Source organism: Rhinopithecus roxellana, chromosome 5 (genome assembly GCF_007565055.1).
Source record: "Rhinopithecus roxellana isolate Shanxi Qingling chromosome 5, ASM756505v1, whole genome shotgun sequence".
Lineage (NCBI taxonomy): Eukaryota > Metazoa > Chordata > Mammalia > Primates > Cercopithecidae > Rhinopithecus > Rhinopithecus roxellana.
The window spans coordinates 141,465,995-142,619,427 of record NC_044553.1 but is presented as its reverse complement, the minus strand read 5'-3'; the positions used below and the strand labels follow the sequence as shown (position 1 = coordinate 142,619,427).

General features: G+C 35.9%; 4 pseudogenes across 1 annotated transcript; 3 read left to right on the top strand and 1 right to left on the bottom strand.

Moving 5' to 3' along the window:
• Positions 1-468,923: 468,923 nt before the first annotated feature.
• On the top strand, positions 468,924-469,010 carry LOC115898081 (annotated as a pseudogene).
• Positions 469,011-547,308: 78,298 nt separating this feature from the next.
• Positions 547,309-547,410, bottom strand: LOC115898040 (annotated as a pseudogene).
• A 360,014-nt stretch (positions 547,411-907,424) lies between these two features.
• Positions 907,425-907,709, top strand: LOC115897631 (annotated as a pseudogene). The gene has a single exon (XR_004057392.1). The product of XR_004057392.1 is annotated as a 40S ribosomal protein S29 pseudogene (transcript).
• Positions 907,710-1,110,081: 202,372 nt separating this feature from the next.
• Positions 1,110,082-1,110,588, top strand: LOC115897668 (annotated as a pseudogene).
• Positions 1,110,589-1,153,433: the final 42,845 nt, after the last annotated feature.

Sequence of the window (1,153,433 nt, the reverse complement as noted above, 5' to 3'; positions counted from 1 at the left end):
TTTTTCCTGTGTGTTTCTGGCTTTATGTGGCTCCATTTTCCTATGCACCCCAATTATATTGGATTAGCTGCCCCTCTTACTCCAGTATGACCTAATCTTGACTAGTTGCATCTACAACAACTCTATTTCAAAATAAGGTTGCATTCTGAGGTAATGGAGGTTACCACTTCATCATGTCATTTTGGGGGAGACACAGTTCAACCCAAAACACTAGAAATCTCATTTCTCCACATGTGGTTGCCTCTCAGGTTTTATCTGTGTTAGCAGATATGAGTCTATTCTCAGAAGATTTAGAGAAAGAACTATTGATGAAATTAGTGATACCAGATGAAAGGGAAAAACAATGTTGATTGCAAGTAGGGAAACTTCAGAAGGAAAACAATTTAATTGCAATTCCACTGAAGGCTGTGTCCCATTGTATCACCCAGAATCCTCTCAAGCACCACTCTTGACAGGCAAGATCTCATTTCCTTTCAACTCACAACTTCGACACAGACTCTGGGACTTTTCTGTCTCCTCTTCTTTGGCCTGGAAATAATCCTAAATTCCTAAAGTCATCAATTCCAGTGTAACAACTCTAGCTGGATTCACTGTTCTTTCGTTGTATTTGCAAGAATGCTGAGCTTTGGATTAAAAACGAAAAAAAGAAAAAAATCCATCGGCAGCTGCCTGGCTTTCCCCTACAGAACCAGAGGCCGGAAAATAAATGTTTGCACCTTTAATGACCTCCATTGTCCTGACTTCACAGAATCCCCAGGGCAGCTAATCCTCTGGAACAATACAGTACAGATGTTTCACACGATAAGAGGGCTAATTCCAGACCAATCAGAGTCACTCCAAATGTCAGCATTCCAAAATAAAGTTAAAATATGGGGCAAACAGATGCAACCTCTACAGTGTGAGCTCTTTGTCAGTGATCTCTGCTTTGTTTAAGGCCATGGCCACTTTCTCCTTAGTGAGAGCTGAGCTGGGCAGGGCGTTCTGCTGTATTTGCTGTGTTCACCACTTTTATAAGTTCCCTTCCAGATAAATATTGCTTAACATTTTCTGTCTCTTCTGTCTCTGTGAAAATTACCAGTAGGCAAAGCAGTTAGGAATCATGGTTTTTAAATCTGAATAATAAAAATTTCAGTCGTGTTCAATGATTCAGAGTTTTCATGGAGGCAGAGAAAAAGTTCCCCAAATCTCCACTCTGGGGTGAATAATTCCTTTGCTTAAATGAAAAAATGTTAAGAAATTTGCTGGAGTTACCCAGGTACATGCTGTAAACTTTTTGTGTGTGTGTGTTTGATATAAAAGTAATTCTAGTATTATTACTAACTTCCTATTTATGAGTTAATAGTATAAGTGAATAGTATAAGTGAATAGTATAAGTGAAATAGTATAAGTGAATATTAATAATAACTATAATACACTTAATTCTTACCTATATTTTATTTCATTTTATAATTTACTATTTCACCTATAGATTATATTTTGTCATTTTTTTATTTTAAGAATCACACAGAATTAACTGTTTTTCCATAAAAGTCAGATTATATTCAATGTACAAATCAATGAAAACATTTTCTCAACATACAAAACATTAAAATGAGAAGAATCAAATACTAAGGTTGAGAAAATGTGGAAATGCTAAGAATGCTAAGTTCTATATAAAACTATACACATTGTGGAAATCCAGAGATGGTTTTGATTAAAAAAAAAAAAAAAAAGACTTTGTGCTTTTGGTATTCTTTTAGAATTTGATTTAATTTTTAACCATTTTAGAGCCATGCTTAAAAATTATTACTTGAGAGGTATAAGACAGTAAAAGGATTCCTAAGATTCATAAGAGAGCCTATCTTTTTTTTTTCCTTGTAAATCTAGCTTAGCTTTAAACATTGTGACTCATCCCTCTGCCATCTATAAGTGATAAGAGTCATTCCTAGATTTTCAAATATTGGAGCCAATGGATTGCTAAAATAAAATAATTGAAAGGATCAATTTATGACAATAGGTTATCTAGTGTATTTCATTGGAAAAAATTTGTGCCCTATGACAAGCTTCCAGGTTTACAATAAGGTAAACAATATAATCTTGTTTCTATTTGGAGGAGGGGATCCAAAATAATTCTACACCAGAGTTACATTTTCATATTATTTTGTTGAAACAAACTGCAAGCCTGTTGTCATAGTTGAGATTCCACTTCACAAGGTTAGCTTTTCCTTTTTAGTTCTTTCTTGGCCTTATCAGCATAATCGCTTGTCTCCTCAAAGAATATCAGCTCAAATGCAGTTTTATGCTTATTTGCTTTACTTTTTAAATATCCTTATTTTCCTTTTGGTTATTGAATTTTAAAATCAAGAAACTATTTGGTTACAAAAAAAAAAAAAAGGTGTGTATCTGTTTAGATTGATCACCCATAATTCTTCTGGACAATAATCTGTATCTTCCTAAGAGTTTGGTCATTTCTAGGGCACATGATCAGCTGTTGATCAACACTATTGTTTGGTCAAACGGGAAATCTTATCTGAGTCACTGAAAGAACAAGAGAAAAACATAAAAAGAGAGGATATTAATTCCCCCATCCCCTGTTTGTCTCTTTCCCGTTCCTATCTCTCCCAGTCATTTTTTATGTCCCCATTGTCTGTCTTGTTTCCTTTTCTCATTATTTTTGTTAATCCATCATCCTTTCTTTCTTTTGATTTATTGAGTACCTCTGCTGTAAAAGTTATTTCATAGTAAAGTTGATTTGAGAGCAGACCCATAGAAAGTTAGATTTTTCTGGTAAATTTGCTCAATTATTTAATGTACTCATCATTGTCATATATCATCTTTTCCCTAAATTCTCTTTTTTTCTCTCTCTCATATTATTATTTTTTAAACATTGTCTCATTCTGTCTGTCACTCAGGCTGGAGTGCAGTGGTGTGATTATAGCTCTCTGCAACTTCAAACACGACTCAAGTGACCCTCCTGGCTGAGTCTCTCAAGTAGCGAGGACTAAAGGTGCACACCACCATGTTCAGCAAATTTTTGTAGACATGGGGTCTCTCTATGTTGTACAGGCTGGTCTCAAATTCCTGGTCTCAAGTGATCCTCCTGCTTCATTGGGATTACAGGTGTGAACCACTATGTCTGGCCAAATTCTCAGTTTTAAAGTAGTTTTATTGTGGTGTTTCTCTGCTTATCTGTTTTCATTTCACTTCTTGAAAAATAAAATCAGGATATAATTGGAAATTTGTGAATCTGAACTACTGTTCAGCCTTGCCAGCAGAACTATAACTAACCCATTGGCATGCTTCGTTTTTGTTTGTTTGTTTGTTTGTTTTTGCTATTTTCTCAAAGCTGCCTGTACCCAGGAGTTGAGCAGTTAGTAACCCTAAACATTTACAAGATGGTTATTCAGTTAACGTGTTTGGTTGAGAGGATAATCCATGCAGCATGTTTCTTCAAGGAGAGGCCAAAGTCTTTCCAACTCAGTTCATGATCAATTTATGTCTTGACAGCTGAGAATGGAGTTTTATTATTTAAGCCAACAGAGTTGATTTTTTTTTTTTTTTCAGGAATTTTTTATTAGTAACTCAAAAACACTACCTTTTAAAAGTCACAAAAACGAAAAGCTACCTTTGTCTGCAACACATAAACACACATGTAAAAAAAATGCACAATATGAAATTTGATTACTCAACAGCAAGTCATCACAAATGCAAGCAAAGATTGGGTTGCTGTTTCCATAGACATGACTTTAAGTGGTTCAGTTCTTCTGGGAATTTAACCAAAAATCCCCAGCAGCAGCAGAAAATCATCAGCAAAAATTCTGTAACATATGGCAACTGCCAACAAATCAATGAGAAACGAAAAAAAAAAGCTTTCATTTTCTTTTCCTTTTTCATAAGAGGAATACCGTCACATTGAGCTGTTTGAAGAAGTATACAGATTTTGCTGCACACTCTGCATGTAACTCAAAACTAAATAATACCAGGTTGCTTCATTCTTACATTAAAAGGGCTGTTGGTATCCAGCCAGGCTCTACAGCACATGCAATCCTGGAATGACATTTAGCCAGGAACAAGGACTGTTGCATCTTCCCATGACTCTCTGGCTATGGTCCTAAAAGAAAACTCTCAAGCTCCAGGGTTATCTCTTGGGAAAGAATGCAAACGGGATTTTATTCTCTAGTATGTTTTTGAAGCTATGCTCATCTTGGGGTGTGTGTGTGTGTGTGTGTGTGTGTGTGTGTGTGTGTGTGTGAAATTTTTTTTACTTCTACTTATGACCCAATGATTAAAGTAAGTGTTTGTAGGAGAAAAATAATAGATGCAGTACTTTTTATTATTTTCTTTAGTTCCACCAGTCCTATATCTGGAAGTCTCTTCTAAGTATCAAGGTAGAGGTCATCTAGTTCAAGATACTTAAAATTATCTCTTCAGTATATCTTTTCAAGAACAAGAAGGCAATCAATAGTCAATGAAAATGTTTGTCTCAGAATGAGTAAACAACTCCAGTGATAAGAAATGCATTACTTTCCAAGGAACCCATTCTATTTTGAACAGCTCACATCAAAAAAAAGTTTTTATGCTGAGCTTCAATCTATCTCCTTTTGCCTTGCACCATTGAACTCAATTTTGTGTTTCCAAGGAGATACAATGAAGCTCAATACTTTGTCCAAATGACAGCACCTCACAAACCTGAGGGTGGGTTCAGACTACTCTTCCTCACAGTCTAATCTTTTTTTTTTTTTTTTTTTTTACATTTTTTTTTTTTTTTTTTTAATTATACTTTAAGTTCTAGGGTACATGTGCATAACGTGCAGGTCTGTTACATATGTATACTTATGCCATGTTGGTGTGCTGCACCCATCAACTCGTCAGCACCCATCAATTCATCATTTATATCATGTATAACTCCCCAATGCAATCCCTCCCTCCTCCCCCCTCCCCCCTCCCCATGATAGGCCCCAGTGCGTGATGTTCCCCTTCCCGAGTCCAAGTGATCTCATTGTTCAGTTCCCACCTATGAGTGAGAACATGCGGTGTTTGGTTTTCTGTTCTTGTGATAGTTTGCTAAGAATGATGGTTTCCAGCTGCATCCATGTCCCTACAAAGGACGCAAACTCATCCTTTTTTATGGCTGCATAGTATTCCATGGTGTATATGTGCCACATTTTCTTAATCCAGTCTGTCACAGATGGACATTTGGGTTGATTCCAAGTCTTTGCTATTGTGAATAGTGCCGCAATAAACATACGTGTACATGTGTCTTTGTAGTAGAATAATTTATAATCCTTTGGGTATATACCCAGTAGTGGGATGGCTGGGTCATATGGTACATCTAGTTCTAGATCCTTGAGGAATTGCCATACTGTTTTCCATAATGGTTGAACTAGTTTACAATCCCACCAACAGTGTAAAAGTGTTCCTATTTCTCCACATCCTCTCCAACACCTGTTGTTTCCTGACTTCTTAATGATTGCCATTCTAACTGGTGTGAGATGGTATCTCATTGTGGTTTTGATTTGCATTTCTCTGATGGCGAGTGATGATGAGCATTTTTTCATGTGTCTGTTGGCTGTATGAATATCTTCTTTTGAGAAATGTCTGTTCATATCCTTTCCCCACTTTTTGATGGGGTTGTTTGTTTTTTTCTTGTGTATTTGTTTGAGTTCTTTGTAGATTCTGGATATTAGCCCTTTGTCAGATGAGTAGGTTGCAAAAATTTTCTCCCATTCTGTAGGTTGCCTGTTCACTCTGATGGTAGTTTCTTTTGCTGTGCAAAAGCTCTTTAGTTTAATTAGATCCCATTTGTCAATTTTGGCTTTTGCTGCCGTTGCTTTTGGTGTTTTAGACATGAAGTCCTTGCCCATGCCTATGTCCTGAATGGTACTACCTAGATTTTCTTCTAGGGTTTTTATGGTATTAGGTCTAACATTTAAGTCTCTAATCCATCTTGAATTAATCTTCGTATAAGGGGTAAGGAAAGGATCCAGTTTCAGCTTTCTACTTATGGCTAGCCAATTTTCCCAGCACCATTTATTAAATAGGGAATCCTTTCCCCATTTCTTGTTTCTCTCAGGTTTGTCAAAGATCAGATGGCTGTAGATGTGCGGTATTATTTCTGAGGACTCTGTTCTGTTCCATTGGTCTATATCTCTGTTTTGGTACCAGTACCATGCTGTTTTGGTTACTGTAGCCTTGTAGTATAGTTTGAAGTCAGGTAGCGTGATGCCTCCAGCTTTGTCCTTTTGACTTAGGATTGTCTTGGCAATGCGGGCTCTTTTTTGGTTCCATATGAACTTTAAAGCAGTTTTTTCCAATTCTGTGAAGAAACTCATTGGTAGCTTGATGGGGATGGCATTGAATCTATAAATAACCTTGGGGAGTATGGCCATTTTCACAATATTGATTCTTCCTATCCATGAGCATGGTATGTTCTTCCATTTGTTTGTGTCCTCTTTGATTTCACTGAGCAGTGGTTTGTAGTTCTCCTTGAAGAGGTCCTTTACATCCCTTGTAAGCTGGATTCCTAGGTATTTTATTCTCTTTGAAGCAATTGTGAATGGAAGTTCATTCCTGATTTGGCTCTCTGCTTGTCTGTTACTGGTGTATAAGAATGCTTGTGATTTTTGCACATTAATTTTGTATCCTGAGACTTTCCTGAAGTTGCTTATCAGCTTAAGGAGATTTTGGGCTGAGACGATGGGGTTTTCTAAATATACAATCATGTCATCTGCAAACAGGGACAATTTGATTTCTTCTTTTCCTAACTGGATACCCTTGATTTCTTTCTCTTGCCTGATTGCCCTAGCCAGAACTTCCAACACTATGTTGAATAGGAGTGGTGAGAGAGGGCATCCCTGTCTTGTGCCAGTTTTCAAAGGGAATTTTTCCAGTTTTTGCCCATTCAGTATGATATTAGCTGTGGGTTTGTCATAAATAGCTCTTATTATTTTGAGGTACGTTCCATCAATACTGAATTTATTGAGCGTTCTTAGCATGAAGGGCTGCTGAATTTTGTCAAAAGCCTTTTCTGCATCTATTGAGACAATCATGTGGTTCTTGTCTTTGGTTCTGTTTATATGCTGGATTACGTTTATTGATTTGTGAATGTTGAACCAGCCTTGCATCCCAGGGATGAAGCCCACTTGATCATGGTGGATAAGCTTTTTGATGTGCTGCTGAATCCGGTTTGCCAGTATTTTATTGAGAATTTTTGCATCAATGTTCATCAGGGATATTGGTCTAAAATTCTCTTTTTTTGTTGTGTCTCTGCCAGGCTTTGGTATCAGGATGATGTTGGCCTCATAAAATGAGTTAGGGAGGATTCCCTCTTTTTCTATTGATTGGAATAGTTTCAGAAGGAATGGTACCAGCTCCTCCTTGTACCTCTGGTAGAATTCAGCTGTGAATCCATCTGGTCCTGGACTTTTTTTGGTGGGTAGGCTATTAATTGTTGCCTCAATTTCAGAGCCTGCTATTGGTCTATTCAGGGATTCAACTTCTTCCTGGTTTAGCCTTGGGAGAGTGTAAGTGTCCAGGAAATTATCCATTTCTTCTAGATTTTCTAGTTGATTTGCGTAGAGGCGTTTATAGTATTCTCTGATGGTAGTTTGTATTTCTGTGGGGTCAGTGGTGATATCCCCTTTATCATTTTTTATTGCATCTATTTGATTCCGCTCTCTTTTCTTCTTTATTAGCCTTGCTAGCGGTCTGTCAATTTTGTTGATTTTTTCAAAAAACCAACTCCTGGATTCATTGATTTTTTGGAGGGTTTTTTGTGTCTCTATCTCCTTCAGTTCTGCTCTGATCTTAGTTATTTCTTGCCTTCTGCTAGCTTTTGAATGTGTTTGCTCTTGCCTCTCTAGTTCTTTTAATTATGATGTTAGAGTGTCAATTTTAGATCTTTCCTGCTTTCTCTTGTGGGCATTTAGTGCTATAAATTTCCCTCTACACACTGCTTTAAATGTGTCCCAGAGATTCTGGTATGTTGTATCTTTGTTCTCATTGGTTTCAAAGAACATCTTTATTTCCGCTTTCATTTCGTTATGTACCCAGTAGTCATTCAGGAGCAGGTTGTTCAGTTTCCATGTAGTTGAGCGGTTTTGATTGAGTTTCTTAGTCCTGAGTTCTAGTTTGATTGCACTGTGGTCTGAGAGACAGTTTGTTACAATTTCTGTTCTTTTACATTTGCTGAGGAGTGCTTTACTTCCAATTATGTGGTCAATTTTGGAATAAGTGCGATGTGGTGCTGAGAAGAATGTATATTCTGTTGATTTGGGGTGGAGAGTTCTATAGATGTCTATTAGGTCCGCTTGGTGCAGAGCTGAGTTCAATTCCTGGATATCCTTGTTAACTTTCTGTCTTGTTGATCTGTCTAATGTTGACAGCGGAGTGTTGAAGTCTCCCATTATTATTGTATGGGAGTCTAAGTCTCTTTGTAAGTCTCTAAGGACTTGCTTTATGAATCTGGGTGCTCCTGTATTGGGTGCATATATATTTAGGAGAGTTAGCTCTTCCTGTTGAATTGATCCCTTTACCATTATGTAATGGCCTTCTTTGTCTCTTTTGATCTTTGATGGTTTAAAGTCTGTTTTATCAGAGACAAGGATTGCAACCCCTGCTTTTTTTTGTTCTCCATTTGCTTGGTAGATCTTCCTCCATCCCTTTATTTTGAGCCTATGTATGTCTCTGCATGTGAGATGGGTCTCCTGAATACAGCAGACTGATGGGTCTTGACTCTTTATCCAGTTTGCCAGTCTGTGTCTTTTAATTGGAGCATTTAGTCCATTAACATTTAAGGTTAATATTGTTATGTGTGAACTTGATCCTGCCATTATGATATTAACTGGTTATTTTGCTCGTTAGTTGATGCAGTTTCTTCCTAGCCTCGATGGTCTTTACATTTTGGCATGTTTTTGCGATGGCTGGTACCGGTTGTTCCTTTCCATGTTTAGGGCTTCCTTCAGGGTCTCTTGTAAGGCAGGCCTGGTGGTGACAAAATCTCTAAGCATTTGCTTATCTGTAAAGGATTTTATTTCTCCTTCACTGATGAAACTTAGTTTGGCTGGATATGAAATTCTGGGTTTAAAATTCTTTTCTTTAAGAACGTTGAATATTGGCCCCCACTCTCTTCTGGCTTGGAGAGTTTCTGCCGAGAGATCTGCTGTTAGTCTGATGGGCTTCCCTTTGTGGGTAACCCGACCTTTCTCTCTGGCTGCCCTTAAGATTTTTTCCTTCATTTCAACTTTGGTGAATCTGGCAATGATGTGTCTTGGAGTTGCTCTTCTGGAGGAGTATCTTTGTGGCGTTCTCTGTATTTCCTGAATTTGAATGTTGGCCTGCCCTACTAGGTTGGGGAAGTTCTCCTGGATGATTTCCTGAAGAGTGTTTTCCAACTTGGTTCCATTTTCCCCCTCACTTTCAGGCACCCCAATCAGACGTAGATTTGGTCTTTTTACGTAATCCCATACTTCTTGCAGGCTTTGCTCATTTCTTTTTCTTCTTTTTTCTTTTGGTTTCTCTTCTCGCTTCATTTCATTCATTTGATCTTCAATCGCTGATACTCTTTCTTCCAGTTGATCGAGTCGGTTACTGAAGCCTGTGCATTTGTCACGTATTTCTCGTGTCATGGTTTTCATCTCTGTCATTTCGTTTATAATCTTCTCTGCATTAGTCTAGCTGTCAATTCTTCCACTCTTTTTTCAAGATTTTTAGTTTCTTTGCGCTGGGTACGTAATTCGTCCTTTAGCTCTGAGAAGTTTGATGGACTGAAGCCTTCTTCTCTCCTCTCGTCCAAGTCATTCTCTGACCAGCTTTGATCCGTTGCTGGCGATGGGCTGCGCTCCTTTGCAGGGGGAGATGTGCTCTTATTTTTTGAATTTCCAGCTTTTCTGCCCTGCTTCTTCCCCATCTTTGTGGTTTTATCTGACTCTGGTCTTTGATGGTGGTGACGTACTGATGGGGTTTTGGTATAGGTGTCCTTCCTGTTTGATAGTTTTCCTTCTGACAGTCAGAAGGACTGTCTGTTGGTCTGTTGGAGATTGCTTGAGGTCCACTCCAGACCCTGTTTGCCTGGGTATCAGCAGCAGAGGTTGCCGAAGATAGAATATTGCTGAACAGCGAGTGTACCTGTCTGATTCTTCCTTTGGAAGTTTCCTCTCAGGGGTGTACTCCACCCTGTGAGGTGTGGGGTGTCAGACTGCCCCTAGTGGGGGATTTCTCCCAGCTAGGCTACTCAGGGGTCAGGGACACACCTGAGCAGGCAGTCTGTCCGTTCTCAGATCTCAACCTCCGCGTTGGGAGATCCACGGCTCTCCCCAAAGCTGTCAGACAGAGTCGTTCGCGTCTGCACCGGCTCCCGCTACTTCCCCTGTTGGTCTTCAGCTGTGCGCTGTCCCCAGAGGTGGAGACTACAGAGACAGGCAGGCTTCCTGGAGCTGCTGTGAGCTCCACCCAGTTCGAGCTTCCCAGCGGCTTTGTTTACCTACTTAAGCCTCAGCAATGGCGGGCGCCCCTCCCCCAGCCTCGCTGCTGCCTTGCGGATAGATCGCGGCAGACTGCTGTGTTAGCAGTGAGGGAGGCTTCGTGGGTGTGGGACCCTCCCGGCCAGGTGTGGGATAGATTCTCCTGGTGTGCCTGTATGCTTACAGCGCAGTATTGGGGTGGGAGTTACCCGATTTTCCAAGTGTTGTGTGTCTCAGTTCCCCTGGCTAGGAAAACGGATCCCCTTCCCCCTTGCACTTCCAGGTGAGGCGATGCCTCGCCCTGCTTCAGCTCTCGCTGGTCAGGCTGCAGCAGCTGACCAGCACCGATTGTCCGGCACTCCCTAGTGAGATGACCCCAGTACCTCAGTTGAAAATGCAGAAATCACCGGTCTTCTGTGTCGCTCGCGCTGGGAGTTGGAGACTGGAGCTGTTCCTATTCGGCCATCTTGCTCCGCCCCCAGAGTTGATTTTTAAAATGTTCATTTAAACAGCTCACATATAAATAATGATGTGGTCTTTGTACTTGAAAAGACTCTTATGGAACATGAATAATAATTTTAAAGACTGCATTTGGCTGCTGACTTGGTTGATTAGCGTTCCCATAAAAACCTTAATTCCAATCTTTGAAAAAAATGTGTGTGAATATGTAAGCCAAATTGATACTAACTATAAGACAACAGCCAAAAAGCCATGGAAGTTCAGGACCTTTGTAGAGGAAGAAAATACTTTTTATAAATTACTAACTCTGTGGGGATAGAAATGGAAAGAAAATGTGTTGTTTGGCATCAACTGGTCATATGAAAAGGATGGCTAATTTAGCATTTTACAAAATATTTCTTAGAAGCAAAAGCCTGGAGATCTTTTAGATCCACTGCAAATGCATGGTTTGTCATCATTAATATGACATTAATAAGTGAATTGAATACATATTACTTTTATCAAATCAAATTCATGGTAATTATATTGGGCTTTTTTGCTTTTCTATTTGATCAAATCTCTTCTTCTAAAATAAGCTTTATTTAATCTGTTCTGAAAAGTGTTATCATGGGCTTCATGAACTATTTTATTATTTGGTTCTTCAAAGTGTTAGGATAATCAGAAAACTATGCATGAAGATCATTATCTGAACATTTGTAGGATCATTTATCAAAGAGAAGAAATATTTAAATATTCTGGGACATTTTTGCTTGGAGCCATAAGTAAGAGGGAAAATTTGTTTAAAACAATAAGATTTTTTCTGGTCACGTGCCATATTTCCTGATCCATTGTGTTTGGCACCAGGAAACAACTTGGCATGAGCCACTAAGAAATCCATCAGCAACTGTGTCAACTTTATCACTTCCTGAGCTCATGCATGCAGGAAGTGGATACAAAAACAATGATTTCAAAAAAGAAAAATGACTCTTTGCTATTTGAAAAATTTTTAAAAATACACATTTAACACTTATTTGCTATCTACCTACAGTAAAGAAACTGGATATTTCCCCTAACAATAGACAACGAATATATTATAATGCATCAAATGAGCCTTCATTTCTGAAATAAAATTAAAAATGAATTTCCTTTTCCTAATTTGTTTGTTGTGCTTTTTAAAAACTGAAACAGACCAGATAAATTTAAGTATGTGTTTAAGAGATAGGAAAAAAAGGATGATGAATGTAATGTCAAATTCAGAAACACTACAAGATGCTACTGCCAGAGAAAAAAAGCTATTTTACTCCAAATGACTAAGAAGATTCACAGAGCAGAATGTCTGAAACACTTCACTGGGGCTTTTAAACAAAATGAAAATACACAAAATGTTTCCCTATGTTATGTTTGGATGAGAAAACATAATAACTAAAAAATCACAAAATCTGTTCACTTGGTACCTTGATCTTTCATGCCATGGACTATGAAGCAAACCCATTCTCAGCCCCATTCCCTCCGGATCCAGGTTGGCTACTGGCACTCACCTGATATGTACCTGATGTTTGCAGCTGAGGTATAAATAAGTGATCATTGCTAAATATGTATTCCCTAGAAAATAGACTTGGATTTTTAATAGAGTTTTATTGCCTTACTTACTATCAAAATTCCTTCCCAAGAGCTCTGCCTCCAAACCTGATTAACTCTCCTACATGATCAATTAAATCCAAATAGTCCTTGGATGAGATTATCCATCAGAATGGCCTAATACTCAGGCAAGCAGGCAGACAGAATCCAAAAAGTGAAAAAAAAAATAAGACATTTTTCTATTAATGTTTCTGTCTCCTAAAATAGATAATTAGGTCATATTTATATTAGATTCACAAATTGGGTAACAAAGATTCTAGGGCAAGCTTATACTCATATGCCTAGATTATTAATGTCTCAAGAATACCTTCTATTTTATAGTTTCTAAAAATTATTTAATAGATAAGTGTATTTTTGTATATTGGAAGTCTTTTTTCCTAATTAAGAATACTGAATCTAGTGACATAATTAGCTCATCCATGTCACACAAACAGTAAATACAAAACCTAGGCTAGAAATCATGTCTCTTGATTCTAGCATGCTTTTCTGTATAGCATTTCCATGTATTATTGCCTATAGAATACAGAGGAGATTGAGGTTAAAACTCAGGGGATGTCATACAAACTAGAGTACTACCACTGAAATGTCCCCCAAGCACCCCTGCCACTATGCAACCTAAGCAACTCTATTTGGACCCATTTTTTTTTTTATATTGAGCTTTCTCATAAGTTTTTGTTTATATAGAGATTTGAAAAAACTATAACATTCTGTCATTCCTTCCCACATAATACTGACATAATCATGCACTAAAGCTAAATTTAAGTTTTAGACTGACGAATAAAAGATTAAAGGCATAAATTATGGGTCCTCCTAACATGCCTCCAACCTGATTTCATAGAATAAGGCAATTAAAAAGGACTTTAAGGAACAAACCAATTCACTTGTTTATTTATTAAACAATCTATATTAGTAACAAGACAGCACCACCCACACCCCCACCTGGCAAAAAAAAAAAAAAAGTCAAATGTAGATACAAAATGGTAAATTTATCCTGTAAAAAAAAAATTAAAATGCAATCATAACTTTTTTTTTTTTACTTCAAAACTATATAATAGAAAACAGAATGTCTCAGACAATAATAGTGGCTTGGTATTTATTTTGGGTCCAATAAAAAGAAAATATTGAAAAAAGTGATTCTGCAAAACTCTCAATTGAAAATAAAACTGTTATAAAATATTCCAATTTGTACTAAAATAAAGAATACAAATAAAGTTTTACTAAAATAAAAAAAGTAAATGAAGCTCAGAGTTAAAAGAAGAAATAGTGAGAGATTTCAGTAAAAATTAATAATATTTTAATAGAAAATCTACAGTTAAACTATGCTGCCTCAGGTGACAGTATATGATATGTCAATAGAGTACAAATATTTGATACATACGTTATCCATTCATTTTACTTATATATAGATGATTCTTATTATTCAAGGTAGTTATGCTCTATAAAGTTGCCATGAACAGTGAATTAGCAAATAATTGAACCATTGTTCCTAGAAGAAATAACATGTTAGGTTCCTGCAAGCTTCTGGTCACATTTTTTGTCAATGAATTAATTCATTGCCTTGTTAAGTATATATTTTTATTTAAAGATAGCATATTTAGTATTGTTGATTCAGACTATTGAACTGACAGCCAACAACCCTATAAATTGTGCCTGAATGAAGCTTATTTAACACATATATTTTCTTGATAAGGCATATCACAGCTTTTTGTGCTCAGGGAAACCAGACAACACTTTAGCATTATGATTGGGTGCCATTTCAAACTGTGAAATTACCACACACAGTCATGAAATGAAAGCAAAATTACTAAATAGACTGTGAAAAAGACATTTACTTATGGTATATGAGATGAACCAAGAAGGCAGAGCATTGCCTTGTTCAATCTTAGTGGGAAATATCTATGTCAGATTTTTTTTTCTCCTCTATGCATGTCCATAAATGACTATGAAAGCACCATTAATAATATTTTGTGATTACAAATAAATTTTAGCAAGAAGGTGAATTTGCAATAATGGACTCCATGAATAATGAGGACTGACTATACTTCTTGAGAGGTCTCCATATCTCTAAATGAAATGCATTTTTTTTCAATATTTATTTTCCTGGAACTCTCAGCAGTTATAACTGTTCAACCACTCTTGCCTTTTGGACAGTTTATCTTATTTTCTTCCCCAGGATATCAAGTTCTTTTTTCAGATTATCATCTTCTTCCTCAGCTTTCCTTTCTCTGTGACCTTTGTGGGTTTAATATTCTCTACCAGATCTCTAAATATTGAACCTCTTTCAGGAATCCTATACCCTTTTTTCCCACTCATTCTGTACTCTCTCTATACTGTTCTTCTATACTCAGAAGACTCACATTTTGCATTTTATCTCAAGTTCAAATCTGTCCTCTTGGCTTCAGATACATAGACAGTGGACTACTAGACAATTCCAAGTCAGTGTCTCAAAGACACCTAGAAATCATTGTGCATAAAATTAAATTTATGATTTATCTCTATAAAACTTGAACATAAAATCTGAAGACTTTATGAGAAAAAGAAACTCTTAGGACATGAGTCCTGAGAATATGTAGAAAGTAAATTTAGGTAGAATGCAGTGGTAGGGACAGTCTTCTTCTCATCATTAAAAATTTGGGTTAGTCACCAAAGTAGAATAAAGATAGGAAACTTTACAGTCCAGCCATATAGAAGACCTTCCATTCCGAGGAGCAAGACCATCATCTCTTTAAGTTATATCATCACCATCTCTAGTAGTACAGTATGCTGAGACCAGGACTCTGCGCAAGATGATAAAAGTATCAGATAAACTCACTAGTTTTCTTCCAAATTAGCCAGAATGAAAGTTCTATTCCCAGTTATGATATTGCACTTACAATTTATAAATCTTACATTTCCCTACCTTCAGTTTTTTTGGTGGATATTTTTACAATGAACCAGTAAATTAAAGTTTATAAAATAATATTTTTGATTATATGTTTATATCTTCCAAATCTATGCAAAGATTATGTATTACTTTTAACTGATAATTAAACATCATCATCCATAATAATACTGAACATAGGTAATAATTTTAAGCAGGCTTCTATAAATCCTGTCTATTTTATCAAAAATTTAGTCTCTGGTTGCACAGATCAAGGCAAGTATTCATTAAGAATACGTGAATGGCTCTAGTGAGGTTTTAAAATTCAGTACTTACTCATTAAAGGAATGGTTGTTCAATGTTCTAGTTAATATAAATTCTGAAATTCCAAAGTGTAGATTTTGAAATCTTGTAGATACTCAATAATTACTTTTTGAATGAATTGATTAGATACATAATGAGAGAAGAAAAAGCCTTTAATTCCATTTTCAGGTGGGTTGTTTTTTCTTTGCAGACAAAGAAGAAACTTTCTTTAATGGCCAAACATTACTTGTTCTTCTCATTTTTTAAAAAGACTAGTTCAGTTAACTTTGTAGCTTATGAAATTTTCTTCTAGTTTCTGACAACAAATTGATTGATAGTTCTAGTTTACAATGTTGCTTTAGCTTATCTTTTTCTGTGTCACCAAAGATTGTCTCAAAGGAAGATAGCCAGGTTAAAATTTACGGGAAGGATGCTTCATTAATACATTGAATGTTACTACATAGGTCTTGAAAAGTGACTATCTGTATTGACAATTTGGAAAAATCTATCCATGTAAAATAAAATATAAAGCCAATGACAGCAATTTTTTCAACACGTCATATTTTCTTAAGGTAACATTAGCTGTTGAAACAAACATCTCCAAGTTCAGTAGCTTAAGTGTACTTTTTCCTCAAGTCACAGGCCCACAGGTGATTCTCCTTGGTGAGTGGTCATTTCGTATAATTCAAGACTCAACCTCCTCTCACATGGCTCTGATTTATTCTAAAGCTTTGAAGACTTATGCTTGGGGAAAGAGGACAGGAAAAGAATAACTGCTCCTCAAGCAACCAAGAAGATAACATTTATTCTTAGAACCAATGTGAATACCATTTGATGCTTTTATCTAGTAACCAAATAGCTAATGGCTTTTATGTGAACAAAATATACAAAATATATGTAAATATACTAATCCATAATGGCAGATCCTTGAGGTCAAGAGCTTTGTGTTTTGCTCACCTCTGTTATCCACCTTACTGTTCCAATTTTCTTCTCTCTATATATCATTTTATCCATTCAAGACCCTTTAGCCATCTTCCCTCACATAAGGGAGAAGACAGCGAGAGAAAAAAAAACAAAACTTGTAAAGATCAGAGCCTACAAACATAGGCCTACTAAAACAATGAAATTAATAATAAATTCATCTCCTCTATAACTTACCACCACCACACCAAAAAGGACTTAATATAATGATAATGAATTATAGCTGAAATACCTGCAAGATTAAAAGAAGGAGTGCTAAAGGAAGTTCAAAGTTGATAGAGAAGAAAACACAAAAACACAAAATGAATTTAAAACTTCTGGCACCTGAAGCTACAGCAAACATTAAAGATAGCGCAACTGCTAGCCATATTAGAGTAAACCTTATCAATAAAGGATTATTCATATAAATATAAGTTCCCATTACCTGAAAAAATATCCTAGTTCTTAAATGAATAAATAAATAAATAAAAATAAGGAATTTGACTGAGGCAAGCCAAAATAACTTCTACATAACCAAAGAAGGAACCAAGTTTGATTCAAATATGATATGGATGTTGGAATTATCGGGAAAATAATGTAAAATAACTATGATTAATATGTTAAATAAACTTTAAACAGAAATGAAGAATCCCCTTGATAGGCTCATTGATAGACTCAATATGGCCAAGAAAAGAATCAGTAAGCTTGAAGAAATATCAATAGTAACTTACAAAACTTATATGCAATGAGATTAAAACAAAAAACACTAAATTAAAAAACAAAATATCCAAGCACTGTGAGACTGTGGGACAATTTCAGAAGGTGTAATAAATACCTTACTAAAACACCAGAAAAACAGGTAAAAGAGCCAAAGAAATGTTAGAAATAACATTATTCAAGCACTTTTCCAGAATTAGTAACAGACACTAAACAACAGATCGAGGAAGCTCGGAGAGCTACCAAAAAACTGCACCTAGGCACATCATATTCTAACTGCAGAAAACCAAGGACAAACAGAACCCCTTAAAGGAAAACAGAGGAGGTGAAAAATGTACACTTCACCTTTAGAGGAGCAAAGGTGAGAATTAAATTAGATGTCTCAGAAAGTATAGAAATGAGGAGAAAATAAAGTGAAATATTTAAAGTATTGAAGGAAAATATTCAACAACCTCAAATATGATATCCAGTGAAATTATATTTCAAAAGTACAGGAGAAATAAATACAATCTCAGACAAACAAGAAGTAATAGGAATGCTTAGCTAGCAGATTTGCACTTCAAAGTGGTTAAAAGAAGTGATTCAGGGAGAAAGAAAGTGATTCAGGGTAGACACTCAGATCTACATAAAAAGAAAAGAAGGTTGGAGAAGAAATACATGATTACAAAACATAAGTAGAAGAACAGTGCTTATAACACCAATAACTTGTTTCATAGGTACGGTATGATAAAGATTATTCCTTCATACATTTTTGATAAAGTTGTGTTTTTCTTTTAAGTAACCATGATCCTAAGTTTCCAGTTCTTCATAAGTCCATTTGCCTCAAAAATTATTTTTCTGAAACTTCGCTAAGAAATGATCCAATATACGAAGTTATGATGGGGTGAAGAGTTAATGTGTGGATGTTTCTAACAGCATTATTTATAATAAAAAAATGAAAAAAAATAAAACACAGGCTAAACAACTACAGATCCATTGGAATGTTCTGAATCTACAAAAATAAAAGTGTATCAGATTTCCCAGCATAATGTAAAAGTGATTGTATGAAGAAGAACGAAAGGATGATGGGTGATTATATTTTTTTGTCTTTCATTTTTTAACTTACCCAGTACTTTTCTAAGTTGAAATGTAAACTTATAATAAAATATGAGTTGCTTTTCAGAGTTTTTGTGAATATCCTGATGTAGTTTGTAGAGTCTACAAACTTGAATATGGAAGGGGATCTCTATTAACTCTAGAATTTCACGGACAGTAGCTTATATTTCCATATATAGGTGTGACACACTAAACAGGTTTGCCTCTTAGATTTTAGAAGAATTTTCTAGAAGTAAAGAGGCAAAAAATTGTGAGAAGGGAATGATTTGGTGAATATTATGATTCACCGGGAGTTCATTTTAGACAGGAAAATATTCATTTCCTCATTTTCCCCCCTAACATTGAATATCATGGTACATTGACTTTTGGGCACTTTAATATTTCCATCTGTTGTGTTTTACAACCACAAAATGAGATACAGTAGAAGCAAGAATATGGACTTTAAAATAATGAAGTTCTGCTTTAAAGTATAGGCTCCATCTATGACCAGTGTGCAACTTTAGACAAGGCATTCATGTTTTCTATGTTTGAGTTTCCTCATCTCAAAAACAGAAAGGATGTACATTGGGCAAGATTTACTGTGAAAAAGAAATAAAATATGAGTATATGGGTAAGTGTTTGACATATAGTAGACACTCAAAACCTAAATTACTCCTTCTGCACTGTCACCTACTCTCTAACCATGGATAAACTATATTATATTGTCCTTAGGTTAGTGACCACATCATATATAGTAACACACAGTGTAATTATTTGTATTCCTTGCATCATCTATCATGTTGCCTTGAACATTATACATAGCGTCTCTACAAACATTTGTAGATGGATTTACTGACTGAAAAATGCCTTTATGATTGAAAAGGGTTCTGTAAATCCAAAACATTTTTATTTCTCTTTTTCTTCTTTAAAGTGTTATTTATACTAATTAAAATTCTATTAATCAACACATTCCATCTAACAGACTGGTTGGCAGTTTTTTTGTTTAATCAGACTAATTAAAGAGGATTAAATTAATGTTGCTGTTCTATTCAATGCAGATATCTTTACCAGATATACAAGTAAATGATGAGTTTAAAAGAATAAAAACAGGAAAAAATGTTGATTTTAAGGAAAGCCACCATGATCTCACTGTCTTTCAAGGTTGTACAAATATACAGTAGGAATGTTTAAGGGGGAACTACTGTTGATTTTAAGACTTATGTCTTTAAATGTGTTTTTAGACACATTTCTAATTCACATTTAGATTCATTTCTTGGTAAAATCACCAAGGGATTTTACCTCCACAATAACTAGGCAAAGAATCACAATTACATTTATCTGAGAATGAATATATATGTGTCATTATTTGGGTAGAAATTTACCTCTGCATTGAAGTGATTAATAGTCATCATCTTTAGCCCACTGTGAATGGATAGCTTTTGGTAAAGAAATGACTTCTGCAGTAAGACTTCCTTGTCTATGAAGTTATTCACTGACTGCTCCCAAGGACTGGTTCAGCAACACAATGTCTACACAGACTTTGGCTGTGGTTGGAATTTTGCCTCATTGGCTGCCATTATTTTGACAGTCATTTATCATAGAAAGAAGCCATATGTGAGGTTATCTTCTTCCAAAGGTATATGAATATTATAAATATCAAGCAGAACAGCAGGTCCCACTTTTCCATGCCCCCACACAGCATCTACCACATCTCAGGTTAACTACTGAATTGCTTTGAAAGAAATTGATAGAGAATAAAAAACGGTTACTCTAACCACAACTTATATGAATTTTATATTTATTTGGGATTTCATGTGAATGATGTTGTTGAAAATAAATTCAATTACATTTTGGTTGTATTACTAATGACTCCTTATAAATAATTATTTAACAACAGTTGACAAATTAAGTTTATCCAGATCATCATGATTATACACTCTTTATTAAAATATTTTCTTCTTCAAGAATTCTTCTGAATTTATGTATGTAAAATCACACACTAATGGATTAAATGTTATTGTCTAATCAAATTTGAATGTCAGAATCTGAGAACAACTCAAAAAATATTTCTTGAACATAAAGCTATTTGGAAGACATTGTGTTTAATAACAACAGTTGACAAATTAAGTTTATCCAGATCATCATGATTATACACTCTTTATTAAAATATTTTCTTCTTCAAGAATTCTTCTGAATTTATGTATGTAAAATCACACACTAATGGATTAAATGTTATTGTCTAATCAAATTTGAATGTCAGAATCTGAGAACAACTCAAAAAATATTTCTTGAACATAAAGCTATTTGGAAGACATTGTGTTTAATTTTCTGGGAGATGTAATTATGAATAAGTTAAGATACCTGCTTTCAAAGAATTCATAATTTTGTTAGTATGCAGACATTTAAAAATTTTTGTGACTATAATATTGATATTATATAATGGGAATAAAAATGTACATTTATTAAGCATTTTATATGTGACAAGTCCCAAATTTTAAAGACAGGATGATGTGATGTATAGTAACTTGTGGGCATTGAAGCCAGGTATTCCAGTTTAAAGCCTTATTTTGGCATTAAGTACTGATGGGAGACCGGAAAAAGTTGGTTAGATTTCCTGAGCTGCATTTGCAAAAATCTGTAATATAAAAAATGACTTTTATTGTTGTTGTTAGGCCTGGAGATAATGTAAAGCAACTGTAACATAATGATGTATAATATAAATGGTTATTTTTATATTATTATATGAATGCTCAGTGTCATTCAATTCTCAACAAAATTAGAACATATGGGCATTATTTCCATTAAACAGAGAAACTAAGGCAGAATAAATTTAAATAATCTTTCCAGTTAATATGGTTTGGCTCTATGTCCCCACCCAAATCTCACCTTGAATTACAATCCCCATAATTCTCATGGGTCAAGGAGAGGACCAGGTGGAGGTAATTGAATCATGGGGGCAGTTGCCACCATGATCTTCTCATAATAATGAGTGAGTCCCGTGAAATCTGATGGTTGTATAAGCATCTGGCATTTCCCCTGCTTGCACTAATTCTTTCTGCTGCCACCCTGTGAAGAGGTGTCTTCTGCTATGATTGGAAGTTTCCTGATGCCTCCCCAGCCATGCGGAATTGTGAGTCAATTAAAACTCTTTTCTTTATAAATTACCCAGTCTTGAGTATTTCTTCATAGTACCATGAGAACTGACTAATACAGTAAATTTGTTCCACAGACAGTAGGGTTCTGCTTTTTTACCCCAAAATGTAGAAGCTACTTTGGAGCTTGGTAATAGGCAGAGGTTGGAACAGTTGGGAGGGACAAGAAGAAGACAGGAAGATATGGGAAAGTTTGGAACTTCCTAGAGACTTGTTGAATGGCTTTGATCTAATGTTGATGGTGATATGAGCAATGAAGTCCAGGTTGAGGTGGTCTCAGATGGAGATGAGGAATTGTTGGAAACTGGAATAAAAGTAACCCTTGCTATGCTTTAGCATAGAGACTGGTGGTGTTTTGCCCTTGCCCTAGAGATCTGTGGGACTTGGAACTTGAGAGAGATGATGTGAATTTAGATCTTATGTTTAAAAGGAAGCCAAACATAAAAATTCAGAAAATTTGTAGCCAACTATAAAAAAGAAAAGCCCATTTTCTTAGGAGAAATTCAGGCTGGCTGCAGAAATTTGCATAGGTAATGAGGAGCTAAATGTTAATCACCAAGACAATGGGGAAAATGTCTCCAGGGCATGTCAGAGGACTTCATGGCAGACTGTCTCATCACAGGCCTGGAGGCCTTTGAGGAAAAAATGTTTTTGTGGGCTAAGCCTAGTGCCTTGCAACTTTGTGCAGTTTTGAGGCTTGGTGCCTTGTGTTCCAGCCCTGACCAAAAGGGGCCAATGTACAATCCAGGCCATTGCTTCAGAGGGTGCAAGCCCCAAGACTTGGCAGCTTACATGTGCTGTTGAGCCTGTAGGTTCACAGAAGTCAAGAATTGAGGTTTGGGAACCTCTATCTAGCTTTCAGAGGATGTGTGGAAATGCCTGCATTTCCAGGCAGAAGTTAGCTGCAGGGGTGGAACCTTCATGGATAACCTCTGCTAGGGCAATGTAGAAGGGAAATATGGGATCAGAGCTCCCACACAGAGTTCCCACTGGTACATTGCCTAGTGGGGCTGTGAGAAGAGGACCACCATCTTCCACACCCCAGAATTTTAGATCCACTGACAGTTTGCACTGTGCACCTAGAAAAGTTGCAGACACTCAATACTAGTCATGAAAGAAGCTGGGAGGGAGGCTGTAACTTCCAGAGTCAAGGATCAGAGCTGCCTAAGACCATGGGAGCCCACCTCTTGCATCAGAATGACCTGGATGTGAGACATGGAGTCAAAGGAGATCATTGTGGAACTTTAATGTTTAACGGCTGCCCTGTTGGATTTCAGACTTACATGGGGCTTCTAGCTCCTTTGTTCGGTCCAATTTCTCCCATTTTGAATGGGTGTATTTACCCGATGCCTATACCTGCATTGTATCTAGATGTGACTAACATTCTTTTGATTTTACATGTTTATAGATGGAAGGGATTTGCCTTGTCTCAGATGAGACTTTGAACTTAGACTTTCAGATTAGTGCTGGACTGAGTTAAGATTTCTGGGGACTGTTGGAAAGGTACGATTGTGTTTTGAAATGTGAAAACATAAAATTTGGGAGGGGTCAGGGGTAGAATGATATGGTTTGGCTGTGTCCCTACCCAAATCTCACTTCGAATTGTAGTTCCCATAATCCCCTTGTGTTATGGGAGGGACACAACAGGAGGTAATTTGTTAGCCCTATGCTGCTATTCTCATGATAGTGAGTGAGTTTTCACGAGATCTGATGGTTTTATAAGGGGCTTTGCCCACTTTGCTCAGCACTTCTTCTTTCTGTTGCCACATGAAGAAGGACATGTTTGTTTCCCATTTCACCATGATTGTAAGTTTTCTGAGGCCTCCCAAGCCATGCTGAACTCTGAGTCAATTAAAACTGCTTTCTTTATAAATTATCCAGCCTCAGGTATTTCTTCATAGCAGTGTGAGAACAGACTAATACAGCAATTTATGAAAATAATAAGAGAAACTTTTTGAATTTTCATTTTTCTCACTTTAAACCCAATTATCTGTTCATTACACATTGGCCGAAAAGCAACGCACTCTGGAGGTGGCTTGTCTGAGTGTCACAACTAAACCAAAATGATTAAGGTTTAGCAATTACAACAGAAGAGATTATAGTTCCCATCAAAACAGTACCAGTGACCAACAATGTGCATAGTGGTGTTCAAATCTCAAAGACCTAGAAAGCTGCTGAAGATGAGACTGGGGGGACTGGTCCACATAATGGAGTGGGCCACAGTGATAAGGCTTTTAGGAAGATCTGGGTGTCAGTTGTGCCTGAAGTCGTAGTTCTGCATTAAAGCAAGGATTGCTGGAATAGAATACAGCTTCAAAAAAAAAAAAAAAAAAAAAAGTACACTGTATGTATGTTTGTAAGTAGATTTGGTGGATGAAGATAGGCATCCTAGTTGACCACACACTTAAAGGGAAATAGATTAAAACTGCAGAATATGGACAGGAGGAAACAGGCTTCAGGAGAAGTTTAAAAAGATGCAGATGATATTAAGGTCAGAGTAATTAAATAAATATGTGAAGAAGACTGACATAAGACGAGGAACGGACAGACTCTGCCCTACCTAAAGACAATCAAAGTTTAAAATTAAGGGGATCATAAACCTAATAAAGTAGAGGGCCATTGAAATTAAGTAGATCAGCCTGCCAGTCCATCCTCTGGCTCACAGGACATAAATCCTGGTTAAAGTGTAGACAGAGAGGAGTGAGAAGAAACACACACAACATTGTATCTCTGAAGGCATAGAGGGGCGACAGCAGACTTCTTCCCTTAAAGTTAGTATTACCAGTGTATAATAGGTTTTATTTTAAATAGTTCAGTGCCTGGTGCAGAGGGTAAGGGGAGTGTGTGTGTGTCTGTGTGTGTGTGGGTGATCAGGGAAGTAAACCTAAAATCACTGACTCCTACCACCTACAAATGAGTCAAACAAGGGAAGGCAGAACAAACCTAGAGATAAGAGTTGGAATGGTGACTCATATCTACCCTTGTGCAGCACTAGTATAGTGAAAAACACTAGGTTATATACATTTTATGTATCACATATGTATTTTTACATGTAAATATGTATACACAAATATATATACATATATGCTTTATATACATAGCATATGTGTATTATATGAATTATATGTAAAATATATAGCATATATAGTTATATGTGATTATATATGCATATATTATGTTATGTGGTATGTGTGATATGTGTTATGTGATTATATGTGATTACATATATTATATACACATATATTATCATGTATAACTAAGTCTGATGAGTGTTGTTTGGTAGGTGCTATCTCCTACAGCTGATAGGTGGTGTTTGGTAGGTGCTATCTCCTATGGCTGTATTTTTTTTTAACCAAATAAAATTAAAGGTAGAAGAATGTTGAAGGGAATAATGATATTATTAAATCAACAAATAAGAAATGGGAAATGTGATGAATTCCAGAAGCTATGTACACAAAAATCATAAAAACCATCTCACAAAATTCATTGTGCACATTCAATGCAGTTTAAATATATAAATTATAGAAATTTAAAAATATGTTAAATTATTCCTAAAAAATACACTACAGGAGTTGTTTAGTACATATGCATACAAAATAATGTAGACAGATTATGTATATTTCCCTAATTGTGAAATTTGGGGATATAATTGGATGGGACCAAACAAACTGGATTCAGCATTTATTTTAATAAATTTCAACGTATTAGGATATTCTGGAAGCATTAATTTTCATATTTCTGTTTTGTGACTTACATAAGTACCTTTTTAATTTAAATGATTTAGAATATTACTTATATTATTTTTTGTATAATTCTAGCATCCGTCAAAGTTTTAATTGATGATTAATTTATACACTTGTATTGGCTAAATGTTTCATGACAGTAACAGTAGGACTTAGAGCAACTGCTTGCTTCAGTAAGTTTTGTTTTGTTTTGTTTTTTCTCAGATGGAGTCTTGCTCTGTCATCCAGGCTGGAGTGCAGTGGCATCATGTTGGCTCACTGCAGTGTCTGCCTCCCAGATTCAAGTGATTCTCCTGCCTCAACCTCCTAAGTAGCTAAGCAGCAAGGATTACAGGCATGTGCCACCACACCCAGTTAATTTTTGTAATTTTAGAAAAGATGAGGTTTCACCATGTAGGCCAAGCTGGCCTTGAACTCCTGACATCAAGTGACCTGCTGGACTTGGCATCCCAAAGTGCTGGGATTACAAGAATGAGTCATCACCTCTGATTCACTAAGTGATTTTACTGGATCATGAACAGACCAATGGTACACAACAGACAGTCCAGATATGGATCCAAGTGTATACGGCAATATAAGACACTAAAATTAGAATCTCAAACCAAAGGGTAGTATTGGGCTAGTTTTTCAGTATATAAATGGTGTATTAGCCCATTCTCATGCTGCTCTAAAGAACTGCCTAAGACTGGGTAATTTATAAAAGAAAGATGTTTAATTGACTCACAGTTCAGCATGCCTGGGGAGGCCTCAGGAAACAGAATCGTGGTGGAAGGGGAAGCAAACACATCCTTCTTCACATGATAGCAGGAAGGAGAAGTGCTGAGCAAAGGGGAAGAGTCCCTTATAAGACCATCAGATCTCGTAAGAACTCACTCACTATCACAAGAACAGCAGCATGGGGATAACCACACCCATGACTCAATTACCTCCCACTGGTCCCTCCCATGACATGTGGGGATTACGGGAACTACATTTTCAAATTAGATTTGGGTGGGGACACAGCCAAACCATATTAAATGGTGTCCCAATATTTACTGAAAAATGATAAAACTAGGTTCAAATTTCAAATAATGTGTCAGGATAAATTCCAATGTATCAGATATCTGACAATAAAAACAAACAAACAAAAACCTCAAATAAATAGTCAAAGAAAGCATGGTATATTCTTTTGTAACATAGGAGTGAGGTATTTCCTAATTGTGACTCAAAGAAACAACTACAAAATTTGATACAGTTTACTATGCAAAGATAAAACATTATTTTTCATACAGTAGTTTACTATAGGCAAAGTAAACAAATGAACTACCCTAAAAAATGTTCAACAAATGAAGTATGATCTGGTAGAAAAAATGAAAATATTTGGATTCAGAGTGATATTGCCTCTTTTGTCTTTAAAATGTGACTAGTCCTCTTTGGTTATTTCAAGGTTAAGAAAAGCTCAGTGAAAGAGTTAACAGAAAACATTTTTTGTTTAATTTTCTGCTCTGCCAAATCAACAATTAGTTTTCCAGAAGCAGAATTGCCCTCTAATTTGGTCAATGTTTATCATTTTAATCAAATAAAAATAACTAATCATAATTATAATAGGCCAGGCATGGTGGCTCATGCCCGTAATCCCAGCACTTTGGGAGGCCGAGGCAGGAGGATCACAAGGTCAGGAGATCAAGACCATCCTGGCCAACATGGTGAAATCCTTCTCTACAAAAAAAAAAAAAAATTAGCTGAGCATGGTGGCACACACCTATAGTCTCAGCTACTCGGGAGGCTGAGTCACGAGAATTGCTTGAATCCGGGAGGCAGAGGTTGCAGTGAGCCAAGATCATGCCACTGCACTCTAGCCTGGCAACAAAGCAAGATTCTGTCTCAAAAGAATAAAATGAAATGAAATGAAATGAAATGAAATGAAATGAAATGAAATGAAATGAAATGAAATGAAATATAAAATAAAATAAATTTAGTTACTTAAATGTACTAAACTACAAACAGCAGCAAAGATGCGAGTAGAAACCTCATGAGGAAAGACCGTGGTTTCCATAATACCAATGTTAGATTTTACCACCTCTTTAAAAAGCAAGAATTTTAATGCCTTTCTAACATTTGGATCTAAAATGTAATCCTTGAGATAGGATAATATTGTTACGAAGCAAGTCAGAAATCCCAAAGAAGGAATAAGTAATGCAATATATACAATATGTCTTGGAAAATTACCAGAACAATAACTACAAAGATATTAAGAAAAGTATTTAAGGCCCAGGAAAATTATTGGGCAGAGTAAAGACAGAAAGGCATAGATTCCCTAGATACACAGATGTCTTCTCCCAACACAACAAATTGCAACACTTATATAAGCAATGCACACAAAATAGTAAGCAATTTTAGTTTGGCACTGAAGGGCCCTGCAGATGAACTAGGCACATAGATGAGGAAAGGGTACATTTGGCCTTCAATAAAATAGATTCGAAGTTCCAGTTCTCTCGAAACTGTGCTGGAGGGATCAGCTATGTCAACCTTATGTTCTAAATGGTCTGCACATTTATCGATACTGTTTTTTTTTTTTTTTTTCCTACTCCTCAGCAGCCGAACTAGGAGCTGAAGCCATATGGTCAATGATTCACTTGATAGGCAAAGAAACGGAGACATAGGATACAAGACTAGCATTGATCAAACTAGACAAAAACACAACTGTGTAAAACTACATAAAAACAAACACTTCTCCCACCATATCTTCAGTACAACTTCACTAATGAACATCCTCAAATCATACCAGACACTCTGTATTTATTTTTCTGATGTACTTCCCTATAATCTGTTTCAGACTATTTTTATTTACAGAAATGATTTTTTTCCAAGATTGGGACCGCCAAGAAACTACACATGCAAACAGATGTCATATCACTCCTCTAGTCCTGAATTCATATTATTATTAAACTCAATTTTTCTTTTTACCTGAGAACAAATAAACAAAAATAACAAACACCGTCTCTCACCAAAATAATAAAAACAGCAATGAAAAACTTTTCTAAGTAGCTGTGAGTCAAAAAGGTGAAATTTCACTGAGCTGCAAAACTAATTCGACAGTTTTAGGACATGTTCACGTTTTGGTGATCTAGATGATTATTTCTACATTTCTCTATGATCCAGGATGCCAAGGGACCTGCTGCCTGTGGCGTTCAGATTTAGAGGGCTTTGTCTCTGTTGCAGTGACTCAGAGCAAATGGAAAGAGTGTCCATTTTTCATGGATGACTGATGCTTGTAAATTTTCACTCATATCTTTTTTTTTTTTTTTTTTTTTTGCAGTTTGATTTCTTTTTTTTTTTTTTTTTTTTTATACTTTAAGTTCTAGGGTACATGTGCATAACGTGCAGGTTTGTTACATATGTATACTTATGCCATGTTGGTGTGCTGCACCCATCAACTCGTCAGCACCCATCAATTCATCATTCATATCAGGTATAACTCCCCAATGCAATCCCTCCCTCCTCCCCCCTCCCCATGATAGGCCCCAGTGTGTGATGTTCCCCTTCCCGAGTCCAAGTGATCTCATTGTTCAGTTCCCACCTATGAGTGAGAACATGCAGTGTTTGGTTTTCTCTTCTTGTGATAGTTTGCTAAGAATGATGGTTTCCAGCTGCATCCATGTCCCTACAAAGGACGCAAACTCATCCTTTTTTATGGCTGCATAGTATTCCATGGTGTATATGTGCCACATTTTCTTAATCCAGACTGTCACTGATGGACATTTGGGTTGATTCCAAGTCTTTGCTATTGTGAATAGTGCCACAATAAACATACGTGTGCATGTGTCTTTGTAGTAGACTAATTTATAATCCTTTGGGTATATACCCAGTAGTGGGATGGCTGGGTCATATGGTACATCTAGTTCTAGATCCTTGAGGAATCGCCATACTGTTTTCCATAATGGTTGAACTAGTTTACAATCCCACCAACAGTGTAAAAGTGTTCCTATTTCTCCACATCCTCTCCAACACCTGTTGTTTCCTGACTTCTTAATGATTGCCATTCTAACTGGTGTGAGATGGTATCTCATTGTGGTTTTGATTTGCATTTCTCTGATGGCGAGTGATGATGAGCATTTTTTCATGTGTCTGTTGGCTGTATGAATGTCTTCTTTTGAGAAATGTCTGTTCATATCCTTTGCCCACTTTTTGATGGGGTTGTTTGTTTTTTTCTTGTATATTTGGTTGAGTTCTTTGTAGATTCTGGATATTAGCCCTTTGTCAGATGTTCACTCATATCTTTGACAACTGATGTACTTAGCAAATTTCAGATAACATTGTTTAGGGTGAGCTCTGCTTATTTTGGTCCTAATTTAGAAGGAAGACAGACAAAATACACATTCTAAGTACCTACTTTTTGTTGGGAACTATGCTAGGTACTTTATACACCTTGTGTTCGTCAGGGTTTTCCAGAGAAACAGAACCAATAGGACACACACACACACACACACACACACACACACATATACACATGGATTTCATATCCATGGATTCAACCAACAGATTATAAAACATATTCAGAAAAAAAAATTCACAAATTTCCAAAAGACAAAATTTGAATGTGTCATGTGCTAAGTATCACACAAAACAAATAACATAACATGTAGGCATTGTAATCAGTTGAATAATTAATCTGGATGGGTGTGGTGGGTCACGTTTATAATCCCAGTACTTAGGGAGTCCAGGCAGAAGGACTGCCTGAGCCCAGGAGTTTGAGATGAGAGTGAGCAGCTCCAGAATGTATTCCCAGCTCTCTGTTTATAGTATTCACTTTATCAGTCTGGGTCAAGTTTACCTGGATAGAGAATAGGGTCAAGTTTACCTGCATAGAGAAAAGAAGAAAGAAATGGAGTTTAACAGTGAGGTCAGTACTATCTTCTACTTACTTCAAAGCACATGGGTTTATGATGAAACAGATTTTTGTAAATCTTGTCAAATTAGAAAACAAATCACTGACAATGTGCACAATCAGAAAAAAATACCAATAAAAATATTACTGACACTCTTGAGCCAGCTATGTTTTTTGTGAGTTTCACTCAGTTTTCACATAGATTTGCTTTAATAGTAATGATGATGAAGGCATTTCCTCCTAAAAGATACTTGAAGGACACTGCCCTTAGGAAGCATTTTATTCACTATTGAATTTTGCGGTGGGAAGCAGCAGCTGGAAAAGTGTTGTCCAGCTGCACCATGAAACCTGGTACCATAAAAGGATATGATTTGTCAAGAGGTGCCAGATTTTCTTATGAACAATTTGGCTGACGATGTTAAGCAAAGCAATTAGACATAACCAGGAGTTATACCAGGAGTGGCAATTTCTTCTCCAGACTGCCTTGCAATGAGAGAAGGCCATGAGACTGATTTTAGGCAATGAGATTTTAGGGCAAGTCAACAGAGACTTTTTGAAGTATTTTCTTATGCTGATAAAAGGAGAAGGTAACTTAGAGTAGAAGTTCTACATCTTTGCCTTGACTCTACGTTTTTTATTATTTACATGTTGTTGGCATGCTTGGAACTGGGGCCGTTAACCTGCTATGAAGATGTGACAAATGTAAGATCAAATAGCTCATTGTGCTTAGGTCTCAAACTCTTGCCCTCCATCAATCCTCCCACCTTGGTCTCCCAAAGTGGGAATACAGGTGTGAGCCACCATGTCCAGCTGGAAGGTCATTTTTTAAATGTAGTTCCCTGTACCTCTAGCTCACAAATTCCAATTCAGCATTTTTTTTGGGTAAATTTTGAAGTAACTTTTTAGCTTTTTGAGCTTCTAATACAAAGTAAGATCAGGACAATTTAAAGCTGTAGTTTACCATTATACAATTAGTATTTGACAGACATTTGGCTATATATTTTATATAGATCATATTTCAGAATAATTTCAAACGTAGATATTATTACTCTCCACATTTTACAGGTGAGGAAACTGATGTTAGGGAGGAAATCAATATGCATAATTTTAAAATACTAACAAAAGACAGAACAAAGATTTGAAAGTACACTATTAACCTTTTTGCTACATTACTTTGTCAGGCCATCATGATTTTTCCCAAATTTATATGCCCTTTTGGAGCAGATACATGTGAATTACCTTTTTTTCCTTGGTGATGAGTAAATGCATAATCATAATCCTAGTAGAAAACTGTTGACATATACTAGAATTGAGTAATTTGAGGATACTTTAATGAGTCAATTAGAAGGAAACAGACTAACACCATATGCACGGCTATTTCTATTCACAGGGCTAAAGTTGTTAAGTGGGCCATGGGACTATTGGAAATTATAAAAGATGTGTGCAAGGGATGGTCTGTCCACCTCTGGCAGAGAAAAGCACCAGAACCAGGGGCCTGCAGAGAAGGCGTGGGAAAACAGGTCAAGTTCTTATTTTTATCTCTTCTTCTAATGAACTGAACCCAGCAGGGAACCAGAGGATGAAACACCCCATAGGTGTAATCCACAGAGTCAGGACAGAGAGAAGGTTAGAAAAGGGTAGAGACAGAATCAAGAGAAGAAATGGGAGACATGAGAGGAAGGCAACTTTTCAGTTTCTTTTTTTCCTTGGAGACAAAGTCCCTACCTGTCACCCAGGCTGTAGAAAAATGGTGCAGTCTCAGCAAACTGCAATCTCCATCCCCTGGGTTCAAGTGATTCTCCTGCCTCAGCCCCCTGAGAAGCTGGGATTACAGGTGCACACCACTACATCTGATTAATTTTTTTTTTTAATCTTTAGTAGCGATGAGGTTTCACCATGTTGGCCAAGCTGGTCTTGAACTCCTGATCTCATTATGTACCTGCCTCGGCCTCCTAAAGTGTTGGGATTACAGGCATGAGCCACCACACCCAGTCAGAAGGCAACTTTTCCATAAAAAGCTAGCCAGTAGTTAAGGAGATGGAGAAGAAATCAGTTGGAATCAAAGCATCCCAAAAAAGATAACCATAAACACCAGCCAGTCAGGACATTTCATTTTTACCCAGTGGAAGGAAGGCTTAGGCTGCGTATCCCAAAAGCAGGCTCACACAAGTGTCAAAAAGCACATAGATTCGGTTAACTGTGTTCTCATGCCTAGCCAAGCTGATATTGTGTCCAGAATTGGCGGGTTCTTGGTCTCACTGACTTCAAGAACGAAGCCGCGGACCCTCACGGTGAGTGTTACACTTCTTAAAGATGATGTGTCCGCAGTTTGTTCCTTCAGACGTTCAGATGTGTATGGAACTTCTTTCTTCTGATCAGTTCGTGGTCTCGCTGTCAGGAGTGAAGCTGCAGACCTTCCTGGTGAGTGTTACAGCTCTTAAAGGCAGCGCCTCTGGAGTTGCTTGTTCTTCCGCGTAGATTCGTGGTCTCGGGGGCTTCAGTAGGGAAGCTGCAAACCTTCACATTGAGTGTTACAACTCATAAAAGCAATGTGGACCCAGTGACCTGCAAGATTTATTGCAATGAGCAAAACAACTACACTTCCACGGGGCAGAAGGCTAGGGTAGCCTGCTTTTATTCCTTATCTGACCCCACCCACATCCTGCTGATTGGTCTATTTTACAGAGCTGCTGACTGGTACATTTTACAGAGAACTGATTGGTCCATTTTGACAGAGTGCTGATTGGTGCGTTTACAATCCTTGAGCTAGACAGACTCACAGAATGCCAGTTAGCTAGATACAGAGTACAAATTGGTGTATTTACAAAGCCTGAGCTAGACACAGAGTGCTGATTGGTGCATTTACAATCCTTGAGCTAGACACAGAGTCACAGAGTGCTAGTCCTCCAAGTGTCCACTAGGTTAGCTAGATACAGAGTATCAACTGGTGTATTCACAAACCCTGAGCTAGACACAGAGTGCTGATTGGTGTATTTACAAACACTGAGCTAGACACAGAGTGTTGATTGGTGCACATACAATCCTCTGGTTAGATATAAAAGTTCTCCAAGTCCCTATCCCCCTCAGGAGCCCAGCTGGCCTCACCGAGTGGATCCTGCACGGGTGCTGCAAGCTGAGCTGCCCCGCCAGTCCTGAGCTGCACCTGCACTCCTCAGCCCTTGGTCAGTAGATGGGACCAGGTGCCATGGAGCAGGGGGCAGCACCCGTTGGGGAGTCTCAGGCCATGCTGGAGCCCACCCCAGCAGGGGAGCTCGGACATGGCGGGCGCAGGTCCGGAGCCCTGCCCTGCGGGGAGGCAGCTAAACCAGGTGAGAATTTGAGTGCAGCGCTGGTGGGCAGGCACTGCTGGGGGACCGGGGGCAACCTCTGCAGCTGCTGGCCTGGGTGCTAAGCCACTCACTGCCCTGGGCTGGGGGAGCCAGTGGGCCGCTCTGAGCGGGGCCCTCTGAGCCTGCATAGGCGCCCTCTGAGCCTGCACAGGCGCCCATGGGATCTCACACTGGCCCACCAGCGAGTGCAGCCCCGGTTCCCGCCAGCGCCTCTCCCTTGACACCTCCCAGCAAGCAGAAGGAGGAGGCTCCAGCTTCAGCCAGCCCAGAGAGGGGCTCCCACCGTGCGGTGGCAAGCTGAAGGGCTCCTAAAGCCCGCCAGAGAGGACTCCGAGGCTGAGGAGGCGCTGAGGGTGAGGACTGCTAGCACATTGTCATTTCTCAATATCAACCTTAACTAAGATTTTTGTGCATGGCTTCCACAAAATAGAAACAAAATGTCCAGTTTCCTAATCCTGATTTATTCTTCTGGAAGCACAGCTGAAAAGATTTGGCCATGAGTAATGATCTGAACTGTCATTAATTATGATGCAGCCTCCCGTTCTCAGCAGATTCTTTGAAGTAAATATAGATTGATAAGTAAATTCCAATCCAACTTGAGTTATTATTATCTAATTTTCTAAGGATAAAATGCAATATGTAAAGGAATGGATTCATTCTGTCTTCTCCCATTCATGTTCTACTTAAAGAATAATAGAAGGCAAATGAAACACTTTCTTCAAATATATATTTATTTCACCTGGAGGTTAACAAAGTAACTGTGTATGCTACAGTAGACAAAGTGAATGGCTCCTAAATGAAATTTTCTAATTAAAGCATTATAATGATAGTTACATATTTGGATAGCACCTTTGGTTGCAATATTTTTTGTTCATAATACTGCTATTTCACCATTCGTTTAAGACATGGTAGCTGAATATTTGTCAGGTGCTAGGGAAATATAATTTATATTCTATGAAGGAAGATTGAGATAGGAAGATAAGATTGAGATAGGAAGAAACTTCACATAGTCAAGAAGTAGCAGGGCAGCATGTGTGAACATTAAAGTTAAGAAGGGTAAAACTGGTAGTGGAAATGGTTGAGACCATTACCAAACCAGAGCAGGATCAAAGGACAGTAGTAATGATTTTAGTCATAGAGTGATGGGGAGACATTGGAGGCCACTGAGCAGGTGAATGGCATGGTCTGATTTCCATTTTTCAAGGATCACTCAAGCTGCCGTATGGAGAATAGTTTATACAGGAACAAAGGAGGAATCACAAAAACTAAATAAATGTTTCCCCAATTAATTAGAACCAAAGGTAGGATTAGAACCTGACTATACTTTCTCAGAAAAGATGCTTCCCATCGTTACTGTAAATCCCTTCCCATACTCAGGGCTCGAGCCATCTTTCTATTTCCTGAATAAACCAAATATTTGCCTGCCATCAGGCCAAGTGTAAACATAAACCTCTTTATTAGAAGCACCTGTGCTGTAAACACTTTTGAAAAAAAAATGATGATTTTCTTTACTTCTTAACAGGACAAATATAGCTGTCCACACCTTCACAAAGTTAGAGACAGAGACAGCTATTTAAAATCCCTGAGAGTTCTTGGAGAGGCTAGGATTATTACAAAGGTAGTTTTGTCTATAAATTGCCAAGTGGCTGTACATATGACATAAAATCGTTTTTGTCTTCCTGTCCTGTAGGAAGGTGAACTGATTGCGCATGTGTACCTAAGTATACATGATGAGCACAGAACATTGCATGGGGATACAATAGACAAAGTGAATGGCTCCTAAATAAAGGACATCTGTGTTTTATCGTTGATTGTTGTGGCAGACTGAATGTTTGTTTCCCTGCAAATTTATATGTTCAGATTCTAACTCCTAGTGTGACTGTATTTGGAGATGGCACCTCTAATGATGTAATTAATGTTAAATGGGGTCATAAGAGCAGGACCTTGATCTGATAGAATTAGTGTCCTTGTAAGGACAGATACCAGAGAGCTCACTTGCTTGCTCTCTTTTACAGCACAAAGAAGAGGTCACGTAAGCGTACAGCAAGAAGGCAGCCATCTGCAATCCAGTGGAGGAGCCCTCCCCAGCCACTAACCATGCTGGCACCTTGATCTTGAACTTCTAGTCTCTGGTACTGTGAGAAAATGCATTTCGGTTGTCTCAGCCACTCAGTCTGAAGAATTTTGTTATGTCAGCTCGAGCAGATTGATGCAGCTATTGAGATACAGAAGTTTCTATTCTATTTGTGTTTCCTTGTTTTGTTTCTGTTGTTGTTGTTTTGTCCCGGGCATGTAGACCAAAGCCAACAGGCAAGATCACTTCATTACTAGGAACCAAGTCTAATCATTGCACCAGAAAATACAAAATTTTATGTATGTAGCTTTTTAGAAAATTGTATTTCAACTCATTACAGGATTTTCATAGTTTATCACAATATTTATGTTGAGAGAAAAGAGCCCTAAAGTTTGAAGATAATTGAATTCTGGAAAATGAGAAAAGTAGTCACTTTTTATAAATTAGTAGGTAGCATCTATTTTTCTTTTTTTGGTACTAAAATGATTACATTTTTATTTTTACCTTATTTTGTACCAAAATGGGTCTAAATGTCTTGGTGACTCATTTCAAACCTTGCATCTTCATTTGTGATTAATCCCACCTACAATGAAACTTTTTTGCTTGATTTTTCTACTGAGATGTGGGTTCCAAGCCTCAGTATCCTATGGATGTACAGTTGTACAATGTAAGTTGTCAACTGTTATATTTGGGAGTGAAAGTAGAAACTACAGGGATGAAAAATGTGTTGGCAAGTTTTCTTTTCCTGAAGGATGTATCACTGGAGAAGTGCCAGTGAATTGAAAAAAAAAAAAAAAGTCTCACAGAGGAAATAATAACCAACAAGCCATGTTCTACTGTCTTAAAACAAAGAAATGCAGTTTATCTCAGGGCACATATTGATGTTGAAAATGATTCAACTTCACTATATCATAAGGGGAACCATCAGAAGCATATGCCTGGAAACCAAAGCCTCTTGGGAGAAAGTTCAAGGTCCGAGTTTTTCGATTTTAGACATCGACCATATGTTTTAATGGAAGACTTGGTCAAATATCACCCAACTCTCTCTCACTTTCTTTACATATAGTAAATAACTAAAATAATACAAAAAAAGGGATTTCTAAAACTTCCGTATTGAAAATATAACACACTTTTGCATCTTTAAAATGGACTATGATCAGACTGGTAGCATCAGTTTGAAAGTGAAAAATGTAACAATATGGCAGATCATTTCTCCCAAGAGAGTTTTAAACATTGCGGAGAGTTCTTGTTGTTTATAACAGGTTAGATATAAATAATGAGGAAAGATCACTGGAAGAGTGATTCAGACTGTGCAAAAGTCAATATGCCTCAGATCCTTCATTTGGAAAATGTACAGAATAAAATATATGTCATAGAGGAGCACTGAGGTTTGAATGAAGCAATGGATACAGGGTAATTGCCATGCTATAGTTGCTCAATAAATGGTAGCTATTCAGGTGCATTTTCCTAACTATTATCAAAATCTTTATCTTCCATAAGATGAATTATTATTAAAACAATGTTTTCTAGAGAAGAGGGAAGAGGCCACAATGGTCATGGACTATGTCGTGGACTCTGAGAAAGTATAGTTAAGTTCTAATCCTACCTTTGGTTCTAATTAATTGGGGAAACATTTCTTTAGTTTTTGTGATTCCTCCTTTGTTCCTGTATAAACTATAGTTGCTAAATAAATGGTAGCTATTCAGGTGCATTTTCCTAATTATTATCAAAATCTTTATCTTCCACAAGATGAATTATTATTAAAACAATGTTTTCTAGAGAAGAGGGAAGAGGCCACAATGGTCGTGGACTATGTAGAATAGGAGATAAGCATTGTAGAGTTTATTAAAAATAAATTTCAGACTTAAGAAAGTTCTAGAGACTGAATTATGCCCCCTGAAATTTTTATGTTGAATCCCTAACCCCAGGTGTGATTGTGTTTGGAGAAAGGGAGGAAGCGATAAGGGTTAAATGAGGCCATAAAGGTCAGATCCTAACTTGATGAAGCTGGTGCCCTTGTAAGAATCGCAAGAGACACCAGACCTCTCCCTCTCTGACATGTGAGGACACAAGAAGGTAGCCATCTGCAAGCCAGTAGGAGAACCCTGGCCAGAAACAAAATCAGCTGGTACTTTAATCGTAGACTTTCCAGCTCTCAGAAGTGTGAGAAAGTAAATTTCTGTTGTTCAAGCCACCAACCCTAATGGGGTTTTGTTATGCCAGCCCAACACAGTAAGACAAGAGGCATTAAAGGGTAATTATTTTTGTTTTTTGTTTGTTTTGTTTTGTTTCAATTTAGGCAAAGATAGAAGTGAATACACAAATAAACTGCATTACCTGAAAATAAGTTAAATCATTGTAGCCTTTAAATTATTGAAACAGAGATGGGCACCATTGACATATATATTAAAAGCTACATTTCAATGCCCTCAATATTCTTACCTCAGAAATCATAAAGTGTTTTGCAACTTAATGAGTTTAATACTTCTATAATTAAGACACATGTCTTAGAAGTTTATTCCGATCAAGACTATTTTACATGCATGAAAAATGCCACCAAAGAAGCACAAGAGTGATAGCAGTAACACCCTATTATTTGTAGAAAGTAACATAGTGAGAACAAATGGCTATATTTGAAAGCAGTTGGCTGTCAGAGCCATATAAAGAAAACACAAACAGAAGCAATTTATTCAATAATATTATGCTTCATTAGGCTTTGGATTTAGTCTTTAATGTTGCCAGGAGGCAGAATGTTTTACTGAGGATTTTTTTTGGAAATTATTGCAAAATATTATTAGATCCCAAAAAGCACTTTTATTCTTAATTCTCATTACTGCTTGGAAATTCTTTCCTGCATCCATACATATTTATACATATAGCTATACATATGTATTTGTATTATTTTGTGTGTGTGAATTTATTTGTATTTTGGCAAAGTCAAATATAACTATGGTAGAAAATATCTCTTTAATTTGGTAGAGAAGCAATATTATTAACTCATTTTACTGAATGTGGTTTTAATACTAGAAATCTAGAATGACACTTGTCTGGTTAAAAATGTCAGAAAACAATGAATACAGTAAAAATTCAGAGTCTTTTTTTTTCAAGCTAATCTAATTTTATGTGGAAAATATGGATAAAATATGACTTTAAAAGTTTACAATGGCATTTCTCTTAATCTAATTTAACTTGTATTGAGCTGTGATGGTTTGAATGCGTCTCTCAAAATTCATGCATAGAAAAGTTAATCCCCAATGCAGCAGTGTCAATGGGTGGGACCTAAAAAGAGGTGATTAGGTCATGAGAATTCTGCCCTCATGATTAAATTAATGTAATGATTGTGGAAATCAGTTAGTTATCTTCAGGATGGGCTTGTTACAAAAGTGAGTTTAGCCTCTTCTTTAACTTTTGCTCTCCCTCCTGCCCTTTTACCTGCTGTGATGGGATGACACAGCAAGAAGGCCCTCACAAGATGCCAGTACCTTGATAACTGAACTTACCAGCCTTCCAAACTATAAAAAATATTTTTTTTCTTCTGTAAATTGCCAAGTTGTTGCCATTCTGTTATAGAAACACCAAGTGGACTAAATCATGAGCTAAGAAGAGGTTTCCTTGCCCTAACAATATGTAGCATGCATGGACTTATTATGCTAATTAGGTCAAGGGAATACTTTCTCCCTCTCACTACTTCAGGGGCCACAGATAAAAATTTCAGCCTTGATTAACCATGCAAATTTGTATTATTTTCCCAAGGGTAGCATATCTGGGTTGTTGTAATACATTTGAAATTAACCCACGTATCTTTAAAGCCAATTATATATCTGAAATAGACTCTTCGTATGTAGGAAACAAATATCATGGTCTCATAAAAACTTTGAACATGTGTCAACTGTAGAATCCTATTAGTTCAAATTATAATTTTTGATGTAGGTGCTTGTCTTTCAAACAAAACTGTGGGACCCTCTATTGTTTGTTACCTGATCATGTTTTTTAATTCTCAGAGTATAGCACAACTCACAAAAGATAATTTGACAAAATACAAGAAATTGAGTTAAAAGAATTAGCTACTTAGAAAAAAATTTTGTAGTTTTTGAGAGTTAGCACTGAAAAATGTCTACAAAGTAACTGTAGTACAGATAATCCTACAATGACAGTTAAAATGATAGAGTGATCATCTGAAACACCCATGAATAAGCTATACCAACAATGTTTCTCAACAGGGTATCCATGTGTGCTGTCTGAAAAATAATTTTTTTAATGTCTCCTGACTGATTTAATTATATGAACATATAATATTACAGGTTATTTAATGTTTCAATGACTGAGTGAATGGGAAGCTCTGTTGTATATGGCTTTAAATCTTCTTGGGCTTATATCTTATTTCAGCCATTGCTGTTATGAATAATTCCATGGAGGCTTTGTGCAGCTTGGCACAAGTGTGATCTGACAGTGTCTTGACAATGCACAGCAGGTCCTCTGACTTGCTGCCCAGAGCTCCTCTAACACAGGGTGTTCCTCATGAAGATTTTGGCAATCAAGCATGCGCAGCACTTATGTGTTGGAGACTGAAACAACAGATAAATGATTTTCCTTTTTACTTCTGTGGTGGGTGGTTCTGAGACATACCAGAAGGCTTCTTAGAAACTTTCTTGGGCTAACCAAATTATCTTCTCTTGAGGTGGCCAATCAGTAACACATTTTTGAATGAACTTCCTGTCTTGTCCTGTTCACTCCGACACCCTTTAATCTGGTTCCCTGAAATCATATTTCTGAATAAGTCATTAGCATGTTGGCCTTTATCAGTCTGCTTTGGGAAAACTGAAACTAACACATTGACTCTCCTTATTATTAAAGATATTGTTGGTGCCAAATGATTGCATCAAATTATAGAAGGAAATAAATTAATCAATTTAAAAGCAAATTTATATTCATGATATATCCTGAGAAGTGATAGAATATATGACTTCATACCATATTTGAATTGAAGTTTCCCAGAAATTTAAAATTTTTTAAAGTAATGAAAACTCTGTGTTATGCTCACACAGTGCTGACTAGTAAACACAAAACAAATTCAAAATTCCCTCTGACTACAATATTATCATAGTCACACATGGGTAGCAATTTAAATTATCTAAAACTATAAGATCCCTTGAATTACATTAATGTTATTAATTTGAAAAGTCTTGGTTTTGTAGGTTGGCTTGGAGTTAATATTTATATTTTTCTTTGTTTTTTGGTATAAGAATGATAAGCATAAGACGTTTAAAACTAGATCCATGTCTACATTTGTTTATATAACAGTACATTAAAATGATTTAAGTCAACATTAGGGGTATATGAGTAAATCTCCTCAAACCGTATCCATATCTTATTTCAAAAATGGTATTCAAAGGTGAGGACCTGGACAAAGTTTCATTGGAGTCATTTGCAACTGTTAATAGAAATTCAGGAACCAGGTTTATCAGTGAATGCAATCAAGGCTGTCATTAAATATTGCATTGTGATTTTTTTTGTATTAAAAATGAAATAAATTATTTCCTACAGCTTTCTTCATGCTCTTTCAAAGGGTGAAATGACAATGAATGTGCAATCTAATGTCCATCCACCTGAGAGAGCTGCCTGTAGTCACTCAAGATAATGTAACCCAGCAGCTGTTTCTACTTTAAAGGTCATTGAGAATTTATAAACAGTGTTTTTCTTTACTGTTTTTCTTAGGCTTAAATAGTTCTATAATGAAAATTAGGCATATTTTAATATGTCTTATGAGCAAATCCAAAGATAATAAATATCTCCAGAATACCACACTTTACAGAAGTCTCTTTTGTAAGAACTGGATAGACCTGTGACTGGTTTTGTAGTCCTATAGAACTGTGTTCAAATTCTCACTCTGCTATTTGGTCTCTATATGACATAGATGGCCTTAGACAAGCACAGTCTGTATCTGAGTAACAGTTTATTGATCTGGAGAGTAAGGTACACTAATATTAAGTAATGCAGACAATATCTTTAGTTTTCGCCATGTTTGAATGTATAGAACACAGAAAGTATTGAAATAAATAAATATAAATACATATATATGTTGATTATACCTTATGTATTTTCTGTACTTTTAACTATTTCTCTAGTTTATGCTTTGTACTTAGCCTTTTATTAAGAGAATGATAAGAATAAAATAAGAAATAAAAATAAAATAAGAAAACATGTTAAAACAATGTTATACATCAATTTAGGTTTGGAGCAGACCAAAGGAAATTATATATGTATTTCAAATATATATATGTATATAAAACACACATATATTATATACTTTTATATTAAATACATTTCATATTAAAATATACAAATATATATTAAAATATTTCATACTAAATATATATTTTATATTAAAATTTAATATATAAGTATATAAACAATATAAATAGCATATATAAATAAATGACTAACTGTAACTCTTGGCAAAGAGCAACTATTCTTGTACTTTTCATCATTTTTTTTTAAATGAGGAAAAGTTAGAAGATTTTTACCTGTAACACAAAAACAAGAATAAAGTAAAAAATGTTTTTAAAACCAAATTACTGGCCAAATAAAAGGAAATATCAGGTTGCAACACCTTAATGAAAGATAGTACTTACTGCTTTCAAGAGACATAAATAGACTCTGATGACCTGATCAATGTGTGGGAAGAATAATGGTTAACTTGCAAAATTAAGTGAAACAGGCATGGGAATTACAGAAGCCAGGGCTAGCAGGGGCTAGGACATTAGCTAGTGAAGACTGGTGAGGACACTATTTCAGCGGAATCCATTGGTGATCTTGTTTGGGTTACACAGTTGGCTAGGGAAGGGAAGGGAGAGAAAGAGAGGATGAATTTTTTAAAATATGCACTTTTAAGCATGTTTTTAATTTTTATTTTTAATTGACACATAACGATACATATTTATGAGGTAGAATGTGATGTTCAACATGTATACACTGTGTAATGCTCAAATCAGGTCAACATGCATATCCATCACCTCAAACATTTATCTTTTTTTGTGTGGGATGGGAACTTTGAAAATTCTCTCTTCTAGCTATTTTGAGAGATACCATACCTTATTGTTAACTACAGTCACCCTACTGTGCAATAAACACCAGAACTTATTCTTCCTTTCTAACTGTAACTTTGTACCCATTGATTGACTTGTCATGGCTCTCCCCTCATTTCCTCAGCCTGTGGTAATCACCTTTCTATTTGCTACTTCTATGGGGTTGATTTTTTAAGATTACACATATGCAGTGAGATCATGTGATGTTTGCCTTTCTATGCATGGCTTATTTCACTTCACATAATGTCCTGTAGGTCCATCCATGTTGTTGGAGGTGACAGGATTTCATTCTTTTTATGATTAAATAGTGTTCTACTGTGTATATATAGCACATTTTCTGTATCTGTAGTTGGGCTTTTAGGTTGATTCTGTATCTTGACTACTGCGAATATGGAATCAACATACGTGTCCAACCACAGATGAATGAATGCTTTTAAACTGCAAATTCCATCAGGTCAGCACACAGTAAGGATGTAAGAAAATAAGAAAAATCTCTGAAATGAAAGCTGGTTTCCTCTTATCAGAGAAAAAGGGAATGCCTAGCAAGGCCAAAATTAGTAATGTTTATTAAGACTTTAAAGCCTGATAATGTGTCACTGTCATGTATTTAAAGCCAGAAAGTAAGTCAAAGACATATCTGAAGAAATATATTGGGTCAATGAGTGATATCCTTCAGGCCTGATGACTAATTCCTGTATATAAAGAATAAGATGACTGCATGACTTGTGTGTCTATCCACTTCAGCATTTTTCTGACAGAACACAGCATCAGGGGCCCTCTCACCCTCGAATAAAGGATAGGACTGTTCTTCATTCATGAACAAGCCTCAGTAACCTGTGATACAGGAATAAAAGTCATTTCTAGGTTCATATTAACCACTGATGAAATTCAGTGCTTCTAAGCTTTTATTTCCTACTGCTGAAAGCTTTCTAAGGTAATAGTAATATAATTATTAAGTATATTTTTCAAGTGTTTTTATATCTTTCTTCCTTCCTCCCTTCCTTCCTCCCTTCCTCCCTTCCTTCCTCCCTTCCTCCCTTCCTCACTTCCTTCCTTCCTTCCCTCTTTCCTCTCCTATATGACAGAAGCTGAAAAGAGCCATTCAGTTCAATTATTCTGATTCTTCAGGTTCCATCTATGTGAAACAGGCCATGCATCAGAGACATAGACACATCAGAATTCCCATATGCACTGCATTAAACACTACTTAGGAGAATCAGTCTCAGCAGAACCAAACCTCTCAGTCCCACTTGCTGTCATATGTGCCGAGCCAAGGTGCATAGAGAAGAAGAAAATCTCACTGATAGGGTACAGGCTGCGTGTGAAATTTCTAACACTGCTATCTGTAATCACTAAGATAAGATGCATGGGTGTCAGAGTTAACTCTCCCACTGAACTATGCCTAAAGCCATGTGCTCAAGTGGCTAAATGGAGGCAGACATTACAAAGGTTTTAAATTTTTGTTTGTTTTGCTGATGACAGATGTTTGAACACCCACACAAAACGATGGTTTTAGAACTCAGTTTCATTGGATCAAAATGTGAGTATTTGTGTGATATTTGGTTTTGTAGACAATAAAGTCTTAGGCAATTAGAAAAGCTTTTTCAATAAAGTGTATTATTATATTTAAAATCTTTTAAAACTTTTATAAATATGGTTTGTATGTCTTTATTCTCTTTCTGAGAGTGGGGAACTTTATAGTTTGAATTTTCTCAAAGCAGAGGGATTCTGAATTTATTTGGGAGGTAATCCAAGAAAATCACCAGTAGGAGTTTGGAGAAATGAGGCAGAGAATGAGATGAAGACAATCAAGAAGGCTTTCTCAAGGACATTACCACTGCAGATAGTTGGAGTTTCAACTCCATGGGTAATTTAGGCATTCTGAACCAACCATGCTGCAGTTATCCCATTTGAGGGATCAGGGAGCTAAGCTATTATCCATCAGCTTCTGATGTTACTGGTTATTGATTTATCCTGGGAGTTTCAGTTCCCAGCACTTCCCCATCAGTACTGTCCTAAGCCAAGTGGTGGCCAAAGGAAACCCTCAGACATAAAACCTGTCTTTTTTTTTTTTTTTTTTTTTAAGTGCTGAGATATATGTGCAGAACGTGCAGTTTTGTTACACAGGTATCCATGTGCCATGGTGGTTTGCTGCACCTATCAACCTGTCACCTAGGTTTTAAGCCCTGTATGCATTAGGTATTTGTCCTAATGCTCTCCCTCCCCTTGCCCTCTATCCCCCAACAGGCCCCAATGTGTGATGTTCCCCTCTCTGTGTCCATGTGTTCTCATTGTTCATTTTGGTGGCTGAAAGTCAGGTTATATGCCAAGGGGGATAGGCAGGACACTGGAATTATCTGCTAAAGAGGTCTATTAACTTTTCCATTTTTTACATGGAGAAATCAGGACAAAGCTTTTTTTGCATTTTTTATATCAAAATGTAAAAAGGCCCACTGCACTAATGGGCATATAAAACATGCTAACATCTATTAAAATAGAAACAACAAATTAGCCTGTTTATTTTGGTTTGTGTCTTTAATTCTCAAGTCCATATCAAGATAATAAAAGATACTGAACTTGGTTTCTTCTCTCTAGTTCTCAGAGTGACTAGCTATACAGTGACTAGTGATTAGTACTGACAATGCCGTGAGAATCTTCCAGAAAGTAATAAAGGAGTAGCATTTCATAGTTTCAACCTAGTATTTGGAAGTCAGAAGAAATCATACTTACATCATGCTTCTGATGATACCTTTACTATCCATAATCATAGGTTAATTCACCTGAATTCAGATCAGATATGCAATTTAATCCCATTTTGAGTGTATATTCTATTGCATTATATTCTATTTAGCATGTATTGAGTGTTAACAATCTGAAATATGCATGTGACTTCAGCTACTCAGAAAAATTAATTTGAAGTTCGGGTGTGGTGGCTCATGCCTGTAATCCCGGCACTTTGAGACACCAAAGTGGTGGATCACTTGAGATCAAGAAAGTGAAACCAGCCTGGTCAACATGGTGAAACCCCATCTCTACTAAAAATACAAAAAAAAATTAGCCAGGTATGGTGGTGGGCACCTGTAATTCCAGCTACTTGGGAGGCTAAGGCAGGAGAATTGCTTGAACCTTGGAGGTGGAGGTTGCAGTGAGCCAAGATAGAGCCACTGCACTCCAGCCTGGGCAACAGAGCAAGACTCCATCTCAAAAGAAAGAAGAAGAAAAATTAATTTGAGAGCGAGATGCTGTTCTGTGTAACACAAATGAGTTACCTATACAGAAATTTATTCATTAAACAATTGTTATCAAGTATTGTTAATTAACCCAGTTTTAACACATTTTTCTACAAGGCACTATTTTTAAATATATTTTGATATAATCCCATATTTATTTTCTAGATGTTTTATTATACAATTTTTAAACATACAGCTAAATTAGAATTATGCAGTGATTACCCATCTGTCCATAGCATTTATTCTGTAATTAACATTTGACTATATTTATCAGTTAAACCTACATTTGTTTTCTATCACCACTATAACAAATCACCACAGCTTAACACAGCACAAATTTATTACAGGTCAAAAGTTCAGAATGGATTTCAGTGGGCTAAAATCAAGATATTGGCAGGTAGGCCTTTCTTTGGCAGGTCTTTTTGTAGGCCCTGAGAAAGAATTCATTTCCTTGTCTTTTCCAGCCTCTAGAGGTCACTCACTTTCTTTGGCTTGTGGTGTCTTCCTCTATCTTGAAATCTAGCAGTGGAGCATCTTCAAATCTTTCCTGACTCTGAACCTTGCTTCTCTTGCCAGATCTCCTCTCACTCTTCTGCCTTATTCTTCCATCTTTTAAGGCCCCTCATGATAATATTGAACCCAGAATAACCCAGGATAGTCTCCTTAGTTTAAAATCCTTAAATTATTGACATCTGCAAAGTCTCCTTTGCCACGTAATGTAATGTATTCAAAGCTTCCAGGAATAAGGATGTGGACATCATTGAGGTCCATTATTATGCCTCCCATTGATCTCCTTTCATCCATCAATCCATCTAATTTTAGAGGTGAATTTTTAAGTAAATTGAAAGCTGCTTATTCTCAAAGGTACTCCCAATTGAGTTATCAATAAAGAAAAGTTACTCTATATCTTTAAATCTCCTTTAAAGAAGAATATATTTTATAAGTTTCTCATACTTTTCAGGAATTTGTCTATGTGAATGCTTCCACAGTTTTGCTACTCTATGCATGTGTCCTCACTAATTTGGTTAGTATGTTAACACAAGATGCTGATTTACAGATAATTTTAATGTGTGTTCTGACATTTGTAGTCTTTCTACTGTTTGCTATAAATATTTTGCACTCAAGAATTCCATATTAAACCCTCCTTACAAAATCAGTTGATGATTAGAGAAATGAAATCCATTTTCCAGTAGATATTTTATCCTTATGGGTCAAATTTAGCCCCAGTGCGACTCATTAGCTATCTCTATCCAACTAAACAAAAATAATACTTTAGAAAATCAAGGGGATCCCCCTTCTGCAAGGTGGTCATATTGCAAGAGAAATATAAAATAATGAAGAATTCAGTTATTATGTAGATTTGTCTGTATAATATTATATCAACTTTGAATTTACAAATTTATAATATCATATCGAATGAACTAGAAATCACCATGTTTCAATTCAAAAAATTGATGAAGTCACAATTGCAATAACATTAACTAGCATATATTGAGTATTGATTATCTTCTAGATAGTGTAAATTATTTAAATATTATCAACCCTATTCAATAGATAAGAAAAAGTAGGCGTGTACAGACTAAGTAAAACACCAATGTTCATACTGCTAATGTGTGCAGAAACCAAGATCTAAACAATCCTTCTGAGCATTGTGCCTGGTGCACAGATAGAGAGAGGAACCAAGAAAGTCATCCCTTTTAGTCTATATGGAATAAAGAGAAGATTTCTGTCAAAGTCAGTTTGGGGTGCTAAAAGAAAATACCATAGATTGGTGGCTTAAACAGTATACATTTCTTTCTCAAAGTTCAAGAGACTAGGAAATCTAAGATCAAGGCACCAGTAGATCCAGTGTCTGGTGAGGATCTGGTTTCTGGTTCGCAGATGGTCATATTCTAGTTGTATCCTCACACAACAGGAAGCAGAGAAAGAGAAGTAGCAAGCTTCCTTCTGTCTTTTCTTCTAAAGGCACTGATCCCATTCATGAAGGCCCCACCCTCATGATCTAATTACCTTCCAAATGCCCTACCTCCTAAAATCATCACAGTAAGGGTGAGGATTTCAACATAGGAATTTGGGAACATAGACATTCAGTCCATAACATCCCATCCCAGCCTCCCAAAGTCATGTTTTTCTCAGATGAAGGGAAAACATTTCTTTCATCCAAAAGCCCTCAAAGTCTTAACTTATTTCAGCATCAACTCTAAAGAACACACACTGATCTTCAAGACAAGGAAAGAAGGGCCCTGTAGGGGATGCAGATATTATTAGGGCTGCCAAATTCTCATGTAAATATTGTCTAAGTTAGATATGGGTGAGACTCCAAGTATGACTCATTCTGGGGTAAAATTTATCTTCAGCTGTGAACTTGTGAAACCAAACAAGTTGCATGCTTCCAAAACGCAATGATGGAACAGGCATAGAATAGATTCCCCTATTCCAAAAGGGAGAAATGAAAAAGAAGGAAGGGGTGAGAGATCACAAGTCCCAAGAATGCCAAAAACCTAGAAAGGCTAAGAGATTATAAATCTTGAGAATAATTTCTTTTGACTCAATGCTTTTCCTTCCAGACTCACTGGGACATCAGTCCAGCCTCCTCCAAGACCCACTATGTCAGCAGTTCTTCATCTGTGGCTCTGCAGGCAAGGATCACACATTGTGATTCTGCCAGGTAGAAGTTGTGCTTCTCTGGATCTGTCAGGTGGCCTTGCCCCCAAGGCTTTGCTGGGTGTTGGTCCTACTCTTTGAAACTGAGGTGGAGACAGTTCTGCACCCCCTACTCTCAGGCACTCTAGATGTGCAGTGGAAGTGGCAGTCCTAAGATATCAGCATTATGTGCAGGGTCCTTCTTCCCTTATCTTGAAGAAAGTTATATATTTGCAGGTGAAGAGCCCTTATGATCCATTCCCATCGGGTCTTCCAACAGTCTTTCTCCATTTTGTCCTGTTTTCTTTGTTCCTAAGTCCCAGCTAGAAATGTTTCCTCTACTGTAATGCCATCTCTATGCCTGGCTTCTGTTGAGATGGCTGATTAGGTTATGGTTCACATCCACACTAATCTTATTAAATGGTCACTCTACCAAAGCCTTAGTATTCTTTTTCAAATGCACCTTCTCATTTTTATTTTTTGTAATGTGGATAGGCTGATAAATTTCCACATCCTAAAGTTCTGGTTTCATTTTGCCTAACAGCTCTGTCTTCTGTTCAGTTCTCTCCTGTATATTTCACTATAAGAAGTTAAGAGAAAGTAAAACACCCTACGAGTACTTGGTTTACAAATCTCAGATAAATATACAATGTCATTACTCACAAATTCTACCATCCATACAACACTAGGAACACAAACACAATTCAACCAGGCTTTTTTTTGGAGCGCTCACCAGAATCAGAATCAGAATGTATAAACCTCTTCAGGCAAAATCAGCATTTGCTAACATGTGCATCAAATCTCTTCCAGCTTCTACCCCATTATCCAGTTCCAATGCCTCTTCCATATATTCTTAGCCATGTTTTTACATCATTAACACACCTCTCAGTACCCATTTATGTCTTAGTCTGTTTGGAGTGCTAAACAGAATACCATGGACTGGATTGCTTAAACAACAGAAATTTATTTTTCACAGCTCTGGAGGCTGGAAAATACACTATCAAAGTGCCAGCAGATCCAGTGTCTACTGAAAGCCTGTTTCCTGGTTTGCAGATGGCTGTCTTCTAGTTGTATTTTCATATGGTGGAGAGCAGAGAGGCACAAAGGAAGCAAGCTCTATGTCTCTTCTTCTAAGGGTTCCAATCCCATTCGTGAGGGTTCCACCCTCTTAGCCTAATTGATATGGACAGAAGACCATTGATATGGTGGTTCCCCAGCAAAGGCCCCACTCTCAAGTGTGGATACCCATGGCCCTAAATGAGAACAAGCATTCTTGTTTTTGTGCCCAAAATGTTACCTTTTGGCCTGCCATGTATCCTGTCCTGCCACCGTATAAATCCCAAGCCCCAAGCTGCAGACCAGCAGTTCAGCAGACCAGCAATGGTGGAGTGACACAGCAGAGAAACAGAGGAGTGATGTCTGGATGCCGAGGGGAGTTCTGCTGGGGGTGGTCGGAGAAGAGTCTGGCCCCAGGTGAAGACCACCTTCCCATTCCATCCCCTCTTTTCATTCCCCATCCATCTCACTGAGAGCCACTTCCATCACTCAACAAAACCTTGCACTCATCCGTTGAGCCTGCATGTGATTTAATTATTTTGTGACACTGGGCAAAAGCTTGGGATACAGAAGTCTGTCACACTGGCCCTCTGTCCTTGCAATAAGACCCAGGGTCCATTTAGCTGATTAGCACACAAGTCATCTGCAGAAATCAAAGCTGAAAGACCTTGGTAATACTAGGGTTGCAGGCACCCACCCCTAGACACCTACCACAGGGCCAAGAGCCCAAAGCACTTGTTCCAGCCTCTGCACCTGCCCATCTACATGCTTCTCGTAAAGGTTTGAGCTGTGGTGGGGGATGACCAAATAGGCGAACCACATTCCTGTCTCATGTCCTGCAAGGGGAATCAGGGAATGCTACTGTTTCATAATTACCTTTCAAAGGCACTACCTCCTAATACCATCACATTGGGGTTAGGATTTCAACATATGAATTTGAGGAGGGGTGCACAAATATTCAGTCCATGACACTTTGCAACAGTGGTAACTTCCAAAGAATATGTCAGAGTCAGTCAACAGTAAAAACTAGAGTAGGGTTTTTCAGACGAAGAAAACAGAATTTTCAAAAATACGTAGAGCATCTTTTCTCAAGGGAGGGTGACACCCACCCCCTGGAGGCATTTGGTGATGTCTGGAGGCATTTTTACCTGTCATAACTATGTGAGGTTGCTACTAGCATCTAGGGGGTAGTGGTCAGGGATGCTGCTATATGTCCTCCAATACACAGGACAGACTTTGCAACAAGAAATTACCACAAAAAATGTCAGTAGTGCTCATATTGAGAAATTCTAATCTAGAACACATACAAATGCCTGAACCAGCATGTACAGGGGACAGGTAGTTTCAGGTTGCTAAATGTGGGATTGAGTTGGAGGAAGGAGAATGGTGGGGCTGTTGTATGTCACTCATAAATAGCTTTATAGTTAGGCTAAGGAGTCTAGATTTTATTCTCCAAGTAATGGGGAGCCAAGGAAAATTTTAATAGTGGGGTTACATGAAAAATCTGTATATCTTGAAAAAGGGGTAGTTTATGAAAATCAAATAAGATCCTGCATATGAAAGCAGTTTATAAAATGTTGTATAAATTTTAGGCATTGTTATTTCACATACATCAGACCTCTTCATTAAAATAGGTTGACATCAAGTGAGATTTATTAGAGCAATTAAAAAAATCACATCATAATTTGACAGGATCATTTACCAGTACTCTCATGATCTGATATATTGTTACTGTACTCCTAAATAGCTCACTCGTAGTCTGTTTGATTGCTATTAAAGTGCCACTTCTTGTTCTTTTAATAGCTATTTATATTTCTCTCAATGTAAACATTCACATTATAAATCTTCCAGTTTTCTAAGCCAGCTCTGCCCTGGCATCCCCTCTCAGGAGTTTATACTGCTTTGACATCCACATAGTAACTACTATGTTGCTCATTCAAATAGACACAATCAGGTTATGAAAACTGAAGTACATAGAAATTAATTTTTTTGAGACAAAGTCTCATTCTGTCACCTAGACTGGAGTGCAATGGCATGGTCTTGGCTCACTGCAACCTCCGCCTCCCAGGTTCAAGTGATTCTCCCACCTCAGACTCCCAAGCAGCTGGGACTACAGGCATGTGTCACTACACTTAGCTAATTTTTGTATTTTTAGTAAAGGCAGGGTTTCACTACGTTGGCCAGGCTGGTCTCAAACTCCTGACCTGGTGATCCGCATGCCTTGGCCTCCCAAAGTGCTGGGATTAGAGGTGTGAGCCACTGTGCCCGGCCAGAAATTGATATTTTCTCATTAACTTATTTCCTTCATATTTCCTTTTTTCTTTCTATTCTTTCTCCCTGTCTTCTATTTCTTCCCTGTTTTTTCTCTTTTTTCCCATAAACTGGCTAATTGCAGTAGGGGAAAATAAAAACAGGAAGAAAGAAACTCTTACCAATGTCTCACCAAGACATCAGATTATGTTACTTGTGAGGAATAATCATGAATGAATTTAAAGATGACCTCTGGCAGTCCTGTAAGATTGTGTTCAATGACCTTGCCTCCTGGTATGAACAGCCTTGTATAATTCCCTGTCCTCAAATAATCTGTTACTAATCAAGAGAGTGTGGCAAAATTGAGGGACTGTCACTTCTGTAGTTAGGTCACAAGAGGTAGTGACTTCTGTCTTTCCAGTAGACATTCTCTTGCTGACTTTGATAAAGCAAGTAGCCATATGGGAGAGGCCTATGTGCCAAGGGCCTGAGGAAGAGGCTCCAGCCAATAGCTAGCAAGGAATGGAGGGCCGTTAGTCTCACAAAACTTGAGGAGCTTGAGGAGCTTCCAGTGGTCACTTGAGTTAGCTTGGAAGTGGATCCTTCTGTAGGTGAACCTTTGGAACTGACCCCAGACATAGCAGACACCTTGATTGCTAATTTCTGAGAGATAGTGAAGTAGAGGGACCAGCTAAGCCTTGTCTAGAAATTGTGAGACAATGAACCTATTTTTTGTTTTTTCTTTTAGGAGGTAAATGTTGGGATAATCTGTTATGCAATGCACTGATGGAAAAGTAATACATGACCCTTAGTCTAGGTTTCTTCTAAAATTAAGTATCTTTGTCATCAATGGTAGGCACTAAAGACACAAAGATATAAAGCTCATCGACATAAATACTGGAACAATGGACACTCAGCCTACTTGAAGGTGGAGGGTGGGAATGATGATGGGGATCAAGCAACTACCTATAGAGTACTATTCACACTACCTGGGTGACAAAATAATTTGTACACCAAACCCCAGTGACACACAATTTATCCATCTAACAAATATGCGTATGTACCCCCTGATTCTAAAACAAAGGTTTGAAGGAAACATAAAAATAAAAATAATAAGTTGTGTGGAATTTAAGTTGTAAAATCCAAAGACAGTTTTGTTTCATTGTGAAATGAGTGACTTTAATGAAGCCAAAGCGCTTTGCCCAAATGTTTACTGTTGACATTCTGAAATACAAATGAGAAGCGAATTAATTTTGTCTTCCAAACTATGGACTTTCAGTCTTTATGGCATAGAATAACAAAATAATAGCATTTATATACCTAAGAGTTGATACAATCTGCATTAGTTAACAGTAGCTGCTGTAAGAGATTAAAATAACAACATAGCACAATAGCCACTTATCTCATTTATGTAAAATTCAAAATGAGTGTTTATGATCTGCATGAATCTCTCTTAACATCTTTAAATTAGAAATCCTGAATTGTCCAATCTTGATGTTTCACCATTTTCAATTCCTCGCCAAGACGGCCACAGAAAGGAAACAATTATTGAGTATTGTTCATGAGAAGAGTTTATGAGCAGAGTTTGAAATTGGCTTATGTAACTTCTGCCGAAGTTTCTTGGGTCATAAACTAGTTCTGTAGTCATACCTAACTGCAAGGAAGGCAGTGGAATATCATCTAGCTGTGCCCAGTAGATGGATTTAGCAATCAGCAAACCAGCCAGGCTCTGTCACATACTCTGACTTTTCTACTTTGCAAATACGAAAATGGAGGTTTACGGAGAGTTCAATGCACTTGATGATGCTCATACCTCCAAAAATAATAAGAGACTAAAAGCTAGAATCCAGTTTTTCTAACTTCTTGTTTGCTACTTCTCTGCCATTAATTCTATATAGAAAATATAGAGAATAAATGATTATTTGTATAGAGTTTTCTAAAGTTATTAAACAGTTTGGCAGCCTATCATTAAAGGCCATTTGCAAAGATTCAAATATGTGATTAATCAGCATGTAATTACTTAGCATGCCAATTTAAAAGAAGTAGACCATGGGTCTCCATTTGTGCTGAAAGGGCAAATAAAATATAGCCTTTCTCTAATCTTACATTAATGAAAATTAATTAATGAAAGTGCAGTTCAATTGCAAGAAAACATTTGGGGGCATATGTGGGTTTCTTAGGTGCATCACTTTAATTAAAAATTAAAAATTTATTATCTTTTATTTTAACTAAATTTAAATTTCCTGTTATTAGTTCCAAAAAGTGCTTGAAAGAAAAAAATATGGCATTGTGTCTCAAAGGAGTTGTGCTCATTCTGACATTCATTAACCTTTACTAAGATGAACCATTTCAGAGAGGTCTAAGTGACCACGGAGCTGGGAAATTTAGTTGGCCTGAATTTGCCAGATGGAATCATGCTTCCTCTTATCCCAGACACTCAATTTTGCTTTCACATTAGTCTGGTCAGTACTCAATATCTTAGTTAACCTAGTTCACAAAACTAAGTATTTGTTTCTGTTTTATTTGTTTCTGTTGTTGTTTTTTTTTTTTCTTGTGGGTGTAGGGTTGTTTGGTTTTGCTTTATACTCATATTAAAAAAATTGATGTTTTTTAATCAGGTATCTTTTTCTTTTAACTATGCCATTAAAAAGTAATTATCTTGTTAATAATTATCTTGTTTACTGGCTTCCCATTCCTGTTAACTGGAATGAGATTTCTATCGTTTTTAAGTAGAAAGGTTCACTATGATTAATTTTGGAATTAGAATGCACCCAGAAATCTTTTATATATGATTTTTGAACAAATGTTCTTTACCATAGAAATGAAAATACACCATACTTACTACTGGTTATTTTTTAGAACACAAATGTGGCAGCACCATTTAATAAGTTGAGGATGCTACATTCAGATGGCAGATATCATGTCCCATTCTACTAATACTTTCTAGCTCTATGACCTTAAGAAAGATTTGGTGGCTTAGGTGGGTCTGGTTATGCATTATAGTTTTGTAAAATTGGTAATGTATAGACTCACATTTTAAAGGTTGTTGTGTAGAAAGACAAAATACTGCAGGCATTTGTAAGTAAGGCAGTTACATTGAAGTATATTGGTAGAATGTTTTAGTTTTGAAGAACAAGGAGGGTGCTGAGATTCTGAGACAGTGAGAATTATGAAAGCATAATGGAGCTTATAATGGGTTAAGAAATGGATAGGATAAATGAGAGATAGGGTATAAATTATTGTTCTTTTAAACTGATGGTCTATAGGCATAATAATGCATTTATTTATTTTAAAGTGGATCCTCTAAAGATCAGAACTGTTACCTGGAAGCCAAAAATTTGAGTACTAAATGTGCAATTTTTTTTTAACTTGTCTAAGGTGCTTCATTTTCAGTGGTTATATGTAAAGCCCTGGGATGAACTAACTCATATGTATAAAAACTTTGACCTCTTTGAGTGAGAGGCACTATTTCAGACCAAATTATTATTATTAATGGGAGTGAGCCCTGAGCTAATGAAAGACATTTTTTTCTTATTTATTTATTTTTATTTTATTTATTTATTTATTTTTGAGACAAAGTCTCACTCTGTCTCCAGGCTCCAGTGCAGTGGTCTGATGTCCACTCGCTGCAACCTCTGCATCCCAGGTTCAAGCGATTATCCTGTCTCAGCCTCCCAAATAGTGGGGACTACAGGTGCCTGCCACCAGGTTCAGTTAATTTTTTTCTATTTTTAGTAGAGACAGGGTTTCACCGTGTTGGCCAGGATAGTCTGGATCTCCTGACCTCATTATCCACCTGCCTCAGCCTCCTAAAGTGGTGGGATTACAGGCGTGACCCACCGCGCCCGGCCTGGAAGACAGTTTTTAAATTACTTGATGAGGGAAGCACTTCAGAACTCTTGCTGCAGAGTGAAATGCATTTATTTTTTGTTTGCTTATTTTTCCAATGGCAACAGCAAAGATAGTTCAACAAATGTAGAAATCTAGATAAAATAATCCCTTTTGTGTAAACTTCATGTAGAAACTTCACTTTCACCCCATAGCTACTCCTTTTTAGAGGACCTTGGACCTATTTTCAGGCATGGAAAAAATAATTTGGTTACTGTAAGTCAAGACAACAAAACCGTTTCTCTCTCTCCACATCTCCCACAACTTCAATGGCACTGGGAGGTCAATGTTTCTTAACCACATTCTCATCTAAGTCTTTGATCTTTTGACTCAAATATCTGTATCTTCTATCTTGATATACTTGCCATGGTCACCTTAGGTTTTCTTACTTTATGCTTCAGAAGTTTCCTTCTGGCAACTCTCCATCTCCTGTGGCCCTCTGGCTTTTTGTAACATTTTGAAATCCTTGTATCACATGATTAACACCATCAAAGACATTGTGAGTGACTCACAATTCGAGTCAGTTTAGGGAGAAGAGGAAATTCCAGAAATTTCATGATATTGAACCAATTTATGGATGTTTAAAGCTCTTTATGTGTCCTTGGATTTTTTTTTCTCTCTCTCTCGTTTTTTTTTTTTTTTTTTTTTTGACTATCATAAGGTTTAGTACGGCATCAGAGTTTACTTTCTCTTATAAGGTTACAATTGTCTACAATAATTACCCTCTCAGGTGATCTGGTAAAATTAGGTTATCCTTTGAATTTCTGTATAATCATAAACAGGATGAAAGAGCAGGCAGAGTGCATGTGACAGTGAGGTTTAAGGAAATTTTAATAAGTGAAGAGCTTATTGAAAGCAAAAACTGAGGAATGCAAAAGGACAAAATAGAAAAGCAGGACACAATAAAATGGTAGCTGTTAAAGGAAATAATGGCAATGGTGGGGAGACGATCCTAAAGCCTCGTATAGTGTTACAAATAGTCAAGCCTAAGGGAAGACATGTGAGATCAAGTGGCAATAATAATGAAGCTCTCTGAAGCCAATGGAGGTTTCTAAACTTCCACTGTATATATGGCTTAGTAGTTTGAATGAGTCCTTGTCAGGATTCAAGAGCAGAAGAAAATATACTTAAAATAGAGACTAGTAAAGCAAAAAAAGGTTTTGGAAAGCTATAAAACCTCTGCAGAGTGAGTAACCCAGCACTCGGAGCTTGGAATGTGAGAGGTATGTCGTGTTTACCTCAGGTTCACCACCAAATCCAGGGAGCCTCCACTAGACACGGTGTATTGGTGAGGTCCCAGCTAACTCACTGTGTTCCAACTGTGTTAATGTTAAAATGCTATGCAGGAGAAAATAAAATGAAAGACTAGCCTGAGGCTCAATAATATAGACTAAACTGTGTTGCTCTCAATACATTTATATATTGAAACCTTAACCTGCCATGTAACTGTGTTAAAAATGGGGCCTTTACAGTGGTAATGAAGGTTTATAGTGGTAAGAGGTCATCAGGGTGGGACCCCAGGACTGCTGTCCTTATAAGAAAGGGAAAAGACAGCAGAGGCCTCTCTTCATGCGCACAAAACAAAGCCTATAGTGAGTATACAGCAAGAATGTGGTCGTCTACGAGCCAAGAGGAGGGAACTCACTAAAAGCCAACCTTGGCAACACCTTAATCTTGGACTTCTAGCCTCTAGAACTGTGAGAAATAAATTTCTATTGTTTAAGCCACCCAGTCTGGCAGCTACATAAGACTAATACACCCAGTTAGGATAAGAAATCTGACTTCTGCCTCTGTTCACTTTATTCTTAATTACATAAAGACAGGCTTCTGAGATATGCAGCCCCTGCTTTTGAGGAGACAACTGCAATTGGAGTGGCAGATGGAGATAAGAAATACCTCTGACATCTCCAGACAATTTAGATGGTCTACCTCAAACCTAATAATAGCAATGTTAGAGCCATTTACCTGACTGGCTGACTTAAAGAGTAGTTATATTCTTGAAGATTGCTAATAAAATATTGATAAAAGAGTAAGAGAGTGATCATGCTAAAATAACTTGCACCGTTTCCCCAGGTGGTGCCATTAGGGTACAGAGTGTGTCAGCTATTAACGCTGTGCTGGCACAATGAAAATGTTCAAAAGTATTTTAGAAAGGAGGTAGAAAGGAAGAAATGAAGGAAGAGAGAAAAGGGGGAAGGGAGGAAGGGAGGATAAGAGAAAGGGAGAAAGGGAGGAAGGGAGAGAGAGGGAAAGAAAGAAGAAAGAAGAGAAGAGAAGGAAGGGAGGAACGAAGGAAGGAAGGAAGGAAGGAAGGAAGGAAGGAAGGAAGGAAGGAAGGAAGGAAGGAAGGAAGGAAGGAAGGAAGGAAGGAAGGAAGTTTGGGAAAGTAGTTAGTATCACACCTTCAGATAAAATCAGTTCTTCCGGCTTTCCTCTTGCCTGTGTACAATGGAATATGACATGTACGTTTAATAAAAATAAATAAATTTAGGGACTAAACACTATTTTAGTCACGTTAACTTCAGTGTTTGACTAGGTCTAGATGATCTAGATGACTAGAAAAAATCAATTAGGAATTCACACTCAATCAACACAACCTCAATGATGAGAATGGCACTCTAAAGGGGAGAATTTAAATGAACTTGAAGGGACCAACACCTTTGAACAAAAAGCCACATTATGAACTAAAAGAAAACCCAAAAGTAAAACTTTTGGTAATAGAATGTGATGCTGGGACATGAGGCAGACAGTAGGAATTTACATTGTCATTTATTGGTTGCCATTTACATGTTGGTTGAGTTTCTAGTATTTTAATCAAATGTTGTTTGAAGTCATCAGCACATTAGTCAATCAGATTTTAGAGTCCTTCATTCCCAGACTCTGCAACACTCTGATCAGTCTCTCCCTATTCCCGAGTCAGGCAAACACTTTGTTGATTTCACTGGAGTGGAACCTAAAATCCAATCAGGCCATAAATGATTTGGACTGCTGCTACTTCTCTCACCTTGCTTCTTATTTCATTCCTCTTTATGTTCTCTGTCTCACCCTCATTTTGTTGTTCCTCAAACTTGTCAAAACTATTTCCCCTTTAGAATCTTTACATTGACTAATTCCACTTCCTAGAATACTCTGTCCCCCAGATAAAAACATGGTTTATTATTTTACTTCATTCGAACCTTCCTCAAATGTTACCTTCTCCATAAAACCCACAATGCTAGTTATTTTCTGTCACTTCCAGCTCTCAGATATGTCCTTTGCCCTTTACTGCTTGTTTTATGGCTTGGGGATCAGGAGAGAGATATTGGGGCATTTCTTCCTGTCTCTCCCTTGCTTTTCTAGCTGTAGTGTTGATAGCGTATTCCTCTAACTACAAATCCTGCAGCTTGACTCTTTTTACATGGCTCCAGCCCTTCCAAGGCTCTAGTTAACAATAGTTTGACCTTTTACCTTCAGACCTTAGGATGGTGCCAGTTTTCCGCTGTTGCTAGACACCGAGTGCTCTAAAATTCCTTAACCTAGTTTACATTTCTGCAAATAGCTCCTTCATCTTACTCCCTCTAGAAGCCTTCATGAGTGTATCTGTTCTGACCAGATTCTGAATGAAAACCTATACAAGTTACCTTTTAAAAGATTGCAAATCAATGCCTTCTCTCCTAACATCCTCAATCCCTTTTATCCTGCCCCACATTTTCTCCCAAAGCACCTATTATTTTTAATATTACTGTTTACTCATCAATTCATTCTTGGAAATCTGCCTCCCTTAGGTAGAGGCAGGCCCATGAAAGCAAGGATCTTTTGTTCACTGAGGTATTCCAAGTATTTTGAATAGAGTCTGGCAAATGATAGACATTGGAAAACTCTTTATTGAATGAATGAATAAAGAACGAATAAATACATCGAACTACTAGTCACATATAGTAAGTTTACCAGAAACATTGTTGAGTATTGATGTTGGTAAACATTTCTAGATATTAACCCTCAAAATTGTATTTATGCCCTTTATTTTAACCTTAATAGCTTTTACAAAATAATAGTAGATTGAAAGTGAACATTACATTAGATTCCACGTAATATCTGTGGAATCTAACAAAATTAAGTTCATATATTTGCAAACCTGGTTAGTTAGGTATTTTTTGCATGTACTAATAATTGGCCTATTGGTCAGGATGGTTTATGGAGTGCTGCAGTAACAAAGCCAACATTTCAGAGGCTTAAAGTGAAAAGGGTATAATAATTATCAATTTTGTTACAAATTGATCTCAGATTGGCAGGGGATCTGATCAATGCCTTCTTTACCCAAGGACGAGCTAACAAAGCCTCTGCCATCTTAAATGTCATTGATTGTTATGGTCGGGGAAAGAGCACATGGAGAATCACATACTTGTTCAATCTTTTCTGTCCATAAATACCACGTGCTATTTTTGCTCTCATATGATTGCCCAAAGCAAGGGCCAAGTTTAACTTGAAGCGAATGAAAAAATCTCATTCTATCCTGTACCTAGAAGAAAAAAAAAAACAAATATTAGTGATGAATCTGAATAATTAACGATTGGATCTGATGGCTTGAGTTGCTTAGCATGTGACAAATGATGGTGAGAGATGTATTACGAATATTCTTAAACATTTTCATGAGATTTATGTGAAATATATAATACATATAATTATATAGAGTTATATACTACATAATATCATAATTATATATGTGTAATATAATTACTAAGCAGATAAGGCAGAGGGATATAGCACACTGTAAAAAGAAAATTTACTCTTCTTTGTCCTCAAGGTCCTTGAAGTTTACTGAAAGAGGGTATTTCAAAAAACATGAAAATAATTTGTTTCTGATAGATAAAACACTTTAATATTTCTTACCCCGATCCTCAATATCAGAATATTTCTTGAAAAACATTTAAAATAAATTTGTTTTTAAATTAAATTGAACAAAACTTGAAAATAAAACCCAAATGTATCAATATTAATTTTGTAAATGCTTTTATTTAGCTACTATAGGGAATTCTCAGGCCCTCTTTGAGGTGTGTAAAATAATGCTAAATTGTCACATTGTTTTTCTTTGGAAAGAACATATGGATCCAGGGATAAAAGCACAGAGCTATCTTACGTGATTTATGAGGTTCTCTGCTTACCCAAGGCTCATTCTTGTTCTCTCATTCCCCTTTATTAATATACCTGGGTCATTTCCTAAGTGTTTTAAGATGGTGTTCACTCTATGCCTGTCCTAATATATTTACAAATACTGCTCATGTTTTCTTCCAAAGATTCTGTTCCAATCACAGATTTATTGCTCCCTACATGCCTAAATTTCAAACAGAACTATGTCAGTAATGATAATTGTAGTAGGCAAGGAATGGGATAAAGAAAATGAAGCAGGAAATAAAATAATTCCTCTTCTCTGCCTCTGAGGTTTTCCTAAAACATTTTTATGGCCACAATTAAGGTAAACGAATTCACTATTCAGTAGTAAAATGCTATAGGTAAACTTGTAACAGTTGAAACATGACTAGTTTTCCCAATTTTGATAGTTTTGGCTTCTCCAATCAAATAAGTAAATAAAATGTCTCAATTCACCAAGCAATCACCAGCCAATATGAGGGCTGTGTCCTGTCTGGCCACCTACATCAAAGAGTGATATACTTTTTTCAGAAATTTAAAAGTTCAGGTTAGTGAAAATACAATGTGAGTTGGTTAAACCAAAACTAACGCTTTTAAAGGATAGTTTCTATAAAATTTTAGTTAAGTGTATGCATGTGTGTATGCATTTTTTTAATTTTCTCATGATGAATAAGCCAATTAATCCTTGATAAAATGTATAACTTACTCTAATTTGTTGAGACAATTGTTTCAATATCATCAACTCTATTTCTGCTGAATCACACTGTGAAAAATAACCATTTATAGTGATGGAAACTACCATTTAAAATGTTACTTTCTATTCAATATATATATCATTATATTAAATAATAGAAGTTTTTTACAAAATTGTGAAAATCAGGTCTTTCATTTTTTCTGATAAATAATCCAAAACCTAGGCAGAGTGCAGTAGCTCATGCCTATTATCCCAGCACTTTGGTAGGCTGAGGCAGGCAGATCACCCGAGGTCAGGAGTTTGAGACTAGCCTGGTCAACATGATGAAACCCAGTCTCTACTCAAAACACAAAAATTACCTGGGCGTGGTGGCAGATGCCTATAATCCCAGCTACTAGGCAGGCTGAGCCAGGAGAATCACTTGAACTCAGGAGGTTGAGGTTGCAGGGAGCCGAGATCTTACCACTGCACTCCAGCCTGGGTGACAGAGCAAGACTCTGTCTCAAAAAATAAATAAATAACTTTAAAAAAAGAAAAACCTTAAACAAATAGCCCCAATGCCTTTATAACTATTATATTGTCTGGAGACCAAATCCCAAGGTGGCTACTAGCAGTTGTTCAACTATTAGTCTTAAGACTAATCCCACAGGACATGATAATTAGCATAAAATGTCAGAAATAATTTGATATAGTTGAAATAAATGATGTTAAAGTTATGTTAACTGGCCAAAAATATTATACATGCTTCCCTGACCTCCTTGCTTGAAGTATTTAAGAACTTGATGAATGGAGCAGCATAGTGGAATTCTAGCTGTAAGATTCCATTCATTCCACATTCCTAGTTCTATAAAGTTTTCCATTTCTTGCTCCACTGAAAAGTTTCATCTCAACCTAACACTGAGCTTTTCATACAAAGTACCTCGAGTGCTCAGGATAGAGAGTTATTTCCCAGTCCAGAAGAACAGACTTGTAAGTGCAAAGTTAATAAGGAGTAAGTGTAAACTTACTGTTGGTTCATTTTGTTTGTATTCCTCTGAATGAACAGCTGGACCATTCTTCATGTCCTCACCTTCTGAGACCTTTCCTGATTCCCTCATTAGGATTTAGACATCTTGCCATTTTGATCCCATTGTTCACATTAAGGACGCTAGAAGCGATAGGAATTACCTCATGGCTCTTAAATCAGATGTTATGTTTAATATGCTTGTTTCTTTACTACACTCCCCATCCCACCATTAAACTCATTTGTTGTATAAATTAATACATAGATAATCATACTTTACGTGGCCTGCAATTTTGCCTAGAGATATTCAGAAGTAACTACCCATATGCATCTTAATCTGTAGGAAGACAAAAAATGCTCGACAACATCATGACATTTTGAAACTCCTTCTTTTTCCTCTTTACTCTTTCTCGTGCCTTAGGCTGTCTTGCTGGTTCAGTCCAGATTAACTGGAACTTGTTAATCAAATCCACCATTCATATCAAAGTATAAAAGAATAAGAGCAGCTGAAGATCATACTACTCTCTGGAGGTGTGTTAGAGTGAGTCAAAGCCTTTCAACATGAATTTTATTATAGTTAGATCGTCAGAATCTAATTAAGAGACATCGTTTGAAGAATACCTGGCTCTTCTCACCATTCCTGGAATCCTTCCTTCTAGGTGCATATCTATACTTCCTAATATGTAAGGGTAGCCTTAGGAAAGGTTTAGTTCTGGTATAGACTAATCACAATATGCAATCATAATTGGCATTTTTAATGATTTTTTTAAGAAGAGCTGGGCTTTCTCATCATTCCTGGATTTCTTCCTTCTAGGTGTATATCTATACTTGCTAATATATAAGGGTAGCCTTAGGGAAGGTTTAGTTCTGGTATAGACTAACCACAGTATGCAATCATAATTTGCAGTTTTAACAATGTTTTTTACATATTATAGAAATTATGTGAGGTCTCCAATTGGTTACATGAGCCATGCTACTAGGATCTTGTTTCTCATTCTGTCTAAATTTTTCTCCCTGTGAAGGTCAGGACTTTAAGGTGGCCATATTATCCCAGCTCCTGGTATGTCTGCACCCACTTTCTACTTCCTCTTGAGTGTGGGTGGGCCTGGCGACCTGTTTCCCACCAATTGAACATGTCACAAGCTATAGGATGGCACTCCAGGGATTTCATTCCATTTCACATGCCTATCTTGACAGCAGACTTGCCCCAGTCTCTCTCTTTCTTTCTCTTCTAAAAAAAAAAAAAAAAAAAAAAAAAAAACAAAAACAAACAAAAAAAAAAAAAGAAAAGAAACAACTGCCATGAATTCCACATACAGAAAGAAATGGATTCTGCAAAGAATCCAAGGGTAATCTATAACCTTACTGACTTGAGATCCTGATGAGGACCCAGTGCTGGCTGCCACCTGGATTGCCCTATACTATCCTAAACAGAGGACCCATCCAACCTGTATCTGGACTCCTGACCCGCAGAAGTTGTGAGAAAATAAATTCGTGGTTTTTTTGTTGTTGTTTTGTTTTTAAGCTTCCAAGTCGGTGGTAATTAGTTATGCAATACAGACAGCTAATACACTACTTTATTCTCTGATTCTAGACCACTGTCAAGATATAAAACATCCTACAAATCGCTTGGAACTACTAAACCACGAATCCTTACTGTGACTTTTATACTCAGAGCAGCTGGTTTTAGGAAATACCGGTAACTACCAGGGGAACACATTTTACCTCTATATACACAAAAAACATATGTGAGATGTTACAATAATGTTTCTTTTCTTACTGATGTTTAATATCCGTATCTGCTTAATAGCCAGCAGCGGTAAATGGACCCATCTTGTAAAAAGGCTTCAAGGGGAAATAAATTAAAAGTGCAATATAAGCATTAGGCACAAATTTCCTTTATATGGTGTTGCACTATTGCCATATCTGTCCATGTGTCTGTCATGGGTTATATGAATGTCAAAACATTCATATAAACATTTTCTGCAAAATCCTGAATAACTAAGAAGCAAGGGAACAGTTACATAAAATGCTAAAGGGGTTCATAGTGGCAGGCATGACTTTACTCCTTTACGAATTTTATCTAAGCTTTATTTATGTATTCATTTATTTACTTATTTTGTGCTATTTTCAAGTCTGTTTTCTCCCTTCCCCTGTCACCCTTTTACAGATAAGTAGCTGAACAGCCCCTAAAGGCAGTTGTGATATGGTGACCTCACCATGAAATTGTTGTTTTCCAAGTTTTCCTACAATGCTTTGCACTCAGCAACTTAAATCTAGCTGCTTCTTTTTAGAATCATTCTCCTTCACGCCATGTACCCTCCCCAAGTGGAATACTTATATTCCCCTAAAGAGTTTTCCAGGCTACTATATTTAGAGTCACTGATATTTTATTTTCTCACTCAGAAATACAGTTCCGTTTCATTGAGGACACACTTTACATCTGTAGAAACATCTTGACCACATGTAATCTAACAATGTTGTTAGCTCCTTTTATCTTGCATTGTTTAAAGACGAGTTTTGAAAAGAAAAGCTTTCTAATATGGTTACGTGGTAAGCAGAATAATGCCCCTTCCCAAAGATATCTACCTCTTAATTCCTAGAACCTGTAAATATGCACTTCACACACAGTAAAAGGGACATTGCAGATGTGATCGAGTATCTTGAGATGGGGAGATTATCCTAGATTATCTTATTATGCGTAATGTATTCACAAGGGCTCTTATAATAAAGAAACTCCTAGATAGAAGATGGAAGCAGATTGAGCCTGAGAGATCAGGGCTACAGTGAGCCGTGATCGCACCACTGCACTCGAGCCTGGCCAACAGCACAAAAAACTGTCTCAAAACAAAAACAGAACCAAGAGTAAAAGAAAATTGAAGCAGATACTAGAAGAAGGGAAAAATTCTATGCCGCTGACTGGGAACATAGAGAAGAGGGAGGTAGGAGCTAAGACATGGAGGCATCCTCTAGAAGCCCAAATAGAAAAGAGAAGGGTTCCCTCCCAGAGCCTCAAAAAGTAGCACAACCCTTTGGACCCATTTTAGATCTTTCACCTCCAGAACTGTAAAAGAATAAATGCATGTTGTTTTGAGCTAAATTTGTGATAATCACTGCAATAGGAAACTAATACAATGTATAACAAAATGCTAAAATTCGTTCAGAGGGTTCGGAAATTGAAGGATCTTATGGACTTCTACAATCTGAAAGATTCAAGGTGACTAAGTATCTCTCTTTGACATGTGGAAAGATTTATAACTTTTGTCTTTGTATAGTTGATAACATGCTTTGTTCTTAGAGTAAAAGCATCTCATTTATGGGTTGGCATAGCCCATTCTAGGGATGTGTGCTATTGCCTCACAAAATTTAAGGCCTACAGCCCTCCACTAAGGACAGATTTTTGAAAATAGTTTAAGCAATAATGAAATCAAGAGATTATCTGGATCTGGATAAGATGAACATTGGAGATTTTGCCAGAAGCCTGTACCAAACTTGTGGGGACTGTCATTTTGCATTTGTGTGGAGACTTCTCTGCTCTACGAATTTCCTTCCACGGGGAAGAATGTCTAGACCCAGGGCACACCTAGTCAAAACTCTGTTACCAGATTGAGCACACGGAGGAACATAAATCCTTCTTGACTTATGGCAACAGCAGATGTAACAACAAAATGAAATTAGAGCTCTAACCAAAGAAGGCCATTTAATAGAAAGTTTACAGATATTGCATAAGTAGATACACATCTTATTTAGGTAAGAATTTGATAATGTTGTGCTTTGCTTAATAGACCTTTGGAGACAAGTGTCTAAATCCCATCCGGTTCTCATGATAAAGAAAATTAAACTGTAGGTGGGAGTCAAGGAAGAGGGCCTTGGAATTTTTCTTTAACAACTTGATTTTCCTCTACAACAATTTGAGAAAATATGTGAATTAACTCTTCCTTGGATAGACATCTTGAAAGTTCCCTATCAGAGCTGAAACCTTCCTTCCTGTGACTCAAAACCTAAGTTTACCATATTAAGGACACATGCCTTTGGCAGAATTACCATAATAATTCACAAATACAAGAATCCTTGTGTTTACGGTATAAGCACATAGGTACCCTTAATGCCTATCTCACTCCAGTTTTGAATTGATAATTTTCTTCTGTGTACCATAATAAAATTGGAGCTCAAATAAAGCCCAGTTATATGTTGGCTTTTCCATTGTTTGTGGGGGGAATCTCAGAAGAAAATAAACGGATTAAGTGATAGACTCCTATTTCAATTATAAATAAATTTTATGAAGACATGACTTCATGTCCAGGATAATTAAAAAATTGCTTATGTTTCTCCAAATCACTATGAAAAATTGCTTCACTGGAAGTAATTATTTTCCACTAAACTGTGTTTTGAAAAATTCATATGTAAAGTTGGATTAAGACCATGTTTTGCCTTTCAAGAGAAAGAAAAATCATGATCTACAAATATTAAGAAAAGTAGGTTTGTTGTACATATGCTGATAAAGAAACTAGCAAGTTTGGTGTCTCAAGGCAACAACCTCTGAGATATTTTAGTTGTTGACTCAGATGTGGAAGGAGTAGGTAGCATTCTTCTCTGATCCTAGTTCTGTTACTGCAGTCATTGAGTGAACTTAGTCAAATACAACAATGTAGGCAGCCCACTCATTCCACCTCCTTAATGAAATAGAATTGGAAGAGGCTGCCTCTGAATGTTTTTCACCATCAGAGACTTCTTATTCTGTTCTAAGAGGAAGGCCATCTCTGTCTCAATCCTGACATTGTTTTTATCTTTGTGTTTTTTTCTGCATCTGGAACACACACGAATTTAGCTGGCATTTCTCATCTGTGTAGTTTTAGTATTTTGTAACTATTCCTGACTTTTGCCATACCCTACAACTCACTTCCTCTGCAAGACAAACAAACAAACAAAAAATAAAACCTGGAATTTAGTAAAGTCAGGGAAAACAACTTCTAGTCTCATTTTGAGAACTTTATCACTTTTAGTTATAGGAAAAGATTAAATGTATACTAATATTTTGGGTGTCATTAAGTAAATAAAATTGAATGTTGAATCTTACCAAGATTGTTATCAATGGCCAACAGGCCTCTCTTCTGAGCTGTATTCAAACAATCTATTTTATGCATCCTAACTTTTGTGCTCCTAGGTCTGTTCACCCCAAGGAGGGTATGTTTATTTTCTGAATTGCATGACTGCCCTTTAGGCAGAGATCTTTCATTATCAATTCTGGTGAGCACACTTATCTGATACAGTATCAGTTTAGCTTGGTGGAACACCAAAATGTCGTTTTGATTTTAATATCTTCCTCTTAAAAAAAAAACTTACATATATATACACTATATATGTGTGTATATATACATATATGTGTATATACATATATATATATTTTTTGAGATGGAGTCTCGCTCTAGCCCAGACTAGAGTGCAGTGGCACGATCTCTGCTCACTGCAACCTCCGCCTCCCAGGTCCTAGTTCAAGCAATTCTCCTGCCTTAGCCTCCAGAGTAGCTGGAATTACAGGCACATGCCACCATGCCCAGCTGATTTTTGTATTTTTAGTAGAGATGGGGTTTCACCATGTTGGCCAGGCTGGTTTTGAACTCCTGACCTCGTGATCCTCCCGCCTCTGCCTCCCAAAGTGCTGGGATTACAGGCGTGAGCCACCGTGCCCAGCCATTAAAAATATGTATTTTTATATACTGTTTTAAACTATAGATTACATATAATTTATATATAAATCATACTATTTAAAAAATATATTATTAAAGGAAGACATGCTAGACAAATCTCTATATATGGCTAGTCTGCTTACTAGCTAGTATGTTTGCTTCCAAAAATAACTTATATACAATAAACTACTGTGGACAATTATCAGAAAAGCTAATTGATACAGCATTTGAGGCTGAAAGAATCTAAAATCTCACTAATGTTTATTTTGTTTCTGAAATAGCAAAGTATTCTTGATGTTAAGGTTTTTGTGTTTTGATGGCAAGCAAAGATGGTGAATAAATACATACGTTTATTGTTAAAATGGCAGTTTATTAGTGAAATACCAAAATTAAATTTATACTTAGTCATAATATTCAGTTCATAACACACTTTCATAACTGGTCCATAAATGGTTCTTTTTTTGTCCTTCTGTCTCTCCTTTTTTTTCTCTCTCTCTCTCTGCCTCTCACACACACACACACACACACATCCGTACCCACACCCGTACCCACACACACCTGTGAGCCTACTGTCGAAAATGAGAGCTAGAATAGTAACAATAGATTATATCAACCTGTCTCTCTTCTCATATCTCTGCTTTTGCCAAGTGATGTATCTTTTTATTGTTTTCATAATTCCTGTGATGTTACTTAATATAGCTTTGGCATAAACATTTTGCCAATATGTACTTATATATTATTTAGTTTTAGGTGTTTTTAACATTATCATTAAAGGTAAGATGCTGTAAATAATCTTTGGGACCATATTTCTGTCACTTTATATTAAACTGTTACAATTCAACCATATTATAAGATATAGTTGTATCCATTAATTTCTTTTCTAGATATTTCATTGTTTTAACACAGAGTTTCTCAACCTTGATAGAACAATTGAGGTTTGGGGCCGAGAATTCTTTGCTGAGTGTCCTTGTTCATTATAGGGTGTTTAGCAGCTCTTCTGTCCTCCACCCACAAGATGCCAGCAGCATCCCTCCAGTTGTGACAACCAAAAAATGTCCCTAAACATTTCCAAATGTCCTCTTGGGAGCAAAAGTCACCAGAGGTTGGGTACTACTGATTTGAAATATCACAGTTTGGTTATTCATTGCATTGCCAATGTGTTCCTGCGGGGTGCTTTTTTTTCCAAATTTTGTATCATTCTGGTGAACTTTCTGAAATATTCTCCTGATATGCATCTTGCAAAAGTTTTTCTGAGGAGTGGGATTGCTTGCTTGCAAGGCATATAATCATAGATCTTTGCTTAAAAAACGTCAAATATTTTTCCAAAATGCCTGTACTGAATTGCCCTTCTACCTGCTTTGTGAAGAGGGCCTTTGATTCACAATTTCTTCAACTCTCATCTTGTCAAATTTATTATTTGCCAGGGCTAATTGAACAATTATAAAACAGTATCATACTGTGGTCCTAATTTACATTTCCATAATTACTAAAATTAAACATTTCCTCGTAAAGACTGAACACCTTACAGTCTTATAGTCCTATTTTCCACTTGTGTTTTGTATTCTGTTAAATAGTGCCTTTGCCTGTTTTTTTTTTTTTTTTTTTTTTTTTTTTTTTTTTCTCTTTCTCTATCTCATCTGATTTTTTCTTTTAACACTTGGTTAGTTATATATGTTACAAATATTTTCTCTCAGTTTAGAACTATATTAGTCCATTTTCATACTGCTATAAAGAACCTCCTGAGACTAGGTAATTTATAAAGGAAAGGGGTTTAATTGACTCACAGTTCCACCTGGCTGGGGAAGCTTCAGGAAACTTACAATCATGGCAGAAAGGGAAGCAAACATGTCCTTCTTCACATGGCAGCAGAAGAGAGAAGAAGGAGAGCAGATGAAAAGGGGAAGCCCCTTATATAACCATCAGATTTCCTGAGAACTTACTCTCTATCAGGAAAATAGCCTGGGGAATACTACACCCATGGTTCAATTATCTGCACCTGGTCCTGCCCTTGACACATGGAGATTATTACAATTCAAGGTGAGATTTGGGTGGGGACACAGAGCCATGTAATTTCAACTCTGGCCCCTCCAAAATCTCATGTTCCTACATTTCAAAATACAATTATGCCCTTCCAAGAGTCCCCCAAAGTTTTAACTTATTCCAGCATTAACCCAAAGTCCAAGTCCAAAGTCTCATCTGAGGCAACACAAATCCCTTCCACCTATGAGCCTGTAAAAATCAAAAGCAAGTTAGTTACTTCCTAGATACAAGGAGAGTACAGGCATTGGGTAAATACACCCATTCCAAATGGGAGAACCTGGCCAAAATGAAGGGGCTACAGGGCCCATACAAGTCCAGAATCCAGCAGGGCAGTCAAATCCTAAAGCTTCAAAATACTCTCCTTTGACTCCATGTCTCACATCCAGGTCACACTGATGCAAGAGGTGGGCTCCCACAGCTTTGGGCTGCTCTGCCCCTATGGCTTGGCAGGGTATAATTCCCCCATCTCTAGGCTGCTTTCATGACTGATGTTTAGTGTCTGTGGTTTTTTCCAGGCACGTGGTGCAAGCTGTTGATGGATCTACCATTCTGGAGTCTGGGGCACAATGGCCCTCTTCTCTTAGCTCCATGAGGCAGTGCCCCAGTGGGGACTCTGGGTGGGTGCTCCAACTTCACATTTCCCTTTGTCACTGCTCTAGCAGAGGTTCTCTATGAGGGCTTCACCTCTACACCACACCTCTGCTTGGACATCCAGGCATTTTCATACATCTTCTGAAATTTAGGCAGAGGTTCTTAAACCTCAATTCTTGACCTCTGTGTGCCAGCAGGCCAAACCCACATTAAGCCACCAAGGTCTGGGGCTTGCACCCTCTGAAGCAATAGCCTGAGCTATACTTCAGCCTCTTTCTAGCCACAGCTGGAGCTGAAGCCACTGTAATACAGGGCACCATATCTTGAGGCTGCATGGACCAGGGGGTCCTGGGCCTGGCCTAGAAAACCATTTTTCCCTCCTGTGCTTCAGGGCCTGTGATGAGAGGGGATTCCTTGAAGATCGCTGACATCTCCTGGAGACATTTTTTCCATGGCTTTGGTGATTAACATTTGGCTCAAGTTCAAAATTCCACAGATCTCTAGGGCAGGGGGAAAATGCCACCATTCTCTTTGTCAGAGCATAGCAAGAGTGACCTTTGCTCTAGTTCCCAAGAAGTTACCCATCTCCATCTGAGATCACCTCAGCCTGAACTTCATTGTCCATATCACTATCAGCATTTTGGTCAAAGCCATTCAACAATTCTCTGGGAAGTTCCAAACTTTTCCACATCTTCCTGTCTTCTCAGCCCTCCAAACTGTTCCAAACCTGCCTGTTACCCAGTTCTAAAGTAGTTTCCACATTTTCAGGTATCCTTATGGCAGCACCCCACTCTACTGGTACCAATTTGCTGCATTAGTCCATTTTCGTACTGTTATAAAGAATTTCCGAGACTGGGTAATTTATAAAGGAAAGAGGTTTAATTGACTTACAGTTCCACATGGCTGGGGAGGCCTCAGGAACTTACAATCGTTGTAGAAGGGGCAGAAAACACAACCTTCTTCAAATGGCAGCAGGAGACAAAAGAAGGAGAGCTAAGCTAAGGGGGAAGTCCCTTGTGAAACAATCAGATCTTGTGAGAACTTACTCACTATCACGAGAATAGCATGGAGGAAACCATCCCCATGATTCAATTATCTCTACCTTGTAGAGATAATTGTCCCACCCTTGATACATGGGATTTTTACAATTCAAGGTGAGATTTGGATGAGGACATAGCCAAACCATATCTATGACCTATATTTTTAGTTATTTGAGGTGCCTTTTTATGAACACAAGTGTCATGCTTTAATATAGATAAATTTATCTTTTCTTTAGCATTTATTAATTTTTTGTTAACATAGCTTTTCCTAACCAAAAGTTAAATAGGTATTTGTATTTACCCATATTTTCCTAAGTACTTAAAAATTTTGCTTTTTACAGTTATATTGTAGTATAATTGGAATTGATGTATTTTGTAAGACAAAAATCTTATTGTTTTGTTTGCATTCTCATGTGAGTAGCTGTTTTGTTCTGCTTCAATTTTAATATAGATGTTCCATTCTCCACTGATACAACATGGTTCTTCCTTGATAAAACCATATTCTATATACATATGTTTGTTTCTGGGTTTGTAATTCTATGCCATTCACCAATTCATATATCTATGTGCCAGTCATCACTTAATAATCAATATTGCCATATACAGGACAAATATCCTACCTTAATCTTTTTAAAGAAAATTTCCTCCAGATGTATCTGGGTTATACTTGGTCATTGGGTGATTCAAATAAATTGTAAATTCACCTCAGAATAGTTCTATAATTTTAAGATTTTTATCAAAATTACACTAAAATTTAAAGAAATTTGATATGTTTATTAAATGTAATCTTTACTAAATTAATTCTATTAACTCTTCCCATATATAAACATTGTACATCTCTTCCTTTGTCTTCTTTAATTTCTCTCAAAAAAGATTTATAATTTATCCCTTGTAAATCTTGGATATTCTGGTAATCTTTACAACTAAGTATTTTACCTTATGATAATTTTGGTTGATAACATGTATTATATTTTTTAAATGATTTTCTCTGATATTTGTTGCCATTTTATATAATTGAAATAAGGTGTCAAATATCAATCTCAGATCCAGTCACTTATTATTTATAATAATTTGTGATTTTTTTGTTAGTGAGTAGACAGTAATATGATTTACAAAAAGTTAAAGTTTTATATTTATTCTTCTTTTTCCTAGGCTCTACAATGGTCGCACAAAAAAAAAATCCACATTCTAATCTCTGCAGTCTGTGAATAATATCTCATATGGCAAAATAAGACTTTGTAAATGTGGTTAAGGATCTTGAAATATTATCCTGGATTATCAAAGTCGGTCTTAAATGCAATCACAATTGTGCTTATAAGATAGAGAGGCAGAAGGGGATTTTACACAGATACAAGAGGAAAAGGTGATGTGATCATGGAGGCAAAGATTAAAGCAAGGTGTTAAGATCAATAATTCAAGTAATTTAAGTAACAAGCCAAGGAATGCTGACAGCTACCAGAGGAGGCAAATAACGAATCTTCCCTGCAATTGTTAGAGGGAATGTGGCTTACTGACATCCTGATTTTGACCAACTGCAAAAGATTTCATAATTCTGGCCTCCAGAACTGAAAGAGAACAAATGTGTGTTGTTTTAAGCCACCACATTTGTGGTAATTTTTACAGCAGCCATAGTAAAATTGTTCTCTAATGTTATGCCATTTATTTCTCATTATTTTCTTTGGCTTGCTAAGAAATCCCAAGTGGTGATTAATAAAAGTAGAGATACCAAGTGTCTTGATTTTGGAAGAATATTCTAACATACATATATTTTTCCACTTAAGTTGTTGTTTGTTGTATATTTGTAGGTATGTTCTATAAAGAAGTTTTATCTATTTCTAATTTACTAGAATTTATTAAATCAAGATTTTTTTCTATTTAAGGTAGGACACGGTATCTGCAGACTTATCATACTAAATTATATTTGTATTTTCAGAAGAAAGCCACTGATTATTGAGTATGATCTTTAAATATACTGTTGGATGTTTGCTAACACTTCTTTGGGATTTTTGCATCTATTTTTATAAGTGTAGGGGACCTATGATTTTTCTTTTTCTGAAACTTTCTGATTTGGGTGTCAATGTTATATTTGTTTCACAGAATAAAATAAATAGTGAATCTTCCTTTTGTATAATCTAGATGAGTTTTTATAAGATATGAATTAGTTTTTGAACATTGCCAAAACTCAACTGTAAAACCTCTGGACTGTGAGTTCTCTTTGAGGAAAGATGTTAAATTGCAGCTTTAATTTCTTAAGTATAGTACTACCGATAGATCCTGTCCCTTTTTCTGTCACTTTTGGTAAGTTACATTTTTCTAAGATTTTAGTTTTATTTTATCATATGTCAATTTTAAAAGTTGGGGGATAAAATTACAAATAGAATACCTATTATATTTTAACCTTTGCTATCTGTAATTATGGCTCAGTTACATTTTTGGCCTCATCTGTAATTATATTCTTGAGAATGTTTTTTATTATATCCTTATATTGGATATCAATTTAACTGAATACAAACGTCTAGGGTCAATCTGTAATCATGTCTCAATTTTTGTTTGCAATAATTTTTATTTGCATTTTCGTTAGTTTTATTTCTATGACTCTTTTTGGAGGTTGCCTATTTTGTTACTCTTTTCAAATAGCCGTACTTCAAATTTATTTTTTGCTACTAAGTTCTAATTTAATTCTTTTGAAATCAGAATTATAAAGTAATTGATGGGAATTATAAATAGTTCTTTGAGAACAATTGTAAATTTTAACACATAATACGCAATTTAAATATTTAGTGCATACTTGAAAACATGTAATTTCTAATTATTGAATGCACTGCTTTTTACATAACACATACTCTTTCTCTCTTTTACCTCACCATCTCTCAAGTTAAGTTGAATAAATCTATTGTTCACAACTTTCATATTCAACCTATAATTTAGGAAGCATAGTAAAATCTCCTACTCTGACACTGGGTTTGTGTATGTCTCTGTCATTATGTCAAGTTTTGCTTCATATAGTTGAAGACTGTTTTATGAGGCGCATGCATGCTATTAATTTTTTGTATTCTTATAAAATTAAGCCTAATGACATAGCATTATAAAACATTAATATTTGCTGGTGATTTTTGTTTTTAAAATAATTTTGCTTGCTGTCATACAATATCATGAACTATCTTGCTTCATATTATACTGAATTTTTTTTTTTTGTCTTTCATTTTGCTTTGTATAACTTTATCCTCTATGTTTAGGCATATCTTCTTAACATCTTATAATCGGATTTTCTCATTTTCTACTTTAAAAAATCTAATCCAAATCTAGTTTTTAGCATGTCATTTTGTCCTTTTATGTTTATTGTAATGTTAATACAATTGAGCATCATTTTTTTCTTCCATTTTACTTTTTAATTTCGGTTTGCCAAATTTTCCTTCCCTTATAATCCAATCTCACTTTTAAAAATTTAGTTTTATAGTTTCACTTCTGTCCAGTCAACATGTTTTGTTCTTCTCACAATGATTTCCATCATATGTACAGGGTCCAGTTAGAATTTCAATTCTTGGTATCTATAAGTAGAATTTATATATTTCCTTTATTTGGTCTTAGCAATTGTTTAGAATATAATTACCTTGAGGATGCTATGAGATTATCCTAAGTTCTTATTTGTCTTGCAGCATCTTTTCTTGCATTGTCTTGCAGAATTTTTTAACTTTGACTACAAACTTATTTTTATACCATACATTTAGAAGAAGACATTCTAAAGACTTATGTGCCTGAGACAGGTTTTCAGAAATTATACCCATAGATTTGAATAAATGTTTACTAAATAAGTTCTAAGCTCCGAGTCATATTTTCTTTTTTACTTAAAAAATATTATTCTAGCACCTTCTTTAATCCATGGTTGCTATTGAAAAGCAAGCTAGTTATTTTTTTCCCTTTTAGACTGCCTGTTATTATTCTTTAAAAGCTTTTGGTAGTTGTTTTGAATTTGTCTAGGTTTCATTTATTATGTTTATTGCTATTATCTGTTTGGTTTAGCATTTTTTACTCCATTTCAACTCAATGTTTTTGTCTTTAATTCTGAGAAATGTATCTTCATTATATCTCCAAATATTTTATTGCCTCTATTTTTATTTGTCTGTCCTTTAGGGTTCTCTGTTATCTGGATGTTGACCTTTCCTATTCTATCTTTTACAATTTAGCTTTCGTTTTATAAGTTTCTATATTCTCTTCTACTTCATTCTGGGAGAGTTCCTAAATGTGATTTTCCAATCAATTATGTATTCTCCAGCTTTTTTCTCTATATCATTTATCTCATCTTTTGTGTTCTTTATTTCAGTTTTTTTGTTTTCATACTTAATTATTTAATTATTTGCTATACATTTTTATTTTATGTTACCAATATATTTCTGTATTTTTACTGTGTTTTTAATCTATATCTCAAAATTTTTAATACTTTTGCTCCTGATGATATCCAGCTTTTTAAATCTGTAGTTAAAGTCCTCCTGAGCTCATATTTTCCTGGGAACTCTCAGTGCTTTTGTCTGAGAATGCATCTAATAAAAGCTGTATCGAGTCTTTGTCAACGCAGGCAGTCTCAAAGAATGAGAAGGGGTGTCCCCATGTTGTAGATCCTCAGGCAGATAAACGCTTCGTATTCATCTCTTTTTGTTCTTTTCTAACCTCTTGCCTGCAGGGAAAGTGTTATAAGGCTTTGCAGTACATCAGCATCAAGAGATTCATAATGGAAGAATGAGTGATTTCAATCTAGAGGCTAGTCATAGACAGGTGTTTCTTCATCTCTTCATAAGTTCAGGCCTTTGTCTTGGGCACAAATTATCCCTGCAGAAAGTTAAACTATTGGTTGAGACAGTGGCCTTGATTTTTTGCAGTGAGGAGACAGGTATTTATTTTCCTAAACTAAGTAGAGAAGGTAAAGGAAATGGAGAAACTCAGACAACTCCAAAATGGCCCCCATGCCACTCTTCCAATTACAGCAACCACAGAAAACATTTCTAAACAGTCTTTCTTTCTCCCAGTTATTTGTTTATTTTTTCCCAAATCTTATTTTCCCTCCCTAGTTTCCCAGATGTTGATTTTTTAGGAGGGAAACATTAGTCTGGGCTACATTAAAACACATGGTTTAATAGGTCTGCAAAATATGTATTAATTGATACCTATTTTATTGCATTACTTTTTTTTTTTTTTTTTTTGAGACGGAGTCTTGCTCTGTCGCCCAGGCTGGAGTGCAGTGGCCGGATCTCAGCTCACTGCAAGCTCCGCCTCCCGGGTTCACGCCATTCTCCTGCCTCAGCCTCCCGAGTAGCTGGGACCACAGGCGCCCGCCACCTCGCCCGGCTAATTTTTTGTATTTTTAGTAGAGACGGGGTTTCACCGTGTTAGCCAGGATGGTCTCGATCTCCTGACCTCGTGATCCGCCCGCCTCGGCCTCCCAAAGTGCTGGGATTACAGGCTTGAGCCACCGCGCCCGGCCTGCATTACTTTATTAATAAGGACATTAAGATTCAGAGAAGTTAAATAATTTACTTTACATCACAGAACTGCTAATGGAAGCTCTACTCTTAAAACCAGCAAGTTTCCTGAGTTGTAAGAGTCTGTTTTTCTTTCTTAGTAGTACACAATGGAAGGAATCTTGGATACAATAAAATATAGTTATTATAAGTGTACTTTTTAATGAATACCTAACCTATATAAATTTTATTATAATTAAACATAAAAGAATAGACATATAAAAAGAGGAAATTTGGTGGACTTTTTGCTTCCAAACATTCTACCTTGTTTATCAGAAAGTCACATTGCATGATCTATAATTTATAAACCTATTCAAATATTAAAAAATTGGAAAAGTGATAATAATTCCAGTAATTTTTTCCAATATGCTATTTCCTCCTTTTTCTTCACACATGTCAATTAATTATCTTTATATTATTTTGAAGCATTTTAGAATTGTCACAATAAGGCAGAATATTGATTATGTAGTTCTTACAGGTTTTTATTCATATACTGAAAACGAATACAATTTTTATATGCACAAATATGCATGTTCTTAAAAGTACCCAGAAGTATCATTTTGATAGGCAAATTTGTTAAGTACAGCACACGCTATATTTTAAATGAGATAAAATGTGTCTTTTAAATATCCTTTTCCCTTATTGTGCTAATTGACTTAACTTTTATCTCCTCTGCTGGAGTATTAACTCTTGCATCTGAATAGCCACATTTTAATTTTCTTTTTAACCCTCAACCTTAGCATAGTTACTGCCACTTGGTTGGTGTTCTGTAATTGTCTTATGATTGAACTAATCAATATAAAAATATAATTTTTAAAATTATATTTTGTATGAATGCTCTATTTAAAATTTAAAATCTTTCAGAGAAGCAAACATACAGTATTCAATTCTAAGAGCCCAGTACAGTGTCTTTTACATATCAAAAAATATGGAATATAGCAATGATACATTTAAAAAGAAATATTTGATTATGATGTGAATACTGTAGACAATTCAATGACTTTTATTCCTCATGAACTTATAATTTTAAGTGTATATTATATATATGTAATTTTAAGTATGTTATATTTAATTTTTGTATGTACATAATTTCATTTATATTAGTACATACATATAATATGTACATGCATAATTTTAAGTATATAGTACACATATTTTAGTAGACGTACAATTTTATATATTTTAGTATATACATTGTATATACATAATAGTATGTACATAATAGTATATACATATTATACATAATTTAGTTTATACATAGTTTTATGTATATATGATATATTTTATATATACACATAATTTCATCCATATCTCTATATACCTATATATAATTTAAAATGCATCCATATATATATATGTAGATGAAAAATTATATGTAGTAGTGGAAAATGTTACATTTATCAAGTAGCATGACTCACACTGAGGTGACAGATTCCAATTTGGATGGCCTCATATCTTCATCTATAGGTCAGTGTACCTATGTTGTACTCTACTTATACGTAAAACCCCATGCTTAAACTTCAGGCATAACTCAGTATGCTGTGGTTCTGCTTCTGGAATCTTTTAAATATCAAGCTGGACTGAAACCAAATCTTAAGCTCAAGTCCTTCCCTTGGACACAGTAATAATGCTTCAAGACTTTCTTTCCATCCTGTATTTACCAACACTCAAATAAACAAATGTAAATATGCCCCAGGTCCTCTTAACTTACTGTTAGCTTGTGAAGTAACATGAGCTTATCTATTCATAGTGAAGTATCAATTCCTATCAAAAATTTAGTGTGCCAGTACGTCACTGCAATTTGGATTGTAATTTTGATCTAGAGGCCAGGGAGAAAGAGGGAGCATTTCTATGCTGTGGCTGTTTAATAGAAATTTTGGCACTCTGAAATGTTACTGGAAGACGTTTTGAGATGAAGTGGGCACTCTTATGTCTTTCAAATTATGACATCAGTGTCAATGTCTTTCAAAAATATTTGTTCACTTATTCTTCACATTAATTTTGATCAATTATATACCTCTTTACAGGTTAAAAATTTTTAAAGTGTTTTATTAAACTATAAAGTAATAACAAATATTATCATTAATAATGCTACTAAAAAGCAGTTAGATAATCTATTTTTTTAAAAATAACCTCAATAATATTAATATTTTTAAATGCATATATATGTATCTTATAAATTACTCCAGGAAAAAGGTGTTATGCTAAATAGAACTAGTGTTCTCATACAGAAAATAAGATGTAGAACCCTCGAATAGAAATAGAAAAGGTTACTAAATGAAAAATATACTTTTAGCTAGTAAAAATTGATCTATTTCTCCAAATTCTAGATTAATGTAATTAGCTTCTTTGGTAAAAGAATATGAGAACTGTCAAATTAAAATAGATTGTTCTCATATTTTAAGTCACTTTAGTTTGTAAGTTGATGTGATGGTTAGTTGTTTGTGTCAACTTGACTGGACCATGGAATGCCTAGATATTTGGCTAAACATTTCTGTGTGTGTCTGTGCCAGTGTTTCTTAATGAGATTAATATTTGAATCAGTAGACTGAGTAAAGCAGACTGTCCTCACCAGTGCGGGCGAGCATCATCCAGTCAGTCAAGACCCTGAATGGAATACAAAGGCAGAGGGAGAATTTGCTCTACCTGCCTGACTTGTTGAGCTGGGACATCGGTCTTCGTCTGCCTTTGGACAGGGACATATACCATAGGACCCCCAGTTCTCAAGCCTTTAGACTTGGATGGAAATCACGCCAAGAATTCTCCTAGTTCTCAGAGCTTTGGACTTAGACTGGAACTACACCATGGCATTTCCTGTGTCTTTAGCAAGCAGATGGCAGATCATGGGACTTTATAGCCTTGATGACAATGTCAGCCAATTACCCTTAATCTCTCTCTCTCTCTCTCTCTCTCTATATATATATATATATAGCAGCTTTATTCATAATTGCCAAATTGCTACGTATATATGTGTGTGAATGTATGTGTGTATTCCCTATTATTATATATAATATATTATATATTAATAATATATATTAATATAATATGTAATATATATTAACATAATATATAGTATATTATATATAATTAAATATATTATATATAATATACAATATATTATTATATATATTCCCTATGTGATATACCTATATCTATATATCTATATATATATCACATTGATATATATGTGGTATGGTTTGTTTGTGTCCCCATCCAAATCTCGTCTTGAATTTCCACGTGTTCAAAGGACCCAGTGGGAAGTAATTGAATCACAGAGGCAGGTCTTTCTTATGCTGTTCTTGTGAAAATGAATAAGGCTCATGAAATCTGATGGTTTTATAAGGGGGAGTTACCCTGCACAAGCTCTCCTTTTGCCTGCTAGCATCCATGTAAGACGTGACTTGCTCCTCCTTGCCCTCCACTGTGATTGTGAGACTCCTGCAGTTATGTGGAACTGTAAGTTCAGTTAAACCTCTTTCTTTTTTGAATTACCTAGTCTCAGGTATTTATCAGCAGCATGAAAACGAACTAATACAAAATGATACATACATACCTACATATATATATACACACACATATATGTATATATGTATATTCCCTATTGTTTCTCTTTTTCTAGAGAACCCTGACTAATAAAGGGGATGTCTGCAAGTTCCCATTTAAAGTTAATTAAATTACTGAATTAAAATAGTAAAAAGGGCTGGGGCAGTGGCTCACACCTGTAATCCCAGTACTTTGGGAGGCTGAGACGGTTGGATCACGAGGTCAGGAGATCAAGACCATCCTGGCTAACACGGAGAAACCCCGTCTCTACTAAAAATACAAAAAATTAGCCGGGCCTGGTGGTGGGTGCCTGTAGTCCCAGCTACTCCAGAGACTGAGGCAGGAGAACGGTGTGAACCTGAGAGGCAGAGCTTGCAGTGAGCCGAGATTGTGCCACTGCACTCCAGTCTGGGCGACAGAGCTAGACTCTGCCTCAAAGAAAAAAAAAAAAAAGTAAAATGGATATAATTTGAATTTCTGGTCTATTAAAAATAGTGACATTTTTGTTACAACAGTTTTTAAAATATAACCAAATGAATTTGAGTGATCTCACAATTTCAAAACTAATGTCACTCTTTTTTTTTCAGAATTGTAAAATTGTATTTTCCACATATCAACATTCTTATTAACACAGCTTGATTGAAACATAAGCACGTTGATTATTTCTCTTTGGAACTGATGAAATCAGAAAAATAAAATACTTATTTTGCATACATAGGATCAACAATATTCACTTACTGTGGCCTTATCTGTTTATATTAAAAGGTTTTCTTCTGGCGGTCACTCATTTTTATTAAGTAAACATTTAATAAATAACTTGCCTTAAAATATACAAAGAATCCATCAAACTCGATTAAAAAAAACTACTCAAGCATGGGCAAAATATTTGACAAATACCTCACACAAAAAGATATACAGATGGCAAAAACGTGTTCAAAAATATGTTCAACATCATTTTTTTCACTAGAGAAATGCAAATTAAAACAACAATGAACACCACTATAGGGGAAAATAAATTCCACCTCCATCCTCTTGGAGCCCTGGCTGGGCCTGAAAATTAAATTCTTTTTAGACAAATAACAGGAGAAAGTCATACAAATTTATTTAATAAAAGCTTGTCTTTTTGTTTTTTGACACGGGCACTTTCATAAAAGTATAAAAGTCCAAAGAAGCAGTTAGAGTCCATCACTTCACTTAGGTATTAAATTACACAAAGTATAAAAAACTATGAAAAAGCAACTAAATTATGTGAGGAGGCTTAAAATACGTTATTTTAACAAGATCTGTACAAAATTCTGTGGGTCACAATTTTGCACCCTTATGCTAAGAATGGTGCACATTTCACGTGGGAATTTTATATCTAGGTTTAAAGAAAGAGCAAGAAGGAAGATCGCAGTGAACTTAGTGCACCTGCTATCCATACCAATTCAAATGGCTACAATTAGAAAACAAACAAATACACAACCTGACAGTAGCAATGCTAGTGAATATTCAGAGCAACAGGAACTCCCATTTATTGCTGTTGGGAATGCAAAAAGGGAGAGTAGCATTGGAAGTCAGTTGGGCAATTTCCTACAAAGCTAAACATAGTCCTGCCACGCAATGCAGCAAATTGCACTCTGATTGATTTGAAAGCTTATGTCTACACAAAAACTTACACATAAATGTTTATAGCAGCTTTATTCATAATTGTCAAAAACTGGAAATAACCAGGGTGTCCTTAACTAGATAAGCTGTGGTACATCCATGCAATGTAATATAATTCAGCAATTTTTAAAATACACAAATTCATATCTTAAAAAGACATGAATAAATATTCAAGAGCTATCTCTAAGTGAAAAAAAGTAATCTGAAATGACTACAGGGTGTATAATTCAAATAATATATTCTAGAAAGAGCAAACAAAGAGATCTTAAAAAGACCAGTGGTTGCTAGGGATCCTAGGAAAAGGGGGAAGGGTTAAATAGATGAGACATATGGAAATTTTCAGAATGAAGGAGTACTATGTGTGATACGGTAATGGCAAATACAGGAGTTTATGCATTTGTCAAAACCTGCAGAATTTTACAGCACAAAAAAACATAATGTGGGAAAAACCTATTCAGGTGGGAAAAACCTATTCAGGATCTCAGGATTGAATGCACACTGTGACAAAATGTTCTAACTGCATTACAAATAATTGAAACAACTTCACTGAAGGGGTCCAGGGAAAAGATGCTGACCTAAATAACTTTGGAAATTAGTGGAGTCGATATGAATAAAGGCAAAAGGAACTGTATATAATCACTCTATTCAAGTTGCTATATTTGCTTCCATTTGGGATGGGTTTACAATTCTAATACTGCTATACAGGGGTACTAAAAGTGAGCAATTAAGCACATGCGTGGTACATGGAGCCATGTTTCTTGCTGTTGGAGAAAGTTTACAGATACAGTTGGGAAAGGTAGGGAGAAGTCTAGAATGATCGGTGTGGTAATGAATTACAGATGAAGACATCAGTATGAACTAATATTTGGTTCAATGTAGCTACAGAGGGTAACACCCCCAAAATACTGGAAAATATATATGTACACAGGGTTATTATGCACACATATATTTTCATGCTCTATCAGCTACGTTTATATAAAAGCAATGAAATCAGTATCAAGGAACACACCTAACACCCAGATCTTGATTATTAATACCATTCTGCAATAAAAGGAAGAAAACTGGCTGACAAGCAGGATAAAGGTAGAAAATATACAACAGAAGCTTGGTAAAGTAGTACTCAAAATACACACACACTCTTACATTGGTGGGGATACGTCAAACGGAGAAGCCTACTGAAAGAGCTCCCATTGGTCAAAGTTAGAAAAATTTGAGCTATAACATAAATAAAGAGAGATTTGATTATAACCCAACACAGAAAATGAATACCCACTGAAGTCTACTTTGACTTAAACGTGGTTGAATACATAAATAGATGGAAGAGAAGTGACAAATCTCAGATGTAGGAATCCAAATAATTTATGTAAAAAACTCTGCTCTTAAGGAGGTGAAACAAAACTCTTCACTCTTTAAGTGTGAGATGGATACAGTGACTGCCTCTAAAGACACAACACGGAAATGGGAATAACACAATAACTACATAATAGAGAAACCTGACAAAACACTTCAGCCAAAGAAGATCACATCAACAGCCATAAATCATGTTTGTAACATGTACCTGCTATGGTTTGAATGTGTCTTCTCCAAAATCCAGGTGTTGTCAATGTGATAATATTAAGAGGTGGGGACTTTAAGAGGTGATTGGATCATGAGGGATCTCCCCCATTCATGAGATTAAGGACTTTAACAAAGGAGGCTTCATTCAGCGTTGGGCTAGCTTGCCCTTCTGCCATGTGTGGACACAGCAAGAAGACCCTCACCAGACAAAATGCTGACACCCGGGTTTTGGACGTTCCAGCCTCCAGTACCGTGAGAGGCAAATTTCTGTTCTTTATAAATTCCCAGCCTGTGATAGTCTCTTAATGCAGCACTATGAAAGTGCTCTTGGCGTGATGTGATGAAAAATGGCACTTCTTTAATATTTTTTTTTTTGCGAGAAACCCCTAACCCCATTCTAACCATAGAAAGCACAAAGTAAACAACAAAAAAATGAAAAGCGTCAGAATAATTCCAAGAGAGACATTCTACAATATACTCTACCAGTACCCCTCAAAGCTGTTGAGTTTATCAGATGCAATGAAGAAACTGTCACAGCCAAGAAGAGCATAAGGAGACATGACAAATAAATGTATTACAGTAACCTGGATAGAATCCTAGAAGAAAAAAAGAGCATTAAGTGAAATTTTAAAAACCGGTTTAAACTGTAAGCTTTAGTTAATGGTAATATATCCATACTTTTTTTAAATTGTAGTAAATGAGCCATACTAACATAACATGTTAAGAATAGTGCAAACTCAGTGTGGGACACATTGGACTCTGTATACAATCCTCCTAATTTTTCTCTATATCTAAAAAATGTTCTAAAAAGTAAAGCTCAGTTTTTAAAAAGCAAGCAAAATTGTCCTGCCTACATACAAGATAAATTTTGAACTTAGTATCCTCATTATACCTGTGAGCAAGAAAAAAATACAAATTCTTAAAAGCAGTGAGAACATTTAAAACGTCTTTTATTGGCTTAAATTATATATTTACATATAATTTTATCTTGTTATTACACAAATTAATGATCAAAAGCCCCTCGTAGTCAACATATCATATTTTACTACAAAAAATTACAAATTAATTTTTAAAATATTTTGTGAAATAATGGAGCTACATTTAAAAGGACTTTAAGTAAAATATTACTAGTCCACAATTGATTTAAAAACATATAATACAAATATGAACTAATTATGATTAAATCTAAAAAAGAGACTTTTCAAATGCATTTCAATGAGGTTGGGCTGTTCTTTGTAAATGTGTGTGTGTTCTTGACTTCATTTATCAATGTGTTCACTGGTTGTGAAACATATTTTTGATAAGATTATTTTTCATTTTACTAGATGTAAGAAAACACTGATGTAATTTTAATAAATTTTATTATAACAATGACAATCATGTTTTTTAATTTTTCTGTTAAAAGCTAAAATAATGATTTAACATTAAAAATTCTTTGTAATGATCTATCAACAAGTAATGAGTTTCTCCTTAAAGAGTGTTGAAAGAAAAAAAATGTTAACCATATTATTTTCAAAATTATTTGTTATCAAGTCCTTAGTAGCATTTATTTCCTCAGAGTCTGGAAATTTTACCAAAAACAAGATCTTATCAAATGGCTGATTATGTATGTGACACTTTTATTTTGAAGCACCTCATTTAATCTAATATACTCAGCATTTGAAATCTAAATATTAATTTTAATAAATTTGTATTATCATGCTATATTTTAACAAAATACTTTTATCACAGATGTTAAATTCATTTTGCCAATACTTCAAAGCTTGAGGTTTAGGTCATTCCAAATATGGGAATAATTATTACATTACCTACATGTTTAAGCAAATCTTTATGGTCAAGCTGATCAGACAAATCAGGCTTATTTTTTCTTTTAAAGAACAATTGATTCCATATTTCAGTTGAAATGCACACATGAATAAGCATTTTTTGTAAACATACACAACACATTTTATAATACAGATTACTAAAAATACCAACTTAAGTTAGAGAGAGAATTAGCTTCAGATTTCATAATAAATTACTGACCATATATTTATTTTTATTTGATTTATAATAAGTCAATGAAAGTGTAGCTATAATTGTGAGATATTAAAGAGGTGAAAAGCATGATGCAAAGCATTTTTTTTGGTGAATGTGTATTATGGATGTGCTGGGCATTTGGGGATTAATTACTACACATGTGTACCTTTACACATATTTATGCACATACAAATGCGTATGTATGCATATGTGTGTAGTGTGTATGCATATGACTTTATGCAGACACATGAATGTATTTTTACCTATCTACATATGCATGCATGTGCATATGTGTACCTGTATGTATATGGGTGTATAGACATATATGTGCCATTTTTATTATGAAGTCTCATAATCAAATTTTCATTCTACTTGATGAAAAAGAAAATCATATACTGCTAAAAATTATTGGCCTGGAAGAGAGTAGATGTAGCCTATAACAGTATTTTTTTTTTTCGTAAAGAGATGGACAAAGGTGTAAAACATTTTATAAATTGAAAGAGATGATGGCCATAACTGGAATAAATATTTAATAACCTCTTTAGAAAAAAATAGGATTTAACAACCTTATTTATTCTCACAAATATATGTATAAGAGATAAAATAATTTTTTGCTCGTGGGTCTTAAATAATAAATCTTAAAGTACTTTGGGGTCCAAAAAGTAAAGTATGTTTTGATGTAACTTCCTGATCACATTCTATGTCTTCTGGAAGCACTGTTCTACTCATGATAGACTACTATGGTCTGTTTGTATCCCTCCAATGTTCATATGTTGGAATTCTAAACCTCAGTTTGACAGTATGATATACTTATCAGACTCTTAGGAGCTACTTAGGTCTTGAGAGTGACATCATCTTACACGGAAGTAGTGCCCTCATGAAAACACACAAGAGAGCTTGCTCCCTCTCTCCCTGCTGTCTGCCACGTGGGGACAAAACAAGAAGACAGTCATCTGCAAACCACGAAGAATGAACTCACTGGACACTAAAACCACTAGCACACTGATTTTGAATTTCTAACCCCCTTAAACATATGAAATACATTCGTATAGCTTAAACCACTCAGCCCAGAGTATTCTGTTGATAGCAGCCTGTACTAAGAAATCAATCTGGTGATAAGTACCTAGGAAAGCATTTTAAATATATTTGGGAAAAAAAAATCTGTATTTGTTCTTGGTAGGTTAATTTGATATTTCTGTATTTAAGCTGGGTAAATGATTAGTTTATGTCTCCATAAGGTTCCAATATCTGTACCTTATAGAACTATTTCTGTCAAACTAGAAAAGTTCTCATTATGAAGTAGGCTAAAATTTTAACAATCTACTATGTATAACATATTGTATTTAAGATTAACATATATTGGATGGGTCAAGGTTTTTGGATTCAATCTGGGTGCTTGCGCTCTTCTAATGTCCATGTAGGTTAATTGTTTCAATACAGACAAAACTAGGCTGCCGAGAATAAGACTAAGCAAAGTGAGTGGTTTATATACAAGGGTTTCGTTTTTCCTGAATATCCTCATATAAATGAATTAACTTTGCATCATTCTGGGGCAGTGAGTAAAATCCATATGCGTACTGTATGTCTCTTTCATTTTCAGTTCATATTGGCAATAATAACTTTCACGCAGCACTTTTCAAGGAAATTAATGACTGATTGGAGTTAATGGACTAAGGAGCAACCCCTCCCAGGCAGTCATTAATCTCTAGAAATCCCTTGTACTGCAATTGCAATTGCTTAAATAAAAGCTAGCAGGAAAATTTGAAGAGAAATGCTAGACCTGTACATGTCACTACAAAACAAATGGCAGTTTCGATCCCAAATAAATCTCTAAATGAACAAATAATTTGTGTTTCAATTGTTCTGTTTCCTAAAATGCTGTGCAGCATTTATCACTTTTCAAAGTGCCAACGCAGATTGTATTTCTTCAGGATTCAATGCAGGATAGAATTATCCTAAAGTGAATTTTCACCTTAAGTATTAGAATGTAAATAGCACTTTAAAGAACTATTTTGCAATATTAGTTTTTTATATTTATAAATAACTTTAGAAGGCCCTTGGGGCCAAAGAGTTGTAACTTAAGAAAAACTGGCAGTAATAGAGTATGTGTAAAATGTCTTTATATATATATTCTCTTTCCCAAAACACTATTGTCCACTGGTATCACTGTGTGTAGATATCCTCTTCTCTCCGAATGCCCCTTCTTATTCTTTGTTATCGTATGAATATTTGTATCCTTGGAAAATTCATAGGTTGAATATTAACCCCTAATGTGATGGTATTAGGAGATGAAGCTTTTGAGAGGTAACTAGGTTATGAGTGTAGAACCCTCAGGAATGGGGTTAGTGCAGTATAAAGGGACCCTAGAATGAGAGGGGAAAATTCTGCACTTGGAAAAGAGTCCTCACCAGAACTCGACCACGCTGGTGCCCTGATGGCACATTTCCAGCCTCCAGAACTTGTTTTATGCCACCAAATCTTTGGTAATTTGTTATGCATCAATAAAACGGATATACTATACCACTTTCTTAAGAGTTCAAAATAAAATCCTGTGAGTACATATGTATCTGTTAATGAGAAATAAAATTCTACTGTTTATAAACCACCTAAGTTATTTGTTGCAGCATCCTTAACTGACAGTACCTTTTCTGACTTGGTTTCTTTATCTTACCTAAAGCTAGTGTTACTCTGGGAACATGCTCAACCATTTCTTCTTATTTTCGGGTTATAAGCCTTCATTTACTTTCTATAGGTTAAAGTCTTACCCCAACCTGAACTAACCTACTTTTCACACAGTCTGCTTCTCTTTCAGTGATTTCAATCTCAGCAAACAAGCATCATCAACATCCATACCAGAGAAGTCATTTTCAAAATTCTCTTTTCTTCACTAAGCCCCGTCAATTATATTTTCAGAACAGCATCTCAAATGTATCCATTGCTTGTCAGTTATATAACCACTTCCTAATCTGATGTGACATTGCCTTTCACATGGATTTATGGGCAGCATAATTGATTTTTTTATTGCCATTCTTGTTCCCCTTAAATTGCCATTTCCAGAGAGTAATCAATGGTCTTCCTAAAATGCATGACTATGTTACCTTACCAGTAAGATCTTCAATGATGTGACATTGTCTTTTTAATATTGGTCAAGCTATTTCATATGATTTGTAAGATTAACAATAATCTGGCCTTCATGAATCAATAAAAAAGAAAAATATTGTGAATATTTTATCATTGTTCAGAAGTCCTCCCTTTGCTCAGTGTGATGGTCAGACCCTAGCCTCCTAGCATTCTTGTGAAATCTTTTCCCCTTGAGTGCAGGTAGAATCTGTGATTTGCTTCTTATCAATAGATATGGCAAAGGTGAATGGATGTATATGATTAGATAAAAGTGATTATGTTACACAAAGATTGCAACACCTGTCATCATACTTGGAGGCTCTCTTTTTTGCCGATTTTAAAGAAGAAAGTTGCCATGTGGGGGGTTGCCCTACTAATAAGGCCACATGGCAAGCAGCTGAGGGTGGCTTCTGGCCTGTAACTAGTAAAATACTGAGGCTCTCAGTCCACACATCTGCAAGGAACAGAATTTTGCCAACAACCACATGAATGAACTTGGAAACAGATTATCCCCACATGACCTAGAAAAGCCTCAGATGAGAATCCAGTCTTGGCAGATACCTTAATTGCAGCATTGCAGGGGATCTAGCTAAGCTATGCCTAGATTTCTGACCCACTAAGACTGAGAAAATAAGTATGTGTTGTTTTATGCTACCAAATCTTTGTTAATTTGTTATGTATCAAAGAAAATGAATTTACTCTACCACTGCCTTAGGAGTGCAAAGATCTTTTGAGTACATATGTATAGCTAGGTGTCAACAATATAAAGCAGAAGGTTATTTTTTATACTCAAACACAGACATAAAACAGTACACTTACAGAGAGCAAGAATATAAATTTTCTTTTCTTTTTTTTTTTTTTTTTTTTTTTTTTTTGAGATGGCGTCTCGCTCTGTCACCCAGGCTGGAGTGCAATGGCACAATGTTGTCTCACTGCAACCTCCGCCTCCCAGGTTCAAGAGATTCTCCTGCCTCAGCCTCCTGAGTAGTTGGAATTACAGGAACGTGCCACCACATCCAGCTAATTTTTGTAGTTTTAGTAGAGATGGGGTTTCCCCATGTTGGTCAGGCTGGTCTCGTACTCCTGACCTCGTGATCCTCCCGCCTTGGCCTCCCAAAGTGGTGGAATTACTGGTGTGAGCCACCGTGCCAAGTCTATAACTTTTCTCTTTAAACCTGCTTTAGATAATAACAGGAAAGTGTTACCTCCAATAGTTAAGCATAGATGAGCTAAGATAGTACTCTGAGGGGAAAAATGGTAATTAGAATAAAAAGAAAAAGAAAACAAAAATGTGACAAGCATACAATGTGGAGAGAAGATAAATGGGGAGCCCCAAGAGACATTTGAAGAAAAAGGAGTACTCACCCCTAGAAAGGGTGAAATAACTGAGACTGATATTTCAAACCCCGGCTATTTATTTATACGTCAAACTAGTCACAGTTGAGGGCATAGAAAACCTTCCCTCTTTGCAGCCTGGGAATTTAGAGCTGAAAATCAAATATTGAACTGTGTTTCTTAAATTTTACAGATTAAAAAAACAAAAAACAAAAAACTAAGTCCCAAAGAGCCTAAGTTACCTTTCTCAAAATCTTACAGCTTACAGTTGGCAGGACCCGAAATGAAAATGAAGATTTCACTTCCTTCAAATGATACGTGTCTTTCACCCTAATTTGTTTTGAATCATAGCGTAACCGATTATATGGTTTGATTGATAAATCAAAACAAGTACTCATTACAGGCAAGATGCTTCTCTATTAGTAAAACAGTTTCTGCTTTGAAAAGAGACTGCAAATATATGTACTTTAATGACTTTGTTCAGTGTTTTGAATCTTTCTGCCCTTTCAAAGTAAATATCTAAATGTTCACAAACTATTAAACCTCAAAGTGATAGAACATTAATTTTCAGGTCCTCTATGTGTTTATTAAGGCTCTGTCTAGAAGTTATGAGCTTTTTACCTTAGACATCAAGTTAACATATAACTTGGGGTAGAAGATAATTTTGTTGGCATCTGATGAGACCCCTGAAGGGTTGTTAGATCCTGTTTCATGTAAGAATAAAGGGTCGCCGGGCGCGGTGGCTCAAGCCTGTAATCCCAGCACTTTGGGAGACCGAGACGGGCGGATCACGAGGTCAGGAGATCGAGACCATCCTGGCTAACACGGTGAAACCCCGTCTCTACTAAAAAAAAAATACAACAATCTAGCCGGGCGAGGTGGTGGGCGCCTGTAGTCCCAGCTACTGCGGAGGGTGAGGCAGGAGAATGGCGTAAACCCGGGAGGCAGAGCTTGCAGTGAGCTGAGATCTGGCCACTGCACTCCAGCCCGGGCGACAGAGCGAGACTCCGTCTCAAAAAAAAAAAAAAAAAAAAAAAAAAAAAAAAAAGAGAGAGAATAAAGGGTGAACAGTTGCTAGAGCTGTAATGATGAAGAATAAGATGAAGTGGAAGGCGAAAAATCCTGGAAGGGTGGCTTTGTTAACTGAGAATCCACCTCAGATTCACTTGACAAGGTCAGTTCCAATATATGGGATGGCTGATAGTAGATTTGTAATCACTGTAGCACCTCAGAATGATATCTGGCCTCATGGGAGCATGTAGCCTATGAATGCTGTTGCTATAGTTGTGAATAGGCAGATAATGCCAATATTTCAGGTTTCTGGAAATGTAAATGATTCATAGTATAAACCTCGGCCAACATGTAAGAAAAGGCAGATGAAAAATATTGATGTGCCTTTTGCATGAAAAAAGCGAATCATTCAGCTGTAGTTTACATCTCGGCTGATATGAGTGACTGAAGAGATGGCAGTTGAGGTGTCTGATGTGTAGTGTGTGGCCAAAAACAATCTTGTAATGATCTGGAGGATTAGGCAGGCACCAAGAAGAGAGCCGCAGTTTCATCATATAGAAATGTTTGATGGTGTGGGAAGATCAATGAAGGAGTAATGAATAATTTTTATTAGCAGAGGTGGTTTGCAGGTATTGGCCATTAGTGTTCTCTTATGGTTGAAATACAAGGATGATTTTTCATGTCATTAGTTATGGTTATAGTCCAGGTGAGAATAATGGCATATGCACTATTTTGTGTTCTTTTGGTTATAGGGTTTGTAGGTTTCTCTTTGAAACCTTCTGGGTCCAGGGTTAGTTATTAGTGATGCTGTTGGTTGTGGTATTGTGTTGAATTTCAGTAGGGCTTTCATGGGGTTAAAAGTCTTTTTTATTTATTTGGGAGGAATAGTGTTTGTTTTTGGTTATACTGTGGCGATGGCTATTGAGAAATATCCTTAAACATGAAGGTCAAGTGTTGACATCTGAGGCGCTTTATTATTAGGATTATTAATAGAGTTGGTGCTGGTTTGGTGAATAGTTAAGAATGACGGGTTAGTGGTCACGATTGATTTTAATAGGGTAGAGAGTTGGATGATTTTTGAAGGTGAGAGGGCTGGATTATTGTGCGAGGATTCTGTGGGTGTGGCTGCCTTGTAGAGTTATGGGTGTTGATTAATGGTAGTTGCTGGTTGACCATTATTTGTTAGTATTTATACTGTGATTGAAATTACTCAGGGTAATAGATTAGATAATTAAGAGTAGGGTTAGAAGAGATGGGATAAAAATAGAAAGAAATTAGAGTTTAATTAGACCTTTCTGAGTAGATACAGTGATAGAGGCTGAAATTTGGGTTTGTGAAATGGTCTTTGGTATAGACTTTTCTAGTCAAATTAGCTCTGGTAGAAGTGAGGCCGGGTTTTGGCTTGTGAATAGGCTGGAGTGGAAGGTTCTATGGTGAATTGTGGTTGAATAAAATCCTAGTATACTGGAGAAGTTGAATGTCTGTAATGGATATTTCAGTTTAAGGTTATTAATTATGAGATCAATTTATATTGCTGGCAAGAAGCCTAAGGTGGTCACACTTAGGGCTGTGAGCTTCAGGTGGAGTGGTACTGTTATTTGGGGGGATAAAACAGGAATAATACTGTAGGTGATAAAGAATCCAGGGAAGATGCTCCCGGATTATTAGGCCCTTAATTGAGTTAATTAGGAAGGGGTTATTTTTGTTAATAATAATCAGAATCACGAAGCGAGGTTATCTTATCAAAGTGAAGAAGATAATATGGTACTGTAGACAGCTGTCAAGGAGGTGGCGATAAGAGTAATAATAGAAAGGGCTCAGGTGTTGGTGTATGTCTGTGGTTTTGATAAGATGTTTAGAGTACAAGCCTGTGAGGAAAGACATACCTGTTAGTGCAAGGCTGCCAATAATGAGGGAGCAGGAAGTGAGGGGTAAAGTCTTGAATAGCCCTCCTATTTTTCAGATGTGTTTTTCATCATTGAGACTATGGATAATGGACTCTGAACATGTAAATAATATAGCTTTAAAAAAGGCATGAGTACAGACATGAAGGAATGCTAGGTGTGGCTGATTAATGCCAATTGTGACTATTATAGGGTCCAGCTGGCTTGAGGTGGAGAATGTTACAATTTTTTTGAGATCATTTTGTGTTAGAGCACAGATTGCTGTGAATAAAGTAGTATAGCTCCCAGACATAATGTAAAGGTTTGCATTGATAGGTTATTTTCTATTAAAGGGTGGAAACAGATGAGCAGGAATACTCCTGCCACAACTATAGTTCTGGAGTGGAGTAGGACTGAGACTGGGGTTGGACCTTCTATGGCGGATGGAAGTCAGGGATGGAGACCGAATTGAGCTGACATTCCCACTGCTGCTAAGAGAAGCCTAATTAATGGAAGGGAGTTGGGAGTAGGGTCTAGAATAAATATTTGTTGAAATCCTCATGTATTAGAGGACAGGAGGAATCATGCAATAGCTAAAATAAAGCCAGTATCACTGATGGAGTTGTACAGAACTGTTGGCGGGCTGCTGTATTAGCTCCTGCTCGGTGGTACCCTCAGCTAATTCGTAAGCAAGACATGATTCCTATGCCTTCTCATCAGATAAAGTGTTAAAGAGGTTGTTGGCAGTAACCAGAATTAATATTGTGATGAGGAAAATAAGCAAGTATTTGAAAAATTGGTTAATGTTGGGGTCTGAATTTATATCCCATACTGAGAATTCTACAATAGATCAGGTAACAAATAGTGCTACTGGGATAAATACTGTGGAGAAGTAGTCTAGTTTAAAGCTTAGTGAGAGTTTGAGAGTTTGGGTTGTTACTCAGAGTCAGTTTGAGATGATGACTTCTTGGTCTGTGTATAAACATGGTTGTAGGAATGAGGCTAATGATGAAGGTGCATGCGATAGATGTTTTTACGTAATTTGGGTATGAACATTTTTGCAGGAGTTGGCTAAGAAAATAGTAATCAGTAAGGTTAAGGGGATTAGGGCTGTTATAGCAGTGGAAGAATACATGTTTGTTACTTTTATTTAAAGCACCAGTGTTTTTTGTTTCTAAGACCAATGGATAACTGTAATCCTTTAAAAGTTGAGAAAGCCATGTTGTTAGGCATGGGGGCATGAGTTAGCAGTTCTTGCATACTTTCTTGGTAGATAAGAAGTTGCAGGCTTCTATTATTAGATAAAAAATCTAATGTTTTGGTTAAACTATAGCTACAGCATGAAAACCTGATAATAATTTCGTGGTTTGTGGGTAACAGGAAGATAAGCACAAGATGTATAAATATTAATGTATTTTCTCACGTAAAGGAAGATGTAATACCGTCAATGTAATATGCAAGTGTCCCTTGTTGTGTCGTGATTAGCATATACAGGGAGTAAAGGGCTATAATCAGTGTACTAAGTCCTGTAAGCATAATAGTAATATTTGACCAGAAGAATGAGGCCATAATCACAAAGAGTTCTTCTACTAGATTAATGGTAGGGGGTAAGGAAAGGCTAGTGAGATTTGCTAGAAGTCATCAAGAAGTTGTTAGCAGAAGCAGTGTTTGAAGGCCTCAGGTAAGTAATATGGTTCAGCTATGGACTTGTTCATAGTTTGAATTTTCTAGGCAGAATAGTAAGGATGAAGTGAGTCTATGAGCAATTATAAGGGTTACTGCGTCTGTAAAGCTTCAACGGGGTCCGAATAATGTTAGCCATAGTCACAAGCGCTATGTGGCTTACAGAGGAGTAAGCAATAAGTGATTTTAGATGGGTTGGTGGTAGATAAATAGAGCTTGTCATAACTATTCCTGATAGAGATAATAGGAGGAAAGGGTAGGCTATATGTTGTGTTAGGGGGTTGAGGGTAAGAGTAACCCATATTATACCATTGCCACCTAGCTTTAGGAGTACTGCTGCAAGTACTATTGAACTGGCAATAGGGGCTTCTACATAGACTTTGGGGAGTCATAGGTGAAATCCATATAGAAGTATTTTTACAAGGGAGGGGAGTTCATAAGAGGAGAGTGATAGAAAGGGCTAGGATTGGAGCAATAATTTAAAGGGTAATAGTAAACATTGAGGGCCATAAAGGTTCTTTGGTGAAAAGTTTTATTGCATCAGCGAATGGTTGAAGCAGCCCGTAGGGACCTGCAATGTTAGATCCTCTGTGTAGTTGCATATAGCCTAAGATTTTTCATTTGATGATTGTAAAGAATGCTATATCAATGAGTGGAGATAATGAGTAGGAGAAGGTTAATTATGGGCATATTGTTAAGAACAGAAGTTGAACTTCTGATTATAAAGTTTTACGTTTTATGCAATTGCCGGGCTCTGTCATCTTAACAAACCCTGCTATTGGGTAGGGTATGCGATGATTTTTTAGATTGAGATAGCATTGTCTATGCAGGGAGGGTGCTTTATGAAGCAGAGGCCCTGTTTCTCTTGTCCTTTCATACTAGGAGAAACGTTAACTAGATAGAAACCAACCTGGATTACTCCTGTCTGAACTCAGATCCCGTAGGACTTTGATCATTGAACAAACGAACCCTTATTACTGGCTACACCATTAGGATGTCCTGATCCAACATCGAGGTTGTAGACCTTACTGTCAATATGGACTCTAGAATAGAATTGTGTTGTTATCCCTAGGGTAACTTATTCCATTGATCAAATTATTGGGTCAATGTGTATTAACTTGCTTAGACTAGTGTGGTCTTAGTTTAGATTGTTCGGAGGTTGAATTATGCTCCAAGGTCACCCTAACCAAAATTTTTAAGGCAGAGATAATAGGCTAGGACCTGTTGGCTTATTTGAGTTTTTATTTGCATTAATGAATTAAAGCTCCATAGGGTCTTCTCATCTTATTTGTTTATATCCGCCCCTTCATGGTTAGGTAAATTTCACTGATTAAAAGTAAGAGACAACTCAGCCCTTGTGTGGCTATTCATACAAGTCCCTATTTAGGGAACAAGTGATTATGCCACCTTGCACGGTCAGGCTACCACCACCGTTGAACATATGTCACTGGGCAGGCAGTGCCTCTAATACTGATAATGCTAGAGGTGATGTTTTGGTAAGTAAGCAGGGTAAGATTGGCCGATTTCCTTTTAGTTTTTGTCATCTTTCCTTAGAGCATACCTGTGTTGGGTTAACATTGTAAATAACAGGGTGCTTATTATATCATTTATTAATATTAGGCTGTTAACTGTCAGTGAGTTATTCAGGTCTGATGTAAGCTTATGCAATGGAGAACATGTTCATGTTACTTATATTAACATTATTGCTTCTATTAAGTAATAGATTAGTCCAAAGTGATGTTAGGAGTTCAGTAGAGTGATTAGAATCTAAGATAGTTAGATGTTGAGCTTAAAAGCTTTCTTAATTGGTGGCTGTTTGGGGGCCAAACATGGTGGTAATATTTTTTACTCTCTGTTGGAAGGTTGTTTCCTAGGGTCTAAAGAGCTGTCCCTCTTTAGACTAACATTAAACTTACAGGAAAATTAAGTAATTCTGTGGGTAAGTTTAAAGTTGAATTAGGATTCCATCTTGGACAACCAACTATCACCAGGCTCTCGGTATGCTTGTCACGGCTACTCATGAAACTTCTATTTTGCCACACAGGTGAGTGTGCTCTTTTAGTTGTTCTCAGGTAGCTTGTCTGGTTTTGGGGGACTTGGCTATAGTTCTCTGTGTAAAGTTATTTCTATTTAATACATTATGCAGAAGGTATAAGGGTTTGTCTTTGTTTTTGAATGCTTGATACAACTCTTTAATCTCCTCATTTGAAGAATGAGAAGGTTATCATGAGAATTGATGGAAAGAGTCAACTAAAATAATACATCCTGTGAAAGGCAACAGTTGGAGAAAATATCGCACACTTTCCAGGGATTGAGACAATCCAAAGACCAATTTACATCGCCATCTAAACTATTTAAGATTTGAGTGTCAGCAGAGAGTTAAGTAGCTCATTTCAGTGGCATTGGAAGACCCAAGATATAAACAGCAGCAGAAAAAAAAGTGAAATTGGGAAAATGAAAATGATATATTAGTTTTCTATAGTATCTATTGATTATTAATAAACTTCAATGATTAATGTTTTATCTCTAAAGTAATAATACTCCAACTAAGTGTACTTAGACTATTCAGATAGGAGTATCATAAGTTAACTGATTTGTTTATGATTGAATATATAGTTTATAATTAGAATCCACCTTTGTTTTCATCTACATTACCTTGTGGTTACAGGAAAAAAGGAAGAAGCCTATTGAAAAAAATGAGAGGAGAAGAGAAAAATAAAAAGATGTTTACCAGGAAGGCTGATTGTGTTCTAGACACATTCTACTATGGCCTGAGATATCCTCTGAATTATTTAAGTGTAGCGCAAACATAACTGGGAGGTAACTATGATATGAGCAACCTATTATCAGAAATCAGAGGTAATGATTACTACTACTAATGTGGTTTGGCTGTGTTCCTACCCAAATCTCACCTTGAATTGTAATAATCCTCACATGTCAAGGATGGGGCAAGGTGGAGATAATTGGATCATGGATGCAGTTTCCCTTACACTGTTCTTGTGGTAGTGAATAAGTCTCATGAGATCTGATGGTTTTATAAATGGTTGCTCCCCTCACGAGCTCTCTTGCCTGCTGTCATGTAAGATGTGCCGTTCTCCTCCTTTGCCTTCCTCCATGATTGTGAGGTGTCCCTGGCCATGTGGAACCATTAATCCATTAAACTTCTTTTCTTTATGAACTACCCAGTCTTTGGTATATCTTTATTAGTAGCATGAGAACAGATTAATACAACTTCTTACATTGAAACTCAAACTGCCATTTAATGATCATTTTAACTTCTGCATCCATTTTCACTTCTTAAAATTTTTAGTTCAAGGAAAATAAGCACAATTAAGTAAGATAATGAATATGGCAATGCCCAATATGTCAACATTTGTCAGCAAATGATTTTAGAATGTTATTTAACCTGATCCTCACTCATATTTGTGGAGAAGATTTGATTATGCCATTTTTAATATGAATTCCTAGAGGTCATAAAAGAATACTTAGAATTGTTTTTTCATGGCTCTCATTTTCTTCAGAATTCATTAATAAGAACTTATACCCCTTAAATGAAGAACTTTTGTACTGAAGAAGAAACATAGATATATTATGTATTATGTTCTGGACCTTCTAGGAACTTATGATCAAACTGAGAAGAGCACAACTGAAATTTCAGAGTATGGTTCTAAGTGTTATAAATCTTCAGACAAAGGAGATTAATGTCCACAAGAATACCCAGAGTAAACTCCATGGAACTAGCAGGATTTGGTTGAAATTTAGTAGATAAGGAAAAGAGAGAAGAAAAGGCATTTGAGCGTCTCTGAAATAATTACAGCGATAGTATCAAGGCAGAAATTGGGTATGTCACGGAGGATATTAGCATTCATTGTGGGCCGGATATGCACGAAACCAAATGTCTACATAAAATACACAAATTAATTTCCAAGTAAAATCTTCAAAACTGTAAAGGACATACATATTTTACTACTTAAAATAACTTTTGTGATAGATATTGACTTCAATATCTTATATATAATCCCAAAGTGAGCAGACACCTCTCTGATCCTTTGGAGAGCAACAGGATTGCCTCACTGCTTGGATTCCACAATGGCCTTAATAAGCACTAAGCTTCCTCCCAACTTTCATGAGAACCCTCCAAGTCCCTTTGCTCTTCTATTCCTGAGCTCTCACATGCTCTCCCTGTTCAATACTAACACCCAACACACCCGTGAACTGTTCTTTCTATCAGATTTCTCTATATATCCAATCACACTAAGGTTTTGCATTTTAGTTGCTTTATTGAAGCTGAGACTTCAGATGAGTTGGTGAATGGTTCATACTGAGCCTGACAAACTTCCCCACTTACGTTCCTCTTCTTCCTACCTCACGCACTCTAGGTCAGAAACCATAGAAAATCCTACCTTTGATTCATTCAAATTAGCCTCACTTTCTTCTCTGAACCTTAACACAGTCTGACATCCCATATCCCACAGAAACTCAACTACTAACAAACTGCTAATCAAGTTTCAACTTTTTCCAAAATCTGTTGTTCAAGTATAAGGCCATGTTGTAAAAGATTTTATTTTATTTTATTTATTTATTGTTTGAATTGGAGTCTCACTCTGTCGCCCAGGCCTGAGTGTAGTGGAGCGATCTCGGCTCATTGCAACCTCCACCTCCCGGGTTCACGCCAGTCTCCTGCCTCAGCTTCCCGAGTAGCTGAGACTACAGGTGCCCGCCACCACAGCTTGCTAATTTTTTGTATTTTTTAGTAGAGACGGGGTTTCACCGTGTTAGCCAGGATGGTCTTGATCTCCTGACCTCGTGATCCACCCGCCTCAGCCTCCCAAAGTCCTGGGATTACAGGCGTGAGCCACTGCGCCCGGCCATAAAAGATTTTAAAATGAGCAAAAACCAGCTGAATGCCCTATGCTGTCAAGCTTACTTTTATGGCAGATCTTCATCTCTCATTGTCCTTGAGTTATTTATAACTCTGAGTTGTAGAGATCGCATAATAATGCAAATAATTCCAGTCCATAGAAATGCAAATAAGTTCTGTCTGATGGATTGCAGTTGATTATTGCCTTATAATGTTGACTAATTGTGCATGTAGTCATACATTCATGTCATCATTCCTGATTGTCTGTGTGTTCTTTACATTCCCCTCCAAAACAGCTGTACCATCTTACTGTTTCTCTCATTAATTAATGAGTTAATAAAATCTTTTGTTTATTTTATTTTTTTACCAAAGTAATGATCATCTGTATTTCCTACAAAATATGTTATACTCATCTACAAAGAGTCTTCAATGATTGTTGTTAACTTCTGGGAAAATATCTGAGAAGGCCCAAATTCAAGTTTAGAAATTTTAAAATAATTTCTTTTCTATCAGGAACATTCAGAAAAACCCTTACTGCCTTCAATAGTCCATATAATATCAACGTAGTAGATTTCTTAAATGCACGGTACAGGTTGCCACCTAGAAATAACACTAGGTAAGGGAGGAACATGTTACTTAAATTTTGGTATCATAAACTAACATATATGCTCCTGGATTAAATTGTTTTATGTTCATCATGAACTAATGGAATGTAAGCCTTCAGATATTGTGCCCCACATTTTTTATGTTTGAAATAATATTTATTCATTGGAATCCTAATAATAGACATTTTGAAGGGATCATAGTCCTTTTTTCAAGAAGCTGGACATGCCATGACTTTAAGTTTCTAAAGATTTGTCTGCGTAGGGTTGCAAAGCAGGCAAACATAAAATGCCACTCTATTATAAATAATCAAGATGCATATTAGCAGATTCATCCTACTTTTTACCTGCCAAAATTTCAGGTAAGTTTGTACGGGCTTTACAAAAGTTAATTATATGTGATTTGATGTATCTTACTTATATGCTTTGCAGAAGAATAAGGTGCAGTGTTGGATAGCTTCTCTCCTCAGACTGTTGTATTTCACAGGATGTATTCTTCTAGTTGAATTTTTCTATCATTTATTATGATAGCCTTCACATTCTTCACAATAAAGAGATAATTGTCTGTTAACCTAGTATCTAACGTAAAAAGCCTCTAGGCAGAAATTTTGTTACAGGATCTATAGGAGAACTGGATAATGAAAGATATCAATTTGAGTTTTCATACTTTGTGACTCTCCTCAAATTTGCTGTGAAAAGACTTAGGCTTTAAAAAAGAAACTTATCTACTCAATCTTTCAGCCACTCATTCATTCAGTCACTTGAGTTATTAAATAATTACTGTGTTCCACGGGGTACATTTAGAGCTGGGTATAAACGAATAAATAAAATATAGTACTGACAGAACTCTAAGTGGGTGGAGAAATACAGATTGCTAGTAGGGGGTTTAAATTTTGTTTTTGCATATTACAAATTGCAAGGTTTTCCTCCTTTAAGTAATTTAGCACTCAGCCTTTAATCTCTAAAATCAGGAACTTTATAGCAATTATTTAGGACTTTTGTGAAGACTAAATGTGACCATGTTAAGCAAGTGCCTGACACATAGTAGGCGCCTAACATATGGTAGCTATTCCTAATAAGATAAGACCGTTTGGAGAACAAAATGTTGTTCTGGAAACTGAGTAGAGAGTGATTTAGTAGCAGGTAGAATCACGGATTGAAGTCATGACACTTGATGTAGTTTTTAAAGCCAGACTCAGAAATAAGCCAGACACAGAAAAAAATCTATTAGATAATTTTACTTATATGTAGAATCTTTAAAAAAGTCAAACGTACAGAGCTAGAGAATAAAGCAGTGGTTTCCAGAAACAGAGTGATGTATATTTAAATGGGTAAATATAGGAAAAAGGATAGAAAGAAACAGATCTGTAGCATCAAGTCTACAGATCTAATGTACAACCTGAGGACTGCACATAATAAAATGATATGCATTAAGATCTTTGTTAAAGAAATAGATTTTAGCTGCTTTTATCACCCAAAAGGTAACTATGCATGATGATGGATATGTTCATTGCTTCACTATAGTAACCACTTTAGTACCTCTGTATATCCCAGAATGTCATATTGTAAACCTCACGCATATACAGTAAAATCTGTTAGACAAACAAAATTTTTGAGATACACATATAGAAGAAGGTGGTAGCATTTCCAGGCAATAGGATCGCATGTGTGAAAGCAGGTATGATATTCTAACAGTTATGTAAAATAATCTATTCTGTTTTTAGAAACAAAAGTGGGAAAAAAAAAACCCTGAACTCTCAATTTGGGGTAATTAAAACATTAAGATTCAGGAAAGTTTAAAATCTAGTATTGGGTTTATTACCTTTAGAATAAATTATGACTATAATTTACAGACCTTTTTGCATTTCTTAGTATAGAATTTTTTCCCAGAAAAGAGTATAGTAAAATATACTTTGTTTTTTTTTTAAAATCATTTTTTGGTTATATCTACTCACATCTTTAAAACAACAACTATATGATTTCTAAATATTAGAAAAGAACTTTTCACTTTCTTTTACAGGAGAAATATGGGTGGAAAATTTACTCAAGAAAATCTTTAAAAATGTTAAAAATATATGCAAATATATTCCCAAAGAATAGATGGGACTAATTCTCCAGAATTTCTAAATTAACCTCACATTTGCTATTCCCACAAAGTTTAGGGTTGCAAATTCTACCAGAAGTGGAGGGGGTGGAGAGACAGTTGGAATAATAGCATGAAGCATTGTGTTTAGTCAAACATCAAGGTAGACATTGCTGTGAAGCCTTTGTGGATGTGATTAACATTTACAGTCAATTGACTTTATTATTTTATTTATTATTAGTTTTTGAGACAGAATCTCCCTGTGTCACCCAGGCAGGAGTGCAGTGGCAGGATTATGCCTCACTGCAACCTCCACCTCTCAAGTTGAAGCGATTCTAGTGCCCCAGCCACCTGAGTAGCTGGTACTACAGGCATACACCACCATGGTGGGCTAATCTTTGTGTTTTTAGTAGAGACCTGGTTTCACCACATTGGCCAGTCTGGTATCAAACTAGTGGCCTCAAGTGATCTGTGTGCTGCAACCTACCAAAGTACTGAGATTACAGGTGTGAGCCACCGTGCCCAGTCAACAATCAATTAACTTTAAATAAAACAGAGTCCCCTCCACAATGTGGGTATACCTCATACAATCAGTAGAAGGCCTTGAGCATAAAAACAAGGGTTTCCAGAGGAAGAAGAAATTCTGTCTTAAGTCTGAAACACAGAAACCCTGCCAGTATTTTCAGGCTGCTGGTTTATGCTGAAGAATTTAGACTCAAGATTGCAACATCAATTTTCACCTCGATTTATCAGCATGAATTTCCAGGCTACTTGTCTGCCTTATGGGTTTCAGTCCTGTTAGCTACCAAAATCACATTAACCAATTCTATAAAAAGGTCTCTCTATATCGAAAGATGATAGATAGGATGGATGGATGGATGGATGGATGGATGGATGGATGGATGGATGGACGGACGGATGGATGCATGGGCCAGATACCTATATACATTGGTTCTGTTTTTTTTTTTTTTTTTTTTTTTTTTTTGAGAATCAGAACTCTAATACCCACTGTAATCTACACAAAAAAAAAAATCAATTTTTCAGTATCTACAGCTTTAAATAAGGCTAGACTTGACAAGCATATTTCAGAACAACTGAAGTCCTTAAGAAGTATATTGAGTAAGAGAAAATGCACCATGCAGGGAATCACAATTCAGCCCTTCTTTATTATCTGTATCACTCACCAGCTCTGGACTGTCACCCTTCACTACCTAAATACATTTAGCTGTAAAATAACAAAATTAAATTTGCTCATCGCCACAGGTTTTTCCTGCTCTAACATTTCATAATATCTATGATCTATCATTGGTAATTGTCATCTCTAGAAAGATCATAATATACAAAAACTCCCAGTAACACAGGGCTGGAATAGGTAAGAATATGATTGAGGAGAGACATTTTCTAAACATAAGGTAAGAAATAAACTTGTAAGGAATTTGAAGTCCCTATGTATGAGGCATGCATAGGAATCTGAAATAAATTTAATCGGTTCATTAAAGTGAAACATACTATAGAACCCTGGTGCCCATCTGGCCCAGATGAAGGCTTTTGTTGTTTTTTTTTCATTTGTTTGCTTGTTTGATGTGTCAGCTTTAGCTTGTTCAATGACTGTTGCTGTCTGAGATGTAAGGATTTCTGGCTCTGCGTTTCTGTTATGTATTCATATCCAGTCCTGGTCTTTTTGACCATTTGTATGTCTAGTTACACAATAACATTGGCCAAGAATCTGGGTTTCTCCAGAAATGTGGTTTTAAGAACTATTAGGAAAGTTTGCTGTGCCTGATACTGAGGTTATTTATATCATCTTCAGGGTTAGGGAATGCCTCTAACTTGACCCAGTAATGCTAGGATTTAGGAATTTAGTAAAAAAAAAAAAAAAAAAAAAAAAAAAAAAATCCATAGTACTGAGTTTACCTGCCTAGAACCTAGTAGCAATAATTTTACCTCAGTTGTACCATATAATGATGGAGACATAGTAATAGTAGTGGTAATAATAATAGCATATATTCATTCCACCAATGCCAATAAGACAGAAGTTAGAAATTGACTACCATCACAGAATACATTCTCATGTGTTGGATGGGTTCAAGGGAAAGTTACAAAATCTGATGTCCCTGATGAAATCACATTCCTAGAGAAAATCAAATGAGATTTTAGGTCCTGAATTCTCTGGTCATGCATTTCTAGACTGTATGCCTCAATGTTACTCTTGCATTAATGTTAATAGATCTGTAGTACAAAGTGTGATCCCTGGCCCAGCAGCAGCGGCATCACATGGGCACTTCTTAGAAAGATAAATTGTTGGTTCCCATCTCAGACCTACTGAATCAGAAAATGGGGGTAAGGTCCAGGAATCTGTTTTCATAAAAACCCTTCAGATGACCCTGACTAAAATTTGAGAACCAGCACACCAATTTACACCTACCAATAAATATTCAAAAACTTTACCAATAAATATTCTTCTGTTTAACATCTCCAGAGAAACATACCTTCCTATTCTGGTATGCATCTAAAGACGGAACCTTACAGAGAAAAGCCAAACAAGCAGATAAACAAACAAGGCAAACAAAAATAAGCCAGTAAAAGAATTCCAAAATGTACATGTGGAAACAATGTTTCTTTTACTTCTATGACTGGAAATTGTGTTTACAGTAAGAGACCTGTGGCTAAATGAGGTTCCTTCCCCTGTGATCTCAGAATCTGAAATATGTTGTTTAGTACTTATTCATCTTAGACTTCCTCAGGCAGCTAGTGTGAAATCAAAAGCACTGTAGAGATCTTTAGACACTGCAGACCTAATATAGGTAATTCTAATGTCCTTTTCCCTTTTTATCTTTATACATCTTCATTACTAATCCACTAGTTCAAATGCTAGCTGTAGAGGTTGAGAAGAAGGCATTTATTTAAAACCAAATTCAAACAAATCTTAGGTAGTTAGAATCAGTGCTGAAAAAAATAAAGATAAAAGGCCATTTGGCATCTTGATTAAAATTAACCAGAAATAATAGAATGTCTAGAGGAAGGAATAATATAAACACATAGCCTTAATTTCCTATATCCAAATTATTCAGCAACTTGACTCCACTTCTCATTGATTTTCTGTTATAGGGACAGGAGACAATTTTGGAAGGATCAGAACTATTACCACATTCCAAAGATAATGCTTCAAGCCCTTGATTCAAAATCTTTCATGTTTCCAAACAATCTATAATTAAAAGTCCACCTACCTTCAATTCTAGAAATAATTTCATAATGCAAATTTAATTGACTGTTATTAGCAGGACCAGATTAAGTAGCTTGTTGTGGTCATGATGAATTTATCTGTTATGCTTATAATTAGGACTCCCACAGCCAATAAGCCCAGAGGGCCTCAAAGCCCACAGTCAACCCCTGTTGCCAAGAGCCACTTACACATTCTTAAATCATCAAGTGTCTATTCCTGCCGCCACCGAGAGTCACCACCCCCTGCTTTCCTCTTTATATTTTTAATCTAGCATGTGGATTAATTTGCTTTCTGGGAACCTCAAGGGGCTAAAGGCTTCATGCATGGACCTATTTGCTCTTCTCATAAGAATGCCAATTGCTCTGAGATGTTGGAGCTAGAAACTGGGGGCTGGGACTGAGATTACTGCACTAATACCCCCAGACGTTGAGAAGTCAGGCAGCCTGCTGAAATGTTAGCTCTTGAGGAGAAAGCATGTCTTCTCATTTTAATTTTATTGTTATCATTGCTGTGATTTTAAGCAACTTTATTCATACCTTCATATATTTTGCAGCTTTCTCCTTTCTTCTTTTGACCCTCCTCTGAGAATAGATAAAGCCTATTTTTCTCCTTCTGTATTCCAAAGAGAAGCTGAGTTATATGTCTGTTAAAAGTAGTGCCTTTTTAGGAATAGCTCACACATACTCTAGAAAAGCTGCAGGGTCAATTTGAATGTTATTCAGACACCTTCAAAGACTGCTGTAAACAACTGCATTAAGACTTATCACTGGTTTAGTATACACAATAAACTATCTTCATATAGAGACAATGTTAATGTTTTTTGTTTTTGTTTGTTTATTTGTTTTGTTTTTTTGTTTTCCAGCAATTAGGAAGCTTTAAAAATCCTGATGCCTGGTTCACATTCTAGATCAACGGAATAACAAAATCCAGTGGAGGACTCAAGCATCAGAATTTTTTTAAAGCTTCCCAGAAGTTTCTAAAGGTAACCAAGGTAGAAAAGCACTGGAAAGTGATTCCACGTTAATCCCTTAATAATAAACAACACAATATCAGGTTGGATGTGGTTAGAGTCTATAATCTATTACCTCTCCAAAAACATTCTTGGATTGTGATTAAAAAACTAAATATTAATAATCAGGATTAGAACTTGCCAATAGAAAGACTAGAAAGAAGATTGTCCGCTTAGTTCAGGAGGCTTCTGTAGAATGTACCACCCCCTCCATTTTTTAAGGAACAATTTATGTTACCCATTAACTACTTTACAGAGGGTTTTTCTCACCTAGAAAAATATCTCATAGAAGTTCTGTTACTTATTATTTATGTGATTTTAGGCAAGTCTTCTAATCATTTTTTTTATTATTATACTTTAAGTTCTAGGGTACATGTGCATAACGTGCAGGTTTGTTACATATGTATACTTGTGCCATGTTGGTGTGCTGCACCCATCAACTCGTCAGCACCCATCAATTTGTCTTTTATATCAGGTATAACTCCCAATGCAATCCCTCCCCCCTCCCAAGTCTTCTAATCATTAAAAGGAGCTAATATTACTACCGGCTTCATAATGTTGGTGGGTTTAAGAAGATAACTCTCGTAAAGCAATTAGCACCAAAGAAAGCTGGCATAAAATAAGAACCCTATAAACATTAACTATTATTATCAGCATGAGCCCAAGCCAGGTGTTTTGGGTATGGAGACAAATATAAAATGTGTTTTTATGTTTTGATTTTAGTCACTGAGTAATTATGATTCTTAATTTAACCTGTCAGAGAAATGCACTAAGATATTTTATGATTCATTTATGGAGTATAAAGAAACATAGTCATTTGCTTTGTCTTACAGATAGTAATCTTTCAATAGGGTCTTTTTCTGGTTGATTTTCCCCCCATACTCTTTCCCCCATACTCTAAGGTAAAATAACCTTGCAAAGAATGGTTTTGAGGCTGTCTAAACAGAAAAACCTGTAGGGTACAAGATGCAGACTTTTGACTTATCTTTTGTTCATCTTATCTTAATAGCATTTGAGTAAGGAAAGCTGATGTCTGTATCTACACCCTTTGAACGGTAGACAGGATAGTACAACAGTGCCTCATCCTAGGGCAATTCTAAAAATTCCACATCCTAGATTTAATTATTTATCAGGCTACTTCCTTTCTTAAACATGAAATAAAATGTCCCAGTTTCACCACATTAAATATGATAATCCAGGAAAAAAAGAGCAAAGTGATTTTTAAAAAGAAAGAAACATTAAAAAGGAGCTCATCAGGAAGCATTTCAGCAGCTAATTAAACGGGAATATGAAAGTGTCTAGTCTAGAGTAAAAAGGTCTATCCTTCAGATTTTTAATTTCATCAAATGCCTTTTTTATTACTTGAGAAGATACATATTTGACATATCTTCAGAAACTTTATGAATTATCTGATTAATTTTGGTACTTATGCTATGGCTGGCAAATAAAATACAAGACGTTCAGTCTGTCTCCACAAATACTGTGTCTACCACCACAAATACTGCATGGCACAAACTTATACTAAAAAACATTTTTCGAAATTTAAATTTAACTGTGTGCTTCTTTAAATATTTTATTCCAATTTAACCCATAAGATAAGATTTTGTGCTTTTAGTAGAAACTTTGCAATAATTTTTATCAGTTGAAGGGTATTGCTTTTCATTTAACTTGAATAAATAAAAAAGGGTGAACTCTTCAGAGACCATAAAATACAATCATTTGATCAGATCCATTCTGTTGGCTAAAATCATGTTCTTAATGAAGAATCAAGAAAAAAGAAGTTTACATTGACATAGTCTGAATTATGTTTTATTTTCTTTGATTTCTTTTGCCAGAATTACCTGCGTTGATGAATGTACATGCTGATGCTTTGTTTTGTGTTTTAATTTACAAGAGTATAATCTTTTTTTATTTTAAATTTTCTGTGAGTAATCCAATTACATATTTAAGAAAAAAATCTGCAATTGATTCCTAATATATGCTTTAGAATTACTGTATAATACTCAATAAGTGTCCATTTCATAAAAGCTACCATGTAAAATAAAAAATGAAATAATTAAAAGAAGCAACTTTTACACTGAACTACAATTTGATATCATAAGAATATCAATGTATGACAAGTATGCAGTTTTGAGACCCAGCCTTTCCTTCTGCAGCATTGTGACCTCAGGCAATTTATTTAATCAATTCTTGCCTCTATTTCTTCATCAACAATAAAGATATCCTAATAATACCTAGATCATAGACTGTTTGTTAGAATTAAATAATAATAATTCATGCAAAGCGAGGGCCTTGGCATAAAGTATACTTCAGAAAATATTAGGTGCTGTTTCATTTATTAGTGTTAATTATCAAAGAATACTCTGAGAGAGTATTTCCAATACATTTCCCTTCATCAGTGAGCCCAATTCTTGATATTCTGGCTATTTCTACATGGGATATTGCAGGTCTTCAGAGAAAACAACAATCTAATTATAGTCCACAGTTGAAACCTCCAGGAGTTACATACTATGTAGCAGAAAAAAGTAAAAAATGAGCCTGATAAGGTGGTATTACCTGAAAATTGTTTCTAGTAGATTCTATCCACTGATCTTCTCAGTGGACTCTTTCCTGTAATGGTCAGACATGATTGACTCTAACAAAGTAAACATCTATAAAGTTATTTAGAATTTTCTTTAATACAGAATGACCCACATAGCTGAAAATTAATAAAGACTAGCTGAATACACATCAAGAAATGATAGCCATAGAGTTATTATGTAATTTTTATACATTATCATAACCATGATTTTATATTAAATTGACATGTCATACTGTACTAATTACAAATTTATTTCTTATGAAATTAGTACTTTTTAAAAACTACTGGTATTAGTTCAATTTTTCTCCTCTGTTCAATTTTGGATATTGTTTTTACCTCATTTTATCTCATACCTTTTTATTAAACAATTTCACTTCTCTGTATCAGGGTCCTGATTACTTTTCTCAGAAAAAATTTGTATTTGTTTAACTGCTTAATTAAAAGTTTGTCAGAGCAAAATTTCATTTTTAAATTTAAAAAGTTTCCTTTAAGCACGAATTTTTATCAATAACGTCGTTGAAAAGGCTTTGCTTTTCTCTTACGTACTTTGAAAACACCATTTACATTCTAGACAAGCAATTTGTATTTCATTTTATCTCCCACTCCCTCCCAACTTCTGACCCCTGCCATACTTCCCCTCTCCCTTACTCCCTCCCCATTACTTTCCTCCATTTTTTTTTTTAACTGATTGCCCAATTCATAAACTCTAGCTTTCATGTGACCTTGGGTGCCTCTTAGCTGCTGCAGCTTTGTGATATGCATTTTCTCTTCGTTCTGAACACTCTAAGTGCTCTGATTGTGACTTCTTTGTTCTGACTCCTTCTTTTAGTAAAAATATCATAATCTTTTTCTCTTTTTGAGTAGATGTGGAAAATTTGATTACTGGGGGAAAATAAATAAATAAATAAATAAATAAATAAATACCTTGATGACTGTTTAAAGTCACAGGTTTAGCATTGTCAGAGTTTTAACTCCTTAAATATTGAGTCTTTACTGACATGTGAGCAACAAGGTCTGGCCTGTTGTCTCCTTCCCTTAAGTTTTTTCCCTCTTATCTCTGATCAGCAATTGAAACACTAGGTAAAAGAGAAACGGGTAGTATTTTTCATCTCTCTTAGACAAATGCATTATTCAAAGGTTATATGGTAACATAAAGCCTTTTTTAAAATTATTGTTATTATACTTTAAGTTCTAGGGTACATGTGCACAACGTGCAGGTTTGTTACATATGTATACTTGTGCCATATTGGTGTGCTGCACCCATCAACTTGTCAGCACCCATGAACTTGTCATTTACATCAGGTATAACTCCCAATGCAATCCCTCCCCCTACCCCCTCCCCATAATAGGCCCTGGTGTGTGATGTTCCCCTTCCCAAGTCCAAGTGATCTCACTGTTCAGTTCCCACCTATGAGTGAGGGCATGCGGTGTTTGGTTTTCTGTTCTTGCGATAGTTTGCTGAGAATGATGGTTTCCAGCTGCATCCATGTTCTTACAAAGGACACAAACTCATCCTTTTTTATGGCTGCATAGTATTCCATGGTGTATATGTGTCACATTTTCTTAACCCAGTCTGTCACTGATGGACATTTGGGTTGATTCCAAGTCTTTGATATTGTGAATAGTGCCGCAATGAACATACGCGTGCATGTGTCTTTATAGCAGCATGATTTATAATCCTTTGGGTATATACCCAGTAATGGGATGGCTGGGTCATATGGGACTTCTAGTTCTAGATCCTTGAGGAATCGCCATACTATTTTCCATAATGGTTGAACTAGTTTACAATCCCACCAACAGTGTAAAAGTGTTCCTATTTCTCCACATCCTCTCCAGCACCTGTTGTCTACTGACTTTTTAATGATTGCCATTCTAACTGGTGTGAGATGGTATCTCATTGTGGTTTTGATTTGCATTTCTCTGATGGCCAGTAATGACGAGTATTTTCTCATGTGTCTGTTGGCTGTATGCATGTCTTCTTTTGAGAAATGTCTGTTCATATCCTTTGCCCACTTTTTGATGGGGTTGTTTTTTTCTTGTAAATTTGTTTGAGTTCTTTGTAGGTTCTGGATATTAGCCCTTTGTCAGATGAGTAGATTGAAAAAATTTTCTCCCATTCTGTAGGTTACCTGTTCACTCTGATGGTAGTTTCTTTTGCTGTGCAGAAGCTCTTTAGTTTTATTAGATCCCATTTGTCAATGTTCCTTTTGTTGCCATTGCTTTTGGTGTTTTAGACATGAAGTCCTTACCCGTGCCTATGACCTGAATGGTATTACCTAGGTTTTCTTCTAGGGTTTTTATGGTATTAGGTCTGACATTTAAGTTTCTAATCCATCTTGAATTAATTTTCGTATAAGGAGTAAGGAAAGGATCCAGTTTCAGCTTTCTACTTATGGCTAGCCAGTTTTTCCCAGCACCATTTATTAAATAGGGAATCCTTTCCCCTTTTCTTGTTTTTCTCAGGTTTGTCAAAGATCAGATGGCTGTAGATGTGAGGTATTATTTCTGAGGACTCTGTTCTGTTCCATTGGTCTATATCTCTGTTTTGGTACCAGTACCATGCTGTTTTGGTTACTGTAGCCTTGAAGTATAGTTTGAAGTCAGGTAGCGTGATGCCTGCAGCTTTGTTCTTTTGACTTAGGATTGTTTTGGCAATGCGGGCTCTTTTTTGGTTCCATATGAACTTTAAAGCAGTTTTTTCCAATTCTGTGAAGAAACTCATTGGTAGCTTGATGGGGATGGCATTGAATCTATAAATTACCTTGGACAGTATGGCCATTTTCACGATATTGATTATTTGTATCCATGAGTATGGTATGTTCTTCCATTTGTTTGTGTCCTCTTTTATTTCACTGAGCAGTGGTTTGTAGTTCTCCTTGAAGAGGTCCTTGACATCCCTTGTAAGTTGGATTCCTAGGTATTTTATTCTCTTTGAAGCAATTGTGAATGGAAGTTCAATCATGATTTGGCTCTCTGTTTGTCTGTTACTGGTGTATAAGAATGCTTGTGATTTTTGCACATTAATTTTGTATCCTGAGACTTTGCTGAAGTTGCTTCTGAGCTTAAGGAGATTTTGGGCTGAGACAATGGGGTTTTCTAAATATACAATCATGTCATCTGCAAACAGGGACAATTTGACTTCTTCTTTTCCTAACTGAATACCCTTGATTTCTTTCTCTTGCCTGATTGCCCTAGCCAGAACTTCCAACACTATGTTGAATAGGAGTGCTGAGAGAGGGCATCCCTGTCTTGTGCCAGTTTTCAAAGGGAATGCTTCCAGTTTTTGCCCATTCATTATGATATTGGCTGTGGGTTTGTCATAAATAGCTCTTATTATTTTAAGATACATTTCATCAATACCTAGTTTATTGAGAGATTTTAGCATGAAGGGCTGTTGAATTTTTTCAAAGCCTTTTCTGCATCTATTGAGATAATCATGTGGTTTTTGTCTTTGGTTCTGTTTATATGCTGGATTACGTTTATCGATTTGCATATGTTGAACCAGCCTTGCATCCCAGGGATGAAGCCCACTTGATCAGTGGTGGATAAGCTTTTTGATGTGCTGCTGGATTCAGTTTGCCAGTATTTTATTGAGGATTTTTGCATCAATGTTCATCAGGGATATTGGTCTAAAATTCTCTTTTTTTGTTGTGTCTCTGCCAGGCTTTGGTATCAGGCTGATGCTGGCCTCATAAAATGAGTTAGGGAGGATTCCCTCTTTTTCTATTGATTGGAATAGTTTCAGAAGGAATGGTACCAGCTCCTCCTTGTACCTCTGGTAGAATTCAGCTGTGAATCCATCTGGTCCTGGACTTTTTTTGGTGGGTAGTCTATTAATTATTGCCTCAATTTCAGAGCCTGCTATTGGTCTATTCAGGGATTCAACTTCTTCCTGGTTTAGACTTGGGAGAGTGTAAGTGTCCAAACAATTATCCATTTCTTCTAGATTTTCTAGTTTATTTGCATAAAGGTGTTTATAGTATTCTCTGATGATAGTTTGTATTTCTGTGGGGTTGGTGGTGATATCCCCTTTATCATTTTTTATTGCATCTATTTGATTCTTCTCTCTTTTCTTCTTTATTAATCTTCTAGCAGTCTATCAATTTTGTTGATCTTTTCAAAAAACCAACTCCTGGATTCATTGATTTTTTGGAGTGTTTTTTGTGTCTCTATCTCCTTCAGTTCTGCTCTGATGTTAGTTATTTCTTGCCTTCTGCTAGCTTTTGAATGTGTTTGCTCTTGCTTCTCTAGTTCTTTTAATTGTGATGTTAGAGTGTCAATTTTAGATCTTTCCACCTTTCTCTTGTGGGCATTTAGTGCTATAAATTTCCCTCTCATAAAGTCTTTAATAGTGACAAAATAACAATGGATTAATAATTTAGTGAGCTGGTACCCAATGTATCAATGTATGTACATTCATTAGCATATTAATCTACAAAACAAGTTGATGGAATGGAAACTTTCTTAATTTTTAGTCTCTGTTTCATATGACAGGTTATAGCCTCCATCTTGTAAGTAGTACAGTCAAGATTTGAACGCAAGTAGTATCACACCAGTGCCTGAGTTTTTTGCAGTGACAATGTGATATCTTCCCACTGAGAACATTTAAACTATCTTCACACCTGTATTACTCCTCAAAGTCTCCTTTGTCTTAAACAATCCACTGGGAAAATAAAACTGTTATCCTTGAAAAATTGAGATAAAGTCTTTTTCTTCTGTGTTGCCTTTGTATTTGATAAAGCCTAATTGTACACATTGTTTCCACTCATTCATTCATTCATGTATTCAGTAAAGACCTATTTTGGGCTTATTATGAGAATAATGCTTTGTTACTTCTGCCACTTTGAGGATTTCAGATTTTATTATTTATATTTTTTACTAAAATGAAACTCCACAACTGCTGATTAAGTGAACAGTTTCTGTTAAAATGATTGATAAAAAGTGCTCAGAAGTGTGACTGTGGGCCTTCTACTTGGTACCAGGTGTGCCGACTGTATTGGCTCATCAGATCTTCTTTCCTGGATAGTCCAATTCCTTTGCCTTATGGAAGACATTTTCTTTCTTTTGCTTCTGGCTTGTTTTTCTGGTTGACTCCCTTCCCTCTCTATTGCTTTTTTATACTGCCTCAGGTGTAGTAAAGTTTATATTATAAGTGCCAAAGGAAGTTGTTGTTGAATCATGAGTTTTCCTTGTGCAAAAAGGGAGAGTGAGTACTGTTATAACAGTAGGATCTATTCCTCACAAGGCCTCGTGTAGGAGCTAGAGAATTGGCAGCATTATACAGTCCATAGTGTGATATTCAATGTCATGAAGAAAAAAAATGGCCTTTCATGCATTTGGGGACCAGAAAACTGCATCAGGTTCATGGTAGAAGCACTAGCCTCCAGAGTGCCACTTAAGGATAAGCTCACTGTGAGAATGTCAGCACTACTTGTTTGACAAGGTTTTTGTAGGAGAGTTTTCCATTCTTGCTGTTTTTTTCTGGAGTCAGAATGTACCCTGCACTGTAGGAACACAACTACTTTCACAAAAGAAAGAGAAAGAGTATTGCAAAGTGGACAACTGTGATCCATTTTGTTTAGATTTGTTCAAAATGTATTGCACCACAGCAAGAAATGTATTATAAACTTTGTCTAACTTGTGCTTCTACACATAGAGAAAAACCTTTCCCCCAGTATAGCTTTTGTTGTTCCTTGTGGCCTGTGTATTTGTGTCTTCTGCTTATTTCCAATTGACAACAAATGTCTTAGAGTAGTGCTTCTCAACTATAATATTTGTAAGAATTTCCTGGAGAACTTGTAAAAACAGATTACTTGACCCTCCCCACAGAGATTCTAATTTCATAGTTCTGAAGTGAAGTCTAAGAATTTGCATTTTGGCTGGGCACGGTGGCTCGCTCCTAGAATCGCAGCACTTTGGGAGTCTGAGGTGGGTGTATCATGAGGTCAGAAGTTCAAGACCAGCCTGGTCAATATTGTGAAACCTTGCTTCTACTAAAAATACAAAAATTAGATTGGTGTGGTGGTGTGCTCCTGTAGTCCCAGCTACTTGGGAGGCTGAGGCAGGAGAATCGCTGGAACCTGGGAGGCGGACGTTGCAGTGAGCTGAGATTGCGCCATTGCACTCCAGCCTGGTGACAGAGCGAGACTCTGTCTCAAAAAATAAATAAATAAATAAGTAAATAAATAAATAATAAAATAATAAAATAAAAATTGCATTTCTTACCAGCTCCCAGATGATGTTGATGTTTCTGGTCTTGGAATCACATAACATTGCCTTGGAGTCACTGAAAATTTAGAATTGGAATGAATCCTATAGATCATAGACCAGAGATATGAAGTGATTTGTCGAAGGCCACACATCTATGCTATTTAAATATTATAATGTTTTCCATTATGCAATTCAGATGTTTTTATAAATTGACCATCATCACTCCAGAATTAACAGAAGAGTTGCTCTCAGCATGGTTTCTTTGGCACATGTAAGTCATTTACAAGATAAAATCAAGATAAAGTAGACTTTCATCTAATTCACACTTGTAAATGTGATTTTGCCTTCTTACTGATTGTACAGACAAGTTTAAAACAGTCTGTACAATCAGTAAAAAGATATAGATTGAGTAATTCATGGTTTTTTTTTTTTTTCTCTTAACACTGTCTTCAATGTACATGGTGGTTATAACATCATCCAGAGATTTAAGTAAAAGTCTATTACACGTGACTATCTTGTTTCTTTTCTTCATCTTGCATAAAATGTTTAAAGCTACTTCCAGTTACCTAATTATACTCCACTTTGGTGGAACAGGGAAGGCTTCCAACAGGAAAGTTTTCTGTATACCTTAGACAAGTTGAAAAACTGGCAACATGTTCAATTTGCACAAAGCAATCGTGGCTGAATAAAAATCACGTGTAGTTCCTATCTAGTAAATAATTCTGCTCTAGAGTAGGAAGAATGATCTGTCCTTGGCACTCGGTCCTGGTGATGTATTTTATCATGTCTTACCTGGAAAGGTCTCTAAGCTGTGGCAGACACATATTTTTTGCCTCTTTCTTTTGACAACGAGTCTTCTTCTTTTTTTCTTTACCTTTTCTTTAAGTTTTCAAAACAATTTATATATTTTTTTCTTCCTGAGATGATAAAAGCAAATTTTTGACTACTGAACATTTTTTAAGGAAGACTACAGGGGAAAAGAAGCCTCACATAATAGTGAGAGATGCCAGAGGAAGGCCATGCCTTCTACAGATCCATGTATACTGCACTAATGGTGAATAAAGAAACCAACCCAAGAAAGCTAATAAGAAAGGATGGAAAAAGAAGGAAGGGCTAATTTGTAAGCCTCCATGAGAAATAATCTAAAATATTGTTCAAACTTAAGAAAAATCTAATTAAAGGAAGAATAGGGGTATGATGACAGATGAAAGGAATTTTAAAGCAGGGAATACTGACATTTCAAGAGACAATTTACTGTCAAGAAGAATAATTTTGCCTGGCAGGTAATACTAAAACAGAGCAAAACACAGTGATATACTATCATTTTAGAGAAAGCATGTCAACACAAATATGGTAAGTCACAAAACTCTTGAGAGAGAGATAACCTGCTTGCCACTGGGAATGCAAGTTTGCCTGTCCATTAATATCACTAGATAGGAATGTTATAGTCACACTTTCCGGATAAGCATACATTAGTGTATCCATAGTTAGTACAATCTGCATTTATACTTCTTAAGAAACTGTACTGAAAAGAAGGAATTTAATTTAATTAATTTAAACTGTAACTCATGCACGTGCCACAAATAAAAATTCTGTGTGTAGTGAAACAAAACCCATGATTTGATGCATGGTTTAAGTACTCTAAATGGAATATAAAAGGGAGGTAAAATTGAACTTATAGAATGTAAGCTTAATGAAGACATTTAAGAGAAGAGACAAGAGTTTGATTGCAAATTTAAATGTCTTGTTTTTGGACATACTGGGTGTATCAAGGCAGTATGACTTGCAATATGACTTGGGTGTATCAAGCAATATGATTTTTCTTGACTCAAGAAAAGTCAAATGCATTAAAGTTTTAGAAGAATCTGTGAAAACAACACTGAGAAAGCATTACTATCCATCCCTCCAGATAGCTGCATAGATTAATATTTTTAAATCCTTCAGGAATGAGTATAATGGGTATTTTCAATTCTATTTTTCTATTTCAGCACACAGTGAAATAATTGTTTTCCAATTATTTTAATGAGTTCATGGTAATAGTAATAAGGTCCTTTAAAATATAACACACAAAAAATTAAAATAAAATTTTAAGATAAAATACACATCTATGAGTCCATAGTGATATAAATAATTGAATGATTAAATAAATGGAAGAGAATAAATCATTCTTACAGAAGAATTCCAAATAGTATACATAAATAATCTCCCCTCAAAGAGGTGAGCTTAATCCCACTATATTAGTTCTCATGCTGCTAATAAAGACATACCTGAGACTGGGTAATTTATAAAGGATAAGAGGTTTAATGGACTCACAGTTCCACATGGCTGGGGAGGTCTCACAATCATGGTGGAAGGCGAAAGAGGAGAATGGCACATCTTATATGTCAACAGGAAAGGCAGCATGTGCAGGGGACCTCCTCTTTATAAAACCATCAGATTTCATGAGATTTATTCACTATCACGAGAACATCATGGGAAAGCCCCGCCTCAATGATTCAACCACCTCCCACCAGGTCCTTCCCAGGCACGTGGGAATCAGGGGAGCCACAATGCAAGATGAAATCTCTGGGTGGGGACAGGGACAAACCACATCACCCACTTTTCTTGAGTATGGGCTGGGCACACTGACTTGCTTTCAAAGGAAAATAATAACTTTACATTGGAGAGGAGCTTGGCAAAAAACCTGTTGCCCAACTGATCAAGGTTAGTGTCACCATGATGTCATGTAAATACTATGTTACCCTGATACGATGCTGTGAAAAGGCACTTTACTTTCTGTGATAGTCTTACCAAAAGCTCTAACCCCAATCTAATCATGAAAAAGAATTGTATAAATCTAAAGTGAGGAATAGTCTACAAAATATCAGACCAGTAATTTTCAAACTGTTGAAGTCATGCAAAATAATACAAGACAGAGAAAGCTGGAAGGAGAGAACACGAAGGAGACATAATGATTAAATGTTATGCCAATGAAAGGTTTTAGTTGATGGGAAAAACAAGTTCTCTTTCTCTCTGAACTCTCCTTTTAGATACAAGCACATATTTCCTGTGCTCCAACACAAACGCAATCAGTAGTACACTTACGATTTAATAGCCTATTAGAATAATGCAAATAATTTATATAAGAAAAAATTAAATATAACAAAAATTTGTAGTATCTATTACATATATTGAAAGGTATAAAAGGCACAGAATGAATATTTTTCTTGTGCATAAAAGTATGTTATTCCTATCCAAATAAATGAGAAATGCAATGCAATAGTAGTGGAAATATTATAGTTTTTAAAATTTTGGCAATCTAATTTTTAAAAATGTATATAGCAAAATAAAGAAGTAGATAAAGGGAGAAAAATAAGATTATTAAAGAAATTTCAAAGATAAAACATTTCCTTCCAGATATCCAGAATTAAGAAATCTACATTGTTTAAAAGGAAAAGGCAAGTTTACAAATGCTAGTTGAATAAGATTGAGAAATGGAGCCATGCTTAGAGAGAGTTGAAATACTTAGCAATTGTTATCATGAAATAAATGAGAATAGTAGAATCTATTTTTAAATAAATAATTTTGAGGCAATTGATGTTCATATGGAAAAAATAAAATCTGATTATCTCACACGACATAAAAATAAATTTTAGCTGTGCTAATGACATAAATGAACATAGTGAATCTTTAAAGTTTTAGAAGAAAACAATATCGTTATAAGTAAAGGAATACAACACTTAAGAAATATACACGCAAAAATAATACGACTAAAATGTTTAAGTAAAGAATAATACATTTTCTGCATTATATTCTTCAAACATGCATCTCCATGTTTATATCCAGAACATATGCAGAGCTACTAAATAAGTGACATAGGAAACAGGTATCAGGTGCCAAAGGTCCGGGCTGCAGCGTCTGGACTTGACTTCAACAGTGTTCTGAAATCAGAGGGTTCCAGGAGCTCCGAGAAGCCAGGGAGCGGGAGCAGGCACTTCCGAGCCTGTGGGGGAAGTGGGGTTTCCTGAACCCTGAGAACGCAAGGATGCCTGGTCCAGAGCCCCGACTGGTGACAGCACCTGCGCTGAGCAGCACTGGACTCCCGCTCCCTCCAACTTGGTAGGGGACGGGGCTTCCGCCTGCTCCTGACCCCTGGTAGCTCCCCACAGCCTCAACCAGGCCTGCCCTGGTGCAGCTGGCTTCCTCACAGTGGCCGCTCCAGATGGGCCCCTGCCGCCATCATAAACGTATATTTGCACATACGCTTTTTCAAAACCACCTTGTTGCTCATGAATGTAAAAGTGTCTTCACTGCCATGAATTCTAGATTGATTGCTTAGTCTTGTTTTCAACATTATTTACAACAAGAAGCCTACAGTTCTAGTTCACCCTTCATTCCTGTGAACTAGTTGTTTCTTCATGTACCCGGCTCTAGGTACCTCTCTGTCACGGCTCTTAGATCCTCATGAAACAATGCTTGCTTCCACATTCTTTTGTACCAATCACATCCTGTTTGTCATTTAAATGATCTCTTGAGTGTCCATTGATGTTTTAAGATGCTTTCTCCATATCTGAGTCTTTAAAAACTCTTCCTTCTCTCATGGTTTGCTGCCCTTTGTAGTCTGTACTGTACAAAGTTGTGTTTATTATTTTTCTGTTATTTGTTACTTTATTTTATTTGTTACCTCTTCAGAGTTTGTAAAGTCTTGGTGACAGGAAGCAGGCTTATGCTTCTTTATAGACTTCATTGTACCTGACACAGTAGTTCTTCAGAGATGTGTTTTTAAAATGTGTGCCGGTTCTCCAGTAAAACAGAGACATCTGTAATTGTGGAGGTTCTATTAGGCTCCTGAGTTATGATAATACTAGTTTCTATACAATTAACAATTCCCCAAATAATAAAGAACATACTCAAGAAGCTTGTATTTTAATGCAAGTCTCCATTTACTGATAGGACAATAAACCATGTTTGGCTCTCAGTAAGATATGATATGTTAGAAATCTCTTAGGCAAGTAAGTATTCAATTCCAAGAACAAAAATCTCCAGTACAAACAAATCATCCTTCCATTGATTCAAATATAAGTTAATGCAACTGCTCAAGGGCGGCCTGTTGAGGGAAGAAGAGCTGCCAGAATTCAGCTAATCCATCACGATACTGGCTAAAGCCCCTAAATATATTCTACCGAAGGGGAAAAAAAATGGCATTTCAGGAAGATTGCAGGCAAAGATTTCTTTATATTTTATTTGAAATAATTTGTTTCACTTTTCACAGAGAAAACATAGTTCTCTTGCATGTATTTCATATTATAGATGATTTTCTTCAAAAAATCAAAGTAGAAGTTTGGACCTTTCTAGCTGTTGGTTGCAAAGATCTGTTTTTTAGGATCTGATGTTCACGTGTTCGCAAATACAGTGTCAGACCCTGGGAATTGTCCTACGTGGAATTATCTGCATAATTCAAAGTTCTCTTTTTATTTTCTGTGGTCCACTGAGTCTACTTTGAAACTAATGGAGGTTTGGAACTTGCATCAAGTGAGGCAGTTAGAACTAGTCCAGACATAAATCCCAGAGAAAATAGTCATCATTGCGTTTTTTTGAATATTGATAACTCAATAACTTTGAGCTATCAGATGCTTCAGAAGAAAGAATCAAGGGGGTCTTTGTTTTGGATTTGTTTCCAGTTAGGTAAGTGAATTTAGTTTAATGATAAAATGAATAAATCCCAAACTGAAACTGCAATATCTGTTATTCTCTGGGAAACAAAATATCTTTATTGCCATTTGGTGTTTGGCAGGGTGAACACCATCTTTGGTGAAGACTTTCAACAAAGAGCCTCAGCAGATAGAGGAACAGATAACACACAAACAGAATAAAACTAAATATGTGTGAAATAACCAACATAAGAAGTTTTAAGGTTACATTAGATATAATAATATTACTTTTGATCTTATGTAAATGGTAACTATTTCAAAATATTTTTCTTCAGTGGTAAAAGCATCATAATGTATATTTAGAGCTCAGTGACATTAATGAAGATATAATAACATATGTAAATGAAAACAAGAAAAATTTAATGTTCACAAAATTGAGTCAGAGAAATATGTTATAAAACAAACATTTTTAAAGACTACTAAGTTTGTATTTCATGCTTTTATTTATATAATTAATTTTCCCTTATATGTATTACAAAAAATTTACACAAATGTTTTTGAAATGTATGTCAAGGACACAAATACAAATAAGAAATGGATTAAAATAGATTTCTGGATGTAGCTGAAAGAAACATACATTCGAAAGAATACCATTAAAATGCATTTGAAAGAATACCATTAAAATGTATCTTGAAAAGATTTTAACAAATATTAATGATGTAGCAGTATTGTTAATGTCCATGTTATATAATCTCCCCTAAAATTTATGAGTTCCACTTACACACACACACACACACACACACACACACACACACTTCTTGCTACAACTCTTTTCCAATTCTGCATGTCTTTCTTCACATTTGCCTCTTTATGTGGAATACCCTCCTCTCCCTTTTTTAAAAAATTCTTCAGTGAACTAAAAGTGCTACTTACACTTTATAGAGTATTTTATATATCTTCTTCTCAAGGAAGCTTTGCACATTCTGCTCACCTCTAAGTCAAATTTAGATTCCTTCCTAGATCTTCACAGAGGACCCGTCCATAACTTCAGCAGGAGCTGATTGTTTAATTAGTTTACTATCTCTTCCACTAAACTAAATGTCTTGAGTAGATCTTATATCTTTGTTCTCTTGCTGTTCAGCTCAGTCCTGGGGAAGAGGGTTTCATTCAATCAATAAATCTTTGTTAATTTCAGATCTAATTGAAGACTTCCTGTATTTATTCACTCTTCTTGTAAGGAAAATGACTTTTAAATGTTTTTTAATTAAACTGTGTAATTTAGGTATAAAATGAACTGATCTGAACAAACTCACATATATCCATTATTTTTTGCATTAATCTCCGTGAATATAATTACTTTATTTGCTATCACCAGCTACCCTTTGAGAAAAAAGTGAGAACAAAAATGATACATTGTTGAAAACTAGGTGCTGTGAATATTTTATCCCAAAGCACACCTGCAACAATTCTCTGAATTAAGTTTCATTGCAATCTGCCAGACAATTTGTATATCAACTAAACTTCTATGCCCGCACACTATCTCCTCTAAAAGTCTTCCTTGAATGACTTGAACCAATTAATGGGTAATCTCTGAATTGTACAGCCTATACAATTTTTACCTTAACATATCATCTCATGTTATCTATTGACTATAAATATATGAATATTATATCCTTATATGACTGTAATCTCCCTGAGGGCAGAGATAATGTACCAGTAAATCTCTAATACTTCTTATCATTACAAATTGGTATGCATGTGCTAATTTCAGTACTTTCAAAAGCTTTATTGAAAGAATGACAGTCTTTGCCTCACACCTACTCTTTGCTAAGATGTCTGCTAAGTATAAAAACAAACATGTAATCAAACTTTAAAATGTATTAAGTGATAGATGCAGATTATTTTAATAGACGAATAATATTCAAAACATGAAATCTTTCTTCATGGCATTTTGGAATCATTGTTCTATCCACACACAAACACACACTTGTTTTGATTATCTGTCATTCCTAGAATATATTGAACTAATAAACTAGTTACATGGTTTAACAATCCATATTAGTTTGCAAATGATCTCCACAGTCATTTTAAGCCATGCTTTGTTAATGGACTAAAATGTTGAATTCGTTTAGAAGGGGGAACGTTTAATGATTCCTAATTAATAATCAAATCTTGATCCTCTGACCTTTTATTCTTGTTTCTGAATTTTTTCCCTAGATACTTTGACAGCTTGGAATGTGTCTCAGCACTCTACTGTGAATGATTATGCATGTCTCCAATCTCAGGCATTCCTAGTTTTTCTGTTAAACTATATACACTCATTAAGCTCTAGAACTCACATTTTCCTACCAATATCAGCTATTTGGATGTCAATTGTGCCTGGTCTTTCACTGGTTGTGGAAAAGGTAAGTTTCAGGTAGTTTGTAAATCTCATCTTGAAATTTGTTTTTGAGCTCTTTGAATCCTGATGCAGATTTGTCCCCTATGTTAATGACCATTAATTTTTCATCAACCTGTCCAATTTTGCCTTAAGGTTTCTTCAAGAAATAATATACTTCAGACTTATGTATTATTTTATATTACTTTATAATATTTCTTTTTTTTTTTTTTTGGAGTACATTTTGCAAATCTAAGTTTTATTGAGTTCAGTTTCAGCTGTAATTTTATTTTGGGTCAATTATTTCTACCAGTAATATGAAATAGGATTTCGATAACAGTTTATTTCTTAGCTAATTTCCGAGAAAATAATGTTTCATTTTTGGCTAATTTCTTTTTTATTTTTTTAATTTTTTTATTTTTTATTTTTTATTTTTATTATACTTTAAGTTCTAGGGTACATGTGCATAACGTGCAGGTTTGTTACATATGTATATTTGTGCCATGTTGGTGTGCTGCACCCATCAACTCGTCAGCACCCATCAATTCATCATTTATATCATGTATAACTCCCCATGCAATCCCTCCCCCCTCCCCTCTCCCCATGATAGGCCCCAGTGTGTGATGTTCCCCTTCCCGAGTCCAAGTGATCTCATTGTTCAGTTCCCACCTATGAGTGAGAACATGCGGTGTTTGGTTTTCTCTTCTTGTGATAGTTTGCTAAGAATGATGGTTTCCAGCTGCATCCATGTCCCTACAAAGGACGCAAACTCATCCTTTTTTATGGCTGCATAGTATTCCATGGTGTATATGTGCCACATTTTCTTAATCCAGTCTGTCACAGATGGACATTTGGGTTGATTCCAAGTCTTTGCTATTGTGAATAGTGCTGCAATAAACATACGCATGCATGTGTCTTTGTAGTAGAATAATTTATAATCCTTTGGGTATATACCCAGTAGCGGGATGGCTGGGTCATATGGTACATCTAGTTCTAGATCCTTGAGGAATTGCCATACTGTTTTCCATAATGGTTGAACTAGTTTACAATCCCACCAACAGTGTAAAAGTGTTCCTATTTCTCCACATCCTCTCCAACAACTGTTGTTTCCTGATTTTTTAATGATTGCCATTTTAACTGGTGTGAGATGGTATCTCATTGTGGTTTTGATTTGCATTTCTCTGATGGCGAGTGATGATGAGCATTTTTTCATGTGTCTGTTGGCTGTATGCATGTCTTCTTTTGAGAAATGTCTGTTCATATCCTTTGCCCACTTTTTGATGGGGTTGTTTGTTTTTTTCTTGTATATTTGTATGAGTTCTTTGTAGATTCTGGATATTAGCCCTTTGTCAGATGAGTAGATTGCAAAAATTTTCTCCCATTCTGTAGGTTACCTGTTCACTCTGATGGTAGTTTCTTTTGCTGTGCAGAAGCTCTTTAGTTTAATTAGATCCCATTTGTCAATTTTGGCTTTTGCTGCCGTTGCTTTTGGTGTTTTAGACATGAAGTCCTTGCCCATGCCTATGTCCTGAATAGTACTACCTAGATTTTCTTCTAGGGTTTTTATGGTATTAGGTCTAACATTTAAGTCTCTAATCCATCTTGAATTAATTTTCGTATAAGGAGTAAGGAAAGGATCCAGTTTCAGCTTTCTACTTATGGCTAGCCAATTTTCCCAGCACCATTTATTAAATAGGGAATCCTTCCCCCATTTCTTGTTTCTCTCAGGTTTGTCAAAGATCAGATGGCTGTAGATGTGTGGTATTATTTCTGAGGACTCTGTTCTGTTCCATTGGTCTATAGCTCTGTTTTGGTACCAGTACCATGCTGTTTTGGTTACCGTAGACTTGAAGTATAGTTTGAAGTCAGGTAGCGTGACACCTCCAGCTTTGTCCTTTTGACTTAGGATTGTCTTGGCAATGCGGGCTCTTTTTTGGTTCCATATGAACTTTAAAGCAGTTTTTTCCAATTCTGTGAAGAAACTCATTGGTAGCTTGATGGGGATGGCATTGAATCTATAAATAACCTTGGGCAGTATGGCCATTTTCACGATATTGATTCTTCCTATCCATGAGCATGGTATGTTCTTCCATTTGTTTGTGTCCTCTTTGATTTCGCTGAGCAGTGGTTTGTAGTTCTCCTTGAAGAGGTCCTTGACATCCCTTGTAAGTTGGATTCCTAGGTATTTTATTCTCTTTGAAGCAATTGTGAATGGAAGTTCATTCCTGATTTGGCTCTCTGTTTGTCTGTTACTGGTGTATAAGAATGCTTGTGATTTTTGCACATTAATTTTGTATCCTGAGACTTTGCTGAAGTTGCTTCTGAGCTTAAGGAGATTTTGGGCTGAGACAATGGGGTTTTCTAAATATACAATCATGTCATCTGCAAACAGGGACAATTTGACTTCTTCTTTTCCTAACTGAATACCCTTGATTTCTTTCTCTTGCCTGATTGCCCTAGCCAGAACTTCCAACACTATGTTGAATAGGAGTGCTGAGAGAGGGCATCCCTGTCTTGTGCCAGTTTTCAAAGGGAATTTTTCCAGTTTTTGCCCATTCAGTATGATATTAGCTGTGGGTTTGTCATAAATAGCTCTTATTATTTTGAGGTACGTTCCATCAATACCGAATTTATTGAGCGTTTTTAGCATGAAGGGCTGTTGAATTTTGTCAAAAGCCTTTTCTGCATCTATTGAGATAATCATGTGGTTTTTGTCTTTGGTTCTGTTTATATGCTGGATTATGTTTATTGATTTGCGAATGTTGAAGCAGCCTTGCATCCCAGGGATGAAGCCCACTTGATCATGGTGGATAAGCTTTTTGATGTGCTGCTGAATCCGGTTTGCCAGTATTTTATTGAGGATTTTTGCATTGATGGTCATCAGGGATATTGGTCTAAAATTCTCTTTTTTTGTTGTGTCTCTGCCAGGCTTTGGTATCAGGATGATGTTGGCCTCATAAAATGAGTTAGGGAGGATTCCCTCTTTTTCTATTGATTGGAATAGTTTCAGAAGGAGTGGTACCAGCTCCTCCTTGTACCTCTGGTAGAATTCAGCTGTGAATCCATCTGGTCCTGGACTTTTTTTGGTGGGTAGTCTATTAATTATTGCCTCAATTTCAGAGCCTGCTATTGGTCTATTCAGGGATTCAACTTCTTCCTGGTTTAGTCTTGGGAGAGTGTAAGTGTCCAGGAAATTATCCATTTCTTCTAGATTTTCTAGTTGATTTGCATAGAGGTGTTTATAATATTCTCTGATGGTAGTTTGTATTTCTGTGGGGTTGGTGGTGATATCCCCTTTATCATTTTTTATTGCATCTATTTGATTCCTCTCTCTTTTCTTCTTTATTAGTCTTGCTAGCGGTCTGTCAATTTTGTTGATCTTTTCAAAAAACCAACTCCTGGATTCATTGATTTTTTGGAGGATTTTTTGTGTCTCTATCTCCTTCAGTTCTGCTCTGATCTTAGTTATTTCTTGCCTTCTGCTAGCTTTTGAATGTGTTTGCTCCTGCCTCTCTAGTTCTTTTAATTGTGATGCTAGAGTGTCAATTTGAGATCTTTCCTGCTTTCTCTTGTGGGCATTTAGTGCTATAAATTTCCCTCTACACACTGCTTTAAATGTGTCCCAGAGATTCTGGTATGTTGTACCTTTGTTCTCATTGGTTTCAAAGAACATCTTTATTTCTGCCTTCATTTCATTATGTACCCAGTAGTCATTCAGGAGCAGGTTGTTCAGTTTCCATGTAGTTGAGCCGTTTTGATTGAGTTTCTTAGTCCTGAGTTCTAGTTTGATTGCACTGTGGTCTGAGAGACAGTTTGTTATAATTTCTGTTCTTTTACATTTGCTAAGGAGTGCTTTACTTCCAATTATGTGTTCAATTTTGGAATAAGTGTGATGTGGTGCTGAGAAGAATGTATATTCTGTTGATTTGGGGTGGAGAGTTCTATAGATGTCTATTAGGTCTGCTTGGTGCAGAGATGAGTTCAATTCCTGGATATCCTTGTTAACTTTCTGTCTCGTTGATCTGTCTAATGTTGACAGTGGAGTGTGGAAGTCTCCCATTATTATTGTATGGGAGTCTAAGTCTCTTTGTAAGTCTCTAAGGACTTGCTTTATGAATCTGGGTGCTCCTGTATTGGGTGCATATATATTTAGGATAGTTAGCTCTTCCTGTTGAATTGATCCCTTTACCATTATGTAATGGCCTTCTTTGTCTCTTTTGATCTTTGATGGTTTAAAGTCTGTTTTATCAGAGACTAGGATTGCAACCCCTGCTTTTTTTGTTCTCCATTTGCTTGGTAGATCTTCCTCCATCCCTTTATTTTGAGCCTATGTATGTCTCTGCATGTGAGATGGGTCTCCTGAATACAGCAGACTGATGGGTCTTGACTCTTTATCCAGTTTGCCAGTCTGTGTCTTTTAATTGGAGCATTTAGTCCATTTACATTGAAGGTTAATATTGTTATGTGTGAACTTGATCCTGCCATTATGATATTAACTGGTTATTTTGCTCGTTAGTTGATGCAGTTTCTTCCTAGCCTCGATGGTCTTTACATTTTGGCATGTTTTTGCAATGACTGGTACCTGTTGTTCCTTTCCATATTTAGGGCTTCCTTCAGGGTCTCTTGTAAGGCAGGCCTGGTGGTGACAAAATCTCTAAGCATTTGCTTATCTGTAAAGGATTTTATTTCTCCCTCACTTATGAAACTTAGTTTGGCTGGATATGAAATTCTGGGTTGAAAATTCTTTTCTTTAAGAACGTTTAATATTGGCCCCCATTCTCTTCTGGCTTGTAGAGTTTCTGCCGAGAGATCTGCTGTTAGTCTGATGGGCTTCCCTTTGTGGGTAACCCGACCTTTCTCTCTGGCTGCCCTTAAGATTTTTTCCTTCATTTCAACCTTGGTGAATCTGGCAATTATGTGTCTTGGAGTTGCTCTTCTTGAGGAGTATCTTTGTGGCATTCTCTGTATTTCCTGAATTTGAATGTTGGCCTGCCCTACTAGGTTGGGGAAGTTCTCCTGGATGATATCCTGAAGAGTGTTTTCCAACTTGGTTCCATTTTCCCCCTCACTTTCAGGCACCCCAGTCAGACATAGATTTGGTCTTTTTACATAATCCCATACTTCTTGCAGGCTTTGTTAATTTCTTTTTCTTCTTTTTTCTTTTGGTTTCTCTTCTCACTTCATTTCATTCATTTGATCCTCAATCGCTGATACTCTTTCTTCCAGTTGATTGAGTCGGTTTTGAAGCTTGTGCATTTGTCACATATTTCTCATGTCATGGTTTTCATCTCTGTCATTTCGTTTATGACCTTCTCTGCATTAATTAGTCTAGCTGTCAATTCTTCCACTCTTTTTTCAAGATTTTTAGTTTCTTTGCGCTGGGTACATAATTCCTCCTTTAGCTCTGAGAAGTTTGATGGACTGAAGCCTTCTTCTCTCATCTCGTCAAAGTCATTCTCTGACCAGCTTCGATTCGTTGCTGGCGATGGGCTGCGCTCCTTTCCAGGGGGAGATGCACTCTTATTTTTTGTATTTCCAGCTTTTCTGCCCTGCTTTTTCCCCATCTTTGTGGTTTTATCTGTCTCTGGTCTTTGATGATGGTGATGTACTGATGGGGTTTTGGTATAGGTGTCCTTCCTGTTTGATAGTTTTCCTTCTGACAGTCAGGACCCTCAGCTATAGGTCTGTTGGAGATTGCTTGAGGTCCACTCCAGACCCTGTTTGCCTGGGTATCAGCAGCAGAGGTTGCAGAAGATAGAATATTGCTGAACAGCAAGTGTACCTGTCTGATTCTTACTTTGGAAGCTTCCTCTCAGGGGTGTACTCCACCCTGTGAGGTGTGGGGTGTCAGACTGCCCCTAGTGGGGGATGTCTCCCAGTTAGGCTACTCAGTGGTCAGTGACCCACTTGAGCAGGCAGTCTGTCCGTTCTCAGATCTCAACCTCCGTCTTGGGAGATCCACTGCTCTCTTCAAAGCTGTCAGACAGAGTCCTTCGCGTCTGCTCAGGCCTCTGCTGTTTCCCCTGTTGTTTTTTTAGCTGAGCCCTGCCCCCAGAGGTGGAGTCTATAGAGACAGGAAGGTTTCCTTGAGCTGCTGTGAGCTCCACCCAGTTCGAGCTTCCCAGAGGCTTTGTTTACCTACTTAAGCCTCAGCAATGGTGGGCGCCCCTCCCCCAGCCTCGCTGCTGCCTTGCAGTTAGATCGCCGCAGACTGCTGTGTTAACAATGAGGGAGGCTCCGTGGGCATGGGACCCTCCCGGCCAGGTGAGGGATATATTCTTCTGGTGTGCCCGTTGCTTAAAGCGCAGTATTGGGGTGGGAGTTACCCGATTTTCCAGGTGTTGTGTGTCTCAGTTCCCCTGGCTAGGAAAAGGGATTCCCTTCCGCCTTGCACTTCCCAGGTGAGGCGATGCCTCGCCCTGCTTCAGGTCTCGCTGGTCAGGCTGCAGCAGCTGACCAGCACCGATTGTCCTGCACTCCCTAGTGAGATGACCCCAGTACCTCAGTTGAAAATGCAGAAATCACCGGTCTTCTGTGTCGCTCGCGCTGTGAGTTGGAGACTGGAGCTGTTCCTATTTGACCATCTTGCTCCGCCCCTCTCCATAATATTTCTTAAGAAATAAAATAGTCACATTTTGATATTGAGGAATTCAACATTATGTAGGTTAGTAATTTAATTATTTTTGACAATCATGTCACTTTGTTTTATCTTAGAGGCTAGTACAAATGAAAACATTAAATCTAATAAATGTAACCGTGTAAATGTGCTATATGAATATAGATTTGAGATGTATGGTTATGAAAATTTCTCGTAAAGCACTTTGTAAATATATGGACAAATTCTAACTAATAATTATGTGTGGACTCACAATTAGTAATATTTTGCAAAGAGAGAACAAGTGTACAGTATTGAAAATTCAAATTTTACTTATGTTTACTGAAAATAATTGTATCTGATTAATATTTATGTATCTCTGAAATATAAAAGAGAATCTAGATTGTGATACCTTACAAAACAACTAAATACATGTTCTGCAAAGTTCTGATATTTGATATGTTAAATTTCTAATTACATGTATAGAATATATATTTAATTTATTACTACATATACATGATACTTTAGGAAATGACATATATGAATAAAATGAATAAATTTCAAATGCATTGGCTCTAAGGGCTAGACTTTGGACCAATTAAAATACGAGTGAAACATGAATAAAGATATTCTCTGCATTTGTTTTCTATGTCCCAGTTTAATGTAAGTCATGGTAAAGAAATGAGTCAGGTGAGAAAGTATCGATAGCATTTAGAAATACAGATTCTAAGAATGCCCCCTTCTTTTCCTCCACCAAAACTTCTGTATGCAGAAATAAAAGTAAAATACGAAGGAAATAGAAAGAAGCTATACTCAAAGGACTATGGCAACACAATTTCTACTGGAGCTTCCTTATTTTCCTGTTACTTCCTCTGGTCCATGTCAATTTCACTAACAATCTTTCCAAGAAAGACCAGGTTTCTATTCCAATAAAGAGCACCTAATTTTTTTTCAAGAGCTGAGTCTTCTGTACTATCTTTGCAATGTAGCCATTTATTACTTGTATGACTCTAAGTCACTTGCATATTGAACTTCATTTTTGTCACCTATAAAATAGGATAATAATACTGTTTTGACAGATCTCACCATGTGCCTCGATCTCACTGCATCCTGTGCCGATCTCTATCAGTATGTTTAGCATATTATAGTAGATCAAAATAATCTGCTTCTGTATCTATCTCTCACACTATATGGTCTTTAAGGGCAGACACCATAATTTACTCTAAAAAAAAAAAAACTGTAATATGTAGCTTAGCACAATATATGTGACATCATGATCATTCAATAGATATTGGTTTAACTGAGTGAATCTATTGTTAAAAATAGGCAATGCATGTAAAAATAATTTTGCACAGCAAGTTTAGTTTATCTCTCTTCTTACCTCTTACTCATTTTTTTAAAATTAGAACTACTTGAACAAAAATATTTTATTTTAAAGACATGAAGATTTATCATGAGATAAACTACCTACGTGAGGAATTGTAGCAATGAAAAAAATGTTTAACCTAATTATGCAGCATTTAAAACATATCTCAGAGATTCCTCAGCTACAGGATCTGTTTGACAAAGAATCTTCACATGGCATTTGTTCAATTAATGTCTTGAACGAATAAGTTAATGAAGAAATTAAGGAATACTCCTGCTTAATCCATCTCACTATCTCTTTACCGCAATTACAAAAGGTCTATTTTTCTTTTACATTGTCTCTTGCTTTAGCCCATAATTCAGCCTTGTTTTTTTCTCATATACTTTATGAGTCAGAAGCCTCTTTTTGTCTATTTTACCTATTGCTATCCACAGTTTGAGTAGAATAATTTCCACCCATGTTACAATTTAAACATCTAACTATATGTTTCCTTTTTATAAAGAGGATGTCAGATTGTCTTCCCATATCTAATTTGAAACCGAGTTTTTCTCATCAGTTTTTTAACTTGGGCCATAAACACACTCTACTTCCAAGGTTAAGAATCTCCTACCCATTCTTCAAATACCCCCAGGATCCCATTTGCTGATCAGCATCTTCCACCCCACTTACTCCTGTGTGGCATATGCACCTGACAGCAATAACTTAAGCTTACTCTGCGAGATCTTGGGGTCTAAGAAGAATGTGTATTTGAAGTCCCAAGTTATAGAATCCAGCAGTGGCCAACCCAGAGATTCACTCCTTATCTATGAAGAACATCTGAACCCCTGACCCATTGCTTGAAACATGGGCCATGCAGGAGATAGAGGCTCATTGTTTGGGTTAGATGGAGGTTGCTAGGTGAAAGGAGCTAAGTGAAAATTCTATATAAACTCCATACTTTTCACAAACAGTAGTGGTTCTGCTGTCCAGTCTGCTGCCACTGGACTGTCCCCATATGTATGTACCCCCAAAACACCATACGTCTCGTTGACTGTCTCCAAGTCTCTTCTTTGGCCTCTCAGACATGGTGCCATCCCTATTAGAGTCAAAAGGAGTCTGGCGTGACAAGTCCTAATTAAGCACACCTTAGAAATTATAAGTCATCAAGAAATGTAGATTCCCAACAGCCTCTCAAAAACTCAAACACCTAGTGATGATTTATAGTTAACAGAAAATATATGCATCTGAATTACATTAATTTTGTAGGTTGCTTGTAAAGAATTGGAATACTATTGATTGTCGCAATAGTCCAGTCTTAAGAAGTTTCCATAACCAAGAAATTTCTCCATTTCTCAGACAGGAGGACTCTCTAGTCAAGGAAGTCTCTATTATTCTCCAGTTCTACTTCCTAGGTATCTTCACCATAAACCTCTTCACTGTCTTAAATTGTCCTTGAATGCTTCAGATGAACTAGGCAAAAGTTGCTCCCTTTCTTTCCAGCATTGTCTCCATCATCGCTTTCCTCTTTCTGTGTCTGCTGCCAGCTTATCTGTTTCCTTTTTTTCTTTAACCATTTTAGTACAATATGTTCAAAACACAAAAACCTGTGGCTATTTAACAAATGCAATGTGATGCTTTTCTATTTCTTATTTTTCATTTTACTCAGCTTTCACAGAAGATTGGAACATTTTCTTTAGTAGAAGTTGTGGCACAGAGCTTAGTTAATTCACTCTCTAGTTTCCTATGTAAAGTATATTCTACATTTATCATGAGATATGCTGTCTATTGAATATGTCCACTCAGTTTTCAAGTATATGTTCAAAGCTATTTACAGAACATTCTCCTATGACACTAAAGAGACACTGTCAAGCATGGAGCAGAATCACAGATGCTGTATCCAAACACCAGAATTTCTTATCCTAGGTTTTAACCACACATTGTGAACTTTTCAAAATTTAACTATATTAGCATCTATTATGAAAATATACTGATGATTCTTATTAATTTAGATTAGTTGAAGAAAAACACAAGACAACCTGTTGAATTTCTCAACTTGTTCACAAATACAAGTTCATTTCAACAAAGAAATCTTTTATTTTTTTCCCTTTGGAAAGTGGATACATATTAGTCAAATTAAAACAGCTGATAAGAGAACAAAAATCAAAGAAAGACTGGAATTTTTCATTATTTTTATGTCTCTTAGGCTTTTATGGAAACCACACTTCTTTGTCTTGTAGTTAAAATGTAGATGACTGGAAGCATACAGACAACTGGACGTGGAATCAGAAAGCAGAGATGTGTGCCTAAGTTTTACCAAAGCCAATGGTGTTAAGACTGTGATTCCACTCAGTCCTCCTCTAAACACACCCGCATCTGGGGTGGGGAGTTTGTAGAAATCCAAGAACTCCTTATTTGTAACTGCTTGTGCCTTTCTGTCGCTGCCTCAGCACTCTGGTGCCTCTAGAGCTTGCTAAACACATGAGAAAGGTAGCCCAATGGAAGCTGGGATTTAACACTCCCAGAGCAACTGCTATCTAATAAGGAATGGAAAATGGTGTTAAGGTTAATATATCACCTTTCCTGTCCTTGTTACTCAGTTGGACAATGCTGAGGTGTATGCCTCCAATTCTGCAGGCTGTCTCCAGGGAGTCTGAGCCCTACTGCAGTAAATCATACGTTCATGAACACTTAGTTGTATATTTTTGCTTTGTTGATTCATGCATCATGCTCCTCACTTGTGCTTCTTGAAACAACTCCCAAATATACTACCAGCACCCAAATTCTTATTTTAGGGCATATTTTGAAAAGATACTGAACAAAATATTACCCTTGAATGAAATGTTTTAGCATATTCTAAACTACAGTTTGAACACTTAAAATATTTATTTAATGGGATATTAAATGGAACTGTTCCTGCCTTACTGTCTCAAGATAGGAACCAATGGTAATGACAAGCATAGCTAATACGCATAATTTAAAGGAAGCTGGCAACATTCAGAAGTATGTTTTTATTCCTATGACTTAATATCAACAAACACCAAACCTCCCACCACCAACCTACACATGCCTACCTGGGTCTATATGAGAAATTCCCCAGCTTAGGGAGGAGAAGTAAATAATTATCTTATACTTGGCTCTATGGGGAGTACAAGATTGTGATTAGAGATGTTTCCCCTTATTCCACATAGGGGAGGGGAGGGGAAAGTTTGCACTTGCCTACCAAGACAAATGTGCCTAAAAAAATTATTTGCTGAAATGATCTTAACTAAAAGAATGAGAATATAATAGTCCATTCCTCAATTGGATATGTTTTTAAAAGAGTGAACTTCTTAGTCTTACCTTGTGCTTACCAAAGAGCCAAAAAGAGAAGTGAATAGAGAATGGAAGCAGGGCAACATGCAAACTCATCATAAGAACAGCCATAAAAAAGAATGAGTTCATGTCCTCTGCAGGGACATGGATGGGACATGCAGGGACACTGGGGCCTGTCAGGGGTTGGGGGCAAGGGGAGGGAGAGCATTATGACAAATACCTAATGCATGCAGTACTTAAAACCTAGATGACGGGTTGATAGGTGCAGCAAACCATCATGGCACATGTATACCTATGTAACAAACCTGCACATTCTGCATATGTATCCCAGAACTTAAAGTAAAATGAAAAAGAAAGAAAAAAAAGAATGTGCTTATGTGTGAATGCCTCCTATGTGTGATTTTTCCTGTGGATACTGTGCCACATAGTTGTGTTTGAAACATGTCTGCAAGAACTGAACTAGGTATTTGCCTTACAGGTAGCTGGGAGAAAAGAGATAAAAATAATGAAAAACAACCCAGACCTTAGTCAAAAAGTTAGGAAAATATAAAATTCAACAGAGAAGTATTATTTTTATATGACTGTTGAGGAGGAAAACATTGCACAGGGAATCCAAGTTAACTGTTGAGAATTGCAGCCTATAGCCATAGAGTGCCTGGAAGACCCACACTAGCGTTCACAAGCATTCCCCTAAATACAAGTGACTCAATGAAAATGGACAGAGGCATTTAAGATATTTCCTACAGAAAACATGGGAATCAACATTGGTAAAGATGTCCAGACTCAGTAATAATCAGGTAAATATAAATTAATTCAACATTCTGTTGCTATTTTTTGCCTATCAGGTAAGAAAATATTTAGAAGTGTGATACTACTTCTTGCTCTTTCAGTAAGTGGAGACATCTGTCATACATTTTTGTTTTTGTTTAGTTATTAGTTTGTATCTTTGCATATTTATTTGCATTTATAGCATAAGACAGTGTAAAGATGTTTGCTTATAAAAGTTTTTGCTCTGGGTATTTTATTACTGTTTAAAAAATCAATTAATATTTAAAATTTTCTAATAAAATAGTAAACCTTGTTTTGTTTCATCATCAACACCAATTTGCATTGCCAGAGGTTTCCACTTTTATCTGTTTATGTTTCTTATTTACCTTTGAATTGCTATTTTAAAAATTATATTATTTTATATTGATTTGTTAGTTTTATATATTACCTACTGTCTTTCTGTCAATAGACAAAAGATGGGGATTAGCTTTCTTATTCCATCTGCATTAAAATTCTAGCTGGGCATGATGGCTCAATCCTGTCATCCCAGCGCTTTGGGAGGCCAAGGCGGGCACATCACTTGAGTTCAGGAGTTCAAGACCAGTCCGGCCAATGTGGTAAAGCCCTGTCTGTACTAAAAATACATTAACTGGGCATGGTGGCAGGCCCCTGTAATCCCAGCTACTTGGGAGACTGAGGCAGGAGAATAGCTTGAACCCAAGAAGCAGAGGTTGCAGTGAGCCAAGATCACTCCATTGCACCCCAGCCTGGGCAATAAGAGTGAAACTCCATCTTGAAAAAAAAAATTCTTTTCTCTCCCATAATTATTTATATCATAATTTGTTATTGAATCAATAGTCCATATTCACAACCTAATAGTATATAAATCTTGCTTTCTATGTTCTTATCACCTACCATTAGTTATATCCAAACATCCTAATAAATCAGTCATCAATCCATCAATACTCTTTACAAAACCTCAAATGTTTCAGGTTACCTACTAGAGCGTTCTTTCTTTTCTTATAGCTCTTACTTTTCAAACCCTCCATTTCCTGGTTTAATTTGAACTGGTGATTCTCTGATGTCAAGTTTTAGTGTTAAGATGATTCTTCGGTTTTATTTTGATTGGGTTTCCATTTTCCTGCATCTCATATATACTTTTTAAGTATCGGTCATATTTGGGAAGTAAATATTTTCAGGCTTTATGCCTAAAGCAGTTTTTTTTATTTGTTTGATAGTTTATTTTAACCCACACATTTGTTGATAGTTTAAGTTATATGAAATTCTAGGATACAAATGTTTTGCCTTAAAATTTTGAAGCCGTTTCTTCATTGCCTTTTAGGTTCTGGAGTTGCCTTTAATAAATGTGCTGCTATTCTGAGTCCTAACCAGTCTCAACACTTTTCTAAACGTCTTGTGCTAGTTTGCTTGTTTTAACTCAGTGCCTTATAACACGTATAACCTTATAATATAACACTTATAACCTTATAATAGCAACAATTTGTTGCTATTCTTCATGATTGTATGGATTGGCTGAACTTACCTGTGATCCTTCATGATAATGCAACAGTGGTTGCATATAGGTCATCTAAAAGTGTGACTGGTCGGGATGTCCAGGATGGCCCATTCTCATGGGTTGCAGTTGATGCTGGTTATTATCAGTTGAGATACCAAATACGGCCATCCCTGAGTGCCTACATGTGTTATGGCCTTTCCTTGTGCCATGACATTTCATTGTATGGAAACTATTTGTGGAAGAAGTGTCCTAAGGCAGAAACTAGAGAGCTTCTTATGACCCAACCATGTAAATTTCTCTGCATCATTTTTGTCGCATTCTATTTCTTATAGGACTAGTCCAAATTAAAGGAGGGATAGTGATTAGACAAGGAAGCAAGTACTTGGAAGTATGGTTTATTGCAGGGCCATCTTTAGAAATTGACCACTGCTTCTGTTATTCTGAAATTTGTCAGCGATCTATATTACTGGGTGTTTGTGTGTGTGCATGTGCTGCTTTTTATAATATAGAAAATCATGCCTTTATTTCTAGGAAACATTTACATTAAAAACATTTTTCTTTCATTTCATTTTTTATGAATTTTTTAAAAAGTTTGTATTAGTGGAATAATAGGACTGTTAGATTATTCCTTATTTATCTTTTCTATTTCCTCCTACCCTTTTGTTGCTCTCCTCTGCTTGCCTGGAGAGTCTCTAAATTATCTTTTGATATTTCCAGTAAATTTTTATTTCTTTTTGCTATCACACACAGACACACACACACACTTCACATCCTGATTCTTTTTCTTTGCTCTTATTACATAGTACTCTCTAATTTAAAAAAAAAAAAATTCTTGCAAGTCTTGAAATATTAACAATTGAAAAATCAAACAATTGATTTGATTTTTATATTATTTTCTGTGTTTTGTTTCTTCTAAATTCCCTCTCTCTATTAATTTTATCTTTCTTTTCATCATGAAGACTTTCCTTAAATGGTGTGATACTGTATTTAGTATTCATTCACACTTAAGAAAAAAGTAGTGGCATGCTCCTGTAGTCCCAGCTACTTGGGAGGCTGAGACAGGAGGATCACTTGAGCCGAGAGGTGGAGGTTGTAGTGAGCAGAGATCACGCCATTGCAGTCCAGCCTGGGAGATGGGAGTAAAACCATGTCAAAAGAAAAGAAAAGAAAAGGAAACAAGGGAAGGGAAGGGGAGGGAAGGGAAGGAAAAGAAGAGAAAAGGGGTACTAAAAATGGTTTGGAAATTCAGTGGACATAGGCAAAGTTGCCTCCTGTATTTCGGTGGTGTGCTGGCTGTGAATATTATATTCCACTGGTAGCAACACAAAATTGTAGTATCTATAGATGGGTTCTTTCTCTGGGATATTTTTGGGTTCTCAGATAAGTAATCTGTATTGTTCTGGGATGCCTCTTCCAAATGCAGAATGAGACAGGGGCTGCTGTTTCCACCTTTCAGGTTGGTGATTTTCACTAAATCCAACATTTTTGGCTCCATCTTTTCTCCCTGCATTAGCTGCGCCAGCATTCTGAGCACTAAGTGTTGTCAGTCTCTAACTGTATCTCTATTCATCTATTTTTGTTTATGAATAAAAAGAAGTCTTTGATTCCTCAGGCCAAACTCAATAATTATTCCCACTAGAAAAGGATGAAGAAATCATTTTCATTTTTACATTTATACCTGAAAAACTTTCCACATAAAATGCATTATTTTAACAATTTTTTGAATATTTGGCAGAAATCATAGCTGTGCTGGATGTGTAAATAATTTGGAATTTGAAAAACAACTTGGTCCTCCAGGAGGTACAAAGAGAAGTCCCTGGGAATGAAAATAAAACTTTATCTACACTGCACACCCGTAATTTTCTAGCTGCATGGTGTGTGCATTGGAAATCCTCGGACTCTGGTTGATGAGCTGCTGGCTACATAGAACTTTACAGATGGCTTATTTCAAGGAAAGTGAATGCATAGAACTGTATTCTCATAGGCTTGTCAGTAAGAGGGCATATTAGACCCTAAAGCTTTTGGATAAAGAGAAATAAAGATTTGCTTAATGATAAATCAAGAACGTCTCCTCTTAGAGGTAAGAACCTAATTTTTTTTCTCAATAAAGCTGACAATATAAACGAGTTGTTTCTCATTGTCAAGGCTAAAAACATCACTGGTAAGAATTTTGTTAAGAGCCCAGGAAAAAGTGTTTTAAATTTTAAGCCACATCCTCAAATGCCATGAAAGGTGAGTGTTCAGCAAAGCAATGCAGAGGTGAGGGATAGGAAACATTATTTTATGTTTTTAAAATTTCAGTAATTACAAATTTTGTTCTTTGAATGAAATACAATTTAAAACAAAGTGATGTGTGTCTGTGTGTGATGGAAAAGGGTATAATCTGAAGAATGTCTTTATCCAATGTAAGAAAGTATTTGTTTTTAATAACATGTTTAAAGAAAGAAATGCTCAGAGAGTGAGTTTTCTTCCTACAAAGTGGAAGAAAACACTAAGAAAATAATGTAAAATTATTCATGAAAATATCCCCTAAGAAAAAAAAAAATACCTAGTTTAGCACTAAGCAAGAGTAAGTTAGAAGAAACAAATTTTTGAAACATTATCAAAAAGATGTGAATGAGAGAAATGATTTTAAAGGATACTTTCAATTATGCAGGTATTTATTAACTGTTGTATATTCAAAAAACTTTTCAGTATGGTAATTTAAAATAAATTCTCAAAAAACATGCTGTCTATATTATTTTAATTTCTAAGCTAATAAAATAGTTACTTAGCACATAATACAACTTTAAAGTCATCTAACATCAACATGCCTTTCATATTCTGAGAGAGGATGTGTGCATTTACGTTGTGTATATACACAAATGGTCTGTTTACATTGTATATACTAATGTGCAAATAGTTTTTTTCATCCTGTGGTAATAAAAACACCAGGGTTGTAAAACAATTCAAATAATTCAAATAGACTTGTAGTCTAATAGTTAACCTTTATCCCTTGCCCTTTAATCCTTCCCCAAATAAACAGATTTCACCAGTGTTAAACAATATCCATCACTTGTTATTTACATTTAACAATTTTACTCTTTCTGTATCTTAATGCAAGGATGTGTGTATACCTACATATATGATTTTTTCAAATAAGAATTAAATATGGAATGTTCTAAAAATCTGCTTTTAAAATATAATCTTATAGATAATGCTTTATATTAATCTAAAGATCCCTTGTATTATATATAGCAGCTGTACTATGTACCATATTGTGAATTATGGTACAGATAAAATAAACAGATAAAATAATTTATCTGTTAATAAAGTTTAGGTTGTTCTCACTTGTTGTAACAGTCACCGTAGTAAACTTTATATCACACATCTCTTTGTGCACTTGTGTAATTATTTCTGTAGACCACATTGCTGAAAAGAAAATCGCTGGGACAAAGACTAGACATGTTTTAAATTTTCATAGAATCTGCCAAATTGCTTTGTACAACTTTATACTTATTTATGATCCTATCAAAATTCATACAAGTGCCTTTTTATTTATTTATTTTTATTTCTTGCCAAATGTGGAAGTTGCTTTAATTTGCATTTCCCTCATTAATAATGAAGATAAAGCAAATGTTGCATATCTAGTCGCATTTATATTCACTCTTCTGGCTTGACTATTCATTTCCAATGTCAATCCGCTTTTTGAGTTTAATGTTTTTCTTATGGGTGTGTATTTTCCCGCTTTCTTTATCATTGAGCATTGATCTCTTTTACTTTATTATCTGACTATTTGTAGATTATTTCTTCTTCTTTCTTCTCTTGTCATTCCTCTGTTAAACTGGAACTTTAAACAGGTGAACATACTTACTATATATTCTCTACGTAAAGCCAGACATACATTTCTCAGTTGACAAAAAAATGGTCTTCCTACATCCCACTATACTATCTTCCAGCTATAGTCGAAAATCATCTGACATTTTTCCAGATTGTTAATAATACTTCTATATTAGGTTTCTTCTGGTTTTATAATTTTATTTAACCTTTGGATTATATTTTGCCAATATTATCAATAATAATTTAGAATTAACTATTTTTTTGCCAATTCCTTTATTACCATTATCTTTTACCTTTATACATCTTCTTGTTCTTGTATCAATTTTTGATTTGCTGGAATATCTCCTTATGATTTATTTTATGAGTGTGTGACCTATATGACATTTCTCAAAGTTCTTTCATGATTGAAGATGTCTTTATTTGACTCTTATATTTTAATATATCATTATAACTGAATCTAAATCTAGAGTCAGAATCCTTTACCATCAATATTTTGTCAACAATCAGTTTTTTGAAATCTGATTTATGTTCTGTGAAAGAACTCACTGAATCAGCCTATTTAAACATGATAGGAAGACTTTATTCAAAACTATTGCAATATGGGAGAGAGCGAACTCAACTTGAGATTGAAGTTTGCAGAAAAAAAAGCCCCAGGAATTTCAAGCTCTGAAGTGAGCTAGTGGAGAAGTACTGGAAGACATGAGCGGAACTGAAGTTAGTCTCCTACCCTTTCACAGAGACTGAAATATAAAGCCACTGTCTTTTTTGATGATTACATTTTAAATAAATGACCCCCAGGTCTTTTAGAAAGACATTCATTTATAGGTTATATAAGTTTATATCTCAAATAAGCAGAGAAAGAATTTGCAGTTGCAAGTTTTCCAAGAAAAATGCTTTAATAAAAGGGAAGTCAGTGGTCTATATTTGGGAATAACCCTGTCTAAAGTTTAGTTAAGCTGAGGGAACATTAAAACAGTCTTGATTAATTTCTTTAAGGTTGTTTTTTGTTTGTTTGTAAGCATATAAAATAATACCTATATTCCAGGAAATTATGAGTTTCACCCATATGTGTAAAATTAGGGGTCATTTGGTATCGTAAGTCCCTTATTGTACTGAGTATTATAATGTTCAGTATCATGGATCTCTATTACTTGTTTTGTTATTTCTACAGTTCATTCTTACTAAAATTCTTTCAGACACTGTTACCAACAGATCTGAGATCTCCTTTGTCTATTATTTTTAAATAATAATGCTCATGTCTTTGTCATTCTGGACCATGTCCTGTAACAATTTAAGTGACATTTCTGATCAGTAACTTTGTTTGTGGCCATGTTTTTTCAGTTATTCAGCCTTTCTATTGACTTTTTAAGACAAAATTATTCTTTAGGAACAGTTTTAGATATAAAGAAAAGTTTTGAAAGTAGTAAAGAGAATTTCCATATCCCTGAGCTTAGTTTCCCCTATGTTCACATCTGGTATAGTATTGTACATTTGTTATAATCAAATCAACCAATATTGATCAATATTTTATCATTAACTAACATCCATACTTGCATTTGGACTTCTTTGCTTTTACCCAATATATAGATTTTTCTATTTCTGGATACCACATTACATTTAGTTGTCATGTCCCTTATAATCCACTTGACTATTACAGTTTCTTAGGCTTACGTTGTTTTTGATGGCCTTAAAAGTGCTAAGGAGTACTGGTCTGATATTTTATATGATGTCCTTCTATTGCAATTGGTTTGATTTTCTTCTCATTCTAGTCCTGGGTTATAAGATATTTAGAGGAAGACAAGACAGGTCATGTGCCCTTTGTCACATTCTAGCAAGAGTACATGCTATTAACATGATGTATGACTTTGTTGTTGTTGTTGTTGTTGTTGTTGTTTACCTTGATCCTCTGGATGAGGTAGTACTTTTCAGATTTCTCTACAGTAAACAGAGTATCTCTTGTCTTTCTATACTCTACTCTGTGGAAGGAATTCATTAAGTATAGCCTATACCTAAAGCACAAGGATTCAAGGACTCCACTTTTACTATTAACACTTAATTTACTAATTAATTTGGACCCTAAGGGCAAAAATCTTGTCTCTGAATTACAATGAATAGAAGCGCATCTCTGTAGATTTAAATTAAATTTCTCCTCCTACTGTTTCATGGTGCACTTTTATTACAGCTTCTGATAATGCCTTTAGTTCTGTTTTGCTGGAAAAACTAACTTTTTATTTTAGTCATCCTGTGTATCATGGTAATTTTGATGAGTTCTCCATTTTTCCAAAGTGCCAGAAGCCTGATCCTTTCATGTTAGACCTGGAGGAAAATCAAGAGCAACCAATTCTTCTTCACTGACATTTTCCAATAAAGCTGGTATCTAAAGAGTGTGCTCTTTATTCTAATTTTCTAGACTGCATTTGCCATCTTCCAGTATCGATTACAGTCTCTCATTCTTATGCTGATGTGTTGGTGACTATCAACAACTCTTCCTCTGGTATCCAAGAGTCCCTTTGGTCTGGGAACAGTACCAGAATTAGGGATTGATAATTGGGCTTCTTAAAACTTGGAAAGTTTGTGAAAGGCTTTAAGCTAAAAGTGCCCCAAGGACAATACTAAATCACACAACTCAGAATAATCTCTTGAGTTTACTCTCCGCTTACTTACCATCTGGAGCACTTCTCTCCCAACCACTACTTCTCTCATTGCATAAGCTTGCTCTCTCTCTGCCCCCCCCCCCACACAAACACACACACGAACATACACACATACTTTCTGATCTTATGTCTCCCTTCACAGAGTTTCCTATTAAGTAACTCTCTCAAAATGTCACATGCTATGTTACGTTTCTCTGCAATCTGAGTAGAGATAGCCCTCAGTGCATACTGCACTATTCCACTCCTTATTAGGGAAAATGGGGACACCAGTTACTGGATCCATCAGTAGCCCTGATCTCAATTTTCTATTATCCTCCATAATCATCATTCATAATTTGGTATTCGGGTCTTATACTTTTAAGGAGAATGTTGTGTTTAATAGTTTGCTGTGTCATCTAGATTTTACCATTTATGACAATTATTATATCTTACCAGGAACAGTTATTTTTTTCATGCCTCTGTCAGTATACTCAATGTGAAAAATAATATTGCCACTTTTCTGGTTTATAAGAACAATATAAATACTAAAACCAGAGAAAGATATTTTAAAGTGAAACTCTTTTATTCAACTGTTATGCCTTCTTTTGTATATAATGGATCTGAACATAATACTTATTCCAAACTCTATTCTACTTTGAGATAAAAATTATATGTATATGAAAACATGATTATATGCATAAAATTGAAATGATTTGCATAAATATCACACATAATTTTGTTATAAGTTCTTAATCATCTTTAATGAGAATATAAAACTGAAGTCATTTTTTATGGAGATATTTAGGAAATTAGGTAATATTTAGGTAAAATATTTTCAGACATACATAGCAGAAGAATTGCTAAGTAACACCTTGACATCAGTTTTGTCTCCACAACTTTAAAAAAATTTTAGTTAAATAAGTGCATGTTTATATCAGAGAAGTAGTTCATGCTTGTTTCTTATGAATGGCTAAAAACAACCTGTTGAGAATGAAAATAAACACTTTGAAGTTTTTAATTAAGTTTGTAAATAAGGGTTATTGCATTTATGAGAAGAATTAATGAAGAAAGTGTGAAAGGAAAATAAGTGTTAGGGACCCCAAATCACTAAGCTAAAGGGAAAAGTCAAACTAGGAACTGCTCAGGGCAAACCTGCCTCCCATTCTATTCAAAGTCACTCCTCTGCTCACTGAGATAAATGCGTATCTGATTGCCTCATTTGGAGAGGCTAATCAGAAATTGAAAAAAAAATGCAATCACTTGTCTCTTATCTACCTATGACCTGGAAGCTCCCTGCTCACTTTGAGTTGTTCCACCTCTTCCCCTCGAGTTGTCCCACCATTCTGGACTGAACCAAAGTTGATTTTACATATGAGGATTGATGCCTCACATCTCCCTAAAATGTATAAAACCAAACTGTGCTCTGACCACCTTGGGCACATGTTGTCAGGACCTCTTGAGGTTGTGTCACAGGCATGCCTCCTCAACCTTGTCAAAATAAAGTTTCTAAATTAACTGAGACCTGTCTCCGATTTTTGGAGTTCACAGAAGTTATGTGGAAAGATTATTTTACCAAATGAATTGGTAGAATTAAAGGTGTATTCTAATTCTATATATAACCAACCAAAAGATTTATTGATGGGAATATAATTCTCCTAAGTCCAAAAACAAAAGGGGGGAAGGGGTAAATTGTATATATATCATAAAGCTATAATGGTTGTCATCACTTCTTATGTTTTTTTTTTTTTTTTTATGTGATACATCACGAAGAGTCCAAAAGTTGTAAACTAGTAATGACATAAAAGACACCCTCTTCATTCACTAAACGGAGAGCCTAAGAGTCAACGTGACTATTTCACTTCAGTCTCTGAACTCCTGAATGGAACTAACCTAGAACCCAATGTACTTTTAGCTGACTGTAATCAAAAGACTTGTTATATTAAAATGTCTGCCCAGTAGGAACTAAATTGGAACAATTATTTTTCTTTCTAATCGTATTATCAATTATGTATGGAATAACTGTTAATTATTCTTATAATTCTAAGAAAAGTATTACCAGATCATTAATGCTAACTGTATTAGTTTGTTTTCACACTGCTGATAAAGACATGCCCAAGACTGGGCAATTTATAAAAGAAAGAGGTTTAATGGACTTACTGTTCCACATGGCTGGGGAGACCTCACAATCACGGTGGAAGGCAAAGCGGAGCAAGTCACATCTTACTTGGATGGCAGCAGAAAAAGAGAGAGAGCTTGTGAAGGGGATCTCCTCTTTTAAAAACCGTCAGATCTTGTAAGACTTATTCACTATCGTGAGAGCAGCACAGGAAAGACCCACCCTCATAATTCAGTCACCTCCCTTGAGGTTCCTCCTATGACATATGGGAACTGTGGGAGTTACAATTCAAGATGAGATTTGGGTGGGGACATAGTCAAATCACATTACTAACCAATCAATCTTGATAAACTAAAAACAAAAAATCTCAAGTACAGGAACATTCTAAAAGACATATTTTCAAGCCAAGTTTATTTGTTCATTTACTTTATTCAATTAAAAGAAAACTTCAACTTTGGGAGGCTGAGGTAGGCAGATCACTTGAGGTCAGGAGTTCGAGACCAGCCTACGCAACATGGTGAAATCCCGTCTTTACAAAAAATACGAAAATTAGCCAGGTGTGGTGGCACATGCCTATAACCCCAACTACTCAGGAGGCTGAGGCAGGAGAATTGCTTGAACCCAGGAGGCAGAGGTTACAGTAAGCCAAGATTGTGCCACTGCACTTTAGCCTGAGCAACAGAGCAAGGTTCCATTAAAAAAAAGAAAAGAAAAGAAAAGAAGAGAAAAATAAAGAAAGAAAGAAAGAAAGAAAGAAAGAGAAGAAGAAAGAAAGAAAGAAGAAAGAAAAAGAAAGAAAGAAAAGAAGAAAGAAGAAAGAAAAAGAAAGAAAGAAAGAAGAAAGAATAAGAAGAAATAAGAACGAAAGAAAGAAACTTCTCTCTCTGCGCCCTCCTTCTCCTTCTCCTTCTCTTCTCTTCTCTTCTTCGTCCTTGCTTTCTTCTCTTCTCTCGCTCCTTCCCTTCCCTTCCCTTCCTTCCCTTCCCTGCCCCTTCCCCTCCCTTCCTTCCCCCTACCGCCCTAACCATTCCTAGTAAGTGTGATGAAAATACACATCCTTTAATAGTCTCTGTTTTGACGTTAAAATAGGGCCAATAGGCTGGGTGTGATGGCTCATGGCTGTAATCCCAGGACTTTGGTAGGTTAAGGCCAGTAGATCACTTGTGCCCAGGAGTTAGAGATCAGCCTGGGCAACATGGCAAAACCTTGTCTCTACCAAAAATACAAAAATTAGCCAGTCTCATAACCTGGTCTCAAAATAAATAAATAAATAGATAAAAATTTAAAAATAAAATTAAAAATATGGTTTATAAACGGTAATGGTACAAATAATTATACATTAACTTCGAAATAGCATTATAGCATTTAATTTCTTTCCTTCTCTATATTCATATTAACTGTTAGAATAATCATTGAAAGTAAAACCTTGTTCAAACTTTTTCCCCCATAAAAGCATCAGAAACGTTAAATGATCTTTGTGTTATTATTGATTGTTATACAATTAATCTGTGATTTGATTTTTCAGTAATATTAGGAAAACTGTGAGCTTGATCTTTCCCCTTGGCTAGTTGTTTTTTCCCATTTATAAATATAAAAGTCTATCCTCAAAACTTTCTAGCAACATAGAAAAAAATTACTTTTCTGCAACATTCAAAGAATTAAAGCTCTAGAACAATTACCTACACTCTTGATGAATCTCCTTTGCACAGATAATACTCTGTTTCACCTTCAACTATTTCAGTACTTCAAGCTTCAACTCTAGTAACACTTTCAGAAGAAGAAAGAGAAGACAAATTAAAAGGCAAAAAAAGGGAAGAAGATGTGCTAATATTTGTTAAACACTTAGCATGACAAGCAATGTGCCAAATACTTAAATTAAACCATTTCATATTGCAAAAGTTGTTATGATTATCCTCAATTTCGAAATGAGTTTGCTGAGAATTAGATATGCTAAGTAGCTTGCCATTAGCTATTCAGATCTTAAGTGCAGCTTGAAAGTGACTAATTTTTGAGTGTGTGCTTATGACATTTTTGCTCTGCATCGCCAATTTATTTGCTCTTCATGTAATCACTATGTTCTTTCACAAACCTTTCCCTTCATCCTCTTTCTCTAGTGTTACCTTCATGTCCTGCCCAATTGTCAGAGCTATTTCGGCCTGTCGGGTTCAGGTCACATGCCATTTTGACTCTAATAACTGATTTCTTCAAGCAGAATAAAGCGTATTCTTCTCTCATTCCATCTCCTTCACACTGCATAAAATGCTGTACATTGCACCTTCTTGGTATGTATTGCTAACTCTTGTCAGCTTGCTTTACAAACCCCAAAGCAGGGCAATGTAGTGTTCATCTTGGTGTCCAGAGAACCTGTAGCAAACATGAGGTACTTATGCATGTTGTTAATTGTTAAATGGAAAATGAACAAAAGCGAATGAGCAAAGATCCATCAAAATGAAAGACTGAGACAAAGTATACGATTCAATCATCCCCCATCCAAAAATCATTTGTTAACATCTGCCTGGGCTTTTCAACATTTTGATCACAGTGGTGCCCCAGGAGGAAACACTGGAGCTTGATCACTAATGAGTAAGTTGTATTTTATACTTTTTTTCTATACTGTCTTAACATTCAACAAAATTTCTACATCACTGTCACTATTTATTAAAGGCCCACAAAGCAAAGGAAGCTACCTTGTTTGTTGTTTGTTTGTTTAACATTTTTTAACAGAGTTTGCTTTTTTTTTTTTTTTTTTTTTTTTTGAGATGGAGTCTCGCTCTGTTGCCCAGGCTGGAGTGCAGTGGCATGATCTTGGCTCACTGCAAGCTTCGCTTCCCAGGTTCACGCCATTCTCCTGCCTCAGCCTCCTGAGTAGCTGGGACTACAGGCGCCCGCCACCACACCCAGCTAATTTTTTGTAGTTTTAGTAGAGACAGGGTTTCACCGTGTTAGCCAAGATAGTCTCGATCTCCTGACCTCGTGATCCACCCATCTCGGCCTCCGAAAGCACTGGGATTACAGGCGTGAGCCACTGCACCCTGCCTATTTTAATTTTGTATTTAATTTAAATACATTTAATTAATGTATAAATGTCACTATTATAGCATTGTTACTGTAAACATTAAACTATATAAGAGGTGTTGAATAACTAGACCCATAGAAGCAAGCTTGGGCGATCAAGTTTCTTTCTAAAATGGGATGGAAGGCAAATGCCAATCACCAGGGTAGTATGTTACTGTACAGGATTTAAAAACAGAAAGCACTGGCTACCTTACAAGACATAATAGATGGGATTTGAAAGGACACATAAGGGAAGGGGAAAAATAGATGAAATTTTTAATACTTAGAGACAGATTTAGAGGAAAGCAGATATGGTAATAACGAATTATTAAATTGTGCTTTTTGTTCTATAATGTAAATCTTATTTCTCTCCCCTTCAGAAAATTTTCGGTAAAATATATATTGCTAACACTTGCTTTTAGAGGCAAATTTTCTTTCTGGGATACATGATTACGTGTTCATTTTGCATCAAGTTGGGTGTGGAGTGAGACTAGGACAGCCCACGGGAATATAGTGGCCTCTAGACACAGTTATAATTGTTAATATTCATCCTTCTTTATGTAAGGATGATGGTGTCAGGAACAGTATTAAAAAATCTGCCATGTCCAACTTTAAGGACCTTGCCTACTACCTGTATCATTTTCCACTGTCATCTAAATGGTCTCCAGGAGGTCTAGGTGTTCCACATTTTAGGCCTCTAAAAGAACTATTTTCTGCTTAGATGTCCTTCCTTTTAATAAGCTAACACAGTTCATGAATTCTGCTTTGCTCTATTGCTGAGAATTTTTATTTAATTCAGTTTTTTTCTAAATTCCATTTAGCCAGATTTAACAGGTGGAATAGAGTGTCTTCTGCCTTATGCAGGATACAGTGAAGGGCATTTTGAGTTACGAGTCCTCAGAAATTTCTTCCAACTTTAGCTGTCTATGCATCAGATCAAATGGAAACAAACAGTCTATGCTACTGGCAGACACAGATCTCAGAATGTATATTAGTCTTCATCAGTTCAAAGCATTCCAAAACATCAATTTATTTGTGATATCAAAAAGTACAAGACAATAATAATTTATTTTTTTTTAATTTTTAGGCATTTTGATTAAACTGTTACTTTAAGGATTACATAGTATATATTCAACAAATAGGCAGCTTCTGTAATAAAAGTGTAGATCACAATTCTGATTACTATTTATTTAAATAGGAAAATAAATTTTATAATTTTGTCTTAAACGTGAATTTTGTGTAATCCTGATTTTCTAAGTATTTAAATAGAGATGCTTACTTTCTTTTATTTCGTAGTCACACATTTAGCTTTGAAATTTTTCAATGGGAATCAGCAAAATATTGTTTTTTTCCATATTATATTATAGCTTTGTATTTAAAAAATCAATAGGTTATTTTAATTAACAACATGTAAAGAAAAGTTTAAAACACACAAAAAATAACCTTGGGAACAAAAGTGTCAACACATTTATGACATTCCATTTTCTAGTACAAACCAGTACAAACTGTTTATAGAAATGAGGAAAGTCTTCTATAAAGACTGAAAACAAACAAATCCTTCAGTTGAGCTATGTGAACGCAGATAAATCTAAACGTTAGCTGACTGGATGTATAAGCTCATAGCAAGTTGGTGAGTGTGCATTGTGATGTACGTGGTCTTTTCCTATATACAAAAGCCCATATTCTTGCAGGTGTGCATAGTGGCAATAAAGGTTGAAAATTACTACAAGCTTTAAAAAGATTTGGTCTCAAAGTGGAAGTGGCATTATTGTTCTCATCTTACAGCACAGTACCTTTTCTTTTGATTCTATAGTTCCTTTAGTTCCTTCTCCCTGCAGCCCTCCCTCTCACTCACCTCCTCTTTTCTTTACCACTGCACACTATAATGATGCACGGCTAGAGATTCCTTTCAGAGAGGAAGAAAGGAAGTCTCTAAGTGATGGAAATGGACTGAAAATGTGTTCCTTCTACTCAGGAACGGCTCTTGCAGTGCATACTGAGCAAAATCTCATCTTCTCTCTCAATTTGGGACACACACAAATGCGCACACACACAGCATTTTTCTTCTGGTTTGTAGGCATCAAAGCCATAGATGGTGAATGTTATGGCTCTTTGAGGGTGTTTTAGACTAGAATAGAGAAAGTTTCCACTTTTATTGCTAACAAATGGAATTTCTGCCTTCATATGGCACACTCAGTTTTTTAGTTAAAAAAAAAAGTAACATAAAGAAGTGTACAAAAAATGAGAAGAAAGTATGAGATTTTCCTTCCAAATACAAATTTCATTTGAGAACATATTCATTTCCTGTATTAATTTTCACTCCTGAAAGCTCTCAGTATGTAAAAAATAAAATAATAGGCATCATTTTTCCTTAAATATGTTATCTTTTCACAGATTATAGAAAAAAAAGCCTTTCCTAAAATGAAGGACTAAAAGTTAAGAGATTAGAGAAACCAAATAAATTCATGTAGAAATAAATATAGACTTCTATTTTTTTAAGGACTTCATTATTCTGTCTCAGAAATGAGTGTGCACATTTACAGTAACTTCTGCAAACACAGAAAGCCATGATACTTCTAGTGTTAACATCAAATTAAGTAGTGTGGTTTGTTTGTTTTCTCTGATAGTGGAAAGTCGAGTCAGGTTTATAAATTTTGTCCCATCTTCTAAATTTCTGGAAGTGAGTATGTTGATAGTATTGAGTGAATATTGGCTGGGCTTCAAAACAAAAAGGCAAAATTCCTGACATAGCAGCTTATGTTTGACAAATATTAATACATCCACACACACCCCCATTATTTTTCTTCCCATTTCTGATAACAGAAGATAACACAGTCCTGGTGTGTTTCTTTTCATACTTAGGAAACAGTAGACAAAGCATAACCTCATAGACTCCAAGGTGAGTAATTCTTGAGTCATGCTTTAGCTATGGTCCCTTAGCACAGTTTGATAACTGAAAATCACAGGTAATTCATCAGATATTATCAGTTCCAAATTTGACATCAGAAAAAAAATGATAATATTAGTGAAAGTCATAAAATCAAAGTGGCATATTAGAGCTGCCTCTGTTGAAGAAGCATCTATAAAATCTTAAGAAGTAGGCATGAAAATATCTGGACGAGGCAACATAAAATTTTAATGCACACCCAACGCTGCACACTGTCAATCCTGGCAAAACATATCTGTAAATTCTGTTTGAGTTTACTGATAAAGGGGTGGAGGATTTGACAACATATTTGATTCTGCTAAATTTGCTTAGAATGAATCATGAGTAGCATGAACCAGGCAACAAAAACTTATCTCAGGAAATAAATTCAATTTCTCTAAAAGATAAAAGTCATAATAGATAAATGAGTATTTTGAGTGACAATGACTATGACATGAGAATATGGTGATAAAGAAATGAGCAAGCCATCATTGTGAAATAATCTCTAGACAAGGTTCTTCCTAGCAGATCACAGTTACGTGTATGTAGCTAACATGAGCAATTAGAAGACTCAGCAGGAGGTTGGAAAATTTAACTTAGACGGTGAGTTCCTAGAGCATCTTTCCATCTACTTGCATTTTTATTCCTGATGCCTAGAACAGAATCTGACACTTAACAAATGCTCAGCAAGCATTTTATATTTAAAGAAAAATCCTAATTCCAAAAATATGCCTTAAAGTATCTATTTGATAAAAATTAAGACAGGCCATTAATTTTAAGGATGCTAGATAATTAAAATTAGCTTATGCATATCTAAATGAGTGCGATATGTTAGGCAAGTTCACACTGAATCACTGTTCAACTGTTCCAAGTTGCTGCTGAACACAACATAAATGATAAGTGACAAGTATATAATAATTAGAATTGTCCAAAAATTGAAGACAGTAGGGACAGGCCTCTTTAGGTACTGAGTTCTTCATCATTCAAGGTTTTCAAGCTGAAATGATGTAATCATCCTGGAGGCTGGAGTCAAGTAAACAAGCTATGAATAGTAGTAATTAGTCAGTTGGCTGCTAAACACTTTTCAACATATGTATTTGATCATTTTTTTGCTTTTTTCGTTTCTTACCATATCCAAAAACTAAGAGATAGTACAGGTAGGATGTTAATTACAGACCTTTTCTTCCTTTGCAATTTTGAAAGCATTTAAAAATAACTAGTGGTAGCCTAGAGTAGGATTAGCCCACTGCCTGTACCTATTTTTGTAAATAAAGTTTTATTAGCACTCAGGTGCTCATTGTTTGTGTATTGTCAATGTTTCTTCACTACAGTGACAGAGATGAATAGTTGCAACAGCCTCTATGGCCTTCAAAGCCAAAAGTATTTATTGTCTGACCCTTTATGGAAAAAGGTTGCCAACTTCTGGTCTAGAAACCTACTTAAACTATCAACATGATTTTCAATAAACTACGCAAACATTATTCCCAAAGCATAATAATTATTTTATGTACTAAAAGTATGAGATTGGACATTGTAGGACAAATATAACTGATTTGTATAATTTGTCTATAGATAGCCAAGTTTCGTTCCAGTATGCCCAGGCTGAAATGGTTTTAAAGGTATACAAGCATATAGTCAACCAACCTGCTTATCTAAATACAGATATTTTCATTAACATTTAACAAATTATATTCCCTAGGGGTCAACTTTGTACTCTCATAATAAAACATTGTCTTTGATCTGTGTGGCAACACCCTCATCTGTGTTTCAGTCAGGATGGTTCTAAGAATGCATAATCTGAAACTCTTTTCGTTAAAAGCATTTTTAATTTAGAATGTTCTAATAAAAGAATAAATCGGAAGAAATTACTCTGACAGTCTATTTTCCAAAAAAAAAAAAAAAAATGGTACGCTATAACTTTTTCATTTTGAATGTTTTTATTTTGATCTTTTTATAACAGAGATAGTAAACTTTATATTTCAATCTGTGTTTCAATAAAATAAAAAATCTACATGAAGTCATTCAGCTGAATGAAAGTTTTCTAAATTGTATGTGCCCTCTTTTCTATTCTTATGCAGGGTTCGGATATTCATAAATATTTAAAAAGTCAGGTTTTCAAATCCAATATGACTGCAATCCATTTTAACAGTGAGAACTGAATTGTTTTTGCCCCCGTAGGTGAATAAGATAGACAAGCTAATTGCCTTTTAAACTTACAGATTTTCAGCGCAAGATCTCATTATCATTTGCTTTCAGGAATAAATTTCTCTCAAATTTTGATGGAGAGTATAACTTCTTTTATAATAAAATCATGAACCCTTTACCTTCTCTGTCTTTCTCTAAATTCCTATGCAGAGTACTTGATAGAAGCATGATTTTGCTCATCACTATTTCAAGTGACTCTTAGAATAACTTGAGAGAACGAGGAGCATACCACATTAGCATAACAGAATACTTGAAAAATCAATGACTATGTCTAGGTAGAAATGATTGTACCTCATAACCAATATTCTAGACATTTAGAAAGGTTATATAGAACTCATTTAAAACTCTATTCATAAGAATAGTTATAAATGAAAAGCTTCTATTCGTCATATATAGATCCTTTCTATCATTTATGTATTTTCCAACTGGTATAATAAAAATAATCCCTCTGGGAAGGTAGCCTGGCTGAAAAAAACATAGCTGTTTGACTCTGCAGGTAATTAACACAAATTCACACACACTCAGATACATTCAGACACACATACCAGCTTGAGAGCCCACATACCCATTTTATATGTTTTGGGGTAGGTGGTCTGGATTTCAGGCTAGCGTAGATTGAGATAAACAGATTTTAGGAGGAGAAACACTCAAGGCACAAAGGGAATAGAGAAAAGCGTTGTAAATATGTGTACAAGGGATGAGTATTTACAAAAACATGATACGGATGAAGAAAGAGAGTTAAGGGCTGTGTAATTATGATTTGGATTCAGCCTGAGTATATTTTAGTTTTGAGTTGGGGGGTGTGCGTTAATTGTTTTTACACTACTGTCTGAATTTTGAAACTATTTCTGAAGAAGTCTTGAATCATTTTCTAGATACGTATAAGTGTGTTTTATTTCAACTACAATTACTATACTTATGACATACAGTTTGTTAGAATCCTTTTTGAGTTTTCTAAGTACCTCATGTATGTAAGAGAAAGAAGTTATGTGTGCTCAAGCAGGTAATTGACAAACTTAAGCTTATTCATTTACTTTCAATGTAAAAAAAAGAAAACTAAAATATGTAGGGACACTGAGGTTATTCATTTGAATTAAATAAAGTTATGTGTGTACACATGCACAGTAAATGCTGTTATTTTTGTTTTTATTAGATGACTACTGAATGTGTTCATTACAACAACATTTTTTTTTTTTTCAGAAACAGAGTTTGTAGTCTCATGAGCATGTATTTTGGAGGAAACAGATAAGAACACTGGGGGGTCAGATTATTGTTACAGGTCTGGCTATCTCTAGAAATATATATATATTTGAACAATGCGATTTCAGACACTAAAAGTGAAACTAGGAAGGTCAGTCTAGCCTTGGTATGCTCGTGCTATCGTAGAGTGGTTGCAGTGATAAATGGAGTTGGAGAGATTTCAGATTTATTTTGAAGATAGAAAAAGAGCTTGAAAAAAACAGCATCTTATGTAACTTCACTTTATTTTAATGTGTTTGTATTTGATAACCTTGTAAATGTCATTTAATGTGACATAGGAGAATCTGAGAGGGCCAAATAATTATTTTAATGATTGTTTCAAGTGTTTGGTGTGTGTATGTGTACAATGTCAATTTTGACATGTTAATTTTAAGATATCTACAAGACAGACAAGTGTAGATGTCAAATAGCTTGAAACAAATGACTGTGAATCTCAGACGTAGCATCAGGGCTGCAGACACTCTGGAACATGTCTCATGGTAAGGAGAGTCATGAGAATTAGTAAGATTACCTAGATTAGTGTAGAGAAAGAGGATGAGAGAGGGCTGAGAATTAAGTCCAGAAACTCTCCCAAATTCAGTAGTGGGGTACAAACATAAAGGAGTAACAAAAGAAGAGAAGCTAATGAAGTCAACAAAAACCCAGGGACAATTGGTGTCATGTGACCTCAAAACAAAGACTGTGTCAAGAGCTGGGAGTGGGGCTTTAGCAGTGGGAGAAGGATGGTCATTATTGCTAAATGCTTCAAAGAGGTAGAGCCACATGAAGTCACAAAATATTTCATTGAATTTGGAAGAGTAAAATTCTTGTGACCTGATCTACAGCAGTTTCAGTTGAATCAGTGTTAAGAGATGCTAAGAAGATAGAGTAGAAATTGAGATGGTGGATATAGATATTGCTCTGAAGAAGTGCTACTACCAAATGATGTGGAGCATAGGGAGGTTGTAGGAGAAACATACACACATACATATGCATATAAGGATTATAATATATAAATTTATTTAACAATTTTTATGCATGAGTGTGAATAAATATATGCACATATATGTGTCTGTATATGTACACACAATGCACATAGTAATTTACATATATGTGTGGCATACTTACACACACACACACACACACAAAATATGTATACAGATGCTTCCTGGCTTACAATGGGATTTCATCCTGATAAATTCATCATAAGTCAAAAGTTTTGTAAGTTGAAAATGTATTTCATACCCCAATAAATCCATCATTAGGTCAAAAGTATTGTAAGTCAGAATATATTTAACACTTGGATAAGTCCATTATAAAGTCAAAACATTTTAAGTCTAATCATTGTAATTTGGGTACCATCTACGTAGATACATAAATCATACATTAAGGGTGACTGGGTGCCAGGCTGAATGTTATGAAAATGAATTTCAAGTCTCACAGCCACATTCACTCATTACAAATATGTACCACATTCACCTATTACAAATATGTACACGTGTACGTGTTCATGTTCCTACTACAACGGCAGAGTTGCATAATAGTGACAGAAAACAAATGTCTTACAATAACTAAGGCATTGCTACATAGCCTTTTAAAGTGAAAAGTTTATTCATTGCTGGTCTACATAGCGTGGAGGAATTTGTAGCAGAGAGGGTACTACAGTCAGTTAATTGAAAGGAATGGAGAGGTGGAGGGAGACTAGTAGCTTTTTGAAGGTATTATTTTGGAGATTGGTGAAGTTTTGGAGAACAAGGGATGAGGAAAAAGTATTGAAGAATTTGGGAGAGCAGGATATCGATTAGTTTCTGACTTTATTGGGAATGCAGATCAGAGAAAGGCTGGGGTAGAAAACTGAAATAATTACAGTCTTCAGTGAATACCAGTTGGATTGATGAGACTAGTGGGGAGGGTAGACTAGGTGATAGAGCCTATGGTGGCAGTTTCAGTAGGATACCATCGGCATATACATATATGTTATTTGTGATTTTGTTTATCTTTTTTTAATAAGCAAAAGGAAAAGTATCCTGATATGGTTTGGCTCTGTGTCCCCACCCAAATCTCACCTTGAATTGTAACAGGTTTTACCGTGTCAGACAGGCTGGCCTCGAGCTCCTGACCTCAAGTGATCCAACCACCTTGGCCTCCCAAAGTGCTGGGATTATAGGCGTGAGCTACCACACCCGGCCTTTTTTATAGAAATTTCACAAATATCTTCTGAAATTATAAATCACTCTAAAATATGTAATGCTTATTCACAGATCTTTTGTTACCTAATATACTTAAAATCGTTATTATGGAGGAAATTTATTCCTGAATTTTTTTTATAAAGTGACTGAAGTCCAGAGAGTCCTAAAAGAAAAGAGCTAGTCCGTAGTTAAGATTAATGTAGATACATTCTTGTAAATGTAAGTCTACTGGTGCTTCTGCACATGAATGCATTTGCAGACATACAGTAGAAAAATTACCTAAATTTGCTAACATATAGGAGAGAAAAGGAATAAACCAAATAACTTCAAATTACCCACTAATATTTAAAGGCAAATATAAGAAAAGCCTCACTCTTCTCATTTTTAAAATGGGAATAATAGCCAGCTGGTGTGGCTCATGCCTGTAATCTTAGCACTTTGGGAGGCTGAGGTGGGTGGATTGCCTGAGCTTAGGAGTTCAAGACCATCCTGGGCAAAGTGGTGAAACCCCATCTCTACTAAAATACAAAAAATTAGCCATGCATGATGGTGCATCTGTAGTCTAAGCTACTCTGGAGGCTGAGACACAAGAATTGCTTTAACCTGGGAGGCAGATGTTTCAGTGAGCTGACATCGTGCCACTGCACTCCAGCCTGGGCAACAGAGAGACTCCGTCTCAAATAAATAAATAAATAAATATTAAAATTACCCAACACTTATATGTCATCAATGAAATAATGTGTTTAATAGTGTGTTTGAAATGGCCTTGCAATTATAATGTATCATTAAGCTATTAAGTGATTGTATCCGTGGCTCTTATACATTACTCTATTGGGAAATATTCTGTAACTGGCAAGCTTTGCTTCATTTCTACTACAAAACTCACAAGTGGAAATTCTCTATGGTTAAGTTACTATTGTTTCTAGACCAAATATTTTCAAAGTTTCTACAATTTGGTCCTTACTTTTTTCTTGACTTCTAATGCATGCTGTGGTTCACTGATTACAAACAGTAGCAAAGTATGCATGTATTTACTGAACAAGAATCAATCTAGCTTAAAATGCATATATTCATGACAGATGTTTAACTTCTTAAGGAATCACTGTCCATGTTTGTAAATTTATTCAGTAAGAACTTAACTTAAATAGCCCTATTTAGGCTTTCAATAAGCCAACACTGCATTATTTCTGTCATCATCTTCAACCTTAGTCATCACCCTTGCCATCATGATTATCCTTGCCATTTATTTAGCTGCTGGTTCCCAGCCAGTCTCTATGCACGGTGCTGTATAGGGACAGATTTCTTGAGCTATAGCAAAAGGGATTAATGAGAGTTCTTAGATTATTTCAATCTTATCATATATGAAATCTCCAGATCATTAAGGAAAAACGAGAATAATTTTTCCTTTGTGATTTTTAAGATAACGTATCCAATATTAATTGTTTGTATCCACATGCAAATGCCATGCTTAGACACAGATTCATTGATTTACTCTTACTAAACCAGCCCCCTCCACCTTGTGGGTTTCAGGGGAAAAAAAGAAAAAAAAAATCCTAAAAATAAAATTTTATACTCCAAAATCATAGCACTGTGAAACTAAAACACCATAAGGACTTAGCATTTCTCTCTTTTATTCTATTCTCAATAGGCACATTTTCCTAGAAATGATGTTTTTTCTAGTAGACAGATTCTCTCAGTCTATTGTAAAGTAGGGGAACAAGGTAGCAGAGTGAATTTATATACAGAATAATGAATCTATCAAGTCAATCTGGAGCATCAAAAATCACTTTTGATTTTGAAATTTCCTTCTTTGATACCTGCTTTTGCCCCATACCTCTCTACACTGAAAGTATGACTCTCTAATCTTAAAAACATTTACCATGGGCTGGACGCAGTGGCTCACACCTGTAATCCCAGCACTTTGGGAGGCCAAGGCGGGCAGATCACGAGGTCAGGAGATCGAGACCATCCTGGCTAACACAGTGAAACCCCATCTCTACTAAAAATACAAAAAAAGTAGCCGGGTGTGGTGGCGGGTGCCTGTAGTCCCAGCTACTCTGGAGGCTGAGGCAGGAGAATGGCGTGAACCCAGGAGGCAGAGCTTGCAGTGAGCTGAGATTGTGCCACTGCACCACTCCAGCCTGGGTGACAGAGTCAGATTCTGTCTCAAAAAAAAAAAAAAAAAAAAAAAAAAAAAAAACATTTACTATGAACATGTCAAATAACAGAGACATGGTGAGTTAATAAACTTTCATTTGATTTTAATAAACCAACTTTGGTGTTAATTAGAATCCTATAACTTACCTGTAACACCATTTGTTGGGCAGATGTCAGTGTCTCCCTTTCTTAAATGAACTTAATTATCATTACAGAAAACATTAAATTTGACTGCTTTATTGAGAGATCAATATGGGTGACAGTGAAATATTGTTCATCACTTTAAACTGTTGTACAACACACAGGCTGCCAAATTAGTGAGAAACGACCCTGATTATGAGACATTAATGGAGCACTGGGTGTTGCTTTTTAGGCCTCTGCATCTGTGTCTTTGTAAGATGTGTGTTCTTAGGATTGAAAGACAATGAAGCACATAGGTGCTCAGGACTGACTACAGAAATCCATCAGGGCCGTTGATTGTGAACAAAAATGAGATTTTTTTTTTTTTTTTTTCCATGGCAGCAGGGACTCTTTAGGAACATGTAAAAGCATTATTTGGCTTACAAGGGTGAATTTGGGCTGCTTTAACTAGCTGTGGTATTATCTGGGCCAATTTAATTTCACTTGAAATTCATGAGTTCAGAGACTCAAACTAAATCTCAAAAACTTGAGTGGTTTCTCTTCATATTCTTATTGTTCAAAAGTACTTAAATGAGACATAAAAAGTTTCATAAGGCTTTCTGGACATGGTGTGGTTCTTTCAAAGACACTATTTTCATGATTTAGATAGACTGTTGGAAAATAATGCAGAAGATGGTGGTAACAATGTATCTGCTACATCTAGAATACGGTATGTAAAATAAAAAAGTGCTTTGTGAAAAGCATAGTTCTGCTTTCATTACTTAAGAAGAATCTAAGCAACTTGCAAGTTATTGAAATATAGTTACTGTATGTTAATCTTGACATTACACTTCCCACTGAATCAGGTTCACTCGAATTTACAACTATTGAATTTACCAAATTTTATATCAGCAAAGGAGAAATTTAATTGTTACTCTGTAATAAAGATCCAAAAAATTTTATTACTGAGATATTAGCATCCTTCCAAACATGTAATTATTCCCATATTTAAAGAAAATGTTGGTAAACCTATAGCAACACATACAATGGCTGCAGAGTACAATAAGAATTTCTAGACAGCAACTAAGCTATTTCTGATATACTGAATATAAAGAAAGGAAGAATCAATATACTCAGGATGTATGTGAACTTGGATTCCCAACAGCACTCTTTATATGTCAGAAGCAGAATTCCAAATTAGTCACATATCTTTAAAATAGATCTTCACATATACAGTAAATTTGAGGATCCACCACCTACATATAGATGTATTATAAAGGATCTGCTCTGTTCCTCATTTTATTTAGATGCACTTCCCTAATTTTGTAACTTACTTCCCATAAACTCTTTGCTACATGACAATTACATGAATTTCAGGGTGCATTTCAAAGGTTGTGAATTAACAACATAATAAAAAGGAATGATACAGCATAGCAAAATAACCAATAAATCACATTCATTTATTCAGACATTTAATAAATGTGGTTATGTACCAGGGACAGACTTTGTAACAGAGAATGGGGATAAAACAGCCTGTAAAACTGATCTCATCCGTCCCTGCTTTTAGAGAGAGGCAATGTATAAATGGATGGTAATTCTATTGCTATGAGTAGATACCATCACATATTTCTATTCTGGAAGAGATGTTCCCTCAGGAAGTCTATATGCTACCATGTGAGCATTTCTCTTTCACTATTTTGTTTGTATATCTGTTCTTTGCCTATTAAAGCTCCCCATAGGAACGTAAGCTGTTCGCAAGTAGGAATGTTGTAAAATTGCCTTGATCACCTTTGCACCCTAAGGGCAGAGTAGATACATATTCTAACAAACATTTGCTAAATGAATTAATAAATGAAAATAACCATCAACTATTTTTGTCTGAAAAGGCTGGGTTGAAAATTATAGGTTTTCATTCTTTAATTTTTTGTAGTGGCATTTTTAATATTTGATTTTTTATTAAAAAGGAAGCATCGCTTTCGAGCAATCGTATTATTTGGATGTTTCCATTTTTATTCTTGTGGGTAAATTATTTTTAATTCATCCAGACATATTGTTTTAAGAGGCGTGAAATGTCAAAGAAGAAAAAAAATATATGAAATAATAAAAATAGTAACATTCTTTTCTTCTGTGTCTGAGGCACTGTACTATATTATCTACACATATTGTCTTATTTAATACTCAAAAATCTTGTTGATGGTATTCCCATTTTAAAGATAAGGAAATTGAGGCTTAGATGATTAAATATCATGATTATGATTACTCAATTAGTAGTTATTGAAGTAGGAGCTCAAGCTTAGTTCTGTCTGATGGGAATGTCTTAACATAAATGTATGCATAAGTGCAAAATACCAGAGTTTTCAGTGAAAAAAGAATATAACTTTTTATGATGAAGTAAGTATGTCAACATATGTTATTAATAAAATAAACATGTATTTCCCAATCATTTCTAAAGAGTAAGCTGTCAAAGCAGCTACACTTAAATACATGTTTAATGGAAAGCCTGCAGTCAAAGACCTAAATACTTTTATTGCACTTTAAAAGTTTGTAGTCCTTTGGGAAAATTATAGAGACATAAAAAGTGATCCTTTTCATCTATAGTAAAACTTTCTTGTCTTAAAAACTATTTTTTCAGGTAACAATACAGTCATGCACTGCATAATGTTTCTCAGTCTATGATGCATCATACATACAGTAATGATGTCATAAGATTATAATAGAGCTGAAAAATTCCTATGAACTGGTGAGGTCCCTACTGACTTAATATAATAGTGCAATTGCTTTATTTTTCTATGTGCAGTGCAGCTTAAGTATACAGTTTTTATAAAGTCTACAGTGGTGTACAGTAATGTTCTAGGCCTTCACATTCACTCACCACATACTTACAGACTTATGCAGAGCAACTTCTAATTCTACAAGCTTCTTTCATGGTAAATATCTTATACAGGTGTACTATTTTAAAAAATCATATCTATCTATCTATCTATCTATCTATCTATCTATCTATCTATCTATATCTCTATCTATCTATCTATCTATATCTATATCTATCTATCTATCTATCTAGCTATCTATCTATCTATCTATATTTGGTCATTTGTATATCTTCATTAGAGAAATTTCTATTCAGGTCATTTTAAAAATTAAATTGTTTTCTTGCCATTGAGGTGTTTGAATTTCTTATATATTTTGAGTGCTAAACCCTTACCTGATATGTGATTTGAAAATATATGCTCCAATTTCGTAGGTTTTCTCTCCACTCTATTGATTGTTTCCCTGGCTGTGCAGAAGCCTGTTGCTTTTATAATCCCATTTGTCTTTTTTTCTTTTGTTGCCTCTGTTTTGAAAGTCTAATCCCAAAAATAGTTGCCTAGACTAATATCATGAATTTTTTCCCATATTCTCTTCTACTAGTTTCATAGCTCCAGGCCTTATGTCTAAACCTTCAGTCAATTTCAAGTTGATTTTTGTACATGGTGTGAGATAGGGATCCAATTTCATTCTTCTGCATAAGGATATCCAGTTTTCCCAACACTCCTTATTGAAAAGGTGGTCCATTTCTCATTATGTGTTTTTGGCACCTTTGTCAAAAATCTGTTGACTGTAGACATATCAGTGAATGAAGCAGCTACATTGGGGTAAATACCCAGGGTTAATCTTCTTGCACTAAGAAAATTTAAGACACAGACACACATGAGTTTAGAAGCAGAGCTGCGTTTAATAGGCAGAAGAAATAGAAAGAAAGAGAAAGAAGGAAAACAGCTCTCTCTAGTGAGAGAGAGAGGGGACCTCCCAGAAGAAAAGGCTGTCTGGCAGCAGAGAGCACTGGATTTATAGGCAGGCTTGAAGAGGCAGTGTCTGATTTGCACAGGACTCACAGATTGGTTCAATCAGGTGTTATGTTTACATAGCGCACAGCGAAGGCTGGCTGCCTCACCCTAATCTTACTTTGCAAGTGAACTTTTCCCTTGGCTGGCACCATCTTGTCTGCTTCTTATTGTACATGTGGCTGGCAGAGAAGGGAAGATGGAGCCACCATTTTGAACATTTCTAGTCCCAGGTAGTTCTTTCCTGCTGGCATTCACCCCTTCAAGCTCCCAGCATGCTTGTCTATATCTGTAGCTGGACTTTACAGGCTGCTTTTTGTTAAAAAATGATTTGGGATTGCTTTTAATTAAAAGGAAAATCTTATCAAAGACTTCCATACCCTCACTATCTGCCTAATTCCTTCTTAACTCCTTTATCATTAATTTCTAGGCTTTCTATTATGTTCTGTTGGTTGATGTGTCTGTTTTAATGCCAATACCATGCTGTTTTGATTACTATAGCTTTGTAATATAATTTGAAATCAGGTAATGTGATTCTTCCAGCTTTATTCTTTTTGCTCAACATTGCCTTGGCTATTCAAGGACTTTGTGGTTCCATTTGAATTTTTGGATTTTTTTATTTCTGTGAAAAATGACATGGAAATTTTGATAGCAATTGCATTAGATCTGTAGATTGCTTTGGTACTAGGGATATTTTAGCAATACTGATTATTGCAATCCATGAACAGAGGGTGTCTTTTCATTTACGTGCACCTTTTTCAATTTCTTTCATCAATGCTTTATAGTTTTCAGTTCAGAGATCTTTCATCTCCTTGGTTAAATTTATTTCTAAGTATTTTAGTTTTTTATAGTTGGTCTAAACTGAATTGTTTTCTTGATTTGTTTTTCATATGGTTCATTGTTACCATATAAAAATATTATTTTTGAATGACAATTTTGTATTATGCAACTTTAGTTCTAACAGAATTTTTTTTTTTGTTTTGTTTTTTGGCAGAGTCTTTAGGGTTTTCTATATATAAGATTATGTCTCAGTAAATAGAGACAATTTTACATCTTGCTTTCCTATTCATATACATTTTATTATATTTTTTCTTTTGCCTAATTGCTTTGACAAAATGTACAGTACTATGTTGTTTCTTTTTTCTTTTTTTGAGATGGAATCTCACGTCTTCACCGAGGCTAGAGTGCAACAGTGTAATCTCGGCTCACTGCAACCTTCACCTCTCAGGTTCAAATGATTCTCCTGCCTCAGTCTCCCCAGTAGCTGGGATTACAGGCATGTACCACCAAACCCAGATAAGTTTTGTATTTTTAGTTGAGATGGGGTTCCACCATGTTGACCAGGCTGGTCTTGAACTCTCTACCTCAACTTATCTGCCCGTCTTGGCCTCCCAAAGTGCTGGGATTACAGGAGTGAGCCACCATGCCTGGCCTACAGTACTATGTTGAATAGAAGTGGAAAGGTTGAGCATCCTTTTCTTTTCCTGATCTTAAAGTAAAGGCTTTCAACTTTTCTTTGTTGAATATGTTAGCTGTGGGCTTGTCATATGTGGCTTTGATTGTGTTAAGATACATTTTTTCTATATCTACTTTGTAGAGAGGTTTTTTCAATCATGAAATGATGTTGAATTTTGTCAAATGCCTTTTCTGCATCTAATGAGATGACCATATTGCTTTTGTCCTTCATTCTGTTAATGTGATGTATCACATTTATTGCTTTGTGTATGTTGAACCATCCTTGAATCTCAGGGATAAATCCCACTTGATCATGGTGAATGACTCTTTAAATATGCTGTTGAATTTTGTTTCCTAGTATGTTGTTGAGAATTTTCACATCTTTGTTCATTAGGAATATGGGCCTATGATTTTCTTGCAATGTCCTTGTCTGGCTTTGGTGTCAGGGTAATGCTGGACTCATAAAATGATTTTGTATATATTCTTTTCTTTTTAATTTTTTAGAAAAGCTTCAAAACAAATTTATCAAAAATCTAACAAAAATTAACTAATAGCCCAGAGTGTGCGTCTTGTTGGCAGTTACATCTGCAAATGTATATCCAGAAACTGAAGCTCATTCAATTTTCTTGGCTTCTATGTCCTTTACAATCTTGATAATCTATGCAAGAAACTAGTGGAAAGGAAAAGATATCATGGAGAAGGTTTACTTTTTAAACAGTTTTGTACAAAAGTGGTTACCTCCATTTGTCCAGCATCCACCGACTAGAACTACTTGGACTGTGTTACCTGATTACAAGAAAAATAAGAAAATATAATCTAGTTGTGTTTTGGAGGCAAAGAAGGAAGAAACTAGTTTGGAGGAATAGATATTTTCCAAATTAAAAATAATTATTTTCTTCTTCACATTTTAAAACCATTAATCTATTACGTCCTCTGTCATTTATTTCTGCTTTTAGAAAACATGTCCTTCTTTCACAGATAAACAAAGCTTATTTCCTGAATATAAGAATATGTAACATTTATAGTTCTGAAAAATCATCAGCCATCATCTTTTAAAATAGTGCTTTTTTCTCATTCTTAATTTCTCCTTTTGGAGTTCTATTTAGGTTAGATATTCACTTTTGCTTATTTTTTAACTTGTTTTTACAAACAAACTCACACATTTATTTAACTATGAGTCTAAGGTTTGTATGTGTTACTATGTATCAGTTTATTGTTGCTGCTATAACAAATTACCACAAACAGTGGTTTAAAAACTAATTTACTAAATTCATTATCTTATACAGTTCTGAATTTTAAAAAAGTTTCATTTGACACTAAAATCAAAAGTTGTATTTCTTCTGGAGGCTCTGAGAATTTTCCCTTTAACTTTCTCAGCTTCCAGAGGCTATGTTCTCCGGCTCATGGCTGCATCAAGTTGATCTTGGGTTTTGTTGTGGTCATTGTTTCATTTCTGTTTCAGCCTTTCCTGCCTCTTATAAGAGCCTTTGTGAACATGTTATACCTCCTCATCTCAGTATCCCTCATGTAATCACATTTACAAATTCCATTTTGTCTTGTTTAAATAATATATTCACAGGTTTCATAGATTAGAATTTGGAAATTTTTTGGGGGGAAAGGAATAATTTTTTTCTGTATACTGTACTGTGTAAAATATACCTCAATTTAAAAGAAATAAGTAAACACTTACAAAAAGGGAGAACCATGTTGTCTGAGTCTGTTTTTTGCTGCTATAACAAAACACCCGAGACTGTGTTATTGATAAAGAACAAAAATTGATGTCTCACAGTTTTGCAGCATAGGAAGTACAAGTCAAGTTGCCAGCAGGTTTGATGACTGATGAGGGTCTGCTCTCTGGTTTCAAAGTGGCACCTTAATGCTACATCCTCCACAGTGGAGGAAATCTGTGTTGTCACATGACAGAAGGGATGGAAGGGTGAAAAGTGGACAAATGCTGTGTCCTCACATGACAGAAAAGCAGAAGACAGAAAAAGCTCTTCAGCAAGCCTTTTTGATAATGACATTAATTCCTGCATGAAGGCTCTGCCCACCTCCCAAGAAGCCTCATCTCCAAACGCCACCCCACGGGGGATTAAGTTTCCAATACACAAATTTTCAGGGATACATCAGAGCATAGTACACCCAGACACATAGCTGAAGATATTTTTTAAGACTCAAATTATATTCCTCAGTAGGAAATAACTGAACGTAAGAATCCTCAGTGTATATAGCACAAATAAAAGAAAGCTAGGAGAAATATTTTTACGACCCTTTACCAATGCTAATAAGTTTTATTTAAAGAAAAGAAAATTCTACCTCCTACCACAGAATCCAGCAGTCCTTGAAATTATATAAACACAATGCCCACACATTACTTCTATTCTTCCTGATAACAAAGGTGGTTCTAAAAATTATGACTCATTTGATAGGAAAGAAATGATAGATCTTAAGAAGTTGCAAGTTGCAAAGTTCCAAGTTTTATTTGACATTAACTCATCAAGTACATTGTATTCTTATGTTCCAAAAGTTTAAAAAGTGGTAAAGTATATTTCCCAAGTCTATTTATAGTTGTTCTTGGGTGAACTTCTTCAAGGCAATTTTGTTAAAGATTTTCAAATTGGATTTGAAAGAGTAAACACATTTAGAACCATTGAAATGTTAAGTAATATACAGTAAGTTATCTACGGCAATAAACTTCTTAGTCCTTGGGGCAGGAGGGACATAGAAGTTTCTTTTGCCAATCACAGTGTTGCTGTGACATCTTGTCCTCCAGTGAAACTTTTAACATGTTTTATGAGGAAAAGCTATTTTCCTCCATGTTATCAGTTAAAATATGTTTTCGTTTGCTCCAAAGGACAACTGCCAAGACTAGTGCTATAAACTTTAGGACTGAAGTTTTGTTTTGTCTGCTCTGGGAATGTCAGTACCTTATTTTATTCTTAGTGTGAGGAAAATTACATGATGCATCCATTTTATTTATCTTCCATTAGGCCAATGTGCATATACCCTAACTCTCAACACAACAGCCCTTGCAAGTGTAACAAGTTTAGTTCTGTGTGTCTGTGTCTCAGTGATACAGAGTCCTGGGAAGTTTTATATTATGTTTTCAAATTTTTACAGCTTTATGGCTAGAACTCTATGAATTTTCCATAAATATCAGAGAGAGAAAGCAATAACCTTGATATTTGAGAGAACTAGTACATAAAACAAAAGTAGACAGGAACAATTGTTCAGGAGATGTTTTTTTTTCTTTCTTTCTTTCTTTTATATATATACATACACACACATATATACATATATACGCAAAACTAAAAAAGAAAAAAGATCTGAATAAATGTATATATGTTATATATATTACATATATACGTATATATGTTATATATAATATATATGTATATATTATATATAATACATGTATATGTTATATATAATATATGTATATGTTATATATAATATATGTATATGTTATATATAATATATGTATATGTTATATATAATATATGTATATGTTATATATATGTATATATGTTATATATAATATATATTACATATAATATATATTACATATATATATATAAATATATATATACATATTTATATATAACTATATATATATTACTTTGGACTGTATTGGGCAACAATTCTAATATTTTTGACAATCTAATCTCTTTCTTTGATAACAGCATTACTCATGCCCTTTCACTTTGCTTAGGAGAACCATTACCAAGAGAATAATTCTTTTAGTCCTTCTGTTTTCATTGCTCTTCCTGTGTGTGTGTGTGTGTGTGTGTGTGTGTGTATGTTTGTGTGTTTGTGTGCTTTGATGTATACTAGCCAAGTTGGAAAGGTATATTTATTAAATCAAAGAAAGATAAGCTTAGGAGACATATTTGTTTATATTTATTTCTCGATGGATCTTCTTTCTCCTCTATTTTTAGACTCTGTTGTAATACAAAAAATAATCAACTTATGTTCAGAAAACACAAGATTATACTGTAGTAACTGACAACCCTAAAATATCGGTGGCCTAAAATGACCAAGGTGTATTTTCTTGTCTCCCACTTGTCAATTTCTGATTGCTGCTCCTCTTCCCATTATCATTATTCTGGTACACAGGCTGATGGAGAAACCACATCCAAAATGTTGATGGTTACTATGAAAGAAAAAAAAAGAAGAGAGAGAGAGAAGTATGGCAAATCAAACCATTTCTTAAAGGCCATATTAAAAGTTCTTAAATAAACATGGCATACAACTTCTGCTTAATTTCATTGGCCAAATTAAATTACAGCTGTGCCTACCTCTGAAGATATTGAACGGCCAATGTTACCATATGCTTAGGAAAGAACTCTAAATTAAGACTGGATAATTTCATGCCTGCTAGTAACTTTAAGAATCTCATGTTACTTACTAATTGACACAACTCAAATTGTTTCACTTTTTATATATGTTTGTGTTTCTATGTTAACTAGTCTTTCTCATCTTTTCCAAGCTGCTAGTGGCAGGTTATGTATAAAATACCCATATTTTCCACTTTATATCTTGATCATCGGTATTAGTCACAAATAGTGCTGCTTCCTACAATTGGTTTATTTGGTTAGTTTTATCTGAGAATGAATAGATTTTAATTCATAAGGCACTGCATTATTTATTTATTTATTTATTTTACCATGTAATGCTACTGGTATTTTTTGTTTTGGAAATTTTATAGATGATTCCTTTAGGGAGTTTTTCTATTGGCAATGTCTCCAGTAACAGGGGCTCATCTGTGTCAGAAAAGAGATAAATGTAGGAGTGATGGCCAACATTCAGATATATTGAAGTTCTACAGATCCCACTTCTTTCATTTTCCTCCCTGTCAAATCGATGCCTTCTGCTTTTGATTCTACCAAGATATTGAGTGATCTCAGGAAACACATTCATTTCCTGTCACCTCTACACTGACAGTGATCTGAAAAATGTGAGACTGAATTTATGTGTTTTTCTTCTCAATTCTACCATCAGTATCTCGTAAAGAAGTCAGTAGAAATAGCACAAGGGTTAATGTTTCATGTCAGGTGCAGTTAAAATACACTTGGCTTTCAAACTTTTGAGGTCCTCAATCGTTCTCTTCTCTCTAGTGCATGTTTGGGGAATTCACTATATCTGACATGACCTATGGCATTTCTTAACATACCTAAAGGCCTTCCCTTACTTTGAAGAACTGAAACCACCCTGGAATGACCTGACAACCTTGAAATGATGACTTGGCCACCTAATTCAGACGTTCTTTGGTCCCGACTTGCACATTGCAGTTGATTCTTGATAACATTTCTGAGCTGAACTGCATTCTTGATCTCTGTTCTTGTTTATCATGCCCAGCCCCTTTGCTTTCTTTCCTAGAGTCTGATTTCCATTTATATAACCATAATGCAGCAATCTTACTTTTACCTCTAGTGTCTCCACTGCTTAATAATTTTACTTACAGAGTGGACTTGATTGGAATGTTGAGTTTTGCTGTGCTGTCTGGCCTGCTATTACCTCTCTAACCTTATGCCTCACTATTCTTCTTTTTTCTTGCTGTGCTCTGACAACACTGGTCTTCTCCTTACTCTGTGAGTAGTCAAGGCACCATGCCACCTGAAAGCCACTGCATTTGCTGCTCCCTCTGTCTGAAATAGTCTTTCCCAGATAGTCTCATGGGAAACCCTTGTTTTCTTTATTTGTTTTTCCAAAAATCACCTTTATGGTGAAGTCTGGCATGGCCACCCTATCTGAAATTGTACAATGCTACTATTATGCAGAATACATAAGGAGAATAGGAATTAAATGAACACATAAAGAGGAAAGTTAATCATATTATCACAGGGCAAACTCTCATATTAAGTTTCAGCCTGGGAGGTCGTGTGAATTCTTGGCTTCACAAGAAGGAATCCAAGAGCGAGCACATAGACTAAAGTGAAAGCAAATTTATTAAAAAGAAAAGGAATAAAATGGTGGCTACTCCACAGTAGCCTATGCAAACAATGCATAGCACTACCTGTGCATAGTATACTACGTATAGTAGCCACCCTAAACAAGGGGTGGGTTATTCATGAGCTTTTGGGGAAATGGGTGGAGAATTCACAAAACAGGGTTTCTCTCCCTTTCAGACTATGTAGGGGTCAATTCTGGACTTTTCCATGGCATTTGTAAATATTGTGGCACTGGTGAGAGTTTCCTTACCACATCTTTTTCATCAGCAAGGTCTTTGTGACCTGTATCTTGTGAAACCAGTTCTACCAAGCTCCTGTCTCAAAATGCCACCTTTAAACAACTAAGCTCCATAATTCATTATTTTGTGAGCTTGATTAAAATATTACAATTATTGGTCACAATTGTAGGATGCCAAAAGAATGAGGGTTGTGATCAACTCAGTATACCACTGGAAGCTATATGAGTAAGCAGCAAACTATTTCTCATAAATGCAGAATGTTGGCAAACTGACAAAAGGTGTCCACAGCCCAGAAAGACTGATGAGGGCAGTCACGACCCAAGCACAAGTGTTTCTTGTGTTTAGGCATAATTGAATCCTGTTAGCGATAATGTGAACCTGTGATCAATCCAGTAGCTGACCAATCATTAGCTCCTGCTTCCTGCTCTTGTTGCTCAATAAATACAAAGGGCTGTAGTAGCTCAGGGGGGTTTGCCTTTGCTCACTAGAAATAGGGAGCTCTTTTCTTCTTCCCCAGTTCCCCTTTCCTTAAAATAGTTACTTTTGGTTTTTGTTACATTTTCTTCATTCAGTCTTCATTCAGTCTTGTAATGACTGAATTTTCTTCATTCAGTCTTGTAATGATGGCCTCAAGTACTAACAGTAATAACTGCTGTAATGACGGTCTCAAGCAGTAGTTGTGGCAGTCAGCTATGCACAATAGCATTGGTTGTTTGTAACAAGAAACTTTAATTAAAAAACACTAAATATTGTCTGGTGCGAATGAACATTACAGATGTATCTGTAGCTTGAGGTGAACCTTAATACAGTGTATAACTGACTTTCTTCACTGTTTTTTGATGCTGCTTCCTGAATCTTCCCTTCCCTACCCAGGACTGCATCCTTCTTCATTCATATTCACCAGAAAGAAGAAAGGTGTCTCCTTCGGTAACTCAAAGAAAAGTCCTAGAGTTAAGTTTAATTTATCCTCATTACTCTTCTATGACTGGAAAATTCAGAGTACTGTTTGAAAAGGGAGGGAAAAAGAAAAAGGGAGAGAATTAAAGTTTCTTGTGCACTTCCTTCTCCCTTGGGATGATAATAGTTATTGAGTAACTTGAAATTAACATATTAATTTATTTAAAGTGTCATATTAATCTCTTGCAAGCTACATTCCAGCACGTTCATTTATCACATGCTGTGTGAATGCTTTTTTTTTATTTGCAAATTTTTGCTGATAAGGGATATTTGATAACACAGTCACATGCACTAATTTATTTTCAAGTTAATGCATTTGAGGTATAGTTTTAATGTGCTCTTTAAGCAAGCAGTCTTGTCCCCCTCATGTTTTTCAGTATTTGTGTCTGCTTAATTTAGAGCTTTTATAAAAATCATAGTGTCACATCTTGTGTTTTTCAACTGCAGCAATGTTTTTAGTTACTATAAACAAACATGTACACTAATTCTTTGAGGAAAAAACGTGCTCAAAATGCATCTAGGTTCTGAACAATTGGAAAATGGAAAATGGCATTTCAAGTGGTTCAAATTTCCACTTCCTTCAGCAATTTTTATATATTTTTTAAAGCAAGAATGGAATTTATAGTTATTTATAGTAAGTTGTTATAAACCTATCTCATGAATATTGCCAGCTTGACACTTAAACTTACCTTTTCATTTATTAATAGAAATATTCAGAAATAGTCACTAAATATAATTACTGGAATGGTCATCTATGTAACTTTTTGCCTTCAAGCAAAAGCATCTGAGCCCATTACATTTATATAAGGTAGGAAGAATACAAATTAATTCTGGCTTGTTGAGTTTGGAAGGCCTAATTGATTATTTTGACTGAATTTATCAGTCAAAATTCAGTCAGTCAGGTGAATCTGCCTCCTAGAGTTGTTCTTATATCATAATTAGCTTTTGTTAATTGGTAGAATCTGCTCTCTAAATATTTCACAAACAATTTCAGAGAGAAAAATTATGTACCTCAGTCTGTTTGATGGAAGATGGTTTAGTTTTCTGCTTTTCATAAGTCACTTAGGTTTGTGCTTGTTAACTTGTTACAAAAAGCCAAGAGTTGTGTTAATAGATATTATTTTCTAATTAGTTTCCAGGAAAAATAGACACTGCTCTTCTTTTGTGTTTTTTGTTTGTTTGTTTGTTTTTTTATATGGAGTTTTGCTATGTTGCCTGCTTGGAGTGTGGTGACACAGCCTTGGCTCACTGTAATCTCCCTATCCTGGGTTCAAGTGATTTTCCTGCCTCAGCCTCCTGAGTAGCCGGGACTACAGGTGCCCACCACCACACCTGGATAATTTTTGTATTTTTAGTAGAGATGGGATTTCACCATGCTGGCAAGGATGGTCTCGATCTCCTGACCTCGTGATCCATCTGCCTTGCCTCTCAAAACACTGGGATTATAGGTCTGAGCCACTATGACCAGTCTCCATTTATTTTTACCTAAGTTTTCAATTTAAAAATTTTCATGAAAGTTGGGTGTAACAGTGCACACCTGTAATCCCAGCACTTTGGGGGGCCCAGGTGGAAGGATTACTTGAAGTCAGGAGTTCAAGACCAGCCTGACCAACATGTTGAAACCCCCATCTATACTAAAAATACAAAAATTAGCCAAACATGGTGGCACACATCTGTAATCCCAGCTACCTGGGAGGCTAGGGCATGAGAATCACTTGAACCTGGGAGACAGAGGTTGCAGTGGAGCAAAGATTCTACCACTGCACTCCAGCCTGGGCAACAGAGCAATACCCTGTCTCAAAAAAAATAAAAATTAATAAAAACTTAAAAATAAAATTCTCCATGAGGCCCAAATGTCTTCACCTTGTCTATTAAATGTCAATGATTCACATTTATTTCTCACATTATCTTGACATATCACTTCTTAACTTATTATTTTTCTTTTTATGTGGGTCCTGATCACTTTTGAACCATGCTCCTCCAAATATGTTTAAGATTGGATAAGTGACCTAAAAAAACCTTTCTTCAGATCACATGAGAAAATGGTATAAGGAATAACTATATTTCTGTTTCATGTGTTTAAAGTAATTTACTTTATAGCTTCCCTGAATTATGGGATTAAAGCCTGAATGTAACCAAAGTGTAATGAAGTCTGTAATGTACTGTCCTTTTACAAAATTCAGCTACCTTAAAATTCTTATATGCAGAAAAATAGAATCACCACACTTTGAGGGAAGGACTTTTTAGTATCAAGTCTTTTGGTTTCAATGAATGTTTTATATTACTTTGGATAGGTTTTGTAAACCAAAATGTATCTGAAACAGGTATTATTTTAGTTTATTTTGTTAAAGTTATAAGGACATGCCTGTGACAGCCTCAGGAGGTCCTGAGAATGTTTGTCCAAGGTAGTCAGACTGAAGATCAGCTTTATATGTTTTAAGGTGACATAAAGCATTAGTCAATACATGTAAGACGTGCATTGATTTGTTCCACAAAGTTGGGACAACTCTAATGTGATTTGGCCCTTTGTCTCCAACTAAATCTCATCTTGAATTGTAATCTGCAGTGTTGAAGGGAGGACCTGATGGGAGGTGACTGAATCGTGGGGGCAGACTTCCTCCTTGCTGTTCTCATGATAAAGTTTTCATGAGATCTGGTTGCTTGCAAGTGTGTTACATCCTCCCCCTTCTGTCTCTCTCTTTCCTGCCAGTTATGTGACAATGTGCCCACTTTCTCTTAGTCTGCTGCCATGACTGTAAGTTTCCTGAGACCTCCTTCGAAGCAGAAGCCTGTACAGCCCACAGAAATATGAGTCGATTAAACCTCTTTTATATATTAATTACTCAGTCTCAGGTATGTTTTCATATCAGAAAGAGAATGAATTAATGCAAACTTGAAGGTGGTTGGGGGATCTTCCAGGTCATAGGTGGATTCAAAGATTTTCTGACTGGCAATTCGTTGAAAGGATTTATTAAAAGACCTGGATCCAATAGAAGGGAGTGTCTGGGTTAAGATAAGGAACTGTGGAAACCAAGGTTTTTATTATGTTGATGAAGCTTCCAGGTAGCAGGGTTTAGAGAGAATAGATTGTAAATATTTCCTATCAAACTTAAAAAAATGACAGACTTAATTCTTTTTAGAACAAGAAATGGATCAGGCAAGGGAAAGGAATTCTCTATAAAATGTAGATTTTCCCCACAAGACACTTGCTTCCTCATGCAAGCTCAGTAGAGCCATTTCAAAATATGTCAAATCAATATATTTTGGGATAAAATATGCTGATTTTTTGAGGGCCTACTATCTGTCATTTTGGTATCTCTATTGCTACAGAGTTTACTTTGCCAGTTTTAAGGTCTCTGTTTTAATGTTAAATGCTGGACAGCTGTGCCTAAATTCTAAAGGGAGGTGTATTAGTCCATTCTCACACGGCTATAAAGAAATATCTGGAAAAAAAAGAAAAAGAAATATCTGAAACTGAGTAATTTATTTTAAAAAAGAGTTTTAATTTGCTTATGGTTCTGCAGGCTGTACCTGCAGGTTTTGGGGAGGTGTCAGGAAACTTAAAATCATGGCTGAAGGCAAAGGGGAAGTAAGCAATGTCTTGCATGACCAGAGCAGAAAAAAGGGAGTGAGGTGCTGGTGTTGGAGTGGGAAGGTACCACACACTTTTAAACAGCTAGATCTCATGAAAACTCTATAATGAGACGGCAGTAGGGGATGATGTTAAACTATTAGAAACAGCCCCCATGATCCAGTCACCTCCCATTAGGCCCATCTCCACGGTGGGGTTACAATCCAATATATGATTTGGGTGGGGACACAGAGCCTAACCATATCATTCTGGCCCTCATCCCTCCAAAATCTCATATTCTCATATTTCAAAATACAATCATCCCTTCTCAACAGTCCCCCAAAGTCTTAACTCATTCCAGTATGAATTCAAAAGTCCAAATTTCAAAGTTTTATCTGAAACAAGACTATTTCTTTCTGTCTATGAACCTGTAAAATCAAAAACGAGTTAGTTACTTCCCATATACATTGGGGGTGTAGGAATCGGCTAAGCACTCTCTTATCAAAAGGGAGATACCAGCCTAAGAAAAGAGGCTACAGGCTCCATGCAAGCCTGAAATATGGCAGGACAATCATTAATCCTTAAAGATGTCAAAATAATCTCTTTTCACTCCATATTTCACATCCAGAGCACACTTTTGCAAAGGGTGGGCTCCCAAAGTCTTGGGCAGCTCCACACCTGAGGCTTTTCAGGGTACCACCCCTTTGACTGCTTTCACTGGTTGGCATTGAATGCCTGCTTTTCCAGGAACACAATGTAAGCTGTCAGTGGGTCTACCATTCTGGGGTCTAGAGGATGGTGGCTCTCTTCTCACAGTTCCACTAGGCAGTGCCCCAGTAAGGACTCTGTGTGGGGGCTCCAACCCTACATTTTTCCTCTGTACTGTCTGAGCAGAGATTCTCCACAAGAGCTCCACTCCTGTAGCAGACTTCTGCCTTGACATCCAGCCATTTTCATACATCCTCTGAAATTTAGATGGAGGCTCCTGATATGGTTTGGCTGTATTCCCACTCAAATATCATCTTAGATTGTAGTTCCCATAATCCCCACATGTCATGGGAGGGACCTGGCAGGAGGTAATTTAATCATGGGGCAGTTACCCTTATGCTATTCAGGCTGTTGTCATGATACTAAGTGAATTCTCATGAGCTCTGACGATTTTATAAGGGGCTTCCCCATTTGCTCAGCTCTCATATTTCTCCTTCTTTCTTCCCTGTGAAGCAGGATGTGTTTGCTTCCCCTTCCACCATGATTGTAAGATTCCTGAGGACTCCCCAGCCACGCTGAACTGTGAGTTAATTAAACATTTTTTCTTTATAAATTACCCAGTCTTAGATATGTATTAGCAGCACGAGAACAGACTAATACTGTTCCCAAGCTTCAATTCTTACACTTTGTTCACCTGAAGGCTTAAGACCACATGGAAGCCACCAAGGCTTATGGTTTATGCCTTCTGAAGCAATGGTCCAAGTTGTGCCTTGGCCTCTTCTAGCTACAACTGGAGCTAGAGTGGCCACGTTGAAGGGTGCTATGTCCCGAGGCTGCACAGAGCAGCAGGGTCCTGGCCCTGGTTCACAAAATCATTCTTTCCTTCTAGGTCTTCTGGACTATTAAAGGAGGGGCTTCTGTAGAGGTTTTTGAACTGCCTTTGGGGCCCATTCCCCATTGTCTTGGCTATCAACATTTGGCTCCTCTTTACTTACACCAATTTCTGCAACTGGCTTGAATTCCTCCTCAGCAAATGGATTTTTCTTTTCTAACACATGACCAGGCTGCAATTTTCCCAAACTTTTATGCTCTTGTTCCCTTGTAAATATAAGTTCCAGTTTTACATCATTTCTTTGCTCTGGCTGCTAGGAGCAGATTCCTAGGGCAGGGGCATAATCCAACCAGGTTTTTTATTAAGCATAGCAAAATTGACCTTTGCTCCAATTCCCAAGAAATTTCTCATCTCCATCTGAAACCTCCTCAGCTTAGACTGCATTGTTCATGTCACTATCAGCATTTTGGTCACAACAATGTAACAAGTCTCTAGGAATTTCCAAACTTTCCCTCATCTTCCTGTTTTCTGAGCCTTCCACACTCTTCCAGTCTCTTCTCATTACCCAGTGTCAAAGTTGCTTCCACATTTTCAGGTCTCTTTTTAGCAATGCCCACTTCCCGATACCAATTTTCCATACAAATTCATTATTGCACTGTTATGAAAAAATGCTTGAGACTGGGCTGGGTAATTTATAAAGAAAAGGTGTTTAATTGGCTCATGGTTCAGTAGGCTACACAGGAAACATGCCTGGGGAGGCCTCAGGAAACAGAATTATGGTGGAAGGTGAAGGGGAAGTGGCAACATCTTACATGCCCAGAGCAGGAGGAAGAGAGACAGGAGAGGTGATACACCCTTTTAAACAACCAGATCTCTCAGTAACTCACTTACTATCAAGAGAACACTACCAAAGGGGCAACATGCCCTGATGATTCAATGACTTCCCACCAGGACACACCTCCAACATTGGGAATTAGAATTTGACATGAGACTTGGGGAGCAACAAAGACCTAAACCGTATCAGGGGGAGTGTATAATGAGGCATGCTTGACCCCATGGAAACATCGTGGCCTGAACTAGTTTCTCAGGTTAACTTAGGAATGCCCTTGGCCAAAAGCAAGGGTCCATTCAATTGGTCAAGGGGTTTAGATATTTTTTTTTAGTTTAAATCCTGATAGTTAATTGCCAATCTATATCTTTTATAAAGTATGCACCATATGTTTCATAAGTAATGGTGATTATCAGACACAGCTCCCCTCCCCAACCCCAACCATCACATGGCGAGTTAAGAATAAATGAAGTGGCAGGGCGTAGTGGCTCATGCCTGTAATTCCAGTACTTTGGGAGGCCGAGGTGGGCAGATCACCAAAGGTCAGGAATACGAGACCAGCCTGCCTAACATGGCGAAACCCGATTTCTATAAAAATACAAAAAAATTAGCCAGGTGTTGTGGCGAGTGCCTGTAATCCCAGCTACTCGAGAGGCTGAGGCAGGAGAATTGCTTGAACCTTGGATGCGGAGGTTGTAGTGAGCCGAGATGGCACCACTGTACTCAAGTCTGGGTGACAAAAGTAAAACTTCATCAAAAAATAAATAAATAAGTAAATAAATAAATAAATAAATAAGAAGTAGGCAGGTTCTGGGGTCTTTCACTTAAAACAAGTATTCCTGAAGCAAAAATGTTCATTAAGCATGCTATAGTGCTAAGTAATTGAACATGGATTTTAAGTTTCTTATTGCTAACAATGTCTTATTATCCCTTCTTGACCCATTAGCAATTTATCAATTGTCTTTAATGTGTAGATTTCTAAGAATAACTGAAAGGTAAAACTCAAAACCTATTGGTAAAGGAATTGTGGGGGTATTTGCATCAGAGGAATCACAATTTAGCTTGCCATTTATTTAAGCTAATTTAAGTTTTTTCCTTGCTGTTGTTATATCAATACAATGAGAACTTGAATATTCCTTTCTCAGGGCCATGTCTTATTATCTATTGGATATGGCATTATTTTTAGTATATTAGTGGGCATATGGTGTGGGGCCAGGCATTTTTTGTTATTTTGGTTCTGGAACATTCTGGCTTGTGATCTTGGGCACAGAGTTTAACTTTTCTGAAATCAGATTTTTGCATTTTAAAACAAGTATTTGAATAATACTTATTTTTTGCAAAGCTTAAATGATGTACTAGGAACAGAACTAACTGTCAAAGACATAAAGTCAGAAATCAACAAATATTCGTTGTTAGTATCAGGTCATTTTTTGTTGTTGCTTATAGATTCTTTTTGCTTTTCTGGGCAGTCTAGCTTTAATCTTAAGAAAACAATGACAAAAACCAAAAGAACATAAGAAAATGGTGGAGGTGCTTGATATACTATTACTTTCATTGTAATGAAACTGTAAGTGTTTGAATATGCCCAAACCCATGAAATTGTATACATTAAATATGTGGAGTTCCTTGTATATCAATTATACCTTAAAGAAGCTGTTTTAATAAAATATTGAAATTATGCAATATGTAGTTATTATGAAATAATTTGTTTGAGAACCAAGACTACTTACAGTTTCATTACTTAACTATCCGACCAAAAACAGTCTGCTTTATAGCAACATAACTTTATGATTCATTCCCATTTTTTTCCAGAAAGATAAAACTGGGATCCACTTCTCAACTTCATTGGTTGCTTAAGAAATTAATGAAAGTGAATATAGTGTTCAACTAGCTTTCTTCTCAGGACAACGTACTGTTCATTCGAGTAAATAGTCCCCTTCCAAACATAAAAGATGACTCAACTGGACAAACACGTATCTATAAATTCTTTCTTCGAGGCTCTCATCTTGCATCTTGCTGTGTCAGTTCTAAACTCATACATCAAAGACACTAGCCAACCCTTATCATATCTCTGCATTGAAAAGGCTGCCTAAAACCACTAGAGCATGAACCCCACAAGACTATAGATATCCATTCCTGACCTCCTGCCTTTTGACAGTACTAAGACTCTCGAGATGGTGTTTTCCTTCAGTAAGTAATTAATTCATCTTTGCTTCATCAGTAAGTTACCCTGGTGGTCTTTGTGGAGCATTGGCAGTGGACATAGGGCAATTAGTTGTGACTTTGCTATACAAATTAGAGAAACTCTGCTTGAGACCTGAATTTCTCTACTGAGGTAGACTGGACCGTGTGGTTTTTTCTTTTTTTTCTTTTTTCTTTTTTTTTTTTGAGACAGAGTTTTGCTCTGTTGCCCATGCTGGAGTGCAGTGGCATGATCTTGGCTCAGTGCACGCACCCCCTCCTGGGTTCACGACATTCTTCTGCCTCAGCATCCCAAGTAGCTGGGACTACAGGTGCCCACCAGCACGCCCGGCTAATTTTGTTTGTATTTTTAGTAGAGATGGGGTTTCACCGTGTTAGGCAGGATGGTCTCGATCTCCTGACCTCGTGATCTGCCCGCCTTGGCCTCCCAAAGTGCTGGGATTACAAGTGCGAGCCACAGTGCCTGGCTAGTAGATTGGGCTTTATCTGTTCTTTTTGCCTATCTTCTAATGGATAATATTGTTTTGTATACTGAGTTGATGAATGGAGATAATTTTAGTCTTTACAGTTGCTAAGTGCTTACGGTATCAGATATTTTCTAATGGATCTTAAAATTTTCACAGAAAGGAATGGAGGAGTTTAAAGCAGAGATGCAAATTGTAAACGGAAAAAGGTTAAGAACACTTCTGCCATTTGTTGGACATGTTGTTCTATGTATGAAAGTAATGTGGACCCTTCCCCACCCCAAGAAAAACTGTGGTTTGGAAATTTCCCCTTTAACCCTTTATGTTTCTAAGCAAAGTACTGTTGGTTTCATTAAGTGGTCCTTTTGAAGACAGCTTTTTAAAAATGGGTTACTTTCCATGCTATCTTGAAACTTTTTTTGTAGTTTGATATAGGAGAAGGAGGTAGTTTCTCACTCTGGTTCACCATGAATTTGGCAGATGACTGTAAGAGATATTGATATGGCTTGGCTCTGCCTTTCTACCCAAATCTCATCTCTAATTGTAATCCCCAAGTGTCAAGGGAGGGGCCAGGTGGGAGGTAATTTGATCATGGCAGCTGTTTCCTGCATGCTGTTCTCATCATAAGGAGTGAGTTCTCACAAGAGCTGATGGTTTTAAAGTGTGGCACTTCCTTGTTTATGCACATACTCCCTCGTGCCACTTTATAAAGAAGGTGACTGCCACCCCTTCGCCTTCCACCATGATTGTAAGTTTCGTGAGGCCTCCTAGCCATGCTTCCTGCTTCCTGTTATGCCTGCAGAGCTGTGAATCAATTGAACCTTTCCTTTATAATCATCCAGTCTCAGGTAGTATTCTTTATAGCGATGTAAGAAGAAACTAATACAGATATATTTAAAATAATTTGAAATATTATGTATACTGGTATCGTTTCATCATATAATGTGATAACATTACAATTTTTAAATATAGAGCCATTGAGCAGTAATGCAATTCAATAAAACTTCCCAAGTTAAAGTGCACTTATTTTCTTTCAACAGCTACTTCATCCTTTTAAATGTGTTGTGTCAATGAAGCCAACATTTTTCAAAAGTGTTTAGTTATTTTTCTTACTTTCATCCCTTGGTTTGACTAATGTAGAATTTATGTGATGTCAGATATTGAAAAGCACATTCACTATTCAGTTTTTGAGAAGGATGTGATGTAATATGTAAAATCAAAGTTTCTAAAACCAAACCGATTTACATTTGAATTATAATTCTACCATTCTCTTGCTGAGAAACTGTGGGATAGTTTCCTAAACTCTCTAAATGTAAATTTTCCCCTCTAAAAAATGGGAAGAATAGTATCAAACTCATAGGACTGTTTGGTGGATTCAAATTAAAGATAACATTGCTATACTACATTTACCTGGTGGCTGGCACAGAGCAAGTGATCAATAAATGTCAATCATCATTATTATTATCTCTTCTCTACCCATATAAAAGGTTTTCTATATCAAAAAACGCTGTTGGCTTTTTCAAGACAAATATTAAACTACAAATGAGGATAAACTATCATAGACTTTTCTACATTTCTAGATAAAACAGATGAGTATAGAAAGCCAGAATTGAGATATATATCCCTTTCATGACCCTGACATGTATGAGAAAATGTGATAAAGATAGCAAAGCATTCCTGGGAAGAGTGTGACTGGGGTCACATTTTATAGTGAGGGGAGTTGGAAGTCCCAGAGCTTGGAATAGAGCCTTCACTTAGGAACAGAGATAGTGTTTATCCACCTAAAGTGAGGAAGCCTGATCTCAACAGAAGGAAAAGTGCCAAATATAGGAATTGGCCTAAATATTTTTCCAAGTGGTTTATGGTTGCAAAGTCCCTAATTAGAAACTGTTCTTCTCTGGAGAATAAAAATCTGATATGCTGCTACTTTGTCTTCAATGAGAGATATAAATCTGAAAGTTTTGGAATTTCACCAGGGTGGAAGGAATGCAAGCCAAATCTTAGTGAAGTCTGAGTTTTCAGGAAATCGAGTAAGAGATGTCTGGCTTTGCTGCTTAGAGTATTCTTTTAGGCCCAGACAATATTCAGATCTCGATGATTTATATCAACAGTGAAGATGTCCCGCAGATTGAAACACCTTCCACCATGTATTAATGAAAGTTGAAAATTTGGGATGCTCCCTGAAAGAAAAGTCTGTGAGATTAAAAGATGATTCCTGATTTTGTGTTGTTAGGCTGTGAGAATAAAATCCAAGCTATACTCTTTTTATGAAGTTGGCTAAATTTGACTTATTTTCCTTAAATCCGTAATCTCTTTCTAGAGAGACAGAGGATAAGTGGGTACTTTGGAATTTGCCTGACAGGTTTTTAAAATGAAAGTTATTTTGGAGAAAAGAAATCTCCAATTATAGTTCAGGAGAGAGTATATCTAAGTTTTTGGCTCTTTGAAAAGTGTTTAATCCCTTTATGTATAAGATATTTGAAACCCAGGTCAGTGCATTCCTATCTACTCTATTTCAAAAGTAGTGTGAAAGATCAGCACTTGAGTTCTGAAAACTCAGTAATAATACAAGTGGAATAATTAAAGAATTATATAAAGTACATAACGTACTTTAATTAAAAAGTTAGGGGACTAGACCTCAGTTTGTTACCTTATGCTTGTTATCTATGTTAATGTAATCAGAGAATGTTTGTGTTTATGTCATATTTACCAAATGACCAAAATGCACACAGGTGCTCACACACACAGACCAACACACATGCAAAAGAAATAAAGATGTTTAAGAAAGGAAGAAGAAAGGAGAGAAAAAAGAAAAAGAGACATAATGAGAGAGAATAAGAAATAAAGAAGGAAGTGGATCACGCCTGTAATTCCAGCAATTTGGAAGGCCGAGGCGGGTGGATCACGAGGTCAGGAGATTGAGACAATCATGGGAGGCTGAGGGAGGAGAATCGCTTGTACTCGGAAAGTGGAGGTTGCAGTGAGCTGCGATCATGCCACTGCACTCCAGCCTGGGTGACAGAATGAGACTCCATCTCAAAAAAAAAAAAAAAAAAAAAAAGGAAGGAAGAAAGAAAGAAAGGAAAGAAAGAAGTGTGAAAGAAAGAATGAGAGGGAGAAAAAGAAAGAGATTAAAAAAAAGAAGGAAGAAAATAAAAAAGAATTTGAACTGCAGTTATATAATAGCAAATATTCTGATATTATGTAATTAAAAATGTAATCCAATTTGTTGACATATTAGAGACAAAGAGATGCAAATGTCTATGATCATGATCACGTCTCAATCACAAGTTATAAAAAATCCTAATTATCATTTGATCATTCATTTGAAGGATAAAAGTAGTCAGTTCATTCCAGGAAAATAGACATTACTAAAAATTTTGCTCTTCATTTTTTGGTGGTTACCTATAGAGGTGGGCATATGGTATGGAAACCAATGACTGAGTGAGAATGGGGCTAGGAAGAACTTTCCTTTTCGTATTAGAGTTGCAGTAAAGGTGTTAACTCAGTGAAGAAAGCAACTTCATTGGCTTTAACTCTTTGTATTCTACTAGAAAAAGATGAAAAAGTGAGTTTCTATTTCTGTTAAAAAATGCACATAGGCTGGGCATGGGGGCTCATGCCTGTAATCCCAGAACTTTGGGAGGCTGAGGCAGGCGGAACACAAGGTCAACAGTTCGAGACCAGCCTGGCCAACATGGTGAAACCCTGTCTCTACTAAAAATACAAAAAATAACCGGGCATGGTGGTGCACACCTGTAGTCCCAGCTACTTGGGAGGCTGAGGCAGGAGAAGCACTTGAAACTGGAAGACAGAAGTTGCATGAGCCGAGATCATACCACTGCACTCCAGTCTGGGTGAAAGAGTGAAGCTCCATCTCAAAAAAAAAAAAAAAAAAAAAGAAAAAGAAAAAAATACACATAATGGACTAGATTACATTATCTTTGGGAGTGTGTAACAAGGTTCTCATTTCAAATGCAAATAAAATCCAGAACTGGAAGTTTTACCAGTAGCAAGCCTTGATAGATCAAATCAATTGTCAAGTATTTTGTCCCAAAATTAGAGATAAATGTCAAGATGGAGGTAAGTCAGACTTACTTAATTGACTCATAAAATGTCTATTAAAATTCTTCCTATTTATGGAGATAATTTGATTTTTTTTTTCCTATGCATACAGAATCTTGGAAAGCAAATTTTCTGAAGATTTTGAAGACAAGAATAATAAAAAACAGGAAATTGAATGGAGGAAGAATATGATAGAGATAATAGAGATACTTAGATGAGCTCTAACTCATGTGGATTAATGATCTAGAACAAGAGCTAGAAAGAGGACTAAAACATGTAAAAATATTAAATAACTAAAAAGTTAAGGAATCTTTACAAGTCTCAAAATTAGGTGAAAAAGACAGAAGCCATGATGAAGTTAAGAAGCAAGCATATAAATAATTACAATAGTAAGAATAATTAAAAGTAAATTAAAATACATGGATACAAAATCACAAAGAAATCATCTTAATTTCCTCACTGATATTTTTTCGTTCTAAAGAAGAAAGGAAAAACAAATTTTATGGTGCAGCAGTAGTTTTCAAATTGTTTTATTTAATTTTATTTCTACACTAGGAAAGAAGTCACTATTTTCATTTACTTTAGTGGAAATGAAAGCATAAAATTATGAACTGGCCTGTCTGTGGTCACTCGGTCACTCGGTCACACAGCACCCTGAATTAAACAAGCATGGCCTGGAAATTGTGCTAACATCAGATATACATTCTGAAAAACATTTGGTTATTTCCCCACTTGTTTATAAAATAAATCAAATTGGAAATGATTAAATGGGAAGAATTAGATGATCTGATAATGTTAATGCAGGGAATAATGATGAGTGTCTTAGTCTTTTCAACCTGCTATAGCAAAATGCCACAGGCTGGAAAATTTTTAGTAAACAGAAATGTATTGCTTACAGTTCTGGAGTCTAGGAGGTCTAAGATCAAGGCATTGGCAGGTGCAGTTTCCGGCTGTTTCTCATGGATGGCACCTTCTAGCTGCAAGCTTACCTTGCACAAAGGGCAGATAAGCCCCCTCAGGCCTCTTTCATAAAGCACTACTCCCATTATCGAGGGCTCTACTTTCATGATAGAATCATGTCCCAAAGGCATTGTCTCTTAATACCAACTCATTGAGGATTAGATTTCAGCATATAAATTTTGAAGTAACAGAAACATTCATACCATAGTAATGAGAAATATAATAGTATTTTTATTCTACTGTTACAGAATGCTTGGGGTGGTCCTTCACCAGCCAGAAACCTCTGGGTCTGGTGGCACCTTTGTCCAAGTTTTGCTCAGGCCCGCTGGGTACGTTTTGCCCACTAGGGTGGCAGGCTGCACTCAGCTCCTGCTACCCGCCTGGATCTCATGCCTGCCAAGAGTGAGCCAGGGGTGTAGCAGCTAGGAGTGTGTGCATGAATGTGGGCTCTAGCCACCGCACATACGCAGGCAAACTGACTGTCACAGGGTGGGTAGCTCCAGGTGCCAGCACGGACACTGGCTCACTGTGACGCTGTGGCTGGACCAGGTGTACCATAAACAAGTTACATGGCTGACACTAAGGAATGTGATATGGTGCCCAGAAGCTTGGTGATGCCAGGAACCTCAGAGCCCTAAGGAGGATGTCACAGCCCTGGCTCAGGGAGCTCCAAGGTCTGGGCTCCCCAAAAAGCTGCAGCTCTTCTCCCCTTTTCTCTTCTCTCCTTGTTGCCTGCAATGTGGGGTGCAAATGTGTTTAAGGCCTGTCTGTGTTACAGCTCTTTCAGCGCTGCCATTTGGTGGGTTCTGAGTGTTTGTCCTGCATCCAGAAGAATGAGGCAAACAGACACGTGGAGGGTGACAAAATGAAGAGGAGCTTTACTGAGCAATAGAACGGCTCAGAGGAGACCCACAGTCGGAAACTCCTCTCTGTAGCCAGGGTGTCTCAATGAGTGTTCAGCTCTCAGCAGAGAGGGTAGTTACCCTTGGCTAGGAAGGTCATTCTGATGAGTGCTCAACTCTCAGCAGAGAGGGTAGTTCCTCTCTGCTGGGTAGGTCTTCTAGATGAGCAGCTGTTGGCAGAGAGGATACTCCTCTCTGCAGCTTGTCATCCCATTGTCTCCTCAACGCTCTGCGGAGAGGAGACCTTGGGGCGGGCAGCTCCTCTCTGCAGCTGGTCATCCCAGTGTCTCTTCGAGTCTGCCTGACTCTTGGGCTTTAATGGGGCTCAGAGGGGAAGAAGTGTGTGCCAATTACTCCATGGGCAGCCATGCATGAGCCTGGCAAAAAACACCACAAATTCCCACTCCTGTCTGTGGGACTGGCAACTGGGCCCCCAGGCTTCAGGCCTTCCATGGCTTGAAGGTGAGGCCTCACCAGGGGCTCGCCCCCTTTCACCCAGGAGCCTGTCTGCCTCCTGCCACCATTCATGGCACCCAGGCTGTTTGTGCCAAGGGGGGCCTGTAATCCAGCACTGAGCTGCCCTCAGCACCCCCTCAGCCTCCCTCCCATGCCTGTTGGGACCCAAAGTCTGGAGGGGTTCGAGGCTACAGGGGCATGGTGTGTGAATGCTTCTCTGAGCATGTGCAAAACTGGCAGGGCTGCAACAATGCTCAGGCTTGGCCCTGACTTTGCTTTGAGATCAGAGCAGGCAGAGAGAGCAGTGAGAAGCCAGGCCGAAGGAGCAGACAACCCCAAGCCTGCAGGGGCAAGAAGTGGCCTTCCCAGGCCCCCTGAGAGTTCAGAGATGTCTGGGTCCACAGAGGCAATTTAGGCAGCTGCAGCCATGTCCAGGAGGGCGAGGCTCCTGCCTGCTCCCAGCTCTTCCTGACTCTATGGAGCAAAGCACTACCCCAGGCCCAGCTCCATCTTGGGGCCCCTTCTTACCCACTCCTCCATGCCCAAACACACTGCAGTCCTGCAGGCAGGCAACACAGCCTGGCCCCATCACAGCGGTTCCCAGGGTGTCAGGCAAGGTGGAGGTGACACAGTGACCCCAGTCATCCCTGCAAAAACAAATCCGACACTCCTGGGGCCAGCCTTGTGAGTCCCGGCTGCACCTTTGCCTAGGTGCTTGTGGGTCCCCAGGATCTGACAAGGAGTGAGGTTGAGGCTGTGGTGAAGGCTCTGGGTCTGGGAGTGCGTCCTGACCAGCTATGCAAGGGTGGGTGTGTCACAGTCCACTGCCTCAGAAAAGTGGGGCACAGGGGATCTACCACTGCCACTGCTGCTCCCACAGCCACTCCTGTCACCACAGCTAGCGACTCCCTGCTGCAGCCGACTGATGGAAGTGGCTGCTCCGGATGGCCTACCCCTACCATCGCTACCGACGACAAAACTGAACCCTGGAAAATGTATATGATCCACTCAAGACTTCATTAGATACCAGCACTGCAGTCACAAAAATAAATCATTTTTTCCTAAATTTATTTGTTTTAAAACAGTAAGAGAAATTTTGTAAAATTATCAAAAGCAGTTATATTGCTTAAGTTACAAAAATATTATCTATTGTATTTATTGTATGTCAATCATAGTCCCACTATGGGAGCTAGGGTGCAGTGAGACATGTAGACAGAATTTACTAAACGGTCCTTCACTTAAAGACAATCATGACTTAAATGAAATTACAAAAGCACTACACAACAACCTTTGGCATCAAAGAAATGTTTAGATTATTTATCATAAACTACATGTGCTCTTAGAAACTGGAAAATTTAATGGTTAATCTGGACTTTGGATTTGAATTAATACCTGCAGAGGTAGACAGAGGATCAAGGTGTGATATAGTTATGTTTTGGTTATGCAACCGTGAGAATCCCACCCTATTACCAGATACACTTTTGAAATAACACTAAAATGACAGTTCTTCATTTAATGTTTTCTCAAGCAGGAAGAGCCTATTCTGAGCCCTGTGTCTGCCTAATACTCTAGTATCACAGGAGTTGCCTCCTGTCTGGGGAAGGGCAAGGCCCCAGTGTCAGATAAGCTGAATTCAGGTTATTTTCTTCTCGTGAACTTTGCAGTCAGCACGCTAATTCAGTTTTGTTATATTCCCATTTGTAAAATTGTCATGAGGAGCCTAGTGCTCAAAGAAATTAAAGTAGGATCATAAGTATAAATCTAAGCTTTTGCTGGAAACACAACAAAAGAATGTACCCTCTTTAGAAATGTAGAGATATATGAGTCTGGCTCGTTCTGGACATTTTTATCTTATAGAAGGTAGTGATGGTGGGCAAAGTCTCAGTTTACACCAAATAGGCCTAAGAAGACAGGCAAATATTTTACATGTTAAGAAGATTCCCACACTTGACTGTTCATGTAGTCCGGATGGTGACTACACGGACCAAGAGGCCAGTTCAAAAGTAAGGGGATTACTGACTATAACTCTGTATTCATAATTTTGTATCTATGTATACCAAACTATTTAAAAAACTCTAATATCAACATTAAAATCAATAAAATAATTGCTTTAAAATTTTTTAACTATGTGTAGTTACTAATTCGTTCAAATATTTCAAAAGATTGTTGCTTTTTGCACCCTCCTCATGTAGAGGTAATGTGGGGTCCATGGTATTCTGAAATACATACATAGATGTATCCTTGCAATCGGTACTGATGTAATGCTCTCTCTCTCCCTCTCTCTCTCTCTCTCTCTCGTCATCAGCAAGTTATCATTATCAGGCCATTTAGGCCAATATCTGAAATGGAAATAATATTACATCATTTCCTGATTCTGAATCTTTTCAGAGGTACTATTAGGCCTTCCAGTAAATGTGCATGCCAGACCAAAATAGAGACATGCAAAGCCAGTTCATGACTTATTTCCAGTAAGCAGTAATCTTACCTTTTAATTTCTCCAAATCACTGAGGGCAATGCTCAGTGATACTGTACTGAAGATTTAAAGGAGTTGTCCAACAAGCAGCTACCCACACATGTTTTGAATTTCACAGATAAATAATTCAAAGTTTATCTGCGTACTTTCAAAGTTAACTTACAACCTCTGCCATATTCATGTTTTCGTAACACTGCAGGAGTTTCCCAGGGAAGAACATATTTCTTCCCCCTTCCTATCATGAGGCTAGCATAAGTCAAATGAAAAACAAAACATTTAGAACTAAATTTGCGTAACTCGAACATTTATGTCATTCTTTAAGATATACGGTAGGATTATGTGGATTTAACATTATTGAGAATAAACATATATATTAAAATAACATTTAAGATCTTTTCTTCAACTGACTTCTGCCTTCTTAAAATAAGATACATTTGGTCATGCTTCACGATATCACCATAGGGAGAAAGATACCTCACAGGTCACATTGTAGGATGTTAACAATTATTTCAATATTATTTTTGATGATACCAAAAATAGCCAAAGAGCCAAGTTTTCAAACTGTTTTCTGAGTGTTAAGAACCCTGATTTCAATACTACCCTACGAATGACTCACTCATTGATTCTGCCCAAGATAAACAATCATTTTCTTTATTCACCAACAAACAAAATGTTTACACTATGAAAAACTTACCTACTTCTGGCATTACTGCTTGTATCAGCCTATATGTGCATAACTCTCAAACAGCTACATTTAGTCGACCGGCTAACCTAACATAGAGCTTGGCTTTGGAGAGAAATATCTAGAGGGTGATTAGCTTAAGTTTTCACTTTTTACTAGTGTTTGTGCTTTCTGTGCATGCTGTGTAGTGTAGCAAGAAGAACATTGTTTTTGACATTAGGAAGAGCTAAGTTTGAATTCTTATACTGTTTAGCACTGATAAACAATTTTTGACTCACTCTCTTCATCCATAAGATGGGAACAATAGCATCTATCTCCTTATTGAGACTACGAAATGTGATTAAATATGTGGGAGAACATACGGGCAACAGTGATACAATAATTGATACCTATCATTCTTGTGAAAAACTTTATCACTGTCTGAAAAGTACATATGCTAATAAAATACTTTTGAGATTTTATCACTTAGCATTCAACCCTTTAATCTGCTGATTACTGAGTATGAATTGTACTCCTTTCTTATGAAAAACTAAGGTTTACGTGAGCCAGTAGAATGGAGAACTTGATCTTATGTGTCTCACTATTTCATCTCGTGTATTTTATAGTTCTTCACTTTTATCTCTCTACAAATAGCTGGCAAAGTACAAATTGATAGTCTGTTGACAATATCATTGATGTGATGTTTCCCCAGCTATGATAACCTATAACCAGAGAAATTATATCATCCTGAAATTTTCATTTCATTTAATTGGTAGGTGGAGCACTTAAGTCATTTGCCACCAACCTTTTCAGAATTTGATAGACATTTGAGGGCAGTGAGGTTATCTAACAGAAAAAAGAAACGTCATTCATTTGAATTTTTTTTTAAACTTAGTCACAGAAACCTTGGTTAACAATTATTCTTTTAATATTGTTGACATTTATTATCAGCAGCAAATCAGTTTTCAAATTAAATTGGTTTGAACAGAAAAAAATAATTTACAAGTTTCACTTTGTAGATATAATTTCTGGCATAATACTCTAAATCTATTTATAATGTTTTCTCTCCAAAACCACTTATATTTTTAGTTCTCTCATTCTTTTTTATTATTGTGGAAGATATTATGGCAATTTCTCAAAGACCTAAAAACAGAAATACTATTCAACCTAGTAATCCCATTACTGGGTTATATACCCAAAGGAATATAAACCATTGTGTTATAAAGACATATGTATGTATATGTTCATTGCAGCACTATTCATGATAACAAAGACATGGATTCAACCCAAATACCCATCAATGATGGACTGGATAAAGAAAAGGTTATATATATATATATATACACCTTGGAATATTATGCAGCAAATAAAAAAGAACAAGGTCATGTTCTTTTCAGAGACGTGGATGGACCTGCAGACCATTATTCTCAGCAAACTAATGCAGGAACAGAAAACCAAATACTGTATGTTTTCCCTTACAAGTTCCCTTACAAGTGGGGGCTAAATTATGAGAGAACATAGACACATAGAGGAGAATGGCATACACTAGGGCCTTTCGGATGGTGGAGAGTGAGAGGAGGGAGAAGATCAAGAAAAATAACTAATAGATTCTAGACTTAATATCTGGGCAATAAAATAATCTGCATGGCAAATCCCCATGACACACATTTACCTGTACAACAAACCTGCACATCCTGCTCATGTACTCATGAGCTTAAAATAAATGTTACAAAATAAAAATTAAAAGATTATATTGCATAAAAACCATTATCTGAAATTCATAAATAAATCAACAATATTTGAGCTGGTCCTGGGGATTTAAAACCATGAGTCTGGATGAAGAAAGCAAAAACTGTTCTAAATACCCAGGCCTCTGTGCCAGTTTAGCAGCTTATAAGGAAACCCAGAAATATTTGTAAAGAGCATGTAGCTGGAAGGACATGCTGATCTTTTTTTTTTTATTGCAAACAAGCCAAGCCCACAGAAAAATGCTAACATGTTCATATTTCTCAGTTTGGAAGATAAACTATTATGATAACTTTCTCTCACATACTTAGATTTATAAAAATTAAACTTTTTCTTTAATAATTGAATCTGGACAGTAAATTAAGAACAAAGAAAAAGGAAAAATATAAAATTAAACTCTAAATATAGTTTAAATTTTAAATAGTTTAGATTTTTTTAAGTTGACTAATTTTAGTCACCCATTTATGTCTTTGCTTTTTATTATATTTATCTATCTCTGTTTTATACATATACATGCACAGATGAATACATGTTAACATGTAGTGTGTATTATACATATAAACATACATTATATACATTATGTATGTTTGTGTGTGTATATATATGAATATATATGTTATGTTTGGCTATGTCCCCACTCAAATCTCATTTTGAATTGTAATCCCCATGATCTCTATGTGTCCAGGGAGAGACCTCATGGGAGGTAATTGGATCATGGGAGCAGTTTCCGTGATGCTATTGTCATGATAGTGAGTGAGTTCCCAGAAGATCTGATGGTTTTATAAGACAGTTTTTCCCACTCTTGCTAGCTCTCTCTTTCCTGCCACCATGTGAAGAAGGTCTTTGTTTTCCCCTCACCTTCCACCATGATTGTAAGTTTCCTGAGGACTCCCCAGCCATGCGGAACTGTGAGTCAATTAAACTTCTTTTTTAATAAATTACACAGTCTCAGAGAGTTCTTTATAGCAGTGTGTAAACAGACTAATACAGTAAACTGGTACCAAGGTATAAAGAGACCCAAAAGTGTGAAAGTGACTTTGGAACTGTGTAACGGACAGAAGTTGGAACAGTTTGAAGGACTCAGAAGAAGACAGGAAAATGTGGGAAAAATGTGGAACTTCCTAGAGACTTGTTGAATGGTATTGACCAAAATGCTGATGGTGATATAGACAATGAGATCCAGGCTGAGGTGGTGGGAACTGGAGCAAAGATCACTCCTGCTATGCTTTAGCAAAGTGACTGGTGGCATTTTGCCCCAGTCCTAGAGATCTGTGGAAGCTTAAACTTGATGGAGATTATCTGAAGCTGGAACTTATGTTTAAAAGGGAAGTAGAGCATAATAGGCTGTAAAATTTGCAGCCTGACAATGAGATGGAAAAAAAAAAAATTCTGGGGATAAATCTAAACCTGCTGCAGAGGTTTGCCTAAGCCAAATGTTAATCACCATGACAATGGGGAAAATGTCTTTAGGGCATGTCAGAATTATTCATGGCAGCCCCTCCCATCACCATTCCAGAAACCTAGGAGGAAAAAAAATGATTTCATGGGCTGGGCCCAGGGTCTTGCTGCTTTGTGCAGTCTCAGGACTTGGTGTCCTGGGTCCTAGCCATGTCTAAAAAGGGCCAAGGTACAGCTTGGACCATTGCTTCAGAGGGTGCAAGCCCAAGCATTGGCAGCTTCCACGTAGTATTGGGCCTGTGGGTGCACAGAAGTCAAGAACTGAGGTTTGGGAGCCTCCAAGTAGATTTTAGAAGACATATGGAAACTACCTGGATGTCCAGGCAGAAGTCTGCTGCAGGGGTGACACCCTCATGGAGAACCTCTTCTAGGCAGTGCAAAGGGCAAATGTGGGTTTGGAGCCACTACACAGAGTCCACAATGGAGCACTGCCTAGTGAAGCTGTGAAAAGAGGGCCATCATCCTCCAGACCCCAGAATGGCAGATCCACCAACAGCTTGCACTATGAGCCTGGGAAAGCCACACTCAACAGGTGCAGAGCTTCCCAAGGCCATGGGAGCCCACTCTTTTCATCAGCGTGCCCTGGTGTGAGACATAGATTCAAAGAAATTATACTGGAGCTTTAAGATTTAATAACTGCCCCTCTAGACTTTGGACATGCATGGGGCCTGTAGCTCCTTTGTTTTGGCCAATTTCTCCCATTTGGAATGAGAGCATTTATCTAACGTTTGTCCTCACATTGTACCTTGGAAGTAACTGACTTGATTTTGATTTTACTGGCTCCTAGGTAGAAGGGATTTGCCTTGTCCCAGAACAGACTTTGGACTTGGACTTTTAATTTAATGCTGGAATGAGTTAAGGCTTTAGGGGATTGTTGGGAAGGCATGATTGTTTTGAAATGTGAGCATATGAGATTTGGGAGGTGCCAAGAATGGAATTATATGCTTTGGCTCTGTGTCTCTACCCAAATCTCATCTTGAATTGTAATCTCCATCATCCCCACGTGTTGAGGGAGGGACCTGGTAGGAGGTTATTGGAACATAGGGGTGGTTTTCTCCATACTGTTCTCATAATAGTGTGTGAATTCTCATAAGAACTGATGGTTTTATGAGGCAGTTTTCCCTGCTGTTGGTAGCTGTCTCTTTCCTGCTGTCATGTGAAGAAGGTCTTTGCTTCCCCTTCACCTTCCACCATGATTGTAAGTTTCCTGAGGCCTCCCCAGCCATGCAGAACTGTGAGTCAATTAAACCCCTTTTCTTTGTAAATTGCCCAGTCACTGGCAGTTCCTTATAGCAGTGTGAAAATGGACTAATGCAATATACACATACATATATGTATATAAATGTCTGTGTATACATACATACATACATACATGTGTATATACATATATATACACATACACATGCATGCGCATATAGTATTTGGCCAGTCTACCTCTGTATTAGATTGGCAGAAACTAAGGCTTAAAATAATATGTTAAATTCTTCAATACGCAGAAGCCTCCAATTTCTATCTGAGATATGAAGTCACTAGTAGTCAGGACACTAGATTTCTTTTCTCTGCCATGAACTTTCAAAAATAATAGTTCTCCCTACATGCATCATAAAAGATTAACATACCTACCTTATTAGAAATCTTTCTTACAGTTCTATCATTTTAACTAGATAGTTTAATATGTCTTTGCCAGTTCTAGCTAATTCTATATTTACTTTTGGAGGAGCTAAACTTGGGAAAGAATAAAGATCAGTTTCTGCTTATGTGTGTGCACACATACACATATTATCTCAAAAGAAAAGCAAAAAAACTTTCAATTTTTATACAAAAGGAAATTTTGTGTTACTACTTCTGATTCTACCATTGCTTTTTCAAAACTTCTAACCCAAGAAAAACCAAAAATCAATCTTTCATTCTTCTCAATGTAGTTGGAATAAACTAAATTTAAAATAGAATAGTACATGCTGGCTTTCTTCTGACAGTTGAAGAGGCTGAGTTTAAAGGGCATCTAAGAGTCTACATTGAGAGCCTCCTTGAAAATCTTTCCTTCAAAGGCTTCCATGGACTCTTCAGGATGAATTTTAACTCTATCTCCTCCTATATTACTATACAAACTGCCTGGTCCTCGCTGAGACATTGTTGACTTCAGTCCAAATTCATGTACTCTAGTCTTTGCAATTTTAACTCTTATTGCTATACACTTACTTTCACTTATTGAGTCATTTCTTCCTGGGTATCTCACTCAATTCCCTGGGAAGCATTTATTGGTTACTGCAGCGTGCTATGATCCATCCATTTTTTCGAACTTTAATAGTACTTGCTGTTAAAGCATTCTTATAATTTTAATGACAATCTTCACATATTGTTTGAAATGTGAAATACTTGGATCTGCTGCATAACCTTCCTCCTAATGTAGTGCTTGATGCATAGTCGACCCCTACTAAGTATTTTTTGAAGGAATAAGGCCTTCATGACTAAACTTACATATTCAATCATCATTGATTCCCCCAGGCTGTCAGTTGCTCTTATTTCTCCTTATATAGCATTTTAATAGTCAGACACTTATCAAATATTTTAAAAACATTTTTATATACCAGACACAGGTAAAGCATAAAGGAACAAAAAGTAACATGATAAACCTGCTCGTGCGCAATTTAAATTATTTCTAGTATGAAAATATAGATAATTTTTTAAAAACAAGTTCAAAAAGTAAGCTAATTAGTTTTAGCGAATGATAATTCTATAAAGATAATAAAATGGGTTATGAGATAGAGTTTTACCACAAATGATTAGGAGATTACCTTAGTTGAGCTTTTATGAAGGTCTTTCTGAACAAGTAATATATGAGTGGAATCAGGGATGATAAGTGAGAGCCAACCATGTGTAAACCTATGAAAAGATAGTGTAGGGAAAGCAAAAAACAAGTGGATTTTCCCTGAGGCAAGAAAATGTTTAACAAGTTTGATGCACAGATTATGATTATGCCAGACCATAGACCTGGCATAAAGAGAGAGATAAAAGAGACACGTGATAGACTCTGTGACATCTTTTGTCCGAGATAAGGATCAAGCACTTATACTGACGACAATGAAAAGCCAATGGAATGTGTTAAGCAAGGGAATTGCATGGTGTGTTTTATTTTTTCCAGTATCACTACACTCTTATTTGTAGAGTGAGCTGTAGTGGAAGCAAGATTGAACCCAAGAAATCAATTTAGTGGCTGTCATAGTAATCCTGGGAGAATAATAATGGTGACTCAGAATGAGGTGGTCTTAGGGGAGGTTGAGTAGTGGTCATATTTATGACATGTTTTAGAGTTAAAGTCAGCAGTGTGTGCTGATGGATTGGAATTGAAAGTAGAAAGAGAGAAATCAATATGGGCTTTTTTCACACCTAGTGTCTAATGGTGGCATTAACAGAGATGAAGGAGACTGGGAAGAGACAGAGTTAGGGGGTGAATGAAGGAACGTTTTACATTACTTTGAAACCACATGACATTGGAATCATTCCACACAGTAGGATAAGCTCCTAATGGGCAAGGATTATGCTTAATTCCACCTTGACAAAGGTAGAATGCCACATGTTTTGAAGACTAAGCTTTGAACTTGTCTTCCAAGTTCTGACTCAGATATCAAGTCTATTGTTATGAAATGTGGATAATGTTGGCTGCAAAAAAAAAAAAAATGTCCTTAGGAATTTAGACAACAAGTGTTTGGGAAGCACCAAGGATAGTGCCTGTCTTTTGCAGGTACTTACAAAATGACTTTTATCTTTGTTATTTCAGTAACTAGCCTAATATCTTTTATATAACAGGAACATTTTCCATGATATAATTACAGAAATATAGACACTGACACAAACATTTAATTATAGACAAAGAGTACAGTAGGATGGCATTCACTTTTTTTCTCCTTATAAGTTTAACACTCAATACTTTTATGTGCAAGTGTTGTGCCCAGCACTGGAAAGATGCCACATTGTGTTGGGTTGGAAAAATTAGATGCCTAGAGTAACCCTTATATGTGGTCCAAGAGCCTATTTTCTCAGCCTCACAAATGCCTAATTGCCTTATCCCTGTGGATTCACTTTCATTATTCTCTCACTGATAAGTTGCCGGATCAGGAGCAAGAAAAGGAGGATATCATGAAAACTGTACCCAGATGATGTTGCTGGTGTGCTTTGTCTTTGGAGAGTCCATGCAAGGAAGTAGGAAGATGGAGTCACTCAGCTGATGATTTCAGGAACAACATATATCTTTCTGATCATCTTCCCAAAGGCTGTATGTGAACAGAACAAATATCAGTTACACTAGAGCTAAAGGTGATTGGGATTGATTATGACGACTTACAGGTCACTAAGCCGAACTCAGAGAGTTGAGTGTTAACAACAGGGTTGCAGAGATTACTTGAAGCATAAGGGCCAGTGACCACAACAAAACCAACACCGGCAGAATCAGTGAAACCACGTCACACCGCATCCTGGATAGAATTGTGTCTCAGAAAAGATATTTTCAAGTGCTAACTAAGAGTACTTGTGAATGTCACCTTATTTGGAAATAAGGTCTTTGCTGATGCAATCAAGTTAAGAAGAGGTCTGGCTGGGCGCGGTGGCTCATGCCTGTATTTCCCACGCTTTTGGAGGTCGAGGTGGGCAGATCACAAGGTCAAGAGATCGAGACCATCTTGGCCAACATGTTGAAATCCCATCTCTACTAAAAATACAAAAATTAGCTGGGCGTGGTGGTGCACACCTGTAGTCCTAGCTACTCAGGAGGCTGAGGCGGAGAATCACTTGAACCCGGGAGGGAGAGGTTGCAGTGAGCTGAGGCAGCACTACTGCACTCCAGCCTGGCAGCAGAGTAAGACTCCAGCTCAGAATAAATAAATAAAAATTTTAAAAAAGAAGTCATACTGTTTTAGGGTGGCCCAAGTTCAATGACTGATGTCCTTATTAGAAGAGGAAAGTTTGGAGATAGAGATAAGAGATATAAAGAAAAGGAAGCCTAGTGAAGACAGAGGCCAAGATTGGAGTGGTTAATCTACAATCCAAGACACACCAAGGATTATGATAACCATCAGAAACTAGGAAGAGACAAGGAAGGATTCAACCCTAGAGATTTCAAAGCGTGTGTGACCTGGACAAGACCTTGATTTTAGACTCTTAGCCTCCAGAACTGTTAAGAGAATACTTTTCTGTGTGCAAAACTACTCAGTCTGCAGTACTTTACCAGCCCTAGGAAACTAATACATATAGTGCTGAAGAAGTGCCAAAGAGGATAAATCAGGCACTGTCAACATAATTACAATCTATTCATGAACACATTTAAACAACTAGGTAGATGGATAAATGGATGGATAGACAGATGCATGATATAGATAATACATATATAAAGTATATTTTAAGGCATTATGGCACCAGTCCATGTTATATATCGTTTTATTGTTCAGGCTAAGTGTACAAGAATGTTACTATGAGAAATTGCTAGGACAAAATAGAGAGGCAGAAACACTGAGAAAGCCATCAGAACACAATGCAGGTCTGACCCCGAGTAAAGAAGAAAAAAAGGGAAGAAAAGAAAATGCCTTAGATAGAACATTCTTAAACTGTTTTCCAATCTAAAAAAAGTCGAGAAATGTCACTGGGAGTCCTCAAGCCAAAGTCACCTGGAAGAATTTGCCATCTTTCAGGAATGCTTCTGTATTAGCATCTTTCCACATTCAGCATTGGCTGGGAGTAGTCCATGGGAATGGATAACCTCAGAGCAAATGCAGTGATAAATTTCAGACCATAGCACCTAGGACGGTCAGTCAATTATTTTATGATACTTTGAAAACTGAGGACTGTCAATCATTTACTTCATGGTACTTGGAAAACTGAGAGCTGTGTCCTCATGGTTACTTTAGGTGGAATAATAATAGACTGGGAGGAAAAAGCTCTAACATTAACTTTGTATGCCTGTCAGCAGTTTTGTGCCCACCATTTGTATGGAATGATTTTTTAGATGTTGTAACCATCCTTAACTTGTCCAAACAGAAGGGGTAGGGATAGTGAAAAGAGAGTCAGGGAGAAAGTGGAAGGTTCAGGGTATTAGCCAGAGTCTCTTTATGACTTTTTCTATTTATATATCTTTCTTATATAGTATCTATAAAGTAGTTTTCATGGAGGGAATTAAGATATCATTATTGGAAGAAAAGAGACATTCTTTTATCTCTATTTTCAGTGTTGTAGCAGCATAGACACTATTTCAATGTAACACTCTCTTATCCTGTCTAATTCTGGAGAACTCCAATGTGAGTGTTGAAAATGGATTTTTCCAGGCCCAATAATGCCATTCTTTCCGCTTTTCTTTCTCAAAAATTTTGTGTTTCTCTCAGCAGGCATTTACATTATTCTAACATCAGCATTCGTATTGTTTTCTGACACATCCCTTAGGTGGTCTTATTTCAGGCCAGCAAACGTTTCCCGGGGACCTGATATGAACTGGACACTGAGGTAGCATGTAATGATTTCACAGAGAAAATATGTAGCCTCTGGTCTTAAGAAGTTTGCAGATAAGTGAGAGACATTGAAAAGAGCAATTTCAGTGTACTGTGATAGCGCCAGGTTAAAAGTAGTTCCAGGTGTGTTTGAACACAAAAATGAATAGTCAAAAAACCCGGGCTGGGGAGTGGAGAGCTGGTTACCATGCTAAAATCCCTGGTGGCAAAGAGGTTTGCATATCATCTAATTTCCTCAGTCATGGGCTTAACCTGATGTGTTGCCTCAGTTCACCCCGCCTCCTTTCTGTCTCCAGCAAGTAGTTTGGGTGTCTGAAATATCATTAAATATTTAGTACTATAAACTGTTAAAATAAAAAAATCATACTTGTTGCTTCATATTGTCTGAAGTAGGCCAGAACATCTAAAAGTTAAGAAATATCCATATGCAAGCAATGTATAAAGTGACTCAAGTTGTAAAGCTACTTAATTGTGGAGAAAGCACACAATTAAACCATGGATTAAGCTCCAAAGCTTACTCTTTATATAAATTGTTTGGAATGCACAATACAATTTCCCATAGAAAGCAAAGCTATATATTACCAGGCTAGTCCATGAAAGTCTAATTAGCTTATAATGTAGCTGGTATATTATATATTTCTCATGAAAATTATTAAAATCATATTATTCACCAGAAATTGGAAAGATTGAATGTCCAATAATGGTGGCTTAATAAAATAAATTTTGTTTTAGCTAATTAGCTGTATAATAGAATACTGTGAAGCCACTGATGATTACCCTGCAGAAGATTATTTCCAAACCTTATGAGTTTTCTGATTTAAAATACTAGACAATACAAAGATATAAAAAGCACAATACAAAAGTTTTTTTCTCATTATCCCAGCTTCAAGAATCATCCAGTATTAATAGTTAGGCATGCATTCCAGAGTTTGTAAAAGAAAATTATTAATATAAATGAAAAAACTTTTAATGACATAGAATTAATAAACATGTAGGTATATTTATTTGTGTTTTTTAAACTCATGACATTAATACCGAAACTATTAGTCCTAGTTTGAAAATGGGTAATTTACATTTTATTTTGTATTTTTTCTTTTCTGGATTTATTTTATATGTTTATTTGTGATTTTCTAAAATTTCAGAATTTTCAAACTCTTTTCCTTCAAGAGTTGGCTTCGATGTTACTCTCCAGAGTAACTTCACCTGAATAATTTTTATGAAAATGACTATTCCTCTCTTCCTCTCTTTCCACCATTTTTGCCATGGAGGTATCCCTCTTCCTATGCTTTATCTCATAGTGAATATTAACACTTGGCATATTATGTATCTGTTTATTTAATGTCTTCTCTCTCATACTGGAATGTGCATTCCATGCAAGCAGAGATCGTATCTGTTTTGATTACTGCCTTAATTCCAGCAACCTAGACAAGTGTTTGGAATGCAGAAGGCACATAATAAATATTTCTAAAAGAATTATCAGTTGCAAACAAATTACTATATAATTAGAAAAATGCTATGTTTTCAAACTGTGTTTATATAGTAAGCATGCTATTTTAACTTTAGCTATTCAAAGAGCAACAAAAAAAAACCTCAAATGGGATAAAAATATAGTCCTATTGATATTAAACATTAGTCATTAAGGAAAAGAGTAATTAGGAAAACAGAACAACATAGAAAGTTTCCTTTAGATTTCTGATGTGGTCTTTTAAAGTACTTAAATATTTTCTGGATGGTGGGTACCAATTCTGTTCACTGACTTTTTAAAGGTATGCCCCCAACTAGGTCATCAGTCTGTTATTAGCACAATTCGTATGCATTGTATTATAGCTATGATTTTATATATCTGGCTCAAAAATAGAAGGTAAGGTAAGAGTAATTGAAGAGGAGGTAAAAGGGGCAGGGTGTGCTGAGAGATTTTTAAGAAGTTCTTGGACGATATTTGAATGATCTGATGTAACCAAAGTAATCATTCAGGATAAACTACACTAAGTTGTGATGACAATACTAATATATTATTGGATTAAATCAACAAACTTTATTTTTCACTCAAGCTGTGTGCATCAAAGGTTAGAAGGGGCTCTCCTCCACATTGTTTTTGTCCACTAAACAAGATCCAAGCCCATGAGTCCCTTCTTTCTCTGACATTCCAAAAAAAAAAAAAGGCCTTTGCCAGTGAAAAAGTATGCACTAGTTCTTTAAAGCTCTTTTTAGTAGGTGACACCTATCACTTCTATTTATATTCTATTTGCCAATGCCAGGCACATGATCAAAAGTAAATTTCATGAGATGGGAAAGGCCAATCTACCCTATCCCCAAAACAAGAGCAGTAATCAAATATTTGGGGACAGCCCTAATGACTGCACAGCAGAAGAATGAGAAAGACTTTGTATGTGAGAAATTACATGCTTTAAAGGAAAAGAAAGAGCGCATTTAGCATCATCACTATTCCTCAGTCTGGGTTGGAACAAATAAAACACTTGAATACGCTTCCTCAAATCAAGCAATGACGGAGTTTCCTTAATTACAATATGGCATGAGCTACGGGTCTGGAGAAGAATAGTCAATACATTTGTCATGGTGATATTTAATTTTATATTTGCATGTTTTATATTTGCATGTTCCAGATATTTCCTATTCTCAGCTACATACAACAGTATGATGAATAAGTAAATATAATTATAGCTTTAATAGTAATACTATCGGTATCTCTAGCCATGAATTAGAAGCATAATGAGAGCAATGTGTCCTATTGATTTCAAGCACTTTACATCTTTAATAACTGAAGAAATGACAGGGCATCAAAACTTATAATGTGCTATACTTAATGGTAAGTAACTCAAGCTTAAAAGGATTCTTTAGATGAATTTGCCTTCAAACTTCGGTTATTACCATCTTCAAGTAATTTGCCTATTATTAGCTAAATCTAACAATCATTAGTCTAGAAACCGAGGTATAACGGACACTTCTCTGATTTCTGTGATTCTTAGTTGCCAACATTAGCCACTCTATTTCCATCTTTCCCTTTATTATAATGTGCTAATACATTAGTTTGCTCCCTCTGGATATAAATACAAGGCAGCTTTTAACTCTGTTTATGGGATACAGGAACACACGTCCTGCCAAAAGATTTCACATTGAGCTACAAATTACTAATCACTGAGTCATTTTTTCCATTTCATTCTTCTCCTTGTGTGGATAGAATTAGTGTGAGGATCCCATTAGCCATGGTGCCTTTACAGGCAGAGTATTTTTTTAAAAAAAGAAATCAAAGCAAACAGTTTTTACAGTGTCCAAGCATAAATGTATATTCAAAAAATCTGTGTAGGTTATTTTTATTGTGAAAAATAAATAACATTTAGAAACTTCGTGGGTTTTTTGTGTGGGTGTTTTTCTTAACTTCCATAGCTGAAGAAACATATTAGATATAAAAATACAGAATGGAATCATAAGTAGATAGTGAATTTATGAGAAGTACAGAAAGAATTTTGAAGAAGCTTTCTATTTGGCTCTTTGGTAAATTTAAAGATCACTTCTCCTTTCTATTTTACGACAAAGAAATTATTTTTAGTTGCATGTCCATTATTAACTCTTTTACGTTTTTAATTATTTAATTATTTTTGGCTTTTGAGAAAATAAAAAGCATCAAGCAACATAGATTTGCAGTGCTTATTTCTCTTTATTTGAAATATGTTTGAAGCAACGCATTAAGCTTTGTTGACTTGAGGTTTTAAAAGGCTGCAGTACATATTATTTGTCCCCCCAAAAAAACTTTACTTAATAGATAATTTGTTTAGCTAGGCATATCTAATTTATCTGTAGAGTGTACAAGTTGGTACAGAGCATGTAACATATCCCCAGCACTTTCCTACGCACAGCACAAACTGAAATCTCTGCCCTCATGAAGCTGACATGCAGGCGTGGCAGGCAATGTGCAAAATAAACAGTATGAGAGTCAGCTGGTAGGAGAGGAAGATGTGCGATCTGTGGCAAGTACAGGAGATTCAGTGGCACTTTTAAAGCAAGGACATCAGGGTGCATTGCAATGGAATCATGAGCTGAAAGTGAGGAGGATCTGAGCCATGGGCATATCAGGGAAACAGTCCAGGTAGAAAGGAGGAATGGCTAACAAAAGACGCTAAAGCCCCAGCATGAAGTGTGGGATCTATTTTCATCGAGAGGGCCCAGTGTGGTTGGGGCAGAGGTGAGAGAAAGACTAATAAGAGATGAACGTGATTCTTCCATGTGGACCCGTTTCCTCTAGCACCCCAATAAGCTATTTTCAGAATTTTGCAGAAATCAAACAACACGAAATGAATGCCACATCTTAAACCTACTTCCAGAGGTGGACAGTGTGGCACCTTTTACCAGAACTTTGATGCAGAGCCTTAATTGCATACATACAGGAGTGTTTAAATATATAGAGGTTACCAGAAGAAGAGAGAATGAGAAGGATAATGATAACTATGGTGTACCACATTTATTCCTTTTATCCATAAAGTCAATTTAAAAAAAAATCATTTTATGAATGACAGCAAAGAAAACTGGAGATTCAAGAACTTTCCTATTTGTGTACTGAAAATTCCTGAGCTGGGATAGTCACCCCCATCTATCTGTCTCTCAACCTTGCCTGACACTTTCTAGTGTATGGTAAAGTCCCCTACCTGTCAGTTTCACATATGAGAGAGTCTGGTATAAAGGATGAATTAATTCAAAAGTTAGGAAGATAAGAAATACTCTGTCTAGGGTCATAGGCAATATCAGAATGATGGAATAAATAAAAAAGAAAGCAGAAAGGAATAATTAGTAACAAAGAATATAAGAAGCTTGAGCTGCTTATTGTAAGACTGGGCAGAGACAAAAAGATATAATTGTTGCTATAATGCAGTGGCTGAAAATGAGTTGTTGTGGATTTTGAGGAGCCCTAGGAAGAGGCAAATAATGTTAGCATTTCTTTGCAAGAGAAATAAAGGTGGTGTGATGCTAGAGATCACAGATGAATGAATTGAAGTTTTCTAGCAAAGCAGAAACCGAGATCTGGCCTTGAACCTTTGTTACTAACTCAGCCTCACAATGTAAGCACTTTAACCTGAACAGGTTTGTATGCACTGGCTCCAAATTAGTGAAATAATTGTGGTCATTAAGGTATGCATCAGTTAATGTCTTTATAGACTTAAGGTAGTATGAGATGTACACAAAGTGCTAAACAATAGTAGATTTAATTACTTTCCAGGACAGACAATTTTAAAAATCGAAAGCAATGTTGGGTTTTTATGGTGCAATTGCCTTTCCATTCAAGGTTTTGTTTTCTTTTCATTATCCTTGGAGTTTATGAGAATCCCATTAATGGCAAAGAGCTGTTAAAAGCTAGGATGATTTTTTCTTCCCAATGCAGTGAAGATCAACTAGCACCTTCTAATTTTGTATGAACAAGGAGCAAAAAACAGATAGAGCATCACCATTTTGTGCTTGTTGTATCTGGATTAGCTTTCTCACCAAAACTCTTGTTTTCCTTCCAAATCTCCAGTGATGTGTCCAGGGCGATTTTGTCTTCAAGAAAATGGAATCATTCTGTGGTGATCAGACATGCTTATTGGACAAATGTACTTAAAAGGTTTTTTGGGGTTAGCTTTTCCAGGTGAGAAGGAAGGAAAAAAGAAAGATTCCAAGGGAATGCATTCTCATGTATTGCTAATTGTCTTCCAATTTATTGGGAGAAAGAAAAATATCAAGGCAATTTAAGAACTATTATTGTTATTATTATTTTACAAGAAGGAAAATGGATAACCCAGTGGAACTTAGGGAACTAGGAACTGGAGTTCAATGTACATTCTCAGTGGATAGCTTACTCGAAGTCTGTAAGCATCTTCAATTTACTAGCTTTTCCATGATGCTTTGGTGGATACTATATTGTCTGAGAATGGTCCTCTATTATCCCTCTTTGTCGCTACTGATGGACTAAATAAAAATTATATAATTACTGGTCATGGAAATAGAACAATATTATTTTCTTCCTGCCAGATGAAAAGAAAGTTAATGTACTGTTAAATATATCTGCTCAAAGTTATGCTCCCATGAAGAAATTAATTATTTTATCAGAGTATATATTACTTTCATGCAGTATTTTCAGTATCTGTATGGACATTCTGCTACTATAAATTGATTAGGAGTGGTGATCACTTCTTGATGTAAATGCTAATGGCCAACATGATGCTATCCCTCCTAGTTACGTCTTCAAGGAATGAACAGTAAGAACTGTAAAATTTTTTTTTTAAACAAGACAGAAATATTTTCATATGATGGTATGTTTCCTTTGTCAGGTATGCCTCCATTTTTGTTACATATTTTATATAGTTTGTTAGATCACATTTGTGCAATGATGCCAACAGGACTATCATAGTAAAGAATATATTTAGTACCATGTTTCCAAATTGACTGAGCTATAGTTTATCATTTATTTATATACGTGTATTATCTTCAAGTATTTTCTGCTACTTCCCTTAAGCTCAGTCACAGGACAAAATATCTGAGAGGAAAATACGTTTCACTCTAAATTGAAGTTAATTGCATTTCTCATACTTTATATCGGCAAAAACCCACAAAATCTTTTGAACCCATGGGGGCAGCAACCGGACTCTTACCCTATTGATTATCATAACTATGGGGATTATCAGTGGTTATAAATGATGGAAAAGATTTGCCAAGTTTTACTTGAGCGAAATTCAAGACCCATATTAAATCCTATCCAGAAGGACTTACAGCCTGAAGAATGATTTTAATGTGGCCAGCTAAAGCCTTATTTACTTTTTCCTTAAGGATGATTAGCTGTTAATAAGCCAAGAAATATCTGCAAACATGTACTACCTCACTCTGTGGATTGGTGCTTTACATTTATTTTGGTTTGTGTGAGTTTGTCATTGCATTTATAATTTAAAAATTAATATGAATGAAAAGAAACAATAAATGAGAACTATGCTTTGATAATTAAAGTTATCGTCAAAAACAGCTGGGCGCGGTAGCTCACGCCTGCAGTCCCAGCACTTGGGAGGCTGAGGCATGTGGATCACTTGAGGCCAGGAGTTTGAGACTAGCCTGGCCAACATGGTGAAACTCCGTCTCTACTAAAAATATAAAAATTAGCCAGACATGGTAGTGTGTACCTGTAATTTCATCAACTCGGGAGGCTGAGGCACCAGAATATCTTGTAATTCCAGAACCTGGGAGTGGTTGCAGTGAGCCAAGATCGTGCCACTGCACTCCAACCTGGGTGACTGAGTGAGACTCTGTCTCTCAAAAAACATTTTAAGAAGTATCATAAAAATATATCCACATCAATTCAAAAATAATACATTTTTACCACCAGGCACGGTGGCTCATGCCTGTAATCCCAGCACTTTGGGAGGCTGAGGCTTTTGGATCACGAGGTCAGGAGATCAAGACCATCCTGGCTAACATGTTGAAACCCCATCACTACTAAAAACACAAAAAATTAGCCAAGCATCGTGGCAGGTGCCTGGAATCCCAGCTACTTGGGAGGTTGAGGCAGGAGAATTGCTTGAACGATCATGCCATTGCACTCCAGCCTGGTGACAGAGCAAGACTTTGTCTCAAAAAAAAAAAAAAAAATACATTTTACAACTCTTTTCTATGTTGGAAGATTTGCCTAAATCTTTAAACGTTGCCCTTTTTGGTGATTGGAGAGTTAAGATAGACAGCTAAATGGCTTTAGTCCCATTAGGTTATAAAATCACCTCCATTACTCAGAAACTCATTTCTTGCTGCAAGACATTTATGTTGTTATATTAATAGTAATTACAATAATTATTGTAGCGCTTACATTTGCAATTATACAATGTTGACCATCCCCAGTAAGTCCTGGAACTCTAGAAAAGGAAACAGAACGCGTAGTTGGGAAACAGTTTGCCAGTGAAATGCAGACATCACTACAGTGCAAAAGATGGTAGCTCTCTTCTCTCTTGCTTTCAGGCCTTCCCAGCAGTTATTATTCAGAAGAACAAATTTAACTGAAAGTCAAAATATGAAACACAATCTGTTAGAATTAAGTGGAAACTGAAAAAGCCTCAAATAACTCTTTTTTAAAAAACAAACAAACAAACAAAAAACATAGGTAATATCCAAGAAAACCTATATATTTTTAGCCTTTTACCCAAAGGAAACACTATTCTATTGTTCATGTTCTGCAGAAAATGTTTTTGATATATACACACACAGACAATTCATTGACTGGCCATTTTTGTTGGCATGGGGTAAAGGTACCAGATAGCAATAATTTAAGCACACCCTTAGTATGATCTCGTGTGGTAAATGCTTTTGAATGTATGTTCCGTGCTATAGAATACGGGAGTAGCCAAGCCAGAGATTTGTTCCTTGTCTATGAGGAACATCTGAGCCTCTAGCCAGTCCTGGGGAACATGGGCTGTAGAGGGAATAGAGGCTCTGAGTTTGGGGTTGCCTGAAGGTTGCCAGGTGGAGGTCATTAAGGGGAAGGTGTTAAGTGAAAATGCTATAGAAACTGCATGTTGTTTGCAAATGGTTGTGGTTCTCCTGTCCAGCCCTCTACCACTGGAGTCTCTCTCCTGTGTGTCGCCTCTAATAAAACCACATGTCTTGTTTGCTGACTCTGGGTCTCCTCTTCAGCTTCTTGAATCTGGTGCTTCCCCATTAAAGTTAATAGAGATTTGGCACAAGATTCAGCTATCGCATCTTTAATCGCAAGATATTAAATCAAATGGGTATGTGCATCTCCATGAGCTTTTGGAGTATTTCCTGGGAATCAGGGCAATGTTATTTAGAATAAGGAAGGAAAACCCTTTGATTTTATTCTTATAGCCTCTTTGTTCCAGTAATTTCTAAGACCACATCATGTTTTCAGGGTTTATTTTGGTTACATTGTGAATATAGGTGGATTGTACATCGACAGCTTTGCAGTTTCAATGAACCTATAAATGTAATAAAAATAGCATTATTGTATCGTTTAATACTTCTGTACATGATCTTGTCTGGAATTAGTAGTTTGGAATATTCTAAAATTATATATTCTCTAAAATCAAATTTGCATTGATAAAACATTGTTCTACACATACACACACACTCCTAAACTTCTGATGAAGTTCCCCATTCTTACAAGTTCTCCTTAACAACAGCTTTAAATTACACTTCAAGATAAAAATAATTTAGATGTCTTGGTTTTCTTCTCCTTCCTGTTTGCAAAATTCTATACCCAAATCTTTCTTAAAATGCTACCTCCTCCACACAGAATGAAACGATAGTCTTTCCTTTCTGAAACCCGTAACACAGGAGCTGGCTATTTCTTTCTTAGAGTGTTTAACCAGAGTATGCTCTGTGAAAGCAGAGTTCTTTTTGATTGGCACCATGAGCATTAATCTTCCTTGTTACATAGTAGCTGCTCAATCAAATTACTTTGACTTGCATTCAGGTCTTCCTTGCACAAAACTGTTGCACAATCAGGTGTATGTCTTACCTGTAAAACCCACAATGCCAAATGCTTAGTAAATATTTAGTAAATAATAATGATTATTGTTACCTATACTAAAGATCTATAAACTCATAAAGTTCTATCTTATTCATCATCTTATCTTCCACAGTGCTTTGTGCATACTATAAACAATATTTATTCAGTAAATGAATTCAGCCTGAGAGTTCTGTTCACAGTGTGCTTCCTAAATCCAAGTCTAAAGGTTTATATCCTGTATAGAATACTTGTATTCTATACAATTTATATTTAATTAGGAGTCATATTTCCAGAAGCACTTTGGAAACAAGTGGCAACTATTCCAACAGGCCTATCCAAACACAATAAATTTGAAATACATTTGAAGAGAAAGGAAATAACTCCTTCTCCCTCACCCCCCAAAGAAAAGCTTGTCTATACCGAAGGACTTAATGTTCCTACCAGATAACTAAAAAATGTGCTGAATTCAAGGAAAGAAATTTATGTGTGGCCATCTGAACTTCAAGAAATAATTGCTCTGCTAAGATTTATCATCCCTACAATTGAGTTAATGGAAGGCTACATTTTCGTATGCAAAGAATCTTCTTTAAAAATAAAAGCAATTAAAACCTCTTAGGCACACAGCCCTTATTTGACAAGAAAGTTGCCCTCGCATATAACCCGTCGTAGCCAAGTCTGCAAAGTGCACTCCTGATAAGTTTTTAAATATAAAAACTACCACTTCTTGAAGATTGACAATATTGGCCATATTCTCCCAGTTATGTGTTGTTGAAAGAACAAATGACTTCCCAGGAAGGAAAAAAAGTTTAAAAAACTGCCAAAAATATATAGTAGTCGTTTTTCACTATAGCAGAAGACAACTCAGAAATATGGAGTACAAAAAAAAAAAAAAAGAAAGAAAAAGAAAGTCCATTTAAAATGGAGATGCTTGCCCATTTACTTCTCTTAAGAATGTCTTCCAGGAACAGAAAGCATGTCCTTGGTGAGTCAAATGAGTTTCATTTAGGTTTTAGATTAGCTGCTGCCCCTAAAATATATCTTGATGGGCTTGTGTTAAATGACAAGGTTGTGAAATGAAATACAAATTAGGCTTAACTAGGATAGACTGCATTAAAAAATGTGCTCGACTCAACAGGGAAGTTCAACCAAAGTTCAGTGAGTTCATGCTGGTGTGAAGTGGGGTGAAGGGCTGGGCACAGCATCACGTCTGCTGTGGGTGGGACCTCACTAAGACATCTTCTCGCTTCCAAATGCAGTGATGTAATGAGAATATACACAAACATGGGCTTTCCAGCAGTGACCGACAGCTTGTCGGATGCCGTTAGTTAGAGCCACAGAGGATAATTCTCACACACAGTTTTATGACCAGCATGCTCTCTAGTGGTTTGCACTAAATATATGTTGACCAATATTTCAAGCACAGTGTATATCTGCATCATGAATATATGTTTCTGATTTTAACAGTCATCATTCAAATGCTTGTGAGCAAAAAGATGAATTGAATGGCATCAAAATAGATATTATCTTTTCCAACTATTATACACATTTAAACAATTCATTTACATAATTTAAAAATAAGTTTGAATTCATATCACATATCTTAAGAAAATGATTTTATTTATTTACATTAAGATATTTACAAATTTGAAACACTTTTTAAATTCCAGATCTATCTGATAACACAACTGTTTTCTCATGATATAGTCTAGGATCTAAAACAATTTACATTGATAAAACATGGTTAACATATATGCTAACTGTTCAAATATTTTGTGTTTTTAATTTAATTATCTCAAAATGCTATTATGGAGATGCTATTATTACCTGTATCCCTGTTCCACAGATGAGAAGAAGGCTGAAGCACAATAAGATTTAGTAATTTGCTAGAGGGGCCAGGCTTGTATGGAAGGGAATCAGAATTTAAACACATATTGTGACATCCTGCCATCTTATGCTCAACGAAAGAAGAGGGAATTACAAAGGACACACAGTGAGAACACCAGGACGGTCCAAATTGAGGGATCAAAAGCGGTGATGTACAAAACCAGTTTAAATAATGTTACTGGTTAAAACTGCTAATGGGTACAGGGATTTATTTGGGGAGTAACGAAAATGTTCAAAAATTGATTGTGGTGATGGTTGCACAACTCTATGAATACACTAAAAACCATTGAATATGTGTGTGCGTGTGTATGTGTGTGTGTATTTAATACATGTAATTTCACTATTTTGATTAATCTCTCGAATTGTTACTGAAAGGCTGTTATCAGACCAGGAAAGACTAATTGATGCTGTACAACCTTGTTTAATTGTATTTAAAGATAGCCTAAAATCACAGTATAGCATTGAGTGAATTGACATGTTCTTCCATACCATAGGTATTTTCCCCCCACTTGGTAACTTGATTGTAACATACACTTCATTGTAACTTGGTTATGACTTGTAACATGACTGCAACATACACACAGTGCATCTTATGTATTTAGAAATCTTCTAATTACTCAGAAAATAATTCTAATGTCTCTTTCTCCTTTTTAAAACATTCTAATTAAAATTGAAAATACATTCAAATATCATTATTTTTGTTTTTTCTTCTTTATCTTCAGACTTGTTCTTTAAAGTTTGTTTGTTTGTTTGTTTGTTTTTTTAATTTGAACTATGGGACAGTAGAGAAGTTAATTTGGGGTGGGTCACTTTCTGAGGACCTTTTAAAATAAATTGGATGTCAACTGCTTTTTTTCTTACCTGGAAGTCAACAGAAATACTACCTTTATCAAAACAAAGCATTCTGTCTTCTATTTTTATTATGAGTATTCACAGTCTAATTTTCCTAAAATTACATTTTCATATGTTAAACAAAATTTTTGTTGCCCTAGGGAAAGATGTAGAGGGCAATTTAATCCCACAATGTATTAGATACCTTATAAAGTATTCATTTTTGTTTTATTTTGTTTTACTTAAAAACATATTTTGTGGTATGAATTGTGAGAGAAGATAAACCAAATATACTTGTACTGTGTTTCATTTGTATTTACAGTGTGTTATATTCTTTCATACACATAATGAAAAGGTCTTATTGACCCTTATGTTGTAGGCTACATGAAAAATATGCATTTAGATTTTAATTATAAACAGATTTAGTCACCACTGTTTATGTTCTTTTAGTCTGCATTAGCACGGTCATTTAAATAAAACATTTGTTTGTAAATGTGTGTGTTTTACTTGATACAGCTAATTACAAACCTGGCTGGGATTTTTACGATACCTATTTTAAAGCATAGTTTTTATGTAAATTGAAACATTTCATCTTAAAAATGCCTTGTGTTTGATTTAATATGCTTGAATTAAATATATTCTATCTACTTGAATCTCTCTCTATTTAAAGGAATTTTTCTGAAAAACAGGCATGGCAGTTAACTTCCTGTCTGTGGCTTTCCAAGAATGAATTAAAATGTGTAAAATGATTTGAGATTCATGGTGAAAGGATGCTTTAGAGTGTTAATCCCCCATGAATTCTGCCTCCAGGATTCTGTCTAAATGAGCAGGAAACTTCTGGAATTGAACAAGCATTGTGGGTGGCCATGCTACGGTTAACAGGAAGAGAAGGGAGATTTCAATTAAAGATGTGAGTTAACTCACATAAATACTATTGTTTGTGGGTGCTTGTGCATGTGTGTGAGTATAGGCCTGCACACTGATAGAACAGAGAGACCAAAAGGACTGAAATATAAATTCTCCCATGTGTCAGGAGAAATGCTCTTGGGAGAGGATATTTTCAGGAATTTATTTTGTATCTCGTAACATATTTCAGTGATTTACAATACCATTGAATTTGGCTATGATCAGGATTTTGAAGACTTGTAGATAAATTAAAGGGCAGCATCACGTTTTCCTTTACTGTTGAAATTTTATAGCCTAAATTGTTTTTCCATTTCTATTTCCATGTTCTGGGTTTGGGAAGGAATGTAATATGCATTATTTCCTGTGTATTAGAATGGGAAAAATTTTCCACGTTTTACACACACACACAGTTCAAATAATATTGCCTTAAAGAACAGAATTAGAAATCCTGTCTCTGATGATTACTGCATAAATTAATTTCTGAATTATTTTCTAGATTTCTTCATTATCCATTTGCAATTACACTATTTCTGTGTTGAGGTGTACTAGCAAAGTAACTTATTAATGTTTTCTTTAGCCATCAGTCATACATACACACACACACACACACACATACACACACAAATACATACATCTATAATTAAATTTATATTATTGGATTGCTATTTATAAAATTGTTTAAAAGTAAGTAAATTCCTTCAATCTCTAAAAGCCAGATATTTAAACATTTCCACATATAATTTAAAACTAGCAAGTATAACCATTCAGCTAGTCTAATTTCATGTGAAATACTATGTATGAAGTTGGGTAAGGTGGTGAAGGGTTGGGGGGTAGGTATAAAACACTTTGTGAGGATATTAAAAATTAAGAGCAGAATGACTTTATCATTTGTTTTTTCATATAACTATCATTTGCATGAGGGACTTTAGTTTTGTTTCTTTTAAAATTTTTTGAGATTTGGTGCCCTGGTGTCTTCAAATTCCAATAGAACAATTGGAATTAGGCACCTAACTTTTCAACTTCTTAAGGAAAATGATAATGGATTAAGCAGTAGAAAATGCCTGAAGGTTTCACTGATGTACTCTTCCCTGTCTTTTAGAGCACACCTCATTTTTGTGTTTTATTACTTTTTTCACCATTTTTCATGAATAATGGGGCTGGGTACTGCTGCTGCTTTAGGGATGGGGTTATATCCCAATCACCATATTAGAGAATGGCCTGGTCCCATAGCAGATATTCCTACTGATGAAATTCATAAAGATTCCACTCAATGGAACCCCCCAGAGGGAGTCTGTTTATAAATGATAAGGACAATCTATCTAATGGTAGTTTCTTTCTCTTCAGAATGCCACTAACTCTTGAGATGTGTTTGGCATACTATATACTCTTTCTACCTTTCAACAGCAAACACAATCATGTTTTATTGTTATTTTTATTTTTTAGCATGAACAATATAACAAGAATTTCCTTTGAAGAGACATTGACTCGTAAGGTTTTCTTCCACATTCTGGGAGAGGCCCCACCAACGCATGCACGTGGCCATGCCTTTACCAAATTTGAAGGCAAGATAGTTTCCCTATGATTGGTCAAGTCCTCACCCACTACCACTCCAGCTGCCCCTCAGTCACACTTCCCCTTCGCCAGGCACCATTGGAGTGGTCACAGGCAATATTAGGATTTGGTAAAAAGGAATTGAGTTGAATATGTGTTTAGTGTGTGTGCATTGGGACAATATTGATTTGGTTCACAGTAACTTCCATGTCTGGTTATTTGGGTCATGTCTATGCTGACTCTTGCTTGTCAGAACACAAAGGAATCTGTCCCATAGTGCCTGACACTGCAAGTATGCCCCTAATGGGATAGATGAGTGTTAGAAATAGGTGGTACGAGAAGCTGGCTTTTGAAAATTTTTTCAATTATGTGATGTATACAATTTTAGTGGGGAATCTGGTTTTCAACAATGCCAAATTAAAACAGAAATTCTTTTCTTTCAAGGATGTATGAAAATTTTCATACATTCAAGGATGTATGAAAATAAAAAAATTTTGTTTTTCTTTGTTAATGGAAATGGTATATTTGCAAAAATGTGGTATACCTTTTAAAGTGGAAAGATGTTTTGGAACACTTCAACTAAACAGGAAAGAAATGATAGACCATTTATTTGGACTCATATGTTTTATGCCTTCTTTCCTCACTTTAAAGTTATTAAAATTTAGGAAATTTTTCTAATAAACTGAACGGAACCTGAAACATAAGTCATAATTATGTGAGTAGCAAAATTAGTAGAAATTTTATTCTAATATTGAGAAGGAAATTATAACCAAAAATTTTACACTGTACCAAAAGTAGAAATTTGTTATGAATTAGAGATGTATTTCAAACACAATAAAAAGCTGTACTTTTTATTGTTAATGATCTACTTAATGTAGGGGATATTGTTACATGAATATATAACAAGAATAGTTATTTTTCTGATTTTAACAAAAATATTAGTATTAAAAAAAGAAGATGAAACTCATAATATGCCAGTACAATAAGAGCAAATCCTGACAAAAAGCTGGTAATTGTGGATTAGAAAAATCAAAGAAAACTTAGGTTTTGTCAACACGCGCTCTTTAAATTCTTTGAAATCAATGAAACCCTCAAATTGACGATAACATTAACATTTATTATTAGCATGAAGTGTGACGATGAAACTTGTCTACATGATTAATAATAATAATACAATTTTAACAATGCCACCTGAAAAACTGAATTCTCTCTCTATTCTCAACATAAACAAAATAGTGAAATTGTCATAAGATGAAACCATCAAATAAGTATATAATCAAAATGTACACTTAAAAATATCAAGGAAGTATGTCAGATAAAATTAGCAAGAAAAGTCAAGTTATTTCAATTTCTGATAATTATGGTATTGATCAAATTTTTAAAATTTGTATTATTTTCTCAAGATAGATAAGCTATATATATACAGAATCTTTTTCAATCAATCAATGTATTTATATATAGACAAATTTAAAAATATATAGTGAGAGTGTGTGTTTTCTACACATATGTGTATAGAGAGAGACAGTTCATATTCACATATATAGACAGTTTATACCTAATTTTGTTTAAATAGCTTATATTCTTTTTCTTAAAATGAGACTCCAAAATTATACAAACTTCAGACTCCTCAAAACCTGGGTCTATCCATGCCAAGGAATCAAATATATTTTTTAAAGTACATGCAACAGAAACTTGGTGGGTTTAATTTAAGAAAAGTCACATTTCTTATTACAGAAGCAAAGGAAAAACTGAGTGACTTAGATTGAGGAAGTGGAAGTGCAGACTGTGGACACAGTCTGGGTTCTAAGAGCATTATCTGAGAAACAGTTCTAGAGGATATCGCCATTGGTTGGCAGGTCCTCTAATCCTGATGCCTGCATCCTTAGTTGAAATTCAAAAGATGTGGAGGAAGATACTAAGCTAAATAGAACCACACGGATGGAGTAACTTGAGTGACAGTTGTGAGAATGGATTGAAAGGCAAGCAGTGTCACTAGGCAAGCAGATATATAAGGCAGATAGAAATAAGAGTCGGCTACAATCAGATATTGTACTTAATGTTGGGATGCACGGGGATAGAGAGAGAGGAAGACACTTCTGTGCCTTCCAAGAATTTATACTTTAGTGTAACTGATAGATGTGCAAGTAGATAATACGCAAAGTACGTTAGATTCTAACAGAGCACTATGTCCGGGGAAATTTGGAAGGATAGGATAGATAAACAAAGCCCCAGATAAGGTTTCTTGGAGTTGAAAATGGATGAGCTAAGTCGTGATTCTGGATCTAGTTTTATTTTCTTGAGAAAACTAAACGAAAATCAAATTTTAGAATAGAAATTAAAAAAAAAAAATGGAAATCAAATACCTCCAACAGCACCCTCTTTAGATACAAGTCCTAGAGTGAGTCCCAGAAAAATGAAGTAATTGACAGAAAAACATACAGTTACTTGTGGCAAAATTCTACTGGAACCCACCCTTCTTGATATTATTTCATACTCTGTTCATCATTTTATACAACAGAGAAAAGGAATTCAAAGAACTTGCCAAACATCAAAGTGAATCAAACATGAATTTACAGTAGGTCTCAAGGAAAGTAAGTAAAATGATCTGGTATTTATAATTTTAATTCAAGAAACATGACTAAGGACATGCGTATAGAAGCTTTTAAATCAAAACATAGTAAGTGCAGGTTAAAAAGAGCATGCTATTGGGGAAAACATAGGCATTTGATAATAAGGAGCCATAAGGTGGAGCCAATGGAATTTTTAAGCTAATTGACTGTATGTTCAACCATGAGAGCAATGACATATGTCAAATATCATTTAACAGACTTTAAATCCGCACTTAATAACAAAAGCATAACCCATTTAGACCTAGATTTCTGCCTTTGATTTTTTAAGAATATACTTTCTAATGTATATTAACATTCATAATTTACAACATACACATGGATAATATTACTTAAAACTCTAGGTAGTGAATAATAGAAATCCCAGATTTGTATTACAAGGTAATACTGAGCATGAGGGAAAAGATCAAGGCAAAGAGAAAGTGAGAAGTATGTGGAACAGGCCCCGCACGAAAATGTATTCCCAATGCATTCAATAAATTGTTTATAAACTGATTTATTTCTCCTTCTCCTGCTGTTCCTCCTTTTTCTTCTTCTTATGATCATGCTGACATTTCCCTTTGTAATCCTGGTAACTTTTCCTCATGGTCACTTTAGTGAATATCTTTTTTCACTGCTATGTTACACAATTGAAACATCTTCCTCATTTCATTCCCTGAATTTATTACATTTATGTAGGTCCCACTCAGATTTTAGGTGTGAATGTGTGATTAATAAGGAATGAAACATGGTGAAAAGAATATGAGCTTTTGTGCCAGACACAATTGAATTTGAATCTTTCATCACTTGGTAACATGATCACTTTGAGCAAGTAAATAAGAAAATGAAACCTTCGATCTTCTTTTATAATACGGAGGTAATAATAACACCATATCAGTGTGTTATTGAGAGTAGTAAACCAAATAATTAAAGGGCAGAGCTTGCAATAAATCTTATCATCATCATTATCATAAACATCACTGATGAGAGCAATATTTGGAAAAATGTCTGTCTTTTCCAAAGCAAGTATACATGGTCTATACCACCTCTATACTTCTTCTCAATGATTCATTTGACTTGGCCCATGTTAATGTTCAGAGAATTTTCTACAATAATTTTCCTTACATGTGAAACTTTTTTTGAGTTTTTAATAAAAAGCAAAAACAGAGAGAAGCAGAAATAGATAATAGAAGAGTTGTGCAAAAATAGAGAGAAGATGTGTATATTAGCAATTAGCTTAATAAAAATTGAATTTGAACTTAACTACTCTTATTTTTATTTATTCAGGCATCTCTTTGTCTCCTTCAAGTACTATCTACAGAGGGCTAGTAAATTCAAGCCTGCCATTCTTAATGTGAATACGGTAAACAGCAATGTCATCTGATGAGAAGGAGGGAGGCAAGGGTGAATTCAGGGACTGGAGTAAATTGAGTATGTTTTGAAATAGCTTCTCTAGGAAATTAAATAGGAATTCAACCATTAGGGAATAAAAGGACTACAAAGCAACACTAAGTAGAGAAAGAAGGCATTTTCAATGGATCCAGATAGCCAGCTTACATGACCTTCTCTAAGAGCTCAGCAATTCTTGGTTAGACATAAAGAGATAATTTGTGCTTAAAAGAGATGCGAACAGATGGAGATTTGAGAGAACCTACAGTTCATCTTATTTGTGCTGTTTGGAGGCTGGGCAGGGCACTGGGATTTTTTTTTTTCATTATATATAACATTTTTTTCTGTGTTTCATGCAGTGTAAAGAGGTTACTGTTTTGCACATTTAATATTTTTTTCTTATACTGAAAACAATATTTAGTTGTTAGGTGTTTAAACATAAATGTAAAAAAAAAAAAATCTTGCCTTCAATTTAATTTACCCAAAATAAAAAGTTAGCAATTTGAGCTTTTTATAGCCATATATTTTACAAATGCATAAAGGAAGAGGAGGAGACTGAGAGAAGTCAGTTTATGTATATGAGATAATATAATATGGAGTGATTTATAATCTGATATTTAAAAATTTAATAAATTATAACATGATAACATGTTCTATACTTTTAATTCTCTTTCATAATTTGAAATTTCTACATGGAAGCTACTTTAATTATTGGAATGTAGTTTATTTAATCCTAAAAGTTTAATATACAGGTTTTATTCTATGTTTTCACCAATAGATTCTAAATTGCAGTAAACACTCTATAGTTAATACTTATCCATTCATGATCATTTGTTTTGTGCATACTCCTAGAAGCAGACTTACTTGATTAAATATATGCCATTTTGCCTAGCAGTTTTTATATATTGTCAAACTGTCCTCTAGAATAACTCTTTTAAACATATCTTTTGAGTGTGTAAGGCAGTCATTCCAGAAACTTAACAGTAAAACCTTGTGTTTTACTTCCATATATTAAAATTTTAAACAAATAGCAAATATCTGTAGCTGTGCCTCTTTAGTCATGAAATCAAGGAAAATAATAAAACAGACACCAAAGTACCCATCACTGCAATGATATAGATAAAACATTTCCACATTTTTTAAAATAAATTAAACTTTACAAATACATATTTTTTATATTCATTTTTCTGAATACATTAGAAAATGAGCAGAATTGTCTTTGATTCCATCAATTGCTTCTTTTACCATGACTCACATTTCATTTCTATTTTGCTTCCTTCTTCTTTTGTGATTTCATGAGTTGAAAACATAATTCTTTAAAAAATTTTTTTTGCATTATATAAAAATTGTATTGGCAATAGTTTCTATTGGCCAAATTCTATTGGCAATGGATTCCTTTTATTTTATTAATACACTTTATATTTATACAATAAATATAAATCTCTCTTCCAATCTAGGACTTCCATATTTGGGTAAGCAATCTTCTTTATACCTTTCACAAATTTGTAAAATACATATCTATATAAGATTTCTCTTTTCTACTCTCTGCTTCTCTCTCTTTTCATTTTTCTTTTGTTCTCAGCCAGATAATTCATCCTGTCAAAAATTACACTAAAACTTGCTTTGCAAAACGTATGAAAATTTTTAGACATTAATAACTACAGTTCTAACTTACTTTATTCCTGTCAGATAATATCACTAATTCTGAATGTACTGTAACTAAGTCCAATATTAGAGGACAATCAGATTGTTTATAATATTTTTGCTATTTAAATTCTGCAATACATATTTCTGCTCACAAATCATGTATTAGAACATTTTATGTAGCATATATTTTGCAAAATGAAATTCTATGGCAAAAATACACTCATATTTTTAAAAGTAGACATCATCAGCACATACAGTTGTAATATTATAGCAATTTATGTTATAATCAACGATATACGAAAGTGAACATTTGCACATACTCTCATCTGCATTGAATGCTATCAATTATTTTCATAAAAGTTGATGTTTTATTGTTGTTGCTTCATTAAATTAATTCTAAGGCTATTAACTTCTTTCTGAATACAACCTTGACAAGCCTTCAGAAGTTTTGTTATACATATATGTATATATGTGCATATATATGTATATGCATATATGTGCATATATATGTATATGCATATATATGTGTGTATATATATTTATATATGAAGCAATTATTTTATTTTCATTCCTACCTAAATAGATTTTATTTTAAATTTCACCTTACCTGGTTTACTATGTTCTATACTCCCCTGGCTCAAATCCTTCATATATTATAATTTATATGCTCTATTATTATTAAGTCTTTGCATGAAATTTCTTAGTTTTTAATATAATTTTATGTAAAAATAAATTTAAATTTATAGAAATATTGTAAAAGTAGAAAAGAAGATTCTTATGTAACCCATAGCCCACATTTATGGTTCTCCTATTATTAACATTTTATATTAGTACAGTACATTTATCACAATTAATGAACCAACATTGACACATTATTAACTAAATTCCTTGTCTTATTCAGATTGTCATAATTTTCAACTAAGGCTCTTTTTTCTGTTCCCAGTTCCCATCTAGAATACCCCATTATGTTCAGTCATTAGGCCTCCTTAGACTTCTCTCGGCTGTGACAGTTACTTGGACTTTCCTTGCTTTTGATGATCTGGACAGTTTTGAGACACACTGATTAGGTATTTTGTAGATTATCTCACAGCTGGTATATGTGTAATGTTTTCTTCTCATTATAAGATTAGGGTTATAGGTTTGGGGGATAAAAACTACAAAGGTAAAGTGCCATTCTCATGACAGCATAGCAATGGTCTGTCAAAGCCATGTATTATCAATATGGCTTATCACCGTTGATACTAACTATAGTTAACTGGCTGAGGCAGTGTTTGTTAGGTTTCTCCACAGTAAGGGACTCTATTTCTCCCTTTCTTAGCCCTTTGGATGGAAGGTAATATATAAAATCCACATTTAGAGAGCCGAGAGTTATACTCCAATTCTTTGAGGGAGGAATATCTATGTAAATTATTTAAAATTTTACATTAAGCTTTGTCTTATTTCCTTATTTTATGTATTTATTCAAACATGTCTTTATATCAGCTTTGACCATTGGAAACTTTGTTAGTTGGAGCCTGTCTCCATTATTGTGTTTTTCACCATATACTCCTTTTCTGACTCTGTAAGATTCTTCATGGTTATCTTGTATATTTCCTGTCAAGGTCCTAAAATCAGTCATTTCTGCAAGAAATCCTGATGATTTTTGTTTGTTTGTTTTGCTTTTTGTTTGTTTGTTTTTCTTTAATAGTGTTAGAAACAAAGTTCTGGGTGCTCGGTATGCACTATGGTTTGAACTTATGTGTTTCTCCAAAATTCACATGCTGGAATTTAAACCACAATATGATAGTATTAAGAGGTGGAGCCTTTAAGAGGTGTTTTAAATTACAGGATTGTAGCAATTATGTATGGGATTAGTGACCTTTTAAAAGAAGTGTGAAGGAGCAGTTTACTCCTTTTGACTTTCCATCCCTTCTGCCGTGGCAGGGCACAGCAACGAGGCACCATCTTGGAAGCAGAGACCAGGCCCTCACCAGTGTCTCACCCAACCTGCCTGTGTCTTGATCTTGGACCTCTCAGTCTCCAAAGCTGTGAGTGTGATATTGTGAAATATATTTGGTCTTCAACACCCTTTCCTCACATATAGCTCCTAAAATCCTTAGAAACTTCAGAGTCTTAAGTGTCTTTTGTATACTAATGAGTTGCTAATGGTTGGAGGCCCCTAGATAGCTTCAGGATGGGGGTTGATCACCTGAAAGATGATGTGTGATTAAAGGTGTGATTAAAGAGTTGCACTTTCAGCTTCACCACCCACCTCTAGGAAAGGGAGAGGGGCTAAAGGCTACATTGATCACTGATGGCCATTGATGTAATTGATCATGCCTACTTAACAAAGCCTCCATAAAACCCAAAAGAATGAAATTCTGGATGGCTGAACATGTGAAAATTCCTGAAGGGTGTCCTGCCTGGGAGACCATGTTGTCCTACTTGAGAGAGCAAAGGATACAGACGAAGAGTCACACAGGGTAAAATATAGAGCAGTGGTTGAGCACCCCATCTCTACACTTCACCTTACGTGTCTCTTCATCTGCATCCTTTGTAATATACTTTATAATAAACCAATAATCACAAGTAAGTTTTCCTGGGTTCTGTGAGCTGCTTTAGCAAATTAATCAAACTAAAGAGGGGTTTGTGGGAACCCCAACTTTAAGATGGTTGGTTAAAAGTTCCAGAGGACAGGACCTAAACTGTTGTCTGAAATCAGGGGGAGTTTGTGGTACTGAGCCCCCAATCTATGGAATCTGAGGCTCTCTCCAGGTAGACAGCATCCAACTGAATTAGAGGACCACCACACATTCGGTCACAGCAGTCTTTTTTTATTGATTGTTGTGGTGGTGTGAGAGCCAAGAAAAAATGATTTGAGTTTCTTCCCTATGAGGTAAAAAATAAATTTCTACTCTTTATAAATTACCAAGTTTCAGGTATTTTGTTAAGCAGCAAAATTGACTCAGACAGTATGGTTGGTACTTGGGTGTCATTGCTTCTAGGTCCCCTCAGATGAAGGATCAAGGGAATATATGTGTGTATACTAACATACGTATTCACATATACATATCTGTATGTGCCATCATCTATATCTATACCTATATATATATATATATATATATATATATATAGGTGTCTATATTAAGCTCAACATGAGTCCTTAATGATGGGAGCCAATTGTAATCCCTTTACCACATGGGTTGTTCTAACTTCTTGCCTTGATCGTCTCTAAAGTCCCACTCCAGCAGTGAGAAACCTGGCTTTTGCCATATGCTATTCATTTACTTAAATGTTCAATGCTAGTATGCATGTGTGTTTCAGAATTGTTTACTCTTACTCCTATGGGAAAAATCTTTAACTAGAGTAGTATTAGGCTCACTTAGATAATTATTTTTGCCTTTAGTCTTAGACTGTTCATTTCCAACGTTACTAAGGTTATGACCTTTTTTCTCCATAGCCTTCAATGATGTTGTTTTGTACCTTTGTATACAACTTTATTCTTTTGCCATGGACTGTATGTCCTGTGATACCCTAATCTTTTAAAAGGTGTGTTTACATTTATGCACATTGAGGTTTACTCTTTATTCTCCTTGTTTAGCATGTTCTTGTGTTCCATTTTATTGCTGATAATCTTGTTCTGAAGTCAGCTTTGTCTGAAATTAATATAACTACATCAACTTTCTTTTTATTTGTGTTGCATTGTATTTCTTTCTGATCCCATTTAATTGTAACCTATCTATCACTTTATATTTAAGGTAAATATTTTTCAAGACAGCACATAGTTGTTTTTCTTTTAATCCACTCTGTCAATTTCCACTTTTAGATTCACATATTTGGATCATTCACATTTAAAATGATTAGTCATATAGTTTATTAATATCTATAATATTTACAACTATTTTTCTATTCATTGCAATTGTTCTTTGTTTCTTTTTCTCTTTTGTTTCTGTGATCTGTTTTAATTTTAATTGAGCATTTTATATGATTATATTTTATTTTATGTCCTCTCTTAATGTATCAATTGTATCTATTCTAAAAATATTTTTGTTGGTTGTTCTAGAGTTTATAATACATTTTTTTAAATTAATTTTTTTATTATTATTCTTTAGAGGTGCCCAGCTCTGTTGCCCAGACTAGAGTGCAGTGGTGTGATCTCGGCTCACCGCAACTTCTGTCTCCCGAGTTCAAGTGATTCTCCTGCCTCCCCCTCCCAAGAAGCTGGGATTATAGGCACCTGCCACCACACCCTGCTAATTTTTGTATTTTTAGTAGAGACAGGATTTCGCCATGTTGGCCAGGCTGGTCTTGAATTCCTGAACTCAGGTGATCCACCCACCTCAACATCCCAAAGTGTTGGGGTTATAGACGTGAGCCACTGTGCCAGGCTATAATACACATTTTAGATGATTTCTGTTTACCTTCTATTGTGACTATATTCCTTTTTGTTTAGTGCAGATACCTTAGAATATTCTCATCACTTCTTGGCATTTTGGCTAAGATCAAGTGTAGCAGAATATTCTCCATTCTCCTCTCCTTGTGACATTGCTAACATTCGTTTCATTTATCAATATGCTACTATTACCCAATACATTGTAACTATTATTGCTTTAAACAAATAATTATACTTTGAAATAAATTAAACATAGTAAAACATATGTTTTATATTTACATCTTTCTTTGATACTCTCCCTTTCTTTATGAAGATCCATGTTGATGACCTATACTATTTTTCTTCATCCTGACAAACTTATTTTAAGCTTTCATGCATGAAAGAACTGCTGATAATGAATTCCTTCTCTTTGATAAAGTTTTCACTTCTTCATTTTTAAGGAATAATTTTATTGCATAAACAATTCTAGATTTTTTTCTCTCAAGCCTTGAAATATTTCTCTCTAATCTCTGCTTCCTTGCAGTTACTATAGTTTCTGATGAGAAGGTTACTGTAATCCACATCCTTGTTTTTCTAAAAGTACATTGTTTCTCGCTGGTGTTTTCAAAGATAATTTTTGTCTGTGGTTTACTGTACTTTGTATACTATATGCTGTGTTGTGCTCATTGTTGGTATTTATCTTGGCTGATTTTTCTGAACTTCCTGTATCTGTGGTTTGGTGTCTTTCATTCATATGGAAAAGTTTTGGCCATTATTACATAAAATATTAATTCTGGTTTGTTCTCTCTTCTTTTGGTGTTCCAATTATGTATACGTCACACCTTTTGAAATTGCGTCACTGTTTTTAGTGCTTTGCCCTGTTTTTGTTTTGTTTTGTGTTTGTGTGTGTGTGTGGTGTCGTTGTTGTTGTTGTTTCTCTCTCTCTCTTTGCACTTGGGCTTTGGAACTCTCTATTGCATTACTTTCAAGCTACTATAGATGTGTCGAGTCTAACAATGATACCGTGCAAGCCTTTTTTTGTTTGTTTCTGTTACAGCGCTTTTTTATTTTTAGAATTTCTTTTCAGTCGTTTCTTAGAGTTTTCATCTGTCTGTTTACAATACCCTTTTCCCAGGTCTGGCAATGTATTTTCTCTGGAGAGTAGACTTTTGTTATAGAGCAGATTCTAGGTATATTTCACAATACTTACTCTAACAATCTCCATCTCCCCCAGCCAGAACGAGGGGGAGACTTTCCTTGTTTTGTTCATCATGAGAACCTAGGGGATTTCTAACGTAAAACTCACGAAAATGTGCCACCCTGTTTGAAGAATGCAGTTCCTAAGACTTTCTCACTCTCACACCAGTTTGTTTTCTGCCTCCAGCACCTCATCAAAACTATAATTTAGTTGTTCCTACCAGGTTGTGGCTCCACTGGTTTCTGCTCCAGGTAAGCAAATCCTCCCTGTGTCTCCCTCTGGATACACTTGTCTTTTCAGATTTCAGGGCAATGATTTTTCCTGTAACCTCAGTTCTCTACTGAGTCCATGAATAGTTATGGTTCTTTTCAGTTGGTACGTGTTTCTTCTTGTAAAAACAGGCATCGCCATTCCCAAGCTCTTTAAAATTCAGAGCGGAAGCAGAAGTCATACTTAAGTTTTTAGCACACTTTAGAATACTTTTCTGTCACTTCCTACAGTTAAATAGAGTGTATACTTTCCCAAAAATGAAAATAATCTTAGCATTTTTTCTAGTTTTAAAATTATTTCTTCTCAGATTCGTGATACCGAAGCTGGACACTGTAAACATTTCTTTTTGCTAGCTGGCAAAATTTTAGGCTGCTCAGTAGAGGACACTGAAGGAGTTTATCTTACTGTTTTGAGTGCGCTTCTTCTGGCTTCTATGCCATGAAGGCCAATGGGTGCTTCTTGACCAATGGTGGACATGAAGCCCAGTGACCCACATCGTCCAACAAATATTGCAAACACCCAGCAGGCATCTTTCTACCAAGTATCACCAGCCAGTCTTGCCAGCCTCCAAGAGATTATTTATTCAATGATTTGTGGCAACACCCCAGCATATCGTTTCATATTCAGCAGCTCCTATCTGTTGCACCTCAGCAAACTTTATTTCCTGAGCACAGTCACACCCTTGCCTAGGTGGTAGAATATTCAGCCTTGGGAAATGCTTCTTCAAAGATTGTTCTTCCCTTCAGTAATTCCCTTTGGCCCTAGGAATGGTGGCTGTTTCCTACATCTGCTATTCCTGTACTCTCTATCTTTTTTTAATTGCACTTAGGGCTTAATCTCTTTTTAATACTTAACATTTCTTTAATGAAAGTGCCACTACTCCAATTACTGGTGTGGTTTTCATCAACTGACCCAGTACTTAGTGATTCAGCACCCTTTCACCATTGCATAATTAACATATTGAAGTCATATGAAGTTTTGGATAGTAATCATGATCTTATCTTATACCAACAGCTATTAACATTTATAAGTTTTTTGAATAAATATTGTTCTTTAAACAATTTTCATTATAATTTCCTTCCTATTTTTCTTTTTCCTGATTTTGAGACTTCTTTGTGGATTTCTTGAAGAAAAACTAGGATTTTTCAAGTTGATTTCTCTGGGGCATATTCTGAGTTGTGGGCATAAAATTTTCATTTATTTGTGTATGCAATTACAGTTCTTTTCAGAAAACTATCAAAATTGCTATGCATATTTATCTAATACATTCTTCTCTACCGTATTATTAGAATTTGGGGATGTAAGAAAGATTCACTTGTGAGCTGATGCCTAAGTTTCTGCTGTACTTATAAAGCTCTAGTACTTTTTTAAAAACTGTATCACACAGATTTTTGCAAACACATGCCAATGAATAGAATCTGCTCTGCCTCCATACACATGATAACACACAACTTATTCTCCATTTGAAACTAAGGAGGTGACAGAATTGTTCGAAGAGGAATTCTGTTAAAAAGAGGGTGATTAATACATAAAAAAACTTTAAAATATTAATTTATTCTGCATATGTTACTAATTCAGATACATTTAATACCTACATTGAAGCATGTAATATATGTTAGCTACATTTGTATAGCAGCAGGCAGGGCAGAAACTGCTGGTGATCATCCAGTATCCATTCTTCCCCTTTTCCCTTTGGTAATAAAATGCCCACATTTTTACTAAGTCTACGGTCATTCAGGCAAAACTATTTTCATTCTTTCCTTTCAGGTAATGAGCTATGTGACTAATTTCTGGCCAATGGGATGTGAAGAGAAGGAATGTTTACAAATATTGGATAATGTTCTTAATGGGAAAAGAAGTGATTTTCATTTCAACTATATGGAATATAGATTTGATGGCAGAACCTGGATTTATACTATTAATAGAGGACATCTGTTAAGTATGGCAAAAAGACAAGCTAGACTCTGGGACCTAGCGTCAGGTCTGAAGGCTTAAGCCTCCTGTTTACAAGGAGATGATAGAAAAGAGAAATAGTCTCTCTAATGTAGCCCACTGTTATTTTTGCCATTATTTTAGCAATTGAACCTGTATCTGAAATAATAGAGAAAGCACATTTAAATACAATTTTTATTTTTATTTTTATTTTTTTTAAGATGTAGTTTCACTCTTGCTGCCCAGGCTGGAGTGCAATGGCGCCATCTCGGCTTACCGCAACCTCCGTCTCCTGGGTTCAAGTCATTCTCCTGCCTCAGCCTCCTGAGTAGCTGGGATTACAGGCATGCCCCACCATGTCTGGCTAATTTTGTATTTTTAGTAGAGACAGGGTTTCTCCATGTTGGTCAGGCTGGTCTCGAACTCCCGACCTCAGGTGATCCGCCCACCTCAGCCTCCCAAAGTGCTGGCATTACAGGCATGAGCCACCGTGCTTGACTTAAATATAATTTAATACATGTTAAAATATATGGGCATTTTAAGAAAGCCATCATTCTCAGCAAACTAACACAGGAACAGAAAAGCAAAGACTGCATGTTCTCACTCATAAGGAGGAGCTGAACAATAAGAACACATGGACACAGGGAACATCACAAACTGGGGCCTGTTGACTGGTAGAGGCAAGGGGAGGGAGAGCATTAGGACAAATACCTACTGCATGTGGGGCTTAAAACCTAGGTGACGGGTTGATAGGTGCAGCAAATCAATATGTAACAAATCTGCACATTTTGCACATATATCCCAGAACTCAAAGTAAAATAAAAATTAAAAAACTTTAAAAATATATGGACATTTAAATAATTGAAATATACTCTGCAAAATACTTAATATGTTAAATTGGCATCATTTATTAGCATAATAAAAATTATTCTTTACATTTGAAATATATTTATACTAGAGGCAGTGATGCATATAACATGCTGTTTCTTTACTTTCCTAAAGTGTCATGATGCCCCTCTGAGAATGCAGCTTCTGGGTGTTATGAAACAAAAGGAGCAATAACAACAGCAGCAAAGTTAGCTTAATCTGAATAAAACATATTTAATATGCAATACTTTATATTTAAGTTGATTTCTGTCTGCTTATGTTATAGGTTTAGTCTTGTGGGTTTTCTCATAGCTCCACTATCGGATGATAATAGACGTGTGGGGACAGTGCCTTGTATGACCTCCTGGCTTTGGCTGGGGTGAAGAGGACACCTGTGATCATCCTTATCTCAGCATGTGTGCTGGATGATTTCTGTGCATGTAGAAATGGTCACTTCCTGTCACTGGGCATCCTTATGTTTTCTGTTGTTGATATCTCTGATTAATTAATTTATCATGTTACCTAGCTCTGTCAGAATCCAGTGGCCCCTTCCTGCTAGTCAGGCCTCCATCCGTCCTCCCTGGTGTTACCAACTCTTCTGATTATCATACATACCCTTTATTCTTGTTCCCGTCCACTATCCTACAGTATGTGCAGTGGTAACAGTGTAAATACAATGCACTCCCGCATAGAAGCCTCCATGTTGGGCCTCTCCCCACTTCATACAAAAAATGATTAAAGCTTGAAAGTGAAAATTAGATTTGTCTCTACCTGACAAAGTTGCTTTGTTTTCTTTACTCTTCTATTGCCTTTTATTTGACCTCAGGGAAATCCAATATTAGTTTTTCCCAAAAGATAACCAAAATTATAAAAAATTTCCAGTCCTCAGAGATTTCCTCAAACTTAATAACCTTCTGCGTGATTTGAGAAGTTAAACCTCCAGGTTGGAGGTAAGTTTTGACTCTCTGTATCTTCTAACTCACCTGTTTTCTTCCCTCCACTTTCTTCTTTCATCCTCTTTCTTTTCCCCACCATTTCTCAGGTTTGAAAATGTTGAGTTTTTTTTGTTTGTTTGTTTGTTTTCAATTTCAGTCTTCCAACTTGCAAAGCAGTTGCCATATTTTTTTCAAAGGACAACCTTTGCTTTGCAATGTTTAATGTAAGTTAAAGACACATGGTTAATCCTTTTTATTTCTTTGATAGTGCCTAGATTTTGAGTCCATTGTCTTATTTCTGTTTTTCTCAAGCTAAATGGATTAGCGTCGTTCTTTTTCATCTTATTTCTAACAATCTTAATTACTGTCTCTCTGAAGGAATGTCGTTATTTCAATGCTACATCCCCATTACACTTGTATATGAAGGTAATCTCTGTACATATTACTAGATACCAAAATTCAATATTTGAGCTGGCTACTAAGCACCATAAGCTATTTTGTCAAAATAAAAAAGGATTTAATGATAGAGTAGAAACATTAAACATCATACATGGAAAATTTTTAGTTAGGATATATCTAAACCTTCCCGTTATCATGAATTCTTTTTATTTTTTCATTTGGAGTTTCGTTCTGTCACCCAGGCTGGAGTGCATTGGCACAATCTGGGCTCACTGCAATCTCCATCTCCCAGGTTCACGCCATTCTCCTGCCTCAGTCTCCCGAGTAGCTGGGACTACAGGTGCCTGCCACCACGCGCGGCTAATTTTTTGTATTTTTAGCAGAGACGGGATTTCACCGTGTTATCCAGGATGGGCTAGATCACCTGACCTGGTGATCCGCCTGCCTCGGCCTCCCAAAGTGCTGAGATTACATGTGTGATCCACTGCGCCCGGCCTCATAAATTCTTTTATTCCTAGACTGGCTCTTCCAATATTTAATAACAAGCACTTACAAAAGGTCAAAGAAATTATTTTCTTGAGATTTTAGGTTGCAGTAATATTGGTAACTATTAAATGAACAGGTAAACTATTAATCTCTGGAGACTTCCTTGTTAGAGAATAAACTGTGAGTGCTGATGATTTTATTTGTTCTATGTATTGTACTTACGTACTTGGTTAAATGTCTTTTTCTTCCATTAGTTGCCAGGATAGGTCCCCACTGCCCTGTAAAATATAACTTTAGATTTGAGATTGTCTCTATGTGAAAATCAAATGATTTATAGACATCAATAATGTACTGCAATTGAAGAATTACCTTAACACTTAATAGTTATATACAAAAATATGACATAAAATGATTTCAGCAAACTAATTTATAAAAAGTATTTAGTGAGATTTCTGAATTTAGGTTTTTCTAATATACAGTATCTGTTTCTCGCCACACAATGAAAAGATATGGAATAATTTTCTGAGTAATTGTAACTATAAGATTACATTTTTTATTAGAGGTAATTATGACAATGGGAGCCTCAGATCATAAAATTGCTTTAAAGAAAACATACTGTTTCTACAAATTTTATCTAAAACATATTTGGAGCTTACAACAATAGCTTTCCACAATAGGCATTGATAATTTTACAGATGTAGACCTCTAAGTTAAGAAAATTCAGGAAAGAACAAAGATAAGCTAAAAAAGGAGAAAGTTGAAGATTAAAATTTCATAGTAGTTTCAATAGTAAGAAACCATTTATGATGATTTTTCCAAGCTAGAACTGGTCTGCACTGAATGTTGCAGAGATCCCCCAAGCATCGGAAATTATGAAGTAGGCATATATCTTCTCTGAAATTTTACTTATTCAAAGACTTGGGAAGGAGAATTTTTTTTAATTTAAACATGTATGAATATGCTATGATGTAAAATGAAAAGTTAATATACATTAAATCTTTAAAGGAAGATTTCAAGCACACTAGAGTTGTAGGATCCTGTCTATAACTCATAAATGCTTCTGTGCTATAAATTTCATTTTTTTCTCTTTGCTAGTAATATTTTTTTGGAAAAGATTCAAAGGCAAGACTTCAAGATTGGAATTAAAATCATAATTATCTGAAACAGGAAAAAAAAAGCGTTCCGTTCATTTTAGCAAGAGAAAGATAAAGGCTCTTAGCCTAGTTTCGGAACTAACGTTGCTATAGGTCTGTTAGATCAACAGTCAAGCAAGACCTGGGTGAGGGTGAATTGGGATCCACAATAAAAACTGGAACCCATAAATAAAAACAGGGGCTGGGCGTGACGGCTCACACCTGTAATCCCAGCACTTTGGGAGAACAAGGCCGGCAGATCATGAGGTCAGGAGATCGAGACCATCCTGACTAACATGGTGAAACCCTGTCTCTATTTAAAATGCAAAAAGTTAGCCGGGTGTGGTGGCGGGTGCCTGTAGTCCCAGGTACTCGGGAAACTGAGGCAAGAGAATTGCTTGAACTCGGGAGTAGAGGTTGCAGTGAGCAGAGATCATGCACTGCACTCCAGCCTGGGTGTCAGAGCGAGACTCTGTCTCAAAAAATAAATATATAAATAAATAAATAAATACATACATACATACATACATACATACATACATACATAAAATAAAAATAGGGACCTGTGCCTGTCTTGCTACATTCAAACTTGATGTGGACAACATCCAAGAAAGGGTGATGCTTTCTATCACAGAGTAGCACAAGTTTATGTCAACATTCTTGTCCCAGACAAAGGTTTGACAGAAACTAGGAAGGGTTTAATTTTAGAGAAAAGCATTTTATTCAGAAGATTCTCAAGTCAAGAAATGACAGGCTTATAGTTAGGGTAGGAATGCTCGCATTGCCTGGGATCCAGAATGGAAGTTTCATCACTGAAAGAAAGTAGGTTACAAAAACCGCAGGTGGGTTTGAGGGGATTCTGGAAAAATGACAATTGCTTGGTCTAGCTCATTGGAACTATACACTCCCTTGTGATTAAAGACTAAGTTGAAATTTTTGCTTCAGGAAGGATTTCATAAATAGGTGGTTACTGGAGGTACTCAAATGTAGTTATTTCAGGGAATAAAGAGCTGGGAGGAGGAAAAGAAAAACTAACAATTCCTGAAAACCAAATAGAAAATAACAAAGGAATGAAAGGAGAGAAGAAAAGGAAAACGGAAGGGAAAAATTTCTATCAAGATTTCATCATACAAACACCTTTTATAAGTTATTTCATCCTTTCAACAAATTTATGAAACAGTATTTATTACTTATTTTACAAGGGAATAACTAGAAATGCAGAGAATTAAGTAATTGGCTTCCTAAGATATAGCAAATGTGAGAGCAGAAACTCAAATTCAGATTTATCTCATTTTATTCTTAATGTTCACCCTATAATCCTCTCATGAATCCAAGTAGATCATTACAAGATGATCCCTCTTGATAGCTTTTGACTGTGGCAGTTTTTCTAAAACTACTGTGGTTGGCTTCAAAATTCTCTTTAGGTTTAAAGTTGCAGATGGAGAAAAGCTAAGGGTTGTCTTTGAACTTATATCACTGTAAGATTACTCATTTGTAAAATAATATAAAATATGAATTTTCATACTTATGTTTAAACTACTTCAAACCAAAATTATCTAGGACAGTTCTCTATCAATTTAGCAAGTTTATTTTGCCAAGGTTGAGAATGCACTCATAGGCTGGATGTGGTGGCTCATCCTGTAATTCCAGCACTTTGGGAGGCTGAAATGGGCAGATCACGAGGTCAGGAGATCGAGACCATCCTGGCTAACACTGTGAAACCCTGTCTCTACTGAAAATACAAAAAAATTAGCCGGGCGTGATTATGGGTTCCTGTAGCCCCAGCTACTCTGGAGGCTAAGGCAGGAGAATGGCGTGAACCCGGGAGGTAGAGCTTGCAGTGAGCTGAGATCGTGCCACTGCACTCCAGGCTGGCTGACAGAGCAAGACTCTGTCTTGGAAAAAAAAAAAAAAAAGAATGCACTCATGACAGCCTCAGGAGATCCTGATGACATGTGCCCAAAATGGTTGGGGCACAGCTTGGTTTTAGATATTTTTGGGAGACATGAGACATCAATCAATACATGTAGATTGCTGCCATCCGGAAAGGCAGGACAATGCAAAGCGGGGGCTTCCAGGTCATAGGTAGATTTAAAGATTTTCTGATTGGAAATTGGTTGAAAGAGTTATTGTCAATAGAAAGAGATGTCTGGGTTAGGCTAAGGGGTTGTGGCGACCAAAGTTTTATCATGCATATGAAGCCTCCAGGTAGCAGGTTTCAGAGAGGATAGATTGTACATGTTTCTTGTCGGACCTAAAGAGCCTGTTCTATCAGTAATTTCAAGAGGGAGGAGGGTATAATGAGGCATACCCATCTCCTCCTTCACATCATGGTCTGAATTAGTTTTTCATGTTAACTTTGGAATAGCCTTGTCAAGAGGAGGAGTCCATTCAGAGGGTTGGGGGGCTTAAAATTTTGTTTTTGGTTTATACTACATAATTTATTTTTACTATGGCCTATTAGTGGAACTAGTCTAGCAATTAGTTCTTCCCTTTCTGGTTTCAAACAATTTGCTATGTTTGTTTTTCTAGTAATTGATAGCATTTCAGAGAGACCCCACTTTTGTCACTTGTAAATATTAGAATTGTATTAATTTGTAGTCATACAACATTCATTTCATCTACACCTGTACATCCTATTCAATTAAAAATCTCAGTGTTTCACTCATTTAAGCTTCACCTTGTATCAGCATCTCAGAGGCCCACACTGGAGATATGTGTGAGGGGTTAGGTCTCTGGGTCTCTCTTTCCTTCTTCTTGCTCCAGCCACCACGGTCTGCTCCTCCTCCATCTCCCTGCCCCCAGCAGGCTGTGTTTGCTTTTGCAACAATTGTGAGAAAAGTTAAAAAGGCTAAATAAATAAATGAAAAGGACCTTCAGGAGGTACTGCAATATATTGATTACATGTAATGTTTCATAGCAGATGTGAAAATAATGGGAAATAATGGGAATATAATTTTCTTACAGGAGTCAGGGACATTTTCAATATCTTCACATTCCAGGGGGCACTTGCAAACCAGGGAATTTTGCATGTCAACATTGGACAAGCACACAGCTGAAGAGAGCATTTCTGGTTGGCCCTTCTGGCAAGCAGCCACTCTCTATTCAACCAGTTTTATCAAAACCCTCACTTGGTTTGGGAAGGGAGGGAAAAGCTATCCACTCCCTATCTTATCAACACTCACTCAACACTCTTCCAAATGAGCTTCATTTGCCCTGATAAATATCTAACCTGAAAATACAGATGGCAAGTGGGTGTTAAACAAATGGTGTCAGAAATGGTTTTGCTCTTTTTTAGTGGGTCCCAGAGATGGGTCTAGGTATTCTCTTTAAAATGTGCTGGTATCTTAAAGCAACTGGTTTCGGCTTTGGACATTAGCCAAAATGCTAAGACAACAGAAAATCCCATTTAACATCCTGATACCTAAGTACTTACCTTTGAGAATATTCAGAGATACTATGCCATAAGAATATATTGCATTAGAGAGACATGATTTTCCCTGTTGGCTAATCACATGTAGATAAAGTAGCTCACCTGACATAAAACAGACTCACTTTTTTTGTTTTTCAAAGTAAACAAGTAAGCAGTATGGTAGTCAATTATTCTGGTAAGCAGGAATTAGACCAAAACTATAGTGTTCGTGTGCGTATTGTTGTACCTCAAAAACGATTTATAGTACTACTTTCTAAATGGTTTGCAAAGCATTTCCAGGTTGTTTTTGGAAATCTATAGTTTGTTATAAAAATACTGGCAGAATTTTAATTATAATAGTGCTACTGGGCACCATTAACCTCTTGCAGATTCATTCATGCTAAAAAAGAAAAAAAAGGTAACTGCCAGGCATCAGTTTTTTAAACAAAGACAGGTGTTGCCAAGTCTCTGCTGGTTTGCCATTAACAAAAGAATCATTCTTTTGAAGCAGCCATAAAGAAAGGGAAAGAACTGGAAGATCAGCCAGGTCAATTGCTGAATGTTGTTCAAAAACAAAGGTGGCTTGTCCCAGGCTGCAAGCAGAAAGGCACCATTGACAGCCCAGGGTGGTAGCAGCACTTACTGTTGGTCCTTAACAAGGAGTTTTGCATGTGATTTTTATACTTTTGGCTAAGAAAGGAGGGGGTCTGGTTTTAAGAAGTATGTATACTTATATACACATGCATATACTTTCTCCCCTCTCCTTCCTTCTCCAAAGGTGTTGGGTAAATGTATTTTGCTGAATTTTAGATGCCATCAGACACTAGAGTTTAAAATGTTGGACCTGGCCACAAGCTAAAGTGAATTGAGATTTTAATTTCTTCCCTTCTGGAAATCCTCATTTTAAGGATCAATGAAATAATGTCTGTTCTGCTTTCTAGATGCAGTACATATCCAGATTTAAAAATCATTAGGCCTCAGATTAGCCCTAAATTTGAAATCACCTTTGCAAAAAATATATAACATTGAGAAAATGACAAAGGTGAAAAGAGATCTGACCAAACCTACTCCATCTTGCCTCTAACCTCTAAGCTTCCCTTGTTCAAACTAACTTTGGAAGGAATTTATAGTGTGACTTTGAAACAAAGGTGATAACAGCTATTTCCCAAAACTAACCTCCTTCTTGCTTGGAGACCAGACTACTGCCTCTGTAAGACTAACAAAGTAGCCAAAAGATCAGAAATTATCGTTTAGGAGTCATGCAACCAGAGGCCTCAAGATTCCAAACCTCCCCAGTTGCTCCTAGGGATAGCATCACTATTGTAAAACCTAAGATTGGTGCTCAAGATATTTTTCAAACCCCGCATTCTGATTCACTAGCTGGTGCCACCGAGACAGCTAATCTGGCTCAACCAATTCTATGATCCATCTAGGAACAGAAGACAGCAAGAAGCACCCAATCACATCCTTGTGATTTCATTTCACCCCACCAATCAGCAGTCCTCACTCCCTGGACCTGTGTCCACCAAATTATCCTTAAAAATCCCCAGTGTCCAAAGTTTTGGGGAGACAGATTTGAATAATGAAACTCCAGTCTCTTTTATAGGTGGCTCGGTGTAAATTATACACGTTCTCTGTTACAATTCCCCTGTCTTGATAAATCAGCTCTACTGGGGCAGCAGGCAAAATTAACCCATTCCAAGTTTACCTACGACCCAAATGCTTATCATATTTCTGATTTGATAACCTTTTACATGGGAGGAATAAAACATTTACAAGAACAAGAGATTTGCACCAAATGAAAATGTGGCTGTCAATCATTTGACCTTTTTTAAGTCACTCCCATGAGAGTAAATTGTAGCACCCCAAAGTGGAGGGTAAGGCTAAGTGGTAAATGATGCTACAGGTTAGTTGTTTTCTATGAATCCCTTTTATGAAGCCTTTCTCGAACTTTAACCACTACCCTAACGAGATTATCAGGCATGACAGTCAGTTCTAGCCACTAGAGAGGGAGAGATGCCACACACAGAGAGAGAGAGAGAGTACTCTGCAAAATATGTGGCATGCTTATTCTCTTTTACTTTCCCTCCAATGTCTCCTTCCCTCTGGGAATCAAGTTGTGCAACTCGGGCTCTTTGTGTAAGCATTCCACTAAGCATGACGAGGCCATGAGTGAAATCATAGGATGTCTCTTGAAGAGGGACATGGTCTCTGCCTGTTGTAAACATTGTCTGATTATTTACTTCTTGATCAACTGGAAGAAAAAGGTGAGAGGTAAGAAGTGTTTTGAACAAAATAAACAATATTGAATCCTAGATATTTAATATCATATGCTTTAACATGCTAACTTTAGCAAAAGTTTTGTTTTACGATTTGTAGCTAATTATACCAAACTGTGGTCCTAAATTGGTACAGTAAGGAAAAATGTATGAGATGAACTTAATCTGGAATACATTCTTAAGTTCAGGACCATCAGATAGTGGAAATGCCTGCCAAATCAAAGCACTCAAAAGGAAAAATTTCTGATAAACGTAGAGACAGCGAAATCCACCCTGTCCTTGATACAAGAAGTCAGCCTAGATTAAATATAGTACTTCTAAGCTGATCCTCCCTGGTTGCACCACCAACAATCAGCCTTTCTCTGTGCTTAGCTTTTAAGACTAGAGTCTGGTGCTTGGGGTGTATGTGTGTGTGTTGGGGGTAGGGTATTTATGGAGGAAACTGTCTGCAAATCAGAAAGTTTCTCCTGTTTCAAATACTTGCCTTTTGAACCCAATCAAACTCTCATCTGGTTGGTGTTGGTTTGGTGCATCTCTCAGACATTTTCTTTCCAATATACCAAGAGGCTCACAGACCACAAACACGAGCCTCCAGACCTGAGCCATTAGGCCTCTTTTGATTGGCAGCTTATGGACCCAATCACTTTTCTAAATTAATGTCTCTGTATTACTATAAATTGCAAATGAATGACTGTATGGCATGAGATTTTCTTTTGTACTATTAGTTGGACAGAGAATAGAGAAGACATTACTATTTATACATTAAAATAGTCTTAATTATATCTAGGAACATGCTCAAGCCTGCCTATTTTGTTTTTCATCCTGCTATATTCATTTAAAAGATTAGGTAGGATTTGGTTAAATATTAAGTTTATTTTTTTTCTACAATCATGATAAAATAACAATCCCTTAATTTTACATCCTGCTGAATACACCCCTGGAAATGTGTGTGTATGCATCTATATCTGCTACCGTCCCCCACAGTCTCTTGAATATTGAATATATCTTCTGCAAAATCTCTTCCTTTCTGTCTTCTTCCTATTAACTTGCCATGTACTATATGGAAGCAGGAAAATAGTATCCATTTTGGCCATCTCAAGGAAGTTCAAGGCTAGACCTCTTATCTTCTGACTAGAACTATGAAATTAGGAAATAAATCAACTAAAAAATGGTGGAAAACAGCTGGGCGAGGTGGTTCATGCTTGTAGTCCCAGCACTTTGGGAGGCCGAAATGGGCAGGTCATCAGAGGTCAGAAGTCTGAGACCAGCCTGGCCAACTGAAACCCGTCTATACTAACAATACAAAAAGTAGCTTGGCCTGGTGGCACACACCTATAATTCCAGCTACTTGGGAGGCTGAGGCAGGAGAATCACTGGAACCCCGGAGGTGGAGGTTACAGTGAGCTGAGGTCATACCACTGCACTCCAGCCTGGGTGACAGAGCGAGACCCTATCAAAAAAAAAAAAAAAAAAAAAAAAAAGAGTGGAAAACAAAAGAAGAAAGAAGAATAAAGAAATACAAGAGAATAATAAAACTTTGTTTTGGTAAAACACCATATTGATCACTCTTTTTTAAAACTGATTTTCAAAGTAAAATAACTTTTAAATGTATAATTCACATGTATAACACATTTGTCAAGAACAGAGAGCTCAGTAGGAGAGGGGAAGGGATGGAATCCTCATTTATTAGTGTCTGGCAAGGTGCTAATTTTTTCACGCACTTCCTTTCTTTGCTATAAACCGGCATATTGTGGGACATGCCCTTCTGTGAGCCCACATGTTACTATCAGGAGTAACTATTGTCAAGAGACTATATTGTTAATTGACTTTTCCAGTTAAGTTAGAAATAATCAAAAAACACTTGCTACCAAACATATTGTCTAAATGTATAAGGTGTTTCTTGTTCTGTGACAGTCCATTCTAGTGAGCATAGCAATCTGTCTCTATTATGACCATGTCTCTGGAAGTGCCACAGTCTCATTCTAAAGATCATTCTTACATGTCCTGCCTGTGCCACAGGTGTAATAGGTGTAGATAGTTCATCTGAGTGTACTTGACTCAAGAACTTTAGGCAATTTATCTAAGGCCATACAGACAGTAAGAGATAGATTTTCAAAAGAACCAAGATCTTCAAGGCTCCAGTCCAGGTAGTAAGCCTTTGTCTCAAAAAGGATGATCAGCTCTGTGAAATGTTCTAGAAATAATTTCCAGAAGGAAAAAATATAAATATGTCTGAAAATCCCCAGAATCTTTGCACACTTGATAGGAGATCATCTTTTCCCTTCTATCTTCTTCCTATTAGCTTGCGATGTGCTGTGTGGAGGCTATATTTAAAGTATTCCCCTCATACTGTGGAGATCCTGTCTTTCTAAGAGCCTCAGTACAATGCCACTGCGGATGGTGCTCAAATCATCATGATTTGACAACAATTTTTCAACTTTGTGATGGTGCAGAAGTGATATGCATTAAGTAGAAATTATACTTTGGGTACCCATGCAATCATTCTGTTTTCTAATTTCACTACAGTGTTCAATAAATTGCATTGCTACTCAACACTTCATTATAAAATAGGCTTTGTATTACATGATTTTGCCCGACCAGGCTAAGCTATTCTGTTCAGTATGTTAGGTATATTAAATACATTTGGCTTACTATATTTTCAACTTATGACGGGTTTATTAGAATGTAATCCCGTCGTAAGTCTAGGAGCATCTGTGTAAAGCAGAGCTGTGTCTGGATATTCATCTGGGTATGCATTTCCAATGCTGCACTGAGCTAAAAAGGATGAGGTCAGAGCTTCTGGAAAATTGTACAGAATGCTCTCAGTATCTCTGGCATTGCCCTGGAATATAACAATTCCAGAAGCTTGAGTGTGCATGATTTTGTCTCCTGTCCACCTATTATTGCTTAATGGTTATAAGTGACAGATCAGCCTATGTATTACTCTGAGAAAATATATCTCTTCACATCTTACCATTGAGAAAGCCTTCTTCCAGGAGAGTTATATATTTGACATGAGATAATTTTCTTGCCATGTATAGTTGGTGTTGTGCAATCAATGCCGTAGAATACAGAGAATAACTGGAATATCTGCATTTTAAATAAACAGTATTGAACGTAATACTGGAGTGATTGAGCTCTGGGAAGCAAGACGGGTCAAATTAATGCCATACTTAGCAACATGCTCTTTTATCATGAATATTCCAATAGTGTAAAAATGCACCTGCTTTATTAGTGATGCCAATTTGCACTTATGCTTCAACAGGTCATCGATTATCATGAACAGGAAACTTCCAAAACGGTCTTCATTTGGAATTTACCCTCCAAAAGCAGTAGAGATGGAATTCTTCTGAAAGAGACTGGAAAAGGAGGGTGTGTGTGTTTTCTCTTTTATCTAACTCTTTTCCTTTGTTTCATTTTCACATGGAAGGCTGCAGAGATCTTGCCCAGTTCTCATGCCCTGAGGTCATACAGTTAAATGGCACTAGAAACAGGCAGGTCTGTTTCATCACAAGTGACAAAACCACATCCTCTAAGTTTGAAATTAGTGCAGCTGAAAATATAGTGAGAAATGATTCACATCCAGATGACATTTTTCAAGTTCTCCTCAATCTGGTACAATCTTGTGGTTCTCTCCTTTCTGTTTCCTCTTGAGCATGCTACGGTATATGAACTTGTGTGGAATCTGCCAGCAGTTCCCCAGGCTAAGGCATAGCACAAAATTTCCATAGGGTGTGGAGATTTGCTGATTACAGTTTTGCATCACTATGTCAATCTATTCACCATTTTCTTGTTTCTATGATCATATTACAGTTAATCAGCCAGGGATCCTTTTTTTTTTTTTTTTTTTTTTTAACGATGCAGATGCTAAATAGTATAATGTTCTTAAATGTTTTAAAGTAGCCTTTTACTATTCAAACGCACCCATACACACAGATACACGACATCAATTATTACACTTCTTTATAATTACAACATTTATTTTAGAACAGTATACCAATTAGCAACACTTGATAACGGTTCTGATATGTAAAAGCCCAAATAGATTTTGATAAGTACTGACCTCACACAGAATGTAACTTACACAGTACCTTCTTCACCATCAATAGCTTTGTTTTCAGAATGGCTTGTGGAATAACAAAAACTACAATTTATTTTGCACTTTTCTTAAATGAGTGCCCATGAGCAAATGAGAGATAAAATAGTACCCTTTAAAAAGATTCTCTCTTCCTCTCTCTCTCTCTCTCTTTCTTTTTTTTCTTTTTCTTTTTTTTTTTTTTTTCCATAGAGACGAAAGTCTTGCTCTGTCACCAAGGCTGGAGTGCAGTGGCGGTATCTCCGCTCACTGTAACCTCCTCTTCCGGAGTTCAAGCAATTCTCCTGCCTCAGCCTCCGGAGTAGCTGTGACTACAGGCGCACACGGCCACACCAGGCTAATTCCTTTTGTATTTTGGTAGAGGCGGGGTTTCACCGTGTGGCCCAGGATGGTCTCGAACTCCTGAGCTCAGGCAATTCTCCTGCCTCGACCTCCCAAACTGCTCAGATTACAGGCGTGAGCCACCGCACCCGGCCAAAAAATATTCTCTCTTCCTTAAATCACATGTAGTATTTATATCTGTATTTTGAAACTTCTGCATTGCTATAACGATGGTAACTAAAGGCTTAAGTCCCAGAACAAAATAAACATTTTGGTAAGATTACATGATGAGCTTCCATAAATAGTTTCTTTCACATTAATTGGGACTTTTAGAAACTACTGTACATCTGCCTGTTACTATATCACATTGGGCTATAATAATCTCGTGATTATTATTAATATATTAGTACAGTAATAATCATTATTAATTTATAGCTGGAACTCGAAGTGGGTGCCTACCTCACCGCGGTTACTGTTTAAGCCCAGTGTCTGCAGTTATGGCTGATTCACTGTTTACCTTCCACTGCACAATTCTCTTCATTGGTCTACTCATTTTTGCACTTGAACTCTTATAACAAAAAAAAAAAAAGAAAGAAAAAGAAAATGCTGATTTTTCTCTTCATTCTTTAACGTCTCAAATGTTAAAGTTTAGTAACTTTAATGTAATGTGTGTAGAATGTAAATCTAGATTATCTGGTCTGAGAATTTACTATTCTGTTGATAGCAGCAGGACTTTAAATAGTATGAGGTCTTGAGATAGAGATTATTAGAAACAAATTTTGATTACCAAGTCGGTTTGCAACTAAATGTAGCTCTCAAAATAAAGTGATAATATTAATTTCAGTTATATGTGAAAGATAGGATTTTGATAGTATTAGGGCTTATAAATTCTTAGTATATTTTCATATTTTTTTTTTAAGGCCTCTAGAAAAAACAGTTTAGTCAGACTGTCTCTAGAGTTTGAGAGATAAAGTAGTAAATTATTAGTAATAAAACAATGTGTTGATAACTAACACCAAAGATTATTTTACTTAGCTCCAATTTAAAGGCCTTTTTAATTCCAGTGATTAGAGTAGCAGTCACAAAATCTTAAGCAAGAAAAGATAATCTATGGAAACATTACTTTTTTAGAAGTATGAAATAAGTTCGAATACATGTATTTCTTTACACATGATGTACCCTCATTAATTCTTACCTCAGCATAGTCTAAAGTAGAACTACTCAAAACACAGTTTGGAGATCTGTTTATTTGTGGAATGTTTGTTACATATTTCCATATTTCCTCTGAGACAAATGTAGACATTCAGAGTGTTTCAAAAAATTTAGACAAATTTGACATTGCCATAACATTCAAGTGTATAAAAAGGGAGCTTGCATTTTTATGTCCTTTTTTTTTTTTTCACATTTTGCATAGTTGGACAGACTTACTCTAGGGGCTGTGTATATTTCTAGTTGCCATGAATTTTCTATTCCTTTTTTATTTTTATTTTTTTTTAATGGAGACAGAGGTCCCAATCTCTTGGCCAGCTGCTCTTTCAACTCCTGGGCTCAAGCGAATGTCCCGACTTCCAAATAGCTGGGACTACAGGCATATCCCACCATGCTCAGCTTCTTCTGTCTCTCTCTCTTTTTTATTATCCACATTTATTTATTTAGTATTTATTCTGAACTCAAAGAACCCAAGATCATACACACTTTAAAGATCTCCAGAGCAACTTAATGTGGTATGTATGTACCATTCATTGTACAAAGTGAAATTTTTTTTTTTTTTTTTTTTTAAAAGGAGTCTCACTCTGTAGCCCAGGCTGGAGTGCAGTGGCCCAATCTCAGCTCACTGCAAGCTCCTCCTCCTGGGTTTACGCCATTCTCCTGCCTCAGCCTCCCAAGTAGCTGGGACTACAGGCGCCCGCCACCTCGCCCGGCTAGTTTATTGTATTTTTTAGTAGAGACGGGGTTTCACCGTGTCAGCCAGGATGGTCTCGATCTCCTGACCTCGTGATCTGCCTGTCTCGGCCTCCCAAAGTGCTGGGATTACAGGCTTGAGCCACCGCGCCCAGCCACAAAGTGAAATTTTATAAAAGTACATACAGACAAAAGACCCTTCAGCTATGCTCTTACTTTGGAGTGTTTTTAAAATTTGAAGGAACACCAATGTTACAATCCTTGGATTGAAAACACACCATACTCTCAAGGTATGAGGTCACTTGAGATCACTTTTGGATCCCAGCCTCTAACTATTGATGACATATTTGTCTGTTCTGGACTACACTTTGGGAATAGTTGCTGCTCAACACATTCTTAGTAGCTAAAATAATGCGATTCAAAATGTCTGACTTCAGAAAGCCAGCCATTCTCCCTAGAAATTAAAAGGCTTCAGAAAAGGTCCTTCCTTGCATTTAGGCAAAGCAAAGTGCTGAGATTACACCTTGTAGAGTCCTATAGAATGAGTAGGCCATGGATCATTTGTCTCAGCAGAAACAAATAGCAGCATTTCCTAGGTTTTTTTGTTTTTGTTTTTTGTTTTTGACACTCCAAGAGATACAACTCCTTATTCCAGCCAAATCAATTAGGATAAACTACTACACAAAAGAGGCTGATATTTTCTCAGCAGGCTTTCAATAAATATTGGATGTCTAACATGTTAGATATCAGAGCTTCAATCGTAGAGATGTATTAGATAATATTTTTGAGTGTACACATAATTGTAAGACATACCTGACAAATGTGAATTTGCTTGTTTTTACATAATACTTTGGAATGGTCTTCAGAATTTTCAGTGGAGGTGTTTGCTTCGTTTTGCCCTTGTCTTTCCAAAGAAAAAACAAAATTTAATGGCAACATCATTGTATCTGTTTCAGAAATTTGGTTTTCTTTACAATTGTCTGCATATGCTGTTTTAGGACTTCTGTATCCCTACAGGCTCTCAGAAATGGTAGCTGGTGTACATTTTTACTAGTGTGATGGTCATTGATGTATTTGCTATTATTTGGGTAGTTGTAAATTTTAAGCCATGACTAATGATTTGGTACAGGAATGCTGCTCTAGATTTATAAAAATATCTTAGAGTTTTTTGTTTTCTTTTTGTCATTTTGGGTTCTGGAGTTGGGCCACTTTCTTCAGCCTATGTGCCGGATGAAGGAGAAAGTTTGTAAAAATCATGGGCAATAACAATTTTTTCATCTGTTGCTCTAAATCCCTGAACTACCATAAATTCTTGAGTCCAAGCTTTTGGTTTAATTTTGATATTTTTTCCTTAGAGACAGGGCCTTGCTCCCACACCCCGGGTGACTCAGCCTCCCAAGTAGTTGGGACAGTAGAGGAGCCTACTATCCTGCCAGGATAATATTTTATTTTTTGTGGAGACAGGGTCTCATGATGTTGCCCAGGCTTGTTTAGAACTCCTGGCTTCAAGTAATCCTCCTCCCTTGGCCTACCAAAGTGCTGGGATCACAGATGATTTTGTTCTAAACATTTCAAATGTACTTGAATAAGGGTTATGGACACATACAAATTATATTTATAGTAAAGTATTTTTTTAAAAAAAGGCTCAAAGCAGTCATTAATTCTATGATAGTGATCTTACCTAAGTCCCAGTATCAGTAAAATATACTAAGTTGAATTTTAAAGGCATATTAGATACATCACATAATTAATTTTTATTTTTCCGTTTCTATACTTCTCAGTGTAAAGTATTTCACAATGAATGCAACTATGAAGTTGACATTCTCATAAATTAAAAAAGCAAAGAAAGAAATATACTACTTTCCATGGTGTTTACACGGTTCATTCATTAATTTGACCATTCATTCAACAAGTGTTTATTGAAAATCTATCAATTGCCAGGTAATGTTCTAGGCAGTGAGGAAAATGGGGACTAAATTGAACAAAAATATGAGCTTTCATGGAGCTTATTAGTTAGTGATTAAAAACAATTCACTGATAGATTGTATAATACACATGCCCTAAGTTTAATACCTCTGATCTTTTTCCCCCCACTTTTAGGTCTGTGGTTAATCACTAGGCTTTACCTCCTAAAGTATTATGCTCTCAGTAAATTTTAACCATTAATTTCTGCAACGTGTTGAAAGAGCTAACAAAACAGATTTAGGATTCAAGTATAAATAAAATATTTAGCCATCAACGTGGAGCTAAGTTTCAGCAATTGATGTATCTATTCGGTCCTTGTTACCACTTAAATTGCTTTATATTTAAAAATACCTCTTCCAATACAAGTAAATGATAAATATTTGAGATGATGGTTATGCTAATTACACTGATCTGACCACACTATACGGGTATCCAAACATCACTATGTACCCCATAAATATGTACAATTATTCTGTGTCAATTTAAAATTTTAATTAAAAAATAAAAGGTAAATCCATAAAAAATTTTTTTACTTTTTTAACACTGGTGAACATTGAACTTTATTTCCAGGAACAGGCAATTTCTTTATACATAACTTTAAGGTTTTAAAGTTGTTTATGTGTTGCTGTTTTTATTTATTAATTTATTTATTTATTTATTTATTTATTTATTTATTTATTTATTTGAGACGGAGTCTCGCTCTGTCACCCAGGCTGGAGTGCAGTGGCCGGATCTCAGCTCACTGCAAGCTCCGCCTGCCGGGTTCACGCCATTCTCCTGCCTCAGCCTCCCGAGTAGCTGGGACTACAGGCGCCCGCCACCATGCCCGGCTAATTTTTTTGTATTTCTTTTAGTAGAGACGGGGTTTCACCGTGTTAGCCAGGATGATCTCGATCTCCTGGCCTCGTGATCCGCCTGCCTCGGCCTCCCAAAGTGTTGGGATTACAGGCGTGAGCCACTGTGCCCGGCCATGTGTTGCTGTTTTACATATGAAGTCAGGAAGGCAACAAACCTGCTAATGATGCCACAAATGGTCACCTAAATTATTAGTAGCAGGATTGCTTTTAAAGAAGTAAAAAATAAACATACACATTTATAAAGTGCAAACCACACAGAAGGTACAAAAATATTTGTAAAAGAATATTTTAATTTCTCTTACTCAAAGCTAACAATTGTTAGTAGGTTCTTTTAACTCATTCCTCCCAAGAATACAGTAACAAATACATACACCATCACATAAATATTCAGGTATCTACTTATCATGCTTCAAGTTTATTGATGCAAAGACATCATATTATACAGATTCTTCTGTGCTTCCCTTTATGTAATTAATACTACATTTTATCTTCACATCACTAGGTGTAACTACTTAATCCCTTATGTTTATTGTTTCCCATCATGAAAATGTGGCATTGTTGACTTCCGCTGTCTCCTACTGAGGACACTTGTATTGTTTCCATATGTAAATATTTCTTAATGCAGCAGATAGTTAATTGACGATTTACAGGAACTCAAAGTTGTACCTCAAGCTTTTTTTGTTTTTTTTTTCTTCTTTTTAAGAGACAAGTTATCACTCTCACTCAGGCTGGAGTGCAGTGCAGTGGTGCAGGCATAGCTTACTGCAGTCTTTACCTCATGGGCTCAAACAATCCTCCTGTCCCAGCCTCTAGAGCAGCTGAGACTACAGGTGCACACTACCACATACAGCTAATTTTTCTAATTTCTTTTTTTTTTTTTTTTTTTTGTAGAAGTGGTGATATGGTTTGGCTTTCTCCCACACAAATCTCATCTTGAATTGTAGTTCCCATAATCCCCATGTGTTGTGGGAGGAATCAGGTGGAGATAATTGAATCATGGAGGCAGTTCCTGCCATGCTGTTCTTGTGATAGTTGAGTTCTCATGAGATCTGATGGTTTTATAAGGGGCTTCACCCTTCTCTCAGCACTCACTTCTCTTTCAACCACCATGTGAAGGAAGACATGTTTGCTTTCCCTTTTGCCATGATTGTAAGTTTCCTGTGCCTTTCCAGCCATGCTGAACTGTGGGCCAATTAAACCTCTTTTCTTTGTAAATCACCAATCTGGGGTATGTCATTATAAGCAGTGTGAGAAGGGATTAGTAGAGATATGTTTCTTTCTATGTTGCCCAGGCTGCTCTCACACTCATAGCCTCAAATGATTCTCCTGCCTTGGCCTCCCCAAGCACTGGGCCCAACTGTTTTTGATTCAGGGTCAATCACAGCTTGTCAATATGTGCTTTTTCTGCAAGACACTTTAGAACATGTCTGTTCTATTCTGGAAAATATCCTGGCCTAGCTGCACAGTAAGGTTGCATCCAAGGGCTGTAAGAACTCATTGACTCTGTCTGTGAGTGTTCAGGTTGGCTTTACAAGGAAAAAAAACATTTAAAACTGTTAATCTGGTAGAACTAATCCTTCCTGGGACCTAGCCTAGCAGTAATCCGTAAACAATCACCTCTCAGTTACCTGTGACAATGACTGATGTACTGTGGAGGACAAAGACTTGGACAGGAAAAAAAGTTTATCTATATCTATGTATCTATGTACATACATATATAAAAATTAAGTTCTAATTATGTATCAAAGAATGACTTTTGTCATAGTGCTAATAGTTTGTCTAAGTGCTAACAGTGAGGTTCAAGATAAAAACTGGAAAGTTAAAAAAAAAGGTACTAGAAAGGAATGAGATAAGACACTAAATGAATAATTTACTCTTATCAATGGAAGTAGATAGTCATTTAAAAAAAAAACCTAAGAGTGGGGTCATTTCATTGTGATTTATCACCACATATTGCTCTTATACATGAACACTCACAATATAACATATAGGAAAACAATAAGAATATATTGGAGACTGTAGCTTTTCTCTAAGGATATCCTGACAGCTGCAGAGAGCTTTTGGTGTTTAAGGAAAAGGAAGGGCACAGTATCAATATAAAGAGCCGCGATGCCATTGTAGACTCTGAGATACAATAGATTGGTTTTGAAGGAAATGTTTGATAAGGGATTTGATTGGAAGGGATTGCATTTGGCTTCTCTGTGTGGATGACAACTGCTTCTGGAAGTCGTGTTTAGCTCTCTTCCCACGACCTCAGTCACCACCACTGCTGAGCTGACAAGAATGGCCAGTCCCACTGGAAACTCTTACAGTCACTGACTGCCAGATATTGCTCTGTAACTACCAAGCGTTCACTGTACAGAGGGCAGGATTGTATACTTGCTTTTTGATACTCACTGCTGAATACTAAACTATTAATACTTCTTCTCTCACTGAAGAATAGTTAGAAATGCAGAAGTTAGCAACAGTTAACTACGTAAAGCTTTTTTCAATAATAAAATATAGAAGCAATTACTTAGCTTTTAAGAATTTTATTTTTATTTATTTTTTAGATTGACCTCCATCTTATTCCAACTACATGGGAAGTCAGTTAATGCTTACTTTTTACTTATTTGTTAATGCAGAAAAACAACAATTTCAAATGTGAAAGCGTCATTAGAGGAAATGAAATTATGAATAACACAGCTGTCCCAGTGCTATTTTATGCAACGATTATCTATTATGAATTGAATCTATGTATAATAGGGGTAATAAAATACAGGAAAGGCAGCTAGGTCAGCAACGGTGCCCTTTAAAGAAAACTTATTAGTCTTACAAAAATGAAAATGGGAAAAGAATACTAGCTTAATATGCTAATAGAGATCTATTTGTGAATTAAGAATGGAAGTAACTAATTTAGAGAAAAAAAGCCAATTTTTAGCTATGAGATAGATTTATAACAGAACAACTTCTCATGTTCTGTGAGTGACTTATTTATTGCTTTTTATTCAGAATGAAAGATAGATTTCCAGTTTCTTACAGCAATATTACTGAATAAGAAACCCTTATATGCTTATTTAGTTGGAAACTCATAGGCATTCTATGAGTTGTGTTGCTTAGGAATGTTTTTAGGGAGGGTGATCTATCGAGTTTTCTACAAATCATTTCACTTTCTAGTGGTTTAACCAATTAAACAATAATTACTATCAGAGTATAGAATTTTCACCCTGCTATTGAGTGAGACTATGGAGGCAAGGTTTCAGCCCATTGACAATTACGTGAAAAATAGATTTTTTTTGTAGATGCATATTATTTGGTTAACCTGATGGCATTCTATGCCCTCATTTAGTCTATGTGTGCGCGCACACAGTTGTGTGTGTGTGTGTGTGTAGTGAATGGAAAAATTAGAAGGCACATTTTAATCATATTCTAAAGACACTACACAGTTGTAATAGGCATTGCCCCTTTGTATCAATAGGAAAGACTAAGAAGAAACAGTAAAACTTATCCTTTTTTCATAGAATTAATAGTGGAGCAGAGACTATGATTAGAAGAGATATTCGTGAAGCAATTGTAATAAATGTTCACCTATGCTATAACAGGGAACTTATATGTCGGGGAGTATAGTAAGTACCCCTAAACTAGCCTAAGAGTGACCAAAAAATGCTTTCTGAAGAAAGTGATATATGTGTTATTAGACTGCATAATGAAAGTTAATCCCCCAACATTTCCTCCTCCTTTAAATCCAACCCCTTGTCTTCTCCATGCTTGCAAATATAATTACTGCATTAATTTCCTGGGACTTTTACAGCAAAGTACCACAAACTGAGTGTCTCAAGACAACAGAAATTAATTATGTCACAGTTCTGAAAACTAGAAGTCTGAAATCAGTGTGAGCAGGACCATGTTTTCTCCCTTCCAAAGGAGGGTCCTCTCTGCCTCTCCGGCTTCTGGCAGCCCCAGGGGTTTCTCGGCTTGTGGTAGCATAGCTCCAATCTTTCCATATTTACATGCTGTCCTGTTTTCCTTCTGTTCTTCTGTGTTTATATATCTCTGTGTCTTCTCATGGTGTTCTATCTGTGTGTCTATGTCCAAATTTCACTATTCTTATTTTATCTTTATGAGGATATCAGTCACACAGGACTAGGGCCCATCCTAATAACCTCAAGTTAACTTTTTTGAATCTCCCGAGACCCTATTTCCAAACAAGATTACGAACACAAGTATTGACAATTCGGACTTCAACGTATCATTACTGGGGATAGAGAAGACACAATTCAACCCACAATTTATTAACATCTCTTTGCTCCCAAAGCACAAGTCAAACATTGCTCTGATGTTTGATCTCTGGACAGTATGTTACAATTTACTGTATAGAAGTGGCTACATATACAATTTCTAGTGGGAAATTTTCTTATGTACTTTACTTTTTTATCTGCCTCCTTACTTTTGTATCTACTCCAGCACAATGCTTTCTTGTTAAATACTGAACGTACAGATTAATAAAGAAGTAAAAGATATTTTATTTTCTAGAGTGATTTTTCAATGGATTCCAAACTTATTAAGAAAAAGAAAAGAGAAAAATTCCCTGCAGTTTATGCACTATCTCACATTAACTTCTAATTTGTCAGAAAAATACCAAAAGAATAGCAAAACTCCCAAGGTGATAATATGAAATAGCGTAATATATTATCCTGACAACATCCCTACAGGCTGCCAAGAAATATGAAATTCAACAAGAAAAGATGCTCTGCTGCAAAAACTTCACTGTAAGAGCAGGAATGATCACCTTCAGAAACTATACTCAAGACCACTGCAACTGCACAGGAATTGTATGCAGAAAGACATTATCTCTCAGGCTCAGAGCACAGTGCTTGGTAAAGCTAATTATATTCCACTGGAAGCGTTTGAACAATTTTTAGCAATAATGAAAAATCGATATGCTTTTGTAGTCTCTGTTTATTAAGAAAGAAAAGAAATTATAAAGATTGGCCTGGAGGTTAAAGAATTAAACCTCTAGACATTGCGTTTTCTATATCACTTCAAATCTGTAGAATGAAATACATTTCATCTTATCTTCAAACTGTACTTTTCTTATTTCATTCCTATAGTGTTAACACTAAGTTAAGAGAAGAGATCAGTAATGCAATAAGTAACTATAATGTGATCAAGTCACGGTGAACCAGAATCTTCTCATAAATTTACAAAAACCAACCTTCTATTCTAATATTTCAGATTTCATCAGACTGTCAGTGACCAATTCATGCTAATCATTGTACAAAAAGTGCTTTTAGGAATCAGAATGTCAATTTATTAACTTTTAAATCACATTGCAATCGCAATATAATCTGCTCAAATTCAAAAGTAACAAAAATTCAACTTATTGAAAGAAGAGAAAATACCCTATTAGTCTGAAAATACTAAAAAAAAGAACAATAACAAGATTTCTCAAAATAATATGCAGGAATAGACTTGCAAGTACGTCAAGTGTGATTCAAAATAGGATCATTTTTCTGAAGGCCAATTTGACAATATGCACCAGGTATTTTCTAAAAAGCATACACCTTTAGGTTCTGCAATAAAACTTATAAGAAATTATCTTAAGTCATCAGATAAATGTGCAAAAATATATGATTAAAAATTACAGTATCATTTATAATAACAGAAAAATATAAAGTATTCATAGGTAAAAATTTTATACAATAAAATACTATGCAACTGAATCTGAACCTGATCAATTCTCTAGATTGAATTCTAATTTATAAGAAATACAACGGAAGAGGAACATATTGAATAATACCATGAAAAAGTAATCAGCAAAGTTCAATCTTGACAAACTCTACAGAATAAAATATTCCATCTTAAAACAAATTGCAAGGAAAAAAAAAAGAAGTGAGGAAGTAAGAACCAGTCATTTAAAACTAACTTAGAAATACATTATCCAATATGGGATTTATTTGGATCCAAAAGCTCATAAAGATGAATAAAAAATATTGATGCCAAGCAGAGAGATTTAAGCTTTGAATGACATTTGATTATATTAAGGAATTGTAATAACTTGTTAGATGAGATGTTGGTATTGTTGTTTTTAAAAAGACATCCATATTTGCAAAACAGATTCATTGTATATTGGTTTCCAACCATGTCTGATTCTGGTGAGACAGAACAGAGTCATATGCAACAGGTTACATGAAGTGGATGTTTTTTCTTCCAGATAGGCAGCAAGGGACAGCAGAAGCCTAGAATTCATTGTGAGCTGGTCCCTCAAAACTCAGAAAACCTGCCAGGTGGATGGACTCTCATCTGCACATGCCCCACTTGCAATTGAGGGACCTAACATGGCTTGGCTGTGTCCCCACCCAAAACCTCTTCTTGAAATGTAGTCCTCACGATCCCCATGTGTCAAGGGCAGGACCAAGTGGAGGTAACTGGATCATGGGAGTGGCTTCCTTTATGCTGTTCTTGTGACAGTGAGAGAATCTCAGGAGATCTGATGGTTTTGTAAGCATCTGGCATTTCCCCTGATTGTACTCACCCTGTTCTGCCACTGTGTGAAGAAGGTGCTTTGTTTCCCCTTCACCTTCCGCCATGATTGTGAGTTTCCTGAGGCTTCCTCAGTCATGCTGAACTTTGAGTCAATTAAACCTCTTTCCTTTGTAAATTACCTCATCTCTTGCAGTTCTTCATAGGAGTGTGAAAATGGACTAATGCAGAACCCTAGAAAGTAGTCTACCCAGGGCATTTTGCCACAGAGCCACATGACCCTTTAGGTCAGTTAAAGGATGTCCCAATTCTGGGGGAGATTGGAACAGAGCCTGGGCTTTTCTGGCCAGTCCTTATCTCAAGATGTTGCTTTCAAACTCTTTCTACCATTATTCTCAAGAACTACAAGCAAGAAAAAACTGAGAACTGGCCCAATTCAAAGCCACCCAGAGAACTGTCCTGCAATATTTCTCAGATGTGTGTGTGGACAAATTGATATAACATCTGGGGTTTGTTTACAATAATTCAGAACGGGGGTGGTGGTAAATGTGTGAGGTCTGGACAAAAAATGATTCAATTAATAATTTTTGAAGCTTAATCAGAACATGGGAGGTAATTACACTTTCTCTATTTTTATAACATTTTAGAAAAAAATAAAAAAAATTAAAATATGTAGAACTAAATGAAAAAGCATAACATATAACTACATATAACATTTCTTTTTGTGTAAAATATGTGACGGTAAGCACACATACATTGTAAAAAATGCTGGAAAGATAAACCAAATATTAACAGTAATGATCTCTGGATGGTGGCATATGAAGATCATTAATTTCAGTATACTTTTCAGTAAGTTGTGACTTATTTTGCAATACTAAGTCTAGAAGAAGAAAAATGGAATTTTATCACCTAGAATATTATATTTTTATTTACTATATATTTCCTGTGAACTAAATATTTTACATCTTTATCCAAACAACTGTATTGCTTGTGTCAAAAATAATTTTAAGTGCATTAAAGAGGCTTAAATAACAGTTCATATAGTCATCAGCATACTAAATGTTTCAAAGGTTGGAATTATCTGTCTTGGAAGGTGTTGATAAAAGTTGCCAAGTCCTCCCTCTTCAGTTTAATTTTTTTAAACTATGCACAGACCACCTCCTTTTGTTGATACATTCTCTTTTCAGAAATGTTTGCCAATTAACTCAGCTGGAGTTTACTTTTCTTTTCATTTCATGACTTTGGTTTGGGAAATACCCAGCCCACTAAGGATTTCTACATATATTTAAGGGCAGCCAATTTATATTGACTTTTACAAGTTTAACTCTTTGGGCCTGCTTGTGCTTCTATACTTGGGGATCTCATTTTACAGATCCCTAATTTTGCTGTTCTTCTGGATGGCTAAGAATGTCAAGTTCAGGTTTTATTGTCCATAGCATTTCTGCTTCTAACCAGTGGGTCACATCTCTCACTGTAATACGTATTGTACTGACCTCTATGCATATTTCCCATATCACATTTTGAATTTTTTATTCCTTTCATGTGTTCTGTTCCTTGACACGTTTCTATTCAATGCCAGGTTGAATTTAACTTTCTTTAACTTACACATCTTTCTTCTACATAAGTTGTAAAGGCTATTTTTTCCTTCTTTTTTTCTTTCCTTTTTTCCTCCCTTCCTTCCTTCCTTCCTTCCTTCCTTCCTTCCGACTGCAGGCTACATAGAAATGAGATGAGACCTGTGACTGCCAGCTTTCCCCCACTTCCCTGGTGACCTGTATCTCTCAGCAGAGGCAGACATAATGCCCCTGGGAACATAAATTCATTAGCCTGGGAACCACACCCCCACCCCCAGAGCAGCTGCAGCAAACCCCACCTAAGGAGAGGCTGAGCTCAGATATGTCTATGCCTGCACCCACTTGGTGTTCTTTCTCTACCTGCCCTGGCAGTCAAAGACAAAGGTCATAATCTCTTAGGAGCTCTGTGTCCCTGCCTACCCTGAAAAACCTGAATACTTAACCTTAAGTGTCCCTAGGGTAAGTTTTCATCCTCCCTATAGGAACACGCCACCTCCTGGCTAGAGGCCAACCAACACAAAACCAGCACCCTAAACAAAAACACAATCAAGGACCCTCACAGAGTCCACTTTACCCTCCTGCTACCTCTCCTGGAGCAGGTACTGGTGTCCACAACTGCAAGACCTCAAGATAGATCACATCACAGGGCTTTTTGCAGACATTCCCCAGTACCAGCCCAGAGCCTGATAGCTCTGCTGGGTGGCTTGACTAAGAAGAAGCAATTTCAGAGCTCAAGGACGAGGCTTTCAAATTAACCCAATCTGTCAAAGACAAAAGAAAATGAATTTTAACAAATAAAGCCTGCAAGAAGTTTGGGACTATGTTAAACATTCAAACCTAAGAATAATTGATGTTACTGAGGAAGAAGAGAAAACTAAAAGTTTGAAAAACATATTTGAGGGAATAATCGAGGCACACTTCCCCAGTCTTGCTAGAGATCTAGATGTTCAAATACAAGAAGATCTAAGAACACCTGGGAGATTCATTGCAAAAAGATCATCACATAGGCACACAGTCATCAGGCTGTCTAAACTCAACCTGAAGAAAAGAATCTCAAGAGCTGTGAGGCAAAAGCATCAGGTAACCTATAAGGGAAAACCTATCAGATTGACAACAGATTTCTCAGCAGAAACCCTGCAAGCTAGAAGGAATTGGGGTTCTGTTTTTAGCCTCCTTAAACAAAACAATTATCAGCCAAGAACTTTTTATCCAATGAAACTAAGCTTCATAAATGAAGGAAAGATACAGTCTTTTCCAGACAAACAAACACTGAGAGAATTCACCACAACGAAGCCAGCACTACAAGAACTGCTAACTGGAGCTTGAAAGCTTGAAAAATATCCTCAAAATACACCAAAATAGAACCTCCTTAAAGCATAAATCTCACAGGACCTATATAACAGAAACACAATTAAAAAAGATATTTAGGCAACAAATAGCACAATGAATAAAATAGTACCTCACATCTCAATATTAACATTAAATGTAAATGACTTAAATGCTCCAGTTGAAAGAAAAAGAATGGAAGAATGGATAAGAATTCACCAACTAAGTTTCTGCTGTATTCAGGAGATGCACCTAACACACAAGGGCTCAAATAAACTTAAGGTGAAGGGGTGGATAAAGCTATTCCGTGCAAATGGACACAAAAAGTGAGCAGGAGTAGCTATTCTTACATCAGGAAAAAAAAAACTTAACACAACAGCAGTTATAAAACAGAAAGAGAAACATTATATAATGATACAACAACTAGTCCAACAAGAAAATATCACAATTCTAAATATATATGCACCTAACACTGGAATGGCCATATTTATAAAACAATTATTACCAGCTTCATTCTTCTACCTGAGGGTATCTAGTTTTTCTAGCACCATTCATTGTAAAGAATGTTCCTTCTTTATTGTGTGTTCTTGGCACCTTCACGGAATGTTGATTGGCTGTAAGTTTGTGGGTTTATTTCAATGTTCTGTATTCCATTTCATTAGTCTATCTGTCTATTTTTATACCAGGACCATGTTGTTTTGATCACTATTGCTTTATAGTATATTTTGAAGTTGGTTTACATGATGCCTCCACCTTTGCTCTTTTCGTTCAAGATTTCTTTGGCTAGTCAAGGGCTTTTGTGGTTCTACATGGATTTTTAGATTGTGTTTTTCCATTTTTGTGAAGAATGTCATTGGAATTTTGGTAAGGATTGAATTGAATCCATAGGTTTATTTGAGTAATATGGCTATCACAATATTAATTCTTCCAAAATGTACGTGTGAAATATTGTTTCATTTATTTATGTCTTCAATTTTGTCATGAATTTATTATAGTTTTCAGCATAGAGATGTTTTGGCCCCTTGGTTCAATTTATTAATAGGTACTTCATTTTTTTTTAAAGCTATTGTAAGTGGGATTGTTTTCTTGATTTTTTTCAAATAGTTTTCTATTAATATGTACAAATGCTTCTGAATTTTTATGTTGATTTTCATCATGGAACTTTACTGAATTTATTTATTAACTCTAACAGCTTTTTAATGGAGTCTTCAGGGGTTTCTTCATGTAAGATCATATCATCTGTAGAAAGAGACAATTTAACTTGCTCCTTTTCATAGTGGGTGGCTTTTTATTTATTTATCTTACCTAATTACTCTGGCTAGGGCTTCCAGTGCTATGTTGAATAAAAGTGATGAGAATGGGCATCCTTTTCTTTTTCAGATCTTAGAGAAAAAGCTTCCCTCAGTATGATACTAGCTGTGGTTTTGTTATATATGGTCTTTATTATATCGACGTACATTCCTTCTATATCTAATTTGTTGAGAGCTTTATCATGAAAGAACAATTAATTTTCTCAAATAACTTTTTTACATCTGTTGAAAAAATCATATAGTTTTTTTTTGTCCTTCATCCTATTAACGTGATATATCACATCTATTGATTAGCCTATACTGAACAATACTTGCAAGTGTGATGAATTACACTTGATCATAGTGAATGATCTTAATGTGCTGCTGAATTCAGTTTTTTGGTATTTTGTTGAGTATTTTTGTATTCTATGCTCATCAGGGATATTGGCCTTTAGTTTGTTATTGTTGTGTCCTTGAGAATAACTACTCTTAACATTTAGGCATATTAGTGTAAAGCTGTCACTACTGCTGTTAGTGTAGGAAATGAAACACCAAAGATAAAGTGAATGTTCTCTTTGCCTGCAACCCTTAGATACTCTCTCCTCTCCCACTTGTTGACTGAAACCAATTTCATGGGTTTGGCATGTTTATTTTCAGTGAACTTTTTACTTTTTACATAAGCAAAGTAAATATATTTGCATAAGAAATTTATAGCCTTTGTTTGAGTGGTTTTAATGTAAAAATGTTTTTCCAGGCTCAGGACAAGACTTGGTCGAAGCACCTGGACAGGTACCTTTAGCATGGACATTCTGGAGCAGGGAGTGGACCAAGCAGATTGAGGAAATGAAGAATAGACTGGATGCTGAAGTTGGTTTTTAGTTGATGGGCTAGTTTGTGGGAGCAAGTGAGGAACATCCAAAAATAATTGCAAGACACTTTTAAAAAATTAATTTCTAACAATTTTCCAAGTGTAGCCTTAAAGACAAAAATCAGGTCACTCAGAAAATTCAGAGGCAACATTATTTTGTAAGCACAGATTAATAAAACCCGTGTCATGTGGATTACTCAATGTTCATTCTCTCGGCCCTTTTAAGATTTTCACAGACATCAAGAGTAACGTATTATTAAATATCATGCACACATCTCTTAAAGATCAGCACACTTGTTAGTAAAGACTAATTTACACCTCACTTAAGATTCAAAGCTACGTGAGAACAGGAACACTTCCGTAAAACTCGGGGATCAGGTGGCTGGCAGAGTGGGCTCTGAGATGAAAATTTATGAATGTTGGGAAATCAATACAGGGAAATTGGGCATTGATTCTCAAATAGCCTCTTCACAATTTCCTTACAACCCAATATCTGATCATATTTTAAATGAACGGAGGAAATAAATTATTTTTACATATTATTTGTGTGTTACTATGTTTTCTAAAGGGAAATGTTGATATTTCTTAAAAGGTTTTGTATCACAAAAGTCAATTCTTCTAATCTTTGGACAGCCCTATGTTGTTATGTTTCTGGCATCTCCTCAGCCACCTGTGCAACTTTCCTAAATTTTCATTTCACAAAACCCAAGCAGTCTTTTTATGCGCTTAATAAAATCAGACAAGGCAAACTTCAGGCTTTAGGGGTAGAAGAATAGGGGAAAATTAGAGAGGAAAATGCATATGGAAAAAATAACACTGGGCTGTTATTCTAGTAAATGGTCACATTTGTTTTCAATATGGCTTTGAATTTGGTGTGCAGCATTGAAGTTTGACTTTTCTTCGAAGTCAGCTTCAACCCAACAAAGAATGGAAGAAGTTATTGAAGAATGCAAAGAATATCCAGAACAAAGAAATACTCAGATATGAATAATTTCCCAGATATTATTTAGGTTAATTTGGTTACATTTTCCTCAAGGGTAAAATAAACTTAGTAATAATTGTCATGGCTGGGCATAGAATATTTTCAATAATTTTTTTATTTTATTTCTAGCATACAGATAATCCCACTGTTATTTTAGTTTAAGTTAGTTTAAGCCAAAGGTTGTGTGATCAGTAATGCTGGAAAATGAAGAGAAAGGGCAACATCTTTGACTCAAGAGGAACAATAACTTTGCAGTGAGAGGCTCCAGATAAATTTCTCCCTAGTGGTATTTGCTACTTTGTTACTTTTTTATGTGCATTTATTTTTAGTCATGACAGAACAACAGTCAGTCACACCGGATGAAAACGTCCCTTGACATAGGGAATTCCAAAGGAAAAATCACTTTTGGTTTGGTTTTTATCACTTTAAAGACCACTTTATGAATATGTTTCAATAGAAAACCTGTCTAGCCTGTAAATACTTTGAGTGCATTTCATGATTCCCTCCCCGGACCAGGATGGAAAGCCAAGTTTCGCTTAGGGTTGGCTGAATGTCTTGGCATAAGAACCTTGGCATTTGGCAGTTGAATTTCCAGACCTTTAGCTGACTGGCATTTTCCTCTACAGTTTACTATGGTAGTTTGGGGAAAGTGTATGTTAAGAAATAAACTGCCAACTTGAGTGTGCCTAATCGTGCAATTAGGTGAACCATTGCAAACTTTATAGCATTATTGGATGAAAGCTATTACTTGCTGCCATACAAGTGCTGTGAGGGGGAACCAAAAAAATGTTCCCACAGCCAACATAGGAGGAGCCAATCTTGCAGTCTGAGATATGTAGAAATGCAGCACCCATTAGAAGATACTGAATGCCAGAACAGTGAGCTGATGGAAGAAAAGAGTTTTTGAGTATGATATCAAAATGAAGGACACAATATGTTAGCTTAGGACAACCGTATAACCATTACACATTTTACATTAAGTATTAACTATAGGCTCTGAAGGACATCTCTAGGATGCTTGGTGACTGTAACTAACTTTTAAGTGGAAACACTACCCATAAAATTAAAAAAACAAAAACAAAAACAAAAAAAAATGGAGTCCGAGTTTCTAAGTCTTCCTATGTATTTAGCAGTAACAGTAGAATAAAAAGAAAATTTAAAGTCATCCTTAATTTTTAGAATCCTGTTGACTCCACCAAGTTTTAGCTCTTTTATGGAAAAGTATAGCTCTTTAACACAAATATATAATATCATCACACACACATACATACACACAAACAAACATTTTTGTACAGATACAAATTCTACTCTGAATACTGGTAAAAGTAGTAAAATTAAATAATGTAAAACAAAGAAAACCCCAATTTGTATCACAAGACCTGGTTGAAATCTTGATATCTTGAATTACCTGCCAGCTGTATAGATGTGTGTATGTTAGATGTGTGTATCTATGGTTTTCTCATTGAGCAAGAAGAGCCAATAACCCAAATCTCTTGTGGAAATTTTATCAATATACACCTGCATTTCTTTCCCACCTTCTCAGGTGCTGACAACTTTACTCTACACTGATCTTTTACTGTGATGACTATTTATATTATGTATTTATATAATTATAAAACATGCAATAAATTATGAGTGACATAATTTATTCATACAATTATGTATGCCATTGGAATTATATTTAATCCTATGTATCCACATATTTGATGTACAGAGGAGTACTGAATAGAAGAGTAGTGGCACCGGGGCCAAGGCCACTTTGTTCTCGATACTCATCACTCCTGCTTTGGCTCATGTACTGCTTTCACTGAACAACACCGGGAGACCTTGGAGTATGATCTGGAAACCAGAGTCATAAGCAGTTATCACTTAGGAATAAGATGGAAAATTCTGTGTAAAATATCAGAAAAATTCAAATGCAGGAGTTTATTAAATAATATACTCTGGTAAACAGAGAGTTTAAGACTGAGAAAATATTTTGATATTTGAAAACTTCTTAATAGAAATTATGTTTTGTAAGATTAAAAAAAGGAAAACTGAATTATCATAATAGCCACCAAAAGAATTTATTGAATTTATTTTTCAGAATAATATAGAGGTTTATATGAATATTTGTGAATATTTTTAAAGCTGTTATAAACGTAGACTGCAATGTACCATTCATAATAATGGTTTCTGGCTATATTAAAGATTTCCATGTAAAGCTAAGTTAATAATCTAATTAAATATTTAAAAATATTTTTTATATAATTGGGATGGAGCAACCTGTGCTAGAATGATACTTAGGCCAGAAATCTTGCAATTCTTATTATAATGTTTATTTGATTGAAGTTCGAATATTTTAAAAGGTTATTTAGTCATTAAGAGTACATTTTATAGGATCATTACATCATTTTAGAAGCAGGTAAAATTTAGGAAAAATATTTACAACACATGCAATAAGCACACATAAAATATTCTTTAATTATTATAAATAATTATTATATATCATTTTAAAACACCAATATGCTAATGATCAATAGGCATAGAATATGAATAGTTAGTTCATATAAATAAAAATATCTTATAATCTAAAAACATAAATATTAATGACCAAAGTATTACAAAGTTGATATTTTTCTCTATCAAAGTGACAAATGCAAAAATAGTACCCATGGTTAGCAAAGTGGAAAGCAGACCAACTTACAATAAGAATTAATTGATTCATTCTTTCTGATTGACAAATTGGCAGTATATACCCATAATTAAACTGGTATACACTTAGAGTCAAAAAGTCTACTTCTAGGAATTTATCATAATAGCAATGCAGTAAACATAACTGAACAAAAATGGGATCTGCTTCTCTACCAAAATATTTAAAATAACAAAATTTTATAATTAATTTAAATTGAAATTCATTTGAGATGATTATACACATGTGGTAAATCCACATAGCAAAATATCATTCATAAATACGGTCTTAGAAAAAATCAACTAGACATTTTGAAGGGAAACTGTAGATGAAAGAGGGGATCATGTACTGCCTTATTTTATTTTATTTTATTTTATTTTATTTTATTTTATTTTATTTATTATTTTTTGAGATGGAGTCTCGCTCTGTCACCAGGCTGGAGTACAGTGGCACGATCTCTGCTCACTGCAACCTCTGCCTCCTGGGTTCAAGTGATTCTACTGCCTCAGCCTCTCGAGTCGCTGGGACCACATGCATGCGCCACTATGCCCAGCTAATTTTTTTTTTTTTTTTTTTTTTTTTTGGTATTTTTAGTAGAGACGGGGTTTCACCATGTTGACCAGGATGGTCTCGGTCTCTTGACCTTGTGATTTGCCTGCCTCAGCCTACCACAGTGCTGGGATTACAGGCATGAGCCACTATGCCCAGCCTGTTTCATTTATCAGACTAGATGATGAGCTACCTGTTTGGGGAAGGGATAAAACCATTATGTGCTATGCCTCATGGACATGCATGCGTATGTGAAGGGCTAAATACGTCCAATGTCATGGACCAATGTCAAAAATACGTAAGTAGTTTGAAGAGAGAGAGGAAATGAGTGAAAGAGATAGAGATAGAAAGAGAAGCTAAATTAATGATATGAAGGGATGCATTGCTTATTGGTTTGAGGACATGCAAAGAATAGAAGGAGTGGACAGAGAAGGCAGTACTACTTATCTTTGTATTTTCTATCCTCTTTTTATTTGACAAAAACCACTTCTTATAATGAGAAAGGTAAATCAAATACTTAGTTAATCACAGGATTAGAAAAAATGTTTGTAAGAGAGCAACACGTATTTTAATGAGTTCAAGTTTCAAGGGCCAATTACATATTAAGTAATTTGTGGCTAGGATTACTAATACATTGTCAATATTTCAAGATATTATCAAATGTCAGAGGTAAGCAAATATACCAAATTTTAATAATGTAGTAAGAGATTACTTGTGAGCCTTATAAACCTGTAATCTCATTATCAGTATTTTAAGGATTCTTGAAAGACTCATTAAGTAGATGTTTGGGGAGCTGTTGGCAAAGCAAATAGAGATGTGGATAGAATAAAAGAGATTCAGTCTTCAGTTCAGAAAACAGTTATAAAATATTTGTTTAAAGGCATGCCTCCTTATGTCTCTTTCACTGGGAGTGAGACATAAAGATGAAAATGATAAGATTGTTTCCTCAATTATTATATAATCAAGTTGAAATAATGATAGATAGATAAAAAGTAGATAAAATATACATTGATAACTGTAATGCAATACAAGTTATATTGCTTGCAAAAAGGGGTGTAATAAGTATTGCTTCTTCTTTGAAGCCTTCTCCATTATCCTTGGCCAAAATTAATTTTCCCATAATCTAAGTTCCATGAATCATCAACCAGAATTTGCATTGAAACTGAAAGACCAGGATGATTTTACCACATAAACAATGAAAAGTATCTTTAGGTAAAACAAACTATCATAAAAAATAAACTGAGGTATAAAATATAAGTGTTTTGTAAACATCCAGTATGATGAAGTTATTGTGTCTGTAAGTAGAGTTTTATGAAATGGAACAGAAAAGGGAGGTGTATGCAGATCGAAGAACTTCTTACTGTAGATTTGAACATGTGTAAATATTCATAGTCTATGAATGAAATATGTAAACAACCATATTTGAAGAAGGGAAAATGTCTTAGAGAGAGAGTGCCTTGGAATGGAAAATACCAGACATAGCAAATTCAGGTCATTACCAACATTGGAGCTGATTACAATATGAAGTAGCATGATGGGAGAGACAATGATACACAAGGGAAATCATCAATATTTTGCAGAAGAAAGGACAGAACATGCTAAATAATTATAAATCTTCAGATAAGAACATATTTGAGTAGATATTTTTTGGATATGGTAATTTTTTAATGAATATCCTCATAGAAATCTCTAACACATTGTTGGAAAAAAGGTCATAAACTATACTGAGAGGTATTTGCATTAAGATAAGCCAGGTTAAGCCAACAAAAGAAATAACCCTTAAGCTTCAGTGATCTTACATAATAAATGTTTATCTCTCACTCACTTTTCATTTCTAACATATCCAACAAAGGTCACTAAAGTAATCTTCTCTGCCCAGAGGTTCAAGAATTTGAGCTGATGACAATGACAACTCCGGTATCATATAGCCTGACTATTAGAACACATTTGTCTAATATTCTAGTGTCAAGAAATGAGACAATATTGAGGGCCCCATGTTTTTGGTTGTACTTTGTTGCAGAGATGAAATATGTAACTTCAACTTACAGTCCAATGGCCAGAAGTAGTACCATGGTCCTGCCCAGCTGAAAGAAGGCTGACAAATGTCAGATAAGCACATAGATTCTCCATGCACAAAATGTATTTCTACCACAAGAAACCAGGGTTAAAGAAATGAATCTATGAACAACCAAAGATTGTTAATGCATCTGTGAGAATAAATCAGACACCTTATGATAAGAGTAATAGCCAATAAAAGAAGAGAGTTGAATGTAGCACTGTATTTACTACAGGAAGAAAAACAAATGAAGAAAATGGAAACAGGCAAGGATGAAAGTAGTGAGCTGAGACTACTGCCATGGAAGTCAAAAAAAGAAAGTTGTAAACAGTGGAGGGGTTCAGCAATGTCAAGTGGAGTAAAGAAATTGCAAAAAGACAGAAGGTCTTTGGATCTTTCACATGCAAGTTAGAGAAACTATTTCAAAAGAAAAAGTATAGAATAATATTGATGGTAACTTACAGATTGCAGATAATGGATGGCTACATGGGTTGAGAAGTGAAGACAGTGAATATAAATTTAATTTTCTCATAAACCCAACAAATTCCAACAACGGGAATCCTTAGGTAAATATCTTCATTTCTCTTAAATTCTATTTGTTGTTCTATAAAATTAAGGCCTCTAAAAAGCTTAATTCCAAGCTTGCCTCCAGCTCAAAACATAATACTGATAATACTAACAGCAACAATAATAATTATGAACTATTAATGGTTAACGATGTGCCAGGTATCGTGCTCAATATTATCTATGCACTATCTCATATATAATTACATTCACATTTCAAAAAAGAGATTAATGAGATTAAGATTAAATATTCTGTCCAAAGTCACACATTTATTATGTGGATAAATTTTAATTAGAGCCCGAGGTCATATGTTTCCTTACCCATAATTGATGACAGATTAGATGCATGCTATAGGTAAGCCCTCTATTGATCTTGACCATATATTAAAATTATGCTATCCTTATCAATAAATTTTAATATTGATTATAAAATTAATAGATCATTTAACAACTATTTATAAAGCATATTAATTAGCAGACCAATGAGAGATTAGAGGGAAGCTCTAGCATTTGACTCTGTCTTCTCTAAAACTTCATGAATGACTTTGACGAGCACAGGTAAGAATTGGTGTTTATTAAATCTCTGTCTTGATGAAGGGAGGAATCTTGTGGAGTTTGAAACTTACTGAAGTTGCAGAAGTAGAGAGCAGCGATGACTGGCTTAATATTTCTGCTGAAGAAGACCCAGAAATTTAGCTGACTGAAAATTCCATGAAGCTAACACAGTCAAGCACTGCTAATTGTACTGATACAATCAATTAATGCATGGGAAGGGCCTAGGTAAAGGGCACCAATGATCCCTTTGAATGTAGTATTAACTGAATAGAAGACATCTGGACTTAAGACATAGTCACTACATTTTAAGAGGAACATTATAACCTGGGGTCAGTTCAAAGGAGAATTACCAAAATGGTCTTGGCACTGGAAGCCACCTCAAATGGAAAAAGATTGCAGATACTGAGAATATTTAGCTTGACAAAGATAAAAATTGAGGAGTTACAAACACTTGAAGGGCTAACATAAGAAGATACTGCAAAAATTAGAAAATATACTTCTTTATTGAGTTACACATGGCACTATGTAACTTTCAATTTTAGGTTTCAGTTTTATCCTCTGTATTTAGAATAAATCTCATACATATAGTTACAGCTGTCCAAGGGAAATGAGCTGACATTAAGATAACCAAAGATTTTAGAGTGTTATGTAAGTAGGGACACAGTATTATTCATTTTTCAAACTGGGTCACTATAGCTAGTAAAGAGTGCTGATAATAATTATCCTCAGAAAATATGTATAAACTTGAGTTGTCTCAGGTAAAGTGGGGTTTTTCTGTCTTATTGAATTCTCCCAGCTACTATATAGGGTCCATATAATCATTGCCTCTATTTTATAGATAAAAAATCTGAAGTCTTATCATACATGTAAAATCAAACTCATAGTATGTGGCAATCAGAATTCAAATCTGACTCCAATTTGCAGGCTTTATTTCACTGCTCCGTACTGCCACTCCAAAGTTATTGCTTTCTTGGGAAGACATTTATTCTGGGAAATTATTTTCATAAAGACTGGATAAGCACCCTTTTTTTAAAAAAAAGAAAAACACTCATATTCTACAGGAGATAATGATCAATGCTTTTTCTGCCTTGGGATCCAAAGACATTGCTGAGTCTACAAATTAGGCAGGTGTGGAAAGGACAGAAAAAAGGCAGGGAGGAAATGATCTGTAAGTTTCCTTCCAACTTTAAGATCCGGTAATATCATAGAAAACATGGCCTGGAAACCTTAGATAAGGCTTCATGAAGATGACCGTGAAGCAGGGCCCAGGTATATTTTGTTCACCATTGTCTGCATTGCCAATAATATGTGCTCAATGAACATGGTTAAGTGAGTAAAAAAGAATCACATAAAAAAAAAAAAACTTCCTTGTACACTTGATCCCATGTATAAGCACCTTTTCCAGACAAAGAACCATTGTTATTTTTGTATTAATTTGTCATTATTCACTTTTAATATCTTAATCACTTGTCTATAAATATATCCACGGCTACCATACCATCTCTGAGTAAATTATACAGGCTACAAAGTCCGTCATCCTGAATTTAAGCCCATTCTCTGCCTTTTAAAGGCTGATCTGCCATGGTCAATTTAATTTAGTCAGCCTCTTCCTCATTTTACTTATTTATAAAGAGAACAATGTAATAGTAACTACCTTTTAGAGTTGTTGTGATAAATAAATTGCTTAGCATAACATTTGTCGCAAAGTTAGCATTCAATAAATATTAACTATTCTTATTTCTGTATGTGTCCATGCCTTCATGCTAAATTTTGCCCACTTACTTTCTTGCTGAATTAAAATAGTTTCTCATCTCTAGAGAGCCTGAGACATAACTCACCCGGCAGATACAGAGATCATCATAACCTTCATTTTATTTTTAAGATTTAAAAGAGCAATGCTACATCTAGACATAAGAGCTGAGCAGGTTGAAAGGTGTTGATTTGCTGATCTGTTCCGAGCTACCATTGAATTGATCTTAAAAATAGAGCCAGGCTCTGATCCAATGCCCTCTGTGTTCAATGGTGCTGGTTTTCAAGAATTATATCAGGGCTGAAGACAATATTCGCAGAATGAAAAGGGAATAAAGAAAATGGCACACTCTGAGAAATCTAAGTTGGACATTTTCCATAGAAGTCATTGAGTAGTTTCTGACTTAAAGTAGCAGACTATTTCTAAGTACTATTACTAAAGGCTTCTTTTCACTTTTCAGTAGTATTTACTATTAATAATATTTTTGTTTTCGCAGAGGGAAATCTGAAAACCTGGAAACTCAATCCCATGAGTCATATCTGAAGGGACCGCATGTAAGATCTGGGAAGATGGGTCTCTACAGACAGTGTGACAGGAAAGGTTGTCCCCTCCTTCAGGGTTTGTAAAAGAAGTAATAAGTCAACCAAGAGTGACCTGCTATTGTAGCAAAACAGGGACACACTGGAAGTGTCTGCAATGAGCCCTGCCCTTAGTAGTTTACATCTCTGAGATACAATACAGAGACACGTCTATCTACACTGATCACTTAAATAAAGACTGCAATGTCTGGAAATCAAAAAGGGTCATAAGCAGGTATAATTAGGAAACGTACATTGGGGGAAGCAGGAGTTGAGGCAAGGCTTACAGGTGGATAGAATTTGGAACGACAGAGAGGAGATGCTGACACATTCCAGTTTCTTTGACACACAGAGAGGCTTGATCACTGACGATCATAAAGAGCCAGTGATGTCTCATTCCTCCTCCTTCCCCAATATGCAAACAGATCCGTTCTTAGTTCTACCATCAGCCTCCGAAATGCAACTGCTTCTGACCTAGAAAAGCGTCTAGCTAGCCACATTTTATTTTAATATATATTTTAATTTTACTCTATTATAAATATAAACATGAATACAGAAACCAAGTTTTAAAATTGTTATTTTAGCAAGGACTGAGGTAAAATGTCAATGACCTATTTTCTATTTTCTTGGTTTTCCATCTAATTTTAGTAATACTTAAACCCTACAGTTGCTCATCATTTTGGGACCAGATTTGGGGATGAAAACTTTCTCTTTCAGCATGAGCCAACTGCTAATGTAGGAGGTGTTTGTCTGGTTTGTAATATTTTATGTAGCTGTTAACAGGTATGACTTGAATATTTATTTTATAGAATTAACTGTTAATATTTTCAATTCTACCTGACAGTTTGAAAATCTGTACTTTTGCAATTATATATTATATCACACTAACAAAATATAAGCAAATTGTTTTTAGTTAAATAATCAGAACAAAGAAAGGTTTACTTTTTTGGAGAGCTTGAGTAGTATTCTTATCTGTGCCCATAAGATCCATATATTATTATAATTAAACTGAACTGGGATATGATAAATTTTGATATTTTTCTTTGACTTTTTTTGAGAGTTCTTCAGAAACTCAGAGAATCTATGAATAATATTTTTTTCAGTAGGAAACCAAGTCATGTTCTTCATTATATATTTTTAAAAATATAATTCAGCTGTTCTCATTAAGTCACATCTACTCAATATTTTCACTTTATTCTACTTTAAGAGAAATCTTAACGGAAATTAATCCCTGATGACAGATTCTTAAGACTCAGCTGATGATTTATAATGATGATAATTGTTTTGAAGACCTTAAATTGCCCATTCCACAAGGGTCTAAAATGAACTCGTCTCAGCTGCCTGGATCATAATGCCATTCACAGACAGTTTGACAAACTACAGCCCATAGGCCAAATCCCAGTTGCCACCTATTTTGTTAAGGCAAGTGAACAAAGAATGTTTTTCCCCATTAAGTTGTTGAAAAATAAAAGATTAGTATTTCATGATAAATGAAAATTATAAAACATTCAGAGTTCAGTGTCCAAAAATAAAGTTTTCTTAGAACACAGCAACGCTTGCTGAAGTACATATTGACTGTTACTCTTTTTATGCTCCAGTAGCAAAGTTGAGCAGTTGTGATAGGGAACACATGACTGGAAGAGCCTAAAAATATTTACTACCTGGCCCTTTACAGACATAGCTTGCAGATTCTGTTATAAAAGGCACTAAATTTGAATTAAATTCAGGAGATCTTAGACTTAGTCCTTGATCTGCCATATGCTAGACACGTAACTTTGGGGAAAGTTTTTAACCTTGGTGAGACTCAGAATTCTCATTGATAAGATGAGATAAACAGTAAATCTGAACTGTAGGGAGACTAATGGTGAAAGCGCCTGTTAGACCATAAAACAATGTAAAATGAAAGAAGATAACATTAAATTAGATGCATACATCCATTTGTCCCAGGCAATTAAAACAAGTATAATATGATCAAGGCTTTCCACAAGGTATGCATTCAATTTTAAAAAAGCAGTTTTGGTTCAAGGAAAAGAAAAAGAAAAAAAGTCTTACAGATTATCAAGTTCAACTCAATAACTCATCTAGTATAAGCAAAATTGCTTCTTTCTTGATCTTTCCAAGGACCTTGCAGACAGCTTGTGTAGTGAAATGAGTATTAAGGTTAGATTCACCTTTTCACTTTAGACATGATGACAAAATATGTGTGTGCATATAGACAGTGGATATGGGCATTTTTAAATATATGCACATAAATGTACATGAGGAAGAGTACCGAAGGGACTCACTCAGACTTGATGCCTCTAAAATTTTTCAATTAATAAAAGTGTCAGTTCAGAAGCAACCAAGTTGGAAATAAATCACAGGAAGATTCACTTTCAGCAGCGGGCTGAGGGCAAATGTGTGTGTCTTTAAGTGGGTACTGAAACTCTGTGTGTGTGAAGACAATTGAAGGAAGCTTCAGGAAGCCTGGATGCTGGACCCCTAGGTGGCCTGCTAGTAAGAGGCAGACAGACAGCCCAGGCTTTCCTTGTACAATCACATTTTTTCCGGTGACATTCCACTTTACAGAATGATGCCACTTTTGTCTATGAGCGAAATTCCCAGTTCAAGAGCGCCAATCTACTCTGAACAAAGAGAAGCACCTGGGGCATGCCTGTTTTGATAGCCTGCCTGGCTCCTGAAGTGGCTTGTGTCCAGAGAGGATGTGGATGACAATGCCTTTGACTTGGGTCCTTGGGGGGTCATGAAGGTGGAAAATTATAGGATCAGGAGGAAAACTGTCTCCTGGGTTGACTATAAACCCAAGGCAAAGTTCCAGGATTAAGGACTCATCAGTGGGTCAGAAGTGACCTCTAGTGGGGTCTACAGCTTTATTCTCTTCAATGAAAATTATCTCTGTCATAATAGCTGTTTATGGACCATAATACCTGTTTATGGTACAGTAAGGAGGGACCACACTTACATTAGGCACCATTTGATGAAGGGTATAAAAAGAAAAAGAAAATGAGAAATAAATTAGAAATCAAAGTAAGAGGGGAAAAAATTAAAAAGATAAAGAGAAAGAATACAAAAGAGAAAAAACTCAAGCACCAGAAAAAAATAATAATAATAAAAGTAAGAATATCTATATTGTCTTCCTGAGAATTTATTTCCTTTAGTGAATCAGGAATTGGGGACAAGCCTTAAAATAATATGACCATATCATTCTTCAGTTCAAAATCTCCTAAGCACCTGAGATTGATCTTAAAAGTAGAAACGATTCTCCTTTGCAAAGTCTGCAGGACCTTACCTGGCCCAGCAGCTTCTATCTTGCTAACCCATCTTAACTTGCGTCTTTCTTGTTTACGAGCAACACTGCTTGTTTTTAGGTTCCTCTAATAAACTCCTCTTCCCACCGAAGGACGTGGGCACTCATTGCTTCCCCATCCTGCAATCATCCCATGGCTGGTTCCACCTTGTCATTTTGTTTCGGCTTCAGGTCTACTCAGAGAGGCTTTCTTCATCCAATCAAATTGAAGAAGTCATCTTCCCTCATCACCATCACTGCATCCTATTTTATTTGTTGCATATAATTTATCTATCTAAAGATCTCATGTAACCTAATTTGTTGTTAATATGTATGTTTGTCTATTTCACTGAAATGCAAATTTCCTGAGAGCAGGGTCCTAGAAACATACTAATCATGTAGCAGGTTCTCAGTAACATTCGTAGAATGGATGAATGAATAAATACTTGAAAAGAGTTGCTTATGTAGACATTTTGAAAAGTTTGATTTGAAAGTAACTTGGAGGCCTTTCCATTCAACCCTTTCTACTTATATGTTATGACTGATAAAACTAAGACCCTTAGAATTTAAGTGAATTATACAAGGTCATGTCATTATTTGTGTCAAAGATGGTTTATTTTGAAATTTGTATATAAGTTTCTCATTCCAGAAGTGAAGCTGGATGAGTGATTCTATACAAAAACAGGCATGCTGCAGTATGATAAACCTCAAGAAAGCTATTACGCCACCTTGTGTCCTCTTTCTCTAGATAGACTATAGAAGAAGCGGGATGATGTCTAGCCAAGTAAGGAACTGGGGTGACATTTTGTTGTTATTGTTATTATTCTAGACATGATTTGGTGAATGTTAGGGGTAGAAAATATTTAGTGGCATGATTCCGCTATTAGTGGGTTCCCAGAAGACTGAGTTCTTTCTTGTACAGAAAGGAGGGACCACATTTACATTAGCAGTTCTAGATAGACGGAAATTCAATATCTTCTCCCAAAAGTTCTGTTATCTTAGTTGGTTAAACCGTAGATATGACCGACAGATCCTTTATGTATCAAGTAGGTGAAATCCTGGCTTATGTTAAAGGATAAGGATCGTTATGTTAAGGCTGTGGCTAGGTTTCACATTGAGGCTGTCTGGGTAAAATTAACTGACTTATTCTCTTAAGACATATGGAGAAAGGTCAATTGCATAATTGTATTTTAAACACAGAACCTGCATCAGCAAGTGTATTCATTTTCTAGGACTGCCATAACAAAGTACCACAAACCAAGTGGCTTAAAACAACAGAAATATATTGTCTCACAGTTCTGAAATCAAAGCATCGGCAGAGTTGGTTCCTTCCAAAAACTATGAGAAAGAAACCTGTCCCGTGCCGCTCCCTTAGCTTCTGGTCGTCTGCTGGCAGTCTTTGGCATTCCTGTTTGTAGGCTCATCATCCTGATCTCTGCCTTCAGATTCACATGACATTTTCCCTGTGTGTGGGCTCATCTCCAAATTTCACCAGTCATACTGGATTAGGGTTCACCTTAATGAGCTTATCTTAACTAATTATACCATGAACAAACCAATTTCCAAATAAGGTCACATTCTAAGCTGTGGGTTCCAGATCTCAGCATACGAATTTTGGAGAGACACAATTCTATTCATAACATCAAGTTTAGTTTTAATAACTCTAAGGGACTGACTACCAGAGAAAGATAATATCATTATAAAGTAGTATTTGCTGGGATGGAGGTTAAATTCAGGGACCACCTTAAAAAACAAAACAAAACAAAACAAAACATAACTATTGACTTAAATTCCAACAATTTTCCCATTACACAAAATTGCCTTTATATTCTAATAATTTATATAGCCAACTGAGTTCATTGAGCATCTAGCTTTGTCCAGGCACTGTGCTTTTAGGCACCGGAATCCAGCCAAGGACCAAAAATAATTTCTAACTTAGTAGGTGGCAGCGTACTGCCCAACTTTGTGCCTCCAACGGAATGTATAAATTCAATCAATATTATTTGGAACTATGATAACAATATGACCAATGAGGTTTTCAAAGTAGAAATGAGTGTCGGAAAGGATTCAGAGTGGAAGTAATGTGCAAGCTGAATAGTAATAAATCAAACTATGATGTTGCTTCCGCAACTGTTCTGATCCATTGAGACATGATTTTTAGTTATCACCAAAAGTAAAATCTACCAAGTATGAAGTCTTGAGTGATCTTTAGGGTTTTATCCTCGTATAGTAACTTTGGGAATGACTTTGTATTTGAAAACCACATACTACTTTTGTATGATTCTGTAAATCTGAAGCATTCTGTGTACACCTTTCCAAAGCTGGTGCTGGCAGGATTTTCTTATATTGCTATGCTATTTCTGCTCCTGTTTACTAAAAGCCTTTTCAACTCTTCTTGTGCATTTATATCTAAAATCTCCTTTTTCCCTCTAGTGGAAACAGGAGAATGTAATCCTGCAGGGAGACTGTTTGTTAAGGTTTAACCTGTAACACAAACATGTTTTATCTGGTCTAGCACAAGCTGTAGAGCCTGAGAAGCTTGGAGCCATTTGTCTCCTTAGGGTCCTCAGGGTGTTGAAGTAATAAGCCACCACGGGGTCACAAAACAACAAAGAACATACTTCCTAAGGATTTGTAGATGTGTTTCAAAACTCTCAAGGTGCAAACAAGTGCAGCCTACTTATACGAGATAACTCGAGAAGGCCGATGGAGTATTGTATAACTAGAGAGAATGTCAGAATTGAGTATGCATGAAAAGTGGCTCACACTGAGCTCTTTGAATTGTATAGAGGTAGAGGTTTGGATGAGGAAGAGCACTGGCCTGAGGGAGGAAGTTCTGGTCCTCCCATTCATTGTTCTGGCATGAGGTCTGTCATTTAATGACTCCAGACAGCACTGTTCTCATATGAATTGGAGTCTGCACTAGATCTATTTTCCAAAAGTTCCTGCTACCAACAGCCACAGGTTTCAGAAGTGGAAATGTATTTTTATGAAGTTTTAAATATTCATTTGTTTATTTATTGAGTTATAATTTCCATACATTTCAGTTTTGATTTAATTTTTGAAACTGCATAGCTACTAGTCAGAAATTGTTGAGCACAAAATTATAAGGAATATTACCATATGGAGTTCTAACATTTTCAGGCAAAAATTAAGGCATTTTGTTAGCTTATATCATTGTCACAATTTTTGAAATGCTGCAAATTTTACAGGCCACTATGATTTCCAGGAGTCAGATAAAGATCGCTGGGAATAGATAATCTGTATGATTCTTTCCCTAGAACCTAAAAATTCAGGAGCTAATTTGCATGCTCCCAGTGACGGAAGTGAAAGGAAAAATAAACGTTAATTATTGCCTTGAGTAAAGGATCACTTATAGGATCCATCTTGAGTCCTCGACTAATGATATCGTTTGGCGTTCTTTACTGCTCAGAACTACCTTTAGATTAGGGCAATGGAAGGCCACCTATATAGTACAGTTGGAAAATTTGTATCAAACCACTGCACACTTAACATCCTGGGCATGGTACAGAAACCTAGAGGCCCCCTTTTACAGAGACGAATGCTTTAGAAAGAAGCCATTAGCATGTCTCTCCCACACCCTTGCATTATTCTTTTTTTTTTTTTTTTTTTTTTCCTCTTTTTCTTTTGAGACGGAGTTTCTCTCTGTTACCCAGGCTGGAGTGTAGTGGCGCAATCTTGGCTCTTTGCAGCTTCCACCTCCTCTCCTGGCTCCAAGCAATTCTCCTGCCTCAGCCTCCTGAGTAGCTGGGACTACAGGCATGCACCACCATTCCTGTCTAATTTTTGTGATTTTAGTAGAGATGCAGTTTCACCATGTTGGCCAGGATGGTCTCAAACTCCTGACTTTGTGATCCACCTGCCTCGGCCTCCCAAAGTGCCGGGATTACAGCCGTAAGCCATTGCTCCAGGCCGCGTTATTCTTCAAATGAGAAATATCTTAATTTCCGTGGCACATAAATTATTCACTAAGCTAAAAATGATTTATTAAGTACCTATTGGTGACCAGATGCTGTACTGATCCCAGGAACATGAGAATCCTAATCTCTGCCTTCAGGGAGTTTACAACCTAAAGAGATTTGTAGATCAACCAAGCACTAAGGCACTGAGAAATGAAAACAAACAGAATGAGGAAGAGAAAAGACTGGAGTTCTTGATGAGGAATAGCTGCGACGGGGAGAAAAATAAGAATGGGGTGAAGGGAAAGGAGCAGGGAAGCATGCAGTAAATATGAGGAAATAAATGAGTGGAAGGAGGAGGTGACAGAGGACAAGAGTTGGAAGCAAAGATTAAGTTGTTTTAGTAGAACCAGATGACACTGCTACCCCTGCACAATTTGCCAGGATCAGCTCCACTCTATATTACTTCTGGAAGTATTTACATATCAGTTTACTCCGCTGTGCTGGGTTGTGACTGTCCTCTGAGAAGTAGCACAGTATAAGTGCCTGTCGATTCACTGGTTGTCTGAAGCACACACTGCCAAGACAGTGCTTCAATTAAGAAAATAAATTCAGGTGTTTGTGAAATATACATTCTTTCACTGTACTTTGTTCAACGCACATTCATCATGGAGCTGGGTCTCTTGGAAATTTTCTCAGATTCAACCACTGCAGCTAGATGTTTCTGTTATAAATCCGGTAAAGGCAAGTGACAAATAGCCTCATTTTCTCCTCTACTGGATGTATTTGGAATTAACAGGGACTCCAGAAAATGAAGAGGCAGCATAGCTTGGTAAAGGGGGAAAGAGAGTTTTAGACAAAAGTGAAAATTTCTCTGCCCTTGTTCCGCCTCTGCCAGCAGGTTATTTCCAAAAGGTTTGTTTATTTATTGTATTTAAAGTAGTGTTTTCTCTGCTAAAAAGTGAGAGGGCTGATGTCTTATTTCTAAGGACATATCCAGCTCTATTATTCGGTGACTCGGATCTAATTATAGTACTGGGCTGAGAAATATTCCCAACATTTTATCAAGAACCTCTCTGCTCGTGGAAGCATGCAAGACATTATGTCAAAACAGTCAGAATTTTTTTTATTCCTGCCCTCCTGCATTCTAGAGGTTCCTCCATGTTGACAGTATCAATCAATGCATGCATGCCACAAGGGAAGACAGCTGTCAAGTGCACACTGGTTTAAATCAGCCTACTATGAGTCATTATACTGAGTGTAATGCATGTTCAAAGATGTGTGAGATAGAAAACTGGAATTAAGGAGAGAGGGCTATTGGTTTCAGATGACCCCCTAGATGGTTCTTATTGTCGGATTCCAGGTGACTTGGATAAATTATGAAAGAAACCACTTACCAAATAAATGTTTAAACACTATACCTGATCTGTATTATAAAATATTGTATCAGCAAATTGATTACTTTAGATAAAGCAATGTAGAATAGTACAAAGAAGAAAGAAAAAAATTTCTAAGCAATTCTCTTTCTGAAATCACCAAAAAATAGAAAGTAGAAAACTTAAAAACATAATGCTGTGGTGCATGAGTTATAGTGAGCCTGAAGTCTACTCTTCTACTTGCTTGTTATGTAAAAGATGTGGTACTGTATATGCTTGTGTGTGTGTTTTTTTAAATATGCATGTACATTATATATATATACACACTATATATATATATACACTATATATATATACACACTATATATATATATATATATATATACATACACACACACACAGTTGTCATGAACAGTCTCTGTTATGATCCTACAGATTTAATGGAAAATTAAATATTCTAGGAAAGAAAAAGATGTCTTCCCCAAATTAGGGAGATCTGTAACAATAATAACAGCGGTTTCATGGATTAAAAAAAGACCTAAAGGGAAAGAAAAATGGTTTCCTCGATATGTTTTTCTTTCTGATTAAATAATTTGAATTGTTTTGATAAATAAAACCCCAAGAAAAGAATCAGTTGATCTTTTAAAAAGACGAGGGTAAAGTGTGATTAAACTGAAATAGAAGAAAGATTTTGAACAGAGGAGTGGCATGTGTTGCAATCAGTTCCTTACAGAAGTTCCAGTCTTCTCTTCTGGGGTTGGGCTGAGGGTGTTGGTTGTTTCGTCTGCTCAGAACTCTTCCTTGCTTGAGGATTTGCGATCCTTTCATATTGAGAAAATTCTCCCAATTCCAAATATGTGAGAGTAGAGGAGGATGGTCACCCAAATATGATACACCATGCACTGAAGGAGATTCCAGGTGAAGGTGAGTCCATCAGAATCCATTTCAAGGATTTTTTTTTAGTTGAAATTAAAGAAAGAGCACTGATCTCTACTGCTGGTCATCAAAGATTTAATCATGAAAACTATGGTGATAGAAGGATGAGTTGTGTGTTTATAAAACCAATGTCTTAGACATTCAGAACACAGTGAAGCCCATAGAAGGATTCTTTTTTTTTAATTATTTTTTTTAGTCCGGCCTTAAACCATTCTCTGCCCAATAGACACTCCCCTCTCCTTCGCAACATTTTGGGCAGATTCTCTCACTCCATGACTTTTGTTCTTTTTAATATTTTAATAAAAATCTCCAGTGTCATGTGGAAGTTATTGCTAATATTTCATTGAATCCTCTTCTCCTAGCTGTTAGGTCACCATTTGTTTGATGCACAGCCTTTTCTGTCTCAGCCTCTCCAGTTTTAGGGCAGGTGGTGAAGGATTATGAAAAGAGATAAATGCCTTCTATTTAGTTGATGGTCATTTCTCTTGGCTGGTAACACTTTCTGTCTAAAGAGTCTTCTCATGGGGCACATGTGTGAGTTGTGTTGTGGCCTCCACACAGTACAATTGTTTGATGTGTGAGAATCTTCTACTTTTGCTTTGCCCAGCCTCTGTCCACAGGTCTGGTACCCCTTGGGTGAGGTACCAGAAACTTTGCTTCAACCTATTTCCTTTCCAGAGAGGAAGATCACATATCACATGAGGAATAGATTACCACAGTCCTCCTGTTCCTCCATCCCACCACAGATTGCTCCTGTCAGCCTCTGTCATCTTCTGGTGCCAAGGAGAACCTGCTGCTTCAGTTCATGTACCCAGCTCCTGAAGCGTGTGTCAGATTCTCTAAAAACTCTGTTTCTGAGCTTAGGGGTGGCAGGCATTAGGTAGGTCTCCAAGTTTCTCAATTCAGCAAACATATAGCTGCAGAGAGATGCCAGTTCCACAATTGTAATTCTCCTGCCAGTAATCAGGTTCTATGGGGATGTGTGTGGCCACTCTCAGCTTTGGGGTTTCTGCAGAGAAATCTGTGAAAATGAAAGAAGCCCATCTGCAGAGGGAGAAATTTAAGCCAATATCACGGGGAAAAGCAGGCGTGAGAGAAAGAGTGATATCCTGGTTGTGTTCATGTCTTTGGTTCTGATTGTATTTAGGACCAGCGCTGCCTCAGACTTGCCATGGTATAATTACATGCGGCAGTTTTTCTTTCTGCTTAAGTAGGTTTGAGTTTAAACATCAGAATCTCTCTCTCTCTCTCTCACAGACACACACACACATATATATACACACACACACATATACACACACATATATATCTGTATATATATACACATACATATATACGTATATATATACAGAGAGAGATGAGGAGTGTTATATGTTGCAGTCACTTCTTTGCAGAAGTTGGAGAGAGAGAGAGAGACAATATTCCAGGTGTAAATTGAGATTTTGACACAATGATGGAGAACTAGGGTTTGTTATCTCGTAAAAGCCCCACATTTTTTTCTGAAGTGGATACATACTCAAGGATGTTTCAACCTAGCAAATTTATGTTTGCCAGCTACTGGGTTGACAGTATTTTATTCATTTTAAAGGTAAAAATTTATAAATCTTTCATAAAAATAGTTGAAGCCCATGTGTATTCGAGTTTCATTAGTTTTGACTCACACACACAAGCACATACACAAAAATGAAATGTATCCAATTAGAGGTCATAAAGGATGTTCTGGGTCATCAAAGCCATCATTTGATAAAATATACTTCAACATTCTTCAAGCATTTATGGTAGTTAATTATCTAGTCTAGCCTTGGGAGTCTCCAGAGATCATGTTTCTGTTGCCTTTTGTTCCATTAAATCTATCAGTTTGCATTCACATTGGCAGTAGAGGAGTTGAAGCAAGAAAAAAGAAGAAAAAACATTTTTCCCCTTATAAAGCATCACTTCATTCTAATACACACAGATATTATTTTGAAAACCTGACCCCATTACACTTTGCTTAGTTTCACATATTTCCCAAATTCCAAGCTACATTGTAGGGCACCCAACAGAACTGCCTGCAAAGCTTCTGAATGCTAACATCATATCAAATCCTCCAGCACTCACATGGGGAAGGTGTTGAAGTCATTCTGTCCCAGAAATACTTTTGTTCCTGAAATATTTATTCAAATTTGAATCTAATGAATAGTCTGAAAACCAATGTTTTAATAACAAAACAAAACAGCTTATGGTTCAAAGTGAATGTGATGCCTGGTCTGATGCCGGTAGCTCTTTATCTGAGTATATGCTGACATCTAACAGCAGTTTCTAAGCTCCCTCTGATGGTGGGCGACCATCGCATTATTTCTCCATTGTATCATTCTCATGCTTGACTCCATAAATGAGCTTGTTCAGTTCCGAGTGGTAAATTCTCTCTTCTTTCCTTCATGTCTCTTCATGTTTTTCAACATACACAGACAATAGCTTATCAGTTTGAAAATTCCAAACTAATTAATAAGCAAGTAAATAGGTGCGAAAAACTGTATTTCTTACTACGAAAATCTGTACCACAAATACCTTTCCTCTTAAAATGTTTGATTTGCCTTTGCTTCTGATACCCATTAAGTTGATAAAGAATCATTCATCTTTGAGGTTATATATAAAAATAATTGAGGATCTCCTCACTACAAATAATGTGACTACATTTGCAATTTTGCTGAATTTGATGTGTGGCTAAAAATGAAACTCAAAATTTAAAGCAATTCCAAGACTTAAAAAAAAATTTCCTTATTTCCTTACATAAAAACATTAAATCTAACCACATAAAAGTGTTCTCATGGGTGATGGAAAAGTTTGGATACAGAGGGCATGTCTGGTTCCATGAAAGATGGGAAGTTAAAGTAAATAATAAGTGTGGAAATTTAGTGCTTAAAAGCTTTCTCATGAAAATGTGAGGTGGCCTGGGCTCTGGGTCACAATGCTTTCTTTAATGGAGCTTTTAGTTAGTAAGACAAGGAATGCATTGTTACTGGACTATATACCTATTTGCAAAAAAAAAAAAAAAAAAAAAAAATCTAGCAGAGGAAAATAGATCGCTTTTCATTTGATCCTCAAATCAAAGAATGTTAGTGATGTAAAAGGTCTTTGAGATCACCGAGCCTAACACCTTCCTTCTACAAATAATAAAGGTAAATCACAGAGAGGAGAGCTAACTCTACAAGGCCACAGAACTAGGTGAGTCTATTTAGTAGTGATATCATGATTCCTTTAAGTGCAGCATCTTAACTATAAATTCCAATATTCTAGAAAGAACAATGACAGAATTTTGAAACTTAGATTCACTGAAATTAATTTACTCTTTCAACTATTTGATTACTTTTCTCCAAATTTCTAAGTAAACCTGGATGTTGTAACTGTATTATTGATTTACTTATTGATGGAAATCATACATTTAAAAAAGTGTGAACAAAATGTATTTTCTTGATTTCAAAAAGATGTTAATTTTAAAAGAAGCAATTAAGATAGCTTAAAAAGATTAGACTTTCTATTTCTTCTTTTTCCTTTTTATCTTCTCTTTCTTTCCTTTACCTTCTCCTCTTGAACAATTCCCATCCAACAGCCATGAGGTCTGCCTGGACAAGGAAGACTGGGTGGAGTGCAGTGGCACTGTGGGGCTAAAGTTGTATATTAAAGCCCAGTGAGGGTGAGAATGGCCTTCATTTGGGAATGGTGGCAGCCCAGCACCCAGTGTTGGATGCAACTGTGGTGATGAGGTTAGCCACATGGATAGGCAACCCGATATTGGTAATCAGAATCCAAGAAGGGTGAGCAGGGTGTCTGTGCATGTGAAATGTAGTAGTGGCAGTGGCCTGACCTGAGGTGTTAGACCGAATGGGCTAAGGAGCGTGAATTCACAGAAGGGTGTTCTGAGGGTATGTTGGTGCCAGTTTGATGAGAAAAGTGTCCCCACAGGAGAGTGGTCTAACATGTGAGAAAAAAAAAAAAAAAAAAAAAAAAAAAAAAAAAAAAAAAAAAAAAAAACCTCAGCTGATTTTGTTGCTTTTGTTGCACTGGACTGCAATTAAAGATGTAATTGTGAACATGTGGTTTTAGTACACACAGGGACACACAGAAATAAATGTTTGTATAAAGCTGCATCTCTCTGTCTATCTTTAAATATATATATATATATATCCCATATATATCTTTAAATATATTAAATATTTGTGTCATATATTTCTGTCATATGCTGCTTGAGTAGTTACAATAAATTACCCTAAATTGGATGACTTAAACAAGAAGATATTATTTCTCACAGTTCTGGTGGCTGGGAAGTCCAAGATCAAGGTACCAGCAGATTCAGTGTCTGATGAGGGGCTGCTTCCTTGTTTGCATATGATGCTCTTCTTACTGTGACCTCACATGGCAGAGAGTAGAGAGAACACAACTGACCCTTGAACAACAAGGGGGAAAGGGGTGCTGATCCCCTGCCCAGCACCCCTTCATATGCAGTTATATGAAAATCTGCATATAACTTTTGACTGCCCAAGATCTTCAATACTAATAGCCTGCTGTTGACCAGGAGCCTTACATATAACATAAATAGCTGATTACCATATATTTTTAATATTATGTGAATTGTGTGTTATATTTTTACCTTAAAGCAAGATAGAAAAAAAAGGTTGTTAAGAAAATCATAGGGCTGGGTGCAGTGGCTCCTGCCTATAACCTCAGCACCTTGGGAGGCTGAGACAGGTGGATCACTTGAGGTCAGAAGTTCGAGATCAGCCTGGATGACATGGCAAAACCCCATCTCTACTAAAAATACAAAAATTATCCAGGTGTGGTGGTGCACACCTGTAATCCCAGCTACTCGGGAGGCTGAGGCAGGAGAACCACTTGAACCTGGGAAGCAAAAGTTGCAGTCAGCAGAGATTGTGCCATTGCACTCCAGCCTGGGTGACAGTGTAAGACTCAGTCTGAAAAAAAAAAAAAAAAAAAAAAAAAGAAAAGAAAGAAAATCATAAAGGGAAATGTATTTACTATTCATTAGGTGGAAGTAGATTATCATAAAGATCTAGACCTTCAACCTTGGCATGGTAAGCATGTTGAGAAAGAGTAGGAAGAGGAGGGGGTTTGTCTTTCTGTCTCTGAGGTGGCAGAAACAAAGGAAAATTTGCATATAAGTAGACCTTTGCCAGTTCAAATCCGTGCTGTTCAAGTGCCAACTGGATAGAAATAGTTTCTGAAATAGTTTCTATTTCATAGTTCTAAGGCCGAATTCCCTGTTCCCCCAGTAAATTTTAGTTTTGCTGTTAAGGCCTTTCAACTAATTAGACAAGACCCACCCACCTTATCCAGGCTAATCTTCTATATGTAAAGTCAACTGATAGTAAATATTAGTCATGTCTTGAAAATATCTTCATAACAACATCTGGATTACTGTTGAACAAAACAAATGGACATCATAGCTTAGCCTGAATGACACATAAAATTAAGCATTGCATATACTAACATTGATCTGTTGGTTTTGATAGAAATGGTGTGATTATATAGACAAATGTCTTAGTTTGGAAATATGTACACATCAAAATGTTTGGGAGTGTTTGGGCATGATGTCAGCATCTTACTCACATGTGAACTGAGGGGGCAAAATGACCGTGCTGTGCTCGCATATATCCTGTAAGTTTGCTATTGCTTCATATTGAAAAATGGAAAAAAAATAAGACAAATGAAATAATCATTTGAGTGTGTGTGTGTGTGTGTGTGTGTGTGTGTGGCCTATTGCAAGTATAAGTCCCATCCTGAGAAATTGTGAGATCTGTTAAGAGTTGGCGGCTATATAGCCAGGACATTTAGCTCTACTATTTAATATAAAGATAACAAAAAATTACTTGAACAGAATTAAAGTTATGCTAGAGCAGGGGCATTCACTAGCACTGTACATTGAGAGAAGAAACTTCTGGAGAGCATCAAGAAACCATGCTAACTTTTTCTGTGGTGCTAGTGCTTTCTCTGGGAGAGAGTGAGCTCACAGGCAAGCCCATAAGTTATTTGTTCATTCTCAGAGAGTATGAACATTTTCCATTTACATTAAGTTATGAACAGCGTCACCTCTGGAGTCAATATGTGCAGCTCAGAGTTATACAGAACATTCTGAATTTCATTCAGAATTAATACATGTTCCTGTGATTTTGTCCCTCTCCTCGTCTATCCCTCCTGGAGCTCAGGCTGGTGCAGGTGGGAAGCCCTGCAGCAGAAAAGGGGGACGTGGCCAGCTTGCCTTCTTCATTTTTCACACTGTTAGATCCCCATCCACATGCACACACACCTCACTCTAAATAACCAGCTGTGCTCTGACCCCTCCATGGTAGGAGGGGAGGGGTGTGCAGAGCAATTGCAGAGGAGAGGAAAATAGATTATTTTTGACATTGCTGTAAACCTGGTGTGGCCCAGGCTGATCAGAGTTTAAAGCTGACCTTTCTTGGTGGGGTGCCTTCTTGTTTCAGAAGAACCCTGTGTCTGAGAACTTTTACCCTGTGGAGGGGACATACAATCTGTCTGGCTTCTCAGGGATCCTCTTGGTGATGTTGGTTCTCAGACCATTTCCACGCACTCTTGCTCTCAAGAAGTTTCATTGCATCTCCAGGAGGATCTCCTGTGCAAACCACTTAAAGATGGCTCTAGAATGACTCATCTGCTTCTACATCTCCCTTGCTCTCTCTGTATTCCACAAGGAACATCTGTCTATCACATAAGTGAAGCAAGCGTCATCTACCCTGGTGAAGCAAGCTGCTTCAGTTAGCTGCTCACTCGTGTGATTACTCAACTGTGATGCAGGTTTCATTTCACTGGGTCCCACAATTCCCGAAGACGCCAACCAAGCTCTGCAATTAGACCCATATATTTGAGGTGAGGATAGTCAGCGTCTCTTTTCTTTCTCCATGGGACAAGGGTAAGGAAAATGCAAAGATACTCCAACAGTTTTTTCTAAAGATATTCTCTCACCAAATTCAAATGACCTGTCCATTATACTTGGGCACTTTGAGTGAGTAAGGAGTCAAGCATTTTAAAAGACGTTTTAAGCTCCCTTGGTAGTGGTAGTAATTACTGATGTTTGCACCAAAATCTAGTTCTCCACCTCCCCCATGAGGTTCCTTCCCTCCATATCTTTCCATGCACATGGTAACATTGCCCTCCCAGCTCTCTTACTGATTGGTGGGCCTGTGTAACTAGGTCTGGCCAATGAGTTGTAAATAGAAGTCACATGAGTCACATGTAGGCAGGAGTATGCAATAAAGATGCAAAACCTACCAGGGCCCTCTTTCTCTGTGGCATGACAGCTAGCAATGTTCTAGACAAAGGACTTGCCTTCAGTTGAGATCTCAGGGTAGAGATGATGAAGAGGAAGCCCCACCCAACTGGCAATACCATACAAGTTGAACAAGAAAGAATCCATTGAGGATGCACTACTGGCAGGTTGGGTCACTTTTTACTGCAGCATGACTTAATGAGTCCTAACTGATTTAGAATTTCTAGAGATTCAGCAAAGTGCCTCCCTTTGGGATGAGGGAGCCCTTACGCTGGTTTGTTCGTTTTCTCTGATTTTTGAGGTCTCCACTAAAACTGAGGCAGTGTTCCATTTAGCATTCTTCCAACACTTATAATTGTGGTTGACAGCACTGCACAGAGTCTGGAGACACAGTGCCTGGCTTCCAATCCTAAAGAGATGGTGTACTGGCTTTGTGTCCTTGGACAAGATGTTTGACCACACTGTGCCTCAGTTTTCTCATCTGCAAAACAAGAATAACAGTAGTTCCTATCTCACGGGTTGTTATGAAGATGATTATAGTTAACATTTTTAGTGGGTTTGGATTAGTGCCTGTCACATAGCAATTTTCTACATGCATGCTTACCAATAAGTGTGATATAGTTTTTTAACTTCCATCTCTTTATCACTAGCAAGGTACAGCTGAAATATCTCCAGCTTGTTGCTACAATGCTCATTGCTTAACTGAGGTGCTAAAGTCTGTCTCTGCCTGTCTGTGCTGAAAGGCCACATCTTTGAGTCAGGGCATTTATTATCCTTTGCTGTAGATTCTTAATTGCTTTATCATTTTTTGCTTACAGTTCCAACATCAAATATTCCTTAGTTCTCTGATATGGTTTGGATATGTGTCCCCTCCAAATTTCATGTTGAAATGTAATCCCTCATGTTGGAGATGCAGACTGTTGGGGGGTATTTGAGTTGTTAGAGTGGATCCCCTGTGAAAGGCTTGGTGCCCTCCCCATGGTGGTAAGCGAATTCTTGATCTGAGTTCACACAGTGGCTAGTGTGTAAAGGAGTCTAGTTCCTCTTCCTCTCTCTCTTACTCTCTCTGTTGCTGTGTGATATATAGACTCCTGCCTCACCTTCTGCCATGATTTTAGTCTTCCTGAGACCTCAGTTAGAAGGTGAGTAGATGCTGGGGCCATGCTTGTATAGCCTTCAGAAGCATGAGCCAAAAGAAACCTCTTCTCTTTATAAATTATCCAGTCTTGGGTATCTCTTTACAGTGATGCAAATGGACTAACACAGTTCTCATCAAATCAATTTCTACAATTCTTGTTACTACAATTGCTACTTAGACAGATCTACGTAATGCAGGGCTATGGGAAGCTTTCTTGCTGCAGTCTCCATAAAACACCAGTGGCAGCTACTATATTATGGGAATTGAATGCACTTTTAAATTAGTGTTATTGTGTACATGATCCACCAACACTTTGATTACAGGAGGGGTTAAATTGGTCTAGAATTCGGGGTGACAGAGGCATGTGGAGCAACTTTCTGAATTTTGACAATTTGGACATAGCTTTCTTATTTTACTTTATTGAAATTACTGCTATTGTTGAAATAGCAACTGTCTACACAGTGCTATGACACATGCTCTCTTGCTATATCTAACTTGTGTTTTTACCATTTAACTGTTTCACGGTTATCGTTAAGTAGGCAAGGTAGGCCTGGCTCTAGTATTCTGGAATTGGGTGATTAGATCATAGGAGATGACAGCATATGAACTAGCAAGAAAATATAAGCCTCTTCTTGTGTATGGTTCTTCTGTTTTAGATAAAGTATGTTATTTGTTGTTTTTGTGTATTTTACTATTCTATTTTTACTATAATAATTCACAAGCTGGGTGCACAGGCTCATGCCTGTAATCTCAGCACTTTGGGAAGCCAAAGCAGGAGGGCTGCTCGAAGGCAGGAGTTCAAAACCAGCCTGGGTAACGTGGTAAGACCCCGTATCTACAAAGCAATACAAAAAAAAATTAGCTGGGCATGGTGGCATGCAACTGTGGTCCCAGCTACTTGGGAGGTTGAGGTGGGGAGGTAGAGGTTGAGCCCAGGAGGTAGAGGTTGCAGTGAGCTAAGATCATGCCACTGCACTCCAGCCTGGGTGACAGAGTGAGACCCTGTCTCAGAAATAAATAAATAAATAAATAACTCATAGAATCTTATAATTATAATATTATACTGGATAATAAGTTATAAGCAATTTGACAGTGATGTAAGAGAAATATAATTTTATGTGAATTATTAAAATATCTTTCTCTTTCATAGAAACTTAATAGAAATGTTTCTGTGAAATCTAAGATAACCTTGGAATGAGTCTCTTCTCTTAAAGTATATGTTCTCCTTGGACATTTATTAGGGACTTTAACATTTTATTCTGCTGTAAATTTTAGTTGCTATCGTATTCTTTACAACCAACTTTTCAAAGTTTAATGTCAATTCCTAATTTGACTTTAAACTTGGCAAATTTTTGAGTCTATGTGATATAATACGAGTTTCAACTTCCCTCATTAATCTTTCCTGCTTTTGTTGAATTCCTCTGGGAAGCAGCAAAGACAACAGGGATAAGTTGGCACAAATCGTAATTGTTATTTGTGGGAAGAAGATGTGCTGAAATTCTTGCTGAAAATATGCTCTCTATAGTCCTCAAGTGAAGAACAGTATAGAAAAACACATGTGGAGGAGACAAATTTCTCCTTGAAATAGTTTGTTAAAGTCATTGCTTTATATTAATATGTTTTTGAATATAACAGTTATTCTATCTAATGTTATTTAATGCATATAATCAAAGAAAAATAAGCAATAAAGCTGTGTTTCATTCAAATTTTTCAACATGGAGTTTGAATTTTCAAAGCTAAAAACTTGGGATTTTGAAAGAAGTAAGATTCCTTGACCAGTTTGGGTTGTGTACCCTGAAATTCACAATAGATCAGAATCACAGTGAACTTAACAAGTGGGATTTTTTTTAAGAAATAATTTTATATTTTATCAGAAATAAGAATGAAGACCTTATGTTGAGTATAGATATTGCCAGAAATGCTACATTTCATCTACAAAATGTTATACTACATAGCATATATATCATGTGAAATTAATTTATTAAAACAAGGTACGTTAGTATTCAACACAAACCTTATTGTAATATAAGATTGCGTTATGTTTTATGATACAAAAATTTTATTCTATTTTTAAATAAATTTTGCCTTTATTTTAATGCAGTAAATTAGGGGAATTTTTTTTTTTTTTACCAGCATCGAAGAATTCAGAAAAGTTTCCTTGAGTAGACTTTGATAAATATCTTTGGGGAAAATTGAGTAGAATTAAGAGCATTCCAAACCTTTAGGAATAATATGGTCTGATTTGATTTCTTCCTTGAGTTACTATAAATGTGTCTTTAGAAACCATTGCCTGTCTTTCCAGAGAACTTCAATTTCATCCGTCACCCGCTGGTATGGTCTCAACTTCATATCCTGCCCTCAATATTAGATGTTAATTACATCCCAGATAATGTACCTGGTATTTGGTTGCTGCTCCAAAGACTCTGAAGTAGGTACTATCATTATCTTTCTTTTTTTTTTTAACTAATGAAGACAGTTGAGAGGCTACATAACTTCACCAAAGTGTCAAAGTTAATAGTGAATCAAATATTCAAGTTCAGATACGATTGTTGTCAAAATCTAGGCCCTTAACTGCTTTACAATTCTCTCATCTAAAAGTTCAGTCTCAATTTAATGCACTGTTTGCATAAAATCAGAACTGTCCAAATAACAAAACTTGGATACCTTAACGTGCCTTCAAGTCTATTTCATGTTTTTTAAATTAAGGAAATTGTCATTGATCTCTATCTTTCAATGGTTTAATTTATGTAATCTTCCCTCCTTTCACCATTCAGCTCTTCAAAAAACTTACAAGATTGCACTATACACCCTATGAACTAATTTCCTTTTGTTATCCACAGGTTCTGGTGAAAACACTTGCAAGTTTCAGCCTGGTTGCCTAGCTTTGCTGCAGAAAATTGAGGTCCAGGCACTTTGGGTACAGGGTACAGATGAAGAAGGAGCACCCTCAGGAGGCTACAGTGTGAAGACAGTTCACTGCCAATGTTATGAATCTTGAAGCAGTAGGTATGAATTCTAGAGGGAAGCTCTTCCTTGTGAGATTCATTGCCTCCAGGAGGGAGGTTTTGCATACTTACCTGATCAATGATTATTATTTCAAACCCCATTTTCACATAAAGAAATTCAGGCTTATTTAGGGTCATTTCACTGTTATATGGCAATACTGAAATTCGATATCAGTTGTTTCTAAATTGGAACAAATTGCAAATAGCTTCTTCTGACATTCAAGACATGTAAAAACAAGGAATAATTCAAGATCCAGAGGACATGAGAGAGTGGCAGAGGCAGTGGTCTTGCTCTCCCAGGATAGATCATCAGAACTATGAAGATGGATAAATGACAAAAAAGTAAACTCTCACCTGTGACTTGCTCATGTATTTACCTTAGTACTGTCAATTGTATGATTATTACTCATAAATAGCTTCATGATGGTGGAATTGTTGTAGAGGACTGAAAGGATGATAAATATTATTTATTTTTCTGGGAATCAAAAAGACTTAAGTTGAATTGGATTACATGTATGGAAACAAATGACTTTTCAAAAAGAGATGAAACTGCCTTTTTAAAACTTTAAGATCAAGCAATTACCTTTGCAATTACATGTACGTGTTTCTATTTGTTTATATATAAAATAGCTATTCATGTGAAATCTACATCCTGTGGAGTGACTGCAGGTGCTTAATTGCTTGCCCATAAGCAAACCATTACTGCACTATAACTTTATTATAGTACACGGAGAAAATGCTATGAGTAGAAATAGCTTGTAAATAAAGTTTTACATCCTATTTTGCAACCAATTCCCCCTGCATCTTAAATAAGTGTATTTCATTGAATGCTGCTGTTTTTATTTAATAACCAAACAGATATTGGAAAATGCAGCTATTCTACTTTACTTGCCATATTTGGTTAAAAGTCATGAAGAGTACCGGAATTTGCTACCCCCAAATATGCCTCTTTAGCATACAGATTATTTTGAGTTAAAAACCAGACAGATCCAGCAGATGAAGGAAAAGCCTTAGAATCAGGGCACAAGTTTTCCTTTTGTAAAAGAAATTTTCATTTGTAGAGATACAAGTTTTCCTTTTGTAAAGGACATTTTTATTTGTAGAGATACTTCTCTCTCATGCCAGGAAGAGAAGAATTTTTAATAACTCATCAATAGATAAGGCACAGACTTAAATCTGCATAACAAATCTTATGCAGATTTCCACTTTTCCTGGTCACCTTCTCATAACTTGCCTCTCCCTTCCAGAAATCCTAAACTCCTTTTCCTTTGTTTTAGCCTAAGATGATATATAAACCCAGGTTCTAACCATCCCATTGGTTTTCGCATCACTGGGTGCCCCCATGTGTACATGTGCAATGCACATGTTAGTAAACATGTTTGCTTTTCTCTCATTAATGTCTTTGGTCCATCTAATTTATTGAGATCCATCTAGAGAGTCTAAGTTTTTTTTGTTTTGTTTTGTTTTGTTTTGTTTTCCGCTCCTACCGTCAACAAAACAGGAAGAATCCACATTCTACATCCCCGTTTTCACATGCACAAGTACAGAATGAACTATTAATACACAAATGGATTGATTGTGAGCATGAATCATACATATGCTAATTATTTATTAGGAAATGCTTGGGATGGTAATATAGTATTTCTTGAAATATCTATAATCCTTTTGGTGGCATAACTCATCATATTCCTTCTGTTCAAAATAGTTACACTGCTATTATGTCCTTAAGTTCACTTGTACGTGTACAAGAGGAAAAAATCTCTTTCTCTAATTACCCTGGGTTTATGGTTAAGGTCACTATAACAAAAAATCGATTAATAAAGAAAAACATACAAATTTATTTAATAAGTTTGATGTGACATGAGCACCTTCATAAACAAATGAAGACCCGAGGAAATGGCTAGACCTCTGTATTTCCATGTCAGGTTTGTTGAAAAGTGGACAGGACAGTCACGGAGAAATGTGAAAGAACAAAGTGGGTATAAGTTAATGGTCATTACTGAGGGAAACTTAGCAAGGCCTGTGAGTTCAGAATCTTCTCTGTGACCTTTTGTCTTCAGAGATAAAGCTATTCCCTTCCTCCAGGTTAATGTAAGGTATATGTGAGCATCTCATATGAGGGTCTTATGACCTGCTTCCAGCGGAAGGTCAGAAAATCCTTCCTAGGTTTTATGACCTGCTTCAGGGAAGTAGGGCAGGGGAAGATTATGGAGACTGTCTGGCTTCTGCTGATTTTCAATATACTGAGGTGGCATATTTTGGAGTCGTGTTCCCTGAATCCCATCATTAGGTATTTAGGCTTTAATCACTCTCTCTCCTCCCACCCCTAATCTAGGCAGAGGTAACAGCGGTCAGCCATTTACTGATAATCATCGGAAATAGATTTTGTATGTAAAACATATACAAAATTAGATTTTATATATTTTATCTTATTTTTGGGGATTTTAATTGATAGTAATACAGAGACAGGGAGAAAACATTAAGAAAGACTAGGAAGAAATTAATATCTAAAATGTGCTGTTTTACTAAATATGTCACTACTATACCTTCCCACCAGAGGAATTATAAAATCCTTCATTTATTTATTTTTCCTTTTTGAAGTCAAGGTGATTGTTAATATTTTTAGGCCAAAATGAGTGTCCAACCACAAAAAAAAAAAAAAAAAAAAAAGATTTTTTTGCTTTCTTTTCTATCAATCTTCTTTTTTTTAATTTTAATTTTAATTCTATTTTTTAAATTTTATTTTTCCCTAAGTTATTGGGATACAGGTGATATTTGGTTACATGAGTAAGTTCTTTAGTGGTGAATTGTGAGATCATGGTGCACCCATCACCCGAGCAATATACACTGCACCATATTTGTTGTCTTTTATCCCTCCCACCTCTTCCACTCTTCCCCCTAAGTCCCCAAAGGACATTCTTATGCCTTTGTGTCCTCATAGTTTGGTTCCCACTTCTCAGTGAGAACATACAATGTTTGGTTTTCCATTCCTGAGTTACTTAACTTAAAATAACAGTCTCCAATCTCAACCAAGTCATTGCAAATGCTGTTAAATTTATTCCTTTGTATGGCTGAGTAGTATTCTGTCATATATACATTATATATTATATATGTATATAATGTATATATGATTCTGTCATGTATACATTATATATTATATACATATATAATGTATATATGACAGAATATATATATCACATATATGATAGAATATATATTATATAGATAGAATATATATCACATATATGATAGTATATATATCATATATATGATAGTATATATGTGTATATATATATCTCACAATTTCTTTATCCATTCATTGACTGATGGCATTTGGGTTGGTTCCATGATTTTGCGATTGTGAATTGTGCTGCTATAAATATGCGTGTACAAGTATTTTTTGAATAATGACTTCTTTTCCTCTGGATAGATACCCAGTAGTGGGACTTTTGAATCAAATGGTAGTTCTACTTTTAGTTCTTTAAGGAATCTCCACACTATTTTCCATAGCAGCTGTGCTAGTTTATATTCCCACCAGCAGGGTAGAATTGTTCCCTGATTGCGGCATCCACGCCAACATCTACTGCTTTTGGTTCTTTGATTATGGTCATTCTTGCAGGAGTAAGGAGTAAGGAGTAAGGTGGCATTGCATTGTGGTTTTGATTTGCATTTCCCAGATCATTAGTGATGTTGAGCATTTCTTCATATGTTTTTTGGCCATTTGTGTATCTTGTTTTGAGAATTGTCTATTTATGTCCTTAGCCCACTTTTTGATGGGGTTGTTTGTTTCTTTTCTTACTGATTTGAGTTTTTATTATTTCTCTACCCCTTTCAAAAACCTGTATACTATATATAGATACTGTATAAATTCAACTTAAAAAACGGTGTGAATGGATAACAGACATGGAAAAATTCAATAAAAAATGTAGCACATAAATTTTGGAAAACGTTTGGCTTCCATAGTAGTGTAAGAAATAAAAGAAAGATATACTTATAAAAATAAATAATATTTTACAGCTATTTTTTACACCAGCTTTTAGTTCAATAAGAAACAATTCTGACGATTTAACGGTGTATGGATGGGCTCTAACCATTATAATGGCAGTAAAAATTGTAGTAATCTTTGATAGGCCAGTCTTTAGATCATCCAATATAGAAACCTCAGTTCCCCAGAAAATCATGCAAAGCAAAAAAATGCTAACATTTATTGTATCATTATCTATAATAAAATGATTAAAAGAGCAGAAGGAAAAGAAACTACAAGGAAAATGTCTGCATGAGTTTTGAGGCATCAACTTAATTAGACATTATGTACTTTACAACATGGAAAAGAAAGATTTTTGGAGTTGCAGATTCAAAGATGAATGTTACCTATTTGATAAGCATATGCTAAATCCATTCACAATTATGTTCTCATGAAATTATTAAAACAATAGTATAAAGTAAAAATTGTGAGCACTGAACGTATACTATGTACACTATGACAAACATTATGTATTTGTTCACAGAAGTGATTTAAAAGTAATATAAGTAAATAAAAATAGATTTGTTCTGTGACACTAGGATTTTCTTTTCTTTCTTTTTTTTTTTTTTTTTTTTGAGACGGAGTCTCACTCTGTCGCCCAGGCTGGAGTGCAGTGGCGGGATCTCAGCTCACTGCAAGCTCCGCCTCCCGGGTTTAAGCCATTCTCCTGCCTCAGCCTCCCGAGGAGCTGGGGCTACAGGCGCCCGCCACCTCGCCCAGCTAGTTTTTTGTATTTTTTAGTAGAGACGGGGTTTCACCGTGTTAGCGAGGAGGGTCTCGATCTCCTGACCTCGTGATCCGCCCGTCTCGGCCTCCCAAAGTGCTGGGATTACAGGCTTGAGCCATCGCGCCCGGCCTCTTTTCTTTCAAAATTAACTTTTCTACTCTCATAATAATATTTTTACAATATTAAAAAAAACCATAGGGATAGCAAAATATAAACATGCAAAAATATTGTTCTTACAGGGCCTGAAATGGTAATCAGGTAAATGTGGATGACAGCAGACATGAATGTCCTAGACAGTAAATAACAAAAAATAGAATAAATCTTCTGTTTTAGAGAAAATAACATAGCTCAGTTAGACAATCATCTTATATAATACAGACAAATATAAATGGCCCATTTAAGTTTTCTTTCTGCAAGTTGGTTGATTCTGAGAACTTGATTTTGTTTTTCATTGGTTGAAACCATCAGTTTAATAAACTAAACTAAAATAAAATAAATACCTGGAAATATTACAAGGGATTTTTTTAGAAGTAGACATTTAATTGGCTTGAAACGAAAGTTGGAAACAATTCACTTGTCATAAACATATCCCCAGTTCAAGTTATTTCAGTTTTTCGAGTAAGGTATTTCCTGGATTTAAGTTCTAGGCTAAGTTGCTGAATTGCATGGGAACAGGGACACTTATCCCTTGGAATTTAAGAGAATGTCTCTATTCGACATGGATAGAATTCTGGTTTTTGAAGTCAGAATCTTGCTTCTCATTTGGACTCTAAAGACCAAACTTCACCTTATATATCAAAACCCGGCCCTGCCAACGGTCTAAGTAGAAATAAACTATGAAAATAATTTTAGGAGAATGCCAGCTATTAGAAAATAAAAACTACCCTCTAATTATTTTTAAAAACTAAAAATGAAAGACAATTTTTACAGGTTGCTCAATTGTAGTTGAAATCTTTAGAAAAAGCAAATATTATTTGTTTGTTGATACTAAAATATTTATTTATCTTATTCACTTAAAAACATAATCATTTTTCTTTAGCAAAAAAAAAGAAGAAGAAGAAGAAAAGAAACAGACTTTGTATCTGCAACAAGTAGAATCAGAAAGGACTAAAATTTAAAAAGGTTGAAAAGATGGTTGAATGGAGAATATTGCTCAGAGGGAAGTTTGTATCTTTAGAAGAGGAGAGGGAACAGGGTTGGTAGAAATGGATAAGAGGCCAGTAAATATAGCAGCCCATGAAGAGGTCACATAGACCTTCTGGAGAGACAGACAAAATAAGGAGGCAGAAACTAAAGATTGTTTACATTCTTACAACCATACATGTAAGAGCAGCCAAAAGTAGAGTTGAATTTTCACACAATAGAACAGAGGCTTCGACCAACATAAAAACTGCAAACTCTACAACCAGTTGCTTTGGGAATGAGGTTGCTTCCAATGTGCTAGTGAATTTACAGTGAGAAAAACCGCTTTGAAATGAAATAAACAGTAACTGAAAGCATAGAGACATGAGTTTCACAAAGAACGTTTTTGAAAGAAATTCTAAGGGAAGTTTAGAGAGATTTATTCTATAAAAGTGTTAGATTGGCCGGGTGTAGTGGCTCACACCTGTAATCCCAGCACTTTGGGAGGCCAGTGGGGGCAGATCATCTGAGGTCGGGAGTTTTAGACCAACCAGACCAACATGGTGAAACCCAGTCTCTAAAATAAAAATAAAAATAAAAAAATACAAAAATTAGCCGGGTGTGGTGTCAGGCGCCTGTAATCCCAGCTACTCAGGAGACTGAGGCAGGAGAATTGCTTGAAACCAGGAGGCTGAGGCTGCAGTGAGCCAAGATCTCACCACTGGACTCCAGCCTGGGCAATACGAGTGAAACTCAGTCTCGACAACAACAACAACAACAAAAATAATAAAACAGAAAAGAAAAGAAAGTGTTAGATTGTGGATAAATGTTTAATTGTGATTTCAAGAGTGTCCAGGTTCTGTCATTTGTCCCTCTGACTCTACCTAAGCTCATATAATTAATCAATCCTGAAGGTAAGACATACCCATATTATCTCACTTAATCTTTTTATGGATATTACCGTCTGGAAGCAATGGTAGACTGTATAAAATGTGATGCGCCTGGTAGATTTAGCAAAAGAAAACATACAAACAAACAGAAAGCAGGCAAATCAGTTACATTTAAATTTCAGATAAACAATGGATAATTTTTAGTATAAATATGTTGATCCAATATTTGGATGAATGATGAATGATGAATATATTATTTAATTCTGTAACATATATATGTCCTAAATGTAGAATGAAACATATTTATACTATGAAATTATTGTTTATCTGAAATTTAAATTTAGTCGGGTATCTTCTACTTTGTCTGCCAATCCTAGAATGTAGATATATAAAAAGGGACTTGAAGCTTAGGTAATTCAAGCACCAGGTTTACCTTGCAATAGCTGGTGGTTCAGGGATTGTGGTGTTTACCCACCTGGAGCAAAGCAAAAGTGAAGCAAAATCAACAGAGGCCATCTAATAGATAACACTTCAATTTTAATGGAACTTGAAAAATCCCCAAGGTTTCTTCTATGAAAGGCATCTCTCAGAGATTCTAACTTGGTGAGTCTTGGAAAGGTCTTGATATCTATATTTTAACAAGCGCTTCAAATAGATCTATTATACATCATCTTCAGGCTTCATATTGAGAAATATATCTAACCTAACTCTCCTTTCTAAAACATAAGAAGTCAGTCCAAGGAAATAAAAGCTTCTCTAATCTACCAATACTTGCTACATTAAACATTAAAACGAAAAAAAAAATTGAAAAGTAAATATTTTGTAAGCAGTTATTTAAAAATAATAAGACTGATGTTTTAAGAATAAAATCATATGCATGACTTATAAAAGTTATATTTTCCAATACAAAATATAATTTAGTGAGAATTGCTTTATAGTTTTTCATTAAATTTTTGCAACTTTCTTTAATATATGTTTTAATAAAGACAGCTGGGTTCTCAAATCTTCTGCACTTAATCTGTTTTTATATGTTGCTTAGGTTGAAATGCATAAAGAAAATTTAATCTCATACAAATATGTAGTTAAAAAAGAGAGATGTATTTTAAAGGACTTTTCAATTAATAGTGGATATTCTTTTTTCAAACAGTAAATGGGCAGCAGTCTTTATATTAGCCCTACAATGACTCTGTCTCATAATATATTCCAGGCAATCAAGCTTTTAATATAAAATGTGGAAAAATATTAAACAAGGCAATATTGTTTTATAAGCCTATGCCTGGAACTTAAAAAGAATCATATGTGTAAATTTTTAATGGGAACATTTTAACAACAAAACATCCTTGGATTTTACTAGACAAATATAAGTTACCTGTGAATGAGTTATGAATATATATGTGTGTGTGTATGTATGTACATCATATTTCTATTGCATATAAGCATGCATGTATGTGTGTATATTTTATGTATACTCATTGTATGTTTATGTATATGCATATATATAGTGAAATAATAGATTTTTCTCTTTTGTTCCAACCACCAAAGAACTAGAATCTCCTTCCTAAAGTTGGATTATTTCTAAAGGCAAGATAATAAACTTGATAAATTTCTGAGTTACTTTAAAATCATTTTTCATATCATAATTCTTAAGGTGCCTTAAACATGTTCTACACAGGATGTCTCCATTCCAACTATAATTTTTCAAAAGAAAAAAAAAAAAGAATGCTAAAAGAGATGTTGAAATCCAGAGAAAATAACATCTGTTCAACAGTCGATTCTTCAGATCTATTGTATGCTATTGTCCCAAAAGCTATGCTGGGAAATACTGCTGAACCAATATGCATGCCTCCTTTCTGCCCTGGAAGAAATATGGCTGAGCTAAAGGAAAAAAAAAAAAAGACTACTAAAAAAGCACTCAGAATTAATTCTAGTAGATAGTTATGGTCTCTTTTTTGCCTGCAATCTCTCACTCACTTAAGTAGGTGAGCAAAGACAGGTAAGGGCAAATGCATTTCAAAGAAATATCTGGAAGAATCATGCAGTGCCCAATGGCCCCTCCCTCACTTATCCCTTCTACCTGTATGCTACCCTGGCTCTTTACTTCAGCCCTCTTTTATTTTCTTCCATTGTCCTTCTGTTTCATTTTTTAAATTGTATGTGTGCTTTTATTTATTTATTTTCTTGAATTCTTCTCTGCCTTTTTTGATGATTCTGCTACGGTGTTCAGTTGTAATGAGGGTTTCCATCCATCTTAGCTAGAGCAGGCATATACGTGTCAGTAAGGATTATACGTAGAAAGTGAGTCACACATCACTCACAGTCATCAACACACTAACTTGTTTTAAACACAACCTGCATGCTGCATATGTCAGCAAGTACTCAAAACAATAAACATGCGCATTGTTTTAATGTGCCAATTAAATTATGTGTACGTTTAAACAATCACCACAATTACATCATGATGTAATCAGAAAGACTAGAAAGCGTTGTAACTATCAAAACTCATTTTGAGGATCAAAGGATCATGAATGCATAGTATGTGACTATGCATACGTGTGCATTACACTGTCATCCGCTATATCAGCACTGAATGAGAAATAACAACTCATCTCACGAACTTGGTTGACACTTGCATAGAAAGAAGATGATAGGGGGAAAAAAGTGTGTTTAAAGAGTTCAAGGAGAATCTGGGATAGGACCTTGATTCATAACTGTGAAAATCGCTATTAAGGTAACCATGTAGGAGAGTGTGATTTGTACAGACTTTATAGAAAGCAGTTGGAAAACACACATTAAGCATCCTAAAGGTGTTGATTTTCTTTGATCCAATTAAATCAACTTCTTATAATTTACCCTAAACCAGTATTCAGAGATAAAAAGAACAATTTTTATATGAGAATAGTCATTGTAGCATTGTTTGTAATAACAATAAAGGAGTAATTGGGAGCAGCATAAATATCTGACCAAAAAAAAGGATATTTTCAATAAATCATGAAATATACAAGTGATTGAATAAAATGCTGTTATCAAACATCTGTTTTCCAAAGATAACTGCAATTATAAAATAGATAGAAATAGACATAGATAGCTCTGTGTGTGTGTGTGTGTGCGCGCGTGCGTGCGTAGGTGTGTGCGTGTATATGTAATGTGCATGTGTGTATGTATATATATTTGTTTAGTTAAAATACAAATTACTTAAGAATATAATTTCTCACACAAGATTTTTGTGAGTGTGGATACAATTTTGCAGAAAAAAGACTGATAGGAAATATACTAAAATGCTAACAATGAATGGTAAGATTTGGGGTAAATAAAAGCTTCATATATTTTCACTTTCTTAAATTACTTACATTGATCCCATATTATCAGTAACGAAGTAGTAAAATTACATCCAAAAAAGGTCTCATACATACAGTATTTATATCTCCAAAATTCATTCCTAGCTTGCCTCAGTGATTTCTGGTCTTGATGCAGTTTGTAACTGAGCAGGAATGCTAACAACACTTTCAAAGTCACCCTTTCGGCTGCATTCCCAGGGACTTATTAAGGTGATAAACACCTTTGGCCAAAACCTATGGTCAGCAACACTCTCAGCAAAACCAAATGTTCCTGTTACTTTTGCTTTTTATGTGTTTGAAACAAGGGCTACCCAAGCAGTTCATTGTGGCACCCCAGGCTGTGACCAGATTGTTCATCCTCGCACTGAGTTTGGGTCTCTAAATGAACCCAGGTATGTTTTAATAACCTTGGAACTGGGAACTCTTTTTGCACCATTTCCATACCCAGCCAGTTGCTGTATGTCTTGGCAGTGGCAAGCTTATTTCTAAGGAAAGAGAAATATTTCCATTCTTTAATAAGTCATTCCAAGTTTCCTGTGATGTTATAAATAATCGGGCAAACAGCCGGCTTTATTCTGCTTAATTTGATATGGCAGATTTGAAATGTCAAAAAGTTCACTCTCAACATAAGCCATGCAACTGGACTCTGACCAATACTCTCATTCCTGTTGGGATAAACTTTATCATCAAGCTCACTCAGGAAGGCAGCTGGGACCCTGTTTCCCCTTCCCAGGCGCTGACTGATAGAGTAGTCTGAGTTGGCCCTGCATGTTGTGAGCATGAGGTCAGCTCTTCCTGGGTTTTCTCTTGGGGGACAGGGCAACTAGCTTGACAAACTTAGCTAATATACCTGTCACTCAAGGGCAGAGAGAAGGAGGCCAAAGAAACAAAGTTGAAATTAACATGTGAGTAATTGGAGGAAGAAGCATTAAATATCATTTCAGGGTAAACATTTCAGTAAAAGAGTCATATTTTAGTCTCTCTATAACACTCTGTGTCAAATTTCCTTTCACGATCAAGTTCAAGGGCTGATTTACACGTTGGAAGTCCACAGAGAACTGAATTCTGGGCATACAGCTGAAGGTCACCTGACTGTAGTGATGAAAGATAAAACTACCATAAATTCAGATGCTTGGCTGAGATTTTTAAATCTGTTGAAAGAGCTAAAGGGCATTTTGCCAATTAGTTTGATGTTTAATAGGATATTTTTGTTGTTTTTAGTCCTTTGCCTTGTATTTACAAATCGAACAGGCTCTGATGAAACAGCTCAAGTGTGGTTTGCATTGATTCAGAAAGGAATTATTTAAAGAGGAATAAAAGTTGTTGAACTTGATTTAATGAGTTTGAATATTAAGCAATTTCCTTTAATAATACATTTGTTTAAAGTAAACTGTTCATAGTTCATCTGTTCTTATTTTTAGTTTTGTATTTTATCCAAACCTGATCTGTTTTTCTTCCCAGTTTCTTATTATTCATCAGGCTGTTCATGTTCCAATTAAGATCATTTTAGAATGTGTTTTCTGGAAATAAATACATCAAGTTGATTAGGAATAGCCAAGATCAAATGTGAAAGGAGTCATCAGGTTTTGAATGTAGACGATGTTTAAAATGTGTGGGTTTCAAATTTTCTTAAAACCAAAATAAAAACATATTGTTTGTAAAAATACAAAAAATCTTATGCTTCTGAGATCTCACTTGAATATTTACTTTACTTAATAAATACTCCTTTTGCTTTGAAGAATAGGCTGTAAACATTGTGTGAGAATCTTGCACACGGTGGGGCAAACACACAGGGGTTTTCACATAGCTATTGAGGAGTAAATAAATCCCATAGGCTTAAGGGCTCCCCAGGTCCTTGCTACACACCCCTGTTGTCCATGGTTTACTTTTTCCCACAGGACGATTCTTAATACTTTACCAGATGGAAACACCGCCACCACCATCTTTGCAGTTTCAACTCTCATGCATTAGGCAGCTATGACATCTTCATCTTACTTCCTTCTCCGGCCTTCTTTCTCATTCACGCCATCTCAAGGCGGGTGCATTAGATGGATAAGTAGTGCATTGATTTCCTAGGGCTGTTGTAATGAAGTACCATAAACTGAGTGGCTCAAAACAACAGTAATTGTCTCTCAGCTCTGGAGGCTAGAAGTTGGAACCCAGCAGTGTTGGTAGGGCCATACTGTATCTGAAACCTGTTACTCCTTACCTCTTCCTAGCTTCTGGTAGTTTGCTGGCAGTGTGTGGCACCCCTTGGCTTGCAGCTACATAGCTACAATACTGCTTCGGTCCTCGCATGACATTCTCCCTGTGTGTTTCTGCCTTTATACAGTGATCTTCTTAGAAGGACAGCGAGAGAATTAGGGGCCCACCCTATTCCAGTATGATCTCATCTTAACTAATTACATCTTCAATAATATTGCAATTACATTCTGAGGTACTAGGGGTTAGAAATTCAACTTTTTGTTTGGGTTGGGGGGACACAATTTAACATATAACAGGTGTGAACAGGCAATATGTATAACTGTGTGTATAATATTGCTTTACAAAAAGTTGGTCAGTAACTATGACTGTTGTTCTTTTTTTTTTTTTTTAATTTTAAGCAACAATTATTTGTTAGAACTCCATGTGGACCTTCATAGAAATATTGAACTCAAAGTAAAGATGTAAGCTTGAGGTTTCTTTCTATGCAAGCATTTTCTAACTTTCAAACTTCTCAAACCATAGGGAAGCAGGACAGAAATCACCTCATATAATGCTCATAGGTTTGGAGTCAGTTGAAACGATCTTGTTTAAAAAGGTCAGTATAGAGTTTAATTGGGTATATTTAACTGAAGTATTAAATAGAGACATTGCTGGCCTGAAAAAGATCTCAGGCCAGATAAAGGCAAATATAATAAAGATGTCAGGTTGCTTCTCCGGAGCAAGTGAGATCATTATGCAATTATGTTACTTAGAAAGGCAAAGGGCAGAATACAATTTATACTATGAAATGTTACATTTCCAAGTTTCTGGAATTCACTTTTTCTTCTCATTTCTTTGCAGGTAATCCACTGGGCTAGCAATAGATTATAATTAAACATTGGCATGATTTCCAGTTAGTTTAATCATGAGAGAATTTACGTAAAATCCTCAAGTCTTCAGACAACTCTATGATGTTCTCAAAAAGTTTTGACAATTAAAAAATAGAATTAAATATTTGCTTCTATATAGAGCTGAATAGCCATCCCAAAGAAGTTCTAGAATGTTTTGACTATCTTAATTTATAAATTTAACCATCATTTGTTAACTATTTACTATATTCAAGATATTATTTGATACTGGGGTTGTAAAGTAAGATTGAGTGAAACATTTTAATTTTCATAAATTGTGATTTCACAGATACATGTGTAGAGGTTACTTTTTCAGTAGCCTGTAATAAGTGCCATACCCTAAATACAAATGTAGTGATGCTACAAAGAGCAAAGAGAACTTCTTTGTTATAAGGAACAAAGGCAAAGAGAGCATCGAATGTAACTAAACAGATGAGAGAATCATAAGGTACACTAGTTAGAGTAGGTTAGGCTAGACAACCAAGCCATTCCAAAATCTCGGTAGCTGAACACACATGCAAGTAAACACACACAGGCATATGTTTTTGTGTTTGTTTCTTTTGCAATTCATAATATGTGTTCAATATGGTTCACCTGGGGGTGGGAACCTTGCTTCAGTGCTTCCCTGATCACCAAGATACACAAAAAGAAAAATAGTAAATCACTCAATGACTCTTCAAGCTTCTATCCAGAAGGATCCATAATAATCTCATCACTTGTGACCATATCAATTCATAATACCATTAAAAAAAAAAAAAAGCAAAACGTGGGAAGGAGAGAGGGTCCATATGTAAGAGATACAATCATAAAGTGTGTCCAGAATTTGAAGAGTGCTGGGATATTTGCATGCACCCAAATGGATATCACTGTGGACATCTGCAAAATGAAGAATAATATTTCAGTGAGTGGAAATTGTGCCAGGGTCTCAAAACACTCAATAGAGTGGAAAAGAAAACTGGGAAACAGTTGACAGCACTTTTGTTTGTTAAGTGGCAAATATTTGTGCATGACCAACGGTGGAAAACAAATATGACAAAAGTATACTGTTATTGGGCCCCCAAGAATCTTGTATTAGTTCGGGTTCTCTCAGAGCTGACCTTGAGACTAGAAATAAGCTCAAGTAGTTTGGAAAGTTGCAATGGCTTTCCTGAAGTGTCTACTTGGCTAGGCTACTGTCCCCAATTATTCTAAGACTAATTAATTACCAAACACTAACTTAGATGTTGCTGTAAAGAAATTCTGCAGATATAATTAAAACTTCTAATCAGTAAACTTTATGTAGGGAACACTGTCCTGGATAATTTGTGTGGAACTGACTGAATCAGTTGCAAGACCTCAAAAGCAGGGCTGAGGTTTCCCAGAGAGAATAAATCTCACCTGTAGACAACACCTCTGGCCTGTCCTCAGAGACTCCAGCCTGCCTATGATAGCCCTTTTCTGACTGCCCACTCCATGATATCAACTTTTTAGCCAGCTCATGCATTTGTAAATTCAATTTCTTATAATAAATATCTTCCTATATTGTACTGCTACTGGTTCTGTTTCTTTGATTGAATCCTAACTGATAAAGTGATCATAGGAAGTACAATCAGGCAGCAGAAAAATGAGACAGAAAATGATGCAGCTCAATAACGTGTGTTTTTATGAGCAGATTACTGCTGTGGGTATCTGGGCTTAATCCCAGTGGAAACCTTCTAAATGACTCTAGACAAGAAACCGCCAAATGATTGCATAAATAGTGGAGAAAATCAGGGTATTTCTCCATGAACTCTAGCTACTTATTGTTCAAGAGCACCTGTCCCCTCCACTTGTCCATTTCTCTCCTTTCCTGTGACAAAAGAAGCCCTACAGGAAGACAGTGGAAAAATGCCATAGGTGACTTGAAAGGATATGGGCTTAGAATGCACAGAATCTGATACAAGTCTACTTCAAAGACAATGCCTTTTATTTTTCAGTGACTGGGGAGGCAAGAACATGTTTTCAAAAGGCGTGTACAATTTGTGATTTAATCAACACATACTGAGTATTTAAAATGTTCCAGGCACTGTGAAAGAAACTGAATAAACATGAGTGAAGTACAGCCTCAGTCCTCCAGAAATTTCATAATCATTAAAAGTACAGTTGACCCTTGAACAACACAGATTGGAACTGTCTAGTTCACTTATACATGGATTTCCTTCTGCCTCTGTCACCTAAGACACAGCAAGACCAACCCCTCCCCTTCCTCCTTCTTTTCAACCTACTTAACTTGAAATCAATGATGAAGACATTTGTGATGATCCACATCCACTTAAAGAAAGGCAAATATATTTTCTCTTCCTTACAATTTTCCTAATAACCTTTTTCCCCCAGCTTGTTTTATTGTAAGAATATAACAAATTATACAAATGACATATAAAATATGCATCAATAGACTGTTTATGTTATTGATAAGGCTTCTGGTCAACTGTAGGCTATTAATTAAGTTAAGTTTTTGGGAAGTCAAAATTTATACATGGTTTTTTGACTATGCAAGAGATTGGCACAGCTACTCTCTAAGTTATTTAAGGATCAACTGCATTTGCAATGAAATGTCACAAGATTTGCAAAAGACATGTATACTTGTTGAGAAATAGAGGGGTTAATACTAACCAGAAACATGTAGAGGCTATGGAAAAACAGATATTTACGAACCAATCATGGGAGAGAAGACCATTTCAGACCATTCCTTGAGTGCCACATTCAATTCCGGGTGCTATCCTTCAGTGAAAACAAGAACAAAGTAGAAAACAATGTAAGAGAGATAAACAGCATTGCAAAGTCAGAGTCGTACCGGAAATTTCTATTCTTCAGTTTGGTAGGAGAAAGAAGACTGGTGAGGTGGGGAAGGATTGGGCATTGGCGTGAATTTTTTAAAAATATTTTTATATTCCCCCAATTGTTCACAGGTAGACGCTCTTCTAGAGAAGTAAGAAATCTTCATATCTGTCCCAGTTTCTCTATTTGGCTGAGGACTGAGTCTCACCTCAATATACATATTTTTTTGATGCCATGTCCTCTGTTTTCCATTTCAGTTTGATATTTGGGGGGAAGCAAAGAGTTCACCACTATATCTGAGCTCCCTCATTCTTGTGATTCAGTTTCACATGCTGCAGGTGGCCAGATCAGTTTGAGGCCAATAAGCACTTACCTAGAACCAGCAGGAGGGAGGAAGGAGAACCCAGTTGTCTTCTTGCATCCAGAGGTGCAACATTCCTGTTCAAAATCCAGGCACGTGGCAGCCGCATGCTGGAGGAGACACCTGCTTCATGCCCAATTCAGTAAAATATTAAGAATTATACAATTTTAAATTATAATGTTTCATTTTCTCTTCAGCCTGACCTAATTATTCCCAGCAGGAAGAGTTGGCCAATGGCATTGATTTTGATTTTTTTCTCCTTGGTCTGTAAGGAAAAGGCATTCGTCTCTCATTTGTTTTCTTTATTTTTCTTTGAACACCGCTGAAGTATTCCATGCCAGCTCCTCCTCATACCTTCTTTCCCATTTTATAAGCTCTCATTCACCTGTAAAACACATTTTTATAAAAGCCAGAGAAAGAACAGTGGCCATAAAAAGCTCCCACGCCTTTGCATGATCCTTGTTGTTAGCAATCCAGAAAAAGCCCGCTGCTCACCGCAGGGGTTGCTTGGCGGCTGCTGCCTTGACTTTTTTCTTCTCCAACCATTGTGCTCATGAGCCTGGCAGGGTCAGAACAGAAAAATGCATTTTCTTCATCATCACTTGACAGTGTTTTCTTCAAATCTCCAACTTTTACAAACACGGTGATGGCCATAAGAGATTTGTCCTGACAACTCAAAGATTGGTGCATGTTTTGTCTGAAGGGGTCAGAGAAAGCAGGAAAAATAAAGAGAGATCATGCAAATAAACCTACACATATCCACACACATCCAGATGCCCTTTAAATTTGCATAGGCCACATTGATTTTTTTTTTTTTTTCTTTTTCCTTTGGCTATTGATGTGATGCACAGGAAAATATGCACTTGCAAAAATGGACAACATGTATTGCCTTTCCAGTTTTTGCTCGAAAAGTCTTAAGGAAGAGTGTCATTACCATTTATCTCTACAGATAAAATGTCAGACCCTTCAGAAAACTTAGGGTAAGGTTGGTTGATGGCAAGGATCATTTTTGTATACTGCTAGTAATCTCAAACATTTGTAATTCATATTATTTGCTCTTTATATCATCCTTACATAAAATACTTGACCATTCATGAGTAGATTGGTATCATTGACATTCCAGGGAACGTTGTACAAATAAGTCAGAGTCTCTCTGAAAGTAAGTCTTACTTTCTGAAAGTAAATATTATGAGATATTGTCAGGTCTTCTGTGATAAGAGATTCCATAGTAAATAATTTGGCCAATATTATGTTAACAAAGTTAAGTTTATTTTCTGCAAGATTTCTTGTACTTTTTGATAGAATGCATACTAAGGTCTCAAGGAGCTAGGGTTCTCCAAAACACAGTTTGGAAAACATTTGGAAAGTAAATATGCTTGTTAGCTTTTTACTTTTCTCACTCTAAGTCTGACCCCTGAACACAAGTCCAGAAGTATATTACCCACTGCTTATTAGACATCTCTTAACAGATGGGTCTTGTTCACCAATTACCCTCAGTGTATAACAAAGTGCCTGGTACACAGTTGCTAGTTATATTTTTGAATAATATAATAAATCTCTGAAGTCAGGAAAGTAAGTGTTGGTCTCTTTCATCTTCTTTAAAAACAAAGTTTGAAAAACCAGAGTTTAGTAGACACAACGGAATATTTGGCTTAGAAGAAAATTAATAAACTTACACATTTATTTGTGTTAATAAAGAAATGAAAGCTGAAAATTCTAATGGACTTACTATATGTGTGTAATCATATGGGGTCAATTGTTTTAGCTCATTGGACCACCAATATGCTTCAACACCATACTCATGACAAAAATTCCCAAATATGCCTTAAATGAGCAATAAAGGTCTTGCATGCTCTAAGATATCATGATATTGTTCTTTCTGTTGAGTTAACTAGAATGGTTGGAAAGGCTTTGCTATATGTCATTTTGACTTCTTCATTTGGCAGGCTACAACTTATCTAACCATACTAAGCTACAGTTCATGGGACATTAAAGTGCAGAGTCATGGCTTCTTCTAGAAACAGGGGTTAGGTAGGTGAGAGGTGAGATTTGCACTGTTAGATATATTTCAGCTCTACACATGTTTCTTAATAACGCCAATGGGCACTGCAAAGAAACTTTAAACAATAAGTGGCAGTGTTTTTTGTTTGTTTGTTTGTTTGTTTTTGAGACGGAGTCTCTGTCACCCAGGCGGGAGTGCAGTGGTGTGATCTCAGCTCACTGCAAGCTCCGCCTCCCAGGTTCCAGCAAGGTATTGTGTTTCTTAATGCAAACAGAATGAAAGAGATATGGAAATCTGAGGGATGAAATGACTTTGGAATAAGTTTTTGGTTTGTTTTTGTTTTTCTTCCAGAGGACATAAATAGTGCTAATGAATGAAAAGTTCAGGAATGTGGATCTCAAGTCAGAATAAGAAGATTAGAGAAACTAAAGCTACTCTAAAATGAAAACAAAAAAACATTAATACAATTAAATAGTATTTTTCTTTTTTAAAAAAATAATTGCAACTTTTGTCTTAGATTCAGGGAATACATGTTTAGATTTTTTACATGAGTGTACTACATGATATTGAGGGTTGGGATATGGATGCTCCCAACACCCAGGTAGTAAGTATAGTACCCAATAGGTAGTTTTCAGACTTTGCCTTCCTCCCTCTCTCCCCCATCCAGTAATCCCCAGTGTTTATTTTTCCATGCTTATCCCCATGTGTACCTAATGTTGAATTTCTGCTTATAAGTAAGAACATATGATATTTGCTTTTCTGTTTCTGCTTTAATTTATTAAGATAATGACCTCCAACTACATCTATGTTACTGGAAAGGAAATTACTTTGTTCTTTTTAATGGCTGCATAGCATTCTGTGGTGTATACATACTACATTTTCTTTATCCAGCCTACCATTAATGAGTACCTAGATTGATTCCATGACTTTGCTACTGTGAATCATGCTGCAATAAACAAACAAATGCATGTGTCTTTTTAAAAATGAACAAGTGGGACCTAATTAAACTAAAGAGCTTCTGCACAGCAAAAGGAAATATTAACAAATACCTTACAGAATGAGAGAAAATATTCACAAACTATGCATCAAACAAAGGGCTATTATCCAAAATCTATAAGGAACTTACACAATTCAACAAGCACAATGTAAATAACCCCATTAAAAAGTGGACAAAGGACATGAACAGACATTTCTCAAAAGAAGATATACAAGCAGAAAATAGTAATTTAATAAAGCAGTAAGGTCCTTATTGTTAAATATTTTGAAGAAGTTGGTTATTTATCTGAGATTTTTGCATTGAATGAGATAACGGAGAAGGTGATGCCTAAGATATTTATATGAGCTCTCCTGGCTACAGGTGTTTGTGATACTTACAATAGTCTAGTTTATTCCAGGAGTGTGACTTAGTGTAGCAGGAAGAGCTGTGGACAAAACCCCACAGACACCGAGATAGTGAAGGAAGTAGCTTTTAATCAGCTGGAAGCATCAGCAGACTAGCATCTCAAAATCTGAGCTTGTTGAGTGCACAATTTCTGTCCCTTTTAAGGGCTCACAACACTAAAGATTTTACATGACGGGGCCATGATTGATTGAGCAATCTAGGGGGTATGTGACAGGGGCTGCATGCACCAGTAATCAGAATGAGACAGAACAGAATGAGAAGTTTCACAATGTCCTTCCATACAATGTCTGGAATCTATGGATAACATCGGTTGCTAAGTCATGGGTTGAATTTTAACTATCAGGCTAAGGTCAGGCAGGCCCAGGCCTGGTTTTGGGTCTGGTGCCTGGTGTCGGGCTGCCTGCCTTTGGTTTTGCTTCCTTGTTTGTTTTTTTTTTTTCTTAAATCAGGTACTGAGCATAAAACAACATAGAACAATAAGGGGGGTGTCTCCTCTCTTTTCTCATTTGTATTCTTATAATTCTTAGAGGAGTGAACACAATGGTCAGTTCAGAAAGTATTTAGTACTCTTATCCACTGTGTATAAATATTAGGCTTAATAAAGACATTTCAAATAAAAAATAGGTAAGAAGAAAAAGAGGAAGGAAGGAGGGAAGGAAGGAAGGAAGGAAGGAAGGAAGGAAGGAAGGAAGGAAGGAAGGAAGGAAGGAAGGAAGGAAGGAAGGAAGGAGAAAGGGAGGGAGGGAAGAAAAAGAAGGAAAGGAAGAAAGGAAGAAAGAAAGAGCAAGAAAGCAAGAAAGCAAGAGGAAGGAAGGAAAGAAGGAAGGAGGGAGGAAGGAAGGAAGGAAGGAAGGAGGAAGGAAGGAAGGAAGAGTAAGGAAGGAAGGAAGGAAGGAAGGAAGGAAGGAAGAAAGAAGGGAAGTAAGGAAGGAGGCAGGAAGCGAAGGCCGGAAAAAAGGATAAGGAAGGAAGGAAAAAAAGGAAGAGGAGGAAGTACTAATAGGAAGGAAGAGGATTCCACTTCCTTCCTTCTTTGCGCTCGTCCTCGTTAAAGCCTTCATCCTTCCTTCGTTTCCTTCCCTGCGTCCCACCTCCGTAATTTCTTCACTCTTCCCTGCCTTCTCTTCCTTCCTTCCTTTCCTTCCTTCCCTCCTTCCTTCTTCCTTCCTTACTTCTTCCGTCTTTCTTCCTTCTTCTTCCTTTTCCCCTTCCTTCTTTTCTATTTCCTCCCTTTTCCCCTTCCGTTCCTACTCCTCAGCCCAGAAAGAATAGGGAAAGTAAGAAATAATGAGAAAAAAAGAATCCTAAACACCTGAGGCATAAAAGGGGATAAAAATGTATGATAAATAAATCACTGTATCATCATTAATGATGCTTAAAATGCCCATAATATTTCAGGTCATATGTTTTGCGGGGACATATCACCTCACAGGAAATATTTTCCAATTCTTTTCTATTTCAGATTCCACCACACTGGCTACCTTGTTGTTATTTGCATATTCTGTCACTCTTTATACCTGGGGACTTTATTTTATGGTCAATGATGAAGGAGGAGCTTCTCATTTGGCTAAACTCTAAACAATATACTTAGTTGTATGCACTTGGAGAAATATAGAAGTGACTTGAGGTATGGATATACACAGAATCACAAGCAGTGGTAAAATGATTGGCTTTATTTAGAGGTCTGGAGGAAACAAATTTTACAGATCAGAGGTAAGTCAGGAAGCTTTGGGAAGAGGAATGTAGAGGGCATATGGGGGTTAGCAGAGTATGTACATCTTTGGTCCGCATATTAATAACACTCAAAGCAAGTCTACAACATAGGTACACTCAAAAGTCAGCTGGGCAGGATGGTTCTTTTAGAGGAGGTCGGCCGGTGTTTCTCCTTGTTACTATACAGCTGAGTCCATAAGGCCAGAAATTAAATAGCTATAATGAGAAGGATGAATGTGTATCTGCCCAAAGCATAGATTCCCTGTCATTAAGGTTGGCTCAGCTACTACGTCTGGGGAATCCCTAGTCTGTCAGCAACAAAATCCAAAGCTGTTCACTTGATAAGGCAGCAAATATGCGAAAATAATCTGACTGCCCACTTAATGGCAGGTTGATTTTACTGGACGCCATCTATCCAGAAGACAGTAATTTGTCCTTCCCAGAATGGATACCCATATGTACATGTGTCAGTACCACAACCTAACAACTTACAAAATTTCTGATTTGTTACAATTGGATTATAGACACAATTTTCTCAGATCGTGTGACCCTTTTATAGCAAAAGAGATATAACAAACTTCACTTTACCATGAGACCCACTGCTACTATTACATACTGTACCATCCAGAAGCAGGAAACCTAATTAAATGATGCAAAGAAGAAGACACCATTTGCAGCTCCAGAACAATTCCCAGAATAGTTAGGAAGTAGGATTGGACATTCTCATCAACACTCTTAGTGCTTCATTTCCCGAATATGTGCTATTGATCCCCACGGCTTTTCATCAGCTGGATTATTGATCCTGGTTCCTTACAGAAAACATTTCCAAGAAGTAACACAGCAAGGATTCCACTGAAATTGTAGGTAGATCACTGTGTGGTGATTTGGGTCTCCTCATGCCAGTACAATGACAGTGAGACAGAAAAGGGTGAAGACTCCTGTTACCGTAAGGATTTACAGTGGCTGCTACACATTGTGAGCTGAAAGGACCTCATTGGAAGTCATGAGATTTAGAATATATCTACGGTTGCTTCACTGCCCAGTAATAACTAAGTAATCAATTACAATAGCCACAGCCTGACAAGATCAAAGCAACTAAAGGCTTATAATACCTGATGATGAAATGCTGAGATGACCCCAGTGGTTAAGTGGTGGCCAATGGAGGAGTGAGAGTATGGATGTCAATTGCAGCTTCAAGCCAGTTATAGCTGGAGTACAAGCTTCTTCCATTAACTCTACTGTCTTAATTCTTTTCCTGGTGGATATAGCCAGGCATCACCTGGAAGGCTCTGTGAAAGATTGGGCTTAAGAGAGATCACAAATAGTTTAAAATAGTGCAAGGTTAGACACATCTTCTGCCCTGCTCAAATCCTCTCAGTCTATCTCTCTTTTTTTTTTTTTTTAATTCTATAGTTACTGCTGCAACTAAGTAGACGAAGACTTATATATTCAACATTATATTCTTGATTGAAGTAATCTTACTTATTTGCTAAATATTCATGTTTATCAAAGAAAACAGCAACACAATTGTTACATATAAAGTTTTGGTGCCGCAGAAGAAATAGAACTCGAATATAAATGTTATTTTTTTGACTCAGCAAGGCAACGTACTTCTACAGAAGTGTGCACCCTCACAGATGGAGCAATGGTGAGCGCACACCTGGACAAGAGAGGCAAAGGGGTTCTTATCCCTGATGCACGTGGCCCCTGCTGCTGTGTCAGTCCCCTATTGGCTAGGGTTAGACTGCACAGGCTAAACTAATCCTGAATGGCTAATTTAAAGAGAGTGACGGGGTGAGTGCTTTGGCGAGAAAATAAAAATGATTATGCAGCGTGGAGAATGGGTTAGGGGAGAGTAGGTAATCAAAATGAATTAGTGTGGAGCAGGTGATCAGAATGCGTTAGGGTGGAGAAAGTAATCTGAATGAGTCAGGGTGGAGTAGGTAATCAAAAAAGGTTACTTTACGAGGAAGTTAAGTTTAAAAGTAGAAGGCAAAGAATTGAACATACTGACATATTAATTCTTTGAAGAGAAGTTTAGAATTCACATTTAACACAATGGATTGAGAAGGAATAAAATAAAATATCCTGTAAATCATCTCACCCACATAATCTTTGTTAAACACCTTACCCCTTTTTCTAATTGTGTTCAAAACTTTTTTGATGAGTACATAGTAAATTAAAATTTTAAAACATCAAAATTGAAGTTAAAAAAGCCATTTCCACAAATATTTTTGTTTCTGATGTTTACCTAATAGTAAGAGTAAAACGTCTTTGTCAATTTTTGTCACCATCATCATCCACTGTTCTTTACTTTCTTAAATGCAAGTTGTCTTGTTCAATGTGTCTCAGAACTAGGAAATAATAATATGTAATTCATACCTTCAGAGGACTTGCAAGTTATTTGGGACAACAAACCTTATCCCCTAACAACTGCTAAATTGTAAATCTATTAGAATGTGAAAGGTAGGTAAGTATAGAAAATTTAAGATAGAACATGGATTAATAATGGTAATCCAGATTACCAGAGATCAGAACAACTAAATCAGTACAGCAGGTAGATAGAAATAGAAAGAAAATTAAAGGATATGACATAGTCTTGAGGGTACAGAAAATTAAATCAGAGGCTATAAATTGGAATGTTTGTGTCCCCCTAAAATTCACATGTTGAAACATAATCCCCAATTGCTACGATTTGAATGCTTGTGTCCTTCACCCAAAATTTATATTGAAATCGAATCTCCAGTGTGATAGTATTAAGAGTTGGGGCTTTGGGGGAAGTGATTAAATTGTATAGGCAGAGCCCTTATGAAAGGGATTTGATCCCATATTAAAGAGGCCTGAGGGAGCCTGTTTATTTCTTCCATTATGTGAAAACACAGCTAGGAGGCATATCATCACCAAATCAGCTGGCATCTTGAGCTTGACCTTTCCAGCTACCAGAACTGTGACCCATGAATTTCTGGTGTTTATAGGTAACTCAATTTGAGGTATTTTGTTACGATAGCCTGAACAGACCAAGACACCAATAAGACAATATTTGGAGGTGAGGTCTTTGGTAGGTGATTCTCTCTCATGACTGGAATTAATGTCTTTACAAAAGTCACCCCAGAGACCTCTTTTTTTTTTTTTTTTTTTTTTATGCTGATGTTTTATTTTTTATTTTTTTTTTTTTCTGGCTAATTTTTATTTTTTTTATTTTTTTTTCTTTTTCTTTTTTTTTTTTTTTATTATACTTTAAGTTCTAGGGTACATGTGCATAACGTGCAGGTTTGTTACATATGTATACTTATGCCATGTTGGTGTGCTGCACCCATCAACTCGTCAGCACCCATCAATTCATCATTTATATCTTGTGTAACTCCCCAATGCAAGCCCTCCCTCCTCTCCCCTCCCCCCTCCCCATGATAGGCCCCAGTGTGTGATGTTCCCCTTCCCAAGTCCAAGTGATCTCATTGTTCAGTTCCCACCTATGAGTGAGAACATGCGGTGTTTGGTTTTCTGTTCTTGTGATAGTTTGCTAAGAATGATGGTTTCCAGCTGCATCCATGTCCCTACAAAGGACGCAAACTCATCCTTTTTTATGGCTGCATAGTATTCCATGGTGTATATGTGCCACATTTTCTTAATCCAGTCTGTCACTGATGGACATTTGGGTTGATTCCAAGTCTTTGCTATTGTGAATAGTGCCACAATAAACATACGTGTACATGTGTCTTTGTAGTAGAATAATTTATAATCCTTTGGGTATATACCCAGTAGTGGGATGGCTGGGTCATATGGTACATCTAGTTCTAGATCCTTGAGGAATTGCCATACTGTTTTCCATAATGGTTGAACTAGTTTACGATCCCACCAACAGTGTAAAAGTGTTCCTATTTCTCCACATCCTCTCCAACACCTGTTGTTTCCTGACTTCTTAATGATTGCCATTCTAACTGGTGTGAGATGGTATCTCATTGTGGTTTTGATTTGCATTTCTCTGATGGCGAGTGACGATGAGCATTTTTTCATGTGTCTGTTGGCTGTATGAATATCTTCTTTTGAGAAATGTCTGTTCATATCCTTTCCCCACTTTTTGATGGGGTTGTTTGTTTTTTTCTCGTATATTTGTTTGAGTTCTTTGTAGATTCTGGATATTAGCCCTTTGTCAGATGAGTAGGTTGCAAAAATTTTCTCCCATTCTGTAGGTTGCCTGTTCACTCTGATGGTAGTTTCTTTTGCTGTGCAAAAGCTCTTTAGTTTAATTAGATCCCATTTGTCAATTTTGGCTTTTGCTGCCGTTGCTTTTGGTGTTTTAGACATGAAGTCCTTGCCCATGCCTATGTCCTGAATGGTACTACCTAGATTTTCTTCTAGGGTTTTTATGGTATTAGGTCTAACATTTAAGTCTCTAATCCATCTTGAATTAATCTTCGTATAAGGGGTAAGGAAAGGATCCAGTTTCAGCTTTCTACTTATGGCTAGCCAATTTTCCCAGCACCATTTATTAAATAGGGAATCCTTTCCCCATTTCTTGTTTCTCTCAGGTTTGTCAAAGATCAGATGGCTGTAGATGTGTGGTATTATTTCTGAGGACTCTGTTCTGTTCCATTGATCTATATCTCTGTTTTGGTACCAGTACCATGCTGTTTTGGTGATTGTAGCCTTGTAGTATAGTTTGAAGTCAGGTAGCGTGACGCCTCCAGCTTTGTCCTTTTGACTTAGGATTGTCTTGGCAATGCGGGCTCTTTTTTGGTTCCATATGAACTTTAAAGCAGTTTTTTCCAATTCTGTGAAGAAACTCATTGGTAGCTTGATGGGGATGGCATTGAATCTATAAATAACCTTGGGGAGTATGGCCATTTTCACGATATTGATTCTTCCTATCCATGAGCATGGTATGTTCTTCCATTTGTTTGTGTCCTCTTTTATTTCGCTCAGCAGTGGTTTGTAGTTCTCCTTGAAGAGGTCCTTTACATCCCTTGTAAGCTGGATTCCTAGGTATTTTATTCTCTTTGAAGCAATTGTGAATGGAAGTTCATTCCTGATTTGGCTCTCTGTTTGTCTGTTACTGGTGTATAAGAATGCTTGTGATTTTTGCACATTAATTTTGTATCCTGAGACTTTGCTGAAGTTGCTTATCAGCTTAAGGAGATTTTGGGCTGAGACGATGGGGTTTTCTAAATATACAATCATGTCATCTGCAAACAGGGACAATTTGACTTCTTCTTTTCCTAACTGGATACCCTTGATTTCTTTCTCTTGCCTGATTGCCCTAGCCAGAACTTCCAACACTATGTTGAATAGGAGTGGTGAGAGAGGGCATCCCTGTCTTGTGCCAGTTTTCAAAGGGAATTTTTCCAGTTTTTGCCCATTCAGTATGATATTAGCTGTGGGTTTGTCATAAATAGCTCTTATTATTTTGAGGTACGTTCCATCAATACCGAATTTATTGAGCGTTTTTAGCATGAAGGGCTGTTGAATTTTGTCAAAAGCCTTTTCTGCATCTATTGAGACAATCATGTGGTTCTTGTCTTTGGTTCTGTTTATATGCTGGATTACGTTTATTGATTTGCAAATGTTGAACCAGCCTTGCATCCCAGGGATGAAGCCCACTTGATCATGGTGGATAAGCTTTTTGATGTGCTGCTGAATCCGGTTTGCCAGTATTTTATTGAGAATTTTTGCATCAATGTTCATCAGGGATATTGGTCTAAAATTCTCTTTTTTTGATGTGTCTCTGCCAGGCTTTGGTATCAGGATGATGTTGGCCTCATAAAATGAGTTCGGGAGGATTCCCTCTTTTTCTATTGATTGGAATAGTTTCAGAAGGAATGGTACCAGCTCCTCCTTGTACCTCTGGTAGAATTCAGCTGTGAATCCATCTGGTCCTGGACTTTTTTTGGTGGGTAGGCTATTAATTGTTGCCTCAATTTCAGAGCCTACTATTGGTCTATTCAGGGATTCAACTTCTTCCTGGTTTAGCCTTGGGAGAGTGTAAGTGTCCAGGAATTTATCCATTTCTTCTAGATTTTCTAGTTGATTTGCGTAGAGGCGTTTATAGTATTCTCTGATGGTAGTTTGTATTTCTGTGGGGTCAGTGGTGATATCCCCTTTATCATTTTTTATTGCATCTATTTGATTCCTCTCTCTTTTCTTCTTTATTAGCCTTGCTAGCGGTCTGTCAATTTTGTTGATCTTTTCAAAAAACCAACTCCTGGATTCATTGATTTTTTGGAGGGTTTTTTGTGTCTCTATCTCCTTCAGTTCGGCTCTGATCTTAGTTATTTCTTGCCTTCTGCTAGCTTTTGAATGTGTTTGCTCTTGCCTCTCTAGTTCTTTTAATTGTGATGTTAGAGTGTCAATTTTAGATCTTTCCTGCTTTCTCTTGTGGGCATTTAGTGCTATAAATTTCCCTCTACACACTGCTTTAAATGTGTCCCAGAGATTCTGGTATGTTGTATCTTTGTTCTCATTGGTTTCAAAGAACATCTTTATTTCCGCTTTCATTTCGTTATGTACCCAGTAGTCATTCAGGAGCAGGTTGTTCAGTTTCCATGTAGTTGAGCGGTTTTGATTGAGTTTCTTAGTCCTGAGTTCTAGTTTGATTGCACTGTGGTCTGAGAGACAGTTTGTTATAATTTCTGTTCTTTTACATTTGCTGAGGAGTGCTTTACTTCCAATTATGTGGTCAATTTTGGAATAAGTGCGATGTGGTGCTGAGAAGAATGTATATTCTGTTGATTTGGGGTGGAGAGTTCTATAGATGTCTATTAGGTCCGCTTGGTGCAGAGATGAGTTCAATTCCTGGATATCCTTGTTAACTTTCTGTCTCGTTGATCTGTCTAATGTTGACAGCGGAGTGTTGAAGTCTCCCATTATTATTGTATGGGAGTCTAAGTCTCTTTGTAAGTCTCTAAGGACTTGCTTTATGAATCTGGGTGCTCCTGTATTGGGTGCATATATATTTAGGAGAGTTAGCTCTTCCTGTTGAATTGATCCCTTTACCATTATGTAATGGCCTTCTTTGTCTCTTTTGATCTTTGATGGTTTAAAGTCTGTTTTATCAGAGACAAGGATTGCAACCCCTGCTTTTTTTTGTTCTCCATTTGCTTGGTAGATCTTCCTCCATCCCTTTATTTTGAGCCTATGTATGTCTCTGCATGTGAGATGGGTCTCCTGAATACAGCAGACTGATGGGTCTTGACTCTTTATCCAGTTTGCCAGTCTGTGTCTTTTAATTGGAGCATTTAGTCCATTAACATTTAAGGTTAATATTGTTATGTGTGAACTTGATCCTGCCATTATGATATTAACTGGTTATTTTGCTCGTTAGTCGATGCAGTTTCTTCCTAGCCTCGATGGTCTTTACATTTTGGCATGTTTTTGTGATGGCTGGTACCGGTTGTTCCTTTCCATGTTTAGGGCTTCCTTCAGGGTCTCTTGTAAGGCAGGCCTGGTGGTGACAAAATCTCTAAGCATTTGCTTATCTGTAAAGGATTTTATTTCTCCTTCACTTATGAAACTTAGTTTGGCTGGATATGAAATTCTGGGTTTAAAATTCTTTTCTTTAAGAACGTTGAATATTGGCCCCCACTCTCTTCTGGCTTGTAGAGTTTCTGCCGAGAGATCTGCTGTTAGTCTGATGGGCTTCCCTTTGTGGGTAACCCGACCTTTCTCTCTGGCTGCCCTTAAGATTTTTTCCTTCATTTCAACTTTGGTGAATCTGGCAATGATGTGTCTTGGAGTTGCTCTTCTGGAGGAGTATCTTTGTGGCGTTCTCTGTATTTCCTGAATTTGAATGTTGGCCTGCCCTACTAGGTTGGGGAAGTTCTCCTGGATGAATCCTGAAGAGTGTTTTCCAACTTGGTTCCATTTTCCCCCTCACTTTCAGGCACCCCAATCAGACGTAGATTTGGTCTTTTTACGTAATCCCATACTTCTTGCAGGCTTTGCTCATTTCTTTTTCTTCTTTTTTCTTTTGGTTTCTCTTCTCGCTTCATTTCATTCATTTGATCTTCAATCGCTGATACTCTTTCTTCCAGTTGATCGAGTCGGTTACTGAAGCTTGTGCATTTGTCACGTATTTCTCGTGTCATGGTTTTCATCTCTGTCATTTCGTTTATGATCTTCTCTGCATTAATTAGTCTAGCTGTCAATTCTTCCACTCTTTTTTCAAGATTTTTAGTTTCTTTGCGCTGGGTACGTAATTCCTCCTTTAGCTCTGATAAGTTTGATGGACTGAAGCCTTCTTCTCTCCTCTCGTCCAAGTCATTCTCTGACCAGCTTTGATCCGTTGTTGGCGATGGGCTGCGCTCCTTCGCAGGGGGAGATGCGCTCTTATTTTTTGAATTTCCAGCTTTTCTGCCCTGCTTCTTCCCCATCTTTGTGGTTTTATCTGTCTCTGGTCTTTGATGGTGGTGACGTACTGATGGGGTTTTGGTATAGGTGTCCTTCCTGTTTGATAGTTTTCCTTCTGACAGTCAGAAGGACTGTCTGTTGGTCTGTTGGAGATTGCTTGAGGTCCACTTCAGACCCTGTTTGCCTGGGTATCAGCAGCAGAGGTTGCCGAAGATAGAATATTGCTGAACAGCGAGTGTACCTGTCTGATTCTTCCTTTGGAAGTTTCCTCTCAGGGGTGTACTCCACCCTGTGAGGTGTGGGGTGTCAGACTGCCCCTAGTGGGGGATTTCTCCCAGCTAGGCTACTCAGGGGTCAGAGACACACCTGAGCAGGCAGTCTGTCCGTTTTCAGATCTCAACCACCGCGTTGGGAGATCCACGGCTCTCCCCAAAGCTGTCAGACAGAGTCGTTCGCGTCTGCACCGGCTCCCGCTACTTCCCCTGTTGGTCTTCAGCTGTGCGCTGTCCCCAGAGGTGGAGACTACAGAGACAGGCAGGCTTCCTTGAGCTGCTGTGAGCTCCACCCAGTTCGAGCTTCCCAGCGGCTTTGTTTACCTAGTTAAGCCTCAGCAATGGTGGGCGCCCCTCCCCCAGCCTCGCTGCTGCCTTGCGGATAGATCGCGGCAGACTGCTGTGTTAGCAGTGAGGGAGGCTTCGTGGGCGTGGGACCCTCCCGGCCAGGATTGGGATATATTCTCCTGGTGTGCCTGTATGCTTACAGAGCAGTATTGGGGTGGGAGTTACCCGATTTTCCAGGTGTTGTGTGTCTCAGTTCCCCTGGCTAGGAAAACGGATCCCCTTCCCCCTTGCGCTTCCAGGTGAGGCGATGCCTCGCCCTGCTTCAGCTCTCGCTGGTCAGGCTGCAGCAGCTGACCAGCACCGATTGTCCGGCACTCCCTAGTGAGATGACCCCAGTACCTCAGTTGAAAATGCAGAAATCACCGGTCTTCTGTGTCGCTCGCGCTGGGAGTTGGAGACTGGAGCTGTTCCTATTCGGCCATCTTGCTCCGCCCCCCTATGCTGATGTTTTTTCCCAGAGACCTCTTTTATCCCTTCTATCATGTGAGGACATCGGGAGAAGTCTCTCTGAACTAGAAGTCAGCTTATACCAGACACCGAATGTGACAGATTGTTCTTCATAGCCTTCAGAACTAATAAATCTAGTTGCAAGAAACACATTTCTTTGTTTGTAAGCCACCCAGTCTATGATATTCTGTTATTGCAACCCAAACTCACTAAGACATTAAGTAAAATATCATAATAATATCTGTGTTATGGTGCGTGGCACATAAAACCAGAGTACTTCAGAATCGATGCACTAGGAAATTGGTGTCTGTCAGAGATTTTTTGAGTAGTCAAATAATATGGAGAATGTGGTGTTCAGTAAATACTAGTCTAATAGTCTTAGGGAGAAAGAATCTAAATCATGTTGTCCAGAAAGAAATCTGTGGAGATAACCCCACTTTAAACAAATAAAGGAAACAAAATTTAAATCCATTTCTTATCCAAATTATGGCAATTGGCTTAAGAGTCTTCAAAGATAACAGATAGATTCTTACTGACACTGTGGTAGGAGTTATTAAGAAATTATTTTAGGCAGATAGAGAGGACAAAAAAAGGGGGTCCTTGGAAGATTTTTTTTGCAGCTCTTGTCTAGCAGGAAAGCTCTGATTCTTAGACCCTGCTGGCCACCTTTGATATGCAAATGCCAACTGTTAGAAACTGGGTCCACCCAGCATGGTGATTCCCGCCTTTGTCCTCTTGCCCATGCCCCTACATGTGCCTGGCAGCATGGCCACCCCCACATATCCCTACTTATGTGGAACATCATGGCGCCCTGCATTTGAATATTAAAAGGCTAAGGTGGAAGGGCCAGTTTTTTTCGAGGACTACGTGAATAACATGCCTGGTCAAACCAATCCCCTGAGCCCTGTGCAAATCAGACACTGCCTCCTCCAGCCATCGAATATAGCTGACTGATATTACCTGAAAGTGGGGTTCCCTCTCTCGACTTTGGAGCCCCCTCCCTCTGTCTGTGCACAGAGGAGCTTCATCTTTCTTCCTTCCCCCTTCTTTCTTGCCCATTAAACTCTCTGCTCCTTAAAACTACTCTACATGTGTCCGTGTCATTTTCTCTAATTCAATTCGAGACGAAGAACCTGGTGTTTTTCCACCAGGAGCCATATCAATACTCTATTAGCTATCGTGTTAAACTAACTGTTGTTGATACTCTAGTCTACATATCTGGCGAATTTTTTTCTGAGAAATATAGATTTGGTACTAGAAATTCATTCTGTGCGTGCCTAAAGTCTCCAGTTCCGATTTAGAATTTGTTGTCCAACATAGTTTAGAAATATAAGACACATGTATCCTTTTTGTCCTTCTTGTTAAAAAAAATTATAAACACTAAGAGGATTATATTTTATGCCACAAGCATAAAACTTACTGAATTAAGAATACTTTATAGAGCAGAAGATCCTAGGTAGATATTGACAATATTGTGTGCTGCAGAAAGACTTTCATGTCCTGCAAAGTATTTATTCTGATGTTCTCGCTGTTCTCCTGACACTGGTTTCTTGGCACACAGAATTGTTCATAGTGAATGCCAAGTGCAAGTTGACATATACATTTGAAAGGAGACTACCTTGTTCCTTTGGCTTTTGAGCTTAGGCAGCAAGTCTCAAAGAAATTTCTCAAGTACTTTTTAGTTTTGTCTTTGGTGTTTCAAAGGAAAGACTCAGTAGGGAAGCAGGATTAAGTGGATTAAGTTGTTTATTTCAAACAACAAACTCAGAATTTTGATGCAGTGATCCATGCACTAAGCATATGAGTAGAGATGATTGTTGCCCATGCTCCGTAGCTAGACCCAAGGAATGCAGCCAGTGTCAATTCCTGCCATGCCTGCCAGGGATGCTTTGATGTCTAGGGCAGTTGACTGGTGTCACATTCCAAGAATCAAAAAAGCAAAAAGCCTACAGTCAGTTGTTGAGGACTTACTCTGCTCATTAAAATGCAAAGGATGCCTTTGGAATGTGCTGTACTGTGAAATAGTAAATAAAATGCCCCAAGTAAAACAAACAACAATTTAAATATTTCCACCCAAACAATAAACTAAAACCAAAATATTTTACCTGTTTGCTTTAAAGTTGATGTTGACTCCCAAACTAAACATTTCAGCAAAGTGAGAGCTTGAAAACCATATTTTACCAATCGTGATGTATTTAACTAACAAAGAGATACCTTAAAAATAAGTAAAATGTGTGACAGGACCCTAGTGTATTAGTTTTATTTGCCTTTGGTATGTGAAACAAAAGGAAAAATTGTAATTACAGAGCACATTTCTTAAACAGCAGTGCTATATACCTTACACTAAAAAAATGAAATCCAGATGCACTAAAGAGTTGAATGAAAAAATAAATCATTCAACCATAAGAAACTATGGGCACATATGTATTAGTTCATAAGATGGAGAAAGGTTTCTTATATATAAAGTAAAGGTAAAATTTACAGAAGAGTTTTTCTCTGAATCAAACAATAAACTAAATAAATTAAAAAGCAATAATGAGTTAAAAAGCAAGAAAAGCAAAACAAATAGTCAAAAACAGATGGAATGCAGGTTAACTATATACCCACACACATGGACACACATATGAATATACATTGAACATTGTTTCTAAAGAAAATAGGTTAGGTTCCTATGAGCCTCTGATCATATTTTCATCAAGCAATCAATACGTAACTTTGTTTTATGTGTGTTTATTTTCATTGACACCTTATTCAATACATATAGTTGATTTATTAACATTGAACTCATCAGTAACACTATAACTTGTGCTTGAACTGTTAAAGAAGAATTATTTAATGATAATTGTTAAAGCATGGTAAGAAAAACTTTGTTCAGGACTATTGTGAGAGGTTTAGGGACTACTGCAATGGAGTCTTGCAATGAGTCAGAGAGACTGAGCTCAACTCTGAATACAGCATGGGCAAGTAGAAATTTACAGTCAGGGACATATATATACATATATACAAGGATATATATGCATATACAAGGATATATATGTATATGTATATGTATATATATCTTTGACTATATCCTTGTGCGTGTGTGTATGTGCGTGTGCATATATATACACGTGTGTGTGTGTGTGTATATATATATATATACACAAAAATAAAAAAGAGAGGAGAAGAAGGAGACAAAAAGCAATAGCAAACGTTTTTGAAGAGCTAACTCGCAAAAGTTTGGCACTGAATAAAAATGGATACTCAATATTAAGGAAGATACCATTCTGATGGAAATACAAATTGAAACAAATTAACCTAATTTACCTCAAAATTAACCTAACAATATATGTGAAAATCTTACAACAGCCATAAACATTTGTTACAGGAAAGGGGTACCTTCCATTTTAGTGAAAGTCGATCTGCTGGGAATCCTTCCTTCCAAGTTTCTAATATGACCCAGTCTCTCAGCTGGGTTGTAACAAGATTCTCTTTCTTAGTGGGGGAAGGGAGTCTTTGGTTTCTATATTTTTAAGGAATACATTTGCTCTTGTCCTAAGTTGATCACATAATTCTGTAGCTTTAAAGTATCTATGTCTATCAGGAAGTCTGTAGTTAAGAAAGGCCTTTCATACATTATTTTAAAAGGATTGAGCTGCAGATTTCCCTTAGGGGCCACTCAAACCCATAATAAGGCTACAGGTAATAAAGACAACCGGGTTTCTGATGTCTCTTGCCATAGTTTAACAAGAGTCCTTTTCAGAGTTTGATTAGCTCTTTCTACTTTTCCTGAAGACTGTGGTCCCCATGCCAAGTGAAGGTGGTACTGAATTCCTAGGGCTGAAGAAATGTTTTGGGTAATTGTCACTGTGAAAGACGGTCCATGATCCTTCTGTAAGCTCTTAGGTAGCCCAAATCTAGGAATTATTTCCTTTAGTAGGCGTTTAGAAACTTCAATTGCCTTTTTATACCCAGTAGGAAAACCCTTGATTCAACTGGTAAAGGTGTCAACAAATACTAATAAATATTTAAACCCTTTCTATTTGCCAGTCTTCATCACGGTGTGTTTCCCTATGCTGAACAGGCCTTACTAGAGGAGGAGGTAAAGATTGCTTATTTCGGTTATTCTGGGCACATAGCTCACAGGCCCAAGTTACCTGCTTTATGGCTTTAAGTAAGCCTTTTCCTATAAAAAGCCATAACATTAATTGAAACGTGGAATTTTTTCCCAAATAAGTAGATTCATGCAAATGTTTAACTATTTTCCACTAATTAGCCCTGGTATTAACAGCTTGTTGCTATTGGTATGTCAGCCAGAAGGATCTTGAATTAAACCCTGACATTTAGCCCATTTTTGCTTCTCTTTAGTATACTTAGGTTCTGTCATGACTGTGCCTGAGGGCGCTAATACTCACAAGTCCAACTGGCTCCTTTAACCTACTTTCTTAGCAGGTGCATCTGCAAATAAGTTTTCTTTAGCCACACGAGTCTCCTTTTTGATGTCCTCTGCAATAGATTACTACTACTTCCTTGGGCAGCAAAACAGCATCCAATAGATTTAGAATTTCTTTCTTTCTTTCCTTTTTTTTTTTTTTTTTTTGAGATGGGGTCATGCTCTGTTTCCCAGTCTTGAGTGCAGTGGTGGGATCTCAACTCACTGCAATCTCTGCCTCCCAGATTCAACTGATTCTCCTGCCTCAGCCTCCCAAGTAGCTGGGACTACAGGCATGTAACACAATGACCAATCAATTCTTGTTGTTGTTGTTTTTCTGTATTTTTACTAGAGATGGGGTTTCACCATGTTGGCCAGGCTGGTCGGAAACTCCTGACCTCAAGTGATCTGCCCACCTTGGCCTCCCAAAGTGTTGGCATTACAGATGTGAGCCACCTTGCCCAGCAAGATTTAGAATTTCTAAGTGATGTTTTGTAGGGGAGCCCTTAGCAGTTAGGAGTCCCCGTTGCTTCCACATAGCAGCATGAGCATGAAGTACCAGAAAGGCATACTTAGAATCACTGTAAATGTTAATTCTTAAGTCCTTTCCCAATTGCAGGGCTTTAATAAGAGTTATTAATACTGTCTTTTCAGCTGAGGTAGAAGCTGGTAAGGCCTGAGATTTTATTACCTTTTGTTGACTGGCAACAGCATACATAGCTTTCCTGTTTCCCTGGTGTAGAAAGCTACTTTCATCTGCAAAACATTCTACCTCAAGATTATCTAGAGGCTCATCCTTTAAAACTGGATGGGTGGAGTAAACTTGCTCCATAACTTGTATATAAGAATGATCTAGAGTGACTGTGGGTTCAGGCAAATAGGTAGCTGGATTCAAAGTTAGGCATACTTTAAGTTTAGCAAAGATACCTGATATTTATTTACTGGAAAGGAGGAGCAATGGAATGTGCCTTGTGATTTCCAAAAGATACTACTGTTCGCAGCTAAGTGAACAAATCTCTTCCCAACAATGGGTGGGGCATTCAGGAGAAAACTAAAGTCCCTGAAGAGCAGCTTAAAGGAAAGGTAAAATGGCATCCATAGGCTTGTCCATCTGTTATTGTAACTATACGGTTTTGGGGTGACAGAGACCCATTACAATGGGTCAAAACAGAGTAAGCAGTCCAGAAGGATGTTAATATTCTTACCTGCCACCTCATGATTACCCAAGGCTTCTCTAGAGATATGACTAGTTGTCTGAGAGCTGTGGCAGAAGGGTCTCAGGCTCCTTCCCTTGTGGGATTGCCTGGCTATTTCTGCTATCATTGGTTTAGTGGCCGATGGCTCCCTTCGGTATGCTGGGCAATCCCTGTTCAAACGGTCAGTTTTCTTACATTGTGCACACTGATTCTTGCCCAAGACACGGTGACTCAGACACCCAGCTTTGTGGGCTTCCCACCTTTCAGCTTCCCTTGTTCAGACTGAGAGCCAGGAGAGTAGCCCCACATGGGAGGTGTGCTTAAGGAGGCAGCCAAGAGCTGCACCCTGTGGGAGGTCCTTCTTGCTCTTTCTGCTTCCTCTGCTTTGTCCTTATTGGTAAAAACTAAAAATGTCATATTCAAAAGCTGTTCCATAGGAGTTTGGAGACCCATAGCTGCTGTTTGTAGTTTTCTATGGATATCAGGAGCAGACTGGGCTATAAAATGGATGCCCAAAAGGGTTTGTCCTTCCCTTGGGGTAGGATCAGTGTTAGTGTATTTCCTAATTGACTCAACTAAACACCCTCGAAACAAAGTTGGATTCTCATCTTCACTCTCAGAAACTTCCTTAACCTTTTACTAGTTAAGAGGCTTCTTCATACATTTCTTCATCCCTTCCATCTAACAGGTGACCAAATGATCTCTCCTCCCCAAGTCCTCACTGCCCTTTGATAGTTCCACTATGGGTCTTGAGCTGGAACTGCTATACCTCCTGCCTGATATATATTATGGATCGGATTGTAAGCCAATATCTCATCTGCTTGGGCCCTAGCTGTCCCCAAAATGCATTGTTTCTCTTCCACTATACAACACAGAGACAAACAAACATGCAGAGCCTGCCAAGTTAAACTATAGGTCAGAGTTAATTTCTCAAACTCATGATGAATTTTCCTGGATCTTCAGAGAAATGACCAAACTTCTCTTTACATAGAACCAAATCAGACCTAGAAAACGGAACATGTATTCTCGCAGTGCCTTCTCCATTTGCCACCTCTCTAAGTGGACAAAGATTTTCCTTTGGAGGTGGATAGGAGACTCCACTATGAGTAGTATTCATTGGGCTAAGCTCCTCAGGGAGTGATGGGTATCGAGTGGGACGAGACAGGTACGGAGGAGGGTATGAAAGGTTCTTAATCGTACTTTCAGGTGAACTAGAGGGAGAAAGAAGAAACACATTTGAATTTTCAGAGCCAATGGAAGGAGGTCTTGCTCCACCCAAAACTGTCCGCTGAACCGGGGGGCTTGCATCAAAGGATCATCTAGTATGTTTAGCTCTTTTTCTTCCTTTCCTCTAATCAGACATGATTCACAGTATCCAAATAACATAAATAGCATAACATAAAAGCCATGAATCTTACATAAGCCACAATATGGACTTCGACAAAAATAGCGAATAAGGCAAAGGAAGTGAAGAGGATTTAGATGGGACTGAGCAGAGCAAGCAGGTTCAGGGCAATAGTGGCAGTGTGGATTGGATAAGCAAAGCTGGTTTGCTTGAATCCAAGAGAAGAAGTATTTTTCTGTGTGCAAAATGAAACAAAGCAGCAAGGAGAAGGGTCCCCTAATTTCCATCCCAGTGATTCTCGATCACAGCTAGTCGGCATAGCGGCAACAAAACATAACCGCATCTATCTAATCTTATTGCTCATAGCTGTTAAATATCAAACCTCAGTCAACAATCTTAGAGACAGAGCCTTCAGTATTTTGTGTTCCCAATGTTTCACAAGCAGACAGATGGAAATCAGGAGGCACATAGGAAGAGAGTAAGTTAAAATTCCTAAGACCAATTAAATACAATATCCTGAAAATGACAGTGAAACAGAGAGAGCAACCAACAAATTGATTTATGCAGCGAGGAGGACAAGGCAGATTTAATACAAAGAGCATAGCCTGTGGTGCCAAATCTGTTTTTAGCTGAGAGGGACTTTACTGAGAAGGCCTTTAACCCCCTAAATCTTAGAAGAGACTCTAACTCTCCTAAGTTGGGCCTCTAACCCAAGGCTATTCAAGCATCCTTGCCTTTTATTAAGAGGGGCCTCTACCCATTCTATCTTAGGAAAGACTGTAACTATCCTAAGCTGCCCTAAGTTGGGCCTCTAACCCAATCCTATTCTTTACCTGGGTACCCACCACTTATCCAAAGTCAACCAATCAGTGCTGCAGTCTCTTTTTCGGGGAAAGGGTGGGTGGGGTCCTTCAATATTGTCCCTTCCATAGTTCACCAGAAATATGTTACAGTACCCCAACACTTACCCAAAGGTAGCTGTTGGGTCAGGATTTCTGCACTATAGTCCCCTCTGGGTCACCAGAAATATGTTACAGGACAGGTGTCCGGATCCAGATCCTAAGAGAAGGTTCTTAGATTTTGCGCAAGAAATAATTCAGGGCGAGTCCGCGGTGCAAAGTAAAACCAAGATTATTAAGAAAGTAAAGTGGTGAAAGTATAACTACTCCATAGAGAGAGTAGGACGTTCCTGAAAGTAAGAGGATGAAGGCATCCACCCTAAGTATCATGCTTGTGTATATGGGCAGATGTGTTCTGCTACAAGGGTTTGTGATAAAGGATTAATTTTCTTAATTATTGTATTTTCCAAGAATCAACATTATTATATTCAAAGCAAAATTAGGAATACCTTTGTTCTCTAGATATTGGGATATCTGGACATTCCCAAGTCTGGCTCTGTTTTAGTAAACATTATTAATTTATTCCCCTAACCATAAACATCCAGAGGCTTGGAATGCCTAACTTTCTGAGAATGCATCCCAAGAAGTCTCAGCCTCATTTTCCCAGTCCTTACTCAAAATGGAGTCGCTCGGGATCGGACACCTCTGACACATTCAGCATTATATAATTACCTTTTAGGACAGGGACAATTTATTATTTTATTACAGTATTTCTTATACTTAATAATAATATGTGTTATTACATAGTTTTACTCAATGTTGTTATGATTATTTAGAAATGATTATTAGGTAGGAGAGGTGCATTAATTGCTACTATATTTAGAAGAATCAAAACTTTAGAATAAGTATTAATATAAAATATTAAATTATAGGATGGTGTCTTAGCTCATTTGGGCTGCTACAACAAACTGAGTAGCAACATTGTAACTGAATAGCAATATTGTTTATAGCAATATTGTAAACAACTGAAATGTGTTTCTACAGTTCTAGAGGCTGCAAGTCTAAAATCAAGGCACCGATGGACATTTGGGTTGATTCCAAGTCAGACTGGATTAAGAAAATGTGGCACATATGCACCATGGAATACTATGCAGCCATAAAAAAGGATGAGTTTGCATCCTTTGTAGGGACATGGATGCAGCTGAAAACCATCATTCTTAGCAAACTATCACAAGAACAGAAAACCAAACACCGCGTGTTCTCACTCATAGGTGGGAACTGAACAATGAGATCACCTGGACTCGGGAAGGGGAACATCACACACCGGGGCCTATCATGGGGAGGAGAGAGGGGGGAGGGATTGCATTGGGAGTTATACCTGATATAAATGATGAATTGATGGGTGCTGACGAGTTGATGGGTGCAGCACACCAACATGGCACAAGTATACATATGTAACAAACCTGCACGTTATGCACATGTACCCTAGAACTTAAAGTATAATAATTAAAAAAAAATAAAAATAAAAATAAAAAATAAAATAAAATCAAGACACCAGCAAATTTGGTGTCTGGTTAGGGTCTGTTTCTCATAGACAATGTCTTTTAACTATTTCCTCACAAGCTGGAAGGGGTGAAACAGCTCTAGGACCTCTTCTGTAAGGGCACCAATCCCATTTGTGGGGGCTCCATCCTCATAACCTAATCATTTCCTTTTATTCTAACTCCACAGCCTTGAGGGTAAAGATTTCAACAAGTAAATCATGGGGGAAGTGCACACAAACATTCAGAACACAGCACTTGGTATAAAGTAGAAAACTATGCTGCCATTAAAAATCACGATATGAGAGAATGTTTAATAAAACAGGTAAATGTTTACCATTAATTAAAGTCATAATAAAACATTCTCTAGAAATATGTGTAAGTTTCAGCATCTTTTATATATATGTGTGTGTGTATGTGTGTGTGTGTGTGTGTATATATATATATATACACACACACACACACGATTTCTTCAAGGGTAAATAACCACTGTCTATATTTTACTGTATCCTTGGGTGTTTGGTTTGTTAATGTTTGTCTTATATATTCTTTTCTGCAGCTCTACAAATGTTCTGTATGAATAATTTTCTGTAATCTACAAATATTTTATAGTAACCCAGTGTTATGATTATATAAAAACACACTAAATTATTTTAAAACTAATACATTGTTTTAAAATAATATATAAATTTAAAAGGATTAGTAATGCCCACTTACGATCTCAAAGTTTATGTTTTCACAACACTCATATGTTGAAATCCTAATTCTCAAGGTGATGATTTTCAAAACTGGTGCCTTTGGAAGAAGATTATGTGGGCATAGTCCTCATAATTAGGATTAATGTCCTTATAAAAAGACCCCAGAGAGCTCCCTAGCACCATGTAAGGACAGCAAAAATTTGGTCTCTATGAACCAGGGAAACACACCCACACCAGACACCAAATCTGTTTGCACCTTACTTTGTACTTCCCAGCCTCCAGAAACGTGAGAAATAAATTTCTCTTTTTTAAGCCACCTAGTTTATGATATTTTGCCATAATAGCCTGAATATACTAAGACACCATTGGTGGCCATAATTTAAGAAAACAGGGACTCCCATGTACTATCAATGATGTTACAATTTATACATACCATTTATTTTTATGTTTTTTTTTTCCTCCCTCCCTCCCTCCCTCCCTCCCTCCCTCCCTCCTTCCCTCCCTCCCTGCCTTCCTTCCTTTCTTCCTTTGCAGATTTTCAGTGTTAGCTATATTTGGCCTGCTTACCTATTCTTCTCTCCCTAGGGTTTTTGTCTTCGTAACAATGGTTTTAAATAGCTGTGGTAAGAAAAACAGGATTTGTACACTTTCATTTCATTTTTAATATATATAATCAACAAGGCCAAGATAAAACAGATTTTCAATAAGCAAGATGTTTGCTAGGAGATTCGGTGTCATAATACAAACCGTCTCCTTAGGATTGTATCCTTTTTCCACGTAATGACACCGGTCAGTTCCTTTATGGCGGAGCTGGCTGCCACCACTTCTAATTCCTGTTTGCTTCTTTTGTATTTCACTTGTTTTATGGCCCAGATTAGAGTCAATAATCTGGACTGAAGACTGGCCCACTCAGCTCGCCACAGCCACTGCTAACACAACGGCTTTCTACCTGGGGGCCTGAAAGTTGTCCCACTACTGCTATGGCCATGCATGCTGTCAAAGGGCATGAGGACCCACCCGTCCCCACACCTAGCCCACTGCTGCCACTTTTGGTACTAGAGAAAATTCACTGGAGCCCTGATAATTGGCCTTACCGGGAAGCGAGGTGATTAACAGACTATTGAGGCAGCCCCTTAGGCAGCTTACACCTGCCCTGCGAAGTATCCTTGCAGGGGATTCCAGCAAGCTTGAGGGACGGGGATCCTGAGAGCACTCCCGGGTAGGCATTTGCCCTGGGGGAATGCGCTCATCAGAGCGGTGCATGGCAGGCCCCCGCGGAGGATCAAAACAGTGACTGAACACCAGGAAGGAACTGGCACTTGGAGTCAGGAGAGCTGGTATATGGTGGTCCTGGGAACTTTTCCACTCCTTTTGAGTGGTAGCGGGGCCTGATCACCCTCGATGTGCCCTAATCGGCACTTTGGTCTCGATATTGGTTTTGATTTGGCTTTACTTGTTTGCAAAAAGGAAAGTGAAAGTGAGTGAGTGATTGAGTTTGAGACTGGCCAGATGAGTGAGTGACGCCTTTACCCTTTCCTTCTTGTGGTGTGAGTATTGTTTTGTTTCGGGGGAAGACAGGTGGAACGCAAAGTAAGCCCACTCTGCCAGGAACTACGTTGAAAAATTTTAAGGAAGGATTTAGTGGAGACCATGGAGTTACTATGACACCAGGAAAACTTAGAAATTTGTGTGAGGTCCCTTCTTTAACCCTTCCAGAAGGGTTTCCCTGTACCGGTTTAGCCATTGCATACCCTGTCTTTCATTTGGATCCCACCTCCCACCCGGGGTCTGTTCCTGGTAATTGGATCCTCACATACTCTTGGGGGTTTTGAAAATCAGCTGGAACATGTTCTTCCAGCCACTTAGTTGTTGCTTGGAGCGCTATCCTCCTGGCATCTGTGTTAACGAGGGACATGAGCAACTGGTGGCAATCAGTTGTCCCACTACTACTATGGTCATGCATGCTGTCAAAGGGCATGAGGACCCACCCGCCCATGCACCTAGCCCACTGCTGCCACTTTTGGTACTAGAGAAAACTCTCTGGAGCCCTGATAATTGGCCTTACCGGGAAGCGAGGTGATTAACAGACATTAGAAGTCAGCTGGCCATCAGAAGGAAACATAGATAAGTCCCTTGTTTCAAAGATGTGGCACACGGTAACTGGTAAGCCAGGATACCCAGACCAGTTTTTGTACATAGACACTTGGTTACAGCTGGTGTTAGACCCCTCACAGTGGTTAAAAGGACACGCAGTACTAGTAGCAAAGGGACAGACAGCCAAGGAAGAATCCTGCTTCACACAAGGATTCACACAAGCAAGGGGACTCAGGCATCCAGAGGTCTGTGGGTATAAGGTGTCCAAGAAGAAAGCTCAGATCTGCTGACAGCAGCTGCATTAGCTGGGATTTACTATCTGACAGGGGCGGTGCAGCCTGGGATCAGAAAGCAAGCAGGTCATTTGCAACCTACTGGAGCCTAAGACCAGAAGGCAGGTGAGAGAATTCTTAGGAGCTGTGGGGTTCTGCAGGTTATGGATCTCAAACTTTGCAGTACTGGCCAAACCTCTGTACAAAGTCACAAAGGAGGGTAACAAAGAGCCTTTCAAATGGGAGTCCCAAAAGCAACGAGCTTTCCATGAGTTAAAAGAGAAGCCCATGTCAGCCCCAGCCCTGGGGCTACCTGACCTGACGAAGCCATTTACACTGTATGTGTCAGAGCGAGAAAAGATGGCGGTTGGAGTTTTAACCCAGATGGTGGGGCCCTGGCCAAGACCAGCAGCCTACCTCTCCGAACAGCTAGATGGAGTTTCTAAAGGTTGGCCCCCGTGTTTGAGGGACTTGGCAGCAACTGCCCTGCTAGCACAAGAAGTGAATAAGCTAACTCTTGGGGAAAACCTGAACATAAAGACCCCCCATGCTGTGGTGACTTTAATGAATACCAAAGGACATCATTGGCTAACGAATGCTACACTAACTAGGTACCAAAGCTTGCTCTGTGAAAATCCCTGCATAACCACTGAAGTTTGCAACACCTTGAACCCCACCACCTTACTCCCAATATCAGAGAGCCCAGTTGAACATAACTGTGTAGAAGTGTTGGACACAGTTTACTCTAGCAGGCCCGGCCTCCAAGACCATCCTTGGACACCAGTAGACTAGGAGTTGTACTTGGATGGAAGCAGCTTCATCAACCCACAAGGAGGGAGGTGTGCGGGATATGCAGTGGTAACCATGGACACTGTCACTGAAGCCAAATCATTGCTCCAGGGTACTTCAGCCCAGAAGGCCATACTCATTGCTTTAATTCAGGCCTTAGAGCTAAGTGAAGGTAAGACTGTAAATATTTACACTGACTCTCGGTATGCTTTCTTAAACCTCCAAGTGCATGGGATGTTATATAAAGAAAAAGGCCTGTTGAACTCTTGGGGAAAAGACACAAAGTATCAGCAAGAGATCCTGCAATTATTAGAGGCAGTGTGGAAACCCCAAAAGGTGGCAGTCATGCACTGCAGAGGACACCAGTGAGCTTCCACCTCAATTGCCTTGGGGAATTCTCGAGCTGACTCAGAGGCTCAAAAAGCACCATCTACCCGCTACCAGGCATCAGTCACAGCACCCCCCACCTCAGGTACCTGATCTTGTACTTATTTATTCTAAAGAAGAGAAGGACTTTCTCCAGGCAGAGGCTGGGCAGGTGATAGAAGAGGGATGGATCTGGTTATCAGACGGAAGAATAACCATGCCACAACTGCTAGGAGCCGCAATCACACTGGCTATGCATGAGACCACCCACCTAGGTCAAGAGTCACTTGAAAAGTTGTTGGGCCCATACTTCTACATCTCACATCTGTTGGCCCTTGCCAGAACAGTGGCGCAGCAGTGTGTCGTCCGTCAGCAGTGCAGTGCTGGGCAAGGTCCAACCATTCCACCTGGCATACAAGCTTATGGAGTAGCCCCCTTTGAAGATCTCCAAGTAGACTTCACTGAGATGCCCAAATGTGGAGGTAACAAGTATTTACTAGTTGTAGTGTGTACATACTCTGGGTGGGTGGAGGCCTATCCAACATGAACTGAGAAAGCTCGTGAAGTAACCTGTGTGCTTCTTCGAGATCTCATCCCTAGGTTTGGACTGCCCTTATGAAGCAGCTCTGACAATGGGCCGGCGTTTGTGGCTGACTTGGTACGGAAGACAGCAAAGGTATTATAGATCACATGGAAACTGCATACTGCTTACCGACCACAGAATTCTGCAAAAATGGAGGGGATGAATTGGACTATCAAAAACAGTTTAGGGAAAGTGTCAAGAAACAGGATAAAAGTGAGTACAAGCTCTCCCCATGGTATTGTTTTAGATGTACCCCTTCTAAAAGAACAGGATATTCTCCTTATAAAATATGATATCATAGGCCCCCTAGCATATATGGGAACTCCCACGCACTCTTCGAGAGCTAGGTGAAATTGAGTTATAGTGACAGCTACAGGCTTTAGGGAAAATTACACAAAAATTTCAGCCTGGATAATTGAGAGGTGCCTTGTCAGTTTATTCTCCCAAGTTCACCCTTTCTCCCCAGGTGATCGGGTATGGATCAAGGATTGGAACTTAGCCCCCTTGTGGCCATGGTCGAAAGGAGCCCAGACCGTTGTCTTGACCACTTCCACAGCCATAAAGGTAGAGGAAATCCCAGCCTGGAACCACCAGAGCCACATAAAAACTGCAGCACCTGAGACCTGGGAGGAAGAACCAAGCCTGAAGAATCCCCGCAAAGTGACTGTGAAGATGACAAGCCCTGCTCCAGTCACACCTGGAAGCTGACTGGTCCATGCACAGACGAAGCATGAAGAAACTCATCGCAGGACTCATTTTCCTTAAATTTTGGACTTGTACACTAAGGACTCCAATTGACCTTCCTCAGACTGAGGTAGGGCAAAAAGTTAAAACAGTCTTTCTGTTTAAAAGGTACTTGTTTATATAATGCCACCTGGTACAAGGTATGCAGCCCAGGAAGTGACCAGCCTGATGTATGCTATAACCCATTAGAACTACTTGATTACCCGCTGGAAAACAGGAGATTATGTAACTCTAGGAATTGATGGAACTGTACTGGATCCCTGAGTAAATATTTTAGTCTAAATGGAGATCCACAGGCGCTTTCCCAAATTAGAGTTTCTTGCAGGAAGACCTGGCTAGTGAAGATGAGAGTGAGAACTCCCACTAGTGAGTGATATTCTCAAAGGGGGGAAAGGAGGAGAGAGGTCATTTCTCTTACTGTCTCCTGTCTCTGAAGAGAAGAAGGAAATAGGAATTGAAAAACAACAGGAATGAAGTCAGTGGCAAGACGAGCTGGTGCCACTGATGACTAGGCCTGAGGTGAAGAGATTGACCCCCCCAACTCTAACCACATATGCTCTCAATCTATCACAACCCTTTCACATGGAACCCCTTAGACTTATAAGCCCTTAAAAGGGCCAGGAACTCTGTATTCATGGAGCTTGGTTCTTGAGACACAACTCTGCTGAAGCTCCTGGCTGTTGAGATGCAAGTCTGCCAAATCTCCCAGCCGAATAAATCCAAATCCTTCAGATAAAATCTGAGGGATTTTATCTGCGACTCATCCTGCTACCGTCTCCCTGGGGTTTTTGTCTTTGTAACAATGGTTTTAAATAGCTGTGGTAAGAAAAACAGGATTTTTATACTTTTATTTTTAATAAATATGATTAACAAGGCTAAGATAAAACAGATTTTCAGTAAGCAAGATGTTTGCTAGGAGATTCGGTGTTATAATTCAAGCCATCTCCTTAGGATTGTATCCTTTTTCCACTTAACAACACCCCATAAGTTCCTTTATGGTGGAGCTGGCTACCACCACTTCTAATTATTGTTTGTTTCCTTTGTATTTCACTTGTTTTATGGCCCAGATTAGAGTCAATAATCTGAACTGAGGACTGGCCCACCCAGCCCACCACAGCTACTGCTAACACAACTGCTTTCCATCTGGGGACCTGAGAGTTGTCCCACTACTACTATGACCATGCATGCTGTCAAAGGGCATGAGGTCCCACCTGCTCCCGCATCTAACCCACTGCTGCCACTTTTGGTACTAGAGAAAACTCTCTGGAGGCGTGAATTGGCCTGCTTATACCCACTCACACCAATCAATTCTCATGTATATTACCTGGAGGCCCAATAACAAGCATGGTTAGCTTATTGGTTACACCACTGGGGCCTGAGATCTGGCCCACCTGGCATCCCTCTCACCAGAAAAACCTCACCACAGCCTGTACTATCAACTGTAGCCTAAGCCAGCAAAGAAGTCACAGACACCACTCATTGTATTTACAGCTGAAAAAAATCATCTAAAAACTACTACTACATTTACCCAGAATCAAGGCCAAAATGCCTTATTCAACCAACACCATAAATATATATTTAGGAAAAAATATTTCCCTATAAAGTCAAAAAAATTAGAAGAAGTGACTGTTACATCAGATGGACAGATATAAATGTAAGGACACGAGAAATATAAAAAAGCAAGGAAATATGACACCTACAAAAATGCAGCAATTCCTCAGCAAAATATTTTAATTAATATTTCAATCAAAAATGATTTTATAAAATCCCAGAAAAATAACTCAAAATAATAATAATAAAGCACATGGTGTGATACAAGAGAATAAAAATAAACAATACAAGGAAATCAGAAAAAAAATCAAGACATAAATGAGGAATTACTTAAAGAAATAAATAAGACACAAAAAAGTAAATGAAAATCCTGTCACTGAATATTTTAATGGATGAGGTACAACAAATCTCATTTGAGAGCTTCAACAATAAACTGGATCAAGCAGAAAAAAGAATTTCAGAATTTGAAGATGTGTCTTTTGGAATAACCCAGTCAGACAAAAAAGAAAAGAATGAACAAAGATTATATAACCCATGGAATGCCAAAAGCCACCAAATATTCAAATTTTGAGTTTTTAAGAAGTTTAAGGAAAGCCTAAAGCCATAGAAAACCTATTTAATAAGGTAATAGCTGAAAAATATCCAAGTGTAACAAGAGCTTTGGATGTCTAGATGTAGGAAGCTCATAGGTCCTAAATGGATGCAACTCAAAAAAGTCTTATCCATGGCACATTATAGTGAAAGTCTTAAAAGTCAAAGACAAAGAAAGATTTCTAAAAACAGCAAGAGAAAAGCACATAGCACATATAGGAGAACTCTCACCATATTAACAATGAATTTCTCAGGAGAAACTTTACAGGCCAGGAGAAAATGGGATGATATATTTAAGTGTTGAAAGAAAGCAACTAGCAAGCAAGAATACTATATTCAGCAAAGCTACACTTCATAAATGAGAAAAAAATAAAATAAAATCTTTCCCAGACAAGCACAAACTGAGAGAATTCATCACCACTAGACAGGCCCTACAAGAAATGCTTAACACGTAAAATCATAAAACTCACTGACAAAGCAAACACACAAATGAGTGACATAAAAAACTCAAAGAGTACCACTACACAAAACCACCAAGTTACAATAATAAGCAAAAAGAGAGAAAGGAAAAGAAATTATATACAAAAGACCAGAAAACAATTAACAAATTGTTAAGAATAAATCTTCACGTATCAATAATAACCTTGAATGTAAACAGATTAAATTTCCAACTTAAAATGTACAGACTAGCTAAATGGATTTTAAAAAGTGAAAAACTATATGCTGCCTACAAAAAACTCACTTCGCCTATGAATATACATATAGACTGAAACTGAAGAGATGGTAAAATATATTCTGTGCAAATGGAAATCAAATCTGAGCAGAACTAGTTACACTGATATCAGATAAAATATACTTTAAAGTCAAAAACAGTAAAATGAAACAAAGAAGGTTATTATATAATGACAAAGGGATCAATTCAGCAAGAAAATATAACAATTCTCAATATGTATATATACCCCACACCAGAGCAATCAGATGCATAAAGCATTATTGGATATAAAAGGAAGAAATAGACTTCAATACAATAATATTTGAAAACTTCAAAAGTCAACTCTCAGCATAAGATAGATCTATAAAATAGAAACTTAAGAAGGAAATATTAGATTTAAACTTCACTTTAGACCAAATTGACTAAATAGTCATAGACAGAACATTTTATCCAATAGCTGTAGAATATACATTCTTCTCATCAGTACATGAAACATTCTCCAGAAGAGACGATATGTTAGACCACAAAAGAATTCTAAACAAATTTTTAAAAATTATGTACCAATTCAGCCCACAATGAAATAAAACTAGAAATTAATAACAATAGAGGTTTGGAAACTGTACAGATACATGGAAATTAAGCAAAATGGTCCTGAAAAACCACTGAGACAATGGAGAAATTAAGAAGAGATAAACAAATTTAAACAAATGAAAATGGAAATACAATAGATTAAATAACCTGTAAGATAAAGCAAAAGTAGTTCTTAGAGGGAAATTTATAGCAAAAACACTTGCATCGAAAAGGTAGAAAGACTTCAAGTAAACAATCTGTTCACCTCAAATAACTAGAAAATCAAGAACAAACAAAAACCAAAATTAGAAGAAAAGAAATTTTAAAAATTAGAGCACAAATAAATAAATAAACCAGAGACTTTAAAAGATACAAAGCGTCAACAAAATAAAAAGTAGTTTTTTAAAAAAGAGAAACAAGGCCGGGCATGGTGGCGCACACCTGTAATCCCAGCACTTTGGGAGGCTGAGGTGGGCAGATCACAAGGTCATGAGATTGAGACCATCCCAGCTAACACGGTGAAACTCCATCTCTACTAAAAAATACAAAAAATTAGCTGGGCGTGGTGGCAGGCACCTGTAGTCCCAGCTACTTGGGAGGCTGAGATAGGAGAATGGCATGAACCCGGGAGGCGGAGCTTGCAGTGAACCAAGATCATGCCACTGCACTCCAGCCTGGGTGAGAGTGCAAGACTCCATCTCAAAAAAAAAAAAAGAAACAAAATAGATAAACCATCAACTAGAGCAATCAAGAAAAACACAGCGAAGACCCAAATAAACAGAATCAGAAACAGAAAAGGAGATATTACAAGTGACTATATAGAAATTCAAAAGATCTTCAGAGACTATTTTGAACAACTATATGCTAACAAACTGGAAAACCTAGTAGAAATGGATAAATCCCTAGACACTTACAACCTACCATGGCTGAATCAGGAAAAAAATAGAAAACCTGAACAGACCAGTGATGAGTAACAAGATTGAATCAGGTGTCTCACAACAAAGAAAAGCCCAAAAGCAGATGGCTTCATTGTCAAATTCTACCAAACTTATAAAGAAGAACTAACACTAATTCTCGTTAAACCATTCCAAAAATTTAAGAGGAGAAAATTCTTTCTAACATTCTTCAAGGCCAGCATTAATCTGATACCAAACAGGATAAAAAAGGAAACTACAGGCCAATATTCCTTATGAACATAGATGTGAAAATCAACAAAATACTAGCAAACTTAATCCAACAGTACATTAAAAGATAATATATCATGATCAGTGGGATTTATCCTAAGAAATGCAAGGATAGTCTAGTATACCTTAATAAAAATGTGCAATACACATACATGAAATGAAAGAAAATATTATCTTCATTCTTTGGAATGTCTTAGGATTAAGACATGCAGAAAATGCATGTCGTAAAATTCAACATCTTTTCAAGACCTTTCAAAAACTAGGCATGAAATTAACACATACCTCAAAACAGTAAAAGCTATATATAATAAACTCATAGCTAACATCATACTTAGTGGAGCAAAGCTGAAATATTTTCCTCTAAGAACTGAAACAAGACAAGAGTAAACACGTTTATCACTTCTATTCAGTATAATACTGAAAATCCTAAGCAGAGCAATCAGGCAAGAGAAAGAAATAAGAAGCATATAAATTGGAATAAAGAAAGTCAAATTGTACCTCTTTGCAGAGGATATGCTCTTATATTTAGAAAAAGTTAAAGACTTCACTAAAAAACTTCTTACATCTGATAAGAGAATTCAACAAAGCTGTAGGATATTAAATTAACATAAAAAAGTCAGTGGCAGTTCTTTTCAACAATAATAAAATATTCAAAAAAATAAAGAAGTCAATCTCATTTACAGTGGCAACAAAAAAATACCTAGAAATAAACTGAACCAAGGAATTGAAAGATCTCTAGAAGGAAAACTACAAAACACTAATGAAAAAAACAAGAATGATACAAACAAATCAAAAACATTTCATGCAATGCATCACACGAAATAATACGGTAAAATTAACCACACTACCTAAAGTAATCTGTAGATTCAACACAATCCCTGTCAAAATACCAATATATTGATCTTTGGTAGCTTTTTAGTGTCCAATATGTCACATAGATTTTGTTAATTCTTTTTTTCTTCTCTTTTTGTCTGACTAGGTTATTCCGAAAGACTCATCTATAAATTCTGAAATCATTTCTTCTGCTTTATCCAGTTTATTGTTGGAAAAAAAAGTCCTAAAATTTATATGGAAGCAAAGAAAAAAAAAAAAAAAAGAGCACAGGTATCCAAAGCAAAGCCATACTGAGCAAAACAAACAAAGCTGGAGGAATCGTTATCTGACTTCAAAATACATTGAGTTTATAATAAACAAAACAGCATGGTACTGGAATAAACACAGACACATACGCAAATGAGACAATAGATAGTCCAGAAATAAATCCATGTGTTCATAGCCAACTGATTTTTACAAAGGTACCAAGGGCATGAGTTGGAGAAAAGACACTCATTCATTAATGGTGCTGGGAAAACAAGCTCTCCATATGAAGAAGAATGAAACTAGATCCCTCTCTCTCACCGTATACAAAAATCAATGCAAAATGAGTTAAATAACAAAACATAAGATGTCAAACTATAAAACTACTAGAAGAAAACATAGGGACAACACTTTGGGATATTTAAAAGATTTTATTACTAAGACTTCAAAAGCACAGGCAACAAAACTAAAAGCTGACAAAAAGGAGTATATTTAAGACCTTCCGTACCACAAAGGGGACAATTGATAGAGTGAAGAGACAGTCTGTTGAATGGAATAATATATTTGCAAGTTAAAGAACTCAACCGGAAAAAAAAAATGCCATTTTAAATAACGGGCAAAGAATATCAATAGACATTTCTCAAAAGAAGACATACAAATGGCTAACAAGTACATGAAAAAAACCCTTGACATCAATAATCATCATGGAAATGCAGATTAAAACCACAATGAGATAATATCTTACCTCAGTTAGGATGGCTATTATTAAAAAGATGAAAAATATCACATGCAGGTGATATTTACTGTTGCCGGAAACATAACTTTGTACAGCCATTATGGAAAACGGATTGAAGATTTCTTCAAAACTAAAAATTAAACTACAATATGACCCAGCAATTCCACTATTGGGTATTTATCCAAAGGAAAGGCAATAAGTATATCAAAAAGATATCTGCATCCTCATGTTTACTGCAAATGCTATTCACAATAGCCAAAATAGGGAATCAATCTATGTGTTTATCAATGGATGAATGGATAAAATGTATATACATAATGGAATACTATTCAGCCATTAAAAAGAATTAAATCCTCTCATTTACAGCAACATGGGTTGAAGTGAAGATTATTATATTAAGTGGAATTAGGTAAGCACATGAAGACAAATATTACATTTCTCACTTACAGGTGAGAACTAAAAAAGTGGATCTCATGTAGCTAGATAGCATTAGAATGATAGCAAAGGTTAGTGTGTGGAGAGTGAAAAGAGATTGATCAATGGGTACAAATATAGAGTTAGACAGAAAAATAACTTCTAATGTTTGATAGTAGAGTAGGCTGACTATAATTAACAACAACGTATTTTATATTTCAAAATAGTTAGAAAAGAAGACTTAAAAATATTCCTAACACATATAAATGACAAATACATGATGTGATGGATAGTCTAAATATCCTGACTTAATCAATTTGCATTCTATGATATCCCTAATATCCAAATATTATGTAACATCAATTAAAAAATAAAAAATAAATTTATATACATCTGTTCTTTACATTTTATTGTAGACATTGTATTATTTAGTTACACTAGGTTCTCAGAGAAACAGAACAATGGGAGAGACATATAAAGATGTTTACTCACAAAAAGTATGGAGGAAGAGCAGTCTCATTAACTGCCATCTACAACCTGAAGACTTAGGAAAGCAACAGATTTCAGTCTAGGTTTGAAGGCCTGTGAACCAGGAGTGCCAAGGGCAGAAGATTGATGTTCCAGCTCAGTCATTCTGATAGTGAGTTCGAACATTACCATGCCTTTTTGTTTTGGAATGACCCTTAATGTATTGAATGATGCCTAGTCATGTTGGCAAAGGTTGTAGGCTTTACTCAGTTCACCTAATAAAACGGTAATTTCTTCTGTGAGACACATCTCATAGAAACACCCAGGAATACTCTTCAACCAGCTGTCTAGGCATCCCATGGCATAGTCAATTTGACACATAACCATTATAGTCATTATCTGGATTTCTTAAAATGTTTATTTTGATAATTTTAGACTAAAAAATTTACAAAGATAGTAAACAGAGTTTTTAAATACTCCTTACCTAGTTTTACTCATTTTTAATCCTTTGGATTACTATGGTATATTTACCAAAACAAACGAATTGACACTGTTACATTGCTACATCTAGCACGCTCTTGCTGAGAAGGATTAAGCCCCACCTTTTATGCAGGGGAAGTATCTACACATATTATGTGGAATTACATTGTAAAAACATTTGTCTTTTCTCCTTATTTATTAATTAATTTATATTACTAAGGACTCATACATATTTATTGAATACTTTGGTTGCTAATTATCTAATATGCTTATCATCATTAATCATCAGAGAAATTCAAATCAGAACCATAATGGGATACCGTCTCACATCGGTCAGAATTACTTTTGTTAAAAAGCTAAAAAATAGCATGTTGGCAAGGCTGGAGAAAAGGGGACATTGAAATTTCCTAAATAACTAATAGCTGGTCTACTATTCAACCCAGAAATCCCACTACTGGGCATATATCCAAAGGATAATTAGTCATTCTACCAAAGGACACATGTACCCATATGCTGATCACAGTGCTATTCACAATAGCAAAAACACTGAATCAACTGAAGTGCCCATTAACAGTGGATTAGATAAATAAAATGTGGTACATATACACCATGGAATACTATGCAGCCATAAAAAACAATAAAATATTGTCCTTTGCAACAACATGGGTGCAGCTGGAAACCATTATTCTAAATGAACTAATGGAGAAACAGAAAACCAAATATCGCATGTTCTTACTCACAAATGAGAGTTAAACATTCAGTCCACATGGACAAAAAGATGGGAAGAGAATGGACACTGGGAACTACTAGATGTGGAAGAGGGAGAGGGTAGTGCTGAAAAACTATCCACTGGGTCCTATGCTCACTACCTGGGTGACAGGTTCAGTCACACCCCAAACCTCAATATTATGCAATATACTTTTGTAACAAACCGGTACATATATCTGCTATTTCTAAAATAAAAGTAGACCCAAAAAAAGCAAACCAGTAAGTTTTTTTTAAAAGTTTTCATCAGCTATCCTTCCACTCAATAACAGTGGTTGTAAATGCAACATATTGATGTAGTTTGTATGGAATTTTGAAATTGTAATTACATATGCATATATATTTTTAGCATATTAGTGAGATTATATGATTTTCAATTTTACCTAAGTTGTTTTAAGCTTAAGATTGGTGATATAATTCTTAGTGTATTGGTGTGGTTTGACTATTTTTTAAATTTTATAATAGTAATGTTTTCAAACTCATAAGCCATGAAAAAGAAAATAATTACTGAAAGTATATTCTTGTTAACTTAGTCTGCAAAATATAGTATATTTTAAAAGTTATTTATTTCCTTTAATTGTTCAGTAAGTTGTTGATAGGACTTATTTTATACTTACTAAGTGTAAAGGCAATAAGACATAGTTTTAATCACATTGTATATCAAATATTCATATTAAAATTTTTTTAGTCACTAATATTCTTTGTCACCAAAAGGTAGATTTTCCTTTGCCAGAGCTTTATACAAATAGAACCATAAAGAATACACATACACACACACACACACACACACACACACACACACACACACACACACACACAGTGTTCCGGCTTTATCTTCAATGATAATGTTCCTCTAACAGCATCCAGACCCCAGACCATACTTACCATGAAAACCTGAAATGTTTTTCATACACAATAATCATTTTTTGAGGTAATTTACTTTGTAGATTAGTGAGCATGCAAGAAAAAAAGGAAAAATTAATAGATGCAATGCTAGTACAATATTAATTTTATCAGTGAGAAATAGTCCATTGAGATTGTGAGAAATGAACAAATGTCTTTTTGTCTTTCACCTTTGTTAACAACAAAACATCTTTACTTCCAAGGGAAGTCACACATAGTAAATATAAAGTTAGTTAATAGGCAACTAAAGGAGATATACATATATATACACACACACACGTGTGTATATATATATGTGTGTATATATATATATTTGTGTATATATGTATATATATGTATATATTTGTGTATATATATGTGTATATATATGTGTATATATGTATATATATGTATATGTGTATATATATGTATATATATGTGTGTATATATACGTGTATATATATATATTTCTTTTTCTAAATCAAATATCGTCTCTACCAACGCTCATCTCAGACATTTTGGCCCTTTCCTATATAACAATTTATACGGACACAACTGCACCCTGGGACATTATACAGCAAAGAGGGAAAGGGGCTGTGCTTATTCTAAGCTGATCAGTTCCCTCTCTGGCATTGCCTCTCCTGCCACCCAGTGTTGTTAGGGTTGCTCTTTTTGCACGATCCCTTTTCCAAATCTCAGTGCAAACTGTGCCATTACAGTTAAGTAAGGTTTATTACATGTCATCTACAAGAAAAAAAAAATTAAGACCAAAATAATATTGGCAGTCTTTGCTTACTTCACGTGCCTTATCAATCCTGTTTAGACTGGCACTGTCTCTATTTCATCAGGGTTAATACAGCTGTTCATTGAACTTGTAACTTACCACTCTTATCCAACTTTCTTCAAGGCATTTCTTAGCATAGCACTGTAATTCATCAATCTACTTTAAGAATATAAGTGAAACTAAATTATCATACATTTATGTAGTAATAAATATTACTGATGGATTTTTAGTTCATAATAAATAATACCATTACTCCCATGGGACTTTCTTTTGGAAGAAAGTGGTAAATATATTTGTTGAGTTCTGCAGCAAAATAGTTTCTCCATTTCACTAATAATACTTTTTTCTCAAAATGTTGTGTTTTGAGTCAGTGGAAAGATCAGCCAGAGGACAGTGTTTCCAGTGTTTTAATCAAATTACAATGTAGACAGGTTAACGTGAACATTCTAACCTAACACTGCTATGCGAATATTTACTTGAACTACCACTCTATATAGAAAAATGTAAAAATATTCAAATAAATTAGCAATAAAATTTTAAGAAACCAAGCTTGTCATCAACTTTCCTTTACATTTGCTTTCTGGTGCTATTACTTTCACAGTAAAACATGACTTAGCTTAGGAGGCAGGCTCCCCAGATCTCAGCAATCCCATGGTAAGAAGCAATGGGAGCAGCACGGTGACAAAAACCTACACGTGCCTACTTACAAGACAGCATTGATGCTATGACTCTAGATGGAACACATACTTCTCCATTTCTATTAGAGAACTGGAAATGGGGACAAAAAGAAATAACGTAATCAAGATTTTAGATACATTGGGTCTTCAGATAAGAAAGGAACATAGGTCCCAAATTAGCCTCTTGTGGGGAGGTGTGTCCCAGTTAATTTTAAATCAGTCACCACTGGATTCCATATAAGCAATAGACATTGATATACATCCTGGTAAAGCAAAAAAATCAAGATTTTTGTCTATGTGTCTTCTCTTGAACTGAGCATACAAACAAGGAGCTGGCATTCCTCTCTGCCTCTCTATGTTCTGTCTCTCCTTGGCAAGCCCTCACCTAGGTCCTTTTCCGATCCAGTGTGACTTTGATTAGATTGTAATATGCTAATTTGTTTAGATAACCTATTTGCCTCTTGCATTAAGTTATGTCTTCCTATGTAGCCTTTTTTTTTTTTTTTTTTTTTTTTTTTTGGTAATAAAGGACATATTTTGGTTTCCCATTTAGTCCTCACTTCTCAATTAATTCAGAAATTGGGCATGATCTTTAAGTATCTCAGTATCTCTGACAAAGGCATATCTCTGAGGCATACATAACTCATTATGACAAAAGAGGCATATCTGAGAGATAAGTCTCAAGATTAAGAGAAGAGACTCCTCTTAGAATAGAAGAAACTTTCATAAATTTACAGAAAGAGGACACAGGAGAGGTTATAAAAGATACCTTTATGGTTAGGACCAAACTAGGCTGCATATTAACAACATTGTTTAAGACAGTCCAGATCAGAAAAGTAAAAGGGATGCATGTCTTCCTTTTTTTCTAGAATTAGAGTTTCAGGGAGATAACAAGATTGCAGAAAGAAATCACTGCCTGATGCAACTGGAACGATGGGACTATCCATGGCTTTGCAAAAACTTTTATGTCCCATCCTTACACAATGCATTAGAGCACACCTGACCATTCAAGAATATTAAGGATGCAGTAGAATGGGCTATCAGACCTGACGTGTCCAAATAGCTAGAAAAGAACCACCCCTCAGTGGTGGTTCATTGTGCTTTCAATCAATGTCAGGTGGAACAATAGAAGTTCCAGGGGCTACATGGGTAGACAGGTCTCTCAAGAATCATGCTGCAAACCCCCTCCACTTCCTACAGTACCATAAAACCAGGAAAGTTCCCAGAACCTAAGCAAAATGTTCCACAAATGTGGGGTTTATGTTGGTTTGCTGAATTGAATGAAAACAGATTTCTACTACGCTCTTGCCATGGAAATCATATTGAATTAAGAAAAAGTTGTTTTTTCTACACACCCAATTTTGTAGAATCAAAACTCATCGCACTGGGAAAATATAAAATGAGCATACTTCTATCGCTCTGGCTGTACAAAACTGTTTACTATTTAAAAAACTATTAGAAAATTATTTACTATTTGCTAAGCTATTTGCACATGACATTACATGTGCCATTTTCCTTAAGTATTTGTTGCTATTCCTTTGAAAGAGTAGGACCCTAAATTGCTCTTGATAATCCCTGTTGGTCTGACAAATTAAGGTCAAAACGTGAACAGCATTTCTCTTGTTTTAAGTACTGTACTCTTAGAGCATGAACATAATCTAAGATTAATTATCATGGTTACTACACTCTGCTGTGAATTCCCATTGATTTCATCATCAGCTAAAGCCCTTAGGTCTTCTCCTAAATGACTTTTTAATAAATAATGTCTCACTCATCCTATAGCCATGAAGATTTTTTAAAAATAACTTTTAGGATTGCATATTTATCACTATTAACCTTCATTCTGTTAGACATTAATCTATATATAATACCTTAGTATTGGCTACGTTATTAATTTTGTAGTAATATGTTTCATCAGTGCCTCATTAAGTTCATAACCATTTATTTGGAAAGACAGCTAGTTGGAAAGAACTCAGAGAAGGAGGATGGGATTGAACACAAAATTACTTAAATAATTGACTTTTTGTTGCTCTTGCTGCACCTGTCATTGCATTTAGTTTTGCTTTTAGAGGAAATTAGAAACAAGTGGAATGGATGATTTACAGGACATTTTGTTTCACTGGAAGGCTGCATGGACCAAGTAAAGATACATAATGGTAATCTATAAAAGCCTCTACAGAAGCAGAACATTTGAGAGCCACATGTTTTGATAAAACAGAAGGAACTGGCAGAAGGGAATGGAATCCCAGACCTATTAAAGCATTTGCCCAAGGGCATATAACTAGTAAAAGATATAGCTCTAGAAACCTTTTAAATCTTAATAAAGTGTTCTTTCAATAACTTTGTTAATCGCTATGGTTCTATAAAGACTAAATCAAATGTCTTTTCTCCCCATAGCATCTAAAGACAGTTCTAATGTTCACAATTAGCCTTCTCTTCTCCAGGGTAAATATTTGCTATTCCTTAAATTTTCTTCTTGAGATCATTTCCAGATCATTCACTCTTCTGATTGCCTTTTTCTGGATGTTCTCCAGTTGGTCATTACCTAAGTCCAAAATATGGGGAACTGAATTACACAACATATTTGAAAGCAGAATATTAGGTGTTCAACATGCAACTTTTTGAAAAATAAAAGCAGGCTAGTCTAACACTTATTCGTAGCAAATTTAATTTCTATTGTGTAAAATGCAGATTTCTCTGTAAATTTTTTCTGCACACTGTCCTAATTAATGTTTCAAACCAGAGAGTTATGCATTCAATTCAATATTCTACCACTAAAGATGGAATAGAGAGAGTTTGACAGAAACACACTAAAGCAAAATTAAAGACTCAAGACAAATTGCTTTGCTGAGAAATAGATGCCCAATTATTGCCATATTTTGTGGATATATATTTAACCTTATTTGATATTGTCAGCTCTATAAAAGGGCATGATCATAGATGGTAACAACTGGATGTATTGAGGGGTTTTCTAATGAAAGTTAAGGAAATTTTACAACAGTAATTAAATCTCTTTATGACAAATTTCAATTATTTAAGATTCTGGTAGAACTTTCTCCACAGTACTGTCATATAGACAAGTATCATCTCTTTCTTTCTCCTTCCTTCCTTCCTCCCTCCCTCCCTTCTCTTTCCTCCTTTCCTTTCAGTTCTCTTCCATTTCTTTTCTTTCCTTTTTTCCCTTCCTTCCTTCCTTCCTTCCTTCCTTCCTTCCTTCCTTCCTTCCTTCCTTCCTTCCTTCCTTCCTTCTCTTTCTTTTCCTTTTCCTTTTCCTTTCCCCTTTCTCCTTTCCCCTTCCCCCTTTTCTTTTCTTTTCTCTTCTCTTCTCTTCTCTTCTTTTCTTTTTTCTTTTCTTTTTTCTTTTCTTTTCTTTTCTTTTCTCTTTTCTCTCCTCTCCTCTCCTCTCCTCTCCTCTCCTCTCCTCTTCTTTCTTTTCTTTTCTTTTCTTTTCTTTTCTTTTCTTTTCTTTTCTTTTCTTTTCTTTTCAGAATGGGTCTTGCTCTGTCACCCAGGCTGTAATGCAGTGGAGTGATCACAGCTCACTGCGGCCTTGAACCCCTGGCATCAAGTGATCTCTTCTCATCCTGCGAAGTAACTGAGACTACAGGTATGTGCCACCATATTCGGCTACTTTTTAAATGATTTTTTTAGAGACAGGGCTTCACTATGTCTCCCAGGCTGGTCCCAAACTCCTGGTCTCAAGCAATCCTCTCACCTCAACTTTCTAAAATGTTGAGATTACAGACATGAGCCACCGGACCTGGACCATTTTCTTTATTTCTACTGAAAAAAATATATACCTTTTGAAAACCGGTATGTGTAATAAGTGTGCTACGTTGTAAAAGCACTGAGTCACACGTTTATTAAAGACAGGGATCATACATTTTTTTGCAGAAGCATGGAATCAATATGGGAACCATGCAAGTTTTAAAACATAAAAATATTTAGAACTTAAATAACACAGTTATGTGTTGACCACAACGTTATCTCTGTTCCTTTATCCTTCCAATCCAAGACTAATTACTTATTCTATTTTAAAGATTCATTCTCAAACTTTTCCCCAAGATACTTCATCCATTACTTTCTCATCTATCTGCAAACAGCTCCTCTCTTCTGGTTCCTTTTCCACAATTTAAAAATGTTTCCATCTTCAATACAAAACAAATAAAATATAAATAATAATAATAATTTAAAAACCTTCTCCACTCTTAAGGAGAATAAATTGCTTCAACTTTTCGGAGAGTAATCTGAACATATCTATTAAAGTTTAAGCTTAACATTACTTTTTGTCCCCAAATTCCATTGTTACAGCTATATTCACATAACATAAATATATTTTTATATAATATATAATATATAAATATATATATTTAATAGTCATGAAACGGTAGTGTAAGGAGATCCACAGACCCATCCCCCAGTGAAACAGCCACAACAAGTAAAAATTATTTTAAAAATAACGATTAAAATCTCCAGAGCAACAAATGAAGAAACATTTATTCAAGAAAATTTACTAAATATCAGTAGAAAACACCAACAATCCCTAGACTTGAGCCGCAGTCTGTTCTCTCCCCACCACCCAGATCAGACTGACAGAATCTCCAATCTGGTTGAGTGTTGGTAAGAAGACTAGGCACGCTTTGCTCTCATCTTCCCACCTATGGATATGAATTCTCACTTGGAGGGGCAGGTGACCAGTATTTCTCATTCACTTAAACTCCAAGTTGCAGAAGATACATTTTTAATGAATGAAAGTAAGAAGTCAGGTCTGTTTTTTTTGTTTTGTTTTGTTTTGTTTTGTTTTGTTTTGTTTTAATGCAGCTACCATTCATAGGTTAGAGGCTATGCCCCAGGCAGGAGAGGATGGGAATCTTAGAGTCCAATCACCCTCACTCCAGCATGATCATGGGGTAATGTTCCATGCAAAGAGAAATAAGCCAAGAAGAGCAGAGGCAACTAACTCTTCTCAAGTTCTCTCACCCTTGACCCAGAGATTTTAATGAGAGACAGACAGACAGAGAGAGAGGGAGAGAAATTTCGTAAGAACAGAGAGCTCCAAAACTCTTTCCCCTCAAAATTGACTTATATGTAGAATATGTAAGGAACTCTTACAATGTAATAATAAAATGACACATATTCCAATTAAAAATGGTCAAAGGACCTCAATAGACATTTTTCCAAATAAGATATTTCAATGACTAATAAGAACATGAAAAGATACTTAACCTCATTAGCCATCAGGTAAATGTAAACCAAAACCACATGATGTATCACTTCACCCGCAATATGATGGCAAAAATTAAAAAGTTAATTTAAATAAAAAACATTAGTGAAGATGGGGAGAAATTTGAAGCCTCCTAAACTGCGATTAGGAATGTAAAATGGTGTAGCTGCTTTGAAAAGCAGTCTATCAGTTTCCCAAGAGCACAAACAAGGATTTATCATGTGATCTAGTTTTTCCACTCTTCAAGAAAAATGAAAAGAAAATGCCTATGCAAAAAAATAGAAGCTTGAATGTTCATAGCAACATTATCCATAATAACCACAAAGTCGACACAACCCAGATGTCCATTACATGATGAATGTATAAATAAAATGTAATATGTCCATTCAATGAAATATTGTTTGGCAATAAAAATAAACTACTACTGATACACGCTACCACATAGAGGAATCTTAAAAACATTGTGTTAAATGAAAGAAGTCAATCACAAAAGACCACATAATATATTATTCAATTTACATAAAACATCCAGTACAAGCAAGTTTATAGAGATAGAAAATAGATTGGTATTGGCCTAGGCCTAGAGAAGTTGGGAGTAAATGGGGAGTGACTGCTGATGGATACAGAATTACTTTTTGGGGCAATGAAAATGTTCTAAAATTGGTTGTGGTGATGCTTGAACAACTTCACATCCTAAGCATACTTTAAAAGGGTATATGTTATGGTATCTGATTATATCTCAATAAAACTGTTATAAAATTACAGGCAAACACATTTGGCACGCACACAAAGGTGTGTATTTGGAACCCTTGCTTGCCATAGTAAATGAACACCTGAATACCTAGAGTGATTAAATTATAAAATTTTAATGTAAAAGACTAGGCATCTACCTTGAAAAGTAATACATCTGAATGTACCGACATGACTAGATACCCAAAATATCTTTGGATCTTTTAAAACTTAAATATGTTTCAAACAATTGTGTCATAATATTTCTCTTTAAAAATTATGTATACATTTTTTCCATGGCATATTAGTATTTAAACTAAAAATTATCTAGAAAAATATACCTCAAAATATTAACAGTGATACCAGAAGAGAGACAGAGGGAAATGTCTACATATTCATAGACTTACTAGGAAAGTAGTTGATCTGTAGTACTTTTGAGTGAATAAATAATCACACCCTGAGAGGCAATAATATATTGGTGTTATTAGACCTTACACATGTGAGTGGATGGAATTTGGGTGCTGGAAGTACAGGGAAAAGCTAATGGCTTTTAATTTCCTTCTACTATGTGTCAGATACTGTGCTAAGCACTTTCATTAAATAACTAGTTGAATTAGCTCTGGTGTAGCTATTAATACTTTGAAAAGCAGTTTGTCAGTTTCTCAAGAGTTTAAACAAGGATTTATCATATAATCTAGTATTTCTATGCTCCTCAAGAGAAATGAATAAAAAGTCTACATAAAAATGGGAGCATTAATGTTCATAGTAACATTATTCATAATACCCACAAAGTAGACAAAACACAAATGTCCATTAGCTGATGAATATATAAATAGAATGTGATACATCCATTTAATGAAATATTATTTGGTAATAAAAAAATTATCAATAATTCTTCAAAATTGTATTTATATCATCTGATTAATTGAGTTAATTGAATTAGATGAAAAATTTGATTATCTTAGCAAATTACTTGGCAAAACAAAATGAAATATAATAAGAATTATTAAAACTCTTACTATGAGCCAATATTCTGAGCACTTTATCAATTAAGTAACTTTTAATCCTCAAAACAATGTAAGAGAGATTTTGTAATCATTATCTTCATTATACAGGTAAGATCACTGAGGTCCAGTGAGCTTAATCAACTCATTAGGGGCTATACAAACTTTTTTTTTTGAGACGGAGTCTCGCTGTGTCACCCAGGCTGGAGTGCAGTGGTGCAATCTCGGCTCACTGCAAGCTCCATCTCCCAGGTTCCCGCCATTCTCCTGCCTCAGCCTCCCAGGTAGCTGGGACTACAGGCACCCACCACCATGCCTGGCTATTTTTTTTTTTTTTCTTTTTTGTATTTTTAATAGAGACGGGGTTTCACTGTGTTAGTCAGGATGTTCTTGATCTCCTGACCTCACGATCTGTTGGCCTCAGCCTCCCAAAGTGCTGGGATTACAGGCGTGAGCCACCATGCCCGGCCGGGGCTGTACAAATTTTATCCAGGCTTCCTGATTCTATCTTATGACTTCTAAACTACTAGAATGTCTGTAATAATTCATAATTGCTATTGAGATAATGATAGTAATGATGGGGTTTATAGTAATAACAGATAAACTGGAAGCAAAAGGCAAAATACAAAACATATCTTGAAGTGAAAAGCAGCAAGCTTGTTTTAAAATTGCATATAGTAAATACTAAAAGTCAATTACAAGTTTTCATTGAGAAACTGAAAAATGATTGGTAATCTGGTAATCTGGGCAGAAATAGAAATTGTACTGAGGAGTAAAATAATCTAATATATTTAGAAATATCTTTGGTAATGGTAATGTACTATCTGAATGAAGAGAACTACTATAAAAATAATACCAGTTATATAAACTGCACAGCATCATCATTTATTAAGGGTGAATTAAAAGTTAAAAAAAAGTGGCCGGGCGTGGTGGCTCAAGCCTGTAATCCCAGCACTTTGGGAGGCCGAGACGGGCGGATCACGAGGTCAGGAGATCGAGACCATCCTGGCTAACACGGTGAAACCCCGTCTCTACTAAAAAATACAAAAAACTAGCCGGGCGACGTGGCGGGCGCCTGTAGTCCCAGCTACTCGGGAGGCTGAGGCAGGAGAATGGCGTAAACCCAGGAGGGGGAGCTTGCAGTGAGCTGAGATCTGGTCACTGCACTCCAGCCTGGGCGGCAGAGCAAGACTCCGTCACAAAAAAAAAAAAAAAAAAAAAAAAAAAAAAAAGTTAAAAAAAAGTTAAAATTACAAAAGTAACAGTAGAATAGGGAGTGAAGAGAAGCATTGTGGGCCTGTTATATTACAAGGATATGGAAGGGTGAGTGAATTCAGCAAGGACAAAGGACTCAAAAACTATTTCCTCAAAGTTTTCCATAAGCTTGTTGACAGTCAGTATTTAAATATCTTTGTTTTCTTAATTTATACAAATTTATGGGAATACATGAATAATTTTTTATATGCATATCCTAGGCAGTGATTAAGACAGAGTACTTATGATGTCTATCACACAAGTACAGTACATTTTGTTAGGTATAGTCAGCCTACTCTGTTAACAAACATTGAATTTATTCCTTCTATTTTATTAAATAGTTGTAAACTTTAACCCAGTCCTCTTCATTCTCCCCCTTTTCCCCCATTTGCCCTTCCCGATATCTATTATTTATCTCTCTACTCTCTTACTCCATGTGATGAAATGTTTTAGCTCTCACATATAAGGGAGAACATACAATATTTGTGTTTCTGTGTCTGGCTTATTTCGCTTAAAATAATGACTTCCAGTTGCATCCATGTTCCTGCTAATGACTGGATATTATTTTTTTTTAATGGCTGAATAGTATTCCACACATTTTCTTGATCCATTCATCTGTTGATAAACACCTAAGTTGATTCCGTATCTCTGCTATGGGGTGAATAATGCTTCAGCAAACATGTGAGTGCAGGCATCTCTTTGATCTATTGATTTATTTTCCTTTGGAATTCCAATTCTAGTAGTGGAATTGCTGGATTGAATGACAATTATATGTATTAGTCTGTTTTCATGATGCTGATAAAGACATATCTGAGACTGGGAAGAAAAAGAGGTTTAATTGGACTTATACTTCCACATGACTGGGGAGGCCTCAGAATCATGGTGAGAGGTGAAAGGCAATTCTTACATGGTGGTGGCAAGAGAAAATAAGGAGGAAGCAAAATTGGGAACCCCTAATTAACCCATCAGATCTTGTGAGACTTATTCACTATCATGAGAATAGCAAGGGAAAAACCAGACCCCATGATTCAATTACCTCCCACCAGGTCTCTCCCACAACACGTGGGAATTCTGGGAGATACAATTCAAGTTGAGATTTGGATGGAGACACAGCCAAATCATATCATTCTGCCCCAGCCCCTTCAAATCTCATGTTCTCACACTTAAGAACCAATTATGCTTTCCCAACCATTCCTCAAAGTCTTAACTCATTTCACCATTAACCCAAAAGTTCACAGTCCAAACTCTTATCTGAGACAAGGCAAGTCCCTTTTGCCTATGAGCCTGCAAAATCAAAAGCAAGCTATTTACTTTCTAGACAGAATGGGCATACAGTTATTGGGTAAATACAACCATTCCAAATGAGAGGAATTAGCCAAAACAAAGGGGTTACTGGGCCCATGGAAGTCTAAAATCCAGCAGGGCAGTCAAATTTTAAAGCTCCAAAATGATCTCCTTTGACTCCGGGTCTCACATTCAGGTCACATTGATGCAAGAGTTGGATTGCCATGGTCTTGGGCAGCTCCAGTGTTGTGGATTTGCAAAGTACAGCCTTGTTCCTGGCTGCTTTCTCGGGCTGGTATTGAGTGTCTGCAGCTTTTCCAGGCACACGGTACAAGCTGTTGGTGGATCTACCATTCTGGGGTCTGGAGGACAGTGGTCCTCTTCGTACAGCTCCACCAGCCAGTGTCCCAGTAGGGACTCTGTGTTGGAGCTCCAACCCCATATTTCTCTTTGGTACTGCCTTAGAAGAGGTTCTCCATGAGGGACTCACCCCTACAGTAAACTTCTGCCTGGGCATCCAGGCATTTCCACGCATCTTTTGATATCTAGGCTAAGGTTCCCAAACCTCAATTCTTCATTTCTGTGCACCTGCAAGCTCAATACCACATGGAAGCTACCAAGGTTTGGGATTTCCACCCTCTGAAGCCACAGCCCAAGCAGTACCTTGGCTCTTTTCAGCTATTGCTGGAGTGGCTGGAACACAGGGCACCAGGTCCCTAAGCTGCACATGACACAGGGAACCTGGGTCTGGCCCACAGAACCACTTTTTCCTCCTAGGTTTCCAGGCTTGTGATGGGAGGGGTTGCCATGAAGGTCTCTGACATGGCTTGGAGACATTTTTTCCCATTGTTTTCAGGATTAATGTTGGCCTCCTTATTACTTACACAAATTTTTGCAGCCAGGTTGAATTTCTCCCCAGAAAATGGGTTTTTCTTTTCTATCCCATAGTCAGGCTGCAAATTTTCCAAACTTTTATGCTCTGCTTTCCTTATAAAACTGAATGCCTTTAACAGTACCCAAGTCATCTCTTGAATGCTTTGCTGCCTAGAAATTTCTTCTGCCAGATACCCTAAATCATCATTCTCAAATTCAAAGTTCCACAAATTTCCAGGGAAGGAGCAAAATGCTGCCAGTTTCTTTGCTAAAACATAACAAGAGTCACATTTACTCCAGTTTCCAACAAGTTCCTCATCTCTGTCTGAGACCTCTTCAGCCTGGACCTTATTGTCCATATCTTTATCAGCATTTTGGGCAAAGCCATCAAACAAGTCTCTAAGAAGTTTCAAAGTTTCCCACATTTTCCTGTCTTCTTCTGAGCCCTCCAAACTGTTCCAACCTCTTCCTTTTACCCAGTTCCAAAGTCACTTCGACGTTTTGGGGTATCTTTTCAGCAATGCCCCACTCTCAGTACCGATTTACTGTATTAGTCTGTTTTCATGATGCTGATAAAGACATACCCAAGACCAGGAAGAAAAAGAGGTTTAATTGGACTTACAGTTCCACATGGCTGGGGAGGCCTCAGAATCATGGTGAGAGGCAAAAGGCAAAAGCACTTCTTACATGGTGATGGCAAGAGAAAATGAGGATGAAGCAAAAGCAGAAACCCCTGATAAACCCATCAGATCTCAAGAGACTTATTTACTATCATGAGAATAGCATGAAAAAAACTGGCTCCTGTGATTTAATTACCTCCCCCTGAGTCCCTCCTACAACATGTGGGAATTCTGGGAGATAAAACTCAAGTGGAGATTTGAGCTTGGGGACACAGAAAAACCATCTCATTATACTTTCAGTTTATTGAGAAATTTCCATAATGTTTTCCATAGTGACTGTATTAGTTTACATTCCTACCAACAGTGTATACTATTTCTCTTTTCTCTATATTCTTGTCAACATCTGTTAAAGGTTTTGCCTTCTTATTAATAGCCATTAGCAATTTTTATTTTTAAAAATTTGGTCTTATTAATTCGTAAAGGCATTATTAATAATTGCTTTTTAAATAATAGTCACTGACTAGTGTAAGGTAATATGTCATAATGCCTTTGATCTGCATTTCTCTAATGATAGTGATGTTAAGCCCTTTTTTCATATACTTGTTCACCATCTTTTTGTCTTTTTTGAAAGACATTCATTCATGTCCTTGCTTACTTTTTAATTAGATTTTTTTTCCTGTTAAATTGAGTCCCCTGTATATTCTAGATATCAGTAACCTCTCAGATGAATAGTTTGCAAATATTTTCTCCCCATTTGACAGGTTGTGTTCACTATGTTGCTTGTTCCCTTTGCAGTGCCAAAGATTTTCAATTTAATATAGTCCCGTTTGATCTATTTTTATTTCTATTGCCTATAATTTTGAGGTCTTAGTCATAATTTTTTTGCCTTGATCATTGTCTGGGACAGGTTTCCCCAGGTCTTTGCTAGTACATTTATAGTTGTGAGTCTTATGTTTAAGTCTTTAGTTCATTTGTTTGATTTTTTTATATCGTGAGAGATAGAGGTCCAGTTATGTTCACTATATGTAGTTATCCAATTTTACCAACACCATTCATTGAAAAGGATGCCCTTTCCCCAGGGCAAATTATTGTTGGCTTTATCAAAAATCAATTGACTGTAAATATGTAGTTTTATTTCTAGGCTCTCAATCCTGTTCCTTTGGTGTATGTGTCTTTTTATACCAACCATATTGTTTTGCTTACTACAACCTTGTAATATGATTTGAAGTGAGGGAATGTGATGCCTCCAACTCTTGTTTTTCTTTTTTGTTTTGTTTTGTTGTTTGTTTGTTTGCTCAATATTATCTTGGCTATTCAGGCTCATTCTTGGTTCCATTTGACTATTAGTATCTCTAATTCTGTTTTAAAAAAATGATGTGGGTGTCATGACAGGGATTGTGTTGAATCTGTAGATTGCTTTAGGCAGTATGGTAATTTTTATCATTTCGATTCTTTCAATTCATGAGCATGGGATGTTTTTCCATTTGTTTGTGTCATCTTCAATTATTTTCATCAATGTTTTGCAGTTTTCCTTGTAGAGATCTTTCACTTCCTTGGTGAAATTTATTCCAGGGTATTTTTGGTAGCTATTGTAAATATATATTTTTAAATTTCTTTCTCAGCTAGATCATTACTTTTCTAGAGTAATGCTACGGATTTTTGTATGTTGCTCTTATATTCTGCAACTTTACAGGATTCTTTTATCAATCTAAGAGTTTTTTGGTGAAGTCTTAAAGATTTTCTAGATATAAGATGTTATCGTCAGCAAAGGGGAACAATTTGACTTCCTCTTTTCCAATTTGGATGCCTTTTATTTATTTCTCTTGCTTATTTTCTCTAGCTAGAACTTCCAATACTATGTTGAATAGGAGCAGTAAAAGTGGGCATGCTTGTCTTGTTCCAGTTCTTAGAGAAAAGCCTTTCAATATTTAGTTGATGTTAACTGTGGATTTGTCATAAATGGCTTTTATTATGTTGAGGCATGTTTTGTTTTATGCACAGTTTGTTAAGAGACTTTACCATGAAAGGATGTTAAATTTTATCGTAGGCTTTTTCTGTGTTTGCAGACATGACCATAAGGTTTTGTTCTTTCTGTTGATGTGCTGTATTGTATTTATTGATTTGTGTATGCTAGACCATTCTTGTATCCTTGGTATAAATCCCACTTGATTGTGATGTATTACCTTTTTGATCTGTTGTTGGATTTAGTTCACTCATAGGTATTTTCTTGGGGACTTTTGTGCCTATATTTATCAGGAACATTGGCCTGCAGCTTTCTTTGATTGTTGTGCTCTTATCTGGATTTGATATAAGGGTGATGATGGTATCATAGAATAAGTTAAGGAGAATTATCTGCTCTTCAATTTTTTGGCATCGTTTCAGGAAGATTGGTATTAGTTCTTTGTAGGTTTGGTAGAATTCAACTGTGAATTCATCTAGTCCTGGGTTTTTCTTTGCTGGGAGTCCTTATTACTGATTAAATCTTTGCTATTGGTCTGTCTAGATTTTCTATTTCTTTCTGATTCAACCTAGGTAGATTGTATGTTTCCAGGAGTTTGTCCATTTCCTCAAGGTTTTCCAGTTTGTTAGTGTATAGTTGGTTATAATAGTCTCTTTTTTTGTGCTATAGGTTGTAATGTCTCCTTTTTCATTTCTGATTTTGTTTATTTGGGCCTTCTCTTTTCTTGGTTAGTCTATCGAGCATTCCTCAAAGTTGTTTATGTTTTTGAAAAACAACTTTTCATTTCATTGATTCTTTATATTTTTTTCAGTTTCTATTTTTTCTAGTTCTGCTCTGATGTTTATTACTTCTTATCTTCTGTTAATTTGGGATTTGGTTGGTTCTTGCTTTTCTTGTTCCTTGGGGTTCATCAATAGTTTGTTAATTTATATTCTTTCTACTATTTTGATGTAGGTGTTTATTGCTGTAGACTTTCCTCTTAGCACTGATTTTTCCCTATCCTACAAGTTGTGGTATGTTGTGTTTCCATTTTCATTTGTTTCAAGAATTATTTGATTTTCACATTAATTTATTCATTGATTTAGTGGTCATTTAGGAGCATGTTGTTTAATTTTCATGTATCCATATAGTTTCTAATGTTCATCTAGGTATGGATTTCTAGTTTTATTTTGTTGTAGTCTGAGAAGATACTTGATAGAATTTTGAGTTTTTAAAATTGTTTGAGGCTTGTTTTGTAGCCTAACATATGTTCTATCATGAAGAATGTTCCATTTGCTGATGAAAAGAATGTATATTCTGCAATTGCTGAGTAGAATGTTCTGTAAATGTTTATGTTTATTCTGTCTAAAGTTCAGTTTAAATTCAGTGTTACTTTGTTAATTTTCTGTCTAGATGGTTGTCTAAGGCTGAGAGTGTGGTGTGTAAGCCTCCCACTATTTTTGTTGTGTAAGATTTCTCTCGTTTTAGATATAGTAATATTTGTGTTATAGAGCGGGGTGCTCCAGTGTTGGGTGAATATATATATTTAGAATTCTTTTATTCTTTTGTTGAATTAATACCTTGCCCATTATATAATGATTTTCTTTTTTTTTCTTTTTAACTATTCTTGACTTAAAGTCCTATTTTTATCTGATATAGGTATAGCTACTCCTCCTTGCTTTTGGTTTCCATTTGTGTGGAATATCTATCTGTTTTCCTCTCTTTATTTTCAGGCTATATGTTCCTTCATTAGCAAAATATAGTTGGATCATTTTTTTTATCCATTTGGTCATTCCATAGCTTTTAATGGAGAATTTAATCCATTTATGTTCGAGGTTATTATTCATATGTGAGCCTTTGTTAAAATCATAGTGTTAATTTTTTTCTGATTGTTTTATTTATTCATTGTCCTTTTATTTTGCTCTTATGGATTATCATTGGTGTTTGATAATTTTCCTTTAGCGCTTTGAATATATCATCTCATTCACTCTGGCTTACAAAATTTCTCCTAAGAAATCTGCTGTTAGTCTGATGGAGTTTCATTTATAGATGACTATATGCTTTTCTCTTGCTGTTTTTAAGAATTATGCTTCTTAAAAATCGTTTAAATTTTATTTTAGGTTAGGGGTCCATGTGCAGGTTTGTTCTACAGGTTAATTGTGTGTCATGGGAGTTCAGTATACAGATTATCTCAAAACTCAGGTAGTCAGCATAATACCTGACAGGTAGTTTTTCCATCATTCTCCTCCTACCCTCCACCCTCAAGTAGGCCCCAGTGTCTGTTGTTCCCTTTGTGTCCACATGTACTTAATATTTAGCTCCCACTTATATGTGACAATATGTGGTATTTTGTTTTCTGTTTCTGTGTTATTTTGCTTATAATAATGGCCTCCAGTTCCAGCCATGTTGCTGCAAAGGACATGATCGTGTTCTTTTTTATGACTACCTAGCATTTCATGGTATATATGCACCACATTTTCTCTATTCAGTCTACTGTTGATGGGCATTTAGGTTGATTTCATGTCTTTGCTATTGTGAATAGTGCTGTGATGAACATACACATGCATGTTTCTTTATGATAGAATGATTTATATTCCTTTTGCTCTATGCCCAACAATAGGATTGCCAGGTCAAATGGTAATTCTGCTTTGAGTTTTTTGAGAAATTGCCAAACCACTTTCCACAGTGGCTGGACTACCAGCAGTGTATAAGCATTTCCTTTTTCACAATCTCACCAGCCTCTGTCTAAGGCAATCTTAAGCAAAAGGAACAGAGCTGAAACATGACATTACCTGAATTCAAACTATACTACAAGGATACAGTAATCAAAATAGCATGTTACTAGTACAAAAACAGACACATAGACCAATGGAACAGAATAGAGAGTCCTGAAATAATACTGCACACCTACAACCATCTGATCTTTGACAAAGTTAACCAAAACAACCAATGGTGAAAATAATCCCTTCCCTATTCAATAAATGGTGCTGGGATAGCTGGCTAGCCACATGCAGAATATTTAAAATGGATCCCTTCTTTATGCCATATTAAAAAATAAACTCAAGATGGATTAAAGACTTAAATGGATAATCTAAAACTATAAAAACCCTGGAAGATAACCTAGGAAATATCATTATGGACATAGCCCCTGGCGAAGATTTCATGATGAAGACTTCAAAAGCAGTTGCAACAAAAATGAAAATTGACAACTGAGACCTGATTAAACTAAAGAACTTTTGCATAGCAAAGGAAACTATCAACAGAGTAAGCAAACACTCTACAGATTGGGAGAAAATATTTATAAACTGCGCATTCAACGAAGATCTAATATTCAGAATCTATAAGGAATTTAAACTAAATCAACAAGCAAAACAAACAAACAACAACAAAAAACAACCTCATTAAAAAGTATGCAAAAGACATGAAGAGACACTTCTCAAAAGAAGACATATACAAGGCCAACAAGCATGTAAAAAATTGCTTGATATCACTAATTATTAGAGAAATGCAAACAAAATCCACAATGAGATACCATCTCATACTAGTCAGATTCTTTTTAATTCATTGAAAAGGAGTTGTTCTTTATCTTTAGTTGTAGACAGTTTGACTATAGCGTGCCATGGAGAAGCCCTTTTGGCATCGCATCCACCTAGGAATCACTGCGTTTCCTGTATCTGAATGTCTGAATCTCTTGCTAGACTTAGAGTTTTTTCACATATTACTTAATTAAATAGGCTTTCTAATTCTTTGTTTGTTTGTGTGTTTTTGGTCTCATTGTCCTTGGGGACAATATATCAAATTGTCAATATCCTTGGGGATACTGACAATTTGAATGTCCAATTGCTTTACATTGTCCCAAATGTCAGGAAGGCCTTGCTCATTTTTTAAAAAATTCTTTTTTAAAAGTTTTATTTGATCAGATTATTTCCAAAGATTTATCTTCTTCAAGTTCTGAGATTATTTCTTCTGCCTGGATTAGACTATTGTTGAAGCGTTCAAATATATTTTGTATTTCCTCAAGCAAATTCTGTAGGTCCAAATTTTTTATTTTGTTCTTTTAAAAATATCTATATCTTTGGTAATTTTAAAATTTATATCTTGAATTATTTTCTGATATCTTTGTATTGATTTTTATAATTCTCTTATATCTCACTAAGCTTCTTTAAAATCAAATTTTGGCCAGGCACAGTGGCTTACACTTGTAATTCCAACACTTTTGGAGGTCAAATCAAGAGAATCATTTGAGGCCAGGAGTTTGAGACCACCTTGGAGAACATAGTGAGATGCCAAGATGCCATCTGTACAAAGTAGAAAAACTTTGGCATGATAGTGCGTGCATGTAGTTCTAGCTACTCAGGAGGCTAAGGTGGGAGGCTCATTTGAGCTCAGGAGTTTAAGGCTGCAGTGAGCTAAAATCCTGCTACCACACTCCAGCCTGAGCAACAGGACGAGATTCTGTCTCTAAAATAAATAAATATAGTAAAGTAAAACAAAGTCATCTTTTAAATTATATATCTTAGAATTCAGAACTTTCTCTTCGATTAAGATCTAGTGTAAGATCTAGTGCTAGAGAGCCATTTTCTTCCTTTGCAGCTGTCATATTCCCTTTTTTTTGTTTGTTTCATGTGTCCTGTTTCCCTATGTTGATATCTAGTGTGATAATCTAATATTGCTATCAAGAACTACCTGAGACTGGGTACTTTACAAACAAAAGAGGTTTAATTGGCTCACAGTTCTGCAGGCTGTGCAGGAAGCATGGCAGGGGAGGCATCAGGAAACTTTCAATCATGGCAAAAGGTGAAGGGGAAGCTGGCACATGCTGGAGAAGGAGGAAGAAAGAAAAAGGGGAGAAGCTACATACCTTCAAACAACTAGATCTCATGAGAACTCACTCATTATTACAAAAACAGCAAGGGGGATGTCCGTTGTCCTGATCAAATTACCTCCCACCAGGCTCCTCCTCCAACACTGGAGATTACAATTCAACATGAGATTTGGGTGGGGACAAATATTCAAACCATATCAATTACTTCTTCCTAATTTTTAATTTATTTTCATAGAGGAATAAGTTTTTCTGAAGATGTATTTATGGTGTTGGTTGAGTAGTTACTTTGGCTTTGAATCTAGGTAATGCAGTCTCTGTGTGTGGTAACAGTCTCTGTATGATTTATTTGGGTGTAAATAGCAACAGTGGCATGTGTGATTCCCTCAGAGGGTTATTCGTGGAGGCTGAAGTTATGCTAGAAACTGTGATACCAGGTGGGCCAACCTTCAGTCCCCAGTGATGACAGTGGTGGGCTGAGCATACTTATCTTAGTGCTCCAGGGTGGTATACACTGGTAGTTGTTTTGGCAGTTACCAGTGGGCTTATTCTTGAACCTCCAGGTGGCTTCCTTGGATGCTGTTAGTAGCAGTGATAAACTTGGTGGATGATCAGGTTCTTAGGCCCCTGAGCAGCTTGTATGGCAGTGGGTGATCGCATAGGAGTGATGGGACAATTCTCTGGGTCCTGAGTGGTGCACATTGCTGCTGGTGGTGGCTGCAATGGGCTCTCTGGGCCATACTCCAGTCCCACAGTTGGTGCTTACAGGTAGGTGTCAGTAGAAATGATAGCATCTGGGAGGTTAGGCCCAGCCTCAGTTCCCCGGGAGGAGTGTCCAGGTGCCTCAGGCTCCCCGTTGGTGACAGCAGGAAGCAGCCATGGTGGGCATGGTTGGGACAATCCTCAGACTTCAGGTGGCGTGCTCAAGTGAGGGATAGTAGCAGCCATGGTGGTGCTGAGGCCATGCCACTGGAGAAGGTAGGACCATCCTCAGTGGCCACAACTTGGGCTGGTACATCGGGTATGTGTCGTCTCTCTTACACCCAGTCATGGCAGGGCTCTCCGACAAGCTTTGACAACTTTAGCCTGCACCAAGTCACATCCTCATTCCAACTACAGGAACCCAAACCCAGTGGCCACTCACAACCCACTTGTGTCCCAATCATCATCTCACCATCGCTAGCTTCCTGGAATCAGTATCTGCAACCCATGTCTTGCTTGATTCTTAGCCCTGGTGGTGGGAATGCTCCCAGCTCACTTTTCAGTTGTAACAGTGACAGCCCTTATTTCCATAACACCTCACTCCCTGAGCCACTGTGCCCCAGGGCAGTATGCAGTTTGCCAAAGAATTGAAAGTGGATCCTCGATGTAGCTCCTTAGTTCTCAGAAAGTGTGTTGGGCCTAGAACAAGCATTCTCTCTGGAGCAATTTTGTTCCACATTCTTCTGGCAGCTTTGCTGTGTTAGTTTCAGGGATTGGGAGGTTCTCCCATGGCCAGCATTGCGCGATTCCATGGTAGGGATGTGGGCCACTGGAAGTCTTTCATTCATCCTTTCCCTGCATTTAGACATCATTGCCAGATCCCAGCAAATCCCAACCAGGCAGGCTGCCTCTCTCTCTTCTTCCTGCAAGCTTTTGGTGTTTCTTGTCACTTCTCTGTTGAATTCCACCATTCTTTCTTGGATAATACATTCAAAGTGTGACTGTCTATACACTATTTTGGTTCTTCTCAGTGGAGGAGGTGAGCATAAAACGCTTCTAGTCAGACATCTTGAAGCCTCTCCTCTCTATTCTTTTATTATTAATGTTGTTATTACTTTATCTGTATGTGCTGTCTTTTTTTTTATTCAAAGAGCATTATATTACTTTAATAATAATTTTTTGTCAGGGAAAAATAGTATGTTTCTTTTTCTATTTATTTATTGATTTATTTATTTATTTATTTATTTATTTATTTTGAGACAGGGTCTCACTCTGTCTTTCAGGTTGGAGTGCAGTCGCATTCCACTCTCACTGCAGCCTCCACCTCCCAAGCTCAAGTAATCCTTCAGCTTCTTAAATAGCTGGAGCTACAGGAACACAGCACCATACCCAACTAACTTTTGTACTTTTTGTAGAGGCAGGGTCTCACCATGTTGCCCAAGCTGGTCTCAAACTTCTTGGCTAAAGCAATCCTCCTACCTCAGCCTCCAAAAATGCTGGGATTACAAGCATGAGCCATCACGCCAAACCAAAAGTAGCATGTTTCTAAAGGGATAGCCCAAATATTAGTGACCATTTTCTTATGATTTTTGCTATTCCATAATGTCTTAAATAGGAGTCCATTTTTACTTCCAAAAATTGGCTTAGCATGTGTATATTATGTTAGACATTTTAACTCTCATTATTATTATTTTTCTCTTTGTGACACACTGCAAACTCACAAATTACTCCATTGTTCAATCTGACAATTTTTAGATTGCATAATGTACATTTGTACCCAGGGGTTATTTTTGAGAAATAATAATAAACTAAGTTATTTATTTAAAATTCAGCCTTCAATATATGCATACATTTGACTCTTATTAAATTGAAATAAAAATAACCTAAGGGTTTTAACATAGTTTTTTCTCTAATGGATCGTAATAATTACTTTAGATCAACTTTTGAATTCCTTTTAGGCCTCTTTAAAAAAATACACCTGGGATCTCCAAAGATTGCATCATGTTCAATTAGGTAAATAATGCATTTTAAAATAATTATTTAAATGTGTTTAAAAACATTTGTGCTTCTTTGTAATCAATTGGAAAATACTTGAGAATTTTTTGTTGTATGTTGGTTGATCAGATTTTGCCTATTCCAATGGTTATTACATAATAAGAAATCTCAGGTTATCAAAGTAATAAATTATTATAATCTATAGTTTATTCATTCTTAGGGAGGGAAAGAGGGCTGTCTTCTCTGATAGTAAAGGCAAGAAATCATCTAGTGCAATTATTTTAAGGAAATTTTTTTTCTAGATCAATGGGTAGGGACACGGAATGAGGAATACCTCATTCCTTAAGAAATGTATTTTGAGCTCATAAGTTACTTCAAATGGCTCACAGAGCCTTGAAGCTGAATAGTATTCAAAAGAAAGATTAATAGGAGGGATTATAATTGTTTAAAAGCAAGGTTATGATCTTCTGTTTAGATAATGTGCATGTATATTCATTAAGCTTCTTGAAGTCTCACAAATTTTTATACCACTATAACTGTATTAAAGGGTGTCAGATAAAATTCTAAGGAAAATATCTTTTTAATAATATACCCAAAACATTACACATATTCTAGTGTAAACTTGAAAACTTGAAAAAGGAAAAAAAAATTAACTGCAGACTTCTGATGATGAAATCATATTTCTTCCGTGAGTTTATACCAGAATTCTATTTTGGTGAACACAAGTACCGTAATTTTAGATTCCTCTTGATGGTTGCTTTATTTTCAGACATAAAGTAATGCCACAGGCCACAACATAACATTGTATTAATGTGTAACATGTGAAAAGTTCATAAGGGAAGGGAAATGCTTTTCATTCATATTGTTTTACTCCAAAGTACAAATGTGCAAATATAGGTACATACATATTAGACAGTTACCAAAACATTGCCTTTGTACTATACTATATGAGGGGTATGTGTGTGTCTGTGTGTGTGTATTTATGTGAGTTTATATGTATGCATAGTGCACATAATATTAAATTGCCATTAAAATTGAAATTAATTGAAAATATAAATCAGATAAAATTTAGTGGTAACTGATCAAGGATTAGTTTTAATTACATATTATCATTTGATGTTGATTCTCTTCGAGGGCTCTTGATAGATACTGATGCTATGAACAGATGAAATGACTTGGCAATTTAAATTATATTTTTATTTTATTTTACCAATTTGTTTGAAATCTGTCTGAAACTTTTTCTCCTTCGACTACCATCTCCCCATTTCCCCACCCCTCACACTTCCCAACCTCTGGTAACATCCATTCTAATCTCTGGTCCTGTGAATTTAACTTTTTAGATTCCCAATGTAAGTTAGAGAATATAGAATTTGTCTTTCTGTGTCTAACTTCTTTCACTGAGCATAATGTCCTCCAAGTTCATGAATGCTGTTGCAAATGACAAGATTTCCATCTATTTTTAGGGCTGAGTATTATCTTATGGTATACCGCATTTTCTTTATCCATTTATCGATTGATGAACACATAGGTTGATTCCATATCTTGGGTATTGTGAATAATGCTTCCATGAACATGGAAGTACAGATAACTCATTGACATACTAATTAGATTTCCTCTGGACATACTTCCAGAAGTGGAATTGCTGAATCATATGGTAATTTATTTTTAATTTTTGGAGGAATTTTCATATTGTTTTTCATAATGGTTTATTAATTTACATTTTCACTCACAGTTTACAAGGGTTCCCTTTTCTCCATATCCTCACCAAAACTTATCATCTCTTGTCTTTTTGACAGTAGCCGTTCTAACAGTTATGAGGTAATATCTGATTGTGGTTTTAATTTGCATTTCCCTGATAATTCATGATATTGACAATTTTTTTCATACACCTACTGGCCATTTGCATGTCTTCTTTTGAAAACTGTCTATTCAGGTCCCTTGCCCATTTTAAACCAGGTTATTTGTTTTCTTGCTATTGAGTTGTTTCAGTTCCTTATATAGATTGGATCTTAGTTATTAACCCCATATAAGATGTATAGTTTACAAATAGTTGATCTCATTCTGTAGGTTGTGCATTCATTCTATTGACTGGTGGGTTTTATTTTGCTTTGTTTGCTGTGCAGAAGCTTTTCAGTTTTAGTTTGATACAATCCCATTCATCTAATTTTGCTTTTGTTGTCTGTGCTTTATGAGTCATACCTAAAAATTATTTGCCAAGATCAATGTTGTAAAACCTTTCTTCAGTGTTTTCTTCTAGTAAATTTACAGTTATAGCTCTTATGTTTAATTAATTCATTCATTCATTTTTAATTCATTTTTAATTATGGGATAAGTGAGATGCTCAATTTTATTCTTCTGCATGTGTATATCCAGTTTTTCCAATACCATTTATTGAAGAGATCATAATTTCCCCATTATGGGCTTTTGGCACCTGTGTTGAAGAAATCAATTGACCATAAATTGGTAGATATATTTATGAGCTCTCTACGTTGTTCCACTGGTCATTATGTCTGTTTTTCTGCTAGTACCATGATATTTTAATCACTACATCTTTGGAATATATTTTGAAAGCTGGTAGCATTTCTCTGGCTTTTATCTTTTTTGTTCAAGATTGCTTAGGCTATTCAGGATCATTTTTAGTTCTATAGTAACTTTAGGATTTTAAAAAATATTTCTGTGAGAAAAAGTCACTAGAATTGTAATATGCATTGCATTGAACCTGTAGATCTCTTTGGGTACTATTAACTTTCTTTTTTTTTTTTTTTTTTTTGACAGGGTCTCGCTCTGTCACCCAGGCTGGAGTGCAGTGGTGCAATCTCAGCTCACTGCAAGCTCCACCTCTTGAGTTCACACCATTCTCTCACCTCAGCCTCCCTAGTAGCTGGGACTACAAGCGCGTGCTACCACGCCCAGCTAATTTTGTTTTTGTATTTTTAGTAAAGACAGGGTTTCACCATGTTAGCCAGGATGGTCTCGATCTCCTGACCTTGTGATCTGCCCACCTTGGCCTCCCAGAGTTCTGGGATTACAACTATGGATATTTAAACAATCTTAATTCTTCCAATCCATGAACACAGAATATATTTTCATTTATTAGTGTTTTCTTCAATATCTTTTGTCAGTGTTTTATAGTTTTCAGTATAAAGATTTTTCACTTCCTTGGTTTAATTTATTCCTATGAATTGTATTATTCTTAACACTTTTATAAATGGGATTTTTTTCTTGATTTCTTTTTAGAATAATTTGCTGTTAATGTTAGTTTACAGAAACAGCACTGATATTTGCATGTTTATTTTGTATCCACCAACTTTATTGAATTCATTTATTATTTCTTACAGTTTTTAGGTGAAGTATTCAGTGTTTTCTATATAAGATAATGTCATCTGCAAACAAAGACAATTTTATTTCTTTCTTTTCTCATTTGTATGCCTTTTATGTATTTTTTTTTTCTTGTCTATAGGATTTCATTGCTTTGACTAGGATTTCCAATACTACATTGAATAGAAGTGGCAGGAGTAGGTATCATTTACTTGTTCCTGAAAAATTCTAATTTAAAATTTTCTACAAAAAATGTTTCCAGCAATAAATTTTTTATGAGATTTACTTTAGTTTTCTTAAGACATTGAACTCCTTCTTGTTAAATACCAGCAATATTGAAGTGTCACCAAGAAGATATATTCACACATTTGCTAAATATCTCTAAGATGCTCAGGGACTGCATCTCTTATAAGTCATCCAGTCAGTAATTGTATAGAGGATTGCTTGATATTTGAACCAAGATGTGAAGCTGCACACATGGGCTGATATTTCCCTAGAAATCCACTTACTGCTTACTGGTTTTCAACCAAATCATAAGAAGAACTTGTATCTAAGCCAGAAGGATAAACCAAAAATATTTTAGAAGTTTCTTGCCCACAAGCATGAGAACTAGAATGCACGCTCAATGTTTGGCATCAACTCTATGGCACCCAGCTGACAGTTGGTCTGAAGAACAAGTTTCAATGTCAAAGAAATTAAAAAGTTGGCAAGAATTAGAAACATTTTCAGTGATCCAGCCAAGCAATCTGGGATTCTGAGTAGGATTCCTAATCCTGGGAATCCAAAGCAGCTGACCAGTCAGACTAAACTAGCCTATAGACTTTCACATAGAGGAAACTGAATATCATAAAAAGAACATTTTGAAATTGAAGGGGGACTAAGATCATTAACATTTATAATGCTGCTGATGTAAAAATATATAATTTCCTTTTTTTTTTTTTTTTTTTTTTTTTGAGACGGAGTCTTACTCTGTCATCAGGCTAGAGTGCAGTGGTGTGATCTTGGCTCACTGCAACCTCCACCTCCTGGGTTGAAGCGATTCTCCCTGCCTCAGCCTCCCAAGTAGCTGGGATTACAGGTGCGTGCCACTACGCCTAGCTAGTTTTTTGTATTTTTAGTAGAGATAGGGTTTCACTATGTTGGCCAGGCTGGTCTTAAACCCCTGACCTCATGATCCACCCACATAGGACTCCCAAAGTGCTGGGATTACAGGCATGAGCCACCACACCAGGCCGAAGGTATATAACTTATTTTACCTCACTGGGGCATACTTTACTAAATTACGCTTCTTTTTTTTAAATCCCAAATCATTTTGCATTGTGCTATTTACTAATTTTCATGGCTATCACAATTGTAATTGATCATCATGTATTATTTGCTTTATATCTGTGTTGTAGCTAGTCTTGAGAGATGGTCCCCAATAAACTATGCTTCCTGGATTTTGTACTCACTACAACATTGATTTTCCTTTCTTTTCTGATTTTTTAACTTGTTCTGTCAAATACTGAGAAAGATTAAAATTTCAAATATAATTCTGGATATACCAATTTCTCCCTTTAGTTCTGCTGTTTTTGCTTTTTGTATTTCAGGCTCCATTATTGGTACATATAAGTTTAAGACTGTTACATTTTCCCAATGAATTGGCCATTTGTCATTATGAAATGTTCTTCTTTATCTCCAGTAAGACTCCTTATCTTTAACTCCACTGTGGTGTATATTAATATAGTCATTCTACCTTTCTTAAGCTGTTTGTACTTTACATCTTATTTTTTTCTTTTGACTTTCAACTAGTTGATAAACTAGTTGATGATCTGGTTGATAAATCCAGCTGATACGCTTCAAAATAATTAAAAAATAAAGATTATGTGTTTTTTATCATAAGAACTAGATTAGGCAAAGAAAATTTAAAAACAAGTATCTGGAACATCCTCAAAATATTTGAAAATGATCCTTCTAAATAACCCACACATCAAAGAAGAAATCATAAAAGAAATTAAAACACATTGTAAACTCAATTAATATTAAAACAAAACATACAAAAAAATTGTCCTGTATTAAGCAATCCATCTTGGCTATTCCAGGCTGCTATAACAAAATGCCACAGACTGACTGGCTTATAAACAATAAAAATTTATTTCTCACAGTTCTGAAGGCTGGAATTATAAGGGGAAGACACCAGTATTATCAGGTTCTAGTGAGGACCTTCTGTATTGAAGACTGCCGACTTCTTGATTCTCGAAAGGCAGAAAGAGAACAAGCTAGCTTCCTGGCCTCTTCTTACAAGAGCACTAATTTCATTCATGAGGGTGGAGCTCTCAGACTTAATTACCTCTTAAAGTCTTCATTTCTAAATACTGCACATTGGAAATTAAATTTCAACATACGAAGTTTGTGGTTACACTAATATTCAGTCCATAACAAACCCTTTGAGGGAAATTTACATTTACTGTACATGCTCATATTGGGAAATACTTTGCTTAATGTTGACATTACTTCTTCCTTAAACTGTTTAGTAGAACTCTACAGTGAATCTGTCTAGGCCAAGAACTTTCAATTGTGGGTATTGTAGAATTGAATTTCTTTGACACATAAAGGGATTTTCAGACTTCCTATTTCTTCTTGTGTCCATTCTGGTAATATGAGTATTCCAAGCGTTGTCTATTTTATCTCGATAATTGAATTTTAATTGGCATCAGATCATCAATAATATATATTTTTTCATCCTTTTAATGTCTGTAGTATTTGTACTAGGACTTGTAAATTTTCTAACAACTGCCAGCTCCAGAGTCCAAATGTTAAGTCACTAAAACCTTAGAGTCAAGAAGGATTACCACTGCTCTCTTCCCTCGTCTTTTTGTGTGCTATAACAGGAGCAGGATGAAATTATGATTAGCAGGTTGAGTAAGGAGGGCTGAGGCAGACAACTTAAGCAACACTTCACCTGCTATAGACTTATCATCTTATTCTAGTTCTGTGTTGGGTCTGATTGATTTCTAACAAGATTAATCTGACAGAAACTTGCTTCTTGCCTGCAGCGAGGCCTTGACTACCAGCACAAGTGTTTTGTATTAACATAACTTCAGCTCCCTCATTCTCATGGCCATTTTTACTATTGAAAATGCTCAAAAGCAGGGTAGTTAACTCCTTGATTGAAAAATCTTTAGCCAATTGTAAATACCAATACTAGAGGGGAATCTTTATATTCCTGTCTCCCCCAACCCACAAAAGTCCTAAGACTTTTTTTCTAGGAGTTAGCAAAGAACTGATTGATCCATCATACTTGAAGAAACTTGACTGTTGATAACATTCCAGCATGAGCTATCTCTTCATCTATTCCCTTGTACCTTATACCTGTTTCTTGGGATTATTCTTCCTATTAAAATAATATTCCTAAACCTCTGTGTCACAAACAGTAGAAAATTGCAGCTAAGACAATTAGCAACAGAGAAAAGAATGCCATGCCTTTTCTCAGACAGCAAATAGACAGGAGGTGGTATATTTCCAATCACTTCTTTCAGTTACTTCTTCTCCCACCATAAAGGTGGATCTTTATTAGGATACTACCACCAAGGTTAACATTGCAATTATGTGATTATATCAAACATTTTCATATGGAATATAGATGGTTGAAGTTTTTTGTGTTTTTTTGTTTTGTTTTGTTTTGTTTTCAATGTCATGGAGTGGAAAGTGCAAATAATATAGGGAGACAGTAAAGTTTTGACTGAGATGTACATCCCCAATCAAAGACATAGAGTAGGTAGTTGGAATATGAGGATCTGGAGCAAAGGTGAGATGTTTGTCAGAAGACACTCAAAGTGTGTAAGGGGATTAACGTGCATGTGAATAGACAACAGAACCTTGTTCAGAACCCTAAACTCAACCACATGAAGTTGGGGAATAGAAATAGAACATCCCACAAACATACTAGAAGGTAATCGTTATTAACACAGAAGCAAACTCAAAAAAGCCTCCTTTTGAAGATCGAAGAGAAAGTTGAGGAGACATAGAATGTCAATTATGTCAAAGAATATGGAAGTGTCACATGAACCTGTCAGTTTCAGGAGTTTTAAATCCATTTGTGACTGACATATCATTGCTTTCCAGGAAGCAATAGGGAGACAAAAAAAAAAAAAAAATTCCAACAGGGCTTTGGAGAGGATAAAGTCCAAAAAGTACTGAAACCAAGAGTGACTTAAATTTTTAAGAATCTTCATTGTAAAGGTAAGTAGCAGTCCACATAGGAATGGATGATATTCAAAGATGGTTTCCCCCTTTTATTCAAGGAATAGGAACATGCTATTGCGATCAGAAAGAAAAATCTAACAAAAAGAAGAGGCCAAAGGAAAGGAAATGGTCAGAAAAAAAAAATCAAACAAAAAGAATAAGATGATAAAGGAAAACAGATGGGAATGGTTCCTATCAAGATCTTAGAGAAAGAGAATGTTAAGTTGATTGCAGATGAGAATGTAGGTGTAAGGACAGGAAACTGAGGGTATATACACATGATGTCTTCATAACTTCTCACAGATAAATTTCTTATTAATGTACCAGGTTTTAGAATGAAAGTTCTGAAGACTGTGATAAAAATCTACCTTCTTAGAAGAGTGTAAGTGTTGACCAGGACCGTGTAAAACAATAAGACAGTGAAGACGCAGAAAGAAAAGAAACTTGTTCTGTGATGCCAATCCATACAAAAATGTACTTTTTTCTTAACTTGTTTTCCATATGCGAGAGAGAGAAAGTTAAATTTTAGGAACTCTTGAAGATCAGAAATTTTGAGATAGAGAGAATCAATGAAATTCAGAATTTGATGGAGTTGGTAAAAGACTCAGATGATTAAATATTATACAAGGCTATCTAACAGTAAATTATTGTCCCAATGAGAAAAAGCATGGATACCAATCAGAATGTGGTAAAGTAAAAGTACCAGAATTATTGATATCAAAAAAAATTAATGTGAGTGATGAAGTGGAATATTAGTGATTGTAGCCAAAGAACAAAGTTAAGATTTTAGAGACGGAGAAGTCAATAGCCACTATGGGGAAAAGGTTGGAAAAAATTAGAGATGCAGGCCATTGGTTGAGACTCCTATGGAGCAGGTGAGCCTAGGCAGCTGTATGTGTCATCAGGGATGGAAAAATCTCAGGATAATGACAGGAGTGGGGTGGGAATAAATCCTATCATCCTGAAACCTCAGCAAGTTGATGACTGAGAGAGGATGACGTAGGTGTTAGGATATAACTGGGGAGCAGATGTCAAAATAGATTGGTTAAAGTTGACTCCAAGAAAATAAGAGCTATTTAACAGGAGGGTAGATAAATAGTGCATCAGTTTTCTTGAGTGGTGTTTCAGCTATTATTGTGTTGCTTATTCTCTAGGGAGACAAATTGGAGTGATGTACAACTAATCAGAAGCTAGATGTAGCTGAAGGACTTCTTAATCTAATTTATTTGACTGTGTCTTCACTGAGCAGTAAACATAAGTTGTATTAAAATTTGGTAAGAGATGATATTTGATGAGGGTTTTATAAAGTGTTCAATAAAGAAATCTCCTGGATAGATAAAGTTATTTTAAACTCAAAGACAGTGAAATGGCATTGAAAACATTTATAGAACAAATAAACTTGTGTTCTACCCAATCCAAAATCAGTGAGCTATAAATGGCGCAGTTAACAAAACACACAGTTTAGTCATCATTGCAATTGCAAAAGGCATTTTTATCAAGTGTCATTAATTTACATGATTAAGTGTCAAGTGGATGATTCATAAATTTAGACTCATTTTACAAAGCAGACATATCTCCCAGTAGGGGTCAAGGAGCTGAGTAGGAAGAACTAGATTAAATTCGACCTAATGTTTCAAAGAAGTTTTAGCTTTGTATCAACAATTTAGCTTGCAATTATGGTCAATGATATATGGATCCTCTATGTATTCATCCAAACTCAAGTGACAACAGAATAATCCACCTGCATTCTTGGGGAAATGTTGGATCTTTAGGAATTTGGGACATGTCATCTAAAAACTATTATGTCATTAAAATAAAGTCAGTTTTGCCTGAAGATTAGGTGTTAGGAAGCTTGATTGAGTGAATGGAGAGAAGAAACATGAATAAGAAAAATAATATGAGGAGATTCCTGAATGAAATGGGAGTTTTTCAAAATCTCTTTTACATCTCATCTTCTTGCAGAGGGTACACATTCTTATTAATCCAGGATGTAATTAATGTAATAGATACTCATTGAATGTTGTATTTTGCAGCATTCATCTGCTGAAAGACTTGGGCACTTTTCACTACTTTATTGTTCATCTCTCAATAGCATTTTCCAGATTTGGGGTGAAAGAATTGAATACATGGGTTATACACAGCCAGGACCTTATGGGGATAAAATGGAGTGGGAGTATTTTAAATATTTGAACTGATACTTTTGAATTCAAAGAAATACTTTGGGGTTGTGATATTCTTGCTAAACTGCTGCTCAGAACCTCAAAGGATACCTGCACTGAAAGTAGCTCTTTCATTGTCATTTTATGTCTTATTAACAGCATTAAAAAAAAAAAAAGAGATGTACTGTGGTGCATAAGGAGTTAAAATGTTCTTTGCCTCACACCCCACCTTTATTCCCCATCGTCTTCTAGTTCTATAAAGACAGCTTTTGTTGTTTTACTGATGTAAGTTGATCAAAACAAGCATTTGATTTCAGTCAAAGCTGTCCATTAATTTTTTGAAGAAAATTCTTCTCCCTTCCCTTTCTCCGACCTTTCCTATTCCTCTCTTTCTTCCTTTCTCCTTTTTCTTCTGTCAGTTTTCCCTTTTTCCTGTGTAGACACTATACAGAAATGTGGAACAATGGGGAAGGAATGCAGAAAACCTACAAACTAAGATGTGTTGAATTGAAGCTGAGTAAATTGTTTGGATGGAAAAGTTTTCTGAGGACCTGCGCTCATTCTTTATAAAGGCCCTTGTAAGTCTAGACACACACACGTTTCTGAATCTGTAGAAATGATTTGTATGCTGGCCTAATCCTGGAGTGCTCTGATTATAGAATTTGGAAGTGAGGCATTTCTAAAACAAAAAGGAATGGTGAGGTCTTTGGTGATGAAAACCTCAGCAAAAATAGAATGATTCAGAAAGCAAGAGCATCTGGTTTAACAAATAAGCAACTCAGAAAAGAGGCTTATCTCATGTCACTGCTGGGCTTTCTGAAAGCCTTTTGGAATGTTTCACCAATGCACTGGTTTCCTAGGGCTGTTATAACTGAGTGGCTTAAAACAAAACAAATGTATCCTCTCACAGTTCTCTGGGATAGCATTTGGAAACCAAGGAGTCTCAGGGCTGTACTCTCTGAAGGCTCTTGGGATGCATTTGTCCTTCCCTCTTCTTAGCTTCTGGTAGATGCCAGAAATTCTTGCAGATATATCACCCAAATAGCTACCTCTACTGTCACGTGGTATTTTCTCTGTGTTTCTTCTGTGTCTAAATTTTCTTTCTGTTTTTAGAGTTCAAATCATGGAAAAGGTCTTATTCTAATACGATATGAATTCATCTTACCTTGATGATATCTGCAAAAGTATTTGCAAATAAGATCATTCACAGGTCTCAGGGTTTAGGTCTTCAACATACACAGCCGCTTTTAGGGAAAACGTAACTCAGCCCACAACACCTGACACATAATGTTCAGGATTTTGTTGAATCAGTTTTATTGTTGTTGTTATTGCTAGTTTGCTTAGGTTTTAGGCTTGTTTTTATTTGGTTGTTTCTTTGTATTTAAATTGGAAATGTGTCCTTAACCTTTTGGTTATGTGCAGATACATGGGATATCATTATAAATGAACATAAAAGGCAACTTTTCTTTCCAAAGCAACAAAGAAAAACTTTAAGAGAAAACATTTAAAATCATGAAGCATATGTCTTTGCTTTATATCACATTTAACATTTTTTTTCTCCATATCAAGGCTTTTTACCATTGTTAACTTACCATTTATCATCCTATTTTTTAATAGATGATTTCTACCTTTCAAGAAAGCACATATTTCCTTCTTTTTCCTTATTCTTTTTCTGATACTCAATTCTTATCTCCAGGCATTTTTTTTTCAGGGGATTGCCTTTGGAGAAAAACAATGTATTAGTCCGTTTTCATACTGCTATAAATAAATACCCAAGACTGGGTAAATTATGGAGGAAAGAGGTTTAATTGACTCAGTTCCACATGGCTGGGAGGTCTAAGGAAACTTACAATCAAGGCAGAAGGTGAAGGGTAAGCAAGGAACTTCTTCAGATGGTGGAAGGAGAGAGAAGAGTGAGGGAAAGAGGAATTTGCCAAACACGTAAAACCATCAGATCTCCTGAAAACTCACTCACCCATGAGAACAGCATGGGAGAAACTTTCCTCATGACCCAGTCACCTTCTACCAGATTCCTCCCTCAACACCTGGGAATTACAATTCAAGATGAGAATTGTCCCTTTGGGTAGGGACACAAAGCCTAACCGTATCATACAAGATAATATACACCCACAAAGCATTTAAATCAAGAATATTTTACAAATTAACAATAAACTGCTATACATCAGAGAGAAATATAAACATCAGCATATAGACACATATGTATTAGTATACACAATTCCAAAAGTCTTTTCATCAAGTTCCTTAGCATTTTCATCAAGTTCCTTGGCATTCTTCTGATTTATCCTACAAAGATTCTGAAGTTAGGATTGTGACTTTACACATGGTGTGAGTGATATATATCCATTTTTAATCAAAAAGAATAAAATATTTTGGTGGGGGCAATTCAGCTGCCCTAAAAGATGCACCTTTTTATTCTTCACCATAGTTATTTAGCCATTTTCAGCTTACTCCATGTTCCCCAGATCTCCTATCTAACTAGATCCTCCGTCATTCTCGGTGATCCTGTATTAGTCTGTTCTCACGCTGCTAATAAAAACATACCTGAGACTGGGTAACTTATAAATGAAAAAGGTTTAATTAACTCACAGTTCCACATGGCTCGGAGGGCCTCACAATCATGGTGCAAGGTGGATAAGGAGCAAAGTCATGTCTTATATAGAGGCAGGCAAGGAAGCATATGCAGAGGAACTCCCCTTTGTAAAACATTCAGATCTTGTGAGACTTATTCACTATCACAAGAACAGCATGGGAAAGGCCCACCTCCATGACTCAATTACATCCCACCAGGACCCTCCCACGACATGTGGAGATTATGGGAGCTACACTTCAATATGAGATTTGGGTGGGGACACAGCCAAACCATATCAGATCCCTTGTTCTAAACCTCAAGTAGAAAGTAGAACTTGCTATACAGGAACTTTCTTCATTTCCCACCAAGCAACCTGCAAGTGTTTTCACATGCGTCTGCCTGCTCCCTCCTTTTTCTCTCTTCTCCCACATTCACATAAGCAAATTGCATCCACTTTTTTATTTTCTACAAGCTTAACCATTGTTATGTGCTTCAATTAAATTTCTACTTTCCTCATCAACCCCCACCTTCACTCTCACCAAACAAATAAACAAACAATAAACCTATTTGTCCTTGAACATTCTCTTGTACAACGATGGAAATAATAACACGTAGTTGCCCAAGGTAGTGTTTAATCATATCCTCTTCACCCCATTGGCAGAAAAGGAATTCCTGCCTTAGAGTTTTGAATATGGTTGAGTACACTACACCCAACACTGGACGGATGAGGTCCATGGCAGCTTATTAGTAACATACACTCACATCTTTGAGGATGATGACACATGCTATGCAGGACCACAAATGGATTGCCCTTGGGAAATAGGTGAATAAGCAGGGGCTGTGGGAGTTAGGTTTCATAGTATTAGGAGGGTAGGGTAAACCTTGATTCCCTTAGGAAGATGTGATTGGCTTGTTAGAATAGTTCTGTGGTCTGGTAAGAAACTGAAATCTTCTACACAGATGTAAGCAGGCACTGTTCTTGGTCTCCATGATAAAGAAGGTGGTATGGCTATGATACCTTGTCCACGAGATCACATTAGCAAGACGCACTTGGGCTAGGACATTTGAGTTCATCTTGGTTTTCCTCAGATATTAAAGAACACATACACTGGGTCTTTATTTTAGACTTTATATCACAATTAGGGCATTCTTGGATGATTTTTTTTCTCTTTTTCCTTTACCACACAATGATTTTATGTACTCTGTCATCTTGAACATAGTAACAGCTTTTGTAAGTTTTCATCATCCCCCTCATCTCCTCATAATTTATCTGGCTTCTCTCTGCTCTTCCTCTAGAATTTGACTTAGCAGCCACCTGTCCTGGGTCTAGGTCTCCTCTGTCAACTTCCCTGAGGTTGTGGTAAGTGCTGCTCTTATTGCTTTCACAGCATTCTATGTTTAACCTATCACCAAATACATCATTTCTGGAAATAATTATTTACTTCTTTTTTTCCCCACATTAGATTCTAAGCTTTAGACGTCAGAAACTATGTTTTGTGTATGTTTTCCCTAGTGTGTGGCACACAGTAGGTGCACAGTAAATATATGTTTAATTTTTTTAAATGACATTGAACTGAATATACATCTATCTTAATATTAACAGAGCAGCATGGTTAAAATACTTAAACCCAAGTATCCAGAACACTTCTGATTTTTTTATTAGCAGTTTTCTTCCCTACCTTTTCTCATCTTGCTACTCACTAAGCTTTTTTTTCAAACAGAATCCTAGCTGGCACAATCAGTGATGTATTGGTTTCCCCAAGTTCCTAGGAAGCACTTTGGTCTTCATGGGGCAACGTTAATTCTTGCTATTGGTCTGAGAACCCAATAGAGTGGTGTAATTTATATCTGCTTTCATCCCTCTGGCAGTCCCCAGCAGCACCTGCCAGGGTATGGCTGCTGTATCAGCAAATCAAATGGGAAGCAAATGAATGTATATTGTGGTCCCCGAAGAGAAACCCGTTAGCACTGCAACTAAGCTTGACAGGTTAGGACTCCCATTTGACTCAAAAGAACATGAAATGCTCCACAACTTTTTGAAATCATTTGCTTATATGTGGCTGCCGTTCATACATCCCAATATGTCCTTTTCCTTCATACCCCAAGGGGAAGAGAAATACGAGCCGATTCCATTCAGAGATCACTGAATAATGTTTGCAGCTATCAGATTTCATTGGCTTCAGGACTGTTATTTGTTGGAAATATGTGGTGAGTCTCAAAGCCAACAACGTTTCCCCGGGGTGCCCATTAGCCAGAAGGGGAGCACAGTTGTAAACAATCTGTTTTGTAAAACAGAGTTCTCTAGAACACATCACAATTGTGTTTGTTGAATATTTCATGACCTAGAATGTACAGTTTACAGACAGGGAGGGAATTATAGAAGATAGTCACACAAAAATATAATTTCTAGGAAAGAGATATTTTCTCCTTTCTGTCAATAGTTTGATACAGGAAGCTAGAATATGAGTGAGTAGTGAAGAGAGAAAATAAACGCCACGCATAAAACGTCAGAAGAATTAGGTTTTCAGATTCCTTGGAATGATGTTCTTTTTCACTGATTACCTATGAAATGCTTTTATATTTGTGTGCTTTGTCATAGGCTTCAGATTATTTGTTTCATTTCAGTTAGTAAACAATGGAATGGACAGAAATAGCAGTGGCACATTTTTTTTTTTTTGTCTAGAGGTAAGAACATGGCCTAAAAGAGGGTGTATTCGACTCACAGGCTTTTTTCTGCCATCTATGGCATGTCTAGGTTCCACAAGATAGAAAAACTCTTCAAAATTACACACCAAAGTGTGTGTCTGTGTGTGTATGTGTGTGTGGGTGGGTGTATACATATCAAAATCTCTAAAATTACACACCAAAATGTGTTTATACATACACATATTCTTTTATGAATTGAGAGTGCAATGGTTTAATCAGATTCTCATACCCCCTCATTGCTACTTTACTCAAATTTGTATTACAGTTGTATCGAAAGAACTAAAAGGGAGAGAGACAGAGAGAGAGAGGTAGCCAAATGCATAGTAATTCACATGACTGTGTTGATTGCTCTGCTTTCACTTTCAGCCAACATTCTGACTGTCCAGTTATGCCGCTTAAATGCCTTAAATATTTGCTTATTTAAAATTGTAGAAAAGATACCATTGTTTATTGGTAGTATTTTATTTTCCTTTGATCTGTGACCTGTTTTTACTACGTTTGTTTGTATTTTTTTATGCATTGCCTTATTTCAGAAAAATTATACTTTCTCTGAAGGCCTAATGCAATTGTTATAAAATAATCATAACGGTAATGATATTTACAATATTTATTAGTTTTTTATGTTCACCATTTCCAGGCAGTATGCTGACTGTTTTACATGTGGTAGCTATACAGATCTCATAAAATGTACAGCAGGATGCCTAGAGGAAACTGAGGCTGAGAAAGATGCAATAACTTGTTGAATATCACAGAAACAATATATGGTTCAAAGATTCACATATAGCCCTCTTCATGATTGCAGAATCTCAGCTTTCAACTGTACTGCTTCTCCACAGTATAATGATGCATTTCTTGCTGTAATTTAATATAACTCTACAAGGAGAACATGGAATGGGAAAAATCTGACCAGCATTGCATAATATGATAAAAATAACTCATGATTAATTTAAAAGAAGTACTGTAATTATGTATGATAGTAAGCAAGTTATTTAATAGTTATTTTCAAAGGCTGGTCATCATCAAAAAGTTTTACCAAGACAAAAATAAAATATTAGAAAACAAACTTCAGCTGCCAGGAGTTGTTAGCTGATGTAAAAGTAATTTGCAAATATTTTATCTCTATCTATTCCTTCACTGGGACTTAAAAATAAAATTATTCATCCACATTTTTCTGACAACTAGGAATGTTCTCGCTACATAGCTCTGGCCAATAAGACATAAGGATTTTGTTTAAGATTTTTAGAGACTTTTAAAAATAAAGATCTGTATATAGATGGCTTTATTCTCTTCTCTAATATCTTAAGTGATGCATATCACTTCAACCATATTGAAAGCATTAAGAACAAGCCAAGAGAACCATTGATGGCCTGATTCTGACTTTTGAACCACTGAGCCAATGGCATCAGCTATGCAAAAACTGTCAACTATGTGAGAAAATAATTCTCTATATGCTTAAGCCACTGTTAGAAGTGGTTTATGGTTCTCATGGCCTATATCATTCCTAAATGATAAATACGCTCACCGTATGGAAAACATTCAGATAGATATGGAATCTCAGGGAAGAAACAAAACATATTTTTTACACATGACATGATTTTGCATGTAAAATTTTTTGAAGTATCTATTCACAAGGTATTAGAATTAATTCATGGACTTAGCAATATAACTGGGTACAAGGTCAATATATGGAAATCAATTATATTTATTTACAGTAGCAACAACTATTAAAAGTTATTATATATCAACAACATTTTAGACATCAAATATGCAGAAAGGAATACATCAAAAATATACACGTCTTCTAAACTAAAACATAACATTATTTAGATAAACTAAAAAAGACAAAATAAAACATAGATCACATTCATGGTTTCCCAACCATGGTTCACAATAGTGAACCATAAATCACTATTGTAAAGATGTTAGTTTCCCCCAATTTAACTCATAAATAAAAATCACATCAGGTTTTCTTTTGGCAGAAATTGCACAGCATATTCTACAATTTATATCCAAAGGGCCAGGAATAGCTACATCAATTTTGAAATAAAAAATAATAAAACTGAAGGATTAATACTCCCAGATTTATTGTAAAGTTACAATAATTAAGACTATATAAAATATGTGCATGTTGAAATGCAAAGAAAGATAGAAGGAGCCTGTGGTACTGAAAACATTGAGGATTCTCTGAACCAGCTTTGGTTACCCCACCATTTAACATGAGAAAAATATTTATTTTTTCTTTAAGCTGTTCTTCTACCAAATGTATCAGTAAATAAAAACATATTAAATTTAAACGAATAGATGTTTGAGCTTTCAGTGAGCTTTCAGTGTTGTCACATTGGCTACTTTGTAGAAAGAGAGCAAGTTTCTCTCTTTCTCTTCTGGTTCTATTAGATTATACAGAAATGAGGTTGTTAAGAGGATAGTCTCTGGCATTGCCACATTAACATTTTAAATTTATCTGAATCCTTTTTCGCCCTGACTGGTCCATTTAGGAGTAGCTACTGTGCAGGGTAAAACGTTTATTACTGTGTAAACTCCATGATACTGGAACTTATTTGTGTACATTCCAGTCTTTCCTATGACATTGTGAGCTTGTTCAGGGAGACGGATCTGTCACGTTTACCATTATATTACAGTTCATGGATTAACATTGCTTTAAAATGCGTTAAATTTAATAGAACACAGTGAGAATACGCCTCAGCTTCAAAACGATAGAAATCAGTTCCAACAAAATACATGCAACTTCATGAATATTCATTGGTTTGAACTAATTTAAAGTAAAATTATTCCACTAAAGGAGGAAGGACCAAGATAGTGATGTTTATGGATTTTATAATTCTTAAGACTTTAATAATATATTTTATGTAATTTTTATTAGACTTTATTTTTCAGACCAGTTTTAGCTCCCCTGCAAAATTGAGCAGAAAGTACTGAAAGTTTTCATAAACTCTCTTCCCCCACCTGCTTACGGCTTCCCCCACTGTTTAAACACCAGTGTGGGATGTCAGTCACAATAGATGAAACTGCATTGACACACCTTTATCACCAAAGTCCATAGTTTACACTAGGTATCATTCTTGGTGTTCTACATTCTATGGGTTTTGATAAGTGTATAATTGACATGTATCTACCACTGCAGTATCTGACAGAAGAGTTTCACTGTCTTAAAAATTTTCTGTGCTCTGCCTGTTCATCCCTCCTCTTCTCCTAACCCCTAACAACCACTGATCTTTTTCACTGTCACTATGGTTTTGCCCTTTTCAGAATGACAAATAGTTGGAATAATACAGCATGTAGCTTTTTCAGATTTCCTTCTTTCGTTTAGTAACGTGTATTTAAGTGTCTTCCATATCTTTTCAAATTTATTTCATTTTAGCAATAACTAACTATTCATTCATTTACCTACTGAAGAACATCTTTATAACTTTAAGGTTTCAGCAATCATGAAAAAGCTGCTATGAACATTCCTGGGTAGATTTTTGTATGCACATAAGATTTCAGCTCATTTGGGTAAATATCAAAGAGCACAATTTCTGTATATTGTGGTGATATTGTTTGGCTGTGTCCCCACCCAAATCTCATCTTGAATTGTAGCTTCCATAACCTCCATGTGTTGTGGGAGGAACGCAGTGAGAGATAATTGAATCATAGTGGTGGTTTCCCCGATACTGTTCTTCTGGTAGTGAATATGTCTCATGAGATCTGATGGTTTTATAAGGGGTTTATCCTTTCACTTGGCTTTCATTTGCCTGCCGCCATCTAAGATGTGTCTTTTGCCTTCTGCCATGATTGTGAGGCCTCCCAGCCACATGAACTGTGAGTCCATTAAACCTCCCTTTCTTTAAAAATTACCCAGTCTCGGTATGTCTTCATCAGCAATGTGAAAATGGACTAATAGATATGCTGAGATCATGCTTAGTTTTACAAGAATCTGCTAAACTGTTTCTCAAAGTAGTTGTACTATTTTATAATTCTTACCATCAATGAATGAGAATTCTTGGTGCTCCACATCCTTGCCAGCATTTAGTGTTATTAGTGCTTTGGATTTTGGCCATTTCAATAGGTATGTAGTCTCCCATTTTTATTTTAATTTGCAATTTCCTAAAGAAAAACAATGTCAAATATCTTTGTACATTTGTATTGCTTATTTGCAATCTATATATCTCTTTGGTGCAGTGTCTGTAGAGGTTTTTTTAAACCATTTTTAAGATTGGATTGTTCAGTTTTTTAATTTTTTTAATTGAGTTTTAAGAGTGTGTATAGGTTACATAACATTTTATTTTCTCTGTATTAACATTTAATCTTCTTATAACTGTTTAAAAATGATATTTTCTTTTCTGATTGTAAAAGCAATACACACTCATTTTAGAAATATTAGATAACATAGAAGAATATGACGAAAACATTAAAATGTAATATAGTACTAACACAAATAATCTTTTCACACACACACACACACACACACACACACACACACACACACACACACATATTTTAAAATGCATGCTATGTATTGCCTGCAAAGACAAAATCACATTTCTTGCCTTTATTTTTTCCTTTCTACTCTTCTATCTTCTTGATATAAAAGTGTCCAACTTCTTTTGATTCTGGAGGCAAAGATATCATGTAACCTGGAAGAATTTGCCTCTGAAAAAAGCTAGGTGGGATGTCTTTAAGGCAAGTGGGTACCTTAAATGTTCTGGGGGCAAGAGGTTAAGATCAGTGTTTTGCCTTGAAAATGATGTTTCCCCTAATGACTCACATTTGCTTTAAATATTTTATTTTGCTTTGTGTTAATAACAGACACAGATGTTAGCTTTAAAAACAAATAAACATCAATACCTCTACATGCCCAGCACCTTTTAAAATATTTCTCCTATTCGTCTCACGGACAGTTATGATTCTGAAGTCAGGGTATATCATTCCCAGGGAGAAATGTATAAGTTTATTACAGATCTCTGTATCAATATATAATAAACATTTTGTTTGGGACCTATTAAAACTGATTTTAAGGAATTTCAAGTTTAAGAATAATTTTGCAACTTTTTTCATGCAACATTATGTTTTTGAGATTTATCGATATTGAAATAAGTATTATAGAGAAGGCATTGTATTTTCCCATGACAGCCATCAAAAATGTATTCCCTATGGGCATTGATAATACATCTATTTTCACATATCTGAATCATGCAGCATTTTGATGTTTCAGAGGATTTTTTTTCTTACCAGTATATTGCTGGTATATTTTTCAACCAAGTGCCCAGAATTACCTTAAACTGTAGCTTTGGTTTCTATATGACCTTTCCTTAAAGTTGTCGTGACACCATGTAGCTTTAGCTCAAGCTTCACTCTATGATTCTGTTTTACTTTGACCTGTATGGAGTATTTGATGAGTATGTTTAGGAAAACAAATAATATTCTCAATTTAAGTACTACATACTATGATCTAATTTTATTACTGGTCATTTATTGATATTACATATATTTCATATTTTCCAAGAGATTTCAAAGTATGTAAGCAGATCAAATTTATTAGCATCTATTGGACACAGCAGGTACATTTAACTGCTCATTCAAGATTAAATAATCTAAAACATGAAACGTAATACATTCAGCTAAATGGTATTTTCAAAGTGTATCAAAACAACTAAGAAAGAAATTTGTATTAGTGGATTAAAGTATATCAGGGTAGAATTAACCAGAGAGTAATTTGAGTTAATATATCTGGATACCAGTGAAACACCCCCATGTCTTTTCCAAATTATACGCTGTCGACAGATTATGCCAGAGGCAATGAAGAATCATGGAGTGTTGTTTTCTGAGCTGTAACAATTAAGGTCGAGATTCCCTAGCCTTGCATTTATGAGCCTTCACGATGTAAATGGGATTTGCCTTTTTAAATGCTACCTTATTTGCGTTTATATATACTAGACCCTAGCCAAATTGACTTGTTTGTAATTTCAGCAAATATTCCTTTCCCCACATGTGTGCTTTAGCTCTTGATTTTCCATCTGCCTGGAAGTTTGCTCTCCCACCATATTCTCTTGTCTATTCCCTTCCCTTATGCAAGTTTCTGCCTGAATACTAAGTCCTCCTTCATGATTGTTTACCTCTTCCTCCTCTTCCCTCTTTTAGAATAATGAATTTAATCTCTTATGAATACAGCACTTGATTCATGCTGGCTACCATGCTGGGTTCTAAGTATATAAAAAAGAAAACATGTTGGAGAATATAGCAGAATAGAGAGTTTGTTTTTTTTTTTTTTAATGAATCAATAATAACATAAGGTGATTAAGTACAATGACTCAGGTAAACATAGCTTCCACGAGAACATAAACAAGTAGGACTAATGCTGTCCAGGAGCACCTAGGAGACACTTTTCTATCTGCCAACATTGTAATAATTATTAAACAGGAAAAATATACAAAATCTGCTTGAGTGGAGTTGATTTTTCCATAGTTCCTTCTCTTGCTCTTTCATCCCACATGTCCAAGTGGTGAGCCTAGCACAAAACCTGACATACATAAAGCTGTAAATAAAGGTGTGGTGAATTAATAACTTTAAAAAATGAATGACTTGCTAAAGTATCTAAGCATTGTGGTAAGATGTTTTAAGAATGCTTTCTCTGTGGAGTACAGAACTAAGTAGAAAAGTCAGAATCAATCTTGACCTCTGTTCTCTTGAAGTCGAGCCTTTGTAATGGAGTCACATGTATCCACGGGCCATCTCTCTAACTAAACACCAATATCTCATCATTAGGATGGCCGACTGGTGCATCTTTGTGTCCTTGAGAGCATATAGGACAGCCCACAGTGCACATATGTTATTCAATAAAGAAAGCTTTGAGAAAGTTTTGGTTGAAATCAGCAACATGGCATGAGGTATTGGTAAGGTCTTCCCCATGGGCTGTGATATATTTGCAAATCTTAATTTTTAGAAATCCAGCAGATTCCTAGTTATGTTTTCTGTTCATGATAGATGAAACTCCAATAGCAATTTGTATTGGTGAATTGTCACCTTTATGGCCACTAAAATTTGTGGAGTGTTTAGTAGAACCCAGGCACTTGGATAAGCATTTTATATTTTTCACCTATTTTAATCCTCACAACCACTTTTATAAGTTAGGAACTACCATTATTTCTATTTACAAATGATGAAATTGCAGCACAGGAAAGTTCTAGAAACTGCCCATTGTTTCGTAACTAGAGGATAGGCAGGTTGGATATTACAGCCCAAGACTCTTTGCACTTATGCTTTACTTCTAAACTGCATTAAAGTCCTGAACAGCATAATTAACATTTAGAAAACATAGTATTAGAATTTTTTGTTAAAACATACCACTTAGCAATAAATATATTACTTCATTAGGATTCTAAGATTTCCATAACAAAGTATCACAACTCAGAAGCTTATATAATGATGTATTTTCTCACAGTTCTGAAGCATAGCAGTCCAACCCCAAGGTGCTGGCAGGAGAATTGACTCCTTTCCTTGAGTCCTGAGGGAAGGCTCTGTTCCAGACCTCTCTCCTTGCCTAGAAATAGCTGTCTTCTGCCCATGTTTATCTTTCTTTCATATGTATCTCTCTGTGTCTTAATATCCCCTTTTTCTAAGAACACTAGTTAGATTAAATTAAGTCCTATTCTAAGAACTTCCCTTTAACTTGTTTGCCCCTATAAAGGTCAAATAAGATCATATTTTGAGGTACTGGAAATTAGAATTTCAACTTATAAATTTTAAACTCGTAACAATTGCCATGAATAAAAAAATAAACAGCACAGTAGTGAAATTTAGATAGGAACATCTGTTTCTTTTCAGGAGAGTAGTTATTTTGTTTAAGAAATACAAGGAAATATTCATTTGAAGTTTTAGATATTGCTTATCTAAAACTTTTTTTTTTTTTTTTTGAGACAGGGTCTCGCTCTGTCACCAGGTTGGAGGGCAGTGACATGATCTTGGCTCACTGCAGCCTCCATCCTCCCAGGTTCAAGCAATTCTCTTGCCTCAGCCTGTGGAGTATCTGGGGCTATAGGTGTGCACCACCGCACTCGGCTAATTTTTGTACTTTTAGTAGAGATGGAGTTTCACTATGTTGGCCAGGCTGGTCTCAAACTCCTGACCTCAGGTGATCTTCCCGCCTCAGCCTCCCAAAGTGCTGGGATTACAGGCAGGAGCCACCACACCTGGCCCTAAAACTTCCATTTTTTAAAGGTAGTTTTGGAAATATGACACTAAGTCCCTCAAAAAAATCATAGTTGGCTGCTAAAAACTACTTTGTAAAGTCTATTTTCAAGTCAAGATGTAACTATATACATGTCAATACTGTATACTGAAGGTTGAATATCTCTTATCCAAAATGCCTGGGAACAGAAGTGTTTCCGATATTTGAATATTTGCATATACATAATGAGATATCTTGGGGATTGGACCAGAGTCTAAACACATTTATTTATGTTTCATGTACACCTTATACACATAGCCTGAAGGTAATTTTGTACAACATTTTAAGTAATTTTGTGCAACAAAAAAGTCAGACTGCATTTTGACTGCAGCCCATCATACAAGGTCAGGTATAGAATTTTCCATTTGTTTTATCATGTCAACAATAAAAAAGTTTTGGATTTGGAGTATTTCCAATTTTAGATTTCTGGATTAGTGATGTTCAAACTATATCTGTATGTCTTAAACAGATTTAGGATGAATTTGACTCTTGTTCAAATAACATATTGTTGTTCATGTAATGTAGTCTAATATAATACTAATTTTATGTGAACATATTTTTAGCCTGTTCTGTGAGGTCAAAAAATAACAGACAGTTGTTTTCTGCCTGAAAGTCACTTATCATTAAAATAATAGAAATGAAGAGTACACAGAAAAGGAAAAAGAGAGAAAAATAATCCACAGAGCAAATAATATTCCACTTATGCAAATTACTCTCGTTTCTATTTCAATGCCAAAAAACAAGCATGACTGCGAGGCTGTTCCATAAACAATAGATAACGCAGCTGTTCCTCAGAAGGCCATTTTAAAATTCACTTTTATTAATTAGGAAACTAATTCTAGAAAGAAAGAAAAAACTCTTTAACCTCCATTGATTAACTAAGAACACGCTCCTCTAATTGGTGATGAACTGCCTTAATCATGGTAGAATAATGGATTTCACACTTAAGAATTCCAGTGCCCCTGAGCTTCAAGATTTTTTATAGATTCTCTCTATAGCACTGGCGACTCTCAATTTTCTTCAGAGCTGATTTATTTAAAAAGTACTTTACTGCTAAAGCAACTGGTGTCAATTCTCAAGTACACATAAGACCAGATATAAAAAGTTTTATGCTTGGTTACCCTTGCATTCAACATTCTGGAAGCTGCTACTCTTCAAGAGAATAACTATTTTCCTGGAACAACCTAAACAACTGCTACACCTTAAAGTAATTATTATCAGGTTTAGCTTTTCTTCCAACTACATTTTACCCTGAAACTGGAAATGTAGGATTATTCAGAGTCCTCCTCGTTTTATAAACAAATGATATTTAACATTGTGAAATGATACAAAATGGTACAAAGGCAGAGTGCAACATATCATAAAATTCAAGATGGTATTATGGATTTTGAAAATATGGGTGTCCAGTTGTGAGACCCGCAAATATCATGTGTTCATAATGTCCTCAAAACACACTGGAGCCATTACTATAAATGTTTGACATTTAATAAAATAAGATCAACTGACAGCAAGAACTGACTAACCATAATTGAGAATCCTACCCTTTGTGTTTTTACTCAGAATAACGAATAGTAATGAAAAGAGATGAATGAATAAATATTCTTATTTAAATACATTTACCTCTCTTACACTACTTTAGTAGAAATAACAATTGCCAGTTGAAATTTATAAATGGGTGAATAAAATGAAGAGCAGATAGAGAAAGATTGACCACAGATTTCAATCAAGACAAACATTTTAGAGGAGAAAAAAAGAGCAAATGGTTCTAACACTTGAACCAGACAGTTGTTTATTTGTTTGTTTTTAACTTTCAAATGTGATTTAATTTACTAAATCATGTTGGTTCAGAAATCAAACATAAATTTCTCTTCTAAACTAACTGTTTGGTGGGCTAAACAGGGGGACTAAGCAAGAAACGTGCATTATTTTCAGAGAGCTTAAATCTATGAGTTATTCATACTGTCACATTAGTAAAAGCTTTTTCTTGTTAAAGCTGTACTTGGTTTTTTTTTAACAGGTGATTTGAATTACAGAAAGTCCTGCAATAATCTAATCTTCCTTTAAGATTGCTAAATTAGATTAGATTTCTTATAGACAAGAGTTTTAAAGATAAGTAGAAAATGTCTCATATCTCCTACAACAATACTCTTACTTTATCTTTCATAATAAATATTGGATCTCAGAAAATGAAATTAAACAATAACAAATGAGGTTAAATTCCTAAAACTCTGTAGGCCTGGATAGGGAGAGAATTCTGATCTCATTGCCTCACAAAGTATTAATTAGATACTGCATTTCTTCTTCTCATAAAATACATGTATAGAGAGAGTGATAAAGGAATTTCCTATTTAATTTCCAGTAATAAAGGAATTCCTTGATTCACCAAAACAAACAAGTACACATACAAAATGTTTACACAATTCACACAATGCTCTGCCAGTAACACACAGGTATTCATATTGCACCAACATTCTGCGAGCATCTTGGTAATGACTCTGTCTTGTGATGAGTTATTTAGCAGGAGCCCATGTGTTTCAATACTGCAGCTGTGATTCTTTCCTCAGATTCAAAGCTCTTTTTTCTGGGTTTCATCAGATCGTGACTTTATAGCCATTTCTTCTTATCCCCCCAGTCCTTCTCATCCCAGCTCAAGGGATCACTCGTAAGAATAAGAATAAACCTTTGTAATGCAGTCCTTTCAGTCTGTGCTAAGTTCAAATGTAGATCGTTAATGAATCTTTTTTCTTTTTCTACAGAGGATGCCAATACATTATAATCTTATATCATTTCCAAGGAAAAAAATAAAAGTTAACTTTACCAGTTCAACTCATAAAGGTTACAGACCTAGATCCAGCTTGTACGAACATTTATTGAACATTTTGCATTGGTATATTAGCATCGCTCAAGGAAAGCACATGATTTGTATCAAATACTGATTGACTGAACCTCAAAGTTATTTGTGATAGTAAAATGCCTTCCTTTATTTACAAGCCAAATTCAAAAGTAAACCTTCACTCTTTTGCCTCAAGAGTATGTGTGACCTTACTGGGTAGTGGTCACAAATGATCAAATGATGTTCTTCCAATCAACCAGCAAATGTTTATTAGATGAATGCTATGTATGCCACAGATTGGGATTCTGGGGACAATAGTGTGAGCCCCAAATATCTGAGGCAGGTCTCAGTTAATTTAGAAAGTTTATTTTGCCAAAGTTGAGGACGCCCTCCCATGACACAGCCTCAGGAGGTCCTCATGACTTGTGCCCAAAGTGGTTAGAGCACATTTGGTTTTACACATTTTAAGGAGACATGAGACATCAATCAACATATGTAAGATGAACATTGGTTAGGTCCAAAAAGGTGGGATCTCGAAGCCAAGGAGGGACAACTCAAAGCAGGGAGGGGGCTTCCAGGTCATAGGTAGATAAGGGACAAATTGTTGCATTATTTTGAGTTTCTGATTAGTCTCTCCAAGGGAAGTAATCAGATATGCATTTATTTCAATGAACAGAGGGGTTACCTTGAAGAGAATGGGAGGCAGGCTTGCCCAGGCAGTTCCCAGCTCGACTTTTCCTTTGCTTAGTGATTTTGAGGTACCAAGATTTCCTTTCCTTTCACAATAGTAATGAATTCAGGAAGTTCATCCCTTTATGGGATTTGTTATCTGGTTAAGAAGACGCATCTCCAATAAGTCAGGGCTAATCTAATAAATATAATGTTATGTGAAGTACAGGGGGTATGGGTAATGTTAATAAGGTACCTAACTTAGGTAGAAGGTAGAAGTGGAGTAGAGGGCTCTCCTGAGGAAGAATCATTTCATCTGAAACATAAATGATGAATGATAAGTTGCCAGAAAAAAGATGAGAGAATCATATAAGAAGGAGAAGCAGAAGAGAGTTCCAGGCAGAGAACAGCTTGTCAGAGGCCCTGAGGTGGGAATGAGCAAAACCGTGAGCATCTTCTATAGGATTTTTTCCTTCCATCAAACTTCAGCCTACATGAATTCACAACGAAGCAGGCAACATAAGTACATTCTTCTCTGATCTGACATCCTGGAGAGATGCTTGCTGCACGCCATGCCAAAGAATTGAACACTGATAACAGCACAAAAGACTGAACAGTTCATGATCTAAAAGGTCATTGTATATAAAAACCAGAAATAAAGCTAAGTGCAAGTGAAATATTTTCACCTTCATTATGTAAGTTAATTTTGAGTGGCTCCAAATGCTATTGTGTATACTGTGCTCAGCTGATAACTAGACTATATCATTTGCCAATTCAGTTCTTATTCGATATTACTCAAAAGTTCATATTCAATGAAATGATAGCATTTTACAAAATGTATGTAAAGCTGAATTTAATGCTTCAAATGGGAGGAAGAGGGAACATGCACAGCTAGATTAATTTGAGATATTAAAATGATGAAAAGTATAATTCCATTCAATGAAGATGTTATGCCATGTCTTTCCAATATAAAGGCAAAAGTAATTCTAAGTCATTTAGTCAATTTGTCCTTAGCATCAGAGTTCCATCTTTGCTAGCAATATTTCTTTATTGTTTACTATTTATTGAATTCCAAGTATGTATATAAATCATTATATACATAGTCCCTATCACAAAGGCATACAATCAAAGTCAAATAGAGAAAGCAATTCAGATATAAAATATGTGAAGTGTGTTAATTAAACTCCGAAGATTGAGATTCTTACTTATATATATGCTTTCATAGCTTAGGAAGTAAAATCTATAAATAAGACAAAAGGCCCAATGATAAGAAAATCACATTCTAGGTATATTCTTAACTATGGTTTGCTATTAAGAACTAATGAATATAATTTTAGCTCACAGTACATCTTCCTAGAAAACAAACAAACAATAATACAATATGGGGAGGGTGATGCCAGGATTACCCTCTATTCTCTGTTAATCTTTCTCCCACTATAGCTTCTTACTTCTTCCAAAAGACAAAATCCTGGTTTACAATAACCCTTGATTATATTATTGAAAATGTGGTGCTTTTACCTCAATAAGCTGTATAGTTTTCAAAAGGAAAAAAGAGTAGAAGCAAAAAGAGCTCAGGTTTCCAATGAAATCTTTTCACTTTACTTTCAACTTACCCAGTTTTTAATGGTTCTGCACCATAAAGCATCACAGGCATAAGGACAGTATTTGACTACCATCCTTCATACTGTGCTAACCTCCTGTTACATAATGGGAAGGTCATCATATTTACTCAATGTGAAAAGCCAAAAAAAAAATAGATAGATTGATGAACAGATACATATCCATGTCTCTATCTCTATCTCTATCTCTATTTTTATCAATATCTGCCTATCAATATTGTATTGCCTATGTATCTATTCTTCTACTTATATCTTCAATACCTTCAACATCTGGCACATAGTAGTTTCCCAATATATATTTATTTAAATTTGACTTTATCTTTTTGTTTGCATTTTTAATATAACTCTCATTTTAAGAAAAAATGAACTCACATGTGAAGTTATAGAAATTAAATTAAGCTATGCTATTCAGAGGGTCTAAAAACTCAGAATTGGTGAGCCTTTCTGGAAACACAATACATAACTGAATTTTTAAAACCCAATTTACAAGCAATCTTTTGGGATAAATCAAGTACATTTGAGAACTTACAAAAATCCCAGTGTCATTTCATCATTGACTTCTAAAGCAAATGATGCCAAAACCTGAGAAAATGAATTTATGTTTTGTATACTTGGCCACTGACATTCTGAAGTACATAAAGCTGTGTTTATGCTTTTTGGTGTACCTTCTGCTGCATTTCAAATGTCCTCTGGTTCTGTAGGCATGTACACATCACTGACTTGAGTCTGTTTTGGATTAAGGAAATCTAGGATTAGAAGTTATACTGAGACAACATCATTAATGAAACCATTTACTAGGTGATTTGGGCCCTACTCATTCCATAAGGATTACTGTTAGATATCTGACTTCCATCTCTATCTGCACAGGAGAGGGAATTTCTCAGTGGACACAAGAAAAGTGTTATTTCATTCAATGAAGATATGTCATTGCTTTCCAATATAAAAGCAAAATAATTCTAAGTCATTTAGCTAATTTGTCCTTAGCATGAAAGTTGTATCTTTGTTAGGCAATATTTCTTTTTTGTTTATTATTTATTGAACTCCAAGTATGCATCACTATATAAATCATTGTATACATAGTCCGTACCCCAAAGGCATATAATCAAAGTCAAACAGAGAAAGCAATTCAGACATAAAATATGTCAAATGTGTTAATTAAACTCTGAAGACTGAGTTTCTTAATGATAAATTTGTCTTCATAGCTTAGGAAGTAAAAACTATAAATAAGACTGAAGGCATAATGCTAAGAAACTCATTTCTAGATGTATTCTTAACTAAAGTTTGCATTAAGAAGTAATGAATATAATATTAGCTCACAGCATATCTTCCTAGGAGAAAAAAACAAGAATATAAGGTTATGGGGAAGGTGATAGAGTCATGCTGATCTGATTTAAAGTTCTATCTTCACCGTTTACTTTGAGAAACTGGGCAATATAAACCTCAAGCCTGTTCTCCTCCTCCCCCAAGTTTTGATAATCATATTAATACTCACATAAACACATTGATCTGAGTATTAAATGTGATAATACATGTGAAACACTTAGATCTAATCCTGAAAAGTCATTACTATAAAAAAAGGAGAAGACTTCTGAGCTCACCTAGATTTTGGTCTAGATGAGAGACAATCAGTATTAGCTGACTATAAATAAAGTATCCTAAAAGTCAGGGCAAGCAGAAATGGACATGTTCTCAATATAAAATTTTGAAATAGAAATGATGAGATTGAATTAGCATGTCTACAATGCTTTGGAAGCAGTTAGGCATTACAGCAGGGGCTTTGGGTGGAAACATGAGATTCAATGGGTTCTATTCTCTTCCTAAGGATTAATGCCTTTGCTTTGCATCTGGATCGATCCATGAAATGGGCTTGAATGAAAGAAGAGTGTCCAACTGACTCTTTGATGAGGCCAGTACCTAATTTCAGAGACAAAAAATAAAATAAAATAAAATAAAATAAAAAACACTTGGAATTCAAGTGTCTTTTGTGGTTTACCTGAGGCATCTGTAAAACTTGAATCCTTGCCCTTTTTGGCAAAATTTTTCTCATATTCCAAACAAAGGTAAATCTTTGTCTTGATATTTTCCAAACCAGCTACGTGCTCTTTGCTAGAATTGTAAACATTCATAATCAAAGTGTATGGACTACTACCTAGATTTGGAAGGCAATTTATTTCTTTTGTAATATTTTATAATAAATATTTATAAGTGCAGTATGTGTAAAGTGGCTAAGCATTAACATGATAGATGGGATTATTTTTACTTTATGTATGAAGAAACACAAGTCACAGAGCTAAAATGTAGCAACACCGGGAGGAAAAAAACATACAAGTGGGTATGATTCTGTTACCAGAAAGAGGTCTTGATCCAGATCTCAAGACAGGGTTCCTGGACCTTGCACAAAAAAAGAATTTGGGGCCGGGCGCGGTGGCTCAAGCCTGTAATCCCAGCACTTTGGGAGGCCGAGACGGGCGGATCACGAGGTCAGGAGATCGAGACCATCCTGGCTAACACTTTGAAACCCCGTCTCTACTAAAAAAAATACAAAAAACTAGCCGGGCGAGGTGGCGGGCGCCTGTAGTCCCAGCTACTCGGGAGGCTGAGGCAGGAGAATGGCGTGAACCCGGGAGGCGGAGCTTGCAGTGAGCTGAGATCCATCCACTGCACTCCAGTCCGGGCGACAGAGCCAGACTCCGTCTCAAAAAAAAAGAAAAAACAGGTTAATACAAGTTTTCCATAGTCCATGTTTTTTTTTTTTTTTTTTTTTTTGATAGCCAAACTATCAATTTTACTTAGACTACTGACCTTAAAATGTAGCACAGCAAAGAAAGCAAAGAAGCAGCAGCCAATGAAAGAGCTACCAACCACACAGAGCAGAACAGGAGGCAGAAGTAAAAGTAGAAACCAAAGAAGAATGTATGTGAGCCCTAGAGGGACTCTTGCTTGCAGGGAGCCTGAGAGCCACTGAAAAAAATTTGGGACCATCTAAGATCTTTTTACTTAACAATATACAAAAGTATTCATGGAATGAATTCAATTAAAATACATTTATTAAGAGAAAGTGCTTTTTTGTCTTTTTCCTAACATTGCTTCCTTTGCTATGAAATTCCAGATCCCAAAGCCTATGCTTAGTCTCCTCAGTGTAGAATAATTTGTTCTGAATTGAGTTGCTCCTTCTTTTCTTCTGGCTAGAATAATGAAAATTGTGTTTTAGTAAGGTTATCTGCATTAGTTTGCTAGGACTACCTTAACAAAGTGCCACACAGGGTGGCTTAAACAACATAAATGTAATGTCTCACAGTTCTGGAGGCCAGAAGTTCAAAATCAAGCTGTTAGTACTGTTGGTTCCATTTGAAGGCTGTGAGGGAAAGATCTATTCTGGGCCTCTTTCTCTGACTTGTAAATGACCATCGTCTTCCTGTGCTTTCATGTCATTTTTCCTTTTAATGTGTCTTTCTTTCCCCATGCATTCTTTTTATAAGTTCACCAGTCATATTGAATTAAGGCCCATCCTGATGACTCATCTGTACTTAATTAGTTACATCTGTGATAACCCTAGTTCCAAAAGCAGGTCACATTGCGAGGTACTGGTGGTTGGAATTTTCAAGGTATGAATTTGTTGGGGAGTGGGGAGAACAATTCAACTTATTACATGTTACATTTTTTGTATATCATGCTGCCATTCCTTTACAATTTTTCTACTTCTAGACAGTAACATAAATGAAACTTTACCCAATGGAGTAGAACTGAAGCAATATTACTTAGTGATCATACTCATTTGTTCTAGAATGGTCAGAGATGTTTGAACAAGAGCAACTCAATCTTGGAGAGGGGCTGGGTAAAACAAGGCTGAGACATACTGGGCTGCATTCCCAGGAGGTTAGGCATTCTAAGGACTTAGGGCCCTCCAGCCCCCAGAATGGTAGATGCACTGACAGCTTGCACTGTGCACCTGGAAAAGCTGCAGGCACTCAATGCCAGCCCATGAGCAGGTCCATGGGGTCTGACCCCTGCAAAGCCACAGAGACAGAGCTGCCCAATGCCTTGGGAGCCCACCCCTTGCATCAGCATGCCCTTGATGTGAGGCATGGAGTCAAAGGAGATTATTTTGGAGCTTTAAGATTTAATGAGTGCTCTGTCCACTTTGGACTTGCAGGGAGTGTCTAGGCCTTTTGTTTTGGCCAATTTATCTCACTTGGAACAGGAGTATTTATCCAATGCCTGTACCCCATTGTATATTGGAAGTAACTAACTTGTTTTTTTCTTTTATAGGCTCACAGGCAGAAGGGACTTGCCTTGTCTCAAATGAAACTTCAGAATTGAACTTTTGGATTAATACTGGAATGAGTTAAGACTTTGGATGGCTGTTGGGAAGGCATGATTGGTTTTGAAATGTGAAAAGGGCATGAGATTTGGGAGAGGCTGGGGTGGAATTATATGGTATGGCTCTGGATCCCCACCCAAATCCCATCTCAATTTGTAATCCCCACGTGTTGGGGGAGGGACCTTGTGGGACGTGATTGGATCAGGGGGCAGTTTTCCCATTCTGTTCTCATGATAGTGAGTGAGTTCTCATGAGACCTGATAGTTTTATAACTGTTTGACAGTTTCCCCTTCACACACTTTCTCTTACCTGCTACCATGTAAGACATGCCTGCTTCTGCTTCTGCTTCTGCTTCTGCAATGATTGTAAGTTTCCTGAGGCCTCACCAGTCATGTGGAACTGAGTCAATTAAACATCCTTTCTATATAAATTACCTACTCATGGGAAGTTGTTTATAGTAGTGCAATAATGAACGATCTCATCCTCCTATCACAAGATGAGATAGGAGGTCAGCACAAGACACAGGTCACAAAGACCTCGCTGATAGAACAGGTTGTGGTAAAGAAGCTGGCCCAAACACAGCAAAACCAAGATGACAATAAAAGTGACCTCTGGTCATCCTCACTGCTCATTATATGCTAATTATAATGCAGTTGAATGCTGAAGAACACTCCCACCAGCACCATGAAAGTTTAAAAATGCCATGACAACTTCAGAAAGTTACCCTATTTGGTCTAAAAGTGGGACAAACCTTCAGTTCCAGGATTTGCCCATGTCTTTCCTGGAAAACTCATGAAAAATCTACTGCTTGCTTAGGATATAATCAAGAAATGACTGTAAGTGTAATCACAGTGAGCAGACCAAGCCACAGCTCAGCCTATGAAGTAGCCATTCTTTATTCCTTTACTTTCTTAATAAACTTGCTTTCACTTTACTCTATGGACTTGCCCCAAATTCTTTTTTTTTTTTTTTTTTTGAGACGGAGTCTTGCTCTGTCTCCCAGGCTGGAGTGCAGTGGCCAGATCTCAGCTCACTGCAAGCTCCGCCTCCCGGGTTCACGCCATTCTCCTGCCTCAGCCTCCGGAGTAGCTGGGACTACAGGCGCCCGCCACCTCGCCCGGCTAGTTTTTTGTATTTTTTAGTAGAGACGGGGTTTCAAAGTGTTAGCCAGGATGGTCTCGATCTCCTGACCTTGTGATCCGCCCGTCTTGGCCTCCCAAAGTGCTGGGATTACAGGCTTGAGCCACCGCGCCCGGCCAACCCATTTTTTCAATTAATAAATTGGCTAAAATATTCTCCAGTAAATGTCCAGAGGTTTTTTGTTTTTTTTTTTTTTTTTTTTTTTGATGGAAAAAGAATGCTCAGCCAAATTTGTGCACAACTTTTGATTACTTAGATATTAGAATTTTTCAACAACTATTCATTTCTTGCTAAGCAAGATTGAAATTTCATTGAAAGTGTTGGTGTTACAAGCTAATAACTAGTAGAGCTAAGGATAAGTAGAACAAGGAGGAATGGAGCTTTTCTACGATCTCATCTCAGAGAAATTCAGTTTAACTCTCTACTTGATAGTGGGAGCACTCTTCAAGTAGGGGAAAATGTATACATCAGTTAATTAACTATGCACTCTCCTTTCCTTAAATGCCTGTGTTACTTTATTTGCCAAACAGTTCCATTTCATGGAGTTGATCTCCATCTTATCTCCAAGGTGGGTAAGACCAACGAGAGTGGAAGGCGAGATTGTTGTTCCTCTTCACTCAACTAGTGTGTTTCCCAACACTTGCAAAGCAGTGAGGAGCAAAACTAAGAGATCTTACATGTAAATGAGAATTTGCAATACAATGCAGTGTCATGAGAGATTATAAACATTTTTCAGTGCATTTCCCAAAAGGATTTATTTAGGTTAAAATCTGGCAGAAAGAGGGCAGATCCTGAAAAAATATTGGAGGTACTGATATTCGGCATAAGAAATTGCAAGGTTATTGCATAAGTGCAACCAGATACTTCATAACAGAAATATAAGCACTTCTGTTGGAATGAAAAATATTGTATAAATTATTGCTCTTTTGCATTTGTTAATAATCAAGCACTGTTGCAAGTTTTGTTAATAAGTCATTTAATTGATGAAGATGTGAGATGTTTCTCTGTTTTCTTGTTAAATAAGTCCCTTGAAATCCTGTACATGAATCAAAAGCAATCTGCACTGGCTACCAGCCCCTTAATCATCCACCTTCTCAGGGAGAAAACAATTGCCATTCAGTGGCCACACAGAACAAATGCCCTTGAGTTGGGGGTAAAAAGGAAGAAAAGTGTCATGTGTTCGAGGAAAGGACACACACATATGGACACATGTACACAAAGCAAACTAAAACAAAACAAAAAACCGATTTCTGCAGATAACCATGTAAAACCCATTTGTAAAACATGTGTTACGGAAATAATGTGGGAAGAAAGAGTAAAGCTGTCCATGAAAAGAAAGATATGTGACACCACTAGTGACTGCAGTCACAGACGGCTGCACAAGTTTCATGTCAAATAGTTTGTTACATTTACAAACCAGATAGTGAGAGGTGACAACATGCTAGCAGCCCTCGCTCTCGGTGCCTCCTTGGCCTCCGTGTCCACTCTGGTGGCACTTGAGGAGCCCTTCAGCCTGCCACTGCACTGTGGGAGCCCCTCTCTGGGTTGGCAGAGGCCAGAGCCAGCTCCCTCTGCTTGTGGGGAGGTGTGGAGGAAGAGGCACAGGGTGGGAACCGGGGCTGTGTGTGGCACTTGCAGGCCAGCGCGAGTTCTGGGTGGGCGTGGGCTCAGCGGGCCCTGCACTCTGAGCGGCCGGCTGGCACCACTGGCCTAAGGCAGTGAGAGGCTTAGCACCCAGGCCAGCAGCTGCAGAGGGTGCTCCAGGTCCCCTAGCAGTGCCCGCCCACGGACCCTGAGCTCGAATTCTCACCAGACCTCAGCTGCCTCCCCATGGGGCAGGGCTCTGGACCTGCAGCCCACCATGTCGGAGAGCCCCTCGTGGTGGGCTTCTGCATGGCCCAAGCCTCCCCTATGAGTGCTGCCCCCTGCGCCATGGCACCCAGTCCCATCGACTGTCCAAGAGCTGAGAAGTGCAGGCGAAGGGCGTGGGACTGGAAGGCAGCTCCTCCTACGACCTTGGTTTGGGATCCACTAGGTGAAGTCATCTGGGCTCCTGAGTCTAGCCGGGACTTGGAGAATCTTTATGTCTAGCTAAGGGATTGTAAATGCACCAATGAGCACCCTGTGTCTAGCTCAGGGTTTGTAAATACACCAATCAGTATTCTGTATCTAACCTAGTGGGGACTTGGAGAACTTTTCTGTCTAGCACTCTGTGTCTAGCTAAAGGATGGTAAACACACCAATCAGCACTCTGTGTCTAGCTCAGGGATTGTAAATGCACCAATCAGCATTCTGTTGAAATGGACCAATGAGCTCTCTGTAAAATGGACCAATGAGCTCTCTGTAAAATGAACCAATCAGCTGTCTGTAAAATGGACCAATCAGCAGGATGTGGGTGGGGCCAGATAAGGGAATGAAAGCAGGCTGCCTGAACCAGCCTCAGTAACCAGCTGAAGTTCCTTTGGAAAGTGTGGCGAATGTGCTTTCGTGCTCTTTAAAATAAATTTTGTTATTGCTTAGTTTTAGAGTCCTCACTGCATTTATGAGCTGTAACACTTAATGGGAAGGGCTGTGGCTTTACTTCTGAAACCGGAAAAACCATGAACGTTCTGGGAAGAATTAACAACTTCAGATGCGCTTCGTTTGAGAGCGGTAACACTCTCTGTGAAGGTCTGCAGGTTCACTCGTGAACTCAGTGAGACCACTAAGCCACCGCAAGGAAGAAACTGAGATACATTTGATCATCTGACAGAACAAACTCTGGACACACCACCTTTAAGAACTGTAAAACTCAACGCGAGTGTCTGCGGCTTCACTCTTGAAGTAAGCAAAACTGAGAACCACCGATTCCAGACACAGTAGTACTGATCTGTCTATATATTTTGACTTTTCCCTATTTCGTATTGTGTAGGGCAGACAGTATATAGAGCACAAGCTCAGCAAGGGTAGTTCATGTCCTGAGTGGAGCAGTGCAAGATGTCAGCAAACTGTTGAAGCTTATGAACTGTTTATTTCTGGAATTTTTCGTTTAATGTTTTCTGACTGTGATTGAGTACAGGTAAACAGGGCTGCAGATAGAACTGTGGTTCAAAGTATGCCTTCTTTTGAAAGTGATTAAAAAGACACCCCATCCTACTAATGATGGAGGTGGAGAAGAACACTCATTCTGGAAGGAAGAAGTCAAAAATTGGTTTCTTAGAGCCAGACTCTCATCCTTGTGAATCAGTTTTCATGTACTTCAATCGTGAGAGAAATATAAAAAACATAGGGCGGGGTGCAGTGGCTCACGCGTGTAATCCCAGCACTTTGGGAGGCCGAGGATGGATCACGAGGTCAAGAGATCGAGGCCATCCTGGCTAACACAGTGAAACCCCCTCTCTACTAAAAATACAAAAGATTAGCTGAGTATGGTGATGGGCGCCTGTAGTCCCAGTTACTTGGGAGGCTTGAGGCAGGAGAATAGCTTGAACCCGGGAGGTGGAGATAGCAGTGAGCCGAGATAACACCACCGCACTCCAGCCTGAAGACAAAAAGAGACACTCTCAATATAAACATACTCTTTTTTTTTAAGTGTTTTTATTATCTCTCATAATATTCTCACATATTCTTCAGCCTCCAGTTCTCATGCTGTTCACTGAAGATTCAGTGTTTTTTGTGAAAGGTATTAGCTAAGAAAGTAAGATTGGGAAGTGACTCACAATTTTTAAGATTCTAAACCTTGAACTTTTCTCCCTTTATCACAATGTAACTGTCCTAATTTTCATGACATATTTGCCTGTGTTAATTACTCTGATATATCAAAATTACAAGCTAACAAAATGATTCCAAATGCATGTTGTTGATTAGTACTTTTGTCATAGTCTAAATATTATCTTTCTCAACTTGTGGCTGCATTTAATCTGTAGCCAGCCACTCCTTAAATTGTACAATGCTATCAAGAGTAAAGGAGATTTTGTTTGAAATGGAGTGATCATTTGTCACTCAGCAAATCAAGCCATGAAGAAGTTACTGATCTGACTCCTCGTACTGTTTCCTTACTCTTCTTGGCCAACTTTTAAGAAATAGGAGACATTTGAGTGGGTACTGAAATATATGTCAGAAAAAAGTACATTTTTTTAATAATATTGTTTATATAATTCAAGTCATCTTAATGGTCTTTGAAAATTTGGTGCATGCTGTAATCCTCTTCCAGAATATTTAGTTTTATTTTAGTTTTTGTTTTAATTGGAGAATTGGAGGGATTTTCTGACAATGACAGTATTAAATATATGCAACTAATATAATTCTAAAAAGAGGAGAGTTCTTTGTTTTGTGTTTGTGTGTGTGTGTATGTGTTTGGGGTGTGTGTATATATACATTCAAATACATGCATATGTATGTATATAATATATACACATGAAGACGTGTATATATGTACAAATACACATGCAAGCACACAAATACATATATGTATCTTTTTAAATAGAAAAATTAGGTAAAGTTATTCGACTAAAATTTCCTCTAAATAGTAAATCTGCAGGATTTTTCCAGAACTCCTTCAGAAGTCACTTGAGTTGTGTAGCTAGGTTAGAATTTGCTCGAATCCCATGTAATTGCATCTATGTTTTGATAAAATATAGTGTATACTTATAATTTGAAGTTAAAATGTAAATGTAACACTGTTAACCCTTGCTTTCAATAGTTTTTCCGGGGACAGTTATAGATTTTTACTTCCCTAGATCTTTTAAAAATGTGGGTTTCATTGCCAGATTCAACATTGTTTTCTCTGCCGTATTCAGGCTTATATTGTTACAAAACCAAGTGTAGTGAAAGTAACTTGATTGTCATTATGTGACTCAAAGAAAGGTTTCATAACCCAGTGCTGTTGACAGCAGACAGGTCTGCTAAACTGAGGTCAAACATCTGTCCTTGAACTAGTTCTTGTGTCCATGGGAAGGAACCACTCATATAACTTAAACCGCAAGTGCCAGCCCTGCATAAGGAAATAGAGGTAGTCTTACTAGAACCAGATTGAGAATGGGGCAGAGGGTTGGGAGTGGAGGCTAGATGGACATTGATGTACTGCTTAAATAAAAATAGGAAATACATGTTGGAAAGGCAACTGACAAATGTCCAATACAGCTTGTTACTTGATTATGGCATATGGTATAACATGTGATATTCATCTTATTGTCACTAAGGCCTGACTAACAGAGCTGCAAAGCAATGAAGCATGTTAATAATGGATAGGAACTATGACCTAACTGTCTCCTCCAGTAAATTGCATCTATAGGTTTAAAAGGCAAAAACAATAAAACAAAACCAATACAATCCCCATTTTATGCTACTTCTGAATAATGAACTTTTCTCCATAAAATATTGAGGTATCAAATCTATATCTTTTATACCTTTTCCTAATTAAAGAAAACAATTCTATTCAACATTGTAGATGTAATGAAAATCAGGCTTGTGCTTTAAAAAGTAAGGAAAATATTTTTCCCCTAATTTTTAGATTTTTCTAAATTCTGTGACTAAACACACACATTCATTTATCTCTGTTGATGCATTTCCATTTAACCATTCCAAATGATTTGGTGTCAGAAAACAACATATTTGTCACGAAAAAAAAAAAAAACTTTATTCATAAAGTTACAATATGTAAAAAACTGAGGAGCTTAATAAATATTCTTTTGCAATTTCCAGTAACATTTACAACTGGAAATGCTAAACTGTTGACTATGAGACAACCGAGAAAGGGAAAACAAAAAAAGATTTGAAACATCAAATCTTCAGTGACATTTTAACAAGAAGTAACAGGAATTCCAAAGGAGAACATATAACTGTAAATATGCCTCTGATGTATTTTTAATACCTAGGTGCATAGTGCATAACAGTCCCATACAGGGACAGAAGGATAATATTGCCAGTGTTCATTGTTTGAAAATGATAAATGGGGTCGGGCATGGTGGCTCATGCCTGTAACCCCAGCATTTTATGAGGCCGAGGCAGGCGGGTCACCTGAGGTCAGGAATTCAAGACCAGCTTGGTCAAGATGGCAGAACCCTTCTCTACTAAAATTACAAAAAATCCCAGCTATTCGGGAGCCTGAGACAAGAGAAACGTTTGAACCTAGGAGGCAGAGGTTGCAGTGAGCCAAGATTGCATAACTGCACTCCAGCCTGAGTGACAGAGCGAGACTGTATCTCATTAAAAAAAACAGAAAATGAATGAAATAATGGACTAGGATAGGGAGCCCAAAATATAAGCTATATTTTTTTATCTTGGGAATTTTGTGATCACAGAAGTTTTTTTTTTGTTTTTGTTGTTTTTTGTTTGTTTGTTTTTTTAATACAACAAATGTGAGAATTAGTTTTATCAACTGCTTTCCCAATAGAAGCAGACTTCCCAAGCCAACTGGTAGCCAAGGAGTACATAATACACACAGTCTTCGAGTTGCCTCCTGTTTTGTCTGATGCTCAGGGCCTCATAGATGTTCCCCGTATATGGTACATGAGTGTGACACTAAACCAATTACTTTTAGAAAGTCAGGTAGATCTGTAAAATGGCACTAGAATGAGAGATGTGTGTGTGCTGTGGGCAGAGAGGTGGGGAATCGGTGAGGTTGGCAGATGGGACTTTGAACTGCATTATTCAGCCCCCAGGGCTGAAACAGTAATGCCTCTTTGCAGATGAGTGGTATTTCTCAGCTCATGGTTTTCTGCTTGACTTTCCTGTAAATGTAAATGAGAATTAAGAAGGGAGGGAGAATATAATCTTCACTGTTTACACTAATTTGTAACATAAGATGCATTTTGAAAGGTAGAAGGGCAACCGTCAAATGATCTGAGGTTTATGTTAGTGCACCAAGGAAGCACTATTAAATGGCATCTTTTGCAAACTCGGAACTCATTCAGAAGCAAAGCCACTCTGGAAATCTCACAAGATGAGGCTTTCTTGCCTCCTCCCTGGGAGTTCCCATTTCAGATCTTGCTTGGAAATGACCCAAGAACAGATCCTTCTTGCTGTTCCAGTACTTCGTTTCTCTGCTTCCTGACTGTAAGCAGAATCAGTGAAAACTAATTTACGAAAAGAGAAAAATCAAAGTTGTATGATTTAATACAAAATCTTCCATCACGCTGATATTTCACCCACTCTTTTATCTTTCTAAGAGTTCACACTTGGGTATGTTCACAGCAGCTGTGTGTGTCTAATCCTAGCTGTGATGTTAGTCTGGTTTGTTTGTTCAGTCCTCTCTCTACACAAGAAACACTTCAAACTCCTGTCCTCTGAAATCAGCAAGGGCGACGGAAACCTCCAACTGCTCTGCATGAGACAGTACCACCTTCACCCCTGGCCTGCACAGCCCTTACTGCAGACACTCACAAACTGGTCAGGACTCCTGTAGGCCGGGTTGTGAAAGGGAGGAATTGGAATTCTTTCCAGCACCTGTTTGCCTATGGCTTCCCTATGGAAATTAGGCTAGAAGTTTATTCTCTAAGTCTGGAAACTGAAGTTTAAATTTACTCAATTTTAAAAATGTAGAGAATGTTTTTCCAATTTCCCGTTCACTAAAAGGTTTGAGTACTTCTGGCTAATGGTGGTGTTGCCCTCAGGGAAAATGCTCTTATGAACCTCTTTGAGACCTGTCAGAAACCATACTGGAAAAATTTACTGATGGATTGCTCATTATGCACTGAGGTATATTTGTTCCCATTCATGTGAATATGGTGACAATGAGGGAATTGGAGGGAGGCAATGTTGGGTGGAAGTCATGGATGGGAGCACATTAGAAAGAGGGATGGCAAACACTGCACAGTTCTCAATTATAATTTATTTAATAATTCTATGCAATGAGCTTTTGTTTTTGAGACAGGTTCTCACTCTGTTGCCCAGGCTTTAGTGCAGTGGCATGATCATAGCTCACTGCAGCCTCGAATTTCTGGGCTCAAGAGAACCTCTCTCCTCGGCCTTCTGAGTAGCTGGAACTGGCACAACAGATTTTCTGGATATTAAATGAAAATTGTGTGTTGTGTGTGTATGTGTCTGTGTAATGACTGTATCAAAATGGTATTGCCAAGTTTGGGATCTCTCCAGAAAAGAGTACCTGAGACAGATGTTTGCAAGAGATAGTTTACTGGGGATTCTCTCAAGAGATGTGGCAACCTAGAAGAGTGTGGCAGCTAGAAGAGTATGGCAACCTAGAAGAATAAGACAAGGATGGAGGCATACAATCTTGGCAATGCAAAGATACATTATTGAGCTGGTTCACTGCCATGAAAACCCACGGTTAAATCCTTCTGAGACACTGCAAGATCTAAGTAAAATAAACAGCTCAGAATTGTCACTGTATGATAAGGGAGAGGAGAGTATTCACCAACTCCTGTTCTTCATTGCTAAGAGGTCACCTCATGGTTTGTTAACTTTCTTACTTCCAAGTTCATTCATGCATCAGAGTAGTTGGGTAGATTCCTGGAGACATTCCATGTGGAGACGCCCAGAGCCCAGGAGCTAAAATAAGGAAACTCATGGTGCAACTCATGTGAGGTGATGCAAGGATACCCTTAGCATATTCTATTTCCTTGCTTCACTGACACCTGGTGTAAAAGGGTAAGATGAGAAGATATAAAACTGAGCACCAGAGCAGTCTCATTAAGAGTCCCCATAAAAAACAAAGCAAACATGGGTATAATAATTTGAAGATGCTCCATTTACCAAATATTGACATATGAAGACCACAGGGATGAAGCAGTAATGAGAGCTTAGTAAACAGTGCTTGCCATCTGAAAATGTCGAGAAGAGTGAGTGCAGGCAGCAAGAGATGAGTAGGTTCAGCTTCCTCTAGAGGAGTGTTGGCCTTCCAATACAGGAGACAGCAGTAGTCTGCTTGACAGAGAGGGAGCTGGAGATTAAGAAACTCTCCTAAGGCCCTCAGTGTCCTACAGGGATTCTCAATTCGCTGAAACTAAAAACCAAGGTTGCACAAAGACTGCTATCTTGATGTTGTCTCACACATCAGCTTTCTGAAGCAGAGAGCAGAGTGGGGAAAGGTGGAAAGTAGACCTGGAAGAGGAAACTAAAGGTACCTGGCATAATGATTGGAGGTTTTTGATGGAATGTCCACTTTTGCTTTGATCTTGACTAATCTTGATCAGTGTTACAGATGGCAAGCCTGGTTGGACCTCAGCTTGGCTTCAGACCTCTGACTGAGATTTTTTTTTTAATTTAACATTAAAGAAAAATAAAAATTTTGTGAGATAAAGATGTTTATACAAAACAAATAAAAAAGGCACCCTTAGTATTATTGCTCAGAAATAATTAGTGTAATTTATGATTCTGTTTCTTCACATGAGAATGCTTGGTAAGGCCAGGTGCGGTGGCTCAAGCCTATAATCCCAGCACTTTTGGAGGCCGAGGTGGGCGGATCACCGAGGTCAGGAGATCAAGACCATCCTGACTAACACAGTGAAACCCCATCTCTGCTAAAAAATACAAAACATTAGCTGGGCATGGTGGCATGTGCCTGCCATCCCAGCTCCTTGGGAGGCTGAGGCAGGAGAATCACTTGAACCTGGGAGGCGGAGCTTGCAATGAGCCGAGATTGCGCCATGCACTCCAGCCTGGGTGACAGAGCAAGACTTCGTCTGAAAGAAAGAAAAAGAAAGAAAGAAGGAAAGGAAAGGAAAGGAAAGGAAAGGAAAGGAAAGGAAAGGAAAGGGGAAAGGGGAAAGGGGAAAGGGGAAAGGGGAAAGGGGAAAGGGGAAAGGGGAAAGGGGAAAGGGGAAAGGGGAAAGGGGAAAGGGAAAAGAAAGAGAAAGAGAAAGCAAGCAAGCTTGGTAAATTGAATCAACTACCCTAAATACGTGCTCATTTAGGTTAATTCAGTTAATATTAACTATTTCTCATTACTAAATTTTTTTTGCAAATAGAATTTACAGTATTCCATTTAATTTAGCTATTTTTATTGTTGCTCATTTCAGTTAATTCTGATACTTCCCTATTAATTTATCCAGTTATTTAGATAATATTTATTAAATACCTAGAAAAAGAGAAAAATACCTGCATTCCTTGATCTTAAACTCTAGTGAGAGAGTAGACAATAAAGAGATAGACTAGAACATATGATATAATGTAAAACTGTGGTCAACACTAGAAGGAATATGAAAGCAGAGGAAGGGGATAGAGGAGGGTAGACATACTCTTCTGAGAGGAGTATTCCTGATCTGAGACATGAACGTATTGAGAGAGTGAGATACAAGTATATATAAGACATCAGTGCTGCGGACTGAGGGATGGGCAATAATAATTACCCTGAAGTCATGCTTAAATTTCTGTAAGAAGACCCTGAGGGCCACAGTATTATGAGAAAAGAAGAAAGAAATAGGTGGGGTCCACAAGAAAATCAGGACTGGATTATGACTGCTTTGTTGGTAAGTGTAAGATGAGATTTCCTGTCAACCAATTGATGTAAAGGCACCAATAGATTGTAAATACAGGAATCATATGATCTGGTTTGAATTTTTGAAAGATTGTTCGGTTGCTGATCGAAAATAGTAGAGGAGCCTGAGAGAAACAGGGAGCCAGTAAAATGGTTATCACAGATGCCCGGGTGAGGGTGCCAGATGGTGTCTTGGACTAGCGTCATGTCTAGATTAGATGACATGGATAATTAGAAGATCTATGTTGACATTTATCAATACAAGAAATAATTTTAAAAGTTGCAAGCATAGAATGGAAATAGAAGGTCTATTTTTGATATTTTATAATTCCTAAAAGACATCCAAGAAAGAGTGAGAACAGGTTAATAAATTAACACTCTTGATGTGGACTGATGATTTGCAGTTCCAACAACTGAAACAATTTTATTATCCATCCACAGATACATGTAAAGTTCACAAGAATTTGACATTTTAGTATGAAAATGCTTGTATTTTGTCATTTAATGCTCTTGTCTTTGAGTCCTGATGAGCTTGAAACTTTCCTTTTGCTGAGCCGTGTTTATTGTTCTTTGAATTGTATGACAATTCCTCTTACCTGTTAGCTACTAGGAATTTAGCACAGCTTATTCATACTGAAACTGTGTGTTGCATTTGTAGTAATGTTGTTTATGTGTTTATTATTTATCTTTAATGACAGTTTGAGGAATGGTTACCTTTACATCTGTATACATTAATTGTATAATTGTAATTTGCTTCCGTTATTTGTAAATACAGAACGTAGTTTCACTCCCACTCTTTTCTATATTTTTGCAGTTTTATTTATTACACTCATTTCGCCTATTAAATTAAATGTAGTGAACAGTATAAAATATTCATTATTTAATTTATTTACAAATACTTTCTCAGTGATTTTTGATGCCACTGCTATCCCATATCAAGTCAATTTCCCTTCTTAAGTATGAACACTAATGCAAATTTTCAGCTTGAGAATTCTGAGGAAAAATACGGTCAGGCAAGCAAATAAACCAACAGGCTTATGGCCACCAGTCAGTAACTGGAAATGACAGCTCTGAATGGCATAGTATTTGTGCCTAAAACATGGCTATCAGTCCTATATTGTGTGTGCCTACATTCATCTTTGGGCACTTGTGGACCAGGTTAGCCTGTTGCATGACTTGCCTTCTGATTCTGTTTTGTGTTCAGCACCACATTGCTCTGCAAGGACAGGTGCAATGTTTCACAAATCAGCTTATTTGGCTCAGTGAGACTCCGATATGCTACCTGGCTCTACTTAGCATCTTGTGTTGAGAGGCTGCCACATTTTCTTATGTCTCTGGACACTGAGTAAAACCCAGATTGCAAGCCGCTAACATATGCCTTTTGCATTCAGACTCTTCTCTTTATATTGCCATAATTCCCATTCCATAAAAAGTTATTTTCTCTATTTTATCCTGTATTGTCACATCCTTGTTCCCCTCATTAATAAACATGTGTCAATCAATTCTTCAAAATACGCTAAACTGCTGATTGTACCAGTTGACAAAGAATGTCACAGTGGTAATCCCCAAAAACACACAATTCCAGTGTTAACAATGTTTGGCAGAGTGCTGGTACACATGTGCATGTGTGTACATGTGAAGATGTGTATCTGAGTATTAGTCTGTTCTTACATTGCTATAAAGAAATACCTGAGGCTGAGTAATTTATAAAGAAAAGAGTTTTAATTGACTCACGGTTCCACAGGCTACACAGGGAGCATAATGCTGGCATCTGCTTGGTTTCTTGGGGGAACCTCAGGAAATTTAGAATCATGGTGGAAGGCAAAGAGGGATCAGGCATCTCACATGGCAGAAGCAAAAGTGAGGTGGTGGGGGAGGGGGCACTACACACTTTTAAATGACTAGATCTCATGAAAATTAATTCCTTTCGTGCTGGCACTAAACCATTCATGAGGAATCCACCTCCCATGAGGTCCGACCTCCGATATTGGGGATCACAATTCAACATGAGATTTGAGTTGGGACAGATATCCAAACTATAGCAGCCTGTAATAAAACGTGTTCTCTAACAGCATACATTCACACTTCAAACAAATCTATTTAAAATAACCACATATAAAAGTTTGATGTGGGTAGACAAAAAAATATTGCAGCTGAGGCCAGCTGAAGGTGATAGGTAGCAGTTTCTTACCTTAAGAACAGCAGCATCTCTGTCCCAATTTGTGCAAAAGCTCAGTGATGGGAGCTGAAAAAGCCTACTGGCTGCTTGTGAGCTAATAATGATGCTATAAAATATGTCTTAAGTTGAAAAAAAAAAGTAATTTGAGGTCAAAAGACACTGAGTTCTGAGAAACAAAACATACATGTTGCCAGATATTAACAATATGGGGTTTAGAGTATCATCTAAATTAGGCTATTATAACCCACCCAATTACTGAACTAAATAGAAATACAAAATGAACAGGACAGATGGATATCAAAATATCAGCTTTATGGCTTATGAAAATATTAAATTCCTAAGCATAAACCCTGGAAGTAGTCATCCTAGACAACCAATAAAAGATACACCTTGAGAGCCGTAAACTGTCTCTACAATACCTTGAACAGTGCTAGATATGCCGGGAGTGTTCAAGAAACAATGAGTGAATGGATTTAGACAGAATAGAGCACAAACTTTCTGTGGGCCATGAGGACAAGTGTGTTGAGTGTATTATTTCCATATTTGCATGCTGTCAGTAATAGACAGGAATCATTTCTACCAACTCAACAAATATTAAAATATTTATAGTACAAAATGTACAGCATATTTTATTTGTTTGGTAAAATGAACTCTTCTTAGATAGCTTTCTATATAAATCACCAAAAACTCCTGATTAAGAATTTGGGGCAGAATCTGAGGAGCCTGCCCACAAGTAAAATTGTATTGTGTAAGGTAAGAAAGAATTTTTAGTCTGCTATTTCCAAGGTGTAAAGGAGACTATAGCTATGTTCACAGAAATTGGCAAAATGATCTAAGAAACGTAATCCGTTATTAAATTTGTTTTAAAAAAAAACTTATTTTGAGTAGAATTACATGTGAGGGAGAAAATGAGCTTGGGACCCATCTGACCAAGAACAAATCTGAGAAAGCTCTTAAGAATGAAGCAACTGAAAAGTGAGGGCCATGAAGGACTAAGTGACCAGGAATGTTCTGGAAGTACCCAAGGATTTTCCCATTCTCACAGTTAAAGTAGTTATGAGCTTGAACCAAATATACTTAAACCTCAGAAGAGAAGGGAGTTTCCAGACGACACCTGTGATTGATGCTGGTATTTGCTAACTCATTCAACTCTGTTAGTAGCCCTGTAATTTAAGTAGTATTTCATTTTAGAAATGAGAAGGGTTAAATCAGTGATAGAGAAACTGACAAGGACATAAAGATGCCAGTCCTGAGAGAAAATTTCAAAATTTTTAAACACATGTAACTGATTTTAAAGCTTGTCCTCTTAACTGCTATACTTTGTAGCTTCAAATAACTAAATGAATTTTTTTGAAAAATAAGTTGAAATCAAGCACATAACTCAGGAACAACACTTCAGGGTATGATCAAGTACTAACTATATGAAGGTAAAAATAAATCCTTCATATTCATGCTATCTTCCTGTAAATCCAAGTGAGATGTAGCACGTCGTACATTATATGCTTTACACATATCTAAGTAGTGATCTGACACCCTGAGTACGTTATGCTATTATATTACATGTACAGTTGAACCAACATTGATATAATGAGGGCTTACAGCATAGTTTCTTTACTAATCCAGATGATGGAATTGTGTGTGTCTTTATTTCAATTTTACTTTAATTAGATAGTTATGTAAAATATAAGTATGTAAAATTACTTTTATTCATTGATCTTGTAAACAACTACAAAGAAAGGGCACCAACAGGATCTATCAGCAAACCAAGTTTACAGAATCCAAGTAGTATCTGAAAAAAAAAAAAAAGTTATGCCCCCGTAACAGTGACATTCTGATTTCCACTTTTTAAAGTCATGAAACTGAAACTCTGCTTTTTATTTCCTTCATAACTCCTTCTCCCATCTGCTCCTTCTGGAACACATTTCCACATCTTGAGAAAAACCATTTATCACGTTTTCTAAGAAATCATTTAAAAAAACAGTTCCTAGAACAGCAAGGCACATTCTATTTCAAAAATGGTGACTGTCTAACCAAAACAAAGAGCATTCTTGTTTTTGTAGTTCAAATCTAACACTCTTGTAGAAGCTTATCATTCAAGAAGGAAACTGTAGCAGAATGTTTCAGAGAACATAAACATTGTTCTTGATTTATGGGTTGTATAAGATATTTGTCTCGATCGTTTGGAATACTGGAGTGTTTTGTTGTGTCTACTTGCAGAAACAAATCTCTACTGTGCTTAAAATATTAACACTTCAGCAAAGTCAAAATATCTCTGTTTCTCTGTACAATTAGGGAATTACCTTACTCCCCTGCCTGAGGACCCCTGGATTTACCCCACGCATTCCTGCCTACTTGATTTGTAATGCTTTGCAACTCCACATGCTAACATGATGCTCTTCCAGACCAAACTCAACTATTTACATTTTACTGCAAATAGACACAGTTTAATAGTGAGCATTTTAACATAGAGGCAAAAAGAAAATAGGAATACTCTGCAGTCTAATTCTCATTTGTTCATGTTCCTTAAAGAAAATAAGTAATAGTGCTTTTCTTACTGCAAAGAAAATACCAGGATATAAAAAGAATGCAGTAGTCAAAAAAAAAAAAAAAAAAAAAAAAAAAAAAAAGGAAGAAAATGGAAGAGGAAAAAAAAGCAAAGGAAAAGAAGTGTAGAATAGGCTGGGTGCGGTGGCTCATGCCTATAATCCCAGCCCTTTGCGAGGCCCAGGTGGGCAGATGACGAGGTCAGGAGATTGAGACCATCCTGGCTAACACAGTGAAACCCCCTCTACTAAAAATACAAAAAATAAGCCAGCCATGGTGGAGGGCACCTGTAGTCCCAGCTACTCAGGAGGCTGAGGCAGGAGATTGGCATGAACCCAGGAGGTGGGGTTTGCAGTGAGCCGAGATCTGGCCACTGCACTCCAGCTTGGGGGAAAGAGCGAGACTCTGTCTCACAGAAAAAAAAAAAAAAAAAAAAAAGAAATGTACAATAAATTCCTTCCCCATCTCTCATTTAATGTAGAAGTAGACTATAAAATAAGCTAAGTGTAGGTCAGGGGTGATGGCTCACACCTGTAATCCCAGCACTTTGGGAGGCCAAGGCAGGCAGATCACCTGAGGTCAGGCGTTTGCAACCAGCCTGACCAACAAGGTGAAACCCCATCTCTACTAAAAATACCAAAAATTAGCCAAGAGTAGTGGCAGGGGCCTGTCATTCCAGCTACTCGGGAGGCTGAGGCAGGAGAATTGCTTGAAAAAAAAAAAAAAAAAAAAAAAAAAACATCTAAATGTAGAAACCTGTTCTCCAGTTCCGAGTGTTAGTACACATGATACATGCCATACTGAAGAATCAGTTAGCTTACTTCAGTTCTTCTGCTGATTGATACTTATGATAGACATGGGGCAAACAATCCAAATTTATAAACCTCTATTTATCAATCTGTAATATGAGTGTAATAGTAATATTTTTCTGATTTGGGTGTTATTTATGGCTACATTTCTAGCATGTTTAAAGTATATGATATATTAGCCTTGCAATAACTGTCTGTGAAATTAACAAAATAATGCATCATATCTAAAGTACTAGAACATAGCCAACAGTCACTAAATGATAAACATTTTAACATTATTTTAATTCTGTGTTTCTGTTGGTTGATGTGTCCTGGAGTTACTCATACTTCATTGTGAGTTTTATTATGCTTCTTGGTACAATAATGATTGGCTTATTGAATATATTAAGGGTAAAGATCCATATCTCCTTACTCCTCATCTCATATTCTTCAATTTGCTGATAATTCAACTTCACTTGGGCTATAGAAAGGAAGTGATCAAAACTGACTTCTGAAAGGATACACGATTCATCTACTTAAGTCTCAGTATCATGCAAGTGCTCATTGACAAACCCTGAATAAGTGTGTCGGATGGAAAAACTTTCTCCAGGCCAAAAAAAAAAAAAAAAAAAAAAATGTCTATGAGGACTATGAGGACTGAAACAGTGCTATTGGTTCTCCTTTGATCCAGACAGCAGAAGAGCTGAAATCAGTGCTGGTTTGTGTGATTGGGGAAACGAGATAGAAAAGAATGAGGAAACTATCTGTGAAGAGACATATTCTGAAGGTGACAGCCAGCGTATGGAATGAGAGTTGGATTCATTTGTTCTATGTATCCAGAACTGTGGATTCAGTGGGAAGAAGTGTAGCAGTGGTCTGTCAGAAAGTATATTGTTTAGTCTTTGTTTGTACAGAATGGGGTTGAAGAGATGTCTACATCTTAATAAGAAAGCAAGTAGAAGACACTGGACTGCATTAGCAGAGACTTGTGTAGCTGAATCTGTCTGGAGAGCAAACTCATTAGCCTAAATCATGGAATATATCATGTACACCAAGCACACAGAGAAACAATGTCAGTAATAAAATAATAGCAACATTCATGGAAATAGGCATAACTCGTGTAAGCCTTCTTCCTTCCCATTTAAAATATTTATTATCTGTGATGTAAGTGATGATAGAAATTGCTTCTAGTGGAATTCCATATTATGCTGTAGTGCATGTAGTCTGCCACTACATTTAGCTCCTTCCTTCCTCTTTCCTTTCTTCCTTTTTTCTTTTCCTTTCTTTATTTCTTAAACTCTTCCTCCTTCTTCTCCCCCTTCCTTCTCTCTCTCTCTTTCTTTATATTTTTTCTCTTCTCCTTTTTCACTAAAGCAATTTTCTTCTGACATTATGGTTAGTTGGCTTACATGTTGGAAACGAGATGCTAGACTGTGCATATGCTCAAAAGAGATTTTTTTTTTTTCTCTCTCTCTCTCTTAAGTTTCTGAAACCACTCAAGCTTTCCTGGCAAATACTAAGCTTATAACCCTCTAAGAACTATGAAAGTCATAGTGCAGTGTTCCTAATAGGGGAAATCAGAGATTAAATAAAGACAGATTCATATACAGCTCTATTGCATTTTTAAAGCAGCTTTGCTTTCAAACCTAGAGACAGACAGGATATTGTTGATTTAGATATTATGGGAAGGTCACATGTTAAAAGTCTTTCTCCCACACATTAAAAAACCCACAAGAAATATCTTGTTGTAGTTCAATTCCCTGTGCTTCAGAATGTCCTGTCTTCTTAATTCTTCAATTCTCTGGCACATTCTTACTGCCCCATTACCCACCCCAAACCAGCAGCTGCTTACGGTGGAATTCACAGACAGCTGTTGGGGATCTTTTTCAAGGATCTTTTTCAACCACGAAGAAATGTAAGTTGAAAAGTTCACAACAAAGTTTTATCCATTCTCAAACAAGGAGGCTGCAACACTTATGATAGTCATACAAAATGGAGATCACTGAGTAAGGAAAAAATATGTTCGAAAGTGTTAAAATACAATTTTCTACTAGTAAATTAACAGATTTATTAAGATGCAATACTGGTTGCAGTGAAGCTGCTGGCACTTTTATTTACCGCTATTAGGAATATAAATAAGAACATTTTGTAAGTTTAAGGATGTTGATGTTAGCAGAAAATAGAAAAAATAATGCCCTACAATACTGACTATAATTCTATATATAGATCAGGTGAAACTGTCTGCCATTTCAAATATAATATCACAAAATAATATCTGAAGACTCTTGAGAATCTTCATAATATATTAAGTAAAAAAGGTTATAAAACAATATATGAAATTGTTTTATTTTATAAACGTATATGTGTGTATATAATTATATTTACTGAAATATAAACAATAGTTATTTCTGGTTGATAGAATTTAGAAGTAGATATTCATTTTATTCTCAATTGCTTTTATACAAGTCTGTCCTCCAGTCAAATTGCATTATTCTTAAAATATCATGGTAGCATAAAGTACTTTGAAAGGAAAGTAGAAATTCTCTTGTCATAGGTAAAGCTATATCTGGAACAGGAAACAAAGATCCAATTATGTTTTTCTTTCTGTTGTGAGATCTTTGAATTCCAGGCTCATTGATAGATGTAGTAAGTAGTAAGTGAGAAGTATGCAAGTTAATGGTGTTAGTTTGGGTTGATTTGGATGCAAGTAATATATTTGAAAGTGAGAAGGAGGGATTGAGACAGGGAAAGAGAGCCCACAAAAAGGTACATTAATGAATAGGTCACTGCTGTAGACAACTAAGTCTCAGTCCAACATGGACACTTTGAGAACCTGTGTTGAATGTGCGTTGAAATTATGCCACTAAGAAGTGAAGATGCTGTGATAGCTATCCACTAATTTCTTTTCTCTTTTCTTTTTTTCTGTTTTTTTTTTTTTAATTTTGTTTCGTTTTGTTTTGTTTTTGTTTTGTTTTTTTAGATGGAGTTTCACTCTTATTGCCCAGGCTGGAGTACACTGGCACAATCTCGGCTCACTGCAACCTCTGCCTCCCGGGTTCAAGCGATTCGCTTGCCTCAGCTGCCGGAGTAGCTGGATTTACAGACATGCGCCACCACGCCCGGCTAATTTTGTATTTTTAGTAGAGATGGGGTTTCTTCATGTTGGTCTGGCTGTTCTCAAACTCCCGACCTCAGGTGATCTACCTGCCTCAGCCTCCCAAAGTGCTGGGATTATAGGTGTGAGCCACCGTGCCCAGCCCTATCCACCAATTTCTCTCCCTCATTGGTTGAAGGTCACTCCAGTGGGTTAACTTGCATTTTCAATTTGTGTAACACAGAATACCCACAAATGAATGGCAGAGAAAACACTTGGGGCACGAACAGAGTCTTCTACAGCAGGGGTCCCCAACAGCTACCAGTCTGGGGCCTGTTAGGAACTAGGTCACATAGCAGGAGGTGAGTGGCAGGCAAGCAAGCATTACTACCTTAGCTCAACCTCCTGTCAGATCAGTGGCAGCATTTGATTCTCACAGGAGTGTGAACCCTATTGTGAACTGCGCATGTAAGGGATCTAGGTTGTGTGCTCCTTATGAGAATCTAATCCCTGTTGATCTGAGCTGGAATGGTTTCATCCCAAAACCATCCCCCGACACCCTGCAGTCCTTAGAAAAATTGTTTTCCATGAAACTGCTCTTTAGTGCCAAAAATGTTTGGGACTGCTGCTCTACTTAGCTTTATATGATGTTTGCATTTGCAACTGAATATGCTGTTAGTCAGTGGACGATAGATTCCTGCATCAGAGGGTGACTGGTGATTGTCTGGAAATTTGGGTTTCGGTTCTGGTGTTTGCTAGCTACATGGGCTTTGATAAGAACAGAACATCTCTGGGTTTAAATGTCCTAATTTGCAACAACGTGGCCAACCGTGCTATCTGAAAATGACCCCAAGCATCATTGTGTTTTGGAAAGATTAAAACAAACTAAAATGTGCCTCATGGTTTCACCTCCATTTACCAACAGGGATTGGAAAATACTGAACACAAATTAAAAAGTAAAGTTGAAACTTGTACACAGGCAAAATTAGGGATAATAGAATGTTCCAAGATTTCTTAGAAATTCCTAATTTTATATTGTTTGTCTGTAAGAAGAATATTATCACCTCAAGTCCTACACATTGGTGTTTTGGTCTCAGCAGATTCCCAAACCTAAGGTCTCTGGGTTTTTCTGGGGCCAAAATAAATAAAATCCTCACTGATATTTTTTTCTGGGTAATATAGCTGGATTCTCCTCCTTTAAAACATTATTTTCCAAGAATGTAATATTTCTACGATGGTTGTACCTAGTCAACATTATTAGTTTCGTTTGCTCCCTGCAGAGGCAGAACTGACCCTCAGGTCTATGGGGATGAATCCAGCTTTCTCCCCTGCGGGGCTCTCTAAGTTGGCAACGTTTCCTACCTCACCCCCAAGCTCCCTTTTGCACGTGCAACCACACTCATCACATTGGGGTGCAGCTCATCTTTCATGGCTGGCAGGCTGCCAACACTGCTTTGAACTGTGGAAAATCTGAGAAGTGCTTGATAGCTTTTTATATAGTTTGGTTTGATACCAATAACTCTTGAGTGTGGATGTCAAGGCAACAAAGCTGCAGCTCACAAAGAAAGAAAAATAATAATAAAATAAATCCCCAAAGATTATAAGTGAATAATCTGTGAAATGCTCAGAAGAATTTTCCTATTGTTTCTCAGCATGTTACTCAGAGGGCCTTGTTAATTAAGGTTCAGGACCAAGAAGTGAATCTGTCATCAAGTTGCCATTCCTCCTGCATGCATAACAAATTGTTCACATAAACTGTCCCCAAATCTCATCATCTCTCACTTCTCTCCTCCAAGAACTTTAAAGGATTGCGCTGCTATACTAGCCTGGAGTTCCATTATGTGAGAAGCACAATTTGGCTTTAGCTGTAATTTTCAAATATTATGAAAGCAAGATTAGGGGTAGAACTAAATGAGATCTGTGCACATGCCTTGTGAATTAATAGCTTCAGTATTTTATGGGGTTGAACTTCCAAGGAGATAGGTGGGAAAAAACCTGGGGTGGGGGGTCCATGACCTCTCAGAAGTTTACACAAAAAAAAATTCGTATCCATTCCTATTAGGATAATTTATCAACAGAGTCCCCTAAAACAGAGAAGCTGAATCTCAGGCTTAGCTGACTTCTGAAATCACAGCATTTACAACAGGCTCAGCATTTGGTCAGTGTGTATTTTCTTTTCCCACAGGGCCCCCAAAGAGAAAAAGCAAAGCATAGAGGAAGTTTAAATAAATGGAGTTATGCCAAAGAATTCAGCAGAGTCATTTGTCTTTGGTACTTAAACAGAGCAGAGAAAGAAGTTCTTGGAGTCAACCTTAGGCTGCACAGAACAATGTCAATTCAAAATAATTGGAATTTATTACCATAAGCTAAACAGAGTAGGCAAGTGCTTTCTTACTCTGTCCTAAACTTCACTTTGGTTGTAGTTAATCTCATCAAAGTATAAAAGAAAAGTTGTAAATTAATACATTTAGATCCATCTCGGGGTAATTTTGCCAATTGTATGCAATCTATGGTAGGTACGTGATTGTTTTTTCTTATGTTTCCCATGATTGCCCTTTCTGCCCCATTTTCTCATCATTAAGGTCTCTTTTGATTCACCCTGCTGACAGTTTTTCATCTTTACCCATCATTCCTTGGCAGCCTGGCTTGGTATTCAAGGTATTGAGTAGCATATCAAAGGATGTGGGTTTTTGCAGTGTTATGGATTGAATTGTATTTCCCCAAAATTCGTATTTGGGGGTCCTAATCCCTCCCACCTCAGAATGAGACCTTATTTAGGGATAAGATATATATGGAGGTAGTAAAGTTAAAGTGAGGTCATTAGGACAGATCCAAATCCAATACGATGGTGTACTCATATGAAGTAAAAATTTGGACACAGGCATCCCTGCAGGAAGCATGCCATTTGAACATGAAGAGAACCAAGGAGAGAGCCAGCTTGTCAGCCAAGGAGAGAGCCACAGAACGGATCCTTCCCCCACATCCCACAGAAGGATATTGTGTCCGCAATTGGTTCCTGACAGTGGGTTCGCGGTCTCGCTGACTTCAAGAATGGAGCCGCAGACCTTTGCAGCGAGTGTTACAGCTCTTAAAGATGGCATGGACCCGAAGAGTGAGCAGTAACAAAGTTTATTGTGAAGAGCAAAAGGACAAAGCTTCCACAGCCTGCAAGGGGACCCAAGCGGGCTGCCACTGCTGACTCGGGTGGCCAGCTTTCATTCCCTTATTGTCCCCTCCCATGTTCCATTTCTGTCCTATCAGCCTGCCCTTTTCTTCAATCCTCCTCCCAGTTGGCTACTTTTAGAAGCCTACTGATTGGTGCGTTTTACAGAGCGCTGATTGTGTGTTTTACAATCCTCTTGTAAGACAGGAAAGTTCCTAATTGGTGCATTTTACAATCCTCTTGTAAGACAGAAAATTTCCCCATGTCCCTATAAGACCGAGGAAGTCTAGCTGGCCTCACCCCTCCATATGACCCTGCCAAATATTTGATTGCAAATTTCTGGACTCCACACTGAGAGACAATAAATCTCTGTTGTCTAAACCACCCAGTTTGTGGTTGTTTATTACATCAGGCCCAGAAAATGAATGTATATAACTATTAGTTATTTCCTAGGTAACCGGGGGCATGTCACTTCTTGCCTCTGTGTCTTTGTTTATTTAAACATAATACAGTGATAATTATTCCTGCTTCAACTATTTTAAAGATAGTGACAAAACTCAGGTAAAATGATGGCTGTAGAAATAATTAAAAGTGTATGCTACTGTGTATACTATTTGAAGCAAGTGTCATAGTAGATTTTTTTTTTTTTTTTTTTTTTTTTGAGATGGAGTCTCGCTCTGTTGCCCAGGCTGGAGCACAGTAGTGCAATCTCGGCTCACTACAAGCTCTGCCTCCCAGGTTTATGCCATTTGCTGGGAGTAGATGTTTTAAAAATAAAATTGGGTGGTGTTCAAAATTATTTTACTATCAAAGCATCTGATATTTCATATTATTTGTTTCTATGATCAAGAGAACTTTTCAAATTATGAACAGTTTTCAGAATGGCTCTAATAGTTCGGAGACCAGGGCAATAGTCTTCATAGAGAAATAGGAACTGAAACAGAATAATGAATTTAGTTATTTCAGAACAGTAGTGACAGACATTGAACAGTTAAGGAAAAGAAAACTAATTGTCATGAATGTCACTTGAAGAGCCAAACAAACTGTCACTTGAACAGTTTGTTTTAAGAGCCTGGACTCTTGATTCTAATTTGTACATGCATCTAATTCACATACAGTTGCATACAGATTCCAGATTCCTTTATGCCAAATGTAAAATTAATAATGAGAATTAAACCAGTAATTTCAGCTTAAGGTAATACAATATTGACTTATTTAGAAATCTTATAAAGCATTTTAAAGCTCTTATGGTTTACCTGTCCAATAATTTGAGGTAAGATCAATGGGGAATGGACCATTGCTTGGTTTTTACCCAGAGGAGGAGAATTTATGTTTAGGAAGTGCACTGTACATGCCCATTAAAGGGAAAAAAGGGATGCGGAGGGGAGAGGAGGGGCAGGAATTACTCAAATCCAATCTGAAAATGAATTTCCTGAAGCTCATCCTTCCACTGGAAGGGTACTGATTTCTTCCTCAATGTTCAAGAATTATTCAAAGCCCCCTCTACATCAATTATAACTTCTTCTTAACAGAAAGTTTTGAACAGGCAGACTAATATTTTCTTGCCCAGATTGAGAAATGTAAGTAGAACTTCTGAATATATGTTTATTCTTTGGTACTTGAAATGCGGTGTAAGTTTTCTAAATAAGCCAATATTTTATTGCCTTAAGCTTTTTTATAAAATATATCCTTAATATATTTATGAGATAGTGTTTATGAATTAAAAATAAGAATTATGATTATATGTATTTTCATTAGCACAATAATTTTACTAATCAGCCGAGTACAAGATCCTCTTGCACCATTTCCTTGGGAAACATTAAGCTGACATAATTGCAGGCCTGTAGGGCAGAACACATGCTAGAGGGTATTTCTAGGGCACACCATTTGAAGAGAGGAAGCTAGGTAGAGAAGAAGCCAAACAATGTAAAATAAAGGTGACCCACATAGCTTTTCATGGAAACTGATAAGACCAGGATTAGAGAGGAGGAGGGGGACTGTTCCTGCATGATGGGTAAAGTACTGAAGCTCATTACCGGCCCTCCGCCTACTTTATTTTAATTTGTTTCCTACAGTGATAAATGCTGACTTTGGTTCTAAACCTACTTGCCAATACTGAAACAGCTTGGATGCTCTCAACTGTCATGTTAACTCAGCCGAACTGTCATTTGCAGAAACCTTTGCAAATTTACTTTGTATTGAGCTGGTAACATCTGACTAATTTCTACTAATACTGCATAGCAGCTATAACCACTTTTGCAGAGCACATTAGCCTTGTTTAACTGGCATCATAAATAATAAATTCAAACTGCTGGGAATTGGCTTATATTCCGTATTGCTTTTTGACGTATTTTTGGAGTCAGGTACATTATTTCACGCTAATGATTCTGCTAAACCCACAGGCTTTTGTCTGTTATTCTTACATCCCAACCAAATAGTTTAAAGAAATAAAGCATCAGGCACTCTTTTCTCATATTCCCAATGTTCCAATCTTGTCTCCAGAAAACAAAAATGTGCAATTATCCAACAGCTCCTTGGCAGGTCATTTGAATTGAGCCCTGGGCTGATTTCTCAAAACCCCTTCAGCCATCTCCACCCTATCCCCTTTTTCTTGGGTTAGCATTGCAGATTTAGCATCGAGGTCTAGGGAATTCTCAAAGTTGTATCAGAGAAATAAAAGAATGGCAGCAGTTATGAGATACCAGAAAAGTAAATCATTTCCAACAAATTAGAGTCAAATCTAAGCACATCTACTTGCTAAAGCGTACAGGGGAAGCATTCTAACTTTTGCTCTTAGTGATGGTGTGCTAGGAGCAGTATTTCGCCTGCACCTGCTCGTTTCAGGGATGAACGATAAATGAGGGCAGTGCCTGCTGAGGAGGAAGCATCATAAAGAGAATGGCTAATACTGTAACGTTGGCTACAGCAACATGAAGGATTGACATCAATAGTGTAGGGGCTTTAAATGACAAGGGAGTGGGTGTGAACACACATCAGCATAAAAATAAATTCTGATTACCCATGGGTTATTAGGAACTGGGCCACCTTGATTAATTTACTGTTGATATCAATTCTCCCTAATATATCAATGCATTAATCATGTTTGCTAGTTTCCATATCTCACATTTTCACATCCAAGGCCTTGCTGACTCCGGAATCAATGCTCCTCCCAGGGATAGCTAAATTCTAGCAACAGTAAACAACTCCCTGTGAGCATGTCCTTAATATGCAAAGCAAACAATCTGGAGTTCTCCCCCTTCTCCACCACTTGGTTTATCTGCTTTCTCCGGGCTCTTAAACTTGTGGGATACTAATCCCTTTGCCCTAATCTCTGCAGGCCTAAGTCTCAGACAACCAGGCCCAGCCCTCACAGGCTAGAGTCCTATGAAATTATTTAAAATAGTCAATACTCTCCTGGTCAATCCCCTTGCTCTGCCTTGCCTATACCTTCCCTGGAAAACACCATGAAGGCTTTCCGTTTGCTCCTGCTCACTCTCCCTCTGCCTATGACCAATCTCCGGACTCTCTTCTGTGACTTTGCTTAGGGAGATGTGCCCCTCTCCTCTTGGAAACTGTCAGGAATAAACCATCTCTTCAATGGAAATTGTCTTCACTTCTGTTGCATGGCGAATACTTGAATAAAACCAAAATCCCAGGTACATTTTTAAGACAAGGACACCAACGACTGGGTCATTCAAGGATATCAGTTACTAAGTTAAGGAAAATATTTATTTTTAAAACAATTATTAAATAAAGGACAAAATAAACTGGTAGAAAAGCAAATGGCACTGCTCCCTCACCCTCACCCCAAACTGCATGATCCTCCATGTCTGTGGATGAGATAGGATAGAGACTGCTGGCCTTCATCACCTATCTGGCAGCGTAAACTGGCTCCTCTTGGGTCCCTGTTTTTGTTGTTTGTGTTTGTGTTATAAGAGAAATGTCAGCTATGAGTTGACTGTGAAGAATCACAGCAGCCTTATCCATCTCCTGTCTGCAGGGGGGCTAGCCACCTTAGCATTCAGTCTGTCACACCCTTCCACTCTCAGCAACATCATCTTTTATTTATCTTAAGAGTCTGTCATAACAAATGAGAATTTTGTCTGGATACATAACCTTACTTTGGAAGACAAGATTTAGCAATACCAGTGAAAAATATTTTTGAGTTATTTATGTTTAATTTCACTCTGAGTTTTATAGGGAGTAAGCACTATAAAGCACAAAACAAAAACAAACAAACAAACAAAACCTTTAATATGACTGTACAAATTCTGAGAAACTAAGATGGAGAATTGGGAGTCTGCAAACTACATTTCCCATTTTTTTTCTTTTCCAGTCAGCTTCTTGTTAGGGTCTGTCAGCAAGAGGCATGGGGGCAGATTAGAAGGCAGGAGGAGGGAGATACCTTTCCACTTACTCTTTGTCTTTTCCTTCATTGACAGTGTCTCTGGAAGGAGTTGCTTCGCTTCTACCATGCCAGCATTCACAGAGTGGTCCTTCCTCTCAGACCTCAGTGCAGAAAGTGGTGGCAACCCTTAAAGTGGGAACTTTTTTCTGCTCCCAGGACCTGGTTCCAACAACTCCTTTCTTTAGTTCCTCGACCTTCCTGGAGTTAATAACTTTTAGTTTACTTCCCATTCATTCCCCTATTTGCCTTGTGTTGTCCCACCCATGTGACCAGGCTTTGTACTACAGCACTTATATTTGGAATATCCAGTAACCAATCAATTTTGTATTACATCATTTCTTTTCTTTTTTTTTTTATCATACCATTTCTAATTGAAATATTCAGATTTCTTTTTTCCTGACTAGACTTTGACTAATAGAAGGGAGCATATATGGGGGAAATAAATAGGAGGCTTCCTTGGCAGCTGATTCATGGGGGAGATATGAAACATGGAAAATATGTGGTAATTCGTGTGTATAATGAAAATCCTTCTTTAATCTTGCCTTTCACAACTTTAATAACATTTTTCCTTTCTTGTCAATAATTTTGTTGTAAAATTACTTTCTTTTTTGTTTGCTTTTCTGTTAAAATCATGCAATAGGTAAAACATGTAAATATATAAAGATATATATATAAGTAAAATTTATCTCTGTAGAATAATAATAAGCAACATGTCTTTATCCACCACCCTGATTAAGACACAGAATAATCTATATGTCCAGTTCATCACATTTTTCTCCCTCCCTCTAAAAGAAAACCACTATTCCAAATTTCATTTATCATCCCCTTGTTTGTCTTAATAATGTTACTGCATATGTATTTATGCATGTATGTATATATGACACATTGTATATTTATGTTTTATGTTCTTGGACATTATATAACCGATATAATTCTATAAGTATTTTTTGTAGGTTTCGCAATTTTATTCAAAATTAAGTTCTTCGAATTAGCCACAGTAATTTTTTTTTTTTCCTCTAGGTCTCTTGCATGGTTCCCAGTGCACAAGTATAAGAATTGCTCAAAAATATGTGCCTAGGTTGCATATTGCTGAGTCATGATTTGCATGTATGTGTCCCTCCAAAATTCATATGGTGAAACTTATGACTCAATGTGATAATATTAAGAGATGGTGTTTTTAGAAGGTGATGACGTCTTGAGGGCAGAGCCTTATAATGTCCTTACAAAGGAGGTTTCAGAGAGCTATCTGACCCTTTTGTCCCTCCATTTCTCTGCCATGGAGAATGCATTATTCTTCTCTTTTGCCTTTCCTCCTTCTGCCAGATGAGTTTGCCACCTTCAGCAGAACACTCAACCTGCTGTCACCTTAATCTTGGACTTCCCAGCCTTCAGAAATGTGAGAAATAAATTTATATTCTTTATACATACCCAGTCTAAGTTATTTCCTTACAGCAGTAGAAACGAAGACATGTGTGCATCTTCTATTTTATGAGATAATATCACATTATTTTCCAAGGTAGCAGTAGGATGTATTTTCCCTCCATAAGTACACATATGTTCCTCTTTCCCTATTAATCCACATTGTCTCCATGACTTGATCTTGTCAGATTATTTTGCTAATCTAATGAGTAAAAATGGTAGCTCATTATTTTAACTTGCAGTACATTGCTTGCTAGCGAAGTGAAATGCTTTTCATATGTTTATTGGCTATTTGTCTTTGCTTTGTTAAATACTTGTTTGTGTATTTTACCAATGTTTATATTTTTTATTACGAAGGCTTTTATTTGTTTCCTGTCTGCATTTCGTACACCAACTCTTTGTTCATTATGTACATTGTAAATATTTCTTTCTAATTTGTGTTGGCATTTTTACTTTGCAATGGCTAATGAGAAACACACATTGCTAATTTTAAAGGGGATGGATTTATCATTTCCCTTATTATTACCACTTTTGCTTTTTTCTTTTTCTTTTCCTTATCATCACAAAGATTTAAAGATGTCATCCTATTCTTTTCTCTAACAATTTAGAGTTCCACCTTGTACATAATTGTGGTCAATAATTTCTTTGAAAATGTGTGTGTGTAAAAACTATATATATAAAGTAATATTTTCTGTTGTATAAACAATTCTATTCTGTGCCTTGGACTTATTCATTTATGATCATGACAATCCATCCTGTCTTATTTCTATTACTTCACAATGAATAATATCATCTGACATAGGAAATCCAAAATCACTATATTTTTCTTTGGTAATCTGTTGGCCATATTTCTCCCTTGCTCTTCCGTATAAATTTCATAGTTCGTATAAGAGACTGTGAGAAATTTTTTGGGGATTTTGATTAGAATTGCATTGATCAAATTATGTGAAGCACTTTACAACAGTGCTTGGCCAGTAGTTAGCATCCAACAAACAGCATCTGTTATTACTAGCTATTAATATACCTGCTCTGCTCATAAGTGAATGAAACCTGAGCACTAAGTTACAAAAGAAGAAAAAAAGAATGACATCAATCAATTTGGAGAGGATTCAAATCCATAGTAGGTATAATGGAAAGACTTGCTCAACCCCGGTTCTAACCTCTTATATAGGTTTGCAGGTTTTGTGTCTACTGCAAATAAAATACATTTCACAAATAATCTACATTTTGTAAAATTTATTGCAATTATTATCCTGAATATAACTCAGCTTTTTCAATACCATGTATGTCTGATCAAATTAAATTTGGAACCAAGTAAATTGGAAGAAAGAGCAGCACATATAAAGTACACACTTTGCTGGTGTGGAGTTACCAAGTGTGGTGTGGCTCTGGAGACAATAGATTTGGAAGCTGCTTCTTAACCTTGGGATCAGAAATAAGAAAGTGTAATCCTGGACCAATATTCACGATTCTGGCATCTTCAGCTCTCAGTTTCCTTGGTAGGACAATTCTGATTGCTACTTGGAGAGTAGTTCTGAGAAGCCCATCTAGATATGATCCCTCTAATTTTTCTAATAATCACATTATCTTTAACATCCCAGCTTTAAATCTTTTCTGCTCTGATAAAATCCTATTCTGAGATAGATCTATGAATGCAAGATCTATTTGAAACAGAGGCTGAATCAAGACAAGAGGACAAGAGTATGGAGAGAGGTTCCCTCTGTGGCACACAGGATGACTGAGGACTAAGAGAGGAGTACAACTACGGAGAATATGCTTGGGATTTAATCCACCACCCTAAGGAGGCTTTGTTAAAGAAATTTGTTTCCTGGGGTGTACCGAGCTAAACATATAGTTATAAAACCCCAAGCCAACTCAACTGACAAGACAGATTCAGTCCGCGACACTAGCTGCTTGAGAAGAGACACATTCCCGTTCCCATGAGTGAACCCCATTGACCTCAGCCTCTCCTTCTCTAGGAGATACCTAGAATATGCACAACAATCCAAACATGCATACATTCATACACATAATACAATCAAGAAAAATTCCCCATTGTCAGTAGTCAAAGCAATGAACAGGACCATATTCAGAGATCATGCAGCTGTTGGAACTATCAGACAGGTAATATCATATAAGTTTGACTAGCATGTTCAAAATGCAGTGGAAAAGCTAGACAACACGTGAAGAGATGGGGCATTTCAGAAAAAAGATGAAAACTGTCAAAGATCATGAAAGCTGGACACTAATTAAATTGGTAAGAACAGATTTTTTTCTTTTTTTTTTCTTTTTTGAGATGGAGTCTCGCTGTGTCGCCCAGGCTGGAGTGCAGTGGGGAGATCTCGGCTCACTGCAAGCTCCACCTCCCAGGTTCATGCCATTCTCCCGCCTCAGCCTCCTGAGTAGGTGGGACTACAGTTGCCCGCCACCACACCCGGATAATTTTTTTTTGTATTTTTAGTAGAGACAGGTTTTCACCGTGTTAGTCAGGATGGTCTTGGTCTCCTGACCTCGTGATCCGCCCACCTCAGCCTCCCAAAGTGCTGGCATTACCTGCGTGAGCCACTGCACTAAGCAAGGACAGATGTTAATCAATTTAGTTGAATAATGGAGCTCCACTTTGATTTGTGCGGAGGTGTGCAGAGGTGGGCATTTTAAAGACAGAATGAAGGCTTTGGGTCAGGCGAAGCGTGCTTCAGTGGAGTCATGAAAATAAAAAAATTACAAAGGGCTTGTCAGTATAAATGTTTATGAATCCAGCTCTGTTAACTGACAATTAAAAAGTTAAGATTATATTCTACCACGAAGACTGGGGGACAGATGTCTTATCCTTTTGTATGGTTGTGTTTTAGAGGAATGGATTTTAGTCTTTGCGGCAGACACTCTAGAGTTGTGTGAGATACATAAACATTGCAAAGAGACAGAGGAAGGATTCAGAATTGTATACCCTTCTTAGCAAATGCTCTGAGAAAGGGTGGTCTGAGGCCTATCATCAGGTGTTGGCTACAATAAAAACAACAAATTATTTTGTCAACTTTGGGCTTTCTTAGGCAGGCACTTTAAGGTAGGCTAGGGTCATCCTGACCATCTAGAAAGTATGTAAGTGTTTATGTCTTTTAATGTGCTGGGAGGAGGTGGAAAAATCATTCATTTTGAGAGTCTGAGTTTTCCGTGGCTAAGATTGAGGCCCAGTTAAGAAGAGGGATCAGAGGAGCCTGGCTAAAGTTTGGTCAAGGAACGAGTCTTCGTCAAAACCCTAAGAAAGAGTCAAATGGAAGTGGCAAAAATTAAAATACATGATATCATAAGCTGAGGGAAACTTTGAAGTGCTCATCTTTCAATTGGACATTTCTAAAAGTTAATCATTCAGTTTGAACATAAGTCAATAATAAGCACCCAACTGAAACACAGAGAAATGAGAACAGGGCATCTAAGAGCAGTGGGACAATATTAAGTAGCCTAGCATGATAGTAAGGGCAGAAATCAAAATATCTGGAAACAGAAAACAATAGAAAGAATAAATGACCTCTGAACATTATTACCTTACATCAGATTCTCCAGTAGCAGCCCCTGAAGCGTGGTGCAATGATGAATCAAGGAAGTGCAAGAGTTTAAGGAAGTTAACCCAGGGAGTTAGGAGCAGGACAGGGTGGGCCAAGAAGGCAAGCAAAGATGTAATTTCAAGCAAAATTCTAACCTTATTCTGACCCTGCAGAGAGCTCTGGAGCGTAAATTGCACTGAGTTTGTTCAGCCTTAAGGCAAGGCAGCAGCACTTTCACATCTAGAGTCAGTCATAGACTACATGGGGGTGGATTGCAGAATTGATAAGATGAATCCAAGGAGATATGGGCAGTGTCTGCTACAGTTAGTAAGATTTATTCTCTTTTTCAAGGTAAAAACATAGTTTAAGATTTGAAGGAGACAGTCTCTAATACACTGGTGGACATATGTTTTACTGTTCTTCATTACAAACAAAAATTATAGGCTTCTGAATATGGGCTGTATTAACTCCTTCTTTACATTGCCTCTTGGCTTACCAGGTGGCGTCTAGTGGTTGCTTTGGAATGGTGTTTCTTTTTATTCCTTGCATTTGCTGCACCTGTTATGGTCTAAGGACAGCAACATTGATGTTTCTTTTATTTTCCCTTCCCTCCTTCCTTCCTTCCTTTTTTTTTTTTTTTTTTTTTTTTTTTTTTTTTTTTGATGGAGTCTCTCTCTTTCTCCCAGGCTAGAGTGCAGTGGTGTGATCTCCACTCACTGCAAACTCTGCCTCCTGGGTTCAATCAATTCTCTTGCCTCAGCCTCCTGAGTAGCTGGGATTACAGGCACTCACCACCATGCCTGGCTAAGTTTTGTATTTTTAGTAGAGATGGGGTTTCACTAAGTTCGTCAGGCTGGTCTCGAACTCCTGTCCTCAGGTGATCCACCTGCTTCAGCCTGCCAAAGTGCTGGGATTACAGGTGTGAGCCACTGTGCCCAGCCGCTGTTTATTTTCTAATCTTATTGATACACTCCCAAGCATGGATCTAGTAGCAGTGTTTGCTTTCGTTTCATATCCTTTATATGTTTCCTAGAACTATTTATTTTCCAGAGCTTTCTGCTCCATGCACCATGTAAAGTGACAAATCGTTATCACACACAGAACTTCTTTCAAAAAGCTGACAAATGTTACAAGTTGAGATGACTTTCTCCAGAGTGAATTATTTCCCCCATGGTCCACATGTCAGGAGAATTCATATTTGAAACTTGGCCTTGCTTGATCTCGAGTAGGGTTTCTTAAGCTTGACACTTTTGAAAGAGAAGTGTCTTTTTGTGTGTGGACAAGGAATTCATTGCAATGCATTCAAGGCAGTGTGTCGAAGAGTATTTAGCAGCACCGATGGCCTCTGCCACTCCAATCGTGACAACCAAAAATGTCTCCAGATGTTGCCAAATATCTCCTGGAGAGGGATATTGCCCCTAGCTGAGAACTACAGTTCTAAAGCAGAGCTTATAAAAAATAACTTCCTGTGATGACGGAAATTGTCTGTTTGTGTGTGGTCCAATATGGCCCTGTTAGCCAAATGCGGCGATTAGGCACTTGAAGTGTGGCCACCATGCCAGAGATGAATTCTTAATTACATTTAATTTTATTAATTTAAATCTAAGTTTAAATGGCCATATGCAACTCATGACTACTGTTGGAAAGAGCGATGATTGAGTCTTGGCTCAAGATAGCTGGAAGTTCTAATGTGCCCTATCTCTCTGTTCCCCCGAGCTCCTACAAGGAGCCCAATTTCTTATGGCAGGCAGACAAAATAAGCCCTCATTCTAAGATCTTGGCTATAATCACTATTCTTAAAATCCTATAATTCATTATAGCTTACAAGTGTTTTCAGAATATTTTTAAAACTGAGTTGCACCATCTTTTGAAGTATACAAATCTCTTTTCTAATATACAAATTGGAATCAATGATATTTCCACCTTTATAGTTAGTATGTGGCAGAATCTGCCTCAGAAATTATATTCTTCCACTCAGAATCCATAAACCTCCATCTATATCTTTTTCTTGATAAATATTTCTTTCATAAAAATTTCCCAACTACATCTATCCTTGCTGACAGAGCAGTGCTCACTTTAAATTCCCGTGGCCCTACCTTTATGTGACATCATCACACTCTTATTTACTGTTCTGCCATATTTTGTTACTTCCTGTGTGTGTATTCTACCTCTAACTAGATTGAATTTTTGTTACATAAACATAGTGAGCATGTGAAACTAGAAAAACTTCAAAATCAGATTTGTAAACCTATGAAAAATAAATCCTGGTATTGTATCTCTTTTGAAGAGTGTGCCTGTATCTAGTCCAACAGAGAAATCTTAATGAGGGAACCACAACTCATTTGGTCAAATTTGATTTGTGTTTTTCATTTTTTTTTTTTTTTTCATTTTAACAACCTTAGGTTTCTAAAAGAAATGTTGCAGATATTAACTACAATTTGAAAGCAAATAAGAGAATTTTAAAGAAATAATTTAGATTCAATATAAATGAATTATGGAACTCAGTTATTCTCAGAACAGTTCAAACTCTTTTGCTACTTCTTAAGAGAAATGCTTGGAATTGTAAACTAGGAAATTTTTGATATCTAGTTCTGCATTCAAAGTATTATCAGAAAATATTAAAGTAAAATAAAGCTTAGAGTGTCAGGCATAGCACAGAATCAATCTGTAATATAGTTATGTATTTATTTATTTTTCAGTGCAGCAAAAATGACACTTTATTTTGACCCAGGTCATGCTTTCCATCTTAAAACTGATTGTTACCAAAAAAAACTTAAATTGTCAACAGAAATGGACACATTTAATTGCAATTGAATCTGAAAGTATTTTCTTCTAAAATATCACAAGATTTTTTCAATCGTCTTTGACCAATTATGTACTGAAACAGTCATCTTAATTGGGTAAAATGTTAACATTAAACCTTATAATGTATCTATTGTCATATATTTTCAAACTGCCTCTCTTTTCAAACCTCCTGAAGTCAGTGTAGGCATCCTCTGATGTGTTAATTTGAGCTTGTAACCGTGTGGTAACTTGTATTAATATATACTGTTTCTTGAAGAAATATTTTGTCTACTACCATGAGGTATACTATCCAGATAACTGAATTTTTGTTAAATAGATTTCTTTCAAGATCTTGCAAAGTGCTATGGGCTTTACGGTCACTAAGTAAAATATGTAAATAAATGCATTATTAAATAATGCATGAAATGTTATTATTAAAATTTATGACAAAAACCTTTCTGTGAATGGGAGGTGAGGTATCAATTTATAAATGTTTCCTACATTGCATATGATCAGACTGATGACCTATTGGGCATGTGATAATTATAAGAGCACCTATTGAGACACTAGAGAAAATGACAATATTTTAGAGATTTAAGGTTAGTCTCTTTTTTCTGTTTTCCCATGTTTTTGAATTTGACCATGTCTGGAATAGACATAGAACTCCTGGTTAAAAAAATACAATCTCCAACTGGTACATTTTATCTTCATTTATACTTAATTCATCAAAACATGCTTTCATAGTATCCCTTTGATATTCAGAATGGCTTTTTTGGTAAGTCAGGGAAAGTTTTTTCTTTGAATGGGGACATGAGACTTTGCCAACAATCCACAGAACATGGTTAACTTTCTCAGAATCCCTAAGAAGATTGTAAATGAAAGAAACTTCTGCTGTCGTCCCAATGTGATCAGAGAGTTTTCACCAGTCGTGAATGCCAGACTCAGGCTCCACTCAGGGGTGACTACGATTCAGAATGCAGTGTGTAGGCGTTTTTAATTGAGCTGATGGAAATGGTCGACAGAATAATGGTTGCAACTGTTCACCATTGACATAGAAAAGAATTTGCTCAGTAAATAGAAGGCATTGTTTCCAACCTAATTTAATGGAAACACAGAAGGTATAAGAAGGTAATGTGCCAACTGACACTGGGTGTAAAATAAGGCATTTTAGAGACTTTTGTGCAAATGTCCATCAGCTGACATCTGTCAAAGCAAACTCCTGGGACGGCTTCAGAGCATATCCATTTGCCAGCAGCAAACATTTAGTGAGCTTCATTCTCTGAGGAGCAGAGTGTTGGTTTGTTTTGGAATGTGAGCGTTTGAAATAACCCACTTTTCCCCAACACCAAACTACTACATAAACACCATTGAGCCTGGTTATACAGTAAAAGGAATAGGCTATTTTGCATTTGGGTACCAATACTTAGGTTGGCTGAGAGGCAATGGGAGGGCATGAGAGAAGACAAATGTGATATAGCTTGTTTTATTATAGCCTGAATAAAGGCTTTAAGGTCTAAAGGATATTACTTCAATCAAATGAATAAACTTAAATGGGTTCCAAGCTGCCTACCCATGCAGTCCATGTAGTGTATGTTTGTGTGTTTGTTTTTGTGGGCTGGCCTGATTTCCATTTCAATTTCTGTGTTACACAGCCTTATAAAGGAAACTGTAAAAATTATCTGTATTCTATAACTTTAAATTGACTCTTCAGAATACTTAGAAGAAAGTAATTCTGGCAGTGTATCCTGAAGGTAAGATGCATCTTTATTTTTCTACATCTTTCTTTACAAAATGATCCCATAGAATGCCCAACTTGTGGATAATCTGTGGCAAATTTAAATTTCCTCAGTTTGGCAGAGCAGACACCTTATCTTTTCCAACCTGGTCCAATATTATGCCCTGACCTTAGGGTGGGGATTTAGATACAAATGTCCAGGAATCCAGAAAGAGTCAAGATAGTGAAACCTCAACCACAACTTAACAATGTGGATATAAATGTCTCCATATATACAGTGTTTTAAAATTTAACTTTTATCATTATTATTATACTTCAAGTTCTAGGGTACACGTGCACAACGTGCAGGTTTATTACATATGTATACATGTGCCATGTTGGTGTGCTGCACCCATGAACTCATCATTTACATTAGGTATATCTCCTAATGCTATCCCTCCCCGCTCTCCCCGCCCCACAATAGGCCCCAGTGTGTGATGTTCCCCTTCCTGTGTCCAAGTGATCTCATTGTTCAGTTCCCACCTATGAGTGAGAACATGCAGTGTTTGGTTTTCTGTTCTTCAGATAGTTTACTGAGAATGATGGTTACCAGATGCATCCATGTCCCTACAAAGGACACGAACTCATCCTTTTTTATGGCTGCATAGTATTCCATGGTGTATATGTGCCACATTTTCTTAATCCAGTCTGTCACTGATGGACATTTCGATTGATTAGTGTGGAAAACAGTGTAGTGATTCCTCAGAGATCTAGAACTAGAAATATCATTTGATCCAGCCATCCCATTACTGGGTATATACCCAAAGAATTATAAATCATGCTGTTATAAAGACACATACACATGTATGTTTAAAATTTAACTTTTAAAAAGAAATAAAAAACCATGTAATTCTTTCAACAAAATGTTCATTTTGGTTTACAATGAATGAAATGCATTATTTTTTAGTTCACAGAATTATTAAATTTTCTATAGCTATAAGGTTTCAAACTTGGCAAGTACCATCTCTCTTACCTAGTCTCTCCATTCAGTATGTGAAGAAATGAAGGCTAAGTAAATGCCTCAATGCAGGGTCATATAATGGAATATGCAAAGTTATTATAGGAGAACTACAGTGTTATTGAGGTATCAGTGGGACTATTATTATTTAGACTCAATTATTAGAGTTCAAAATTCAGGTACTGCATGGTTTTCCATTCTATGCCACATTCTTGTTTGAACTCATATTCATTAAGTGCAGACTGATATTAGGATCAGCACTGTACTTTACAGCTTTTCCAAATATATGTGACTCCTGGCTTACCCACTCCTTTAGATTATTTACAGATCGACTCCTAAAATAACACTAGTGCTCAACAAGCGACTATTTTGAAATGTAGAAGATAGCTTTGTTGTATAGAACTGTTCAGATTTGCTCACTGAAAAACACTGAGCATTGGTGCTTATATTCACTGTTGATATGGGACCTCTTTATTGCTAGGTAGTGTGATAGACACTTGGCACACGTGGGCTTTAATTCTTACAACTCTTTTTGTTTGATGTTTTTTTAAAAATAGATAAATTAAGGTAGATATTTCTGTGTTACAGATGACGAAACTGGAGATGCCACTTCGTGGAGATTCAAACTTTTCTTTCTAAACTGATGTTTTTCCTACTCTGACACACTTCACCTAAGTAGCATTATTCAAATATTAGTAACTTTGCCATAGCAATCTAATTATTTTTAATGGTTCTTTCATTTCAGCCATTTCTTTTTTCTCTTTTGCCATTTTCCTTCTCTCTCTTTTTTTTTTTTATACACATGTGACCCAGGTGTGTCTATTGGGTAGCATAGCATGCAGGAGGTCATGACTTCAATTTTATGGTCAGTTAGCAGTACTTAGATCTACCACTGTGGCAGATGTGACTGACACAAGAGGTGGAGTGAGTGAGTTCAGTGCAGCGCCAGACTTTTATGACCCCTGGGCTCCTGGGCATGTTCCTGTGAGGTTGACCCACACAGGTGCATTCTTATAGAAGTTCACGTGCAGTAATGATTTTACACAAAAAAACATGGAAAGGCCAAGGTCTCAATTCTCATCTTTCTTTTTTGGGAATTGAAACGAGTCTAGGGACAAAACTTTTGCGGGCCTCTGCGTGAACTTGCTGGGTCACATTCTCCATGGTGGCCTGCTTTAAATCTGGTAACTCAGACTTTTTTTTTTTTTTTTTTTTTTCTGGATAATCTTTTTAGCTGTGGTTTCTTAAAAGTTTAGGAACAAGCTTTGGACAAAGCTGCCAATCAGGAAATAACAAAGCTATAGTGAGCTAGGAGGTGACGAAACGTGAATCCTCAAAGCAAGAAATATCTCCTTTTTCATCCTGACCTGCAATTACTTTGCACATCTAGAGGGATGGACCCATAATACCTCTGAAGAAAGAGTGACACTACATATGTCTCAGAGCTGTCGTAATACTGTGTGAACCAGTTTGCATGCTATTTCTGTGACAAAATCATGTTCTCGATGTGATACTGTCTTCTTTAAGAGCCCCAAGGTAAAGAAGCAAGATTACTATGCCCTACTTAGCACATCGGTGCCATGAAGCTTGGACCCCAAAGGAGGATAGCGGTCATCAATTAAAAAGCATGGCTCAGATAACAACAAACCAGTAAAAGCAGTATTCAGAATCTCATTTACTAGCTGTGCCACAATCGATACCTGGTTCAGAGAAATAATCCCTAACACAAAAAATACGTGTGACAAATACTGTCTTTGCCTCTTCCTAACCATTGGGACAGGGAAGTGGTCGTCTGTAAGATTCCAGTATCATTTTACTTTTACCGTGCAAAGAATCCCTTATGTGACCTACCCCCAAGCTGCATATTTTAGCAGAGAGGTGTCATACAAAAACTGCTGGAGCTGCAAATCTCCTCAGATAAGAAGGAAAGGACAGCCTTTAGACTGGGAATAAGGAAGAGAAAATGTAACAATGCATGCTCTCTTTCAGACTTGTGGTAAAGCTAAGTGAACTTGACAAACTAGGTCAGAGCTTTAATATATATCTGATCAAAATAAATTTCAGTCATATGGCAAAATCACAAGGTTGAGATATGATACATAATTGCCCTGAACTTAATAGTTTACAACCCACTTGCATTTGTATTATCCCTCGTATTTTAAACCTCATAAAATGTTGTACAGGACTAAATGAGACATGCATTAGACCCAGCCAACCTATTGTGGTAGCACTTTTTATACAAATGGAAATCAGATGTAAATGGACCTCTCATATACCTATTTTAACTTGTTATGAAGCCACTAATTGCATATCTTGTATAAGTACAAAACCTGTCTTCTAATTTTCTGAAAATTCTAAGCAACTTATTTTCCTATGGTGACATTTGAATCCTGAAAATTTGGAGTGTATACTAGCTGTGAGTTTCATCTTATAAACTCATATTTTGGTTTCGATTTCTCCAGAAGCAGATTATCATACCAGAATTTAAGTGCCAATAATTTATGTAGGAGTTCATCCAAGAGAACATGGGTAGGTGAGTGAAAAAGTGAAGTAGAGAAGAAAGGAATAAACCAAGAAATGTTACATAATCAAGAAAATTACCATTGTGGACAATTGGAGCCACTAAGGAACCCCTGGAGGCATTGTAGAATATGCCTAAAGAGGTCTCATCCCAGTCAATGGTATGGCATGCAGACTGAGACATATATTCAAGATCCTAGCTACTTCCAAGGACATTAACTTTCCAGAACTTCCACTCTACCCCACACACTGGCTGACAGTGTTCCTGAAGCCAATAATAAAAAAAAAAAAAAATCTCTGGAAGAAGTTGTAGGTGTTTACTTATTACAGCTTCATCTGATCTCTTTCTTCCCTTTATTCACCTGTCTTTCCTGTTCTTCTCTTTACTGATCGTATTCCCCTATTTCTTTAAAGCAAAACAAATTTATCATATTCCTGCTAACAAATTTAACGGCCATCTCTACTTTCCCACAAGTTTTAAAAAAGTACTTTTTGTGTTTTTGTTTGGAGTTTGTTTCTTCACCAAAATAATGACTCCAAAAAAATCTAGTGCTATCCCCAAGAGGAATGTTAGTCAATAAGATTTTCTCCAAATTTATCACAATAGTTGGGAAGACAAGGAAATTGAGGCTGGGGTTCTCTTACTAATTTGCCTACTAGTAAAAAGCTAAGAAATACCGGAGGCCTGCTGATTCTAGATCTTGAGATTCTTCTCCACATGAGGTTGCTTTTCATCACAGGTTACGCAGTGTAAATAAATGTTGAACAGGACTCAGTGAGATGTGTGCTATAGCTATATTATTTTCTCTTCCTCTACCATGCCAAGCGGTAGCTGCACAAGCAAGGTGATGGAAAGTGGCTACTAGTCAGATAGATCAAACCTTAAAGCTCATCCCTACTAGAATCCCATGTGGTCTATTTTTCTTTGTGTCTTGAGGTTCCAAGTCAACCTTTCTTGAGAAATTTCATTGTTTTATTATCTTCCAAATTCTTTCTGTTGGATTTCAAAGTGAATTATGAAGAGGGTCAGGAGGCATGATTTTAAAAGGAAATAAAAAGATTTCTTATTGATTTTTTTAAAAAGAAACCATTTTACTATATCCTTAAAAATGCACTGAAGATTAACTTAGGTTATCCAAGCAATTAAAATGTCATTCCTGGTCAATTTTAGTCAAAGTACAGGTTAGAATTTTTTAGTGAAAACTCTATGATTTTAGCTTTATCATGATATTGTTTACATTTGAAAAAATTCTGGTGGCAAATGCAAAGTAATGTATTTTTCTTAATGGAAAAAAAATAACACAAGTATGATTGTAGGGGAATATCGAACTCATGCACATTTACACAGGCCACACAAACCATGGCTTGAACAGCCACTTATCTGAGTCTTGGAGGAACTCTTTGTGATAATTCCAAAACTTGAAAGGAGGGGAGACCTGTGAGGACCTGCTAGGAGGCTATCTCCCACTCACTTACCTCCCTGTCTCTCCTGGGAGGCTGTCATGACATGCTTTCCCATTGTCTCCAGGATTCTGATGAGATATGAGGCTTTCTGCCCACCTCCCTTAAAATAGAGCAGGAGGCTATGCAACCACTTAGCCACTTACATAACCTTTGTGAATGTACATTGATTTGAGCATCTGCTATATACCAAGACCTATAATATGTAGTGATTTATTTTGTTTCATGGAATCATTTCAACAATCCAAGAAGGTAGAAATTATTATCTATATTTTGATACAAGGCAACTGAAGTCTAGAGATGTTAGGTGTCCTGGACAAGGTCCTAAAGTAACCATGAATACAGCTGGGACTGTGGTTCCTGACACCACACCTGTGTTCTTTCCATTCACTGTCACTTCCATTCATGCAACATCCATGCCCAATGGTGGTTCATACAGTATTGAGAGTAAAGTCAAGTTTATTTTGAACTAGCTGCTTAGAAACAAGGCCAAAGAGAGTCTTATAATTACATTCCTTTAAGTAATAAAATATATTTTGTTTTCCTAAAATCTAAAAATCTGGAGACCTGAACAACATATTGGATCAACCGAATTATCAGTGAAGCCTGGCATTCTATCTCAGATATGACAATAGTGAATTTCTACTAAAATTTATGGTAGAATTCTTGCTGCATTTAAACCTTAGATGGTTGAAGTTAAACTCTAATAATCTTGAGTATAATATATTCCTGTCAGAGACTTTGGAAACAAAGTCTAGCTGACAATGTTGGTGGAATATACCTTATTTCAAAAGAATACTAGAGAATGTATGTTTTCAAAGAAATGACACTGACATTTTAAAAGTTATACATCCAAATTCTTTCACTGAAATATGTTTTGATTCCTTGTATTGGTCTCTGCAATAGACCAGGCAGGTATGAAGAGTGTGGGATTCAAAAATGAGTGAATCAGATAAAATATTTCTAAAACTACATACGAGCCTAAGAATTTTCCCAGGAATGAATGCTGTCACTGCCTGGAATATTTCTGGGATTCTGTTTTTGATATTTTCCTCCAATTCATGGGGGTTATACACTTATTCGGATACCTGCCATCATGTATGATCTCTGTCCTTTAAGATAAAGTTCATTTTCTCCTATAAATAGTCCTTCCTAAGGATTTGGAGACTCTGGCAGAGGTCAGCTACTTGCAGCAAACTATTGATGGAAAAATACCACCTTCTCTTTCTGAACCAACCATAAAGATCATCATTTTTGATCGTGCATCTTTAGGAGGGATGACTATTGAGTGTTGATGTAAGAAGGTAGTATCTACTTAGTGGATGGATCATTTGAGTCAAGCTGGGCAATAAATGGGGTGACAGATTTCACAACCTGCCTGTCTGTGATTTGTGTCTGATATTCGAATTTAGGAAGTGGTCAAAAAATCATTAGGAATAAGTGTGTGGAATAAGATGAGCAATCTATTTGAAGAAAATTAACAGGTATATAAGAAGGGCTCAGAAAAAATGTGGTAAAATGATTAACTGACTTGAGTAACCTAATGGTAAATTTTGTTTCAAACATGTAATCTGACGATGGATTATGAGGAAGAATATTACTTTTAGAAAGTAAGTTCTGTAAGTCATTTGCTCATTTATTATACTAAGGTACTTTCTTTGGAAAAGACTTAGATAAGAAACATTTCCAAAAGTGGTTAAAGCAATGAGCACTTTTTAGAATAAGTAGACATACTGTGTTATTTGACGGGTGCCTATTATGCACCAGTGACAGGCTTTTTTATTTATTCCTCTTTGTAACATTGCAGGTATACATTATTATGATTACTTGACAATACACTGAGGTTTAACAAGTGAAATGGCTTGTTGAAGGTTATAGTCAATGACAGCCCTAGTTTTGGAATTCAGGCCTATCTGATTCCAAATCATGAATTCTTTTTAAAAAAATAAAAATTAAAAAACAATAATTGCTGTTTAAGATATAAAGAGAACTCATTAACATACATAAATATTCTGGGGAGTTCACTTTTTGAAAGTTCGTTACTGTGTGCATACACCATATATAAAAATTACTTGAGAACCTAGATCTAGAAGATTTACCTTTCCATTTATTACTGACATGCCTTTGGAAGTTTTCTTTGTTATTTCTAAATGAAATCCATGCTAAATGTCAGAAATTAGAACATATATTTATTATACAAATATCTCCAATCTTGATAGTGGTGAATAGTTTCACCTCCGAAGTAATGTTGAGAATTATGTTAAATGTTTTGAAGACTAAATGCCCTCCTCTTAAAATGCAACCCTTCCTCCAGCCTGCAGGTTGTCATCTATTCTCTGACACAAACAGCCTGATTCCCACATGGCATATTCAGTGCTGCCCTGTACAGACTCATTTACAGTGACTCCATTTAAGTCACACTTTTTAAATTGTTCCCAAGAGACCTGGCTCAAATAGAGCGGAGCCGGCTGCATTAGCCACCACACACAGCCAGGCTGAGTCACAGGCATGTTTAATCTGTTCATTTCAAATCTCTGTGATGCTTTGTCTCTTAATGATGGCACTGCCTATAAAAACTAGGCTGTAAGCCTTTTGATTTGCCTTAGTCCAGGGCTGGGAACATCTAAGGCAAGGCAAAGCAATACTGTCTTACTGTACCCAGATGCTGAGCTCACCTCTTTAGGAAGATAATTATTTTGCCCAAGGCAATGACCCTGGATAATGAGACTAGGGTTCAACTTACCTTGTCTGGTATTTAAAGACTTGTATAATCTGTTTAGCTTCACATTGTGCCACGCCCATCAAACAGCTTTGCTCCATTTAACTATATTGTTATTTCTTCCCCCTCACATTTTCTCATTCTTGCATCTCACATTCATGCCTCTTTTATTCATGCTGCTCCCATCTATATTCTTGAAGTCAGTGTAAGTTTGGTTAGATCACCTTGAAGATGATTTCTAACACTATGAGATTGTGGAATTCCTTGGCTATCATTCCCTCTGTTCTATATCCACCATGCCAAGTTCAGAATGTTAACCTAAATTGGTCACTGGGAGGGCTAAAAGAAGAGGTGTGTGAAAACCAGAAATCTCAACTCAGTTATCTCTGTCCTCTAAATTCTAGAATGCTTTGCACTCCTTGTGTATTCAATCCCATAATGTTCTCTATTTTTGAAATAACTATTGATTTCTTACTCCTGCTTGGTCCCAGCAACAAGACTGAATCTCTTTGAGAAGCAGTGAATGCCTTACCTGACTTTCATATTCTCACACCACTCTTTACATGTCTGGGAATTGGGCAAACGTTAGGCCAACCTTATGAGGAAGTGCCTTTTTTTCTGTCTCCTAATATCCCTCCATTTCTGTAAATCACTTCTCTAGAGCACACAATAATTTTTGAAATTCCATGTCATTGAAAGCATATTTTGACTGGAGGAAAATTTAAGGACAAAAAATAAACAACAACAACAAAACCATGAAATTTATTCATTTTACTTACCATCCTCCCTCTTTCAGTAGGATTTGTGCCCTAAAGGAAATACATTTACATATTTAAGGACTCATTCTCAATTCTCCTGAGTAAGAGAACCTCAGTGAAGAGAAAAAAAGCAGGCATAACTCTACCCTGAGACCACAGGAATCTCTACCTGGGTTTCCTCAGCTCAGAATAAAAATGATTGCCACAAAAAATTAATCACCTACACCAATTTCAATAAGAATCTGAGTATGGATAGATTCGTTTTATAAGCAACTATAGTATAGTGTTATGCTTCAATTTAACAGATTACCTTGGTTCCATTTTTTTATACTTTCCCTTCTAGACGCATGATCTTGAGTACATTAATTGTGTTAGGCTGTTCTTGCATTGCTATGAAGAAGCACCCAAGCCTGGGAAGTTTATGAAGAAAAAAGGTTTAATTGGTTCACAGTTCTGCTGTACAGGGAGCATGGTGACAGTATCTGCTTCTGGGGAGGCCTCAGGAAGCTTTTACTCATGATGAGAGGTGAAGCATCACATAGTAAAAATGCAAGAGAGAGAGTAGGGGTAGAGACAGGTGCCACATGCTTTTCAAAGACCAGATTTTGCAAGAACTCGCAATCACAAAGATAGCACCAAACCATGAGAGATCCACCCTCGTGATCCAAACACCTTCCACCAGACCCAACTTCCAGCGCTAGGGATTACAATTCAACATGAGATATGGGTGGAAACAAATATCCAAACTATATCACTTTTATCTGCCTGGGTTTTATCATTTTTAAGTCAGTTATTGATGTGGCATCTACCATCTGGGATTGTTTCAAGAATAAAAATTAGTATAAGTAATATATTTAGTGCACAGCCTGGACACAACAAAACTTTAGCCAACGTTAGCTATGATTTATATTCGTGTCCTGAAAATATTATGCATTTAAATAATGCTGATGTTTCCATTTTACAGATGACAATATAATATGCCTGAAAGATTAACTATACACAGCACTTTGTGACAGTGTGTTCCCGAAGAACCCAGGCTTTTTGACTTCAAATTCTGTGTTTTTCCCTCACTGGGTGAAATTCGTTTAATGACACTGATCCATTTTCATCTCAATAGCAATTATCACTCTCTGAAATTACTTTTTACATAATAATTTCTGTTCTCTTTATCCTTCATGCAGTATTATATCTGCACTAAGCTATAATGTGGATAATTGCACATCCACTTGTCTTGTTTATTAAAGTACCTCTAGGACAGAAAACAGTTCTTGTCATCTAAACATTTGTACAATCAATGAATGAACAGTAGAGTGTGTGTGTGTGTGCACGTGCATGTGTGTGTGTGCACGCGCATGTGTGTGTGTGTGCACGCGCATGTGTGTGTGTGTGCACGCGCGCGTGTGTGTGTGCACGCGCATGTGTGTGTGTGAAGGGTGTTATTTTGTAGCCTTCTCTCCCCTTTTGAAAGATTTTATACTGCCTTTGCCAGATACCTCTTCACACGGCCAAAGTCTTGATATTGTGATTGGCCAGAGCTTGGCATATTGAATAGAACAGTTATTATTGAGGACACAGGCTCTGCTCTTTCTCACTTCCTCTTGCATTTCAGACTCCAATAAGCCAGATAATTTGAGAGTCTTTAGATCCTCCCATGTCTTATCTTTGGTAATACTGTGTGATTATGAAGGTGAGTAGACTTAAGCACTAACCTTAGGTCACTGCACTGGCTCTAAGACTTAACAGTCACTTGACTGGGGCTGAGAGACAAGCTAAGAATAAGACCCTACTTAGGCCTGAATCCCAGCCACGGTGTTAAGCATTACAGCTAGTACCTAAGCAGTTCTTGCTTTCCCATTTTGTTACTGAACTTTGCATTTAATCTCCTTAGAACATTGGGGAAGGTGAGGTATGATTGGCTGCACAAAATAATTTGGACTCTCCTGGGTCCTTGATTATATTTAAATATTTAGCTCTATCCTTCCTCAGGCCTTTATCTCTTACATTGCTATCACCCAGCTCAGAGTTGCACCAAAGTTTTGAAAAAACAGTTAGATAACCTTGTTTCCTCCAGTAAATTTAAGGCTGCTTTTGTTGAAGCTCTTGGTTTTTTTTTTCTTGATAAGCCCATGCACTCCCAAATTGCACAATATTTCAGGTTAGGGAAACACCTGTATACGCACATAGGTAGTTTATGTAGGTAAATGTACAACTTAATGATTAAAAGTTCTGGGCTTTGATATCAGAAAAAAAAAAATGTGGCTCTGCCACTTTACAGGCTGTGGTATTAGGAAAGGAACTGAGACTTGGTTTCTTCATCAGGAAAATGTGAATAATGCCAGCTGGGTGCGGTGGCTCACACCTGTAATCCTAGCACTTTGAGAGGCCAAGGAGGGTGGATCACGAGGTCAGGAGTTCGAGACTAGTCTGGCCAACATAGTGAAACCCCATGTCTACTAAAAATACAAAAAATTAACCGGATGTGGTGGTGTGCACCTGTAATCCTAGCTTCTCGGGAGGCTGAGGCAGGAGAATCCCATGAACCTGGGAGGCGGATGTTGCAGTGAGCATAGATCGCGCCATTTCACTCCAGCCCAGGTGACAGTGTGAGACTTCTCAAAAAAAAAAAAAAAAAAAAAAAAAAGTGGATAATGCCTAAGGAAAACAAATTGGTTAATGTTTGTTAAATGTTTAGTATAGTGTCTGTTGCCTTCTAATGGAAATCAGACTGAGAAGAAAAATGAAGTGTGTACTTGTGTATATATGTTAAGATGGGAGTGAGGGTTAAGGACTTACAATTTGTCAGCATGTGGTAGCACGAATATACCAGAATCATAAGAAAAATGGAAATATGGTAACAGGCAGTAGTAAAGAATTGATCTGGCATAAATCACTTTATACAAATAAAAGGAAGGCAGATCACTGCACTTTTAAAATCATCTGTCACTTTTGCTTTCCTGCCTAGAAAATCTAAAATAACTGCAGAGGGATGAGCAGTGTTGTTCATGGGATAAAGAATGGAAGGAACTAGGATGTAATACTGGCTGAGTCCAGGATGTTTGATGTGGTTTTCAATAGCCATGCCTCCTGAATTTTGACTACTACCATGTGAAAAAGAAGCAACTGGCAATGGCAGAGCTATCAAAATGATATTCTGGGAACCTCGGCCACGCCTTTGCTTCAAATCTTTAAGTGTCTGATGGGGGTGGGCACCAAAATCCTGGGCACTCATTTTCCCAGCTCCATTCTACACATTTGATCCTTATGTTCTGTTCCCGAATGTTTTCATTATGTGAACAAAGAATTTGTGTTTTGGGTGTGAGTAGGATTTGAAATTGGTTAAAGAAATCTATTGGGTTCCTTAAATTTCAAGGGTCTAGCTTTGTTTGTTTACACTGTTGCACTTCTTGCTGTTTCAGTGATGCAATGCATCAACACCTCCCAGTGAAGTTTCATGAGGGACTATTCTGAGAGAGGAGTTGTGAACTTACAGGCAGCTCTTCCGGAGAATTGTTGATGCTTGCCACTAAAGCCCTGTGATCTGCTTTACGTGAGCTTGGCAAATGTTTATGGAATCAGTCAATGTGCCAGTCACAGCTTCAGGAGAATTTCATCATTCATTTCTCATAATAACCTTGTGTGAGAGCTGTCATTATTTTCTGAACTAACTATGCAGAAATAGTCTTGGAGAGGTTGAACACCTTGTCCAAGGTCAAACAGTGAGCTTGTGGATGGGGTAAGCCTACTATCAGAATGTTATTTTCTAGGTTTATTCTTCTATGTATTCCTTAATTAAACTGAGTATTTGGCTCTAAGTTATGGGGTCAGAGTAGTTCTTGAAAATATAATCTTTCATATAATATAATCTGTTTACTGTTTATTCCTCTTAAAAACCCTATATAGATTAATGTTTCAAAAATGTGGAAACTCAAATCAGAAAGTCCTTGATTAGAACATCTTAATTTGAGTTTCTGGTCTCTTCCATGGATGAACTTCAGGAGGCCTAAAATGGTTTGCTTTTTGTTTAATCTGTGTTCATATGTGCATTATATAAAGGGGGTGTCCATAACTCTTCAAATCTTCTGAATGTTTCTAAATCCAAAAATAGTGATTATAAGCTCTTTTCAAAATTGAAAATAATTCTCTAAATATTTTTCTTAAAACCTCTCTGATTTTTGACCCAAACAGAAATAATACACAGTAAAATAAAATATATCGTTCTCAACATTTTTTGTTCTCTCCTATAAGAAATGTGAGTTTCAAGGTATCTAGAGATGAGTGCCTTTTTAACAATCACTTATAGAAGTTTATTTAAATATGATTGACATTCACTCCTTAGTCAAACTTAATATTGATTTAAGTGGACCTACAATTTAGTAAGAGAAACACAAAGAATGATTATAATTTCAACTGGAAAATAAGAGCTCTGTTACTTATCAGGATCACTTCTGGTTAAAATTAATAGCATTTTCTATCTCTCTGGGATCTTGAGAGTAGGGAAATTCCAGCAGATTTTTATTATACAATTTTAATTAAGAAGGTTAACATGTTGGGCAAACAAAGAAATAAAAGCAATACAATCAAGGGGGTACCATTAGGTTAAAGGGCTGAGTCAGTACAGATTAATTCCATGCTGATCCATTATGATGTTGAAGGCTGCTAATTAGTTGTTGAGATTCATAGTTAATCTGATACAGAGCATGACCTTGATAGGCTTTCTTATCATCAAAGCTGACGAGAATGCTTTACATATTATTCCAAAAACAACAGAAATTTATTGTAGTCTAATATTTTTTCAAAGCTTTGCACGTTCATGTTTATTAGCTTGTAGTTAACTTGTAATGTCTTTATCAGGTTTTGGTGTTAGAGTTAGGGCAACTAATAAATTGTAAAATGTTCTCTACTTTTTTAAAGATAATTATTATTTAATTTTTTAATGTTTAATAGGAGTTACAAGTAAAAGCATCCGGACCTGAAATTTTTCATCAGACGGTTTTTGATGACAAAATATCTCTTTAATACATAGAGGCTATTTAGAGTGTCTTTTTTATCTTGAGTTAATTTTGGTAACTTATTTTTTAATGTCAATTTTATTAATATTTTTGAAATTGTTCATAATATTCACTTATTTTTCTTCCTTAAAATGTCTGCAGCTACTATAATGATATCCCCTTCTTTCTCCTGTTAGTAACATATTCCTTCTCTCCCTCCTTTCAACTTCACTTCCTTCCTTCCTGTTTTACCCTCTTCATTCAGTTTGCTGAGATTTACTAAATTTTAAAAACTTTTCAAAGAATGAACTTTGGGTTTTGCTAATTTTCTTTATTTTTTATTATTGATTTTATTAAATTCTGCTTTTATATGATTATTTATTTTCTTTTAGTTACTTGAATTTTAAGTTCTTTAGCTTTTTAGTGTAGAAATTTAAATAGTTGGATTTAATGCTTTTCGTTTTTTTTTCTGAGGCATTTTAGGTGATAATTGTCACCTTAAGCACTGTTTGACCTGTACCTATATACTTGCCTGTTTTATATTTACATTATCTTTCAATTGAAAATTTCCCTTGTGATATCTTTGAGTCATCGCTTATTTAGCAGTTGAATAGTTAATTATCTGTGTATCTTCTAAATGTCATATTGTCGTTGATATCTAAATTAATTTTCAGACTTATTTTGCGGTCTTACATACAGTCTCTCTTAGGAAATACTCCATGTCCACCTGGATAGAATGTGTATTCTGCAGTTGTTGGATATCCTTAAATGTTTAATAGGTCAAGGTGTTTGATAGTTGGTCAATATCTTATATCCTTACTAATTTTGGCCTTTTTGGTCAACTTCCCTTATCAGTTGCTAAGAAAGGGTTTACTAAAATCATGAACTGTGGTTGGGATTTGTGTCTTCATTTATTTAGTTAATATTTTGAAAATAAATTTTGGAAGATTTTTAAATGTCTCTTAGTACCTAAACTTTTAAATATTCACTGAGAACTTTGTATATTTCATGATATTAATGAATCGTACTCCTCCTCCTCCAAATCTTGTTCACCTTGCTGATATTACCTACAAACCAGCATAAAAATACACATTTAAAAAGAATCATTTATAATTTACTTTTAGGCTTTGTCTATTTTAATTATCAGGGTATGCCAGATCAGTTGTCATTACTGTTATTGTTGTTTTATTTTGGTGTATTAATGAAATAAATATTTCTGTTCTATTGAAATACATTTTCTATAACTTGAAAAATAATGATAAAATAATAAAATGGGTACAAGTTGAAAATTCCATCTTTGAAGGAGTAACAAGCTACACATTCTATCACTTTCAAGATTTATTCAGCACAGGGAAGCTTCCAAAATGTAGGAAAAAATTGTTTATGGGCTCTTTCTGCATTAGTATCTCTTTCAAGATTTACTCAAATGTTTCAAGAAGACCCATTAGTCAAAGTGAGTACTCAGGTGTAAATCAAAATTGTCTCCTTTAGGCTATCTAATATCCTATTACAATACTAATATGGTTTATGAAAACATTTTATGCTGCAAATGAACGAATATTGCTGGAAATGGAATGGTCAAGAGCCTCTTTTTTTTTCTTTGCCAACCATCTAAGCCTTATAAAAATCAGATTTGTTATCTAACATATTTGAATGACTAGGCAGCACGAATCACCAGGTAGCATTAGGTTCTTTGATTTTCATGTAATTTCTGGAATTGAATATTTTCTGCACTCCCTATAGATTATATAAACCATACATATCTATGATAATGTGGAACTCAAAATTGTGTAATTGAAATCCTATGGATAATGTAAAAAAATTCATCAATAGCAAAACCTATTGACTATAATTTTATCTCTCAGCTTATTATTATTATTATTATTACTTATAGGTAGGGGCTATCAGCAAGAAAACAGTGCTTTAGCTTAAAGATAGAATGTGGATGAAAGGTGAAAAGAAGCATTTGGGATTATTTGAAAATTGAATCACTGATTTGTAAATAAGTCAGTGTCGACATATGAAAATTATCCTTTGTATTTTTTCTACTTTTATATTAATTATAGCCAGTGAACTCAGTTCAAGTTCAGTTCAAGCTTCTCGATGTTATGATTTGAAAGTTTGTGTCCCCTCAAAATTCATATGATGAAATCCTAACCCACAAGGCAATGGTGTCAGGAAATGGGAACTTTGGGAGGGAATTTGCTCATGAGGGCAGAACTCTCATGAATGGGATGAGTGTCCTTGTAAAATAAACCCAGAAGAGCACATTTTCCCTTTCTGCCATGCAAGACACAGCAAAAAGCCAGCTATCCATGAAGAAGGAAGAGGGGCTTACCAGACACTGAATCTGCAGAAGCCTTGATTTTGGCCTTTCTAGCCTCTAGTACTGTGAGAAATATTTTTTTGTTGTTGTTTATAAGCTACCTAGTTTATGGTATTTTTAAAACAGCATCCTGTATGCACTAACACATCATTAAAAATAAAAGTAACAACAGCAACCTCAGATCTTGTGCAGGAAAGTTTTTGGGGGGAGTTGCTTTTGGATGAGATTAACAATTACATCTGTGAACTTTTGGTGAAACACCATTCTCCAAAATATGAGTGGATCTCATCCAATCATTGAAGGCCTGCACAGCACAAAAAGTCCAGTCTTGCTGAGCAAGAGAGAATTCTTCAGCCTGCCATCCTTCAAACTAGAACTGGAACACTGGCTTTTCTTGTTCTGCTATAGCCTGACAACCCCATTGCAGATTTGAACTTGCCAACCTCCATAATAAAGTGAACTAATTTCTTATAATAATTGCTATATATATACACATACATAACATGTGTATATATATATATAGATTTGTTCTATATATGTGTATATATAGGTGTGTAGATGCCTATATATGCTTTTAATGTAAAGACACACATATAGAGAGAGAGACATCTATATCTATAGATATACACATACATTTACCTTGAAGATGTTGCATGTTTAGTTTCAGACCATCATAATAAAGCAAATATCTCAATGAAGAAAGTCATCACGCTAACTTTTTTGTTTCCCATAGCATATAAAGGCTATGTTATATGATGCTGTAGTCTATTTAGTGTGTGATAGCATTATGCCTAAAAATGCAATGCAGAAATCTTAATTTATAAATATTTCATTGCATCCAGAAACGGTGGCTCCCGCCTGTAATCCCAGCATTTGGGGAGGCTGAGGCAGTGGATCATGAGGTCAGGAATTTGAAACCAGTCTGGCCAAGATGGTGAAACCCTGTCTGTACTGAAATTACAAAAATTAGTAAGGTGCGGTGGTGGGAGCCTCTAATCCCAGCTACTCGGGAGGCTGAGGCAGGAGACTTGCTTGAACCCGGGAGGTGGAGGTTGCAGTGAGCAGAAATCGTGCCACTGCACTGTAGCCTAGGCAACAGAGCAAGACTCTATCCCCAAAACAAATAAGAAATTAAAAAAATAATAAAACAAACAAAACAAAAAACCAAAAAAAACTTTATTGCTTAAAAATTACTGACACAGAGACACAAAGGAAACATGTGCTGTTGGAAAAATGGTGCTGAGACACATCTTTGACACAGGGTTTCTGCACACTTTCAATCTGTAGATAATGCAATATCTGCAAGACAAAACAAATAATGCAATAATAAATAATGTAATATTTGCAAGGCAAAGCACAATAAAATGAAATGTGTGTATATATACATATGTATACACGTGCGTGTGTGTATATATATATAGTGTTATTTTTCTAGAGAATCTTGACTAATATAGTGAGTTTATGGAACTTCTTAACAATATAGATTTAAACAAAGACATCTCATTTAAGTTAAGGTTATTAACTTCCTGATGAAGATCATCTTTTCATGTTCAAAGAAAATCCTCATTTTCAGAATCTGCCTCTGAACATCTCTGTATCTCCTTAGATCCAAGTCTGAGTAAAAAAAACGGCTTAACCAAGGTGTAGGACTGAGACCCAGAGAGCTAGAAATCCCCCTTAAATAGAAATTTGTCTAAGAACACTATTTTAATATACTTGGGTAACTTTTCAAGCTTTGGAAGTAGTTGTCTAGTCTTTGAAAATGTGAACTAACTTTAGTGGTTTTGCTTTCAGCAAGTCCACCCAGTATTCATGCTATGTAGGCCTGAGATGAGTTCTCACAAATGTCATTCCATTTCAACAAACAGACACCGAGATTTGGGATACTATATCATACACCTATTTCTTAAACTTGGAAAATTTCTTCAAAATCATTTTATACCATAGGTTGTGACCACAAAGGGCAGGGCTATCCAGAATTGAATAAAGCTAAAAGATTCAAAGAACAAGGAAGACGGAGACAGGTTCTCGCTCTGTCACCCAGGCTGGAGTACAGTTGCACGATTATGATTCGCTGCAGCCTCAACCTCCTGGGCTCAAGAGATCCTCCCAACTCAGCTTCCCAAGTAGCTGGGACTAAAGGCATGTGCCACCAAACCTGGCTATTTAAGTTTTCTGTTTTTTGTAGAGACAGAATCTCACCACATTGCCCAGATTAATCTCAAACTCCTGGGTTCAAGAAGTCCTCCTGCCTGAGTCTCCCAATGTGCTGGGAGCGTGAGCCGTGGCTCCCATCCCTGAGAACAAGTTTTAACTACCATACCTGAAGATGGAGATCTTCTCAGGAAGTCAGCTTTCCGATGCAGAAAATAGAAAGAGAAAATGGTCACCAGATCTGAAAATCCTCTGGTAGCAACATATCTTCATAAATTCCTTTCTCAATGGAAACGGAAGGATTAACATACTGTGACTATCTCTTACTCTTTTTAAACAATGTACTACAATGTTTTGTTGGTCTTTTCCGGGAAGATAATTTTTAGTTCTAGTTAACAGAGAAAAACGTGTCTTGTTAAAGTTTCTATTTGGTTGGAAAATTGTATGGCTTATTTCCTTTGTTCCTATGATATATGAGATTTTAAAAATTTTCTTTACATCTACAATGAAATAACACGTAGGTGGATTTTGCCATCTTGGCCTATGGACTCTAGATGTAAATAGTTACATAGTGGGCACCCATTCTGCACATTGTCCCCAAAGAGCAAAGAACTAAATACATGCTAAGTTCAAGGGAAACAGTCTGCACAAGATCAATAAAGATTTCCACCTTCAGAGTCTAGAATCCATAATCATAACTTTCAGCTTTCATTTTAAAATATAAAAGGGTAAGACAGCATTTTGGGCTAATGTATTTCTCTTGGTTGCCTTGGGAATTTCTTTTCCTTATTAAAACAAAACCTAAAGACCCGACACACACACACACACACACACACACACACACACACAAGTCATGTAGGCAACTTCTGAAACTCAGTATCATTAATGTCATTAAAATCTATATCAAATTAAAGTCTGTGAAATTTACAGAAGAAGAAGGGCCAATTCGAACCTGCTGGAAGACTGTACATTTTCCTGATAATGGATTTGTCATGAATTCAGAACAAAGAATTTTTGAAATGTTAAGAAGAAGCATACTCAACATTCATACAACCTGTGTGTTGGTCATGAAAAAGACAAGAAAGGTGATCAATATGATACTTTATGTTTTTCCTAGCTCTTTGGAATTTTCTCTCAGTAAGGTTACTCTTTTCAGGTTTTTGGGTGGAAACACCAGAGGTTCACAATTGTGCTCATTCTCCAGGAAAGCCTTTGTGGGTTTTAAATTGCAATTAAACTCTCAAAAGAATGTTCAGTCCCATACAATTAGACTAGTCCCATTCAATTAGAATGCCTAGTCCCATGCAATAATTAAAGTGACCTATGTCTTCTCAGGTGCAGGAGTCAGATATTAATTTTCCCTAATAGACTGAAAGTCTCCTTCAATAAACTTACATTGGTAAAGTAGATACTCCCTACTCTCCTTGTTTGGAGGGAGGGAGGCTCGCAGAATAGCTTTCTTCAAAGAAATTCTGCTAACAAAATTATGCCTGAGGCAATTTTGTATATTTCTTTTGTTTTAGGGAGTCATTAACAAATGTTTAGCCATTAAAAAATCATTTGTTTTGAATATGTGTATGCTGTTTCGGCACCTAATTTTTGTACCCACACCTACTGCATCTTCAGATCTCATTTGAAATTTGCATGCAACCGTTCTATTCCATAGTGAGAGATTAGCTGAAACTGAGAGACTGTCATCAAAGTAAGGCATTTCTGGGAAATGAGCATAAGGAAAATATTCATAAAACAATTTTTCAGGTAAGAAGAATGCTGGAGATGTGTTTGTTGCTCATAAAGTTGAAGCAAATTGCAATTCTCCTGAAGGAAAAACTCCATGGAAATGTGAGATCGATTTCAGAGTGAGATCAATTCCTATTACAAAGCAGACAGTTGCTGCAAGAAGTTTCACATATGTGAGACACATGGAAAAGTACATTAAACATATTTCATGTCAAACTAAACATCAGAGCATCTATGTAGGCAAAGTTCCATGAATATAATGAATGTGGGAAATCCCTCACTGAGTACTCATCCTTTGCAACATCAGAGGATTCACATGGGAGATAAATTCTGTGAATACAGTGAATATGGGTAAGCCCTCAATCAAAAGAAGCGGCTTTTCCAAAATGAAGGAGTCCTTACTGAAGACAGAGCCCAGGAATGCAGTAGATGTAGAAAAGTCATTACTGTGAAATATTTTTCCTATTAAACATCAGAGAATCCACAATGGACTATTTTAGTTTTCATAATATTATTCCACCATCTTTAAAACTGAATGTATAACAATAATCTTACTATGCATGACAAGCTGATGAGTGTTGATCTGCAAAACACTCTGATTATCTAATAATTAAACCTCATTCTGGAAAAATGTCAGTGGGGCTGCAGTTTTATCTACAAGAGTTTTCATCCATTGGGATATCAAATGTCTCTCCTTTTTTGGGTATTATTAATACAAGCTATGCAATCATTTTTTGATGCATTTACATCTACTAGTTCAAAATATGCCGGCCACCTTGTGGGTAAGCAAGACTCTGACTTTTATTTCCTTCAGAGTTCTCCTAGTTGGTAGCATATAAATCTGGCACATTTGTTTGATTAAATTAGGTACATATTCCTGCTTTTACTTGCTTTCATAATTGTACTTTCCACTGACATCATCATAGCATTTAAACTTTCTCAGACTCTTAAATCATAAAAGAGTTTATTGAAATATTTCATTAATTAAACATAAATAGGTTTAATTTTTAATTAATATACCATATAGTCATTTATTTATGTTTAATATACCATATATTTATATTTACTATATATTCATTTAATATGCCGTATATTCATTCTCAAGTAACGAGGATGGGAGAATTTGTTAATGATCTTTGACAACATATAGTCGTTTTGGTTTTTATACTCACAACTAAGTGTGCCTTAAAAACAGGAAAGGGTTGATTGGTGCAAATCAGACCTAAGTCAGCCTCCTCCTATTAGGCTCAATTAGTTATTGGTAGTCTGGTTTTACAATATGATTTTGAGATATTTAGAAAATGCAGGAACTTAAATATAATTTGATGTGTTATTTAAGAGCAGAATTGATCTATTGCCGTAAGATGTGACTGTTCTGACAGATGAATTGTAAACAACTTAATATCAGCCTTAGAAGCCCTTAATATTTATTTTATCTACTACATAAACAAAATCTTGTTTTCCCTTCTCTGGTAGTAATTATGGCACATCAGATGTTTATGAACGGTCTATAGAGGTCTTTATTTCAAAACAATATATCATCAAAGCCCTAGAAAGTTTACTTTCCAGAAACACAGAAACACAGTTTTCTTCAATTATTTAAAACCAAAGTAAAGGAATGAAATGAGGACCACTTCTGCTACAAGAAATGTGTATTTCACTTACCAGGAACGCAGACATCTATTTGTACAGCCCTAGCACTTAAGATCTGGACCAAAGATTTGATTCTCTAATCGAAGGAAACAAGAGCGCTCCACTGATGGTTTCCTGAAATGCAATACAAATAATTTGTGCCACTGAGTAGACACTGAAACAAGACTCTGAAACCAGGCAATGCCACTGAAGTTAAGCACAGGAGGAAATTCAATAAAAATGCATTCTGACAAGAAATTACTTTTATGGTATTTTAAGTTAGGAATAACACTGGAAGGAATGCAGAACTAATGAAGTATCACATTTGGGTTTTTTTCCTTCCCCACTCCAGTGAGAGGAGTATAGCCGAACAAGTAGATAAAATAAGTACAGACAAGTGTTTAGAAGTGGTAATAGAAGTAAAGTCCCTAATAAAACAACTTCTGAAAGAAGAAGACAGTGAAATTCAAACCTGTAACCTCAAATAGTCTGAATGCAATATTGGGAAACAAATGTTATGAGAACCGTACAGTCATCGAATTGAAAAATCAAGTGACATGCTGAAATGCATATAAGATACTGGACCTGACAATATTTATACCAACACAAGTGGGTAGAAAAGCCTTCCATGTTGAAAAATCTCTGGCAGTTCCTGCTGTGGCCTAGACGTTTAATAGTTTGTAGCAGAGCTGAAGCATTCTACTTGTTTCAACACGAAACCATTATGAAAATACTTTTTTAAAGTATTATTTCTCTTAGCTGTTATTTTGGGGCTGATGAAGAATGATACAGTCTGGTGATAAGGCAAATAATACTGCAATCCTTTAAATGTTAGGCAATGAATCAACTTAATAGGAGGCTACTATTTGAAGATGAAAATCTCTTATTAAACTTTGCAAATATCATCCCTGATCAGTAAATATATTATAAATCTGAATTTTAATTAAAGGCAATAGAAAACTTTTAATTCTGCTTAGGTATGGTATTTAACAGAGCTGTGGGTTTTGTAATATAGAATTAAATAATCCATAGCTGGTCCAAGGCAGGAATTGGGGCTGCTGTAATGTAGGGAAAGAGCCATTTTCTATAACTTCTGTTTCAATTTGAGAACAAACAACCAAGTGTGGGATCCTAGAAAATTTCCTTTATTCTATTTCTTCATTGCTTGGCTTCTAGTCCCTGGAGCTACAACAGAAGGAGGGTTCATTGTAAATCCCTGGCATTGCTTCTGTATATGAGGGGTCGTGGAGCTGTCAGGGCAGGTGTTTCAGAAAGGGCAAGGCCATAGAAAAGACAGCCAACTCTAAATGAGCTATCAAGTTCAGACGAACTCACTCCCTTTACCTTACCTTCACACAGAGGGAGGCTGTTAAACTCCGACAAACAAAATGGTTTATAAGGCACCTGGCATTTTAGATGCAGGAAATCCCATTTCGAAGTCTTGGAACACATTCAAAAATGCAAAGAAATCTCCTTAATGCTAGCCGGGTAAGCAGATTTCCTGCAGAATGGCAAGTAAATCCTCCCTTTGCTTCTTTGTCAATCTTTCTGTCTTTATGGTATTCAGGCTACCCGAAGACCTCCAGTTAAATGTACCTAGACTCTGTAGCGAACTGCTCGTTTGAACCCCCAAGGATATCCTCCCACTTGTCTTGAAGAGTAAACATCTCTTGACTTTCCAAGAGTTTTTATTAGGAAACTTCCTCATAATGACCTACTCACATGGGGTGAGTCGCGCAGAAGGGCTGCCGAGCTGATTTTGACAGCCTTCACATAAAGGTCAAATGGATGGAAGGTTTGAGCAGTTGTGTGTTGTATCAGATAAATCATTTTTGCCCTTCCCATGTATCTGCAGTGCTGATTGAAGCACAGCTTGGTTCTGCTTCTCTGCACAAGCTCCAAGCATTGGGGGACTTCAACATAAAGTTTGTTACATATTTATAGGATAGTTTTCTTTGAAAAGCTGGAAAAGAATGATTCACCTACAGGGTGGAGGAATACAGGAAAATAAGGAGGAATGGAGGGAGGGGGATCTTGTATTAGACTGGGTGACGTTCGTTTGGAAACGTCTAAAGATCATTTAACTAGCAATGTCTGGGAGGTGGCAGGACATGGATTTTGCCATTCAGAAGAGTTTGGGCTTTGATTTGTATTTTAGGGTCATTGATTACACAGCTGGGAATAGAAGGCATTCATTAGGTGATGTCATCCATAAAAATGCATGAGAATGAGTAAAGGACGGAGAAAGGAGCCTGAATAATCCTGGCATTTAAGGGGTGAGTAGAGAAAGAGAATCACAGGAAGAAATCGGAAGGCAAATTTTCAAAACCTAGAAGAGTACTTTTTAAAAGTAAACAATTAGTCCCAATGTTTAAGTCTATAGGATTTCAGTATAAAAAAATATTTGAATATAGGATTTGGCAATGAGACATCTCTGACTTGACAGCAGTGTTGATAGAATGATGTATGTGGAGAAGCTCGACTCTGGGGATCTGAGAAGTAAATGGAAATTCATTTTCATACTCAGCTGCAAAAGTAGACTGGAAATTCAAACACTCATCTAGGAGACAAAACACCTATCAATTAACACTAAAGTAGAGATCATTTTAAGACTTTTCTCCAGTAAGTTACAATGGGAAGGAAGGCACTGAGTCTTGGCAAGGAGAAGAAACGAGTTGAGGTTTTTGGGGGTTCTGAGAGTAGAAAAGGTTATATTTTGCACTTGCATTTCCCATGTGGGCAAAATTTGAAGGGTCTTTCTATCCTCTAGCAAACATGGTTCATTGTCTTTCACTTCTCTTTAGAAAATGTACTAGACAGTAAACAAAGAAGAGAGGAACAGATACTTTAATCAGGTGCTTTACTTTTAGTGTATTCAGCTTTATAGTTAGAGCATAAATCCTTGCCATCTTCCCTATATTTCTCTAACGAGATTCTGCTTTGTATTATTGCACAGGCTTTTTATGCCCTCTAAATTTACATTTTACAGATGCTTGGATTTATGGTAGCTCTTCCTTTTGACAGGTCACTATAAGATGTGATATGTCAGCTATTGATTTTATGAGAACATATGTTTATCTGGTTAATTTTCTCTGAAAGATAATGCACATTCTCAGCATGAGGTCAAGGCCATCAAATTTTTCAGCATCTTTGAAGATCAAGCAATTCTATCTTCAGATATTATAGACAAAGAGGTGTAGAAAGAAAAAATATCAGAAGTTCTCTGCTTATGATAATATCCATGCTGAAGCTGTAAAACTGTAAGTTAGCACAGCCTGGGAAGGGATAGATGCAGTCAGTTGGGGGAAATAAAAGAAAATCAGACTCAAGTCTGAACTCTCTTAAAACTTCACCTGCAACTCCAGGCTGTAGTATTGCTTTGATCTCTTATATTTTAATTGTATTTATGTGAAGCATGCCAATTATAGCTGAGATTATTCAGTTATATATTTCAGGTTATCACTTTCTGTAGAGTAGTGGTGAAGAGCATTGCCTGTGGAGCCACTGAGTGCTCCAGAGCACACTTCTGCTCTAAAACACATGGCTAAGTTCCAGAAACTCTCTGAGTTTCAATTTCCTCAGGCTTCATGTAACTGAAATATTTTTAGTGATTTGGAAAAATGATATATGTTAATATATGCAAAGTGCTCCACATTTAGAGAATATATAGTAAGAAGATATTATTATAATGTACCTTGAATAGATCATTTGCTATTAAGTATGCAGACAATGCAGCTCTTAAAGTCATATGATGAATAAGGCAATGTACTAGACATTACAGATATAAAGACACTAATCACTTCCCAAAGGCCCGATCTCCTAATACCATCATCTTGGGGGTTAGGATTTCAACATACAAAGTTTGCGGGGACACAAACATTTAGACCACATCAAGTGATTATTTCTTAGACGTAGGAGGATGAAGAAGACACACAGATGATTCCCAGACCTCCCACTTAGGTTGTTTTTTGTGTTTTTAGTTCCTCGTTTGATAGGTGTTCAATGAATGCTAAAGAGAAAAAGGAGGAAAATGGACAGACAAGTTCTTTTCATCCTTGGGGATGTTGACTCCAGGGTTCTTCCAATTCTCCATAGATCTCTGTGTCTGAGCCTTTATTAAATAGGCATATTTGCAGAATTAGCACCACCCTCAGTATAGTTAATATTTGATATGGTTTGACTGTGTCCTCACCCAAATCTCACCTTGAATTGTAGCTTCCAAAATTCCCATGTGTAAGTGAATTATGGCGGGAGGTCTTCCCCATGCTGTTCTTGTGACCATCAATAAGTCTCAGGAGATCTGATGGTTTTATAAAGGGGAGTTCCCCTGATCATGCTTTCTTGTCTGCCACCATGTAAGACGTGACTTTGTTCCTCCTTTGCCTTCCACCATGATTGTGAGGTCTCCCCAGCCATGTGGAACTGTGAGTCAATCAAATCTTTTTCTTTTATAAATTACCTTGGTATGTCTCTATTAGCAGCAGGAGAACAGACTAATACAATATTTAATAAATAATATACTCTAACAATATAGATACATAATAGAGAAACATCATGGGGCAAAAACCACTAATGATAAGAAATTGTTCATGCAGCTAAGGTCTTTGAAATTATAATAGATAAACATGCATTTTACCACTAAATTACTTTCTCAGCATATCTGAAAAGCTTGGGACTACGGTGCTAATTAACTTTGGGCCTTCCTTGGTATGGAGGCAGCTTAGTTTAATTAAATGAATAGTTTTATATATTAATTATAGTACAGGCTTAAATAATTTAGGGAGTATTTACCCTTTTTGCAGATCCTTATTTATTTTTTGGCAGAAGGGTGCAGGATTAGTCTGCTTCAAATTTAACAAATGCAACTAATGATTCACCCTCTCTCCCTTTCCTCCCTTCTCCCCTCTGCAACTGTCTGGGTGTGGGAATTGTGGTTCTATGTGTGTGACAAAGATTAGGTTTACTCTATGATAGCAAAGTGATTGATGTAGCAAAAATATCTTTTTGCTGTAGATAATTCTCTGGTTAACTCTAAAGATTTATCTAGTTTTAATACTCTTAGTTTTATGAGTACAATTGGCTGCATTATTAAAATAAATAAATTTGGTCTAGCAGTTCCTTGAATTAAAGTTTGCTTACCTAGGCATAAAGAAACTGCAGTATGAAATAAACTTGAATTATCTAGAACTCCCGAGTTTAAGTATCCTACAAATATGATTTAATCTGAAGTGTCTGTCACTTCCAAAAAAGCACGTTCTTATTTTTTAAACATCTACTTTACTATGCCTTGAAATGCATAAATTGAATAACACATTTCAAAGAAATAAGAAAGCCATCTGGTATGTAGCTACTGTTTAGACCATGTAACTTATTAATTGTTGATCATCAATTGAAAACCTATTAAAATCTCAACTCTGGTAAGTGAGAACAGAAAGAGGGTACAATGTTATATCTCAGAGAGTTTCCATTTTTAATCACAGATAAAACTGAAGTTATGTTCGTGACATAGTATAAAGCAAAAAATTAATGCAAATGCTATAAGAAATCTGAATGAGAAAAAATTTACTTAAGTTGGGCTAAGATGGATAAGGAAATACAGTAGAGAAACTTGCTGACATTTCTCCATAATAAATTTTTGGGCCCTATGACCCTAGTGACCCATATGGGATTATAATTAGTTGAAATGTGAAAATAAGTCTCACAGTACTTTGGGTCAACACAAATTTTCTAAAAAGAAAATGAATAGTAACCTCAGATATTGGAATAATTAATCTCAATTTATTGATTACTCCTAAATATATTATATGACTGAGAATATAAAGATACTTGGATAGGCGACTAGGCTCTTTAAAAGTGATTGGCTCCTACTCCAGTGATGGTGATCACTCTGTAAAAAGGGAGAAATGATGTCTGCATGGGCTGAGACCCTTGCAAGAAAGTCACCATGCAAATGCCAGTTTTTATGATCATTCTATTCGATCAGCAAAATTTCTGAATGTGAGCAGAAGACGGGATCTTTTCATCTTCTTCGTTGTCTTATACAGTCACGCCTTTCTGGATTGCCCACTCTATTATCACCTTCTAATAACAGAGGAAGTGAATATCCAACTTCATAATGGGAGCATGTTGCCTACATTATTTTAGATGAAATGTATTCTTTCCTAGAGCAATCTGGGCTGCAGCTGTTTCTCTGCTGAAGACTAATTCAGCAAGCAAACAGTCAGGTTTTACTGATAGACTATCCTGTTCATAATATTCCATTTAATTGCTAGGCAGATAACAGCCAGTTCTCTTCTATGCATCCTCAAACTACAATAGTACAAAGAGAATTATATTAATACCCAACATAATAGTTATCCAAAGAGAGATGCTGCCATGTAAAAAAATTTAGTAACTGCATTATGATTATGTTAGTGTGGTAAGGCATTATATTGCTAGAAGCAATTACAACTTGCAATACATAAGAGCAATGACTTTCAGTGAAGAGAACAGCTGAAGACCTGAAGTTTATGTGTGTGCCTACGTGTGGAGGAGGTATTTGTTTCTCAGGGAAGGGTGAAAGGAGGAGTTTAGCTACAGCATCAAACAAAAGGGGAGCATTTTTCCAGATACAGTGCTTTGAGTTTTCCATGACAAAAATCATTATAAAGAAGCAAGGGAATAATTTACCATTGGGGTTGGGGAAAAGAAATTTTAAAATAAAATAAATGTTTGAAAGAAGCAAGACAAAATAAAAATTGTTTTTAGACAGGGAATGTAGAATAAATTCTCTTTTTAAAAATCTCTAACAATAAATAAAATTATTCGTTATAGTTAAAAAAACGCAAATATCAACAATAAAGTTCTCACAGAAACCTGGTATTTCATATTCCAACAGTGTTTCAAGATGTGTATTTGAAAACGGAATTTCAGGGATTACTTTCTGCTTTTCTGTGACCTGATGAATGAAGAGAATAGAAATTGAGGATGATGCTACTGTAAGAACGTAAAGCATAATTCTCTCTTCTCCTTCCCAATAACAAAAGCTATCCCAAAGCAAAAGAAGATAGCCTACTGTGAAAGCTATCTAGGTATGAAACGTATGTTTAAAATGTCTGATAAACATTTAAAATATGTTTATAGAAATGTTTAATTATTTTTTTTTAATCCAATTCCCAGAAAGCCAGTAACTCATACTTCTAGTGGAATTTCCTGTTTGCTTTCCTGGAAATCTGACCTTCCTCAATTTCTCATCGTTCACCAACTGTGGGAACTCTCTTGGGTTTGGATGACTTGAATCCTTCAGCGATGTACGTGGGGTCTCCTCCACTTACCCAAGTGCAACCTTATTATGCTCTCATTCTCAACCTGGGTGCATGTATGACAGAGAGCTTCTTACTGGTCTTTTAATTTTACTCAAACATTCAGATAACTTTATACCCCAAATTAAACACATATATATATATACTATGGTTAATAGTGAACCAAGCACTTGCACTGAAAATTTCCTTTTTAAAGTTAAGTATCCGGAGTCATCAGGCACAGGTTCTCTACCCTAAACATACAGGAGGGCAATGGGGACAGCATTAAGGCTGCAAAGTCTTTCTTGACTTCCTTGGGCTAAATTATTAATCAATTCTTGTGGACTGATAAAGTGCTTCACATCCACATTATTAAATTTGTTTTGTATATTATAACAATTTTCCATTTTGTTTCTTCTATTTGTGAACTTTGAACTGCCTTTTTTTTTTTTTTTTTTTGGAGAAGCAGTGTTTTTGCCCTTGACCTTGAGAATAAAATAGTAGACACTAAATTGCATGTATTGGCATTCAGTGAAAACAATTGAAAGATCTGGGTCCTTATGTTGGCAACACTACTCACCGGGTGTTGTTTTGAGCCATAATTCTACATTCTCATATAATGTTCTAAATAAGCGTGGTCCATGAGGAGAGGTAATATCACAAGGTAGAGGTGGAAGATAACAGAAATATTTTAGGCATCAAATGGAAGAATCGTATTGGAGGAGGGAAAGCAACATGTCAACTTTCTTCTACAATTGCATCAAGAATGGTTGAAAGCATTCTAGCTCTATAGTTTTCTTTGCACATGACTTTTGGCAAAGCCCTAGTTTGGGAAAAGTACGTAGAATTTTTCAGGGTCCCTGCCTGTCACCATGATTCCTTTGAGATACTTCTTTCGTTTCTGTATTTCTTTACCTTTTTTTGTTGTTATTTTTGTATTCTCATGCTATCATCATATTGGAGAACATTTATGAAATAATTTGTTCTTTCTTCCAAAACACAATATTTTCATATATATATATATATGTGTGTGTGTGTGTGTGTGTGTGTATGTATGTGTGTGTGTATATATATATATATATGTTTTCTAAGTTAAAGAAACCTAAAGTTAATTTTGATAATTAATAAATAATCTCATGACTTATGGCAAGAGCTTTTATCTGTGTGAGTTATATTTTGACTTGTATATAGTAAACAAAATTGTAGTAAACATCAAATTAGATAATATTAATAAAGTTTCTGCATTATGAGCCTAAAACATAGTGGAAACTGTGTTAGTACGGTAGAAACACGGAAACATTGTAGTATAATAATGAAGAACAAGGACTCCAAGATCTTCATGTTTTAAAATCCCAGTTTTGGCAGGGCACGGTGGTTCACGTCTGTAATCTCAGCACTTCGGGAGGCCGAGAGGGATGGATCAACTGAGGTCAGGAGTTTGAGACCAGCCTTGCCAACATGGCAAAACCCCATCTCTACTGAAAATACAAAAATTAGCTGGGCATGGTGGCGGGCACCTGTAGTCCCAGCTACTTGGGAGGCTGAGGCAGGAGAATCGCTTGAACCCGGGAAGCGGAGGTTGCAGTGAGCCAAGATTGTGCCACTGCACTCCAGCCTGGTAGACAGAGCGAGACTCCATCTCAAAAATAATAATAATAATAATTCCGGCTTTGTCTCTTATCAGCTTTGTGTCTTTGTGCATCATATCTAGAATCTCTGTGCCTTACATACCTCATTTATAAATTGTGTATCTACTTTGAATCTGGTGGAGTTTTTAAAAATATTACATGTGATAATTAATATATTCCAGTGCCTAGTGTACTATAAACCTCTACTAACTGTGACCTGTTGGGATTCTTAGAGTCAAGACCATTTTACAAATCAACAGTGATATTGGAATTAACTCAAGAGAATGAGAATTTTACAACTTCAAGCTCTAGGTTAGAAAAGCAAAACAAGTAAACAAAAGCTTCCACTTCGCTCCAAATGTAAATTGTGTCTCATACTGTTAGCAGGATGACTGCATTTTACCTCAGTTCTCCTCTACTGAAACATGCTCTCAACCCAGTGAGGATAACAGAGATAAGTCTGATGAAGATGTAAGACATAGTTCTAAGATTTCAGATCTAAGTCATCACTCGCAAATTCAGAGATTATTTAAATTTGGCATTCTTCATAAACTAGAACAATATCTGGAAATTCTCTCTCTCTCTCTCTCTCTCTCTCTCTCTCTCTCTCTCTCTCTCTCTCACACACACACACACACACACACACACACAAATCTAATGTTCCCTCACTTTCCCAATTCACAAATAATTTTGAAAAGTTTCCCATTTTTTTGGCATTGTGTAAAGGTGTTGGGATGTATTATTTCTGGTGGGATAGTCATTCTCAGTTAAGCAAAGGGTATATTTAAAGATGTGGATGTGGCCGGGCGCGGTGGCTCACACCTGTAATCCCAGCACTTTGGGAGGCCAAGGCAGGTGGATCATGAGGTCAAGAGATCAAGACCATCCTGGCCAACATGGTGAAACCCTGTCTCCACTGAAATACAAAAAAATTAGCAGGGCTTGGTGGTGCGTGCCTGTAGTCCCAGCTACTTGGGAGGCTGAGGCAGGAGAATCGCTTGAACTCAGGAGGTGGAGATTGCAGTGAGTCAAGACTGCACCACCGCACTGCAGCCTGGTGACAGAGCAAGACTCCATCTCAAAAAAAAAAAAAAAAAAAAAAAAAAAACAACGAAAAATAAAAATAAATGTGCAAATGTGAAAATGCACAGTTAATTTGGGAATTTCAAGGTGGTCATCATACTGGAGATATATTATATGAATGTGGGGGAATAGAAAAAAAGAGGGGCTGGGAATGTAGTCAGGGACCAAATAATAAAGAGTTTTATGCATAATAAAGAATTTTGATTTTGTTATACAGAAAAAAAGAAGACTTTTATGAAGGAGCTAGTATATTTGCAATGTGATATAATTCTAAGATAAAGTTTAAAATTAATTAAAATAGTTTCCTTACATTTGGTTTTCCATTCATGCAAGTACTGATTCAGCCATTAAACTCTCAAGAAAACTCATGCTTTCAATGATAAATTTTGGGCAGTTTTCTTAAACACAATGTGTTTAATAATAGTTTTCTGCTACATGTAATAGCTTTGTGCTACATATTGAAGTCCTATCAGAAGACTGCTTTTGAAACTTGTTTCTATTCAAGAAAAGTTATTTTGTTTTTGGTTTTTTGCTTTTAACTTTTTTCCTCACCACAAATATTATCATCTGTCTTCTTTGTATTTTACCTGGAGAAGAAGAAACAAATGTGTTTTGAGACTCGTTCCTGAAACGCTGTTAAGGAACCACACTAATCCTAATATGGTCAATAGTCAAGATTGAGAAGTTACTATTCTTAACTTTAAGTATTATGCTTTAAGATTCCTGTTGTATCAATGACTTACAGCTTCTGAGCTAGTTTCACGTTATACATACATGGATTGTGAATCAAGATACCTGTAAACTAGCAGTGATGTTGATATTAACGCTGGAAACTTCATGACTGAACTACAAATAAGGAGAAAAATAACTCCAAAGAAGCTCCGTGCCTCAAACTCCACACCCGTTTTCAACATTCCATCCTACAGAAGCTATCGTATGTTTCCTCAGAGCAAAAATAAATCACCTTTAAAATCCCTCCATTGGGGCGGTTATTTTTCTCTTTCTTTCATATTCATGCCCTTTCTCTAATGCACCATGGTTTGGGACACTTAGAAGGCACACACATTTTTTTCCTAATGTTTCAAAAGGCTTATTTAGTAGCCCATCTGGAGACCAATTGAGAAAATGTTGAGTAATGCATTCTGGGGATCATACTTAGATCTCTATCACCAGCTATCAAAAAGATATGTATAGGTTGTCTAGAGCATCCTTTTGCCTTTGCTTGACTAACTCAGACTTCCAGTAAGCAACTGAAATGTCAGCTTTGTGAAATGTTTTTGATCCATGCAGGCTTACTTGTGTGCATTTCTAAGTGCTGAATTCCCATACTGCCATATGCAATATGCTTTTATTAGAGTAATTTCCATATTACATTTATTTATTTTCCTATATTTTATTGTTCTTTTCCCCTACTGGATTGTAAGAGTTTTGTAGGCAGGACTCACTTTTAATTACCTCTGTATCTCCAAAATCTGGTGAGCAGTAATTATACAAATAGCAAGCACTAAAAAATATTTGAAGAATGATCAGGAATTTGTAATAGCTTTGTACTAAAATACCTTCTGATTGAGCTTCTTTTTTTTTTCCAAAAAAATGCAACTTTAAACAGATAAAATGCAAGAAGTCTTCCTCTCCATGAATAAATATTTTAAACTTGATTTTCTAGATGGAATGCTTTCTATAACATTTTATTGTATTATTATAATATATATGAAAACTATGTCATATCACTTCTTGGCCTTTTGGCTAAGATCAAGTGTAGTAAAACTATGTTATAATAGTGTAACTTGATGAATTGTAACAGCGAACACATACATGGATTAACATCTAGAAAGATCGCTCATACTCTTGTCCGGTCAATGCTGCCCTGCCAATGCTAACCACTAGAATGATCTTCAACTGCTTAGTTTGGTAGGAAATGGAATCAAGACATATGCACCCTTTTGGGTCTGATTTCTTTGGTTTAATATTAGTTTTGTAAGATTCATCTATTCTGATGGATGTAAATTTAAATTTTGAAGCATATGATAGCACCAGCTCCCTCTCTTAATACAGGAGTCAATTAAACTTACTTAAACTTGTAGAAGATCAGAGTCCATATATCTAACTAAAGGAAAATCAATATATACATGTGTATATGTAGAGTAAGCCCTCTGTATCTGTGGGTTCCACATGTGTTTAACTCATGACTGAACACGTACAGATTTATTTTCTTGTGATTATTCCTTAGACAGTTAGGATAACACTTACATGGCACTTACATTGTATTAGGTATTATAGGTAATCTTGAGGTGATTTAAAATACACAGGAGGATGTGCATAGATCAAATGCAAATACTATGCTATTTTATATAAAGAAATTGAAAATTTGGTATCTGTGGGAGGTGCTGGTTCAATCCCCCATGGATACTATGGACTGTGGGACGATTGTATGTATTTATATATAAATACATACAAATATATATATATACACATACACACCAATGATTTAAATAAGTGCATAGAGAGGGGTGTGTGTGTGTGTGTGTATACACGCATATAAAAGAAATAATTCTAAGATAGACTGGATGATTGCTTCTTATTAATCTGCCTTTTATTCACTTAAAAAGTAATCTTAATCTTCATTTTTCTTGCTGTATCTCATTTTCTCTATGGTGAAACAGCTTTTAGGAGCTGCAGAGGGGCATGGCAGAGTGAGTAGCTCACAAGGTCAGGATTTATGTCCCGAGGCAAATAAAGCAGACAAACATGATACACTTTAGGTATGGGATTTCAGGAACAGAGAAGTGGAAAGGCACGCTGGTTTGACATTCAGGAATGCTGCAATGCACTTACGATTAAGGTCAAAAGGCGCTCATGCCGGATATCCCTTACCATTCCTGTGTAGCAGGATTAGGAAAGAACAGATAAGACATTCATTAGGACAAGAATAAATAAACTTGGGGAATAGTCACATAGGGAGCAAATACCAGCTATCTTACCCTGAAAATGAATACGCTTGTGGTTCTGATTAAATAATGAAATAGACCGATATTTTAAGAAAAATGATACCAAAAGACTTTGCTCCCTACTCAAACTCCTAATCATTATAAATGAATTCTAATGCGTATTTTAATATTTTGTGTTTAGATACTGTAACTTTATGTAACAGAATATGTGCTCTTGTTTTTACAATTGGAAGACAGAATAGGTCTCTTTTCTTAGCTTTCATAAACAATGACTAAATTATGGGTTTGTGATATTGTTTTTCCCAGGCCGTCCAAAAATAAAACTAAAAAAGGTTATTGCTTGCTCTCTCTCTGTGTCATACTGTTTAATCGCATCTTATAATAAATGTTTCTTGGTAACGGCTTAGTTTGGTGACTTTAGTAAGTCTATTTACCTCTTAAGCGAAAAGTGGAAAGAAATTTCAATGACTGCTTACTGTCTGGGGAAACTCTGTACTTGGTACCTGACTTTCAGTGGCCGGTGTTAATGCATTATGGGAAAAAGTACTCCATGGGTTTTGTTACCATAAATGCATACCCATTTCAAAATTGAAAATCAACTAGTATTTAAAATTACAGATTTCAAATAGCAAACATATTAATATCATAGTCATAGGTGCCTCTAATGGAACAATAGTAACAGTAACAATTATTTATTATTATTAGAGTTATTAACAATTATAATTGCTAGTAATTATTTAAAATTAGTTTAAATTATTAATTATTCTAAAATAGTTGTTCATTTTATAAATGGAATTATATAAATTATATATATATAATTATACATTGTAAATAAATGGATTATAAATAAGTAAAATAGATTTATTTATATATTATAAATATACATGTATATTCGGTATGAAACACTGTGCCGAGTAGTTTTTATGTAATATTTTCTCTATTTTTCATAATCACACTATGAAGTATGATTATAGTCCCTGTTTTAAAGTCTTAGAAAAGTTAAGTAATATGCCTTCAAGATTATAGAATCCATTACTCATGTCTGTTTGGTGCCTAAACCTGTGCTCCTAAACAGCATGCTATATTTTTCCTATTAAGCTGAGTGCCAGATATATGGCTAGTCCCTCAAATACACTGTTTTTAATTCTTATTATTCCACCTTCACAAATGCAGAAGCTGGAATTCAAACAATCTGTAGATACCTTAATCAAGATCACAATGGCAGGAAGTGATCCATGGCCTGAACCCATGAATTTTTTAATTTTACTTTTACTTTTTAGTATGTTAAAATTAAAACACAACAAATATTATTTCTCCAAAAATAATAATGTTCTGTAAAAGAATCTAATTATTTAATTTTATTTTTTAAATAGTACTGCTAAACCCTGGTGTCAAGAACATGATAAAATGGCTAAGGTCCACATTTCTTACTGGTGCTAAATACATCGTCATAATTTTATAGATTTAGCAAAGATTTTTAAAGTGATTGAGTTCAAAGATGCTAACATCAGAAATGAAGAAACTGAAGTTCAGTAAAATTGTGCCTTTAGTAAAGCACCCAGCTAGCTAGAGGCTATAGGTGTTAGTTCTGGTTCTGGCAGGGACTCTTAGTGTAATAGATTTTTTTATGCTGGTTATCAATGGCAATTTTATAAATCTGGAGTTAGACACTGTGTTTGTTCTGAAGCAGATATAATATATTTCTAACTCATGAAAAGAGGATTAAACCACCTGAGGAATCTAAATAGAAAGTTGTTTACATATTCAATTTATGCCATGAAAGTTTTATTGCTCAGAAGTATAGGTTGAGTCATAATAGACAGGAGTATGAATTGTATTTCTGTGGCTTTAGAAAGTGACGATGTTTCTGATGGTCACTTTTCAGGTTTGTAACTTATCATAAAAAAGTACATATCACAGTGTGCATTTTCTTTTTGGTTCACATGGTGCATCTTTTGCAAAACAGCAATGATATGTGTATATATATAGACATATACATACATATATGCACATATGTATGAAATACTATGCAAATATTAGTAACATAATAGATCACATCAGTAATACTACAAATATAATAATACATTCTATTATAATAGCAGTGATAAATGATGATAAATATTTTATAGTGACAACACGTTTTGCATTATAGTAAGTTAATATATATGTGTGCAATAGTTACATGTTCTTGAAGGAAAAGTAATTGCACTATCACTTACTGCAGAATTCCAAGTCCCCTATACTGCCATTTAAAATATTTCTTATTCAATACCAACACCACTTATACCTTCTTCCCCACTAAGCCACTTTTGTACCATGCACTCTAAGAGCTATTTGCCATCTCCTGATCCTGCCTCGCAAGTTTTTTGTCACTTTCTTTACGAATGCCTTTTCTACCATCAGAAATATCTTTCAGAAACATCATCCCTCTTCACTACCTCACTCTCATCATGTTTATAAGACTAAATGCTTACTCTGTTATTTAAAGGTCCAGGAGAAACTATTCCTGAATTCTTTTCTTATTCTCCAATGAGAAGTATGTTTCCTTATTCTGTATTTCTTTGTAGCTTTGTCTATACTTTCCTAGTTTCTTGTCACGTAGTAATTTGATGTTTTGTAAGCTATGTGAAATCGGGCACTAAGCCATGTCCTCCTGTGACTCTACTGTAGGAAGAATACTCCCTGCCACTTCAGGGACTCAACACACTTCTTTTGAGTACACTTGTTAAATGATTTCCACAAATGACAACACAGGCATACAGCTGAGTGCAACCTCGACATGGATTTGAGAATAATTTTACTTTATTGCCAATTATAATTTGGGGTCCATATATATTTCAAAACATGATAGAAAGCATTAAAGATTATTTCCAATGGTGTAAATATAAAAATATTTTGTTTTAATATTTATGTGCTTAAATTAGTATGAAACAAGCATTATCAGCACATATTCTTTAGTATTAGTTGACTTAGTGAAAATATTAATGAAATGCGACAGGTAGTGAAACAATACAGATAATACGTGGATAACTTAAATTTGAGAAATACTATTTCAGGATACTTTAGTTAGGAAAGAGTAATGTGATGGGTAGAACTAATAAGTTGACTTATTCTGCAGGTACATGACTCACTGTTTGGAGGCCGTTGCTGTGAGTGAATAATTGCATTATTCCTCAAACTCTAGGACCATACAAGTCTGGTGACAGGTTGACAGAGCTCTCCAACATTTATTAGATGGTACACAAAAGTCAGCAACATGCAACAGTGAGACTCATGCCAAGGATAAGTACCTATATCCACTTGCTGGAGAACTGTCACACATTTCTTCTGAATTAATGACTAGATTAAATCATTTTGGTGATTTAGTTCATTTAAAAGATGCTAGTGTGAAAGTTAATTTGAGAAAATACCTTTTAGAAAATCCCCTAAGAATTATTCAAGCAGTGGTTCTCCAGTGATAGTCTTTTAAAATGTTTTTTAATATTGGAAGGAGTCACCGTTTCAAAATGTGTGTGTGTATAAAATTGTATATGTAGGCCAATTTGACATTACATTGCTTTTTTCATATGTATACAAACTACATTATACTGATTTTAGTATTTTTCTTCTGGTATTGCTTCTCTGCCTTTTGACTAAGATCAAGTATTGCATTTTTTCCTGAAGAAGTAACACAGTATCATAGAAATGAAGCTTTTTGCTTCCCCATTTTCTTTTGATTTTCCTGTCAATGATCATAAATAGACCAACAACATAGCTCTGTTAAGGAATATGCATTTGCATAACCACAGGTCTTCTGTTAGAAGAAAAAAAATCACAGGCATTTGACTGAACAAAGCCCTCATGCAATGTTGTATCTATTGAGATGAGAATACATTAAATACTGTTTTCAGAACACCTTCCATGAAGTTACTGAATAGTGGAAAGTAAACAATAAAATAGTTCTTTTAATACATTGTTCAGCCACTTTATAACTACCAATATTCTCACTAGAGGATACCTGATAATTTACTTATTATGTAAATTAGAAACAGCAGAATCACTCTCAATTAAATGCAATAAAGCATGCTTAATGTATTATCAGTTTGATAATAGGTGCATTTTTGAAATGGTGAAAAAATTGTCCAAGTTAATGTTTGTTCATTGTGTATTGTACTTGAAAATCACTAATATCTAAAGACTGGTTTGTAAATGAAGAAAATCATGAAGATCTAGTTGGATAAATGAATGAAAACCATTCATTATAGACCCAACCCAAGCACTGAATATCTTAGCATGAGTACTAAATTTTGTATTAGAATGAAAATAAGTTCTGATTAAAGATTATTATTTTGTTCCCTTTTATTATCTCCAGATACATTTTAGATTATCATATACATTTCCTACTTACTTATCTCTTTCAACTTTATCTGATGTCTAAAAGTCTCTAATTTAAATCCTGTATTGCTCAGGGTTCTCCAGAGGCAAAGAACAAATACCATATATAGAAATATATAGAAAGAGATTTATGATGAAGGATTAGCTCACACGATTGTGAAAGCTGAGTGTTTCACAATCTGCTGTCTCCAAGCCAGAGGCCCAAGAAAGCTGGTGATACAATTCCAGTCCCATCCTAAAGGCCTGAGAACCAGGAAAGGCAATAAGGCAAGTCCAAGTCCAAGACCTTAAGCTGGAGAACCAGGAGCATTCATGTCTAATGGCAGGAAAATGTCATGTTCCACGTCAAGTAGAGAGAGCAAATTTGCCCTTTCTCGGTGTTTTGGGTTCTATTTAGGCCCTAAACAGATGAGATGATGGCCAATCGTGTTGGTGAGGGCCATCTTCTTTAAGTCTAACATTTGACACAATTCCTAACTAATTTCTGGAGGTTTGGGGTTTTTTGTTGTTGTTTATTTGTTTTTCGTTTTCCAGGTTTTTGGATCAGAACAAGCTTACTAGTTTTACACAAAAGTGCTTTTATGTATATTTGTATATATAAAATACATATACATATTTATGTATACACACATGCATATATATATATATATATATATATATATATATATATATATCTCCTACCTGTTACTAAAACCTCAATTTTAAACCAGTATCATCTATAATTTTTTTAAATTTTTGAGCAACCTCAAAAACGCTGAAAATAACATTATTATCAAATCACCTCCATTCCAGAAATGAGTATTATTTTAGAACTTTCTAGTCTTAGATTTTTTTGGACCAAAAATCTTCATGTCTATCTATCTATCATTAAATGTTGTTGGCTTTTCCTTCAAAATAGATCCAGAACTTCTCACTACCTTTGTTGTAACCAGCTTGCTATAACAGCTACCCATGTCACCCTAGGCTGAGATTCCATCATCACTGACCTGGGTTAATGCTGTGTTCTCCAAATGGACACTTTTGCCCCCATAGAGTTAGATAATGCTATTCTTCTGCCAATACCTTCCCATTTCCCTCAGAACAAAAGCTAGTGAAGTCACAAAGACTTAAAAGACCTTACAAAAACTGTCAACTGATAACTTTTTACTTTTTTTCTTCTCAGTACCCTGTTGCACATTTTGCTGCAGCCAACTTTGTGTACTCCTTATTTCTTGAATACAAACATAACAGCTGCTCTCATCTCAAGGTCTTTTCTGTGTCTGCTCCATTGCTAAAGACACTCATCAGCAAGATAGCAGCATTTTCACACCTGCTTTTTCACTACACCCTGTCTTGTCCACCCAACTAAGATTGTAACCCAGAAGAGTACACGAAGGACACTACCTGAATGGAAGGAGGAGTAACAGGAGTGATACTGTGGTTATCAAGAGTCCAGAAGAAGAAAGTGATTAGAAATGTCAACTAACAAAGAGAAGACAGGTAGAACAGTGGTCCTTAAATGTCTTCACTAATGTACTCCATAATTTTTTTTTTTTTTTTGACTATGCATGCTATGGTAGGAAGAGGAATGACCCTGCTAAAGACATCCATATCTTTATCCCTGGAACCTGTGACTGTGTTATGTTACACACCAAGAGGAAATTAAGGTGGAAGTTGGAATTAAGGTTGCTAATTTGCTGACTTTAAAGAGATTATCCTGGATGATTCAAGTAGCCCCAACATAATTACAAGAATTGTCTGAAGTAGAAAAAGTAAGCAGAAGAGGAGGTTAGAGTCAGGGAGAGACTGGAAGATGCTGATGCTATGCTGCTGGCTTTAAAGATGGAATTAGGGGCTATAACCTTTTTAGAAAAGTCTTCTAAAAGCTGGGAAAAGGATCAGATTCAGCCCTACAACCTCCAGAAGGAATACAGCCCTCCCAACACTTTGATTTCAGCCTAATAAGATGTATTTCTGACATCCTATCTCCATAACCATAAAATAATAAGTTTGTGCTGTTTTAAGTCAAAAGTAAATAAATAATAAAATTGCAACTCTACGTTACACTCGGCACTCTTCATACAACCTTAGTATTTTTTTTATAGCACTGATAACTTTCTAAGTATGTTATTAAATATATATATATATCTCACTTCTTTTTGTTTTCTGTTCAAATATAAGAAGGGCAAGGGTAGGTTTTTTGTTTGTTTGTTTGTTTGTTTGTTTTTATATATTGCTGGATCCTCAGTGACCAATACAGAGTCTATAACAAATACCATACCTGTATTTTATTATGATAATATGTTATCTTTTTACGTGCATATTCAAGTCTCTCTGGATGGACTTTTCTTAAAAGGCAGAGACGGGATTTAATCTTCATAGATCTCACTGCAAGCAGCATTCCTATACCTTAAACAAAGAAGATACTCATTAAATATTTGTCAGTTAATCGGTATTGCACGTTTTAGTCTTTGGGAACTAACTCCAGAAATGTAGGGCTGCCTTTTGGAAAGTCTTTCTTTTATACCTCATGACTTGATTTGATCAGACAACTATAAGAAACTGTTTTGCTAAAATATATAGCACATGTTGTTAAGAAATCACAGTTGAAAAACAATGGAGGTAAAAAGTGTTAAGAGGAAGACGTCTTGTTTGGTGGTGAGTAGTGAGGACCAGGTAAAAGGCCCATTGGAACAGAAAGATTAAAAGTTATTCCAGATGACAGTGATTGTCAAGAATATGCTCATGCTGAGGCCCAGTTTCAAAGGCTAAAAATGAATAACAGGATTGAAGCAGTTATCATCTTCACAAGAATTAAATGAGGAAGAAGTCTTACTTCGCCTCTTTACTTTGACTACCAGCACTGGAGCTGTAAAAATATTCATGAGTTCTGGAGAGAAGAAAATAATTCCAGGAGACATGATAAGGCATTTTATATACTTTACCTCTGTGTTTCTTCTGAGCATTTGTTTTGATTCAGCATTCCTTGATTGTTTCAAAAAATGTATACATACTACTTATGTAAAATTAAATATGTTAAATTCTGCTGGCTTTGTCATAAATAGTTGAATGTCATTCAGAAATAGAGTTAGCCTTCTAAAATTTATAGCCTTATCTGTAAGTTAGAAAGAGAAACAGACTTCCCTTCCAGGGTTGTTTTAAATTTTAACATTTGTAATACATACAAAACACAAAGAAATATAATTCTCAGTTATTTGTACGAAATTATAATGTTGTTACCTAAAAATTTGTATAATATCCTCAAATTCTTGTATTCTACCGTAAATGTATGTAGGGTCGGGGAGGGACTCAGTGAAGTGTTTAAAGCAAAGTAGCTTCTATGTAAATCAAAAGAAAAATGAGTTATAATAATTGAATATATTTTACATATACTTTATGTAGGTATATTCTTCATTTAGCACATTGCCTCAATATGCATTTGATATCTTTCTTTGTTTTTTAAAGAGACAAGATCTTTTTTGACCAGACTGGAGTGCAGTGGTGCCATAAAAGTTCACTGCAGCCTTGAACTCCCAGGCTCAAGTGATCCTCTCACCTCAGTCTCCCAAATAGCTGAGACTACAGGCATGTGCCACCATGCCAGACTAAATAGATACATATATTTTTTGAGACGGAATTTCCCTCTTCTTGCCCAGCTGGAGTGCAATGGCGCAATATCGGTTCACTGCAAACTCCACCTCCCGGGTTCAAACAATTCTGGTGTCTCAGCCCCCCAAGTAGCTGGGATTACAGGCGCTCGCCACCATACCCAGTTAATTTTGCATTTTTAGTAGAGATGGCGTTTCACCATGTTTGTCAGGATGGTCTTGAGCTCCTGACGCCAGATGATTCACCCGCCTCAGCTTCCCAAAGGGCTGGGATTACAGGCCTGAGCCAACACGCCTGACCTACGTTAAATTTTTTTTTTTTTTTTTTTTTTTTTTTTTTTTGTAGAGACAGGGTCTCCCTGTGTTCCCCAGGCTGGTCTCAAATTTCTGAGCTCAAATGATCCTCCCACCTTGGCCTCCCAAAGTGTCAGAATTACAGCCTTAAAGTAATGTGCCCAGCCCTATTTGTTATCTTATTCCTTTTCCAGGTTTTGAACCTCTGGTCTAATCTTTTCTTCTAAGTTTTCTTTTTTCTTTCTTATTTTTCTTGCATATATATGTAGTCACTCTGTGGAGAGTACATTAGATTTTCCTAGCAACTATACCAACTTTTGCATGTTATTTTGTAGCTAAATTCAAAGTGAAACTAATTATGTGTAGATAAGAATAAGTGCAGAAAAGGTATTCATTCATTCCGTGATTTATTTAACTTTTCTGAACACAAATCCTGTGGTTGGTCAGAGACCAAATTCTAAAATGTATCTTACTGCTGAGGTGAAGGCTCACAGAATGACCTAAGGAGATTTTCACTACAATTATGAAAAAAAGTGGGGGAAAAAATCAATGATGCAGTTAAGAGTGTTACTATAGATTAAACACAGGAGGAGGTAAACGTTTAGAATGAGCCTTCATCTCCCATTGGGTTTGAGATAGAGAAAAGACATTTTATCAAAGAAATCATGGCTGAAGCCCATTCAAAAATAAAATTAATGCTAAGCAGTTAAGCCGGGCATAATGGCTCTCGCCTGTAATCCCAGCACTTTGGGAGACCAACGTGGGTGGATCACCCGAGGTCTGGAGTTCAAGACCAGCCTGACCGACATGGAGAAACCCCATTTCTACTAAAAATACAAGATTAGCCAGACATGGTGGCATACATCTTTAATTCCAGCTACTCAGGAGGCCGAGGCAGGAGAATCGCTTGAACCCAGGAGGTGGAGGTTGCGGTGAGCTGAGATTGCGCCATTGCACTCCAGCCTGGGAAACAAGAGCAAAATTCCATCTAAAATTAAAAAAAAAAAAAAAATACTAAGCAGTTAAATAAAGGGAGGAAAGTTATTCCAGATGGAGTAGTTTGCATCATTTATTCCCAGTTATTTCCCAGTCTGTTATAGGAGTAACAGTCATGTACTTCACCATGTGACTTTGGAGTATTCCCTAGTAGTATAGACAGAGTATATTCTCTGCTCTAGTCACGTAAAGTTGGATTATGTCACTTGCTGTGATTGATGACATATCAGCAGAATGAACAATTTTTTATTTCTGAACTAAGACCTTAACATGCAACATGTGTTACCACTCACTCACTTCTGCCTTCATTCAGAAGGTCATGCTTAGTTAAATGTTAGTTCCGTACTGAGAAGAAATTTGAAGCCAGCTCCAATCAAATCTGTGATGTGAATGTATATTTAGGTTAGTGATGTCTCAGTTGATCTGCAGAACTGTAAGAACTATTTTATTGTTAGTGTAAGCCACTGAGTTCAAAGATTGTTGTACAGCATTATATTAGAAAAATTGACCAATCAATATATTTTCATATGTATGGAAGCACTACGATGTGAAAGATTAGATTATCCCATGTCTAAGGGCTTCAAACATAATAATATAAGAGGGAAAGAGCAGGAAATCTGGAGTCTTTAATAGCATGTCAGAGAAATTATAATAGACCAAAGGCAATTGAGAGCCAAGTATAAATTTTAGGGAACTGAATAACTGAAGAGTAGACTGATATTATGTAGACATTTTATTAACACTTGAAAGATACATTAAGGAGAGTAAAAAAATGGAAGTTAAGAGACCAGCAAGAGCCAGACATAGATAATGTAGTGAGAAATAATGAGAGTCTAACATCAAGTTGTAGCAATAGGGATAGACAAAAAACCTTTGAGTAAAGGTATAAAATATTTTGAACCAGTAGCAACTTTTTTTTTTTTTTTTTTTTTTTTTTTGCAGTGTGGAAATGCATTTTTAATAAGCCATATTATTCTAGCAACAAGTTGCATTTGGTAAGACACAAAGAAACAATGTTAGTATGCAGAATAGAAATCTCTGGAATATGATACTGTATTTACTTTCGTCTCACCTATGGCATTCACAAGTAAAAGGCCAAAGTGCAAAATTAATATCATGTAGTACACATAGGAAGATATCTAAATATCCCTGTAGGCTCTGGGATGCTATCTCTTATTGTTAACCTCATTACTAGATTCATCTGTATGTTGAAATAATCTATATCTTGTCATTATTTATAATTGAGAATGTTCTCGAATTTTTTCCTGAAATTTTGGAGCACACGGAATATAATTTGTCTTTTTTTTTTTTTTTTTTTTTTTTGAGACGGAGTCTCGCTCTGCCGCCCAGGCTGGAGTGCAGTGGCCAGATCTCAGCTCACAGCAAGCTCCACCTCCCGGGTTTACACCATTCTCCTGCCTCAGCCTCCGGAGTAGCTGGGACTACAGGAGCCTGCCACCTCGCCCGGCTAGTTTTTTGTAATTTTTTAGTAGAGACAGGGTTTCACCGTGTTAGCCAGGATGGTCTCGATCTCCTGACCTCGTGATCTGCCCGCCTCGGCCTCCCAAAGTGCTGGGATTACAGGCTTGAGCCACCGCGCCCGGCCTATAATTTGTCTTAAAATGATTCCTGGAGAAAATCATTCTTCAAAATTAATCATATTAATTAAAATATAATAATAGGTTTTCTTTTTTTAGAATGAAGCTTGTGATATAAAGTGAGGTTAACAGTCCAGTTGTGGCTTATTTGATACATTCATAGATGTTCATTCCTATATATTTTTCCCTAGGGGTATGTCATTTCTAGATTTAAAATTTCCCTTATAGCACTGTTTCTCCAAGGCATATGCTTCTGACATGTAAAATGTTTGTAATTTTGTTAATTCTGCCATTCATTAGCTCAATAATTTCTCTCATTAAAACCCTGTAAACTATGAATTTCACAGAAGTCTATTCTATATTCTTTTGGTTCATAAAGTTCCCTCTTTGTGAATGTTATATTAATAAAACAACTTTACAACATTCATTTAACATGGTTCCTCACCTGTATGAACTTTTTTATAAAGGTATGACTTGTGGCTGAAAATTTTCAGAAGAGTTACTGAATTCAGTTTTCCTGTGTATGTTCTACTATCTTTACGCATGTAAAGAACAGCTTTCTGTGGATCCTTTCCATATGCTGTGTATTCAGAAAGTTTCCATTCAGTGTGAGTTTTCTGGAGGATGACAAGGTGATTCCACTTAGAGTTTCTCTTTATATATGATTTTGTTGGTATCTTCTGTGAATTCACTTTTCAGAGTTTCATACAATTATCAATGTACCGGAGAGAAACCCTCTGGTTGTAACGAATGTGCAAAAGCCTTTACGGTCAAGTCACAGCTCATTGTACATCAAAGAGTTCACACTAGAGTAAAACTCTATGGATGCAGTCAATGTTAAAAAACCTTTAGTTTGAAATAGCATCTTTTAACCTATTTGGGGAAGCTGAGGATTAGGGGAACTTAAATCAAGATACTAAGTGGACAATGGTACCTTTCATCAGGGTATGGGCTACACAAAAAGTCAGATTTGGGGACAAATATTAAAAGCTATATTTTGCTTAACAAGTAGAAGTAACTTTGGGTTATAAAAGTAGAAATTTTTCTAAATCAGATATATCGATTTGAAGTTGGTGACTAAGTGCTAAGATGAATAAATGGATTAAGAAGTTATCAGCACATAGATCTTAGTTATAAGCTTCTTCTGGAACAAAATGTATAGACTGAGTAACAGAAGATGGCAAAAGGGAGCAACTCGGTACATCAGTACTTACACTTTGGAAATAAGAGCATACGCAAAGAAGACTGAGAAAGATTATGTAGCCAATAAGAGAAAAAATTAGAGTGCATGGTATCCTGGACACCAGATAAGGAGAGTTCCAAGAAAGAGAAAATTTACATGTTCAAATGATGAATACAGAATACATAGGAAAACACTGAGAGATGGTCTTTGAGTTTCTCTATTAGGAGGTAATTTTGATCTTGCATAGAAGAGCTGCAATGTCCTAGTGCTGTTTAAAATCAGATTGAAATTAGTTTAGGGAAAAAAGTGTACTTGAAACCATCAAAATATTTTTCAGGTAGTTTGATCATAAATTATAAGGGATAAATTAGGTGCTAGGTGATAAGAAGACACAGGATGAATATCAATTGATAATTTTATTTTTGTTTTAAAATAATTACACCTAAACAGTCTTAGATTCTGAGAAATAATAAAAGAAGAAGACACAGGATGAATATTGATTGATAATTTTAGTTTTGTTTTAAAATAATTACACCTAAACAGTCTTAGATTCTGAAAAATAATAAAAGTCCAGTGACAGAACATGCTATACAAGAAAAAAGTAGAGAAAAATAATGGAAGGGGGACTAGAGAGAAGAGTCGAGGAAACCATTCAGATCACAGGCAGAAGAATCAGCTGTAAAACTAGGAGTGTTTCACTCATACTTCAAAGGCAAAAAAAGGTAAAACAAAGTAATTTAATTGTCTTTGTTTTCTTTGTCAGATTCTCTAATTCTATCTGTGTCCTCCAGTATTTGAGTATGAGTCAAAAGTACCTATTGCGTTGTATGTACAGCAATTTAAGATTGTATTTTAGTCATTGTGATGATACAGTCTGTTCAGGCTGTTACAACCAAGTACCTCAATTGGTAATTTATAAATGATAGAAATATCACTTCAGAGGCTAAAAAGTCCAAGATCAAGGCACTAGCAAATTCAGTGTCTGTTGAGGACTGGTTCTGTTTGCTTCAAAGATCGTATCTTATAGCTGTGTCCTCATATGCCTGAAGGAAGGGGCAAGCTCCTTAATGCCACTTCTGCAAGGACACTAATTCTATTCATGATAGTGGAGACTTTGTGATCTAATTACCTACCATAGGCCAAACATGTTAATTCTATAGTGTTGGGAATTATGTTTCCAACATATGAATTTGGGGGGACACCAGCATTCAGATAATAGAAACACATTATAGATTCTGTGTGTGTGTGTGTTGATTGTTTTTTTGTTTGTTTTGCTTTTTTCCCCTCTTTTCTTTCTTTTCTAAATTAGATGAAATTAAACTGTAAGCTCTATCTCTCTTACTGTTAGTGGCAACTGGAATGTGGTCAATTATTTCAGCCTTTACTGAGCTGCTTGGAATATCCTCCATGCAAGTGCCAGCCAGAGACCAGAACAGAATTTATACACACAAGTTGGGCCACTCTCCTTCTGGATACCTCTGCTTATGGATTACTTCTCATTTTCTATCATCTGTAACCTCCCCAAACAGTCTACCTACTTTTGCTAACTTTACAATGCTGTAAAGTAGTTGATTTACATATTTTCTCCAGAATGTATAGTTGTTTTCAGAGAGAGTTGACCCAAATTGAGTTCCCTCCAGGACAAATGTCACAATTTAATTTTGAAACAGTCTTTCACCTATGAATTTGCAATTCCTATCTGTGTATAATTGGCTAAAAGTAATTCGTAAAGAGAATTATTTATGATCCTATATCATTTAACAACAGAGAACATAAAATGTAAAAAAAAAAAACAAAAAAAACTAAACATGTCTCACTTTATGACATCACTTAAAGTTTCTGAATGAAGCAGATATTACTAATGTTTGTAGTCTTAGATTAATTAAAAAGCAAAGGTGTTTTAGGTGTAAGATAGGGTGCCTCATTTTATTTATATATATACATAGTGTCTTCAGTTTGGCTTCTATAAAAGCAGGCCTTATCACTTAAAAATTATCTATATTTATCAAGTCATATTTTCTAGAAATTAGAATCTTATAGTAAAAATATAATTCTATATTTTTGTGAATAAGACAAAAAACAAAGCCATATTTTTCCGTAAAGCCCTATTTAAAAAGTGAAAGTATATATAAATTTAATAGTTATTTTGCAGTTGAAATGACTACTAATTGTGATGACTCAGAATTGTTCTTTATTTCGACTCAAGCTTTTATGTGCCCTCCCCGTAACCCTTGTTTTTGTTCATTCAGTACACTTTTCTTTTTATAAAAACAACTTTTAAATATACTTAGCTGAAATTTGTTCATGAGATCAATGTCATTTTTCTCGTCTGACTTCAAAAATAATTCACCAAGACTTGCTTAAATGGTATAAATGAATGCTTTGCGCAGGCTTCCCATTTCCTGTACTGACGGTGATCATGGACCACTGCCTGCAGCCACTTTCTCCAGGAAGTTTTGTTATAAAATTGCAAGAGACCCACACTCATGCCCCATAATACTTGTGTTTGAAGGCAGAGAGTCTAAATAAGGGAACCAATCAAAGCAAAGCAAAGAAATAGGCAAGTTCACTGTCAAACAACTAAACAAAGTAGCAAATGTAATCCACAGAACAGCCTTAATTCATATCCAGTTTCCCTTTCAGTTTAACATCAAGACAACTGCTTTTACTCTCCTCTTAATTTTCATATTCTTATTTGAATGAAATGATATGCAGTGACCCTAAAAGCCACAAAGAAAAACAACAAATAGTTTAAAATATTGTGTTGAAACCAGCATAATTCTGATACCAGAATGTGGCCAGGACATTATAAAAAGAAACATACAGAAAAATATAATCATGAACACAGGGATAAAAATGTGACAAAATATTGGCTTAACAAAATGTAGCTAGATATAAAAGAATAGCGCATTATGTTCAAGAAGGTTTTATCTCAGTAATGCAAGATTAAGTCAACATTCAATTCACAAAGTGAAAGAATAAGGTAGAAGACTGTTATAAATAGTTTAATAGAAACATAAAAAGCATTTAACAAAATTCAATACCCAATGTAAAAAAACTTAGAAAAACAGAGATGAAGAAGTAAAAGTCTAGAGCTAACATCATATTAGGATAAAATATTGAAAAGTATTATGCTAATATTTGAATGAAGCAATAATGTTTATGCTTTCCAATTCTATTCAATATTATGCTCTAGCCATTGCAATATGACAAGAATTTTTTTTCAAAACCACACATACTGCTGGGTGCAGTGGCTCATGCCTGTAGTCCCAGCACTTTGAGAGGCCGAGGCAGGTGAATCATGAGGTCAGGAGATCGAGACCATCCTGGCTAACACCATGAAACCCCGTCTCTACTAAAAATACAAAAAATTAGCTGGGCATGGTGGTGGGTGCCTGTAGTCCCAGCTACTCGGGAGGCTGAGGCAGGAGAATGGCATGAACCTGGGAGGTGGAGCTTGCGGTGAGTTGAGATTGCGCCACTGCACTCCAGCCTGGGCGACAGAGCGAGACTCCATGAAAAACACACACACACACACACACACACACACACACACACACACAGATTGTAATGATATAAAACTGTATTTATAGATAGCTGGCCAGGCATGGTGGCTCATGCTTGTAATCCCAGCACTTTGGGAGGCCGAGATGGGTGGATCACCTGAAGTCGGGACTTTGAGATCAGCCTGACCAACATGGTGAAACCCCATCACTACTAAAAATACACAAAAAATTAGCTGGGTGGGGTGGTCCATTCCTGTAATCCCAGCTATTCAGGAGGCTGAGGCAGGAGAATCACATGAACCCGGGAGGCAGAGGTTGCAGTGAACTGGGATTGCGCCATTGCACTCCAGCCTGGGCAATAATAGCAAAACTCTATCTCCAAAAAACAAAGCAAAACCATTAGAACTAATATGCAAATTTACCATGGCCACCAGGATACATAGTACACATACATACACACATATGCATACATATATATATATACATATGCACACAGAGCACACACAAATGAATTTCTATACACTAGCAAATTAAAATTGAAAAATTAAATTAAATACTAATACTCTATAACATCAAAATCATAAACAAATTATAAAACACATGTGACAATTCTAAATTGAAAAAATAAAATATAATGTAGAGAAAAATTAAATAAACCTTTAATAGATTTCTACATGGATCATGCTTATTGATTGAAAGACTCAAGTGTTTTTGATATATTAGTTCTCTCTCAAATGGTCTATTGAAACAATGACACTTTGATCAAACACTAGCATGATTTTTTAAATAAAAATTAACAAATTGGTTTTGAAATCTATTTATATATTAAATCTGAGAGTAGCCAAATCAATCATGAAAGAGAAAAAAAAATTTAGAAGCTGTACTATTTTATATCAACACCTTAAAGTTTTATGGCCAATACAATGTGCTATTTGTGTAAACATAGTCAAATAAATCAATGTAACTGAATAGAGTCTTGAAATACACTCATACATGTTAAGTTAATTTAATGTTTAAATTGCACTAAAGGAAATCAATGGGGCAAAAAAAAAATGACTTTTTGGCAAATGATGCTGGAAAAGCTAGATATTCATATAGAAAATAGTGTGGGTTTCAAGCACTATCCCATTTCTAACACAAAAAGGTGAATCATAGACCTAATATATAACTAAACATTATTAAGTTTTAATTTAGAAAAAATATGTCACAGGGAGAAGGTGGCTATCTACAAGCCAGGAGAGAGGCCTAGAAGAAATCAACCCAGCTGATATTTTGATTTGGACTTCTAGCCTTCAGAACTGTGAAAAAATAAATTTCTGTTGTTTAAGCCACCCAGTCTGTGGTTCTTTTCTATAACAGTTTTAGAAGACTAATATAATGACTAGATTTCTTTATTTTATTTGAAATACGAGAGAAGGAAGAAGAGAAGAGGGGAGGGGTGGGGAGGGGAGGAGAAGGAGAAGGAGAAGGAGAAGGAGAAGGAGAAGGAGAAGAGAGGGAGAAGAAGAGAAGGGGAAGAGAAGGAAGAGAACTTTCTGGTGAAAGCAATGTTCTATAACTTGATAAGGGTGGCAGGAACATACAGATTTGTCTTCTTCATTGAATTGAACACTGGAAATCTTTGTATTTAATTTTAGGTAAATGATACTTCAATAAAAATGATTAATAGTTGACATTATCTTTCTTTCTTCTTCAGATTTTTTACTTTCTATCTTTTGGTTAGTTTATGAATTGTGACAGAGCGAAAGTAACAGTAATGAGGAGTATGAAATTTCCCTCCAAAGGAACCGATCAAGGCCATAATGAGATGCTGGTTAGCAATATGTCAGAGTTATCTGGATAGTCCTCTATGTCACAAAAAGTTTGAAATGGCATAAAAAAATAGATTTACACCTAATTTAACTCTTCAATCAACAAGCAGTTCATGAGGATAATAAAAATACATGTGTCAGAAAATCTTTTAACATTGAAAATTATTTCATGTATATGTCATTTTATGATCAGATATACAATTAAATGAAAATACAAAAATAAACTAGTTATTCAAACAGGGAAAATATTATTAATCTCCAATTTACAGATGATGAAAAATACTGAAAGAGGAAATCTGCCCCACCCAAAACGGCATAGTTAGTTTGTGGTAGAACTGAAACTGAATTCAAATGCTTTAAGATTTGATTCTGTTTTTCAAGTGGTTTCTCTTACTGGAACAACTTTCTTATTAGACAAATTACCATACCAAACTCACACTTCCATTATTCACGGGTCCTCTAGAAGAAAATGATCTGAGGAGAAAAAAGAAACAGAAGGGTTTAGGGAAGATAAAAGTGGACAATGGACTTTTAAAAAGCATTCACATTTTTTTCTACCATCAGTACAGCTACTTTCTAGAGATATAATGATAAAATTAACTATGAGGTTTGGAGAGTTAAATGTTTTTAGAAGCTGGGGGATGAAGTGTCTTAATTTCAGAAAACATAGAGAGACCACATATTTTCAGATATGCTTAGCTTCACTTTTGTTTTTGATTTCCATGAAAAATGCATCATCTTGCCAAAAGTAATCATTCCTCGGTCTAAGAACAGATTTTATGTCATATGTCTCCATTTACTATCATTGTTCACTTATCATTTGGCAGTTGGCTGTCCCATGTTGACAAGCTGTTTCTTTCTTCTCTTTTCTGCCACACATTTACATTTAGATTTAAAGAAATATCTTTTTACTAGAGAAACCTCTAGATGCAAACTATAAAATTGCCTTTTGCTATAAAAATAGAAATCACTTTGATTAAATTATCTTTCTACATCACCAGTCCTTGAAAAGGTATTTTTCCTCTCCCTTTGAGTATTTCCTCAAAGTTATAATGTTTTTCTCCAATATTTTTATTTAAAAAATCTAAGTTTCATAATATGGAGTAAAAACTTGGTTGAATTTTCTTATTTTAGCTTATTAGGGAGTATTGATTCTTCAAAAGGGCTCTGCCACATCCCCATTGTTTTATCTTAGGAATAATTTAGATATACCTATAACATTTCTGATTTTTCTGACACTGAAAAGTCAGTTTGGATATCTGACATTTTTTCTTCCCAAACTTGACCTAACCCATTGCTTACAGAGCTCCTTTTGTTAAATATTCTGAAGAGTTCATTGATTTTTCACCTGTCAATATCATAGACAGAATAATAATTGATTCTACTTATTCAGGCTCCACTGTGAGTCACAATTTTCCTGGTATATAAAAATTGATTTAAATCTAGCAGTAATCTAGGAAGGCAGAATTTATTATTCTTGATTTATAGAAAAATAAAAATTCAGAGAGGTTAGGTGAGTTGACTAATGCCACACAGACGGTAAGTAATTGAGCTGGGACAAAGTCATAGGTCTTTCTGACTTTTAGAGTTCTCGGAACTTGGCAATGTCCTTGTTAGCTACGCGTCCCTGGGGTTACTGTGCTCTATTAACCAGCTCCATAACTTTACATGAGTCAGGCCCCTTGGCTGTTACTCCAACCTTGCCACTCATTTTAAAAATTGCAGCCTCCTGCCTTATGGTCGTTAAGCACCACTATCTGGTCTTTATTGTTTCAAATCTTATCCCCCCAGTTGCTATCATGAGGCCAATTCCGTAATGGCCTCTTTTACAAATCGGCCCCAATGCAGAGAGCTACCACTGAAATTCTCATGGATATCAGGGCCTCTCTAACCTACGTCACACTTAGCCAGCCTCACAGGGAGCTCTAGAGCAAAACAGGTCCTGTCAAATTCGTCCCCCATTGGAACTAAATAACTCTACCTCCAACAGCTGTTAGATATGGGCTTTCGCAGGGAAGGGCATGACCCTTACTGAGGCGGCTTTCTGCAGATGAGACGACTCCAAAAAGTCCAACAGCTGAAGGGTCTGGTACAGGATTGCTATGCAATTAATGTGCAATAAATGCATGAATGGGTAATAAAATGAAGGTGTCATGGAGATTTTTTAGTAAATACAATATATTCAGAAAATAAATATTAAATAAAATATTAAAAGTTAGCATGCCATCTCCACCAGTATTTATTCATCAACTGCTTATTTAAAATATCAAGAACATTTCCAAACTAATTCAACCATCGCCAATATAATGACATAACAATGAATACAATGAAACATTTAGCGAGTCATCTGAAAGCTTATCAAAAACCTCACATCTGGTTACTTGGAACTCTGTAAATGTTGGGTTAAATGTAACTCTTCATCGTGGTGTTTTGGCTCAATGTAGACACAGCTGTGTAATCCTGCTGGCAAGTCCCACCTGTGAACACTAGATAGTGAAATCCTTATTTTCAAATAAAATATTAAGATTCAAGCTGGCACTTCATAAAGTTTCCAGGTGATTTTTTAATTATTAAGACTTTTTGTAGTCATTTTCATCTTCATTCAATTTCCTTTCATTGAGAAGTAATAAAAGGGAGGGAGAAAACTCTCTGAAACTGACAATGATCTTCATTTACACCTTATGTTTTCTTTTGGAGGCCACAAGCTCAAGTTCAAGGTATTGGCAGGGTCATGCTTTCTGTGATGTCCCTAGGAGAAGACCCTTTCTTGCCTCCTTCTTGCTTCTGGTGTTCGCTAGTAATTCCTGTCTTACAGACACATCACTCCAGTATATGCCTTCCTGTGGGCTGAAAGTTTGTGCTCCCTCAAAATTCATTTGTTGAAACCTAATCCCCAGTGTGATGGTATTAGGGGATGTGCCTTTGGGAGATAATGAGGCCATGAAGGTGGAGTCCTCATAAATAGAATTAGTACCTATACAAGGGGCTGAAGGGACTAGAGTTCTTTTTTTTTCAATTATGTGAAGACACAGAGAAGGCACCATCTATAAGGCAGTAGGCCATCACTAAATTGTCCAATATCTTGATCGTGGACTTCTCAGCCTCCAGAACTGTAAGAAATACATTTCTGTCATTTATAAACCACCAAGTTTAAGGTGTTCTGTTCTAGCAGCCCAAAGGGACTAAGACATGTCTCTATCATCACATGACAGTTTTCCTGTTGTGTCTAAATGCTCCTCTTCTTATGAAGATGCCAGTCATTTGGACAGGGTTCACCCTAATCCAATATTGTTGTAACTTGATTACATCTGCAAAAACCCTATTTCCTAATAAAGCCACATTCACAGATACTGGGGTTAGGACTTCAACATCATTAGGATAGGGGAGGAGACACAACTAAACCAACAATAGTGGGCTATTCACATTTACCCTTGAAATTCATACAGAGTTCACTGACAATCCATCTCAACTCTTCCATTTCCCACATATTTTTACTTCTAGTTACATGTACAGTTGTACATAAATAGCATTTAAACAGCTCTTCCATTTTATTCTAAAATGTTTTTAAAATCAGAACAAAGACTGAAACTAAACTTCTGTGGATAAACAAATTGTAATGTGGAAGGAAAATCTGATCCACAAAACTTCAAAATTGTATTTTTTGTGCATGAAAAGAAGAATGTATTAGCTTATGCATGTATTTATTCACTTCTTCAAAATTTATATTTGAATAATACTTACTGGAATAAATAAGTTCTCTCATGAAACTTCCAATCTAATTGTGCAAGACAGTAGCGATCTTTTCTTTTTTTTTTTTTTAAAAAAGAGATGTACACCTACAAATTGTGACTAAATAGGGAAAGGAGCTTACACTGTGGGAATAACGTACAAAATCTTCACAATGAGAAGGAACGTGCTACACTGGATGAACTCAAAGAAAGCTACCGGAGGCAGAGGAAGTTTGGGTGAGCTGAAGAAGGGTGAAGAGGCAGGATTATGGAGAATATTCAGAGTCTAAGAAGGCTGAAGGGTCAGCTACTCAAGCCATTATCTGGCTGGTAGTTGATAATGACAATGATAAAGGAACCTGTAATTAATTCTTGTGAAAATGGTAGTATATGAGTTATTATGATACAATGCAGGCATCTTTAAATGTAACATTAAATCACAAATTATAATACAAATAAACTTCCATTATGCTAAACCTGGAATGTTTTATATTTTATAAAAAATATAAAAACTGTATATTTTTTAATATCCTTCATTTAAATTTTAATAAACATTTCTAGCACAACTACCAATCATTGCCAGCCATGTGCCTTTATTTTTAAGCTCTGATGTATAATTGGCAAAAAAGATCTATATATATGCATATATACACACACACACCACATATACATATATATACATATATGTATTCAAGGTGTACAACACAATGCTTTGATAAAGATACACTGTATCATGCGGATTATTACAATCAAGCAATTAACATAGAAGTCTCCTTACATAGTTTTCTTTGTATGTGTGTGTTAAAAATACTTAAGATCTACTAGCGATTTCAAGTATACATTATTAACTGTAGTCACCATGGTGAACATCAGATCTCTAGAACTTACTTATCTTAGAACTGCAAATTTGTACTGTTTAATCAAGATCTCCCCATTTTCTCCACCCCATGACCCCTAGAAACCACCCTACTACTCTGTTTCTATGAGTTAGACATTTTGAGATTTCACATATATGTGAGTTAAAAATGAACAGAAATGTTTGGAAAATACATGATGGGATAAATAAATGTCATATCTATTTTGAATTTTGCATCTAGAAATACATCATTGAAGCTGTTTTTATTGCTTTATTTTTACATTAGTATAGAAATCTGCAAAGTTATCATGATGAAATAATTCTACTTACTTTTACACACTTCTGTTTCATTACAAAGTCTTAGAATTATTTTCATATTCATAGAGCTAGATTTTATTATTTACAGATGAGAATTAAAGTCCACTATGATGAAATGAGTTTCAAAAGGTTGTAAAAGATATGTGTCAGCAGAACCAGGCCCACTGCTAGCCATTATACCACCTCCGAATGAATTAGGAAAAGGCATCCTGCTTTCTAAGAATTACAGGAAAAAGGATGGGTGGAGCTGAAACCTAGAAGACACACCAGTCATCAAGCACACCTCTCAGTGCAGGGGTGCATTTGTATTCTTGCCTGTGACACAACCTACCCAGATAGCTGTGCATTTCTAAGCAGAAGAAAAATAAGAATGTAACTGTCCTGATTATAATCCAACATGGTACCCTTATTCCCGTAACTTCGCTGAGGAAAAGTATTTTTCACATTGAGGATAAATAACAGTGGTCATTGACAAAGTAACTCATAATTTGCTAAGCACTTTTGTCAGTTTTTTAAAAACAAAAGCATAACTATTGCAACCATACTTATTCATGCATCCATATCTACATACATTCCTTCAGTAAGTGCTGTCTTAGATGCTGAATTAAATGTATGTGACTCTAAATCTTGTGAGAAATATTGGAGAGACTGTACACCTGAGAATTACAAAATAACTCTAGGCACATAATGACTCCGTCCAAATCCTGCACTAAGAGACCTGACCAAATTTTAATATGGTTTCTAGCAGCCAAAGGCTATCCCCATCCAGCCTTTTTTTTTTTTTTTTTTTTGAGTTTATACTAAGCCATTCTTTCATTGCTATAAAATAACTGAGACTGGGTAATTTTTAAAGAAAAGAGGTTTAACTTGGCTCATGATTTTACATGCTTCATAGGAAATATGGAGCGGGCATCTGCTTGGCTTCTAGCGAGGTCTTAGGAAGCTTATAATCATGGTGGAAGCTAAAGGTGGAGCAGGCACGTCACATGGCAAAAGTAAGAGCAAGTGAATGTGAGAGCGAGAGAGAAAGAGAGAGAGAAGGAGGAAGAGGAAGAGATGTCACACACTTTTAAATGACCAGATATCTATAGAACTCATTCATTATTGCAAAGACAGCACCAAGCCATGAAGGATTTTTCCTACGACGCAAATATCCTAATACTGTCAGAGCTCCTGTCTAAAACAAACAAACAAACAAATAACAACAACAAAAAACCTCAAGGCTGTCAAAAAGCTTTTCTGTGTGTTCCAACCAACACCTGATGATAGGCCCCTTATTTCCCTCGCTCAGAGCACTCACTGTAAAGGGCTTAAAATGATTAACTCTTCTCCCATCTTGTTCAGATGTCTATATATCTCCTACTCCTTAGGAGTGTCTTTCTCAAGGACTTGAAAAACTATTTTAAGTGTAATCATAAGGAAAGATGGGGTCTCTGTCTTCCAGTCTCTGTGAGAGGACAGGATTGCCAGCTAACAGACACGGTTGATCTAACCGTGCTTACAGTGAACAGCCCTTTGTGCATGTTCACTTTTTTAAAGCTAATTCATCTCCTGCTTCTCTCTTTCTAATCCCCTTTTCTCCCTTTCAAATGCCCTATCACCTCTCTGCAAATTGGAGGAGTTCAAATACGTCACTGAATAAAGTCTGTTCTCACTACTTTAATACCCGGCTTTTCTTGTCTTTGAAACACCTCAACGGCCTTCTGAAGGAAGCAAACATACTTTGAAACATGTGACCTTATCATCCTGGCAGCAGATACTAAAACCAGAGGTAATATACCTGGTACCATAATAAGAATCTACTGTATATGTTCGGGGAGCCCACGGTTAGCCTAAAATGAATGCTCTTCCCAAAAAGGATGCTCTATTTTGGAAGGAGATGATGACCGATCACATCCTCATTTTTTAGAAGGCTGAACATAGATTTAAAAAAGTGGGGCCCTCTGTGTAGCGCTACAGAAGGAGAAAGCAGCACGTTGAAGCAAGGAATGGGAGGAAGTAAGTGAAAAAGTAATGAAGCCAAGAGAAAGAAAAAACCATGAGGGTGGAAAAAGAAAAGAAAGGGAGTGAGAGTTAATTGAGACTGGAAGGAAACATGGCAGAGAGAGAAGCAGGGAAGGAGTGGGGAACTGGGTCATGTATGACACAGCATAAGAGTGAGTTTGTATCCTGAGATACAAATCCAGGGGAAGTATTCCATGAGTTCAGGACACACAATTCTTCCTAACTTTTACTTCCCCACCTGTCCTGATACTGTCTCTTCCATTAACCAAAGAAACTGCATGATTTTAAGACTTGCATCCTGACAGAGGCTAATTAACACACTTAGAATGTAAGTACAAATAAAACACATCTCCTGCCCAGAGGAACTCTCAGGTTAATCAGTGAGAAATTACCCTAATTATTATCAATAGCTGAGTCCACATCAAGATCTCTGGACATGCAGCAACCTGTCATTTTGTCCTTCCCAGAACAAAGTTCTCAATTTTCATTCATCCATCAGGATTGCTACGATGCAATCACTGATTTGGAGTTGGGTAGATAGGAGGCCTGATTGATTATGCAGAGCAGTTTATAGCTCAGATAAAAGGTCAGTCTAACTCACAACAATGATAAAGTCACTTTATACAGCCTTCATGGTTTATTGCTGATTTTAAAAGTATGACAAGAGCATATGAAGATGTCAGAGTATGCAGATTTCATAATTTGATCACTTGCTTGCCTGCCTAACCTGGCTAAGTTTTTAGAAACAAAAAAAGAAAAGTTTAAAATGTCCATCAAAACAGAGAGTACCAATCCTAAAGGAAAGAAAGAAAGAGAGAGAGAGGAAGGGAGGAAGGGAGGGAGGGAGGGAGGAATGAAGGAAGGAAGGAAGGAAGGAAGGAAGGAAGGAGGAAGGAAGGAAGGAAGGAAGGAGGAAGAAGGAGAAGGAAACGAAAAGGAAGGATAAAGAAATAAAGAGAAGAAAGAAAGAAATAAAGAAAGAACGAAAGAAAGAAGAAAGAAAGAAGAAGAAAGAACGCAATAGAAAAAGAATACGAACAAGAAGAAGAACGACCAGCAGAGAAAGAGAAGACAGTAAAGAATAAGCCAGATAATACAGAAAACAAAAACGAATAAAGACAAAAAAAGAAAGAATAAGAAAGAATCTAAATACAGAATGACATAACAAAATAAGAAGGAAGGGAAGGAAGGAAGGAAGGAAGGAAGGAAGGGGAAGGAAGGAAGGAAGGAAGGAGGGAAGGAAGGGAAAGTCTATTGCTTCAGGTAAGTCTTCAGGATTTGTTTCAAAATTACCTCAATCCCTTTACAGGCAAAACTGCTCAAGGTAATAGCCCCAAATTTGACCATGCCACTGTCTTTCAATAAAAATTCACCTCCCTTATTTCTTGTTTTTTCAGAGGGTACATAATTGACTTCTTTCAGCATTAAACAGTTTTGCTTTATCTGTGAATTTAAACATCCTAAGTTCTAAAAAAAATCAGTAAGAACTTAAACCACCAATAAAAGGTATTGTTAGGCTGGGCAAGGTGGCTCACACTTGCAATCTCAGCACTTTTGAAGGCGGAGGTGGGCACATCACTTGAGGTCAGGAGTTCAAGACCAACCATCCTGGCCAACATGGTGAAACCCGTCTCTACTGAAAATACAAAAATTAGCCAGGTGTGGTGGTGGGTGTCTGTAATCCCAGCTACTTGGGAAGCTGAGGCTGGAGAATCACTTGAACCTAGGAGGTGGAGGTTGCAGTGAGCCGAGATTGTGCCATTGCACTCCAGCCTGGGTGACAATAGCGAAACTCGTTCTCAAAAACAACAAACAAAAGGCATTGCTAGGCATGATTTGAAAACATTGAGTTGGGTGACATCTGCTGCTTGAAAAATCATATCCAGAAATGATGTCTCATCTGCCCTTTGACTACAGAGAGCAAATTTAACTTCTGATTTCTGTGACAGACATTTTCACAAGTACCCTATTATTATAACTATGGCCAACATTAGCGAAAAGACCTATTTCTATTATTCATAATTTTCACTATTAATTATATTTCATCTGTGTGCACGTGTGTGTATATATACACACATATACACATATGTATGTGTGTATGTTTGTGTATGTGCGTGTGTGTGTAAATTCCCATTCTGGAAACACTCAAATTGGATCAAAAGAAGTTCAAAGTTTTTTGGAGGTCGCAAAATTAAGAGTTAGATCCTTAAATCCAACTTCTACTTTTCTGGTATTTATGACAATAGAAGGTTTTATCAGGGCACCATAACTTCACTCAGGCTTAAAATTAATGATCTAATAAAGTTGGAAGTATATACTCCTTTTGTAAGGGCAAACAGAAGCTGTTCTGTAGGAGAGAGCTAGGCAAAACAAAAGATTATATTTTAGTTATTTTTATGTTTTCAGATGGAGTGGATAAGAGAGACTTATGTGCTACTACGAATAACTGAATATTTTTTAAACCCCATTTCAGAAACTATCTCTATTTTGATCATTGAGGAGTAAAAAATCTATCAAGTTAATACAAACAAAACAGTAAAATGAAAATCCAAAGTAAGGTCTCAATATGAGCTGTTAATTGATCCAAACTGTATTATCCCAAAGGGTTTCATGAACAAATTAATGCAACCTTTTCCAGGTTACAAAGCATTTTATATAAGTGTTTATTTTATCCTCATAGTTTTTATGAAGCAGAGGCAGAGATCTGAATACTGTATTGTGGAGATGAAGAAATGAACTAAAAGAGGCTGAGAAACTGATTCAATCAGGTAACGACAGAGGCATGGTGAGGACGTTGGTCTCCAGACTCTTTGTTACAGCCCTTCTACAGTAAAGTATGTGTTGGCAAATGGTGACCCAGGAACCTGCAGCAGTGATGCTCACACCTTCTGAAAGCTGCTGCCTTGTGCGTGTAGGAGTGTCCACTCCACATCTAGACATTCTCTTCCTTTGAAGTCAGAATCGTTTTTGAATGTTTCTCCATCTATTCTTCATTTCAAGTCATGGTTCCAGCCAGATGGAGCATTCCACCTTTGTGATGATTTCATTGTCCCTGAGTTGTCAAATAAAGGAAGATTTTCTATGCAGTGGAAGTTGTGATGGACCTTCCGGGCCATATCTCTTCAGGAATGAACAACTTGCTACCCCAGAAACTGGAATTGTCATGGACAGACTTCCTTCATCTCTTAGACCCTTTCAGAATGACCTCAGCTAAATAGAACCTCTTAGCCAAGGTTGTTCCACCATTCCAGGCCAAAAGCATTCAAGGATTGTTCAATCAAGACTTATAAAGGCCTGACCTTCTCTTTTGAATGATTATCTGTCTTTGGAGGCTCCTCTAGTGTATGCTGAGACTGCCATCGAGACAGCATTGAAGCTTGACTTCTCCCACTGCCCACTGTTCTGCCTTCCCTTCTCTGGTTATTGCTCTCAAGAGTCTCCCCAATAAACTTCTCACAATTTAATTTCTGCCTGAGTTTTCCCTCCTTGGGACCCAACCTATTTCAGTACAGGGGAAAGCAATGGGCAGTGCGTGAAAGCAGATGATCCATACATGAGGATCTGCTGCGAGTCACTTGATTTCTCAGAGTCTACATTTTCTTATTCATTAATATACTTGTTATATCATATGAGGGCTAATTTTATATGGTTCAGAGGAACTACAAATGTTTGTTCTGTTCTGCACTGTGAACAAGACCTATCATTAGCAAAACTGACAAATAATACATATCTTGGGTTTTATTTGGGCCAGAGAATGGGACAGCAGGATCCTCTATATTTTATTTTCCTTTCTGCTTCCTCTGTCTGCTGTTCTCCAAGTCTGCCAAGTTTGAACAGTTGTGTCTTCGTTTTTATTTCCATTCACATTGTTCTCCCACCTGGGTCTCTGGCAACCATGGTATCTGCCTTTCTTAATTGTGCTCAGCCACCAGCCCTGGAGACCAGTGCAGACTCAGTCCCTTCCAGTTCCAAAACCTTTAAGAACAAACCTGGTGTTGTATTGGTTGCTCTAGTCTTGATTTGGGGTTAGACTGGGGAAGGGATGTACATACCATGAGTCTGAGTAACCTATTCCCTGTCATACTTTCTTCTTACCCCATCTCCAGCACCCATGTTCCTGATTTTCTGTCTTTGCTTCTATGATGTATATCTCCTTCTCCCTCCAGAAATGAAGCTTTACGCACTCTGGTTTAGCTGTCAGGAGCCATGATAACCATACCCGGAGGCACTATTCACTAGGGAGATGATTTCTGCTCTTTCTCACCCCATTGAATTGTGTTAGTATATAATATTAGTTAGCTTTTTATAGATTCACTGAAATTATGAAGACGATTCTAAACCATGGATCTGATTCTGAGTCTCATCTTTGAATACAAACTATCACATTATGTGTACCTACCAGCTCAGACCTACCTAGATTTATTCCTGGTCATTCTACGATTTGGGTAACTGACTTCGCCCCTCCCAGGGAATATTCCTATAGTCAGGTTAACTGTTTGGAGCTCTTTTCTCTTCAGTCCATTGTTTATAGTTAATTTAGTCACATTAAGGGGGTAATATTTCATAGCAAAATGTAAATGACTAGTATAAGCTTCATCCATTTCTGCTTTTAATCAGGCAGCTATTTTATATGGGATTGATTAGACACTGGTACCTCAAAAAAAATGCCTTTCATCTTTATTGGTAAAATTTCAGGCACAGTGTCATTTGAAAAAATAAGTTATATCGCAATATGTGTGGTTTACTCATACCTGGGACCAACATAAGATTACAGTGCAAAAAAAAGAGGGTAAAATGCAAGTATATGCCTGAGAGCACTACATATGGAGAAGAAAAAAATATCTGAAGTTGTAGCTCAAATACAAAATACATCAATAGTCAAAACAGTATAATTACACTAAACTAACAATGCCAGAAATCCAGTGTATTGTAATATAAGGACCAGATACATTTAGAGTTAAAGTAGGTAAATGCAGCTTCATTTTGCAGGGAGGGTTTTGGCCAAGGAAGCTGCTAAAACAGACAACAAATTCCTTACTTTGATTTAATCTGCTGAAAATGTCGGTCAGTATCTTCAGTCAACACAGTAGAGAAGTGACTCCACACAGGCCACTTCCGTGACTTCAGGTCAAAGGCCATGCTAAATTTAGAAAGATCAAAAATTTCTCTTTCTGTGTGTCCTATCTCTGCTATAGATAATAAAATGATGGCTAGAAATATGAGGACATTTGTAGAGTATGAGCAGTTGCTGCAAATATACTGCGGATAATCTTATTTCTTGTCTTAGAAAATGAAAGGAAGAGAATACTCTGTCAATACTGACCTAGGTGTATCCATTAGTTTTGAGCAAAACCTTTGTTCCTTAAGTAAAAAAGAGACCAATCTTCAGTTAGAAATATTGAGTGCACCACAGGAGCTGATAATCAAACATTGTTCACCATGTCAGTTTCAGGAGTGGGAAGTATAATCTTGAGCTTAATCCAGACTCCATCCCCAAGAAAACCTGATTTTGCATAATTATGCAGGCTGGAACTAGGGAGCATAAATGTTAAGCTCTTTTATTATGTTGCAACTACTGGCTAGGGATAGATACATATTTTCCGTACAGTAAGTGAGAAAAAATCCCCCATTGTCTACCTGGTACATTGCAAGAAGCTGAGGGGGAAAAAAAAGACAGAACTTTGTGTGGATAAGAGAAAGAATAAGAGAACATAATATGGAAATCATTTCAGTAACAAAACGATACATCATGAGTGAAACTCTATAGCAGAAAAATCTCAGTTCCTTTGCAAAATGCAGTACTAGAGAAAAAATGCCGCCTGAGTGTGCATGTTAAAAAGATAGAGAATCCCAGCATTACAAGCCACAACTAGCATTGTGAAGAACATATTAGCAAGAAGAAAACACACACACACACACGAAACAAAGTTACTTAAAGCAAAAATGTAAATAAGGACAAAAGCTTTCACCAAAGAAGCAAATATCTTCAGCACATACGACCTGCTCAAAAGCAACTCAATGGAATTAGAAGCCAATATTTATACGTAGTTGGATTAATATCTGCCATGTTCATACTGCTTTCTATTCATTTCAGCCCTTTGTTTGTTTCCTATCTTCTCCTTTGTTTTGTCTTTTCTGAGTTTAACCAATCATTTTATATAAGTCCATATTCTTAGCATGTCAATAATGTCTACAAATTTTAATGGTTGTATAGTTTGCAATTTACATTTACAGCTAATTAAAATCTACTTTCAAAAAAACACTATATCACTTCACAGGTAATGCAAGTATCTTATAACAGAGTATTTACATTTCCTGTGCCCTGCCTTAAAACATGACTGTCAATCAAGCTATATAACATGTGCATGATCTCAATAGGCCAATTAAAAGACTACCTTCATCACAGATAATGTGATTGTCTGCACAGATAATTCCAAGGAGTTGACAAAAAAACAGTTGGAATTAGTGATTACAGCCAGGTCAAATGTTTTTTTTTATACCAACAATGAACAACTAAAATTTATAATGAAGTCATAATACCGTTTACATAGCATAAAAATACTTTGTTGTGAAACTAAAAAAATACGTGTTTGAATCATCCACTTTCACTCACTGCCCATTGCTTTTCCCTGTACTGAAATAGGTTGGGTCCCAAGGAGGGAAAACTCAGACAGAGATTAACGTGTAAGAAGCATATTAGGGGAACTCTTGAGAGCAATAACTAGAGAAGGGAAGGCAGAACAGTGGGCAGTGGGAGAAGTCAAGCTTCAATGCTGTCTCGATGGTAGTCTCAGCATACATTAGAGGAGTCAATAAAAGATAGATAATCATTCAAAAGAGAAGGTCAGGCCTTTATAAGTCTTGACTGAATAATCCTTGAATGCTTTTCACCTGGAATGGTGGAACAACCTTGGCTAAGAGGTTCTATTTAGCTGAGGTCGTTCTGAAAGGGTCTAAGAGATGAAGGAAGTCTGTCCATGACAATTCCAGTTTCTGGGGTAGCAAGTTGTTCATTCCTGAAGAGATATGGCCTGGAAGGTCCATCACAACTTCCACTGCATAGAAAATCTTCCTTTATTTGACAACTCAGGGACAATGAAATCACCACAAAGTGCTCCATCTAGTTGGAACCACAGATTCGAAATGAAGAATAGATGGAGAAACATTTAAAAACAATTCTGACTTCAAAGGAAGAGAATGTGTAGATGCAGAATGGGCACTCCTGTATGCACAAGGCAGCAGCTTTCAGAAGGTGTGAGCATCACTGCTGCAGGTTCCTGGGTCACCATTTGCCAACACATACTTTACTGTAGAAGGGCTGTAACAAAGAGTCTGGAGACCAACGTCCTCACCATGCCTCTGTCGTTACCTGATTGAATCAGTTTCTCAGCCTCTTTCAGTTCATTTCCTTATCTCTGCAATAGGCTATTCAGACCTCTGCTTCTGCCGAGAAGTCTTGTCTCTTCCTCAAGTATGAATTTCTTCAATCACCTATATCGGGAAAGGCTCACGGGTATATTTTATACTTTGGGTTATTAAGATTGGGTTGTGTGTACATATATATTAGTGTATTTATACACATATGTGTGTATGTGTGTATACATATATATGAAAGCGAATATATATGTATATACATATATATACCACACAGTCTTAATATTTCTCTGTATACAAATATATAAAGAAGCTGAAATGAAATACAGACCATAGAAACGGAACAGCTCATGTAAAATAATTTCATTTGTAACAGACAATCCTGCAACTTAAGAAAATTTTGTATTTTGCTTTTTTTCTTAATAAGTGATGTTGGGGAAAGTGGAATTTCATGTTTAAAAGAAGAACACTGACCTTTTCTTTTTGTTGTTGTTGTTGTTTTTTTTTTGTTTTTTTTTTGAGACGGAGTCTCGCTCTGTGGCCCGGGCTGGAGTGCAGTGGCCGGATCTCAGCTCACTGCAAGCTCCGCCTCCCGGGTTTACGCCATTCTCCTGCCTCAGCCTCCCAAGTAGCTGGGACTACAGGCGCCCGCCACCTCGCCCGGCTAGTTTTTTGTATTTTTTAGTAGAGACGGGGTTTCACCGTGTTAGCCAGGATGGTCTCGATCTCCTGACCTCGTGTTCCGCCCGTCTCGGCCTCCCAAAGTGCTGGGATTACAGGCTTGAGCCACCGCGCCCCGCCCAACCTTTTCATGAAAATAAATAAGATAACAAATTTGGTTTGGATCATAGGTTTAAAAGTAAATATAATTAAATGCAAGGAGAAAACACAGAATAAATAATTTATATAGCATGAATCCTTAAAAAAGTAATACATTTGATTTTATTAATATTATGAATATATGTTTAGAAAAAGTTTGCTAACACATTGAATTAGAAAGCCAGAGGCTAGAATATGTTCAGTATACACATTGATTTATATACAGAATTATAAAAAATCAGTAATAAGAAAAATCAATTTATAAATGGTGACATTTTTTAAATAGTTAACAAACATGTAAAAGCAGACTTAACATTATTACTCATGCAAACCGAATGCAATTTCAAACAATGAGATACCATTACATATCCAACAGAACAGTGAAAATTCAATTGTTGAGGACGTGGAACAACTGGAACCTTCATTCATTGCTAGTGGGAGTGATCATTGTTTTAAGGACTTTGAAAAAGTGCCTGACATGTGTGCTAAACCTAAGCATATGTCTTCTTTATGACAAAACTATCCACTTCTAGTTATAAACCTGAAAGAAATGGGTCTATTTAGTGGCAAAATTCAATCACAAGATATATATGGCAACTTCATTCATTGCTGTCAAAAATCCAGAAAAAGCCCAGATATTTATCGATAGAAAAATGGATAAACAATCTACGTTGTATTCATAGACTGTAATATTACATAAAGATAAAAACAAAGTTACATAAATGGATTTCAAAAAATATTAAGTATAATGAATGAGAGACAAATAGTTATAGTTTTTGATTTCTTCCACATGAATTTTAAGAGCAGGCAAAACTAGTCTGGAATAAAAGAAGTTAGAACAGTGATTACTTCTGAGACAGGAATATTGACTTCGAAGAGACCCGAAGGGAACCTCTGGGGTTCTGGCAATTTTCTTTTGTCTTTTTTTTTTTTTTTTTTTCTTTTTTTTTGATATGGAGTCTTGCTCTGTCGCCAGCCTGGAGTGCAGTGGAGCAGTCTTGGCTCGCTACAACCTCTGCCTCCTGGGTTCAAGTGATTCTCCTGCCTCAGCCTCCCGAGTAGCTGGGACTACAGGTGCATGCCACCACGCCCAACTTTTTTTTTTTTTAATTTTTTTTTATTTTTCAATTTTTAGTAGAGATGGGATTTCACCATGTTGGCCAGGATGGTCTTGACCTCCAGACCTCGTGATCCACCTGCCTCGGCCCCCCAAAGTGATGAGATTACAGGCATGAGCCACTGCACCCAGCTGGTTCCTTCAATTTTCTATACCTTCGTGGGTGATAGTGTACATGTGTGTATACATTGGTAAGTATTCACAGAGTTGTATGTTATTGAAGCACTTCACTTCAATAAAAATATAGTTAGAAACAATATCCAAATGCTGGTCAAGAGCATCATTACGGTCAAGTTTAAGTCACATCCACCTCTCTGCCCTCCTGAGATACAAAGAGCAATACGGCAACTTTATCTTCTGAGGTGGCAGGGAAATCGCCTTTCACAGGCAGAAGCAACAAGGTCATTCGCATACAAAAAAGAAAAGAAAAGAATTGCTTGGTCATTAACAATGGAACTCAATTCTAAGTAAGGTTATAAGGACTCTGTAGGTACACTGGAAAATTACCCTAGAAAAGTCCCCCAAAATTCTTTTGATTTAGGAAACAAATACCTTTTTGGATAGTAAATTTGTTTTCCTAAAGACTAAAATTTGTTGAACTTTCTGAGTAAAGACCTACTGGAAAACTGTGCTCTGAACTTGCATTGGAGATTAAATTAAACTGGCTATTCCTGATTAAACAATCTTCATTTTGGAAGTCTTAAAAATGGTTTGACCACTATGAGAAATAAACTGTGTCATAAAAAATAATAATAATAATAACTGTGGTAGAGAGGGCTAAACAGCGTTAGAATACATATAAAATATATACGTGTGTGTGGGTATATATACATATATGTATAAAATATATTCCCAGCCATATATGCTATCACATTTCCTTCTACATCTTCTTTGAACTTGTGTTTGACCTATTCTTCAAGAAACCTGGAGGAGAGCAGTGATAGTTACTTCAAGTGCCTAGCACTCATAGTATATAAAAAGGTATTACGTGAGCATTTATTTTGAGTACTGATTTCTAACCTGAACTCTTAGTTACTGAAGATCTCATATACAAGACAGAGGAAATTGTCTTTGATTATCTTTATTTTTAACCCACGGACAAAATGTGTAGTAATGTCCATTCCTGTTCAGCACTATATACTGGCATGATTTGGATTTGCCAGCTAGACCCTTGGGGTGTATAAGTTATGCACAGTTTATATAATATGCCTCATAGAAACAGTCGAGCTACAATGTGTGTCCTGAAAAGCTGTTGCATAGTACAATTCTCTGGGTTTGATGTTTTACATATTTTCAAGGGCTACAGATAAGTTCCCTTCCTACTGGAATGGTAATTCCATGGCATCCTACATTAAAAACACAATCTTAATTTAAAACAAAACATTTGTAACATATAAATCTAATATTTAGAGATGGATACATTGATTTCAAAGTTTCCACATTTTAACTTCCTACATATTTGACACTTTCACTCCTAGAGTATCTTTTGTCTCCTTAGTGAAATCCTTAGTAAACAATTTTGACAATAGATGTTGCTTCAACCTCCTGGCTGTTCTATTTTTCTTGCTTATTCAGCTTTCACTGTTTGTAGATAATTTCCCTGGAGCAAGAACACTTGTTTACTTTCAAATCCATTATTTTTGGATGTAGATTCACAGCTGGATTCACTACTTGAATTTCTCATAAATTTGTTGATTGTTCACACACATTGTTTCTCTTTCACAGTCCTTGATACAAATACTTTTTTACTTCATTCTCGTAGTAGCAAAAAATATTTTAGTGACATTCTACCAAGACATACGTTACCGCTACCGTGTTTAAAATCCTTCAACGGTACAACAAACATCTTACAACAAAGTATTTCTTAATATGATCATACTAAACAGTTTAAAACATCCCCTCTCCTGTCCCTCCCAAGTTTCCATCTTCTGATTCTCAGTGGAACATTGACTAGGTATTTCTGTAAGGTGTGTCCGGAATTGGTGGGTTCTTGGTCTCGCTGACTTCAAGAATGAATCCACGGACACTCGTGGTGAGTGTTACAGTTCTTAAAGAAGGTGTGTCCGGAGTTCGTTCCTTCAGATATTCAGATGTGTCCGCAGTTTATTTCTTCTGGTGGGTTCATGGTCTGCCTCACATGAGGAAAGCTGCACACCTGCGCAGTGAGTGTTACAGCTCTTAAAGGTGGCACGTCTGGAGTTATTCATTCTTTCTGGTGGGTTCCTGGTCTCTCTGGCTTCAGGAGCAAAGCTGCAGACCTTCATGGTAAGTGTTACAGCTCATAAAAGCGGCATGGACCCAAAGAGTGAACAGCAGCAAAATTTATTGCAAAAACCAGAAGAACAAAACTTCCACAATGTTAAAGCCAACCCAAGTGGGTTGCGTGTGGCTCCCTCTGGCAGCCTACTTTTATTCCCTTTTCTGGCCCCACCCACATCCTGCTGATTGGTCCATTTTACAGAGAGCTGATTGGTCCATTTTGACAGAGTGCTGATTGGTGCATTTACAATCCCTGAGCTAGTGCTGATTGGTGTGTTTACAATCCCTTAGCTAGACAGAAAAGTTCTCCAAGTCTCCACTACATTAACTAGACACAGAGCACTGATTGGTGTATTTACAAGCCTTGAGTTAGACACAGTGCTGATTGCTGCGTTTAAAATCCCTTAGCTAGACATAAAGGTTCTCCAAGTCCCCTCTAGGTTAGCTAGATACTAACAAATCAGAGTACTGATTGGTGTACAAACCCTGAGCTAGACACAGAGTGCTGATTGGTGTATCTACAATCCCTCAGCCAGACATAAAAGTTCTCCAAGTCCCCAACAGACAGGAGCCCAGCTGGCTTCACCCAGTGGTTCCCGCACCGGGGGTCTCTGCGGGAGCTGCTCACCAGTCCCCAACTGTGCACCCATACTCCTGAGCCCCTGGGCCGTCAACGGGACCGAGTGCAGTAGAGCAGGGGGCGATGCTGGTCGGGGAGGCTTGGGCTGCCCTGGGAGCCCACTGCCCGGGTGCCGGAGTGCAGGGGTGGGGGATGGGGGGCGGGGGAGGAGCGGGCTCTTGGGGAAGGGGGCGCAGTGCTTCCATCATGGCAAGCTGCAGGTCCGGAGCCCTGCCCTGTGGGGAGGCAGCTGAGACCTGGTGAGAAGTTGAGCGCAGCGCCAACCGGCTGGCACTGCTAGACCCTGCACACCCACCACAGCTGCTGGCCTGGGTGCTAAGCCCCTCACTGCCCTGGGCATGGGGGGTGCCAGCCGGCCACTCGGAATGCGGGCCGGTGGAGCCTGCACCAGTGCCTGCCAGAACTCACGCTGGCCTGGACGGGCACGGCCCAGGTTCCTTCCCGCGCCTCTCCCTCCACACCTCCCTGCAAGCAGAGGGTGTGGCTCAGTCCTCGGCCAGCCCAGAGAGGGGCTCCCACAGTGCAGTAGCAGGCTGAAGGGCTCCCCAGGCACTGTCAGAGTGGATGCTGAGGCCGAGGAGGCCCAGAGAGTGAGGGCTGCTAGCACATTGTCACCTCTCAAAGGGACTTTGCAGATGTAGTTAATGTTGCTCATCAGCTGACTTTAAGAGAGAAACAGTAGTGTGGATTATCCAGGTGGGCCCACTGTTACCACATGAGCCCTTAAAAGCAGAAGAAGTTGGCAGAAATCTCAAAGAGATGCAGCTCAGAGAAATGCTGGGGAGTTTCAAAGCATGACAGGGCCTTGACCCCATGGTTCCTGAAAGGTGGGGTGGAAAAAAATGAGAAGAGATTCAGATGGCCTCTAGGAGCAAAGACCAACATCCAGCTGACATCCAGTAAGAAATGGTACATCCTTTAGCTGTAAGGAGCTGAATTCTGCTGGGAACCTGAATGATCTTGGAGGCAGGTTATCTTCCAGAGCCCGTGGTAAGAAATATAGACTGTCTGACACTGATTTCCACTTTGTGAGACTCTAAGCAGAGCACCCAGGTAAGCCCACCAGATTTCTGACCTAAAGGTCTGTGAGCTAATAAATGGTCACTGTTTAAAGTTGCTAAATATATGCTAGTTTGTTCTGTAGCAGGAGAGACTGATAGGGCATCCTATAATTAGAATAAAAGTCTGGCCCTTAGAGCCCCTTGACCTCTTCCCTCTCTCTTCTAGAACCATTCCAGTCATCTTTCTGTCATTGTCCTCTTAGCCACAGAGGTGTTTGTTCTGAATGAAATATTCTCTTGACTTCTTCATATGCTTAGCTTCTTCTGTCCATTCTACACATGAAATACCAGTGTTAGAACCTCAGGAAGGAGATATTGTTAAATTTAACCCTAAAAATGTGAATCTCCACATTATACTGCCATGTAATCATTCACTCTCCTTCCCAACACTTTGAGAAGTTGTCGATATACATTTATCAGGCAGTTATTTTATTGGTCGATCACTACAACTGGAAATCAGGCCTCAGAGAGCAAAGATCATCAGCTTTTAATCACCATTACACCTTCAGCATTGCACTGGGCTGAAGAAATCTGAGGTGAATGAATGAACGAGCTGAAGATTTGGGGTACCACAGATAAAACTGGCAAAACTAGATCCAGGTAACAACAATTTAAACTGAGTTCCTACCAGGGGCAGTCATCATGTTAGGAAAGAAAAAAGTTCTTTTTGTCTGTGATCTGATAAACTTTCTGTCATTCAGGTTATATAATTTGAAAAGTATACCCTGACACAAATTTAAACAACCTACATCAGATATTTCTATTTTTCCTAGAGAGATGGCAGTGCAGTCAGAGGCAGAACATGGATTAACCCCAACCCTAGTTTATCAACACCAAATTAATATTTATATCCCCTACATAGTCCCTAAAGACAATGTGGAAAAGGATTTCCATTCTGAACAGAGAGAGAGAGAGAAAGAATCCAAACCAACTAAGATAATGAGTCACGTATTGGCCAAGTTCACCAACCAGCAGTGATTCGGTGTATATATAACAGAAAAGTGGGGAAAAAACAACTAGGAGGCAGTAGGTAGCTTAGAAATCAGCAGCACCAGACTGGAGGAATAAAAATCATAAGCAGTATTGGTGGGGTTCTGGGCCTCAGCTCACCTGACAGAACTGTAGCCCTGGCAGGATATGTCATGGCAGGATCTAGAACTATGAGAGTGTTGTAAGTGCTCTTGAAAATGCCCATGGGAGAGGAAGAAATGCCAGATTTCCCTGTTCTCCCAGATTCCAGTCTTCCATTGGTACCTTTTATTGACCGATCTAGTTGAAAGCACTTTGACAGGCCCGTGGAACTCAACCTTCCTCCAAAACAAAGCAGAGTAGAAGGAGGAAGAGAAATGGATTCACCACAAAGGGGCTTAAGCATGAAACAGCCAACCACTCACCTCCAACAAGATCCTATTTGAATGCAGGTCCATGGCTAGATTCACTACTTGAATTTCTAATAAATTTATTGTTTGTTCACATGCATTCTTTCTCTTTCACAGTTCTCGGTGGAAATATTTCTTACTTCATTCTCTTAGTAGTAGCAGAAAATATTTTATATGACCACATATAGGAAAATCTCACATAGTCCCTAAAGACGACAGTGCAAAAAGATTTCCATTCCATTCTTATACTTTAAGAGCAACAGAGATAGAGTTAAACATGAAGAGTAATATCTTTCCTTGGGAAGAATGCACTGTAATTAATTATTTCTTCATTTCCTTGGGAAGAACTAACTGCAATCCACCAGCTCTTAATGATGACACATTGTTATTATTAAACCGAGGTTTGATTAACAATAACTTGACTCACTAGAGTACATTTTGAACTCTTCTAAAATGAAATAAGTAGCAATAACTCCCAGGAAAACTGGAAGTTACTACACTAGATTAGATATGATTAGTACTATCTCAAATGGATTATATGAATTAAAAAGTTCATTTAACTTTGATACAATATCTAGTGTGTTTCTTTAGCTTGAGAAAAAATTTTCTAGCGTTAAGAGTAAACTGAAGTAACATGAGACTAAAGTAAGGAAAGATTTTTTCCTTAATCCAAGTTTTTACTATTCTCTAGATTGAGTTTCCTCTCTTAATGCTCATATGCATTGTATAGTATGAAATGTAAATGCCATTGTATGTTAAAATATTTACTTTTAAAACAATTTTTGGGAAAAGAATATTCTACTTAGATGTGAAAAGCTGTAATAGAGATCATCTCCCTTATTTTACTTGCATGTGATACCCAGCCTTATCGTTTGTTTGCCACTTTCAAATCCTAGAGTGCATTATTGAAATTTTTTGAATTTAACCAAGTGCATTATAGACCTAAGCCTCATCATCTCTTTCCTGACTGACTAATCACAGCCGTAACTTCCACATTTGACCTTACCCTGGGTCCACTTCATACACAGCAGCCTGAGTAATCTTTCAAGAATGCATATTAGATCCAATTGCACCCTGGCTCAGGCATCCTCAGTGCATCCTCATTGCATATATGCCACATCCAGAATCCTAACCTGGCTTGTAAGAACCCATAACTGGCTCCTGCCTACCATTCTGTATCTTGCTCTCTACATCCCACCCCATTTGGTGGTTTTATTTTCCTTCAACATGACAGTTCACTGTACTGCCTTGGGAGCATTGTACTAGCCATTGTTCTACCTAGAATTCTTTCTTCAGATTCTAGTTTCTCTGTTGATATGTCACCTCTCCATAATCCTTAATTAGAGTCTCAGTCAATCCCAATTTTATATTTTACTTTTTATCATATTGTATTACTATGTTTTACTTTTTATATTTTTTTATATTTCAATATTTTAGTTTTATCATAGTGCTTCTGACTACCCAATAATCTCACAATAAAGGAGAATGCGTCACACAAAAAACAAGAGTGAGAACTTTATATGTCTTGTTTAATTTTTTATCTCAGCTGCTAGAACAGTATCTGGCATACAATAGGCTCACAGTAAATGTTTGTTAAACAAATAAATACATTAAAAATCCTAGTACTCAACTTGGGGTGGTTCATCAAGAGATTTCACCAAAGAAATTAATTCATAAATCTGAATTTCAATATAGTATCCTTTTTACTTCTACCCTGAATTTGATTTTGAGGGAGAAGGGAAAAAATAATCATTATTATGTAATTTTGGAAAGCTGCTAGAGTTTACACAAGCCTTTTTATGTTAGAGCAAAGCTATGTGGTAATGTCATTATTTCTATTTATTAGGGAAAACAAAACAATACACATTTCCTAATAATATTAGTAGGATCAAACTGGCCTCTCATCTCTGGACACCTTGGGATGAGACAAAACCAAGCACTTTCTGGTAAGAATAATAGATAACTAGGCAACATTTTGCTGCTTCTTTCTGTTTTTATCCCCACAAAAAATAAGACATTTTCATGACACTTCTGGGAAAATTAGAAAAAATATAATGCATTACACTCAGATAAACCAGAGCTATTGTTCTAGTTCTCCAGGAAAAGCTACATATCCATGACTCTCTCATCCTAACATTTGCCTATAGTAATTTTTTGAAGTTGATATATATTTGATTTGCTACTTTGCACACATTAAAATGTTCAGTAATTTCTCTCACCCACACATCAAAATTTATTTGTTTCAAATGCCCTTCCTACTTCCAAAAGGACTTGAAAGAACTTGTAATTTAAAACAGTATTCAGAACCAGACAAGTAGGAATAAAATAGAACTTTTATTTAAAAAAGAAAAAGTACTTAGGAATTGCTAGATGTCTGTGATGCAAAGACTACTGTACTTGGATCCTTGATATACACTCAGTTTTCCAGCAATTAAGAAAACCTTTTTGTCTTAACCAAGGAAACATGTTGGTTTGCAATGTCTGTCTTTTCTGACAATAGATAGCCTACAAATCTATAATAAGCTCTACAGAACCAATATTTTCTTTTAGCTCTACAATTCAAGCAGGAAGTTGAGCTCTGCAGTGTATTGAATTATTGAGCCCGATTTTGCACTCTCTTTTTATAGAATCATACATCCATATGGTTTCCATGGCCTCTTGGTAGGCAAAATATACTTCTCTGTATACTTGAAATTGGCCTTAGCCTTGTAATATGGTCTGTTCAATGCTATGGTAGGGCACCACAGGAGAAGTGTTTGGGATTGCCTGCTTGTGCTTCCATGACTATTATGAGAACATACCCCACATAGGAGTTACTTCATTACCGGGTCCAGAAAACCATGAAGCATAGCCATCCAGCAAGCCTGTAGTTTAGAGCAGAGCAATCCAATGCCTGATGTATAAATAGAGCATAATTCTGGCAATAGCTAACACTACTTCCTCCCTCAAGGCAAAAATGGAAATCATGCAAAGGAAATTGAGTAATAAAGAACAATCTCTTTATCTACATACTTTAAAACTACACGCTAGTGTCTTTAGATCAGCAAAACATATATATGAGATTTCTGTTTATTCTTCTCTTCCCATGTCAATGTATAATAACATAATCTCTAAATTGCTTGATTATATTAAAGGTGCAATAACACCTTTAATATAATTTTTTAGTGCAGAATTAATGTATACATATGTGCGTGTCACACTACCTCTAAAGATTTGGGAGGCTTTTAATTTTCAAAATATATTGAAAACAAACTTGTGTATATCTTACGACTGAAAATATGTACTTCAAATATGTATTACTTGTAACAAACTTGTGCATGTGTATAAAACCTTTATGAAGGAGGTCAGTTGTTTTTAATGGGTATAAAATTGAAAAAAACAAAAAGAAAAATCCAACAGTGAATAAGTGTTTATATTATGGTGCATGCAATAAACATAAATAAGAAAAATATAAAAACTTAATTTTTATATTTTTGAATTTTCTAAATTTTTTTCAATGAGCATAAATTAAATTTTTAAAAACTTTATTTTAAAATTTAATTTTTTTTTAATTTTGTTCAATGCATATAAATTAAATTTAAAAAATTGTTCAATGAGTATGAATTACATTTTAATTTTAAATTTTAATGTTTTTAAATTTAATTCATACTCATTGAACAAAATTTGGAAAATTCAGAAATATCTGAAGGAAAAGAATTGTCAATATTTTTATCTTCTAGTCAGTCAATGTCAACATTCTGTTATATTTCCTTTTTGGCTTCTCTTGTGGTCCTTTGGGTGATTAAGGAGAATACTGATATAATGGAGACTTCATTCAATTATATTGGGTATAATTTGTCAGATTGCCTTTCACTTAAAATGTAAGCATTTGTTTTTAGTCAACAATTTTTAAATACTAATTTTAGATGGCAGGGAATACTAATATATTTCTTTGGTCAGGTTTATCTCTTATCCCTTACTATGACTATTTCAAATTTTCTTAATTCTGTTCAAATATCTGGCCCTCCCATATTTTTTCTCACCTGTCTGTTTTCTGTGGATCACCTTATTGAAAATTGGAATCCTCCACTACCTTAATACTGAATATGTATGGGCATTCTTATATTTTGCTATGGTGAAGGTGCTGTGGGTAAACCTATCAGATGTTGATCCCTCTTGGCTTTTCTTGCATACACTAGTAATTTTGGTTATTTCCTTCTTTCTTGTCTATTCACCCTCACCTTGGTAATAGATCTTTCTGATGGCTGTTTACAATATTCAAGTGACTCATAGTAAAGTGGAAAAAATTCTTTATAAACTCATCCATGTTGCCACTGCATCCCCACACTCTTATGTATGCCTTTCATAGACAAACAGAAGATCAATCCATACATGTGATTTCCTTTTCATCAAAACCATTCAGTTTTCAAGCCACTAAAATCTAGCTCCTGGCCTCATCCTTTCCCGAAATGACTGTCCAACTAGTCTGATTAGCTAAATCAAACATGTTCCATATTTAACTACGTAAATAAGCATATTGCTCTGACTGTTCAAAAATACCCTATGACACAAACACTTTTTGGAGCCATTTGGCCATCAAATGAAATGTAATAACTTGGTATTGCTGAATTCTTTAAGGCCTTTCCTAGAGTTCAGATATTTATGACAGCTCTTTTAAAAAATGAATATTGTATGTTTTAGAGATTGACACCCTTCAGTCCCTCAACCCTGGTTCAGTTTATTTTCAGTTGATAATTTCCCTCCTTACTCTCAAATTAGGAACAAAGCAAATTCTTTACTGTGGAATATGAGACCCTCCATAACCTTGTGAGTCACAATCTTTCTAGGCTTTTCTCTTTGTGAATCCTGAGCAGCCCTACTGAGTTTTAATTTTTATTTTTTTCTTCTAAGTAACAAACAACTGGTTGTGGTTACCTACACATATCATATTACTATGAACATTAAGATTATCAAGTCCTATTTTGCTTTTTTGTTGTTTGTTTGGGATAAAGTCTCACTCTGTTGCCTAGGTTGGAGTGCAGTGGTGTAATCTCGGCTCACTGCCAACTCTGCCTCCTTGGTTCAAGTGATTCTCCTGCTTCAGCCATCCCAGGCCTGGGATTACAGGTGTGCACCACCATGCCCAGCTAATTTTTTGTATTTTTAGTAGAGGCAGGGTTTCACCATGTTGGCCAGGCTGGTCTTGAACTTCTGGCCTCAAGTGATTCACCCTCCTTGGCCTCCCAAAGTGCTGGGATTACAGGTGTGAGCCACCACACCTAGCTCAAATCCTATTCTGGATATGTTTTCTCATGTTTATCATTAAAACTTGGGAATATTTCTGTTCTATATAAATGTTTAAATATGTATAAATATATATAAAGTAAGTATTTACTATATAAATAACTAAATAAATGAATATTAAATTCTGGATGAAAGCAGTTGCATAGTTTGACTAGATTTATACAATATGGGCATACAGATTCATAAAAATAAAGGTGGAGTTAAGCATATGAATCTGTTTGCATGGATATTTTTACAAACAGTTCTTACCACTATATCCTGTCATTTGCTCCTCAGTCCTTCTGCCACTTTTTTCTGGGATCTGATTTATTAATATTGTATTTAGTAGCTTTAACCCCTTCTTTTATACAACTGGGCATGAAGGTAAGCAATAAGAAGAAAAGGAAATATTTTGCACTCATTTTTGTACTTAATAAAAAAGATTCAGCATAGTGATTGACCATAAAATTTGAAATTAAACTGCCTAGGTTTGAATGCCAGCCCTACCACATATTAGCTGTGTGATTTTTCTAGAATTATCTATTCCCATCTTCCCCGGTTTTCTCACTTGTAGAATGGGAGATGCAGGAGTACTTACTCCTCAGGTAATTAAACTTAGTGCAGAAATAAACAGTAGCAAAAACAATCAAATGAAAACAACCTGGTATTATTTGCATTCCCATATTTTGTGAACTGCATACTAAACTAAAATGAACCAATGAAACGTCACCTGAAATACAAAGGCTTTTGGTTGACAGAGTCTCATTTAATTTTCAGGTTATATACAATTTATAACTGCTATTTAAGTCTGGCCTTTCTGGAACACCTGCTTCTATGTAGTTTCCAAAATCTCTATATGATGAAAAATTGATGTTTAACTTTATTAACGTCATAGGAAGCTATGACTGAGAAATTGGAAAATTAAATAAAATAGAACTACATGGTTTGCCCTGAGGGAAAGGGAGACAGGGAGGTCCCCTTGAGAGCAAGACTTCTTCCTGGATTCTCCTCACTGATAAATTCCATAAAGTGCCTTTGTTTTACCCACACCTTATCTCCGGGGTGAGTAACTCACAGTTTTAAGAGTGATCAGGTTTCTTGTTAATTCATGCTACAGATGGGCCTGCTTTTGCTTTAATTCATCCAGCTGCAGCTTTTGAAGAAAGATAAAAATCATGTAATATATAGTAAGGATCTCTTCACTTCAGACCCAAGTGAAAAGTCAAACAATAGCATTGGCTTTTATGCAGGAGGAAACAGTTACTTGTAGTGCCATGGTTCTTAACAAGCAGATTCTTCTTTTATGCCATTAAAGCAAAAAAAACACTGAGTTAGAAATTCTAACAGTGGCCCCATAATGAGACCCAAAGTTCCATGTTTGCAAAAATGTAAATTAACATATTATCTAAACTGTGGTGGCGAGTATCTGTGTTATGTTAAATTCCTTTAATGCTGCCAAGGAGGTTAACCAAGCAGTAATGATAAAAGTGTTTCTATCATATGAGTAAGAGTGCCTCAATAGCTCAGACACCTGCATTTATTTTGTTGAAAATGTTATGGCTCCTTACTCAGCTTATACTTGCTTCCATAGATATTAACATCTAGTAGATGACGAAAGAAAATGTGTATATTTTCAAGAAGATCATTAACGCATTGCATACTCTCAGCACATTCCTTTTGGTTATTTTCTGTATTTCACTTTTTCTTATAACATTACATAATTTTGCAACATTATTTTTCTCTTAGCTGAGGGAGCAAAGGACACGTGAAAGGATGTTTGCTGTATTTTTAGAGCTACTACTCATATATGAATTCCCTACACTAGAGAAAAAGTAAAATGTTGCTGACTAATAGGAGTGAAGGCAAAACAATAGGAACATGGCCATAGAATGCAGTGGCTTAGTTTTAAAGCACACACTAGCTGTATGATTCTTAGCAAATCATTTCCTCATCAGTAAAGTGAGAAAGATACAACCTCATTTCTTAGAGTTTTTGTTATGAACATAAAATTAATATTTTTAGAATATCCAGAACTCCTTCTGAAATAAATTTTTTGCCGCTACAAAACTCAGAATAGACACCAAAGGCGCTTTTCTTTCTCTAGCACCACTGCGCTAGGTATTAACAATTAAACACTAATGAAAACAATTCAGTCCAGTGTTAATTGAGTCCTTGCAATGCACTGGGTAGTTTGTTAAGTGCTATACAAATATGAATTACTTAATCCACATAAAACATGGCTTTGTATTTGCTATTTCTATCACCATTTTCCCAATGAAAAAGTGACTACCTAGAAAATTTAGCTAAATTGACATCTGACAATTGTCCTACATTAAATTAATGGTAGATATAGAATCGGTACCCTTTTCTAAATGCTCTCACCTGCTCCCCATGTTTATAATAAATGCATCTCCATCAGTCTCTTGATGCAGCCGATATTTGACTTTAATTATATTTTCATCAGCTTTGTTCTTGCATGTGGGACTTTTTGCTGGAGGAGCAGAGAGGCCAGCAATTCTCTCATTTATGAAGTTGAGACGGGGAACATAAACTTTCCGTTTTTCTAGACTACCTCTGCTTCCTCTGTCCACTGAGCTGGAGGGTGGAGTGAATAAGGGAAACATTAACGAGATGTATCTCTACCTTGAAATCACATGTTTGACTCAATTACTGTTACAATAAATATTTTCTAAGTAAATTCTTTATGCTGTTTTTTTATTATTATACTTTAAGTTCTAGGGTACATGTGCACAACGTGCAGATTTGTTACATATGTATACATGTGCCATGTTGCTGTGCTGCACCCATTAACTCGTCATTTACATTAGGTATATCTCCTAATGCTATCCCTCCCCCCTCTCCCTATCCCCCCTCCCCACAATAGGCCCCAATGTGTGATGTTCCCCTTCCTGTGTCCAAATGATCTCATTGTTCAATTCCCACCTATGAGTGAGAACATGCGTTGTTTGGTTTTCTGTTCTTGCAATAGTTTGCTGAGGATGATGGTTTCCAGCTGCATCCACGTCTCTACAAAGCACATGAACTTATCCTTTTTTATGGCTGCATAGTATTCCATGGTGTATATGTGCCACATTTTCTTAATCCAGTCTGTCACTGATGGACATTTAGGTTGATTCCAAGTCTTTGCTATTGTGAATAGTGCCACAATAAACATACGTGAGTACGTGTCTTTATAGCAGCATGACTTATAATCCTTTGGGTATATACCCAGTAATGGGATGGCTGGGTCAAATAGTATTTCTAGTTCCAGATCCTTGAAGAATCACCACACTGTCTTCCACAATGGTTGAACTAGTTTACAATCCCACCAACAGTGTAAAAGTGTTCCTATTTCTCCACATCCTCTCCAGCACCTGTTGTTTCCTGATTTTTTAATGATTGCCATTCTAACTGATGTGAGATGGTATCTCATTGTGGTTTTAATTTTCATTTCTCTGACGGCGAGTGATGATGAGCATTTTTTCATGTGTGTGTGTTGGCTGTATAAATGTCTTCTTTTGAGAAGTGTCTGTTCATATCCTTTGCCCACTTTTTGATGGGGTTATTGGTTTTTTTCTTGGAAATTTGTTTGAGTTCTTTTTAGGTTCCTGGCAGCAATGTGAATTGTAACAATATGATTCATGAGACTTATAATCAATATGCCATGTGATAAGGAAAATGATAAGAAATGAACACAATGTTATGGACAAAAACTTTCAAAAAATCTAAGGTAAATATAAGGATCAGGAGAAAGAGTAATATTTGAGGTTCATCATGTCAAATTAAACATTTGTTAATGATACAATGTGAGAAAAGCAACAAAGAGAACAGCTTGCCCAGAGACCTGGAACACTTGGTTTAAATTAAATAATTTACCATGCTAAGGGATGGTGCTTGAGTATAGTTGAGAGGCAGCGGGTGGACCAAGGATTAAGCCCTGGTAGAGAGATGGGCTAGAGAAGGCAGCAAGTACAAATAATGGCTAGCCATAGATAGCACACAAATATTTCTTATTTAATTCTGTAGATTATGGGAAGTGAATGGAGGGTGTAGGGTAGTGAAATAAAGCAATCAGTTTTAATTTTAGAAATATGATTCTGGTGAGAGAGTTTGAACATGCAAACCTAGAGGTAATGAAGTGTCAGGAGTCTTTAAAAATAGCCTACTTGCAAAAAGATAAACACATTAGGTGGTCAAATATATTGGTTAGGAACAGAAACCCTACAGTTTACTGTGACTCATCTATGTGATCAGTCAGGGCACCTCTGATCTGGAAGTTCTATGGTCTTTTCAGATACTGATTAATCACAAACCGCAACAGAGAGGAAATTTCTAATTTTGTCTACAGGTACATGGGAATCGAATTTATTATGAATTATTTCAGACATATAAATGATATTATGAATAAATATTCAATACATTTAAGTTTAGAAAGCAGATTAGTACATACACAATTAATGTCATTGTGGAATCCTTGCTGATATATAGACCCTCCCTAATAGGCATAAACACTGTGGTGGTTTTCATCTCATGCATGTCATTCTATTTTGGGGTCATATGTGTGTTTTCATAGAAATTAATATTTTATTACTCAATACTATGTTTATGGTATTTATACATGTTATTAATGTTAAGTATAGCTCTAATTTATTTGTATTTCTGTATAGTATATTCCATTTTATAAACAAACATAAACTTATTTTCTATTTTTCTGTTGTGGCCATTCAGATTATTTATAAGCTCTCACTTTATCAAATCATGTTGCTGTGAAAAATCATGTTAACTAGTGCAATATTCTAGAATGTTTTAAATGTATATGCCAACTGGTCAATTCCTAAACCATAGAGTATACCCATCTTGCAATTTACTAGGTATAAAGAAATTTCCAAAATACTTTAACAAGCTTATTCTTCCTTGAGCAACATATAAATGAGTGACACTGCATTTTTCACAGAACTTACCATCATCATAACATTTTTAAGTGTTGCTCAATCTCATGTGTGTACGAGAGAGAGTATGTTTGCTTATTATTTATATTTAAAAATTTTAATTCCATTTAGCTACTGTTGAAATGAGTGTGTTCATCAAAATCTGGTTAACATTTGTCAATGCATCAATTCCTTTAGCAAAATTCCTTTGTCATTCCTCTTAATCTTTTTGTGAAAGAAAAAGTCAACAGGCAGTTGGATGTGGAATTCATTCAGGCTGTTACTCTTCAATTCATATAACAGCACTTCAGATCTACCTTTTATTAAGAAAAAAATAATAGTATGGTACAGGCCAAGGAGCGCTGGGATTTATTTCATGGTAATATCTAGTTCTCAAATATTCATTTTAATCCATTAGAAAAATGTCAGATCATCCTCCCATGAAAAGTGATCTATGTTTTTATTGTGGGCTTCAGATTAATATTTTGTAGCAGAAGCATCAATCTGATTAAACTGAATGAAAAAGCAATGATGCCGAAGCAGCAAATTTCTACATACAGATGGTGTATTAGCTTGAATCTGGGATAATGGTGATGATTGGGTTTATTTTTATGTAAGATTTGCTGCGATGCTTATGAGTGCTGACATTTGCATAATCTGCTTTATATTCTGAGGTTCTTTTTAAAAAATGATTCAATATTTACTTATAATACATTGTTCTACGATTATCCCAGCATGTGGCTACTGACCAGTAACAATTTGTGTGTGTGAGTGTGTGTGTGTGTGCGCGTGTGTGTGCTATTATTTTAGGCAAAATACTATGATGGTATCTGAATCTGTAACATGACATATTTACTCAAAATACAAAAATGTGCTAGAGTCAGCATTGGTTTTCAATTAGCATCCTTTTTTTTCCCCCTAGTAGGAAGAGTTGCCTGAGAGATAAGGGATAAAGATACAGAAGAAAGTGACTGACTGGATATGGAATTCAAATGACTTACCATCAGGGTTACCTGTGAAAAATAATTCAGCATCTATTGCTTTTCTGAAAATGAGAATGATATTGACTATACAAAATATTGTGATATTTCTTCAGTGCCTTGTTCATGAACAATCAGCTGTAGTGTGTGTGTGTGTGTATATATATATATATATATGTTCAATGTGAGCTAATGTTGCTTATAAACAAACAACAAAGCAGAAAAAAATGCGACAAAATGCAACATTATGCCACATAATATTTTAGAATTCAACATGATTTATGTACCTCAGAAGTTTATAAGTTACTACTTCTTAAACAGGCTTTCTAGACCCCAAGAATCTGCTAATGTTTTCCTCTTTTATTTCCACACAAATTTAGACCAAAATTTAATAATAATACAAGTAAATTCTGGATCATCCAAATAACTCCCATACATGCTCATTTAATTATGCTGGTTATATGTAAATCTTTGGTTTTGCTTGTGTTGGATATAAGTAGTGCTAATTTTATTGGCAGAGGCTAATAATATAAAGAAAGGGTAAACACTGTATGTACATGAGCTGAAGATTGCCTAAGTGATTTCATAAAGTTTGAATTGCACCAAGATACTTTTGAAAGTTTGAAGGAAAAAAATATGTGCCAGAAGAATTGAATTTCATAAAGCATAAGCCAAAATTGGCATATTAAACTTTGAGTTTGTTTGACAATCTTAGTCAATGCCATAACTATATTTGCATATAAACTTAGATCCAACAAAGCAACTGAACTATTTATTTCATTGAAAATGTAGTATGGGGGGGCGGAGCAAGATGGCCAAATAGGAACAGCTCCAGTCTCCAACTCCCAGCGCGAGCGACACAGAAGACCGGTGATTTCTGCATTTTCAACTGAGGTACTGGGGTCATCTCACTAGGGAGTGCCGGACAATCGGTGCTGGTCAGCTGCTGCAGCCCAACCAGCGAAAGCTGAAGCAGGGCGAGGCATCGCCTCACCTGGGAAGTGCAAGGGGGAAGGGAATCCCTTTTCCTAGCCACGGGAACTGAGACACACAACACCTGGAAAATCGGGTAACTCCCACCCCAATACTGCGCTTTCAGCAAACGGGCACACCAGGAGAATATATCCCACACCTGGCCGGGAGGGTCCCACGCCCACGGAGCCTCTCTCATTGCTAACACAGCAGTCTGCGATCTAACCGCAAGGCAGCAGCGAGGCTGGGGGAGGGGCGCCCACCATTGCTGAGGCTTAAGTAGGTAAACAAAGCCGCTGGGAAGCTCGAACTGGGGGGAGCTCACAGCAGCTCAACGAAACCTGCCTATCTCTGTAAACTCCACCTCTGGGGACAGGGCACAGCTAACAACAACAACAAAAGCAGCAGAAACCTTTGCAGACGCAAACGACTCTGTCTGACAGCTTTGAAGAGAGCAGTGGATCTCCCAACATGGAGGTTGAGATCTGAGAACGGACAGACTGCCTGCTCAAGTGGGTCCCTGACCCCTGAGTAGCCTAACTGGGAGACATCCCCCACTAGGGGCAGTCTGACACCCTACACCTCACAGGGTGGAGTACACCCCTGAGAGGAAGCTTCCAAAGTAAGAATCAGACAGGTACACTCGCTGTTCAGCAATATTCTATCTTCTGCAACCTCTGCTGCTGATACCCAGGCAAACAGGGTCCGGAATGGACCTCAAGCAATATCCAACAGACCTATAGCTGAGGGTCCTGACTGTTAGAAGGAAAACTATCAAACAGGAAGGACACCTATACCAAAACCCTATCAGTACGTCACTATCATCAAAGACCAGAGGCAGATAAAATCACAAAGATGGGGGAAAAGCAGAGCAGAAAAGCTGGAAATTCAAAAAATAAGAGTGCATCTCCCCCTGCAAAGGAGCGCAGCCCATCGCCAGCAAAGGATCAAAGCTGGTCAGAGAATGACTTTGATGAGATAAGAGAAGAAGGCTTCAGTCCATCACACTTCTCAGCGCTAAAGGAGGAACTACGTACCCAGCGCAACAAAACTAAAAATCTTGATAAAAGAGTGGAAGAATTGACAGCTAGACTAATTAATGCAGAGAAGGTCATAAATGAAATGACAGAGATGAAAACCATGACACGAGAAATACGTGACACATCCACAAGCTTCAGTAACTGACTCGATCAACTGGAAGAAAGAGTATCAGCGATTGAGGATCAAATGAATGAAATGAAGCTGAGAAGAGAAACCAAAAGAAAAAAGAAGAAAAAGAAATGAACAAAGCCTGCAAGAAGTATGGGATTATGTAAAAAGACCAAATCTACGTCTGATTGGGGTGCCTGAAAGTGAGGGGGAAAATGGAACCAAGTTGGAAAACACTCTTCAGGATATCATCCAGGAGAACTTCCCCAACCTAGTAGGGCAGGCCAACATTCAAATTCAAGAAATACAGAGAACGCCACAAAGATACTCCTCGAGAAGAGCAACTCCAAGACATGTAATTGCCAGATTCACCAAAGTTGAAATGAAGGAAAGAATCTTAAGGGCAGCCAGAGAGAAAGGTCGGGTTACCCACAAAGGGAAGCCCATCAGACTAACAGCAGATCTCTCAGCAGAAACTCTACAAGCCAGAAGAGAGTGGGGGCCAATATTCAACATTCTTAAAGAAAAGAATTTTAAACCCAGAATTTCATATCCAACCAAACTAAGTTTCATCAGTGAAGGAGATATAAAATCCTTTACAGATAAGCAAATGCTTAGAGATTTTGTCACCACCAGGCCTGCCTTACAAGAGACCCTGAAGGAAGCCCTAAACATGGAAAGGAACAACCAGTACCAGCCATTGCAAAAACATGCCAAAATGTAAAGACATCAAGGCTAGGAAGAAACTGCATCAACTAACGAGCAAAATAACCAGTTAATATCATAATGGCAGGATCAAGTTCACACATAACAATATTAACCTTAAATGTAAATGGACTACATGCTCCAATTAAAAGACACAGACTGGCAAACTGGATAAAGAGTCAAGACCCATCAGTCTGCTGTATTCAGGAGACCCATCTCACATGCAGAGACATACATAGGCTCAAAATAAAGGGATGGAGGAAGATCTACCAAGCAAATGGAGAACAAAAAAAAGCAGGGGTTGCAATCCTAGTCTCTGATAAAACAGACTTTAAACCATCAAAGATCAAAAGAGACAGAGAAGGCCATTACATAATGGTAAAGGGATCAATTCAACAGGAAGAGCTAACTATCCTAAATATATATGCACCCAATACAGGAGCACCCAGATTCATAAAGCAAGTCCTTAGAGACTTACAAAGAGACTTAGACTCCCATATAATAATAATGGGAGACTTCAACACTCCGCTGTCAACATTAGACAGATCAACGAGACAAAGTTAACAAGGATATCCAGGAATTGAACTCATCTCTGCACCAAGCGGACCTAATAGACATCTAGAGAACTCTCCACCCCAAATCAACAGAATATACATCCTTCTCAGCACCACATCGCACTTATTCCAAAATTGACCACATAATTGGAAGTAAAGCACTCCTCAGCAAATGTAAAAGAACAGAAATTAAAACAAACTGTCTCTCAGACCACAGTGCAATCAAACTAGAACTCAGGACTAAGAAACTCAATCAAAACCGCTCAACTACATGGAAACTGAACAACCTGCTCCTGAATGACTACTGGGTACATAACGAAATGAAGACAGAAATAAAGATGTTCTTTGAAACCAATGAGAACAAAGGTACAACATACCAGAATCTCTGGGACACATTTAAAGCAGTGTGTAGAGGGAAATTTATAACACTAAATGCCCACAAGAGAAAGCAGGAAAGATCTAAAATTGACACTCTAACATCACAATTAAAGGAACTAGAGAGGCAAGAGCAAACATATTCAAAAGCCAGCAGAAGGCAAGAAATAACTAAGATCAGAGCAGAACTGAAGGAGATAGAGACACAAAAAACCCTCCAAAAAATCAATGAATCCAGGAGTTGGTTTTTTGAAAAGATCAACAAAATTGACAGACCACTAGCAGGACTAATAAAGAAGAAAAGAGAAAGGAATCAAATAGACGCAATAAAAAATGATAAAGGGGATATCACCACCGACCCCACAGAAATACAAACTATCATCAGAAAATACTATAAACACCTCTATGCAAATCAACTAGAAAATCTAGAAGAAATGGATAATTTCCTGGACACTTACACTCTTCCAAGACTAAACCAGGAAGAAGTTGAATACCTGAATAGACCAATAGCAGGCTCTGAAATTGAGGCAATAATTAATAGCCTACCAACCAAAAAAGTCCAGGACCAGATGGATTCACAGCTGAATTCTACCAGAGGTACAAGGAGGAGCTGGTACCATTCCTTCTGAAACTATTCCAATCAATAGAAAAAGAGGGAATCCTCCCTAACTCATTTTATGAGGCCAACATCATCCTGATACCAAAGCCTGGCAGAGACACAACAAAAAAGGAGAATTTTAGACCAATATCCCTGATGAACATCGATGCAAAAATCCTCAATAAAATACTGGCAAACCGGATTCAGCAGCACATCAAAAAGCTTATCCACCATGATCAAGTGGGCTTCATCCCTGGGATGCAAGGCTGGTTCAACATTCGCAAATCAATAAACGTAATCCAGCATATAAACAGAACCAAAGACAAGAACCACATGATTATCTCAATAGATGCAGAAAAGGCTTTTGACAAAATTCAACAGCCCTTCATGCTAAAAACGCTCAATAAATTTGGTATTGATGGAACGTACCTCAAAATAATAAGAGCTATTTATGACAAACCCACAGCTAATATCATACTGAATGGGCAAAAACTGGAAAAATTCCCTTTGAAAACTGGCACAAGTCAGGGATGCCCTCTCTCACCACTCCTATTCAACATAGTGTTGGAAGTTCTGGCTAGGGCAATCAGGCAAGAGAAAGAAATCAAGGGTATCCAGTTAGGAAAAGAAGAAGTCAAAGTGTCCCTGTTTGCAGATGACATGATTGTATATTTAGAAAACCCCATTGTCTCAGCCCAAAATCTCCTTAAGCTGATAAGCAACTTCAGCAAAGTCTCAGGATACAAAATTAATGTGCAAAAATCACAAGCATTCTTACACACCAGTAACAGACAAGCAGAGAGCCAAATCAGGAATGAACTTCCATTCACAATTGCTTCAAAGAGAATAAAATACCTAGGAATCCAACTTACAAGGGATGTCAAGGACCTCTTCAAGGAGAACTACAAACCACTGCTCAGTGAAATCAAAGAGGACACAAACAAATGGAAGAACATACCATGCTCATGGATAGGAAGAATCAATATTGTGAAAATTGCCATACTGCCCAAGGTTATTTATAGATTCAATGCCATCCCCATCAAGCTACCAATGAGTTTCTTCACAGAATTGGAAAAAAACGGCTTTAAAGTTCATATGGAACCAAAAAAGAGCCCGCATTGCCAAGACAATCCTAAGTCAAAAGGACAAAGCGGGAGGCATCACGCTACCTGACTTCAAACTATACTACAAGGCTACAGTCACCAAAACAGCATGATACTGGTACCAAAACAGAGATATAGACCAATGGAACAGAACAGAGTCCTCAGAAATAATACCACACATCTACAGCCATCTGATCTTTGACAAACCTGAGAGAAACAAGAAATGGGGAAAGGATTCCCTATTTAATAAATGGTGCTGGGAAAATTGTCTAGCCATAAGTAGAAAGCTGAAACTGGATCCTTTCTTTACTCCTTATACGAAGATTAATTCAAGATGGATTAGAGACTTAAATGTTAGACCTAATACCATAAAAACCCTAGAAGAAAACCTAGGTAGTACCATTCAGGACATAGGCATGGGCAAGGACTTCATGTCTAAAATACCAAAAGCAACGGCAGCAAAAGCCAAAATTGACAAATGGGATCTCATTAAACTAAATAGCTTCTGCACAGCAAAAGAAACTACCATCAGAGTGAACAGGCAACCTACAGAATGGGAGAAAATTTTTGCAATCTACTCATCTGACAAAGGGCTAATATCCAGAATCTACAAAGAACTCAAACAAATATACAAGAAAAAAAAAACAACCCCATCAAAAAGTGGGCAGAGGATATGAACAGACATTTCTCAAAAGAAGACATTCATACAGCCAACAGACACATGAAAAAATGCTTATCATCACTGGCCATCAGAGAAATGCAAATCAAAACCACAATGAGATACCATCTCACACCAGTTAGAATGGCAATCATTAAAAAGTCAGGAAACAACAGGTGCTGGAGAGGATGTGGAGAAATAGGAACACTTTTACACTGTTGGTGGGATTGTAAACTAGTTCAACCATTATGGAAAACAGTATGGCAATTCCTCAAGGATCTAGAACTAGATGTACCATTTGATCCCGGCATCCCACTACTGGGTATATACCCAAAGGATTATAAATCATGCTGCTATAAAGACACATGCACACGTATGTTTATTGTGGCACTATTCACAATAGCAAAGACTTGGAATCAACCCAAATGTCCATCTGTGACAGACTGGATTAAGAAAATGTGACACATATACACCATGGAATACTATGCAGCCATAAAAAAGGATGAGTTTACGTCATTTGTAGGGACATGGATGCAGCTGGAAACCATCATTCTTAGCAAACTATCACAAGAAGAGAAAACCAAACACCGCATGTTCTCACTCATAGGTGGGAACTGAACAATGAGATCACTTGGACTCGGGAAGGGGAACATCACACACTGGGGCCTATTATGGGGAGGGGGGAGTGGGGAGGGATTGCATTGGGGAGTTATACATGATATAAATGATGAATTGATGGGTGCTGACGAGTTGATGGGTGCAGCACACCAGCATGGCACAAATATACATATGTAACAAACCTGCACGTTATGCACACGTACCCTAGAACTTAAAGTATAATAAAAAAAAAAAAAAAGAAAGAAAATGTAGTATGGCAGGAGTCAATTTGAAGGGGATCAACATGGTCAAATTTGGAAAAACTTGAGCACCAAAATAATTGAGGACAATAATAAATTGCAAGTCAATAAAAAATTATAAAGTTGTAAGTCTACACTGATAAGATCATAAGTAGAGAAAAAAGAATTATTGCATTATGGTAGGTTACTGAGGACTGGAGCTGGAGCCTCAATGGTTTGCATACAATTATTACATCTGCCACTTATATTTAAATGTTTCAATTGAACTAAAACTAACTTTTACTGCAACCATCTTAGTAAAGTTTGGATCACAAAGGAATAATAAATGGATCCTTAATCTAGGGGAAAATTTGGGTGAGGAACTTAATATTTGCATAGTTCAGATCACTTTAAATTTAAAATTTAATATCATAATGGGAGTTAAGCATGTTTTAGGCAGTATAAAATGAGGGTTGTGTTAGATAAACCCAGATTGAAATAATTCCTTTTCATTCAGCCATTTACTCATTTGAAAATATCTATTGGGCCAGACACGGTGGCTCACGCCTGTAATCATTCCCAGCGTGCTGGGAAGATGAGGTGGGTGGATCATTTGAGGTCAGGAGTTTGAGACCAACCTGGCCAACATGATGAAACCCCGTCTCTACTAAAAGTACAAAAAATTAGCCAGGCTTGGTAGCGCATGCTTGTAATCCCAGCTACTTGGGAGGCTGAGGCAGGATAAATGCTTGAATCCGGGAGGTGGAGGTTGCAGTGAGCCAAGATCGTGCCATTGCACTACAGCCAGGGCAACAAGAGTGAAATTCTGTCTCAAATAATAATAATAATAATAACAAAATTTTATATATTATATACATATATATATATATATATATATATATATATATATAGAATATTTAGGTGTATCAGGTACTCTGGTAACCACTGAATATCAAGATTTTGCCCTTTTTATACCCTACTTTGTAACTGAAAGCTTGGCTCATGATCAAGAACATCCTGTTCAACTCCTTCACCAAATACTTGAGAATACATTATTTGGAGGGGGGATTGTACTGATAAGTGCTTTTTTTAAGTTTGTGCTCCATAATTCTTTAACTGGAGAGAGAAGACATAAATCTGAGGCAATATATTAATGCTTCCCAACAAATTGTGAAGATAAAACCAAAGCAAAAAAAACAAAAAATTAATAATGCTAATAGAATAAGGTGATCTTTGTTGACTATAGTAGTGACATCACAGAATATTTGAGTAAAGAATAAGCATGACTATGCCTAAATAGAGCTTGCTACAGCCCCTGAGACTGCAAGCAGTGATGGCCAGTGTGAATGGGTTCAGTTCATATGAAGTGGGCAGTGTCAAAGCTGTCTACTTGTGCTTGCAATTCCCATTGCTGTTCCACAAAGCACGACCTACTTTGGAGATGTCGGAAATCATTAGTGATTCTGGTTGCAGGCTAATGTACTGGATTTAAACAAAAATTACCATAATGCAAAGTTTTAAAAGGCAATATTTTTCTAATCAGTCATCATATGTAAATATGAATGATGATGACTGACCATCAAGCGTGAAAGTTACTACTGCCTAAGCACAAAATGTGCAGAAAGGTTGGTGAGGCTGTTATCGTCAGGTAAGATAATTAAACAGTACAAATAATTTAATAGAAGACATACCATGAAAGCCATAATTGCATTTTATTTTTAATTTTGTTCATAGAAACCAGTGTATAGTTTCCTGATATGCCAGGAAGGAAAGAAGTTGAGTTTTCTGCTATGTTTAATTTGCCTATGACCTTTTAATTTACATTCTTAGTTCATCACCTCCACATTTTCCTTCCTTCATTTTTCTTCACTAATAATCTACTAGAATACATGTGTCATCTTACAAATTACACAAAATTATAGTTTGATGTCTTTGACATTTTTGTAGTGGTTTTAAATATTAAGGATGTATCAGATTTCTTCTGAACTATGTGTAATGAGTGATGAAATATTCTAATCTTTTTTACACATCCAGGTTTAGTAGAATAAATTTCCTGACTGTAATAGGACTAACCAAATGATAACATTACTTTTAGCTGTATCAAAACCAAAATGGCATAATCATATACATTCTATATATTTTCATATATATCATCTATTTATATGTTATTTAAAATTATTTAAAACATCTTAAGAGTTATTTAGTCATGTATATTTTTTCTTGTCCTATTTGACCCTGTCATCTACTCCAGGACTTCTCCTCACCCACAAAGAGAAGAATCTTCCTCTGTTCTGCAGCACATTTACTGTTCAGTCTGGTTTTATACATAATCCACAGAGATAATGATTCCTTGGTAATAATATCTTTATTTCATATGCATTCTCTATAGCAAACTTCTTCATATATGGTTATGTCTCAGATAGAAAAAAACAAAAAAATTAATAAGGCAATTATAAAACAAAACTATTCTTTCTCATTCAATAGAAATCGACTTTTAGCTTCTGGAAGTAGAAGACATAAGGTAAATAAGGAATCAGGAAGTCCAATTACAGATTTTGCTGGCTATGACCCGATATATTTATTACACAGTAACAGTCAAAGAGGCTTTATATATTTCCACTGAGATACCACATCTGAACCTCCAGATAAATCAGCTAAATAGCTGTATTATGGGTTTGTTTTTAGTTTTAAGTTGTAAATACTAAAAAAATAAAAATCAACATGAACAGATATAAAATGTAAAGCAAAAATTTGGCTTCAGTAAAGAGTTGATAAAGTGACTCAATCATGCTACTGTAAACTTACATTCATTCTGCTTTGTGTGTCCCTACATAGACTCAAGGTGGCTTTTATTAAATTCAGTGGTACATGCTTTCACATTCATATCCAGAACGACAGAGAAAAATATTTGTCTTCACATTGCCTTCAACAATCCTGTGATTGACTGGTGTAGAATGAGCTTGCTCTGTGCAGTATCAAAACAAACATCAGTTAGTGTAATGGAGTGTATTGATTACTTTTATCCTAAATCCCTTTCTCCCTATTGGAATTGGTGGGTTAGGATTGTCTCCTCTAGAATCACATGAGGCCTGCAATGGAAATTTGAATTGTTAGGAAGGAGGAGAGCATGAATACAATAAAAAGATTTCTACAATAGACACCATTTAACATGACATACACTATTTTGAAGCAGCCTAGTGTCACTGCAGCAGTCTCATTGTCTGAGGTATTACCTGGAGTTCTTTGTCTCACAACCAAGAAAATTAAGGAGTGTGGACACCAATAGAGAGGTTAGAGTGAAAGTGTATTAAGAAAAAGAGGTAATCTCTCCACAATGGAGAAAGGGCCTGGGAGTGTTATCCTTTCACAGTTGAATGCAAAGGCTTTTATAAGCAAGATAATGGGATGAGGTGTTTCATTTGCATACGGTGAGAAAAACTGGTTAAGGCTGGGTGTCTTATTTGCATAAGGTGTGAATTCTTGTAAGCGCCACCCTGTCTTTCTAGTGTGCATGTGGGCCCTTAGCCTCAGTTACTCCATGTTGTTGCACTTCCCTTACTGTGCTTGTGTCAGGAGATGGATTTTTCCTCTGCAGACGTGTCTGATTCTGCATAGATTTTCTTATCTATACAGCTGCAGGTCTGCCTTAGGCAAGCCCCCCTGTGCAAGTTCTATTATCTGAGTATCCCTGAAAAGGAAAGGAATATGCTCACTGAAGGCCACCGTGTACAGGCAGAACTCACTGGTTGCACAAGAGACAAAGGCGTTGGGCCTTGCTTCCTTATCTGCTCTTGCAGCTTGATTTCTTCCAGGCTGCTTTTTTGTTGGAAAGACTTCTATTGAGAACTTTCTCCTAACTATCTGCCTAACTGGTTCCTTACTATCTCCTCTTTCAATTTGACCATGCTGACTTGTGGAAACCAAAGCGCCTTTAATTCATAAAAGAAATGCTCAATTCACAAATTCTTTGTGCATTGTACGGTGTAATGTAGTCCAGGTCAGAGGGCTAGAAAAGATGTCAGTGATCATCTAAACATGTCACATTGCAGATGAGAAAAGGAATTAGGGATACAGAGAAATCAAATGACTTGCTAAAGGCCACAAGTCTAGTTGTTGGCAGATCAGAAACTAGCTAAGTTTTTTTCCCAGTTCATTACTCCTTATATTAATTACTTACTCTTGAGATTTTTGTGGGAGTAGTCAGTCCAAGATAGAATTTTTTTTCTAATGGAAATAGTAAGAGCAAAAACTTGTATCTTCTCATTGCTGGTGGGAACTAGAATTTCAAAGTCGCTCATATAATGGGTTTCCTAGCTTAGAAAAAACTCTTAAGTATAATGTCCCAAGTTAAGAGCACCCAATTAAAATAATGAAACCAGATGCACTTTTCAAATAAATACAAGCAATCATTAAGGAAACACATTGCTCCGTAGTTAGAAATTAGCTTGTGCTGGCAGGAGACACATTATAAAAATACATCAGTTTTTCTTTGATGATTAACTAGTATAAGGAGAAGAAAGGATTTTTCATCAAACTGCTTTCTTTAGTAACTGAGTGTAAGACTATCACTTGGGAAAGACATGCACCATTTAAAAGCACAAAGAATCGTTGGTTAATAAATGATTCGCTTGAGCAGTGATCCCCAACCTTTACAGAGTTGCCTGAAGATAATTTATCATAATTTGTTTGATTTTGTGATTTTCTCTGGTCTTTCTCTCAGGTCCAGCTGAAATTCTGCTTCCCCATGAGGCTTTCTTTTATCTTTTTAATGACACTTTCAGACCTTTCTGATCTCTCTCATATCTAAACTGTGAATACACTTAGATTCAGTGCCACACAGCCTGGCATCTAATTTTTCCCTAAGGACTTGATGGTATAAATTATTGTTTCTAGTACACCATCACAAGTAATTCCATTTTAGAGAAAGTGAATTATATGTATTTTCAATCCAACAGGTCTGAGATTTGCAGAGTATTTAGTATTTAATATATAATGGTTATATGGTGGAGGCACATTCAATGCAGAGAAAGGGAAAGTTCTTATCCAAAAAGCTATAAATAAATATTTATTATATGATAATTATTTATTTTGAGATTTTTGTGACCCGAGAGACGTGAATAAGTTAAATGAGTTTTCACACGAATAGATGACAAATTTTAACTAAAAATTTTAAATTGTCTTATAAGTGTGTATGCATGTGTCTGTTTAATGTATTTTTTTAAATTGGGAAGTATCATACACACATAGCAATGTGCATAAAATATAAATGTAGACTCTAATGAATCGTTTAAGACTGAATGCTTGAATAATAATCTCCCTTGAGAAGAAATAGAATATTGTTGGCATCCTCAAAGCTTTACCTATCCTTCCACATCATAACCCTTCCCTCCCCACTAACATTTAAATTCTATTTCCTCCTTTCATTTTTCTCAATACTTTTGCCAATGAGTATACATGACTGAACAATAGCAGTACTTATTGTTTTGTGCCTCTCTTCTTTTGATCAGCATTATGTTTGAAAGATAAAATCCATGTGTTGTGTGTAGCTGTTGTTTATTCATTTTTCTGAGAGTACAAAGTACTATAGAGAGAATATATCACATTTCATTTATCTCTTCTATTGTCATTAAACATTTGGGTCATTTTCAAATTTAGACTATCATAAACATTTAGCATTCTCCTACATGTCTCCTGGAGCTTGTTTACATGCAATTTTGTAAATTTTATACCTAAGACAGATTTTCTTAACATAGGCACATTGGGATATCTTGAGCCCTATAATATCTTGCTTTCATGGGTTGTCCTGTGAATTGTAACATAATTAGCTACAACTCTGGTCTCTGCTGACAGGATGCCAGTATCACTATGCTGTCCACACGCTGCCCTCACAGTCATGAACAATCAAAAAAGTCTCCAATTATTGCCAAGTGTCTCAGGGGAAAAAGTGTCAATGGCCCATGGTTGAGAAACACTGACCTAGGAGTATTTCTGAATTCTGTAAATAATGGCAAACATTTTTCAAAGCAGAACTTATAATTTGCATTTACACTGGAGACTTTCCATTACTCAACATTTTCATGAACACTTGGTGTACTAGTTTGCTAGAGCCGTCATAACAAAATACCATGGACCTGGTGGGTTATACAACAGAAACTTTTTTTTCAGGTTCTGGAATCTGTAAGTACACGATAAAGGTGTTGGCTAGTTCAATTTCTCCTGAGGCCTCTTTCCTTGACTTAAAGACGACTGTCTTCTTGCTGTGACTTCGCATGGATTTTCCTCTGTGCAATTCCTGGTTTTACTTCCTCTTCTTCTAAAAACACAAATCCTATTAGATTAGAGCCCCATCCTATGACTTCACATAACCTTAATTTTTCTTTAAAGGCCCTGTCACCAATTACAGTCTCACTGGGGATCGGGGCTTCAACATACTGAATTTGAGGAGCACAAAATTAAGTTTATAACAATTGGCATTATCAGTTTTCAGTCTTTCCAATTCTTTTTTTTTTTTGAGGCGGAGTCTCGCTCTGTCGCCCAGGCTGGAGTGCAGTGGCCGGATCTCAGCTCACTGCAAGCTCCGCCTCCCGGGTTCACGCCATTCTCCTGCCTCAGCCTCCCCAGTAGCTGGGACTACAGGCGCTCGCCACCTCGCCCGGCTAGTTTTTGTATTTTTAGTAGAGACGGGGTTTCACCGTGTTAGCCAGGATGGTCTCGATCTCCTGACCTCGTGATCCGCCCGTCTCGGCCTCCCAAAGTGCTGGGATTACAGGCTTGAGCCACCGCGCCCGGCCCAGTCTTTCCAATTCTAAGGATGTAAGTTGTATGCCTGAAGTTTGACAATTAATGAGGTTGACACCTTTTTAGACGCCAACTGGCCATGCAAATCAACAAGTGTGTGAGGTTTCTATTAAAGTTTTTAGCCAATTTTTTTTTTCTTCTTGGTTTAAATTATTTTTTCTCATAAATTTGTTAAAATTGTGTAAACATTTCTATTGTTAATATTATCATTACAGGTGTCTGCCCCAGTTCTGAGGTTTTGCTTTTCACTCTCTTAAGGGTGATATAAATGAAGTAAAATTTTTAGTTTTATTGTAGCTAAATTTGTCAGTCAGTTTTCATTTTGATCTGTGATTTATGAGGCACACAGTGTAAAGTTAAGGTCAAGGTCAAGTTTTTTTTTTTTCTTTTTTTTTTTTTTTTTTTTGAGGCGGAGTCTCGCTCTGTCGCCCGGTCTGGAGTGCAGTGGCCAGATCTCAGCTCACTGCAAGCTCCGCCTCCCGGGTTTACGCCATTCTCCTGCCTCAGCGTCCCGAGTAGCTGGGACTACAGGCGCCTGCCACCTCGCCCGGCTAGTTTTTTGTATTTTTTTTTTTAGTAGAGACGGGGTTTCACTGTGTTAGCCAGGATGGTCTCGATCTCCTGACCTCGTGATCCGCCCGTCTCGGCCTCCCAAAGTGCTGGGATTACAGGCTTGAGCCACCGCGCCCGGCCAAGGTCAAGTTTTAATGTTTCCTTGTGGATGTCAAATTGACCAACATTATTTAGTGAAAGGTCATCCTTGCACACTGCTCTGTTGTACCAACTTTGTCATAAATCAAGTTGAAACCAATTGAAATTACTCTGTGTCCTATTTTATAAATATACTGTAAATTAAATTACAGTCTCTCAAAGAGAAATTCTCTTAACTTGCTTTAAAAAAAATTCAGCACACACTGTTATGCAGAAGCATTTTAAGCTGCACAGTTAAGTGGGAAAATTTGATAAATTAATAAGAGATTGTCCCTATTTATTTTACATGCTCGGTCTCTGAGCTCAATGTTCTGTTTTATTTCAACAGGATTGGACGAAAGTTAAATCCGTAACAATTAGAAACAGTATGTAAATTCCAACCTAGAAGACAGACCAAATCATTATAGCTGAACTTACTTGTCACAAAAGATCTTAATTGAGGAAAATATCTGGAGATCATATCATGTCAGGTATTAACAAAGTAAGGAGAATCTTAAAATAATGTTAACATTTTTAGGCTCCTAGTTTGTGTCAGGTTAGTTCTTAATATGCATACATTTTTCTCTTAATTTTCAAAGTAGCCCAGAAGTCAGGTAGTCACTAGTCCTTTTTATCTTGTAAGAAACTTGGGTACCCAAAGTTTCTCCACTCATCAATACTAGAGTCTTTTCTATGTGAGTCCTAAGTCTGCACTCTTGAACAATTAGCTACATTGTATCTGAAATCATCAGTAAAAGACTAATGGAAGTCACATTAAGTGATTTCAAAAATCTGAAGCTTATCAATGAGATGCAGAAGACACATATCACAGGGCTCCGAGAGTTGAGGACTAACTGATAAGAGTTTTAAGGTACTACTTTTGGTCTCTATGTTAGTAAAAAATCTACACTTAATGGAAGAGCCATTCTTCTGCAAAAAAAAAAAAAAAAAAAAAAAGAAAGAAAGAAAAAAAAAGAAACAGCGCTCTTGGAGCTCAGAATCTTCCTAAAACTTGTAGTATTTTAATTACAAATCTAGAAGAGATTTCTGCACTCGATGAAATGTCGAGTGAGAAGACTTCTAACTGCTCTTCCAGGTAAAATATATTGTAATTGTTTATTACTAAATATCTACTAGGTATACATTATTCTACTTAGTTCAGTTTTGTGCATGGGAGAAAGAGTGTATAAAAGAATTTTAAGACATCCAGCTTCCAGTATTTTATAATACATAATTGCAAATACAAGCAATATATTAAACTGAAAAAAATTAAAGTATCTACTGTATTTCCCTTATCAATGACAATTTTTTAAATTATATTTTGTGTGAATAAGAGACAAGGAATTCTTATTGCTTCTGTTTTGTACAGTTTACAAAACACTTATTCTTAAAAAATGTGTAAGCCAAAACCCCATGCCATTATTGCCATCCCTGTAAAGCTAGAAAAGACACTTGAATTAAGGTTGTTGATCAACTGTTGATATTCTACAAAGTAGAATTGTTGTGCAAAAGAAGTACAATAAAAAGCTGCCCCAAACACATAGGTTTTATCTAATCTCCATGTCTGTAAGATGACTAACCTGATGCTAATAAAATTTTAGAATCTCAAGCATTTCAGAAAATTGATAATTGTACCTCGTTTTTCTAATAATTACAGTCTGCACATTTATCTCATATTGGTTATTCTATCATCTGCAACAAATATACAGAAGAACACTGGTAGAATTAAAACAGACTATACTGTTGTAACGAATACCTACTGAATCTGTGTTTTTAAATGTAAATGTATCACTTGTGCAAGGACTGTCATAGATTTGGACTGCTCTTTGGGGCAGCTGTTCCCTTTGTAGTAACTAGACAATGGAATTGGTCGCCCCTTTTTGGTTCCATTATGTCAAAACATAGCCATAGTAGGTAAAGTGATAAAAAATTCCCATCAATTATAATTACAAATGCAATTCAATGATTAATGCTGCAGCATGATAATAGCATTTTATAAAGGAGGATGCATCTAACTATTCCACATAATAGCATTTTATAAAGGAAGATCCATCTAACTATTCCATATCACGTTGCTATAAATGTGGTCAAATCAGGGTTTTTACTACTTTAAATAAGGCAATAAACATTTCATCTGTATCTCAAGTACTGTGCTTGAAAACTAAAGGAAAATACAATGGTCTTTAAAAATTAAACTTTATGCATTAAAAGGAAAATGATCGCATTAGCGGCTGTGTTATGTATGCAATATATTCATTAATTCTTAGGAATGATGTACTATTTAAGGTTATGTTCATGAATTTGTACTTATGCTAAACAATAATGACATCCATTAAAGACAGAATCATTATACTAAATCTGTACATGCTGGTTTGATAAAACATTTAGCTGTTTTGTCAGGCAGAGTTCTGTTAAATTGACATTTATTTTTAGTTTTTTGGGTTTTTTTCATAATCTCATAGAGTGGTAGTTAGATAATAAGCAATTAATGCAATTTAGGTACACCTCACTTTTATTCTGGAGGAGACAAATTATTTAGATTGATGGTTAGCATAAATGTTGAATGTGCCAATTGCAACAATGATTTAAGAAATTATTTTGATAAAGTATCATTTCATTAGAATAAAACTTAACAGAGGAGGAAATTGACAAAATACTAGTCCACAATCCAAATGTGGAACTCAGTCCTAATATGTTTCAGGATTTAGATTTTTTTCTGATTTGAGATAACTAATATATTACAGAACTCCACAACCAGACACTCTGAAATTTCTCCAGCAAAAATGAGAATATTCCATCTAAAAGTCATACGTGAAGAATGTGCAAAGCTTTATATGTGAGCAGCACAAGTTTCTCACTGTGAGTGAAGCTCCAATCAAGTTTGCCCAACAAATGGGTTATTTTAAAACCTGAATTTTCTGAGATTTTTGGATTAGGGAAAGATGGATAAAAATTGTAGACCTATATGAATGAGTTTTAACTGCTGCCTATCACGTATACAACTAAATGCATACACATTCTTTCAAGCATCTCAGAGAGTAGAGATCAATTCGTGCACCTAGTCATGAGCTGGACCATTCTTTGTGTCCCTGAACATCACCTCCACTTCCACCTCCTAAATTAAATACTTCCTATGTCTTTCAGACGAGAACCCAGGAAGTACACTTTCCAGAATCCTTTTCCTCTGACTTTGAACTAACTTCCTGCCACATTTGGAAGTTGTAAGGAAAGGAAAGGCAAAGGCCAAAAACTGAGTGGACCAATGACAAGGACAAAGTTCAATGTGATTTGCTGATAAGCAACTGAGAATGAGACCTACTGGTGCTGCAAGCTGACTGTCTAGTGGCTTCCTAGAGGTTCTGGGGGTGGGGGATCAGAGGAGTTTCTATGTGAGCTCTTAAGAACAGCTCTGTCCCTTTGATGCTGTAGGTTGGCATCCTTGGTGACAGCGTGTCTGAAAATCTGGCAAAAATTCTTAATCCAAAGTACCTAGAGTGTTTGTTTTCCTGAGGGAATCCTGAGTCAAGATCCCACAATGAAGAACCAGTTCTCAAACTGTGTAAAAGTGTGGCAATTGTTTTACTTGCCTTTGAGATTTACTTGAAACAAACAATGAGCAAAGTAATAAAATCTACCAATAATAGATTCCTGATTTTCTATATCTAACCTTGTCTAAACGTTTAAACAAGGGTATTTGCATTGAGCATCCTTTCATACATGGAAAGATAATTTACTATAAGCTTATCCCTGCTGTTCACAAATAAATCTAATATGGCATTTCAAACAAATAAATAAGAAGTAATTAGGCTTAACAAATATTCTGCTTCTCCAAAACACGTCTTTATTATTGTTGTTATTGTTATTGCTATTATCTAACTAATCCATCCTTTTGTTATTTACCTTTATGACTAAGCCTAGTGAAGTCCAAATCAAAGAACATCACTTTTATTTTTAGGTCCTTTGTCATTTAAAAAGAGTGTTATTGAATGTCATATTTTTATTAAATAACTGAAAGTTCAAAGATGTGTATTCTCCCTATTTCTTCTGTAATCTTTTGAATTTAGGCATTTATTTGAGCCTGAACCTGCATTTCTTACCTATTTCCGTCATCAGAAAAGACATTTTATGAAAATGTATTTCTCTGGGTTCCAAAAATGGGAGTTTGTGAATTAGAGTGTTATCGTTCTAAGTTAAATGCTTCCAAAGGCCTCCATGGGATTCTACTGCTAATTTCAAGATTTATGTTACTAAATATGTGCTGGCTAATAAAGCCATTCTTGAATGATAACTCAACAGACTATTTGGCATAAATACAATTGTTCACAGCTGCATGCAAAATGTCACTACATGAAAAACAACAGAAGCACTTATCTTTTGCATACCGTTAACCACCTCCCCTCAACAAAACAAAATACATCTACTGATTTCTCTTTGTTCCATTCTTTTATGAGAGAACAAGAATGGAAGAATAAACTACAGCTGAATAAACATAATAATATGCAAAATATAAGATATACAGACATATTAAAGAGACTGACACATCTGTGTGTCCATTTTTATTTGTTTTGATAGTTGGGAGCAAACCTGAGGTTGGTAAATTAGCTTCAGGTAAATTAACTCATTAGGAAGAATATAAGTAACACCTCTTCTCTTTGTGATACATGCCATCAGCTTTATTACTTACTTTTGAGAAGTTAATAAAGATGGAAAAAGTTTCATGTTATGGGTAACATTCAGTCTCTTCCTCTCATAACTAATAATTGCTTTTGATACAGAAGATTGATTATCACTGGAAAGTTGAGTTATTCTTTCACATATTTTTGTATTATCCAAAATTCATATATTGATGTGAATGAATTGTTAAGAAATACTTAGACTCAATTACATAAATTGCATTTATTTTATAAGTTTTTATGCACTTTGGACTGTTAAATATATGCAAGAAATTGTCTTTGCATGTCATGTAGCATCAGATCCCACTTACATTTGCCAATTTTGTTGTGTTTCTGGAATGTCAACTAAGCTACTTGCTTCATTCATTAGGTCATGTGCATATAAACGATGAAGCTGATACTGAAGGGTTATCTAAATAATTTAGTTTAAGCTTGCTCTTTTAAAATATTTATTCCTCTATTGGAAATATCTTAAATAATTTCCTTGCTAATCTTGTTAGTTGTCCGAATCTGTTATTTTGATTTGTCTATGTAGACACAGTCTCTTTCTTAGTTTAATAATATGTGATAGATTCATACCCACAGGGGTACAACTGAAAGCTGACATTAGGGACTTGATAAAATGGGTAAATGAGTCCTTGTGTTGTATACAGAAATGCCATGGTCATGTTATACATGCACATCTTTCTAAACATAGAGAACATAGCTGATGTTTTCGAAGCAATCTCTGACTCACAAAATCTTAATTTATTCCTACAAATTATTTTATTTTCGTCTGCTAACAGCTTTTGGCTAAGTATATTAATTATTATAGTAACTTTCTATTGATCATCTCGTGACATCTTCACATCCTGTTGATGAATTTTACTCGACATATATAATCCTCAAACCTAGAAGCTTTCTTTTCTCACATTATCTATGTATTCCTTTACTCACCTGTCAATTTTATTGTGATCTTTTGAAATATATGGTGGATTTTCCACTGCTAAAATGTTTGGACTGTAGTAGTTTGTCGTCGTTGTTTCATTTTGTCTTGTTTTGAACTTAAGATTGGAGAATAAACTGTAAATTATATTTTATAGTCATTTAGAAAAGCTTAAAGCCTAATCCAAGCCAGCTGGTACCTTTGAAAATATACTAAACAAACAACCAAGTGTCAAATGTCTAGCTGTCAATTTCAAGCAATGTATGTATTCCAAGGAAGAAGATGGTCTTTGAAACTTAATTATTTTAAACATCTTAAAATCTATTAAGTGGCTATTCATTACTCTAAGGCAAATGACTCACTCTTTAAACATCATGTCACTCTGAAAAGCTCAACTAAATGTTACAGTTACCAATTTAAACAGTACTTAACCATGATGACATTCAATTATATTCTATATTCTGAGCATTTACTTTTCTTCTGATAAACTGATCTTGTGTTTGGGGAAAAAATAATATAAAAACACACAAAATGCATCCTGATATCTTAGCGTTAAATCGTAAAAATAAAATAAGGTCTATTGAAATCAGCCACTTTGTATTGTATTAAATTAACAGAACATGTTAAGTAGGAATTGGCAGTCAACAAGCTGTTAGAACTGTATTGCTCGCTGAATTTCATGCCATTGTTTACCTGTGATGAACTCAATGAAAACTGAATCTTAAAAAAAAAAAAAAAAAAAAAAAATAGCCATTAAGCAGACGTAATACCAGATCCAAATAAGATTTTATATTTATTTTAAGTGGCAGTTTCAAATAAATAAAATAGATAACATTGCACTTTTTTGTGCCAAGAGCAAATGTTTATCCTAAAAAAAGTCATTTTCAAGAAGATTGCCTTGTGCACAAAATAACGTTTCTCAGGATTGGATTTAGGTGAGCTTTTCTTATCGTGCATTGAGAAAAGCAGGAAGAGAAATACTGAATATTAGCAAAATACAACTTTATCAAGTGTGTTTACAGCTGAAAATAATGATTTTCTTATTTTAATATAAGACATGAGATAATTTATTCAATTGACACTGAGTATGAGATGAGAAAACTGTGTGACTGTTCATTTCTTTTCGTAGGCTGGTCATTGTGGCTACTCTGAAATGCCTTTTGCTGCTGGCAGTTTACTCTTGTTCCTTCTCTCAGCGTGCCTAAATCCAGCATAAATCTCCTTTTCTTTTGTGAAAGTGTATTCCTATAAAAGCTAGTTGCTTTGCGTACACAGAGTTGATCACTTCTTGTTGATTATTTAAGGAAATAAAAAAATAATGTCCACGTGAGCAGGAAAAATGCAGACAGGTGGCACCAATGTTCTTTACATTACAAAATGTTACTATATTTTTCTTTTTATTCATATATACTAAAGATGAAAAGGCATAAAAAAGGACAATTATTAAAAACTCCTTTACTAATAATTGGTCTTGGTTAGACTCTGTTATAAATATAGGTGCCATGTGTAATGTTTTTATATGTCCGTTGCTATGTTCTAGAATGTGTGTGTCCCCCAAGGCGGTAATAAGAGTCTTTGGGAAGTGATTAGATCATGAAGGTTCTGCCCTCATGAATGGGATCACTGCCTTTATAAAAGAGGCCCAAGGGAGCTTGTTTTCCTCCTCTGCCCTTGAAAATGCGGCAAGAATATGTCATGTATGAAGCAGAGAATAAACCTTCACCAGACACCGAAACTTCTGGCACCTTTGCCTTGAACTACCCAGCCTCTAGAACTATGAGAAATATATTTCTATTCCTTATGAATTACCCAGTCTAAAGTATTTTTTTGTGATAGTAGTCTAAAGGAACTAAGCCACCGATGATACTACCACACACTATGTTCCTGACTGACCGAAGTAAAACAGGCATTACTTTTTTCTGTTTTTGTAATGTCCCTGGATTCTGTCCCTAGGAAGGATCAACACATGATAAATAAGCAGTTTTCTAGTATCAAAGTTAAAATGTAAACTTGTTAAAATAACTATAGCTACAATAGTTTGTTAATAGATACACAATATAAAAGATATAAATTGTAACATTAACAACCAGTTTGATTATGATGTCATGGAAGTTACTTTTACCTTCTGAATATCAAGATGTCTTACATACAATATATTCTAATATGCTGAGCTATTTAGGCATAACTGAAAGTTTGAATAGAACATGTATTCATTTATTTCCCTTTAGTAAATATCTACTGAGTTCTTCAATTCTGTGCTTGGCATTAAGGATAGAGAAGGAATAGCCAAAATATCCTAGTTAAAGGGGCCTGAGAGCATAGGTATTCATGTCGCTTTATAACTTTCAGCCATTGACCTTAGTTTTCTCATTTGTGTACAAATTACGGTTCGAACACATCTCACAGACCCTTACATATTTGAGTTCGTATGCCTCTGTGAAACAAATTTAACTAATCTTGGCAAAAAGAAAATGTTAAAAAATGAAAATACATTTACTCACACAAACCCAGGCAGGGCAGAGGTGCCAAGATGAAGGGGTTGTGGGAGCAGGAATGGGGCACCACCAGCACTCTTTCTTTGGCCTGTACTTCTATGCCTAGATGAACTTCATCCTCATATCCCAGAATTTTGGAGAAAGCTACACCCCTGGTATGGTTCAGAGTAGTCCTTAGGGTTTATATTTTCCCAGATATTCAACTAGAGAAAGAGATTGCAAGGATTCTTTTGGCTATGGAGTTTCAAAGTATCATTTGGATAGACTTCAACTTGCCTGACTCTCATGTCATGTGTTATAGTCAGAAAGCTGCACTACTTTCAGAGCCTCCATTCAAAACCAAGGAAAAATTAAATTAAGAAATAAAGCCCAGGAAACAAATTTGAAAAGCGAACCTCCAGGGTAAGCAGTGGTGGGAAGGAAGCATACATGTACGCTGTGCCCATCAATGAACTTCTATTCAAATATGCTGAGAGAGCATGCTTGTTTTCTTATTAACTCATAGAGATGTTTTAATCAACTAAAACTCTAGGCTTCTTATTTAATTTTTTGTGGATTTTAAAGTATGTGATGATTTAATGTAGAAGTCAGAATTTATATTTATTCTGTATCATAATTTAGCCACCTTTATAGAAACTAATCATCAAAAGAAAGTAAAAATGACTAACATAAAATGTATTTTTCTTTCTAGTAAATGAATTCCAGAAGTTGCTGGTACAGGAATACTGTGATCAATGCACATTCATCAGAACCATAGCCTCCTGGCCCCAGAATATTCTCCTGCGTATCCAGCTGTCAAATCTGCATTCCTGGCAATAAGATGGACGCACCAGAAGAAAGGTATGTCTTATTAACATGGAAAATTCAAAGAAATTTCCTAGATCATATCTACTAAATATTTTAACTAGAAGGACACCTGATGAGTGTCATGTTTCACTCTAAGGGAAATATACCAGCTTTGATCAATGTCCTGCTGCCGATGAGGAAAGGAGAGTAGCTATTTTGGTATCAATGAGTAGTCTCTACAATGTGAAAATGTGTGTGCGTGTGTGTGTGTGTGTGTGTGTGTGTGTGTGTGTGTCCTAAATATTTTTGATGCAGATCTTCTTGAAAAGTTGTAATGAAAACATATAATTTAATTTTCTGAGATACTTATTGAGAAACTAAGTGAAGCAGCTCTCAGAAAGAATTTTTGAGAAGTCAAAGCACTATATTCTTTGTTAGTTTTACTTAAAGAAGTTTATACAATATTTGCATTTTAGTTATCATATAATGCATATTAAGTCTATACTTTTCATATACTTTTTATTGTAAACATGAGTTTCTAGATGTTTTCGTAAAAGTGCAATGTCTTTCCTATAAAAATAAAAAATGTATTTAAATAATTTCAAGGATTATTGATTTGTCTATTGAAATATATTTTAGAATGTTAAATATCTTAGGATATTACTATGTAAAACTTTGCATATTCATTTAAAGTTGGAACTGTATTTGTGGTAGAAGCTAAATTTTCCCAACAATTTTATTATAATTAACCTGCTGACTATAACATAATTGCTGACTGTTATATAATACTACAAAGATTTCCTTAGATATATACCTGATATTTTATCTCAGATATATATACACACACATACATATGTATGTATATACACATGCACATATATATTTTTATTTCAAGCAAATTGGTTTTTGCATTGTTTTCCAAGCAAAATAAACACAATTCTAGTTATTTAACACACATTGCGGAATCTTCATTACCTACAAAAGTCATTGTTGGTTGGAAATTATTACAATTTTGGTTCTGTTGTCAAGTATTCTAGGAATACTTTCTCATTTCGTTTCTGTGCAAAATGGATTGGCATGAGAAAGGAAGAGAGTCAAGGTTGCCAAGATTCATTTGTCAACATGCATTGAGTCTAATCAGTCAAATAACTCTGACTTTTTACAACTGGACTATCATTCACCCTAGATTAATCCTGCTGATTCAATATTTGGTAATGTTTTACTTTATAAAATACCTTGCTGAAATGAACATGAGCTATAGTTGTCATTCTTCTAATAAAACAATTTTTCAGTAAAAATCTAGTTCATTTGACTTTTTAAAAAATGAATCAATAACAATTCCAAGAAATTGGACTTTAGTTTTAAGACATCATAAAATATTAGTCCATGGTCCATTTCATAATCTTGCCAAGCTTTATGTTCATTGAATTACAGTGTTCTGTAGTTGAAGGGGGAGTCACTTCTGGTCTGCCAGTGTAGTAAACACTATTGAAATGCCCACAATTCCCCTTTGGGAAGAAAAAATGTAATTCTACCACGGTCAGTAGTGTTACGAGACGATAGTTGCAGTTTTCAGCTTTTCTTTGAGAATTGCCCTTAGCTGAAGAGGAGAAACTAGTCCAAGATCCTGCCCACATTTCCAGGGGCAGCATGTTTTTAATAACTAGTTGATGTGAGTATATAGAAGCCTAAATTTCTGGACACCTAAACCCAAATGGGCTCAATTTGGAAGGATGATACCTCATCTTTATAGCTCTCTGAAATATCTTCTGTGGCTTTGGGAGGATCAGCTATTCCCTCTACCTAACTAAGCCTTCTTTCCTTCCACAGCAGGTACTAACCTTAAAAGCACTCCCTAATTAATCTCTGAATGTCTATTTATTTATTTATTTATTTATTTATTTATTTATTTATTTTATTTTTTTATTATTATACCTTATGTTCTAGGGTACATGTGTACAACATGCAGGTTTGTTACATATGCATACATGTGCCATGTTGGTGTGCTGCACCCATTAACTTGTCATTTACATTAGGTATATCTCCTAATGCTATCCCTCCCCATTCCCCCCACCCCACAACAGGCCCCAGTGTGTGATGTTCCCCTTCCTGTGTCCAAGTGTTCTCACTGTTCAATTCCCACGTATGAGTGAGAACATGTGGTGTTTGGTTTTCTGTTCTTGCGATAGTTAGCTGAGAATGATGGTTTCCAGCTGCATCCATGTCCCTACAAAGGACATGAACTCATCCTTTTTTATGGCTTGCATAGTATTCCATGGTATATATGTGCCACATTTTCTTAATCCAGTCTGTCACTGATGGACATTTGGGTTGGTTCCAAGTCTTTGCTATTGTGAATAGTGCTGCAGTAAACATACGTGTGCATGGCTCTTTATAGCAGCATGACTTATAATCCTTTGGGTATATACCCAGTAATGGGATGGCTGGGTCAAATGTTATTTCCAGTTCTAGATCCTTGAGGAATCGTCACACTGTCTTCCACAATGGTGGAACTAGTTTACAGTCCCACCAATAGTGTAAAAGTGTTCCTATTTCTCCACATCCTCTCCAGCACCTGTTGTTTCCTCTGAATGTTATTCTCAGTCTTACTGTTTGCTTCAAAGAAAACTACCTAAAATTGCTATCATTTCTGATTTGCTATGATTATAAATTAAGTGATCTGGATCCGGAAACTGAAACTCTTTTGATGTAGTAGCAAATTATAACTATGTCTATTCTTAACTTTATGATTTCAAGTTAATTTTACTTTATCTTGAACATGAAAGTAAAAACTGGGTTAAACTGGTCTGCCTTATTCTAATGGGAATACTTCTCTTTCCTTCTTCATGTACTTTAGAAGGAGATTATTTTTAAAGATATAACTGGTTAGTTTAATATTTGAAAATCAATTAATGCATTTTAGCACAGTAAGAGAGTCAAAACAGAAAGAAATCATTTCCACACATGCACAAAACAGCATTTGTTAAAATCCAGCGTCCGTTTCTGATAGACATACATACACGCCAACAAAGAAAATAAGCACACAAACCTCTCATTAAACTAGAAATCAAAGTAAACTTCCTAAATTTGATAATTGCAGCTATAGAAAAATCTACATTAACATCACACTTGGTGATTAAAGACTGAATGGTTTCCTTTACAATTTGGAAAAAAATACAATATTTGTTCTCACTATATCTATCATTCTGTTAGTATTTCTAGGCATCAAAATAAGAAAAAGGTAAATAAATAAAATAAATTCCTATTTGCAGAAGAAGAAACAGCATTGTCATTAATTTTCCCATTTACAAAATTTTGTGGAATCTAAGAAAAGCAACTTAAGCTAATAATTGTGTTTATCAGAATACAAACTATTATACAAAAAAATCAAACCTATGCGTATATACTTGCAAGAGATCATTGAAAGCTGAAATTAAAAAAAAAATACCATGTAAAACTGAATCAGGCCATGATTTTTTTTTTTTTTTTTTTAGATGGAGTCTCAACTGTCACCGAGGCTAGAGTGCAGTGGGGTGATCTTGGCTCAGTGCAACCTCTGCCTCCCAAGTTCAAGAGATTCTCCTGCCTCGGCCTCCCGAGTAGCTGGGATTACAGGCATGCCACCACCATGCCAGACTAATTTTTTGTATTTTTAGTGGAGACGGGGTTTCACCGTGTTGGCCAGGCTTCTCTCAAACTCCTGACCTCAGGTGATCCACCCACCTCAGCCTCCCAAATTGCTGAGATTACAGACTGAGCCACCACGCCTGGCCTGAAACGATGGTTAGATGCCACCAAGTAGGTGGCAATGCCTTAACTGTGTGCATATTGTCAGGCCCAATGGCCTCTTCCATGCTTGTCAAGGGGAGTGCTATGAAATTTTAAGACATAAACCTGCCAATGAATGAACAAGAGCTCTACGCTGAAAACTTTAAAATTTGCTGAGAGAACTTAAGAAGATGTAAATAAGTGAAGAGAAATACCTGTACTGTGTTTATGCACCAGAAGACTCAATATTATTAACTTGAAAATTCTCTTTAAATTGATCAATAGATTCAAAAGAATTTTAATTATAATTGTAGCACAATATTTTTGTTTGGTAAAAATGACAAACTGACTCTAAAATTCATTTCAAAGTACTTTGAAAATGAAGGACAACTTTGATGGACTTACACTTCTGAATTTAAGTCTTATTAACTTACAGTATTCAAGAGGCATCAGTTTAAACAAATAGATCAATGAAACAGAATAGAGTTCAAAAATGGACCTCCACATATATGGTTAATTGATCAACACAGGTGTAATAATTTGCTGTGGATATGAAATAATATAAACTTTGATCCAGGTGTCACATCATTTTTTGAAGTGAACTCAAAATGATCACATCAATATGTAAAGTTTATAACTATAAAACTTCTAGAAGAAAAACTTATTTTGGGCCTTGGGTTCTTATACATGATAGTATGATGTATAAAAAATCATAAATTGAATTTCTTAAATTTAGAGATTTCTGCATTTTGAATTACACTGGTAATGGAATGAAATGACAATCTACATATGGGGAAAACATTTGTAAACCACATATGTGGTAAAGAATATGTGATTCAGAATCCATATAAAGCAGCCAATATTAAAAAATAAGACAACAAAAAGCTCAATAACAAATTGTCAGATGATTTGAACAGACAGATAACTAAGTAAGATATAGGAAAGGAAAATGAGCAGTGAGAATATGTTCAACATCATTAGTTGGTAGCGAAATGCCAACCAAAACTGCACAGAGACACTACTATATGCCTATTAGAATGTCTAAAGTTTCAAAGACTGAGCATGCCAAATGTTGGTAAGGAAATGGAGGAACTGAAATATTTATACTGTTAGAACATAAAATGTTAAAACCGCTTTGCAAAAGAGTTTGGCGGTATACAAGTCAAAGACTCTATTTTTTGTTTGATCAAAGACAGCTTTCAAATTTCACCCTTTCCTTCTCCCCTTTGCTCCACCTCTTCGGAAGCCAGTAAGAAAGTCAGCTTGCTCCCTTCCTTGGAGCATGCAGAAAGTTTAAATTCACCTGTCTTGCATCATTTTGAACTGATACTGCCCTATTTTCCTTGGGGTAAATGTTTGCCCTTTTCTATATGAGCAATAAACTATATTTCATACCCATCGGTCCTATGGGTCCTTTGTCTCAACAATTGTATAAAGTCTCAAAGTTGGTGGTGGGGAGGGAGTGATGACCGGTGTGCAATAGGGGAAGTGGTGTCCAATTAAAAATTTAAAAGAGATAATTTCTTAAATAGATAAACAAATATTATCATCTCATTCATTCCAGTAAAATGACAGTGTGTATCTACACAAAGACTTGTACATGAATGTTCATAGAAGCTTAAATTTTAATAGTCTCAAACAGGAAATAACCATCAAAAGGTACATGGGTAAACACATTGTGGTACAAGCATGTAATAATTACACTGAATGAAAGAAATCCTACAAAGGAATTGTGTATACTGTATAATTCAATGTATTTGAAACTGAAAAAGATGCAATGAATCTGCAGTGGCAGAAAGCAGATCGGTGGTTCCTGGGAATGAGGGAGTGGTTGTAGGAAGAGCTGGAATGAAGGTGATATGGCTTGGCTGTGTCCCTACCCAAATCTCATCTGGAATTGTAACTCCCACAATTCCCACGTATTTCAAAAGGGACCCAGTGGGATTTAACTGAATACTGGTGGGGGTGGGTCTTTCTCATGCTCTTCTCATGATAGGGAATAAGTCTCACGAGATCTGATGGTTTTGTATAGAGGAGTTCCCCTGCACAAGCTCTCGCTCTACCTGCTGCCATCCATGTAAGATGTGATTTGCTCCTCCTTGACTTGCGCCATGATTGTGAGGCCTCCCCTGACATGTGGAACTATAAGTCCTCTAAACCTCTTTTTCTTCCCAGTCTCCCAGTCTCAGGTATGTCATTATCAGAAGCATGAAAAGGGATTAATGTAGAAGGGATTAAGTAAGGAAACATGGAAAGTTTTGGCAGAGGGATACACTTATTATCTTGAGTGCAGTGATGGTTTCACAGGTGATTCATATGTAAAAGTTTATCAAATAGTAAAATATAAACCTGTACCATTTATGATATTCAATAATGTCTTAATAAATGTTTTTTAAAGGTCAGTTTGTCTTTATTCAATACCTGCCTGCATTACCCTTTCTTTTCATTCCATTTCTTCTTTGTGAATTATGGCTAGTTCATATTACATGAACAGCTAAAAAAAAACCCTCATCATTCCATATTCACTCTATTGCTTCCTTTACCTCTCCTTATAGTACGCCAATACTAAATTACTTTTTATATGTAACTAACTCCTATGGCTTGAGTCTTCCCTATCTGTGGTGCTTCTCCTGCCAACAAGAGTCATCTACTCCTATTCTTCATTTGGCTAATACACAGTTCTTTCTTCAAGACTGAATCCATTTCTTTTCTACTTCTTCCCCAGTGCTCTGTTTTAGGTGATCTTCCTCCTCTGCATTTCCAGCAAAGTTCTCAGAGACTGTGTGTGACTCCTTCATTGCTCTCTTGCCTACTCCAAGTAGGAGTCCTGGATTTTATAACCCCTAGCAAAGTGAAAGATGCCAAGAAAGCATCATATAAGTATTTGTTCAGCTGAACTCAGCTCCACTTCCTATATGCATTGCTGTGTTCCTTAGAAGAACCACTAAAATGGTTTCAATATCATTAAGTATGCAATTATAATATATGCTTGCAAGCACATTTTTAAAAAACTAAGAATTGACTTATACATAAAAATAACATGATATTTAAAGCAAAGCAAAACCATATGAAACAAACACAAAAAGAAGAATTTCAGACTTTGGTTAAACTGCACACAAATCAGAAAACACATTTTACTTTCAAATGGAAGAATAAAAGCAACACTTTAGGTTAGATAGCATCTTGATGATAACAAGTATCAAATATTCATGTGTACATACGTTTATTTACTAAACAATTCAATATATATTTATTACATTTGTCTTTGAAAAATGAGTAACATAGTGGAGAATACTGGTGAACCAAGACATATCTTCCATTGGGCCATTTTTATATTAACCATATAGAAAATTAGATATTGAATCAAAACTTGGAAGGTATTTCTTTAAGGTTCTGTGATCACAGGCCACAGCTCTTCTATTTCTGATAACAGATTAGTACAAAGGAGAAAGGTAATTAGGGGAGATTGCCAGAGACATATGCTCATACTACCTATATACAATAAATCATAGAAGTGTGCATTTGCATTATTACATTATCCTTTTTTTTTTTCAGTTAATCCCAGTGTCACAGTGTCATAGGACAAAAAGTGAAGATCTATGTGGCATTTAATTTATTTCATAGAAGACAATGGTTTTAAAAAAACAGTATTTTGGCTATATTAATATTCTCTAAAGAAACAAAACAAAGCATATTTTATAAACAAAGTTAGGCTTAATAAAATATAGTTTATTTTTTATAAAATATAAATTTATATAAATTGTATATAAAGTATATAAAATATACTTCATTTTATAAAGCATAAATGAATAAGATAAGCAAAAACAAAAAGGTATATGCACACACACACATAGACATACATGTATAAAGAGAGAGAGAAGGAGAGAGAGAGAGAGAGAGAGAAAGATGATTTAGAAACTGGGCGCAGTGACTCATGTCTATAATCCCAACACACTGGGAGGTCGAGGCGGGAGTAATGCCTGAACTCAGGAGTTCGAAGCCAGCTTGGGCAACATGGCAAAACCCTGTCTCTACAAAACAATACAAAAATTAGCCAGGTGTGATGGTGTGTGCCTGTAGATCCATCTACTTTTATGACTGAGGTGGGAGGATCACTTGGGTTGAGACTGCAGTGATTCATGATCACACCACTGCATTCCAGCCTGGATAATAAAGTAAGACCCTGTCTCAGAAAACGTTTTAAATATGAAAACTAAAAAATAAGAGACTTATAATAAGAATTTGGTTCATGTGATTATGGAGATTGACGGGTTTCAAATGGGTGAGTCAGGGAGCTGGAGACCCAGGAGAGTCAATTTATAGTTTTAGCCTGAAGGCCAGCATGTTCAAGGCCCAGGAAGAGCCAATGATTCCATTTGAGTTAGAAGGCAGGAAAAAGCCAATGTCCCTGGAGAAAGTCAGTCACTCACGGAGAGTATGTCTTACTTGAGGAGGGAAAGCCTTTTCATTCCATTCAGGCCTTCAACTGATTAGGGGAGGCCCACCCACATTAGAGAGGGCAACATGCTTCACCCAGTCTACTAATTTAAATAACATAATCTCATTTAGAAACACTCTTACAGAAACATCCAGAATGATATTTGACCAAGTTTTGGCACCTGATGGCCCAGTCAAATTGAAACATAAAATGAACCCTCACAATGGCTTTTCTGGGGACTTCCATGAAATCTGCCTCTCTCATCCCAGCAGGAAGCTGCCAAAGTTTCAAGATTATCCCTGAATGACCCTTCTGTGTGTTGTTAACAAGTGCATGCACACTAAAGAATAATGTCATATTGTTGCCATCATTTGTTTCACAACAATTTACCTTGGCAGTTGTTCTGGGATTTTTTATTACATAGTATATAACTTTTGTGATCTATTAAACCTATGACACAGTGTTGTCTCATGTCCTCTGAGGACAAAATTGAACCATCCTATTTTTGACAGCCTCACTAAGCCTCACTGCTCCTACAGTGAGTTTTAGCTTTTTCATCGGGATAGAATAAAAAGCTACTATTGACTTAATGTGATATTTTAGTGAGAAAGTAGCTTTTCAAACAATTGTACTTAAAGTGCTAGTATATAAAAAGGCAAATATATTGTTAATCTAAGTTTTCTAACACACCCTCTTCTCTCAGTTATAAATTCAGTACAGATGGTGATGATGAAAGCATATGTGTTTCAGATCCATAGTTTGTGCAACATTATTATCCAGTTCTATAGAGTACTCCTTGAGGAAAAGCCAGTTCAATAGTATTGTCTTACCTTTAATTTGTCTCCAATTCCCCTAAGAAATAATCATTGTACATTATGCAATTTTTAAAACAAGCTCTCTCCTAGATACAGATGAAAACTTCATTATTTTGAAAAACTGGATAAACAGAGCAGAAAGTACATTATAATTTCCCTTGCCTTCTGCCTTAACTCCACAACCATGTGATACAATTCAAATTCAACAGCAAGTAAGTGTTTCGTTTGTGTATGTAGGTGCTTGTGTACTTGTCTAAGAAGCATTTAGATTTCTGACAAATAAATAACAGGGATGATAGGTTTCCCTTATCTGATTGAGGAAGAGAACAGAATTTTGAGTTCCTCAATTGTTTATTTCAGGAAAAAAATAAGTGGACAACTCTCTTTGTGAATCATTGTCGAAGATGTGGCAAAGACCAGGTCTAAAAAGGATAAACACATCCAAGTAAGACTATCCTCCTCTCCAATTTGTTTGTTTACTAGGAAATAGTGCAACATATATGTTTAATGTAATTATTTAAGGCTAAATAATTTTAAATGATGTTAATGCAAGGGAAACTGACAGGTGCAATTAGCGAACTCCTGGATAATATGAGTGATCCTTTTGGAAAACCCAGCTGCACCTAGAAAAAAGCAAGAGGTACCTCTCCTCTTGCCACCATTTCAGTGAATGATATATAACAGTCTTTGGAAACATGGCAGCAATATTCAGGTTATTTTTAAAACAGATGGCATACTGAGAAGTAATCATAGACTCAACATTCACATTCTTTGCTGGCATTATAAAAGGCCAATTGCAGGAAAGCATAAGATCTCTTTCCCTTAAAGACTCTAGCTAGTGACAAATATTCAAGATGGTTCAAACTAAAACCCCTGCTCACACTATTCACATGATAGGAAGTTTGTGTCATAGGTAAACCTTAGAGTACATCATAGAATCTCGTGGTCTGACTCTGGGCAGTACATGAAATCCCTATTATATCTTGACGTCCTGTCAAGCAATATCTTGCTCAGTTGAGCTGAGTAGAAAAATAGGTCGCTTGCTTTTGTACACTTTTAATTCATTTTGTGCATAGGATTTTGGATTATCTCGTGGAGAATAAATTTTAAAAACTGAGATGTGTTGCTAGTAAAAACAAAACAAGAAAATAGAGGATGATAAAAGACTATTTTCTTGACAGTTTCACATCCCGTGAAAAGACAGTCTGTTTACTTTTGTTGTAAATGTGGACTATATATTTATTTTGTTCAAATCCTCTTTAAAATAATATACATTTTTTCTAAATAGAAGGTCAAAAGTGAATTCTTTTTTCTGTATTGGACAGTTGATAATAATAAATGTGTCTATTAGCTAGTAAGGTCATTTAAAACCAACCTGACTGGTAAATCTCTTTGAAAAAAGGTTGACTGTAATGCAGGCATCATTACTGTACCTCAATCTAAACTGCTCTAAAACAAGTACATATTAAAACAGATCTACGGGAGATTAGAATCTGATAACTTTGATAAGAGTGTCGATTTAATTTATATCCAGTTAGGTAGAGTTTTGCCATGTCAGATTTACTTTACTCATAAATAAACTCTTATTATTTTAAATTGCATTAAAAGATGAGCTGAGCAAGGATAGGCTAGACAGAGCCAATAAAAGTGAAGTTTTTTTTTTTCCTCAAAAAAAATTACTATTTTCTACTTTCAACAAAAGCCAAAATTTGCTTTTGTAATCTCGATCAAAAATAAAAGTTTCTGTCTTCCCCAATCCGTTTGAAAAGCAGTATTTGACATAATGCTATAGAAAACTTCAACTATTTTATTAGAATAATAAATATATCCAAGGCCATCAGTGATCTGCTGAAACAATATGGCTCATAGAGAATAATAGGAAAGAAAGATCACCCCTCACAGTAGCCTGAGCCCCCCAGTTTCATGTCATAGGGATTTTCGGTACTTGAATCTTCAACTCCCATAAGAAAAAAAAAGTTAGAATCATGATTATGTTTGATCACTGACCCAATCCTGTCTCTTACAAACTGAAATTCAATGAATACAAATGGAGTATATTTTTTCTGAATAAACAGATTTCCTTGTTGTTAACTCTGATTCATCTTCCTGGAAATGGATCCATGTGAGAATTCAAAGCCAGTGTAAACTGCTTCGCTGCTTAGCAAGAAAAAAAAGCATAATTTAGAAAATGTCCAAACCAGAGATTACCTAGCGATCAGTGGAATTCAGGATGATGTTAAATTAAATACAGTATATTAAAGCCTAAAGAAATCATGTAAATATTTTTTTCAAGGATGTGAGCTGGCTTTCACCTGAGACTGCAGAGGGGATAAAAAAACGGAAACTTGTAGTAGATTAGACTGAATCTAAAATATAAAATTCACTTTTTCTATTAGTAGAAATGATTATACTTTTCTAAATATCACCATGAATTTATATCTTTCTAAACAAGAGGAAATAAATGAGTTGTGAGCAAGAATAAATATAATTAACATCGAAACCCACGAGCCATTGTCATGTAAGTTCCTGAAATACATGTACATTTATAATTGATGAATTTATCCTATTGAGGAGGAATACTAACTGCTACACAAGTTATTTTTTTCAGATTTCATGATCAGTCATTTGCAATGGATTATTTCAAACAGAGAAATTTGGACCACCCTGGAGGTCAGAGGAAATTGCAGTTGCTTCTACCTCCCCAGAGCAATTTTAGCAGCAAAGTTACTACCCAGGGAATGACAATTTTATGTTCCATTAGTGCTAAGTGCTATTTTTATACTGCTCATGACCATTTCTCACTCTGTGGATACATGTGCAGTTATCTACCCCACATTCCAATTATTTCCAATTGCAAGAACTATACTACACATCTCAGAAGTTCAAAGGTGGTTGTAGAGTGAAAAGAGGGCAGTGTAAGGGCTATGAATTCACATAAGTGAATGAATATGTGATCATTGGCATTAAATATTATGCAGTACCTTTTGTGCCCAGAGTTTAGTAGTGAAGAGTCATTTTCAAGACATGCCAGTCTCTCACTATTAGCTTGAAAATCAGTTGCAAATATAGAATTATCTATTGATGTAAATAATACATTTTTCACTTCTAATGTATCTTAAAACTGTAGATGCATCTGGATAGAATAATAGAAATAATGCTTTAAGTAGGATTTAAGTGAAATTAAACTGACTATAATCATGAAGCATTTACAGTAGTCCAGGCTTTGTTCTAAGAGTTCTCCATGATGAGATTTCTGATGTAGTCTTCTAATTCATCTAGAGCATCTTCTCCATACTACAAATGAGACAAGAATGGCAAAGAGATCTTCATGAATATATCATCTGAAGCGTGTTTAGTGTACATTATTGTTTAGTGTACATTATGAAAAGGAGAAGACTCAAGAAGCAGTGGCAATGCTAAACTTTACATGCCACCATGTGCCTAAGGACGGAGGTTCTATCTCAAGGAGTTAATCAACAGACTCATTTCCTCCCTGAAACTCAAAAAAATTATGTTGCCAAATTTACATTTTAATAAGGAAGATACATTTTAAATTTATTAGACTTTGTTGTATGCTCAATCTCATAATCTGCTACTAGTAATATTCTAGTTACTTCTAGTTCAGCATTTATTAAACTGACCACTTGTTGTTCCTTTTTTAACTCTGTATGTAGTCATAATTCTGAAAGTAAACAAGTCGATATGGTCCTTAGAATGCCTGGCTGCTGAATCAAAGGGAATATACAAAACTCTTCTGCAGCAAAACTCAGATGTCTAGTGATAATAAACTCACAGTAAGTGTTAACAAATGGATTAAAGATGAAGTTTAAGCTTTTCTTTTTGTTGATATCTTTATGGATGGCATTATGTATAAAGCAGTTAATCTTTTAATATATGACATAAACTTTTATATATATCTTAAAATGTCTTTTCATAATTCCAAATACAGAAAAAAATTGAAAGTCTATTTTAAAAGTCATTCATTTATCCTATCCCGTGTAACTAGATTTGGAAACAGAAGAAAGCAAATTAATATCTGTGGGGTGTCATCCAAGTTCTAACTATTTTGGTAGGAATTCACATATATCACCTCATTAAATTAAATTTAATGATCACAGCAATGACTTGAAGTAGGCATTTGTAATCCGGTTTCTCAGCTGGGAACACAGGGAAGCCTGGTGGTGAAGTTGTAACCAGTAATAGTACTGGTAAAAAGAAGAGGCTCCATTCAACTTGCCAGGGTCAAATCTCGGTTTTTCCTCCTTTTTAGGTGTATGGACTTAACAAAGTCATTTAATTTTCTAAGCACAATTTCTCAACTTAGGAACTAGAAATCACACCTGCACATGCACATGACATACTTAGGATAAGTATTTTCATGCCTGCCTGTTTACATACTCACGATCATCATTCTTATCATCGTGGTCATCCCTGTCTCCCTCGGTTAAAGGACATGCAATAATCTGAGATTTGAACACAAAGTAATGTGACCCTCGAAAGCATACTATTTCATCTATAAACACTAAATTGTAACTACCTATTAGACTATTGAAATATAGGTTCCCACTTTTCCAGGACTGACATGTATTATTGATATAGTCAGTCCTCCTATTGGTTTGGTTAGCACATGTGGTATTATCACTTTAACTGCTGCTTCATCTCTCTCATGGCTTAATGGTTCAGTTTGTCTTTTTCCACAGAGAAACTCCTCAAATTTTATTTATAACTCTCTATCACCTTATAGTATACATGTTCCCTAGGTGACCAAATGTATTGTCAATGCTTCAATTAGCAGAAAAATATTAAAAAGTGAAAAATGAAAGTTCTGTTACCAGACAGTATTATATTTACAATTTTAAAATGTAAAAGTTGACATATTTATTAGATAACCATATGGATATGCTACATAGACAGATTTATGGATCTGAAGTCAGCAAGGAAGTCAGGGCTGGAGGTAGGCATTTGGGAACAATTGACATATCAACAGTACTTAAAACTGTGGAACTGAGCATAGAAGCACCACTAACGTAGATTGCACTGCAAGTGGTTCTTCCTGAGGTTGTGCAATATGGTAGCCCCAAATATTCACCACTGTTTATTGGACTTCTCCACCTAAATATACCACAAGCAACTCAGCATGTACCATATTAAGCTCCACATAATTATCCTCAGATATATCTTACTTCTCATGATGCTTCACTTGATAAATGGGTGACCAACCATTTCTAACTTATCCAAAGCAGAGACTTGACCAAAGCAGATATATTTCTGGGCTAGGTCTTTACACTTATCTTCATATCTAATCAACTCCTTTTGACATTGTCTCTTTAGAAAAAGAAATCACTGCCTACTGAAAATAATTCAAAAGCTATACCAAATATTTTGCATGTATTATTCCAAATCTTGTAACAATCATATGACATCAATATTATTATTATCCATTCTATTTTAGGTAGAAAAAAATGAATTGCAGAGAAGTTAATTACCTGAAAAATATCACACAGCTAACAAGTGGTGGAGCCAAGACTTCAACTGAGTCATCCTGACTCCAGATGACATGTACTTTCTCTGTAAATATAAAGCCTTCAAGACTTGGTGATGGATTATTAGTAGAAGCTGTAGGTCACACAAGACTCAAAAGTACCCTGACAGTTTTAGCTTCAGTAACTGGATAGACTTACTAAGATGAGGACAACTGAGAGAGTAAGTTTTGGAGCCAATGAAATCAAATGTAAAATTTGACATCTTTATTAGATAACCATATGGATATGCTAAATAGACAGATTTATGAATCTGAAGTCAGCGAGGAAGTCAGGACTGGAGGTAGGCATTTGGGAACAATTGACATATCAACAGTACTTAAAACTGTGGAGCTGGATGAGAACTTTTAAAGCCAGCATGGATGGGAAATAACTTTTTGCACCGTTAGCATTTATTCAGTGACCAAATCATAGTAAGTGTTTCACAAATATATGCTGAATAAATAGATAGATACATAGAATCCCATTATGTGTCCGGTACTAGACCAGCATTGGATATAAGGAAGAATTGAGGAGCTCATTATTTTAGCTGTTTCCATTACAAGTTTACAAGCTAACTGGGCAAAATAAAATGTGTCAAAATGTGAAATAGAAAGAGCAAGGCCACAATGCTACAAAATTCCAGTTTAGGGCTCAGATTTGGCAATTTGGTCCTAGGCAAAGCACTTAATTATAAACACTCTGGTTTTGGATCAATAAGTTGATCTGGAGGGTTGCTCCTTCTAACTTGAACAATCTTTGAAAGAAGGAATTAGAAAATATAATCTCTCTAAGGTCAAAAAATAAAAGTACATCTAAGTGGTCTATAATACAATACAAGGAAGTGAATGAGATTAAGTCAAGATTTCAGAAGTTAGCTGAGAAACATAAACTTTGGTTTACATACAACAAAAGTGATAGGAATTTCAAAAGAGCAAAGAGAGCTTTCAAAAAAGTAAAGGGAGATTTTGGGCTGCAATCTGCTGATCTTGCCAGTTTATCAGCCGTATTTCTTAGGATGTATGCCAATAAAAAATCTTTTGTAGCATTAATCACTGGTGAGAAACACCGTTATCATAGAGACATGCCTGCATCCTCCAGAGGAAGTTTTATAAATGGACAACCACCATTTTGCCTTTATGGTTCTTAGATTTATGCAACAAGACAGTTTTTAGGATGAGTTAGCACCCATCATACCCAACAAGATTGCTACCAATTTTTTTTGTGTGTTACTAGGGTGAAGAAAGGGTTCCCCTGTGTTTACTTTTCAAAAATCTTTTTTTTTTTTTTGCAACATCCAGAAAGCAGTAAAAAATTATATGTAAAAATATGTAATTTTCTACTAGCAAACAGTATTAGTCCTTTTTTATATTTATCTGACATTTGCAATAGCAGAATTTTGTGGCTATTGGAAAAGAAAATTTCCTCCCACTCCTTCAAACATCTCACCCCAACTAGAAATCTCCTATTATTGATTTGGAAGAAAAGATTGAGAAGTTGTCATTATTTCTTCCCAGCTATGTCTCTTATTGTCTCTTATCTAGATTTTTTAAAACCATGTTGTTTTTTACTAAACACACAAGTGACTACTTTTCAGGGGTCAACTAGGTGAGGTGTTAATTCAGAGAGACAGAAATATATATATATATATATATATATATATATATATATATATATATTTTTTTTTTTTTTTTTTTTTTCCAGACAGGCTTTCATTCGGTTACCCAGGCTGGAGTGCATTGGTATGACCATAGCTCACTGCAACCTTAACCTCTGGGGCTCAAGACATTCTCATGCCTCACTCACCCAAGTAGCTAGGACCACAGGTGCATGCCACCATGACCAGATAATTTTTTTTCCCATAGAGACAGGGTCTCTCTATGTTGCTCAAACTCCTGGACTCAAGGGATTCTCCTACCTTGTCCCCTCAAAGTACTGGAATTACGGGCATGAGCTACTGCAATTGGCTCCATTCTCTTTATTTGGACCATAAGTTAATAACAATTTAAAATGAGGAAGATCTCAGTAAGGCGTAATATTTGAGTACAAAATTTCCTATTCATCCCTGCTGTCAAACTCACCTAATGTAATTTTCTGTTTAGTTACTTTTTCAATATTATTTAATGGGGAGTAAGGTCTGTCGTATGATTTGTATCAACTTTGGCTAGATATCATTAGATGTTCATGGTGCAGACCGTCTAATTATAGAAGTTAATAGGTAACATTTATATGTAATAATCTGACATAGGTGACTATATCTTAAATTTATTGTATTTCCCCAAGAATTGAACGGGGAAAGGAGACTGAAGAAAACTTCAAGGATCATTTAAGTATTCAAGAGTCCCTTTTCCTCTTCTCTGAGCTCTAGAATGACTATAAGGATCAGAGATGGGCACAAATCCAGCTGGACTGAATTCTTCTGTGTATGTCACAGACATCCATACCCCAAATGGGATCCTGATAGGCTAAAAAGGTATTGCAATATGACTTTTGTAGACAAAGTTTATAAACATATCAGTTTTTGAAAATCAGTTGCTTTAATATTGCAAGTACAAACTTTTCTTCTTTCAAAATTGCCATTTCTTTCTTAACACTACTGAAATTCATGACCAGTGACATAACAATTATTCTGATATAATATTGTGATCCAACCAAGATGAGAGTAGTAATTAATAAAATTGCTACTTGAGAAACACTCCAGATCCATAGGAGAATTCAGGATATATAATGGCACATTTGTTTACCTGATTATATTTATTCATAAGTGTCTTGATTATTGCTTGATGTTTATAACACATATACATGTAAATTTAAAAGTAGTCATAAGATTTCCATGTTGACCATGATGTTTTCTGCAGGGTTTTCCCCAATTTAGGAAAATTCTCTTCTACTCTCATTATACTATCAGATTTACTCTTACATAATTCTTAAAACTTGTGCTGAATGTTTTATTCTGAATGTTTTCACATTCCTATTTTTCTTCTTTATTCTGCTTAAGGAATGCAGTTCTTTAATCTATTATTCTATTGGTGAAATAACTTTACATTGTTAGAATAAACCCATCTTGGTTGTGATATTTTATTTTGCTTACAGAATGCTGGAGTTTGTTTCTCATTACAACTATTTTTATTTAACATTTTACTGGAAACAGATATGTATATATATATATAAATTACCTTATGTGTTCTGCTTTTCTCATTTTATTGTCAAGTTAAAACCTTATAAATAACCTGGAGAACATTCTATCTTCTTTTTCTTTTTTTTCTCAAAAAAGGATTTGTGTAAGATTGTGGATAGCCAGTTCTTCAATAAGTTCTAGAACAAGCCTCTTAAATCATCTTGACTTACAGTTTATTTTGGGTGAATATTTTAAATATATATTCAATTTTATATACTTTACAGATAATATAGCAGGTTTGTTATTTTCTCTTGATTTAATTTTGGTGAGTTTATTGTTTGGTTCTTTTGGGGATTTTTATAGTTATTCTTTTTTTTTATTTTTTTTTATTTTTATTTTTTTATTATACTTTAAGTTCTAGGGTACATGTGCATAACGTGCAGGTTTGTTACATATGTATACTTATGCCATGTTGGTGTGCTGCACCCATCAACTCGTCAGCACCCATCAATTCATCATTTATATCTTGTATAACTCCCCAATGCAAGCCCTCCCTCCTCCCCCCCCCTCCCCATGATAGGCCCCAGTGCCTGATGTTCCCCTTCCCGAGTCCAAGTGATCTCATTGTTCAGTTCCCACCTATGAGTGAGAACATGCGGTGTTTGGTTTTCTGTTCTTGTGATAGTTTGCTAAGAATGATGGTTTCCAGCTGCATCCATGTCCCTACAAAGGACGCAAACTCATCCTTTTTTATGGCTGCTATAGTTATTGTTAATACATAGAGTTCAGCTAGGTTTTCAAATGGTTCGACTACAAAGTTGTCTTTTTTACTAAAAAATAATATCACATTATTTTAATTTCTGTTGAATTATGTTCTATTTTTAAATCCTTAATATTCATATATTTTTACTTTATTTTACTTTCTTGACTCATCTTGTCAGAATTTGCTATTTTTCTCTGTTCCAGCAATCAATTTTTGTCTTTGCTAAACTTCATTATCATTTTGTTTGCAATTTTATTAATTGCTACTGTCTTCTTCACTGTTTCTTTACTTTTTCAGTGTGTTTACTTATTAATTTATTTATCTGATTTTTAAGTTGAATGTTTGGGTCTTTTCTTAGACATTTTTTAAAAAGACCATACTTTAAGGATATATATTTTCCTCTAAATACTCCTTATACTCACCTATACTTACACTTTTAGATAGTTTACAGTTTTAATCATATCTAAGCATTTTTCACTTCCATTGTTCTTTTTGTCTCATGAGATATTTAAATATAGATTTTGAATTTTTAAAGTGCACATTTCTAACTTAATTGTGCCATGTTCAGAGAATGTAGGCTCTATAATATTGAAATTGGATTTCATATTTTTTTTGCTGAGTAAAAGCTCTACATTTGAAAATGTTCCATATATCTCTGAAAGAATGTGTGTTCATTCATATGTTATTTGTTGCAATGTTCTATACATTTCACTTTAAAAATAGTTTGCACTATCTAATTATTTTATTCTCATTTTTTCAGTCAATTTACCATAATAGGCATGCTGTAATGTGTCCTAGAGATAGTGAATATAAAAACTTATTTTCATTGGTTAACGCTATTTGCCTTAAAATATACTTTGTCTAATGCAAAAATAATTATATAATCTTTCTTCGGATTAGTACTTAATTATTTATATTTTCTAAAATTTAATTTCAGTCTTTCTGAGTCCTGATCATTTGGGCGTGTGTCTTGTAAAAATCACATATGTAGAATTATTTTCTTCATCCAATATGAAAAGCTTTGTCTCTTAATTTGACTTGTTGGTTTATATATATTGATTGCTATTATTATTTTGAATTTGCTTTCCTCATCTTCTTTATTTATTTGTCTTACTTTTACTATAACACTTCTTTGTTCCTCTCTTGAGTTGGATTGATTGGATTAAATGGACCCATTGGATTGAAATATTTCTTGCTTACCTAAGTTTTTTTTTTTCTTCTTCCGCAAGTAGCTTGACAGATATACACGTTATTCTTCTTGTTTATGGATTAACTTTTAAATATCAACGTCAGTATTTAATTAAAGTTTTATGCCAATCACTGAGTCACTTTGTCTTTGTAATCTTGCTATTTCACTTTAAGTGTCTGGTGTGAATGTCATTTAATTTCTTTTCCTCTGTATTTATTTGGGTTCTACGAAAAGATTGATTTCTTTAACCATCTTGGTAAAATATTTTATTAAATAGTATGTCTCCTTCATTATTTCCATTGTCTCATGAAACTCCTACCAAGGCATGTGGACTTTCACACTTTTCCCTTGTCTCTTACAACTCTGGGTTCCATTCGCTATAAATATCTGAAATTATAGCTCTCTCTTTGCTAGTTCTTGGTTTAATTGAATTTCCTTTTTTCCTTAGCATTGAATTTAAAATTTCAGTTATTTTAGTTTTATGTGTATAGTTCTATTTTACTTTTTATATAATAGTCAATTTTGATAGTCTTTTCGTTATAGCTTAATAAATACATGTATACTTACCTAGTATTAGATATGTTTTCTGTATTTTATATTTAACAATTTACGTATGTCTGTAAATCTAACATTATACCAAACTTAACAAGTTTCAAAATAAATTCATTTAAATAACACAGGTCCTAACTTTTCCAGATGCCCTAAGGAAAACGCCAACACTATTTTATGTATTCTCTGAAGACAAATTTGCTAATTTTTTCTCACTGAAGAATGTTTCTCCTTTCTCTTCAGCCTAGTTATGTGATAAAACACTTTAATATTCTTTTTTCTACGTAAAAAGGTTAAATATGCTGTATGTACCAGGAGTTCTTTTTTCTAATTATCTTTTTCACTATGCTGTATAGAAAAGAAAGTTTCTTAGAAGTCATTTCTTTATTTAAATTTCTTTTTATTATTATTATTATTATTATTATTATACTTTAAGTTCTAGGATACATGTGCATAACGAGCAGGTTTGTTACATATGTATACTTGTGTCATGTTGGTGTGCTGCACCCATCAACTCGTCAGCACCCATCAATTCCTCATTTATATCAGGTATAACTCCCAATGCAATCCCTCCCCCATCCGCCCTCCCCATGATAGGCCCTGGTGTGTGATGTTCCCCTTCCCGAGTCCAAGTGATCTCATTGTTCAGTTCCCACCTATGAGTGAGAACATGTGGTGTTTGGTTTTCTGTTCTTGTGATAGTTTGCTGAGAATCATGGTTTCCAGCTACATCCATGTCCCTACAAAGGATGCAAACTCATCCTTTTTTATGGCTGCATAGTATTCCATGGTGTATATGTGCCACATTTTCTTAATCCAGTCTGTCACAGATGGACATTTGGGTTGATTCCAAGTCTTTGCTATTGTGAATAGTGCCGCAATAAACATACGTGTGCATGTGTCTTTATAGCAGCATGATTTATAATCCTTTGGGTATATACCCAGTAGTGGGATGGCTGGGTCATATGGTACATCTAGTTCTAGATCCTTGAGGAATTGCCATACTGTTTTCCATAATGGTTGAACTAGTTTACAATCCCACCAACAGTGTAAAAGTGTTCCTATTTCTCCACATCCTCTCCAGCACCTGTTGTTTCCTGACTTTTTAATGATTGCCATTCTAACTGGTGTGAGATGGTATCTCATTGTGGTTTTGATTTGCATTTCTCTGATGGCGAGTGATGATGAGCATTTTTTCATGTGTCTGTTGGCTGTATGAATGTCTTCTTTTGAGAAATGTCTGTTCATATCCTTTCCCCACTTTTTGATGGGGTTGTTTTTTTCTTGGAAATTTGTTTGAGTTCTTTGTAGTTCATATGGAACCCAAAAAGAGCCCGCATTGCCAAGACAATCCTAAGTCAAAAGAACAAAGCTGGAGGCATCACGCTACCTGACTTCAAACTATACTACAAGGCTACAGTAACCAAAACAGCATGATACTGGTACCAAAACAGAGATATAGACCAATGGAACAGAACAGAGTCCTCAGAAATAATACCACACATCTACAGCCATCTGATCTTTGACAAACCTGAGAGAAACAAGAAATGGGGAAAGGATTCCCTATTTAATAAATGGTGCTGGGAAAATTGGCTAGCCATAAGTAGAAAGCTGAAACTGGATCCTTTCCTTACTCCTTATACGAAGATTAATTCAAGATGGATTAGAGACTTAAATGTTAGACCTAATACCATAAAAACCCTAGAAGAAAACCTAGGTAGTACCATTCAGGACATAGGCATGGGCAAGGACTTCATGTCTAAAACACCAAAAGCAACGGCAGCAAAAGCGAAAATTGACAAATGGGATCTAATTAAACTAAAGAGCTTCTGCACAGCAAAAGAAACTACCATCAGAGTGAACAGGCAACCTACAGAATGGGAGAAAATTTTTGCAATCTACTCATCTGACAAAGGGCTGATACTTATTTAAATTTCATTTATTTGTCTGCTTAGTTTCTGATGCTCATCTGCTTTCTGAATAGTTGAGGTGAACATGTAGTATAATTCTAGAGATGGGAAGTATTATTTTAATAAAATATTTAAGATTATGACTTGAGTTGGTTTTCTCAAGTTTCAGAGTGATTAGTAAAATCCTATGCTGTTCAAAAGGTAATCTGAGAGGAAGTCAATGAATCATCCCCAAAGATTACATATTACAAATCTACTTAACATCAGCATGTATACATATACATATACATATATAATTTTATGATATGGTAAAATATACATAGCCTAAAATTTACTATTATAACCACTTTTAAGAGAACATTTCAGTGATATGAAGTACATTCATATTGTTGCACAGCCATCATTTCCATATATGTCAAGAGCACTTTTACACTTGCAAAGCTATAATTGTATGCCCATTAAATAATTCCCCATCTCTATTTGTTGCTGGTACCTTAAAAAGCAATTTGTTTTTGTATATTGACCTTGAATCCAGTGGTCTTGCTGAATTATCTTATTAATTGTAATTCCTTCTTTTCTATGTACATCCTTATGCCTTTTGTGAATTGTGTCAGTTTCGTTTTTTCCTTTCAGATCCTTATGAGTCTCTTTTCTTTCTTGACTTAACAACTTTACTGACCAGACCTTATGGTACATTCTACTACATATCTTTTAGTAAACTTAGGTGTGCAGCAACAAATAAAAAATGAAATTAAAATTATATTCACAGCAACACTATCCATAAGAGCCCAAACTGAAGACTACAATGATCAGGAGGAAAGGTAAAGTGTGCTGCATACACAGTGTGGAATATGCAACACTGAGAATGAATAAAGGGCAACTATATACAACATAAATGAATCTTACACACAGAATCTCCAGTGAAAGAAGCCAAACACAAAATCGTACATATTCTATAATTTCATATATATAAAGGTCAAAAATCAGCAGCATTAGTGTATGTGTTAGAAGTCAAGATAATGGATTGCTCTGTGGGAGGGAGACTGGGAAGTGAATGGAAGGGGCAGACCGAGGGCTGTGCCAGCTCTGTTAACGTTGTTTCTTGACGAGGGTGCTAGTTATGTGGTATGTGTTTATTTGGTGATAATTAAGCCATATATTGATTCAGGGCGTGATGTTTTATGTTTATTTATTATACTTTAATAACAAGTTCTTTGAAACAATAACTCCCCATCTCCTTCACTCCCCAGACCCTGACAACCACCATTCTGCATTGTCTCTATCAATTTGACTAATTTAAGTACCTTGTACAAGGGAAATCGTGTAATATTTATTTTTTTGTGACTGGCTTACTTTACTTAGTGTAATATTTTTTCTTTATTTATTCTTTTTTTTAACATAAAGCTATTTTGTCTGATATTCGTACAGCCTTTCCTGTCCTCTTTTGGTTACTATTTGCATGGAATGTATTTTTCTCTCTGTATTAGTCTGTTCTCATGCTGCTATGAAGAAATACCCAAGACTGGGTAATTTATAAAGGAAAGGGGTTTAATTGGCTCACAGTTCCATATTGCTGGGAAGTCCTCAGGAAACTTACAATCATGGCAGAAGGCGAAGGGGAAGCAAAGCACCTTCTTGACAGGTGGCAGGATGGAGTGAGTGCAAGCAGGGGAAATGCCAGACACTTATAAAACCATCAGATCTCATTAGACTGAATCACTATCACAAAAACAGCATGGGGGAAACCACCCCTGTGATCCGATTGCCTCCATCTGATCCTGCTCTTGACATGTGGGCGTTATGGAGATTACAATTCAAGATGAGATTTGGGGTAGGAATACAGCCAGACCATATTCCCATCTTCTCCATTTCAGCCTATTTGTGCCTTTGGATCTAAAGTGAGTCTCTAGTAAATACTGTATAATTGGATCATATTTTTATATTAATTCAGCCAATCTTTGTCTTGTGATGTGACAGTTTAATTTATTCACATTTAAAGTAATTACTGTTGAGTAGGAACTTACTTAGGTCATTTAGATGTTAGTTTTTTATATACCTTACAGAATTTTTTTCCTCATTTTCTTCATTTGCTATATTCTTTTGTTTTTACTTGAATTTTTGTAGTGAAACATTTAAGTTTCTTTCTCATATCCTTTTTTGTATATTCTATAACTATTTTCTTTGTATTTACCATGGGGATTATATTTAACATTTTAACATTATGACATTCTAATTTGAATTTATGCCAGCTTAACTTTAATTGAAACATACAAAGCCCCTGCTCTTTTACAGTTTTGTCCCTTACCTTTTCAGTTTTTCATGTCACATGAAAACACTTTATACACTTTATGCTCACAAACATAAATGGATAATTCCTTTAAATGCATTCATTTCTCAAATTACATATAACATAAATTTGGAGATAAAAACTAAAGTTACATTAATAGTAGCTTTTATGATTACTCATGTATTTATCTTCACTGAGATCTTTATTTCTTTTTATGGCTTCATGTTACAGTCCAGTATCCCTCCATTTTAACCTGCAGGATTTCATAGCATTTCTTTCAGGGAAAGTCTAGTGGTAAATAACTCCCTCCGCTTTTGCTTATGTTGGAAAGTTTTGGTTTCTCCTTCACTTTTGAAGGGCAGTTTTGCTGGCCATAAGATTTTTTGTTGACAGTTTTCTTTTTATTTTAGTATTTGAATGCATTACCTTACTGCAATTTGGATTTCAGAATTTCTGATGATAAATCAGCTGATTATCTTCCTGAGGATCCCATGTAGGTGATGAGTTGCTTTCGTCTTGATGCTTTCAAGATTCTCTCTTTGTCTTTGGCTTATGACAGTTTGATTATAATATGTCTCATCTGATTCTTTGACTTACTCCTTCTGGGAACTCATTGAATTTCTTGAATATTTATACATTTTTAAGCAAATTTGGGAAGTTTTCAGCCACTATTACTTCAAATATTCTCTTGCTTGCTCTATCCTGCCTCTGGGACTCACATAATGAGTGTGTTGATAGACTTTACGGTGTTTCACAGTTACTCTGTTAGCTTTTCTTCAATCTTTTCTTTTTTGTTCTACATACTGAATAATTTCCATTGCTCTGTCTATCCTCACATTTGCTGATTCTTCCGCCTGTTTAAATCTGCTTTGAATCTATCCAGTAAATTTTTAATTTATTATTTAATTTTTAGCTTCGAATTTTTTTGTTTGTTTCTTTTTAGGTTTTCTATCTCTATTGCTATTTCCATTTTGCTTATACATCACTTTCTTGACTTTTTGAACATCTTCTTTTAGTTCTCCGAGTATCTTTATGAAAGTTGCTTCAAAGTCTTGTCTAGTAGATTCATTGTCAGATTGTTTTAGAAACAGTTTCTGTTCATATTTTTCCTTTCAAATGGGCTATACATTCCTAATTCATTTATGCCTTGTTATTTTTTTCTTGAAAACTGTACACAACCCTTGTATCTAATAATGCAGTAATTCTGGATATCTAATTTCCCTGTTTTCTTAGGGTTTGCTGCTCTTTTTTTTATTTTTGTTTGTTTGTTTGTCTGGGTTATTATTTTCTTTTTGAATTGTTGTAGGCTCTTTCTGTGATGAGGGCCAGACTGAGGTGTAAATTTAAAGTGTTTTTAGGTATTTTCTGAGTCTGCTTGCTTCCTCTGTCATGCTTGGTAACTTCCTAATGTCTGTCATATATGTTATTGAGTTTAAATTTCTTAATCTTTAATATTGGCTCCCAAAAGAAGAAACAGAAAAAATGAGGAAAGGAAAAATAGATTCTCAGTCCTTTAAGTCCCTGGAAGTCATATCAGCAATGTGAATAATTTGCTACAACAGAGTGAGGTGCAACCACAATGGCCACCCAATCATTTTTCTGTAACTGTCTGATTAGAAGTAGCAATCAGAGATCAGAGCACAAATTCTCAATATTTGGAAAATAGTGTTTCTTTTAGTCATGCTGGCTCCTGCAAGCTGCATGAAAGTTGCTCAAAGACTGCATGGGACTTTCTGCGACAGTGCTGGAGGTGAAGGATAGGTAGCTGCTTCTGTTCTAAGAGCTAAATTTGACCAAAACTTACTGCAATTTAACATCCCATTCTTTCTCTGGAAGTAGCAAGCTTTGGTATAGAGGGTTCTCAAACAATTAGATAGATTCTATCAGTGTAAGTCTTATCCAGCTGAAGAAACAGACTGCTAGTGCTTCCTACTCTGCTACCTTTTCATTTTTCTCTATCACAATTAGCTTTTCATGGCATTAAATTATCTTGTCTTGTATACATATCCACATGCATTTTGACTGGGATATGTGCTATAATTCATATCAGAGAAAATAGTCAGGAAAGGGGAATCAAGATGCAGGTTTTACTGGGAAGAGCAGAAAAAGGAGTTTCATTGTGAGAGTGAATACATGTCTATATGCGTGCAAAAGGTACATGTGGATCTATACAGGATCTAACATACTAACTATAGGTATACATATTGATTACTTACTCTAAGCCAGGTATATGGCATAAACATTTTCATTCAACTCATAGAAGACCCTATGAGGCAGTATTATTATTGTCATTAGAATTTATAAAATTTTAGCTTTTAGGTACAGGTACAGGTACAATTCATGTAACAATCCTAGGTAGTGGGCATAACACCCAATACATAGTTTTTCAACCCATTCCTCTGTCCTCTGTCCTCTAGTAGTCCAATGTGTATTGTTCCCACATTTATGTCCATGTGTGCTCAATGCTTAGCTCCCACTAAGCATTAGCTCACATACTAAGTGAGAACACGCTTAGCTCACATACTAAGTGAGAACACGCAGTATGTGATTTTCTGCTCCTGTATTATTTCACTTAGGATTATGGCCACCAGCTCCATTCATGTTGCTGCAAGGTATATGATTTAATTCTTTTTTTATTGTTGCATAGTATTCCATAGTATATATGTATTATATTTTCTTTTTCCAATTAACTATTGATGGGCACCTAGGTTGATTGCATGTCTTTACTATTGTGAATAGTGCAGGAATGAACATATAAGTACATATGTTTTTTGGCATAATGATCTATATTCCTTTGTGTCAGAAGAGATGTTATTAAAACATAAAAAAAAAAAAAAAAAAAAAAAAACAGATGTTGGTGAGGCTGTGGAGAAAAGAGAATGCTTATGCAGAGTTGGTGGGAATGGAAATTAGTTAAGCTATTATAGAAAACAGTTTGGAGATTTCTGAAAGAACTTCAAACAATTACTACTGTTATTTTAAAGATGAAAATGGGGATTGAAGCAGTTAAGTCAAACTTCACCTAATAAGGAAAGAAATTAATGTTCCAACAGAATCTCTGTAACCCATTCTGCACTCTTAAAACTAAACCCTTTGTATTATACCTAAAAAAAAAAAAAAATAGTAGAAAGAGGTGAAATGTAAATTTCTTTCAGACTCAGACCCATCCTTCTATAATCTACTTCAATAGTATTTAATTCATTTAGTCAAGATATTGCTTAACTAACAAGCCTCAATTATTTCATTACTAATTATTTCTATTTAAATGATAAACTAACTTTCTAACTTACTAAATTTATTAGTGCATTCTCATGCTGCAAAAAGGACATATGCAAAACTGGGTAATTTATAAAGAAAAGAGGTCTAATTGACTCAGTTACTCAGGGTTGGGGAGGCGTCAGGAAATTTACAATCATGGTAAAAGGGTAAGCAAACACATTCCTCTTCACATGGTGGCAGCAAGGAGAAGTGCCAAGCAAAGGGGGAAAGCCCCTTATAAAACCATCAGATCTTATGAGAACTCACTCACTATTAAGAGAAGAGCAGCATGTGGCAACCACCTCTATAATTCAACTACCTCCCCACGGGTCCATCCCATAACACATGGGGATAATGGGAACTGCAATTCAAGATGAGATTTTGGTGGGGACACAGCCAAACCATATCATCAGCCACTTGTCCCTCCCAAATCTCATGTTCTCACATTTCAAAAAGCAATCATGCCTTTTCAATAGTCCCCTAAAGTCTTAACTCATACCAGCATTAACTCAAAATTCCAAGTCCAAAGCCTCATCTGAGACAAGTCCCTTTTGCCTATAAGCCTGTAAAACCAAAAGCAAGGTAATTACTTCCTAGATACAATAGGAGTACAGGAGTTGGGTAAGTACACCTATTCCAAATTGGAGAAACTGGCCAAGATGAAGGGGCTACAGGTTACATGCAAGTCCAAAATCCAGAGGGTCAGTCAAATCTTAAAGCTATGAAATGATCTCCTTTGACTCCTTGTCTCACATTTATGTCATACTGATGTAAGAGGTGGGCTCCCACAGTCCTAGACAGCTGTGCCTCTGTGGCTTTGCAGGCTGTAGCACCCCTCCCAGCTTTTCTCACAGGGTGGTGTTGAGTGTTTGCAGCTTTTCCAGGTGTGCAGTGCAAGCTGTCAGTGGATCTACCATTCTGGGATCTGGAGGATGGTGGCTTTCTTCCCACAGCTCCACTAGTCAGTGCCCCAGTAGGAGCTCAGTGTGAGGGCTCCAACTCTACATTTCCCTTCCACACTGCCCTAGCAGAGGTTCTCCATGAGGGCTATTCCCTGCAGCAAACTTCTGCCTGGACATTCAGGCATTCAATACATGCTTTGAAATCTAGGCAGAGGTTCCCAAACCTCAATTCTTTAATTCTTTGCACCCTCAGGCTCAATACCACATGGAACCTGCCAAGGCTTGAAGCTTGTACTCTCTGAAGCCATGGCTGGAGCTGTACCTTGGCCCCTTTTAGCCACAGCTGAAATGCAAGGCTCCAAGTCCCTAGGTTGCACACAGCAGGTGGGCTCTGGGCCTAGGAAACCATATTTCCCTCCTAAATCTAGGAGCTTGTTATGACAGGGGCTGCCTTAAAGGTCTCCAACATGCCCTGGAGACATTTTCCCCATTGTCTTAACGATTAGCATTTGGCTCCTCATTACTTATGCAAATTTCTGCAGCCAGCCTGAATTTCTCCTCAGAAAATGGGTTTTCCTTTTCTATAACATTTTCAAGCTGCAAATTTTCCAAATTTATCCTCTGCTTCCTCTTGAATTCTTTGCCACTTAGAAATTTCTTTCACCAGATACGCTAAATTATCTCTCTCAAGTTCAAAGTTCCACCAATCTGTAGGGCAGAGGCAAAATGCCACTAGTCTTTTGATAAGCATAACAAGAGTTGCCTTTCCTCCAGTTTCTACCAAGTTCCTCGTCTCCATCTGAAACCACCTCAGCCTGGACTTCGTTGTCCATATCACTATCGGCATTTTGGTCAAAGCTATTCAACAAGTCTCCCGGAAGCTCCAAACTTTCCCACATCTTCCTGTCTTCTGAGCCCTCTAAGTCTCTAGGAATTTCCAAACTTTCTCACATTTTCCTGTCTCCTTCTGAGCCATCTCAACTGTTCCAATCTCTGCTTGTTACCCAGTTTCAAAGTCAGTTCCACATTTTTGGGTATATTTACAGAAGCATTCTACTACTTCTGGTATGAATTTACTGTATTAGTCCATTCTCATTTTCCTATAAGGACATACTTGAGGCTGGGTATTTACAAATGAAAGAGGTTTAATTGACTGACAGTTCCACAGGGCTGGGGAGACCCCAGGAAACTTGGAATCATGATGGAAAGGGAAACAAAAATGTCCTTCTTCGCATGGTGGCAGCAAGCAGAACTCCCACACAGAAGAGGGAAAATCACCTTATGAAACTATCAGGTCTTGTGAGAACTCACTCACCATCACGAGAATAGCAGTATGGGGGTAACAACCCTCTTAATTCAATTGCTTCCCACCAGGTCCCTCCAATGACACATGGAAATTATGGGAACTACAATTCAAGAAGAGATTTTGGTGAGGACACAGCCAAACCACGTCACTAAACTTCACATTGTATGATAGAAGTCCACCAAAGTAGTCAATGCTATTGCATCTCTGTATTGCATAACACAATTTCATCTCTAGTAATAACGAGATGTTGGGGACCTAGTGAGGCAATGTACAGCCAGATAATTTAGTTGGGAGATTTTATGCAGTAGGACTGATTTTATAAGCACACTAAACCAAGGTTGGATCTATGGAACCCAGTACAAAGAGTAAATGGTCCTAGTTAAATGATAGAAAGAAGTGTCATTAAAGGTAACAGAATATAATTTTTTTTTATTCTTCTATGGTCTCTATCTGTCAACTTGACATAGTGTTTTGTGTTTACTATTTAATATCATTCTTATTTTTAAAAATTGTATTTTTTTCAATTTTAGGTTTGAGGTTACATGTGAAGTTTTGTTACATAGATAAACATGTGCCATGGGGATTTGTTGTACATATAAATACATCATCCAGGTATTAAGCCCAGTACCCAATAGTTACCTCTTCTGCTCATCTCCCTTCTCCCATCCTCCCTCCTCAAGTAGACCCCAGTCTGTTGTTTCCTTCTTTGGGTTCATAAGTTCTTATCATTTAACTCCCACATGTAAGAGAGAATATGTGGTATTTTGTTTTCTGTTCATGTGTTAGTTTGCTAAGGATGATAGCCTCCAACTCCATCTATGTTCCCACAAAACACATGATCTTGTTCTTTTATAAGGGTGCCTAATATTCCACAGCATATATGTACTTTTACTGTTAATTTTGATACTGCATGATGTTTGTTTTAAATGCAAATATAAAAGTGTTTAAATTGTATGCAGAATCGCTGAAATTGCATAATTCATATATCACAGCTCATACATACATATGCCAGAACAGTGAAAACACTGCATCAAACTGACTTAACTCTTTATTTGATTTATTTATGCATGTATATTCTATTAACACTCTCTACTGTTGGCTTACTGATTGAGTAAGGAAGCTTAAAAAAAAAAAAAAACAGCTATAGGTTGCCATATATCCCTCTCTTTCCTCCCTTCTATGCCATCATTTTCAGTATAAGCAGTTTGTTAATATATAGACATAACATGGATAACAAAAATATATTCTGGGATTCCTTGGTTGTCATGTTTTATAGAACACTATTTTCTTCTTTCTACATTTAAAAAAAAATTTCTCTTTAAAAAAAGCTGATATCTTATAATATCAGAAAGTTCAGTGTCAAATTAAATTCTGGACTGTTTACTTAAATATTTCACAAACATAATGAAATTATAAACTTTCCAGTAAATGAAATCTTCAGGATTTTTCTATCTTCTATACATCAGTGAAGACATAATATTTTAACACTTGCTAAAATCATGACACAAGTATTACCTGCAAATTTAATTTGACATTTAATACCTAGTCACATTTTTAATTGGTGCATAAATTGCTCTTTAAATCTTTAAATAAAAGTTTTATTTCAAAAAAAAGCAACTCGTCTTCATTTAATATCTGCTTAAGAGATTCTCACTCTTAAAATCCTGAAAAATAAATAAACAACAATGTATATTTCCAAAACAAAATTTAGTGCCCAATATTGGTAGGCTAGAACCACAAATACCCTGATCCCTTTCTTTCCACTTAGATTGCAATCTACCAAAAGTCACTTGGAGACACTGATATGGCTTGGCTCTGTGTTCCCACCAAAATTTCATGTTGAATTGTAATTCCCAATGTTGGGGGAGGGACCGGGTGGGAGGCGATTGGATTATGGAGATGGATTTCCCTATGCTGTTCTCATGATAGTCATTGAGTTCTAATGAGATCTGATGGTTTAAAAGTGAGTGAAACTTCCCACCTTACTGTTACTCTCCTGCCACCATGTGAAGAAGGTGCTTAAATCCTCTTCACCTTCTGCCATGATCATTAGTTTACTGGGGCTTCCCAATCATGCTTCCTGATAAGCCTGTGGAATTATGAGTCAATTAAATCTCTTTTCTTCATAAATCACTCAGTTTTAAGTAGTTCTGTTTAGCAGTGTGAGAAGGGACTAACAGAGAAAATTGGTACCAGAAGTGCAGTATTGTTATAAAAATAATTGAAAATGTGGAAGCAACTTTGGAATAGGGTAATGGGCAGAGGTTGAAACATTTTGGAGGGCTCAGAAAAAGACAGGAAGATGAGGGAAAGTTTTAAACTTCCTAGAGATTTGTTGAATGGTTTTGACCAAAATGCTAATAGTGATATGGACTATGAAGTCCACAATAAGTTGGTCTCAGGTGAAAATTAGGAACGTATTGGGAACTGGAGTGAAGGTCACTAGCGCTATGCTTTAGCAAAGAGACTGACAGCATTTTGCCCCTGCCCTAGAGGTCTGTAGAGCTTTGAACTTGAGAGAGATTATTTAGGGTATTTGACAGAAGACATTTTTAAGCAGTAAAGAATCTAAGAGGTGACCTGGATGGTTCTAAAAGTGTATGCTTATATGTATAAACAGAGAAATTATCAGAAAATGGAACTTATAATTAAAAGGGAAACAGTCATAAAAGTTTGTAAAATTTGCAGTTTGGCCATGTGGTAGAAAAGAAAAGGCCATGTTCTGGGGAGAAATTCAATCTGCCAGCTGCAGTGATTTGCAAAAGTAAAAAGTCAAATGTTAATAGCCAAGATAATTGGGGAAATGTCTCCAGGACATTTCGTCAACCTTCATAACAGCCCCTCCAATCAAAGACCTGGAGCCCTAGAAGGGAAAAATGGTGCCAGGCTCGGTGTCTCACACCTCCTATCCCAGCACTTTGGGAGGCAGAGGTGGGCAGATCATGAGATCAAGAGATGGAGACCATCCTGGCCAACGTGATAAAACCCCATCTCTACTAAAAATACAAAAATTAGCTCAGTGTGGTGGCATGCACATGTAGTCCCAGCTACTGGGGAGACTGAGGCAGGAGGATCACTTGAATCCAGGAGGTGGAGGTTGCAGTGAGTCAAGATCACACCATTGCACTCCAGCCTGGTGATAGGAAAACACTCCATCTAAAAAAAAAAAAAAAAAAGAAAAAAGAAAAGAAAAATGGTTTCATCTGCCAAGTCCAGGGCCCTGCTGCTCTGTGCAACCTTGGTACACTGCTCTTTGCATTCCAGCCACTCAAGCTCCAGCTATGGCTAAAAGGGACTTAGATAGAGCTTGAACTGTGGCTTCAGAGGGTGCAAGCCCCAAACCTTGTTGGTTTTCAAGTGGTGTTGGGGCTGTGGGTGTACAGAAGATGGAAGCTGAGGTTTGGAAACCTCTGCCTAAATTTCAGACAATGTATGCAAACACCTGGATGTCCAGGCAGAAGTCAGCTGCAGGGGCAGAGCCCTCACGAAGACCCTCTAGTAGGGCAGTACAGAGGGGAAATGTGGGATTGGAGTCCCCACATAGAGTCTTCACTGGTGCACTGCCTAGTGGAGTTGTGAGAAAGGGGCTACAATCCTCCAGACCCCAGAATGGCTGATCCAACAACAGCTTGAACTGTGAGCCTAGAAAAGCTGCAGGCACTGAATGCCATCCCATGAAAGCAGCAGTGGGGGCTGTACCTGCAGAGTCACAGAGGCAGAGCTGCAGAAGGCCTTGGGAACTCATCACTTGCATCAGTGGGCCCTGGATGTGAGACATGGAGTCAATGGAGATTATTTTGTAGCTTTAGGTTTTAATGACTGTCCTGTTGGGTTTCAGACTTTCATGGGGCCTGTAGTCCCTTTGTTTTGGCCTATTTCTTTCATTTGGAATGGGAGCATTTACCCAATTCTGGTACTCGCATTGTATCTTGGAAGTAACAAACTTCTTTTTGATTTTACAGGCTCACGTGTGGAAGGGATTTGCTATCTTTCAGATGAGACTTTGGACTTGGTATTTAAGTTAATGCTGGAATGAATTATGACTTTGAAGGTCTGTTGAAAGGGCATGATTATGTTTTGAAATGTGAGGACATGATATTTGGGCAGGGCCAGGAGCATTATGATATGTTTTGGCTCTGTGTCCCCACCCAAATGTCATATTGAATTGTGATCCCAAGTGTTGGAGGTCAAGCGTGGTGGGAGGTTATTGGATCATACGGGTCATTTCTAACGATTTAGCACCATCCTCCTAGTACTGTCCCCATGATGGAATTCTCATGAGATCAGCTTGTTTAAAATTCTTTAGCACTTCCCTCTGCTCATGCTCTCTCCTACTCTACGCTGGTAAGATGTGCTTGCTTCCCTTTCCCTTCTGCCATGATTGTAAGTTTCCTGAGGGTTCCTGGCCATGCTTCCTCTACAGCCTATGGAACTGTCAGTTGATTAAACCTCTTTTCTTTATAAATTACCTAGTCTCAGATAGTTTTTCATAGCAGTGTGAGAACAGAATAGTACAGACACTTTCACTTTGGACCTTGATGGCTTAACTTGCATCTGATTGATTCTACCATAAGAGCCATTAGAGAAAATGCATGAATCATCACCAATACAACTACCCTCACCTTCACCAACAGTGAAGGCATCAGAGAGTAACTAATGTCGTCGGAAGTTTATTAGCTAACATTTTTGAGCAAAGAAAATGCAATGATGAGAGTCTAGTAATTTTTGTTCCTTTCCCTTTATGGTACTGACTGATAACAGTAAGTGGTATTAGGCAATACGTAGACAGAAATCTAATTGGTATGGTGATAGAACTAAGTTTCAGAAATATAAAGGAAGGATGACTTTAGGACACTAAGCTTAAGAGAAAGAACAATGCAGATAAATCCAATAATTTATGCTGCTTTTTCTCTAGAACAATTTGCTGGTTCTTAAGCTGTGAGAGGACAAAAGGGCAAGAAATCTGGAAGAGAACCAGCAGGTAGTATTCAAGAGCAGTCGGTAAGTGGGGTATTTTCCTGTTTTCTGTTGTTGGAGATTTTTTTTTTTAATGGAACTTAGAGTTTGTTGAGAAAAAAAAAAAACAACACTATAAACAACTCAGATTTTCAGGTAAATCTAGGCAAAACTACACCCTAATAGTAGGAGCAAACTGGAAAATCCAGAAGATAATAGGCAATGTGAATATCTGCAGTTAATTCAGATATTAGAGTTATAAAACGAGGACTTTATAATATATGTGATTAATATCTTCTGAAAATTGAGAACCTATGTATTTATTTCCCAGTGAAATTAAATTAATAAAAAAGATCAAGTTTATAACTGAAATAATATGAATAAAATAAATTGAGTAAGAAGCAGATTAGTCATAGCAGACCACAGGATTAATGAACTAGAATATAGTTCACTAGAAAATCCTGAGGAAAAATAATTTTAAAAATCTACAAAAACCACAGACATACATGAAAATAAACAAAACATATGTAAAAAGCAAAGAAAATGTATTTTGCCTATTAGCAGAGAAATTAAAATCAAAATGTGAAGCCTTTATTACCTTCTCATACTTCCATAAAAGTTAACCTATTCGTCTATGTGAAAGTTATCAGAAAATCCAGATAAATGAATGTACCTTTTAATTGAGACTTTTAAAGGTTTGGGGAAATACTTTAATAAAGAACTTTTACCGAGAGGTGTATTGCTGCTCTAAAAAGCACTTGAAAATATGGAAACAACTTTGCCACTGGGTAATGGATAGAGCCTTCAAGAGTTTTTGGGATGTGTGCTACAAAAAGCAAATGCTGCCATAAAACGACTTTTAAAGGAGATTTTTATGAAGGCTCAGAAATAAGATGACAGCTGAAGAGAAAACCTTCATCTTTTCAGATAATACATAAACAGGTATGCATAGAATGTTGCTAAAACTATAGACAGTAAAACCTGTTCTGTTGATTTTTTAGACTGAAAGAAGGAACATGTTATCAAACAACAGAGAAAAGGTAACCCTTGTTATAAAGTGGCAACAAACTTGGCTGAATTGTGTTTATATTCTAGCGTTTTGTGGAAGGCAGAAATGATAAGAGATGAAATTGTATATATGGCTGAGTAGGTTTCTAAGCAAGGCATTGAATTAGCTGCTTTGTTCCTCACAACTGCTTATAATACAATATGAGAAAAGAGAAATGATTGAAGAAGAAATTGTTAAGCAATAATAAACCAGAACTTTAATTTTGGAAAATTCTCAGCCTATTCATGCCGTAAAACATGAGAAAGTTTACTTCAAAGAAAGCACTGAAGATGTGGCTTATAAAATTATGTAAGTATTGTCTTATTGTTTGTGCTCCTATAACAAAATACCACAGATGCATAATTTATAAAGAACAAAAATTTATTTCTCACAGTTCTGGAACCTAGAAATTCAAGATCAAGGCACTGGCATTTGGTGTCAAGTGAGGGCTGCATCCTTCAGAGGGGAGGACTGCTGTGTCCCACATGGTGGGAGGTGGAAGGGCAAGAGGAGACAAAAGCTGGGTCCTCACATGGCAGAAGAGCAGAAGGGAGAGAACTTACTCTTGCAGGGCTTTTTCACAGCAGCATTAATTTATTCAAGAAGGCAGAGCCCTCTTGACCTAAACACCTCCCATTGGTTCACATCCCAACACTATTTTATTGCAGATTAAGTATATAACATATGAGCTTTGAAGGACACATTCAGACCATAGCAAGTGTGGACTATTGATTTAGTCAGACACCCCAAAGTGAAAGCTGTGTTTGAACTACAGGGAATGGAGATAAGGCAGAGTAAATAAAGGTTCTTGGACTTCTTGGGTTTTACAAGATGTGACCACAGAATTACTTGGCTGCTATTGTCACTATTCTATAAGACAGGGAAATAATGGCCCCAAAGGTGATTCAGAGAACTGCATTCAGAGAACTGCATTCAACACAAATCAAGGGGATGGGTCTGTCCAGAGCCATAGGGAAAAATCCTACCTGACAGTGCCACAGCATGGGTGCAGCCACTGTAGAGCCATGGGGGTAACACTGCCACCCCAGTGTGCATGGAAAGTAAAGCATTGAGCCAATGAGGATTATTCTGAAGGTCCTGGATCTCATGCAGTTTCCATTGTGAGGTTTTGTACTTGGTTGAGACCCACCACTCATTCTTTCTTTCCTTTCAGAATGAAAATATTTCTACTACCTTTTGTAACTCTTTTATTTTGGAAGCACATAACTTGTCACATAATTCTGTGCTTCCAAAATATAATGATGGAACAGATGAACAGCTGGAGAGAAATTTTTGCCTCAGGATGAGTCGTACCTCAAGTCTCACATGTACCTGATTTGGATGATGGTTAAATGAAAGTATTGATGTTAGATTTTAAGGTTCATGCTGAAAATGAGTTAAGATTTTGGGGGCTGTTGTGGTAAAATGGATGCACCTGGTATATGAGGAGAACATGAATTTTGGGAGGCCAAAAGCAAAATAATATAGACTGGATATTTGTTTCTTTTCAAAATGCATATGTTGACATCCTAATCCCAATGTGATAATATTTGGAGGCAGGAACTTTGAGAGATAATTAAGTCATGAGTGTGGAGCCTTTGTTCTGGGATTAGTACCCTTATAAGAAGAGACAGGTAGAAAGCTTACTTTCTCTATCTCTGTCTCTCCCTCTCTCCCTTCCATGTGAAGATACAGCAAGAAGGTGTCCACCTGCAAATCAGGAAGAGGAACCTCACCACAGGGGAGCCTGAGAGAACTGAATTGGCCAGCACCTTGATTTTGGACTTCCTGGCATCCAGAAATGCAATAAATAAATTTTTGTTGTTTAAGTCACACACTCTATGGTATATAGCATATATATATTTTGCTATAGCAGCTCAAACTAAGACAAGTTGTATTTTATGAAGATTAATTATAATTAGGCCAGAAAATTAAGTGACTTTGCATAACCTTGTATATAGTATTAAAATTCTCCTTGCAATGAGCAACATCCAACATGAGAATTGCTAGCCATTAAGTAACTACTGGGGAATTCTGTCTTTTGATTGTCTTGTTTAATGTAGGGGAAAAACAGGGACTATGTTGTTATATGTTGAGTATTTTTACTATTAATTCCTTTTTGTTTAATGTGTACAGTATAATAGCTTGTATATTCAGAAATACTCATAAACTCTTTTGAGAATATAATTATTTCACTTTCATTTTTGGAGTTTTTCTTCATGTATAACAATACTAGCTAAACAAGGAAAAGTGGGTATTTTTAAACTTTTACTAATAACTTTTGCTTTCTTTTTCTGCTTTACCAAACTTACTGTGTTGCTGTTTAATTTGAGTGATGATTGTTGCATGCATGAATGCTTCATTCTTGATTTCAAAGATAATGATGATGGTATTTCATCAAGTATAATGTTTGTTATTATATTTTTTGTGAAAAACATTTTATTCACAGATAAATGTTGAATTTTTCAACATTTCTGCATCTGATGAAGTATTAGATTTTTCTTCTTTAATATGTTAATGTATTTATTCACTTTCTAAAGTTCACTTGGCCATAATGTTCTATACTTTTAACATGATGCTGGATTGAGTTTACTTACATGTTATAAGAATATTTTTATGCATTTTTACAATAGAACTTGGACTATAATTTTTATTGGTCAATAATCTCTTTTATTGTCATTATTGAGGTTTGTTCTTAAACTGATGAGAACCTGATAAAATGACTTAGTGAACATGTTTGCTTTATTACCTGGAAGAGCTGATACGAGATTACAATTATTTATTCCTTATGTGTTTGATAGAACCTATGTTGAAGCTATCTGGAACTTGAATTCTCTGTGAAAGAATTTTAAATTATTGATTCAAATGCTTACTTTACAGTTCTATTTTTGTGTATTTTCAGTAATTCTATAATGATAAGATTTTGTCCACTTTAACACATTTCAAAATATTTGTAAAGTTGTTTATAATCTTACCTTTTTTATAACTTCAGTATCACACAGAAGAGTGATGTCCCCTTTAATTCCTGATGTGTTTTTTTAAGTGTGTGTGCAATTTCTCTCTGTGTTCCTAATTAGTGTCATCAAAAATTACTAGTTATCAATCTTTTGGAAGAACCAATGTTTTGGGGGGAATTTCTATTTTTTTATTTTTATAGTTCATCTTGTTAGCTTCTGTTCTAGTGGTCACAATTTCTGATTATTTTTAAATTTCTTGAGGTTTATTTGGTATTAAACTTCTATTTGCTTAAAATAAATATTTACTCCACTAAGTTGCTGGACTTCTGCTCTTCTAATATATATTTTGAATGCTTAAATTTTTCTCTGTCCTATTTTAACTGTATGACATATTCTTTGTAAAAAGGTATTTTACTTGTATTTCAGTTCAAAAGTTTTGATAAGTTGTGTTTGTCAAGTATTTTTTATTTTCTTAGTAGTCAAATGCATTAACATTAAATTTTTCTTATCTTTTTTATACCTATAGAATTGGTAATTATGTATTTTCTATCATTTCTGATTTTGGTAATTTGAATAAGCACTTCACAGAAGAGGAAAGCTGAAGAGCTAATAAGCATATATTAATACGAAGATGCTATCATTATAACAATTATAAATAATATTGAAATATTATTTAAAAACCACGGGCATGGAAAATTTTTTAAGTCTAAAATTATTGAGGGTATTGTCATCTGAATGTTTTAAACATGGCAAGTGCCACAATCATCCTGTGGGGAAAAAAATGGCATTATTTTTATAGATGGGTATACCTATGTTTCAGTAATTCTACTCCAAGGAAGATATCTTAGTAGAAAAACTGAAAAAGTTATGGCAAAAACAAGTATAAAATATGAATATTTAAGAACACAAAAAGGAAACATTTTTGGAAATAGAAAATATTTGAAAGCAATGTAAATATTAATCAACAATTTAATGTATAAAAATATTTTGTACTCATATAATGAAACTGTGTATAACAATTGGCCAAAATCAATTACAACTGTGTATAGTAACATAGATAACTTTTGGTACTGTAATATTGAACAAAAAAGTTATAGACAGAAGAAAATATACTTTGTGATTATTTTTGTATAACTTAAGAAAGTCTATGCCAAACTAAAATATCATTTATGGATACAAGCATGTTGTAAAACTACAAGAAAACTGAAGATTAAAATAAAACCAAATTCAGGATCATAGTTATCAGTAAAGGATGGAGGAAGAGATGTAGTTGGGAGGTTCACACATAGAACTTTATGAGAGATACTATGTCCTTTTTCTTATATTTACATGGGGTAGGAGTTTCAGAAGTATGATTCACATAACTTACATTTATTATATGTTTTTCTAGGAAATCAATATAAATTTTAAATAACTCTGAAAAGAGAGCTTCTGATCATTAATCTTACTGGCAGAGATGACTAGAGCTTGGGGCAGGTGGAAGATCTTAGTGACGTGGAAGTGATTCCTTAACGTAGTAAAAAACCCTAAGAATGGCTCAACTTTAAAAGAGTGAATTAGGTAAAGATTAAACTTTCAAATTGAGATAATACGGTGAAATATTTTTATTTGAAATTATAAAGTTCAATAGAATAAGGACATTCAAAATAAAAATCACAAGGCAATGTGGCTCTGTATCCCACATATAGTAATATTAAAGGAGAAATACCCGGGCAACTTACACAGAATGCTTCTTTAGTGGGGGATACAGAGCATTGACGTGAGAGCAAGAGACCTGTGTTTAAGTGTTAACACTTCCATGCACTAGCTGTGAGACAACAGCAATTCCATGAACTGGTAGAGTTTCTGAGCTGGAAGATTGGTATTTCTTACTCTCTATGGTTAGTTTCTTTTAATACTTGGTATGATTTAAAGTTACAGACTGCTACTTTACAACTGGAAAGCCACTGGTAAAATATTAAAACATTTACAATCTATGAAATAAAAACCCATAATTTTAAATAAAAGTCATGTATTTAAGCTTACTTATTATAAAATATACGTGCAAACATAACCCTCAATGTTTCCAAATGCAAAAAACACCAGAAAAAAATATATATATATATAATAGAAATATTTTATCAACCTTGTATAAAAACTTGGAGCAAGAGAATAAATATATAATTCAAAAACATCCAGATAAGATAAACTGTTGCATAAATCACTGTATTAAGTAAATTAGACTGATTTTAAGAGCCATGTGATGAACTACATAGCAATAAATCTGGTCATAAAGAAAAAATGAAATAAATTGAAAAAGAGCTGTTTCAGTCACTAAAGCAGCATTAATTGATGCATTCCCTGGAGAAAACATCAAATCTCCCAATTTGTAATCATTTGAGGATAGATCTTGGAAATTTTCCTTTCAATGCCTTGTCTTATTTGACTGATTAAAGCTAGTTCAGAATTATAGGTGAAGAGCATTTCATAAATTAAAGCATATATTTTTCTTAATGTAATAGCCAGGAATCACTTACCATCATCCTGCATAATCAGTTCTGCTTCATCAGAAATTTGTTAGTGTATTTTCCATTTCTCTGCCATTTTCAGTTATAAAAATAATTATACAACTACTTTTATAATATAGCATAGTGCCTAATTTAGGACTGTCTGCCTTGCTTTTAATTTTTAAAATCACTTAAGTGACTTTACTCATTATATTGCACAGTTTAATTTGCATAAATTCTACTATCGTGTTGCTTTGCACATTCTTTATACTGACACTCTATTCCCCAGTTAAATCTTCCTTGAAAACAAAATCAGTACAATCTGCAATCTATAAACAATAGTTCATTTGAAACTCCCTGAGGAGTTTCCTGTGTTCTCATCTTTGTTCACTGAGATTATAGGTATAAGACATTAAAAACCACTTTAATGGAGACATTAGGCATATATTCAATACCTAAGTCAAAACAGATTATCACAGCATCTACTCAAATATGCAACGATCTGATACTAAGCCTTAGAGAATGGGTAGTACTATTTCATACCAGATTTTTAACAACTGTTAATATCCAGCATTTTTCTTTCAAACTTTAGAGTTAATGTCAAATAAAATAAATGCAATTGAAAGCCATGAATAAATTTTTAGACATTACTTATTGCCTTTGTATTACTAAGCAAGTGAATTCAGAACAAATATTTTTCAGGATGGGCATGTAGGTATGTGTCTGTTCATAAAATGTACAATCAGTAGGGTATTCATTTATTTTCCTATGGACAGAAACAAATTATTGAAATTCAACTTTGTATAACTTAATTGTGTGCTCTTAGTTGTATCATGTTTCAAGCAATTGTTTTGAGTATATACAAAATGACAAAAAAACCCACGAAGGATGAACCAATTTGATTTATAAATAAGATTTAGTAACTATAAATGAATCAAAACCCAAACAAAATAGTCTTAGAGAGAGTCCAAAGATTGCTATCAGGTTTCCTAAATTCTGTGAAATCAAAAATTTTGAGATGTACCAATGAGTATTCCAAAGCTTTGTAGTGAAAAATAAGAACATCATACTAAATAAGCACGTTGATATTAAAATGCAATCTCTTTATTTCTCTTTCTTTCTTTCTTTCTTTCTTTCTTTCTTTCTTTCTTTCTTTCTTTCCTTTCTTTCTTTCTTTTTTCTTTCTTTTCTTTCTCTCTTCCTTCCTTCCTTCCTTCCTTCCTTCCTTCCTTCCTTCTTTCTTTCCTTTTCTTTCTGTCTTTCTCTCTCTCTCTCTTTCTTTCTTTCTTCTTTTTTTTTTTTTTTTCTGAGACAGTCTCACTCTGTTGCCCAGGCTGTAGTGCAGTGGCAGGATCTCAACTCACTGCTCCCATGTTCAAGTGATTCTCATGCCTCAGCCTCCTGAATAACTGGGATTACAGGTATATGCCACCACTCCCTGCTAATGTTTTGTATTTTTAGTAGGGAAGGGGTTTTACCATGTTGGCCAGGCTGGTCTCAAACTCTTGGCTGCAAGTGATCTACCCTCCTCGGTCTCCCAAAGTGTTAGGATTACATACAGGATGCACCACATCCAGCCTAAAATGTACTTTTGATTACAACTGTTGAAATACATAAACTGCCTGCTATAATAAAGGTAATATAAACTTGTTATCAAAAAAGTCACAAATAATTTATTTTTATCCAGAAACAAAAGAGTGAAAATAGAAGAAACAAAAGTTATAGAGAAGAAATAGAAAAATATGCAAGTTTAGGTGGACATTTACATATTTGGACAATAAATCAATAAAGATAAAATTTAGGAACCACAAAATTATGTACAGTGAGGATACATAAAGGGACAGCAAACAAATGAGTGGAAATATATTGAAGATTTGAGGAAAGGGAATTGCTAAGTTTGTTTGTATTCTCTCAAATCTATTTGTTGATCTCTAATCTCCAAGATGGTGTTAAGAGGTAGGGCCAGGCCAGGCATGGTGGCTCACACCTGTAATCCCAGCACTTCGGGAAGCCGAGGCAGGCAGATCATGAGGTTAAGGAATGGAGACCATCCTGGCCAACATGGTGAAAGCCCGTCTCTACTAAAAATACAAAAATTAGCTGGGCGTGGTGGTGCGTGCCTGTAGTCCCAGTTACTGGGAGGCTGAGGCAGTAGAATCGCTTGAACCAGCGAGGCAGAGGTTGTGGTAAACCAAGATAGCCCCACTGCACTCCAGCTTGGCAACAGAGCGAGACTCCATCTCAAAAAAAAAAAAAAAAAAAAAAGTGAGATAGGGTCTTTGGGAGGCAATTGTGTTATGAGGATTCTGCCCTGACTAAAAGGCGCCCAGGGAGCTTGTTCACGCTTTCTCCTTGTAAGGTTATTGAAGACTCATCTCTGAAGGAGAGAGTAAGCCCTCACCAGACATACAATCTGCAGGTGCCTTGATCTTAGACTTCCCGGCATTCAAAACTATAAGCAGTAAATGTCTGTTGTTCAGAAATTATCCAGGCTAAGTATGTTTTTGATAGAAGCCTGAATAGACTATGATAGGCATGTTGTAAACTGGATGTCAAGTGCTTCATCAGTGGAGCAGCTGCTGCTTAACTCCAACGTTGTTGCCTTCATGAAGTGCTGGCTCACTCTGCACACTAAATAAAAAACACAGCAGAACCAACAAGAACACAGTTGGAACCAACTTTGTTCCAACGCTGCTGCTTTATCAGGTACTGAGGCCACCTCTCTCTCCATCCTGAAAGGCAGATCGAATGCTTTGCTAAATATCACAGTTGCCTGACAAGATACATAGTAGTTACAGCCATCATAATGGTCTTTGATAGAGATGGCACCAAATTCCTGCAATTTGATGGGTTTTGGAAAGACTGTAAACATTTCCCTTATTTTGCCCTACATAACCAAGGTTCTAAAACTGTGTTCTTTGTCCGTCAAAACTGGATAGAGTTTCCAGTGACACAAACTTTTGCATTTTTTGACCATCCGTTGGTTTCTATCCGTACAGCTATGTAGAAAACCAGGAAAATGAATCAAGTAACAATGATTTCCCCATGTCTAAACTTAAATTTCTCTTTGTACTGTTAGTTCCTGAAAAATCGCTCCTAATTTAAGCTTATCCAAGTTGCTGGTCCACTCTGCGCATGAGGCAAGGTGGGCCAAAAGAGAGGCTGTTGCTCTGGCACCCCAGCTTCATCAGGTACTGAGGTCATCTATTGTTCCAGCATTTGGGGGAATGCTGCCTTCATTCATACCCATATATGTTTAATATTTTGCAGCTTCTGAATATTTTGTATGTTTTGCTGAAATCATTGTATCAAAGTTGTGCACAACCAGAGAGATTAACTGAAGTAAGTGAAGGGGGTTGAAGGGTTTTCTTTGTTTCCATTTTATACAATTCTACTTTTGAATTTCACTTCCTGAGAAAATTATTATCAACATGCATTTTGTTCAACATGTCTTTGAGTTTTTTGAAAAACCAAGAAGGTGAGGAGCACTTCCTTGAAACCATCATGGACAGGTTTGATTATAGAGTCTAAATTTGATAGAGGATTTGGCTATAACATTAATCTGTTTAAAAATTTGGCAATACACTTAGTATCATTCTCATTTTGCCTAGGAAAATATATTAGAGATATTCAATATGGTGATATAAAATATAAATGGAATTATTTATTAGTCATTGTAACGCAAACTTTACCTCAAGTCACTAATATAAATGAGATCTATGCCTTGTAGACCTTCTTACATCAACAAAATAAGAATAATTGGATCATACTTTATCTGCAAATGGTGCTAAATTCCTTTCATCTAACTTAAAAAGTTATCATTTTGCTCATAGTACAAATATATTACAGTGCTGAATTATCTGCATGCTATGGGAGAAAAGGTTTAAAGTTTAAAACATTTTTATGTAACAGAAAATGTAGTACAAAGATGCTTATGATTCAAATTAGATTTTGAGTTGACTTTTGAAAACTTTTTTGTGTCTATCTTAACATTTATTTTCTTACTTTTATGAACAGTAGGATCCATGTAAATTGTCCAATAAGGTGTTTATCAAGGTCTTCAAGTAACTGATATGAGTTTATAAATGAAATATCCAAATGGCTACACCATGTTCAGTCCAAAGTTATCATAACCATTGAAAGAAAATTCATCTCAACATATTTATATTTAAGTTGAATATGATCTACTTCCATATAAGAATTACCTATTGTGTTGATGAAACCAGGACAAAAGAATAAAAACATACTAGCTGATATTTTCCTCTTCCCAGTGGTTGTATATTCATTTGGGTATAGAGTTGGGAAATGGAAAATCACTTTAATTTTGTGAATATTTGCCATATACCCTAGTATATGTGTTTGCAATAATATGGCTTAATTTTTGTTTACCCACCTGAGTGTATTACCTCTGAGAAAAGTCCCACTGAAAATTTGAATCAAATTAAAGCTTATGAAAGCACAATTAGACTTTTTATTGCACTCATTCATTACCTCCCTAAGTAAAAATACTTGCTGCATGCCAGGCCCAGCGCTCGATGCCAGAGATTCTGTGTTGCATGGGACAGACGTGGTTCCTGGAGCTCATTATAGTATAGACCATTGTAGTTTGGTTGCAGACAATAAGCTAATTAAAAACTACAAATTTCCATAACTGCTCAAGGAAAAGCAAGTCTGCATGTAGTGGTAGAGAATAATCCCAGTAAAATGTACATTTTATTGGAATGTAAAGCCCATGAATGTAAAGGCTCTGTCTCTCTGGTATACTATCACGTTGGAGTGCCTTGTAACATATCTGGTCTTTAGTAACACACAGTTAAAATTTGGGAATTGAGTGGATGGGTAAATAGATACATGACATATTTTTATTTTTCTAGAGGGGCAATAGATATCCTTTCTGAGAACAATGAGGAAAAGTCCACCATCTGAAGAATGGGAAAGAATGTTTGAGAAAATTGGGAGACAATGTTGGAGCAAAAGCAGATAGAAGTTTTTTTGCTAAGATGCCTCCAATGGTCTGAAGGATGTTAGCAAAACTAAAGGGCTTAGGTAGCTTGAACAGAATCATCAATGGGAGTTATGACAAAAGTCAAGTTGGAGTGCAAAGCCTATTTCATATGTTGCATTGCAAGTCATGACAAATTTAGATTTTGTTTTTCAAAGTTATCACAGGAGAGTTCATTGCTATGAAAAGGCTCCTGATGGTTATAAATTAGAGATGATATTAATGGATTGTAAAAACAAATGTTGTATGACTTGAGCTACAATCCACTTTAAGTATTCCTTGCTACTCACATCTACCTACTTCCTGAATTTGGACAGCACAAATGTAGATAGTAAATTTGAATAAAGAGGTGTAGGATATTATTCAAATTTTAAAAAAGTTTTCCCTGAGCTTGAAATAGCAAGTAGTGATTTCTTTTATGTGGATACATACCCAAATCTATTGAATCCTGGGTTCAAATAGTGAGATTTTAAATAACTAAATTTTGGGTGAAAAGGAATATCTGAATCTAAATTAGACATAAGACTTTTCATGAAGAAAGAGATGTCTTTAGAAAAAAATGAGATTTTCATTGAAACGGGCACTATATGATTGCATTTAATAATTAAGAATTATAGTCTATTGGGAAAAAAACAACTATATCATAAAGAAATATTAAAAAGTTTACATTTTGAGAGCACCTATAAAGTAACGATGAATTGTATATACCAATAGCAATGGAAGTTCCCTAAGAAAGACAATAATTAGATAGATGCTTGAAAGGCTGGGCAGATACTTTTCATGCAACCACCATATGGGCATACCAAGAAGAGAGTATTCAATTCAATTCAATCTGCCACATAGAGTAGAAGTTACAAACTGGTGGTCCTTGGGTCAAACCTTTCCGTAGTTTCTTCTCTTTCTCTCTCTCACTCATTTTTAAGAAATGGAGTATATCTTCTCTAATTAATCAAAACCCACACCATGCTTTACTATATTATAACATTTTAGATTTATATATTTAATTTACTTTCAGGCTACTGCGAGTACCTGGGTTTATAACCCCCAAGAGACTGAAAGGAAAAAGAAACAGAAACCTTTTAAATGCAATCTCTACATGGTAAACTAAGTTAAAGGCATATTTTTAAAGCATCTTCTTTATTTATTGTATTCTTATAGATAGTCTAAATCAGGGATGAACAAATCATACGACCCAAGGGACAAATTCTGCCTGCCACCTGTTTTTAAAAATACAATTGTATTGAAACACATAGATGCACATTCATGTGCATGTTATCAATGATTGCTATCACCGTAAAATGGCACCGAAGACGTGACCTGCAAGCTGAAAATATTTAATTATCTTGTCCTTTCAAGAATCAAAATAAAAGTACAATTTACACTAAGGTTGTTTAATTATGTATAGATACTAACACGTCCATATACACAATATATAGAAAACTGCCTTTGTACTTTATCTTATGCCTGCAGAAATCCTTTATGCTGTCACTTGTCCAAAGATGTTCTGCATGAATCTAGCAGCAGAAAATGAATCTGTATGAGGATTTCTCAACAGTAACTATTAACACAATTCTCCAATCCACTTACATATTGTTTAGTGAAATCTGAAGGCATCATTGCACAGACGATCTTGCTATCTACCTTGTCATTATAAAATAAAACTATTTGTATAGAAAGATGAATGAAGTTTTCTTCATTATTCATTCTGCAGCTCAGCATAAATAAAAGTTTTGAATTTTAAATCAATTAAAACACATAATAATAAGAAAATGTGGCATGTAAAGAAAATAGATTAAAAATAAAAATAAATGTGTTTCTTAACCTTGATTATAACTCCTGCAAATACTGGCTGGTGGAGAAAAAATTGAACAGATCCCATTATCATCATTCCAACTTCATTTTCGGTGTCTGTCTCTCTATCCATTAGGCTTTAAAAATAAAGAGCAGGCACATATTTTAAAGTAACCCACAACATGATTAATAAGGGCAGCAGAGTAAAGAAACATAAAATTGTCCTGTCTCCTTCATCTGTCCTTCTGGTGCAGTGATTAACCTTTGAGTTTATGAGTATTTTCGCACTTACTTCAGATAAAGTATTTTATGAGTTCTTTCCTCCCAGGCAACTTGGATTAAACTTATCAGGCCCAGGAAGATAGTGACCCATTATGACTGTTCCCCTTGAAATCATAATCTTTCTCTTTACTGTATTATCTGAACATTCCTTGCACAAACCAGATGGAAACATCAAGTCACAGACAAGACAACTTGTTAAGGTCACATTCTGCACCATATACATCATTCATGCTTAATTTATTTGCAGCCCCACCTAGACAGATTGCCATACATTATGAAAGCTGAGAATATGAAAAGATCATTTGTGCTCCCCATTAATTCCCATTTGGAATAGCTCCTGACTTTACAAAACCTTTTGGCAGCACATTCACTGATGACTGATCACTCCTTCTCATTGCAGAAATAGGACATAAGCAGCAAGATTTATTTTTCAGTAAATTCCTAATGAAATAACAAAGTGTGTTGGGGTATCTCCAACTGCCGTACCATACTACTCTCTAAAAATAGCAAGTCAAAAATGACTGACTTTGCCAATATCCTGAGATTCTACAGACATCTCAGTGAAGGCAGAGGATGATGGGGATAGTGGCATTTGGCTCAGCTTCAGAACTGGCACTCTCTCCATGATAAGGGGATCCTGTTAAGTTCTGTTTTCCACCTTCTGACAGTTGACATTTTAATGTGTGTCAGGAAAATCCATCATCGTGCTACGTCTCTCAAACCCAGGATTTCACACTGGGATCAGAAGGAATCTGATCAGAGCTAACACAAGCCCTCCTTCTCATTAAAGGCTACCCCATTCCCATTGATTGTCCTAATTTCTCTCCAATTCAGGTAATAAAATGTACTAGTGGAAAGATTGAGATAAGAGTTTTTACTGCTCATAGACCTTTCTAGTAGCAGTGTTCCATGAAAAAGAGATTGATAGAGGGGTGAATCAGTTATAGATGAGATTTAAAGAGTAATATTTCACAAAATGCTACAGTATTAGAGGAAAAAAGAGAGTTCCCTAGTAACACAAATTGTACTTCAGAAAGAGCTTCGGTTGAGCAAAGACAAAGAAAATAGTATACAACAAAAGACAAAAAATAACTTCTTACAAGCAATTTATCATCTTGAACATAGATGTGTAAATGAACCAAGAGATGGTTGCAAGCCAGAGATTAGAAACTGAGTATCTAATGAAGGAAAGGTTGAACAACATCATAAGCTGGTGTACAAGATATTGACTTGACCCATTTCCAGTGGGACTCTGAATGATATGTTTAGTGATATTTATTATGGTGTTTTCATTCACCACATAGTGTCATGGAGCTCATGTTTGTTTAATATTTTCTAATAAATGAAACTCTTTTAAAAATCATTTTGATAAATTCTTAAAGTAAGGAACACAGATCTCTATCCAAGAGTATGTACAATCTTAAGTTCTTTTTTTTTTTTTTTTTTTTTTTTTGAGACGGAGTCTCACTCTGTTGCCCGGGCTGGAGTGCAGTGGCCGAATCTCGGCTCACTGCAAGCTCCGTCTCCCGGGTTTACGCCATTCTCCTGCCTCAGCCTCCCGAGTAGCTGGGACTACAGGCGCCCGCCACCTCGCCCGGCTAGCTTTTTGTATTTTTTAGTAGAGACGGGGTTTCACCGTGTTAGCCAGGATGGTCTCGATCTCCTGACCTCGTGATCCGCCAGTCTCGGCCTCCCAAAGTGCTGGGATTACAGGCTTGAGCCACCGCGCCCGGCCCAATCTTAAGTTCTTGATAGCAATTCTTGTTAGCAATTGCAAGCTTTTCTAGAAAAGGAAAATAATAAAATATCCTAGATTCTGTAATCCAAAACATGAATTACAGAAGGAAACTTTTATATTTTTTTCTGGGGCTAATTTTAAATACACTTGGTTGGATATATAAATATTTCTTAATAACACAGCACAGTATTTGTTTTCTTGGGAAAGATATCAGACAGTGATTCAGGAAAGACGTTTATGGCGCCCAAATCTATTCTGCTAGTATAAGTATAACATACACTTACCCTTTTCTATTAAGTTTTAGTCCATTATTTGATTGGGAACATTACTGGCAGGTGTGATGGGGAGATAAAGGTAATATACAAGAACACTCTGGTTTGAAATATGATTACTCTTCTGCTGTCCTGTGAGTCTATGTAGGAAGAGAATAAGAGGGGAGTCTTTGCACTCTGAGAAGCATTGCCAGCCACAGCTGCTATATCTCTATCAGCTGGGGGACCACTGAACTGTGGCTCCCTGACAGCACAAATTTCATACTGCAGCTTCAGAGTCATCTTCACTCACTGCCTGAGGATCATCAAGACAATTATTTCTTTCTTTTATCCATGGTTAAATTGGCCACCATAAAAAACCAGGGGCATTCTAAAAATGATGTCAACCACTGGACTCTATAACTTTTAACATTCCATCTTCCACCTATGACTAATTCTGAATTAATTCCTGTGTGCTCTCTGGAAGTCATTTTCAGCCATCTGCAAAATCCTTTACACACTAGAAAACTCATGTGAAAGTTTGCTTTATCTTGTTTCTCAATGGAAAATTGGTTCTCCTATGAGGTACATCTTCCCCTCTAAAAAGGTAACTTTCTTCTTTACTCTTGCTAATCAGCCTGAAGGAGAAATAGCATCCTTTCTTACTTCTTGTGACCACTCACTTCCTCTCCCATAAAAAGACAGAGTATTTTATTTTAGTGGCATTCGACTGTAACATACGCCACCCTTATTTATAGCAGTCATTCACCAGGGCATTCTTCTCCGTCTGTCTTGTATATTTTATCTCCTAGCTTACTGTTCCATTTATACACACTGTTTCTTCCAGAATACTTGGTGATTTTAACATGCACCTGGATGAAGATTTTAGCAAACTGGCCTCTCAGTTTAGTGATCTTATCTCTCATCTCATCAAAATTACTCAATCTTACGGTGATACCCTGGTAGACTTTATCTCTACTCATAACTTCAGCTCTCCTTAAACTAAATTTCAAAAGCCCCACTCTCCAGTCAACAATTTCTAGCTTATTCCATCAACTTCCTTCAGTCCAACAATCTTTGCAACAACTAGCCTTTCTATAACATCAATTCATTTATACTGCTGGTATTTTACTGTCCCTGGTTCTCATCATGGGCCTCTTCACTTGTTACTCAACATAAATTCAACAGTCAATTATACTAAACACTTTCATTTGACATCTTCAAATTCCTTGTCCTCTTTTAATTTTTATACCCTTTTGCCAAAGCCACAAAACCTGGTTAAACCCAATTGTTCTCCTATATCATCCTTGTGTTAGTAGCAAGCAAGCAAGCAAGACTGAAAACCAACACAACTATGCTCGGTGTGCTCACTCTAAGTCCATAATCACTTACTGTAAAGGAGTCCTATTGGTGCCTCTTGGCACTGTATTTCTATGATCTCTTCAATTTGTAAGTCTCCTTAATAATTATTTTATAAATTTTCCTCACATGTAAACCTCTTTAAATTATTTTAATAGCTTTCCCACATTCTCACTCTTAGTTGGCTATTTTATTTTCTATTTCACTGACAAGATAAGAACAGATGGAAAACAATCTAAACAAGCTTCCAAATCACATTTATCCATTTAGATGCATTCATTTCCAAATGCTGCTCCTTCTCCCTGGTTTCTAGAAAAGACATGTCTGTGCTTCTAGCAAAGTTTAACCCTACTACTTGTGCACTAGATTCTTTCCCCTTTTATACACAAGTGTTTTTTTTTTCTTTTCACTTGCATTATCAATTTGTTTCCCTTTAATCTAAATGTTCCCATCAACATAACATTTGCTTGTATTTCTCTCCTCTTTAAAAATCCCTTAAATTCATCTTTTTCTTTAGCTACTGCTCAATTTTCTCCTTTGTTTTAGGCAACATTGCTGGAAAGAAAATTCTTTACTTAGTTTCTCCTCAGCTTCTTAAACTTCTATAAGTCACACATGCCAGGGATCAGTTTTCAAACTTTTATACCTTTCTAACTTCATAAATTATCCTGGCAATCTCTTCTAAACTTTGGTTTACATACTATCTATATGCTGATAACTAACAAATATATACTCAAAGTTCTGTCTTACCTTGAACTCAAGTTCAATACTCAACTTTTACATGTTGCTTATCTCCACCTATCTAATGATCTCAATTTTCATCAATAAAAAGCCCAAATCTACTCCTTCCCCCTAAATATGTTACTTCCATAATCTCTACTGTCTTAGTTAGTGGCAAATCCTTTCTTCCAATTGCCAAGGTAAAGAAAAAAAAAAGGCAAGAATCCTTCCTTGCTTTATTTTATTTTATACTCTGCATTGAATCAATTAACATATCCTGTGGGATTTATACTCCAAACACTGCATATCAAAAATCCTACCATTGTTTACTATCTCCAAGACTATTATCCTGTCCCAATGAACAATGTTCTTTTGCTCAAATTTCTATAATAGCTTCCAAATTGATGATTGTGCTTTCACCTTTGAGTGGCTTTAGTCTGGTCTCAACACTGTAGCTAGATTTGTCCTATTAAGACTAGGTCAGATCCCATTGCCTCTCTCCTGAACACCTTCCAATTGCTCTCCATCTAATCCAAAGAGAAAACTGAAGTCCTTTTAATGAAACATAAAGCCTCCCAGGGCTTGACCTCTGTTCTTCTCTGACTCATGCACTACTAAGTGCACGCTTCTTTGAACATGCCAGGTATGTTATAGCCTCAAGGCCATTGCACTTGCTGTCCTCTTTGCCTGAAATACTCTTCCCCTAAATAGTTAGATCAGTTATATCTTAATGGTCTCCAAGACTTTATGCCAACAGCACTTGCTAATAAATATTTCCACTATACCTTATGTAAAAGTAGACTACTGATAGTAATAGCACAGTTCCTGATGTGTCTCCATAGTATTCATACTCCCATCCTGATCTAATATACTATAAGTTTTATTACTTTTTTTTTTAGGTTATTTTTCATGTCTCATACATTAACAACTAAATTTCAGAAGAGAAGACATCTCTTTTGTTTGCCTCTGTATCTTGCTCCCTGATCCCCAGCCCCATCTAGAATAGTGCTTGGTTCACAGTAGATACTCAATAAGTGTCATTGAATGGTTGAATGCACATATAGAAGCATTATTTTCTTTTCACCCAATCCCTGTCCTTATTTTGAGTCTCATAGAAAGAGAAAAGGAAAACAGAATTTTTCAATTTAATTGTTAAACTCTAAGTACAACAGACTCAAGGTATTACAGAATCCAAGTGTCAAAATTTGACACATATTTGAGAAGGCCCTTTCCTAACTCTTCTTTAGACCCAACTTATCTAGCAATTCTAGGAACCAGCACTGCTTTGAAAATAACGTTTTTGATTGTCAGGGATCATAATGCACTTTTATGATTTACATTTAAGAGCAGAGAATATGACTCAGCAAGAAAGAAAAAAATGAGAAAATAGTATGTGTGGCCTGCAAAAGACAAGCTGCTGTTATCAGTGGTGAATCTGTATGGGCCTGCAGCAACTTGATTCTTGTCTCCTCAAAGGAAAGGATTTGTCCAAGGGGCATAAGGCAGAGGGAGAGACTGAGGCAAGTTTTAGAGCAGGAGTGAATGCTTATTAAAAAGTTTTAGAGCAGGAATGAAAGGAAGTAAACTACACTTGGCAGACGGCTAAGTGGGCAACTTAAGAGATTCAAGTAAGCCATTTAGTCCTTGACTTGGGGTTTTATACACTGGAATGATTCCAGGGTTTGTGTGTCTTCTTCTCTGATTCTTCTCTTGGGGTGAGTTGTCTGCATGCATAGAGGCTGGCCAGTACTTAGGACGGACTGCATGTGCAGTGTGTTTAATGAAGCTGTGCACATGCTCATTTAAGGCATTTTTCCCTTACCAGTTGAGTGTTCCTAGAGGAAGGTCATATATCACTTAAGCTTTACCATTTTGCCTCTTCATGTGCATGCTTGAGCCCACTTGACCAACTCCTAAGATCTTACCAGGAAGCTGCTGATCACCAGCTTCAGGTGTTTTCTATCTATTGAGAGCCTGCCGTTCCCTCGTGCCAGCTGTGACCAATTACTATTTTAGAAAGACAGTTTAACAACAGTATGACCATCAAGTTATGTTCGACTGACGTTCCTGGAGTGGGGAGGCCCTCTCCTGCCCCGTTCATGTCTGTCTAGCTACTTAGTTTAACACTGATATTAGCACCTGGGAAACTCTATTTTGGAAGTCTCAGAAACAACTGGAGACGTTTTGAGAAGTAGATAGTCTTCAACAATACTGTCTATGGGGGGCCATTCGGGAGTCTAGGAACAAGCAGTGGGCATGTTCTTATTTTGTAAACATGGGAAGTTGGGCTTGTTAGTGGTTTACATATTGTATAATCTCAATAAAATAATCTTGTAAGTACTTCTAAAGACCTTAGTTGAGAACACAGGCGATGTTTTCACTTGTTCTTCTGATAGGAACATCTCCCCAAAGGCAGGAATGCTGCAAACAAGCTGACACTCTATCCTTTGTGGGTGTCATTCTCATTAAAGTCCAGTTAATTTTCCAATTGCCTGGATTCATTGGAAAATCACCCCTTTTCTTTCTTAGCAACATATATTTAGGTCATTATTTAAGAAAGAGAGCCTTTTGTAAAAATTTGTTTTAGAATTATATTCCATAACTAAAGAATATTTATTTTACAAAGAATTGCTTTACAGCCTTTCTTTATCTGAATAGTTTATTCTTTAACTTAACAAAAGTACTAAAGCAAATAAATCATTCCCCAGGATTCATCTTATGATGTTACTTCCAATTATTATTCTTTTACTTTTTGAGAATATCCTGATCCTTTGTATAGAATTTCTGCTCTTACTGTATTTACAGATATGAAATTTCTGTAAATTTCATATCTGTAATATGAATGGACTATGAATTTGTTAGAGGAAGATAGCTACTCACATTTCTGCATATCAAATACATTTTATGGAAGTTGGCACTTAGTAGGTTTTTATTTGAAATGTATAGGCTGTTTGGGAAAAAAAGAAAAAGAAAAAAATAGCTGTTTTCTACTACAAAAGCTTATTGCATAGTATGGTATTGTGAGGAGAACTCATAAGTTCTAGAGTTACCATGTGCAGAATTTGTTTATTTAGAACAGCGTCTACATTTAAAATAGGAGTTAGTATTTTTACAAGTTGTAGATGTTAGTAACAATTTTGCATTTATTTGGTAATCATTCAAATGATAATTTTGTGTATGAAAGGGGCAATTTTTGAAGTAATCTAACATTTTATTTAGAAATAAAGAGCTTGCAAAAATCAGGAAGACCTATCTGTCCTTCTTTGAAGAAAACACTTATTAAAATCCAGGGTTACCTACATTAGTAAATAAGAACATTGTCAAAACTAAGTTTATTTTCTTTAAAGTATATTTTTTTAAAAAATTACATACTTTATTAGATAATGGGGCCTCATGCAAACAGACACTGTAATTTCTTCATCATGATTCACCCCAAGGACTAAGAGAGGTCTTTCCTAAGAGTATGCATCTAGGAAGGAAATTGATGGAACGACGCTATTCACACAATCAGGGTGAGAGAGGTTCAAGTTAACATGTCTATGTCACCCAGGCCACTTGTTCTACTATATTCATCCCTTTCTGAAAATGTAAACCAGGTGTTCCTTGACCATGTAACGCCAGCACTCAGCATCCAGGAGAAAACTGTGTCTTTTGTTTCACATGCCTTATTATTACCTTTAACCTTCCCAAGAGCATTCTATGTGGCATTCAGAGAAAATCTGATTAGAATTTTGGAAGAGGGGACTCTGTCGCTCTGCTGCATTCCTGATGACTATAGAGATTAGACGCTCAATACCACTTAGAAAAGCACCTGTGGCAAGGGCAGAGCTTTTAATGCAAAAAAAAAGAGTTTATTTATTAGATTCGAATGTTTCTATGTCAGCTGTCATTTCTTCATGGCAAGACGTCCTCCTCTCCTCCCCAGCTGGCTCAAAGGAGCTGTCCGGTCAGAAAAGGGGAAAAACGAAACAAATGCTTTTTCTCTTTCGGTTTCCCAGTGGGGGAGCCCTGTTGAAATGCCAGGCATGCCCTGCTGCTTTCTGCGTCAACAGATGGCAGACGGGCTGCATTCCTCGTGTTTGTTTCCCATTCAGCAAATTGCAGGTCACATCTGGTCTAGCCTCTGCTTGGTCTGAGCAGATGGGAGCTCACATTCTTTATAGGTGGCTGACTTATAAAAAGAAGGGAAAAAAAGAGTGAAAGAGAGAGGGAAATAGAAATACAGAGGAAAAGAGAAAGACAGAAAAGCATTAAAAAGATGACAAGGAAATCTGAGCATCTGGTATGAGTTCAGTATCAGCAAACCATTTAGCAGATCCCAGCCAATAATGAATGGAACAGAATCACACTTAGAGACAGCCAAGCAATCCAGGTTGAGAAAGAATAAGCTTCCAGATGAGGCAAAGAAGATAGTGACACAATCCATTTTACTCTCCAGAGATTCTATAATTTCCATTTTTTTCCAGTTGCTTGAGCCCAGGAGTTCAAGGCTGCAGTGAGCCATGATCATGCCACTTCATGCCAGCCCAGACAACAGAGGAAACTTCATCTCAAAAACAAAACAAAACAAAACAAAAAATTGTATTTTTTTTCTACCCAGATTTTCACCGATTTTAGGAAGGTCAATTATGCTTCCTAGTTTTAAATACACATCTACCCTGTTGTTCTAAGTCACTCCAGCTCCTGTGGGAATATTAAGCAATATTCCACTAAATGGCAATCTGTTTAAAATAGTTGACCAGAGAAATCATGGTTATGAGCTTCTGGGCTGTAAGAATGCTCCAAGCTAAATTCACTATGCAAAGAAATAGTTCTCAAATTTGGATGTTCATGGTAATCACCAGTTGTGGTTTTTAAATATGCAGATACCAGAGCCCCTGCAACACAGATTCTGATTCAGTGTGTCTAAAACAATGTTTCTAAAAGTTACTTTGCATAAAAATCAATTGGATTATTTATTAAATGCATAGGCTCAGCATCTTACCTACACCTTCCATGATTCTTATTGACCAGCTCTGGAGAAAGACCTGATAATGTACCATTTTAATAACGATTTCGATATTTTTATGCCAGTAAAGTTTAAGGAACACTGGTTTAGAGTAAGGTTTGGAGATCTTTTTATTTAAAATCCACACAAATATTTCAGAGGTGAAGTGAGGCTTGTAAATATCTGACTTACAGTTAAGGTTTGGCAAAGATGTCTAGATGGTACAGCATCAAATCTAATACAGATATTTTATCACTGAAATATCAGGTTTTAACCTTGGTCATTCTCAGATAACTTTGACACTCATATGGAATAAACAAGAAGCAGATTATATTTAGCAAATAAGTTACTTTTCTGTAAGAATGAGGAGGATTAGGATGAATACTTATATTCATATTTGCTTGTACAGTCAGTTGTGCTACAATACTTGTTTTGAAAATGTAAATTTGTCCCAATATGTTTAATATATTAGGAAACAATTTGTGCATAACGTGAATTTCACATTTGCTCATGCACAATTTTATCTACAAGAAAAACTCAGAAAATGCAGAACATTGCATCTAACTGAACTCAGCTCAGTAGCAATACATAAAATGTGCGTGCACGTAGCCTAGTGTACACACACATAGCTGCTTCATGTCGGACAATACCAGCTACTTCAGTTCTCCTTTTGGTGGTAGATCTCTGAATCTATTTTCAGAGAACCCACCTTCCACTACGTATGATAAGGCACAACATATAATCCATCAGACATAACCTCATGCCCTCCCTACTCTTTAATTTTCCCTGCTATTTTCTCAGCCTAGATTTTTAAATTTCTTTCCACTGATTTTTCCCTTTCTCTTTTCTACTCTTTCTTTCTCTCTTTTCTTTTTTCCTTTCTCTTTCTTTCTCTCTTTCCTTCCTTCCTTCCTTCCTTCCTTCCTTCCTTCCTTCCTTCCTTCCTTCCTTCCTTCCTTCCTTCCTTCCATGTGTCCTTCCTTCCTTTCTTTCTCTTTCTTTTTTTTTCAGTCAGAGTCTCACTCTGTCACCCAGGCTGGAGTGCAGTGGCACAATCTTGGCTCACTGCAACCTCCACCTCCCGGGGGAAGCAATTCTCCCACCTTAGCCTCCGAAGTAGCTGGGATTCCAGGTGCCCGCCACCACACCCAGCTAATTTTTGTATTTTTTGTAGAGAAGGGGTTTCACCATGTTGGCCAGGCTGGTCTCGAACTCCCGACCTCAAGTGATCCTCCCTCCTCAACCTCCCAAAGTGCTAGAATTAAAGGCATGAGTCACCACGCCCGGCTCTTTTTCTCACTCTATTTCTATTTAGCTTTTGTTTTTTTCTCATGGTGTAGCAGAAAAGGCAGTCAGGCAAAGAGACCACAAGACAAGGGTATCCATTTCCACAAGGAAACTTTAGGTTTTTTCCTAGTTAAGGAGTCATCTAATATATTTAGACATTTCTTAGTCACTAACATATGCTGAATTGTACTTTTATTCTTACTCATTTCCTATCATTTTCGTGTTACTCTCAAAGTTTTTTAATGTTGTACTCTTAATATTTTTCCTTAAGCCTCCTGTAGTTTCTAATAAGATTTATTGTTTTGAACAGTTTCTAGATCGATAGAAATTGTAAGGAAGGTAGAGCATTCCCATGTACGTTGAACCCAGTTTCTCCTATTAATGTTTTATGTTAGTATGGTTCATTTGTCACATATAGTAAATCAACACTGACATATTGTCATTAAGGTTATACTTTATTGAGATTTATTTCATTTTTACCTCATGTCCTTTTTCTATTCCAAGATCTCATTTAGGAAACCACATTTCATTTAATCGACATGTCTCCTTCAGCTCCTTTTGGCCATGACAATTTCTTAGACAATCCTTGTGTTTTAAAACCTTGACGGTTTTCAGGAGTACTGGTCAGGAGTTTTGCAGAATAGTTCTCTGGTGAAATACACCTGATGTTTGCCCATAATTAGACTATGGATATGTGTTTTGGGGAGGAAGAACAGAAAACTCAAATGCCATTTTATCACATCAGGCAAAGGGTACACACTATTAACATGGATTTTTAGCTGTTAATGTTGAATTTGATCACCTGGAAGAGGTAGTGACTTCCTTCCAATGAGTACAATATGGAAAGGACAATGAAAGAATGACTTTCCTTCATTGGAAGGAAGTCACTATGTGTGGCACACATTTAAGGAGTAAAGAGTTATGCTCACTTTTCTTGAGGGCAAAGTATCTACACAAGTTATTTCTAATTCTTATGCACGAAAGAGTTGTCTTTTCTCCATTTCCTTCTTTATTCGATCATCTAATTCTGTCCCTGTACATGTGAAGTTTCTAGGACTTTCTTACCTATGGCACTACAAGATGCTGCAGGCTTATCTTGCATATTTACTCTCCTGTCCCAGAATTAGTCATTTCTTCTAGGAGAATTTGTTTCTTTTAAGGCTAATGGTATCAAAAACCAACATCTACATTCTAAATGAGCTTATTGTTACTTGGATATCCTTGTTTCTAGGCCTTCTCATCTGAGAGTAAGAAAAAATATGTGTATGCTAACCTGCATATATGCACATATTTATAAATTTGTCTCTGTGTAAATATCTGTGTATATATTAAGCTAAACATGAGTCTATACTGATGCTTCCAACTGTAATGCATTATCACATAGATCATTCTAGTCTCCTTCTCTTGCTTGTCTGTAACCTTCCAATACAGCAGCAAGAAACCTGGTTCCCACCATCTACCATGCATTTACTTACTTGTTAATTTCTAGTATATGTGCATAACAATGTCAGAATTGTTAACTCAATCGATACTCATGGGAACTAATTTTATGAACTAGAATGTAATCTTTATGAGCAATCTCTTTTGCCTTTACTTTTATTTCCAGTTCTAATCATTTTCAGAGTTACTTAAGTCAGCAAATTTTGAACCACCCACAACTGTCAGTGAATTTGTTTTACACATTTGTTAACTGTATACATTTGTAGACTGTTTTATCACATTCTGTATTCTATCCCAGGACACTCTGCCAACCTCCTAAATGGTTTTTTTTAATTACACAGATTTAAGTTTACTCCATGTATTGTAAAATTCTATGCATTTTGATAAATGTATAGTGTCATATATCTACAACTACAGTATCATATTGAATAGTTTCACCATCCTGAAAAAATCCCTTGTGCTTTATTCATTAAATACTACTCTATCACCAGGAACCTCTGGCAACCACTGATACTGTGACTATAGATATAGTTTGTCTCTTCCAGAATGTCTTATAATTGTAACCATATATTATGCAAACTTTTCAGCGTGACTTCTTACCCAAAGCAATATGAATTTAAGATTCATCCATGTCTTTTTGTGACTTAATAGCTCACTTTTAAAAATAGCTGAATAATACTCTGTTGTATAAAAATACCAGTTGATTATGCATTCACTTAAGGAAGCACAACTTAGTTGCTTCTATTTTGGGTGATTATGAACGAATGAAGTTGTTATAAACATTCATATGTAAGTTTTTGCGTGAACATAAATTTCTAAATTAGTTGGTAAATACTTAGGAGTCCAATTGTTGGATCATATGGTAAGACTGTATTTACCTTTGTTAGAAACTGCTATGCTCTTCCAAAATCAGTGTATAATTTTGTATTTTTATGAGAAATTAATAAATGTTCCTGTTCTTCATCTTTGTCAGAAATTGTTAACGTCAGTTTTTTTCTTTTCTTTTCTTTTTTTTTTTTTTTTATGTATTCTAGTCGTGCTATTTCATTGCTGTTTTGATTTGGTACTCCATAATGAAATCATGTATTGATCATCTTTTCTTCTATCACTTTTCCATTAGTATAATATTCTTTGGTGAACTGTCTGTTCAGATCATTTTCCTTAAAATTACGTTGTTAATTCTCTCACTGATGACATTTAGGAGCTGTTTGCATATTTTGAATACTAAACACTTATTAGTACATGTATTTTGCAAATTTTGTCCTATTCTGTCCTTTGCTTTACATTTGGTAACAGGCTTTCACATGGTAAAACTTTTAATTATAATGAAGTCCAACATGTCAATATTTCTTTCATAGATTATGCTTTTCATGCTATATATAAAAAATTCATCGCCAAACTCAGAATTACCTAGATTTTCCCCTATATTATCTTCTAGAAATGTTACAGTTTTGCATTTTACATTTTTTTCTCTGGTTTCTTTTGAGTTCATTTTTGTGAAATATGAAAGCTGTGTCTAGATTCTTTTTTTTTTTCTTATGGATTTTTTTTCCTTGTGGATATCCAATTTTTCCAGCACCATTTGGCTTGCTTCTTTGTCGAAGATCAAAGATGAGTTCATAATATTTGTGTGGGGTCTACTTCTGGGCTTTCTGTTCTGTTCCACCGACAAATTGAAATATAGTAAATCTTATAGTTTGGTAAGGTCTTTTAACTGTTGTACGTATTCAATATCATGTTGGCTTTTTCGTTTTTGGTTTTGTTTTTTTTTTTTTGTTTTTATTTTGTATTTCCATATAAACTTCATCTCTTTGTGGATATCTACAAAGTAGCTTGCTGGGATTCTGACAGGAAGTACACTGAATCTTTAGATCAAACTGGAAGAGTTAACATCTTCACAATAGTAACTTTTCCAATTTATGAATACAGAATATCTCTCCATTTATTTGGATCTTCTTTGATTTCTTTCATCACAGTTTTGTACTTCTCTGCATACAAACTCTTTAAATAACTCTTTAGATTTATACCTAGGTATATTATCTTTTATTTTTCCTAATGTATTTCTTTTTAAAATTTCAAATTCCAATTTCTTATATATAGGAAAGTAATTTACTTTTGTATATTAAATTTGCATTCTCCCACATTGTCATACTTAGCTATTATTTGCAGATATTTTTATGTTAAGTTTTCGGAATTTTTTCATAGACTGCCATATATTCAGTAATCAAAAACATTTTATTTCTTCCTTTTCAATCTGTATATCTTTTATTTTGTTTTCTTGTCTTATTGTACCAGCTAGAACTTCCAATATGATGTTAAATAAGAGTGTTAAAAAGGTTATTTTTGCCACGTTCTCAATCTTAGAGGTAAAACATCCAGTCTCTCAACACTGCGTATGATGTTAGGCACAGTTACATTTTTTTTGACTTTTATTTTTTAATTAACAAGTAAAAATTGTATGTATTTATGTCATACAACATGACATTTTGATATATGTATACACTGTGCAATACGTAAATCAACATACATTATTTCACATACTTACTGTTTTTGTGTTGAGAACACCTAAAATTGCCTCTTAGCAATTTTGAAGTATACAATATATTGTATTCAGTATAGTGACCATGATGTACAATAGATTTTTTAAACTTATTCCTCCTGTCTAACTGAAACTTTGTGTCCTTTGAGTAACATCTCTCTCTTTCCACTCCACCCTCAGTACCCCCAGCCTCTGGTAACCACCATTTTACTCTATTTCCATGAATCCACCTTTTTTCATGGTGCATAAATGTGGGAACATTATGCTACTTGGAAGTTTTTCTCTCTTCCTACTTTCCTGAGAGTTTTTTATCAGGAAGGAGTACTGTGTCTTTTCAAATGCCTTTTCTGAATCAATTGATATAAATGTATACTTTTCTTCTTAGGCAGTTGATATGGTAGATTACATAGATTTTCAAATGTTGACTCAAACTTGCATACTTGGAATAACGCCACTTGGCCACATGAGTCTTTTGTTTTTACATTGTTTGAGCTTGATTTGCTAATATTTTGGAGAGTTTTTGTGTCTGTCTTTATGAGATATATTGGTCTATAGTTTTCTCAAGTTTTTATGTGATTTTGGTATAAGGATAATGATTAAATTTCTAGTATGTGTTAGAAAGTGTTCTCTCTGCTTCCATTTCCTAGAAAAGATTGTAGAGAACCAGCATCATTTCTTTCTTAAATATTTATTGCCTTTTGTTTAGATAGTTGGTATCTTAAAAGAAATTAAGCTATCTTATTGAAGCTATCAAAACTTTGGGCATAGAGTTATTCACAGTATTTGTTTATTATACTTTTAATGTACAATAGATCACTAATGATAACCTCGATTTCATTTCTAATATTGGCTATTTGTGTCTTCTGTCTTTTTATTTTAACCTAGTTGCTTCTCAGGTTTATTGATGTTTTCAAAGAACCCACTTTTGCTTTTGTTGATTTTCTCTATATAACTGATTCCGCCCAATTTTTTAAATTATTTCTCTTCTTCACTTTTCTTTAGGCTTTTTCAATTGCTCCTCTTTCTCTAGTTTCTTATGGTGGAAGCTTAGCTTATTGATATTAGATTTTGCTTTCCTTAAATTTTCTTTTTTCTTTCCTTCTTTTTTTTTTTTTTTTGAGACGGAGTCTTGCTCTGTCACCCGGGCTGGAGTGCAGTGGCCGGATCTCAGCTCACTGCAAGCTCCGCCTCCCGGGTTTACGCCATTCTCCTGCCTCAGCCTCCCGAGTAGCTGGGACTACAGGCGCCCGCCACCACGCCCGGCTAGTTTTTTGTATTTTTTTTAGTAGAGACGGGGTTTCACCGTGTTAGCCAGGATGGTCTCGATCTCCTGACCTCGTGATCTGCCCGTCTCGGCCTCCCAAAGTGCTGAGATTACAGGCTTGAGCCACCGCGCCTGACCGCTTTCCTTAAATTTTCTAAGATTCATTAATGGCCCAGAATGTGATTTACTTTAAAGAATGTTCCATATGAACTAGAAAAGAATATTTTCTCCGCTGTTGTTTAATGGAATATTTTGTAATAGTCAATTAGATGAATTTGTTTGATAGTGATGTTTGGGCTGACTTCACTAATATTTCTTTTTATCCCTAATAATTTTTCTTAGTCTGAAGTCAGATTTCTCTGAAATTAATATCAAAAATTCAGATTTATTTTGATTGGTATTATCATCACACATACTTCTCCATCTTTTACTTTTAACTTATCTGAATCTTCATATTTAAAGTTGATTTCTTATAGGCAGCCTATAGGCAATTTTTGTTTTTTATTTTGTTCCCTCTGAAAAATGTCTTTTGCTTTACTTAGACATTTCATATTTGAAGTGATTATTGATATAGTTAGATAAATATCTCCTAAGTATGTAACTCTTTTCTATTTATTGCATTTGTTACCCTACCCTCTTTTCTGCATTCTCTAGTTTAAATTTTATATGATTGAATTTCATGTTTTTTTCACATAAAATTATAAAATAGTGCTTTTCCTAGAACATGCAATATATATATATACATATATATATATTTTAAACTAAGTCTACCTCAAAATAATACTATACCACTCCACATGTGGTTATGTAGTACAAAGCCTTATAATGAGTATTCTTAATTTCTCCCTCCTACTCATTATGAGAATGGTACAATTCATTTCACTAATACATTTGCTATAATTACAACAAAGTTAAGTAGTTGGCCCTACTACTACATCTTAGGATTTTTTTTTCTAGCTTACTTTCTTCTATTACATAATTTAATTATGCACTCAATTATAATGATCAATTAACTTTTCTCCTGGGAAACTTGATTCTAAGTTTCTTAACTTTAAATATGCCATTATTAAATGTGCAGAATTTTGCATAGTATCTAGTACATAGATCTTTTCAGCAAATATTAAAGAAATGTTTACTTTTAAAAGATAAATCTTGAAAGTCGTTGAGCACAATCAAGGCTGATTAAACTGATAGTCACTGAACACCTACTAAAAATACATACCTGAGGTCAGAATGTTTGTCTTTGCTCATGAAAGAAGATATAGATGTTCTCTTTGTGATGATTTTTAACAATACTAGGGATTTTTAAACACAAAAGGAATTATTTTCAAAAAGATTTTAAAAGGATAACCTAAGCCATATTACAAAAATAATTTTGTTTTTTCTTCCTTTGTCATTTCCTATGTAATTCTGTATTCCAAGAACATATTCCCCTTTGAGTTACTTTATTCCATGTTATGCCATTAATATCACTTGCAAGGGTTGCTATTAGCTCATGCTAAGTAGTTTAAAGTTATTCAAGCAGAGACTTCTTTGTTGTGCACAGGAGTTGAAAGCAGCAAGGAAGCTCCAACCCAGCCATCACGTTAGCTTCTATTCCAAGTACAGTAGTTCTTTACATTCCCTGAATGCAAATATTATATTGAAAAAAGCACTTTCCAGAATACAGTGTTTACTACTTTCCCACAAATAACACAGCAAAGTAAAAAGAAATGGGAAAAGTGTAGGTAAAGATGATATACATCTTGTGTTTCTGTAATTCTCTTCAGAGAATCACCACCGTGGATAGAAACAAAAATAGATGGATAGATAGGTGGATAGTAATTTAGAGAGTTTGAATGTTGTACTGTTATTGTTGTTCCCACGAATTATGTTAAAGCTGAAATTACTTATTTTTTAGAGTTCTTGAATGGGTAGTAAATATATATACCACAATTAGAAAGAAAAATTCTTTTCATTTTTGTACTTGATTGCCTGTTCTTCAATCAAAACTTGGATATTATTTTCTCTCCAGTTGAATCTGAACTGGCTTTATGATTTGCTTTGACCATCAGAATATGGCAGAAGCAATGAAGTGTGAGTTCCATAAACCATGTCTTAAGAGAATGGGTGGCCTTACTTTTCCTCACTTGGAACCCAGATTGCATCTGTCAGAATGTTTGTCTAGACCCCTGGAGGATGACAAGCTACAAGGAAGAAATTAAGAAGCCCCAGCCAATAGCCAGCATCAATGCCAGGCATGTAGGGATATAAATAAGGTCATCATGAAATCATCAAGGCCAGCTGCTCCCATCTGCAACTACACAAGTGAGCACAAGAGAGATCAACATAAGAATTGCCCAGCTGAGGCCAGTCAGCCATGAAAAAGACCAATCAAGTCATGAAAAATCATAAATTGTTTTTATCTTAAGCCCTTGCATTTTATGGTCATGTGCTATGAAACAACACAGAAATAATACAAAGATGAAAGGAGAAAAGCAAAGTTTCAGCTAAAATTCACTTATCTCACTTGATAGGAAGCATTGCATACATTATAAGACTGTTTTCTGTCACTGTTTTTTCTATTTACATCTTCTCATGATTAAGCTTTAAACAATTTTTTGGTAAATCAGACCTAGCTCTGTAAAGAAATGGTATGATCAATGTATGTTAAAGGATTTTGAAAATATATGATAATATAGGTTGCATACAAAACAATATAGGATATATACAAAAAATTGCCAATATCAAATTTTCTTCCATGTGCTACTTAGAGTAAAAGCCTGACACATTGTTTAGCACTGACTTTATGGCTAAACAGTGAATTGAAAGGCTTCTTGTCATGGGCTGGGCACAGTGGCTTATGCCTATAATCCCAGCACTTTGGGAGGCCAACGTGCTGATCCTCAGGTGGATCACCTGAGGTCCAGAGTTCGAGACCAGTCTGGCCAACATGGTGAAACCTCGTCTCTCTAAAAATACAAAAATTAGCCAGGCTTGGTGGCGGGTGCCTGTAATCCCAGCTACTCGGGACGCTGAGGCAGGAGAATGGTTGAACCCAGGAGGCAGAGGTTGCGGTGAGCAGAGACTGTGTCACTGCACCCTGGGTGACAGACTCCATCTCAAATAAATTAAATTAAATTAAATTAAACTAAATTAAATTAAATTAAAAAGGCTTCTTGCCATTAAGCTGCTTCTAGCAACACAGATTTCCATATGAGAAAGAGAGTAACTGTACTAGAAAAAGGAGATAACCCATATCATTAAATTTCCATTGAGAGTTATTATAACATTGACATTATTACCACTACCCCAATATTCAAATAAAGTAAATTTTACAGTAAAATGTTCTCTCTTCTGATTTGTCCTAAACCCAAACCAGCAATAAGGACTTTAGTATTATATTTGTCAAGAAGATCACTTTGACTAATAGTTGTTTCATTCGATTGTATTTTTCCATATATTATATTGGATGGAGACTTAAAGTAATTTATGTTTTTAAAAAGAAATAGGAAGTCTCAGAATTGTTCTGACCTTTGGTCCTTTTCAAGTGTAGATGTTCATCAGAGCCCACTACAACAGAATCTCCAGGAGTGCACCCTAGGTAGGATTTTGTTTTCTAACAGTACTAAAAAATGATTGTTTTATATTAATTCTTACAGATCATTTTCATATTCAGTTGGGGTTGGTAACCACAGCCTTATAGGAAGGGTGTCACTTCCCTGCTAAAATAATTCTTGGTGGATCCTGAGCAAACCATGAAGTCTCTGCATAGTTCTGTGGCCATATACTGTATCCAGTCTTTCACCACCATGATGTTTATAAAATGCCACCCCCTGAACCGCCCACCGAGAGTGTGCTGCTTGGACCAAATGTGTTAGATTCACTTAACAGTGGTTATAAAAACTTGAATTCCCAAGATACTTCCACAACCTAATAATTAAAAATTATTAGAGAGAGCCTGGGAATCTGTATTTTAAGCAAGTACAGCTGCTTGTCCTTCTCTTTTTCAGTGAAATCACTAGCAATGTCTTAGCCATGCATTTTATCTAATCTAACCTATATATCACAATCAAGGTAAGGTATTATTGAAGGATGGATGTTTAAGACGAAAAACCTCCCAAATACTATTTACCTTCTAAGTGACTATTTATCTTCCAGTGACTTACCCTTTGCTATGATTTGAATATTTGCCCTCTTCAAAACCTCATGGTGAATTTCAATCCCCAATGTGGCAGTATTGACAGAAGGTGCTTTAAGAGATGATTGAATCATGAGGGCTCTGCCCTCATGAATGGATTAATGGGTTAACGTATTAATGAGTTATTATAGGAATGGGATTTGTGACTGTGTGAGAAGCAAGACCTAGCTCGCATCAGCCTCCTCACCATGTCACGCCCTGTGCTGCCTCTGGACACTACAGAGGGTCCCTATGAGCAAGAATGCTCTCACTAGACATGCAACCCTCAACCTTGGACTTTCCGGTCTCATTCTGTATGAAACAAATTTTGTTTCTTTATAAATTGCCCAGTGTCAGTTATTCTGCTATAAGCAACCGAAAACGGGCTAAGAATCCGATATCGTTGAGATTTGTGTCCCCGCTCAAATCTCATATTCAATTGCAATCACCATTGTTGGAGGTGGGGACTGGTAGGAGGTGATTGGATCATGAGGGTGGATCCTTCATAAATAGTTTAGCAGCATCCCTTTGGTGCTGCTTTGCAATAGAGCTCTCACAAGATCTAGTTGTTTAAAAGTCTGTAACACCTCCCCGCACAACAACCCTTTCTCCCGCTTCAGCCATGTAAGATGTGTTTGTTTCTCCTTCACCTTACACCATGACTGTAAGTCTCCTGAGTCCTCCCCAGAAGCAGAAGTTTCTATGCAGATTGTATAGCCTTCAGAACTGTGAGCCAATTAAACTTCTTTTATTTATAAATAACCTAGACCAGGGCATTTTTTTATAGCAATGCAAGAACAGTCTAATACAGAAACCCCTTTAACAATTGATTTTTATACTCATGATGAAAGAGACTTGAGGTTGGGTACCAATTTCAGGTTTCCCTTCTACTTTCACTACTTGAGAATCTATACAAAATGTCAATGAGAAAGGAATCCTCCACTGATGATTCCTAACTGTCCAGGGAGACACTAATTAGCATTTAGAGGTAAACACTTATTGTATGTAAAACCACACACTTAATGTACTCTGAAATGTGCCATGGTGTATATCCACCTTTACACGGACCAGTGTCTATTGCAGGAACAATGACACAGCTCGTTTTATTAAGCTAATCTGGCTTTTGGTGTTCAAAGTTTATCACTCTAGATGTTCTGGACAGAACAAAGATAGGCTAGAATATGTGATGTAATGAAATTTTTTATACTTCATCAGCCAACATCAAGATAAACTGTATTGAACTAGCAGGTGTTCAGCTGAAGAGTGTTTAAACTGTTAGTGTAAAGCTGAAACTTCAATAAATGCTAGGAAAGGATCCAGGTTTCATTATTGGTGATACAGTTTGAGTGGATAAATTCTATCCATTTTAGCTAAACCCTCCAGCTTCATATTAATCATGAAGTAGAATAAAGTGGGAAAAAAACAACCATAGGGGAAAGTGAAAATAAGAGTTTAAAAACTGAAGTATTACAAAGGTCAGCTTCTTCATGAGAAGACAAACATAGCTGCATTTTAATTAAATTATGGGATTGAAAAAATAATTTATGTGCCATCTGGTCCTTCTCACAACTTATGAAAGGAAGAAGAGAAAACTGAAAAAAACTAGATTTTCTCTCTGATGCTGTCATTACTTTTCTGTAGGAGCTTGGCAAATCACACATCTCTCCAGACTTCAGTTTTCTTTTCTGTAAATATGTTATTAGATAAGATGATTTGAGAGTCCTTAATTTTGGAGAATTTTGTCAATAATTTTTGGAGATTTGGTGTATATAAATAAACGATTATAAAAGTAAATTATATTCTCACAGCATTTTAAAGAGAAAAATGTTACATGCCAAGTCCATAAGTTATTAATTTTATTGAGAGTTTTTAATTTACCACTCTACTAACTATTACCATACATTTTCTATTTTAACATTCACTCCAGCATTAGGTTGTAGTTTTACTATTTTTCTCTTTTAACAGAAGCGGAACTGAGGCTAAGATAGTGTAACCTGCCCATAATTTCACTGTTGGTAATAGTTGGAGCTTGGATACGCCAGGGAATGTGACTATGGATGCTGTGGTCTTAACCAATGTGTTGTGATAATAAATTAGTAATTCGCTATGTGTGTGGTAGTTCCAGTGGCAGAACAATAAAGTCATCTGTAAACTCTGTAGTAAATGCTTATTTTGGTAAATTTCAAATCACAGAAATTTTGCTATTTTTACTACCGGCTGTAATTCAAAGATTAGTATTTGGCAGACAGGTCATGAAAAATAAAGTAATGATGGGGAGATTAGTTTTACCAGATATTTATACACTCTGTAAATCCTCTAAAATTGAAGGAGTACAGAACCACATGGCCAAACCAATGAAATGGAGTAAAACACTCAGAAAAAAAATTAAAGAATAGTTTAAAACTTAATATCTGATAAGATTTGCATTTCAGAACTCTTCAACATATATAAACTTTTTAATAAATGGTATTGGGTAACTGTATAGTCACTTAGAAAAAGAAAAATTGAATATATAATGTATATCATGTAACGGAATAATCCCCAATTCTTTCAGTTATGTAAATGTAAAACTAAAATTGCACAAGCATGAGAAGTAAATGTGAGTAAATTTATTTGTTACCTGGCACTGGGGCCGGGTTTTCTAAATTTGTCTCAAAAAATTAAAAAAAAATAAAATAAAATACTGATAATGTGGCTACACAAAAGCAAAAGAAAAATGTTTTGCATGACAGAAACATCAGAGGCAAAATCAAAAGACAATAACAAACTGGAAGAAGAGATCTGTAACTTTTGTCTTAGATAAATAACTAATAACAGTTAAAATTTAAAAAGACCCTTGGAAGAATATTGTCCAAAATAATAAAATATTCAGAGATTGACAATGTTAAAAGTACACTAAAAGATATGAAAATACATTGAGATGCAATTCAATCTTTACAGAGATATAATTCTTTACATTTAAGATTGGCAAAATCTAAAAGCTGGTCAGCATGCCCTTTAAAGAAATGTTAGAAAAATGGGTGTTCTCAAAATTGCTAGTGGGAATGGCAAATGAAACCCCCAGTTCTAGGACTTTACCATGAAAATATGATGCCAAAAATATGAACAACCCATATACAAAGTTATTAGTAAAAGTGAAATATTAGAAATAACGCAAATACTCATCCACATGAGATTGTTGCATACACTCTAATACATTCAAAGAATTATATCCTATCAAATTATTTAAAATGAATGAGAAATATCTATACTGTTTCAATTCGTGATTAACCATCCTCTCCCTCACCTCCCAATAAAACACAGTTTTGAATTGTTATTCCAAAAGAAAGGAGAGGTAAATCTTACAATTTTCTAACATACTAAGAAACCTCTTAGTTTCTACTATGTTTCATTTGCATTTGGTAAGAACATCCAGAAGGAGAAAAGAAGTGAAATGATACACAGAAGTGAAATGATACACAAAGCTACTCCTTAAGTCATTGTGGATGATGTGGGAAAAAAGCAATTATATAAAATAAATCTTAGGATAAAACCAGATTTTAATTTAAGCCACATAGCTATTGAAATATGCATGTAAAAAAATTGCAAGCAAATCTACACTGTAGTTTTGTGCCTTTTTCCATTGACTAAATCAGGTCTCTCATGTCCACAAATTTAAAATATTTCCAAAAACTCTCTTTTTATCTCTGTCATGGTTTCTGTTATTTTACTTTCTGTAACTCAAAGTGAGATTAAACTTACCTTGATTACTCAGTTTATATTGTAGATATAATTAAAATAGGGCCAATTTTAAAGGTATATCATAAATATGTTAAAAGAAATTCGTGGAAGAAGTAAAAAGTAATTTTGGCTGATAAGAAAGGAGATTTGGCATGTTTTAAAGGTCACTGAGATGAAATGCAGTGACTCACACCTGTAACCACAGCATGTTGGGAGGCCGAGGTGGGAGGATTGCTTGATCTCAGTTCAAGACCAGCCTGGGCAACATGGAAAATCCTGTCTCTACAAAAAGTATAAAAATTAGCCAGATGTGGTGGTGTGTGCCTGTAGTCCCAGCTACTTGGGAAGCTAAAGTTGGAGGATTGCTTGAGCCCAGGAGGTCGAGGCTGCAGTGAGCAGAGATTACACCACAGCACACCAGCCTAGGTGACAGAGTGAGACCCTGCCTCAAACAAATTAAAAATGAAACATATAAATGAAATGAAATAAAGTATAGATTTAATAAAATATTACAGTATGCCATCAATAAATATTTTGAGGTATGGAATTCCAAAATCTACCCTTACATAACAGCAACTAAAATTCTGGAAAATCCATCAGAATTGATTCTTTGAAACTCTGGAATTTAGTAAAAGCAATTGAAAACCCTTAATACAAATTACTGAAGTACAGAAAAAATAATAAACTTTATGGTGTTTCAATTTTCCATTGTCCCACACCTCACTCCCCAGCTCAGTGGTAGTCTTAAAAGTAACAGCCAACCTCATTAGTTCCAGTACAGGAAAAATTCCTATAAACACACACTCATCTGAAACTGACTGAAAAACAGAAAATCAGAATAGATTTGTAACAAGCAAAAGAATGAGTCAGTATTCCAAAAACTTTTAACAAAAACAATAACAAAACAATGCCTAGAACCAAAAGGTTTCAGTGGTCAGTTCCACCAAATGTTAAGGAGAAACTCACACCGATCATGTACAAACTCTTCAAAAAATAAGATACAAGAGAAGGGCATAATTGCTAACTCAATCTGTGAGATCCACATCATTCTGATACCAAAGCCAGGCAAAGACATCACAAGAAAAGAAAAATACAATCTGATATCCCATATAAATATAGATGCAATGATCCCCAATAGAACAGAATCTTCAATAGGATACCTAATTCAACAACATATGAAAGGATTACACACCATGACCAAGTGAAATTTTTCACAGAACTTCAAAATCGGAAAATTGATCACTATAATATTCCATATCACTAGAATAAAGGAAACACACACATATACATGATCAACTCAATAAATGCAGAAACAATTTTGATACCTTTTCATGATAAATATACTCAACACACTATGAATAGCAGGAAATTTCCTCAACTTGATAATGTTATGATACCTAATTGTAAAAGACTCCATCATACTTAATTGTGAAAGACTCAAAGCTTCCCCGCTAAGATCAGGAACAGTACAAGGATGTTTGCTCTAGCAACTTCTATTCAACATCGTATCAGAAATTGTAACCAGAGGCAATTAAATCAGGAAAATGAGAAAAGGAATCTAAATTGGAAAAGAAGAAATAAACCCATCTCCATTTGTAACTAACATAATTATACACATAGAAAATTCTAACAAATCCACATGTTAAAAAAATAAATCAGCAGAGTTGTGAGATACAAGATCAACACATCAAAATTCATTCTATAGCTATACACTAAAAATGAACAAGCCAAAGTTGAAATTAACAAAAAGATTTCATTTACAGTAGTAGCAAAAAGAATAAAATATTTAGTAATAAATTTAACCAAGGAAGTGCAAGCATGGTATGCTGAAAACTATCAGGTAGTGCTAATAGAATTTAAGAAGAACTAAATAAATGGAGAGACTTCTATATTTATCGATTAGAAGATTTAGTATTATTAAAATATCGGTATTCCTTAAATTTATTTAATGAATTTAATCAGCGTCAACATTCTAACTACCTGTTTGCAGAGATAGATACGATGATCTTAAAATTCCTATATTAATGCAAGAAGTCCAAACATTCCAAACAAAAGAACAAAGCCGACTCACAATTTTTAATTTCAAAACATAATACTACAAAGGTACAGTAATTAAAGCAGTGTGGTACTGACATAAAGCTAGATACATAGATTAATGAATAGAGTGGAGAGTATAGTCATATAAACCCATGAATCTTTAGCTCAACAGGAGAATAAAGAAAATTAAATAGGGAAAGAATTAGTCATGTCAGCAAATGGTAATTAGACTATTGAATATTCATATGCCAAAGCATAAATTTGTATTCCTTCTCCACATTTTTTATGTCATATCCTTTAAACTTCATTTGCATAAATTTATAGAATGCAGGTAAATTTTGTTACATATTGTGTGGTAGTGAAGTCAGGGCTTGTAGTGTATCCATCAAAAACTAACTCAAAATGGGTTGATAATCTAAATGGATCCTCTAGAATTACAAAACACTTAGGAGGAAGCATAGCTGTAAATCCTTGTGACCTTAGATTAAGTAAGAACAAATAGATAAGCTATTTATCAAAATTTAAAAATGTTCTGTATCAAAAGATAACGTATAAAATGTGATAAAATATTTGCAAATCATATAAAGTTCTTGTATCCAAAATATTCTAGTAAAGGATACCTGCAACTCAACATGAACAGTCCAATTAACAGATAAATAATCCAATTTTTAAAATGAGCAGAGGATTTGAATAAACTACTCATTCAAGTAGCTTCTTCATGTCTCAGTTGTGACAAATATCACATGTGTAGGAGACATTGCCAAAATTGTCCCCGGTCTAGAACCACTGCTCTAGGGGAAGAATTGTACCTCTTTCTTCAGGGGCGGCTAGCCAAAAAATGACTCAGGCCTAGAGCATTGATGCCACCAAGTGAAAGCTATTTTACCCTAATGTCAGGAGAAGTACAAAAATGTTTGCTCTAGCCAGTTTTACTTAACAGAGTGAATGAAGTCAACAAAGAGACAGAAATGGGAAGACCTTAAGCCTTGAGAAAAGTCCTTTCGGTCATTTGATCAAACTTTACCCGAATGCTGTTCACCTCTGGAGCTTACAATGACATAAACCAGTAAATTTTATTCTTTGACCTAAGCCAGTTTGATTGACATTTTTTCTAATTTGCAACCAAAATAATCTTAAATAGTTTGCCATTATAATCGAAATAGATAAAATGCACCCATTAATTAAAAATTGAGTAATTTTTTAATTATTCAAAAAATAAAGGTTGTTTTTCCCGTATGATTTATAATAGTTTTGAGCTTCTTTGCAAGTGCTGCCACATACAGAATGAAAATTATTTTGCATGCTTTACTTTTTAGATAAATGATTGTAATTTTAAATCCTGATATAACTCTTTGCTAAGGTATCTGCATTAACTGTGTCCATTGTTAATAAAACTAATTCATCAAAAGTCTATAATAAAATGGGTTGCTTATATAACTTTAATCAGCTATTGCTTTGAATCCTGTTATTTTCAAAAGACGAAAATTATATAGCCATTGTGGCAGTTCCCACTGGGAGTAAAATTGCAGTGCTTTTAAAATGTTATTACTTTCACTTTTATTTGAGCTGTCCTCCACAATCATGTCACTCTTGGACGATGCTAAATAATAGAGACATAATATGAATAAAGCCTTAATCATGGCTTGAGCATGTGTCACCTTCATTGTGTGGTATTTTAGAACAAACGTTGTAGATTTTTCTTTAAAGAATCTATTTAATTATCATTAAAAAGTAAAAACACTTCTTTCAAATACATCTATATAAAAAATAATTATTTTTAAGAAATAAGGGAGAATACAAGTCAGTTTGATTTATACACAGAAAATTTTAAATTAATTATATCATATTTTACCTCAATTTTGAGTATTTTAACAAAGTCAAATAATTTTCTATCCATGTAAAATACACTCTGCCAGTATTTTCATGTGCAAGAACTTATTAATGTGTAACATTTGAGACCATTTTCAAGTTGAATTAGTACAAAAAATGCATTAGGACAAAAATTGTAGACTATTTTGAGTAAGAAATACGGTAATTTTGAGTAAGAATGTGTGCCATTTCTTCTTCTTAAATATATGTGTCTGCCCAGAGACCAACACACCTCCAGGCACTTCATTTCTTTACTTATTTACTAACCCTTTTCACAGAGAAATTTGAATATTTGAAAGATCTTTATAAAGGAATAACCATAAATAGTAGTCCTTTAGATTAATCCATGGTTCCAAAAGAACTCATGATTGAACAAGCAAAATTAATAGAATCCTTCTTTGTCACTGCAAGCTCAAAATTATTTTGCACTGCAATAAAATCACGTCTTTTCATAGACTTTTACGATGGTTAAGGATAAAAGTTTAATTCCTTCATTCTGAAAATTGACCCTATTTTTGAAATGGCTTACTACAAAAGACATGGAGTACATCTAAAAAAGAAATATTAAAAGTGCTTAGTAACAACAAAAACAAAAGTGACACCATATTATGAGTCTAGGAAACCTACTTCTTTTTTTGTTTTGTTTTTGTTTTTTGAGAGGGAGTCTCGCTGTGTCGCCCAGGCTGGAGTGCAGTGGCGCCATCTCGGTTCACTGCAAGCTCCGCCTCCCGGGTTCCCGGGTTCCTGGGTTCACGCCATTCTCATACCTCAGCCTCCGGAGTAGCTGGGACTACAGGCCCAGCCACCGCTCCGGGCTAATTTTTTGTATTTTTAGTAGAGACGGGGTTTCACTGTGGTCTCGATCTCCTGACCCCGTGATCTGCTCACTTCGGCCTCCCAAAGAGCTAGGATTACAGGCGTGAACCACCATGCCCGACCCGAAACCTACTTCTTTTTAACAAAGCATACTATTAAACTGTGATAAAATGCACTGAAATTCTATGTCCATTAAACAATAAGTCTGCATTCCTCCTTCCACCTTATTTCTGAACAACCATCATTCTATTTTCTGTCTTTATAAATTTGACTATTTCAGGTACCTCAGATAAGTGGAATTACATGCTTGTCTTTTTTTGAGTGGCTTATTCCACTTAGTATAATCCCCCAGAGTTTATCAATGTAGCATATATCAGAATTCTCTTCATTTCTAAGACTGAATAATATTCCATTTTATGTATATACCACATTGTAAGGTCAGCGGACACATTGGTTGCTTCCATGTTTTAAACAACATAAATAATACTCCTGTGAACACCATGGTTATGCAAATATATTTTTAATATCTTGCTTTCAGTTCTTTTGGGCATATATCAAAAAGTATATCATATGATAATTTTATATTTAATTTTTTGTAAAACCAGCATATATTTTCCATATTGACTGCATCATTTTACATTCCTACAAGCAGTACACAGGGTTCCCATTTCTCTGTGTTCTCATCATGAGTAGTTATTTTTCTGTTTTGTTACTTTAGAGTAGTCATCTTAATGGGTATGTGGTGGTATCTCACTGCGGTTTTGATTTACATTTTTATAAGTATTAGTTGTATTGAGCATCTTTTCATGTGCTTATTATCTATGCATATGTTTTTCAGAGAAATGTCTATTCAAGATCTTTGTTCATTTTTAAATCTGGGTTTATGTTGTTGTTATTTTTGTTGTTGTTGCAGAGTTACCAGAATTTTATACATATTTCCAGACACTATTTCCTTATTAGATATATGATTTGTAAGTATATTCTCCCATTCTGTGGGTTGTTTTTTTTTAATTTGTTGGTACTGTCTTTTGATACAAGAAGATATTTTATTTTTCAGAAAGTACAATTTGTCTTTCTTTCTTTAGTTGTCTGTGTCTTTGGAACCATATCCAGGAAACCAATGTGAAGAAATTTTGCTCTATTTTTTTCATAGAGTTTTATAGTTTTTATGCACTTATGTGTAGGTCTTGGATAAATATTGTGTTAACTATTGTACATGGTGTTGGGTAAGTCTCTAAATCCATTCGTTTACCTGTAGATATCCACTTTTCCCAGAGCCATTTGTTTAAAAGACTATCCTTCCCTCGTTGCTTATAGTGGCACCCTTGTAAAAAATCAATTTACCATATATGGAAGAGCTTATTTCTTGTATATCTATGATGCCTCCTTAGACTATGTGTTTGGAATTATGCCAATAACATACCATTTTGATTACTGTAGCTTTGTGGTAAGTTTTAAAATCAGTACGTTGGAGTCCTCCAGCTTTGTTTTTCTTTTTCAAGATTGTTTTAACTATTAAGGGTCCCTTGAAGCTCCATATAAATTTTATGATGGGTTTTTCTATTTCTGCAAAAAGATCATTGAGATTTTGCTAGAGATTTCATTGAATTTGTAGATTGCTTTGGGTAATATTGATATCTTAACAATGTTAAGTCTTCCAATTGATAAACATAGGATTTCTTTACATGTATTTATGTCTTCTTCAGCAATATTTTATTATTTTTATTGTGAATGTATTTTATCTCTTTGATTACATTAATTTCCACATTTTATTCTTTTGATGCTATCATAGATAAAATTATTTTCTTAATTTCCTTTTCAGATCGTTCGTTGTTAGTGAATAGAAATGCAACTGATTTGGGTGTGTATATTTTGTATCTTGCTATGCTGATTAATTTATTACTTCAAACAGTTTTTTGTTTTTAATTTTTGTAAAATCTTTAGGGTTTTCTATATAAGATCATGTCATCTGCAAACAGAGATAAAAAATAATAAAAGGCATCCAAAAACATTTGCCTTGTTTCTGATCTTACGGGAAAAGCTTTCAATCTTTTACCACTGAGTAAGATAGTTGGTGTGGGTTTTTAATACACGGCTAATATGGTTTGGTTGTGTTCCCACCCAAAATCTCATCTTGAGTTTTAATCCTCATAATCCCCAAGTGTCAAGGGTGGGATTAGGTGGAGGTAATTGGATTATGGGGGCAGTTTTCCCCATGCTGTTCGCATGATAGTGTGAGTTCTCATGAGATCTGATGGTTTTACAAGGGACTCTTCCCTGTTAAAGTGACACTTCTCTTTCCTGCTGCCCTGTGAAGAAGGTGCCTGCTTCTTCTTTGCCTTCAGCCATGATTGTAAGTTTCCTGAGGCCTCCCTAGCAATGCAGAACTGTGACTCAATTAAATCGCTTTCCTTTATAAATTACCCAGTCTCAGGTATTTCTTCATAGCAGTGTGAGAATGGACGAATACAATGGATTTTATTATGTTGAAGCAGTTTCTCTGCATTCCTAGCTTACCGAATATTTTTATCATGAAAGAGTGTTGAATTTTGTCAAACTTTTTTTTCGGAATCAACTGAGATGATCACGTTTTATATCCTTCATTCTGTTAATGTGGTGTATTACACTGATTTATTTTCATATGTTGAACTATTCTTGCATTCCAGTAATAAAACCCACTTGGTCATTGTGCATAATATATTTGGTATGTTGCTGAATTAAGTTCACCAACATTTTGTTGAGATTTTTGCATCAATGTTTATAAGGGATATTGCTCTTTAGTTACCTTTTCTTTCAGTGTCTTGTCAACTTTGGCATCAGGGCAAAGCTGGCTTCATAGGACAAGTTGGAAAATATACCTTTCTCTTTAATTTTTTTGAAAACTTTGAGAAAGATTGGTGTTAGTTCTTTAAGTGTTCTTGTGTCCTGACATGTGACTTATCTCAGAGAATGCCTCATATGTGCACTTAAGAAGAATGTATATGCTGTTCTTGTTGGGTAAACTGTTCTACATATTTCTGTAAAATCTAGTTGGCTCATTGTATTGTTCAAATTCTCTATATTCTTACTTATCTTCAATTTGGTTGTTCTACTCATTACTGGGAATGACATATTAAAGTCTCAAACTATTATTATAGAGCTATTTCTCTCTTCAATATTGTTGGTTTCTGTTTCATATATAATGGTCTGTTATGAGATATGTAAGTATCTATAATTGTATATCTTCTCATTGAACTGAATATTATATTTTATTATATGTAATGTCCTTTATTATTGTAATCTTTTTTGATTAAATGCCAATTTGGTCTGATATTAGTTTAGACATCCATTATTCTTCAGTTACCATTTACATAAAATATATTTCTTTATTATTTCATTTTTAACCTATTTGGGTCTTTGGATTTAAAGTGAGTCTATATGTATACAATATATAGTTAGCTAATATTTATAAATTATTTACTCTGCCAATCTCTGTATTTTGACTGGAGATTTTAGTCTATTTACATTTAAATGATTTACTGATAAGACAAATTTAAAATGATTAAAGATAAGAATACTTACTTCTGTCATTTTGTTATTTTTTTTCTCCATGTCATAGCTTTTTGTCCCTTATGTCCTGCGTTATTGTCTTTTTTGTGTTGAGTTGACTTTTTGCATGAAAACATCTAAATTCAATTTCATTCTCTCTCTTGTGTGTGTGGTTGTGTGTGTGTGTCTATGTTATAGCTATTCTCTTTGCATTTACCATGTGGATTACATTTAACATCCTAAAGTAATAATATTCTAATTTGAATTTATCGTATCTTAAATTCAACAAAATACAAAAACTCTGTTTCTAAATAACTTTGTCCCCATGCACATTCAGGTATTAATGTCACAAAATTAAATATTTATATATGTGTGCCCTAAGGCAAAAACTAATAATAGTTTTTAATGGATTAGACTCTTGAATTATGTAGAAAACAAATGTTAAGTTACAAACCAAAGATACAATAGTAACTTTTATTTGAACAACCGTGTTGGTAAATATATGTTTCTTAAATCATGCAGGAAACAAAATCTGGAGTTAGAAACCGAGGTTACAATGACAGTAGCTTATGTAATTATCCATGTATTTGCTTTTGCTGAGACTATGTTCTTCATAGGGCTTAGTGTTGCAGCACAGTGTTATTTCATTTCAACCTGCAAAATTCCTTTTAGTATTTCTTGTGGGGCTAGTCCAATAATTACAAACTTTTGTCTATCTGAAAATATCTCAATTCCTCCCTCACTTTGAAGGATACTTTTGTTGAACATAAGATTCTCGGTTGAGAGTTTCTTTCTTTCACCACTTTGACTATATCAGCCCACTGACTAGGACCTCCAAAGTTTCTGATAAGAAATATGATGATAATGTTATTGAAGATTCCTTGTATGTGATGAGTTGATTCTCTCTTGTTTCCTTTAAGATTCTTACTTTGCCTTTGTCTTTCAATAGTTTGATTATAATGTGTCTCAGTGTGTGTCTCTTTGAGTTCATCTCACTTGGGTTTCAGTGAGCTTTTTAGATATTTATATTCATGTTCTTCATCAAAATTAAAAATATTTGGCCATTGTTCTTTGAATAATCTTTCTATCTTTGTCTGTTACAAGTACCACAATGTGTACATTTGTCAGCCTGATGATGTTTCACAGTTCCTTTGGACTCTTTCCACTTGTCTTTAATCCTTTTTTCCCTTTCTGCTCCTTAGACTTGATCATTTTAATGTAAACTATCTTCAAGTTTACTGAATCTTCTGCATGCTCACATCTGCCTTTGAATTCCTCTGGTAAAATTTCCATTCCTTTTACTGTACTTTTGAACTCCAGGATTTCTTTCTTATTTCATCTCAGGTTTTGTATTTATTTACTTACATTTCCATTTTATTTATATATCATTTTCTTGACTTTCTCCATATCTTCTTTTAATTCTTAGAGCATTTTTAAAATTGTTGTTTTAAAGTCTTTTTCAATTAACTTTGCCATCATGCCTTTTCAGGGATGATTTCTGTTGGTATTTTTTTCCGTGTGCCATACTTTCTTATTTCTTTATATCATTTGTGTTTTTTTAACTGGATAATTCAATTTAATAATTTGGTTACTCGGGATATCAGATTCTCCCTCTTCCTTAGGATTTGCAGATTTTAAAAATAATTTTGTTGTGTATTTTGATTGTTTTAGGTTGTTTCTGTGTACCAAAGGTAAACTTAATATCTCAAGCCTTTTCTGAGTGTGTGCATTTCTTTGGGCATATGTGGTGGCTCTCTGAATTTCTACATATATAAGGTTGATTTTCTTTTTTTTTTTTTTTTTATTGAGATGGAGTCTCGCTCTGTCGCCCAGGCTGGAGTGCAGTGGCCAGATCTCAGCTCACTGCAAGCTCTGCCTCCCGGGTTCATGCCATTCTCCTGCCTCAGCCTCCTGAGTAGCTGGGACTACAGGCGCCCGCCACCTCGCCCAGGCTAGTTTTTTGTATTTTTTAGTAGAGACGGGGTTTCACAGTGTTAGCCAGGATGGTCTCGATCTCCTGACCTCGTGATCCGCCCGTCTCGGCCTCCCAAATAAGGTTGATTTTAAAGTTCCTAGAACTTACATTTAGGTTCCCAAAAGAGAAAAAAGAGGAAAAACTAAGGGATACAGAGAGAGAAATTTAAAAAGGCACCAGCCCTTTAAATTCCCTGATAGTTATTTCAGCTATGGGGGGAGGGGCTTGCAACAGTGTGAGTAAGAGGGCAACAGTGGCTGTCCACCACTATGCCTGCATCTCCAAGATATGAAACAGCAACCCATGATCAGAACACAGATCCCTGATATTTAGAGGATAGGGTCCGTATTGCCCAACCTGGCTCCCGCAGGCTGCATGAAAGCAGTCTCTGGAGCATATATAGTTCCCTGCTATGGGGCTAGTGAAGTAGAAAATAGGTAGCTAGAAGGATAGCTAAGAGTTTAAACTGACTAAAGTTATTGACAATTTAAGACTCAAACATTCCCTGGACAGTTACAAACCTTCCAATAGACTACATAATTCAAAAAACCATTATATTATATAGATTCTGTTATGTAATTGTTTTCTATTTAGGGAAATGTATTACTGGTGTTTTCCACTCCACCATCTTCCCAAATTTTCACCTGTGAACCCACTTCATCTATATAAACACATTTCATATATATGTTTCAAAAATCATTATTATATAATTTAATTTGGCTTCTTCTTTTTTAATTAACCAAGAACTGACTGCTTCTACATGTGTTCTTCACCGAGAAGTATAGCAAATAATATTTTTAATACACTTTACTTTTCCATTATAGACTTCATATTTCATAGTAACTTAGCCATCTTTTGCCAACTCTCTTTCCCAAGTATTGTGGTTATAATTTAAAAAGTGATAAAACCTACTAAGATATTAACTGATAATTTATTAGTTTTTTTATCAGTTAATGAGGGGTTCAACAACCAAAACTCTATATGAAGTAATGTCTTAACAGTGAGATAATAGGGAAATTCACAATTTACAGCAGGGACTATTTTTAGGTGGCATTCTAATATAACATCATTTGGATTTATATCCATTTCACATACATACAAAACTATTAGATAACAAATGTGGCATAAAGATAGATTTTATTATAAACTGATTTATAAGAGATTAATTACTAACATAGCACGAGCTGGTATTATATGGTGATTTCATCTTTAAATAATATAAGGCCTGTGATTAATAGAATTAAGAGGGCATATATTAAAAAATTTACATTTTGTTGTTATTGTTGACATTTTTCCTATTCTCATTTATTCTAGTTTTCCTTATTTTATTTGAAATAAGTTCTGTAGCCTATGTGTTAATGTATATCTATCTCATATGCCATTTGTCATAATATTTATAGAAAATTACAATGTGTTCAGTCACTATGTTTATCTGTAGAGTGAAAAAATATTTGTGTAAAAATATTTGTGTTTCTCAAAAAATAATAATGCTAAAAATAAACCCAGCTTAATGATATCTTGGATTCATAATAATAAAATGAAGAGGTCTACTTTATCTGAAGACAAGTCTACTTGCTGACTTTGAAACTTTTATGTTATCACCAATGTAGAATGCAAGATGAAGTCATTTGTTACTGTTATTGATCAAATTTTGTTTTTGTCTTTTTCTCTTTATTAAGGTTTTATATATACAAAAAAAACTGATTTCATTTCAGATCCTGATAAACAGGTGATTTATTTAACAGAAGTCATTGAAATAGAGTAACAGGCTAGCAAGCTTATTAGAATGCCCCTGGTTATTTGGCCTCCTGTGCTGAAAATGATGGCTTTAGCTATATTCAGTAGATGTAAATTTTTTTTTATTATGGCATGTGCGAATAGCCTGAAAAATCTGCAATATTATCATCTAAGAATGTATCTGATTCAAGATATATTCTGGTGCTTCTTAGATGTAAACAATTACCATAAAGTTGTGTCTTTAAATAGAAACAAACTACCTATAATCTGGTTCATACTGAACATTGCACATTCTCAATTCTTTGTATATATTGAAGCAACTAGTTTTAAAGCAGACACTCATGTATGTTGTCCACTTTGAGAAGTATGCAAAACTACAACTATTTCCTCTGCCAAGCTATTGTTAATATCCCACTTTCCAATTTTTGGAGCTATGACTTGGGCAACATTAAAGTTATTACTAACTTAAAATTTCTTATTATTCTCCAGAAACATTAGGGATGTTACCATTATGAGTTACTATTAAATATTATTTAATAACAAATTTTAGATTAATTACTTTATGTACTTAAGTACATTTAATTGAGTACTTACTGTGTATAATATGGCACATGCTAGGTGTTTGGGATTATTTTCAGGTACGTTAAATTGAGCAAAAATTCCTCTGGAAAAGAGACACAGATTCAAATAGATTTACATTTAGCTGGTGGGTAAGATATGAATTAATCATGTGAATAGATGGATAAGTCAAAAATACCCCAAGGTTGTTGATACGGTTTGGCTCTGTGGCCCCACCCAAATCTCATCTCCAATTGTAATCCCCTTGTGTCAGGAAAGGGACCTGGTAGGAGGTGATTGGATCCTCTCGTGGATTTTCTCCATGCTGTTCTCGCGATAGTGAGCTCTCATAAGAGCAGATGGTTTTGAAGTGTGGCACTTCCTTGCTCTCTCTCTCTCCTGCCACGGCGTAAGACATGCCTTTTTCCCCTTTGTCTTCTGCCATGATTGGAAGTTTCCTGAGACCTCCACAGTCATGCAGAATTGTGAGTCAATTAAACCTTTGTTTTCTTGTTTTGTTTTGTTTTTTAATTACTCAGTCTAAGCAGTTCTTTATGGCAATGTGAAAATGAACTAATAAAGTTGTCAGAGAGAAAAAAGAAGTTAAAGTAAGACATTGGTGTTTTTTGTTGCTATTGTTGTTGTAGTTTGTTTGTTTTGAGACAGAGTCTCGCTCTGTCGCCAGGCTGGAATTCTTTGGTGCGATCTCGGCTCACTGCAACCTTCACCTCTCAGGTAAGTGATTCTCCTGCCTCAGCCTGCCGAGTAGCTGGGACTACAGGCACGGACCACCACGCCCAGCTAATTTTTACATTTTTAATAGAGACGGCGTTACACCATGTTGGCCGAGATGGTTTCGATCTCTTGACCTCACAATCCGCCCTCCTTGGACTCCCAAAGTGCTAGGATCACAGGTGTGAGCCACCGCACCTGGCTGACATTGGTGTTTTTGTCAACTGACCTTGTATGGTCATCAATTCTGTGTACAGTTCTGGGTAGATTAAGCAATACAAAGGAGAGCAACACAGGAACTGCCTTTTACTCATCGAATAATTTGTGTGTTTACTATTTAATTTATTTTAACTCAATCATAAATGGGAAACTAAAGTTAAGGGAAATATATAAGTCACTGCTCAAATATTTAACAATGGTAATTGAGATAAATAATCTCTAGGTGTGGACATAACACTGAAGTAAATTTATCATTTTACTCTAGGATAACTTGAGGGAAAAAGTATCCTTTGATGTTTATTCTAGACACTAGTTTCACTGAAGAAAATATCTTTTAAAATAACTCATTTATCTTATATGAAAAGTAATTTCAAAAGCATATTATAACCTAATAGAGGAAAATTCTACGAAGTAATATGTCCACCTATACCAAGATGCAAACTGAATTGACATTGCTGATTATAAACAAATTCTTCATTTAGATTACCATTGTGAGTTTTTCTGTCAAGATTTTCAGGTGGATAAAAAAAAAAAAGCCAGGGCAGTACAGGACTGCTTCGTTTTGTTAACCAAAAAGGCTTATAGTCATATGGTTTGGAAAATTGTTACTGCTGTGTTTCTCAGGTAGGCTCATTTATGTCAAAATAACATAATCAGAATGAAATATTGACAATCAGGATTAGAATCCTAGAGATACTATATTTTTAAATATATATATATTTCTACATGAATGTGTACCAGGTGTCTCTGACTTCCTAATAATATGTTTGCAGTCTAAGTTTTACTTTATCCCTGTCTGACTGTCCTTAGCACAGCTTGTTTGTGATGACCCTGTTAAGATACATGCTGGCTTCCCCCAGTGAAATGTTTGTATTCATAAAATAATTCAGAAGAGGAAGAAAGAACTGCAAACGATGGATTATCAAAGACCAAAGGCTGGAACAAATGTGCTTCTTCTTGTGGAAACATTTTATCATTTTTTGAAAGGGAACTTTTGAATCCCACCTATATTTTGACTCATTCTCCTCTTTCCTCCTAACTACATATTTTCGTAATTACAATTTGAACCCAGAAAAAGAAAAAAGAATAGGAACGGAAGTGCCCCAAGTGATAGAATTTTGGTAAAACATCCATTAGATGGTAAACAGCACAGTCACAGTTGGATATTTCACTTTACATTTAGGAGGTGATTCAATAAAGAAGCTCCTGAATGTTCCTCTATTTCCAAACCCAGAGAAAAAGAAAGTGGATGATTGGCACCTCCAACACAATTTATCGTTATGGCAACCTGCCGAATGGAGAATGTGTTTTGAGATTATCTTATGGAGAAAGAAAATAACTAAACAAACAAACACCAAAATGGCATGTAAATGAACTAGATAAAAGCAAGAATTAAGAATTTGAAATATTTCAAAATACTAAAATATTTTTTCAAATAAAGTGAAAAATTATATTATTAGTGAATAGTGAATGTGTATATATTGATGCAGTTGCACCTTTTTTCTTTTCTTTCTTTTCTTTCTTTTTTTTTTTTTTTTTTTTTTTTTGAGGTGGAGTCTCCCTCTGTCACCCAGGCGGGCGTGCAGTGGCGCCATCTCCGCTCACTGCAAGCTCCACCTCCCGGATTCACGCCATTCTCCTACCTCTGCCTCCCGAGTACTTGAAAGCAATTTTTCCCTAGTTGTGGATGGGGTGAGGAGAAATAATAGTTTTTCCTCCAACTCTAGCCAATGTTCTACATTTTTCTTAAAGTATGACTTAATAAATATGTATTTGGTAAGGCTTTATAAACAACACATAAAGAAAGACTAAATTCAGTATCTCTTAACTGGTAACAGAGCGAATGGAGCAAGTGAATTCATAAAGAGAAGGGTAAGCAAGATACATGTAATAGATTTTCCCGTGAAAGAAGTAAAACCTATTTTTACTGTTCCTAGAAAAGTGAATTTTAAATATCTTTGATTGGAACAGAAAGAGATTTCATCTTTTGATAAATAAGCTTTCTAAATTAATTAGTCTATTATCTACTTCTAAAATAATTTTGTTGAATCTTTGAATTTAAGCTTTAAAGAGTGATGAGTTTCAAGACAATAGCATATTTAAAATACTATGCATCAATGTACTTAAGCTCATGTAGTTGATTTTTGATACATTAGGAATGTTTTAGCCTTGATTCAGTTTATATTCCCTAAAAATACAAATTCATTTCACTTCTGGTTTTGTCCATGTTGTTAGTTGAAGAAACAAAAGTTGTTAGTTTTGACACATACAGAATTATATTTATGATATGTTTTCCATCATGTTCACAATATAGAATATCAAATATGCCAGTTCACTAAAAGTTCTATAATTCAAAATGATGAGTTTTATAAAGATGAAACTAGTTTTTAAATACTTTATAATTAAAAATAATAAATGTAAATTTGTGTCGCTATATTTCTAGATTTAATACATTTAGTTTGTTGCCTATAGATGGTTACCAATTATTGGCATCAATGTTTGTGCCAGACTGGAATTACTGGCATTACATCACTCTGACATTTAAGTGACTACCAGGTTTTCATTTTAGTGCAGGACAAATGGAATACTTATTAAGGTCAATATGCTATGATTCTTCTTAGCTCTTAGAATATACTATCAGATGAGAGAGTAATATATATCGATAACTATAATAGATTTTGATATGTACTACTGTAGAAAGTATTACTCAAAAGTTTTGTAACCACAATGGGAATGAATGAAGAGTGTTGGGTTCACTGAAAGCCTGGCAAAAAAGGATATTCTTGAAAGAAGACTGGAAGAAATGAAGCTTGTGCATACTGTCTTCTTTCTCTCTTTTTACTCCACTTCTTCCAGCCAACAGCCTATGTTTTAGTTGCTTCCCTTACTGTGACTTCTCAGATCCTCCAGAGAGATCACAGACCAAATTCAATGTTATTATTTTAGCACATCAGTACATATTGTATTATAATTCCAGTTTCAATGTCAGTCTGTCTCATCACACTGACATCCCTGGCAGCAGCATATTACACAATGCTTGTGTTAATATTTGAAAGAATACATTTGTAATTGTAAAAATATGGAAACAATCCAAATACCCATCAATCAACAAGTGGATAAAGAAAATGAGAAAATGTGATATATATATGTGTGTATATATATGTGTGTATGTGTATGTATATATAGCATATCATATAATACTACTCAGCCATAAAAAGGAACAGATTGATGCCATTTGCAGCAACCTGGATGGAAACGGAGACTATTATTCTAAGCAAAATAACCCAGGAATGGGAAATCAAACATTATATGTTCTCACTTATAAGTGGGAGCTAAGCTATGAGGATGCAAAGGCAAAAGACAGATGCAATGGACTTTGGGAACTCAGGGCAAAGGGTGGGAGGGAGGTGAGGGCTAAAGAAATTTACGAATTGGGTTCAGTGTACACTGCTCAGGTGATGGGTACAGCAAAATCTCACAAATCATCACTAAAGAACTTACTTATGTAACAAAATACCACCTGTTCCCCAAAAACCTATGGAAATAAAAAAATTTAAAAATAAAAGATAATGGATCAAAAAAGGATACATTAATGAATTAATATGTCATATTTTCAGAGAGAGAGAATTGGAGGAAAGGGCATCCAGAAAGTTGTAATGGCACCTAGCAAATGTAGTAAACAACATAGCAAGAATATTTTTGTGAACTAGGACTCAGCATGATTGAAAATGCCTTACTTTATTCCAGTTCTTTATTTTCCAGAACATTTAGTCTCTTCTGCAATACTACATGTTTTATATATTTATTATATTTATTGATTTTCTTACCCATCTAGAACACAAGATCATGAAATAAAGATATAGATCTCATTTGTGTTATGTTTTCACCAGGACCAAATATAATGCCTAGAGTGATATCAATTTGAAAATATTAAAATTGAAATTTAAACTCAGCTCTCAAGTGTTCATAATTTAATTTTTCTAAACCAAGATTGAAAATTAGACAATAGCTAATGAGATTCTTTAAAACTTATTTCAACTAAACAATTGTGTATTGAGGGCCTATCATCTGCAAAATAGTTTATAAGTAGTATAACATACAAAAGTAAACAAACTAGAATCTATTTTCCAGTTTTTCATGGTCTTCTGTGTAATCCAGACAATTACAGATCTATTTATACAGTGGAGAGTTATTAGTTATGACAGAGATAAAAAAAAAGCATTCTATGGAAACACAGGATTCAATTCTGTTTGGGAAAATTGAGACAGACTTTGAGGATGAAACCTTACTTGACCTGAATTTTTAAATATATGCCTCCTTGAAAAAATATAATAAATTAAATACACAAACTAAATAAATGCCACTCCTTCTAAGGTTGGCACTGAAAGATTAATTTACTGACATGGAGAGATAGTTAGATGTGTGTGTGTATATATATATATATATATATCTCTGTGTGTGTGTGTGTGTGTGTGTGTGTGTGTGTGTGTGTATTCCTAACGTAAAACATGAGCCACAAATCATCTAAGGTTTGACATTCAGTTATTTATCACTAATTTACCTGACACCAATTATTATTGTCCCAAGAATAAATGAGAAGTATCCTATGGAAAATTCAATCACGGGGACTGGGGACAGAACTTCCCTAAAAGTTTTAAACTCTCTTGTCTGTATAAATCTTCTTCTTTCAATGAAAACTTTGTAAGGCATTGGTTTTATTTTTCTAAAAGGGAAGGTTCAAAAGATTTAGAATTAAGAATAGCAAAGCTAATTTGAAAAGAAACAAGGGTGTAAGGCTTAAACCCCAAATCTTTAAATTTGTACTATAGCTTAATGAAAATCTTAATAGTAAAATAGAATAAATAAAATGATGGAATATAATGAAATGACTGATTAGAGATATATCTACATATCACATATGTTTGCTTGTTATTTAATTTTGCTTATTTTTAACACACAAATTTTCTGTGAACAATTAATTATTATTTCCTTTGTAAATTGTTACATACACAGAGCCATCAGTCTTAATCTTTCTATTTCTTCTTTTACTTTTATAGATAGAAAGGCAATCATCAAACTAAGATAAAAATAATTATTCACAGATTTTTTCATTTTTATTTTAGATTTATGTATTTAACTTTTCTGATTGAGCTGCAAGCCATTTTGCAACATGTTTTTAGATAGAAATCCAATCCAACAATATATTTTAAAACCAGTTAGTGTTAGTCTCAACATCATTTATTCAATATTCAATACTTCTCTCACAGAATTCAGGTGTATGCTTGTTATATAATGGCAAATTATATAAACACTACACAAATAATTTTATTGACTTGGTAAACTAAAAAGACCATTTAATAAAATTGTTGAGAAAATGAGTAAGACTTTACAAGCAAAAAAATGTGAAAGGGTATAACTGAATCTTTTAAAAATATTTAAGGAGGTTATACTAATGGAGGGTCAATTTACTTTCTCAGAATGTGTTTATAGCCATTAAAATGTTTTGGTTGTTTGTACCATTAAAAAGAAAAAGGTTGTTTGTTTTTAATCAGAGAAAGATGGGATAATTTAGCTTGGGAAGGAAGGAGAAGACAAGGAAACAGCAGAGGAGAAGGAAACTCAGACAAAATGGAGTTCAAGGAATTATATCTCATCATTTGCTGACCCTAGACAGTTTTTTGGTCTGCTATGAGAACAAAAGAAAGTACTCAAAACAGACAAAGTTGTTCAAAAAGGACTTTGACACTGTGGACACTGTAAGGTGTCCTAAAGCTATAGGTGACAGAGTGGGAAATAGGCAGGCCTGTCTGACCTGCCTCTAGCAGCCCTCTGAGAGTGGGAAGATTTGGTTAAAGTCCAAGACAGTACCCTTGGCACACAGACACATTACAGTCGTTTCCCTGGCCAGTGCTCAATGCCATGATTTTATGTCAAGTGCCTTACTAGAAGTCGGAGTAGGAAAGAAAGAATAAAAGGCTAGTTGATGAGCATACGTGAAGACAGTCCTTCATAAATCAAGCAAATAACTGGCTGTCATTTCTTGAGAGCCAATTTTCTGCTCTAGCTAATTGGTTAGTGGAGGCTAGAGTTGCTAGAATTTGGTCTATAAACTCAAATTGTCCTTTTATAGAAACAGATTATTAAGTCTTAGAAGTCAACATTATACTTCAGATAAAAATAGAATAAAATTATGGTTAGTTGATATGGTTTGGTTCTGTGTCCCCACCCAAATCTCACCTCGAACTGTAATCCCTATAATCCCCACATGTCAAGGATGGGATCAGGTGGAGGTGGGTGGATCATGGGGGTCGTATCCCCCATGCTGTTCTCATGATAGTGAGTAAGTTCTCACGAGGTCTGATGGTTTTATAAGCATCTGGCATTTCCCTTGCTGAAACTCATTCTCTCTCCTGCTGCCCTGTGAAAAGGAGCCTTCTGCCATGATTGTAAGTTTCTTGAGGCCTCCCCAGCCATGTGGAACTGTGAATAAATCAAACCTCTTACCTTTATAAGTTACCTTTATTAGTAGTGTGAGAACAGAGTAATACATCAATCATAATAGCCAATATAGTTTGAAATTCTATTATTTGTTAGACATTGTTCTAAGCATAGTGATTATATTCATTCATCATATCCTTAAGTAAAAATGTGTGTTTTATAATGTGTGACCAAAGAGACCATTGTAGCTTTGTGGGTGACAGGTTTCAATCAGATATCCTTGAAATAACAGTGGTAGTAATGATCCCAATATAAAGAAAAATTAAGAACCAAATTCAGAATCACAAGCAGTAAATATATTAGTTGAATTATATAAAATGGTAGAGCTACCTGGATTGATGATACTAACACTAATTTGACTAAAAATAAGGTAATGAGAAGCATTAGTCTCACAGGATTCACTTAGTAGATCCGTAAGAAAAACTTCCTTTAAAACTGGATAGTTTCACTGAAAAGTTGACAGGTTCTACTAATGTTACAGTTAATTCTACGGTTTCCCAGGGATGGAGTAATCCCACTGCTGGGTATCCACCTTAGGTAAATAAACACTTATGTTCATGGAAAATCCACACACAAATATTCATCATGGCTTTATTCATAATCATCCAAATTTGGGAACAACCCAAAAGTCCTTCAATGGCAAAGGAATAAAGGAATTGTGATAGGTCCATACAATGGAATATTAAGAATGAAAAGGAAATAACTATTGATAAACAACGACAGGGATGAATCTCAAAGATATGATGCTGAAGAAATAAACCAGTCTCAAAAATTAAGTATTTTAATATAATGATTCTTATAAATGATTTTCTAGAAAAAGCAAAATTATAGTGACAGAAGAGATTGCTGGTTTCCAGGGTTTAAGTATGGAGGAAATATATTACTAAAAAGATCAGCATGAAGGAATTTTGGGGGAAGTACTGAAGAAAATATTCTCTAACCTGATTGTGGTGGTGTTACATGATTCTATTCGTGTATAAAAACTCACAGGACTATAGATCACAATAGAGTCAATTTTATTGTATTTTAATATTAAAATAGAGTAATTTTTAAAATTAGAGACTAAACATATTACACTGACAAGATATGCCCCCAAATATAATTATATACTTTATGAAAGATTAAATTGAAAGTCAGAAAAATTTAGAATTAAGTATACAGATATCTAAAAAAAAGTATTACCATCCTGAAAGAAATAAATCTATGCAATTAGATAAATTAGATCCCAATAGTTATTTTTAGAAAATTTAGCCTATAAATTTAATGTAATAGCCTCATAATTATAATTCAAAATATGTTGTTTGCTATTCTATTTAGACTTTTAATTTTTGTTTAAAATGTAATTGTTGATACACAGTATTATAATGCTTCTAATAACATGTTTTACCATATTTATTGTCTAATTGTACTTTCAATAATTACATATCTGTAAATGTTTTAAATCAGGTAATTATATGATTTAAAATGAAATAAAATGGCATATATTTAATTTAAAATATTTGGACTTAATTAACTTTGTATATTAATGATGCTAAACATTATTCAAAGGCCATTTAGAAATATCCTTAAAATATCTTAGACTTAAGTAGAATAATAAAAATCAGAGCTTGAATATAAAACTTTTAAGAAGAGTAAGCATTTAGAAAATTTGTATACAAATCAAAATAATACTCAAATAACCTTGTCTTCACAAAAATTTATCCTGAATAGCATCAAAGACCCAACACTAACAGGTATTATTATTCTCTATTTTAAAAACGAGAAAACTGAGGCACCAAGAGGCTACTTACATGTCTTATGCCACATTAAACACTGTCCAAAATTATTTCAAGAGAGAAGAAATAAGTGTTCTTATAATTTTAATATGCTTCCTGGCCACATAAATGTCTTCTTTTGAAAAGTGTTCATATACTTCACTCACTTTTTGACGGAGTTGTTTGATTTTTTCCTTGTACATTTGTTTAAGTTCCTTGCAGATTTTGGATATTAGCACTTTGTCAGACAGTTAGATCACAAAAATTTTCTCCCATTCTGTAGGCTGTCTGTTCACTCTGTTGACAATTTCTTTTGCTGTGCAGAAACTCTTTAGTTTAGTTAGATCCCATTTGTCAATTTTGACATCTGTTGCAATTGTTTTTGGTGTTTCAGTCATGAAGTTTCTGCCCATGCCTGTGTCCTGAACGGTATTGCTTAGGTTTTCTTCTAGGGTTTTTTATGGTTTTAGATCTTATGTTTAAATTTTTAATCCATCTTGAGTTAATTTTTGTGTAAGGGGTAAGGAAGGGGTCCAGTTTTACTTTTCTGCATATGGTTAGCCAGTTTTCCCAGCACCATTTATTAAGTAGAGAAACCTTTCTCTATTGTTCTTTTGGTCACGCTGGCCAAAAATCAGATGGTTGTAGATGTATGGTGTTATTTCCGAGGTCTCTGTTCTGTTCCATTGGTGTATGTACATATATATATATATCTGTTTTGGTACCAGTATCATGCTGTTTTGGTTAATGTAGCCTTATTGTATAGTTCGAAGTCAGGTAGCATGATGCCTCCAGCTTTGTTCTTTTTGCTTAGGATTGTCTTGGCTATACAGGCTCTTTTTTGGTTCCACATGAAATTTAAAGTAGTTTTTTTCCTAATTCTGTGACGAGGCTCAATGAGTAGATTGATGCGAATAGCATTGAATCTATAAATTACTATGGGCAGTATGGCCATTTTCACGATATTGATTCTTCCTATCCATGAACATGGAATGGTTTTCCATTTGATTGTGTCCTCTCTTATTTCCTTAGCAGTGGTTTGTAGTTCTCCTTGAAAAGGTCCTTCGCATCCCTTGTAAGTTGTATTCCTAGGTATTTTATGCTCTTTGTAGCAATTGTGAATGGGTGTTTGCTCATTATTTGACTATTATTGGTGTGTAGGAATGCTTGTGATTTTTGCACATTGATTTTGTATCCTGAGACTTTGCTGATTTTGCTTATTGACTTAAGGAGTTTTTGGGTGGAGCTAATGAGGTTTTCTAAATATACAATCATGTCATCTGCAAACAGAGATAATTTGACTTCCTCTCTTCCTATTTCAATGCCCTTTATTTCTTTCTCTTGTCTGATTGCCCTGGCCAGAATTTCCTATACTATATTAAATACGAGTGGTGAGAGAAGGCATACTTATCATCTTGTGCCGGTTTTCAAAGGGAATGTTTCCAGCTTTTTCCCACTCAGTGTGATATTGGCTGTGGGTTTGTCATAAATAGCTCTTATTATTTTGAGATATTTTCCATCAATACCTAGTTAATTGAGTGTTTTTATCATGAAGGGGTGTTGAATTTTATCAAAGGCCCTTTCTGCATCTATTGAGATAATCATGTGATTTTTGTCATTGGTTCTGTTTATGTGATGGATTACATTTATTGATTTGCATATGTTGAGCCAGCCTTACATCCCAGGGATAAAACTTACTTGGTTGTGGTGGTCATTAAAGAAATGCAAATCAAAACCACAATGAGATACCATCTCATACCAGTTAGAATGGCAATCATTAAAAAGTAAGGAAACAACAGATCCTAGAGAGGATGTGGAGAAACAGGAATGCTTTTACACTGTTGGTGGGAGTGTAAATTAGTTCAACCATTGTGGGAGACTGTGTGGTGATTCCTCAAGGATCTAGAACTAGAAATAGCATTTGACCACGCAATTCCATTACTGAGTATATACCCAAAGGATTATAAATCATTCTACTATAAAGACACATGCACACGTATGTTTATTGCATCACTATTCACGATAGCAAAGACTTGGAACCAACCCAAATGCCCATCGATGTTAGACTGGATAAAGAAAATGTGGCACATGTACACCATGGAATACTATGTAGCCATAAAAAAGAAGGAGTTTTTGTCCTTTGAATGGACATGGATGAAGCTGGAAACCATCATTCTCAGCAAACTAACACAGGAACAGAAAACAAACCCCACATGCTTCTCACTCGCAAGTGGGAGTTGAACAAGCAGAACATATGGGCACAGGGAGGGGAACATCACACACTGGATCCTGTGAGGGAGTGGAGGGCAATGGGAGGGATAGCATTAGGAGAAATACATAATGTAGATGACAGATTGATGGATGCAGGAAACCATCGTGGCACATGTATACCTAAGTAAAAAACCTGCACGTTCTGCACATGTATCCTAGAACTTAAAGTATAATAAAAAAAATTTAAGAAATAAATCACATATAGAGTAAGAGAACTAACCAGAAAAGTTGAAATTAAATGTATATAGAAAAGTTGGAAATTTGTCACAAATATATTAAACAACTAGACTAATAAAAATTACTGTAAGCATTTTTTAAAAAATAATTCTTATAATTGCAAATTCTAAAGCCTGAAGGGCAATTGAGGTATATAAATGTTAAAAATGCTAGTATATCTGATAATCTCCTTACTGAGCATTTCTTCCTCATAAAAAATAATGTTTATTTAAGTAAAAAAATTGGGAAAAAACATCATATATTAAATACTTTGTTAAACCTACACAATATAAATAGTTCCTAAGCTATTTAATATAATATAATGTAACTCTATTTTTTTCAGATGAATATTTAAATATTGCCGAAATGATATAAGTAAAAAAAAATGGAACTAGTAAGGACATATGACTTTAAATGCACTCAAGTATGTCCTCACATAACAAATGAAATACATGGAGAGAAGAAAGAATTAAATATTATATACCAAATTGTTTGCAGTGGTTTTTCCTTGTTGGAGAGCTTAGTTTTGCTTTTTCTAAATTCCTGACTTAATGAACATATACCTGAAAACAGAAACAAATATTTTCCATTAGAAAATAGACAAGCAGTGCTTAGGTACGATATAGTGTGTAGTGATTCATTCACTGTTAGGAACACCTGTAAGCTTGTCATTAGGGCAGTTAGTGTTGTCTGCTGTATAGTTATATTAACAATACAAATAATGCTCTCCTTTTGATCAGCATCTTCTCCCAAACGATTTCATGGAGCACAGTTTTACACACTAGGTACTTACCAGTAATGCAGGAAGAAAAAAAAAAAAAAAAAAAAAAAAAAGAACATTTAAGCAAAACACCTTTTAGGTAGGTGTCTTATTTTACCTGTAGTTTTTCTTCTAACATGATATCCCAGTATTTGTAGTATATATGTTCATTGGTAGTCTTCAATTCCAAAGAGCAAATGTAGGTACAGATGTTCAGCCTCTAAAACCTTAGCAAAACTAAAGGCCAGGAAAGGCACAAAACTCAGCAAAATTCCTTGTTCATGCTCTGCATTTTTCCACTGGGTAAAATATCATAATCCAAATTGGTTTTCCCTCTGGCCTAATTGCTACAGACTTCCTCCAAAGGGCTTGAGGCACTCTTGTTCTACTCCTTGCTGTTTTCACTCAGCCAGCCAGATTTTTGAACAAGAGTGTATGCAGCATACAAGATTAATCTTCTCCTGAAAATAGCATCCTCTAGCAATGGATAATCCATGAGAGCCTAAAAATTAAAGGAAATCTTTTAAATTCAAGTAAAATGAACCAGGGATTTGGTTCGTCTCTTGTCTTGCCTTTGATATTTAGATCCCTGTCTGAGCCCACTTAGACATTTGCTAGACCTCCAGGTATGAGGGATGCAGCTTTGTTTTGACATCAAAGTTCGGGGGAAGTGTAGAATGCTAATGAGCTCTCCAAGCTCCAAAGGACATGATTAAGCTGTAATTGGTAAGCAGGTGCAACTCAGCGAAAAATCGGCAGGAGAGAACAGTCAACTTGGAAAAACAAAATAAAACTAATCTCATCTGATTTGTCCTGTTTTCTTTCTTCTTTCTTTTTCTTCTTAAGATAATAATGTACAGCTAATAACTGGCGATATTGAGTCATTATCTTTTCTGCAGAGGTTGCTGATTGAGGTATTAATCCATGGCAAACAGAACAGATCAAGCATTTGTCACACAAAACTAGATTAAAAGATCACAGATCCTGAAATGGGGATGCTTCCAGTTTTATGTGAGTAAAGTAGAATATTCTGTGCTCATCATCCACCTCATCTTGGTCACAAGATACTTGCCTCTACTCCTGCTACAACGATGTATGGGCTACTGCAGTTTGTGGGCAACCCATCAATGCCAAGCAAAGCACGTCCTGAAATCCATCCTGCTGGAGTGTGTTTGCTCAGAGGAGTGAAGCCATTTGTTTGTGTATAGCTCAATAGGAACTTAATGTGAAGAGAATCTGATTGCCAGCAACAAATTCGCTTCAAAACTAGGTAGCGTCTATTTGTAAGGAACTGAGAAAAGATTGGCACTTAGGTAATGGGATGAAATTAAGCATGATATTGAATTGCTTTGTCATGGAAGGATCTACTAAAGTTATCATCAGAGAGTTGCTGATTTTTCACTATCAGAACAACAGCCCTCACCTCACCATCAAAACAAGACATGTGAAAAATATTCAATGAAAATATTCTAATGTAATAACTTTGTCTCCTGTATTAACATGGAAGAGTAATATACGTGGGTTTTGTTCTTTATTATTTTACTTCACATGAAGACCTGAAGTATTTTTTAAAAACTGTGTGTGTGTGTATGAGTTCCTATGGTGTCCTTGTACTGTCGTTTATAACGTCTTACTGTGTTCACATTTTTATGGCATTGCTGGTAATTCTATGAAACAAGAAGAATACACACTGTTGCTGTTTATGATAATACATTTAGGTTTCGAAGTGTAGGAGGTAATGCGATGGCTCTTTTCTTGGGTTGATCTTGAACTCTCTATTTGGAGAGTGCTTTAAATATAAATTTATAGAGAGCTCAGTCCCAATTTGCCACTTTAAAATGAGTTAATTGGATTATGAAGCATCTAAGTGTCCTTCCACATTATTGATTATATCAAATTTCCCAGTAGCTTAACTAAAAATGCATCTCGGATTACATTAAGTTGAAGGTTTTCTTTCTTTTACTATACTTAGAAAAGTCAATAAAAAAATTATTTTTTCCCCTGGCAAGTTAGGAACATATCTGAAATTCTGAAAATTTCCTTAACAGAGATCCTTAGAACAGATTCTGTCAATAATATAAAACGGTCTTACATCTAACTATCCACACCTTCTTGTATTTCTTTAAACAATTACAGTAAATTTGCTTTTTACCAGCAGTGACTGAGAATGTGTTACGTTTCATCAAATCCTCATTAATGGGAACCATTGTTTTTTTTAACAGAGTTTATAATTTGATTCATTTTTTAAAATCTTGTTTTAATTGTTTTGATTAGTATTGAGCCTAATTTAATACTTGTTTGTTTGTATGTCTTCAATGTGTTTTCTATTTTTACTTGTCTTTATCACTGAACCATTCATATATTGTTTATTTATGAGTTTATCAGAATATCACCTCTATGTCACAATTGTTGATATCCAGAGATTTTACTTTTAACATGGTTTGATATTTTTTATCTTACAGAAATTCCATTAGCTCTAGTTTTGTTTAGTATGTTTATGAATTTCCATCATCTAGTTGTTCATAGATTCACATATTCAACTTCTTTCAAAGATTGTTTCATCCTGATTAGAAAAAATACATGCTCTAAAAGTAGGAAACTATATACAAAGTATAAAACTACTATCTATCATCCCACCAGAAGAAATACCTATTGACTTATTTCTGCCTGTTACTTAATCTCATTATCATGTGCATTTAAATTCATACATATGCAGCTCTGAACACTTCATACCATGCCCACTCCACCCAGCTGGAACTACCTGTTCCAGAACTTCTATCTTTGTGCGATTCCAAATTAGGTTTGACCTCAGAGAGATTCCAGCAAAACTGGAAGGCATAAATGACAAGGCAGATAAAGGAGTCTCTGGAGGAAGGGCAAGGGCCCGCAGCACAATGATAGCTCACACTTTGCTGCTGATCTGCCAGCTGATCCCACCAGATTTTCTCCTTCAGCCAGGAGTGTGTGCATCGTCGTGGCAAAAGATTCTACGTTCTCCTGCATGTCATCTGTGTTGCTGAGGTTAGCGGCCCTAAGAAACAGATGAGGGTTTCTGTTTGTTTTCCTAAGTTCCAGTTTGTTCATTTTGTTTCATTTGTCCTAATTCTCCCTCAATTTGCATCCAGTTTTTGTTTGTTTCTGTGTTTGTTTGTTTCCTGACTGCCAGTCCCGCTGACCTGTAATGACTTTGGGCTCATGATCAGACTCAGAGTCAATGGTTTTGCTTAGACTTCTCTGCCAACTTCCACAACCATGTAAGGATTGACCCCATGGCAAATTCCTTATTTATTTTACACAAGCTGGTTCTGTTTCTCTGATGAAATGTCATAGGAAATATTAATGAAAAAAGTTGGGATTTGACTGTGTGGTTTACTGAGATTTTTGCCTTGCACTTTTATTATAGAACAAATATTTTATATGTCATTCTTTGAAAGAAATATCAACAATAAGTTAATTTCTATAACATTTTCTGTTATGAATAGATAGAAATTAATGCAACCATTTCTGTATACTGAAACGTTATACTGTTTCCACAGTGAACCTTCTTAAATATAAATATGTATGTGAATCTATGATCATATTCTTACTTTAAATCTCTAGAGATAGAATGACTAGGCCAAATGTAATGACTTTTTAATATTTATATACAAATCATATTCCAGAAATGCTAATAGTTGCACCAACAGTATAAAAGGGATATCATCCTATACCAACGTTGATTTATAATATTTTTATTTACCAATATTATAAACAAAGTCTTTTCTCTTAAGGCCAAGAGTATATTTATCTACATTTTCTTTATTTTATTTTTTCCATTTTTACCTGCTATCTAGATTTATTTTTAAATAATTCTCCATGTATACAATCCCCACTGAATTGAACAAAAAATTATTTTAATCCAAATACTTTATAAAATATTTCACCAGTAGAAGTTTTATGTTGATATCACCAGAGCAATATATATCAGGTTAAAAATATAAACTGTACAAAGAAAAAAATTGATAATTCAATTTTTCTGATATATGTATTAACATACTACTAATAATTCTTTTCAGATATATAGTGAATATATTCTGTGGAAGCATAATGAGTGTATATGTGTGTCTGCATGTATGTATTTTTATAGTATATGATAATTACATCTTTATCTTTCCTGTTGTGGTACTTTTGGTTTCATTTCAGTTATTACAAAAATTCTGAGATAATCATATACATACGTAAATTTCTGTGTATACCATCAAATATTTCCTCAGGATAATTTCCAGAACTGAAATAATCAGGGTATTTTTTTTCTTTTTCTTGAAACTTAAATATTTAACAGAACTTATATTTAAGAGTTTGTCTATTCAAATTCCATGGAGTCTGATAAACATCAATTTTCAGGTACAGATATTAAACTCTGGATAATTTTGTATTATTTCATTCCACCTTGTGCATCCTTTTAAAAATTCAATCCTAATTCTCAAAAATTTTACACACACACACACACACACACACACACACGTACGTATGCTATGTATACGTAAGTTCTCCATAGTAGACATGTGCCTTCAGTAATTCTTTTTGGCTCATTTTTCTGGGAATTCCTTTGTCATTACATAGATTCCCCAGACCCATTGCCTTCCTGTCACTACCACTTCTGATTACTTGGTTCACATCTCAAATTGCAATTCACTGTAATTGGTGTATTTCTGTCCTGGGATACATTGCATTATTAGATGTGTAGCCTTTAAATGCACATTGACACAAATGGTAAACCATTGGAAATTCAGGTGGGTAAGGATCTGAAATGCTCATGGCTATCTTAGAAAGCAGTTAAGTATTGTAATGTATATTTCAATTGTAAAATGGTAGAAAATTGATCAGATGCAGTAGCTAACCACATTAACCTGAAAGTCCTTTATTAAACTATTTGATCCTCTCTCAAATATTCTGTAAACTAGAGAGGATTTTGAACCCTATTTCCATCTATCACTAATGACACGGAAGTCCGAAGTCTTCAGTGACATATCCAAAGTAATCCAAAGTTGGTGACCCAACTAGGAGTGAATCTAAGGTCACAGATTTGCTAATTTCTACTGGCCTCATTATATCATAGGCTAATTTGGAAGTAAACAGAATGAACCTAATTATATATTTCATGAACTTTATTTCCCAGGGGCAAACCATCTTATGCCAGGTTATATATCATTGTGCCATATTGGCATTTTTAATATAAAAGCAAAACCAAATTGTTGACATAATTGTTGAAATGCTCATTTTATTATACACATATTAATAGTTTTGGTGTCCTTTACGTTAATAAAATGGAGCATTTAGTTTTCAATTTGTTACTAAGAATATTATGCCAGCTCCTGGAGTCTAAACGCCTACAGCTGGTTGTTAATAAGAGTGAGGTAGGAAATTTGATTTCTTTATGAAATAAGTAACATTCATGATCACAGTTGCACTTTCAATTCTGGGCAGTGGTCCCATGATTCCAAGCTCAGAAATTTATTCTGTTAATTGCAGAGAGCACAAAAGAGACCTGGCTAATGATTGAAAACCAGCTCTTGATATTTGTTATTCAGCTAGAGTTATTTCTCCTGCTGGTACATTGCATACACTTACATAAAGAGTTGCTTATTTTATATGCCTAATTACAACACTTTTGTCCAAGACTTTAATCACAATACCTTAAAATAAAACATTTTGAAGGATTTGCTCTCTTGAAAGAATGCAGAACGTTTCCCTTCTGATATTGTAGTATTTTTGGTGTTTATTTGCTTTAAACCCAGTTATAATGTTGTTAGGGATTTAATTATAATTCATTTGTAATTTACTTGAAGTCATAGTTATGTTTTAAATATCATTTCAGTAAGAATATATTTGCTCATTAAATACATACAAATATAAATATTGACATAATTAGAGACATATACATATATAGGGAGAGATTTGATATAAAACATGCCTACCATGTGTCAGACACTGTTAGAAAATTTGTGATAAAAATGGTTGTATAAAATGTCTTCTCAGTGTATCATAGCTTCTCTTCATATTGCAAGTCAAAGCTTACATAGTGATTTAAATGCAAACATATTCCCTGTCAACCAGGACGGAAGCTGTCAAAGAGCCTTCCGATATTCATATAAAGAACTGAGCAGGTATCTGTACCTGTCTTTTAACAAATGACATTTCCTTTTGCATATTATTACCATTTTGTTACAAATACAGTAATCTATAAATTTGCTCTCTGCTTGTGGGTTTTTGAGCTCAGTGGAAGTGAAAGAAAGATTGAGAAAAAATATGTTATAGTATGTTCTAATACTTATATTGGTTAGATGGATTCAGAACTGTTTCCATCAAAGTTGTTCGAATAAAGCTTCAATGAACTCAACATATGCTATGGCAGATTATGTTCAACATTAGAATGCTATTTACATGCTATGTTATTTAGAGTTTTAAAAACTTAAGCAGAATAATATGAACAAGGAAAGAATGTGATAGAATTGTTTCCGATTTCCCTAATCTTATTGGTCAAGATAATGTATTGGAAATATTCACAGATAATGTGTTACATAAAATAATCAAATCAGAAATTGGGTTTGTATCTTCTTTGATCTATATGAAGAAAAAATGCTGTTCATTATTTTATTTGTGTCTTTGTTTAACAGGTATTTATTAAATGTTTTTAATTTCTAAGACTATGTGCATTGTGTCTAAACACCACTCAGTATTTGCTGCTACAATAAAATATTTGAAATGAGAAGCCTTATTGTTTAATTGGTCTATTTCTCGCTTACATGGAATAGATTTGAACTCATTAAAATGAGTATTTGTTTATTAGTGATTACTCAAAGTAAGTGTAGTAGTACTATTTAAAAACCTTGAAATATTCAGATATGAATATATTCAAATATCTTAAAAAGATTTGAGACACTTTCTCATAAAACATTTTTAATTTATATGATTAGTTAATGCCTTGGAAAATTATATATTAGCACCTAACATATAACAATATTGCTATATGTTAGGACTAAAATAGTGAGTAAAATAGATACAGTCTATGATTTCATTAAGAATTTAGACGACTGAGAAAGTTTATTGTTGATTAGATCATCATGAAAATACATAATTAGTTATACATTCTATTAAGTTTTATGTAAGGTAGGTATAGAGGGCAATGAAAACATGTGATACAGGGACAGAACAATAACTAATGGAATGTAGGAGAGAGAAAGAAAATGTCAAAGATTAAACTTCGGCTCTTTGCTGCACACACAGGTGGGAGCATTCAGAGATAAGGGGATCTGAAGATATCATGTTGCACAAATTCATAGGATATCATTCACAGATTTGCAGCGAAGACCGTTAATGGTGATTCGGAAATGTTGCATTTGATCTGCATTGGAAACATCCAAAAAAGGGTTTCAAGCAAGCAAGTGGATACAGAGGTTGAAAATTCAGAGAGAATACTTGGAGTGGAGAAATACATTACAGGCTGCAGAGAGGCTAAATTACAAGCTAAATGAGACCATGTGACAAAAACAACAGCAACATAAAACAAAAATAGTATCTACAAAATTTAAATATTTTAAGTCTTAATGGTAGAATTGAGCAAAAAATGAAAATTGAAAAGAGAACAGAGAAATGGAATGAAAACCAAGAGGTATACAATCACAGAGTCACAGTTGACTATTTCAAGGAAGTATTATATAATAAGATTGAATGCCAATGGTGGATAAAAAATACTGATAACTAAAATATTATCCACTTGATCTCATAGCATAAAGGTTATTAACTCATGACGATGTGACCAAATTTAAAAGCAAACAACCTCAGTATATGGAATGAACATTACAGATTATAATGTTTTTCATTTTATTTAGTGCTGCTTTCAAAATACTGTAAAATCACTTCATTTAATATAATTCTAACACCACAAAGATTAATTTTACTTAATTTTGATTCCTTTTTGTCTTTCTTTGTTCAATCTTGAAAAAAATATTTGTTTAGGTAGTACCTTTTTAGTGGTGAAGCATGGTAACAGTAATCTCCTTAATACTTGCATGAATGTATGCTTTACTTTTGGAAAACATACATTTCATGCCTATGGAAATTTTCTAAAAATTGTACAGTTTAGTTTCACTGTTCATTTAACTTCTTTTTTCTTTTTTGTTTTTATCAGTGCAAAATAAAGGAAAATATTCAGGAAGGGGAGTGCAATGAAGTAAAACAATTAAGCCTATGACTATTAACCAGGCCAACCCTGGGTAGATATCACAACCTCCTGGAGAGCTTCAAAAATTCTAATGACCATTCCTCACCTATGAAGATACAATGTAATTAATATGCAGCAATAGCCAAGCACTGTGATTTGTTTAAAGTCTTCTTCTCCTTTCCCACCCTAGATGATTTAAGTTGTCTGATAGAATTGAGAAGCACTGATAGTATTGGCTTCCTTCCACCCCTCCCCCTACTATCCTATTAAATGAGCATATATTATTAAGATATTACTGAGTGAGAGTTACCAAGAGAGATGTAAACTGCTTCCTGAGTTAGTCTCTTTCCCCAAGTAACATTTATTATCTAAATACCTTCCTGCAATCCAGATGAGTCTACCATAAAAACATATACATGGAAAAAAAAGACAGGGAAATAGATGTTGGGGAGTATTTCAACCAATTTGAAAACTGTAGAAAGAATGAAATACATATTCTATAATTCAAAAATACAAAATCTTAACTTTCACATTCATTTGATGATTTTGTCATTGTCTGGACAGAACAAAAACCAAGATTAGTAAACTTGTAGATAGTTTAATAAAAAATAAACTGAAGTAGAAAGGATGAAAAAAAAAGATGAAAAGGAAAAAAAAATCACATCAGTTATAAGAGGCATAACAGATGCATAGAGTCCCAAAGGAGAGAAGAAAGAAATGAAACAGAGCAATATTTGAAAGAATAGTGGCTGATAAATTTCTCAAAGTAGTGAAATATATTAAACCACATATTCAAGAAAGAACAACATTGGAATCAGTAGTATACCGTAATCAAACTGTAAAAATCCAAAAATCTTAAAATCAGTCAGAGAAAAAATGATTACCTTCAAAAGAACAATAATGATATTAAGGTTATTTATAAACAAAACAGTTGAAAGCCAGAAGATGATGGAATAACTTATTTAGAATATGAAAAGAGCAAAACTGAAATTATAGAATTATAAAATTCTAGTAAAAAATCCCAAATTTAAGATGACGTATATATTTACAGAAAAGTAGAATCCTCAGCAGACTACCAGTTTAAAAATGCAGACTAAAAGGAGTTCTACAGATGGAAGAAACTTTGTCTCTTTTGGAAGCATAAAACCTTGAAAAGTATAAGAGGTACTGAAGTGTGGAATAAACTCTAATATGTTTACAACACAAATGAAAGTGTCTTTTGAGGTTTCATACCTAAATAAACACATGGGTAACTGCAGCAAGGCCCTACCTGCTTTTCCTCAATGTGACCCTCAGCACTCACCCACACTTTCAATAATCAGGTGCATATCCAGCTTCCAAAAAGCTTTACTTCCTTTGAGGCAAGTTATTTTTTTTTCCTGCCCACCTCTAACTTACAGCATTTTAAATGACTTTCCATCACAATTAGAATAATATCTAAATCCAGCCTCCTAACATAACCTGCAATACTAGTCCCAGGGACTAGTTCCTGCCACCCTTACAACCTCGTAACATTCAACTCTCCATATAACTCAATGGACTATCTGTCCTTCACTTTGTTGAAATGGGTAACTGGTCTCTGCCAGGAACACTTCTCTGTTCGTTTGTGGATTTCCCTGCTTCTTCTGCAGGTCTTAAACAGACCTCCCAAAATGGGTCCACATTCCTGTTCTCATTATCATAATTTCTCAATTCCATTGTAATGAGATTTTGAATTATTTTATTTATTTGATTTTGTTCTTTGATTTAATTAGACACCCCTTAAAACTTTGAACTGCATGAACAAAAAACAAGCTTTCTTTTAATCTCTATTTTATTCTTTGCATCCAGTTACCTGTCTGGTACATTGCAGAGGCTCCATCAGTACATGTTGAAAGAGTGAATAACAATGAACAACTAAACTTCAGTTGATTAATCTATCAAATAAAGGTGTGGGCTAGATAATCCACAAAAACCACTCTGATATGAATAAGAATATTATAGTATACTTGAATAACATAATTTGGCAAGTCTAATTATTTCACACAAATTAATTGTCTAAAGAATCTTTTTTTTTTTTTTTTTTTTTTTTTTTGAGACTGAGTCTCGCTCTGTCACCCAGGCTGGAGTGCAGTGGCCGGATCTCAGCTCACTGCAAGCTCTGCCTCCCAGGTTCACGCCATTCTCCTGCCTCAGTCTCCCGAGTAACTGGGACTACAGGCACGCGCCACCACGCCTGGCTGATTTTTTTAATTTTTAGTAGAGACAGGGTTTCACCGTGTTAGCCAGGATGGTCTCGATCTCCTGACCTCGTGATCCGCCCGCCTGGGCCTCCCAAAGTGCTGGGATTACAGGCGTGAGCCACCACGCCCGGCCGTCTAAAGAATCTTACTTGATTGATAGTTAATAAATGTATTTGTTGGATTACTGGAGTAGGTTAGGGCAAATGTTAACAATTCCAGGCCCAATCAATTACTAAACTGCTTTTATGAAGAGGTGAAATAGTTCAGTGCATTTTATCTACAGTATTTTCATTTCACAACATTTATATTGACAGTTTTGAAACCAAAGTTCTGAAATCACTTCTCCAGGCGTCTCTTACGTATAATTAAGTATAGTTCAATTAGAGAAGTATTGTAAATATTGGATATTAAGAAAGGAAGAATGGATAAGACAGTTATCTAATTATACTAAGGAATAAGAAGTTATCTTTTAATTCAATAAAAATATTAAATGGATAAAAGAAATATCAATATTAAGAGACAAATATTAGTTGTCATGGTTCATCCACATGTCTATAAATGAAACATATAATTATGAAGTAATATAAGTAGTTACATTTCCATTTCCATTTTTGGCTTCATACATTAGATTATTCCATTTCTTCCCTTCAGTCAATATTTAACTTTTCTATTTTTCCATCAAATCATTATTATATTTCTGAATATTAAGTCATCAAAAGGCTTTTAGCAAGTCTAACAATTAAGAGTATAAAATCCATCTACTACTTTAGTTTACAAACTTAGTTTACAAATGAGCTACTACTTCACAGTTTACAAATTGCTTTCACATTTCATGTGTCATTTGATGCTAACAAAATTCAAGTGCCATTTTATTTTAATTGATAGACGAAAAGTTGATGTTAACTGAGGCCAAACAGCTTACTCAAAATCAAGTAGCTTGTAATTGATAGAATAAGATTCAGGCTTAGGTAAGCTAAATCCACATCACGTTCCCTGTTAAAAGAAGTTCAGATTTTAAGTTGAAAGGATCTTTTCATTATCTATCTATATCTATCTATCTATCTATCTATCTATCTATCTATCTATCTACCTACCTGTCTCTGGTGATTGCTTTTTGATGTTCATAAATTTATTTCAATGTGTATACTCCTTAAATTAAGAGAATATCTAGCACATGTTTCAGTCTGCAGTACACATTCCATATGTGCTACTTCCCTGGTGACTTTCTTTTTATTTTAGCCCAAGGATGTATATGTAAATATATTTGATATGGCCTTACGCTGAAGAAGAAACCAGCACATTAAACTACCTGGAAGTCTGGAATTATTTTCCTGTTGATATTTGGTGAAGTGTATCCGATATATCACACGGAATGATTTTAGACAATATAGATCTTTATTAATTTTTAACACATTGTTCTGCACTATTTATTGAGTGTCTACTGTATGCCAATCATTTTTCTGGGTACCGTGTGTAAAGAGATAAGAGAAATAATGTCCCTGCTTTCCTAGAGAACATCGTCTAATGAAGCAGAAGGCTGATGACAAGTAAATACATAATAAAGTCATTACACAGTGAAAGTATGTGAAAGAAATAACCATAGAAACTCGGGTGCTAAAATACAGAATAAGGGAAATCAGACGAACTGCAAAACATACATAGAAAATTGCTATTAATACTACTATTAGTTTTGCATAATGAAACTCTATGATTGCACTTCCTTAACATAGTAAAATACTTGCAGCTAACAGCGTATTTAATGAAAATAATTATGTGGTCCACTCAGCGTTACAAAATACCTTCATGTGTCTAGAGTTGAACATTTAAATGAATTCTCGCTTTTCTTTATGATTATCCAGTTTTACATGTCTCAATTAAATAATAAAATATTTCCCATAGTACTTCTATCCAACACATTAACAACCAATTGCCTTGACCTTCATTTATTCCCTTTAGGAGAATGTTGAAAGGCTTTGCCCAAAGAAAGGTTTCTGGTTATCTTTTAATATTTCTGTGGTTTGGAATGGAGACTGCTGCTGCCGTCACATGCAGTAGGTGATTTTATGCCTTTCAAGAGCTGGCAGACGGTAGAAGCAGATGGGACATATTTATAATCCCACACATCCCCATTGAGCAGTCGTTTAAACATCTGGCTTTGAGAAAGGGTCACCAGTGCTGGAATGAGTTCAAATGTTTTATAACCTGCTTCACCTATCCCATCATGTACATAATGATAGTTAGCAATTCTCAAAGCATTGCACCGTTCAAGTTCTTTCTCCCGCTTTTTTAATTTATTCTGTACTTTTTACTCTGAAGCAAAATATTCTCAGTAAAAAAAAAAAAAAAAAAAAAAAAAAAAAAGAAAATAAGAAAAAAGACAGGATGACGCATTTGTGCATTTGTAAAAGTAATGGCTAGTATCCTGGATACTTGATATGTGCAAGCCATTGTGATAACCACCTTACATCCATTATCACATTTAATCCAATAAAATGACCCTGTAAGCTAAACACTTTCGTTAGCCCATTCCCTAAATCCATTAGAGTAAAAAAAAAAAAAAAAAAAAAAAAAAAAAAAAAAATAGGCAAAGGATATGAAAGATATGCAAAGCATCCAACACCCTTGCAAAAACATGAACCCAAGTTTTCTGGGTCCTCATTCTTCTCCACCAGCCTGTAGCAGTGAAAACACTACAAGAGGAATTCCCTACTTAGAAATGATGCCTCTCTAGCACCATAAAAACCATATGCTTAGATATGGAGTGAATGTTACAAAGATTCTTATTCTGGACTCTAATAGTAAATATCACTTTAGTTTTCTGCTATATGTTTGACAACACTATAACAAACCCAGTATCAAATACAAACTTTTGAGGATAAGGAAGGGGGAAAATAAATAGCTCCCCTTTCAAAGTTTAAGAAGGCTGAGTGTTTGACTCATGGCATTAGGCAAAACCAAAGTGAAACAAAATTTTTAAGAAGGTGTAAATCTCTTAAAGTATTATATATTACATTACGTAGCTATATCTCTTCACTCACGCAGTGGCTCACGTCTGTAATCCCAGCATTTTGGGAGGTGGAAGCAGGTGGATCACATGAGGTCAGGAGTTCAAGACCAGCCTGGCCAACATGGTGAAACCCCGTCTCTACCAAAAATGCAAAAATAACCAGGTGTGGTGGTGCATGCCTGTAATCTCAGCTACTTGGAAAGCTGAGGCAGGAAAATCATTTGAACCTAGGAGGTGGGGGTTGCAGTGAGCCAAGATCATGCCACTGCACTCCAGCCTGGGCAATAGAGGGGGAAAAAAAAGAAAAAAAAAATAGAGAATACTTATTATATATTATATATGTAATCTTATTGATTTGAGGTTAGGATTTACATGTCAGAAAAGTGGTGGGAAGGATAATTCAGTACATATATTATCTCATTTATAACCAAAACGAATTTGAATAGGTACTTCATAAAATATCACTGACTGAGCTAGAAACTGAATAGGTTACATGAGACTATGACTAAGCAATAACAGGACAGAGACATCCCCCTACAGGCACAGCAGCCCTAATCTCTCTTTCCTCTATTTTACTCCTCACTTTGCGAGTGTCAGCTTAGAGGCATCCTCTTACTCTCTTGTGCCTGACTTAGCTGCTTCTTTCATGAAATCCCTTAATTCCATTTTCTGACTTCTATAACGGGAACTCAATATGGTGTGTAGCACAAATGTGATATTGCCAGAGGCTGAATAAGATATCTCTTCCATTATCAAAAGGCTCTTTGTTTTCTATAATATATATGTTTACAACACTCATCTGACTTTTCTCATTTGAGGTTTAATCTTATTCACATGGGCTACAGAACCTTTTTAACAGTTTTTTAGAAATTGATCTAATATAACAATTGAACAACAGAGTTAACGAACAATTGTCTGCACTTCTGATCAGTACTACTACGATATGTGTTTGCCAACACTATAATAACCCCAGTATCAAATACAAACTTTTGAGGATAATGATAAGGATAACACAATCTACTAAGAAATATAGACAAGCACGAATAGATATGGAAACGTATATAAGGTATTTTCACATACAAGCTATGAAATCCTCATTTGTAGTGAATAACTTCTAAAGTAAGATTAATTCCAAGACTGCAAAAGAGTCAGAAAGCTTAGAAAGTCCGGGCATGGTGGTTCACGCTTGTAATCCCAGCGCTTTGGGAGGCCAAGGAGGGCGAATCACAAGGTCGAGAAAGCAAGAGCATTCTAGTCAACATGGTAAAATCCCACCCCTACTAAAAATACAAAAATTAGCTGGGTGTAGTGGTACGCACCAGAAGTCCCAGCTACTTGGGAGGCTGAGGCAGGAGAATTGCTTGAACCCAGGAGGCAGAGGTTGCAGTGAGCCGAGATCACGCCACTGCACTACAGCCTGGCAACAAAGCGAGACTCCATCTCAAAGAAAAAAAAGAAAAAAGAAAAAAGTTTCATTTAAAGATTATCTCTATTTTCTATTTCCTAACATGTTTGCTAAGCCTTCTTTTTTTTTTTAATTGTTTAAATGAAACTTTTTTTTTTTTTTTTTTTTTTTGAGACAGAGTCTCACTTTTTCATCCAGGCTAGAGTGTAGTGGAACGATCTCAGCTCATTGCAGCCTCAACCTCTCAGGCCCAAGTGATCCTCCCACATCAGCCTCCCAAAGCAGCTGTGACTACAGGCATGCACCACCATGCCTGGCTAATTTTTTTTGTTTTTTGTAGAGACAGGGTTTCACCATGTTGCCCAGGCTGGCCTCGAACTGCTGAGCTCAGGTGATTTACCCGCATCAGCATCCCTAGTGCTGGGATTACAGGCGTGAGCCACTGTGCCCAGGCTGTTCAGATGAAACTTAATGGAAAGGAGAAATTTACCAACTTGTAAGTGTCAAGAAGAGCATTAAAAGAGCAGAAATAGAGTGAGTGAAAAATGGAGAATGTAAAAGTAGCAATTTGTAAGCAATATGCAAGAATAGATAGCTCATCAAAATACTTGAATACTATGAAACCCCTTGAACAGTAACCCAAGTTAGTTCAGGCTTTCAGTAAAGAATGTAGAATTAGGCGGGGCGCGGTGGCTCAAGCCTGTAATCCCAGCACTTTGGGAGGCCGAGATGGGCGGATCATGAGGTCAGGAGATCGAGACCATCCTGGCTAATACGGTGAAACCCCGTCTCTACTAAAAAATACAAAAAACTAGCCGGGCGACGAGGCGGGCGCCTGTAGTCCCAGCTACTCCGCAGGCTGAGACAGGAGAATGGCGTGAACCCGGGAGGCGTAGCTTGCAGTGAGCTGAGAGCCGGCCACTGCACTCCAGCCTGGGCAGCAGAGCAAGACTCCGTCTCAAAAAAAAAAAAAAAAGAAAAAGAATGTAGAATTAAAACTAAGTATTTCAAATAAAATAATCATTAATTTTGTATTGACTATCAGTTGTAACTAACAAATATAGTTTATCAGTGTCTTGTACTTGGATGTCTTCTCCAATGTGAACTTTTATTTTAAAATCTATACCAGGAAACTTCAGAGAAGACAAGCTTCTCTTATTTGAGGATTTGGTTTGGTTTCTGAAGTTTATTTATTCCACTATATCAGTCTGCCAAAATGGATTCTATTAGTCATATAATTATACTCAAATCTTCTAAGGTAGAGCAAATGACACAGTTGTCACTACATATCATACCACACCATACCATACTTATGTTACACTGTCATAGTGTAAGACTGGCAAGGGCCAATCTCAAAAAATGAAGTTTGATTTTACCATCTCCTTAGTTTAAGATTTGACGATGACCAGAAACTAGTGCTCAGCCATTGTTCTCTGCTTACTGAGACTCACCACGATGACTTTCTAAAGTGGCTGGTAATATTTCTTGTGACAATTCTTTCTAATAAGAAATGACAGGAGATGGGAGAGTTAGAATCAAGCTCAAGCAAAACATGAGCAGGTTAACTTTGTTCATTCAGAACAAAGATTATTGCCTTAACTCAATAATTACTCAGTAATGTGGAATGTCATCATTTCTAAGAATTCTCCAAAATAATTTAATTAGACTATCATGAAGCTTAAACTAACATAATATAAGCAATTTATACGCATTTCATAGAAATGAAATGTGGATTAACTTCCTGACTAAAGTATATCTCTAGAACCTCATATAAAAAGAACATTTCACTTGTCTCTGCATTTCATAAGTTTCCAAGCATTATGAACTAACTGTGCATGGGTTGTTTTATTTGGGATAACTAGATAACTTTTCTCTTTGCAGGGCTTGACTCTTCTGACTCCACACTCTCCCCCATAGTGTATATGTCTACAATTTTTTCATCGAAAATTTGGAAATCCATCAACTTCTAAAAGTCACAGTTTTGCCTGATTTTTAACAAACTCATTTTGATGTGAAACATGATTAGAGCTGCGGTGAGCCTATTTGTCATCTTCATTGACCCACTTAGTGTGAAAATCTACACACTTCAAAAATATTGACTCTAGAGGGCTTTCCCTGCTTATTTCTGAAATTTATCTGGAACCAAAGCTTTTTGATAACTATTTAGAGTCCTCCACTTTTGGACCAAAAATAGGAGTATATTTTCCTTCAACTGAAGTCTTATTGTTTGTAACCTGAAGGTGACTTTTTAAAGTATAAATATATTCAATTCATTGATTCATAGTTTTTCATAACTAGCACTTATTATACACAATGATTAGTTTGCCTTTTCTCTAGATGAGAAAACAGAATCTTGAGAGGTAAAACAACAAGATCACAGTAGCAGAACCAGAAATCAGAGGAGGCAAATTTCAAACCACAGCAGTTTGACTCCAGCATGCTTTCTCTTCACCTGCCTTGTGGTCTTTGCTCCTCTCTTTCTAGCTCTAGACAGTAACTTAGAGAAAGAAAGATGATCTCAGCTTTCATTCAAGGAAATAATTTTGACCTATTTATTTATAGTCCCTTAGAATATATCTACCTTTTTATGAAAAGATGTTGAGATTTTATCCTGAGTAGGGCTGATCATTAGCATTTCAGTGACACATTTACGAAATGCTTAAACAGACAATATTCCCTAGAATGTATCTTCCTCTCCTCAGTTATTAATCCTCCCTTCTTATTACTTACTACTTTACAATACTGAAATATTTTTAGACATAAGTCAGTCTCATCGGGGACTAAATGCTCAGATAAACAATAGTTTAATCATGTTTCTTTTGTTATTGTTATTGTCACACCTGACATATCAACATCTTTCCTATCAATAGTCATTAACTCACTTTTACAGGTTGCATTCCAATATATTTACCTTCATGCCATTATCAAGCAGTATTCTCAGAAGATAACCTCCATTTCTCTTAAGAGCTTTTTTTTAAAAATGAAATGTGTAATAACTCCCTGACGAAAGTATATATCTAAAACCACATATAAAAAAGAACATTTCACTTGTCCCTACATTTCATAAGTTTCTACACATCATTAAAATGGCCAATCTTTAATACTTGAAAGAAAAAAGTGTGTGGGAGAAAAATATTTTAGCCTAGGCATCTGGCCAAATGACAAATGGAATACAGAGAGCTAAAACCATTTTGTCATGATTTCACCAGAGACTGATTTATAGGTATTCTGGTGTCAGTGACATGTGCAGATTCAGAATTTTTTTAATGTTTACTTTTCTAAGACAAATACAGATAATTTATTCTGGGGCTAGGGGCTAAAGCAAGAGTACTGGAATGGATCAACTCTACCCTGTAGCATCAAAGTGAGTGCTGGAGCCATAACTTTGGTGACATTTGGACTGTGAGCAATAATTCGGAGCCACCTGGATGTGATTAGTTCAGAGTAAACTAATGTCAGAATAGTCTTTAATGTACCTTTTACCTTCAACCTCCAATCACCCAGGTTCCCTCCTCTACCCTTGGGGAAAATAGCTGCTAGCATCTGTCAAGTTACACAGCATGTAAAGAGTTTGTTCCTCTGGAAGTTCTACATAGTATTGGCTAAAACATTTCTGTTAATATTAAGACTTGAAGAAAATAATAACTTCACTTTATTGTTTTTATTCACAGCTGAAATGCTGAAATGCCTCTGTGTCTAGGGAAAAAAAAAAAATTATCCAAAATCAAAAGCAGGACCAAAAGGAGTTAATGCACCAACCACTTACTTTGGTAGACCTGTGAGAAATTCTGGAACATGCTAAAATCTGACATGAACTTGTCGAACTTTGCTTCCTCTTTTAAACCTCTGCGCATGATCCAGGATCTTCTTGCTTGTAGCTAACAACAAAAAAAAGAAACCAACAACAACAAAAAAATGGTGATTTAAGGCCCCTTTGGAATGAACTGCAACTGAGCAACAGACATGGGAATTAAAATAAATCAGGCCTAGACACACAGTTAGTTACCAAGCAAGAGCTGTGAAAACTGGAAGCATTCACTATAATTATAATGCAGCTGAGAGACAAGAGGATGAAATTTTATGGGGCTCAAGGATCAAAGATCAACATTAGGCTGGTCATCAACTGTCACTACCATGCTATTTCCTAGTTGGGACCAAGTTAACTGTTTGTTTAATTTTTAATGCTGGTAATTTTTTCCATGTCTGTGAATGAAAAATTGTGACATGGTATGAAATCTTTTTGCTTGAGTCACAAGTAAATACACTAGACTATTGAAGATAATTTATTTCTGAAATCTCTAGTTTGGTGTTCTAAACACATTTTGTGGCAAAATCTAAGCATCGTGTCAAAACCTAAACATCTCAGCAAAGAAAAATTTGCTTTTTAAAAAAATGACTGGTTTATAAATATCAATGAAATTAGCAGATGCTAATTCATGAGTAAGAAAAATAATGAATGTGAATGGCCACAGATGGGAGGAGAACAATAAAACAATTACTGTTTCTTTATCTGCAAATTGATAAAAACAAATTTTGGGAAGTAACTTTATGCCTTGTCAAAAACCCTCAAAAAAGTCTTGTCTCTTTAGGTTCAGTAATCATATACTTTTTAATCTATCCTAGAAAAATAATATTAAGTAAACTTAAATTATACATTGCATACTATTTATAACTGTAGAGTTTTAGAAATATCTGAAAAAGTTTATGATAAAGGTAAAGGTTAGGCAAATTATTGGTACATTGTGTTTTGATGTATTACACTGCCACTGTAAAAATAACAAACATATATGTTATGTGTTGAGTGGGTGCAAAACTAATTGCAGTTTTGCCATTATTCTTTTAATGCATAAACTGCAATTACTTTTTGCCAACTTAATAGAAATATGATATGCTGTACTGGAACATTATATAATTTCATAATGATAAATATTTTATCTATTATATTTATAAAATTTACACAAAAATGGTATAAAGCAAAACATATAGAATAAAAACCAAATGCACACAACAGTAATGTTATATAAATGTATAATTACACAGAAATAGTTGCAAATACCAAAACCGATCACAAAATTTTAAGTAAAAAGTCCTTGGCTTTTTCTCTAGATATATTTAAATAGAGAATAAGATACATTTATTAAAGTAGTATGGTGATTTTTGCATGTGTATGTGTGCATAAAATAAGTTTCTTTATTAGTCCATTCTCATACTTCTATAAAGAACTACCTGAGACTGAGTAATTTATGAAGAAAAGAGTTTTAATTGACTTGCAGTTCCACAGGCTTAACAGAAAGCATGACTGGTAGGCCTCAGGAAACTGACAATCTTGGCAGAAGGAAAAGAGGAATCAAGCTCCTTCTTCAGAAGGCAGCAGGAGAGAGAGAGAGAGAGAGAGAGAGAGAGCAAGGGGGGAAGTGGCACACACTTTTAAACCATCAGATCTGGTGAGAACTCACTATCACGAGAAGAGCACAGGGGAAATCTGCCCCCATGATCCAATCACCTCCCACCAGTTCCTTCTTCCAACATTGGGAATCAACATGAGATCTGGGTATAGACACAGACCAAGACCATATCAGTTTCTAATGCCCAAGACCCTTTGCATCTGCATATGTTATTCTCCCTTATGTTGACTACATATACAACATTAAATGCAAAAGAATACACCTTGAAATCAAGAAAATATTTAGTACAGTGGAATATAACCCATTGAAACACAATAAATATTTACGGGCAACAACAATAGTGATTATAAATCATTAGATATCTAAGTATTATAAAATAATTTTTGCTTTAAGCAGTTATATTTTCGCTTTGCAAAAACGAAGTTCTACAAAATGAGAAACACATAAGCAAAGCCGTTTTATAAAACAGAATTTAACAGAAATCCCTAATCAAATGAGACTTTTAGATGCCATATATCAACTTTAGCCAAATAAACAAAATGATAAGGACACAAATATTACCAATGTTTTATTCCACAAAGAATTGGAAAGTCATGCTTTTGGTGTAGTAATCATTTCTAAATTCCTATTCCAACAATGACAACAAAACATACCTTTGACTCACATTCAAGATAAAGGCAAAATGTTTGCAAGAATTTCATTGGAACTTACTTTATAAAGTAATCTCACAATGTAAAAACACAGAGTTTAGAACTTTGTCAGCATGGGAAAAATTTTTTAAAATGAAATTAATCTGAAATTTATTCAAGAAATATTGTTCAACATCACTGTGCTTTTTAATTTATATTGCAATGGCTCAGATTTTGATTTCTGGTGTCAGAGCTCCATGTCCAAATCTTGACTGTGCCACTTGCTAACTATGCAACTATAAGCAAGGCATTTCAGCTTTCTAAAGCTCACTTTTGACATAGAAAAAAGAGTGCTAATAATAATATATCACTGTGGTTTTACTAGAAATGAGTTACAACATTGTTTATGAAATATTAGCATGTAATGAATGTTGGTTATTTAAATTGTGCTAGGCCTGGGGATTTAATAGTGAGGAAAGAAAAAGATCAATGTCATTCTGTCAATGAACAAAATATTTTTTTTTAAAAAAACATAAAATTATTAGAGAGCCAATAAGACAGAAAGGAGTTATGGTTTATAAGTGATGGCTAGATTCAACAAAAGAAAATAGGAAAAATTGAGGTCAGTAGTTGAGACTGATTTTCTGCTGCAGGCATTTGTCACTGGTAGAAGAGTAGCTGAGAGTCTGAGAAACTATGTATTGCTTTTGACAATCTGGTCAACTGTGCAAAGACCCCTGGATCAAGAGTCCTGGATTTCAAAGACAACCTGGCCAACCTCTCATGCATTGAATTAGGATTCCAAATAATTACACTCTAGGACTTAGGATTCCAAAATATTTTACTTTGAGAGTAAGAGTAAGTCAGAAATATGCAGAATTATAAGGACTAAAGACTAGCTTTAAATTGTTTTAAAAAATAAAACTACTAATCTGCCTTGAACTTTAAGACAATTTTTCTTTACAAGATAAAAACTTGATAACCAAGAGTATGTGAAGAAAAGATTGAGTAATGAAAAACAGGAGTAGAGATAAATAGCAAACAGTAGAACAAGACTTTTAAATAGGTACTTTTATTAAGTTTAAAGAGATAAAATAAAAATTGAGAACTTTAGTCAAGAACTAGAAACCATAAAAAAGAAGAAAATAGAATAATTGGAACTTAAAGATGGAGTAAATACAATTAGAAAATAAATGCATAAGTTTCTCTTAAAAATATTTGTGACACAGTTGAAGATAGGCGTAATTAACAGGAAGATAACTCATAAGAAAATATCCATACTTAAACATGAAGAAGCAAAAATATAGAAATACTGAAAACTGAATAAAAAACATAAATGATTCAGAGGAAAAATCTGGTATCTAATATATGCATAATTGCTCTTGTGGATATTAACTGTTTAATATCTTAATATGTATGTCAACACAAAATTGATACTGTCATTCTAATATGGGGTATGAGATCTGAGAAGAAGGTGATGTGTGCAAGGAGAAATAATGTAGGACTTCAAAGATTTGCCTTTGGTACATAAAGTGGATTCTTACATGAATATTTTTATAACTTATTTAATTCATTTACTTTTCAAAATATGTTGTTAGTAGTTCCTAACACAGAAAGAAATGAATGTTTTTGCTTAAGGATTCCTGTCTTACTAGCTTAATATGGCTTATTTCTACAAAACTCTGTGCTTTCATTCATCAATACAGTAAGTCTTCTAAGCACTTTATATTTTGTAATTGTGTAATAGTAACAGTATTCAGGAGTTTTAGGAATTCAGGAGTTCCTAAACATTCATTAAATAAAGGCAGGAATTATCATTATAGTCAATTATAGTCACAGTCTTTTAGGTATATGTTAGTTTCTTAATACTTATAGAACATTGTGCAAAATTCAGTATAACTCTTTAAAAATAGTTATAAGCACAAAATACAGTAATATTATGTTTTTTATTGATGTGATCTCCTATGTTTACCAATATAGATTGAATCTAATTTATTCAATTTCAAATGTATAGGCAAATAAGTATTGAAATGAGCCCAGCGTGGTGGCTCACCTGAGGTCAGGAGTTGAAGACCAGCCTGTCCAACATGGTGAAACCCCGTCCCTACTAAAAATACAAAAATTAGCTGGGTGTGGTGGTGTACACCTGTAATCCCAGCTATTTGGGAGGCTGAGACAGGAGAATTGTTTGAACCACGGAGGTGGAGGTTGCCCTGAGCCGAGATCCCACTGCTGCACCCCAGTCTGGTGGACAGAGTGAGACTCTGTCTAAAAAAAAAAAAAAAAAAGTATTATAGCTCCTACCACTTGAAGTATAAATTTGTAAACTGGCCTTTGAAGATGTCTCATAATAAAACCTCAAATTTTAGAGTAGAAAAGAATCCCTAGGGAGGTGTTGACAGTGTATGGAAAATGGTTCTAAATGCTAAGAAATGTTTCAGTAGTTTTGGGGTAGGGCCCAGAAATTTTCATTGTTACAACTTTGGCATGTGGTATAATACTAGTGGTATTTTGGAACAATTTTTAGGAATACTATGTCATCTTATTCCTCACTCACATAATGCCTCTAATTAGGCAATCAGGAACAGTTTCTAGTTGTTTCCCAAATAAGCCATGGTCATTTCTTTCTCTAACATATTTTCTTTTAAGCACAAAACATTTTGTTCTCATTTTCTGTTCCTAAAACACCCTCTTTTACCCTTTTTCATTAAAATGCTGACGTATCCTTCTCAACTCAATTGCTCTCTTTTTCTGTTGATTATTTTATTATGTATGGGTTTTTAAATCTTTTTTATCATTGCCTGATGCAAATCCTTCCCAATGTATATATTCCATTTATGCAACACAATTTCACTCTCATCACTATTTACTGAAAAAGTGTATGTTTGCATATATGTGATATGTTCCAACAAGAAGGTAAAGATTTAAATGGTAGGAACTGTATCTTATTTCTTAACTTTATATTTTTTAGAACATTAGGGGGCATGTAAAAGATAACTGATACATTCTGATTTACATTGCGATGATAAGAATTGGTGGGATACGTAAGTAAAACCGAAAAACATTTTATATGTCTTTTGCCATAATATTGTAATGTATACTGAAGTGACTATTTTTTTTTAAATTAAGGTGTTATTAGAAACTTTTAAATAATTTCATAGTTGAAATTGCTAATAGCTTTTTCAATTATTATATTGTAATACAATATAGAGTTGTCATCAATTGTATATTGATCAGCATATCAACTGTGTACTGATGCACACACAGACACATACTAAAATATGCACATATATAAAACACAAATATAAGTATACACCCACACACATATGTATATATGCACATATATACATACATAAACACATATATGTAATTAACCTATACATATATGCAGATAGAGTACATATACATATAAGTTGAAAATAACTACAGTTGACGCTTGAACAACATGGGTTTGAATCTACCTGTATGTGGATTTTCTTTGATAAAAGTTACATTGACTGTGTCTGTCTCTCCTGCTTCCTCTTCCAGTTCTTCCACCTCTCCTGCCACCTTTACCACCCCAGAGGGAGCAAGACCAATCCCTCCCCTTCCTCATCCTCCTCAGAAGATGAGAAGGATGAAGATCTTTATGACGATCCATTTCTGCTTAATGAAGAGTAAATATATTTTCTCTTCTTTATGATTTTCTCAATAACATTTTCTTTCATCCAGCTTACTTTATTACAACATCCAGTACATAACACATATAAAATATAAAATATGTGTTAATCAACTGTTTATGATATCAATAAGGCTACCGGTTAACAGCAGGCTAATAGTAGTTAGGTTCAGTCAAAAGTTATACGTGGATTTTTGACTGAGAAAGCGGTTTGGCATCCCAGCTCTCATACTGTTCAACAGTGAGCTGCACGTTAAGAGATCAAAACCGGAGTATTTTTTATTTAATATATTTTCTGCTATATACAATTTGTCTTTCATTACAGAAGTTTTAAAAAGTCGTGGAGTATATGGCTTTTTAAAGACTTCCAAGACTTTACATACTTTCCAAAAGATTTCCAAGAGTTTATATACTTTCAATTCAACCTCTATCATACCGCAAAAACATGTATAATATTTAGAGATAGCATACTGTATCAAATTATTAGATTTTACCTAATTAATAAAAAGCTGAAAATAACAAACATAATATAAGCACAGAGAGGAAATACTTTTATAGTTGACCTTGCGCTTATGAGCCATTGTGCTTTACAGTTAAAACACCAGAGATGTGAAGCATTTTCACTAACCATGATTTTATTATACTTTGCATTTGATCTAACTACTATGTCCGTTCACTAACAGAAGCACCTTAATTTTTTGTCTCATATTTACTTGGGTATCAAATGATATAATTAAAATGAAATAAAATTATTCAGAGAATTCGATGAGTTAAATGCAATGCTTCTTTGTTTTGCATTCACAAAATAACCCGTGCGTTTTAGAGAATTAAGACAATATTGTGATTTATCTGAAACTACTAATTAACTAAAATTGTTCTTCAAATTTATCTTTACTTATAAATTTCTTTAATTATTATTTAATAGCTAAATGTCACATTCAAGATGTCACAAATCTATGATTATTTTCTTAGTTCTCTCAGAGTGGGACAATTTCTGTAAAGTTCATTTCTTGTCAGCTCGTGGCTTACAATGTTATTAATACTTTTATTATGTAATTATATTGCAGTAGTTAATTACTATTTATTTTCTGCAATATAAATGTCTGCCAAGTGGTCTGCTAAGCTTTTACTTGTATTTCTTTATTCACTGTCAATATTCTTATCCCCAACTTATCAACTCGGGGACTAACTCTTAAAGAAAACAAATAATTGCTCCAAAGACATAGAACCAAAAAAAGCCGAGTTGAGATTCAAAAGCAGACACATCTGACTTCAAAGCCAGGTTCTGAGCCTCTAGAATTCCACTTCACATCTTGGACTTTATTAAAGGTAAATCCAGGGAGTAATGGAAGAGCTGCTTAGCATTTCAAGAAACAGAAGCAAATTGTTGACTCTGTGAGCTCCATTTTCTGGAAAATAAGCAGAAATGTCTACTTAAGATTAGCTGAATGCCTCAAATTGAGCTATTGAGACAAATGCCATGGAGTATAATACAGAAAACATTTTTCCCCTGAAAATGTTACTAATATAATATTGACAAAGTATGTACAGAAAATCCTTTTTTTAACCTTTATTGAGCCATATTGAACAAATAGCAGTTGGCAGAGATCAAAACAAAAAGATGAAAGGGAAAATGAAATGAAGAAATTAACAAAACTTTCATTTTTTGGCAGAGGCTAATTCTCAGTCTTTTTTTGCTGAAAGAAAAGCGGCAATTCCGTTGTGGTATGATCCCAAAGAATTTATAATGGGAAAGTTCTGTGATATTAATTCTAATATTTCAACTAATAGGTTAAAGAGGGGAGGGAATTTGTAGAGAGAAGAATAAATCCTTCAGCCATAAAGGTATGTGATGCCAATTAAAATGCACTCCCAGGTTGCAAAGCAGCTGCCAAAGTGAAGAGTGTTTTCAGAAAATAATTCTGGAGAGGGTCTAGATGGCACAAGGGCTTTTAACATTCATCCCCAGAATATTTCATCCACAAATATAACACCATGCAAAAGCAAACAGAGTATGCCAAGCACAGAATCTCATTTAGCACTCTGGTAGTTCACTTAATTAGAATAAGCCCAGACTTCCTTAAAACTCTTTTGTAAGCCTAAACCTCCCGACCACAAACTGACTTTTTAATTATGTGGTTCTTAAGAGCCTTTGGGCATGCAATAGAACAGAGTGTAAATATAGCCATTAACACACACAGACCCACCCTCTTTCTACACACACACACACACACACACACACACTTTTGGAGAATTAAGCAATGGATACTAGTGCTATTTGTGTCACTCTCTCATTAAAAGACTTTAAGAAAGACAGATATTAACATCTGCATGACTTAATTTCCTTCTGCAACATCAGAATAAAATAGTTGCTTCTTTGCAGCTACTGTTATTTTAAGACTGTTTTAGAGCAGTTTTAGGTTCACAGAAAAATTTAGAGAAAGGTACAGATTTCCCATATAACTCCTATCCCACATGTTGCATAGACTACCCTGTTATCAACACCCACTATTTTATTTTCGAGATTAACTAAAATAATGTTTGCAAAGTCCATAGTGCAGTACTTATGTGATACATTTAAGAAAATAGTATTTAGGCTAATATTAGTACAAAGAATGATAAATGGAAGTCAAATGTCCTGAATTAGAGTCTCTTCACTGTCATTAGCTTAGATTTATGACCTTAGAAAAATCTCATTATAATATTTGCTTCAGTTATCCTACATGTGGCAACAAAATACACTCAGGCTCTGAAATTTCTTAATTTTATTAAGATATTGCTATGATTAGACTTATTAAGAATTCTTCATAGCTAATATGACTAACGTTAAGAGTAAAACCTTTCTATTAGGCTCTCCTTTTAAATTCACATTTAAAAATTTAATATAACAAGAACCTTTCATTAATTTGCTTATAAAACGATGTCAAGAATGAGTAAATTGTAATCTTATAATAAATTGTAATAAATTACTTTCAAGAGTAGCTGTACTCAGCTACTCAGCTTTCTTGAGTTTCAGGCAATATTAATAATAAGAGCTCTAAACAGCCATCCCAATAAAAATCATTGAAATAATAAAACCTAGAGCCAGGGGCACCATTTGAAAGGTATCATTCATTGATCAGTAATGATAATAAGAAATTTATAGAACAACTTTCAAGTGGAATCAGAAATCCTGGGCAGTTAGTGAGCAACTAAGCAAAATTGTGCCAAAAAAGGTTTTAACAAAGCTTGGAAGTTTTGAAACTTTTCTTACCATTTTGCAGTAGACACGAGAGCAGGATATTAAGTTTAGGGTAGCTCCAGGTAAAAAAAATAAAAAAATAAAATAAAAAATAGAAAAGTACAGTTCTCAACTTTGTGAATGTAAAGTTTCAATCAAACAGGCAAGAGGAAGTAACTAAAAAACAAATCTCAGAAAGGATAGGAAAAATTCAGTCTTTCAAATTGGTGACCAGAAGTTGGTTCTTCATGTGGTTTGGCTGTATCCCCACCCAAATCTCACCTTGAATTGAAGCTCCCATAATTCCCAAGTGTTATAGGAGGGATTTGGGTGGAGATTATTGAATCATGGGAGCAGTTCCCCTATACTGTTCCTATGGGAGTGACTAAGTCTCACAAGATCTTATGGTCTTATAAGGGGTATAGCCTTTTGCTTGGCTCTCATTTCTCTCTTTCCTGCCACCATGTAAGATGTGCCTTTCACCTTCTGCCATGATTGTGAGGCCTCCCTAGCCATGTAGAGCTGGGAATCCATTAAACCTCTTTTTCTTTATAAATTACTCACTCTCAGGTATGTCTTTATCAGTAGTGTGAAAACGAACTAATACAGCATTCATATACTCGTGCATCAAAACATTAACCAAAGGGGAATTTACTTATTATAACTGAATGATGGCTAAAAAACTGCATCAAAAATTGTGGAGTGCAACTAAATAATTATTTAGAGGAAAATATATAGTCCTCAAAATACAAAACTGAAGAGGAAAGTAGTCAATCTAAGAAGTTAAAAAAATAAAATAAAAATTCTAAAACAAGTAAAAGGAACCAAATAAGAAAAAGTAAAGATAAAAATTTTGATGTATTAGAAAACTAACTTACTGAAGAATAATAGCAAATCTGAAAGTGAGTTACTGGGAAAGACTGATAAAATTTAAGAATATTGCAAGAATAATCAAAAAGAGAGAGCTCAAATTAAAATTAACTGGCATGAAAAACAAAACATAATCATTGCGCTATTTAGATTAAAGGGAAAATAAGATGATATTATAAACAAATACGTTATTATAAACAACTATGACAAAAATAGATGCAATGGATATATCCCTCTGAAAAATACAGCTTACTGAAATTAAAACAAGAACATTTCTTTAAAAACTATAATAGACCTTCAAATATTGAATAATCTTTCCACAAAGTTACAGTAAAGATGACTTTTCAGGAAAGTTCTACTAAGCATTACAGAACAGATTGTTCCAAAACACACACTCTTCCAGAGAATACAAAAATTGAATCAGATCCAATATTATTTCAAGTTGTCTGTAAATTTTATTTAAGCTGCACCTTTTGTATGTCCAATGTATGTGGTTTTTCTTTTTTGTCCAGTCTGTTTAACTCATCTCTTAATTGGAATATTTAATCCATTTACTTTTAGTGTTCTTATTAATATATATGGTTTTGCTTCTCTTTTACATACTATACATCCCTCTTTCTTTCAGATTAATTAAAAGTATGTTTTTAGTCCATTCTTTGTCCATGCTTATCCCTTATATAAACTTTCATTGTCTTATTATTATTTTAGCAAGATTTAAAATTCATATATTTGTGTGCAAAAGTGCAAAACAGAGGTACTTGCATTACTAGCAGAAAAGTAAACTGGCACAAAGTTTCTGAAATATTTGACAAGATTAATGTATATGTAATATTTTATAAATATATCTACATAGAGCTTCAAAATGTTTTCTATATTTTTACCCAATAATTAATGTACTAAATGACTTCTATAATTTAAGGATGCTTAATACAAAAATTTAAATAATGTAGAAAATTTGGGAAAAAACTAAAAATTAAACAAGAAAATAATGAAATATCAAACTAATCATATATAATCATTAAAATCATGATTTTAGAGTATAATTATAAGAATTGGGGAAAATTCTTATATAACAATGTGAAGTACAAAATGTAAGATATCAAATTAAACATACAATGTGATTTAACATCAAAACGCTAGAAGAAAACCTAGGCAATACCATTCAGGACATAGGCAGGGGCAAAGACTTCATGACTAAAACACCAAAAGCAATGGCAACAAAAGCCAAAATTGACAAATGGGATCTAATTAAACTAAAGAGCTTCTGCACAGCAATGGAAACTGGAAACTATCATCAGAGTGAACAGGCAACCTACAGAATGGGAGAAAAATTTTGCAATCTATCCATCTGACAAAGGGCTAATATCCAGAATTTACAAAGCACTTAAACAAATTTACAAGAAAAAAACAAACAACCCCATCAAAAAGTGGGTGAAGGATATGAACAGACACTTCTCAAGAGAAGACATTTATGCAGCCAACAAACATATGAAAAGAAGCTCATCATCACTGGTCATTAGAGAAATGCAAATCAAAACCAAAATGAGATACCATCTCATGCCAGTTAGAATGGCAATCATTAAAAAGTCAGGAAACAACAGATGCTGGAGAAGATGTGGAGAAATAGGAATGCTTTTACACTGTTGGTGGGACTGTAAACTTGTTCAACCATTGTGGAAGACAGTATGATGATTCCTCAAGAATCTAGAGCTAGAAATACCATTTGACCCAGCAATCCCATTACTGGTTATATACTCAAAGGATTATAAATCATTCTACTATAAAGACACATGCATACGTATGTTTATTGTGGCACTGTTCATAAGATCAAAGACTTGGAACCAACCCAAATGCCCATCAATGATAGACTGGATAAAGAAAATGAGGCACATATACACCATGGAATACTATGCAGCCATAAAAAAGGATGAGTTCATGTCCTTTGCAGGGACATAGATGAAGCTGGAAACTATCATTCTCAGCAAACTAACACAAGAACAGAAAACCAAACACCACATGTTCTCACTCATAAGTGGGAGTTGAAAAATGAGAACACATGGACACAGGAAGGGGAACATCACACACTGGGACCTGTTGGGGGGTGGGGGGCTGGGGGAGGGATAGCATTAGGAGAAATACCTAATGTAGATGATAGGTTGATGGGTGCAGCAAACCACCATGGTATGTGTATACCTATGTAACAAACCTGCATGTTCCGCACATGTATCCCGGAACTTAATTTAAAAAAATCTTATCATTGTCTTATTATTGATGACCCTAGTTATAAACATGCAATACTCATTAGTAAAGTGTAGGTTAGTAATACTGATTCCAAGTAAGTTAGAGTATTAGCTTAATTCAGCCTCACCTATTTTTATTGTCTTCACATACTGTAAATCTATTTGCTTTTCCCTCTGTCTGTCTCTCTCATTCTTTCTCTTGGTCTCTGCCTTCCATGTGTACACACACACCTACACACACACAGAGAGAGAGAGAGAGAGAGAGAGAGAGAGAGACCAAAACCACATTTTGTTATATACAATCAATAATCAATTGGATTGACTTATATTCACATAGTCACTCTTTCTATTGATATTCATTTCTTTTTTGATCTTCGTATTTCTCTCTGGGATCATTTTATTTCTCATTGAAAAATTTACTTTCAGTGTTGAAAGATATGTTCATTGATGGTAGCACTTTTGAAATAAATTTCTCCAGATTATTACTTTTCTGTTAAAGAGCTGGAGCTTACCCACACTCACTTTTGTTGAAAGTAGGCTGGACTTAGAGACTTACATCTGGAGAACAGGATATGAAAGAAGTGATGTGAATGATGGGGTATTGCTTTACAAAATAGGTTGTAGGAAGACCACAGCTTCTCTCCTTGAAATGCTCTTTTGCTGTCTCTCCTAAATCATTTTTTTCATTGAAATAAAATTCGCTAACATAAAATTAACTATTTAAAGCGATAAATTAAGTAGTGCTTAGTACATTCACAATGGGGAGCAAATGCCACATCTATGTAGTCTTCTTTCTTTTTAAGATTCCAGTTAAAGTGGAATTAATGCTTAATTTGCTAAGTGCTTTTGTATCATCGTTAATTTTCAGTCATTGTAGTTTTTACCCTTCGGATTTTTGTCTTATTATTTTACAAATATATGCCTTGCTTTACTTGTACTGAAATTAACATCGAAATTGGGAATCATGGTTACTTTAAAGTTTGTGTCTGATAACACCAACATCTATAGCCAAAAAGGTTGATTTTATTTCTTGTAGTTGTATTAGTTTTTAATTCATGTTGTCTTCTTTCATCCTGCGTCACACAATGTAAACATATTGTAAACATATTGGGTATGTGTATGAAGTGTGTGTGTGCAGGCACACATAACACATGAAGTAGAGTCGAAGTCCCTTAAGATTATTAATAAGTTACTTCTTACAGAGAAAATGTAGTTTTACTCCTCCAAGTTGCCCGTAGTAACTTGTAAAATGAGATCATCAGGAAGATTATTTAGGTATTGAGGGAATGTGTATCCAGACTTCAGTCTGGTTGAGGATAGTTCATGTCTTACTCTTACTGTCTACCTCTTTGGCTCTTTGCACTGAATCTAGACGTTTATCATCTTCCTTTTTTCCTTCCTTGGCCACTCTATTTATTTTTCTTGCCACACAAGACTGCCAAAAACGTGATATTCAGGTTATTAGCCTCACAGCAGCCTTTTCCGAAATTGCAGATTTCATCAGGAGAAAAGGGGACCTAAAGGTGCTGGACTTCAAACTTTGGATTTCCTTTATTCCATGGATGCATGTGTATGTGTGCACGTGTGTTTATTTTGTACACATATACACACATATTATAGTACATATAAATTTTCTCATTCAAATAGGATGTTCTACTTACTCAGTGCATTGTTACCAGAATCTGGAGTCCTTTAAATGTTAACCTGTGTACTATAATTTTCACATACATCTATTCATCCCCCTTATAGAAATATCTCTCAAAATTTCTCCCATCCCCACTGCTCCCTTGATATAGGCTGTTGACCCCACTGCCTCATTGCAACCCTTTTACCAAGTTTGCCAGTCATACCTCATAAATACATCCAATCTCATAATCATGCTGTTACCTACCTTTCTTCCCTCTTTTTCCACCTCAGTTTAGCACTTCTATTTTAGAACTTTTATTCTCCCACTGATTTCTATCTTACGTATAGTATAATGAATTCTTAAATATCTCTTTGCCTATTGGTTTATATCCTTAATTTGTGAACATATTTTATATGACTCGTATTTTTAAAGACAGAGAAGATGTTACAGGAAAACAACGTCACGATGGGTATAGGAAGGTAGTAGGAGAGTAAAAGACATAATGGCTTCTTTTCTCAGCAGATTCAAATATAAATTTTTCAACTGAAATTTATTTTAAAACTTAAAAAATTTGAATATCCATGGTTTAATAGAATTTCAGGATTCTCTGATCAATATATTTGAAAATGAGAAAACGTTGTGAGTATTTCGTGTGTTACTTCTCACCTTACATTTTAACCATGAAAACAGGACATATTAAAAAAAGGGTTGTTGAAAGGTTTTATTTGTCATGATTGTGTTACAAAAACATTGAAGTCTCAGTTTGGCAAGTTTCCCAGGGGATTTAAAATTTCTCTAATTCATTTATAAACAAAACAGTTCCTCAACTGAAGGGCTATAATAACTTCAGATCCCCACCCTAGATTTCTTCAGTTTATCTTGTTTTGTAGAAAAAGAGAATAGTCAACACACAGACACACACACACACACAGACACACACACACACAATTTAGAATATGCAAACTGAAAACTGAATCCCTGACCAAGGAGTTTTCCCTCTTTCTTTGGGAGGAGCCTGTAACTATTGCAAATGACATCATTAGTCATTGAAACTGATGGAACTGCTAAGATAACATTCTTCACCCCAGTGTAAACATTGATGGCTCCTTCGAGAGATGTCTTACATTGCAAGTCTGGGATTTAGTTTATAGGTCTGACAAGTGTGACCTTTAAACTAATGTATTTGCTATGAAAAAGGGGAAAGAAACTCTTTATAACTAAAATATATTGGCTAGAAAATCAGTTTCCAGCAAGTAGTCTGATTACAATCAAAATAACACACCAAAATGAAACAGTTTACCTGTGATCAATTTAATGTGGCTGTAAAATGCTAATTATGAGAGAAAACACATTCAAGGTTTGTGGTACTGTCTATAAAACTTGCAGAGAATCTAACATTCAGTGATGTGTAGCACATATGGGTAAGCAGATGGCCAAAGTATTATTTTTAAAAACAGGACTTTTGCTGACAAAATACAGAATTGGAATGGTGTGATTGGAAAGCTAAGAGGATACTATTTATGAGGCAGTAAGCTCATGCTCAGTAATTGGATTCCTGCTAAATGGCAGATAACAAGGACTTGGTTTATGTGTGTGTGTGTGTGTGTGTGCGTGTGTGTGTGTGTGTGTGTGTTGTAGCTATAGAAATGAATAAATAACCCTTCTGACCATATACCTGTCTATAATTTCTAACCCAGCTTTTGCAGATCTATGAGAGAATGATGTCTACTTTACAATATCACATGTGATTCATGTAAACTATTAACTTTTCTCTGTTTGATACAATTCTGCAGAAAAAAATTAGTGAAATAATTGTGAATATGAATAAAGACAAATTAGATATGAAATAATGTTTGAAACCCCACACATATGCAGCAAATACTAAACTGGTTACTTGAAATCACTTGCTGATTTGGGTGCCCCTTCTTGGAACTACTTCAACACCTTGCGTATATTTCCAGTACTTACCATATTCAGCTGAGATTTTTCTAGGAACCTGCATGCCTTCTCGAATTTGCTATCAGCTTTCTGATATCAGGGATTATATCTTATACATATTTTATTCTCCCAACCTAGCGTGAGACTTGGCCTGTAGTAAATGATCAGAAAGATTTTACTGAAAAACTTAATGAAGCACTATTATTCAGTTAATACATTTTAAGCCATTGCATTAAAATTGCAGCAATTTTTGAAAGAAATGTTCATTTCGTCCTAAGAATGACAATTTTTAAGAAAGGAGATTTTAATAATTTTTTGATAAGAGTTTCCTCAAGTCTCAAATGCCACGCCTGTAGGTGAATTAGACCTACATTGGCACTTACCTATGAGGCATAAGTTATAGGCATAAGTTATGAGGCATAAGTTATTTAACTTATGAGGCATAAGTTAACTCTTCTAAAGACTGAGTTCAGATTTACTTAATAACCTTTCCAAATATTTATGATAACTAAGTTGTTCTCATACTTTGCTTCAAGATATTTTTAGAAATTTAAATTTGTTTCATACCCAGGTGTTATCTCTTGTTAAATATCATATACATTTTGTTATATACCATATAGATCTTCAAATACATATTTACTTAATTCTGTTTTTTCTTTTTTTTTTTTTTTTTTTTTTTTTTTTTTTTTTTTTTTTTTTTTTTTTTTTTGAGACGGAGTCTCGCTCTGTCACCCAGGCTGGAGTGCTGTGGCCAGATCTCAGCTCACTGCAAGCTCCGCCTCCCGGGTTCATGCCATTCTCCTGCCTCAGCCTCCCGGGTAGCTGGGACTACAGGCGCCCGCCACCTTGCCCGGCTAGTTTTTTATATTTTTTAGTAGAGACGGGGTTTCACCGTGTTAGCCAGGATGGTCTCGATCTCCTGACCTCGTGATCCGCCTGTCTCGGCCTGCCAAAGCGCTGGGATTACAGGCTTGAGCCACCGCGCCAGGCCATTAATTCTGTTTTTTCATAGTGCATACCAAAGTAAACCTAAATGAAAAAAATTGTAAATATAAAAATATTATATATGTATATGTATATACACAAATTATTAGGAAAAACACTGGTATGTATCAACATGCAAACTATGATTTGTTGATATTGCTAGAATAAGTAAACAAGTAACTGTTAATAATCAGAGTTGCTCTGTCTCAGGCACTTTTATATCTATTAGCCAAATCAAGCAGATCTGTTCATAAGGACCTCCTTTTAACTCATTCTTCTTGGCTATAGAGACATCAATGTCTATATTGGCCAATAGAAGGGCAGTATAGTCCTCTACTGGAGGCAGTGTCCAAAGAAACAGCCTTGAACACAACATAGGTGTTGACATGAAGGACTCTGGTTTCAGAAAGCATGGTTCTGAGTTCTATTTCAGCCTCTCATTAGCTTGGGAATTCAGTTATCACCTTAATCTGTCTGGAGCCCAGTTTCCTAACTTGCAAAAAAGGCAACTGATATTATCTATTTCATAGCATGCTTCTTAGCATGGTGTGAGAAAAGAGATTATGCTCTTAAACCAGTGTTCGTCACAAAGTTAATTCTCTACAAATTGTAGCTATTAAGTTAATGATACAGTTGTTGTTTCTAAAAAGCTGCTGTAAGAGACCAATATTTGGAAAACTAGGTAGGATACTGAACCATGAATATAGCAGAGAAATTAAAATGCACATCACAATTAAAGATAAATGCATAAGAACATATATTTGTACATGTGTTTATGCCTGTATGCAAATGTATATTCTATTTTAGCACTATAGATTTGGGCATGCAATCAAGCTAAATATTGTCATAACTATAGGAATAGCTCCCAGCTGGAAACGACAAAGCTGGAGAGAAACAATCAATCGCTCAACTTAGGGCAGGTGTAATCTTGTAGGGGCAGACGGCAACATATGTTTACAGAACTCTCTAGAAGGCCAACATTTACTGGAAAACAAATTGGAAATATTTCATTTTATACTCTAACTCAAATAAAGTATAAGAAATACATTAAGGAAAAAATAACAATTTCTAGCCACTTTTCTCTTTTAGACAACCTATTTTGTACTTGTAGGTCAATTTGCTTTATGCAAATTGTTCAAAAATCTGTGACTTAAGTCATAAATTCTAGAACTATGTTTTACTTTTCCTATTATACATTTCCACCTTGGCTTTTTGCTAACACCTCGAAGTCATCATACTTTGCCCTGAACACTCTTTTATTTACCTGTGTTCCTTTTGCCAGAGAGGCGTATTATAGCTCTCCCAATCATATGTGAAAGAAACTTCAGACTTCAGGTGAAATATATATGAATGGATATATGGCAGGTAGGACAGTAGATGACTTGCATGATGTGCATATTAATTTTACCATATATTTAATTTGGATATAATTGTGCATATTATATATAAGTTTAACGCTGGTGAATTTTGCTTTTCCTGTTGTTTTATCCCTATGTACTAAAGAATTACTTTAGCAGATCTGGGTGTCGCAACTGGCACGCGCCATGGAAAAGTCTATCCTCATATAGCTGGTAGAGACAACTTCTAGGACCTATCATTATGCTGTCTGACAAAAGTGTCTCTGTTTACCTGGGGAGTGGGACAATGCTGCATTGTTTATACTGTAATAACAATGTGATTTATGTTGGGAGCCTTGAGCCATGTGGCATTAGTTTGACTTTTAGAGGGACTGCAGACAGTTTAACTAAGACCTCCTTCAGCCTCACCCACGGTCAGCCATGCCTCTGTGATCAACGCCAATGAAAACACTGAGCACTGAGTGTAAAGTAGCTCCCCTGGTTGGCCATACTTGTGTGTATTGTCACACATCATTGCTGGGAGAATTAAAAACTATTTATGATCCCCCATTGGGACAGGACAATAAAATCAAGTATCTAGTTTTTTTTGAACTCTGCTTTATTCATTTCTTAATTCTACTAGTTTTAATCCATATGTATCTTTTCTGTAATAAACTGTACCTATAAAAACTTCTCTGAATTCTTTGAGCCCTCCTAGCAAATTATTTCTCCTCAGAATGGTCTTGGGGGCCTGCAAAAATAATTACGTTTGTAAAAACGTAAAACTAAACTAACTAAGTTTTATAGGATACTCAGTCCCTCGGGGCTAAAATTTAGACCTGCATTTATTTTGGTATCAGACAAAATAAGAATTTAATTAGTTCACTTCATATATTTTAGGACTGCTTATCTATAAAGTGTTTGAAAAAGTAATTGTCTGTTTCTAAGAGTATTGGTGTAATAAATATTTTTAAAGTGAGTCACATTATTTAGATATAATTTGCAAATATTCAGCAACTGCCCGCACTTTTTATCATTAACAGCGCAGGTACAGGCTTTCAGTGGATTAGCCTAACTAAGGCAAATCTGGACTGGTTGTGAGTAAGAACCATCTGCCTATTAAATCAGGGATGCTCAGACCTAGAAGAAAAAACAATCTCAGCAATCCAAAGACTATTTTAAGATTTGGGTAGAAACCCTGCTAACTATAATTCTCAGTGGTTAGATCTGAATTTAGAATCAGAATAAAATAGGTCTGAATCCCTTAAATAAGTTTGTTAAGTTTCCAACCATGTTTACTACTCCAAATACATTCTTTTTTTCAATGATTACATATTGATTGTTTATCATAAACCAGAAATTTTGTTGATCATTAAACATTAAAGGGTTAAATAGATTATGTACATTGAGCTCTTAATGTAGTCTGTATTGGATATTAAACTTACTTCTCCATATTTGGGTGTATTTTTTGTTATCTACCAGCTACAATATTTATATTTAAAATCTGACTATTAGAATTCTGCATGGAACTGTGTTACATGGCCATGATACTGCACAATGTCCAGCTCTAGAAGAGACTACATCCCTAGATAGCAATGTGAGTGGTGCTCCCAAGTTTTAAACATGAAAGTCTGGAATTTATCTCATGTTTAAAGAAAATGTTCGTTTGCACAATTTTTATGCTAATTAGCCAGTTATGATAATATATACTTGACTGGAAAATATTTTAACAGTGTACAATGTTAGCTATACCATTTGGGAAAAAATATCAGCCTTAGAATGCTCTTCAAACCGACATTACACAGGACAGCTTTGTTGTGGCTACTTGAAGATTAAATTACTCTGAGAGATCATGTTAATTTTAAACTATCTGATCTACTAAAATTTTCAATGTATATAAATCATCTTGAAAGTCCTTGGAAGGAAAATACAACTCAAGTGTTTTTGTCGTTGCTTTGTGTCTTTTTCTTTTTCTTTTTTTTTCCAAGATGTGGTTTCGCTCTTGTTGCTCAGGCTGGAGTGCAGTGGCGCAGTGCCGGCTCACCTCACCCTCTGCCTCCCGGGTTCAAGCGATTCTTCTACCTCAGCCTCCGGAGTAGCTGGGATTAAAGGCATGCGCCACCACACCTGGCTAAGTTTTTGTATTTTTAGTAGAGACAGAATTTCTCCATGGTGGTCAGGCTGGTCTCAAACCCTCAGGTGATCCACCTGCCCGGGCTTCCCAAAGTGCTGGGATTACAGGCATGAGCCACCGCACCCGACTCGCAAGTGTTTTTTGATATGTAGACTAGTTGCAGTGCCAAAAGATGATTAGGAGAAATTTGAACATTGTATTTCCTTTGACTATCAATGAATACCTGATGGTATGTCCTAAACAAAGCATCTTAATCAAAATGTATGAAAACAAAATTGGTAAAATAAAACTTTAAAACTAGACAGGTAATAGAAACAAATCTGAACTCATTGAAGTTACACGAATCACACCATCAGATTTTATTTTTTGATTGTAATACTCTAACAATGACTCACTTGGAGATATTGAACTAAGCCAAACATAATTTCCTTTTCTTTAAAATGATATAATTTATAGAGCTTTAGGAAAGTCCTTCTTTCCATTTGTAAGACTGTAACTCTAGATGCATAGTCTGCTTTCATCTTTTTTTTTTTTTTTTTTTTTTTTTAACTCTCTGTCAAGTACCTACCACTCCAGAAATAATCTGTTTCCTTTGGCTTTTTGTAATCTTCTTTATTCTGATGTTTGCTTTTAGGGTTTTGTTTTATTTCTCTAGGCAAAATCTTAAATCCCAAATCACAAGACAAATGAAAAGTTCCCAGACATTCAGTATATCTATATAATCTAATTTTTATACATTAGAGTTTGTTTTATATTGTGTGTGTGTGTGTGTGTGTGTGTGTGTGTGTGTGTGTGTGTACTAGCTTTATGCATTAACTTTGGAACTTTCTTGGAATGTATTTTATGTCATAATTTATACAACCTTAAAGTTGAGCAATGCGTTCATATGAAGCCTCAATACCAAACAAAGCAACTTTGAAAACATTTTAGCACTTGTCATTTTTCAGTTCTGATGACTACTCTCTGCATCTTTTTTAGACACATTGCACTCTAGACATAAAAGTATATGTGAGACCACTCTAGATAGGTTCATAAGCACTTGTCTTTATGGGGATTATAAAAACTTTTATTTGTATGCTTTCAAGACTCACAATTATGAAAACATAGACTGAAAAATATTTTAAAGAAATATAAAATAAGTCTTTCCTCCAAAACTCTCATATTAGCTTTTCTTTCTTTTATTTTTTTCTTAGTACGCTTGCAAACAATTCTATTGAATCTGCATGATTATGGCAGAATTTGCTACAAGTAAATAATTAAATCCATTTACTTTGGACATTAGGTCTATTATTTCTGGGTGACTATCATTACTGTGGCCCATTATCAGTCACTTGAAAAAATACATAGATTAAAGGGACATTGCGTTTCTCATGACCTACAGAGTCAGGCATTGTGTTCAGTGGTTTAAATATGTTTTATTATTTTATCTTCAGAACAACCCTCTGAAGGATATAAATCCAGATTCCATTCAAAGTTACCTGTTCTTTAGGAAAAAAAGCTCATATTCCAATTAACAGAATTCCAATATTTTATCTGATGTATCTATGACTATTAAGGGCTAATATTCTCATGATCAAATTTGCAATGATTTCCTTGGTGCCAAATGCTTGGTCTCATTCAAATTTGGCCTCATCTGTCTCTTTCCTCCCCCTCTTTTTTTCTTAACTTCCTTATGAGATCTAAAACTACAATGTAGTGAATTCTCTTGATATTCTTTTTCCTTAATGCCACTTACACAAATAGCAGTGTCAGATGTTGCTGAAGTCTTAGGTCTAGTAGCAACAGCCTGGTACAAAACAGAGAAGAGATTCTGAGTAAGAAAGAGACACTATCAAGTGCAAAGGATGTTTCATCACACACTCTTCAGACATCCATTTTCATACGAGATCCTGAAGTATGACCCTCACAGGGAATTTCTCTTCAGGAGATAATTTTGTTTAACTCTGCTTTCTCAGTGTTTACAGTTGTGCCTATCACACAGTACACATTCAATACGTGATGGAAAATGGGCATATTTTCCACCTAAATTCTATCTACCTCCCACTATGGTGCTCCTTTGATACTGTTTGAATCTCTATCCCCATCCAAATCTTGTGCCAAATTGGAATCACCAATGTTGGATGTGAGGCCTGGTGGGAGGGGATTAGATCATAGGGATGGTATTCTCGTGAATGGTTTAGCACAATACTCTCAGTGCTGTTCTTATGATAGTGAATTATCATGAGATCTGGTTGTTTTAAAAGTGTTTGGCACCTCCCCACCCCCCTTCCTCCTGCTCCAGCCATGTAAGTCGTGCCTGCTTCCCCTTTACCTTCTGCCATGATTGTAAGTTTTTTGAGGCCTCCCAAGAAGCAGAAGCTGCTATGCTTTCTATACAGCCAATGAGATAGAATCATGAGCCAATTAAGCCTCTTTCTTTATAAATTAGCCCATTTTTTACTCCTTCCCTTTCTCATTGACATTTCTTTAATTATTTTCCACTTTATTTTGGACAGCAACTTAACACTTGCTCTTTCTGCGCTAACTCATTCCCTCTGTGCATGGAGAGCCAACGATCCACAACCAAATGATCCCTCAGTAGGCTTCTGTTATACAAATATCACCCTCCTCCTATGCTTGTTGTGTGTGTGTACTTGTATGTATATAACATTTATTTGGTTAATCCTACAAAACAAAGAAGACCAACAAATCTCTCGATAATATCAGCTGTAAATAAAGGTTTTCTGCCTTCCTTAATACCGTACGTTGTTTTGCTTGTATGTTTTAGTATTATAGAATTGAACATTATATTGTAGGCTTTCAGTAAATAGTTTTTGAAAGGTTGGTTAGATTGGATTCCTTGATTAGATAATTTAAATATAAGGAATGCTTTTTCTCTGAAAGTTATTTTTATCAGTTTCTAAGGTCTGTGATGCATAATATTTGTCATATATTTTTTAAATTTTTAAATTTGAAAAATGATATGTAACTATCATTTGATATGTAAGTATCATTAAATTTGAAAAATAATATGTATGTTAAAATTTTAATTTTTAAATTTGAAAAATGATATATAACTGTCATTCCTGGGCCAGTCAACCATGCTACATTGTTATATTACACAATAATTGGATCTTATTGTAGCTCATATCCTGAAATATGGTGAGATCCATGACTGCTAAGATGTAAATTTTCCTTATCACTATAAAAGAAATTTCACTGCAGGCCCTGCCTACCTCATTTTCTTGAGGATCAGATGCAGTAATTATTCAAAGTATTTTGTAAAAGGGAGATTAAGATATTATTGTTGAGAAGAACATTTTTCACATTAACACATTCGATGATGCTATTAACAAAGGTATTAAATATTCATTTAATGCACTTCTAATAAAAAAGGGTAGTCATCATTTGAAAAGCTCTAGTCATGCCCCGTCTCCTTTAGACATGATCTTGTGAGGAAGCTTTAATTCTCCCTCTCAAGTACACTCCTGAGAAGTATAATCATAGTTTTATAAAATTTATTCCATTACCAAAATTATAATTGTCTGATTATACTTTGTTAATGGGATATCATTTAAATATAAATGCTGGTATAAATCTACTAATATTATTACTAGTGGTGCTTTCGTATCAGTAAAATATATGAGAATTACACATAAAATATTTTTAAACATAGGGCAATTGTCTGACTGATTCAGTTTTATGATTTTCGTAAAGTTAAATGAGAAAAGCAAACAAACACATAAATGTCAGAAAAGTAAATTACATTTATGCCATTTTGTTTCTACTAAAAATATTTATTTTATCAGAAGCATAGTTAGACACATCAGTAGAAAAACATGATTTAAAATATTCCTTGGTTCTACTTCACACTTCAGAAATAAATATTTTTCTACAGTTTCTTCAATAGTGATAACTGAAACACTCATATTAAAAAGCTCTTTTTTTAAAAAAAAGTAACAATTTTTAATTACTGTGTTAACATACACTTTTTGAATGGAACCAATTGTTGACTCCAATAGCCCTAGGTTGGGCTTCTTCTCCCAGTCCATAAAATAATGCACAGTCTTTGCCAGATCATTTTGTTGAGATGGTCTGGCTTTATACAATGAATATCTTAAGGTTGTATATCTTAATATAAATAAATTATTTATCTTATTACATTTAGCATGTTAAGACATTCTGCGATATTATAACTTGGAGAAACTCCCTAACATTTGGGATCCAGGGACACAGATGAGACTATTAAACAAGTAAATAATGTTTAAATATCATCATTTTTATATTTTAAAACACTGGAATTCATTTCATAAGTAACAAATCAATTCTAAGAATTTAGCACAGACACAATCGCCCCTCGCCTAAGCAACATTCGAAATAGAAAAGATAAAACAGAGTCCCACAAAAAGCTGAATAAGAATGTTGCCAAGCCGTTCCTTTTAAAGTAAATCTTTTAGGCATACTAAAAAGACAGGAACTAGGTTAAAAAAAAACAAACAAACAAAAAAAAAAAAAACAAAAAAAACCAAAAAAGGACAGGATAATCTAAATGTATCTATTTTTGAGAAATATACGAAAAAATTGCAATCTGTCCTGCAAATTAATCTCTTCTTTCTCTTTGGATCCATATGGCTTCCCACCAACCCCCATCCCTTTCAGCTAGTCCAGCAAATAGGCCTGGTGGCAATGGGAGAGGACCCTCCTCCCCCAAGACCAACTTTGATTGTTCATTTTCCAATGGCATATGACAGAAGCTTTCCAGATTTGGCTGAGAAAACCCATCTGAAGTGTCTGTTGACTGTTATCACGTTCCAACCTGATGGCCATATGCAAATAGGATTCTGTTTAGAAAAACTCATTGGTTGTGTGCTGCTGCTTGCAGGGAGAGAGGGTTCCAAGAGGCTCAAGCTGTTGCCCCATGGCTCCTGACAAGGAGAAAAATCAATTCGGTCTTAAAACTACATTACATGAGGAAAATAATTTTTTGAAGGTGGTTGTGGAGTGAAAATAATTAATTAATGGGTTATTAGAAAAAGTCTGCCATGTCTGAGGAGGAAATATTTAAGGAAGGTTAAATAGAAAGAAATAATTAGAAAGATCCTTCTATTCATACCGGTTAACCCTCTCAGCAGAGAGTTTCTGTAATTCCTTGTATAGACATTGCTTACAAATTGTCCCATTATTTACTCTGTCTCCCAACAGATTAACCTTCCCAAGTCTTTGCACTGTGTTGGGCGTAGAGTTAGCCTTCAGTGCATGCTGACTGAATAGGTAAATGACCAATGTTAACTTTTTGACAGACTGAACTGCTATCTTGTGTTTCTTATACCCCATATTGTACACTAACAATTTTGTTTATGTGAGGAAACAGACTTTCTTTATGGGTCCGTTGAGTTCACTACTTTTTATTTCTTCTTCTCTTAAAACTCCTAAATAGTCGGCTGGGCGCGGTGGCTCACGCCTGTAATCCCAGCGCTTTGGGAGGCCGAAGCGGGCCCATCACGAGGTCAGGAGGTAGAGATCATCTGGCTAACACAGTGAAACCCCGTCTCTACTAAAAATACAGGAAATTAGCCCGGGTGTGGTGGCGGGCGCCTGTAGTCCCAGCTACTCAGGAGGCTGAGGCAGGAGAATGGCGCGAACCGGGGAGGCGGAGCTTGCAATGAGCCGAGATTGCGCCACTGCACTCCAGCCTGGGCGACAGAGCGAGACTCCGTCTCAAAAAACAAAAAACACACAAAAGAAACTCCTAGGTAATCATTGAGAGGGGTGATTTTGGCCCCTAGAAATAATTTGGCAACCTACAGAGGTATACGCCTATCACAACTCGGGAAGAGCAATTACTATCTACTGGGTATCCTTCAAGGGCCTACCAAGGATATTGCTAAGCATCATACCGTCCACTGGGCAGCCACGACAGCAAAGACTTATCCAGCTCAAGATGTCAGTAGTGCAGAGGTTGAGAAAACCCACCAGGAAAAATATGTTCTTCCCCACTAAAGAATTTTAGGCTACCCAGGGTTTTTTTCTTCCTGAGTTGAAGCTTTGATGACTCACTCTCTGTGCCATGTGATGAACACTGTTTCTTCCTTTTTGTCTTGCCTTTTACACGTACTGAAACCTAATCAGGTAATGTGGCCAAAGACTAATCAAGCTGCAGTCACGAGCAAATGGGCGCTTGTCCTTCAAGGTTGCTCCCAATTCATTTTCTGGACTTCTACCCATGGAGAAATGTGTCTGGTTTATAAATTACCCCAGCTCTTGAAAAAGGGGCTGCAGGTGCCACACATTTGCTCATTTCTCATGGGTAAAACTATCTCTTTGTTTTGAAAATAATATATTCAAATGCAAAAGTACAGGAGAAGAATTCTGAACCACCACTTATAAATATACACAGAAATATACATATGTATATACACCCACACATACAAACTGTACACACTTGTTTTGCTTTTCTCTTGCTCTAGAAAAATCATAGCCAAATTCTAGAACACAAGGTGAATTTGAGCGTTTGCTTTAAGCCTATTTTTGGACTGTCAGTTCAGTGATAAATTAGAAACATAATGTAAATAAAGTAAAAACATTAGGTCTTTCCCTCAGCCTAATTGTTTGCTCTGCATTTTAATGATCTAAGGTAGAGAAAATAAATTAGCTTTGGAATCAGAAATAGGTATAGATTAGTAACTTTCTGATCTGTGTCATGTGAGCTAATTATTTATAAAAAGTTAAACACATTGTAAAAATAAAATCATAAAATACAGAAATGGGAGACCAGTCAGTGTATATTCATGATCTTTTCATGTTCTTTCTTCTGAACAACAGTCCTGTAAGATCTCAGGTGGTTGAGTCTGGTGTCATAAGGCTCCAGAGATGACCTCTTCTAGATAATTTCTTCTGCTTATTTGTTCTTCTGCCTTTGTCCTTGCTGTGCCTGTCTTTGATTGTTCTAGGCTTGAGTTTAACCATAAGGTTAGTCTAATCCCTGATGTGGCTCCTGTCTTGAGACCAGAAAGTCAGCTGTGAAATTTTGACATTTGTCCAGCTACTGTCACTTACTCCAAGTCTCAAATCAGCAGCTGTCATTACAAAAGGCTATCCAGTCATCAGCAGCAGTCTAAGTGTCCAAGTTAATGGAATCTCAAACTTCTTAAAATTAATAACTAGAATTTTCATCCTTATGTTTTTAGTAACCTCACTTTCAGATTCTGACTATAGTAGAAACAATAACTTAATTATTGATTACAATAGGTATCTCTTCTTAAAATTCTACAAACACTGCTACTGTTTCATTCGTTCATCTCTGCATCAATACATATTTACCAAGAGCCTTTGGTGTCACAGATCCAGGGATAGACAAAGTGAAGAGAAGAAATATTAGTAGAGCATTTATTTCTACATAAATAAATCAGGACCATATATAATCTGCCAAGCACTTTGAAAACTTGCTGAGCAAGACAGACATGTGCCTGCCCTCCTGGTGCTTACAGTCTGGAACTTCAAAGATGTCCAGTAATGCATATTAACATAAGCTATGTTTGATACTAGTTTTATTTCACCTCATAGCCTGATTTTGGAGAATTTTTCATCCTTCATTTTGTGTTTACACTTTTTCTTTTTATCACTTCCTTTCTTGCTTTTTTAAAATCCAAATATTTGCATTGCGCTGGGCATAGAGCTAGCATTTCATAATCTGCCTTGGCATGTACTCATTGAGAATCAAGGATGAGCAATACGTAATGCTAAGTATGCCTGCCTTCAGTGAGTTTAAGGTTGTGCTGAAGGCTCTGCTAAGTGGCAATGTATGTATAAGAAGAAAGAAGTAATTCTAGTAAAAAAGTAATTATCCCCTCAGGTGAAGGAAGGCATCCAAGAGGAAGAGGTTTTTGATACGAACCTTTAAAGAAAAGCAGGACAGTCACAGGCAAAGAGATTTCAGTTTCTACTGGACCAATGGTGCAGATTGAGCCAATATTTCAAAATTCCCATTGAATGTAATGAAGGTAACATTTTGTGATCTCATGTAGTTAGGATAGGGTCCCTGCACTGAGAGTACAAACAAAGTGCTAGTGTAGCAACAGCCTGGAGTGGTGTGTTGAGAAATTTAGACACTATTTTTATATCATCAGGATATAACATAAATAAATGTAGATATGTAAATGTTTATATATATACAATATGGAGCTATAAATTATTTATAGAAACAGTATTGCAAAATGGAAACTCTAAACCGGTTTTCCAGGTCTATTTTTATTCCTCAATGGATTTGTGTTTCTACAGAGCTATGAAAACAAAGCATTGTCATGCTGTGTTTATTATGGAAAATCTTTTTGTCCTGCTTAAATGATTTTGGTTTTCAACAACTTCAGATGACAGACTGGAATTTTCCTTTTTCAAGCCAACTTTTCATTGTCTTTTCTTCAGAAAAATCACCTAGATTTGTCACGCTTCCTTCAAATTACTTCTGAATGTGCCTCATATCTTAGAGTGCCGTCATAATTGATACCTTATTTATTTATAATTTTATGACTAATAGGGTTTTAGGGTTTATTAAGGAAGGTGGATCAACATGTCATCTGAGTTCTTGGAAAATATCAGGCTTCACTAGGAATATTTGTCAGGTATTGATGATTTTTTTTTCTCTTAGGATAACAACTGAAAAAAACTTCCAAGTTTACAAATATTTTGGGAAATTTAAGAAGATCGGCGAGAGTCAAAAGTAACAATTTCGATTGAAAACTTTAGTGCTCTAAATTATGGCGCAGAAGCTACCAGTTTAATACTTTTTCACAATTCTGCTACTGTGAACAGACTATAAAATTAGCATACTTCGCTGGATCGCCTCTACATTCTCTTTCATCGCTATGGATCTACGATTCAATTTTTCCAAAATAGTAGTTACTTTACAAGAAATCTTGGTAAATACGAGCATAAATGAATGGAGAGAATAATATGAATTTCTTCTGTAACTCTGAGCTAGGTTTAGTCATTGGATTAGGTTTCAGAATCATTTTTGTTTCACGAAAGTCCAGGTTTTTTTCCTGAGACTTCACTAACCGTATTTGAAAATTAAATGGCAACAGATGGTAAAATATTAGTTAAAACAATGTGTTTAATAATCTGATGACCTGGTAGTATACTGTGGTTGTTTCTATTAATAAGTTGTGTGATCTTTGGAATATTATGTTACCTCTTCAAACATCAGTTTTCTAAAATAGAAAGTGAAGATAATAATAGTACCTTTATTGCACTGTTTCAAGAATTAAGTGTGACAATGGGTTCCTAACTAATACTTTACCTACCATAGAGCCCAATTTATACATTGTCATTATCATACTTAATAAAAACTTGAAAACTTGGAGAAACATTTTGGTCATTTTAAACAAGAGGATATTTTGTTTCCCTGTGGTTTGTTGTTTCTCCATCTATTTTTCTAAGTGATAAAGATTTTATGCATGTATTTGTAACAAGTAGATTATGCTATTTTCAATTTTTGCAACCAATCTATGATCAGTGAATTTACTTCCTGATTAAGGCTTTTCTATAAATACATGTTTTCTCTATTGTTTTTTCTCATCTTTCTTTCTTAGGCTATCATGCCACTTTAAAGAAATAACTATCAATTATTTGTTACTACTTCCCTCCTTTTAAGTCGGGAGGAGCTTGTAACAGCTGCAACCAAAAGAATACACATGAAATAATACTAAGTGGCTTTCAAAACCAAGTCAAAAATATATGCAACTCCTGCCTTTTTCTCTGGAATACTTATTCTTACATTGTGAGTCTCCAGGCAAAATTTTCAACTACCTTGAAGCCACTATGCTGGTGCTTTGATCCACAGACCCTGGTGAATGCCACTCTCCAGCCATCTCCTTTAGATAAGTTGTAATGCAGCAGGAATAGGTAACTGGGATAGGTACATTTTTAGAACTTGCCCTACACATGTTCACGATATGACCCAAAAATCATTTTCACTTGTCAAATTGAGGCTGAAAATAATGAACTTCATAATGAGGCGATTGCACATACAATTGGAAAGAAGTTCCTTCATTTTAGTTAAAAGGTAACAAAGTTATTACTCAGTGAACCCATTATGGGTGCAATTACTTGCAGGCTAATTTCTGCCCCTAAGGCTAATTACAAGCAGAAGGATTTGAATGAAAAATTGAATGCCTACCAGAATCTCCTTAGAAACACATTTCTCGATCACTCTTTACAGGTTTCTGGTGACCTATGGTCATTAAGCATCACAAGATGTTACTCAGAGAGGAAGTTATACTCCTGATACTCTGTCTAACCTAAAATTGTACGATTAACTCACTTTTGCTTAAAATTCTTAATATTTTAATATTTTATTTTCTATCTGCAACTGTTATATACTACTAATATGCCTTTTAGTTTCTTGATTGTGTCCAAATACTACAGCTTCATTATTGCTTCATGAAACACAGTGGTCTACTCATAGGCAGTCTAGAGAAAAAAAGGCTTTGTTAGCTTCCTCTTTTTCAATATACACTGTTTGTATTATTACAGATAAATAAAAAATATTAGAACCTGATGGAAACTATAACAATTTTAATTACCATAATCTAGAAACAAGAAAAAATGTATACATTAATCACAATGTACATACCATATATTTGTGTAATGTATTACAAAAATGATGCCCATCTACACATTACCTATAAATTTATTTATTTACATAGCAATAAATCATGAACACTAACCATGGCAAATAAAGACGTTTGTCATCACTTGTAATCTTTACATATTATTTCATTCCTTTATTATTATTTTTGCTCTAAAAGGAGAGTAAACCTGCATTGAGAATGGAAGATGTTCGTAGAGTTGAATAGACTCACTACATTTGTGATTTTCTATATCTGTAAAATGTTGAAATGATTGATATCGATCTTGCAAAGTTAATAGTAATGGGCTTAAAATTCTTATTTATTTATAAGAATTTTGAAATTTTTATCATTAAATTTTTTTTTAAATCCATGATCCAAGCAAGGAGCAGGATATAGGTTATTGATGAATAATACACTTGAAACGAAATTGGAATGGTAAATCAAAACATTAAAACATAAATAATAGTCATTTTAAAACAACATTGCCATACTATTTACCCTGAAATTCATAAGTCATTGAAAACCTTGATACTCAGTAGTATCATTTAGGTACTCAGTAGTACCCATACTATACTCTATATAAGTGGGTTGGGTAGACAGAAAAGACAATTTAGAAGTTTTCAAACCCCTCAACCCACGGATTGTTTTATACAAGTTTCTCCAGAAAAATAAAGCAACCCAGAGAAACCCAGAGAACCTCAGTAAAATATTCCATTAGAAGATCAACCCTAAGACACAGAATCCTCAGATTCTTCAAAGTCAAAATGAAGAAAAAATTGTTAAGGGGAGCCAGAGAGGAAGGCCAGGTGACCTACAAAGGGAAGCCCATCAGACTAACAGTAGACTTTGCAGCAAAAACCCTACGGGTTAGAAGAGATTGGGGGCCAATATTCAACATTCCTAAAGAAAACCATTTCCAACCCAGAATTTCATAGCTGGACAAACTAAGCTTTATAAGTGAAGGGGAAATAAAACCCTTTTCAGATGAGCAAATACTGAGGGAATTTTTCACCACCAGACCTTCCTTGCAAGAACTTCTGAAGGAAGCACTAAATATGGAATGGAATGAGAAAACTGTTACTGGCCACTGCAAAAACACACTGAAGTACAAAGACCAATGACACTATGAAGAAACTACATCAGCAAGTCTATAAAATAACCAGCTAGTATCATGATGACAGGATGAAATTCACACAAACAATATTAACCTTAATTGTAAATGGGCTAAATATCCCAATTAAAAAACACAGAATGGCTAACTAAATAAAGAGTCAAGACCCATTGATGTACTATATTCAAGAGACCCATCTCACATGCAGAGACACATATAGGCTCAAAATACAGGGATGGAGGAAAATTTACAAAGCAAATGGAAAGCAGAGAAAAACGGGTGGCAATTTTAGTTTCTGACAAAACAGACTTTAAAAAAACAAAGATTTAAAAAGACACAGAAGAATATTACATAATGATAAAGGGTTCAATTCAACAAGAGGAGCTAACCATCCCAAATATATATGCACCCAATACAAGAGTACCCAGATTCATAAAGCAAGTTCTTAGACTCCTACATAAAAATAGTGGGAGACTTTAATTACCCACTGTCAATATTAGACAGATCACTGAAACAGAAAATTAACAGGAGTATTCAGGACTTCAACTCAGCTCTGGATCAAGTGGACCTAATAGATATCTACAGACCTCTCCACCCAAAACAACAGAATATGTATTCTTCACAGCACCACATGGTGCTTATTCTAAAATCGATCACATAATTGGAAGTAAAACAGTCAGTCCTCAGCAAATGCAAAATAACTGAAGTCATAACAGTCTCTCAGACCACAATGCAATCTCATTAAAACTCAAGATTAAGAAATTCACTCAAAACCACACAACTACATGGAAATTGAACAACCTGCTCTTGAATGACTCCTGGGTAAATTATGAAATTAAGGAAGAAATCAAGAAGTTCTTTGAAACCAGTGAGAACAAAGAGACAACATACCAGAATCTCTGGAAAACAGCTAAAGAAGTGTTAAAAGGGAAATTTATAGCCCACATCTAAAAGGTAGAAAGAACTCAAATTGATACCCTGACATCACAACTGAAAGAAGTAAAGAACCAAGAACACACAAACCCCAAAGCTAGAAGATAAGAAATAACCAAGATCAGAGAGAAACTGGAGGAGAGAGAGACACAAAAAAGCCTTAAAAAACAACAAATCTTGGAGCTGTTTTTTTTTAATTAATAAAATAGATAGACCACTAGCTACACTAATAAGGAAGAAAAGAGAGAAGAATCAAATAGACACAGTAGAAATACTGACCCCATGGAAAAACAAATAATTATCAGAGAGTACTCTAAACAACTCTATGCAAATAAAATAGAAAATCCAGAAGAAATGGATAAATTCCTGGACACAAACACCCTCCAAAGACTGAACCAGAAGGCAGTAGAATCCCTGAATAGACCAATAACAAATCCTAAATTTGAGGCAGTAATTAACAGCCTACCAACCAAAAACTCCCAGGACCACATGGATTTACAGCTGAATTCTTCCAGAGGTACAAAGTGGAACTGATACCATTTCTTCTGAAACCATTCCAAACAATTGAAAAGGAGCACCTCCTCCCTTACTCATTTTGTGAGACCAGCATCATCCTGATACCAAAACCTGGTGGAGATATGACAAAAACGGAAAACTTCATACAAATATCCTGGATGAACATTGGTGAAAAAATCCTCAGTAAAATACTGGCAAATCGAATCCAGAAGCACATCAAAAAGTTTATTTACCAAAATCAAGTTGGCTTCATCCCCAGTATGCAAGGCTGGGTCAACATACACCAACAAATACACGTAATCCATCACATAAAGAGAACTAAAGACAAAGACCACATGATTATCTCAATAGATGCAGAAAAGACTTTCAATAAAATTCAACATCCCTTTATGTAAAATACTCTCGATAAATTATGTATTGATGGAACATACCTCAAAATGACAAAAGCCATTTATAACAAACCCACAGTCGATATCATACTGAATGGGAAAAACCTGGAAGCATTTCTCTTGAAAACTGGCACAAGACAAAAATGCACTTTCTCACCACTCCTATTCAACATACTTCTGGCCAGGGCAAGAAGTCAAGAGAGAAATAAAGGGTATTCAAATAGGAAGGGAGGAGGTCAAACTGGTTTGGTTCACAGAAAACATGATCCTATATCTCAAAAACCCCATTGTCTCAATCCAAAAGCTTCTTAAGCTGATAAGCAACTTCAGCAAAGTCTCAGCATAACAAAATCAATCTGCAGAAATCACAGACATTCCTATACATCAAGAATAGACAAGCAGAGAGCCAAATCATGAATGAACTCCCATTCACAATTGCTACGAAAATAATAAAATACCTAGGAATACAGCTAACAAAGGAAATGAAGGACCTCTTCAAGGATAACTACAAGCCACTGCTCAAGGACATCAGAGAGAACATAAACAAATGGGGAAACATTTCATGGTCATGGATAGGAAGAATCAACACTGTGAAAATGACCATACTGCTCAAAGCAATTTGTAGATACAATGCTATTCCCATTAAATTACCATTGATATTCTTCCCAAAATTACAAAAACAAATTTCTTTAAAATTTATATGGAACTGAAAAACGGCTCATATAGTCAAGACAATCCTAAATAAAAAGAACAAAACTGGAGACATCACACTACCCAACTTCAAACTATGCTACAAGGCTACAGTAACCAAAACAGTATGGTACTGGTACAAAAACATATATATAAACCAGTTGAACAGAATAGGGATCTCAGAAATAAGACCATACATCTACAACCATCTGCTCTTCAACAAACCTGACGAAACCAACCAATGGGGAAAGAATTCCCTATTTAATAAATTGTGCTGGAGAAGTGGGTAGCCGTATGCAAAAAAAAAAAAAAAAAAAAAAAAAAAAAAGAAACTGTATGCCTTTCTTATACCTTCTACACAAACTAACTCCAAATGGATTAATGACTTAAATGTAAAACTCAAAACTATACAAACCCTAGAAGAAAATCTAGCCAATACAATTCAGGACAAAGGCATGGGCAAAGGTTTCATAACAAAAACATTAAAAGCAATTGCAACAAAAGCAAAAAGTGATAAATAGGATCTAAATAAATTAAAGAGTATCTACCCAGCAAAATAAACTATTGTCAGAGTGAACAGACAACCTACACAAAGGGAGAAAATTTTTGCAATCTATTTATCTGACAAAAGTCTAATATCCAGAATCTACAAGGAACTTAAATTTACAAGAAAACAAACAACCCTATTAAAAAGTGGGAAAAGGACATGAACCATCACTTCTCAAAAGAAGACATTTATGCTGCCAACAATCATACAAAATAATCCCAACATTACTGATCATTAGAGAAATGCAAATCAAAATCACATTGAGATACCATCCCATGCCAGTCAGAATGGTGATTATTAAAAAGTCAAGAAACAACAGATGCTGACAAGGCTGTAGAGAAAAAGAAATGTTTTTACACTGTTGGTGGGAATGTAAATTAGTTCAATCATTGTGGAAGTTAGTATGGCTATTGCTCAAAGACCCAGAACCATTTAACCCAGAAATCTCATTACTGGGTATATACCCAGAATAATATAAATCATTGTATTATAAAGATACATGCACACGTATGATCACTGCAGCACTATTCACAATAGCAAAGACTTGGAATCAATCCAAATGCCCATCAATGATACACTGGATAAAGAAAATGTGGTACATATACAAGACAGAATATTAGGTAGCTATAAAGAGGAACAAGATCATGTTCTTTGTGGGAACATGGAGATAGCTCCAAGCCATTATCCTCAGCAAACTAACACAGGATTAGAAAACCAAACACCACATGTTCTAACTTATAAGTGGGAGCTGAATAATGAGAACATATGGACACATGAAAAGTAACAGCACACACTGGGGCCTGTTTGGGAGTGGATTGTGGGGAGGGAGGGCATCAGAAAAAATAGTTAATGCATGCAGGGCTTAATATCTAGGTGATGGGTTGATAGGTGCAGCCAATCACCATGGCACACATTTACCTGTGTAACAAACCTGCACATTCTGCACATGTATCCTTGAACTTAAAATAAATAAATAAATAATGCATTCAAAGGAGCAGAAAGTATTTCAATCTTCTTATTTCGTTCTATGACATTATTTTTTCATGGGAGAATACCTCAGACAGGCCAGGTCTTTTAATATTGGATTTCTTGTTTATGTGTTTTTCTGTATATGTCAAATAATTGACATAGAATATTAATATGATTTTCTGCAATGCTTTAATAAGAATCAGTTTTGAAAACGTGTGATACTTTTGTAACTTAGAATTTTCAAATCAACCACAAAGCCTTGGGCAAACTGGATTTCATTACAAATCTCTCTGGTTGTAATTATTACTTTCCTTAGCAAAGTGATATGAGAGAATTTTTCCTGGGAGGAGACTGGGGTTTATGAAATCTTCACTAAAAGTTTCTTTAAGGAAGGTCTGAAAACAGGTAGTGGCTTAACATTGTAAACAGAATGTAGTGATGCGTTAGATTATTTCAACCACGCAGTTCTCTGTCTCTCACTGCATAATCCTCAAACCCTAAAATTAATGAAGCCTGAATAAATTACTTGATAAAGCATGATATGATGTGATACTTCAAAAATATAATAATCAATAATATGTATAAATATGAGGAAATAATTTTTAAAATGAGAACTTTATAACAAAATACATTCCTCACTCTGTAACTATAAGTACTTAATTTAAGTAAGTACATTGAAGAATGCTATACAGAAATTTAACCATAAAAACATTGTATTAGGATATAACACTTCACTAAGCCATTTAATAATTTATCTTTTCAAAAATATGTATGGGAAAATTGCTTAATTCCAAGTGTGTTTGCACTTGACATTATGGGTAATTTTCTTTTTTAAAAAAAATAAAATTTGGAAAGGCTAAAATTAAAAATATAACCATAACATTTTAAATATTTTCATATGACACTGTAAAAAATATCCTTTGCTTAAATAGGAAGAAAAAGTGAGAAGGTAAATGCCTTTGACTGAGCTAAATAAGAGACAGAATAAGCAGGTGATTGGCATAAAATTGAAGGAAACAATAATGAAATACACAAAGAAGTTTATGAAATTAGAAAGATATAAAAATGAGGGATATACCGAAAACTTTAAAGCATTGCTGAAATAAACTGAAGAAGACCTAAATGATATCCTGTGCTTATGAACTGGGAGACTTAATATTGCTAAAATGGAAGACTTGTACAGATTCAATGTTGTTTTTACCAAAACTTCAATGGTCTTTTGTTTTTTTTCAAAAATGGAAAAACTGATCTTCAAAATCATATGAACTATAGAGATGCCTTGAATAGTCAAAACAATATAGAAAAAAGTTAAAGGAACATACTTCCAAATATCGAAATTATTGCAAACTACAGTAAGAAAAACAGTGTAGTACTGGCATCATAATAGGTGTAATAGACTAATGAAATAGATTTGAAAGTTTATAAATAAGCATGTACGTATATGGCAGCGGATTTTCAACAAGGAGCCAAGTTGATTCAATGGGTAAAAATAGTCTGTTCAAACAATAGTGGTTGTAAAAGTGAATATTCACATGCAAAAGAAGGTAGTTGAAACTTTAATTTGCACCTAAAATAATAAAAATAAAATTGGATCAGCAACATAAATATAAGCTAGACTCCTAAAACTTTTAGAAGAAAATATGAATTTAAATCTTCATTAACTTGTGGTTTTGCAATTGATTTTTAGATGTGACAACTAAAACACAATCAACAACAAAAAATAGATACATTAGACTTAATCAGTATTAAAAGCTTTTGTGTATCAAAGGACATTATCAATAAGGAAAAAATACAACCTACAGATGGGAGAGAATGCAGTTGTTGCTCTGTATCCATTGTTTCTGCATCCATGGATTCAACAAAGCATGAAAAAGAAATACAGGATCCCAGGAATATGGAATGGGCCAATAAGGAAGGACTACTTTGTGTATCAGTGGGTTTCACAGTAACAATTGCAGGACATGAGCATTTGCAAATATTAGTAGCCTTGGAGGGTCCTTATACTAATACACTGTGTGCCAAGGGATGACTGAGTTTGCAAATCATATATTTGATAATGATTTCATATCCAGAATATATTAAAAAATTCCTAAAACTTAATAACAAAAGACAAACAGCCAAATATAAAAATGGCCAAAAACTTGAATAGACTTTTCTCCAAAGAAGATATGTGAATGCCTGAAAAGCGCATGAAAAGATATGGAACACCATTAATAATTAGAGACATTCAAATCAGAGCCATGAGATAACATTTCATGTCTACTATGATGGCTATAATATTATTTAATGGAAAATAATAAATATTGGAAGGGTGTGGAGAAATTGGAACTTTTGTACCTTGCTGATGGCAATGTAAAATGGTGTATTCTTTGTGGAAAACAGTTTGGTGGTTTCTCGGTTCCTCACCAAATTAGAGTTACCATATGACTCCTATATGCATACACAAAAGAATTGAAAACAGGTACTCAAAGAAATACATGCACATACATGTTCTTATAGCAGCACTATTCATAACAGTCAAAAAAGTGGAGAAAACCCAAATGTCCATCAATCTATGAATAGATGAACAAATTGTCATATATACATAAAACAGAATGCTATTCGGCCATAGAAAAGAATATCATACTAATATATACTAAAATGTGAATGACCCTTGACAACATTATGCCTAGTGAAAGAGACCAGCCATAAGCAGCCACATATTTTGGATTCCATTTACATGAAATATCCAGAATAGGTAAATTGACAGAGACAGAAAGTAGATTGGTGGCGTCCAGGAGCTAGGAGAGGTATGAATAGGGAGTGACTGCTTTGCAGGTACATGGTTTACTTATGAAGTGATGAAAATATTTTAGAACTAGATAGCAGGAACTAGTTTTAAAACTAGATTTAGAACTAGATAGCATGGCTACATGGCATTGTTAATGTACTAAATGCCACTGAGTTTTTCACCCTAAAATGGTTTATTGCCAGCAATTTTGTATGCTATTTACCAAAATGAGTTGAAAACTTGAGTCTACACAATGACCTACACACATTTATAATAACTTTATTTGTAACTGCCAAAACTCATAAGCAATCAAAGTTTTCTTCAATAGGTGAATGGATAAACAGCCTGGGTTACATCCATAGAATGGAATACTATTCAATGATTAAAAAATAAGTTTTCAAGCCAGAAATGGAAAAGAAAGAATGTTAAATGTATATTGTTAAATTACAGAACTAATCTGAAAGGCTATATATGTATTATTACAAGCTCTATGGCATTCTGGAAAACACAAAACTATAGAGATTGTAAAATAAGCAGTGATTGCCAGAGGTTGCAGGGGAGAGAAAGATGAATAGGCAGAGCACAAAATATTTTTAGGGCAGTGGAACTATTCTGTATGCTAGTTTTACATGTGGATACTTTTCATTATATATTTTTCAAAACCCACACTATATAAAATACTAAGGATAAATTCTAATGTAAACTATGGACTTTAGTTAACAATGATGTATAAATATTGACTCATCAATTGTAATAAATGTATGCCACTAATGTAAGATGATACAATAGGGAAAACTGGTATACTTGTGTACAGTGGGGTTGGGAGGAAGTGAGAGAGTATGGGAACATTTTGAATCTTCACTTAAATTTTTTTGTATACCTAAAGCTACCCTAAAAAACAAAGTCTCTTAATTAAAAAGAATAGCTCAATTTCTCTTTTTAATGAATTATATTTCATTAAAGACATAACCTCTGGGTTTTTCTAAAGGTTAAATTTATGTTACATGAATATCACCTCAATAAAAAATAATTAAAAATGAGTGAAATAAAATTATGCAAATAGCCTATTGGGAAGTCAAATACACTATTGATTTTCTAACACTTTGCTCATGCAGTCCAAAAGTATGAGTAAACTGTACTTCCTCACATATATGTAACTTGATATATAAAAATTATCACAATCAAATGGTTGAAAGGAACTACTTTTAGCACATTTATTTTTTAACTTTCTTATTTTTGCAAATTTATGGGGTGCAGGAGAAATTTTGTGATATGTATACAGTATATAGTGATCAAGTCATAGTATTTAGGATATCCATCACCTTAGTATATTTTTGTTAAGTATAGTCATTGTACTCTGCTATGAAATGTTGAATTTATTGCTTCTACCTAACTGAATGTTTCTATCCTTTAAATCACTTCTCTTTACTCTCCCCACTAGCCCCTACTCACCCTGCCTAGTCTCTGATATCTATTTCTCCACCCTCTACCTCCATCAACATATTTTAAATACCAAAACTTTTTAAATATATAGAAGTGTTACATAATGTTTTCAAATATACCTAATGGAATACAATGGAATAAAATACAGCATTATTCATATGAAAATACACAAACATTAACTTCTTCAACATGCATTTGCATTTGCATTTCTCTCTGCATAAAAGGCTCTTCCTCTAAATTTTAACTTGGTTGAACGCGATATACTTCGTCACTGAATTTACGCTTCTGTTCAAATAAGATCTCAAAGACATCCTTGATATTCTTCCTATTTGAAACAGACTGTCTTTACCAACATTAACCCCACCACCATCTCTATATTCTTCATTCAGCTTCTTATCATATACTGTTACATTATATTCTTTTGGATATTTGTTCATAAAGTATTTTTATTTTGTGTCTCTATCTTGTACAAGCACCATGAAGAAAGTTTGGGGCAGGAAAAAGAAATTCTGCCACAGTGTGTCCCACATATTCAGTTTTCAATAAATACTATTAAATGAACAGATGAATAAATGAATGAACCTTACTTCAAAGAATCTGCACATTATCCATCAAATGCATGGTTTGGATCTTGGCTTGTATACTTCCTGCAAGACTACAAAATTTCTGAGAAAGCACACCTAAAACATTGTGGTGTTTGAGTTCTTTCAAAAGCAGATCATGAGACAAAAATTTGAGAGGAATGATTTTATAGAACAAGGTCTCAGAAATGTGGGGCTTGCTGACACTGACAGCATCTGCTCCAACTGTCTGGTCATCAGACTTGTCTATCAGAACACACCAATCTATTACATCATCATTTCAGATCCTCTGTACATTACAGAATCCCAAATTTAAGGAAGTTCTGATATGTAGTGCAAATTAAGTAAGTCTTAAAATTCAGGTAGGTATATAAAACCTAGCTAGAAAAAGGATAAGAATATTTTGGGGGGCAGAAATTAAAATTAAAAGAACAGTAATTATAACAAAACTACTAACTTGTATGTTTCTGCTTAAAATGTGCTGCACCTTGTGTCAGGCAACTTATATTCCTTGACTCCTTAATCCCAAACAGTGTACTTTGAAACAGTTACTTCCTTCACTTTACACATGAGACATTAGGGACCAAATAAGTAAAGTAATTTATTAAAGGATGGAATCTGGATTCAATGTCAAGGCATTCTATTATCAAAAGTAACAATCTAGTCTTGACTTTCCATGTATATCATTGAGCACCAGACTTTCTTCCTTATTCTTGCTTCTCCTATTTACTATTGTATTATTATGAGTTCTGTTACTGCTCATCAACATGATTTCCATAACATAACCATGCTTTCGGGTTTTTTTCAAATTAAACTGAATATTGATGTATTTCTATTAAAGATGACAAAATTGGCACACTTAAACTTCTCGCCTTATTTCTGGACTCTTGTTTGCTTGGCAGATGTCCTTCAGAGTAAATACAGTGATCAAATGCAAATATAATAATAGATATGTCCTTATTTCCAGAGCAGATTTACTAGCATACTTTTGGAAACCATTAATTGTGCATTCTGCCACTCTATTTTTAATGGCATTATAATTCATTCCCAGATTGCTAGATAAATGATCTGTTAACTGCCATTTCTATTACATGACTGCAAAACATAACTGAGAAGTAATAAATAGCCACATACCAAGGAATAGATGGTTTGTTTTCAAAACAGGATTGTGATTACTTGGATTTTAAAAAATGAAATGCAATATTAAAACAGAAAAATGTTGACCTCTTTTGAGGGACGTGGTAGTATGGAGTGGTTTGCTAAAATTGAATACATGTTGAGTTTTCTTGTATTCAATTAAAATGGCATTATTCCTGGAAACATCTATTTAGTTGTAGTGCATTCTATAATTTTTCAATTTTTATTTAGAATTTTCATTGGAACCAAAAAATATAAAACCAATTTTAAGATAATTTAAACTTTGTTTTTATCATTCTAAATGTATTGCATTGAAATTGCTAACTATAGACACACAATAAAATATTTGCTTGTCATTTATTAGTAATTACTTACAGTTGACTAACATATCTTGGCATTCATGGTACTTCAAAATTGCTGTCACAGAATAGAATGTGGAAGTAAATTTCAGTTACTAATGTAAACCTCAACTGAACCTCAAACCAAGAGCTGTGAGATACATAAATATAATAAATATATTCACATTCTATTTCAAAGGCAAGCATAATTATGATCCTTGACAATGCCTTTTCCCTCCTTCAGAATATCTGAATTTGAAATTGCTTGGTACCAAGATTGAAAGATAACCTTAGGCCAGATCTTCCTTTGTGGAGTAAATACAGCTTAAACAGTTGTCTCAATCCTATTCCTAAGATTTGAGAGAACAAATTTTGAGGGCAAAAAGAGCCTGGGAGTTTAAGTGTCTTCCATTTCAGTAAAGTACTCTTTTATTTTTAATATTCTGCTCCTTCCCCATCTCTTTCTGTGTGGCCTCATATAAGACCTGTACAAAGTGAATCTATGTTACTTTCTTTAAAGAAATGTGAGGTGAGATTAATTGCCTTCAAATATCAAATGTCATTCAGCTTTGAATGACTTTAATCCATAAGAACTCTTTCAACGTAAACTTTTGAGTACTCCTTGGTTGGTATAGGAAAAAATAACATTCTATTGTTGCAGTTTTTTTGCTTCAGTAATTCTGAGTTGTGGGGAGTGGGGCCCAGTAGCTTTTTTGTTCCCATTATTCAGTAAGCGGGAGGGAGTGGGGTTCAGCAGCTTTTTCACTTTCGTAGTTCCACCAGCGGGAGGTACGTGTTACAACTTTTTTACTCCCGCAGCCCGCAGCCACCCAGGAACGTCTCAACTCTTTAATCCTCACAGTTCAGCAAGTGAGAGGGGGTGGCTCTCAATGGCTTCTTCTCTCCCATTGTTCAGTGAGCGGGAGGGAGGGTAACAGCCATACGCCATACTCCTGCCATACGCAAGTCTGCGAGTCCCGGGTTCTTGTCCCATAACCAAGAGAAATAAGGTACATAGACACTGGAAGGTGAGCAAGGTAGAGAAGAATTTTACTGAGTGACGGAAGAAAAGCTCTCAGCTGTGGGAGGGAGGAGAACCTGAAAGCGGGTAGCTATCTGTGAGGCTGAATTCTCTTTTTTTTTTTTTTTTTAAGATGGAGTCTCGCTCTGTCACCCAGGCTGGAGTGCAGTGATGTGATCTCAGCTCACTGCAACCTCAGTCTCCCAGGCTCAAGCAATTCTCGTGTCTCAGCCTCCCAGGTAGCTGGGGTTACAGGTACAGGTATGTGGCAACATTCCTGGCTAATTGTTTTGTATTTTTTGTGGAGACTGCATTTCGCCATGTTAGGCAGGCTGTTCTTGAACTCTTGACCTGAAGCAATCTGCCCATCTTGGCCTCCCAAAGTGCTGGGATTACACCTGTGAGCCACTGCATCAGGTCAAGCCCCGTGGGTTTTCACAGGCTTAAAATGGGGTGAGTGCATAATGATTGGTCCATGGGTGGTCTTGGAAAAAATCACCATTTGATTGGTTAAAAGCCATCATTCAGAAGAAGCCAATCAAGAGAGAGGGGGTAAGACGGGCATAGAAGTTTTCACTCTGATCATGGACTCTATCCAGAACTGGCAGCTCTGTTTTCAGGTTTTAAATTGTCCTTGAATTGAAGGTCAGGCTTCACATCATCCCTGCCTGCTTAGGAATTTGTCTGTCTCCTGTCATTATCAGTATGAAATGACTTTTTATTATTTAGTTGCTAACAGTAATTAAATTATTTCTGAGGCTTCTCTCCAGTAAGCTAAAAGCAAACACACACACACACACACACACAAACACATAAATATCCCCCCAAAAAAGCAAAACAAAAAGAAAAACAACACACCTTGTTACTTTTTTCATAGATTCCTTTTCTTTCCCTCAGACCTGTCAATAGTGTCCTTTCCCAAAGAGTGGTAACTGAAACTTGACCCAATACTCTAACAATGGGTGGAGCTTCCTCCACCTAAAGCTCTCCCACTGAAACAGAGAGCATTCAGATAAAGGATTCTTTTGTGATTAGGTGCCCATTATGATGAAGGAAACTGAAAAAGGCAGGGAGTTCTCTAAGCAAAATTGAACCAGCAGTGATGGTCTTGATCACACTCCAAACTTCCTTCCAGTTATTTGTCAGTGAAATACATTCCCACCCATTTCCTGTGAAATATTCCTCAGGAGAGTCAGTGTTCCCAAGGGATCTATGTCCCAGGCTTCTTTTTTCCCTTTTATGTCCCTTTAGAAGCTCCATCACTTATTTGTCACTTCAGCAAGGATCTGGAAAATAAATTCATACCGATGAGTTACTAAGAGTATATTTCTAATTTTAATAGAGAGAAAATAGATTAAATTTAAAAAATCTAAATGCTTTCAAAAAGGGATTTAGATAATGTCTATGAATTTCTTTTAGGAAGACTCTAGAATGCTTAGTGTTTGAAAATATACAGTTGCAAAGAAGCATAGTATATTTTACATTCAATGAATTCCTTTGATGTAAGTAACTCTTGCTCTCTTTTTATTGATTTTCTTCATTAGTGATTGGGATGACCTTATTTTATAAATTGTTACTTTTCTTAAAAGTATAATTTTCTAAGAGGTAATGATAATTTCTATACAACATAAAATGAGCATATGTCAAAGATTTAACTCATTAATGAAGGAAACAGTAGAATGATAAGAGAGTGAAAACTAAAGAATAAGTGGGCTCTAAATTATATATAAAATGGTTTGAGGTCCTAAGGAACAAGAAAGCCATAACCTTTGGGTATCTAAAATAATTGGCATCCACAGAGAAGAAGAAACCTTACACACTGTTGATAGACATGTAAATTAGTAATTAGTACAGCCATTATTGAAAATTATATAGAAGTTCTTTGGAAAAGTAAAAAATAGAACTACCATATGATCCAGCAATGCCACTTCTGGATAGTTATATATCTAAAGAAAACTAAAACACTATCTTAAAGCGATATCTGCACTCTCATGAATTTTTGCAGCATTATTCAAAATAGCCAAAGTGTGGAGTTCACCTGAATATTCCTTGATGAATAAAAACGTGATATATATATATGTGTGTGTGTGTGTGTGTGTGTGTGTGTATCTATCTCACATTATACAATGGAAATCTATTCAGATGTTAAAAGGAAGGAAATCCTGTCATTTTTAACAACATGGATGAAACTGGAGGACATTACGCTAAATGAAATAAGCCAGCTACAGAAAGATAAATATTGTATGATCTCACTTATATGTGGAATCTGAAAAAGATGAACTCATAGAACTAGGGAGTAGAATGGTGATTACCAGAGGCTAGGAGTTGTTGAGGGATGGCAGATGTTAATCAAAGGGTAGAAAATTTAAGTTAGACAAGAGGAATAAATATTTAGATCTATTGCACAGCATGATGACTACAGTTAATAATAATATATTGCAGATTTCAGAATTGCTAAGAGTAAATTTTAAATGTTCTCACCACAAAAAAAAATATATATATATAAGCATGTGAGGTGCTAGATATGTTAATTATTTTGTCTTTATCATTCCATATTATGTACATATATCAAACCTCAAATTGTACCCCATAAATACATACAAGTATTACTTGTCAATTAAAAGTTTAAAAATAAATAAAAAATTGCATTTAAATTTTAACAAGTAACTTTACCAGAATCTTGAGGCGTTAAGGAACAAAAAATAGTAAGTCAAAGAAAAACATATTATCGCTAGAAAATTAAATTATCCTTAGTAGTTCTGTTAAACAATGCTTCAATATGAGACTGAAAATATGTAATATTTTGTAGGGGAAGAAGAGCATTCCATCTATCTTTCTAGGTTTGATGGTTGAGTTTACGAAATAAATTGAAAAGAGGCAGACTAAGTAGAAACAGGTATGCAAATTTATTAATTTTTAATACTATAGACATGGGATGTCACAGGAATAAAAAAGAAAGCACAAAACAGTGACGATATTTTATATTGTTTATAGTATATCTCAAACTATATAGTCTTGATAAGGGAAAAAGAAGGCAACATAGATCACATACAGATAGTCAATAATTTTAGAAAATGAATGGGCCCTTAGAAGAATATATGCAAGATATGATAGTTTGTGACCGTCCGCCTGGGTGTAGTGTTGACTTCCAGTCTTGTCTCTTGTGGAGAGCTAATCTTCCCTAGTTGGTGAAGCACCTCTTGAAGCGAGGGGATTGAAGACAATTTAGTTCTTTTTGGAGGATCTTCCTTAGATGGACACATGGATTTCAGAGAAAGTCTCTCCCTAAACTTGATGTTTTTCAAGTGCATTCAGCAAAAAATAATGTACCAAACTAGCATATTTGGGGTGGCATATTCTGATATCCAACACATCGCTTTGCCTTTATTTATTTATTTATTTATTTATTTATTTATTTATTTATTTACTTTTTGAGATGAAGTCTCACTCTTGTCACCCAGGCTGGAGTGCGATGGTGCAATCTCAGCTCACCGGAACCTGTGCCTCCTGGGTTCAAGCGATTCTCCTGCCTCAGCCCCCGCGAGAAGCTGGATTACAGGTGCCTGCTAGTTTTGGTATTTCTAGTAGAGATGGGGTTCACCACGTTGGCCAGGCTGGTCTCGAACTCCTGACATCAGGTGATCCACCTGCCTCGGCCTCCCAACGTTCTGGGATTACAGGTGTGAACCACCGCACCCGATTGCTTTGCCTTATTTTAAAGTTTTAGATTATTTTCCTTAATGCCTCCATATTGCTAAAATATAATTCACTCTTCATAGAAACTAACCAAAGGAAGAATAGAAGGAAAGGAAAAATAGAAGGGAAGGGAAGGGAAGGAAGGAAGGGAGGGAGGGAGGGAGGAAGAGAGGAGGGAGGGAGGGAGGGAGGGAGAGAGGGAGGGAAAAATGCTTACTATATTGTTCATTGCATTGTTTTCTTTTGAAGATATACTAATTGTCCTGTACTCGTAGTCTTTTAGTTGTTTTAAAGGCCAAAAGAAAACCTCCTTTTCACTTTCTGAAGGTTCACTGAGAGTCAACTGTCAAAAGGCAGATTAATAGAAGAAAAGGAATACCAACTTATTTTATCAGTTTTACATGACAAGGAAGCATTCAGAATGAAGACTCAAAAGTACGAGAGAACTGTCCATTTGTACGCTTAGTTTCAAAGAAGTATGGACAAGCCCTGTAAAAATGTGATTGAACAAGGGTAGGGCACGGTGGCTCATGCCTGTAATCCCAGCACTTTGGGAGGCCGAGGTGGGCGGATCACGAGATCAGGAGGTCAAGACCATACTGCCTAACAGGGTGAAACCCCGTGTTTACTAAAAAATACAAAAAAATTAGCCAGGCATGGTGGCGGGCGCCTATAGTCCCAGCTACTCGGGAGGCTGAGGCAGGAGAAAGCCGTGAACCCGGGAGGCAGAGCTTGCAGTGAGCCAAGATCACGCCAGTGCACTCCAACCTGGGTGACAGAGAGAGACTCCATTAAAAAAAAAAAAAAAAAAAATATATATATATATATATATACACACACACACACACACACACACACATATATATACATACACACACACACATATATATATATATGATTGAATAAAAAAGTGTATGATCTAATACTAATGGACAGAGTAGGGGAACCCACCAAGGCCTATCAGTTTAGATTCTTCTTGGCTTCCCTGAGCTTGCATTCCTTTCTTCTGTATATTGCAAAGGTCCTTCTCTGGAATGAGTCTTATGACCAACAATCAAATAAAGTGGGTCAGATTCGTTTCTTTGTGGCTAGTTTTTACACAGAAAGGTGTGGGGACATTTTTAAGTTTTATGTCTGGTTTTGAAAAAGGGGGTTGGGTTTCTCTGACCTGCCATAGGGAAGAGGGATTGTGTCTTCTATGGTTTAGCATTGCCGGGAAATGAGGGGCCAGAGACAGGAGGGCAGGAGAAGGGCAGAGAGAAACTGTTGCTTCTAAGGCATTTACTCTGGGGCATTGTTTTCTGAGCCCCAACATTATGCCATTTTCTGTGCTACACAGTAGAAATATGTTCTGTAAATATCTTCTTCAATTTATGGTCTTCCATCATGTTTTATAAATTTACCAGCCAATGTTCTCTGAATGAAGATCCTTGGCAACTGAAATGTCAGGAGATCATAGAAAATAAAGTTTTCTTTCTTTTTTTTTTTTAATCTATAATAATTTGCTTAGGGTGGGGGAAAGGCAAAAACAATCAAGACAAAATAATCTAATATAAAGTGAAAAAAATTACAAATATATGAATAAGTAATAGATTTTCAGAAAGACAATTAATAAAGAAATGTCCTACGTTTGATGAATCTGGTGATAATTTTCCTGGTAGTTTTTAAAGGGCTGATTTCTATATCATTCTGCATTGCTTTATCTCAAGATTTCTGCAAGCTCAACCTCCTTTACAATATACAATTGTTTATGTATTCCAGTATATTAAATTGGTAACCAGGTGAAATTATTCTCACTTTAAACATTGCTATGTCTCATTTATAAATGGAAAAGATACTAATTTTTACAAAAGTTTTAAACACATTAATTCTTTATCTTTGATATTTAACAATTATGTCTTAAAAATAAAAACGATCACAAAGCATTGTTGACATAAAAGTACAGACAGATATCTGAAGTCAATGTCAAAATGTTTTTCTTTTTTAATTTTTATTTTGAGAAGGAGTATCACTCTGCCGCCCAGGCTGGAGTGCGGTGGCTTGATCTCGGCTCACTGCAAGCTCCGCCTCCTGGGTTCACGCCATTCTTCTGCGTCAGTCTCCCCAGTAGCTGGGACTGCAGGCGCCCGCCACCACGCCCGGCTAATTTTTGTATTTTTTTTTTTTTTTTTAGTGGAGACGGGGTTTCACCGTGTTAGCCAGGCCTGTCTCGATCTCCTAACCTCATGATCCACCCGCCTCGGCCTCCCAAAGTGCTGGGATTACTGGCATGAGCCACCATGCCCAGCCCAAAATGTTTTTCAATTGTCATATTTTAACTTTACAAAAGGCCGTTGGGTTTAGGAAAAATTAGACCAGGATGCTATCACTCAACCATTGCGGGAGGCCTGGTCCCCTCTGAATCTGCTGTCGCCGTATTCGGATTTGATTCCTACCAAATCCATTCTAGAAGCTGAGCTTATATTGAATATTCCAATCTGGCATAACTACCGTAAGGTGTGAATTAATTCATGCTTGAAGGACATAACAACTATTTAATAGGCCGGGCACGGTGGCTCACGCCTGTAATCCCAGCACTTTGGGAGGCCGAGGCGGGCAGATCACAAGGTCAGGAGATCGAGACCACGGTAACCCCGTCTCTACTAAAAATACAAAAACTAGCCGGGCGCCGTGGCGGGCGCCTGTAGTCCCAGCTACTTGGGAGGCTAAGGCAGGAGAATGGCGGGAACCCGGGAGGCGGAGCTTGCAGTGAGCAGAGATCACGCCACTGCACTCCAGCCTGGTGGACAGAGCGAGACTCCGTCTCAAAAACAAAACAAAACAAAACAAAACAAACGAACAAAAAAAACAATTATTTAATAGATACATACGCCCAATGCACGTACGCTCAATTTCAAGAACTATTTCCGATTAGATCCGCAAAACCTCCCTCCCACCATCTTTGACTTACCATCAATCCAGGGAAGTGTACCCTTGCAAACCCCAAAAACAAGAGACTAACGTGCCACCCAGTCAGAGCCCAGAAGTCATATTTTAACAGTGAATACCCCAACAGCTACCCTTCAATTGATGCAATTTTCCTAAAAATCTTAAGTCCCCTAACTAAATTAAGCCTCCATTCTATATAATAAACACAGTAACTACTTCCACCATAATACTAATATACCTTGAACATATTCCTCTGAAAGCATTACCCCATATATCATACCCTTCATAACGTTCTCAGCCAAACCTCTGCCAATTCAACTTTAAAGACTGAATTCCCGGAACTGTGAACGATTGCTTATACTAATGTAGCTTAACTATTCAAAGCAAGACACTGAAAATGTCTGGATGGGTTTACACAACTCCATAAACAGATATTCTTGGTCCTAGCCTTTCTGTTAACTCTTAGTAAGATTACACATGGAAGCATCCCCACCCCAGTGAAAATGCCCTCTAGATCACCTGGATCAAAAGGAACAAGTAACAAGGGCTCACGAATGCAGCTCAAAACACTTTGCTCAACCACACACCCACGGGAAACAGCAGTGATAAATCTTTAGTAATAGATGAAAGTTTAACTAAGCTATACTGATATCTAGGGTTGGTCAATTTCACTCTAGCCACTGTGGCCATACGATTAACACAAGCTAATAGAACTTGGCGTAAAGCACGTTTAAGATCTGCCCTCATAAAGTTAAACTCCATCTAAGTTGTAAAAATCTTTAGCTGAAATAAAATATACCACGAAAGTGGCTTTAGTATCTTGAAGACACAATAGCTAAGACTCAAACTGGGATTAGATACCCCGCTATGCTTAGCCCTAAACTCTAGAAGTTACATTAACAAAACCATTCGCCAGAATACTACAAGCAACAGCTTAAAACTCAAAGGACTTGGCAGTGCTTTGTATCCCTCTAGAGGAGCCTGTTCTATAATCGATAAATCCCGATACACCTCACCACCTCTTGCCCCCAGCCTATATACTGCTATCTTCAGCAAACCCTAAAAAGGTTGTGGAGTAAGCACAAGTATACACATAAAAACATAAAAAATAAAAACGTATGTTGGTGTACCTCATGAGGTAGCAAAAAATGGGCTACATTTTCTATATCCAGAAAATATCAAGACAATGTTTATGAAACCTGAGGGCTCAAGGAGGATGTAGCAGTAAACCCAGAGCAGAGTGCTTGGTTGACTAAGGCCATGAAGCACGCACACACTGCCCATCACCCTCCTCAGATACTATTCTAGAGATTACTATTGCTAAAAACTTTCTACACATGTCCAGAGGGGATAAGTCATAACACAGTAAGCATACTGGAAAGTACATTTGGCAAAAATAAAGTTTAGCTTAACCCAAAGCATCCAGCTTACACCCAGAAAATTTCATCATGACCTGATCACTTTGAGCTAACTCTAGCCCCAAACCTCACTAAAAATGCTATCAATTTACCTTAGACGAAGTATAGGCGATAGAAATTTTATCCTGGCACAATAGACATGGTACCATAAGGGAAAAGTGAAAGAACTGAATCAAGCATTAAAAAGCAAAGAGAAACCCTTATACCATCTATATAGTGTATTAACTAGAAATAATGTTGTGCACGTGTACCCTAGAACTTAAAGTATATTAAAAAAAATATTGTAAAAAAACCATATGTTCGGAAGGCAAAGAAAACAAAAAAAAAATAATAACTTTACATGGAGAACTATAACCAAGTCCCCCAAAACCAGACAATCTACCCAAGAACAGCTGAAAGAACACACTCACCTATGTGGAAAAATAGTGAGAAAATTCATAAGTAGCGGTGACAAGCCTACTAGGCCTGGTGATAGCTGGTTGTCCAAGATGTAATCTTAGTCAACTTTAAACTTACCCACAGGATTCTTAATCTCCCTGTTAGTTTAACTATTAGTCTAAAGAGAGACAGCTCTTTATACCCTAGGAAACAACCTTCCTACAGGGAGTAAAACATATTACCACCATAGTTGATCCAAAAGCAGCCACCAATTAAGAAAATGTTCAAGCTCAGCATCCAATTATTTTAAATCCTAATCACTCTATTGAATTATTTTAAATCCTAATGACACTATTGAACTCATAACATTACACTGGACTACTCTATTACTTAATAGAAGCAATAATGTTAATATAAGTAACATGAAGACATTCTCCATTGCATAAGCTCACATCAGACCGGAATAATCCACTGATTATCACAAGAGCCATTCAAATTCATCAAGGAAGGAAGGTATCATGTAGCTATAAATTCAATTACTTGGTTTCAGTGAAATTAGCAGAGTTTAAGTTGTTTTGCTTCCTGCTGAAGATCTATGATTTTTTCTTTTCTGTAACATTCTCAGTATCGCTGTTCCCCAGACAGCGAAGGTAGGCGACTGTGTAGGTCCACACAATGTCACAGGGCATATAAGGAAGAGTAAGCTTAAGGTTCAAAGAGATGTCCCATTGTTCAGTGTTTTTTTTAGTAGAACTTATGTTAAGTGCTTTGCATGCTTTTCCTCTTTTCACTGTCACAACTCTCCTATAAGGAAAATTGATTTGCTCCATTTTATAGATATGAAAACTGAGGCTTAGATATTAAATTATTCCAATATCACACAGGTAGTAAGTTGTGGTGCAGGAAATTGAACACATTTAGGCCAGCTTCAGAGAGCACAACCTTGTTATATTTCCTTTACAGAATTGAATGACTCAGGTTAAATAATTAAGTCTTTGAATGTCAAAAACAATGAAAATCACTTGACTTCTTTTTTTGCTATGTGCAAAATAGCAGTTTGTTTTTCAAGTTTTATTTTAGATGCAGGGCATAGATGTGCAGGTTTGCCACAGGAAAATTTTGCATGATACTAAAGTTTGGGATACAATTGAACCCCTGTTACCAAGGCAATGAGCATAGCTTCCAAAGGAAGTTTTTTGTGTTTTTTTATACTTTATGTTCTAGGGTACATGTGCACAACGTGCAGGTTTGTTACATATGTATACATGTGCTATGTTGGTGTGCTGCACCCACTAACTCATCATTTAAATTAGGTGTATCTCCTAATGCTATCCCTCCCCCCTCTCCCCTCCCCTCACCCCACAACAGGCCCCGGTGTGTGATGTTCCCCTTCCTGTGTCCAAGTGTTCTCATTGTTCAATTCCCACCTATGAGTGAGAACATGTGGTGTTTTGGTTTTCTGTTCTTGTGATAGTTTGCTGAGAATGATGGTTTCCAGCTGCATCCATGTCCCTACAAAGGACATGAACTCATCCTTTTTTATGGCTGCATAGTATTCCACGGTGTATATGTGCCACATTTTCTTAATCCAGTCTGTCATTGATGGACATTTGGGTTGGTTCCAAGTCTTTGCTATTGTGAATAGTGCCACAATAAACATACCCAAAGGAAGTTTTTTAATCCTTGCCTCACTTTCTCCTTACTCCCTTTTGTAGTCCCCAATGTCTGTTTTTTCTCATTTTTATGTCAATGTTTTACTTATAAGTGAAACATGTGATATTTGCTTTTCTATTTCTGTTAGTTTGCTTAGGATAATGGTTTCCAGCTATATCCATGTTGCTGCAAAGGACATGATTTTGTTCTTTCTATGGCTGTGTAGTATTTCATGGTGTATGTGTACCTCATTTTCATTATCCAATCAACTGTTGATGGGCACCTAAGTTAATTCTGTATCTTTACTATTGTGAATACAACTGCAATGAATATACAAGTGCATTTGTCTTTTTGGTAGAAAAATTTATTTCCCTTTGGGTATATACCTAGTCATGGGACTGCTGAGTTGAATGGTGGTTCTATTTTTAGTTCTTTGAGAAACCTCCAAAGTGCTTTCCACAGTGGCTGAACTAATTTACATTCCCACTAACAGTGTGTAAGTGTTCTCTTTTCTCTGTAGCCTAGCCAAAATCTGTTACAGTCTGACTTTTTAATAGTAGCCATTCTGACTAGTGTAAGATGCTATCTCATTGTGGTTTTGATTTGCATTTCTCTGATAATTAGTGATGATGAGCATGTTTTTATGTTTGTTGGCTGTCTTTACATCTTCTTTTGAGAAGTGTCTGTTCATGTTCTTTGTCCACTTTTTAATGATGTTATTTGTTTTTCGCTTGTTGATTTGTTTAAGTTGCTTATAGAGTCTGGATATTAGACCTCTTTGTTGGATGCACAGTTTGTAAATATTTTCTGCTATAACGTAGGCAAAGGGTGGAAGCATTCCCCTTAAAAACTGGAATAAACAGGGATGCCCACTTTCACCACTCCTACTCAACATACCACTGCAAGTTCTAGCCACAGCAATCAGGTGAGGGAAAGAAATAAAGATGCCTTAACAGGAAAATAATAAGTTAAATTATCTCTCTTCATTGATGATATGATTCTATACCTAGAAAATTCTAAAGACTATACAAATTGGCTCTTAGAACTGATAATTTCAATAAAATTTCAGGATACAAAATCAATGCAAAAAAATTCAGTAACATTTTTATACACCAATAAGGTTCAAGCTGAGAGCAAAATCAAGAATGTAATCCCCTTTATAATAGCCACACACAAAAATAAAATACCTAGGAATACATACATGTGGCCAGGAAGATGGGAGACCTCTACAAGGAGAACTGCAAAACACTGTTGAAAGAAATCATAAGTGACACAAACAAATGAAAGCATATTTCATTCTCATTCATTAGAAAAACCAACATTGTTAAGGTGGTCATTCTACAACCCAATCTACATATTCAAGATTACTCCTATCAAAATGCCAGTATCATTTTTCACAGAATTAGAAAAGAACTATTCTAAAATTTATATGGAACCAAAAAGAAGCCAAACAACCAAAGCAACTGCAAACACAAAGACCAACGCTGGAAACATCACATTACTTGACTTCAAACTACACTACAAGGCTATAGTAACAAAAGAAAAAAAATAAAATAAACATGGTCGTGGCACCAAAATAGAAACACAGACCAATGGATGAGAACATAGAACCCAAGAATAAAGCCATATACCCACAACTATCTGATCTTTGACAAACTCAACAAAAAAACAGCATCGGTGAAAGGATTTCCCATTCAGTAAATGATGCTGAGGTAATCAGCTATCCGTACGCAGAAGAATGAAATGAACCCCTACCCTTCACCATATAGAAAAATTAACCAAAGATGAATTAAAGACTTAAATTTAAACTTCAAACTGTAAAAACCCCAGAATAAAATGCATGTCAAGAAGAAAACATCCTTTTGAGGTTCAACAAAGGAAACACGCTTCTCAACATTGGTCTCGGCAAAGAATTTGTGGCTGACTTCTCAAAAGCAATTGCAGCAAAAATAAGTTGACAAGATGCACCTAATTACACCAAAGAGCTTCTGCATAGTAAAAGAAACAATCAACAATGTTAGCAAATAAAAATTTAAAAATCAGTATTATAGAATTTATATTTTCCTTCTATGATTTTAACCACATACTATGCTATTTTGTCAAAGAAAAGGACACATATTTCCCAGCCTTATTTAAAATTGAAGAAGATATTCTTTTGAAGATTCTATACACCTGGTATGATTACTTTTTTATAACACAAAAACCACCTGGATTACTATATGGCAACTTTTCCCTTAAAATTCATTCATCAATGGCAAAGCACTACAATGCATTTAGAAATACTTGTAAATGATTTTGTATCTTGATAACAAGAATATCATTTGCATATACTTGAAAGTTTGGAATATTGGAATGTACAAGTCATTATTTATTCAGTCTAGAGTTATTGTGTAATATCAAAATGTAGTTAATCTTCAGCTACCTGTTCCATGAGTTACACACTAGAAACCATAAATTTAGAAATCAGGGTTATAAGAAACTCTAGAGCAGATGTGCTTTTTTTTTTTTTTAAGTGCTAGGAAATTAAGTTTTTGAAATATTATCAAATTGATAATGGTGCACTCACGGAGTATGTTTATCAGATCATTACATATAGTTTACAACGTATCCTAAAGGGACATTAGTAGTTTTACAGTTTGGAGGCTGTGTTAGTTTGCTAGGGCTGCCATGACCAAGTAACACAGACTGGGTGGCTTAAACAATAGTGGTTTATTTCCTCAGAATTCTGGAAGCTAGAAGTTTGAAATCAAGGTTTCAATAGGGCTGATTTCTTCTGAGGTCTCTCTCCATGACTTGTCAATGGACACCTTCTTACTTTCACCACATATTTATGGTCTTTCCTCTGTGTGTGTCTCAATCTCCTCTTTTTAGAAGGAGACCAGTTGTATGAGTCCATTTTTATGCTGCTGATAAAGACATACCCGAGACTGGGAAGAAAAAGAGGTTTAATTGGACTTCCAGTTCCACATGACTGGGGAGGCCTCAGAATCATGGCTTGAAGCCAAAGGCACTTCTTACATGGAGGTGGCAAGAGAAAAATGAGGGAGAAGCAAAAGTAGCAGCCTCTGATAAACTCATCAGGTGTCAGGAGACTTAATTGCAGTAATAGCATGGGAAAGACTGGCCCCCATGATTCAATTACCTCCCCCCTGGTCCCTCCAACAACACATGGAATTCTGGGAGATATAATTCACATTGAGATATGTGTGGGGACACAGCCAAACCATGTCATTCCACCCCTGGCCCCACCAAATCTCATGTCCTCACATTTCAAAACCAATCATGTCTTCCCAACAGTCCCTCAAAGTCTTAACTCATTTTAGCATTCACCCAAAGTCCACAGTCCAAAATCTCACCAGAGACAAGGCAAGTCTCTTCCACCTATGAGCCTGTACAATCAAAAACAAGCTACTTATTTCCTGGATACAATGGGGGTACAAGTACTGGGTAAATTCAGCTATTCCAAATGGGAGAAATTGGCCAAAACAAAGGGGTTATGGGGCCCATGCAAGTCCAAAATCTAGTGGGGCAATCAAATTCTAAAGCTCCAAAATTATCTTCTTTGACTCCAGGTCTCACATCCAGGTCATGCTGATGCAAGAGGTGGGTTCCCGTGGTCTTGGGCAGCTCCACCCCTGTAGCTTTGCAGGACAATGTCCCTCCCAGCTGCTTTCATGGGCTGGCGTTGAGTGCCTGTGACTTTTCCAGGCACATGGTGCAAGCTGTGAGTGGAACTACAATTCTGGGGTCTGGAGGATGGTAGCCTTCTTCTCACGGCTTCACTAGGCAGTGCCCCAGTAGGGACTCTGTGTGGAGGCTCTGAACCACATTTCCCTTCCACATTGTCCTAGCAGAGGTTCTTCATAAGGTCCCTGCTCCTGAAGCAAACATTTACCTGGGCATCCAGGTGTCCCATACATTTTCTGAAAACTAGGTGGAGGTTTCCAAACCTCAATTCTTGACTTCTGTATACCCACAGGCTCAACACCACCTGGAAACTGCCAAGGCTTCGGGTTTCCACCCTCTGAAGCCACAGCCCAAGTTCTACATTGGTCCCTTGCAGCCACTGCTAAAACTGCTGGACACAAGGCACCACATCCCTAGACTGTACACAGCTCAGGAACTCTGGGCCTGGCCTATGAAACCATTTTTCTCTCCTTGGCCTGCTGACCTGTGATGGGAGGTGCTGCAGGTGAAGATCTCTGACACGCCCTGGAGACATTTTCCCCATGGTCTTGGGGATTAACATTAGGCTCCTTTCTACTTATGCAAATTTCTGCAACTGGCTTAAATTTCTCCTTAAAAAATGGGTCTTTCTTTTCTACTGCATCATCAGGCTGCAAATTTTCTGAATCTTCATGCTCTGTTTCCCTTTAAAACAGAATGCTTTTAACATCACCCAAGTTGCCTTTCTAATGCTTCGCTACTTAGAAATTTATTCTGCCATATACTCTAAATAATTTCTCTCAAGTTCAAAATTCCATAAATTTCTAAGCAAGGGCAAACTGCCACCAGTCTCTTTGCTAAAACATAACAAAAGTTACTTTGGTTCCAGTCCCAACGAGTTCCTCATCTCCATCTGAGACCACCTCCACCTGGACCTTATTGTTCATATCACTATCAGCACTTTTGTCAAAGCCATTCAACAAGTCTCTAGGAGGTTCCAAACTTTCTCACATTTTCCTATCTTATTCTGAGCCCTCCAAACTGTGCCAACCTCTAACTGTTACCCAGTTCCAAAGTCACTTCCACATTTTAGGGTATCTTTTCAGCAACTCCCCACTCAATTGGTACCAATTTACTGTTTTAGTCCATTTTCACACTACCGATAAAGGCATACCCAAGACTGGGAAGAAAAAGAGGTTTAATTGGACTTACAGTTCCACATGGCTGCGATTCTGATTCCACCTCAGAATCATGGTGGGAAGCAAAAGGCATTTCTTACTTGGAGGCGGCAAGAGAAAAATGAGGAAGAAGCAAAAGTGGAAACCCCTGTTAAACCCGTAAGATCTCATGAGACTCACTCACTATCATGAGAATAGCACAGGAAAGACCTGCCCGCACTATTCAGTTACCTCTCTCTGGGTCCCTCCCACAACATGTGGGAATTCTGGGAGATGCAATTCAAGTTGAGATATGGGTGGGGACATAGTCAAACCATATCATTGGTCATATCAAAGGAAGGTTCACCCCAATGACCGGTTTTAACCTTAAATACCTTTTTAAAGCCTTTATCTGCAAATAGTCACATTCAGAGGTACTAGAGTTTAGGATTTCAACTTAAAAGTTTTGGGAGAACACAGTTTATCCCATAACCAAAGTTTAAGTGCTCATTCAATTATGCACATTCTAACCATTAAGATCTGTTTACAAAATGCATTTACAAACTATATTACCTTATTTTACCGTATCTCTTTAAAAATGAAAGTACTTTAAAGCAATGAATGCAAAGAAACCATGAAACAAAAATAAGACTATAATGTAAGCTTTATTAGACACAAGAAAATGCAAGATTTAACCCATCCCATTCTGGTACAAGCTTTTACTTAGCCACATAATGAGGTAAAAAAACAATGAGAGACATTAAGAATATTTCAAGGATAACTCACAGGGTTTCTTTCTCCTGTTATTAAAATTGCATTCTCTTAATTTATTTCTTCCAGTCATTGCTCTAACAATGCTCTCTTTAGTGCTTTGCTGGAGAACTGAGCAAGAATTAAGTGGTAGCACTATCCATGAGAGTATGTGCGAAAAAACTCTTTGCTGACCCAGATCTGGGAAATAGGCTGTATGGGGGCCCTAAAGACTATCTTCGAGTTTGATGATTTGCTATAAGGACTTACAGGTTGCAGATGCTATTATATTCACAGTGATAGTTTATTATAGTCAAAAGATAAAGAGAAAATCAGCAAAAGGAAAAAGCTCATGGGACAAGTCCAGTCCAATTCTAAGTATCCCTTCCAACGGAGTAGCACAGCATGAATTTGATTCCTCCAGCAATGATCTGTAACCATGTGCATGGAATGTTACTATCCAGGGAAGTTCAACTGAGCCTGGTTGTCTAGGCTTTTTATTGTTGGGTCAGTCACAGTCAGGTAGTCTTACAGTGCCTATGTAACTGACCTCGGTTCCCGGGGCTCTAGCTTCCTAGATTCAAAGCAGGTCTTTACCATAAATAACATTACTAGGATAAACTGTCTAGACAAAATGGCACAGCATTTCACAAGCCCACAGGCATACACAAACAAGGTGTAAGACACAATAGCCCAAGAGCTCAGCTAAGACCATTAGAAAAGGCTTTTCTTGAGAATGGGCAGGGGTAGAACAACATAGTACACTCAATTAACTTTCTTCTGTACTTGGGCAAGTCCCAGCTTACAGTATTTTACCAGCAGGGCCTGGGTCCATATTACAGATAGTGAGTATAAGTGATATTCCTAGTAATAACCCAGTATAAAGCAGGAGAAATAAGTATGATGCATCATTTTGAAGACTGAATTAAGTTTACAAATAAGAAAGAATAAAGTCAGAAGCTGGAAAATCTGACAGCCTGGCAAAGATTCAGGGAAATAATTCTGAAGGAAGCGTTAGAAAAATGAGGAAGGAATAGATATCGTTGTTACCAGATAACACTTAAATTAAATCAGGAATGTGTGAAATGGCTTACAGATAAATGAGAATAATTTTCAGAACAAACCTCTAGTGCCTTACAGCAATATTTCTAAGTTAAAGTGCACAGACTTAAACCTTTTCCTGTATGTGTGCATGGGTAAATAGGTATCAATACACATTATACTCTCAAAATACATATCACATTGACCTCATTCTTGTTTGGTGATTCAAATAATTACCTAACTTCACCTTAGACTTTTATCAAGAAAAAAATATTATGCCAAGTGTGAGTGTGAGCTTTCCTCTAATTATGGCCTAATTAAATAGAATTTGGAGTCTTTGTTATAAAATTGTTTTCATTGGTAAGAGAAGTATCCTATAGCCAAGGCTATTTGGAGGCTTTGGTAAGAAATATGATCAAGACTGAGGCCTTTAATTCTATGTGGTTATATTCTCACCTTGTTTTTAGATCTCATCTCTCTTTTAGTTAAAGGAATGCAAACTGTTCTACCATTATTTCTACATGTTTGGGTTTGTTTTCTCCTTTTTCTTTTTGTTTACAATGTACAGCTTATTACTCATGCATGTAGTGATTTAACTTCTTGAAGCAGTTTCTTTCTTTGTAGAGTAGTTTCCTAAGAAAACTTCAACAAATTACCACAAGCTGGGTGGCTTAGAACAATAAAAATTTGTTCTCTCACTTACTGAAGGCCAGAAGTCTACAGTGGGTCTCACTGGGCCGAAATCAAGGTGTTGGAAAAGTTGCACCCCCTCCGCAGATTCTAGAAGCGAATCAATTTATTCTTCTTTTGCAGTTTCTGGAGGCTGCATTTGTTCGTGGCCCCATGTGACATCACCTATTCTTTTCTTGCTTGCATAATCGCATCACGTTTTTCTTTTTCTTCCTGTCTTTCAAATCTCCCTTTGCATTCTTCTTATAATGATAGTTGTGAGTACATTTACGACCCATTCTGGTAATGCAGGAAAATATCCCCATTGCAAGATCCTTAATTTAATCCCATCTGCAAAGTCTATTTTGCTATGTAGTACAATGTTCACAGGCTCCATGGATTAGAATTTGAACACCTTAAGAAGCCATTATTCAGCCTACCACACTTGTATAGACTATTTGTCCACTCTAATTTTACCATTTGGTCAACAACTATTACTCAAAAAAATATGTCTTGCATTATCTTTATATTTTCTTGGTGCTGAGCAAATTAATGGGTAAAGAGTCTGGGATTCCTTGTTGTACCTCATAACCAGTCAGCTCAATTCTTATTTTCAACTGCTAGGAAAGCAGTTGATTCTTTAAGGCATCTAATACAGTCAGGTAATACATCTTTTCAACTTGAAGGAAACCTTCTACAAGAGGTATTGCAGAAAGCATTTAATGAAGTTTGAGATAACCATATTAGACAGTACTACACAATAATTTTCCTTTTTAGAATTTTTGATAGATGATAGATAGCTATCATAGATAAAAAGGCAAACAGAACTATTCTCCTGAAAGAATATATAGTTTGTGCATATCTGTTGTGAAGATAAATTGAATTTGATCTGATATAACATAATCATTCATGATCATTCCTGAAAGGAATTTTATAAGTAAGCATTTAACTCCAGTGTATGACATAATTCAAAAAGAACAAAAATCTTAAATATAGGGCTTAATGATTTCTCTCAAAAAGGGGCACATTCTTGGAACAAACACTCAAGTCAATAAATAGAATGTTATCAATGAATCAGTCAGGGATCACTCAAGGAAGTAGACTCGGTGTAATAACTATGTAAAAAAGAATTTATTATGAGAGTATACTTCACAGGTATGTGGGAAGAGTTTGGAAAGTGAAAATATGTAGTGAAAAGTCAGATGATCATAGAGCTTCTAGCCAACCTGGCCGAGACACTAGTGAGAATAGACAACTCAGAGTTTGCTGGGAAATAAGAAGTTCCAAAACCTTCTACTGCCAAAGCAAAATATTGAATGGGGGACTTATAAAGAGGTTTATGGTATGCTGTTGCTCCAATGCAACATCCAATGTGATGTGTAGCCATGTATCTAGTGGTAAGCCTGGCATCTCTGTTGGTCATTAGAGCTAGTAATCAGAAAGGTGAGCTGGATGTAGAGAAGAGGAGAGAAAAGATTATCTAGGCCTTAGAGCACCACTCTGCCTGTCTATCACCATATTGACTGTGGTAACTTCCCAAAAACAATGACTACTTATTGAGCTCAAGTTTCCCTTTTGCCCAGTCTTAACCTGGAATCATACAAGAACAGTATCATCCAGCTCATCCTGCAAATGAGCATTTCGGGAGCACCCTTCTCCCCACAGTCTCATCCACTTAATGAAGTTTGAAGATAGAATTTGTATACCTTCAGAAGCCATTATTCAGCCTACCACACTTGTATAAAATACATGGCCACTCTGATTTTACCATTTGGTCAATAACTATTACTCAAAAAATATGATTATGTAGTTAGTGACTATGGGGAGTCACTATACCTTTCATGAGTAACCGTTATGTTGACTTGTAACTATATGGATTAATTTTGCCTGTTTTTTGCTTTATTTGAATGGACCCATGAGATGTATATTTGCTTCTGGTTTCTGCTGCTCAACATCAACTTCTGTGAGTCATCCACGTTGTTGTGTGTAGTTGTAATGTATTTATTCTCATTGTTATATTGACTATTCCATTGCATAGATAGGGAGCTTTTTTCTATTCTACCAATAATATGTGTTTGAATTGTTTCCATTCTAGGGCTGTTGATAACAGTGGTGATGTGAATAGTCATATATATACACCTTGGGTTGCACATGATTGCTTGGCATGTACTTAAGAATGGAATTTATGTCCAAAAGATAGGCATATGTTTAATTTGACCTGATGCTACCAAACTATTTTACACAGTGGATACTTAACTTCTCAAAATAACATTTGTAGTTTACAAATGATGACAATGTTTTCACTCTTGTGGGGTTATTATGAGCAGAAAGTCATAAAATCCATTTTAAACACTAGTGTGCCTCAAACATAATGGGTCCTCAATAGGTGATGGGTCATTATTATTTACTATATCTTCATCGTTTGATGATCACAAACCAGCCAGAGTTCATCAGTTCAGGCAATATATCTTAACTACACATAACATGCCCAACACTATACTATGTACTCCCAGTCAATGATGTATTATACCTGGGCTTGATCCTCAGTTGTCTCCACATAAGCACAAGGAGCATTAATATGACTGAGTAGAACCCTATACCTCACTACACTAAGTATGTTTCAAAGTGTCAAAAAGCAGTAAGTCCATCCACTGTTTAGAGAGTATTTGGATGATCTCATTAGTAACAGGGGAGGGTTGGAATGGAGGGACCAGTACATTTTAGCCAAAGGTACGGATACTAAATTCTCATTTAGTAGAAGTAAATTTTGACTAGATCCTAAATTTACTTTTCAATCCTGGTGTTCCTAAATCTCACCTTAGATAACAATTAACATGGTAATGACAAAAATTAGCTTGAAAAGATTAGTGAAACACCTAGAAGTGCATAAGAGAAAACGTGCCTACTCCTCAAGGATTTGCAGTCTAATTGGAACACTAACGATAAACAAGTAAATATACAATACATAAAGTCAAACAAAAAATTACTTATAGAACAAAACAAAAGTTTTGTTCCCTCCATTCTAACCCTCCCCTCTTACTAATGAGATCATCCAAATGCTGTGCAAAGAGTGGACTTACTGCTTTTTGGTAACTTGAAACATAATTAATGTAGTCAAGTATAGGGATCTCCTCAGCATTTGAGGAGATAGAGATTGCCAAGAAATACAATTTTAGATAATTTGGTGAGGGAGGCATTTGAGAGTACCTACAACATGTATGTGTAGATTATCAAAAGCATAGAACACTCTATTTCAGACATAGCCTTAAACATGAACATTTACACATTACGTAATGTTAGAACACTGTTCACATTTGACAACTAAAACACACACACACACACTCACACACACGGACATTTAGAAAGAAGATACCATATTTGCTGTACCCTGACGCATTCCAGAGAATAATCTTTGACACATAAAAGTTGACTAAGGAAAATTTAGCTGTGACAGTTGACTGTTATATTTTCTCATTTATTACAATTATGAGTTGTCAAAGAGATAAGACAAATTTGAGTCTCTAAGACTATTAGGGAAAGAGAGTGACAGTAAAACTTTATGTTTTTATTCTTTCTGACTTATTTCCATATCGTAATTTCTTCAATTTAAAGTCAAAAATTCTTGATTATGCAAGTTCCACTTGCTTTCAGAGAATTCATCTGGGAGCCTTGTTTCTAGCAAGATGACTAATTGCTAGATTAATAAAGACATCAATATTCCCCCATACAAATGCTTAGGGTTCCCTGCCCTGAATATATGAGATGCGTCATTTTCTCTGACTGCCTAGATAGTATAATTTTCTCAATTTATATTCTTCTCCTTTTTTTATCATTATTCATATTATTTAAAAATTAACAGTTTTCAAGAATTTCCATTGTGGGATTGGTAGATAGTCATAGCAAAGCAAAAGGATGTGGGGAAGCAATCTGGTCCCATTGTTTGCTGGATGCAAGATCTTGGCCAATTTATTTAATTCATTCAAGAAATATTTATAAATACTCTCTATGTGCCAAATTCTTAAGATATTTTTAGTTAATCAAAGACAAAAATATCATCCTGTGTGGGGTTCCCTCTGAATAGCTAGATTTCTAATCTGGGGGTAATTATATTATAAACTATCACAAGGGTGATAAGATGGATTAAGTGAATTCATGGAAGGACTTGGTTATTAAAGAGACCTGGTTATGCCATTCATTTGCATGAATTTTAGGCAGCTTTTAAAACTCAGTTTGTTTGTGTCCTCCAGACACCATAGTACCACTTCTTATTTTTTACAGCCAAATTGTTTTAAAGTATATTGTTTATACTTACTGTTTGTGCTTTCTCAATTTCCTATTCATTACTAAATTGACTATGATTTTTACTTTTACATTACCATACACTAAATTCCTCTTATCATTGCAACCATACACCATTACCATGGACAGTTCTCGTCCCTACAATGTTTCGCTTTGGCAACATTTGACACTCTGGAAAACTTCCCTTGAAACCTCTTTCACTTTCATGAAACCACACTACCTATGTTCTTCTTGTCATTTTACATTATCTCATTATTTTCTTACTTGTAATTAAATCAGAATACTCTTCAGGCCTGTATACTCCATTTGATCAATTTGATTCACTTCCATAGTTTGAATTACAAATATTACAGGTTGTCTCCACACTTGCTCACTTGCCCAGAATTTTTCTTAAAAGAAATAAAGTATTTCTTTGTTTCCTGCTCATTTCAAGTGGATATCATGTAATATCTCAAGCTCAATACCAATAGTACTGAATTAATTTTCATTAGTCCCACTCAACCTGCTTGCATTTTCAATAATACAACCTTCCTCCTTATCTCCTTCTTCTCCTTTATCATCCACATTCAGTGAACAACTAAGTCTTGTCATTTTGGCATGCAATTGTATCTCAAATCCCTTCCCACTCTATTAATTTCACTTTTACTCTTACCATTTCTTTCATGTACTGCTGCAGTAACCTTCTAATTTGTCCTTTCCTCTTTATTCTTTCTTCCATCGAGTTCATTCTCCATAATTTTAAGAGACAGACCTTTCTGACATGAATATGAGCATATTACTGCATGATTAACACCTTACAATGATAGTAGATAAAATCTTAATACATGATTTCCTGACAATCTAGTCTTGGTTTTTCTCTCTAGCCTCTTCTTCAAAAGTCCACTGTACTAATGAGAAAAAAAAAACAATTTCTGAACAATTTCACTTGCTGTTTTCTACCTCTATCTCTATTGTCTATTCCAAATATTCACTGTAATAGTGAGAAGAAACATTTCTGCACAATTTCACTTTCTATTTTCTTTCTTTTTAGAATATATTTCCTTCTCTTTTCATGAATTAATCCTTTGGTACTTCAACTACCAGGGTAACTCTTCTCACCATGGAGGTCTTCCCTGGACCTCACTATTGTGTTAAGAGGCCCCAGCACAGCCTCATGTTCCCATGACATACTCTTATTATGACAATCTTTATATTTCAGTATAGTTTCATGTGTGATTATCTATCCTTTCTGCTAGTGTGTCAGCGTAATAAGCAACTCTGTTTTTTAGCAGTAAGCAATGCCTACTACATTATATTCACTTAGTACATGTTTACTTAATGAATTAATGAATGCTGAAATATTTATGTAACTCCTGTTGAATGGGGGAATGGATATTGCGGTGTTCTTATCCACTCTTCTATTATATCAAATCACTTTTCTAATGTTCCTGTTGCATTGGTTCCAGTAGATTTATAATTACTAAATAATTACAATCACTATTCATCACATACCTGTTTATCACATACCTGTTTATCTTTTCTCTCCAAAAATGCACACGGACACAAATAACTAAATCATTTAATTTCACAATTAACCCATTTCAGATTTGGTCATTTCATACTTTGAGTCAGCCACTGTAGTATGGCACAATTGCTCATATTAACTCTATTTGGTTAAAACATACTGGAACAGGTTCAAGAGGCCCCAGTGTCCTCCCAAGAAAGAATCAAACAACATATCACAACTATCTGCCATTAGGTTTACACTTCACTCAACTCTTGCCCCTTTTTCTCTCATCCCAATTTAAATATCTCTCAGTTACAACTGCAAACATATAATTAGAGCTATTAAATTATGCTTATTATAAACAAAGGCAATCCATCACATCTGTGAATTTATAGACATAGAAAATAAGTCCTTTAGAGGTCTCCATTTATTAGGAAACTAAGAACAGTTTTACTGGGTCTGTATTTTAGATCTATGTTAAATATAATAATGTTTATTTGATGCTTTTATTTAATATGGAGGGATTAGAAGGTATATTTAAAATGATCTCAAATAACTGTTTTATCGATAAACAATTCAGAAAATAGAGTTAAGATGAGCACTTGTGTTATATTGCAGTGGCTGACTTAATGGATGACATTACCAACTCTGAAAGGGACATTGGGAAATTAACTGATTTAGCCATTTTTCTATCCAAAGTATTTTATTTACTGTACAATGGAGTTTAATAGCCCAAGGGGTTAAATATCTCAATAGTATTATAAAAGTGGTTAACTCTTTTTTAGAAAACATAATTTTTACAAATGGAGAAAACTCAATAATCTTTGAATGTGAATGTAAGTAATACACTTAGTTATGGAAGTCAAAGTATGGGAAAGTAGTTAATCAGAAATAATTGCTTCTGGTTGAGTACTAGAATTCTCTGAGTTAAAAATATGTTTTTTTTTTTCCCCTAAGGATAAATATTAATGTACCTTGTGGAAAGTAAATCAAAATGACATTACATTTTATAAGGAAAATAAACTCTTCTATGTTTTATCAATGCAAATGTGTTATTACAAGATTTTATCAATCTTCCTGAAAGTCACAAAAAATGACTTAATATTGAACCTATGTGTAGATGATTTTTAAATAGCATGAAAAGATCAGGCAGAGAAGCTGGGACAGAAGAAATACAATACAGTTCAATTAATTAACCCTTCTTTGCTATTATTGTAAGTGATATTTAAAGAAAATGCCTGTAGAAATGCTGAACTCCTTGATGGTTTTAATCCTAGTAGAATAATAGTCTACAATCATTCATATATGGTGATATCAGCTCACAAAACACCTATACCTACCCCAATTTTGAGCCCACAGCACTGGAAAAGTACAACTTTCAAAAAGTTAAACACTGATGACTTTCATAAAATTAAGCAAAATCTATATCAAATATTTTATTCATTTCACTAATTAATAAGTGAAGCAATAAAATGTTTATCCTGGTTCAAAAAGTATTTGAAAATCTAGATATTTATAGGCAATTTACAAATACATTTTTCAACAAAATTACCAGGTGAGATTAAAAAGAAAAATGGAAAACTGGTTACTGTCCTCTGGGGCAATAAAATGAAACCTTTGTAGTTATCTTTTCTACTGTACAGAAAGTACTAGCATCATTATACACAAAAGTCTCCATGTTAAAATATAATTTTGCCAAATGTACCTTTACTCAACAATACAGAATAATGAGAGCAAAGTATATCCCTTTAGGTAATCCTTAAATGGGCTTGTCTCCTTAGGACGTGAAAAAATACCCAATTGATCTTTTAGCCTAATTTTCGAAATCTGTATACTTTTTTCCCTAACAGCACTCAGTAAAATTTTGAATAATCTGCTGAATAAACAGTGTAAACAAAATAGTACCAGATTCCCTTACAGAATAAATTAGATAACAAACTAACAAGCCTTCTATGTCATAACAGATAAATAAAAGACAAAAATCTGAACCTCAACAAAATAAGATTTATCAAGCAACTTGCACCTATACATTTAATTATATATATAGTATATACATAATTGTATAAGTTCATGATGAAAAGATTAGAAATTAAGTACTGGAAGAACATGCTATTTAAGAAGATCTTGAAGCAAATTACAGCATTTAATTCCCATTGTACCCCTCTGGGTTAGACATTCTAATACTCGTTTTAGAAATGACAGTACACACATTTTTGAAGGTTAAATAATGGAAGGTTAATAATGGAAGAATTAAGCCATGACAATGGGGTTTCAAATGTGTAGAGGATCTGCTTTTACAGGAATAGACAGAAAAGAAGAAACTCTCATTTTTAAAGACAACATAGATACCAAGAGCATTGTATTTATTTTACTATAGTTAATGCCTGAATTTGTTCATGTTTGCCTTCTTTTATTCCCTGAGCACAATCATTCTATAATGAACTAGAGAGCCTTAAATCAATGTAAATCATCACTTATTTGTCAGAAAATTCAATACCCTTTCCCCCCCTCAAGTTTAGATTAAGTTTTCTGAAGAAAGTTATGTCAATACTCTGACTGACAGATGATAAATCCCAAAGGCAGTCTTATAGATTAGCAATTATTCTGGAATATAACTACTCTAAATTTGAGACGAGATAACTTCATGATCACTGTCTAGTATATGTCACTGAATATTTCATTTCTTGTATCTCCTTAATTGGTTGTATATTACCCAGTCAATTCTTCTCACTATTTGACATGGTATTAAAGATTTTTTTTGCCCTGATATTCACACAAATTTCTTTTCAAACCTGTGCTTTTCAAAGTAGCTTCCCACGTCTCTGGGAGCTTTTTCACCCTCTACAACTATTTTGAAATTAAAAATACATTTCATCGTAATTGTGCTGTATTCCCCATACTTTGCCTCCCAAATATGTTTTCTGATTCACTCATTCCATTTCCTTTTCAAAATATTGTGATGTTCACAATATCTACTGTTTGTATAGGCCTACTTAGCAAGAAACTGGAATGACAGTCAACACAGACTTCATACCTCAAGCTTTTGAAAAGTTTCAATAAAAATATTAAGTTATTTGCCTTGAATGATCTACCTCCATTGTACATTTTGCTAGCATGATAGTTAGTGGGTATATTCCAGAGCCTTGTCCTGATGGTAAGGTCAGGCAGGGCTCAGTTATAAAATAGCACAAGGATGTCTTTAATAATTTCAATTGTATTCTCTCTCTTCTCAATATGTCCCTTGACCTTGACCTTGAACTATGTTCTTCATATTCTTAATGACTCAGCCACCCCACTAGACAAATCATTTATACTGTATTAACCTACCATTTAGGCCATATAAACTCAAATTTTTTCTTTAATTTATGGTTATAATATATTTAACCTTTTAACAAATATAATGTTGATGAAATTAATATTAATCATAATAACAACTGACATTTATCTGATTCCTAGTATACCCATGTTCAGGTACTTTAAATTATTATCTAACTTACTCATTATAATAACTTCTCAAGATACTTCATATTATTAAATATATTAACTCATTTTACAGCTGAGACGCAGAAAAGTTCATCAATATGCTAAAAATATCATACTACTAGAATGGAAAGTGTTGTATTTTGGAAGAGGAATACATAAAACTCATATGTAGAAGTTTTAACAGATTTTCTAGGATCTATAAATGACCCTGGAAAATAGCTGACGAATTATTTTAATTGCCACTTTAGATTCTAATGAATCATAGAATACCCAAATCATTTATCCAGATTTTCCGGAAGACCTGTGGCAGTTTAGTGAAGAAGTGAGAAGTAGGTGTGTTTAGTTTGATGCTTTTTGCTTTTCTTGCTCTGTTGGAGCAATGTTCTTTTCTCTTGGTACCTACTCCTACCCTTTTTTCAATTTCCTCATCAATACTGAGCACTTACATTGGATTTCACACCTTTTGTCCTCAAGTGCCTGTTTAATACAGTCAATGTCACAAATTTTACCTAAATGTCTAAACAATTCCCTGAGAAATTTTTATGATAAAATAGCATCGGAAAGATGGGAACACATTCTAATCCAAATGAACTAAAACCCTGGATGTAATGTCAGATATGTGTAACAAGAGGGAACCAAATTCTTACCCAGGTATAATTTGTAATTACAACTTGATAACTGCCCACCTCAATAACTCATTGAACGCATCTATTGAGTTTCTACCACATGCTATAAGCTACATAGGTTTGTGTGCTCTCTGCCTTTGTGGGGGTTACAGTCATTCAGGGAAGCTAGATCATTCAAAACACACAAAACATTAAAGATAAGAAATGTCCAGACAGAGAAAAAAGAAAGATACGTGCTTTTTATTCATGCTACAAACATAGAAACAGAAGAAAAGAGAGTAGAAGTTAGGGAAAAGCAAAGGAAACAATAAAGAATAGAAAAGTCATTCAGGTAAGTTACAGTAATTCCCAACAACCTCAGGACCATGAGTTTTCTGCCCTTTTCTCTGCAAATAGTTTAAATCATTGAAGTAGTACATTCCTCTATTTTTTGCATGGCGGAGGGAGGACTTAAAGGAAGAATCCCTGAGCCCCAATTGATAAGAACAATTTCAAATCCTCTAGAAAGAAGAGAAGATGTATACTCCTTTGAGTAAAACATGCTCATGCTCATTACAGAGCATGTCCCCAAATACTAGTAGAATTCAAAGATAATGAGGATAAACATAAAGTTGAGATTTAAATCTCTTCTGAGATGCTAATCATTACACCAGACTTTACCATGTTAGGGCTTGGTTGTAAAAAGACCAGGGAAGAAGCATAATTCTGTTATGTATTTCCAGATGAGTGTTTTCTTTTCTTCATACTCTATCCTAAAACAATTATGCTAAATAATAAATTATTCTTATAAGAAACACTAAAACAAATTCTGATATTTAATTGATATTAAAAAACATAAATTATTTGCATACAGCTTCCCTATTATAAGTGACTTTCGAATTTATGAGAGTCCAATGAATGTCCGGGTTCACAAACATCTACTAAATAATATGCTAATAATTCAAACTACATAGTAGTTACATAAATAGACAATGGTTGAGAAAAAATCATCACCTACTTTGAATTTTTATGAGAAAAATAATTATCATTTTTCTATTACATATTATTAGATTGTAAGCAATATGCATTATTTTTGTCATTACCTTGATTGCTTTGATGACTTAAAGATGGGATTATGTAATTCTCATTGAAATGGTTTAACATTGTGTCACCATATCAGTACAAAAACCTCAATTTGGGGCTACATTTTATTTACTGTACTTAAATATGAATTTAGATTGTTAACATCTGTAAAGTGGAGGAGGCTTATTAGTATACCCTTTAGAGGACTTTTGTAAAAATGTTTACAACATTGATTTTTGTGGGAGAGTCTTTTCTGATATAATTACTCTACTATAACCTGTTTAAGAAAAGAATTTTGGAGACAGAAGGTACGGGAATCCTTTCTCCTAGAAAAGTGAAGGACCGAGTTACTTTCGGATAACTTAGAAAACTCTTTTGTTAGGAGAAGCCCGCAGATTCCATGGTGATATTCCAAACTCACCTCAAAGGAGCGTTGTCTGAACTCAGTTTTGGAACCCATCACATAAATCCATTTTTTCCATGATATAAAGTTGGAGAAAATGTTTTTACATCTGTACTTCTGAGTCATCTGTTCTTAATGAAAGTGTTAGTAAACAGTTCTGATAATTGCACCATCCTGACAGAATTTATAAAGCCAAGACTGTGCTTTTGAGAATTCAAGTTGCTGAAATTTTAAGTACCAAAGGGAAATTCAGTACTTACCAAAGCCCTAAAAAGTATGTAGGCCAGAAGAAAACAAAGGGAGTAATTCATGAAAGGTAGAAAAAGAAACGAAAGTCTGTAGGAAGATGTATGAATCCCTAACCTATGTTGCTGTAATTGTTAAATCCCTAGTGCAAATAGATGAAGGACAGAATTCTGATGCATTTCCACTTACCTTCAGAATTTTTCTCCGTGCAAGATTAAGATTTTACAAATACAATGCATTTTAACATGTTCTCTTTTTCAGGATTATAATTTAGTCGTGGAGGGAGTTTAAACATTTCAGGAAAAGAGAAAGTCAGCAGGGTTATAAAATACATATCACTTTATCTTTCACCAACTTCTGCCCTATGTGATCCCCAATATTCAAAAACAGACATAGAACATTTGTACTCTCCAGATGCATAAGAAATATAAATGTATTGAGACATATTCTGACAGATATGTACATGGCTTATATATATATAATATTTACATGCAAAATAAGGCATAAAAATAAAGTTGAAAATCACTAATCTGTACTTAAAACTTCACTATAAAAAGGAAAAAAAAATAAGAAGTAAAGTTAAGAAAGTTGCCCAATATTTATAACTACTGAAGATACAGTAAAGTTGTTTCTCAGTAAGTTGATCTGCTTCTCAGAACATAACATTTGCTGCTTCAATCTTTCAATTATTTTCCATTTAATTGTTTACAAGAAATCATTAAATTGAGTCTAAAAATGTCCTTTTGTTAACAATATTCTGTTAGAGTGGAAATCAAGTGAGAGAATCCCTTTTCAGTCAGTGGTGAAGAGTAGAACATTAAGTATCTCCCTTAAGAGTATGAATGAAAGTGATACACAAGAGAAATTGAAATGTAGAAATTTTGACAGTTTTTCCTTTATGTAGCTCTATATTTATAGGATTAGAAGTATTCAAACTAGCAAGACAAAGAACTAATATGAACTCTCTCATTGGAAGTAAAAAAAGATGTCAAATTTTTATCTAAGTTTATATTGGAATATCGATATTGGAGAAAGATAAAATGCATCACTAGCTTGCTAAAACAAATGCACACTGAATTTAGTGGTTCTAAAGCAATAGAAATTTATTTCTTCTTTATATACTATCCATGATGGGCACCTCCTGTTGGCAGGTAGGTTTCATCCGTATATTAATTGAAAGACTATATTCCTTCTTGTGGAATCCATTTGTCATTCCACTGTGACCTACAGCCTCAGAATCCTCTTACCTCCTGTTCGTGAAAGGAGGAAAGACATTGGAGAAAGCATGCCTACAACTTGTTGTCTGTGTTTGCAACTAAAATTCAGTTTCAATGGTAGGTATTTTGTCAGTTTTTGCTTTCTAGTCTATGCCCAGTAATTAGAAGAGTGGCATGCTGTGAGGATAAGACATTTAAGTATTTGTTGAAGATGAACTTTGTGTATTTCTTCGCCAAAGGACTAAGAATTGTTTATGAATGTTACTCTAAGCTTTGGTGTGATGAAATAATATTTCTCATTGACTGGATATTAAATAGTATGATGAGTATCAAGGTTAAAAGATAAAACTATGTAAAATAATAATGGCTATAATAATTTGTTAAGAAATACACTGTATATGCCAGGCGCGGTGGCTCAAGCCTGTAATCCCAGCACTTTGGGAGGCCAAGATGGGCGGATCACGAGGTCAGGAGATCGAGACCATCCTGGCTAACACGGTGAAACCCCATCTCTACTAAAAAAATACAAAAAAAAAAAAAACTAGCCGGGCGAGGTGACGGGCGCCTGTAGTCCCAGCTACTCGGGAGGCTGAGGCAGGAGAATGACGTAAACTCGGGAGGCGGAGGTTGCAGTGAGCCGAGATCTGGCCACTGCACTCCAGCCTGGGCGACAGAGTGAGACTCCGTCTCAAAAAAAAAAAAAAAAAAAAGAAATACAGTGTATAAAAAGATGTAAACTGTGACATCAAAATATAAAATATGGGGGTGGAATGGAGTGAAAGTGTTGTTTTTAATGCATTCAAAGTTATGTTGTTATCAGCTCATTATAACTAAAATGTTTTATGTAAGCTTTATGGTAACCACAAAGCAAAAATCCACAGACACACCAAAGATGTTTAAAAATATTGAAACACAAAGATTCAAAGCACCACTAGAGAAAGCCATCAGTAGAAATGGAAGACAACAAGAGAGGGGAAAAAATAAATATCTATAAAACAACCAGAAATCAATCAACAAAATGGCAATAATAAGTCTTTAACTGTCAGAATTTTCATACAATCATGTAATACTTAACAATGGAAAATAAATTTAAAAAACAATTAGCCTGGCATAGTGATGTGAACCTCTAATCTCAGCTACCCAGGAAACTGAGGCAGGAGAATCGCTTGAACCCAGAAGGTAGAGGTTTCAGTGAGCTGAGATCACGCCACTGCACTCCAGCCTGGGTGACAGAGTGAGACTCTGCCTCACAAAAAGAAGAAATAGAAAAGGATATTCCATGTAAATGGAATACAAACATACAACACAAAATATAATATATATATGCAATACAAAATAATATATATATATATATGCACCTGACATTGGAGCAGTTAAATACTTAAAGTAAATATTAATAGATCTGTAGGGAGAAACAGATGGCAGTACAATAAAACAAGAAACTTCAATACTTCATTTCAGCAATGGACAGATCACGCAGAAAGAAAATCAATAAGGAAACATTGGAGATACACTACATTTTAGACAAAATAGACCTAACAGACATATATAGAACATTTCTTCCAACAGCAGTACTGTACACATTCTTCACAAGTGTACACAGCACATTCTCCAGAATAGACCATATATTAGGCCACAAAACATGTCTTAACAAATCTAAAAAGATCAAAATTATATCAAATATCTTTTCTGATCACAATGGGATGAAACTAAAAATCAGTAACTGGACAAATTTTTTAAAATTCACAAATACATGGAAATTAAACAACATTCTCCAATCGCCCAAAGAGTCAAATAAGAAATTAAATGGGAAACTAAACATACCCAAACTTATGGGATACAGCGAAGGCAGTTATTTCAGGAAAGCCTATAGCAATAAATGCCTACATAAAAGAAAGAAACATCTCAAATAAATAACCTAATGGTTATCCCTCAAGAAACTGGAAAAAGAAGTACAAACTAAACCCAAAATTAGTAGAAAGAAAGAAATAGTAAAGATCTGAACAAAAGGAGTGAAATAGAGACTAGAAAAACAACAGAAAGAAATCAATGAAACTATGAGATCGGTTTTTGAAAAGATAAACACAGTTGAAAAGCTGTAGCTGACTAACTAAGAAAAAAAGAGAAGACTCAAATAAATAAAATCTAAAATGATAGAGGAGATACCACCACTCATAACACAGAAATACAAAGGATTATGAAACTACTATGAACAATTATACATTGATAAATTAGATAACCTAGAAAAAATGGATACATTCCTAAACACATACAAGTGGCCGAGACTTAATGATGAGAAAAGACAAAATCTGAATAAATCAATAATGACTAAAGAGAATGAATTAGTAATGAAAAGTCTCCCATCAAAGGAAACTCAGTACCTGATGACTTTATTTTTGAAATCTTCCAACATGTAAAGAAGATCTAATTATATATGTTTTTGTGGTGGTTAGTACCGGTTTTTCCTTTCCATATTTAGTGCTTCTTTCAAGAACTCTTGTAGGGCAGGCCTGGTGGTAACAGAATTCCTCAACATTTGCTTGTCATGAGAGGATTTTATTTCTCCTTCACTTATGAAGTTTAGTTTGGCTGGCTATGAAATTCTGGGTTGAAAATTCTTTTCTTTAAGAATGTTGAATATTGGGCCCCAATCTCTTCTGGCTTGTAGAGTTTCTGCTGTGACGTCCACTGTTGGTCTGATGGGCTTCCATTTGTAGGTGACCTGGTCTTTCTCTCTGGCTGCTCTTAACATTTTTCCTTCATTTCAACTTTGGAGAATCAGATGATTATGTGTTTTGGGGTTGATCTTCTCGTGGAGTATCTTAATGGTGTTCCCTGTATTTCCTGAATTTGCATATTGGCCTATCTTGCTAGATTGGGGAAGTTCTCCTGGATAATATCCTGAAGTGTATTTTCCAGCTTGTTTCCATTTCCCTCATCTCCTTTTGGTACTCCAATCAATCATAGGTTTGGCCTTTTTATGAAGTCTCATGTTTCTTGGAGGTTTTGTTCATTCTTTTTCATTCTCTTTTCTCTATTCTTGTCTGCATGCCTTATTTCAGCAAGGTGGTCTTCAAACTCTGATATTCTTTTTTCTGTTTGGTCAATTCGGCTGTTGATACTTGTTTTGCTTCATGAAGTTCTTGTGCTGTGTTTTTCAGCTTCATCAGGTCATTTATGTTCCTCTCTAAACTAGTTATTCTAGTTAGCAATTCCTCTAACTTTTTATCAGTGTTATTATCCTCTTTGCATTGGGTTAGAACATGCTTCTTTAGCTCAGCATGGTTTTTACTTCTGAGGTAAGTTTTTACTTTTGTTTCTTCTTTTTCTTTTTTCTTTCCTTTTCATAGTTTTTACTTTTACTCATCTTCTGAAGCCTACTTCTGTCAATTAGTCCATCGGATCTCCTGTCCAGTTCTGTACCCTTGATGGAGAGATGTTGCAATCATTTGGAGGAGAAGAGGCATTCTGATCTTTTGGGTTTTCAGCATTTTTTCATTGATTCTTTGTCATCTTCACTAGTTTGTCAAGTTTCTATCTTTGAGGACACTGACCCTTGGGTGAGGTTTTTTGGGGGCTTTTTGTTGTTGATGATGCTGTTGTTGATACTTTCAATAATCAAGTATCTCTCTGTAGGGCTGCTGTAGGTTGCTGGCGGTTCACTTCAGACCTTATTAATCTGATTTGCTCCCATGTCTGGAGATGTCATTGAAGGAGTCTGGAGAACAGCAAAGATGGGTGCCAGCTCCTCCTTCTGGGACCTCTGGCCTTGAGGGGCACCAATCTGATGTCAGTAGGATCACTGCATAATAGGGTGTCTGACAACCCCTGTTGGAGGGTCTCACCCAGTTGGGTGGCATGGGGAACAGGACCCATTGAATGAAGCACTTTGTCCCTTGGCAGAGGGAGCATGCTTCATGGGGTGGAAACCCACATATCTGGGCTGCCTGGATTCCTCAGAACTACCATGAGGAGATGCTAAGTCTGCTGGTCCACAGAGACCGTGGCCACCCCTCCTTCCTAGGGGCTTAGGTCCAGGGAGATCCGGATTCTATCCCTGAGTCTCTGGCTGGAGTTATTGGAGTTCCTATAGGGAAGCCCTGCCCAATGAGAAAAGATAGGTCAGGGTCAGGCCTGAAGAGTTACTCTGGTTGCAGACTACTACAGCAGGTGTGTTGGGCTGTGGGACAAGTCTTGGGACCAAGCCGTCCAACCTCCTTGGCTCCAGCAGGTAAAAGTGCAGCCTGGAGCTATACAGATGGGTGCCACTCTTCCCCTGCCCCAGGAGCTTAGTGTGTTAGGCAGTTGCAAGTTCCAGTGCTGACTGCTGTCCCTCCCCCAAGGAGCTCAAAGAGCTTAGACAGCAGGCAGCCACAGCCACCATGCTGGTCACCCCTCCCCCAAGAGGTTCAGTAGGCTTAAGCAGATTCTCACAGAGGAGCTGTAAGAATCTACACATTCTGGGTTTGGGACTCTAGGCCCCAGTGGCATGGGTTCGCACGTGGGATCTTCCTATCCATGGGTTGCACAGTTTCGTGGAAAAAGTACAGTTTCCCCAGCTGTATGGCACACTCACTCACTGCGTCCCTTGACTTAGGGGAGGGGGTTCCCTTACCCCGTATGATTCTCAGGTGGGCCACCACACTACACTGTTTGTCCTTCTTTCCATGGGTCATGCCAGTCTTCTAGTCCATTTTGATGAGAGAACCTGGATACCCTGGTTGCCAGTGAAGGATTCACGTGATTACTGTGGGTTTTTTCGATGGGAGCCTCCGAACACCACTGCTTCTAGTCAGCCATTTTGGCCCCACCCTCTACCAACTGATTCTTAAAGGAATTTCTACTGAGAAATTCTTTTTGTAAGACTATTTTTTTTACATTATATTAAGTGCTAAGTCTACCAAGGCAATTACTATAAAAGATTAAATTTTAATAAGAATGATTAATTTTTTGTAGGAATTTTAAGCCATGTTTCCCATGACCACAATCGCTATATATGGTGTGCATTTGGATACTGAACAATTCTAGGGGCAACATTTACAGGGTAGCATCCTTTCTCAACTTTTATAATTCCATATATGTCCAATTTTTTTTCCTAAATGCAATCTTAATTTTACATTTTTTTTTCTCCTAGAGGAGAAATGAAAAAGTTTAGGTTCTGTTTTCCATTGTCATTTTTATTCATCAAGCTTCCAATACAGTCTTAAAATATAGATTGCTTGAATTTTAACTCTCTGTTCTGCACATTAATCAGAAAAGATCTGTCAATTCTGAAGAAAAGACTGGGAGTATGAGACAGATTAAAAACTGACAGATTACATTTCTACAAAAGCTCCAGATCAGTTATATTTTTGAAAAATTACAATCAGGGTCTGAAAGTTTATTATAAGTTTTATAAGCATGAAGTTCTGTCTCTATCAACCCTGTTCTGCTCTCTTGAAGCATTTTCAACCATAATTTTAGAATTAAACCATATCGATAATAGTAAACTAATTTTATTTTCATACTGCCACTATAACTTCTTCCTAATAGAATAAAAACTATACTTGGAATTATAAATATAACAAACTTAATGTATACAAGGAAGCCTTCACAAAAAGAACCTATCTTTAAAATAATGTAGGCTACAGTATCACTCCATACTTAAATTTCCTTTTTATACTCATAATCTAAAATGTACTCAAAATATAGAATCAACAAATTTCAGTGGATAAAAGTATTTCAAAATTACAGAATCTTGTGATACAAGGTTCTGAGTTTGACATGTATTTGGTTTAAAATATACTTCTCAAATATTTATGTGAGGAGAAACACATTTTCAGGTTTTTCCCTAAACTTTAAGGAACATAGGTTGAGACATGAAAGAAAGAAAGAAATTAATAGTGATTCATGGAAACACAGTGGGGAGAAAATGCTGTGAATTTGCTGAATACTTAAAACTACCTTTCCTAGTACATTTAAAGTCATGATTATCCAATGCATCCAATATACAGTTCATCTCTACAAGAGAAAAATCAGAAAGACCTTTAAATTATTCACTTTATCTCTTGATATCCTCACAAAATCCTCTCAATAATTTTCACCGCTCTTGCATAATAAACATCTTGCTGTGATAAGTGAATGTCACCTTCACTGATATTTTCAAAATATTCAATACAGCTAAGCTGGACTTCACTAGATTGAAAAAGGTAATAGAATATTATGAATAAAAACTCACAAAGATATTTGCTAATGATAATTGGTAATTTGGGACAAATGTCTTGCTGAATAGAGCTAAAGTATCTAAACAAAATATATTTATAATCATCTCAAAAGCACAAAACCATTAACAAGATACTGAGGCATCAGTAAAACAAACTTAGTACATCAGAGTAGAATTCAGAAAAATAACATTAACATCGGAATTGCTTTTGCCCTGAAAATATCTGCTGACTGAAAGAAAATCAAACAAACAACAAAAAAAGACTTTAAAACTAAACTGACTTTAAAGGCATCAGATTACAAAGGGACAATACAAAGTCAAGTACCCGTTAAACAACTTTGAATAAAGTTGGGATTCTCAAAGGAAAAACCCAAATGATGAGTCAAAGGAGATGAAATAGCCTTTGAAAGAACTTGGGGCTTGGCTTCCTATAGTCTTGGTTTTGTAGAGAACTGAAAGCATTGGATGTAGATTAAGAAGGTATTCCACTGACTGTCATGGAATTGCTCTGAAGAAGTAAACAAAAATCCTCTCTAGAAGACAATACCATCATCTGAGGCTTTGTATTACATGTACAATTCCTTTTTCCATAATGCAGTGATAAAGAAAGAGGTAGTGGAATATAAGAAACAATGAAGGGGCCAGGCATGGGGGTTCACACCTGTAATCCCAACACTTTGGGAGGCTGAGGCAGTTGGACCACGAGGTCAGGAGATAGAGACCATCCTGGCTAAAATAGTGAAACCTTGTCTCTACTAAAAATACAAAAAAAAAATTAGCCAGGCGTGAGCGATAGAGTGAGACTCTGAAAAAAAAAAAAAAAAAAAAAAAAAGAAACAATGAATGAAAGTCATTAGATAGAATATAAACAGAAATAGATTACATGCCTGGATATATTGGAATTATTGGATGCAGAAGGTACAACTAGAAATTAAAGCTGACCAAATAATTTGTCAGGTAATTAGAAACTACAAAAGTAACTTGGATATAATACAATAAAATTATATAAAAAATAATAAAACTAAAAAAGATGACTTTAATAAATTCTTGTAGCAAAAAAAGAGAATAATGCAGAAACTATGGCCCAAATAACTCTATACGATGGGGCAAAATATTCCAAAATCGTAAAAGAGAATGAAGAGAATATGAGTGACATAGAGAACATGATAAGGCCAAATTTTGGTATAACTGGAGTCCCAGAGCCACAGAAAGGGAAAATGGAGCAGAGGCAATATTGGGTGAGATAGTATTCAAAATAGACAGCAACACGCAGATTGAAGAAATCAAAATAATTCCAAGGAGAAAAATTAAAGTAATATAAACACAGACATATCATAGTTAAATCAGAGAGAAAGGAAATTTTTAAAAGCAATCAGAGAAAAGTACAAATTATCATCAAAGAAACTGACTGACAAATGACTTCTTAACAAATTGGATGTCAGGAATACTAGGAGGGATTATTAATTTCCTGAAGGGAAATTATTGCTAACACTAGAAAAAAAATTATTCAGAAGGAAGTAAAATTTAAGTCATTTTCATACACACACATACACATACACACACCCCACACACATCCCTATACTTGAAAAATGACAAGAGAGTACTCATACTAAAATAAATTATAGAGAGAGTTCCTAAGGCAGAACAAAAATGATTCCAGATAGGAATCAAAAGAGACAAAAAAGTTAGGACAAAAAGGAATAAAAATGTACATAATCAACATGAACTCAAAATAAGTGGAAGAATGTCTTATGGCTGTGTGTGTCTGTGTGTGTGTGGTTTATGTGTAGTATGTAATAGAATATAAATGTAGAGAAAACACTGCTTGTATTTTAATGTCTTTCTGTTACTCTAAGTAGGATAAAATTGTAAATAATTGTAAATAACATACCATTTGATCATTTGATGATGCATTTTTACAAATACAACAAACACAAAATAAATTAAAAAGAATGATTGTATACTTAAATATTAGAGGAGACTATTGACTGAGGGGTGTGTGTGTGGGTGTGTGTGTAGTTTAATCTAAAGTCAAAAGAGTAAAGAACCAAAAACAGAATAGTTTTTTCAGAAAAAGCATATTCTAATAGTATATCTTTTACTATATCTATAATGACATTAAATATTAGTATCAAGTTGTATACAAAAGTTGTCAGACTGGGTTTTTTTTTTTTTTTTTTTTTTTTTTTTTTTAGCCCTAACTTTATGATCTGTACTGAAGAGACATCTAAAACATTAGAATAAACAAATATTGGGAAAAAAATTGTAGCTGTATTAACCTAGTAAAAGCAGACTAGAAGCAGCAGCTAGATTATCTATTTTAAAACCTCAGTGACATTAAATAATAACTTTTAAAAATTTCTCACTTATGTTTTACATCCCATAAGTTAAACAGACAGCATGGACGATTATAATAACTACATGAGCCAGGTCGAACTAGGAATCTTCTCAAAAATTGCTTCTACTGTCAATGCATAGTTGGAAAAGAACATGGCGAATCATACACTCTCAGAACTTCTGACTTGAAGGAATGACCATCACTGCTGTTTATATTAGTGGACCAAAAAAATTCAGATATCCACATTTACATTCCAAAGAGGTGAATAAGAGTAATCTTTCCATGTGTTGGAATTAGAAATTACAGTTCTAAATTGCTATATATCAAATATCATAACCTGAATACATGAAATATCATATTTATGAATAAAAATAATTGATAGAATTAAGAGAAAATACATAGGACAAGAGCTCTGAATACTAGACAATCTGTCTTGTAAATATAGTTTGTCTAATTCAATGTCTGTTTTGATAATATCTTCCTTTCTGGCTCCTAGGATGTCCCAATCTGACAGATACAGCTGTAATTTTAAACCACCAAATGGAAGTCCCTCTGTGTTTGGAATTTATTCCTTCTGGTGGGTTCTTGGTCTGCTTGACTTCAAGAATGAAGCCGCAGACCTCGCGGTGAGTGTTACAGCTCTTAAAGGTGGTGCATCCAGAGTTGTTCCTCTCGGTGGGTTCATGGTCTTGCTGACTTCAGAAATGAGGCCACAGACCCTGGCGGTGAGTGTTAGAGCTTTTAAAGATGACGCGGACCCAGGCTGCGCACGATGGCTGACGCCTGTAATCCCACCACTTTGGAAGGCCAAGATGGGCGGATCACGAGGTCAGGATCAGACCATCCTGGCTAACAGGGTGAAACCCCATCTCTACTAAAAAATAGAAAAAAAATTAGCCGGAAGTGGTGGCGGGTGCCTGTAGTCCCAGCTACTCGGGAGGCTGAGGCAGGAGAATGGTGTGAACCTGGGAGGCAGAGCTTGCAGTGAGTCCAGATCGTGCCACTGCACTCCAGCCTGGGCGACAGAGAGATACTACCTCTCACACACACAAAAAAAAAAAAAAAAAAAAAAGGTGGCACAGACCCGCACAGTGAGCAGCAGCAAGATTTATTATGAAGAGCGAAATAACAAATCTTCCACATGATGGAACGCGCCCCACAGGTTTGGTGCTGGCGCTGGTGGCCGGCTTTTATTCCCTTATTTGGCCCCGCCCATGTCCTGCTGATTGGTCCTTTTTATAGAGTGCTGATTGGTCCATTTTTATGGACTGCTGACTGGTGCATTTACAATCCTCTAGCTCTACAGAGAAGTTCTCCAAGTCCCCATTCTACCCAGGAAGTCCAGCTGGCTTCACCTCTCACCTCTAGGGTGGCTTCTTTTTCTGTTTATTAGCGAGCACTTTTGCCAAGAGAATGATTCAGAGTGAAGGCCTATTCAAAAGAATATCTCAATATGATTACTATGCTAGGTTCCAACAAAGTAAGTCCGTATTCCAAGAAGTACACACATGTAATGACAAAGGAATCCTAGTGTGGTTGAAAGTGAGAGATAAGGGGGTTAGAAACACTAAGTGCCTGAGCCATCCAATATGCAAGGCTGTAGAGTCTATAACTGAGCCTAAGTCCACCACGTGTTAATTCCTACTTTCAGGTCAGGGACAATGTCTTAACTCTTCGATTTAAAGCTTTTATTTATCTAAAAAGTAGTCAAAAGTTGTTAAGTTTTGTTAGGAGAATGGACTGAACAGTACAGCTCAAGAAGATACGCAGCATGCCAACACAGTAAAGAATCATGGCATGTTAATTTTAGCTTCAATAACCAAAGATAATATGGGTTTTAACAAAATTAAACAAAACAAAAAAGAAGCACAACTACATTTTTTCCTAAACATCACTGGCAGGAATCTAGCAAACTGAAGCGTTTTCAACAGCAACTAGTCTGTCTGCTCTGCATCGGGCTTGTTTACCAACAGAAAGTTGAAATAGAGCAACTATCTATGCTTTCCTCAAGTTGTATTAGTATTTTTATTTTTTAGAATATGAACTGAAAGTCTGAAATTTGGAATGCCAGATAAAACTGGATAGAGATAACCGATTTAAAGGTATCCTTGATTTTTAGACTGTTTCAATCAAGCTACTGAATTAGTACATTCATTTGATTCACATTATAATTTAGTTTAAATACTTAGATAGCTTTTTTGGAAAGCTTTTTAAAATAGATTTAAGAAATTCCATTGTATTTCCTTAAAAGGTCTAATTTAGCCTTGAAAAGTTTTTAGGGAAGGTGGTTAGTTTTTAAGTACAGTGATTTATTTTAAAAGTGAACCAGGGGGCCGGGCGCGTTGGCTCAAGCCTGTAATCCCAGCACTTTGGGAGGCCGAGACGGGCAGATCACGAGGTCAGGAGATCGAGACCATCCTGGCTAATACGGTGAAACCCTGTCTCTACTTAAAAATACAAAAAACTAGCCTGGCGACGAGGCGGGCGCCTGTAGTCCCAGCTACTCGGGAGGCTGAGGCAGGAGAATGGCGTAAACCCGGGAGGCAGAGCTTGCAGTGAGCTGAGATCCGGCCACTGCACTCCAGCCCAGGTGGCAGAGCAAGACTTCGTCTCAAAAAAAAAAAAAAAAAAAAGTGAACCAAAGTTAGTGAAAAAGAAGAATGCAATTAACAACTAAAAATTTGGCCTTTATTTTAAATGAACAGTGTCTTGTAATTATCATGCTATTTTTTGCCATTACATATCAGAACCAGCAATGTTTACTAACTAGAAAATATGTATTCCGTGAAAATGAGTTCAGTAGTTAAACAAGAATGGAGCATGTTTTATATACCATCTCATCTCATTTGATCTTTTATAGTATTCATTAATTGTTTGGAGAATCTCTTCAGTAAAGAAATGTGTTTAACTATAGTTTCCTAAAATGGGTTGATAACGAAATAATTTCTTTTTGTTTTGTCTTTTTTTTTTTTTTTTTCACCAGAAAATCTATGGACATTTTTCAGAACACAGTGATTTGGGAAATATTAACCCAAATCAAACCCTTTAATATACATAGCTAAAATATAAAATATGTACAAGGACAATTATAAACCCCAATGCAAAGGGGAAAAGGAAATTTCCATTTTCCTTGGTACAAGTCACATCCATCTCCATGATTAAAACAATAATTATTATAACATACTGAGCACTTACTATGTATGTGAATTGCACACTCTAGCACCTTATACATATTAACTCTTAATTCTCCTAAATCAACTTCCTCCCAAAATGCTAGAAATGAACATTTCCACGTAACAGAAGCTACTGAAGCTGGTGAATCACTGCATTGGTAAAAGGCAAGAGATCTAAGGTCAAGAAACACTGGCCAAATGTCTAATTCTGGTAAACTCATGTGTAGAGCTAATATGATAGAAAGATATTGAAGGAAACCCAACTTACAAGCTATTTCAAGTCTTGCTGTCAAATCCTTAACAAATAAAGAAAGTAGCAGAGGCAGAAAAATAAGCTGTATTAATCATATGTGTCAACTAGCTTTTATTCAACATGTGTGATATTTTTAACTTCAGTTTTTTAATAGCTTCTGAAAACATCTTTTTTCTTTGTAAAATTCTAAAATATTAGTACTCTCACTTTCATCAAAATTGTAATTACTATCACATTTATAAACAGATTGAAAAATCTTAGTTAGGTTTTCCCTCAAAATTGAAAGGAAGTTTCAGTATTACAATTTTTTTAAATTAATCTTCTGGATTAAAAGAATGAAGGAGAAAGAAAAAAACACAGTATAATTTCAATGGTTTTAAGAAAAGAATTTGATAAATTCTCCATTAATTTTTATCACTGCTCAGGAAACTACTAGTAGAAGATCTTCTTTACCAGAATCTCTATCAGCAATGTAATATAAAATATACCTTTTTAACATCAAGGAAAAGACAATATACCTACTACCACTGCCTCTAACGAACATTACGCTGGAGGTCCTAGCCAGTGCGTAATAAGAAATTAGACAGGGGTTGAAATATAGAGGTAAAGGGAAAGAGAGAAGAATCAAAGAAAGAAAAGGATGTAAGTATGAGTTGGAAAGAAAGAAAAACACTAAAGATAATAACTATGTTGATGAGATTCTTAAAACTAACAAAAAACAAATTTTATCAAAGATAAGATCATCATTCAAATATCATTCCTGTAAACAAGTATCAGCAATTAGAAAATGAAATTCTGAATTAAAAAAGTATTTTGCAATTATAATGTTGAGAATAAAATAGAAACTTACCAATTGATCTGCAATTAAGATAGAGGCATATGAAAAACAATAAAGCTTTTAACAATATAAAATTCATGCTCAAAATACCAGACAAAGCACTTTCATGAATGTGAAAGATCAATATCATAAAAGGTTTTTTTTCTAAATAAGCTTCTTTGATGAAATTCCAATCAATATGACAATAGAATTTACACATGACTTGACATTTTATGCTGAAATTTGGTATAGCTTATCAGTGAACCAAGGATAACAATGGACATTTTTAAAAAGAACAAGAAATAACCCTAGTAGACTATAATTGTGACACCTTAATAGTTATGATCATCTATATTTTAGCATATGCTGTTTCCTAAAATGATATTTCTTCATTACTTTTCTTTCCTAGCCCAGAAATGTTTTTTCATCAACATGTCTTATGACCTTCTTAAAGCTTTCGACTTTTTTTAGCAGCCCCACACTCCTTTAAGTGTTATTAACCTTGTTTGTGCCATGGGCCTTTTTCAAAATATATTGAAGAGTAGGGCACTCTTCTCAGGATGAGCTGGAATGTGTAAAATATTACATATAGAAAAAAAAAAGTAAATCAATCTCACTGAAATAGAAAAATATTGCTTATATCATGTGTGGGTGTTAAGTGAGAGAGCAGGTGCCTATAGTCTACTATCCTCCCCAGTATTATTTCATGTATTTTTCTATCTCCAGTACAAAATTAATCTGTACAGAATTTTTTAAAGACATTTAACTGATATTTTATTCATAAGTATAAAGATAAAGACTCTGAAAATTTACTTTTTATTTCAAATGAAAGCATATGATGCTGTTTATTTTAGAAATAATTATTTTTTATAAAATTCACAAATATTTCATTAAAATACACCTCACTTTTATCATGGAAATTATATTTGTGAGTTCAAAGAGAGAAAAAAGGCATAGTCTTTATAAGTCATATGTGTCAAAAAATTAATGTAAATATCTACTTCCCCATCAAACTCAAAAACTGTGAACCCATTGAGAAGACAAGTTACTCGTTTATCTCTAAATCCCATAGCACATAACACCTGGTTCACAGTTGGTGCTAATGTTTGTTGAGTCTATGAATCAATATATCAAAGCAGGAACAAATAAATTGCCTCACAATATATCATTGTTTAAAAATCTCTTTTAAATACAGCTATTTCCAAATACCATGAGTATGTATAGTTTTAATTCAAAAGTATTTTAAACAGCCTTTCATATGTGTTAGATATAATCAGATGAAAATATGCTGCTTTTCTATGATACTTTGTTTAAGGATAATGATGAAACTGTGAGAAAAACTTACACTGATTTCCTCAGAGATTTAAATTTGCCAATGATATTAAACTTACAGGAATCCTTAACTGTTAAAAGTTATTATCATCTTGGGACATAATCATTTACAATTTTGGGAAACTGCAATTTTTTTCTTCCTTGTATTTTTTCAGATTAGAAGAAAACATTTAATTATAATTCTTGGTGTACAATCTCATTTTTAAAATATATAATGGCACCAAACTGTTTATTGTAATGGTATTTTAAAGTTTTAAAATATGCTTTCATAATTATGTCATGATAAAGGAAGTCACACAGGCTTATAATTTTATCAGAAATATCTATTTTTATTGTAATTATTGTTATAGAGCTCAATTTTTGGGAAGATGGTACCAAAAGTACTAGAGAAAATAATTAATTTTGTATTTTTTGCCTAAGATTGAACAGAAAGTCATACAAAGGAAAAAGGAAATGAATGGAAAGAAGGAGAAAATCTAATTCTGTTTGTCAAGACAGTCTTCACTATGTACAAAATTACTTAATAGAAGTAACAAATCAAAAAAAGAATTCTGACTTTCGCCCCAGGCTCATAATTACTGTAAAACAAACTCTAATTCAGTTTTTCACAACAATTATCAGCTGGGAAACTCTTGGGTGTCTGGTGTCTCTTGCTGTGCATGTTGGAATTATTGCACATAGAACTTACTGCACTGTGCTTGGTAGATTTTGCTACCACTTGAAGATGATTAAAACAAAACATGGTTAATTTTCTCTGTATCCCAAATTTCTTTCAAAATATGGTCAAAAAGTCAAAACCTAATTGGAACTTCATTTCCTTGTTTAATCCCACACAGCTTTACCGAAACTACTTTGAGACGACTTTCTTAGGCCATCTCAACTCTAAAACTATGATTCATACAAGAGGTTTAAACAAATTTTTCAGACCCTTATCTCATGGTTATCCAAGAGTGGAATCCAGCAGACAATTTAAAAAGAACTTCCAGCTCTCATTAATTGTGCTAAATTTTACCAAAACAAACAAAATATAAACAAACAAAGAAAAAGCCAATAATTGGTCCTGAACAGTGGTTTGATAATTCTCCTATTAAAGATGAAATGAAGGAAGAAATTCAAAGACAATGCTATAATTGGGACTAACATACTTAAAAATTCCCCTTGCCCCTCAGTAAATCTATTAAAAGAAAATTAAATGGAGTCCAAACACAACTACAAAGCAAAAGTTAGATACTTTTTTTTAAATTCACTAAGGCAAGGACTTAGTGTTTTCTCTGAATAAATGTACTTGCTCAGTATCTCAGGATATCTCACAATATATTAAATGCTTTGCTTGTTACAAATTGAGAGTTGGTAAGTTTAAAACATCAAATGCTTATTCTACTTTATTTTTCCTTGTAACAACATGACTGATGGCAATTTTCACACAGTAATTTTACTGAAAAAGACAACACGTGCATAAATAGAATGCATAGTTTTCATTACTTTTTTTTCCCTGCAGATAAGCATAAGAGAGCAGAAAGAAAAAGCATCATCTAAAAAAAGAAAAGATAATCAAGGGAAAATAGAGTTTGATGCACACTGAAGCAAAATACCAGATAGGAAAAAAAGAGACAGTAAATTATTCAGAAATGAGAGGCAAAAAGATCATGTGATATTTACTAAAGAATAAAATGTGAATGAAAAATTAGGAAGAAATGAGAAAATTAAGACAAAAATCAAATCAAAAAAGTATTGGCAACAATGTGGCAACAATAAAAGGTTGCTAGTAATGTGGTCAGTGGGGTCGCTTTGGTTAGTTTTAAACTTTGGCTCCATCTGTGCCTCAATTTCCTAACTTATAAAGTGTGTATAATAGAGACAATGTAAAGATAAAATGCAATAATTATTTTGAAGGACTCACAATATTATATAATTTAGAGTAGCTATTACATAAGTAAAATGCATCATTAGTAGTACTATATTTATAGAATGTTTAACACATTACAAAATGTTTTCAAAAACTTTAGTTCATTTGAACTTTAAGAAAACTTTGAATAAAGTCAAGGTGGATATCAATATCCTCATTTTGCTCGTTGGGAGAATGAAGCTCAGTAAGTTACTCAGTGTGTATAAGCTCACAAAGTAACCACCTGGTAGAACTACAACTTCAAGTCAGGTATTTGACTTCATAGCTTAGTATCTTATTTTTGTCTTTATGAAATTACCAAAATTAAAACATATATCTGTGCACTATATATGTTTGGGGGGAAGAAAAGTACCCACTAACCATTTGCCTAAAGAAAACCACAAAAGATATTATTACTATTTAAAAAATTATATTTGAGACATGCTATTACTTATTTGTGCACTTCATTTATAATTATTGAGAATTTATATGTATCAGGCACATGTTCTAGGTGCTTGGGATACATTACTGAATAAAAGTAAAATCCATGCCTTTGTAAAATTTATAACTTAGATGGAGGATACTGACAATATTAATAAACATTAGAATAAGTAATTGATGTAATGTGATAGAAGAGGAAATGTGTTATGGTTAGACCAGGGAAGAGCAGGATCAAGAGTGTAGACTGCTAGTCTGATTGCAAATGTAATAGCTTTTAATAGATATCATAATTTATAATAACAATTTTTTTTTTTTTTTTTGAGATGGAGTCTCACTCTATCACCCAGGCTGGAGTGCAGTGGCGCAATCTCGACTCACTGCAAGCTCTGCCTCTCGGGTTCACGCCATTCTCCCGCCTCAGCCTCCAGAGCAGCTGGGATTACAGGCGTCCACCACCATGCCTGGTTAATTTTTTGTATTTTTAGTAGAGATGGGTTTCACTGTGTTAGCCAGGATGGTCTTGATGACCTCGTGATCCGCCCGCCTCGGCCTCCCAAAGTTCTGGGATTATAGGCGTGAGCCACCACGCCCAGCTATAATAACAATTTTTTAAAGAAATCTAAGTCTCAGAACACATTTAAAATATTAAGGGATTTTTCACTGTTTATTAGCATCAAATATTTTAAAATCGTTATGTAAATATTATTTCCCAATTATTTAAGGCATAAAAGTTAAAGGCTGATATAATTATGTACTAATTAAACACATATTTGTATCTTTATATGTCTGTTATAATCATGGCAGATAAAGGAACAACTTCCTTATTATATCAGAGCTCTTACGAATAATAATACGGGCAAAGAAAATAGGCAAATAAATAGGTAAAAGACAAAGTAGGCGAAAGTAGTTCACGGTAAAGGAAATAGCCAAGATTATATTCTTAAAAATCACTCACATTCATGAAATATTAAACAGAATGAGTTATGTGAATCCATCTCACCTAAAAGACTGGCACAAATTAAGAACATTGACAATACCCAAAGAATGTAAGAGTGTAGGGAAAACAGTATCTACAATTGAAAACTGAGATGGCTTTTCTGAAAGATGGATTGGTTGTAGTTACGAAAAGTGAAAAGCACATTTTGACCAAAGGGGGTCATATCTCAATATTAAACCAGAGAAAACCTCATGTGTGTACACACAATTTGATGTATGTGGTAGGTAGAGTTTTCACATGGCCTCCAAGATTCCTAATCCCTGGTGTTCACACATTTCTTACAGTCTTTCAATTAAACACTAATCTGGGCACTACTGTGAAGTGATTTACAGATGTAATTAAAGTTACAATTTAGATGACCTTCAAGTAGGGAAATTACCTGGCTGGGCTTGATTTAATCACATGAGCCCTTTACAAGCAGAAAGATGGTTCTGGATGATGGCAAGAAAAGGCAGTCGAAGAGCTGTGATCTGGCCAGCCTGAAAAAAGCAAACATTCATTCTGCACACTGCCTACAGGGACCACATGGCAAGGAACTGCTAGTGTTCTCTAGGACTGAGTGGTCCCCAGCCAACAACTAGCAGATCAATGAGGATTTTGGTGCTACGACCTGAAGGGAATGAACTCTGCTAACAATCTGTAACCCTGAAAGAGGATCCTAAGCTTCAGATGGGAACATGGCCTGGTCAACACAGCACTGATTTCAGCCTGGTGAGACCCTGAGCAGAGAATCCAATCATGCAGTAGATTCTAACCTGCAGAACTACATACTAAGGCTATTTTAAGCCACAAAGTTTGTGATAATTTGTTATGCCACAAGAGAAAACTGATGCAATGTATAAGAATGCTTATGTCTTTATTACTTGGCAATAATAAAAATCTTAAAAAACCTGCTGATTAATGAGTGAAGGAAGTTAGGCAGTGAGAGGCGATTTCTATTTTTCACTGTATAATAATAACAACATTAAGTTAGCTACTAAAATAATGAAAGTAACGTAAAATATCTTTTGGTTTTATTTGCCTCCTCCTCACCCATTGATGAGGGCTTGTGTCCCATCCAAGGGTTTTAGAGATGGCCAAACTCATGACACTTGACCCTGGACAGATCACTTTGACAGCAGTTTATTAGTCACATAAACTCCTAGCCTGGAGGAGAAGATAACTATACACCATGCAGGGCCAAAAGGGCTTGCATTCAGAGCAGAGTGAACAGGCAGAAGTTGCGAGTGGCAAGCTTTGTAGTAAGAAGCAGTTGGGTGACTCCTGGTTCCCATGAGAGGATGTAATTGGTTTGTCTGAATATTTCTGCAGGCTGGCAGGGAAGTTAGGTTTGGGACCAGCTAGAGTAGCTCATCTAGGTGATAGGAGAACTAGCCAGGTGTGGGCGAGAAGTCTTTTCTATTGTGTGGATGGCATGTTTTTTGAGAGCAGGGGAGCTGGTCAGTTGTCCTTTGGGGCACTGTGAGGCTCAAAGTTATCAAGGAAGCTCTTAGTATTCCATCTTAAATGTCAGGCCTTCTATTGTACTTTCCAAATTTCTTTCCTACATGAAATACCAGTGATAAAAGACTTTTGTGTCTCTGACCTTCTTAGACAAGTACATATATATATTTTAAAGATAGACATTTATGTTAGAGTCTTTTTTCTTCCCTTTTTTATTATTTTTTGGCCAAGTAATGACATTAAGCCAAACTAATATGTGCTTATCATCATAATTTTATTGAATATATTTGATATTTCCTCCAAAGTTGGAAGGACAAAAAACTCATTATATTTTCCTTAAGCATCTCATTTCACTGATAATCATTGAAAGTTCACATGTCAGTGTTTTTTTTTTGTTTGTTTGTTTATTTATTTATTTATTTATTTATTTTTGAGACGGAGTCTCGCTCTGTCGCCCAGGCTAGGGTGCAGTGGCGCAATCTCGGCTCACTGCAAGCTCTGCCTCCCGGGTTTACGCCATTCTCCTGCCTCAGCCTCCCAAGTAGCTGGGGCTACAGGCACCCGCACCACACCTGGCTAATTTTTTTTTTCTTTTTTTTTTTTTTCTTTTTTTGTATTTTTAGTAGGGACGGGGTTTCACTGTGTTAGCCAGGATGGTCTTCATCTCCTGACCTCATGATTCGCCTGCCTCGGCCTCCCAAAGTGCTGAGATTACAGGTGTGAGCCACCTATTAAACTTTAGTATAAATAAGAACTCATAACAAACAGTTATTTCATAAATTCAAGAATGTGAAGTTTTTGCTTCTCATGGTTGCCACTTGTTCAATGTTTCCATTTTGTTTCTCCTAAGTCAATTTTCTTAGTATTAGGATAGGTGACTTGTCCAGCCATGTTAGGACGTTTTTTAAGGCAGCTAGTTTTTGTTTAAAGATGTAAAATTCAAAGTACGATGCAAACTGTATTGATTTCTTAGGTATGTAACAGGAGCCTATTTGCTACTTATTTTAGTGAAATTTGCCACTTTCTACAATATCATCACTTCTGGGATAAAGTTTAAGTTTCTCTCTTTTTTTTTTTTTTTTTTTTTTTGAGACGAAGTCTTGCTCTGTCGCCCAGGCTGGAGTGCAGTGGCCGGATCTCAGCTCACTGCAAGCTCCACCTCCCGGGTTTATGCCATTCTCCTGCCTCAGCCTCCCGAGTAGCTGGGACTACAGGCGCCCGCCACCACGCCCGGCTAGTTTTTTGTATTTTTTAGTAGAGACGGGGTTTCACTGTGTTAGCCAGGATGGTCTCGATCTTCTGACCTCCGTTTCGTGAGGTCGCCCGTTTCGGCCTAAGTTTCTCTTTAATCCTGAGAGAATCTGCTTTGCAAATGGGCCTATAGCTATCTTTTTTCCTGTGATGATATGCAACAATCTTATAACAACAGAAACATTTATTCATCACATTCTACTTGGAGGACACTCTTCTATGTACTGCAGATATTTTTAACTCACTTTATACTTGCAAACAGGTAAATATGTGTATATGCAAATGTGTATATAGACATGCAAATGTTGCTTTTTTCTAACATAAGATATTCACATGTACGGAACTAGAAAAAATATCAACCACTCATCCATCCATTCATGAAAACATTTTATTCACCAGTATTTTCAAAGCAGAATGCTGAGTGTTGGCAATCGCCCAATAAATTGATTCACAATGTCCCTCTCTTCATGATTATTATAGTCTGGTAAGAGCAACAAAATTAATATACTTAGCTACAATGTGATGCACATAATTTTAAGTCAAGAACAGGGTTCTACGGGATCCTGTCAGAAGGCTGTCTGTCCTGATCTTTGGTTCACAGGCAAGCTTATCACTGCAATCAAAGATACAATTATCCAGGTGGAATTTGAATGCAGAAATACCTGGTACATAAATTAAATCTCCTTATCTTAAATAAGTTACACACTGCCAGCAACAGGGATTGTACTGGAATATGGGGATAGGGAAACGCTGGGGCTTCTATTTTAGCTGGCAGATTTAGCTCTCTTTTCCCCAAGCCCTAGAGCTTTGAGGTTGTACAAAAGGAAACACTGTAAAAAAAATGGTTTCTGTGGTCCCTTGTGTGCAAAATGGGGAGAAAAAGGTGAAAGGTGTCTTGAATAATTTAAGATAAAAAATACTTGCAAACTTAGTTATTTTGGGAGCCTGAGGTAGGATATCATTTTATTTTTCTTCCCTTGGCAGTGAAAATAGGAAGAAAAGGAGTCTCAGAACCGCTCTCAATATTATCTGAGGATTTTGTAATATCAATCTCACATAAGGATGTCTTGACACTTTCTTCTATCTGTCAAACGCGATGTGAATGCTCAATCCCTTCCAAAACTCTTTTTCTAAAACTAAAAACCATTGTTTACTGACCCTGAAATTTTGATCATTGTAAGCACTAAGCTATCTGACATTAAGAAGTATTTGTGAAGATTTCTTTTATTTTAGTAATGCATTCATTTATCTATTGAAATTAGTCTTTTGTAGAGATACTGTACATAGCATTGTAGTAGCTATTATAAATTTACCAGATTTATTTTTCACTATTGCTTATTAAAATATTTTGATTATTTAATATTTAATATGATATTGAATTAAAATATTTTAATAATTAGTTCTTAATTATAAAATAATGTGGAAAATGCAATAGATACTCAGAACTCGAATGAAAATAAACTTAGAATTGTAGGTTTGCTTATTTGAGTCTCTATTTCCACAGGTTAGTGATCCTTAATACATGTCAGCTGCTATAAAACCAGAATAATTACCACAGCTGGAATCAGAACTATATGACAGAATCTGTGTAGTTTATTGTTTTAATGCTTGGCACAAGATGAAGACCCATGGAACTGTCATTGTGGTGTTGCTGATGGTGTGACTGTCATTACCTTACAGTTCCGTGTAGTTGAGCCTTTGTCTTTTTTAGTGGAGTTAAAAAATTGCAAGAGTCATATTTGTATTTTAAGATCAGTATCATATTGGCAGTAGTTTGGAGACTGCAATAAAAGTGTGAAAGCTAGAATAGACAGGAAAATGCTGAAATATTCCAGGTACACAATGAAAACCAAATTGATTTTCAACAATTGCATGAGACAGAGAGAAGTGTTGAACAATTTAAATAGTATGTAACAGGTGGAATAAACCAAGTTTTTGACTAAATATGTTTATGTGGAGGAATAGAAAACATCAGGAGAGAACGTGAATGAATATGTCCAGTCTGCTTTAAAGAACGTGGTGGATGATGGGATCATTCACCCATCAAGAAAATGCTAGAAGAGTAGCCATACTGGGAGTCAAGGTACATAGCTTCATTTGGAATATGTAAAATGTGTGTCCATATGCTACAGATGTGGAAAATTTTCAAATTTGGAAAACTAAATCCTGAAATCTTCCCAGGAATTGCATTAATACCATAATGTTTTACAATAATGTAAGTTCACTTGTATAGATGATGACAATATATAATTTGTGTAAGATGAATAAAATATGACTATAAAATAATTATGCTGATTATTACTACCTTTAAAATTATTTGCCTAATTTTGCACTGAATTTTATTTTATGTATGTGTATTTAGTACAATGTTGGAGCTAATGCTACATACTACTGGCACACTAGGAATATATTTAACTCTGAATATTTACATAGATATAATTGCCATTGCAGTCTGGTGGCTTTGATACAAAAGAAATAATACTCTCCTTGGAGCACAAAGACTTCATTTAAACCTCTGCATTCCCATTTGCTCTGAAACACTGGGTTAATCATTTAAATCATCTAAGACTGAATGTTCCTTTTTAAAAATGAAAATGATAATGTGTATTTGGCAGATGATGTTTTCCAAAATAGCTGCAACAACATTTCCCATGTCACCTGTTCTTCCAGAGCTTTGCCACTCTCATTTCAAAAGGGACTCTGCTTTCTCGTCTCTTGAAACTGAACAGGCCTTTGAGACTGCCTGGACAAACCTAGTGCAAGTAGAGAAAGTGCATGTGATTTCTGAGGCTAGGTCAGCAGAGTTAACAGAGCATCCACACAGATCTCTCAGTTGGGATTCTTGCTCTCATAATTCAGCATCCATTCTATGAGGAAGCCAAACAGCTATGTGAAAAGCTTGTACAGTGGCCGGGTGCGGTCGCTCACCCCTGTAATCTCAGCACTTTGGGAGGCCGAGGCAGGCGGATCACAAGGTCAGGAGATCAAGACCATCCTGGCTAACATGGTGAAACTCCATCTCTACTGAAAAAAAAAAAACAAAAAAATTAGCCGGGCGTGGTGGTGGGCGCCTGTAGTACCACCTACTCGGGAGGCTGAGGCAGGAGAATGGCGTGAACCTGGGAGGCGGAGCTTTCATGATCCGAGATGGCGCCACCACACTCCAGCCTGGCGACAGAGCAAGACTCCGTCTAAAAAAAACAAAAAGAGAGAGAAAAAAGGGAAGGAAGGAAGGAAGGAAGGAAGGAAGGAAGGAAGGAAGGAAGGAAGGAAGGAAGGAAGGAAGGAGGAGGGAGGGAGGGAGGGAGGGAGGGAGGGAGGGAGGGAGGGAGGGAGGGCTTGTGCATGTGTTCTAGCTGAAGGCTTCAGCTAAAGTCTCAGCTATCATCCAGCGTCAACTGCCTGTCATTGCGTGAGTGATCCTTTACAAGATTCCAACCCCTAAAGTCTTCCTGGTCACTCTAGTTGATGCCTCATAAAACTGAGCCGAGCTGTCCTCTGTGGGCCCTTCTCAGATTGTAGATTTGTGAGCAGAACAAACAGTTGCTTTTTTCTTTAAGCAACTAAGGCTTGGAGAGGGTAGTTACATAATAGATCATTGGAACACTCACCATATTTTCCAGAAATATTTAAATTAAATATTATATGAAAAAAGTTTTAGAGCTTTGAAGTCCTTTACAAATGAAGGGGATGAGTATTGTCATTCTAAACATCTTCACTTTACACACTGCCTCGGTCAACGTTTTTATTGGTCACAGTGTCTTGTAAAATAATAAAACATGGGCTTTATTTCTAAGTTAATCTGTACCTTAAATAAAGTTTACATCTCGATAGTAACGATTGATGGGTAGAATATGTTTCCCCAACCATCTTTTATCACTCTGTAAAAATCAAATAACAAATGATTGTTGATTACAGGTTTGCTTAATATATTCTAGTAAGATACACCTAGAAGCTCGTATACTAGCTGTCCTTCTTCTTGATACTAAATTCCTTGGAATTTCAGGAAAATTTATTTTATCAGATTTTGATTCTTCCTCTTTGACTCCTCTTTTTACTCTCTTTCTGTCTTTCTTTTTTTCTTTTCCACACACACACGGACATGCCTGATGTTTTACTCTTCTCATCTTGCTTTGGGGAAAAAAGAAAAACAGCGCGAGCCTTTAGATACATTTTCTGAGGGAAAAGGTGGGGGAGGCAGGGAGGAGATGGGGTGCGAACTGGGTTTTACCTAGCTCCCCCTACCCGGAGATGGGGTCTCCCTCTATTGTCCAGGCTGGAGTGCAGTGGCACCATCTAGGCTCACTACAACCTCCGCCTCCCAGGTTCAAGTGATTCTCCTTCCTCAGCCTCCGGAGTAGCTGGGATTACAGGCATGCACCACCACACCCGGCTAACTTTTGTATTTTTTTAGTAGACACAGGGTTTCATCATTTTGACCAGGCTGGTCTGAAACTCCTGATCTCCTGATCCGCCCTCCTCGGCCTCCCAAAGTGCTGGAATTACAGGCGTGAGCCACCTTGCCTGGCCTTTTTTTTTTTTTTTTTTTTTTTTGTAGTTTAAGTTTTGGGGTACATGTGCTGAAGGTGCAGGTTTGTTACATAACCCATTTTGTTGTTGTTGTTGTTGTTTGTTTTTTACCACAAATGAGGAAGTAGGAACAGCAAAGAAACACTAGTCTCTTAGTGGGACTAAGTTCTTGGTTCACCAATCAATCGCACTCAAACTCATTCACTAACTTAAAAAACAAAACAAAACAAAAAACAACTGTGGCAGTGTTCGTTTACATAAGACTTGGAGCAAAGCCACTGCCACAATCTGCTGCAGCCTCCTGTGGAGTCACAGCCACTGGGTTCTTCACTTTCCCCAAGAGGCTCTCACGCCTCCCCCACCCACGGTGGAGCCCGCAGTCCCTCGTGACTCTGAGTCCCTGGGGAAGGCTGTGAAGAGAGGCCAAAGGCGCCCTGGCTAAAAGGGAGGCTGGGGACAGCGGGGAGCACCCGGGCTTCAGTTGACCCCATTATTCCACAGAAAAATGGAACATTTCGCCCTCTCTTCCAATCTAAATCTAGCACTAGTCTAAGCCTATCCCGACTGTTTCTCATTTAATTTTATTTATTTTTAGACTTTTAGGTTGAGGCTTGCTTACATTCTCACTTTAAATGATATACACATCTAGTTTTTCTTATTTGGCAATGAATGTCATGCATTGTTGCATTGTGTTCATTAAGGTAAAACTAACTGAGGCATAAATAATTAAAATCTCAGTGACTTAAAATAATACTTTTCTTCTTCTTCTTCTTCTTCTTCTTCTTCTTCTTATTATTATTATTATTATTATTATTATTATTATTATTTGAGACAGAGTCTCACTCTGCTGCCCAGGCTGGAGTGCAATGGCGTGACTTTGGCTCACTGCAACCTCTGCCTCCCAGGTTCAAGCTATTCTTCTGCCTCAGCCTCCTCAGTAGCTGAGATGACAGGCGCCTGCCACCACACCTGGCTAATTTTTGTATTTTTAGTAGAGACGGGGTTTCACCATGTTGGCTAGGCTGATCTCAAACTCCTGACCTCAGGTGGTCCACGTGCCTTGGCCACCCAAAGTGCTGGGATTACAGACAGGTGTGAGCCACTGCGCCTGGCCCTTATCTTTATTTTTTTTTTAACTCATAAATTCGATAACCGTTCAAGAGGTGGTTGGCAATCCAAGTTATTTCCATCTCATGGCTCTACCACCTTTATGCCATGACAAACCACCTTAGAAAGGGAAAGACCATCGAGGATCCTGTTGGAAGTGCATTTTGGAAACACTGAATATCTTTTCTGTTTAAATACCATTGAAGCCAATTTGATTGATGTAGTCTACTTCTGTGTCCAAAAGAAATAAAGCAGGAGGCCGGGCGAGGTGGCTCAAGCCTGTAATCCCAGCACTTTGGGAGGCCGAGAAGGGCAGATCACGAGGTCAGGAGATCGAGACCATCCTGGCTAACACGGTGAAACCCCGTCTCTACTAAAAAATACAAAAAACTAGCCGGGCGACGTGGCGGGCGCCTGTAGTCCCAGCTACTCCGGAGGCTGAGGCAGGAGAATGGCGTGAACCTGGGAGGCGGAGCTTGCGGTGAGCTGAGATCTGGCCACTGCACTCTAGCCTGGGTGATAGCAAGACTCCGTCTCAAAAAAAAAAAAAAAGAAAGAAAGAAAGCAGGTTTGAGGATCATCTAACAGTTACTCCCATCTAGCAATTCTTCCATGAACGCTAAAACTGTGTCTCTTCATCTCTCAATTTTTCAGAGCTCAATAAATAATTGCTGAATAGACCTCACTTCTAGCTTTAGCACCTTAAATAGTATCTCCTTCCTCTATCTAGCACGACCCTTCTCAAGTGAATCTTGTTCTGTTAGTAATACATATTAATCAATTACCTTTCTCTTAGACATCTTTTATCTTAGATTTCCATTTACCTTGTTTCTTTTCCTCCAGACATACTTCCTTCTGTGGATATTCTAGCCATTGTTAGACGCAAGAAGATAATTTATTCTCATGAACAGTAAAACCATGTCTCTTCATCTTTGATTTCCCAAGAGTTTAATAAACATTTGTTTAATTAATATTAGTTCAGCATTATCCATGTCATGGAAGATTTTGTAAAGTTGCAGTTCCCTTTGAAAAGGGTTTTGTTGACCTAGCACGGTGGCTCACGTCTGTAATCCCAACGCTTTGGGAGGCCAAGGCAGGTGAATGGCTTGAGCCCAGAAGTCCAAGACAAGCCTCACCAACATGACAAAAGCCAGTCTTTATTAATAATGCAAAAATTAGCTGGGTGTGGTGGCGGACTCCAGTAAATCCCAGTTACTCTGGAGGCTGACGCATGGGAATCACTTGAACTTGGGAGGTAGAGGTTACAGTGAGCTGAGATCATGCCACAGAGTGAGACGGGAATTTTTTTTTCTATTGGAGGGTTAATATGGTAACACACTTCAAATTCTTGTCTGAATATTATTGCATCTGATCATCTTGATGTTGTAGAGACACAGAATGCTAAGAAAATGTATATAAGAAAGATTTCTAACATATTGCATAGCAGAGCTTGGTGACAAATTAGGGGCACAAGGATATGTCAGGAGATGAGCTATCAGCATATGGTCAAGAATAATTATGGTGGATGTTGGGAAAATAAGAGAGATTCTACCAACTGTAAATGCATTTAACCCTAGTCATTCTCTCTACTGAATATAACACATATAATTATTAAATATTAAAATTATCTTTAATCTATATGTTTGCAAATTTATATTTCTGTTTTATTCTGTTTCCTTTTTAATAATTTTAATGTCAGAGCATAATATTGGAATAAATATAAATATAGCTTTTCCACATTATGATTTTCTGTACACTATAGGCTATATTTTCTTATTTTAGTTTGAAAAGACTTGGCATCAGATTTTTTGTTAAATTAAGAAGAGTAATATTATTTAAAATTAATTTTGTTCTCTAATCATTCTGAAAAGTACTATCTGGTTTCAACATTTTCTCAATGTATAATCACTGAAATAAGAACACCTGCATTTATGACATCTTTACTTTGTTTCTCCTGGATCATCAAAACTAGGAATGACATTTGATCATCTGCTTGCTTTGTTCTAACTTTGTAATTTTCACTCAAAGATTTCCTGTTAGCAAATTAGCATCTGTTTATTTTAAAGCATGTAATTATGACAAATAAATAAAAACAACTTAAGCTATGTATTTAATTCATTCCAAAATAGTTTGAAGAATGAGGCAAAGTTAATATACCCAATGTTTTCTTGGGGGAAAAAAATGAAATTAAGAAACGCAACAAGCAGAGAAAACTGCTCAATGATTATAAAATAAGCACATTTTCATGCTATACATACCAGCAGACTGCCAGAGGGTTGAGACAAATGGGGTATTGAGGAGTTCTCTTATTGGTTCAACAGGTGCTTAACCATTTCATGTATATTTAATGAAACAGAAGCCATTTGCTAATTCCTATTAATAGTCTATCCTTAGGCACCAGTTCCATCATTTGGTACATTTCTTATCACCAAGCTCTTTGCTAAACTAAACCACAGTTTAAATAGAACTCTTCTTATTCTCTCATTCTAAAACTACATGAAATTTTAGAGGTCCTGGAATATTTCCAACCTCTCTGTATGTGTGCCATATTTCCAACTTTCCTACTATAAGACATCTTAAATTGAATGGAGTTTTTGTCACTTTATGTTTACTATTACACAAGCAAATATTGTCTCAAATTTTTCACACTGTATTCCTATAACCCGACTATAACCTATTCCATATTCTAGTTTTATTTAAACAGGAAAGTTGACATTTAAAAAAGTTATCCCTCATTGCCATATCTTAGGTATATTTCAGCTATTCTTTTCTTTTAACTTTCTTTGATTTATATTTTTAGTTTAATCTTAAGAATAAAGAATGGTTGCTCAGTTAAAATTACAAAATAAATGTTAAACTCTTGACCCTATTCCCCCTAATATTTCTGTAGTACTTTCATATTACACACATCAATTCTAGTCCTTCTAATGAAGGACTTCCTCTAGAGATACTTTCAGTTTGATTTTAATTATATGTAAGAAATTCATGATGGTCTAAATTAGAGGTAAATTAGAGGTAGAAGAACACTTTCTTACAATTAAAACAGTCATGAAAACTGTATTAGGTGTTTTTTTCCAAAACTTTAATGTTGAAATTATTAATGGAATAATGTTAGAAAGCCTACTTATAAATCTGAGCTTCAACCAATTTGTCCATGTCTTAATTGGCTCAAAATAATAATAAAAAAAAAAAAATCTTGATAATGTAGAACTAAAAACGCATTCTTTTATTCACTCAAGTATCCAGTGATATAGACAAGAATTACTAATTAAATGCATAGTGCTACACATTGGTGATACCTTAATGAGTAACAGAAACACAGATTCTGTCTTCATGAATCCAAAAGTCACCAAAGAAAGGTAATTATAAATGTTCCAATTTGGAAAGTTGTGATAAAATTATGCATTTTCAACTTGAGATGACCAGAGAATGTTTTTAGAGTATGTTGACATTTAAGCTGAGGGTAATGAATGTCTGACACTAATAGCCAAGGTTTATTGAGCATTTACTATGAGTTAGGCTCAGCTCTAGGTGCTTTTCCTGTATTAATGACCTTCTTTTTATAACTCTCTGAGGTAGATACTGTAATAGTATCTATTGTATAGATGAGGAAACTAGGAGACAGTTAGGTATTAGGAGTTAGTTGTCAGAGTAATGCACTCTATTCCAAAACAACCACTTGTCCATGGCGCGCACACACACACACACACAAAGTATGACATATTCAAGGAACTTAAATCATGGTAGGCATTCATGATTGTGCAAGAGACACAAAATGCAAAAGACACACCTTAAAGAAACTCATAGTCCACATTAATATATGTTTTTCTTTTTTCTCTTCTTTTTTTATTATGTCTGCAACAAAAAGTTTATGGAGGCTTCTAAATAAGAGTGAACTGATGATATTAGTATTTTATAAGTATGTTTTTTTTTCATTTGTACTCCAAGAAGAATGAATTAAATGAAAGAAAACAGGCACGGTATATCTGACTTTGACTTTTTAAGCATAAAAGACAAAAAAATTCCTATATATAGTTAAAAATTACTTTTATTTTCTCAGGTCTTAAATAAACCTTATTTTTTTTTCACGTTCCTCAACAGAGCACAAGCTGAATCCCTGGTTACTTGGTAAAACTTCCATGGCCAACTTTGTAAACATTATTTTCTTTTCTTTTGAGATGGAGTCTTGCTCTGTCACCCAGGCTGGAGTACAGTGGCACAATCTCGACTCACCACAACCTCCACCTCCCGGGTTAAAGCAGTTCTCCTGCCTCACCCTCCCGAGTAGCTGAGATTAGGAGGCGCACACCACCATACCCAGCTAATTTTTGTATTTTTAGTAGAGATTGGGTTTCACCATGTTGGCCAGGCTGGTCTTGAACTCCTGACCTCAGGTGATCCACCCGCCTCTGCCTCCCAAAGTGCTGGGATTACAGGCATGAGCCACCACGCTTGGCTCATTATTTTCTTATTCCTCTTTTTTTTAGCATGTTCCACTGTTTAATGGTGTTTATGCCAAAGATGAACATTAAAAAAAAAAAAAAACTCTGCTTTAAATCAGTTAATTTATTATTCCCAAGAAACTGTACTAAATGGTAAAATGAGAAAAAATATCAAGATTAAATAAATGAAAATTCGTAGGTAAAAATCTGGTGGTTTTATTTTGGTTATCAATTTATTTAAGTAACTTTGTATTGTACTTGTTCTTCAATATATCTCAAAAACCATTTATTTCATGTAGTTTCCTTAGTTATGATATACAGAATGAATTGCTTCCTCTTTTCACTCATAACACATTAATAGCCACAATTATATATGGTAAATTATTCTTTATTTGTCCATTTATTAATCCAATTTTTATTTTCTATTTTCAAACTTGTTTCAAAACAGGATTTTGATATAACCCACAGAGCATGATATAACAGAAGATAAAAATAGAATATAGAGAAAAATTTCTAAAATAAAAAAATAAAAAATCATAGTGTTAAAGATAGCTACAACCAAAGTAGGTAAATGTACAAAATGTGTGCTCCAAAGTAACATTAATCTTTGACTCCTAGTTAATTTTTTATTTGTTTCTTCCGTTAGATTTGAATATTATTGAAAATGGAAATTGTCTTTCATGCATCTTTATGTCTGGCTCCTAAGAGGTCTCAATAAATGTTTATTAAATACATGTACGCATGAATGAAAAAAATGTGTGATGCTTTCCTAGTCCAAAACACTTTAGCTGAAATGGTGAGCTACCATAATTAGGTATTGCAAAATTAGATTAGAATAAAAATATTTAACAACGCTGTCTATAACTCAAAGCTTTGCAATGGGAAATATAAAAGCAGCCATGTAACATCTGAATGAATATTATCCATCAGATTTGACATTTATTAAGCAATACCAGCACACTGGGCACTGTCGTAAACACAAACTCTTTTTCCCAGTGAACTTAGATTTATTTGCGCCAGTTTTTTTCCTGAAAAAGACTGATGCAATTTCATGGCAGATGGTAAAAGAACACAGAAAGATGACTTCAGTTTTTGACTTTTATAGGCACTACCTTAAATCAATTCCTTTTGCTGGGAATTCCTCATATTACCTGGACTAAACATTCCAATTACATTTTCACCCTTATCTACAGTGAAGAGATTTCTTTGATTAGGAATCACACATCTGTAGCGATACTGTTGGTGTTGCTTTGGCATTGTTGTTATTAAGACCACTCTTTCTTATGCTTTTGAAGTTGCATAAAGCAATAGCTCAAAAAAACTTTTAACACTACGACCACAGTTCACTTTCATAACACTCTGATAAGCTCATATGAAACTGCCAACACTCCAAAGATTATATGAAAGTAAAGCAAATCTTGGCAAAAACTTTCTTTTTGGACAGGATATTCAGAAAGAAGTGACAAGATTGGAACAATAAAGTCGATGGTTTAAATATTTCAATAACATTAAAGAAATTTTATATGAAAATATGTATATGATTTCTACCCTGATAATGTTAACACTGCATGTATATATTGCTATAGACAAACTTTTAATAAACTTGTTGTATCAGTAAAATTACTATTATAGAATTTTCTAATTTGTAACATGTTACTTTTTAAAAAAATATAGGTACTTTTTTTTTTTTTTTTTTTTTTGAGAAGAATTCTCACTCTGTCACCCAGGCTGGAGTGCAATGGCATGATCTTGGCTCATTACAACCTCCACCACCTAGATTCAAGCAATTCTCCCACCTCAGCCTCCCAAGTAGCTGGGACTACAGGTGCACATCACCATGCCTGTCTAATTTTTTTTTTTTGTATTTTTAGTGGAAACGGGGTTTCACCATGTTGGCCAGGCTGGTCTCAAACTCCTGACCTCAAATGATCTGCCTACCTCGGCCTCCCAAAATACTGGGGTTACAGGAGTGACTCACCATGCCCAGCCTAAAAATACATGTAAATTTTTGTTAAAATTCTGATTTAAAAATTTTACAATGATTTTTAATTATTAAGGCTTTTGGCTCAAGTCTATGAATCAACTCTGACTTGCTTAGAAAAAAATACAAAAGAAAAATTATTGGCGGAATCCTGATCTATATCATGGGAAACAAGGTCAAGAGTTGTTTGTAGAAACAGGACCAAAATTATGTGAGAGACCTGAGGAGTGTTCCTGTTTCTAGCGCCATTCTTTTCTGTTCCAAGAAAGTAATATTAACTCTAGTTACCTAGAAGCCTTCATTTGTTTCTTTTCCTGGATCCATATGGTATAATATGATCGCCAGAAACTCTAAAAGTATTTATTGTAATTACTATTTTTTTAAAAAAAAGGCCAGGCGTGGTGGCTCACGCCTGTAATCCCAGCACTTTGGGAGGCCGAGGCGGGTGGATCACGAGGTCAGGAGATTCAGACCATCCTGGCTAACATGGTGAATTTTTGTACCAAAAATACAAAAAATTAGCCGGGCGTGGTGGCGGGTGCCTGTAGTCCCAGCTACTCGGGAGGCTGAGGCAGGAGAATGACGTGAACCCAGGAGGCGGAACTTGCAGTGAGCTGAGATCGCACCACTGCACTCCACCCTAGGCCACAGAGCCAGACTGTCTCAAAAAAAAAAAAAAAAAAAAAAAAAAAAAAGCCGGACACTGAAATGGTAAGGATAGATTTTCATTTACCTTTGCAATAGGGAAAGAATCCAGTGTGAACTGAACTCATTTTCCATTTATTCAGAGGATATTGGGCCTTTTAAGGAGAAAATGAGGGAGCAGGGAGGTGGAGTAAGCAGGAGGGAAGTGAAAAACTACAAAATGTAGGAAGATGAGGACGGGCCCATGTGAAACCTAAATGGGTGTGTTAATTGCGGTGATAAATGTTAGGTTCTTCCCTCTCAAAACGACTGGGAAATAGGAGCCCTATCTTTCGGTATTGGCAAACAGTAAGTTTTTTCAGCAGCCTTGAGTTTTCTCAGTCAGTCACATTAAGGGGAAGGCTAAGGTCATCCTAATGTTGCATATTTGAACTGTGAGAAACTGTTAGTGTTTGTTTAATCTTTAGAGGCCAAGGTAGAAGTCTACTCAAAAGGAGGACTCACAGGCAGGAGCCTAGCTAGAGCTTTGTCATTATCTAAAAACCTTGTTTATTTATATTTTCATTAAACTATGTGGCAGAAAATGGTTGCCAGAATCTCCAGAATTAACATAACCTCCATTTTGCTGCAAAGAAACGGATTTCTCTTTTTCTTTCATTTACAAAGTCATAGACCGTCCTTCTAAGACTAGGTTCTCACTTCTGAACAAATCAGTCAAAAAGTGGGTTCACAATATATTCATGTGGTAGCTCTATGGTAGTTAGATAGTATGTGAAACTGTAATTTCATTTTATCCCCCAAATAGAAGAGGAACTGGGGACAAAACCAGTATGTAGTCAGATCCAGGGGTAGGGGGGCAGAAGTAGTCTATGTTCCTCATTTGGGGTGATCAGCTGTGGGGGTTTCTGCCCGGAGTGTGTTTCAGTAAGCTAATATAGACAGATCTCGGAAGTACCTCATTTTCTTTAGCCTGATGGCAGTGTAGAAGGAAGAGATAAACATTATGAGAAATGAAAGAGAATCTCCTTTAAATAGACTTTGATTCGCTCACAGGTAGAATAGCCAATCTCTGTTGGCCCATTATGATCCCATTTGTAAATGCTAAAAAAATAGATTTTGTTTTCATTGATTATGCTAAGCCTGATTCATTTCCTTGTCAGAGTGAGACTCATCTACTTTTTCATCTTATAGAATCCTTGGGAACGCTATCAATTTCTTCTTTTAAAAATCTCTTTAAAATAAGTATTATCTTTGTGGTAGGTGGAATTGAATATGTTGTATATTTTTAAAGTTATATAGCATATAACTTCTCTTAGCCTGATCTCCCCATTTTCTTAATAAAAGAAAAATGAATGATAACTCTTAGAAGATTAATGCAAAGATAAAATTTTATACACAAGTAAAAATGATCAAGAGTTTCACACCTTGTAACAAATTAATATATGTGAATTCATCCATCTCTCCTTATTCCAAATAGAATATCCAATCAGGTAAATCAATCATTTATTAACATTAGTCATAATTATTTTAAAGTTTGTGTTTGAAAAATCCAATACCTGAATTACCTGTAGATCTATTGTTATTGGCTACTTCTTCTCTCGGTTTTGTGTTTATTAGATTTTATTTACTGGCACACTGTGTACTTTTTGATAGACATAGTGCATGAAAAATTGTAGTGGCTATGAATGCTTCTCTTTTTATGGAGTGTCTTCTGGGTTAGAGTTGGGACAGATCATTTTGAGCAACAGCATATTTCCAGTTTACACTTACTAAAATGATGTAATCCTTCAGCAGGCTCAACTGAAAGCCTAGGCATTAACTAGGGCCCTGACTCTTGACCAGACTATAAGTTCAATTTTTAAATGTCCAGCACTATGAAACTGCTAAAAAATTCTGCTTAGTTCTTTAGCAATTATCAATTTTTTTCTGCTTGATTTCTCAGCTTCTTACCTCTGGGAACCTTAGGATTTAGCAAACATTTCAAGAGCAAAATCTTATGGAATTGTAGGTTCACATACCTAGTCTCTTTTCTCCAGGGTCTTGACTCTTAAGTTTCAATTTTTGGTCTCTCCAGTCATAGGAGACTAAAATGTGCTCTAGGTTGCTACTTTCTGCTGAGCCTAAATGCCAATATCTGCGAATCAACAAATGTTTTCAGCAGAAAGTTACAGAGAAGGTCAACTTCACCTCACTGTGCTTCCTAAAATCCTTTCAAGGATTTTGGCTCCTCAAATTCAGACTGCTTGGTGTTCTTCTGATACCTTCAAATATATGGGTTTTGTTTGTTTGTTGTACATTTTTTAGTTGCATTAAATTAAATTAAATTTAGTCTAAAGCTGCCTCTGTACTTTGCACTCTTACATAGCAAATTGCAGCCTAACTTTGTATGAAAACAAGTTTCCACCTGACTTAATATATTCTTGTAACAAATTGCTGTGTTTCAGCCAATCACAGCAGCTGAACTTCAGTCAATCTCAGGCATCCAACTGACCAGAGTCTGTCTATACAAAACAAATGCTAAACTGTAACCAGTCAAGCTATTTCTGCACCTTGCTTCCTTTAATTGTGTGTATAAATACTGCCTACTCATCTTACTGGGTGGAACTCTCCAAACCTCTATTGGTTCAGGGTGTGGTCTGATCATAAACCATTCCTAGCTAAAATGAACTCTGTTAAATTTAATTTGTCTAAAGTTGTTGTTGTTGTTTACAGCTTTTTGGATGTTTGGAGAGAAGATTGGGTCTGATACAAACTCCTTTGCCATATCCAGAAACAGAAATATTCAGTATTACAGATCCTGGAATATCTAAAGAATTCAACTTTGTAAAAAGTATACCCAGAAAACAGAAAATATGTACACTTCTGTGGGGGATGTGTGTGTGTGTGTGTGTGTGTGTGTGTGTGTGTGTGTGTGTTGAGATGGAGTTTTGCTCTGGTTGCCCAGGCTGGAGTGCAATGGTGTGATCTTGGCTCACTGCAACCTCCATCTCCCGGGTTCAAGTGATTCTCCTGAGACTCAGTGTCTCTAGTAGCTGGGATTACGGGTGCCTGCCACCATGCTCTGCTAATTTTTTGAGTTTTTTTTTTTTTTTTTTTTTTTTTTTTTAGTAAAGATGGAGTTTCACCATGTTGTCTAGGCTGGTGTTGAACTCCTGTCCTCAGGTGATCCACCCACCTCAGCTTCCCAAAGTGCTGGGATTACAGATGTGAGCCACTGCGCCCGGCCAATATGTACACTTTTAAATGGCGTTATTCACTATATATTTATATATGTAACTATATTGTTATATATCCTCTTATATTTTCAATGAAAATAGAAAGGGATTGTGTGACCTAATGTACGAGTAAAGGTTATCATTGAGTTTTCAGTGTTGTTATGAAGTAGTAGAGGGTGAAGTGAAGATGTGTTAGGATGACAAAACATAATTTAAAAATAAAATTATATGTGGCAAGACTGATATAAAAACTGGTAGAAGTTAGTGTGGAGTCCAGGAACAGAGAAAGACTTATTTTGTATTTCAAAATTATAGAAAAGTTACAAAGGATTCTTCTCTCTGCATTCTTAACACAGCTAAGAGGATACAAACATACAGAACTAAGTATAATATACTACAGTATAATAAATATTTTAATGAAAAGTTTTGTGAAAACAAAAAAATCCACCTCTGTGCATGTTTACTAATAATTACTTATTAATTTTTTATTAAATACATTTAGAAAGCACAATAGTAACTTAATGTAGAAGATAGAGGGAAATGTCAGCCTAAAATGTGTTATTGGGGAAAGAGATCTGTACTATTTAGCCAAAATCTTGGGCACACAGCAATACTGAATCATAAGGAGGTAGAGGGCAATTTAAAAGCGAATGGACAGATCAATTTCAAATAGCCTTTAACATGTATCCAAATCAATTGGTTCATCTCAGGAAGGTTTCAACTACAACTTAAGGAAAATCAGTTATCTACTACTCTCTTAGTGCAATCCCTTAAGATTTATTATTTACAGGAAAGTTTCTTGTTTTTTGAGTGCAACAACTTGACAAGAAGAACTCACACTTTCTCCCAGATGGTTGAAAAGTAACAGTTTTACAGATTCATGGATATGCTGAGGTGATGGAGAAGTGTAAATTGAAAACAAACAGCATGAAGTATACACCCTCTTTTGTGCTTTGAATATTAAGCATTGTAGTATTTTTTCATAGGGGAAGGGAAATAGTGAAATGTTATAACATGAATTTGAAAGGAAGTTGTTTTGATATAATGAATGTTAAGCAATCTTATATTTCAATTTGGTGCTTCATACATGATGCGCAGGAAAAGACTGTCATGGAGAGCAAGGCTGATGTCAGAATTTCACAGGCACAACTGGAATTATGCTGTTTTTCAAAGATCATTAATATTAGTAAATATACTATTAGTAAACATATCAATATATTTGATGCATTCACTAGTTTCATTAGCATTTTTTCATTTATATTAACAACATTACTTAATAGTTGTTTTAAATTTAAAAATAACATAGCATGCTCATGCCTGTAATCCTAGCACTTTGGGAGGCTGAAGCATGTGGATTGCTTGAGCCCAGGAGTTAAAGATCCGTCTGGACAACATGGCAAAATCCTGTCTCCACACACACACAAAAAAAATACAAAAATTAGCCAGGTGTGTGCTCCTGTAGTACCAGCTACTACTCGGGAGGCTGAGGTGGGAGGATTGCTACTGCCTGGGAGGTTGAGGTTGCAGTGACCTGTGTTCTGGAGACTGCACTCCAGCCAGGACAACAGAACAAAACACTGTCTCAGAAAAAAAAAAAAGTATAGCATGTGTATCTCATTAAACAAATGACAAACTCATTTATCTATTCTTCTTTTCCACTGTTTGCATGTTTTTATGTAGCAGTAGACTATGGCCTCACTAGGTTAAGACTTAATTATCTCAATGGCTTAAAAAAAAGTCTACACTAGGGATTAAGTTATTGAATATACAAATGATTATTTTTCAATTACATGTGGGCATTAACAAAAATCTTAGCTTATGATTTTTACTATATTGAACTGTTTTTATCTTTCACTAAAATCATGTTGATTACATACAAGCGATGATGACTTAGAGATAGGAATATACTTTGCAATACCAGTCATGGTTTTGGGACATCATTTTCATACTTTCCCTTCAGTGAGTTATTTCAAATCTATCTGGAAATTTGAACATTTAACATTGATTAAAATTATTTGAGTGACTATATAATTTTGGCAGTATTACCATTATGAGATTAACATTTCAACTATTAATATTTAATATGATTTTATTTGGGCATATGATAATAAAGAAAAATGTGCAAGGTCAGGTGCGGTGGTTCATGCCTGTAATCCAGGTCCATTGGGAGGCCAAGGTGGGTGGATCACTAGAAGCCAAGAGTTCAAGACCAGCCTGGCAAAAATGGCGAAACCTTGTCTCTATTAAAAAACACAACAATTAGCCAGGCATGGTGGCACACACCTGAGGTCCAAGGTATTTGGGAGGCTGAGACATGAGAATCACTAGAACCAGGGAAGTGGAAGCTGCACTGCACTCCAGCCTCGGCAATAGACTGAGATTCTGTCTCAGAAAAAAAAAAAAAAAGGAAAAAAATTACATGGAGTAGAGCCTGCCAGTAGGTGCAAATTCCCTTACACCTGCTGCTGCCAGGGAGTCTATATATTCATAATTTGGCCTTTAGGTATTCATTTAAAAGTAGCTGAATTCTTTTTTACCTGCTTTTCTGGAAGCCTGACTTCATCCTGTGCTCTCTCTTTTTCTACTTGGAAACATCTTTCTTTCTTTAGATTTCAGGCTTGCTGATTTCTCTTGCCACTTCAGCTCCTTAATGGGTTCATGAAAATTATGATTTTTTTATTATTCAGCTTTTTCTTTTTTGTGTAGATAGGAGCAACTCTTTTCACATCTTTCTACCCTAAGGAGAAACAGGAAATCTTGGTTTACTGTTTTTTCATTGCTTTATGTTATTGCATTACATGACCTATTTTTGCTGAGGAATATTTGAGTTATTTCTGAGTTTTTGCTATTATGAATAATGCATGTATGACTATTTTTACACAACTTTGGTATCCATAGGTAATAGGGTTTGACTGCATCCCCACCCAAATCTCAACTTGAATTCCTATGTGTTGTGGGAGGGACCCAGGGGGAGGTAATTGAATCATGGGAGCTAGTCTTTCCCATGCTGTTCTCAGGATAGTGAATAAGTCTCACGAAATCTGATGGTTTTATCAGGGGTTGCTGCTTTTGCTTCTTCCTCATTTTCTCTTGCCCCTGCCATGTAAGAAGTGCCTTTCACCTCCCCCCATGATTCTGAAGGCTCTCCAGCCATGTGCAACTGTAAGTCCAAAGAAACCTCTTTTTTCTTTCCAGTCTCCGGTATGTCTTTATCAGTAGTGTGAAAATGGACTATCCCAATAGCCAAGTACTTTTACCATACACCTTATCCTAGCAGTGGAATTGCTAGGTAATAGAATAGGCATACCTTCATGTTTAGTAGATACTCCCAGTTTTCCAAAGCAGTTAGTAATTTACAACTTTATTCTTAGCTCCACAAGTACAAACTGACTCAAACACTCTATGGTGCTTTTAAACAGCCACTGTAAAATTTCATCCACGTTTATATAATTATTTCTGCTGGGAGAGTTGGTCTGATAAAAACTACACTTTAAAAAAGGAGAAGCAGGTATTTATAATATTAAATTTACAAGTATAGTCCTAGTTGTCATTTTAAACATGATGGACATTTACAGAAATACTCTAACATTTAAAGTTCAAAATTATTTGCAATCAAATGTCCCTATAAAAAAGTTTCATATTTTATGCTGTGATATTTTACAGCCACTAATTTTATTTTAAAACTATAGTTTACACAGTTCTGCAATCTAGCACATAAATCTCAATCTCAAATATCATGATATGTATGCATTTGTATTCATGTGTGTATAATCTTAAATGCTAGTACAGTGTTTATTTGGTTTAAGTTATTTGCTGTAATATTACTAAGTTGAAGTGTGTAAACAGTTGTTTTATTTTTCAAAATGTTGAAGCTCTCAAATGTATAGAAAAATGGCAAGAATGTAAAAGAATTTTGTTTTTCAAAATTGAGAGTAAGTTTCCTGATCTTCAGCACCCTGTGTATTTTAGCATATGCTCCCTACAAAGACATTCTCAGATATAACCAGAGTAAAACCATGAAAGCAAAAGAATGTAGCATTGATACATTTCTTACCCCTAAATCTCAGACTCTTTGCAAGTTTTGGCTGCTGTCTCTTTAATTTCCTTTATACAATGAAAATATCCAGATGGAAATTACATTTACATTTATTTCATATCTTTCTTAATCTTCTCCAGTCTCTAATAGTTTCTTAGTTTTACTTGACTTTTATGATCTTGATGCTTTAGATGGTGGAGAGTTGGTATTTTGTGGAATGTTCTTCAATTTAGTTCATCTGAAGTTTTCTCATGATTAGATTTAGTTAATGTGCCTTTGGTAGGTCATGCAGTTTCTTTTCATGATTTCCTTTCAATTGGTTCACATTTCTGATTTGTGCAATTGTTGATAATGTCCACTTTAATTATTTGTTAAGTGATTTTCCAGGCTTCCTCATTGTACAGTACCTTTATTTTTCTTTGATCTTTGTACTTTGAAATGTGTTCCTTTGAAACCATTTAATTATTCTATTCCTCATCAATATTTCTGTTAGTTTATAACTTATTTTATTGGGTTCAGGATTTCTTATTTTATTTAGTAGATGGGATGGTTAATTTTAGGTGTCAACTTGATTGGATTAAGGAATATCTAGAAACCTGATAAAGCATTATTTTGGAGTGTATCTGTGAGGGTGTTTCCAGAGGATATTAGCATGTGAGACTGAGTGGACTAAGTGGGAGAAAATCTACTCTCCATGTCATTGGGCACCATCCAATCTGCTGGGAACTTGGAGAAAACAAACAAACAAACAGAGAGAGAAAAGATGAACATGTCAATCTATCTGCTGGAGCTTGACTACACTCTTCCTCTTCTGTTTTTGGACAACTCTAGGCTCCTGACTTCTGGACTCCAGGACTTATACACTCCCCGGTCAGTGCCCAGGGTTCTCAGGCCTTAGGTCTCAGACTGAGAGTTATGCCATTGGCTTCCTTGGTTCCAAGGCTTTTGGACTTGGACTGAGCCTCACAACCAGCATCTCAGCATCTTCAGCTTGTGGATGGTCCATCATGGACTTTTCAGCCTCCATGATAACATAAACCCGTTCTCCAAATAAATACTCTCTCATCTATCTATCTATCTATCTATCTATCTATCTATCTATCTATCTATCTAATCTATCATCTCTCCCTCCCTCTTTCTCTCTCTCTCTCTTATTGGTTCTGTCTCTTTGAAGAACCCTAACTAATAAAGTAGGCTATAATCTACAAATATTTAAGCCTGTCACACTTTCTCTGCTTCCCTATGACCAGCTCCAGCATTTCTCAAACACTTCCTTGCTTTCTGATCCAAAAGAGTTACGAGCTTTTGTGTTTTCTCTGTGCATTCCTGGAATAAGCGATTTCTCCAAAAAATCCTAGACCCTTTTAGTGGAGACTGGTACATTAAAGCTAAAGTGCAGAGCTAGGTATCATCATTGCTGTTGAAGTATCACTGCTTCTAAGACCTGATAAAGGGAAGAGCTATGTTATATGTGCTTGTTCATATAAACTTATCTATTTCTACCTAGATCTTTTGCATGACATTTATTTCTATGTCTCCCCAACTGTATTTATTTCTACACCTCTTTGTATTGAAAACCATGCATTTTTATACATACAAGCAATTCTTATCCAATATAATGTTTTCTTTTATATTACTCCCTTTTTGTAACATATTTCACTGGATCTATTATTCCTGATATATTTCCTGCCATCCTTCCTGCACGCAGATGCCTTCCTCACCCTTACTTGGGCTTTGACACCAAGAAAAGGTCAGCCACCACCGCCTCTTCTGTAAGGTTGTCCTCCTCGCCCTGCTTAGATTGTCACCTCTTGCTGAGCCAAAATAGCTTCTCATCCCCTGTGTGAACATGTAACTTGTTCTGTCTCCCTAAAAACTACAGGACTAACTAGTTATAAAGGGTTAGGTTGGAAGAAAAAACAGGGAAAGAGAAAGAGGAAGCAATAAATGTTAATACAATATACACTTTAATGGAACATTTAACACAAAATTAAATTTCAAATTTTATACAATTTTAATATAATATAAAGTAGTTCTTCTAGTTCCTCCTGAATAGGTAATAATCTTTTTAACCCTTGCCAAATTGATATAAAATAAATGACAACTCTATTTGTAATATTTTGATTTATTTAATTATGACTGAAGTTGAGAATCTTTTTTTTTTTTTGAGACAGAGTCTCACACTATCACCTGGACTGTAGTGCAGTGGCAAGATCTTGTCTCACTGCAAGTGAACCTCCGCCTCCCAGGTTCAAGCGATTCTCCTGCCTCAGCCTCCAGAGTAGTTGGGATTACAGGCCCCCGCCACCACTCCTGGCTAATTTTTTGTATTTTTGGTAGAGATGGGGTTTCACTATGTTGACCAGGCTGAGTCTCAAACTCCTGACCTCATGATTCACCCACCTCGGCCTCCCAAAGTACTGGGATTACAGACTTGAGCGACAGTGCCCACCTGCGAACCTTTTTTTTTTTTTTTTTTTTGGAGACGGAGCCTCGCTCTGTAGCCCAGGCTGGCCTGGAGTGCAGTGGCGCGATCTCGGCTCACTGCAAGCTAAACTTCCCAGGTTCACGCCATTCTCCCGCCTCAGCCCCCGGAGTAGCTGGGACTACAGGCGCCCGCCACCACGCCCGGCTAATTTCTTTTTTTTGTATTTTTAGTAGAGACGGGGTTTCACCGTATTAGCCAGGATGGTCTCGATCTCCTGACTTCGTGATCCGCCCGCCTCGGACTCCCAAAGTGCTGGGATTACAGGCTTGAGCCACCGCGCCCGGCCGGCGAATCTTTTTAATACCAGTCATGTGTTCCTTATTCTATAAGGATTTTATTTATTATTTTGCTCTTTGATCTTTCCTGTTGACTAATGTATTCATTCATTCATTTAACCAGTATTTTTCCTGCAAATTTATTATTGATCTTTAATATTTCTCTCTAATGAGTATTTGTTTATTTTTTTTTTGAATTATTTATATGTAACTCTAGTCATGACCTCCACAAACGCAGGAATAAATCTTCCTATTTATCCCAGACTCATTTCACCACATAGCACAATGCTAGATATTTGTTCAGAAGCAACATCCTTTTAACTATTTACTTGAAAATAAGTATTGAACCTGAGGTCCGTGGATAAGTTTAAGGATACTTACAAACTTGAAAATGTGTGGGTAAGTAGTTACATCTGTGTGTGTATATTTTTCTCCTGGGGGGCCTACAATTTCCATGAGAACACTGCAGGAGTGTATTTTGTTTTAAAAGTAGAGATGTGTTAAACGTTAACAATAAGTCATAGATTATTTTATATTACAAGCTATGAGAAAACTTACAAATCTGTTCCACATAAACTATCCTACCTACTTAAACAATAACCTTTGAACTCAAATCCTTATAGTGTACTAACTAGGAAAAGTGATTTTCAGTACTGACTGGTAAGAAATGCATCATTGTGATGATGGATCATCAAGAATAAAAGTATTATTTTGAGACATTATTGTCTGGGTTGTACAAAAAAACTTCACGAAAAGTAAATTAATTACACGCAAAATGTATTCTTCGCCAGTATGTGGTGTAAATGCTCTTCAAGTTGGATATATTTTCATTAGAACAAATTTATCTAAATAATTTAAGTTGCTAATATGAATTAAAATACCATAGATTAAACTGCAAATGTGTTTGTATTGTGACTGGCATCGTATAACAAGGTAAAAGGGTTGAACCACTTTTAAATTTCTCTGGTAAATAATATGTATGTTGTTATACACACACATATAAATATATATGTGAAAAATATGAAATGAATATCTCTAAAGAATAGTGAGACAACATTCTTAAGAGATTCTAAAAGCATGCCAATCGGTAAATGACTTTGTGAGCTATGAATTTTCTGGAGTGTACAGTCTTATAGTACAATTAGTAGTTGTTAAGTATTTCTACAATACACAAACACCAAGTATAATAGAAATTTGCATCAATATTTGGTCATTTTTGTTCTGTGGTAGAAAGCACACAGACTTATAACAAAACACTATAAACAACTTAAATATAGTGCTAGGACCATGTCAATGAATGCTATAATCTTAGAGCCTTAAACTTATTTAAAATTATTTATCAATAATCATAGCCTTAGGCCGGGCGCGGTGGCTCAAGCCTGTAATCCCAGCACTTTGGGAGGCCGAGACGGGCGGATCACGAGGTCAGGAGATCGAGACCATCCTGGCTAACACGGTGAAACCCCGTCTCTACTAAAAATACAAAAACTAGCCGGGCGAGGTGGCGGCGCCTGTAGTCCCAGCTACTCGGGAGGCTGAGGCAGGAGAATGGCGTAAACCCGGGAGGCGGAGCTTGCAGTGAGCTGAGATCTGGCCACTGCACTCCAGTCCAGGCGACAGAGCGAGACTCCGCCTCAAAAAAAAAAAAAAAAAAAAAAAAAAAAATCATAGCCTTACATTCAATTTTCTCTTTATATATTCATTCACTGAACATTTATGGAGCATCTATTATGCTAGAAAATAGACATGTGAAGATCAATAGAATAGCTTCATTATTTACATTACATTTACTGTAAGGAGAATAGGGACATTAAACAATGGAGGTCTGAAAAAGGTGGGTTAAGGTTATGTATTTGGTAAGAGGCAAAATTCAGAATCCTAACTGCATACTCATGCCAATATTTCTTTTAGCTTTGCTGATATAGTATGGAATCCCTCCTGTTAATATCTTTATGATATTCTTGGAACATTTAAGTTATATTCAAATATCACCAATTTTTCCTTGTGAAAATTAAAAGCCAAGAAAATACAGTGTTAAGAGGGTGGGGGGGGGGGCGCACAGAAAGAATATCAACATATCAACATGATAGGATTGTTTTGTTTTGCTTCATTTCCTCCTCCCCATTAATTTATTCCTGCCCAAATCCAAGTCCAAATTCCAGCTGTGACACCTACCAGCTATGTGTCAGAGAGAGAATGTGTATGTTATTAAATCTCTTAAATCTGAGTGCTACCATATATAACATGGGTATGATAATGGCTGCTTTTAGAGTTAATAGAATTAATACATAATGACAAAAAAAATCTTGTAGAGTATCCAGCTTATTGTAAGCTAAAGGTGGTAGAATACGCACACAAAAATATGCAAGTGTGGCATGAAGATTATTTTGAGCTAAAGGCACTTAAACAAAAGCAATTGTAAAGGGATGCTGTGCTCTTGCAACAGGAAGAAAGAAACATTCTTGTCACTAGAGACTAGAGAAAACTCCCGTGTGAAAGATGCACTCCCTGTAACAGGAGGCAAGAAACAGTCTTGTCAGCAGAGCTGGAGAGTCGAGGCCCAGAAAATTCTGTACAACCAGACCTTGGTAAAATAACTCTGCCTTTACCCTCCCAATACACTTTAGTTCCTTTTCCACAGTTACCATTCTTTATTCAATTTACTATACATACATTTAAGTATTGCCACTCCATTGGGTCTTCATTTTCCTACATGGGTTTTCATGTACATGTGAAAATCTGTATGCTTTTCTCATGTTAATTTGTCTTATAAGAATTTAGTTCTCAGGCCCAGCCAGAGATCCTAAGAGGGTAGAGGTAAAAGTTTGACTTCCCTAGGTATTTATCCACTACATGTTAATACCCTGAACAAAGTCCCAACTCTTCATGACTAGAATGTTTGGAGGTTGGGTTTTCTGTGCTTCTGCACTACTTCAAACATTTTCACAACAAATTCCTGATTCCACCATGTAGCTCACTGAAACCTAACACAGGCTAAATAACCCATATTCTGACAGTAAGCTCATTCATTCCTGACATATCATTCCTGACCAATGGGCATATGGTAGCTTTATAGCTGATCTTATAGCTAAATCAAAAAATTAATACATACTTAATAAAACTTCTGTTGATGTTGGCCAAATATAGCAATTGGTACAAAATCATTCATTACCGCAAGCACTAGTTATTCTATCTGGGAATAATGAAAGTTCCCTTGTCTCTCATCAGTCTGGTTTGACTGCATAGACATGGTTTAAGACTCTTCAATTAATTGCAAATTTATACAATAATCAAAGCAAAATTATTTCAGAAAGCAGTAACTCAGGAAAGCTGTACCTACAGCACTGTTTTGTTTTCGATTTTTTTTAAAGGGTCAGCACACTGGCTTGAACTGGGAATCCAGATAACATCATAATTGAAAACAGATGCACTAATTAGAAAGCAGCTTTTGGTTTCTGGTTCCTGAACATTAATGCAATTGCCCAGTTGTGAAGGCATGTTAATGTCTCAACATGAATTTTTAGTACCACTGTCAAACATTTAGCTAATGATAGATTATAAATCACTGCGCTACCTCAAATGCGAGACTAGATTTATATTATATTAATGAATCAGATGTTATGTTGCAGATGATCAGCAAGAATCATCCAGGGCTTCTAAAGCTGTACTGGTGATGGGCAGCAGTTTCTTTCAGTGGACAATCTTGAATTTAAACCTCGATTACTGTTCTTGCTAGCTAGCAGCAGGTGGCTTTGCTTCTGTAAAATTCGGGTGCTTTTCCTGTAAATTAGGAAGTATTACTTCTCACAGATTACCTCTCACAGAGAACAAATTATGATTGCATATATCAAAGCGCTTTATATATGGCAAAAAAGGTATTTTTAATGAATCGTGACCATTCTTTTAAAAAACAGTATATTTTAAACATCCATATAGCATTAAATAATAGAAATATAATTTAAAATAAATCTATTGTGATATTTAATAGGAAAGAGAAAAGCCAGTTACAGAAAAGTTATTTATTTCTTTATTGAATTCAAATCCTATGTAATATTTTCTTGGGTGGCTATGTTACCTTATATTATAAAGTTGTTTCTATTATATCTTTCACTAATACTTTGAAATCTTAAAGATATTCACTAATTTTACAATTAACAAACTAAGTAGATTAAACCACAATAAATGCTTTGAAAGAATAATATTTTACAATTCGAAATTCAAGATGCCTCCTAGTTTCATACTTAGTGAACATTTATGAAGGATATTCTACATGCCAAATTATGCCATCCTTTAATATAGGCATCTTTGAAAATTATTTTTACAAACCACAGAAACAAATAGTGTCATGCCAGCTTGTAGGACACAGACTGAGAGTTAGAGAAGCTGTTCCTAGCCTAAAGTTGCATGGCTAATGTTTGTGAGCACTGGCATTTTATGCATTTTTAAATACCAAAAACCAGTGTTTTATTCCTTTGTACTATATTTTCCCAACTAGCCTTATATTAAATATGATTTAATTGCGCCTATTTAAATACTAGAGGGACAGAATACATGAACACAAGAAAGCAATATAATATACATACTCAATTATGTCTTGCTTTTAAATATGAACTCTTTGGCCACACAGCCTCTGTCTGATGTTCTGTGTAACCTTGAGACAAGTATTTAGCTTTTTTTTTTTTTTTTTTTTTTTTTTTTTTGGTGGAGCCAAGGTCTGGCCATGTTACTCTTATTACAGGCGTAAGCCACCATGCCCGACTGATATTTATCTTATATGCCCCTCAGTTTTCTCATATGTTAAAAGACGATAATTATATACCTATTTCATATGATTTCCATGATTTCTAAAATAGTTTACATATAAAAAATTCTTAGAACAGAATCTAGCACTGAATAAGCACTTAGTAAATGTTAGTTATTGTTATTGGCCAATTACTTTCTTTTTCTGCTATTCAGAATCACTTTTGTTTTAGATTTTCCCATTCCAATATCAAGGAAAAGAAAGTTTGTGATGAAAAAAATTTACAATGCACATATTATAATTTATTTATATTTTATGCAAATTTAACAGGCAATCTGTTATTCTATTATTTTTATATCACTAATTATCTCAGTTAATTATATTATTTTTCTGCAGGAAGAACGAACCTCAATTCTTTGCTTTTACCTGTAGAGAGAGATAACAGGGCAAACAGCCATTACTAACGCTGTAAGAAATGGTACAATCAATGTGAAGAAGCATACATTGGCAATTCAGTTATCACAAAAGAATCATAATAATCATACTTGTTAATCATTTACAATGAAATGTCTTTCCAAAATCTGTAGAAGTAATAGGAGTTACAATTTCATTTTACAGACCATTATGTGCCAGAAACTATGCAAAGGATTTTATATATATGCTTTCTAATCTTGACATGAGCCTTGCATGAAGGAAATGGCATTCCCATTTTACAGATGAGAAAACAAACTCAGAAATTTTATGTAATTTGAAAGTGTGTAGCGCACAAGAGTGGAGAGTACAAATTTTGCAGTTGGACTGACCTGGGTTTAACTTTAATTTTTTTCCTCAATAACAATCTAATACATAATCTTTCTCTGTCTCGTTTTTATGATCTGTGAAAGGCCTCAAAATGTTCCTTTGAGGATTTTATGTGATAATGTTCATAAGACCTTTAATTTATTGTTGGACATATGGCAAATGTGATGGTTAATTTTAGGTGTCAACTTGACTGGATTAAAGATTACCTAGAGAACCGGTAGAGCATCACTTCCGGGTGTGCCTGTGAGGGTGTTTCCAGAGAAGTGGCATGGGAGTCAGTGAACTGAGTAGGAAATAGCCTCCCTCAGTGTGGACAGGCACCACCCAATTGGCTGGGGGCATGGAGAGAAAGAAAAAGGCAGAAAAAAAGGTCATCTCTCTCTCTCTCTCTCTCTCTCTCTCTCTCTCTCTCTCTCTCTCTGTGTGTGTGTGTGTGTGTCTTTTGGAGCTGATACACTCTTCCTCCTGCTTGGGGACATCAGAACTCCAGGCCCTCTGCCTTTGGACTCTGGGTCTTATGCCAGTGGCCCCGTGTGTTCTTAGGCCTTTGAACTTGTACTGAGAATTACCCCATTGGCTTCTCTGATTTTGAGCCATGCTGCAGGCATCCCAGGGTCTCCAGCTTGCAGAATGTTTGTCATGGAACAGACCACTATATGTATATAATCTATATATCTATCTTTATAGATATATACATACACACATACACATATATTTGTGTATATACACACACACATATATTTGTGTATATATACACACATATACATACATACACATATATATGTGTCTATACACTTATATATGTATGTGTGTATCTATCTACATATACATATATAGATTATATACATATAGTGGTCTGTTCCATGACAGACCTTCTGCAAGCTGGAGATCATATATTATATATATATAATAATCTATTGGTTCTGTCTCTCTGGAGAACACTGATTAATACAGAAGCAAACATTTATAGATGATTGTTTATGTTATAATTAAGCTAATGCATAAATATGATAAAAATCTATATTATAACAAATATTTGTCTGATTCCAAAGATCACCATTATTTACAACCATGTCTACTCTTAGAAAAGATGTTACAACATGTTGTGGAAACATTTTGATCAATCATTTCTTTTTAAGAATTAATTCACTAGATATGAAAGTCATGTGTGTGCCTGTACATTAGTATCATCAGTCTAAATTGAATCTACCAAACAACTATTCTTATTCCATTAGTATTTCCCATTACACAATATGAGTTAAATATGAATCAAGGTGATACTCTTGACTCTGGCCTCACATGGATATCGAATGCCTACAGATCGCTTTAGCCATATGTTTTCCTTTCTTTCTTTCTTTCTTTCTTTCTTTTTTTTTTTTTGAGACAGAGTCTCGCTCTGTCTCCCAGGCTAGAGTGCAGTGGCCCGATCTCTCTGCCTTCTGGGTTCAAGCGATTCTCCTGCCTCAGCCTCCCGAGTAGCTGGGACTACAGGTGTCTGCCACAACTCTCGGCTAATTTTTGTATTTTTAGTAGAGACTGGGTTTCATCATATTGGCCAGGCTGGTCTCAAACTCCTGACCTTGTGATCCACCCGCCTCGGCCTCCCAAAGTTCTGGGATTACAGGAGTGAGCCACAGCGCCCGGCCTATGTTTTTCTTTCTAGAATAGAAATGGCAGGAGAAAGAGCTTCTGTTGCGATTTTTGATGTACTATGAAGCACTCTTTTATAAAGAGAGTAGACTATTACCCACAAGAGATGAATACATTATAACACCAAATCAAGAGTGGCTTATTCATTTTCACACAAAAAGCATGCCAGCCATCTTAGCATAAATGGATGATTGATTTACACTGGGTAGAAGCAATTTACATTTTTACTACACATGCATGCACACACATGCTTACATATAAATTTTTAAAACTTTACTGTAATTATCTTCAAGCACAGATTTTTGATGGAAAATATTCTTAACAAGCAAAAACTAACAGAAAATATGACTATGAAATGTTTTATTAATTATTAAAATATCCCTCAAATGAATTTATGTCAAAAGGAATGTTTAGAAAAAAATCATTTCATCATCTGGGGTGCTGCACTCTACTATGAGTCATGTTAAAATCACTCAGCATATGACATGCCAATATCATGATTCCTCTCATCATTGACTTGACCTCCAAATAGTCAAATAAGGATTTGTAACTCAATAGTTTAGTTTTGGAGAGTCTTTTCATTCATTATCATTGATATTTTTATTAAGTAATCTGTTTTAGTCACAGATGCCATCTTTCTTAATAATATACTACCTCTTCAACAATTAAACATTCTCCTTCCATTTGCTGCTAAAGTTCATAATTTTGGGGGTAAAATATTGAACACTGAAATGTTACATTCAGTGAGTGATACTGGACTATTTTTTCCTATTTAGTAGCATTTTCTGTTTTTAACACATGACAGAGGGACAATGTTATAATCCCTAACAAACTTTTTTTTCATCCAGCTAATTCTCTGTTTGCCAAAAACTATATTATGTGCTGAAAAATTCAAAATAAATAATCTATGGCCTGTAACCCATATTTTCTATTTAAATAACTTACCGTATTAGGAAAGGAAGAGAAAAATCAGTAGACTCAAAACATATATAACTATTGTCAGAAAAAAGAATTTGCAGCAAAATTCTATGACTGTTTGTTGTTTCTAATTAAGTTAATCGTATCATGCAGTGAATGAGAGAAAGGCAAAAAATGTAGGAGAATAAGAAACAGCATACTCTAATTTCTCTGTATATTTGGAGGTGATCTCAGGATCCCAAATGAAGCTTCATCTGCAAAAATAAGTGTGCCCATCACAGATTAAATAGATCACTCATTTTTAAAAATGTGTAGTGTCAGATATTTTATTCAAATTTCCAAAATATCTTGTCATAATATGACGTATTGATTTGCCACTTATCTGAAACTGTAACTAACGATATCCTCCTAGTTTTCATTCCAGTTTATCTTCTACTATTCAAAGGTACAAACTGCAATGAAAAGTACAGTGATTATACATATTCCTCCCTTAAGAACATTAAAAATACGTGGAATGGTTTCAAGGTAAACATTGGAAAAAATAATAGGCAAGACAACACACACTTGAGATGTTGGAGGACTAATCATTAGGAGGTACCTACAGCATTCCACATCCATGACTAGAAAATGAAACCATGATATTGGTTCTTAGGTAGCTCATTTGCAGTTAAAATGTCAAAGTGAGTTTTCTATTAAAAGGTACAATATTAACAGTTGAGAAATCAAGAAAAAGATTGTCTAAGCCAGCCCTAAGCCAAAAGGATTTAGTTATTGAAAAAGACATCTTTATAATTTTGGAGTTTTTATAAGTATTATTTCAGATCATTGAGAAATGATGTACACATACATAGTTTGGGATAAAATTTTAATATTGCCCGCAAACCAAAGAACTCTGTTCATGGAAATATCTCTGGGATGAAAGAGGCAAACTAACAGAAAAAGTTGACTTTCTTAAACATAAGAGACATGGGAGATGAATCCTTAAAGTCAGTTAACACATTGGGTCAGTCAGAAGAAATAAGGTAAAAATTTATTTGAATGACTTCTTTTTCTTGAATTGGTCAAATGTTTAATATATCACAGGATAGCCTCACAGCTCCCAATTAACCCTCCAACCTAAACTCCGAAGAGGAGCTTAACATTCAGACACATTTAAGAATACTGTGTATTCTATTCCTCCTTGAAGGAGTACATTGCACATTAGCATATAAAGATCTGAGTCACTCAGCTGTCCATACATCTTTCTTAAGTGCATTTAATATAATTTTACTTGACTACTTGAATATTCTTAAATTATTAACATACTATAGAACCATCATTTTATGAAAACTTCCTTGTGATTAAAAGAGGTGTACTGTGATTCATATTCTTCGTTCTTGCTTCCAAATTAGCTCCACACTTTTCACACTGATGTCCCAAGTGGCTGGTCAGCTCACGAAAGAGCGTTCTGCCTCTGACTTGAGGCCAGCCAAGGATTGGCATCCACAGGAGTCAGAGGATGAGAGAGAAATCTAATACTACCCTGCCTCGCTCCCCATCAAATCACAGCAAGTTGACTGTGTCTCCATCAAAGACCAAAGCTTCTAAGGGGACATTTTCCTATAGGTACTTGTTCTGGGTTATTATCAACCTTTCCCTTCTTTTTTAGACCCAAGAGTTGTAACTGCTGTCCACTGTTCTCAGACCTAGGATGCTTCACTGCTATTTGTATTAAGCCTGCTCATATCTTTTTAAATAGTTCCCTTTGGCTGGGGATGGTGGCTCACGCCTGTAATCCCTGTACTTTGGGAAGCCGAGATGGACTGATCACGAGGTCAGAAGTTCAAAGCCAACCTGGTCAACATGGTGAAACCCCATCTCTACTAAAAATACAAAAATTAGTCAAGCATGGTGGTGCACTCCTGTAGTCCCAGCTACTCCAGATGCTGAGGCAGAAGAATCACTTGAACCCAGGAGGGGGAGGTTTCAGTGAGCAGAGATCACACCATTGCACTCCAGCCTGGGCAACAGAGCAAGACTCTGCCTCAAAAAAATTTTTAAAAAGTTTCCTTTGATTGAGCAATCTCTTCCCTGCTAGATTTATAAGTAGACACAGGAACTAGACACTCCGGATGAGATGCTGAGTTTAAATTGCTCGTATATTTAAAGGACTAAAGAGTAATCCTTTGCAGATGAGAAACAGGACACTGGTAATCTCTGTTAGGTAGCTGCATCACAGTTAGTCAAAATATCAATGGTTTTGGCATCAGATGAAGTACAGATAAATACTGGGAGGTCAGTAGGCTGTGATCCTCAGACACTATGAAATGTACATCTGATTTTTTATTCTTCTGCTTATTGTTTTTTCTAATCTCTCACTTCCTGGCCCAGGATTAAATATTAGATCCCTAGTTAATGTGCAAAGAGTCTGGTCTGTGTGTGTAGTTTCATTCCATGTCAGTTTCCTGAAAATACGCTTTCATAGTTTCCTCTTGAATGGGCAATACGTTCTTTTGTTTTTTTTTTCTTCAATGGAGTCTTGCTCTGTTGCCAAGGCTGGGGTGCAGTGGCGTGATCTTGGCTCACTGCAGCCTCTGCCTCCCAGTTTCAAGTGATTCTCCCGCTTCAGCCTCCTGAGTAGATGGGACTACAGGGGCCCACCACCTCACTGGGCTAATTTTTGTATTTTTTAGTAGAATCAGAGTTTCACCATGTTGGCCAGGCTGGTCTCAAACTCCTGACTTCAAGTGATCTGCCAGCTTCAGCCTCCAAAAGTGCTGGGATTACAGGTGTGAGCCACGGTGCCCTGCCAATATGCTCTTGAAAAGTCCCCATAATGTTTTCCAATCCGTGCTTTACACACACTTTTCTCTTTGTCTGGATTGTGTTCCTTTGCATTCAGCCCAGCTGTTATTTTTTTCCATGGTGCTCAGCAACCTAGCAGTTGCCACTGCCTCCTCCTGGCATTTCAACCCACAATGTATCTTTCTGCTCTGTGCTCCCTAAACGTTTATGAATATCTCTATTCAGGCTTTTCTGGGTTTTTTTTTTTTTCTTTTTAATAAATAATGTATCACTGATGCCAGTCACATTCCCTTGCACATGGGAAGTGTATTAGAAAAAAAAGTGATTTAAATAATTAACTAGAATTCTCTTTTCTAATATGTTCATTCAAATATATACTTTTTTTTTTTTACAATAGTCACATGTGTCTAAGTTCTCAATAAATTTAAAAATTCTAAAACACACAGAAATGAGTGAAAATTACCCTTTACCCTTCTCCGTTCCTTCACTCCTCTCCCAAAGGTAATCTATATTAACAATACAGTGAGACTTTGTCAGCTATACAGTTCAGGATCAATTTCAATAAACAAAATAGAATGCATTATTTGAAGGAAGATATTTTTGACATTTTTACTTGGCTGGCACGAAATCATGGGCATGTTGACACTAATTATGCCTTGGAATTTTGTATTGTCACAGAACATTTTCTTTTTTGCCACAGCAGACTTTTTTTTTTTTTTTTTCTTTTTGACTGGGTGGGTGGATGTCCTATTTGTTTTGTGGCTAATTCTAAATGCATTGTGGTTCTTTGTACACTACTGCATTTGATGGTTCTCCAGCTACCTAAGAATAGATCTGAATGTGTAAGCAGGCTGGTATAGTAGCAGGTGCTTCGTATTTTCCCTGGTTTTCCAAAAATATACCATTAAACCTTGGCATATTTTCCAAAAATATACTCTTTTTTTGTTTTCCAAAAATACACCATTATAATACACCACTAAACTTAGAAACTGCTACGTTTAAACATGTCTTCATATATATATATATATATATATATATATTTACATATGTACACACACATATGTATATATGAGCAGTTAAATGTGTTACAAAAGCCGAACAGATTTTTAACGTCCCTAAAACGCAGTCAGTAAAAACGTACATACCACAATTCATGGTTTTTTTTTGCTTTACTCATCATTCTATATATTAAAAATGGAAGGAGGAAAAGAGGAAGCCAGAGAGGTAAGATATTTTGAACTTAATTTTAGTGGGACACTTTAATATACATTTTGCTCTAGAATGCCTAAATGCTGAAAATGTCTCCTTTAGCTGATACAAAAGAGAACATTGTACAAAGCATTTCTCAAGAATGAACAGGAATATGGTGTAGAGTATTTATGTTTGAAAGCTGTGATTGGCATTGTTAGTCTAATAAGAAACAAAATAAAAGGACAGCTCTGTTTAACCACTATAGCCTGAATTCTGATTTATGTTTCATCCCCTAATTAAAATCCAAGAACCTTAAAGCTAAGATATATTATGTATAAATTTACTTTAGCAATGAGATGTCTATTCAACGATATAAATGTCACAGTGAAATTGGAAGACTTTTTCATCAACGTGAAAATTGGAATTAATCTTCAAGACACAGGGATCCAAACCATTTCCAGAGGATAGGCTGAAAAGGCCTAAGAAGCCAGTGCACTTCAGACAGAAGCCTGTGTCTGGGTATGGTGTGTTGTTAGTATATGGGGAGCTAGCAAAAAAAAAAAAAGAAAAAAGAAACAAACATATTTTCTCCCTCAAGCTGTAGTTAGGAAAAGGAGGTAAGCAAATGTTCTGGTAGTAATGCGTTAGTTACACTGAAATCCTTAGAACAGAATCCACTTAAACACAGCATGTTCACCAAGTCCACTGCTGTATTTAAACATGTAGTTAGGACTATATAATGTTTGATTTGTTTAAAGAAAGTTACTTAGCTAGGTCTTTAAATAGGAAAGAAAAGGAGCAAGACTCACAGAGAAGATCTTTTTGGAACTAAATTCTAAACTCTAATTTCTAAGTTGTTTGCTTATAACTTAGAATCAGAAAAATAAAATGTATTGCTTTAAAACAGGAATCTCAAGTCGGTTTTTAAAGGATTCCCAGACAGAGTTTAGTTTTGCCCACATGTGGAAATACAAAATGGAGAAGGAAAGTTAGTGGAGAACTCAAGCATGGAGACCTTGCTTGAGAATCATAGTGAGAGGTTTGTACCCCTGGACTTCCTTAGTACAATTGCAAGGCACTAGCCATATTTTACTTTATTCTCTAAGAGTACGACACGACAAGAGCCTGAGAGAGGACTGTTATGTTCTCCCATGAAATGGATTGCTTTTTTTAACATCTTAAAAATAATCTTTAATATATAAATAATAAATGGGTAAATATATAAACACATTAGAATAACCATATGAATGTATATAAAATATTTTGTATATTCAGATTACTTGAGTATTTGAAAGCCCAGAAAGGAAGGGAACAGCAAAGCATGAAGCTCTAAAAGTCCAAAAATACATCACAACTTTTAGATTCTAGAGATTGTAGATATCACCTCACAGGAATGTTACTTGGCTCTTCAACCACAGACAATTCATTTGGACACATGAATCTCACATGCACAGGTAGAAGTTCAATAAATATGGGCTTGAATTGTCATCCAAGTCTTGTGTGCAACTTCTGTGTTGCAATGAACATTATCTTGACTACTTTGTGTTAACTGGATCACCTAGCATACTGTGTCATACACAGATATCATGACTACCATTTGTTAGCAATTTGATACTCCAAAAACAATTTCACCTGCATTATCTTATATTACTTGTACACTTAGTGAGCTAACATTATTGGCATTTTGTAGAAAATGTCACTTAGAGTCTAACAAATTCATTTAACTGACTATAGTTATTATTAAATTTCAAACCCTGGAATAAAATACAGCGTTTCAGACTGAATTAAGAAATTATTATTTAATAAACAAAAATTGTTCTTCATGTGATTTTGCTGTCTCAAAATTTACCCAATGCAGTGCACACATTTCATGGAATCAAATGCTAGAGATAAAAGTAGTGAAGCTACAATTTCACGACTTAATGAGCTTAGAGTCTAAAGAAGATGCTATCAGGGTTTCCCATTTCCATGTTAATCATTCTGTCCCCTATCCATTGGATAGCTACCAGGTTATTAAACTGAGACTATGTTTCATGGAATGATTCTCTCACAAGATAGGTCTTATTTCATTAATATAAATGGTAAATATAATAAAAAAGTTGCTCTTTATATAAGGTAAATAAAAATCAGTACCTTGGTGGGAGACCAATGAGATTGCAAATAACTGTCAAACAAAAGGGTTTTTTTTACATAAACATATCTAAGTATGTAAAAGAAGATTATAAAATTGTGTAATAATTTCCAGAAAAAAAATCACTTTTTAAACATATTTTAACAGTCATATTTTGATTACAAGCTTCGAAATCAGAAGTTAAGTTCAAAATTGAAAGTAGAATCTTATTTGACCCTGAAAATTCTCATATCTAACTTAATAGCAACTGGTAATTGGAATGAATTTTATATCTTTTTTTTTTTTTTTATACTTTAAGTTCTAGGGTACATGTGCATAACGTGCAGGTTTGTTACATATATATACTTGTGCCATGTTGGTGTGCTGCACCCATCAACTCGTCAGCACCCATCAATTCATCATTTATATCATGTATAACTCCCCAATGCAATCCCTCCGCCCTCCCCCCTCCCCATGATAGGCCCCGGTGTGTGATGTTCCCCTTCCCGAGTCCAAGTGATGTCATTGTTCAGTTCCCACCTATGAGTGAGAACATGCGGTGTTTGGTTTTCTGTTCTTGTGATAGTTTGCTAAGAATGATGGTTTCCAGCTTCATCTATGTCCCTACAAAGGATGCAAACTCATCCTTTTTTATGGCTGCATAGTATTCCATGGTGTATATGTGCCACGTTTTCTTAATCCAGTCTGTCACAGATGGACATTTGGGTTGATTCCAAGTCTTTGCTATTGTGAATAGTGCCACAATAAACATATGTGTACATGTGTCTTTGTAGTAGAATAATTTATAATCCTTTGGGTATATACCCAGTAGTGGGATGGCTGGGTCATATGGTACATCTAGTTCTAGATCCTTGAGGAATCGCCATACTGTTTTCCATAATGGTTGAACTAGTTTACAATCCCACCAACAGTGTAAAAGTGTTCCTATTTCTCCACATCCTCTCCAACATCTGTTGTTTCCTAACTTTTTAATGATTGTCGTTCTAACTGGTGTGAGATGGTATCTCATTGTGGTTTTGATTTGCATTTCTCTGATGGCGAGTGATGATGAGCATTTTTTCATGTGTCTGTTGGCTATATGCATGTCTTCTTTTGAGAAATGTCTGTTCATATCCTTTGCCCACTTTTTGATGGGGTTGTTTGTTTTTTTCTTGTATATTTGTTTGAGTTCTTTGTAGATTCTGGATATTAGCCCTTTGTCAGATGAGTAGATTGCAAAAATTTTCTCCCATTCTGTAGGTTGCCTGTTCACTCTGGTGGTAGTTTCTTTTGCTGTGCAGAAGCTCTTTAGATTAATGAGATCCCATTTGTCAATTTTGGCTTTTGCTGCCGTTGCTTTTGGTGTTTTAGACATGAAGTCCTTGCCCATGCCTATGTCCTGAATGGTACTACCTAGATTTTCTTCTAGGGGTTTTATGGTATTAGGTCTAACATTTAAGTCTCTAATCCACCTTGAATTAATCTTCATATAAGGAGTAAGGAAAGGATCGAGTTTCAGCTTTCTACTTATGGCTAGCCAATTTTCCCAGCACCATTTATTAAATAGGGAATCCTTTCCCCATTTCTTGCTTCTCTCAGGTTTGTCAAAGATCAGATGGCTGTAGATGTGTGGTATTATTTCTGAGGACTCTGTTCTGTTCCATTGGTCTATATCTCTGTTTTGGTACCAGTACCATGCTGTTTTGGTTACTGTAGCCTTGTAGTATAGTTTGAAGTCAGGTAGCGTGACGCCTCCAGCTTTGTCCTTTTGACTTAGGATTGTCTTGGCAATGCGGGCTCTTTTTTGGTTCCATATGAACTTTAAAGCAGTTTTTTCCAATTCTGTGAAGAAACTCATTGGTAGCTTGATGGGGATGGCATTGAATCTCTAAATAACCTTAGGCAGTATGGCCATTTTCACCATATTGATTCTTCCTATCCATGAGCATGGTATGTTCTTCCATTTGTTTGTGTCCTCTTTGATTTCACTGAGCAGTGGTTTGTAGTTCTCCTTGAAGAGGTCCTTGACATCCCTTGTAAGTTGGATTCCTAGGTATTTTATTCTCTTTGAAGCAATTGTGAATGGAAGTTCATTCATGATTTGGCTCTCTTTTTGTCTGTTACTGGTGTATAAGAATGCTTGTGATTTTTGCACATTAATTTTGTATCCTGAGACTTTGCTGAAGTTGCTTATCAGCTTAAGGAGATTTTGGGCTGAGACAATGGGGTTTTCTAAATATACAATCATGTCATCTGCAAACAGGGACAATTTGACTTCTTCTTTTCCTAACTGAATACCCTTGATTTCTTTCTCTTGCCTGATTGCCCTAGCCAGAACTTCCAAGACTATGTTGAATAGGAGTGGTGAGAGAGGGCATCCCTGTCTTGTGCCAGTTTTCAAAGGGAATTTTTCCAGTTTTTGCCCATTCAGTATGATATTAGCTGTGGGTTTGTCATAAATAGCTCTTATTATTTTGAGGTACGTTCCATCAATACCGAATTTATTGAGCGTTTTTAGCATGAAGGGCTGTTGAATTTTGTCAAAAGCCTTTTCTGCATCTATTGAGATAATCATGTGGTTCTTGTTTTTGGTTCTGTTTACATGCTGGATTACGTTTATTGATTTGCGAATGTTGAACCAGCCTTGCATCCCAGGGATGAAGCCCACTTGATCATGGTGGATAAGCTTTTTGATGTGCTGCTGAATCCAGTTTGCCAGTATTTTATTGAGAATTTTTGCATTGATGTTCATCAGGGATATTGGTCTAAAATTCTCTTTTTTTGTTGTGTCTCTGCCAGGCTTTGGTATCAGGATGATGTTGGCCTCATAAAATGAGTTAGGGAGGATTCCCTCTTTTTCTATTGATTGGAATAGTTTCAGAAGGAATGGTACCAGCTCCTCCTTGTACCTCTGGTAGAATTCAGCTGTGAATCCATCTGGTCCTAGACTTTTTTTGGTGGGGAGGCTATTGATTGTTGCCTCAATTTCAGAGCCTGCTATTGGTCTATTCAGGGATTCAACTTCTTCCCGATTTAGTCTTGGGAGAGTGTATGTGTCCAGGAATTTATCCATTTCTTCTAGGATTTCTAGTTGATTTGCATAGGGGTGTTTATAGTGTTCTCTGATGGTAGTTTGTATTTCTGTGGGATTGGTGGTGATATCCTCTTTATCATATTTTATTGTGTCTATTTGATTCTTCTCTCTTTTCTTCTTTATTAGTCTTGCTAGTGGTTTATCAATTTTGTTGATCTTTTCAAAAATCTGGCTCCTGGATTCATTGATTTTTTGTAGGGTTTTTTGTGTCTCTATCTCCTTCAGTTCTGCTCTGATCTTAGTTATTTCTTGCCTTCTGCTAGCTTTTGAATGTGTTTGCTCTTGCCTCTCTAGTTCTTTTAATTGTGATGTTAGAGTGTCAATTTTAGATCTTTCCTGCTTTCTCTTGTGGGCATTTAGTGCTATAAATTTCCCTCTACACACTGCTTTAAATGTGTCCCAGAGATTCTGGTATGTTGTATCTTTGTTCTCATTGGTTTCAAAGAACATCTTTATTTCTGCTTTCATTTCGTTATGTACCCAGTAGTCATTCAGGAGCAGGTTGTTCAGTTTCCATGTAGTTGAGTGGTTTTGATTGAGTTTCTTAGTCCTGAGTTCTAGTTTGATTGCACTGTGGTCTGAGAGACAGTTTGTTATAATTTCTGTTCTTTTACATTTGCTGAGGAGTGCTTTACTTCCAATTATGTGGTCAATTTTGGAATAAGTGCGATGTGGTGCTGAGAAGAATGTACATTCTGTTGATTTGGGGTGGAGAGTTCTATAGATGTCTATTAGGTCCGCTTGGTGCAGAGATGAGTTCAATTCCTGGATATCCTTGTTAACTTTCTGTCTCGTTGATCTGTCTAATGTTGACAGTGGAGTGTTGAAGTCTCCCATTATTATTGTATGGGAGTCTAAGTCTCTTTGTAAGTCTCTAAGGACTTGCTTTATGAATCTGGGTGCTCCTGTATTGGGTGCATATATATTTAGGATAGTTAGCTCTTCCTGTTGAATTGATCCCTTTACCATTATGTAATGGCCTTCTTTGTCTCTTTTGATCTTTGATGGTTTAAAGTCTGTTTTATCAGAGACTAGGATTGCAACCCCTGCTTTTTTTTGTTCTCCATTTGCTTGGTAGATCTTCCTCCATCCCTTTATTTTGAGCCTATGTATGTCTCTGCATGTGAGATGGGTCTCCTGAATACAGCAGACTGATGGGTCTTGACTCTTTATCCAGTTTGCCAGTCTGTGTCTTTTAATTGGAGCATTTAGTCCATTTACATTGAAGGTTAATATTGTTATGTGTGAACTTGATCCTGCCATTATGATATTAACTGGTTATTTTGCTCGTTAGTTGATGCAGTTTCTTCCTAGCCTCGATGGTCTTTACATTTTGGCATGTTTTTGCAATGGCTGGTACCGGTTGTTCCTTTCCGTGTTTAGGGCTTCCTTCAGGGTCTCTTGTAAGGCAGGCCTGGTGGTGACAAAATCTCTAAGCATTTGCTTATCTGTAAAGGATTTTACTTCTCCCTCACTTATGAAACTTAGTTTGGCTGGATATGAAATTCTGGGTTTAAAATTGTTTTCTTTAAGAACGTTGAATATTGGCCCCCACTCTCTTCTGGCTTGTAGAGTTTCTGCCAAGAGATCTGCCGTTAGTCTGATGGGCTTCCCTTTGTGGGTAATCCGACCTTTCTCTCTGGCTGCCCTTAAGATTTTTTCCTTCATTTCAACTTTGGTGAATCTGGCAATTATGTGTCTTGGAGTTGCTCTTCTCGAGGAGTATCTTTGTGGTGTTCTCTGTATTTCCTGAATTTGAATGTTGGCCTGCCCTACTAGCTTGGGGAAGTTCTCCTGGATGATATCCTGAAGAGTGTTATCCAACTTGGTTCCATTTTCCCCCTCACTTTCAGGCACCCCAATCAGACGTAGATTTGGTCTTTTTACATAATCCCATACTTCTTGCAGGCTTTGTTCATTTCTTTTTCTTCTTTTTTCTTTTGGTTTCTCTTCTCGCTTCATTTCATTCATTTGATCCTCAATTGCTGATACTCTTTCTTCCAGTTGATCGAGTTGGTTACTGAAGCTTGTGGATTTGTCACGTATTTCTCGTGTCATGGTTTTCATCTCTGTCATTTCGTTTATGACCTTCTCTGCATTAATTAGTCTAGCTGTCAATTCTTCCACTCTTTTTTCAAGATTTTTAGTTTCTTTGCGCTGGGTATGTAATTTCTCCTTTAGCTCTGAGAAGTTTGATGGACTGAAGCCTTCTTCTCTCATCTCGTCAAAGTCATTCTCTGACCAGCTTTGATCTGTTGCTGGCGATGGGCTGCGCTCCTTTGCATGGGGAGATGCGCTCTTATTTTTTGAATTTCCAGCTTTTCTGCCCTGCTTTTTCCCCATCTTTGTGGTTTTATCTGTCTCTGGTCTTTGATGATGGTGATGTACTGATGGGGTTTTGGTATAGGTGCCCTTCCTGTTTGATAGTTTTCCTTCTGACAGTCAGGACCCTCAGCTACAGGTCTATTGGAGATTGCTTGAGGTCCACTCCAGATCCTGTTTGCCTGGGTATCAGCAGCAGAGGTTGCAAAAGATAGAATATTGCTGAACAGTGAGTGTACCTGTCTGATTCTTACTTTGGAAGCTTCCTCTCAGGGTTGTACTCCACCCTGTGAGGTGTGGGGTGTCAGACTGCCCCTAGTGGGGGATGTCTCCCAGTTAGGCTACTCAGGGGTCAGGGACCCACTTGAGCAGTCTGTCCCTTCTCAGATCTCAACCTCCGTGTTGGGAGATCCACTGCTCCCTTCAAAGCTGTCAGACAGAGTCATTCGGGTCTGCACAGGCCTCTGCTGCTTCCCCTTTTGTTGTTTAGCTGTGCCCTGTCCCCAGAGGTGGAGTCTACAGAGACAGGCAGGTTTCCTTGAGCTGCTGTGAGCTCCACCCAGTTCGAGCTTCCCAGCGGCTTTGTTTACCTACTTAAGCCTCAGCAATGTCGGGAGCCCCTCCCCCAGCCTCGCTGCTGCCATTTTGGTTAGATCGCAGACTGCTGTGTTAGCAATGAGGGAGGCTCCGTGGGCGTGGGACCCTCCCGGCCAGGTGTGGGATATATTCTCCTGGTGTGCCCGTTTGCTTAAAGCGCAATATTGGTGTGGGAGTTACCCGATTCTCTAGGTGTTGTGTGTCTCAGTTCCCCTGGCTAGGAAAAGGGATTCCCTTCCCCCTTGCGCTTCCCAGGTGAGGGGATGCCTCGCCCTGCTTCAGCTCTCGCTGGTCGGGCTGCAGCAGCTGACCAGCACCGATTGTCCGGCACTCCCCAATGAGATGACTCCAGTACCTCAGTCGAAAATGCGGAAATCACCGGTCTTCTGTGTGGCTCGCGCTGGGAGTTGGAGACTGGAGCTGTTCCTATTCGGCCATCTTGCTCCGCCCCCCATCGAATTTTATATCTAACTCTAGGCTTCTTTCCCTTGTTGCTAAGGGAAATACAAACCGAATATCTGTGTTGTGCTTCTGATATAATTAAATAGATTCCTATAAATGCTAAACCAAAAAGCAAAACAAACAAAATTTAAACCTTACACGAAAATAAAAACAACCTACCTAGGGTCTCTGAAGTATATGTGAAATGAGGAACATCTTCTGATGGACAGTCTAACTCCAGAAAAAGAGAGTAGGTAGAATTAATTACTATTCTTGTGGCTTTTTAAGATAGAGGGCAAGATATAATCAGCTCCCTAATTGCTGGCTGAAATTCCGAAAGAAAACACATAGCCTTTCTGGCCAGAAGTCATAATTCAAGGCAACTACAGTCATTAGAATATGAAGGGTTAATCCTCAAGGATACAGGATCAGAGAAAGAGATCCCCAGATTCTATGTGTAAACTCTTCTCAAACCTCTGGTTGCAACCAGAAATGCACAAAGGTGGAACAAACTGCTAGCAACCGTAATAAATTCCAAATTACTAAATGCAAATCCTTTGTACCCAAAGCTGGGGTTTTCAAATTGAATCAAACATTATTGATTGTGTACCACAAGAAGAATACCAACATTCTCAAGGAATAATATGGAATCCAGAGTCTTCATAGTATAATATTTAAAATTCTAGAATATAATTCAAAACTATTAAGCATACAAGCAACTTGGAAAATGTGATCTATTCTCAAAGAAAAAATAATCAACAAACAATGGATAACTCAGAAGACAGAACTTTTAGACTAGGACTTTAAAGCAGATATTATAACTAAACTTGATTTGAAAGGAAGAAATAAACTTATAATGAATAAAAAGATAGAATACCTTGAAAGATAGAAACAATGAAAAGATTCAAATGGAAATTTTAAAACTGAAAAAGGCACCATTTGACATTAAAAGTGCACAGGATGGTCTTAGCAGAAAAATAACAGCAAAGCATGAAGCGCTAAAAGGCCAAAAATACATCACAAATTTTATATTCTAGAGATTGTAGATATCACCTCACAGGAATAATATTTCCTCACAGGAAAAGAGTCACTAACTAAAAAGATAGATTAATAGAACATATCTCATCCGAAAAAGAAAGAAGGACTGAAAGAAATAGTGAAGAGAGCTTCAGGGACCGGTGAAGTAACAGAACATTAAAAGAAAGTCTTACGTGTGTGTGATTGGAATCCCAGAGTTGATAGATGATTGATCAAAATATATATTTTTTGTCTGAATGATATAAACATATATTATGGCCTGAAATTTTCTGAAATCTGGTGAGAAATGTAAATTTACAGTCAAGAGCCTGTAAAATTCAAGAAGAATATATATGAGGAAAACCAAACTAAGTATTCCACAGCCAGTTGCTGAGACCCAGAGAAACATCTTGCTAACAGCCTGAGAAAAACAATAACTTACATAGAGGGAGAACATTATTTGAATGGCCAAAGACTAATTAGAAACAATAGAAATGAGAAGACAGCAATACATGTCTTAAAAGTTCTAAAAGTCAAACACTTCTAAGCCAGAAGTCCATATCCGCATCAATATCTTTCAAAACGGATGGGGTGACATTTTCAGATAAAAGAAAAATAAGTGAACGTATCATCTGGAGATCTTCAATACAAGAAATGTTAAAAGACATTCTTCAGAGTGAGCGGATCTGATAGGATGTGGAAACTTGTATCCTCAGGAAGAAATGGAGAATGTCAGAAACGATAAATATTAGATAAATATAAGATACTATTTTTCTTCCTCAGTTTAAAAATGTTTATGGCTACTTAATAAAATATAAATATATAATTATATGTATATATAACACAAAATGACCCAGTAGCATAAAGATCAAGGGTCATAAAGGGTTACAAGATTTCTGCACTTTGCATGAACTGATAAAATATTAACTCTAAGCAGACTGAAAGCTTAAGTGGTGTTATTCCTTAAGTATCACTTAAAAATGTAAAAATTAGCAGTCTAACGCATAAACTAAAATGAAATATGAATAAAATCCAAGTAACAGAAAAGAAGTCAGGAAATGAGAGACAGAAGGACACAAACTGATATAGAAAACACAGGTGAAACAAGAGGCTCAAGGAAAAGAAACTTTGAGGGCATGTTTATATCCAGTTACAGATAACTAGTTTGTGGATTTTCTTTATTTTTGTTTTCTATTCTGTTGATTTCTACTCTTTATTATTTGTTTGCTTCTTGTTTGGCCTCGATTTAGTTATTTTTCAAAGCAGTTCTGACTCAAATTTTCAATGTTGGATGAGTTTTATAGGAGAATATTGGTTGTTTTGAAGGAAAAGGACAAAAAAATGGAAGTGGGACAAACAGAAAACAAAATGATAGTAAGTTAGACCTAACTCCCATTATATTGATAATTAAGTTAAATGTTAATAAATTCATTTCAATTAAAAAATCAAGAATGTCAGAACTGATTTTAAAAATCAACACTAAACTCTATGCATGAGAGCTATTTTATACATAAAGACAGGTTGAAAATGAATGGATACAATATGTATCATGCATGCAGTATGAGTTAGAAACCTGAAATGGCTAGCTGTGTTAATATGTAAAATAGACTTAGAGCAAAAATTAGCAGACACAGATAGACATTTATTACTGATAAAACAGTCAGTTTACCAAGAACAAAAAACAATCATAAATCTATATTTACCTGATAACAGAACTTTAAAATCATGAAGAAAAAATTTATAAAAATAAAAAAGAGCCAATTTCAAAAACATACTTAACAATGTTAATACATCTTTCAGCAATTGATAGAACTGGACTTTTATTTTTTAAAAAAGTAAAGACATAGATAATCTGAACAACATTATCCCACTACCTTGACCTTACTGATATTCCAAAAGCAATATTCACAACAATTACAAAGTACACATTTTTTGCAAGTGGATATGGTAGATTTATCAAGATAAATTATATGCTGGTCCATACAAATATTTTCAAGATATTTCAAAAAGTTGGACTCACATAGAACAAGTCCTCTTTTATAAATGGAATGGGATCACAAATAATAAACTATTTAGAAAAACACAAATATTTGAAAATTATGCAGAATAGTTATAATCTATGGCATAAAGAAGAAATTATACAAGGATTAGGAACCGCTATTAACTAAATGATGAAACACAGCATATCAGTTTCGTAGGTTGCAACTAAAATGATTCTTAGAGAGAAATGTATAGGTTTAATCTAAAATCAGTGACTCAAGATTCCAGAGGGAAGACTTTAAATAAGTACTAGAAGGATATGAGGTCAGAAAGCATGCAGATTCCACATTAGAAATGGCACCATGTGTCAGCTAAAGAGTTTGAAATATACACTTAATATCCTAGAGAATCACTGCAGGTTTCTAAGCAGGAAAGAAGTAAGATCAGATTTTTCATTTTGAAACGATTATTCTGATAGCAATGTGAATTATGGATTCATTTTAGAACTTCTTGGAGCAAGGAGAAGAGATAGCAAAAGTCATTATAATAATCTAGTAGTAGAAGGAGCTGGATTCCACTAAAATGCTGTCAATGGAAGTTGAGTGGTCACTGGTAAAAGAGTTATTAAGGAGGTAGTAGCTACAGGATTTGGTAACTGATCATATGTTGATGGTGAGCAAAAGGATGAACTACTTTTAGACTTTGGTGAAAAAGGGAATGTGGGAATAGCAAAAAAAGTCACAGACACAGAAAACACAGGTGAAACAAGAGACTCAAGAAAAGACAACTTTGAGGGGCATGTTTATATCCAGTTACAGATACCCAGTTTGTGGATTTCCTTTATTTTTATTTTCTATTCTGTTGATTTATACCCTTTATTATATTTTGCTACTTGTTTGTATTAGATTTCTCTTTTCTTTTTAAAGCAATTTTGACTCAATGAGTTTTATAGGATAACATTGTTTGTTTTGGATAGACAACCAATACAATAGGAAGGATAGTAGATCTGGAAGAATTTTCCAGCTAGTTTTAAATAGTGGCATGAAGAATTATTTTCCTATTGGGAGCACTGAAGAGATTTGGTCTTGAGGTGACCAAGTAAATGAGATCTCTGTATTCAACACAATGATGCACGTTGCAGAAGATGGAATTGTCAGAGGTGTTTGAATAAGAGCAACTCCATCTTGAATAGGGGCTGAATAAAGTAAAGCTGAGACCTACTGAGCTGCATGCATTCCCAGTTAGACATTCTAAGTCACAGGATGAGCTAGGAGGTCGGCACAAGATATAGGTCATAAAGACTTGCTGATAAAACAGCTTGCAGTAAAGAAACTGTCCAAAGCACACTAATAACCAAGATGGAGATGAGAGTGCCTTGGGTCATCCTCTCTGCTACCCTCCCTCCCACCAGTGCCATGACAGTTTACAAATGCCATGGTAATGTCAGGAAGTTACCGTCTGTGGTCTAAAAAGGGGAGGCACGAAATAATCCACCCCTTCTTTAGCATATAATCAAGAAATAACCATAAAAATGGGCAACCAGCAGCCTGTGGGGCTGGTCTGCCTATGGAGTAGCCATTCTTTTATTCCTTTACTTTCCTAATAAACTTGCTTTCACTTTACTCTATGGACTCATCTTGAATTCCCTCTTGGTTGAGATCCAAGAAACCTCTCTCAGGATCTGGATCAGGACCCTGTTCTGGTAACACAATCAGCATCATATTGGGTAGCTATTGGGTTATGTTGTTTGGAAGATCCTGATATTCACAGCCTTATCCTGTTGATCATCATTTCCCAGGCACAACATTTCCATTTCTGAGATAGATCCTGGCTGCCTTGTGCATAGACAGCATTCCTGCTTCATTGCCATGAGTACTGAAACTAAAGTTTCCCTAGCAACTGATGAACATCCATCAGTGTTTTCAGATTTCATTAATTCATGTTCTATTTCTATCTAATATTCTCCCACCTGCACAATGTGTTCTCATTAGTTACAGTAATAGCTGTTAATCACTTTGAGCTGAGAAGAGGAACATGGAACAGAATAACTTCAGAACACCCATTCTAAGTTTTTATACTTTGTATGGGAAATGAAAAAGCACAGAAGGATTTGTTTTTAAGAGTCTGGGAAAAGAGTATTCTGTAAAACACCTCACACTAGTATATTTTGTAGTAAATTCTCAATTCTGTATAAACATACAACTAGGAATTGCATGTTTATATATTCTAATAGTTTTTCACTCTTAATCACACTTCACTTTTATTTACTACATTTGATAATATTAATAAAGTCATCTTTTTGGAAATTACTCACATTGTTTTTTCTAATATCTCTGTTCACTTCCCTTCTCTGTCTCTGTGCATTCCTCTTTCTCTGTTCATTATATTCTCACAGTAACTAATTACTTCCAAATATACATCTTCCCATAAAGGCAATTCTCCTGAGCTTCAAACAACTGTTTCCAACTGCCTGGTGGACATCTCCATATGGATGTTCCAAAGGACCTAAACTCAACTTGTCAAAGACTAAATTCATACATACTACTTGCATTCATTTAATCAATTTGTGACACCAACAACAGCCGTCATCCAAATCCTAAGAGCCATCCATAAAATCTCTTTCTATCATTTTGCAATTCCTGATAGCTTTACCTCTAAAGAATATCCGAGATCTGTTCACTTCCTACTTTTATCATCTGTCACTGAAACTACCACAGTGACTGCACTTTTCTGCTTTAAACTCGTTCTCTTTTCAGATATCAGAATTATCTACTAAGAAACACATACACACACGCAACACAAACACACATACACACGCTCACATATATGTGTGTATGTATAGACATATACGAAAAACTAGTACATTACTTTATTAAAGTATTTCTATGACTCTCCACAGCATAGAGAATGCAGTTCTGTTTACATCACTAAATTAGTTCAGGGAGGCATTTTAAGAATAAGTAATGATTAAATAAATATACCAAGGTAAACAGTTAATGCTAACCACAACAAACACTTCCAAAATTTTTCAACATCTAATCATAGAGTCATGGATCTGAATATAATCATGTCTCCATCATCAAACATTTATTGAGTCCTTGATATTTGTCAGCCACATTTCTAGATACTAGAAATATATTAGTAGACAAGGCAATGTTCATACATTTGTGATGTTTACCTTCTTTATATAAATCAGTCATTAATTTCAAAGGAATGGTACCATTTCTAAAGATATAAAGTAAGTCATTTGAAAATAAAGAATTGGAGTTATTTTTTAACCAAAGTAGTCAAAGAAAGATGTCTCCAAGGAAATGATACTTGATTTGATACCTAAATGCTGAAAAGGATTAGCCTTAATGGTGGGGTTACAATTTTTGCAACAGATGGTCAAAGTAACTCCTATAACAGGCCTGTAAGTGAGAATCATTCTAGAACACATTCTAGGAGGAGTGAAAGATGGAAAATGTGGCTGGAAAATGAGTAAGGAAAGAGTAGTGGGAGATAATCTCTATAGAGTGAAGTGACATGCAGATCAGGGATAGTCTTTTAGGCCAGAGTAAGTCAATGAGTAAAAGATTATGTTTTCAGTTTCCTATCTCTAGGGGAGTAACACATTATTGTGCTTCCTTTTTACCAATGAGGTGTTCTTTCTCATTTATTTTCACCATTATAAACCTACTCTTGGCCAGGTGTGGTGGCTCACGCCTGTAATCCCAGCACTTTGGGAGACCAAGGCGGGTGGATCACTTGAGGTCAGGAATTCGAGACTAACATTTCCAATACAGTGAAACCTCATCTCTACTAAAAATAGAAATACACAAGCCCAGTGTGGTGGCACATACCTGTACTCCCAACTACTCAGGAGGCTGAGGCAGAAGAATCTCTTGAACCCGGGAGGCAGAGGTTGCAGTAAGCCGAGATTGCACCACTGCACTCCAGCCTGGGAGACAGAGTGAGACCCTGTCTCAAAAAAACAAAAGAATCAAACCATTATAAATCTGCTATTTAAAATAAAATAGAAAAGCAAACCCAATAGACTTGTAAGTACTTCTGTGTAGTTTCAAAGGAGGAGCAATTGTGATTTAGGACATTTTCCTAATCTCTTCTATCTTTATTTTGACCGTTTTCTCTCTAATTGAAATTTCCTTTTTCTTTCTCATTAAGATTTTTCCATGGTTTCCACAATAAACATTCATTTTTATTGAAAGTTCTGGAATAATTTTAATTAAACTATCTGATTGATAACTGCTTAAAGTGCTCCCAATTCTAGCATATATGTTTAATAAAACCTTGAAACATAAATTAAAGGGAAATTATTTTTAGTGGTAGAAAATCATAAATATCTCCTAAGTGATGGTGATCTTCAGAAATTTTTTGAAATCTCCCAGAATCAAAGACTGTAAGATAATCATGGTAATAGAGGCCATGCCTGTTATGTGCATTAAATTAATCCATTCTGTTGAAAGAAAAGCTCCAGGTGAACTAAATTTAAAGAAGTTTAATTGAGCAATTAGTAAACTGGGCAGCCCCTAGAATCACAGCAGATTCTGAGAGAATCCGGGGATATCTTGTTGTCAGAACAAATTTACAGACATAAAAAGGGAAGTGACATATAGAAATTGACAGTGAGATGCAGAAACAGCTGGAGTGGTTACAGGTTGGCATTTGCCTTATTTGAACAGAGTTTGAACACTTAGCAGTCGATGACTGGTTGAAATATGACTGCTAGGATGGGGCAAGATGCATCTATTGTTACAACACATACTCCTAAATTAGGTTTTCACTCTCATCTGCCTATTAAGCTAAGTTACAGTTTATCCACAAGGACTCAAATATTGAAGTACAAAGTCCTTCTCAGATCATATTTAGTTTGATTTAACAGTATTATCATGTGCCATGATGAATGTGAACATTAAGCTAATCAGGTATCTTTAACAATGGTCATGTATACCGTTTTCATAAGGTTTGCTTTGCATTCTAGTATAAAACCATTAAATCCAAAGCACAGATTTTTATAGTTTTTAAAAACACATTCTAGAGCTACATTAAACATGTGCCAGAGCTGCCTCAAAGAATTAAGCTTATTGTTTTTCAGACAACAGTAGAAATGTAGTAGATTTGATTGGGTATCTAAATTTGACCATAATCTAGGTTAAATTTACATAGCTTATTTAACACTTTGGCCTCTGGAGTATCCTAGTTGATACAACCTGGCATCTAATCAAAGTCATCATATACAGAAATGGTTATATGAGTAAATTATGAGGGGACCTTGAAATTTGTAAGAGATTGTGTGTGGGCTTAATTCAAGTCACAGTCATTAAGATTATAATTCATGCAATCCAGTGTTATCAAGATGTGTATGCTGCTGAGCCCAGATGTCCTTAGTAATCTGCTGAAATGTCTCTAACTCAGCAATTTAGAGATTTTTTTTTTCTAAGAATACTGCTCTCCTTCATGTAGCAGCCCTCTCTCATTTCTCCCTTTTATTTGAAACTCTATGAATAAAGTACATGGAGAAAAAAGTCACAAATGTCCTTGCAGGACAATTAGGAGTTAATTGTTTACACATCCCTCATTCAATATATTGCTTTCAAAATACATCTGTGACTGCAGCGCAAAGATCTGCCTGGAAGGTAATATGATAAGAAAATCTACCGTAAAATACCTAATAAATTGAAAAGAATGGAAAATAAATACCACCTAAAGTAGTTATATTTCGTGAAGACATTTGTATGGAACTCTTTCAAATGGAAAATAGTTCCATTTTAGACTTGATTACTCCTTCTGGGTGCTAGTAATCATCTGAATAGCAGTTATTGCTTCTTAATAATGACCATTGTGGGTCTCTTGTTCAAGTTCTTCTATCCTCAAACACAATGTTCAGAATGTCAAGGTTGACTGTTTCATGAATAATTCAAAGTGATCAGTTGCTGAATTGCCATTCATGGTCCAGGGGTGGGTTACCATTGAAACTAGTTCACTGAGTAGAGTAGCTCACCAGAATATATCTGAAAAGAAGCCAACATTCTGGATTTGTTTCTTTTTTCTAGCAGTGACATTGTAAAAGAGAAAGAAAGATACTAGGCTCAGAGTGGATGGATGTTCACTGGAAGAAAAGCTTTCAACCACTAACACTATAAAGCAATGAACGTGGATTTTTATATAAACAATCCCACTGCTAGAGACCCATGCTTTTCTTCCCAGAATTCCCTTTTAGGCAAGATTCCCTGGCAGTGTCTCTGTGTGACCATTTTCTCAACCAAGGGTCTGTAGCTACAGTTTCAGGCTGGGCAACTGAAAAAAAAAAAAAAAAAAAAAAAAAAAAAGCTTACTAAAAGAGAAACCATTTCCAATAAAAACAACAGGATTTCTGTAGACTGGGCCAAGCCAATTTCTGTTTTGTATAACTGCTTGGGTTCTAACAGGTCTTTTATATATATTTTTTCCCTAATAGATTGAAAGACTGCTTTTTACTGCTGAGCTATAGCAATACAATCCAGTAAAAATAGCCAAGTATCTTTCTGTACAGGCTTGTAATTTCCTTTTCTGTTAAGGTTATTTTGGAAATAAAAGAAATTAATAAATCAAAGAAAACTGTAGGAGTCTTCTTTTTCCTCAGTCACTGCAACCTCAGTCAGTCCAATAATCTTCAATCCAATCAATTTGATAAACTTCAATTTAACTAACTTTTATTAAACACTTAATACCTGGGGCATGATTAAACAAAAAATACAGTGCTCTATTTAAGCATACATTTTAAAGCAGGACTATTTCAGGTAAAAAAAAAAAAAAAAATCAATTCAATTAGACTAAAACAAAAATAAAGTTTAAAATTGTAGCAGGACAAGCCACAGACAAAACTCCTCAGACACCAAATTAAAGAAGGAAGGGGTTTATTCGGCCGTGGGCTTCTGCAAGACTCCTGTCTCAAGAGCTGAGTTCCCCGAGTGAGCAATTCCTGTTTCTTTTAAGGACTCACAGCTCTAAGGGTGTGTGTGTGAGAGGGTCATGATCGATTGAGCAAGCAGCGGGTACGTGGCTGGGGGCTGCATGCACTGGTAATTAGATTGGAACAAAACAGGATAGGGATTTTCACAGTGCATTTCTATACAATGTCTGTAATCTATAGATAACATAACTGATTAGGTCAGGGGTCAATCTTTAACTACCAGGCCCAGGGTGTGGCACCACGCGGTCTGCTTGTGGATTTCATTTCTGCCGTTTAGTTTTTACTTTTTCTTTCTTTGGAGGCAGAAAGTGGGCATAAGACAATATGAGGGGTGGGAGTTTTCACTTTTATTTTTACTACCTATGTCTTCTTGCAAGACAGATCAATAGTGATTCATATAGTACACTTGTGCTGAAGCATTTTGGTGAACTAAGGTAGCGATGAAGCTTTTTATCATTTGAAGAAGTACATGTAGCAAACAATGGAGCAGTAAGCAGGTTCCTATTACTATTATAACTCTTATTATAAGAGATTCAAATCCTCCTAGCACTGGGAACCATTTTCCAAACATGGCCCCAGGATCAAATCCATGCCACACTTGCACAGGCACATGTGCCAGTTTTGTCATATCTCTAACTAAGTCTTCAACTACTTGCCTTTGATTATCTATGTGTAGGCAGCAATTAGTAAGGTTAAATTTCCTACAGACCTCTCCTTCAGCTGCTACCAAGTAGTCGAGAGCTAATCTATTTTGATAGATAGCATTTCTCATCTGAGTTTCTTGCCAGGCCAGAATAATCAAGGCTTTGCTGGTTTTATTAGTGATTATTTTTAAGACAGCTTGTAACTGTATGATTCTGTTGATCATGTAAATGGGGTCCGGTATCCCCATGAGCCGTCTTGTGCCCAAGGAGCAGCCCCATAATATTGTATGATTTTCTCAGGTGGCCATTTATTATTGTTTTCAATTTTCTATAGCTATGATTCTCTTTTTGCTGGAAGCGTAGACAGGGAAGCCTAGGAGTTCACCTGTTTTAACGGGCAGTAGGAAGAAAGATGGTTTAATAGTGCCAATAACACAACTACCTGCCCACTGGTCAGGTAATTTGGCGTAAGCTCTATGTCCACATATCCAGTATAATCCAGTGGGGGCTGTCCGGGCCCGGTGGGACTCCGGGTGGGTCCGCACGGTTTGCAACTTTGGGAATTTATTAAATGGATTTCCCTCTGTGTGATTTGAACTCTACTAAGTGACTGTTTTTGTGGTACCATTATACAGTTTCTGTCTCAGACAACCAAGTTGTCCTATGGGGTGAGTGAATTCTTTTCCTTCTCTAGCTATGCAATATTGTCCAATAATTGAGGCTTTTAGGACCCAGAAATTATCAAGGTGATTCTTTTGAGCTGGGAATTCATCAGGAAACAGGTCTGTACATACTAATTCTTGGGCTTCCCATGGCCATTGATCTATTACAATTCCTTCATGTTACATACATAACAAAGTGACATTGAGAAACGGGGCTATATGCTCGGCTAATTGCAAAAACAAATTTCTTGCTTTTCCTGGAATTTCTGGTACTGGTACATTTATTTCATCATAGAAAGTTTGAAACACTGGCTCAGGAGAGCGTTTGTAAACTTCTCCCCAAACCAAGATATTTACTCGAGGATCCAGTCTGGCCCCGTCGATGCCTAAGGTCACACACTCTTTTCTTTTTTTCAGTGAGGATCAAAGGGGATTAGCTATTACTAGCTCTAAGGCGTTACATTGTCCCTTAGTACAGGAAGGGCCATTTTTTCCTTTCTGAAGGTGGACTGGATCATTTTCATTTTTTTTTTTTTTTCATTTAAGTGGCCTAAGTGACACAAGACCAGTATTTACATTTATTTCCATACAGTCCTAATTTATGACAGATGTACTTATTTTCTGCCATATAGACTCTTTTTAAATTAAGAGAACCACACCTTATTCCTAACTTAATACTACTAATGACAGCACAGGCATCAAATTTTAAGGTGACTTGTTTGGGCACCCTTTTTTCTTCTGTTTTGGCTAACACTTTACTCATTTCGTTCATGAGCCCCAACCAGTCCTCAGTCCTTAATCTTATTTTAAAAACTGTGGTCATGGGAGGCTCAGATGGGTCATAACACACATCAGGTTGGTCATTTCCTGGGCTACATACCTTGTATAGAATAGCATTACACAAACAAGTTCTTTTTAGAGTTCCAGTACACTTATAATAACCATAAAATGATAGGACCGTAGCAACCTTTTGTCCTACCTCAGTGACTTGATGTATACACTGGGAACAGTCCTCAGTCTGAGGAAGGTTAGTTGAAGTCCTTACTGTAAAAGTCCAAATTTTAAGGAAAATGAGTTGCGCAATGAGTTTCCTCATGCTTCGGCCGTGCATGGACCAGTCAGCTTCCGGGTGTGACTGGAGCAGGGCTTATCATCTTCTTCAGAGTCACTTTGCAGGGGTTGGAGAAGCTGCTCCCATCCACGTTCTGCTCACAGTCTACTGATGTTTACGGATGGTCTCGGAGGTTGGGCCTCCTAGAATAAACTGAGTCCAACACCTCTACACAGTTATGTTCAACTGGGCTCTCTGATACCAGGAGCAAGGTGGTGGGGTTTAGGGTGTTGCAAACTTCAATGTTTATGTGGGGATCTTCACATGGCAAGCTTTAGTACTTGGTTAATCTAGCATTTGTTAACCAATGATGTCCTTTGGTAGTCATTAAAGTTACCACAGCATGGGGGGCCTTTACATTCAGATTTTGCCTAAGGGTTAGTTTATCTGCTTCTTGTGCTAACAGGGCCATCGCTGCTAGGGCCTTCAGGCCTGGGGGCCAGCCTTTGGAAATCCTGTCTAGTTGTTTTGAAAGACAGGCCACTGGCCTTGGCTAGGGTCCCACAGTCTGGGTTAAAACTCCAACGCCATTTTTTCTCTTTCTGACACATAGAGTGTAAAGAGTTTTGTCAGGTCAGGTAGCCTCAGGACTGGGACCGACATGAATTTTTCTTTCAACTCATGAAAAGCTCATTGCTGTTGGTTGTAATAGATGTAGTTTATCTAATCTACATTTTTATTAACTGTCGTCTACTAAAATATTGACTCAAATCCTGCAGCTATTTGATTTCAAGCTTTAAATTGATCTGGCATTCCTCATGGGACTCCAATTGCGTCTAAATAGACATGAGAGTTGAAAGACCTGTAAGGGGCTTCTCTCGCTTTACTATGTCTTATTCTTTTCCTTCTGGTTGATGAAATGCCAGGGTGAAAAGGATAGCCAATTGGACTAAAGTACAAGTGCCACTCTAGTTATTCAGCAGAGGGCCCAGTAAAGGTCCACCACAATACCACCACACATCCACTCAGGGATGAACAAGGGCTGACTGACTGATAAACTCTTGAAAATTCTTAAGCTCACTGTATCCTTTCAGGTCTCCAAGGAATCCTAAGTTTCCTCCCTGTCATGAGATACAAGAAGTGAACTTAGTGTTGGGAGATGGAAGCTGGATGGCTCTCGAGGGCTGACCTGCAGGGTGCCGGACTTCGGGATATATCAGAGAGAGCTTGGCATGACTTATTATTTCAGACTGTGGAATCCTGGAAAAGAGCTACCATGCAGCCTATGGCTGGTGGATTGGAAGACCACCTTAGTGGAAGGGGGACAATCTGGACCTCTGGCCTGCCATGCGCACAAGCACAACAATTGCTTTTGTTTAATGTGCAGATGGAATATTTGATGCATTTTAATCAGGCATTTGCATCTTGGTATCCTGTCTTAATTGCTAAAGCTTGTTGTAAGTCTTTAACTTCTGTGATCCTCTAGTGAAATGAATGTATGGTTTTAGGAAATGACAAAAACTGGTTGGGGCAGTCTATCCTTGCTCTTTAGTGGTCCACAGAATGTTGGACCAACTATGGCATGAAAGCTCTACATCGGGGCGGGGGGGCAAGACTTCTGTTTGGCACTGGGGTCTTTATCAAAATCTCCCCAGATTAAATGGTCTTAGCTTACTAATGCCTAGTCTGAGGAGAATCAGGAGGGACAGAAGTACTTTTCTGAAGTAGAAAGCTGTCTTTGACTTGGCAAGTCTTCACAGGGTATTACAAGGCAAGCATTAAATGCAATGGTTTGAGGTGAAATTGACTTGGTTATGTTAATAACTAGATGGTCAGCAAGAGAACGAGGAAAGAAGAAAGAGTAATAGAATAGAGGAAAAGAGTTAAATTTTTCTTAGCTTTAGTTTGGTAGGGTTTTCCCCTAGGACTATGGCCCATGACTCTGAAGGGGGTGGTGCTTTCTTGATTCAGGTGTGATGAGTCCATTCTTTTTTTTTTTTTTTTTCTACATGAATGGCAGTCTCAGTGGTTAGCAGCACAAGGTAGAGTCCTGCCCAGGCTGACTCGAGTTTTTCTTCTTTCCACCTTTTGATGAGAATGTGATCTTCAAGCTGGTGCTGGTTTACTGGAAATTCTAGGGGTGGTGCATGTGCTAAAAGACTTTTAGTTTTTTTTTTTTTTTTTTTTTTTTTTGCTAGAAAAGAAAGCAGAAGATAAACCAAGTATATAATTTTTAAGAAATTGATCTTTTGTTTTAAATGTGGGAAACTTGGCAGCGGACTTTATAGTCCTTAGTGCCTTTTTACTGAGAAATTTCCTTTAGCACCTATTTTTATTAGTTTTTAAACTAAAGAAAGCCAAATACCATTTTACACTTAACAATGCTTCTCATATGATTTTTATACCAGATTAGCTAAATTTTATCTTTATATTAGTATGTTATTAATGTTAAACCTAATTTTAATAAAACCTTATAGACATATTTATCTAATTTTTACTGTTTGACCATAAGGTAAGATTTTATAGACTCTTTTTAACCTTTTATAATTTTTGCTAAGGAGCAGGTTGGTGCTTTAAGAAAAACCTGTTATACTTTTACTTTAATGTCCAGTTCACAGAAAAACTGGATGACACTACTTTAACTTTAGCTAATATATTTATACACAGAATTTTCTTTACAATTAACATTTTAAAACTTGCTTAAACCTTCAAAACTATAATTTTTTAAACTTTTTAAATGTCGGTAAAAATGTACATTCTTAGGCTGCCTTATAATCCTTTTGCCAAAGGTATATTTTACTTTTCTCATACACCTTGCACATAAACTATCTTTTTTTCAATAGTTTTACATTCAGTAGGCCTAGTTACTTTTAAATTTTACAACATTTTTTGTATAAATTCTTTTTTTATAAGTATTTTCATGACTTTCGAAGACAATTCTTCGACATGCCTCAACTTTCTGACTTATTACAAATATTTCATTCTTTAAACAACCAGTTAATTTATTTCAGACAAGAATTTACCATATAATACTCTTTTTATATAAATTCTGCCCCTCCTTTTTTTCCTTTTTTTTTTTTTTTTTTTTTTCCTTAGGCTATTTCTGAACTGGTGAGGTGTGCTCACAATGAAGTTTCCTCTAAAAGTTTTTTTTTTTTTTTTACTTTTTTTGTTTTTTTTTTTTTTTGTTAGCAAAGTAGTTGCTGCTACAGATTGAATGCACTTGGGCCATCCGCTGGTTACTGGGTTAAGGATTTTTGATAGGAAGGCCTCAGTGCTTTCAGGATACGCCCTTGTTTACACTGACAACAAAGTGGTATTGGAGTGTTACAGGGTTACGAAGAATGCCTTCAATGATCAGTTATAGGTTTTAAATTTACCTTGGCTTTTAAAGGAATAGGGTACACTTTTTTTTTTCTTAACTACTTGTATATCTCTCTCTTTCTTTTTTTCTCTCTTTGACTTTGTCTCTCTCTGACTTTCTTTTTGCCTCTGTCACTTCGTCTCTCTCTTTCTCTCTCTTTCTCTGTCTCTTTCCTTTCTCTTTCTCTGTTTGTCTTTCCTTGCCTCTGCCAGCTGCTTATGCTACTGTTCTCTCAACCACTGTGTGTCGGGGGTGGGGAGTCTAAAACCAGCTGTAACCAAGTGTCTATGTATGGGAACTGGTCTGGGTTCCCTGGCTTACAGGTTACCTTGTGCCATACCTTTGAAACAAAGGACCTGTCCAGGCTTCTTTCTAATGATCAACCTACCTCTAATGCTGGCCAGTCTATCTTACACAAAGTTTTAAGTTTTCCTGGTGTCATAGTACTCCACAGTGTCCCTTAAATTATTTTTGAAATTTTTCAACATAGTTCCTAGGAGGGTAGGCTTATTTGTGCCTGACCTATTTTTCTTCAAGACAAAACACCATGCTCACACCACATGCACCTCACAAAACAAAGAACAGGTAAAAAGGGCACACACACACTTTTGCAGTTTGCATGAAACCAAAATCAAAACCAAAATCAGAGTATCCCGAAATCCAAGTCAGGTCAAAACCAAAACTAAAGTATCAAGCAACGCAAGTCAAGTCAAAAACAAAAACCAAAAGGCTGGTACAGGCAAGCCGTGGGTGATCAGGCCACGCTTCCACTCAAAAGGGGTAGGCAAGTTCCCAAGACCAATCCTGTCAAGCAATTCAAACCAAGTCAAAACCAAAACCAAAACCAAACTGCCGTAAAGGCACACCATGGGTGATCAGGCCACACTTCCACTCAAACGGAGTGGGCAAGTTTCAAAGACTAGTCTTACCAAGTTTTAGATGTCCAGTCTCCAAGTGTCCGTTCCTTCCTGGTGTTCAGCCACTGCATTGATCTTCCATGGGGGCCTGCCACACACTGCTCTGGCGAGGCATCCCACTGGGACAAATGCCTGCCTGGGAGCACTCTCATGATCCGTGTCACTCGGGCTGGTCAGAGTCTCCTGCAGGGATATTCCACAGGGCAGGCTTAAGTCACCTAAGAAGCTGCCTCGATCATCTGCCAATCACCTTGCTTCCCGGTCAGGGAACCAAGAAATGTAGCAGGACTAGTTGCAGACAAAACTCCTCAGACACTGAGTTAAAGAAAGAAGGGGTTTATTTGGCCGGGAGCATTGGTAAGCCTCCTGTCTCAAGAGCTGAGCTCCCCGAGTGAGCAATTCCTGTCCCTTTTAAGGGCTCACAACTCTAAGGGGGTGCGTGTGAGAGGGTCATGATCAATTGAGCAAGCAGGGGGTAAGAGACTGGGGGCTGCATGCACTGGTAATTAGATCAGAACAAAACAGGATAGGGATTTTCACAGTGCTTTACTATACAATGTCTGTAATCTATAGATAACGTAACCGATTAGGTCACGGGTGGATATTTAACTACCAGGCCCATGGTGTGGTGCCGGTCTGTCTCCTTGTGGATTTCATTTCTGCCTTTTAGTTTTTACTTTTTCTTTCTTTGGAGGCAGAAACTGGTCATAAGACAATATGAGGGGTGGTCTCCTCCCTTGAAATGAGAGAAAAACAACCCTATAGAATCAGAATACTGAGAGTTATTACAGAATCTGAGACAGAGTTCAATAGCAAAAGTCCAGGAAAGCCAACATGTCATTTCCACTTAAAAGAATAGTGCTCTGAGGAACTGAAATGCCATCAGAATTTTCTCCTTTCTATGTTTCTGTGCTAGACTTTCTCTTTTTGTAGACTAACCTCCTTTGCAAGGGAAATATATAGATAGATAGACAGACAGACAGATAGTTTTGACACCTGCCCACACACTCCTTCAGTATACCCAGGGAAGAGATTGATTGGCTTAGAAGTTAATCAGGTACCCATAAAATTTACCTCAAAGGAAAGTGACTCCAGCATGAACAAAGCAGCTCCTATGAGGAAGTTATGGTTGACAATAGGGAGAGACAATTCTTCTGTGAAGGAGGCAAAATGTTGCTAATAGGTTACTGAGATAACTACAGCACAAATAAAGAGGTAAGTGTGGGCCAGGTGTGATGGCTCACACTGGTAATTCCAACACTGGGAGGCCAAGGCAGAAGGATCATTTGAGACCAGAAGTTGGAGACCCACCTGGACAACATAGTGAGACTCCATCTACATAAAAAATAAAAATTTGAAAATAGCCTGGTCCCAGCTACTCTGGCAGCTTAGGTGAGAGGATCCCTTGAGCCTAGGAGGTCAAGGCTGCAGTGAGTCATGATAGCATCACTGCACTCCAGCGTGGGCGATGGAGCAAGGCAGTTTCCAAAATAAAACAAAGAACAAAGGAGATAAATGGTCATGATAAGTTAAAAGACTAGCTGTCCAAATGAAACCATACTTGAAATACATTTTTAAATTAGATCCAAATGAAAATTGCAAAATTCATCAAATCAACAATTAGGGATGGCATTATTTTGGGGAGTCTGATTTTACCATAAAAGTATGTTTCATGGACAAGATGATAATTATTAATGTTATACATTTTCAAGGTATCAGGTCTCATTCACTGGATCCTTTCAATACATGCTGCAGGTGTGTTTACAAGGTACATAAACAGAGTAAGTCCAGCTTGTTAAAGTGATGCCTCTGGGCATTTCAGAAATAACAATAATTTTAATAAGAACAATAACAATAGCAATAATAATAATAATAAGAGCTGTCACTTATTGTTACTACATGCTTGAACCTTCTTTTAGCAATTGAAAGTCTTATATGGTATATTATTATCTACAGTTTGTAGATGAAGTAAAAGAAAATCAGGCCGGGCGCGGTGGCTCAAGCCTGTAATCCCAGCACTTTGGGAGGCCGAGACGGGCGGATCACGAGGTCAGGAGATCGAGACCATCCTGGCTAACGCGGTGAAACCCCGTCTCTACTAAAAAATACAAAAAAAAAAAACTAGCCGGGCGAGGTGGCGGCGCCTGTAGTCCCAGCTACTCGGGAGGCTGAGGCAGGAGAATGGCGGGAACCCGGGAGGCGGAGCTTGCAGTGAGCTGAGATCCGGCCACTGCACTCCAGCCTGGGGACAGAGCGAGACTCCATCTCAAAAAAAAAAAAAAAAAAAAAAAAAAAAAAGAAAATCAAAGAGGTAAGGTAAATTTCCACAAATGACCTGATAGGATTTAAGTTCACATTAGTATACATATAGGATTTAAGTTCACATTAATCAATTCCATGTCTTGAGTTCTTTCCACCATGAAATGCAGCTTCTCTCTACTAAACCTTTAAAAGGAATTCAAAGTTGATCTATCTCAAAATCTCATGAATCTATTTTTTTCCAAAAGCATATTTCTTAGAAATGTGTCTTGAGGTAATGATAAGTTTGATTGCATTTGAAAGTAGAATTAACCGAAAACAAATCCTGGCTTAATAGCTGAGTCACATTAAAAGACTAATGAAACTCACAGGAGAAAATTCAAAAGGCAGTAACAATGATAACATCATAAACTTAGAAAAATTTAAAAGATAGTCCAGAATAACTCATTTTTATAAAACAATATAAAATGGTCATTCTGTCCCAACCAAAAGAAGGAGAACTACCAGTATGATGCTTTTTCATCTTCATCTAGCAACACATACCAACAAGGGTAGCTTACTGTCCAGGATATCCTCAGAATACCTCAGTTTTATTTTTCATTAATAAAATGTGCCTACACAGTTGATTCTATAAAGCTAGGCAGTAGAGTACAACTGTTCTTTAATTTGAAGCCTTGTGTATTCCTTACTGGCTGTGTGTCCCTGAGCAAGAAACCAACTTCTCTCATCCTTATATTTTGTATCTATAAAATAAATATAGTAATATTATTTTTCTCATAGACAAGATGGGAAGATTAAGTAAGATAGTATATGTGTAAGGCATCAGAACTCTGATACATGAAGAGCGCAAAATAAATGTTGGCTCTGATGATTATGATGATGACAATAAAGTCATTGATACCAACATATTACTATTTAAAATTTTGATTACCATTTACCCCAAATAGAAAAAAATACTAAAAGATCTTTAGGGCTTTCATTCTTTTTAATTTGCATGTGCCTGTATGTCTGCCTGAGTCTATTTAAATGAAGACTGTAAGTTGAGCAGGCTAATTAAATGGGCTTGGTGAAAGTTCAGTATGTAGAAGGGAGAAAAAAAAATACTTAAGGAACTAAAGAGTTTAATTGAAGACTTGAGGGAAGACTTAAGATAACTATAATTAGCTTGCTAAGCAAATGGTGTGTACTGGCATTTTGTGGGAAATCAGCAATTGTGTTGATTGAACAAGATTAGATACAGAAGGTGTTAAAAATCAGCAGAGATGTTTTGAATCAATCTTTTAGGTAATAGAAAGCCATTGAGGTTTCATAAGAAAGTAACTGCTAGAATTTGTCTAATAGCAATATTGAGCATCACTTTAATTGAGGTAAATCTGGAGGCAGAAAAGTGAAGGAGCTATTTAGGTCATACAGTACAACAATACTGACTAAGGTATTATATTACCATTTGTTATACTCTCATCAATAGTTACAATAATAATAATAATTTAAACATGAAAGTGATGTGATCACCAAGTTACTTTCAATTTCCCAAGAACTCAAGATAGTGGTTTCTCCAGCGAAATGCAATCTTTATTTCTGGAAGGAATTCTCCGCTAAGTTACTGTATCCATTCTAAACTTGTCAACCCTGATAAACAACATAGAAGAAAACTCTAACAATTCTCTATGAAGCTTTCAATTAAAACAACAGAAATTCCCAATCAGCCTAATACATTCCTCATCAAAATACTCTGAATCATTTTAGTTTTTCTGAATCATAGATCCTACTTCAGGAAAATCTCCAATACTGAAAATTCAGACACCATCTTTTGATTATGTGACATAATATAGGAAAGTTCAGAATGCAATAGACTAGATATATGAATAAATAAAATGCAGACATGGAGAATTTAAGGCCAGAGAATTAATAAAATTATGTTCTTGATTAAATTATCTCACTCTAGATACTTTATACTGTAGTTTACTTATTTAACTACCTTCTTTAATAGATGCTGAAAGTCAGACACAACCAGTTTAAATGATTTGCAATTTAATTTCCAAATCAGAAGACCGCATGCTTCATTCAGTGATCCATTCAATAAACATTTATTCAGCACCTGCTAAAATTCCAGCAATGCACTATGAGATGCTGAAATTATATATGTAAATAAAACATGGTTCTTGGACTTATAATTTACTAGGCAGTATAAATACATAATGATGCAATCATAATGTAATGGTCATTGTGAAAATAGGGCTACACTGAGATCCTAGGAAAACACAAAATGAAGTACATAGTGACCTTCGCAGATAGGGGAAGGTTGGTTCTCTTTCAATTTTACTACACATTATCACAAGAGAAATTTGCTACAGATTATAATCATCCTCCGAAGGCTTCAAAATATTTAACCACTGTTATATTACCTCTTTTTTTTTTAAGGTAGCAACTAATATGGTGATCATGTTCAATGGGCCAAGTGGGATAGGCAGAGGGTTAACAGTCTACTTGTCACTTAGATATAAAGTAAAGTAAAATTGTGATCAAATTTTGCCTTCCAAATAATTACATGTGTGGGCCAAGCTTGATCGCATTTTTAACCCTCAAGTTTAAGTTTAAAGATGAACAGGAAGGGCAAGAGAAGTAAATATCTAGAGACTAAGTCTCAGGATCACATGTTGCTATTTAGCATCTCTCCTAAGAGCTACTGTTGTGAATAAGTTTCATTCTTTTACTCAATTCAAATTTATCAATCACAAGGGAGTTTGTCCTATTTTATGTTGAATTCGATGACCAAAATCTGGAAATATGAATAACAGCTGGGAAGCTGAACACAACAATGTTTGTTCCTTCTTTTTATGAACTTGACCTTAGAGTATAGGCTTACTAATGTAATAATGTTTGTTAATTATGTGAAAGTGAATTATTTTGAATCTGTTTATTTAAGTGAGGAATAGTGTGTTTTATAATTGCTTAGTCTAAAACATATGTTTTAAATATGCATCTAACATAGAGTATCTTATGATAGCGTCTTACTTGACTGCAGTCGTTAACTAAATCGCAATTATGAAAAACATGTTTAATGAATTAAAATCATCGCTTTCCAAAGACTATCTACAATGGTGGTTTAAGGCCATGTATCACCTTTCTTTTTGGAAACAGTAGGGCATATTCATACTACTTCCCTTATTCTATTACATGTCTAATAAATCTCATTTCAGAAAATTTCTTCCACCACAATTCAAAATTAAATAAATGGCCAAATCCGAGAAGTCGCCTTTTGGAGACAGACATACCCAATGCCTGAAATTTAACCTGAGTTCTGTTTATAGCAGGGATGTCAATTCTATTTCGTGACATTTCTAATTGCTTTTCTAACATTGGAGCCCAAACTCTTGAAGGACACAGTCTACAGTTGGTGTTATCTTTGTGCTTTTCATGGAGCTTAGAAGAGTGCTTCAGAGAGGGATCCCTGTGTGTTTGCTGCAATAAATATCTGCTGTTTTCTAGTATCATACCTGCTATCAAGACAGGTCATCCTACATAGACAGTTGAGCAAAATATAAGGAAGATAAGCAGCCAGCATTATCTGGTCTAAGGAGACAAGCAAATGGGGCATAGGATAGGATGATTTAGATGTACCTTTATTAAATGTGTACTTTAAGTCACGGCCTTTGGTAATTTATATATATGTATGTGTGTGTGTATGTGTGTGTATGCATATGTAAGTATGTGTGTGTATACTTAGAGAGAAACTCATTTATGTCACAAAATGACCACGTGACATAAAATTGTATAGATGATCAAACCCGAACTTAGGAAGGTTGTCATCTGACAAAGTGTACAACATGTACCACCAACAAGCCTAAATTTATCAGATTCATTTTTAAAGAATAATGGTTTTAGAGCCAAAAGACAATAAATTGAAAACAAGTCCAATGGATTTAAAGTGGGAGAGTCATGTATGTTTCATGTTATAAAGTTACAATATTGGCTGTGTAAATGGTAAATAGTGTAAGAGAGAGAAAAGAATATGAGAGGAATGGTAAAGCAGAATTCTAGATAGTTCCCCATGAACTCTGCCTCTGGCCATTAGTACCATGATTACGTTTTTACATGGCAAAACAGGTTTTCTACTCAGCTGGGCGTGGTGGCTCACACCTGTTATCATAGCACTTTGGGAGGCCAAGGCAGGAGGATCACTTGAGCCCAGGAGTTCAAGACCAGCCTGGGCAACATGGCAAAACCCTGTCTCCAACAAAACTACAAAAAAAATTGCCAGGCAGGTTGGCCCGCGCTGCAGCAGGAGGATTACTTGAGCTCAGTAGGTAGAGGCTTCAGTGAGCTGAAATCTCACCACTGCACTCTAGCCTGGACAACAGAGTGAGACTTTGTCTAAAAAAAAAAAAAAAAGGAGGGGACCATTTCAGAAGGAATACAAGTAGCCCTCTAGAACTGAGTGACTTTATCCAGCTAAGACAGAGGAGACAGCTGGATGTGGTGGCTCACGCCTGTAATCCCAGCACTTTGGGAGGCTGAGGCAGGAGGATCACTTGAGCCCAGTAAATAGAGGCTTCAGTGAGCTGAGGTCATGCCACTACACTCCAGCCTGGACAACAGGTGAGATCCTGTCTCAAAAAAAATAAAATAAAATAAAAAATGTACAAAAGGAAGGCACCACTTCAGAGGGAATACAGGTAATACAAGTAAGTCTCTAGATTTCAGAGTGGCTTTCTCTAGGTAACAGTCACTCCTACAGTCACATCAAACTTAATTACGCCAACAACCTCAATGAGGTTTGAAGTGGATTCTTCCCCAAAGCCTCCAGATAAGAGCGCAGCTTGACTGACAACTTAGTTTCTGCCTTTTGAGACTCAGCAAAGAAATCAGTTAAGTCAGCCTGTACTTCTGACCTGCAGAATTATGAGATAATAAGTGGCTGTTGTTTTAAACTACTAAGCTTGTGGCAATTTGTAACAGCATCAATAGAAAATGAAGCAGAAAACAAGGGAGAAGACCAATTACTGTCAATTACAGTAATCATGGCAAAATAGAATGGTAGTTTAAACTAGAAATATGACAGTAGCACTGAAGAGCTACTTGCAGAGGAAAAGCAGAAGCAGAAAAGAGTCCTTGTCCTCAGGGCAGTCACAGTCTATCGTATCAGTGTCAAATAAGTGTCTCGATTTCGGGGACTCTTTATCCCTATATCCCCTAGAATGAAGAGTGGTTGTTAGATGATATTTTCTAGTTTGAAATAAATTATCTGTTCTTCTTTTCCATAGAGATTACTTTTACCAATTCCTTACTCCCTAAAATTAACCAATCTCTCCTATGTCCCACCTTACTATCATTGTCTTATCCTTGTTATTGATTGCATATCATGGTACTCTAATATTTTTTGCAGGATTCCTTTCTTGTTTCACGTATACAAGATATCTATTAAAGAATCAACATTTCAGGGCCCTGCTCTATATTTACTGTGCACAGTTTAGACTTTGATAGCATTACTTGCTCAATAATTGTGTATTGAATACACAGATGAGACGCTATACATCCTCTCAGGTCCTCCCTGTAAGATGGTAATCTTCAATTCCATCATACATGTTACTGAAAATGTGTAAAGCAATATATAGAAAATTATTTTTCTCACAGTTTACAAGATCATAAAATATTTAGAGACAAAGGGACAATTGTATATGGAAATTATATATTTAGAACTCTTTTCTTCCTTTTTGTTTAAATATTTAACATTGTATAGAAAAAGCTGGAATCAATGGTTTAGTCACATAGAAATAGATGAGATTATTTTTAATAATAAATAATAATAAAGTAAATCCTTATATAATTCAAGTCTGTGGCACTCAAGGTATTATCTCTGTGCTTGTGAACTATGCACTGCTTAAATAATTAAAGCTTCTACAAGCATTATTTCCTTCACACTTAGGAGAGCTGGAATAAACAATTCACTCAGAAATCAGATCTGCAAGGAATGTATTACTATTGCCTTTTAAGGAATTTTAAGTAAATGGAGACTCAAAGCTATTGATACTGTATATGTTCATTAAGAAACTTATGACTGCTAAGTATAATTTGCATAAAATAGACTTAAATTTTGTGAATTTAAAATGTTTATAAGAAATTTTTATTTTTGAACCAATTTTTTTAAATAATCAAGGCTAACATTTACTAACTGTGTGCTCATTAATAAGCAAAAACTTATTGTGTACATTATTCCATATATGTTTTCATTTATAAGAATGTGAGTTTAAAATAATGTAATTAAATTATAAGAAAAATTAGACCAGATGTTTCGGAGAGACTTCTTCCTTTTGCCTCTCCCACTATGTTTTGTTTAATTGAGGTACATCTTACATACAATAAGAAAGCAGATTTTAAGGCTTATAGATAATAGGGTGGGTAGGTCTCGTTAAACTCTACGAAACTGCCAAGCATCTTTTTAAAGCGATTATACAATTTTACAGTCCTACCATGAAAGTGTGAGAATTGAAGTTGTTCATGATAATTAGGTATTTTCAATATTTCAGTTTAACTCTAGTCAGCTCACAATAGGGACATCTTACCATCCATGTCCCTGAAGATAATGATGCTAAAACATTTTAATCAGTTTATTGGCCGGTCATATATTTTATTTTAAAGTGTCTGTTCCAATTTTTCTGCTTATTTTTTTTCTTATTTTATTATTAAATTGTAAAAATTTAAAAACATATTTTGAAACACAAGTTTTTCTCAGATAAAGTGTGAATTTTTTTAGTAATAATTTTTAGACTCCTGAATAAATACTTCCGTAAGTATATCCATTAAAATTCGTCTTACTTTGCTTTCTAACACTCACGCTCTGGAATACATTGTGCAACCACACCCACCTGGGAAATCCTAATAACTGAAAAAAAGATAAGTAGTCTCAGCTGTCTATGAAACAAAAGCTGATGCCCATAATTCCTCAGGGACATCTTGTGGCCTTTCAATCTAGCTAATTAGAAACTGAGTGCTGAGCGAGCTCAGTGGGTGATCTGAAATGACTGTTGCCTCTGAGTTCCATAGATGTGTCATTATCATATGGGTTGCTCTCGTCTAAATGTTTGTGTCTCCCCAAATGTATATGCTTAAATCCTAATCCACAAGATAATAACAGTAAACAGTGAGGCTTTCTGACTGTGATGAGGTTATGAGAGCAGAACCCTCACGCATGAGACTAGTGCTCTTACGGAAGAGACTTCAGAGACCTGCCTTGCCCCGTCACTGTGAGGAAACAGCACGAAGCCACCATCTATGAGCCAGAAAGCAGGCCCTCATCAGAAAACAAATCTGCCGCACTTCATCTTGGCTCCTCTAGTCTTCTGACTGTAAAAAATAAATTGCCGTTGCTTACAAGCCACAGAGTATAAGTATTTAGAGTAGCCCTAACAAGCTAAGATATGGGCAAACACTAAGTTTCCCAATCCATGAATATAGAATATCTCTCATTCTATTTATTTTATTTATTTTCTCAGAGTTTTAATGTTTTCTGTATATACATATTTTGCTTGACTGACACCTGAGTAGTTTGTTTTTTGTTTCTTGTTTTTTGTTGCTATTGTCAGTTATTTTCTATTTTAAATAAAATATTTTGTTTATTGTTGTTATAAAGGAAAACCATTGTTTTTTATATATTAAGTGTACATAATATAATTTTGTTGTAATAATTATTAATTCCAGGATTTGTGGAGAGTGTTTCTTTTTTTTTTTTTTTTTTTTTTTTTTTGGTTTAACATAGACCTTAGTCTTTGGGACAAATCATGTGTCTGTCTTTCTTTCTTTCTTTCTTTCTTTCTTTCTTTCTTTCTTTCTTTCTTTCTTTCTTTCTTCTTTCTTTCTTTCCCTCCTTCCATCCATTAATATTTTGCTAAAAAATCTCTTTATCTTTTGAATAGCATAGAATATTATAGATGTTAGGTAAAACTATTGAATATTTCTAATACCTACACCTGTAGGTATTTACCCCTACGTAAATTTGGAGTTTATCAAGCCTATGCATGTTCATATATTATCAGATAATTTGTATTTCTACATATATATTTGTAAAACGTTGTAAGAATGCCATTATATAATACAAATCATAATGTAATTGATTTTTAAGTAAAATATTATGCTTAACTTATTTACAATTTCATATATAATGGTAATTCATTAGCTTACTTTATAGTGTTTCTTTGTATGAGTATAATACATATTTATTCATTCTTCAGTTAATGAATATTTTGAAAACTTTCCAGTTTCTCACTATTACAAATTATACAGGAACATATATTTTATTTTCTGCATTTTTATGTGACATATCTACCTAAAAGTATAATTTTATTGTAAAAAGTATTTTCATTTTAAAATGCATTAGTTATTTCCACATTGTGGTCCAGTTGGTGAATGGAGTAAGAATTGTACCATTTTTTCACATTTGCAGTAACATTTGAAGGTACATAAGTTTTAATACAAAGATATAAAATATTATCTATTTGTGGTTTAAAATTTTATAATTATTAAGAAAAGCATCTGTTAATATATTTTATTTATTTTTTTTAAATTTCTATTAAATAGAAAATTCATATAATTTTGTTCATTTTCAATTTTTTAATTTTTAGATATTAATTATAAAATCTGAATACTAATTATTTATTGTTAAATGTACGGCAAATATATTCTCATAGAGTTCAATTGTATTTTAAAGCAGTTTTATGCTATCTATATAACAGAAGAAAGGTTGTTTCCACTTTAATTTAGCCAAATTTCTCTGTCTTTTCCTTATGGTTTATACCTCTTGAGTCTTGCCTGAATAATTTTTTTTTCCCAATCTCAAAGTTATAAAAATATTGTGGACATATTTTATGATTTCAAATTGTACTTTCAAATTTATTTCTCAATGTGAAATCTGTAATAATTTTTGTTTATGGTATGAAGTAGAGATTTAGTTTTTTCCAGTGATTGGGACAATTTTTATTTGAACATAGCGGCTCTTCCCCACTAATTGGTAATGTTACCTCTGACATATATAAGCGTTATATAGAGTTACAATTAATATTATTGGTCTACTTGCCCTTCCCTCTGCCAATATTATGCTTTGATAAAGCTATGACCTTCCATATTTTCTTTAAAATTGTTTTTTAAAAAGTTTACCTCCTTTGACATCTCCTGTATTTCCTTTGAAATGTGTTATTTATTACCCCTATTCTTCCAAACACATATTAGTATCAGTATATCAAAATCATTAAAATACTTTCTTTAAATTACTTCTAGGTTCATAAATTACCTTGAGAGAAAGTATATTTGAAAGTTGGCTTTTTCCATCCCCCGGATATTGCATAGCTACTTCTTTGTGCAACACTTCTTTTATATTGTCAATAATTATTGGTAATTTTCTCCATTAAGTTCTTTTCTTTTCAAGCTTTATTTCTGGGGACCTTAAAGTTTTGTTATTTTTATAAATACAGTATTTTATTTCTACTATATATCCTATTTGTTAATATTGAAATATAGGAATACTATTGATTCTTATGTGGATCTTTAATCTAGAAGACTTGATGATCTTAAAAAACAATTTTCATAGTTTAATTTTTTTCTGGTGTTTTACCGAGTTATTTATATAACATCATAAATAAGAACAATTTCTGTTTTTTGCACCATTTCTTTTATTTGGTCTCTATAATGCAATGTCTAAGACATTTCGTTCTTGATGCCCTTTAGATGGTTAAGGAATTACCTTTTGAGCTGAAAACCAAGTAGGAGTTTCTATCATAAGTTAAATACTAAAATTTATTGAATGCTATACCTACTTATTTTGAGAAACTCATATACTTTTGTCACCTTTCAACTTCATTAGCATAGTATAGTTATCATTTATTCTGAAATGTATATTGCTTTGCATTTCTGAGAGTAGGCACTAACTTGTTAGAATATGGTTTACATTGGTGCCAGCTTGCACGCATTTATACATGTGTGTATATATATTAGAGCAATTTTCAAGTATGCAATATATTGTTCTTGACTATAGTCACCATGATGTATAGTAAGTCTCTTAAACTTATTTCCTCTAACTGAAAATTTCTATCATTTGCCTGTATTTACAGTGAAATTGAGTAACTAATATTTTATTTTGATTTACACATATGAGTTCTTTGGAGAAGATGGTATCAAGTTTTCTTTGCTCTTCTCTGGTTTTGTTATTGAGCTCTTACTAGCCTTATAAACTGATGTTGGTAGCTTTTTTTTTTTCTAAATTTTTTGTCTGAAATTGTATAAAATCAGGAACATCTGTTCCTTGAAAGTAAAGTCAACTGGGTTGAGAGTGTCTTTCACAAAAGAAAAATTTTTGATTACACATTCAATTTTCATTTGCATACTTTGGAGTATATTCAGATTTTCTGTTATTTTCAGAACATTTTATAATTACTATGTTTTATGAATATTATTTAATTCATTTAATTTATATTGTCAAAATAATTGACAGAAAGTATTTTAGAAATTAGTATCTTATAAGTTTTAGAAACTCTACCATATCTCTGCATTTATATCCCCCCTTTTGTTGCAATTTTTTTTTTTTTTTTTTTTTTTTTTGAGACGGAGTCTGGCTGTGTGGCCCAGGCTGGAGTGCAGTGGCCGGACCTCAGCTCACTGCAAGCTCCGCCTCCCAGGTTCACGCCGTTCTCCTGCCTCAGCCTCCCGAGTAGCTGGGACTACAGGCGCCCGCCACCTCGCCCGGCTAATTTTTTTGGTATTTTTAGTGGAGACAGGGTTTCACCGTGTTAGCCAGGATGGTCTCGATCTGACCTTGTGATCCGCCCGTCTCGGCCTCCCAAAGTGCTGGGATTACAGGCGTGAGCCACCGCGCCCGGCTAGCATCACTACTCTTGTGCTTTGGAGACGTCGTTAAACAAAATAGGGGTTACTGAAACTCAAGTACTGTGATACCAGGATGGTTCATATGATGGATACCCGAGAAGGCTCCTAAGTGATTGACAGTTGGAGAACATCTACAGTGGGATCTCTTGGACAAAGGGAGGATTCTTGTGGTTGAGAGGGGGAAGGAGAAAGATGGCAGCAGATTTTGTCACACTACTCAGAAGGGCAGTGATTTAAAATTTACAAATGGCTTACATTTGGAATTTTCAATTTAGTATTTTTAGACAGCAGTGAGCTGAGGGTAACTGAAACCACAGAAAGGGAATCTACAGATATGTGGATACCACTGAATATTGACACTCATATTGTAAATTAAAATAAGCAAATACAAGGGTTTTGGGTTTTTTTGTTTGTTTCTTTGTTTGTTTTTTGTTTTTTTTTTTTTCTTATTTGGGAGGGCTAGAGTCTATGTAAATGGCAGTTAATTTCAACATGCTATAGTTTTTGTTAAATGACTACTTTTCCTGGCTGGTTTATCAATTTCTGAATATGTACTGGAAAACGTCCCCATCACTGCTGATCTCTTAATTGCTTCTTGAAAGCGTTTTACCTTATGACTCATATATTTGTAGGCTGTGATGTGACGTGATTACATATTAATGATTTGTATATCTTCTTGAAAAGATTTGTATATTATCTTTCACTATTATGCAACACCATGTGTCATCCTTACTAATACGTCCACCATCAAGTACCTTTTATCTGTCATTAATATTTCTCGACCTACTATTTTCATTTGCCAGTGTTTTCATGGCATAAGGGATTTCATAGCTGTATTATGTTTAAGTGTGATCCATATACAGAATATTGCTGATTTTATATTGATGGAATTGTTCTTAATCCAATATAATAATTTTGATATGAAAACTTAATATTTTATATTTATTATTTTGTGTTATGTATACTACCATCTTGTTTTCTATATGCCCTCCATTTTATTTGAAATCTCTCTCCACCACTCCTTTAAAATTTTGATTGGATTGATCAATTCTTGATATCCCCTCTCCCACTTCTGGTTTGAAGGATATAGAATATATTTTAATCATTTTAGTGGTGTGACAATGTTGTCACATACGTAGGTAACTCTAAATGTACTTTACATAACTAAGGGGTCTTCAGGAACTTTTCATGAATACTGATGGCTTACTTGAGCCTTCTTTCTCATAGAACTAATTATAAAGTTTAAGTTTTATATAATTATAAACACAAAACAACTATTATTAATTTTGAGTCAATCTTAATGAAATTAACCAGGGAATACTCTGTGCTCTATGATATTCCTCTCTCTGGTTTCACTCTTATCTCTGAAGTATAGCCTTTACTCATTCTTTTAGGTTGAGTCATAGAGTGTTAAACTGTCTTACCTTTGTATGTGTCAATATCCTGTCCTTGTTCTGGAGTGGCAGTTTGGATGATATGTAATTCTGGAATTAAAATTATGTTCTCTTAGTTTTACAAAGATGTATTAGACTGTTCTTGCAATGCTATGAAAATCTGATACTACGTAGTTTATAAGTAAAAGAGGTTTAATTGGTTCACCATTCTGCAGGCTTTACAGGAGTCATGGTGCTGGTGTCTGCTTGGCTTCCAGAGATGCCTCAGGAAGGTTACAATCATGGCAGAAGACGAAAGGAAATGGGAATGGTACATGACAAAAACCAGAGTGAGAGAGAGAACATGGGGGGGAGGTGTCACACACATGTAACCCTTTTTTTTGTTATTTTTTTTTAAAGCAAACCCTGCAATTCACTGCCAACACATTTAATTTTACATAAACACACTGTTTGAGGTAGAACCAAATCTGACTGATTTTCAATGTGAAAAGAAAATATAGAAATGTTCTTGGAGTTATTTCTAAACAGAATGAACATCAGAATCATCTGAATGATCAGAATTGTCTATTTCAGAAAAATCAAATTCATCAAATGATTCCAGCCAACAACTGTTGGAGAATGTTAATATCATGTGTAGGAATGCTACATTTTCCAGAACTTGATTTTTTCAGTAATTGAGAATTACTATATTTTGTCAATGGAAATACCACTACTAAAAACAGAATGGTGTAAATGGAATGATGTCTTTTGTTTTCAGTCACTATACTAGAGCGATGTGAAAATAATAAAAAAAGTGAGATATTCATGGCAAAGTTATCTCAGGGTAAATGCTACAGCTGCAACTATTCTCAGGGTAGACTAGAAAAAGGTTGAATGACCAAATCTCAAAAGAACTCACTTTCACGAGAACAGCAACAACCAATGAGGGATCTGCTCCTATGGTCCAAACACCTCCCACCAGGCCCCACCTCCAGCACTGGGATTACGATTCCACATGAGATTTGGGTGGGGACAAATAACCAGACTATATGACAAAGGTATTTATTCTTTATCTTCTGTCAGGTGAGAAGTCTGTGGTCAGCCTTAATTAAATCTTTTGCATGTAATCACTTTTATCTTTCTGATAGTTTTAATAGCTTCTCTTTGTCAGTGATGAAATGCAAATTTACTATAAAATGTGTAGTTGTATATTTATCTTTATCCTTCCTGTCTCTCAAATAATTCAATCTATGAATTACTGTATTTTTTTTAATTTCACATATATCCAACTGCTTTCTACACAAATATTGTTGTAATGTTTCTTTTATATGTAATTGGAACATCCAGGTCCATTGCTTATACTTTTTAGAAATATCTTTATCATTCTAGATGTGTGGAGAGTAAAGGTATATCAAGTACTTTCAAGAACTTGTATATCAAGAAATAAAATTCACCATTTCACTCTTCAGTGTGTTCAAGCTAGTGTTCAATCCACCTATCTTGTGCCTCTCTGTATCATATGTTCGTTAGACTATATCTATCGATATATACATATATATATATAAAAATTTGGAGGGAATTTATATTCTAGTCATTGATTCTGTAGGTTGTTTTTGTTAACATTAGAACCTCTTATAAAACTTGGGACTTTGGTTTCCAGCTCAATATTTGAGTAGTTTTTGGCTTGTTGTTTGTTTGGTTTGTTTGTATGTGTTGTTTGTTTTTCTCTCATTTCTTTGTCTGACTTTTGCAGTTGTCTCAGGCTAGATATCTAAACACTGAGACTAGAAATAAGACGTTAGTGGCATTTGGGGATTATCCTCTAGAGCAATCTTGGATAACTCCTCCAGTATCTTTTACTCTAAGTAACTCTAACCTTCTGGGGGAATGGTAAATGCAGGAGCACAATCTATGTTATTGGAGTCCTGTGATTTTTCTCCAAGCAGTGATGCCAGAGTAGACTAAAGATCACATGATTCAACTCCAGTTAGCCTTTTATTTTTTCCCCTCATATAATTCTATTAGCATAACAGATGACTCTTAGGATAGAATCAAGACAAAATGTAATATTGACTAATATTTACTTGTATGGTTTCTAAAACTTAAAGTCTGCGTCTTTAGATTTCCACTATGCTTTTGACTTTATTCAGTGTTTAAGTTAAAATAATGTAAAGTATTTTGTGATTTTGCCTGCTGTCTCTTGTTATTGGTGATGGCTGATTATTTTTCTAGTTATGAAACTAGATCTGTGATATCATCAATACCAAAAGATGGTATCACAAAAGATGGATTGATGGTTTCACAGATCCAGTTACATAACTACTGGATTATTTGGATCTATTCTTTGTCATTAGGCTGTGCACCTGTCTCCATTTCTCTAGGCTCTCAGCTTAAAACAAAAACCCATCCTATAGCAATTTGTTTTTTCAACTTTGTTCCACATGCTTGGGAGTCCTGCTTCTGTTCTTAGCTGCAAGCTTTGGAACTCATGCTGACTCACCATCTTATTATAGAACCATTTATGTTCTATCATCTATATTCTCTTTACCCCACAAACACTGAGCTCCCATCCACCTCCTCCAGAATCCAACAGATTCTCAGATTTAGTCCAACTGCCCAGTTTGAATTTCTGATTCACAGAGCTGCAGATCTAATTTCTGAGATTTTGTCTTTTAACATTTATCATTGCTGTGTGTTTAAAGCTGAATGGCTGTGCGAGCTATGAGCCAACTGCCCAGAGTTGCCCAGTACAGTTGACTTCCAAGGTCTCTTATTATTATTTGCTTTCTTATAATTTTTTTCAATTATCTATTCACAGTTTTCTGTATTTGGACATTTCTCTCATCCTATCTGTAGTCCAGTGCATCCTGTATCTGACTATAGATACTATATTAAAATGTTCTTTTTATATTTCCTATTTTTGCTTGTGATTCTTATTTCCCTTCATCCTCAACTCTTGGCATTATGATTAAATACTTAATTTAGCCACAATGCAATGTATTTACATGCTTCTACAATTTATAGTCCATAATTTACATGTACTATCCAAGGCCTTTTATAATTTAACACTGTAAAACATTTTTTGGAATGCAGTTTACATGAAATATGTTATACACAATGAAGTTATCTTATTTTGTATACAGCCCAGGATTTTTGTGTGTGTGTGCCTTGACTAATGATTCCTGCTATGGACTTTAGCTCATCTGGGCTCATAAATACTTACACTCATAAAAATTGTTTCTCTTTACTTACCAATATAAATCTGAATTTGTCTATAGAAAATTCAGCCCAGTGAAAATGGCATGTGACTTCCAAGGTGTTTGTCTTTGCTGTTATTGATTTTGGAAAACAGAATCTTTTCCTAAGAAGGTTATTTTTACATTTTTCATAACAGAGGAAACCTTTAGGATGTGAACCAATAGCTTTACAAAGAATTGTGAGCAAGGTTTGTAATGCTCACTGACATTTAAAAATTGTGAAAAACCTAATTTTGAAACTTTTACCATTATCATCTAAAACCTTTCATAAATGTCACCTCCCACTGATGTCATCTCTCATTAGCTATTTATTAGCAAACTTTTTTTAAAAATCCAGATGTGTATGAGTTTATTACCAAACCTACTGATAATCTAAATAAACAAATGCGGCATTTTCTCTTGGAGAATTTGCATTATAAACATGAGTTATATATTTGTTTTAAAGAAATGCACCTGTGTGCTATTGCCATCTGGTATAAATTTCTGTTTTCTGTAGTCCAAGACTTGCCATTTCATTTAAAATTTAAAGACCAAAATATAAAGGACAAATTTATATAGCTTATCCTCTGTCCATCTATATTTCAAAATAACTCCTTAAACAATAGACATTCGGATATTTAATCAATGTATTTTTGGTAAGCCCTATATCTAACTGGGAAACCCTAATTTTAACAGAGTTTTTCTACGTTAATAATGGTACGTTATTTAAGAAAAATAAACAAATACTGGCCAGGTATGGTAGCACATGTCTGCAGTCTCAAAACATTGGGAGGCAGAGGTCTGAGGCTGGCTTGAGCCCAAGAGTTTGAGACCAGCCTGGGCAAAATAGAAAGACCCTGTTTCTACAAATTAAAAAAATACTGCTGCCTTCTATATATGTTATATCTTCATGTGTTATGCTATCCCTCATGGATGAATAGATAGTCATTACTCATCCATCTTCCTGATAAAGGAAGTGGAATCCAGAATATAGCATGGCATGCAGATGTGCAGACAAATTTTAATATAGAGCTAATTTTAAACACCATCATGTTTCTCGATAAAAGATATTTTAAAATTAGGTTGCACTTCATAAAATGAAATGAAGATTACATTGTAAATAAAAAGTAAAACAGCATTCAAAAGGATCTCTTTAAAATGCACCCTTCCCTGTGAAAATTATGCGGTGACTTCCACATGCAAATGACGATAAAATTCAAGCTTCTCACCAGGATCGTTGGTCTGCTGACCTTCTGCCCTTCCCTTTTCTCCCTCACACTCTCTCAGTAGTCTGAGGCCACATTGTCCAATGTATATCAATATATTCCTTCCCTCATATGAATGCTGTTCCTTCTGCCTAGAAAGGCCTTTCCATCAATTTTTCATCACTTGTTTATTCTTGTCATTCAGGTCTTTATGTCACTGTGACCTCATCAAATAGTGTGTCCCTGACCATTCTACTAAAACTAGTCACCATTGCCACTGTCACCATCCACTCCATTATTGTGTTTTCATTTTTATAATATGTATAATTATGGAAAATTTTAATATGTGTTTTTACTTTAAGGTGTTTAGAGTATATTTTCCCTGCTAGAATATATTACAAAAAGCTCTAAAAGAATAGACACTGAGTTTTTTTGGGCCACTGACTGATATATTCTCAAAATAGTGTTTGGTCCACAGTGGTGCTGAGTAAATATTTGAAGGGAATGGTGACTATTCCCAAGGAAATTAAGGTTTATCTACTGGTTGCTTCTTGCTAACCTTGTGACTTTGGTTAAGTCATACAGACTCCCCATCTCCTAAATTACTCTTCCATAAGAGGAGGAAAGATAAAGAAATAATGTCTAGACTGCTTATTTCCTAGAGTTATTTTGAGAATATAATGAGATAATTTTGGAAAGTGTGTTGAGAGTTGTAAAACATTTATAGACATATAAAATACTATTGTTGTCCAGATTGACTGTCAACTTGCTATACATCCTGCAATCATCCCCAGGATCCACGTTTACACAATTTGGGGGATGTGAACACAGTTGAGCTCCCTGGCTCTTGGAGAACTATAAATACAGCCATTATTATTAAATCTTACCAAGCTGTATCTGGCTAAGTTTCATATTAAAAGCTAATGTGCAAACAATTATACTTAGCAATGACAGGAAAATATGAGAAATCTGGGAGCCATGGAGAAGCAGCTGTGAGTTTTTACATGTGATCAGTAGAGCATTTATTCCTCACAGAGGCATTGGTAATATATCTAACATACTAGTTTATAAAACCAAATGTATGCTATAGTTAACAAGTGCTCTTTCCTGAGGTAAAGAGTAAAAAAAATATATATTGCCATTTTGATGCCATATATTTACCAGTATTAGTCAGAAAAACAAGGAAAAAGTACACAAACAAACTAAGCTTCTTATTTCCTGGAATACAAAATGATACCTTTCTTAGATTTAATTTAGTAGGCCTTAATTGGCTATCTGCTACACAACTCTAATGACTCATACTTTTGTAATTTTTACATGGTATCATTAACTAAACTAGAAAAAAATAACTTCAAAATAATTATTGATCACTATAACCATGATCATGCCATATACATTGATTATTATTTCAGTGTAAATGACTGATTAAAACAGTTCAATTTGAAGAAGATTAAAGATCCACTGTCTTTTAAAGCATAAAATCTTTAATGACTTTTTAAATTAACAAAGCAAGGGTAAACTGGTTGCTTCTTGTTTCAAACAATAATCCATCTTACTTATACTCAGCATCTTTTATTTAATATGACTCTTTAACTCTTTATTTAATAAAATAAACTTTTATTTAATATATTCTTTTAAATTACTGAATGAATGAATTTTTACCTCAGACAGTGACAAGAACTCATCCCTGTATCCCTGATCCAATCAAAAGACTTATGGAACATACTGTCAACCACCAAAAAAAAAGTTAAAGATATTTGCCCATACTCAGTTTGGATAAGGTAAGACCCTATTTTCCTGCTTCAGGAACATTCAGTCAAACGGTCTGGCTCTCTACTCAAACATATCCATCGCATTAAGCAGGTCAAACATGAAGAAATGATTTTTCCGTTTAAATACGCTGTTTTCTTTTTTTTTTTTTTTTTTTTTTTTTTTTGAGACGGAGTCTCGCTCTGTCGCCCGGGCTGGAGTGCAGTGGCCGGATCTCAGCTCACTGCAAGCTCCGCCTCCCAGGTTTACGCCATTCTCCTGCCTCAGCCTCCCGAGTAGCTGGGACTACAGACGCCCGCCACTTCGCCCGGCTGGTTTTTTTGTATTTTTTAGTAGAGACGGGGTTTCACCGTGTTAGCCAGGATGGTCTCGATCTCCTGACCTCGTGATCCGCCCGTCTCGGCCTCCCAAAGTGCTGGGATTACAGGCTTGAGCCACCGCGCCCGGCCAAATACGCTGTTTTCTAAAAGTACCTTTACCATCTGAAACCTCAGTAGTTTCTTGATTCACTGCGTCATAGATGTTGTGCTTTCCTGTCTCAAAAGCTGTCACTATCATGTGAAAATCTTATTTTAAGTACAGATTTTTAATTTATTTATTTATTTATTTATTTGTTTATTTATTTATTTTTTTACCAAGAGAGAATATTGTAAAGCAAAATTTCAATTTCCCAGTTTTTTTTTTTTGAGTCTCATTTTTCTTTTAAATTAACATCTTTCTTGGTTTGCTTTCCAGATGGAAGGTGATTGTATTCTCTTTACCAAATTAAATGTTTTTTGCCTTTCCTTATTAATAAAGATCAAAAAGAAGTTCAACTTTCAGATGCAGTAACATTTGCTGATAAGATGTATACAGTGACATCGCAAAAACTTAAACTGCTAGTATGTTCCATCTTTTCACAGAAGTAAGGCTCTGTATGGAATGAATAGGGCATCAGCGATTAATGAATTACTTTTAAAACAAAGCTCCCTTTAATAACGTTGGCCTAGGTCTAGAAAAGAATGTGCAATGTTTAGTCTTTCAAGCAATAGGTTGGTATCTGTGGAATCTAAAGAAGTATCTGGAGGTTTCACTGATGAATCAGGCCATCTACACCACTATAAGGGGAAGAAAAATCATATAAGCTGATCGCTTTGATTACTTTAAGCACCATTAATCTGGCCACATTCCCAGGTTAGCTCCTACATTCACATATAAGTTACCTACTAAGTTCAAGCTGAGCTAAAGACTATCAGAGACAAGGTAGAAAATATGAGAGTGAAGAGTGACCTCTATATGGACCGCAAGATGTTGAAGGCTCTCCATTTATTGGAGGAGGTGGAGTATTCAGGAAGAAAAGATGAAGGAAAGATTGAGTTACAGCTGGGAAAAATTTCATAAAGATTAAATGTGTTTGTATAACTCAAACATTATGTCCCCCTCCACCACTGTCATTTTAAAAATGATATATTTTTGGAACTCTCTTATGCTATACTTACATTTACACTGATTCATTTCTATTTTATAACCTGAAACATTAATACTAAGTGCCAAACTAAGCTAATTCTTAGGAAAGAATGACAGATAAATATAGAAATATTGGCTTCATTCTGTATTTTAAAATACCCAATATCTAATTTACTAAAGTCTTAATAAATGCAGTCCATTATTATTCTTAAATTTTTGGTTATTTCAAGCATGCCTTTACAAAGTAATTGAAATGCTGCCTTTCTTCTTTAACATGAAAACCACAAAATTACACAGAAAATATGTATAAAAGGAGAAAGCATTTGAATATTAACAACTCTTCCACATGTTGTTTTGAACACAGAAGTTTTGAAAGGCCTAACCAGTTGCAGGAATAAGTCATAGTAGATAAGCAAGAGAAAGAGCAATTGTACTACTTTAATCACAGCCTTCTAATGGTAATTTTGCTTTCTCTCTTTAAAATTTTTGTTTTTCTTTATTTCTTATGAAAAAAAAAACAAAAAAAATCCCTGGATACATGTGCAGAACGTGCAGGTTTGTTACACAGGCATACGTGTGCCATGGTGGTTTGCTGCACCTATTGACCAGTCCTCTAAGTCTTTTTAAGAACACGAATGAATATGTGGGTTTTCAGAGTTATAAAAACAAGGTCTATAATCTGCTACTTTATGAGCATGTTTTATAAGGTGACTATTACAATTCATTGCAAGTTTGAACTCAAGATAAAAGTTAAGGATACCAATAAAGGGTTAAAACTATCACCCACCATTTAACTATTAATAGTTTTATATCTACTTTTTTCTAATGTTTTCTAGATTCCATTGTATCTGTTGAGAGTTGAGCTGTTTTGTTGTCACTTCTTTATAAGTAATAATATATGTTTCTATCTATAATCACTTTTTGAATTTTCTGTGTCTTTCATATTTTAGTAGTTTGAGTGAGTTGTGCTTAGGTATGTTTTATAGCTGTCTGGCTTCAGTTATGTAGTGTTTCTTGAGTCTGTGGGTCGAGATATGCCATCAGTTTTGAAAAATAAAAAGCTACCATCATTTAAAATATTATTTATGTCCAGTAATTTATCCCGTCTCTCTGAACTTTCTAGACTGAAATATTCAGTCTTTCTGGAACTCTAAACATACACATTTCACACATGTTCACTACATTCCACGTGTATTTTATGTTTGTGTGTGTATATGTGTGTTAGGGATTTTTCTTTTTAACTTTTTGAAATTATTTTTGATTCAGCCAGGATATTGTCTACTCTCTTATAATACAATATACTCCTCTCTTCCGTGTTAATCCATTTATTTAATGGATGAATTAAGTCTCCCAATTTTGTTCTTAATTTTATTTATTGCATTTCACAGTTCTCACATTTGTATTTGCTACTTTTCTTATAGTTTTCTAACCACTGCATATTTAATACGCATTTGTTGGAACTAGTTCAGCCTGCTACAGTTTAATTTAGGAAACAATATAAATGTGATTACATGACCTTTCTATTCAGTCTGATTTGTTTGGAATACTTCATCTTACTATTTCTATCACATTAATCACATTTAAAAAAATAAAATAAAATCTGTGTTTTTCAGACTACAAATCTGTTTAATATATAGATTGCATTTTGTCTTTATATTTTTCTTCTTTTGTTTCCATATACCTGGTTTTTCTTAATCGAATGCCAGTCACTATGTATTAAAAAGTATGGCATCTGAGTGATGTTAATGTTATCTTCTTTTGGAAGTTTGCCTCTCCAAAATTGAGATGGGAATAATTACCTTAATTCAAACAAGTCCTGAATTTCTATGAGACAGCGTGATTCTTTGTGATGTTTGATCTCGTTTCATTGAGAAGCGCACAAGGCTTCTCAACTGAGAAACTAGGAAGTGTACTAAGACTGCCCCCCTAACTTAGAAAATTTTAAATTTCTATTTTCTCCAGTCTATATTTTAAGACACTAGAAAAGTTGACTGTGTTTTCAGTGGCTTTTTAAATTTCTTCATCTTCTTTTTTTTTCCCCCGAGGTGGAGTCTCTCTGTCACTCAGGCTGGAGTGCAGTGGTGTGATTTTGGCTAAGTGCACCCTCTGCCTCCCGGGCGGTGATTCTCCTGCCTCAGCCTCCCGCGTAGTTGGGATTACAGGCATGTGCCATCATGCCTGGTTAATTTTTGTATTTTTAGTAGAGATGAGGTTTTGTCATGTTAGCCAGGCTGGTATCAAACTCCTGACCTCAGGTGATCCACCAGCCTTGGCCTCCCAAAGTGCTGAGATTACAGGAGTGAGCCACCTCGCCCGGCCCTCAGTGGCTTTTTACTTGACATCTTTGCCTCTTTCCTTATAAATCTTAAGAGATTGCCAAGTTTCTCAGGAGAATAAAAGTTGAGTACTTTGAGTACTTCATTGTATCTCTCTCCCTCCCAGCATCATGGTTACTCAGATAATGCAAACCTTAGCACCCCAAAATTTCCATTTTGTCTACCTCAGCCCCACTGAATTGAAAAAAAAAAAAAAAAAAAAAAAAAAGCCTCTAGATTCTTCCCCTCTGCCTGGATTCTTAACTATTGACCCCACACCAAGAATCAACAGATTCTCCAATGGGGAGAGAGATTAAAGAAAATAAACGCCCTTCTCTATGGCTTTCTTCCTGCCATAATCTAGGCCTCTGAACCCCTGACTGGCTTAGCAATCCTCTGGTGCTTTCCAACAGATTTTTTTTTGATGTATTATCTAACTATTCTAGTCACTCCTATGGAGAGTTTTGGTCTTCGTAGGCTACTTTATAATGAACAAAACAAATATTCTTAAATCAATTTAAACATTTAAATTTTTATTTCTCAAAATGTAAAAATGATGAAGGTAGGAAATGAAAGGAAATTAACAGTTTACAATAATCTAAAATGGGTAATGTTGCATTTCTCATTTAATCTAATGTCTTTAACCATGCCTTTTTAGAGATAAGTGTTCCAATTTTACAGCTGAAAATAGTGACACATATTGTTTTTTTACCTTTCAAGCATTTACTCGGGTAGTAAGTAACAGAAGCCATATTGCAATGAAATATGTCTCACTTGGCCCTGCATACAATCTAATACATTATGATTTTAAATTTAACAATACAGGGCCACACTAAATCTAACAAATGTGCTCCATTTTTTCTTCAAGTTGTAGAGAGTAACCTGAGAACAACTTTAATTCTCATGAAGGGAATTTGTTCGCTAGGAAACTTCATTATATTAATCCTGTTTAAATATAATTTATTTTAATTTAAATCATTTTATTCTGTCTCTTTTCCATTTGTTAATGAAGAAACAGTATAAAATACACTCCCTTTAATGTTCTTTTTTAAATCATATTTTTATTCTATAAGAGGAAATTCTCTCAATATGACTTTCTCATTAAGTTAATTTTCTGCCCATCACCACAATTTGTGCTTTGCTTTTCTACCGATATGTTTTTTTAATTAGACTGTAGAAAGGACAGGGACCTCACTGAATCTATTGGAAAGATTAATACCAGGTCCTATATACAATATTACAATTTATGTCCTCAGGTCAGATTTTTTTTTTAAAGATTTTTATATTTTATTCACCATAAACTCTAGATTTTGCTTTATGAAAACTTATAAACATGGCAAAACTGAAAAATTATAATAATCTTTAGTTATGCTCAAATTTAAAAAGTGCTGGGATAGCTGTCCCATTATTGTGGAATCATACCTAGGGGACATTGTGTAAGCAGTATTACAGGTCTTTTTATAGAAGCCATATAATATTACTTTTTTACATTGAATAATAAAGAGCCACACATTCTTCCTGGTAAATTTTCTCATTCCTGTTATTGAGGACTATCTTATTAAGAATAGTAATTTTTGGCCGGGTGCGGTGGCTCAAGCCTGTAATCCCAGCACTTTGGGAGGCCGAGACGGGCGGATCACGAGGTCAGGAGATCGAGACCATCCTGGCTAACACGGTGAAACCCCGTCTCTACTAAAATATACAAAAAACTAGCCGGGCGAGGTGGCGGGCGCCTGTAGTCCCAGCTACTCGGGAGGCTGAGGCAGGAGAATGGCGCAAACCCGGGAGGCGGAGCTTGCAGTGAGCTGAGATCCGGCCACTGCACTCCAGCCTGGGTGACAGAGCGAGACTCCGTCTCAAAAAAAAAAAAAAAAAAAAAAAAAGAATAGTAATTTTTGAAAAATAAATATGACTTTAATTAATTTAAAATAGTTTCAAGGCCTAAGGTGCTCCATAAATTATTTTTCAAGAACATATTACACAACTTTTGTTTAAATTGAATTGAAATACAGATTTCAAATATAGGTTGACAATAGTTTTTATGTTTTCTTTCTCTATTTGTTGTCATAAGATGAATGGCTTATCTCCAAATTTTGGAATCTCTCATGTAACCTGAGTCGTGTGCAAAGTTAGACGACTGAGAACAAAATAGAAAATCTATCTTCTAAACATTGCTTTCCTGAAAAGCTTCATTTGAAGCAATTTTCTCATTTTTTTGCCAAAATATAGTTATGTTGTCTCCTAGTCCTTTACGTTATCAATCTCCCTTCTCCTAGATGTAATCACAGAAAAAAAATTCAGAAAATGTATTAGATATGAGTCTGGCTCACTTCTCATTTGTATCATTAGCCAAGTTCGTATGTAAAGACTGTTTGAAAAAATAGGAAGGCTGTGCTTGACCTTTGAACTCTTCATTTCCGCTGTTCCACTACACAAAATGTAAAACCAGCCATCTTATCTCTCTGCAGTTTCATTACCAAAAACTTAAATACATAGTGGTTGGAAAAAGAAATGACTTTTATCACCCCTGTAATAGAAAGCTAACAAGCAGCCACTTAGTGACTTCTTAGTGTAAAATTCCACAAGTTTTAAAGAAGAAAGGAAAAAAAAAAAAGATGTATAAAATACTACCCATTCCGGTGGGGTTACTCACAGATTAGTTGTAGAACCAGACATAAAATGAAACAACGTGATAAATGCTGTAATAATTATATACAAAGTCCTATGGGAACATCAAGGAGAGAGGGATTACTCTCCCTATGAAGCAGAGAACAATTCCAAGAAGACATATTTTTAACTGATGCATAATATACGTACATATTTATGAGATACTGCTGATATTTTGTTATATGCATAAAATGTGTAATGATGAAGTCAAGGTATTTAGGGTATCCATCATCTTGAGTATTCAACATTACTACGTGTTGGAGCCATTTCAAGTCCTCTCCTCTAGTTATTTTGAAATATATGGTATATTTTTGTTAACTATAGTCACCCTACTCTGCTATTGAACTTTAGAACTTATTCATTCTATTCAACTGTGTGTTTGTACCCATTAACCCATCTCTGTTTACCCCATCCCTCCTGTGCACACCTTTCCCAGCCTTTGGTATCTCTCATTCTACTCTCTACCTCCAAGAGATCAACTTCTTAGCTCCGACATGTGAGAACAGCAATATTAAGACACTATATTTGAGCTAGTTTAAGAATAAACGTAGAAGTTTTCCACAAAGTAAATAAACCGAGGAAGTGGGTCAGGGTAAGATTTAGAAGCTGGGTGAGAATTAATTTCATGAAGCAGAAACTGATCAGAAATCATTCTTATTACACAGTTTCCAAAAATAGCTCAAGGAATTTAGGAAGACAACAGAAATCAGGATAGAATTCTGGTTATATAAGATCTGCTTTTGAATATCATGCTATTGCAAGCATAAAATCCATGAAAATGAATTTTTTGAACACTGTCATATTTCAAAGAGGTATAGAATCAAGACCACATCTCAGAACTGAGCAGAAGAGTCAAGAAAATAAACAACCTTTATGGCTAATATAATATCCTAGCCATTCCTCCTCATTTTCACCTAGTATTTATAATCTTAATGAAGGTGTGGAGACTGGCTTGCCAGATCTTACTAGCAAAATCTGGAACACAAATCTCACCAGCAAAGACTTCTTCATTGTCTTTTTGTTTTTAACAATATTATTCAACACATTGTTTATTAGTCAGGGTGGAGATCTCTCTTCATCTGTTAGAATAAAGCTCCTAGGTAGCAACCAATTTAGAGAAACACCATGTATGCAAGCAGAACTTTATTAAATGAATGTTAGTGAGTGTATACATGATGATGGTGTTTCTTCACGACATTGTCATGAATGTTTAACCATGTCTTTAAAACATCAATTTCAAGTCATTTTTAGAAAGAAAGGCAATAAGTTGAAACACTTCCAAAAAAAAAAAAAAAAATTGTGTGTATTTTACCGCAGGTTAGCAGATTGCACAGCATGCTAGTGATTAACAGCATGCGACATAATGATGTAAGTGTCATGGATGTGTTTACATTCTGTAATGTCAATATTCTGCATTGCTGGTGACTGGACAATGAAACCGAGATTATAGAGGACATTTGGACTATGTCCATCCTCGTTTTCAATTAGTTTTTGCTATTTATCAAATTTTGACTTTTCATTAAAATCACATCTTTAAATTCACACCTACAGGTAGGTGTGTGTATGTTCATTTAATTGACTGGTTGATATAGATATGCATTATGAAATAATTACAGACAAAGATGTGGTCTCTTACATTTAGCTCTTCCAAATTAAAGAAATAAAGGAGACTGACATTATTATCTTTTTTTGTCTCAATCTTTTTCTATTTCTTCTACGTTTTCAGTTCTGACAAACCTTAACCTCCACTATTCTGCTTTGTTTAAATCCACTTCTCATTTTAAAATACACTCATTCTTTATTTTTTTTCTGACTCTACAGTTCAACTGTTAAAATCTTCAGTGATAGATGATCAGAGGTGAGTACTCAAAGACTAGGAGTTTGTTGAGTGTAAGACTAGGAGTTTGTTGAGTGTAAGACTAGGAGTTTGTTGAGTGTAAGACTAGGAGTTTGTTGAGTGTAAGACTAGGAGTTTGTTGAGTGTAAGACTAGGAGTTTGTTGAGTGTGGGAAGTTGTGGAGAGCATACAGGTTCACTAAACGTATTTCGTTATCCATAGCTTTACGTAAGACTCACCGTCCTTATTGTTTCTGCTTTATATTGCTGTATCCTATCACTAGTTTTGCTATTTTCAGCTGACTATCAGAGATGACAATGTGTTTATGTTTTTCTCTAATATTTCATTTTTCTGAATCTCCTGGGAAGAAAATCTTCTAGAATAAATGGAGTTTGGCAAGTGACTCTTCCAACTTATTATTGCCTTTTTTTTTTTTTTTTTTTTTTTTGTTTGGCTGAAGTACAGAGCATCTCTGTGCCAAAAGAGTTTCATCTTTGTGTTTGGACAATATTTGGATTTCAGAAGGAGGCATCCCCAAGAGATTCAATAGTAGCATTGGGAATTGTGTGACTGATGTCAAGCAAACCTAGAATGGGACCTAATTTTTGTTCTTTTCAGTCTAGGAATGATTCAAACTAGTAGCATAACTATGAAACTCCATCTCTTCTTAATCTTCTCAACAGCTTAGTTTCTGGGGAAAAGATTAGTCTGATGACTGTAATTCAACTCTAAGGCATTTCTTGTATGGTTTGGAGACGAAAGGTCTCACATATTCCAATAAATACAAAGACATATTAGGAACTCAGAAAATAGAAAATAAATTGAATTCAGCAGGTACTATCAAGTGGGTAGCAAATTTTGTTTTGCCAATATTACTTTAGAATTATTTTCATATGGAGGAGTACAAGGAACTAGAAAATGTGAACTCTCAAATCACCAAAGTCCTTCAGATATTACTTAAGAAGTTGTAAAATATGTATCACTCACAATAAAATTAAACTGAAGTGATATATGTGTACATACATGTATCTGTAATTTTATAAATGGGTATCTCCCATGTTTGCAATTTTTTATAGCATTGTCCATCTATAGAATATTAGTATGCATTTTTCCATTAGGAAAACAATTCACTTTATACCTATAATAAACAGAGCTCATTGGTTTTAAGAAGCAAGTAACTTGTAACTTCTCAGATAAAATTTTATTTTAAAATATTATAAAAAATAATAGATATTTTACATTACTATGGGTCCTTCTCCCATTAAAAAAAAAAGTACCTGAAGTTGGTGGAATTATTGAGAAATTTTCTTTTATATAAAACTGATTTTGTTTTTATTTTTATGCCTTAAATATTTGCTGAAATGCATTACATAGTTCACAGATTTCACATAGCCTCTGCCCAGGGATAATTCGCTCACATTTGTATCATTAACTGCTGTGGAAAGTCTAGCTCTTTGGCTGCCTTTAGAAGGGTTTATGAGTGTTTTATGATGTTTCCTGGTTATACTGTATTTTTACAACTGTTGCAAATAGACACAAATGTCATAAATTACTGAAAAAAGTTATTCTCGATCCCTCTGAGTTTAATGAGGAACAGTTACAGAAAAGGGAAGTTTGCAAGTGCCACTAAAGTCAGCTTGATGGATTCCACATGTAGAAGAAGTTGAGATCTCTGAGTCAGATTTGTTAAACTTCTGATGCACTCCACTTTTTTCTTCTCTCTGACACTATTTTAAATGCATTCCTAATTTTGTATTAGGTGACTATTTGCTAATGAATGTGGCTATTTGTCTTAACAGTCCAAAGTGCCTCTCTTTCCAAATAAAATGAATAGGTATATATGTTCTCCGCCAAATACAATCATTTACATAATATGTCTAGAAATATATATGTCCTCCTCCAAATACAATCATTTATATAATATATAGAGGAATTCCTCATAATTAAAATTCTTAAAATTTATTATGATTTTGAGTGCTATAGTTGAGACACTGTATAAGCTTAATGCTTGGTCTAAAAATTTAGAATTATCATCAAATATATGTTATTACAATCACATATCTCTTATTAATACCAAATCTTTATTTAGTGCCAAATATATGCCTGAAATGTTGGTAAGTACTATGAATGCAAACAGGTAAAATGTGGAAGCTGTGATATAACAGAAGGCATATTGCATTTATAACTAGCAATAAAGGATAATTCTAAGTACTTACTTTATGCTGCTGATAATAAAGGTAACAGAATTATAGAGAAAAGTAGCCAAGCAAGGCAAATATTTTTTAGGGAGAAAACAAGTAAAATGTAAATTTTATCAAAGTTGAATGTAAGTAATTGTATACAGTAGTATCAAAGAAGATATTATTCAGGAAGAATATCTATAGATGTCTGCAGGTTTAGCAAATCAGACTGCATGAAATAGTGGAGAATAATTCCTACATTTACATTCTACACCAAATTATACAATACGACAGCCTAAGTGAAAATATGACAAAAAAATTGCCAAACTTACCAGTATTCAAAATGGTCCATTCGATTGACTATTATTCTTCACTAAATATGGTACCACATAAGGAAACTACTAGTTACAACTGAATTTTTTATCTTTTCTTTCAAAATCTTCCCAAACACACATGAATTAGAAAAAAGAATTTGAATAAAGACTAGGCTAAAGTGAGATAGAAACTAGATACACCAAATATATGAACGATTTCCTTTCAAGTAATTGACATCAGCTAACTGTGATATGAAAGCAAATACCGTGTGGAATACCTTGGACAAATTACTTCATAACAATATCATCCCACCCAACAATATAGATTACATTATTATCCAAGCTTTTGAAATTATAAAATTGAGCCTTAGTAGGTTAAATACTTCTTGGAAGTCTGAGAATGTCTAAAGTGGTAGAGAACAATCTTGAACCAATGAAGTCTCATCCCAAGGCTCAGGTTTTTAACAAATATTTTATAATGGGATATACTATTAAACATAGGAATTCAAGCGTATTACTAACTTTGTGTCTTTTATACAGTCACACATACTCAAAAAATATATACAAATTTATGGATTTGCTTTTCAGCTCTTCCTATTGGATACTGCACTTGTCGTTTGTGATTCTAATTCTTAGTCAAAATTACATAGGAAATTTGGCCTAGGATAAACAGTACTCTTAAAGGAAAATAATATTCACAAACATCACATAGAATGATGTTAAATTTTTTTCTTGGATTTTTTTCCCTTTTTAAATTTTATTTCTTATTGTTACGTAATAGATGTACATATTTTGGGGACACGTGGTGTAATTTAATACATTCATATAATGTGTAAAGATCAAATCGGTGCACTTGGAATATCAATCACCTTAAATATTTTTCTTTTTTTATGCTGGAATCATTTGACTTGTTCTCTTCTGGCTATGTTGAAACATACAAGAGAATATTGTAAATTATAATCACCCTACTGATCTATGAAACACTGTCTTATTTCTTTATTCGGGCTGTATATTTGTACCCTCTAATTATCCACTCAGCATTTCTCCCTCCACCTCTCAACATCCTTGGATGAGATGAAGTTTTGATGAGGTAATTCATCTTAACATTAATATATGAAGACTTTGAAAATATTTTTATTTTTCTGGTAGAAATTTTAAAATCTGTATTTTTTACCTAAAGCTCTTATGTATCGACTCATTGAACATTTTAATTTGTGAACACACATCTTTGTTATGTCCCATAAATAACAATAAATGGATATAACGCATGCACCCACGTTTCCTTTTCCAAGTTTGGTACAATAAATAAACTAATATTGGGTTTTAGAAAAGTTAGAACTTTTTGAAGAATGCAAAGGAGATAAAGGCAGACCATTGAAATTAGTTTCTGTTTTAATTTGTTCAAGGGAAACCAAAAAGATGCCTGAAGGTAAATGCAGTGTATGTCTTTTTTGCCTGTCAAAATAGCATTTTTGTTCTATTGCTGTATGTATTACCATTATCAAACTACTTTGCATTTGATGCTTGCCTATGGCAATACAGTGGCCCTAACTAATAGAAGATGGAGCAGCATCAGGACTACATTAAGAAAGGAATGTTTTGTTTAAGGACTCGGCTGGTAATGTACTACCGTATTTCCCTTTACAATTTGCTCACTCTAATTGTTAAAACATTTCCTGCTATTTCAGAAGAGTAGAGACCACAAAAGCCTACAGATGAAACACTTTGAGGTTACACTGGAGGAACAAATTTGTTTTGCAACCTACATTTAAAAGCATTTTAAACATGTCTTACATGACTCCTTTCTTTCTTGTCTCTATAGTTGTTTAGAATTCAACCAGGACTTCTGTGGGTTCTGGAATGAGTAATTAATGAAGCATTAGTGTTTGAAAATTTTCTGAATGAAATTCAGTGAGGTAGAACACAGGCAAATGAACCTAAAGGCAGACACACACAAAAAATGCAGTCCATAAAATTTCTGGTCGAAATAAGGATTTGAGATTTTTGTACTATTTTCTCGAAATAGTTTAGACTGTTTAGTTTATACTCTAGTCTAAACAGTATATGCTATAATACTTTTAAAAAGTGGGATATATCACCATTAAATAGTGGGGGTGATTTTTTTCAAAAAGATTAGTTGATATTAAAAAGGAATTAGGAAAGATTGAAAATATACTGATCAGACATATAAAAGTGAATAACAATGTTCCATTATATTACAAACCATTTTCAGTAACTAAATCATAGTCCCAATATTAACAATTTTCTAGTAGATATTTGAGACCTATTATTCTTCATTTTGACAATTATTGCAAGTGTCATATGAAGACATAGCTAAATTCTCCAAGTATTTTGTGAGCTCTCTTTGTTCAGGATATTTTGTACTTCTCACAACTTCCAATGTGACAGGTAATAAATGTAAATAAATCAATACAGATGAATCAAACATATTTTAGTTTTAAAAAAGGTACAAATCTTAATTTTTAAATGCCTGGTAGTTATTTTCCATGCATTCAATATCAGCATCACATCAATTATTTCTTGTGGCTTAAAGTTTCATTTCAGGGCATAATTACAACAATGGTAGAAATTTACTTCAATATCTTTTCAATGTCACAATTACAAGGATGCTTGTGAAAAACAGCTCCTTTTTAGCACAGGAGGTTGAAGCTAGAACTGTCATAATTATCAATTTTGTGGTTTGTTGTTTTTATTTATTTCTATGACACCAAGTAAAATCTGGTTGATCAAGATATTCTTTTAATGACGGAGATTTTCAAATCTGACCATGAATTAAAATCTCCTGCGGATCCAAACACAACTGTTTTATTTATTTTTTTATGTGTATAGAAAATTATCAACAACTTAAGATATTTCTGCACTTCCATTTCCAATCAAACATTAACTACCAGAGACATCCACTGTTAGTTTTGCCTGTTCCTGAACTTCATATAACTTGAATTTGGTCCCATGCATTGATTTAGAGAACACCAGGCAAAAACAGATTTTAGATCCCACTTAGATTTGGTCGTGTTTCAAAATCAGGTCAACAGCTATCATGAGACATTTTTCAATAGAAGTTGCCTAACCTCTAATCTAGATTAATAGGCATCAATTTTCCTGTATATTCAAGGATTGTATTAATATCTCTTTTGAGAAATTAACCATAAACCTAAATCCTCTTCACTTAGGAACATTTTGTAGAACAGGAAAGAACATTTGTGAAAAATATTTGCCTATTCAAAAGCTTTATACAAATATACAGGATTATTAGAAATGATCTTCTGTCCAGTATACAAGTTTTCTTGTCATAAAGAAACAGTTTTCCTCTTGCTGTCTTCTCACATTAAAATTATTCAGATTTGAACATCTTTACAGTCCCCTGGCACATGCTAAATTCAGTGGATCCTTTATTTCATGCATCCTCTGCCTTCCTGCCCAGTTTTACCTCTTGCCCAATTCTCTTCAATTACGTGAACCAATGGCAATTTCTTGCCCCAATGGCAGTTTTTCTTGCCCTTAGCACACTCTGACCTGCCTTGAGATTCTCTGACCCTGCCTTTTGACAAGCTAAGATCTCATTTTTTTTTCCCCATTATCTGTATAGATATCACTTCTTCAGAGTGGCCTCTTCTGTTTTAGTCTCTCAGAGCACTCTGATGATTTAGATCATCAAATCATTTGTAATGTTTACTTACTTTCATTAGGTTGCCCATTCCATAAGGCTAAAGACACCAGGTGTCTGGCTTGCTTTTATATGTCCAGAGCCTAACACTGTGACTGAAATATTAAACCATTTATCCATTTCTTGAAAGAAATGAAGACTTCGCCTTTCCGTAAAAGAAAACAGCTACCTTTATTTATAAATGAGAACTTGATTTCCTGAGAGTAAGGGTTTGTTCCCATGCTCTTTTCTTATGTGTCATTTATTCTGGGTTCAGGGTCCTCGGGTCTTTGTTGAAGAAAGAAAGTGCTTCTTGAAGCGTTAGGTATATATTAGGGCTAACGTTGTGGTAATGATGAGCTCCCGAGTAGTATGTGTGTCTTGTCACGTTTTCATGGGGCTGAGAAAATACTTCCTAATTTATCTCTTCAAATATAGGACCCTCTTTCTTCAGCAAGATCAAGTTATCTAAGCATTCAAAAGCCTCTCTCTATTTCATTTGTTTCTCTGAAGATGTCAGCTGTTTCTTAATATTCCTCAGGTGCTTGATCTCACTTAAATCAATTGATCTGAACAACTGAGAACTTTATTCTTTTAAGAAAAGAAGGATATAAGAAACGATAGAATGCTAAATACTGTCTTAAAATCAGCTTTATAATATACCAATTGCCTTCACTGTGAAGGAGGAGAAAACCCATATCTTGACCATTTTTAAGTTCTATTGACTTTTCTACGTGTTATGAGAACTCTGACACTATGGACGTAAGCAAAGCAAGGCTAGCAGTATCAAGGGCCAACTAAAGGAGGATGATCTTTGTAGGAATTGCTCACTTCTATTTTCCTACATGACAGGAGACAATTAAGCACTATACAACACTAAATTAGAAACAGAAGGTAGAGCAAATGTCTGTAGTTTTGCATAATCCTCATAAATTGGAGGAGAAATGTACTCAGGCTTTTTAATCAATGAGAAGACTGTTCTTTCAATGACTTTGTTGCAGTTCTTAGCCCAGAAGTAATACAGCCAATGGTGGAATGACTACTGCAATTTTATTCATAAAATACCTATGAGAATTCCAGATGGTGCCTCTGAGGCCAGTTGTTAACGGGGCAAGAGCAGATTCATTCCACACCCATTTTCTACTTTGGTGTTGAAATGCGAGCTAGTCCATGGTCTAGATCCCACCCACATGCCAACATGCACCTGCAAAAGTCTTCAATTTGGGGGCTTTTAAATCACAAGCAGACACCCTGATTTAGCTTACATATTAAAAATTCCATTACAGGAAAAAAATTCTCCAAAAACTCAGAGCTCTAATTCCTTAATGAATTATGTACATGGTGAGGGATATACAGACAGACATGACTTGATTTCCTGTTCAGAATACTGGAGAGCATATTGGAACACAGAACACGACCATTTCAGGGCTAGTGTTTCAGTTGCACTTGTAAGTAAAGCGAAATGTTATCAAGATTCATTTTAATTGAGGAAATGGGGAATTCCAAACTATTAATAAAACATCATTGACAACATTTGAACTTAAGATAAAAATACAGCCTACTTTCTCCAAGTTTACTCTACGGTCTTTGGAGAAATGGTGTATGCGAATAGACAGTCACAGACTAAAGCCCATTTTGCACAGATTCTGCAAGACCTTTCTTCTCATTTATAGAAGCATGCCTCTTGCATTCGCCAAGTTTCATTTTAGACTCCCAATGAACCAGAAACCCAAAGCTAAAATCATCTATAGTCACTAGCTTTCTTATGTGTTTCACCTGGAGTCATAAATCTTTTCTTTATATCCTTTGGGAGGGAGTGAGTTCCCCTGAAACTTGGGCCAAGTTCACCTGACACTTCTCAGGAGCCCCATTTAGGGTTTGCATAGAAAAAAGTCAAACCAAAATAATTTTTACCAGTTTTGGATTTCATTTAAAAAACATACAGACACATGTGCAGTGTCCCAAGTCACTTATTTTAATAGGAATCTGGAAGACAGAAATGGCATCAGTTTAGACTGACAGGACTAACCTGAGAAACGCACATAAGACTAAAATCAATCTCCACAACTCTACGTTATCTATGAGAATTAGGCCAAAGGAAGTTTTATGGTAATGTTAAAAGAATGTGTGAGCACTTAGTAGTCCGTCATATTATTATTATTCACATTCATGTAAATACTCCTAAACCTGATATTTTCAGGCCATATAAGCACAGAAGCAGCGAATGTTATTCTTACTGGCTGTAATTAACAGAGGCTGGTTCCAGAGTAACATGACATCAACGAAAGCACACAGACAAGAGGGAAGGGGTTTTGTCATAAACCTTCCAGTAGGGGGCGCCAAAGGCAAGAATTGTTTAAGAAATGTTATCTGGCTCCACTTTCTGAAGAAATACCATCATTGCTCTTACTTTAAGCCTTGCCTCCCTCTTACCTCTGCTGCAAACTCATAGCATTAATAAATAAAATGTGAAAAGAGAAAATTGAAAAGTCGTAGACTTTTTTTATTGCCTTAATTGGAAGAAGTTAGGATCTTTTTGGGTGGGGGATGTGGTTTGTAACTAGGCAGAAACATGAGAAGAGTATCTGGGATGCTGATAATATTTCATTTTATGATCTGATTGGTAGTTATTTGTGTGTCTTCACTTTGAGATGACTTATCAAGCTGTAAATTGATTGTAGGTGCTCTTATCTGTCTTTCACACTTTTAAAAAATGTTTACTAAAACAAAAAAAAAAAAAAGAAAAAAAAGAGAGATATTGCTGTTCTGTGTTCCCAGAAATGTCTAGTTGGAAAAGCAACACAAAAACAGCAATGAGGGTTGAGTCTGCATGCGTGCTGGAATCTAGGTGTGGAAGTCTGCAGAGCAGGACATGGATTAGACTGTGATGGAGTCAGAAATGAAAAGTACTCTAAGAAAATGAGAAAATTGACTAAATCTATACTCACTGCATAAAACCTGGGACTGGAAAGAGGCTAAAAAATCGTTACCTCTCTCTGGATCCACAGTCTGTTTAAAATTTCATACCACGAGTGATGAGAAGAGATAGACAGAGCCTGATGTCCGGGGCCTGCAGAGGCCTGTTCACTGTCTCATAGATGGAATATGCCATATTCTAAACCATACAAATGCATGGAAGCCGTAACTTACCAAAATACAATCTGATCTGGACTCAGAGCTCCAGCGGTCAGCAACTGAAAATTTTAGACAGAGTAGTATGATAATAGACCAACACTGACCTTTACAACAAACAAACTCACTCAAAGCATATCTGGATTAAAAGCAAATAAATAAACAGATCTACATCTATTCTTTCCTTAATGAACCATCAGACATAGGAAAAAGATGGATTACCCACAAATGAGCAATAATTAGACAAGCCATTCTCTCACCAGAAATGACAAATGGCAGAAGATAGAGTATCTTTTCAAAACATTTATGGAAAATTACTGCCACAAAAAAGTATATTAAAAAATAGGTAAGCTTTTTGAATTCATACTATTAATTAAAAAACTATGTAGAAAAATTAAATTTAACACTGTTAAATTAAGCAAAGAACTATCTAAAAATTGATTGGCCTCTCAAGTCAGAATAGCTCAGAGAGCCTCCAGCATTGCAAAGTGGTGGAAGATTTATAGACAGAAAAATGAAAATAATGAAAATGAAAATAATATAAAATAATGGAAGTGAGGTACAGATACAGATTTGGTATTGCTCAGTGTTTGCCTCATTTGAACACTGTTTAAACAGTTGACTGCCTTTGGTCAAAAGTCAGTGATTGGCACAAAAGTAAGTTACAGTCAGCTTACACATGCAGTTAGGCTACAGTTCACTATGTACGGATAAATATTAAGGCTGAACTTTACATATGTAAGAACGTAACTTTAGGCTAAACTTAGTTTAACAGTTCCTCCCTTTTGGTCATCCTCTCAATGTTCAGAGAGGATCAAAATTTTAGGCATTGACGTCACTGTCACCATTGTAAATTTACTTAACTGGTGTCAAATCATGTTGGTAAATAGCAAAACTGGCTTTTATAAGGTGAAAACAAGGACTCCAGGTTATTATTATTTTTTTTAAGGACTAGACTAGAGGGGACTTTCTTGTGATGGAATCACCTCTTTTCAGTAGAAAAACAAAACATGGTCTGTTTTAGGATCTGTTTCCTTGAAGTTTTAATTTGATTACATCACATTTAGCATGAATGACTTCATTTTGGTTTGTTCTGCTCTGTTGGGGCCTAGTGCACACACTCAGTCTTAAACAATGGCCTCCCACAAATACGTCTAAAAAATTTCCCACCGTTTGGTTAAGTTCTTACTCAAGTGAGAGTGACCAAAAATTAGGGGTTTAGCACTATTCTCAGTTACCATCATTTTGGGTTTCTGCTCTCAGCATACCATTCATAAATTATTGCATCCTCATGGTCATACATTTCTTGGAGTTTTTGTCATTCTAGTTGACAAGAGATCATTTAATATTCTGGAGATGACTGCATGCAAACATTTAAAACTTGTGGGAGAATATAACCCACCATAGAGATTACTATTATGACTATCAGATGGAGGATAATATTATCAGGAGGAGAATATGGAGTATGCTCCTTAGCCAGAGTCCATACATATATACATGTATACATATATACATACATACATAAGCATCTACATATATATACATATGTGTGTGCATGTGTATATATATACATGTATACAAATATATGTGTGTGTGTGTATATATATATTTCCACCAGATTAGCCTGGAGTCAAAGCTTAGGCGTGAAGAACGGGCTATACTGGGCTTGACTCTGACTTGTAGCTGCTGGCCTAGGCACTGAGAACATGTCTCCAGACCTCACTATGACCACCTATCCAGGCCACCAAATCTAGAGGCTCAAAATAAAAAAACATAAGCTAATAGCCAAATCAAGAACATGTCAAATTATATATAAATGATAATTTTAAAGTTATTTCTATTTTATTAACAATTTTTTAACTAGCTCTATTTACAGAATATTATCCCAAACACATAATACATATAGACATACAAACATAAGAACAGAAAACATAGCTTTCATAAAGGATTCCTATTTGCTGGCTTTTAGATAATTTTTTCCCCATTCAGACTCTTAATTCTTTAACTACCTGTTTCATTGCCCTCAGCAGTTGCTAACTAGGCAGCAAATGTGCATTTCTAAAGGGATAATTCTTAGGTAAAACAACAAAATTTATATTTCAAAAGCAAAGAGCTAACATTTAAGGCCTGTGATATGGTTTGGCTGTGACCCCACACAAATTTCATATTGAATTACAGCTCCCACAATTCCCACGTGTTATAGGAGGTACTTGGTGGGAGATAATTGAATTATGGGGGCAGGTCTTTCCCATGCTGTTGTAGTGACAATCAGCAAGTCTCACGAAAGCTAATGGTTTTATAGAGAGGCATTCCCCTGCAAAAGCTCTCTTTTGCTTGCCTCCATGAAAAACATGACTTTCCTTCTTCTTTGGCTTCTGCCATGATTGTGAGACCTCCCCAACCATGTGGAACTGTGTGTCAATTAAACCTCTTTTCTTTATAAATTACCCAGTCTCAGGTATGTCTTTATTAGCAGCATGAGAACATACTAATACAGCCTGAATATTGCATCCTTTGCTCAAGCCAAAGAAAAAATGGCATAAGTAAAAGTACAGTTAAAGCAAGATGGCCAGTAAAGCACCTTAAAAGAAGCTATGACTTGTGTAAATTTGAAACCATGGTAAGAGTTTCTAATGTACACAGAAAGGCACCTAACATATGGAGATTTCCTTTAGAGATGTGTATTGGTTTGTTCTCATGCTGCTATAAGGACATACCTAAGACTGGAAAATTTCTAAAGGAAAGAGGTTTAATTGACTCACAGTTCTGCAGGGCTGGGGAGGCCTCAACAAACTTATGGTCATGATAGAACGAGAAGAGAACATGTCCTTATTCACATTGTGGCAGCAAGAAGTGCAGAGCAAAGCGAGGAAAGTCCCTTATGAAACAATCAGATCTCATGAGAATTCACCCACTATCAAAAGAACAACATGAGGGTAACTGCTCCCATGATTCAATTACTTCCCGATGGGTCCCTCCTACACACGTGGTTATGTGAACTACAATAGAGATGAGATTTGGGTGGAGATGCATCCAAACATATCATTTAACCACTGGCTTCTCCCAAATCTCATGCCCTCATTCTATTACATTACTACATTACATTTAGTAAGATTTTGCCATTTCTATAAGCATTTGCTAATTCTAGGCTAATACTTAACACATGTAAATGTAGACACAGCTAGAAGTAGGTTACTTAGTTCTTAAGAAAGTAAAGATCTCATTTTTATCTTGAATCTTTGCTTTGACTCTCATATCCCCTTAATCAACTTAGCTGATGCCTTTTCCCATGTAAGCACACAAGCAAGAAAGGGGTTAGAATACAAAAATCTCTGCAAATTTCGAAAAGCTAAAGTTTGCACCTCCTGCAATGTTATCGTTTACTATTGTTTTTTAATCTGACCCAGTCAGACATAAGGGGTCTCCAACTGGATCCAAGCCAGTTATTTTTAGGATCTTTAAGCCAAAAAATATCTGAGACAAGTCTCAATTAATTTAGAAATTTATTTTGCCAAGATTAAGGACATGACCATGACAAAGCCTCACAAGATCCGGGGAACATGAGCCCAAGTGTTGGGGTCACAGCCTGATTTTATACATTTTAGGAGGGCAGAAGTTACAGGCAAATATCAATTAATACATGTAAGGTGTACATTGATTTAGTCTGGAAAGGCAGGCCATCTAAAAATAGGGGCTTCCAGGCCATAGGTGGACTCAAAGATTTCCTGACTGGCAGTTGGTTGAAAGAGTTTAATTTTGGCTAAATAGTTGAAGTTAGCAGAAAAAAAAAAAAAAAATGCTTGGGGTTAAGATAAAAGGGATTGTGGAAACCTAAGTTTTTGTCATGCAGATGAAGCCTCTAATTAGCAGCCTTCAGAGACAATAGATGTTAAAGGTCTTCTTATCAGATATTAAAAGGTGCTAGACTTTCCTGAAAAGACCCAGCAAGGGAAGGAGATTCTCTACAGAATGTAAGTTTCCCCCCATACAACACAACTTTGCAGAGCCATTTTAAAATATGCCATGAAAAAATATTTTTGGATAAAATACTTTTATTTCTTTCAGGGCCTGTTATCTGTCATGTGAGTCCATAGTAGGTCAGATTGGAATTTGGTATCTTATTGCTACAAAGAGTCTGTTTTGCCAGTTTTAGATCGTTGTTTTAATGTTAATGCTGGTCAGTTGTGCCTGAATTCCAAAGGGAGGAGAGTATAATGAGGTATATGGAACCCCTGTTTCCATCATGGCCTGAACTAGTTTTTCAGGTTAACTTTAAAATGCCCTTGGCTGACAGGAGGGGTCCATTCAGTTGGTTGAGGGTTTTAGAATTTTATTTTTAGTTTACAGATTGAATCTAGTTCTGGACCCAGTCCATTTTCTGTTGAGAGTTCTGAAGAAAGTTCGGATCAAAAATTTTGTTCAAATAAACTTGGATAGCTCAAAACACAAAATGTGTCGAGCTTCAGAATCCTGGAGAGAACCTGCCACGATTCCCAGCTGCTGTGAGAGCGCAATGGACACAACGCACTCCAGGCATCCCACTTGGTCACTCAATGCTCCTGCAGGTCGCTAGAAGCTCTATTTCAGATCCCACTTCTGACTTCATCTGTTAAAAGACGAAAACATAGACAAATTAAATTTAACAAGTTTAACTGAGCAAAGAATGATTCACAAATTCTGCAGCTTCCCAAGCTGGAGGAGGCTCAGAGATGCTCCAGCACAGCCATATGGTGGAAGACAATTTATGGACAGAAAAAGGAAGGTGATGTACAAAAAATGGAAGTGAGGTACCGACATAGCCAGATTGGTTACAGTGCAGCATTTGCCTTATTTGAACACAATTTGGACAGTGGGCTGCCTTTGATTGGCCAAAACTTGGTAACTGGAATGAGGAGGTTACAATCTGTTTACACATCCAGTTAGAATACAACTCACCATGCACAGAAAAAACTTCAGGCTGAACTTAAAATATGAAAGGAAACAGCTCTAGGCTAAATCTAATTTAACATGCATACCAATCAAGAGTTTTTTTGTTTTTGTTTCTGTCTGGATAAATGTTACTGAAGAGCCAATAGAGGATTACTTAAGGGAGAAACCAGCTGAATTATGAGAAGTGCAGAGCAAAAAATAAATGGGTGTTTAGAAACTGGTAAAATATACTCTTTCTTTTAATTATTATTAAAGTAAACTGAAATCATCATTAATTTACTTAATAAAGAGGTGGAAATTAAGTGTCCAGAGGTCGTTAATAATGAAGGAAATCTAAATATTTCACCCAAAATATGTCTCCCTGGTATAATGAGTATTTTAAATGAAAAATCCTAAAAGATCAATAAGTGACAAAAGAAACTTTTCCCCATCTACATAAAGGGAGAACTGACCCACCAAGGAGAAAAATTGTTCTTGTTTCCCTCCCTTTTGTCTTATTTTTCGTTACAGGAAAGAAGATCAAAAATGTAACCACACTTCAACAGACCTGTTTTCAGGATAATGACTATTTCCGAGGATCGTTTAAAATCTAAAGACAGCTATTTACAAGTCAATTTCTGTTAGATAGTAACAATTTATGGCCCCTCAACAGAATTCCTCTTCTCTCCCTTCTCATATTCTGTTTTACCAGGATGCAAGCCCCCATTCTTTCTGTAACCTCAAGGTGGTATATAAGCTTCTGTTCCTCATTGGGAGGTTGGGTCTTTATTCTGAAGGCTCCTACGTATACCCATTAAATAAATTGGTATGCCTTTTCTACTATTATTCAATTTGCCTCATGTCAGTGCTTTTCAGCAAAACTTTAGGAAGTCAAAAGTGTAACCACCCAAGGGGTTCACCTTGCCTGCTGCCTAGACAGAGCCAATTTATCAAGACAGGGGAATTGCATTAGAGAAAGAGTAATTCATGCAGAGCCAGCTGTGCAGGAGACCAGTGTTTTATTGTTACTCAAATCAGTCTCCCTGAGCATTCAGGGAACAGAATTTTTAAGAACAACTTGGTGGGTGAGGGGAATCTGGTGAGCCAGGAGTTCTGATTGGTTAGGTAGAAGATGAAATCATAGGGAATTGAAGCTGTCCTCTTGTGCTGAGTCAGTTCCTGGGTGGAGGTCACAAGATCAAATGAGCCAGTTAATCAATCTGGGTGGTGCCAGCTGATACATCCAGTGCAGGATCTTCAAAATATCTCAAGCATTGATCTTGGAAGCAGTGTAGGGATGGTCAGAATCTTGTAGCTTCCAGCTGCATAACTCTTAAGCCATAATTTCTAATCTTGCAGCTATCTTGTTAGTCCTACAAAAGCAGTCTAGTGTCCAGGTTTCTTTTGGGAAAACGCTTGTATTGTCTTTGTTTTAAACTTTAAACTAAGTTCCTCCCAAAGTTAGTTCAGCCTACACCCAGGAAGGAACAAGGACATCTTCAGGTTTAGAACCAAGACGGACTTGGTTAGGTTAGATCTCTTTCACTGTCTCGGTCGTAATTTTGCAAAGGAAATTTCAATAGCGTCAGCCTCCACAGTAAGAAAAGTGGTAGATACAAGTTTTGTAAGTTTTCATAAGTAATTAATTTACATAAGAATCTAATATTGTTTGAAAGAAGAATAGGTAGAATGAATGACTTTAAACCATTAGAAAAAAAAAATTGTGTTGCTTAACACAACAAATATTTACCAACCAATATTCCAGGTATTGGGCATTTGCTTGGGTTGTTGGAAGAAAAGGAGGCAATTGTGAAGCAGAATTGGTAATGAGGAAGGTAAAAGTAGTTCAGAGATGTAAAAGGGAGAGAATTCTAGCTCATGGTATAGAGACTGGAGCGTGCTTTCACCAAGATAATGTAATGAAGAGTCTGACTCAATTTTTGAATGTTTGATGGCGAAGAGCTTTCAAACCCCATCTCTTCCTTTTTTCTTTTCTGCCACATATCTGGGCAAGCTGAGCAGAATTCCCTAGTGCTCCCTCCTTTGGTGCCAGCAGGAAGTTTAAGTTACATATGCTTCTACCCCAAAGCGGAAATTCTCATCCCAACCCAACTGTCTAACCACAGTGAAAGCTTAAAGGTAGTCTTGCTTTGCTCCCTCAAGCCATTTTCAGCTTCCCTTAGGAGTGGCCCCACTTTCTCGAGAAAATATCCTATGTGAGAAAACTTTTCAGACCCTTGTGTGTGTGTGTGTGTGTGTGTGTGTGTGTGTGTCACTAACAGTGTTGACATTGAGCCACATTTTAAATGACCACAACTGACAGTAAGCTTTAGAAATGTTTGAGTCGGTATAGATATTATCTGAGATAGAGATGATAGATAGATAGATAGATAGATAGATAGATAGATAGATAGATAGATAGACAGACAGATATGGATATAGAGATATATAAAATAATCATTTATTTTCTCTGTGCAAAATATATTGAAGGAAGGGAGGGGATAGAACAGAAAACTATTGCAGTTTGCTTCAATAGCTTAAACCACTTCTCTCCAATCTTTCTCACCCTAGGAAGCCCACATAGAAATTAAGAGTGCCTATACCATACACTAGGATGGCAAAAGAGGCTGCTCAGCATCAGGAATTGTTCCCAGTTTCTCTAATTTCTTCAGCCCTCACTGATCATAAGAGGATTTGTTATCGTGGTACACTTGAATCATATTAGGAACAATGTTAGAAAAGCTGGGAAGAGATGGTGAGGGCTTAGATACCAAGTGGCAGAAAGAGAAGTGAGAATAAGTTGTTTTAAAGGTAGAGCCACTGCACTTTGGTGTATGTTGGAAGTAAGATGAAACCACCTTTGTAAGACAAGGTTACATGGTTACAAGGTTACATGTCTTTGCTCATTCCTGGGTGTAGGCCAAGCTGACTATGGAAGGAATTTAGTTTATAGTTTAACTTTGAAACAAGGATGATAAGAGTCCCTGCCTAAAACTGATCTCCTCCATGTTTGGGGTCTGAAACAACCTTTGTAGGACTAATGAAAGGTCATAAGATTAGAATTATGAGAGAAGCCTGAATCCCACTAAGATATAGGCATAGTTTCTATAATCTCTTACTTCTTGGGAGTCAAGGCCAGTGGTAACAAGATGTGTGACTTCCTCAGTTGCTCCTATAGCTAACATCACTATCGTGGAACCTAAGATTTGTCTTTTAAGATGTTTTTCAGACTTTTGCATTCTGGTAGCTGACTGACCCTATTTGGATTTATGATTTATGACTCATGACTCAACTAGTCTTGTGGGCCCCCCACCCAGAAGCAGATTCAGTGCACAAGGACCATTTTCCACATATCTATGATTGGATTCCAACCAACTGGCAGCACCCATTCCCTAGTCCCCTGTCCACCAAATTATCTTTGAAAAACCCGAACTTCTGAGCCTTTGGGGATAATAATTTCAGTGATTATTCCAGCTGTCCTGTGTGGCTGGCTGGCCTTGTATTAATTAAAGTGTCTTTACTGTAATATCACGATCTCGGTGAATTGGTTTTGTCTATGCAGTGGGCAGGAAGAACATATCTGGTGATTACAAGAGAATGTAGGATATCAAGATATCCCCAAGGTTTTTGGCATGAGCAAACAGATGAATACAATTACCATTTACTGAGATGGAGAGAGTGTGGAAAGAGCTAGTTTAACGTACCAGAAAGGAAATTTTGTGTTCTAAACATACTGTGCTTTTCAAAAATGTATTAACAAGCACTAACCACAAAAATTAAGGACCATTGGTATCAATTTGCTAGAATTTTCCATTGAAAAGATAGAATCAAATGGTAAAATACAGTGCAACCTTTAGCATGTGTGTGGTTCAAAATAACTTCAACAAAACATGTATTAAATCATCTGTTTTTTTAAGGTCTATATTTTGTCATTTGGTTCCTTTTTATAACTTTTACATCTTACTGGAATTTTCTATTTTGTATTTGTTTCCAGAGAAGTCATAATTGTTTGTTAATGATTATGCTTACTGTATTATAAAAATCCTTGTAAGGTCATGCTAAATCTGGCTCATCTCACTTTGTGTCTGTTGATACCTTTTCTCATTCATGTTGTGATTTTCCTCTTTCATGTTATGATTAATGGATTCTCAATTATACTCTTGACATTTTAGTTGTTATGAGACTCTGCATCCTATTTAATCTTTTTTTTCAGCTGGATGTTCCCTGGGGCATAGCAAAAGGGCCAGGTGGGTGTGTATATTTACCTTTCCACTGTGTCTCACACACACCCTAGCAAGAGTACTCAGTCACACTGCCTTTTTGCAGACAGATAAGAAATTTCACCTCTCCCTCAGCCCTGCTGATGCTTTCTCAGAGAAAGAGGACACCAATTTGCACCTCCTCATGGTATTCAGGTTGGGATATGGGTTCAGCTTCTCACTGGGCTCTCCATCACCAGGAAGATAGTAAGTAAAGGACTAATTCTCATTGTCTTGTTGCTGTTTGGGTAGATAAAAGTTCAACACTTTACTGGGACTCTCATACCAGGAGTGGAGAGAGGCAGAATAGAGTGGAGGGGAAATGTGGAGTGGCAACTACCTTCACTTGAACCACCATGTCATTCTACCTTGTTGATACTGGCTTGGGGTGGAAGCAAGGCTCACCACTGAGCTAAACTAGCAGTAGGGAAAGGAAATACGGAGTATTGTCTAACCCATCTTGCACCACCTAATTCTGCCTTATTGATGCTAGGTGGCTATGAAGGCTTAGCTTCCTGAGGTGCCCACTTGTTGATTTTTATACTGATTTTACAAATAGTAAGAACAATGTGATTTAACAATGAAAATACGTGAAATTTAAAAACTTTCATTTCGCCGGGCGCCGTGGCTCAAGCCTGTAATCCCAGCACTTTGGGAGGCCGAGGCGGGCGGATCACGAGGTCAGGAGATCGAGACGATCCTGGCTAACACAGTGAAACCCCGTCTCTACTAAAAAATAGAAAAAAACTAGCCGGGCGAGGTGGTGGGTGCCTGTAGTCCCAGCTACTCGGGAGGCTGAGGCAGGAGAATGGCGTAAACCCGGGAGGCAGAGCTTGCAGTGAGCTGAGATCCGGCCACTGCACTCCAGCCCGGGCAACAGAGCGAGACTCCGTCTCAAAAAAAAAAAAAAAAAAAAAAAAAACTTTCATTTCACCTGCACTATAAAATTTGTGTTTCATGCTGTTTTCCAAACCTTCTCTATATGCATTCATACAGTATACTATTGTAATGATACTATATATTATTTTATCTCATTGTTATGCTTATATTTATGTATTTTATTTTTGTAAAGTCTTTATGGTTATTGTACTTGATACAGTTTGGATATTTGTCCCTGTCTTCATCTCATGTTGAAATGTGATCCCCAGTGTTGGAGGTGAGGCTTGGTGAGAAGTGTTTGAACCATGGGGATGAATCCCTCATGAATGACTTGGGCCATCCCCGTGGTAATAAGTGAGCTCCTGCTTTGTGTTCACAGGAGATCTGGTCATTTAAAAGTGAGTGGCACCCCCCTACATTCTTTCTTGCTCCTGCTTTTGCCATATGACAACGCACAAGCTCTTGCTTCTGCCATGAGTAAAAGCTCCCTGAGGCTTCCACAGAATCCGAGTGATATCACTGCCATGTAAAACAAATTTATTTTCTTTATAAATTATCCAGTCTTGGATATTTCTTTATAGCAATACAATAATTGCCTAGCACCATACTACACAGTGTTTTATAAATAATTGTGTGTTAAAATTTTTTAAAAGAATATTATGATATTGGGAAGTCATTTAAAAAGCATTTTTTTTTTTTTATTAAATGTGTAACACAAAATGCCTACCATAGTGGCTGACTAGTAAGAAACTCTTCTTTCCTGTTAGTGATTGTATTACTTTCCTGTGGTTACTGTAACACATTACCACAAACTTATCATCTTAAAACAGAAAAAAATTATTTCTTACAGTTTTGGAAGTCAGGAGTCTGGACAGATCTTACTAGGCTAAAATTAAATTGCGGTCAGGGTTGTATTCCTTTCTGGAGGCTCTAGGGGATAATCCATTCTTAAAATTTGGAAGAAGTGGAGACATTCATATCTGAAGTCCTATATCCTTTAGTACATTTCTAAAAAACAAATGTATCAGGAATAGCACATCAGTATCAATAAGATTTACTCCAATTTCTAAAGGAAAATATGGAGGAGAAGGTTTAAATTTTAGGACTGGAAAGATCAGCACCAAAATCTAAAACAACTTTGTTTGTCTTAGAAAGGTAATAAAATTGAACTCCTGCATCTTAAATAAGTTGCCTATATTCACACACCTAATAAGTAACAATGGGAGAACAAGAGCCAGTAATCAGTATTTTTGAACTCCAGTTCTTCACTTCTCTGTTTCATTACAACATCCATTAGGAAAAAAAAAGTGTTAATGATAATTCATTTCAATTGAAGTTTATTCATCATGAAAGATATGTGACAAAAATACCAGCATACAAACAGATAAATTTGTTGAAAATAAGAAATTATTTTAGGCCGGGCGCGGTGGCTCAAGCCTGTAATCCCAGCACTTTGGGAGGCCGAGACGGGCGGATCATGAGGTCAGGAGATCGAGACCATCCTGGCTAACATGGTGAAACCCCGTCTCTACTAAAAAAAATACAAAAATCTAGCCGGGCGAGGTGGTGGGCGCCTGTAGTCCCAGCTACTCGGGAGGCTGAGGCAGGAGAATGGCGTAAACCCGGGAGGCGGAGCTTGCAGTGAGCTGAGATCCGGCCACTGCACTCCAGCCCGGGCGACAGAGCGAGACTCCGTCTCAAAAAAAAAAAAAAGAAAGAAATTATTTTAGAAAGAACTAGACTAGGTGTGGTAACTTACCTCTGTAGTCTCAGCAATTTGGGAGGCCAAGGTGGGAGGATCACTTAAGTCCAGGCGTCTGAGACCAGTCTGGGCAATAAAGTAAGACCCCATCTCTACAAAAATATTTTAAAAATTAGCTGGGCATCGTGGCATGCACCTGTAGTCCTAGCTACTCAGAAAACTGAGATGCAAAGATATCTTGAGCCCAGGAGGTCATGACATTGCACTCCAGACTTGGCAACAGAGCAAGACCCTCTTCAAAAACAAAATAAAAATAATTTAAAAAAATTAAAAGAACAATTAAAACTAATGCCAGGCCGGGCGCGGTGGCTCAAGCCTGTAATCCCAGCACTTTGGGAGGCCGAGACGGGCGGATCACGAGGTCAGGAGATCGAGACCATCCTGGCTAACCCGATGAAACCCCGTCTCTACTAAAAAATATAAAAAACTAGCCGGACGACGTGGCGGGCGCCTGTAGTCCCAGCTACTCGGGAGGCTGAGGCAGGAGAATGGCGTGAACACGGGAGGCGGAGCTTGCAGTGAGCTGAGATCCGGCCACTGCACTCCAGCCTGGGCGGCAGAGCGAGACTCCGTCTCAAAAAAAATAAAAAAAACTAATACCAATACTTTTATAGAGAATATCTCTAGGTACTTTTAGGTAATGACGTTGTTCTTTAATTTGCTACATTTTGTAGTCTGTGTAGTTCTAAATAGCCTCAACTGAGTCTATTTAAAAATCACTTCTTCTAGTCAAAAAGTGCCAACATGTGCATGTTTTGGCTAAATGTTGGTGCCCCTTCAAAATTCATATATTGAAATCCTAACGCCCAATATGTAGTGGAGACTTCGGGAGGTGATTGGGTGATAAGGGTAAAACCTTTATGAATAGAAGCAATGCCCTGATAAAAGCGGCCCTAGAGAGATTCCTGGTTCCTTCTGCCATGTGAGTACACAGTGAGAAGACGCAACCACCTGTTCATCTGTGAACCAGGAAGCCAGCCCTCACCAGACACCAGATCTACTGCTGCCTTGATCTTGGACTAGTCCTTGGAGACTAGTGCCAGTCTCTAGAATTGTAGGAAATAAATGTTTGTTGTTTACGTAACCCAGTCTATGGTATTCTTGCAATAGTAGCTCAAATAAACAAAGCCAATACTATGCCAACTTAAAATGGCACTTAAATCCACATACACACACATATATATGTATGCATATATGTGTATACCTATATATTAGGCAAGCAGTATGCTTGAATATATTACTAATTGTTTGAAGTGAATTATTTTTAACAAAATGTTTGAAATATATTTATCACTAAACCTGTCAGAGAAAGAAATCTACACTTCTAATTTAATTATCAAAGTAAAAATTCTGTCAATTTTTGCACCATAGGAATCGAAATAGCTATGAAATATGTTAATTTCCTAGTCAGATCTCCTTTTTACTCTAAGTCAGGTCACTATGACCAACTAATACGACATGGAAAGGAAGAGTTCTTGATTGCAATTTTAAGTCATTTACCTGTAACTCGTGATATTACATGAATTTGAAATCAGCAGCTGAAAACTAGAATATACCATCCGTAATTCATTGCTAGATGATAAGTAGAAAAAGAACAAACCGTTATTTTTTCCTCCTTCCAGGACAATTATAAAAACGACGCAAAAATCACAAAATGATTCTATTGTAGCTGTGTTGGCTCCACAAATAAGCCATTTTATAGAACCTGTTTTTTAATACACTGTAGTAACATGTGAATTCTACAAATGATAATACCACATTTTGAATTTATATATAGGATAATCCATTACAGATGACTTAACTCTTCAGTAGAGAGCTTAATATTTTTTTCTCCACAAGTTCATATTAGAAAGTTTTAGGCTTGCCGGGCGCGGTGGCTCAAGACTGTAATCCCAGCACTGTGGGAGGCCGAGACGAGCGGATCACGAGGTCAGGAGATCAAGACCATCCTGGCTAACACGGTGAAACCCCGTCTCTACTAAAATATACAAAAACTAGCCGGGCCAGTTGGTGGGCGCCTGTAGTCCCAGCTACTCGGGAGGCTGAGGCAGGAGAATGGCGTGAACCCGGGAGGCGGAGCTTGTAGTGAGCTGAGATCCAGGCCACTGCACTCCAGCCTGGGCGACAGAGCGAGACTCCATCTCAAAAAAAAAGAAAGAAGGCCGGGCGCGGTGGCTCAAGCCTGTAATCCCAGCACTTTGGGAGGCCGAGGCGGGCGGATCACGAGGTCAGGAGATCGAGACTATCCTGGCTAACACGGTGAAACCCCGTCTCTACTAAAAAAATACAAAAAACTAGCCGGGCGAGGTGGCGGGCGCCTGTAGTCCCAGCTACTCGGGAGGCTGAGGCAGGAGAATGGCGTAAACCCGGGAGGCGGAGTTTGCAGTGAGCTGAGATCTGGCCACTGCACTCCAGCCTGGGTGACAGAGTGAGACTCCTTCTCAAAAAAAAAAAAAAAAAAAAAAAAAAAAAAAAGAAAGAAAGTTTTAGGCTTAAACATTCTTTGAACTGTAATACCTATATGTTTGTACAAAACAAACTTATGAAGAAATGTTGGATAGAAATCTAAGAAATGTGTTAATTATAGAAACACAAGAAATATGTATTAGTGTTTTTTTGTTTGCTTTGATTTTTAGCACCAAATATAGGTTGGCTACTTTAGGATATTAGTTGTAACAATTACTTCACTGAAAATCTTTTCTTGGCATCATTCATGACCAAATGAACTTAAGAAGCCAATTAGCTATTCTCATGAAATATAATGTTTCTTAGACAATGTGACTATTTTTATTGAAACAGTTTTTATTGAAAAATACACAAAAACAGATTGTAAAATATGAGGTATTTGAGATACTTGTAAACTTTATATAAAAACAAGATGAGGCGGAAAAAGGCTAATAGAGTGATCACAGAATTTGTCATTAAAAGTAGGATAATTTTCAGAGTGAAATGAACTATCAATAATTAGACCAAAACGAGACAGTGAGACTGCTCAAGACAATTCAAGAAGTGTGGGCATGCTATTGATCAAGGCTATCAAATCAATGTATAAAGGGACTTAGAAGTGTTTTTGCACAAGCCTGAATTCAGGCTCTGGATGTGCCATTAACTAAATGCACTTTACCTAGGACATCATTTAAAGACTACTAAAGTAGTCTTTAAGGCTTCAATAGTCTTTGGCCAGATGTGGTGGCTCACACCTGTAATGCAGCACTTCGGGAGGCTGAGGCAGATGGATTGCTTGAGCCCAGGCATTTGAGACAAGACTGGGCAACATAGTGAAACCCTGTCTCTACAAAAAATACAAAAATTAGTTGGGCATGGTGGCGCATGCCTGTAATCCCAGCAACTTGGGAGGCTGAGGTGGGAGAATCACTTTAGCCCAGGAGGCAGAGGTTGCAGTGAGCCAAGATCACGGTAATGCTCTCCAGCCTGGATGGCTAAGTGAGATCCTGTCTCAACAACAACAGAAAGGACTAGTCATTATATGTAAAATTGTAACCATAATAATATCTGTCTTTCTAGTTGATTGTGAGGAGTAAATATGATAAGATTTAAAGCAGTAAAGATTATTGGTACCAAGTAAGTGCTGAGAAAAGGGTAGTTATATTGTACTGAGTTTTTTGTTTTTGTTTTTAAGCAGAACAAACAGTCAAAGAAGAGGCAGATAATCTGGTTAGGAGATTTTGAGAAGTACCTCTCCAGCACTGTGAAAATACCTTTCCCATCAAAATTTGCTAAAATTAGAAATTCTTTTATTTTCCTCCTTTTAAGTGCAAATAATTCTGGGAGGAATACACATTTTAAGCACTTCAGAGGTCTTTCTCCTCATTGGGTATTATTATTAATTTATTGTTGGATAAAAACAGCAGATTATATTTTGTTTAAATTCAATTGTTTCCAGAACAATTTTCCACATATTATTATGATTACATTTTTGCATATTAGCAAGTACTATTATCATTACCCTTGCTTTTCAGATGAGGGAATCGAATAAAATATTCCAGCTTAGAGGTTCAGAGTTGGAGCTTAACTTCAATGCAGGTTTTCAAGTTCAAGTATCTGGAACTCTATTTAAGCAGGACTAGCTAAGAGCTGCTTTTCAGAGCACAGAGGCTGGAAAAGACAGGCCCAATGCCAGAAAGAAGCTTTAAGGGACTATATTTGGTAATGGAGTGGCTATTGCTGACAGATGGCACCTAAACATGAGTCGAAGAGAGTGGGGAGGGAAGAACACCACGAGGAAGGTAGGTTTAGAGCAATAAATGTAAACATACTTCTGGGCCATTTCAAATACTTTTCGCCTTACCTTGTGCTTTAGCCAGTACAGCATTGACTCAATCCATGGAAGTTTTAGCAACATGCTATCTCATTACTTCCTACCCCAGGGCTTTTCTGAAGCCATTGCATGGAATACCCATGGAAACCTACTTCAATCATATACATATGCACACAGAAGGACAAGGAATTTCTTTTTTTTTTTTTTTTGACATGGAGTTTCACTCTTGTTGCCCAGGCTGGAGTGCAATGGCATGATCTCGGCTCACTGCAACCTCTGCCTCCCAGGTTCAAACAATTCTCCTGCCTCAGCCTCTGCAGTAGCTGGGATTATAGGCATGTGCCACCACCCCCGGATAATTTTGTATTTTTAGTAGAGACGGGGTTTCTCCATGTTGGTCAGGCTGGTCTCAAACTCCCAACCTCAGGTGATCCACCTGCCTCGGCCTCCCAAAGTGCTGGGATTACAGGTGTGAGCCACCGCGCCCGGCAGGAATTTCAAACTAGTGGATTTATGCATTTGAGAAGACATCAAATCATTTTTGCCTTGAATGGAAAGGTCTGAGAAGTATTTCACAAAGCTCCTCCAAAAGTCATAATGGACTGAACACTGGGTGGCTTTACTTATTTCACTATTTGACTGACTCTCTTTGTTCTTTCCTCTTGGTTTGAGGTGTCAAGGCTCACTAAAATCCAACAGGAAAATAATTATCTTCTCTAACCGGAAATTATTTGCATACTGGAAAAATTACAGAACCACCAAGCGGTCCTAGGGGAAGAAAAAACCCACAAAATAAGTGCAGTAAGTCTTGTGCATACTGGTTCATTAGGCTCAAATATAAGACAGAGATTTATTGACTTAGAAGCACTTGGAACCTGTCTTTAATGAGATGTCCTTTTGCAGTATAACAACTGTCAAAAACATTGTTACTTAAAGGGTGACCTACAGACCAGTAGCATGAGTATCACCCAAAAGTGTGTTAGAAATACAGAATTATATGTTCTATTAGGTATATTGAATCAGAATCTGCATTTTGTCAAGACCCTAGGAAATTCGTTCCATATTTAATTTTAAGTGCTAGTCTACAGTAAATGAAGTGGAGATGGCTTAATAGAGTATTAAAGAAGGAGAGAGAGGCACATACACAAAGTTCACTCTCCTGGGAGAAAACAGAGAATAGCCATATAGGAGAGAAAAGTAGTATCTTTTCCTCACCTATTGGAAAATTTATGGCTGAGACTCATATAACAAAAGACAGATTAATAAGAGAAAAAAACACACAAATGTATTATATAAGTTTTACATGACATGGGAGACTTCAGAAATGAAGGCTTAAAGAAACAGGGAAATCTGTCTACATTTATGACAATCATGCAGAAGTGTAACTGGAGGACAAAAAAAAGTATGATCTAATGGTAATAAACTGAGGGAAAATTAGCAAGGCTCACTTGTTCAGATTAGTCTTGGTGACTGTGTATTCATTCTCTTTCTCCAAGTACAGGGAGGACATCTCTGGAATTAAGCTCTTATGATCTCGTTTGCTAGAAAGTCAGATAATTCTTCTGTGGTCTACTTCGTGGGAGAATGCTGGGAAAATTTCAGAGAGACTTTTCTACTTCTGCTACTTTCTTAAATGCCAAGGTGCCATACTTGGGATAGGTTGTCCTGAGTCCCACAAGTCAAATAAAAAAGCAAATTCATACTTAGGTAATAAGGGATTTTATTCAAAAAGACTATTACAATAGGGAGACTATTGCAGAAAAACGAAAGTTAACAAGACGAGGCAAAACTGGGTATTGGGGATTAGGCCAAGGCAAGGGTATGATTAGAGAGTTTATCAGGGAATAGTTTTTCAATGAGGTCAGTTGATTCTATGGAAAAGCCATTAAGAGGATTGGTTTCCAACGTTCAGAAGAGGAACAAAATTTAGGGATCTGAGGGAAGAAATCTTAATATAGGTTCATTGAGTTAGCAGAGATTTGTCCAGATTGGTGAGTGGGAACAAGCAGTTCAATTAATCATTTATGAGATGAATAGGCATTTGTAAAGTCTGTGTCTGTCCTTATCACAAGTAAACAAGGGGATCAGTCATCCAGGAGTCTTATCTAAAGGTGGTTCTTTTTTTTTTTTTTTTTTTTTTTTGAGACGGAGTCCTACTCTGTTGCCCAGGCTGGAGTGTAGTGGCCAGATCTCAGTTCACTGCAAGCTCCAGCTCCCGGGTTTACACCATTCTCCTGCCTCAGCCTCCCCAGCAGCTGGGACCACAGGCGCCCACCACCTCGCCCGGCTAGTTTTTTGTATTTTTTAGTAGAGACGGGGTTTCACCGTGTTAGCCAGGATAGTCTCGATCTCCTGACCTCGTGATCCGCCCGCCTCGGCCTCCCAAAGGGCTGGGATTACAGGCTTGAGCCACCGCGCCCGGCCTTAAAGGTGGTTCTTTGTAGCAAGCCCTCTTATGGAACACAAACAGAAGATTTCTCAGCCATTGCTGTTTGCCAGGAGCACAGGACTCTATGGTCAATGTGGAAACACATCCTTAAGGTGCCATTGTTCTTTCTGTTTTCCATTACCCTGTCATTTCTACCCTTTGAAATCACTTCCCAAATAAACTACCTACATGTAAACCTTTTACTGGCTCTGCTTTATTTAGGAAAACCAGGCTAAGATAGAAAAACAAAGGCAATCTTTCCATTTAACCTAAATGAACAGTTAATGTTGTTAAAAGGACCAGCAATACCAGAATAGCCTTCTAGACAATTGGCTCGCTCTAAAATACTGCTCGGCTTTGAAGAGAACTTTGTCATTAGAAACACCAGTGCCCTGTGAATCTGAAGGTCTGTATTTAAACTACTGAAAGTTATCTGAATTTAGGAAAAAAATGCAAGATTTTAGATGTTCAGTCAATAAAATATAGAGAATAGCTGACACATGGATTATGTATAAAATATAGAAAAGTTCTTTGAATTTCCTTTGTAAAACGTATTACTAGCTCATAAAGCATTTTTTCTCAATTGTTGAACATACGCATTTTACTAGCAAAGAGGTGGTAAAATACGGTAAGAATGGAGAAGTTGGCCGGGCGCGGTGGCTCAAGCCTGTAATCCCAGCACTTTGGGAGGCCGAGACGGGCGGATCACAAGGTCAGGAGATCGAGACCATCCTGGCTAACACGGTGAAACCCCGTCTCTACTAAAAATACAAAAACCAGCCGGGCGAGGTGGCGGGCGCCTGTAGTCCCAGCTACTCGGGAGGCTGAGGCAGGAGAATGGCGTAAACCCGGGAGGTGGAGCTTGCAGTGAGCTGAGATCTGGCCACTGCACTCCAGTCCGGGCGACAGAGCGAGACTCCGCCTCAGGAAAAAAAAAAAAAAAAAAAAAAAAAAAAGAATGGAGAAGTTAAAAAAAGTAAGTGAGAAACAAAAGTTGCTATAGTGATTGTGATAGCACACTACTGGGGAACTACTAGCTAATAATGTCTGTCATATAATCGGTGCAAAATGTGTATGTTAAGCAGGGAGAAACCATGTCTTTCTCAGGCAGTCCTAGAAACAGCCTCCATGTGCCCCTCAGGAGTACTTCAGCATTTGGGCACTGCCCTTCTTCAGAGTCCTAACTCTGCAAGGTCCCTCTTCTGAGCTTCTGGAGTACCAGTACTAGGTACGCAGCTCCTCCTGTTAGAGCTGGGACTCAGTTCTGAGGACGGTTGACTCAGTTCTGAGGATTGGCTCCTCAGTGATTCTAGTCCTAATACATTAAACAACTTCTCTACCAACCCATCACTCTAGTTAGGGAGTAGGAGGAGGTGGTGTGCTATTTCCTGCAGTTACTATCCCTGCATTGCTTCATGTTGCTTATTGGTGTTTGTTTTGCCTCTTCAGCTCCCCAACATTTTGTTTTATTTTATATTTATTTATTTATTTATTTATTTATTTATTTATTTATTTATTTATTTTCAGATGAAGTCTCGCTTTGTCACCTAGGCTGGAGTGCAGTGGTGTGATCTCGGCTCACACAACCTCCCCGCCCAGGTTCAAATGATTCTCCTACCACAGCCTCCCCAGTAGCTGGGATTACAGGCACCCGCCACTATGCCTAGCTAATTTTTATGTTTTTAGTTGAGTTAGGGTTTCACCATATTGGTCAGGCAGGTCTCAAACTCCTGACCTCAAGCCATCCATCTGTTTCAGCCTCCCTAAATGCTGGGATTACAGGCCTGATCCACCTCGTCTGGCCTCCCCAACACTTTCTAATGAATTCCTTTTCTGAAATCTCTTTGTGGAAACACATAGTATAATTTCTACAATTTCTGGTTTTTGACTGGACCCTAAGTCGTACAAATGATACCACCTGTCTTCATGTGAGTATATGAAAAGTCCTTCAGCGGTTTTCAAGCCCCTGGCCTCACTCTGCTCACAAGTCTCCACACAGCTGTCCCTGATCTTGTGGAAATGCAGATGTGTTCAAATTATTCATTCCTTTAATATCCCTCAGTGGATCATCAAGGACATAACAATTCCTTTTGCTTTTCTCTAGGTACAAATTTTCTTTAATCATGGGTCAGTAATTTTCTTTCTGTGAGGGGCCAGATAGTCAATATTTGATGCTTTGAGGGCCATACTGTCTCTAGGTTAACTACTTAACTCTGCCTTTATAGGATGCAAGTAGCCATAGACAATACTGAAAGAATGAGTGGCAGAATTCCAATAAATGTTGACACTGGTGGCAGGGTGGATTTGGCCAATGGTTATAGTTTCCTGACTCTTGCTCTAACAAAAGTTTCTTTAAAAAAACAAACAAACAGGCCGGGCGCGGTGGCTCAAGCCTGTAATCCCAGCACTTTGGGAGGCCGAGACGGGCGGATCACAAGGTCAGGAGATCGAGACCATCCTGGCGAACACGGTGAAACCCCGTCTCTACTAAAAATACAAAAAAAAAAACTAGCCGGGCGAGGTGGCGGGCGCCTGTAGTCCTAGCTACTCGGGAGGCTGAGGCAGGAGAATGGCATAAACCCGGGAGGCGGAGCTTGCAGTGAGCTGAGATCCGGCCACTGCACTCCAGCCCCAGCGACAGAGCGAGACTCCGCCTCAAACAAACAAACAAACAAACAAACAAACAAAACTACTACTCAGTTCTTTAACATGCTCTCTTCCTACTTCATGCTTCTGGTTTTGTTCAAATATATTGTCATCTGAATAAAACATCATCCTGGTCTTATTTGAATGATGAACTCCTAGTCATCCTTTTAAAACCCAGTTAAAAGACATAAAGTCATACCTCTAAAGTGAAAGCTTTTTACTGTACATCGTACTAGGGAGTCCTCATTGATACGTCCGATTCTCCTGCTTTACTTTGTAGACATTTCTCTTTTAATGGGTAAAATATTACATTGGCCATCTGCATATCGTGTCCTTCTATAGAAATGTAAGTTCCTTTAGGGAAGAGAGATTTTATTTTTAAAATTCAGCTGTTATGATGTGTTTATTGAAACTGTTTTTGCTAAAGGATTAAATATATGAATGAATGACTAAAATATGCCTTATGCTTCTCTGTAAGTTTGGTCTTCCTGGTTCACATTTTTTTAAAGGAAACCTTGCCTCCACTTAAGACTTGGGCAACAAAAGTCAAATAAAAAGAAACATACTTGCCACTGGTTATCTTTTTTTGGTGTTGGTTAGAGAATCTTTACTAAAATCTGAAGTTGCATGGTGCTTCATTAAGAGAGACAACCATATTTACAGCTAAGTGTTTGAGAGAAAAAAATAATGGAGAAAATCTGAAATTATCTCTTTGTTTTATACATACAGGTTCTTTGAAAATAAATAGCTTATAAAAAATAATGACCCACTTAAAAGCAATTCAGACCATATGGTAACATATTATGTTCATCACATTTGAGATCTCAAGTTTGAGGCTTCTTGTTTTCTCAATGAACATTCTGCTAATAGGATTTATACCACTGTACAGCCGTTTCTGCCTCCAGATTCTCTTGCTTCATTCCCATGTGATATGGTTTGGCTGTGTCTCCACTCAAATCTCATCTTGAATTGTAGTTCCCATAATTCCCACATGTTCTGGGAGGGTCCAAGTAATTGAATCCTGGGGTAGGCTATTCCCATGCTGTTCTCGAGATAGTGAAGAAGTCTCATGAGAACTGATGGTTTTGTCAAAGGGCAGTTCCCCTGCACAAGCTCTCTGTTGCCTGCTGCCATGTATGATGTCCCTTTGCTCTTCCTTTGTCTTCTGCCATGATTGTGCAGACTCTCCAGCCATGTGGAACTGTGAGTCTATTAAACCTCTTTCCTTTATAAATTACCCAGTCTCAAGTATGTCTTTATTAGCAGCATAAGAACAGACAAATATACGATGTTACAAAAATATTTCTCTGAATACATCTGTTTATTGACTTTGAGACAGTGAGTAGTGAATAGTATTATTACTAATAAAGTTTTTTAAAAACAACAAAAACTTGGAAGTTATAAACAACTTACGAGTACAGTTTACAATTCCAGACCTTGCATTTTACTTACTGACAAAATATTTCCTATTTTCTCTTGGTCTTTTCTGTACCAGATGTTTCAGCCTTAAATATCATACTGGTGCCTATTACTGCCTTTAGGTCATAACTGCCATTACCTTAAGAAATCCTGGATTAATAGTAAAACTTATCAAGGGAAAACTAAAACAAGTAACCCAAAACTCTGTCAAAATATTCAGGTTTGGACAGGTAGTAGTTCATACAAAAACAGATTCCAGAATTTAGGGTGTGGGTTGGGTGGGTAGGGAGTCAAACACTGAATGACTGGTCTGAACATTGCGTAGTGAACCAAAAAGCCACAGATGTTTCCAGGTTTGTGTCTGACTATCTGGGAAGATGAATGATTTATATATTTTTATTTTTATGCTGGGGAGAGTCAAGTGAGTGATGTTGTAAGTAACAAGTCATGAGATGTTGAAACATATGTTGAAAAGCTCAGTGACTTGGATGCCAAAATTGGCTACCCCGCTCTGTCCTCACAGCTAAACATATTTTACTTCTAGTTCATACATTTCTTCTGCCTTAATGTAAATCTTATTATTTTATGGAAACAATGGAGAGGTGACAAATAACTTTGACTCCTTTAAATATTGAGAAGAAATTTAAGAATCGTTCCTAGTTGAAAAGATTGGGTACACAGCGAAAATAAAACTGATAATATGTGATTTTAAAATATGCTCTTTGGAAATCTATATAAGTTATTTACTAAAAAGGTAAATGCATTACAACAAAAGTACTTCATATTTTTCTATTTTCTTCATCTACATTGTACAATCTAAAAGAAAATCCTTAAGCTCGCTCTCCCTACACCTGCTACAATTGAAGACGGCTTTTGGGTGTTCACGGTGGATCATAGTACTAACCAGTAAATACTATTACAATTTTTAGTCACTAAAATGGTTATAATATTGCTTTGAACATGACTCAAAAGTTGTTTGTATTAATTAAAACATCCACCTACATCTTGAAATTGTTTTTTTCTATTTTGCTTTCTTATAAGATTGCCTTCCTGTCTTTTCTTCACATCCAGGATACCACAAAATGGTCCAGCTACTTACCTCATCACTGCACATTTCTTACAAACACACCTGAAAATTTATCCCTTCTAAAGCAGCCTTGGACATGAGTGATAGCTCTAACATTCAGTTTAATATTTACTGTATTAGTCAGGGTTCTCTAGAGGGCCATGACTAATAGGATAGATGTATATATGAAGGGGAGTTTATTAAGGAGTATTGACTCACATGATCACAAGGTGAAGTCCCACAATAGGCCAGCTGCAAGCTGAGGAGCAAGGAAGCCAGTCCAAGTCCCAAAACCTCAAAAGTAGGGAAGCCAACAGTGTAGCCTTCAGTCTGTGGACCAAGACCCGAGAGCCCCTAGCAAACCACTGGTGTTTGTTCAAGAGTCCAAAAGCTGAAGAACTTGGAGCACAGGAGAAAGATGGAGGACGGAAGATTTAGCCAGTCTAATCCTTCCACATTCCTCTGCCTACTTTTATCCTAACCAAGCTGGCAACTGATTAGATGATATCCACCCAGATTGAGGTTGGGTCTACCTCTCCCAGTCCACTGACTCAAATGTTAATCTCCTTTGGCAACACCCTCACAGACACACCCAGAAACAATACTCAGCATCCTTCAATTCAATTGAGTTGACACTCAATATTAACCATCACATTTACCAAAGAAAATTAACCTGCAGTTATTGAATGATTATTCAGCATGGTTAATTTTAGCGCAGTATCATGTTCTCAGTAGGGAATATGCGCAACTGAAGAAATCTATAAGAATTCTATTTCATTCTTTTCTTTACATTATTTCTCATTTCATATTTTTTTCTCAGAGATCCTTGTTTTGATATTCCTCCTTTTAAATACACGTTAAATTCCACCTGTTAGTCAAACTCCAGCTAGAAGATATAGATCACACTAGTTTTTTTTAACAGAAATAAATTGATATAAAGAGATTTTTTAACTAGATATAAAACTGTTACCTGGGTAACTCAAAAGGTAAAAAAAAAAAAATGAAGGTATCACAGAAGTAATAATTTCAGGAAGCAGCTCCCCACTCATACCTAAAATGCCTCATAAATTGGAAAATTGTCAGTGATTTTCAGCTAACCTTGTAATGGTTTTATACTTTCCATAGCTAGCTCAGAGATTTCTGATATCTCTATATATTTTTTAAAAATTGTTCCAGCTTTTTCTAATAGATGAGACATAAGTATTAGCCCACTATGATCTATTATATTCTTGAAATGAAGGTTTTTGTCAGTATTTTTTACTAATTGTACAATATGACTGAATTTACTTGGGATAAATCAGTTATAATTAATTTAACATTGTTGGTTAATACTTAGCAAATGAAAGCACACTTTTTGACAGTTCTGGATACTCATACCTATATCTCTGTGTAAGAAACTAAGTGTTTTTTTAAATATATTTTCCAAAACAGATACTTCAGTGAATATATATTCTCATACATGAAGTTTTAGAGATAGATAGGATAGGTAGACATAGGTATCTAATATATATTTACATATTAATTAATAATTTTATTATAGTAAAATAAGCTTATAAATTGTAAATTATTCCCATATAAGCCGATCTATTGCTGTCAATCTGTTTCCAAATATTACTTTTCATTGCCAAACAAAACTTTTTGTGAAGTATAAAACTATGACCTGTTAGAAATGTATTATATAAAAACCCGTTAAACTCTGTGATCATTGTTCAGAAATATCAAACATTAAAAACTACATAAAATTACGGGTTCATCTGTCAGATTAGCAGATTCTATTAAGAAAACTACTTTTTTTTCCCCTGAAATCTTCCTAATTATGTCTCTCACCACACAACAGGTATACTCATGAAAATAATTTGAAGTTTAGACATTATATACGTTGACTGGTAACACAGACTGATATGAACTCTGTGTAAGTGTTCTTGTTCTATCTCATACATATTTATGGAATAAGTGTGGATGGAATAGAACACTCACAGTTAATATAAATCACACAGAGTCAATACAAATCTCCAGAACAATAAATCCATCTGACAAGTTCTGATCTGTTCTGATCTTCAGGACAATGTATCTGACTAGTCTGTATTTGCAGTTTGGTATCTCAAAGACATTTGAAATGCAACAAATTCAAAATCAAACTCTTTCCTCCAGCATGATCTACCTAGACTGCCCCATTTTTCCTAGCATGAAGGTGAAAATCTTCAGTATAGAATGTGGCAAGTCCTTCCCTTAGTCAGGCCTTGCTGGCCTACCTTGGCCTCGTTACCCATCACCCATTCCTTTGTGATATCCACAAGGACACGCAGTTTTTCAAATGTGTCTTTCTGTGGCTGCCTCAAGGGCTCTGCACATTCTAGTTCACCTGCCTGCCTTGCCAGAATGCCTCCCCACACACCATTCATTCCCCTAGTCCACCCTGTCAAATCAGGGATATTTCAACATACTTCTGTGGGTGTGTTTTCCATGGCTTCATAGGGTGGGGCACATCTTTTTGTTATGTGCTTATTTGACACAGCCAGGTACATATTGCAGTTTGTAAAAATAGCTTTTGCGATTTTTAAAACTTACCATTAATGTACTCCATCAGGCTGAATTTTTTGTGTGAAAGCAGGTATATCTATTTTAGTTGTTGTTGTTGATATTGTTTTGTTGTTGTCATTTTGTTTTGCTTTTACCATTTCCTAGAACAATGCCTGGCACATCATAGGCATTCAACAGTCACTCCTTGCAGGAGGGAACAAAGAGACGGAAGGAGGGTTAGATTAATAAACTACCAAGGAAAACAGTGTTTGTTTTTTTAATTCAAAAATTTTTTAAATTTTTTAATTTTTTAGTTTATTATTTAGTTTTTTAAATTTTTTAATTTAAATCCCAAATTTGGATGATTCAAGTAATTTCAGACCCTGCCACCAACCATAAGAAAATATAACTTGAAATAATGTATCCTAGTTTTAATAACTGCAATGAGTAGATAGCAAGGTTCCAATGAAAATTAAATAAAATAGTATATGTAAAGCAACTTTCTGAAAACAGTATATCTTATCCCCTTTCAAGGAATAACAAAAACTAAATTTTACGAAATCCAAATATTTGACTTTTTTTCCCCAAATCTTTTTATATACAATCATAGTTTTACCATTAGCCTTCCTAGTTTATGTTGATACATCTTTAGAAATTTTGGAAATGTGACTTGGTTTTTACAAGTTTAAATCTTATTTTAAAAATCCCAATTAGCCCTGGCATGGTAGCTTATGCCTGTAATCTCAGCACTTTGGGAGGTCAAGACAGGAAAATCACTGGAGCTCAGAAGTTCAAACCACCCTGTGCAACATAGTGAGACACTGTCTCTACCAAAAGAAAAGCAAAATAAAATAAAATAAAATAAAATAAAATAAAATAAAATAAAAACATAAATAATCAACCAACCAAATTAGCCGTGTGTGGTGGCACATGGTTGTGGTCTCAGCTACCCAGAAGGCTGAGGATGGAGGCTTAAGCCCCAGAGTTTGAGATTGTCATGAGCCGTGATTCCACCACTGCACTCCAACCTGAGTGACAGAGGTGACCCTGTCTCAAAAACAAAATAAAACAAAACCAAAATCCAAACAGAAGTAATTAACTGCTTTGGGACAAATTAAACTAATCTAACTTACTGGAAACTTCTTAAAATATGTGCCACTGAAAGGAAACAATATCCTCCTACATATGGCTAGGCATTATCCCAGAACCATTTGTTATTTTATTTTGCTTTTCTTTTGGTAGAGACAGTGTCTCACTATGTTGCACAGGATGGTTTGAACTTCTGAGCTCCAGTGATTTTCCTGTCTTGACCTCCCAAAGTGCTGAGATTACAGGCATAAGCCACCATGCCAGGGCTAATTGGGATTTTTAAAATAAGATTTAAACTTGTAAAAACCAAGTCACATTTCCAAAATTTCTAAAGATGTATCAACATAAACTAGGAAGGCTAATGGTAAAACTATGATTGTATATAAAAAGTTTTTGTGTAAAGGAAGTCAAATATTTGGATTTTGTAAAATTTAGTTTTTGTTATTCCTTGAAAGGGGATAAGATATACTGCTTTCAGAAAGTTGCTTTACATATACTATTTTATTTAATTTTCTTTTTTTTTTTTTTTTTTGAGACGGAGTCTCGCTCTATCGCCCAGGCTGGAGTGCAGTGGCCGGATCTCAGCTCACTACAAGCTCCGCCTCCCGGGTTGACGCCATTCTCCTGCCTCAGCCTCCCGAGCAGCTGGGACCACAGGCGCCCGCCACCTCGCCCGGCTAGTTTTTTGTATTTTTTAGTAGAGACGGGGTTTCACCGTGTTAGCCAGGATGGTCTCGATCTCCTGACCTCGTGATCCGCCCGTCTCGGCCTCCCAAAGTGCTGGGATTACAGGCTTGAGCCACCGCGCCCGGCCTATTTTATTTAATTTTCGTTGGAACCTTGCTATTTGTTGAAAAGGGTGTAATGCCCAGACCCGCGATGACCCGAAAGCAACCACCAGAGTCCAGAGACAAAGCCAAGCGGCAGGGATCGCTTTATTTCGAGTTCGAACTCGGTTCCCTCCAGCTAGGTATCCGATCCTAGGGAGAGAACTCGAGCTCGGTGTTCAGCCGTCTTTTATAGTCAGACACAAACAAGTTACAGCAAGTTACAGAGCCACTGGGGATTTTTACAGTTGTAGGTTTATAATTGGCTGATATTTAAAGTTAAACATTAGTCAGTTGTTCATTGGTTCCCACCCTTTGACCAAACCACAAACAGCCGCTTGCCCTGCTAGGGACTTTCCAGATAACCTTGTTGTTTTAGCATTAAGGGGAGTTTCCTGACTTTTCTGACCTCTGATATTCAGTATTTTTCCACTCCTCAAAGGTATCTTTTCCCCACTTCATATTTGTGTTTGCTTTGTCGAAGATCAGCTGGCTGTAAGTATCTGGGTTTATTTCTGGGTTCTCTATTCTGTTCCATTGGATTATGTGCCTATTTTAATACCACTACCATGCTATTTTGGTGAATATGGCCTTACAGTATAGTTTGAAATCAGGTAGTGTGATGCCTCCAGATTTATTCTTTTTCCTTAGTCCTGCTTTGGCAATGCAGGCTCTTTTTTGGTTCCATATGAATTTTAGAATTGTTTTTTTCTAATTCTGTTAAGAATGATGGTGATAATTTGATGGAGATTGCATTGAGTTTGCATATTGCTTTTGGCAGTATGGTCATTTTCTTCATGTTGAATCTACCCATCCATGAGCATGGAATGTGTTTCCATTTGTTTGTGTAGTCTATGTTTTCTTTCAGCAGTGTTTTATACTTTCCTTGTAGAGGTCTTTCAACTCCTTGGTTAGATATATTCCTAACAGTGTTTGTTTTTTGTTTGTTTTTGTTTTTGTTTTTTTGCAGCTATTGTAAGAGGAGTTGAACTGGATCCTCATCTCTCACCTTATACAAAAATCAACTCAAGATAGATTAAGGACTTAAATCTAAGACCTGAAACTATAAAAATTATATAAGTAACATTGTAAAAACCCTCCTAGACATTAGTTTAGGCAAGGATTTCATAACCAAGAACTCAAAAGCAAATGCAGTAAAAACAAAGATAAATAGCTGGGACTTAATTAAACTAAGGAGTATTTGCATGGCAAAAGGAATAGTCAGCAGAGTAAACAGACAACACACAGAGTGGGAGAAAATCTTCACAATTTATACATCTGACAAAGGACTAATATCCAGAATCTACAACATATTCCAACAAATTAGTAAAGAAAAATCAAACAATCCCATCAAAAAGTGGGCTAAGGCCAGGAACAGACAATTCTCTAAAGAAGATACACAAATGACCAACAAGCATATGAAAAAATGCTCAATATCACTAATGATCAGGGAAATGCAAATCAAAACCACAATGCAATACGACCTTATTCCTGCAAGAATGGCCATGATCAAAATATCAAAAAACGGTAGATGCTGGCATGGATGTGGTGGTCAGGGAACACTTCTACACTGCTGGTGGGAATGTAAACTAGTACAGCCACTATGGAAAACAGTGTGGAGATTCCTTAAAGAACTAAAAGTAGAACTACCATTTGATCCAGCAATCCCACCACTGGGTATCTATTCAGAGGAAAAGAAGTCATTATTTGAAAAAGATACTTGCACATGCATGTTTACAGTAGCACAATTCACAATTGCAAAATCATGGAACCAACTCAAGTGCCCATCAATCAACGAGTGGATAAAGAAACTGTGATACATATATATATATAATACATATATATGTGTGTGTGTGTATATATATATATGTATATGATGGACTATTACTCAGTCATAGAAAGGAATGAATTAACAGCATTTCCAGGGACCTGGATGAGATTGGAGACTATTATCTTAAGTGAAGTAACTCAGGAATGGAAAGCCAAGCATAGTATGTTCTCACTCATATGCAGGAGCTAAGCTATGAGGATGCAAAGGCATAAGAATGACACAATGAACTTTGGGTAATTGGGGAGAAGAGTAGGAGGGGAGAGAGAGATAATAGACTACAAATATGGTGCAATGTATACTGGTTGGGTGATGAATACACCAAAATCTCACAAATCACTGCTAAAGAATTTACTCATGTGACCAAATACCACCTGTACCCCAATAACTTATGGAAAAATAAAAAAATAAAATAATTCATTTAGAGGATAAGAAACATACTTTTCTTACGCATTAAATAAAGGTTGTAACTGCCTGCCAATAAAGGAAACAATATAATATTTGATACCTATAGCATACTTAACAGTTTTTATAAGTAAATTGCAGATTATTTATCTTCACATGCATGAACATAAGTCAGCTTCCACAGAGAGTCATACAACTGCATTTTCTGTAGACAAGCCGAACATCATAAATGTCATCTCATTGATGAGTATACTCTTATCTTTGGTAAATGTTTTCCCATATAATACTATATTTAAAACATTTATCAATGACACCTTTGTAATGGAATCATATAATTCATCTATAGTCTATAGGCATATGTTTCCTCTTCTGGGGCAGACTCACTTTCAAAATAGCACATAGCATATAGAAATTTATCTCCATAACATAGATTATCTATATGGCCATTAAAACCATGGCCCATCATACTGTAGAAACTTTTTTATTGTGTTACAGAATTTTAGCAATTTTCTTTTGAGTTTTGACATAATAAATTACTTACATGAAAAGTATCAATCACAAAATCAGTCCTTAAGAAGCTAAAATATGCTTCATAAGAGTATCTAATTTCACTTTCACATTTCATGTGATTAGTATGTTTGGATTTTTTTCTCTGTTGTTTGATACAGTGTCCTATAACAACAGAATATCATCTCCTAAAATAAACATGGTCAATAAAAAGATAACCTTGCTATCAACCAATGGTGAATGGAATTGTCAAGGATCCCATTTAAATTTATTTTTCATTTTCTCTTAGAGGCCTGTGATAACTGATCAAATAATTCATGTAGCAAATCGAATTATGGGAAATGTTGTATATTTTCAGGTCCTAAAAAACATATTAATAGCCACTGTTCTGTTGTCATAATTTAAACCCTAATAGTATATGGAGAAACTGGACTATTGTGTAACTGGTAAAATAGGGCATATATTTCCTCACTTGGGTGCCTGAATTAACACATCTGCAGAAAAGCTTTAACCACCTCACCACAATCACCATTCTTTACTTTTCTCTTTTTTTTTTTTTTGTATGGGCATATTCAATAAAATTTTGAAAATCAGAAAAATGTTACATGTTTTTAAATTTAAAAAGAACAAAATACCACTACCCTTTTACCTGTTGGCTTCTCTTTATTTGTTCTTATTTGGGTATACTTTTAAAAAATATTACTTAATATAGCAGCAAGTGTATCACCTAGGATTAGGGTCACTTGTAGAAAGATGCCCTTGAGGCCAGGCGTGGTGGCTGAAGCCTGTAATCCCAGCACTTTGGGAGGCCGAGACGGGTGGATCACGAGGTCAGGAGATCGAGACCATCCTGGCTAACATGGTGAAACCCCGTCTCTACTAAAAAATACAAAAAAACTGGCCAGGCGAGGTGGCGGGCGCCTGTAGTCCCAGCTACTTGGAAGGCTGAGGCAGGAGAATGGCGTGAACCCGGGAGGCAGAGCTTGCAGTGAGCTGAGATCCGGCCACTGCACTCCAGCCTGGGCGACAGAGTGAGACTCCGATTCAAAAAAAAAAAAAAAGAAAGAAAGATGCCCTTGCCACAATCCCATGGATCCCTTGGCCACTATGCTTTCAGTACCAATAGCCATGGCTATGTCTCCCTTTGTTCGAGGACTGCCCACAAACTTCCAGAATATACTTTTCTTGAAGTTCTGTGAATATGGAAAAGCTTGTGTATGTACATTTCTTCCATGTGCATCTCTTAATATGTATCAGATGGAGGCAAGAACATTAGTACTCCAGTTCCTTTGCCCTAATCAGGACCACTTGGAGATACGAACTATACTTCCTCCAAAGCTCCCCCTTTAGCACAGACCCAAAGTTGCTCACTATGGAACTCTGTGTGACATCACATCCCTTCTTGACCTCCTTTCCTTTGTGGTTCCATTTTCCTACTTTTCTACCAGAGTTTCCTATGAACACTTCTTATTAAATTAATCTCAAATAAATCTTGCCTTAGAAGTTACTTCTGAGGAACCTAGTATTAAATATGGTACGAGTAACAGAAAATATAATAAATTGTTTAAAATACAATTTCTTTTTAGTTTTGGAGATCAGGTTTGACACTGTCACCCACATTCGTACAGAGGTGTGGTCATAGCTTACTATAGTCTTGAACTCTTGGTCTCAAGTGATACTCCTGGCTCAGCCTCCCAAGTAGCTAGAGCAGGTGTGTGCCACTATGCTTAACTAATTTTCTATTTGTAGAAATAGAGATGTAGAGATGAAGTCTCATTATGTTGCTCTGGCTTACTTTCTTTTTGGTCTCACAAGTAAAATAATTATTATGGAGGTGGTTTTTAAATGGTTCTATCTAATAGGTGGTTAGAATTAGTCAAAAATGGAAGTTAGGCATATTTGGAAGGCAGAGTGAAACAACTACCATTACTCTGTGAACACTGTAAGACTCAGATGTGGTGACGAATAAATGCAGAGGAGTCTAGTAAGTTTCTTCCTGTCATTACTGCCCTTTGCTCCTCTCCTACTCTTCTGACCAACTCGTATGCCAATTGACCACAACAAACCCTGGAGCACCACCAGGAACTTGACTGTGGATCAACAGAAGTGGTAGCTACAAAAAGTCAACAGCTTCTCATAGACTGCCACATGCAATTTCCATCTTCCACTCTGGAAGCTTGAATAGCTTAGCTTCTCTGCCTGGCTTGTTAGTGACTCCTTCTCTGATCTTCCATTTCCCCTTTCAAACTATCACGTCTGGAGATCTTTTCACAATTGTGCAAGATCTAATATTTATACTGAATTCCTTATCTATAACAGCCATAGTGACAGATATACAGTGACTCACACTTAATGGTCATTTCATAAATATTTGATAAATAAGTGCATAGTAATTTCACAGAAAGAGTTAATATACTAAGAGATTGGGAAAATATGTCCTTCATATATTAAATACGTCTTTATCATTGACAGAGTTAAGTTAAATCATAAGCAGTTAAGGTACTCACTAAACTTAGAGATCCTTACAAATTCAGAGAATTTATAAGAATTCTTTTGAGAAATTTAGAGAAATAGAACAAGAAAGGCATAGTAGAATGTTTACATCCCCAGCTGATAATTCAGATTTATTAAGCACTCAGTGTGTGAATCATTACCTCTCTAATTGGTATATACATAAACGAGTCCAAAGAAATCATGATTTAATGTCTGCAAATAAATTGTACCATAGTGAACTTTCTTTTTCTTGATATACAGAAGAAATGCATTTCTAGATACACATCCAGAAAATTTCAAGTAAGTAATTTATGGTTTGAAATATGAAATTTTTATGCATTGCAACCCAAAATTAAGCCTTGAGAACAGCAGAGTATAGCTATTTCACTTATTTAAAAGAATTCAAAAGTAACACTTGTTTTATTTAGCTTTGCAATGAAGAAATCTAACAGGAATTACCATGAATCATAACGTAGTGGCTCAAGTATCCATGATGTCTAACAATGAAAACAGGAAAATAAAGAATAAGAAATGTAGTCTAAGATTTACTGTAAATGTCAGAAACCTGAATGCGAGAAAACTCATAAAATAATTTTTTCAAGCTAAATTCTTACAGCATATTATTTATATGTCAACTGTTAATACTGCTCTCATCATTCATTCTCAAAATGCTTGATAAATTTTAGTGGAAGCATAAATATGCTTCTCCAAGTCAAAATAGATTTTATTCTTGCTATTTCAATTAGATTGCCAATCTTTTCCTCCTACTCCATATCTCCCACTACCAATAGTGTTATTTATATTTTTTTCAGGAAATAAAATGAATTATGGTATGACCATACAATAAAATGTTGCTATGAACTCTTATTTAGTTAACCGACTTAAAATTCTGGGCTGTACATGGGAAGGGTCTTACTGTGACTCTCAGAAAGTCTTAATATACTAAAGATTTGTAGGTAATTCTGATATGAAGACAGTATTTCAAACCATGTTTTGTTTACAGAGTTCTAAAGATATAATTATAGATAACTATTTGACTCATAGCACTCACTGGGAAATAAGAATCTTTTTTTTTTTTTTTTTTTTTTTTTTTTTTGAGACGGAGTCTTGCTCTGTCGCCCAGGCTGGAGTGCAGTGGCCGGATCTCAGCTCACTGCAAGCTCCGCCTCCCGGGTTCACGCCATTCTCCTGCCTCAGCCTCCCGAGTAGCTGGGACTACAGGCGCCCGCCAGGTCGCCTGGCTAGTTTTTTGTATTTTTAGTAGAGACGGGGTTTCACCATGTTAGCCAGGATGGTCTTGATCTCCTGACCTCGTGATCCGCCCGTCTCGGCCTCCCAAAGTGCTGGGATTACAGGCTTGAGCCACCGCGCCCGGCCCTTGAGCCACCGCGCCCGGCCCGAGAATCTTTTTAAAGTTAAGCAGTGTTTAATAACATTTCCAAATTAAGTAAACTGTGGAAAACACCAGTTCTATTACATACTAGCTGTATGACCCTAATCTGATTTCTCCTCTCTAAGATGTGAGTTACCATGTATGTAAAAAGAAGGAAGCTATCTGCCAATTCTTCCTCACGATAGTCCTAAAATGCAATGGAATTAACAATGTGCAAATATGCTTTGTAAATCCTTAACTTTGTGAAAAAATATGCTCTGATAAGCATGGCTGAAAAACAAACAAACAAACAAACAAAAAGTTCTGCTGAGCGCAGTGGCTCACACCTGTAATCCCAGCACTTTGGGAGGCCGAGGTGGGCGGATCACCTGTGATCTGGAGTTGGAGAACAGTCTGACCAACATGGAAAAATCCCGTCTCTACTAAAAATAGAAAATTAGCCGGGCATGGCCAGGCGCGGTGGCTCATGCCTGTAATCTTAGCACTTTGGGAGGCCGAGGCGGGCGGATCACGAGGTCAGGAGATGGAGACCATCCTGGCCAACATGGTGAAACCCCGTCTCTACTAAAAAAAAAAAAAAAAAACACACACACACACACACACACACACACACAAAATTAGCCGGGCGTGGTGGAGGGCGCCTGTAGTCCCAGCTACTCGGGAGGCTGAGGCAAGAGACTGGAGTGAACCCAGAAGGTGGAGCTTGCAGTGAGCTAAGATCACGCCACTGCACTACAGCTTGGGTGACAGAGGAAGACTCTGTCTTTAAAAAAAGAAAAAGAAGAAGAGAAAAAAGAAAACAAAAGAAAAGAAAATTAGCCGAATGTGGTGACGCATGCCTGTAATCCCAGCTGCTCGGGAGCTGAGGCTGGAGAATCACTTGAACCCAGGAAGCGGAGGTTGCGGTGGGCCGAGATTGTGCCATTGCACTCTGGCCTGGGGACCAGAGTGAAACTCCATCTCAAAAAAAAAAAAAAATTCTGAGAATTACTTGAAGTGTGTGTTTTCTTTAATCCTGCCTTTACCAATTCCACCACCTTTCAGTAAGCTAGAGCTCTTGTGTCATCTCTCATAACCCCATCAGACATTTGGGGAGCACCCATGTCTGGAGCACCCATCAGACATTTGTCACCTATTCAGAACACATTGATATGATTATAGTTAGCTATACTCCTGGGAACAACTGGTTGTGTCATATCATTTCCTTATAACTGGCTTTGATATAGCAAGCAAGCAATTGCACACAGGACAAAGACCATGTGAGTGGGATGACTGGACAGGTGAAACAGAAATGGAAACAACAGTTGATAGGTCTGTAGAAGACACAGGCTTTGCTCATTTCAATACTATGGTGCTGTACAACATGAAAGTTACCTGTGAGGCTGAAACTAAAGTAAGTTAAGGCCAGTAGGACTGGCAAGACTCCTAAAATTATTGAGAACAGAAACAGTGATATATCAAAAGGAAACCATTTACAGTTTGATCATTATTTGTCTGTTTTTCTGAAGGCATTCATGACATATTCTGGGAATTACCTAAATTATTTACTTCTGTAATATACTTTGGAAGTTTCAGCCACTCTTTGTATATCACACTAATAAAGTTCTAAGGGAATAGAACAAAAACTAGTCATGTTTTGTTTTTCTTTCAGTGAATAAACTCTTTTGTGTGTTATGTGCTAAGTGGTTTCTATTTGCCCTCAAAAAAGAAGTCATACTACTCATTTCTGTTTGCATGCTGGAGGGCAGATCAACTGATGGAGTGGACTGGTTGGGCTTTTTAGACCATTTGCTTCTACTTAGTGGGAGAAATCTGTAAGATAAGAGTGTAAGGAGTGAAAACTTGGGGTACTTGTGCCCCTGCCTCCCTCCATATAAAACCAGGTGCCCTCCTCTTTTTCACATTGCAGCTCCTATCCACAGCCGTTTCCTGCGGCTGCAGGTCACTCTGTGTTCCCTCCGACAACCCCTCTGATGACACCTTTCTTTAGAACCAGACTGGAGTTTCTTATTTTTGTTAGCAAATGAATTGTTTCACCACTTCCTATTAGTCTCCCTCGCTCTGTTCGTATCTTTGGGGGAAATTTCCATCATTAAATGTTTTGGACCACATTTTGTGTGATTTTCTGGCTCCCCAAAAAGCATGTGGTGTATAAAATAAATAATTAGGTATAGAAGCTACTCATAATGTTTCTCTTTCTTTCTTTCTCTTTCTCTCTCTCTCTCTTTCTGTCTTTCTTTCTTGAGCTGGAGTCTCATGCTGTTGCTGAGGCTGGAGTGCAATGGTGTGATCTCGGCTCACTGCAACCTCCGCCTCCCGAGTTCAAGCCATTCTCCTGCCTCAGCCTCCTGAGTAACTGGGATTACAGGCGCCTGCCACTACGCCTGGCTAATTTTTGCATTTTTAGTAGAAACGGAGTTTCACCATGTTAGTCAGGCTGGTCTCGAACTCCTGACCTCAGGTGATCCCCTCTCCTTGGCCTCCCAAAGTGCTAGGATTACAGGTGTGAGACACCACGCCCGGCCATAATTGTTCTTTTTGATACTAATTCTATTTTTAATTCAGAAAACAAACAGGAAAAGCAAGCAAACAAAACCCACAAACATGAAACATTTGTTATTTACTAAGGGAAAAAAAACCTAACCTGCAAAATACTTATTTTTTCTTAGTTAAAAAAAGAAAAGTTACTTCTATGGCCTCTGATGACTAAAATAAGGTAAGCAGAGCAATACAATAGAAAAAATACAGGCTTTGGAATCAAAAGACACAGATTCTGCTGGACACAGAAACCCTGTCTCTCCCTAGTCTATGATTGGTGTCTCGTTAACTTCCTATCTCTAACCTTTATTCTTCCATCTGCAAATATCAGTTTCTGGGGATGTGAAGTTCTAAATCTGTAGGGCAGGCTAAAAACTTCAGCAAGTGTTGATGTTGCAGTCTTGAGTCTGAAGACAGTCTGGAGGGAGAAATCCCATCTTCCGGGACTTGTAAGTCTTTTCTCTTATGGTTTTCAAGTGAATAGATGAGGCCAATTATGTAAGGTAATCCACTTTACTCAAAATCTACTGATCTAAATGTTAACCACATCTAAAAAATACCTCATAGTCATATCTAGACTGGTGTTTGACCAGACGACTGAGTACCAGGGCCAAACTGATAGATAAAATTAGCAGTGACAGCAGGCTTTCAATAAATCTAAAATCTTTGCCACAAACATGAAAGGGGATTGTTATCATTAGCATAAATAAACCATCCAAAATACAAACATTTTACACACACCCAAAAAGGAAATTCAAATTTCCATTAAAATATAAGGAAACATTGTTCAGGCCACTAATATTGCAGGAGAATAAAACCAAAAGCACAAAATCAATTTAAAAGTGATAGATGTTGTTATTTACAAAATTTGTGTTGAAAGAAGAAGGTGGGGAGAGCTTGTAAGCCAGGGGCTAGAAACATCACATCCCATTCTATACAAATCTTGAAAATAGAGAATTTCTGTAGTACATAGATGGATATTAGCTAAGATCCTTTGTGATCTAAGATCCTCTTTGTGATTAACGAAGAGGATAAACCTCAACATATCTCAGTTGAGGAGGTTAAGACCCATCTATAAGTGACTTAAGGTGATTGTTCAGGATAGGAAAGAAGTAAGAATCACTTTAGCATTTAGAATTTATGACATGTAATATTTTCTCATATAGTGAGACATCCATCCAGCACTCAAATAGATACAGCATAGATTACTTTCCCCTGGGAAATTAGGGATAAAAATTACATTATCCATATTAGTCCTCATATTTCGCATTTCACACATAAAAGACTAAGAGGTGAGAAGGAGTTTGATGGTGGGACTATAAAAAGGAAGAAAAGGAGAAAGAGAGAGGGAAATTGAGGACGAGATTGCAATTTTTCGTATTTTTTCAAAGTAAAAAATATACTTGTGAAATTTGTACAATTATCCTAAAGCTTTTCTAGATCTCAAAAGTGAAAGATATCGTTTGTGTCATTTTTTTCACCAGCAAATTTTAAATATATTATCTTTACTCTTAAAGATTTATTATTACATGAAGATTGATGACTTAAAATTGTGGCCACTCTTTTGTGTGTGGTATGTGCCAATATCAGAAAGGGTGAAGTAAGTGGAAAATGCCAGTTTCTAGCCAGGAAATTGAAATAAAGGAAGAAAAATAGAAGCAGCAGAACTTAAACCCTTAAATAAGCCACAGTTGGGAATGTGACAGCCCACTTTTTTATCTTCTCCTGGCTTTGGTTTGCAGATGAACTCCAAGTTGCTTTTGAAAGTCATAAGATTTCATTTAAATAATAAAAGAAATGAAGCTGGAGCACAAATCAAAAAACAGGATTTAGTTTAACAACTAGAGCAGGAATGAATGAGAAAGGTTCTGGTCTCTCAGTAGATTCATTACATAGATCGAATTTCTCTTTCTCTGAGAGTTTACGTTTAGCCCTTTGAAAGTGTTAAGCTTAATTCTTTCAAATGTAACTAAAAATTCATTTCCAGTCAAGGTGAAAAAATGTACTTCTTTAAAATCCATTTATTTATGATTGACCATAATCCCTTATTAAGTTTCAAAACAAGTGGAATTGAAATCGTTCAGAGATACGTCCCAAATTAGCTGTCCTTATAAGAAACGTGTGTGTATCTCTCTCACTATATATATTCTATATGATATATTATACAAATTATATATTATATTATAATTATAATATATTATATATACATATATAATATATACATATTATATATTATATATACATATTATATAATATATTATATATACATATTATATATTATATATTATATTATAATTATAACACATACATATGTATTGTTATATATAATATGTATGATATATAGAATATATATATTATATAGAACATATAGTCAAGGTTAACAAATGATAGTTTTTAGGAGGATTTGAAATTCTTGGAACTATGGTAGTCACAAGTCCTCGCAAGACATTCAGAACAGTGAATTCGATTTATGACAACAGTGGAAAACATCACAGTTCCTATACAAATGAAAGGAATTCCAAAGTCTTGCAACAGAGAGAAAACAATTCAGTATACCCATAAACCACACCCAAATTATTTCACATTTAGTAATAAGAAATCGGTTTGGAAATGTTTCACATGTGGCAATTTTGACCCTTTGGCCACAAGTTTCTCCATCCACTTTTTCTTTACTTAAGGAGTTTCCCTTTATCATTTCCATAGTCAGTATCCTTTTCCTTTATCTTTACTTTCCATTCACCATTACATTTTTTCCCCTAAGTTCCTGACATTTTTCTTGTTCTGAAGGATCTAATTTGATTTCTTAATTCTTTTTTCATAAGCCATACTCTCCGGCTTTAGAAAGAATTAGAATATAGTGTTTAGAGGCAGCAAAAGCTGTTTAAAAAAAAATCCTAAGTATGTGGTGTTCCTGTCCATTCAGGATACTATAACAAAAATATCATAAACTCATAAACTGAATGGCTTAAACAACAAATGTTTATTTCTTACAGCTCTGGAGGCTGGGAATTCCAAAATTAAAGCACCTGCAGATTCGGTGTCTGGTTCACAGACGGCTGTCTTCTATGTCTTCACCTGGTGAAAGGGACAAGAGAGCTGTCTGGAGTGTCTTTTATAAGGGCACTAATTCCATTCATAAAGGCTCTGTCTTTGTGTGCTAATCACCCCCAAAAGAGACTCTACCTCCAAATATGATCACGTTGGGGATTAGATTTCAACATAAACATTTGGAGTGGATGACCGTAAACATTCAGTCTATGACATATCAGGATCTTTTCATCCTCCTACCTCTCTAGTCTTTATTCTTTCATACTTTTGCTTCCTATATTAATGAGACAAATAATTTTAAATACATAGAGTAAAATCAAGTTACATTGTGAAATCAGCTGTGAAAAAATGTATATACATATACATGTATTTTTATACATACACATGTAAACATACACATATGTATATACATATATGTAAATATATTTTAATACACACACATATGCACATATATATGCATACACACACACAGGCATGAAATTTCCATGAAAATTGCTTTTGAGACGGGGGCAATTTGAGAGGAAAAGTATGAGTCTATACACTAAATCTTTCCTTTTGAAAATGTTCCCCAACTTAATTTTGAAATTTGTTTATTTCTGGATTAGATTATCAAAAAATTGCATACTCAACATAATTTTTTTAAATGTAGAGTTTCGTACATTATATTTTAAAAACTGCCACTAGTCTTACTCTATGAAAATATGAAAAATTCCGTCTCTTTAGTTAGAAAAGTATTCACTCAATATCCCTACATTTTCAAATAACCCTGGGAAAGCTTTATGAAGGCCATAAAGAAACACAAACACAAGTTGATGAGTGTCTGTTTCAGTAAATATCAGCCTTTGACTAGTGGGGAAGATGTGGTGAGCAGTCCGTTACTTCAAAGCATTTAAAATTCAGTTTGAGAAGCAACATATCAAGGTGAAAAATTTAAATTATGTCTTAAACATAACACATTGTAACAGTGGAATAATTGTTTTATTGTTATGCATAATTAATATTCAGAAAATTGCCCTGAAAATGATTGCTATGGGAAATCAAATAAGAGCAAGAATCTTGGTCTGAAAAAGTTAAAACTTTTGAAATTAGGTAGGTTTTGAGCTGGTGACAAAGACCAGAGCAGATATGAACAGAGGCTGAATGTTCAGAAAGAACAAAACTGAGCCATGATAAAAACATCCACCAACAACTTGATTGCCTGAGATAGAATTCATGGAATTAACTTGAGGACAAAGGGGAGATTATGATTTAAAAAATAAATACTAACTGAAGTTGGATCTTGTTTGCAGTGTACTCATACCATGGAAAACCTGTTTTTTCCCTATGACTTCTGTACATTCATCTTACTATACTTAATTAATGTCTAACGCTTTTTTTATTGAAGATTTAATAAAGAAAGATATAAAAAGAGAGAAGAAAGGATGTGGATGGAAGATAATAACTTTATTTAGTGGCAGATGTTTTAATTATCTACATAAAAAATCCTAGATTGTCAAATGTCAAATCATAATAATGCAAAGGAAAATTTTTCAGGACTCTCAGATTATGATTCATGTAACAATAATGAACCATTATATATCAGTAATGACAAATTAGAAAATATAAAATTTGGAAAAGGAATATATTTTTAATAGAATCAAGAGCATTAAGATTAATAGTAATATGTATGAAAACTTAAAATTCTTGTCAAAAATTATACAACATTATTGAAGGACAAAAATAGAAATGTGAATAAATAAAGAGATACAAGCATCAATTTCTACCCACATTAATGTACAAATCCAATGCAATCAAAATAAAAATAATACATCAATTTTTTGGAACTCCATAAGGCATTTTACAAATTCATAAGAAAAAGCAAAGTGCCAAAAATTGCCGATAGATATCAATATTTAAAGAATGTCAATATTGTAATTAACGCAGTGCAGTCTGGCACTTACACAAATAGAGTAACTGTCACGCGTGTCCGTGTGAAGAGACCACCAAACAGGCTTTGTGTGAGCAACATGGCTGTTTATTCACCTGGGTGCAGGCAGACTGAGTCTAAAAAGAGAGTCAGCGAAGGGAGATAAGGGTGGGGCCGTTTTATAGGATTTGGGTAGGTAAAGGAAAATTACAGTCAAAGGGGGGTTGTTCTCTGGCCGGCAGGAGTGGGGTCACAAAGTGCTCAGTGGGGGAGTTTTTGAGCCAAGATGAGCCAGGAAAAGGAACTTCACAAGATAATACCATCGCTTAAGGCGAGGACCAGCCATTTTCACTTCTTTTGTGGTGGCATGTCATTGGTTAAGGTGAGGCAGGGCATTTGCACTTCTTTTGTGATTCTTCAGTTACTTCAGGTCATCTGGGCGTATACGTGCAAGTCACAGGGGATGCGATGGCTTGGCTTGAGCTCAGAGGCCTGACATTAACTGAGTCTAGATTAAAGTTGGAAAGTTACGGGGAGATGTGTAACTCAATATAAGACAGAGATGCAATAGCCAATAGGTGTGAAATTAATGGATTACTTAATATACGGCAGTCTGCCTTTCATAACAAATCAAAATAAGTTCTAGTCTGAGATCCAGGAAGATTATAACGTAAAGTCGTTATTTTTCTACTCTCTTCTAGAAAAGTACTCCACGACGAGGAGACATACACACACACACACACACACACACACACACACACATGCACATACACACACAGTCCCCATATATCTTTGAGAAATCTAGAAGACACAAAAATGTAAAAAGAGTGCTAGAAGCAATGACTATTTTGCAGGGTCATGAAACAAAGTAAACTAAAGAACACACAGAGCCTACGATTTCAGAAAGAGTTGGCAAAGTATACTTCTCCAAAGGTCCAGAGGAGGGAATGAAAGCAAAATTTCTGTCTTTGACCTTTCTTACAATAAAAACAAAGCCAAGCCAGGCTGCCACCAAGAGTTTCCCGGGGCAACTGTGGTCTCAGGAAGCAACTAGAATAGCTGTTTTTCCAAAGTAACTTCAAGATACGGCCCTCTGTATTAGAAATTCTCACCCAAGTGTCACAACTCACTAATGTATCAGGTAATGGTGAAATATCCTAAGGATAAAACATCAAAAATTGCAACATTTTACCTTTTCTTAAATAAGAATGAATTGGAGACTGTTAATCATATTACTCTTGCTGGATGTTCAGTGTGACTTTGGGTGATGCACATATATGAGTGTTGTCTGTTTATGTGTCAGAGCGGAACAAATAGACTGAAAACCATTACTCAGGGGTAGTTTTCCTTGTATGTTAAATGAGTTAATGCCAGCTGCCTTTCTAGTCAGAGACATGTATTTTGACAAGTTCTACATCCATATATTTCAGACTACATAAGTGGACTTTAATCCTTTTTCCTCTAAGACCCTACTGTGCAAGAGTGAACTTCTGAGAAGACTGGGAAAAATCCCTGACAACAGCAGCTTTTGCTCAGATGTCTGCAGGACAGAGGCTCAGCAGGAAGCTGGGCACATGTGTCTCTAGTATATTTCAAGAACATCCATAGAACTAAAAAAAAAAAAAAAAAAAAATTATTGCATAATGAGGTGCTGTTTTGTTTTTTTTCTTTAATTCTCCTGAAGACTATTTTTATTTCTGTGCTTGCAGCCTTATACCATTTCCTTTTGGAAGAAGAGAGGCAGCTAAAGAAAGTCTACCAAGGCCGGGCGCGGTGGCTCAAGCCTGTAATCCCAGCACTTTGGGAGGCCGAGGCGGGCGGATCACGAGGTCAGGAGATCGAGACCATCCTGGCTAACATGGTGAAACCCCGTCTCTACTAAAAAAATACAAAAAAAAAAACTAGCCGGGCGCCGTGGCTGGCGCCTGTAGTCCCAGCTACTTGGGAGGCTGAGGCAGGAGAATGGTGTAAACCCGGGAGGCGGAGTTTGCAGTGAGCTGAGATCTGGCCACTGCACTCCAGCCTGGGTGACAGAGCGAGACTCCTTCTCAAAAAAAAAAAAAAAAAAAAAAAAAAAAAAAAAAAAAAAAAAAAAAAAAAAAAAAAAGAAAGTCTACCAGCTGAAGAATCAATTGTACCAGATATTCCTCTGTCAACACCTTGATTCCAGCAGAGGCTGTTTCTGCTCCTCAAACCAGCACCAAGGGTTTGTAAGACAAACCTAACAGCAGGATGTCCAGGGCTACACACCTGAAAAGAAACTTTGTCTTTCCCCTAATAAATAAGAAAGAAAAGAAAGAGAGAAATCAGGAATGTTTGTACATATCATTGGATCATTTTGATTGATTTATTGCTTACTTTTTTCCATCACTCCATAAAGAGTGGGAGAGAAAGCTGAGTAGTGAAGGCTGGTGAAAGCATTAATCTTTTACATCCATTCTAAGTGGTTCTTTATTTGACAGAAATGTTACCTTCTGGTGTGAGTGGTGTTTGCATATTTACTGATCTCCTTTTTTAATTGAGAAAGCCCTAATGCATTATAGCACATTCTCTATCCACATGTAACTTTGTTTCTATTTTTCTGAATTTGGTGTTATGATTGGATGGCCTACGAAAAGCTTTTGATGGTATGAGATGGTACCATTAGGATTCAATATTGTGGTGCTGTGCACGTCTTAAAGAATAATTGCATTTTAAAAGAGATTTCACTATAATTATCAGTCAACCATACTAGACTTTTCCATTTATTTATTTATTCCATAAATAATACTGATTTCTTACTATGGGACACGTCATAAACTTCACCATATGACTTCTCATTTTGCAGTTAAGTGCTTAAAAACTTGGTAATAAGAAAAAATATAATGTATATCCCTATAATGTCAAAATGATAAGCATAGAATAAGTGGTAAAAATGAACATGGCGATTCATCTAGGTGGTTGAAGAATATCACCTGAATAAGAGTACACACAGACATATTATATATATATATGGGTTTATACAATATGTAAGTATAGAGTCAAATGAAATCTTCTATCCACTGACTTGTTAAATCATCACAAGTAAAACTAGATACTTAAAATATATTATTTATATAGTGGATTTGAGAATAAGAACATAAATATATTGTGGAAAAAAGGCAAATCCATAATTAAAAGTAAAAATGTTATAAGAGAAATGTTTAGAAGTTATTATAAAGCATGGTTAGTGTCAGGCCTCTGAGCCTAAGCCAAGCCATCGTATCCCCTGTGACTTGCAGGTATACGCCCAGATGGCCTGAAGTAACTGAAGAATCACAAAAAAAGTGAAAATGCCCTGCCTCGCCTTAACCGATGACATGCCACTACAAAAGAAGTGAAAATGGCCGGTCCTTGCCTTAAGTGATGACATTACCTTGTGAAAGTCCTTTTCCTGGCTCATCCTGGCTCAAAAATCTCCCCCACTGAGCACCTTGTGACCCCCACTCCTTCCCACCAGAGAACAACCCCCTTTGGCTGTAATTTTCCTTTACCTACCCAAATGCTATAAAACAGCCCCACCCTTATCCCCCTTCGCCGACTCTCTTTTTGGACTCAACCCGCCTGCACCCCCATGATTAAAAAGCTTTATTGCTCACACAAAGCCTGTTTGGTGGTCTCTTCACACAGACACGCATGACAGTTAGCACTTGGTCAGTAACACCATATCCATTCCAAAAGTCCTTTTTTCTGTTCTCCATCTGTGACAGACATGGGAAAGAGAGTCAGCTTCTTTAGGAACTAGGAATGGCTGTAAGACACAGTTCCCACTCATGAGAGCTTAACAAAAATTAGGCTGATGTGCAAGGCAAGGGAAAATGTTGGTTTTCCTGATAAGGGACAGGCACAGCAGCACTGTACCTTACCTTGTTTTTTTTTTCTTTTCCTCAGATGTGGACATAATGCTTAACGTTAAGCATAAGAATGAGGAAATGCAAGAGAATCTTAGAGTCCTTAATGAATCAATAGAAGCAGCAGCCTCTTTTCCTGTGAGCAAAATAGATGGCAGTGGTACCAGTCACTTTAAGTTTTGTTTCTTGCCATTTTAGCCCATTGATTCACAATTTGTTAGAGGAGAAGGTTTCTGCAAGAACATATTAGGCAATGTCTGGAGATGTTCTTGGTTGTCACAACTGAGTGCTAATGTCATCTAGAGGGTAGAGGCTAGGCATGGTGCTAAACGCCCTGCAATTCACAGGACGGCCCCCACAACAAAAGATGATCCAGTCCAAAGTACTGGTATTATTGCCAAGTTTGAGAAACCTTGGCTAAAAAAGTTATCCAAAAGAAATTAGCAAAACACCCCTAACTGATAAAGTAATCACATAATCTCTCTATTTTACCCCTCAATGAATGGCCACTATGTTTTCTTGTTGCTCTATACTTAATACATTATAGTTTAATCAGTTCCTTCTATTGCATTTTTTCATAGCTGTACTATTCCTGTTTAACACCTGCCACTTGTAACACTTCAGTGTTCTAAAGTTTATAATTCTGTGTTTATGTTGGCTCACATGATCACTTGAGTGCTGGCATCGTGCCTCTGGACTGTGGGCCTCCAGAGCAGTGTCCAACCTGCCTTGAGAAACAGGAGAAAATTACTGAGTGAATAAATGCCTTGGTTCCAAACTCTTGGGATATCACAAACAAACAAAAAAACATAGTCTGGATGTTCCCTAATCACAAAAATAGACTTAGAAGATTTTGGTGAGAGAAATAACTGTGCTCCTTTGCATAGTTTATGAAATCTTGAGTGAATTTTGTTTCTTCTGAACTTAACCAAAACTAAACTTTTCCCTTTGTAGTAATGGCTGAGTCAAAATACTACAGTGTTTTGTGTAATTTTTAAATTCTTCTATTGTTGAAAGTAAATTAATAGAATCAAAGAAATAGTTTTGGTTAGATCTGATGTTGTGATAAAGCTGCATAATTACTTTTTAAATTTTTAAAATATACTTGTCTATATCATACATACTCACCTATACTATGATGTAATCAAAATGTTTTAGGCTTGCACATCTCAGGAATCTTTTGTATTATCTTAGTAGTCTAGAAACTAGACATTATCTTTGAATGTTTTTACAAAAGTAAGCATCTGGGAAATGGGTGAAGACAAGAATTTGCATACCGATCATACTGAAAATTAATGAAAATATGAATATTGATATTTCACTCTTTTTGTCATAAAAACAGAGTAAAATATTTTGCCAGAGTGTAATATAATAATCAATAACTAGGAATAATAGTACATTAACAATGAAAATTAGTCATGTCTTTTAGTACTTACATTGTAGCCAGCACTTTTTAAGTATTCTGCATGTATCACTTAACCCTCAGCATAGCTTTGAAGTAGACACTGATTATCCCTAATTTTAGAATGAGAAAACATAGATATAATTCATTGAAGATAACACCAGTAGTTAGTGATGGAACCAGTAGGCACATTCTTTTTACAACTGAAGTATTACGTATGATAAAAATATACCAAACAGAAGAAGTAGCAATAACTTGTTGGTAATCACATCAACAGTCCAGGTCAGCAGGTGCATGTACTTTCTGACTGGGCCTCTCACCATGATGAAACCACCTGTAGTTTGACAGCCATTTCTCTTGATACCCTGTTTTGTTATTGTATTTCGATGTGTACACTAATAGTCACATATTATAGTTAGTATTTACATATTATTAATATATTGTAATATTTATATTATATTAATGAATATTAACTATATTAATAACTTTTGTATTTATTCATTTTAGTGAGGTGAATACTACATCTTTGACACTGAGAAAACATCAAAATGGTATGAATTTTGAATTTGTATTCATCAAGTCTGCTTGCAAATTATGATTCTCACATTCATGGCGTTGGAGGGGGTTATAATAATACTTCACCTCCCTGAGACGTTTCTACTTACTTGTAAAATGGGGAAATAAACACCATCCTGACTGACTGTTATCTGTAGATGAAGTCTCTAGTACATTGCCATGGGCATAGTTGCTGATCAATATATGGTAACTATTTTTCATCATGCTTTCAGTCAGTTAATAAATATTAATGTTCAGTTCCAGCATAGCATTAATATTACATCTACTATATTCTACTTATTTCAGATTTTACTATGTAATACTTCCTAATCACCTGATTATGTGTTTAATATATGGCTCACCATTTAACCCACACAAGTCAGAAGTATTAGTGCGTTTATAGGAATTCATAGCTCATCTGCAGGTGAGCATACTGATTTGAAAGAAAAACTGTAAGCTACTTGGAATGTATACATTATTGATATTTGATATTATAATTCTTAAGTTTACTAAAAATGAAATATTTCTTTTTCAAAAGATATTTAGATATTTCAAGCTGTATTCATAGAAAGCAGGTTTTCTAAGTGTTTTGGATGAGAAAATCATATAAAAATAAAATGTATAATAACCCTTAAATTAATTATCTTGTTCTGGAAGTATATCGTAAGAAAGCTTATGAAGTTGACTATACCTTATTTACTCTAAATTTTTGACTGCAAGGGCAATTATACTAGATAAATACACCAGCTTATTTAGGTTAAATATGTAACTAATGAGGCAAACTCATAGGTTTAATTGCATTAAAGGTCAATCAGCTTTGCTCCATGGAAACACACTGCACTCCAAATTCTAGCTATCCTCATCCAAATGAATGAAAACAATCATAAGAAATTGCAAGGCATTGAAGCACTTAGTTGAAGTTCATCTTCACAACTAAAGTCTCCAGCATTATATGTCAGTAATACCATCAAAATAGTACACAAATATGATGTTTTATTCTAGCTCACGACCTTTTATTTTAATGTGATTCTTTTAATAGATATAGAGCTTGTTATTACACATGATATAAAATATGAACAACTCTGCCTAGCATTCAAAGTCTTTCTCAGCTAATGCTCTACATTTCAAAGTCTTCTCTCCTTTATTCCTATTCTGGCTTCTTCATGATCATCCATGAACCTGTCATAATCATACCTGGTTTTATTCTTTGCTTGACCTTTTCATCACTCTTTTTTTCTTCTCGTAGCTCATAGCCATTATTTTTAAATACATGAGCAATAATAATTATTAACAAAGAACATAAAAGTGAAATGTTACTGTATTTTTTAAAATATTGTAACATAAATTAATCTTCCTTACTCCTCAAAATAACCCAATTAATCAGGTGCCATGGTTACATTGAATCAATTTTAAGGCTGGAGAAATTAAAAAAAAAAATGATTCTAACATCTTTTGTTACACTGAAAGTTACTAAGGTCATCAAAGTCACCAGGAATCTATTTCTGTCTTATCTCCAAAATGTTGTGCTTGATGGCTGAATGGTCTTTATAAGAGCTGGGACTTCTTATGTCTCTTGCATGGCACAAGAACTCTGCACCTTGTCTGTTAAATTCTCTGTGGCTTATAGGTAAAATCCCTTGGAAACCTGAGTAAAGAAGATCACTTTGCGAGCTTTCCATTAGTTATTTCTCAAAGGTACAGAATGTCCGGTCAAGAAAAAACTTTGGCCTATCACTAGTTGGTTTTCCCTGCATTCAAACATTTCCCATGCCTGCCAAATAATTGTTATCTCAAATATAGACACATTTCTCATATAGTAGATTCATTCAAAGTTCAGCAAGATTTTATCCTGATATAGACATTTTAACAAATGCCGAAATTTCTTGCCAATCAAATCATTGCCATGACCACAGAAAACACATATACTTACTGTTTGGACCAACGGAGGCAAGATGGTGCACTTCCGGCTTCTTCATCACAAACTTTTCCCGCCGGCGCGAAAATGCAGCCCGCGCCTGGGAAGGTGCAGACCAACCGGGCATGCGCCAGGTGACGTCACTCCGAAGAGACCAAGATTTACCTGGTCGCACCTGCGGAACGCCCCCCCACACGCCCCTGCCCCGCCTATTGCCCTCCCACTCCTAGAAAAGCCGCTCCGGAGGGACGCTGCACCCGCAGACTTCCCAGCCCCACTCCTGTGGGGATGTGGGGACTGTATCAGGAACCCCACCCGAGAGCCCCACCTGGGGACTCTGTCGGCCTTCTTTGCCGGAGGCTGACAGACCTCTCCCTATCCAAAAATAAATGTGCAGTTTTGCTCCTACACTTGCCTACCCACTGGTTCTTTTGATGCCCCCTCTGGTGGTCTTAGAAAAACAAATCAGTTGGTGCCGAAGACCCGGGAGGAGACCCCTCCTCAGGCCTCTAAGGGTTGAGGAACCTCCTCCTGCTCCCAGCCTCAGACGGACCAGGACCTGAGACCCGCTTCCCTCACTCTCACCGCCTCTCTGAGGTAAGTGCCCTTGTCTCCTCTTTACCTCCCTCGGGCAAAAATCCTGCGCAGGTCCGAGGTCCACTTTTGAACCACCAAGTGGCTCGGGAGACCTGTTCAGGACGGAGACGTCCGCCTGAAGGTAATCTCCACTTTGGCTCCATGAGCCTCCAGTCTGTCTCTGCTGGTTCCAAAGGACGCTTTGAAGCCAGGCAGAGATCCACTTCCATTTCCATTGTGTCCATTGTGTAAGTAAAGAGGAAACAAGTGGGAAACCCCCAGTCCAAATTTCCAAAGAGCACCTCCTTAGGGTGCCTCCTAGCCAATTTAAAAACCGTACAGCTCGAACAAGAACTTAGGAGGAAGCGTTTAATTTTCCTTTCCACTGTAAAAAATACTTTTATGTGAACACTTTATGAAGTGTTTCAGTTTGGGTTTGGAAAAGGGGAGTATGTTAAATAAATGTGGGAAATAGTAATTCTTCTCTAAGTGGATAAAAATATGGAGAATGGAAAAATAAAAGTAAAATTTATAACAAAATTTAAGAAAGAGGAGCTTTTGCACTCGTAAATGTAGCATGAAAGAAAAAGTATAAAATTCAAGAGGGGAATCTGAGGTTTACAAATACCAATTTTAGGGAAGACAACCTTCTCCAATTTAAGGGAAAAATGTAACTACTTTGTTTAAAAATAGAGGATGTCTGTGTGTATGAGTGTGTGTGTGTGTTTGTGTATGAGAGAGAGATTAAGAGAGAGATAGAAAGAATAACTGAATTAACCTATTATAAAATAGGCACAAAATAAGGAAAGTTTTGATGAGTGCGGTATCCAATTAATCCTAGGTCTTAAAAAATTACTTCTATTAGCAGATTGTGCTTTTTCTTGGGGAAAAAAAAAAAGTTGTTAAGCTTTCACTGAGGGAAGAGTGCGGAGTAATCACATATCTAACCTTTCTCACAGAAATTGGAGAAAAATGCTAAAGACAGACAAAAAAAGTTCAAATTTGAAGTCAGTTCTCTTGTATCAAAATTGATAATCATAGATTGGTTCTAAAAAAATATAAATTTTAACTTCTTTCTGTAATTGTAAATCTACATTAATACTTTGAAAAGTCAACCTCAGGCTTTAATCAATTCACAGATATGGCAAAAACAAAGGCAGTATTTCACAGCTTTACAAATAGCTGCTCTAAAGGTTCAATTTACACAGGTGTATGTGCTTTTCTTTCACCTATTAATCATTAGCACAAAAATGATGTAGATATGAAAAAAACTGTACCTCTAAATTGATGTCTGTTTCAAAAATAAACATACATATGATTGGTTATCTTTATTTTTAAAAATGTATTAATATAAAATGTTAGCCTTTAAGTGAAAACTAATAAGATGCTTTGGTATGTATTAATAGTTTTTTTTTTAACTTATCACAGAGACTACCTGCAACTAATCAGGATTCATTTTAAATTTACAATATACGAGATTTCTTTTGATAACAAATTTTTAGTTCTTACAGCCTTCAGTGACCTGCTAACCCAAATTCTACCTTCCAGGCAACTGCACTCTTTGGAAATATCCATTAGTCATAAATAATCACAAACAAATATACAAGTGGCATCTAGTAGAATAGGATCTAAACTCTAATTTTCTTATTATCCCATTATTTTAATTTATGAAACAGATAAGAAATAACAGCATTTTATTTATTTGGCTAAAATTTTCTGGAGCTATTTATAAAATAATTCAAGAAAATTAAAATAGAATAGAGTTTTAAATTGTGCAACTATATGCTAAAGCTGAAATTCTCCTGACAACTTTAACAACGAAGCAATGAGTTAGCTATAGCAAGAAGAAATAAAGAAGATATAAGTAAAGAGTGAATTCGGCCGGGTGCGGTGGCTCAAGCCTGTAATCCCAGCACTTTGGGAGGCCGAGATGGGCGGATCACGAGGTCAGGAGATCGAGACCATCCTGGCTAACACAGTGAAACTCCGTCTCTACTAAAAATACAAAAAAACTAGCCGGGCGAGGTGGCAGGCGCCTGTAGTCCCAGCTACTCGGGAGGCTGAGGCGGGAGAATGGCGCAAACCCGGGAGGCGGAGTTTGCAGTGAGCTGAGATCCGGCCACTGCACTCCAGTCCGGGCGACAGAGCGAGACTCTGCCTCAAAAAAAAAAAAAAAAAAAAAAAAAAAAAGAGTGAATTCATCAAATAGAAGTAGAAGTAGTATGAAAACATTTGTTCAAACATTGACCTGAAAGAGTGACTCTCTCCACTGGCTAACTGTCTTTGTGGAGTTGGAGGTTCAATTTAATTCAACGAATGATTTGAGTACCTACTAATTACTAAGCAGAGGGTCAATTCTACTGGGCATACAAAGAAAATATATAACTTTTTTTGTCATAACAGAATTGAAAAAGAAAAGTGTATGGGTACGTTTACCAACATGTAATAATTAAGCAAATATATAATTAAGTCATTATTCAACTGTTTTGTTGACAATAACATGATATTCATGGCAAGGCCAATATAGTATGTTTTAAGAATGGAACAAATTAGAGTTGGTTGACTGTTTAAGACGCTGTATGGAAAGTCTGGAGTTAAACTAAATTTTAACAACAGCATAAATGATTCAATATATAAATATTTTTAAATGTTGTACTAGAATTAGAAACATTTTACTAGAAAATACACCAAAATATACTAGGATTTTTGCAAAAGAGAGAATGGGTAATCCCTTTAAAAACTCTTAACAAGTTCTGGGATTGTAAATTGCTGCAAGCCAGGAAGATAAAGTGGATGAAAGGGAATTTCTAAATCAAATTCAAAAAGCCCAGAGAGGAAACAAAACCACAGGCAAGTTATCCCAACATCATGGCAATGAAGAGAGTTTTTTTGTTTGTTTGTTTGTTTTTCCTTTTAGAAGCTATCAAGATGGGGAAACCGTTGCACACTTGTGTTTCAGAAGCATTTTACACTTATTCACAGTAAACATACCTCTTAATTCCTACCCTGGCCAGAAACCATTCTTTCTTAAGATTTTCTCATTCTAGTAACTGTATTTCCAGTTGCCCAAGACTAAGACTTATCATCAATTCCTCCTTTTCTTTCACGTCCTACATTGAATACATCAGAAGTCCCATTGTTTACAATTCCACAATATTTTGGAAATGGATTCTCTTTTCTAGCTACTCCCTTCAGCTACCCTAGTTCAAGTAAGCATAAGTTTCTACATTTCTAGCTGTAATAGCTGTTAAATGCTCTATCCAACTTCTAAAATGTAATCTTCTCGCAAAAGCCAAAGTTAGCTTTCCTGAACACACCCCCCGCACTGGAGAAGCGGAAAGTCTGTTTGCAGAGAAGTTTCCGACTTTATGTGGGGTGGAGAAGAAGCAGAAAGGCCCGGGGAGCTTGCTGGGTCCTCAAGCAGCCCATTCCTGCCTGGCACCACAGGGATCCATCGGGGGGCATGGCCAGAGAAGCAGGTTGTAAAACTCCACAGGGAGAAGGAATTCTCTAGCTGAACTTTGTAACAATATGAATGGGGTGAGAAGCCTCTTGGCCAGAACTCGACAGACGGCAGGAATCAGGCATGCAGACTTCACAGGTGGGGGAAGAACTAAAGCCCTTTTCTCTCCCAGCTAGGAGGCGAATAGCCTGGAGCAAATTTTCAAGCCTGTCTCACCCTCCCCCTGGAAACAGATTCGGGAATGTTGAGGGGAGCACAGTGGGAGTGAGACCAACCCTTCAGTTTTCCTGGGAGCTGGGTTAGGCCTATGACTGTCGGCCTTCCCCCACTTCCCTGACAACCTGCATGATTCAGCAGAGGCAGCCATAATCCTCCCAGGTATGCAACTCCAGTGACCTGGATATCTCACACCCATCCTCCACAGCAGCTGCAGAAAGACCTGCCCAAAGAGTGTCTGAACTCAGACATGCCTCGCCCCGCCCCCACCTGATCCCTATCCACCCTGGTAGGGGAAGACAAAGGGTATACAATCTTGGGAGTTCTAGGGCCCCGCCCACCACCGGTTCCTCTCCACACTACTACAGCTGATGCTTTCTGGAAAGCACCACCTCCTGACAGGAGACCAACCAGCACCAAAATAGAACATTAAACCACCAAAACTAAGGACCTTCACAGAGTCCATTGCACCCTCTGCCACCTCCACCAGAACAGGTGCTGGAATCCACAACTGAGAGACCCATAGACGGTTCACAACATAGGACTCTGTGAAGACAACTCCCAGTACCAGCCCGGAGCCAATTATACTCACTGGATGGCTAGACCCAGAAGAGACAAAAATCACTGCAGTTTGGCTCAAAGGAAGCCACATCCATAGGAAAAGGGGGAGAGTACTACATCAAAGGAACACCCTGCCGTGGGACAAAAGAATCTGCAAAACAGCCTTCAGCCCTAGACCTTCCCTCTGACAGACAAGAAACCAAATGACAAGAAACTAGAAAACCGAAACTGGTGATATGACAAAACAAGGCTCTTCAACACCCCCCAAAATTACTAGTTCACCAGCAATGACACTGTCTTTGACACTGTGTTAGGTGCTTGTAACAAGTACAGAAGAAAGAGGCATGATCTGTCCTTTAAAGAGCCTCTATTTCAGTTGAGCCATGACCAATAAATTCAAAAGAAGAACAAAAATACCAATCACAAGCTATAGGTTAAGTGCTAATTAGTGTGGAGAAAAACAGTTGTCAAACAGTTGTCAAACACAAACGAAACATATCCCATGGATGGGTAGAATCAACGTTGTGAAAATAACCATACAGCCAAAAGCAATCTACAAATTCAATGCAATCCCCTTTAGAATGCCACCATCAGTCTTCACAGAATTAGAAAAAAAAATTCTAAAACTTGTATGCAACCAAAAAGAGTCCACATAGCCAAAGCAAGACTAAGCAAAAAGGACAAATCTGGAGGCATCACACTACCTGATTTCAAACTACACTATAAGGCCATAGTCACCAAAATGGTGTGGTGCTGGTATAAAAAAAGGCACATAGACGAATGGAACAGAATAGAGAATCTAGAAATAAACCCAAGTATTACAGTCAACTGATCTTAGACAAAGCGAACAAAAACATGAAGTGGAGAAATGACAACCTTTTCAAGAAATGGTGCTGGGATAATTGGCTAGCCACATGTAGGAGAATGAAACTGGATCTTCATCTTTCACCTCAGACAAAAATCACCTCAAGATGGATTAAGGACTTAAATCTAAGACCTGAAACTATAAAAATTCTAGAAGACAACATTGGAAAGACCCTTCTAGACATTGGCTTAGGCAAGGATTTCATGACCAAGACTCCAAAAGCAAATGCAATAAAAACAAAGATAAATAGCTGGGACTTAGACTTAATTAAACTAAAGAGATTTTGCACAGCAAAAGGAACAGACAGCAGAGTAAAAAGACAACACACAGAGTGGAAGAAAATCTTCACAATCTATACATCTGACAAAGGACTAATATGCAGAATCTACAATGAACTCAAATCAGTAAGGAACAAAGAATCCCATTAAAAAGTGGACAAAGGACCTGGATAGACAATTCTCAAAAGAAGATATACAAATGGCCAACAAACACGGAAAAATGCTCAATATCACTAATGATCGGGAAAATGCAAATAAAAACCACAATGCTATACCACCTTATTCCTGCAAGAATGGCCATAATAAAACAAAACAAAACAAAAACAAACAATAGATGTTGGTATGGATGTAGTACATAAACTAGTACAGCTACTATAGAAAATAGAGTGAAGATTCCTTAAAGAACTAAGTAGAACTACCGTTTGATCCAGCAATCTCACTACTGAGTACCCAGAGGAAAATAAGTCATTATTAGAATAATATAGCTACACATGCATGTTTATAGCAGCACAATTCACAATTGCAAAATCGTGGAACCAACCCAAATGCCCATCAATCAACAAGTGGATAAAGAAACTACGGTATATAAAAAGGAGTGAATTAACAGCATTTGTGGTGACCAGTATGAGATTGAAGACTATTCTAAGTAACTCAAGAATGGAAAACCGAACATCGTATGTTCTCATTGATACGTGGGAACTAAGCTATGAGGACTCAAAGACATAAGAATGATATAATGGCCTTTTACCTCGTTGCACTTCTGAGAGCAAGATGGGTTACCAGCAGCTGTACTGGAGCCACTCGCGAAAATTCGGCCAGGGTTCTCGCTCTTGTCGCGTGTGTTCAAACCGGCACGGTCTGATCCGGAAATATGGCCTCAATATGTGCCGCCAGTGTTTCCGTCAGTACGCGAAGGATATCGGTTTCATTAAGTTGGACTAAATGATCTTCCTTCAAAGGATTATCCAAGGCATCTACTCAGTGAAAAATCATGATAGTTATTTGTACATAAAATAAACATTTAAAAAATAAATAATGATATAATGGACTTTGGGGACTTGAGGGGAAAAGTGGGAGGGATAAAAGACTACAAATACGGTGCAGCGTATACATGGGTGATGGGTGCAACAACATTTCACAAGTCACCACTAAAGAACTTACTTAAGTAACCCAATACCACCTGTGCCCTAATAACTTAGAGAAAAATAAAATAAAAACCACCACCACAACAAAAAGCCAGAGTTAGATTTTAAATTTTAAATCATTTCATTCTACTGTCTTAAAAAACCAAATAAGCTACTTTCAAATAGCTTCTTACTGTCTTAAAATGAAGTTCATGTTCTTGCCATGACCAAAAGGAATCAAGCTGACCTTTTCTCAGTGATTTTTCTGATCTCGTCATTTGTTCTGCACTTTCTGGCTCACTAATGACCACTATCCCCAACCCCATACCAAAATACTCAAGATTCGTTTCTTTTTCTTTCAAAGTATGAAGCCCTTTCTCTTACAGGCTTCATACATGTTTTTTGTTTGTTTGTTTGTTTGTTTTCCCCCTCTATATGCAATTCCGCCACCACAGTTCAAAAGATTGGCTCAATAATATATGACTTTGTTACAATATGCTAGTTGTGCTTATTTTGCAAATTATATGGATGGAAAGAAAATTGTGTTTGGGCAGTCAAAAGCTGTGCTGTAGGCATTTATAAAATTATTTGCCTAATTACATAATGGATACTCAATTATCAAATAGAAATATGTGGTTAAGGAATTTTAAAATTAGGAAGACATTAAAGTCAGTTAAGTGATAGTTTGTATTATAAGGTTCATGAGCATAAAGGACCAACATAATAAGATATATAGATTATGTATATATAGTGCATACATATATACTTGAGAAATATGTATGTTTATACATAGGTATGCATAAATATAGTGTATATCGGTGAAGTGGTGTTTTTACAAATGTATATTAAATCCCAGAAGGTTTTAAAACTGTTTATTTGTTTGACATTCCAAGTATGTTAATACTGTCTAGTCAAATTTTCTAGTAATTGACTAGAAAGTAATCAGTGTCTTCCCACATCAACCTCTGTGCTCAAAGGTGTTTCTTCTTTATCGTGGCTGATGAAATTAACTTTACCTTTAGATAAGACTAAACTGGTGTATATGTGGTTTCTAAGTGTGCCTGATAACATATGTTTATTTGACATTACCATTAGATGCCTGCTGCATACTCTTGTAATTTAAACCTTGATGGCAAGTGCAGAATTATTTTAAATATCACTCATTGCATAGAATGGATAGATACAACAGTAATTTACATGATTAAGTAAAACGTAACATAGTTGATTTGCAAAATAACTCTGTTGATGAACCTCTCCGTTCAGGTTAGATAGGATTAAACAACATAATTTTCCTCCATGAACTCATTACAATAGATTGAATTTATAAACCATCCTGTGATGCCTATTAAGAAATCAGAAAATTTGACTTTTCAAGCCTGATCATGTTCAAACATAAGAGTGTGTCTACATCTTAACTGATGAAACATAATGCAATTTCATAAGTTCAGAAGAGAATTAGAAATAAATATTTGTTGCTTTCTAAAATGAAAATGAGTGTTTTTTCATTCATGAAACAAAAAGGAAAAAAATCATTCCACCCTTAATTTATCCTTCTGAAAATAGATTTTTATAAAGTTAAAATATTTAATATCATTCTTATTTTCTGCTATATATGTGTCTTCGTATCTTATATATTTAGAAAATCGTATTTTTTTTTATTGGCTAAAAGTAAAAAAAAAAAAAAATCATTTTAGTAACACTATCTGTCCTAAAATAAGGCTATGCTACATGATTTTAAACATACCCTGGAACTCAGATTTCTCAACTGTGGTATGTGGAAAATAATAACACAAATGTTACAGGATTTACATTAGTTGATATATGCAAGTGTTTAGAATGATATGTGAGATCTAGTAAACACTCAACAATGTCAGCTGTTACGGTTTACTATCTAGTACCAACCAACATTATCTAATGTATGCACTACCATTTTGGTAAAATTTTGTCTTTATTTTATAGATGAGTTAACCAAGGCATAAAGAGTTTAACTAACTTGCCTGTGGGCATTTGATAAGTAATTATTAGAGCAATGATTCAGACATAAGAATTTTAACTGGAGCATGTGATCTCCCAATTTGGTGTTGTAGAATTAATACACTATTTATATAGTTTAGTCTAAAGAAATGATACACCAACATTGTAAACAGGTCAAAAAAGTTAATAGAAAATGACAATTGATTTAAAACTCAAAGGACAGTTAGGCATTTGCCACCTAGACAGATGGAGACAATTTAAGCATTCCTAGAATAGAGAACTTGTAGCCTTAAGATACAGGTCATCCAGGTAAGACCAAATAAATAATTAGAAACAGAAAAATACAGTGAGGTCTTTTTTTTTTTTTTTCCTTTTTTCTTCATTTTTATTTTTATTTTTAGAGACGGGGTCTCACTATATTGCCCAGGCTGGACTTAAACTCCTAGGTTCAAGTGATCATCCTTCCTGGGCCTCCCAAAGTGCTGGGATTAGAGGCATGAGCCACTGCTCCTAGCCCATGAAGTCTTATGAACTGAGGATGTTGGGAGATACAGATGCCAGATTATAGACAGCCTTGTAAGCCATATATATTTACATTTGACAACTGTTTTCCTCCACACTAGTTAGCACTTAACTATAACTTGTGATTGCTATTTTTGTTCTTCTTTAGAATTTCTTGGTACTCAGGGCTCAACTGGAATGGAAGCTTTTTAAAGGCCAGATCATACCTCTTTCTTCTGTACTTGTTACAAGCACCTAGCACAGTGTCAAAGACAGCGTTATAATTCTTTCCATGCATTGATCGATTGCTCTCTCTCTCTCTTTCTCTTCCTCACTATATAAGGACTTTTACCTTTTTATCTACTTCATTTAATATTTTTATATGGAACAGGTATTATCATTTTATCTCTACGGAGCAGAACATTGGGATTATGGAGGTTTGTGTTACATGCCTGACCTCGCTTACCTATGAAATCACTGAGTTGAGATTTAAACAAAGGCATTTACCTTGAATGGTCATGCTCTGGCCAAACAGCCAACAATAACATAATGTCTCCTGAAGTAGATGCATACAGCCATGTGATTAAATGGTAAAAGGTGAATAGGTAGTGAGTAAATATTTAATTAATTTGTAAGTTATCTTTCTCTAGCTTAGAAAAATCCACTGCAATAAAATCAAAGATTGTTTTATTTTTTCAGATTGATAAATTCTGAAATTAGGATACATTAGATTAACTCTGGGGTCCTAACTGCAAAAAACAGAGGTTGGGTGTTAGGTGTCAGGCAACGAAGAAGCAGATATGCATATATTTGTGTTTCCGCATATGTAAGAAGCAGCATAGCACAATAGATAAGAGCGTAGCTTTGAACTAAAAACTACCTTGGTTCAAGGCAGCATTTATTTTTTCTGTTGCCAGAGAAAGTTACTTAACATTTCCTGCCTTAGTGTCCTCATATATAAACAGGGTTTGTAATAGAATCCACATAATATGCATGTTCTAAGGAATAATTGATTGAGCATTCATAACAGAGACTGGTTTATGGTCAGGACTATGAAACTATTTGTTACCATTATTATCATTATGTAACTCACATGTGCTATGAATTTGGAATCATCTAACTTTCATGTATATTTTAGAAATATTGTTCCAATGTTCACTAAAGGAAAAAGTGACATCATGAATTTCTAGGAGATCATACTCAGGATTGTTAACCATGAAATGCCGTGGTACACATTGTGCTAGGCATAGGAAAAGGACACTGCTTCGATTAGAGGCTGACATGTGAGAAAAAGGAGATCAAATGCAAGGCCAGATTTCCCCATGGGTCATGCCTCAACAAGGTGTTGGCCAACACAGCAAGTCAGGAGTAGGGGAAGAGAACTGAAGCCACCACAACCAGAGGAGTGCTGACTCTCACCAAGTTGAAACAAAATATTTTTGCTTCATAGGGAGCCAGTTTTCTCCCAGCACCATCAAGCTTGAGAGCCCACCTTAGAATAGCATACTTCCTCACAAACTTGTTTTCCAACACAAGAAATCTTTTGGGCCTGCTTTCTTTTCTGCTTTATCGATTCCCATCCTGATTTATGTGCCTTTGTTTCCCTTCCTGGATGTCTACAAGTTTTACTTTTGCTTTTTTGTAACTTGGTCACTGGCAGTGTGTAGAGAACTGTTCCTCATGATTGTCGCTTGTTTTCATGCTTTGTGACTGTGAATTAGAGGCCCCGCCACAGTGCCATACCTGACCTATTCCAAACCTTTGTGACACCACAGTTGAGATCCGCCTTTTTTAGATATGCTCAATCTGGGGAGGGAGGTTAAAGCAATTGAGGGAAACATTAATGAGGTCAAGTTGGAATCATTATTTTTATACAATGAGACATAGTCTCAAAAAAGTGTACACATCAAAAGAACACAGCTAAGTGAATGACTGAAAACAAAACATGCATACAAAACAGGGCATTGCTTGGACCCTGTCACGCCGCCCACATGCCTGCCTGTAATAAGCATGCCTTCTTTACATTATTCCCTTGATTTTATTATTTTAAATTTAAACTATTACTCTTTTGCAAAGGTCTTAATAAAGTACTGATATAAAAAGATTATTCTTATTTTTAATATATACAGTTATAACTTGAAATTTTCCCCTAAATACAACATTGCTTGCCATATTTTAATTTTCACTGAGTTCAGAATATTCTGTAATTTTGATTTTGTATGCCTTTCATCCTTTGGATATATAGAGGTATGCTACTGATTTGTTTCTAATTATCTTTTATTTTTTGATGTCAATCTTAAATTTAGAGTGGTAACACAATATCCTCTTGCTTCGTTTCCCAGTATACTTGTGTTTTAGTAAATATTACATGGACCTTTAAAAAGAATTAGTATGCTTCAGTTGTTGGTACTGTTTTAGATATAAAAACTGGATTATAGGCCGGGTGCGGTGGCTCACGCCTGTAATCCCAGCACTTTGGGAGGTCGAGGTGGGTGGATCTCAAGGTCAGGAGTTCAAAACCAGCCTGATCAACATGGTGAAACCATGTCTCTATTAAAAATACAAAAATTAGCCAAGTCATGGTGGCCTGCGCCTGTAATTCCAGCTACTCAGGAAGTTGAGACAGGAGAATTGCTTGAACCCGGGAGAGAGAGGTTTCAGTGAGCCAATATTGCGCCACTGCACTCCAGCCTGGGAGATAGAGTGAGACTCCAAATCAAAAAAAAAGAAAAAATTGAATTACAGTTGTCATTCAGAAGCAACTTTTCTTCATCCATAAGTTTTTCATTCATTTGTACTACCAGCTACCACAGGAAACAGATTCTAATTTTCTAATATCATTTCTTATTTTAGTTTCTGACATTTTTCTTTACATATTATGAGTTAATGCTATTAGACACTTTCACATTTAATATTTTTATGTGTTTTGTTAAATCATCCTTATATCATTTTGAGATATGCCTGTTTACCTTAGTAGTGTTGCTTTAAATTTTGTTTTGTCAGATAGTATTATAGCTGCGTGAATTTTCTTTTGGCTAGTGTTTTTCCATTTCTTTGCTTTATCTCCTTTTCTTCTGTATCTTCATGTTGAAAGTGAGTTATCTGTAGGCAACATAGGATGTTTTTCCCTTTCAAACTCAATCTTACATTATTTACCTTTCAATTAATTAATCATTGACATATTTGAATTTAAGTGTAGCTTCCAACTTTCTTTTATGTTGCTATATTTAGTTCACAACCATTTCATGATTTTTTCCATCTATATAGTTAGCCATCAATTTATTTTCCTTTTGGGAAATTTCAAATAAAGTGGCATACAATAATGCAATTCAGCTCTAAATACGTAAGTGCTTATATCATTACCTAAGGTTTAATAAGCCTTCTTACTGAATATCTCCTTTCTTGTCTTGTCTACTTACAGAACAAACATTTTCTTCCTAATAGCTTTCTAGTTATTCATAATTTAGTGTTCTTTTCACAGTTGTTGTAGAGATTACAAAATAATTTTTGATATATCAAACTATATAATGTTAGTACTTTTGCAATGATTTCACAACTCAGTGACCTTTCATAACTTTAACTCAATTTGCCTATTTCTTTCTTGTGTGCTATTTTAATCACTTATTTTAATTTCATATACATTTTAAGCATAACAGACTGTTATTAAAATATCTTTATATCTAGATTTGGCTACAAATTACTCATTCTGTGTCCCTTATACTTTCCCGTTTCTTTGTGCAACTAGCTAGAATTCTTCTGATAAACACCTTTTAGTATTTCCTTTATTAAAATTATATTGTAGATAAGTCATCTCAGTAGTTTTTAAATCTTAATTTTTTTTTTTGACTTTTGTTTCTTTTGGATAAAATCTTAAGCTTACAAGTGATGGACTGTAGTCACATATACACCCATGTAACTGCTACCCGAAAGGGACTTTTTTTTTTTTTTTTTTCCCCAGACCACTACCATTATCCATAGGCAACCCCTTTTCTGATTTATATAATCATGTATTAATTTTCCCTTTTCTTAATCTTGGTAATGGTATCATAGAGTATAACTCTTTGTGTTCCATTTCATTTACTTAACATAATGTTTTTAAGATTCCTACATGCGTTACATGTATCATATGGATGGATGGATACATAGATAGATAGAATTAAAACTCAGCATTTTATCATGAATATTTTAGATATATATAACATTTGAAAAAATTGTACAAATAATAGACATATTCCTATCATTTAATTTCTATAATAATTGTTGTATTTGTTTATTGCATACCTATCCTTCTACTCATCAATTATTACATCTTATTTTTGGTACATTTTAATGAAAGTTTCAGACAACTATACCCTGCACTTCTAATTGCATCAGCATTTATATTATTCATTACAATTTAATATTTGTTTATAGTTCTTTTTTCAGTAAATTTTACATACAGTGAAAGACAATTTTTTACTGTACAAAGATAATTATTTTTTATTGCTAACAAATATGTCACAATGCGATTATCCATTTTTTGCATTGGTGGAAGTCTGGGTTGTTTTTAGGTTAGGACTATTATAAGTAAACTATTATAAAGATGACGGCCCAAATGTTTCTTTGGAGATCTCCATTAATTTATCTTGGATAATCACCAGAAATTAGAATTGCCAATTTAGAATATATATACGTTAAACTTTATTTTTTATAAGGCAGTGTTGTGTAGACTCACATAATTAGATCACTCTCTTTCTCTTTGTCCTGCATAAGCACATCCGTACATGAATATCAAAGATGTACAAACACACATGTGGACACTGATTTTACAATGCATTGCTATCAGCAAAACTCTCAAATAGAATGTTGTAATCTATCATAATTTTTCTTCTTTTCCTGGAACTCTGTATTATTCCTACTCTCTGCAAAACACTCTATTTTATTTTAAGCCCGCTATTATCATGTTTCATACCCTGATCTCATTTTCCACCCCCAGAGGAGAATAATACTGCTTTTTGAAAATGACTGTACTTGATATTTGTACATTTCTTAGAAGTATGATGCTTTGATCTTTCATCATTTAAACATATTGATTTTTATAATGATTTTCTGTCATCTCCCATCTCAGTTTCTAAACCACTATTTCCTCCCTTATGACCTTCATTCATGCAGTGATTAATATGTTCATTTTTAACAATAGGAAGGAAAGATCTCTTCTCAGTAGGCTTATTTTCTTCAACACTGAGTGTATTATTACTGTGAATGTTTCAGATAGAATTCATTAATAATTTACTTAAAAATGTGAGGGGATATGGGCATATAAGCATCATATGAAACAGAATAATTAAAGTGAAAAACACAACTGAAACAACCAAAACAGTACTACGAGAAAAAAAAAGTGTTATCAGCATGTGGCTCTTAGTTTGCTAATACGTGTCTCCTGGAAATTAAGGCAGTTTTGAGAAACACAGGGCAACAAAACTATATCTAAACTATATAACAAAAACTAAATATAATAATAATTGTCTGTTCATTTAAACACAAAGACAACGTTGTTCATGGCACAAGTGTTTGCTGTGCGTATATTTGTTATTGTTCGATGAAATGCCAGTTTCATGCTTGAGATCCCAAACATAAGGGGTATTATGTTTTTGTTCAGTTATCAGTTGCTTTCAATCAGAGACTGACTTGTGTGTAGGTTAACAGAGAGGTTTACATCTAGAGTTATTAATTTCTTTTTTTTTTTTTTTTTTTTGAGACGGAGTCTGGCTCTGTCGCCCAGGCTGGAGTGCCGTGGCCGGATCTCAGCTCACTGCAAGCTCCGCCTCCCAGGTTTAGGTCATTCTCCTACCTCCGCCTCTCAAGTAGCTGGGACTACAGGCGCCTGCCTCGTCGCCCGGCTAGTTTTTTGTATTCTTTAGTAGAGACAGGGTTTCACCGTATTAGCCAGGGTGGTCTGGATCTCCTGACCTTGTGATCCGCCCGTCTCGGCCTCCCAAAGTGCTAGGATTACAGGCTTGAGCCACCGCACCCGGCCGAGTTATTAATTTCTTATAAATATGTTAGCCTTCTTAATCACATGGACAAGCCCTAAATTCTTCAATATTAAAAATTTAAAAAAGATTCCTTAACTTGAAAATGTTTATGAAATTTATAATGAACTAAAATCCACATTATCTTTAGAATATTGGAATAGGCCTCTTCCTTTTAATCTTGATAATCTACAAGGAATTTTAGTGACCATAATCAGATCCAAACAATCAAATGTATTGACATTCGGGGAAGAGGTTTTTGGGTTTATTGAAATGTATTTTAAATAACACTTATTTAAGATAGAGTCTTTTGTGAGTACAATTTCAAAAAACAATCAATGGATTCATCCAAATTTTAATATTACTCCTGGTCATGGGTACTACATGTATACATATGGACATTAAGATGGGGAACACAGCTGGCCGCGGTGGCTCAAGCCTGTAATCCCAGCACTTTGGGAGGCCGAGGCAGGTGGATCAAAAGGTCAGGAGATCGAGACCATCCTGGCTAACACGGTGAAACCCAGTCTCTACTAAAAATACAAAAAAAAGGAAATTAGCCAGGCAAGGTGGCGGGCGCCTGTAGTCCCAGCTACTCGGGAGGCTGAGGCAGGAGAATGGCGTGAACCCGGGAGGCGGAGTTTACAGTGAGCCGAGATCGCACCACTCACCCCAGCCTGGGTGACAGAGCCAGACTCCATCTCAAATAAATAAATAAATAAATAAATAAATAAATAAATAAAGATGGGGAACACAGAAAGACAGAAAGTTTTTGTGTGTCTACATATTTTGACAACTTGCATGACAAAGAATATTGGGAATAAAATATACTAAATCCTCCCCAAATTTTAGATACAATCACCACCAGCTAAACAAGCAAAGACAATTTAGCTAATTTAAGTAAAACTTTTAGCTATAATTGTCAGAGAACTTGTGGCGGGGGGTGGGGGTCAGAGAAAGGCAATCCTTCAGTAACATACACATAACTAAAGAATCATAAATAGGTGAAACCCTGTCTCCACTAAAAGTACAAAAATTAGCTGGGCGTGTTGGCAGGCGCCTGTAATCCCAGCTACTCAGGAGGCTGAGGCAGGACAATCACTTGAACCTGGGAGAGGGAGGTTGCAGTGATCCCAGATTGCGCCATTGCACTCCAGCCAGGGCAACAAGAGTGAAACTCCATCTCAAAACAAAAGCAAAAACAAAACAAACAAACAAAATCCCATAAATAAATAATGAGAAAAAGGGCCAAAATACTACCAAAGACAAAGGAGTATACTTTTTTTTTTTTAATTATTGGATTCATGATAGACTCTAATAAGTGTTAACTCCTTCTCTTTTCCTATTTACTTCCAACTCATAACACAAAGTTTGGGCACAGAATTTTTTCCCCCAAAGTATTTCAAATATAAAATGCTTCTACATGTTCTTTTTATATAGTAACCCTTAATGTATAATCATAAATGAGACATATTCTTCGTTGTCCATTTCCTGCGTTCCCTTAGGCAATGGATGCACTCAATGTTTGAACGGAGACATCCTACATATATTCAGCACTTTGCTTTAAAATGATTATATTTAAAACACAGTTTGTAAGAAATTGTGTCACTTGTGAAAGGGAGCAAATGCACAAGAGAGAAAACAGCTCCTTATTTATGCTGACTTCTCTATAAAAGGATTTTAAATTAATGGGAAATTTCAACATGAAAATAAGACAGACAAGTAATTTAGATGAGAATAGAGTTTCTAAAAAGTTCAAAGTGATTTCCTGATGGCATTTTAATTTAAATTCCCAAAAACAAGTCATTTCAAAATTACATTCTTAGCAGTTGAATCCAATTTCTGGTGAAATTCTAAACTAATTCAACCTAGTTACTCTTATGAGAAACTTCTCAATTGCATATGCCTGTTTTGTAGAAGTGAATGAAAAATGCTATTCTCAAATTATAGTATGTCTCAGAAGATTTCGTTTAAAGCAAATCTTCTTGCTAGTATTAACTCTTTTTTTTTTTTGAGACAGAGTTTCGCTCTTTTTGCCCAGGCTGGAGTGCAATGGCATGATCTCGGCTCACCGCAACCTCAGCCTCCCGGGTTCAAGCGATTCTCCTGCCTCAGCCTCCCGAGTAGCTGGGATTACAGGCATATGCCACCACCCCGGCTAATTTTGTATTTTTAGTAGAGACGAGGTTTCTCCATGTTGGTCAGGCTGGTCTTGAACTCCTGACCTCAGGTGATCCACCTGCCTCGGCCTCCCAAAATGCTGGGATTACACTTGTGAGCCACCGCGCCCGGTGAGTATTAACTCTTATAAATATATGTGTATATATATAATTTTAAAATATCTATCACAAGAAAATCCTAGGTAAGAAGTAATGAGGATTAATAATTAAAACAGTTATCACTGTATACCTTTTAACAAGATGATATTTCAACATCAGAGTCACCTTTCTACGGAGGAAGAAAATAATGTCAGCTTTCCCAGTCTATTTTTGTACACACATTTCATTCTGTCAGTGGTTGCTAATTATTGAGTCACGAAATAAACTGTGGAGGTGATGATTTGAACATATCAATCTTCCTACCTCTCTCTTATTTAAATCAGCTAAGATAGTATTTTTCATGTTATTGTTTGAGTTATCTAAGAATTTTCTTAAGGTTCCATCCACCTTATTCTGAGTATATCATATTGACAATTTATGTGACAGTTTAGAGGGAAGAAAAATAATACAAAAAGTTACCATAATTTTAAGAATATATGCAATTTTATATTTATATATTTTAATTATAGTACATTGCAAAATATGGTGTATGCTGCCAAAAATATTACAGTTTATCCCCTTTTCATTTGACATTGTCATTTCCATCTAATCAACTCAAACTGATTTTACTGTATTTCTATTCACTCTGAGAGCTCAGAAATAATTTTCAGAAAATGGTTGTGCCTTGTAGATATGTCTGCATTATTTATGAGATATTTTCAGATCTTCCCTGAATTTCTTCTTAGTAATTGCTGCTGACACCTTGTAATCAAGTCAAATAAAACCATCATGATTTCAAATAAAATTTTGTTTTAAAATTGTTAATTTGTGTCAGTTATATAATACCATACACACAAATACATTAGTATTCATATAAGAATATGTGTGCAAGAATGTGAGTAATTATATATATGTACATATATAAACTTATAAATTTACATTTACATGTTTATTTAAAAAATAACTAACTTTATAATCACTGATACATGAACTTTTATAGAAGAGTAAAACTTTAATAAACATTTTAAATCATTCAGATGATGTGGCAAGAAAAAATGACAACTACTGTTACATATAACAATAATGCAATTATTACTAATAATTTACCAGTAAAATAATTTGTCAGTAAATACTATAAACACAGTAATGTTTTTTCAATTACCTTATTATATGATTCATTATGTTTCCCTCACTTTTCTAAGAATCAATCATTTAGATAAAACAATTTGTATATTGGACTGAAAAATAATTGACCATATTGAGATGTACCAAATACATTCAAAAAATTCTTATATAACATTTGTTGGTGAATGATATAGTTTGTCTGTGTCCCCACCCAAGTCTCATCTTTAATTTCCACATGTTGTGGCAGAGACCAGGTGGGAGTCATCAGGGCAGGTCTTTCCTGTGATGTTCTCATGAGAGTGAATAAGTCTCACAAGATCTGATGGCTTTATAACGTGGTGTCTCCCTTCACAAGCTCTCTCTTTGCCTGCTGCCATCCACATCAGGTGTAACTTGCTCCTCCTTGCCTTCTGCCATGATTGTGAGGCTTCCCCAGCCATGTGGAACTGTAAGTCCAATTAAACCCCTTTCCTTTGTAAATTGCTTAGTTTCAGGTATGTCTTTATCAGCAGTGTGAAAATGGACTAATACAGTGAATGAGCAGATTAATAATTAAAATAACTGCCTTCTATATATATGGCATACTCTTCAAAGAAACAATAATCTCCTTTAAAAATTCAGGAAACAATGTATTGATGTAACTTTTTATTAATATATATTTCCAACATTATGTATTAATGTCACCACAAAGCTAATTCACATTATTATTGATGTGGTAGAGAGGCAATCAATCCATGCCTTAAAATTTATGAGAAAATCACCTTTCTGCCTCTGAAATTTAACATGTTATATTGAGTATGTATTTTCTATAACTTTTCCCCCCAGTAAAGTGGTAATCAAATTTATATCGTAAATGCAGCAACACATACAGGTTACAGATTAATTATATATTTATATATAAATTTATACATATTTATTTAAATGCATATATATGTTTATATATTTATATATTCAATCTACATGTGTTGCTGTATTCACCATAAAATTGATATAGAATTTTATATATATATAAATGAGTGATCCACTAGTTAATATTTATTTTCTCTCCCTAATGTGCCGATTTCTATATGGAGGCACCATCTAATTGTGCATAACACTGCATAAATGTACTTCAGAAAATTCTTATCTTCAAGAATAATGACAAAATATTTTGGTAACTTTTGCCACTAAAGACATCACTTGTAGATTTTCCAGTTGTATTAATTCGAATATATAGCATAAACTATTCCTAAATCCATACTTCTTTACAGAAAAAGTCATTGTTGCCTGGCAATGATATAAGTATATATTATTATGTATAGAAAGAGAGAAGCGATAGATTTTTTATCTATATATCAAGTACCACAGTTTCACACCATTCCTGTTTCAAACATGAGGATTGGCCATAAAGGTTCTTATAGAAAATATTTTCATAAGCAATCTGGCATGATCCATTAAATTTTGGCCTTAAATATTTACAGGATATTCAGATACATATATATGAAATTATAGATTTAATACTAATATCCATATAATTGTTAGAACAGAATTGCCCAAGTTTTACACTGGAATAATAGCATCAATGGAGATAAAATTTTAGGACAAGTTAAATATAAACATAAGAAAGAGAAATATAAGCAAAAATTTACAAATATACATATACATACACATGCACACACAAACATATGTATACACATACACAAAATTTTACCCATTGTTTTATATTTTAGAAAATTGTTTCTGAAGTCTGATATAAATAATTAATTCAAGTATACATACCATGTTTTATATTTTATACATAGGCACATTTAATATTAAAAATGAAAATATTATTTTACATATTTAAAAAATTAAAACAATGCTACCACACTGATAAGATTTAATTAATGGATATACAAAGTTATTGGAAAGCTTTGCTATTCAAAGAGAAAACATTAGGACTCTAAATAGTAATAACTAGTTGATTCAGCACCTCAACAATATTTATATTCTATTTATCTTTCTAAATTAGAGAAGGGTGACAGAGAAAAATAGAGGGATATTTACAAACCCTTAAAAAGTGATGTTTATTGATATTTTAGTTATATTTTTATGATTTATAACAATAATATAAAACAGGCTTTACCGAGTTTTAAATCTGAACCTTATATGAAGCTATCATAATGTAAGTACTCTCTTTCTGCCCACCATCTAACTTTACCACTAGGTAAAGTCAAATGGATGAAAGTTGGTCTAATTTTTCCCTGGAAGAATGTTTTCTTCTGAAGTTGATTAATTTATAACTGTTTCATCTTTTTGGCAGAAAACTAAGGATGCCTCTATACTCAAATGATAACAAAAATTTGATTCAAAGGATTCTGGCTTTTCAATCATTTTGCCTACTGAATGTAAGCATTTGTAAAGATGGTTAGACCAAATGTAATCTTTAAAAGTTGACCAGGCCGGGTGCAGTGGCTCAGGCCTGTAATCCCAGCACTTTGGGAGGCTGAGGACGGGGGATCACGAGGTCAGGAGATCGAGACCATCCTGGCTAACATGGCGAAACCCCTTCTCTACTAAAAATACAGAAAAAAAAAAAAAAAAAATTAGCCGGGCATGGTTTCGGGTGCCTGTGGTCCCAGCTACTCGGGAGGCTGAGGCAGGAGAATGGCGTGAACCCAGGAGGCAGAGCTTGCAGTGAGCCGAGATCGCGCCACTGCACTCAAGCTTGGGAGACAGAAGGAGACTGTCGAAAAAAAAAAAAAAGCTGGCCAAAGACAATGCCTCTTTAAATTAAGGCCATGTAAACTCTGCCTGTTCCAACTACATTGTCTCATCTTGGTTGAAAGAATTTGAGTAAAACATTTATATCTGAGAAAGACGTCCAAGGAAAAATTAATCATGCACTAATTCATTGAGGAAGATGATTTCAGGGAGAAACTGCCTTAGTTGTCTGAATATCTAATAAAATGTGTTTTGCCAGTATCAGCATTGCATAGTAGATCCATTTATACACAGATGTACCGTTTATTGGAAGTACATATAAGCACCAGAAATACAAAGTATTTGCAACATCAAAGCAACATCATAAAGCAATTGATAATAATTTTCCATCCAAGAATAGTTGAGTTTGGTCTCTGGCCTATTTTTGTAAAATATGTGCCTGGATGAGGAGTGACTCATTACTATGCTTTCTTTCTTCTTTTCCCCAGCTTTACTGAGATATGATTTGTAAATATATATGGATATATTTAGGCTATACAACATGATACTTTGATACTGTGTATACACTGTGAAGTGATTACCACAAATTAAGAAACATATCACATCACATAGTTACATTTGTGTGTTTGTGTGTGTGTGTGTGTGTGTGTGTGTGTGGTGGGAACAGTTATAATCTACTTTATTCGCAAAAATCAGCACGTTGTTATTAACTATGGTCACCATGCTGTGTGTTAGGATTCCAGTACTTATTCATCTCATAGCTCATAGCCCCTATAACAAATATCCTCCTCTTCCTCCCTTCCTCCAGTCCCTGGTAATCACTACTCTACTCTGTTACTATGAGTTTGAATTTTTTAGATTTCACATACAGGTGAGATCATTCAGTATTTGTCTTTCTGTCTCTGGCTTATTTCACTTAGCATTATGTCCTCAAGACTCATCCAGGTGGTTGCAAATGACAGAATCTCCTTCTTCTTTAAGGTTGAATAATATTCCTCTGTGTGTGTGTTTGTGCGTGTGTGTGTGATATTTTCTTTATCCATTTATCTATCATTGGACACTTAAGTTGTTTGCACATGTTGGCTATTGTGGCTGCAACAGACATGAGAGTGTCTTTTTCTTAGTGTTTTTCATGACTTTTGTCTTAGAGAATTCCACTAACGTTCTCTATTGCTATAATTACTCCTTTACTAACCATTCTTTGTACTGTTTGTGTATCTTTATTAGGTAACTTTTTCACTCTTTTACAGCTCCCTTGAGCCAAAATTTCCCCATTGAAACTTTGTTTTACCAGGAGAAAACATATTTTCTCTGAAAGTGAAGTTCTACAAGATCTCCTTCTGTGACATGTGTGATCTGCTGCAAATCCATGACATTTTTTCATTGTTCCTTTTGTTCTTTCATTGAATTAACTTTCTTTCTATTGTGGGCACCTGCACATTTCTATTGTTTCACAGCCTGTACCATTCCTGACATTAATTCTAGGTACACTGAGAGGAACTATTTATTTCCTTTCTGAAGCTTAATTATTTTGGCAGTAATAACACAATTTACAGTATTTATATTGAGAAAATGAAAATATTTATCTTAATAATTCAACAAATAGACTTAACATGCTATTTACTCATCCAATATTCATAGCAATACTGCAAAATAGATAAAATTATTATCAATTTGTCAGATGAAACAACTGAGGCTCGGAGAGGTTTCATGGATTGCTCTGGGCCATAAGGCTAGAATGTAGAAGAGCTGGGATTTTATCCCAGGAATTCAGAGTTCATATTCTTAAGTGCTATGTAAAATAACCTTCACTCAGACAAACTTAGCCATTCATGTATGTATATATATAAGGTCTCAGCATTTTAGTCGGTTATCTGTGCTGTCAGCTGTATGCATGGGCATTATTCCTTCATTATTGTATGTGTGCTCAGTGACATATAAAACATTGCTATAATCTTAGCAGCTTAAAACAAACATTTTTATGTTATATTTTCCATAGGTCAGAAATCCAGGCACAATTTACCTGAATTGTCTGATCAGGGTCTGTCAAGGCTGCAATCAATGCAATGGTTGGGCTACCTACTTACCTAGAGGTGTAGTTTGGAAAGAGATACTTCTAAGTTCCCTCAGGTTGTTAGCAAACTCCATCTTGCAGTTATAAATCTGAGGTCTTTGCATTTGTGGTAGTGGTCTGCTTCTCTATGCTCTCCACAGATGCTTGCCATGTGGTCCTCTCTATGTGCTCACAACAGGGAGACTTACCTCTTCAAAACAAGCAGGAGAGCAATCTTCTGAAGTATGCTAAGACTGAGTCCTACAGAATGTAAACTAATCATGAGGGTGACATCCTATTACCTTTGCCATATTCTATTGGTTAGAAGCAACTTGCCAGTTCCACCCCCACTCAAAAAGAGGGAATTATACAAAGTTGTAAATACTAGGAAATGGGAAAATATTGGAGGGAGAGTCCCTCAGGATCTGTCCACTGGAATCATTATGGTCATTCTATGTACTAAGACAAAATTCTATCCTTTGGTTTGAATTCAGGTGAAAAATTTGGAGGAAACGAACCTTCTTCCATGATACTTTTTGAATCTGAGTGAGTAGCCACAAACTTTCTGGCATTCTTCAGAGTGGCCAACATTATAACTCTGGAATTGCAATATGTATTATTGTTAGAAGATTAATCAGATTTTGCTCAGTCTTACTCCCCTATGTCTCAAGCTCCTGCCCACCAATTCATCCAATCAGGAGGATTCCACTAAAGTTCTGTTCCTCTGCTGGGTTCAAAGTGGCTGAGCTAAAGGAAAATATGATTACAGTTTCTTCTTAGAATAGTAGAAAAAAGTTATAAGTGAGATGTATTTCAACTCTGATTATTTTATTGATGGATGTTCATTGGCCTATTCACAATTGATCCAGGCAGTCCCACAGTGCTCAGCCTAGGCATCTAGTTGAGCTTTTAGGGAACAATACCTAGTGCATTGAGCATTATTTGAAGAAGAAGAAGCAAAAACAAGATCCTTCTTGAAATTGTCCCCTATTAAATTTGAACTGGTTCATGATGGTACTTAAATTACTTTACATGTCACCCAGTTTTAACTGTGCCACTTACAAAAGGGCTATGTTTGTTTCTGATTTAACTTGTGGAAACTTTTTTTTTTTCTATTTTTAACAGTTCTAAAAAACTCTGGAAAGTCTAGTTTTAAGAAAAGTTGAAAGCATTAGTTAAGATAACTACCTATTAAAAATAATATGTAAAAAACTATATGTTTTATATACACACACAGCAAAGAAAAATTAAGAAATCCTGCATTTAAATAATTCAATTTCTTTGAAAGAAATGAGTGCAGGTATATATGAATGTGGAATTCAGGACACCAAAAAAATCGAATGTGCTTGTGCTCTGCTCATATGCTTAACGCTTAATGTATTATTAAAGACAGCTCCAGGCAAAAGTCCTGCTCTAAAGATTGGAAAGGCCATTTCATGGACAAAAAATACCCAGGGCATAATCTGGCTTTGTGTACTCGTATACTTAATTACAATTTGATATAACATTTTAAAAAATGTGACAATCCTTCAAATGTGGGATAAAAACTGCTTGGAAATGACTCATCTGGACAACGGTATTATTCTACAAGATACTTAGGGAATAAAATGTGCTGGTCAATCTTCAATCTGAGGTCTTCAGCATGTGGTTTCAACTGTATTCTTGAATACAATAGTAGACAAAAACAAAACCATGAATGGAACATTCTTCGTGTTCCACGGAGAGTTCACATATATTATCTCATTAGATCTGCAAAATAATGCTAGAAAGTGGACATTTCTTTAATCTCGACTTCAAATATATAAAAAAATTGGAGGCACCCAGATTTCATTACTCTTGCCACAATACTTTCTCAAGAGAATACAAACTGTATTTTCCATCACCAAACAGATTTCAAGAATCGTCTCTTAATATAATGTTAAGACGTGGCACAGTAAAATTATTTGACATTTTGGTTAAAATCATGGTTTCACATTTAATAGATCTGAAAAGTTGAGGTTTTTACCTGACATTTCTGTGTCTTAATTGGTTTCTCTGTCAAATAAATAACAGAATATCTATAAAATATTTTTGATGTATATAATGAAATAGACTACATTAAATAACTCATATGTTAAGTTCAATTTGGAAAACAAATACTTTCTCAAAATTATATTTTCCTACTATTTCAATGAATGCAAGTTTGAAGACAGACCGATTAATTTTAATGTTCTTGGAAGCATCAGTAAAGAATACCATCACTCATTCTGAGACTGATAAAGAGAAGCCCTCCAAATCTAGTGATACTTATTGCTATCTGTGAATACTGTACCCTGGACTAGAGAGTAAAATAAATTATCATAAGAAGGAAGAGATCCTGCTCTTGTCTCTAAGGGCTACATTACGTATTAATTGGACAGCTTAGAAATGAAAATTCACTAGGTCCTCTTACTTAGAGCTCTAAAATGTGTAATCTTACTTGATTCACTTAAAACAAAGAACCTATCATGTAAATAGACACATAAAACACAGTTCTTTGTATATATATGTGTGTGTGTTTCTGTATTTGTGTGTGTGTGTGTGTGTGTATTTACAGATATAAACAGATGCACAAATAGATCAGTGGATATTCTGCTTTTCAAAAAAATAGGTATCTCATATTAGGTAGCATTTAATCTTAACATATAACTATTTAAATGTTAGAAAAATAATTAAAATGTTATAAACACTGTATTTTAATATAGTGTTCACATATAGATTTGAATCAATCTCAATCTCAAGTAGACATACTAATCTTGTGACTTCAAGCAAAAAAGTAAACCCTCATCCAGTATCATTTTAAAAAATGTCTTTAATATATATTTTGTAGGTACCTATCTTGAGCCAAGCACTGTTATTTTATACTGATTAGATATATAATATATCATAACTGTTAAAAATGAAGAAAATAATAAAAGAGGAAGGAGGAAAAGAAAGGAATAACAGTGACCATGCCCTCAAGATATTAATTAGATAATAAGATGTGTATCTTTGTAACAGCCTATATTAATTAGTATTAGATCATAAACACAATTCCTTGAATGCTAAATAAGAGGTAAAACTGGTCTATGGAAGTAAAAAAGTACTGAAGAAAAGAATGACATATTAGGTATTTTTTTTTTTTTTTAATGACTAGTAATTTTTATTATTTGTGTGTGTGTCTTTAGGCGTTTCTCTATAGAGGATTACGCTATCTGCAAATAAATATAGTTAACTTCTTACTGTCCTGTCTGTATGCCTTTTGTTTCATTTCCTTTTGTAATTTTCTTGGCTAGAACCATCCGTACAGTGTTGAATATAAATAATAAGAGAAGACACCTCTCTACTGTTTTTGATCTGAAGAATAAAATTTTCAGTCTTCAACGTTAAGTATAATGTTATTTGCAGATTTAGCATTGAAGCCCTTTATTATGTTGGAGAAATTTAATATCTATTCCTAGTTTACTGAGTGATTTTATCATGCATAGTTTTTGGATTTTATCAAATTATTTTGATAATCAAATATGTTTAATTGTTGCATCTATATTTACAGCTGATAGTGTTCTGTGGCTTTCTTTTCTTTTAATGTCTTTGTCTGGTTTTAATATCACAGTAATATTAGCCCCAAGGATGAGTCAGAAATGCTCGTCGTCTTCTATTTTTCAAAAGATTTTGTGAAAAATTGATGCAAATTCTTCTTTAAATTTTTGCTAGAATTCACAATTGAAGCCATTCATTCCTTAGCTTTTTCTTGTGGAAAGTTGTTACTGTTTTAGGGTTTTACTTTAAATCACTAATTCACTCATTCTACTTGTTGTGAGTCTATTTTTTTTTTTTTTTAATTTTTGAGTCAGTTATGGTAGTTTTCTCTTTCTAGGAATTTGTCCATTTCAAAAAGGTTGTCTAATATCTTGGCATACAATCGTTACAGTACTCATTTAATTTTGGTTTCCTTATAGAGGAGAGTAATGCTCCCTCTTTCATTTCTAGCTTTAGTAGTTTGAATCTTCTTCTTCTTTTTTTTTTTTTCTTTTCTTGAGCAGTCTAGCTAAATTTGCTCAATTTGTTGATCTTAATAAGAATCAAATTTTGGCAATTTATTCTTGACTCTCAAATCTTTATTATTTCCTTACTTCTACTTGCTTTGGGCTTAATTTTCTCTTATTTTTCTTGATATGTAAGGTAGAATGTTAGCTTATTAATTTGAGATTTTAAAAATTCTTTAATGTAGGCATTTACATCTCTAACTTTCCTTCTGCAGGTGCTTCCCATAAATTTTGATAATTTGGGATTTTGTTTTCATTCACTTCACAGTGTTTTCTAATTACTTTTGCTATTTCTTCTTTAACTCATTAGTTGTATAGGAGCTTTTATTTCTTTAATTTCCACATATTTTTGAATTTTCTAAATGTTATTCTATTGATTTACAGCTTCCTTCTGTTGTGAGAATAACATACCTTGCATTATTTCAGTCCCTTCATATTTATTGAGACTTTTCTTACGGTCTAACATATGGTCTCTACAGGAGAATGTTGCATGTACACTTAATAAGAATGTGTATTCTGCTGTTGTTGGGTGGCTTGTTCTATAGATATTTTATTAGTTCTAGTTGCTGTATGGTGTTGTTCAAGTTTTTTATTTTATTGTTGAGCTTCTGTTTAGTCATTATATCCATTATTCATAGAGGAATATTAGAGTCTCTAACTCTTATTGTTGAATTTTAAATTTAAACTTTAATTCTTTACAGCTTTTGCTTGATGTATTTTTGGGCTTTCTTATGAGTTGCATAAATGTTTATAATTACTATATCTTCTCAAACTGACACTTTTATTATCATAAAATGTCCTTCTTTGTCTCCAGAAATTTTTCTTGTTTTCCTGTTAGGTTAGGTTACATTGTTTTTTTAGTAATCAGTATAGCCACTCCAACCCTTTTTAAATTTCAGTTTGCATGACAAATCTTTTCTTATCTTTTACTGTAACCTATTTTGTCTTTAAATATAGAGGTTAAAGTAGGCAGTATGTAGCTGGGTCCTATATCTTAATATTCTGCCTGCCTCAGCCTTTTAATTAAAATGTTTAAATTATTTACAGTTGACCCTTTAACATTGTGACAGGTAAGTGTGCCAAACCCCTCACACAGTTGAAAAGCCATGTATAGCTTTCAGCTACCACAAAACTTAACTACTAATAGCCTACTGTTAATCCCAAGCCTTACTGATATTACAAACTGTCAATTAATACATTTTATATGTTATATAAATTGTATACTGCATTCTTAAAGTAAGCTAGAGAAAAGCAAATAATATTAAGAAAATCATAAGAGAAAATATATTTACTTTTTGTTAAGTGGAAGTGGATAACCATAAAATTCTTCATCCTCTTAGTCTTCACATTGAGTAGCCTGAGGAGGAAGTAGAGACAGGGTTGATTTTGCTGTCTCCGGTTGGCAAAGGTGGAAGAGGTGGAGAAGGTGGAACTTGAGGTAACAGAGACAGGTACATTAGTGTAACTTTTATTGAACAAAATTCGCATGTAAGTAGACACACATAATTTAGCCTCTGTTGTGCTAGGGTCAATTGTATATTACATATAGTTACTGATAACATAGGAGTTATCTGACATTTAGCTGTAAATCTGATATTTAGCTGTCAATCTGACATTTTAATTCGTTGATACATCTATTTCTTCCTATTGTGTCAATGCATATTTTCAGTTATTTCGTTACTGACTGTTCTGGGGATTAACTTCTCAATTTGTAAGAACGTATTTACATTAATACCAATTTAATTTCAACAGTGTTATGGTAATATTAGGTGTCAGTTTGAGTGCGTTGAGGGATGCCTAGATGGCTGGTGAAGCGTTGTTTCTGGGTGTTTCTCTAAGGGTGTTTTCAGAGATGATTGATATGTGAATCAGTGGACTGATAAAGGAAGACCTGCCCTCAATGAGGAAAAGCAGGGATCCAATGGACTGCCAATGTGGCTAGAACAAAGCAGGCAGAAGAGGAGCATTCTGCTTGCTGGGTTCCTCACTCTCTCCCTTCTCCATCAGGGACTAATATGAATTGTACACAGACACTTTGTTCATGTATAGCTCTGTTCTACTCCTTCCTTTATGCCAGTATTGTATTATAATATCTGTATACAGTGTGTACAAACTTTACTTTTGTAGTTATTGCTTTATGCAGCTGCCCTTTATATCAGAAAAAAATAAAGAGGAGTCATAAATCTAAAGTACATTTATGCTATTATTTTTACTTATATAGTTACCTTTGCTGGTATTCTTTAATTTTTATATGGATTTATGTTATTTTCTAATGTTTTTTCACTTCAGACTACAGGACACATTTTAGCATTTGTTTTACATTGGTCTTCTAGAAACAGCACTCTCAGAATTTGGTTTATCCCAAAATATCATAATTTCTGTTACATTTTTTGAATGAAAATGTTGATACATATAGAATTATTATTTACAGTTATTTTACTTGCACATTTTAAATGTGTCATCTCACTGCTTTTTGCGCTGTATAGTTTTTCATAAAAAATGATGATTAACCTTATTGAGGATTCTTGTGTGTGTTGAGTTGATTCACTCTGTTTTCAAATATGTATCTTTTTTGTTTTGGCCATTTGATTATGATATGTGTCTACATGTACTTACATATCTTTGAATTTGCCTTTATTGAAGCTTGTTGAGCTTCTTAAATGTGAAGATTAATAATTTTCATGAGATTTGGGAAGTTTTTTTTATTTCTTCAAATAGAGATGCTCTTTGATTTACATTAGGGTTATGTCTAATTAAACCATTTATAAATTCTATAAAATATGTATTCCTTATTTTGTGTGGCCACTGAAGTTTCTGCTTGGTTGCCTTAGTGGTCAGCTGATGACTGGAAAGAGAGTTGTCCTTAAATACCCCAACTCAATAAATTATCTATATTTAAAAGAAATGTGGTGTGCATGTCATGGTATACCCTTAACACTCAGCCTTGCCATTTACCAGTTTGCCTTAGCTATCAATATCCTACTTGTGCAGAGTGTCAATGTCAACTAGAAGTGAGAGCTTGAGGACTTTTCAGGTCTTTCCTGAGCATGCATACGGCCGCACAACTGATCATGGAATTCTAGATTCCCAGGCATATGTCAATGCTTTTCAACAGTGCTACAGCGTCTGCTATAAACTCTATTGTGTCATCCTATCCCCAAATTCATATTTAAGCCCTGGCTCCCAGTATGACTGTATTCAGAGAGAGGGCCTTTAGGACGCATTTAAGGTTAAATTATGTCATAAGGATGGAACTCTAATTCAATGGACTATGACCTTATAAGAAGAAGAGAGAGATCTCCTCTCTCTCCAACATGTGAGGACACAGTAAGAGGATCGCTATCTGCAAGCCAGAAAAAGATCCCTCACCAGAAACCAATGGTGGTAGCACCCTAATGGTAAAATTCCTCCAAAACTATACGAGATAAAATTCTGTTGTTCAATCTATCCAATCGATGTTATTTTCTTATGACACACACCTAGGTTATTAATACAGCATCCCTTTTCTCAGCTTTTCCATTGAAGATTTTTGATTAATGTATTGTTTGACACAACTTTTATCCCTTACTCCAGCAACTGCAACATTACACTTGCCTGTAAATATTTTCAACAAAGGCTCCCCAGGAGATGCTTCTAGTATAATGTGTGTTTGAACAATGTCTAAAAAGTTAAGCTTTTTATATGGGGAGTTTCCAGAGAAACTCCAGACAGGTCAGATAATATATTTTTTTTTAATTTTTGTTTTCTTTCTTTCTTTTTTAAATTAGAATGAGTCTTTGAAATAACAGCAACTCTATTCTGTTGCCTTGGTACCAGGAACATGACTGTTCTAATATTTTGCAAGTCTATACCTGGGCTAGAGAGCACTGCATAGGGTGAGGGCAAATTAAAATGTCATCCATCTCACTGTTCTTATCAATATTTAGCCATTTTCAAAATGACTGTAGGGCAATGCCTAAGAGAAATAAAATTTCTCATTACATAACAGCTCTCTCATTTAGATATTATTGCAGATTGTTAAAACATATATTTTTACTTGTGTGTGTAAATTTATTTAAAAGTAAATAATAGTTATTTAAAGTCCCTTTTCTCTCTTTTTAAACAATCCTTCAGGTCTGTGGTCCGAATTTAAACAACCTGTGTGCTATGGTGTGAATATTTTCACTTTCCACTCCAAAAATAAAAAAAAGAAAATTATATATTGAGAAACCATTCCCTAAGGCAACGATTTTATAAAGTGGGGCTTGGGGGTGATGGTTAACTCATAAGTGTGAAACCCTCATGATTGGAATTAGTGCCCTCCTTAAGGGGCACAAGATAGCTCCTTTATCCATGTGAGAACACAATAAAATGACTTCCACAATGTATGAAGCAAAAGACAGGCTCTCCCCATGGAATCTCTCAATACATTGATGTTGAACTTCACAGCATCCAGAACTATGAGAAATACATTTCTGTTCTTTATGAGCAGAATGAACCAAGACACTGTGTCATTTAAAAAATCTTAACCAGTAATTTAATTTAAAATGATCCAAATTTCTAGTGCATCCAGACAACAAAATGATGGTAAAAGAAAATGGTGTCCAAAGCAACTCAGCTTCAACACATGCCCACTGAATTTCCATAGGTTCACAAAAGAATGAAACCTTATGTTCAAAAGTCACAAATTAGCTAAGAAAATAAGAAAGCATAATTGACAAATAATAAATCAAAATTAATACTAGAAGATTTAAAATCCTGATGATTTTGAAAGTAGAAGTGGATATAAACTAACATAATAATTGTACACAGAGATAAGAAAGGCTTGTACATCTGAATAATAAAATACGTAGATTTTAGTATAAATTAAATTTGCTTAAAAATTCTTAAATGTATGTACACACACATGCACATATATTTATACATATAATTATTAAAATTATCAAAATGTAAGTAAGCATCAGATTAAAAATAAGGAATATAACAGGTTTTAAATAAAGAAAGCAAAATGGAAAATCTGATGTGTTGAAGAGCCATGGATGTACAAGATAGTAAAGGTGAATATACATTAAATCAGAGTTCCAAAAAATAGAAACAGTGAAAAAATATTTGAAGACACATTAACCAAAACATTTCCAGAATTTTGAGAAACATTAATTTTTTAATATAGCCACCTAAATGAATCAATTAAAAATTTTTCTTAATCAGAATCCTGGGAAGCGTAAATAAATTAAAGTCACACCTAAACATAATATAATTAAACCACAGAATACTGATGACAAAGAAATTATCTGTGAAATATCTAAAAAAAATACCCCCTTTCACATCCATACACCCACACATAGAAGAGGAATAAACGTTTGGCTGACAGCTAACTTCTTAATATCAATAGTGAAGTCAGAAGTCCAGTAGGATAGAAAAATAAGTTGCCTACTGACTTCCATGAATTGTCTTATGCAGAAAAAGGGGATGGTCTCAAATTTTGCAAAAACATGACATAATGTTTTTACACCCATATATAATTTATCACAGTGTTTAGTACTACAAACTTTTGTAAAACAATCCATAGATAGAATCAGATTAATGGCTTTGTACAAAAAATTACAACTCATGGGAATTTATTTTAAGGGAAATAACATTTACTACTATCTTAAAAATTAAAATAATATAAATGATAATAGTCATGAATTTTAGCACAACAATGAAATATTGTACTGCCAGTAAAAATAAAAGCAATAAAGATAGCATGCTGACATACAAAATGCTTAAGTACAAGATGAAAATAAAAATTATACAGCTGCTACATTAGAATTATTTAATAGTAGGCATACATTTAAAGGAGGTCTCAGAGAGGAAGAAAAAATTTAATGCTTCATGACTAATTTCATATTATTCCATTTTTATTTCCAATAACATTTTTATAGTACCTATTCCTCTGTGAATTATTCTTTTTGTAAATTTTTATGAATTCAGATAATCATGAGCAGCATATATTTGTTGAGTAAGAAAATTTATAAGATTGTATATTCCATTTATATTTAGAATAAATTACAACTTTTTATGGAATATTTATAATCTAATGAAGACAAAAGACAAGATATATGGATGGACATCTTAAATGTTTTTTTTTTTTTTTTTTTTTTTTACAAAGTTGCAGAAAATCATTCTGCTTAAGTTTAACAAACTTGAAAGTAGAAGTGGATATAAACTAACATAATAATTGTACACAGAGATAAGAAAGGCTTGTTTCTTAGATTATAAAGTAGAGTTTCTAAGACTGCTTTAAGATAAATTATGTGACAAGAGAAAGTTGAAGAACCATTCAGAAATGGACAAAACCAGTGCTTATTTCAGAAATTAAGATAGAAGTCTTGTTGTATTAATTCTTTTTTCCTTTTGAGACGAAGTCTCGCTCTGTCGCCCAGGATGGAGTGCAGTGATGCAACCTTAGCTCACTGCAACCTCCGCCTCCTGGTTTCAGGTGATTCTCCTGCCTTAGCCTCCTGAGTAGCTGGGATCACAAGTGCATGCCACCATGCCACACAAATTTTTGTATTTTTAGTAGAGATGGAATTTCACCATGATGGGCAGTTTGCTCTCAAACTCCTGGCTTCAGGTGATCTGCCCATCTTGGCCTTCCAAAGTACTGGGATTACAGGCATGAACCACTGTGCCTGGCCATTGTATTAATTTTCTGTGATCAACTACTGTAACAAATTACTACAAATGTAGTGGCTCAAAGCAACACAAATGAATTATTTTGTCATTCTGTAGTTTCAGAAGTGTGATCAAGGTTTCAGAAGAACTATTTTCTTTATGAAAGCCTTAAGGATAACTTTTTCCCTTGACCTTTTCAACTTTGAGAGGCTGCACACGTTCCTTAGCCTGTCACCCCTTGCTTCATCATTAAAGTCAACAAGATCAGGAAAAGCCCTTTTCACACTCTCACTTCTCTGGTTCCACCTCTTCTGTGTCCCTCTTCTGCTTTCAAGGAACCTTGTGATTACATTATGCCCACCTAGCCACAGATTCTGGGGATTATAACATTTATATATAGTATCTATATGTATTTATTATATCATATATGATATACTTAAGTATGTGTTATATATAATGTATACATATAGTATTAAACACATATATATGTGTATACTATCATATACGATATATATTTCCATATAATACATAATACATAATATATATCTCAGTGATATATAATATACACAATATGTCATATATACATATGATGTATGTAAACATATAATAGTATATATGTATATACTATGTATATGTAAATGTTCTAATCCCCAGAATCATATAATGCATAATATATACAATATGTATTATATATTATATTTATACAAAATGTTCTAATGTACACATATACATATATGCATATATACATTATGCATATACACATATACACATACGTAATATATATAAGCATCTTTATACATAACTATATACACATATTATATGTATTATATATATAATACATATATAGTAGGCAAGGGATAGTGGTGCTGGTTATTCTACCGACCTAACTCAACAGTATTTTCAGGATGCTGTTACTGGAATAAATCAGCTCTTTATTTTTTTTTTTTTTGTCTTTCCACACATCATTTAAAATTCCAAGGAAGAAAACATAATTAACACAGGTTGGGTGATTATAATCGATTACTGGCCCATGGGATGGAGTTGTGATTCTCATAATTTCTGTGCTAAATTAAAAAGAACTCCTTGAAGTAGATTGAGGTGTTGCTATCACACAGGACGAATAAATGAAACAAACCACAGAACAACAACTGTTTAATATAAGTATTAAAATGTAAGCACACTAGCTAACAAAGCAAATGGAAACATTTAATTTAAACAGTAATATCAATACTTATTTTCCAAAATGCATTTCTCAGTACATTAGTAGATTGGTTGATATGACTTTACATAAATTAGAAAAATATTATTGCTTCACAGTCATATATTTTGAGAGCTAGTATAAGCATATCCCTTTTTGGACATTTATCGAATAAATCAGTAAACTAAAACATTGTGAAATTTTGTGTTAAAAAATGCAAACCCAGTGATTCCTAATTTATTTGAGTAGAAAACTTTATTTTTTTAAAATTGTATTATTAATTTTAATGAAACACCCAAAACGATGCATTCATGGGAAAGGATTCCATAGAGTATCTTTTCTGAATGCCAATGAATGATAAAACATTATTTTACTTGCAGTACAATAAGATTCTGTGAAAATTCATAATTTGCATTTAAAGTAAAATTTTCATTATGAAAGTAGAAATCAATAACAGAAGGAAAACTGGAAAATTCATTAATATGTGAAGTTAAACAGCACACTTCTGAAAAACCAATTGCCAAAGAAAAAAAATCACAAGGGAAATAAAAAAAGATGCTGAGACAAGTGAAAATGAAAACACAATGCACCTAACTTTATGGGATGCAGCAGAAACAGTTCTATGAGGCAAGTTTATAGTGATAAACACCTATAAGAGAAAAGAAAGATCTCAAATAATCTAACTTTATATCTCAAGGAACCGTATAAGGAACAAACTAACTCCAAAATCAGCAGAATGTCAGAAATAATAAATACTGGAGTAGAAACATTAACAAATGAAATGGAGACTGAAAAAGCAATATAAAAATAAATGAAAGAGTCTTTTTGAAAAGATAAACAACACTGACAAACTTTAGCTAGACTACAAAATAGATAAATAAAATTAGAAATGAAAGACTATATATTGATATAAACATACAAATAAATCAGAAGAGACTACTACAAACAAATATGCACAAACACCTTGGAAATGCAGAACAAATGGCTAATTCCTAATACCATACAACTTACTAAAGCTTATCTGGAAGAAATAGTAAATCTGAATAGACCAATAATGAGTAAGGAGGCTGAATCAATAATCAAAAACCTCCCATTGGAGCAAAGCCAATGATCTGATGGCCTCATTGGTGAATTTTGCCAAATATTTAAGAAATAACAAAGATCAAACCTTCTCAAACTCTTCCAAAAAATTGAAAAGGAAGGAACTCATCTTTCAAGGCCAGCATTACCTTTATATCAAAGTTGGACATCGATAGTACAAAAAAAAAAAAGAGAAAATTACAGGCCAATATCTTTGATAAATATAAATGCAAAATTTTCAAAGTACTAACAAACCGAATTCAAAAAACACATTAAAAGGGTCACCTACCATAATCAAGTGAATTTATCTTTAAGATGCACTGATAGTTTAAACAGGTAAATCTTTTAAATGTGACACACCACATTAAAATAATAATAGATAATAAATAATGTGATCATTTTAGTAGTTGTATAAAAGGTATGTGACAAATTCAGTAAAGCTCCAAGTACATAATTAACATACAAAAATCAGTAGTGTTTCTATTCACTACTAATAAACAAGCCAAAAAGAGAAATCAAGAAAATGATTTCATTTACGATAGCATTAAAAAGCCCTTAAGAATGAATTAAATCAGAAAGGTGAAAGATCAATGCACTGAAAACTAAGACATTTATAAAAGAAATTGAAGATGACACAAATAAATGGACAACCATTTAACAACCTGTGTTCATAAATTGGTAGAAATAATATTGCTAAAATATACATACCATCCAAAGAATTATACAAGTATAATGTCAAAATTCCAAGGACATTTTTCATATAAATACAAAAAATAGAAAAAAAATAATATTCATAAGTTTTGTATGGAATCACAAAAGGCCTTTAATAGCCAAAGCAATCTTGAAAAAGAAAAAAAAAAAAAAAAAAGCTGAAGGTATTATACTACCTGATTTCAAAATATACTACAAAGCTATAGTAATTAAAACAGCATGCTGCTTCCATTAAAAGGGGCATATGGTCCAATGGTACAGAATAGAGAGACTAGAAATAAATTTACACATTTACAGTCAATTAATCTTCACCAAAGTGTCCAGGATCAATGAGGAAATTACAGTCTTCAATAAATGATGGTGGGGAAACTAGATGTCATTCAGAATAATGAAATTGGACCGTTATCTCACCCCTTATACGACAATCAACTCAAAATGAATTAAAGACTTAAATGTTAGACCTGAAACTGTAAAACTACTAAAAGAAAATATGGAAAAATACTTTTTGACATTGAATTTGAAATCAGTTTTTGGATATGCATAGGCATCAAAAACAAAAATAGACAAATGGGATAGCATCAAATTAAACATCTTTTGTATGAAAAATGAATCAATCAACAGAATGAAGAGACCTACAGAAGGGGAGAAATATTTTGAAATCATATATCTGATAAGGACTTGATATCCAAATATATAAGGAATTCAGGCAACTTAATAGGAAGAAGACACACAACCCAATTAAAATGTGGGAAAAGGATCTGAATACATATGTCTTAAAATAAAAAGTAGCCAAAAGCTATTTTTTTTTAAGTTTCAACATCACTAATCATCAAATAAATGCAAAATAAAATGAAAATGAGATATCACTGCACATGTGTTAGAATGATTATATGGATGACATGGTTTGGCTCTGTCCCCACCTAAATCTCATACCCAACTGTAATCCCCATAATCCCCACGTGTCAAGGGAGGGACCTAGTGGGAAGTGATTGGGTCATGGGGGTGGCTTCCCCCATGCTATTCTCATGATAGTGAGTTCTCATGAGATCTGATGATTTTATAAGTATGACAGTTCCTCCTGCACACACTCTCCTTCCTGCTACCTTGTAAGACTTACCTGCTTCCCCTTCTCTGTGATTGTAAGTTTCCTGAAGCCTCCCAGTCATGTGGAAATGTAAGTCAATTAATCCTTTTTCATTTATAAATTACTCGGTCCCGGGAAGTTCTTCATAGCAATGTGAAAGCAGACCAATACAATGGCTGTTATTGCTAGGAGGTGCCACCTGGGCTTCCTGGGTTGAGTAGGGCTCAGAAAGCTGTAAAACTCACTCATTTCCTGCATCAGGACTTACTTTGATCCTGGATGAATAATGCTGAAGATATATGCTTAAAATATTCCTAACACTAGGATTTGTGCATGTGTTTTCTTCCCCAAGAAAGCTATAAACAGCAAAATTTTGCTGTAAATTTCCCTGTGTCCTCTCTCCCTTCCCCCTCCCCCGAAACTAAAAGGAATGTTAACTGCCCATTTTTCTGTGACCATTGGACCTTGCCTATATTCCCAATTTCAATTCCTTGTAAACATACTTTGTAAAGTCCTTTAAGATTCTGTCACCTTTGCCATGCCGCTGCAAGGTCATAAAGTAGATAAAACCTAAGTTGCGATTTTCCTCAAAATCTAGGACATGTCACAAAATAATTTATTGCTTTTGTTTCTCACTCTGGTAACATCTTCCCGCAGCAAGTATTTCCCACCTTAAAGAGTTTAAAAGGCAATCGTATAATCTAACTCTGGCTACAGGTTCCGGACCCCTTCCATGCCTTGGAAGCTTTGTACTCTTCCTCTGCTCAATAAAACCTACTGCTCACTCTCTCTTGGTCGGTGTCTCTATCACTCGCCACGGTCAGCCACCATACCAACTCTTTGGCATGGTTAGGCAAGAACCTTAGGCATTACATTATCAAAAAGTCAAAAGATTACAAGTGTTGGTATGATCCGGAGAAAACGAAACCCTTGGACACTGTTAGTGGGATTATGAATTAATATAGCCATTATGGAAAACAGTATGAAGACTCATCAAAAAATTACAAATATATCTACCATATGATTCACTGATTCCACTTCTGAATATATAGTACGTCAAAAACAGATGAAATCAGTATGTGGAAGAGATATTTGACACTTCCATGTTTTGTGGCACTATTCACAATGGCTAAGATGTGGAATCAGCTGGTGTCAACTGATAGATGGATGAACAAAGAAGATGCATATAAACACACACCCATACACACACACATACACACACACACACACACACGGAAACATTTTCAACCAGCCTTTACAAAGAAAAATATTCTGCCATTTATGACAACATGGATGAACCTGAAGGATATTATGCTAGGTGAAATAAACCAAAGACAGATAATGCACAACCTTCCTTACAGGTGGAATCTAAAAATGTTGAAATTACAGAAGCAGAGAGTCAAATGGTAGTTATAGAGGCTAGGGGAGGAACAGCAGATGAGAAGATATTAGTCAAAAAGTACAATGTTTTGGTTATATTAGAAGAATCAGTTCTGAAGATTTAAAGTACAGCTTGTTGAAAATAGTCAATAATAATACAAGTATACACTAAAATTGTTAAAAGCATAGATTTTAAGTGTTCTCACCACCAGAAAGTACATGGGGTGATGACTATGTTAATTAGTAGCTTGATTTAATCATTTTACAGTGTACACATATGTGAAAACATCAGTTTGTATACCACAAATATGTACGGTTTTTATTTGTCAATCATCCCTCAATAAAAAAGGAAACTGATTCACAACACTTTTTTAGAAAGCCAAAAAAAATGTAAAACATCAACATCAAAATATTTTAGTTAATGTGGGCAAGTGTGGTGTTATGGAGAGATGAAACAGTTTCACTGAAAATATAACATAAATTGACTATGACTATGACTATGCTATTTAATTTAGTATTACTTTGAAAGCTTTTTTAACATAACTACATAAGTGCAACTGTTACCCTATTTAACTGATGATGAACATATTTTAACAGCATTTTCTTAGTTCTAAATCCTCAGTGATACATGTACAATGGTCATCAAAGTTGCCTCAAATTCATAGAGTTTACACGTTTGAACAGTGAAATGTAGTTATAATGTATTCTTTTGAATTAATAACACTTTCCTTAACATTGATTTAATTTGCATTTGTCTCATGTGTGATTTATTATTTAGCCTCTGGAAATAGATGCACAATGGGAGGAAGTCAGAACAAATCTAAATGTGTGAGATCTTAATTTCAGTTCATTAATCTACATTGCCTCCTAATGTTTAGTAAGATGAAGACCATATGAAGTTTTCAGTTCCTTCTTTTGACATTTGCTTATGAAATATTTAAGGTGTACAGTTTATGCATAAGACATTGGGTTTTATAGGTTGTAAATATAGTAATTAAGATGATACCATCTCTGTGATGAAGTAGGTTGGACTCTAGGAGGACAGAGAAAATAATGAACAACTAATTTTTGAAACAAGATACAAAAGAGACAGTGTTATCAAGATTCAGGACAGCGGAATATTTTTGTGTGTGTGGTGCACTGGGGTATTTTGGATAATAGCTTTCTTTTTGTTTTGTTTTGTTTTTGTTTTTTAAGGACGTGTCATTAAATGGAGCAATGTTTAGTGAATTAGATTTTGACCAGCAGAGAAAATAAGGGTGTAGGTAAAGGAAGAAATAACTTGAATTGCTGGTGGACAGATGAGAAAAAGCAAGTGAAAAATCATATGGGTGTCCTTAAGGGAAAGGGTTATAGTTTAGGTAGCAGGGATATTTGATGTAAGATGGTAAGGTTTGGAAGAAAAGGTTATAAAAGCTGGTTAAGTCCATGGAATCTTGGTCTTTAAATGTTCAGCTGACAAGTTGTTCGAGAATGAAGTATTGAGATTGCTTGGCAGAAAAGTCATATAATCAATAGTATTACATCATTGGTGGGAGGGCAGTAAAATAATGGGGAGAGATCTAGTAGCAGAAAGGCAAATCAGAATTTATTTAGTCAGTAGATCATGTGACCTTGAGTTTCATGATGATGATAAACTACAAAATAATAGAAGTTGAGTAAGGTATAGTTGAGAATAACCGCATAAACAGATTAACAGTTGACTGAATCTGATGAGGTGAAGGAGGAGAGATAGTGGGGATACCTAGAAATAATAGGTAAAGTCTGAACCAGGGAAGTAAGAAATTGATCACCTGAGGTAGGAGTTTGACCAGCCTGGCCAACATGGTGAAACCTGTTATCTACTAAAAGAGCAAAAATTAGCTGGGTGTGGTAACGCACGCCTGTAATCCCAGCTACTTGGGAGGCTGAGACAGGAGAAACCCTTGAACCCAGGAGGCAGAGGTTGCAGTGAACTGAGATCACGCCACTGCACTCCAGCTGGGGTGACAGAGCAAGACTCCATCTTAAAAAACAAAACGAAAACCAAGACAATGATTTAATTAGAAGTAGAAATGTTTGGAAACCTTTATGGTTGATTACATGGACAGATGACTTTGTCTTGGATATGTTAAGATATTAACAGGTATTTATGGAGATAGTATTTGTGTATTTTAAATTTATTTATTTTTCATTCTTATAGGTTCATAGGTGAATGTATTTTTAAGGTACATGAGATATTTTGATGCAGGCATACAAAGTATAATAATCACATTATAGAAAACATTGGCGTATAGAAATGCCACTACTTTTAATGAAAACTGCAATCACATTTGCACCAACCTAATATCATCTGCAAACAAAGATAATTTGCTTTCTTCCTTTCTTTCCTTTCTTCCTTTCTGACTAGTCCAGCTGGGACTTCCAACACTGTATTTAATAACACTGCTGAAAGTTGGCATCCTTGTGTGTTCCAGATCCTAGAGGAAAGGCTTTCAGTTTTTCCCCATTCAGTATGATACTAGCTGGGGTCTGTTGTATATAGCTTTTACTATGTTGTCATGTTCCTTCTGTATTCATTTTTTGAGAGTTTTCATTATAAATGGATGTTTAATTTTATCAACATTTTGTCACCGTCAATTAAAATGATTGTATTTTTTTGTCCTTCATTCTGTTGATATGATTTATCACATTGATTGATTTGCATATGTTGAACCACCCTTGTATCTTTGGGATAAATCCCACTTGGTTATGACGAATGATCTTTTTAATGTGTTGCTGAATTCAGTTTGCTAATATTTTGCTGAAAAATTTTTGTATTAATAGTCATCCAATATAGTGACCTGTAGTTTTCTTTTCTTGATATGCCTTTGCCTGGTTTTGGTATCAGAATCATACTGGCCAGGCCTCCTAGAATGAGTTTGGAAGTATTCTCTCCTCTATTTTTCAGAATAGTTTCAGGAGAATCGGTACTAGCTTCTTAAATATTTGGTAGAATTCAGTAGTGAAGCCATCAGGTCTGGGGCTTTTCTTTGCTGAAGATTTTTAATCACAGTTTTAATCTTGTTACTTGATATTGGTCTGTTCAGATTTTGGATTTCTTCATGATTCAATCTTTTTTTTTTTTTTTTTTTTTTTTTTTTTTTTTTTTTTTTTTTTTGGAGACACAGTCTCTCTCTGTCACCCAGGCTGGAGTGCAGTGGCTGGATCTCAGCTCACTACAAGCTCTGCCTCCCGGGTTCACGCCATTCTCCTGCCTCAGCCTCCCGAGTAGCTGGGACTACAGGCGCCCGCCACCTTGCCCAGCTAGTTTTTTGTATTTTTTAGTAGAGACGGGGTTTCACCGTGTTAGCCAGGATGGTCTCGATCTCCTGACCTCGTGATCCGCCCGTCTCGGCCTCCTAAAGTGCTGGGATTACAGGCTTGAGCCACCACGCCCGGCCTTCATGATTCAATCTTAGTAGGTGGTATGTGTCTAGAAATTTATCCATTTCCTCGAGATTTTCAAATTTATCGGAGTACAGTTGCCTGTAGTAGCCACTAATAGTCCTTAGAATTTCTCCAGTTACAGTTGTAATGTCTTCTTTGTCACCTCTGATTTTATTTATTTGGTCTGGCTAAAGGTTTGTCAATTTTGTTTATCTTTTCAAAAAACCTACTTCTGTTTCTTTGAACTTTCATATCCTTCCCCGCTCATCCTTACTTCGCTCTTGCCTTTCCTGCCCATCATCTCCTCTCTTCACTTCTCTTCGCTTCACTTCTCTCCTACTTTTCCTGTTCCTTTGCTTTCCTTCCTTCATCTTATCTGTTGATATTCATATTCAAGTGATTTTGTCTAGTATCACGAGTAAATTCCATCTAAATGATAAACAATTTCTACATGTTTATGTCCAGATCACCATTTTCTCCTGAACTGCAGATGCTTTAACTGCCACTGGCTATCACCAAACAAAAGTATTTTGACCCAATATTTCCCAAACACACTGCCTTACCGAAGTTACTGAATTCCCAGTCTTACACATCTTCGTCAATGACAAATCCATCCTTGCAGAAAATTTTTGGTCATTTTGAATTGCTTTCTCTCACACGCATATCCAATCTCAGTAATTCTTTTGGATTATCCTTCAAAATGTATCAGGAAGGTAACCACTTTGCACCACCTCTACTACCACTATTCGATCTAAGTAACAATCACTCCTTGTATGAATTCCTGAAATAGCTTTCTACTTAGTGTATCTTTCCCTCCAATGGCAGCCAGACTTATCTTTTAAGCAAGAGAGTCAGATTCTCTGCTCAAAATCCTTCAAGCTCGAAATTTTATTAATGAGAAAATCAGAGAATTTAAAATAACCTACAACGTTCTACATGATCTCCCTACCCATATTATATTCATTATCTGATCTCATCTCCTACAACCCCATTGCCCCACTTCCAGCCAGCTGTTCAAGCAACAACCTCCTTGCTGTCCTTCAAACACATCAGGAATCCAGAACCTTTGTATTCATTTCCCTTTAACTGGAAAGATTTTCCTAAGATTAAAAGCATTGCTCAATCTTTTTATCTTCTTTAAGTCTTTTTAAGGAAGCCAGATTTCTATTTATTGATGCAACTAGTTTCTTCCTATCCCTCCACCCCATTATCATTCCTCACATTGCTTGTTATTCTAAATCCACACCAATTATCTTCTCCTATATTTCTATACTACAAAATGTATCTCTTTATTATAGTTGTTGTTTATTATCATGGACCAATTAAAACTTAAGAGTTCTAAGAGTGCTTTTCCAGACTGATGTAGCCCATGTGCCTGTAACAGTGTCTAGAACATAGAAGAACTCAACAGATATAACTTAATGGAATGTTGAATAAAGAACTATGTAGAAAGTAATAGGATATTACATTAAATAATCAAAGGGTAAGAATTTGTAGACACTTGATCTGTCAATACTCCTTGCATAACCTGACATATCCATTTTTCTTCCTGGCAACCAACACTTGGAAAATATCTTAAAAATTAATATCTGTATTCTTTGCATAAGCACTGAAGTTACAGCATTCCACAGGTCTTTCTGAATCCTGTTTTATGTGATGTAACAGGCATAGATGCTAATTTTTTTGGTGTTTACCTGTTAATGTACACATCAAATTAAAAATTTAACTGAAAACATTGAAGAATAACCTCTTCACATACTTTATAACGCCATCGCCAAAGGTAGGTTACTGCCTCTGAAATACCATAACCACATACACTACAAATGGAATTGCCGATTACCGTTCAATTACCAAGGTACCTATTGCTTGGTCTTTGAAGCAGCACTATTCATTTTAAAAAGGTCTACTTGGTTAAGCAACATAATTTATTTGAGAAGGCTTCAAAAATACACATGGTGTTTATCTCTTCAGAATGTAGTACTTTGTATGTAACAGCAATGATAAACAAAACAATTAAATCCCCTCAACAGAAACAAAAGCAGCAGCTCATAATAGCTCAGTTCCTCAGAAAATCTATTTATGTAGATTTCACTGAAGACAGACAGTATACAAAGTGCAGTGTCCACATTCAAACCTTGCACACATTAATATCTCCCAACAAATTTACAAATTTGTGTTCCAAGTTTTAAGTAGGCATTCACAGTAGTTCATGACTGAGAGTATCCGGGCAATCTTAGGAGTTCTGAGACCGTTTACCAGGGAGCACTTTGAGTTTGGAAAGATCACATTGGCCTTTGTAGCACACTGTGTGTGCAAATAGGTTTCTTGTTCAAGCTTCTGCAACAAACTCTGTCAAAAGCTGCCTGCAAATTTGTTTCTAATAAGATAGCTTAAATGTGTTGCCACATGGGTATCTCTGATCCAGCTTTACAAGCACTCCAAAGGATGCTGCACAAAGAATCAAAGAATCTGCCAGCAGTTGAGATAAAATCCCCAGTAAATGTCAAAGGCAGATTTCAACCTAATGTTCTGGTGAAACACAGACATAGCCAAAAGAGTGAAATCCATGTGTCTTGTTTCAAAGGATCCTCTGATACAGCGGTTATGTGCTTAGGGGAGAGCTAAGTAACAAGAATCCCCAGAGTTTTCCTTTTAGCGTGCATGTCTGCCTCTGCACTACTTTCCCAGGCGTGACGACTGGTTTGCGAGCAGTGTCTGCATCATAAAACTCACCCAGTGTTCCTGGCCACGGGAAATCCTTTGAGGAAAGCAGAGACAGAGGCAAATACTCACATAGGCCTTTCCCTCTCTAAAAAAACACAAACTTTTTTCCCCCTGTGGGATACTAAACTAAAAACAACATTAACTGGAAAAAAGCAACAGAATTGTCTGATCCACAGGACATGTTTCAAAAGAGGACAAGGCAGAGTCATTTGCTTGGTTATAGTAAAGATGTGCAATTGGGAATTAGGACATGGGTGAGAAGCTGTGGGCTGATGATGTGTTGACAATCTTCAGGTTTCATTCTTTTTTTTCTTTTTCACATCAGCATGCAGTCTCTCTGTCCACATGATTGGAAAGCTACTCAAGTCATTCAGGTAACCATGCTGAGTTTGAAGTGTAGAGTGACTGGCTTAATTCAGTGTCCAGTTCAAAGAACAGCCACTGGTCTTGAATGGCAGTGATTACGTAATACTCATGGGAGTATATATAGGGGAAAGTTGGGTTAACTGCAAGATGTCATTTTCTTAAACTTTTAATTAAATAAAATATATAAAAAAATTTTAACTGACAGCAATGACACATATATTCCTACCTACAACAAGCAGCTATTAAAAGCAAAGTGAGGGAGGGATTACACAAGGAAAAGGCAGTCAATTTTTCAATTAACTTAAAGGAAAATACATCATCTTTGAAACAACTTCCAAACATGAACTCTTATGCAAAATCAAATATGTTTTACTGCTACAATTGCTGATTTTTAAGAGTCAAACACCCTCATTGCATGAGCGGCCATTATTTCTCCATTTGAAACTCATTTTGGTCTTTCTTTCAAGCCTACTCTGACATTATTTGATTTAGGACTCTCTACTCTGTGTGTTTACAAGTATTTATTATATGCAATAGATGTAAATATATAAAATATACATATAAAACATATGTGATATACATCTAATATTTGTATATTATTATTTCCTGTTTGTTTTGAGATGAGGTCTCACCGTATTGCTCAGGCTAGAGTGCAGTGGTGCAATCATGGTTCACTGCAGCTTCTACCTCCTGGGTTTGAGACATCCTCCCACCTCAGCCTCCTTAGTAGCTGAGATTACAAATATATGCAACCATGCCCAACTAATTTTATAACTTGTTGTAGAGAAAGTGTCTCATCATGTTGCCCACGCGGGTCTCAAACTCCTGGGACCAATCGATCTTCCCACCTTAGACTCCCAAAGTGTTGGGATTAGAGGCATGAGCCACATTGCCTGGCCTCATGTTTTTTTTCTTAAATGTTGACCAAAGATGGTTAGGGATTTGGAAGGCCTTGTTTTCCTGCTGGATAAAGTGTTTGATTATCCAGGATGGATTGCTGGAAAAGTCATTTACATTTCCTGAACCTCAGACTCTATCTGTATGATAAAGGGACTGGGGAAAATGAGCTCTCAAGTTGGTTCTTAGTAGAATAATTTGTTATTCTGTAATCAAATCTAGGAATTTTAGACTGTGAGAATAGGGCACTTGAAGGTTTACATAGATATGAAACATATCATTGCATTATGCTAGGATAGGGATAAACTTTTATTAACTGTTTTCTCATACACCCTCTTATAACAAAAAAGTGTATTCTGAATGGGACATACAGAGTCATTATTGCTATTTTTTGTGCCTTTGTTTTCGAATGAGAACAATGAAACACTGAATTAAGAATTTCAATCTTCTGTAAAGTGTTCTATATATAGCTGCCTTAAACCTACCATTTCAAATATATAAGCTGTAATTCACTATCCTTACATATAAATACAAATAGCATCTAGGAACCTAATTTATGATTTTTTTTTTTGAGAGGTACAGGATATTTAAGCATCTTATATAGACTGTCATATGCAGGTCACTGACTCGCTATGTAGAAAAATTGTGTTTTGTTTATTTTCCAAATGGGTAACAAAAACTCTGTGTATCATTAAGAAGAATATACAGCCATGTCATTAAAAAGTCAACAATTTGTTTAACATATGTATGCTAGGTACTATATCAGTTTGAATAAGCTATATTATGTTGCAGCAGAAAGCTTCAAAATCTCAGTGATTTATTCTACATGTTCATCTATGATAAATTGTGGATTTTTCCAGAAAGTCTTCTTTGCAGTGTTGGCACAACTTCCATATAAACTATATCTAAGTTCATGGGGGAACAGTGACGGTATGGTGAAGTATGCATTGGTACTTAGCATTTCTGCCAAGAATTGGTAAGCACTCTTCTGCTCACATTTCATTTACCTAAATAACTTATGAAAACATTCTCGAGTTCAACAGAGTCGTGTTTTGTATTCAACCTGCAGGAAAGGATAATAAAATGTGATAAAGATTAAAACATTCTACTATAAACTTTTCCAGAAGAAGCTAATATATTTAAAGAGATGGTAAAAATTAGTAAGGTAAATAGTTATTTAGATACAATTTAAATGATAGTGTCGTATTAAGTTACAAGAAGGGGATGTCAAATGATAGGGTAAGAATCTCCAAAAGTCTTACCCTGCATAAAAGTATTGATAATACTGGCAGAATTTTTATGAAATCAACATTTCTGAAATTTTGGAAATGAATCAAAAGACTGCAATAATTCAAGAATAATCCCAGAATAATGCTAGAAAACATGAGTACATCTCAAGTGAGTATAGCAAGTTTAGTGGCACTTTAAATAAATCTTGTCCATCCCCTCTGGACATGTTCTTGGTGTCATTGAAAAGCAACAGTCTTGCAATTATAGTAACTATGAAAACCAACATCCTAGTAGCTTTAGCAGTCATTGCAAAAGACCAAATGAATTTGGAGTTACTCAGAGAAGTCTATGCCTACACTAACATGTATGAAAAGTCCCTGAACAGCTTTATTCTTAGGATTTGTCTGTGCTGATATAACTCAGAACATGCTTTCAGAAAAAAAAAAAAAAAAATATATATATATATATACATATATATATATATCTCAAAGGCATTTGTCAAAAATAGTCCCTGGCTATTTTTTAACGTCACCTAAGCTTGAGGTAGTGATGCCAGTTGAGGCTCATGAGCGATTCACAAAAATATTAAAAGGAAAAATTGGGAAAAAAGATGTCGATAGTGGGCTTTGAAAAATTATGATAATTTCTTAAAATTTAGAGGATCATAGATATGTGCAGGACTGTTCACATGCCCAGAAATCACCTCAGAAATCCCTAATGGCTGACCTTGAAATTCTGCATAAACAGCAAGTGAAAACTAAGGCAGAGTTACAGAGTGCTTGGTCCACCCTCAGCAAGGCAGCAGGGCTCAAGGCATTTAGCACCACTGAGTGCTCCAATCAAAAGCTGCCCACTAAGCTAATGAGGCAGAGATTTCAGTTTCTGAACATAACAAAGAATACTAACATTACAGAAAGAGTCCAAACAAACAAAAAAGAAACAATTAACATCAACAATCCCAATCCCTGACTAGGTGTGCAATCTGATTTTCGTAGATGTCGCACAACATGTTATTTAAAATGCTTAGTTTTCAACAGCAACAAAATTTATGAGACACACAAAGAAGCAGAAAAGTGTGGCCCATTCTCACAAAAAAGATGCTGTTAATAGAAACCATCCTTTGATAAGCCAAGATATTAAGCTTAAGACATACTTTAAATCAGTTTTTATAAATACATTGAAATAACTAAAGAAAACCATGTCTAAAGAAATAAAGGTAGGTATGAATATGATGTCTCATAAAACAGAAAAAAACTTTAAAGAGATAGCAATTATAAATAAAGAAACCAATAGAGATTCTGGAGATAAAAGCTATAATAAATGAAGTGAAAAAATTGACTTGAGGGGCTGAACAATTCATTTTAACTGGCCAAAGAGAGTATCAGTGAATATAAGGATATGTGAGTTGACTTTAACAGACAGAAAAAATATAACAAAAAGTGTACAAAGTCTTATAGATCTTTTGGAAACCATAAAGCATATCAACATATGTGTACTGGGATTTTCAGAAGAACAGAGAGGGAAAAAGAGGAAGAAAGAAAATTTGAAAAATAATGGCCATCTTCTCAGGGTTTATGAAAAATTTTAATCTATACATACAAGATGATCAATGGACTCCAAGTAGGATATACTTAAGTGATCTAAATCTAGGCTCATCATAGTCAAATTTTTGAAAGGGAAATACAAAGAAATAAGCTTAAAAGCAGAAAAAAGTGGCATGTAATGTAAAAGTGATTCTCAATAAAAGTAACACCTAACTTCTCATCAGAAACAATGGAGTCCATAAGTCCATGCAATGACATATTCAAAGGGCTTTGAAAAAAAAGACTGTTAACAAATAATTATATATCCATCCAAGTATCCATTAAAATGAAGGAGAATTAGGTATTTGCAGAAAAACCAAAACTAAGACAGTTCATTACTAGCAGAACATCTCCACAACAAAGACAGAAAGGATGCCTTTCGGCAGTAAAGGACAATAGACAGTAATTTAAATCCACAGAAAAAATAGGAAACATCAGAAAATGTAACTACATGCATAAATAGAAGAACAATGAGAAATGCATTTTTGTTTAGAAATATTGCCTTCTGCTTGGCTTAAATGACAACTACATAAAGCAATAATTATTAATCTGTGTTGATTAGTATGATGCATAAAGATCTAATTAGTTTGTCAAAAACAGAACAAAGGAAGGGTGAAAGAATAGAACTATATAAAAGTTTATGTATACTGGAGCAATTAAGTTGATATTATTCACACTTAACATTTTACGTTAAGATGTTAATTGTAACCTTTAAAAAATTGCTAAGAGAGTAACTAGAAAAGTATAGTAAAATAAATGAGAGGGAATTTAAATGAATATATCAGAAATTTAACATAAAACATGGGTGTAACAGACAACTATTGAAAGAAAAATAACGTAAGACATAGAAACAAACTGGTAGTCATAAATCCTACCTTAAAAATAAATATATTAAATGTGAAGCACTAAACATTACAACAAAAGGCAAAAATTTTTCTATGGATAAAAAACAACATATGTTTCAACAACATGCTTTCTACAAGATATGATACATGCTAGATTCAACAACACAAATAAGTTGAAAGTAAATAGATGTAAAAAAATACCACATGAAAAGTACTGAGCAGAAAGTTTGAGCGACCATACTAGTAAGAGACACAATGTAAATAATCTGTTTCTAATAACAAATAAAATATAGAAATAAATTTGACAAAAGATGGGTAAGGATATTATATAAAAACTGTAAAATATGAAAGAACTTAAATAATACCTAAATAAATGAGAAGATAGCCCACGTTATAATTTAGAAGGAAAATATTATTGTATCACTACTTTCAATATTAATCTATAGATCTATGCAGTCACCATTAAAATCCCAGCTGGTTTCTTGAAGAAATTGATGAGATTGTAAAAATTATATGGAAACGCAAGAAACTCAGACTAGTCAAAACAATTGAGAGTCTAGAAATAAATTATTACATTGATGGCAAATTTATTTTGACAATGTCAAAAAGATCTTCAATGAGAATAAAAAAGGTTTTTCAATAAATAGTTCAGGACAAGTGTATATTCATATGCAAGAGAAGGAAATTGAAAACATCGCTCCTAAATACTAACCTGAAATATACCAAAGACCTAAATGTAAGAACTCAAACTATAAAACTCTTGAAATAAAACATTGGTTAAGTCTTCATTATATTGGATTAGAAAATGATTTCTTACATATAATATCAAAAGCAAGAGGGACAAAAGCAAAAAAATATAGATAGGTTGGGCTTCATCAAAATTAAAAACTTCTGGTACTTCACATGACACCACTCAGAAAGTGAAAAGTCAGTCTATGCATTGGATAACAATATTTTCAAATCCTTTATCTGTTAAGTGCCCTGTGTCTAGAATATATAAAGAATACTTTCAGCTCAATAACAGAAAGACAAATAGCCAGTTTAAAACTAGGCAAATTATTTAAATAGAGATTTCTCCTTAAAAAGCTACACAAATACTCAATAAACACAAGAAAAGTATGATGGTTTCTTTTATATTTCAACTTGACTGGGTTAAGAAATCCCCAGATAGCTGGCAAAACATTATTTCTGCGTGTGCTTGTGAAGATGTTTCTGAAAGAGATTGTCATTTGAATTGGTAGTCGGAGTAAAGAAAATCTGTCCTCGCCAGTGTGGGTGGGCATCATTCAATCTCTTAAGGGCTCAAAACAAAGAGGCAGAGAAAAGATGAAACTGCTTTTCCTTCTTTAGCTGGGACAGGCGTCTTCTGTCCTTGGACATAAGAACTCTGCTGTCCTTCAGACTTCAGAATGTATACAAGAATCCCTTTTTCACCCCTTTCTCTCAGCCCTTTGGCTCAGACTGAGAATTACACGATTGGCTCTCCTGGGTCTCAGGCCTTTGTACAGTACAGTATTATGCCGCTGATTTTTCTAGTTTTCCAGCTTACAGACAGAATATCACGGAACTTCCATAATTATGTGAGTCAATTCGTATAATAAATTCCCACTTGCATATCTACATACACAAATCCTAGGTTCTGTTTCTCTGGAAAACCTTAACTAATATAAGAAGATGATCAATATTACTAATCATTAAGAAAATCTGATTCAAAATTCACTTCATACCTACTAGGATATATACAATACAGAAAAGCAAAGTAATAAGGGTTGACCAGGGTTTAGAGAAATTGCAACTCTTATACTTTGCTGGTGGGAGTGTAAAATTATGCAGCCACTTTGTAAAGCACTTAGCAGTTCCTCAAAATATAAAGCACAAATTTACTATATGACTCAGCAATTCCACTCTTAGTTATGTTCCCAAGAGAACTGAAAATGTACCTATACAAAATATTGTGTTCATATTCATATATAAATTTCACTATTCAAAATAACCGAAAACTGAAAATTAATCCAAATGTCCAGCAACTAATGAACGAATAAAAAATGTTGCATCTATAAAGTTAAATGATATTTATTTATAAAAAATGAAGTCCTGATACATGCCACAGCTGGATGTACCCTAAAACATGATGCTAAGGGAAAGAAGCCAGATATTTTAAATTTGAAATCGTTTTTATAATTATTACTATTATTTGAAGTTATTTTATCTTTATTATGTTTAACCAAATCATATTTCATTACTATATTTTCTTTGGCAAGGTTAATTAATTTTTAGTTTAAGTGGCATACTGTAGTGGAGTCCTTGATTTATCATTGCAAAAGTCTACACTAATATTTTTTATTTAATATATTTATGATCTTTCATTGTTATGCAGTCATTTTGAAAGTTTATGTCAACATTTTTAATGATTAAGAAAGACAACAGCGAAACCCTAGTGGATCACATGGTGTACAAATTTTAAACTACGACTGTTACACTTCGGGGAAATTTTACTTGAAAATACAGAAACGAATAAAAAAACTATGAGGATTAAAAAAACTATGAGGAAACGAATAAAAAAACTATGAGGTCACTTAAGATTTAATAATTCTTTCCCCATCTCTACTAAAAATATCTAAAACATTTCCCCACTGCCAGAAGAGATCTGGGAAATTTTTATTGCCCTAGGATAAAAAGAAAATCCTTTCCACATGCTATACTACAAGACTGTTTAAAGTTAGATTCAAGGACTGGATTAATGTAAAAATAATTGTATAAATCAGTATAGGCTAAGTTGTCAAACAAGAAACATTTTTTCTCACATTCGCACAAGTTCCTCGTGAATTTCGAGGCTCTGCTCCATCTCTTCCCTTACTGCAACCTAGGCTGATGGGAAAGTCATTTTTTCAAATTTTTTTTATCATGTGCCACAGGGAAAGACTTGTGAATTGTTTCTAGTATAAGCATCATGAAGAAAATAGAAGGAAAATATATGCAAGTATTTATATGTTATGGGAAAGTATGTTTTGGAAATATAACAAGAATGATAGATTTGGCTGTATTAAACATAAAATTGCGGCCGGGCGCGGTGGCTCAAGCCTGTAATCCCAGCACTTTGGGAGGCCGAGACGGGCGGATCACGAGGTCAGGAGATCGAGACCATCCTGGCTAACACGGTGAAACCCCGTCTCTACTAAAAATACAAAAAACTAGCCGGGCGAGGTGGCGGCGCCTGTAGTCCCAGCTACTCGGGAGGCTGAGGCAGGAGAATGGCGTGAGCCCGGGAGGCAGAGCTTGCAGTGAGCTGAGATCTGGCCACTGCACTCCAGCCTGGGTGACAGAGCGAGACTCTGTCTCAAAAAAAAAAAAAAAAAAAAAAAAAAAAAAAAAAAAAAAAAAAAAAAAAACACACATAAAATTGCATAAAATTAGAATATTATGAAGTAAATTAAGATGCAACTGACTACTAAATAAAATACAACACATGAAGCAGAGATGCCTAACATCCTTAATCTAGATTAGTTTATATTAAGTAAAATATTAAAACCTTTAAAAAGAAGCTCAAAAAATATAGTCTATTTACTAAAGAAATAAAAATGTGACTGAGCATAAGAAACATTTAACTTTATTAGTGATCAAGTAAATACAACATAAAACAACAATGTAAAACTTTTACAATGTAAAACATTTACAAAAGAAATGAAAATCTGACCAAACACATGAAACATTTAATTTTATTAGTGATCAAATAATTACAACATAAAACAATAATGTAAAACTCTTTCTGATCCAACTGGTGAAGAATAAAAAGATTGCTAATAACACAAGGCCTCATTCCTGACTTTCTAAATATTATAACACTATAACCATTTGCTTATATTTTTACATCTCCATTCTTTATGTAGAACACATGCCTAATAGCAAGAACTTCATCTAATTTTTCACTACTGTCTTATTGCCTGGAACTATGTCTGGGCCTTATATCCTTTAGTATGTACAATGGAAAATATATTTCTATCTTATCAAGGATTTTTCTCAGTCTCACAAACTTCCCTATGGGCTTACGTCACTCTTCAGAGCAGCAGTCCCAATATGGTGTTTCAACTTTGCAGGCTGCTTTGCCCTTGAAGAACATTGGTATCATCAATACACATATAGAACCATCATGGCAGGTGAGGAGACCACAGAGGTGATCATGACTTTCTGGTATCTTTTTACTGAAAAGTGACACCTTTTACTCCCCCTTATAATTTGTTGCCTAAAGTAAGTCATATGGCCATACCAACAAGGAAATAGAACATGAAATACACAGGTCTACTAGAGTATGTGTTCAATATATAGATTTTTTCAAATTCCTGATGTAATGTTCTACACTGGGTCTCCAAGACTTCTAACATTACAGTAGAATAAAGGGTTGCTGACACAGATGGTGCCACCCACCCTCTCTTCAGTATTATAAATACAATTCTGTGGTCAGGAAAGAAAATGTAATCAGAACAGAAACAAAGGAGGAAAAGTGACAGCAGTAAAGAGAAGCTATTATGGACATTTGGGTTGATTCCAAGTCTTCGCTATTGTAAATAGTGCTGCAATAAACATACAAGTGTGTTTGTCTTTATAGTAGAATGATTTATAATCCTTTGGATATATACCCAGCAATGGGATTGCTGAGTCAAGTGATATTTCTAGTTCTAGATCCTTGAGGAATAGCCACAGCAAACTATCACAAGAACAGAAAACCAAACACTGCATGTTCTCACTCACAAGTGGGAGCTGAACACATGGACACGGGGAGGAGAACATCACGCACTGGGACCTGTCAGGGGGCGGGGGGCTAGGGGAGGGATAACATTAGGAGAAATACCTAATGTAGGTGACAGGTTGATGGGTACAGCAAACCACCATGGCACATGTATACCCATGTAACAAAACTGCGCATACTGCACATGTACCCCAGAACTTAAAGTATAATAATAATAATAATAATAAAAGAGAAGCTGTTACTTAGTCTTCCATAGAGATGTGGGTCAGTACTAGGCAGGAGAATTTTGTGGCTAGGTTTCTAAACTCCAAACAGAGTTGTAAACATGTCATGGTACTATTAAAGGGCTGGGAGGGAAAATAAGTATTTTTTTTACCCTAGGACTATAATTGGAAATCATGTTTGTATTAGCCAGAGTTATCCAGATAGACAGAACCAATGAGATAAATATTAGATTGGTGCAAAAGTAATTGTGGTTTTTGTTATTACTTTTATTAGATAAGTATAGATATGGATATAGATATAGCTATATATAGATATATCTTACATATCTATATGGGATCTAGTAGGATAATTGGCTCACATGATTATCGAGGCTGAGTTACACAATTAAAATACAAGCCAAAGCTTAAGCCTCATTTTTATAAATCCTGGTATAGAATTATTTTTATTTTAATACAAAATCATATTTTTGATGACCTCATAAGTTTGCGTGTAGAAAATATAATGGTGAAATTGAATATTCACTTACAATTTTGAGATCATTTTTCAGCTTTTAAGTTATAAAAATATAGAGGAATTAAAGAGAAATGACAATTAGCAGTGAGAGAACAAATTATAGAACAATTCAAAACTTTTAAAAAATTACCCAGATCTTATATTGCCCAGATCAATGTATCAGATATCAGTACCAGATATCAGTATATTTCAAAATTTTAGTAATAAAAATTGGACAATATAAGATAAGCTGAGGAGAAAACCAAAGTCTCATCCAAAATTCATAGCACAAAAAGGATTTGAAAGCTAGCATAAATTTTGGGCAGGAAGTGAGAAAAATTACTTTCTAGATTTTTGTGGTTAAATCTGAGAAACTATGATTTAATGAACATATTCTAACTTATTTTTAAGAATACTAAAATATCTGATTATATTGTCCAGAGCATTCCAGACAGTTACTAAATATACCTTTTGGAAAAACTAAGGTCAGAAATAATAAATTCTGTATAAATAAGTTACTGTAATTCACTTTGGGTAAAAAACGACTTTCTTCCTTATGGTTTATTCTTCCTGAAAGAAAAATATTTATTTTGCAGTCACAATGGACCAGGACCTTGTTCAGGTGATGAGACACTCGTGAAACAGAATAGCCAGGACAGATTGCCAATACTCCCGGAATTCATTATCTTCATTTTCCCTGAGCCACAGAGTCTTGTGATCTCTCCACAACCTATCACTGTGGATTAGCTGGACACACAGTGACCTAATTTAGAGAATAGGGTCTTTGGCCTCCATTTAAATGATGTGTGGCAGCATTGGAGTAACCTTCAACCAGAGAAACATGAGCAGAAGCAAGAGATGTGACTTCCACATAAAATCCTTCTAACAAAATTGTTTTTTGATTTCAGGTGACTTGAAGGAACTCTTTGTGTGAGTGGTTCTTTTTGTACTTTAAATAAAAACAGTTTTATGGAGGCGTGATTGACATAAAATAGACTGCACATAAAGTGTACACTTGGTAAATTTTGACATATGGTTTCACGTACGTGTGAAACCATCACCACATTCAACGAACATAATGAACAAAACTATTGTCTCCAAAAGTTTTCTTCCACCCTTTTGTAATTCTGTCTTCTTTTCCCTCCCCACTTCTGTCTTCTTCTCCCTAAACAACCTTTTCTCTAACTGTAAAACAGACATGGTATTGGCGAGATGGTGTTGATCCCTTGTTCAATACAACATTTAAGAGGATGCCACAAATTAAACATAGAAGGAACCGGAAGTTCTTATATAATTGCATCAGTGGACTGAATACACTTTGCTCATTTGGCTCTGGACTGTCAGGTGAGGGGAAAAAATGACATAATTGAATAGGTGCACTCCATTTTCTGTGTGTTTTTTTTTTTTTTTTAATTACCTACACCACTAACTAGTAGAATCCTTTCTTCTTAATACTCAAATGAATACTTTGTTCAAAATTAAATCAACAAAATGTGGGCATATTTCTTACTCATCGAGATATTTCTTGTTTTATCTCCCCAGGGCTCTCATTTTAAAAATTAAGGTCCTCATTTTACTGTGAAATAGTATCTAGTCAACATATTTCCAGAAAATGTATCTTCATTATTATTTTCTTGTATTTTCAAGTATTGGTAAATTTGGTTTTGAAAAGACTGATTAATATTTCTTTCCAGTGGATTTCCTCTCTTATAATAAGGCGAATTTAAATACATCTTTAAATCATAGTGGCATTAATTCTTCACAGCGAAATCCAATGAAGTTTAGCAGCATTTTTGACCTACTTTCAAAGTGGATTTTCTCTGTCGAAAGATGTAGCTTACCTAAAAGAAAAAAAGAAAAGAAAAAGAAAGAAATATTCAGAAAGATTAAAAATAAGTGTGTTATGACTCTACAAGTGTAGGAAATATTACTTTATCTCAGTCTCAAGTTCTTTTTATGTACATATCCAAATTCATTCAAATATGCTGTTTATAACATGTAAATGTGTAGATAAAATGGTGTTTAGAAAATATTATATAAATAGTATAAAGATAAATATATCATATATAAATGTATATTTTATTTTAATATTCACTAAACTCATTTTTAATAGCACTATTTAACTTATAGAAGGGGGATACAAAAATATGCAGATTAGAGCAAGCTGGTTAAAGCGTAACTTCTGGATCCAGAATGCCTGGTTTGCATTCGCTTCCTCTCAGCAGTGTGACCTTGGCCAAGTTTACGCAGACATGCTGTGCTTCAGTTTCCTCATTCATGAAGTGGGCAATAATAGAATCTTTTCTTAGTATAGCTGAGAAGATAAAAAACATTTTTCAATAAAATCACTTAGAACTTAGGCCAAAAAAAAAAAAAGAAAAAAAGCACAGATTGTCTCTGATTAGGATGAGGATGATTTGACTTACAAATTTTCAACTTTATAATGGTGTGAAACCATTGCAATTTCAACATAAGGTTTTCAATAAACTATATAACATAGTAAACACCTTATTACAAAATAGGACTTGGATAGATGATTTTCCCTAACTGTAGGCTAATGTAAGTGTCAGCACATTTAAAGTAGGATAGGCTAAGCAATGATGTTCAGTAGGGTAGGTCACATACACTAAATGTGTTTACCACTTATCGCATTTTCAATTTATGATGGGTTTATCAGGACATAATCCTACTGTAAGTCAAGGAGTATCTGTACATAATTTTTCCTTTTTTCATTAAAATTATACACCACCTTATATTATAGGAGACTTTTCATTTTAGCATGGTATGTCCCATCACATCTTGTGCTCTGATAGAAAAAATTCTGACTGATTTACTCACAGTTAAATTAACTATCACACTAAGAATGGTTTGAAGATGTTATATTCCATGCTTGACTTTATAAAACCGCAAAGAGTCACTTTTAACTAAGTACAGGAAATACAAATTCAAATGAGTTTATACATATCAAAGCAATGTTTATAGCAAAATTGTTCTAATCTTGTAACAGGGTTTGATTATCCCTCAGTTTAATTTGTGTAAGCATCAATTTTTATTGTCATAATTTCTTATATTCTTAAAATATTTTGATCTTTTGTATAATTTATGTAATACATTTCACTAGAAAAATGAAAAAAGTTTGAAAGGACACCAAGAATAATTATTTCCCAATCTGCTTAATTAAATGAACAACAAACATTATTATTTTAAAGCAGTTATTTTACTCTGTTGAATATAGAATTGCAAGGTGGTTCAATAACAAGGAATTAATAATTCAGTTACTCTAAGTGTCATTTAAAAAAACCTACCTATGTGCAAAAATATTTATCTTTATAAGTAAGAATGTTTTGAGTCGAATATACACTGGGAAATTCTTTTTTTTATCAATCATGGCCACTCAACCAGTGGGGAAACAAGGACATATTAGACTATGGAGTACTATGTGGTCAAAAGGTATAGATTCTTTTTTTTTTTTTTTTTTTTTTATTATACTTTAAGTTCTAGGTTACATGTGCATAACGTGCAGGTTTGTTACATATGTATACTTGTGCCATGTTGGTGTGCTGCACCCATCAACTCGTCAGCACCCATCAATTCATCATTTATATCATGTATAACTCCCCAATGCAATCCCTCCCTCCTCCCCCCTCCCCATGATAGGCCCCAGTGTGTGATGCTCCCCTTCCCGAGTCCAAGTGTCCTCATTGTTCAGTTCCCACCTATGAGTGAGAACATGCGGTGTTTGGTTTTCTCTTCTTGTGCTAAGAATGATGGTTTCCAGCTGGATCCATGTCCCTACAAAGGACGCAAACTCATCCCTTTTTAAGGCTGCATAGTATTCCATGGTGTATATGTGCCACATTTTCTTAATCCAGTCTGTCACAGATGGACATTTGGGTTGATTCCAAGTCTTTGCTATTCTGATTAGTGCCGCAAAAAACATACGTGTGCATGTGTCTTTGTAGTAGAATAATTTATAATCCTTTGGGTATATACCCAGTAGTGGGATGGCTGGGTCATATGGTACATCTAGTTCTAGATCCTTGAGGAATTGCCATACTGTTTTCCATAATGGTTGAACTAGTTTACAATCCCACCAACAGTGTAAAAGTGTACCTATTTCTCCACATCCTCTCCAACACCTGTTGTTTCCTGATTTTTTAATGATTGCCATTCTAACTGGTGTGAGATGGTATCTCATTGTGGTTTTGATTTGCATTTCTCTGATGGCCAGTGATGATGAGCATTTTTTCATGTGTCTGTTGGCTGTATGAATATCTTCTTTTGAGAAATGTCTGTTCATATCCTTTCCCCACTTTTTGATGGGGTTGTTTTTTTCTTTCTTTTTTTTTTTTTTTTTTTTTTTTGAGACGGAGTCTTGCTCTGCCGCCCAGGCTGGAGTGCAGTGGCCGGCTCTCAGCTCACTGCAAGCTCCGCCTCCCGGGTTCACGCCATTCTCCTGTCTCAGCCTCCCGAGTAGCTGGGACTACAGGCGCCCGCCTCGTCGCCCGGCTAGTTTTTTGTATTTTTTAGTAGAGACGGGGTTTCACCGTATTAGCCAGGATGGTCTCGATCTCCTGACCTCGTGATCCGCCCGTCTCGGCCTCCCAAAGTGCTGGGATTACAGGCTTGAGCCACCGCGCCCGGCCTGGGGTTGTTTTTTTCTTGTAAATTTGTTTGAGTTCTTTGTAGATTCTGGATATTAGCCCTTTGTCAGATGAGTAGGTTGCAAAAATTTTCTCCCATTCTGTAGGTTGCCTGTTCACTCTGATGGTAGTTTCTTTTGCTGTGCAGAAGCTCTTTAGTTTAATTAGATCCCATTTGTCAATTATGGCTTTTGCTGCCATTACTTTTGGTGTTTTAGACATGAAGTCCTTGCCCATGCCTATGTCCTGAATGGTACTACCTAGATTTTCTTCTAGGGTTTTTAAGGTATTAGGTCTAACATTTAAGGCTCTAATCCATCTTGAATTAATCTTCGTATAAGGAGTAAGGAAAGGATCCAGTTTTAGCTTTCTACTTATGGCTAGCCAATTTTCCCAGCACCATTTATTAAATAGGGAGTCCTTTCCCCATTTCTTGTTTCTCTCAGGTTTGTCAAAGATCAGATGGCTGTAGATGTGTGGTATTATTTCTGAGGACTCTGTTCTGTTCCATTGGTCTATATCTCTGTTTTGGTACCAGTACCATGCTGTTTTGGTTACTGTAGCCTTGTAGTAGAGTTTGAAGTCAGGTAGCGTGACGCCTCCAGCTTTGTCCTTTTGACTTAGGATTGTCTTGGCAATGCGGGCTCTTTTTTGGTTCCATATGAACCTGTAAAGCAGATTTTTCCGATTCTGTGAAGAAACTCATTGGTAGCTTGATGGGGATGGCATTGAATCTATAAATAACCTTGGGCAGTATGGCCATTTTCACGATATTGATTCTTCCTATCCATGAGCATGGTATGTGCTTCCATTTGTTTGTGTCCTCTTTGATTTCACTGAGCAGTGGTTTGTAGTTCTCCTTGAAGAGGTCCTTGACATCCCTTGTAAGTTGGATTCCTAGGTATTTTATTCTCTTTGAAGCAATTGTGAATGGAAGTTCATTCCTGACTTGGCTCTCTACTTGTCTGTTACTGGTGTATAAGAATGCTTGTGATTTTTGCACATTAATTTTGTATCCTGAGACTTTGCTGAAGTTGCTTATCAGCTTAAGGAGATTTTGGGCTGAGACGATGGGGTTTTCTAAATATACAATCATGTCATCTGCAAACAGGGACATTTTGACTTCTTCTTTTCCTAACTGGATACCCTTGATTTCTTTCTCTTGCCTGATTGCCCTAGCCAGAACTTCCAACACTATGTTGAATGGGAGTGGTGAGAGAGGGCATCCCTGTCTTGTGCCAGTTTTCAAAGGGAATTTTTCCAGTTTTTGCCCATTCAGTATGATATTAGCTGTGGGTTTGTCATAAATAGCTCTTATTATTTTGAGGTACGTTCCATCAATACCGAATTTATTGAGCGTTTTTAGCATGAAGGGCTGTTGAATTTTGTCAAAAGCCTTTTCTGCATCTATTGAGATAATCATGTGGTTCTTGTCTTTGGTTCTGTTTATATGCTGGATTACGTTTATTGATTTGCGAATGTTGAACCAGCCTTGCATCCCAGGGATGAAGCCCACTTGATCATGGTGGATAAGCTTTTTGATGTGCTGCTGAATCCGGTTTGCCAGTATTTTATTGAGAATTTTTGCATTGATGTTCATCAGGGATATTGGTCTAAAATTCTCTTTTTTTGTTGTGTCTCTGCCAGGCTTTGGTATCAGGATGATGTTGGCCTCATAAAATGAGTTAGGGAGGATTCCCTCTTTTTCTATTGATTGGAATAGTTTCAGAAGGAATGGTACCAGCTCCTCCTTGTACCTCTGGTAGAATTCAGCTGTGAATCCATCTGGTACTGGACTTTTTTTGGTGAGTAGGCTATGAATTGTTTCCTCAATTTCAGAGCCTGCTATTGGTCTATTCAGGGATTCAACTTCTTCCTGGTTTAGTCTTGGGAGAGTGTAAGTGTCCAGGAAATTATCCATTTCTTCTAGATTTTCTAGTTGATTTGCGTAGAGGTGTTTATAGTATTCTCTGATGGTAGTTTGTATTTCTGTGGGGTCCGTGGTGATATCCCCTTTATCATTTTTTATTGCGTCTATTTGATTCCTCTCTCTTTTCTTCTTTATTAGCCTTGCTAGCGGTCTGTCAATTTTGTTGATCTTTTCAAAACACCAACTCCTGGATTCATTGATTTTTTGGAGGGTTTTTTGTGTTTCTATCTCCTTCAGTTCTGCTCTGATCTTAGTTATTTCTTGCCTTCTGCTAGCTTTTGAATGTGTTTGCTCTTGCCTCTCTAGTTCTTTTAATTGTGATGTTAGCGTGTCAATTTTAGATCTTTCCAGCTTTCTCTTGTGGGCATTTAGTGCTATAAATTTCCCTCTACACACTGCTTTAAATGTGTCCCAGAGATTCTGGTATGTTGTATCTTTGTTCTCATTGGTTTCAAAGAACATCTTTATTTCTGCTTTCATTTCGTTATGTACCCAGTAGTCATTCAGGAGCAGGTTGTTCAGTTTCCATGTAGTTGAGTGGTTTTGATTGAGATTCTTAGTCCTGAGTTCTAGTTTGATTGCACTGTGGTCTGAGAGACAGTTTGTTATAATTTCTGTTCTTTTACATTTGCTGAGGAGTGCTTTACTTCCAATTATGTGGTCAATTTTGGAATAAGTGCGATGTGGTGCTGAGAAGAATGTATATTCTGTTGATTTGGGGTGGAGAGTTCTATAGATGTCTATTAGGTCCTCTTGGTGCAGAGATGAGTTCAATTCTGGATATCCTTGTTAACTTTCTGTCTCAGCTGTCTAATGTTGACAGTGGAGTGTTGAAGTCTCCCCTTATTATTGTATGGGAGTCTAAGTCTCTTTGTAAGTCTCTACGGACTTGCTTTATGAATCTGGGTGCTCCTGTATTGGGTACATAGATATTTAGGATAGTTAGCTCTTCCTGTTGAATTGATCCCTTTACCATTATGTAATGGCCTTCTTTGTCTCTTTTGATCTTTGATGGTTTAAAGTCTGTTTTATCAGAGACTAGGATTGCAACCCCTGCTTTTTTTTGTTCTCCATTTGCTTGGTAGATCTTCCTCCATCCCTTTATTTTGAGCCTATGTATGTCTCTGCATGTGAGATGAGTCTCCTGAATACAGCAGACTGATGGGTCTTGACTCTTTATCCAGTTTGCCAGTCTGTGTCTTTTAATTGGAGCATTTAGTCCATTAATATTTAAGGTTAATATTGTTATGTGTGAACTTGATCCTGCCATTATGATATTAACTGATTATTTTGCTCGTTAGTTGATGCAGTTTCTTCCTAGCCTCGATGGTCTTTACATTTTGGCATGTTTTTGCAATGGCTGGTACCGGTTGTTTCTTTCCATGTTTAGGGCTTCGTTCACGGTCTCTTGTAAGGCAGGCCTGGTGGTGACAAAATCTCTAAGCATTTGCTTATCTGTAAAGGATTTTATTTCTCCTTCACTTATGAAACTTAGTTTGGCTGGATATGAAATTCTGGGTTTAAAATTCTTTTCTTTAAGAACGTTGAATATTGGCCCCCACTCTCTTCTGGCTTGTAGAGTTTCTGCCGAGAGCTCTGCTGTTAGTCTGATGGGCTTCCCTTTGTGGGTAACCCGACCTTTCTCTCTGGCTGCCCTTAAGATCTTTTCCTTCATTTCAACTTTGGTGAATCTGGCAATTATGTGTCTAAGAGTTGCTCTTCTCGAGGAGTATCTTTGTGGCGTTCTCTGTGTTTCCTGAATTTGAATGTTGGCCTGCCCTACTAGCTTGGGGAAGTTCTCCTGGATGATATCCTGAAGAGTGTTTTCGAACTTGGTTCCATTTTCCCCCTCACTTTCAGGCACCCCAATCAGACGTAGATTTGGTCTTTTTACATAATCCCATACTTCTTGCAGGCTTTGTTCATTTCTTTTTCTTCTTTTTTCTTTTGGTTTTTCTTCTCGCTTCATTTCATTCATTTGATCCTCAATCGCTGATACTCTTTCTTCCAGTTGATCGAGTCGGTTACTGAAGCTTGTGAATTTGTCACGTATTTCTCGTGTCATGGTTTTCATCTCTGTCATTTCGTTCATGAACTTCTCTACATTAATTAGTCTAGCTGTCAATTCTTCCACTCTTTTTTCAAGATTTTTAGTTTCTTTGCCCTGGGTACGTAATTCCTCCTTTAGCTCTGAGAAGTTTGATGGACTGAAACCTTCTTCTCTCATCTCATCAAAGTCATTCTCTGACAAGCTTTGATCCGTTGCTGGTGATGGGCTGCGCTCCTTTGCAGGGGGAGATGCGCTCTTATTTCTTGAATTTCCAGCTTTTCTGCCCTGCTTTTTCCCCATCTTTGTGGTTTTTTTTTTTTTTTTTTTTTTTTTTTTGAGGCAGAGTCTCACTCTGTCGCCGGGGCTGGAGTGCAAGTGGCCGGATCTCAGCTCACTGCAAGCTCAGCCTCCCGGGTTTACGCCATTCTCCTGCCTCAGCCTCCGGAGTAGCTGGGGATACAGGCGCCCGCCATTCGCCCGGCTAGTTTTTTTTGTATTTTTTAGTAGAGACGGGGTTTTCACCGTGTCAGCCAGGATGGTCTCGATCTCCCTGACCTCGTGATCCGCCCGTCTCGGCCTCCCAAAGTGCTGGGATTACAGGCTTGAGCCACCGCGCCCGGCCTTCTTTGTGGTTTTATCTGTCTCTGGTCTTTGATGATGGTGACGTACTGATGGGGTTTTGGTATAGGTGTCCTTCCTGTTTGATAGTTTTCCTTCTGACAGTCAGGACCCTCAGCTACAGGTCTGTTGGAGATTGCTTGAGGTCCACTCCAGACCCTGTTTGCCTGGGTATCAGCAGCAGAGGTTGCAGAAGATAGAATATTGCTGAACAGTGAGTGTACCTGTCTGATTCTTACTTTGGAAGCTTCCTCTCAGGGGTGTACTTCACCCTGTGAGGTGTGGGTTGTCAGACTGCCCCTAGTGTTGGATGTCTCCCAGTTAGGCTACTCAGGGGTCAGGGACCCACTTGAGCAGGCAGTCTGACCGTTCTCAGATCTCAACCTCCGTGTTGGGAGATCCACTGCTCTCTTCAAAGCTGTCAGACAGAGTCGTTCTCGTGTGCACAGGCCTCTGCTGCTTCCCCTGTTGTGTTTTTAACTGTGCCCTGTCTCCAGAGGTGGAGTCTACAGAGACAGGCAGGTTTCCTTGAGCTGCTGTGAGCTCCACCCAGTTCCAGCTTCCCAGCGGCTTTGTTTACCTACTTAAGCCTCAGCAATGGCGTGCGCCCCTCCCCCAGCCTCGCTGCTGCCTTGCAGTTAGATCGCCGCAGACTGCTGTGTTAGCAATGAGGGAGGCTCTGTGGGCGTGCGACCCTCCCGGCCAGGTGTGGGATATATTCTCCTGGTGTGCCAGTTTGCTTAAAGCACAGTATTGGGGTGGGAGTTACCCGATTTTCCAGATGTTGTGTGTCTCAGTTCCCCTGGCTAAGAAAAGGGATTCCCTTCCCCCTTGCGCTTCCCAGGTGAGACAATGCCTCGCCCTTCTTCAGCTCTCGCTGGTCAGGCTGCAGCAGCTGACCAGCACCGATTGTCTGGCACTCCCTAGTGAGATGTCCCCAGTACCTCAGTTGAAAATGCAGAAATCACAGGTCTTCTGTGTTGCTCGCGCTGGGAGTTGGAGACTGGAGCTGTTCCTATTCGGCCATCTTGCTCCGCCCCGACCAAAACGTATAGATTCTTGTCCAAGTTGGTTGCTGTTAATTTGAGGATCTGGAGAAATGCTTTGATTTCCTAAGGGAATTAGTTTCCATCTGTAAAAATTAGAGAATTAAACCAATAATTTTATTGTTTTAATCTGAAGCTTACCCTTTTGATCATGAAAATCTTATATACCCAGTAACATTACTGAGAGAAAAAAAATAAATGAATAACCTGATTATGAGCATCTTTGTCTCATTAGGTGATTATAATGAACATAACACAAAGTTCTCTTCATGAACCAGAGGCATTGTTGTGCACCTTGATCAGAGTATCAAGTTATACCCAATGACAAATTTTATAGAGACTAATGTGTTTAAAAAAGTATTTGTTTCTACAACGAATAGTCCAGGGTAGGTGTAATTTTCATGCCTTTTTTCTCACTCTTTAGTGTCTCTCTATTTTATTTATTTGTGTATCTATCTCTGACACCATCTTTACTGTCCCATTTTAATAGATTCCACTCTGAAACTATGTGAACTAAGAAAGGAGGAAACTGATTTCTTATAGAAAAATCAGTGAACTATTACTAGAACAACTGGAAGGACGTACAGAATGCTATGGTTTGAATGTGTCCCCTCTAAAATTTAGGTGTTGACAATGTGATAGTATTAAGAGGTGGAGCCTTTTAAGAAGTGATTAGGCCATGATGGCTCCTCCGTAATGAATGAGAGTAAATGCCCTTATAAAATGCCTAGATGGAGGTGGTTTGTCTTTTTCGTCTTTTGTTTTTCTGTCATGTGAGGGCACAGTATTCTTTATCTCGAGAAAACACGCCATCAAGTCACCATCTTAGAAGCAGTAAAAGCACTCTCCTCAGACAGTGAACCTGCTGGCACCTTGAACTTGAACTTCCCACCCTCCAGAACGGTGAGAAATAAATTTTTGTCCTTTAGCGGATGTTCTACTCTGAGGTATTTTGTTATAATAGTACAAATGACCTAAGACACTGATAAAAATAAACAAGAGAACAGCCAAAGCAAATAGCAAAGATTCACACACTCTAAAATAGATGGCATTTCATAAAGTGAATCATCTTTTACTTAATCCTAACAATATTGCAGAAATATCAAAATGATACCATTTTTGGACTTTGTAAACCTTACAGGGATATTTTTCTTACTATATGGTAATTGCATTATTACTATTATTTCTTTTCCCTCTGTAAATGTGTGCAATGGTATGAAACAAGAGTGAATTCCTTGTAAGGATAATCATATTAGATCTAAATTAGTGCTCTTCATTTGCTTTTAAACAATTGTGTGACTTTGGTCATGGAAACATGACTATTAATCTCTCTCAATTGCAAAGGAAGATAATAAAGCCATATTTGCCTCAATTTTCACTTACAATTAATAAATATCCTGTTTCATACCACTAAGGTTTTAGTATCATGATTTCAAATGCCTGGGTAATACATGCATTCTGCTTATATGTGATGAAGGTGATTTCTCTAATCTTGCTTTGTCCCTAGAAGAAAAGTAGAAATGAAAGTCCCAGCACTCATCTTTGTCCTCCATTACTATATGTTTATTTCTGGGAAAAAAATAGTAACTCATTTCTAAGTCATCCAGATTAAAATAGAGCCTCTCAAGGCACCAATTAACCTCAGCATTAAATTATTTTAATCTTCATTTTTTTTAGTTCTCCAAATTTCAACACCAATCATGTTTGATTATATTTTCTCTGTTAGTGAAATTGGAAGGAAAGATTATCTGTATAATCTCCTCATATATATCATGTATATGAATATTTATTTCATTATATTAATGTATAATATAAATATAATTATATTAATATGTAATATAAGCAATTTATATAAATATATCATACATATTCACACAGCAAATTTTAATGGACTATTACAATAAATTCTTAGTTTTATGACATATGTATATGGTCTAGAAAACTGACCAGTATTACTTTAATTCACAGCTAATAGTCTATCTTGGTACAGATGGTTGGCTGGTTACATGTGTCATTTTTCATTAACTTTAAGATTAGATTAAATATAACTATACCTGAATATTTCATGAAAATATTTTAGGAAACCAATTGTAGTCTATTAGCTTCACTAGCACTTAATTAATGGAAGATTCTGGAAAACATAAAAAAGGAAGAGGAACATATACAGGTCATTTAACCTCCTAATGATGCAATAGAGTATTTCTGCAGATCATTAATATAGTCATCATGTTGGATCATTTTTCTATTGGAACAAAATTTTCTAAAGTAAAAAACTTCTTCATAGAAATTCAGGAATTACATTGCTTTATTAAGAGTTATTTTAGAGGCCGGGCGCGGTGGCTCAAGCCTGTAATCCCAGCACTTTGGGAGGCCGAGGCGGGCGGATCACGAGGTCAGGAGATCGAGACCGTCCTGGCTAACATGGTGAAACCCCGTCTCTACTAAAAAATACAAAAGAACTAGCTGGGCGAGGTGGCGGGCGCCTGTAGTCCCAGCTACTTGGGAGGCTGAGGCAGGAGAATGGCGTAAACCCCAGTAGGCAGAGCTTGCATTGAGCCGAGATCCGGCCACTGCACTCCAGCCTGGGTGACAGAGCAAAACTCCGTCTCAAAAAAAAAAAAAAAAAAGTTATGTTAACCAGTTGAGATTCATAACAGTGATAACTTATATCCTAATTCTGTGTAATGTAAATTTTAGGAAAACTTTTGGTTTCCAATATAATAAACCTTCTTAATATTTTAGGAATAAAGGGGTTGCGATTGTTGATAAAAACATACAAGGATGTCTCCTAAAACACAAGATCATGAATAAAATCTGAAATTCCTACAGGAACCAAACTGTAAATGATAAAACTGTCATGGTCCAAAGTCATTCTACCCAATCTTTCTTTTAAGGACATTTTAATAATTATGTAATACTGTAAGCTACAAGATCTTATTTTATAAATTGAATATGAAAAAAGAAAAATAATTATTTGCATAGGAGAAATGCGGGTACATTGGAATCAATGGGTGAAGGACAATTTGAAAGAAATTTCTATTTTAGTTGCATGAGCTCTGACCTCAGGATCTGATAGTCTATCTCTAGGACTGTACATGGTGCCTTGAGTTTGTTTGGTTTGATTATAGTATTTAAAATATTTGCATGAGAATGTAATGATTCTGATAAAAAAATGAGACCATATTTTGACTAGAGAAAAACTTTTGTTACTGAGGTGTCAGAAAAGTTCATGCTTACAGTAAAAACAACTTCTAACTGAGACCTACTGCTTTAATCTGCATTACTCATATGCTAGTAAAAGATTTATGCTAATGTGCAAAAGACTCCGGGCTTATCATAATTTTAAAAGATTTCATCTATATCTATTTTGAAATATGTGATGAGCGAGTACATGCTTTAGCGTGATTATAATTAGTTCAGCCACATTAATTTTTTATTCTAAAATCTGTTTTTTGAGGATTTTGTGGGGCTCTTACCTTTCAATTTCTTTTTCATCACTGATAAGAGCATATATAAAATAATGTATATACCATCCTTCAGCCTCTTATCCTTCCCAGAGCATATATAAAATAATGTACATACCATCCTTCTGCCCCTTATCCCTCCCCCTAAAAAAGATCCTTAATCAAACTTTGATCAGTCCCATTCAAATAAGTATGAATTAGTAGGGCCTTATCTGTCTCTGGGAAATACTGACGCCAGAAATTTTATAGGTTAATTCATTCTTACTTTCAGACTTTTTAAAAGAGCTAACATCATTGAGTCTTTAAAACCAAATCACTGTTATATATGATTTCTTTTCCATTCATTTACAACTGTCATTTTTAATTCATTTTTAGATTGCACTTAATTGAGAATAAAATCCAGACCTTGACTATCATGAGGGGCACATTAATTTTAAAGTTCATTTGTGTAAGATTTGTTTTTAATCATAGTGATTTTTCCTTTTCATCTCTGTTTTAGGGCTGGGCAAAAGGGCAAGAAGAAATATTGAGTCCATCTAACTTGTATTGATTAAGATGATGTGAACAACTAACAAAGTTTCATTATCTAAACTGCTTACTCAATACTCAGAAATGTGGACATTTAATTATGATATTCCATTGGCTGAAACATTACAGTAACTTCTTGTGTTGACATTATTGCAGATGCATAATGGGGTGAAATTCTAAAATTTTCGTGATCCATGGCCTATATGGGTGAAGAAAAAGCATTGGAATATTTAAATGAAGGCAGGAGAAGGGAGCCACGCCATAAAATGAAACAGATTTTTTGAAACATGTATCCAAACTATCCCAATTCGGTGCATTAAAACCCAATGATGGTGTTCTAATTCTGCTAAAATGCAAAAATCTGTGACTGTCCACTTTGAAGTCACCACCAGTTCTACACTCTGTCCAACTCACTAGCCTCATCTTAGGTTACTTTTTACATCCCTTTGAAGACTCTGGACATGTAGGAGTTCTTTCAGATCTGCATTTCTCTAAGCTTTTAAGCAACCTAATTTGTTCCAGAATGCTTTTTCCCAGTGCCAGAAGTGCCTCCCTCTACTTTCTCATCCCTGCATTGTATCCCCCTTTGCTTTGGGTAACTCTTGTGTCTTCTGCTGTATCAGTCATCTTAATGCCCAACCCAACTTCCTCAGGATAAACTAGATGTTTTTCTTTTCATACTTTTGCATCACCATCTAACGGTACGTGACAGAAACATCTTAATAGAGTCATGAACTTAGATTTACCCAACTTCTGATTATAAATCCTATGGATATTATTTTTATAGAAGAAGTTATGTGCTTTTCTATTTCTTCTGTAACAAATAAGAATTCAGTAGCTTAAACAACAAATATTTATTATATCAAAGCTCTGAAGTTATTAGTTTGAAGTAATTTTATGGGGCTAAGGTCAGGGTGTCAGTGGAACTGCTTTCCTTCTGGTGCTCCAAGGAAGAGTCTATTCCTTGCTTTTTCCAGCTTCTAGAGGGTGGCTATGTTACTTGGCATCCTGACTGCAGCACTGCAACTTCTGCTTCCATCAGCACATCACCTTCCGTGACCCTGACTCTCCTGCTTCTCTCTTATAAGGACTATCACAGGAATTAAACAAACATTTCTAAATAACTCATGAGCCAAAGGAAAAAAAATAAAAAAAATTTTAAATTATAGCTACATTGTAGTTGAAATTCCTTCTACTAGAACTTTTGAACTGCAATAAAATAGTGCTTAGAACAGAAATCATAGCCTTACGTTTTCTTTAAAAAATAAAGTTGAAAATTGTATGAATTACAAAAAGAGGAGAATAGACATAAAGACAATGGAAGAAAGAGTGATAAATCAGAATGCAAAATCAATAAGCTAGAATATAAAGTCAGAATAGAGGATAAAAAGAAGAGAAAGTTCTTAGAAAAATATAAATAAAATAAACAACCCTTTTGAGAAGGAAACCATGTATAAAAACTACTAAGAATGAACAAGGGAATTTAACTACAAATATAGCAGAGATTTAAATTCTTTTTAAATTAAAAAAATAATTTTATACAATAATTTTGAATTCCTATGTACTATGGGAAATTTCTTAATAATTAAACTTGCAGTATATTGAAGAAGAAATTAAAATACCAAAGAACCTTATAGAATTAAACAAATTGTCATATTTTGAGATGTTAAAAGAAGGAAAAATTATCCCTTGAGCGATTTGTAGGTGGTTCTCTCAGATTTTCAAAAGTTATCTAATTTCAGTTATATAAAACTCTGAGGATAGAAAAAGTTGCACTTTATTATTTTTAGATTAGCATAATGTTGTTACAAAACCATGTAAAAACAGTATAAAATGGAAAATTAAAGGTCAATTTCATTAATAAACATGAATAAAAATATCCCAAATATAATGTTTAATATTTTGCAGCCATGTGTAATAGATACAAATCTAATCCAATAAAATTGAATTAAATCCAATGTGGATTAACATAAAATTTATAAACGTGAGCATTATTGTTAATAATATCAATGGAGAAAAAATTATGACATCAGTAAATAATGAGGAATTATAGTACATATTCATGATTAAGAAAATGTAAACCTAATTTTGTGTTGAACTTGCTGCTTTTTTTCATATCGAAAAGATGACATCGCCCCAAGAGCCAAAAATAAATGGGAATTGAAAAAAGCTAAAAAAAAAAGAAGAAAAAAAAAGAAAATGTAAACCTAGAAAACTGTGAATAGAAGGTGACTCAATCCAGGATTACACATTGGATTTCCTTTTATTTCTCTTTAATCTTTTCTAGTGTGAAACAGTTTATTAGCCTCTCTTTGTCTTTCATGATTTTGAAACTTGTGAAGATAGTCGAGTATTTATTTGGTACAATATTTGTCAATTTCAGTTGGTCGATGTTTTCTTCTGATTTTTCTTATGCATTTTGGAGGAAATTCCACAAAAGTGAGGCTATGTTCTTCTCACTGTACCACTTCAGGAGACTCATGAGGTCTGGTGGTGTTAACTTGATCACTGGGTATGGCGGCCTCTGCCACATTTTTAACTGTAAAGTTAATCAATTTCTTGTTATAATTATGAGTATCCTGTGAAGAGATATTTTGAGATCTTGCAAATATCTTATTTCTAATCCATTAATTTAGTATTCTTTGATAATTCTTGTTGGCAGCAATTAATACTTTCGTGTTTGCCAAGGCAAACTTTCCTCTTAATAGTACAATTTCAGAAATATTCCCATAGAAATTTTTTAAATGGTGCATGCATTAGTTTCCTTGGGCTATCATAACAAAGTCCCACATTCTGTGTGGCATGAAACAACAGATATTTATTCTTTCACAGTTCTGGATGCAAGAAGTCCAAAATGAATAGTTGGCAAGGCCATGGTCTCTCTAAAGCCTTTAGGGGAGGATTTGTTATACCTTTCATTTAGCTTCCTATGCTGTCAGCTAATCATGGGGTCCCTGGTCCTGTAGATCTATCTCTCCAATCTCTGCCTCCATCTTTAGGTGGTATTATGCCCTTTGTATCTGTGTCTCTGTGTCTTCTTCTTTTATAAGGACACCAGTTAGATTAGATTAGGTCCTATCCAATGACCTTGTTTAACTTAATTATATCTGCAAAGACCCTATTTTCAGACAAATTCACATTTGCAGGTACCAGGGGTCAGAATGTCAATATATTTGGAGGGAGGCACAATTTGACCCATAACAGTGTCAGTGGATCTTCATTTGTGCAGAAAATTGAATTGGTTGCCCTAGCCAATACATGAAAACCAGCTAAAAATTATCAGACAATAAAACATGGTAAAAAGTGTAAAGCTTTAGAAGAATAAAAAAAACCCTTACAGATAATATGATTGTTTATATGAAAATGTTTTAAATCTACAAAATAATTTTAGAATTATTAAAATAGTTTAGCAAAGTGGCTAAATAGAAATTATATGTTAAAATCAATTCCACTATTATAAACTACAGACAGAATGTGACACTTAAAATATATACCAATTACAATAATCAACACATTGTGTACATATGTGCTTCCTCTCTGTCATATCTACCTATACAAATATATATACAGAATATACATGCACATATAACCTTTACATTTTTAAATGTGTACTATATAATATGATGCATATGTATACATATTTGAGAATAAATAGGAAATTATAAATCCTTATTTAGCAACATTAAAGATTATCTAAATTGGGCCAGGCATGGTGACTCATGCCTGTAATCCCAGCACTTTAGGCGGCTGAGGTAGGTGGATCATTTGAGATCAGGAATTCAAGACCAGCCTAGTCAACATGGTGAAACCCCGTCTCTACTAAAAATACAAAAATTCACCAGACGACCATGGTGTGAGCTTATAATCCCAGGCATGTGGGAGGCTGAAGCAGGAGAATCACTTGAGCCTGGGAGGTGGAGGTTGCAGTGAGCCAAGATCACGCTACTGCACTCCAGTCTGGGTGACAGAGGACAGAGTGAAGGCCTGTCTCAAAAAAAAAAAAAAAAAAAAAAAAGATGATCTAAATTACTGCTGAGCCAGACGTGTGAAAAATAATAAATATACAATTTTATTTACAATTATAAAAGGGACAATTCTATCCCACATCTTCATCTTTTTGTTATATTTAAATTTCCATGATTTAGAGAAGAAAGCTTGAGAAAAATGTACTGAAATTGCTAGTTGACTAAAACAGACATTCCCAATCCTCTTCTCTTTTATTCATCTCACATTGTACACTAAGGTGAAGAACTGCCATTCTGAAATCCTAACATGGCTGAGGGTGTACATGTGACCACGACCTACTCAGTGAGGTAGAAAGAAGTCTGTTCTGGGGCTTGTGGGAAGGGTTTTCTTTCTACTTAAAGAGACAGAGCTTGGGAAGGAAAAAGCATTTTTTTTTTTCTTTTCTTTTCTTTTTTTTTTTGAGATGGAGTCTCACTCTGTCACCCAGGCTGGAGTGAAGTGGCATGATCTCGGCTCACTACAACCTCCACCTCCTGGGTTCAAGTGATTCTCCTGCCTCAGCCTCCTGAGTATCTGGGACAGGCATGCCACCATGCCTGGCTAATTTTTGTATTTTTAGTAGAGACGGGGTTTCATCATATGGCCAGGCTGGTCTCGAACTTCCGACCTTGTGATCCACGTTCCTTGGCCTTCCAAACTGCTGGGATTACAGGTGTAAGCCACCGCGCCTGGCCGAGAAAGCCTTTTTGACCCGTCTTTTGCTTCCTGCCTTTGGACCCAGCAAAGGAATGTGACACTAGAGTTGCTGTAGTCACTCTGAACGCAGACAATAACATGAGGTGAACAACCAACACAGGCTGATGAAGCCGAAACTGGAGGAAGAGTTGTCCTCAGTAGCCTTTTTGAGTTGATGACCCAGCCCTGAAACTACCTCCTTCCAGTGTTTCTAAGTGAGATAACAGATGTTGCTGCTCACATTCATTGTGAATCTGGAAATATCTTGTTTACAGAAATGCATCATAAAATGTGCATATGTGAAACATTATAGAGAAAGAAATGAATCAACTAACAATAAAGATACTGAAAAATGAGAAAATTGTGATAAATGTAAAAAAATAAAACCCAGCTTCTTCACAGCTATATATTCTTCTCTCTTTAAAAAAAAAAAAAAAAAAAAAAAAAAGGTACATGTGTTACAGTGACAAATTTTACATTTATTTTTGTAGAAGAGTATTTTCTTAAGACCAAATATTTCATAAGAGTTAAATATATGAAATGGAAATAAAATATTTTGCTATTATCCAGCTTCCTAGAATTTCTAGGGCTCAGAAAGACACAATTAACCATTAGCTCTCTCCTGCCTCTGGCCTCCATTCTACATCACAATGCACGATGGATGAGGGATTTCAGAATAAAACCAAGTGGAGGTTTGAATTCCACTTTTGTAATTTGATAGCCATTGATCCTGAACAATATTGCTTAATTCCACTCAGCTTCAATTTTATAATCTAAAAGTGGTGTTATATATCTAACCTTAGGTATTTATTTTGGGGATTAAATGAGATGATATATGTAGTTCACCAAGCATATGCCTGACACATTGGAAAAGATTTGAAAGAAATTTCCTTTCACTATCTCCCTTCATTTTTAAAATTTGATCATTTCTATCATTTAGCAATTTTCTAAGTAGTAAAGAACAAAGTAAATCATATCTTGAACCCCCTTGTCTCATCGGAAGTAGAGATATAGATTCCTGATGAAAATGTTTTATAAATGTAAGCACCAAAGCAAAAGTGCATTTCTATTGGTTAGCGTACACATTGTAGAAACTAGAAAATCTCTACAGTGAATATTCTCTGAGTGGCTTTTCTTTTCTTTACTTTTTTTTTTTTTTTTTTTTGAGATGGAGTCTTGCTCTGTCACCCAGGCTGGAGTGCAGTGGCCGGATTTCAGCTCACTGCAAGCTCTGCCTCCCAGGTTCACGCCATTCTCCTGCCTCAGCCTCCCGAGTGGCTGGGACTACAGGCGCCCGCCACCTCGCCCGGCTAGTTTTTTGTATTTTTTAGTAGAGACTGGGTTTCACCGTGTTCGCCAGGATGATCTCGATCTCCTGACCTTGTGATCCGCCCGTCTCGGCCTCCCAAAGTGCTGGGATTACAGGCTTGAGCCACCGCGCCCGGCCTCTGAGTGGCTTTTCAATAGAATCTGCTTATATGTGAAGATGCAGAAGTGAAACTGCCACTAACACACAGAGAAGTGCATCTTTGTTTGCAGCCTGTTCCCCTGCCAAGTTTCAACAAAAGCCCCTCCAAAAATAAGAGCAGGGCTTTCCATCGTGGTTGGTGTCACAAAATGGGGAGTTCTGTTCTGGGAACAGTAATAAAAAACAAATGCTTTCTCTAATTGCATGAATCAGTCGATTTCCATTCAAGACTCTCTTATCAATGAACCGACTGATAATATTATACTTCACTCTCAAAGATGGAAAAAATCAAACAGAAATAAAAATAGATAAATATTTAAGCCCAAGACACAAGGAAAGTGAGACAAGTGTGTGTTTTACTTAAAAGACCTGATGGTATTCAAACACATATACCTAATTTTTTTTTTTTTTAATGTCGTTACAGAGGATTGGGATAGCTCTTTAAAATCATACTTCAATATAGGCAGTGGTGGTGCAGCTGTCCATAGCCTCACTCACTTACATAGCATGGCATGGCATGGCATGGCATGGCATGGCATGGCACAGCACAGCACAGAATAGCATAGCATATCATAGCATAACATAGCATGGCATCAACTTTAAGTTTTAAAACATTCTAATTTTAATTTTTTTTATTTTCCTGTACCCACATACTTATAATTTAAAGGAAGCATAGGCTTAGGTAGTTTTATTTTTCTATCTGCATCTTTTGTTGCTAAATTTAGATGAAGATTGACCGGACTGTTGAAGCTCCCCTCTCACTATCCGTGCATATCCTTGTGAAATACTGAAATACCATTTTAGCTAAAACTCTGCTCATGTCTTTTAGCTAGAATCTGCAATGCTTCATAAGTGATCATCCTAGATATCTCATCAAATTCCTCATTCTCCAGCATTCCCCAAGTGATGTCTGGTCTCCCTGGCCCATCTTCTGCAAAATCCTGTTAGGTTGGTTAAGCCAACATCCCCCTTTACACTTGATGTTTCCTCTTAGTAATTTCCTACCCACTGATCACCACTCTGTCCTTGGCTATCAGTTTCCATATGTCTATGCTGTATCTAGAGCTGGGCTCACTAATGTACAGATCTCTTTTCCCATATTGCAATAGTTCTGAATAACATCTGTTTTTACCACTTTAACTACTGTCCAGCTCTGATTTTCTCTGACAATTATATACTAAGAAGTTATCTGATGTAGTAATATTAAATTGCTTTTTGATAACAAAATGTGATCCGTTGAGGAAACAGTTTTATTAGATTTAACAGAATTACTGTATTTTTCTTGTTGGGTTATAACAATGTGTAATTTTATTGAATAATGAGCATTTAAAATCGTTCCTGTTTACTTCATTTTCATTTCATTGAACTTGTAATGGAGTAAATTGAGACTCATCCTCTACATACAAACTACTGTCCTTCCTGCCTCAGTTGTGGACATGATTTGGAAACAACAGGCAATAGCTAATTTTTGGCGGAATGAGAGTAACACCTGAATGGCTTAGGCATGAAAGGTGATTTTCAGGGTCTCTGAAGAAAATGAGAGATGTGTGAACTGAAAAGGGAGAACTTCGAGTTGCTTGATGAAGAAGTTTATGAGATTTCAGTAGAAATGGCAAGTTGTAAAACCTGTGTCTCATCTCCTTACTAAAATGCTTGTGATTTATTAATGGGTTAGAAAACTCGATTGGTTGTTGTGATGTGTGGAACAGCAGTATTCTGCTTTAAAATGGGTTAATATTACAACAACAATTTCCCTGAGAGTTTCTGCTACTCTTAGTTCAACTCTTCAAAGTAACAAGATATTCTCTTTCAAAACCTCACTACACTGTATGGATAATTTTCTAATTGTCGTTAGTTATTTTTATGATTTTTTCCTCCTGTTAGTCAGTCAGTAGAATAAGGTTAGAGGAAGACTGAAATATTTTAAGTACAAATTATATTACGGGATCCCTAGACCCTTTACATATTATAAAAATAATTATGTTTTCCACAAGCACAAGAAAACAAACTAAAAACTAATCATGGCTTAAACAAAGGCTTTATTTTTCTCACCACACACGAATTCTAGAGGTAATAACCCAGGGTTATCTCAAATATTAAAAGATGTTTATTAGAAAAGAAATTATTTTCCTCATTTGAGCTTCACCATCCCTAGCACATGGCTTTTATCCCCCTGATGGCAAGATTAATCTTTCATCTTTTCGATATTTGGGGCAGCAAGAAGAGTAACAGGCCCAAGGCGTACACCAATTCAGCCTATTTCATAAACAAAACATTCTCAGAAGCCTTACCCAGACCTTGACATGCATCTCACTAGTCAAAATCCAATAATGTGTCTACTTCTAGATGCAAGGGAATCTGGAAAGGAGAGTGGTTTGACTTAGTCCACATAAAAGAAGAAGTAAGTTAATATTTAATAAACGTCCATATATATGATATATATGATATATCATATTTATCTCCTATTAGTTCTTTACTTCCAGAGATAATATTATACTTCTAGAGAACCCTAATTCAGTGGTCATACATCAGTTACAGGTATAAAAATGATGCATTAAAATATAAAGCATAGTAAAAGAAACAGCTCTTTTAGCTTAAATGTAAACATAAAAACATGAATAATATTTATGGATTGATTAGGAGGAAAAACACATGAAAGATAAATAAAGCTTCACTTCCTACATTAATTATATTTTAAAATCGTTATCGAAAAATTGCATAGAGGTTTTAACTCAAGATTTTCTTAAAGCTTTTCTGTTATCTATCTCAGTTGGTCCAAAGACAATTCAAAATCTCACTATTACCGTATGTACTTGCTATATCATAAAGTATCAGGGAACAGGGGCCATCGAATTCTGCTAATACGATTGAAGTCCTAAAAATACAATTTACATGTTTCCATAAATTCCTATGATAGAACATCTAATTCAGGTAATTCACTAGCAAAACTAATTTAAAAATTAAGTGACATTTGAGAAAGAAAGTATAGGTATGTTAGCGGATAACAGAGCTTTGTATCCTTCAATCCAATAAAGTTGACACTCAGTAAAAACCATCACAAGTTCACCCCTTGCCAACCTGAACCCATACACATCTCCTGAGATCATGCATAATCTTCAAATAAAGACAATAATAAGGTCAAAATTACACCTAAAATAATACAACTATCTTTTGTACAACCGGAAGTACACTAATCCCCAACCCAAATAAAGTTAACAATACTTAAATGCTAGCATGAAGTCAATAAATCTTATGTCACATTATAAAGGAAAAGGGAATACAATGAAGATATTTTCTTAGTACAAGTGTAAACATGCACAAACATGTTTTTAACAAATGTTAAAGCATTTGTTACAGTCATGACTCATGACTGTTACAGTCCTTGTTTCTGCAGCTGGTCACATGGTCATAGCTGGTACTGTTGACTACCTTCTACCACCCATTCTGTATTCCTTTTGCCTTCAGCAAGCACCTTAGAAGGTCATGATTTTTTTCCTGGTGGAGTGAACCAAATCTTGATTCCTGAGGCATCTGGATCATTTGTAATCCTGTCTGAATCAGGCTGTTGTAGTTTCCCATTGACCTTACTCACAGGGCATGGTAATACAAAGACGTCTTAATGGATCTCCTGTATTCCATGCATACTCTTCCTTACCGCCATTATGGAGTAGTTGACCGATTTCATCGTGATAGTTTGGGTCAATCACCTCAGTCAATAATATAACTCCCTTCTTAGTAAGAGGAGCCCAAAGTGTCCAGGTGGCAATTTTAACTTCTATTTTAATGGAATCATTGTAAATCTGTATTAGTTAAGGTTCTCTAGAGGGACACAACTAATAGGATATATATAGTGTCCAGGTGGTAATCTTAACTTCCAGTTTAAAGGAATCATTGTAAATCTGTATTAGGGTTCTCTAGAGGGACAGAAGTAATAGGATGTATGTATGTGTGTATGTGTGTGTGTGTATATATATATGTAAAGGGGAGTTTATTAAGTATTAATTTACATGATCACAAGGTCCCACATTGGGCTGTCTGCAAGCTGAGGAGCAAGGAGAGCCAGTCCGAGTCCCAAAACTGAAGAACTTGAAGTCCGATGTTCAAGGGCAGGAAGCATCCAACATGGGAGAAAGATGTAGGCTGGAGGCTAGACCAGACTCCCGTTTCACGTTTTTCTGCCTGTTTTATATTCTCTGACAACTGATTAGATTATGTCCCATCAGATTAAGGCCACACTTAATCTGATGGGGTGGTCTGCCTTCCCCAGCCTGCTGACTCAAATGTTAATCTCCTTTGGCAACACCCCCAGAGACACACCCAGGATTAATGTTTTGTGTCCTTCAATCTAATCAAGTTGACACTCAATATTAACAATCACAACAACTCTCACATTAATGTTCTCATTTTAACTTTACACTTAGGTTATCTAAATATCACTATTATTTGTTGTTTTTGCTTTTACACATAGAGGCACACAAAAAGACAAGAACTCAGAGAGAGAGAGAGAAACACACAAAGAGGAACAGAGAGAGGGAATTTTACATATGTGATATATATGATAATATGCGATATCACATTATTTTGGTAACATAAAGTAGGGTTAAGTTTTGGAACACATGTATACATAATGTCAACACTAAAATAAGGAGATGATGTGATGTTTTATTTTCAATTTCATCAGATGATTGGCCTCTCACATTTGTCCTAATTTAAGTCTAGAGACAGATTAGTGCAGAAAAGATAATGATCTAATTGAAAAACTAATGCCTGAGTCTTAAAATCCAGTTTCTCATTGATTTTGCCAAGTAGACAAAGTGTCATCTCTAGCATATTATCTTTCTCTGTAAAGCTTCTCAAACCACTTAGACTCACTTTGCCAATTGAAAACATTCCTCTTCTGCTTGAAAAGACTGTGATGAACTTCAAAACCAGAAATGTAGTGCATCTAAAATGGCCTATAATTTGTAGCATGTATTTGAAGGAGAGCAGATTTTTAAAATTGATACAATAGGTAAAAAAGTTATGACCATTTCCCTCTCTCAGGTTTAATTTTATAAAAATAATGTATCAAAAATCATTGATTATACATAAAACAATTCTTTTTTTTTTTTTTTTGAGACGGAGTCTTGCTCTGTTGCCCAGGCAGGAGTGCAGTGGTGCGATCTCGGCTCACTGCAAGCTCCACCTCCGGGTTCACGCCATTCTCCTGCCTCAGCCTCCGGAGTAGCTGGGACTACAGGCGCCCTTCACCGCGCCCGGCTAATTTTTTTTTGTATTTTTATAGACACGGCGTTTCACCGCGTTAGCCAGGATTGTCTCGATCTCCTGACCTTGTGATCTGCCCGCCTCGGCCTCCCAGAGTGCTGGGATTACAGGCGTGAGCCACCGTGCCCGGCCTACATAAAACATTTCTATAAATTCATCTTAAAGGGCTGCTTAGACAGTATGTCCTTCCAACCCTCCAAAATATTCAACAAGTGTATGAAAAAATCACTGAATAAGAAATGCGTTTCTTATTACCCTATAAAATACTTTCCAAGTACATAGTTATGCAATGCGAGAACATTGCTATCAAGGATTATACAAGATATTATTTATTCTATTTTTCCCATGGCTTCTAGAATGATCGCCTAAAAATATAAATTGTGTAATATCTAAGATTGCAATACTCATAAGTTTTATTTCCCTCTAGGAGAAAATTGTAAATCCTTCTCTTGGGACATACATATTGTCTGATCTTACTTCTGTCACACTCACTTGCTTCTCAGTGTTTACTTTGTGTAAACTTGTAATAAAATGTACATTCACATCCAAATTTAAATTTATTTCCATGTCATCAACTAGTTTTACCATGTTTATAATAATTTAGCCCTGAAAAGGTATTCCATATTCTACCATCAGGTCAGAAGTCCAAAGATGTTCCCTTTCATCAGAGTCACATGTTTGGGACACATAAATAGTTGAAATCCCTAATCGCATTCTTAGCAAGATTTACAGTCTATATAGAAATTATCTTCTATTTTCCTACAAAGTCTATAGCGAAAGCATGTAATGTCTGTAAGGAAATTTTTCTATATACATATAAGCAAATACACATGTACGAACACACATGTACATACTTTACAAAAAGTAGTGCTCGTTTTCATTTTCCCTTCCTTCAAACTTTGATGATAACCACGAGATAGATTTTACCATGTTTAAACCATTTCTACGTCACTTCTATTCATATTCTACCCTTCTGAACTTTAAAGCAGGACTCTTTGAGGCCATCTCTACTATTGCCCAGTCCTATCTTATTTCCTTCTCTTGAAATATCGTTCATGATTAGTTTTTTTTGAGACGGAGTCTCGCTCTGTCGCCCAGGCTGGAGTGCAGTGGCCAGATCTCAGCTCACTGCAAGCTCCGCCTCCTGGGTTCACGCCATTCTCCTGCCTCAGCTTCCTGAGTAGCTGGGACTACAGGCGCCCGCCACCTCGCCCGGCTAGTTTTTTGTATTTTTTTTAGTAGAGACGGGGTTTCACCAGGTTAGCCAGGATGGTCTCGATCTCCTGACCTCGGGATCCGCCCGTCTCGGCCTCCCAAAGTGCTGGGATTACAGGCTTGAGCCACCGCGCCCGGCCTGAAAAAATTTACATTCAAGCCAAATTTTTCTTTAAAAATGTTTGCTGGGTAATTATTTCTTTCCAAATAGATTCACATTAGTTTATTTACTTATTCTACTGATAAGCTGTAAATCATGAATATATTTCCTATTCCTTAATCCTATGTAGTTATCATTGTACTTCTTTCTACTCAAAAGTCTAACTAGATGAAAGGGTATGATCAGTATATGTTCTTTCAAGGACATTAAAACATTTCCATATAGATAGACGGATAGGTAGGTAGATTTCAGATTTCTTCTGGACTAATCTATAGGTCCTAAGTAAGTGAAGTAAGCTTTCTGACTATCTAACCATTAGCAAAAACACAGCATTTTAAATACATAATCTAAGAGGACAATTCTCTCAACACATTTTGTACTTATTTTTATGAGATATTTAATAATTAAAATTTACATAATAAAATTTATCTAATTTAAAATTATCTAATACCTCAGTGTATAAATTCATTAAGTACTATATTTTGTTACTTCTTTAAAATATCTGGAAAAACACTATGCTGAATTTGAAATACTTCCCATGCTTTAATATGCAGATTTCCTCGCATATTATTTTCTTAAAATTTTATATTAAATTAACATTGCCTGTAGTAAAGTTCATTCTATTAAAAAATAATAAAGTAATAACCAGAAATCCAGAGACCCTGGTAACAAAGTTACTTAAAACCTAAGGGAAAACTAAATCAAGTATCAAAGGAATTAATCAACTTAATGTTAGCATTTAAAATATTCTAGAAAGACATAATAAAATGTATTTTTCACCTAAAATCTCAAACTTCATTACTTCTAACGGAACTCCCATTCATATCACAGACCCAAGACTATGTGAGACCAACTCAAATCAGTATTCTTTTTAAATTGAATTTTTCATGCCTTTCAGATAGATCTCATTATGATTATATGAAGGGATAGAGAGAGAGGCAGAGAGAGAAAGAAAGGGACAAAAATTGATCTCATTATGATCATATGAAGGAAGAGAGAGAAAGAGAGAGAAAGAGAGAGATGGAGAAATTGGCCATTGCCTTAAAATATTACTGACTTGGTCTGAAGAAAAGAGGAAATGCTTTTAGTCATGTATAAGCATCCTGTTAATTGTGTCAATTTTTGCTACCAACCTTATTCTTAGAACTGCCAAGTTTTAAATATTTCTCTTATGGTTTTTCTCAAATTATCTTTCAGTGACCTAGAAATAAAAATTTCAAATAAGCCCATCTTTGTTTTAAATTCACCAGTGTTTCAGATGATTACATAATACAAATATTAATTATATAATACCAATTACATAATACAAATATGGATTAGTTTTTAAAATATATACTGTGCATAAATCATAAGCAGGAATTAAAGCAAGATAAATGCAGTTGAAGATTCAAATATGCATATGTTTTAACACCAAATAGTCTTTATCTCTTTAATGGATATTAATTAATACTCAACATTAGGAATTAGTCTTCTATTACTGCCTACCTGCTAAGGCATAATTACTAGACTGGAACTATTCATTTTTCTGATTTCTTTGTGTATTTGCTTAGTACAAAAATAGAATCTCAGATTATTAAAGAGGAGATTTACAGTATGTTATCAGTTTAAAGATTCAATTTTCCCCTACATCTTAACAGCTCTGTTACTGGTATATGTCTTACAAATGATAGTATTGCCATAATTTCACTGGCTAAGCTTGGATCGTTTGATTTTCTTTCTTTTTTTCATACTTAGTAGTACATAGAATAATGATGCATCCTTTGATTGACTGCCAGAATCTTAGATTTGATGAAACATGGTATTGTCTTTAATTCAAACAACATAATGTTGGAATAAGAATACAATATATATTAGAGAAAGAAAATCATATGTGGGCTAATAACATGGTCAAAATCTTTCTGACCACATATTGTTTCTATCTCTAATACAATGTCAGAACAGACTAGGTCCAGGCTCCAGTCTCCGGGGCAGCCAGATATGGACAACAAGATACTGCCATAGAGATTGTTTATAGAAGTACCCAACCCACCACCATACAGAAAAGGTTCTCTTTGATGTTAACTAAAACATCTTGTCAGATTCAGTAGTCAATTTTCTGCCTTTGATTTACTCAATTTCACATTATAGTTTGTCAGTTAACTACAAAATTCTTGAAATATTTTTCGTATATTGTACAACATGCTCCTGAGTTTCTTCCTGTGTCGTCACTCTCTCTTTTTTCTCAGTCTCTTTTGAGGGATAGAGTTAAGCTTCACAGTGTCTAAGTGCTCCCCTTAACCCGCCTCTCTGCCATTTCTGCATGCCTTACCTAGATGATTTTTCACAAAGACTCTAAACATATAGGTATAAGTAAAGAAATTAATACAGATATAGATGTAGCAATAGATAATACATCTCTAGTCTTGGACATTTTTACTCAGATTCCTTTTGGACTCAAGAGTTATTAACAGCATTACTTTAAAACTATGTAGATGTTTATTATTTTTGATTAACTGAACATTAATTCTATATTAAAATTTGTCATTATTTTCTTTTATTTTATACATTATTTTATGTTATTGTTACACTTAGCACACTGGCTGTACTCACGAATTATAAACATCTGACCATTAATTTATCTATATATTATAAATTAGAATTATGATATTAATTAACTCAATTGCCAAAGTCACCATATAGCATCCAAAAATAAGATTTTTTTGTATCTTCCCTGCGGTTTAAAACTTTAATTCAGTTAATGTTTTTGGATAAGAAAGTTCAAGATTATAATGAATACTGGTAGTCACTCATCATGCAGTTACTTAATCTCATTTATGGAAAGCCTATTTTCAAAGATTTATCATCAAGAATGATGTTTGTTGTAGGTTTTTGATAGATATCCTTTATTTCTTTAGGGAAATCTCCTTCTACTCCTTTGTATGTCAAAAAAAGGAAAACTTTAGCATGTCTTAAAACTTTTTAAATTCACTCTCAGTATTGATTAAATTTTTCCATTTCCCTGTGTTGAATTGTCTTACTATATTGTTTTGTTTGAAAATCAGTGTAAACATTGACAGAAAATTGTTTTTAACTGCTTAATTAATCTGTTCATATTTTATTTAGGATTTTCATTTTTTTTAGTAATATTTGTCTTTAATTTTCTTTATGTGTAATATCTTCCTCTGGTTTTCATACCAGGGTTACATTTGGTTCTCAGACATATACAGAGCAGAAGCATCATCTTTTGCCTCCTCTAGAATTTAGGTAAGTGAAATGTTAAAAGAATAAAATAATAACAGTGTTTTTAAAATAAGGAAATAAAGAAACAGTAGACCAGGAAATTTGAAGACAATCAAGAAAATAACTGGTTGGTACTGCAGCAGTCTCCAGAAGAAAAATCAGTCATTTCCAAGATGGTTCAGAAGAAGGTATAAACTTAAAGGAAAACAACAACAACAAAACCTTTTATAAGAATTAGCAGGCATTGGCTTTCAGGTAATCAATGATCATCCTGCAATTATAACAGCTAGGTTGGCTGGCTTCTAAAACAATTGATAATATCAATTGTTGGCCAAGATACAAATCAATAGGAACTCTCATTCATTGCTAAGTGGAAATGCAATTTATACAGCCACTTTAGAAAACAGTTTGGCAGTTTCTTAAAAACATAACATACTTCTAATATATAACCCATCAATGACATTTCTCTCTATTATCCAACTGAATTTAAAACTTATGTCCACACAAAATCATGGATTCAAAGTTTCGTTTATAATTGTCAAAAGCTAGAAGCAACAAAAATGTCCATCAGTAGGCCAGTGGTTTTATAAATTGTGATTCATTATACAATAAAATATTATTTTGCCATATAAATAAATGAGTTGAACTATCAATTCATAAAAACACATAAAGCAACCTTAAACACGTATTACTAAGTGAAAGAAGCCAGTCAAGAAATACTATATATCATATGATAACAATTATATGACTTTATGAAAAAGGTTGAACTGTAGAGACAATAAAATGATTAGTGAGTACTAGAGATTTAGGCAGCATGAAAAGGGTCGACTAGGTGAAGCACACAGAATTTTTTTAGAGTGATGAAATTGCTCTGTATGCTATTGTAATTGCAGATACATAAAATAATGCATATATCAATGCCAGCTGACATTTAAAGAAAAATTTAATGCATGCAAATTGAAAAAAATAATAATTTAAGAGGTTGAGGGAATTCAAAGATAGAATATAGAATATGACAAATCAATCTAATTGTATTATAGATGTACAAAAGAGCCTCACTGAACTGTGTTGGATACAATGTCAGTGTTGGCAATAAGGGGAGTCTTAAAATCTAATGGCAAAACAAACGGTGCATAAGGGCTGCACTCTAGTTGAAACCTGGATACTGTACAGGTTATTCACCTAATAGATTTTGAGAAACGTCTTGGTGTATAAGCAACTGTAATGATGTGTGCCATTCATTTTTACTTTTGCTCCTCGTAGTCACCAAAGAGTGTCCAATGAACAAACTAAAAATAGAGAATTGATTTACTAGAAATCTAGTTAGAAAATACAATTTGGAGAAAATAGTCAGCAGCAAGGTATTTTAAATGTGAGGGAATAAATTCCTTAATCTCCATTAGTAAGAAGTTAACAAAAGTAAAAATCACAATCAAGAAATTGAACAATTATATATTTTAATGTGATTAACATCAGAAGCCAAAATAATGAGAAAACAGGAAAATTAAAAAATTTTAAATTTCCTGTTTGTTACAGTCTGATCAGTGGGACTAAGTGTAGGGTCAAGAAAGGATCATTTTAATTTTGGCTGATTTATACCATGTGTTTGAGTAACTTTATTTGAAAATTATACTCATACAGGAAAAATTAAGAAAAGTCTCTTGAGTAGTCATGCTAAAGGGTAAACCTAACATTATATTCAAATTATTTCTTTTTTTCTTTTTCTTTTTTTTTTTTTGAGACAAAGTTTCACTCTTGTTGCCCAGGCTGGAGGGCAATGGTGCAATCTCTGCTCGCCTCAACCTCCGCCTCCCAGGTTCAAGCAATTCTCCTGCCTCAGGCTCCTGAGTAGCTGCTGGGATTACAGGCGTGCACCACCACACCTGGCTAATTTTGTATTTTTAGAAGAGATGGGGTTTGGTTTCTCTATGTTGAGGCTGGTCTTAAACTCCTGACCTCAGGTGATCCACCCACCTCAGCCTCCCAAAGTGCTGGGATTGTAGGCGTGAGCCACTACGCCCGGCCTCAGATTATTTCTAAAGCAGTATAAAAGAGAATACATCTCAAATACATGGGAAGTCATGAACACATAATTACGTTTAATTCATAGTATTGAAATATTTACCTGCAAACCAACAAACATTGAATATACTTACAATTTATTCAAGCCAATATATTGACAAAATATCAAAATCAATCACAAGAAACACAAGATGTTGGGAAGAATAATAATGAAAGAGAAAGACTGTAGAAGAAAACATTACAACTGTTAAATATGATAAACATATTTAAGAACTGGTTTAATGAAAACATAAAAATAGATAAGATATGTTACAATGGTTTAAATGAAGACCATTTAGAGTAATATATAAAATATATAATATATAGCTGTACAGAAATAAATAAAAACATATCAATGAAATCAATCTTTCAGAAAATATAAATTACTAAATTTTATTCTAGAGATGACTACAAAGAAAAAATTAAAATATTATGTTAAAATAACAGAAATAAAAATGTTATCAAATACATATTTTATTTATTTTTACTATTACTTTTTTTTTTTTTTTTTTTTGAGATGGAGTCTCACTCTGTTGCCTAGGCTGAAGTGCAGTGGTGCAATCTCAGCTCACTGCAACCTCTGCCTCCCGGGTTCAAGCGATTTTCCTGCCTCAGCCTTCCGAGTAGGTGAGATTACAGGCATGCACCACCATGCCTGGCTAATTTTTGAAGTTTTAGTAGTGACAGAGTTTCACCATGTTGGCCAGGCTTGTCTCAGACTCCTAACCTCAGATGATCTGCCTGCCTTGGCCTTCCAAAGTGCTGGTATTACAAGCATGAGTCACTACGCCTGGCCCCAAATACACATTTTAAAAGGATTTTTTGCTAAAGTATACCTATATTTTGATAAAAAAGTTACAGATGCTATATAATTGCATGTAAAGTTAGTTAAACACCTCACAAAAGGAAACTATTGAAACCCATTTAGAGTATTCTGCTCAATACTTAACGTGCTATGGAACAGTATTATGAGAATATCTAACTCTACATATTGGTGCATTAATGCAAGGAGAAAAATATAACATTTTGCATACCAAAAATAAAATTTATTATTCATCTCTCAAAGAGCAGTTTAAACATATTTTATTTGTAGTGAATCATCAATACAGTAATAAAGATTTGTTAATTAAAAGTAAGGGTTTAATTGAACTTGACTATTTTAAGTTTAGAGATTCATGGCTCTTACTTTTTTTCAGAATGATCTGTGGACTACAGAATTTTAGAGATGGTCAATATTTCCAGAAAGAATTAAAATAATGTTCCATAAGTCATAGTCTCAAAGGGAATGGTAAGCTGTGATGTTACTTTTATCTGATGGGACCCTTCTTGGATAGATTGAGGAGGAACACAATATTATGAAATGAGAAAACACTTCAAAGTCAAATAAACCTGCCTTTGACTTCCACCTCTGTTTCTTTATAGTTGAGGGACACTAAAACAAATCATTTAGTCTGTGAGCTTCAATTTCCTCATCTGAAAATGGTGATAATTTTCCTCTGACTCATGGGTTTTAATCAAGTATGTAAAATGCGTTGTATAGTGCCTGATACATATTACCATAAAAGATAGCTATTGGCTATAATACACACATTAATCATTCATGGGTGAATTCACTTAACACACATAATTGAAGTAAAATGCAGTTCAAATTCAGCTGTTCTACTATACCTGTCCCCATAATAGTATGCAAAAATTGGCTTGAACTCTGTCCTAATGAAGTATATACAGTATTGAAAATTATATTATTAACCATGTTTTAGAAAATGTCCTAAATATTCTCACCATATTCCCAATGTAGATATTATTATGATCTCTACTTTATAAAACAGGCACTTGAAGCATAGAAGGTTAACTTAACCACAGTAACATGAGCTAGTAAGTAGTAGTGTAAAATAAGTTTTTCATTGTCTGAGATTACACCCGGAGTTCTTTGTCCTACCTCCAAGAAAATTAATGAGCGCGGACACATAGGTGAAGTTGGAGTGAAAGTTTAATAAGCTAAAGAAGAAAGCTCCGCCGGGCGTGGTGGCTCAGCCTGTAATCCCAGGGCACTTTGGGAGGCCAAGGCATGCAGAACACAAGGTCAAGAGATCGAGACCATCCTGGCCAACATGGTGAAACCCCGTCTCTACTAAAAACACAAAAATACAAAAACAAACACAAACAAACAAACAAAAAAAGCCGGGCGTGTTGGCAACAGCCTGTAATCCCAGCTACTCGGGAGGCTGAGGCAGGAGAACTGCTTGAACCCGGGAGGCGGAGGTTGCAGTGAGCTGAGATAGGCCACTGCACTGCAGCCTGGGCAACAAGCGAAACTCTGTCTCCAAAAAGAAAAAAAAAAAAAAGACGAAGAAGAAAAAGAAAGTTCACTGCCAGCAGAAGAGAGAGTTCTGAATGGAAGTACCTACTATGAGGCCTGTTTTGGGTTTTTATGGACTGGAAAGGGGAAAGAATGTGCTTAGTCTGCGGGTTGTCTTAGCCAATGCCTGACTTAGCTTGGCCAGGGACCTTAGCCCAGGACCAATCAGGCGCTGAAATAATGATTCACAGATGCTGCTTAGCTTGACCTAACACTATCGGAAGCTGAAGTGAATGTCTGGTCCGGAACTTTGGCCTGGGACCAATCGGGCTGAAGCGATGATTCATAGAAGCCGGAGGTAAAGTTCTAATAAAGGAAAGTATAGTGTCCACCAGAACCTACTGGGGCCCACCTATGCCCATACCCACAAAAAAAGAAGGAACTTTTCCTGGGAACCTGCTGACTGTAAAAAGGACAAAGACATTTCTATGCCAGGCTTTGTTCCCTTATCTGAGTGAGCTAGAGGTTTTGTGCAATTTTTATCCAAATGGGCTAGAGAGTTTTTGTTTTTGTTTTGTTTTGTTTTTTAATCTGTGCAGCCGTGGGCATGTCTCTAGGCACAACATCCTGTGCTAGTTCCATCACTGGTGCCTGCAGCCTGAATTTTTTCCCATGCTGCTTTTTATGTTATGTGGGGATGAAGCATTGACCCCTGGGTCAGGGGCTATTCCGGGACCCTTCCCTTGCTATCTACCTAAGGCAAACTAATTCCTTTCAGTAGAACCAAGATTCAAACACGGCACCTTGTTACATGGCCCAAGAGCCTTACTGCAATGATATATCATTGATCAGAGAGGCACACAAATACACAGCAAACTGTATCTGTAAGATTCCAACAACAGCATTTAGCATAGAGATATGATTAAGAAAACAATATGGTCATGGAAAGTTGCCACAAGGATATGAAGATTTGCTGAGACAGGAATGAAGATCACTAATTCTTCTTGGATACATACATAAAAACCTTGTATCTACAAGGTAAATTAATTTTTGCTTTCTTCAAAATGAGAATGTGAAATCTAGCACATTTGGGTAGGGTAAACTAATAATCAAATCTCCTGGGGATAGTTAGACATCCTACTTTCGTCAACTCAACTGATTCATAGCTTAAACATATATAAAAAAGGCAAGAGTTCCAAATTTTGCTTGTCATCATTTAGAAAGTATATCTCTTGAGAACCAACATAGGGAAAGAGCCGAATTAAAGAAAAAAACAAAAACAAAAACAGGGAATTCAAAATATAGAATCAGAATTGTGAAACTTTTAATGCAATATTTTAGTTTAATATCAGTTATTTTCATAATGTGCATCAACATTAAATTTTCCTAATCTCCTTTAGTCCATCTTATCCATGTGTGTACCATTTCACCTCTTTCCCTACAGCTTGTGAAGAAAAAATATACTTCTCACTGTTCAGGATAAATTTAACCTGCCAGCATTCATCTCATTTGACCTACTTCCTTTGAAACTAGATGTATCTTTTATTCTTCTCTCTTCCTTGGGATCTAAAAGTTCTCTTCCATTTCTTTGTAAACCATGATCAAGTAATGTTTTATCTCTTTCTACTCAAAAATAAAACAAGACAAAAAGTTGGCATCTTTTTTTCCTTTGGCCTTCCTCTAAATTTAGTCTGTGTGCTTTCCATTATTTTATTATGTCTATTTCTAACTCACTCTATGTGAGTGTGTTGTGTGTGTGTGTATGTTTAATAATGATCACCTTAATGGGTTTAAATGGCTTATTACGGTTTTCATTTGCATTTCTATAATGATTAGTAGTGTTGAGCATCTTTTCATGTGCTCCTTAGCAATTTGTATATCTTTGGAGAAATGTGCATTCAAGTATTTTTCCCCTATTTAAAGTTTTTAATTGTTTCGTGTTGAATTGTAGGAGTTCTTTATGTATACTGGATATAAACCCCATATTAAACATACTTTACAAAAATTTTCTTCTATCACATAAGTTGCCTTTTCACTGTCTTGATTTGTCCTTTGACAGTAAATATTTAATTTTGATGCAGTCCTTTTTTTTTTTTTTTTTTTTTTTTTTGAGACGGAGTCTCGCTCTGCCGCCCAGGCTGGAGTGTAGTGGCCGGATCTCAGCTCACTGCAAGCTCCGCCTCCCGGGTTTCCGCCATTCTCCTGCCTCAGCCTCCCGAGTAGCTGGGACTACAGGCGCCCGCCAGGTCGCCCGGCTAGTTTTTTGTATTTTTAGTAGAGACGGGGTTTCATCATGTTAGCCAGGATGGTCTCGATCTCCTGACCTCGTGATCCGCCCGTCTCGGCCTCCCAAAGTGCTGGGATTACAGGCTTGAGCCACCACGCCCGGCCGATGCAGTCCTTTTTATTTCTCTTTTCTTGTCTGTGCTGCTGCTGTTATATTCAAGAAATAATTGCCAAATTCTATGTCATGAAACTTCCCGACTTTGTTTCCTTCTAAGAATCTTATAGTTTTAGCTCCTATGTTTAAACCTTGATCTATTTTGGAAAAGTGTTTTTTAAATAATCAATTTGTTATTTGTTTTCTTTATTGTTTCTGGACTTTGATCTTAGTTAAGTTTTCCATACTCCTAGAATTTCAAAGGATTCAGCTGTATTTTTACATTATTATTCTTATGATTTTATTTTTTGGCTTAAATATTTGATATTTGGTATTTCTGTTGTTGTGAGGAATCAGCTCTATTCTATTATTTTCCAAGTGACTATCTAGTTATCACAACACCAACTATTAAGTATTTATTTTTTCAGCCGGGCGCGGTGGCTCAAGCCTGTAATCCCAGCACTTTGGGAGGCCGAGACGGGCGGATCACGAGGTCAGGAGATCCAGACCATCCTGGCTAACACGGTGAAACCCCTTGTCTACTAAAAAAATCCAAAATCTATCCGGGCGAGGTGGCGGGTGCCTGTAGTCCCAGGTACTCAGGAGGTTGAGGCAGGAGAATGGTGTAAACCTGGGAGGCAGAGCTTGCAGTGAGCTGAGATCCAGTCACTGCACTCCAGCCTGGGCGACAGAGCGAGACTCCGTCTCAAAAAAAACCCCAAAAACAGTATTTATATTTTCTCACTGAATTTAAATTTAAATAATGCCTTTATTATATATAAAACATCCATATAATATTTGGTCTAGTTTTCCCTTTTGTTTGCTTATTCAGACACTAATATTATTCTGTTTTAACTAAAGAGACTACATATTATACTTTAATATTTAGGGTAGTTAAACTCTAATTTCCTCTTCTTTATAAGGGTTTTCTTACCTACACTTTATAATTATAATAGCATCCACTTTGTAACCAAATTGTATATTTCTAAGAAATGGAAAACAATGGGTAATCACACATAAATGTTTTTCTATTGTCTATGATGTTTATCCCTGTTCTTAATATGAGATATTTATTTTCTTCTCTCTGCAGTCTTTGGTTTTAGTTTGTTGTTTTCTTCCCCTAGTTTCTTAAGTTGTAAAATTAGATTGATGATTTGAGATTTTTTTAAAATATAAGCATTTATAGCTATAAATTATTTTCTTAGCACTGTGTTCCATAGATTTGATATGTCATATTTCTGTTTAAATTTGTCTCTAAGTATTTTCTAATTTCCTTTTTGATTTCTTCTTTGATCAATTGGTTGTTTAAGAGTATTCTTTTTAATTCCCACAAATTTGTGAATTTTTCAGTTTTACTTTTATCTTCACGCCATTATTTGGGACATATACTTTGCATAATGTTTAACTTTTTAAACCATTGAGGCTTAATTTTAGGCCTAATAAGTCATCTATTTTAGAAAATGACCTATGTGTATGTCATTGCTGTGAAGTAATGTTGTCTATGTGTCTGTTAGACCCAACTGGTTTATTGTGTTGTTCAAGTCCTCCATTTTCTTTGTTATCTTCTGTCCATTTTCTCTGTCCGTTATTGAATGTGGAGTACTGAAGTCTCCAAATATTATTGTAGAATTATTTATTTCTTCTTTAAAGTCTGTCAGTTGTTTCTTCACAAATTTTGATGATTTGTTATAAGGTACACAAATGTTTATTATTGTTACATCTTCTCGTTTTATTAAATGTTTTATTAATTATAATATCTTTCTTTGTCTCAAACTTTTTGATTTATGTATATTTTGTTTACATGTGTATAGCCACCCTCATTCTATTTTGGTTAAAATTTGTGTGGAATATCGTTTCATTTTCAACCTATTTGTGTCTTAGGAGCTAAATTGAGTCTCCTGTAGAAAGCATATATTTGGATCATTTATTTTTATCAATTTCACTAATCTGTATCTTTTGATTGGGAAGTATAATTCATTTACAATTAAAGTAATTGCAGATAAAGACTAACATACTTCCTTACTTTGATATTTTTTGTTCCTCAGTGTTTGCATTACCACCATCCTATGTGTTTAGTTTATTTTTTGTTATGTTTTGATTTTGAAAAGTATGTGTCATTTTTATTTTCTTATCTACATTCTATAAATATTTTATTTGTGGTTACAATAGTAATACATGTAATAATATAAAGCTATAACCCTTAATATTAATTTATATCAGTTTAAATTCAATAGCATATAGAAACTTTACTTTTTTATCAGTTTTATCTCCACTCCTGTAAGTTGTTGATGTCAGAAAATTGCACCCTTATACATTTTGTCTCCAAAAACATAAACTAATAATTATTTTAAATGCATTATCCTCTTAATTTAGAAAACAAAAATTAACTAAAAAATTAAGTTATAAGCTATTGTTAGAATAATACTGTTTTATAATTGTCCATGTATTTACTTTATTGAGACATATATATCTTTATATGGTTTCCAATTATTATCTAGCACCTTTTATTTCACCTTGCACACTGCTTCCATTATTGCTCACAGAGCAGGTCTAGTGATAACAAACTCTACCACCTTTTGTTTATCTGAGAGTGTCTTAATTTATTTCTTACTTTTGAAGGACAAATTAGGCAGATATAAGATTCTTGATTCTTGTTTTTCTTTTAACACTTTTTATATATTGGCCCACCGCCTTGTCATTGTCAAACTTTCTGATAAGGAATCTGCTGATCATTTTATTAAAGATCGCTTGTATGTGACAAATTGGTTCCTCCTTGATGCTTTTGAGCCTCTCTGTTTTTGGCTTTAAACAACTTGATTATAATATGTCTTGAGGGGGCGGAGCAAGATGGCCGAATAGGAACAGCTCCAGTCTCCAACTCCCAGCACGAGCCACACAGAAGACTGGTGATTTCTGCATTTTCAACTGAGGTACTGGGGTCATCTCACTAGGGAATGCCGGACAATTGGTGCTGGTCAGCTGCTGCAGCCCGACCAGGAGAGCTGAAGCAGGGCGAGGCATCGCCTCACCTGGGAAGCGCAAAGGGGAAGGGAATCCCTTTTCCTAGCCAGGGGAACTGAGACACACAACACCTGGAAAATCGGGTAATTCCCACCCCAATACTGCGCTTTAAGCAAATGGGCACACCAGGAGATTATACCCACACCTGGCCGGGAGGGTCCCACGGCCAAGGAGCCTCCCTCATTGCTAGCACAGCAGTCTGCGATCTAACCGAAACGGCAGCAGTGAGGCTGGGGGAGGGGCGCCGACCATTGCTGAGGTTTAAGTAGGTAAACAAAGCCGCTGGGAAGCTCGAACTGGGTGGAGCTCACAGCAGCTCAAGGAAACCTGCCTGTCTCTGTAGACTCCACCTCTGGGGACAGGGCACAGCTAAACAACAAAAGGGGAAGCAGCAGAGGCCTGTGCAGATGCGAACGACTCTGTCTGACAGCTTTGAAGAGAGCAGTGGATCTCCCAACACGGAGGTTGAGATCTGAGAAGGGACAGACTGCCTGCTCAAGTGGGTCCCTGACCCCTGAGTAGCCTAACTGGGAGACATCCCCCACTAGGGGCAGTCTGACACCCCACACCTCACAGGGTGGAGTACACCCCTGAGAGGAAGCTTCCAAAGTAAGAATCAGACAGGTACACTCGCTGTTCAGCAATATTCTATCTTCTGCAACCTCTGCTGCTGATACCCAGGCAAACAGGGTCTGGAGTGGACCTCAAGCAATCTCCAACAGACCTACAGCTGAGGGTCCTGACTATTAGAAGGAAAACTATCAAACAGGAAGAACACCTATACCAAAACCCCATCAGTACGTCACCATCATCAAAGACCAGAGGCAGATAAAACCACGAAGATGGGGAAGAAGCAGGGCAGAAAAGCTGGAAATTCAAGAAATAAGAGCGCATCTCCCCCTGCAAAGGAGCGCAGCTCATCGCCAGCAACGGATCAAAGCTGGTCAGAGAATGACTTTGACGAAATGAGAGAAGAAGGCTTCAGTCCATCAAACTTCTCAGAGCTAAAGGAGGAATTACGTACCCAGTGCGAAGAAACTAAAAATCTTGAAAAAAGAGTGGAAGAATTGATAGCTAGAATAATTAATGCAGAGAAGGTCATAAATGAAATGACAGAGATGAAAACCATGACACGAGAAATACGTGACAAATCCACAAGCTTCAGTAACCGACTCGATCAACTGGAATAAAGAGTATCAGTGATTGAGGATCAAATGAATGAAATGAAGCGAGAAGAGAAACCAAAAGAAAAAAGAAGAAAAAGAAATGAACAAAGCCTGCAAGAAGTATGGGATTATGTAAAAAGACCAAATCTACATCTGATTGGGGTGCCTGAAAGTGAGGGGGGAAAATGGAACCAAGTTGGAAAACACTCTTCAGGATATCATCCAGGAGAACTTCCCCAAGCTAGTAGGGCAGGCCAACATTCAAATTCAGGAAATACAGAGAACACCACAAAGATACTCCTCGAGAAGAGCAACTCCAAGACACATAATTGCCAGATTCACCAAAGTTGAAATGAAGGAAAAGATCTTAAGGGCAGCCAGAGAGAAAGGTCAGGTTACCCACAAAGGGAAGACCATCAGACTAACAGCAGAGCTCTCAACAGAAACTCTACAAGCCAGAAGAGAATGGGGGCCAATATTCAACGTTCTTAAAGAAAAGAATTTTAAACCCAGAATTTCATATCCAGCCAAACTAAGTTTCATAAGTGAAGGAGAAATAAAATCCTTTACAGATAAGCAAATGCTTAGAGATTTTGTCACCACCAGGCCTGCCTTACAAGAGACCGTGAAGGAAGCCCTAAACATGGAAAGGAACAACCGGTACCAGCCATTGCAAAAACATGCCAAAATGTAAAGACCATCGAGGCTAGGAAGAAACTGCATCAACTAACGAGCAAAATAACCAGTTAATATCATAATGGCAGGATCAAGTTCACACATAACAATATTAACCTTAAATGTTAATGGACTAAATGCTCCAATTAAAAGACACAGACTGGCAAACTGGATAAAGAGTCAGGACCCATCAGTCTGCTGTATTCAGGAGACCCATCTCACATACAGAGACATACATAGGCTCAAAATAAAGGGATGCAGGAAGATCTACCAAGCAAATGGAGAACAAAAAAAAGCAGGGGTTGCAATCCTAGTCTCTGATAAAATAGACTTTAAACCATCAAAGATCAAAAGAGACAAAGAAGGCCATTACATAATGGTAAAGGGATCAATTCAACAGGAAGAGCTAACTATCCTAAATATATATGCACCCAATACAGGAGCACCCAAATTCATAAAGCAAGTCCTTAGAGACTTACAAAGAGACTTAGACTCCCATACAATAATAATGGGAGACTTCCACACTCCACTGTCAACATTAGACAGATCAACGAGACAGAAAGTTAACAAGGATATCCAGGAATTGAACTCATCTCTGCACCAAGCGGACCTAATAGAAATCTATAGAACTCTCCACCCCAAATCAACAGAATATACATTCTTCTCAGCACCACATCACACTTATTCCAAAATTGACCACATAATTGGAAGTAAAACACTCCTTAGCAAATGTAAAAGAACAGAGATTATAACAAACTGTCTCTCAGACCACAGTGCAATCAAACTAGAACTCAGGACTAAGAAACTCAATCAAAACCGCTCAACTACATGGAAACTAAACAACCTGCTCCTGAATGACTACTGGGTACATAATGAAATGAAGGCAGAAATAAAGATGTTCTTTGAAACCAATGAGAACAAAGATACAACATACCAGAATCTCTGGGACACATTTAAAGCAGTGTGTAGAGGGAAATTTATAGCACTAAATGCCCACAAGAGAAAGCTGGAAAGATCTAAAATTGACACTCTAACATCACAATTAAAAGAACTGGAGAAGCTGGCCGGGCGCGGTGGCTCAAGCCTGTAATCCCAGCACTTTGGGAGGCCGAGGCGGGTGGATCACGAGGTCAGGAGATCGAGACCCTCCTGGCTTACACGGTGAAACCCCGTCTCCACTAAAAATACAAAAAACTAGCCGGGCGTGGTGGCGGGCGCCTGTAGTCCCAGCTACTCGGAGGCTGAGGCGGGAGAATGGCGGGAACCCGGGAGGCGGAGCTTGCAGTGAGCCGAGATCGCGCCACTGCACTCCAGCCTGGGCGACACAGAGAGACTCCGTCTCAAAAAAAAAAAAAAAAAGGACTGGAGAAGCAAGAGCAAACACATTCAAAAGCTAGCAGAAGGCAAGAAATAACTAAGATCAGAGCAGAACTGAAGGAGATAGAGACACAAAAAACCCTCCAAAAAATCAATGAATCCAGGAGTTGGTGTTTTGAAAAAATCAACAAAATTGACAGACCGCTAGCAAGACTAATAAAGAAGAAAAGAGAGAAAAATCAAATAGACGCAATAAAAAATGATAAAGGGGATATCACCACGGACCCCACAGAAATACAAACTACCATCAGAGAATACTATAAACACCTCTAGGCAAATCAGCTAGAAAATCTAGAAGAAATGGATAATTTCCTGGACACTTACACTCTTCCAAGACTAAACCAGGAAGAAGTTGAATCCCTAAATAGACCAATAGCAGGCTCTGAAATTGAGGCAATAATTAATAGCCTACCAACCAAAAAAAGTCCAGGACCAGATGGATTCACAGCTGAATTCTACCAGAGGTACAAGGAGGAGCTGGTACCATTCCTTCTGAAACTATTCCAATCAATAGAAAAAGAGGGAATCCTCCCTAACTCATTTTATGAGGCCAACATCATCCTCATACCAAAGCCTGGCAGAGACACAACAAAAAAAGAGAATTTTAGACCAATATCCCTGGTGAACATCGATGCAAAAATCCTCAATAAAATACTGGCAAACCGGATTCAGCAGCACATCAAAAAGCTTATCCACCATGATCAAGTGGGCTTCATCCCTGGGATGCAAGGCTGGTTCAACATTAACAAATCAATAAATGTAATCCAGCATATAAACAGAATCAAAGACAAGAACCACATGATTATCTCAATAGATGCAGAAAAGGCTTTTGACAAAATTCAACAGCCTTTCATGCTACAAACGCTCAAAAAATTCGGTATTGATGGAACATACCTCAAAATAATAAGAGCTATTTATGACAAACCCACAGCCAATATCATACTGAATGGGCAAAAACTGGAAAAATTCCCTTTGAAAACTGGCACAAGACAGGGTTGCCCTCTCTCACCACTCCTATTCAACGTAGTGTTGGAAGTTCTGGCTAGGGCAATCAGGCAAGAGAAAGAAAAAAGCGTATCCAGTTAGGAAAAGAAGAAGTCAAATTGTCCCTGTTTGCAGATGACATGACTGTATATTTAGAAAACCCCATTGTCTCAGCCCAAAATCTCCTTAAGCTGATAAGCAACTTCAGCAAAATCTCAGGATACAAAAGTAATGTGCAAGAATCACAAGCATTCTTATACACCAGTAACAGACAAACAGAGAGCCAAATCATGAATGAACTTCCATTCACAATTGCTTCAAAGAGAATAAAATACCTAGGAATCCAACTTACAAGGGATGTGAAGGACCTCTTCAAGGAGAACGACAAACCACTGCTCAGTGAAATAAAAGAGGACACTAACAAATGGAAGAACATACCATGCTCATGGATAGGAAGAATCAATATCATGAAAATGGCCATACTCCCCAAGGTTATTTATAGATTCAATGCCATCCCCATCAAGCTACCAGTGACTTTCTTCACAGAATTGGAAAAAGCTGTTTTAAAGTTCATATGGAACCAAAAAAGAGCCCGCATTGCCAAGACAATCCTAAATCATAATTACAAAGCTGGAGACATCATGCTACCTGACTTCAACTATACTACAAGGCTACAGTAACCAAAACAGTATGGTATTGGTACCAAAACAGAGATATAGACCAATGGAACAGAACAGAGTCCTCAGAAATAATACCACACATCTACAGCCATCTGATCTTTGACAAACCTGAGAGAAACAAGAAATGGGGAAAGGATTCCCTATTTAATAAATGGTGCTGGGAAAATTGGCTAGCCATAAGTAGAAAGCTGAAACTGGATCCTTTCCTTACTCCTTATGCGAAAATTAATTCAAGATGGATTAGAGCCTTAAATGTTAGACCTAATACCATAAAAACCCTAGAAGAAAACCTAGGTAGAACCATTCAGGACATAGGCACGGGCAAGGAGTTCATGTCGAAAACACCAAAAGCAACGGCAGCAAAAGCCAAAATTGACAAATGGGATCTAATTAAACTAAAGAGCTTCTGCACAGCAAAAGAAACTACCATCAGAGTGAACAGGCAACCTACAGAATGGGAGAAAATTTTTGCAATCTACTCATCTGACAAACGGCTAATATCCAGAATCTACAAAAAACTCAAACAAATTTACAAGAAAAAAGCAAACAACCCCATCAAAAAGTGGGCAAAGGATATGAACAGACATTTCTCAAAAGAAGATATTCATACAGCCAACAGACACATGAAAAAATGCTCGTCATCACTGGCCATCAGAGAAATGCAAATCAAAACCACAATGAGATACCATCTCACACCAGTTAGAATGGCAATCATTAAAAAGTCAGGAAACAACAGGTGCTGGAGAGGATGTGGAGAAATAGGAACACTTTTACACTGTTGGTGGGATTGTAAACTAGTTCAACCATTATGGAAAACAGTATGGCGATTCCTCAAGGATCCAGAACTAGATGTCCCATATGACCCAGCCATCCCACTACTGGGTATATACCCAAAGGGTTATAAATCATGCTGCTATAAAGACACATGTACACGTATGTTTATTGCGGCACTATTCGTAATAGCAAAGACTTGGAATCAACCCAAATGTCCATGTGTGACAGACTGGATTAAGAAAATGTGGCACATATACACCATGGAATATTATGTAGCCATAAAAAGGATGAGTTTGCGTCCTTTGTAGGGACATGGATGCAGCTGGAAACCATCATTCTTAGCAAACTATCACAAGAACAGAAAACCAAACACCGCATGTTCTCACTCATAGGTGGGAACTGAACAATGACATCACTTGGACTCGGGAAGGGGAACATCACACATCGGGGCCTGTCATGGGGAGGGGGGAGGGGGGAGGGATTGCATTGGGAGTCATACCTGATATAAATGACGAATTGATGGGTGCTGACGAGTTGCTGAGTGCAGCACACCAACATGGCACAAGTATACATATGTAACAAACCTGCACGTTATGCACATGTACCCTAGAACTTAAAGTATAATAAAAAAAAAAAGAAAAAAGAAAAAAATATGTCTTGGTGTGAATCTTTTTTTGGTTTTTTCTGCTTGGAGTTCTTCGATGTTCTTGCATGTCTATATTCATGTCTTTCATCAAATTAAGAAACTTTTCACCTATTGTTTCTTTAAATATTATCGCTGTTCCTGTATCTCTCCTTTCGTCTTCTGAGACTGTCATTAATACATGTTGGTCATGTGATGGTCGCCCACAGCTCCCTTATTTTCTGATCATTTTTAAATAATACCTTTTCTCTCTTTTAGTTCAATTTGATTTGCCTGTTGTCCTATCTTCAAGCTTACTGATGTTTTCTTTTTTTTTTTTTTTTTTTTTTTTTGAGACGGAGTCTCGCTCTGTCACCCGGGCTGGAGTGCAGTGGCTGGATCTCAGCTCACTGCAAGCTCCGCCTCCCGAGTGTACGCCATTCTCCTGCCTCAGCCTCCAGAGTAGCTGGGACTACAGGCGCCCACCACCTCGCCCGGCTAGTTTTTTTTGTATTTTTTTAGTAGAGACGGGGTTTCACCATGTTAGCCAGGATGGTCTCGATCTCCTGACCTCGTGATCCGCCCGTCTCGGCCTCCCAAAGTGCTGGGATTACAGGCTTGAGCCACCGCGCCCGGCCCAAGCTTACTGATGTTTTCTTCTGTCTACTCAAATTTATCTTTGAATCCCTCTAGAAATTTCTTATTTCAGATATTTTATCTTTTACTATTGATTTTTGTAAGGCTTTCTACCTTTTTATTAATATTTCCATTTTGTTTATACATCATTTTCTTGACTTTCTCCACATTTTCCATTTGTACTTTGAGGAGTTGTTATAAAGACTTTGTCTAGTAGGCTTTTTATCTAGTCCATCATTTAGAAATTATCTTTTTTTATTATTTTTCCTTTAAATGTTCCAAACTTTCTCTTGTTTTTTGTATGCCTTGTGAGTATTTTTTAAAAACTGGACATTTCAAGCTGTAGTAACTGGAAATCAGATTCTTATCCATCACCAAAGTTTTCTGTTTTTATGTTATTATTTTAGGATGGGAGATGGTTGCAGGTTATCTGTCTGCCAAGGATTTGCCTGAGATGTAAAATTAATTGTCTTTTCAAATATTCTGTAAGCTTTTCTTTTACCTGGGTGTGTGTGGTTATTTTCTAATTTTACCCATATATGTAGCTGTTATTGAATTTTGTAATATTTAATGTCTGACTCCCAAAAATGAGAAAAAGAGAAAAAATTTAGAAAGCAACAATGGAGGTCCTGTCCCTTTAAAACCTCTGGGAAGTCCCTTCAGCTGAAATTGGAGCAGCTTGCAACAAAAGGAGCAGTACAACCTCATTGGCTCCCAACTTATTTGTCTTTACCTCAGTATTCAAAAGCAGCAACCAAAAATCAGAGCATAAATCCCCAATACTTGGTGGAAAGGATTTATTATACCTGTATTGCCCTACAACAAAATTTGTGCATGATTTCCAGAAACATGTGTACAGGGTGAGTGCTAAGAACTGAAATTAACCTCACTTTATAGTCCAAGTCTTCTTTAGAAAATTATAAGCCTGAAATAAACTCAGAAATTCTAAAATGGTTATATCAGACAGATTCTACTTGTGTAACAGTATAAGCATAGAAACAGATTTCTGGTGTCTTCTACTCTGCCATATTCTGAGAATCTCTAACTCAGAGTTTTTAGGAAATTCTATTAAATGTACAGCTCTGTATTTCAGTGATTTTCTTGTTATTTAATTTGCTGTTATAAAAGTGATCCTCCTTCTGCTATAGGTTCATTCTAGCTTTTGTTAATACATGTAACTTAATTCATTTTTATTTTTGTATGTTGCATTTATTACCTGTTTTCAATGGTGTGCTTAGTTGTATTATTTGCTAACTTCTATGGACAATTTCAGATATTCAATATTTCATTCAGTGGTTCACAAAATTCCTGAACTTTTAACCATGTACTCTTACAAACTAGTACAAACCAGCTCCAGCATTATTCTGCCTTTTACTTCAGTAAACTGTATTTGCAATAGTTTTTTTTATTAACTAATTCTATTGAATTTCCAAATGCATAATTATACTCTTGATAGTTTTACACTTTCTATTTTTACAATTTTAATCTTTTTTATTGTTTAATTGTTGTAGTTAATATTCTATAATTTCTATAAATTGTTAGATGTTACTGGAGATGTTAAACAATCATACCTTGTTGCCAATTTTGTAGTGAAGCTTCTTGTGTTTCCTACTGAATAAGCTTCTGGTCCTTGAACTCATGTAGATGTGTTTGTTTATGTGTGTGCTTGTGTGTATAATTATGCTAATGGTAACCTAGTAAATTCTATTTTACTGAGTGTTTTTAATCTAAATTAATCTTTATATTGCTTTTTGTATGGTGCTTATGTGCATCCATACAGGATCTCTGAAATAAAAATCATATGATTTTTTCGAAGTTCTATTAATGTGATTGTAGTAATAAATTTCTTAATAATGAGCCACTATTTTATTTTTGGCATAAACTCTCTTTGGCCATGTTTTGCTTAGTACTTACTCTATTTGACTGTGATTCTATGTTTTATGACATACTATACTATTTAAGTCATTACATCAGTATTCCCTAATGTGATTGGTCTATATTTATCTTATTTTAAGTTAATTTTTGCATGGCTTTAAAAAATTATCAAATTTGGAAGAGTTATCAGTATATATCTTTAAATTGTCCAGCAAGATGGCCAATCTAATTTAAATTCATTCCTCTCTTAAAAGAAAACTGATGGTTGAGATCTACACTTAAATGGTAACAATCCTTTATTTAGGAATAGTATATCACAGATGATGTGAACTATGCAATTATATTCTACATTTATCTTTTGAGATCAGTTACAGAGGCTGTCATTTCCATTTTAAATATGGGAAAATAAATGAATGACTTGAGATGTTCATTTGGTTAACTAACAGAAATAAATTCAAATTTCATTCTCTTGACACAAGAGAAAAATTATCTGTAATGTTTTGCTGCGTTCCCTTCCAGAGAAAATAATGAGGGACACTAAGCCATTCACTTCCATGCTTATTGTTCTTTCTTTAGTGAATGGTTTGAAAGTAAAATCTGGAATTACAGAATGGAATTGTTTTATCTGTCTTGATGGCTAACTAGACAGCAAAGTTACAAAGTGCCCTATGCACCTTGATATAATATAGCCAACAATTCTCAATGAATGAACAGATGATTTTTATCATTCTAGAGTTATTTTGTAATTTTTTTGGAACACGCTAATTTATAATTTGGCTCTGCTATTTGAATTGAGGGAGGAAAAAAAGAGTAGAAAGAAAAATAATATCTAGGGTAATTTGAAAACAAACATTATTTCCCATTTGATTAAAAGTAAGTTTTTTAAGGAAAAAATTGACAATTACATTAATTATAATGAATCAATTTTTATTATCATGATGCAATAAAAGCAGGTAATATTACCAGCCCATGTATTAGCACAAGTTAAGAAAAATTACAATAAGCTTTAAATAATGTCTTCAATTAAAACTATTTAAAATGGCAGTAACACACCCTCTCAAATTTTCTTTTGAAAATAAAGGTGTTAAATTGCCTTAACAACATTTAATATAATTCAAAAACTACTGTGAACATACTAAATAACTGTAAAAAGACCATTATTATTTTAACAGATTTTTTAAAAGGAAGAATTGGAAAGAAAAAAATGCAATAGCTGTAGACAAATAAAAGATCCTTATTCTCTCTTCCCATGCATTTATTACCAAGGGCAAAATGGGAATCCAGAATGATGAGTACTTTCATTTTAACTTTTGATTGGGAAGAAAACTTTACTCTTCCCAATCTCATTAACAGGCAGAATATATTCCAAGTATCAAGACAGTGAAGTCTTGTGATCATAGAAAAAGGGAAAGGTTAATTCTTTGTGTCTCCAATCCCACCTCTTTTTGGATTATTTAGTAACCTCATGCTCTGTTTTCCGTCTCAATTTTGTCCTGATTCACTGCTTCTATTTACTTTCCCAGACGTATTTTCTTTCTCACAAGTGGAAGCTGATTAGTTTTTGTTACAATTATATGACTTGATCTCTGTGGAGACTTTGGGGGAAGTAGAAAGGTGCATAATAAAATGATACGTTGCTTCTACTGGGATTACAAAATTAAATGTAATGCAAAACTTATGCAAAAATAATGCAATCACTTGAATGATTTGAAGGAAATTTGAGAAATAGCAGCACTGTGGATGGCTATGAAGTTAATCTAAATTAAAATATATACAAAAATTAATTTTGTCTTCTTAGATATCAGAATACTTCTTGCTATTTCCCCTGCTTGTTTTGTCTTAGAATTCTAAATAATGCCCTCACTTTCAAATGCATATGTTGCCAACCAAAACAATCTCTGGGAGAAAATCTGTTAAGCAAATAACTTTTCCCAAATTGTCATAGTTCCCCATTAGGGCGAATGAGTCAGGAAATTTCAGAGGATTGACCACTTTTTATGGGTACTAAAATGAATGTTTGATAAGAATTTTAGAGCACATTCAATCTTACTCCCATAGGCATAAACTAATTTGATTAAGTTAAGCCTAAAAGAAATCTAGTTGAAATGAAATGTTAATAGACAAGCTATGAAAATTTGCATTAAAATATTTATAATTAGTTTTAATACAGCAACATTTTAAATACAGAAGACAAAAACTCCATTCAAATCTTGCCCTTTTGGGATGCCTTTCTTAGCAAAGTTAATCTGGATGACAATTTATTTCATTTTAATCCTTATAATAATTACTGTTACTGTACCCAACTTGAAAAGATATACCTTTTCTATTGTTTATCCCATGTTGTTTTAAATATTAATTTTTTTTTCCTCATGTCCCTAGTTAAATTGTAATTTCTTAGAAGGCTGAGAGTTATCCTTACTTTTGTAAACTTCGTGTCGATCAAAATTTCTTGTTGTGCATACCAGGCATTTAATAAATATTTTATATAAAATCAGTTGAACTGATAAACTCTCCAAATTAAAGTTAACTTCAATGTACCTAAAAATAATCTGTACAATTTATCAAAATTTTCATTGGTCAGGGGCCACCTTAACCTGAAATTCTATTTCAGTAGGTCTGGGTTCAAATTTACAATTCTACAGTTTCGATATGTGTGTGTGGTCAAGGCAACACATATGAAGAAACACTGTATAAAGGGACTAATTTAATCCTCACAACAAAGATAGGAGATAGATACTATCATCTCATTCATGATACTTATGTTAAATTACCAATAATAAGGCAGATATTTGAACTTGGTACCAATTGTAAAAATGGATAACGCATCCTTGAGAAGTTCAAATCCTAGTGCATTTGTTCTGTCCTAGAAAAAATAAGGAAAAGTATAATTTTCTTGCTGAAATTTTTCCTACCTTGCCTCTCTTCTCTGCTATGGTAGCTTTATTCCTCTTTGTGGTTCTTATTTGTATCTCTATATCATTTGTGTGATTTTTCCATAGAGAATATAGTTCTGTACTATAATTTGATAAGGAAATTGGACTGCTTATTTTCCTTAGTTTATAATCTATGTTTCTAGCTTTTCTGCTAGTTATTTAATGTGAGCATTCAAGTAATAGTTGTTAAAGTTGGAAAAAAATTTTTTTTAAATATGCTGTGGTAGTTTTTAGCTTAGTTCCCTTCTATCCATGCTCAATAATGTCACCAGTAGTGACAGAGCAAGAGCACCACCATCTTGGATGAACACCACCATTTTAAGTTCCCCTTGATTAAGAACTGGCTAAATTCAGTCCGAAAAAATCAGCCTAATGACTAATGTCAGTATGACCAAAAACCACAAGTGACATTTCAGACCAGAAACCTGCTAACCAGGAGATAAGCTCCCCTCTGACCAGAAACATGTCAACCCCCAGATGACCTCCCTTTTGAGCAAAGACATTCCAACCCCACAATAAAACTCCTCCACACAGAAACATTCCAAGCCTGCAATAAGCACTCCCTTTCAAACCCTTAAATACCCTTAGTCTGTAAGAGAGAACACTCCTGATCAAAATCGGCTGAAAGCCCCTCTCTGGTTTATTCTCTAAAATAAATCTGTCTTTGACTGCTTAGCCATTTTTCATGTTTCTTTCTTCTTTAACTCTTGCAAGTAGTGGCTATTTTGTTGGAAATAATTTTCACTGCAACTCTCATAGGGGAGTCTGAAGTGTCTTGTCAAAAGATACGTTAAATAAAATATTTCCGTAACTATTACAGATCAATCTCTTGATAGAAAATAGAAGACAGAAAGCAAAATAGGATTATATATTTTTGTATTTACTTCTGTGGATGACAGCTGTTGTTTTAAATTACCCCTCTTTTGTTGCCTGGCTTTTCATTTGCATCTCTGCCCAGCTTCAACAGGGGCATGCTCATCCAAGGTCGAAAGACAAAAACTAATGTGTCAGTGGTTGAGCAAGTATTTATTATCATTAAGAATGACAGTCATAGTAAACACTTCAAAAGCTTGATTCACACAGCGAACAGAGCAATAAGAATGACTAATTGTGAAAACTATGGATGCAATTTTTACTGTGTTTCAGAGACAATGTTTTTTTAAGTATAACGTGATAGCCCTCCATATTCTAATTCTCTAATATCCTTTTTTAAAACATAGAAACAAATGGTCTCTCCCTGCAATTCTTTTAATATCTAATAGCTTGTATTTCATTTTTCTACCCTAAAACAAAGTCAAACTATTTTAAGTCAGTAAACTTTCTAAATGGAGATACAGATATAAAACACAGTTTTTCTGTAATAATCAAAATCTGAAAATTCCACAATCAAAACACTGAGAGCAGATTGGCTGTATTAAGCTTTGTTCATGTCATTCACTATGTACAGGAGCTCTGTTGAAAATATTTACCAACATCATCATCCCTATAAATATAAATATAAAAAAGCAGGTAAGTGCTTATTCAGAGAAATTGAATTACATAAAATTATACTAAGTCTGCCATCTTTAATGGAGCATACAGCACACTTTCCATACAGACACAAATCTCATGAAATCCTATATTATATTATCTGCTATACTTATCCAATTGCCACAGAATCAAAGGTGGTTAAATGATGCTTAGTCTCGTGCTGCATTTTAATGACTTGCAAGCCATGGCTTCAGAAATTTGTCTATGACAAATTATTGACAGATCATAGAATTACAAATTGACCTCACATACTTATCATATCTACTGTGTTCTCTTTATTTCTTATAATCTTCAAAGAGCATATAGAATCTATAGTTAATTTGTGTTCAAATAGTATTTTTTAAATCAAAGTTAATCAGATGTGCTTTCCTTTTGTTTCCCCCTTGAAATACTAAACTACAAACAAACATATTCTGAATTAACAATCTATTTGAATGCAGAGATAATTAAACAAGTCATTTCTCTGTACCACAGAATGAAGTTCAGATAGGGCCACATAAAACATGAAAACTTTCTGAAGCATTTGGAATAGGAGAACATAAGAAATCATGGACAAGGATCTCAATGTAGGGACAAAGATCAACCCCCACAAAGCTACAACCAGAGAAACAGATCAAGATCTCTTAGTAATTGAAATATGAAAACTTCTTCCCCAACACCACAAATTGATGGACTTTCTAATTATGGAAATAACAACAAATGAACCCTGACTTCTGGCTTCTAGTGGAATGGCAGAAAAAAAAACAGGATAAAATACATATTTTTTAAATCAACACTTTTTTTTTTTTTTTTTTTTGGTGAGACGGAGTCTCGCTCTGTCGCCCGGGCTGGAGTGCAGTGGCCGGATCTCAGTTCACTGCAAGCTCCACCTCCCGGGTTTACGCCATTCTCCTGCCTCAGCCTCCCTAGTAGCTGGGACTACAGGCACCCGCCACCTCGCCCAGCTAGTTTTTTGTATTTTTTTTAGTAGAGACGGGGTTTCACCATGTTAGCCAGGATGGTCTGGATCTCCTGACCTCGTGATCCGCCCGTCTCGGCCTCCCAAAGTGCTGGGATTACAGGCTTGAGCCACCGCGCCCGACCTAAATCAACACTTTCAAAATAATGCATTGAGGAATAATCACAAGCAAAGCATGCAGAATCCAGAAGAGAATTAATAGCTGAAAGATGAGAACTCCGCTACATAAATTGAGACATTTGCAGAGGGCACTCTGAAACCTAAAGGACCAAAGTAATCAGAAAAATGTAGTTTACTATCTTGTTGGAAGGCAGAGTACTAAGGTAGAAAAGCTGCAAAATTAGGGAAAGAAATCTAGAAGGAGCGATATGCAGAAAGGGAGAGCTCCATCCTATTCATAAAGTCTCCGCTGACATCTATGAGGCACTGTTAACCTATGAAGTTGTGGGGACATCACTAAGGGCCTGGCATAAAAGGCAGAGCTGGAAGCTGAAAGAACTGAGAAAGATTACAGCGCTACCTCTAGAGATTTCTCTCTAGATACATAGGTTATTTGCAAGCAGATTTCTTAATTTGCAAACATGCAGTGATTTTCTGGTTATCTTCTAGATTATTAATTATTATATCAACTGCTCTGTGATTAAAGAACAGACTGTTAACTGTTGATGATTTCATTTCTTTGAAACAGAGATTCATTTATTTGAAAGTTATAACGATTGTTCTACAGTTTAACACATGGTTAATTTTGGGTAGACATCTCATAATTATTTAAAAAGTATATATTTTATAGTTTTGGCATACATATAAGTTAGGTAATGTTTATTTTGTTCTTTACATCTGTACAATTATTGTCTTTTTTTTGTTCTTTAGTGAAAGAATAATTCCAATGTGATTATGGTTTGTATAGCTCTTATATTCTTGCTGATGCTTATTTTATATATTTAAGCTACATTAATAGGTATATCCATTTGAAATAATCTTATCTTCCTGGTTAATTAAATATTTAATCATTCTGAGCTCTCCATTATTGCATTAAAAGGTACATTTTTAATATGAAACTAATAATATTTTAACCTTTTATTAGGTTTGCATGTTATATATATTTAACTTCTTTACTTTCAGTCTTTTTATATCCTTCTATTTTATATATGCTTTTGGAAAAGAGCCATGATTCCTTTTTTTCACTAGGCCAACCATGTTATCCTTAAGGTCATTATTAAATTTTTATATTAATTAAATTACTGTTATATAAATGTGAGTCTTCCCTCTTACTATTTGCTGCCATAGTCCTTCTGTTTCTTTTCTTTCTTTGTGCCTTTTAATTGATTATTTTTTATTTTAAAACATTATCTTCTCCTCTAACAATTTGACAGTATTACTTTACTGTATGTTAGGGCTTCCTCTTAAGATTGCTAGCCAAATTCTTGACTTAACAAGTGTAATATAATTTCAAACATTCTCTTCTTTCTAGACAACAAACAAGTGTAGAACATTTAAAATCCATGTGCCTCCTTTTGATATTTGCTGTAGAGACAAAAGTGACTCATCCTGGATGCTCATCTGTCATTTTGACCTGTGATTAGCTCCAATCCTGTGAATACCTCCTGATTTCTGTTTTATTTAATGTCCTTAATGTAAGAAAAAAGCAACCTTGATTCTCTTGCACAATTTGTAGGATTCTCGCCTGTCTGGAAGGTTGCCTTTAATTGTCTTGCTAGGGTCCATATACCATTTCCCTGTGGTATGTAAGCAGTGAGTCAAGAGAGTAAAGAGTAACAATGTGTAGACCTACCTGTATTGTAGCAACTCAAGACCACACCAACAAACTGGATTTGTCTGCCTTCTTCTTTAGTTTCTCAGCTTCTTCTGCATTTGGGGGAACATCCTTTGCATGTTTGACCTTCTCACAGAACATGTGCTATTGGAATTTTTGTTACATATTTATTAATACTACCAGGATTTGCCAGGATACCTGGTCCAATATAGCAAGCCCTACTTGTTTAGATATTTTCCCTGAAATTGTTCATTGCCTTGGTAGTTTGTCATTGCTTTACTCTGTATCAGGAGCTCTTACCCATAGAAATTCCACAGATGGGCTTTAAAAATTGTATGGACTGGGTATAAAATGAAGGTTCAACAATCTTCATCTTCAGAGCTTAGACTCTGTGGGAAACTGGATTTACCACAAGTATATAAGGAATCCCACCTAATTTTTGTTTTATTTTTATTGCTAAAAATATTTTCATGCAATGTAACAGGCGTGGTGATTTCTGAGTTGCAAGTTTCTTGAAAATGGAAGCATGAGGTTTACAGAGCTGAAGAAACAAATTCCCTCATTGAGTCATGACACTGGGCCATACATGTCAGCTTCGCCTGGGAAAGAAGGATCAGTTCCTATTCTTTGTAGGGACACGAATGAAGCTGGAAACCATCATTCTCAGCAAAGTAACACAAGAACAGAAAACCAAACACCTCATGTTGTCACTCATAAGTGGAAGCTGAACAAAGAGAACACTTGGACACAAGGAGGGAAACTTCACACACTGGGGCCTGTTAGGGGTTGGGGGGCGGCTAGGGGAAGGATAGCATTAGGAGAAACACCTAATGTAGGTGACGGGTTGATGGATGCAGCAAACCACTATGACACATGTATACCTATATAACAAACCTGCACGTTCTGCACATGTACCCTAGAACTTAAATTAAATAAAAAAATAAAATTTAAAAAGACTGCTTTGTCCTTACTAAAACAGCCATACCTAAGACCACCACTGGGGGCTGAACAAGATAGACATTATAATTTCAAATTTAAGTCACTCATGCTAAATGACATTTGTCTTTTGATTTCTGTATATCTGAATGTGTTAGAAAGTATTAATGTATGAATGAGACAAAAAGGTAGCTGCTCATGAAATAAAATGCCTAGAAGTATATCTTTTCTGGTCGTGAAAGCCACAAGCAGAACTATGCTCTGCATAGCACCAAAGGAGAAAGAATATCCCTTCCTACATAACAAGATTTTTAAGTAGTTGAAGCATTTAATATGATAAATTTTACAACTAAATTTTTTTTCAGTAGGCACACATACTACTCTTTTAATATAAAGCATATTATAGGGAAAAGAATTATGTAGAAAACCCTTACAAGTATACTGGGGAAAATAAATGCAAGGAAGAAGCTAGTTTTATAGGCCAGTCTCCATTCCTCTAAGGGTAACCTACAGATCACAGAATTTAAGATACTACTTGTTAACTTTCTCCCAGAGAGAACAAAAGAAGTATGATATTATATAATCAGAATATTGTTCCTTATCCTGTATTCTATCCTCTTGGAATAAAACCTGTTTCTCTTTCCCAGTAATAAAGAGAATAAATGATGCTATCTTCTCATCAAAGAAGATACTCTACTGTTATGCATACATGGTGTACCAGTTTTCTTTCAGGCATCACAGTCATAGTCTGTAAAACTGTTATTAAAACAACAGAGCTTCTGTCTAGGTCCTGCTGCTTGCCACACAGAAAGCTGATCACTGAGATGCATATTACCGAGGAAGAAGGCTTTAATCAGGTGCCGCAGACATGGAGATGGGAGCTCAGGGTCAAATCCATCTCTCCGACCCACTAAAACTAGGGGTTTATATAGCAGGGGAAATGTAGCAACATGTGAGAAAACAGGAGCTAGGGAGGGAAAAGGAAGCAATCACAATGCATGAGGGATCTGCCGTCTCATTATCTGAATGGGGTAATCTGGTGAGTTTCAGTTCTTTGATACTTTTTTTGAGAGGCCTGTGGGATCCTTTCCAGAGGGAGAAACTCAGATAAAACAAATATAAGACTGGAAGGATCAATTTCTATGTTTATTCAAAAAACTATGGGACTTTTGGGTTGGTTTCAAAACCCTACTCATATTCAGAAATCCCTCAGAATATTTTCACACTGACAAAAAAGCAGCTGCCCAGATTGTATCCCCTGTTCTTCAAGGAGTGGATTTTAAGATCTGAAGGATTTATTTTACAGCCACAGAACTTCACCTAAATTTTCTTTCCGTAGAAAAGTTCAAGTGCCAATGGCTGCTAAAATGAAGGGTAATTTAAGTGACTGTAGACTAGGGCTGAGTGATAAAGCTTGAGTCATAGAACTTTAGTTTACTCATAGCAGGATCAATAGCAAATAAAATTGAAATAAAGTCCTTCATGATCTCCTAATCTCTGTACAAAAAAATGTATTATAATTGAGATGGTGAACATACGATACATCAAAATACAAAACATAGGAATAGATATAATAGAATGAAGCAGAGAAAGATATAAATGAGAAGAACAATGAAAGGAAAAACAGTATTTACTCCAGCTTTCCTTTCTGCAAAGCACTGTACTAACTCCTTTTTATGCATAATCACATTCAAAATTTATAGCTTCATTCATATACACTTGGAGTTACTGTAAATGATTGTGAGAGCTAATATTATCACCATTTTCCAGATGAGAAGTCTGTGGTTTAGACAGGATATGTGACTTGTTTAGTGTTGTACTTAGAAGAGGATTCAAAACCAGATCCTCCTGCAGAGTGCACAGGATTAACCACTATTTTATACTCTCCCTCCTTTTAAAAATGTTAAGCCAAAAGGCTCACCTAATTCAGGTTCCAATGAAAATCTACACTTATTTTATAAAATTCATTTTGTACTAGTTATAATAAGAATATTAATTCTAATCCCTTCAGGTCAGAAATCAGGATAAGCAGATTATAAGAGGAACCAAGAATACATTCATTTAAAAAACAAACTACTTATTTCTCCCATGCAGAAGCCTTGTAGGTAAGCTCTCCTCTTGTACCTGTGGTCTGCAGAGCAAACTGGGGAAAATTAAGAAGCAGATTAACTGGGAACACGTTTAAAATAATCAGTGTCTTCCAGATATATTGCAGTCACTTTACGGAGTGGCTTAAGTAAAAAACAAACAAACGAACAAACAAACAAAAAAAAAAAACAACGAGAACTGAAGCAGTCTGCTTTCTTTATTTGGAAAGAAGACCAGAGCTAGCATTATCCCCATAGACAATCATGACCAACAAAACACAACTAGAAAGAAGAAATTTCTGCTTTTTATATATTTGTTTCTTAAGCCAGGCTTATATGTATTATTACTTTATGGCTTCTCACTCCTCTGTCATAACTTCAAGACTTGGGAATCAGTCAACACAATAATTGTAGGTAAAGAATAGGAGATTAGAACACACATTTTCTCCTTTAGAATAAATAAATCTTTACCTGTCACATAAGAAATAAAACTTCCTAAACCAGCAAAGAGTGAGCAATGCTTCAAATCTCCCAAAACCTGCCTTTTTTTTCTCTCTCTCTCTTTAGGAACAATATTCTTTCCATTCATACTCCATCCTACTTCTGCCAGACTCTGCCTTTCCCAAGAGCCTCCTTTGTCTAAATTTTTCTCTCTCAGGATACCTTTTATCAGCTCCAGCTGTGGAAGGTACAATTTTTTCTTTATTTCACAAAGAGTTTTCAGAATGGAGAAGCTTTAATTACAACCCTTTAGAGGGTCACCTGGATTACTTAGCATTGTTGCCTGGATCCTCTAATTTCTATCCAACCCTGCCTTTGGGGCTAGTGAACTCAAGTGGAAAAAGCAGGTGCTTTTAAACGAATCTATCTTTATAAAAATTCCTCCTATGCCATTAAAAGCTGGTGGTTGTAGGTGAGTTAAACCCCTATCCCCATTCTGAAAAACGAAGGTGATGATTCCTGTGAGGTAGGACTGCTGGGAGATAACGTAGTGGAAGCAGCTGGGATGATCTTGGCACATATTGGGAAAAATTGGGAGAACCCTTGGAAAGAAAGAAAGATGAAAGCTTTGACAGGGGTTTGGGAGCTGTGGAAAAGGTGGAAGAGAAGAGAGATTAGGAGTGACGAAGATTTATTGTTTTTCACAAGAAGAAAATGCAATAACCAGTTGTGAGGGTGAGATCAAGTTAGGGATTAGAATATGTTGATTTCTGAAGAAAATGTTTTTAGGGCTCTCTCCTCCCAAATAAATATTCTTTGTATCTAATTCCTCAACTTGTAAATTGGCCTTCCTGCCTTCATCAGTCTGGGCTGCTGTAACAAATTACTATAGACTGGGGGACTTATAAAGAACTGAAATTTATCTCTCACAGTTCTGGAAGCCAGACGTCTGAGAAGAAGGTGCCAGCAGGTTCCAGTGAGGTCCGTCTTCTGGGTGGCAGGTTGCTGCCTTCTCTTTGTATCCTGACATGATGTGAAGATGGTAAGAGGACTCTCTGGGGTCCCTTTTATAAGGTCATTAATCCCATTCATGAGGGCTTCACTCTCATGACCTAGTTATTTCCTGAAAGCCTCCTAATACATTAGGGGTTAAATTTCAGCATCCGAATTTTAAAACACAAGCATTAAGTGCATAACATTTTCCTAATGCTTTTGTTACCTGCCTCAGCATCTCAGGAAACTCCTGGGGTAAAGGACGAGCATGAGGACAGGCCAAGCAGCACCTCTATTTCCATTCCCAGGATGCTCTGCTTTTTCCGCAGGAACCTCAAGCAAAGTCAGGCTCCATTTTTATAATATTCATAATTTTGTCGCCAGTGAGGGGATATTTAGTGTGTGTTTTTTGCAGCTTATTTAGAAATGAAAAGTAAAGTTAGGGGTCCTGGGTGTCCCAGTATCACCTAACCGTCTGGTGATACAGATTCTAGTCAGTGTCAATGCCAGGTTGGTCTCCTTGGATAGGTGGCCTCGGATTTCTTAGCTAAACACCCTTTGTGAAAGGAGGGATTCATCATTATATTGTCTTCCATTTGTATTTTTTTGAGAGCAGTATGCGCCCAAGACATATCACATATCACAAATTAATGACAATGGAAGTCATATCAATTAATGACTAGGACAATGGTACTAGTAAAAATAACAATGATAATGAGAATTTTAACAACAACATGACAAATTATCACTAAGAAACTACTAGCTAACATCTCTGTGACAATTACTTTAAATGCATTGTCTCATGTAATTCTCATAAAATGTTTGTAAGTTTCAATATTCTTATTTTGCTAATAAGATGACTAAGGCTTGTATCAGTTAAGTGATAGTCTCAGGCTCACACAACTACTTGAGCTACTTAGTGTTACTGCTGAGATTCCAGAAAAGGAGTAATTTTTCCAATATGATTCCAGAAAATTGGGCAGAGACATGATTTCTAGAACTAACACCCTAAAAACTATAGCACGACAAAAGGGTGGAGACTATTCTGACCCTTTTCTCAATGCATTTAGGCATTTTCTTTGATTTTGTGTGTGTGTGGGGGGGGTGTGTGTGTGTTTATCTGCTATATTTTGGACACTATGTGGTTTCACACTTAAGTGACAAACAGCAATTCTGTAACATACACATTGTCAGTTCCAAATTTGCTGATGTGCCATAGGAAGCTCTCAGAAATTAAATAATTTCTCTAAGATAATTCCCATAATAAACATAATAAATGGAATTCAAATTAAATCCAGATTCCCTGTGCTTTTTCCATGGTTCATGCCTTCTAAGGTTGATGGCAAATTTACTCTGTAAAAGTTAAGCTCTAATTAACTATGTTTTATGTTACCTGGGAATTTGTATATATCAATTTTTTTCTTTGAGTATTTTATTCAATAATTAGTAATAGCCGACCAAAGTTGTGAATGGGAAGGAATTTGCATTTTTTAGATGAACATGGCATTATACTGACAAAGATATTATTGTCACTTTGGTAGAAAATTGAGGCACTTCTGCAGTTCAACCTTTGAACACAGGTTAGTAGTATGCTGATAAATACTTAACAGTTAGATCTCTGGAAGAGCAGGACCCTTCATTTGCAGCATGTGCCAGATTTCCTGGTGTAGATAGCCTCACCATGACCAATTCCAAGCTACCAACATAATGTCAGTTAACGTGGAGTCAAGAAGAAATGTATGCAATGCACTCTGGAGCTGTGACAAGCCATCTCAGCATACCACTGACGGTCAGGCCAAGAAAGCCACACTTTAATAAATACAAAGCAAATAGGTAATGGAGTCATGAAGTATTGCTACCTGATTTTACTCAATAGCAAGCTAATATTATTTCAAAAGGGAAAAGCCAAATTTTATCCTGTAAGTCTCTTGGCATTGAACAGCATTGGTATTACGTTGCATTCAGTGTGCTTCCGATTTTGCATCATTCAACCTCAGTTTATTCTCTCCATGGCCACATTTCTAAGACACTTTACAATTTCCTTCTCTATAAAATTCAAGAATTGGTACCAGTGCTAAATTGAACTTCTTACAGAAAGGTGATTCACATTCATCAAAAATGACGGGCTATATTGAGCAGGCAAACTTATTCCTTTCTTTCATTGCTCCAATAAATCATTCATTTATGGAAAAGGACTTTAAGGACACCCTAATAATTTCACTTCCACAACTCCACTAATATCAAATCCTCAACATTGAAGGGCTAGGGGCAACTTTGTGATAAATAACATCTGCAAAGCAAGAAATGGTTTCCAAATCACCCATGAGAACACTTGATCAGGGCAAGTATCACTGGACTTCAGACAGATTGCTGTGGCTCCACTGAGAAGCCTAGTAATTCTGGATTGTGAATCAACCCTAGGAATACAGTTTAATCGGGTTGGAAATGAGTTTCAGTGATATCATTTTGAGATTATGTCCCACATGTCTTTATTAGGTTCAGGTTTGTGTAAGACCCCGTAGATGATGTGAGAGAAATAAAATCACAGTTACATTAGCTTGACAAAATTTACACAAAAACATAATAACAGAACATACCTATCAGAGGGTGACCACAGGTTATGCCAGGAGAAGCATTTCTTAGGACTGAGAGGAGTACACAGAAATGACAAGATTTTGTGAACTCCTATAATCTGAGGAGAACTTTGTGTAGATGACAGATCCAAGTCTGGATTTGAAATTGTACCAAGGCATAGAGAGGGGGAAGCATCCCAAAGCAAGGTGCTGAGGGGAGACAAATCTGATAATTACATCAAGGGAATACGTTGGAACCAGTCTAAGAATCGACTCAACCATCACTGATGAAAGGAAAGAACTTTTGGGGAAAAAGGGTATGGGATAGAGGTCTCAAACTGAGATGTCTACATGTTGTAGTTTATGCAAAACGACAAAGTAGGCCCAGCATAAAGGGGAAAAAGATCTGAAATGTGCAGTAGTGCCATATATTTAGTCCCAAATTTCATTGAACATTTACTTCTTTTTTTAACTGAAAAGTTATCATTCACTTTATCATTTATTCCTCTATGGTTTATCTTTTCCTGAATAATAATATTTTCATAGATATGATATGCTGTGAAAACTTTATAAAGAATGTAATCAGGAAAAGCTACCTACTCATATAGTTAACTATCAATACATGCCAAAGTACATGCTATAGAGGATATCATCAGGAATTTTATAATAGTTGGTTTTATAATATCATCTTAACTTACTCAATTACACAAAAAATTCTCGCAAAGAAATATACCTTCTCCCCATTTCCAGACAATTATGGTCCTCGTGTTCTATTTTTGACTATTTCAAAGTTGATAGATACCTAGAGAAAGAGTAATATGAGACATATGTAAATAGGAGAACTATAGAATATTTATTTGTGAACTTTATTGAGCTTGCTGACTGTAAAATTGCCAACTTTTATTGAGTGTATTTAATAAATCAGTCATGTGCCAATAAGTTCTTCTCTCTGGAATGAATAAAACAGACACCTAAAGGGTTTTTTTTTTTTAATTAAAAGTTCATATGAGCTTAGTGATAAATACAGGGCAGAAAAGTAACTGAAAAAAAATATTGCCTGGTACTTGAGAATAGTATTTCTGGATATGTGTTTTGATGCTCTAAGAATTACTTTCACAATTAAACATGGTAAAATTGCAACAAATATTGGTTGAGCTCATTGATAGATGATAAATTTGCCATAGATCATTCCATTTGTGTTCTAGACATGATACACTATGAAAACTCTACAGAGAATATAATCAGGAAAAGCTACCTACTCACATAGTCAGTGCCCAAGAACATGCTTCACATCCTCCAAACAGAAGAGTATTTTTACTCTTTGTATTTATAGCTGCTCTAGTGGTATGCTATTTTAGTCTTGATTTTGTAATTTTTGTCAGTTATATGTACTGTGACATCCCACTCTACTGCTGCTCTTTTCATTTCTCTTAAAATTGTATTGTATATTTATGAACATAAGCTCTTAAACTGAAATAAAGTATTTGTCACTTTTTCTTTATAATCAGAGACTTTGTGTCCAGTTTTATTCATCTTTATATACCCCATGTGGTGAAAATGTTCTCTATATTATCCTCTCTTAGGATTTACTATTTTTAACTTTCACATAAAAATCTAAAAACCACATGAAATTAATATGCTTATACTATGAATAGAAATAATTATCTCTCTGTCTTTTCTCTATGAATAGAAGCAATTATATATTATACTATGAATAAAATAATTTTCCTCTCTTTCTCTCTCTCTGTTTCTCTCTCTCTCTCAGATATACAATTGATGAAGTACAATTTACAGAAATAACTGTCTTTTAGCCACCCTCCTGTTATGCCACCTATATCATTGATCAATATAAGCCTGGGTCTGCTTCTAAGCTCTCTATTTTGTTCTCTTGGATGGTTTGTATATTCTTGTGCTATTGATCACTATCTTTATTACTGCAATCCTCAAATAAGTCTTGATTCTACAAAATTTCAATTTGTCTTCAATATTGCATTAGCTGTTATTAGATCTTTGAATATTTATGATAATTTGTTATTGGCTTATCAATTTCAACACAAAAGTTTCTACTTGAATTTTTCTTGAGATTGCAGTAAACTTAGAGATGAATTTGAAGATAATTTGCTTCTTTACATACTGTCTTTCCCTCCATAAATAGCTTTCTATTAATTTAGGTTCATATTGACTCTCCCTCAAGAATGTTTTATAATGTACTCTCTATAGATTTGTCTCTTCTTTTGTTACAGTTTTTCTTAGGTATCTGATTCATTTGGATCATTGGACTAGTTCAGATGTATTTAGGACTTAAATGCTAAAGACATTTAACAGCTTTGAAGAAAATTTAGATGAATATCTTTATGATTAATGATCTAGAGTGATTTCTTATACATGACAAATACCATAAAATATCAGTTTAAAATAGAATACTTGAAAACATTAATATAAATTTAATTTATAAAATGACACCAGAAATTGAGTGAAAAATTGATCTACAGAGAGATGTTATTGACAATATTCATAACTCACAAATGAAAATAATTCATGTATCAATCTGAATGAAAGAAATATCTTAATTTTAATACAGGCCAAAGTCATAAGCAGACATTTAGCAGACAATGAAAAACAAATGGCCTATACACATATGGCAGTGCTAAACCTCATTAACAATAAGTAAAATGCAAAATACAACCAAATCAGATATAATTATGCAGTATTTAATTATCAAGCAATAAATGACAAAAACAAGTGGTGGTGAAGACATATGGCAAGGGGAATATTCATACACCACTTGTGAAAAGCAAATGATAAATAACTGACAAATCACTTTATAAAACCATTCACATTGTATGTTAAGGAAGAATATAATTCTGCAATTACACTCTCAAATATATACTTAACATAGCAATTTTTGTTTTTATTCATTTGTTGTTTAAATTGAGGGTTACTACAGATTATTTTGTGAAATCATTTTGGTGAGTCATACTCAGAATTATTGAAAATGAAATGGGACAGTGAATAAAAGATCCATATTCACCTACCATTTTAAAGGAAAGGGCTTCAGTCATAAACATATTTTTGGGAAGAGGCAATCCACTTTGAACCCTGGTGTTCCTGAGCATACATGCTGGAAGTGTCAGGAATTTAGAACTCTGACCACTCTTCTAGGCCATTATTCAAGGTTGTGTTTACAGTAAACAGCCTTGAATGAGGAGGGAATATTACCCCTGAGGCAAAGTGCAAGCTTACTACATAAGTAGAGATCACCTGAGCTCAGCGTTACTCTCTTCTAACACAACCCGCTGTGTATTCAGACATCCATCATGGACCCTTTTGTATCATGCTTCTGGGACTTGAGGGTATGAGAAATTGACACCCACAAACGTGAAGCTCTGATTGCTGCTTTTGCCATGAGTATTGAAATCCTTTGTCCCTGACTGGGAAGTTTTGTGTCTTCTACCGGGATCTATGAAATAATAACAGGCTGGGTAATTAGCTTCCAAGTAGGATAATATGCTACACTCTGCACAGCTCTTCACATTATTTTTCTGGTCACAATACGAAATTTTTCTAGTTGTGGGTCACTATCAAAAAGCTTGTAAGAATTTCCCTAGACAGCTCTCTTGCACATAAGAACTATGAAACATGTAAAATACAATGTACAATAGTGTTGTTTGTAATGACCAAGATAAAACAAAACAAAACCTGAAAACAACACAGATGCTAATCATCAGGAGGATCAATAAATAAATTGTAATATACCTGTTTGGTGCAACCCTATACAGCAGTGAAAATAAACAAACTATCACCACATGCAACAAACATTTGGATCATGAAACTGTATTGAGCAAAATCAGACCAATAACTGAAGACCACCAACAGTATGATATCACTTTAAGAACTTTTAAAATATGGACAATTAAGCATATTTTGCTTAAGACTGCATGGATGTGAGCTAAAATTATATAAAATAGCAAGAAAATTATGAGGATATGTATTGAGGATAGTGGTTAGTGCTAGAAAACAGTCAGGGTCATGTGATTGGAGTATTAATATTTAGATAGCTTAAATGAAGAGTGTGTATACAGTTCATTAATTGTTCACAATGTAAAAATATAAAATATATACTTTCATATGTCAAATATTATTTCATTAATCAAACATTATTTGATAAATTAAACAAAATAGGTCCCAAATCCTGAAATACTATAATCCAGAGTTGGAAAAAAAATGAAGAAATTATGAACACTAACAATAACAAAAATTATTTCAATTTTAATATAATTGCCACCAGTGGTGAGTAGAATAATTTAATTTCAAACTGCATTAGTTTTTTCTACATGAAGCATTGCTGATGATAGATTGTTAAAAGGTATTTTTAAGTAATTGGTTTTATGTTAAATTTCATTTTCTTTTGTGTAAATGGAAAATTGAAAATAACACTAGTAAATTCAGATTCTAAAGCTGATATTTGTTCATAATTTGGGACTTAATGTGAAACACCCCAGTATCACTCTTTTTCATTGAAAAGAAGCTCAGGGAGTATTATATTTAAGCCTCTACTCATAATTTAAGAAACCAACTGCAAGAACATAGAGAAAATGTTTGAGAAGTTGAAAGTTAAATAAATCACTCTATATATACACCATGCTAAATGAAATATAAAATAAAATTCACAGAGAAAACCCCAATTTTCAAGTGTTGCTAGTTGTCCTCGGCTTCCATACTACAAAGAGAGATTCAAAATTACATTGAGATATAAAGGCATTCACTTTCTTGACGATGAAGCAAAATTTCTAACCATGGTGTCATATGACCAATGAACTGTCTAAAAGGAGAACAAAAATCTTAAAAATCATTATTCAAGCATTACCCTTATTTTACTGCATGCATTTGTTCATAAGAGTTAAAGTAAATGCACAGAATACTATTCATTGTCCCTTTATAAAAATAAACAGATAAGGAAAAGCAATAAAAGGTAAATGATCATTCTACTTTGTCTATACCATCGCAAGGGATTTATTCCTAATTCTGTTTGTATGTGTGGTGAGAATGCAGTCTTATTAAATCCGTGGCTTATAGTCTCATGATTACTTCTTCATAATGTATTCCATATGCCATATGGCATTTGTAATTTTTACTCCATTAAAACTCTTCGTTTTTCTGGCTTTTCAGTGGTTCCATCACTTTCCAGGGAAGTCAAGTCTATTTTGTTTGCAGAAATGTCACCTCAGCTGAAAACCTCTCTGAGCAAAGGTATTTGTGTGGCCAAAAGCTGTATGGTCATGGCTGGATTCCTGCAACTTTAGGGTCGGCCGCAAACAACCTGCTCACTACCCCGGCTCTTTCCTGGACCTCTGCACTGTAAATTTGGGCAGTCTTTCTTGCTATGGAGAAAGAAGCAAGCCACAGTTACTTTACAACCAGCAATTACCCTTGGGGTTTCAGAAGAACTTCGCCTTCTTATTCGAAGCAAGACTGCCTTACTTTCAATAAGATATGGGGAAATTGTTAAAAAGGGGAGAATGTGAAGCCAGTGGGAATGTACTGCAGCCCTAAATTAATGCTGGAATTGGCTCCAACCTGCTGAAGGAATTTAAGGGTTCTCAAGGCCTGGATACAATGTAGCAGAAATAGATCAAAAGCCAAAATAGTAGGATTCCAGATGGTAATGTTGAAATAACTCCGAATAGAAAAGTCCACCATCTCTGCGCTTGCTCAATTCCTCTTACTAATAAGAACATTGTACAAATGATTAACCATGTTATTTCTAGAGAATAAAGAAGCATATAGCATTAAGGAGTGATATAGTAAATGCAGACACATTTTCCTAGCTATCATGTGTTAATATTTACAGCTTAGGATGCCCTCCCTTTAAGTAGCAGGTTTGGTAATAATGTATGTAGTAAGTTAAACACAGCTGGCGTTCTTCCAATTCTGCCTGTACTCTTTTCTATGGAGAGTACTACTTCAATTTTTCTACCCAATTTTTTTGTCATTTTAATTCCTCCAGGAGGGTACATTCTTATGGAGATCACAGTAAACACTGTCCTAAATCCCCTTGATATTCTGGGTGGCTATAGCTTTCTATCTTCTGACCACCTTTATCACCACTTTTCGAAAACAGAACCACTGTCAGGCTCAGATGTCTTACTTTCCTACATTGCCACTGCTCCTCAACGTTGATTTTCCTCTCTATTCTCTTCATTGAAAGAGTAGAGATTGAAAGAGTGGGCTATGGACTGAACTAGGTTGAAGCTTTCAAAAACTGTCAGCTCAAATGTGAACCCAGGTCAACTAGTGAAGGTCTCTGAGATTTAACCTCCTCCTCAGAAAAACACTTGCCTCATCCTCTGATTTTGAAGATTAACTGAGCTGATTTGCATAAAACATCAACCAGCGACCGGCACAGAGAACTAAGTTGATTCATGATATTGATGATGGTGAAAGTGAGAAAGAGGCAGAAGATAGTAATAAGAAATATAATAAACGTTATTATAAATCAAATGAATGTAAAAGTCTTTCAATATCTTTAGATCAATATCAAAATGTTCTTGATAATGAAACAAAATGTTTTTAAGTATCAAAATGTTACAAAGTCAAGGTCTTTGGATCTCTGCAGCCACACCCTTTGAACACCCAACTTCTCCAAGAGCATAAACTCTAGCCTGATGGAATGTCAAATGTGTTGCATTTTTAACTGTGCGGAAGAGCTATGCATGATTGAGATCATATCAGAATGTGTCCTGCCAGGCAGGAGAATATCCAAATTATAACCCAGGAAAATGATAAAATACTACCAATTTAACGTTAGAAAATGGGAGGGATAAATTTTACAATCAACAAACTATTTTCAAAGACATTTTCTAACCATAATGTCTTTTTTAAAGAAAGTAGACTTGAGAAAAGAAACTACATATAGCATTAGGAGAAATAACTAATGTAGATGATGGGTTAATGGGTTCAGTAAACCAACATGCCACGCGTATACCTATGAAATAAACCTGCACATTCTGCACATGAATCCCAAAACTTAAAATATAATAATAAGAAAAAAACTACACATGTACTGATGTGAAGCTGCAGGTATATTCCCTTTATGATTTGTATTTGAAACGTTTTAATTAACTAGATACGTTGCACCCACTTTTAGTAAAATATGCCAGTACCTTTGAGAAAATATTTTGTTCTTTTAAAAATATTTTGCATATTTTAATGTCAAAATATGTTAATTTTATCTTACCAGCTTTATGAATTGTAACATTTTTTTCTCAGATTTTGAAGAATTAGTATTCACAGCTCCTCATGCTTACACAGAGCATTTAAATAATGTGTTTTTATTTATTTTTCTGATAGAAATATGTGCTTTGATAATTTGGAGAATAGAGAATATACCTTTCCTCTTAGTTCTAAATGGTCCTGAAAACATGAGGGGGAACATGGAGAAACACTGTAATTGAAAAGTGTAGAAGTCAGTAGGGTGATATTTCACAGAAGGAAATTGATCAAGTCAAGTCACGGAGACCAATAGCTTCGAGTACTACCACCTTAGCAAATGGTTATTTGATTGAGTTCAACAGAGGCCAATTCAAAGTAGATCATCCAGAAAGAGAAAATTTAGCAGAAGAACACCTGGGTATCACAGGAAAGCCATTGCCAGTGGTGTGTCTGGGCCTCACCAGAGTCCAGAACAAGGACATGAACATCACTGAGAAGAGAAGCAGTTCCTCTTTTCTCTGCCTCTGTGTAAAGAAAAGGAATGCTCATCTCTGATTCTCCCTGTGTCATCTTTTGACTGTTTCTCTATTTATGCCATTTTTCTCTGCCCTTCTTGTACTTGGTCCACTAAAACTATCTCAAAATGGTGTCTTCAGTCGTCTTTCAGCTTAAGTACCTGTCACTGCCCAACTAGCCTTTGTACTAATTTGGCAGAGAGAATATAATTCATTCAGTTTTGAAAATATAATAATTTGTATAAGCAGCTGTAACTTCATGGAAGAATAATGTGGAGTATTGGTCTACAAACCCTCATTGCTGTAAGATATGCAATATACAGCATACAAGGCGTGTCTTTTACACATGTAAAGTGAAACAGGCATAGTTTCACTTTTGCTACAGAAAAATATTTCTAAAGGAGAATATTGATGTAAACAAGGGTATATTACATAAAAAGCACTATATGATGTAACAGATAAGCCTTAACATCTCAGTGGCTTAATCAAATAGAATGATACTTCTGATTCATATAAAGTCCAATCTGTAGATATGCTGGATACATAGAGAATTTGCTCTCCACATTCAACCATATCTGCTGGAGACTCTGCCCTCTTTAACATAGCTTCCAAGATTTGCCTTGGGTTTTGTTATGCAGACAACAGACAGGAGAAGATTGTGGAGAATCATTTATTGGAGTTTGTGATGGATCAGTTCTGTATGTGAGGTGCATCTTTATGATTCAAATTGCATTGACTGAAACTCAGTTCCATGTGCACACCTAACTTTAAGGATGGCTGTCTTAGTCTATTTTGTGTTGCTATGACAGAATAGCAGAAACTGGGGAACTTATAAAGAAATGAGGCTTATTTAACTCAGACTAGCAAATACAAGCGCATGGTTCTTGCTTCTGGTAAGGACTTTTGTGCTATGTCATAGCGTATCAGAGAAGGTTAAAAGAAAAATAGTCACATGCAAAAAAAGCAAAACCTGAGGGAGGGGTATCCACTCTTGGAGAAGCTAATTCATTCTCATGAGAACTAATCCAGCCTTTCTATGGCAAGAACTCACTCCCTACCCAGAGAATGACAATAAGCCGTTCTTGAGGATCCACCCTCATGACCCAAACACCCCCGACATGTCCCCAACACCATCACACTGAGGATCACATTTCAACATGAGTTTTGGTGGAGACAAGCAAATCATAAGCCAACCAGAGCAGCTGAAAAATGTAGTAAAGTTTTCAGGAAGACAGAATTTAGGACTTTGATTGCCAGTCTGAAATGGTTGGGTATCATTCTTTTGCTAATGTGGACTTATTACATATTTTTGAGTTAAGAAGATGAATTAATTTGAAGGATGGTTCAGGTGATGTAATCTCTGTATGTAGAAAACTGGAAGTGGGACACAAGTGATTTAAATTTACAAACATTGGGGCAGAAGTTTGTAATACAAGGTTTTTATGGAAGTAATTTCAACAAATCTGGAAAGTAATCTGACATGGAACTAATGTCTCCTTTATTCATCTGTGAATGATTGATTAAATATTTACTCTGTGCCAGATCCTGAGCTAGATGCTAGGGATAACATAGTCCATCCTTTATGTACTGCATACAGCTGTAGTCTAGTGGGATTGGAGGGTGGAGAGAGACAATAAATTATTACTGTTGTACCTAATTAAGTTGTGATAAATATTGCAAAAACGATAGAAATGAATAAATGAATATAGTAGACTAGCCAAGATCTCTCAGAGTAAGTGAAATTTAAGCTCTCTCTCTCTGTGCGTGTGTGTGTGTGTTTACATGATTTGGAAGATACTCATAGATAATTGAGGAAAAAAGTGTACACAAGAAAGCCATGTGTGGTGGGAGATAAGTTTAGGATTGGATCCACCAACTGGGGACACCAACTAATACCGAGGTGCATATATATATTAGTTCGCTACAAATGAGGGGCAGGAAATGAAGGTAGAAATGCAAAGAAAGTTGAAATAGATTCAGACAACTCTGATACAATGTAGATTATTTCAGTGCTTATTTAGATGAGATCCAAGCCTCACTTGGATACTACACAAAGATATCTCTTACAAAGATTTCTAATGTTCTGTTGTCCTTTGCTTTTAAAACATGTGCTTTTTTCTCTTAATTTTGGTATGTTGCTAAATTGCAATTACATGTTTACATGACTGAAGTTGTCTCTGGACTATTAGTTCCTTAAGAATGGAGTGTATTTACTTATTATTTTCCCTCCTTCTTCCTCACAGAGTGAGAAACAGAGCAGGAGCTCAATAATTACATGAAGAAAAAGAAAGGATGCAGAAATGAACAATGAATGAGTATTTTTATGTGAACATGCACAAGGTTCTGAGAGAATAGAAAATGATGCAAAAGACTGGGTGCAGTGGCTCACACCTGTAATCCCACCACTTTGGGAGGTCGAGGTGGATGGATCAGCTGAGGTTAGAAGTTTGAGACTAGCCTGACCAACATTGTGAAACCCTGTCTCTACTAAAATTACAAAAATTAGCCGGGTGTGGTGGCGCACACCTATAATTCCAGCTACTCAGGAGTCTGAGGCAGGAGAATAGCTGGAAACTGGGTGGCGGAGGTTGCAATGAGCCGAGATCATGCCACTGCATTCCAGCATGGGCAACAGAGTGAGACTCTGTCTCAAAAAAAAAAAAAAAAAAAAGAAAATGATGCAAAAATCTTGGAAGCATGAGAAAGCATGATATACGGCAAGACTAAAGTGTGGCATAGAAAGGTGGTGGGAAACAAACCAGAATAGTTGAATCAGGGACATATAATGCAAAGCCCATCATACCTCATTAAACAACTTAAACCTTCTCCTGGAGGAAATAAGAAATCATCAAAATGGTATAATGTTACAAGGACTTGAAAAGAAATTGTTGGGAATATGAAGGACAACTAGTAAATGGGGGAACAAAAAGTTATTTCAACATTTCAGATGAAGAATAGTGACAATAAACTCAGGAATATCCTGTCTGTATGAAAACAAAATTTCTATTTCAAGAGAATTCTTTAGACAATTGGAATCTATAAAGCCAGAGAAATGCCTACAGAAGGCAAAACCACTAATCATATATATACATATATATATATATATACACACACACACACATCACAAGGAACATGATTAGTGCTTATATATATATTGTAATATATATATACAGATATATAAGATATATACACACACACACACACACACACATATATATATAAAAATGTAAAGTAGTGAAAGGAAATCCTACAAAGGTTTTCATTGTTGTGTTTGTTTTCCAAACATCCATGAGCAGGCTTCCCCATCAGATGTGGTTCCAGGAACTTCAACGATGATAAATCAACATCACAAAAGCAACTATGGACTATACATAAAAGAATGAGCATAGCTGAGTTCCAGTTTCAATAAAACTTTATTAACAAAAATAACTGGTCAACCAAATTTGGTGCATGGGTCATAGTTTGCTAACCCATGATCTGGTAACTTATTATTTAAGAACCAGTATTTGAGCTATTTAGGTCAACATTATGAAGAGTAATAAAATCCCCACCAAAAATGTCTCAGCATTCTTTTGCACATCATGCAATTCCAGTACTAATAGATTATTATTTGGGCAAGAGAAAAACAATGCCAGTGAGGCATATATTGAAATTTTTCATTTGATATTCCCAAGGTCAGTCGCTTTAGGAATGTGATGTTGCTTCACATTGAGTCCTCTCAGATTACACTGATGTGAAATATCTCCTTACAAAATCTGCTTAATAACTGCATATTTTTTCAGGCAGCATGTCACTGTTAACAGCTCCTTGCCCATCCCAAAACCTAGAATAGCTGGATTAATTGTAGTTCTCCAGAGAAAGAGGAAAAATAGGATATCTATCTATCTATCTATCTATCTATCTATCTATCTATCTATCTATCTATCTATCTATCTGGAGAGAAATTGGGGAAATGGGAAAGAGATGCATTTCTCTGGCATGTGTAATTGTGGAGACTGAGAATTTACACTATTTGTAATCTATAAGCTACAGATTCATGAAAATCCATAGTCTAACTCAGTTCAAGCTCAAAGGTCTGGGAACCAAGGGGACTGATTATGTAAATCTCAGTCCAACCTCAACATAAGATGAAATGAGGTATCCCAGCTCATGCAGTGAGGCAGAATTAAAAGGAGGTGAATTCTTCATTTCTGTGATTTTTTTTTCATACTTTTCAGGCCCTCAGCAGATTGGATGATGGCCCCTGCACTGGGGAGCACCATCTTCTTTAATGAAACCATGAATGCAGATGCTAACCTCATTTGGAAACATCCTCACAGACACACCTAGAAAAAAGGTTTATTTTGGGTACCCCAGGGTGTGGTCAAGTTGACACATAAAATTAATTATTACAGCAGTTTGTCTACTGACTATATAATTATTTGATGACAAAGGAAATGTCTTCAGACTTCCCCTTCTTGGCTTCTATTTCCCCTTATATAAAACCATTTCACTGTGCTTCTTTTCAGCTGGATTTCACCCCACTACCAAGACCTTTGACTCTGAAATCTCATACGAGATTTGAGTTTCACTCTGTGATAGAATTTTTCCAGTAAACTTCTTTGAATCTTTTATTTGAGGACTTTCCATGGTCATCATGGGGCCCAGTTCAAGGTCCCAGAATTTAAGCCTGAACAAATACATGTGCTCTAGAGGGTAGTTCAGATATTTATACCAATGTATAGCATTCATTTAGGTAATACTTTATAATAATTATAAGTAAACTATTACAATAGGATTATAACATTCAATTATTATAGTGATTGAATGTTTACTTTGTGTTTAGTATGTGTACATGGGCCCTGTTTCCATTCTTTAATAATAGTCTTTTGGATTGCTTTGCTTATTGTAATCTTCACATTATGTATGTATGCATATGCACATGTACACAAACACATACTTATATGTTAATATAGTTTTATCCCAAAGCACTCCCTACTTACAAAGGAAAACTCTTCTTTTATATATGGATTTATAAGGAAGCTAAACTGTTCACTAAGACATTTTGACTTCTTTCTTATGAATTCTGGAGTTTTCTGGGAGTTCAGTCAATGTTACGTAATGCTTAATTTTTAATCAATTATTTAGACCCAGGATTGATAGTTTTTAACATTAACAACTAACGGTTCTTCTGGAAGTTTTTTCCGTGTTTTCTGCGTCTCTTCTTCATCACTCTCTTTTATTATCCTGAAGAGCAAGTATTATTTTTTATTTTATGACAGTTCTGCTACTTCTATCAAAGAACAATCTTTGTCATTTCTCACTACCTATCTTCTTTGCTGATCTCTTGCTCCCTCTGAATCAAAAACATTCCTTAGATTTATGGACACTTCTTGTACAATGTTCTTTTTATTTTGTTGCTTGGATCTTTACTCACTTGCGTTCGAGTATCTTTAGTTTCATTTTTTTTTTTTCCAGTCTCCCAGTCTTTGAAGTTTCAGTCTGTCTATTAGTCTTTTTTCACTATATGCTCTTTATTCACTGGTAGACAAGACTAACCCATTCATTTTTCTTCCGAAGCAGAGAGAATTCTCCTTTGCAATAGATGACGGGTTTTGGTCAGTGTATTTTTCTCATATAGTCTTCAAATACTAAATGATTAAATTTTTCACCTACTGAGGGTCTACTGGGTGTCAATAGTATTTAAAAATAAGGTTAATTAATTCTCACAAAACCATAAAATTGATATAATTTTTCAAATAAGTGAATAGTAGCTCAGATGGATTAAGAAGCCAAATATTCTACAACAGGTTCTGGATTCATTCTCACAATATTTTATTTCACTATTTCCATATTCCAGGCACTGGGTCAGATGTAGGGAACATAGCAGAGAATAAGACTTTTGAAGTTTATCCTCTCACAGAGCATTATGTAGGGCATAGTCAGTAAGTAAGTAGATGTGCATTGACATATAAAGTAATAAGAAGGATTTAAGCATATAAATAAATACATAAACTGATATCCTAAATGAAGAAAACAAATATGTATTTTGATAACTATATCTGGGTGTGTAGTTGTTGGAATAGCCCTTACGGAGGAGATGGCATTTTAGCAGATATCTAAAAGGACAGATGGAGTTAGTTATTAGAAGTGAGTGGGAAGAGGCTGGGTATGGTGGCTCATGCCTGTAATCACAGCACTTTGGGAGGCTGAAGAGGGTGAATTACGAGGTCAGGTGTTCAAGACCAGCCTGGCCAACATAGTGAAACTCCGCCTCTACTAAAAATACAAAAAATTAGTACGGCTTAATGTTGGGTGCCTGTAATCCCAGATACTCAGGAGGGTGAGGCAGGAGAATCGGTTGATCCTGGGAGATGGAGGTTGCAGTGAGCCAAGATCATGCCACTGCACTCTGGCCTGGGCGACAGTGTGAGACTCTGTCTCAAAATAAACCAAACAAACAAACAAACAAAAAAAAAAAAAAAAAAAAAAAGAAAGAAGTGAGTGGGAAGAGCCTAGGTGTGGTGGCTCATGCCTGTAATCACAGCAATTTGGGAGGTTGAGGAGTGTGGATCACAAGGTCAGGTATTCGAGATCGGCCTGGCCAACACAGTGAAACCTCATCTGTACTAAAAATACAAAAAATTAGCTGGGCGTGGTGTCAGGCACTTGTAATCCCAGATACTCGGGAGGGAGAGGCGGGAGAATGTGTCGAACCTGTGAGGTGGAGGTTGCAGTGAGCCAAGATCATACCACTGCACTCCAGCCTGGGCGACAGTGTGAGACTCTGTCTCCAAAAAAAAAAAAAAAAAGGAAGAAGAAGTGAGTGTGAAGAGCATTCCAAGCCCAGGAATGTGATGAAGGCAACGATATGTGGTAGGACAAGTTGTACGTGTGTTTAAGGAACAACATATATTCAACATTGTTAGAATATGAGTGGTATGAGATAAGATAGAGACATAGGAAAAGACCAAACTGTCATGACCCAAAGGGCATAATCGTTCACCTCTTTCAAGTTCATGTTGTTTTCCTGAGACAGCAATAAAATAGCCCCAAACACTCCATTGCATTTACTGGTACATGCTATTGTATCAACATTAAGTGTCTCAGGTCTCAATCTTTATCTAAATAGTTCACATCCTTGCTGAACTCCTTTCAAATGCTGTATTTATCCTAATGACTTTCCACTCTTTTCTATAGCATGGACCTTTCCCTCAAACTCCAGAACTGCACACTCCAGATGTACTAGACATCTTCACTTGAATGTTTAGTAAACATCTCTCATAAACATCTCTCAAACACAACTGATCAAAGTAAACACCAATTGCTGAGTTCCTAACAGGCCTAGGGTTTGCTTTCACCCCACTTACAAGCAAAGAAATTAGCTTGTACTCTTTAATGGATGTTATCAGAAGACACAAAACTCTTGGGTCAGAGATAAAAGACTTTATTACTATGACACCACAAACAGTATTAGCATCAATATATTTGTATGGTTTTCCCTCCCCTTCCAGTCCTATAATGTTAGGGGACTACTCTTGCAGTGGATTTTCATTGCTACTGAGCAATACCAGCTTTGCATAATCTACTGCTCTTATAGCTTGCAGTAGGCAAGGTTGCTGTTTGTCCTTGAAGGAAACAGTATCTCATCTTTCATGATTATCTCTGCAAACTCATGAGAAATGGCACAGATAAAAAGCAGTTAAAGCCTTGCATTCTTGGCATACTGACAAGATAGGGACTATCTCACCCAATACTTCCATAAAATAGGTGTAAGGTGGCTGGTGTCATAGAGGAATGGAGAGAAGGGAATAAATCTACAGGCTGCTACCATAGCCCTTTACTATTGTAAAGGTAGTTTTGTGGCACTTATACTTAGGTAGAAAATGACAGCAGTGAACTAGTCTAAATTCAGTTCCTCATCCTCAGCGTCCTAGGTAGACTGATGGCTGCCTGGGTTGGAAGGGCCTGGGAATCTAAGCCAAAGTTTAGATGCCCCCCAGTTTTATTCTCCCACGCATATCCCATAGTTGCTAGAGTCCCTCTAATGCAGATGTTTCTTTTCTTTTCTTATTTGAAGTTCTTCACCTCACCAAAGAGATAAAAATGGACACGATTAACTGGGCCACTATCCCAAGAACCCAGACCTCCCTATCCACACACATCTTGTTTGGTCTTCAGTCAGCCTCTTACAATAGGTGATGATTCATCTGTGAGTAAAATGGTGACTCCTCACTGCCATCCCATTCCAAGCAATGACAAAATCAGCTTCTCTACCCTCTCTTCTGGAAATTAAAATTTTACAGGGTCCTCATCTGCTGTCCTTCTTCAGATCACCTTGTGAACAAAGATATTATTTGTGTTATGAATCCAGTAGAGGGCTTCATACCCATCTCCACTGTGAAACTATGAGACAGTGCCCAAGCAAGATATGGGTGCCGGCATGGGCTTATTCAACTGGGTTATCGGCTGAGTTGTGGGGGTTCCTGGCATTGCTGCAGCACATGGATCCCCAGGCCAGAGCCTGGCTCAGTTTCTGCTTTCTGTAGCTCCCCCATACTCAACAGACTCCACACCATTATTGTTCCCGACCCCAGCTGGTAAAATGGGCTTGTTCAGTTCCTCATGCCCCTGTTTTTCCGTCATGCTACAGCTGACCCACTAATATGCTTGTGTTATTTACTTACATAGTTTGTTTACAGCCCATCTTTTTCCACTTGAATCTAAGTCAGTGGTCCCCAACCCTCAGGTCATGGACCAGTACCGGTCCATGGCCTGTTAGGAACCAAGCAGCCCAGCAGGAGGTGAGTGAGCTTTACCTCCTGAGCTCTACCTCCTGTCAGATCAGTGGTGACATTCGATTCTCATAGAAGCATGAACCCTGTTGTGAACTGCATATGCAAAGAATCTAGGTTGCCCGCTCCTTATGAGAATCTAATATCTGATGATTTGTCACTGTCTATCATCCCCCCCAGACGGAACTGTCTAGTTACAGGAAAGCAAGCTCTGGGTTCCCACTGATTCTACATTATGATGAGTTGTGTAATTATTTCATTATATATTACAATGCAGTAATAATAGAAATAAAGTACACAATAAAGGTAATGCGCTTGAATCATCCTGAAACCGTCTCCCCAGCCCAGTCTGTGGAAAAACTGTTTTCCACAAAATTGATCCCTGGTGCTGAAAAGGTTGGGGACACTGATTTTAGCTTTGTGAAGAAAAATTTTCAATATTATTGAATGGATGAATATATGCAATTATTCATTTGTTCATCTGCTGCCTGCACCACTAGAATTTAGTCTCTGTTGGAATAGGTAGTTGGATGATTTTATTCACTGCTGTACCCCTCATGCCTAAAACAGTTGGTAAGTCATAGTTATTCTATAAACAAACACTGAATACATTTATTGAATGGCCGAATGAACTTCTAACTCAATAATCTCTCTAGAGAATGGTTAATTTTTGTTTAGGCATTTTGCTAGTAACTTAAAAAATTAAGTTTATTTTGGAAGAGGTGATTCATTTATTGATTCAACAGGATTTATTGAATACTTGTTATTTGCAGGACCTATATTAAGAGTTACTCTCTCACAGTTTTTAGTGGAGTATACTAAAAAACCTAACTCAAAGAATGCCCACTGAGTATGGCAGAAACTTCTGGTACTTGACAAAATCCTATATTTCTTTCTTCTTGGGCTGGAAGACTCCACTCTCCAGTTCTCTAGCAGTGATGTGTAGCACAGGAAGTGTTTTGTGACCAGAGGAAGGAGGCTGAGCTGTGGTACTGGAGGTGTTTTCTCAGCAGAGGAAGGAGGCTGAGGTGTGGCACTGGAAGTGTTTTCTCACCAGTCGAAGGAGGCTGAGGTGTGGCTCTGGAAGTGTTTTTTCACCAGAAGGAGGAGACTGAGGTGTAGCACTGAAAGTGTTTTCTCACCAGAGGAAGGAGGCTGAGGTGTGACACTGGAAGTGTTTTCTCAGCAGAGGAAGGAGGCTGAGTTGTGGCTTTGGAAGTGTTTTTTCACCAGAGGAAGGAGGCTGAGGTGTGGCTCTGGAAGTGTTTTTTCACCAGAGGGAGGAGGCTGAGGTGTAGCACTGGAAGTGTTTTCTCACCAGAGGAAGGAGGCTGAGGTGTGGCACTGGAAGTGTTTTCTCACCAGAGGAAGGTGAGCTAAGGGATTGTGCCCTGATAACCATGGCCCACAAAATCCTCCCATGTGCAAATGTATGTACTCTTTTTTTCACTCTGGCTTCCAGTAAGGCAGTAACCTACAGGGCAATTTTGTGAGCTTCACCTACAAATGAGAGATCCTCAGTAATATTTAGAACCTGAATGAAAAGATGAAGAAGAGATTCTTGGCAAAACTACTTTTTTTAGATCTGACCTTAGAAATTACTTTTGGTTCAAGCACTTAGATATTTTTGCAGCCATTTTGTAAAGCAATTAGTGTACTCTTTCACAGAAACTATTTTCTAAAATTTTACTCAATTTTTTTGGGGGGCTCTACAGATTGTGTCACCCACACATGGGAATATTTTGTTGCCTCGATCAAGTACTAATCCTTACTTCCTTCCTCTCTTCCTCTGATAACCTTAGGTCATGTTTCTTGAAGAGGTTTCCACAGTTCTCAACATTGTGAAAGATTCTACACAGCTCCTGTAGCACCTGCATTGAAGACTTTCCATGAGGCATATCCAGGTGTTCTCAAAACCCTGGAAGCAAAGATATGAACATTCTCAGTATGTTCTGAGCCTCAGGGGAACATGCACAGAGTGGTTTGTGAATGTCAGATGTCAGGAAAAGGTGTCTCATTCTCTTTCCCTTTCCTACTGTTTCTTACTTCAGAATCAAAACAATTTATAAATCTTTTTTCTAATGTTGTTTTCTCCCATTCATCCTGCCAGACCTGGTTCTATGTGCGATGCCCTTTTCTTTGGAGCATAGCTAGGAATAATTAAATACAACACTTTACTCCAAATCCCCGTTCACTCTGACAATCAAGTCTCTGATCCTTCCCAAGCTTTTTTATATACTCCTCTTTTTTCCTTCAGATAACTTGCTCCTCTGTGCTTCTTACAAATACATGTTTTTATCCAAACAGCCATACAAGGTTACCACACACACACACACACACAACAAAAAACAAAAACAACAACAAAACAGAGGAGATCGACTCTCCAAACTAACCAGAGCTCAAGGCTCAAGCTTAGCCTTGTTATATGAATTAGCTAGTGAATTATGGCTAGCACATTGCTTGTCACTAGACCATATGCCAGCCAAATACTATGAAAAGGAATTTATAGATAAGGAAACAAAGAGTAAAAGTGTTGAGTTTTCAATATTTGTTTAGGTATGTTGGTTTATTCGTGTGTGTGTGTCTGTGTCTGTGTTTCTTGCATCCTATTTGCAATAATACTATCTCTATTTACTTTGCAGATTTTTTAAAAAGCTATTCACTTAATCATGACTATATAGAAATCTGCTATTTATGTTTTCACTTTAATAAGGAAGATATGGTAAAATAAAGTTTCTAGTAGGCCCTTTTAGCTATAGATTCGATGTGATATATAGGGAGAGAATATGAATTTTTGAATCAGTTCTGTGGCCTAAGGTGAAATTAGTAGATAAGTTAGTAAATAAGATACTTCTGTATAGAACAGAAATAGAATCATAAACATGTTCATATATATTCCCTGTTAATATATAGCCTCTTTCAGAATTTATTTCTCTAAATCTTACGTAAGAATATTAGTTCATTTTGCATATTACAAGGCTTAAACATAACATATGCAAAATAAAATCTTATTAAGTACTCCATAAATAAAAACTTACTTTGTAAATAGAGAACAAACTTGGACTCTGTGCTTTGGGGAGATGGCTTAGTCCCTCCTAATTGCTAGTTGACACCTCTTTAAAATGAGAAGAACAATAATATCTATCTCATAAAGTTGAGATAACATATGCATTCCAATATACCAGTTGAATAGCAAGTAATTAAGTTAGAAAATCATTATTATTACTGGAAATTAGATTATTTTTCCAGACATATGTTAAAAGTCTGTCATCACCTTCAGCCTAAAGCATTTTGTTATTTTCTCCTTTTCCCTTTTTAAAATAAGCACTAAATACGAAAGTGCCTGAATCCTTTAGTATTTTCATCATTTTTAAAAAATTTTATCTTGAAGTAATTTTAGATGTATAGAAATATTACAAGATAACAGAATTCCAGTATATCATTTACCCAGATTCCCCTAAGGTTAAGAGATTACAGAAACATGGTACGTTATCAAAACCAGAGAATTAACATTGATACACTTTCATTAACTAATCTAGAAGCCTGATTTGGATTTCCTATGTCTTCACACTAGTGTTCTTTTCTGTATCAACCTGGATCACCTATCGCATTTAATAGTCATAATTTTTTCTTTTAGTTTCCTCCAGTCTATAAGAGTCTTTCTATAATTTTCTTTGTCTTTCATAACCTTAGCACTTCTGATAACAGTCAGGTATTTTGCATAATGTCATTCATTTCTTTTGTGTTTGTATGACGTTTTATCATGATTACATTGAGTTTTTTGTATTTTTTTTTTCAAAAGACTTCACTAAAGTAATGTTTTACCCTTTTTATTGCATTGTATCAGGAAGGACGTCAGTATCAATATATCTTAAAACTGGTGATGTTAACTCTAATTAATTGGTCACTTTTGTGACTGCCAAGTTTCTCCACTGTAAAGCTATTGGTTTTCCTTTTGTAATTAATAGGAATCTTGCAGGGAGTTGTATCTTGACTATGCAAATATCCTGTGCTCCATTACACTTTTGCTCAATATATTTAATTTCCATGAATGATTCTTGCCTGCAACTATTATACCATGGTATATGCCCAAGGGTAGTTATCCGTTTCTGTCATTCCTTCCACATTGCTTAATTGTGATTGTATTATAAGGAAGAGCTGTTGCTTCTTCCCCACCATTTACTTATTTATTCAGCTGTTTATTCCTATCAGCACAGACTCATAAGTATTTATTTTATGGGTCATATTCCAATGTTATCATGATTTATGTTGTTACTTCAAATTCTTCCAGTTGAGACTATTGAAATTTTAAGTTGGTTCCTGTGTCCCTTTTACATGCGTCCATCATCGTTTGAACACTTCATTACTTTCTTGCACCAGAAGAGATTCCAACCTTATCTTATATTTTTGTTCCCTATCCATTTCTTCATAAAAGATTCCATCCTTTACAAAAAAATAGCATTTAGAAATCAAGGTCTGGTTACTAAGTGTGCTTATTGCTACTTGGGCAACAACATTGTAATATTGTTATATATAATATGCATCCATGCACACTTTTACAGATATATATTAACGTATGCATGCATACATCAATATTTATTTCTCTACCATTTATCTATAGACATATTCAAAATCCATAACTTTATATGATGTAAATTCCAACCCAGCACTATAGAGTTCATTCTAACTTTTCTCCTTTCCACATTGTTACTTGTTTATCTAATATACAGAAACTTGGATCACATTATCCACAATGTCTTTGAGTATTTGTTCAATTCTAGTATACAAAAAAAGTATTTCCAGATTTTGTAATGCCTACATTTGCGAAAAACAATGTTGCCAAGTACAATATTTGTGTTTTTCTTTTTTAGTTTAACCTTTAATTTTACATTGTAATACTGCCTTCCTAAAATTACTTAAATAGGTACTTTGCTTTTTCACCCTCTTAAGTGGGAGTATGTTACTCATTTGTAATACACTAGTTTACTCTTTACAGCTTGTATTCCATGTTGGGTTTCCCTCAGTTCCTGGGAGATTTTAAATTTTTAATCTATATTTTGGGTAGGCGAAACAATACTACAAACTTAGTTTCAGGTCAATTCAAAAAGTATATTCCAATAAGTATCACTGTCTTCTCATCTGTGCCACTCCACTCCACTTCTATTCTTCCATCCTCTTCACTCTGTTTTCACCCTCTCCCTGTTTGTATAATTGATTTTAATAGTTTCTGGTTGTCATATCTGTATTTTTTTCTCCATAAATAAAAAAAAAAATTTCTTACATTCCTAACTTTCCTACATGAAACATATTATAGAAAACTCTGTTGCTCTTGGTTCTTTTTTGTTTGTTTGGTTGGTTTTTTGTTTGTTTGTTTGTTTGTTTGTTTGTTTGTTTGTTTTTTGGCTTAGCAATATATTCTGGGAATTATCCAACATTAGTTCACAGAAATCTACCTCTTTTTTGTTTTGTTTTTGTTTTCCGAGACAGAGTTTTGCTCTGTTGCCCAGGCTAGAGTGTAGTGGCTCGATCTCTGCTCACTGACAGCTCTGCCTCCCTGGTTCATGTCATTCTCCTGCCTCAGCCTCCTGAGTAACTGGGACTACAGGCACCCGCCACCGCGCCAAGCTAATTTTTTGTATTTTTAGTGGAGAGGGAGTTTCACCGTGTTAGCCAGGATGGTCTCAGTCTCCTGGCCTCGTGATCCATCCGTCTTAGCCTCCCAAAGCGCTGGGATTACAGGCATGAGCGACCGCGACTGGCCAACTTATAGTACGGATATTTAGTTTGTATCCAATATTTTGCAACGACCAACAATGCTGAAATGAATAACCCGGTGCCTATGTATTTTCATAATAATACATTGTGAACCTAAACTCGAAATCCTAATTGATGGTCGAAATCACAAAATTTAAACTCATTGAATTGTATTTTTTTTAAAGTGTCTTATATTTTCTTCAATTTCCTTTAAGAAAAAGGAATATTCTTACTTGTACTTTTATTATTTGAACTAAAGACACCTGCGGAATACTGGCTGTTACTAAAGCACTTCAAAGAGGAATCAAAAGATCCATTCCTATTCCCGGTTTCACTAATTACCAGCTATGTGACATTTGGAAATCCATTTACACTTTAGTAACTGTTAATTGGAGGCTTGTCTAGCACATGCACTTTTTTTGAGATACATAGGGAACTGAGAGACCCGTAAAGTACAGTTGTTCAGATTGCAGTCAACTGCTTTTCAGGAAACTCCTGGAGGGATTTGGGGGTGGGGGGTGGGCAGGATTCATATGAGGATTAACCATTTCGTCCTAAAGATGTCTAACGATATGAATTTAGCACTTTGATTTACATATTTTTTTCTCACAGCATTTGCCTTATCTTTGGCTGATTCTGAATATCTACTTGGAGGATAAAAAGGTGCTAAAATTAGACTCTTTATCTTATTCTGCTACACACATATGCTCTCTTTCATCTGGCCAACTTGTAGTAAGTGGATGTCCTAATCGCAGCATTCATATCTTTTTCATTTTGGCAGAATTGAAAAAGAAAAAAAGAAGAAAAGCAGAAAGAGGAATTTGTAGAGAAGAAAAGAATAAAGTCCTCTGGTCCCCCCAGAAGGAACTTTTTTGTTAACATGACCTTACATTGTCCCATTGAATAATGCAAAATTTGTTTGGTTGTACCCTGCAGGGCTCCCGGGCCCGGAAGCCAGGGGCACCAGCGGTACTGAGTTGGCACAAAGTAGCTGAAATGTCATGTTTTAATTATGTGGTTCTGAGGGGAATCTATTAACCACCGCCGAGATGCTGAAATCAGACAATTTATCTCCAAGCAGCTCTCTCTACAATCTAGAATATATATCTCTTGTCACTGCAGGAAATAGAACCAAAGGATGTTTTTACTTCTGGTGCCTTACGTTTATAAATTTATTCTTTTAAATTTTGCCAATGAAAGGGAATGACACCCTAACATATTTCCTGGGTCCCCTCTGCGCGCTTCTTCTTTGTGAAGGGTGTTCAAATAACCCAGGCTCTTTTTTCCCTCAGTTGGTATCAAATCTTCTAGCTCTCAAGTTCAAGAAGTCTTTGCACAGCCTCTGGATCATGTTCCGAATGCCCATTTCCAAGATAAATAGAAATAATTTGTCGATAACCAGAAAGAAAACCAGAGGCATCCACCTAAATTAATATAAATACAAATTGCTCTTTTGCATTTCAAACAAGATGCTGGAAACTATTTGAATCATATCCATTCTCCCTCTCTATAAAGCTATTTTCATTTCAATGTAAACGAATGCTTATACCTACCAGCTTGTTCATAATGATTGTGCATTATTTCTGTTTTTTTCCCCCCTTAAGGTATCAAGGCAAATGAAAAAAATTAGCTCATATTTGTCTTCTTCTCCAACCTCTCCGTTCTTTAAAAAATCTGCGAAATTCATTATGTTCTCTACTCTGTGTGCATCAGGGCTCCAAGCAATTCAGATCTATTAACCATCAGGTGCAAGCTAAGTGCTTTTAAAACAAACGCATGCAGTTTATTTTAAGTGAATGTATGCTTTCTATATTCTGCAAAAGCATCAGCAAATTTGATCGAAAGAGGGCATGGCGGAATGACAATAGCTACACTGTCCTCTAGTGGAATATTTTAGGCATAGCAAGACAAAGGCAGAGAATCTTTTGGTCTTTTTCTTGCATGCGCCTATGTGAGTTTGTGTGTGTGAGTGTGTGTGGTGTGTAGCTTTTCAGAATCAAAGAGAAAAGGTATGCCACCTGTTAGACCTTTGAAGGTTTTTTATTTTATTCTGGAATACAAAATTTTCAAAGATTGTTGATTTCCTAACACCAAAAGCATATATCACTATGGTATTTTCAGTTCCATCTCTGGTAACATAAGCAAGGGAAGAATGTGATAATCTTTACTGTAGACTTTATTGCCGCAAATGTTAGAATGTATACATTCCAGTTAAAATTTTAATCCACTTCGAGTATTCTTTTATACGTATTTGGTTGTACCCAAATTTTTTTGTATTCTTTTATGAGTATATGCAACTCAGAGAAGAAATATATTTCAACAGAGTCATTCATACTTATGTGTTCGTAAAATAGTTCCAATCAAACAGAAGAAAAATTATATTTAGAAAGATTCACCAATGGGTAATACAGGGTTGCCTATCATTTACAAACAGCTATTTCTATTAGTAGAAATGTTAGATGTATTGAGGGATTTGATTCTGAATCCATCAAAACAAGCATGTTCTGAAACTTCCAGACTGACCTGTATTATTTGGGATTTTTAATGTACGGATGAAACATGTCATGCACGTCCGTGTGAAGAGACCACCAAACAGGCTTTGTGTGAGCAACATGGCTGTTTATTTCACCTGGGTGCAGGTGGGCTGCATCCGAAAAGAGAGTCAGCGAAGGGAGATAAAGGTGGGGCCATTTTATAGGATTTGGGTAGGTAAAGGAAAATTACAGTCAAACGGGGGTTGTTCTCTGGCGGGCAGGAGTGGGGGTTAGAAGGTGCTCAGTGGGGGAGCTTTTTGAGCCAGGATGAGCCAGGAAAAGGAATTTCACAAGATAATACCATCGCTTAAGGCAAGGACCGGCCATTTTCACTTCTTTTGTGGTGGAATGTCATCGGTTAAGGCGAGGCAGGGCATTTACACTTCTTTTGTGATTCTTCAGTTACTTCAGGCCATCTGGGCGTATACGTGCAAGTCACAGGGGATGCAATGACTTGGCTTGGGCTCAGAGGCCTGACAAAACACACACACACACACACACACACACACACACTTGGGGGTATGATGGGGAGGAAAGTGGAGCCAGTTGGGTAATCGAAATTTATTTTTTAGCTTCTTCAGGAACATTGAATCATAACATGTATACATATGTAAATATATAAACATCACAGATTCTCACCCTCAGACCTGTCTTTAATGTATGTGGATCACCCTAATTTGTAGCTTCTTACAAAATCCTTGCCATTCGGCTGAATGGATGATATCTCACTCTCAACAGTTCCCATTTCCTAGACTCTCAGACAGAAAACCAGACACTCAATATGTTTTTCTTACTAACTGGGCAGCAATAGGATCCAGGCCCAGAATGAGACCTCATATGTTCAAATCCTATATCTAGTACCAGTGCTGATATTTCTAGGGAGTTGCATAACTCTCTGAGCTTCATTTCCTTGCCTATGAAAGGCAGATCATAATAATATCTACCTCCTAGAGCTGTGTGTAGATTAAATGAACTAGGACATATGTAAATCAGCATCACATAGGAAAATGCTACTGCAAAGAAGTTATGGTCTATATAAATACCATTCAAACTTTGAAGCATGAATCCAGATGACCATTTACCACTGACAATAAGGATTAAGTCCCCAAAGTTGATAGCAAAGGTATGAAAGAGAGAGGGGGCAGAAATGGTTGTAGAAATTGAAGTCACCTGTGTGACTAGGAAAAACTAAATTTTCCCAAAATGCTCTCAGTTTGTTATTAACAATAGCAAACAGAGTATCACATGTAAGGCACAAGAGGAGTGTCAAGAAATCCTCTAGGAAAATTCTCTGTAATCTATTAATGGATAGGGAAAGAAGTCTATACCTAAAGGAAATGACTAGCTCTCTCTGAAGCCTCACAAGTTCTATTCTTTGCATCTTGGAACAAACACGTGAAGAGAAAGAGGCCTTTTCTTCATGGTTTCCTCCAATACATCCAAAGCAAATTAAACACCTCAATTTATTAAGCCATTAATATTAAAAAACCATTTTACAGATGGGAAAAAGAATGAGATGTTAAGTCTTACAGTACTGGCTCTGTCCTTAACTGGTTGGCTACTAGATCTTATGAAAAAAAAATTAAATACTCAGGCATTTGATGTCCTGATTTGAGAAAAAATAAAATAAATTCCTCAAGATTCTATACATGATCCTATCAGTTGGTTATGTCTTAACTGATTGATAGGTCTGGCTCTTTGTCCCTACCCAAATCTCACCACTAATTGTAATCCCCAAGTGTCAAGGGAAGAACCTGGTGGGAGGTGACTGGATCATGGGTGAGGTTTCTCCCATGCTGCTCTCTTGATAGTGAGGGAGTTCTCACAAGATCCAATGGTTTAATAAATGGCAATTTCTCATAGACTTTCTATTCTCTCTTACCTGCTGCCAGGTAAGATGTGCCTGCTTCTCCTTCCACCATGATTGTAAGTTTCCTGAGGTCTCCTCAGCCATGTAGAACTGTGAGTCAATTAAACCTATTTTCTTTATAAATTGCCCAGTCTTGGGTAGTTCTTTATAGCCGTGTGAGAACAGACTAATATACTGATGAAATAAAACCTGATTGAAAAACTTAATCCCATCCAATAATCCAGATACACACACACACACACACACACACACACACACACACACACACATGTGATATGATTTGGCTGTGTCCCAACCCAAGTCTCATCCTGGACTGTAGTTCTCATAATCCCCACATGTCATGGGAGGGACCCAGTAAGAGGTAATTGAATCATGGGGGCAGTTACCCCAACACTGCTGTTCTTATGACAGTGAGTGAGTGAGACCTCACAGAATCTGATGGCTTTGTAAGCAGCTTCCCATTCACTCATTTCTCATTCTTCTCTCTCCTGCCCTCATGTGAAGAAGGACATGCTTGCTTCCCCTTCCACCCTGACTGTAAATTTCCAGAGGCCTCCCCAGCCATGTGGAACTGTGAGTCAGTTAAACCTCTTTCCTTTATAAATTACCCAGTCTCAGGCAGTTCTTTATAGCAGTGTGAGAACAGACTAATACAATATGTATATAAAACACAATCTTAAAGGGGAAAATAAAGAAACTTAGTCCAAAGAAAAACAAGCAGTGTAATACAAAAATATTCAGGCCATTGTGAATGTCTTCAAAGTTAAGATAATAAACTATAAAGTTCTGAGAGATAGTTTTGACAACAGAATTAGTACCCTGAAATTAAGCTCTACATAACCCATTCCACTGAATTTAGTACTAATAGCAAAGCTGTTTTCTGTCACCAAAATTCATAGTAGGCAAGTCTCTTTGCTCTCAAATGTAAAAAAGTAAATAAAATATAATCAATTTAAGTGTTTCAGAGGTACTCAAGTATTCTTTAAGTATCTCTACAATTGGGTTGTTTGCTTAAAATGCTTATGCAAACTTCTTCATGTATTTTGTAGGGAAACACGTGCTCCTGAGCATGCATACACGTGCACAGAAACGTGTGTAGCTGAATGTTTGTCAAGGTTTGATTGTTAGGCTAAGGGATACGGTGCATTGTATTAAATTTTTACTTTGACTTATGTCCAGCAGGAATGCGTATTTTTACCCTCTTCATTAATATTCTTAGGGAGAACCTGATTTACTATTTTCTATCCTGTTCGAAAAGTATTTGACAAAAGATCAAAAAATGTAGCTTTTCTTGAAGACTCTTGTAGTATTTTTTCTTTCTTTATTCTGTAAGGCAAAAGTTTCAACTTTATACAAATTTGTTTCTCTTATAAAATTTTTGTATTAGATAGAAAAATAAAAGAGGCGATTTTATAGCTCTGTACTGCCAAGTGTCAAGTTTTTGTTTTTCTCCACTCAATATAAATTACCTTTCATCGATGAGTTTGCATCCTTTGTAGGGACATGGATGTAGCTGGAAACCATCATTCTTAGCAAACTATCACAAGAACAGAAAACCAAACACCGCATGTTCTCCCTCATAGGTGGGAACTGAACAATGAGATCACTTGGACTCGGGAAGGGGAACATCACACACTGGGGCCTATCATGGGGAGGGGGGAGGGGGGAGGGATTGCATTGGGGAGTTATACATGATAAAAATGATGAATTGATGGGTGCTGACGAGTTGATGGGTGCAGCACACCAACATGGCACAAGTATACATATGTAACAAACCTGCACGTTATGCACATGTACCCTAGAACTTAAAGTATAATAAAAAAATAAAAAAATATATAAATATATAAATAAATAAAAAATAAGGCTAGAATGAAAATATTCTTTTTATTTTGTTTAGCAATCCACTCCCTTGCAATAACAGGTCCTGCAGCATTGTTCAGCATAGCTTGACTTTATTTTATTGCTTTTATTTTATTAAGAAAATACCTCTTTCCAGCCCAATGGTATAATCATTTAGCAGTTGCAAAATTTCGCCTAAAATATGCCAGCCTGAACAGATCTTCCAAGATTTGTGTGTGTTTAAATAGCAAAGCAGCAGGTAGTAGATATTGGTTTTTAAAAATAGAACCATGAAATCAAATTAAAATCTGTCTAGTAAGGAAATATATGACAAACATTTTTATATGGAATATAAAAAATAAAACACAATCAGTGAAGCTCTAGGAATGTTTATATTTTCTCTAAAACATATATAGATGACTTCCTTCCTTCCTTCCAGCCTGACTTCCTTCCTTCCTTTCTTCCTTCCTTCCTGCCTGCCTTCCTCCCTTCCCTCACCTTTTTCTTTTCTTTCCTTCCTTTCTTCCTTCCTTCCTTCCTTCCTTCCTTCCTTCCTTCCTTCCTTCCTTCCTTCCTTCCTTCCTTCCTTCCTTCCTTCCTTCCTCTCCCTCTTTCCTTTCCTTTCCTTTCCTTTCCTTTCCTTTCCTTTCCTTTCCTTTCCTTTCCTTTCCTTTCCTTTCCTTTCCTTTCCTTTCCTTTCTTTTCCTTTCTTTTCTTTTCTTTCTCTTTTTCTTTCTCTTTCACAGGGTTTCACTTTGTCACTCAGGTAGGATGGAGTGCAATGGTCCAACCTTGGCTCACTGAAACCTCCACCTCCCAGGCTTAAGCTATAGTCCCACCTTAGCAACCTCAAGCTGGGGACTACCAACCCCCAAGTTGGAAGTATGTGCCACCAGGCCCAGCTAAATTTTGTGTTTTCTGGTAGATAGGCGGTTTTTACTGTGGTGCTCAGGCTGGTCTCGAGCTCCTGAGCTCAAGTCATCCACCCACCTTGGCCTCCCAAAGTGCTAGAATTACAGGCATTAGCCATTGTGCCTGACCAGAAGTATATATAGACTTTCAATAAATGATTGTGAAAATGAAAATTAACCAGTTATGTGGTTTGTAGACATGTTATAAAAGCTTCCATTCCCCAAGATTGCTACTTTTTCCATTCTTATTAAAAAGTATAACTTTCATTCTTTTGGCTGATTTTAAATAGTTTTAAAGGGCCATGAGTTGTAATTTATTTATGCTAAAATCTAGAAGAGAGAGAGAGAGAGAAATCAAGGAGGGGGAAGCTGTTTATTGAAAACAGAAATATTGCATATCTACATTGTTACTGTAAATAAAATTTCATGATATTTTTCTGCTGCCATAACTATTTCAACTAAGTGTATGATTTTAGTAGCATTATGCCAAAACATAATAATTGTGTTTAATTAATTAAACCCTTAATTACAATATGTGTGTCAACATCATTCTTTTTTTTTTTTTTTTTTTTTTTTTTTTTGAGACGGAGTCTCGCTCTGTCGCCCAGGCTGGAGTGCAGTGGCATGATCTTGGCTCACTGCAACCTCCGCCTCCCGGGTTTACGCCATTCTCCTGCCTCAGCCTCCCGCGTAGCTGGGACTACAGGCATCCGCCACTTCGCCCAGCTAGTTTTTTGTGTTTTTTAGTAGAGACGGGGTTTCACTGTGTTAGCCAGGATGGTCTGGATCTCCTGACCTCGTAATCTGCCCGTCTCGGCCTCCCAAAGTGCTGGGATTACAGGCTTGAGCCACCGTGCCCGGCCAACATCATTCTTGATTTATTTATTTAGCAGTTTATTTAATCATGAGCTATATACTTCTTTGACTGATTATTCTGTTCGTAGATTATATTTTGCTTTTGTGATTTGTTTGCATAATAATTCCACACATTTTCCCATTAAAATTAAAGAATTAAAACTTAGTCACATAAGGCCATCTGCAATTTACAGGGACAAAGAACAATAATAAAATTTTAAAAAGCAGAAGATGAAACAATATAAGCAGTCTGTACTAGGCAATTTAAACATTTTCTTTTAAAGAAATATTGCTTTGTCTTCTTCACTACAATTCCCTTGAGAGTGAGTGGTGTGTTAAGTAAAATATGGAGAGAAGGAAAATAAAAATTATAGACCATTACAACCACAGAGAATGTAGAGAAGCAAAATGCACCTGATCCATACAAAATGCTTTTGTGAGAATTAAAGGACCACAAGTTCTCCCTGACTTAGGTTGTCCCAGCTGCACATTCAGCCATTAAGTAATGACTGGAGATGCAATGAGAAAAGGAAATCTATCCTGAAGGTTTTACTGCAATGATTGATTTTGGCTTTTACAACCAAAATTCAAATGGTTTGGTAAGGAATTGATTTTAGGTAAGCATTTCCTTTTTATCCTGCTGAATGAATACTCATTTTGGAATGTACTGAATATTTTTGAACGTTCAGCTCAAATGATGCAGCAAAATACATTTTGAATGAGATCATCCCTGAGAAAGCTAACTGTAAGTCCAGAAGAGGTTAGAATTTGAAATACAGAATATTGTATTTTGAATCTCCAAAACCATGTCGGGTCATGTGTAGATTACTGAACTCTCTCTCTTTTTTGTTAGTGAACTGTTCATTCTCTGGGGGAAAAAAGAAAAAAAAAGAAAGTCAGACTGTATTCCAGACTGTATTATAAATTCATAAAATGTTGCTTAAGAGAAATTATAATAAATTAGAATATGAACCTGTACATGTCAGTCAGTCAGTGAGGATGATTTTAGAAAGGCAGCACAGCAATGCACTCCATTGAAGACCAAAGTAGATGGATAATAGACGTGACCCAGTAGGGTACTTATTCTATATTCTGGCACTCTTAATAATAAACTGATTGATGTAATTCATCCAATCTTTTATTAAACAATTATTTAATCTCTACTATGTGTCCTATGCACAGTAGATATACTAGGAAAAAAGAAGACAAAGTGTTTGCCTCCATAAATTTACACTGCAGCGGGAAAAAGTAGAAAAGTTACATGAATTTAATAATATATATATTTTTATTTCCAGCTGCAAAGAAATGAAACACACGAATGAAGTAGCAAGTGACCAGTGACTAGATGGGTAGAGGACAATATTAGTGAGGTTACAGAAAATGTTCCTAAAGAAGTAAAACTTGAGCTGAGATCTAATTGATGAAAAGAAAACACCCATGCCACGATGCAATATATGTGTCTCCTAAGAGGCGAAAGAAGAACCAGCAAGTTCAAAAGCCCTTCAATAATAATACCTCTGCCACATTCAAGGGAAGAAAAGAAAGAAAGAAAGAAAAGGGAAAAAAAAGGAAGAAGAAAAGAAGGAAGAGAGTGAGAATATTAGTATGTATTAATAATTAGTATAAAGAATGAAGGAAGAAGAAAGTAAAAGAAATAAAGAAAGAAAGAAAGAAATAAAGAAATAAAGAAAGAAAGAAAGAAAAAAGAAAGAAAGAAAGAAATAAATAAAGAAGAAGAGAAGAAGGAAGGGAGGCAAGAGCAAAGAATGCAGGAGGAGAAAAAAAAGAGAGAAAGAAACAAAGGATAGTACTAGGCATGGAGAGGAGTAAGGGAGAATCTCCTTTGTCCTTAGAGGAGGAAGGATGGAGAGAGGGAGGCGGTTAAGGAAGAGGAAGGAAGGAGGGTTTCTTAGGCTTTGCGGGAGGACAAAATAAGGACACAGCCGGCCCTGAACCAAGACAATGTGGATGAATTGTATGGACTCAGATCAGAGACTGGAAGGGGCAGATCACATAGGTTCTGTGGGTCATTGTAAAGTTTCTGGGTTTAGTTCACAGTGTAATCGGAAGCCATTACAAAGTTTTAAGCAAGGGAGTGCTAAATTTGATTAGGATATGAGAAGATCATTTGGACGTAATTTGGAGAATTAATAGAAGATGCATGACAAAAGAGGTAGGAGTGAAATAAAGATAAAATTTGGGAGGTTGTTAGTCTATTTTCTAGGGTTTTATCATTGAAGATACTGAGAGGTTGTCTGAGTTGAGATTTATACTGGAGTATAAATTGACACAACTTCTTGATAGTTGTGCATGTGGAATGTTATACTGCAAAATAATCCATCCTATTTAGTGTTCTGACTTTAGCAGATGGAAAAGTGGTGTTATTTACTGCGATAGGGAAGATGAGTGAAGAAAAAGTTAAAGGAGGAAAAATGAGTTTTACTTTAGATATATTAAATTGGTATGTATACTAAATATTGAAGGGGGATGGAGAAGCAATTGGATACATTTGCCACAAAGTCTGGAGGAGAGATGAGAATTCAGCATAGAGGTGAAGACATATATGGGAGTACTTCACATGGAGAGGAGACGTAAAGACATTTGACTGGATTAGATCAACTAAGGAAAGATAATAGAGGAAAAGGACTCAGAATACTGAGTACTTTACTACAATGTGGTCTAAGGACAAAAAGCCAGCAAAGAAGGCTGTGTAAAGAATAGTCCATGAAGAAGAAAGACCATGAGAACATGGTACCAATGAATCTAGAGAATAAAGTTTCAAAAAGAGAATAATACTTCCTTCTTCCACATTTCTGCCAAGTAAGATGGAGAGAGAAAGTCAACAATTGAATCTGGTAAAATGAAATCTTATTTAAATATTTTCAGTGGAGTTCAGTGGAATAACAATCCAGATTGGAAAAAGTCAAGAATGGAATGAGGAAGATTAATAACAGCAAATACTGACAATATTTTAAAGCAGTTATCTGTGAAGGAGAACAGATCAGTGGAACAGCACCTAGAGAGTAAAAGTGGACAATGTTATATATTTATTTTTATGCCTTTAACAAACCATATCCATTATGTAACCTTGTTATTACAGCAGTCTTCACACATTCTGCCGTGTTCGTGTCAATATATTTTACCTATAGAAGTATATATAACACATTGTCACCTCATTGCTTCAGTACTTCGGACATTTTATTATGACAACACCTACCCTGTTTGAAGTCTCCTTTAGATTCATGTCTCTCATGGTAAATGGAAATTTATTAATCCCTATGCTTTAGTGTCTAGGTAGTTGCTGGCATAGAGCAACCACTAAGTCCTGGCTGAATGAGTAAATGAATAATTTATTAGTAAGCTTCCTGAGTAATGCTCCCACTAACATTTAGAAATACCTCATGATGACTGGAAAATCTATGGTAACACCAATCTATGTTAGTCAAAAGACCACTGATGTGGAAAAGAAATGCTCCTGCTAAGAAGGGACAGTGAGTTCACTCTACAGGGAAGGATAGTGAAGGATCATGATGATAACTTTATCCAAAAAGCAGCACTGAGATCATCAACCCTGGTTATATCCCCCATTTGATGGTAGCATTAGAGTTGAAATTATAACCATGAATGTAAACTTGTATGATGATGAGTCTTATAGGAAGACCTTCAGCTCACTTTTCTCTGATACTGCATTGCCAGAATCTCAAACTTCCAACAGCTATCTTCACTAAGTTGTAAAGTTTACATTAACATGTTGAACAGTCCTTATTTGCATCTTCTCTGCGTACCCAAGCTTATTATTTATAAGCATAAGTATATATAATAATTTCTGTCTCCTGACTCAATTAAATGTTTTGTTCAATTAAGTTAGGCTTTTCGATCTAATATTGAATCCCTAACTTCTTCATTCCAATGTCAACATATTTGTCAAGACTTTTATTCTTATTCAAGTGGCATGTGATCTCAATAGAACTCCAGTTCAGTGTATCTCTGAGTTTTTGGCATCTATGGGTAGTTTCGTCCATGAAATATTTCTGTCATTTCCACTAGATTCATTAGTGAACAAAGTCCCAAACCCCTGACTGATATTTACAATCCATTGCAATACACCTTTAGACTTTATCACCTAAGATGAGGAGTTAACATTTATTCAAACAAGAAAAAAATAGGAAAATTTACTCCTAGCTTCCCCTGTATTACTACTGTACAGTAGAGCTCATGAATGAAAATTATTTCATGAAATCCAGGGCAGTGATTGCTAGAGAGCAAGAGTAGAGTTACCATGAGAATTAAGCTCCAGAATTCCCCATTTGTACGGTTCCTTCTAAGATTCTGAGGATGGAGAAATTGTGCATTCACAATTTTGTGTTCTTATTTAATTTTATTTAAAAGAGATTAGCAAAGTGGACAAGATGCAGGCTCATTGACTTGGATCAGCCTTAATGTTAGGCCTACTATCCAAACCCAAGATATTTTTGTCCTACAAGATGCTCATAATACACTTTAAATCATATATTATAGCCAATCTCTTTTTCCTAACTAGTTGTTTTCCTCAACTGTATTTTCAAGGGTATGTGCTCCTTGAAATAATATTCCGTGTACATTTTCTAATTTGTTGGCTCGTACAGCGGTCTAACTCAAAGTGTGTCTATTTAAATGAATAAAATATTATCAACTGAGGTGTATGGCTGAAACTTCATTTCTTCAGAATATAATGCAAATACATCTGAGAGGAATAACCACCTTGACAACTTTTATGTAGGGATAGAAATGTATTTAAATGCAAACGTCTAGGTTGAATAAAATCTAATTTACTTTTTAAAAGGTCCTTGAATTGTGCCATGAAAATTAATATCCCATGAAAATTAAAAGTTCCAAGCATCTCAATGTTTTCACTTGTTTGTATTAATCTTGTTTTAATGGGAGGACTGGTTTGCAATTTTACTTCCTCTTCTCAGTATCAGTACTCATTTTTCATGTACTGTGTAATGCACAACATTAAAACATGTCACTGAGATTCATAGCAAATCTAGTGATCACAACAAAGATCTTAGCTTTCCTCTGTAATGTCCAGTTACCACTGATATTTTGTCATATCACATCCTTTTTCAAGTGTAATGGATCATCCACCAGATTTTTATCCTATTAGGAAAATTACTGCAAAGCACAGTGCATGCTCTACTCTAGCACTAGCAGTACTTATTTGAGTTCCTTAAATAGAACAGAAAACATTGTGTAAACCCAAGATTTTCTGCCTGGTTTTTTTAAACTAAAAGCAGCTTTACCTATTCCAGTCATCAATCTAAAAAGGCAGATGCTTTCTATTGAAATTCCACTGGGAAAGTTAGTTTTTTTAATAGAATATCATTTCTACTGCTTAAACAAATAGCTAATTTTATCTTCTTTTAAATGTCCATTATATCTATTTTTGTGATATATCTTTTTCTTGGTATGTGATTCTTAGCCCGTCTCCTGAGGCAATTTTGCAATGGAGATAATTCTGAAAAAAATCTAATAAATAAGTAAAGTGCTTGGAGGTTCACTAAGGATGACTGAGAAAAGTGGGAACTTGAAAAAGTTCCATTTCTGTTCACAAAGTGTCTATTCCTATGGGACTAGTGGTTTTGTTTGACTCCAAAATGATTATCAGAGTGAAACTGGGTTAATTTTATTTTGGGAAGTAAGAACATAAAGTGACAACTAAATTAGAGCCAGCACATTTTCACTTATGTAAAAAACAAATGCTCGGTATTAGTTTTGATAAAAGAAATATCTCATTGGGACTTTAGAGATGAGGAGATGACATAATCTATGCAAATATGTCAGAGATAAAAGTTGTATTTTAAACATTTTCATTTGACCATCAGTAGGAAGGTTCCTAATTTTTCTGGAGGAGTGATAATCTTGTTACATAAGGCAATATGTTACCTGATTGTGACCTCCCAACTATAAGCACTTCTATCAAAACAATTTAGCTTTGTGAATTAAGGCTTGATATTAATAATCCATGACATCAATTCCCATTTCAGCTTAAGACTTGGTGATACAGATGTTTTACAAATAATAACTCTCAAGAAGACTTTCCTACTGAAGTCTTTTGGACAAAACTCTTCTTTGACCAAACTCAGCTGACTCCTGCCCATGATGGAGCATTTAAAACGTCCCTAGCCAGAGAGCAATTGCCCATTCCAGCAGGCTGAATTTGAGTGTGCGACAATCTCACCATGGAGGGCTACAGCGCTCTATCTCCAAGTAAATTGAAAGGCAGTCTAGGCTATAAAGACTGCAACTCTTAGGTAAATCTTAGTGCTGAACTAGCCCCAGAGACAGTGGACTTGGAGTGGGGGTAACATACGATGTACCGAGACACTAGCTGGGACAAGGAAGGGATTGCTAGGATCGCCCTTACCCTAACTCTACACTGCACAGAACACAACTCCAATAGATATCCCTTCCTTCCACTTGAGGAGAGGTGACAGAAGAGAGGTGAGGACTTTATCTTGCACGAGAATACCAGCTCAGCCACAGTACTGTAGGGCACTGGTTAGAGTTGCAAGACCCCCATTCCAGGTCCTAGCTCCCAGATGACATTTCTTGTACACACTAGGCCAGAAAGAAACCCACTGCCTTGAAGAAGAAGATCCAGTCCTGTCAAGATTCATCACCTGCTAACTGAACAGATGTTGGGCACTGAATAACCAGGAGTGATACCCAGGTACTACATCAAGGGCCTTGGGTGAGCCTCTGAGACTTGATGCTTCATGTGAGACTCAACACACTACCAGCTATGGTGGTTACATGGCAAAACTTGTTCTTGAGAAAAGCAGAGAAAAGTAAAAGGAACTTTATTTTACACCTTAGGTATCAGCATGACCACAGGTGGATAGAGCGCTAAGTGGGCTCTTAGGGTTTCAGATTTCAGGACTTGACTCTTGGACAGCATTTATGGACCTGCCTTGGGCCAGAGGGAAGCCCACTGCTCTGAACAGTGATTCCCTGACCAGGTAGCACTCCTGACAAAATGACTTAAGAGACCTTGGAACTTAAGGGAACATCAGCAATAGTTTGGCAGTACTCCTCGTGGCCTGGGGGGTAGTGGCTATGGGGTGAGGCTCCTCTGCCTTTGGAAGAGAGGGAAGAGTGGGACGGGCTGCATTTTGTGGCTTGAGTGTCAGCTCAGCTGTAATATGATAGAACACCAGGTAAACTTATGAGGTTTTGACACTAGTCCCTGACTATCATATGGTACTTCTGGATCTACCTGAGGCCTGAGGTACCACTTAAAGCAGACACAGCTTAGATTATAGCACCCAAGTCCTTTCAAATATCTGGAAATCATTCCCAAGGAAGACAGCTACAAATAAGCCCAGGCACGAAGATTGTAATAAATACTGAACTCTTCAATGCCCGGACATTGAAGAACATCTAGTAGCATCAATACCATCCAGGAAAACGTGACCTCATTAAATTAACAAAATAAGGCATGAAGGTAAAATCCTCAAGAAACAGAGATATGCGACCTTTCAGACAAAGAATTCAAAATAGCTGTGTAAAGGAAACTCAAAGAAATTCAAGATAACACAGGGAAGGAATTCAGAATTCTATGAGATAAATTTAACAAATAGATTGAAATAATTAAAAAGGATCAAACAGAAATTATTGAGCTGAAAAATGCAACAGGTAGACTGAAGAATGCATCAGAGTTCTTTAATAACAGAATTTATCAAGCAGAAGAAAGAATTAGTGAGCTTGAACACAGCCTACCTGAAAAAAAAAAAAAAAAATGAAGCCTAGAAAATAGGCTCAAAAGGGTAAATCTAAGAGTAATTTACCTTAACAAGGAGGCAGAGAAAGAGATAGGAGTAGAATGTTTATTCAAAGGGTAATAACAGAGAACTTCTCAGACCTAAAGAAAGAAATCACTCTCCAAATACAATAAGATTATAGAATATCAAGAAGATTTAACCCAAAGAAGACTAACTCAAGGCATTTAGTAATCAAACCCTTCAAGGTCAAGGATAAAGAAAGAATCCTAAAAATGTAGTAAAAGAAAAGAAACAACTAGCATACAATGGAGCACCAGTCATCTGGCAGCAAACTTTTCAGAATCAACCTTACAGACCAGGAGAGAGTAGCATGACATAAAGTGCTGAGGGAAACAAACAAACAAACAAACAAATAAACTTTTACCCTAGTATAGTGTATTCAGTGAAAATATCCTTCAAAAATGAAGAAATAAAGCCTTTCCCAGAAAACAAAACCTGAAGGATACTATCAATACCAGACCTGTCCTATAAGAAATGCTAAAGGACCGTACTTCAATCAGAAAGAAAATGGCATTAATAAGTCATACATAATCACCTGAAGTACAAAACTCCCTGGTAATCATAAGTACACAGAAAACCACAAAACACAGCACTGTAACTGAGGTGTGGAAACTACTTTAATCCTAAGTAGAAAGACTAAATGATGAACCAATCTAAAATCATAACTACAACAACTTTTCTAGAAATAGTACAATAAGATATAAATAGAAGTAACAAAAAGCTAAAAAGTAAGTAGGACAATGTTAAGGCATACAGTTTCTATTAGTTTACTTTTTGCTTGCTTGTTTGTTTATGCAAATAGTGTTATTATCAGGTTAAAATAATGGTTCATAAGATAGTATTTGCAAGCTGTATGATAACTTCAGACCAAACAACATACAATGGATACACAAAAAACAAAAAGCAAGAAACTAAATAGTATCACCAGAGAAAATCGCCTTTACTAGAGGCAGAAAGGAAAGGAAGAAAGAAGGAAGAGAAAACTATAAAACAATCAGATAACAAATGATAAAATAGCAAGACAAGTCTTCACTTATCAATAATAATATTGAATGTTAATGGACTAAACTCTCCATCAAAAGACATAAATTGGCTAAATGGATAAAAAACCAAGACCAACTGAGCTGTTGCCAACAAGAAACACACATTGCCTATAAAGACAAGCATACACTGAAAATAAATGGATGGAGAAGGAAATTCTGTGCCAAAGGAAACCAAAAAAGTGTAGAAGTTGCTATACTTACATTCGACAAAATAGAATTCAACACAAATACTATGAGAAGAGACAAAGAAGGTCACTATAAAATGATAAAGGGGTCAATTCAACAAAAAGATATAACCATTTTAAATATATATGCAGCCAACACTGGAACAACCAGATATATAAAGGAAGTGTTATAAGAGCTAAAGAGAGATATAGGCCCCAATACAATAATACCTGGAGATTTCAAAACCCCACTTTCAGCATTAGATAGCACTTCTAGAGAGAAAATCAACAAAGAAATACCAGATTTAATGTGCACTATACACCAAATAGATTTAATAGATATGTACAGAACATTTCATCCAAGAACTGCAGAGTACACATTCTTTTTTTTTCTCAGCATATGGATCATTCTCAAGGATAGGTCATAGCTTAGGTCACAAAACAAGTCTTAAAACATTCAAAAAACCTGAGATAATATCAGCATCTTTTCAGACCACAAAGGAATAAAACTATAAATTAATAATAAGGAATTTTTGAAACTATAAAAATACAAGGTAATTAAATGATATACTCCTGAAGGACCAGTGAGTCAATGAAGAAATTAAGAAGGAATTGAAAAAATTCTTGAAACAGATGATAATAGAAATAAAACATACCTAACTCTATAGGATACAGCAAAAGCAGTACTAAGAGGGAAGTTTATAAGTGCATACATCAAAAAACAAGAGACACTTCAAAAAAAAAAAATCTAATGATGCATCTTAAAGAACTAGAAAAGCAAGGGAAAACCAAACCCAAAATAAGTAGAAAATAAATAATAAAAATCAGAGCAAAAAATAAATTAGATTGAGAGGAAGAAAACAATACAAAAGGTCAATGAAAGAGAAGTTAGTTTATTAAAAAGTTAAACAAAATTGACAAACCTTTTGTCAGACTAAGAAAAAAGAAGATACAAATAAATAAAATCAGAAATGAAAAAGGAGACATTATAACTAATACTGCAGTAATTCAAATGATTATTCGTGGCTACTGTGAGCAACTATATGCCAATACATTGGAAAATCTAGAAGAAATGAACAAATTCCTAGATACATACAACCTACCAAAATTGAACCATGAAGAAATCCAAAACCCAAATAGATCAGTAAAAGCAGCAAAATGGAAGCCATAATAAAAAGTCTCCCAGTAAAGGGCTCAGGACCTGGTGGCTTCCCTGTAAAAGCCTGGGACCTGGTGGCTTCCCTGAATTCTACCAAACATATAAAGAAGAACTAATACTGATCCTATTCAAACTATTCCAAAAAACAGAGGAAAAGGGAATACTTGAATACTTCTAAACTCATTCTATGCGGCCATTATTACCCTGATATAAATACCAAGTAAAGACATATCAAAAAAAGAAAACTACAGGCCAATATCTTTATTAAATAGTGCTGCACCAAAATGATGATAGCCATTAGAAAGGGTTCTCTGCTTCCCTGCAAAACGCCTTTTCTAGCGTTGTTATTATCATTCTCACCACCCTTTATATATAAATGGAAATTTGTGATTGGCAGCACATTTCAGAAGTAAATTAAGTAATTTGTTTCTCAACAAATCTGTAATGCAGAGATAACTTCTCTATTAGTCACTGAAGTATATTTTTGGAAAACTGGTGATGAAATCTTCAATGAATTAGCATATAAAGTCTGGCTTTCAGCTGGGCTGGTGGCTCATGCCTATAATCCCAGCACTTTGGGAGCCCAAAGCTGGAGGATTGCTTGAGGCCAGGAGTTCAAATAATTTACCCAATTAGCTAGTTATTATCTTCTATTACTGTAGAAACCAATGGTCTTCTTTGATTCAGAGAAAATAGATTATAATAGCAATTAATGCCTGAAGCTAGTTATTCCTAGAAGGGCTAGCCCTTGGCTGTTGCAGCCTGGTGGGTCTCTGGGCCTGTTAATTAATAGCTAGTCATTAACTACACTGTGTTTTGCCATTAAAGAGTTTCATGCTTCCCTTTCTGACTTATTTTGAACATAAATACCACTTGCCTTGTAACAAACACTACTTGAAAACATTGTCACATGGGATTTATTTCTTTACTTAAGAATTTTTTAAAAACTAAGGCAAACCTTACTCATTTAAACCAGAGGTATAAATGGAAGCAGTACGGACTTCCAGAATCAAGGTAGAAGAAAGTAAACCCACAGTGATCTGGTTGTTTTGCTAATGCGTATCATGATGCTACCAGGCCACACTGACCTTTCCTGCTCTGATCTGCAGTTGTTCCATGAAAAGGTCAAATCATGGCCCTGTTATAAACCAATTGCACACTCCTGGAAACATAGGACAGGGATTGACAATCTAAGAGTACCAGATGCATTCCCCTACATGGTTTAGCTCAGCGAGGGTGGAAATTCCTCCTACTTAATAAAGTTAAATCTTCCTCCTTAGCTATTGTCCCTCTTGGGAAAATGTAACATTGATTGGCAGTTTGGGAAGGATTGCGATTTTATGCATTATACAATGCTGGAGATTAAATAGACAGACAACCTCCCTGGGCTGTTAGAGAAGGCTAGACTGTGTGCTTATTGGTATTTCACAGGTAGTTTCATGTTGACTTTGGAAAAAAAAAAATGGCTGTCTATTTCAAGTTTTATATTAAGAGAAGGATTGCTCTGAAAAACATTTAATCCCTACCCTTACCAAAACCAAACAAAAAAGAAAACAAGAAAAAGAAAAAGATTAAAACTGTTTATTTTGCTGTTTTCAGTAGAAAACACAGATAAATAACCATAAAACCTACAGTTACAGTTTTAACACCAACTATATATCAGCATAATCTGGGGAGTATTTTATTAAAAATATGAATTCCAAGGCACCAATTCTGGCTGATGCTGAAGTACATCCATGAGTAGCAACCATTTAATTGTAAAATGAGGAACAGAAAACTAAAGCTTGTCAATAAGTACAATTGCCATGACTACAGAATTTATTGCAGGATGCTATGTCATTGTAATAACGAGAGTTTTAAAAAAGTAGAGAAGAAACTGACAATAAAGATTCTAGTTAAAAATAAACATATAATTTCAAAAATGCAGCATTGAATGCTAGGCCACCAAAAGGGATAACACAGGCAGGCAGAGAGAGAGAAAGAGAAAGAAACAGACTGAAAGATCAGTCTGTACTTGTGATAGTCAGATTTTTGTGTCAACTTGGTTAGGCTACAGGTTTCCAGTTATCCAATCAAACACTAATGTAGGTGTCGCTGTGAAGATATCTTGTAGATGTAATTGATGCTCATAATTAATTTTCAGTAAAGTAGCTTACTCTAGAAAATCTAAGTGGGCCTCATTCAATCAGTTGAAAGGTTTTAAGAGCAGAAATGAGATTTTTCAGCAGAAGAAATTCCACCTACAGACTGTAGCTTCAGCCTGTTCTTTCTGCCAGCCTGCCCTGTGGCTTTTGGAACTGCCTACAATCTCATAATCCAGTATCTTTCAGTAAGTCTCTGAATATACATCTCTTACTTGTTGTGTTTTTTCTGGATGAACTTTGATACACAAATGCAAGACTATTCACTCATGCCTACTCACAGAAAACATTCTCTGGTTTTCAAGAAATCAATTTCCATCAGGACTCTATTTCGTATTAGGTTCCCTGAAATCCTGATTCATACTGTATATGTGATTGTTCTCCAAAAGGTGACATTTTCATGGAATACCTGTGGGAATGATGGAACCTGGCATTGTACAAATCTGCATTGCTTAGGCCTCTTGGAAGTGTATTAAATATGATTGCCTATGGAAAATAAAGGGAAAACATTCCTCACCTAGAAGGAAGAATCCCATTATTCTCAACTGATCAACTCCTTGTCTTAATAATATTAAAAATCAAAATTTTCTTTTAAGTAAAATGATAAATATACAGGATCTCTTATTACTAAGTCAATCAAGTTGCTGGTTTTCAGAGAAGACAATCTAAGGGTACAGTGTTTTATCAAGGCTCATTTTTTTCAGGTTGTTCCATATGTGACAGAAAGTTGCTAAAGTCTCAGTGTAACATCCACCTGTTCTGTGGAGCTTCCCCAAATGTCACAGTTGGTCCAACTGTGTATTAAACATATTTTAAAATAATTGCATTAAAAATACCATAAAAGATAATAAAATAAAAATAAGATAACTATTTACATAGCATTTACAGTATACAAGGCATTAGAAGTAATCTAGAGATAATTTAACATTTACAGAAAGATGTGTGTAGGTTATAGGCAAATACTACATTTTATATAAGGAATTTAATTATTCTTGGATTTTGGCATCCATGGGGAGATCCTGGAAACAATTCCCTAAGAATACAGGGGACAACTTTACTCTGTTTCTATGGCTTTTGACGTTCCTAACTTTCTTCCTATATTCCTTTTCATATTTCAAAATGTAGCACTAGCAGTTCATATTGGGCATTATTGATTTTCTTATAATTTGCATGTGCATTCTTTTTTTTTTTTTTGAGACAGAGTCTCACTCTGTCGCCCAGGCTGGAGTGCAGGGGCCAGATCTCAGCTCACTGCAAGCTCCGCCTCCCGGGTTTATGCCATTCTCCTGCCTCAGCCTCCCAAGTAGCAGGGACTACAGGCGCCCGCCACCTCGCCCGGCTCGTGTTTTGTATTTTTTTAGTAGAGATGGAGTTTCACCGTCTTAGCCAGGATGGTCTTGATCTCTTGACTTCGTGATCCGCCCGTCTCGGCCTCCCAAAGTGCTGGGATTACAGGTTTGAGCCACCGCGCCCGGCCGCATGTGCATTCTTTAATGTTTCTTAAGCATATGATTCATGTGCTATAGCCTCTCATAGCTCATGTATCACACACACAGCTCTATGCATTGTTTCTTTAAAAAACTGCTAATAAAATTACATTTACATTAGAATATTTGATGACATCAATGATATCAATATATAAAGTATAGAATATTTAAGATAAGCCTTTTAAATTCAAATAATTTCTAAATATTCAGAAGAGTCTCAATAATTATTTGTATCATGTGTAAAATCCTATAGTAGTACCTCAATCTTTCATAATTTTTTTCTGCTCCACTTTCAGTAATAGAGGTTTAGGCAGATCTTTTTCTTTCTGGATAAACTGTTTTTATTAAACATTTCCCTTCAGGAGAAAGCAGTCCTCTAATTTAACAGACAGGGATTATAATAAGTTGTTCCCTAAATGCATGGTGATTTAATATTAACGTTTATATTCACTCATTTATTTAAGAAACAGTATTGAACATCTATGAGGTTTAAGATATTGTTCTAGGAATTCTACACAGGCAAAACACACTGCCCTTACAGAGCTTATACTACAATGAGGAAATGGGATGCAGATTATAAAATAAAGGAGTAAATGTTATAGGCATTAGAAGGCCATAGTGTTGTGGGGGTAAAGCAAGGAGGGTGATAGGAATTGCAGGGGGCAGGAGCAGGGTAAGAATAGGCTGATAGTGTGCAATTTTAAACACAGTAGAGAAAGCAGAGGGTGAGTTTCCACTGAAAAAGTAATGTTTGACCAAAGACATAAAGGAAATGAAGATGTGAACTATGTAAAAATCTTCCAGAAGAGAACTGCGGTCAGAGGAAACAGCCTAGGGCAGAAAGTGTCAGAAGCATTAGGAGAATAGTACGGCTGAGGAAGTCAGTGATGGGGAAGAGAAACAGAAAATAAAGCTAGAGAGATGAGTGGTGCTACAATCATGTAAAGCATCAGTGTAGGTCAAGGTCAGAACATTGCCTTCAACCATAAATGTGATGCAGAACCATCAGTGAGATTTGAGCTGAGCACTGTCAAGATCACTGTCAAGATCAGATTTAGAGTTTGATGACTGTATTTGGAATTGATGATGAGAGAGCAAGTGTGAAAGAAGAGAGACAAGTTGAGAACCTATTGCCATAATCCAGGGGATGGGTTGTGCATAGATGACTGTAGAAGTGAAAGTGGTGAGAGATGGCAAGTTCTGTGTTAAAAGTAAAGCCTTTAGGATTTTCTCAAAGACCGACAATGTGCTGTAAAAGAAAATGAGTCAAGGAAGGCATGAAGTTATATTTTCAAAACATACTGTTACATAAAGGGATATGTTTTGAAGACTGAAGTCACCTGTATTTTTGATGCACTAAACTCAACTTGTTATCAGGAAAATTTTCTCTTGTTAGTAACACAAACCTGCTAATGAGTTTCAAAATCTATTAATGAGTGTCGTAAAATGAAACTTACATTAACACCTGCCAAAGAAATTTGCTGTTAACAAAAAAGCTGTGAAATAAACTTTAAAAATCTCAATCCATTCTGTTTATTAAATAGGCTAAAAAGCAGCCACACATTGGAGCTGGCTTGAATCAGCTGGGGAGAGCTGACTCTGTGCAGTTCTCCCCAATTTGGTGTATAGTGACATCACCCGATAGCTTGAAATTGGCTTTGCTAGAAATATTCACATCAATGGAAATTGTCAAATGCTACAAACCCAGGTTTGTTTGTTTTTTAGTCCTTCCAGTGAACTGGTTGTTAATCATTTACCAATACAACAATGCTAGCAATAAGAACAAAACCGATTGAATCTTAATATTCAATTAAGATGAATTTTAAAAGAACTGTAGAACTGTGTTCACTTTTTTTTCCCTAAAGTTATAGATCACTTATTTGTGTTGCATGAGGCCTTTAAGTAATAAAAATACATTGGTTATTTCAAGCCATTTTTATTACTATTTTCAGACTGTTCTGGTGAACACCATTTAACAAAGATAGGTGAGGAATAACAACATTATCTCTAAAATCTGAAAAATCTCGATATTTAATATTCTGTGAATTCTTGTTGTAAGTTGTATTAAAACACAGTTGTTTCATCTTTAAGATAGGGAAATCTTTAGAGCACTATTGTGGAAATTTAGTAGACTGGTAAATTTCGTATCTGATAGTAGGCACTCAGCACATGACTGTTCTTTCCTCTCTTCTCCTTGAAAACCCTCCTCCCCCTCCAACTACTCACCTCCTTGATTAGCAGGGCTTGACTTCAGAATAATTGAACCAGTCTCCTCATTAGAAATGATTTCCTCTTTTGGTTATTCTTGTTTTCCACATATTTTTAAAACAAACTATATTGAGGTATATTTGATATATATATATATATAAAATAAACTGCACCATTTAACGTGTAGAACTAAATAAGTGTGATAGGCATGCACAGCTACAGAACCCCAGCCACAATCATGACAAACAACACTGGCATCACCCCCAAAGTTTCCTCTTTTAGTAGTCATTCTTTCTCTCTACCGCCAGTCCCCAGACAATACTGGTATGCTTTCTATCACTATACAAATTTTCCAGTTTCTAAAATTTTATATAAGGGGAATAATTAAGCATCCACTCTTTTGTGTCTGATTTCTTTTGCTTATCATAATATTTTTAATATTCATCAGTGTATGAGAGTTCCCATTTTTTCACCATCTCCTTAACACTTGCTATTTTAAAGTCTTTCAAATTTTAACCATTCTAATGCTTGTAAGTTTCTTTTTTTCCCAATAACTAATGGTGTTGAACATCTTTGGACATGTGTAATGGACATTCCTGAGTTTTTAAAAGAGTTGCCCTTTGATTTTATCTTTTATCTGTTTTTACTTGTTTTTATTTTTATTTATTTATTTTTGAGACGGAGTCTCTCTCTGTTGCCCAGGCTAGAGTGCAGTGGCGCGATCTTGGCTCACTGCAAGCTCCGCCTCCTGGGTTCACGCCATTCTCCTGCCTCAGTCTCCCGGGTAGCTGGGAATACAGGTGCCCGCCACCACATCCGGCTAATTTTTTTGTGTTTTTAGTAGAGACGGGGTTTCACTGTGTTAGCCAGGATGGTCTCGATCTCCTGACCTTGTGATCCACCCGCCTCGGCCTCCCGAAGTGCTGGGATTACAGGTGTGAGCCACCGTGCCCGGCCTTGTTTTTGTTTTTTTATCTTTACTTTTACTATATCCTTTGACTTATTTAAAGATTAATTTTCTCTTTAGTTTTCTAGTTTCCTAAAGAGGGAACCTGAATCATTACATTCAGTAGTTTCTTATTTTCTAATATATATGTATTACACAGATTGGGTATGTAGTCTCTATAAATGTCAGGAGGTTAAAAGATGGTTAATAGTATCATTATTTCGGCTAGTTGTTTTCTTCTTTTTTTAAAGGAAATGCTGAGAAAGGTGTGTTAATGTTTCAAAATATAATTATCAGGTTTCTGATTTCCCCTTTGAGCTCTGAATATCTGTTATTAGGCACATCCCATATATAATTTTATTTTCCTGATTTATTGGCACTTTTATTAAGTGTTTCTCCTTGTCTTAGTAATTTTCCTGTCTCACAGTCTATTTTGTCTGATACGAGAGGACTTCAAAAAGTTTGTAGAAAAATGGAATTATTAATAATAAGATATAAATAAAATACGTATCTATTTCTCAACATAAGCTCCATCCAGTTCAAGACACTGGAGGCAATGTCACCAGCCATTTAGTCCATCCCTAAGGAACTGAGGGTCCTGGGAATTTAGCGGAGAAAATTTAGCCTTTTTCACATTATTAACTAAAGAAAAATGGATGCCCTTTATAGTTATTTTTTATTTATTTATTTATTTTTTTGAGACGGAGTCTCGCTCTGCCGCCCAGGCTGGAGTGCAGTGGCCAGATCTCAGCTCACTGCAAGCTCCGCCTCCCGGGTTTACGCCATTCTCCTGCCTCAGCCTCCCGAGAAGCTGGAACTACAGGCGCCCGCCACCTCGCCCGGCTAGTTTTTTGTATTTTTTTTAGTAGAGACGGGGTTTCACCAGGTTAGCCAGGATGGTCTCGATCTCCTGACCTCGTGATCCGCCTGCCTTGGCCTCCCAAAGTGCTAGGATTACAGGCTTGAGCCACCGCGCCCGGTCTATAGTTATTTTTTAAGATTAGGAAACATAAAGAAATCAGAAGGTGGGCCAGGCGCGGTGGCTCATGCCTGTAATCCCAGCACGTTGGGAGGCCAAGGCAGGTGGATCACGAGGTCAGGAGTTCAAGACCAGCCCGACCAACATGGTGAAACCCTGTCTCTACTAAAAATACAAAAATTAGCCGGGTATCGTGGTGCGTGCCTGTAATCCCAGCTACTCAGGAGGCCGAGGCAGTAGAATCGTTTGCACCTGGCAGGCGGAGGTTGCAGTGAGCCCACATTGAGTCACTGCACTCCAGCCTGGGCGACAGAGCAAGACTCCATCTCAAAAAAAAAAAGTCAGAAGGAGCCAAATCAGGACTGTAAGATGGATAACTAATGATTTATCATTGAAACTCTCACGAAGTTGCCCTTGTGTAACAAGAGGAATGAGCAGGAGCAGTGGTGACAAAGGACTCTGTAGTGACCCTTTACTGGGCATTTTTCTGCCAAAGCTGAACTGACTTTCTTGAAATTCTCCCATCAGAAGCAGATGTTTTTATTCTTTGGCCTTCAGAAAGTTAACAAGCAAAATACCTTGAGCATCCCAAAAAACTGTCACTGTGACCTTTGCTCTTGAGGGATCCATTTTTGCCTTCACTGTACCACTTTCCTCTCTTGGTAACCCTTGCTTTTATTGTGCTCAGGATTATACATACTGGTAATGCCATGTTTTGTCTCCTATTAGGAGTCTTTGAAAAAAAAATGCTTCAGATTATTGACCCCACATTTAAAATTCCCTTTGGAAGCTCTGCTCTGGTTTGCAGCTGACCTGGGTGCAACAGTATTGTCACCCATTGAGTGAAAAGTTTGCTCAACTTTAATATTTCGGTTAGAATTGTGTAAATTGAACCAATTGAGATGTCTATGGTATTGGCTATCATTCTGCTGTTAATTACTAGCATCTTTCAATTAGGGCACAAACAAGAGTAATATTTTTCTCGTTAATTGATATGGATTGTGTGCCACTGAGGGCTTCATCTTCAACATCATCTCTTCCCCTTTTAAAATGAGTTATTCAATTGTAAACTGCTAATTTCTTTGGGGCATTGTCCCCATAAACTTTTGGTAAACCATCAGTGATTTCATCACTCTTCTACCCAAGTTTCAGTGTAAATTTGATGTTTCTTCTTGTTTTAATTTTAGTAGAGTTCATGTTGCTCTGATAGGGACTTTTTTCAAACTGACGTTTTGTCTTTAGTGTCTCAAAAGAGATCCTGTCCAGATATGTTATAACAAGTTAGTACAAGTTCATTCTAGTGCAAGCAATATTTTAAAATCTATGCATTGTTTTCTCAAAATATGCATTTTCCATGAATTTTTCAAGACACCCTTGTATAAATATGACCCTTTCAAGTTTCTTTAGCTTACTACCTACATAGTACTTTTTCCCTGCTGTTACTTTCTATTCGTGTTTTGTATCTAAAGCATATCTCTTTTAAAATATGGAGTTGGACCTTGGTTTTGAGAATAATCTGAAAACCAATGGTTTTTAATTAGATGTTACTCTACTTATCATTAACGAAAGTATTGTTTGATTTGCCACTTAACTATTTGTTTTCCATTTTCTTTATTCATCTTTTTTTGTCTTATTTTCTGTTAATCAGATTTTTCTTTAGTATTCAACATTTCTTCTTATTTTTGCTTTCTAGCTATGTTTGTTTTCGTAATTTTTAAGGATTAGAATTACAGTGTGTATTTTAAGAGTGCAGGAATTAAATTGCTTATCCTTAACTTATCCCAATCTACTTAGAGTTAATATTGAATTTACTTCTAATAACATATAGAAACTTTAAGGCAACATATTTCAATTTATTACTCTATGCTGTACTTTGTATTACTATTATGACATATATGTTATTGCTGTCTTAATATCTTGTAATTTTTCTTTTGGCAGATTTTTTTTAAGAAATTAAGAAAAGAAATGGTAAACACCGAGTAACAAAATATTGTTTACACACATATTTATCACTTCCTGTGCTTATGATTGCTTTCTGAAATCCAAGTTGCCTTGTGGTATCACACCCTTCTTTTAGCATTTCTTGGAGTGCCTTTCTGCTGGCTGCAGATTCTCTCAGTTTTTGTTCATCTGAAACTTGTCAGATACAGAATTCTCTGTTGACATTCCTGTTTTTATTTGAATTATTTGAATATATTGTTCTTATATTCTGACTTTCATAGTTCTCCTCTTACTTGTAACTGTTCAAGAGTAAATGCTCCTCTGGCTTCTGTCATCTTTTAGATACTTTTCAGTTCCTTGAAGTAGTTGGCTTTCAAAATTGATACTGTTTTTATAATTCTTATGTGTGAAAGGGTTTAAGCAACCACTGCACTCTGCCACCATTAAAAAATCAGATGATTTCATCTTGAATAATCTTTTAAATTTCGTGCCAATGTATAGATGATACCATAAACGTTAAAAACAAAGGTGTATGAATCTTGAGAAAATGCAGTATAATGAATTTCGTTTAAATTTTAGATGTAAAAATAATCTGCTTCACAATACATTTCTTAAAACTCAGACAAAATCTTAAAACTATGGTAACATTCTCTACTGCCTTTAATTTTATTTTAAAAGGCAAGATATATTTATTTTATATGTACTTTTAAAGCTATGTATATATTTCATTGAAGAGGGATAGGAAGTGGGAAGAGCAGATGAAGTTTTTGGCAGAGATAAAAGTCTGCGTGTGGAAACATTTGTTGAAGCTATTTTAAACTCCTCCTTCCTGTGGGATTCGAATGGTCTTGCTGCTAGGTTTAAAGTTCAAAAGCCAAAACTGAATTGATAACTTGGCAAACCTTGCATTTACCTCTTTAGACATTGAAGTGCTCATCTATTAACAAAATGGCATTCTATGAGTTTGATGAGGGTATGAGTGAAATGAAGCTTGAATAGAGGTGACAATGGAAAAAAGTAAAGGTGATTTATATCCATAAAAGTTTTGAAATACTCCGATTAAAGGCCTTACTCTAAGTGCATCAAAACAAAGCCTGGTACTGGCGAAAGTTATTACTCTGAAGTTACTGTAATTTTCTTTCTTTCTTTTTTTTTTTGTGGGGGTGGGGGGAGAAAGGAAAATAATAATGTTATCTCAGAGAACCAAATGGTAAAAAACAAAGTCTAAAGATAAATACTAAAAATGTTTTAAAGCCAAATATCTTCACACCTAATAAAATAAGTCAAATTACACTCTGGTGTTTCTACCCTGTGAACATCTAGCTGACCTTGGAAAATTCAAACTACATATTGTGTAAGTATGGAGAGGAAAACTATGTGGAAAATAATTGATTTCCTCTTCTACTCCTCCTCCCACTTCTTTTTCTTCTTCTTTAAGTAAAGTTTCGAAGAAAATCCTTAACATCTAATTTGTTATTTTAAATCATTTTCTCTCTAAATTTTATTTAAAAAAACATACAGAACACTGAGGTATAATCAAAATTATGGATCAAGGTGTTTCAATTTAACACTTGCACTGTGGCATTTGGTCCACAGTAAGCATAGATTCCAATGAGCCCTTTAATGTACTTTTCCCTTGCGTAGGCTCCACGCTGCTGCTCTCTCAGTATGGCTGCTCTCCTAGATGACATTGATGGGCTAAGGTGAATACAGAAGGCTCAGCCAGTATGTTTGGTGGCCTCAGAACCAAGCAAGAAACATGCATGGACAGGGCCTCTGGGTTCAGGCCCTTTGAAGCAGCAGTCCACCTTCTCAGAAAATACTTACAGGAGAGTTTGAGGATAACAATGAACAGTGTTCTGGTTGTTAGAGAAGTGATACAGAAATATGACAAGAAAGAAAACCAATAATTTCAGATTGGCTTAGGAGAAATTGAAATGCACTGATGATTTTGAATAGAAAGAGAGAGAGAGAGAGAGAGAGAGAGAGAGAGAGAGAGAGAGAGAGAGAGATGGTTATGGTGTATGCATGTGTGTACATAAACATATATTTCTCAGCTTTGCTCACTGTAAGAGCTTAGAGGAAAAAAGCCAGACCTTGGTTGCTAAAATACTCTTTCTACTAAAAGCAATCAGAGCTCCTTAGAAAAATTGATTATTTCAGTACTAGAGCAGGGAAAATTCAAAGAGGAGCCTAGAATACCATGTGCTAACAAAATGCTGACATAAGGATTAGGAAGTCTCAAAAGAATGAAGGAGATTTCTTGAAAGTTCTAATGCTGGACAATCTGTGACCTTTGAACATCAAAGCAAATATTAGTAGTAATAGATTATTGACATGGTGCATACTTACATAAAGAAACAGAATAATAACATAGAGGAAGGGAAGAAAATCTTTGCCTTACAGTAGAATGCCAACTAATAACTATAGAAGGCATTAAGGAATTAGAATAACATTACTGCCAACTGTCATAAATAATTTATTCAGGCAACCATAATCAACGAATACTAAATCCAGTGAATGAAATACAAAGATCAGGCTATTTAGCATAGCCTCAAAGCATCCCTCCACAAAAATTCAGAGGTACAACAACCTGATGAAATTTTATGAACTTTGTGTGGAAGATGTTGACATATTTCTTCTAAAATGAAAATTAAACTGCTGCATCTTGCACAGGCAGCCATTAAAAAGTCCATATGCGGCTGGGTGCGGTGGCTCAAGCCTGTAATCCCAGCACTTTGGGAGGCCGAGGCGGGAGGATCACAAGGTCAGGAGGTCGAGACCATCCTGGCTAACACAGTGAAACCCCGTCTCCACTTAAAAAATACAAAAAATTAGCCGGGCGAGATGGCGGCGCCTGTAGTCCCAGCTACTCGGGAGGCTGAGGCAGGAGAACGGCGTGGACCCGGGAGGCGGAGCTTGCAGTGAGCTGAGATCCGGCCACTGCACTCCAGCCTGGGCGACAGAGCGAGACTCCGTCTCAAAAAAAAGAAAAAAAAAAAAAAAGTCCATATGCTTGATGATTTTTTTTTTTTTTTTTAAATTTAGGGACACCATAGACAATACATCCTTTAGTTCTGGAAAGTTTTCTTAAATTATTTGTTTAATAATTCCCCCCTGCCCTGCCCATTCACCTATTCAATAACTTGAGACAGTTCATTAATCAGATATTAGATCTTAAAGTCATATATTAGACTTTCATTAATTTTCCTCTTTTAAATGGAGCATCTTCATCCTAGCATACCATTCCTCAGTTCTGAGTTCCATTAGTCTATCAGAAAGTAAACCTCCAGTCTTCTAGCCAATTTGGAGAGGAGTGAGGTGCCCAGCTACACCTATAGGAGACCTATAAGGTTAATTGTATTTTATGTCTACTTTAAAATTATTATGGAAAATTACAAATCTATAGTAGAGAGGATAATATATTAATCCCCAAGTATTTATTACAAGGCTTTAGCAATTCAAATTATGAACAATCTTATCTAAAATCCAACACACTTCCTTTTTTTCCATAATGTAATTTAGAAGCAAACCCCAGGCATTATATTTTATGTTCAAATATTTTTTACATAACCTCTAGAAGACAAAAGTTATTTTTAATATAATAGAAATATTATTATCACAACTGTGCAATGAAGCGACAACTCAGCATGCTTGGCTTGCTCAAACCCCACACATTCTCAAGAAAGATCTGTCTTTAGGAATGGTTCTTGGCTGGATTCTGGAAGATGCATGCTAAGCCCTTGGAATATTCTTCTTAAGACAATAATTTTTGTATGCTTCAGGCTTTGGGCCATGCAGTAAGAGTTTGATCAGATAATTTATATTAACACTATGATTTATATGAACATCTGTTTTTGGAGGTTGAGCAGCTTAGATCAGTTTTCATGTCAGAATAGCTTAGGTCATGCATACATGACTGATGCCCAACCAAAACCCTGGATACCAAGGCTCGGGAAGGCTTCTTGGAATCATAAGACTTTGCACATACTGTCACACATAATTACTGGGAGAATTAAGTGTGTTCTTAAGACTGCACTAGGATAAGACTCCTGGAAGTGTGTGCCTGGTTTCTTTTAACTTTTCCCCATAAGCCTTCTCCATTTGCTGATTTTACATTGCATCATTTCACTATGATAAATTATAATGGTAAATATAATAATTCTTCTGAGTCTTGTGAGATCTTTTTTGTAAATCATCAAGTCTGGCAGTGGTCTTGGAGACCCCAAACAAAACTAACAAAACTCATAAAGATGTCAATTTTTTTTTTATACAGTGAATGACCCATTTCCCAGATTTTATGTGTGTCTGTGTGTGTGTCTGTGGGTGTGTGTGCGTTGTGTGTGTGTTCAAATTATGATCCAAATAGGATCTAGGTGGATGTTCTTCTTAACAGTCTCACATTTCTCAATGAACATGTTTCATTTTTTTCCTATCAACTTACTTGATGAGCAAATTAATTGGTTTGTCTCCAACTATCATTTCTGATGCTTTAGATTTCAATTCTGATGCTTCAGATTTCAATTAAATCCACACGATGTAATTTAAAATATGTCCCTCTCTTCTGTATTGTTTCCGTTATGTATTTTCTTTTCCATAATTCAGCTGGAAAACTTTCATAAAGAAAAAAAATTATCATCAACTATTTGCTGACCCAGAGGCGTAGTTTACATAGGAAATAATGGGATGTTTAATATTCCTTTATTTATTAGTTTTCAAAATAATGAGTTGTTTCCCAAACATCCTCAGAGATTAATCAAAGAGAATACTTTTAAAATCATTGTTTGATGTTGTTTAGTATTATTATAAAAGCAAAATATTACCACATTTTATGTGTTTAAACTTATTCTAGCTGTAATTCTTTTTGTTAAAATTGTACATATTTATGGGGTACATGTAATAATTTGAAGCAAGTATACAACATATAATGTTTAAATCAAGAGTAATTAGGATAGATATCAATATCTATCAATAATATTGCTTCAAATATTTGCCACTCCTTTGTACTGGGACTATTCCACATATTTTTATTTTTGGCTACTTTTTTAGCTATTTTGAAATGTACAGTAAATTACTGCTAACTACAGTCACTCAACTGCACTAGCAAAGACTAGAACTTACTTTGTCTATCTAACTGTATTTTTGTATTCATTAACCAGCTTCATTTTATCCCCCCTTCCCTCAGTACTTCACAGCCTCTGGTAACCATCATCTTACTCTCTACCTCCATGAGAGCAATGTCTGAGCTCTCACATCTGAGTGAGAATGTGTGATATTTGTTATTAATGTGCGTGGTTTATTTCACTAAACATAGTGTCCTCTAATTTCATCCATGTTGCTGCAAATGACAAAATTTCATTTTTTAATGGCTGAATAACATTTTGCTATGTATATTACAAAATCTATCAAATGATAAACACTTAGTTTGATTCCATTTTTTGGCCACTGTGAATAGTGTTGCAATAAACAAGCACATGTATTCAATATATACTAATTTACTAATTTCTTTTTCTTTTCTTTTGGTTATATACCTAGTGGTGGAATTTTAGATTATATTTTAGTTCTATTTTTATTTATTTTTATTGCTTTTTTCTAAAAACAGGGACTCGCTCTGTCATCCAGGCTGGCGTGCGGTGGTGTGATCATAACTCACGGCATCCTCGAAATCCTGGGCTCAAGCCATCCTCCTGCCTTAGCCTCCTGAGCAGCGGGGACTACAGTTGTGCTTCACTACACCTGTCTGGTAGTTCCATTTTTAGTTTTTTGAGGAAGCTCCAAACTGTTTTTCACAGTAACTATACTAGTTTATTGTACATTGTCAGTAATAAAATACTAGTGTTTCTCTTTCTTTGCACCCTCACCAGCATTTGCTACTTTTGGACTTTTTTTTATAACATCCATTTTAATTGGAGCAAGATGCTATCTCATTGCGGTTTTGATTTGCATTGCACTGATATGTTAATGTGATGTGCTATGTTTATTGATTTGTATATGTTGAACCATCCTTGCATCCCTGGGATGAATCCTATTTGGTAATAATGAATGATTTTTTAATGTGTTGTTGAATTCGGTGTGCCGGTATTTTGTGTATAATTTTTCACCTATGTTCATCGTAGATACCACCCTGTAGATTTTGTCGTTGTTGAGTTCCTGTCTGTTTGGGTAGTAGGATAACCCTTGCCTTGTGTAATTAATTAGGAAGTATTCTCTCCTCTTCAGTTTTTTGGACAAGTGTGAGAAGAAATGGTATTAGTATTTTTTTTTTTTTTTTTTTTAGTGTTTGGTAGAATTAAGCAGTAAAGCCATCAGGTCCTGTGCTTTTCCTTGATGGGAAACTTTTTATTAGTGCTTCAATCTCATTACTCATTATTGGTATGTTAAGGTTTTCTATTTCTTCTTGGTGCAATTTTGTTAGGTCCTGTGAGTCCAGAAATGTATCCATTTCTTCTAGGTTTTATGATTTGTGGCATTTTTGTTTTATATTCGTGATAATCTTTTGTAATTCCGTGGCATCACTTTTAAATCTCCTTTTGGTCTCTGGTTTTATTTATTTGGGTCTTTTCTGTTTTTCTGAGTCTGGTAAATTGTTTGCCAATTTTGTTTATTTAAAAAAAAAACCTTTTTTGCTTTGTTGATCTTTTGAATTTTTTGTCTCAATTTCATTTAGTTTTGCTCTGATTTTTATTATTTCTTTCCTTCTACTAATTTTGGTTTGGTTTGTTTTTGCTTTCTAGTTTCGTTAGGTACATCATTAGATTGTTTATTTGAAGTCTTTCTACTTTTTTATGCAGATGCTTACAGTTACAAACTTCTTATTTAGAACTGCTTTTGCTGTATCCCACAGGTTTTGGTAAGAGTTTTTCCATTTTCATTTGTCTCCGGGAATTTTTTAATTTTGTTTTTAATTTTTTATTTGATTTATTCATTGTTCAGGAACATACTGTTTAATTTCCATGAATTTGTATGGTTTCCAATGTTCCTTCTGTTGTGATTTCAAACTTTATTCCATTGTGGTCAGAGAAGATACTTGATATGATTTCCATTTTTAAAAATTTGTTCAGACTTGTTTTGTAACCTAACACATGTTCTATTTTGGAGAATGTTTCATAAGCTGTTGTGAAAATTGTGTATTGGGCAGCTGTTGGATGGAATGTTATATAAATATCTGTCAGGTTCATTTGGTCTAGAGAGAAGTTTAAATTCAATTTTAAATAAACATTCTGCTGAATAATCTGTTCATTGCTTCAAGTGGGGTGTTGAACTTTCCTACCATTATTATGTTATAGACAATTTCTCCTTTTAGGTCTATTAATATTTGTTTTATGTGTTTGTGTATTCTTGTGTTTGGATGCATATATATTTACAATTGCGATATATTCTTTCTCTATCGACCCCTTTATCATTGTATAATGGTCTTCTGTGCCTTCCTTTTTTAAAAAAACTATTCTTGACTTAAAATCTATCTTGTCTAAGTATAGCTACTCTACTTTTCTTTGTCTTTGATTTTCCTGGCATATATTTTTCCACCTCTTACTTTCAGTGTGTGAGTATCTTTATAAATGAAGTGAGTCTCTTGTAGACAGTATATACTTGAGTCTTTTTAAAATCCATTTAGCCACTCTATCACTTTTAACCGGAGAATTGAATTCATTTACATTCAAGGTTATCATTGCTAGATAAAGGTTTTACTGCTTATATTTTGTTGTTTTCTGGTTGTTTTGTAAATAATTTCTTCCTTTTTACCTCTCTTGTGGTTAAGTGATTTTGTCTATTAGCATGTTTGGATTCTATGCTATTTATTTTTAGTATATCTATTATGTTTTTGCTTTGTGGTTACCATGAGAATTACAAACAAATCTTACAAGGAGTTTTTAAACGGATAATGACTTAACTTTAATCACAAATAAAAGCAATGAAAAGAAATTCTTCACGTTAACACCACATTTTTTTCTTTTTGATGTTTCATTTTACACCTTTTTATATTTATATATATATATCTCTCTTAACCAATTGTTGTAGTTACTATTCTTTTGAATAGTTTTATCTTTTATTCTTTATACTTAAATGCAAGTGATTTACTTACACCAATTAAAGTATTAAACTATTCCGAATTTGTCTGTTTTATTTTTTCACCAATGAGTTTAACACCTTTAGATGTTTCTTTGTTACATGTTAGTGTCCATTTCTAGTTCTCTCAGATCAAAGAACTCCCTTTAATATTTTTTGTAATACGGGTCTGCTGTTGCTAAATTCCCTCAGCTTTTGTTTATCTGAGAAAGGAAAGTCTTTATGTCTCTTTTTTGTTTGAGTATTAGCTTTGCTGTATACAATATCCTTGATTGGCACTTTTTTTTTTCTTTCTTTAGCTCTTTGCATATAGCATCCACTTTCCCCTGACATGCAAGATTTCTACTGAGTAATTTTTAAAGCCCTATTTAGGCTGTGATTAATTTGATATGTTTCTTTCCTCTAGATGCTTTGAGTATTCTTATTTTTTAAAAACTAATTTGATTATGATGTGTTTGGGAAATTCCTCTTTGGGTTGAATTTCATGGGTGTCCTTTGAGGCTACTGTGTTTGAATGCTGTCATCTTTCTCCAGATTTGGAAAATTTTCAGTCACTATTTATTTTAAAGTTGCTTTCAAGGCCTTTTTCTCTCTCACCTCCTTCGGGATGTGTCCTGTAATCCTCATATGCCCTCTTTACACATTTTTTTATTCTTTTCTTTGTTTCTCCTCTGATTGGATAACTTTATATGTTCTGTCATTAAGCTTGCTTATTCTTTTGCTGTTCAATCAAGTCTGATGTTGAAAATTTCTAATGAGTTTTTTTGTCCAGTTACTAAATGACTCATTTCTGGGACTTGCTTTCTTAATTGTTTCTATTTCTTTCTCAATTATCTTATTTTGTTTCTGTATTGCTTTCAAAATTTTATTTAGTTTTTTTTATACGTATTTTCTTTTGATCCTCTGAACTTCTTCTGAATTCTTTGTCAGACATTTTAGAGATCTTGAATTCTGGATTCATTGCTGGAGCATTGTTGTTTTTCTTTTTCTTTTTTTCCCTTTTTTTTTCCTTTGGTTATGTTAAGTTTCTCTGAGTTTTTAAGATTCTTGCATCTTTACAAGGATGCCTATGTATTTGAGGAGACAGCTACCTCTTCTAGTTTTTGCAAGTGAGTTTTAGTGGTGTTAGACCTTTACTACTTACTGTCAGAACTTAAATGCTGTCTTGTTGCTTCCCTTTCTTGGGATTACTTATGGTAAGCACCAGAAGTAAAACAATGAATTGGAACTAGCTCATTGACCTGCCATTAATTATTATTATTATTAATTCAATTGTTTTTGTCACTCTGTTTGATGTTGGTTTTCTCCCCAAATATATAAAAATCATTGCTCTCCACTCGTATCTCATCATGAAGAATTTAAAAGTTTCTTGCAAGCTCAGATTGTGGTGGGATGTACTTGGAGTGTGATAAGCTTCCTGCAATGGGAAGAGGAAGTAAGCCAGGCCTTTTCTGGTCTAACAGTGAATATTGGGGACTTAATGTCTATTGGTTCATAAACACTGTTGCTTATACGCTTCAGCTTGCTGAAATACCATAATGTCATCCCTATGCCACAGTGTTATCAGCCTAGTATTCTCAACTCAGAACAACTTCTATAAGGAACAAAACTCGGATTTTCTATGACAATTGGAGAACAGAATGGCTTAAACTGCCACTAGATCAGTGGGTGTACCAGAAGTCAAACTGCTCCACAGAGTTTCAATCAAGGTATATTCTTAGGTTTATTTCATTCTTCTGCAGCAACCAGTTGTCCAACCCTCAGCATCTCTTATGTCATACACGGTGATTCAAGTTGTTTCTTATAACTATCCCTGTTAGTAGGCATGTTTGCTTCAGCTTTCTTTGTTCTACTGAAGACATTGTTTTTTTAAAGTTCAACGTAGTGTTTACAATTACTCTCTTATGATGTCATCTCTCTCATTTTCTTTGTCCTCCTTCGTTTATTACCAACATTTCCTTCAAGTTTATTTTATTGGGTTAAACCTAATGTATGCATTTTGTCTGTTGAAATGGATATATCAAATAAGAAAACAAAAGTAAAATTTACAAAAATGTCTTTATTATTTGTTTACAAGCTAATGTAATTTTTGACACATCAAGTTAAAATAGTACTTGAATGTTTTGGTTATTGTTTAATTTACTTAACTGCTTACAGCACCAATTTTAGAAAGAGTTCTCTCTTACTATAGGAAAGTATCATTGTAAATGCTTTGCTGAGCAAATCTGTAGTTGTAGTATTATCAGTATTTTCTCTTCTAACTTAATTTGAAGAAAAAGTATTTAATAATCACTTTCTTTAATTTCCTTAAGTAATATATGCAAAAGAGTCTAGAATTTGTCTTCACAGAGCTCTTTCTTTTTTTTTTTTTTTTTTTTTTTTGTAATTCCATACTTGTTTCAATGGTTATTGCATTATTCTTTCAGTGTTTCTGTACTGATATCATGACAAAAAAATATGCTGGGCACTAAGTAGATATACAAAATATATAGTGACAAGCACTTGATTTTCAAAAAACTTACCATGACATCGAATAGATACACATAAATTGTCCTAGTTTGTTTAAACTGCTATAACAAAATATCATAGACTTGGTAATTCACAAACAGAAATGTAATTGTCATAGTTTTGGAGGCTGGAAAGCCCAAGATAAAGGCACCAGCAAGTTTTGTTTCCGGTGAAGGCCTCTTTCCTGGTTTGGATTAAAGATGGTACCCTCTTGCTATTTCCTCACATGAAAAGGTCAAGCTAGTTCTCTGGAGTCTCTTTTGTAAGAGCATTAATCCCATTCATAATCGTTCTACACACATGATCTAATCATCTCCCAAAGTCTCCATCTTTTAATACCATCACCTTAGGTTTCAATATGTAAATTTTGGGGGGACACAAACTTTCAGTTCATAGCACTCATATACAAACATAGAAGACTCTGTATATGTACTGCAAAATAACTATCAAAATGTTCTCGTACAGTATATAATTTGTTACATTAGTAGAAACAAAAATAAATGTAATTTTACAAGGTAAATTATTTGGGGCTAAAACTGCCAAAAAATGTCTTACCATAGGTAAGGACTTTTAGAGGGATCTGGAATCATTGAATAACGTTCAAAGATGACTTAAAAGGTGAAATATAGAAATGAAGTTGTAAGTATAGGAATCAAAAGACCAGTTTTAGGCTACATTAATTATTTAACTCAATAAACAGTTGTTAACTTTTTACACCATTCCTTTCACTCTTCTAGGTGAGGATATAGATAACCTTTATGGGAGGTAATCAACTTAACTAAATTAGAAACTCTTTTGAGATTTATAGAGAATAGAAGTGGATAAGGCAAGGTTGAGGGCAATACTAGGATCTAAACCTACTGAAGGCTGTTTCTTCTTTCCTCCATTCCAGTATTTCTTTTTTGTTTTATATACAATATATTGTTTATGAAAGACTCACATCTGTGTCTTCACTACTATTAATATTAATGCACCTGTTTTACCCATATTTTTCCCATAATTTACTTATCTTCTTCACATATCTCATCTATGCTTATTTATATCAAGTAAATGTGATGTGTATCTTGTCATATAAAAAATACAGTTGCTCCAATGCTAAACATTACTATAGGCCATGTCTTCATAACTTTTTATTTTCAGTCTTGGTGGAGTTCCTCTCCAATGTGGAGGATAATTTAGCTTTTGGCTGTCCAATTGTGAATAGTTCAGACGGTCATTTCAATTTTGCTTTTAAAAGTATTTCTCTCAGGTAGAACTTCACTAGCTGCTGCAACTACAGATCAGACACCCCAAAAATTTTTACTTTTGGCCTGGGAATATGACTTGTACTAGCTGCAGTAATATTACTGAGTGGTGCTGTTAGCAGCATTGAAAGATTGTTTACTCAATTGAAAGTGATGAAGAAGGTCAAAGTTAAATACATTTGAATGCTTTCAGGCACACTATTACATACTGTTTTGCATTTTTTGAAATAGGGATCTTTTGTGTTAACAGGTAAACTGGTTGAAGCTCTGCAGGAAGAGCTCTACAATCTACAGATTAACAACATCTACTGTCTTCCACTTCAACAGTCACTGATGATAAATTCCTGCTAGCCTCATCAACATCCCTTAGCAACAAAACACAAAGGCTCAAAGGAGATGAGAAGAGGCACTCTATATAAGGTGATCTATAGATATATGGATATACACAGAAAAAGAATGGCAGCATTGAGACTTTTTTTGCCATTTTTATTTTTATTATTTCTTTCACTCAATAAAGATGTTTTAAAAGATATATTTCCATGGTAATACCACAGTATTTCCTTTGAAAGAAATCACTTGCTTTGACTTTTTGTTTAATTATTGGGGTTTGTGAATTTGTTTAAATATTTCTTATTTTGTTTTTCTTGCACCTGGCTTGGACAAATAAAAAAAATTATAGATTTTGAGGAATAACTTCCCCTCCCTTCTGCTCTGCTTTCCTCCAAGATAATGCTTGTATTAGACAATTTTCACCACGTGTATCAGCCTATCTCTTCATCTGTGCCATTGTTAGCACTTCCTCTCACTTTCCTCTGAACCACATTTAACATCTGCCCTTTGATGATCAGATGTGGCTATTAGCCTCTCATGGGTGCCCACTTCACCAGCCTCCCTGGCACTGAGCTCACATTGCAACTGGCATTAATGTTGATGATATTCGTGCTTCCAACCTCTGTCTCCCATCACAGCAGTCTGTCCTCATTTCCGTCTCCTTTCCTTGTAGCAGTGATTGCCACCATGACTACTCATGAGCCCTCTTTGGTCATTAAGCTGTAAATGTGCAGCCATGGCACCTGCAGCTAAGTATCTATTACCTGATGGCTTTATACAAGCCAGGATTCAACCACTTAGCTTGTGGAAATCTTACCCATTACAAGCAATTTCAGCTTTGGTGTGGAATTAACTGTAGTAGTAGGCAGAGCATTCCAAATGTTTGAATTAGAAGATGGGGCATATTGCATAATTATTACAACCATTGTCTCTGAAGACAGACGTGTTTTCATTCCAGATCTGCTATGAAGCCTTGGAAACTCACATACCTCTATATAACTCAGTTTCTTATAAGAGGAATAAGAGCCCCTCCCTCACAGGTTGTGCTGTTCAAATTAAAACAGGCAAAGGCTACAGAATTAAATGTGGGTAACACAGTTGCTTGGTAATGGATTTTGGCCAAAATGATATTCATTCTTGGACTGAGGAGAATATATATTTGTAAATATGTGTACAATTGATCTGTATCTTCCACATTATATCCACTACACACTCATTTTATTCTCTGTAAGCTATTCAATATATTAAATTTATTAAGCATAGTTGGAAAGCCTAATTATTTTTGATAGAAAAATTCTATCCCTACTGGTATTTCATGTTTGTTTAAATTCTGGCCCTCGTCATTTATTGCAATAATTGTCACATTCCCATGTCCTGCATTCACTCTTTATATTGTTACCAGCATGTGCCACAAATCAGAACACATCAGTGTCCTCCCTCAAAACCATTTCTTTGTTAGCTCCCTGTAGCTTTTAGGATTAATCCAGTCTCTTTAATATGGTACATGATGTGTTCCCTGAGGTGTTCCTTGCCAATTTTCTCTCCTTCACATTCACATTCAATCCAGGCAAAAGTATCTGAAGTTGGCAGAATCTCCCGGGTTCTCTCTAAGCCCTGAACTTTTGTAGTCATGGCTCTCTGTAACACCATAGGAATGACTGTTACTCAAGCCACGTAGATATTACCTACCCTGGGAAATTTTATCTGACCCATTCACACCCCATAACCAATACTCCCCAGAGCCCTCTCACCTTACCCATAACACTTCCCATGTTGGACGTATTGTCTGAATCCTGTAAAGACTGCCTTTGAGGTCTATGATGGTGAAATATTTCTCTTTATAGTTCCAGAAATCAGTGGAAGATAACATTTAAAATTATCTCTTAATATTTTTAATTAATAAAACATAGCTTGTACAGGTTATTTTATTTTATAAAATATTTTTTTAAAAAAGACCTCTATTGAGTGAATTTATAGTGCAGTATAGGCGTTAAGCCTATAGAAAATCAACTGATATGGAAAAAAATACACTCTCTTTTTACTGACTTTACTTTTAAACAGAGCGTATGATTTATAGATTTTAAAGTTTGAAAACTCCTTCAAGTTGCTGATTTTGCTGTTTTATTAAAGACTTTTTGGTTTGTATCTTATTAGCAAGTTTTGCAATTATGTCTCACTCATTAAACTAATATTGATGTCTGAAAAATTAAGATATTAGTATTGTAGTTCCCCAGAGAGAAACAATAGAAAGAGCATTACTCAAATAACAGTAGAGGGCATAAATTTCAATGCATTGTGCCTGAAGCAGGTGTTGAAATAAATGCTTCTTGCAGCCAAGAAACTGTTTTTATCTATTGCTGGAATGTGTTTTATGCTAGTAGCAATTTATATCACATTGTTTTGCGAAAGTCATTAAGACAAAAAAGGCAGCAAGAAATAATGTGTCATAACAATCCACAATAACTTTTTATGTGTCAATAAAGGTAAACTTCAATGCTCGCCAGTGTGAATGCATAAAAAATATCTTTAATGTGAAGTGTGTTTGGTTTTTCTCATGCATTATAATGCTCTTAATCTCAAATTAGACACTGACTTGTTTTGACTGACTTGACTACCAACTTTCTGTCTTATCTGTCCTCTTATAATAGACAAAACTGATAAACACATATCATATGACTCAAGATGCCAATATTTCAATTACTTTTAGTTTAATCGTTACCTTGCTGGGCATGGTGGCTCATGCCTGTTATCCCAGCACTTTGGGAGGTCCAGGTGGGTAGATTGCTTGAGTCCAGGAGTTTGAGACCAGCTGGGCAGCATGATGAAACGCTGTCTCTCCAAAACACCCACACTCAAATTAGCTGGGTATAGTGGCGCATGCCTGTAGTCCCAGCTACCTCGGAGGCTGAGGTGGGAGAAATCACCTGAGCTTGGAGAGGTTGAGGCTTCAGGGAGCTGTGATCGCGCCACAGAACTTCATCCTGGGTAACAGCAAGACCCTGCAAAAATAAAAAATTATAAAAAATGAGTTCAATCATTACCTATTTAGAAAGTGGCTAAGCTCTACTTTAAAGCTCTTTTTGGAAAGTTATATTGGAACAGAGAAAGAAGGAACAGTGAGTGTGGGTTGGGGCTTCCACTAACCAATTGTAAAGCAACTCCCAGATACAATGTTTCTTTTTTGGAGCAACCACTACTTTATTTAGATGTTGCAAATTCCCTTCCTAATACAGCATGTGTCTAAGGGAGGTTTAAATTATAGTCATCTTTTAAAAATTATTTAAAATGAGAAATGAAAGTTGTATACATTTGTGGCATACAACATGATATTTTGAAATATATGTACATTGTGGAATGACTAAATTATGCTAATTAACGTGTTACCTCACATACCATACTTTCTGTGAAGAGAAAAAATTCTATTCTTTTAGCATTTTTAAAATATGCAATGCATTATTACATATTATAGTCATTATGTCATACAATACATCTCTTGAACTCATTCATCTAGCCTAAATGAAATGTTTTAACCTTTGATCAACATTTCTGGAGTCCTCCCCTCCACTTCCTGCCCCTAATAACCAACGCTGTATTCTCTGCTTCTATGAATTTGATTTTTTTGGTTTCCATATATACGTGAAATCATAAGGTGTGTTTTTCTTTCTGTGCCTGTGTTATTTCATTTAACATAATGTTCACCAGGTTTATCCACGTTGTCACAAATGACAGGATTTCTTTTTTAAGTCTGAATAGTATTCAATTGTGTGCGTGTATACATACATATCTTTATATACACATATGTATGTGTGTATATATCACATTTTTCTTATTCATCATCTGTTGATGGACACGTAAGTTGATTTTAATGATATTCTATAATTGTATTACTTGAGACATATTTATGCCAGGTAACAAGAGCTCTTTTGTGCTCATTAAAACTAAACAAAACAAAAATGATAGCACAGGGAATTCATTCTCCTCAGTTCCAAAGATCTATATTGCTCTCAGGGCCTCAAGAATAACCTTCTGTGTCTGCATTTTGGTATTTCCTATGTTATCCTCTCTTTAATATGAAACGAATAAGAAAAATATATAGATTAAGCAACAGCCTCTATAATAGCTTATAGGTAGTGATCACTTACATTGTATCATTTAATATGCCAAGTAACATAGATACCCTTATTAATGTGCTTGGAAGCATTATGTGCTTGACTGCTGCCCTAATTTTATATCTGAGTAAACTAAAGTTTAGCTTAGTAACATTTGTAAGGCAACAGTTAATTTAATTTACAATGTAGGAAATGCTTATCGACACTTTACAAATTTACATTTTCATGCTTTAGGACAGAAGAGAGATCAATGCTGGCATCTCTGATTTCCAAATTAAATTTCTGGAGGAGGTACTTCAATGTGTTGGACTTTGGTCAAGAATCATCTCTGGACCCAGTAACCAGTGTCTTATTACCCTGTCTCTGTATTATCTCTTTCTGGTATTCCAGAAATAACTTTTTAAAATTTTACATCCTAGATGACTTGGAGAATCTGTAAATTTTCTATTCTTTTTGTCTACTTATAATCAATTTGAAAGATATTTTATTTTATCTATTTATAATGTATTCATTCTCTCTTCAGCTTTTGTTAAAACAGTTAACTTATACATTGAATTTTTAGTTTTAATTTCTGTAATTTTTATTTCTAAAATTTTTCTTTTTAGAATCAATAGTTCTAAAAGTAGTTCTTTTCCTTATCTGGCCATTTTGTACAGCATTTTATTTTTTTGTCATTTTTTATTACATTTTTAAAAACATATTAAACATTCTTATTTTTATATTCTGTACTTGATCCTTCCAACGTATCAGAGTGGTAGAAATATAATTGTTCATTACTAATTACTCTCTAGAGTGACTTGTTTTCTATGATGTAGTATTAGTTAGTTTCAAACTCAGGTTCTATGGAAATTTATCTTTAAGTATTCCACTCCTTTGACTCTTGCTATTAGGTGTATCCTACAGAAAGATTGCAAGCTTGGACTGTACCATGTTCCTTGGGGACACTGGCAATCCTAAATCAACTTTAAATTCATCTTGGATAGCTGAGCTGTACAAGCGATATGAAAACCCCTCAAAACCCTTATGAGAAGCAGCTTATAGTAGGAATTCTCAAGAAAGCCTCCTTCCTGACACAGAACAGAATTATGAACATTTTCTGGCTTTCTGGCAAGGGCGGGACATGAGGATCTCACACCATTTAAAGATAAGGCTTTTTTTTTTTTTTTTTTTTTTGAGGCGGAGTCTTGCTCTGTTGCCCGGGCTGGAGTGCAGTGGCCAGATCTCAGCTCACTGTAAGCTCCGCCTCCCGGGTTTATGCCATTCTCCTGCCTCAGCCTCCCGAGTACCTGGGACTACAGGCGCCCGCCACCTTGCCCGGCTAGTTTTTGTATTTTTAGTAGAGACTGGGTTTCACCGTGTTAGCCAGGATGGTCTCGATCTCCTGACCTCGTGATCCGCCCCTCTCGGCCTCACAAAGTGCTGGGATTACAGGCTTGAGCCACCGCGCCAGGCCAGATAAGGCTTTCTTTAAACAGGGATGTCTGTCCAAACTTCTTGCCTTAAAAGAGGCCTGAGCTTTGTCTCTCCTTCTGTGTACACAGTTCCTGAACCCTAAAACATTGACCACCAGGAATTGACAGTGCCTCTCTGGACAACCCCTCACATTAGTTCCCACTGATCTCCCTGGTTTCTTGGTTTCTAGTTAAGTTAATCTCCGAGTTTTCAGTAACGCTCATCATTTTAGGTATTTTGTGCAGGGTACAGGAGTGCCGTTAAGTGTCTTCCACATTGCTCATTTTATAACAAACATGGAAAATGTTTTTACCACTTTGTCTAGTCATTAACTTCAATTCACAGAACTGAACAACAATTAAAGTGTAAGGATGCTCATCACAGTCTTATTTATGAGACGAACATATGGGAAAAAAATAGAGGGGATATAGGTAAAAAATGGTGGCTCAGACAAGTAAAAGAATTTCAATCTCCTTTTTTTTTTTTTTTTTCTTTTTTCTTTTTTGAGACGGAGTCTGCCTCTGTCACCAGGCTGGAGAGCAGTGGTGCTATCTTGGCTCACTGCAACCTCTGCCTTCCAGGTTCAAGCAATTCTTCTGCCTCAGCCTCCTGAGTAGCTGGTATTACAGGCACGCACCACCATGCCCAACTAATTTTTGCATTTTTAGTAGAGATGAGGTTTCACCATGTTGGCCAGGATGGTCTCTATCTCTTGACCTCATGATCTGCCTGCCTGGGCCTCCCAAAGTGCTAGGATTACAGGCATGAGCCACTGTGCCCGGCCTCAATCTGCTTTTTTAAAATAATGTTTACTAAGGATATTTACCTATAGAAGCAAACCTCATATTATAAAAAGAAAAAAAGTAACTTATAAATTTATGTATTTTTATCCTAATGTAGAACACACACACACATACACACACAGGAAGCACATTAAGATATAAATAGCGATTTTGTTTGGATGATGAGAATATCATTATTTTCATTATATCTGTGGCTCTTTCAATATGCATGGAATTATGAAAGTTATTTACTTTCTCTCAGGCTCACGATTTTGCTAGCAATCTCAGGATAATTATACTAACATTGAAAGTCTTGTTTCTGAGTATAAACTGAGATCACATATGTATTGCTTTAGTAACTAAAGTTCAGTAAAATTAGAACGATCATTTTATATATTCCTGTATTTTAAAACTTCTTATAAAGAATTTAAAAATGTTAATTGCATTTATTATAATAAACAGTATTGTTAATATTATTAAGAGGAAAAACAAAAAAAAATCCCTTTATAACACTAAAATACACTGAAAGTATCAAATTAATTTTTCTCATCAAAAGCCTTTTCAATATCAGTCTTATTACCTGGGTCAATGTGAAGAAGCCTATTTGAATATGATTTTAAAAAGAATCATGTGAGTGTGACAGAAGGACATATCAGTTTTAGACCATTTTGAGTGCAGACTCTAGCCCTGCATTTTGAATGCTACTTACATCTGAAAGTGTGTTTTGCACTTGTAATCTCTAGAAACTAATGATCCCTGAGGAAACAACTACACAGCAAATTGCTATGGATTATTTTGATTTGTGTGACTTAAATAACAGAGGTCATCAATTTCTTTCATTTCTTCCATTATTATCCATCTCATTTTTATCAGCTATGTTAAAGCTTCATTGACAATTTCAGCTTTAATATAGATAATATATATTAAAAATAATATAATGGTCCAACTAATTGGCTTTCAATGCACTGTTTTTATGAGATAATATTGCTGATGCCCTGCTTTCTTTTTACCCTTTTTATTTAACACATGATGCTGCCTATTTTTCACTTTGATATTTACTTCAGAAAAATCAGCAAAATGTTGTGAGTTATAACTTAGCCTTTTATACTGATTCTTCTCAAAATAACAACGCAAATATTGCCAAAGTACCCTAAAGGGTACAGTTCAGCCTAACTCCTTATGCAATAAAATACAGAAATTTTGCCTGTTTCTAAAACCCAACACTATGTATGTCATACTTTTACCTTTGTCCAACAACTGCACTGTAACTGAGAATGTACATTCTTATAACAGAAAAAAAATCAAGTTTTCTAACTGGTATCCTGAACTCTAGAAATAACCCAGAGGAATCGTCAGATAGAGAAAATAACACCTGTATTATTGAAAAGCTAGTTGGAGATGCAGTATATTTGAAAGAAAAAATGTTTCCAAATTGTTCTCATCTTATCTTCTTTACAGCTCTTTAAAAGCTCACTTATGTTGGGAGGCCGAGAGGGGTGGATCACGAGGTCAGGAGATCGAGACCGTTCTGGCTAGCCTGGTGAAACCCCGTCTCTACTAAAAATTACAAAAAACTAGCTGGGTGAGGTGGCGGGTGCCTGTTAGTCCCAGCTACTCGGGAGGCTGAGGCAGGAGAATGGCGTGAACCCGGGGGGCGGAGCTTGCAGTGAGCTGAGATCCTGCCACTGCACTCCAGCCTGGGTGACAGAGTGAGACTCCGTCTCAAAAAAAAAAAAAAAAAAAAAAAAAAAAAAAAAAAAAAAAAACTCACTTATGAAAAACTTTGAATTTGTAGAGCAGGCACAGTTCATAGTCACTGAAGTTGTTGCCTCTCTTAAGAGAGAAGAAAGAGAGTAATACTCAATTTACCTGGCTCAGGACCCTTCTTAGATTAACTCAACCAGTCCGGAAATGTGTATTAGAGACTGGCCTCTATTTTCAGGTAACCCTGTTCACCTCCACACCGGAGGTATACCAGAAGCCTGGAGTACTGAGAAAACTCTCTCTCCTCATGCCAAGGAGAGGAGTAAGAAATGCACTTTGTTTTCTAATACTGATGCCATCTCTGAACATCTGGAAAGAAGGCATGTTTACCAATGACAACCCATTTGTACTAATTTGCCTGATTCAATAAGACATCCAGTAACCATTCCAGGAGAAATTTCAGATTGAAAATTTAAAGTCAGCCATGTACTTGTCTTATGAAAGGGGTAAACGTTTACTGCTACAATCTATTCTCAAGATTTATTCATAGATGTGTCCAAGTCTTAGAACATAGTCTAGCAAATAATAATAATAAACATTACATACATACATGAATGTGTAAGAAAGCTTATCACTTTCCTGAAGACATGTATACTGAATTATATGTGGAATACCATGAAGAAAAAAGGTCACAGAACTTTTTGTTCTTGCATTGTTGGAAACGTGAACTTCCTGACAGTAGATAACATCAATTAAAAATAGCTTTGTCTGATTTTTGAGCCTATGAACTATATACGTGACGAATAAATTAGCTTGATACTGTCATCTGTGGACCTAACATTAAGAAGTGTGACCAGACACAAGACAGTCTGGTAGAAAAGTAAAGAAGGGAAATTTGGTTTGAAGCTCATCTCTGTCATCATCTAGTGTTGTAACTTTGAAAAATATCTTCACATATTTGTAACTTAAGTCTAGTCTGTAAAATTATTCCTGGAAAGGACCTTTTTTTCTTTTGCTGTAATAGGACAGTGTCCATAAATAAACTGTTAAGTTTTTTTTTTTTTTTTTTTTTTTTTAAGAACTTCCTACCCATGCCATCACTCCCCAAACTACTTGGAGTGTGGGGGATTACAAGCAATAGGAACTGAGTCTGACCAAAGTGAGGAATGAAGACAAAAGACAAATTGTTTCGCAGTAGTAGAAATTCTTAAAAAGCACTTCACAGATTGAGAAAAACAAACCCACAAACAAAGAACAGACAGATATTGTAGGAATTACTGGGCTTTGGATAGCTTCAAAGTTTAATTTCTAAGTATTAGAAATTAAAGAAAAGTCACTTCAAGAGAAGTTTGGATAAAAAAATCCAACTCTTTTTCTATTCTGAGAAAGTCCATTAAAAATCAAAATCAAAGAAGAACTAATTTATAAACCTTCATTAAGTTCTTATGTAGACTATACCAATTAAAAAAAAGTGGGAGTCACATATTAATTTGGAACACAGTGGACTATGAAGTAAGGAAAGTTATCAAGGATAAAGAAGTGTATTACAGAATGATAAAAGGGTCAATTCTCTAAGAAGACATGAGAATCCTAACCTCATACACCTAACAACAGAGCGTCAAAATATGTGAGCCAAAAACTGATAGAACTGCAAGAAGAAATACATGAATTCACTATTGTAGCTGGAGACATCAGCATAGTTCTATCAAAGATGGATAGAGTCAGCAGACACAAAAATCAGTAACGACGTAGTTGAACTCACCACACCATTAATCAACTGAATGTAATAGATATCTGTAAACTACTTTATCCAGCCAACAGCAAAATACACATTCTTTTTAATCTCTCGTAGAACATTCACCAAGACAGACCACATTCTGCATCATAAAATGTACCTTAGCCAATTTAAAAGAATAGAAATCATACAGTGCCTGCTCTCAGACCATGGTAGAATTAAATTATCAGTCAATAGCAAAAAAAAAACCTGAAAAGTTTAAAAACACTCACAGATTAAATGACACATTTCTAAATAACATGTAGGCTAAAGAAGAAATCTCAAGATGTTTGAAAATAGTTTGACATAAATGACAATAAAAACATGACATATCAAAATTTGTGTAGTGCAGTGAAAGTCTTGATTAGAGGGAAATGTACAGCATTGAATGTATATATTAGAGAAAAAGAGGGTAGTAAAATTAATCACTAAAGCTTCTCCTTTAGAAAACTGGAAAGAAAAAGCAAATTAATTGAAAGTAAGCAGAAGGAAATAAATAATGAAAAGTATAGCAAAAATCACTGCATTTAAAAACATGAAATTAATGGAAAAAAATAAATGAAACCAATAGCAATTTTTAAAAAATCAATGAAGTCAACATGCTTCCAACCAGATTGACTAAGAAACAATGAGCAAGAACACAAATTACTATTATCAGAGATGAAGGTGGGAATAGCACTACAAATATCCTGGACTTAAAGAATTATGATAGTGAAATGCTATGAAAAACTCTATGTGTGGAAGTTTGATAACCTAGATGAAATGAACCAGTTCACTGAAAGACACAATCTGTCAACATTCACACAAAAAGAAATAGGCAACCTGACTATAGTTGTATCTATTAAAGAAATTGAACCAATAACCTTCCAAGAGAGAAGACATCAGTGTGCAATTGGTTTATTGGCGAATTCTACTAAACATTTTGAAGATAAATTATATCAGTTTTCTACAAAATCTTTCAGAAGATAGAAAGAAGTTGAAGAAATTCCTCCTAACTCATTCTGTAAAGTCAGCATTACCCTAACACCAAAATAAAAAACATTGCAAGGAAAAAAAACTACAGATCAATATCTCTCATGAACAAAGATGCAAAAATCCTCAACAAAATATTAGCAATTCAAATATAACAAAGTATAAAGGAATAATCCACCACACCCAAATGGAATTTATCCCATGTATGCAAGGCTGATTCAAAATTTGAAAATCAATTGATGTGACCCAACACATCAACAGGCTACAGATGAAAAATTCTATGATTATATCAACAGATGCAGAAAAAGAACATAACAAAACCCAACATTAATGATTAAAAAAAAAAAAAAAAACTCTCAGCAAATTCCAAATAGAAGGGGAATGCTCTCAACTCGAAAAAGAATATATACAAAAAGCTACACATAACATACTTAATGGTGAGAAACTCATACCTTTCCCACAAAGATCAGGAACAAGTTAAGAATGTTCCCTCTCACCACTGCTTTTCAGCATCTTAAGGGAAGCACTACTGAATGCAATGCAATAAGATAAAAAAGGAAGTAAGAAGTATACAGTTTGAGAATGAAAAAATAAAGCTGTCTCTGTTTACAGATGACATGATTGTCTATGTAGAACACCTGAAAAAATTGACAAAAAAAATCCATGAACTAATAAACAAAGCAAGTTTACAGGATACAAGGTTAATATACAAAAGTCATTTGGTTTCCTCTATTCTAGAAATAAACAAGTAAAATTTTAAATTAAAAACAATGTAATTTACAATAGCATGCAAAAAATAAAATACTTAGATATAATTAAGAAAATTGGTATAAGAACTATACAACAAAAACTACAAAAATGTGATTAAAGAATCAAAAAACTAAATAAAGACATATTCTATATCTGTGGATACAAAGACTCAATAATGTCAAGATAGTCTTCTCAACTTGATTTACAGATTCAATGAAAAGAAAATCAAAATTTCAGTAAGTTATTTTCTGCATGTTTACAAACTAATTTCATATTTTATATGGAAAAGAAAATGGCTGAGAATAGCCAACACAATATTAAGGAAAATAACAAGTTATAGAATGAACATTACTCAACTTCAAAATTACTATAAAGGTAAAATAATCAAGCAAGTGTAGTATGGGTAAAGAATAAACAAACAGGTCAATGGAACAGGATAGAAAGCCCCAAAATGGACCCACTTACATACAGTCAACTGATCTTTAACAAAACAGCAAAGGCCACACAATGAAGAAAGGAAAGTCTTTTCAACACATGATACTGAAACAACTAGACACCTACATGAGATAAAATGAACCTAGACATAGATTCAAATCCTTCACATCATCCACCAAAAGTTAACTCATAATGTATCAGAGACATAAATGTAAATTGCAAAACTATAAAACTCATTTTATTTTTTTGAGACAGAGTCTTGCTCTGTCAGCCAGGCTGGAGTGCAGTGGTGTGATCTCAGCTCACTGAAACCTCCGCCTCCTGAACTCAGGCAATTCTTTTGCCTCAGCCTCCAGAGTAGCTGGGATTACAGGCATGTGCCACCACACCCAGCTATTTTTTTTTTTTTTTTTTTTTTTTTTTTTTGTATTTTTAGTAGAGGTAGGAGTTTTACCATGTTGGTCAGGCTGGTCTCAAACTCCTGACCTCAGGTAATCCACCCACCTCAGCCTCCCAAAGTGCTTGGATTACAGGCATGAGCCACCACACCTGGCCAAAATTATAAAACTCTTAGGAGATAGCCGAGGTAAAAATCTAGATAACCTTGGGTTTTATGATGATTTTTTAGGTACAACACCAATATCACAATCTAGAAAAGAAAAAATCGATAAGCTGGATTTTATTAAAATTAAAATGCTCAACTCTGTTGAAGACACCATCAGGAGAATGAAAACCAGGCTGCAGAATGGAAGAAAATATTTGGAGAAAAAGTATCTGAAAAAGGGTCATTATGCAAAATATACAAACAACTCTTAAAATTCAACAATAAGAAAATAATTAAATTAATGGGCCAAAGACCTTAATAGATACGTCACAAAAGAAAATATGTAGCTGGCAAAAAGACTATGACAAATCTCCATGTCATATGTCACCAAGGATGTGCACATAAAGACAACAATTAGATGTGGCTACATACCTGTTAGCACTGCCAAAATCCAGAACATTTACAACACCAGATGCTGGGGAGATATGGAGCAAGGAGAACTTTCCTTCTTTGCTGGAGGGAATCGTGTGATCTTTGCTATTTCCCCAAAGTAGCTGAAAATCTGTGTCTACAAAAACCTGCACATGGATGTTTAGAGCAGCTTTAAAAAAAAAAAAAATTACTGAAACTTGAAAGCAATCAACATGCCCTTCAGTAGGTGAATGAAGAAAATGTGATACATCTGAATAATGAAATAGTATTCAATGCTAGAAAGAAACAAGCTATCAAGCCATGGAAAGTCATGGAAGCAACTTAAAGGCATATTACTAAGTGAAAAGTCAATCTGAAAAAGTTACATACTGTATGATTCCAACTCTATGACATCTTAATAAGGCAAAACTATGGGGACAGTAAAAGATCCCTGGTGGTTGCTTGAGTCTCCTACTCAAGATCCTGCAGGCAAGGGATCTTGAGTAGGAGAGAGAGACAAATAGGAGGTGGACAAAGGATTTTTAGAGGCATGAAACTACTTTGTGTGGCACTATAATAGTGGATATATGTTATTATACATTTTTTGAAATTCATGAAATGTTCAACACTAAGACTGAAACTTAGTGTACACTATATACTCTGGATGATAATGATGTGTGAATGTAAGCTCATCAATTTAATGCATGTACCACTCTGATGGGGATATTAAGAATAGGGGAGGCTATGCATGTGAGGGCAGGTGATATATGGGAAAGCTCTGTACCTTTCTCTTAATTTTGCTGTGATAAAGAGTAATAAAACTGCTCTTAAAAAATAAAGTCTCTTAAGAATAAGTCTTTTACAGAGTTTCTACTCCAACCGAAGCAATGAATCGCAAGGTCTTGGGTTATATCAAGAGGAAGATTTCTTGAATGTCTTTTGAATATTTCCGTTTTATTAAAATTGCAGCATTTGTAAGTCCCCATTCCCCTGGGCCTTTTCCAATTGACATTTGTTGTCCCAGTTTAAATATTACTAGTGCCCCTTTAGGTACCAAAATGGTACCAGTTTAGATGACATATTATGTGTTTATCCAGTGGTGTAATAAAACTAACTCGTGCCAGCAAATCTGAATTCATTATGTGAAGCTCTTTCCCATGTCCCATTCAGTGATGTTATGTAGTTAACTTTAAATCAGCAATAGCAAGGGTGGTTTACACCATAAAAACTGGCAAACACTCCAAATCAGATTTGTCAACCTTCCAATTCACTGTCCCTTTTATTCATGCCCAACTCACTCTAGGTATATGGGACTGGTTAAGATAACAAACTTTGTCTTCTGTTGCTCGTAGCAAACATACTTTCCTTTTAATAACATAAAGAACGTGGTACAACATTTCTCAAGCAAATAACCATTACTAAAGACACAAATAGAGATGTCCTAGAGGCTCATTTCATTCCTGTGTCCTGGAAGTGAGTGAACGATAGACTCAGCATGTCTGAGTTTGCTTAGTGGAAGAATAGGCAGGCACCATGGACTGGATTCTGTAAGGATTCCTTTCTAACCAGAGTCTTTCTAGGACTAGGAAGTACCATTGGCACAGAGGCCCCAGCGATCCCCTGCTGTCCTTTCCTTATGAATGACAGGATCTATCTCTTCTGAGGTTCTTCTATGCTGCCTTCTGTCCAGTTGTGTCTGGCCTAATCATGCTGTATTAGTCCATTTTCACATTGCTGATAAAGACATACTGAAGACTTGGAAGAAAAAGAGGTTTAATTGGGCTTACAGTTACACATGACTGGGGAGGCCTCAAAATCATGATGGGAGGTAAAAGGCACTTCTTACATGGTGGCAGCAAGAGAATATGAGAGAATATGCAAAAGTGGAAACCTCTGATTAAACCATCAGATCTCATGACACTTATTCACTACTGAAAGAACAGTATGGGGGAAATCACCCCCATGATTCAAATTATCTCCCACCAGCTCCCTCTCACAATACTTGGAAATTATGAGAGTACAATTCAAATGAGATTTGAGTGGAGACACAGACACAAACCATATCATTCTGCCCCTGGCCCCTCCCAATCTCATGTCCTAATGTTTCAAATCCAATCATGCCTTCCCAACAGTTCCTCAAGGTCTTAAGTCATTTCAGCATTAGCCCAATTGTCCACAGTCCAAAGTCTCATCTGAGACAAGGCAAGCCCCTTCCGCCTATGGGCCTGTAAAATCAAAAGCAAGCTAGTTACTTCCTAGATACAATGGAGGTACAGGTTATTGGGTAATACCAGCCATTCCAAATGGGATAAATTGGCCAAAACAAAGGAACATGCAAGTGCGAAATCCAGCAGGGCAATCAAATTCTAAAGCTCCAAAATGATCTCCTTTGATTTCATGTCTCACATCCAGGTCATGCCGATGCAAGAGGCAGTTTCCCATAGTCTTGGGCAGCTCCAGCCCTGTGACTTTGCAAGGTATAGCCTCCGTCCTGGCTGCTTTCATGGGCTGGCATTGAGTGTCTGTGGCTTTTCCAGGTGAATGGTGCAAGCTACCGGTGGATCTACGATTCTGAGCTCTGGAGGACAGTGGCCCTCTTCTCACAGCTCCACTAGGCGGTGCCCCAGTAGGGACTCTGTGTGGGGGCTCTGTCCCCACATTTCCCTTCTGCATTGCCCTAGCAGAGATTCTTCATGAGGGTGCCGCTCCTGCAGCAGACAGTTTTCTGGGCATCCAACCATTTCTATACATCTTTTGAAATCTAGGTGAAGGTTCCCAAACCGCAATTCTTGACTTCTGTGCACTCAGGGGCCCAACACCACATGGAAGCTGCCAAGTCTGGGGCTTGCACCCTCTGAAACCATGGGCTGAGCTGTACCTTGACCCCTTTTAGCAACAGCTGGAGCGGCTGAGATGCAGGACACCAAGTCCCTCAGCTGCACACAGCATGGGGACACTAGGGCTGGCCCAGGAAACCATTTTTTTTTTCCTCCCAGGCTTCCAGATCTGTAATGGGAGGGGCTGCCATGAAGACCTGTGACATGCCCTCAAGACATTTTCTCTATGGTCTTGGGGATTAACATTAGGCTCCTTGCTATTTATGCAAACTTCTGCAGCCAGCTTGAATTTCTCCTCAAAGAAAAAAAAAATGTGTTTTTCTTTTCTACTGCATTATCAGGCTGCAGATTTTCTGAACTTTTATGCTCTGTTTCCCTTTTAAAATGAAATGCTTTTAACAGCATCCAAGTCACATTTGAATGCTTTGCTGCTTAGAAATTTCTTCCACCCGATAGCCTAAATCATCTCTCTCAAATTCAAAGTTCCACAAATTTCTAGGGCAGGGCAACATGCTGCCAGTCTCTGCTAAAATATGTCGAGTCACCTTTGTTCCAGTTCCCAAAAAGTTCTTCACCTCCATCTGAGACCACCTCGGCCTGGACCTTATTGTTCATATCGCTATCAGCATTTTTGTGAAAGCCATTCAACAAGTCTCTAGGAGGTTCCAAATTTTCCCATATTTTCCTTTATTCTTCTGAGCCCTCCAAACTATTCCAACCTCTGCCTGTTACCCAATTCCAAAGTCACTTCCATATTTTCAGGTATCTTTACAGCAGCATCCCACTCTACTGGTACCAGTTTACTGCATTAGTTCGTTTTCACACTGCTAAAAAGACATACCTGAGACTGGGAAGAAAAAGAGGTTTAATTGGACTTACAGTTCCACATGGCCGCGAAGGCCTCAGAACCATGGCAGGAGGTGAAAGGCACTTCTTACATGGCAGTGGCAAGAGAAAACTAGAGAAGATGCAAAAGCAGAAATCCTTGAAAAAGCCATTAGATCTCGTGAGACTAGTTCACTACCATGAGAACAGTATGGGGGGAACCGCCCCCATGATTCAAATTATCTCCCTCCCTCTGGGTCCCTCCCACAACACGTGGGAGTACAATTCAAGATGAGATTTGGGTGGGGACACACAGAGCCAAACCATATCGCATTCTCTGTGTGGGTTGAAGAGAGTGCTATAGCCATGTGTGTTCTGCTAGCTGTCCTTGTGTAACAAGTTTGGAGACAATACTTCAGCAATTCAAAAGGATTGCATTTGACCCTAACAAAGATGTTATCAGAAAGCATCATGTATTAATGTTTTGTAGAATAAAAATATAGTTACAATTGCTATCAAATAATAACTGCTTATAATTGCCATGCACATAAAACAATTTATATACACTATTTCATATCAGTTTCCTGAGACTATCTATTTTCTATCTATCTATCTATCTATCTATCTATCTATCTATCTATCTATCTATCAATCATTTCCTAATAAATGAAAAAAACTCCAGTCTTCCACTGTTGAAACATTTTCAAAAGTTCATTCACATTTGGGGTTCCAAAGCCATTGTAGAGGACATTAGGGAAGGTTGTTTACTCACCAGTTTGTATTATGAAACAAATAAAACAAAATATTCTCTAAAAGTTCTGAAAAGATTTTAATTTTCACTGACTTCTTTAAAAAATAATAACAGTGTGCAATATATTACATCTAAAGTATTATAAAAAGAGGAATCTCAATCCCAAATTCAGAAAATCTGTATTCGACTGTCAGACCTTTCACAGCTCATCTTGTGATTTCGAAAGATGCTTATCAACTCATATAAACTGTCTGTTTCTTCATCTGCAAAATAATCATTTAGAAATCTCCACAATACCAGAGGACATTTGTAAAAAGGAAAAGAGATAACTATTTTGAGACACCTTTAAACATTGTATTTTCTATACACACACAGTATCATTAGTATAGATTATAAGATGCAAAGTTAAATAAAAATATAGTAACATTTTTGTCACACGATTGAGTCCAGCCTTGAACTCTGAATTCAATTTACAATTTCCTTTATTCTAAAATGTATCAAAATACATTGCAAATAATTGTCCTTACTTCCTGTTGTTAAATGGTGACATTCCATTGCTGGCTTTACTGTCCTATATTCTCTTCATCTCCTAAAGCTCTGCAAAGTTGAGAAATTTTGCAGCAAATCTCTATTGAGATGTTCCTTGCAGCTCATATTTTCTGAATTCTTTCAACTGACTTGATTATTATGGAGAACATCATCCTGAACTGGACTCTTATATTTTCATTCTATATATTATTTCCCAAAACCTACGGTAAGGATAGAACGTCCAGAGGAAGAAGCCCTCTCTTCACCCACTCATGCTGGCTGCTCAGCCAACTTCTATCTGGTTAAATTGGGGAGGTCTGTTACTTAATTATACAAGTGTTTTCTTGGACTGTGAATTCCTTGAGATTTATCGAGCAGGGGATTTTTGAGAGAGAAAAAAAAAGCCAGAATAATATTATAATGACATTCAGAGAGAAAAGACTTCGTGCCAGGAAAGGCTCTATTTCTAAATCAACTGTGACTAATGAAGAAAAGGAAAAGTTTAAATGAAAGTTACAATGAATTTAAATATCGTCTATCTTTTCTGGTTCTCATTGCTAGAGTCATGGTACAAACAAATGTTAGTAAGTAAATAAATAAATGAATATGCTGTTCTCTGAAATTCTTAATGGCATCTCAAGCAATGTAAGAGCAGGCAACATTACTTTGAGACATCTTATAAGGAAATGGTCAAACAAAATTCCTTTACCCAACTCAAGAGTTCTTTCTGGGACCAATACTTTGGGTATTTCAAAAGTTAACATTCTTAATTATAGGTATTTCTTTTCTTTATTATTGTATTATATTTTGTGTAATTTAATTGTATAACTGAGAATACTGAGGCATTAAGAGATTTATTCTGGTGTTTTAAGTTGGTCCAACACATTCTGAGAATAAGAATGAATTATGTAGAGACCATTTTGTAGGAATATTTGAAACTTTTATACTTGTCTGCTGTCTTTTTTCAGCAACATGAAAGTTTTGGGCCAGTAGATGTATAAGAAAAATAAATTGCTGTAATATCTGGTCTAGAAGGGATTATAAATATATATTTAAGCCAAAAGTATTTTTTTCAAACACTTTTAACATCCAGCCAATAAATGTGTTTTATGTTTTGCTATTTTTATTTTTTAGATAACTCTCACAAGCATAGTATTAAGCTAATAACTTTATAGCTATTGTTTTATGAAGTTATATTTCAGACTCTATAGTTATTTATAACATGGTTAAGAACATCCCTTTCAATAATGAATTACTATTTGCAGTCTTAATCTAATGATTTGATTTGCAGAAATTTGTAAATATTTTAATTAGTTTTTACAAAGCACAGATTGAGTGGAAACATGACTAAAAGATAAAAAAACAAAAAAAATCCATTTTTAAATAAAAAAATCAGAAGAAATATGGTGCATGACTATAGATTTGTATTTTATTAGGATCGGCTCTACTTTTTTGCAGAGTATTGTATGAGATGTCTAATCTGGAGTCATTCAGTATGCTTCGCTTGGCGGACATTTTTGATGGTCATAAAATGCCAGAAGTAAGTCTAATATTTTTGTTAAAACATCTGTTGTTAAGCATTAAGTCTGTTAAATTGACAATGAAATTCAGCTTTTTTGATGATTAAAACATCTTACTATGACCAAAAAAAGAAAAAAGACAGAATTGATCAGGAAGTTAGAAAGTGATCAGAGAAGCCCACAAGAAGCCCACATAGGATTCTGTACTGGAGCACAAGATTTTGCTCTGTTCCGCTTTTATATACAGCCTTAAATCATCTCTTTGCTTTTTGCTTGTTTGTTTGTTTGTTTGTTTTTGTTATAGCCCCAGAACTCTGCCTGTTCATTCTTCTTTTGAAATGGTAACCATAGGCTCTACTCTGTACTCTTCTTACTGCTAATCCAATCTTGGATGGGAAAAGAAGTTGTCTTTCCATCTTTCATCCTTCTCTTTGTCTAGAAAGACACGATTTTCAATATTCAGAATATACTCTTTTGTTTTTGCTCATAATCACTTGAGAGTAATAGTTAGAAATAAACTCATCAAGGTTTCAAGGTTTACCACTCTGATGTATTAGACCTTAGTGGATAGAGTTCCCCATTGCCTTTAAAGAGAGTATTTGAAGGCTTCATTGGACTCCCGTTGATTTCCTATAGCAGAAAATTCTCCTTCCTTTCCCTGGTACAATAAAATGTAAATATTTGGTTTTTACCCCTGGTCTCTGGCACAGAGTTCCTAAGACCCTTGGAATTTATTAGGTTGGTGCAAAAGTAATAATGGTTTTGGCCATTAAAAGTAATGCTACATTTTGTATACTAATGAGATGACTTACGGGCTTCAGGATAAAGGATTGTGGTCAGAAAAACCAAGTACTCATTAGAGGTTTGGACATCCAGTCCCACTTTGTGACCACCAGGGTGGGGAAAGTGGTTGGAAATTGAGTTCAATCACCAATTGCCAATGATTTAGTCAACCATGAGTATGTAATGGGACCTCCATAAAAAAAATCTCAAAATGATAGGACTCAGGTAGGTTCTGGGTTGGTGAACACACTGATGTGCTGGGAATGTGGTGTGCTCAGAAGAGGGCATGGAAGTTCTGTGCCACTCCCACCTCATAATATGTCAGATGCATTGCTGCCATTTGACTGTCCCTGACCTGTTTCCTTTATAATAAACATGTTAACTTTAGTGATGCAATTTCCTGAGTTCTGTGAGTCATTCTAGTTAATTATGAAACTTGAGAAAGAAGTCATGCGAACCCTCGAATTTATAGCTGGTTGGTCAAAAATGCAGATGGCCCCTGGGACTTGCAACTGATGTCTCAAGTGGGGGCAGTTTTGTGAGATTGAGTCTTAACTTGTGAGGTCTGAGCTAACTCTGGATAGTTAGTGTCAGAATCAAATTGAATTGTTGGAAACCCTATTCATAGTGAAGAATTGGAGCATTGGTTGTTGCTATGGAAAAAGTATATATACCGGCTGCCTTTACTTTTAGAGCATAGCATATGCATCTTATACCCCATTCCTTGTTATTGCAGCTTTAAGATACAACCAAGACAGAAAAAATGTGTACAGAAAATAAACATTTGGCATCCTTGAGAGTTTCTAGGCTGCATGGGAACTACTTCAGTAGACTACAGCCTGGTACACTGGGCATTTTGTCAACAACATAAAAGATTAAGTGCTACTTTTATCTGGACTTTTATATTTTATATCTAGATGTCTACATGACCCAAAACACCATCAGTTTTGTGCAGGAAGCCCTAAATATGAACCGATACTTTTCCTAACAATGTTTTAAGGGTTGCTTTAGTGAGTGATAAGCCTCACATTTGGAGGTGACATGCTACTGTCTTTAAAGGGCTGTGAAGAGGAATAGCTTGGAATTATTTGGTAACACAAATATTACTGATTCATAAATAAAAATAAAGACACATTAATATCAAAGCCATACTTTTGTTGGCTCACAATGTTTATCTGCTGACCAGGGCCTCTAATCCTCAGCAAATATCTACTCTCTTCCAAGTCCTTAGTTGAATTCTCAGCATATGCTGTGGAGGGTTTTTGTGTTTCTTTGCTGGGCACTATTATCATTCTTCAGTGCTCTTCTTCTGAAAACCATGGTTTCTCTTGGTGTTCCACAATGCTCCATATATTAACAGTTCCCTGGAGGGTGTCAACTTTGATTGTCACAGCAGGTACATCTAGTGCTCTGTTAATTGGTTACTATGTGCAATATCTTCTCCAACCTTTTCACTGAACCCATTGAACACCTAAGTCATCAAAGCTGTATTCTGTTCCATGGCAGAGCTAGAAAGAGTGAATCATTCCTTTTATGCTGTAATATAATTACATGACTGATGAAGGATAAATGCTTGGTTGCAATGTATTCCAAGGCTTAATCAAACAGCACTCAGTATGCTTACTTAACAGTCACCTCTTCTCAAAGATCTGGTTATACAATGTCAAGGACAGAAAAAAGAAAACACATTTCAAAAATTGCCAAGCAGCTGGGCTTAAAAGTACTCTTTGTACCTCCTGAAGATCAGTACATGATTTCTACATCAATTTCATGACATCTAGCTATTTCTTACCTTAGGGTTAATTCTTTCATAGAGAAGTCTGGTTCCCTGCAAACAGACAGTAACTCGCCATAGTGGTTTGTCAAGCACTGTAAGATGAGGATAAACCTCCAGAATTAGACAGAACTTGAAATTTGTTGCAATGAGTCTCTAGCTTTTAAAAAACAGAAATCCCTGGGAACTTATTTTAATAATTCACTGGATGGTTACTGCCTATGCTGGATTTAATGTAACTTAACCTAAAACTTCCTGAAATAAGCATAATATTCAAAGTTAAGGCAGTAGGCTGTAAGCACAGAAAGATTACTTTCATGTATAATGCTACAGCAAGTCATTTGTATCTGTGATTTCTTGAAAAAACAAAAACAAAACAAAACAAAAAACAGAAAACTTTTCTTCTGACAATGCATTTCATTTCAGGAACATCTAAACCGTAGTTGCTAAAGACAAGGAATATGAAGAGTCCAGCTCTTTGCTAAGATTTCTAGTTTGATTTCTTTCCCCGAATGTTCCAGTCTTAGTTCACCTTTATTTTGGTCCTTAGACTTTGGAGAAGAAACATACCAAGGTCACTGTGATCGTTATTCTCTTAGGTACCACCAATGTTTATTTTTAATTTGCGCCTGGTAAATAAAGCTTTAATAAGATTTTAATGGCATGTTGGACACACTTCAGTGTCCAGAGATGTGGCATCATATTCAGGAATGTCATTATCTAGATTAATTATCAATAGCGGACAGATATCATTAGTGCAATGTAAAAATGAGAGAGATTGTAAATGAAATTTTCTAGGCAGAGAAGCCAGAGAAAAACCACATCTGAATTGCAACTATTTAGTATTTCTAAAATCTTTTCTTCCTTATTTATTTATTTATTTATTTATTTATTGTGATGTGTGAATTTTTGCTGTTGAGAATCTGCCTAAAATAATTCTGGAAAGGGACTTTAGTTAGCTTCATTTCTAAGGTCAACTTATTCTCCTTAAAAAACTAGACACGTGTCTGAGCTTCTAGTCTTTAAGAGGAACAAAGAACACAATCTTCTCAGTACTTACTTTCTCTCCTGAATTTTGTTGTGCTCACACAAAGAAAGGTTAAAGTGTATTATGGCATGGTCTTTGCGTAATTGACAAAATCTACTCACAACTTGATCTAATTTTAACATTTGCAGTATGTAACTAAAAATGGTCCAGGAGAAAGCTATCTTTAAAGAGAAAATATTTCATCCCTCTGTCAAGGGGTCTCCATACTCTATAATACCTAACCATCATGTCACATTATTGCGTTTCATTATGCATGTTTGCTTTTAAATATTATAATTAACATGTACATGTTTATTATCTGCACAGGATAATCTACTACCAGATTAGCGGAAAACAGTTTAGACATTTAGAGAAGAATTAATGTTATTATGTTCATTTTGGGGGCTGAATACAAACATACCTATTTGATTTTCTCAAATCTAAATGCCTGGATTATAAAATACATCATTATTGTATGTGCCACATTGGAAAGAAAAAATGTCTACACTGTAACTTTTAGTTTTAGCACTAATCTATAGGATAATGCAATCTCTTTGAGGACATTTTAAATGGCAATTACACTCAGCATCTGTAGTTTTAACAATGTAGATAACTCAGTTGAAGGAATGACATTGACGGTAGCTATGATCAAGTTTAATGACTGGCAGAAAATGACAAGTATGTCACCCTTGTTGTCTGAATCACAGTGATCATAAGATGAATCATGATTTCAGTGATATAAAAATGCAAAATAATAGACTTTATAATTTTAGTATTTTAAATCCTAGCTTCAGCCTCACTATCCTTTTTGCTTGAACAAACTACTTTAGTTTTTTTTTTTTTTTTAGTTACTTATTTTATTCTGAAAATGGACATGACATAACAAGGGTACCCACCGTGTCATATTGTTGTGAAATTGGATGAAAGTCATCCTCAGAAGCAGATGGTAAAACTCCTTCTTCAATCTGTGTATGTGCTCAATAAATGCTGACTTTTAGCAGCAGTAGCAGCAGCAGCTGCTGCTACAGCCAAGTGCTATACAGAGTTATTGTGCCTAGGTTACAAGCGTGTTCTGCAAATTTACCAACTTGTGAGCTTGGAAAAATTGTTTAACCTTACTGAGTTCAATGATGTTATTTCCTTATAATATATGAGGATGAAAATTCCCTTATATGATTTAATAAAAATCTGTGCCTGATAAAGCAGTTGTGCTACTTTGCAGTTTTATTGCTAGCTGGAGAATGTTCCTCTTACATAACATATCCATCTGGAATGCTGCTTGTGATGTAGAGAATTGCCAGACTTAAAAATCCATATAAAATGATCTGGCCTTTAGTTAATGACTCTGGACATCTTAAAGACAAAGAATTACACATAAACTTTTGAATCTTTTTTACTTCACTGTGCAATTTATGTGGCATTCAAGCATAGAGCAGTGGTTGCAAATAAATATATAATTTATATTTGCTTCTATATACTTCACTCTCTTTAACGGCCAGTGGTAGTGGTAGCGTAGAAAGAATAATAAACTCACATGAATTATTTTTAAAATTTATATAATAAATAAAAATTACTGGGTAAGACGAAGTATACTTGGATAATACATAATAAAAAATCATATTGGATTACGCAGTTAAAATGGAAGAGCATTTTATAAAGAGTTTTTTTTTTTTGGTAGTTTGTGTAGTTTGTGATAAAGTGTCCCTGAAAAATTCACTGTTTTAAGTGCAAGGCTATAGACCACGTAATACAGTACCAAGAAAATTAAATGTGTGTCCAACTAGCAAAATGCTGTAAGTGAGTTTGAAGCCCTCTAGAGAACACATCAGTCAACAATATGCCATTAACTTAGCTCAAGTTGTGTGCCTCAGCCCCGTATGGGAAATAATTACTGGGGATCCCAAGGTTAAGAAATGCTTTAATTTGGTAACACAGCAGATCTATTATGTTTATGCAGCAACCTCATTTAATACAGTTTGTTTTGAATATAATTAGTTCTAAAATGTAAGTAAAATTGATACTGGATTTGTTCCATCATCATGGAGCTTGGGTTTCAGAAAATTCTTGATATCCTGAAATTGTGAAGAAATTATTTGTTAAAATATAATTTTTTGAGAGTTCTTTAGATGTTGGCAGACCTTCATAAAAGACTTTGAACACAAAAAGGACTTGCACATAATTTCTATTTTTGTGAAATAACAATTATTGTCAACTTAAGTATTTTCATGTATATCTTCAGGATGTTATTTTAATTCCCATTGCACTAATGAGAACATCAAAGATCAGAAAAGATAAATAAATTGCCTTAAATCCAAAAGCTAGTATGTGGTGAATCTGACAGTTGAACTGAGTAAGTTTTCTCCAAGGCCTTTATGTCCATCATGACATTCAGATCTGATGTGAAGGAAAGCTATCTGACAACGGAATTAGAAACCTCTGGTTTGCTGGCTCTAGATTTTCTAGTACTGGTAAGAAAAGTTAGGTTTTGGGTCAAGTGTTCTCGCCTACTATGTAGGACTGTTGGAATTAACAAGTAAAAATAGAGAACATTCAGTTAAATACAAATTTTAGATAAGCAATTAAGTATTTTAGTACAAATATGTCTCAAATATTTCATTCAGCATACTCATACTAAAAATATATTCCTGACTTTTCTGAAGTTCAAAATTAACTTGGAGTCCTATATTTTATCTGGCAACCCTATTATGTAGAATAAGGGAACACAAAGCATCAGAAGACAGATTTTCCTTTTCTTTCAATAATTTAAAGTCATAGTTTAAAAGAGACAGAAACACAAACACATGAACCATTTTAAGGTAATATTGCTCACTGAAGTGGGTTGGTGTGACTCACAAAAGTTTTCTTCCCCTACCTCCCATCTTCTTTTCGTTACAGATGCATTTTACAAATCTGGTACGTATGCCTTCTTAGTGAAAAGTAGGACAATGACTATCTTCCATTGTCTACTTTGTTGATTAAAAAAATATGAAGAGATTCAAAAGATGTTTAAAATAGTTCTGTCAGAATTTCCCTGCAGTTTAAAAAGATCAAAGATTACTCTGAAAGAATAATAGGCATAAAATTCAGAAAGGCAGAGAGGGATTGTCTCCAAAGCCAGATTCAGCAGCCATCAGGCAACATGTGCTCTGAATGGAGGAATTTAGGGGCCAATATACATGTATCTAACACAATTGAAAGATTTCCTGGAAAAGGTATGCTAAACAGAACTTTAAACAAATTCTATGATGCAAAAAAAAAAAAAAAAGAAAAAAAAAAGGTCTTTCTATCATATCTTATGAAAACACCCTTGTTCATGTTCTAAAATTAGTCCACAGGTGGACTGGTGTTTATCTGTGTGTATCTGATAAACTTTAGACCATTTGTCTATACAGCTTCATATGAACATTGGTGCAAGGATTTGCAGTCAGCCAGGAGAGATTATGCATTATTCTCAAGGCAAGGACATAGCTCTCATTCTGTTAATAGAAACTGCTGCACAATGAGGGACAAACACATTTCAGAGTGGGGGATATCTGAAAGTTTTAGAAGAATGTTAGTTTTAACAAATATGGGTTTGGCTCCTGAGAAGTATGAAACAGGTAGTAATGAATAGGTAAAGGAAAAAGTACAATTTGGAACAGCATTTAATATACTCATTATTAAGGCACAAATAATAAAAAGTAGCATTTTGCATAGTGCATGAAAGTTTTAAATCACTCTATTTAAAATGTTAACACTTCAGTAAATTATCTGCACCAATTAGGATATGCTACGCATCAGTAACTCCAAAACACAGTTACTTGAGAAAAGGATTATTTCTCACTCTTGTCTAATGTGGGTTTTTAAGTTTTCTTCTCATCACAGCCATTCGGGTACCTAGACTGATAGAGCAGCCACCATCTTGATTCTGGTCAGTTGCCAGGCAAAAACGAAAAGTGTTCTGGATATTCTAGCACTGCTAATTCTATGCTTGCTCACACTCAATCATTTCTCTTCAAATTTATTGGACAGAACTAGTATCAAAGCCCAATGAAATCACAAGGAGGCAAGACAGTATAAACTCACCATGATTGTAGAATTTGGAAAGTGTAAATACTTTGCTAACAGTAATAAGAGCATTTATAGTAACCATTATTATTTCCTTTATTTTAATATCAACCAATGTCAAATAGTTTAAGTGATAAGCTCAGAAGTGCTTTCTACAACAGGTGGAGCTAATCGATGAAACCAGTGAGAACCAAGAGTGGTCTGCATTGGACTTAAGACTACAGCTACATATTTAAGGAGACGTGTAGCATGTAACATTAAAGTGACTAAAAATTGGCAAAACTGAGTCCTGTTTGTCAAAAACACATATTTTGATCATGTTATGCCAGCAACTATCTGCAGCTTGAATGAAACAGCAGTGAGCACAACAGACACTGCCAGTGCTCTGTGGGATTTAGTCTTGCAATGCTAAAATATTAATCTCAATCACTGACAAATATATTGTAAAGACAGAATCTATAGAATCTAAGTAAAATACACACAAAATAATCCTCAAATGTGGAAAAAGGGTAAATGAAGCATGCTAGTATCTTGGCAACATCAAAAAAATGAAGCAACCTGAATCTAAGAATAGAAAAGACAGAGTTAGCCTTTCCTTTCGGCCGGAACTGCCATCTACCAGTAATTCGCCAAAATGATGAACACAAAGGGAAAGAGGAGAGGCACCCGATATATGTTCTCTAGGCCTTTTAGAAAACATGGAGTTGTTCCTTTGGCCACATATATTGAATCTATAAGAAAGGTGATATCGTGGACATCAAGGGAATGGGTACTGTTCAAAAAGGAATGCCCCACAAGTGTTGCCATGGCAAAACTGGAAGAGTCTACAATGTTCCCCAGCATGCTTTTGGCATTGTTGTAAACAAACAAGTTAAGGGCAAGATTCTTGCCAAGAGAATTAATGTGCGTATTGAGCACATTAAGCACTCTAAGAGACGAGATAGCTTCCTGAAACGCGTGAAGGAAAATGATCAGAAAAAGAAAGAAGCCAAAGAGAAAGGTACCTGGGTTCAACTGAAGCACTAGCCTGCTCCATCCAGAGAAGCACACTTTGTGAGAACCAATGGGAAGGAGCCTGAGCTGCTGGAAACTATTCCCTATGAATTCATGGCATAATAGGTGTTAAAAAAAAAATAAAATAAAAGACCTCTGGGCTGAAAAAAAAAAAAAAAGACAAGACAAGACAGAGTTAAAATAAAATAATTTCTTGAGTATTTTTTCATCCAAACGTTAGCACGAATGATACTCATTTAAATACATTTAAGTGATTCGCTGTGTCTCAGTTGTGAAAAGGAACACTTATTGAGTCAGCAAAATTCAATACTGTACATCACCTCTGGACGGAAGGTTGTTTTGTGTAAGCTTACTCCCCAATTAAAAGCAGTTGTAGAAAAATAAAACATGAGCACGTGGAAGTGAATACATTTGTGGATACACGGCTGAATCTTTTCTGATTTCTAATATCTAGCATCTAATTATCACAGAGTGTTCTAGATCCCCAGGTTCATTGATAAAATCAAAATGGTTAACAATTCTCTTAGAAATCAATTTTACTCCAGCAGAAGAGGGTGTCCCATATGTAATCCAATTTTACATGTACAGAAACAGATTCCAAATAAACAAATTTCCCTTGTGAACAATAGCACCTTTTGGGGGGTTAGTCATTGCTGCATTTTCATAGTAGTTATTTTATAAATTATTTTAAAATTCAAAAAATTCAATAAGAAGAATAAGAAATTAATTCCAACCCTTTGTGTAATTTTTTTAAAAAAGAATTCATTTGTTTATTGAAAAGAGTGACCAGTGAATACCAAACAGAACTCTTAAATATGGGGAAAAAGTAGCTTTGAAAATGGAGTCCTAAAAATAAAAAGCTCTTTAATGTACAGTTTTGCTCAATGCCTTGGCCTGATTCTGAAGTGTAGTTAATGCATTCAGGTAACAACAACACAGTTACAAAGAGTGTAACTTAAAGAGGGAGACACTGCTTTTTAGGAGACGAGTCCTTGAAGATACTCTAAGAAAAATAATGAATCCAGTTGTCCATACTGTGTAAATCAGATGCTAATATCAAAAACCACTCTTCTCTCTCATCCAGATTTTCACAAAATAAGTATCTTATATTTCTCAAAGTAAGAAAAGAAAATAATAAAATTATTTTGGTAGCGTTTGTCCGTTAAAAGAAGAAATAACTCTTAAGAATAGTTACTTTTTCCTGAAAAAAATAATAAAAAGCATATGTTTTAGAAACCAACTGAATATAATAAATCATCATTCATCCTTCATCAAATACAGAGGCAAAAAGAGAAACATATATGAAAGAAAAATAAAGAGAAAGGAGGAGCACCTTATGAAGAAAATGTTGAATAGGAAGAAAGGAAGAGAAAGTACGAGAAACAGAGGGAAAACTGCTGGTCAGGAGCTGGGGTCAAAGATCTCTCTCTCTTCCTGCCTAAGAATGTCTGATCTCCAAAAGTTTGATGTGAGAGCTATAGAGGATGCTTAGTACAGTGAGAGAATTATTTTTAAAGGCTGTTCATTGTCACTTTATTCAATCAAGGTTTATGCTTATAAATCAAATAGAATCTGGGTGATATCAAGATTCAGGGTCAAGTTCTCAAGAACTCTAGTTGTGTGACAGTGAAATTTATTGAGATATAAATTCGTTTTTTATGAACTACTGCTATAAAATAATCAGAAAGAACAATCTTTATGCTCCCCAGAAACTTTGGGAGAAAAAGTTTTCATTCTGTTTAAAACACCCTAACCTCTTTTGCCTTCTTTTCTATGATTCAGCAAAGAGGTGTAGGATATGTGTTTCTTAAAATTAGAAGAAGTTATGAGAAGATAATTTATCTTCTTGTGATATGTGTTTCTTAAAATTAGAAGAAGTTATGAGAAGATAATTTATCTTCTTGTGCATGTTGAAAGGGAAAGGCAAACAAAGATTATGTTTGAAGTTTTTAGGAGGAGGAAGAGATGGGAATGACTTGGAGATAGACTAAGAATCAATATCCTTCAAGGCTGGATAGTGTGTTAAAAACTGTGAATTCCACAAATGGTAGAGTTTCATGACAGATTCCTCATTATAGATTCAGAAAGATGATAAAAGCTTCAGAGGCAATATTAAATGGTTCCATAGAACAGTTGGACCTCAGAAACCAATCCTCCCAGCCTTAAAAATAATACAATATAGTAGATGTGTGTATTATTCTGTTCTCACACTGCTACAAAGAACTGCCTGCAAGTGTTTAATTGACTCACAGTTCTGTAGGTTGTATAGGAAGCATGGTTGTGGAGGCTTCAGGAAATTTACAATCATGGCAATAGGGTGAAAGGGAAGCAAGCACCTTCTTCATGTGGCAGAGCAGAAGAAAGAGAGTAAAGGGGGAAGTGCTACACACTTAAAAAAAAAAAACAGATTTCATGAGAACTCACTCACTATCATGAGAACAGTAAGGGGAGAGTCTGCCCCCATGATTCAACCACTTCCCATGTTTCAATCAGTTCCTCCTCTGATACATGAGAATTACAATTCAACACGAGATTTAAATGGGGACACAGAGCCAAACCATATCATTCTGCCCAGCCCCTCCCAAACCTCATGTCCTTTTCACATTTCAAAATGCAATCATGCCTTCTCAACATTTCCCCAAAGTCTTAACTCATTCCAGCAGTAACTCAGAAGTCCAAGTCCGAAGTCTCATTTGAGACAAGTCCCTTTTTCCTATAAGCCTGTAAAAATCAAGCAAAGTTAGTTACTTCTGAGACACAATAGGGTTATAGGCATTGGATAAATGATCCCATTCCCAGTGGAAGAAATTGGCCAAAAACAAGGGGCTACAGGCACCATGCAAGTCTGAAACACAGCAGAGGTGTCATTAAACCTTAAAACTCCAAAATATTCTTCTTTGACTCCATATCTCACATCCAGGCCACAGTGACGCAAGAGGTGGACTGTCAAGAACTTGGGCAGCTTCACCCCTGTGGCTCTGCAGGTTACAGCTCCTGAAGTTACTTTCACAGGCTGGTGTTGAATGCCTATGGCTTTTCCAGGTGCACAGTGCAAGCTGTCAGTGGATCTACCACTGTGGGGTCTGGAGGACACGGGCCCTCTTCTTACAGGTCCACTAGGCAGTGCCCCAGTGGGGACTCTGTGTGAGGACTCCAACCCCACATGTCCCCCCATCACTGCCCTAGTAGAGGGCCTTCATGAGTGCTCCACCCCTGTAGTCAACTTCTGCCTGGACACATAGGCATTTCCATACATCCTCTGAAGTCTAGATGTAGGCTTCCAAACCTCAACCCTTGCCATCTTCTTACCCACAGGCCCAACACCACGTGGAAGCCACAAAGACTTGGAGCTTGCACCCTCTAAAGGAATGGCCCAAGCTGTACCTTGGCCTCTTTTAGCCATGGCTGGAGTTGGAGTGGCTAGGATGAAGGGTGTCCTGTCCTGAGGCTGCACAGATCAGTGAGGTCCTGGGTCTGGCACACAAAATCACATTCCCCCCCAGTCCTCCAGGCCTATGATGATAGGGGCTGCCACAAAGATCTCTGAAATGTCCTGGAGGCATTTCCCCCATCGTCTTGACTATTAACATTCAACTCCATTTTACTTAAGCAAATTTCTGAAGCCTTGGATTTCTCCCCAGAAAATGCGTTTTTCTTTCTACCACATGGTTGGGCTGCAAATCTTTCAAATTTTTATGCTCTGCCCTCTTTTTAAATATAAGTTCTAGATTCAGATCATTCCTTTGTTTATGTAAATAAGCATAGGCTTTTGGAAGTAGCCAGGCCACATGTTGAATGGTTTACTGCTTAGAAATTTCTTCTGCCAGATACTCTAAAGCGTCTCTCTCAAGTTCAAAGTTCTACAGATCTCCAGATCATGGGTACGATACTGCCAGTCTCTTTGCTAAAGCATAGCAAAAGTTACCTTTACTCCTGTCCCCAATAAATTTCTCATCACTTTATGAGACCACCTTAGCCTGGACTTCATTGTCCATATCACTATCGGCATTTTGGTCAAAACAATTTAACAAGTCTCTAGGGACTTCCAAACCTTCCCTCTTCTTCCTGTCCTCTCCTGAGCCTTCCAAACTGTTCCAACCTTAGCCTATTACTGAGTTCCAAAATCACTTCCACATTTTCAGGTATCTTTATAGCAATGCCCCACTTTCCTGGTACCAATTTTCTTAATTAGTTTGTTCTCACTCTGCTATAAAGAATTACCTCAGACTAGGTAATTTATAAAGAAAAGAGATTTAATCAACTCAGTTCTACAGGCTATACAGGAGGCATGGTTGTGAAGGTCTCAGGAAGCTTATGGTGACGATGGAAAGGCAAAGTAGAAGCAAGCACCTTCTTCACATTGCAGAGTAAGAGGAAAATAGTGAAGTGGGAAGCACTACACACTTTTAAACAATCAGATTTCATGAGAACTCATTCACTATGATGAGAACAGCATGGAGGGAGACCACCCCCATGATTCAATCACCTCCCACCAGGCCACTCCAGACATATGGGCATGACAATTAGACATGAGATTTGAGTGGGGACACAGAGTCAAACCAGTGAGGCTGGGGTAAGCTGCAGGAAAAAACAATTTCTAAGTCTCAAATGCCTGTCACAAGAAATGTTTATGACTACCCATCCTGCATGTTGTACAGCCCTGTCTCACATAGTTACTCTGCAACTCAAACTAATAGAGCCTCTTCCATCTCAACATTGGCTTCATGCTTGATGAAGTGCAGGAAAAGAGTACAGTAAAAGCTCAGACCTGGTCTTCTATGGTTTAGCTTTAAAGTGACACACGCCCATTTTACTCACAGCCCTTTGACCAGAATGTGACATATGGCCTCACTTAACTGTAAGACAGAAAATGAACACATGGGTGAAAATTCACTCATTGCTAAACAGTACAGCCTCTAAACAGTACAGTCTCCAATATATTTCTAGGGTCCATAAGAATCTTTAGGGCTTATATAGAATTGAACAATAAGCATTTTAAAGGTAGCCACATAAACTGCTTTCCTGTGGATCAATTGCCTAGGACATTCACAGATTCAGAGAATGAAGGTAAATCTAATAACATCTAAGATTAAAACTATTGCTATACAGTCAGAGTGGAGACTAAGAATCAAAACTGACCTCAATTAAAGAAAATAATGCAATATTTTTCTTATCTGACTGGGCTTCTGGAGTTACTCATGCATACTACTGTCAAAGGATTTGACAAAAGATGTGATCTTAAAAAATGTATAAAATGAAAGGCTACCTCTGCTCACTCAAGATTTTGGTCTCACTCTGGGAGTGGAGACATGTCTTTTGTTTATTAAAAGACTCTACAATGTATCAAAAAAAACAAAAACAAAAACTGGAAATGCCTATTGCACACCTGGAGAAGACATAATTAAAACAACTGGCCTGTAATCTGTTCCATTTTTGATTACTAAGCAAATGCTTTCAAGGAAAAAAGTAGGCAAGTAACCTAGTCTAGTCTCTTTAGAAACAGAAAAATTGGGTCTATTTGATTCTTCTCTCTTTCCTTCTTTATTAGTTTTGCTAGCGGTCTATCAATTTTGTTGATCTTTTCAAAAAACCACCTCCTGGATTCATTGATTTTTTGAAGGGTTTTTTTTTGTGTCTCTATCTCCTTCAGTTCTGCTCTGATCTCAGTTATTTCTTGCCTTCTGCTAGGTTTTGAATGTGTTTGCTCTTGCTTCTCTAGTTCTTCCAATTGTGATGTTAGGGTGTCATTTTCAGATCTTTCCTCCTTTCTCTTGTGGGCATTTAGTGCTATAAATTTCCCTCTACACACTGCTTTAAATTTGTCCCAGAGACTGTGGTATGTTGTGTCTTTGTTCTCATTGGTTTCAAAGAACGTCTTTATTTCTGCTTTCATTTTGTTATATACCCAGTAGTCATTCAGGGGCAGACTGTTCAGTTTCCATGTAGTTGAGTAGTTCTGAGTGAGTTTCTTAATCCTGACTTCTAGTTTGATTGCACTGTGGTCTGAGAGACAGTTTGTTATAATTTCTGTTCTTTTACATTTACTGAGGAGTGCTTTACTTCCAACTATGTGGTCAACTTTGGAATAAGTGTGATGTGGTGCTGAGAAGAATGTATATTCTGTTGATTTGGGGTGGAGAGTTCTGTAGATGTCCATTAGGTCCGCTTGGTGCAGAGCTGAGACACATGCACACGTATGTTTATTGTGGCACTATTCACAATAGCAAAGACTTGGAACCAACCCAAATGTCCATCAGTGACAGACTGGATTAAGAAAATGTGGTACATACGCGCCATGGAATACTATGCAGCCATAAAAAAGGATGACTTTATGTCCTTTGTAGGGACATAGATGAAGCTGGAAATAATCATTCTGAGCAAACTATCGCAAGGTCAGAAAACCAAACACCACATGTTCTCACTCATAGGTGGGAACCGAACAATGAGAACACTTGGACATAGGATGGGTGACCATCACACACTAGGGCCTGTCGTGGGGTGTGGGGAGGGGGGAGGGATAGCATTAGGAGATATACCTAATGTAAATGATCAGTTAATGAGTGCAGCACACCAACATGGCACATGTATTCATATGTAACAAACCTGCACGTTGTGCGCATGTACCCTAGAATTTAAGGTATAATAATAATAATAATAAAAGAAACCTAATAACTGGGAATCTGGGAGACATATACTGATGATACTCTATAGAAGGAAAGTTCACATGTATGGAGCACTCTTCACAGATGTCCCTGGTTTTGGATTGCAGATGGTAAACGAGCATACAATCTATGAATTTTTAAGGTACGGTTCCCTGGATGAAGTCATTTATGTCATTTTCCACCTTAAGTCATCAAGGTATACAACATTCTTGGATGTGTTTCATAACCTATGTCCTCCATACTGTGTGAAGTGACTCACAAAACTTACATAAGGACCTAGTCTGTTATTCAGTACCTGAGAAGGTATATCCAATCCAGGAAAGCAGGCTCTAGGAAGTTGTGTATGATAATTCAGATCTCTTCTCCTTGATGAGAGTGTTACAAAATTAGTTTAACTAGTGCAGGGACACCTATTTTATCTGGTATTTGTCTCATGGAGTGCCTCCTTAATGCTTTTATCTTTGGATTTATTAGTAACACTTAAAACTGAGTAAACTCCCTGAATCTTGTTCTGATTCAACAACCTGATTCATTGCATTGACTCCAATTATCTTAAATACCGCCGTTATTTCTGCCGTTAATTTTGTTATCTATATTACTATGATTTTATCCTCTGCCCTTTAGAAAGTGTCCTGTTCATTCCTTCCTCTACATGTCCCTCCGTGGCTGTCTCCCTTTTAGAAGTAGCACTCACAGAGCTAACTATAGCCACCTGATTCCTTCACAACCTTCAAGGCACAGCTTCAATGTAATTTCCTCAAAGAAGCGTTCCCCGACATCCCCAAAAAGCCCAGCTGCTATATTCCATAAACATATAGCACCCCACACTTTCCTTCGAGATGTTCATCACTGTTACAACTATTTGCTTCATGTACATGTCTCCTCATCAGATTGGAGTTCCAAGATTTAGGACTATGCTTGTTTTGTTCACCTCTATATTTTCAGGATCCAGTGTGGTGCATGGCTTAAACGTTATATGCGGTAAAAGAGATATGAGACCAGCATGCCCAGTTTTTCATAGTACCTATGAGTATGTATGTTTCTAAAACTAAAACTAAGTTGTCCCCCTGCTAAGATTATTCAACATTATTCAGCATCTACTTTCCCTTACTTATAAAATTTGTTTTTGAAACCAGAAATTGGAATGATAATTAATTCTGCTTAATTTCAGTTGAAGTTCTAAAGGCAGAAAACAATATATTAGGTGTTAGGCTACCAATGAAGAACACAGAATATGCTAGGAATTATAAAACTCGTCTGTCAACTTCAGAGTCCACTCTCTCCAGTCTATGAAGTGGTGGGAGTGGAGGAATCAAAAAGAGGATATATATTTGGAAAAAGGTGTCAAAATTCTGTGCTTTCTAGTCTACCCTCACCTTCATCCCTGGAAGTCAGGTATTTCTCCCTCATCTTAAACCAGGTAAATATAAATGCAAGGGATATGTATCTCCTGGTGTTTAGGAAATATTAGGAGATTAACTCTTTGCTTAAATGTTGCCTTATTGAGATAGTCACTGGATGACAAATTTAAAACAGCAAACAACATATTCACTCCTGCACTACTCACTTACCTTTCACTGCTTTGTATTTCTCCACAGTACTACTTCATTCCTGATACATTGTAAATTTATGCATTACTTCAGTTCTTGGTTTCTTCGTTAATAGCATATACATTCTGCAGGGTCAGGGTTTTTCTCTCTTATATTTACTGTTATAACCTCAGAATCTAAAATATTGACATACACACAAAAGATGTTCAATTACGATTTGTCAAATAAATGAAAGAATATTAAAGGCAACGTTTTTGAGCTGTAACTGTCTATTGGGAAAACAGAATGCAAAAGCTATATCGGAGGATGAATTTCACATTTACTGATGGTGGGACAAAGATGAATGAGTTTATTTATGTATTAAATGTACCCATAAGAGAGGATCAGTGCCACCTCAAAGTGAAAATTTCATTATGCATTAATGGGCAGAAAGTCACAAATGAGCAAAAGTCACGTATAGCCTGCAAGAACAGAGATGTGGTTGATGTCAAGGAAGTAGAATCTAGCAGTCCCTACAACACATTAGAGAAAGTCAGCAATTACATATCTGTCACCCAGAGGAGCTTGGTGACAGATGACACTGTGCTAACCATGTAAACCCAGGCCATATCTCCTTACTATTATTTAACTGAATAGCAGCAGTTAATAAACAGCAGCAATAAATAGAGATGGTAGAATAAAGCAAGAAAAAATCTATCATGGATCTCCCTGTTCTATCATAAGCCTTCAACTTAGATTCCATTCCTAGAAGTCTAATTTGGCTAAGAATTCTGAGTTTTAATGTCATTGGCTAGCTATCATGTGATTACTAGTTGAGAAGTGGATATATTTTGTAGTGAAATTAAGTAATTTTTTTTTTTTTGCCATGTAAGAACCATCTGTCCAGGGACAGGGAAGTCCTGAAAAATTAGAATAAATAAAATAGAGAAGAAGCAATTTTAGAAGGAATTGTGATTGAGAATTTTCAAGAATTCATATAGGATATGAATTCACAGATTTAGAATGTCAAGCAGATTATACACACACACACACACACACACACACAAACACACACACACATATTTTCTTCCTTTCTTTTTTTTTTTTTTTTTTTGAGACAGAGTCTCGCTCTGTCGCCCAGACTGGAGTGCAGTGGCTGGATCTCAGCTCACTGCAAGCTCCACCTCCCGGGTTCACGCCATTCTCCCGCCTCAGCTTCCAGAGTAGCTGGGACTACAGGAGCCCGCCACCTCACCCTGCTAGTTTTTTGTATTTTTTAGTAGAGACGGAGTTTCACCATGTTAGCCAGGATGGTCTCGATCTCCTGACCTCGTGATCCACCCGTCTCGGCCTCCCAAAGTGCTGGAATTACAGGCTTGAGCCACCGTGTCCAGGCCAGAATAAATTTTAAAAACTCCGGTCTAGATCAATTCACAGTGAAACTACAAAACACTAAAAATAAAAAAGTAACATGTTATTGCCAAAGCAGCAGCAAATCAACATACAATAGAATAAAGTCTTCTGATAGAGACATATATTTTCAAAATCTTGATGGGACACTAAAAATCACTGAGAAAGATGGAAGCACTCAATAAAATTTTGTTGGAACACTTGGTTTTCCATATAGGAGAAAAAGAAAAAAGAAAATTGAATTATTTTCTGACATCATATACAAAAACTAATGCTAGATAATCAAAGTGCTTAAAAGTAAGTACAAGTATTTAAATCCTTACAGAAAATAATAAAATAATACAAAAGAATAATGTCCTTTGTAGTAAGAGGTAATTTCTAAATTAAAATTACAAAAATCGAAAAAAATAGCAAGATGGCCGAATAGGAACAGCTCCAGTCTCCAACTCCCGGCGCGAGCGACACAGAAGACCGGTGATTTCTGCAGTTTCAACTGAGGTACTGGGGTCATCTCACTGGGGAGTGCTGGACAATCGGTGCTGGTCAGCTGCTGCAGCCCGACCAGGAGAGCTGAAGCAGGGCGAGGCATTGCCTCACCTGGGAAGCGCAAGGGGGAAGGGAATCCCTTTTCCTAGCCAGGGGAACTGAGACACACAACACCTGGAAAATCGGGTAATTCCCACCCCAATACTGCGCTTTAAGCAAACGGGCACACCAGGATATTATACCCACACCTGGCCGGGAGGGTCCCATGGCCATGGAGCCTCCCTCATTGCTAGCACAGCAGTCTGCAATCTAACCGAAACGGAAGCAGCGAGGCTGGGGGAGGGGTGCCCGCCATTGCTGAGGCTTAAGTAGGTAAACAAAGCCGCTGGGAAGGTCGAACTGGGTGGAGTTCACAGCAGCTCAAGGAAACCTGCCTGTCTCTGTAGACTCCACCTCTGGGGACAGAGCACAGCTAAAAAACAACAGGGGAAGCAGCAGAGGCCTGTGCAGACCCAAACGACTCTGTCTGACAACTTTGAAGAGAGCAGTGGATCTCCCAACACGGAGGTTGAGATCTGAGAAGGGACAGACTGCCTGCTCAAGTGGGTCTCTGACCGCGGAGTAGCCTAACTGGGAGACATCCCCCACTAGGGGCAGTCTGACACCCCACACCTCACAGGGTGGAGTACACCCCTGAGAGGAAGCTTCCAAAGTAAGAATCAGACAGGTACACTTGCTGTTCAGCAATATTCTATCTTCTGCAACCTCTGCTGCTGATACCCAGGCAAACAGGGTCTGGAGTGGAACTCAAGCAATCTCCAACAGACCTACAGCTGAGGGTCCTGACTATTAGAAGGAAAACTATCAAACAGGAAGAACACCTATACCAAAACCCCATCAGTACATCACCATCATCAAAGACCAGAGGCAGATAAAACCACAAAGATGGGGAAGAAGCAGGGCAGAAAAGCTGGAAATTCAAGAAATAAGAGCGCATCTCCCCCTGCAAAGGAGTGCAGCTCATCACCAGCAACGGATCAAAGCTGGTCAGAGAATGACTTTGACGAGATGAGAGAAGAAGGCTTCAGTCCATCAAACCTCTCAGAGCTAAAGGAGGAATTACGTACCCAGCGCAAAGAAACTAAAAATCTTGAAAAAAGAGTGGAAGAATTGATAGCTAGAATAATTAATGTAGAGAAGGTCATAAACGAAATGACAGAGACGAAAACCATGACATGAGGAATACATGACAAATCCACAAGCTTCAGTAACCAACTAGATCAACTGGAAGAAAGAGTATCAGCGAGTGAGGATCAAATGAATGAAATGAAGTGAGAAGAGAAACCAAAAGAAAAAAGAAGAAAAAGAAATGAACAAAGCCTGCAAGAAGTATGGGATTATGTAAAAAGACCAAATCTACGTCTGATTGGGGTGCCTGAAAGTGAGGGGGAAAATGGAACCAAGTTGGAAAACACTCTTCAGGATATCATCCAGGAGAACTGCCCCAAGCTAGTAGGGCAGGCCAACATTCAAATTCAGGAAATACAGAGAACACCACAAAGATACTCCTCGAGAAGAGCAACTCCAAGACACATAATTGCCAGATTCACCAAAGTTGAAATGAAGGAAAAAATCTTAAGGGCAGCCAGAAAGAAAGGTCGGGTTACCCACAAAGGGAAGCCCATCAGACTAACAGCAGACCTCTCGGCAGAAACTCTACAAGCCAGAAGAGAATGGGGGCCAATATTCAACATTCTTAAAGAAAAGAATTTTAAACCCAGAATTTCATATCCAGCCAAACTAAGTTTCATCAGTGAAGGAGAAATAAAATCCTTTACAGATAAGCAAATGCTTAGAGATTTTGTCACCACCAGGCCTGCCTTACAAGAGACCCTGAAGGAAGCCCTAAACATGGAAAGGAACAACCGGTACCAGCCATTGCAAAAACATGCCAAAATGTAAAGCCCATCGAGGCTAGGAAGAAACTGCATCAACTAATGAGCAAAATAACCAGTTAATATCATAATGGCAGGATCAAGTTCACACATAACAATATTAACTTTAAATGTTAATGGACTAAATGCTCCAATTAAAAGACACAGACTGGCAAACTGGATAAAGAGTCAAGACCCATCAGTCTGCTGTATTCAGGAGACCCATCTCACATACAGAGACATACATAGGCTCAAAATAAAGGGATGGAGGAAGATCTACCAAGCAAATGGAGAACAAAAAAAAGCAGGGGTTGCAATCCTAGTCTCTGATAAAATAGACTTTAAACCATCAAAGATCAAAAGAGACAAAGAAGGCCATTACATAATGGTAAAGGGATCAATTCAACAGGAAGAGCTAACTCTCCTAAATATATATGCACCCAATACAGGAGCACCCAGATTCATAAAGCAAGTCCTTAGAGACTTACAAAAAGACTTCGACTCCTATACAATAATAATGGGAGACTTCAACACTCCACTGTCAACATTAGACAGATCAACAAGACAGAAAGTTAACAAGGATATCCAGGAATTGAACTCATCTCTGCACCAAGCGGACCTAATAGACATCTATAGAACTCTCCACCCCAAATCAACAGAATATACATTCTTCTCAGCACCACATCGCACTCATTCCAAAATTCACCCCATAATTGGAAGTAAAGCACTCCTTAGCAAATGTAAAAGAACAGAAATTATAACAAACTGTCTCTCAGACCACAGTGCAATCAAACTAGAACTCAGGACTAAGAAACTCAATCAAAACCGCTCAACTACATGGAAGCTGAACAATCTGCTCCTGAATGATTACTGGGTACATAACGAAATGAAGCCAGAAATAAAGATGTTCTTTGAAACCAATGAGAACAAAGATACAACATACCAGAATCTCTGGGACACATTTAAAGCAGTGTGTAGAGGGAAATTTATAGCACTAAATGCCCACAAGAGAAAGCTGGAAAGATCTAAAATTGACACTCTAACATCACAATTAAAGGAACTGTAGAAGCAAGAGCAAACACATTCAAAAGCTAGCAGAAGGCAAGAAATAACTAAGATCAGAGCAGAACTGAAGGAGATAGAGACACAAAAAACCCTCCAAAAAATCAATGAATCCAGGAGTTGGTTTTTTGAAAAGATCAACAAAATTGACAGACCGCTAGCAAGACTAATAAAGAAGAAAAGAGAGAAGAATCAAATCGACACAATAAAAAATGATAAAGGAGATATCACCACAGACCCCACAGAAATACAAACTACCATCAGAGAATACTATAAACACCTCTATGCAAATCAACTAGAAAATCTAGAAGAAATGGATAATTTCCTGGACACTTACACTCTTCCAAGACTAGACCAGGAAGAAGTTGAATCCCTGAATAGACCAATAGCTGTCTCTGAAATTGAGGCAATAATTAATAGCCTACCAACCAAAAAAAGTCCAGTACCAGATGGATTCACAGCTGAATTCTACCAGAGGTACAAAGAGGAGCTGGTACCATTCCTTCTGAAACTATTCCAGTCAATTGAAAAAGAGGGAATCCTCCCTAACTCATTTTATGAGGCCAACATCATCCTGATACCAAAGGCTGGCAGAGACACAACAAAAAAAGAGAATTTTAGACCAATATCCCTGATGAACATCGATGCAAAAATCCTCAATAAAATAGTGGCAAACCGGATTCAGCAGCACATCAAAAAGCTTATCCACCATGATCAAGTGGGCTTCATCCCTGGGATGCAAGGCTGGTTCAACATTCGCAAATCAATAAACATCATCCAGCATATAAACAGAACCAAAGACAAGAACCACATGATTATCTCAATAGACGCAGAAAAGGCTTTTGACAAAATTCAACAGCCCTTCATGCTAAAAACGCTCAATAAATTCGGTATTGATGGAACGTACCTCAAAATAATAAGAGCTATTTATGACAAACCCACAGCCAATATCATACTGAATGGGCAAAAACTGGAAGCATTCCCTTTGAAAACTGGCACAAGACAGGGATGCCCTCTCTCACCACTCCTATTCAACATAGTCTTGGAAGTTCTGGCTAGGGCAATCAGGCAAGAGAAAGAAATCAAGGGTATGCAGTTAGGAAAAGAAGAAGTCAAATTGTCCCTGTTTGCAGATGACATGATTGTATATTTAGAAAACCCCATTGTCTCAGCCCCAAATCTCCTTAAGCTGATAAGAAACTTCAGCAAAGTCTCAGGATACATAATCAATGTGCAAAAATCACAAGCATTCTTATACACCAGTAACAGACAAACAGAGAGCCAAATCATGAATGAACTTCCATTCACAATTGCTTCAAAGAGAATAAAATACCTAGGAATCCAACTTACAAGGGATGTCAAGGACCTCTTCAAGGAGAACTACAAACCACTGCTCAGTGAAATCAGAGAGGACACTAACAAATGGAAGAACATACCATGCTCATGGATAGGAAGAATCAATATCGTGAAAATGGCCATACTGCCCAAGGTTATTTATAGATTCAATGCCATCCCCATCAAGCTACCAATGAGTTTCTTCACAGAATTGGAAAAAACTGCTTTAAAGTTCATATGGAACCAAAAAAGAGCCCACATTGCCAAGACAATCCTAAGTCAAAAGAACAAAGCTGGAGGCATCATGCTACCTGACTTCAAACTATACTACAAGGCTACAGTAACCAAAACAGCATGGTACTGGTACCAAAACAGAGATATAGACCAATGGAACAGAACAGAGTCCTCAGAAATAATACCACACATCTACAGCCATCTGATCTTTGACAAACCTGAGAGAAACAAGAAATGGGGAAAGGATTCCCTATTTAATAAATGGTGCTGGGAAAATTGGCTAGCCATAAGTAGAAAGCTGAAACTGGATCCTTTCCTTACTCCTTATACGAAAATTAATTCAAGATGGATTAGAGACTTAAATGTTAGACCTAATACCATAAAAACCCTAGAAGAAAACGTAGGTAGTACCATTCAGGACATAGGCACGGGCAAGGACTTCATGTCTAAAACACCAAAAGCAACGGCAGCAAAAGCCAAAATTGACAAATGGGATCTAATTAAACTAAAGAGCTTCTGCACAGCAAAAGAAACTACCATCAGAGTGAACAGGCAACCTACAGAATGGGAGAAAATTTTTGCAATCTACTCATCTGACAAAGGGCTAATATCCAGAATCTACAAAGAACTCAAACAAATTTACAAGAAAAAAGCAAACAACCCCATCAAAAAGTGGGGAAAGGATATGAACAGACATTTCTCAAAAGAAGATATTCATACAGCCAACAGACACATGAAAAAATGCTCATAATCACTGGCCATCAGAGAAATGCAAATCAAAACCACAATGAGATACCATCTCACACCAGTTAGAATGGCAATCATTAAAAAGTCAGGAAACAACAGGTGTTGGAGAGGCTGTGGAGAAATAGGAACACTTTTACACTGTTGGTGGGATTGTAAACTAGTTCAACCATTATGGAAAACAGTATGGCGATTCCTCAAGGATCTGGAACTAGATGTACCATATGACCCAGCCATCCCAATACTGGGTATATACCCAAAGGATTATAAATCATGCTGCTATAAAGACACATGCACACGTATGTTTATTGCGGCACTATTCACAATAGCGAAGACTTGGAATCAACCCAAATGTCCATCTGTGACAGACTGGATTAAGAAAATGTGGCACATATACACCATGGAATATTATGCAGCCATAAAAAAGGATGAGTTTGCGTCCTTTGTAGGGACATGGATGCAGCTGGAAGCCATCATTCTTAGCATACTATCACAAGAACAGAAAACCAAACACCGCATGTTCTCACTCATAGGTGGGAACTGAACAATGACATCACTTGGACTCGGGAAGGGGAACATCACACATCAGGGCCTATCCTGGGGAGGATGGAGGGGGGAGGGATTGCATTGGGAGTTATACCTGACATAAATGATGAATTGATGGGTGCTGACGAGTTGATGGGTGCAGCACACCAACATGGCACAAGTATACATATGTAACAAACCTGCATGTTATGCACATGTACCCTAGAACTTAAAGTATAATAATAAATAAATAAATAAATAAAATAAAATGCAAAAAATAATTTTCTCTTCCATGCTACGTGGTTTGGGTCCTTCTGGAGCTTGGCTGTAGAGGAAGGTAGAAGGACAATGTTAAAATCCAGACTAGCGGCTGGGCGCAGTGGCTCATGCCTGTAATCTCAGCACTTTGGGAGGCTGAGATGGGTGGATCACCTGAGGTCAGGAGTTCAAGGCCAGCCTGGCTAACGTGGTGAAATCCTGTCTCTACTAAAAAATACAAAAAAATTAGCTGGGCGTGGTGGTGGGTGCCTGTAATCCCAGCTACTCAGGAGCGGAGGCAGGAGAATTGCTTGAACCTGGGATGAGGAGTTTGCAGTGAGCCAAGATCGCGCCACTGTACTCCAGCCTCAGCAACAAGAGTGAAACTCCGTCTCAAAAAAATAAAAAATAAAAAATAAATTACAAAAATCCAGTAGTACAATTTTACGAAGTAGATCAATTTGATCATTTGAAAATTATATACTGTGTCACCTCAGAAACATGATAAAAAAGCAGAAAGACAAGCTACACATCGGAAAAATTATTTTAAGGGAAACTAATAAGCAGAATAGTCTAAAAGGAACCCTACAAATCAGTCTGGAAAAAAAGACAAAAATTCAATAGAAAAAAATGTGCAGATGATATAAACACAAAGAGAAAACTCCAAATGAGAAATAATTATAAAATAGGTTGTCCAAACTTATCTGAATCACAGGAATAAAAAAGAGATACCTTTTTATAGCCACTGCATTTCCAAATATAAAGTGTGATAAAACAAAATGTTAAAAATGGTGTGGATCAATTAAAATTCATATGCACTAAATTTGATAGTATCTTGGAAAGTTAAATAGTTTACCATGATGAGACCCAGAAATTTCCCTTATAGATACACACCCTAAATAGGATCTTGGGCTTGTGTACTAGGATATTTAGCACTACTACTTGAAGTATTATATAACTAGAAATAGCCTATGGGTCCATAAATAGGACAGTGGCTAAAGAAATGTTAGTATATTTACACAACAGGATCCAATTGTGTACTAGAAATGAGGGTTCTGGGACTACATGTGAAAATATTTGTTGATCTCAAAACTGTTGAGTTTAAAAACACTTCAGAAGACCATATACACTTGCATACATATATTACATATGTGTATATATATGCCATATATATGTAGATATACATACACCATCTTCAAAGAAGACTAAAAACATAATGTTTAGGACATATGCATATATGATCAAAACATTTAAAAGTGAAATAAGAAATGCAAAACAAAATTAAGATAGTGGATATCACTGGGAAGTGAACCAGTGAGATTTGGTAAGTGAAAATATGTAACAAAATGCAAGGTGTGGTAGTATTTTAGTCCTTGGTTTTGTTGGTGGGTTTTAATATGTTCATAATGTACACATATCATCTACGTTTTGTAAGACTCAATTATTAAAGTGAAGAAAGCCTTAAAATCACTTACAACAGATTGAACTAAGATTTATGAGAGAGGAAAATACAAAGTGCTAGGCTAGCAACTTTAAGGGGGAACCTAAAGGAATCCTAAATGTTTACTGGAAGAGTGGGTACTTAGGCTAATTCTCCACCAATGGGAGCATGGTTGTTTGCTGGAAAGAAGAGATGGGTTGTGGTGATATTCCAGGAAGAAGCAATAACATGCACTAAGAAGAGGGTGAAGGAAAGCCAAAACTGTTCTCGAAATTGCTGCTAGTTTATGTGTGGCTGGCGAACATAAGTCAGGAGTTGAGAGAACTAAGGGTAAAGAGGGAGTGAGCTCCAGATCTTAAAGGCAGTCCTTTATCATGCTTTAACTTCTTATCAAGAGAAATTCATTTAACATATGCAAACAAGGGAATGGCAACCACAAATTGACACATGAAGCCAGCAAAGCTGTAACATTAGAATAAATAATCCAGAAATAAAGCTCTTTCAGCATCAGTATTAGAGTAAAGCAACAGGATGAATGTCTCCTAGTCGAAGTGACAAGATTGAGAAAGTGAGAGCGTGTGAAAGGTTAAGCATCCTGATGATGTAGAATTCCTGTACCTCAGCTGAACAAGCTGTTGACCTCAGCTTAATATGAAAGATCTAGTGAGAAAGTAGATTTTAGGTCAGTGGGTAGTGACCCAATTATTTAAGCACAGCAACCATAAAACCAGTTAGGCTGTCACTGCCTTTCAAAAAGAAAGCTCAGCACTTTGGTTTAAAAAAAAAAAAGTCCCCCCACGTGCCCTGGCACATGAAAGATAAATGGAGAACGGGCAGCAAAAATGGACTCAAACCATGCCTCAATTTACAACAGTTTGAAAGTACCTATAAGGGTCTCACTGTTATGAACGATTGACTTGCGAACCAGGTTCGCCAGCCAGAATACTTGGTGATGGTTACTCCTTAAAAATAAAAAAGTTGTTCAACAAACCAAATGCAATTGTGGGCATATAGAACATAGGCTTTCACGTGGCACATGATATCCTATCTGCATAAAATTACCTGTGAGATCAACCTTGAGGTTCTTCAGAAAAAAGCTAACTTTTCAAAATTGGTTGTGGAGTATGCCTTTAATGAGTATCTTTTCTCTGATTTTTTTGATATCTTCTCTTTTCTAATCTATGATTCAAAACTGATACAAAACATTGGAATTGCCCAATTTTTACTATTTACCAACCAGATTTCTCCCCAGTAAACATTGATCTACTCCTAGGTATCAATCTCACAATTTGTATTAGGATTTAAACAAACATCTCCAGGCCGAAGAAACAACTTATTTGTTTATTTATTTATTTTTTTTGAGACAGAGTTTCACTCTTGTTGCCCAGGCTGGAGTCCAATGGTGCAATCTTGGCTCACCCCAACCTCTGCTTTCCAGGTTCAAGTGATTCTCCTGCCTCTCAAGTAGCGGGGATTATAGGTATATACCACCACACCCAGCTGATTTTTTGTATTTAGTACAGACGGGGTTTCAGGATGTTGGTCAGGCTGGTCTCGGACACCTGACCTCAGGTGATCCACCTGCCTCGGCCTCCCAAGGTGCTGGGATTACAGGCGTGACCTACTGCACCTGGCCCAGAAACATCTTATTAACATTAGTCAGAATATTTGGGATGTATCAGGCAGGAAGACAGAAACCATACTAGTTATTTCAACAAACAGAATACCCTATAGCAAATTGGTTACATGGATATCGAAAGCAAAACCAGAACTTTGAGCACAGAGATAGTCATGATAGCAAAACTTCTAGCACTGAGATTAATTAAAAGAGTAGAATTTGGAGTTGTTAGAACTTAGAAGCTAAGGGGAAAGGCCTCAGGAAGCTGGGACTCAGATCTCTGAGCAAAAGGACAGCAAAGCTTGTGCTGTTTCCTCAGAGGAGGCTCCAGGAGGCGGGTTCTGGGACTGGGAGAAGAAACTGGAAACTGGAACCAATTTCTACTGGTTTCAACTGGTAGTGCTGGATGAAAAGCACTGGGTAAAATCATTTTTTACAGCATCAGAAAATAAGCCAGGAAGAGCCATCTCCTTCTGCACCCTACTGCTCTGCAGTCCCAGCTAGCACCCTTGCTGGCAGAAGCGAAGAAGCAGCTAGCCTAAAAGAAAGAAATGGGCTGGGCGCTCTGGCTCACACCTGTAATCCCAGCATTTTGGGAGGCCAAGGCAGGCAGGTCATGAAGTCAAGAGATTGAGACCATCCTGGCCAACGTGGTGAAACCCCATCTCTACTAAAAATACAAAAATTAGCTGCGCGTGGTGGTGCATATCTGTAGTCCCAGCTACTTGGGAGGCTGAGGCAGGAGAATCGTTTGAGCCCAGGAGGCAGAGGTTGCAGTGAGCTGAGATCGCGCCACTGCACTCCAACCTGGGTGACAGGGCGAGACTCCGTTTCAAAAAAAAAAAAAAAAAAAAAAAAATGTAGTTTACAGTATCTAAGCCTCAGAGCCACACAGTCAAATATAGAGGCAAAGATTTACAGCTGAGAGAGAGCAGCTTTACATCCAGAACAGGTGAGTGAGTGAATCAATTATGAGGGCTTTCCTATCATCAGAGCTTGTAGTATAAACATCTGATTGGAACAGCCCTACGTAGTTGTCCTATTTCTTCTCATTGTTTACCTTTGGGGCTTACTTCGATGTCTAAGTTATAACAAGAATATTGAGTATATAGGGTCTGATGACACAAGGTGGTGAAATTATTAAATTCTAAAGCCCCCGACATTTGGTAATTTGGAACCAGTCATGTAAGGAATGGTAAATGAATAGGCAAAGTCTGCCTTTCAAGTCATGACTCATTAAACATAATAATGCCAGGGAAATCTAAATTCTAATTTAATAAAAATGTATATACAAATTAGCTGCTAGGGTGCTTCCTCTTTGCCAATCGATCAACAAGGAATATTTAATTGAGCTGGCAAATTATTGCTCAACATGTGCTAAAAGGATCATGAATTAGGTTAAATGATGAGTCCACTGTTGTTAGGGGTCATGTATCAGTAATTTCATGTGGTTCAGTTTTACTATGAATGATCAGCTTTGGATCAAATACACACCTTACCTTAAAAAGTGAAGTGGTTTTATGGTTTTATGGGCATCTGAAGAAGCTTGAGTTGTGATTAACCATGTAAAACATGTTTTTGCTAATAATTTTATCTTCTCCACTGGACAGATGTGGAATCATTAGATTTATTAAAAAGAAATTACCCTGGGAAGTCCCAAGTATAGTGGTTAAGAACCCTGATTATGGAGTTATATAGATTTGACTAAATAGCTTCTTTATGATTATCTAGCCATTGAACTTGAGCAAGTTATTTAACTTACAGGAGCCTCAATTTCCTCATCCATAAAATGGAAAATGCATTATCTACCAGTCATGGTTAGTGTGGGAATTCAATAAAATATGGAGCATTTAAAATAATTAACAGAGCATATCATATTATAAACCACAGTAAATGGTACTCTCTTATATTTTGTGTGTTATTCTCTCTAAAAAGGAGACAAAAATTATATATCTATATCAGACTTGTCATGAGTATTTATTAGCAAATGAATTAACATATGTAAAGTGCATAGAACAGTTTCTAATAAATAGTAAATGCTATATAATGATTTTTTATTATAAAAATAATACTAATTATTAATATCATTAGAGGTATGACTACTACTGATGACGATAATATTTATTATTATTTTTATTACTGTTACTATTTGGAATCTTTTTCCTCAATTTCAAACTGAAGTTTGTATCTAAATGGAAAAATATGTTACAGAGCTCTGTGTGCTCTTGACATCCAAACTAGATATGTGTGTATGTATAGAGAAAAAATGATGGTTCCAAGTTATTCCTTTGTGGCAGTGCTTATATCTTACCCTGTCTTTGACTTGACAAAACTTTGACTGCAAATACCACATTTAAAAAAGAAAGTCCATACTATATGCTATATCACATTACTCTCAAAAGCAATTTGAATCAACAGCACTATCAGTCTTACATTGATTACTCTTCATTTATTTGGAGAACTAAAGTCATCATACCCAATAGAAAATGATAAATTACATCATAATTACATAAATTTGAAACTGGAAGGAATCTTAGAGATCCAGAGAGGATTGAATTTAATTTTTGCAAATCAGGAAATTGAAGCTCAGAGAGATAAAATTAAGGATTATATTGACTCAGTTTCTGAAGGAACCCTAAAGGCAGGATATGTTTGGCACATATCCATCAGACACAGCAAAATCTCTAGTAAAAGGCCATTTTGCTGGTTTGGGAATACTTTCTAAGGAATCTAATCAACTAGGAATGCAACACATTTCATTTATACATAATTCCATTGAAAGAGATTCCCTTATACTGAACTGAGTGTCCTTTTTAGCATTCCTGAAATGTCCTCTTGAAGATTTTTAAGGAATTCTGGAACCAAGTTTAATGCTTTTATTTATTTATTTTTAACGAAAATTTCTCCAGGCTTATCTACATTTAGAGAGGTAATTAGTAAGAGAGCTTGTCCTAAAAGTTGCTCTCTTGGAAATCAGTCTAGAGTATGTCCTATGGCACAATGATGCCTTAAATAATGATGTTGCTGCAGATCAACCTTCTCCAATGCATCACTGCCACTTCATTTCTGTTCCACCTTTAGAAGTTTCAGTAACAGCAGAAATTTTACACCTTTCATGGATTGTCAAGATGTGTGGCTGATTCATTACCATCATTTTACTGATTGCGGACTTCCAAATTCACCTAACGTGTTATCTTGCATATTTTTAGGTCAAAACAATTTCAACCAGATTCTCTTATTCTATTCTCCTCCCATCCTAACACCCTTGAACAGATTTATGTTATCCCTTCAAACACAAAGTCATATTAAAGTCCGTCAGGTTTAATAAAAAGCTATATTCAAAGCTATAAAATTAGATGATTGTGATATAATTATCAATGCTATTAATATTTTCTGTGCTTAATGTCATTGATTTTATTGCCACAAACTTAGTTTGCAATGAAAATAACGCTGACAGATATGAGTGTATGTGTGTGCATGCATGCATGTGTGTATGTGTTTAACACATTGCTTTCTGTATCAATATATCAATGGATGTGGCAGGTTCTAATGAAAAGAAAAGAAAACATCTAGAAGAATTTCTACACTACGTTTATAACGTTTTGTCTTCATCTATGAATACATCAATGGCAGCCTGGAAAATGCCCTATGCATTTTTCGGTATAGGAAGAAGTCTGTGAATTGTAGAATGGATCTTTAACCACACAAAGACTCACAGGATTCACTCTTAATGCTTTTTTCCTGTGGATTGTAAGTTTATGAATTATAGACTAGCATAAAAAAATTTAAAGTTCACTTAAAAAGTGAAAGGTACAAACGTTCCTTTGTGTCTCAAATGTAGATCAACAACATTAAAAGCCATAGAAGTGTATAATGGAGAAGTAACTACGGAAAACTTTTTCCTTTTTAACTTAAAATTTACAACTTGATCCCCAGATACCTTAATGGGAAGCAACTTGGTTCAGTGGAATTAACAAAGTCTGGTGAGTTACCCATTGGATAGAAACAGGCCTAATTAAAAGAGTTTCTCAACAAAACATTTAAAAATAGATTTAAAAAAATTAAGAATAAGCAATTGATTTGCTCTATTTTTTCAGAATAGAATAAAGAGGCACATTTCATTGTGTGGCTTATGTGAGCTTTCTTGTTCTTGGTTCTGTTGTGTGAAAGTAGAGATTTCTTTAAAGGGAATCATGGAGGCTTGGAAGGACAGTAGAGACCAAAACCATAGGACATTTCAAGCAGTAGCTTCCTTGACGTTAAAGACAAAAGCCTAGATTAACTGACCTCAAAGTAGAGAAGACTTTTACAGATAATCATTTTAATAATATATAAACTTGTTTTTAGCTTTGAAATACACTTGTCTCTTAAATGAACACATATGGGCAAACAAAATGTTTCAGGTGAAAGCTGGAATTGTTCTTCATGAAATACAAATAATGGAAGGCCAGAATCCTATCTTTTCAGCTTCCTCTACCATCTACAAAGTGAAATTAAACTCTTTCCTGGGGCTTTTAGCAGGAAAAATGGAAAAATGCAAATCCAGACCAATTTCTTCATTTTATAGTTGAAGAAACTGAAGCCCTATAAAGATTAAGTGACTTGGTCAAGGTCATATGGGTAGAGACTGAACCAGTACTTGAATCCTTGTCTTCTACGGAAACAGCCAGGGGCATGTATACGATTCTGCTCCCCAGCACCGGAATTTTGTGCGAAGTATTTATTCAGTGTAATTAGTTTATAACTTCTTGTGGGCTAGTTGGAAACTTTGGACCTTTGTTTTATCAATAAGAATTCCTATTGTCTTTTAGTTATTTTACCATTATATATTGATTTCATTGAAAATTACAATTATGGTATAATCCTAACATAAGAAAAATGAAAGAAGCTTGGCTATTGAAATGGGGTATGTACAATGATTCAATTACATATTGAGGGTAAGTAGTATTAGCCACATTGTACTAGATGTAGTAAAAGATAAATATGACTCTCCCCAAAGAAGTTACAGTATTTACAAGGAGATTAAAAACAATTCTATATGCTCAGAAATGTAATCCCAGCACTTTGGGAGGCTGAGGCGGGTGGATCAGGAGGTCAGGAGATCGAGACCATCCTGGCTGACATCGTCTCTACTAAAAATACAAAAAAAAATAGCCAGGCGTGGTGGCAGGCGCCTGTAGTCTCAGTTACTCAGGAGGCTGAGGCAGGAGAATGGCGTGAACCCGGGAGGCAGGGCTTGCAGTGAGCTGAGATCGCGCCACTGTACTCCAGCCTGGGCAACAGAGCGAGATTCCGTCTCAAAAAAAAAAAAATAAAAGTAAAACAAACAAACAAACAAACAAAATCCAAAATAAAACAAACAAACAAAAAAACAATTCTATGTGAGAGAGAGGGGGAAAAAAGAAACATTATTGTTAAATTGAATTTTACTGAATGTCATTGTGATAGGATCTCATTGAAGAGAAGGCTGAATAAGACAAGGAAGGATACATGTTCAATGTGATTCTTGAGATAGGCCTTGAGGATAAAATGGGAACTAAATAAAAGAAAATCAAATATATCATTTTGAGCATGAAGAATAACATCTTAAAATGTGAGATTACAAATACAGAAATACTTCATAAACCAAATAAAGAGTGTAGCCTAGTGAGTGGCAATAACTTTGACAGCTTTAAGATACAGATTTCCAGGACGGTGCCATGATTTTTCTACATTTTGTTAATTTCTAATAATGCAGTACATGTTCACTGATTCTCTTTAACAATTACGAACAATGTTAATTGGTAATCCGCTTACATTGGATTAGTCTACCTGGCTAAAAATTCCTGTATCTCTCCTCCTTATCCACATTGATGTTTGAGGGCTGAAGAAACTATTTTACCAACTTTAACACAAATTTAAAATGTATTTTTAGTTGGATTCTTCCAATGAAATGTGGAATTATTATGTTCAAGGTCACTTGTACTTGGCAAAAAGCACAAAATCCTGCTTTTAGAAAGTGGCTTAAAAATGGGTTCTTTGTAAAATCCTTAAAAGGTTTCTTGAAATTCAAATAGATTTTACAAAATAACAACTTAATGATTTCAGAGTAAGTAAATGAGAAATTAGAAGATTACATTTCCTTCAAAAACATGCCTTGGCAAATTAAAAGCCAAAGTGTTCAGGGTAAAAATATATTTTAGGTCTTAAAAGACCCATAGTATTGTTTTAATAAGTCAGGCAGTTTTGAACCCTGATTCAACAAATTTTGTCTATTTTTAATCTATTTAGAATTAGATTTTAAAGTATCTCCTTTCTTGAACTATGCTAAAGTAACGAAGGTTACTTGAACCTTCGTCTAAGTACACATGTAGAATGGAATAATGATCACACAACCTCCTTTTACTTTAAAAAAAAATTTTAAGGTAATTTAGTCAATGTAGACACGCAAAATGGACAATTTGGATTCCATACCAAAATATGCACTATTTTAATTGCCTACTCTAAACCATTTAGCTGGTACTGATATTTATTTTTTAAATGCAGCAACTCTGAACATTTTTTCTGCAGATTTTTTAACAAACATGCATTTGTCCTATTTGTATTGCCATGACAGAAAGCTCTAATGAAAACTTACAGCTAAAAATCATAGTAAAGTCATCTGAATGGATGTTTTCCTCCTATAGTTGTCTTTTGTTGAGCACCACAAAGAAAGCATGTTGCCATGTTCCTTCTCTTCAATAGATTTGCAAGTGGCATTGGCATTATAGTGTGCAATGGTCAGAGAGTTTTCATTTCAACAAAACAAGAATACCCCATTTTTGAAGAAAAAAAAATAAAACTCTATACCAAAAGAAGGAGGGCTCTGTACTAATTGTTCATCTACACTTACTTAGGCATTCCTTAATTACCTAAAAAAATACTTTTTAAAGTTTACTTTTATAGATATTTATTAAGAAATTAGAACACACTAACTTTTAAGTTTACCTTACAAAGAACGTAATGTCTTCTATGGTTTTATAAAGTTAAATTTACAAACTAAAATCTCCATGGTTTTTTTTCTTTATTTTTCGTTATATCTCTTTGCAACATAAAGTACAATAATTACATTTTTAATATTAATTAGTTTCCTAGAATATAAAGATAAGAATATTTGAGGCTTTTCTATTGGAGCTAAAATATTAATGTGAATATTTCACCAGGAAAAAATATTTGAGATGGTATAAAACACACAGAAATAAAGTGTAGAGATTAGGTTGGAAAAGTCAATATATTTATTGAGAGATAAAAAATTTGTTTTACTAAAAAAATTGGTAAAAGTCTCAATTCAGCATATTCTTAGAAATGCTCATCATGTATCCTAGGTTGAAACACACAAAAAAAGCTATGAGATAGAAGTCCAAATAAGATAGCTCACCTTTATGAGAGTGCACGTTTAGAGAGCTCACCATTGTACATCTGGGAAATATGATTAGGGCTTTTATTTCAGCAATAGAAAACAATTACTATCAATTTTTAAATAACCATTTTATAAGAATTTAGAGTGTATAATACCTATTTGCATATACTACCAAGAATAGGGCAGGTTTCGGTCATTTAGATTTTCATGCCATGCCAGTTACTTTGTGATTTGTAACAAGGCTACCACCATGAATGACAAAGCACCTGCTACTGCCTATTCTCATTCCTGTGAGAGTGCCTGTCTTTGCTGCTGCTAAGATCACATTACATATAAGCTTCTGTATTTGAAAAGGCCAGTGGAAAGCAGCAAACTGAAAGGTCACACCTGATGTGACTCAGAGAAGGAAAATACTTCAGTTGTTGCTAATTAAGTTATCTCCTATCTTGTCAAATCTACATGCACTTTGAAAATGACTTGGGAGTTGCATTTTACCGAATGAAAAGGCCCAGTCTGCTTTGAGCACATCTTTAGCATAGTTTCTGACTTAAAACTGAATTGTGCTTACTCTAGCATACAGACACATGGGCATGTCTGGTAAATTAGTAGTGCAGATCTTTCACGGTTCTTTAAATGTAGGAGTCTAATATGTCACCTGGTAAGTTTGAGAATGATACTGGGAAAAATTGTGTTATTTCAGGTGCCTTCTCAACCTCTTAGCAAAGATTTATTTCTGATTCCCATATGAAAGGAAAGTTTATCTGAGAAATACTAAAAGAAATCAGCAAAAGAAATGTGTCACTGAAATCTCTATGGACCATTGGGAGCAACAGACTCAGAGACCTGAAAGTGTTAACAGAAATGTTGGAAATATTGCCCGTAACTTTGAGTGGCATTGGCATATTGGCATGAACATTGGTAAGTCTGGGAGTGAGAACAAATACAGAAGAAAATAGTGGATTGCAAAGAAATACCTTTAAACATTTCTAGAAATTTCTAAGTGAAGCAGTTATTGTAGTTGTGTTTGGGGCAAGAGATATAGACGTTTGCATGTGAAACATAGATACGTCTACATGCAAACACATATAAATGTTTATTCATCTCAAGACACATATAAATGTTTATTCATCTAAATGGTGCATATTCTTGTATTCCTAGAATGATTTTTTAAAATCTTAGAAGTGATTCCGGTCAGCTTCTTTCTATCGGAAACAAGGAAACTGAAATGAAGATAAGTCAAGCAACTTTTCAACTTTATCAAGTCCTCTTAGCCACTTAAAACTGCAGCTAGACTCTAACTCCCTTCTGCTACCTCTGAACTTGTTTCACTACATAACATTGCTTTCAGTAGAAAATTCAACTGCACAAGTGTTTGCGAAACCCCTCCTGTGTGAAAAGCATTAAGCCGTGTACTTAAGTTACTTTTCTGAATTAAAGTGGTACAATTTTGTAAGAAACATCAATTCAAGAACCTCACATTGTCTTGGTGTGCAGAATAGCTTTCTGTAGTACCCTGTTTACCTAAATCTATGAAATCAGCATACCATGGTGTTGAATTTTTTCCAATAAGTAACTAAAGCATGGTGAAAATCTGGAGATGAAGCGCATGATGGGAAGCAAAAAGAAAGAAAAATGTGTTCATACTTTAGCAGTGGGGGACACCAGTAACTGCAGGAAATGGCCATGTAAAATACATCATAGGATGGCAGCAGACATTGCACTGGGGTGTGAATTTGCTTTCTCTCTAAAATGCGAGCTTTCATTTTCATTACGCGCTTGGTAAATAAGAAATGTCCTAAATGCTGTGATATAAATTGTTCATTGTACCTTGGAAAACAGACACCATTTAAATATTTATAATAACACTAGTCTCTGATTTGCACTGGCAGATAGGCATTCAGTCCAGAGAAACACAATGCCACGGAAATGGCATGTAAGAACGTAATTTATTCATTTGCATTTTTCAGAGTTCCATGTCATCTTGATATTTTTCATGAATATTTTTAACAGTTTTGACTACTGAAGTTTCTGTAATATTTAAAAGCAAAATTTTGAATATAAATTTTCAGCTGGGTTATTTATGCCTGTTAATTTTGGAATTAATTCTCCCTGAAGTTCTAAGTAATCTCATTAAGCTGGCATCATTTACTCTCTTGAACCATCCGCTAGTCTTTTAGTTTTAGTTCATGACCTCTTCAGCACTGTCATCATAGCTTTTAAGAAATTTAGCATTCACTTTTCCTTGATTAACGTAACCTTTGTTTTCAATCCTATTTTTGCTCCATTGCCTTCACTATAGACATTATGAGAGACATGCCACTTAGTTTTTGAAAGTAATACATAAGCTAAGTAATACATAAGGTGATTACCTTTGGTTTTTTTTTTAATTTAAATTTTTTATTTTTTGTGTGCACATGGTAGGTGTATATATTCACAGGTCACATGAGATATTTTGATACAGGCGTGCAATGTGGAATAATAACACCGGAGTAAACGGGGCATCCATCCCCTCAAGCAAGTATCCTGTGTGTTTCAACCAATCTAACTATATACTCTTTTAGTTATTTTTAAATGATAATCAAATTATTTTTGACTAGTAACCTTGTTGCGCTAGCAGATACTAGGTGTTACTCATTCCTTCTACTTTTTTGTACCCTTTAACAACTCAGGGCTTTTGGAGTAAATTTACTGTTAATATTTTGAAGGCATGAGAGTTTCAGGAAACAACGATAAAGTAAATCTGAGTCAAATAATTGTTGAAATGTGGTTAGTAACACAATTAAAGATGATTATCCCTTTTGCCAACTGATTAACAGGAAATTGACTTACCCTCACTTTTTGAAAAATAGCAAAATATAAACAATAACTTTCAGACATTGAACAATAGATAATATGCAACTGGTACTATTAAAGTGAACTCAACACTTTTTCCAGTGTACTGTTCAGTTTCATTTATTTATTTATTTATTTATTTATTTATTTATTTATTTATTGAGGCAGAGTCTCACTCTGTCACCCAGGCTGGAGTGCAGCAGTGCAATCTTGGCTCACTACAACTTCCGCCTCCCAGGTTCAAGCGATTCTCCTGCCTCAGCCTTCCAAGTAGCTGGTACTACAGGCGTGTCCACCACACTGACTAATATTTTTGTATTTTTAGTTGAGATGGGGTTTTGCTACATTGGCGAGGCTGGTCTCAAACTCCCGACCTCATGTGCTCCACCCTCCTCGGCCTCCCAAAGTGCTTAGATTACAGGCGTGAGTCACCATGCCTGACCTCATTTTCTAGGTCAAACAGACTAGGAACCTAAATATAGCACCATTGCTGAGTAGAGAAGACAAAGACCAAAAGAGCAGGCAGATCAAGGCAACTAGAATACATGAAGTAAACTGTCAGGCCTCTGAACCGAAGCTCAGCCATCACAACCCCTGTTACCTGCACATATATGTCCATATGGCCTGCAGGAGCCAAGAAGTCTGTGGCAGCCAAAAAACTACAAAAGAAGTAAAACAGTCAGTTCCTGCCTTACCTGATTAACCAAACTTACAACATCCCACCACTGTGATTTTCCCTGCCCTACCTTAACTGCTCAATCGAACTTGTGACATTCTTCTTCTGGACAATAAGTCTTATTGTTACAGGTGGGTCTTTGTTCTTAGATCTCCCAAGATGGTGGTGGGCTGCTCCCAAAATGGCGGCAAGCCTTTTGTTCTCTGACCTGGGGTTCTTGACCTCACAGATTCCAAGAAATGGAACCCTGGGCCATGCTGTCAGTGTTATAGCTTTATTTGAAGCTGTGGGTCACAGAAGAGAACCGTGGAACCCAGTGACTAGTGTTCAGCTCAATTGGGATGAACCTGGGCTAAGCAGGAACAATGGCAAGCCTCTAGCCCAATCAGGAGCAGCAGTGGATGCCTTGCTGTATCAGAAACACAGCAGACACCCTGCTGGATCTGGAGGGGTGGAAGTCAGTGGCGGGTCTCTGATGGTGGCATTCAGCAGTGGTGCACGGCGAGCGAAAGGTCCACTTGAGCCAGAACGAACATGGACCAGAAGAGTGTGCAGTTGCAAGATTCAACAGAGTGAAAACAGAGCTCCTATACAACGAGAGGGGACCAAAAGGGGGTTGCCCACTCCCGGCTCGAATGCCTGGGTTTATATATCCTGATCATTGTCCCTCCCACTGTGCTCTCAGGTGATAGATGATTTGATTATTTCTTTACCTCCTGCTTTTAGCCTAATTGGTATTTTAGTGAGGCCTCTTTACTACCTCATTGGTCAAGTGTGAGCTGAGTTACAAGCACTGTGTTTAAAGGTGGGTGTGGTCACTTTCCCCAGTTAGGCTTAGGAATTCTTAGTTGACCTAGGAAATCCAGCTAGTCCTGTTTCTCATTAAGATCTGCCCACCATGTACCTTGTAACCCCCTACTCTTCTACAAGAGATAACCACCTTTTACTATAATTTTCCATTACCTACCCAACTCCTACAAAGCAACCCCTTCCCCATCTCCCTTCACTGACTCTCTTTTCAGACTCAGCCCACTTGCACCCAAGTGAATAAACAGTCTTGTTGCTCAAACAAAGCCTGTTTTGGTGGTCTCTTCACACAGACACATTTGACATAAACTATCAGAGAAGAGAGTGTTGAACAGAGGGAGAGAAAAGGTGTTGTGTAGAAAGGAACTCTTCCAGGCTTTAGTTGAATATTGATCTGTGCATGCATGAGACTAAACTAGTTGAGATTGGTGAAAGAACCATTGAAAAGCAGTTGGCAGAACAATTTCCAGAGTTCACACTGGGCTGGGAATAGCTTATGTTTTACTCAGTCAGAGCTGAAAGACTTCTTAAAACATAGGGGATCATAAGCAACTTCATGTCAAACCAGAATGATCTTTTATACTCATCTATGTAATTTTAATCCACTCCTAAAGGTAGAGCATTGGAATGGTATCACTTCTGTAATTAAAAGTTTCTCTTGACTCATCCTGGAAAAGGTTTTCTATAAAAGGTTGAAAAATATTAAACTGACTCCAATTAATTTGTGTCCAGATCAAAGATCAGCAAACAATATTTAAAGGAATATGACAAAATTTAACATTCAGCTCTGCAAAATACACAACATCTGGATCCAAAATTAGACATACAAAGAACCTAGAATATGCCACAAACATCCAGGAGGCAACATAAACAACAAATCAAACAATGCACTAAAAAATCAAAGCCATAAGATCATCTCAAAAGATGCAAAAAGAAAACATAATTCAGTATAATTTGTATTAAGTTGTTGTAAAAGTAATTGCAGTTTCTGCCATTACTTTTAATTACTTTTACACCAACCTAATTTTTAAAAAAGAAAGCTCCAAAAATTTAAAAGAGAAGATAACTTCCTTAACCTACTAAATGTGTCTTCAAAATGTACAAAGCTACCATTAAACTTAATGATAAAGAACTGAATTCCTTCCCCTGAAGATTTGGAGCAAGACATGTATTTCTGTTTAACTACTTCTATTTAATATTGTCAATGGAGGATCTAGCCAATAAAAGAGGACAAGGAAAAATAAATGAAATTTATATAGATTGGAAAGGAGAAATTAAAATTGGGATGACTTGCAGATGACCTAGTTATGAGTGTTGAAAACCTATCTATAAAAATGCCTCTAGAATTAGTAAATAAATTTAGAATGGTCAAAGGATATAAGATTAATATACAAAAACTAAATGTATTATCATATGATAGCAATGCACCATTAGAAATTGAAATTTGAAAAAATTACAGCATCAAAAATACAAAACACTTAGGAATAAAACACAAAAATTTGAGGGAAACATACACACTGAAAATGGAAAACACTGCTATGTGAAATCGGTGTTGGTGGACTAAGCCTCTTCTAAAAGCTGCTCCTCCTTAAGAGCATTAACAAATACTGAAAAAAAACGTGTAAAACTTGAACTTTTTCAGAAGCCTGGAATATAAGGAATATAAGAAAAACCTTGCAATAACCCAAGGAGTATTTATTCCAGAAAAAAACGCTGGACCTCAGGAAGATCAGTTGAATTTTGGTAAGAAAAGCAAGCCTGTTAGCTTGTTCTGTTCTCATCTCCTTCTTCCTAGCTCCACAACCATGCAAAAGTAGTGAAAATCTGAATACTAGCAGTCACAGGAGTAGACAACACAGGTTTGTAAATTCCTTCAAACACCATTCTCAGAACATAGCTGTTATTTTATATGCCTGGTAATTCTCTAGGAATGCTCATTCATAGGATTTGTTATTATTTGACCTAAATTAGAGTTTTCTCAGTGTAAACTGTCTATTTCACAGGGACATTAGTGAAAAATGATCAATGACAATTGTTTAATAGTGCAACTGCCTAACAGTGACAATAATTGGGGCAAACAAGATGCTGATAAGAAATCTAAAAATGAACATGTGGGAATTAAATGTCCATAGGAGACTTTGAAAATGTACAAAATATTCCTGGGAATCTAGAAAGTCATGTACAATTGTCAAGTTGTACTTACAATCAGGGTTGTGGACATGCACAGTAGAGACCTTTGAAGTCCCTCAGGTCTCACCTCCTGTTGACCATGAGATTCTACAAAAGTAGATAGTGAAGAATAAGACAGAGTCATAAACACTGCCTGTCTACTGGTGGTATGACCCAACACACACAAAGTTTCTTGGCAAAGCCTGGGATATTTATTGGATCTAGGCATTTAGAGAAATATCTGTCCAATCATTAGATGGCCACTACGCTAGGCAAGCAGAGACTTCAGTGGCCCTACAAACTAAAATAACACAGACTTGACTGAATTAGTTGAGGAAAATCACTTAAACACACCAAGAGCAACAAAAACTATAAGCAGCTGCAATCCTGCGGGAATCTGACTTTCAAAGTTAGCGTATTTAATAATTTTAAATGTCCAGTTTTTAACAACAACCACAAAGAGATATAAAACATTCAAAGAAACAACAAAATATATTTCATACCCAAGAAATAAACAAGTCAATAGAATCTGTTTCTGAGGAATCCCAGACATTGGACTAGCCAGATAAGTACTACATCACTACTATTAAATGCATTTGAAAAACTAAAGGAAACCACGTCTAAAAAACTAAAGAAAAGTTCATTAACCAGGTTAATCTTTCATAACAAAACATCATAAATAGGATGGCTTAAAAACAGTAAAGTTCTAGAGGTTGGAAGACTAATATCAGGGAGCCAACGTGGCTGAGCTCTGGGGATGGTTCTCTTCCTAGTTTGTAAATGGCCATTTTCTCACTATGTCCTTACATGGTGGAGAGAGAGCTCTGGAGCTTCCTCTTCTTCTTATGAGGACACCAGTTTTATTACATATGGTATCCATCCTTATGACCTCATGTAACCTTAATCAATTCCTTAAAGGCCCTGTCTCTAGTACAGAAGCATGGGGGGATTGAGCTTCAACATATGAATTTTGCCAGAACACAATTTAGTCCATAGTTTTCCCTCAGCTGGTGCTTCAGAATTTAAATTCTTCTTTTATGTGAAAAATATTCATTCCATCCCGACAGCCTTGCTCTCCGGGTCAGTAGTAGGAGTGGCAGCCTTGATGATCTATGAATTGCCAGCCATCCCCTTAGCCTTAACTCATTCCAGCATTAAAATCTCATTTAAATATCATCTAAATAAGTTACAGGTAAAGTTAGGCATAATTTATACTGAGAACAATTCTCCAGCTGTGAGTCTTTTAAATCAGATAAGAGATATGTTCTAAAATACACTGATGGGCAGGCATAGGATAGATATTCCCATTTCAAAAAGGAGAAAGTGGAAGAAAGGAAGAGGTGACAGGTCTCAAGCAAGTCCAAAACCTAGGAAGACAATTTCTGTTAGATCTTAAAGCTTGACAGTAATTCTTTTTGGTTCAGTATTCTACACTCCAGGACAACTGTGGTAGCAGTGTCCCCTGGTCTTCCAGGGAGACTCCATCCATCAAATTCTTGGTAAGGGTCCCAACCATGTGGCTCTCCCTGCAAAGGTGGTCCTGCCCTTGAGGCACTGAGTGGGGTCATTCTGGCCCACTGAACCTAAAGAGGTGACATCACCTTTTGAAACAGATATGTTCTAAAACAGCCTTCCCCTCTGGGGCTGTGGTGGAAGTGGTAGTCCTGATGATCATTGAATTGCCTTGAGGGCCATTTTTGCAGTTCCTTAAAGAACAGCACACATTCTCAGTTGAATAGCTCCAGTCCTGTAGAATCCAAGAATTCTACAGACTTCTTTAATTCTACCCTGCTTTCTCTGTCCTCTTTCCTCCCAACTGGCAATGTCTTTGCTGATATAATCCCATCTCTATTCCTGGCTTTTGATAAAATGGCTAAAATTAAGTCCATGCATCACAACAGTTATCTCTTTATCAAATGGTTATTTAGTCACACCCTTAGTGTTCCCTTCAGAATAACCTCTCTCACTTTTGCAACTTGGATAGTCTGAGAATTTTCCAAATTTTCAAGTTCTGCTTTGTTTTGCTAAAAAGTTCTTTTTTCAATTCATCTCTCTCTTTTTACATTTTACCATAAGCAGTCAAAGTGAAGGAAAGTCATTTCTTCAACACTTCGTTTAGAAAATTCCTCAGCTAAATATCCAATTTTATCACTGCAAATTCAACCTTCCACACACTAGAACATAGTTCAACCAAGTTATTTTCTGCTTTGTACCAAGGAAAAGTGAACCTTTTGTACAGTTTCCAAAAATATGTTCCTCATTTCTACTTGAAACCTCACTAGAACTGCCTTTAAAATTCATATTTCTAGCATTCATCTCAAAACTTTTCAACTTCTAGCTGTTACCCAGTTTCAAAGCTGCTTCCAAATATTTAGGTATTTGTTACAACAGCATCCCACTGCATGATATAAAAATCTGTCTTAATTGGGCTTCCATAACAAAATACCATAAATATAATTTTTGTTTACAGTTCTGGAGACAGAAAGTCCAAAATCAATGCACTGTAGAGTTTAGTTTCTGGTGAGAGTTTTTTCTCTGGCCTGCAAAATGCTGCCTTGTTACTGTATCTTCACATGCAAAGAAAGTGCTTTGGTGTGTCTTTCTCTCTTATAAGGGCACCGATCCTACTGAGTAAGAACAATCCTTACGACCTCATTTAATTTTAATCACCTCATTCAAAGTTCTATCTTCTCTCTATTTTTAATATAGTCATTTTGAGGGTTGAAGCTTCATTATTTAAATTTTGAGAGGACACAATTTAGATAATACTGGAAAGTATGAGAATGACATCTCAAGAAATAGGGAATATCAAGAAAGAAATTTACAAATATATATATCAGAATTAAAAATTGCAATTAGTAAAATGAACAATTGACTAGTAATTGTTAACTGCAAATTTAAAAAGTCACAATAATCAAAAAACTAAAATATAGATAATTAAAGAGTATCCTGTCTGAGGAAGAAAAAGAAAAAAAGCATGAAAAGATTGAGAAAAGTGTAATTGACCTCAAGGTCAATTACAAATGTTTCAATACACATGATGGGAATCCCAGAGGAAAAGAAAAAGAGAAAAGAAGATTTGAACAACATTTAAAAAAATAATAAATAGAAGCTTCTCAATTTTGATTTAAAAAATAATCTACACATGCAAGAAGCACAGTGAACTTCAAGTTAGTTAAACTTAATAAGCTCCACATCTAGATACATCAAAAAAGCTATAGAAAGCTAAAAACAAAGAGATATCTTGAAGGAAATATGAGACCAGCAACTCATCATGAACAAGGAGTCTCAGTAAGATGAATGGCTGATTTCTTATCAGGAACCACAGGTGCAGGAGGTAGTGTGATGTCATATTCAAAGTTCTGAAAAAAACAAAAACAAAAAGTGTCAATCAATATTTCTGCATCTGGCAGAACTTTATTTCTGTAAAAGTAGAAATTGAGACATTCCAAAAAAACAAAAAGTGAGAAAATCTATTAATCTCAGAGGTTCCATATATGAGATACTAAACAGTGTCATTCAGACTATACTGCAAGTATGCTAGAGAATAATTAGAATCCATATGGAGAGCTAAAGATCACCATTAAAGTTAAGTACATAGATACAAACATAGTGCAAGATTCTTTCGTTTGTAACACATTTTTTTCTACCATCTAATTTAAAAGACAATTTGCAAAATGCAATACATATAACTGTTGCTGGGCATAGAATGAAGAAAGAAATAATTTAGGAGGTGGAGCATGAAGGTCAGATAGAAGCCTCCACAGATCATCCTCCCTGCGGAAACACCAAATGTAACAACTATGTACAGAAGAAAAGCACCTTCACAAAACTAGAAATCAAATGATCAATCACAGTACCTAGTTTTTAACTTCATATTGCTGAAAGAGGCACTGAAGAGGGTAGGAAAGACAATCTTGAATTGTCAGTGCTACCCCTCCTCCAGCCTCCAGCAGTTTCTGGGCAAAGGGGAGAATCTGTGTGGTTCGGGGAGAGAGAACACAGTGATAGTAAGACTTTGCATCAGAACTTAGTGCTGTCAACATTGGGCAGACTCAGCTGATGCCAATAGAGGGAGTATTTCAATAAGCCCTAGTCAGAAGGAAATTTCACATCCCAGAGGTCTGAACTTGAGTTTTGGCGAGCCTTGCCACTGTGAGCTATTACAATCCAGGGTCCTAAATAAACTGGAAGGACAGTCTAGGCCACAAACTGCAATTCCTGAGCTAGTCCTAGTACTGTTCTGGGACTCAGAGCCAGTGAAGTTGGGGGCATATGCTCAAGTGAGACATCAGTCAGGGCAGCTGAGAGAGTGCTTGCACCATCTCTTTCCCAACACCAGGCAATGCAGCTTGCTGCTCCAAAAGAGATTCTTGTTTTCCACTTACGGAGAGGAGAGGAAAGAGTAAAGAGGATTTTGTTTTGAAACTTGAATACCAACTGAGCCACAGTAGGATAGAGAATAAACAGAGTTGTAAGGCTCGCATTCTAGGCCCTAGCTCCCATAAAACATTTCTAAACACATCTTGGTTCAGAGGGGAATGCACTGTCTTAAAGAGACGGATCCAGTCCTGGTGAGAATCAGCTCCTGCTGACTAAAGAGTCCTTGGCCCTGAATAATCAACAGCGATATCCATTGAGGGCCTTTGGTGAGATTCTGAGATGTGCTGGCTTTAAGTGTGACCCAAAACATTCCCAACCATGGTAACTACAAAGAGACACTCATTCTGCTTGAGAAAAGCAGACGGAAGAGAAAAGGGGACTTTGTCTTGTAGCTTAATGAATTCAACCACAGTGGTGTAGAACACCAAGTGGGCTCTTGGGGTCTCAATTCCAGGCCTTGGCTACGGCATAACATTTCTGGACCTGCCCTGGGACAAAGAGCAGCCCACAGCCCTAAACGGTGATTCCGAGGCCTGTCAGCATTCACCCCAAGCTCTTGGGCTGTAAGTGAACATTGGCAGTACCCCCTTGGGCCTCTGGTGTTGGTGGCCACAGGGAGAGAACCCCTTTCCTGTGGAAAGGTGATGAAAGAGAGATTAAACACTTTGTTTTGTGGTTTGGGTGCCAGCAGCCATAGTAAAATAGAGTACTACGTAGATTTCTAAGGTTTTCGACTCCAGACCCAGGCTCCTACATGGCATCTCTGAACCCTCCCAAGCCCAGGAGTATGAGGAAACTTGGCACCTTGAAGGAAAAAAAAAAAAAAAAAAAAAAGCCTAGCTGGCTGACTTCACCAGCCATTGATTGCAGAGCTCTAGAACCTTGAGCAAATATGGACAGTAGCCAGGTCATGGTGGAAACAGGCCTTGGATAAGACCAAAAAGCAGTCCCATTGGTGGTGGCTACAGGGTACTTGTGTCAAATTTTCCATAGCTCCAGGCAACTCAGCACAGAGAAAAAGACTCCATTTGTTTGGGCAAAGGTAAGGAAAGAAAACAAGAGACAAGAGTCTTTGCCAGGTAATCCAGAGAATTCTTCCAAATCTTGTCCAAGACAACCAAGCCAGTATCTATGAATTTGTAAGTACCATAGCATTAGTGGGCTTAAGGGGGTCCCTAATGCTGCTACTGCTGCAGTGACCAAAAAGTTAGATCACAACACCCAAATTTCTTTAAATATCTGAAAAGTCTTCCCAAGAATGATGGCTACAAACAAGCTCAGACTTAAAAGACTACAATAAATACCTAACTCTTCAATGCCCAGACACTGAAGAACATCCATTAGCATCAAGACCATTCGAGAAAACATGATCTCACCAAATGAACTAAATAGGACATCAGGGAATGGTCCTGGAAAGTCAGAATATGTGACATTTCAGATAGAAAATTCAAACTAATTGTTTTGAGGAAACTCAAAGAAATTCCAGATAACACAGAGAAGGAATTCAAAACACTATCAGATAAATTAACAAAGAGATCAAAATAATTTAAAAGGATCAAGCAGAAATTCTGAAGATGAGTAATTCAATTGACATACTGAGGTATGCATCAGAATTTCTTAATAGCAGAACTGATCAAGCAGAAGAAAAAAATAGTGAGCTTGAAGACAGGCTATTTGAAAATATACAGTCAGAGGAGACAAAAGAGAAAAAAAAAAAAAAAAAAAAAAAAAAACACTGAAGCATGCATATGAGATCTGGAAAATGACCTTAAATGGGAAAATCCATGAGTTACTTGCCTTAAAGAGGAGGTAGAAAGAAGAAAGGGTTTGACATTTTACATAAAAGAATAATAACAGAGAACTTCCCAAACCTAGAGAAAGATATCAACATTCAAGCCAAGAAGTTTATAGAACACCAGGGAGTTTTTAACCCAAAATGATAAATTTTTAATAATCAAACTTTCAAATGTCAATATTTTTAATAATCAAACTTTCAAATGTCAAAAATAAAGAAAGAATCTTAAGAACAGCAAGATAAAAGAAACAAATACATACAATGGAGCTTTACTATATCTGGGAGCAGACTTTTTAGTGGAAACCTTACTGGCCAGGAGAGAGTGGCATGACATATTTAAAGTGCTGAAGGAAAAATACTTTTATACCAGGATAGTATTTCCAGCAAAAATATTCTTCAAGTATGAAGGAGAAATAAAGACATCACCAGAGAAACAAAAGCTGAGAGATTTTATTAACACTAGATCTGTTCTACAAGAAATACTGATGGGTAATCTTTAATCTAAAATAAAAGAACATTAATGAGCAATAAGAAATCATCTGAAGATACAAAACTCACTGTAACAGTAAGTTCAAAGAAAACCACAGAATATTTTAACATTGTAAATATATTTACCCATGTATTAGGTAGAAAGACTAATATGAACCAATCAAAAATAACAACTACAACAACTTTTGAAGACAAAGACCATATAATAAGATACAAATAGAAACAAAAAGTTAAAAAAGCAGAATGAAGCTAAACTGTACACTTTTACTAGTTTTTTTTTTTTTTTTTTTTTTTTTTGCTTGTTAGTGAGCTTGTTTATGCAATCAGTGTTGTCACGAATTCAAAACAATGGGTTATAATATATTTGCTAGCTTCATTCTAACTTCAAATCTGAAATATACAATATATTCATAAACAATAAAAGGCAATAAATTAAAACAAGCCACCAGATAAAATAATCTTCACTAAAAGGAACATGGGAGGAAAAGAGAAAAGGTAAAGAAGACCACAAAACAACCAGAAAACAAATAGTAAAATGGCAGGAGTATGTCTTTACTTATCTTAAATAGCATTAAATGTTAATGAACTAAACTCTCCAATCAAAAGACATAGAGCAGCTGAGTGGATTAAAAAAAAAAAAAAAAAAAAAAAAAAAAAAACAGACCCCCAAATCTGTTGCCTACAAAAAACACAGTCCACCCATAAAGAAATACACTGAAAATGACTGGAAAAAGATATTCCATGCCAATAGAAACCAAAAAAGAGCAGGAGTAGGTATACATACATGACACAGAATAGGTTTCAAGACAAAAACTATAACAAGAGATGAAGAAGTTCATTATATAATAATAAAGGGATCAATTTAGCAAGAGAATATAACCATTGGAAATATATATGTACCCAACACTGGAGCACACATATATGAAAAGTAAATATTACTAAAGCTAAAGAGAGACTCAAATACAATACTAGTTGAAGACTTCAATACTGCACTCTCAGCACTGGACAGATCATCCAGACAGAAAATCAACAAAGAAATGTCAGACTTAATCTGCACAATGGTCCAAATGCACATTATAGATATTAAATATTTATACAACATTTTATTCAACAGCCAAAGAATACACATTATTCTCCTCAGCACATGGGTCATGCTCAAGGAGATACCATATAAGTCACAAAACAAGTCTTAAAACATTCAACAAAATTGAAGTAATATCCAGCATCTTTTCTGACCACAGTGGAATAAATCAATAAAAAGAGGAATTTTGGAAGGTATACAAACATATATAAATTAAACAATATGCTACTGAAAGATCAATGGGTCAATAAAGAGATTAAGAAGGAAATTGAAGGCCGGGCGCGGTGGCTCAAGCCTGTAATCCCAGCACTTTGGGAGGCCGAGACGGGCGGATCACGAGGTCAGGAGATCGAGACCATCCTGGCTAACACGGTGAAACCCCGTCTCTACTAAAAAATACAAAAAACTAGCCGGGCGACGAGGCGGGCGCCTGTAGTCCCAACTACTCGGGAGGCTGAGACAGGAGAATGGCGTGAACCCGGGAGGCGGAGCTTGCAGTGAGCTGAGAGCCGGCCACTGCACTCCAGCCTTGGTGGCAGAGCAAGACTCCGTCTCAAAAAAAAAAAAAAAAAAAAAAAAAAAAAAAGAAGGAAATTGAAAATTTTCTTGAAACAAATGACAATGGAAGCACAACATACCAAAACCTATGCAATATAGCAAAATAGTGTAAAGAAGGAATTTTATAGCTATAAGTGCCTACATAAAAAAGCAGTAAAACTTTAAATAAACAACCTAGTAATGCTTCTTAAAGAACTAGAAAATCAAGAGGAAACCAAGCCTAATATTAGTAGAAGAAAATAAATAATAAAGATCAGAGCAGAAATAAATTAATCTAACATGAAGGAAACAGTACAAAAGATCAGCAAAATAAAAAGTTGGTTTTTAGAAAAGGATAAAGAAAACTGACAAATCTTTAGCCAGACTAATTAAGCAGAATAGAGAGAAGACCCAAATAAATGAAATCAGACATGAAAATGGAGACATTACAACTGATACTGTAGAAATTCAAAGATCAATAGAGACCACTATATGCCAACCAATTGGAAAACCTGTCGGAAATAGATAAACTCCTACGTACATAGAACCTAGCAAAACTGAATCATTAAGAAATTCAAAACCTGGACAGACAAATAACAAGTGACTAGATCAAAGTCATAATAAAATTTTCACCGCATAGAAATGCCTGTGATTGATGGCTTCATTGCTGAATTCTACCAAATGTTTAAAGAAGAAGTAATACCAATCATACTGAATCTGCTCAGAAAAACAGAGAAGGGAAAAATACTTCTCAACTCATTCTATGAGGCCAGTACTACCCTGATACCAAAACAAGACAAAGATATATAAAAAAAGGAAAAATAGCATAGGTCAATTTCTCTGATGAACGTCGACGCAAAAATCTCTACAAAATAATGGTAAACCAAATTCAACAGCACATTAAAAACATCATTCATCAAGACCAAACTGGAATTTATCCCTGAGATGCAACAATGGTTTAACATTCACAAATTAATCAATGTGATACATCATATCAACAGAATACAGGACTAAAACCATTTGATCCTTTCAATTTATGCTGAAAATGTATTTGATAAAATTCAACATCACCTTGTGATAAAAAACCTCAAAAACCTGAGTGTAGAAGGAATGTATCACAAAATAATAAAAGCCATATACGACAGACAGCTAGTATCATACTGAAAGGGGAGAAACTGAAAGTCTTTCCTCTAAGATCTGGAACATGACTAGAATGTCCACTTTCACCACTGTTAGTCAGCATAGTGCTGGAAGTTTTAGATAGTGCAATCAGTGAAGAAAAAGAAATAAAAGTCATCCAGATTGGAAAGGAAGAAGTCCAATTATCCTTGTTTACTGATGATATAATCTTACATTTGGAAAAACCTAAAGATTCAAGTCAAAAACTATTAGAGCTGTTAAACAAATTTAGTACAATTGCAAGATACAAAATCAACATACAAAAAGCAAACAAAAAAAGAACATCAATTCTTTCCAATTGATTTATGGATTTGAAGAAATCCCATTCCAAATCCCAGTAGATTTTTTAATGAAAACTACCAGCTTATTCAAAACTTTATATGGAAATGT